We start from the raw sequence: 1,136,886 nt of genomic DNA, 5'->3' as shown, positions 1-1,136,886 counted from the left end.
CATGCCTCGGAGCAACTAAGCCCCTGTGTTAGAACAACTTAGCCCGGAAGAGGCAACTATTGAGCCCGTGTGCCACAACTACTGAAGCCGGAGTGCCCTGGAGTCTGTGCTCCGCAATGAGAGAAGCCTGAGCACCACAGCTAGAGACGAGCCCGCGCAGCAGTGAAGACCCAGCTCAGCCAAAACTAAACAAATAAAGAGCAGCCACTGAGGAGGAAGTGGACATCCAGGTGAAGCAGTGCATCTCGAAGGCACACTGGAGAAGGCAGAGAGATCAGGTCAATCACCTGCTCCGGCACCAGCAGAGTGTCCTCCAGCAAGCTGTTTTTAACGTCTCTGAACCTCAGTTTACTCATCTGTAAAATGGAGCTACTAGCCTTGGGGTTGCCGAGTTACCATGAGCCTTCTAGAATATCTAGTACGTCACTTGGCAAGTTAAATTGCACTGTGGTTTATTAGTATAAAAATCCTACTATGTTTCTGGATTCAAAATTCTGAAATTCTTCTGGAGTGAGCCCCTGAAGAGATTCTGAATTGTAACTTGCTGGTAGAGGTTGTGTTCCTTCCAAATAGTCACGTTTTTAAGTGTATATGCTTGTAATCGCAGAGGAATTTTGTTTGTACCACATTCAAAAGAGTACTATCTACAATAGTAAATAACACTGGGGGCATGCGGAGTGCGGAGCTAGGTGAGGGGATCTGGGAAGGGGCCCTGGCAAGAGAGGAAGAGCTGGTGGATATAGGTTCAGGGACAGAAAGCTGAAAACAGGGAGGCTGTGAATTACAGTGGGGGAAACACCGGATTGGACAGGACATCTGAAGGGCGTGCGCAGAGGGATAACCTAGGGGCAGATGGTCTTCTATCTGGAATTGCTTTTTTCATCTTTAAAATGGGAGTTTGATTGAGCTGATCCCTTCTAGCTTTGACATTCTCTCATTCTACATGGAGAAGCAAGAATAGAATTCCAGAGAAGCAGAAATCTGGTCCAAGTTATATCTCCAGTTGTTCATTCTTTCATCAAAAAGTGAAAGTGTTAGTCGTGCTGATTCTTTCCAGTCCCATGGACTGTAGTCCACCAGGCTCCTCTGCCCATGGAATTCTCCAGGCAAGAATACTGGAGTCTGGTAGCCATTCCCTTCTCCTCAAACTGGACATTATACTCAGGTGCTGAAAAACAATTGGATGGACAAGAATTCCTTGTCCTGAAAAAACCCATCATCCAGTGGGCAATGTCAATGGCTCTCCTTTCCTATGTTCAGTCTGAGAGGGCAGGAAGGCATTGTTGAGGATTAAATGGGAGGAGAAGGTGGAGGAACTCTGGATTCGACTTATTTATTGAATCCCTCAAGTTTCTGCTGTTTGTTGAACCTGCACTTAATACATTTTGCCAATTTTATAACACGAGTAATTTTAAGAATAATGTACTTTGTTTATACTGCACTTTATACTAATCTAAGCATTTTCTACTAAATTATTTCTTTTTTATATCTATCTCTGTGGGCAGTATAAAAGAAGCGTAAGACAGGATCCTTAACCTCAAGGAGTTTATTTTTAAATTGAGGGTGGAAATAATGAGAAAATAAATAAAACCATGACTTGGATTAAGAGAGAAGTTTTGCAGGTGAGGCCATCTCATTTACATTAAAAGAATATGATACATGACGGCCACGAGCTTTCGTAACTGGAAAAGACTTCATAATTGGGAGGCCCCATACTTACAAGTTGGGCTTCCCAGGTGGCACAGTGGTAAAGAATCTGCCTGCCAAAGCAGAAGACTCAGGTCCGATCCCTGAGTCAGGAATAGCCCCTGAAGAGGGAATGGTAACCCACTCCAGTGTTCTCACCTGGGAAATCCTACGTAAAGTGGATCCCAGCTGGCTACAGTCCATGGGGTCACAAACAGTTGGACACGACTGAGGACACAGGAGTACTTACAAGTTAGGAGGGGTTTGACTTGGAAGTGCTGAAATGTTCCTCCAGGGAACAGCATGGAAGACAAAGGGGTTGAGGGTGGGGAACACTAAAGAGGTGGTATATATCACTAAAAAATAACAAGAAATTTGGTTGATTTGGCATGGTAAGGGTCTTGAGAGTATATTTGACCCTATATACAGTAAGACCCCAGAGTGCAGCTGGGTAGATCGTACTTTAATTAAGAGGTATCTGGGGAAAATCAGTCCGGTGCTGGTATAAAGATGGGGCTTATCAGTGATACGCCCAAGCCACAGGACGAGTTAGAATGCCATTATAGTAAAGTGCTTAGAGTTTTGAACCCTCACTTAAGACCTGAGGATCTTTGTACAAAGTGTCCATATCCTCAAAATCTTTTTTTTTGGGGGGGATGCCATGCAGCATGTGGGGTCTTAGTTCCCTGACCAAACCCTTTGTCCCCCGCAATGAAAGCGTTAAGCCTTAACCACTGGACTCCCAGGGAAGTCCTGAAATAGCTTTATTAACCCTTAAAAATGTAGATAATGGCACTTACTTTTTAGGATGGCTTCTTTTTCTACGCAGAGCCCAGTGCCCAAATGTTTAGGTGTTCTGACAGTCTTAGTTCTCCATTCCTTCTGCTCGAAGCGAAGAGAGACTCTTAGGGAAAATGGGCGTTTGTTGACTGGTTCCAACCAAAGGGAAGAGAACCAGGAGCAGTGATGCCCTGGGCAGAAGCTAAGGTGTGAATAGGTTGGGGGAGTGGTGATGAACTTGAGGTGACAATGGTGTACGTACATAGAGAACTACGCCTGGGCATTTGAAAATATGAATTTAGAGGGGGACCAAGCTAAAGCTGTAGATTCAGGGACACTTTATATAAAAGTGGTAGGTAACACCGTGTATGTACAGTGTCAAGTTTTAGGAGAGCAAGAGTGTAGAAAAATCATGAAACTTGGAGGATTCCACGAAGTGGGGTTGGAGAAGCAAGAGGAGGAACAGCTACTCTTTGAGAAAGAAAATGATTAGGAGGGTAGACACTGTCAAAATTTTCCCAACTTTCCAGTAAAACGTCACTATGGGGGATTCCCTGGGGGCTCAGTGGTAAAGAATCTGCCTGCCAATGCAAGAGATATGGGTTTGATCCCTGGTTGGTCCTGGAATATCCCACATGCTACGGAGCAACTAAGCCCGTGCACCACAGCTACTGAGCCTGTGCTCTCGAGCCCGTGAGGCACAACTCTTGAAGCCCACTGCCCTACAGCCTGTGCCGGCACAAGAGAAGGCACTGCAACGAGAAGCCATGCACCGCAGCGAGAGTAGCCCCCTCTCTGCACAGCTAGAGAAAAGCGGGCGCAGCAACAAAGACCCAGCACAGCCAAAAATAGATACATGATAAATAATAATCGTTTTAAAAAGGTCATTATGCTGAGTATTGAAGAGAGGTAATAAAGCACAAACTAGAGAAGTCATTTGATCTCAAAGAATGAGTCTCATATAATTAGGTGGAGTAGCAGATTCTCAGGAGAAGGCAATGGCACCCCACTCCAGTATTCTTGCCTGGAAAATCCCATGGATGGAGGAGCCTGGTAGGCTGAAGTCCATAGGGTCGCTAGGAGTCGGACACGACTGAGCGACTTCACTTTCACTTTGCACTTTCATGCATTGGAGAAGGAAATGGCAACCCACTCCAGTGTTCTTGCCTGGAGAATCCCAGGGACAGGGGAGCCTGGTGGGCTGCTGTCTATGGGGTCGCACAGAGTCGGACACGACTGAAGCGACTTAGCAGCAGCAGCAGCAGCAGGCCTTCAACACCTCAGGAGTGCTGCTGAAGGGCATCAATATCTAGCACTTGGGAGATGAGCGTCATTTAGGCTGAGGGAAAGGGAAGTAGCTCTCAAGACAAATTTAGACAGATTACTGCAATCAAGATCCACATAATGAACATTTTCAACGAAGTTTTTAAAAATTCTGCTCCAGTTTTGCCTATAATAGTTGGACTCAAATTTATCCTAAATGTGGTTTTGAAATTATCCTTTGGATAAAATGGCTTGTTAAAGCAGTGATAATAAAATCTGATTAGGGCTAGGTCAGCTTCCCTAGCAAAAAAGATGACATCCATCAGTTGATATTCTCTTCTCCCATTACTCATTCTCCTCCTGCCCAAAGCCTCTTTCAGAGATCCCTTCTGCTATTTTGCTCTGTGTAATATATATATACACACACACACACACACACACACACACACATATACATATATATATATGGACAGTACTTTAAATTCTCTCATTATTAAAGAATTTATCTTTGCCTATCAAATTTAAGAATGCACTTAAAAATAAGAATCAAAAATTGTTGGCAGGAGGATAAAAAAAGACAAATTCAGAAATCTGACCCTAAAGGGGGGAGGAAAGATATCTGAGGAAAGAACACCAGTGTTAAGAGAAAATAGAGAGTCTGCTACATGTTTGAGGGTAAAGGAAGGGAAAGGAGGTAGAAAATATGAAATTACAGGTGGGGAGACCTCAGAGCTCAAAAGAAGAAGCATTGTTTCTAGAAGTAGGAAAGAAAGTATATCTATACTTACAGGGGAAGTGTTACTTGTTGAGAGAATGGATATTTATTCCTCCAAAAACAAAGGAATAAAAACAAATCAAGGAGAGTGGGTTCCATGAGGAAGAGCCTGCCAGTGGAACTCAGCTTTCCCAGAAAGGTATGGAAAGATCAGTTCAGTTCAGTCGCTCAGTCGCGTCTGACTCTTTGTGACCCCATGGACTGCAGCATGCCAGGCTTCCCTGTCTGTCACCAGCTCCTGAAGCTTGCTCAAACTCATGTCCATTGAGTTGGTGATGCCATCCAACCATCTTATCCTCTGTTGTTCCCTTCTCTTGCTTTCCTAGCATCAGGATCTTTTCCAATGAGTCAGCTCTTCGCATCAGGTGGCCAAAGTATTGGAGCTTCAGCTTCAGCATCAGTCCTTCCAATGAACATTCAGGACTGATCTCCTTTAGGATGGACTGGTTGGATCTCCTTGCAGTCCAAGGAACTCTCAAGAGTCTTCTCCAACACCACAGTTCAAAAGCATCAATTCTTTGGCGCTCAGCTTTCTTCACAGTCCAACTCTCACACTCATACGTGACTACTGGAAAAACCATAGCTTTGACTAGGTGGACCTTTGTTGGCAAAGTAATGTCTCTGCTTTTTAATATGCTGTCTAGGTTACTCCTTGGAAGGAAAGTTATGACCAACCTAGATAACATATTAAAAAGCAGAGATATTACTTTGCCAACAAAGGTCTGTCTAGTTAAGGCTATGGTTTTTCCAGTGGTCATGTATGGATGTGAAAGTTGGACTGTGAAGAAAGCTGAGCGCCAAAGAATTGATGCTTTTGAACATTGGTGTTGGAGAAGACTCTTGAGAGTTCCTTGGACTGCAAGGAGATTCAACCAGTCCATCCTAAAGGAGATCAGTCCTGGGTGTTCATTGGAAGGACTGATGCTGAAGCTGAAACTCCAAAACTTTGGCCATCTCATGCAAAGAGTTGACTCATTGGAAAAGACCCTGATGCTGGCAGGGATTGGGAGCAGGAGGAGAAGGGGAGGACAGAGGATGAGTTGGCTGGATGGTATCACCGACTCGATGGACATGAGTTTGGGTAAATTCCGGGAGTTGGTGATGGACAGGGAGGCCTGGCGTGCTGTGATTCATGGGGTCACAAAGAGTCGGACACAACTGAGCGACTGAACTGAACTAGGTTAATCATAGCTTTTCTTCCAAGGAGCAAGCGTCTTTTAATTTCATAACTGCTGCCACCATCTATAATGATTTTGGAGCCCAAGAAAATAGTCTCTGTTTCCATTGTTTCCCCGTCTATTTGCCCATGAAGTGATGGGACCAGATGCCATGATCTTAGTTTTCTGAATGTTGAGTTTTAAGCCAACTGCTTCACTTTCCTCTTTCACTTTCATCAAGAGAAACTTCTTCGCTTTCTGCCAAAGGGTGGTGTCATCTGCGTGTGTGAGGTTATTGATATTTCTCCCAGCAAACTTGATTCCAGCTTGTGCTTCATCCAACCTGGCATTTCACATGATGTACTCTGCATATAAATTAAATAAACAGGGTGACAATATACAGCCTTGACGTACTCCTTTCCCTATTTGGTACCAGTCTGTTGTTCCATGTCTAGTTCTAACTGTTGCTTCTTGACCTGCATACAGATTTCTAAGGAAGCAGGTCAGGTGGTCTGGTATTCCCATCTCTTTCAGAATTTTCCACAGTTTGTTATGATATACACAATCAAAGTCTTTGGCATAGTCAATAAAGAAGTAGATGTTTTTCTGGAACTCTCTTGCTTTTTCTATGCTCCAACAGATGTTGGCAATTTGATCTCTGGTTCTTGTGCCTTTTCTAAATCCAGCTTGAACATCTGTAATTTCTTGGTTCAGGTACTATTGAAGCCTGGCTTGGAGAATTTTGAGCATTACTTTGCAAGCATGTGAGATGAGTGCAATTGTGCAATAGTTTGAGCATTCTTTGGCATTGTCCTTCTTTGGTATTGGAATGAAAACTGACCTTTTCCAGTTCTGGTCATTGCTGAGTTTTCCAAATTTGCTGGCATATTGAGTGCAGCACTTTCACAGCATCATCTTTTAGGATTTCAAGTGTTTAAAGGCTGAGGAAGGGAGGCCTTCTATGGGGAATAACCCAGAATAGCCCGGGCACAGAAGAAATGGGTGAGCTAGACAACACATACTGCAGAATGAGCAGGAGGTTGAGGACTGATGAACTGAGGCTGTTTCACCTGGAGAAGTGAAGGTCTACATGGGTTTTGATGGCTGGCTTCAAATAGTTGAAGAACTGACACACAGAAGGAATAGATGTTTGTGGGAACAAGAGGAGCAGTGGATGGAAGGTCCAGGAAGCAGATTCCATATGAACACAAGATAGAACTTCCTCACACATGGAGTGGAGAGGTGAGTGGTTCTCTCATGGGTGGCATCCCAGAGCTATGGGAGAGTTTCTTGTCCAGGATGCTGCAGACAGGATTCAGAATCAGAAAAGAGCTGGACTATGGTGATTTCTAAGGCCCTTCCCACCAGCACAGTTGAAATCTATGAATCTGTAGGCATGTAACACATTTAATTTAAAGAATCCCAAGACTGGGTGGGACCTTAAAGGCCTTTTAATACAATAACCCATTTGACTCTTCAGCCCCACCTGTGAGAGACTGACCAAGTAATCAGGATCTGTAAAACACACCCAAGTTAAGCCTGAATCCACCAGTAAGCCACCAGGCACCCCGGGTTTCTAGTAACTTACCATTTGGGTAAGGAAGTAATCTGTGGAGCTCTCAGAGAACTCAGTGTCAAGATGGGTGAGGTGAAACTTTCATTAGAACCTTTTTCAATGAAAGAAGAAATATGTGTGAAATAATAATGAATCCTGGATACAATTTTGAATTGCTTTTAACCCTTGCTTATTATTTGAAAATCCAAACCCTTGAAGCAAATGCTGATTATTAATATTTCAAAAGAATCCTTCAATTTACAAAATAATTCACTTTGGGCAACAAATTTCAGGGATGAACTTAATGTATTCAGTTTTTCTCCCTTACTTGCCACAAGCAAAAAGCTCTTTTGCACACAACTTTCCAAGAAGTTGTGTGTCACGCAAAGCGAATTCCACTAGTAATACAACATAAAAAATATTTCCTCTGCTTAACTGGCCACACACAAGTCATCAGTGACTGATCTGAGTCCATCTGAAGGGACGCTTAGCATAGGATATCTAATTTGATCCAGAATTTCAAGATCTGCCCCAGTTTGGGCTCTGTTTAATCCAGGGAAGGGAAGTAGAAACTGTGGCACTGGGTGGAAAGTCCTCCTGGGGTTGCTGCCACTGTTTACTGTGTGGTCTTGAGGGGAATGACTTAACATCTCTGAGGCTAAGTTTCCGCATGAGTAAACTCACAAGGTTATTCTGAGGCTTAGAGAGAATGTCTACAAAACGATACATACACACACATACACACACACACACACACACACACACACACACACACACACAGAGCTTGACACAGTAAGGAGTCGCCTTACTGCTTCCCCAGGGCTGACTTTGCTTCTCAGCAAGCCAGTGAGGTAGCACATCCAGGACTGTTCATCCCCTTTTACATAAGGACGAGCCAAGCTGCAAACTAAAACTGCAGCCTGCACAAAGCCTGGCTTCTGTACGTGGCTGCAGCCTGCCAGGCAGTCTCACCATGTCCGCTGGTGGGATATTCCAACTACAGCAGCAAAGGAAGAGGGGGAGCTGATTTCAGGAAGGCGGAAAGTAACAACAGGGGCTTCCCTGGCAACTCAGTGATTGACTCTGCCTCCCAATGCAGCAGGCACAGTCTGATCCTCGGTTGGGGAATTAAGGTCCTAAATGCTGCGTGAGGCGGAAAAAAAAAAATTAATAACAGACGTGGAAGATGCATCACCTCCAAAAACAGAGTCTTTGCCCCGCTGCTGCTGCTGCTGCTGCTGCTGCTGCTAAGTCGCTTCAGTCGTGTCCAACTCTGTGCGACCCCATAGACAGCAGCCCACCAGGCTCCCCCGTCCCTGGGATTCTCCAGGGAAGAACACTGGAGTGGGTTGCCATTTCCTTCTCCAGTGCATGAAAGTGAAAAGTGAAATGGAAGTAACTCAGTTGTGTCAGACTTTTCGCAACCCCATGGACTGCAGCCTACCAGGCTCCTCCGTCCATGGGATTTTCCAGGCAAGAGTACTGGAGTGGGGTGGCATCACCTTCTCCAGAGCCTTTGCCCTAGTGCCCTGCTAATCCTGCTCCAGTTCCAAAGGCAGAAGGTTGATTGAGTGGGAGGCCCAGCTGCAGAAGTGCAGTGGCATGAAGGGTAAGCTTTAGACCCCTATAAAATCTCTCAGGGCTCCCCAGGTGGCACTAGTGGTAAAGAACCTAACTGCCAAGGCAGGCGACAGAAGAGACACAGGGTCTGGACGATCCCCTCGAGGAGGGCATGGCAATCCACTTCAGTATTCTTGCCTGGAGAATGCCATGGACAAAGGAGCTTGGTGGGTTACAGTCCATAGGGTTGCAAAGAGTCATATATGACTGAAGCAACTTAGCACCCATGCTTGCAACATCTCTTAGTCCTCAGGAAATCATCCAACCATCATTATTATTACATCATCTTCACTATGGTTAAGTGTCAGTTTTCATGGTCTTACTTAAAAGTGAACAAAAAAGCCTCTTTTCACTACATGAAGAGAAAGGGAATGAAAATACTAACTGCTTCGGTGCTGCTCCCAATGGAAATGTAAATTGGTACAACCAACTTTAGAAAACTGCTTGGTAGAATCTACTTCCGCTAACTTTCATCCTCTAAGACGCAGCAATGGCACCCCTAGGTAGGTCCAGAATAGAAATGTGCATTACAGTCATCGAAAGACTTACTAGAACTGTGCTAACACATATGACCCTTTGCATCTCAATTAATCATAATTTTAGACAACTAAAATCCAGTCCCTCGGTCACACTGTTCAAGTGAGCAGCAGCCACATGTGACTGGCAGCAACCATACTGGACACCACGGATGCAGAACACTTCCCTTACTGCAGAAAGTTCTACAGGGTACTGTTCTTGGGTGTTTGTAGGAGCATTAGTCACCACAGCCCAAATCTAGAAACTACCCGACGCCGGTCAACAGCACAATGGATGAATCAATTGCTGCATGTCCACACAAGGGAATTCTGTAAAATAATGAAAATGAGCAATCTACAACAACACGCAGAATATATATCTCACAAACTTAAAAAGCCAGGCAGATAGAGTACTAGCTATGTGATTCCATTTATACAATGTTCCAAATGGGGCAAAAAAAACCATGGGTTGGGAAGATCCCCTGGAGAAGGAAATGGCAACCCACTCCAGTAGTCTTGCCTGGAAAAGAGTAGGACACAACCGAGCAGGCGACTTCACTTGGTGGGGATGGTAAAAAGGAGCGCAAGGGGAGTTGGGGTAGGGGTCGGGCATGCTTTATTTTACCATCTGGATGTGGTTCGCAGGGAGCGTTCCGCTTCTGAAGATTCAGTGAGCTGTATGTACGTACACTTAGGTCTTTCCTGTATGTGTCATACTTCGATAAATTTTCTAACCTTCCCTTTAGAAAATTTTGCTGCTATGGACGTTACCTACAGTTCACGCTTTTTATGGGAGCATCTTTTCAATAAAGCAAGCGTAGTTTTGAGATCAGTGCCCTTTCCTCGCCCCAGCCCCGCTGGACTTGGCCCGGAAGCCACACGGACTCACCAACCTCCCGCAGAGCTTCTTACCTCCGCGCCGCGCGCTGGGCTTGGCTCCGCGCCCCGGTAGTGACCGCCGGGACGGCCGGTTCTCCCACTCTGGGCTCTCCCCGGGCTCGCTGAGGGCTCCCTGCCCAGCGGGCTCTGGCCGCCCCAGGCCGGTGTGAGACGCTGCGCCCGGCCCCGAGGCACCTGGGCCACCCGCAGTGCCTCCCGTTCAAGCGGAGCGGGCGGCAGCGGAGCACTGAACTCAAGGCACCGAGAATCCGCCGTTCTCCCCGGGAGACGGGAGAAGGCACCTGGGATGTCCCCCCAGAGCCCGGAACCGTTAAGCGAAGGAAGAGGAGGCTGCGCAGGAGGCCTTGAACCAGCCCGCCCCTGCACGCGCTGCTCTCCCGCGGAGCGCCCGCCCACCCGGCCCCACCCCAGCCTTACCAGGGAATCGCCTTGCCCAGAGGGGCTAGGTTTCTCTCCTGACCCCTTCCTTCCCGCAGCATGGGTTGGGGGGACTCGTGGCTCCCCCAGGAACCTCCCTTCACTTCCTTCTTCAGTCGAATTCCTCAAGTCCAAACCTCTGAAAAGTTTGCCAGCCTGAACGCCCCGCCAGGTGGCCCCTGCCCCTGGTTTATCAGCAATGGCTCCGGCCCGCCCCGCTCTCCCCGCGCACCTATGAGTGACCCAAGGGCAGAAAACAGTCCTGGGCTTCTGAGTTATATCACAGTCCTGGCTGATGCCTACCAGACACTGCTTGTTGTTTAGTCGTTAAGTCTCGTCCGACTCTGGGACTCCACGGACTGTAACCCGCCAGGCTCCTCCGTCCACGGGATTTCTCAGGCAAGAATGCTGGAGTGGGTTGCCCTTTCCTTCTCCAGGGGATCTTCCCAACCCAGGAAACCGAATTCCTGCACTGGCAGGCGAGTTTGTTTCGTTTTGTTTTTTACCACTGAGCCACCAGACACTGCTGCACTAAGCTGCTTTTACCTGGATCATCTCCTTTAATTTTCAAAGCCAAGGTGATTGATTGGCTCATGAGCATTTACCTATATAAACATTCATTGAGTTGAATATTTAATATTTGTGTGTTCTACTGTAAGAAAAGAAAACCTATAAGAAAGGCACTATTAAGCATACCCATTTTATAGAGGAGAAAACTGAGGTTCAGAGAGTTTCTTACTCAAGGTCTCTAATGCTGTTTATGGTAGCCCTGAGATTGAAATAGAGGCAGTCTGACTCCAGAGTTCATCCTCTTAACCCCTCAAGATTAGGCTCTGAAGAAAGAAAAAGAAAGTGCTGTCCTTCTAGAACCTATTCCACATGCCCCATGAGTAATGCCTACTCACTGCTTGAGCCCAATGTGACACCAGTTATTGGATGGGGAAGGATTATTGCTTTTCTTTGCTTTAGAGCTCAGAAACCCGAGGGACAGTTTACTTCACCTGCGCAAAGTCTCATGGGTCATTAGAAGGCTTGTCTGGATTTTACATTTCCTCCTGGATCACAAGACAATCAGTAACTAGGCGGTGGTTTGGGTCTGGGAGGGTGTCTTTTCGCCTAGAGAGGGAGCTCAAGGAAGAACTAGCTGTTAGTCAAGGGTTTTCACCCTCTGATGGCCAAGGCACTAGAACCTCAGCAACTGAGCAGTGCGGAAATCCTTCAGTGAAGAGATGTGAGCTATTTATACCCAGAGATTGAAGGATCTGGGGAAGGGTAGGGATCGGGGAGGGGGCTGGTCCAGACTGGCTTTAAGTATCTCAAGACACGCAAAGTGCGCAGGAGCCAATTCATAGAACCAGCTCTGTTTCCTCTATGAGAATCACACGCCCCTTTTCCAGAACCTGAGGGGATGGATGCAGAGTGAAGGAAGACCAAGGCGGGCCAGGAGGAAGCCGAGCAAGGAAGGTGGGTATCCGGCGCTGGGGGGCACGGAGAGGCCACGGTCTAGCAGGATACAGACCAAGAGGGAGAAAAAGGAGTTGCTTACTTAGGAAAAACCCCCAGCGGAGCTATGGAATCTGCTCCCAGAACCTTGGGTTTTCTAGTGCGCACACGCTGAAATCCAGGCTTAGAAGTGAGTGCTCCGCGCTGGGCAGCATCTTGATCACTGACCATATTTCTCACCTAGTGAATGTAGGGAAAGTTGATTTAGGTCTCAGATGCAGGTCTTGGATTTATTGCATACATTCCAGCTTTCCGCCCCCACCCCACCCTTCCCTTTCCTTGAATCTTTTTCTCTAACCCTAAACTTGATGTCCTCGTGTCAAGGTTACCACCAAGTTCTCAACCTTCTTCCCTAGGTTTTAAGATGTATGGCCAGGGGCAGCAATCCCTTGGGGAAGCCATATCCACCCCCACCCCCTGCAGCATCATGGGGTGCCCAAGGCCCGGCCTTTCTCTGGGATGGGGACAGGCTGCAGGTCTTCTGTGGTTGATTTCCGGTGTTCTAGCTCCACCCAGGTGGTCCAAGAGTCTAGCTCTGCCCATCTTCCTTGCAGCCAGCACCCAGTGCAAAGTTCCACAGCACCGGGGCCACCTGCATTGGGGATGGCCACTCTGAAGCAGCCTGGCCCCATGATCTCCGTGTTATATGTTCTAGGGGGAAAAGATGCCAGCCTGGCCCCTACGACCTCACTAGGCCCTCACATGGCAGGGAGAGAGACAAATAAATTTTTTCATGACACTATGTGGTGATACTGGAAAGTACCTAAGACTCTGGTGGCACTATTAGGGAGTGATTACCCCCACTTGGGTGGTTCAGGAAAGAAGCTTGGCCTTGAAGGAGGAGCAAGAGTTTACCAGAAAGATGGGGGTGTTAGAGCATTCCAGAAGGAGGGCAGGACATATGCAGAGACAAGGAGGTGGCGACTGCAAAGCGCTGCTTGGACTGGCTTCCTTTCTGTCATTCAGGCTTGAATCTGATCTCTTCAATGTGGCTTTCTCTGATCACCTACTCAAAAGAATCCTCCCTCCAGTACTTGGTTCTTTCTTAGAATCAACTACCTATTTTTACATGTATTTGTTAGTTGTCTATCTCCCCGGCACACACACTCCTTCAAATCAACGTCCTAAGCCTGCGGACACTTTTATTTTTCACCGTTCCGCAGTGGCCAGAACAGTGAAGTGAACATGTATTAGCAGTATCAGTATCAGTGAATACTAGTGAATAGATGGATGGATGGATGAATGGAGTCCGGGGCTGCAGGCAGAGAGAAATGTCTTAGGAGGCAAGAATTCCCTCCAAGCCTTTAGCCTAAGCAACTCAAGGAAAGATAATAGCTCCAGAAGGAGAGCTCGCTAGGAAGGGGGTTTGGGACATCGCGGCGGTGTCCCAACTGCAGGGCGGTTTGAGAGAGGAGGAAACTGGCGGCGAGGAGCTGAGGGATCTGCAGCCTGGTGTGCCTGGCTCGGGGGTCTTTTTGCTTCTAAGGAGGCAAGGGGAGGGCGGCCAGACGCCCCCAGACGCCGCCTGTCCTGCTTCCCGCTAGGCCCTTTTGGATGCGTCCAAGCCTCTTCCTGGGCGGTCAGTGGGTTTGGTGGATTGCCTTGCGGGCCTGTCTCCCTCTCTCCCCTCCCCTTTTTTTCTTCCCTCTCCTCCGGGACTCTGCAGCTCCCCAGCCAGGCGGCCCCGAAGCAACCTAGCAGCCCCCGCCCCCTCCTCTAAGGGCGAAATTGCTAAACTTGTAGCAATAATGACCCTGCTTTCAGGCAGCCGACTCCCGCTGAACGTCTCGGCGCCCGGGCCGGCCCAGCCTAATCAGCGCGCCCCTCCCTGCTGCCCGCCCAGCCCCCGTTACCCCTGGCCGCCCCCTCCCCCAGCGCACAAAAAGTGGGGAACAAAACCCCCGCGCATTTCTCCGTCCCTCTGTTGAGCAGACTGCTGCACAAAGCCCCCGCTCTGAGAAGCAATGGGGAGCTCGGGGGGGACGTCAATCCCGACGCGCTGAGGTTTTTGTTCGCGCAGTGGACTTCGCCTTCCTACCACACCTTTTGTTCGGGACTCCAATAAAAAGCCATTCTTTCCGCACCTTCCCGGCCCGGAGCCGCCTTTCAGCGAGGCCCGACCCCACAATGGCGCGGCGCGCTGAGGCCTCTCCATTCACCCGCCTTGGCACGCTCACAATCGGCCGTGTGGCAGCACAGGCCTCGCACAGGCATTCTCCGCAAGTGACAAGGAGCCGCATAAAGCCTCGGCCGCCGGGGAAGAAGGGAGGGCGACCGAGGGGGAGAACTCGGCCGCGGCGGGGCGCAGCGCCCCCGGGCGCGCCGGAAGGCCGGGCGGCGGCCGAAGATGGAGCTGCCTTCGCGCCGCCTACGGCTAGGCCTAGGGGCGAGGTTTCCTTTACTCTAGAGGCATTCGAGACGGGCAGAGTCTAAGCCTTGATCTAACGCAGGCCCAGATACTAGCCCAAGCATCTGGGTGAAACTTGGGGGGATTTCAAAGTCCCAACTCAAAAGGCCCTGATTCTCCGACCTATCCTCCCTACGACAGTAAAGAGAAATTAATGAACAAAGCCTTAGAGACCGGGCTTGCAGCCTGGAGGCTGAGGCAGAAGAGACCAGGCCCGAGATCGCCCAGGGCGGAACTGCTTTTCCAGAGCATCTTTTCCTTCCCCGCTGCCCTGTTGAAGGATCCCTCCCTACTTTTGTGGGCTAAACAAAGTCTGTAGCCGGCCAACCGTTTGAAAATATTGCACCTTGTTTATTGACTCCTGTAGTGTACGGCAGCGGGTGTGTACATGGCGTGTGGATATATTTAGTTATATATATATATATATTATATGTGCTGAATACAGAATAGGAAACAGAGGAAAGCCGGTAACACCTCCGGTGGGCCCCTAGGTCCCGGATTTGTTCAAACCCCCAACTTTTGATCTTGCTCTGCTAATTTTTCTTGCAGAGTTCTACGCCCCCTGACAATCTGGAGATCCACGCCGAGGTATCTGTTGCGGAGGGCAGGCGGTTGGGAAAAGGAAAATAGACTGTGGTGTGGCACTCCGGCCCCGCAAAGTGAGCGGAGGGTCGGTAGAGCCTGGGGATTTCTCAAGCCACGACGCCCGTTTTTCTCTCCTTCATGCTGTTCTCTGTCCTTGAGTTTTCCGCCAGAGCTCTGCTGAGGCCGCGAGAAGGGAGAGACGACTGGCAGCCTGAGTCCGAGCCTTTCGCACTCTTTTGGGGGCCGAGATTGGGCCCATCGTCCTCCCGGCACCCAGCCAGCGTTTCTGCCTAAGAGATAGTCTCCATGAAGGCTCAGGCGCATCCTCTTCGCCCCAGAGCTCCCTTCCCCGGACTTCGCGTAAGCTGCGCTCCGAGGCCCTGGGGAGCGAGGCGTGTATGTATATATATTTTTTTAACGAGGGGACCTGGTCCTTCCTTGGATCCAGCCTTTCTCGCCCTTCAGTCCCGCGGCGCCAGGCTGCGGTGGGGTCGCCTGCCGCGTTACCCGCCCGGCCCCTACCAGGCCCGGATGCCCTGCAAGGTGCCCTGAGCGCACGCGGCCCCCGCCGTCGCACCCTGGTGCAACGGCTGCGCGCCGCCGCCGCCCCCGAAGCCGGCCAGGTTGCTCACGTTCACGAAGGGGCCGCCTCCAGACGCACTGCAGGCGGGCTGCATGGCCGAGGCCGCCGAGGAGGCCCCGCCGCCGCCGCCGCCACTGCCACCGCTTGCCGGGTACGCACAGCCGTAGCTGCCGCTGTAGGCCGCGGCGGCGGCGGCTGCAGCGGCGGCGGCTGCGGCGGCGGCTGCCGAGTTCCCATAGCCATAGGCAGGGAAGCTGTTGTAGGAGTAGGCTCCCGCGCCCACGCTGTAGGGCGCGCCGTAGGCGGGCGCGCCAGGAGTGACGCACGGCTTGCCGTCCCGCACCAGCACCGGCACCGCCACACGGCGCGGCGGCGGCGGGGGCGCGTGCCCGCCCAGCTCCAGAGACTTGTCCTGCCGCTGTCTCTTGCACTTGTACCTGCGATTCTGGAACCAGATCTTCACCTGGGTGGACGTGAGCTTTAGGCTGCTGGCGAGGTGCTCGCGCTCGGGCGCCGACAGGTACCGCTGCTGCTTGAACCTGCGTTCCAGCTCGAAGACTTGGGCTTGCGAGAAGAGGACCCGGGGCTTCCGGCGGCTGCGTGGCTTCGGCCTTTCGCTCTCCTCTGCCGCCTTACAGTCTCCGGCTGCCTCCAGAGGTTTCTTCAGTTGGCAGCTTTCTGCGAAAGAAGCAAAACAACAGTGTCTCTTAGTTGTTCCCGGCCTCTCTGCGGCTCCGGTCCAGGAGCACTGTGACCCTTTTTGGTGGCAACGCTGAGCGTGCAGTAATAACTGCTTGGGTTTTGGGGAAGTTTGGTGACTTCTGGCGCCGTGGGACTCTTCGATCGCCCAAGGGCCCTCACCACGTCCTCGACGGGTGGAGGCACATAGTGTGGGGAAGGGTAGTTAGCGCGCGTTTATTTAGAACTTCAGCATCTGCGAGAGATTACCCTGTATTAAATGTGCAGCTCGGCTTGCTAATGATTATTTTCAGGATGAAAGTTTGTAACTACGTAACTCCAATATTTGCAAATTCGGTTGCCTTCTTTTCCGTCATAAATAGCTGAAGGTGTGAGAGGCATGTTGGTTTTTGGCGGCCGAAATTTGTGTGATGTGCCAAAATCTTCCTGCTTAGAAATGTCTGAGTGTACTGCTTATTACCCAGGAACTGTTTTTTGTTTGTTTGTTTGTTTACCTTTAAATGCCTGCCTACCCACAACTGAGTGTCTGAGTAACGACAACTGTTACCTTAGAAAGAAAAAGAAATTTGATTGACTGACTGAGTTTCATGTCGATTTTAGGCCCAGGGGAGCTGTCAGAGCACAGGCCTTGGCTTCCGCCACAACAAACCTTCTCTTGGGGAAGGAGATTCTTTTGGCTGTGTCTCCTCACAAACACTTCGTTGGAGGCTTTTTTCAGTTATTCTGTTGCCCTGCCCAATTCACCTCCCGTCCTACTTGAGCAGACAGGATCTAAGTTCAGCGCGTTTTTCACTCAGCCCGAAGCCACACAATCTGGGACACAAAGCAAAACGTTACAGATTTTCAAAAAGGCTGGTTGCCTCAAGGGTGCGAGTGAGGAATGAACTATGTTCCCATGCGCTCTCCCACCATCTCCTCGCTCTCTGCCGGGTGCCAGGACGCAGAGTTCCAGGCGGAGAAGTGAGGAAAGCACCCCCGCTAAAATTCTACCTAAGTTCCTGCGCCCTGCGGACACCAGGCACATAACCTGCTTGGACTACCTTTTCCGGGAAGAGGGAACGGCTGCCCTGGCCTCAAAAGACGCATCTCACGCTAGAGGGAAAGTGGGAAAAGTAGAGGCTCATGCCCCTCTAGCTCCTGAGAAGAGCTACAGTTGTCAGCACCCGGCAGCTGAGCCCACGTTGCTTATCTGCATCAGAGCAGCAATAACCTCCGCGGCTGCATCGCCTCCTCCCTCTGGGGGGAGTAGTTGGCGGAGTCACCTTGGCCTTCTCCCTCCGCCCTGGCTCCCTTGCAGCATCTGAGTTTTGCGGAGCTGTCGCTGACCAGGAACTGGCATGACACCAGCCAGGAGCTAAAGGGGCGGGCAGCCGTGCCGGCAAGGTTGGCGGGCTGTTTGCGGGCATGCCGCCATTGCCCCAGATGCGTGTTTCCTTTCCCCTCTACTCACTTTGGCTCCCGTCCCTCACGACCTCGGGCTCCTCTTCATGTTCCTTAGGCCCGCTGCACGAGTCTCGCAGGACCGTGTGGACAAAGCTCTGGGGGCAGAGCCCCGAATCCCCGTGGCCATCGGCTGTAGCTAGTGAGTTTAAATAGGACAGTTTCTCGCCCTCTTCTTCCTCGTCTTCCTCCCCTCCGTCCGAAAACTGAGTCCCCTCAGCGGCGGCTAGCATGCAGGGCGCCGAGTGGAAGTGGTGCTCCAAGTCCGCCTGCAGGTGCGCGCCGTGGAAGTGCTGTTGCTGCTGCTGCTCCAGATTCAGAATGTCTTTGACTGAGAAAGGGGTGGAGGTGACCGGGCTTGGTAACATCATCAGGGCCACTTAATTGTCCAGTCCAAATATTCAATAAATCCCGGCGGGGGCGGGGAGGCAGCGCGGCGGCTCCAGCTCTCCTTCTGGACTCCGCCGCTGCTGCCGAGTCGGGCTTTTGACAGACGCGGTCCCACTCCAGTCTAAATCGCCTCCATTGGCCCGGACGTGGGGGTCTGGGTTTTGTTACAGCCACTGCAGGGACTGGGGCCGGGGCTGAGAAGCAGGAGTCCGGGGGTCGTGCGTCACGTCGGGGGCGGGGCTCTCGCTCCGACCTCCATCCCCATTGGTTCCAGCTCCTGTGGACCACACCCCTCCGCATCCACTGAGTGGGGGTGCAGCGGAGCTACCAGAAATAGACAAGGGCTAGTATAGAGTCTCGAAGTCTTAGTGGCTGCGGGAGAGGCTGCACTGCCTGGGGTACGCGAACGACAGATTCCCATCCCGACTGGCCGCATCTTCCCGAATAAAGCCAGTTCTGGGAGGCATCCTGAGAACCAACTGCCAGGAAGGATAGCCCAGGAACGTGGTTTTTCCAGCTGCTGCGGAGGCAGGAAAACTTCCTGGCTTGTAAATACCCGGCACTGGATCCCCAAGGAGACGGAATGTTTTATATATCTATGGACTGGCGACGTGTGCGTTCTCGCCTTGTTGACTTTGCTCAAGCTGTTCCCTACCTCGGAAAGTCTTCTCCACCCTTGTCACCATGACAAGCCTGTTCTCTGAAGCTCTGCTCAAATGCCACCTCCTCCAAGGAAGCGCTCCGTCGTCGCCTAGCCGGAAGTCATCTCTCTCGCATCTGAACTTGCAGCGCGTGTTAGTAATGGACATTCGTGTCACTTATCACTTCCTGCCTAGTACTATAGCTATATTGCCTGCCTGGTCTCCCCGAGTAAACCATGAGCCCCCGGAGGGCAGAGCCCCAGTTGCATTTGCTTCTGTAGCTTTTCCAGCGGCCTCACTGAGCAGGTATGTGAGAGATAGGACGACGGAGTAAATACTGAACTTTGTGGTCTGACAGCTCTTGGTTTGAATCCTGGCCTAGTCAGTGTTGGGCCTGGGTGTTTCTAAGCCTCAGTTTCATTGCTTACAAAAAGACAGTAATACCTTCTTCAGGGTTGTTGCCAGTGATAAATGAGGCAAAACACGCCAAGATTTTAGTGCAGGGCCCGCTCATGTTAGTGCTCAATACATGTCATTGACTACTGTTCTGCATCAGAAATCAGTGTTTGTTGACTGCATTGGTGATGACGTTCGGGGTTGGAGCGCCTCTCGCACTGTGTAGTTTCATATGGTCTTGAGAGCAGGATCAAGGGAGGTGACCCAGCCATGGAGGCTGTCTATTGAAATCAGACACCTGGGTCTAGGCCTTGACCATCGAAGGCATCTTTCTAATTTCTCCAACCCACACTTCTGGTGCCCTTCTAGAGCCCTGGTTGTTTTGTGGGCAAATCTGTGGTGTCCCCTGTGATTCTGGAAACCCAGCACAGATAGAGATCATCTTCCTGCACAATAGGCATTTGCTCACCACCACCTCTAGCCCACCGAGCAGCAGCTCCTGCTGTGAGACCTACAGAAAAACCTGTCCTCAGTGCTGGCCTTGAAAAAATAGGGACTGATTTGGCCCAACCATGGCACGCCTCATTTGGCCCTAGCCGCCCCCAGCATTTTTTGGCCCCAAGATGGTAGAGCGGAGGGAGCACTGGCTTCAGCTAGAAGGGGCAGGTGGGAGAGGCGGGCACTGTGGACAACACCTCCCGGCTGCAGCGGACTGTGGATGGAAGTGGGAACGGGAGCGGAGAGCTGTCATGGGAGGACACCCCCCCACCCCCCGCAACGGCGGGAGCAGTGCGTGCCCAAAGCCGAGGAGAAAATGAACAGCCAGTCGCGAGGGGGGAGAGGCGGGGCTGTTCAGGAGGGAGCGGAAATGGTGCGGGGAGTCAGCCCCTGGGGCCTCCTGGGGAACTGGGATTCAGCGCCGGCCACGTGCTCCCGGGAGTACTTAGCTGGTGGCGGCCCGCAGGCTGTGCGTGAGACTCTACGTGAGCTGGGCTTTGCGCCGGGATGACCATCCTTCAGCCGCAAGGGCTCCCGATGCCTTTCCGTTCTGACTTCTAAGATTATTGAGGCCCTGGGCAGAGCTGGTGTTTCCAGACCAGGCCACGGAGCTGCGGAGAGAAGAATGCTTCTGCTTTTGCTGCGGATCGCGAGTTGTTGGGCGCAAAGATCCAGAAAGATGAGGGTGAGTGCGCGGCACTGTCGGGTGGCAGTCCTTGAGTACGTGCGTCGCGGTAGCAGACGAGCATAAAAGAAGGAAACTGCCTCCAATCCCACTCCTCCACCCCCATCCCGAGGGCTAGACTGTCGTTGGGAATATTTCTACTGCCCGCTCGTCTCCTAGTTTAAAAAACAAAAATTTTTTTTTTTTTGCTTCTTTAAGCGGTTTTCTTGAAGTGATATCAAGATTCAGAAAAAAGAAAGACAAAAGCTCCAGAAAATATCTGTCCCCAGTTTCCAACCAAAACCTTCATTTCTCCTTGCTACCTTCTCTTGCTTCTCCACGGCGCTTCGCTCCTAGGCCTACCCTAAGCTCATCTCCCAAATCCGTATCTTAGAACCCAAGGCCCGGGGTGCCGGGAACACCAAGACACGCCCACACAGCTGCTGCTGCCGCCGAGTCCACCGAGTCGCCTTCTCCCTTACCACATGGAAGGCTGCCTCCTTCCCACCTGCAGGCCCACGCGGTTCGATCTCCTCCAAACCCACTATCACTGCTACCCCGCTAGATATCCTTGGCCCAGGTCTGAAAAATTCTCTCCTGAGGTCCTTGATCAGATTGCTCCTCGCAGGACGCCCTGAGGGATTGGAGACCCTTGAGGAGCCGCAGCGTGGGAGCACAGGCGAAGGGGCCTAGCAAGGGGTTTGTACGCCACGTCCATTTCTCTCCCCAACCGTAGCTCTGCGCAGGGCTTGTCTAGCTGGTGGGAGACTTAGATCTCGGCCTTAAGCCCTGGGCAGGGGCTGGGATCATCTGATTGTTCAGGTTCCCTTTGGTCCATTTGGTTCCCCAGCGGCGGAGCTTCCCTGCAGGAATACCCGCCAGGCCAATCACATCTAGGGAGCCTGCCTGGCCTGCGCCCGCACCCCGACGACAACAAGCTTGTGCGCAGCCAACTGTGCGGGGCTGTCCGGAATGAAAACGCCAGAATGGTAGTTACACTGCAGCGGCGGTCGGTTCTTCAGGCGCTTATCAGAATGTGGAATCTGGTTCCAGCGCCTATCCAGTTACAATCTCATGCTAGGACATTTGCATTCTTTTGTCGGAAAAGAGGATCTTTGAAATCCCGGAGCTGTGCTCGACTAATAATAGGTTTTTGTTCCAGATAGATTAGCTAATTACTGTCAGATAAAGTATGTATCGTTGCATCCATGGCAGCGTTTGATTTTATTTTAATCGAGTGTATCTGCCTATCATCCGTTTTGTCACATTATACATTTATACAAGTCTTTCTCCTCCCATATGTGATTACAGGGCACAGTAAAATGATAGATTCTTTGAGGGAAAGTGCTATAACAGATGCATAAAAAGGTGATAAAGAAAACTATACCTTTTGTGGAGAAAAACAACATGCTAATCATTACAGCAAACTTTATCAAAGAAAAATGTGACGGTGCTTTGAAAGCTGTAAAGTGTTCCCATAAGTTATTATTGTATACACAAAAACTGCTTAATATACATATAAATAGGCAGAAAATTGATCACTTTAATTATATATGCTACAGCTTATTCTGTTATCCTTCACTTGTTTAAATAGCCATTTATTTATGTAGCCATGGCTACAAAAAAAATTGAAGGTTTTAGTGGCTTTCTAATCTAAATGTATACTATAGTCAGGAGTAGTTTTCTTTCAAGACATGAGAAACCATCATGGGGTGAACTCTGCTAGCTAAAACTGTGTGATAACATTTTAGGCGATTTTTTTCCATTGAAAAATTTCCTTCTTCCTGTCTTTCTTTTCTTTCTTTCTTTCTTTTTTTTTTTTACTGCTCTCCCAGAAACTTCATTTTCAATGACATCTTTGGGGGGAAAAAAAGAGACAAGAAAAGTTAAAAAATTCCTCTTTCGCAGGAGCATTAAGTAGGTTTTTGTTATTTTGTTGTAGTTGCTGCTGGTGGTGCATATATGTGCATGTGTTTTGATTTGGTTTTTAGTTGAGAGATGTTAGAACATATCCAGATTTGTGAGCATTCTAGAGGCTAGTGTTTTGTGAAAAGGGGAATACATTATCTACTTTTAAAGAAATGTCAACTAGGTACATCAGTCCCATAAAGTATTAAGCTGATCTAATTCCTCAAGAGGAACTTTCCCCCCAAGTTTCAGCAATTTGGTAAGAGAGATTTTTAAAAGGCATTTTGAGAATTTTAGCTTGTTTTCCATATGTTTGTATAAATGCCAGATTTCCCCAGATTGTGTATAGAATTGAGTTTTCTAAATAACCCACCACTTCCCTTCTCTGGGAGAAAATTTGTCCAAGTTCAGTAATCCCTGTAGTTCTTTGTTAATTTCAGGCCCTTGCCAGTGAAGCAAGTTTCGATTTCTCAGGATGAAGACCTTTCATATCTATGTGTATCTGCTTCACTCCAAAAAATTTTAAGTTAACAATATAAATAAAGCTTTTGTAATAAAAAAAGTTGTTTTGCCAATAAAACACAGAAATCAGAAAAGCTAACTTTGTTGAGTGAAAGTCGATATTTTTTCAAACAAAAACACGTAAATAAAAGATGCCTATACACAGACATTTATTTGTACTATTTGCGTGTGTTATTTGGGAGTGCAGTGAGCAGTTTTAACTTGGGGATTAAATTGGAATTCTGGGTGCATTCCTTAACTTTTTTTTTTTTTAAGTGTGTTTAACTTCCTGTATCGAAATTTCGGTGTCTTTAGACCGTTTAAAATACAATCTGACTTCAGAAGGGCGGCTGCAGTCTTTAGAGAATTAATTCACTTAAACCCGAGCACCTCCTTGCTCGGAGCACTAGTTTCGAGGAGGGATGTGGTTATCATGCGCAAGAAGTAGAGATTTTTTTTTTCGTGACTCTTCCTAGCGCAATCTTTTTTACTCTCAACGGCAAACCGAAGAATCTCGGCCTCCTCGGACGCAGAACTCTTCTCCCATATCTCCCTGGGGGTCAAGTTGGAGCGAATAACTTCAAAACGTTTGAGAAGAAGAGGAACAGCAACAACACAGCCTTTCTCACTTGGAAAGAAACTCTTGCTGAAGCCTTGTCGTTTTAAGGAACGCCTTATCCCGCCCCCATTGTATCCAGCCTGGAGTTCCCGCTCTCTGGTCGGCACCGGGAGAGCGATTCCGAAGGTGCACCGGGACCTTCGCTCCGTTGTTGGGCGATCTTATCTGCGGGCCTAGAGGCCCACTTGCCCTTGGTTCCCTGAAGCTCTGGGGGCACCCAACAATTACCACTGCCCTGGGATAGTCCCATCTTGCGTGACCCTGCGGGGAATTGGGGGTGGAAGAGCGTGGACTACTGACTTTGCTCCGAACGGCCGGGGACCCAACCTGGAAAGGACCGAGGCCCCAGGCGGCTGGGGCGCGCCAGAGCGCACAGCCACAGGGACAGAAAGCGTGACGCGCGCGGGGAGCCAGGTCCAGTCCCGCAGCTCCAGGTCTCGGAACTTGGCGGCCTCGCCCTGCAGAGACGCAGGTGAGTCGGGTCGGAGGTCAAGAGTTCGGCTACCTCGAGGCTGGGGTGTCTGTCAGGTTGCCAGGCCTCGCTGAGCCCTGCAGCCAAGGGCGCCGCGTCTCTCTGAAGCCCGAGCACTTCGGCCGCGCTGGCTGGGACCCGGATTCCCGGGCTTCTCCGCGCGTCTCTTTGCGGCTGCTGGCCGAGAGCCCGGGGCCCTAGCGAGGAGCCCCGGGGAGACGCCGGCTGGACCTCTGTCCTTGAACAGTAGGTTCTCGGATTCCGCTGGACCTTTCCTCAGTCCCGCCAACCCGAGAGAAGGACCTCTTTACCTCTTGCAGCTTGCGGCACCCAGGGGCCTAGGAGAGATGCTGAGGCGGGACCCCAGAACTTCAGTGGTCATCCTCCCTCTCACAGCCAGTCTTTCTCTTTTTTGGGGCCCATCTCTTACTCCCCCGCTCCGCTCCTTTCCTTCCTCACTGCACGCTTTTCCTGACCACCCTTCCCACACCTCCTTTCTCTTTCACCTTCTCTCCCCGGCCTCCTCCTTATCCCCCACCTGTTTCACTCTCCCTTATTTCCTCACGCCCTCCTCCCTTCCCCCATTTTATTTCATTCCCTTTCCCCCTTTTCAACTCCATGATTTTCTTGCCTTTTTTGTCCCTGGACCTTGCAGGTGTTTGGTATGGAGGGCCACAGACCCTTGCACCAGAGGTCCCCACTCCTGAGCCCCAGGCCCCTTCCCCCTTTCCACCCCTGTGGAATGTCCACTCTGTCTCAGGAGCTGCAGGTAAAAATGCCCAGGCACCCTCGGGTGTGTGATAGTGATGCTCCTCTTTACCCTTGGAGCCTGTGGGACTTCTCCCACCTCCCAGCCCCCAACCCCCAGCAGCCTCAGCCATGGGTCCTGATGAGCCTGTGGGGCTCCAGATGGCGAGCTTGGCCACCCTCCCCGTGGAAATTCCCACTGCAGGCAGATCCTGCAGAGCCTCCGTTTCCTTCTATTGTGGCAGCCTGCAGAGGATCACAGCAGAGTGGAAGATGGCCATAAGGCCTGGGCCCCGAGCATCCCTTGAGAGCACAGATGGGGGCTCCCAGACCAGGGTTGACCCCCTCCCCCACTCCACACAGGCTAGAGCAGGTTGGACTGACCTTCTCTCCTCTTTTTTTCCTGCCAATCCTACTAGATTAAGGGGCCATTTAGCCTTGGAATCACCTTAGCTGGGAAGTGTTTCAGGGACTGCCTTAAAACAAAGGGGACTATATCTGGGAGAGGACAGGGGGGCCCTGGCTCTCACACTAGCCAGCAGGGGCACCCTGAGCATTCCTGGCCTACCTCGCTGCTTTGGGGCCAGTGGGACAACTGAGACACTGCCTTTTGGAGAAGAGACAGGGTCCCCAGCTGCAAGGTAGGGCAGCCGGCAACTTCTACCCTTTTACCTCCCATCTGCAACTACATTTCTGAGGGTGCATTACTCTAATAAATATGGGTGTCCAACAGATAGATGCAGACCGCCCTCACATATATGTTTCTATGGATATATCTTTCTCTTTAAATGAAAAGGAAGGTGACTTCCTGTGTGAAGACAACAGTATGCGCACAGGTGGATAGGCAGGGGGAAGAAGGCATGCAGGACTCCCCATAAATGTAGCTTCCACAGTAGAGTGTGGTCAAAACAGGAGGGCTGGGCTAACACTCGTTCTGAATTCCCCTCCCTCGTTTTCCCCTCACAATGTGAATTACTGGCAGTGACATGAGATTTGGAGAGAAATGTTTATATGATCCAAGATGAGAACTAGCTTCCATGACAATCAGATGCACTATTTCCATACAGGCAATTTATGGTATCATTACAATTAGTCTTGTACAAAGTGGTCCCATAAGGACCTGTCTAATTTGCAGTCAGAGAAGAGGGAATAGATTTTATTACCAGAATTGTAATGACTGTGTGTGTTCTTGAAAGTAATAAAAACCACATTGAAATTATACTGCAATTTATACTTAAAAAAATACACACCCATTCACCCATTAGTATAATGGAGAGGGTGGCCTGTGTTTGTGTGTGTATGTAATTGTGCCCACACACAAAGCAAGTGAGCATGGATGTGGGCACATATGAGCATGTTACACCTCCTACAGCCAGTAAGCTTGTAGGTACTCAAACCACACAAGCATGCTTGTGTGAGTTGGCACCAATGAAACTCTTCTCTGCAGGAGAGAGCCCACAGAGTGAGAGACTGCCTTTGGGGTTGGATCCGAGGAAGATGGGGCTTTCTTTAAATCATAATCACACCTATCTTGGGCCAAAGCATCGACCCTGGAGTCCACCAGAGAGGCTTGGAGCCATGTTCTACCTATACTGTAGTCTTGTGACCTCGGGCAGTCCTTCAGCCTTGCTAAGCAGCAGTTGTCTCACCTATAAAAGGAGATAATAATGGTGTAGACTTTATAGGCCTGCAGTCAGGATTAAAGAAACGATAGAAGGGAAGCACTTACAGAGCCCTCTTGTGTAGTAAATGTTCCTGTGCTGGTGGCTGAGGGTGGGTGTGAGGGGTGATTGCCAAACCCAAAGAGGGAGGCTGTGAATCTTTCCTCCACTGAGTTGAGATCAGACAGCAGTATTCTTGGGTGTCCGTTTTTTCACTTGGGGAAAAAAAAGCATTATTTATCAATCAAATTTTGCAAGGTTTTTTTTTTTTTTTTTGGTCCCCAAACAAGGATATTAGTTCTCTTAATCATTTAAGTTTTAGGATATACCTTCAGAACCACCAACAGCCTCCCCCTCTCCCACTCTCTTGAGCCACAGCAAACAAATCCCGCACCCAGGCCAAGCTTCCCTCTCCCACAAATGCATCATTTTTTAGCTGCAGTAAACAAATCCCCAAAGTCTCATGTCATTGTTATCATGTTTAGATAAAGATCTGGCCAATTAGTGTCCTTGCTGGAATGTAAATAAATCTGCTGTCCCGGACCTACCCCAGTGGTGGGCGTCCTTCTCAACCAAGCAACACCAGCACTTTTTCTCTCCTTTTCCTTCTGGCATGGGCAAGAAAGTCTGGCCTTCAAATTCACATGGTTTCTAATCTCTGTGTGTGGACCAGATCTGCTGTGTTACCTTCTCTGAACCTATTTTCTTTTTCATAAAGAAGAGTTCACGAAGACCACCTCACAGTTGGGAGGGAGCAGCAGTAATAATCGGAATAATACTGCTGATAATAATAACTGTAATACTCTCACAAGCAATGGTCATATTGATAACATTAGCTACTGTTCATGGATGGCTTTTCTACAAGCACTGTGGTATGGCTCAATGATCAACTCTCACATAAACTGTCAACCCATAGGTAAGCCACATGGGTGGGGCTGGGAGACTCAAGGGTATGGAGATCAGAGAAGAGCACCAGGCATTTTGTGAAGGCTCCTTAATTGTTCACCATTGTTATTGTTTCTGCTGCTTCTAACAGAATCCTTGACTATGGCCCTATTAATGTAACCATTTTACAGAGGAGGAAACTGAGGCTGAGAGGTGAGGAAACTAGCCCAAGGTTGTTAAGTTCCTTGCCTTCCATATTCAACTCCCTTTCTCCACCCTTCTCCCTTTCCTGGGCAGCCCCAGGGTTACCAGCCTGAGAACCGTTGTGTGGGCTGCACTGCCCAGGCACTTCTCTGTGCTTTTGCCAATTCCTGCTCGGTACTGGACAGTCCTTCTTCTCCCCTCCTCAAATGTTTCTGCAAGGCCTAAGTGGTAGTCCACAGCCCCCAAGATGAATGTGCCGGGGGGGTGGGGGGGGGTGGGATTGACTGGAAACTGTCTGGAAGATAAACTGGCTGGGGATGGGGCAGGGATGCATGGACCTCCTCCCCGCCTCTCCTCTGGCTACCAGCAACCCCTCTGAGCTGCTTCCTTTCTCACCATCTCCCTCTTTCTTTGCTTTCTCTTCAAAAAGAAGAGGGGCTGCCGCCTTCTTCTTTGCCTTCTGAGGCTCTTGCCCTGGAGTTAATACTAATCATGATTATAAGCTTCCCACCCGATAAACAAAAAAATCACAGGCATGATATGATTGTTACAACATTCCTATGAAACAGATTTTTGTTCCTCTCCCTTCAATTTAGAGCCATGGAAATTGAGGTCCAGAAATAAAATGACTTGTCCAAGGTCACAAAGCAGATAAGGGGGTGGATGCAAAACTTCCAGGCCTGCAGACGCTGCGGCTCCACCGCAGGGGTGGGCAGCAGAGAACGTCCTGCTCCTGCCTGACTCCAGGAACCAGGATTCCAGGGGTACCTGCCCCCCGGGAGACCTTCCCGGTGTCCCTGAGCTGACAGCTTAGCCCGTGGGCCGCCTCGATGTGGGAGCGGCGCCTGCAGCCCTAATATCAGAGGAGTCCCCTCCACAGTCCAGGGAGCGCCGCCAGCCCCCACTCCCAGGGAACGAGCTCCCAGGCTTTTCGAGGTGCGCCCCACCCCTCGCCTCTGTCCGGGCCTCTCAGGCCACTCTGCCCACGCCCTTCGCAGAAAAAGGAACTTCCCACTGGGAAACAAACCACCGCAACCCGGCGGGCCGGGGACACTCTGGAGCCAGTCTCCAGCCTCTGGAAACCCGGTCCAGCGGAACTGGAGCAAGTGTCGGAACCTCGGGTGTACGCGCTGCGCTTCCTAGAACAGAGTGATGAGTTCAAATTCTGTCCCACTCTGTTTCCAGGCGGACTCCTGACTTCTGAGTCTTGCTTTCGTAGGACTGGAAATAGTCAAAGTACCCACCTCATAGGTCGCTCTGAGGGTTAAAGGAGATTACCTCTGTGAACCACTTGGTATGGTGCCTGGCACAATAAACGCTCAATAAATGTTGGTTTATTATGATTAACTCCGGGACTAGTGGGGGCTATCTTTTCCGTTTCTGGGTGTGAGCTCTGCGTCCCTGGGGGCATCGAAGCTGCGGCCGCGGCCGGATGGCGCCCCTGGGGCCCGTGGCTGAACACTTGGGAGCGCGACTTTTTGGAGAAGAGCCGGCGTAATCCTGTGGCGCCAGGTTTGAGGCTGGGCTTGGGCGCTTAGGTGAACTCACGCGGCATTCTCCGCGTGCGTGTCTTGGTCTGTGCGTGTCACCAGCCGGTCCCGCTGACGCGCCTGCGGGGACCTCACCTGCGCTCGGTTTACCTGACGGATGCGTGGTGTCCGCGCTGTGTACACAAACCCCAGCAAGCCAGGAGTCCAGGGTGCTCGGCCTCCAGCTCATCGAACAATTTGCGCTATTAATGGTTATTTTATTTATATCGTTAGAATAGTCCCCCCGGGTCTGTTTACACCAACGTCTGGCCGTCCCGGCCGCAGTGTTTGGACAAAGGATTACACTAATGGATGGAGGGCAGGGAGGGGGGAAGGAGGCGCGGCTGGAAACGGGGCTCCGGGCCGACGCTCGGGGTGGGCCTCCTGGGAAGAGGGAGCAGGCCTCTCCTGGGCTCGACCTCTGACCCTAGGAGGGAAGGAAACGTGTCTGCCCGCGATAGGAAGCCTAGGCCTCCGGAGGGGTGGAGGCTGGAGGTGCCTGCGGGGTGGAGGGGAAGAGGGTGGGAGAGGAGGGGGCTCCTACTTCTCCTCTCTCAAGGCCGACTCCAAATTCGAGGTCGTCCCGCTTGGGTGCGCACACACGTCCACAAGTAAACAAGACCTGGAGCTACCAGGATGGCGGCCGCTTTGTTTGATTCACCCTATCGGTGGCGGCCAGTTTAGTGCTTCGGCCTCCAAATCCGGATTATGACTGAGCCCCGGGCTCCTGGCGGCCGGCGGGGTTAGAGCCGCCTTCGAAGAGTGGCAGCCGGCGAGCGCGCAGCTCCCCACAGCACCTTTGTGCCACCTGGGCAATCCGGAGCAACACGCAGCCTGGGCACCCACCTCTGCGCAGTGGGAAGGCCCACCATCTGGCAGCGGTCAGGTGTCTGGGATCTTGGCAGCAACGAACTCAAAAAGGCTAGGCTTGGAATTCCTGGGTTTAAAGCGTCTCTGCTTACAGGGCTAGGGTTGAGGCATAAAAATATCTAACGTTTGGTTAGCATTTACTATGTGCCAGACACCATGCCAAGCATTTTTACACTCCATAACAGGCCTAAGAACTATTATCCCATTTTACAGAAAAGGAAACAGGAGGCTTCAGCAAAGGCTCAGAGCCAGTGTCAGAACCCTGACTCTTAACCATGCAGGCGCGCTTCAGAACTAGCGCGATGCTTAAGTTCTGGCGTTCCTGCTGCACCCGTTCAGAACCGTGATGTGAGCTATGAACCCTCTCCCTCAGAAGGATGGAACCGTTTGTCAGTTATTCCATGGGTTTCCCGGACCCCTTTAGGCCCGTCCATGGACCTCTGATTAATAACTTTGGCTTTACAGGTTATACAAGTATTTGGTTTGTTATTTTAACAAATTATTTATTTATTTATTTGATTATACTGGGTCCTAGATGTGGCATGCGGGTTCCTCGACCTGGGCTTCCAGCATTGGGAACTCAGAGCCTTAGCCACTGGACCACCAGGGAAGTATCTTAATTTGTTAATTTTGAACATCAATTAGTAAGGTAACTTTTTCTGTCGTTTTATAAATGAAGATTCCTGAAGCTCAGAGAGAGAAAGTCCTTCGTTCGGGATCACACAGCTAGTAAATGTGGAATTGGAGTCTCAGATCTTTGGTCTCTAGAATCTTCGTGCATACTTCTCCAGTCTCCCCAGACCCTGAGGTTCTCCTTTTCTTTCCCTCTTGCCTCTTCCCTTCTCTACTCTGGGGGGAGGACATGGGGCCAGCCCTTTGGACGGTTTGGTTATTTCTTGGGGCCCCTGAGAGGTGCTGAGCTGGCGGAGGCGCGGCGTCGGGACCCGGTTGCCCTGTGCTATGGGGGCCGCGCTGCCAGGACGCACGCTCCGGTAAACGGTTTATCTAAAGACAACTTCTGTTTCTCGTTCGCTGTCGGGAGTTGCCCTGCAACCAGCAATGAAAAATGCGCCTTTTCCCGAGACTCTGGCGCTGGTGATTTATGTGGGAACCGAAATCACCCTCGGGGCCTGGGTTGCTCAGCTGGGCTTAGTGGGGTGGAGGGTTGGGGCGGGCCTGGAAGAAAACCTGGTGCCCTGGCACTTCCAGAGCTCGCTTTTACGGCGCCTCCCCACCACCCCTACCTCCAGGACATTTTACAGCCGCTCCCCCAGGAAGCTGAGCGCTTTATCGCGGTTAAGTAAACACCATTATCCCAGGTCCATTAACAAGGAGATTTTGCGTTGTAAATAGACCGCAAGAGGGAAAAGAGCAGCCCCAGAGAACTCGCTTGTAAAACGGTAAAGGGTCTTTAAGATTTATGGCCGCTGATTGGCCCCCCAACCTTCTAAGAAATCCCAGTCTTGACCAAAGCCAGAGGTGGGGCATTCCCCCCTGCCCTAGAAATCCCGCCCTGGTGTTAGGACTTTGAGAGTCGAGAGTCCCCAGGACGCGTCTAGCCTAGTCATTAATTTTCTTAGTTACAAGCCCAGGAATGCCGATCTCTTTCCGGCTGTGGATGCATAGATAAACTCTGCAGCTCTCCAGAAGCTCTGAGCACAGAGCATCCAGTGGAGATGGTGCCAGGGGCCAGAATACTTGTTTTCCAGGCTACTTACTGCCTCATTTGTAAACTGGATAGGGCTTTCAGCAGCTACTTAGGAGTCTAGAAAGCACAGGAGACTTGTAATTGGGGGGCACTGTCCCAGCTTCTGTGTTCTGAGGTCTCATTTGGCCAACTTATATAGCCTTGGTTTTGCTTCTCTTTCCAAAAGGAAATGCCCACCTTGTTTCCTCTTGGGCCAGACGATGTATGTAATCAAGTGAGGATGCTGGTCCTGGCACACAGCCCAGCAGACAGTCCTGGCTCTCCATCTCTCTGAGTTTCTATTTCTGATGAGTATCTAGTGACCTGTTCCAGGAAGTTTTTACTCGTCTAGAGTGTGGTTCTCTTATCCCCTCAAGTCAATATTTATATTGACGAAACAGTAGATTTTGAACTAGGAAATGTGTTTCAGTTTGATGGAGAAAACAAAGGGACAAGGTCTCCAGGCCAAGGGAAGCTTCGGGAGAACCCCACCCCTCCTAACCTTTGCCAAAGTCACTTTCAGGAAGAAGTCCCTGCAGAGAGGCTGCTCCTTCTTCAGCCCTGAGAATTCAGTGGTTCTTGTGATAGCTTCCACCTGGTAGAAAGGTTAGCTTTGAGGGAGGGGCAACAGAGAAAAAACAGGGAGCAAAAGGATGCTAGAAGTTGGTTTGGCCCTTTGGCATAATTAGCTCCATCTAGAACAGGGACTTTAAACTGTTTTTCTTGGCCAAGGACCGCTTATAATTTTGAGAGTCTGGGGAAGACTATAGACCCCCTGACAGAATAATATTTTAAATGCATAAAATTAAATGCATGTAATAATATTGAAGTATATTTGTCAAAATATTAAAAAATAGGCATATAATAATATAGGTGCTACTTTATTAATTGATTAAATAAAGATGTATTTTCCCCTTTAAGTTCATGGGGCCCCTGAATTCTATCCTCAGCTTGGGGGAATGGGGGAGTTCATAAACTGCCAGGTTATGAACCATTGATCTAGGATCAAAATCTAGACCACTTCATCTCAAAGAGTGTTCTTTGTATCACCTGCGTCAGAACATTCTAGGGGTGTTTGTTAGAAAATTACATCTTCTAGGATGTAATCTGTAGGTGGATCTAGAAAACTTCCTTTAAAAGTATTTTTATTTGGCTGCATTGGGTCTTAGTTGCAGCATGCAGGATCTTTAGTTGTGACAATAGGGTTTGGGCTTCCCAGGTGGCTCAGAGGGAAAGAATTCGCCTGCCAAGTAGAAGATGGAGATTGTTCTCAGGGTCAGGAAGATGCCCTGGAGAAGGAAATGGCAACCCACTCCAGTATTCTTGCCTTGCAGGACAGAGGGGCCTGGTGGGCTGTGTCCATGGGGTCTTAAAGAGTCAGACATGACTTAGCAACTAAACAACAACAACATGTAGGATCTAGCTCCCCAACCAGGGATGGAACCCAGACTCTCTGTGCTGGGAGCAGAGTCTTAGCCACTGGACCACAAGGGAAATCCCAGAAACCTGTATTTTAAGCTGAATTCTCTGAGTAGTGTTTTCACACAAAGTGTGAGAGTCACTGCATCTGGACTTTACTGAGTAGCATCAGCTCTGTGGTTGGTTGCTTGGATAATGATAGGAAGATCCTTGGAGAGCTGAGGGGTGGAATGGGAAAGCAGCATTACTGCTTCCTTGCAGACTACTTGGAGGTGGTACACATGGACTTGGTGGGCACAGCAAGCTGGGGCATGGGAGAACACCAGGAAGTTAGTGGCAGGATTGGAAGATTTTGATAAAGGATACCAATATGCTAGCAGAGGCTCCAAAAGACTTCAGAAATTAACTGGTTCAGTTAATTTATAGGTTGTAGCAAGACACAACCTTACAACTTTATATAAACTTCTCCATCAGCTCTTGCACAGGCCTCCTTTCTGCTTCCAATACTCTGAGCTCCTTTACAGTCTTCCCATGTTGGCATCATTGGGGCTTTCACTGGAGCGTTCACTCACTCGTTCATTCAATGAATGCCATGAACCAGGCCTTGTCCTAGATGCTATGAAAGGTATAGAAATGAGTAAAGAGGTGATCACTACCCTTAAGGTATTTTCTCACTTCTCTTGTCACTACTAAATCTTAAACATACTTGATAAGCATTTGACCCAGCCATGATCTGATGTTTGTGTAATCACCAAGGCATAGAAATCTTACTGGGAGGGAAGAAGAGTTTATAGCATATTGGCTAGTTGGGGACTTGTCTTTTCTATTGATGAGCACAGTTTTAATGTTAAACTATTGAAAAAAGTGGGAGTTGTTCCAGGTGTAACACATGTGTAAGATAAACCCATGACATTTGAGAATAGTTATGAAATTACTGGTCCTGGATCAAGCAAGTTATCACAAATGACAGCATAGAAGATACACAGCTCTAATACATTGTCACCTGGTATGAGCTTGAGCTCTAGCAGTACTGTTTGCCTTGCATTCCCACACATGTTTCTATCAGGGTCACAGAGCCTGTTCTCATAGAGAGCAGATGGATCTGTGTGCAGAATTCAGAGAATAATAAAAACAAGAAAGAGTGGAAAGAAAGTAGGGTCTAGATTCAAAAGATTTGGGTTCCAGTTCTGTTTCTGTCACTTAAGAACTCTGTGACTTGGACAAATAAGTTGAGTTTGAATTTTCTCTTTGGCAAAATGGTTACAGCAATGCATATTTTGTAAACTTATTGGGAGGAGTGAGATAAGGTGTCATAAAAGTGCTTTGTAAACTATAAGTCACTATATAGTATCAGTTCAGTTCAGCCGCTCAGTCGTGTCCAACTCTTTGGGACCCCATGAATCACAGCACGCCAGGCCTCCCTGTCCATCACCAACTCCTGGAGTTCACTCAAACTCATGTCCATTGAGTTGGTGATGCCATCCAGCCATCTCATCCTCTGTCGACCCCTTCTCCTCTTGCCCCCAATCCTTCCCAGCATCAGAGTCTTTTCCAGTGAGTCAGCTCTTCCCATCAGGTGGCCAAAGTATTGGAGTTTCAGCTTCGACATCAGTCCTTCCAATGAACATCCAGGACTGATCTCCTTTAGGATGGACTGGTTGGATCTCCTTGCAGTCGAAGGGACTCTCAAGAGTCTTCTTCAACACCACAGTTCAAAAGCATCAATTCTTTGGCGCTCAGGTTTATAGTCCAACTCTCACATCCATACATGACCACAGGAAAAACCATAGCCTTGACTAGATGGACCTTTGTTGACAAAGTAATATCTCTGCTTTTGAATATGCTATCTAGGTTGGTTATAACTTTCCTTCCAAGGAGTAAGCGTCTTTTAATTTCATGGCTGCAATCACCATCTGCAGTGATTCTGGAGCCCCAAAAAATAAAGTCTGACACTGCTTCCACTGTTTCCCCATCTATTTGCCATGAAGTGATGGGACCAGATGCCATGACCTTAGTTTTCTGAATGTTGAGCTTTAAGCTAACCTTTTCACTCTCCTCTTTCACTTTTATCAAGAAGCTCTTTAGCTCTTCTTCACTTTCTGCCATAAGGGTGGTGTCACCTGCATATCTGAGGTTATTGATATGTCTCCCGGCAGTCTTAATTCCAGCTTGTGCTTCTTCCAGTCCAGCGTAAGTAGTAATTATATGCTTTTGGAGTCAGGCAGACATGGATTCCAGGTGGGTAGATATCACTTACTTGCCATTTATATAAGTTAACTTTCTGGGCTCAGTTTTCTTATCCTAAAGTGAGACTAATAATATCTTTCTCTGAATCATTGTTCCAGATTTAAATGAAGTCCTGGTGTGTAAAAGACTGTCCACCACATAGTAAAGAAGCCGACAAGCTATCCCTAGGTTGTCAGTGTTGGGATGGCAGTGACGGTGTCCAGTTATCTTTATGCCATTGGAACAGGGCAGAGAGTGCTGCACATAGCAGACTCAATGTTGGTTGAATGATTAAGTCAGCTTCCTTAATCATGTGCCACCAAGCACAGCATAAACTATACTTAACAAAGTCCTCATTGGCTAAGCAGAGCTACTCCTGGGTCAATTTCAACACTAATTTAATCCCAGTGGGTCCCCTGCATTCACCTCTCTCCCTTTAGGAATGATGAGACTCAGAGTCAGTAGCAGCAAATGGCTGTGGCACATGGCTTGGGGAAAATACAAGTTTTTTATTTAATCGAGAAAGCAACCATCAACAAATATTTATTGAGGTAGTACTATGTACCAAACACTGTTCTAAGTGTTGGAAATTAAGCAATAAACAAGACAGACAAGATTTCTGTCTTCAGTCTCTTCAGCCAAAGAATGAAGGCTGGAGTTTCTGTTTCTTTTCTTGTTTGGTTTTTGAGATGAGTAGATTTCAGAATCTGGAGACTGACGTCCAGGGAACTTGCTGCAGTGACTGAGCCTGAGAAGGTGGTCTCTGTTTGAGGAATTCAGTGGGGTTGCAAAGAGTCAGACATGAGTGAGTGACTGAGCACACACACAAGGACATACAAAGGACAGGAGAAAGAAGCGGAAGCCCAAGAATACTGGAGTGGGTGGCTTATCCCTTCTCCAGCGGATCTTCCCGGCCCAGGAATCGAACTGGGGTCTCCTGCATTGCAGGTGGATTCTTTACCAACTGAGCTATCAGGGAAGCCCACAGTCACACACACTAGTCAATAAAGACACAACTGCAGAAGGAGAAAAAAGAAGAGAGAGAGGGTAGGGGAAAATAGAATCAGTTTTCTATTGCTGCTGCAACAAATTACTGCAAAGTGAGCAATATAAAACAATACAAATTCATTGCCTTAGTGTTCTCTAAGTTAGAAATCTGACACGGGTCTCACTGGGCCAGAATCAAAGTGGTAGCCTTTCTGGAGGTTCTGGGGGGAATCCACTTTCTTGCCTTTTCCAACTTCTAGAGGCTGCCCACATTCCTTGGCTAATAGCCCCCTCCCTCTGTCTTCAAAACCAGCAATAACAGACTAAGTCCTTCTTAGCTGCCATCTCGCTGATTCCCTCTGACCACACTTGGGAACAACTTCTGTGTTATTAAGGATTCATGTGATTAGGTTGGGTTCACCTGGTTTATCCAGGAAAATCTCCCCATATCAAGGTCTATACCCATAATCACAGTGCAACTTTGCCATGTAAGGTAACATATTCATAGGTTCCAGGAGTTAGGGTATGGGCATCTTTAGAGACCATTATTCTGTCTATCAGAAAGAGAGAGATAGGAGAGGAGAAAGGAAAGAGAAAGGGATGTGGTGGGGGGGGGAAGAGTGGAGAGAAGGGGAGAGGGCTGGAAGGCGGGAAGACATACTTGCCTGGTGTCTTTCCTGGAAGAATGGACTTCCAGTAGCTGAACAATTAAGAATTAAGAATGCAGCTAATTCCAACATTGTCTACTCTTTGCTGCACATTCAGTAGCTGCAGACACAACATATGACACTTGCTGCTGCTGCTGCTGCTAAGTCGCTTCAGCCGTGTCCGACTCTGTGCGACCCCATAGACGGCAGCCCACCAGGCTCCCCTGCCCCTGGGATTCTCCAGGCGAGAATACTGGAGTGGGTTGCCATTTCCTTCTCCAATGCATGAAAGTGAAAAGTGAAAGTGAAGTCGCTCAGTCGTGTGCGACCCCATGGACTGCAGCCCACCAGGCTCCTCCATCCATGGGATTTTCCAGGCAAGAGTACTGGAGTGGGTTAACATTGCCTTCTCTGTATGACACTTGAAGCACAAGCAAATGCTATTACCTTATGCCCTCTGTCCTCATCCAGGAATCCCCTGCTACTTGCAGGCTGTGTTTGTGCAGGAAATCAACTCCCTGTTAACTATACTTTATCTTTGTCCTATTTCCAGGCTTCCATCTGATGCAAGATGAGTCCCAGGCAAAACTGCAAGAAAGCTGACATTTGTCTTTGATGCCACACTTGTCTTTACCACTAAACAGACTCCTCTGCTTAAAAGCACATGCAAAAATGTCTGAAAGATTTTTTTTTCTTTATAAGATACACACATAGGAAAAGCCTGGAAGAGAGTCTCCAAAATGATAGCATTTATCAGGTGGTAAAATTATGGATTTTTTATTTCCCTCTTAAACACTACCTGTTCTTTTGTATTTATCAATAAAAATGTTAATTCACAAGTGCCACCCATTTGGTGGAGAATTCACTTTGCAATATAGAACTGGGAGGTAGAGATCAAGATTTAGATTGTACACATTTACTTCTGGGGAGGCAGCTTTGCCCAGAAGTGAGGCATGTGAGACACAGGTAGATCTGGGTTGGAGTCCTAATTCTTCCACATATAAGCTGGTTGACCCTGGGCAAGAGACTCAGTGTCTTCAGATGTAAAACAGGGAAACTAAATAACTTTTAACTCATAGTGTTTCTGGAGAATTACATCACAGGGGCACACAAACTACTTTGGCTGGTATCTGGCACACAATGGGCCCTCAGTAAACACAGTTGTTATTTTTAGAGCTCAAACATTCTTTAATTCAACCTTCAAAGCAAATATCAAATCTACTATCAGGGACAGCAGGAGTGGTCATGGACCTGACTTCTGAATATGGCAATTATAGAACGTGTTTCCATTTGCAAACCTCCAATTTGGGTGAAAACTCATTAGTGACAATTATATAGACAAACAGTATTGGTAATACAGGATGTTAAAGCAAAGAGTAAGAAAAGCAGCTTTTCAAATTTATTTACATATTACTTAAGGGGCACTTAGTTTTTTCCAGGCCCTCTAGAGATGGGTCTCTGTCCCTAAGAATTGATAGTGTACCTGGAAGAAAAGAAATGAATCTGAGTAGCTAGAAAAAGAGACAGAATAGATAAATACCTTGGAAGGCTAAAGAAGGAGGCTTCTATGGAGGACAGCCAGGGAAAGATTCATGGAGGAGGTGGGATTTGAGCTGGGCCTTGAAGGAGGGTGGGGTTTTGACAGGGTGATGTGGGATGTGTGATACTCTCGATCACCTCAAAAGCATTTTCAAAGTCAAGCTTCCACCAGCATGAAGAGTCAGTCCTTGTTATTACCAAGGACTATGCTCTTTGAAACATAAAAATTTCAATGCATTATTACAATGGTTCTTAAAACGATAAATATACAAAGAGTATAGTATTGCAAGATGCTTATTTGTTAAACAGTCTATCAAAATTTAAGCACAGTGTCATCTCAATTATGGAAAATGCACAGAAAAAAGATGACAAGAAATACTTAAAAATGTTAACGTTTGTTGCACATAGTTATCGAGATTATGAATTTTTTTCTTTCTGTACAGTAGTGTGTGTGTACTGAAATATCGGAAGGCATTATGCAAATACAGGTTTAATAGCAAGTGCCATGACATAACTGCTTATGGACTCACTACCCAGTTAAGAAATAAAACGTGGCTTGCAGAAGCATTTTGTGCACATATAGGCAGGTAAGCACATATCCTTTTTTCTTCCTTCTTGCTTTTTGCACAGATAGTAGCATTTCGCACCTATCTCCTCACCAAATAGCACTTTCTTGTTGCTGTTGTTTAATATACCTCTGCATAGCACTCCATTGTGTGGATGAACCAAAATATAATCAACCAATACACTAGTGATGAACCCTTATGTTATCTCATCTCTTTTCTTTCTCTTTTGTTATTGAAGCATAGTTGATTTACGGTCTCTTTTTCTTTTGAAGGCTTTATTTCCTAATCTTTTCCCTCACTCTTTAAGATTTTTAGTTTTTATTAAACATTTAGAATTTTAATAGGTATTGCCAAGTTGCACACTCAAAAGGTTATATCAATTTACACTTTATATCCATAATTTATATCCATCAAATATATAAACTGCCTGTTTTGCATTATTCAGAAGAGTCAAAATATGGAAATAAATATCCATGACTGGATGAGTGGATACAGACAATGTGGTATACATGTAACCAATATAGGTTATTCTCAATCTCTGAAATATTCTTCCATCTAGTGGGCTTTATAGATTTAGTTTTAAATAATATTTTTGATGATCTAATTATACAAAAGGTAAATGATTGCTAGATAAAATGTATCAAATACAGAAAAGCAAAATAAAACTATTTTAAAAACAACCATAACCCCAACCAGCAACAACCAAGTTACAATTTGGGGGGCATTTACTGGTACTACTATAATTTACATTTCTTTTCTTCTCTTTTTTTGATACAAATATGTTAACATACTACTATATTTTTTCTTAATTCACTTTTTAAAAAAGTTAATAACATATGATGAACATTTTCTCTATTATTACTTCTACAATGTCTTAAACACATTAAAACTTTTATTACAAAAATTTGAAATGTAAAAGTGGGTAGAATATTAAAATATCATGATGAACATCTGTATATATACCACTGAGATTTAAAAATTATTAACATTTTCTCATTTCAGTTCATTTATTTCGTTTTCTCTGCTGAGGATTTTAACATATTTTCTGGCATTTGTGACATTTTACCTGACATACATTTTTCTAGATTTTAGTAAAACCACTCTTCCTCAGTTTTCTCCTTAATCTAGTATTATTACAAGTGATTTTATATATTTATATATATATATGCACACACATACATAATTATGTGATGTTACATTATGAGATGTTACAATTATGAGACTATGAGATGTTACAATTATGAGATGTTACATTATGAGATGTTACAATTATGAGATGTTATGTGATGAGATGTTATGTGATGTTACAATTATGAGATGTTATGTTTATTTTGTATGTATATTTCATATGTTTATAAAACTACATGATAGAGTTACGACACTTCTCTGAGGCAAATAGTGGAACTCGGCAAACTCCTTGTCCTGAGGGACCCAGCACCCTTGTCCTTTCTCTAGGGACCCAACAAAACCACTCAAAGTTGCTGGGAATTAAAAAAAATATACATATTGAAGAGTATATACATCTTTAATATTTTGTCTTTGAATCAACCTTAGCTGTGAGGTAGCTAGGGAAGATATTAATATCCTAATTTTACAGGCTTCCCAGGTGACTTTGTGGTAAAGAGCCCACCTGCCAGTGCAGGAGATGCAGGAGACAGATGTTCCATCCCTGCATTGGAAAGATCCCCTGGAGGAGGAAATGGCAACCCACGGAAAATCCATGGACAATCCCATGGACAGAGGAGCCTGGCAGGCTACAGTCCATGGGGTCACAAAAATTGGACATGACTGAGTGACTAACACGCACATACTTCTAAGGAAGCTATAGTCCCCGGGGTTGCAAAGAGTCAGACACGACTGACCACTAGCATGCATTGAGCAGAAAACCAAGATTCCATGAAGTTAACGATTTGCTTTAGGCCATGCACTGATGAACAGAGATGGGATTCTAATTCATCTTCTTACTTCAAAACCAAATATTCTTCCTCTAGGGAGTTTTGCATCTTAAAAGAGAGCTGTAGGAGAGGGGGATGCTATAAACACAATGACGAATAGGTGGTATGGGATTCCCAGCTTGGAGGAAGAGATCGGGGAAAAGAACTCCCTTTCCCAAGACCAGTCTCTGCTTGTTTTGCCCAGAGTTGGAGGTGGGCATGTGAGGGTCTGCCTTGCGGGAGGAAGCAGCTGGGGGAGATTTTGTAAAGGAAGAACAAAAAGGATTTTGGAATTTTCTGGACACTGGGAAAGAGACATTCCCATTGGTGAGAATTCCAGGTGCACCGTTAGTTCCAATGGAACATTGATTTGGGAGTGGTCGTGTTGACCCTTCAAATCCCACCCTTAGTCATTTCCATCTTGCTTACAAGAACTTTTCACATCTCCCCAGTCTCTCGTAGTCTATCCCTGGGCACTGCACATTCAGCTGAGGGAGTGGAGACGCCAAGCCTAGCTCTGGTGGTGACCTTATCAAGACCTTTCCATCATACTCTCTGGGTCATCGGAAAAGCTTGCTCATTGTGCAGACCAGCCGGCTTCCAGGGAACTCATCAGCGGGCTGGAACTGGGGTATGTGTGACCCTCGGCTGCTCCCAGGGCTTTCCCCTTCCTTCGGCCTACCCTAGGTTCACCTCTGGAAACAGACCAGTTCTCCACAATCGCAGCCAGGGTGACAGCAAGGTGTGATGGATGGACAAGGAGCTGCAGAGTGGCAGGGAGCTTGGTCAGGAACCCAAGGCTGTGTTTATGAGAAGGAAGAGGCTGTTTCCTGGAGCAAGCATAATGCAGCTCTAAAAAAGGCAGGGGAAATACATCATGCGAGGGAGCATAACCCTGGGAGGGCCGCTGGGAATCCGAGTACCAGAGAAGCCCAGGCAGGTCAAGGTGCCTCTGACAAGGCCTTTTTTATAGGCCATTTGCGTGAGGGTTTGCTGCTGTTCCCTGCAGAGCTGACAGTCACTCAAGGTCTCTGTGGGGAGCTTGCAGGCTAATCTTAGCTGTTGCTTTCCAGACCTTCTCCACTGGCCCTGCTGATGCATTTAGGAAAGAAATAACACTCTATTGTTTTAAAAAATTGAAAAAAAGTGACAATTTTGGCTGTTGATTCTCTCATTGCTGCAAATAGGTTGGGAGTATCAGCTCATAGCCTCCTTCTAAAGCCAGACCAGAGTGAAAGAGTTTCACTGGATTCCTCTGATGGTCAATAGAAGTCTGAAAATGTTTTTTCTTCTCAAAGTATTATAATCTCTGTTTAGCTGTAAGAGGTTTTTTTTCCCTCTAACTTCCCTGAAGATCCTGCTGGGTTCTGGAGGAGACTTGGGATAGAATGAGCTCTCTGTATTAGTTTCCTGTGGCTGCTGTAACAAGCTACAAACCTTGTGCCTTCAAGCAACAGAAATTTATTCACTTACATTTCTGGAGACCAGAAGTGGGAACTGAGTGCTACAGGGCTAATGCCAAGCTTCTGGTAGGGCTGATTCCTTCTGGAGGCTCCAGAGGAGAATCCATTTCTTGCCTCTTCCAGTTCTGGTAACTGTCAGCATTTCTTGGCTTTTAGTCACTTCCTTCCCTGGTGGCTCAGTTGCTAAAGAATCTGCCTGCAATGCGGGAGACCTGGGTTCTATCCCTGGGTTGGGAAGATCCCCTGGAGAAGGGAAAGGCTACCCACTCCAGTATTCTGGCCTGAAGAATTCCATGGACTATATAGTCCACGGGGTTGCAAAGAGTCAGACCTGACAGAGTGACTTTCACTTTCACCTTCAAAGCCAGAATCATAGCATCTACTTACTTCTTTCTGCCTCTGTAGTCCAATCTCCCTCTACCTCTCTCTTTTATTTTTTCAATTATTTCTACTGTGGTAAAATACACTAATACAGTTTACCATCTTAACCGTTTTAAAGTGTACAGTTCAGTGGTATTAAAGACAATCATAATGTTGTACAGTCATCACTGCTATCCACCTCCATAGCTCCTTCATCTGTAAAACTTAAATTCTATACTTATTAAACAATGGCTTATTCTTTTCTTCCCCCTAGCCCCTGGAAACCATTGTAACACTTTTCGTCTCTATGATTTTGTTCACTCCACGTGTCTCATATAAGTGTAATCACACAATATTTAGCTTTATGTGACTAGCTCTCTTGGCTGATATCACTGGCATAATGCCCTGAAAGGTCACCCATGTCATAGCACATGTCAGAATTTCCTTCCTTTTTATGGCTGAAGGTATTTAATTCTATGTACATACCCCATTTTGCTTACCCATTCATCTGTTAATGGACACTTGGGTTCCATATTTTAGCTACTGTAAATAATGCTGAGAACAGATGTGTATAAATATCTCTCGAGAATGTACTCTCAATTCATTTGCGTCTATACCCAGAAGTGAAGTTGCTGGATCATATGGTTAGCTCTATTTATAATTTTTTGAAGAACTATCAGACTGTTTTCTGCAGCAGCTGTACTATTTTACATGTCTTTCCCCAGTTTTCCACATCCTTGTCAACACTTGTTCAGTTCAGTTCAGTCACTCAGTCGTGTCTGACTCTTTGTGACCCCATGAACCTCAGCATGCCAGGCCTCCCTGTCCATCACCAACTCCCGGAGTCCACCCAAACTCATGTCCATTGAGTCAGTGATGCCATCCAGCCATCTTATCCTCTGTCGCCCCCTTCTCCTCCTGCCCTCAATCTTTCCCAGCATCAGGGTCTTTGCAAATGAGTCAGCTTTTCGCATCAGGTGGCCAAAGTATTGGAGTTTCAGCTTCAACATCAGTCCAGGACTGATCTCCTTTAGGATGGACTGGTTGGATCTCCTTGCAGTCCAAGGGGCTCTCAAGAGTCTTCTCCAGCACCACAGTTCAAAAGCATCAATTCTTCAGCGCTCAGGTTTTTCATAGTCCAATTCTCACATCCATACATGACCACTGGAAAAACCACAGCCTTGATTAGATGGACCTTTGTTGACAAAGTAATGTCTCTGCTTTTTAATATGCTGTCTAGGTTGGTCATAACTTTTCTTCCAAGGAGTAAGCATATACTAACAATCTCTTTAAGAAAATTAGAGATACCAAGGGAACATTTCATGCAAAGATGGGCTCAGTAAAGGACAGAAATGGTATGGACCTAACAGAAGCAGAAGATATTAAGAAGAGGTGGCAAGAATGCACAGAAGAACTGTACAAAAAAGATCTTCACGACCCAGATAATCACAATGGTGGGATCACTCATCTAGAGCCAGACATTCTGGAATGTGAAGTCAAGTGGGCCTTAGGAAGCATCACTACGAACAAAGCTAGTGGAGGTGATGGAATTCCAGTTGTGCTATTTCAAATCCTGAAAGATGATGCTGTGAAAGTGCTGCACTCAATATGCCAGCACATTTGGAAAACTCAGCAGTGGCCACAGGACTGGAAAAGGTCAGTTTTCATTCCAATCCCAAAGAAAGGCAATGCCAAACAATGCTCAAACTACCACACAGTTGCATTCATCTCACACGCTAGTAAAGTAATGCTTAAAATTGTCCAAGCCAGGCTTCAGCAATATGTGAACCATGAACTTCCAGATGTTCAAGCTGGTTTTAGAAAAGGCAGAGGAACCAGAGATCAAATTGCCAACATCGGCTGGATCATCAAAAAAGCAAGAGAGTTCCAGAAAAACATCTATTTCTGCTTTATTGACTATGCCAAAGCCTTTGACTGTGTGGATCACAATAAACTGTGGACAATTCTGAAAGAGATGGGAATACAGACCACCTGACCTGCCTCTTGAGAAACGTGTATGCAGGTCAGGAAGCAACAGTTAGAACTGGACATGAAACAACAGACTGGTTCCAAATAGGAAAAGGAATATGTCAAGGCTGTACATTGTCAGCCTGCTTATTTAACTGATATGCAGAGTACATCCTGGGCTGGGCTGAATGAAGCACAAGCTGGAATCAAGATTGCCACGAGAAATATTAATAACCTCAGATATGCAAATGACACCACCCTTATGGCAGAAAGTGAAGAAGAGCTAAAGAGCCTCTTGATGAAAGGGAAAGAGGATAGTGAAAAAGTTGGCTTCAAGCTCAACATTCAGAAAACTAAGATCATGGCATCCGGTCCCATCACTTCATGGCAAATAGATGAGGAAACAGTGGAAACAGTGTCAGACTTTATTTATTTGGGCTCCAAAATCACTGCAGATGGTGATTGCAGCCATGAAATTAAAAGACGCTTACTCCTTGGAAGGAAAGTTATAACCAACCTAGACAGCATATTAAAAAGCAGAGACATTGCTTTGTCACCAAAGATCCGTCTAGTCAAGGCTGTGGTTTTTCCAGTAGTCATCTATGGATGTGAGAATTGGACTATAAAGAAAGCTGAGCGCTGGAGAATTGATGCTTTTGAACTGTGGTGCTGGAGAAGACTCTTGAGAGTCCCTTGGACTGCAAGGAGATCCAACCAGTCCATCCTAAAGGAGATCAGTCCTGGGTGTTCATTGGAAGGACTGATGTTGAAGCTGAAACTCCAGTACTTTGGCCACCTGATGCGAAGAGCTGACTCATTTGCAAAGACCCTGATGCTGGGAAAGATTGAGGGCAGGAGGAGAAGGGGACGACAGAGAATAAGATGATTGGATGGCATCACTGACGCAATGGACATGGGTTTGGGTGGACTCCGGCAGTTGGTGATAGACAGGGAGGCCTGGCATGCTGTAGTTCATGGGGTCACAAAGAGTCAGACACGACTGAGTGACTGAACTGAACTGAATGCATATATATGGAATTTAGAAAGATGGTAACAATGACCCTATATGCGAGATAGCAAAAGAGACACAGATGTATAGCACAGTCTTTTGGACTCTGTGGGAGAAGGTGAGGATGGGATGATTTGAGAGAATAGTATTGAAACGTGTATATTGTCATATGTGAAACAGATCGCCAATCCAGGCTCGATGCATGATACAGGGTGCTCAGTGCTGGTGCACTGGGATGACCCTGAGGGATGGGATGGGGAGGGAGGTGGGAGCCAGGTCAGGGTGGGGAACATATGTACACCCATGGCTGATTCATGTCAATGTATGGCAAAAACGACTACAATATTGTAAAGTAATTAGCCTCCAATTAAAATAAATAAAATAACATTTTAGGTAAATAAACCCCAATAATTACCTTTTCAAAAAAAAGGCGGGGGGAAGCGTCTTTTCATTTCATGGGTGCAATCACCATCTGCAGTGATTTTGGAGCCCAGAAAAATAAAGTCTGACATTGTTTCCACTGTTTCCCCATCTATTTGCCATGAAGTGATGGGACCGGATGCCATGATCTTTGTTCTCTGAATGTTGAGCTTGAAGCCAACTTTTTCACTCTCCTCTTTCACTTTCATCAAGAGGCTTTTTAGTTCCTCTTCACTTTCTGCCATAAGGGTGGTGTCATCTGCATATCTGAGGTGACTGATACTTCTCCTGGCAATCTTGATTCCAGCTTGTGCTTCTTCCAGCCCAGCATTTCTCATGATGTACTCTGCATATAAGTCAAATAAGCAACACTTGTTACTTTCTGTAATTTTGATAGTAGCCATCTCAGTGGGTATGAGTGGGGTGGTGTCTCATAGCTTTGATTAGTGTTTCCCAAACGATCACTGCAGTTGAGCACATTTTCATGTATTTATTGGCTATTTGTATATCTTCTTCAGAGAAATGTCTATTCAAGTCCTTTTGAACTGAGTTGTTTATTTTGGTTTTTGTTGAGTCTCTTCTTTCCTCTCATAGAACACTCATGATTACATTTACAACCCCTTGCATAATCCAGAGTAATCTCCCCTTTTCAAGATTCTGCGAAATCTCTTTTCCCTTACAGGGTAACGTTCACGTGTTTCAGAGATTAGGACCTGGATGTTTTGGAGGGCTGTGATCCTATAGTTATAAAAACTGATCACACCCTTTAATAACAAAGGAAGTTATCCAGCATTTGCTGTGTGCTAAGTACTGTGCTATGTGCTTTGAGTCAGGCACCTTTCTAATTCTTTCACCCTGTGAAGTAGAGACTGCCCTCAACTTGCAGACAATAATGGCTAACACACACTGAATTCTTAGTATGTGCCAAGCTGTCCTCTTGGATTTTAAATATATTAACTCTTTTCACTCTTACAGCAACCTACAAGGTAGATACTATTATTAGCTTTATTTTAGTGATGGGGAAACTGAGGCATAGACAGGGTGAGTAGTTTGCCTCAGATCTTCTAGTAAAAAGCAAAACTGGAATGTGAACCTAAGCAGATAGTTACTAAACTTTGTCAACCCAGCTTTGTTCTTCATAGCAGAAAGTTTACCTGGCTTTGTATTATCTTTATTCCGCTGAAATAAAGTAGAATAAAGAACTGTGGCCTGAGGGTCACCTAGAAGGTCAATTGGAAGAATGTTAGTTTTTTTTTCATTGCCTGGGTATATTCCTCTGCATTCAGTATTGTGTTTATATCCACTTTGAAATTAAACATTCTTAGAGGAGTAACATATTGTAATTAATACTTTTGTGTGAATAGGTTTACTGGATAGTTTTTATAATAGAAAGAAAAGCGTGAACTTGGAGGATTAAGAAAGGGGAAGCTGGGTGGGAGTCTAGGGTGAAAAATCATGAAGGGGATAGAGGAATAATAGGGAATAGAATGACCCAGCTTCTGTTCTGAGATGAGTTCATGATGAGGACAGAAGTTTGGACAGAGGGAGGGAGACAGAGATAACAAATGAACTGGAGTATTTGAGCCCATTGAAGTCAAGGTTGCTCCAACTGACCAAAATGAAAGTGTGGAAATGAGTAGGTAGTCAGGCATCAGAGCAGGTACCTTACTGGGAAGTAAGGTAGAGAGAAGAGATGATAAAAGGGATTCACTTCATCAGATTTTTTCAGCCCAATAAAATCACAGTCCGTCACTGCTGCTGCTGCTGTCACTTCAGTCATGTGCGACCCTCAGCGACCCCATGGACTGCAGCCTTCCAGGCTCCTCTGTCCATGGGTTTTCCAGGCAAGAGTCCTGGAGCGGGCTGCCATTGCCTTCTCCACAGTCCATCACTACAATCTAGTAATTCAAAAGTATTCATCAGGTTCTTACTGTGGGGATTTCCCTGGTGATCCAGTGGCTAAGAATCCACCTTCCAATTCAGGGGATGCAGGTTTGATCTTTGGTGGGGAAACTAAGATCCCACATGCCACGGGGCAACCAAGCCCATTCAGCAATTACTAAACTAGAGCGCTCTGTTGCAACGTAAGATCCCGAGTGCCCCAACTAAGACTAAATGCAGCTAAATAAATAAATATTAAAAAGTTCTTACTGTGTGCTCAGGGCTTTTCAAAGAGCAGCCACTGGAGAGGCTCCCAGCATCACGAATACAAAAGTGAGGGAATGCTTGGATTGCAAACTGACAACCACAGGGCCTAACTCTGGAAGTAATATTTTTGCCAGCAAACCATTTAAAAAGTGAATTAGGATTTTAAACTTTTTTTTTTTTTCCCCAAAATTTAACCATGCCTCATCCAGCTCGCCAGTTCACATTCTATACTAGCAACTTCTCAACTTACTTCATTACTAATCCAGACCCTGAAGGCATGAGTTTGCAACCTTTGGGATAAGGGCTTTTGCCTGCCAAACTTTCAGAATGAAAGCTGTTAGGCCAAGGAAAACCTTGCTTAAGTTCAGTTCAGTTGCTCAGTCATGTCCGACTCTTTGTGACCCCATGAATCACAGCACCCCAGGCCTCCCTGTCCATCACCAACTCCTGGAGTTCACTCAGATTCACGTCCATCGAGTCAGCGATGCCATTCAGCCATCTCATCCTCTGTCATCCCCTTCTCCTGCCCCCAGTCCCTCCCAGCATCAAAGTCTTTTTCAGTGAGTCAACTCTTCACATGAGGTGGCCAAAGTACTGGAGTTTCAGCTTTAGCATCACTCCTTCCAAAGAAATCCCAGGGCTGATCTCCTTCAGAATGGACTGGTTGGATCTCCTTGCAGTCCAAGGGACTCTCAAGAGTCTTCTCCAACACCACAGTTCAAAAGCATCAATTCTTCGGCACTTAACCTTCTTCACAGTCCAACTCTCACATCCATACATGACTACTGGAAAAACCATAGCCTTGACTAGATGGACCTTTGTTGACAAAGTAATGTCTCTGCTTTTTAATATACTACCTAGCTTGGTCATAACTTTTCTTCCAAGGAGTAAGTGTCTTTTAATTTCATGGGTGCAATCACCATCTGCAGTGATTTTGGAGCCCAAGAAAATAAAGTCTGACACTGTTTACACTGTTTCCCCATCTATTTCCCATGAAGTGATGGGACCAGATGCCATGATCTTCATTTCCTGAATGTTGAGTTTAAGCCACCTTTTTCACTCTTCGCTTTCACTTTTATCAAGAGGCTTTTAGTTCCTCTTCACTTTCTGCCATAATGGTGGTGTCATCTGCATATCTGAGGTCATTGATATTTCTCCCGGCAATCTTGATTCCAGCTTGTGCTTCTTCCAGCCCACGGTTTCTCATGATGTACTCTGCATAGAAGTTAAATAAGCAGGCTGACAATATACAGCCTTGACGTACTCTTTTTCCTATTTGGAACCAGTCTGTTGTTCCATGTCCAGTTCTAACTGTTGCTTCCTGGCCTGCATACAGATTTCTCAAGAGGCAGGTCAGGTGGTCTGGTATTCCCATCTCTTTCAGAATTTTCCACAGTTTGTTGCAATCCACACAGTCAAAGGCTTTGGCATAGTCAAACCTTGCTTACAGCCTGCTTAAGTAACTCCAGAAGGGCACATATCTGACCCTTTAGCTTCATTTGTCCACTAAGTATGGCTTCCCATGTGCCTCTAGTGGTAAAGAACCCACCTGCTAATGCAGGAGACATGAGAAGTAAGTTCAATCCTTGTGTTGGGAAGATCCCCTAGAGAAGGGAATGGCAGCCCAGTCCAGTATTCTTGCCTGGGAAATCCCATGGACAGAGGAGCCTGGCAGGCTACAGTCCACGAGGTCGAAAAGAGTTGGAAACGACTTAGCAATTAATCAACAAGAACAAAATTAACCTTAGCCTTCATGGTTCTGTGGCAAAGAAGTTATTTTGGGCCAACACTCATTAGGGGCTGAGGAATGAACATTATACTAGATGATTCTGCCAAAAGGGATAGGATGTCAGAGCGAGAAGAGAGCTTACTCATTCATTCAACATTATTGAGTGCTGGCATTGTTAGGTGCTGGGGTCACAGCAGTACAAGACAAAGTCTCTGCCCTCACGAAACTTATGTCTAATCTCATAGCTACTTGGAAACTGTGTCTGCAGTCCAATGTTTTTTTTTTTTTTTTTTTTTAATTTGGTTGCACTGAGTCTTAGTTTTGGCATGTGGGATCTAGTTCCCTGACCAGGGATCGAACCTGGGCCCCCTGCATTGGGAGGAAAATAGATTGTGTAAGGTCAGATGGCTTGTTAGTGACAAAATCATGACTGAAAACAAGGTTTGACACTCATTCCCAGAACTTTTCTACTTCCTACCTCCTTCTTATAGATTTTTTCTGTCTTCATTTTCCACAATGATCCATTCTTCTACTGAGGCAGATCTTACCAAGGTTACTTCAACTTGACTATCAGTTGAGTCTCCTACCTTAAAGGACTGAGCAACTTGTCCCTTATTTATAGAGCAACTTCCCTCCTTTATTTTCTTATTATGCTGCTTCTTCCCTCTAAGTTACAAAGACTTTACTGCAATCATGCTATTCTAAAAATGGCTAAACTCTTGTTAAAATGGGTCATTTTCACAGAATAGTACATACTGTATGATGCCATTTATATGAAATTCTAAAAAAAGAAACTCTAGTTATATGAAATTCTAGAAGACTCTTTGCAACCCTGTGGACTGTAGCCCACCAGGCTTCTCTGTCTAGAAGACTGGAGAAAAGAGAAGCATATAGATAGTTACCTTAGTTACCTTGTGTCAGTGGTGAGAATTTACTGCAAAGAGGCATGACAGAATTTTACGGGGTGATGGAAATGTTCTCTCTTTATATGTGATCATATCAGGACTTGCCTGGTGGTCCTGTGGTTATGACTTCGTGCTTCAAACGCAGGGGGTGCTGGTTCAATCTCTGGTCAGGGAACTAGGATCCCATATTCTGCGTGGTGCAGCCAAATAAATAAGTAAATATCAGAAAAACAATCAATTAAAAAAACATGGTCATAGTCACACAGGTGTATACATTTGTCATTCTGTAACCTTAGGATAGATGTGTTTTATTGTCTGTAGATTATGCATTAGTAAAGACAGCTTTTGGAAAAGGGAACATTTTGAAACAAGCTTGTCTCTCTGCAGAGAGGCAGATAGGATCTGCCAGAATAGAGATTTAGGACTTAAAAATGCAGTGACTTAACTAGTACAGGTGATTCTACCCTGCGAGAGAGACTGGAAAGGTGACTCTGCTCTTTGCTCACTTGGTCTCATTTGCCACGTGCCCGTCATGGTGTATTCATTTTGCTGCAGCGGGTGTGATCCTGGTGTTTCCAGATACTTTAACTGGCTGGGCTGACTTCCAGAAATGTCTATAGAGAGGCGTGTAAGTATGGGCCCATCTATTCTATTTTACAGCTGATTTAGGGACTTTCCAAAGCTGAAATTTTATTACACACATGTGATTTTCACTAAGTCAGGTGAGTTGAAACCTTAACTGATTTTTAAAATTACTATTATTTTTGGCAAGAAGTGCTATCTTCTAGTAATTTGCCAAACGACCAACACAAAGGGAAAGGGGAGAAGCATCCATTACACATCCTCAGGGCCTTTTAGGAAACATGGAGCTGCTTCTTTGGCTACATACATGTGGCTCTATCAAATACAAGAGTGGTGATATTGTTGACGTCAAGGGAATGGGCACTATTCAGAAAGAAATGCCCCACAGGTATCCCCATGGCAAAGTTCGAGTAGTTTACAGTGTGAACCATCATGCTGTTGGCATTGCTGTAAACAGACAAGGACAAGATTCTTGCCAAGGGAATTAATGTATGTATTGAACATATTAAGCACTTTAAGAGGCAAGACAGCTTCCTAAAATGTGTGAAAGAAAATGATCGGAAAAAGAAGAGAGCCAAAGAGAGAGATACCTGGGCCCAATTAAAGCTCTACCCAGAGAAGGACCTTTGTGAGAACCAATGAGCTCACATGTGAGCTGTTGGAAACTATTCTTTTTGAATTCATTGCATCGTAGGTGTAAAAAAAAGAAGAAGAAGAAGATCTTTGTACTGTAAAACAAAACTAAACTGGAAACCTATTTCATAAAAAAAAAAAGTCAACTCCACTATTTGTTCTTAGCTCTCTTGTGGGGAGAAACAGAAACGGAATTTTAGGTTCATCACAGTTTAATCTCCCTCCCCTTGGGGCATTGGACGGGAGATTTTCCTGGGATTTTGAACCAGTGTATCAACCTGCAGTAAGCCCAGCCTTTTCCACATCTCCAAATATGATGTCTGTGAGCACGTGTGAGTGTATGCTTACGGCTGGTGGCCTTGTCTCTTCTATCAACTTGGAATCACCTCCAAACTCCTGAAAGTGAGGAGTTATGTTCATTTTTACAATAATACGAGTATATACAATGGTCTCTGTGGTTACCTGATAACTTGTGAATGTTTCATTTCCTCTGCTCAAATTGTAATTATAATTTAATTTTTAAAGGGCTCAGTGAAAAACACCTGATGTGCAGACCTCCCACAGAAGAACCACAGAGCCAGTGAAAGCATTCCAGTGTAACATTTAGTTCACTGAAGTCACCCAGTCCTTCTCCAGCCTTACACTGTCCTGTGTGTGATAAACATACTATTTGGGGGAGTGATCCATATAAGGCTTAATCCTAACAAAGTATTTGATTTGCTACCACTTGATACAACCCATGGTACTTTTACATGCATTATCCTCATAACCAGCCTGGGACATTATTGGACTGATATTATTATCCCCGTTTCATTGATGAAAAGCCAGGGCTCAGAGAGGATATGAGATTTGCCCAAGGTTATACTGTGAATCAGCAGCAGAACTGAAACAGGACCAAGAGCCATGGACAACCAATAAGAACAGAAAACCTGTAGCCTCATCATAAAAGGATTCATTGGACAAATATAGGAGGCGGGCAGTCACAATTTATTAAGTACCTACTATGTGCCAGGAAGTGTGAGAGGTGCTTTATGTGTATCACCTCATTCAAGGTCAAAGAAAATGTGTGGAGTTGTAATTCTGTGTGTGTGTGGGAATGACTATTGTCTCATTTTACAGAAAAGGAAATTACAAGAATATCCCAGAATATTTAAATGACTAAACCCTAGTTAATCCTTAACCTCGACTTCAGTCTCTACTTCTTCTCAGCCTCTGACTTCTCTACTGATCACCAATTTCACTTCATCTTCAACTTCCTTCTCAATTTCAACCTCATTCTTAATTTCATCTTCCCTTCTGCATGATCAGGGAGAATCAGTCTCAATAAATGGTTGTTGGTGATAAGGAACTTCATGTTTCCTGAGTAACTCCACCTAGTCTCCAACTTGCCAGCACAATTTCTGACACACCATCTTTCTCACGCCAGTCTGTAAATAATTGTTTTCAAATATTTCTGTGGAATAAGCTTGCGTATTATTTCCTCCGTTAATTTGTAACCTCCCTCAGGACAGGAATTTGGTTATATTTTGCTCTCTAGACTAAGAAGCTAGTGTAGTTATTTTTGGATTGTGGGAAGTTAATATATGTTTTTTCCCAGTGATGACAATTTCACTTACATTGGGTACACAGGTTTTCTTCACTGATCATTCTTATTTGTTTTCTGTGTTGGTTCCAAAGATTTATCATTTTTTCTTATTTTCACACTATATTATTTACTACTATCATTAGATTGTACTCACTGTTTTTATTTACTCATTCAACAAACATTATGCTAGATAACAGGAATACAAAAAGAGTTAAGATATAATCACAGACTTCAAGTCTTGAAGGATCAACTAAGCTTTTTTCATTTTGAATACATTTTATTTGTGCCAGCTTTGTGGTTTTGCAATTAGCAATCTGAATAAAAAGAATAGCCATAATTTTGTAAAAAAAAATTATTGGATTATTCTTGCAATGACAAGAGAGCAGATTTTGAGGTTTTAATATGATTCTTTTCAAATGGTCTTTAGCCACAATATGGCTGAATTTTCTCTTCCATTTGTCATACCTTGCATTTCTCTAGTGTTGAACCAGCTTCTCTGAGTTATTTCCTTTTTATGAGAAAGGATCTTACATTAATTTAAAGGGGCCCCCAAGAAGTAGTAAGAGGCCAAAGAAACATTAGGAACCACTTTACAAAAAAATGAAATACTTTCATGATTCAGAGTCTTTACCCTGTAAGGAGATTTATTTATTGTCTTGGAATACTCCATCCAAAAATAATTGTAAGATGTCCATGGGTCAGAGAATAACACAGGCTGGAGTCACAGGGATTCTAGCTGGATGGTAGCTTGGTGAAATACAGAGTAGGGACACAGCCTGCCTTTTCTTCTCAGTGTGCTAATTTAGATTTTGGGGATAGATCAGTGTGTGAAGGAAAAGAAAGGTACAGGGTTCCTTTTCCTAGAAACATCTGATTAGGAAGACACTTTGATACATCTTTTAGAAGACATCCAACTAGGTAAGCATCATTTTGTTTCTGAGAGCATAAAAAATAAATTTCAAAGAGCATCCTCCCTACATATTGCATCCATCGATGTAATTATCTGCTCATATCCTCACTGTCATAGTTTCCATCGTCCAATGTGGTTCACTATGGTGGTTTTGCAGTATGCTGCTGCTGCTGCTGCTAAGTTGCTTCAGTCGTGTCCGACCCTGTGCGACCCCAGAGATGGCAGCCCACCAGGCTCCGCCATCCCTGGGATTTTCCAGGCAGTATAGACAAGAGCAATAAATAGAAGAACGGGGCCTTGGATATATTCTATGGTGCAGTGCAGGTAAGAAGTTGGTGAGCATTTTTCACCCATCACTTTTCCCCTTTCCTACATCTTTATCTTTCTAGGAACTTCATAATCTGAGGATCTTTAATCTCCCTAAATTTACTTTCCATATGGTTTCTCAATCAAAAGCCCCTTTCACAGGTTAGGTCAAGTTTCCTTACTTTCATCCCTCCCCCACAGGATATAATCCCTTCCTCAGTTCCTCTGGGGAGGAATGCCTTTTCTGCCTTTCCCAATCCTTTCCTTCCTCCAAGGTCCACTTCAGACCGATGTCCTCCATCAAGTCCTCCCTGACAGCTCCTGCCCAGTTCCCTCTTCCTTCTCTGACCTCCAACGACACAATGGTATGTGATAATAATAGCCTTCATCGGTCCACTGGTTAACAAAGCCCTGCATTCACTTGAAATTTTCACAAGCCTCCGAAGTTGGTAAGAATTTTCTTGCCTCCTCAGAGAGAGAATGCAAAACTATTCCAGGGCCATATTGCAAGTGGCCAAACTGCGATGTCAGCCCAGGTCCTTAAAGTCCAGAGCTTTTCCACGACAGTCTTTTGTCTCTCACTCTTCTGCTTGCCAACAGTACCTAGTTCAGAGGTGAGAAAAATTAGACTCCGAGAGGGGTATGGTCCCCTTGAAAGCTAGAGAAGGGTGGGAATGTCTCTAAAGCGCTGCAGAATGAGGACATGAATTCACTTGTTTGTTATGAGAAATTTTTTGAACCAAAGAAAAGAGGTATTTAAAAAAACACTAGCAAAGAAAATCTCCCTCCTTTGGCTGGATGACAGTTCGTGCCTGTTCATATCATTATGTCAGACTTAGAATAATGAACAGCTAACGAAGTCTCTTTCCTCACTAGACAAAAGGAAGAACTGGGTGTTTCCCCAGTAGGAGACCCAAATGTGATGACTGAAACATGAGGACTGAGGTTGAGTCACTGGCATTGGGGGAGGTCAGAGCCTTCCCCCCGAGCTTTCAAAGCTGGTAAATGTACTTAGGGCTGTAGTTACACACACCTGTTGGCTGCAGCCAGTGCTGGCATTGTTAGTAACTGAAACGTGGTTCAGGGAAAATCTCCAGCTGTCTTTAGCTCTTTCAAAATAGATCTTTTCCAGATCAAGGCACTGGTATTTTATGTTTTAATAATTAAAAAATAATAATTTAGGATTCGCAAGTAGTTGCAAAATACTACAGAGATTTCCTATATACACTTCATTCAGTTTCCCCGATGATAATATCTTACCTAAACACAGTTGTTTGATTTTAATGTAGTATCTAAGAGCAAACACTTTATTATCTATGATGGATCTGCCTCCCCTGGTGGCTCTGTTGGTAAAGAATCTGCCTGTAATGCAGGAGACCTGGGTTTGATCCCTGGGTTGGGAAGATCCCCTGGAGAAGGGAATTCTTGCCAGGAGAATTCCATGGATAGAGGAGCCTGGCAGGTTGCAAAGAGGTCCATGGGGTTGCAAAGAGCTGGACATGACTGAGCAACTAGCACACATACTATGCTGTTTCTAGGGGCTGATGAGCCTAGTTGGGTGGTTCTCACCAGAAGTCCTTCATTCAGTGACTATCATCAGATGACAGCTGAGTCTAGAGTCATCTGAAGGTTTCTTCACTCACGTGAAGCTGGGCTGGTAAAGCATCTCTCTCCATGCGGCCTTTCCTAGTTCCAGCTTCCTAACATAAGGTCTCGGGGTAATCAGATTTCTGGTGGTAGTAGCTTACTCCAGAGCAATTGTTCCAAGAGGTCTGGGTGGAAGCTTCTTATAATGTAGTCTTGAAAGTCCCAGAACTTCCCTTCCATCACATTCTATCAGTCAAGCAAGTTATACAGGACAGCCAGATTCAAGGAAAGAGGAATCAGACTCCATATCACAACAGGATAAGTAGCAAAAAATTGACAGCTATCTTTAATCGCTGACAACTGCCCTGCAGTTTGGTTATTCCCAAGTGAGTGGACAAGCACACTAAGGAAGAGCTCATTAGAAGCGTTGTTTATGTCACTAGCAGGTTAAGTCCTTATGTCTGATTGGCCCTATGAGAATTTTCATTCAGTTATAGGGTCACAACACCAATAGGCAGCATATGCTCAATAAATGTCGAACAGAACAACTGAATCACCTTCTCCACCGAGACGTAGTAAGTGGAAATAAACAGGGAATAAGTGACTATCTCTGTGGACTTTAGGGTAAACCCTGGAATTAGCCTTCTACTGCTGCAGCTTCCATTCTCCAAATAGGCTGGAATCCATTGTAATTTTTTTGCTGTATTTGTGTCTGTTACAGAGTAATCCCCCTGGACTAGATAAGGCGCTGTGCTAGGTACGACATGGTTTACCAAAATGATTTATGCATGGGTTCTGCTCTCAGGAACACAACAATCCCTCACTACCTTTCTGCTGAGGTCTATTTTCCCACCACCTCGTCAAGCAGGACTGGAAAACTGATGGGGAGGGGAACTGCTTGGGGTGGGGGGCAATTGCCAGGATTGTTGTGATGGTTAAAACAGGTTCAAGTGGTTACTCCATCAGCAGCTTGTCTCTTTGCTTGCTTTAATATTTATTTATCTGACTGCTCCAGGTGTTAGTTGCAGCATGTGGGATCTTCGTTGTGGCGTGGTGATTCTTAGTTGTGGCCTGTGGGATCTAGTTCCCCGACCAGGGATCATATCCCCAGACCTCCTGCACTGGGAGGGCAGCATCTTAGCCACTGGACCACCAGAGTAGTCCCAGCAGCTTGCTTCTTGACAGCAGCCTCTACTGGAGGGAAACATTCTTCTGGTTCTCAGGCTAAGAGCAGGGGATGGGGACTGGCATGCTGGATCTAGAATTCTCGCCCCCCCACCTTTTTACTTATATTACCATATGCAAAATAGATAGCCAACAGGAATTTGCTATATAGCTCAGGAAACTCAAACAGGGGCTCTGTATCAACCTAGAGGGGTGGGATGGGGAGGGAGATGGGAGGGAGGTTCAAATGGGAGGGGATATATGTATACCTATGGCTGATTTATGTTGAGGTTTGACAGAAAACAACAAAATTCTGTAAAGCAATTATCCTTGAATAAAAAATTAAAAATAAATAAATAAATAAAAATTTACCTTTGTTCCGTGTCCAGATGTCAAATCATCTGGGGAACAATTCTTTGAGCATGCATTGTCCGGGTGAAAAGAAAAGCCTTCACCAGGAATGAAGACCATCCAACTCGGGGTGGGTGGAGTTGGGAAGTCTTAGGTAGGAGCACAATGGGCCAGAAAGGAAGCTGGACAGGAGGGAGCTAAGAATGAACCCTGCGCGGCTTGAACTAAGGGAGACGCGCAAACTGAACAACGCAACTAGCTTGTATATTGAAAATGCTGCCTGTGATCCTCTTTCTCAGATTAAAGTTCCAGCCCTGGGGTTTGTGGGGAGGAAATTCAGAGGAGAGGAAGTTAGGTGGGAAAATGGGTGTGCCCGACAAAAGCAGAATTGGGTGAAAGGGCGCCACCTGGAGGCCTTTTCTGGTGGTGGAAACAGAAAAGTGGAAACGGGGTGCGTCTGGGAAGCGGGGTCTCAGAATCAGAAGAGAGGAAGAAAAAGGTTTTCGCCTGAAACGCTCTTATAAACGGAGTCAGGATAGTGGCGTCCTGGGTTGATAGAGTGAGCTGGAAGAGAACTGTGTATCTGAATCCTGAGGAGTGTTATTAAGTGGAAGGGGAGAGGCGGCCTTAAGAATGAAGATGGAGGAAGGGAGAAGCCATTAGACAAACCTTAAGGGCTGGGCTTTTGAGAAGCCCTCCTGGCTGTGGTACTGCCGGTTCTCTGGTTGTGCCATGCTTTTTCATACCTCGGGGCCTTTGCTCACGCTGTCTTTTCTGCAGGGAGTACTCTCCTCTTTCTTGCGTGCCTGCTCAGTCGCTTCAGTCGTGCCTGACTCTGCGAGCCTACGGACCGTAGCCCGCAGGCTCCTCTGTCCATTGGGTCCTCCAGGCAAGAATACTGGAGTGGGTTGCTTCGGCCCTCCTCCAGGGGATCTTCCTGACCCAGTAATTAAACTTGCATCTCTTAAGGCTTCTGCATTGGCAGGAGGGTTCTTTACCACAGGCACCACTTGGGAAGTCCCTCCCCTCTTCTTGGACCTGGATAGTATGAGGTTTTCAGATACAGTGGAAGCTTCAGAACCTCAGGGAGTCCTTTCCTGATAATTCTCCGTTTGAATTAGGGGCTGCTCTTCTGTGTCCCTGTGACTTGGTGTTCCCTTCGGATGTAAGCTCTATTAAGGGAGAGATTGTGTCTGTCTTGCTCACTGTAACATTCCTAGTACCTAAAACTTGTAAATTCTTAATATATATCTGCTGAATGAAGCACCTCTGTTGCAGCGGTTATCATAGGAATGAAACTGTGTAGATTTCTCTGTCTCTGCCACCACTTTTAACTTCCTGAAGGCCATGGCTTACTCATCTTGGTATCCCCAACACAGTAGCTCAGAACATGGGAAACACAGTATGGTTTATCAGTATTTGTTGAATGAATATAAGAGGGGGCAGTCTAGGGGTGCATGTAAGCTAGCAGCTAGTTAGTGATTCTATACTCTGGCTCAGGTCTTCCCAGGTGGCACAGTGGTAAAGAATCCACTGGCTAGTGCAGGAGACACAGGAGACATGAGTTCTCATCCCTGGGTCAGGAAGATACGCTGAAGTAGTAAACAGGAACTCACTCTAGTATGCTTGCCTGGAAAATTCCATGGACAGAGGAGCCTGGTGGGCTACAGTCCATGGAGTTGCAAAGAGACACGACTGAGTGAGCACATGCACACACAAGCTTTGGTTCACAGGAAGATCATTAGGGGAGCATTAAAAATACTGCTGCCTAGACTCCACACCAAACCAATCAAAACAGGGTCTCTGGGGGCCAGGCATCCATATTTTTAAAAAGTTTCATAGGCAATTAATGTTGAGAACCTCTAGGCGAGGCTCTAAGGGAATGTCAGAACCTAAGGCATTGGAGAGAACATTCCAGAACAGAATTCCATTCTGCTGGAAGGGAAAGGACTTTAGTTCTCTTCCATAGCTGTGTAGATACTGGAGCAAAAGAGAATAAAGGCTAGTGTGTGTGTTACTCGCGTCCGACTCTTTGTGACCCCACGGACTGTAGCCTGCCAGGCTCCTCTGTCCATTGGGTTCTCCAGGCAAGAATACTGGAGTGAGTTGCCATTCCTTTCTCCAGGGTATCTTCCTGACCCAGGGATTGAGCCCGGGTCTCCTGCATTGCAGGCAGATTCTTAACTGCCTGAGCCATCAGCAAAGTCCAAGGAAAACTAGATTCTATCCTCACACTTAATGGGTTCTTGATACGAGAAGAACTGAGGTAGCCAAATGAATTTTGCTTTTAAGAAATTGGGGCATTTTCAAGGATAATCTTCATCAGAATTCCCAGAGCAAGCAGAATCAGTTTTATCTGGGAGCTTATTAGAAATGCAGCCTCTCTAGACCCCACCCTCCCAGACCTACTGAATTAGAATTGGTATTTGCGCAAGATCACCAGGTGATTCATACGCACACTGAAGTTTGAGAAGGATTGTTCTGAAGTAGTCTTCCCAAAGTGTGGTTGGGGTACCAGCACCATCTGAGGTAAGGATGGGGTGGGGTTGGAGAATGTGGTTATCACACTTTAGTTTGCATCAGGATTACCTAAAGGGTTTGATAATCTCATATTGCTGAACAATTCCCGTTCCATATGGAAAATGGTGAATCACCTCACTCGGTAGTTCTGGGGTGGAGTGTGAGAATTTGAGCTTCTAACAAGTTCCCAGGTGATATTGATAGTGCTGGTCCAGGGACTACCTCTTTGGTTTTTACAAATTAGCCTTCTTATGACCATTCATGTACATGTCTTTGTAAGGAATATGCTTTCATTTCCTTGGGGTAAATAAACGTCTAGGAGCAAAATTGCTGGATCATGTGAGAGTTATGTTTTATATTTTTAAAAATTACCAAACCATCTTCTAAAGTGGTTGGACTCAACAGTGGACAACAGTTCTAATGTCTCCACATTTTCACCAACCCTTAGTATCATCTATATTTCAATTTTAACTATTCTAATAGATATATGGTAGTATTTCAGTGTGGCTTTAAGTTGTATTTCCTTAATGTCTAATGAGGTTAAGCATCTTTTCATATGCTTATTTCTCATCTTTATGTCCTTGTGGTGAAGTGTCTGTTAAAATATTTTGCCATTTTCTTATTGTATGGGTTCATTTTTTATTGTTTTTTTCTTATTATTAAGTTTTGAGAGTTTTTTATTCTGAATATAAGTATTTTTTTAATCATATATGTGATTTGCAAATATTTCCTTTCAATCATCGTTATCTTTTCATTCTCTTAGCAACATCTTTCGAAGAGCAGAAGTTTTAAATTTTGATAAAGTCCACTTTATCAATTTGGTTTCATACAGAATGCACTTTTGGGTTTGTGTCGAATAAATCTTTACCTAACCCAGAGTCACAAAGGTTTGCTCCTATGTTTTCTTCTATAAATTTTTTATAGTTTTAGGTTTTACATTTAAACCTATGGTCCATTTTTTGTATTAATATATAGAGATCCATTTTTTCACTATCATTTGTTGAAGACACAATCTACATCTTTAACGTCTGTCAATATTGCTTTGTAGTTTGCAGAGTATAGTTATTTTGTGTCTGTTGTCACATTTATAGCTAAACATTTTATATCTTTTAACACCCTTATAAATACTATTTTTTATTTAATTTTAATTTCTAATTGCAGTATGTAGAAATACCATTAATTTTTGCATATTGATCTGGTATCATGCAAGCTTGCTCAACTCATTAGTTCTAGTAGTCCAGACCATATCGTTGTTGTTTTTCAGTCGCCAAGTTGTGTCCGACTCTGCGACCCCATGGACTGCAACATACCAGGCTCCTCAGTTCCTCACTATCTCCTGGAGTTTGCTCAGATTCATGTCCATCGAATCAGTGATGCTAACTAACCAGACCATACTGTTGTTCTTCCCATATGCCTGTAAATATCCTGGAGTTCTGTTCTAGGATTTTATTAAATCACTTGGGAACAGTTTAACACATTTGGGTCTTGTTTTTAAGATTTGTTGGGTAGTACGGGGACAGTGTTCAGTCCAGGACTAATTAGTTTTTACTACAGAGGCAGTATCCTTCTGTGTACTCTTATCCCCACCCCCACCCATGCCTCTTGAAGTTTTCAAGTCTTGCTGGTGAGAACAGATACTCTTCTCAGCCCTGTGTGCAAGTCAGTTACCTCTAGCCTTTTGAGATGATTCTCTGGCCTCAGATAGTTTCCTTTTAAGTATGTGCTGATCAGTCTTCAGCTGAATACTCAGGTGGGAACCTTGTGCAAACCTCTGAAACTTCCTCGTTCTGTGCAGTTCTCTCCTGAGAATTCCAGCTGCCCTGGTCTTCTCAGACGCTCAGCTTTGTATTCTCAGCTCACCGAGTTTACCTGGCTTTGCCTGGGTGCTCTCTCTCTGTGCTATGGCCTGGAAACTCTCTCCAGGCAATAAGCTGGGACAATTCTAGTGCTTCCTTCATTTGTTTCACATCTTTCAGGAATCATTATCCTTCTTTGCCTGGTATCTCATGCCTTTCAAACCACTGTTTCAGGCATTTTGTCAATTGAGGGGGTTGTTTCAGGTCAGAGAGGAAATCAGTCCTTAATCTTGGCCAATAGTTTGCATTTAAAATTTAAAGTGTGCATTTATCCTAAAAAGTTTTTTTTTAATATATTTTATGGAATTAAAAATAATTGGCTTATGTATTTCTCAGATAGAACTATGGTTTTCTTCCCCTGCAAACTGTTCCTGACCAAGTGAATTGCCCTGTTCTTTAAAAGCAAACTCACTACTCTCTGCAATGTTAGAGCAGAGCCGCATCTGAATATAAACCAAGCTGTGTTAAATCACTGTGTGTGCATTTCACAATGACCAGCAAAACACAACTGCAGTCCTAGGTACAGCCACTTGAACTGGAGCAGCCGCATTAAATCTTCACCTCACTCAAGTATGGCCATTCTGTGGTTTGCTTTACAGCTGACATGTCAAAGACATTATGAGGAAGAAGATGAAACTCAAAGGTAAGATTTATAAACATACGCCCCCTGCTCTTAGATTAAGTGTCCCTGAAGACTTCAACCTGAAGTGGACCTCTGTAAGTCAGAATCCTGGTCGTGTACATGCTGATGTCTTCTATTTGGATACCAGTGGGAATTGTTAAGTGACTGTGTAAATCTGACGATAGTGAAGCGCAAGCTTTTATTTGAGAATGTTCACCGGGGGAGGTGCAAAACAGAGCAGTAACCAATGAAAACTGCCTCTAGACATAGAGGAACGACAGGGATATATTTAGGCATTTATTGAAGTATTAAAATTTAAGCACCCTATAGAAATAATATCGATTCTGAGGCCTGGATTCAAATCCTATTGGTGACAATTATAGCTGTGTAACTTTGGGAAAGTCACTTTGTGCTGTGCTTAGTCCCTTCAGTCATGTTGGACTCTTTGTGACCCTATGGACCGTAGCCTGCCAGACTCCTCTGTCCATGGGATTCTCCATGCCCTCCTCCAGGGGATCTTCCCAACCTAGGGATTGAACCGGGGGAAGTCATTTTACCCTTCCTTAGTTCCCACAGTACTACCTTATAGGGTTGTTGCAAGACTTAAATGAAATAATATGTGCAAAGCTCTTATAATAGTGCCTGGATACAATGAGCTCAATATAAATATTAGTCATTGGTACCACCATCATCATTTTTTTTTTCATGGTGTGCAATAAAGAGGTTTATGTTATGGCAGAGAAGTTATATATCAACACTCATGTTAATACATTTTTTAAATCACCAGAGATAACATTAACACTTCAAGTCTTGGTGATAGAATAGTGGGAGATGTATCATTACAGAAATAGGGAGACCAAGGAGTGGGAGGCCTCTGGGGGCAAGATGTTGAGTCTGGAACTGAGCATGTGTTGCAGCTGCAGCATCATTCCAGGAGTAGGTAGGCAAAAGAAAGTTGGATAAATAGATAGGAAGTTAAATGGATTTGGGTATCATCCTCAAAGAAATGATAGTTGAAGATGTGGGAATGAATGAGAAGAGAATCTAGAGAAAATATAGAGAAAGATGAGAGTTAAGGACAGAACTTCAGAAAATACCTACATTTCAGGATAAGTGCTGACAAGAAGGTTTAAGAAAAGAGAGAGTGGTCCTAGTGTCCAGGCCTCACCCAGATAAATTCCATCAGAAGCTCTGGAGGTGAAATTCATGCGTTAACATTGTCAACACCTTCCCCAGCAAGTCCATGTGCCGCCAAGGTTGAAAACCATTGTTCTAGCGGCTTATGTGATGCTTAGTGATCTTTAGGGTTGTGAAGGAAAGCGGTTGTTAAGGAATAAAGTCCTAGTTTATTGGATTTAAAAAACAGAAACTCTAACATTCTCATTTTGCTAAGGAACCCAGGGCTCAAAGCAATTAATTAACTGTGACCTTACACAAGAAATTTAATAAATTTCCAATCTTGTACTTACCCTCATAGCCTGAGACACAAACCCCTTTCCCTTGTTGTCTCTCACCCACCACTCCCCATCCCAGCCTAAGCGCTCCACTACCCTTGTCCTGAGACTCCCAAGGCTGCACAGTCCTTCCAGAGTCTGTCCATTCAGATTTTAGAACGCATTTCTGACAGCTTGAAGGCTCACCTGATGTCTCTTCAGCACCAGCAGACCAGACCACTCTGTCAGAGGAAAGCCCTTTAAGGGGCTCTCTCAGAACTTTGTGAGCCTGGGAAGAAGGTTAACCTCTAGGAGAAAATGGGGTGAGGGGATCTTGTATTTTGAGGTTCTAGAAGTAGAGAAGCTTTGACTTCTAGCACGGCCCCTTCCTTGCTTTTCATGAATTGGCATTGAAGTCTGGGGCTGTGGTGGCAAGGCTGCCAAACTGATGAGGACACAGCATTTGTGGGAATTCTGTGACTCCAGAAGGCGAAAGGTCAGTTTCTTTTCATTGACAGTATTCTTGCTGCCTGAGGTTTATCTCTGCGGATCTTGACTGGTTTCCAGGATTAGGCTTCACCACTATTGTTATCTAGAAACACAGGAACAGCCCTGTTGTCGTGCCAGACTGGGTCAGACATTGGACCCCACTCCCCACGGCACTGTAATTACACCCTCTTGTTTCAAATGAAGTCCTATGGTCTATTAAACCAGCTGGAAGAGGATTTTTAAAGATACACAAACCTGCTCGTATTCCTCTCCTACATACATTCATTCATTCAGGCTTGATTTGTACTCTCCCTGTCTTTCATTTTTTTCCTCTGGGCTCCACAAAGTTAGCCATGAATATGACCCAGCATTGGAATGCACTCTGGAGCTTGAGGACACGCCTGAAATCCCCTTCAAACACTTGTCTTTCATGCATCCTCATATGCTGAAAAGATGTGCACATGCAACCCCTGAACTCACACATGACTCTGCCAGCCCGTAGTCACACTAAAAATGGGTTTGAGTTACACATGTACTTGCTTATACCTCGGCTCACCCACTCCCACCTGGATGTTTGTGTACACAGGGCCTGTTCATTCCTAGCAGAGCCAACATCTGTGTTCACGCCCACATCAAAAACACACCTCCAGGTTCCTAAGAAACAAATGGCAACAGAGAAGGGAAACAGGGAAGCTGAAAGAACTGCCCTGCTCCTCTCCTTCTGTCCTGAAGCAAAGCAACCAGGATCTTTCGGGCTAACTTGGCGTGCTGGGCCCCAGTGTAGACTTTTACAACAGGCTGTGATCTGACTCCAAGGCTGAGCATAGCAATCTCCTCCCCAGCCATGTCTGCTGGATTCCTCCAGCTGTCTCCAGAGTAGTTCTCCCTAAACGCAAACTATTAGCATTTCCTGTTAAAACATTTCTAATAAATAAATGAATACATCATCTTCTTTTAACCCAAAGCAGGTCTGAAAGCAGCCTAGGAGCTACTCTGAGCTAAGGACGGACATGGACCACCCAGCACCAGCCCTCTGGCCCAAGGCCAGTACTGCTTTTGTTTGAATTCCTGTATGAGTAACTGCTCCAGTTGACGCCAACCAAACTCAGTGAAATATTATTTTTAATATTAAATAAATAGATGGTGGGGTGTGTTGATCTTTTTTCCCCCCCAGTAAACTGTAGCATCACAACATAGAAGCTGGCTCTGATATCCAGATTTCCCCAGATAGCAGAAGGAAGGCTGACATTCTCTTTGACCTTCCTCATGGAGCACTTACCCCCCAGGAGACAGAAAAGTCCCAGTTGGTTTTGACAGGACCCTATTTGGAGTCAGCTGGGAATTCAAATGCTAACAAAACTTGTATGGGATCACCAGCCACTTTTGTTAGTTTTTCCAACTTATCGATTCCTTTCGCTATACAAAAGGCACATGCTCTTTACATAAAAGTCGGAAGGCACGGATAAACAAGAAGCTGCCAAAATACTACTACCTAGTAAGAGACAATTACTGCTAAATTATGGTGGCTATTCTTTCTTGCTTTTACATATTTACATGTATGTGTAACACTTGGTGAATGTCAATTTTACAAAAATGTACATGGTAATACATATGTTTTTTTTAACACAGAATTGATCTTTGGCATCTCCTGTGTGTCAGTTAATACTCTCCTAAAACTCTACTTGTAAGGACTACATAAAACCCCATCACATGAATTTGTCACAGTATACTCTACTGGGATCTTTCTGGTGGCTCAGATGTTAAAGAATCTGCCTGTAATGCAGGAGACCCAAGTCTGATCCCAGGGTCTGGAAGATCCCTTGGAGAAGGGAATGGAAACCCACTCCAGTATTCTTGCCTGGAGAATTCCATGGACAGAAGACCTTGGCGGGCTGTAGTCCATGGGGGGGGGGTCACAAAGAGTCAGACACGACTGAGTGACTATAATGATAATGATAGTGTTAATCACTCAATCATTTCCAACTCTTTGGGACCCCATGGACTGTAGCCTGCCAGGCTCCTCTGTTCATGGAATTCTTCAGCAAGAATACTGGAGTGGGTTACCATTCCCTTCTCCAAGGGATCTTCCCAACCCGGGGATCGAACTCGGGTCTCCTTTGCAGACAGATTCTTTACCATCTGAGCCATCTATGCTCAACCAGTCTCCTACTGTTGGATACTAAGTTTGTTTCCAAGTTTTTTTTTTTTTTTAATATTATAAACAACACTCGAGTAAAAAAACAAAGTAAAATTCTTGTAGCTAAATCTTTGCTTATGTCCTTAGTTATTTTCTTAGGATAAAGTCCCCAAAGTAGAATTCTAAGACCTTGGCCACATATTGTCAAATTGTCCTCGAGAACGATGACACCAACTTACATTGCCACCGGCAAGGAACCAAAATGTTCTCCTGCTTGAACCTCTGCCGTTCTGTATATTATTCTTCAAAAACATTATTTATTTATTTATTCTTGGCTGTGCTAGGTCTTCGTGGCTGCGCTGGTTTTCCTGTAGGTGTCGTGAGTGGGGGCTTCTCTTGTGGCAGGGCACGGGATCTAGGGTGCAAAGGCTTCAGTAGTTTCAGCTCACAGGCTCTAGAGCATGGGGTCAGGAGTGTGGTGCGGCACGTGGGATCTTCCTGGATCAGGGATCGATCCCATGTCTCCTGCATTCGCAGGTAGATTCTTTACCACTGAGCCACCAGGGAAGCCCCCAAAACAATGTTGACAACTTGTTAGACAAATAAAAGAAAGAAAAAGAGAAAAGAAAAAAGAACCAGCAACGAGTTGGTGATGGACAGGGAGGCCTGGCACGCTGCGGTTCATGGGGTTGCAAAGAGTTGGACACGACTGAGCGACTGAACTGAACCTTAAACATTAAGCAAGAGAGGTGAGGTGGATGAAACTGGAGCCGATTATACAGAGTGAAGTAAGCCAGAAAGAAAAACACCAATAGAGTATATTAACACATATATATGAAATTTAGAAAGATGGTAATGATAACCCTGTATGCGAGACAGCAAAAGAGACACAGATGTATAGAACAGTCTTTTGGACTCGGTGGGAGAGGGAGAGGGTGGGATGATTTGGGAGAATGGCATTGAAACATGTATAATATCATATGAGAAACGAATCGCCAGTCTAGGTTTGATGCAGGATACAGGATGCTTGGGGCTGTTGCACTGGGATGACCCAGAGGGATGATATGGGGAGGGAGGAGGGAGGATGGAGGGGGGTTCAGGATTGGGAACACGTGTACACCTGTGGCGGATTCATGTTGATGTATGGCAAAACCAATACAGTATTGTAAAGTAAAATAAAGTAAAATTAAAAAAATAAATAAACAGGAGAGGTGAGAAATATAGAAGTTTTGCATTTCTGAGTCTGTTTTTTGCAGCATATCTTTCTTTGCCATGCTGGGCAGCAAAGAGAACAGACAGAAGAGGAACCCTTGTCGGTGATGAGCTTCAGAAAAGTTCAGACAAGTGAGAAGGTGCCTTAACATCAGGTATGAGCGAAGGAAGTCAACGCTCTAAAGCCCCAAAGGTGAGCCAATTAGGCTCTACCACGGGGTTCCCCAAATGTATTCTCAGTGCGATTCATTTATTTGAAGGGAAAAGACACTGAGGTCAAGGAAATTTGGGGGAACAGTGGGATAAGCCAGGTTAGACCAGTTTCTTCACAGCAGGATTTCTCAGAATCTATTAAATACTAATGGGGGTGCTGAAGATTTAGGGGGAGACATGTTTGCAATTGAACTACAGATCAGCTTTGCCCTCCACCCTATCTTTCCATCTTTTTTAACTTTCCACAGAATATCTCATGGACCTGGTGTTTGGTGGAACATGCTTTAGGAAATCCAGTCTGATGCCATAATGAAGAATGGTCTTCACAGGAAAAGCAGAGGATGGCAGCTAGGGCAAAAATGGAGGGATGGGGCAGAGAGAAAGGAGGAGACAAGAAAAAGCAGGAGAATGGAAGGGTAATTAGATAGGTGAGAAACACAAAGGCGAAGGGAAAGGAGAGAGGAAGGAAAGACTTAAGAGAATGATGAAAAGGAAGAGGGGAGCAGGAAAGTACCACTAGAGAGACCCCTCCTTACTAAAATCACCTCTCCATCGCTTTGATAGAGACCCAGGGGCCTGTGTCTTCTCTGTGCTCATCTCCCCCACAGCTACCCAACACCACCATGTTACTCTCCACCGCGGGTTTTCTCTGAAATATAACCCATCTCACAATCCCTTCCTCAATGGCTAATTACTTAAAATGCAAGAATTCATTTGCAAAGGAAGCTCATAACATGGAAATAAACAGTGGGCCCCAAAGAAAAATAAAATAAGAAATTCCAAAAATATTTAATTACTGCATCTCTTATTGTTGTTGTGTAGCTTCTTATAGCATTAAACAAGACCAAAACTAACCAAACATACTCTACTCAGCCAGAAAGTCTAGTCGTCTAGAGAGCAGATGAAGGCAAACTGACAGCTTTTAAGCCCCAACAGGGCTTTTAACGCAAAAGGGCCTGCTTTCAAGCAAACTGAAAGCACCAAAGTAGTAAAATAAATTCCTAAAAGCTTAAATGCTGTGCATGTACACAGTGCTAAACCCCTTAGAATTCTACAACAAAAAGATACTTAACTACTTAATGGAAGCTGTTTGTTATTTTTTTTTAAAGTCTCAAGTAACACATACTAAAATAGAAATAAGTATTTTGAAATAAACTCATAGAGTGCTCATCCAAATCCGAAGCCCCTAGAGTTCTCAGAAATATGGGATAGGATTTGAAGCAGTTTGGGCTTCCCCAGTAGCTTCCTGGTGGCTTAGCGGTAAAGAATCTGCCTGCAACACAGGAGACACGGGTTTGATCCCTGGGTCAAGAAGATCTCCTGGAGTAGGAAATGGCAACCCACTCCAGTATTCTTGCCTGGGAAATCCCATGGACAGAGGAGCCTGGTGGGCTACAGTCCATAGGGTCACAAAACAGATACAACTGAGCACATTTGAAGCAGTTACATTAAGACTGATACCAGATTTCATTTGAACAGTGATTCTCACCTCTTAATTCCCATGATTCTTGCGTGTGTGTTATTGTTGTTCTCTACAGTTAGTCTCTATCTTGATTTTCAGTCCGTATTTATGTTCACAATTGCTCCTGGGCTCAGTGCTGGACTGTCAGGTTGACCAATGACATCCCTGAACTTTCTATGATTTCAATGAATGTAGTGACTAGCATAATACACCCTGGGTTAGAGAATGGAATTGATACGAGTCTATCCAAAAGGAAGGAAACTTGACATGTAGTTAACCTATTTAATTCTTCCACAGATAAGGAGTTGGCCTTTCTTATTATTAAAAATAAGAGACATAAGCCAATATTACTGACTTTGTAAGTGCTCCAGAGGATGAAAGCCCTCACATTTGAGATTTTTCTGAAAGGCTTCCAGCTTTCAACATTTGCTGCATATTTTGAATTGACTCATCTTGAGCCTCTAACCCACGGTGGCCAGTGATGGTACACATGTTGTTCTCACTTTCGGTGCCTGTGGCAGACATCTCTAATCTATCTCTACCGTCTTTCCCACTGAGTAGTCTCTTAATATAGTGTTCCAAGCAACCAATGGGTCAGAGCTGGTGCTGAAAATGAAACCAACTTGTCTTTCTTGCTCTACTCTGAATCCGAGGTGATTTGTTCATAAAGCAAGTACAAGGAATATAGGCTCAGGACTCCTCTGAAGAGGGAAGCTTGAGATCTCATGTTAAAGATGGAAGATACAAAAATGAGGGGAACCAAGAGACATGGAGTCACATGAAAATAAGATCTGACTTTTCTCCTATCCTCTTGAAAGCTGTTTATAAATAACTCCTCCTCATTCTTTTTGTATCCTGTACTCCTCAGCACAAATGCAAGGATTGGACCAAAAAGTATCAGAAAGTTTTGTCCAAGAATGGATTAGTCTGGGCTGGGGAAACTTCCAAAATGGTCTTGGAATAATACTGATAGGGCTACGGGTCAGAATTTCCTGGTCTCCCAAGTCTTTCTCACATTAACCCCTTGGAGCTTGACATCTCTGTGAGAAAGGTGAAAGAGATGTCATCTTTTCTTTTATTCATGAGGAAAGAGAAGCTTAAAGTAGGTGGGAGATTTTACAAGGTCACATGGCTGTGAAGTGATGGAATCGGAAAAAGAACCCAGATTGTAAAACTGAATCCAGCGCTCTTTCTAAAGAAAGTTGTGGTACTCACATTGGGGTGGAAGCATGCCAAGTTAGGTAGGGCAGGGCCAAGAGATCACTTCAAATACTTGGTTTCGGGAATTCCCTGGCAGTCCAGTGGTTAGCACTCCACTCTTCCACTGAAGGGGGTATGGTTTCAATCCTTGGTCAGGAAAATAAGACCCGGCAAGCCTTGCAATGTGGAAATAAAAAAGTATAAAATGTCACTTTTAGGGAAACGTTTTGATATAAACAGAGGAAAGGCACGCTATGAAGTAGAACACAGAATTTGTGTGACTTTTTACAATAAAATGTAAGTTTTCAAAATACTGACTGGCATCCTTTTTCTGGCCGTGCTGCCAGGCCTTCTGATGGTGTGCTTTCATTGTTCTCTGCTGTTCTGGTGGAAATGAGTGAGAAGTATTGCTCTTCAACATGCTTTTCTTCACCCTTTCTTTTCTCCTCCTCCTTGTTCTTCTTTGTCATCTTCATTTATTTAGGTGATGTCGCCACCCTCAGAGCCCCTCCGAGGCAGCTTGTTTGTGAATCATTTCAGAGGCTTGGAGCTGCCATGGCTAGGTTCTGGTGAGGCTCTCTTCCTGGCTTACAGACAGCAGCCTTCTCATCACACACATCCTCACATGGCAGTGAGAGCAAGAGAGTCTTTCTGCTATCTTTTCTTATGAGGGCACTAACCCCACCACAGGTGCTCCAACTTCACGGCCTCTCTGGATGGGTTGATCCAGAGCCTGAACCCTGTTATCAAGGACTCTCATGTCCATAGCGTTGTCTTCATACTGAGACTGATGTATGAGACTTTGTGCTTCCTAATTCGCCTACAGTGAACTTGTTCTGATAGCTGGAATTAGGCACGGGCCCATTGCCAAGCCAGTCGCCATGGCCAGTGTGAGGGGCTTCACTGATTCATTTAACCCAAAGTTCATTTCAAGAGCTGAAGTGTCAGCCCATTCAAATTGTACAGCTATTTCATAATCTGGGAAAGCAAGAAGTAGAGATGATGGGATATGACTATGTTGCCACCTGCAATATCCTCTTTAAAGCCATCCACTTTAAACTGTCGACTGTGTCTGCTACAAGGGAAGTTGTAAGTACAATGAACAGTCTGACTGACCATCTGCCTGCTTATTATGAGCTGTAGTGAACATCCTGGGAGAGGGTAATAATGGGATGGACCCTACAGAAAACACAAAGGGAAATGCTGTGAGGCCAACACCCGCTCTGAACTCTTATGTTGTGGCAACACAAAGGAATTCAAGAAAGGGACAGAAGCCCCTGACCCCTAAAACTGCATATGGGGCTTCACTGGGTCCACATTCTTACCTGCATTCACTCCTTCCTCCAGGTCTGGGAAGAGTCATCTTCATTCTTTTTCCATATGGAAATTTCAATCACTTTCCAGATGACTTTGGAATATATATAGTTTAAAAGTTGAGAGTCCATTATGCTAAGTGAAATTAGCAAGGTAGAAGAGGACAAATACGGTATAATTATAATTATATGAGGCTTCCCTGGTGGCTCAGAGGTTAAAGCATCTGCCTGCAATGCAGGAGACCTGAGTTTGATCCCTGGGTTGGGAAGATCCCCTGGAGAAGGAAATGGCAACCCACTCCAGTATTCTTGCCTGGAGAATCCCATGGATGGAGGAGCCTGGTGGGCTACAGTCCACAGAATCGCAAAGAGTTGGACACAACTGAACGACTTCACTTTCGCTTTCATACTTATATGAGGTACCTAAAGTAGTCAAATTCATAGAGACAGAGAGTAGAACAGTGGTTTCCAGGGGCTGGAGGTGAGGCAAACAGCGAGTATTGTTTAATTGGTATAGGGTTTCAGTTTTGCAAGATGAGGAGTTCTAGAGATGGATGGTGATGATGGTTGCATAACAATGTCAGTGTACTTAATAGGACTGAACTGTATACTTTAAAGTGATTACAATGGTTTATGTGTATTTTGCCACAACTAAAAAAATGTTGAGAGTCATTTGTGGAATTTCCTTTTTTTAACCTTACTTTCACCAGAACATTTTTTTTTCAAACTTCTATTTGTATTATAAACATCTTCCATGAATAGTCAGCAATTTTTTCCCAACTCAAATGGTTTTTTTTTTTTACAGATAAATTTAGACCTTCTAGTGAGCTACTCTAGATTTTTTTTTCTAGATTCACAATGTATTTTTTAATTTTTTTGTCTAAAGTGTTCTTTTTCATTTTTACCCTCCTGATACTGGAGATTTTTTGCAGCTCTTTTTTCCTCTCCCAAATGGAGTAACTTTAGTTAGTTTTAGTAGCTATTAGAGTTGCCATCATTTCACATTTTCTTGGGAGGATGAGCATAGCCCAACTGTGTTTTGGGTAGGATGCAGATAAAGCCAAATCCTGTTACTAACTAAGGCTGCAGCCTGAGTGTCTCATCTTTCACTGGATTCTCAACAGTCACCTCCTCTGCCAGGTCCTTTATGAACAAGATTTCATTGGGTTGTCCCAGCTTCCCTGGGAGGTCTGTGTATCACCACCATTATATACAGGGACACCCAGAGATATTAAACAACTTAAATGTTCAAAGCTCACAGTTAGCATCCTCAGCTCTAAGCTTTGTAACTTCATTCTTTCCATACTAGAATGCTTCCATCCAGTCTTCTCCTTTTATTCCAGGCTTTAGGATATTTCCATACTTGAAATGGGGATTGAAAAAGTTGGCTGGGAAGAACTGGTGGTGGAGTCTCTGCAGTACAAGAAGAGTCATCACAACTTTGACTTGCCTCCTACCATCTCGCTCTCCATCTGCCCAGTTGCTCCTGGTTCCCCTAGTTCTCCAGCTGCCATCATCACACCTAAAGGACACATCAATCCACACCCTGAGGCAACCTCAGTTAGTCAGTCCAGTCACTCTGTCCTATCTGACTCTTTGCGACCTCATGGACTGCAGCACACCAGGCTTCCCTGTCCATCACCAACTCCTGGAGCTTGCTCAAACTCATGTCCATCAAGTTGGTGATGCCATCCAATCATCTCATCCTCTGTCGTCCCCTTCTCCTCCTGCCTTCAGTCTTTCCCAGCATCAGGATCTTTTCCAATGAGTTAACTCTTCACATGAGGTGGCCAAAGTATTGGAGCTTCAGCTTCAGCATCAGCTTCAGCTTCCAATGAATATTCAGGACTGATTTCCTTTAGGATTGACTGGTTGGATCTCCTTGCTGTCCAAGGGACTCTCAAGAGTCTTCTCCAACACCAGAGTTCAAAAACATCAATTCTTCAGTGCTCAGCTTTCTTTATAGTCCAACTATCACATCCATACATGACCACTGGAAAAATCATAGCTGACTATATATGGACCTTTGTTGGTGAAGAAATGTCTCTGCTTTTTAATACGCTGTCTAGATTTGTCATAGCTTTTCTTTCAAGGAGCAAGCATCTTTTAATTTCGAGGCTGCAGTCACCATCTGCAGTGATTTTGGAGCCCAAGAAAATAAAGTCTCTCATTGTTTCCATTGTTTCCCTGTCTATTTGCCATGAGGTGATGGGACTGGATGCTAAAGCTGAAACTCCAGTACTTTGGCCACCTCGTGCGAAGAGTTAACTCATTGGAAAAGACTCTGATGCTGGGAGGGATTGGGGTCAGGAGGAGAAGGGGATGACAGAGGATGAGATGGCTGGATGGCATCATTGACTCGATGGACATGAGTTTGAGTGAACTCTGGGAGTTGGTGATGGACAGGGAGGCCTGGTGTGCTGTGATTCATGGAGTCGAAAAGAGTTGGACACAACTGAGAGACTGAACTGAACTGAACTGAACTGAACTGATGGGACTGGATGCCATGGTCTTCGGTTTTTGAATGTTGAGTTTTAAGTCAGCTTTTTCACTCTCCTCTTTCATTTTCATCAAGATCTCTTTAATTCCTCTTCGCTTTCTTCCATAAGGGTAGTGTCATCTGCATATCCGAGGTTATTGATATTTCTCCTTGCTATCTTGATTCCAGCTTGTGCTTCATCCAGTCCAGCATTTCACATGATGTACTCTGCATGTAAGTTAAATAAGCAAGGTGACAATATACAGCCTTGATGTACTCCTTTCCCAATTTGGAATCACTCCGTTGTTCCATGTCCAATTCTAACTGTTGCTTCTCGATCTGCATACAGGTTTCTCAGGAGGCAGATAAGGTAGTCTAGTATACCCATCTCTTGAAGAATTTTCTAGTTTGTTGTGATCCACACAGTCAAAGACTTTAGTGTAGTCAATAAAGCAGAAGTAGATATTTTTCTGGAATTCTCTTGCTTTTTTTGTGATCCAACAAATGTTGGCAATTTGATCTATGGTTGCTCTGCCTTTTCTAAATCCAACTTGAACATCTGGAAGTTCTCACTTCACGTACTGTTGAAGCCTAACTTAGAGAATTTTGAGCATTACTTTGCTAGTGAGAATTTTGAGCATTACTTTGCTAGTGAGAATTTTGAGCCAACGTGAGTGGAGGCAAATCCCCGGCTTCCCTTTTTAAAGCAGAAACAAAGATAGCACTTTTCAGAAATAAAGAAACATTTACTAAGATAAATTGTTATTCATTCATATATAATAAAATGACATGCCTACAGATGACCTTACAATTCCAAGGCTGACCATAAAAGGCCAAAAAGTGGGCAGTGACCCAATTCCTGGAAATCCCCACCCCTTCTTTAAAGTAGTTGGAATAATCCTTTCACTCATTAGCCTATGAAATGACCCAGTGCATAGGGAAACTGAAAGTGTGTTAGTCACTCAATCGTGTCCAACTCTTTGCAACCATGTGGACTGTAGCCCACCAGGTTCCTCTGTCCATGAAATTCTCCAGGCAAGAATACTGGAGTGGGTAGCCATTCCCTTCTCCAGGAGATCTTCCTGACCCAGGGATTAAACCTGGGTCTCCTGCATTGTAGGCAGATTCTTTCAGTTCAGTTCAGTTCAGTTGCTCAGTCGTGTGTGACTCTTTGTGACCCCATGAACTGCAGCACGCAAGGCCTCCCTGTCCATCACCAACTCCCAGAGTCTACACAAAGCCATGCCCATCGAGTCGGTGATGCCATCCAACCATCTCATCCTGTCGTCCCCTTCTCCTCCTGCTTTCAATCTTTCCCAGCATCAGGATCTTTTCAAATGAGTCAACTCTTCACATGAGGTGGCCAAAGTATTGGAGTTTCAGCTTCAGCATCAGTCCTTCCAATGAACACCCAGGACTGATCTCCTTTAGAATGGACTGGTTGGATCTCCTTGCAGTCCAAGGGACTCTCAAGAGTCTTCTCCAACACCACGGTTCAAAAGTATAAATTCTTTGGCACTCAGCTTTCGTTATAGTCCAACTCTCACATCCATACATGACCACTGGAAAAACCATAGCCTTGACTAGAAGGACCTTTGTTGACAAAGTAATGTCTCTGCTTTTTAATATGCTGTCTAGGTCAGTCATAACTTTATTTCCAAGGAGTAAGTGTCTTTTAATTTCATGGGTGCAATCACCATCTGCATTGATTCTGGAGCCCCCAAAAATAAAGTCTGACACTGTTTCCACTGTTTCCCCATCTATTTGCCATGAAGTGATGGGACCGGATGCCATGATCTTAGTTTTCTGAATGTTGATCTTGAAGCCAACTTTTTCGCTCTCCTCTTTCACTTTCATCAAGAGGCTCTTTAGTTCTTCTTCACTTTCTGCCATAAGGGTGGTGTCATCTGCATATCTGAGGTGACTGATGTTTCTTCCAGCAATCTCAATTCCAGCTTGTGCTTCTTCCAGCCCAGCATTTCTCATGATGTACTCTGCATAGAAGTTAAATAAGCAGGGTGACAGTATGTAACATTGATGTACTCCTTTTCCCATTTGGAACCAGTCTGTTGTTCCATGTCCAGTTCTAACTTGCTTCCTGACCTGCATACAGGTTTCTCAAGAGGCAGGTCAGGTGGTCTGGTATTCCCATCTCTTTCAGAATTTTCCACAGTTTGTTGCAATCCACACAGTCAAAGGCTTTGGCATAGTCAATAAAGCAGAAATAGATGTTTTTCTGGAACTCTCTTGCTTTTTTGATGATCCAGTGGATGTTGGCAATTTGATCTCTGGTTCCTCTGCCCTTTCTAAAACCGGTTTGAACATCTGGAAGTTCACAGTTCATGTATTGCTGAAGCCTGGTTTGGAGAATTTTGAGCATTACTTTACTAGTGTGTGAGATGAGTGCAATTGTGCAGTAGTTTGAGCATTGTTTGGCATTGCCTTTCTTTGGGATTGGAATGAAAACTGACCTTTTCCAGTCCTGTGGCCACTGCTGAGTTTTCCAAATTTGCTGGCATATTGAGTGCAGCACTTTCACAGCATCATCTTTCAGGATTTGAAATAGCTCAACTGGAATTCCATTCTTTACCATCTGAGAAACCCCATGTTTTTGGGCTTCTCTCAAGCCTTTTGAGACAGACCACATTCTGTCTATGGAATGTGGGGGTATATTTCTCTCAATAAATCTACCTATCACTCTGCCTCTTACTAGGAGACAATCAGGAAGCTGAGATATAAAATACCTGAGCTTCAGTAAGTCCTGAGGCCAGGTGTGCAATTTCAATGAAAAGTAAATGAGTTCAGGTCTTAGCTCATGGGTTCAAGTCCCAATCTGAATTTTGGCTGAGTTTGAATATCATGTGAACTGTGCGGTTTCAGAGTTAAGAGTGTGTTGAAACTCTAGCAGTGCACATCACTAAGTGGCTGTGAGACTTCAGGCTGGCCAAATCGGTCCACCCCTCCAAGTATCATTTCCCTCCTATAAAGGGTTTTAGGGAAGATTGAAGAGGTACATACACACAACATTCAATAGCCTCTCCCATAATGTTCTGCTATCAATAAGCCTATGAGTTGGGTGTCAATACTCCAGTTTCACAGATAAGGCAGCCTTTGAACCGAGGTCTGCTGTGATCAAGGCTCATGTTCTTTCCATCTCCCCACTGCTGTGACCCTCATGTGAGCACTTGTTCACATACTGTCTTGCACCATTACCAGACTGTATTTGAGAAGGCCAAAACAGCCCTAAGTAAACAACTGTTTGAACTGCATGCATGAATGCCCATGTTAGTAAAAGGAGAGGAAATGATTTGAATTTGAGAGACAGAAAAAGCTCTTGTACCAGAGGCTAATAGACTAATTCGTTTAGACAGTCAGTTAGTTAATATTTACTGAGTATTCATAAGATACCTGGCCCTATTCATATAGACTGTACAGTTTTGGATGCCTGGAGGGAGTGGGTAAGGCAGGTTGAGGGGATTGGAGGAATGGGAAGTTGGCCAAAAAAATTCTGAATTATAAATTTTAATATTTCTTATTTTTTTTTTCAGAAATATTGGAAACCTCAAACTGGGTTAAAAACTATTACTAGAGATAGTAAAGACTGATAGTATAGTATGATTTATAATAGATATATTATTAACATAATAAATGTATTAATAGTAACTGTTATACGAAAACATTTCTGTCCTCTTTCTATTCCCAAATTTGGTTGCTCGCAAACTTTGCATAATCTCTCAAAACTAGCCATTTTAAATTCCGAATTAGCCAAGTCCAAGTAAAGGCTTTTATTGGACTGTTGCTATGGGCAGAAAATACTTGAAGAGAAGACTTCATTCACTTCTTGGATAGGAGGTGCACAGAGTCTTCCAGAGAGCAGGACTTCATGTCTGGATGGAGGTTTATGTCATTCAATTTATGAAAGGGACAAGCAGCACAGGTAGGAACCCCAAAGTTCCCAGGTATGTGTAGTTAGTTGAGGGGTAACACCAGCATTGCTGGTGGTTAAGTCAGGATGTGGTTAAGTCTGGATGAATTGGTAGAAAGTGGTGAAGAGAAGCAAGAACCCAAGGCCAAGGATCCCTCCATGTGGGCATCTGCAGGTTCAGGCAGGTAGGAGAATGACAGGTTAAAGCAGGTTGGATCACAAGTGACACAGTGAGGAAGGGCTCATGGGAGTGGCTCCCAAGCATGAATCCTCAAAATGAGTGTTGAACTGGGAATGGGATGACTCTAGGGACCTCTCTCCTCTTCCTGTCATTCTTGACTCATTAGATGGATTCTAGCTGATGCAGAAAGGGGAGGAAGGAAGGCAGTCTAATCAGGTGCCTCCAAGCAAATTTGAATCCCAGTCTGTCATAGGCTGAACTATCTTGGTAAATCATTTAATCTTCAGGCTTCCATTTCCTCATCGGTAAAGTGGGGATGACAACAACAGTACCTTCCTCCCAAGATGGACTGTCACATGTTCAGCATTGTACCCAGCACCTAAGCACCTCGGTGCTCAGTACCAGGCACTGATGATGATGTTGAACTGGCAGGATCTAGGGCTCCCACTTTTGGTTTGCTAGCTCCTCCAGGGCAGGATCTAAGGTTTTATCTTTAGTGCTCAGTAAACTGTTTAGCTCACCATCATGATTGTGAATAAAATAACATTCAGCTATTTTGTAACATGGCTTCTGCTTCCAATGATGACTAATACCTGATACCAAGTAACCACTCTGTGGACTTGGAACCAAGTCCTCCAGGCTTTTTCTACCAGAACAAGAGACAGCTGAGCTATAGCAACACAGTTGTGTTGTCATGTGAGTCATCCCTGCTCCCACTGCTTATCCTTCCATTAGTCCCTGAACCTCAGATCCTGACAAAAGAGCCAGCATAGGAAGAAAAAAGAAAGGAATATGACAGAAGAAGTAGAAAATGGTCCACCTGGAGGGTTGGAAGGCATTTCTGAAGGTTCTCCAGACCAACCACCCCATAGCCAATTAAGTAACAGCGAAGTCCAGAAGGGGACGGAGAGAAGTGACAGGAGGAAGGAAGGGAGCCCGCCAAGGAAAGGCAGGTTACAGATGTTAAAGGGTTTCGATAGAAGCTTTGCTTCTAATTCTGATGTTAACAACTGATCTTTGCTATGTTGGAATACCAGACCACCTTACCTACCTCCTGGGAAATCTGTATGCAGGTCAAGAAGCAACAGTTAGAACCGGACGTGGAACAATGGACTGATTCCAAATTGGGAAAGGAGTATGTCAAAACTGTATATTGTCACCCTGCTTTTTTGACTTGTATGCAGAGTACATCATGAGAAATACTGGGCTGGATGAAGCACAAGCTGGAATCAAGATTGCAAGGAAAAATATCAATAACCTCAGATATGCAGATGATACCACCCTTACGGCAGAAGATGAAAAGGAACTAAAGAGCCTCTTGATGAAACTGAAAGAGGAGAGTGAAAAAGTTGACTTAAAACTCAACATTCAAAAAACTAAGACCATAGCATCTGGTCCCATCACTTCATGGTAAATAGATGGAGACACAATGGAAACAGTGAGAGACTTTATTTTCTTGGGCTCCAAAATCACTGCAGATGGTGGCTGCAGCCTTGAAATTAAAAGATGCTTGCTCCTTGGAAGAAAAGCTATGACAAACCTAGACAGCATATTAAAAAGCAGAGACATTACTTTTTACAAAGCGCCATATAGTCAAGCTCTGGTCTTTCCAGTAGTCGTGTATGGATGTGACAGTTGGACCATAAAGAAAGCTGAGCACTGAAGAATTGATGCTTTTGAGCTGTGGTGTTGGAGAAGACTCTTGAAAGTCCCAGAAGGACTGATGCTGAAGCTGAAGCTCCAATACTCTGGCCACCTAATGCAAAGAACTGACTCATTGGAAAAGACCCTGATGCTGGGAAAGACTGAAGGCAGGAGGAGAAGGGGATGACAGAGGATGAGATGATTGGATGGCATCACCAACTCAATGGACATGCATTTGAGCAAGCTCTGGGGGTTGGTGATGGATAGGGAAGCCTAGTGTGCTGCAGTCCATGGGGTCAGAAAGAGTTGGACACAACTGAGCGACTGAACTGAACTGAACTGAACTGATGCTGTGTTGTAGAGGCTGAGATTCCTGGGGAGTAGACAGGAGGTCTCTTCCCCAGATTCGGAGTCTCTGACTAAGAATCCCTTTTGCAAAGAGGCATGTAACATCATCTGTAGATATTCTCATCAGATAATTAGCTTAAATTATATTAGACTTTTTTCTCAACCCTAATTACTCTTTTCCACTTTGCTTTTGTAGTACTCAGTGTATGTTACTCCCTTTCTTTCTTTGCCATCCCTTTGCTTTCTAAAATGTTGCTTCTCTACCTCTCTTTCATTCAAAGTATAAACATTTTTTTTTAAAAAGTCCCTTCATTTCCTTCTTTTCTCTCCCACTGCCTCTTCAACTCTCTATCTCCTGCCCTTTGCCCTTCTGTTCTTTCTGATTATTTATTTCCTTTTCTGTTTTACTTGCCATTTATCTTGCTCTAACACTGCATATGAGCCTCTACTCATATTCAGGTCTACATCTTCAGTCCAAGATAATTCCATCTCTTCACAGGGAGGAAAAAACTAGAAAAAAACGCAGAGCTGTGGGTTCTGGCTCTTCTCTTATTGTGTAGCTCTGTTATTCCCTCATGCTTTTGATTCTTAGTCCCAGCACTGAAAAGAGAGAATGATGCAGGAATACTGCTCAGCAATGTGCTCCACTAATCGTCTTTCAACTAAAGCCTTAGAAGGCACAGCTTCACTATATAAGGCGCAAGATGTTCCAGGATGATATTATGCCACTGATATTATGCCTTTCAGGACTAGGTAATCTGCTAAAGTCCAGCCTCTGCCACTCTACTGCCCACATTGGGACACTATGTGATTCTGGGATTCACTTTGGAATTACAGAGATTTTGACAGAAAGCTTCTTCAAAGTCAACAGAGTCAATCTAGCCACTTGCCATCTATGTCCCTGAAAAGGGAAACTCACTACTTCTCGAGGCAGCCTAATTCATTCCATAACCAAATAAGAAAGCTAGGTTTAAAAAAAAAATTCATATATTTTGTCTTGGAGGCTGTTTGCTTAGCAAACTCTCCTTCCATGAACTATAGTTATTTGTAATCTTCAGTAGCCATAGGTCATTCCCCTCCTATCAAAGTCTGCAAGAGAGGGCTTTAGAGTTATCAGAATACTGGATTATTTGTCTTTTTCAATTTTATAGATGTGGTAGTAAAAATGTGTTTGTAGTGCATGGATCCATCCTCATCAGCCTCACTGTCATGTATGATAATAATAGCTAATATTTCTATAGAATTACTATGAGTTAAGCATTATTTTTAGCATTTTACATATATTAAATCAAGTAAATGTGATTGCTCTAAACAACTTTTCCTATTTGCTTCCCTATTGGGAATTTGATGGCCTATCAAGAAAACAAGGAATCTAGACGTCATCTGGTCCAATCCTCAACTTGTCCCATAAGTCCCAGAGAGCGTGTGTACCTTACCTTAGGTGGGAGTGCGGGATCTCAAGCATCTTACTAACAAGTCCATTGCTGATAGCCAGGATCAAGAAAGGTACTGTAGGAACCTGAGAGACTCTTTCGTAAGAGTTTGCCTTGCTTTGCTCTACTCGTCGCTAATCTGCCACAGGGTGCCCAAATCACCTACCTTACGTTGTTAGCTTTTAAAGTAAGTCCTTCTTTGAATTTTTTTAAGGCACTTATATTATCTCTCTTTCCAGAACTTCCTTCCAAGCCATTGAGATTTCTGATTTGGAACAAAACCATTTCAACTGCTCTTCCATTAACTCCCCTATCAGAACAACTAACAGACACCTATAGTTCAGTTGACCTATTCGAGATCTGCCAGGTGTTTCTCCTGCCTGGCCTGTGGAAGGATGTAAGAAGCAGCGGCAGAACAGGTATCAGGAGAGGGGAACCCTGGGTGGAACTCGAAGACGTCTTAGTGGGCTTCATGCGGAACAGAGCACCTCTCTGGCAGGGAAGAAGGGAGCTGGCTCCCTGGTGATTTACTTCTGTGGAAGTTCACCTGAATTCTCTGGGATGGAATTGGAAACTCCTGCCCAACGCTGACTGTGTACATTTCTTCTTAAGACCCTCTCTATGACCTAACCCTTACCTTTGGAACCATGTCTCACAGCATCAGTAGAGAGAAAGATTTAAACTAGAAAGATGGAGTTTGTATGGATTTCACGGTTACACACAGGCTTCCCCGGAAGCTCAGACAGTAAAGAATCTGCCTGCAATGGGGGAGACCTGGGTTTGATCCCTGGGTTGGGGAACATTCCCTGGAGGAGGGCATGGCAACCTGCTCCAGTATTCTTGCCTGGAGAATCTCCATGGACAGAGGAGCCTGGTGGGCGACAGTCCATGGGGTCCCAAAGAGCTGGGCACAGCTAAGCAACTAAGCACAGCACATGATCACACACACATCTGTGTGTATGTTCATTGCACCACTTAAAACTGTGGGAGCTTTTGTAAGTGACTTAACTCCCTGTCTCCAATTCTTTCCTTGTGACTGATATAGCACTGATCTCAAATGCCAATGTGGGTTTCAAACAAGATAACATGGAATAAGTTTGCATAATGTTAGGTATAGACACTCAGTAAATGTTACTTTTCTTATCTCTCACTGTGTGTGTGTGTGTGTGTGTGTGTGTGTTTGGAGAGAAGAGGAGGAAGATTTGATGAGTATGAATTGGAGAACTGGTCCAGAAATAAAGGATCTGTAAATAGTCAAACACAAAACAGAAAAGAACAGAGGTAGAAGGAATGGAAAAAATAAGTTTAGAAAATGCTATCTAAATTACCTAAATGCTACCAAATATTAGCTAAACACCTCCTATTTATATGTTTAGGTTCTCTACCAGTTAACCAGTGTATAGGATTAAAGGATTTTTTTTTTTTTTGGCTCTTAGTTCCCACTTTTTTTGGCTCTTAGTTCCCGCCTGACTCCCCTATATCTGGAAGCCTCAAGTCTTAACCACTGGACCGCCAGGGAAGTCCCAGGGTATTCTTGTCCTCAAAAAACCTCAATACTTTTGAGAAGACAAAATTTATTCATTTGTAAAAGAATAATTAAAATACAAAGGACCTGCTACTCTAGGAGTTAAGAGGCAAGATCAGTCTGTGTTTCTAGTCTCTGGAGACCAGACAGCAGTTCATTGGTGCTGTGGGTGGGAGGCAAGGGAAGATGAGAAAATCTTTAAATGATTTCAGTCTAATGACAAAGGCTTGGAAATGTCTTTACATGGGGAGACCGTTGATTTTGTTAAAACTGCAGTGGTGCAAACGATCTTGGTATTCTTTGTGACAACAGAAAATCCCCAAACAAACCTAAATGGGGCCTGCTGAGGGGGAGGGGGAGTGGGGAAGGCTGAAGACTCGAGTGCATTCTCCTGGTTTCCTTGTTCAGTCTAAGAGATGCTGATACCCCTTGTTGAGTTGCTTATCTAGATTCTCTCTAAGCTCCGTTTCTTTCTTTCTCCAGCAGATCCCTGGAGAGATGCCCTTTCAACCTTCCAACTCTGCTAAACGCCTTTTGGATCCCAGCAGTGCAGCCCATTGGGTGATTGGATTGACTTAGAGCAGATTATTACTGAGGGCTGTTAGGGTTGGTGGAAAGAATTCTAGCCAAATCCTCCAGGTTAGAAGAGAAATGACAGCTCCTCCTCGAAGTATTCCTGTGACAAAGCACAGCAACCACCCTGCAAAGGGTTAATGCTCCCCTTCCCTTGCCCCCCCACCCAACTTGCTGCCAGAGATCAGCTAATCTGATAATTATGGCAACAAACACAGTTTAGACAAACAAGACCTGACCCTGAGGGTTTGGAATGAAAACATTTACTCTCTCCCTCCCCAGAGAGGCTGTGCCTGGAGCATACACACAGAGAGACACTGGGAAAATACCCTTGTGCAGAGGGACAGGGTGAAAACATCTGTGTTCCTGAGCTGCTTAAGAAGATAAAGTTAATGGGGAGAAGGAAGGGGTGGGGGCGGTGTGAGGAGTGGGGAATGGTCCAGTCGGAGGGTGTGCATGTTTGGAGCAGATGGAAAATGTACCCAGAACTGGAGATGTCAGCCAATTGTAATGGATTTTACAACAGAGGCAGAGTGTGAGGAGAGGTACACAGGAGTCTGAGTGACGCAGAATTCCAGTGAAAAACCTGGACTGTGGCTCAGGCAGTTCAGTTCAGTTGCTCAGTCGTGTCCGACTCTTTGCGACCCCATGAATCGCAGCATGCCAGGCCTCCCTGTCCATCACCAACTGCCGGAGTTCACTCAAACTCATGTCCATCGAGTTGGTGATGCTATCCAGCCATCTCATCCTCTGTCGTCCCCTTCTCCTCCTGCCCCCAATCCCTCCCAGCATCAGAGTCTTTCCAATGAGTCAAATGTTCGCATGAGGTGGCCAAAGTACTGGAGTTTCAGCTTTAGCATCATTCCTTCCAAAGAACACCCAGGACTGATCTCCTTTAGAATGGACTGGTTGGATCTCCTTGCAGTCCAAGGGACTCTCACGGGTCTTCTCCAACACCACAGTTCAAAAGCATCAGTTCTTTGGTGCTCAGCTTTCTTCATAGTCCAATTGTCACATCCATACATGACTACTGGAAAAACCACAGCCTTGACTAGATGGACCTTTGTTGGCAAAGTAATGCCTCTGCTTTTCAATATGCTATCTAGGTTGGTCATAACTTTCCTTCCAAGGAGTAAGCATCTTCTAATTTCATGGCTGCAATCACCATCTGCAGTGATTTTGGAGCCCCCCAAAACAAAGTCTGACACTATTTCTACTGTTTCCCCATCTATTTGCCATGAAGTGATGGGACCAAATGCCATGATCTTAGTTTTCTGAATGTTGAGCTTTAAGCCAACTTTTTCACTCTCCTCTTTCACTTTCATCAAGAGGCTTTTTCGTTCCTCTTCACTTTCTTGGATTGTGGCTGGAAGGGGAGAAACATCTTAAACTCCCAAAGTAGGATTTCTCCCTGAGAGCTGGAAGGGAAGATTATTCCAAATAGTCCACGATGCTAAGTGAATTTTAAATAATATCTACCTGTCAGGAGTGAGGTTCACAATGACTTGGTTGGTCATCCTTTTCTCATCCCCAGTTTTGCATCTGAGCTGAACACGCCCTTTCCCCCTTGCTGTCTGCCTCAAAACTTGTCAAATTGGTAATACTTTCCCCCCTTTAGGAATCTAAAATGATGCTTCCTAGAAGAAAACTTTCTGCTTAAACTGGAGATTCTGTCCTTACCTTGCTTAAACCTGGAATTCTAACAGTTTTCCTTTCTCAACTACCCTCAAGTTTTGCCCCACGAACCCATGAACCTAATGTCATCCTAGAGCCAGACGTCATTTCTTTTTTACACACAGGCTGGTGGTGTATCAGCTGGTAAACATGCCTTGCCCCTTAGAGCTCTCCAAAGGATCTCTAGGTATCCTAATCCTTGGAGATTTGCAGATCATATATATAGATGACAAGCTAAAAGGAGCAACTACTGTGATTGATGATAGGATCAAGGTTTAAAAGGAATTCTGTAAGGTGAAAGATGGCCTAAAATCAATAAGAGAGATGATGTGCCAGGAATGCGAAGCACTGCGTTTAGGTCCATTAATCAGTTTACGAGTATAGGATGGAAAGACCTACAAAACAACAGTTTATGTAAAAAACAAAACACAACAAACAAAACATTTTTTGGTCAATGACTAGTTCAATATGAGATAACAGTGAACCTATCTGTTTATAGATTGAATACAATCATGGTAAGTGTTAATAAATTACCATAATCATATTAACATTTTACTGTATTCTAATCTAGGGAAGGGTAGAACTGAACAAACTTTTTTCTTCCTTTTTTTCCTAAAGTATAACTGTTGGCTGACCAAGTAGAGTCTAAGAGGTTATGCAGATCAATTTTCCTTTGTTTGTGTTTTAATTTCAGATTCAAGGGCCCAGTGGCAATCTACGTAGGATTCACCTTGGAAATCATCACACCTTGTTCAGCTGGTTCCAATTGCCCCTGGGTTTTGAATCCCACTCGGGTCCGCTTACCTGCTTCTCTACCGACCTGTTGGAGAGTCAGAGAGCCCTCTGCTCCTCAAGGAAAGATGTGCCTATGTGTGTGCTCAGTCGTGTCTGATTGCGACCCCACGGACTGTGTCCCACCAGGGTCCTCTGTCTGTGGGATTCACCAGGCAAGAATACTGGGGTGGGTTGCCATTTCCTCCTCTAGGGGATCTTCCCAACCTAAGGAAAGACACTTCTTTCCAAATAGGCCCGTTTTCTCACCTCTCCTTACACACTCCATGGTTGTTTGCTCACTTGTTCATTTATAAATCCATTGACATCCACTATGTCCCGGGCACTGTACCAGGAACCTGGATTCACTAGTGTTAAGACCCAGTCCTTGCCTTCATCAGGCTTATGTTCTCAGGGGGGTAAGCAGACCCTAAATAAAAACTGAGAACATTTCAGATAATAAAAAGATATGAAAATCTGGGACTTCTCTGGCAGTTCAGTGGTTAAGACTGTGCTTCCACTGCAGGAGGTATGGGTGAGACCCCAGTTCCTTGCAATGTGGCCCCCCCAAAAATGGTCTGAACATTTACATCGTACTTGAAAATCCTTACATCTTCTGCCTAGAATTCTCAGAATGTTACCTTCTGCTTCCTAACCCAGCTCAAGTTCCACCTTCCCCTAGAAGGCAGAGAGTTCTGCCAGCTTTCTCCTCCCTGATTTTCTGATGTCCAGGGACTTGTAACACACAATTAACACTCAGTTGCTCTCTAATTGTTTCCCTTACACTAATTTTGCCTCCCAATAGACTGTAGGAGCCAGTAAACTTTGAAGTTAAAGGATATGCCTTCAATTTAAACATATTCGGTCAATCTTTAATAATACACTGTTAAAAAGGAAATGAGAAGCACAAACATAACCTGAGGTTTTAAAGCTGATTCCCAGATAACGAAAGAACTTCTTCCAGTGTCTCCAAAATCCTCCAGAATAAGAGAATAAAGTCAAGATGGTAGTTTGTTTATTTGCTGAACTTAACTCCTCCAAAGAGCCCAAGACTCTGTAAGGAAGGGAGATCTTTAAAGCAACAAACATACCTTGAACAGAGTATTAGTAAGATTAGAGAGAACAGCAGGAGAGAAACAGCCAGCAAGCTCGAAAAGGGAAAAAGGGCAAATTCAGAAAAATGCTCAGTCCAAAATGAAGCCCAGATAACATTGTTTTGGCCATTTCACACTCTCTAAAAGAAAAACAGCCCCCAAACAAAACAGAAATAGTGCAAATGACCATCAATAGAGGACTGATTAAAGCAATAATTAACGCAGAAAGTGTACAGGTATGCGGAAAGAATAAAGTAGGTAAAGCTATATACATGGATGTGAAGAGACGCCACTGTGTAGTTTAAGAAGCAATTCTCAGAATAATACAGATAATATGATTCTTTTCATTAAAAAATTTGTACATGTGGAGAATATGCATTTAAGGATATATACACTAAATTGTTAACAATGGTATTTCTGCGAATGGGTTATAGACCATGAGTTTGGGGAGACAGGAGAGGATTTTAATAATTTTATAACTTTTACAATTTAATAACTTTATAACTTCTGAACTGTTGTATATTCTGCACTTAATTGTGAATACCCAGAGTGGTTCCTGGATTTATATATGCCCCTTGTGCCACACGGAAGGACTTCCGAAGAGAATTCCTGAGCACCTGCCAATGAACTGTGCCTGGTTATGCCGTAGGGGCATTTTTAGGTTGAACCAGAGTGTGTCCCACCGGAGATGTGGCAGGGCACACAGGAAAGCCATGAGGAGGTGACAAGAAGCATGTTTTGTGTTTGTTTCCTTAATGCAACTCAAGGATGCACTGAACAAACTCCTCGACAAATTTCGTTGTTGTTGTTATATAAAAAGACTCTGGGAAAAACATGTATAAATGGAATTTTTGCATCACCAGGCAGTGAGGGAAAACAACATTTAAAGAGATGTTGAGGTCAAGAGTGTGGCTTTGGAGGGACTTCCTTGGTGGTCCAGTTATTAAGACTCCACTGCAGGGGCCTCAGGTTCGATCCCTGGTTGAGGACTAAAGATCCTGCATGCTGCATGGTGTAGCCAAACAGAAGAAATTAAAAAAATTTTTTTAAAAGAGTGTGGCTGTGGAATGATGCAGACATTTTTGAATTCTAAGTTTGCCGCTTACTAGCTTTGTGATCTTGGACAAATTAAATCAGCTCTCATTGTTTTCCTTCTCCTTCTTCTGAATCTTTTTGCTGGGTCTCCTCCTTTTTTTCCAGCCCTGAAATGCTAGTGTTCCTAAGGTTGCGGTCTGAGGCCCTCTTCTCCCATCCTTGGGTGATATTATCTTCTGATGGCTTCAGTTACTACTGTATGCCTGTTAACATAAAAGGTAATGGATAAGACCAAATCTCTCTTCTCAGCTTCATGCTCTGCCTAATACTGTCTAATGGATCTCCCTTTCCCTCATGCTAACAGTGGAAACAGTGTCAGACTTTATTTTTTTGGGCTCCAAAATCACTGTAGATGGTGATTGCAGCCATGAAATTAAAAGACGCTTACTCCTTGGAAGAAAAGTTAGGACCAACCTAGATAGCATATTCAAAAGCAGAGACATTACTTTGCTGACTAAGGTCCGTCTAGTCAAGGCTATGGTTTTTCCTGTGGTCATGTATGGATGTGAGAGTTGGACTGTGAAGAAGGCTGAGCGCCCAAGAATTGATGCTTTTGAACTGTGGTGTTGGAGAAGACTCTTGAGAGTCCCTTGGACTGCAAGGAGATCCAACCAGACCATTCTAAAGGAGATCAACCCGGGGATTTCTTTGGAAGGAATGATGCTAAAGCTGAAACTCCAGTACTTTGGCCACCTTATGCGAAGAGTTGACTCATTGGAGAAGACTTTGATGCTGGGAGGGATTGGGGGCAGGAGGAGAAGGGACAACCGAGGATGAGATGGCTGGATGGCATCACTGACTCGATGGACGCGACTCTGAGTGAACTCCAGGAGTTGGTGATGGACAGGGAGGCCTGGCATGCTGCGATTCATGGGGTCGCAAAGAGTCAGACACGACTGAGCGACTGATGTGAACTGAACTGAACTGAAAACGCTTTAACATGCATAATATAGTCAGTCTTTCAATATCTTGGGTCAGGTTACTTTTCCAATCTCATCGCTGATACATTCCCTCTCTTCTCTCTCTGCTCCATTCAACCCAAGCTATTTTTCACTTCTTCCACTAACCGTGTTATGTGCTCCTTGAACTTTGGACTTTTACAACTATTGGTCCTCCTGCTGTAGCCTACTGGTGTAGCACCTGCCCTGGTGGTTTCCCAGTACTGCACTCTTCACAGTGCATTGAATGACCTGTTTATACATCTGGTTCGCCCATCAGATCGTGAGCCCCAGAAAGCTGGAACCATTTTTGTCTTGTTTGTCACTGTATACTTAGAATGTTATGCCACCAATATTGACACCTGATAGTCAAATTATCAGTTCAGGTCAGTTCAGTCGCTCAGCTGTGTCTGACTCTTTGCGACCCCATGAATCACAGCACGCCAGGCCTCCCTGTCCATCACCAACTCCCAGAGTTCACTGAAACTCACTTCCATCGAGTTGGTGATGCCATCCAGCCATCTCATCCTCTGTCATCCCTTCTCCTCCTGCCCCAATCCCTCCCAGCATCAGAGTCTTTTCCAATGAGTCAACTCTGTGCATAAGGTGGCCAAAGTATGGGAGTTTCAGCTTCAACATCAGTCCTTCAAATGAACACTCAGGACTATCTCCTTTAGGATGGACTGGTTGGATCTCCTTGCAGTCCAAGGGACTCTCAAGAGTCTTCTCCAACACCACAGTTCAAAAGCATCAATTCTTTGGCGCTCAGCTTTCTTCACAATCCAACTCTCACATCCATACATGACTACTGGAAGAACCATAGCCTTGACTAGACGGACCTTTGTTGGCAAAGTAATGTCTCTGCTTTTGAATATGCTATCTAGGTTGGTCATAACTTTCCTTCCAAGGAGTAAGCGTCTTTTAATTTCATGGCTGCAATCACCATCTGCAGTGATTTTGGAGCCCCCCAAAAGTAAAGTCTGACACTGTTTCCACTGTTTGCCCATCTATTTGCCATGAAGTGACATGACCAGATGCCATGATCTTCGTTTTCTGAATGTTAAGTTTTAAGCCAACTTTTTCACTCTCCACTTTCACTTTCCTCAAGAGGGTTTTTAGTTCCTCTTCACTTTCTGCCATAAGGGTGGTGTCATCTGCATATCTGAGGTTATTGAGATTTCTCCTTGCAATCTTGATTCCAGCTTGTGCTTCCTTCAGCCCAGCGTTTCTCATGATGTACTCTGCATAGAAGTTAAATAAGCAGGGTGACAATATACAGCCTTGACGTACTCCTTTTCCTATTTGGAATCAGTTTGTTGTTCCATGTTCAGTTCTAACTGTTGCTTCCTGGTCTGCATATAAGTGTCTCAAGAGAAACCTCTAATTATAGATGTTTTAAATAAAGCCCTATTGTTATTAACATGAGCAAGGTAATATAATGGGTAAGAATTGTGAACAAGGTGATATAATAGGTAAGAATCAGGGTCTTGGTTCAAATTTTAATTCTACTGCTTAACAGCTGTGCAACTTTTGGTGAGTGACTAACTTATCTGTGCCTGTTTCCTGTTACCTTCTGTGACTCCATCTAAAATGTTTAGAGGAAATGAAGGACTAAATGAAATAATTGTTTTCATTACCAAGCAAGTGCTTAGTAAATATCAGATAATTTAACACTTAGAAAATGCTTTGAACAGTTTTCATAACATAGTAGTAACATAATAAATATTATTTATTATTATTACTATAATTTTTGTAATGATAAAAATAATCTCTAGTTTTAAAACTTTAGATTTCTGTGTATAGATTTCACTTCAACCACAGAATATTTGTATTTAGTGAGTTAGGTAGTCTGATATCTTTTCCCCTCTAGGAAGGTATCTGAATGCTTGAGTGGAAAGTAAGACGGAAAGGAGGAGATTCAACTGTGTTTAGTGTTAGCAGTGTAGATTTCAGTTTTTCAATACAGTGGTTGGACTTTAATGTTTCTATGATTGTTCTTTTGTTCTGATGTGTGTTCTCAAGCTTTGGTGTGCATTGGCCTCACCCAGTAGCTTGTTAAATTATCCATCAACTATCTCCATTGCTGGTTCTGGGACAGGGCCTGGGTCCATGGACTTTTACAAAGAGCCCCTGGTCATTCTGATGCAAAACGAGGTTTAAGACCCTGTGAGCTAATAAAAAGCAATTAGTTAAAAAACAACTACTCTGTCTGGGTGGCAGCTTCAGGCTCAGCTGGGCTTTGTTGAAGTTGCCTTCTGGGAAGGGCCCTGAGAGACTGGTGTCCCAGAGATGCCTCTGCGGCTGGGCTCGATCATTTCCTCCAGGAGACTCCTAAAGATGGCTGGATTCACCTCTAACAGGAACAGCTGCCAAGGAACCGCCCTAGGCTTGTTAGGGGAGGGGAAGAGGAGGTCCCCCAGGAGGTGTGCTGGAAGCACCATTGGAAGCCCTTGTGGAGGCTCCATCCTATAGCAGCAGGTAACAGCAGTGCTTCTCAAAGCCAGCCCCCAGGATCACCTGCATCCAGAATCACCTAGAGAGTTTGTTAAAATGCAAGTCCTTTGGTCCTACGCCATACCTACTGAATCAGGATCTGCAGCTTAAACAAGCTTCATAGATTTGTCTGAGACATGTTGTTCAGTCACTTAATCATGTCTGACCCATTGAGACCCCATGGACTGCAGCACGCCAGGTTTCCCTGTCCTTCCCTAACTCCCGGAGCTTGCTCAAACTCACGTCCATTGAGTCAGTGAGGCCATCCAACCATTGCGTCCTCTGTCGTCCCCGTCTTCGCCTGCCTTCAATCTTTCCCAGCATCAGGGTCTTTTCGAATGAGTTGGCTCTTTGCATCAGGTGGCCAAAGTAGAGTCAGAGAACTTGAGTTGATCCCAGTGCATCCCAGGCTCTGCCATCTGAAATGGAGAGGTGTTTTTGTTTTGTTTTGTTTCGTCACACTGTCCTTCCCAGCAGACTGCACAGAATCTAAACTGACTTCTCAGATTGTATTTTAAAATTTTATTTACTTATTTATTTTTCGGCTGTGCTGAGTCTTCATTGCTGTGCGAGGGCTTTCTCTACTCTTCGTTGCAGTGCACGCTTCTCATTGCGGTGGCTTCTCTTGTGGCGGAGCAGCGCTCTAAGGCCAGGCTTCAGTAGTTGCAATACATGGACTTCAGTCGTTGCAACATGTAGGCTCAGCAGCTGTGGCGCATGGGCTTAGTTTCTCTGTAGCATGTGGGATCTTCTTGGATCAGGGATCAAACTTGTGTCCCCCACACTAAGGCAGATTCTTATCCACTCTGCCACCACGGAAGCCCCAGACTTCTCAGATCTTACATGATCACCAGCGCTCAAGCACCAGGTGGAAGGTGTAACCTCAAAAAGACTTTTGTAAATCAAAGCATAACTTTCTTTGAATTTTCAGATGTTATGCCCTTTTCTGAGGGCAACTCAAGTGGGCATTTTGTTTTCAGGGAGTGTCCGGTTGAAAGGATTTTCTGTAGAGAAATCTCAATTGTGGGCCATGTCTGGATTCCTCCTGTGGGTCCTGTGAGGGCGGCAGGGCCATCCTGGTGCACTTGGCTCCGCTGAGTGAAGCATTTTGTAGGTGACATCTATTCTCCTTATCTGTCAAAGAGAGATGAGCTGGGACTGGGTTGCCGCGGGGGATGTTACCGCCTTGGTTTTCCCATCAAACTCTGTCAGGCTTTGTAACTTGAAGGAATGAAAGGGGGGAGTGGGAGGGGGACAGTTTCTAACAAGCTGTCAGCAGGGCCCCGCCAGCTTGCCTCTGCCCTGACTTTGTTCCAATGCTATTAGGGTAAAAATCTTTGAGTTTCTCTCAGAGAAAGAGAAATGGCCTGGGGCTGAGAGGCACAGATTCATAAGTAATTTCCCTCATTATACACTTCCAGTGCTTAATCACCATTTCAAAGAGGAAGAGCCATCACAGCAGACTTGGAAACCTTTGCCCGAGACAGGATGCATTGCCCTCGTACTGTAGCTTCATCAGTGTGCCCTTCTCAGCTGCCTAAACTGGGGGAGACCTGGCTCTCAGCAAGGCTGAGATACAGGAAGCCTTCTCTCCCTAGTGATTTTTAGGGCTGGGACAAGGCCTAAAAATGCTTCTCCCACTTTTCCAAAGTGCTCTTTCAGAGATTGCTCCAGAAGTGGGATCTGCTTGCACGGGTGAGTTTTCCAAGGAACAAGAGAGGTGGTCTGAGTCAATGCCAAGTGTAACATTGGATGGGAAGGTATCTGGAAAAGTCAGAGCAACTCAATTTCAGTAATCCCAGAGTTGAAAAGCAGCAGGTTTAATAGCAAAAACCTCAGTACACTAGCCATTTTTGTTTGGTGTAAGAATTATAGATTTATTTTTGTCAGTCACTCTACTATTTATTATAAAATTACACACTCAAGATTATAATGTTAAAAAATCGTAATTATCTTAAGTAATCTGTAATCCAGGATTACAGATGGTATGACAACCGATGGCCCTGGAATGCACTTGGAATATTTACACAAGTAGTGCATGGATACATTCTTGTAAAATATTTAGAAGTTTACACAGCAAAAAGTCCCTTTCCCTCCCATTCCTCTTCCCAGAGGTAACTGCTGTCAACAGTTTGGTAAGTATCCTTCAGTCATCTTTCTAAACATTTATATACACATGTATGTATATATGCACACTCATCTTTTCACAGAAATGAGATCATATATCACATATTGTTATGTAACTTAAAAAACCCAAATAGTGTATATATCATGGGGATATTTTCATGGCTGTACATATGAGTCTTCCTCATTCATTTTCATATCAGCACAGTACTGTATTATAGGGATGAACCCTTCTTAGGGAATCACTCACTAACTGGTGGGCATCAACATTTTTTCCAACGTGTTTGCTATTTTAAACTTTTAAAAACAATGTATGCCCAAGCTGCACCCAGACCCACTGATTCAGAATCTTTGAGAGCAGAGTGTACATTTTGGATTTTCTTCGGAAAAAAAAAAAATTTAAACTAAATTCTAATGTGAAGCAAGGATTGAGAACATGATCTATACATCAAACAAAATAGAACTCTAGAGCATTTTAAGGTAGTACAATTACTATGGAAGCAATCAGAGACTAATAGTCAACTGATTAAATTTGAATAATTTCCTTTGAAAACAGCTTGAGTGAATCAAGTTATCCAGGTGAAAATAAATTTGATGTTTAATAGATACATAACATTTTTAATCTTTGGAAATGCTTTCCTTTTTTATCTTAGCATCTTGGATTTGAAGCTGTGAGCAAGGTAGGCCAGGAATGAAACAGTCCAGGAAGCTGATGGGGGTAAAAATGATGCTTCTCAATTTTAATGTGCTTAGTAAACATCTGGGAATCTTCTAAAAATTCATATTCTCACTTAGTTGGTCAGGAGTGGGGCCTGAGATTTTGTGTTTCCAACAAGCACGTGGGTGACACTGATGTTGCTGATGTGAGGCCTATACTCATTATAAGTAAGCACCTGGGTAAAAGGTAGTAAGCTACATACAATGGAGAACCCAATTTAACAGAAGAAACTGAGTGTCAGTCATCAAAATGATGGACACTTGGCATGACAAAGAAAGAGATGAAAAGAGAAGGGAATACACAGTGCGAAAGGATGAAGGGCAAAGAAGCTCTTCCTCTGCATTAGCTAAACAAGGATACCTTCCATCTTGGAATCCCATGCCCTAGACAGGGGCATATCCTGAATATGGCACTAAAAGCGTCCCAAGACTATTGGCTGTCATAGCAGCTGTAATCCTGGAGCTTGCCCAGTACTGTTTCTTGTCTCTGTAACTTTCCCTTCTGGGGAATCCTGATGGTAGCCCATGGGTCCTGAAGTGCTCGTGCCACAGCCTTTCATCTCATTTGCAACCCACTCCTTCCCCTGGGAACCAGAGGCCCTAACTCTGAACTTGACTTGCCTCTACCCATCGTTTACTCTCTTGGTCAGTGGTCTTCCAGAGGAGACTTTGTGGCCCAGCACTGGCTGTTATACCCATCAGACATGAAGTAGACACCATAAGTCTCTTGGCAATACCCACTCACTATCTAGGATAGTTCTGTCCTCTTTGGGGAGTGCCTGTCATCAGTTTTCCTCTTACCCTTTAGAGATTCTTGTTCTGTGTAGAATAAAAATAATAAGCATGTAAGTACCTGTTTCTGATCCTTCCTTTTTCTTAATGTTTGCTTTTTTCTTTAAATTAATAAAGATCTATGTGATTCACAATACACTTTTTAACTTGCTTCACACTTCTTAAGTAAGTTACAAAGATAATATGCTTGTATCTTATTAATAGAAATTAGATTTTTTCAAATACTGTATTTGTGTTTTTATCATTGGAAGCTAGGAGCACTAATACAATGATAAAGGTATTATTTTAATGGGCCATTTTCTCTTGAAAATATGGGCTGCCAAAACAGATTCCAGAAATTCAAGATTAACGTATACAAGCTGTAGGGTCTGAGAGGTGCTAGTGGGGTGGGAATTAGAAGGGGAATGCCCTCCATACTGGAGGGAACATTCTGAGGGGGAAAGAACTGGCCTCAACTAGATGAATTCCTTATTATATGCTGTCAGTTCCTTTTCCATGAAAAGACAAACAGCACTCACTATGGCTGTAATTTTAGTAATTTTATTTGTACATTGCTTTTATTGTCTGTCTTCTCCATTAGATTAGCGAATTCATGAGGACGGGGACTTTGTCTTTTTTTTCACCATGTAATCTCTTTTTGACCCAGCTAAATGGCTTGTGGGATCTTATTGTTTCCCGACCAGGACTGAACCCAGGCCATGGCAGTGAAAACACCAGGTCCTAATTACTGGGCTGCCAGGGAACTCCCTCACCAAGCTGTCTTTAGAACCTAGTGAGATGCCTGGCACATAGTATTAACAGAAAGTCAGTAAGTATTGATACAATGAATAAGTGAATGGAAAAAATAATGAAGAAAAGAAACAGTGGTACTATGAGATGAAGTTAAACTGGGTTAAAACTAAAATTAAAACTAAAAAAAGGCTCTCAAGTCTACAAAGCTGATAAATGTATTATTGCCTGCCATATTAATAAGCAAAGGACTACACTGTCATCAGTGACTGGGGCCACAGCCTAGGGTGAACTGGTGAACTCTGAGGAAACTCAGGAAGGAAAAGAAAACCAGCCATCTACCTGCCATTGGACTGCAGCTGCTCTCTATGGTGAGCTCTGAGAAAACTCAGGATGTGAAGACACAGTATTTTGGCCCCAGATAGCTGAGCACATATCAAAGGAATGATTTCAATGAGCCCAGACTCTTGCATCTTCCTATATAGAAGAGCACTAGATTCCTTAATTTGCAATTTCTGTTAGTAATTTTCTTTAATTAACAGTAATCTTTTGTTCCTACCACCTGCCCTTTGTTGTGAAAGTCCTATCTATCCTAGCTCCCTGCTTACCTTCTTGGAGCAGTTCTCTCAGGGTTACTAGAGATGCTGCCTCCCTGGCTTGAAGTCCTAAACATTCCCACCGAATGAAATGTAACACTTGACTTTTAGGTTGTGAATGTTTCTTTAGCTGACAAAGCTTAGCTTCGGAAGAAAGATTCCTGATTGGAAAAGTTGGGGAGACCCATTCCTTCAGTCATGTGGAAGATTGAAACAGCGTACCCCTTTCAAATAATTTTGACATTGTTATGCCATTCGTTGTAAGTCCTATGTCTCTTCCATTTCTAGAGCACAATATTTCTCTGTTCAGAACTTGGAACTCTCGTATGGAAATTAATATAATGTCAGAAAGCAAATACAGGGATTTCATTACAGGATAAGGACTTGCTGTGGTCTTTTTAAACACAATTAATGAACCAGTAATACATTTAAAATGTTTTTTTTTTAAAATGCAATTTAATTTAAGGGGAATTATCAGATTAATATTTGGTATGCATTAACGTAAAATATTCTTTGCTCCCTGGAATAAAAGCACAATATGATATCTAAAATCAGAGCATCTCATTCACCCTTTCATTCAAGAAAATTTTTTGACGCCAGAGGCCACACGGCAGAGTGGAGCAGGGACCCTGAAGATAGACTACCTACATGCCTATCCCCACCATTGTATCAGTTCAGTTCAGTTCAGTCACTCAGTCTGACTCTCTGCAACCCCATGGACTGCAGCACACCAGGCCTCCCTGTCCATCACCAACTCCCGGAGTTTACTTAAACTCATGTCCATTGAGTCAGTGACGCCATCCAACCATCTCATCCTCTGTCATCCCCTTCTCCTCCTGCCTTCAATCTTTCCCAGTATCAGGGTCTTTTCCAGTGAGTCAGTTCTTTGCATCAGGTAGCCAAAGTACTGGAGTTTCATCTTCAGAATCAGTCCTTCCAATGAATATTCAGGATTGATTTCCTTTAGATGGGCTGGTTGGATCTCTTTACAGTCCCACGGACTCTCAAGAGTCTTCTCCAAAACCACAGTTCAAAAGCATCAGTTCTTTGGTGCTCATCTTTCTTTATAGTCCAACTCTCACATCCATACGTGACTACTGGAAAAACCATAGCTTTGACTAGATGGACCTTTGTTGGCAAAGTAGTGTCTCTGCTTTTTAATATGCTGTCTAGGTTGGTCATAACTATTCTTCCAAGGAGAAAGCGTCTTTTAATTTCGAGGCTGCAGTCACCATCTGCAGTGATTTTGGAGCCCAGAAAAATAAATTCTCTCATTGATTTCACTGTTTGCCCATCTATTTCCCATGAAGTGATGGGACCAGATTCCATGATCTTAGTTTTCTGAATTTTGAGTTTTAAGCCAACTTTTTCACTCTCCTCTTTCCCTTTCATCAAGAGGCTCTTTAGCTCTTCTTCACTTTCTGCCATAAGAGTGGTGTCACCTGCATATCTGATGTTATTGATATTTCTCCCAGCAATCTTGATTCCAGCTTGTGCTTCTTCCAGCCCAATGTTTCTCATGATGTACTCTGCATATAAATTAAATAAGCAGGGTAACAAAATACAGCCTTGACATACTCCTTTCCCAATTTGAAATCAGTCCATTGTTCCATGTCCAGTTCTAACTATTGCTTCTTGATTTGCATACAGATTTCTCAAGAGGCAGGTCAGGTGGTCTGGTATTCCCATCTCTTTGAGAATTTTCCACAGTTTGTTGCGATCTACACAGTCAAAGGCTTTGGCATAGTTAATAAAGAAGTAGATGTTTTTCTGGAACTCTCTTGCTTTTTCTATGATCCAACAGATGTTGGCAATTTGATCTCTGGTTCCTCTGCCTTTTCTAGATCCAGCTTGAACATTTGGAAGTTAATGGTTCACATACTGTTGAAGCCTGGATTGGAGAATTTTGAGCATTACTTTACTAGCGTGTGAGATGAGTGCAATTGTGCAGTAGTTTGAGCATTCTTTGGCATTGCCTTTCTTTGGGATTGGAATGAAAACTGACCTTTTCCAGTCCTGTGGTCACTGCTGAGTTTTCCAAATTTGCTGTCATATTGAGTGCAGCACTTTCACAGCATCATCTTTCAGGATTTGAAATAGCACAACTGGAATTCTACTACCTCCACTAGCTTTGTTCATAGTGATGCTTCCTAAGGCCCACTTGACTTCACATTCCAGGATGTCTGGCTCTAGGTGAGTGATCCCACCATCGTGATTATCTGGGTCATGAAGATCTTTTTTGTACAGTTCTTCTGTGTATTCTTGCCACCTCTTCTTAATATCTTCTGCTTCTGTTAGGTCCATACCATTTCTGTCCTTTATTGTGCCCATCTTTGCATGAAATGTTCCCTTGGTATCTCTAATTTGATTGAAGAGAGTTCAAGTCTTTCCCATTCTATTGTTTCCCTCTATTTCTTTGCATTGATCACTGAGGAAGGCTTTCTTATCTCACCGTTGTATGGATGTGCCTTTTTTGGCAAATTGTTCTAGTGCTTTTTGCCTCAATTTGTTCATCCATTAAATGGAATAATAAGACCACCTACTTCAATTGTTTTTGTAATTTAAATGAACTAGTTTTTATTGAGCGCTTAGGACAGCACCTGGAGTACAATAAGCAATATGTGCATGTGTGTTCATTCACTCAGCAGTGTCTGACTCTTTGCAACCTCATGGACTGTAGCTCACCAGCTCCTCTGTCCATGGGATTCCCCAGGCAAAAATGTTGAAGTAGGTTGCCATTTCCTTTCCCAGAGAAATTTTCCTGATGCAGGGATCAAACCTGCGTCTCCTGCATTGCAGGTGGATTCTTTACCCATTGAGCAACCTGGGAAGCCTGTAAGCACTATGCACATGATTTTAAATAAACAAACTCCTGTAATGTGCCAAGCAGGTATCAAGCACCAACAGGCTCCTGGGAAAGTTGTGAACTAGTATCTACTGAACACTTGAGATATATCAAGCACCAATCTGTAGCAGTTTTGCGTCAGTTTTTATGACAATTCTGATGGCGACACCATCCTTCCTCATTCCTTCAGCCAGTACTTACTGAGTGTCCACTAGATGTCAGGGGCTGTTTTCGGTTCTGAGGCACAGCATCTTCGGATTTATGTTTTAAAAAATTATTATTCTACTAACAAATGATTTTCAATAGTGCCCTCAATTTCCAGATCAGCTCTAAATTGTAGTGTATCTCACTAATCTCTATTAAAACATTCTTATAACGTCTGAAGTTTTAAATTACTACATTCCTAGAGCTTTGTAGAACTATTTTTTTTGGCGTGTCTGTTCTACTTAATTATCATTGTTAGAGACTGTCTTAATTTCGTATTCTTGTGAAATCACTTTCAAATCTGTTATTTTTCAACAAAAACTTGATCTTTTTAGGTTATAAAATAATATATTTGTTGGAAAGTATGTCATTTTTCTATTGAAGCAATGCTGTAAGCATAGTTGTATATCTCTATGCCTATCTATCTTTGTAAACTGATATAGAAGTCTTTAGGATAGATTCCTAAGAGGAGAAATTGCTCGGTGAAATGGTATATGCATTTTAATTTTGACTGATATTGCCAAAATGCATCCTAATAAGAGGTTTTTATCTATTGACACTCTCACCAATAGTGCACAAAAATGCCTACACCCCTGTACTCTCAACAACATGATTTGACAATATTTATAAATATTTTTGTCAGGCTCATAGGCAATAATGGATAAATTGGTGTGGTTTCAGTTTTATAATGAGAATGACTTTTTGTCCATTTATTGGCTATTTGTATGGATTCTTGGAATTTCTCTATATCCTCAATTCATTTTTATATTGATACATTGAAGCTCTGAGTAGCTAACACATGTGACTGATAAGCAGGCTGCAAGTATTTTTTCCAAGTCATCATATTTTAATTTATGGTATCTATCATCAATTTTTTCTTTAGGGCTTCTGAGATTATGTCATGATTGGGAGAGTCTATTCCACCCCAGTACTGTTTCAAAAATCTCCACTATCTTCACTATTTTGTTCGTAGTTTAAAATATCTAAATCTCAAAAAATTGCTGTTGTGAAAGCAATAATGATTAACAATAGAACTTAGTTTTCAGTCATTAGCAGACGTCACATATTTGGAAATCAAATAATAGTAAAGTGAGTTTGTTTTAACGTGGTGAGTTTCCTTCATATAAATGTTTAATTATGTGCTAGACATAAATGACTTGTGAAAGCATTTTATAGAGGCGCCTCTTGTTTCTTGCATATATTCCCATGTTTATAGAAAATGGCTGAGAAAATGGTTGGGGAGAGACCAGGGCAGAACCTCTATGAAGGGAATAAGAGATTAAAACAGAGTAGAAGTCTTCTGATTACCTTGTTCTTTACATCCTTGTCCACAGAGTGAAAGTCCTGTATTTTTTCCTGTTTTTGCCCAATCAACAAAGACGTGCTTTGGAAAGCAGATGATGTGGAAGATGGTTATTAAGAATTAATTCTGGGTGAAAAAGTTATTGAATCTGTCCCACACAATGTGCATGTAGCTAAATCGACTGTATTAAACATTTTAAAATGGATAAGATGGTCAGTTGTACGTTATTTTGTTTTTTACCATAATTAAAGAGTTAATTCTGTATTATAGTGTATGTTTTTAATCAATCAACTAGTATTTGACTACCTATTATGTATCAAATATCTTGTTGTGGTGGAAGATACCAGGAAATATGATTTCAGTCCTCAAGGAACTAACAAGCAATCAAGTTGGAGAAAATAGTTGAGTATGCATGAAAATGTACAGTCTCAGGCAGTGTGATGATACCAAATGAGAAGAGAGACACAAATTCTTATGGGAGTTTTAAAAAAGCAGAAATCTGACTACGGTGATAGAAATGTTAGGTACTTAAATGGCTTTCAAAGCACTTTAACATATATTTTCCAAACTAACCCTTTTACCAGATCTAGGAGGCATTATCTCCATTTAACAGATGAGGAAACAAAGGCTCAGAAGTTGTAATTTTTCCGAGTTCACATGGCAGAGCTGGGAACTAGATCCAATGTTTTCCAGTTCTTACTCCTAGTGGGGTTTTTTCAAGCTGGCACTGAAGGTTTATTGCCCGAAAGTTTAGAGGGTTAGAGCAGAATACAAATGTGCTAGGGACACTGTGGTTATGTATTTGTTAGAATTAGGATTATTCTCTCCTCACTGTCATCATGCCAAAGAATATAAAGTAATTTTTATTTATTTATTGGTTATGCTGCACAGCATACGGTGTCTTAATTCTGCTACCAGGGATCAAACCTGGGTCCTCTGCATCGGAAGCTCGGAGTCAACCACCGGACCACCAGGCAAGTCCCTCAAGTAACTTTTAATATAAAGTAAGGAATACTTTTTTTCTTACTATTTACTGCAAAAACTCAAATCAAACTGCAATTGAATGAGGACTAACGTGCAAGTCTGCAGTTTCACCACTGTATATACACAGCTGTTTGACCAACTGCAGTCCATGACAGACATTCCTTACCCATCACGTCTGACATCATTCTTTAAGGTCATAATACATGTGGTACAGTTAAAATCATTCTGATCTGACCCAGGTGTGACAGAAATGAAAACTAACACAGGTAGCAGAATAAAGTCAGTGAATTCGAATTTAAAAGCAGTTCTCAGGGCTAAGACCACATGAGTTACACACATTTTCTTAAACCACATCCTTCTGGTTCAGTGAACTGACTTCTACCCAGAAAGTGCAGAGCCTTAGGTCTTTTCATACAATAACCCTATCTGATTGCCCAGGGTCAAGCTACTGTTTATCTTTGCCAGACACAACCCATATCCTGAACAGAACCCATATCCTAAAACCTGTGTTTTTCACCAGTTACTTCAGGGCAATACACGCTCTGACATTCTTTCTACATAATCACCTAAACAAGAGAAATACTCTAATTTTTTGTTTTTTAAGTATTAGGTAAAAGTAGCTCAGTGGTAAAGAATCTGCCTGCTAATGCAGGAGCCGCAGGGGCTGCAGGTTCAATCCCTGGGTCTGGAGGATTCCCTGGAGGAGGAAATGGCAACTCACTCCAGTATTCTTGCCTGGAGAATCTCACGGGCAGAGGAGCCTGGCGGGCTATATAGTCCGTGGGGTTGCAAACAGGCAAACACGACTGAGTGACTGAGCACCAATACAAACACACACACAGCGGTCAGAGCTTTGCTTTTCATTTTCTTTCTCATGAGCGCCCAACATTTTGCAAAAGAAGGGCCGTGCTGCCCTCTACTGCAGGATGTTGAAATATTCACAATACACTTTGATATCTGCCTGCCACCTCCACCACAACCCAGCTATGTGGGATAGAGGAAGACAATCTATTACAATGTTTTACACTATCCCTTTAGGAGGTGTTTAAAAGAAATGTGAACAACAACAACAACAACAAAAAAGAAATGTGCTCTTGGAAAATACATTGAATTTGTTTCCATCATTATTTCTTTATTTACCTTCATTTTGTACCAAAGCGTAGGACTTTAGGACATGATCTAACAACAAAAAAAGGATATTACAACTTGGGCAGGGGGAAGCTTAAGACATTGCTCTAGAGGTAAGAGGCTGTGTTTCGGTGCATTTAGGGAGAAACAAAGCAAAGGGAGGAAATTTAATTCTGACTTTAGGGTCTGTGATCTTTTGGTCTCCTTTCATTTGGAGTGTTGTCATTAGCTTTCTGCTAAGGTGATCTTACTAAGTGTCCAGTATAATTCTAAGCATTTTAGAGTCAATTGTTTAATAACATTAAATCATTTAATCCTCACAGCAATCCCATGTGGTAGAATTATTATTATCTCTGTGTTACAGGTAAGGGAACTGAAGTATACAGGGGAAATCTAGTCCCAGAGGCCATGCTTTTAACCATTATACTACACTGCCCCTTTAAATAAAGTACAAAAATTATATAACACAACAATTTTTAAACGGTGCTCAAGAACTTAGTTACATTAACAAGTAGATAAAGCCCAGCCATACTTTTCAGTCTTGTTGATATCTCTGTTATACAAGGGCCTCAGCGATTTTTAAAAAGTTCTGCCCATGTAGGTGCCTAGTTTAGGAACTAATGTTAGACCATGTCCACCCCAGGCCTCACTAGACACACCCTTCTATGAAACAGGAAACAGCAAGAGACCTTCACTTGGTCTAATCCACGTGTGCAGGTTGGAAGAGAAGTCATACAGAGGGAGGGAGGGACTTCTCTGTGGTCCAGTGGCTAGGACTCCAAGCTTCCAATGCAGGGTCCTCAGTCTGATCCCTGGTCAGGGAACTAGATCCCATGTGCTGCTATGCAGAGTTCGAATGCCACTGAAGATCCTGTGTGCTGCAGCTACAACCTGGAGCAGCCAAATAAACAAATACTTTAAAAAGTATATGAGAGAGAGGAGAGAAGTGAGGGGAGAGATGCAAGGAGATGGTTCCACCAAGACACACCCAGGAAACAAACGAGTTAAGTTGAAGAGAGTGGTTGATAAGCGATCACTTTTCTTAGCAAGAGTAATCTCAATATAATCTCAATACAGTAGGAGGACAGCATCAGCTTAGGGCCTCTACACTTATCTTCTCGGCCACAATTTAGCCACATGGTGACTACTGACCAGATCTCCTCTTACAGCTCTGATTTTTATTGTTTAGCACACACCTCAGATTCTAAATATCCTACCCTTTATGACAGCATACACCCAAACACAATAATTCCAAAGCACTTTTGTGCTTGAGTGCAGAGTGTGATAAACTACTCTGTCCCTTGACTTGTTGCTAAGTGTAGATCTGGGCATCAGGAGCAAGATTAACTGTAATAAGCAGGTATAGATTTACTTAGAGATCCATGCAGTGCCCACTGCTGCCCTGGCCTGCCTCTTACACTATACGGCAGTGCTGTTTAGCCCTGAAGGCTTCAGATTTCTAAGTGAGTATATTGTTAAAGGGATTCATTCCTGATCAAGTTGTTGCTGTATGGTTCCCACCTCTTCCCTTTCAATTCTTTTGAAGAAAAAAGAAAAAGGCAGAAGGGAGATTGTAGGTACAGACAGTCCCTTGAACAGATAATCCTAATGAAGTCAGGAGGCAGGGGGAATACCTGCCAGTCTTCCTTCTGACCCTCACTGCCCTTTCCCTGGACTCTTTACCCTGGCTGCCTATTTGTCTGGGCAATGTTTGCTTCTCAAGAATCCTTTGAATTATCCATTGGCAGGGAGGCAATCTTAAATTCATTCTAAGTGTTAAAATTAGCGATGGCCTGGAAAGCATTTTGTTTACTTCAATACACGGAGTTTAGTTAGAGGGGCAGCTTGCAGGGCTCAAGAGAGGAGTACTGAACTTAATCAAAAAAACTTGAGACTTGGATCCCACATAATACATAATCTCCTCCCCTAACACCCAGTAACTGTCCTTTTCTAAAACTCAGAACAGATATTATGAAGACATGAAGAAAAACTGCTTAAGGTACTTTACCCTCATCAGCACTGATTTGGTTATGGGGTTGTTTAGGTTGCCAATCAATATTTATTTGGACTTAGCTAAGCTGATAATGTTGAGGTAACCTAGGGTTGTTTTTCCCCCCAGTGAATGACGTAAATAGTGACCATGATATTTTTGGCCAGTGCTGTGAAGACCATACTTTTAAATCAAACTTTGGGAAGGCTGGGCTATAGAACATCCCACTCAGCAGTTGCCCTTTGCCTCTGCTTAGGGAAGCACGTAAAGTTCATTGTCATTTCACCTTCAGTGTTGAACTTGCAATCTTAAAGGAAAGCGCTGTCAATGAAACACTGTGGACCTTTAAAACTAGAGGTTAAATTTCTGAAAAGAAGCAAATGATACAAAGGTTGGCAGCTGTTGCACAAAGGTCTTCTGGCTTTGTTACTTTGAATGAAAGAGTCATTTTGAGATTTGTCATATTATCCAATGAAGCGAGGCTGAAGAATTGTGTTTTTTTCTGAAAAACCAAAAGAACAGGTTCTCCCACCATTTATTGAATACTTACTAAGTGCAAGAAATTAAGGGAGACTAATACTAAGATCTCTAGCCAAGGGTGTGCAGATGTGCAATGATGACAATAGCCAACATTTAGTGAGTGCTTACTATGTGCAACTAAACACTTGATATTTATTAACTCATATAATCCCCACAACAACTCTTACGGAAAGTACTATTGTCTCCATTTACTGAGAGGTTAAATAACTTGCCTAGACTTGCCCGAGTTGGTAAGTGGTAGGGCTAGACTCTAAACCTAAGTAGTCTGCCTCCAGAGCTGGGTTCTTAACTGGGCTTTTTCTAAAATATTACCAACAAGATACAGAAGCATAGGCAAGAGAGATGGATTTTAAGCGGAGTGAGGGTTAAAGTAAAGCTTTATGGAAGAGGCATTTGCTCTGGATCTTGAAGGTCAACAGGTGAAGAGAGGGGCTGGGGAGGAAAGAACAGCCTGACTAAAAGAAGACAGTTTGAGTCCGGGCCAGCTGACGACAGCAAGATGTGGTTGAGTGCCCGCGTGGGAGAAAAGCTGGAGGGGGAGGCCGCGCCCGGATCCGGAAGGTCCTTGAGGACCAAGCTCTCAGTAAGGCAAGGGGAGCAAAAATCTCAAACTGTAAGGGTGGCAGAAAGGAATTCCTGGACACTTCTCCTTTTAGTAGGATGGCCCCCTGTCTGAAACCAAGGCAGGAGGCCCACTAATATTTCTCTCTGGGGAAAACAGCCGATCGAGATGGTCAAGGTCGTCCACGAGGGCTCCAGAACTGCACGTCCTGGCCGAGGACTCACGTCCCGTGCGCAGAGGCCGGATTTAGCTGCCAGCCGAGCCGGGCCAGGCTGGGTCAGGAATGTGCGTACTCCCGGGCCTGGCAACGAGAACACCAGCTTCGCGGGTACCGGAAGGCCAGTCCTTCAGAATTCCCGTCAGCTACCTCTCTCTGGCCTCTTGGCCCTTGAAGGTCGAGGAGGCCGCCTCCTCGCTACGCAGCTTGGCTCCTCCCCTCAGCCCCGGGAGGGCCAAGGAACAACGGCCTCAGCGATAGGAGCATGCTCTGCCAATCAATCCTATCCCCGCCCCCTCCCAGCCGGCGTACGTTGCATTGGTTGCATCATTACCGGCCTCCAATAAGAGTCTTTTCTTTGATTGGCTAATAGCATCCCCGCCCTCCTGTCCTTTTTGAGTCAGAAGCTCGCGATTGGTTAATCGCGTTGCCAAGCTCCGGACGCGGCTCGACCATTGGAGGCCGCGGGCCCGCCCCCGCCGGCTAGGTGAAGGTGAGAGTCTCCTCCAGTCGCCGGGGTTGGACCAGACCGAGAGGCTCCAGGCGCTGGGTGGAAGCTTTCAGTCGACTCCTGCTTTCTAGCTATGGCGCCTCCATCAATCTTTGCCGAGGTTCCTCAGGCCCAGCCGGTCCTTGTCTTTAAGCTAACTGCTGACTTCCGGGAGGATCCAGACCCCCGCAAGGTCAATCTGGGTGTGGGAGGTAAGGATGCAGTGCCTAAGAGTGTGAGCAGCGTGGGAGTGGAGCGGGCTGTGGGAGACCGTAGGAGATGCTGAGGTCTAGCTTGGAGACGAGGCAAGATCCCCGAGGCTTAGTTCAACCTGCCCCTTGTATATGGAGTCCCTGGAAAAGGGAGATGTATCTGTTTACACACAGAATAGGTGTAGCAGTCAAGACACAAACTCATGTTTTCTGATTCTGCATTGTGTGTTCATTGTGTATTACACTGCATTCTTTCGCCTCTTAAGAAATGGGGCAGTCAGGGATTGAAAGGAGAAGGAGAAAAATAAGAAGCCTGATAGGCTTGGAGTCCTGGCTACTGGGGGATGGATAAAGGAGACCTCTTAGCCCTACAGAGCTCTGTATCAGTCGGGTACTTTATCAAGCTTCAGGAAAGACTGAAGCTTGGTTTTAGCCCCAAGGAGATTAAAATCAGCAGGTGTTAAGTGAAATAATAAAGATCTAAAATGCTTCTGAGACAGGATAATGCTCCCTTGGGATCTGGGAAGAATGTTTTGGCTGTGGTGGAAATGGGTAGAGATGGTGGAAAAGAGAGGAAAGAACGTGGACAGTAGAAGCTTCTTTCCACACATCCTTATCATAATTTCTTGCATGTATTTCTTGGACCTTGGACAGCTGAGAGCACTGGGTTCTTTTTTATTACTACGAAGAAAAAGATCTGGACTGGAGTGCCTCTGAAGTTCCTTTAACTCTTAATCTTCTCTGAATTTGTTATTTCTATCAACGTTGTTGGGATGTTTGCAGCCGCACCAACACTTACCCAAGGACATACAAAGCAAGCCAAGGAAGAGAGCACGAGTAGGATCATGTTCTGTGCTAGGGAACAGACAGAATAGAAGGACTAGAAATTTCAGAAAGAGAAAAATTGAAGTGTTTTGTAGAAGAGAAGCAGTGGCAAGAAGGAGGTTCAGAATCAGGTGTCCCACAGTAATGTCTGTTCATAGGATCTGGTAAAGTTTTCACCAAGGAGTATGGGGGAGGGATGAGGAAAAAACAGGTAAGGGGTACATGGTAATGAAGCAGCAAGTAATGAAGCTGGGTAATGGGCATCCATTATATTATTCTCACAACTTTTGTATATGTTTGAAATTTTCCACAATAAAGCATAAAAAGCCAGTTGTACATAGTTTCACTCACAGAGGGAAAGTGATGCTTTTAGCAGGCAGCAAAGTGGGGGTGATATTGAAAGACCTTGAATTGAATTGGAATGAGCACTTTTCAAGCTCTTAATTTAAAACCAATCCAGAACCTCCAAGTATTTCTTCAGAGCTGGGTATAACATGATGAACTAGTATTGATGTTAATCTAAATACATCTCTTTAAAACCTCAGATTTTATTTGCTCAGTTACCTTTGAACTATCCTACAGCCTTTTGGTGAGGATTAAATGCATTTAAAATGCTTAGAACAGTGTCTGGCACCTAAGTAGGAGTTATATAAGTACGAGCTATTACTGTGGTTGTTTTGGCATTTCTTTGTGTGGGTCGCATAAAAGATGTTGAGTAAAAATTTTTAGCTCAAGAACTGGAAAATGAAATAACCTTGGTTCAGAAATAAATGCAGAAATTAACCCTGCCAGCTAAGGCTGGAAGTGATTGACTCAGAAGCGCTTTCTGCGGCCCAGATGGGGGTCACTTTAACTGTGAAAATGTCTTTGTCATGTGAGAACTAAGGAATTCTTTCTCTTTATTACAAGCAAATGAATTAAGTGCTCAGGATGATTCTGGACGGTTGTCTCTTACTATTGCTGTTTTAGAGGTAAGAAAGCTGAAGCCCGGATTGATGAAACGTTTTGGCCCAGGTCATAGGCTGTAAGTGGGAGAGCTGGGATTACAGGCCATGTCAAGTACCTGGGTCTCTGTCCGCTTCTCTATTTTGGGCAGCTTCAGGTGGTCCAGATGGAGCCAGCGCACTGTAGTGGGAAGAGTGAGAAGACTTGGGTACAGGCCTGGGTCTGTAGTCCAGTGATGTGACCTTGGGAGTGTTATTTAACATCCCAGGCGGGACTCCGTCTATTAAGTGAGGAGCCAGAAAGGAATGACCTTCCTCTAAAATTCTACTCAAGATTCACAAGCATGTTACATGACTATAGTGTAGGATAATAATGTTACCGATCTAATCAGATGACTTTGAAGTAAATAATTACGTGTGAAATGTGACTTATAAATGAAAAGTGCTATATAAATGTTATTTTTATTGATCACTGTGACCCATTGTTTTTTTTGTGGATTATAGGTGTTCAGATAAGGGTCTCATTAAAGTATAGTATTGTGAGAAGTCTCTTTATGGCTTTCTTATGTTCTAGCTCTGTTTATACACATACCTTTGTGAAGGAAATGTAATTTATATCCTTTGTGAAGGAAATGTAATTAATCTTGCTGACTTTGGGGAAGATGCTTTTTTTTTTTTTTTTTCTTTCTAAGTTACGATAAAGCCTAATGGAAGTTATCCAGCTCAAGTTCTAGTGATGCTGGGCATTTAAAATAAGCTGCAACTATAATCTCAGCTCATTCCACTTGCAGATAGTTTCCCCAGGAATTTTCTTCTTGCTGTTACTATTTGCATCATTTCCATGTAGTAGCAGAGCAGAGGATCATATTTTCCAGTGTTGAATATGATGCTAAGTTTCAGACAGTAACTTTAAGGGCAGGGGAAATATGTGTCTAGCCTGGTGCAGCCTGAAGCAAGACATTTCTTCACAGACTGCAGTCCATTTATCATGTAAACTTTCTTTTGTTCCAGATAAACTGTGCTTGCTTTTATATTTGTTGCTTTTAATGTGGTTTCCTAGCATTTTCAAATAAAATTGTGGGTGATATGTGCTGTATCAAGTGTTTCTGAGTACCCCCAGCCCTTTCCCAGGGACTCTAGTTGGAGAAGGGCCTTAAAGAGGCATTTGTTCATGGGCTCTTGGGTGGGGATGGATGAGAGAAGGGGGGGGTGATGGTTTGATCACTTAATTTTCCATGTTCTTCTGGAAATTGAGACCGCTGTACTCACCTGAAATCTGTGTGACTTCTTAAGAGCTGGTCCTTGGGGAGAAGGCAGCGGTGCATGGAGTTGTGGGGGGTGTGCTGGTAGAAAGACCTCATGCACAGTCAGTCCCTTGGGGTCTGCTGTCTTCAGGCTTTCCCTGAACATCTCTTGCTCATTAGAAAAAGCACAGGGATCCATGCACTTAATAGTATGGCAGCCTAGCCTTTACCATCCTGTGATCTTGGGGAAACTTCTGGCCTCAGTTTCCAGATCCCTAAAATAGAGATCATAATATTATTTTGTGAGTGGTTATAAGACTTAATGACAGTTTTTTTAAAAAAGGTGAAGTGTTTAGCGCAGTGCCCTGTATATACTAAGTATTCAGTAAGTTCTTGTTATGACTATGGCTTCAGCCACTGTCCGTGTCTATATATATAAAATCATGTCTATATATATAAAATCTTTTTTTCCATCCTGTACTACTTCCCTGAATGCTGGACCCATACTTGCTACAGTTTGCTGGACATGTACAACCATCTCAAATTCAGTGTGTTTAGAACAACACGTGAATTCTACCCTCCCGCCCCCATCTTTTCTTTTCCTCTCCTGCTTACTTGGTTGCCCTCTCTCCCACCTCACCCCGACCAGTCTTTATTCAGACTGGAGAGACTTTGGAGGTCATTGGTGACACTTTCATCAATTCTACATCTATTTATTTGGTCATTAGGTTCTGTCTTTTCTTTTCCTCATAAGTTTATCATGAATGTCTCCCCTTTTGTTTATCCCTGAGGCTGCTGCCTTAATTTAGGACATCATTATTTCCTTTGTGGATTATTGCAGAAACCTCCTTACTTAACCATCTACCTCTGTCCTCCTTCCAGTTGGTTTTCCATCATGTCACTCAAATGATTCTGTTTAAATGTACAGCTGTCCATGTCACTCACTTAAATGCTTTCAGTGGTTTCCCCATTGAGACAGTGTTCCTTCAAAGAGACTCCCAAGACTCCTTGAGCCATTCCTTGCTGCTTCTCCATGGATCTTATTTCCGAGCCACGAAAATGCAGATCCTCAAAAAACCTCCTCTCTCCAAGCCCCTGGGACCTTGCACAAGTGTTCCCCCTGCCTGGAATGCCCCCTTTCCTTGTCTGTCTTTGAAACTCTTATCATCTGTCATACTCTGTCTTTTGTAAAACCTTCCCGGATCACTTACAGGGGAATTAAGGACTCTGCTGTTTCCTGGGGGGAGACCAGACAGTATCTTGTTTTATCTTACTCATCTCTGTGTAGCTGCTTCTAGTCAGTGCCTGCTTTATGGTGGATTCAGTGAGTCCCTGTCAAACAAATGAATGAAAGAATGAATGACAAGCTCATAGGTCCAGCAAATAGGAGTAAAATCCCTCTGGCAGAGCAAGAATAGTGGTTGTTGATAGTGCCTCTTCCTCACTGCTCTGATCAACTGAGAGTGACTGCAGGACAGTTAGGACATTCAGTAGGACAGTTAGACAAGGCATTGAGAATAAATCTAGAACTGAATCTGGGGGAAACTGGACAGTGAAGAAGGAAGCAGAGGTGTGAATTGGCCAATTTCTCTTTTGTCACAATATGGACCCAGTGCTTTCCTGCCTCCAGTCATATTACAGGATTTTTTAAAGTTGCACGGAGTATGTTTGTTACTGGTAAGAGCATTCGTACTAGGACTTTTTCTTTATTTTTCATATTTTATTTATTTATAATACATGATTTACAAATAACATAAATCTATATAGCATAATTATATAATATATTAATAGAAATCTTCTAAATATAGATGGGAAGCATAATAGAATTAGTTTTTCTATGAGCACCCGTATTCTTGTACATCTAATCAGTATCCCCTCAGTGCTGTAGTCTGTGTATACTGCTGTTGCCCGAAGTTTTCTGGAAACCTTTTCTAGAGCATGTTAGACCCACAGAGGAGGCCATCTTTTTATAGCCATTCTCGATTCATATTATTCAGTCCATTCACCCGCCTACTCTGCTGGGCATAATGCAAGTACTGTTTTCAAAGATTAAATTTATGTTCAAAGGATGAAAAATATGGGACTATTGAGGATATGCAAAATGATGAGATGTTGCCTCTAAAAACAATTCCAAGAGAATAATTCCAGGAATATTTAGAACAATGGTAGCATTGTGATCATAGATGGGGTGATCTCTTTCAGGGACAGTGATTATTTGAGAGTAAGTTATTTTGGTATCTCTTTGAAAAACCAGACCAAACGTCGCCTGATAAAGCAGGATTTTTGAGCTCGTTGAGAGGGAGTTTGGTGGCCCAGTGGGTCTCATGTGACTGATACGACTGTATTGTGCATCAGATTCACCTACTCAGAGACTGGTTGTTGATTCATGGCTGTGTCCGTCTGGAACTCTGTTCACATTTTTATTACTGGCTTGATATGCTTATCAGTTTTGCAGATGACACATTCCTGGAGGATAGGGTTAGTGGACGGAATAGAAGACAGACGCAAAATCAAAATATCTTATTAAGTCTTATTTGTTGTCTGACTTTTGATCTAGTAATTTTACATCTAGAAGTTTTTCCAAGGAAGCCCTCATGAATGTGTATAAAGATATCAAAACATTCATTACCTTGTTTATATTAGCAAATAATCAAAAGTAACACAAATAGTTACTAAACTATATGTAGAAAGGAATATTGTCTAGCCAGTAAAATTGTGTTATAAATGGCTCATGTGTATGAAAAATGCCCAATTACTTCTATGCTTAAGGAAGGCAAATTTAAACTACCCTGAGATAGCATTTGCACTCTTAAATTGACAAAAATTCACTAAGTGGCTGAGGATGTCGGGAAGCAGACACTCTTATACACTAATGGTAGAAATGTGAACTGATAAAATCCCTAACCTATGGTAGGAATGTGTGACCAGACAGTATAAGAATCTGCCTGCAATGCAGGAGACCCGGGTTTGATTCCTGGGTCAGGAAGATCCCCTGGAGAAGGGAATGACTACCCACTCTAGTGTTCTTGCCTGGAGAATCCCATGGACACAGGAGCCTGGCAGGCTACAGTTTATGGGGTCGGAAAGACTCAGACACAACTGAGCAACTAACACACATGGTAGGAAAGTCAACCTATAAAATCCCCATAAAAAAGCCAAAGTGGTCATATCTATTAAAGCTACAGATAACACAAAGTATGCTTAAAGGTAACATATTTGCGTTTAAAAGGACCATATTCTTTAAACTTTTCATCGATTGCCACCAGTTTCTTCCAGTCAGTTGTCTTAACCATATTTGTCACACAACCATGTGTTGTAAATGAAAATCAGTTGAAAGTAGTAAACTAATGTATACCCTCAAAAACAACAACAAAGCTACAAATACACATACTTCTCAACCTGTTCTTCCATTTTCAACCCTGCCTCTTACAGCTATATTTACGTACATATAAGATGACGTATGTACAAGGCTCACTGAAGAATTGTTTTCTAATAGCCAAGGATTAGAAACAACTCCAGTGTTCATCAATCAGCAGGAGACTGACTAAACAAATTATGGTGCATTTATCAGTTATGCAGCTCTACAAAGAATATAGACATAGTACAGAGATTTAGGTAGTTAATGATGAAAGATACTCATACATTTAACAAGTGGAAAAAAACATGCTGAAAATTCTATGTAAAAATGATACATAATTTATAAAAGAGTATACTCATGTAAAGTTTGGAAGGTTATACACCAAAATTTTTATATTCCTCATCTCTGAGTGCTGGAATTACGTGTTAATTATAATGTTTATTATTTTGTTTCTAGGCTTTTCTAAATTTTCTGCAGTCAACATGTGTTGTTCAAAAAACATCAACTACCCTAAAAAGTGATTAGAAAAAAAAATGTCAGGGATTAAGGCTGAGCAGAAATCAAGATAAGACCTATTTTAAAAATGTCAGTTTCACCATCCCTTGCCAAAGTATAGGCTTATTGGAGACCTAAACATTCCAGCAGAAGCAAAGTCCTGTCAGGAATCCTGCTCAAAGAGGTCACTGGCTTGGATACAGGCCAAAGCAGCTGTCCTCTCAAGCTGTAATCTCAGAATGATCATAAAGTACTATAGGGAGAAAAAAGTCAGTGATAGGATAACCCAAAGTAGACTGAAAATAATTATAGCATAGAAGAAATGCTTAGAAATGTGCTTTAATCACTATTAAACGTTATGAAATAGTTAAACTTACATCAGTGAAAGTGTGAAGCTGAGGAAGTGAGTGGTAAGAACAGTCAAATTGGTAAACACTGGCTGTTATCAAAAATCAGCAAGAGGACAAAGATGTGTTTAAATTGGATGTTGGATGATTGTGTAACCAGTTGGAATCTTCAGTCACAGAGTGTCTCCTTGCCATTTGTCCCATTTCTGCTCTTACAGGACCTCCCTCTAGTGTCCTCTTTCTCCGTGTTTGTGTTTGCAGGTGAGGCGTCCATCTAAAGTAGCACTGAACCCTTCTCTTGGGGAGATGCAGAAAGAAGGCGGTTGCAGGGCCGGTGGCCTGGAGACCTCAGTGCCCTAGTAATACTGACATAGCTAGCATTTGTACGGTATTTCTAATTTGCTAAGTGCTTTTGCGTGTTCTCTGTCACTCAGTCAGGCTCTGTCATATCCCAGTTTTATTTCAGCGTTCTACTTGTCGGAGGTAAGAGCTGTAATTTCCAGAAGGACAGGAATCACATCTGTCCTTCTGCCTGTCCAGCACCTAGGCTGGTGCCTGCCGGGAGCAGGCAGTCAGTGAGTGAAAAAACTTTAATTCCTCTCACGGTTCTGTTTTGATTGGAAGGTAGAACTCCCCCCTGCTCACAGTTCCAGACTCTTCCTTGGATCAAGCCTAAGGCTCCCCCGTCGTATGTCTCTTTCTTGTGTCCTAGCTTATCGCACCGATGATAGCCAGCCCTGGGTTTTGCCAGTCGTGAGGAAGGTGGAGCAGAGGATTGCTAACGACAGCAGCATAAACCATGAGTATCTGCCCATCCTGGGCCTGGCAGAGTTCCGAACCTGTGCTTCCCGCCTGGCCCTTGGGGATGACAGCCCAGCTCTGCAAGAGAAGCGGGTGAGTTTTGGGTAAGGATCTGTTTTCTCTTTAGAAGCTGTGAGGGTAAAAGAGGTTAAAAATTAGATGTCGTGTCTATTGAACTGTCAGTGAATAAGGGTTTAAAGAGCGTGACCTCAGGAACCTGACTCTGGAAGTAACATGCTTTCGTATAATGCATAGGTTCTTTAGTTCACTTTTGCCCAAGAAATGGTCAGATTTCAGCTGTTGGGTTTGAAGCAGTCAGTGGGAGTATCAAGCCAAGGTAGTTTATTTTATTTTATTTTATTTTTCAAGGGAGTTTAATAGAATGATCAGGACATCAGGGTCTGGATCCAGCTCTGCAACTACTTCTGACCAAAGGCAGCCCCTCCAGCCACTACGACTCATCTATGAGTTAGAGAAAGACTATGGTTCATGGTCCCATAAGGAGTATTTGCATAGGGAATCATTTAAGGGACCTCTGAACGCCCCAAATTCTGAATTTCAGAATTCTGTGTGTATGTGTATTCCGTACCTTTTATCAGATTTTCTGAAGGAGCCTGTGGCCCTCCAAAGTCCAAGAGCCACTGGTCTAGATGCTCTCTGAAGATCCTGCCAGTTCTAATATTTGATTCTTCTAGTCTTGGTCTCAGCATCTCTCATTTAAGTGCTTCCTGGTACATAGTCTATGTGTAACTAGAGATACATGGAAGAACACATTTGGCCAGAGGCTGTATGTGACAGAAAGTAGTGTGATAGAGATTATTAGTGTTACAGGAATTCAGAGAGAGAGACTGGTGGAGGCTGGAGGTGGGGCTTGAGCTGAACCTTGGGGAATGAGGCCAGGGCTCACTCTGGGTCTGTACTCTGACTCTGTTACCTGGGTGGTTTTAAAAGCATACTGGTGCCAGGATCCCATACCAGGTCTGTTAGATCCAAATCTTGGACAGTACCACCCTCCTCTGCCCTTTTATTTCCTTTCCCTCCAATTCCCTTCCTTCAAGGGTATTTTTAAAAAGCTCCTCAGTGTGACTCCAAAGGACGGCCAAGGTTGAGAACCACAAAGTGCAGAGGAAGAAAAAGAAATATTTGTCTAGAACACTAGGAGTCCAGGGACAAAGGTTGGAGGGAAACAGGTCTGCTGCTGCTGCGTCACTTCAGTCGTGTCCGACTCTGTGCGACCCCATAGACAGCAGCCCACCAGGCTCCCCCATCCCTGGGATTCTCTGGGCAAGAACACTGGAGTGGGTTGCCATTTCCTTCTCCAATGCATGAAAGTGAAAAGTGAAAGTGAAGACGTTTAGTGGTGTCTGACTCTTAGCGACCCCATGGACCGCAGCCTACCGGGCTCCTCCGTCCGTGAACATGGGCATAAGATGTACCAGGCAAGAGTACTGGAGTGGGGTGCCATCGCCTTCTCCGAAGCAGGTCTAGGTTGTAAAAAGACCTACCTGAGTAGCGCTGGGAACATGTTGGATAGATCAGGCAGGCGGATTTGGCAGCCAGGGCAGGGGAAGCCCCTTGAGGATTTGCACAGAAGAGTTACCCAATAAGGGTATTTGAAGAAGATAGACCTGGCTGGAGTGCAGGAGGGGGACGAGCTCAGGTTTTTGCAATAGTCCAATTAGGTATTGTGCAATTTAAACCAACTGCCCTATTGCTCTGCTGGGCCAGTGTCAGGCCATTGGAGCAGCCTTCATGTATGAAAGGGACCATGTCTTGGAGTCATTGATTTATTCTCATGCTGTTACCCACACGCCCTGATAAGCACATGGCAGGGTAAAATGAACATTGCACACTCTTAGATATGTGAGGAGACAGGGAGGCTCTGGATGAAGATCTTGGAATTCAGATTAATGATTAGGTAAGTATCAATAATTAACTTGATTAGGGTTTTATCTGGATTGGTATGAGAGACTGTGAAGGAATACTGATAGAAATAGGATAGAAATGGTAGAGATTATGGTTAGCATTGGGAAGTTGCTCTGAAAATCCAGGGTTTCCACGGAGGAAGAGAGAGAGTCCTGATGAAGTCTGAAAATAGGGAGCTTTGGTAACTGGGGGTGATCTTTTGAGAGATGGTTGATAAATTAGTTTAAACTCTATTGTTAACAAATGCAAACAGAGATTCTGTGTTGGCAAGCTTCTTCCTCTGAGACTGTGCATTTCTTAGGTGCTTGTTAACTCTGCTGGCAGACAGATGCTCGTTCCCCTGCCCAGTGTCCCCATTTTCCTCGCTTAATACTCAGGGCTGTTGCTGGTGGAACAGAGCCCTTCCTCTTAGTCTCGTTCATCCTGTGTTGTGTTTTTGATCATAGAACAACTTTGGATGGCAGTCTGTAAACATTCGAAGACTTTTACTCTCTTCTTTTTTTGGTAATGGTTTAGGGTACCCTCTTGGCATCTCTAACACCCTAGGTACTCATTGATACTGAGTTCTGAGTACTTCCTCTTTCCCTGCACGTCCCCCAGGTGACTGTCTTGTTCAGCCCATTGTCATCCGATTGGATTCTCGTAATAGCCTCTGGCCTCTAGTCTCTTCCCCATTCTAGTGTATAATGCACAGTGCAGCTAGAATGATCTTCCTCAGCAAAAAAAAATAAGCTAATCCCGTCACCTGCTTCCCCTGTCACACACACAGTGTCTCCCCCATTATCTACAGGGTAAAATGCAGACTCTGCCCTGGGCATGCTTCGTGTTTTGTAGCCAGGCTTCATCCTGTTCTTCCAGTTAGTTACTCTTGCTCCCAGGCCCTGCCGTCCGAAGAGCCTGCTGTTTTCTAGACCCGCTGGGCCCTGCCATGACTTGGCACTGTTGCCTCAGCTGTTCCCTCTGCTGGGAATGCCTCCTTCACTCTCCGTTCCCACCTCCAAGTCCTTCAAGGCCTCATCAAGGGTTATTTCCATGTTGAATCCTGAGCTCTCTCAGGGGGAGCTAGCTGTTCGAGTGCTTTGAGTCATCACAGGACTGCATCGCTGGGTAAATAGCAGTGCTTTCTGGATTTAACGTACAGTTAAATTGTCCCTCAGTGTCCCTAATGTACAGTTAATCTGTCCCTCCCACAGATCCTACCTTCTTCCAGGCTAGGAGTGATGGCTTATTTGTTGACCTCGCAGATCTTTAGCACTTAGCTCCTAGCCTGGCACCTCAGAGACCTCAGATGTTTGAGTTCCCTCATTCGCTCAGTTAACAGATGAGTGTTCACCACTAGGCACTGTTCTAGATGCTGGAGCACAGTGGTGACCAAAACACTCCAAGGTCTCCACCTGGCTTACAGTTTTGTGGGGAGAAACCAAGACTAAACATAATAAATAGCAGCACAATATAGTATATTGAAAGGTGATAAATGCTAAAAAGGAAAAAAAAATAGGACAGGGGAAGGTGTATTAGGAGTGCTGAGGGTTGGAGTGAAAGTTTAGGGTGATTGTAGAAATAGAAATGACATTGGAGCCAAAACTCGTAGGAGTTGAGGCATGAATGAAAGAATGAACCAGAAAACAAACAGTAATCATGTCTTTTCTTAGACTGTTCTCAAGATTTCACGTTACCATGTCCATTAACCACTTTGAGGAGCCCTGTTTTCTAGACTCGCCACCGCCTCCTACTGCTTTTCCATCTTCAGATCTTAGAATCCAGACTAAATGTCCAGCTTTCATCTCAGGTAGGAGGTCTTGTGAACCATGAGATGACATCACAGTTTCCTGGCTTGGACCATTGCCTTTCGGAGATTTGGGGTTTTCGCTGTGGCTCTCACCTTGTTATTGTTGTTCAGTTGCCCAGTCATGTCTGACTTTTTGCGACCCCGTGGACTGCAGTGCGCTAGGCCTCCTGGTCCCTCACCATCTCCCGAAGTTTGCCCAAGTTCATGTCCATTGCTTTGGTAATGCCATCCAGCCATCTCATCCTCTGATGCCCTCTTCTCCTTCTGTCCTCAGTCTTTCCCAGCATCAGGGACTCTTTTCTTCATCTAGTCCAGTCCATGTTTATTTAGTGCCATGTGCCAGATACTGCCCGACTAACTGGGGGCACCCAGATAACACATCATAGCATTGACTACAAGTGGCTCCTAAACGGCTCTCCCGTTCCTCACAGGGAAGTCATCACATCAGCAAATCGTGACTTTGGACAGGCATTCTAGAGCCAAATGGGGATTCCTTCCGGCAGTGTGGCTGAGTTGGGAGTGCAGATTATATATTGGCATAGTTTTCTGCCAAGTCTTAACTGCATTTCTCTTGTTCTGGATACCCCTGTTTAGCCACTCAGGCCCCATTGCCTGCTCCCTTTGAAGTTTGCATTTATTTTCTTTGCTATTATGGTTTTTTCCTTCATCCAAAATACAAGACTTTCTTGGGCTTTAGAGCAGTTTGCCAAAAATCAGTTCACAGAATGATCAAATTGACATATTATTGATTCACCCAAAGTTTGTTCCTGCTAGTTGTCGATAAGTTTAGAATAACTTGTGTTTCACTGAATTCATCTAGCGTACAATATATTTTTAGAGAGAATGATAATTTCTTGAGAATTTGATATGTCACTGTCATATACATCATGAATGTCAAGGATTGGTTAATGTTAGTGAAGTGGGTTTATCTCTTCCAAACGTTTTTAACCTAGTGTACTGACTTTCCAGGGAAGCCCAGGTGGCTCAGTGGTAAAGAATCCACCTGCCAAGCGGGAGTCATGGGTTTGATCCCTGGGTTGGGAAGATCCCCTGGAGAAGGAAACGGCAACCCACTCCAGTATTCTTGCTTGGGAGATACCATGGACAGAGGAGCCTGGCCAACTATAGTCCATGGGGTGGTAAAGAGTCGCTCATAGCTTAGCGACTAAACAGCAACAATTGACTTTCTGACTTCTTTTAGTTAACGAATTTGCTTTCTGGAGTGAGAAAGGGTAGAGTTGGAAGCTGAGCACAGAAAATAAAACCTATGCCTGAGAATGTCTTCACTGATATTCACATGCACCTGTCACATATCCATGGTAACTTAAAAGCCCTGTTCAAGGGAAACCTTGCTCATTTGTGAAGGAAATAACATGCAAAGTGCTGAGGTGTTTGAAATATGAAATAAGGAATAAAGTTGACATTCAACTTAGTTGATGAGAAATCCATTTAAAAAAAAATGTGCATTTGGGTCACATGACCCTTGGTAGCCATTTGCACAAGGAATCCAGGTGGATCACACTGTGAAGGCGACACCTTTAATGGGAAAGTACCAATGTGCGGAGGTGGGGGTGGGGGCGACTCCTGTGAGGAACCTCGTCGGATGTGCACTGACCTTTTCCACTCCAGTCGGCGGCCTTTGCTTCTCCTTGCAGTGGACGCCGTGCTCCGTTCCTTGTTTCCCTGAATGTCAGTCTCATTTCTGTTTCATGTTTCAGCGTTCTTTCTCAGATGCTCAAATCTCTGAATAAAAATAGAGCAGTGGGGAATAAGAGCGACAGTTGGTGTCATTGCATGGTTCCAAGCTTACAGGGGATTTCTGCTCATGATTCAGCACTCATCATGACATGTGGCTGAATCAGAATTTTTTCAAGTTGTTTTTAGGATGTCTCCATTGGTTCTTGTTTTACTGAGCATTTATATCAGAAATAGCTCTATTTTTCTCTCCTGTTATGATGGTCAGTTGGTGATCATTTTCTTTATCTAGCAGTCTAACAAACTTAATATTTCTTTTCTCTTTTTTTTTGAACACGAGAGAATCAAAGTTTAGTGACACATATACATGGGAGAGGCCTAGGAAAACTGACTCACTCCTATATTTGTTAATAATCACATAGTCAAGGGATAAGTCATTTGACCAAGGGGTATTTTTAAATGTGCTGTTGGATGCATAGTGTTTATTAATATTTATTTGGGACATTAATATCCATATTCATGAAAGAGAGCTCTCTTTTTTGCTTTGTCATCTTTTCTCATTGGTGTTATGCTAGTTTTTTTTAAAAAAAGATTTTGGAAGCTTTTTTTCTTTATCTACAAAGATTTGGTTTTTTCCTTTTTTGTGTGGAAAATTTCATACATATAGAAAAGTAGATAAAACAATGAACAAACCCCCCATGGATCCATCAGTTAGCTTCAACAATGCTTTATATTTGGTCACCAAAGTGGAATTATTTTACAGCAAATTGTGGACATCTAAATATACTTTTTTAGTTATTAAAAAATTTCCAACTAATGCATGAATAGATTCTCCTTATCTTAAAACCAAACATAGATTAGGCCAAAGTCCCTTTGACTACTGTTCCCACTCCTAGTGACTTAGCAGCAGCAGCTACAGCTCCCTCCCCAGGGGTTGTCACTGTTATTACATTGGGACATGTACTTCTTTTTCAATAGACTTCCTTATGTGATCTTTTTCTCTCTTTTCTTCTTTAGACATTTAAACAATATGTAACTTATGACATTTCTCTAGTTAGAATTGTGAAAGGGCAGGATTAAAGATGTTCAGATAGAACAGCAGAAGTAGGGCCTCCTGACTAGATGCAGAGTGAGGCGATCTGGAAGTATGCCCAGCTCTGCTGCTCACCAGCTATAAATCCTCTGGCAAACCACTTCTCTGAATCAGTTTCCTCATGTATGAATTGGGGATCTAGTACTTTTTTATAGGGCTGTGTGAAGGTCAAATAAGTATGTGTGTGAAGTGAAAATCGCTCAGTCGTGTCCGACTCTTTGTGACCCCATGGACTACACAGTCCATGGAATTCTCTAGGCCAGAACACTGAAGTGGGTAGCCTTTTCCTTCTGCAGGGGATCTGCTCAACCCAGGGATCGATTGCAGGTGGATTCTTTACCTGCTGAGCCATCAGGGAAGCCCACAAATGCTGGAGTGGGTAGCCGATCCCTTCTCCAGCAGATCTTCCCAACCCAGAAATCGAACCGGGGTCTCCTGCATTGCAGGCGGATTCTTTACCAACGGAGCTATCAAGGAAGCCCATGTGTGTGAAGGTATTTTGTCAAAGGCAAAATATAGGACTTTAATTATTGCTCAAGTGAGGCCATTCTAAGATGAGAGGAAGCCTGAGGAGAGAAAAGTAGTGTCTGCATAGCACCTTTGTTCTATGAGGACATTTCCAAGGATTAATAAGCCTTCATTACAGCGATGAGAAGGGGCATTGCAGATGCTGATGTTGACAGGTTACTGTTGGAGGGCAGTTTTGATCTTGGGATGGGTGCGAAGGAATGAGTTTGCCTTGAAGGGCCCACTTAATGTGGCCTAGGGATGTCCTCTACCTCTGTGTTCAGAGGGATGCTCTCTAGGGAGTCAGACTTCTAGACTTCCTGGGTGAAGACCTGGCCTTTCTGCTCAATAGCTGGTAAACTGAGGAAAGTGCTTCACTTCTTAGCCCTTGTTATTGTTCAGTAGGTCAGTTGTGTCCAACTCTTTCCAACCCCATGGATTACAGCACGCCAGGCTTCCCAGTCCTTCACTATCTCCCAGAGTTTGCCCAAACTCATGTCTATTGAATCGGTAGTGCCATCCAAGCATCTCCTCCTCTGTCGTCCCTTTCTCCTCCTGCCCTCAATCTTTCCCAGCATTAGGGTCTTTTCTAATGAGTCAGCTTTTCCCATCAGGTGGCCAAAGCAGCTTAGCCTTAGTTTCCTTATTTGTAAACAAGGGCAAATAATACTTCTTCATGTACTTAAGACATTTTATAGAGATAACATGATTAAGGAAGTGCTCATCATTACTGTATTTTCCCCAGTGTTATCTGACCTCACCCTTAAGTGACCAGCAACCCTGCTGTTTCTCTTTCAGGTAGGAGGTGTGCAGTGCTTGGGGGGAACAGGTGCACTTCGAATCGGAGCTGAGTTCCTAGCGCGCTGGTACAATGGAACAAACAACAAGGACACGCCTGTCTATGTATCCTCACCAACCTGGGGTGAGTCCTGTAGCTGTAGTGAGAGGAGAAACAGAGCAGCCAGGGGAATTATCCTCATGAGTCTCACTGCTTACACTGAAAATGTATCCCAGCCCTGGATCAACTAACAGTGAATGGCTTGAGCAGTGGATTAGGGCAGTATATGCGTAACCTGATGCTTAAGTTCAGATTGGCAATACTTTTTCCCAAGACTCTTGGCGAACTTGTGTTTTAGTGAATGTTGAACCTTCCCAGAGGAGGGAGATCCCTCTGTAGTAGGATGTAAATCAGCATGACGACAACTGGTTGAACTTGTTCTTGGTTACAGTCATTCCTCTCAATCTTAACCTCTCACCTCTGTGTCCCCCAGTGGACATGGAGCCTGTGAGGCCCTGGAAGCTGCCTTGTGTCCTTTCCATTTATACCTCCTAGTGTTTGTAAGACATTTAATATTTCACCCCTTTGCTTGCAGAGAATCATAATGGTGTCTTTATTGCCGCTGGATTTAAAGACATTCGGTCCTATCACTATTGGGATGCAGAGAAGAGAGGACTAGACCTCCAGGGTTTCCTGAATGATTTGGAGGTGGGTGATTAGAAGAGAAAAAGTGGACAGAATGCCAGGGTTTCAGGCAGAGTGGGGGACAGTCTTTGGATCAGTTGATAAGTGAGAGAGTCTGATACATCCTCCCCAAGCCAGGTGCTTTTTTCTGAAATGGCATGTAAGGAGGGCGTGCCTGTCCTGTGTGTCCCCGACTCTGCCCCGCCATGTCCCTGCTGGTGTCAGAACTGACATGGCTTCCTTCTCCCCAGAAAGCTCCCGAGTTCTCCATCTTTGTCCTCCACGCCTGTGCGCACAACCCAACTGGGACTGACCCGACTCCGGAGCAGTGGAAGCAGATTGCCTCCGTCATGAAGGTAACTGCCTTTTCAGAGCCACTCCTACAGTGGTGGGTATTAACAGTTGATGTATTCAAAAGAAGTACCTGTTTACTGAAGAATTTGGAAAGTGGAGAAAAGCCCAAAGAAGAAAGTAAGTAATAACTATGAACTCTATTACCCAAGGAAAGCCACTGAGAGCATTCTGGTATACAGAGTGTCAGGCTCTTTTCTTTTTTAATATTTTTAGTGTAGTTATACACGCTTAAGTCTGTCACATCACGCATTGATTAAATCAGTGGATGGTTGTTTAGAGCCCAGGTTTCTTATTCTTGTGAACAATATATGTAATAAACCTTTTTATGATTTCTTTGGGATAACTTTCTACATTGGAGTTTCTAGCTCAGGGTGTGTGTGTGTGTGTGTGTGTGTGTGTGTATTCATTAACGTGTTTAAAGAATGCTTCTTGATAAGAGTTTATCAGATGCATTCTCTAAGCACGTTAATGAATACACAGGTACCAGGTGCCATGGGGTGCAACAGTGAACAAAGCAGAGGCGGTCCTACCTTCAGAGCGTATGGCCTGTCTGGGGAGAGAGCTGCGTTGATGGGGTGCTGTGGAGGCACATATCCCAGACTTTGGGGAGTGTGTGTGTTTTGGGAGGGCTGATGGTAGCAGAAGAGGCTTTCCTGGAAGAAATGGTTCCCCTGTTTAGCTTTGAAGGATGAGGATAGATTGGGGCTGACAGGGAGGAAAGTTTCCTACAGAGGGAGGAGCACTGTCAAAAGCCCAAGACAGAGGTCTTGGCCTATTTAAGGAAGAGAAAGTAATTCTTGCTATGGGCTAGAGTTCTAGGGGAAGGGGTGAATGACAGGCCAGGCCCTGTGCTGAAGCCTCAGACTTGATTCTGAGAGCAGTGGGGAGCCCCTGGAAATCTTTGATATCCTGGAGTGACGTGATCAGTTGTACCCTGTTGGCAAAGCAGCGTCATGACACTCTAGGACTATAGACTTAAAGAAATGAGCTTCACTGATGCCATTAGATTTGTCGGTTAGATGAACAGAGAAACAGATGTAAAGTGGAGTTGGATGCAGAAAGGAAAGATGTAGGAGGAATGGACAGAATGAGACGTTCCTTCCAGGCACCAGCTGGGGAAGGAAGGCCTGTGTCTGAGGTTGGTTCCAGGAGCATTTCCTGCCCTGACTCGCTTTGCTTCCTCGCAGCGCCGGTTTCTGTTCCCCTTCTTTGACTCGGCCTATCAGGGCTTCGCATCTGGCAACCTGGAGAAAGACGCCTGGGCCGTTCGCTATTTTGTGTCTGAAGGGTTCGAGCTCTTCTGTGCCCAGTCCTTCTCCAAAAACTTCGGGCTCTACAGTGAGTGCTCTCCTGCGTTACAGCCCAGCCACCCCGGCCCCATCCCTACTGGAGCCCCAGGGCTGACTCCTGTCCTTCTTTTTAGATGAGCGCGTGGGGAATCTGACTGTGGTTGCCAAAGAACCAGATAGCATCCTGCGGGTCCTTTCCCAGATGGAGAAGATTGTGCGAATCACATGGTCCAATCCCCCGGCTCAGGGAGCACGGATCGTGGCACGTACCCTGTCTGATCCTGAGCTCTTTAATGAATGGTAAGGGGCTCACGCCCGATGGGTGAGGGGTAGGGATGCAGAACAGAGATTGTCCCATTACATCTCACTGTCTCTTCCTTTTACTTTGGCAGAGGCACGACAAAGCTGCTTGAGCCTCTTTGAATGTCAGTTATTTCTCTAAAATAGGGCTGGCACCTATTCTGTGTGTAACACAGAATCAGGAATGTAGGAAGGAGACCTTGGATGAATAGGAGTTTCCTCTCCTCTCCCGCTTCCCAGGCTGCCTCCTCTTAAAGTCAGGAAATACACGGAGGGATTTCTGTTAGAATAGAATTAAGTTAGTGCAACAGTTTGGGGGCCCGTCGTTCTTATCTAATTTATATGTATTTTATCCTGTTTTGAAATGGAGTAATTTTTGTGTAGTAGCTGAATCTGCAATCTCTACTTAATTAGGCCTGATAAAATATATTATTCTGTCTCAAGCAGCACCTTGCTGAAGTGTGAGTTAAAACATAAGTGGTATTATAGCCAGTCTCCCTGAGACTAGCCATAAACTCCATCAGTGAATATAGTCCTTCCCTTCTGTCTAGTAAGTCCGTTTCTCTGGTCTCCTTATCCACACATCTTGGCATCAGCATACCTTAATAGATAGGTTGTGACTCTGTTTTTAGCTTATAGATTAGATCACATTTGAAAGATATTTACGCTTTTGGGTGCCATCTCTGCTGCCTGTGTTGGTATTCACGTTGCTGTCTACTCAGGACAGGTAACGTGAAGACAATGGCAGACCGCATTCAGACCATGAGGTCTGAGCTCAGGGCACGATTAGAAGCCCTCAAGACCCCAGGAACCTGGAACCACATCACAGACCAGATCGGAATGTTCAGCTTCACCGGGTTGAACCGTAAGTGGCCCCACCACCTGGAATGCTCACTGCTGGACAGGGCACTCCTCACAGGCAGTGTTCTTGGGCTTGGCTCCCTGAGCCGTCACCCATTTGGTCAGCCATGACTTTGGACTGGAACAAGTTGGATTTTCTCCGTGTGTCCCCCCCATCTCCTGGACCCCTGGGGTTTCAGAAGAGCATTGTTGTGGCCCACTGTCCTGATCATAACTCAGATACCTTCATTGTGGTGGGCTTGGGAAGTGGCTCAGGGCTGACTGGGAAGTAATAGGATGTGTACCTTGGAAGCTTGATTTACGAAACATCTTTTATAAATGCTCAAGCACCTTTTGGCTTGTCCTTAATCTTAAGTATAAATATTACATATGATTTTCCAGGGACTTAATTTCTTAACAGGTCTTTCCTAGTCTCCAAGCATTGCCTAGGTTATAACATTCTCTCTTCATAAAAAAGAACTTAGATTTGTAGTTGGAATTAAAAGCTGATTGAAGGTCTAGTAGGCAGCCTTGAGTGATCTTGGTCAGCCATCAGTGGAGCATATCAGCGATGGGCCATCCTGTCTGATGAGAGAGGATGCGTTCATTTAGTAAATTATTCCCAAGTACCTCAAGTCAAGCCACTGTTCACATGGTGCAGATATGACCTCGGTGTGGCACTTGTGTCCGAGTGGCTCTAGAGACAGATACGTGCTTTTGGGTAGTAAGTGGACCGTCAGAGGTGCTGGGGGGTCCTTTAAACCAGGGCCATCAGTGCACCTGTTTGAAATGGGCTCAGAAAAAAATGAAAGGTGGTAGAGATTATATATTGTAGACCCACAGAGATACTTTGGGTAAAATGAGGCTACGTAAGAAAGTAAACGGATAGCTTAGTTAACCTTGGGTGTCCTCACCATCCTGGTGTGGGGAATTAGTGTACTGGACTAAGGAAAATCATCCTTATACAATTTTTAAGATATTAAGTGTAATGGAAATGGTAGTAGTAGTAAAATGGCAATGGCTTAGTAGTAATATTCTGAAAGCTCACAAGGTCGGGATGTCTTCCCATAAAATATCCATATTGTCCTGCTGTCCAGAGTAGGGACTTAGTTTTATTTTGGATTGGAAAATGGTGAGAATAGATGTGGGCTTATAACATAAAGCTATATATATAGAACTTGGCATCATTTACCCACCCCTCCCTTTAAAAAAACAAGAGAAAGGGTTTTTTTTTTTTTTTTGGCTCCTAACATTTTATTAGGAAAAATTTTACACATACAGAAAAGTTGGAGGGATTGTATACTCCCTGTGCACGCCACCTAGTTTTTACCGTTCTCATGTTGCAGAGCTTCCGTTACTACATTTTATCTATCAAAACAGGGGCTTTCATCCTGAAATGATATTTTTTAAATTGTGTGTGTTACCTTTTTTCTAGGGAAGGAGTCCCTAACTTTTACTCACTTCTCAAGTGTGGTACTCCCCTCCCCCGCAAAAGTAGAGGCGTTTCGTTTCTATGTAAAAAATGAAGGTGGAAGTCCTGTATCCACATCTGTCTCTGGGGCATGGGATTAACAAGTATGCTCTGTTGGGAGTTACGGTGCCTACCTCAGAATTCCAGATCCAGTGAATAGCTGTGTGGCCTTAGGAAGGTCACGTAGCTTCCATCTATGCCATCTGTAAAAGGGGATGATGACTGAGCTAATATAAAGTGATTGGAACACTGCCTGGCACAAAGTGTTTGCCCCTCTAATGATTATGATTTTATTACCACGTTGGTCTGCTTGGGCTGCTGTAGCAAAATGCCGTAGACTAGGTGGTTTGAACAGCAGAGGTTCCTCTCTCTCAGTTCTGGAGACTGGGAAGCCTGAGCTCAGCGTTGCCAGCACCATCGGGTTCTGGTAGGGCTCTCTCCCTAGCTTGTAAATGGCTGTCTTCTTGCTGTGTCCTCTCATGGGGTAGAGGCGGAAGGCAGAGAAGCGGGGAGAGAGAGCTCTCTGGTCTCCTCTTAGAAGGTCAGTGCTCCCATCACACATGCTTACCCTCATGACCTCGTCTAAACCTGACTCCACTTCCTAACACCATCATATTGGGGGTTAGGTTAGGACTTCAACATATGAATTTGGAGGGGGACACATTCAGTCTATAACTATTTAATATTATCCTGTTCTCTCAAACTGATGGTGTCTTAAGAGTGCTAATTAAGGGGGGAAAAATTACCTAAAATCCACTAAATGGCTTTACAATAAAGCAAAAAAGCTCTAGAGATTATGGCAGAAAGGAAGTACAGATAGTCCCTTCCCATTTTGTCCACAAGCGTTTCTGCAGACTCAGGCGAAAGCCCTCCTGTGTGTGTGTGAATGACAGTTGAGATGTGCCAAGCCTGAGAGGTCTGCAGTTTACATCTTGTGAGTTCACATACACAACATTTATCCAGTAGCTCTCATCTCAGGGCCTTGTCCAGTGTACTGTGAAAATGAAGTGTCAAAGGGAATTTGTTGTAGGTGCTCAGAGTTAAGCAAATACAGTTGAAGAAACATAAATGAAGCGATTCTTAACAGTTTTTCATATTGGTGGGTTGGTCTTGAGTCTGTGGGTTTGGTTGGGTTGATGGGCTCTCCCAGTGAATGTAACCTTCAAGGTTTGATGGACAGGTAGTCCCAGATTAAAATTCCCGTCAGGAAGAACCATGTTAAGCTTTCTGGGGATTACAAACTTAGCTCATGAGAGTAGCTTCCAGAATCTGCTGAGTGTTAGTTACTTCTTGCTGTGTCAACCTAACAAAATAACTCCTATTGTTTTGCTTCTGTGTGAAGGGGGAAAGGAGGAAATTGTCACTATAATGGACTCTTTGGACCTCCATTGCTTAAAGGATTCCTTCTGCTCTGATTATATGTCTTTTTTGGTTTTCAACAGCCAAGCAGGTTGAGTATCTGATCAATGAAAAGCACATCTATCTGCTGCCAAGTGGTCGGATCAACATGTGTGGCTTAACCACCAAAAATCTAGAGTACGTGGCCACCTCCATCCATGAAGCAGTCACCAAAATCCAGTGAAGAAACAGCACTCAAACCAGCACCACCAAAGCAGTCCTCTGTTTCTTGTGTTCCCTGCCTGCACAGACCTGGTTGTAAACATCACAACTAGCTTAGAGACTGCTGAGGGACAGAAAAGGCTACTCTGGTGAAGTGGCTTCTGTTTAAACTGGCCCCCCAGGAAAAGAGCATCTCTTGAAAAGAAATAGGGGCCTGGGATTAGAGCCATTTTGGAGGTCAGAGCAAATTAAGGTTTTTATTTGAAGAATAAAAAGGTACTTTGATAATGAAACGTAAATGTCTTGCCCCCTCACTGGAAACAGGAGTATTGCCCATGTCACTCACGTGCTCCCGTGTGTTGGTTTACTTTGTATCAAGTCGAGTCCCAAAGATGAAGCTGTCTGAAGAGCCAAGTGTGACTGTGGGTGTTGGCTGTGTCATTAAAGCTCCTCATCTCGACCCAGAGTGTCTGTCTCCCTGCTTTTTCTGCATGGTTGTGCCCGTAGCCCTACGCTTGAGTTCTTTAGGGTGACCAAGGTTAAGAAATATATTTATATCTCATCCACACATGTAACTGAGATGAAAGTTTCACAGAACAGGATTTACCCTTACTGTGTGTAGTGGATTGTTTTCTGTTCGATCATGTTCTATTTCACTAAAGTAATAAAAGTAAAAGTGCTGATTGAACCCATGGACTTGATTTTGTCATCCTCTAATGGGTTGTAACCCACAATTTAAATGCTATGGTGGGACTTAGCAGTTGCCAAAGAAAATACTAAAGTGTATTTTTGTGGTCTGCCTCCCTTTGTGAACTCACCATCCCACAGCCTTTTGTCAGTTCTGTCCTTCAGAGGCCAGCCATCATCTTGTATTACATAAGAAACTGAACTTCATGGATTCATAGAAGGGTTGACATCACTCAGGGTGATTCTAAAACACAGTCCCTCCCACTGTAGTTGGAGTACCTCTTAGTCTATTGAAACGATTAGAGCCACTTAGATCATAGTTTTCCAGGGAGTCCAAGGGCCTCTTGAGATGATGGTTTAGTAGAATTTCAGCCTTACCTCAAACAAGAGGGCTACTACTTGGCATTTTAAAATATTGAAAAATAACTCTTGTTACGTTAACAGGATCTGCTGTGTTATCTTGCTATAAGATCTGTTATGCTAACAGGCATCCTTTTTAGGATGCCTTTGAGTTGTTATAAAATCCTATAGATTTTTTTTTCCAGACTAGAAGATAATATTTGCCATGCATGTCACCGACAAAGGATTACTATTCTGAATTTCAAAGTATTACAATCCAGGATTTTTTAATTTTTAAAATCCTACATATTAAACATTAAAAGAAAAATACAAATAACTAGAAAAAAATGAACAAAGGACATGAATGGGTAATTCAGAGGGAAAGCTCAAATCAAGTATAAACAATGAAAAGGTTCTGAACATTCCTAGAATAATGGAAATGTAATTAAAGTAGCAAGATACCATTTTACTTATTACTGCATTGGGGAAATGGAAAATATGGCACAAACATGTTGGAGAGCATTTTGGCAACATTTTGAGAAGCTGAGGATGTATGTACTTTGCACTCAAGGGATCATAAGCAGCTTATGTACGCACTTTAGAGACACTCACATGTGCACATGGAGAGAGGGTTAGGGCTGGAAAGTGACAGGGCGCAGTGAAGTGCACATCCGGGCCAGTCTCAGGACTGGACGTGGTACCGGAGCTGTGTGTGTGAATGAGGGTAAAGCTCGTGAATAGTTCTGAGTGGATGAGAGGTGAAATGAGATGCCGCTTATGATATCATCTCTTAAAATGTGCCACGTACTGTGGTTGCTTATGAGTACATACGGATGTAGTAAGTTTTAAAATATAGGTATCAAAGGTATACCTCAATCTCGAGAAGGTGGTTACCAGTGAGGAGAAAGGGAGTAAGACGGTGAGATACTTCACCTGTAGCTAATAGTTTCTTTAAAAATTACACATCTAAGGGAAATCTGAGGGGCTTCCCTGGTGGTCCAGTGGCTAAGACTCCACGCTCCCAGTGCAGGAGACCTGGGTTCGATCCCTGGTCAGGGAACTGTACCCCATCTGCTGTAACTAAGAGTTTGCACGCTGCAACTGAAAGATCTTGCATGCCACAGCTAAGGTCGAAGATTCCCTGTGCTACAACCAAGACCTGATGTGGCCAGATAAATAAAACTAAATATTTTAAAAGCAAAGTTCTGACGAAAGACTTTATTGAATATGATTTATTGTCAGGCACTATTCCAAGCCCTTTATATATATCTATGTAGGTTCACTTAATCCTCAATGAGAAATCAGTGCAGTGGGCATTAATGTTATCATCACCCTCCACTGAAGAGAAAACAGGCGCAGTGAATCAAGTGATTTGCCGAATACCAGGATCAGTCACATGACTCACAGGTGATAGGGATCTGAAGCCAGGAAGTCTGGCTCAGAGTCCACAAGTTTAACCTGTTCCTTAACCCTGCTGCCAGGCCTCCCTCTCTGAATCTCCAAGAGCAGGAAGGGTGAGTACCGAGCAGCTCTCGGGGTCTCACAGCGTGGCCTGTGACACGCTCAGTGTCAAGGGCAGAGTGGATCACAGGGCCTTCTCTGTCAGAATTCAGTCTATCTGGAGTCTCATCTGAATCTCTTCCCTTTGTGACTCAAAAAGGCACAAGGCGACCACGTCTATCCAGGGCTGCCTCCTTCACTTGCCTCTCCCTTCCTGAAAATACCTGTCCAGTTTTTCACTCTTCCCTCGCAGGAAGAGGGAAGACACTCCTCACCAATTCCTATCCCTCACCAATTCCTTCTTCAGCATCTGCCTGGAATAGGACACCATGTATCTCCTCCTGGTTCCTGACTTGGCAAACGGCACAGCAACGCCTTTGCCTTTCAAGGGAAGAACCACACATCCCTCGCCAAGAATCCAGGTACGTTAGAAGCAAACTCCCTCAGTGCAAGGCGAGAGCTCCTCCCCATTCCTCATACCTGACAAGCTGTGGCAGGAAGCATCGTTCAGACAAATCTCATGTCACGATGGAGGATTCTGGAAGGAACAGAGGACAGTGGGAAGTCACTGGAATCTGGGGCTCTAACATTACTCAGGAATTATCTCAGTTCTCAGTTCAGTTCAGTGTCTCAGTCATGTCTGACTCTTTGCAACCCCATGGACTGCAGCACACCAGGCTTCCCTGTCCATCACCAACTCCCAGAGCTTGCTCAAACTCACATCCATCGAGCTGGTGATTCCATCCAGCCATCTCATCCTCTGTCATCCCCCTTTCTTTCTGCTTTCAATCTTTCCCAGCATCAGGGTCTTTTCCAATGAGACAGTTCTTCACATCCGGGGCCAAAGGATTGGAGCTTCAGTTGCAGCATCAGTCCTTCCGATGAATATTCAGAACTGATTTCCTTTAGGATGGACTGGTTGGATCTCCTTGCAGTCCAAGGGACTCTCAAGAGTCTTCTCCAACACCACAGTTCAAAAGCGTCAATTCTTTGGTGCTCAGCTTTATGGTCCAACTCTCACATCCATACATGACTACTGGAAAAACCATAGCTTTGACTATATATGGACCTTGTTGGTAAAGTAATGTCTCTGCTTTTGAATATGCTGTCTAGGTTGATCATAGCTTTTCTTCCAAGGAGCAAGTGTCTTTTAATTTCAAGCCTGCAGTCACCATCTGCAGTGATTTTGGAGCCCAAGAAAATAAAGTCTCTCACTGTTTCTATTGTTTGCCCATCTATTTGCCATGAAGTGATGGGACTGGATGCCATGATGCCACCAGGGAAGTGTCTTAATCCTCATGATTACCACAAGTAACCCGGAGGAACTTCACACCCACTCCTTACATGAGGCTGAGGCTCAAAGGACCACTGCCAGAGTCATGGGGCTGTCTTAGAATGGGAAGTTTCTGGGCCGGGGGAGGGGCACCCAGCGCCTCAGCCTGTGGATCACTCTGAGGCTTAGCAACCTTCAGGAGCTCCTGGAGCATAGGTACATGGCACTATCCTATAAATCTTGTTAAGTCAGCAAGTCAGGAACACTCAGTGTTGGGCTGCACCCCACAGGCCTGCAAGCCCTGTACTTACCCAGCCTCAAGACAAAAACAATAAAATTTTACAGTCTGTTAATTAAAAAAAAAAATTTGGCTGCATTGTGCTGCATGTGGAATCTTAGTTCCCCAACCAGGGATCAAGCCTGCACCCCTTGCAGAGGAAACGTGGATTCTTAACCACTGGACTGCAAGGGAAGTCCCTAAAACGCTACAGTCTTGAGGGCTGATCAAGATTTTAGAAGTCATCAGCTGCAGCCTCTCTCTCCCAATGCAAGGGTCTCTTCCGTGTTGTCCCTGATTCACCACTTTTAACTGGGTTGGGTTGCAGGTGGGGGGGGGGGGGTTGTGTTCTTTGGATACTTGGTGAAACATCCCATTCTACTGATGGAGCATTTTCATTAAAGAGGTCTTTTACCTCGATCCAGAATTTGATTTCCATCTACCCTATCCCCTGCTTCCCCTCCTCCCTTCCTTTAAACCACACATACTTAATCTCTGGGTACTTCTGATTGATGACCTTTCAAATATTTGAGAGTAGTAGTTAGTATTCCTTGCTTTTGCTTCTCCATGTGAAACTCCGCCCTCCATGATGCTTCAGTGTTTCCGCACAGATTATGGCTTTCAGATCCTTCACCACCCGGCTGGTTCCCCGGAGTCCTTCAGAGAACTCGTGTCGGTGCGTGACTGGGTCTGGAGGATGCGAATGGATATGACCTCACATTCATCTCTCCATTACCTTTCATTTTCCTTTCTATCAATATTTGTTCTCCTTCCTATTTAAAGATGCTTGTCCTTCATAAGGGAATGAGAAAAACTGGAGTCCACTGATTTCTACCTTCTGTCAATCTATCATTCTTCCCAAACATAGCTTTAAACTGAATTCTCAACAGGGGTGATAGGACCTCTAAGGTGGCAAAGATTGGTTCATGAGGGCAAAAAGAAGGTCTAAAATATTAAAGTGGTTTTGTGGTCTTCCAAAGCAAAATCCTACTTGACAAAATCTTATTTCTGGGTATCTTAATTTCTCTTGTTGCGGAGAATTTGAAGTTAGTATTTCTCTCTGGGGGGGATTGCTAATGAAAAATCAGTTGGAAACACTTCTTTAAGCCAAAGTATACTTACCAAAGTGCTCAAATGTTTTTAGCATATAAAGAAGTCCCAATCTCATGAGAATCTGGCCTTCTTGTTTCCCTGCAGTGTGTTCCTTTTTCCCACTAGTGTTCACACGAATGGCCTTGGGCAAGTCTGGGAAAAGCTGGCCTTAGCCAGTTACACAAGGTTCTTTACTGCAGGGCTTCTCCATGCACCTCTACATGTAGGCACACTCGTTTCTTTCTCAAAACCACCCTGGGAAGGAGCATGGCCCCTGTCCTGTGTCACAGTCTGTGGAATAGGTTATGAATTGCTCAAGGTTCCATGGCCAGGAAGCGGTGAAGACTAGGCGCATGAGTGCTGGGCCGATCCTACCTTTGAAGTTCACATAAAACCCTCAACAAAATAGTTATTAGTATCATTTATTTAAGGCTTCCCTCATGGCTCAGATGATAAAGAATCTGCCTGCAATGCAAGAGATCCAGGTTTGATCCCTGGGTTGGGAAGATCCCTTAGAGAAGGGAAAGTCTTCCCACTCCAGTATTCTGGCCTGGAGAATTCCATGGACAGAGGAGTCTGGTGGGCTATAGTCCATGGGATCGCAAAGAGTCAGACATGACTGAGCAATTAACATCACCTCATTTATTTACTGTTAATGAACTTTAGGAGCTTCCCAGCTGGTGCTAGTGGTAAAGAGCCTACCTGCCGATTCAGGGGACATAAGAGATGCAGGTTTGATCCCTGGGTTGGGAAGATCCCTGGAGTAGGAAATGGCAACCCATTCCAGTTTTCTTGCCTGGAGAATACCATGGACAGAGGAGCCTGGTGGGCTACAGTCCAGGGGGTTTCAGAGAATCGAACACCTCGGAGCACGCATGCACAGTGAACTTTACAGCCTGTGGCAGCTCCTGGGAAGAATCCCAAGCAGTCCTGGTGCAGGTTGCTCACTAATTTTCCTGTGTGCTGGTTGGAGACGGTAGTAGGTGAGAGACTCCAACCTTCCACAAAGTCCATCAATACTTCAATGACTGCCCACCTGTTGGCTGTCCCCCTGTTCCTGTCTTGGTTTGTAACTACTCAATAAGCCCTCCTTGCTCCCTTGTTCCTTTTCCCAGCCTCTGGTTGGAAATCACTGGAATTGGGCTACTTTGGCTCCTCTCCAAAGGGCCTGCAGAAGTGAGCCAGTGTGACCAGCACATTGCTTTAAATGCTAGACTGGATCTGGACCCCAAGACCTTGAACTTGGAAGGCACCCAGTCCAGTGCCTCACAAACACAGGGCTCCGAAAAATTTTCTCATTTTCATCCTCATGCTCCTTTCTTGTCTAAATTACCCCTCTGATATCCCAAAGCGGAGTACAGGGCTTTCCTGTAACCTTACCTGCAACCTCACACCTAGCCTTGAGAGGGGTGCCTCTTCAGGCAAGTGGCCCTTGCTGCTGCTGCTAAGTCGCTTCAGTCGTGTCCAACTCTATGCAACCCTAGAGACGGCAGCCCACCAGGCTCCCCCATCCCTGGGATTCTCCAGGCAGGAACACTGGAGTGGGTTGGCATTTCCTTCTCCAAAGTAGCCCTTAGGTAAGGTAATTATGTGTGTGCCCCACCCCACCCTACATCTCATACGAAAACCACTTTGGAACTCTGAGATGCGGGGGCAAGGAAAACAGCGATAGTCCAGGAAAAGGATTTTTATTTTATTCAAAAATTATTTACAATGTATTGAGCCTTCATAAATACTTTATTTCAAAGTCCTCTTTTTTTTTAACCTGAAGAAAATCTTGGGATGGGGCAGGGTAAAGGGGGAGGAGTGGTGACAGGCTTCTTAGGGATTGTGCAAAGAGACAAGTGTGAAGCAGCAGCAGTGGCCTAAGCGGTAATGAAGGGAAGACCAGCCAGGCAGAACCCTTGGGTCAGTGGCCAGCTGGGCAAGAAGACTGCGTGACTGCAGACCTTGTTTGGAACAGCACTCACCAGTTTGGGTCAGAGGCACCCAGCACCGAGGGCTGACACTTTGGCTGTTTCTACCAGGCAAGGGTAGGTGTTGGGGGTGGGTGGTAGCTGTGAGTTATCTACGAGAAGTCATGCACTGCTGAGCCTCAGGCAGGGCCAGGCAAAGGATGCGAAGTCAGTAATACACTGCTGAGAAAGGCAAAGTCCACTGCCACATGCTGTGCCCCTAGACACCTGCTGGGGTTTGGTGGGGACTAAGTTACGTGGGTGTACGCTGTACAATACCATAGGGTATGCCAAGGACTTCTGACGAGTACCACTTGGTGGGTGCCAGCTTTCGCCATCGAGTTGATGGACACTTGGGAAGACCATTTACAACTAAAAATCTGTCTCAAACTACCCAGTATTCACTTCATTCTGCATTGCAGAAACTCTGGGCTGAAAGTTCCACTAGTTAAAATAGTGGATTTTAATACTTTGCGGGTCTGAGAACTTTGAGAACCGTAGGAAAGCTTTAGCCCTCTGGAAAACACACATAAGAAGGCAGACACTAAATTCTGACAGTTAGGGGTTTCATAGACCCTCTGAAGTCCAACAATGGACCCCCTGGAGTGACAGACCCCAAGTTAAGAACCCCTGAGGTAAATGTTCCCGTGGGTAAGCATTTTCTTTCGAGATGCAAATAACCCAGAGGAATTATCAGTCTCTCCACCCTCTATGTGATTATTGATTGAATGGGTATAGGGAGGTGGGAGTAATGGTTTTGGAGGAAAATGAGGGAAGCCTGAGAATTACATCCCCAGAGAAAAGTTAGGGAATGGTTTTGAGATGAGCACTGGATCACTGGATCCCTGGTCGACGGAACCCAATGGGTGGGATATACATCAGAAAGGGATGCAGGTGTCCCAAAGACAACCTTCACTTCCTTCCACATTTTCATAAGGCTGGCTCTGTGGTTTCTGATCAGTTTACTCTTCAAGCAGGTCTGTGCAGTCATTCTGCCATCTGGTGGCTACGCTTGGAATTGCACCTGTCCCAAGTGAAGTGAAGTGGGGCTCAAGTTGCTTAGTCGCATTGGATTCTTTGCGACCCCATGGACTACACAGTCCATGAAATTCTCCAGGCAAGAATACTGGAGTGAGTATCCTTTCCCTTCTCTAGGGGATCTTCCTAACCCAGGAATCGAACCCAGGTCTCCTGCATTGCAGGCATATCTTTACCAGCTGAGCCACAAGGGAAGCCCAACGTCAGGTGAAAATGGTGTTGAATGTACCAGCTCTCTCTGGTTCTTTATTCAGAGATCTGGTACATTCTCAGAATAAAGTACACTCAGCTGACTTGATGGAGTGGAGAAAAGGGTGGGGGTGGGGGAATGGACAAAAAAAGAAGAGTGATTCTTCAATGTTCCAGTGTAATACACACTGAAACCACATAGAGCTTGCATCCTTCTTGGCTGACCTGGGCACTCTTTGGTTTATCATGGCTAAAACTTTTCCATATATATATATATATATTTTTTTTTTTTTTTTAATTTAAAACCTGAAGTTCCATCTCTGGCTCCCAAATGGGTTTCTCTTCTTCTTGCTCCTCCTCTTCCAGAGCAGGTTTACTGATGGACTGATGACTACTAATCAGGAGCCAAAACAGATGTGTCCCTGGGAAATAAGAGTGACTTGAGGTTCCACCTTACATTCTTTCCATTCCAGCTGAGACACAACTCCCAGGCTGCTGCTCTTCTAACAGGAAACTGGTCACCAACAGTTTTCTGTCCTGTGACGTCACATGGCAACATGACTAAGTCCCGCTGCTCTAGTGTTCTGCAGAAATTCTTGGTGCGTCTCCCGAACTAACCCTCTTGCCTGCTGCACCAGCCTCCTTTGTTCTACCTGCCAGTGGCACCTTTTGATCTAAGGGACGCATGAAATATGGTGCCAAGGGGCACCAAGGAACAGGAAGTGCATCAGGGGTCCTAGAGTGGCGTTGTCAGCCTGGGGTCATTTCTTCTGCAGTCCCAGACTGTGCTGTGCACGAGATCACTTCTAGCATGTTCCACTGAGGCAGCTCCTTCCGTCACGGCCACCGCAAGGCTCTGAGTCAAACTGGAGGCGATGAGAGAAAATCTGCCACACTGACGGCGAGGGGTGAAGAGGTGGTAAAGAAAGCAGTTCGCTCTGTCACCAGTGGGAGGCCTTGGGGAGAAGCAGACGACGGGAGGATGGGTTCTCCCCAGAGCTCTGGAATCTCACGCCCCCAGTGGATGCCAACAGCCCTGTCATGTGATGAGAGGCGTTAAGTTGGAGTTCTCCTCAGAGGTTCTCTCTCCATCTGGTGACCTCTTCCTTTTTCGACCACCTGAAAAACAATTTCTAAGGGTCAATCTGTAAGGCTGAGAGAACAAGAGTACTCTCTTGGGGGCCCAAGCGCTCTTCAGAATAGAAGCAGGAATGGAGACAAAGCCCTCGATAGGCTGGCAGTAGTCTGCATCGTCTCCAGGTGCTAATATCAGCATATGCACATCTTGAAGGATTAGAATGCACTTTTCACCTGAGATGACATCTCCAAAAGCCACACGTCCAGACTAGTGCCAATACATCGGAGATTTCCTGGACGGGATTGAGCGAAGCCCACACGGTGTCCCAGGAGCATGCCTCCTCATCCCCAGCTCAAGTGGTTGTGAGACACCCTCAGAGAGAAGACTGGCCTCATGGACTTTGATGTCCCTGAGCCAGAGGTGGTGGGTGTAGCTGGGAGCCATCCCCAGGGACCTATACTCTCTAGATCAGAGGCAACCTCTCTTCTGCAATGGGGTATGTGGGGGTGGAAGGGTACTCTGTTCCCAGCTCCACTGTTTTTGGAAAGGAGTATTTTTCATCTTGTTCTCCGGGCCATGGACTTCCTTCCACAGACGATACTGCTCTCCTTTTTTATTGAGTTTCCTGAACACAAATTTTCTTTAAAAGACCAGATTGTAAGTATTTTAGGTTTTGCAGGCCATTTGGTCCCTGTTGCAACTACTCAACTCTGCCATTGTGGCCATCAAAGACTAGTGGGTTCTGTAACCCAATAAAGTGAAAGTGAAAGTGTTAGTCGCTCAGTCGTGTCTAACTCTTTGTGACCCTATGGACGGTAGGCCCCCAGGCTCCTCTGTCCAGGGAATTCTCTAGGCAAGAATACTGGAGTGGGTTGCCATTCCCTTCTCCAGGGGATCTTCCCAACCCAGGGATCGAACCCAGGTCTCCCACATTGCAGGCAGATTCTTTACTGTCTGAGCCACAGGGAGCCTCCTTATTTTTTATAGGAATGGGCAGGGGAGGAGGTCAGGATTTGATCTGCGGCCATGGTTTACAGACTCCTGCCCTAGACAACTACCCATTGAATGGGACTGATGCCCAAACTATCAAGGGTGCTGTGCCTGCCCAAACCCCATTACAGGTTTCCACAATTGTACCTCATTTGGCTTCCCAAAAGGAGTCAATGGTTTCTCCTTCAGGAGTAAGATCCTAGCATGTTTTTCGTACTAACCAGCTGGTGGGTGGTTTTCATCCTGGTAAAGAAGTACTCACTCAAGGTTCTCAGCAACTTCCTGCCCATGGTTTCCTCCAAGTCGCTGCTGCAGGGGCTGGTCTCTGTGTCCAGGTTGATATGACAACATTCACTATCAGATGCTGAGAAAAAGAAAAGAAGAAAGAACACAAGCCTTTCCACCTGAACACCCAGGGATCCAGGCAGGGTGTTTTTTGTCAATGTTCCTTGGCAGATGAAAGGTCAAAACCAGAGCCAAGGCAGTGGTGGCTGTAACATAGAAGGGATGTCCAGGAAGAAAAAGGCTCTAATTACTTAGCAAGAGGCTTTGTAGAGCCACAAAAGGAACTAAGAAACAAGAGAAGAGGAGCAGGAATCCAACTCTCCAAGCACTGTTAGGTCAGACAGAGACGAGAACATGACCATTTCCACTCAGTATCTGCCAGATAAGCACCCTGGAGGACAGGTCGGGTGTCACCTTCACCTTCCTCTCCTTGCATGGACATTGGAAAATCACAGGGCTCAATAACAACTAAGCTCGTGCTCTCTTCTTCCACCAAACCCAGGGGGGATTCAGAGAACTGCCAGATCTGAGAGCTGGAAAGGGACCCAGGCCCTGACCACCAGTGCCTCTGAATCTCATTGGGGAGGGAAATGGTGGAGTGGACTGGGCAAGTCATTTCCCTTCGCCAGGCGTAGGCCCTCATGTGTCATACGAGGAGGATGGACTGGAATAATCTCCAAAGACTGGCCCATCTCCTCTATTCTCATTCCTTTGATATAACTTCTTGCTACATGTGTTAGCTATTAAAATCAGTGTGCACAGGAGAAAAACCATCATTCTAAATTCAGGTCCTGGAATTGTGATTACGCATGTCCTAGATTTTCTGAGTTAGCCACAAGTTCAAACACGTTGTCTCACTGACTTCAAAAGTCTCTGAGCAATTGTCAGGTCACTGCTCTGGACCTGGGGGATCTCAGACTTGTGGACTGGGGCGGGTCTGGAGGCGGGATGGGTGCTGGTTTTGGGGTTGTTGGTGTAGGGGGGCGGCAGAATACATGGAGATGATTAGCTTGATGGGGCAAGCATAGAAGGATCTCAGGACTGGTGGGACGCTGGGAGCTTGGAGCAACACTGCAGTCAAGACAGGAGTATTGTCTCTGTAGGAGGTGCTATGATCTCGGAGATCAGGACAGATCCTACAGACTACTGCTAGTCTCAGAGACTCAAAGGAAGAGCAGTAAGAGCAAAGGCTGACCTCAGTTTCCTAATCTATGTGCTCAACTGCTCATTTGTGTCTGACTCTTTGCAACCCCAAGGACTGTAACCTGCCAGGCTCCTTGGTACATGGGGATTCTCCAGGCAAGAATATTGGAGTGGGTTGTCACGCCCTCCTTCAGGCGATCTTCCCAACCCAGGGATTTAACCCAGGACTCCTGCATTGCGGGCGGATTCTATACTGTCTTGAGCCACCAGGGAAGCCTTTCCTAATCTATAAATTAGGCCTAATAATAACTTCCTAATATTTAGGGAGCACAATACCAGTACTGTGATGCACCCTCCTATAAATGTTATTTCATTTCTACTCAAAGCTACTTCATGAAGTAGCCACCGTGATTTTTATCTATTAACATAAGGAAGAATGGGTTTCCTTGGATGCTCAGTGGTAAAGTACCCGTCTGCTAATGCAGGGGATGTGAGTTTGATTCTGGGTCGGGAAGTTCCCCTGGGAAAGGAAACGGCAACCCACTCCAGTATTCTTGCCTAGGAAATACAATGGTCAGAGGACCCTGGTGGGCTACAGTCCAGTTCAGTTCAGTTCAGTACAGTTCAGTCGCTCAGTCGTGTCCGACTCTTTGCGACCCCATGAATTGCAGCACGCTAGACCTCCCTGTCCATCACCAGGGATGCAAAAACGTCAGACATGACTGAACGACTAAAAAACAACATACAGAAGGAAAGATATCTATTAAGCTAAGGGAACCGAGTCTTAGGTTAGAGTAACTTGCCTAAAGTTGCCGAACTCCTAAATGGGGAAGCCAGGGTCTGAATCCAGGGGGAAACCTAGCTAACAGTGTTCTGAGAATAAACTACCGCGGATCTGTTGCCGGGGAGGGGCACAGTAAGCCTTAGTGTTCCCTCCCTGGTAGCATAAGGAGCTGGGGAGTTTTACGTGGGGGCTATGGTCCTAGACTTCCCTCACCTGGCTCACCTGGGGCCATACCAGGACACAATGGCCTTGACCCCTTCCCCCTTTACTCCCACGGGACTCAGTTTCCCTCCCTGACCTGCTCTAGCGGGCACAGCGGCAGGAGACAGCGAGAGCTGTTGCGTGCTGTGCTCCTCAAAGTCAGTCATTTCCTCCTGGGTGAAGGCCATCTCCTCCATCCTCAGGTACACGACCTCGCCGGGGCTTCTCAGCCCATCTGAGCGGCTGCCTGGGGAGGACAGTAAGTGTGTCACCTCACTGCTCTGGAGGAGACCTGGGGGCCCCCCCAGGACAAGACTGCAGCTCTGGGCCGGGGCGGAGGGGGGAGGTGGGGCGGAGGGGAGGTGGGGCGGAGGGGAGGCGGGGCGGAGGAGGGAGGCGGGGCGGAGGAGGGAGGCGGGGCGGAGGAGGGAGGCGGGGCGGAGGAGGGAGGCGGGGCGGAGGAGGGAGGCGGGGCCGAGGAGGGAGGCGGGGCCGAGGAGGGAGGCGGGGCCGAGGAGGGAGGCGGGGCCGAGGAGGGAGGCGGGCCGTCCCCACCCCACAGCGGCCTGGCTCATCACCTCCAACCCGCTTACACGGCAGGCTGCTCCGGTGGCTCAGGAGGGTGGCAGCAGGGTCATCCTTAGGAGTCTGGGGTGTGCCCCGGGTCGTGGAGGCCTCCATGTCGGGGGACTGGGGTGAGCTTTCCATGTGGCAGGCGGTGAGCGCGTTCTGGTACTGCTGCCGTGTGATCTGGAAGACGGAGGCAGAGAGGTGGGTCGAGGTCAGAAGCTGGGCAGAGCCCTCCCTGGACCTGGCTCACCTTCCTGAGCTCAGAAGCACCCCCACTAAGGTGCTTTGGAACCTTTGGCCTTGGTGGTCTGGGATCCATGTTCTGGAGCCCAGAAGTTAAGGGGCAAAGAGGGAACTCCTTTGCCACCAGCGTTCTTCTGTTCATTTTTATTGGCTCTGGACTCTTACACCTCGAGGAACCTTCTCCTGAGACCCAGGAGAGGATGGAAGGCCCTTCAGTTGGCAGGCGGTTCCCCACGGAGAGGTTTAAAACACAGGCTTATGTTGTTGCCAAGGGCCCTCTTCTGCCTAAAGGGCAGTCAATGGGGACTCAGCAGGAACAAGATCCCCACCTTGTGTAGAGGCTGAAATAAGAAACCTCCATATGAAGAACATAAACTTTGGCAAAGCTACAGATGAAGTCAATTTATTACTACTGTTTTTTCTAATGCCTTCCATAATCATATAGGAATCCATTTGATAAATCCTTCAAGAAAGTAGTGCCAGGAAGAAGCTCCTTTCTGTAGATGCATTGTAAACTTCCTTATATTGAATGAGGACTCAAATATCCACTAGGTTTCCTTTTTTTCCTTTTATGACAGGAAGCTCACAAATTTATTTATTTGCAGTAACAAACTCATGCCTGATAGTATTTGCACCAAACTGGCTTGTAATCTCAACTTTTTATTTAAAACATCATTGAATTATTTATTTTTGGAAATCCTATATATTACTGGAAGTGCTATAAATATACTAAAGAGATGGAACTGATGATTTGATTTTCAGATGTTGGTGAAGGCTCTAGTGCTAATGTTATGCAGAAGAGTTTGCTTTTGCAGACTGACATTGGAATATGAGAATAAAACCTTCCATCCATTCAGTGCATTATGGCTTACAGAGCACTCAGGAATGCGTTATCTCCTTTAGGCACCATGGCTGCAAGGGGGTAACCATGAGAGGTCCTGTGATGCCCATTTTACAAATAAGGAAATGAAGTTCAGGAAGGTTGGGGATTTGCCTAAGGTTTAACAGTTAGCAAGCCTTCAGAGTTCCAGCCCTGAGATGTGCATTCTGCTTGGGAAAGTGCTATTCATCCTCAGGGGCCAGGGAGATGGAAGGCGAGGTGGGACTGTAGAACTCCAAGTTCTCTGAGGAGAAACTCCAGGGTCTGATAATGGGCAGGATCTGCCCTTGCAATCTGGTCATTTCAGTTTAAAGGGCCTTTACTCTTGCTGTCCAGGGGAAAGCCTCTGAGCTCACCTCTGTACATTATAAACGCACCTAGCTGCATTAGGCTGCCTTTCACAAAACTTTAGGGGAAGTCCCTCCAAAACTGCTATGTTATTTTGGGGGTCCATAGGCATCAGATGGGAGAAGGCAATGGCAACCCACTCCAGTACTCTTGCCTGGAAAATCCCATGGATGGAGGGTCCATGGGGTCGCCAAGAGTCGGACACGACTGAGCGATTTCACTTTTACTTTTATGCATTGGAGAAGGAAATGGCAACCCACTCCAGTGTTCTTGCCTGGAGAATCCCAGGGACGGGGGACCCTGGTGGGGTCACACAGAGTCAGACACTACTGAATCAACTTAGCAGCAGCAGCAGTAGCAGGCATCAAATGACTGAAGAGAAGTGTGATACATGGTCTGAGCCAAGGTTATTATCAAAACTTAGTCTTCTGATGTTACCATGGGTTTCTAAAGGTGAAGCTTTCTTTGGAGTCTTGAAGGTTCTCCTGGCTTAAACGACAGGAAAATGTCCTAAATGACTTGGTAAGCCCAACAAAGCACTTGATATTATTCTATTTGGGTTCTTTCAACTAGTTAGTTTAGATTTGGCTTCCAGTTTAGTTCCCTGGTGACTCAGATGGTAAAGAATCTGCCTGCAATGCAGGAGACCTGGGACCAATCCCTGGGTCAGAAAGATCTGGAGAAGGGGATGGCTGCCCACTCTAGTATTCTTGCCTGGAGAATTACGTGGGCAGAGGAGCCTGGAAGGCTACATATAGTCCATGGGGGTCCCAAAGAGTTGGACATGACTGAATAACTAACACTTTTACTCTTTCACTTTTAGTTAAAGACCAAATGATTCTTTGCCTAAAAACTATGGTGTGAAACACACGGCCTATTCAAGACAAAGGCATTGGGCAATGCCTTGGTTACCTGTTCTAGGGATCTCACAGCCTTGCTTTCACAATGCTTCTCTTTTAAGTTAGAAAAGTCACAAACAAATACGACGTCAACAAAAATGACAGTTGCTCAGTTGTGTCTGGCTCTTTGCCACTCCATGGACTGTTGCCTGCCAGGCTCTTCTGTCCATGGAATTGTCCAGGCCAGAATACTGGAGTGGGTAGCTGTTCCCTTCTCCAGGGGATCTTCCCAACCCAGGGATTGAACCCAGGTCTCCCACATTGCAGGTGGATTTTTTACCATCTGCGTCAAAAGTGTCACCTTAAAAGAAATTTGAGAAGGCACTAGCCAAATGTATTCAGGAAATCTCCCCAGATGCACTTCTAGATTCAAGCATCACTTTTTGTCAGTTCCCCTCCTCCTGTTCACCTGTGAAGCCTTTTCTACCTAGCACAGTACTATCCAAGAAAAATATAATGTGAGATCACCTAGGTAAAATTTTTTTGGCTGAGCAGCATGTGGGATCTAAGCTGCCTGACCAAGAATTGAAACCATGCCTCCTGCATTGGAAGCACAGAGTCTTAACCACTGGATCAGTAAGGAAACCCCCACATAGGTAATTTAAAATTCTCTAGTTGTCACGTTTTAGAAAAAGTAAAAGCAAACAGGTGAAATTAATTTTCTATTTTTCATTTAACTTAACATATCCAAAATAGCTTCACTTCAATTTGTCACCAATATAAAATAATTAATGAGGAATCTTACATTCTTCTTTGTATGAAGTCTTTGGAATCCAATATGTATTTTACATTCTAGCAAACCTCAGTTTGGATGAGCCACATTTCATGTGCTCAACAGCCACATATGGCCACTGGATTCTGTATCAGACACTGACGGTCCAGCAGATCAACTAAATAGCTCTGCCCAGTTTTGACAGTCCAGCCTTGCATGGCCACAGTGTCCCACTGCTTGCTAGCACAGAATCACTGGTCCGGCTCAGCCCCTCTTTTACATTCCTTGAGTGTACCATGTTCACTTGCCTTCCATACCCTTTCCTTCCTTCTCCCTCTTGGCCTTGCCTTCACTCGCCTTTTATTCTTTCCTAATTCTTAAAGGTCCAGTGCTTTCTCCAGCCAATACAGCGCTTAAAATAAAGTGTCATATGATTTCATAATCAGTTAGATACTACCCTGCATTGGTCACTGTCATTTGACTTATGGTTCTTTTCCCCAATTCTATTTCTTGAGTACAGCTCATGGTGCCTAGAACCATCATTAACTGCTTACCAAATACTGATTGGCACCAAGCGAATGAAACCACTGTTCAAAGGACATCATGTTCTTATTCTCTTTTCACTACTGTAGCTACCATTTCTTAGCAATAGCTTGACTTCAAGTTGTCTTTTACTCTAGCCAATTAAGAGCTCAGTTCAGTTCAGTTCAGTTCAGCCACTCTGTCATGTCCAGCTCTTTGCGACCCCATGAATTGCAGCACGCCAGGCCTCCCTGTCCAGCACCAACTCCCGGAGTTCACCCAAACTCATGTCCATCGAGTCAGTGATGCCATCCAGCCATCTCATCCTCTGTGGTCCCCTTCTCCTCCTGCCCCCAATCCCTCCCAGTATCAGGGTCTTTCCCAATGAGTCAACTCTTCACATGAGGTGGCTCAAGTATTCGAGTTTTAGCCTCAGCATCAGTCCTTCCAATGAACACCCAGGACTGGTCTCCTTTAGAATGGACTGGTTGGATCTCCTTGCAGTCCGAGGGACTCGCAAGAGTCTTCTCCAACACCACAGTTCAAAAGCATCAATTCTTCAGCGCTCATCTTTCTTCACAGTCCAACTCTCACATCCATACATGACCACTCAAGTGTCCTCTAAATTACAAAAGAAATGGAGATCAGTTGATCTTGAAACTAACAGGAGTTAAGGGTACCCTTTTAGGGCTTCCCTGGTGGCTCAGAGGTTAAAGCGTCTGCCTCCAATGCAGGAGACCTGGGCTCGATCCCTGGGTCCGGAAGATCCCCTGGAGAAGGAAATGGCGATCCACTCCAGTATTCCCACGGACGGAGAAGTCTAGTAGGTTACAGTCCACAGGGTCGCAAAGAGTCGGACACGACTGATCGACTTCACCTTCACCTTGGGACATTTTGACTTAGCAGTCAATGCGTCTAGAAGTTCACTTTTCAGCTAGAGTGATGTTTCTAATCCTCTTATGATGTTCTGCTTACATTTTCAACTCTCGGGTGGTTTATTCATCCCTCAAGGGCTTCCCCGATAGCTCATTGGTAAAGTATCCACCTGCCAGTGCTCGAGATGAGGGTTCAGTCCCAGGTCAGGAAGATCCCCTGGTGAAGGAAATGGCAACCCACAGCAGTAGTCTTGCCTGGGAAATCCCATAGACAGTAGCGCCTGGCGGGCTACAGTCCATGGAGTCACAGAAGAGTTGGACACAACTTAGCGACTAAACAGCAACAGAAATTCATCCCTCAAAACACAATTTTGCAATTTAGAGATTCTGCCTCCAGATGGTGATGGGGCATCTTGGCCATGGTTACACAATTCACTGTACAACATCTGCCAAATGTTCTTAATTTAAAGATGATATTAATATTTATGGAATACATTAAAGAATTTCAATGGACAGGGAGGCCTGGCGTGCAGCTGCAATCGCAATTCATAGGGTCGCAAAGAGTCGGACACGACTGAGCGACTGGACTGAAGTGAACTGAAAGATTCTTTGGTATCTTCATAACTTATTAACTCCTATTAATCATGGCTTTGGGGCTTCCCCGGTGGCCCAGTGGTAAAAAATCCGCTTGCACTGCAGGAGACTTAGGAGACAAGGATTCCATCCCTGGGTTGGGTCGATGGGTCAATCTCCTGGAGGATGGCATGGCAACCCACTCCAATATTCTTGCTTGGATAATCCCACGGTCAGAGAAGCCTGGTGGGCTACAGTCCATAGCGTCACAAAGAGTCGGACATGACTGAAGCAACTGAGCACACACACACACACACAAACACAAACAAACACAGACACAATCGTGGCTTTAATACCTTCCCCAGATACTCACTGGATATTGGATATACCTTTCTTTCTAATTTTATATTGAACTCAAATTACTCCTGGACTTAATGAACAGTTCTAGAATTTAGTCTGTTGGACAGGAAAAGCCTCTGCAGCCAGTCACAGGGGCATTTGCCAGTGAAATCACCCCTGAGCTTTTTCAAAAACTCTCTTCATATTAAAAAAAAAGGTGGGTTTGAGGAGGTGAGTAAAAGAGCAACCTGAACATGGCCCTAAAAGTCCATTCAGTCAGGAGAAAAATGTCATCTTAACTTATATTAAAAAACAAAACAGAAAAATCAAATCCTTATGTTAAACAAGAGCTTGAACTTACAATGTTCCCTTCTGTAGAACAACCCATTGCAATTGAAGTTTTTAAGTGACTTGAACCACAAGTTTAAAGAGATTTCTGAATAATACTTTACTAGGTTTCTAGCCTTCCCTAAACTTCTACTTCTGACATGTAGCTTTCTCAATTTCAAAGTATCTAGGTAGACAAAAGGACCATGTGCAGTGATGCCCTGCTGCCCCAGTCACAGCACAGCCCTCTGGCCTGAGATCAAGGATAACACCTGTATGTGAGAACTGACCTCAGGTTTGGAGTTCTCAGCACGCCACTGGCTCACTGTCAGGAAAGAGACTTTCCTTTTATGTTCCTTGTTATTTATAGAATGTTCCATTCGTTTTTAGGAGTGGATACATGAGATATGTAAGATCAATTGTAAGTTTTAGGAAAATCCTTACAAACTTAGTGTTGAGTATTCATCCTAACACATTCCATTTTGAGGAATAGCCAAATCCATCTCCTAAAAGTGCTCTCCAAGCTGTGCACTCCCAGAGATGTTTCAGAAAACTCTGGGCTTATCATAGTTGCTCATTAAACATGACACCTCAAAATCTTCACTTTTCTCTCCAAAGCCTCATATGGATTTTCTCGACTTATGATACAAATGGTGTTATGGACTAGATGTTTGTGTTCCTCCATAACTCATATGCTGAAATTCTAACTTCCAAGGTGATGGCGTTAGGAGGTAGAGCCTTGGAGGTAGTTAGGTCATGAGCAGAGAGCCCTCATGAATGTGATTGGTGCCCTTATAAGAAGGAAGCCTGCTTGCTCTGTTTCCCCCTCTCCCTGCTCCTTCCCACCATATGAGGATATACGGAGAAGACAGCCATTTTCAAACCATGAACTGGACTCACCAGATACCACCTGGATTGACCAGCACCTTGAACTTGGAGATCGAGATTCCAAGAACTGTGAGAAATAAATGTTGGTGGTCTGAGTCGCCCAGTCTACGGTAATTGTTATAACAGCTAAAATAGACTAAGACAAGTGGAAAGACCTGAGAAATGAATTGAACAAAAATTCCCAATGCACTTAAAACAGAATCCAGACCCTGTGCTCTGGCCTAAAGAAGCCAGATAACACTGCTACCCACACTCTATTCCCAACTCACGTCAGCCTCTGTCTGCACATAATGCGCCAGGCCAAATATCCTTGGACCACCAAACTCTTCCCTGCCTCTGTCATTTCTATCTTGAACATTCTCTCCACAGCCCCTTCCAGGTCCCAACAGAAAATGTCCTTTTCTCAGCCTGCTCTAATAACCATTTCTAAAGCAGCCTCCTTGCCAACTCTGCCCAGGCACTGTTTATCCCATGGTCTGATTTATTTCCTTCAGAGCCTTCATCACTCTCCTAAATAACCTAGGTTACTGATGTGGTTACTTGTTTATCACCTTTCTCCTCCTATGAGCCTGGAAGCTCTAAAAAAGCAGGAACTTGCAGTCTTGTTGACCACAGTATCTTGTCGATGCCTAGGCAGTGCTGAGCACAAGCAAGGAGTCCATAGACACCTGTTGAGCTACTGACTCATATCATGACATTCAATTTCTTTTCCCACAAACCACGTGCCCAGTACTACCAACCACTGAGTTAGCACAGCAGAATTTCTCTCCTCCCACTTTTTCTTACCCCACTTCTGAGGACGGTCTACAGTTACAGGGTTTCAGGGCTGGAGGCAAGAGGGAGGAGAATCGTGGGCTGTGGTTTTCTGAGGTTCAACCTCACTGTCACGATACCATGCATACTGTTGGATTCTCTACTAAAGCACTTTCCCCTGGCTCCATCAGCTCTGATTTCCCTGAACTCTCTCAAAGCCCAGCGACTTGAGGGCTTGGACTCTGGAGACAGAGAGACTTAATCTTGCAGCTTGGTTCTCCCACTTCCCAGCTATGAGACCTTAGACTCCTCAAACTCCCACGTATATGTGTGCTGAGTCACTTCAGTTGCGTCTGACTCTTTGTGACCCCATGGACTGTAGCTTGCCTGGCTCCTCTATCTATGGGATTTCCCAGGCAAGAATACTGGAGTGAGTTGCCATTTCCATCTCCAGGGGATCATCCTGACCCAGGGATCCAACCGGCATCTCTTCTGTCTCCTGCATCGGCAGGTGAGTTCTTTACCACTATGACCACCTGGGAAGCCCCCCACAAGCTCCTACTTCATCTATAAAGTGGGGATTACAGAGTACCTACCTCTTAAGGTGGCTGTGGGACTAAGTGGATAATTCAGATCAAGGACTTAAAGTGCATGACACAGGGCACGCCACCAACAGTCATTACCCCAGCCCACTCCACAGGTACAGGCCCTCCTCTGGTAACTCTCCACGGTTACTTTTATCGACGATGTGTATTTTAGTTCAGGGTGTCTACAGAGTCATGGAACACAGAAAGCCAGTCAGCACACACCACCCTCAAAGTATCAGGTGAGTGTTCTGAACAGAAGGAAAGGACCTTTTCCGACCTTTGTGATTCAGCCACCATCATCCGGCCTGCAACCGGGATGACAGTCACCAAGTGAGCACGTTGGGTGTTTAGTTGGACTCAGATAAATGGGTTCCCTTCTGATCTCAGGCCAAGTGTGTAGTGATTTGTGGAATGCTAGCAAACAAAACCAACAAAATAAAACCTATCAAAGCAAGAGAAAGGAGGAAACAGAATGTTTGTCTAGTATTAAACTCAATGAGTGGTATGAAGAAACAGCTTTTCTTAATTACAAGGTGATAAGCATTGCTGCCTCTCTCATACTTGCAAAGGGATTCTCTTCAAATAGCTCAGTGGCAGGGCAAGGTGGTATGATAATTACTACAAATATTTTCAGCTAACATAACAGACTGCATTGTGTTTTAGATTTCTAGATAATAATATGTGAAACCTTATACATATGTAAGATCATAGCTGGGATTCCCATGTGGCTCAGTGGCTAAGAATCTGCCTGCCAATGCAGTAGGTGCAGGAGATGTGGGTTTAATCCCTGGGTCAGGAGGATCCCCTGGAGGAGGAAATGGCAACCCACTCCAGCATTCTTGCCTGGGAATCCCCACAGAAAGAAGAGTCTGGTGGACTAGAGTCCGTGGGGTCACAACGAGCCGAACACCATTGAGCATGCATGGAGGCACCTGGGAAGCCACTATACACTACTATATTGCTGTTGTTGATTAGTCCCTAAGTTGTGACCAACTCTTTTGTGACCTTATGGACTGTAGCCTGCCAGGCTCCTCTGTCCATGGGATTTCCCAGACAAGAATACTGGAGTGGGTTGCCATTTCCCTCGCCAGGGATACGCTACTATATGCTTGGTTTATTAACCCCCTGCACATTTATCTTGAATAAACCAAATCAACCTTGTGCCAATGATGGGGCAACTAAGGAAAGAGTCCTGCTGGCACCTTCTCTCAGGCAAGCTAATTCCCTATCTCTTCCTGCCTCAGTTTCTCCACATGAAAAATGGGGAGACAGTCATGAACAACCAGGGTTCAAATGAACAAAGGAACAATAATAGTGACAAATAATGAACAGAATAAAACTGACTGGGGAAAAAAAAACAACTGACTGAAACCAGGGCCTTTGGAAAGCCGAGGTATGGTGTTCAGGCCGCATTCTCTGGGAACGGAAGGCTGCAGGGTCGGGGTGAGGGGAAGGCCCTCTGCGGAGTTACCTTCACGAACTGCACGTCGCTGAGGATGTGGACCGAGTAGTCGGGTGTGTAGAGGTTGTTGCTGCTGCTGCACAGCTGGGTGTTGCTCCCCCCAAAGTCGCTGCGCTCACGGTTCGGAGACTCCGAGCGATTCAACCCACTGCAGCGGGAAGGGGACCGGTTTACTGCAGACGAGGAGATGCGGGGGCGGGGGTGGGGTGGGGGGGGGTGGGGAAGGCAAGGAGGGTGGGGTGGGGAGGCAGTAGGGGGAAGAGAAGGAGGGAGAGAGAGGAAGGGGTGTTGTTTACTGAGGTCCTGCAGGACATTTAGGTTATGGCAACATGGGGCCCTCACCTCTCCCCTCAGAGCCCAGGAAATGCCCTGCTGCTCCATTTATGAGTATCAGATTCAGACCTCCGGGCTCCACTTGGCTCAGGCTCCTTCCTTCCCCACGACCTCTACCAGCGAGGAGCTGGGTGGGCCACTGCCTTTCTTGGTTCAGGGGTAAGGAAGGGAAGGAGATGAGGACCCCGCTGTGAATGGGGGTGGCTACCCCAGACCATGAGACCCTTTATTTACCAAAATGAGTTATATTATATAAACTCCATTCACAAACCTTCTTTTAGAAAGGCTGAAGCCTTAGGTTTGCCCTAAAAACCACCTGGTAAGCACAGATAACCAGCCCTCACTGTGGTGAGGCATTTCAGAGGGAATGTCAGGCCTGCCTCCAAACTGGCAGGCAGGGACCAGCAGAGGCCCACAAACCATATGGATAAATATTTAAATCACATCAATAAACCGTTGAAATATGCTCTATACTTCTCCTTGACAAATACACCATCTTGACCACCTAGTAGGCCACGTCAGGCTCCTTAAAGTTTTGTGCCAGAATATAGGCTGAAGGGGGAGACCCTGCCCTGCCCTAGGGCTTCCCGGCCTGGTCTCCTAGAGCTGTCTGGGTGGAAAATTCAGGATTCTTCTATCTGAAATAAGGTCTAGAAGGAAAAACACAGCTCTGGGTGGTACATCCCTTTGGCTCTGTGAACTACTCACCCCGCACAGAGGAGGTGGAGCTGGGGAGGGCTAAAGTGGGGCCCCCTCCAGGGTGGGTCTCAGGCAGGGCTCTCTTTGGGTTCACAGGCTGGAGGCCGGAACAATGCTCCAGGCCTTCTGTCAAAGGCCTCCTGAATATTCCGAGTCAGTCTCTTTTTCCATTTTCAAGAACAATTTCTTGGGAACTTTCAATTATGACCGTATAACTTGGTTTCAAAATGGACTGGGAACTGCCCTCCCAGGATCAACAGAAGAGAGATCCTAAGGTAACCCTAGCATTATCTCCACAGCAGAATAACCCTGAGTGAGACTGCAAAGCCCTTCCCACCGCTCTGCATCCCTCGGACACCACTCTGCATTTCTTCCCAAGAAAGAGAAGTGGGAAGCTGTGGCCTCTCCTAGCACAGTCAGTTCAGGGGCGCCAATGAAGAGCCTGATTGTTTAGAGATTAGGCTCCTTGGTTCCTTCAGGGAAGAACTTTAGGAATTTAATTCTGTTTCTTAAGATAATGCTGCCATTCATTAAAATGATTAGCATCTCTTTGGAGTGACTTCCGGAGGTCTGATGGTCTGTTTAGCTGTCAAGCTGTTACTGTTGTCTGGCAAACCATGTAGTGGAAAGATTAAAATGACAATATGTTGAATCATTTTCTCATTAGAGCCAGGATAATCACTGCCTTGATCAGATTATAGAATTAAGGGTTCTACCTCCAGTCTTTCCCTTCTCAGTTAAGTGTTACCACATATACACTGTTACTTGAACCAGAAACCTGGGAATCTCCTGCGACTCCTGCCAATCCCTCAGCCCCACATCAGGCCTCTGTTTCCGCTCAAGTCCCACTTACCGTCACTCTTGCCTAGACCACAGTCTGGTCTTCCCACTTACAACCTCATAATCTGTTCTCACCTCAGCTGTCAAAAGCACATTTTCAAAACACAAATCAGGGGACTTCCCTGGTGGTCCAGTGGTTAGGAATCTGCCTTGCAATGTAAAGGACACAGGTCAATTCCTGGTGGGGGAACTAGGAACTAAGACCGCATGCCACACATAGAGAGTTCGTGCGCTGCAACGAAAGATCGTGAGTGCCACAACCAAGACCCGATGCAGCCAAATAAATAAATATTAAAAAAAAAAAAACCAGAAAAACACATAAATCAGCTTCCAGTTGAATCTAAGCCCCCCATGACTTGACCATCTGATCTGCTCCTGGGGCTCCCTTCCCACCATGCTTGTTCTGCTCTAGCCTACTGGCCCCCTTGGGGATTCTCAATCATGTAAGCCTCTCCCACCTCAGTAGATGCCATTTCCCCTTCTCCCCTCCCCCTCATTTTACCCTCATGCCCCCTTTTCTCCCTCATTTTACCCCTCAATCCCTGCACTCACTTTTCAGTCATTAGGTCTCAACTGAACTATCACCTTCTCTGAAGAGCCGGTCTGGCCACCTTAAGAATATTCCGCCTATTTCCCTCTATCACTGTCCCCTGTTCATCCCTTCAAAGCACTTTTCACAAGTTTTAATTACATGTTTGTATTATTTGTAATGTCTGCTCAGTTCAATGCTACATTCCATGAGGGCAGAGACCTTGTCTTTTCTGGCTTGTTGTACATCCGGTATCTACCACAGTGCCTGGCCCAGAGCAGGCGCTCATTAAAGCAGGATGGAATGAACAAGTCAGCACCTAACAGTCCCTGAAGGAGTTTTTATTTAGAATCTAAATTTTGTTTTTTAAAAAGGTTTCAGAGCTTTCAGTCACTCTGGAATCAGAAAGCCTTTTCCAGCAACCTAAGTCATTCCCGGTAGACTGACTTCTTGAAGTGAGGGGTGGGCAGAAGGACATTTCCGGAATGCACTGCCAAGGCCCCATACCTCCAGGAAGAGGCCTCAGGAAACATCAGAACCTTCTGTTTGTCTATGTAATAAGAGCATGTGAAACCAGGAGTCCTGGAGTCCTACTTACCAGCTGGGTGACGCTGGAGTGACCAGGGGCCGAGAGGGACAGTGATGGTGATGTGGAGAGCAGAATAAAGCACCAACGTGACTGTAAAGAGCAGCAGTATTGGGCAGAAAAAGACCCATTTCACATTTGGCCCTGGTCCCTTGAAATAAATGGACAAGGTCTGGCTTGCCTAGATCCACTGTGGCTGTTCTGAGGTGGTGGCTGACTAAGTCAGTTGGTAGTGCCTCCTCAGGTCTGGTTGTCATGGAACAGGCGGCAGGCAGTCCTGCAGGAGTGTGGCTTCCTTGGTGCGAGAAGAGTCTGGAAAACCACACCTTGGTCTGGTAGGTTTTGTCCTCAACTCAGTTTGGAACAAAGAGAGTGGGTGTGAGCAGGGGTTTGTGGCTTCAGTAACCCTGAGAAATAACCACTGCTCTTGATAATCCTCCACTTTGCCCGGTGGGACCTGTGCCCCACAACCCCACATCACTGTTGTACATTCTCATCCCTTATGTCATCATTCAAGACAGCTTCAGTGAGGCTGATAGGGAAATATATCGTGCCTACTAGTCAACTTCCGCTTACTTACAAGCTATGACAAACCTAGACAGCGTATTAAAAAGCAGAGACATTACTTTGCTGACAAAGGTCTGTCTAGTCAAAGCTATGGTTTTTCCAGTAGTTATGTATGGATGTGAGAGCTGGACCATAAAGAAGGCTGAGCACTGAAAAACTGATGCTTTTGAACTGTGGTGTTGGAGAAGACTTTTGAGAGTCCTGTGGACTGCAAGATTAAACCAGTCAAGCCTAAAGGAAATCAGTCCTGAATATTCATTGGAAGGACTGATGCTGAAGCTGAAACATCAATACTTTGGCCACCTGATGCCAAGAACTGACTCACTGGAAAAGACCCTGATGCTGAGAAAGATTGACGGCAGGAGGAGAAGCGGACAACAGAGGATGAGATGGTTGGATGGCATCACTGACTCGATGGACATGAGTTTGAGCAAGCTCTCGGAATTGGTGATGGACAGGGAAGCCTGGCGTGCTGCAGTCCAAGGGGTTGCAAAGAGTGGGACATGACTGAGCGACTGAACTGAACAGAATTAACTTCTGCCTGAATCACTTCCACTTGCTGTTCAAAACAGAGGAAACAGTTTCATCCCTGTTCTTCCCAAAGCTCTCATCTTCACTGGCACCCAGCGCAGGCATGTCACCCTGCTGTCACTCATAGGGCCCACATGTCAAACACAAGCAACATCACTGTTGTGCTGGGAGGAAAAACATGTTTCTTTTTTTTTTTTTTTTAAGTAAAGACAATGCTATTGAAGCTTTATTCATAATATCCCAAAGGATTCCCAACAGCAAAAGATACAGCTGTCTTACAAAGGTTGGGTCTATAAAAGCCATCTTTAGAATGAAAAAGGAATCTTCATTTCATGACAAAGAAAGTCCCAGCTCATCTGACTGTTGTGCAAGATCAATGATTTTGTGTCCCAGAGCCTGACATTCCTCAATAGGTAGGATGCTGATGACTTGGCGTTTTGGTAATTGTGCACATACACTCAGAAGTTTTGGAGCAAGGGAAATGGAAATGCTTTTAATAAAAAAAAAAAAAGAGAAGAAATCAGTAACAGACGAGTGTCCCAGCAGCATGGCAAACTAGTTCAAGTTGTATAATTCCCCTTGGCATTTTCTAAGAGCACAGAGGCGCAGCTTGGGGGAGTGAAGAGAGAAAAATTCTAAGCACAGGGCAAAGAGGTCTAAGAGGCGATGGATTGTTCAATGATGCATGAAACTGACCACAGGATCCCTCAATAGGGCGCAGGCCTGGCTGTTGACATCTCCCTCGCCCATCTTGCTCTTACATCACGCTCTCAATTTGGGTGGAGAAGTGTGGCAAGCTCATTCCTGCAGACTTCGTGCGGTTTGCCTGTAAGGTACATCTGTCTTGGATGGCAAGTTGGAGTTTCTGAGGTTGGGTGGAGAAGACATTGGGGTAAAACTGGGTTGGGGTGAGAGAAGGGGTGGAAGAGGATTTTAAACTGAAGTCAGGGCTGGATGGAATCTCCCCTCATTCTGCACGGATAGGCAGGGGCCCTGAAAATCCAGACAACACACCTCTGAGACTCTTGCTTTACTCGTGACCCCTGTGCCCAGAGCTCTCACGACTCTATCCCAGGAACAGGAGCCACACATAGAAGAACACCTCATTCTCCTTTTCAGTCTGGGGATGTGAGAAGAGGTAAGGTTCAGCAGCTGCCTGCTTACATCTGTCCGAGTCTCACTGAGGACAGAGAGGAACAGCCCAATTTGGTCATCGTCACTATGCCACAGGCCATCTGTGTTTCTAAACTGGATGCGGGAATTTAATTACACAGGCTTATAAGAGTACAAACTAGGATTATTAAAATTCATCATTCTGGGGTACTATTCAACATCAGACAACCAAATGCCAAAAGCTCTCTGTCAAAGCTATAATGTGAACTCTGCAAATCAGCCCAAGTTAGGAGCCCAGATGAACTTGCTCACGTTACATGGAGCTTTAATGGTTCCCAAATGTTGACTATGCGAGAGCCGACCCAAAGGAATATTTCCACTTACCACATTTCACAAAGTAAAAAGATTATTTTTAGGTACTTCCTTTATATTCTGGGGAAAAAAACTATCCTCACTGATCTCAAAGTACATTACAAATGCAACTGGGCATTGAAAAAGGACCCTTGCTCGTGGCCTCTCTCTTGCCTTTGTTCTTTCATGGATTCAGAAGGACTGTCATGGGGAACTTGAAATCACCTCTACCATCAGGAGAAGAAAAAAGGAATGAATCCGGGGAGAGGGAATGATAACTGTAGTGGGGCTGTGTACTCTCAGTGGTTTTATTTTTAAATAAAAACACCTGCAAATCTGGCTAATCGCAGCACACTCTGGAGGTAATCCACACACACTCTGCTCTCCTCATTTCACACTAAGGCTCGACTAGAAGGAAACTGCCTATGAGTAATAGTGGCAATATTTGGAGTAGGGACCACCAGCCTCAATCTAAGGTGAGTACCATAGTTCATTAGCACAGCTGCTTTCAAAATGCAAACAAGTCACAGCCCTCTAGAGGGCACAACAGGCCCACATTCAGAAACACAGGAAGGTCCCAGGCAATAGAACAAGGCCTAAGAGAGTTGGATTCTGGTCCTCAGCCCTCTGCATCCTAATTACACATCTGACATTGACCCAACCGCTTAATTTCTTAGAGTTGTTTCCTTACCTATTGTCTCCAAACAATTTCTGCCCATCTCCTAAGGTGGTTGTGGGGATTTAAAAAATAACCAAGTCTCTTAAAACTTAAACGCCCACTTAATTTCCAGGGACTCCCCTGGAGGTCCAAAGGTTAGGACTCTGTGCTTCCACTGAAGGGGGCATGAGTTCGATCCCTGGTGGGGGAACTAAGATCCTGCCTGCCATGCGGTGTGACAAAAAAATAAAAAATAAAAAAGATGGGAGTAAGACATAATAATGAAGACCTCAAAGACCTTTTAGAACTAACACCCAAAAAGATGTCCTTTTCATTATAGGGGACTGGAATGCAAAAGTAGGAAGTCAAGAAACACCTGGAGTAACAGGCAAATTTGGCCTTGGAATGCGGAATGAAGCAGGGCAAAGGCTAATAGAGTTTAGCCAAGAGAATGCACTGGTCATAGCAAATACCCTCTTCCAACAACACATGTCCATGTCTACACATGGACATCACCAGATGGTCAATACCGAAATCAGACTGATTATATTCTTTGCAGCCAAAGATGGAGAAACTCTATATAGTCAGCAAAAATAAGACTGGGAGCTCACTGTGGCTCAGATCATGAACTCCTTATTGCCAATTCAGACTCAAATTGAAGAAAGTAGGGAAAACCACTAGACCATTCAAGTATGACCTAAATCAAATTCCTTATGATTATACAGTGAAAGTGAGAAATAGATTTAAGGGACTAGATCTGATAGATAGAGTGCCTGATGAACTATGGATGGAGGTTCGTGACATTGTACAGGAGACAGGGATCAAGACCATCCCCATGGAAAAGAAATGCAAAAAAGCAAAATGGCTGTCTGGGGAGGCCTTACAAATAGCTGCAAAAAGAAGAGAAGCAAAAAGCAAAGGAGAAAAGGAAAGATATAAGCATCTGAATGCAGAGTTCCAAAGAATAGCAAGGAGAGATAAGAAAGCTTTCCTCAGCGATCAATGCAAAGAAATAGAGGAAAAGAACAGAATGGGAAAGACTACAGATCTCTTCAAGAAAATTAGAGATAGCAAGGGAACATTTCATGCAAAGATGGGCTCGATAAAGGATAGAAATGGTATGGACCTAACAGAAGCAGAAGATATTAAGAAGAGGTGGCAAGAATACACAGAAGAACTGTACAAAAAAGATCTTCACGACCAAGATAATCATGATGATGTGATCACTCACCTAGAGCCAGACATCCTGGAATGTGAAGTCAAGTGGGCCTTAGAAAGCATCACTACGAACAAAGCTAGTGGAGGTGATGGAATTCCAGTTGAGCTATTTCAAATCCTGAAAGATGATGCTGTGAAAGTGCTGCACTCAATATGCCAGCAAATTTGGAAAACTCAGCAGTGGCCACAGGACTGGAAAAGGTCAGTTTTCATTCCAATCCCAAAGAAAGGCAATGCCAAAGAATGCTCAAACTACCACACAATTGCACTCATCTCACATACTAGTAAAGGAATGCTCAAAATTCTCCAAGCCAGGCTTCAGCAATATGTGAACTGTGAACTTCCTGATGTTCAAGCTGGTTTTAAAAAAGGCAGAGGAACCAGAGATCAAACTGCCAGCATCCGCTGGATCATGGAAAAAGCAAGAGAGTTCCAGAAAAACATCTATTTCTGCCTTATTGACTATGCCAAAGCCTTTGACTATGTTGATCACAATAAACTGGAAAATTCTGAAAGAGATGGGAATACCAGACCACCTGACCTGCCTTTTGAGAAACCTATATGCAGGTCAGGAAGCAACAGTTAGAACTGGACATGGAACAACAGACTGGTTCCAAATAGGGAAAAGAGTATGTCAAGGCTGTATATTGTCACCCTGCTTATTTAACTTCTGTGCAGAGTACATCATGAGAAACGCTGGGCTGGAAGAAGCACAAGCTGGAATCAAGATTGCCGGGAGAAATATCAATAACCTCAGATATGCAGATGACACCACCCTTATGGCAGAAAGTGAAGAGGAGCTAAAAAGCCTCTTGAGGAAAGTGAAAGTGGAGAGCGAAAAAGTTGGCTTCAAGCTCAACATTCAGAAGACTAAGATCATGGCATCTGGTCCCATCACTTCACGGCAAATAGGTGGGGAAACAGTGGAAACAGTGTCAGACTTTATTTTTTTGGGCTCCAAAATTACTGCAGATGGTGATTGCACCCATGAAATTAAAAGACGCTTACTCCTTGGAAGGAAAGTTATGACCAACCTAGATAGCATATTCAAAAGCAGAGACATTACCTTGCCAACAAAGGCCCGTCTAGTCAAGGCTATGGTTTTTTTCAGTGGTCATGTATGGATGTGAAAGTTGGACTGTGAAGAAAGCTGAGTGCTGAAGAATTGATGCTTTTGAACTGTGGTGTTGGAGAAGACTCTTGAGAGTCCCTTGGACTGTAAGGAGATCCAACCAGTCCATTCTAAAGGAGATCAGTCCTGGGTGTTCTTTGGAAGGACTGATGCTAAAGCTGAAACTCCAATACTTTGGCCACCTCATGCAAAGAGTTGACTCATTGGAAAAGACTCTGATGCTGGGAGGGATTAGGGGCAGGAGGAGAAGGGGACGACAGAGGATGAGATGGCTGGATGGCATCACTGAGTCGATGGACATGAGTTTGAGTGAACTCTGGGAGTTGGTGATGGACAGAGAGGCCTGGCGTGCTGCAATTTTTGGGGTCGCAGAGAGTTGGACCTGACTGAGCAACTGAACTGAACTGAAGACATAATATATGTAAATTAATGTATCTGGATAATACATCAAGTATGGGGCCAGAATGTGCCCAGAACTGCTTTCTGTAAATCCAATGAGTGGGGCTTCTTCTTCTGCTGATATGGAACAGAAGCAAGAATGACTGGAAATACTAAATTATAGGATTATACTGATGAACTAGAACTAAGTTTTTTTTAAGTAGGAAGTTATCATTAACTAGGTTTTCTGATGAGCTGAGGGTTAATTTTTAAAAAGCACATCCCAGCTCTCATGCTTTCTTTCTTCTTCTTTTTTAATGCTTTGATCTTTTTAGTTGAAAATATTTTAAAAATGTGCATCTTCCCTTTCTGCTGAAACTAAAGAGCACATCATTCATCTACCAAGACTCCCCACGTGGGAAGGATCCTGAAGGTCCATGATGTGGTCGTTTCTAATTTTGCTGGCACATGGGAGTGACCACTCAGCTGGTGAGGGCACCAGAACGGCATCTCCGATGGGCCACTCTCCTGTAGTCATCATAAAGGCATGAGCTCCCACAAAGTGAGAAAAAAAAATTATTTCTTGGTGGAAAATCACCATGAAGTACGAGAGAAAACTGATGAAATTGGAGAAGGTGGTTAATTTGTCTTATACAGATAAACATGGGAACCAGATGGTTTTTGATGGAAAACTGCGATTTGTGAGAAAGTAGAAGTCAATATAAATAGTTCTGAAGTTGCAAATTTGGGGGTTTGAGGTCTCAGCCTATTTGAATGTTGAGAATCTACTATATACACAGTGAAATACAACTGATTTCTTGATGATGAGGCTATGGTGGGGCCTCAGAATCACTACCATAGCATTGGAATAAGGAAGACGGGTGTAGCGGGTGTGGGGAATTGGATTGTGCTTTAACTTCAGGGTGACTTAAATAAATCCTTAGTTTGTTCATTATTTGCTCTATGAAACTTAGAGATCAACTTCTAGGGATGGAAAAAAAAAAAAAAACCAAGTTCTTAACCGATTGTTCAGACTTAGTACATTCTACTTCATCTTTGAGTTATAGTATGGAGCTGCTTTACCTGATTAAAAAGAAATCAGTAACTTTTCATTAACAGGAGAGGTTAAACTAATGAAAAGTTCTGAAGTTTTTAATATAGCATCCTTTGTGGGAGCAGAGCCAGAGAGATTATGGTCACTACATAGTAACATTTCTAGGAAGATGAGGTGGGGTTAGTGGTTAACTGAGGTCAGAGACCACATAGAAGAAAAGACAGAAGAAAAATGGAAATAAAGCATAGCCTTTCATTGTTTTCTCCTATTTTTCATCTGCTGCACCTCTTATCCCTCCTTTCTGCAGTCAGACAAACGATAAGGAAAAACTCACACCATTCCTCTCCAGCCCTCCCCATTTCTCACATGGATGCACACAGACATATCCCTGGGGGCTAAGTTCATGAGTGACACCACTGCACCAGCCATGCTTGGGCAGTGAGTACCAGTATTAGCAATGCATTGTGCTATGCCTTTGTCCTTGGCCTGTCTGTTGGGAGAGGCTAGTTTTCATGCACGACAGTGGCAGACACCAAAGGCCTCTTGTAAACCCCATGGATCTATGGAGATCAAGACCCCATGCATGTTTACCTGGGGAGCCTGCCAGAGAGTCCCCTCTGCTGAAGGCGAAGGTACGAGACACAGAGACGGGCACTTAAGAGTCAAGGATTTGTGAGTTGTGAAGGGGAAGATAAACACAAAAGGAGAGAGACAAAAAGCAAAGTGGGTGAGACAGTCTGCTCCTGGATCCTCACAACATCCCATTTCTCTGCCAAAGGGAGTCTTGCCTCTGGAAACATGGAAATTGCATCTTCTCACAGTCACTCTCCGGAAAGAAGAAAATAAACAGATTTTGCTGAAGTTCTTCCACAAAGATGCACAATAATCTCAGAGGGGATGAGACCCACCAGTGACAAGAACAGGCAGTGCCCCAGCAGGGAGTATGCCTGGGCAGTGTTTCGTCTGAGACGCCTTTTTGAGCCAGCACATGTGTTGGGAGCCCAGCAGTGCATCCCCGTGGGGCCCTCCGGACTGCCTGAGGGCTTCTCACCTGCGGGAGGGCTGAAAGCAAAATGCAAGCTCCTGCTAGGGGCATCCTCGAGGAAGAGGAGGCCATCTTCTGCCTCGGACTCCTAGGAGTTCCCTCTGTGGGCACAGTGCTGGGGAGGAACCGTGCACAGCCAGAGCCTTGGGACACAGGAAGGCAGTTTCTAGCAATCTTAATGTGAATCAACTTGATAAACTAAATCATAGTCACTTCTTAGCCAGTGTAAGTGCTCCAAAGCACCTCTCTTCCTATCACCTTTTCCTTCTCTCTCTTTCTCCATAGTCTGAAATGGTGCTGGCTATAACTTGGGGCCTGGATGGAGTGGAATGTGTAGTAATATTCCAGTCCTTCACCAACCTTGATCCTGATCGAGCAGTATTTCCGGGAGGGAATCTGTCTTTATCCCTCTGATCATTCCCAGAGTCCCTTCCAAGAAACTAAATGAAGTCAGTCTGCAGGTGACAGGACTCTGAAATAGGTGGCTTTGGCAGTCTTGGTTGCTGCACCCAATGATTTGCCTGAAATTATCCAATAGTGTAAAGGGGAGAGGGGAGAGCTTTATCCTACCTGATAGTCATTTATTTTGTCAAGTAATCATTTTTTGTCAAGGAATATTTAAATGGGCTCCTAGTGTTGCAAGACACACTGGAATAAGAAACCCCATTGTTTCAAGAAGAATTCTAGTGCTTCCGGTCCACAAATTAAACATGTCTCAGTCAGGCGAATAGGAGACTTGTTCTCTCCCACTTCCACACCCCTGTGGGCATCTGTTCTGGTCACGCTGAGCTCAGGCCCATTCCTCCGGATTACCAGGCTCACTCTGGTCCTCCTGGGTTCCCTGGCAATCAGAACCAAGACAAAGGAGACAGTGCTGATTGTGTTCCTTCACCCAGCACAGGAAAAGCAGAGCGACTGACTTAGAACCTCAGACTCAACTTTGAGGCATCGGTCAGAGGGCCAGTGTTCTGGCATACTCATCATCTCATTTATCACCCTCAAGGCTGACAAAGCTCTAGATTGGCATCAAAGACAGGGCTAGTTAGGTAGACTGAGACCCTACAAGAATCCACCACTTTGTGGTTCAGCCTTAAGCTCTTCCTTGACCTACCAGTAAGGTTCTTGGACAGTGAAAGATGCTGGGTGGCTGGACCTGGGCTGAGAGGTGGACTGGGAATAAGCAGGGGCAGGCGGGTAGTGCTGGTGGTCTTCGCAGTTATCCACACCTAACTCTATTAGGTGTGGAGGGCTTGTGGGGGAGAATGGAAAATGTCTCTATATCCCTACAAGCTAATTTGATTTCTTTTTCCTCCTGAAGATGGATAAATAAAGATGCTCAGAAGTGTGGAGAGGGAAAGAGAGGTTAACGTTTCTTTTTAGTTAACCAGTTTTGAAGGAGAGATTACTATTGCAGGTTTATTTTGTCTCAATGATAAAATGGATTTTGATAGAAAGAACTGGAGACAGGAAGGACTGAGGAAACCAGATAACATTTTCCTACTACTAAAAAAAATTTTTTTTAAAGAAAGAAAGTCATGTAAATTAGATGGGCTTGGAACCTTTACGCAGCAATTTACCCCTACAGTCCCCACTTCTTTTGGTCTTATGTAAAGGCCAACACCTCTAGGTAACACTTTGAATCGCAGTAGTCACTCTACCTTGAGCAAGCACCAATGTGATGGATGGTGGAGATCTCCTTTAGAGAACCAAGGTCTACTTGGTCCTGTAGACCATCCCTCTCCCATATCTTGACTTCTTGTTCTGTGAACTGATGCTTCCTTCACCAACCTTAATTGAGATTTGTCGGTTTATATAACAACATACCAGGGATTTTTGTTACAGCCCTCCTTCTACATATGTAAGACCACTCCTTGGGTGTGGGCAGCTATATCAATTTCTTTTAAGCTCTCTGTTGGGCCAGGATGGGAAATTACACTGTAAATTGTCCCAATATTCCCACGTAGAAACAACATCCTGGAACACATTGCATCTAAGATCTGTATTTCATTGTGCTGTTTGAACGAGTCAGGCCACTGGAATGCATTGAGGTAAATAATTGCATTGAGGTGATTCGGAGCAGGTCATTTCTTTAGTTTCTCTGTTAAAACAGTACCTACTTTTCAGGTGCCATGGATTGTGATTTCAAGCTTTGGGACCCTCTGATAAATCCCAATATAAAGTACTATGGAAGATTTTTTTTTTTTTAATGATGAGAAAAAACACCCATTTGGCATTAAAATGGCCACCATAAAAACTAAGAGCTGAAAGCAATGCAAAATTCAGACTGGTGAATCAAAGACAAATCTAGAGAAATAATGCTTTCTGGATCACACTTATTTCACAACAAATGCCATGCCCTCTAAACACAAGTACGATAACTGACGCAGGAAGCAGAGAAGGCAGAGCACAGAAGGGGCAGAGAACACCCACCAGCAGCCTGTGCCAGCCCCTGCCATCAGCATGCACGGCCAGCCACAGACCCCTCCCCACCTGCTGAGATGTGGTCAATGAGCAAAGAGAAGCAGATGAGCAACATACGTGCCAGCCTGGGGTTTACATCCCAAGATCTTGCTGTTACTGCTTACTAAATGCCACAGACACAATAATAGCATATTAAGGTCTGCAAGTAGAGGACAGAGGGTGGATTACCACAGCAGAGAAGGAACGGTTCAACCTCCAGCAGAGCACACAAAACATTCCCTGGCAGGTGACAGCAAATGGTGCCTCCCCTCACAACCTCCTCGCTGGTCATTCATCATTTTGCATACGAGCAGAGAAGCAGCAGAAAACATTCTAGACCCTCAGAAACTAAGCCCCCCACCCCACCCCCGCCATGGTTTGCGGGTACCTGGCAGAAAGCAGTGTTCCTGGCAGAGCATACAAAGAGGCTGCCAGCATTTGTGTTAGTCCCAGCCCAGGCTGAGAGTGGTCAGTCCGGGTCCCCAGACTGGGCTGAGGCAGGACCTCGGCAGGGAGGACGAGGGAGGGGTTTGAGAGATACATACGAAAGACAGAGGATCCAGCCAGACTTCCAACCTTCCGCACATCGTTATCTAAGGACAGAAGGATGCAGGGTGTTTCAGAGGCAATTCAGAAAACACACCTTCTTAGAGGAATTCTCCCTCTTCCATCCCACCCACAGCACCAGTCAACCCTGCAGAAACAGGTAATCAGGTGGACGTATAAAGAGTGAAATAAATGTGTCTTTTCATATTGAAAATTACCACATCCCTACCACTGTATAATGTTACAGTCTACCATGTACTTCCACTTCTAAAGTCCAGGAAGGTAAAAGGCTTGTCCGGGGTCCACAACAGCAGTCATGACTTGGAACCCAGATACATTTCCTCCACTAGCCCACTGCTTCCCCAATAAGCTATGGCTTGAAAACTGGAATACCTGAGCAAGCAGTGGTCATGATGGCTGGGACACCATAGTAGGTGAAGGCTCCGTTCTCGAAGCGAAGGCCTTCCTTACCAACCTCCACCTCCACTTTACCCTGGAGAAAGAAGGAAGTGTGCTAAGGGTGTGGACGAGCACTTCCAGCTCTTTTAGTGAAGACAACCCTAAGTACTTCTGTTTGGATAATAAGTGGACCTAAAATCTTATCACAGGAGAATGTGAATTCCATCCAGATATGTTTTGAAACAGCAGCTTTAACTTCAGGAGCCCTTGGCAGTAAAGTTCTTGCTTAGTTAATAAAGCAGTATCCAGTCATGAACATGCAAGCTTTCTTTGAAGACTCTAATGGCTCCTTCATGAGGCAGGTCCAGCTAGCTCAGGACACCATAAATCCCATAAACTTCCAGTGGTATAGTCTAAGACTAGACCATCTCTCTTATCTCTAGCTGAGATAAAGCCAGATTCTGTGAGAAGCTTGAGCATATGGTATGCTATTAGGGGTCTGAAACCGTGTATATGCACTGCACGGATTCATCCCAGACCCTACAAGGCCTGTACTATTTTTACCCCCAGTTTTATAGATGAATCAATTTTGAGGCTCATAAAGATTAAATAACTAAATCAAGGTTAGTTAACAAGTACCAATATTGGGATTTTAAAACTAGGTCTTTCCAATTTCTGAACCTACCCTCTTGCTCCTATATTTTACCCCCGCCAAGATTTATTTGAAAATGGTTACGTTTATATTAGGCATAAGACTCTACTCGCGTTCCTTGTGTTATATAAACAATGCAAACACCCTTCTCAATTTCCAACAGTAAAGAATGTGACTCCATTTCTGGAGAAGAAGGCATTTTAACGAGGCTATCTGGAAGGATGGGTTTGAGGCATATACTGTGTAGGAGCAGACAGGTGGCAGGGGGACTGTAACAGAGAGGCCCTTTCTAAGTCAATGTGAATTTAATTAGGATTTTAAGACAATCATTGTATTTAGGGTTCACCAGATTTTATCAGGAAGAGACGGTGAGTAGGGGCAGGGCTAACGGTGGAACCAAGCCAGGAGAAGGGGCTGGAATCATGCCTGACACTTATTTACAGGCTTCTCCACTTATTTACACCCTCTCAGGGCAGGGAGGATGACTGTACTCATGTGAGTACCAGCAAGATGCTGCACCTCTCTCATTTTCTTGTTTATTCCCTCATAGTCCCCTTTAGGAAAGGAGTAAGGCACTGCAATGGTTGAAGTGTGGCAGAGAGAGTGGACGTGTCCCATGTGCCTCCAGAGAGCAAAGCAAGGACCAGTGGGTGGAAATCAGAGATGGTGAGATTTTGCTTGACAGAGAGAAGAGCTTAAAACAAGGAGTATCTGAAATTTGGGAGGCAGTGCACAGTTGCATTCCTGGGCATGGCCAAGCAGAGACAAGAGGTGATAGGGATTTTGTAGGACACCAGTTTACGAAGTTCAGCAGCAGAACCCCTTGGCTGGGAGTTACCCACTGCACTCCCAACCACAAACATTGCTGACATCAGACTAAATGCCATAAAGATCCCATCACTCTAGGATGCCAGCCAGTCACACCTATCTCCTTCTGTGAGTCAGGGACAAACGCCCGCCCCAACTGGCCTTGCTCCCAAGGCAGCCTTGGAACCTGGCCCGGAGGAGGCGTGGGCATTCCTCTTCAGCCTGGAGAAGTCCTACCTTGCCCTTGGAGGGTCTAAGCCTTTCCCACTCACCTGCAGAAGCAGCACAAAGTAGTCCACGGGGCGGTTCCGCTGGTAGAGGTAGTGTTCTGGGGCCTTCTTGTTCTTCTCATCAAACTTCAGCTCCTGGATCACATTGGGATGTTTCAAGAGCCGGAGCAGGATCTTCTCCGAGAGGTACAGAGACTTAAACGGCTCCACTTCTAAAGGAGAGTGAAGGCAGGAGGAATCGGCAGCAGGGAGGAGTCAGGGTGGACACTACCAGAGCCATTCGCGCTCCACGCTCCATCCTGCAATTCCCTTGGGTGGGTGGGGGTGGGGGAGTGTCTTAAGCCCAAGTGTGCATCTTCGGGCCCTCTGGGGATATGGGTACCTGCACTGGCATTTCAGGTCCCTGTTTTGACAGTGTCGATTTTGTTATTAATTTTCTCGTTGACTTTATTTAAAGCTGCACGTAGACTTAAAAAAGAAGAGAATCCTACCATTTGTGACAGCATGGATGAACCTGGAGGAGCCAGGCACAGAGGGACAAATACTACATGATACCAGTTATATGATGAATCTAAAATAGTCAAATTCATAGAAACAGAGAGTAGAATGGGCTGGGAGACGGAGGTAATGGGGATACTAGTCAGAGGGTACAGAGTTCCAGTGATGCCAGATGAATAAATCCTAGAGATCTACTGCACAGCATATGGAGCCCAAGGACATGCTACACTGAAGACTCCTGAGAGGCCCTTGGGCAGCAAGGAGATCCAACCAGTCCATCCTAAAGGAAATCAGTCCTGAATATTCACTGGAAGGACTGATGCTGAAGCTGAAACGCCAATACTTTGGCCACCTGACGTCAAGAACTGACTCATTTGAAAAGACCCTGATGCTGGGAAAGATTGAAGGTGGGAGGAGGAGGGGATAACAGAGGGTGAGATGGTTGGATGGCATCACCTACTCAATGCACATGAGTCTGGGTAAACTCCAGGAGCTGGTGATGGACAGGGAGGCCTGGCGTGCTGCGATCCATGGGGTCGCAAAGAGTCGGACATGACTGAGCAACTGAACTGAACTGAACTTAAAATTTTGCTAAGATCTTATATTAACACACACACACACACACACACACACACACAGAGAGAGAGAGACAAATAGTAATAACACATATAGAAGGTGGCAGGAAACTTTTAGAAGTGATGTTTATATTTATGGCACAGATTATGATGATGGTTTTATGAATGTATGTGTATCTCCAAGCTCATCAAGATGTTTACATTAAATATGTATCATTTTTTGTATGTCAACTATATTGCAATATAGTGGTTTAAAAAGCAGCTGGAGTCGGACATGGATAAGTAAGCCATGTGAGTGCTAAGTGCTAAGTCACTTCAGTCGTGTCCAACTCTGTGCGACCCCATAGACGGCAGCCCACCAGGCTCCCCCGTCCCTGGGATTCTCCAGGCAAGAACACTGGAGTAGGTTGCCATTTCCTTCTCCAATGCGTGAAAGTGAAAATTGAAAGTGAAGTCGCTCAGTCGTGTCCGACTCTTAGCGACCCCATGGACTGCAGCCTACCAGGCAATGGCATCCCACTCCAGTACTCTTGCCTGGAAAATCCCATGGATGGAGGAGCCTGGTAGGCTGCAGTCCATGGGGTCGTGAAGCCATGTGAACATGACTAAAAATGTTTTTGTTTTAATGCTATGATCAAATGAAATACAGAGAATTTGATCTGACTTATTTGTATGATGTATATCTGTTGAGTAAAATGAAATTTCAAGTTAACAGGAACACTTAATTATTTAAGTGGAAAGTTCTCAATAAGAAGCATCATTGCATTGTATTTACATATTAATAGGTATTATTCTATACTATATTATTATGTTATGTTATACTATACTATTACATTATGGCATATCATATTTACAGATACATCTGCTTTGTTCTAGGAAGTCACATATTCAGTTGAGATCTGCATCAACATTGAAAGACTATATTAGAACTATAATTACATGTTAGATCAGAACTATATTACATGTTTAAAACCCTAAAGAAGCTCCAATTTAAAGTTTGCTACCTTTTAGCATCTGGAACAGTACTAGCATTCATTATGCACTCAATAAATACATGCTGGATTAATTAAACAGTGAACTTACTAATGTGTGTGATCGTTATAGGTCAGCACATTAATTAGGCATGAATGAGAAGATCAGACAGTTCAAAGAAAATTTTACCTTCTTTACAAGAAGGAGAAGTTTATCTTTGGATCCTCTCTTTTTTTTTTTCTCTAAAGATTCTGGGATTCACAATCCACGTCTGTATTTGAAGAACTCATAGATCACAGGCCTACATGGCCCCTGGAGAGTCCGGGCCCCAGGGCCTTTGTAGCTACATAGGACATCACCTGTCCCTCCCAGATGAACCCTCTGGGCCACCAACCCCCACCATGAAGCAGGTAGAGGAAGGGAAAGTGCAGTGGTGGATTCCTCAGCTCTTTTCTCAAGTAGAAGAGAGAAAAGCAGAGTTGCATCATACTCACTTACCCCAAGAAGATCGGAGGCTGAAAACGAGCAAATGTAGGGTCCTGTTGCCCCTGCCCAAGGATAACCTCCTCTTCTGGAACAGAGGTTCTCAGTCCCTGCACTGGACTCACGTTACAAGGTATTAAGGATGACTGGTGCCTGGGTCCCACCCTCCAGAGCTGCCTTGTCTGCCTGGGGTGGAGGTGCAGGAGGGCAGGGCCATCATACCTGTGGCCATGAAGCGGTGTGTAGCCAGCAGAAGCTGTGGCGAGATCTTCACCCTCATCTCCGAGTCGGAAAGCTTAAACAAGGAGAAGTCGTGCCGCTTCCTCTCCCTGTGTGGGACCCTCTGCTTTTTCCGATTGTCTGCTGTGGGGACAGGGGACAGACGGCAACCATCTCAGAGCCACTGTTGATTTTTGGAGGTTTCACCTGAGACAGGTCCTTTGGGACCATGGGGATTTCTGGAAAGTGTCAACAAGTCTCTGTATTAATTGCGCTGAAGTGGTGAACAGTGGAAAAGCGGAAGGCCAGCTTGGGGCTCCCAAGTTCAGGCTTCTAGGACTGGCTCCCCTGCTTATGAGCTTTGCAGCATCTCTAAGCATCACAGTCTTGTGTGCTTTAATTTATACAATAAAGTTAGTGATTAATCATAACTCTTCTCATAAGTTTAGTGCCTGCATGCTTAGTCACTCCATCGTGTCCGACTGTATTCAACCCCAGGGACTGTAGCCTGGCAGGTTCTTCTGTCCGTGGGATTCTCCAGGCAAGGATACTGGAGTGGGTAGCCATTCCCTTTTTCAGGGTCTTCGAAACTCAGGGAAAGAACTCAGGTCTCCTGCATTGTAGGCATATTCTTTACCATCTGAGCCACCAGGTTAACGATTAATCGTAATTTTTCTGCTCATCTCAGGTAGTTATTATGAGACTCCCATCAGAATCTATCTGTGAAATGCTTACAAATAACTGTATGCTTACATAAAGGCCTTCACACACAAGGGACTTGTGTTCTTAGCATCAAGGACTATGGCAGGGCCTGGGGGGTTTCTGCCTTGGCCATACTCCTGTCCCCAGAGCTGGACTCACCTGGTCTCTTCCCACTGATTTAAACCATGCTCTGAGCAGTACCTGAGGGATGTCACCCAAAGGAGGAGGGGGGTGGTCACTCCCTCTTTCCACTCACAATTCTCTTGCTTCAACCCTGGCCCCTCCACTGGGAGAGAATTGGGGGAAATTAAGGAAAGAAGGAGAAAAAATGCAACTAGCTCTATAATCCATAAAGGTGAGTTCTCCAGGTGGGGGCCTCAGGCAGGACTATTGTGATTATTGATTGAAAAAAATCTCTGCTTTTTCCAATTTAATTTTTCTCCCTGCTTTTAAAAATCTTGTCTATATATATATATATATATATATATATATATATATATTTATTTATTTATTTTCAGGGGGTGACTTCCCTGGTGGTCCAGTGGCTAAGACTCCACGCTCCCAAGGCAGGGGACCTGGGTTTGACCCCTGGTCAAGGATCGAAGTGGAGAAGGCAATGGCACCGCACTCCAGTACTCTTGCCTGGAGAATCCCATGGATGGAGGAGCCTGGTAGGCTGCAGTCCATGGGGTCGCTAAGGATCAGACATGACTGAGCAACTTCACTTTCACTTTTTACTTTCATGCATTGGAGAAGGAAATGGCAACCCACTCCAGTGTTCTTGCCTGGAGAATCCCAGGGACGGGGACACCTGGTGGGCTGCCATCTATGGAGTCACACAGAGTTGGACACGACTGAAGCAACTTAGCAGCAGCAGCAGCAGCAGCAGGGATCTAAGATACCAAATGCCACAACGAAGTGTTTGCATGTTGCAACTAAAAAGATCCTCAGGGCTGCATCCAAGACCTGACATAGTCAAATGAATCAATAAAAATCTGTTTTGGGGTAAAGGGTAGGCTTTCTTTGGTTATATGTCTCTTGCTTTCCCTTAGTACTGAGTAAAATATTGAAACTTTAGCCTATCTTAACCTGCGCTAGGGGAGCACAAAAGCAGATTAGGGTTTTTCTAAAGTTGGCCTGGAGCAAAACAGCAGTGCAGGGAACTCTCAGTGCAGGCTGAACAGACACAGTGGAAATGAAAGGGAGAGAACTCCAGGGGACGGGCTCCCTGGGACTCTCCCCCTCCTGATTTCGCTCTGCCACGTGACTGAGTTCCCTTCTAGAAGGAAGAAAGTGCCTTCCTCCACACTGCTCTTCTGCTCTCTTGTGGGCCTGCCTTGGACTCCCGGCCCCAGCTTTAAGGCTCCTTGTGTCTGGTTGCCACAAATGGTGAGATCCCACAGTGAGATCCAGGCCCAGCTCCCCTCGGGGTCAGGATCTGGGGAGAAGCAACACAGTAGTCCTGGCTCCTCAGCCTTCTCACCGTTCTTAAGGATTCATGCTTATTTATAGGAGTGGGAAAATCGTAACCCTCTCTTTTAGAGAGAGGATGGTTTAGCAACAGAGCAGCAAATATATCTATCAGACCATTTTATCTGGTCTGATAAAAGACCATCTATCTTTTCCATTACTAGTAAGTAACCTTCTGATTTATATGACGTGTTCGTCTAAATATTCCCTCTCTCTCCTGCATCAGAATACTACCAAATAGTTAATCACCGGAGAATCAGTTTCCTCTGATCTCCCTCTTCATTCCTTCTATTTTATTTATTTTTAAAATCATTTTTTTATGTGAACCATTTTTAAAGTTTTTATTGAATCTGTTACAGTATTGCTTCTGTTCTATGTTTTGGTTTTCTTGGCCATGAGGCATTTGAGGTCTTAGCTCTCCAAGCAAGGATTGAACCCATACCACCTGCGTTGGAAGATGAAGTCTTGACCACTGGACTGCCAGGGAAGTCCCCATTTCTTCTATTTTAATAGTGAGTATTGGAAGATCAGGTTGTTGAGATAAATGCCCTGCTGCTGCTACTGCTGCTAAGTCGCTTCTGTCATGTCCGACTCTGTGCGACCCCATAGACGGCAGCCCACCAGGCTCCCCGGTCCATGGCATTCTCCAGGCAAGAACACTGGAGTGGGTTGCCATTTCCTTCTCCAATGCATGAAAGTGAAAAGTGAAAGTGAAGCCGCTCAGTCGTGTCCGACTCTTCACGACCTCATGGACTGCAGCCCACCAGGCTCCTCTGTCCATGGGATTTTCCAGGCAAGAGTACTGGAGTGGGGTGCCAGTGCCTTCTTCGGACAAATGCCCTAGGAAGAGCTTACTCAGACTGTTGTCACTACTATTAACGTCAGCCACTAACACTTTAGTGTGAGTGTTTTCTCCAATATATCTATTGAGATATAGATTGGGATTTCTAAATCTAGAGCAGAGTGACAGTCAGAGGTGGAGAAGGGAGAAAGGATTGGGGGATGGAGAGATCAACCCCTATTTTAAGGTGATGAGCTGGGCCAGGGCTCCACTGCAACAGCAGACACCGTGGCGCTCCTGCTATGTTTCATCAAGGCTTGGCCCACCTTGGTCTGATCTCTTCTCACCCCAAAGGCAAGCACTCTTTCTGTACCACTCACTGCCTTAGAGTCTTGAAGTTTTTTCTACTAGGAGCTTGTCTCTGAACAGTTGCCTCTAGCAAACCAAGGACACAGATCTGGAATGGGTTCTCTGAGGGGAGGATGGGGACTGCTGTCCCACTTGATGACATTGGGAGGAGGGGACACTTACTGGCCTAGGAACTCCCATGGATTTGATAACACTCCCATTTTTGAGGAAAGCAGGCCTTTGCAATGTTTGTGAGCAAAGCTTTGATAAGTCTCAGTAATGAAAGCAGTCACTATCGCAGGGAGGAAACTGTGTTGTTCCTGAGGGGGAGTGGGAAGGAGGGTGAGGAGACAAGACCAGAGCCAGGGGTAGAAAGGGAGGAAGGGGGGACCAGGCAGCAGGGCTGAAAACACACAAGAGCAGCGTCTAAAAGGATGACTTAGTTTGGCTTAGGCCATGCTGGGTGATGTCATGAGTCTCGACAGCACGCTGATGTTGTTGTGAGTGAATCATGAGTGAACCCCCAGGGATGCCAGGGTCTGTGTCCAGGTGGACAAAGAGACAAACCAGGAACAACACAGGGGACAGAAACGTGGGCAGAGAGGTCATCCAAGGTGCACTTCATTTCCTCCATCCAAAGGCCAGGAGGTCCCCTTTTCATAGTCTTGGCTCTGTTCCTGAAGGTTCTCTCTTGATAAACATTTAGCTAGCATACTCTCAGCGACTCATTGGTGGTTCAAGCTGGGGCATCTTGCCATGCCAGGCCCTGGCAGGAGAGGGCTGACACACAGCAACACTTGGGGCTTGTCCTGACCCCCTTTCACACTGTCCATTAAATTAAGCCAGCTCTGAGAACCTCAGAGGAAAATACGATGGGTTTGGACAAGAGCCACTTACTGTAGAGGTCAGTTTCATCCAGGATCTCTGATTTGATGATCTCCTCTATGATGTCCTCCAGTGTGACGATGCCCATCACCTCGTAGAAGGGGTCCCCTTCTCCCTCGTTATTCACCCGCTGGACAATGGCCAGGTGAGACTTTCCTAGAGACAAAGGAAGTCACAGTGAAGCATCTGGGATATTTTCAGAGAACTTTCCTCGTGAGAAAACGATACTAAATTGCTCTCTGACCAATCTTGGGACTGAACCGCTGAACCCATTCCAGGATCTCTTTAAAATGTGAAGTTTGTGTACAACCTCTTATAAATGCAAACTTTATACTTTTATATCACTATCTCTTTTGAAGCAAGTTACTTGGTCTTCCCTGGTAGTCCAGTGATTAAGAATTTGTGTGCCAATACAGGGCACATGGGTTTGATCCATGGTCTGGGAAGATTCTACATGCCTCGAAACAGCTAAGCCTGTGTGCCACCACTACTGAGCCTGTGCTCTGGAGCCCACGTGCCACATCTAGAGAAAGCCCATGTGTGGGAACAAAGATCCAGTATAGCCACAAGTAAACAAATAAATAGAAAGTTACCTGATATACACAATGCCATTTCATCTCCTGTAATTTTCCTGGATTAAGAAGTATATCTAAGCTGAAGGAGGATGAATAATCTAATTGAGAGAATTAGAATTTGGAGTTAGAAGAACTAGGTTAGAAGCCTGCAAACCTCCTCGCCCTCATCACTAACTATCTTAGTGACTGTTTGTGCGACTCACCCTGGACAAACCAGTACATTAAACCTGTACTGAATCTCAAGCTTCTCATCCAGCATTAGCGGATAATACTAAAATGGTGATTTTCAATATGGCTCCCAGAGGCTTTGATATGCCTCCCATTGAGAAGCGTGGTCTAATCAACTCCCTTGAGTCTGGGCAGGCTTGTGACTGCTTCAATCAATCGAGAACAGGGAAAGTGCAAGTGTTAGTTGCTCACTTGTGTCTGACTCTTGGCGACCCCATGGACTGTAACCCACCAGGCTCATCTGTCCATGAAATTCTCCAAGCCCAGGGGATCTTCCTGACCCAGGGATCAAGCCCGGGTCTCCTGTCTTGCAAGAAGATTCTTTACCACCTGAGCCACCAGGGAAGCTCAGAGAACAGAGAAGTGTCTGCAATGAGGCTTCTGAGAATGCATCATTAAAGGCATATAGCTTCTGCTGCAGAAACACTCTAAGAAGTCTGATGACTACCATGAGGCCACCACGTGAAGGGGACCCAGGTTGGTGCTTAGGTGACAGTCCCAGCTAAGCCTGGTCTTTCTGCCATCCCACCAAAGTGCCAGACAGGTTAGAGAAGAAGCCTTCTATGGCAGTGGATCCTGCCCCACCTGCTGGCATTCTCCCCAGTCATCTAAGACGTTTCTAACCACAGGCACAATCACTGTGAAGCAGAGAGAAGCAAGTCCCACTGAATTCCTGACTCAGGAATCTGTGAGCATGATAAAATGGTTGTTGTTTTATGCTTCCAAGTTTTGAAGTGGCTTGTTAATAGCAGAGGTAACTAGGACAATCAATTTCCATCAAGTGATTGTGGAGTTCAAATGACCTAGTGGATGTGTCCAGGATCAGTTGCACAGATAGTCACTAGGGTAGTTAGGGAGGAGGGTCAGGGAGGTTTCCATGGTGTGAAGGCACTGTGTAAACTACAATATGTCATAGGCAGTTTAGTTAACTTACTGCCCAACAACTGACTAACAACAGTTAACAATTATTGAGATAACTACAGGCCAGGTACTATTTGGAGCACTTTACATGTATCAGTTCATTTCATCCTCATAACAACCCCTGAGACAAGTACCATTATTATTCCTATTTTACGAGCAAAACAACTGAGGCACAGGTTGGTTAACTAATAAGCCTAAAGTTACAGTCTGTAAGTGGCAAAGCTAGACTTTATGAACCCAGGTAAACTGGTTTTTGGTCCTAATCTAGAGACTGTCTTACCTGAGTCCTGCTTCACCTTGGTTTATTTTCATCCACTGATAGATGCGTTTTCTGGATCTGTTTCTAAAAGGACAATCTGGGTGGTTCTTTTCCTTGGCTAGGAGAACATCTCCTTAAATTAGGAGACTATCTAGGGTACTGATTCAGATGTCATTCTTGCGCCGCCTCCCTAAGAAAGGAAGTTCATGCCTTATCACTGCTACCCTGTATAAGCTTTTGCTTGCCCACTGTTAGAAATATCAGAGTAGTAAGCTTGCCAGGGCATAATTAATCCTTAAAATTTAAACAACATGAATTTCTGTTTCAAATGCTTCAAATCGCAAGATAGCTACTAATTGGGATTTTTAACGGGACAGATGGCATCTATATCACTCAAAAATAGTCTCTAATTTCCTCTCCACCTTCAACTTATCCTGTGTCTTACTCCCAAACTGACTTGATCAGGCCACTCCCCCTCTCAAACACCCTCCCTAGTGTGCACAAAGTCAAAGCTAGGCTCATTAGTTTGGTATTCTCAAGACTATAAAATGTAGCGCCTCCCTGTCTTTCTAACTGCATGCCCTGCCACATCCTCCAAATATCCCTGCCTCCAATGGAGCTGCGTTACCTCCAGCTCCTAACTTCCTCCACGCCCATTTTCCAGGCGCTCACTCACACTGTCTCCTTTTCCCATTCTGTCTCCATTGGACCTTCAAGTTTCAGCTCAGTGCCAGCTCTTCAAGAAAGCTCTCCTGGATTTGCCCCACTCTGAATCTGAAATCTGAACCAACCTTTCCTTGCCTGTGTGTTTCTAAGCCCTTGATAACTCCATTAAAGCACTTATCACAATTTGCTGTTTCTCATAACTTACAATGTGTGTGTCCTCTACAGCAGCAGTCCCCAAACTTTTTGGCACCAGGGACTGGTTTCGTGGAAGACAATTTTTCCATAGATGGGGAGGGGGATGGTTTTGAGATGATTCAAGTGCATTACACTTACTGTGCATTTTATTTCTAATCTAATGCTGCCACTGATTTGACAGGAGGTACCAGTCCATGGCCTGGAGGTTGGGGACCCCTGCTCTACTGGGCCTACATGTCTTCCTCAGATTGTAAGATTCTTCAGGACAAAGGCTCATACACTTAGTCAGGGTTTTCTCTACACAACAGGCAGCCAATAAGTGCCTGATGAACTGAACTAAGACTGAATAAAAGTCCAGTTTATGTAATACATGATATTAAAACCAGACAAAACCCTTTTTAAAAACTAAAATGCAGTGTGTTTAAATTAACATTTAAACTGAATCAGTGGTTCTAAAATTAATCTTTGAAACAACTACATCCTGCCCAATTGGATTGAAGTGTTTTGTAGCTTAAATTAGATTATGTTAATTGTTAGGATGTGCTCAATTTAAAATTGTTTTTTTTAACACATGTTCTTAAATTTCTGGCACCTGCTCTCACTTTCCTGCTAACATGTGCTAGCAGATGACAAAACAAATGACTAGCATAATGGGAAAAGTTGGAAAAGTGATTTCTTAAAATTATTTTCTATAATTGGATAATTTTTTGTTATGTGAAGCCCAGAATATATATAATACAGCCGTACTTCCTGCCACTAAGAGGTTAGTTCATATAATGGGATTATATAAATCAACATCTTATGTTGTTTCACAAGAAGTGTCCTAACTTTCATGTGAAAATCCACCTTTGGTCTACACATTTCAAGGTCAATTTGAGGACAAACGATATGATCATCAGGGAATAATGATTTCAAGTCCTAATTATATGATATTCAAGACAATGTACTTGTGTAATCTATTTAGAAATATTTTATAATTCACAATCAGCCTTTATGAGTCCGTCAAGTGCCTGTAGAGATCTACAAATGAAGGAAGTCATTGTTTCTTGCGGACAGACTGGAATAGGAATCAATAATCACATAACCCTGTTCTGAGCTGACAATGGGACAAGAAAGCCAGCTGTTCCCATGACACACATACCCCAGGTCCTTCCCCCAAAGCAGCTGGCCTTGGAGACGCAACTCCTGGCACTCTTCCTCTTCCTGAGCCCCAGAAGTGCTGGGGAGCTGTGGGCCTGGGATGGAGTAGGTTCATGTCTCTATTAGAGATCTTACGAACCCTCAGGGATGACCTATGAGTATTCAAAACTGCACCAGTGGGGGCTCAAATTTCACAAGTGTTTCCATCTTTTGCTGGGCAAAAACTGGTTTCTAACATGCTTTATTTCTCCTCCCATGGATGAGTGCTGTGTTTACTTCCAAATGGCACACTTGAGGGAGTGGCTTCAGTCTTGGTTAATCCCCGCTGATGTCCTTCTATGAGGTTCTGTGAATGCTGTCCCTCTACAGACTAGCAGAATTTCTCAAGTTCCCTCTCACAACCATTAGCCGATTGATTTCAATTTCCTTCCAACTTACTAGAAATTTGGGTATCTGTGAAAGAAATTTAAAATATCAATAACCTCAGGTATGCAGATGACACCACCCTTAAGGCAGAAAGTGAAGAAGAACTAAAGAGCCTCTTGATGAAAGTGAAAGAGGAGAGTGAAAAACATTTAAAAAACTAAGATAACAGATTCTGGTCCCATCACTTCATGGAAAATGGATGGGGGAACAATGGAAACAGTGAGAGACTTTATCTTCTTGGGCTCCAAAATCACTGCAGATGGTGACCGCAGCCATGAAATTAAAAGATGCTTGCTCCTTGGAAGAAAAGCTATGACAAACCTAGACAGCTTATTAAAAAGTAGAGACACTACTTTTCCAACAAAGGTCCATCTAGTCAAAGCTATGGTTTTTCCAGTAGTCATGTATGGATGTGAGAACTGGACTATAAAGAAAGCTGAGTGCCAAAGAATTGATACTTTTGAACTGCAGTGTAGAAGACTCTTGAGAGTTCCTTGGATTGCAAGGAGATCAAACGAGTCAATCCTAAAGGAAATTAGTCCTGGATATTCATTGGAAGGACTGATGCTGAAGCTGAAACTCCAATATTTTGGCCACCTGATGCCAAGAACTGATTCCTTGGAAAACATCCTGATACTGGGAAAGATTGAAGGCAGGAGGAGAAGGGGATGACAGAGAATGAGATGGTTGGATGGAATCACCGACTTGATGGACATGAGTTTGAGCAAGCTCTGGGAGTTGGTGATAGACAGGAAGCCTGGCATGCTGCAGTGCATGGAGTAGCAAAGGGTCAGATATGACTGAGCAACTAAACTGAACTGTGAAATAATTTAGGTTAATGATGATGAACATTAACATTTATATAGAACTAACAATTTGTTAAGATGTTTCATACAGGGTACAGGAGAGTCATGGACATTGTGAGCAGATTTCCTGAGAATTGTGAGAAGCCTTCATTTTGTGAATTAGAGATGTTTGGTCCTGCTTTCTTCAGAATCTATTGAGAGACAATAGGAACTGGGTCATATACAAGTGTTTCTTGTGCATATTTTGAAGCAAGATAGCTTCTTTCTCAGCTTCTGGATTCTCTCTCATTGGGTGCCGACTTTACTTGAAGAATTAAAACAGACTATTCCTTTAGGATTGTTACTGTAAACAAGAGGGTACGTGGAGAACAGCAACACTGTGTTGAACTGCTGAGGGTGCTTTGCTCAGTACTTTGCTCTGCACCCTCCCAGCCTATAGGTAAGTCCAAAGCAACTGGGTCCCTGGAAAAATCACTCTTCCTTTTGCTAAAAATAGTCAAAGTGAAAAAATTTAAGTTTGCTAATTCCAAGGCCCTATTTGATCTGATTAAGATATAAAGACTCAGGGCTTACTTGGTGATCGAGTGGTTAAGAATCCATCTGCCAGTACATGGAACACGAGTTCGATCCCTGGTCCAGGAAGAATCCACATGCTATGGAGTAATTAAGCCTCTCCACTGCAACTACTGAGCCCATGTGCCTAGAGCCCACCTTCTGCAGTAAGAGGAGCCACCATAATGAGAAGCCTGTTCACTGCACGCACTTAAAAAAAAGATACAATCAGGCAAAAGGCAATTCTTTAAACAGAAAACTCATGAACGCTACCACTTGATGAGGTATTTTAACATGTCCCTTGACCATACTACCATGGCACTGAACACCAACAGATGAAAATCTCTGGACTGAATTGAAAGATAAGGAAACAATGGATTTTACTGCAATGCACTTTTTAGAAATTAAGGCAACAGCTGTCTCTGTTGTACGAATACATTTCATTCTGGTTCAGTAGTGTTCTACTTCTGAACTCGTAGCTACTGGCTTGAATCCCTGCCATGTTCCTGGTATCCAGCCTCAGCAGAAGCCCCAGTCCTGTCCTGATGATTTGGCCTGTTGACATGCCTTTCGTGGCTTCCAGCAGCTGTAGACTCCTTAAGCCTTGATTTGTTGCCCTCTAGGCTACTTGCTCGGAGAAGGCAATGGCACCTCACTCCAGTATTCTTGCCTGGAAAATCCCATGGATGGAGGAGCCTGGAGGGCTGCAGTCCATGGGGTCGCTGAGGGTTGGACACGACTGAGCGACTTCACTTTCACTTTTCACTTTCTTGCATTGGAGAAGGAAATGGCAACCCACTCCAGTGTCCTTGCCTGGAGAATCCCAGGGACGGGGGAGCCTGGTGGGCTGCCGTCTATGGGGTCACACAGAGTCGGAAGCGACTGAAGCGACTTAGCAGCAGCAGCAGCAGGCTACTTCCTTTCAGACTCTGATTTGCAATCTTCAGCTCCATTGCTGTCTACAGCTCGATGAAACATGAAGTAGAGAATACACACCTATGGCTTAAGACTCGTTTGCACCACAGTGTTAGGATGATTTTGGTGGAAATGGAGAAGTAATCCTCAAAGAAGCATAACGGGTAAGAATATAGGATTCAGTTCAGTTCAGTCGCTCAGTCGTGTCCGACTCTTTGCGACCCAATGAATCGCAGCATGCCAGGCCTCCCTGTCCATCACTAACTCCCGGAGTTCACTCAGATTCACGTCCATCGGGTCAGTGATGCCATACTAAAGCCCTCCATTAAGCAGGGCCACCTGGGGTAGAGGTATCCCAATGCTTTGGAATACATTCCACCTAGTTCAGTGTTTCTCAATGCTGGCTCTATACAAGAATCATCTAAGAAACTAACAAATACACTGAAGACTGGATCTCATTCCCAGACATCCTGATTTCATTTGTTTGGGATACAGCCATGACGCCAATAGTTAAAAACATTCCTCAGGTAATATCAATGTTCAGCCAAGTCTGAGAATTATTACTTGCTTTACAGTCACGGTTCTCAAAGAGTGGTCCCTGGACTATCAGCATCACTTGAAATGCAAATTCTCAGACCCCACTCTAGACCTAGTAAATCAGAATCTCGGGCGGTACAGTCCAGCGATCAGTGGTTTAATAAACTTTTAGCTGGTTATGATGCAGGCTAAAGTTTGAAAACCACTGGTTTATAGGTAGGCTCTATGGCACTCTGGTTATTTTTCTGATGACCTCTACTGAGGAAGAGAAACAAGCACTGAGATTTCTAATACAATCCTCTTCCTTTCTGTGTACTTGGTTTAAGTCACAAGATGTTAAGTACTCGTGAAAGGAGAGAAAAGAACCTCCTGGACAAATGATAGTTGTGTGGCAAGCTGATGAATGCTTTCTCTCATATGATGTGGTGGTTATGGTATTTTGTTACAGGGCACTGAGTGGCAGGTGACTCTTTCATGCTGAGCCTGGAAAGAAGTTTCTTTCTTTTTTTTTTTTTTTAAATATAAATGTATTTATTTTAATTGGAGGCTAATTACTTTACAATATTGTATTGGTTTTGCCAATACATTGACATGAATCTGCCACGGGTGGGGTCTGAGAATTTGCATTTCAAGTGATGCTTTTGTACCAATGAGACAAGTTTGAGGTACTGCACCATCTATTAGGCTCTTAGTATAACTAAGGTCAATAAAATTTCCCACTTCTGAAAGTCAAGCTAGTCTTTTCTGTTGCCCCAAGAATCCAAAGGGTGGTCCTAGCGCTGGTTACTGGTAGTGCCCTGTCTTCACTACCTGGCATTAACATGCCCAAGCTATAAGTCAGACTTCTTAGAAGGGTGACTAGGTTTTCAAACATTGCTTTTGAAGCAGTGGTTCTCAACTGGGGCTGATTTTTGCCTCCCAGGGAACATTTGGCAGTCTGGAGACAATCTGGCTTGTCACAACTTGGGGCAGGAGATGATACTGGCATCTAGAGGTTGCATGTAGTGTTGCTCTACAACAGCCTCAACATAAGGAGTGTCAAGGTTGGAAACCTTGCCCTAAAGAAAGTTATAAGTGTCTGCAACATTACAACTGTACTTTGGTATTTGAAGAAGTTGGAATAACCTCCAAAGGTCCTTAATAAATGTAGCTTCTAGATGGTTTAGGCATATCCACAGAGAAGAGCTCTCAAGGACCCTATTAGCATACCTCCTATGCCTTGAAAAGAAAATCAAATAATTGATTTGCTTTCTCTTTCAAAAATAGTTATAGCACTTTGGTAAGGTAATTGTTCCCAAGATAAAATATAGAAGCTGGGGGAAAGCTTACTGCTTGAAAATAGAGAACCAAGGAAAGCAGAAATCATTTTATGGTTTTATGGTTTCTGCCTCACTTATGACCTTCACCTTGTAAAATCTAGTGGCTTTGCTACATTTTTATTCTTTCTGGTATCCCTACAATATCTTTTATTCATTTGGTAGGTAGTATTGAGTGCCTCTTTCCTTCGTTTTTTTAAAAAATATTTATTTATTTATTTGGCTGTGCCAGGTCTCCATTGCAGCCTGAGGGATCCAGTTCCCTGACCAGAGATTGAAACTGGGTCCCTTGCATTGGGAGCACTGGACCACTAGGGAAGTCCCAAGTGCCTCTTCTTCCTTACTGTGGTCTTGGTGACTCTCTATCACTTGAAGTGTGGGACCAGCAGCATTGCATATCACCTCACTCAAAATGCAGGCTCTTGCATTTGAGTCAGTTCTAATGAAGTGGATGAACCTAAAGCCTATTATACAGAGTGAAATAAATCAGAAACAGAAAGCCAAATATCCTACATTAACATGTATATATGAAATCTAGAAAGATGGTCCTGATGAACCTATTTGTAGGGCAGCAATGGAGACGCAGACATAGAAAACAGACTTGTGGACGTGGGGGAGCGGTGACAGAGAGGGTGGGATGAATGGAGAGAGTAGCAAGGCAATGTGTACACCGCCGTATGAGAAACAGATCGCCAGCGGAAATTTGCTGCTTGGCTCAGGGAGCTCAAACCAGGGCTGGTGACAACCCAAAGGGTGGGAGGGAGGTCCCAGAGGGAGAGAACATATGTATACTTATGGCTGATTCATGCTGAGGTATGCAGAAACCAATACAATATTGTAAAGCAATTATTCTTAAATTAAAATGAATGACTTTAAAAAATGATGCAGGTTCTTGGGTTCTATTCTTGACTTACAGAATCTGGATCTTGGTGGGTGGGGTCCAGACAGCTGCTTTAATGATATCCCAGGTAATTCTTATGTACATTAGAGTTTGAGAAGCACTGCTCTTGACACTTGCTATTCAGTGTGGCCCTTGAACCAGGCATCTCAGGATCACCTGGGAGCTTGGCAGTTTGAGTCACAATCTGTAGGTCCTCAGGTGACTCTTATGACTCTTATGGAGTTGAGTATGAGAAGAGCTGGCCAAGACTACCCTGTTTTTCTTTCTATCCTTATGACTAATATTTTTCTGCTCCCATTGTGGATTCCTTTACTTTATCCTCACCTGAAGGTAAATATTGGAGAAGGAAATGGCAGCCCACTCCAATATTCTTGCCTGGAAAATCCCATGGACAGAAGAGCCTGGAGGGCTGCAGTTCAGGGGGTCACAAAAGAGTCAGACACAAATTAGCAACTAAACAACAACAACAACAATGATAAATATATCTTAAAGACTTTAGCTCAGTGATTCTCGACACTGGCTGCCTGTGGGAATTAGCTGGGGAGTTTAAAACTTATTGAGACCTGTGTCCCACCCAGGAAAGTTCTGACCTAATTAGTCTGGCGTGTGGTCCAGGCATTGGGATGTTCAAAATATCTTCAGTTCAGTTCAGTTGCTCAGTAGTGTCCGACTCTTTGTGACCCCATGAATCGCAGCACACCAGGCCTCCCTGTTCATCACCATCTCCCGGAGTTCACTCAGACTCACGTCCATCGAGGCCGTGATGCCATCCAGCCATCTCATCCTCAGTCGTCCCCTTCTCCTCTTGCCCTCAATCCCTTCCAGCATCAGAGTTTTTTCCAGTGAGTCAACTCTTCTCATGAGGTGGCCAAAGTACCGGAGTTTCAGCTTTAGCATCATTCCTTCCAAAGAAATCCCAGGGTTGATCTCCTTCATAATGGACTGGTTGGATCTCCTTGCAGTCCCAGGGACTCTCAAGAGTCTTCTCCAACACCACAGTTCAAAAGCATCAATTCTTCGGCGCTCAGCCTTCTTCACAGTCCAACTCTCACATCTATACATGACCACAGGAAAAACCATAGCCTTGACTAGACGGACCTTAGTTGGCAAAGTAATGTCTCTGCTTTTGAATATGCTATCTAGGTTGGTCATAACTTTCCTTCCAAGGAGTAAGCGTCTTTTAATTTCATGGCTGCAGTCACCATCTGCAGTGATTCTGGAGTCCCAGAAAATAAAGTCTGACACTGTTTCCACTGTTTCCCCATCTATTTCCTATGAAGTGATGGGACCGGATGCCATGATCTTACTTTTCTGAATGTTGAGCTTTAGGCCAACTTTTTCGCTCTCTTCTTTCATTTTCATCAAGAGGCTTTTTAGCTTTTCTTCACTTTCTGCCATAAGGGTGGTGTCATCTGCATATCTGAGGTTATTGATATTTCTCCCGGCAATCTTGATTCCAGCTTGTGTTTCTTCCAGCCCAGCGTTTCTCATGATGTACTCTGCATATAAGTTAAATAAGCAGGGTGACAATATACAGCCTTGACGTACTCCTTTTCTTATTTGGAACCAGTCTGTTGTTCCACGTCCAGTTCTAACTGTTGCTTCAATAACACTGTCAGTAAAATTGTTAAAAAGCTTGCTTCTTACTTAAATTTTCCGACTTGTTCAAAAACAAATCTCCCTCCCACTTATGTTCTGGCCACACCCTGGGGAACAGGCACTCAATACAGATGCCTTCATGCCTGGGACCCTCCCACTTTTTCTCAGTTCTGGTAAGCAGACGGTATTGATAGGAAGGCCCAGGCTGAGCATAGAAAGTGAAAAACAATGTGAAAACCAGTTAACAGTGTGATTAAACACGGGGAGACTCATCCACCCAGGCAGTTATTTGGCATTTTCTAGGCTGGAGAAAGACCCGTTGATGGACTGTTTGCCAACAGCTGGTGAGGACTCAGCGTTTGTGCTGTGAGTCCCCTTGTGTGACCCTGCCGCTTGCCCGCTAAGGGCACGGCCTGCACAGCATGGCTTACCCGCCTTCCACAGAGCCGTCCTCTGTTCGCTGTTGGAGTTGAAAGCTTTTGCAAATCTATGCGACTCTAACAAGCAGTCCAGCAGGTGACTCTAAAGTGGGCAGTTGCGGTTAAGAACGTCCACTCCAATCCCTGATCCTCTGCTCTTCTCTCTCCTCTGGATTAAATATCCCTGGGACTTCCCTGTAGTCCAGTGGTTAAGAATCTACCCTACAATGGAGGAAATGTGGGTTTGATCCCTGATTGGGGGACTAAGATCCCACATGCTGTAAACAGAAGCCAGTGAGCCTCAACTAGAGACTGAAGATCCTGCATACAGCAACTAAGATGGAGCCAAATAATCAATTAAAAAAAAAAATCCCAGCAGAGCTTTTCAATGTCACCATTACCTCTTTCCTGAACTAAATTTATATCTTAACATCAGAGTCTATTTTGAACTGTCTTTAGACATTGTGCCTGAGCTTTCCCCTTGTCTTGTCAAAATCACTTATCCAAATAGGAACACACGATCTCCAAGACCCACTATCCCAATCTGCCTTCCTCTTCACCATAACAAACGGCACCTTCAGCTCTAACCCAGGAGTCAGTTTTTACCTTCTTTCCCTTTGCTCCTATTTAGAAAAAAAAAAATCCCAATAAACTTCCATTTCTTTTTCCTCTTCATTCTCTCAACTGGTATTTATTAAATACTACTATGTGCCAAGCACTCATCTAGGCACTGGGCATGCAGGAATGAACATGATGGACAAAATCACTTTCCTCCTGTAGCTTACATTCTAGTACGTGGGGTGAGAGATAATAAGGCAGATAAATATACGAACTCTATTGCTCTGGCTACGGGAAAAGCACAGCAGGGAAGACTGGTGAGGGAGTGTGTAGACGGAGTGAGTATGTAGTACAGTTCTAGGCAAGGGATGCCAGATAAACTCCCTGAGAAGCTGGTGTATGAATACAGATCTAAAGGCGGTGAGGTAGGGAGCCCTGTGGATACCTGGCGGATATCAGCAGCATAAGATGCAAAGGCCTTGAGTTTTGGAAGTGTAACTGATGTGCCCGAGGAACGGTTACAGAGTGAAAGAGGACAGTAGAGGGCCAAGGTCAAGGAGGAAAGGGGTGGGGTATTTGCCACTTTGATAGATAGAGCCTGAAAGGTCTTTGTGAGGACTTAGGCTCCTCCTCTGGGTGAGATAAAGCCACTGTAGAGTTTTGTGTTTGTGTCTATGTTTGGTTTTGGCAAAAAAGTGATATGATCTGACTTCCATTTTAAAAGAATTTCTCTAGCAGCTGTTTGAAGAGTGGACACAAAGTGGGCAGAGGTGGAAGCAGAGAGACCTCACAGCTCTGGTATGCATCCAAATGAGAGATGGCTGATGGCATGGACCAGGGTGTATTGGAGGTAGTGAGATGTAGACAGATTCTCTATATATGTTGAAAGCAGAACCCATATGAGGGACTGGATGTGTGGCAAAAGAGAAAGAGAAGTTTGGGCCTGAAAAATTAGAAGAATGGAACTGCAATTTAGGGAGTTGAGGCATATTGCGCAAGGCGTAGATTTAGCAAAGAGAGCAGAAGTTCAATTCTGGATAGTTTGAAGTTTGAGATGCCTTTTAAGCCTCCAAGTGGAGACGACAAATGTCAGTTAGAAATTTAAGTCTGGTTTAGGTTGGTGATCTTTGGGAGAATGAAAGAAATAAAGGGAGTAAGAGAAGACAAAGAGATTTATTTCTCAGCCCTGGGCACTCCCAACATTCAGAGGTCATAGAAATGCAACATTCAAGCAACAGAGATTTGAGTGTCTGATAGGGGTAGGTCCTGTCCCAAGTGCTGACAATGTATCAGTGAATATGACATAGGAGGAACCGAAAAGGAGACTGAGCAGGAGTGTCCAGAAGGCAATGAAGCCTCATATTTCCCTCTTTCCAATTGCAAGTATATCGTTAATTTCCATACTCTCATTGTATCCTGGAGAATTGCACCAATATCCTACCCAGTTCTCCTGTTGGTTTTTTTCTGCTGTAATCAATCCTATCCAGTAAAAACAGATTGACTGTCCCCAAACACTTATGAGGTTATTCCTCATCTCAGTAACATGGGACAGGTGACCGGGGAAGATCATTTCTGAACTCTTCTTCCTGCCATTAGAGGCCTCCATGGCTTGGGGTATATGCGTTGCCTTCTTTCCCACTAACTCTATCAAAATACGTCTTGCCAAAGAATTGAGGCTTTTGAACTGTGGTGTTGGAGAAGACTCTCAAGAGTCTCTTGGATTGCAAGGAGATCCAACCAGTCCATCCTGAAGAAAATCAGTTCGAAATATTTATTGGAAGGACTGATGCTGAAGCTGAAACTCCAATACTTTGGCTACCTGATGAGAAGAACTGACTCATTTGAAAAGACCCTTATGCTGGGAAAGATCGAAGGTGGGAGGAGAAGGGGATGACAGAGGATGAGATGGTTGGATGGCATCACCGACTTGATAGACATGAGTTTGAGTAAGCTTCGGGAGTTGGTGATGGACAGGGAAGCCTGGCGTGCTGTGGTCCATGGGGTTGCAAAGAGTCGGACACGACTAAGTGACTGAACTGAACTGAACTGCAGCTTTAAGAGCTTTCATTGATCTGGTATGATATTTGTTTGTAGATTATGTTTTTTTATTTACCGTGCCTGAGGAAGGTCACAGTGATACAGAAGGAAACCTAACTGATGACAGGATAAAAGAAATGCAAGAAAATTTCCACAATCAGTTTGGTCTCTGGGCCCTATCCAAGGTAAACAGCTGTCATTCTTATTTTCTTATTATATACAATGACTTCCATATGGGCTGAATCAGGGAAAGTACTTATTACACAAAATAACTAACTAGATAGAATTCATTTAGCTAGATCAGTGAGGTGAAAGGCAAATGGGGGAGTGTCTTAAGTACTATATAAGCATAATCTTTAGCCTTCACGTTAATCTTACAATGTAGGATCAATATTACCATTTTTAAAATATTGTCATTTTAAGAAGGACGGTAAGCCTCATTTGGAGTGGTGGAGTGACCTGCCCTAGGCATACAGCTAGTAAACAGAAGAGCGGGGCCCAGGTTCCTGTGGCTATGTCTGGCTGTGGCTCTCTGGTCTGAGACAGAGAATCACAGATGTGGCTTCTGGTTCTGCCTCAGTCACTAACACTGAACAGGACACTTGTGTCTCCAGATCCCATGTGCCTCTTCAACAAAATGGGGATAAATTCTACTGACTTCACTTGCATGGTGAACACAAAATGAATTACTGTTTGAAAAGATCTTTGCAAATGTAAATGCTTTGCAACTATAAGGGATTATCATCGCTATTTTTATAATTTGTCTTTTCTGGGCCTCAGCTTTCTCTGCCTTAAAATTAAAAGACAAGGGGATTTACCTGGTAGTGCAGTTGATAAGATCCTCCTGCCAATGCAGGGGACACGGGCTCAAGCCCTAGTCAGGGAAGATTCCACACACCTTGCAACAACTAAGCCCTTACCCTACAACTGCTGAGCCCCCATTCTCGAGCCTGTGAGCCATAGCTACTGAAGCGCTCATGCCTAGAGCCAGTGTTCCCCAACAAGAGAAGCCACTGAAATGAGATGCCTATACACCGCAACAGAGTCAGCACAGCCAAAATAAATAAAAATTACAAAAGAATTAAAGGGTGGGATCAGGTGAGCTCCAAGGTCATTTTTCATGCTCTAAAATTCTATACTAAACAGTCTTGGGCCACAAAACCAGTTTGGCTTAACAGGGTGCTTCTTTGTGATGAGATGTGCTTTGCTTAATCACTTAGTCATGTCCGACTCTTTGCAACCCCATGAACTGTAGCTCGTCAGGCTCCTCTGTCCATGGGGATTCTCCAGGCAAGAATACCGGAGTGGGTTGCCATGTCCTCCTCCAATGTGATAATATATGACATACCAAAATTTTAACAGTGCCAATAATTACAGCCTCTTATGTTTACAAAGGAGCTTGAACTCCTAAGTTTTATATTTTAGTATTAAAGAATAAGATCAGAAATGTTACCTTGACACAAGCTAGGCTTTTTTAAAAAATTTATACACTCATATCAAATCACTTTCTATCAAATCAGGAAGAGCAACACAAAAAATATCCTACCAGTCCTGCAGCAACCACCTTAATCTGGAAAAGCAAAACAGTCCCTTTTTCTAGTTTTTTTTTAAAAGTCTGTACTTTATAGTAATCTTGCCTTACTTCATCAGAAATAATCAATGCATTTATCACAAAAAAACTTCTCGAGCCACTAAAAGGCAGTTATTAAAAAAAGCCAGCCATGTCACCCAGAACACCATGGTAACCAGCATCACCAGGGCATGAAGAAAATAGTTGTTAGTCACTAGACTCTAAGCTGGCTGGCAGTCTGTTCTTCTAAGCAACACTACAAAAATAGCAGCGTAACCACCCATTATCTGGAGGTGACTTCACACGGTTTTGAGTCTGGTCCCAGGAGGAACTATTCTAGGTCTGTACACCAACCCCATACCTGAGACTCCCAGTCCAAGCCTAACTAATCATTTATTCAACAAATATTTATTGAAGCCTATTGTACGTCAGGCATATGATTCCCAACCCGTGTATTTACTTGGTTTCTCAGTTAAATAGAATGATTTTGTGATGAGCGAGGTGGGGACAGGGCTTTGCTTGAGGCTGACTCAAAACCAACTAGCAGCTGACAGCTAAAGGACAGAGAAAAATAAAGAGCAGAGAACTGATTTATAATGCAGCATAAAATAACTACACTCTCATGACCGTGCTCATGCGTCATCAAGAAAAGGTTGTTATATTTAGGATCCTTTATTAAGGCAGGCAGGAACGGGCATAAAACATTTTAGAAATATCACCACCAAACATGGTGAAAATATACAGTTTGGGCACTTGGAGAGAACATAAATTATGTTTGACAAACGTCTCGATCTGCCTAGTTTCCCATTTTGCTGGAAGAAAAGGAACAATATAATCACAGCTTTAACAGCTTTTGAAGGTCCTCTCGGCTTCTTTTCCTTTTCTCGCTCAAGCTCCTGCCTCAGCTAGAATGTTCTTTCCCTTCATAACTGCTTATCATACTCCTTCTTCACTCACTTTCTCAGAGAAGTTTTCCCAGATCCTTCCAGGGAATCAGTTCTCCCTAGCAGCCAGCCCCCCTCGGCCCCCCATCACCCATAGATGTTGTCTGGATGCCCTTGTCTGTGCCCTAGGCTACTCTGTATCATTTCCATCAGGGTCCTTCCTCTTTTCATGCTCTTGGATATTTATATTCAAATCCATCTCCCAGAGCCCTGGGAGCCCAGCATTCTGATAACGTCGATAGAAAGAAGACTGGTTGGCAGAGGTGGTGCTTTCCCCACTGGGTGTCAAATGGCCCAGGAACCCTGCAGGACACCCACTTGGCCCTCTTTCCTCAGAGCCTTTTCAGGTCTGTTGCCTTCTCCTGGAAAGCTCTGGTGAACTCCTCTCTACCCTTTAGGATTCAGCACAAATATCACTTGGGGAAGGGGTAGTTTATCCCAACCTGTAAGACCAGGTCAGGACCCCCTATTATATGCTCTCAGAGCTCCCTATGCTTTTCCTTCAGATAACTTGTCTTCCTTTGTAATTGTTTATTATTAGTGTGTATCTCCTTATTTGACTGCAAGCACCAGGAAGACTGGAGGCCTCATAGAGAATAATGTCATACAGAAGGAAGGAAGTGGGGAAGGGAAGAATGGAAGGAAGAATTGAGAAGAATCTAGTTTGGAAAGGAATAGACAGCAGCAAATAGAGGATTGAAATTGTTATTCAAGGTCCAGGAATCTCTAAATATGGGCCTAGAGGTAAAACAGTTTATGCTGCTGCTGCTGGTGCTGCTGCTAAGTCGCTTCAGTCGTGTCCAACTCTGTGCGCCATAGACGGCAGCCCACCAGGCTACCCTGTCCCTGGGATTCTCCAGGCAAGAACACTGGAGTAGGTTGCCATTTCCTTCTCCAATGCATGAGAGTGAAAAGTGAAAGTGAAGTCGCTCAGTCGTGTCTGACTCTGTGCGACCCCATAGACGGCAGCCTACTAGGCTCCTCTGTCCTTGGGATTCTCCAGGCAAGAATACTTGAAAAATCTATTCACCACTAAAAAACTAAGATCATGGCATCTGGCCCCATCATTTCATGGCAAATAGAAGGGGAAAAAGTGGAAACAGTGACAGATTTTAGTTTTCTTGGGCTTCACAATCACTGTGGACAGTGACTGCAGCCATGAAATTAAAAGACGCTTGTTCCTTGGAAGGAAAGCTGTGACAGACCTGAAAAAGTGAAAGTGAAAAATATAGTGAAAAAGAGAGTGAAAGCTCAGTTGTGTCCAACTCTTTGTGACCCCATGGACTATACAGTCCATGGGATTCTCCAGGCCAGAATACTGCTGTGGGTAGCCTTTCCCTTCTCCAGAGGATGTTCCCAACCCAGGGATTGAACCCAGGTCTCCCGCATTGCAGGCAGATTCTTTACCAACTGAGTGACAGACCTAGAAAGCTGTATTAAAAAGCAGAGATATCACTTTGCCAACAAAGGTCTGCATAGTCAAAGCTTTGGTTTTTCCAGTAGTCATGTATGGATGTGAAAGCTGGACCACAAAGAAGGCTGAGCACTGAGGAACTGATGCATTTGAATTGTGGTGCTGGAGAAGACTTTCAAGAGTACTTTGGACTGCAAGTAGATCAAACCAGTCAGTCCTAAAGGCAATCAGTCCTGAATATTCATTGGAAGGACTGATGCTGAAGCTGAAACTCCAATCTTTTGGCCACATGATGTGAAGAACTGACTCTTTGGAAAAGGCCCTGATACTGGGAAAGATTGAAGCCAAAAGGATAAGGGGACAACAGAGCTTGAGATGGTCAGATAGCATCATTGACTCAATGGGTATGAGTTTGAACGAACTCCGGAAGATAGTGAAGGACAGGGCAGCCTGGTGTGCTGTAGTTCATGGGGTTGCAAAGAGTTGGACATGATTTAGTGGCTGAACAACAATAGAAAAATCTACAGAACCCCTGCCCTGAGACACCAAATGCTTTAAGGGAGCCAGAAACATGACCAAGTGTATCTGGTTGTTAAAAAGTAGAATAGAGGTGAGCTACTGTGTCCTCCAAGTAAAAGAGGACCCACAAAACATGATAAAAAGAGGAAACAGAATTTGACTGCCGTCTGTGGGGTTTAGATTAGATATAAACAGAGTCTGATAACAAAAGGCTGTTATGTCCTAGAAAGGATAAGTAAATCTAAAAAAAAGAGTGTGAATTAGACTCTCTCTCAGGTCTTTCAGTGCTCCTTTCAGTTCAGATTCGCTTGTTACCTGGTGTATCTACTGCTAGGCTAAGAAAAAAAGAAGATTGCTGCTGCTAAGTCGCTTCAGCCGTGTCCAACTCTGTGCAACCCCATAGACGGGTGGGATTCTCCAGGCAAACTGGAGTGGGTTGCCATTTCCTTCTCCAATGCATGAAAGTGAAACCGCTCAGTTGTGTCCGACTCTTAGCGACCCCACGGACTGCAGCCTACCAGGCTCCTCCGTCCATGGGATTTTCCAGGCAAGAGTACTGGAGTGGGTTGCCATTGCCCTCTCCAAAAAGAAGACTACTGCGTAAAAATATTAAAACAATCATAATGAAAAGTTGTAAAGAAAGAAATATAAATCAGCAAGTGTAGCACCTTGTATAATTAATTATTTTCACTTTTCCTTGGTTTCTTTTATTCTTCCTCCCTGGATATGATGGACTATGCTTTGTTTACTGTTACTCTAATTATTGTTTAGAAGGTAAACATCTTATTCTAGAGTTTTACTAATTATTATATAGCAAATGTTTAACACATTTTAAAGCATATTACCTCTAATTATATTGGTGAAATATAATTTTGAGTGAAATAACTTTTTATTTTCTTTTATAGAAGACAAAAAAAAGGAGCATTAATGTTTTGGCAGCTTTTTATAGAATTAAACAGTGGGATGACTATTCTTTCTGCTAAAATAGCTCACAATAGAATTTGGAGTGATGAAGCAAAACACTGACTTTTCAGATTATTCCCCAGTGAAAATGTTACACTGTGTGTCTGTGCCAGAAGCACTTACTGGCTGGTTGGCTGTACTTTAGGGAACAAATCACATGCAGTAGACCAAAAATTGAAGTGGACCTTTTTCAGCCCCATAATTGCTGCTCAATGTCTTTCTTGTTCACGTCTATATTCCCAAGTCCCACCCAGGTGCCTGGCCCAAAGCAGGAATTCAATAAATATTAATTGAATGAATGAATGAATCAATCAATGAACAAAGGCCGAGTTTGAAAACAGCAAAAGGCCATTTACACAATTTTAGATGGCTATGCTTGCCTACAGATCGAGTAACCCAACATTATATGGATTTTGCTATCTTTTGTTTAGGAAGACAGAGCTATATTGTCTAACCAAGTTAGATACTGGAGCTATAGTACCCAGAGGCCTTCAACTTTGGAACAAAGCTTTTTTCCTTCCCCGTGTTATCTATACAAGATTAGTTTTCTCCTAAAAACAATCCAATAAATAGAAGAGCAAATTTTAGAAATGAAGTTCAGTAAATTTCTAGGGCTGTGTTTTATGAATTAGTGTTCCCAAATTATAGAACTCAACTCAAGGAGACTACTGTGAAAATAATACCACCTCTTCAAAAAATCACTCTTCAGATTAGAATGAGATATTTGATCTCTGGAAGAAAGTAAGACCAGAGGGTTTTTCTTTTTTTCCTGTTTAAGAATTTAATTAATGTTGTTATTGCATGCAACATATTTTTATCATGACAAAATATTAAAAGTTATTATTTCAGGACAGTAGAATGATTATCTTCTGGTGATTTTCATACTTTGTTCTACAGTTTTCAATTTTCTAGAGTGAATAAGTACAGAAACTAAAACTTTAGTAAAAATTTTGTAAAAGCAAGATAACTCTATCATAATTACTGTCTTCTCCATAGTCTCATTGCACATTAATATTTCTATTATTTCATTTTTGCTTTCTCTGGTGGCTCAGCTGGTAAAGAAGCCACCTGCAATATGGGAGACCTGGGTTGAATCCCTGGGTTGGAAAGATTGCCTGGAGAAAAGAATGGCTATCCACTTCAGAACTCTGGCCTGGAAAATTCCATGGACTATATAGTCTATGAGGTTATAAAGACATGACTGAGCGACTTTCACTTTCACATTTGCTTTAACAATTTATGTACAGGTCTGTCTTATCCACATAACTTACATGCTAAGCTATGACTTGTGAAATGTAACATTGTAGGAAGTTGGGGGGAAAGACCAGTTCAGGCTGCCTTCTAGCTTTTCAAAGGGGAAAGCTATTTTCCCATTAGGCTGAAGGCTCCTTGAGAGGAGGGATTGTGTCTCATATACCCAACTCTTAGCACAGTGTTTGAAAAGGGCTAAATAATTGTTACCTAAAGAAGTAAAGAAACATAATGCTGCTGCTGCTTAGTTGCTTCAGTCGTGTCTGACTGTGCAACCCTATGGACTGTAGCCCGCCAGGCTCCTCTGGTCCGTGGATTTCTCCAGGCAAGAATACTGGAGTGGCTTGCCACACCCTCCATCAAGGGATCTTTCCAACCCAGGGATTGAACCTGGCTCCTGCATTGCAGGTAGATTCTTTTACCACTGAGCCACCAGGGAAGCTCAAAGAAACAAATACATAACACGTTCCCCCTAACATTTAAACTTTGACTTTGTCCTTCTGCATGGTCCAAAGTGATTAGACTAAAGACAATGAATGATTCATTTACTAGAGCTCTGCAGATCCCTTCCATTATATTCAAGTTTAACTCCTTCCAGTCATTCATTCAGTCATTCAATAAAGACTTACTGTCATTCAATAATGATACTTACTGTGTCATATCCATTGTTAGGTGCTACAGCTACAAAGGTAGATATGACAGCCTCTGTCCTCCAGATGCTCTTTATATGGATGGGTGGCACTTTTCAACAGACACTAATGATACCCCGTTAGTTCAATAATGGAGATATTGAAGAATTAAGTTGGCCAAATCTGAGGTTTACAGGAGAAGTTTCGCAGAGGAGGTGGCCCTTGTGCTGTGTGTTAAAGGAGGGGCTAGAGTAGGAATTGGGCTTCCCTGGTGGCTTACATGGTAAAGAATCTGCCTGCAATGCAGGAGACCAGGGTTTGATCCCTGGGTTGGGAAGATCTCCTGGAGGAGGAAATGGCAACCCGCTCCAGTATGTTTGCCTGGAGTAGGGATTAGTTGGGTGATGTATGTTTCTGTCAAAGAGGACAGCATGAGTAAAGGGACAAAGGCAAGAAATAGCACAGTGTGGCCATGAAGTTTGGCCTTGCTGGAGCATAAAGCTGTGGGAGTGATAAGTCTGCAGGGGAGGGCTGGGAGCAGGTCCTAAGGGCACAGCTTAGACCTCATCCTGCAGGCAGTGGGGAGGACTGCAGAAGTGTGTGAAGCAGAGGATGATGACACCAGGCATTATTTATTGGCTCCAGAGAGGATGGATTTGAAGGTGGAAAAAAAATTGGAGGACGTAGAACTTCTTAGGAGGCATTTGCGCAAATGAGTATGTAATAGATTTGTGTTTATATTTAGTAATCAGAGCTAACATTTATTTAGCACTTATTATATGACAGTTACTAAATAAGCTGTATTATGGAATATTGTTTTGCTGGTGCTGCAATATTGTCTTAATATTATCTTAATATTTCAAATAATCCTGACTCCAACAGGCACTCTGTATCAACCTAGAGGGATAGGATGGGGAGGGAGATGGGAGGGAGGTTCAAATGGGAGGGGATATATGTATACCTATGGCTGATTCATGTTGAGGTTTGACAGAAAACAAAATTCTGTAAAGCAATTATCCTTCAATAAAAAAATAAAGTAAAAAATAATCTTATTATTACCCTTATTTTACAGCTAATGAAGCAAAGAGTTAAATAAATTGCCCAAGGCCAGGATGCAACCCAGTGGGGTCTGGTACCAAAGCTTATGCTCTTAATTCCTATCTCATTTGTTTAATTTCTGTCTCCGGTATTAGTATGAAAGCTCCATTCAGACAGGGGCCCTGTTGGTAGTATTCTCCACTGTGCCTACACAATATCATTTATTGAATAAAATTAAAGAATAACCTAAGTGGAATAAATAGTGGATTAAATTATGCATAGGTATTCAATAAAAGAAATATGCAATATTAGCAAACTTTTTGCAGACTTTGTTCAAATATGGGGCTGACTTTGGAGATTATTATGGACTGAATGCTTGTGTCCTTTCCCCTCTCCAAATTAACATGTTGAAGCCCCAACCCCCAGGGGGCCTCTAAGGTTCAATGAGATCAGAAGGGTGGGGTCCTAATCCAAAAGGACTGGTAATTTCATGAGAAGAAGAGAGGCCGGAGCTGTTTCTCTGTCTCCCTGTGTGTGTGCACTAAGGAAAGACCACGTGAGGACACAGGGGGAAGGTAGCTGTTGGCAAGCCGGGGAGACAGCTCTTATCAGAGAGCAAATCAGCTGGAACCTTGATCTTGAACTTCTCGCCTCCAGAAAAGTGAGAAAATAAATTTCTGTTGTTTAAGCCATTCAATTTGACATCTGTTGTGGCAGCCTGAAATCACTGTGGCAGACAGTGATTAATAGGATGGGTGAGGGGAAGGAGAGAATTTCTAGCCTGGTAGCCTGTGGGCACAGTGGTGCCACAGACTGGGGTAGAGAACCCGGGAAGAGGAAAGATTGGTCACGGTCCATGGAACAACACTAATTATTCTGTACTTAAAGTTCACCTCACTCACAGAAATAAAGTTGAAATCAGCCATTTAAGATCATTTATTCAATAAATACTTATTCAAGCTCTTGTCATGATGGCCAGGACTTTCCTGGCGGCTCAGCAGTAAAGAATTTGCCTGCCATCGCAGGAGATGTGGGTTTGATCTCTGGGTTGGGAAGATCCCCTGAAGAAGGAAATGGCAATCCCCCCCAGTATTCTTGCCTGGAGAATTCCATGGACAGAGAAGCCTGGCTGGCTATAGTCCATGGGGTCACACAGAATCAGATACGACTTAGTGACTAAACAAGAAGAAGAAGAAGTAGTCATGAGGGCCACTGTGTTTGTTCTGAGCACACAGAGTAAGTAAGATTCATTCTCCGCTCTCAAGGAATTCAGTCTAGTGGGGAGAAACATTGTTCCTTTTTGTAAAGCTAGCATGCTTGCTTTCCTTTCCCCCACGTCTAAAGACTTGGAACTCCTAAGAAATATATAGAGAAAATCTTAAATGGATATGAGCTTTGGAGTCACAAGACCCAGACTTGAATCTGGGCCTTGGAATATACCAACCAGGTGAATGATGATCTTAGGCAGAGCAAGTAACTCTTCTGATTCTTATGGTCCTCACCTACACCCGGAGAGTTGTTTTACAGGTAAGAGAGGTAGAAATTTTTTGTAAAATTCATATTAGCAATTAATGTAATTATAAAAAGCTACATTTTCAACCTGCAGAAACAGGAGGTGAATCAGTCACGGGCAGCAAGTCTGAAGTGAAAGATCAGCTTTGAACTCTTTGGATGGCAGGAGTTTTGGGGTGACATGTGGTGGGGAAAAAATGGGCTTTCTGGTCCTTCAATCTGGTTCAAATCATAATTCAGGCAATTATTAGCTCTGGAAAGTTGAGCAAGTCATGTAATCAGTCTGAGCTCTAGTTTCTCCATCTGTAAAATAGAGTTAATAATTCTTACCCAGGAGGGTTGTTCTGAGTATATAAAGAGCTTGGTGTGGTGCCTAGCAGAGCTGTTGCTCAATTAATGGTAACTGTTGTTCCTATTAAAATGACCATTTTCCTCTCCTACCTCCTATGGGGTTTGTTTAGGCGGTTAAATTACCTGAAGTACAAGGGAGTGAGAGAAATGGAAGGGCTCTTATGACTTGACTAAAATGTTATTTTTAAAGGTAAAGAAAGATAGTTCAATTCAGTTTTCCTCTCCTAACCTATGACAGAAACATAACTCTTATAAAAAATTACCACTGTATTATATGGCTTGGAGTCAGAGAAGACCTACCTTAATAATTATACCTTATATTTATTCTATTCTAAGTTAATCTACCAATCATTGTTAATAAGCTCCTCATAAGGCAATGCTTCTCAATATTTAATGTACATGTGAGTCTCTTGGGGACTTGCTAAAATGCAGATTTTTATTCAGTGGATTTGGAGTGAGGCATGAAAATCTGCATTTCTAAAAAGGTCTCAGGTGAGGCCCATGCTTCTGGTTCATGGACCACACTTTGAGGAAGGAGGGAGGTTCTAAGGGGGTATGGAAATATTTTCCTTGGTGTAACTACCTGCTTCTCTTTGGAGATCTACCTAATTGCAAACTAACCACTTGATAGAACACTACCAGGCCTCTTTTAGACCAGATTTAGAAATTCTGCAACAAGACTCATATCTAATCAATTCTGACTTTTTCGAGCAACATACTTATGTGTGAGGCACAGTGCAAGGTGCCAGAGATAAAGTGGTTAGAAAGGCACAATTTCTGCTTCAGGAGACTGCCTTTATTCTAACACTGTCCTCCCTTGGAGACTGTTATCATTCTTAGGGCAATCTTATTGTCTCCCCTGTTCCCTAGCTCCATATAGATGCCCAGGAAATAATCAATGAATAAATGAGTTCCCAGGAATTTCATTAAAAATGTTGTCTGGCAGAGAAAGGCAAATGCTGTATGATATCACTTATATGTGGAATCTAAAAAATAAAACAAAGTAGTGTATATAACAAAAAGAAACAAGACTTATAGATATGGAGAATAAACTGGGGATTACCAGTGGGGAGAAAAAAGAGAGAGGGGGCCCCACTGGGGTAGGGGACTAATAAGTACAAACTATTATGTATAAAATAAACAAGCTACAAGGATGTATAGTGCAAACCAAGGACTATAGCCAATATTTTACAATTACTATAAATGGAATATAATCTCTAAGAATTGTGAATCACTATGTTATATACCTGAAACTTATATAATATTGTATATCAACTATGCCTCAATAAAAAAAAAATCTTGTCTAGCAGTGCATGACAATGAACACTATCTTGGCTATCACGTGTAGAAAGTGAAAGTTGCTCAGTCATGTCTCATTCTTTGAGAGCCCATGGATCTGCCAGGCTCCTCTGTCCATAGAATTCTCCAGGCAAGAATACTAGAGTGGGTTGCCATTCCCTTCTTCAGGGAATCTTCCTGACGCTGGGCCTGAACCCATGTCTCCTACATTGGCAGGTGGATTCTTTACCATCTGAGTCACCAGGGAAGCCCAATCACATGTAAGAGGTGGTTAAATTAAAAAGGGGCTAACAGGGTGAGCCTTAGGGCTTCCCAGTCCATTCTAAAGGAGATCAGTCCTGGGTGTTCTTTGGAAGGACTGATGCTGAAGCTGAAGCTCCAATACTTTGGCCACCTCATGCGAAGAGTTGACTCATTGGAAAAGACTGTGATGCTGAGAGGGATTGGCGGCAGGAGGAGAAGGGAACAACAGAGGACGAGATGGCTGGATGGCATCACTGACTCGATGCACATGAGTCTGGGTGAACTCCGGGAGTTGATGATGCACAGGGAGGCCCGGCGTGCAGCATTTCATGGGGGTCGCAAAGAGTCAGACACGACTGAGCGACTGAACTGAACTGAACTAGGGCTTCCCAGGTGGCTTAGTGGTGAAGAATCTACTTGCCAATGCAAGAGACTAGAGTTCAATTCCTGGGCTGGGAAGATCCCCTGGAGCAAGAAATAGCAACCCACTCCAGTATTCTTGTCTGGAAAATCCTATGCAGGAGCTTGGTGGACTACAGTTGATGGGGTTGCAAAAGATTTGGACACGACTTAGTGACCAAACAACAACAACAAGGGTGAGCTGATTACTGATTGGTCAGTAATCCAATCTGACTGGTGTCCTTATAAGAAGAGATTCACACACACACACAGACTCCAGGTATGAGAACACACACACACACTGAGCGGCCACTCTACAAGGGCACAGCAAGAAGGCTGCCATCTGCGAGCCAAGAACAGTGACTTCAGAAGACATCAAGCTTGAAGACATCTTAATCTTGGACTTTCAGCCTCTAGAACTATAAGATAATAAATTTCTGTTGTTTAAGCCACGCAGTCTATGGTATTTTGTTACAGCAACCCTAGTAAACGAATACAAATTTTCATAACTTTTATGCCCAGAATCAAGACTCTGTTCTGGAGGGTACACAGAATGTCCGAAAAATGCTAAGAATGGATGAATAAACCTCCAAGTGCAGTAGGGTTGAGTCATGGAAGGACTTGGGGGAGACAGAAGAGGGTGAGACAGTAGCCCAGATTGGGTTAAAACAGCTGCAATATATGTACCTTTCCTCTCCCTTCTCATGATCAACACAAAATACAGGATTGTTCTTGCTCCAAATCTGAGATCAAAAGTAGGTTTTTTGACTTTTTCCTCCTTCTCAGGTTATGTTTTGATATTCAATACAATTTTACTTGTTTAAAAATGTTGTGGCAGGAGGAAGACCACAGATTTTTCTCTGAAGGCAAATTCTTCATATACAAAGAATACCTGTGCTGATAAAATAGGTAATGAGACTGAATTTTTGACAAACAGAAAAATATATCAAAAACACACTGTCAAGTGAGATTTCTGCTAGCCACAGGGAGCTACATTTGCAACCAGATTCTAAAGTTAAGGGATTATTTTTTTGCTTTGCTTTGATTTCAATAAACATGCCAACTCATATGTATAGATGAATGCCTCTTTCAAAATTCTGGGAGGTTCTACACTTATTCTAACTGTGTCACTGTTTTCAAATAATTTCTTGAATTGCTTTAAGGGTCTGTGAGATGGTCTTCTGAAAGCTCTCAATGGTGACTCGTGAAGGTAGATTTGACTTTCAAAAACAACCCAGGGTCCTTCTGGGTCAACTCTGGTTAACTAGGGGGACCAGTCAAACTGTAATGTCAAGAGGATCAGCCCTAAAGCTTTCAGGCTGATTTTTCTGGATTGAATCATTCTCAACCTCAGAAGACAGTTTCCAAAGGCAAACCTCAGATATGTAGTAAACATATTACAGGCATGACAACAAGGGCAGGGGATGTGACTGCTCTGAAGGAAACCCCAATCATTTGGATATGCAAGTTTTTTAGTGGTTTCCTTTACCAGAATATTTCCTCAGGTCTAGATCTACTTTACTTCATGAGACCACAGATTCCAGAAATCCAAGGATGTCACTGCCTTGGTTAACTTTTCATCTCCAACCTGGGTACTTGGTCTGTGTCCAAGACATAGCTGATGGAAAGATCAATATGGGGGAAAAATAGCTAAGATGCCTGTGGCTTGCGCTATGTGATTCAAAGGGCAAATCTAGGACCCAGAAAGAAGCTCTGGAGACATAAATTTCTGCTCCTAGTAAGAAATACATTGTCAGCAGCTGGAGCTGTCCAGCAATGGAGTTTGCTCTGGAATTGGAAATGGTGAACTTCCACCCAGAGCGCAGAGTTCAAGGCAAAGACTACTTGTTACAGGAACCTTTAGAGGTTTCTCCTGCAATGAGGAGCTATGCAGTGTCCACCAAGGATTAGCCCCTGAGTCCTACCTGCACAATACCTGACAATTGGTGGGCCCTGAAAAAATACTGGAATGGAACGAATGAGGCATGCAGTGAATCTTGTGAAGAGGCAAGGGACTCAATCAACCTCAAGGAAGGTAGGGAGGAGTGCAATGAAAAGACCCAGGGAGCCATGAGGTAGGACCTTCCTCGCTTTTTGGTACCATAGGAGAGAAGCTGCTCTGGGTACCTGAAGCCTCACGTGTTTACGAAAGGCTACGGTGTACGGCGGGTCGCACCGAGTCGGGCACGACTGAGCACGCAAGCACTCCAATACTTTTAAAGAGGGGAGGAGTGGAGGGAGGAGATAGGCCACATGCTCACCCTTCTTAAATTCCTCCAGCACTGTGTCCAGCCGGGTATCATTGAAGACGCAGTGCAGGGGCCGGTTGTAGAAGCGGGTGACGGTGAGGAGCGGCGTGCAGTCGTCGGGGTCCACGAAGGCCAAGTCCTTGACAAACAGAATGTCCACAATGTTGTGCCGCTGGTCGCCCTCGTATACCGGGATGCGCGTGTAGCCGCTGCGCAGGATCTCGGAGACTGTCGCAAAATCCAGCACCGCGTCGGAGCGCAGCATGAAGCAGTCCCCGAGGGGGGTCAACACCTCCTCCACCACTTTGGTGCGCAGCTCCAGGGCGCCCTGGATGATGTTGAGCTCCTCTTTCACCAGGTCGCTGTAAGGGTCCGCGGCTCGCAGCGTCTCCAGCAGCTTCTCCCGCGTGTAGAAGGTGCTGATCTCCTGGCGCAGCGCCCAGTCGAGCAGGCGGCCCAGTGGGTAGCACACGGGGAAGGCGGCCGCCATCAGAAGCCGGGTCAGGCACACGCTGTGCGAGGCGATGGCCAGCCCGTGCCGCGAACACACTGAGTAGGGGCAGATCTCGGCGCCCAGGAACACCGCGCCGGTGCACACGAGCGCCGGCAGCCAAGGGAAGTGAATTCCCGCGTCGCTGTAGTCCTCCCCCGTGCCCCCGAAGCCCGGCGGCAGCGAGGCGTACAGCCAGCCCGCCAGGGCTGCGTTGGCTCCGGCTTGGCCCAGGAGCAGGGTGCAGAGCAGATGGGTTCCCCTGCCGCGCACGGCCTGCACTCGGCGCGCCTGCTCCTGCTCGGCGGCCGAGCCGCTGTTCCGCAGCACCCGTAACTCCACCGGGTCCAGCGAGAGCAGGCTCAGGCGTAGGCCGCTGAACAGGGCAGACAGGGCGAGCAGCAGGAGTGCTCCAAGCGCCCGCAGCCAAGCGGGGGGCAGCAGGTCCCCGCCGGGGCCGTACAACCGCGGGCGGACGCGCAGCAGGAAGCCGCCGGCGGCGCCGTGGTGGTGCCAGGCGCGCCCGTCCCAGGCGCACAGGGAGAAGAGCTTCCCGCCACCGCCCGCGCCGCCTCGCTCCGCCTCGCCCTTGCGGAGTTCCCGCACCCGCACCTGGACTAGGGCTGAGCCCGCCACGCCTCCGGGGCGCAGGGGCCCCAGGACCTCCACGTCCGATGCCCAGCCGCTCTGCTCGCGGCAGCGCTGCGGCCCCGGGGGGCGCGTGGGCACAGCGCTGGGCGCCGCGCCACTCCCTCCCGGAGGCTCCTCGATAAACACGAGCCGTGGAGCCCAGTCGCCGGTGCTGTTCTCCCCCGGGGTAAAGGTGGGTGCGGGTACCGGCGCCGCGGGCGCCGCGGGCCCGGGCTGGAAATAGACACGCAGGAGGAAGCTGGTGCCTTCGGCGGCGCGCAGGGTGCCCCCCTCTAGGGACACGCGGCCTCCGGCGGTGTCCTCGGGCCGCAGGCCCAGTAGCCAGGCGGCGGCGGCCGGGGGCCGAGGGGATAGGGAAAAGAAGAGCAGAAGCACAGCGCCCCGGCTGCAGCAGTCTCGGAGCCTGACACCCACCGCTGCAGCGGCCGCCGCCATCCTGCACCCGGCGCGGCTGCACGTGATACTGCAGAAAGCCGAACGAGAGCTGGAGGGAGGAGGAGCCGAAGCCGGGAACCCGGCCCCGGGCAGGTCACCACGTGTACGCCCCCCCGCGCGCGTGAGCCGGAGGCCGTGGGGGTTCAGACCCAGCCCGGGCCATGGGTCCCCACGGGAAGCTGGAGATGGTCATGCATCATTGCACTGTGACCCCGACCCACTTGACTACCCAGAGTCGCAGCCTAGGGAAAGCTGGTCTTGGAGCATGGCCTCCTACTAGAGCATTAGGGCGCCCCGGGCGAGCTCCTACCAGGCAGTAATTTCCTGCTGGTCCTTCCACTTCACCATTGGCCAGGGAAATTTCCCAGCATTTCGCCTCTCCTCCTGCCTCTTGCGTTCCCTCTCCTGGTCAAAAGATATTCTGGAGACAAGTCTTGATTCTGTGTTTCGTCTCAATTTCAGCTGACCTTTCATGTTTTAAAAATTTACAGATTACTTAGGTTAAATCCTTTTTAAGATCCCAATGTCCATTGATTGGAAATTGTGGAATGAAGCTGTGATTCCACTGCGTGATGGAATACTATGCAGCAGGAAAAATAATGATGTGGCTCCACGTGTTTGTGATATGGAAATACCTCCAAAGTAATCGTTGAAAATATCGAGGTGCAGAACAGTGTGTGTCATATGCTACTGTTTGTATTAAAAATATGTAAGTATAAATGTTTATGTACACACATACATATATAAAATAATAGATTTAATATGCAGAGGATACACAAGAAATTTGTAACAGTGTTCAACTCAGGGGAGTAAGCCTATAATACAATGCCAAAAGCAGGAAATTGGCATTGAAGAGTTTTGTCTCATTTTGCCGCATGTGTAGATTTATATAACCATTGCTGAATCAAAATGCAGAACTATTCTATCACCATAAAGAGCTGGGAACGAGACTTTTTACTGAATTCCTTGTACTGTTTGAACTTACCATGGGCTTGTTACCTTATTTTACTTTTATGCATTTTGAAAAAAATTATATAGTAAAATTCATCTCCTGGTGTACTATTCTATGAGTTTTGACATATGTTCATATAATGACCACAATAAATACTAGTGCCATGGGGACTTCCTGGTGGTCCAGTGGCTAAGAATCTGCCTTGTAATGCAGGGGACATGGTTCTAAGATCCCACATGCTGCGGAGCAACTAAACTAGCATTCTTTAGCTACTGACCCTGTGCACTCTGGGGCCCACTGGGTGTAACAAAATATCCCACACGAGAACAAGTGGCAACTAAGACCAGAGGCAGCCAAATAAATAAATATTTAAGAAAGAAAAAAGTGCCATCATCCTCCAACTTTCACTCTTTTTCTTTGTGGTTAACTCTGCCCTCCCCCCACCCCACTTCTGTTTATCATCTAGCAGCTACTGATCTGATTTGTTATCTCCTATAGTTTTATTTTCCAGAATGTCATATTAATGAAATAATACAGAATATGGCCTTCTGGCTCTAGCTTCCTATACTTACTTAGCAATATGCAGTTGAGAGTCACCCATGTTGCTGTGTTTATCAATAGGTCATTCCTCTTTATAGCTGGGTAGTATTCTATTACATTGCAGAAGGAAATGGCAAACCACTCCAGTATTCTTGCCTGAAGAATCCCATGAACAGAGGAGCCTGGTGGGCTACTGTTCATGGGGTCACAAAGAGTCAGAAAGGACTGAGTGACTAATCACATTCTATTACATAGATGTATCACAGTTTATCCATTTACCAGTTAAAAAACATTTGAGTTAATTCCAGCTTTTGGCAGTTGTGAATAAAGCTGCTACAAATGTTTGCATGCAAATGTTTGTGTGAATATATGTTATCATTTCTCTTGGGTAAATTTACCACAGGTCTGTATTACCTTTTAAAATATAAAAGTAACAATACTTTGGCATACTACCTTTGGCACCTCTGACTAATTAAAAAAATCATATGTGAAATATTATATTTCATCAAATTTCAAAGATATTGATTGAGAAAGACTTGCAAACGATGAAGCTCAATATGGTGCAGACTCAACATTACCTTCTTTTCATAACAAACGCTTATCATCCAGAGTGGAAATAACCCCCCTCCTTCCTTGTTTGTGACTACATAGGCCTTAGTGGGCTGCTGCTCACATTCTGGTTTCATAGGCTGCCTTTCACACTCTGCAGGGAGGGAGTGTGAAGCAAAGCTGCCATTGCCTTAAAATACATAGATCCTGTGCGCTACAAGCTGCCTCTTGCATGGGCTGCTTAGGAGACTGAAGAAACATTTAATCTGGAGAAGGAACACTGAAGCATTTATTGGAAATGTAGGGGAAAGGGTGCAGGTGTCAGGCATGTGATTGTTTAAGTTGGCAAAAAACACATTCTCACTTTTGTCCTCACACTTAGATCTTCCTCCTCTCTCAGCACAAAGGTACCTGTTATCATAAGGGTTCTCCCACCTCTTTTAGGTCACAGGACTTTATCATCATTATGATACCACCTGACACCTTTAGCAAGCTTTAGAGTTACAAAGGGATTCCATATCTATTATCTCACACACACACACACACACACACACATGCACACAGCCTTGTGAAGTAGATGTAATTGTACCCATTTTACAGATCGGGTGAAATGACTGGTAAAACTTCTTTAAATTTTAAGTTGATGCTCCCTCTCTCCATAGGGCTGACATGTGCCAAAATAGAAGCTATCAAAAATATTCAATTAGGAATTTAAAAACCTAAATGTCTAATATAAAGTATTCCATTCCCATTGAAAATAAAGTTTTAATACAGAAAAGCTTACATAAAAATAAACATAACCCCACCAAGCAGAGATAAACAAATATTTTGACACATTTCCTTTTTTATTTTCCACATAGATAACCAGGAAGAACACATACATCTATAATTGAATATATATTATGCATACAATTTTAGCCTGCTTCTATCATTTAACATATCAAGAACATTTTCCCTAATGTAATAAAAATTATTTGATAAGCATATTTTTTAATATTAACAAGTGTTAGCCTTCGGAAAGTCAACTCATAATTCTGGACCCATTTCCTTATCTGTGAAATGAAAGACAGTTTTAAGGTCCTTATTCTTTCATGAATCAGTGAGTATGGACTAATGTACACCAGGTGAAGATAATCTAAAGAGACTGAGTACTTTTCCTTTTCTGAACAAGAGGTTCTGGAAAAGTACTGGGTTTCCAAAGCTTTACTGTAGCTGAAACGATTCCTGGGGACAGATTCAGGCAGTGTGATTCTAGGAAGGAAGAGCTGCCAAAAACAGTTCTCCAGAATCTGGATGTTGACTATCTTTCTAGCCTACAAAGTGGGCAACTCCTCAGTTCCCAGAGAGATGGAGGAAATGATACTTGCCTTTAACCTCATGACTAAGATATTTCAGAATATATGTATTAAAATGCTTTTATTTACTTCATTACTTGTTCACTCATTCAATAAATACTTGTTAATATTCAATAATCCCTGCCATCACTGAGTTTAGATTCCCCTAAGAATGACAGATGTGAACCAGAAATTGCTTACCTATCTATGAAAGAGATGTTCAAAGTGCATGCAAGTATATAACCTAGGACAAAGAGGAAAGCCTGGGCAGATTATACCCAAAATGAAATAAAATGAAAGTGGAAGAATTTAAACACTAGGAAGAACATGAAACATATATTTTGTATCTTCTTTTTTGTAACACTTTTAAAACTATGACAATGTATTAATAATATCCCTAAGAATGGTCGCAAAGAGTTGGACACGACTGAGCGACTGAACTGAACTGACTGAACTGAAGAATATGACTGAGCGACTGAACTGAACTGACTGAACTGAAGAATATAATCTGTTGACATTTATCAAGTGCTTACCCTGTGCCAAGTACATTATCCCTTTTAATTCTCACAACAGATGAGACAACTTAGGCTCAGATTGGGTAACTTTGCAAAATTCCTGTTGCTGGTGGGTAGTGGTGCTCAGTTGGATACACAGTTTGAGTTCAGAGAGTACAGCTTAAAAAGTTAAGAAAACAATACCAGTTAACCCTTACTATGTATTAGGCATAAACTAACTCATTTAATTCTCAGAAGAACCTTTGGAAGTAAGTGTTATTATTATTTCCACTTTATACGAGGAAGCTAAACTACAGAGAGATTAAATACCATGTTAGCCAAGATTATACAACCAAGGGCAGAGTTTAGATACTCTGCTTGAATCTGTTAGATTCAAGCCACTGTACCACACAATTTTACACAATACGCTACTACAGCTACCTGTCATATCTTTGCCCATTTACATACACCATCTTACATAGTCACACATATATTTCTACAACTATAGTATTCTGTTTCTTTTCATTTATCATTATAGCATGTTTTCCCTCATTAAAACTAATTGCAAACATGTTTTTCCTTTTTCCTCCCCACCTCCAAGTCCATATGTGCTCAATCATGTCTGACTCTTTGCGACCCCATGAACCGTAGCCCGCCAGACTCCTCGGTCTGTGGGATTTCCCAGACAAGAATACTGGAGTGGGTTGCCGTTTCCTCCTGCATCCCACCTCCGTATTCTGTTGTTATTGTTGATTCTTTGCTGGTTTTACCACAGGCACAGAGGATTGAGTAAATCATCTTTCTCAGTTCATGGGCTTTGGAAAGTCCTCCTCCACTCCATCCTAAAAGTTCCCTGGTGGCTCAGTGGTAAAGAATCTGCCTGCCAGTGCAGGAGATGTGAGTTCAATCCATGTGTCCGGAAGATGCCCTGGAGAAGGAAATGAAAATGCACTCCAGTATTCTTGCCTGGGAAATCCCATGGACCGAGGAGCCTAGGGGGCTATAGTCCATGGGGTTGGCAAAGAGCTGGACATGATTTAGCAACTTAACAACAACAACAACAACAACACTACATCCTAATCCCAATCCATCTCCTCCCGCTTCAGGCAGCCATTCCAACTTTTTAAATATGTCCTTAAAACAAGCATAAAATATTGTTTGGGGCTTCCTTGGTCGTCCAGTGATTGAGAATCCATCTGCTAATGCAGGAGATACTGGTTCAATCCCTGCTCCAGGAAGATCCCACATATCATGGACAGAGCAACTAAGCCTGTGTGTCACAACGACTAAACCAGCACTCTAGAGCCCATGCTTCACAACAAGAGAAGCCACTGCGGTAAGAAGCCCGTGTACCAGAGCTAGAGAGTAACCCCTGCTCTTCGCAACTAGGGAAAGCCCGTGAGCAACGACGAAGACCTAGTATAGCCATAACTAAATAAATCTTTTAGAAAATGTTAGTGTTTTTTTTCTTTTATTATAATATGTTTCCCATACCATAAAATTCACCCTTTTAGGATATACAATACCGTGGTTTTTAGTATATTCATAAAGCTGTGGAACCATCATCACTACCTAATTCCAGAATATTTTCAGAAACCTTCCCAAAGACACCCTTATTTATTAGATGCTTCTCTCGCCCTGACCCAGCCTTTAGCAACCACTGGTCCACTTTCTGCCTGCGCTTTTAATTTTCATTAGAAGTGCTGTAGAACTTGTTCTGCTTATCACATTTTTGCTCAACACTACATTTGTAAAGTCTGTCCATGTTGCTGAATTATGACTGATATGATGGTTCTCAATGCTCTTCCACACTGCAATGCTACAACATTAATTTCATTCTAATGTCCCTTAGAGAGGGACACTTAGATTGCCATTGATTTTCATCTACCACCAACAATGCCACAGTGACATCCTTACCATTGCCTTCTGGATCAGTGGGGGTTTCCTCTGATATGTACCCACTGTGGGACTGTTGGGTCATAGTGTGTACATATACTCGGTTTTACTCAGTACAGCCAGATTGCCCTTAACCAGTAACGTCTGAAGTTTTCTGTTTTCCTACATCTTCAGTTCAGTTCAGTTCAGTCGCTCAGTCGTGTCCAACTCTTTGCGATCCCATGAATCGCAGCACTCCAGGCCTCCCTGTCCATCACCAACTCCCAGAGTTCACTCTGACTCGCATCCATCAATGTTATCCAGCCATCTCATCCTCTGCCGTCCCTTTCTTCTCCTGCCCCCAATCCCTCCCAGCATCAAAATCTTTTCCAATGAGTCAACTCTTCGCATGAGGTAGCCAAAGTACTGGAGTTTCAGCTTTAGCATCATTCCTTCCAAAGAAATCCCAGGGCTGATCTCCTTCAGAATGGACTGGTTGGATATCCTTGCAGTCCAAGGGACTCTCAAGAGTCTTCTCCAACACCACAGTTCAAAAGCATCAATTCTTCAGCGCTCAGCCTTCTTCACAGTCCAACTCTCACATCCATACATGACTACTGGAAAAACCATAGCCTTGACTAGATGGACCTTAGTCAGCAAAGTAATGTCTCTGCTTTTGAATATACTATCTAGGTTGCTCATAACTTTTCTTCCAAGGAGTAAGCATCTTTTAATTTCATGGCTGCAATCACCATCTTCAGTCCTACATCTTAGCCTACACTTAGTATCATTCACTTTTCAAATCTGGCCAAGCTAATGGGCATAAAGTGCTTTTTCATAAAACAACAACAACAACAACAAAAACTTGCCTGTCTCTTATTTCTAACAACTTTAAGCATCTCTTTATATACTTGTTAGCCTTTCAGTGTGAAATTGAATCGATTGGGGCTGAAGTTTGTTCTAGGACATATTTTCAACAGTGCTTCATATCTGAAAACACTAACTCACACTTTACTTGGCTTGAAGCCCTGCACCAACCCAGACAGAAGCATGGAGAGGAAGCTTCCTTATAGAGAAGGGGTAAAACAGCCTGGATTTGTTAATATTTACAATAAACAGTTAATTGTGTGCACAGCATTTCTTAGATAGAGGCATTTCTAAGAGTTAATAAGAGAAGCCCCTTCCCAGGCAAAAAGAGTTTTATCCCCCTAAAAAGGTCAAGAGCTTTTGAGGGGAATGATTACTCTTCAGCATCTGGACAGTCAGAAGCGTAACTGATAAGTCAGCTAATCAGTTCATTGAACACCTGAATCAAGTAATACAGTGGTGGGGTACCAGCCTGGGTCACAAAGAGTTGGAGCCAGGGGCAATAACCTCCAGTCAAACAGAAAAAAATATTAATAACATTTTCTTTACTGAGTGGGGATGGGGATTGAAAGTTACTTATATGTGATTGGCTTGACGTTGCTTTCCAGGATAACCTGGTTCTCAGATGGGCAGGAGAGAAAGTAAATCTTATTAAGATAAAATCTTTAATGCACTCAAACATTATTTTTTTCATAGCTCAATGATTCTCAAATTTTTTATGCATAAAAATCTCTTGGGAGTTTTTTTTTTTTTTGACAGGTTCTAGAAGAATAGATCGGAGAAGGCAATGGCACACCACTCCAATATTCTTGCCTGGAAAATCCCATGGATAGAGGAGCCTGGTAGGCTGCAGTCCATGGGGTTGCAGTGTCGAACATGACTGAGCGACTTCACTTTCCCTTTTCACTTTCATGCATTGGAGAAGGAAATGGCAACCCACTCCAGTGTTCTTGCCTGGAAAATCCCAGGGACGGGGGAGCCTGGTGGGGTCGCACAGAGTCGGACATGACTGAAGTGATTTAGCAGCAGCAGCAGCAGCAGCAGCAGCAGAAGGGTAGGAAACTATTAACAGTGGTTGCCTCTCTGAAGAGAAACTGGTCGCTGGGAAACAGGGATAGGAGAGACCTTTCCCTTTTGATCTTTTAAATTTCGTACAATTAATATACATTTTCTATTCAAAAATAATTTACATTTTATTAAAAATGCACATTCCTATTTTGATTCTGTGAGTCTGAAATAGGACCCAGGAATCTGCATTTTAACAAGCATCTCCTGTGGTTCCAATATAGCTGACTGTTGGTTCACTTTTTGACAAAAGATGATATAAAAGAGTGGCTTTTATTTTTGTTTGGATTTATACACTCCTGTGAATTTCTAATGAAAGCTATGGGCCTTTCCCCTAGAGAACTGCACCTGTACTCAAGGACATAATCATGTGAATATGTTGTGAATACAACTGCAGGCATTCGTGCCATTCCAGTGGCATTATGCCATCCATGTTTCTTATGTCAGGGATCCTGATGTAGAGGTTTTGTTCTATATCATGGCAAGGAGTCTTTATTTTAAGAGAGGGAAATTCATAGAATTGAGAAGAATTTCAAGTGGGGGCATTCATGTGTGCATGGGTGCGTGTGTAAGAAAAGAGCAGAGGCAATTTCTACTTTTGATGATGGGGCTCCTTCTCTATTCCTAGAATCAGTTCCTAATTAATAAGGGACAGAAGATGGATCCCTCAACAATTCTCTTCCAGCTACATCCTGTCCACAAACATGCTAATGAAATCTGCAGATGACCCCAAAAGAGGATATGCTCCAAACACCAGGAAAGCCAAAGAAATTACATAAAACATTAGCAATATGGCAAATAGAACGACTCTCAGCTTGGAAAAACTTCAAGTTGAAGTATCTAGGGAAAAGTAATCAGAAAGAAAATTTTTCATGGGGAGGGCAACACCTGGAAAATAGTAATGTCTATAGAAGGCCCAAGGGTGATGCTAAATGGCAAATTAGATACATGTCTGTTTTATAATATTGTGAGAAAAATAAGCCACTGATCTCTTGTCACAAAGCAGGGAGATAATGGCTCTTTCTGTTTGGCCCTAGTGAGATAGCACCTGGGCTGCTGTGTTTAGTTTTGGACACTTCATTAGTGGAAAATTGTTGATTAGCATTTGGGAATTTGGAGGCAAGAAACAAGAAACAATTAAAAGCATACATTTGAAATGACTCAACTATTCAAAGCCAATAGCAAAGAGAGAAAAAGGAATAAGGAAGCTGCACTTAGATGCTGCTGCTGAGAAACCAAAAGTCTCCTCATCTCAAGTTCAGCATAGAATCACTGATTATTGGAGTTGGGAGGGACTTTGGAGATGACTTTTGCTTACCTTTAATTAAGTTCTTGGGCAGTGCCAAGATTTTTAGCTAGGCAGGTTGCTCTTGAGCGATGGATCCCACAGAGATCTAGAAAGGTTCCTCTTAAAATATAGATCTGATATTATTCTCCTAATTAAAACCCTCCAATGGATTCCACAGCATTTAACATAAATTCAGCTTTTTATCAGGGCCCACACTGTTCTACTGAATCTGGCCTTTACCTAAATCTTGACTTGTACCACCCTCCACTGAGCTCACCAATGTTTAGCCACAATGTGCCTTCCCCCTCCACATCCTGCTGTTTCTAGAACTCTCCAGGATCTTTTCAACCTCAAGGCCTTTGCATTTCTTGTTTATTTCTCCAGTTCCTTGCATTATTGATTCCTTCTCATCTTTCTTCCTTCCATAACCATGTTATCTAAAGTCTCCATCCCTACTCCATCATCCTGCTTATAGTGTTAACACAATTTGTAATTATTTGCATTTAGTTACTTGTTTATTATCTTTTTCTTCTATAAGGATGTAGAATTCAGGAGAGCAAGGACATTTTCTATCTCATCCGTTCTTATATTTCCACTGCCTTGAATGAAGTAGTAGCCAACGTATATTGAGTTCTTGTTTTATTTCTGAAACTGTTCAGTGTCTGACATGTATCAGCTCATTTAATGCTCACAACAACCCTATGAAATTAAACTATGATTATCTCCACTTTCCAAATGGGGAAAATGAAGTGCACAGAAGTTAAATTAAATTGCCCAAGGTTAAACAGTAAGTGCTAGGGACAGGATTTGAATCTTGGCAGTGTGACTTGCCCAGGGTCTGAGAAGTTAATGGAATAGTCAAAGATAGCATCTAATACTTTTGACTCATCTGCCTGGAAAATTGGCAATGGATTAATTACTGGGATAGTTACACACTATAACTTTTTCCCCTATGAGAAATTCTAGTAAATGAGAATTTGCTTCTATATTTGAGAATGTGTGATCTTGAGTCATTCCTTTTGGGGATAATGAGGAAAAGAGGCAATATAGGAAGAGGGACAGGAACAAAAACAGAAGGTTAAATATATGGTGAAACGAGATTTGAACTTTCTGTGATACAGTCTTGTGAGAGGCAAAGGAAGCTAAGAGGAAGTAAAGTAAGGACATATTTTTCTGGACCATTAGGAAGCAAGGAAGTGGGCTGGTATAAGAATAATTAAGGGCATATGCTTTGGCATGAACTTATTATGGGCCAAAACAAGACCTATATAACCCCATATTTTAGAGAGACGATTGAGAAATACCTGTTTAAGCTAGCCTAAACAGACTAAACAAAATATGTCAAAGGACTTTTTGCATTGAGCATCCAAGTGCCACAGTCTCTGTGAAACTGTGAGATCAAGAATGTGGGAGTCAGTGACAACCTGGTGTTACAAAATATGGATAGAGCCAACAGTGACAGTATTTTCTTAATTTTCAGATTATCTGTTATCAAACAAACCAAATTCCAAGCCAGCCAAAAAGAAACTGGCAAGTGTTTAGCACACATGGTAATTTTAGCACACAGTGTAATTTCAATTACACTGAAATTATTTGGACATATCACTATTATTTATACAGTTCATGAGGTTCTCATGGCAAGTATAGTGGGGTGGTTTGCCATTCCCTCCTACAAGTGGATCACGTTTTGTCAGAACTCTCCACTATGACCTGTCCATCTTGGGTGGCCTTACATGGCATGGCTCATAGCTTGAGTGACATAAGCTTCTTCACCACGAAAAGGCAGTGATCTGTAAAGGGGATAACTGCCCAGCATTTTGGTCATCTGATGCAAACAGCCGACCCATTGGAAAAGTCCCTGATGTCGGGAAAGTTTGAGGACAGAAGGAGAGAGGGGCGTCAGAGAATGAGATGGCTGGATGGCATCGCCGATGCAATGGACATGAACGTGGGCAAACTTCGGGAGATGGTGAGGAACAGGAAGGCCTGGAGTGCTGCAGTCCATGGGGTCACAAAGAGTCAGAAACAACTGGGTGACTGAACAACAATGAACAACAACATCACTATTATACACAGAAGTGAGGTGAATGTCAAGAGAGTTCCAGAAAAACATCTACTTCTGCTTTATTGACTATTCCAAAGCCTTTGACTGTGTGGATCACAATAAACTGGAAAATTCTGAAAGAGATGGGAATACCAGACCACCTGACCTACCTCTTGAGAAACCTATATGCAGGTCAGGAAGCAACAGTTAGAACTGGACATGGAACAACAGACTGGTTCTAGATAGGAAAAGGAGTACGTCAAGGCTGCATATTGTCACCCTGCTTATTTAACTTCTATGCAGAGTACATCATGAGAAACGCTGGGCTGGAAGAAGCACAAACTGGAATCAAGATTACTGGGAGAAATATCAATAACCTCAGATATGCAGATGACACCATCCTTATGGCAGAAAGTGAAGAAGAACTAAAGAGCCTCTTGAGGAAAGTGAAAGAGGAGAGTGAAAAAGTTGGCTTAAAGCTCAACATTCAGAAAACAAAGATCATGGCATCTGGTCCCATCACTTCATGGGAAATAGATGGGGAAACAGTGGAAACAGTGAGACTTTATCTTTTTGGGTCTCCAAAATCACTGCAGATGGTGATTGCAGCCATGAAATTAAAAGACGCTTACTCCTTGGAAGGAAAGTTATGACCAACCTAGACAACATATTAAAAAGTAGAGACATTACTTTGCCGACTAAGGTCCATCTAGTCAAGGCTATGGTTTTTCCAGTAGTCATGTATGGATGTGAGAGTTGGACTATAAAGAAAGGGGAGTGCCGAAGAATTGATGCCTTTGAACTGTGGTGTTGGAGAAGACTCTTGAGAGTCCCTTGGACTGCAAGGAGATCCAACCAGTCCATCCTAAAGGAGATCAGTCCTGGGTGTTCATTGGAAGGACTGATGTTGAAGCTGAAACTCCAATATTTTGGCCACCTGATGTGAAGAGCTGACTCATTGGAAAAGACTCTGATGCTGGGAAAGATTGAGGGCAGGAAGAGAGGGGGACGACAGAGGATGAGATGGTTGGATGGCATCACCGACTCAATGGACATGAGTTTAGGTAGGCTCTGTGAGTTGGTGTTGGACAGGGAGGCCTGGCATGATGCAGCTCATGGGGTCAGAAAGAGTCGGACATGAATGAGCGACTGAACTGAACTGAACTGAGGTGAATGTTAATGTTAACAGCCTTAACAGCTTTATTAGCAGAATAAAAACATACATACAAGAGCTTTCATTGGTTCAATCTTGATAACCTTGGATTTTTCAACTCCCTTTTCCCTGACTCCAGTCTTCACAAAGCAGAGATTGATATTTTTAAGGATTTCTCTTTAAAAAAATTATTATATTGAATTATAGTTGATTTACAATGTTGTATTAATTTCTACGGTACAGCAAAGTGATTCAGTTATACATGCATACTTTCTTTTTCATATTTTCTCATTATTATTTATCATAGGATATCAAATACCATTTCCTACAGTCATTTTACAGTTCAAAGTGATTTATACCATCATTACAGTATTAGAGTATAATAAATCTCACTATATGCTTTCTTTTACCTATTAATTTTAAGCTTTCATGTTTTCTGATTACTTATTAGTGTCCTTTCATTTCAGCTTAAAGAAATTCCTTTAACAACTCTTGTAAGGAAGGTGTAGTGGTGATGAATTGCCTTAGCTTTTGTTTGGGAAGAGATAGGTATTCATAAAACAAATCTGATTACATCAACCCTCTGATTCCAAAGGCTCTCTATTTTTCATATGTGGCTTATCAAAGTCCTTCCTGAACTGCCTTCTCTCTGCTTTGTCACCCTGCTTCTCCATGATGATAAGTGGCAGAGCTGGGGTTTGAACTCAGATAACTGACTTCCAGAGCCAATATTCTTAATGGCTTGCTTGCATTGCCCCAGCACTCAGGCATACTGAATGTCCTTTATCGTCTCCAGGGAGCTATGCTTTTTCTTGTCTCTAGGCTTTATGACATGCAGTTGCTTGTGCCTGAAACTTTCTCTGTCCACTCTCTTGGCTTGGAAAACCCCTCTATATCATCTTTCATATTTTATCTTTGAAGTTTCTCTGAGCTTTACGAGATCCCCCAAGTCTGGGTTAGAAGCCCTTGTCTTATAGTCCTATAAATCCTTTCTCTTCCTCTGACACGTAACTTATTTGTTGTATTATAAGTTCCAGTTTATTGACCTCTTTAATGAGATTTTTAACTCTGTGATTTTCAGGGGCTGGTCTATTTTATACATCATTACATCTATCTTATACATCTCCAGTGCATATAGGAGGCACTGGTAAGATATCTTGTTGTACAAACGAACAAAAAGATCCTATTCTGCAAGTTTTAGAAACTTAATACCGGGGGTTGAGAAAGGAGTAGTTCTGTCATTTTCCTGTTTGGCTCTCTTGCCGGGGAGGTTATAAGAACTCAAAGGCCGTCGTGATGCTCAGAAGAGAGATCTGGGATGAGTGGAATTTGGTGCTGCTTTGCTCCTAGGGTTTTCTCTGCGTGGCCTTTCTTTGCGGGTGGACCAGGTTTTTTGGCTGGGCGGAGCCAGAAGCCCCGTCACAGCCCAGAATATCTCGCGGTGTCTCATCATCAGCGAGAGCAGCGCAGAGCCTCCTCACAGCCAACAACGGTCCAGCATCGTGTCACTGAAAGTACAGGAACTTTCCACAGGTCGTCGTACGTGCGGTGACTTTCCAACACGTGTTCCGCCTCTGCTTGACTTTCTGGGGCGCCCAGAACATGGAACTGAAACCGAGGAAGCCTGCGGAAGAAAGATGGTCCTCTAATTGGCGCCCCCTGAGGGGAAGAAACCCGGCGAGGAGCCTTGCAGGCGTTGCCTCAAGCGGCCACCCCACGCCTGACTCGGACCCCACCCTGTGCGCTCCGATGGGCTGAGGACAAAAGGGAAAGCCGGAGTAGGGGAGCGAAAAAGAGGAAGCTGCGAGGGGGGTATTTTTCCCTGTCAGCAGTGGTGAAGAGTCCCAGGGTCGGTGGACAGAGGCACTGAGCCGACACCCGACCGTGGGCTGAGGGACCCTGGGCTGAGGTCGGAGAGCAGCAAGTGGCGACTCAGAAGACAGGTGAGCAGCACCCTCTTTCGAGGACTCCGGGAGGGACTAACGGGAGGGGGTGAAAATATGGACTCCCTGTTAATGAAGCGGATGGGGGCCAGGGGCACAAGATTTGGAGTGCGGCCCTGAGGGGATCAAATTTATACTCACCATTCTGGAAGATCATGGAAAATACTGGTTGTATTTAGACTTAGATGTGATGCAATCGGGTGACCCTCTATGGGACTAAGTGGATAGAACTCAGCTGAAGAAACTGCTTGTTGTACAACGTTAGTATCAAATCACCGTAGAAGTAACTCCAGTACTGTCTGCGAATCTCCAAGCGTATTTGCTTAGCCCGAGTCCAGAGATGTAGCTGTATTTATTTTTTGCTCCTCTTCATTCTATTTTGTCCTCCATTCTGTCTTCCTGTCCTCGATTTTCATTACTCTCCTTGCTTCATCTCCTCCTCCTCACTACCTCCTTCCTTCCATCAAACCAGGAGTTCTTAACCTTAGAATTATGGTGGTCTCGTGAACTGTTGTGGAAAGAAAATCACATTTGTTAAACACGTAAATAAAATATTTAATCTTTATCAATTATGAAAGTGATCGTAACCACAGGAATATTAGCAGTACGCAGACTGTCATCAATAGAAATCAAGTGATATTAACAGTGCCTGTACCTTTATCACAAATCACAGATGTCATTCATTTTGTGGTATGTAGAAATATTTTTGCTCACTACTATAAAATTGAGTTATTTGACTTGCCACCTTATCTTTTATTGAATACATTGACACTGGAACATATTTAATGTTTTCTCATTAATTTACAAAATATTTTGACAACTGTGTGTGCATGCTCAGTCACTTCTGTCATATCTGACTCTGCAACCCTATGGACTGTAGTACAATATAATTCATTGCCTTTGCATACTTTTAATCCATTCCTGATCTTGCTATGATGCTTAGAAGGTAAATTGATGATCTTGAAAAAGTGAATGACCCAAATCACTGGACCACAAATCTTTTCCTAATTTAGTTGGTTTGCAGTTCTTTCAACAAAGTTGAAGGAGGATCTAATGTAGCTGTTAATTGATAGATAATTAGAAGTAATTTTTAGTAATAGGTCACCATAGGATTTTTGGCAAATAAGTCTGGAGATCAAAGGATTACATGCTGTTCCCGTAGCAAACTGATTATTCCTAATTACTTATGTAAACAAGCTTTTTCAGAATTTATATTTAAAAATAAATAAATATAGGAAAGGGATTGATTTTGTAGAGCAGTGATTACCAACTTTCCTACTAGGGAAGCCCAGAGCAACTGTTACTGTGGGTAAAAGCATGAATTCATAAAATAAAAGCTACATTCATCTCACTAAGAAATATGATGTAAATACAATTTTTCTTATGTTTTGTATTTACATAAATTTTATTATGTTTATACTGTTTTGTTCAATTGGATGCTGATACTAATTGTAATGACAATGTAATTCAGAAGAAAGTTTTAATGCTCTGAGCCGTCAGAGCTATGAGAGGATAAGTTTATTTTGTTTTAAGCCAACAAAGCTATGATCATTTGTTACAGCAGCCACAGGAAATTGTTCATTGTTGTTGTTTAGTTGCTAAGTTGTTGTTTGATACTGCGACCCCATGGACTGTAGGGGTTTGTAGTGTATATATTTGTTCAGTTTTTGTAGATAAACCAAATAGTCTTCCAGAGCGGTTGTACCAATTTACACTCCCAGAAGCAATGTATGAGAGTTCTGGTTGCTCTGTGTCAAGGGTTGGGGTTATATATTGAAGAACTGGATAGTAAATATTTTAGGCTGTATAGGCCATGTGATCCTATGGCAGACACTCAGGTCTGCTATTGTAGCATGAAAGAAGCCATAGAAAGAAATAAAGAAAGTGAAGTTGCTCAGTCGTGACTGAGCAACCCCATGGACTGTAGCCTACAAGGCTCCTCTGTCTATGGAATTTTCCAGGCAAGAATATTGGAGTGGGTTGCCATTTCCTTCTCCAGGGGATCTTCCCGACCCAGGGAATGAACCTGGGTCTCCCGCATTGCAGGCAGACGCTTTACCATCTGAGCCACCAGGGAAGCCCCTCTGAGCCACCAAAGAAGCCATGGACGGTATATAAATGAATGAGTATAGGAGTTGCATTCCTATAAAACTTTATTTATGAGTAAGGCAGTGATGAGTCTTATTTTGTTGACCCTTGCTCTTTGTCTTCACTAACACTTGGTATTTTCTGTCCTATTCATTTTAGCCATTCTGGTAGTGTGCAGTGGCATCTCACTATGGTTTTATTAAAAAAAATCACACATCTCTGATGACTAATGAAGTTGAGCATGTTTTCAGGTGTTGAACACTTACATATACACTTTTGTGAAGGGCCTGTTCGAGTGTTTTGCTAATTTTTAAAATGTGAGATATACTGTGAGATATAATCCACATACTGTCAGATTCATCCTTTAAAAAAGTATAGAATACAGTGGTTATAAATATATTCACAGAATTGTGTTACCATCAACATTACCTAATTTCACAGCATATTTAAGCTCCTTGGAAGAAAATCCCACAACCATTAACAACTGCTTTCCATTCCTTCTACTCCTAGCTCCTGGAAACCACTAATCTGCTTTCTGTCTCTATGAATTTCCTTATCCTGGACATTTCATATAAGTGGAATCATAGAATATGTGATCTTTTTTGTCTGGCTTCTTTCACTTGGCATAGTATTTTCAAAGTTCATCCATGTATCTGTAGTAGGCAGAATAATGGCCTCAAAGATGTCCATGTCCTAATCCTTCGTACCTTGAATGTGTTACCTTATATGGCAAAGGGGCTTTACAGATGTAATTAAAGACTACATGGAGAGATTATTCTGGAGTATCTGACTGGTCCAGTATAGTAACAGGAATTTTTAAAAGGAGGAGCACTTTCCTGGCTGTAATTGGAGGGAGATTTAATTATAGAAGAACCGTCAGAGAGGTGCAATGTTGCTCGCTTTGAAGATAGAGGAAGGACCCTTGAGCTAAGAAATCTGGGCAGCTTCCAGAAACTGCAAAGACAAACAAATGGATACTTCTCAAGAGCCCTACTGACAGCTTGATTTTAGCCTAGTAAGAGCTGTGTTGGGTTTCTAATTTGCCGAACTGTAAGATAATAAATTTGTGTTGTTTTAACCCACCAAGTATGTGATTATTTGTTATGCATATGTGCTAAGTCGCTTCAGTCATGTCCAACTCTTTGGAACCCTATGAACTGTAGCCTACCAGGCTCCTCTGTCCATGGATTTCCCAGGCAAGAGTACTGGAGTGGGTTGCCATTTCCTCTTCCAGGGGGTCTTCCCAATCCAGGGATTGAATCTGAGTCTCCTGCATTGGCGGGAGTGTTCTTTACCATTAGTGGCACCTGGGAAGCCCAATTTGTTATGCGAGTAATATAATAGAAAACTAATAAACCTTCACAGTGAAGTAGCTTCAATTATATTGAATTTTGAATAGATTTTAGAACTTTAATTATAGGGAGCTCAAAGTGAGCCAACTTGTGATCATAAATGAACGTGAGTAAAATTTGCTGGTGAGAAAAAAGACCTAAAAGATGTTGGGCTTGTTTAACATTATGAGTGCTCAGAGGATCATTAGCTATTTCTTCACAGTGTCAGGGATGGAAACATACCTGTTTGCTCTTTGTCCTCTATTTTATTTTTGGGTAACTCCCCAGTGATTATGGGGCTTCCCTGGTGGCTTAGACGGTAAAGAATCTGCCCATAATGTGGGAGACCCAGGTTTGATCCCTGGGTCAGGAAGATCCCCTGGGGTAGGAAATGGCAACCCACTCCGATATGCTTGCCTGGAGAATTCTGAGGACAGAGGAGCCTTGTAGTCACATGCAGTCCATGTAGTCACAAAGAGTCGGACACAACTGAGTGACTAATACATTCATTGATTTTTCTATGATTTAGGGGGTATCTTTTTTAAATTTTGTGGGATTTCCAGGTATAACTAAAATTTGATCCCCAGTATCAATTAAGGCCATGGAGATTTGTTAGTCTATTTCAGTAGGTGTTGATGTTAATTCGAAATCTTTGTTGTAGAGGCACAAAAGCCAATTGGCATTCTTTTTATCTTTTTGTTGTATAAATTATTTTAATAAATTTTGGCTTTTGCAATTGGCTTAAATTGTGAACCTCTGTCCCAGTTTTTTGTTTCTTCCCACTGTTACAGTGTATGAGTGTGTTTACTAGATATATTTCAGGGGGAGTGTGGCTGTCTGTTCTGCTCATATTTGTAATTTCCTTCTTCCAGAGATTCTCGAATCTCTATCATCAAGGATCAGGGCCTATTCCATGACAGTGACGTGTGTATATTAGTTGTTTAGTTGTGTCCGAGTCATTGTGACTACATGGACTATAGCCCACCAGGGTTATAGTCTGCTCATGGAATTCTCCATGCAAGAAACTGGAGTGGGTTGCCATTTCCTTCTCCAGGGGATCTTCCCAACTCAGGGATTGAACCTGAGTCTCCTGCACTGCAGGCAGATTCTTTACCATCTGAACCACCAGGGAAGTACCATGACAATGGAAGTTTCATTAGATTTAAGGATCTTGGGCTTAACTCAAGTTTGAATTAACTCCTTGGCTCCATAGGTGTTTTTCTCTATAAACTCAAGAATTAGGGTTGTTTTGGAAACTAAGGCCTGGATGGCAGTAACAGCAGTGGAGATATTTAAGGCATAGGATGCTAGTGAGCCATATACTCTTAAGAGGGTGGACCTTAGTATGCTAGCTGGTGATTAGTCTTCCTTCACACAAATAGTGACTGGGGTTGTGTATTACAATGTATTGGTCTTTTCCCTGAGTATTATATACACAACCATTAGTTATAGGGTAAGAATAATTTCCCTGAGTCTAGTGTTAGTCACAGCTTATGCTGGAGTTGAGACACAATTCAGTAAGAGACACACAGGTCCTGGTCAAGATACATTATCCAGGACCACTTTAAGAAGGGATCTATTCCTATAGTTCTGTCTCTAAATGTCAATTATTGAAATTACTAATTTAGGTAAGTTAAATCTCTAACAAAATCTTAGTGTGTGTATGCTAAGTCTCTTCAGTTGTGTCCAGCTCTCAGCTACCCCAGTGGACTGAAGCCCACCAGGATCCTCTGTCTATGGGATTCTCCAGGCAAAAATACTGGAGTGGGTTGCCATTTCTTCCTCCAGGGGGTCTTGGATTGAACCCTCTTCACTTGCAGCTCCTGCACTGCAGGCAGATTCTTTATCGCTGAGCCACCAGGGAAGCCCAACAAAAGCTTAGTAGGAATCAGCAAATGCAACACAAAGCAGCAGCTAGCAGACAGCAACATGCAAGTGAAGTGCACGCACGCCAGCAGTCAGCAGAACTAGTTAGCAAGCTAACAGAAGGAAGGAAAGACCCTCAGTGGCTGTGGTCATCATCTGAACATTCTACTCACAGCACCAGTTGTATTATGGTGTCCTGTGAGGGGCAGAATCAACCTCTTTCACCAAAAACTTCATTAGGATGTTGAGATTGATTTTACCACGGATGATCAAGAGGATAAAAAAGGCTTTATTATTCATGGAATGAGGCTTTCTGGAGGTGAGCAGGGCAGGCTCCCAAGCAGGTCCAAGAATAGCTTGAGAGAGTGAGGAGGAGAGACTAGCTTTGGGTTTCATTGTGGAAATAGGGTGTAGAGGGGGTGATAGTAGTTACCCATGGGCCAAGGCTACTGTGTTTTGAAACTTACCCGTGCCAAAGTGGGTAGCAGGCAGGCTCTCTTGCTGGCTTGCCTATTTGTGGGGCACAAAGGTAAACAGGAGTGGTAAGGCTTGAAATCTGCCGCAAACTTTTTATTCCCGTGGATCTTTGATCAGTTGTAGGAAATCCTCCATCATTCTCTCTTCAGATGCTGCTTCTGCCCTGTTCTCTCTCTCTTGTTCTTCTGGAGCTGTAACTACATGTATGTTAGATCTTTTGACTGTGTCCCACATGTTTCCATGTTCTGTTTATTTTCTTTCTCTTCTCCACTACCTCTAGCAGTCCTTTTTCTTCTGTGCTTCAGTTTGGATATTTTCTATTGATATCTCTTTGAGCTTACTTCCTGTCTTTGGTTAGGTCAGTTTATTTTTAGATACATCCATTGGGTTCTTATATTTTATTTTCAGTTTTAGAATGTCCATTTGGTTCTTTATATAAATTTCACTTGCCTGTTGAAATTTTGTATCTTTTTATCTCTATCTTTTCCTTTCTTTTGTTTAATATATGAATCATTTAAAGTCCTTGTCTGCTAATTCCAATGTCTAGATCACCTATTGCTCTGCTTTTATTGGTTACCAGTCAAGTGGTTATGTTTTGGTATATCTAGCAATTTTTGTTTGAATGTCAGATGCTTTCTATTAAACACACATACTCACACCCCAATAACAACTTTAGAAGGTTCAGATAATGGAATTTTTTTTTTTTTTTTTTTACCAGAGAAGTAAGATTCTAAGAAGGTTGAATAGAGGCTACCTTAATCCTGTTGCAAACTTGTTTAGGTCAAGACTGGTTTTCAGTTTTGGTCAGATCTAGTCCATCTTTGTTTTACTTATTCCGAGGACATGGTCCTTTATGGTTTTTCACTGACAGCATGAGGAGAAGGGGGAAATCCTATGTTTAGAACCAAGATTAAGTTTTCACTCTATTTTCCAGAGATATTTGAATTATCCTTTCACTTTTTGAAATTTCAAAATATCTCACATCTTTTGAGGAAAAGACTGGGTGTAAGCTTGCGATCACAACTGCCAAGACTACTGGTTTCTCTATTTCCTAAGAGCAGCTTTCTGAAGCCTAAATTCTTAGTCTCTGGCTGTGTCCATACTGGAAAATGCAATGAGGAAAAAAGTGATAATAGATGGTAGCATTAATCTGTCATTCCCTCCAATGCTTTCATCTCCCACTGGTTATATTCAAGACCCTTTATCTCCTAAATATCCATAGACTCTAGAAAATTCTACTCTACTTTGGAAGTTTTGGCTTACCTTCAGAATTTAGCAAATACTTTGAGGAAGAAACTGATCTGGTGTTTGAGGCTTTTCAAATCTTCAGTTTTGTCACTCCATCCCAAGCAGTTATCAAAGATTTAGCTCATTTCTCTGCCCTATAGTAGCATTCCTGTGCTTGCCCTGACTTCAAATCTCAGCCACTGGCTTGTGCCCCAAAATGACAAAGGTCTCCCAAACACTGTGCATTCTAAGATTACTTCTGAATGGTTCTCTGCTCTCTGGAATTTTGCCTTTGATATTTCTTATTGCCTTTGCTGCTCTTTTTTTTTTTTTTTTTCCTCACTGCATGGCATGAGAGATCTTATTTCCTGACCAGGGATTGAATCATGGCACTGTGCCCCCTGCAGTGGAAGATCCAGCACCATCACTGGACTGCCAGGGAAATTCCACATTTGTAGCTCTTTGATGGTTTTAAATATGTGATTTTTGTAATTTATCCAAATTTTAGTTGTTTTTCAAAGGTAATGTTTATCTGCTTTAGACTACTTCATCCTACATGGAAACATAAGTGTTCATGTCCATATTAAAAAAAAAATCTTTTGGAAGGTTGTGGAGCAGTGTTTTGAAGACCACTAAACTAGAAATTGATTAAATAGATAATTCTGGTAAGTATTTGGCATGTTTAAGGAAATAAGTGCTATGAAAGTCAAGGTTAAAGAAACTAGTTTTGGGAGTACACTTTCTGAAGGCACTGTTGTCTAAGATGATTATCTAAATGTTAAGCAGGAATTAGCTGGGCATTGTTAAGGGTAGATTTTTTGAAAAATTTTTGGACTCTCTTAGCTAGAGGACTACATCTGGCCAATTCCTCATACTTTCCAGATAGTCAGTCCTGAGCATTTGGAAACTGTGTACTGTGCTTTCTGGTGTTCCGAGGTCTGACTGTGCCCATATCATACTTCCTATTTGCCCTTCATGTTAACCCACCTTTCCTAAAATCCTTATTATTTCATGTAAATTTAGATGCTAGATTCTTGGAAACAGTCCTTTTCAAACTGGATCTGGCAACTGGATTCACCTTTGGGTTCTAATTGCACAAGCCTAGGGTAGCATTGTTTTAAAGAAACTTTACTTTCCAGAGGAGTAGTTCACTTTTCTAGGATACTGGAATAAGGAAAGGAAAGGTTTGTTAAGGTCCCTTACGTGTGCTGTGTCAGAGAGGAGTGCAGCTTTTCAGGAGTCTGAGAGAGTGAAAAGTGTTTTCACAAGTCTTTGAGGCTGTGAAAGATTACTTTAGTTAATTCTGCAGGACTACAACAATTTATGAAGTAATATTATTACCATTGTTTTACACATGTATAACTGACAGGTTAGGTAACTTTCCCAAGATCATCAGAGTGGGGATTCAAACCCTGAAGATGTAATGCCCATATCTGTATTCTTTACCACTACCCTATTTTGAGTATTGAAAATTGTTAATTGAGGTATACTCTAACTTGATATAATTTAAAAATCATATTCCACTGATCAGACAGTACTGTTGCTTTCATCTGATAGAAATACCCCTAAGATATATCCTTAGGGGTAGTTTTGCCCCCAAAAATTTAGCCAGGAGGTGAAGACTAAGGAAAAACCTATAACTTCATTTGGAGTTTACGGCATTAGCCTTGCCAATCAGCAGTGGACCTGGACAAGTATTTGTCCAGTCATATTGGCAAGTGTTTTAGCTGGTGGACTTGGAAAATCACAGGGATAGCCAGGGTTTGGACTGAGAAAGACATTTTTACCACTCTCTGATCATATTTCCCTCTCCTTTCTGTTTCCTGTAATTGGCTGTAATCTGGGGCTGAGGTTTAAAAAATTGTAATTGTTGTATTATTAATTGAAATCTAAATTTCTGTTTTCTTGATCAGTTTTTCAGTTATTCTTCTGTGTTTATATATGGTTTTATATTGTTTAAAGATTAAAAACTATTTTTCCAGTATCTGTGTTTTCTTTTAAAATTGAAAGCTGTAAAAAAATTTGTTTTTCTCTTGAGTATTACCCTTAATTGACTCCTCCCACCCTCATTCCTGTTTCTATAGGAAGAGCAAAATGTTCCTATACACTTCCCCAAAACATATTTTAGGACTGAGTACACACTCTCCTCAGAATTTTTTAAAATGCATTTAAAGTCATGGCTTGCTCAAGTTTTCAAATTCCTATTTTTGTATGACAAAGGTGAAGTGTTTTAAGTTTTCTTTCAATGTGGGTTATTGATCTTTCAAGACACAGTTCAAGCCCCATGCTCTCAATAAAGCCTTTCCTAACTGCTCTGGCCAATCCCAATGTTTCTCAATCCAGCTCAGCATTTGCTATATAATCATGATTTTTGAGATAGTTCACATAGTTTGCTTTTTTTTTTTTGGTTATTTATTTCCTATAGTAGTTTTATTTTATATTATTTTATATTGTTTTATTTTATATTTGTGGCCCTTTACATTCAATAATGGCTCTCAGATAGGTGTTGTATGTGTGTGGTGGTAATGATGGGGGATGGTAGCTACTATCAGACTTTACAGGTGAAGAAGATCATATCTTGGAAAAGCGTAGAACTTCTGACCTCTTGCTTTAGCCAGTAAGGTTGTTCAGTTGCTAAGTCGTGTCTGACTATTTGTGACCCCACGAACTGCAGCACTCCAGGCTCCTCTGTCTTCCACTATCTCTTGGAGTTTGCTCAAATTCATATCCATTGAATCGGTGGTGCTATCCAACTATCTTACCATCTGCTTCCCCCTTCTCCTTTTGCCTTCAATCTTTCCCAGCATCAGGGTATTTTTCAGTGATTTGACTCTTCACATCAGGTGGCCAAAGTATTGGCGCTTCAGCTTCAGCATCTGTCCTTCCAATGAACATTCAAGGTTGATTTCCTTCAGGATTGACTGGTCTGATCTCCTTGCTGTCCAACTGACTCTCAAGAATCTTCTCTAGCGCCACATTTCAAAAGCATCAGTTCTTCCTTGCTCAGCCTTCTTTATGGTCCAGCTCTCACATCCATACATGACTATTGGAAAAACCATAGCTTTGACTATACAGACCTTTGTCAGGAAAAGTAACATTTCTGCTTTTTAATATGCTGTCTAGGTTTGTCATAGCTGTTCTTCCAAGGAGGAAGTGTCTTTTAATTTTGTGCTGCAGTCACTGTCAGCAGTAATTTTGGAGCCCAAGAAAATAAAATCTGTCACTGCTTCTACTTTTCCCCTTCTGTTTCCCATGAAGTGATGGGAAATTCCCATGGAATTCTCCAGGCAAGAATACTGGAGTGGATTGCCATGCCCTCCTTCAGGGGTTCTTCCTGACCCAGGGGTTGAACCCATGTCTGTTATGTCTCCTGAATTGGTGGGCAGGTTCTTTACCACTAGCGCCCCCTGGGAAGCCCCCATATAGGCTTAGTAGAGTGTTATACACATAGTAGGGATTCAGAAAATATTTGTTATTATATGGATGAATCAAATGATGCTTTCTGATGGAAACTTCCTAAATGTTCACTTCCTCTGTTATTAGCTAGTTCCCAGCTGGTTTTCAGAAATTTCCAATGTGATATATCTGGCTACTTGCCCCTTTCCTTTCCTCTCCTTTCCCCCATCTTCTCCTTTCCCCTCTCCCTGTCTCTGTAAACTTCTTCTGGGGAGGACATCTTCAAACTAAAGCCGTTTAGTCAGACCCTTCTTGTTTCTGGATTTTGTTCCTCCTTGCAAATTTCAATTAAAGTTCACTGGAGCTTGCCAAGGGCTGAGAGAAAGGCCCAGCTTTCCTCTCTTTCTGCCCAGACACCTGCACAGGCCTTTCTCAGTGGGGCTCACTACAGTGTGATTTACTTGGCAGCTTGGACCCCTCTGCAGGCCACTATCAAAAATAGAATATGAACCAAGCAAGAAAAAGTGCACAAAAATGAAGATAGTCTGAAGATGTGGGTGGTGGTGTCAGCTCCAGTCTTTACTAGGTGTGTAATTTGGGGGAAATCTCTTCTTGGAATCTCAGATCTTCATTAGAAAAAACTCAGGAGAGAGGGTGATTTCTGTGTTCCCTTCTGGCACTAAAACTCAGTGATTCTCTAACCACTAACCAGAGAGGGCAGAAAGAAACAAATGAAGATCAGACCATTGTGAATTCAGGATGGGAACTATTATTGGTTGACACATCTTTTGTGACCTTTTGCTATATTATTCTAACATCAGTGTTATAAGGTCTCTTAATCTTTAATCCCACTTGTTATTCTTTCCTCCATAATATTACTTCTGGAAACAGAATATCTATAAGAAGAGGGCTCCTCCAGGGTTCGCTGTAGGTCTAATTTCTTATGGTTGTTCAACAATTGCTTTTTTCTCTTTTTAAAAAGCTATGTTTAAATACACATAATATCCCCCCCATATTAACCATTTAAAATTAAAATAAATAAATTTATATTACAAAATAAAAGATAAAAATGTATAGCTCAGTGATATTGAATACAATCACTTGGTTGTGCAGCTATCACCACCCTTTTCATCTTGTAAATCGGAAACTCTATACTTGAAGTGAAGTGAAGGTTGCTCATTCATGTCTGACTCTTTGAGACCTGATGGACCATACAGTCCATGGAATTCTCCAGGCCAGAATACTGGAGTGGGTAGCCTTTCCCTTCTCCAGGGGATCTTCCTAACCCAGGGATCAAACCAGCTGAACCACAAGGGAAGCCTAAGAACACTAGAGTGGGTAGTCTATCCCTTATCCAGCTGATCTTCGTGACCCAGGAATCGAACTGGGGTCTCCTGCATTGCAGGCGGGTTCTTTACCAACTGAGCTATGAGGGAAGTGAAACTCTATACTTATTAAATATTAACTCCCCATTTTACCTTCCCCCAGTCTCTGGAAACCCCAATTATATATACTTTCCATCATGATGATTTTGAATACTTTAAGTTCTTCATATAAATGGACTCACAGTATTTTTCTTTTTGTGACTGGCTTGATTCACTTAGTATAATGCCCTCAAGATTCACTGAAGCATATTACAGAATTTGCTTTTCTTTTAAGGCCTAATAATTTTCATTTTGCTTATCCATTCATTTACTGATGGACTCTTGGATTGCTTCCATGTTTTAGCTGTTGTGAACTGCCATAAACATGGGCATGGATGTGCAGGTATCTCCTTGAGACTTTGCTTTCAATTCTTTTAGATATATACCTAGAAGTGAAATTAGGGTCATGTGGTAATTTTATTTTTAATTTTTTGAAGAACCCCCACCATTTTTTCCACAGTGGTTGCACTGTGTTACATTCCCACATACAGTAAGCAAGGGTTCCAGTTTTTTCACACCCTCAGCAACACTTGTTTTCTTTATTTTCTTATATTAGAATGGGTGTGAGGTGGTATCTCATTGCAGTTTTGATTTATATTTCCCTAATGATCAGTAATGTTGAGCAATTTTTCATGTGATTATTGGCCTTTTGTATATCTTCTATGGAGAAATGTCTACTCAAATTCTTTGCTCATTTTTTAATCAGATTGTTTAATCAGATTGTTTCATTGCTGCATTTTAGGAGTTCTCTAAATATTCTGAAATCCCTTCTCAGATACATAATTTGCAAATATTCTCGCCTATTCTATGGGTTGCCGTTTTACTCTGTGGGTAGTATCTCTTAGGGCTTCCTAGGTAGTGCTAATGGTAAAGAGCACACCTGTCAGTGCAGGTTAGATGTAAGAGACAGAGAGGTTTGATCCCTGGGTCAGGAAGAGCCTCTGGAAAAGGGCACAGCAACCCACTCCAGTATTCTTGCCTGGAGAATCCCATGGACAGAGGAGCCTGGTAGGCTGCAGTCCTTCGGGTTGCATGGGGTCAGACATGACTGAAGAGACTTAACATGCACACACACAATATCGCTAATGGTAAAAATTTAAAATTTTTCATTAAGTGCAGTTTGTGTTTTCATTTGTTGACTGTACTTTTTGGTGTCATATCCAAGAATCATTGCTAAATCCTGTGTTTTCTTCTAAGAATGTCATTGTTTTAGGTCTTACATTTAGGTCTGTGATCCATTTTGGGTTAATTTTTATGTACAGTGTTAGGTAAGGATCTAATTTCATTCTTTTGGGTGTGGATGTTCAGTTTTCCCAACACCATTTGTTGATAAGACTGTCCTTTTCCCATTGATTGAACTTGGCACCCTTATAAAAAATTATCTGACCATATGTATGTGAAGCTTTATTTCTGGGCTCTCTGTTCTGTTCCACAGGTCTATATGGTCTTTATTGCCAGTACCACACTTTTTTGATTGAAAGTGAAGTGAAAGTTGCTAAATCACGTCTGAGTCTTTGCAACTCCATGGACTATACAGTTCATGAAATTCTCCAGGTCAGAACACTGGAGTGGGTAGCCTTTCCCTTCTCCAGGGGATCTTTTCAACCCAGGGATCAAACCCAGGTCTCCCGCATTGCAGGCAGTTTCCTTACCAGCTGAGCCACAAGGGAAGCCCAAGAGTACTCGAGTGGGTAGCCTATCCCTTCTGCAATGGATCTTCCTGACCCAGGAATTGAACTGGGGTCTTCTGCATTGCAGGCGGTTTCTTTACCAGCTGAGCCACAAGGGAAGCCCAAGAGTACTCGAGTGGGTAGCCTATCCCTTCTGCAATGGATCTTCCTGACCCAGGAATTGAACTGGGGTCTTCTGCATTGCAGGCGGTTTCTTTACCAGCTGAGCTATCAGCTTTTTTTGATTACTGTGGTATTATAGTAGATTTTGAAATCAGGAAGTGTGAGTCTTATAGGTTTATTCTTTTTCAATATTGTTGTGACTATTTATGGTCCCTTGAAGTTCTTCTATATGAATTTTCTGCAAAAAAATTCTACAGAAATGTCATTGGAATTTTGATAGGGATTGCATTGAATCTCTAGGTGCCTTTGAGTAATATTTACATTTTAGCAGTATTCATTCTTCCAGTCCATGAACATGGGATGTATTTCCATTTATTTACATTTTCTTTAATTTCTTTCAAGAATGTTTCAACTGCAAACTATTGTAGTCGAAACACTGTACTAGTCTTTCAGCTCCTTGATTAAGTTAATTTGTCGGCATTTTGGATTGCACAACTTTAACTCAGATGACCATTATATCTACTACTGTGGACAAGAATCCTTTAGAAGAAATGGAGTAGCCATCATGGTCAACAAAATAATCTGAAATGCAGTTCTTGGGTGTAGTCTCAAAAATGACAGAATGATCTCTGTATGTTTCTAAGGCAAACCATTCAATATCACAGTAATCCAAGTTTATGCCCCAACCAGTAATGCTGAAGAAGCTGAAGTTCAACGGTTCTTTGAAGACCTACAAGACCTTCTAGAACTAACCCCCAAAATGATGTCCTTTTCCTTATAGGGGACTGGAATGCAAAAGTAGTAAGTCAAGAAATACCTGGAGTAATAGGCAAATTTGGCCTTGGAGTACAAAATGAAGCAGGGCAAAGGCTAACAGATTTTGCTGAGAGAACGCACCGGCCATAGCAAACACTGTCTTCCAACAACACAAGAGAAGACTCTACACATGAACGTCATCAGATGGTCAATACTGAAATCAGATTGATTATATTCTTTGCAGCCAAAGATGGAGAAGCTCTGTAGAGTCAGCAAAAACAAGACCAGGGCCTGACTGTGGATCAGATCATGAACTCCATACTTCGAAGTTCAGACTTAAATTGAAGAAAGTAGGGAAAACAACTAGATCATACAGGTATGACCTAAATCAAATCCCTTACAATTATGCAGTGGAAGTGACAAATAGGTTCAAGGGATTAGATCTGATAGAGTGCCTGAAGAACAATGGGTGGAGTTTCGTGACATTGTACAGGAGGCAGTGATCAAGATCATTCCCAAGAAAAAGAAATGCAAAAAGGCAAAATGATTGTCTGAGGAGGCCTTACAAATAGCTGAGAAAAGAACAGAAGCTAAAGGCAAAAGAGAAAAGGAAAGATATACTCTTTTGAATGTAGAGTTCCAAAGAATAGCAAGGAGACATAAGAAAGCCTTCCTCAGTGATCAATGCAAAGAAATAGAGGAAAACAATAGAATGGGAGAGACTAGAGATTTCTTCAAGAAAATTAGAGATACCAAGGGAACATTTCATGCAAAGATGGGTACAATAAAGGACACAAATGGTATGGACCTAACAGAAGCAGAAGATATTAAGAAGAGGTGGCAAGAATACACAGAAGAACTATACAAAAAAGATCTTCAAGACCCAGATAACTACGGTAGTGTGTCTACATCTTGGAGTCAGACATCTTGCAGTGCAAAGTCAAATGGGCCTTAGGAAGTATCACTATGAACAAAGCTAGTGGAGGTGAGGTAATTTCAGCTGAGCTATTTCAAATCCTAAAAGATGATGCTATTAAATTCCTGTACTCAATATGTCAGCAAATTTGGAAAATTCACAGGACTGGAAAAGGTCAGTTTTCATTTCAATCCCAAAGAAAGGCAATGCCCAAGAATGTTCAAACTACCCCACAACTGCGCTTATTTTGCATGCTAGCAAAGTAATGCTCAAAATTCTCCAAGCCAGGCTTCGATAGTACATGAACCATGAACTTCCAGATGTTTGCTGGATTTAGAGAAGGCAGAGGAACCAGAGATCAAATTGCCAACATCAGTTTGATCATCAAAAAAGCAAGAGAGTTCCAGAAAAACATCTACTTCTGCTCTATTGACTGCGCCAAAGCCTTTGACTGTGTAGATCACAACAAACTGTGAAATTCTTAAAGAGATGGGAGTACCAGACCACCTAACCTGCCTCCTGGGAAACCTGTATGCAGGTCAAGAAGCAACAGTTGGAACCGGACATGCAACAATGGACTGATTCCAAATCAGTAAAGGAGTACGTCAAGGGTGTATATTGTTACCTTGCTTATTTAATTTATATGCAGAGTACATCATGCGAAATGCTGGTCTGGATGAAGCACAAGCTGGAATCAAGATTGCCAGGAGAAAAAAAAAAAGATTGCCAGGAGAAATATCAGTAACCTCAGATATGCAGATGATACCACCCTTATGGCAGAAAGCGAAGAAGAACCTTTTGATGAAAGTGAAAGAGGAGAGTGAAAAAGTTGGCTTCAAACTCAACACTCAGAAAACTAAGATCATGGCATCTGGTCCCATCACTTCAAGGCAAATAGATAGGGAAACAAGGGAAACAGTGAGAGACTTAATTTTGGGGGGCTCCCAAATCACTGCAGATGGTGACTGCTGCCATGAAATTAAAAGACGCTTGCTTCTTGGAAGAAAAGCTATGACCAACCTAGACAGCGTGTTAAAAAGCAGAGACATTACTTTGCCAGCAAAGGTCCATCTAGTCAAAGCTATGATTTTTCCAGTAGTCATGTATGAATGTGAGAGTTGGACTATAAAGAAAGCTGAGCACCCAAGAATTGATGCTTTTGAACTGTGGTGTTGGAGAAGACCCTTAAGAGTCCCTTGGACTGCAAGGAGATCAAACCAGTCAATCCTAAAGGAAATCAGTCCTAAATATTCATTGGAAGGACTGATGCTGAAGCTGAAACTCCAGTCCTTTGGCCACCTGATGTGAAGAACTGACTCTTTGGAAAAGACCCTGATACTGGGAAAGATTGAAGGCAGGAGGAGAAGGGAACGACAGAAGATGAGATGGTTGGATGGCATCACTGACTCAGTGGACATGAGTTTAAGTAAGCTCCCAGAGTTGCTGAAGAACAAGAAGCCTGGCGTGGTGTAGTCCATGGCGTCGCAAAGAGTCGGACATGACTGAGCGACTGAACTGAACTGAACTTTGGCACTTTATTCTTCTGGTGCTATTGTAAGTGGAGTTGTTTTTGTAATTTCCTTTTCAGATTGTTCATTGTGTATGGAGATGCCACTGATTTTTGTTTGTTGACTTTGTATCCTGCTGCTTTGTTGAATTCATCTATTTTAACAGCTTTATTGTGGAGTCTTTAGGATTTTCTGTATATAAGATCATATTGGGACTTCCCTGGCCTTCCAGTGGTTAAGACTTTATCTTCCAATGCACGCGGTGCGAGTTGAATCCCTGGTTCAGGAGCTAAGATACCACATGCCTTGAGGCCAAAAAACCAGGACGAAAGCACAGAACTAATATTGTAACAAATTCAATAATGACTTTAAAATCCACATAAAAATAATCTTAAAAATAATATATATAAAGATTCTAATATCTGTAGAGATAATTTTACTTCTTTTATTCCTATTTGGATGATTTCAACCTTTATTTTTCTTGCTTAATTGCTTTGACCAGAGTTTCCAGTACTATATTAACTAGAAGTGGTGTAAGTGGGCATTTTTTCTTTGTTCCTGATATTAGAGGAAAAGTTTTCAGTCTTTCACCATTGGTTATGTTTGCTGTGTGCTTTTCATATGTGGCTTTTACTGTATGCAGATGGTTCCCTATTTCTATTTTATGTAGGTTTTTATCATGAAAGATGTTGAATTTTGTCACATGCATTTTCTGAATTATTATGTTTTTTTCCTTTAATTTTGTTGATGTGATGAATTATTACATTGATTAATTTTTGTATACTGAACTACCCTTGCACAGCAGGAATTAATCTCATGTTGGCATGGTATATAATCCTTTTAATATGTTGCTGAATTGTGTTTGCTAGTATTTTGTTGAGAATTTCTACATCGGTCTTCATAAGGGATATTGATTTGCAGTTTTCTTCTCTTGAAATGTCTTTCTTTGGCTTTGGTGTCAGGGTATGCTGGATGAGGTAGGAAGTGTTTTCTCCTTTTAATTTGTTTGGAAAAGCTTAAGAATGGTGTTAGTTTTTCTTTAAGTGTTTGGTAGCATTCACCAGTGACACCATCAGATCTAGGGCTTTTCTTTGTATGGAGATTTTTGATTACTGATTTCTTCATTTACTGAGTCTTGGTAGGTTTTGTGTTTCTGGAATTTTTCCATTTCATCCAGGTTATCCAGTTTATTTTACATACAGTTCCTCATAGTATTCTCTTATAATCCTTTTTATTTCTGTAGAATTGGTACTAATATCCCCACTTTCTAATTTTAGTAATTATTTTCTCCTTTTTTAAAAGTCAAACTAGCTAAAGATTTCTCAATTTTGTTGATATTTTCAAAGTATCAACTTTTTGTTTCATTGATTTTTTTTTAATTTTTCTGTTCTTGGTTTCATTTATCTCTAATCTTTATTTTTTAAATATTTATTTATTTTTGGCTGCCTTGAGTCTTAGTTGCAGCACACAGGATCTTCACTGCAGTGTGTGGACTCTTTGTTGCAGGGTGCAGGCTTCTCTCTAGCTGTTGTGTGCAGGCTGCAGAGCACAGGCTCAGTAGCTGTGGTGTGCAGGCTCCTGAGTGTGTGGGCTCTGTAGTTGTGGCACATGGGCTTAATTGCCCTGCAGCATGTGGAATCCTAGTTCCCTGAGTAGGAATCGAGTCCAAGTCCCCTGCATTGGAAGATGGATTCTTAACCACTGGACCATGAGGGAAGTCCCTCTATCCTAATCTATATATTTTTTCATTCTGCTGTTTTTGGGTTTAGTTTTTTCTTTTCCTGGTTCCTTCAAGTTGTAAAGTTAGGTTACTGGTTTGAGATCTTTCTTTGTTTCAAGACTTGTAGCTATAAATTTTCCTCTTAGCACTCCTTTTGCCATGTCTTGTGAGTTTTAGTATGTTGTGTTTTCATTTTCATTCATTTCTAAGTATTTTCTAATTTCCCTTGTGATTTCTTCTTTGATATATTGGCTTCTTAGAAGTGCAACGTTTAATTCTCAAAATTTTGTGAATTTTCAGTTTTCTTTTTGTTATTGATTTCCAGCCTCATCCTGTTGTGGACAGAGAAGAAACTTTGTATGACATTTATATTTTTAAATCTATTGAGACTTAGTGAAAGTGAAAGTCACTCAGTTGTCACTCAGTTGTGTCTGACTCTTTGCGACCCCGTGGATGTCCATGGAATTCTCCAGGCCAGAATACTGGAGTGGGTAGCCTTTCCCTTCTCCAGGGGATCTTCCTAACCCAGGGATTGAACCCAGGTTTTCCGCATTGCAGGCGGATTGAGATTTATTTGTGGCCTAATCTATGGTTTATCCTGGAAAACATCTCATGAGAAGATGTGTATGTTGAGAAGAATGTGTATGTTGCTGTTTTTGGGTGGAGTATTCTGTATGTCTGTTAGATATGGTTGGTTTATTGTGTTACTTAAGTTCTCTATTTCCTTATTTATCTTTTGTTTGTTTAATTCATTATTGTGAGTGGGATATTGAGATTCTGTCAGTTTTTGCTTGTCATATTTTGTTGGTCTATCACCAGGTGTGTAAATGTTTATAATTGTTATATCTTCTTGGTGAATTGAACCTTTTATTAACATACAATATCCTTTTTCTTTTATAAACTTTTTGACTTAAAATCTATTTTGTATGATATTAATGTAGCTACTCCTCATTTCTTCTGGTTACTATTTGCATGAAAAAACCTTTTGTGTCTTTGTATCTATAGTGAGTCTTTTATAGACAATGTATAGATGGATCATGTATTTTAAAATCCATTTTGCCAATATCTGCCTTTTATTTATTTATTTATTTTAAATTTATTTTTAAAAAATTTATTTATTTTAATTGGAGGCTAATTACTTTACAATATTGTAGTGGTTTTTGCCATACATAATTTCTGCCTTTTAATTGAAAAGTTAATACATTTGTACTTAATTGCTGATAAGGAAGGACCTACTTCTGCCATTTAACTATTTTTTTTCCTATGTGTTATATGTTTTTCATTTCTTGATTTTTCCAGAGCCTCATATTGTGAAGGAAATGAAAGTATTATGGTTTTAATACTTAAAAATATTTTTTGAAATGTACACATTATATGATTCAGTACCAAGATGAGAAAGACTAGTTTTCAAATGGTGGAACATTCTTGAAAAAGATGAAGTTATTTAAGAGTTCATTTTAAAACAACCATTAGTTAGATGGCTTTATTTAATATTTATAGATGGCTCTGTGGAGATATAGAATAATAGTAATGGCAATCTCCATTTGTTGAGCAAGGACAAGCACAATATTAGTCATTACATTCACAGGACAAAGGAACAATGAACTGGTTTCTTATGTTTTTATGAGTGATATTTTTATAATAACAGAAAACAAGTAATATATATTTTCAAAGTCCTCCCAGTAGATAGCAGAGTCAGTTGAATATTTTTGTGAGCATTCTCAATAAAACCTTGTTAAATATAGTATTAGTTTGGTGCAAAAGTAATTGTGGTTTTGCATTGTTGAACTTTGCCATTTGATACTGGAATACATTCTTAAATAAATGTACATCATTTTTAATGTACATTTCTCTCTCTTTTTTGCTAATGACTTATTACTTGCTGTTTATTTTATATTTATTTAGACTGTAGAAGTGATTTTAGACAAAAAGCAAATTCGAGGGATTTTTTTAATTCAAGTTCAAAATGGGTTGTAAGGCAGTGGCAGCAACTTGGCACATAAACAACACATTTGGCCCAGGAACTGCTAACAAATGTACAGTGCAGTGGTGGTTCAAGAAGTTTTGCAAAGGAGATGAGAGCTTTGAAGATGAGAAGCATAGTGGCTGGCCATTGGAAGTTGACAATGACCAATTGAGAGTAATCATCAAAGCTGATCCTCTTAAAACCACATGAGAAGTTGCCAAAGAACTCAACGACGACCGTTTTATGGTCATTCGGCATTTGAAGCAAATTGGAAAGGTGAGAAAGCTTGATAAGTGGGTGCATCATGAGCTGACCGCAAATCAAAAAAATCATCATTTTGAAGTGTCATCATCTCTTATTCTGTGCACAACAACTCTGAACCATTTCTCAATCAAATTGTGATATGCGATGAAAAGTAGATTTTATATAACTGACAACAACCAGCTCAGTGGGTTGGATCTAGAAAAAACTCTAAAGCATTTCCCAAAGCCAAACTTGCACCAAAAAAAGGTTATAGTCACTATTTGGTGGTCTGATGCCTGTCTGGGGGCTTCCCTGTTGGCTCAGATGATAAAGCATCTGCTTGCAATGCAGGAGACCTGGGTTTGCTCTCTGGGTTGGGAAGATCCCTGGAGATGGGAATGGCAACCCACTCCAGTATTCTTGCCTGGAGAATTCTATGGATAGAGGAGCCTGGCAGGGTACTGCCCATGGGGTCGCAAAGAGTTGGACATGACTGAGCGACTAACAGTTGCCTGTCTGATCCACTACAGCTTTATAAATCCTAATGAAACTATTACATTTGAGAACTATGTGCAGCAAATCAGCGAGATGCACCAAAAACTGCACCACCTGCAGCAGACATTGGTCAACAGAATGGACCCCATTCTCCATAAAAACTCTTGACCTCATGTTGCACAACCAGTGCTTTAAAAGTTAAATGAAGTTGGGTTACGAAGTTTTGCCTCATATTCAACTGATCTCATGCCAGATTACCTCTTCTTCAAGCATCTTGACGACTTTTGCAGGGAAAATGCTTCCACAACTAGCAGGAGGCAGAAAATGCTTTCCAAGAGTTCACTGAATCCTGAAGCATGAATTTTTATGCTATAGGAATAAACAAACATTTCTTGTTGGGAAAAATGTGTTGATTTGTAGTGGTTCCTATTTTGATTAATGAAGATGTGCTTGAGCCTAGTTATAATGATTTAAAATTCACCATGAATTTTTTTTCCTGTGTTTGTACTTTATTTATTGCTATAAAATTTTTTCTTTTTTTATTTTACACCATGAATTTAAAATTCAAACTGTAATTACTTTTTCATCAACCTAGTAATTACAAAAGTAACCACAGTGATAAGTAACTTAGGCAATGTGCTGGGCACTAGTCTGACTTCTTTATTAACTCTTAATTCTTCCGACAACTCATGAGGTAGTTATTTTTTTAATGTGTTTAAAGTTTTTTTTAATCATTTTACAGAGGATAAATTGAGGTACAGAAAGTTTAACTATAGAGTTTTTGTAATATGTTTAGTTCAGTCTCTCAGTTGTGTCCAACTCTGTGACTTCATGGACTGCAGCATGCCAGGCTTCCTTGTCTTGTAATACACTAGAGCCTTTTTCTTACAGCTATATGGTTAAGAGAGAACACTTTTCTTTACTGTCTTTTTGAGACTTCCTTCTCAAGCAGTTTTGAGGAACTGTGATTTCAAAGCTAAACACTGAAATTCCATTAGAACTGAGAGAAAAGAATCAGAGAACGGAGACCTGAAAATCGTAAAACTGTTAGTACAGAAAAGGGCAGAATAGAATTGTCGCAAATACTTATTGAATGAGGGAATGAAATCTCATTTAACAGATAAATTGAGGCTCAGGGAATTTAAGTGCCCTGTTCAAATTCTCAGAGCTATTAAGTGTGGGAGTTTGGATTTGAATCCAGAGCTGGAATTTAAACAGCTGCATCGCTTTTAACCTAAGACTGGTATACTTACTGTTATTTATAACACAGGGTAGCAGAAAGAGAGGGCTGTGTTATTGTATATATGCAGGGTAGGTAGTGATGATAGGGACTAGTTCCTAATTTGGCCAGAGTTTCTTTGTGGCTATGCTTCAAATTGTGGCTGTTTCACTGTTCCCCAGAGCCTGGGAAAGGTTAAAGGGAAATGTCATTGTTTGACTGCTGATGAAAAGTGTGAAAGAGCAGTTGAAGTAATTATTAGATAGTTAAGATTTGGGGAATGAATCTCAAATATCCACTTTGTTCATTTTCTATATAACAGGGAACATTTGAGTCTCTACTATACTGCAGAGGTTAAATAAATAAAGTTGTGTTTTAAAAGATGTGGTATTCATACTCTTGGTGGTTTTGCCAAACTTCTCTTTTTGTTCATTTCTTCCATTATTAACCTTACTGAATCCTTCTTCAGATAATCTGGTTCATTCACTACCCCCTAATAGACCATTCACTTTCCTTTCTCCGAGCTCTTGCCTAATGGAGGCTATAATCTCTCTTGTGATAAATCTGGAATATTCATAAATTCACCATCTTGGAAGGGACTGTAAAGAACTTCTGATCCAGAAAGCTGAAGAGACTTGTCCTGCCAGGGTCATACTACAACAGCTAATGACAAGGTTAGTCTCTGAACCAAGTCTTCTTGAACTTGCAGTTATAGGCTCTTTGTATAACTCACTTTTGGATTGTTAGGAGCAGTCTCTAAAGAATATGCTGAGAGGGCCTCTGGGTCTCTTCTGACATCAACTTCAAAATATGTGCCAGTGTGATTTTCGTATACAGAGTATGGGATTTTTCAAGAAAGTCACGTCTGTTTTATTTACTCAGTGTAGTCCCTGACAGCAATATGCAAATATAGAATTTATTTAGTCTGCCTCCTCTGGTGACTTGCCAGTCTCTGAGTGGGGAGGAACACATTTCATGTTTCCCATGGGTTTTGTTTGTCATAGCTTGATTTCCCATAATGAAAAAGAGTCCTGGGTAGCCCCATATGGGATGAAGCTGGAGATTATTAAATGCTTCTGTCTTATGTACATTGGGCATTCATATTTACTTATGAAGTTCCTCTATATATTGAGTTTAGAATTTGCCAAAATCTATCACTTAAAATTTGGTTTCTTGGGTATTCTGAGGAACCATAGTATTTGACAAAGGAAAGTTAGCTAGTTACAGTGTAAGAAATTGTAACTTGGGTTTTATTTGCAATTTAGAAATCTTTCTTGGCAAAGTGTACTCTTTTAGGTAAAGAATAAAAGTCTTAGTTCTTCTTTAGAATTATGAATTCTTTTACCTTGTTTTTTCCCATTACCAGCATATTCTTTTATCAGAATGGATGTTCTTGGTCCAAAATCCAGCATTGTTCTATCTTTCTGTAATTTTTTTGTAGCATTTCTCTGAGAGAGCTCATTTATGTGCTTTCGCTTTCTGTGGTATTAGTAAAGTAAGTTAGAAGCCATTTCTTCTTCCTTTCTAATGGGTTCTATCATTTATCAAAAAGAACAACAATTACAACTATGTTGTTCTGAAGTGAGATTTTTTTTCTGATGATAAATGAAGATCTAAGAAATTTACATGAGCTCAATGATCAGGAGAAAAATAATGTTTTTTATAAATTGTAGTTTTGATGACTTAGTTATCTTTGGTATTTTGAAGTCTAGAATCTAAAGAGGCATTTTTTTTTTAAAGGAAATAAGTGCCTAGAACATAGTCTCTTTTAAACATTACACTGTTACTCTCTTGCCCTTTTTCATAATACCCCCTTGTTACTTTGGTAAGGGAATGATCTGAACCTTTTAATATATTGAACACCTACTGTGTGACAGCTACTTTTATGTAGTTTAACTTATTTAGTCTCTTCTACAACTTTATGAAGTGGTTATTTTTATACTAATTTTTACTGATGAAGAAATAAATGGTGAGAAAGCCCAAGTAATTTGCCTGAATTCACATAATGTGATAGAGCTGGGGTTTAAACCCAGTTTGTTGATTTCTGTGGCAGTGAATGCCAGTTGCCTACTTGGTATTCATCCTCCCCTCTTTCTTATAAACAGAACCCCAGTTTTGTTTGAGGTGGCCAAAATCTGTATTTTTCAGCCTCCTTTTCAGCTAGGAGTGGCCATAAGATGTAAATGGAAGTTATTGGATGGGGCTTTGAGAAATGACTCAGCTGGGAGTTGTCTTTTGCTCTTCTCATCTTTCCTGTCTAGAAATTAGATGTGATGGCTGAAATTCCAGCATGGGCATGAGGAAACCTTGAAAATGGAAGCTACCTGCCAGTGCTAAGAAATAGAAAAACAGAAATCTGAGACCTTGATGATAATGTGGTGCTACCATAATAGTTCTGAATTGCCTGCCTACCCTAAGACTATGTTAATGAGATAGAGAGAGGGAAAAACCCATTTGTCAGATCTGCATAACAAGCAGCTGAATGCAGTTTTCTAATTAAGTCAGACTTCAAGAACCATTCTACCTTTGTTGAACTAGAGCAGTATAGCTGGTTTGCTTGCCATTTTTTGAATAGCCGAGTGACTAACTTTTTAAGTTTAGTACAGTCCAGTGTCACTATTCAAAGTATAGTGGGTAGACCAGAGCACGAGAGTCACCTGGGAGTTTGTACAGCATTTCAGGCACTACCATAAACCTACTGAATCAGCATCTATAATTTAACAATATCCCCGTGTGATTTGTATGCCTATTAACATTCAAGAAACACTGATTGCCTTATAGTCACAAGAAGTTCTTTACTGAAAATGAATTTGTAAGTATACTTATAGGTATGCCTTGATTTATGCAATAGATGTATTTATAATAAACAGTACAGCAGTTGAAGCTTTGTAAATTAAATCATATTAAACTCATCAGGATAGAGGGGCAATTAAAAAAAATTTTTTTGACTGACATACTACTATATGCCAGTTACTTGCATTAATTCTTAAAAAAATCCAATGAATACAAGTATCATCATCATCATCCATACCATTGCCATTTATGAATAAAGAAACTAGAGATTTGAAAGTTTAAGTAACTTGCACACTCTCAAACAGCTGCTGCTGCAGCTGCTAAGTTGCTTCAGTCGTGTACGACTCTGTGCAATCCCATAGACGGCAGCCTACCAGGCTCCCCCGTCCCTGGGATTCTCCAGGCAAGAACACTGGAGTGGGTTGCCATTTTCTTCTCCAATGCATGAAAGTGAAGTCTCTCAGTTGTGCCTGACTCTTAGCGACCCCATGGACTGCAGCCTACCAGGCTCCTCCGGTCCATGGGATTTTCCAGGCAAGAGTACTGGAGTGGGTTGCCGTTGCCTTCTCCACTCAAACAGCTAGTTTACAGCAAAACTGGGGCTTGAATTAAAATCTGCCAGATTCCAGAACCTGTGTTCTTAAGCATTTAAAGTGGTCCCATGATGTAGTCTTTGGTAAGATCTTTCTCTTTTTAAATGAAATGCCCTCTGATCTTTTTTCCTTACAGATTTTGATTTGCTGAAACAAGTTATGTAATAAATATAAGAATATAATAATGCTGTTATATATTAAATATCAGTTATTATTGGCACTAACAGCACTATTTCTGCTAGAACTCTTTAATTGAACATATATAAAGTCATAATGATAATACTCAGAATACAATCTACATTTTGAATGTTCCTAAGTATCCTTCTTTGATTTTATAGTTTAAATTTTATTTCTTACACTGTTATTTTTTCTGATTATGTGTTTACTGTAGAGTGTGAGAAAAGGAAAGATATAAGCATCTGAATGCAGAGTTCCAAAGAATAGCAAGAAGAGACAAGAAAGCCTTCTTCAGCGATCAATGCAAAGAAATAGAGGAAAAGAACAGAATGGGAAAGACTACAGATCTCTTCAAGAAAGTTAGAGATACCAAGGGAACATTTCATGCAAAGATGGGCTCGATAAAGGACAGAAATGGTATGGACCTAACAGAAGCAGAAGATATTAAGAAGAGATGGCAAGAATACACAGAAGAACTGTACAAAAAAGATCTTCATGACCTGGATAATCACCATGGTGTGATCACTCACCTAGAGCCAGACATCCTGGAATGTGAAGTCAACTGGGCCTTAGAAAGCATCACTACGAACAAAGCTAGTGGAGGTGATGGAATTCCAGTTGTGCTATTTCAAATCCTGAAAGATGATGCTGTGAAAGTGCTGCACTCAATATGCCAGCAAATTTGGAAAACTCAGCAGTGGCCACAGGACTGGAAAAGGTCGGTTTTCATTCCAATCCCAAAGAAAGGCAATGCCAAAGAATGCTCAAACTACCACACAACTGCACTCATCTCACACGCTAGTAAAGGAATGCTCAAAATTCTCCAAGCCAGGCTTCAGCAATACGTGAACTGTGAACTTCCTGATGTTCAAGCTGGTTTTAGAAAAGGCAGAGGAACCAGAGATCAAATTGCCAACATCTGCTGGATCATCAAAAAAGCAAGAGAGTTCCAGAAAAACATCTATTTCTGCCTTATTGACTATGCCAAAGTCTTTGACTGTGTGGATCACAATAACTGTGGAAAATTCTGAAGGAGATGGGAATACCAGACCACCTGACTTGCTTCTTGAGAAATCTGTATGCAGACCAGGAAGCAACAGTTATGGAACAACAGACTGGTTCCAAATAGGAAAAGGAGTACGTCAAGGCTGTATATCGTCACCCTGCTTATTTAACTTATATGCACAGTACATCATGAGAAACGCTGAGCTGGAAGAAACACATGCTGGAATCAAGATTGCCGGGAGAAATATCAATAACCTCAGATGTGCAGATGACACCACCCTTATGGCAGAAAGTGAAGAGGAGCTAAAAAGCCTCTTGAGGAAAGTGAAAGAGGAGAGTGAAAAAGTTGGCTTAAGGCTCAACATTCAGAAAACAAAGATCATGGCATCTGGTCCCATCACTTCATGGGAAATAGATGGGGAAACAGTAGAAACAGTGTCAGACTTTATTTATTTGGGCTCCAAAATCACTGCAGATGGTGATTGCACCCATTAAATTAAAAGACGCTTACTCCTTGGAAGAAAAGCTATGACCAACCAGATAGCATATTCAAAAGCAGAGACATTACTTTGCCGACTAAGGTCCATCTAGTCAAGGCTATGGTTTTTCCAGTAGTCATGTATGGATGTGAGAGTTGGACTGTGAAGAAGGCTGAGCGCCAAAGAATTGATGCTTTTGAACTGTGGTGTTGGAGAAGACTCTTGAGAGTCCCTTGGACTGCAAGGAGATCCAACCAGTCCATTCTGAAGGAGATCAGCCCTGGGATTTCTTTGGAAGGAGTGATGCTGAAGCTGAAACTCCAGTACTTTGGCCACCTCATGCGAAGAGTTGACTCATTGGAAAAGACTCTGATGCTGGGAGGGATTGGAGGCAGGAGGAGAAGGGGCTGACAGAGGATGAGATGGCTGGATGGCATCACTGACTGGATGGACGTGAGTCTGAGTGAACTCTGGGAGTTGGTGATGGACAGGGAGGCCTGGCGTGCTGCAATTCATGGGGTTGCAAAGAGTCGGACTCGACTGAGCGACTGAACTGAACTGAACTGATAGAGTGTTTTGGAAATATAGAAAATAAAAAAGAATAATATAAAATCCCTTGTAAACCCAGAAATAGCTACATCTGCCTTTCAAACTGTTTTTTCTTATATATATATTACTTTATACATATTCATTGTCAAAGTATTAGAGAATCCTGTTTGAAGTTTTACTTATCAGTTTTTCTTAAAATGAGGTGCATACACATTAAATAGTATTAAATTATAGACATCTTGAAGATTCATCTTCTTAGGAATTTGAGAATCTATATTTCATTATATTGTGCATATGGCATTTATACTATAAAGAGTTAGCTAATTGTTCCAATAACTACTAGGATGCACAGATGGTATTTCTATTATTAAATGTCTTCCAACATGGAGAAGTGGGGTCATTATCTAGAGGACCTTCAAAAGTGGAAGGGCTTGTATGGATCTCACCTAGTGGGGAACCGATCCCCTTCCATTATCCTATCTTTTCATGGCTTCATCCAGTGAAACTGAGCTCACCACTTCAGAAGGCGTCTATTTCATTTTTATTGCACAGCTTTATTTGGTAGATTTTCTTCAACTGGGCCCAAACCTTATTTTCCTAAGTTTTATACCTGTTCCAAAGAATAGCAAGGAGGGATAAGAAGACCTGCCTAAGTGATCAATGCAAATAGAGGAAAACAATAGAATGGGAAAGACTAGAGCATGCATGCATGCACTGGAGAAGAAAATGGCAACCCACTCCAGTATTCTTGCCTGGAGAATCCCAGGGATGGAGGAGCCTGATGGGCTGCCATCCTTAGGGTCGCACAGAGTCAGACATGACTGAGGCGACTTAGCAGCAGCAGCAGCAGCAGCAGCAGCAGCAGCAGCAGCAGAGATCTTGTCAAGAAAGTTAGAGATACGAAGGGAACATTCATGCACAGATGAGCACAATAAAGGACACAATTGGTATGGACCTAACAGAAGCAGAAGATATTAAGAAGAGATGGCAAGACTAAACAGAACTATACAAAAAAGATCTTAATTACCCAGATAACCACGATGGTGTGATCACCTACGTAGAGCCAGACATCTTGGAGTGTGAAGTGAAGTGGACCTTAGGAAGCATCACTATGAACAAAGCTAGTGGAGGTGATCGAATTCCAGCTGAGCTATTTAAAATCCTAAAAGATGATGCTGTTAAAATGCTGCACTCAATATGCCAGCAAATTTGGAAAATTCAACAGTGGTCACAGGACTGGAAAAGGTCAGTTTTTATTCCAATCACAAAGAAAGGCAATGCCAAAGAATGCTCAAATTACTGCACAATTGCACTCATCTCACACACTAACAAAGTAATGATCGAAATTCTCCAGGATAGGCTGCAACAGTATGTGAACTGAGAACCTGCAAAATAGAAGTGCTTCAGCTTCTCTCCGATTTTTTTTAGCATGCAGCGTAAGCATCTCAGGAGAATGAGGTGATCTCATTCAAATTTTTTTGATTTATATTTTTGTGTACTTTTAATGTACATTTTTTTGGTATAGAAATAAATGTTTATAATTCATAAATTAGTAATGTATATTGATCTGTTAAAATATGGTCACAAAGTTTGGAGTCCACTCTTCTATCCTTCCAATGTCCTTTCAAATTCAGAAGTCTCTTTTTTACAGTCATTTCTCTGGGTAATAGTGTCCTGGGAATCTTTCTTCAACTGACCTTCCTAAGATGCTGATTTTAAATTTCTACCACCTGGTTTCTTTCCCCAGAGAGTCTCTGGCTTATCAGTATCCCTGCAGATGTGGCCTACTCTGGTAGAATAACATTTTGTGAGGATAGACTCCAGCAATATATTGTACCATGAATTATTTAACTATAGTTTTATTTAATTTTTTTGTTTAAAAAAATACGTATTTTTAAGTTAGGCCTTAGTTGTGGTATGTGGGATCTTCCTTGGGGCATGTGGGCTTCTCTTTAGTTGTGGTAGATGGCCATGGGCTCTGTAGTTTTGGTGCGCAGGCTAAGCTGACCCGTGGCATGTGGTATACTAGTTTTCCCTCCAGGGATTGAACCCATATCCCCTGCATTGGAAGGCAGATTCTTAACCACTTGACCACCAAGGAAGTCTCGTAAGTATTCTTTTATTGTTAGACGTTTCTGTTCTTTCCAACTTATAAATGATACTGTTTTCATATTTGCATGTGAATTCTTATGTATCATTCTGATCATTTCCTTAGGATAGTTTCCTAATTGGAATTATTCTACTTAAGACATTTGATATATATTGCCAAATTGCTCCCTAGAAAGGTTGAATTGCTTTATTCTTTCACTGGAAATAGATGAGAGTATCCAATTATTATAGCCTTGGCAAAAATGAGTTATATTCCTTGGCATTAATATTTTATTTTAGTTTTCTAATTAAATGGACAAAATGAAATCATTGTTGTTCTATCTTTAATTTCTTTGATTCTTAGTGTTCTAATTATTTCTGTAATTAATTTGTATTGTACCAGATTCTGTCTCTTCTGTACATTATTCTAAAAACAAAGTATTTATTACTTTACACAGTTTTTCCCCAAAAGTAAAAATTTTAAGTTAAGAGATTTTTATAGCTAACTTGTAATGTTCGTGGCAACTAAATGATACTAGAAAAATATTTTCAAATACCAGTTTCTATTTCTATAGAACGAGATTTTTCCAGAAAGCAATTAAGATCTCATTTGTTAAGATGTCACCCTCCCCTTGAAAGTGGTGTGTGTGCATGAGGGTGCACCTGAATGTCAGCTGTGTGTTTTAATATATGCAACATAGCAAAACACTGATGGCTTTTTAAAAGTACAGAAATGATCGCAAAAGTGGGACACTTGTTTTTTCTTTTCAATAGTACTTTTCAAAAATTGCTTAATTTTTGAAGTTTGATAGTTAATACTATCAATGTGTTTAATAATACATTTGCCATAGGACAATTAATGATTTACCATGTGATATAAAATATTTTAAAACATTTTTGTACTTATAACCCATTATTTTTCTATTCTATTGTGACTGTTAAATTAATTGATTAATTTTATTAATGTATAGTTGATTAACAATGTTATATTAGTTTCAGGTGTACAACAGTGATTCAAAATTTTTATAGATTATACTATATAAGTTATTATAAAATGTTAGCTGTATTCCCTGTTGTGCAAATTATTTGTTCTGAACATTATTTGTTATTTGCTAAATACCCTTTTCCTTGATTTAATTTGTGGGTTAACAACAAATAAATGAAAGAGTATTAATTAAGGCATCTCAGCATCTCATAGAAGTAGATTTTGTCTTTGTAGGAATAAGGAAGAAAAAAACCTAATATTTGCAGGTTTGAATCAGTGCACTGATGATTTTAAAATGCAGATTATCTGAAGGGAAGTGCAGAAACATTTTACTGCTATAAAGTCAGAGTTAACTTTCTTCCAGGATCCTACCTAGCAAAATTGTTTTTCTCTCTGTCACAATGCATTCTTTCCTTTAAAAAAAAAAAATTACTCAAGTTGCTCTATAAGCTTTGGGTCTGTGGTGTGTGTTTGTGTACATACTTTAAATGCCATAAAATAATAGAGGTGATTGTTTTTATGTTATTTCTCCTCCCACTGCTTGGGAGATATCTTGGTTTGAATGAGGGATAAGTTAATTTCCAGCATTTTCTAAGTTTGCTTTAAACATTTTTCCTGTAATTAGATAAAATCTTGCCAGGTGATAGTCACTATCCATTTCTCCCACTTTGTCTTATTCTTTCAGAACTGACCTGGTGACTCAAAGATTATGGCTCTGGGTAATATAGTACCATAATTTAGTATTTCTATTCCTAGCACATAATCTTAACAATTACTGTAAAGGGTTGCAGTCATCAGTTTTGGCAGGTACCAGTACATGTATTTATATCATCACTGTCACTGATTTAATAACCCCTGTAGAGAATAGAACTCAATATTGTTTCTTTTCTGCTGTTACTAACAGCTTGTTGTTGTTCAGTTGCTAAATCATGTCTGACTCCTTGTGACCCCATGAACTGCAGCATTCCAGGTTTCCCAGTCCTTCACTATTTCCTGGAGTTTTCTCAAGTTCATGTCCATTGAGTCAGTGATGTTATTTATCCATCTCATCCTCTGCTGACCCCTTCTTCTTTTGCCTTCAGTCTTTCCCAGCATCAGGGGCTTTTCCAATGAGTTATCCCATTTGCAAGCTATGGGGTTTTTAATACTCTAAATACAGATCAAAAACTCCACAGATTTAAAAAAATTCTAGAATGCATAAATGAGCATTATAAATATAATTTGGATGAGGCTATATGGGCGCAAGGTGAGTGTACAGGGGAACAGAAGAGGCTGATAGGTTATTGAAGACATACATATATTAAAGGAGTTAGTGTGTAGTAAAAAAAAAAACAAAAAACCTGGGCTGGAAGCAAGATTCCTTTAAAAATTATGACTAGGTAATTGTGCCACACAAGTGCCCAATTATGAAATTTTAACACTTTATTAGAGTTTTATATGCCAATGAAATAAAGGCATTTAGTGATACATGGACTAAATCTATTCGGTTGTAGGTAAACAGGCATTACTATGAAGCACTGAACATAGTGTCTGGCTCACTGTGTGTGCACGTGTGTTGAGTTGCTTCAGTTGTGTCCGACTCTGTGCGACCCTATGGACTGTCACTGTTTCCATTGTTACCCCATCTATTTGCCATGAAGTGATGGGACCAGATGCCATGATCTTAGTTTTCTGAATGTTGAGTTTTAAGCTAGCTTTTTCACTCTCCTTTTTCACTTTCATCAAGAAGCTCTTTAGTTCTTCGCTTTCTGCCATGATTACTAAAAAACCAAAAATTTTTAGTGTCTGTTTTGCTGGTTTTTCATGCCTGTGTTTATGATATATGTACCAGTAGTCAGTTATTAACATTACTAGGGTTTGCATGTGTGCATATGTGTATGTATGTCTCTCTCTCACACACACATACACACAGAGAAACACACATCTTGCATCCTGTAACAACCTATTTGCTTCACTTCCAGTAAAAGGGTTCTCTTATAGTCTCATGTCCTAAAGATACTGTGGCCTGATGGAGCCAATTTGGGTTGGTACCTGGGATGAAATTGGTTGTCCTAGGGGCAACACTGCAGTCATCTTGCTGGAGGAAAGAGGATGAAGATGCAGGAAGGATGCTGCTCAGCTGGTAAAAGGCAGTATTTAAAGTGAATGGACTTTACGTATTCCTGTGATGGGCTCTAGGAGCAAGAGGTTGGAGATTGGGATGGGGAAGATGGAGAACAGAGGGGGAATACTTTCTGGCCAAACAACCTAAGCAGGTAATACTTAGCAGAGTGACCGTAATATATTCCAGTTTGTCCAGAGGAGTCCAGTTTAGATCTTGGTACTTGGGTACTTATTAATAGTATTCTCTTAGCTTTCAGAAGTGTCCCAAATTGGATGATAAACTATATGGTCACCTTAACTTTAGTTTGCTAAGGTGTAGGTGTCAAGGAAGTTCCCATGGCTCATGCTATCTACATGGCCACCTACAGAGAAAATGGAGACATATTGGGGGTAAATAACAAGAAAAATTAGCTTCAATCAGTAATGTAAACATTAGAGATTTAAAAAGTTCTTTTATCTTTCTTAGTTTTTAAATTATGAAAATATGATAACACATTTACAGGAGACTTTGAAAATACAGAGCAAAGTTACGTATAGTTCCACTATATATTACAGTTGTTTAAGTAGATAAATTTTAAGATTTTTAGTTGGAGTTTCAATATCAAACTCTCAGAAATTTAGAATGAATGTACATAGAAGTAGAATATAGTAGACCTGAAAACCATTGTGAACCAGTTTGACATAAGATTTGTACAGTTTTCACACAACAGTGGGATCTGAATTCTATTAAGTTCCCATAGACTATAAACTAGAAAACATATCCAGAGACATGAGACCCTGTGCAGAAATTTCATGGTCTAAAAGTGTTGAAATCATATAGTCTATTCTCTTATTACTGTGAAATTATGTTAGATATCAGTATCAAACAATATTTAAAAATAACCCACATAGTTTCAAGTACAGTGTGACATTTACCAAGAGACATCTTTGACTTAGCCATTGAAAGCCTCAATAAAGTTAGAAGACTGAAAAAAATCACAAAGGGTAATTGCAGAGAAGAAAGCATTTAAATGAGCAATTATTATCAAAGATACTTTAAAAAAGTCCATATGTTTGGAAATTAAATGTCTGCTTTTGAATGAGTGGAATGTCTGAGAAGCCATTACATGGAAAATTAGAAAATATTTGTAGTAGAATAAAAACGAAAAGAGAATTTACCATAATTTGTTGCATACAGCTGAGGCAGCTCAGTGCCATTAAATATAATATGGAGTCTTGAATAGTATAAAAACAAATAATGAACATTAGCATAAAATTTTGTGATATTTGAACAAAGTATGTACTTTGGTTAATAATACTGTATCACAAAATTTTTAGCTAGGCAAAAATTCATAAGTTTTCTAAAATATATTTATTATATAATACATCCTATATATATACATATATGTGAAGTGAAAGTTGCTCAGTTTTTACTGACTCTTTGCAACTCCATGAACTATACAGTCTATGGAATTCTCCAGGCCAGAATACTGGAGTGGGTAACTTTTCCCTTCCCCAGGGGGATCTTCCCAACCCAGAGATTGAACCCACATCTCCTGCATTATGGGCGGATTCTTTACCAGCTGAACCACTGGGGAAGCCCATACATATATGTATATATACACAAAAGCCTTTCTACTATACTTGGTAAAGGCTTGAGAAAGAACATAAAAAAGAAGAGAGAGAAATTGGAAAACATACACTAAATGAAATGGGAACCCTGAATATGAAATAGAAAAAGTGAAACAAACTAGATAAAAGTAAAAGATCCTCATATAGTCCAGTTGTTTTTAAACATGGCTGCTCATCAGAAACACATCTGGAGCTTTAGAGGAAAGAATACCTGGGCTTTTGTATTTTTTAAAAAAAATTCCAATATAATTCTGATATTCATTTGAATTTTAAAAAGTGATTACAGATTTTTCTATTAAATGGTAGTTTTACTGATACAGAATTCTATTACTTTCTGTTGACCAATCATGACACAATTATTGTATTAAGCAGAAATCATAATAGTAGAAGATGTTTATCAGTTTTCACAATCAATAGCCAGACAAAAAAGATCCTTACAATTGCAAGCCATGATGGAAACATGATTAACCTAACCATATAAAATAATTACGTACAATCTGGGGGGTTAAGTAAAGTGATGTGGTAAGTGGAAGTGCGTACATGCACATGTTCATCTACCAGTCTAGGTCTTTTGGTTCCTGCATTTAATCCATTTACGTTTAAGATAATTATCTACATGTATGATCCTATTACCATTTTCTTAATTGTTTGGGGTTTATTTTCTGTAGGTCTTTGCCGGGGGCCAGCGTGAGGAATTCCGCCCATGGCAAAGGTCATGAGGAAGGAGGCTTGGCATACGCAAAGGCGTGATCAAGCCTCAGGAAACCCCCTGTTCCCGAGCATCTAACCCCAAAACCAGAGTCTGTTTTATGCTCTCACCTACACCTCTGACTTTACGGGGGCTCTCCCCCATAACCGTTTCTCTCGGAGAAGGAGTAAACGTGCAGCTCCAAGGCAATAAAAATTCTTGGGCGTGACAAGAGTGTTTCAGCTTACGGACTCCTCTGAAGGTTATCTAGCCCACCTGTATAGGTTTGTCCAGCCACATGTGATTGCTTGCAGCCTCCCAACCTGAGAGGCACAAGATGTTTTAGACTTACTAAAGGCAAATTATTTTGGGGAGTTAAAATTATTAGTATAGTTGGTTAGGAATTATATTGGTGAAGGGTCTCTTCATTTGTTGTGTTAATAATTGCTGCTAATTCCCTGCTCTGGGTGGGACAAGGATGTCTCAGGTCAAACCTCTCTGCTGACAGACTAGCTTGTGTGACAGGATTATCCTTACTGCCGCCACTAGGCACATGACTGTTTACTACCTCTCAACCATAAACAGCACAGAGAGTTTTGGAGTAGTTTGAGAGTCTTAATTAGCGTAGGACTTTCTCTTCTTGTTGAGTCAATGATTGCCGCCAGGCCTCCATATCCTTAGGCACCTGGGAATATATTAATCAATGTATTTGGAATATAGCAAAGGAAATATGGTAGTTTTTGATGTTAGCAATACTAGACTTTTTGAGTTAATGGATTTTCTCTTTTGTAATAGATCACTGTACTTTGTTATATATCACTGTGTCCTTGCTGTGTAAGAATGTAACTTTATCATATCTTAAGACTAAATAGATCTTAAGGGGAGCATTGGTGAAAGGATTTTCATTTGTTGGGTTGATGTTTGCTGCTAAATCTCCATGTTCCCTACCCTTATAATGAATATAACTAGCATATAGGAAGAAATAAGTATTAACCTTTAAGCATATAGGAGAAATAAGTATTAACCTTTAAGACTAATCATGTTAACCTTGGGTTGAATAAATTCCTTTCTTGATTGTAACTCACTACACCCTCACCCTATAGGAATGTAACTTTATTTGGAGGGTGGTGCCTGGTTTAAGAAAAAACACCCTTGGAAGAAATAAGTTTTTTTGGTTATCAGAAAGAAAGGATCATAAAATGTAAGCAGGTCTCACTCATGGCCAGAAGATGATGTAATATTCCTAAGACCTTTTTTTTTTATACATTTATGTGAAGCACCTGATTTTGATAAAGGTCAGGACTGCTGACCCCCACGTGACTCTGTATTCATCCCTATGTGTAACAAAAGGTATATAAGCAAACCCAAAATAAAGAAATCGGATCAGTTTCCGGAAAGACTGATTCCCCCATGTCGCTTCTTTCTTGCTCCCGTTTTTCTGGCTGAATTCCCATCTGGAGCATGGATGCTATTCCACGTAATCCAAGTTATTCAGCCTCTTTTTCTCCACTAATCTTCCTACTACACTATCCATTTCTAATCTCTCTCTATCTGTGATTAAATATGTATTTTTCCAAAGACGCCGACTCCGTCCCCACCTTCGAATCACCCTGGATCCACCGGGGCTGGACCCCGGCAGGTCTTTTCCTTCTCTTGTGTTTCCTGCTTAGAGAAGTTCCTTTAGCATTTGTTGTAAAGCTGGTTTGGTGATGCTGAATTCTCTTAACGTTTGCTTGTCTGTAAAATTTTTTATTTCTCCATCAAATCTGAACGAGAGTCTTGTTGGGTAGAGTATTCTTGGTTGTAAGTTCTTCTTTTTCATCACTTTACATATCATGCCATTCTCTTCTGGCTTGTACAGTTTCTGTTGAGAAATCAGCTGATAACCTTATGAGAGTTCCCTTGTATGTTATTTGTCATTTTTCCTTTGTTGCCTTTCATATTTTATCTTTGTCTTTAATTTTTGTCAGTTTGATTACTATGTGTCTTGGTATGTTCCTCCTTGTGTTTATCCTGCTTGGGACTCTCTGTGCCTTTTGGATTTGGTTGACTATTTTTTCCCCCAGGTTAGGGAAGTTTTCAGCTATTATCTCTTCGAATATTTTCTCAGGTCCTTTCTCTCTTCTCCTTCAGGGACCCCTATAATGTGAATGTCGGTATGTTTAGTGTTGTCTCAGAGGTCTCTTAGGCTGTCTTCATTTTTTTTTTCCATTCTTTTTTCTATATTCTGTTTTGCAACAGTGATTTTCATCATTCTGTCCTCCAGGTCATTTATCCATTCTTTTGCCTCAGTTATTCTGCTGTTGATTCCTTCTAGTGTATTATTCATCTCTGCTTCTTTGTTCTTTAGTTCTTTTAGGTCTTTGGTAAACATTTCTTGCATCTTCTCCGTTGTTTCCCTGAGATCCTGGAACATCTTCACTATCATTATTTTGAATTCATTTTCTGGAAGTTGCCTATCTCCCCTTCATGTAGTTGTTTTTCTCAAGTTTTGTTTTGTCCCTTCATCTGGGACATAACTTTTTGTTTTTTCAGAAGAATTTCAGAATCCTAATTAACTTTCTGTAATGCGGTTTTTGTTGCCGTGGGATTGTGGTTCTTTTTGCTTCTTCTGTCTTCCTTCTGATGGGGGAGGCTAACAGGCTTGTGTAAACTTCCTAATGGGAGGAACTATCATGGAAAAAACTGGGTCTTGCTCTGGTGGGCAGGGTTGTGCTCAGTAAAGCTTTAAGCCAATTGTCTGCTGATGGGTGAGGTTGTGCTCCCTGTTTGTTATTGTTTAGCCTAAGGTGACCCCACCCTGAGATCTGTAGGCTCTGTGGTAGTGTTAGTGGAAACTTCAAAGAGGATTTCTGCCAAGGGGCCCCTTCTAGGACTGCTGCTGCCAGTGCCCCTGTCCACATGACAAGCCACTGCTGACTCCCACCTCCCAAAGAGATCCTCCAACACTAGCAGGTAGGTCTGGTTCAGCCTCCTTTGGGGTCACTGCTCCTTTCCCCTGGGTCTTGGTGCATGCAAGATTTTGTTTGTGCCCTCCAAGAGTAAAGTCTGTTTCCCCCAGTGCTGTGGAGGTCCTGTAATCAAATCTCATTGGCCTTCAAAGTCAGATTCTCTGGGGATTACGAGTCTCTTTGTTAGATCCCCAAGCTGGGAAGCCTGACTTGGGGCTCAGAATCTTCACAACAGTGGGAGAACTTCTTTGGTATTATTGTTCTCCAGTTTGTGGGTTGCCCCCTGGTGAGTATGGGATTTGATTTTATCAGACTACACCTCTCATACCATCTCATTTTGGCTTCTTTATCTTTGGACATGTAGTATCTTTTTTTGATGAGTTCCAGTGTCATCCTGTCCATGGTTGTTCAGCAGCTAATTGCAATTTTGGTGTTCTTGCAGGAGGAAATGAGCGAATGTCCTTCTACTCTGCCACTTTGAACTAGAAGTCAAACTTTAAACTTTAACTTCAGCTTGCCCTTATCTCAATAGGAAAAATGAGCTGAATGCAAAAGTGCTGAAATTCTTCAAGAGACTATAATACTAGATTTTGGAGGAGTTGAATTCTACATCTAACTCAGTCAGTAATTTTGCTGTATGACTTTTCCTCTTTTGCTGTGCAAGGGCCTATCTTTCCACGTGTGTAAGATGGAGTGAATTAAATTATTTCTTAAGGGACATCCCTGGCCTTTCAGTGGTCAAGACTCCATGTTTCCAATGCAGGGGCTGCAAGTTCGATCTGTGGTCAGGGAACTAAGATCCCACATACCATGTAGTGTGGACAAATTAGAAAAAAACATGGAAGAGACCTCAGAGACTCCCTCTGCCTTAAAAACAAAAAAAGAAAATAAATTATTTCTTAGGTTCTTTGCAGTTCTGATATTAAATGACTATTTTTTTTCATGAGATGTGAACTGGAAAATAGTCCCCTCATAGAATTTTGTTCTAATTTATAAAGTTAGGGATTCCCTGGTGGTTCAGATGGTAGAGTCTGCCTGCAATGTGGGAGACCCAAGTTCAATCCTTGGGTCAAGAAGATTCCCTGGAGGAGGAAATGGCAACACACTCCAGTATTTTTGCTTGGAAAATCCCATGTTTGGAGGAGCCTGGGTGGCTGCAGTCCATAGGGTCACAAAGAGTTGGACATGACTGAGCAACTTCACTTTCTTTTCACTTTAAAAAGTTATATCTGCATAAGAGGTGTCACTGAGCCTACTTTTGGTGAAGTATATAACCCAGCTGAGTGTTGCATTGTTTGACTTTATGCTATATGAAGGCATTCTCTAGTTTGCTCTGTGGAAATTGAGGAAAAAATTGCTTTTCAGATAGCTGTAGTGCTATCCTTGTTAGAGAATTTCATTACCTGCATTTAGCCTCCTAAGAGGGTATCTCAGACAGAATGGAAAGTTCTGAAAATATCTGACTGCTCCCAGAGATGTTATCTCTTGCCAAGGCAGTTCTGATGATGAAAGTGAAATTCCCCTTTCTGTCTCCATGTCCATTGACTGATAGATTGTAGCTCATAGATTCTTGCTCATACTGATAAAATACATTTAGCTATATTTTATACAAATGGTATCAGAGAAATTGTATGACCACAGATTGTTAATGATCTGTTTGCTTTTATCCTTTATAAGGGTTTGCTTCAGATTGGATCTTAAAATTCATGTCCCTGGCATCAGATATAGTGAACATATCCTCATTGGTCAGAGCATCATGGCTTCCTATTGTCCCTGCCATTAAATGGTTATTCCCTCTCTCTGTAGAGTTCATTTTTTAGAGGGTCAGTTACTGGATCATTTATCTATCACTCCATCCATCCATCTATCCATCCACTGCCTATCCATTCATTCACCCATTTTATATGTGCCCTACCTAAACATCTGTATCAAGTAACTCCAGGAGAGAAGGCTTATCTCCTTTGTTTCTCTTGGAAACTGTTGGACCCGATTCTCCTAGGTTTTAGTGCCTAAACTTGGACCCTGTTTTCTCGGATTCTGTTTTGTCTGTAATTTGTTAAGCATCTACCTTTAACCTGTTTTATGGTCACTGTGTATTTTAATATTTTGATTTTTTTCTCTTTTTTTAAAAAGCTCCTTTAATGGAGAGTTTCCAGAAGATTCCCAGAATAGAATTAAATAATGAACCCCAATGTTTCTATCACCTAGATTCAATAATTACAACATTTTGAGAATCTTTTCAGCTGTTTTCCCTCTCTTCTGTTTTTTTCTAGAGTATTTTAAAGCAAATGCCAACACTTTTGAAATTGTACTTATAAATACTTCAGGATGTATCATTAAGGCTGAAGATTTTTCCTTTTTTAAAAATATTACTATGACATCCTGGGTTTTGTTCCATCTTTGATGTTCTAATCTTTGCTTAAAGGAAACTTTCATAATGGGAATGATTTAAAGAAAGAATGAAGAGGAAGTTGGAGTGTATATGTGGGGGCATGAGAGAGTAGCAGTGAAGATCAGAGCTTTTGTTAAAGGGAATTTAAATCTGTCTTTTAAAATTAGATACAAGTGACCAGATGATTCAAAACATAACTGGTTACCTGATATCACCACGTTGCAGTTTTTATTTATTTATTTAAATATTACTTTTGTTTATTTATTTGGCTGTGCCTGGTGTTAGTTGTGACATGTGCAATTTTAGCTGAGGCGTGTGGACTCTAGTTCCCTGACCAGGAATTGAACCCAGGGCCCCTGCATTGGGAGCACCGAGTCTTAGCCACTGACCACCTGCGTGCGTGCTAAGTTTCTATAGTCATGTCCAAATCTGTGTGACCCTATGGACTCTAGCCTGCCAGGCTCCTCTGTCCACAGGATTGTCCAAGCAAGAATACTGGAGTGGGTTGCCATTTCTTCCTCCAGGGGATCTTCCTGACCTAGGAATTGAAGCAGTGTCTCTTAAGTCTCCTGCATTGTCAAGCTGCTTCTTTACCATTAGCACCACCTGGGAAGTCCCTACAGTTATTAATCTGGCTTGTAAGCAGATGCTTTTCTAGGGTTTCCCAACACAGGTCCAGAACTTGATGATATTCTAATACGTATTTCATATGTATCTCTAAAAGATAAGGTTTTAAAAATCATAACTTGAATTATATAGTTATATCACCTATAGAAGTATATCACTTGAAAGAATTGGCAGTAAGCCATTATGGTCAGCAAATGACCAATTTTCTTTTTTTAAAAATCATTTATTTTTAACTGAAGGATAATTTATTTACAATATTGTGTTGGTTTCTGGCATGTACCATCATAAATCAACCATAAGTATACATATGTCTCCTCCCTCTTGAACTTCTCTCTCACTTCCCACCCCATTGTACCCCTCTAAGTTGTCAAAGAGCACTGATTTGACTTCCCTGAGTCAAACAGCAAATTCCCACTGGCTATCTATATTGCATATGATAGTGTATATGTTTCTATGCTACTCTCTCCATTCGATCCACCTTCTTCTTCCCCTTCCTGTGTCCAGAAGTATGTTCTCTATGTCTTCATCTCCATTGCTGCCCTGCAAATAGGTTCATCAATACCATCTTTCTAGATTTCATATATATGTGTTAATACGTGATATTTGTTTTTCTGGCTTACTCCACTCTGTATGATAGGCTCTTGGTTCATCCATCTCATTAGAACTGACTTAATGCATTACTTTTTATGACTGAGCAATATTCCATTGTATATGTATACCGCAGCTTCTTTATCTATTCATCTATTGATGGACATCTAGGTTGCTTCCATATCCTAGCTATTGTAAATAGTTCTAATTGCTTCATAAATACTCTGTATTTTCTCATTTTGTTTGAATTATGTTGTGATTGGTGTATTTATGTATATTTATGGGCTCCCCAGGTGGTGCTAGTGTTAAAGAACCTGTCTGCTAATGTGGGAGACATAAGAGACTCAGGTTTGATTCTTGGGTTCGGAATATCCCCTGGAGGAGGGCATGGAGATCCCCTCCAATATTCTTGCCTGGAGAATCCCGTGGACAGAGGAGCCCTGCGGGCTACAGTCCATGGGGTCACAAAAAGTCAGATACCACTGAAGCAACTTAACACACAGACACACACACACACACACACACACACACACACACACAGATGTATATTTATGCATATGTGTGTCTAATCAAAGTATAGTTGATTTATAGTTGTAAAACTAATGTTACATTAGTTTCAGGTGTACAGTATAGTGATTCAATATTTTTATAGATTACATTCCACTTAAAATTATTTTAAAATATTAAACTTCCTGTGCTGTACATTACATCCTTATATCTTATTTATTTTATATTTAGTAGTTTTACCTATTAATTCCCTTTTTCTGTCTTGCTCCCTCATCTCTCACTGGTTTGTTTTCTGCTTCCATCATCCAGATGACGTACTTTTAAAGTCTCTTTTAATCTAAAATGCCTCCCCGTGCACAGTTGTGTGTGTGTGTGTGTGTGTGTGTGTGTGTGTAGAAGAAACTAGATCATCTGTCCTGTAGAAAAGAAACTGAGTCTGGATTTTCCTGTTTGCATTTCCTTGCTGTTCAATGGATTTCTTTTTTTTTTCTGTATTTTCATGTGACCTAGTAATTGAGTTTGGAGATCCAGATTCTTTTTTTGTTTCTTCAAAACTTCTGAGATAATGCTCTGTTTTTCTACCAGGTGGCACATCATATCTGATTTTCTCTCTTCTTATAGTGGTATTTTCCTAAGGATACACAATTTCTCCTGGTAGCGAAATCTGGGCTTTAAGGGTACTCATTGCTATATTCAGTACTATAGGATTTTTTTACTTAACTTCATATTTGTGTTTGTCTTTTAATATTACATGATATTCTAATTATTTTTCCTTTTCTTTACTGAGAGCTGTGGTTCTTCTGAATGCTGGATATGATAGAATAAAAAAGAATATTACATGAAAGTTGATTTACTTTGTCCCACATTACACATATAACAGTGTAAGACTAATAATACCAACACTACTGCCAACAATTATAACTATTATAGATATATAAATCACTGGGCTTTAAAGTCACTGGAAATAGTTCCTCTGTATGTAGTTATGTTGCTATGTGGATACACTTTTAGGTTGGTTTGTTTCATTTTATTTTCAGTTTTTAATGGCTTCTTAAATTTTTTCTTTTATAATTAGGTAAATTATTTGTGTAGTTCTAAGTCCAATCAGTAAAACAAGCTAATTTAGAAAATTCAGTGGGCCATCAAGATGGTGGAGGAATAGGATGTGGAGCTTACTTTCTACCACAACTACATCGAAAATACAACTACATGTGGAACAGTTCTCACAGAACATCTACTGAATGCTGGCAGAAGACCTCAGACTTCCGAAAGGTCAAGAGATCTCCATGTAACTGTATACGACAAAAGAAGGAAGAGAAAAGAAAGAGAAAGGAATCTGGATGGGACCTGAACCCCTGGGAAGGCACTATGAAAAAGGAAATGTTTCAGCACCCTGGGAAGTCCCGTCACTGGTGGGGAGATCTGCCAGAACGGAGGGAGATCTTCTGAGCCTTGGAAGTTTGCAGAAGGTAAAATGGAGACCTACACAGACAGGTCTGTGCTCATAGCCTGCCCTGCATTCATAGCCTAAGATGCTTGTCTGCTGGTACAGGCAGGGGCTGGGTGCTAAAGCTCAGGCTTCGGAGGTCAGACCCCAGGAGAGGACTGGGAGTTGGCTGTGTGGAGATGGCATGAAAGGGCTGGAGTGTGGTGCAGCCACAATAGAGACTGAAAGAAGCCTGAGCCCATCAGAGGCAAGTTGCCGTTGTTGGGGGGCATGTGAGGGGAGGGGCAGGACTGCCATAAGATCTTCTTTCCCTGAATATGTGTGCTCAAGCAAGAAGACACTGCTTACCTGAGCTCTAGAGGTAGATGTGAGCTACCACTGCCATCATGGGCCCCAGGCTGCCACCACTGCTGAGAAAGCAGTGCTCTCCACAGTTGCTGTCCCCACTGACACAGGGCCCTGGAGCACATGCAGGTTGGCACATCTGCACGCCCCCTTTCAGGGGGATAACAGCCAGCACACACTGAGGAGAGAGGTGGAAACATCCAAACTAAAAGCCCTTGTGCTGAAAATATTAAACCCATACAAGCTATGCAGGGATGTGCCTGCATATAAATAGCCTTCTAAGACTATAGTAGATAATTGTTTCTCCTCAACTCACAGAGAGAAATAGAAGTAAAATGGAGAAGCAGAGGAACCACTCCTATTTTTTAAAAAAGCAAGAAAATTCCCCTGAAGGAACAATGAAATAGACCTATTCAGTCTAATAGACTGCACTGTCCAATCTACTCTTGATTCCCTCTAGTGTATATTTTATATCAATTATTGTATTCTTCAGCGGTCTGGTTCTTCTTTATATTTCCTAACTCCTTGTTAAAATTGTCATTGTGTTTATCTATTCTTCTCCTGAGTTCAGTAAACATTTTCATTGTGTAGATTGCTGATCTCCACTTTGTTCAGTTCTTTTGAGGTCTTGCCTTGTCACTTTGGAACATATTCCTCTATCTCCTCATTTTGCCTAGTTCTCTGTGTTTATTTCTGTGTGTTAGATGTCGGTTATGTTTCTCCAGTAGTAGAGAAGTGGCCTTATGTTGGAGACATCCCGTGAGCTATATGCTCTAGATGTGTCCCTTGTATGGGCTACGTGGGTCCTTCTGTTGTGGGGCCAACTACTGTGGGTGCCCCGATTGGTGGGGCTGGCCCCTGACCTAGTTAATAGCCTACCCTGCTTCATGTGGTGACTTCTGGCCTCCTGGTAGGCAAGGCTATGTTCTGGCATGGCTGACTATGTGACCTGGGGGTCCTGAAGCTGGTGCTGGCCCACTAGTAGGCAGGCCTGGGACTTAGAGTGGCTTGTTGTGCAGCCTAGGGCATCCTGAGTCTGTTTCTGGTCTGTTGGTGGGTAGGGCTGAGTACCAGCATGGCTAGCTGCATGACCTGGCGGACCAGGGCTGGTGCTGGCTGCTTGTGGATGGGGCCAGGTCCAAGCATGGCTGGCTGTGTGATTGGGGGAGTCCTGGAGCTGGTGCTGACCCACTGGTGAGCAGATAAGCCTCCTTGCCCTAATAGTCTAGAGGGAGAACTCCAAAATAATGCATCCCAGTAGTAGTGTCCTTATGGTAGAACAGGCTCCCCAAAATGGTTGCCACCAATGTCTTTCCTTAAGGGAAGTCCAAGTTGCCTCCTGCCTCTCCCAGAATCTCTCCAAGATCGGCAGTTGGGTGTGCTCCAGGCTCCTTTCAAAGCATGTGAGATTTTTGTATGCACCTTTTAAGAGCAGAATCTCTGTTATGTGTAGCCCTCCAGTTCTCCTGTATGCAAGCCCTATTGGCCTTCAAAGGCAGACTTTTGGGGGGCTTGTCTTCCAGTGCAGCAACCCCAGGCTAGGGAGCCTGACATGGAGCTTGGACTCCTTGCTCCTTGGGGAACTTCTGCAGTTGCGATTGTTCTCCATTTATAGTTCACCTACCTATGTGTCTGGGTTTTGTCTGTACTGTGTTTCTGCCCCTCCAACCTGTCTTGTATGGTTCCTTCTTTATGTATTAAGTAGTGGAATTTTTTTTTCTGCTAGTCTTTGAGTCTTCAAGTAAGTCTCAAAGATAGTTGCTCAGTATATAGTTGTAATTTTGTTGTGCCCATGGGAGGAGATGAGCTCAGGGTCTCCCTACTCTGCCATCTTGACCATACTTATATTCTCTCCTCCACTTTTATCTGAGCTTTCTGTTTCCTTTGCCTAAATTGTCTATGTACTGGACAATATGGATTCTTTTCCCAACTATTTCCCCTTATTATGGGGTTTTATTTGTGGAAGGGGAGTTTTGGGTGGTTGGTTTTGTGAGTTATCATAGAACCCAGATGCTTCAGGTCTTTTAAACTTCCTGTGGATTCTTTTTTTTTTTAAAGAAATTATTTATTTTATTTTATTTTTTTTCCAACAGACATTTTATTTATTTATTTATTTTATATTTTTTTAATTTTAATTTTTACTTTATTTTACTTTACAATACTGTATTGGTTTTGCCATACATTGACATGAATCCACCACGGGTGTACATGCGTTCGCAAACTTGAACGCGCCTCCCACCTCCCTCCCCATAACATCTCTCTGGGTCATCACCGTGCACCAGCCCCAAGCATGCTGTATCCTGCGTTGGACATAGACTGGCGATTCGATTCTTACATGATAGTATACCTGTTACAATGCCATTCTCCCAAATCATCCCACCCTCTCCCTCTCCCTCTGAGTCCAAAAGTCCGTTATACACATCTGTGTCTCCTTTGCTGTCCTGCATACAGGGTCGTCATTGCCATCTTTCTAAATTCCATATATATGTGTTAGTATACTGTATTGGTGTTTTTCTTTCTGGCTTACTTCACTCTGTATAATCGGCTCCAGTTTCATCCATCTCATCAGAACTGATTCAAATGTATTCTTTTTAACAGCTGAGTAATACTCCATTGTGTATATGTACCACAACTTTGTTATCCATTCATCTGCTGATGGACATCTAGGTTGTTTCCATGTCCTGGCTATTATAAACAGTGCTGCGATGAACATTGGGGTACATGTGTCTCTTTCAATTCTGGTTTCCTTGGTGTGTATGCCCAGCAGTGGGATTGCTGGGTCATAAGGCAGTTCTATTTGCAGTTTTTTAAGGAATCTCCACACTCTTCTCCATAGTGGCTGTACTAGTTTGCATTCCCACCAACAGTGTAGGAGGGTTCCCTTTTCTCCACACCCTCTCCAGCATTTATTGCTTGCAGATTTTTGGATCGCAGACATTCTGACTGGTGTGAAGTGGTACCTCATTGTGGTTTTGATTTTCAAGAAATTATTTATTTTAAATGGAGGCTAATTACTTTACAATATTATTCTAGTTTCATTCAAACTAGAACAATAAGTGTTCTAGTTTCATTCTTTTATAAGTGGCTGACCAGTTTTTCCAGCACCACTTGTTAAAGAGATTGTCTTTTCTCCATTGTATATTCTTGCCTCCTTTGCCAAAGATAAGGTTTCCATAGGCACAGGGGTTTATCTCTGGGCTTTCTATTTTGTTCCATTAATCTATATTTCTGTCTTTGTGCCAGTACCATACTGTCTTGATGTCTGTAGCTTTGTAGTGTAGTCTGAAGTCAGGCAGGTTGATTCCTCCAGTTCCATTCTTCTTTCTCAAGTTTGCTTTGGCTATTTGAGGTTTTTTTGTATTTCTAGACAAATTGTGAAATTATTTGTTCTAGTTCTCTGAAAAACTAGCTTGGTAGCTTGATAGGGATTGCATTAATCTAGATTGCTTTGAGTAGTATACTCATTTTCACTATATTGATTCTTCTGCTCCATGAACATGGTATATTTCTCCGTCTATTTGTGTCATCTTTGATTTCTTTTATCACTGTTTTATAGTTTTCTATATATAGGTCTTTTGTTTCTTTAGGTAGATTTATTTCTAAGTATTTTATTCTTTTCGTTGCAATGGTGAGTGGAATTGTTTCTTTAATTTCTCTTTCTGTTTTCTCATTGTTAGTGTATAGGAATGCAAAGGATTTCTGTGTGTTAATTTTATATCCTGCAACTTTACTATATTCATCGATTAGCTCTAGTAATTTCCTGGTGGAGTCTTTAGGGTTTTCTTTTCTTTTTTTTTTTTTTAATTTTTAGTTTTTTATTTTTTAAATTTTAAAATCTTTAATTCTTACATGCATTCCCAAACATGAACCCCCTCCCACCTCCCTCCCCATAACATCTTTCTGGGTCATCCCCATGTACCAGCCCCAAGCATGCTGCATCCTGCGTCAGACATAGACTGGCGATTCAATTCACATGATAGTATACATGTTAGAATTATATAGAGGATCATGTCATCTGCAAACAGTGAGAGTTTTACTTCTTCTTTTCCAATCTGGATTCCTTTTATTTCTTTTTCTTCTCTGATTGCTGTGGCTAAAACTTCCATAACTACATTGAATAGTAGTTTGGGCACCCTTGTCTTCTTCCTTACTTTAGGGGAAATGCTTTCAATTTTTCACCATTGAGGATAATGTGTGCTGTGGGTTTATTATATATGGCTTTTATTATGTTGAGGTATGTTCCTTCTATGCCTGCTTTTTGGAGGATTTTTATCATAAATAGATGTTGAATTTTGTCAAAGGCTTTCTCTGCATCTATTGAGATAATCATATGGTTTTTATCCTTCAATTTGTTAATGTGGTGTATTACATTGATTGATTTGTGGATATTAAAAAATCCTTGCATCCCTGGGATAAAGCCCACTTGGTCATGATGTATGATCTTTTTAATATGTTGTTGGATTCTGTTTGCTAGAATTTTGTTAAGGATTTTTGCATCTATGTTCATGAGTGATATTGGCCTGTAGTTTTCTTTTTTTTGTGGCATCTTTGTCTGGTTTTTGTATTAGGGTGATGGTGGCCTCATAGAATGAATTTGGAAGTTTGCCTTCCTCTGGAAGAGGAATGAGTAGGATAGGTGTTAGCTCTTCTTTAAAGTTTTGGTAGAATTCAGCTGTGAAGCCGTCTGGTCCTGGGCTTTTGTTTGCTGCAAGATTTCTGATTACAGTTTCAATTTCCATGCTTGTGATGGGTCTGTTAAGATTTTCTGGTTTTTCCTGGTTCAGTTTTGGAAAGCAATACTTTTCTAAGAATTTGTTCATTTCTTCCAAGTTGTCCATTTTATTGGCATATGGTTGCTGATAGTAGTCTCTTATGATCCTTTGTATTTCTGTGTTGTCTGTTGTGATTTCTCCATTTTTATTTCTAATTTTGTTGATTTAATTCTTCTCCCTTTTTTTCTTGATGAGTCTGGCTAATGGTTTGTCTATTTTGTTTATCTTCTCAAAGAACCAGCTTTTCGCTTTGTTGATTTTTGCTATGGTCTCCTTTGTTTCTTTTTCATTTATTTTTGCCCTAATTTTTATGATTTCTTTCCTTCTAACCCTGGGGTTCTTCATTTCTTCCTTTTATAGTTGATTTAGTTGTAGAGTTAGGTTATTTATTTGACTTTTCTCTTGTTTCTTGAGGTAAGCTTGTATTGTGTGAACCTTCCCCTTAGCACTGCTTTTACTGAGTCCCATGGGTTTTGGGTTGTTGTGCTTTCATTTTCATTCATTTCTGTGTTTATTTTAATTTCTTTTTTGATTTCTTCTGTGATTTGTTGGTTATTCAGAAGCGTGTTGTTTAGCCTCCATATGTTTTTATTTTTAATAGTGTTTTTTTCTCCCTGTAGTTGACATCTAATCTTACCACATTGTGATCAGAAAAGATGCTTGGAATGATTTCAGTTTTTTTAAATTTACCAAGGCTAGATTTATGGCCCAGGATATGATCTGTCCTGGAGAAGGTTCCATGTGTAATTGAGAAAAAGGTGAAATTCATTGCTGTGGGGTAAAATATCTTATAGATATCAATTATGTCTAACTGGTCCATTGTATCATTTAAAGTTTGTGTTTCCTTGCTAATTTTATGTTTAGTTGCTCTATCCATAGGTGTGAGTGGGGTATTAAAGTCTCCCACTATTATTGTGTTATCGTTAATTTCCCCTTTCATACTTGTTAGCATTTGCCTTACATATTGTGGTGCTCCTATGTTGGGTGCATATATATTTGTTATATCTTCTTCTTGGATTTGACCCTTTGATCATTATGTAGTGTCCTTCTTAGTCTCTTTTCATGGCCTTTATTTCAAAGTCAATTTTTTCCGATATGAGTATTGCTACTCCTGCTTTCTTTTGGTCTCCATTTGCGTGAAATATCTTTTTCCAGCCCTTCACTTTCCATCTGTATGTATCTCTTATTTAGAGGTGGGTCTCTTGTAGACACATATATAGGGGTCTTGTTTTTGTATCCATTCAGCCAGTCTTTGTCTTTTGGTTGGGGCATTCAACCCATTTACATTTAAGGTAATTATTGATAAGTATAATCCTGTTGCCATTTACTTTATTGTTTTGGGTTTGAATTTATACACCCTTTCTGTTTCCTGTCTAGAGAGGATCCTTTAGCATTTGTTGAAGAGCTGGTTTGGTGGTGCTGAATTCTCAGCTTTTGCTGTCTGTAAAGCTTTTGATTTGTTCTTCATATTTGAAGGAGATCCTTGCTGGGTACAGTAATCTGGGTTGTAGGTTTTTCTCTTTCATTACTTTAAGTATGTCCTGCCATTCCCTTCTGGCCTGAAGAGTTTCTTTTGAAAGATCAGCTGTTATCCTTATGGGAATCCCCTGTGTGTTATTTTTTGTTTTTCCCTTGCTGCTTTTAATATTTGTTCTTTGTGTTTGATCTTCATTAATTTGATTAATATGTGTCTTGGGATGTTTTGCCTTGGGTTTATCCTGTTTGGGACTCTCTGGGTTTCTTGAACTTGGGTGACTATTTCCTTCCCCATTTTAGGGAAGTTTTCAACTATTATCTCCTGAAATATTTTCTCATGGCCTTTCTTTTTGTCTTCTTCTTCTGGGACTCCTATGATTCAAATGTTGACATTCAATTTGACATTGTCCCAGAGGCCTCTGAGGTTGTCTTCATTTCCTTTAATTATTTTTTCTTTTTCCCTCTCTGATTCATTTATTTCCATCATTCTATCTTCTACTTCACTTATCCTATCTTCTCCGTCCGTTATTCTACTGTTGGTTCCCCCCAGAGTGTTTTTGATCTCAGTTATTGCATTATTCATTATTGATTGACTCTTTTTTATTTCTTCTAGGTCCTTGTTAAACATTTCTTGCATCTTCTCAATCCTTGTCTCCAGGCTCTTTATCTGTAACTTCATTTTATTTTCAAGATTTTGGATCATTTTTACTATCATTATTCTGAATTGTTTTTCAGGTAGACTGCCTATCTCCTCCTCTTTGGTTTGGTTTGGTGGGCATTTATTATGTTCCTTTACCTGTTGAATATTTCTCTGCCTTTTCATCTTGTTTAGATTTCTGTGTTTGGGGTGGCCTTTCTGTATGCTGGAAGTTTGTGGTTCCTCTTTATTGTGGAGGTTCCTCCCTGTGGGTGGGGTTGGATGAGTGGCTTGTCAAGGTTTCCTGATTAGGGAAGCTTGCATTGGTGTTCTGGTAGGTGGATCTGGATCTCTTCTCTCTGGAGTGCAATAAAGTGCCCAGTAGTGAGTTTTGAGGTGTCTATGGGTTTGGTGTGACTTTGGGCAGCTGTATATTAATGCTGAGGTCTATGTTCCTGTGTTGCTGGAGAATTAGCATGGTATGTCTTGCTCTGGAACTTGTTGGCTCTTGGGTACAGCTTGGTTTCAGTATAGGTATGGAGGCTTTTGGATGAGCTCTTGTTGATTAATGTTCCCTGGAGTCAGGAGTTTTCTGATGTTCTGAAGTTTTGGATATAAGCCTCCTGCCTCTGGTTTTCAGTCTTATTCTTACAGTAGCCTCAAGACTTCTCCATCCATACTGCACCAATGATAAAACATCTAGCTTAATGGAGAAAAGATTATCCACAGTGAGGGAGACCCAGAGAGGTTCGCAGAGTTACATGGAGAAGAGAAGAGGGAGGAGGGAGATAGAGGTGACCAGGAAGAGAAGAGGGAGAATCAAAAAGGGAGAGAGCAATCTAGCCAGTAATCAATTCCCTATGTGCTCTCCACAGCCTGGAACGCCCAGAGAAGTTCACAGAGTTACATATAGAAGAGAAGAGGGAGGAAGGAGATAGAGGTGACCAGGAGGAGAAGAGGGGGAGTCAAGAGCAGAGAGACAGATCTAGCCAGTACTCAGATCTCTAAGTGTTCTCCACAGCCCAGAATATCCAAAGAGATTCAAAGAGTTGGGTAGAGAAGAGAAGGGGGAGGCAGGAGATAGACGTGACCTGGGAGAGAAAAAGGAGAGTCAAAAGGGGGAGAGGGCAACCAAGCCAGTAATCACACTCCTAAGTAAAAATGGGTATTGAAGATTGATTATTAAAGGTACAAAATTGAGAACAAATACCAAAGAGCAAAGATGAAAAATCTGGAGTAGAGGTTCAGTTCAATTTAGTTCAGTCGCTCAGTCGTGTCCGACTCTGCGACCCCATGAATCGCAGCACGCCAGGCCTCCCTGTCCATCACCGAGTCCCGGAGTTCTCTCAGACTCACATTCATCGAGTCAGTGATGCCATCCAGCCATCTCATCCTCTGTCGTCCCCTTCTCCTCCTGCCTCCAATCCCTCCCAGCATCAGAGTCTTTTCCAATGAGTCAACTCTTTGCATGAGGTGGCCAAAGTACTGCAGTTTCAGCCTCAGCATCATTCCCTCCAAAGAAATCCCAGGGCTGATCTCCTTCAGAATGGACTGGTTGGATCTCCTTGCAGTCCAAGGGACTCTCAAGAGTCTTCTCCAACACCACAGTTCAAAATCGTCAATTCTTTGGTGCTCAGCCTTCTTCACAGACCAACTCTCACATCCATGTATGACCACTGGAAAAACCATAGCCTTGACTAGATGGACCTTTGTTGGCAAAGTAATGTCTCTGCTTTTGAATATGCTATCTAGATTGGTCATAACTTTCCTTCCAAGGAGTAAGCATCTTTTAATTTCATGGCTGCAGTCACTATCTGCAGTGACTTTGGAGCCCCCCCAAAATAAAGTCTGACACTGTTTCCACTGTTTCCCCATCTATTTCCCATGAAGTGATGGGCCCAGATGCCATGATCTTCGTTTTCTGAATGTTGAGCTTTAAGCCAACTTTTTCACTCTCCTCTTTCACTTTCCCCAAGAGGCTTCTTAGTTCTTCTTCACTTTCTGCCATAAGGGTGGTGTCATGTGCATATCTGAGGTGATTGATATTTCTCTCAGCAATCTTGATTCCAGCTTGTGCTTCTTCCAGCTCAGCGTTTCTCAGGATGTACTCTGCATAGAAGTTAAATAAGCAGGGTGACAATATACAGCCTCGATGTACTCCTTTTCCTATTTGGAACCAGTCTGTTGTTCCATGTCCAGTTCTAACTGTTGCTTCCTGACCTGCATATAGGTTCCTCAAGAGGCAGGTCAGGTGGTCTGGTATTCCCGTCTCTTTCAGAATTTTCCACAGTTTATTGTGATCCACACAGTCAAAGGCTTTGAATAGAGGTTAGACTCTCAAAAATGCAATATTAAAAAAACAAAATGAAATCACAAAAATTATAAAAAATATATATGAAATTTACTTTAAAAATAGTCTTTTTTTGCAAGGTAATAGTAGGTCATAAAAAGAAAAAGGAATAATAAAGGACTTAAAAAACTTACAAAATGATAATAGTAAATATATCTAGGAATTTCTCTGGAGCTTTTGCAGGCAGTGTGGGGTCAGTTCAGTTTCAGGTAGTTCCTTGTTCCAGCTTATACTTCTCGAGGTCTATAGGCCCCTTCCAATGTAGTTGGTGCTAACTACAGGGTTTTAATCTGTTGCACCTGTCACTTCCAAAGCGGTTTCCTCTGTTTATTTTGGCTTCTTCTGTTTGCATGTCTCTTCAGTGACTAATTTCTGCCCTGACACAAGGGGGCAGAGGTGGTCACTTATTTAGGCTCACTTGTTCAGTTGTGCTGTGGGGAGGGGGAGGAACACTGCAAACAAATATCACTGGCGTGTGTGGGGAGTGCTTGCAGTGTCTGGGTCATACTGGGTTGCCCCTGCTCACAGCGTGTGTGCTTTCCTGGTCTACACTGCTCAGGCTCCAGGTTGCTCTGCAGGGAAACTGTCTAAAGTGGGCCCTGGGTTGCATGCACTTCCCAGATCTATGCCACTCAGGTTCAGGTTGTCGGGTACTCCACAATGGCACAGACTTTGTTGGGCCTGCGTTTTGTGCCCTTTCCAGGTCTGAGCAGTTCAGGCGACCAGGTGCTTGGTGAGCACACTCTCCCCAGGTGGGGCGGTGTGTCTTATCACCTCCCCCGTCCCAGCTGCTCAGTTTCCTGGGTACTCAGTGGGAGCATTGTCTCAGGTGTGCCATGTGTCTCTGGGGAGCTGATCTCTGGCTGCGACCCTCCTGGTGGATGTCAACCTTCCAGGATCCCAGGAAGACTTGTTTAGCAACTGGGGGCCTGCTCACAGTCTGGTGGAAGATGCCGTCTCTTGGGCCAAGATTGCCCCTCACCAACTCTTGCTGTTGCCCACCTGCCTCTCTGCCTCTGGTGGGGGATGGGCCAGTCTGCAGCTGGCTAGCTCTCCTCCAGTATTTGTTCAGTCCTTTGTTATGTGAACGGCCCGGCATTTCCTTAGGTTAGAGCTTTTCGCGGGGAAGTTCTCTCTCTCTCTCTTTTCTTCTCTCTGGCTATCCCACAGTTTGGGTTGCTATCTCATGTTAGCTCCCTCAGATTGTCCTCAGGGCATTCAGGCCCAGTCCTTACCCTAAGCAATGCACCCCTTGTCTCCCTGTTCAGCCCCCACTTGCTGGTGGTGGACGTGGGCGTCTGGGCTACTTCTCTGCTGGGAGTTGCGGTTGGGTGCATAGTCTGTAGGTTTTATTTATTTATTTTTTTCCTGCCCTCTGAGATTCCAAGACTCCCCACAGACCTGCTGGTGAGAGGGTGTGCTGGTGTTTGGAAACTTCTCCTCTTTCACGACTCCCTCCCTGGGATGGGTCTCCATCCCTACCTCTTTTGTCTCCTTTTTATCTTTTATATTTTGTCCTACCTGCCTTTCTGGGTGCCTGGTGTCCTCTGCCAGTGTTCAGAAGTTGTTTTGTGGAATTTGCTCAGTGTCCAAATGATCTTTTGATGAATTTGTGGGGGAGAAAGTGGTTTCTACATCCTATTCCTGCGCCATCTTCTCCCTGTCCTCTTTTTTTTTTTAAGAGTTTTTTGGGGGGATGTGGACCATTTTTAATGTCTTTATTGATTTTTTTTTTTTTTACAATATTGCCCCTGTTTTATGTTTGTCTGTGAGGCGTGTAGGATCTTAGCTCCTTGACAGGGGATGGAATCCACAGCCCCTGCATTGAAAGACAAAGTCCTAACCACTCTTCCCATGGATTCTTGAGCCATCCACAAGTTGGATAATACAAAATATTACCAGTTTTCTGCCCTGTGTTCAGTGCCTGCCATTCTTTACAGTGAGTATGTATTAGAAAAAAGAGAGAGAGAGAGAGAAAGACAGAGAGAGATAAACAAGAATGCATAGACATTAGTTAGGGGGTTTCTAAGACAACTTCAGGAACCAGTTTCTCAATGCCTTACCCTGACCACAGTACGCGCATTAAAAGTGTACAAAATCATGAGTATAGATGTAATTTTTGTACTGTAGTAAATGTATATCACATTTAAAATCTATAGAGAAAATAAAATTATCAGTATTGCTGAGAAAAGTAAAATTTATTCTGTGTAAGATATGTCCTCTGTTGTATGGAAGGGTGTGTCATTTAAATTGAGGATAGAAGACTCGTGGAAGTCTTAAAAATGCAACATTAATTTAAATGTTTATTAACTCTAAATATATGGGCTTACTCATATGTTACACTGATTGGTTCAGAAAATCCAAGTGATTAAGGGTTTAAATTCAGGTGTACTGACAGACATAGATTTGAACCCCCAAGCTACTTTTTACTAGTTTTTGACTTCCAGCAAGTTACTTGATCTTTCTAAGCTTCAATTATTATAAAGATTAAATGAGATAATGCATTAAAATGCTTTTTTGAGTGCTTGGTACTCAATAAGTACTCCAGAAGTTCAAGTATTATAATTTGTCTGCATGAGTAGGCAGGTGGATTTCATACCTGAGATGATAAAGGAAGGGCTTAGTGACATCAACTTTATTTTCTTTTTAAAATTTTTATTGCAGTATAGTTGATTTACAATGTTGTGTGAGTTTCAGATGTTCAGCAAAGTGAATCAGTTATACATATACATATACCCACTCTTTTTTAGATTCTTTCCCATTTAAGCCATTACAGAGTATTGAGTAGAGTTTTTGTGCTGTAGGGTAGGTCTTTATTAGATATCTGTTTTATATATAATAGTGTGTATGTGTCAATCCCAATCTCCCAATTTAGTTCATTTGTACCCTTGTTTTAGACTTCACATATAAGCAATATCATATTTTTTTTTCTCTGTCTGACTTACTTCACTCAGTATGGCAGTCTCTCGGTCCATACATGTCACTGCAAAAGGCAATATTTTGTTCTTTTTTGTGGTTGAGAAATATTCTACTGTATATATGTACCACATCTTCTTTACTGTTCCTCTGTTGATGGACTTTTAGGTTGCTTCCATGTCCTGGCTATTGTAAACAGTGCTGCAGTTAACATTGGGGTGCATGTATCTTTTAGAATTACGTTTTTTTTTTTTTTCTGGATATATACCCAGGAGTGAGTTTGCTGGGTCATATAGTAGCTCTGTTTTTAGTTTTTTTAAGTAACCTACATATTACTCTCCATAGTGGCTGTGCCAGTTTACATTCACACCAAGGTGTAGGAGGAGGGTTTTCTTTTCTCCATATCTTCTCTGGCATTTATCATTTGCAGATTTTTTTTTTCTTTTTGATGATGACCATTCTGACCAGTGTGAGGTGATACCTCATGGTAGGTTTGATTTGTATTTCTGGAATAATTAGTGATGTTGAGCATCTTTTTATGTGTTTTCTAGCCATCTATACAGATGTCTTCTTTGGAGAAACATCTATGTAGGTATTCTGCCCATTTTTTTGATTGAGTTTTTTGTTTTTTGATATTATGCTGCATGAACTGTTTGTATATTTTGGAGATTATTCCCTTGTTGATTGCCTAGTTTGCAAATATTTTCTCCCATTCTAAGGACTGTCTTTTCCTTTTGCTTATGGTTTCCTTTGCTGTGCAAAAGGTTTTAAGTTTAACTAGGTCCCATTTTTTATTTTTGTTTTTACTTTCATTACTCTAAGAGGGGGATTGAAAACAGTCTTGCTGTGATTTATGTCAAGGAGTGCTCTATGTTTTCCTCTAAGAGTTTTATAGTATCTGGCATTACAGTTAGGTATTTGATCTATTTTGAGTTTATTTTTATGTATGGTATTAGGGAGTGTTCCAATTTCATTCATTTACATATAGCTGTCCAGTTTTCCCAGCACCATTTATTAAAGAGACTGCCTTTTCTCTATTATATATTCTTGCCTCCTTTGTCATAGATTAGGTGATAATAGGTACATGGTTTATCTTTCTTTCCTGGTCCATTGATTTATTTTTTTGCTTTTGTGCCAGTATCATACTGTTTTTTTAAAAACAATTTTTAAGCTTTAGTAAGTTTAAAATTTTTATTTATTTTTGTCATGCCGCATGGCATACAGGAAGGATCTTAGTTCTCTAATGAAGGATTGAACCTGTGCCCCCTGCAGTGGAAGTGTGGAATCTTAACCACTGGACCGTCAAGGAAATCCCCAGTACCATACAAGTCCAAGTCCCCAGTACCATACGTGTCCCCAGTACCATACTGTTTTGGTTACTGTAGCTTTGTAGTATAGTCTGAAGTCAGGGAGCCTGATTCTTTCAGCTTCTTCCCCACCCACCGCCCCAAGATTGTTTTGGTTGTTTGTGGTCTTTTGTGTTTCCACACAAATTGAAAATATTTTTGTTCTAATTCTGTGCAAAATGCCATTGGTCATTTTATAGGGATTGTATTGAGTCTACAGATTGCTTTGGATAGCATGGTCATTTTTACAGTATTGATTCTTCCAATCCAAAAACATGGTATATCTTTCACCAGTTTGTGTCATCTTTTATTTCTTTCACCAGTTCAGTTCAGTTCAGTCGCTGAGTCATGTTTGACTCTTTGCGACCCCATGAACTGCAGCACGCCAGGCCTCCCTGTCCATCACCAACTCCCGGAGGTCACCCAAACTCACATCCATCGAGTCGGTGATGCCATCCAGCTATCTCATCATCTGTCATCCCCTTCTCCTCCTGCCCCCAATCACTCCCAGCATCAGAGTCTTTTCCAATGAGTCAACTCTTCACATGAGGTGGCCAAAGTATTGGAGTTTCAGCTTTAGCATCATTCCTTCCAAAGAACACCCAGGACTGATTTCCTTTAGAATGGACTGGTTGAATCTCCTTGAAGTCCAAGGGACTCTCAAGAGCCTTCTCCAACACCACAGTTCAAAAGCATCAGCTCTTTGGTGCTCAGCCTTTTTCACAGTCTGACTCTTAACATCCATACATGACCACTGGAAAAACCATAGCCTTGACTAGATGGACCTTTGTTGGCAAAGTAATGTCTCTGCTTTTGAATATGCTATCTAGGTTGGTCATAACTTTCCTTCCAAGGAGTAAGCCTCTTTTAATTTCGTGGCTGCAGTCGCCATCTGCAGTGACTTTGGAGCCCCCCAAAATAAAGTCTGACACTGTTTCCACTGTTTCCCCATCTATTTCCCATGAAGTGATGGGCCCAGATGCCATGATCTTCGTTTTCTGAATGTTGAGCTTTAAGCCAACTTTTTCACTCTCCTCTTTCACTTTCCTCAAGAGACTTTTTAGTTCCTCTTCACTTTCTGCCATAAGGGTGGTGTCATCTGCATATCTGAGGTGATTGACATTTCTCTCAGCAATCTTGATTCCAGCTTGTGCTTCTTCCAGCTCAGCGTTTCTCAGGATGTACTCTGCATAGAAGTTAAATAAGCAGGGTGACAATATACAGCCTCGATGTACTCCTTTTCCTATTTGGAACCAGTCTGTTGTTCTATGTTCAGTTCTAACTGTTGCTTCCTAACCTGCATATAGGTTCCTCAAGAGGCAGGTCAGGTGGTCTGGTATTCCCATCTCTTTCAGAATTTTCCACAGTTGATTGTGATCAACATAGTCAAAGGCTTTGGCATAGTCAATAAAGCAGAAATGGGTGTTTTTCTGGAACTTTCTTGCTTTTTCGATGATCCAGTGGATGTTGACAATTTGATCTCTGGTTCCTCTGCCTTTTCTAAAACCAGCTTGAACATCTGGAAGTTCATGGTTCATGTATTGCTGAAGCCTGGCTTGGAGAATTTTGAGCATTACTTTACTAGTGTGTGAGATTAGTTTCACTAAAATTTTAAAGAACTAAAGAAGTTTCAGTATTTAAACATTAAAACATACATACGTTTAGCCTAGAGGAACAGGGTGGAGCTAGCTTTGGCAACATCTCCTAAAAGAATGGTGCTCAGGATCTATTTGCTGTTCCGTGAAGTAATGCTTATCAGATTTGAAACTGAATTTTAATCACTTGGGGAACCTTTTTAAAATGTAGATTCTAATTTGGTAGGTCAGAGTGGAGCTTGAGATTCTACATTTCTAACTGCTCCCAGTTTATGCTAATGCAGCTAGATCTGTGGACCACATTCTGAATACCAAGGCCTTAAAACAGAAGTATGATCTGCCCAGATATTCAGTGAGCTATTAAAAGACATTTTGCCTTACATTTACATTTTTATGGGAATTGATTGTATGTAATATCTTAGAGGCAGATTATTTATATTAAATATAAATATAAAATATAAATGAGGGGAAGACCCATTTACAGTTTTTAGCCTCATTAAGGATAGATTAAGAAGCATATTTAAATTAGTATTAGAGGTTTAGTTTAGCTGTTAAATATTTTTCTGATATTATTAAGCATTTCATTTTTATATGTGCCCTACAAATTACTACAATATCTCTATAAATTGGGTTACTGTTCTTATTTCACATATAAAGAAATTGAGATTTAGGAAAGTTAAACATTTTTCTTAAGGCTTCTTAGTATTTAAATAGGAAAGCTGAGATGAATGTAAGTCTGACCTTGAAGCCCATTTGTTTGGCACTCTAGTAAGCTGCCTTCCTAAGACTGTTTTCCTGGGAAATGGGACTTACATAAATGTTTAAACAGGTCTTATGGACCCCTGTAAAGTAGTTTATATGTTTATCTCTCTAGGAAAATTAAGGTAGTTTAGCTTTGTGAGTCTTTATAAAGTTTTGTGAGTCTCACAGAAGTGATCAAAGGGGTATGTGAAAATTCACACACACACATTTTCCTTAAGTGAGATGCAGTATTGTAAGGAGATATTTCCTCATCTCTAAACCTTAGATGATTTCCAAGACGCCTTCAAGCGCAAATATCCTATAATGTATGCGACATTTTTGTTTTTTAAAATGGATTAAGATAGATAGGGGAATATAAAACATTTTCACCAGCAGATGGCACTCCAACATTTCTACAGCAAGCAAGCCTTAGCTGTTCCCAAAGTAGAAACTACACAAAACTGGGCTTCCCTTGTGGCTGAGCTAGTAAGGAGTCCACTGCAATGCAGGAGACATGGGTTTGATCCCTGGGTTGGGAAGATCCCCTAGAGAAGGGAAAGGCTATCCACTCTAGTGCTCTGGCCTAGAGAATTCCATGGACTAGTTCATGGGGAGTCACAAAGAGTTGGACATGACTGAGTGACTTCCACTTTCACACAAAACTAGAAACAGATAAATAAGAAAGAAGAAAACAAAAAAAAGTCCAAGCATCCAACTCATTAAAGTATGATGTATTTCAGTCATCATTTTGATGGAAAATTACATGTACATTAAGTAATAGACCCCTTGTTGTTGTTTAGTCCCTACGTAGTGTCTGACTCTTTTGGAACCCCATTTGACTGTAGCCTCCAAGGCTCCTCTGTCCATGGCATTTTCCAGGCAAGAATACTGGAATGGTTTGTCATTTCCTTCTCCAGGGGATCTTCCCCACTCAGGGATTGAACCTGTGTCTCCTGTGTTAGCAGGCAGGTTCTCTACTAGTGAGCCACTAGGAAAGCCCAATAGGCCCCTATATAAACACACAATAATATAAAGTCATAATCTTTATAGTACTCCATAGCACTTTCACCAAAGTCTATTTACAGCACTTACCAAATGGATTTTTGTTAACTTGTTCATTTGCCCCACTGGCCTGTGAGGTTTCCAAGGGGATGGATATTCTTTGCCTCCCAAGGTGGAGAGGCAGACAACACTATCTAGCCTGTAGTCAGCACACTCAATAAATATTTCTGCCTTTCACTTTCCAGAAAATGGATTAAGTATTGCCTTGAATGCAGGAAAATGTTTATGAGCATTGGTCCCTTTAAAGCCTTTTGTTTAATTTTTTTCTTTCAGTGATTACCTTATAGGCATCAGCTCTAATGTATTTGATGTATGTCCTTTGATATTTTTTATCATTATAAAATATATTGTTTCATGCGTGTGTATTTTATTTACACTAATGGTTATAATGCTATAGCTATGCTTTTTTTGTTTGTTTGTTTTTCATGTATCATTTTATTTAAAGCCTATCCATGTTGTATGTTGGAGAAGCCGATGGCACCCCACTCAAGTACTCTTGCCTGGAAAATCCCATGGGTGGAGGAGCCTGGTGGGCTGTAGTCCATGGGGTCGCTAAGAGTCGGACACGACTGAGCGACTTCACTTTCACTTTTCACTTTCATGCATTGGAGAAGGAAATGGCAACCCACTCCAGTGTTCTTGCCTGGAGAATCCCAGGGACGGGGGAGCCTGGTGGGCTGCCGTCTCTGGGGTCGCACAGAGTCGGACACGACTGAAGCGACTTAGCAGTAGCAGCAGCATGTTCTATGTACATTTAATTTGTTGCTTCTAACTGCTGCCTTCCTCATTTTACCTGTTCATTTCTCTGTGCTGAACATCGAGGTGCCTAATTCCTTAGTATTAAAATCAATCCTTTACTGCCTATCCTCATTCAGGTCCCTTGAGGAGCCTTTTGTGAGTTGTTTGGGAATTTATTCCCAGAGTGGGGTTGCTAGGTTGTAGGGAATACACATATGTAATTTCACTAAATATTTCCAGAATGGCTCGACCAATTTACACTCCCGGCAGTGTGCAAGAAGTTTCCTATCTCCCCAGATCCAGAGTTAGTTATCCAGTATTCATATTTTGCCAATCAGATGGTGTAAAGTGAAAACATTTTTTGAATGAAGGAATAATCGGTTGAGAATCCACTAAAGCTACTAGGATATATGATATGTACTTGCATAATTTTCCCTCTTTGAGGATGATCCCTCACTATTTGAACTTTCGTTGTCTAAATGTAGGAACAGAGTAGATTAAAATTTTTTTTTGAATTATCCCTTAGTATTTGAACACTTGCTCCTCATTATCTGAAATCTAGAAATCAAATAGATTCAAATAATATATCCTTTGTCATCTAAATTTTCTTCCTGAAACTAGAAACCAAATAAAGTTGTATAGCAAGGGATCCAGAATATGCTGAGGCCCCATTCCAAATCAGTTATCAGCATATCTGGGGGTGGGCCCAGGCACGATTATTTTTAAAAAGCTCCTCAGGTAATTTTTAAACGTTTATTTTGTGTTTTGTTGTGCTGAGTCTTTGTTGCTTTGTGTGGGCTTTCTGTAGTTGTGGTGGGCGGGATTCTCTTGTTGTGGAGCTCGGGGGCTCTAGGCGGGTGGGCTCAGTAGTCGCTGCTCTCAGCCTCAGTAGTTGTGGCACACAGGCTCAGTTGCTCTGTGGCATGTGGAATCTTTCCAGACTAGGGATCAAACCCGTGTCCCCTGCATTGGCAGGCAGATTCCTATCCACTGCACCACCAGGGAAGTTCTCCTCAGGTGATTTTAATATGTGGCTGAGGCTAAGAATCACTGCCCTAAACTCTCAAATTGATTTTATATATTCCTGAAAGGGAAAGACATTTTAAAAATATTTATTTTTATTTGTTTATTGATTTGGCATGCAGGGACTTTGTTGTGGCATGTGGGATCGTTTTTTTTTTTTTTTTTTTTTTTTTTTAGTTAAGGCATGTAAACTCTTAGTTGCGGCATGTGGGATCTAGTTCCCTGACGAGGGATGGAATCTGGAACCCCTGCATTGGCAGCATGGAATCTTAGCTACTGGACCATCAGGGAAGTCCCAGAAAAATATTTTCATTTTTTAAACACAGTATTATGATGGCTAGGCTTCAGAAGATCAAAAAAGAAAGTTAAAGTGTCTGATGGAAATGAAACATCCTTTCTAAAAGTCATGTCATGTTAATATCTCTAGGTGACCAAAAGGAGTAGAAGAATTGGGCAATTTGTTGAGTGTTAAGGCAGGTACGGTTTAGCACAACTGGCAATGAATGAGGAAGAACTTGGATCTGTTTATGTGGGGACGAAACTACTCCAGAGAATTAGGGATCTAGATGTTAGTTTAGGCAGAGGCAAAATACTCTGTTGAGTAAGTATGTATGGATAGAGTGTGTCAGCTGATTTTTATTATTGAGGAGTGAACTGAACCTGTGGTAGTCTTTCTGTTGTCAATATTTATATAACTCCCATAATTATGAACTAAGCACATTAAGGTATTTAAAAAGGTCAAAGTATGCCATTAGCCTAGGGAGCAAAAGAAAATATAATCATAGCTATTCATTTATGTGACACAATTGTGTTCCAGGCAGCTGTTTTATTACAGGCTCAACTTCTCATTGTTGAGGCTGAAATAGGAGGTAATTGAAATAAATATATATGATATACATATTTCACTTTCTTAGAAATTATCTTTAGCATTATTTCTTAGAATTATCTCACTCAGAAAGTGGTATAGTGCAAACTATATAATATAAACAACTTATAGTAATTTGAAGGTGTGTATAAACAAATAATGAAGTTATAAAACATGTGAAAGGCGATTTGAATTTTTGTCCTGGGACATTATATGTAAAAGTTCTCAGGTATTTTCAATAACAAACACACTGAAAGTGTAGTCTAGTTGTCATTCAGCAGAGCTGGTTTTAGTCTCAGGTTCTTCAAGAAATGGCATTTTGAATTTTTTGCCTCTTGATTTCCTTACCTGAATTATGAGGAGACAGCTTGTCCAATCTAAGCTATGAGCATAAAATGGGACAGTATATAAATGTTATTATACTATTTTCAAACCTTAGATTTCAGGTTGTGTCCGACTCTTTGCTACTCCATGGACTGTAGCCCACCAGACTCCTCTGTCCATGGGATTCTCCAGGTAAGAATACTGGAGTGGGTTGCCATTCCCTTCTCCAGGGGATCTTCCTGAACCAGGGATCAAATCCTGGTCTCCTGCATTGCAGGCAGATTCTTTATGGTCTGAGCCACTAGGGAAGCTCTTATTATACTATTTTGAAACCTTAGATTTCAGGTGAAGGTGTATAAATTTCTTATATTATCCATGCAAATTACATATATTTCTAATATGAAATCCCATCATGTTGATAGCTGAATAATAACTGTGTGCCAGGAACTAATACCATTTAATTCTCACAGTGCACATGGAGGGAAGTATATTTGTGCATATTTTATAGATGGGGAAATTGGGGCTCAGCAGGAATAAAGGACTTATTCACCAAAGGTTCACATAAGCAGGCAGTAAACTGTGAACTGGGTTTTAGTCAGTCATTTGAGCTGTAGAGCCCATACAATTTCCAGTGTCACATGTTGCTTTTCAGGACTTACCTGAATGTATAAAAGGCAGACAGGACATCTCTTCAGTGAGTGTGACTTAGGACATTAATAATTTTAACATATTTTTCTGTTACTTTTTTTTTTTTTAACCTTTGGAGAAGGCAGTGGCACCCCACTCCAGTACTCTTGCCTGGAAAATCCCGTGGATGGAGGAGCCTGGTGGGCTGTAGTCCATGGGGTCGCTAAGAGTCGGACACGACTGAGCGACTTCACTTTCACTTTTCACTTTCATGCATTGGAGAAGGAAATGGCAACCCACTCCAGTGTTCTTGCCTGGAAAATCCCAGGGACGGAGGAGCCTGGTGGGCTGCCGTCTATGGGATCGCACAGAGTTGGACACGACTGAAGTGACTTAGCAGCAGCAGCAGTTCCTCAAATCTCTGTCATTCGTACCTCCAAAAATGTTAAAGGATTTCAAACTGAACTCATTAATGAGTTAACTACATCTATTATGGTTATTATCTTCCTCACATAAGTTTATTGGTTGATGGTAACAATGAAAAAAAATAATCCAGTTACAGTTTCTTATATAATGAGATGGAACAATCAGTTACAAATTCTTTTCCCCTTCAACTTTCCATATGGAGAAAGTATTGCTATCCCTTGCTTCTCTAAGCAGGACAGAGAGCACAGTCTTTCTTATTCCCCCAAACTGTCCATTTTCCACTCCTGTCTTCCCCTCTCCCAGTGGAGAACTGAAGAAGGCATGTAAAACCTATTTAACTTTTCATCATTTAACAAATGCTAATCATAGGCAAAAGAGCTGGCAGGGTTAAAATATGTGGAACATACTCATTTCATTACTCCATTTATTGACATATTAGATAGAGTTGACTTTTCCCCCAAGTTTATCACTAAGTTATTTATATATAGCTTAATTCTTGCTCCAGCTGTCAATTAAGGGAATATATTTGTGGCAAGTGTGGGGGAAGGAATAAGAAATAACAAGAAACAAGTAGCACAACTGTATAATATTTTAGGATTTATAAAGCACTTTCTCCATACATCATTTTATTAATTTCTGATTTAAAGATATTAATTTTACAGAGTCAGCAGCTGTGATTTGTTGTTGTTTAGTCACCAAGTTGTATTTGACTCTGCGACCCCATGGACTGTAGTATGCCAGGCTTCCTTGTCCTTCCCTGTCTCCCAGAGTTTGCTCAAATTCATGTCCATTGAGCTGGTGATGCTATCTAACCATCTCATCCTCTGCTACCCCCTTTTCCTTTTGCCTTCAAATGCAAAAGCATTTATGTTTGGACTTCCCTGGTGGCTCAGATGGTAAAGAATCCACCTGCAATGCAGGAGACCTGGGTTTAATCTCTGGGTCAGGAAGATCCCCTGGAGAAGGGAATGGCTACCCACTCCACTATTCTTGCCTGGAGAATTCCATGGCTAGAGGAGCCTGGTGTGCCTGTATAGCTATGACTTAGAACAGTTTTTAAAAAGTACCCAAGGTAACAAAGCTAAAATATGTAGAATATGTAAATAAAGGACTTAAACTCAGGTCTTCAAACTCCTGTTTCAGGGGTTTTCCCATGAAAAGTTGGGACAAGTTGACCAGTTGTTTGAGGGAATACAGTACTTTAGCCTTAGAGAATGGTGGTTAACACAGACATATGCTTTGGAGTCAGTGTGCCCTGGGTTTCAATCCTTGCTGACACTTATTAACTGTGTTCAGTTCAGTCGCTCAGCAGCACACCAGGCTTCCCTGTCCATCACCAACTCCAGGAGTTTGCTCAAACTCATGTCCACTGAGTCAGTGATGCCATCCAACCATCTCATCCTCTGTCGTCCCCTTCTCCTCCTGCCTTCAATCTTTCCCAGCATCAAGGTCTTTTCTAATGAGTTAGTTCTTTGCAGCAGGTAGCCAAAGTATTAGAGCTTCAGCTTCAGCATCAATCCTTCCAATGAATATTCAGGACTGCTTTCCTTTAGGATTGACTGGTTTGATCTCCTTGCAGTCTGAGGGACTCTCAAAAGTCTTTTCCAACACAACAGTTCAAAAGTGTCAGTTCTTCTGCACTCAGCTTTATTTATGGTCCAACTCTCACATCCATACATGACTACTGGAAAAACCATAGCTTCGACTAGACAGACCTTTGTCAACAAAGTAATGTCTCTGCTTTTTAAATATGCTGTCTAGGTTTGTCATAGCTTTTCTTCCAAGGAGCAAGTGTCTTTTAATTTCATGGCTGCAGTCACCACCTGCAGAGATTTTGGAGCCCAAGAAAATAAAGTCTGTCACTGTTTCCACTGTTTCCCCATCTATTTGCCATGAAGTGATGGGAACACCTATTAGCTGTGTATTTGTTGCTTAACAAGTCTGAGTCTCCATTTTCTTATATGTAAACTAGGTGTAATAATGAATTGTATCTACCTCTCAGAGTTATTCAAGGTCAGTGAGATTTTCCTGAGTACCATGCCTGGACCATAAGATCTCAATAAATAGTAGTCATCATGGACAAGTACCCAGGCAGCAATGACGCAGTGGACTGGCTGCTGTAGCTTCATGCTTCCTGTCCCATTATGGTGGAAGGAATTTTTTTTTTCTTTTTTTTTCTAGCTATTGGACATTTAGGAATAGTTCTCTCAGAAGGGGAAAGCAGGCATTGAAATGACAATGATTTTCAATGTTTAATAGAAGGAAAGGGAGTCAATGAGTTTGTGACAAGCTAAAAATGAGGAAAAAGCATAGGAGACTGGAAAGAAATTATTATAGTCACAACGACCATCATTAAAAAGTATCCTGACTGTATGTTACAAAGTAGAATTTGGCCATAAACACAGGATATATCATTAGTTCCAGTCACCAATCATAGTACCCATGTTGGTCACTGGCATATTTCCACTGCTCTGAGATGAAATGATAAAATATTATAGTGATTTTTCATGAAGCTAAATTTATTCAGTTTACACACTTGCTGTTTATTTTGACATATCATTTCAGCTCTTTTTTGGCTGTTAATGTCCTTTTCTTTTGGGAAAAAAATAGTAATAAGTAGTTGATAGATTTAAGGTTCTTACTAGACAAAATAAAAATTTGGCTAATATGTCGGTTCTTCCACAGTAATACTTATTTTGAAATCCTATTGTTTAGAAATCATTGGACCAGTTAATCTTCAAGATTTCTTACAAATATGGAAACTTAGACTCCCAGAAAGCAAAATAATTTATTTATAAGGACCAAGGACCATTCAGTAACACCAGGCAGAGCATTTTCTTTTCTTTTTTTTTTTTTTCAGGCAGAGCATTTTCAAGGAGAGATTTCAATGCATCTAGTTCCCAGTAATTCATATTTTATACAGAGTCCCAATTCTTATCCCCTTGGAAATTACAATCTAAGGCAGAAGAGAGATAGATTGTTATCATCTGGCACGCAGAAGATAGGACAGAAACATCAATATACACATTAACAATGAGCTACTTACAGAATATAATTAGGGTTAAATGAGAGGTAAGATAAAAACTGTGATATGGGGAGGGAGGTCCTATTTGGGAAGAGTAGCCCTGTGGAGAGTTATACCCAAACTAGACCAAAGGACTAAGCAAGTCATCTCAGAGTCAGTCAGGACTATCTGGGACTCCTTAAATGTTATTGAATCACTTTATTTGCTTAGATATCCTCAGGGTGGACATGGCTAGAGTTTCAGTGGCCAGACTAGAGAGACTGTTTTCCTCAGAAAGTAAGAAAAAAAACACTGTTTTGTTGGGTTTGATTTTTATACTACATAGAGGTTCTGGTGAAGACACTGAATACTGGTTAAAGTAATTAACTAGGCCACCAAGAAATTACTGAATGGTTGGGCTATTAACAAAAACTGTGGATAAAATTAAGCAGATTCTCATTATAACCAAATTCATTCTTAGTCACAAGAGTAGTTATTTTTGAAAGGTATATTAATTATAGACATCTAGTGGGTGAGTGATTTCTTTATTTCATTCATGTGGTCTTCCTCTGGTCCCAATTAATGTGGCTTCTGAAAGTACATTCACTTGTAATCCAGGAGGTGTTTAAACCCTTGGAAAATCTGACTACTTGCTAAAAATATATAATTAGTTTTAATTTTGAGTATAAGCAATGAACTAATGGCTTCTGAATTTGGAAGATAAGTATTTCCTAAAGGAGATGACCAGAAAAATGCTAATAACTGGGAAAACAAATTACCGTAAAGAAACTTAAAAGTTTACTGTGACAAATAAAACTATGCATTTATTTCCACATTCTTCCTGAGAGCAGTCTATGATTTTAGTGTGCTGAGCAGGATTTGATTTACCACTAATTTAGCTCACAGGCATTTATTGAATGCCTACTAAGTGCCTGGTATTGGCGATACAAAGGTAAGTAAAAACCTTTGTTCACCAGGCTGTTCCCATCTCTAGAAGTTTCTCAGTGCACATTTAAAAATCACAATAATTTCTATTGAAACACACTATACTACACACCCTTACATAGAAGCACACACATATTTTCAAGGATCTAGATGTGTTAGACATTTTTAGGAACTGTGGGAAGCAGGTCTTAGGGCCAGAGATCACCTCTAATCCTTAAGTATATTAACATCTTGGTTTTAAATATCATCTTTAAATAATATGCTTTTTTTCCCTCCCTACTTTGGTCTCATTTTGTGTAGATCTCCTAAAAGGTCTTCATGGCACTTCCCAGTCTGACCCACCTAAGCTCTATTTCCTGGTTGATTAGTTTGGTAGAAGCTCTTCAGGGAACTTCAGTTGAGGGGAAGGAGGGAGAGTTAGGTTGCCATTTACTGTTTTTTGGTGGCTGTGATGCTGCCCTTGGCTCATAAACCCTTGGGGAAAACCTTGGCTCTGCATTTTAAGAGTTTTGCATGTTTGATATCAGTAGGCCCTGGGAGGCTCATGCAGTCCCCACACCACATAAAGTAGTTATCTTCATCTGCAAAGTAGAAGCCCCATTTTATTCCAGAAAGAAGCCGAAAGGTGGAACCTGACTGACTGCAGCAAACCAGGTCTGGCCTCTCTCTCTCACTTTATCTGGGGACCTAGGGCTCAACTTAGCACTCTGGGAGGTGCTGTGGGTTGGAGATCCATGAACCAGGGCGGGTGGTGCACCCGGCAGCTCTTGGCTGTTCTGGAGCATCCAGGAACTAAGTGTGGGAAGATTCTGGCTTTGGCTCCCGACTGAGTTTGGAAACCTAATTGTGTTACTGTTCTGTTCTGGCACCAGAAAGGTGTAATTCCCAGTGGGAGGGATGAGCCCAAGGTTGATAGAGAGGTGGGGCTGAGGGGGTGGCTCTGCTGCTGCAGCGGAGTAGTCAACCAGTGGCTCAGATGGGCGTAACGCCTCCCAGACTAGGCAAGCACAGACAGGGTTGCTTTGACTTGGCCTAAGTCAGTATATAATGAATCCCCCAAGACATTTTGGCCTCAGCTGCAGGCAGATGGGAACCATGGGCAGACTTTTACCCATACGGGCAGATAAACCTTTTGATCTGGTCACTCTGTGTGTTCCTTCTGGCTAGTCTTTCTTTGCCCCATCGAGGTCAGGGGCGGCTTCTGTGTGTCTGTCCAGCGCGTCGCAGAGGTCCATACTTGGATCCATGGAATCTCCCTTTGCTCTCTGTGCTTTGGCAGGAATCACAGTCGCCACTGCAGGACCCCTCTGCAACTTAAGCAGCCTTGCTCTCGATGCTTTACCCCAAAGAGAAGGGCCTGGAGCAGTCGAAATGCCTGACGCTGTCAGGGCAAACAGGCGAGCGACTGGTGCAGCCTCAACTCCATAGCGCAGGGGCTTTCGCGTCGGGGTCGCAGCTAGAATCGTCCTCCCCAGAGCCTTACTGGGAGGGAAGTAAAAACAAGACGTCCCTCCCGTACCCCAAATGTTACAACGGTATAGTTTCGATCCCTCCCTCCGCTTCCCGAGCCTAGAGGGTTAAATCAGGAGGGTACAACACCACCCCTTCCTCTTACTTCCCGCCTCCCCCCCTCCACCCCCTTACCTTTAAAAAGTTAAAAAATGTCTGCAGTCGAAATCTCTTAAAGGGGCGGTGCTGGTGAACGAGTACACTTGGCACGAGTCTCTGAGAAGGCTGGCTAGGGGCGTGAGTTCGCTCCACCAGCACCAAAACACTGAAGAAAAAAAAAAAAGAAAAGAAAAAAGGGAGAGAGAGCTCAAGAGAGGGGGGGAAAGGAAGGGAAAAAAAAAAGGGGGGGGGGAAGGCAGACAGACACACACTTTAGATAAGGACAATTAGTCACCAGCGAGACCCTGTAGGAAGAGAGGTTTAAATCAGAGGGATTTAATGAGGGTGCTCTGTGCCTTCCCTGAAGCCATGCCCTCCAGCAACTCCCGCCCCCCCGCGTGCCTAGCCCCGGTGGCGCTCTTCTTGGCTCTGTTGCTCCATCGCTCCCTTTCCTCCCAAGCTGGAGACAGGAGACCCTTGCCTGTAGACAGAGCTCCAGGTATGAAGGAAAAGACCCTGATTCTACTTGATGTGAGCACCAAGAACCCAGTCAGGACAGTCAATGAGAACTTCCTCTCTCTGCAGCTGGATCCGTCCATCATTCATGATGGCTGGCTCGATTTCTTAAGGTAAGGCAGGGGCTTCGATGGATCATTTTTTTTTTTTTTTAAGTAGCACCCCCCACCCCTTCCTATCCCCTCATTCCAAAGGGGGAAGAAGAAGAAGAAAATACACCAGGCGGATCTCTCAAAGAGAAGAAAGGTTTTCCTCCTCCAGGAATATTTGCTGTGAGGCTGTAACTGGTGATTGAGAAAAGCAATGTTTTCTATTAAGATGCACATGTTTGCAATGCAGAAGGCATTTCAGAAACTTATCAGTTATGACTGAAAAAATGTTGTGCTTACATATATCCACAATTAGCCTCCCGGACTCCTTCTGAAGAGAAACAAGAGATTCAGGGCAGTTACAAAAGCGAAAAAAAGGTCTCGAGCAACAAAGACCCGAGAGGAATGGGTGTGTGTGAGAGAGTGCGTGTCTGCATGTGTCTGTGAATGTTTAAGCGGGATTCGCACGAAAGTGGAGTTTTCCACGGAAAGATCGTTTCGTCAGTTCTCTCCCACTTCCAGACAGAGAATCAATCTAGGCAGAGGCTTGAGCGGTGGGCAAATTGGTTCGGATTTTTAATTTTATATCCTCTGCTATCCTCTCCAAACTTAAGGACGTTGAAAGATACTTTTAATAGACCGAATGGTCCCTCCTCCTTAAATCTGCGGTAACTGCATAGCTTAGTTTTTCTTGAAAGAAAGAAAGAACCCTCGCTGCGGTCATAGCGTATATAAGGAGAGCGGAAAGGGTCCTAGAAATACTCTAGGGATGTTTCGGAGGTCTGAATCTCGCACGGGTGGATTAGGAAGCCGGGAGATTTATAATTGTGGATTCTACATTACTCTAGGGCTTGGCCTCTTAATTGGGGCGTACCCTCTCCCCGGTTATTACTGTTCAGCAGTTAGGCAACCACGATCCCTTCACAACAGGGAGAGAGTTGCTTTGTAAAAATAAATAAAAAATAAATTGTCTACAATGTCGAATACAAATGTTGAGTTTTAAAAAATTCCCTCCAAATTGGAGCTAAACTGTGGGCTCCCTCGAAGAGCTCCGAGCGCGCTCAGTCTCACTTCTCTGCCCTGAGGCAGCGTCCGCAGTGCGTCTTTCGTGAGTATCTTTCACTCTCCGCGAAATTCGAGTTTGCTTCTAGTGTGTGCCCACCCCTCAGTTCTCCGGGTCTCCCCTGACCTCGGCCGGGCGGGAGGACGCTGCAGGTAGTGGGAAGCGCACTTTGGGGCGTTTCTTCCACGTGGAGCGAGCGTTGCGGGAAGGCTGAGTCCTTGCTGCTGCGGCTGCCGAGGCCGTTTCGGTTCCTGCCGGCGCCTCGGCTGGGAGGGCGGGAACAGCTATGCGCGGCCCGGATTCCTCTTTGGAAGCTCTTCCTGCAGCAGCGCGCGTCTTTGAGCTCGTACGGGGAGCGGGGCGGGGGTGGGGGTGCCGGAGAGGGGGGGCGACTACACTCCCTACTTGCATCGCGGTTCTCCAGCTGCGCGGACTCCTTTGGAGTTCTTTTGCTTCTTATCTTAAAAACAACAACAAAACCTTTACTGTTCTCGCTAAATGCTTGCCCCAGAAAAGATTGTGGAAGGCGGCTTTTCGGGAAAGAAGCCGTGGCGGGGCGTATTTGCATTGGCTGTGCAGGCTTCCGGCTGGACGGTTGTTGGAAACGCCGGTTCGGCGGGGCCGGACTTGAGCGGTGGTCTCCTCTGCCAGCCGTGGGCCCACACGACGCCCGATTGCCCCCGCCTGGTAACACAGTCCTGGAGTCCACGGCCAGGGGATCCTTCTCCCTACTGGGACTTCTCTGGGCGGCCACAGCTTTTGTCAGAAACTCTGAAACCGGAGTCTCCGTTGTCTCCCCGCCCCCCCCTTCTTATCCACCGTCTTCAAGATATTCTTTAGTACCATTTGGATTTGGATTTTCAGAACCTGAACCAGAAAAGCGTTAAAAATAACTTAGAAATCCGAAACTCAATAGCTGATGCCCTTAGCATTAAGCGCATCCTCATTGCTCGTTCTCTGCGCCTTCCCTAATTAGCGTTTGGCTTTTAAAAAACCTATTTTTGGAAATCCTGAACCTAAATAGCTGTAAATGCCATTGTTCTGATGCTCTTCAGAGTCTGCTACGACGCGCACGTTCCACATTTCGGCAAACTTCACTTTCCTCAGAGCTTCCAAATGATTCCAAGTGGGAATGGAAAATGATGGAGCCCAACTGGGGGGTGGAGAGAAGGTCGTTATCTTTCCTGAGGTCTGGCTGAATTATTTCAGGGACCGAAGAGACATTGCTTTTACTGTGCAAGGCGGGTGTGGGGAGTGTTCTCAGAAAGACAAGGATTTGGGAGATGCATGCAGTTGTTATAAGGTAGTGGAAAAGGAAAATCAACTGGCGTTGGAAAAAAAAAAAAAAAACAACGATGTCAGGTGCCTGGTCTGAGAGAAAGAAGGCGGGTTTCACCTTCTGCATAGAGGTTGAGGTTGCCCCTGGGGCAGAGGAGGCAGATTCCCTCTTTCAGCCTAGAAGTTTGGCAAAAGTCGGAGCCCGAGGTCCCTGCGCTGCGCGACTCCTTTCGGAGCGCTTTCCCGGCAGGGGCTGAAGCCCAGCAACTGCGCCTTAGTCCCGTATTCTCAGCAGAAGCGTACCCCCACCTATGCACACACTGTTAACAAACAGTCTAATTCTTTGTAAATACTGCCTTCGGTGAGCACCATCGGGGTGCCAGAGGGAGGGGGCCGCGACCAGCTGGGCGCAGGAGGCGCAGCGCCGTGTCCCTCGGCCCAAAGCTGGGCGGGCTAGGGTGCCAGGCGAAACTCCACAGAGAGTGGAAAGAGGGATTTGCTGGTGCCCTGCGGCCTCTCGCTTGTCTCCCGTATCCTTTCCTTTCTCCTTCTTTACCCCTGCAGCTCCAAGCGTCTGGTGACCCTGGCCCGGGGACTTTCTCCCGCCTTTCTGCGCTTCGGGGGCAAAAGGACCGACTTCCTGCAGTTCCAGAACCTGAGGAACCCGGCAAAAAGCCGTGGGGGTCCCGGCCCGGATTACTATCTCAAAAACTATGAGGATGGTGAGAAACTTGGTTCCCACTTTTGTTGGGTGGGTAAAGTTTGGGGAGTGCGGGGGAGTAATCTGTGTACGTGTGTGTGTGTGTGTGAGGGGGCATGCAGATTTGGAGGAGGACCAGGTTGGAGCTCACCTGCAAAACTGGTAGCTGTAGGCGAGGGGACACAGGAGTGTGGGAGTTCCGAAGTGATTAAGTAAAGGGGGCTCCTCAGGTTCTCCTTGTCCAGGCTCCTCGCTTTTCTTGGGCGGATGAGTCTCAGACAGAGGCCCAGAACTAGTAGCCAAAACTTCTGGCTGACTAGCCCTGTGGGGAGAAGGTTCAAGGAATTTCTTGAGAAAATTCTTTCAGGTTCGTAGGCTGTTAAAGGGTCAGGGTCACGTTTCCTTCCTGAAATTGTAGGAAAAGTTGCCTTTTGTTTTTCTTATTCCTTGTTTTCTTGAGATGAGGCTACCAGTCTTCAGCTGTTTTTGAAATCCACTGAATTTTTCTGGAACAATCCCTTTTAGATTGGTCCCTTGTTGGAAAGGTTTGAAAATCTTTGCAGTGAGTTCTCCTTTAGACTGCCTAATCTCAGAGTCACACTTTCCCACCCTCTAAATTTCAAAATGGGATTATAACTGCCAGCTTTTCCTGCCAGGATCAGAGTTGCGTGTTGGAAGGGCTTTGAAAACTCTGAATCCTATTCTAATATGAGAGGCCAATCTTTTTTTTTTTTTTTTAAATATATGAACAGTCTCATTTTTACTAGGGAAAAGTGAAAATGGTATTTTAAAAAATTGTTTAGAGGGTTTGGTTTTAATATCAGTGAACTTTCTGTGTGGGTAAAATAGGCAAGATGGCATTGTTGGGTCTTCAGCCACTAAGGTTGTTCAGATTGCATAGAAGAAGCATTAGTGTCCATTCTTGGAGGGCTATCTCTGCCCTGATGTCCCTTTTCATAAGTGAGCTACAGTTTTATTTTTAAAGGTCTCAGGGACATGTTCTCAGAGCTCCCTGGATTTTGTTACATCTTGTCCTTATAAATCAGCAAAACCAGGAAAAGCCGGTTGTATTTTCTGGGGCTTTCACTGAACAGGAATTCTGGAGAGTTGGGATCTATTTCAAGGTTGGCTGAGAAGCACTTTTTTTTTAAGTGTCAGATGAGAAAGAGGGCAAGGCTGAGGCTTCTTGAGTTTGAATCCTGAATCAGACTTACTCTTTTACATTTTCCAAGTGTGTAGGTATTTAAGGCTACATCTTTTCAAAGGTAAATGTCATTGCTATGAAAATGTGGATTGCAGGTAGACTTTGCTGTCACTCAGCATAAAAGGCTGAAAGCTAAAAGATAATCCTGAGCAGCAGCTCTGATGGTAATTTGACCCAGTGCTTTTTAGTTCCCAGGGTCACTGTCAGCTTTGTGTTCAGGTACAAGAAGGGAGGATATTAATGGTTTTCCTGATGAAACTGCTCTTCTTTGAGTCCATTTGAACTACTTCCTCTTTAGTTTGTGAAAAAACTTGTAAGAGTCCCAGGAACCACTGTGGGGGGTGGGGGGGTGGGTAGGGGGACACCATTATAAGTTTAGGAATTAGCCTTTTTCTCCAAAATTTGTACCTAGGATTATATTACCTATTCACTGAGAATGGGAGATCTGCTTAAAATGAAGGTTACTTTGTTTCCATTTGTGAAAGGAGAAAGTGGGTATCATGGGGAGAAAGGAAACTGGTAGAAGGCCGTGCCCCATAAAACTTCATAGAATTAGGAAAAAATCAGAAATGGAAAAGATCTAAGAGGTCATCTTCATTTCTTCTACTTCAGGGGCCACTACAGTATCATTCCATATGGAATCCTTTTCTTGTCTTGTCCAACATGGTATTAAATATCTCTAGGAATGTAGTTTTCACCACTCCTGTGGGAGAAAGGTCTTTTGTCCCATAGGTTTTTGTTGGTAAATTTCTCCTGAATTTTCCCTTTATATTCTCCAAATATGTGAATATTCCTTTTTGCACTGTTTTAAACATTTATCTTCAAAATAATTTCTTTCTTGTGAGTGTCAGCTTCAAAAAAAAAAAAGGTTTCCTCTTGGCTGTTTTTTTATCTAGACTACCTGGATTTAATTCTTTTAAAACTTTCTTTAAAGTCAGTCCTTCCAGACACTAATCTGTTTTATTGCTCCTAGCTGAACTCCTTTTGATTTATGTCTCCCTGGTAATAAGATGCTCTGAACTATATCAGTATTTGAGGCCTTTGCACAGCTAAAGAGAGTAGGAATGCCCTGTTTCTGTCCTTTGATGCTTACATATCCTTAAATCACCCATATTGTCTTTGTTGTTACATGTTGTGTTGCAGAATTAAAGGCGAAAATGGTTTTGGTACAGGCTCAGCAATTTTGCAGATATTATACTTCAGTCATCACTTTTCATCCAGTGATAACTATCATCATAATGAGCTTCATAAAATAATTAAGTTTTCTCAGTAAATGGCTGTATAATAGGGCCATTTGGGCATAAGTATCTAATTTTTTTTAAAAAAAGGGATGTATTGGCTTAAACATAGTATAGAATAATGACATACATTTTGAATAATTAGATATAGCTACTGGCACATGATGAAACTGAGTGACATAGGGAGGAGAATATGGAATTTGGATTCAGAAAACCTGTATTTCAGGCCTGACTCTATCACTTATGAATATGTGGCTCTGGGCTTACTGCTTCTGTATAATATATGGATGATGATAATACTTGCTGTGCATTGCTTCTGTGAGGGTTCTGAGAGGTAATGTTTATAAAATATTTTGTCAACTGCAAAGGCTAAATATGAAGGCTAAATATTCCTACTTTTATTAAAGGCAGCTTCAGAAAATTTATAATATATATTTAATATTTTAAAGTGGAATTAAGAAGTAAATAAAATGCAGTAGACCAAAGTTTATACACAAGATAGGGGATAGAATTAGAGAATTGTTTGAGAGGATTAAGAAAATATAGGGAGAATTCTCTTTAAGAAGTGGAGGTGGAGAATATGAGTGACTTATTTTTTTGTGTATGGTAATGAGAGAAGAGACTAATATTTAGTTTTGTTATATACTAGCATTTAAATGAACTGATACCCAGCTTGGGTAATGTACACTTTTCTGGTTAATACATTCGTATTGCTACCTTGATGTGATTTTTTGTCTCTGTTGTTTTTCCCTGAACTAACTGAGCAATTAGCAAGTCATGTGGCTTGTATTTTCTGAATACTTTTAAAGCATTTTAAGGCAGCTACATTTCCTCTTTCTAAAGTCACTGTTTATATATCACTTCGGGAACTTCTCTAATTAGTCCTTTGATATAGTTACCTATTCCACTTTAGCTTAGGCAACTTGAATTTCATACAAACATGATGGAAGAAATGAAAATAGGAAATAGGATTATTTTTCATACTTTGGGGTCTTATCCTTTGCCTAACTTCCTCTTGGTTCTCTGTGATGTTATGCTATTCTTGCTCCTAACAAAGAAATCATAGGTTAATCTTTTGTTATTTTGCTACAGTCTGTTCCTCTTTGTTATATATTCAGTGTGCTTTATTTGTATGCGTGTCTCTTTACTGCCATAATCATACCTTTAATCAAGATATATACCATTTATTGTACACATCAAAAGCCAGTTTAATATTTTTAAAATATCATGTTCATCATGTCACTCTTTTGCTGGAAATCTTTTGATTATTTTTGGATTGCTTACAGGAAATGTTCAAACTCCTCAACTTGCCATTCAAAACCTTTTTAAAATCTCTTATCTTTTGTACTCTTATGTTTTCGTATACCTTTTATTGCAGCTTTGCTTGATTTTCACTGTTTCCTTAAAACATCTCAACCCCTTGTGTTCAGCCATTCTGTCTGTGCTTTAAATGCCTTTTTCTTGGCTTTGTTAAAATCTTACTACCCACTTTACCCAATTCTGCAAGTGCCCGTTATTACCACAAGCCTTTCCTGAACAGGTCATTTCATAGTTATCTTTTCTTTCTTTGGACGGTTGCAGCTTTCTTTCTTTTGGCCCCTTCTTTTACTTTTTAATAGAATGTAAATTATTAATAGGAAGGGACCATATCTAATTGTTGTATATCCCAAAATGTCTAGCATTCTGTCTGACACAGAGTAGAACTTCAGCAAATATTTCTGGATGCCTACTAGGTTAAAAGCATGTTAAAGGCACTGGAAAAATGGAGGTTGCCAATGAAGAAATGTGTAAACACATACATAAAGATTCTATTCATTTTTTACCTTCAATGCATTTTCCCATGAAGTCCATTCTCAATATTTATTTTAATGACATACTTCATTATTTTAACTGTGTTCTCTTTATCTTTGGTAGTCTAAGTGCCTTGGTTTAATACTGTGTGTTAAATCAACTTTACCACCTGATTTAAAGCCTTGCACCGGACTCACACTTTTTTTAATCGTATCTGTTTCTTCTTTGCCTTTAGTTTAGCTTTGCTTGATTGACCTTTTGTAGTTTCTACATCTAATTTTCCAACTCAGTTTAATAGTACCTTTGCACAAATTTAAATGTTGTTTTCAATTTTCATTTCCTGAAAATTTTTGCTTCTGAGAGCTTCTGAAATCCTAAATAATGAATGTGGAGTACACTTTGTAAACTCTAAGGCACTATACAACTAATATTATTGTTCTCCTTTCTCCAGGAAGTTTTCCAGTTTTAGTAGAGGTGAGGTAGTTAATTCTTTGTCTTTCTATTCTCAGTCCATCCATCAGGACATATGACATAAGAATAGCACAACTGCCAAAATACATATTTGCCTTGAACATACACACTTTGCACTGTCTCACTTTATTTTACATAAATGTTTCTGGAAATTCAATAATGTTTAACAAGTCTTTATTGATTACCTGATCTGTGTTTAGTTTGATGCTGGACAAAATGGCAGATCATCAAACAAATAAAAGATACAATACCATATCAACATTAGAGCACAACTGTAATTATTGCTGTAAGCAAGATCCACTAATCAGTATTAAAATAAGTAGGTGTAATTTAAAGCAAAATGGGATATTTGCATAGCATCAAACATTTCTCTCATGGTATTAATTAATTATTGTGGTGGTTTTAGCATATGGCCACCAATTCTTTGATACATTTAGGATGTGGAGCTTCTGTTCTCTGCTTGAGTGTGGGCTGGATTTAACAACTTGTTTCTAAAGAAGAGAGTCTGTAAGGGGGAAAATAGTAACTTTACAGTGGAGGAGCTGTCAGATATCATTTCAACAAAGTGATCAAGGTTAACATCAGCAGATGAATCATGTTAATATCATGTATTCCCTGATATCATGTGATGAGAGGACACTTTACCTTTGTGATATTCTTTCCTCAAATCCATAACTCTCTGTAAATATGAGAAAACACTAGTCAAATTGAAGGGTACCCTACAAAATACTTGACCTTTCCCCTTCAAAAGACATTGTCCCAGCTATCAATGATCTAATAGCTTGTTAGTGAGATAACATTTATAATGATAAAACTGAAGAGTAACACAAAGATAATTTAGAATATAGAAGTGCTAAGTGGAACAAAATAGTTTGCCAGAGTGTGACAGGGAAAATAGAGATGAGTACTGGCCAGACTTACGTGGGAGTTAGGTTGGGCCTTGTGAAATATAGAGGTGAGGAGAGAAGACATTACATTCAAAGGAAAGAGCATGAGGCAAAGCCGAATTATGTGTTTGGGCAATATTACCCTATTTACCACCCTGCCTAAATAGAAGGTACATGTTAGAAATTATATTAGTTCATATTGCTATAAGCATAACATTTCTTTTTATAGAAGCCTATTTGCATACTTTTGTTAATTCAGAAATGTGTATAATTTAAGTTATGAAAAGCACATATTAGAAAATATTCTAAGAAAAGCTCATTTTTCTCTAATGTCTAGTTTGGATTTAAAGAAATTCTAGTGTAATGTATTTTTGTTAGCTTCCAAATATGTAATTACAAAAGAAGAAATTTTACATGTGGAAGAGTAAAGTTTGGTTGGGTAAATCCAGATCAGATGATGGGAATGTTGAATTTTAAGCATAGTAAAATGGAATTGTCCCTATAGGAAAATAGAGGCTATTATAAATATTTTTACTCTCTTGGAGAAGGGAAGGACATGTTTCCAACATGGACAGTGACCCTTGCCCTTCCCCATTCTTTTCTAAATCATTGCACACATTCACATACTTCAGCTAAGGTGTGTTACAACTGCACTTGATGAGGTTTGAGTTATGAAGCGTGTTTGAAGGACAGATAATTTAAAACTAAATTATTAATTTGGTTCTTATAGGGTATATAAAGTAAAGGTTTTAGGATTTGCTTGATAATTTTTATCACTTTTCTTTTATAGAGTAAAACCAGGCTACTATTTCATGTTTGTTCACTCATGAATTTACTCACTGAACAGGAAGCTAGTTCCAGGCTCGTTTGGTGCTGAGGCTGAGAAGATGAATGAGGCCCAGGTACAGCTGTCAAATTATATACTCCTGACCTCTTATCACTTCAGAGCATCAGCCGAAAATACTTTCTAAAGATTTTTTAGGCCAAGAAAAGCCTCCATTCCAAGGTCAGCATTTAGCATTTCATGATTTGTCTGCCAGCAACTTTAGAAGGATTTGACACAATTTAATATTGTATTAAAGGGTGTCAGAAATTATCTGAAGTTTTATGTGTGTTTTATTCTGCCGTTTGGAAACAAAGTGGATGTGTTTTCTGTAATTTTTGAAATTTTGTACCCAGGTCCGGAGTGCTAGTTGCAGCTCACTATATATACTCCTGTGAATTTGAATGTGGTATCTCACAAAGATAGTTACCATGCCATTTGGTCACAGTTTAGTAATTGTGGATCTATCTAATGCTGGAAGTGGTAGAGAAGAGAGATATGAAAACTCTGAACTACTGCTTGTAGAGATGACTTAATTTCAGTGAATCAGAAAATAGACGTTTCAATCACAACCACATTTCGCATAATTTATCACCTGATAATTGGGTACAAAGGTAATCCACAAATTGTTGTGTGTTCCTGTTGTGTTGCTGTTGCCAATACCAGATATCACTATTTCTCTTGCCATATTTATTTACATCCTCTCTTCTGTTCTCCCAAGGCCTCCTGGTGGCATGGGTACCTCATGGAAGAAAAGAAATTTCTTTCAAAATTCCGTGGGCCTCTTCAGCCTGCCAGTCACATGGTCTGGGTTTGTAGAGTCAGGAGCCTCTTCTGAGAATCCTTCATCAAAGTGGATTAGATGTTAAGACTCATAACGTCTGTGCTTCTTAGTACCTTAATCAAATTTTCAGCTGTCTCAGTCTGTGAGCAATGGATTGGAACTCCGAACAGTGTTTGTGTATATATGAGACAGAAAGAGATAAAAATAGAGAGACAGAGAATATGAATACATGAGCATGAAAGAATTTTGTGTGTTTTGTTTTTCTTGCACTTGTCCACGGATAGTGATGTAGACAAGTAAATACACATTTGTGGACTAGTAGCTAGTAGTAGCTGTGGAGGTTCCTTGGTGGCTCAGACAGTAGAGAATCTGTCTGCAATGAGGGAGACCTGGGTTTGATCCCTGGGTTGGGAAGATCCCCTAGAGAAGAAAATGGAAACCCACTCCAGTATCTTGCCTGGAGAGTCCATGGACAGAGGATGCTGGCAGGCTATAGTCCACGGGGTCACAAAGAGCTGGACACAACTGGGTGGCTAACACAGCTAGTGCTGTTGAAGGTATAGATATCTTGTTGGACTCCTTTGTCTTTTGGTTTCATAATCAGTTCTCTTCACTTTAGTACAGTGGAAGACTATAATTTTGCTTAATTCAATACATGTTTCTTGATTATAAATCATATCCCAAGCTTAGTGCTAGAACCTGTGGCTACCCAAGAGGAATAGAATATGAACCATACTCTTAAAGTCCTCTGGTTTTACATATTCAATAGAATTTTTCAATGGTCTTGAGTATCATGTTTCTATTTTTTAAATATAAATTTATTTATTTTAATTGGAGGTTAATTACTTTACAATATTGTATTGGTTTTGCCATACATCAACATGAATCCGACACAGGTATACACATGTCATGTTTCTATTTTAATCAGACTAATCTTTGTCAAGTCTTTCTGCTTTGCTCATCCTGTACCCTCTACCTTGAACACTGATTTTCTGTCTTGAATTAAAATTTTTACTTGTCCTTCAAAGCTCTGCCCAAATTCCCTTTTTCATTAAGGTTTCTGCTGGGCCAGTCCTTATTAATCCTCCCTCATTCTCTACATTTTTCTGAAATTCTTCTCTGAATACTTGATCTAATTTAGTCCAAGTACCCCAGAATTTATGTCTGATTGACTTAAGCAGACATCATTTTTGTCTCTAGGAATTTAAAATTAAAACACACTGTGATTGATATACACATAAAAATCCATATAGAGATAACTATCATCACATTGCATGGAACAGACACATGAAGTAAAACAAAGTATTTCTATTATTTACAAACATTAATGCATGTGTTTTGCTTTTTGTGTAGTGAAGAATGAAGAATGAAAAATATAAACTGCATATTTAGAAAAGATGGGATACATATCTGTATCTGTATGTTTGAATTGAGAGATTTGGAAATTGAACCACTACCTTTTTTTTTACTTGCCCTGGAAAGGTAAAAACACCTTGAAAGATGGAAGATGAGATTGGAAAGCTGGGAAAAGTTGAATTGCTCAGATTTGGGTTATTATCTTAGAAATACTATGGAAGGATGGATAGTCCCCTGCAGCTTAATAAGAATAATAGTAATATTAATTAACATTGTTGGGTGCTTCTTATGTGTTAAGTACTATTTTAAGGAATTTACAGAGATTAATATTTAATCTTATCAGCCCTATGAAGAAAGTAGTATTTTTCCTACTTGATAAATTGGGAAACTGAGGCACAGATTGGTTCAGTTCAGTTCAGTCGCTCAGTCGTGTCCAGCTCTTTGCGACCCCATGAACTGCAGCACGCCAGGCCTCCCTGTCCATCACCAACTCCTGGAGTTCACCCAAACTCAAGTCCATCGAGTCGGCGATGCCATCCAGCCATCTCATCCTCTGTCATCCCCTTCTCCTCCTGCCCCCAATCCCTCCCACCAATGAGTCAACTCTTCACATGAGGTGGCCAAAGTATTGGAGTTTCAGCTTTAGCATCAGTCCTTCCAAAGAACACCCAGGACTGATCTCCTTTAGATTGGTTAACTTGCCCCAAATCACCTAGGTAAAGAGTTGTAGAGTGGGGACTCAGTGACATCATTTGTTAAACCTGAAGGCTTAAGCAGAGCCTGTGTTAATGAACTTGTTTTTCTACTAATTAAATGGGTCATTGTGTAAGTTGTTAACTTTCCTGAAGTCTTCGTTATTCATAAAATGAAGAAAATGGATCCTAGTGTCTGCTTGGGGTATCTAATTCTAAGATTCTGTGAGTTAGAGATCTCAGACATACAAGGTGTGTAGGAAAAAATAGCAGTGGGAACAGGATATGATATATTCAAAGGTTAAAGGATGTGGAACAAGCTGTAAGGGCTATAGGAGTTCAGAGAAGGAGGTTAAATGAAAGCTGGAGTGGTCAGGACAGGTGCCTAGGAGGAGAGATCTTGATATGGCCTTAAGGGTAAATAATAATAATAATGCTTAATAATAGCATTTTGTTTTGAGTTCTGTTGTATATTATCTCATTTAATTCTTAAATCAATCTGTTGACAAACGTGTGTGTGCTCAAATGTGTGTATGTGTATATGAAGAAATGGGGACTCAGAAAAGACAAGTCACATGCTGAAGGTCATAAGATGAGTAGTTAGTGCAACTAGGATTAGAACCCAGTCCTGTTTTCTCTACACCATGCTTAGGTAAGAGAGATCCAGTCTTTGATTCATTCACTAATTCATTTCTTTGTCCATTCATCTATCAGGTGCTCAGAAGCCCTATACCAAGTATCATGGAACATTCAAAAAGAAATGTGTATCCATAGACCCTCCCATGAGGGTATTCAAAGGTCTGGTTGGTTAGGACACAAAATACGTGTTAGGAAAAACAAAAGAATAATCACAGAGAGACACATGAGCAATTAAAAGAGACGGTTGTCACCTTCTATAATGTGTTTGCTTGTGTGCTGGGGTCTAGTTTAGTCTCAGGTTCTTTTTGAACTGTTCTTCATTGGCAAACTTCTGGACAGGCTGCAGGATGTCATTTTTTGTAGATTTCGCATCTGAATCTCAGAATCCCTTGAGATTGTAATCCAAACCCAGAGTGAGGTTAGAACTAGTTCAGAGAATGACACAGAGGGGACTTTCTAGAGTGCTGTGTGGATGCTGGTATCACTGAGACTTCCAACAAAGAAATTAGAAGCCTTTAAGTTCAGGCATTCATTAGGAATCACAGTGTACCCAGTGAGAGGGATACATTTACCACAGAGGAGGTCCATACTGAGTAAGCAGAGAAGCTGGAAATAGAATATGAGCTTTTGGTGATGGTCACTAAACCATGCACATTTAACAAAATGTTTGTGATCACCATTGAGATAAATCTTTATGTGTCTCTCAGTACCCTAATGGGCCTCCCAGTTGGTGCTGGTGGTAAAGAAACTGCCTGCCAATGCAGGAGATATAAGAGATGTGGGCTCAATTCCTAAGTTGGGAAGATTCCCTGGAGGAGGGCATAGCACTCCAGTATTCTTGCCTGGAGAATCCCATGGACAAGGGAGTTTGGTGGGGTATAGTCCATAAGGTCGCAAAGAGTTGAACATGACTGAAGCTACTTAGCATGCATATGCACAGTGCCCTAATAATATATATACTCTCCATCCGAATGTTTATTTCTTTGCTGCTGCTGCTGCTGCTGCTGCTAAGTCGCTTCAGTCGTGTCCGACTCTGTGCGACCCCATAGATGGCAGCCCACCAGACTCACCTGTCCCTGGGATTCTCCAGGCAAGAACACTGGAGTGTGTTGCCATTTCCTTCTCCAGTGCATGAAAATGAAACGTAAACACGAAGTCTCTCAGTCGTGTTTGACTCTTAGCGACCCCATGTACTGCAGCCTACAAGGATCCACCATCCGTGGGATTTGCCAGGCAGGAGTACTGGAGTAGGTTGCCATTGCCTTCTCCTATTTCTTTGCATTTGTTGAAAGAAAAAAAAAAAACAGATTGTGGACTTACTGGCCATTATGAATCATCTAGGAAGAGTAGACTCAGGTTAAATTCACTGAGTTGTAGATTCAAACGAAACTGCAGTTCAGGTTTAGCCAAGTTATAACCCATAGGTAAAACTGAACATGTAACCTGAAACCATTAGAAAAATAAATGCTATTGTTTCATAGAACATTTGTAGATGCAAATGAATGGTACTCCAGCCCAAAGGTCAGGATTTTCAACAACTTGCTGCAGAAAACTTACACTTATTAAATGTCTTCACTAGGGGTTTTTGTGTAGTGGATGACTGAGGTCTTTTGTTTCTTCTATTTTCCTTGTGGCAATAAAGTTGAAATTTAGAAAGCTTTCAAAATGAAATTTCTCATAGAAGTTATAACCACAGGTTTTAAGTTTTCATCACCTAAATGTGGAACAGAACGATTGACAATTTGCAGGGGAGGGAAAGAGAGATTTGAGGACACATGTGGTGTGCATCAAGAATCAGTGTAAATCAGGAAGGTGTGGTAAGGGGGATTTCCTGTGTTACAGACCTGCTGAAATAATGTTCCCCCACCTGCCATCAGTACATTCCAAATTAAGGTGCTGGCCTTTGCTGACACCTTGCAGGGATGGTGTGCCCCTTACCTGACACGTAGTTTCCTTGAAGCTTCAATCAACAGTTGGCTGCTAGGAGAGGTCATCCTAGGGATAATGTGTTACTTTGATTGTGTCCTTTCTTTTGTACCTGATGAGTTTGGCTGGTACGTACCTGTGGGGCCAGACTAATATTTTGTTCTTTTTTTATCCTTGCTGTAGGACAGTTCATTTCCACATTTCCAGTCTGATAATAATAACTGCCAATTATTGAGCACTTACACATCCCAAGTTCTAGGCCAAAAGCTCTTCAAAGGTGATCAGATTTTTTGTTCATCACAACCCCTATCCTATTTGATAGAAGCCTAGAGAAGTTACTCAGTAGTTCTGAATTCTGGGTGCATTCCCCTAGTTAGGGGAGCGTTAAAAATTATTGGGTCCTAGGCTAATTAAATCAATTTCTGGTGGAGCCAAGGCTTTGTGGTTTTTAAAAATCTTTTTAGAATCCAGGTGGTTCTAAAGTGTGGACCAGAGTAAGAATCCCTGGGAGAAGTGATTTGCATAAGGTACTCCAGTGGGTCTGTTGTGGAGTTCAAGTCTAGACAGTCTGAATCTAGAAACCAGGTATAGTCAGCTCTACTTCAGTGTGCATGTAAATCACCTGGGTATCTAGTTAAAAATGAGATTCTGCTTTTTCAACAAACTCTCAGGTCTTGCCCATGCTGCTGATCTGGGTACTACATTTGGAGGAACTAGGCTTTGCTGCTGGTTACTAGTACTAGTACCTATGGTAGCCAGAAGGGGTAAATGTTCTCTGAAAGGCAGCAGCAAGATGGAGAGCTGGGAGGGGCTTCTCAAACATTTTACTTTAGTAATGATGACAGGGATCATAGGCTGATTATATAGACTTTTCAGAGTTTTCCAAGGGCTATACAACCTGTTTCAGGTTATTTTCCTGTTCCTGAGATCCTTGGAAGTTTAAGACTGGCAAAGCTAGTTAAAACATCACTTGTTGAGGTGCTTTCATTTATTAGTTAGATATAAATGTGAGTTGTAATTGTTAAATTGGTCACCTTTCGAAACCTCTTCCTCTTTTTTAGGGAGGCTGAAACAGGAATTCAGAGATGAGAAGTTACAAGAAATCCAGGAATTTTAAATTAAATGCTCATTCAATAAACATGTATTAAGCACAGTTACTATGTATTAGCATTGCAGTATGTTCTCCCAAAGGATACAAAACTGAATGGAACACAGTCCTTACTCTGATTGAACTTACACTCAGTGGGAAAAATGTCATGTGTTTACAATAGATAATGATGTGATGAAAGTATAAATAGACAAACTACAGAGGAAGAAGCAGTAAACTTTATCTGAAATAGTTGAGGAAGACTTCATTGATATCACTTTTATTACTTCTGATTGTCATAGATATTATTGTTTCTGATTGTTGTAAATATTTATAGGAGTTTAGGTTATTAGAACATTGCTGAGATTTCTTAATGTTTCCTCTATGTTACATAAAAGTTTTATTATTTTGAGATTAAGTGTGCAGATGATTCTCATCAGTAACATGCATGAAAAAAATCGAGATTATATGTATTTTCTTCTGGAAACAATATCAGTAGCATCATCAGTCTACATTTATTGAGCACTTCCGAGATGCTATAAGCATTGTCTTATTTAATCTTTAAAAAATAGCTTTATCGGTATATAATTTACATTCAATACAATTCACACACCCCTTACACACTTTGGTGGCTTTTAGAATATTCACAGAGTTGTGCAGTCATCACAATCACATTTTCATCACTACAGAGGGAAACCTCACATTCCTTAGTTATCTCACCCAATTTTCCCCCACGCCCAAATGGAGGCAACAACTGATGCACCTTCTGTCCCCCTGCATTTGCCTACTCTGGGTATTTCAGATAAATGAAATCATACAATAAGTAGCTCGCTGGGAATAATTACTTTAACTTAGCATAATGTTTTAAAGTTTCATCCTTGTTATGACATATATCAGTACTTATTTCTTTTTATTTCTGACCAGTATTATGCTGTATCGATATACCATATTTTGTTTATCCCTAAAACAATGTTTCTTTTAGTTCATGAGTGTAATGAAACCTTTTTGATGGAATGCTAAATCTCCTGCCTGACTGTTTGATTGCCTTTGGTATATCTTACTTTTCCTTTGGTCTTACTGTTGCTGTCCTAGTCTAGACCATCTGCTAAAGTGGTAATCTCCTAATTGGTGTCAGTAGCCCCAATTTCTCTGAAACAAAGGTAATAAACAGTTCTTGAGCACCAACCCTCTGCAAGGCATTTTATATTGTCTCATTTAATCCTGACCAGGCAGATTTTCTCACCTTTTCAAGTTGAAGAAATGCTTCCCTGTTGACTCAGCTGGTAAAGAACCCGCCTGCCAGTAGAGGAGACACAAGAAACATGGGTTTGATCCTTGGGTTGGGAAGATCACCTGGAGAAGGAAATGGCAACCCACTCCAGTATTCTTGCCTGGAAAATTCCATGGACAGAGGAGCCTGGCCGGCTCTAGTCTGTGGGATCACAAAGAGTCGGACACACACACACACACACACACACACACACAAGTTGAGGAGGTTAAGTAACTTGTCCTATCTTTACAACTAGCACTTGCTAGAATCAGAGTTTATGATTCTAAAATTTGTGTTTTTTTCAGCAATACATGGTTACTTCCAGTCCATTTTAGAGTTTTGTAATATCTGGTTCAGTACATTGCGGGTGGTCAGAATGCTTGCTTACTTGTTTTGAACTCCTGTTTTAATATACCCTTACAGCATTTAAAAGCCAGAGAGGGACTAATGATCCTCTTACTATAAAATAATAATGCTTAAGGACTCACTCCACATTTCACCTTAGAGTAGACCTCTGTTCCTTGGTATCTCTGCCCTTGAGTGTGTGGTGGTGTTTTTAAAAATCATTATATGCCCTGTGCTAAGCAAAGGCCTGGTACATAGTACGTGCTTGATAAATGTTGAAGGAATAATGAATGAGTTAGCTTGTGGTGATCTGGAATCCGTCAAAATTGAAGACAGAGGTCTTTAATTCATGTACCTTGAAAGTAGTTGTCCTTCCAGTGGTTGTTTCTGGATCTGTGTTTGCAATAACCATTAACCAAAAGAACCCCAGAGTCTACAGAGAATCCATGAATCTAATCTAATGAAATATTCACATGCAGATCTTTAGGAGTTGCTGCTTCCATGTGAAGAAGGAGCCCTCACATCTTGAGAGTCTTGTTGTATTAGACAAGCTTGTTTTTTCAGAAGGAAAAAAAAATACAAGGAGAGACTAAAAACAGACTAAAGCTAAATGGACAATTCCTAGTAACTGGATATGAGATGGGAATAGAATTCTTGGATTCTGTTCCCAGCTTGGCAGTTGATTTACTCAGCTGCTCCCAGTCCCTGACTTGCCCCCCAAGTAGTCGCATTTGCTTTACTAGTATAGGAGGGGGCTGTGGTGAGGGCATGAAGTGGGCATTGTGAAATCTTGATGACCTTGGAAGACTGATGAGTTACCACCATAGACACCAGTTTCATGCTCTTTGACAGTCTTGGTTTACTGGAAGTTAGAAGAGCTCTGGAAATAACTGTGAGCATAGTTTGAGAAGTAAAATTTTCTTGAGAGTGAAAGAATATAGGGTGGATATTTTTTAACGAACATTAACCTTTGGTCCTTTTCATGGGTTTTTAGTTGTGGTCAGGAGTATTTGGAGATGAAGGAATATTATTCTTTTTATCTTTTTTGTTTTTCTGTAACGGCTTAATATTTGGAAATTGATTAACTACAGATAATGATTATGTGCCATTGAGCCAATGCCATTTCCAATATACCAAGGCCATTTGGGAACCAGTTGTAAAAGGCATTCCTTGAAAGATGAAATTGGGATTGGGGATCAGATTGTGCAAGACAATCTGAGAATTAACTTGAGAGTTAAGTAAAGGGGTTTGGGTTTTATTCTTTACATAATAACCAAGGAAAGATTGTGATTAAGAAAATATATGTGATATTTTAGAATCATATATATTTCATAGATTTCATATATTTCATAGATATTTCATAGCTCCTCACAGAACAGAAAGTGGTAGATTCCTAGCTGCAGAGGGACCAAGGAGAGACTAGTGAGAATATCCAGGAGTGAGATGTGGACAGATTGCATTAGTTAAAGCAGCAATGGGAAAGAAAAGGAATAGTTGGGGAGTCATTACAAAGGAAAAATTGACAGGACATGGTAATTGATTTGATATGGATAGTATCCTCTGCAATTACTTTGTGCTCCATTTCTAACATGAAAGGGAGATTCTTTTTAAAAAAGAGATTAATTGGGATCAAACAGAGCTTACAAACTGAGGGATTAATAACACTGGCATGAACCAAACTTAATTTTTTAAAATTTAGTCAGTGCAAAGCAGGTTTTTGGCTGTCAGTTCAAGTAGAAATAATCTCCCTTTTCACTTCTTTCTTTTCCGGACTTTTCTTTCAAAAGGCAATTAAAGTCAGACAGTTGGATTGTTGAGGATGGGGTTAAAAATCTTTTCTAAGTATTAGTACATGGGAAGAAAACACTTTTGTATTTCATATCTGTGTGACAGTTATGAATCTAGTTAACATATAGGGGGAAAATCTTTCTTGTAGCTAATATGCACTCTTAAACCTGCCCTGTCATGTTACAGTATTATATTCTTGCTTATAAATAGGGACTAGGTAAGTGAGTGGATGGCTCTGTTAATTGTCATCATCTTATCACCATGTTGTTGTCATCATCATATAGCTATTTTTTTTTTTTACTGATGACTTGTATTAAGCATTTAATGTGAATCAGACATTGTACCCACATTTAATCTACTATTTTATTTAATTCTCATAATCTGTGCATTTATAGACAGCTGATCTTCAAGCAAGGTGCCAAGAATACACAGTGGGGAAATGACAATCCCTTTAATGTATGGTGTTGAGAAAACTGGATATCCTCTATTCATATGCAAAAGAACAAAATTGGACCCTTATACTATGAACAAAATAAACTCAAAATGGGTTAGAAACTTCAAAATAAGACCTGAAACTGTAAAATGTCTAGAAGGAAACACAGGGGAAAAGCTTCATGAAATTGGTCTTGGCAGTGATTTTGTTGGTAAAAGTACAGGTAGTGAAATAAAAGACAAGTGGGACTACATCAAACTAGGAAGTTTCTGCAGAGCAAAGGAAACAACGGGATAAAAAGACAACCTGTACAATAGGAGAAAATATTTACAAACCGTCTATCTGACAAGGGTTAATATCCAAAAATATAGAAGTCCTCACTTAATAGCAAGAAAACAAATAATGCAATTGAAAACTTGGCACGTTCAGTTCAGTTCAGTCATTCATGGTCTTTGGGACCCCATGGACTGTGGCATGCCAGACTTCCTTGTCCTTCACCAGCTCCCAGAACTTGCTCAAACTCATGTCTATCAGGTTGGTGACGTCATCCAACCGTCTCATCCTCTATTGTCGCCTCCTCCTCCTCCCTTCAATCTTTCCCAGCATCAGAGTCTCTTCTAATGAGTCAGCCCTTTGCATCAGGTGGCCAAAGTATTGGAGCTTCAGCATCAGTCCTTCCAATGAATATTCAGGATTGATTTACTTTAGGATGGACTGGTTGGATCTCCTTGCAGTCCAAGGGACTCTCAAGGGTCTTCTCCAACACTGGAAGTTCAAAAATATCAGTTCTTTGGTGCTCAACTTTCCTTATGGTCCAACTCTCACATCCATACATGACTCCTGGAAAAACCATAGCTTTGACTAGGTGGACCTTTGTTGGCAAAGTAACGTCTCTGCTTTTGAATATGCTGTCTAGGTTTGTTGTAGCTTTTCTTCCAAGGATCAAGTTTCTTTTAATTTCAGGACTTCCATCACCATCTGCAGTGATTTTGGAGCCCAAGAAAATAAAGTCTGTCACTGTTTCCATTGTTTCCCTATCTATTTGCCATGAAGTGATGGGACTGTATGCCATGATCTTAGTTTTTTAAATGTTGAGTTTTAAGCCATCTTTTACACTCTTCCTCTTTCAACTTCAGCAAGAGGCTCTTTAGTTTCTCTTCACTTTCTGCCATAAGGGTGGTGTCATCCGCATATCTGAGGTTATTGATATTTCTCCAGGCAATCTTGATTCTAGGAAAAGGACTTGGAAAAACATTTCTCTATGGAATATATACAAATGGCCAACAGATCTATGAAAAGATGCTCAACATTACTAATTATCAGAGAAATGCAGATCAAAATCACAGTGAGATATCATCTCACACCTGTTAGGACAGTTATTATCAAGGAAATAGAATATAAGTGATGATATAGAGAAATTGGAACCCTTGTGCAGTTTGCAGGAATGTAAGGCATTGCAGCTGCTACAGCTGGAAAATAGTATAAATAGAAAGACTCCTAAAACAAAGAACTGTCATACCTTCCAGCAATTCCAGTCCTGGGTATTTATCAAAAAGAATTGAAATTGGATCTCAGAGGTATTTTCACTCCCATGTTCATTGTAACACAATAGTCTAGATATGGAAAAAACCTAAATGTCCATTGATGGATGAATGGATAAAGACAATGTGGTACGTGGTGTACATACAATGGAATATTATTCAGCCTTAAAAAGGAAAGAAATTCTGCCATATGCAACAGCAGGTATGAATCTTGAAGATACTGTTTTCAGTCATTCAGTCTTGTCCAACTCTTTGCGACTCTATGGACTGCAGCATACCAGGCTTCTCTGTCCTTCACTGTCTCCCAGAGTTTGCTCAGACTCATGTCTGTTGAGTCACCGATGCCATCTAACCATCTCATTCTCTGTTGTCTCCTTCTCCTCCTTCCCTAAATCCCCAGCATTAGGGTCTTTTCCAGTGAGTCAGCTCTTATCAGGTGGCCAAAGTATTGGAGCTTCACCTTCAAGCATCACTCCTTCCAATGTGTATTCAGGGTTGATTTATGATTGACTGATTTGATCTCCTTGCTGTCCAAGGGACTCTCAAGAGTCTTCTCCAGCACCACAGTTCAAAAGCATAAATTCTTTGGTGTTCAGCATTCTTTATGGCCGAACTCTCACATCTGTACATGACTGCTGGAAAAACCATAGCCTTGACTACATGAACCTTGGTTGGAATAGTGATGTCTCTGATTTTTAGTGCACTGTCTAGGTTTGCCATAGCTTTTCTTCCAAGGAGCAGGCGTCTTTTAAATTTCATGGCTGTGGTCTCCATCCTCAGTAATTTTGGAGCCCAAGAAAAATCTGCCACTATTTCCATTTTTTCCCATCTGTTTCCCATTAAGTGATAGGGCCGGAGGCCATGATCTTCGTTTTTTGAATGTTGAGTTTTAAGCTAGGTTTTCACTCTCCTCTTTCACCTTCAGCAAGAGACTCTTTAGTTTCCTTTCACTTTCTGGCATTAAGGTGGTGTCCTCTGATTATCTGAGGTTATTGATATTTCTCCTGGCAATCTTGATTCCAGCTTGTTATTCATACAGCCTGGCTTTGCACATGATGTACTCTGCATATAAGTTAAATAAACAGGGTGACAGTATACAGCCTTGACACACTCCTTTCCCAATTTGGAATCAGTCCATTGTTCCATGTCCAATTCTAACTGTTGTTTCTTGACCTGCATCCAGGTTTCTCAGGAGGCAAGTAAGGTGGTCTGGTGCCTATCTCTTTAAGAATTTTCCACAGTTTGTTGTGATCCATACAGTCAAAAGCTTTAGCATAGTCAATGACACAGAAGTATATGTTTTTCTGCAGTTCTCTTGCTTTTTCTATGATCCAGCGGATGTTGGCAATTTGATCTCTGGTTACTCTGTCTTTTCTAAATCCAGCTTGAACATCTGGAAGTTCTTGGTTCAGGTACTGTTGAAACCTAACTTGGAGAATTTTGAGCCTTACTTTGCTAGCATGTGAGATGAGTGCAATTGTGCGGTAAGTTGAACATTCTTCTTCGTTGCCCTTCTTTGGGACTGGAATGAAAACTGACCTTTTCCAGTTCTGTAGCAACTGCTGAGTTTTCCAAATTTGCTGACATCTGAGGTGCAGCACTTTCACAGCATCATCTTTTAGGATTTGAAATAGCTCAGCTGGAATTCCATCACCTCCACTAGCTTTGTTTGTAGTAATGTTCCCTAAGACCCACTTGACTTTGCACTCCAAGATGTCTGACTCCAAGATGTAGGTGTGTGATCACACCATCCTAGTTATCTGGGTCACTAGATCTTTTTTGTACAATTCTTTTGTATATTCTTGCCACCCTTTCTTAATATCTTCTGCTTCTGTTAGGTCTATACCATTTGTGTCCTATATTGTGCCCATATTTGCATGAAATGTTCCCCTGGTATCTCTGATTTTCTTGAGGAGATCGCTAGTCTTTCCCATTCTCTTGTTTTCCTCATTTTCTTAGTGTTGTTCACTTGGGAAGGCTTTCTTATCTCTCCTTGCTATTCTTTGGAATTCTGCATTCAGATGTGTGTATTTTTCCTTTTCTCTTTTGCTTTTCGCTTTTCTTCTTTTTTCAGCTATTTGTAATGCCTCCTCAGATACCCATTTTGCCTTTCTTTTTCTTGGGGATGGTTTTGATCACCACCTCCTGTACTATGTTACGTACCTCCATCCGTAGTTCTTTAGGCACTCTATCAGATCTAATCCCTTGAATCTATTTGTCACTTCCACTGTAAGGAATTTGATTTAGGTCATAGCTGAATGGTCTAGTGGTTTTCCCTACTTTTTCCAATTTAAGTCAGAATTTTTCAGTAAGGAGCTCATGATCTGAGCCACAGTCAGCTCCCGGACTTGTTTCTTCTGACTGTATAGAGCTTCTCCCGCTTTGGCTGCAAAGAATATGATCAATCTGATTTTGGTATTGACCATGATGGACGTGAGTTTGAGTGAACTCTGGGAGTTGGTGATGGACAGGGAGGCCTGGCGTGCTGCAATTCATGGGGTCGCAAAGAGTCGGACATGACTGAGCGACTGAACTGAACTGAACTGAACTAATCTGGTGATATCTCTGTGTAGAGTTGTCTCTTGTGTTGTTGGAAGAAGATGTTTGCTATGACCATTGTGTTCTCTTGGCAAAACTCTGTTAGCCTTTGCCCTGCTTCATTTTGTACTCCAAGGCCAAATTTGCTTCTTACTCCAGGTATTTCTTGACTTCTTACTTTTGCATTCCAGTCCCCTATGATGGAAAGAACATATATATATATATATATATATATATTTGGTTTGTTTTTTGGTTGTTAGTTCTAGAAGGTCTTGTAGGTCCTCATAGAACTGTTTGACTTCAGCTTCCTCAGCATTAGTGGTTGGAGCATAGACTTGGATTTCTGTGATATTGAATGGTTTGCCTTTGCAATGAGCAGAGATCATTCTGTCATTTTTGAGATTGAACCCAAGTGCTGCATTTCATACTCTTTTGTTGAATGTGAGGGCTACTCCATTTCTTCTAAGGGATTTTTTGCGCACAGTAGTAGATATAATGGTCATCTGAGTTAAATTCGCCCATTCCAATCCATTTGAATTCACTGATTCCCAAAATGTCAATGTTCATTCTTGTCATCTCCTCTTTGACTACTTCCAGTTTACCTTGTTTCATGGACCTAACATTCCAGGTTCCTGTGCAAAATTGTTCTTACAGCATTGGACTTTACTTTCTCTACCAGACACATCCACAACTGGGCGTTGTTTCCACTTTGCCTCAGTCTCTTCATTCTTTCTAGAGCTATTTCTCAGCTCTTTCCATATAGCATATTGGGCACCTATCAACCAGGGGAGTTCATCTTTCAGTGTCATATTTTTTTGCCTTTTCTTACTGTTCATGGGGTTCTCAAGGCAAGAATGCTGAAGTGGTTTGCACTTTCTTTCTCCAGTGGACAACATTTTGCCAGAAGTCTCCACCATGACCCATCCTTTTTGGGTGGCCCTACATGGCATTGCTCACAGTTCAGGTTGTGACCCATGTGGTCAGTTTCCTGCCCAATATATAGTAGAAAAATAAAAAATGGTGTTTACTCTCTTCTTTTACATGAGTCACTACATGATTGCTACATAAAGTGATCTGTGGCAGAAAGGACTCTGTATGAATTAAGTTAGAAAACATCCATTGGGAGGTAAGCAGTAGGGGAGAGGGTTGGAGGCACCCTTTTTGCTTCCTAAGTGGGCAGAGCATCTCTTGGGCCTCCTCTGACTAAGAACAGTGAGAACTCCCCATTATTCAGTGTGGTCAATCTATTGAAAGAAAGGCAGGACATTCCTAGGATATTTAAAGGGTTTTCCTCTATCTCAAAAAAGATATGCCTCTCTCTTTAGAGCTACAGTCAGAGCTCATTTAGAACATTATTTTCTACATAAATAAAAATAAACAGGCAAACAAAACAGAAAAATATCACGCTTGATAGGAATTGGTTATATGTATCATCAATCGTATTCTTTCAGAATACTAGTTGAGTTAGTTTAAGCTGCAAATCCACTCTTAATTTCGGTTTGGTATTGTTTTATGTATAGGCCCTACTCGGCAATCTTCATACATTGCAACAGAGAGCACTTGATTAGAATTTCCACACAATAAGAAAATCCACTTTAGTAAGTTATGCTTTTTAAACAAGGGCCTCTCTTCTCCCAAACATGTATCTTTTCTTCCTTGATTGTCTACCTGACATGTTTAAAAGGAAAGGTACATATCTCTGCCTTTTGGAGGAATGAAGAATCTACCATTTAAACTTGCTCTCATGTGTTTTGCTTTCTTGGCCTGTTTATATAAATATAAGAAGCCAGAAGCCAGTGAAAATAAAAATCATGAAGCTATCCATGAAACATGCAGAAGCAGACTCCTTGCATGATAAACAAGCTCAGCTCCAGGAAGATCTATGGTCTGATATTCATTATTGAAAAACTTCCATTGGATGGACAGTTTGTCCAGATGAGTTAGTTAATTTTAAGAGCTCTCTGTCCTCTTAGAAATATACCATTCCAGATTGGCTGAAAATGTGTTTATTTTGAACATTCATTAGTAATTTTGGGTCAGCCACCCCACAGCTTGGTTTGCTTTGGTGCCAGCTGCATGTGTCAGGAAAGTTAGGTGTCTCTTGTTTTGTTAAAAGGAGGAAAAGTCATGTGGGGGAATGGGACTCTTGGAGAGAGAAGGGAGTGTGGAATTTTCAGTTTGCCTCAGGATTGAGAAGCTATGAGGAGATGCTAGTCCATATAACCTGTAAGGAATTCAGGGGCCTTTTCAAAGGATAACTCCTCTTCTCTGCAAATGAAATTCCATTTTGATATTCCAAAACTATTTAAACAAATCATTTCAGTTGTGCAAAAGCTCTTTTTCTATGCTAGATTTACTAATCCTTACAAGTTCTATTTGAATCCTGCCTTTTCTCCTAAACTTTTTGTTACTGCAGTGGCTTTGTTAAGCTTTCTCTTGTCTGAAGTTCTGAAGCAGTAGGAGATAAGAACCATTGCCCTTTACCAATGTATTGTACTCTTTGTGTTCTCTGGTGGCTCAGTGGTAAGGAGTCTGCCCTGCCAATGCAGGAGACATAGGTTTGATCCCTGGTTCAGGAAGATACCCTGGAGGAGGAAATGACAATCCACTCTAGTATTCTTGCCAGGGAAATCCTATGGACAGAGGAGCCTGATGGGCTACACTCAGTGGGGTAGCAGAAGAGTCAGACACAACTTAATGACTCAGTTTAGTTCAGTCGCTCAGTCATGTTGATTCCTTGCAAACTCATGGACTGCAGCATGTCAGGCCTCCCTGTCTATCACCCACTCCCAGAGTTTACTCAAACTCATGTCCATTGAGTTGGTGATGCCATCCAACCATCTCATCCTCTGGCCTCCCCTTCTCCTTCCTTTAGTCTTTCCCAGCATCAGGGTCTTTTCCAATGAGTCAGTTCTTTGCATCAAGTGGCCAAGTATTGGAGTTTCAGCTTCAGCATCAGTCCTTCCAATGAATATTCAGGATTTATTTACTTTAGGATGGACTGGTTGGATCTCCTTGCAGTCCAAGGGACTCTCAAGAGTCTTCTCCAACACCACAGTTCAAAAGCATCAGTTCTTCTGCTCTCAGCTTTCTTTATAGTCCAACTCTCACATCCATACATGACTCCTGGAAAAACCATAGCTTTGACTCGATGGACCTTTGTTGGCGAAGTAATGTCTCTGCTTTTTAATAAGCAGTCTAGGTTGTTCATAAATTTCTTCCAAGGAGCAGGCGTCTTTTAATTTCATGGCTGCAATCACCATCTGCAGTGATTTTGGAGCCCCCCCCCCCAAAAATAAAATCTGTCACTATTTCCATTGTTTCTCCATCTATTTGCCATGAAGTGATGGGACTGCATGCCATGATCTTAGTTTTCTGAATGTTGAGTTTTAAGCCAACTTTTTCACTCTCCTCTTTACTTTCATCAAGAGGCTGTTTAGTTCTTCTTCACTTTCTGCCATGAGGGTGGTGTCATCTGCATATCTGAAGTTATTGATATTTCTCCTGGCAGTCTTGATTCCAGCTTGTGCTTCATCCAGCCCAGTGTTTCTCATGATGTACTCCGCATAAAAGTTAATAAGCAGGGTGACAATATATAGACTTGACGTACTCCTTTCCCTATTTGGAACCAGTCTGTTGTTCCATGTCCAGTTTTAACTGTTGCTTCCTGACCTGCATATAGGTTTCTCAAGAGGCAGGTCAGGTGGTCTGGTATTCCCATCTCTTTCAGAATTTTCCACAGTTTATTGTTAGAATAGTCTATGACTAATTTGGCTTCTCTGCTGTAGCAATACCTTTCTGAGGCAATACTTTTCTTATTCTGTACCCTTCTTACTCGAAGCCTTGTATGTAATGAGGTCTTTTCAGTCTGGTTGCCCAGAATGTGAATTATTCCTGGTTCTGTGTGTACTGTGCTGATTGTTTTACTTATTCCTTCCTGGTGGTTCTTTTCCTTACCTTGGTAGTTTTCTCACATATGCAAGGATGTCAGGAAACTCCACTGCTGGAGCTCATGTTTTTTGTGTAACTCCCTCCTCTCCTGTACGCTATAAATTTTAGTTGCCTTGGCCTCTCCTAGCTCTGAACTCTGTGTCATCAACTCAGCAAAACTGCTGAGTTCTGTTTTGGTTCCTCGTTTTGTACTACAAGCCTGGAAGTTTTCTCCAGGTGTGAGATGGCAAATGATAGGGCTCATCTTGTTTGTTTTTCCTTCTTTAGGAATCACTGTCCTGTGCTTTATGTTTTTATGTCAGAAAGCATTGTTTCGTGTACCTTGGTCCTTTTAAAAAGTTATTCAAGGTAAGGGTGTTAATGTGGTTTCTGTCATTCTAGCATAGCTGGATACTGAAATTTGTGATATGATTTTGAGTTTCCCAGAATGTCTCCCTGTCCCCAAATAGATTCCTGACTGCCTTTCAGGAGGTTTATAATTCCATTGTTAAATAATCATTAGTTTGGCTCCTTTGGAATTTGAATATTCTGTTAAGATGCAAACATGCCTCATAGGAAAGGAAACATGACGCACAAGTACCTCAATGAATCAGGAGATTAGCATTGACATATATACGTACTATGTGTGAAATAGATAGCTAGTGGGAACCTGCTGTATAGCACTGGGAGCTCAATTCAGTGCTCTGTAAGGACTGAGAGAGGTGGAATTTGGGGGAGGGAGGCTCAAAAGGGAGGGAAATATACATATACATACAGCTGATTTTTTCCCTTTGTTGTGTAGCAGAAACTAATGCAACATTGTAAAGTAATTGTATTCCAATAATAAAATTAAAAAATAAATATTTATGGGGCATCTGAAAGCATAGAAATGTTAAGGAAATAAAGCTCTGGGTACCTGGACTCACAAACTACTTGTGAACCCTGCCCAACTTATTTAGGTTGTCTGGGCCCAGTTTTATCATTTGTAAAATATAAGGGAGGTGGATTAGGGGATTAGTTGGAATATGGATTAGTTGGCCTCTGGCTGAGAGCAGAAGTAGGCCAGTGCCTTACTCTTTAAGGAACTTAAATATAGTTGGAGAGACACAACTAAATTTCCTTAAAACTCTAGCAAATCATGAAGGACAATGTAGTAGAATATTCTCTGTGCCAAGTGCTATGAGAGTTCAGATATGGTAACCTAAGAGAGTAATGGGTAAGGTCTGAAGGAGTAAGATAAGGCTTTGTGGCGAGGCAAAGGTGAAACTCCACTTGTTCCTTGAATGATGGATGTTTTTGGATAAAGCAAAGGGGACAAAAGTAAGGGGAATAAGATGTTCACTTTTGCTAGAAAATTTTCATTGTCTAATGAAAGTTTTAAGTTTCTGAGACTGGATCAATTTCAGGATATTATTTATGAAAATGGATATGATTGTTCTTTCCCCTATATCACTAAGAGATAACAACTAACATTGTTAGTTGTTAGTTAATAATAAACTATCACTGTTGATTATTTTGAGATTGTTATAGTGTTTTTCAGAGTTAGGAGTTTTGCAGTCACTTCCTAGTGTTTCTTAAACAAATCCTAAATTTTGTACCTCAAATAAAACTAGTTACTAATGTTCCTCATTATTACTCATCCCCTTGATTTCTTTTGTGTCCCTTATCTTGGTTAAAGGCATCATTTCCTACCTTATCTCTTAAGGAAAATTTTGAACTATTTTTAATTCTTTCCTGAGCCTAGTCTTCCATATTCATTTGGCCATCAGATATCGTAAGTGTTTAACTTAGGTCTTTAACACAGGTATGCATGCATGCATGTGTGCTAAGTCACTTCAGTTGTGGCCGACTCTTTGTGACCCTATGGATTGTAGCCTGCCAGGCTCCTCTGTCCTTGGGATTTTCCAGGCAAGAATACTGGAGTGGGTTGCCATGTCCTCTGCCAGGGGATCTTCTGGACCCAGGGATCGAACCTGGGTCTCCTGCATTGGCAGGCAGGTTCTTTTACCACTAGTGCCCCCTGGGAAGCCCCTAGCATAGGTGTAGTAGTCTTTAACTCTGAAATCCTCTTTCTTGCTACTGTGCTGCCAGCCCTTACCTTTCTCTTGGAATACTGTGACATATTAATAGACTCTGCTCCCCAGCTCTCCTAATACATTTTTCATACTATTATCAGAATTATTTTTGTGAATAGTCTTCAATAGGTAAGTCACTTACCTGATATACAGCCTCTGACATCTCTTCAGTGCTTGGAAGATAAAACTAGAACCTTAAGGGTACTCAAGTCCTAGTATTCTAGGTATGATATATGGAAAAGGGAGAATAATCCAAAGAGGAAGGAGAATTAGCAAAGGCATGAAAATATATATGTCCTGGGATTCTCTATCAGATAGACTTCTATTTTTCCTTTAGTCAATACTTGGCTAAGAAGTCAACCCCCTTTATCACACACTCCCGAATTCATCCGTTTCCTTTATTTTGCAGATTGTAAGTGCATATTACATTGATTCAGAGTTACTTCTGTTCTTCCTTGTGTACATAGTAGTAGGCTGTGAGTTCCATGAGGGTAGGAACAAACATTTATTCATCTTTGAATTCCTATTGTTTAATATAGTGTGTTGAGCACTATATCCAGGCCAGAATATTGGAGTGGGCAGCTGTTTTCCTTCCCCAGGGGATCTTTCCAACCGAGGGATCAAACCCAGGTCTTCTGCATTGCAGGAAGATTCTTTACCGTCTGAGCCACCGGGGAAGCCCTGAGTACATTTAGAAGCTGATATGTTTGTGTGAATTGATCATCAGTATAGATAACAAACACTCTTGAAAGTCTGGTCCATTCCAGGACTCCAGTTCTGTAGGTCCCCTGAGGCTGCCACTAGGAGGCTCCAAAGCCATCCACATGAAGAAATTTGGTTTGCTTCCAAGTTAGGCAAGGAACTGATGATGCTTGATAAATCCTTATCAGAAGTTCAGATGTCTAAACCTTTATTTTGATTTCTTTAGAATTCTGTTTTGTTTTCTGGTTGACTTTGACATTTAGCAGCTTTGGACTACGCATTACCCTTTGGAGAACTTTAAACCTAAATGATGTAAGTCAAGGATATAAATATTCTAGTCTAGTTAGTCTACCCATACCATGGGGGATGTCAACTTTCAAAGAAGCTAAGTTAGTTTCTCCAGGCACAAAATGAAGACAAATGCTACTGACTGTATTCCAGTGCCTAAATATTTCTTCACTTCATCAAAAAGTATGCAGGAAGTATAATTGTTGGTACCTGTCCTTACCTATCATTTTATTATACCAGATTCCAACAGAAATAGCCATCTAAGATTATTACTGCTCAGTCAACAATTATGCCAGACTATTGGCCCTAGTTGGTATCATTACTGCTACTTTGGGGCGGTAAATTCCAAATCATTTCTTAGCAGGTTCTCTTTAGAAACTTCTTGATATTGGGATCATCTTAGAGCTTCTGAGTGGATTTTATTGTTTGGGTATGAGGAAGAGAGGAGCTATTTGTTAGTTATTAATAACACTGATCGTTTCACATACCTCTTTTTCCACATCTAACACCTGTCTTTTCTTCATGCCTGAGTCCATCTTCTATGAGAGTTTTTCCAGGATGTAACATTCTCTTTTCTCCCCCCTGAATTTAGACTAACTAAATCTTAGATTTGGAAGAACTTTAGTTCATGTAGTCCAGTATTCTACCCAAAGTGTGACATATCAAGTGAGGGTAAAAACAGCCCCAGATTTGTTGAGTAAATCAGCAAAGCCTTGGTTTTGGCCAAGGCTGATTACGTCGCTTTTCTTGTCCAAGCCCAGTCCTTTTCTGAGAACTACTACTTTTACTTTTAGCTTCAAACTGTGTGTATCACTGCTAATAGCTATTTATTATTACATAGTCCTTCCATGAGGCTTAGTTGCTATAAGGCAACTTATTTAGCACTTTTGTGAGGAATCAATCAGGTCAAACAAAATAACTCTATAGATGGAATTTTAGCAATTGCAGATGAATGAAAAGTAGATGTTCTATATTCTTATACTTTGTATAGATTAGTATTAGATCCAGTTCTGCAGGATTCTCACTTGAAAATAGACCTCAGGTTGATTGGGTGTAAGCCCGGTTGTACAGATGAAAAATCAGGGCTGTGCTCAATTCTGTGAGGCTGTCCTTAGAAATATTTAGCAGATGAATGATTTATACTGAGTTATTGTGGGAAGTCTCTGCTTCTGGGTTCAGCCTTCAGCCCAATTGTGTTGCATGTTTTCATGAACATTCTTGGGATAAAACCATGGTGTCTTCATCTGGGAATGATGTAAAGTTAGAGAAATACTGTACACCACAGAGTAGGAAGACAGCTGGAGCAGAGCCTTATATATTCATGGACATCTGCCAAGTATCCATATATATTTGCATACATTTAGTAGAAGTGGATAAAAATACTTGCTGAGGCAGATTCTTCCAGAGTGTCATTTATTCTGTTAGGTGTCCCAGTGGGAAGAGCAACAGCACTTAGGAGGCCTGTGTTCTAATCATTGCTTGGTACAAGCTGCTGTGCAGTCAAAATGTTGGGGAAATCACTTCATTCCTGACCCCATTCTCTTATCTGTGAAGTTTGAGGATATTCTACTCTCTACCCATCCCTCTAGAGCAGAGGTCAGCAAAGTACAGCCTGCAGGCCAAATCTTGCAACCACTTGTTTTTGTCAAGTTTTATTGGAGTACAGCCATGCTCATTTACTAATGTATTGTCTATGGCTGCTTTTGCATTACATTAGCCAACTTGAGTAGTTGCAACAGAGGCTGTGTGGCCCACAAAACCTAAAATATTGGCTGTCTGCCTCTTTATAGAAAAAGACTGCCAACCCCAACTCTAGAGCACATTTGGAAAAATTGGTGAGGGAAGAGGGGTGGTTCAGGCATCAAGACTAGGGATGCTATTGGTATCTAGTTGGTTGAGGCTAAGAATGTCAAATGTTCTGTGAGGCATGACATAATGAAGAACTGTGTTACATGAAATTCTACTAGTCCCTCCTAGGGATTTCTTTCCTATTTTTAATTCCAAGGAGAACCACTTTTGAAAGCTGTGTCGACTCTTTTAGTCCACTAAGATAGCAGTATCCCAAGTTAAACCGGTAGGTTAGGAATTTTTTTTAACAACTTCCCATAACTTGAAAAACAATATACACCAAGAATCTAAATCAATTATTATGCGTAAGATTATGGTAAAATGTTAGAATCATTTTCCTTAAAATCAGGAAGAAGACAACAATGCCCATAGGTCACCACTGTACTGGAGGTTCTAGCCAGCAGAATAATGTCAAGAACTTTGAAGAATCTGAAATTTTACCCTTCTTGTAAGATAGCATGATAACCTGCCAGTTTCATGAATGTTGACAGAAGATATGAGATTCCTGTGTCAGACAAAAAGGAGTTTATTTTTTATAGCAATAGCAGTGGCCAGAGTATCAGCAAATTTTTGTGTTGTTTTTCTGAGTCCAAATTTCCATAGAAAAACAGGAAGACTGCTAGGTGATACTTGAACATGCAATGGGTTATATAACAAGAGGGTAACCCTAGATTAGGCTTCCCAAGTGGAGCTGTGGTAAACAATCGACCTGCCAGTGCAAGAGATGCAAGAGATTCAGGTTTGATCCCTGGGTTGAGAAGATCCCCTGGAGGAGGAAATGGCATCCCAATCTAGTTTTCTTGCCTGGAAAGTTCCATGGACAGAGGAGCCTGGCAGGTAACAACAGTCCATGGGGTCATAAAAAGTTAGACATGACTGAGCATGCACACACAACCATGAGATTAGGGAACCTGAATCATTCATAGTGAGGAGTAAACAGGCATGCCCTTTATTTAGAGGGGAATATATCTTTATTGCATTGGACAATTAAGCATGCCTGCCCTTTGCTCTGAAGTGAGGCACTGTCTCTTTCTTGTAAGACTGTTAAATATACAAATACCTTTGAAAAGATAACGTGGAACAAAGGCAGCCAGTGTCTCTGGTTGTAAGGTAAGCAGAAATGCAGGAGTTCTGTGTCTTTCAACAAATAGGAAAAGTAAGTAAATATAATATGCAAGAAGAAGGAATAAACAACCTTGTTTTTATTAGCAGATGTGTAATTGTTTACCTAGTGAATTTATAAACTTCTAGTCACAAATGGATAGAAATAATGAGAGTTCATTGAGATTGCTGAATTCATGCTCCAAATAGCAAAACCATGTGCATTTTTATAAACTAGGGACAGAAGTTAGAATACATTATAAAATGATACTATTTATAAAATCAAAAGCTATACTATCTTTGAATAGATCTAAGAAATATTTTGCCAAATTTAAATAGAGTATATTGTAAAATTTTATTGAAAAATGGAAGAGACGATTACATGGAGATGCAAAATGTCATGGGTAGAAAGACTGAATATCTTTAGTTTATAAATTTAATGCAATTTAAACTCCTACAAGCTTTGTGTATGTGTTTGTGTGGGTGTGTATGGTGAGTGTATAACTTACTTAACAGATTGATCATCTCACAATATGTAGAGAAAGCATTTGATAAAATTTAACTTTCATTCATGGTATAGGCTGTTAGTAAACTAGGAAGAATAAGGAACTTCCCTAACCTGAAAAAAAGTATCTAAAAAATGCTATGGTAATATTATTCTTAATAATGAAAGACTGAATATTATTCCTGTGAGACTGAGAAGGAGGCAAGATGTTCACTTTCACCACTTCTATTCAACTTCATACTTGCACATAGTGCATTATGGCAAGACAGTGAAAAAGCACGCAGTTTGGAATGGAAGACAGCTATCTCTATGTGCAGATAACATTATAATTTTACCTTAGGAAATCTCAACGAATCTATTAAAAATTTCCCAGAACTAATAATAAGTTTACCAAGGCTGCAGGAAAGGCAGACATAAAACTGTCTCTCTTTGCAGATAACATGATAATGTATGTTGGAAAAAAACCCAAAGAATCTATAAAAAATTCCTAGAACTAACAGTGAGTTTACCAAGGCTGTAGGATAGCATGTTAATGTACAGAAGTGAATTATGTTTCTATAAAATGAACATTAGAATCTGAGATTTCAAAAAAAGACATATATAATAGTGCCAAAAGGTATAAATCTAACAAAATGTATATTTATGCTGAAAACTGTAAAACAGAGGTAGAAGAAGTCAAATATATGGAGAGAGAGAGAGAGAGAGAGAGAGAGAGAGAGAGAATGTGTTCATGGATTAGAGGACTCAGTATTGGTAAGACATCAATTCTCTCTAATATGTAGTTGATATATGTAACTCAATCCCTATCAAAATCAAATAAAACTCTTCTATAGGTGTGTGTGAATATATGTGTATGTGTGTGTGTGTGTGTGTGTGTGTGTGTGTATGGGTGCTTAGTCACTTTAGTAGTGTCCAGCTCTTTATGACTCTATGGACTGTAGCACACCAGGCACCTCTGTCCATGGGATTCTCCAGGCAAGAATACTGGAGTGGTTTGCCGTACCCTCCTCCAGGGAATCTTCCCAACCCAGGGATCGAAACTGCCTCTCCTGAATCTCCTGCATTGCAGGCAGATTCTTTACCGCTGAGCCACTGGGGAAGCCCAGGCAAAATAAAGCTTCTTAGGTCAGCTCCTTTTTTTTTTCTTCCCAAGCCTTTAGTGTGGTTGCGTCATTCATTGTAATAGAGTTAGATTCATTTGTAAATCTACATTCCGTATATATATTTATGTATATACACACACATATATATGTAATATATATTATATTATAAACTTTATGACAAATTTATAATACTTATTATACATGGACATACACAGAAATTAGAATAGGCAAAAAATATCTGAAAAAGAAGATCAAAGTTCTTTGAAATTCACATTTTTCAAGACATTATAAAGCTACAGTTATCAAGGGAATATGGTATTGGTGAAAGGAAAAACACATAGATCGGTGGAACAGAATAGAGAGCTTAAAAGTAAATGCACACGTGTTGTGAGCTTATTTTTAACAAGCATGTAAAGGCAGTTGTCCCAGTGCCATTTGTTTTGGAAGGAACAATTGGAAGGAAGTTCTGTGAAAAGATGAACCTTAATACATACCTCATACTTTATATAAAAATTAACTCAAAATTGATCATATACTTAAATATAAAACACAAAACCTACACAACTTCCAGAAGAAAAAGTAGGAGAAATGTGTGTGGCTTTGGAGTTAGTGAAAACTTTAAAAATAACTATCAAAAGTATGATCCATAAAATAAAAAATTGATATATTAGACTATAAAAATAAAAAATTTGCTCTGTGAAATATCCTGTAAAGAGAAGTGAAGCTACAGACTGGAAGCAAATATTTTTAAAAATCACAGATTTGATAAGAGATTTATATCCAGAACTCACAAAGAACTTTTAAAATTAAAGATTATAAGCTGAATTAAACCAATACAATATTGTAAAGTAAAAAAAAAAAAATAAAATGAAGATAAACAACAAGGAAAAAAGTTCTAAAAATACCCAAACCAAAACAAACCAAAAAAATGGACAAAAGATACAAGCAGATACTTCACCAGAGAAAATATTTAGATGGAAAACAAGTATGTAAAGTATGTTCAACATCACTATCATTAGGGAGTGGAAATTAAAACCACAATGAGATCCTGCTACAAATCAATTAGAATGTCTTATCAAACAAAACTGGCAATGCCAAGTGCTGTTGAGGATGTGGAACAGTAAGAACTCTCCTACATTATTGGTGAGAATGCAAAGTATACACCCACTCTGGAAAAAATTTGGTAGTTTCCTATAAAGCTAAACATCCATTTATCATGTGACAATCTAGTCTTGCTCTTAAAAATTGACTCAAGTCAGTTGAAAATTTGTATCTACAGAAAAAGCTGTATTGTAGATGAATGGGTCAATAAACAGTGGTACATCCATTCAGTGGAATACTGTTCAGCAATATAGATTAATGAACTATTGATTCACAACAACATGGATGAATCCTAAATGCATTTAGCTAAGTGAATGAAGACGTATCCCAAAGAGTATTGTATGACTCCATTAATAGGACATTCTGAAAAAAAAATAAACTGTAGGGCCAAAAATCCAAAAGCAAAAAAAGAAAACAAATTGGTTTGCTAAGGGGTGAAAATGGAGAAAGGGATTGATAATGAAGGAGTGGCATGAGGAAGCTTCTTGGGTAATCAGACTGGTTTATGTAGCAGTGTGCTAGTGGATACTTGATTATATGTGCAACTATCAAAACTCATAGAAATGTTACACCACAAAGAGTGAATTTTACTGTCCTCAAATTTAAAAAAATCAACCAGGATGATGGGAAACTAAAAATGGATTTTACAAATTAATCTTACCTCTATTACAATGAATGAGGCAACTACACAAAATGCTTGAAGAAGACAGGATTATTAATAAGAAACTTTATTTTGACTGAATTCTGCAAGGCCAATGAAAAACAGTACTGAACAAAATCACTGGACTGTAGTTGATAAATTTGTTTCTCGGAGCAATGCGTGTGTGCTAAGTCGCTTCAGTAATGTTCAACTCTTTGAGATCCTACGGACTGTAGTCCGCCAGGCTCCTCTGTCCATGGGATTTTCCAGGCAAGAATACTGGAGTGGGTTGCAGTGCCCATCTCCAGGGGATCGAACTCTTGTCTGTTGCATTGGTAGGCAGGTTCTTTACCATTAGCATCACTTGGGAAGCCCTCTCATAGGGTTATGGAATAGCAGCTTTGAAGCTGTTTTTAATTGCTGTTGAACAGATAAGTAAATATAGTAGATGGAAAGCAGGTTTCTCACTATTAGAGAAAGAAATGACAAACAAATGGGAATTCTAGAATGAATCCTTTGGTATCAGATTGGATTTGGAGGCATCTGTATGAACTAATGTATTCTATTCCCCCCTCTCCCTGCTTTTAATGTTTATACAGGTAGATAGATACAGAAATAAATATGGACATGTGAGCATATATCAGTTGAATATACATATGAATTTCCTGTCTCCTACTGAGAAGGACCTAGAAGTAGTGATACCCTAATAGTAGTGAGCACATGTTGTGCCCAGATGTTGATTTTTAAGTTGTTGTTGTTCAGTAGCTCAGTCATGTCTGAATGAGTCAGTTCTTCACATCAAGTGGCCAAAGTCCTGGAGCTTCAGCTTCAGCATCAGTCCTTTCAATGAATGTTCAGGATTGATTTCCTTTAGGCTTGACTGGTTTGATCTCCTTGTTGTCCAAGGGACTTTCAAGAGTCTTCACCAACAGAACCAGGGCTTTTGGAGAAGAGTATGATTCCAGAACTGGGGCAGGGAAAATACAAGGTGACCCTGGAACATTTGCAGTGTTAAAAAGTAAGGAAGTGCTTTAAAAAAATGATAGTATGTCAGAAAGACACAGAAGTTAACCTGAAAGAGCTCCAAATAGCCAAAGCTGGAACAACTTGTGTAACAAAATAGGTAAATATGATGATATGAAGAATAAAACACCTATGAATTCATGATGATATAAACAGTGGTTGCATGAATTAGGAGATGGGACAGCTCTTCTCTTACAGGAGAATTCCAGTTAATAACTGTAGATGGAATGAGAAAAATGAGAAGTCACAATTAGAATACCAGAAGAATAATTGTTGTAGGCAAGATTCACTGATGAATGCTAAAATTATTGAGTAGAAGTTTATAGAAAAATGTAGCATTGCATAGCTTCAGATAGTTTCTCCTCTAAAATTTTCGTTTAGTTTTCCAGGTATGAGATACATGGTATTAACTGAATTGAAAAGAAGAGGACAACTTTAAGACATTTTGACGCCAAAGTGGATAAACTCAGTGACTTGAAGGGAAAGGGAGAGAGAGGAACTCCAGGACGAGTGGGGATCAGAGACTAGAATATTAGGAAAGTATGTGGTTGACTAGGTCAGGAAAATTAAAGGAAAAGCCAGTGGTGGGGGTGGTGAGGGAGGTAATGAATACTTTGGCTTGGGACTCCAGTCTCTTAGCACAGAGGCTCTTCTAGCATCTGTGAATCTTCTCCAAGGGAATAGATAGAATCTTTCTTTTCCTGCTGCTGTTTGTAGAGGCTGGTTTGAAGCCAGGAGGGGAGGAAATATCTCTAGTCTGTCTCATCCTTGGTGAGTTTGTGTAAGAATAAACCCCACTTTTTGGTATTGTTTTCTATAAATCTCAAACTCATGTTCTTTTGCCTTTTTCTTTTTCTTCCAAACTAAGTCGCTTATCTTGAGCATTCCATTTGGGGTCTTCTATTGGCTATGTCTTAGGCTGGATATGCTTGAGGGACCGAATTGTGACAAAGGTAGGCTGATGTTCTTCAGGCCTGCTCCTCATTCTTCTGGATCTGGCACTACTAATAGCAGCATACAAGATTCTATCAAAGTTGTGATATCTAATCTCGTACAATCTACAGAGAAAACTGAACATGGACTATAGAGCAATAGCATTGCAGTCCCAAGGTTTTAAGGTGACTTAAGCTTTGTTTTAATTTAAAAAAAAAACCCTACATTTTTGATTATTTTTATTACTTAAAATTTTATAATTGTGATAAAATACACATAATAAAACTTACCATCTTAATCATGTTTAAGTGTTCGATTAAATGGTCTTAAGTACATTCACATTGTTGTGCAACAATCACCACCATTCATCTTCAGAACTCTTTAAAAATCTTGTAAAATTGAAACTCAATAGCCATTGAAAAATAACTTCCTATTCTCCCCTCCTCCCAGTTCTCTAGCAACCACCCTATGTACCTCATACAAATAGGATCAGAGTATTTGTCTTTTTATAGCTGGATTATTTCATTTAGCATGATATAGTCAAGATTCATCCGTCTTGTAGCATGTGTTAGAATTTCCTGCTTTTTAAGACTGAATTTCTTTGTATATCTACCACATTTTGTTTACTTATCTGTCAATGGACAGTTGAGCTACTTTTACCTTTTGGCTATTGTGAATAATGCTGCTGTGAACATGCTAGGGATGGTTTTGTTGGGTTGTACAGTAGGTTTAGGGCTTCCCTGTTGGCTCAGTGGTATGGAATCTGCCTGCAATGCAGAAGTCACAGGAGATGCAGGTTCAATCCCTGGGTTAGGAAGATCCCCTGGAAGAGGGCATGGCAACTCACTCTAGTGTTCTTGCCTGGAAAATCCCATAGGCAAAAGGGTCTGGTGGGCTACAGTCCATAGAGTCACAAAAAGTCGGACATGACTGAAGCAGCTTAGCACTCGCATTAGGTTTGCTGCTGCTGCTATGTCGCTTCAGTCGTGTCTGACTCTGCGCGACCCCATAGATGGCAGCCCACCAGGCTCCCCCTGTCCCTGGGATTCTCCAGGCAAGAACGCTGGAGTGGGTTGCCATTTCATTCTCCAATGCATGAAAGTGAAAAGTGAAAGTGAAGTTGCTCAGTCGTGTCCAACTCTTAGCGACCCTGTGGACTGCAGCCCACCAGGCTCCTCCATCCATGGGATTTTCCAGGCAACATTAGGTTTAAGTCTGGCTTTTTAAGAAATTACTAAAGTGTTTTCTGAAGTAGCTGTACCATTTTACATTCCCACCAGCAATGTATAAAGGCTCGTGTTTTTCTACATCCTTGTTAACACTTGGTATTGTCAGTCTTTTGTATCACAGGGGTAGCACTTTACTGTGATTTTAGTTTACATTTTCCTAATGACTACTGATGTACAACTTTTCATGTGTCCTGTGCTTATCCTTAAAGGCCCAGGGAGGCATGAGACTTCTGAGCCGAGTGTGGAGAGGCGCTTGACATCCTGGTCTCGTCCTCAACGCTGGGGCCCTGGGAGCATGGGCATTTCTCAGATTTGCTTTAGTCTCTAGCTACAGTAAGCCAGAGGGCTTTCCTGCCTGTGGTGCAGGAGACCAGGGTTCAATTCCTGGGTTGGGAAGATCCCCTGGAGAAGGAAATGGTGACCCACTCCAGTATTCTTGCCTGGAAAATCCCATAGGTGGAGGAGTTTGGCAGGCTGCAGTCCATGGGGTCACAAAGAGTCGGACCTGACTGAGTGACTTCACTTTTCACTTTAATGACTACTGATGTACAACTTTTCATGTACTTACTAGAAATTTGTATATCTTCTTTGATAAAATGTCTCTTCAGATGTTTTGACCATTTAAAATTGGATTATTAGTTTTTTAATTAAGTAGTATTAATATATTTTATCATATATATGGTTTTAAAATATTTTCTTTCAGATGTCTTTTCGTATTCTTAATTTTTTAAAAAATTGAAGTATAGTTGATTTATAGTATGATATTAATTTTAGGTCTGCAAATGGTGATTCAATTTTTTTATAGATAATACTCAATTCAAAGTTATTGTAAAATATTGGCCATATTCCCTGAACTGTAAAGTGTATACTTGTAGCTTATTTATTATATACTTATTTTGCCTCTCCCTTTTTCCCTCTACCGCTGGTAATTACTAGTTTGTTCTCTGTATCTGCCTTTTTCTGTTTTATTTATTCTTTTGTTTCATTTTTTAGATTATTCCATGTACTTATGTTTGTCTTTTCCTGACTTATTTCACTAAGAATGAAACCCTCCAGACCCATCCATGTGATTGCAGTGTTAATGATTCAGTTGTATAAGCTGCTTATGTGTTTTGGACATTCACCCCTTGTTGGTCACATCATGTACAGTATATTTTCCATTCAGTAGCCTGTGTTTCCATTTTAGCAGTGGTTTTATGTGCTGTGCAAAAGCTTTTAAGTTTAGTTAGGTTCAATTTCTTTTTGTCTTTTCATTTTCTTAAAGATGAAAATCTACTTTTGGTGAAGTTTAATTCATTGTTTTTTTCCCCATTCTATATTGTACTTTTGGTGTTATAACTAAGAAATTCTTTACCTAACCTAAGGAAACACACTTTTTCCTATATTTTCTAGAAAATTAATGACTTTATATCTTATATTTAGACATACCCATTTTTAATTAACTTTTTTCTTTTTGTTTGTGGTATGAAGTTAACCTTCATATAAGTAGGGCATAGCAATCCACTCCAGTATTCTTGCCTGGAGGATACCAGGGACAGAAGAGCCTGATGAGCTACAGTTCATACTGTTGCAAAGAGTTGGACATGACTGAAGTGACATAGCATGCACATGAAGTTAAAAAAGTCTCAAGTTTTGTTTAAACTATTTTGAAATAGTTGTAGACTCATAAAAATTTGTAAAAATGCATAGCTGCTACTGCTAAGTCACCTCAGTCGTGTCTGACTCTGTGCAACCCCATAGACGGCAGCCCACCAGGCTCCCCCGTCCCTGGGATTCTCCAGGCAAGAACACTGGAGTGGGTTGCCGTTTCCTTCTCCAATGCATGGTAGTGAAAAGTGAAAGTGAAGTCGCTTAGTCATATCCGACTCTTCGTGACCCCATGGACTGCAGCCTACCAGGCTCCTCCATCCATGGGATTTTCCAGGCAAGAGTATTGGAGTGGGGTGCCATTGCCTTCTCCAAAAATGCATAGTGAAGTTAACTAAACTACAGACTTTATTTGTATTTCACCAAGTTTTACATATATTTATTTTGTATCTGTATTTAATTTTAATGAAATTTTATTACATACGTGAATTTCTGTAAAAAATAGAGCAATCAGAATACAGAACTATTGCGTCACACAAGACCAACAACCTCATGCTACTTATTTATAATCTATTCTTTATTGCTATAATTTTGTCATTTTGAAAACATTGTATAAATAGAATCATATAATATATAACCTTTCAAAATTGCTTTTCCTCTCCTGGTTTTGATAATTTTTGTCTTCTTACTTTGTCAGTCTAGCTCAAGGTTTTCCAATTTTATCTTTTCAGAGAAGCAGTATTTTGTTTCATTGGTTTTCTCTGTTGTTTCTCTGTTTTCTGTTTCATAAATTTCTATCAGAATATAAATCAATAGAAATATTTATTATCTTCTTTCTTTGTGTTTACTTTTTAATTCTTCTAGCTTGTAAGTGGAAACTTACATTATTGATTTGAGATTTTTCTTCCTATCTAATAATATAGGTGTTTACAGCTGTAATTTTCCCTTTAATCATTTAGGCTCTGTTCCATAAGTTTTGATATGTTCTGCTTCCATTTTCATTCAGTTCAAGATATTTTCTAATTTCCCTTGTGAGTTTTTGACTCATACCTTGATTAGAAGTTATTTATTTGGACTTACTTTGTGGGCTGGCATAGGAATATCCTAATTGTTTCATGTATGTTTAGAAAGTATGTGTACTCAGCTTCTGTTTGGTATGTTCTATAAATGTCAGTAGATTAAATTGGTAGATAATATTTTTCATACGTTCGTTACCCTTACTGTTTCTCTGTCTAGTTCTGTCAGATACTGAGTGGAGTACTGAATCTCCAACTCTAATTGTTGATATTAATTGTTTAATATTTAGCCAGATTTTGCTTCATGTCTTTTTTTGCTTTATTGCACTTGTTATGTGTGTATACATTTGTGGTTGTTATATCTTCTTGATGTATTGACTCTTTCATCATTATGATCTGTCTCTGTTTGTCTGCAGTAATATTTCTTGCCTTAAAAATACTTTTGTCTTGCACAGAAAAGGAAAGCATTAACAAAATGAAAAGGCAACTTACTAGATAGGACAAAATATTTGCAAATATATTTTATAAGGGGTCAATATCCCAAATATATAAAGAACTCTTAAAATTCTAGAACAACAGAAACCCCCAAAATTCTCATTAAAAATGGGAAGATGATTTGAGGAGACATTTTTCCAAGGAGGGCCTACAGGTGGCCAGCAGGTACATGAAAAAATCCTCAAAATCACTCAGTTCAGTTCAGTCACTCAGTTGTGTCTGACTCTTTGCAACCCCATGAATTGCAGCACCCCAGGCCTCCCTGTCCATCACCAACTCCTGGAGTTCACTCAGACTCACGTCCATCAAGTCAGTGATCCATCCAGCCATCTTATCCTCTGTTGTCCCCTCTCCTCCTGCCCCCAAACCCTCCCAGCATCAGAGTCTTTTCAAATGAGTCAACTCTTCGCATGAGATGGCCAAAGTATTGGAGTTTCAGCTTTAGCATCATTCCTTCTAATCCTTCCAAAGAAATCCCAGGGCTGATCTTCTTCAGAATGAATGGATTGGATCTCCTTACAGTCCAAGGGACTCTCAAGAGTCTTCACCAACACCACAGTTCAAAAGCATCAATTCTTCAGTGCTCAGCTTTCTTCACAGTCCAACTCTCATACATGACCACTGGAAAAACCATAGCCTTGACTAGACGGACCTTTGTTGGCAAAGTAATGTCTCTGCTTTTCAATATGCTATCTAGGTTGGTCATAACTTTTCTTCTAAGGAGTAAGCAATTTTTAATTTCATGGCTGCAATCACCATCTGCAGTGATTTTGGGGCCCCCCAAAATAAAGTCTGACACTGTTTCCACTGTTTCCTCATCTATTTCCCATGAAGTGACGAGACCAGATGCCATGATCTTCGTTTTCTGAATGTTGAGCTTTAACCCAACCTTTTCACTCTCCTCTTTCACTTTCCTCAAGAGGCTTTTTAGTTCCTCTTCACTTTCTGCCATAAGGGTGGTGTCATCTGTATTGATATTATTATTGAGGTTATTGATATTTCTCCCAGCAGTCTTGATTCCAGCCTGTGCTTCTTCCAGCCTAGCGTTTCTCATGATGTACTTTGCATATGAGTTAAATAAGCAGGGTGACAATATACAGCCTTGACATACTCCTTTTCCTATTCGGAACCAGTCTGTTCCATGTCCAGTTCTAACTGTTGCTTTCTGACCTGCATATAGGTTTCTCAAGAGGCAGGTCAGGTGGTCTGGTATTCCCATCTCTTTCAGAATTGTCCACAGTTTACTGTGATCCACACAGTCAAAGGCTTTGGCATAGTCAATAAAGCAGAAATAGATGTTTTTCTGGAACTTTCTTGCTTTTTTGATGATCCATTGGATGTTGGCAATTTGATCTCTGGTTCCTCTGCCTTTTCTAAATCCAGCTTGAACATCTGGAAGTTCATGGTTGAGGTATTGCTGAAGCCTGGCTTGGAGAATTTTGAGCATTCCTTTACTAGCGTGTGAGATGAGCGCAATTGTGTGGTAGTTTGAGCATTCTTTGGCATTGCCTTTCTTTGGGATTGGAATGAAAACTGACCTTTTCCAGTCCTGTGGCCACTGCTGAGTTTTCCAAATTTGCTGGCATATTGAGTGCAGCACTTTCACAGCAACATCTTTCAAGATTTGAAATAGCTCAACTGGAATTCCATCACCTCCACTAGCTTTGTTCATAGTGATGCTTTCTAAGGCCCACTTGACTTCACATTCCAGGATGTCTGGCTCTAGGTGAGTGATCACACCATCATCAACATCACTAGGGAAATGCAAATCAAAATCACATTGAAATGTCATCTCATACCTGTTAGAATGGTTACAATAAAAAAAGAATAACACTGTTGATGAGGGTGTGAAGAAAAGGGAACCTCTACAATTCAGTGGGAATGTAAATTGGTGCAGCCACTATGAAAAACAGTATGGAGATTCTTCAAAAAATGAAAACTAGAACTCCCATATGATCCAGCAATTGCACTTCTGGTAGTTTTCCAAACAAAATGAAAATCCTAACTTGAAAGATATATGCTCCCCCATGTTATTGCAACACTATTTATGATAGTCAAGAGAGAGAACAACCTAAGTGTCCATCAATGGATGATTGATAAAGAAGTTGTGGTGTACATATACAATAGAATATTACTCAGCAATAAAAAGGAATGATGTCTTGCCATTTGTGACAACGTGGATTGACCTTGAGGACATTAGGTTAAGTGAACTAAGTTGGATAAAGACAAATACTGTATGATCTCACTTATATATGGAATCTAAATTTTCAAAAAACAACCATACTTTTAGATGCAGAGAACAGATTGGTGGTTGCTAAAGCAGGAGTTGGGCAAAATGAGTGAAGGAGGCACACATTTCTAGTTATAAAATAAGTCACAAGGATGTAATGTACAGCCTGGTTATTATGATTGATAATACTATATTGCATATTAGAAAGTTGCTAAGAGACTAAATCTTAAAAATTCTCATCATAGGAAAAATTTGTAACTGTGTATGGTGACAGATGTTGCCCAACCTTACTGTGGTGATCATTTTACCATATGTACAGATTTATAATGTTATATCAGTTGTATCTCAATAAAAAATTCTGATTACCCAAAGCTTAAGAAAAATAAAACTTAAATAGGTTGTCTTTCTCATTCCACCCTTAGAGAAGGTTGGCTAGAAAGACTTATCTATGTGTTAGGTAGTGTGAAAGAAGGGGAAAAACACGCTAGGCAACCCAAAGTCAAAATCAGTGACCTTTGTTCACTTGAGCTGTGGATTCTTTGACTAAAAGGAATGATGGATGAGAAAAGTTTAACAAAGAATTAGGTTTAAAGAATGAACAATCAGAGATGAACAATATAGTAACTGAAATGAAAAAAAAATACTAGAAGGAATCAATATCAGAATAACTGAGGCAGAAGAATGAATAAGTGAACTGGAAGACAGAGTGGTAGAAATCACTGCCATAGAACAGAATAAAGAATGAAAAAATCGAAGACAATCTCAGAGACCTCTGTGACAGTATTGAATGGACCAACAATTATAGGGGTCCCAGAAGGAGACCTGCTGGGTATTATAGGGCTTCTGGGTATTATAGGGCTTCCCTGATAGTTCAGTTGGTAAAGAACCCCTCTGCAATGCAGGAAACCCTGGTTCAATTCCTAGGTTGGGAAGATCCCCTGGAGAAGGGATAGGCTACCCACTCCAGTATTCTTTGGCTTCCCTGGTGGCTCAGCTGGTAAAGAATCTGCCTACAGTGTGGGAGACCTGGGTTCAATCCCTGGGTTGGGAAGATCCTCTGGAGAAGGGAAATCCTCCAGTATTCTGGCCTGGAGAATTCCATGGACTATACAGTCCATGGGGTCACAAAGAGTCAGACATGACTGAGCAACTTTCACTTTCATTTTCAGAAGTAGAAAAGAAAGAGAAAGGGCTGAGAAGATATTTGAATATATAACTGAAAACGTCCCTAACATGATAAAGGAAACACTCAAGTCTAGGAAGCACAGAGAGTCCCATACAGGATGAACCCGAGGAGGAACATGCTGAGACACAAATTAATCAAACTGACAAAAATGAAAGACAAAGAAAAAATACTAAAAGCAACAAATAACACACAAAGGAATCTCTATAAGGTTATCAGCTGATTTTTCAGCAGAAATTCTGCAAGCCAAAAGGGAATGATATTGTATATTTCAAGTGATGAAAGGGAAAACCTACAATCAAGAATACTCTACCCAGCAAAAATCTCATTCAGTTTCAATGGAGAAATCAAAAGCTATGGACAAGCAAAGTTAAGAGAATTCAGCACCACCAAACTAGCTTTATAACATATTTTAAAGGAACTTCTCCAGGAAAGAAAGAGACCAGCAACTTAAAACAACCTTGTACATATATAGACTGCCGTATCAAAACCTCCTAGAAATAGCAAACCCCAAAACTACAATAGATACACCAACTAAAAAGAAAAAGGATCCCTAATACAGCACTAAAGATGGTCATCAAACCACAAGAGAATGAAAGAGGAAGGGAAGAAAAAAGACCTACAAAAACAAACCCAAGACAGTTAAGAAAATGGCCAATAGGCATATGCTGTTGTTGAGTCACTGAGTCCGACTCTCTGCGGCCCCATAGACTGTAGCCTGCCATGTTCCTCTCTCCATGGAATTTTCCAGGCAAGAATACTGGAATGATTTGCCGTTTCCTACTCCAGGGAATCTTTTTGACACAGGGGTTGAACGCATGTCTCTTGTGTCTCCTGCATTGGCAGGTGGATTCTTTACCACTAAACACCACCTGAGAAGCCCTATGTAAACCATAGGTAATCAATTAAAATACAATTCATTGAGTGAGAAAAGCCATAGTATTAGAAAATGCAGTCATTCTTTTCTTTTTTGCTATTGAGGAATTAAAAAGTCAGTTTATTCCATACGCTTAAGTCTTGCTGCAGATCTTGTAGATCATCTCTCATTTTTTTAATTTTATTTTTTTAATATAAATTTATTTATTTTAATTGGAGGTTAATTACTTTACAATATTGTATTGGTTTTGCCATACATCAACATAAATCTGCCACAGGTATACACATGTTCCCCATCCTGAACCCCCCACCCTCCTCCCTCCCTGTACCATCCCTCTGGGTTGTCTCAGTGCACCAGCCCCAAGCACCCAGTATCATGCATCAAACCTGGACTGGTGATTCGTTTCATATATGCACAAAATTAAAAACTGAACTAAATGAAGGTTTGGGGGGCTTTTGTATCTTAATGTGTATGCAATACTTACTTGAGTTTGGTTACATTGGTATCTTGATTTTTGAGACCTGACTTAGAATCTGAAGCTGCTAAATTCAAATGTTAAAAAAAATATAAACCAAGGAAGGATCTATTCTCTTAAGAAGTGACTTTGTTCATCTTATGTTGCTATATTCAGTTCAGTTCAGTCGCTCAGTCGTGTCCAACTCTTTGCGACCCCATGAATCGCAGGACTCCAGGCCTCCCTGTCCATCACCAACTCCCGGAGTTCACTCAAACTCATGTCCATCGAGCTGGTGATGCCATCCAGCCATCTATCTCATCCTCTGTCGTCCCCTTCTCCTCCTGCCTCCAATCCCTCCCAGCATCAGAGTCTTTTCCAATGAGTCAACTCCTTGCATGAGGTGGCCAAAGTATTGAAGTTTCAGCTTCAGCATCATTCCTTCCAAAGAACACCCAGGACTGATCTCCTTCAGAATGGACTGGTTGGATCTCCTTGCATTCCAAGGGGCTCTCAAGAGTCTTCTCCAACACCATAGTTCAAAAGCATCAATTCTTTGGCGCTCAGCTTTCTTCGCATTCCAAGTCTCACATCCATACATGACCACTGGAAAAACCATAGCCTTGACTAGATGGACCTTAGTCAGCAAAGTAATGTCTCTGCTTTTGAATATGCTATCTAGGGTGGTCATAACTTTCCTTCCAAGGAGTAAGTGTCTTTTAATTTCATGACTGCAATCACCATCTGCAGTGATTTTGGAGCCCCCCCCCCCAACCCAAGTAAATTCTGATGCTGTTTCCACTGTTTCCCATCTATTTCCCATGAAGTGATGGGACCAGATGCCATGACCTTAATTTTCTGAATGTTGAGCTTTAAGCCAAGTTTTCCACTCTCCTCTTTCACTTTCATCAAGAGGCTTTTTAGTTCCTCTTCACTTTCTGCCATAAGGGTGGTGTCATGTGCATATCTGAGGTGATTGATATTTCTCCCAGCAATCTTGATTCCAGCTTGTGCTTCTTCCAGTCCAGCGTTTCTCATGATGTACTCTGCATATCATTTAAATAAGCAGGGTGACAATATACAGCCTTGACATACTCCTTTTCCTATTTGGAACCAGTCTGTTGTTCCATGTCCAGTTCTAACTGTTGCTTCCTGGCCTGCATATAGGTTTCTCAAGAGGCAGGTCAGGTGGTCTGTATTCCCATCTCTTTCAGCCATAGTAAGATACATATATTGTCTCTGCATAAGTGGGAAGGAGAAAGAGAGATAGCAGTTTTCCTTGGAGTGTTTAATATCTCCCTTCTCAAAAAAACTTGTAACAATTTAAAAGAATAGGAATTCCCTGGTAGTCCAGCTGTTGAAAATGAAAGTTGAAAGTTAGTCGCACAGTCATGTGTGACTCTTTGCGATCCCATGGACTGTAGCCTGCCAGGCTCCTCTGTCCATGGAACTCTTCACGCAAGAGTACTGGAGTGGGTTGCCATTTCCTCCTCCAGGGGATCTTCCTGACCCAGAGATCGAACCCAAGTCTCCTGCATTACAGGCAGATTCTTTACCAACTGAGCTACTACAGTGGTTAGGACTCAGTGTTTTCACTTCATAGGCCCAGGTTTCATCTCTGGTTGGGGAACCAAGACCCTGCAAGCTTTGTGGCCAAAATAAGTAAATAAATAAATAGATAAATGAAAAGAATACCATAAACTAAATATTCCTTGAACACATTCATTTACTTGCATTATAAACATTGCTCCAGCAAACTAGATCTGATTGGCTGGAGAAAATGTAAAGTACCTTATCATTGTTGCATTAAAGGATATTTTCCTCACTGCAAAGCACAAATGAAAGTTTTTATACAATAATCTTAACAAATTTCATGAATATCATTCCAAAGTCCATCATCCTATAAGAGAAAAGAATTTTCTTTCTCAAGGTAGTACACATTTCACTTTGGGAGGAGTCAGCAACTTCTGGCTCCAAACACTAAGGCACATTTTGGCTTGTGCCCCAAAAGGCCATGTCATTCTTAGACAACTTAATCAGCGGCTACATAGAGAAAAGCAACACTGCAATTTTTCTGATCATTTTAATGAGGATCACTGGCTCAATTATATTTGAGCAAGTCAGTTATATTTCAATTCAGTCATTGAAATATAATCGACTGGCTCTTCTCTTATTTTCATAATAGACACTCCTACCTAGACCACATTTATTTAACTATAAGAAATGTCAGGAAGAATTGGAACTTTTCTGAGTGTCCCCATTAAAGCTGAAAATATTCCACCTTGTCTTTTACACAAGCTGCAAACATTTTGCATTGGTCTCATTATGCAGTATAATATGCAAATATTCCAGTCGCCTGTCTCACCAGACTGCAAAGCCAGGACAATATGCACACCAAAAATGTTTTGTTTGATCTTTGTTAATTTGATTAATATGTGTCTTGGGGTGTTTCACCTTGGGTTTATCCTGTTTGGGACTCTCTGAGTTTCTTGGACTTGGGTGATTATTTCCTTCCCCATTTTAGGGAAGTTGTCAACTATTATCTCCTCAAGTATTTTCTCATGGTCTTTCTTTTTGTCTGCAGACGAATGGATAAGAAAGCTGTGGTACATATACACAATGGAGTATTACTCAGCCATTAAAAAGAATACATTTGAATCAGTTCTAATGAGGTGGATGAAACTGGAGCCTATTATACAGAGTGAAGTAAGCCAGAAAGAAAAACACCAATACAGTATAATAACGCATATATATGGAATTTAGAAAGATGGTAACAATAACCTTGCATGTGAGACAGCAAAAGAGACACAGATGTATAGAACAGTCTTTTGAACTCTGTGAGAGAGGGAGAGGGTGGGATGATTTGGGAGAATGGCATTGAAACATGTATATTATCATATGTGAAATGAATCGCCAGTCCAGGTTCGATGCATGATATAGGATGTTTGGGGCTGGTGCACTGGGATGACCCAGAGGAATGGGATGGGGAGGGAGTGGGAGGGGGGTTCAGGATGGGGAACACATGTACACCCGTGGTGGATTCATGTTGATGTATGGCAAAACCAATACAATACTGTAAAGTAATTAGCCTTCAATTAAAATAAATAAATTTATATTAAAAAACAAAACCAAAAATGTTTTGTTTTATCTGTATTTTTTTTTAATTTTAGTGTTATTTGCTCAATATTTTAGAAGACAGGAAATAGGAATAGTAAGTATGTGTTACTGATTTTACTGAATTTTAGTAAGATTGCAGAGTAGGACTGATATTTTTCTTCTCAATAATTAATCTATTTTTATAAAAGTACAAAATTTTCCTCCGCAAACTTACATAATCTAAGGATTAGAGGGATGTCATTTGCCAAATAGTATTTATGCTGAGAGGTTGAGCTTGCAAAATTAATTACTGTAATCTTTAAAACTATGTGAATTATTATATTTTGGAACTTTTATAAACATATCAATTATAGCTTAAAGAAACAAAAACTATTTGATAATGTGGAACTTTAATGTGCACCCAGTTTCGTTCCTTTTTATGACTGAGTAATATTCCATTATATGTATGTACCACGTCTTTATCCATTCACCTGTGAATGGACATTTAGTTTGCTTTTATGTCCTGGCTATTGTAAATAGTGCTTCGGTGAACATTGAGGTACATTTGTCTCTTCACTGGGTATATGCCCAGTCAAAGGCATAAATCTGGGATTGCTGGATCAAATGGTAGTTCTACTTTTAGTGTTTTAAGGAGTTTTCATACTGTTTTCCATAGTGATTGTTTCAATTTACATTCCCACCAACAGTGTCAGAGGGTTCACTTTTTTCCACACCCTCTCCAGCATTTGTTGTTTATGGATTTTTGATGATGGACATTCTGCCAAGTGTGAAGTGATACCTCATTGTAGTTTTGATTTGCATTTCTCTAATAATTAGTGATGTAGAGCTTCTTTTTATGTGTTTGTTGGCCAAGCATATATCCTCTTTGGTTTAATCTTATACCCATTTTTCGATTGAGTTTTTTTTAAAATATTGAGCTGTTTGTATGTTTTGGAGATTAATCCTTTGTCAGTTGCTTTGTTTGCAATTATTTTTACCTAGTCCATAGGTTGTCTTTTCATTTTGTTTATGGTTTTCTTTGCTATGCAAAACCTTTTAAGTTTAGTTAGGTCCCATTTGTTTATTTTTGTTTTTATTTTCCTTACGGCATGTATCAAAAAGATCTTGCTGTGATTTATGCTAAGAATATTCTGCCTGTATTTTTCTCTACGAGTTTTGTAGTGTTAGGCCTTAAATTTAGCTCTCAATCCATTTTGAGTTTATTTTTGTGTATGGTATTAAGGGGGCTTCCCAGGGGGCTCAGTGGTAAAGGAGTAGGAAATGGCATCCCACTCTAGTATTCTTGCCTGGAAAATTTCAGGGGCAGAGGAGCCTGGCAGACTGGAATCAATGGGGCCACAAATGGTTGGACACAACTGAGCAACAGAACATGCACACATCTATAATATTAACTCTTTCCTACGCCCATGGCCTTGTACATCTTTGATAAGTATCCTTGCTTTGTGTTTATCTAGTCTTTAATACAATTTAAAGCAGGTTAGGGTTGAATAAAGAGTCTACAGAGAGTTTAACCAAGATGGTGGAGTAGGAAGACCTTAAGCTCACCTCCTCTCATGGGCCTACCAACATTACAGCTATTTACAGAGCACCTACTGATGAGAAAGACAAAAATCTAACAGAAAATACCTTCTACAACTAAAGATATAAAGAAGGAACCACAATAAGATGGGTAGGAAGGGTGGAGCTGTGCTATAGTAGAGACTCATACCCTTGGGTGGGTGACACAAAAAGGGGAAGATAAATAAAATTGCAGTTTCTTCCCAGGGACTCATAGGTCTAAGTCCTATAGCAGGCTCCCCTCACTGAGGGTCCTGTACTGGAAAGATGAACCCCTCAGAATGATTGACTTTGAAGGCCAGCAGGGCTTACTTTCAGGAGACCAAGACGGCTGTGGGAGGTAGAAACTCCCCTCTTAAAGGGCATACAAAATATCCCACCCCCTCTGGGACCTAGGGTTGAAATAGTAGTTTGAAAGGAGCCTGGGTGGGAACTACTTCCTCATCTTGGAGAACCTCCTGCAGAGGCAGGAGGCAGCTGGAGCTCAACCTGAGACTATAACACTGGCAAAAGCCATTTGGGGAGCTCATTATACTATGTGGACACTGATCCTGGCAAGTGCCTATTTGAAATTCTTCCTCTAGCTTATTAGCACCCGGACCTGGTCTCACTTGCAGCCTATTGGTACCAGTACTGAAATGTCTCAGGCCAAGTAACTAGCTGGGCAAGGACACAGTCCCACCCACCAGTGGACAGGCTGCTTTAAGATCCCTGAAGCCCAAGGCCACCCTGGGACAAGGCCATGTCCTCCAGAGCGCTGAGGACTGGGCTGCACACACCCCATTACAGGCAGAAATCATGGGACACCCAGTGCCATGCAGCCAGAGACCCTGGCCCATCAGTGGGCCAACATCAGCCCCAGGACAATTGCAGTCCTTCAGCCTGGATGGCATGACCCAGACAACCCGCCAGCAGGCTGGCATAAGCTTTGGGATACCTTGGACTCTGCAACCAGCCCCACCTACCAATGGGCCAACACCAACTCCATGACCTCCAGGGCCATGCTCCCAGTATCTTGGACATGGCTCCATCTACCAGTGAGGCAACATTAGCTACATAACTCCAACATCCTCAGTCCTGCCCATCAGTGGGCCAACACCAGCTCTAGGACCCCTGCGCCCAGTAGCCAGAGACCTCAGAACCCAGCTCTGCCTGCCAGTGGACTAACTTTAGATCCAGGACCCAGCTTCACCCACCAATGTGTGAACATCAGCTCCAGGATTCCCTGGGCCCCAACTCCACTCACCAGTGTGTGGCCACCAGTCCTAGGACCACCGTAACCTTGCAGCCAGCTGTATAGGACCCAGCATGCCCATCAGTTGGTCACCTCCAGCTCTGAGCCACCTGAGGCCCCTCAGCCAGCTGTCTTTGGATCTGGCCCCACTCACTAGCAGGCTAATACAAGTTTTGGGATGCCTTGGATCCCTCAGCCAGCTGCACTAGGAGCTGGCTGCTCGCCAGTGGGCCAACACCAATGCCCTGCAGGCAGAGATCCTGGGACCCAGCTCTGCCCACAAGTAAGCCACCACTAACCCCTTGATCCCTTGTCCCCTGATGCCATCAACCAGCAGGCTGATACCAGCACTGGGATCCTCTGGGCCTCCTGCCTCACTCCCCTATTCCCACCCCCACAGCAGGCTAACACCAGCTGTGAGATACCTTGGACTCCTCAGTCAGCCACTTCATGATCCAGCCTCACTTAGTAGGCCAACATGAGCTTTGGGACACCAGCTGTGTCCAAAACATGCAGCCAGTTGTATCAGGAACCAGCCCCACCTACTGATAGGCTGACACTAGATCCAGGAACCCAGGTCCCATCAACTCCAGAACCTGACTCTGCCCACTAGTGAGCCAGCACTAGCCCCAGGACCCCTCATGACTCCACAGACAGCCACCTTGTGACCCAGCTCCTCAACCAGCAGCCAGCAACTTCCACACAAGGCAGGGCCTGGTAATCAACTGAACCAAGGCCAGCCATGCCTACGAGACCACCCACAGTAGTAGTCCTCCAAAACAGGAGGACCCATGCAACCCACATAGGGGGCCTGCCTAGAGCATATGGTTTGGTGACCATATGGAGAGGAGAGTATGCTTCTTGAATGCATAGTATGTCTTACAAAAGGTGACTTCTCCAAGGTCTGGAAATGTAACCAACCTACCAGATATATAGAAACAAAAACAGCAAATCAGGCAAAATGCAGCAACAGAAACAAGTTTCAAATGCAAGAATAAAATAAGACTGCAGAAGAATTAAGTGGAGATAGGCAATCGACCCAATAAAGAGTTCAAGGTATTGATTATAAAGATGATCAAAGAATTTGGGAGAAGAATGGATCAAGAGTATGAGAAGTTAGAAATTTTAAACAAAGAGAAAATATAAAGATGAAGACCAAGCAGAGATGAAGGTTACATAACTGAGATAAAAAATACACTATAAGGGAGACTTCCCTTGTGGCCCAATGGTTAAGAATCCATCTGCCAATGCAAGGGACACAGGTCTAACTTGGTCTGAGAACTAAAATCCTGCATGCCAGGGGCAACTACGCCCTTGTTCCATGATTGCTGAAGCCCATGCATTCCAGAGTCTGCACTCTGCAACTTCTGGGTGCATGCCACAGTTACTGAAGCCCTCCTGCTCTGGCGGACATACTCTGCAACAAGAGAAACCATCACAATGAGAAGCCCACACACCCTGATTAGAGAGTAGCCTCTACTCACTGCAACCAGAGAAAGCTTGTGCACCACAACAAAGACCCAGCAGCCAAAAATACATTAAAAAAATACACTAGAAATAATAAGCTGTAATTTAAATGATATAGAGGAACAGATTAGTGAGCTGGAAGACAGAATAGTGGAAATCATTGAAGCTGAATGAAGAGAAAAAATGAGCACTGTATAAGAGACCTTTGAGACAACATCAGGTATATTAACATTCTCATTGTAGGGCTCCCAGAAGGAGAAGAGAGAGAGAGAAAATGGCAGAGAGCATATTTGAAGACATAAGAGTGGAAAACTTCCTTAAACTGGGGATAGAAACACATCCAGGTCCAGGAACCACAGAAAATTCCAAACAGGATCAATCCAAAAGGCCCACACCAAGTCACATTGTAACTAAAGTGGCAAAGATTAAAGATAAAGAATATTAAAAGCAAGAAGGGAAAAAGGAACGAGTTACCTATAAAAGAACTCCCATAAGGCTATCAGCAGACTTTTCAGTAGAAACTCTGTAGGTCAGAAGGGAGTTGCATGATATATTTAAAACTATGAGAGAGGAAAACCTACAACTGAGAGTACCCTGCCTGGCAAGGGTTTCATTCATATTTGGAGAGATCAAAAATTTTGCAGACAAGCAGAACCTAAAAGAGTTCAAAACGACAAAATCATCTTTACAAAAATGTTAAAAAGTGGAAAAGAAATGGTGGAAAAGAAATGGTAATAACTGGAAATGTGAAAATTATGAAAAGAAGCAGCTCTCTGGAAAGGCAAATACACAGTAAGGGTAGTAAGCCGGTGACATAACAAAGCAAGTGGGAACATTAAAGCACAAAAGTAGTAAAATGTCATCCATATCCACTGTCGGTAGTTAAGGGAAAAACACAAACATGTGGAAAGTAAGCAATATGCTACTAGACAACTAATGTATCAGTGAAGAAACCAAAGAAGAAATAAAAAATATCTGTAGACAAGTGAAAATGAAAACACAATGATCCAAAATTAACAGGAGATAGCAAAAGTAGTTCTAAGAAGGAAGTTTATAGTGACTTATGCTTTACCTCAGGAAAGAAGAAAAATATCAAAGAAACAAACTAACCTTACACCTAAAGGAACTAGAAAAAGAAGAAAAAACAAAACCCAAATTTGGCAGAAGGAAAGAAGTCATAAAGATCAGAGCTGAAATAAATGAAATAGAGACTAACAAAAAATAGAGAAATCAGTGGAATTAAGAGCCGGCTCTTAGAAAAGATAAACAAAATTGACAAACTAGACTCATCAAAAAAAAAAAAAAAAAAAGAGAGAGAGAGAGAGAGAAAGCCCAAGTCAGTAAAACCAGAAATGAAAAAGAATTTACAGCTGACAGCACAGAAATACAGAGGGTCATAAGAGATGGCTATACACCAATAAAATGTGCAACCTAGAAAAAAATGTTCAAATTTTTGGAAATATATAATCTCCCAACCAAATCAGGAAGAAAGTACAAATAGAATAATTAACAGTAATGATCAGTAGTAAAAATTCAAGACCAGATGCCTTCATAGTTGAATTCTACCAAACACTAATACCTATCTTTTTGAAACTACTCGAAAAAGTTTCAGAGAAAGGAACACTTCTGAACTTATTCTGTGAGGCCAGCATCACCCTGATACCAAAACCATACTGAAAAAAATCACACAAAAAAGAAAATTGCAGCCATTCCCTATATGAACATAGATGTAAAAATTCTCAACAAAATATAAGCTAACTGAATCCAACAGTGCATTAAAGGATCATACACAACGATCAAGTGGAATTTATCCTAGTAATGCAAAGATTTTTCAGTGCTCACAAATCAATCAATATGATACATCACATTAAGAAATCGGAGAATAAAGCCACGTGGTCATCTCAGTAGATGCTGAAAATGCTTTTGATAAAGTTCAACATCCAATTATGATAAAACAATTTCAGGAAAATTGGCATAGAGGAAACGTACCTCAATATAATAAAGGCCATTTATGATAAATGTACAGCTCTTAATAACATCATGTTCAATGGTGAAAAGCTGAGTGCATTTCCTTTAAGATGAGAAACAAGACAAGGATGTTTGTTTACTCTCATCACTTCTATTCAGCATAGTTTTGAAAGTCCTGGCCACAGAAATCAGAGAAGGAAAATAAATAAGAGGAATCCAAATTGGAAAGGAAGAAGTAAAACTGTCACTGTTTGCAGATGACATGATACTGTACATAGAAAATCCTAAAAATGCCACCAGAAGACTAATAGAGCTCATCAATGAATTTGGTAAAGCTGCAGGATACAAAATTAACATACATCTATTTGTTGCATCTCTATACAGCAACAAACTATCTGAAAGAGAAACTAAAGAATCCCATTTACAGTCACATCAAAAAGAATAAAATATCTAGGAAGAAACCTACCTAAGACCTGTACTAAGAAAACTTTGAAGATACTGGTGGAAGAAATTGAATATAACACAAACAGATGAAAAGATACTCCTTGTTCATGGATTGGAAGAATCAATATTGTTAAAATGATCATACTACCCCAGTCAGTCTGTAGATTCAATACAATCCGTATCAAAATACCAATGGCATTTTTTCCCTCAGAACTAGAACATTTAATTTTAAGATTTGTATGCAAGCACAAAGGACCTTGAATAGCCAAAACAATCTTGAGAAAGAGGAACAGATCCTGAGGTATTATGCTCCCTGACTTCAGATTGTACTACAAAGCTACAGTGATCAAAACCGAATGGTACTGGCACAAAAACAGACATAGATTAATGAAACAGAAGGGGGAATCCAGAAATAAACCCACATGTTTATGGTCAATTAATCTATGACAGAAAAGATAAGAATGTGCAATGGGGAAACACAGTCTCTTCAGTAAGTGGTGCTGGGAAAATTGTATAGCTACATGTAAATAAATTGAACTGGACTACTTTCTCACACAAAAGTAAATTCAAAGTGGTTTAAAGACCTAAATGTAAGAACAGAAACCATAAAGCTCATATAAGAAAACATAGGCATAACACTGTATGACACAAATGATGGAAAATTTTTTTGAATCTGTCTCCTAAGATAAAGAGAAATGAAAGCAAAAATAAACAAATGGATTTCAAAGCTTTTGCATGGCCAAGGAAACCATTGCCAAAATGAAAACAATCTACTGAATGGGGAAGAATATTTGTAAATCATATGACTGATTGGGAGTTGGTCACTGCTGTGATCTATCTATCTATCTTATCTTTATCCTTTCATCCGTTGATGGGTCAGTAGAATATTACTCAGCTGTAAAAAGATGAAATCTTGCCATTTGCAATAATATGGATGGACCTGGAGGGTATTATGCTTGGTGAAATAAATCTGAGAAAGACAAATACTGTGTGTTATCACTTACGTATGGCGTAATCTAAAAAATGAAACAAAAGAATGAATATAACAAAACAGAAAAGGCAGATATAGAGAACAAATTAGTGGTTATCAGTAGGTAGAGGGAAGGAAGGAGGGGCAAAATAGGGGCAAGAGATTAAGAAATACAAACTACCATGTATAAAATAAATAACCTGCAAGGATATATTGTACACCATAGGGAATATAGCCAACATTTTATAATAACTTTAAACAACTATTAATATAAAAATATTGAATCATGAACTTGTATACCTGAGATTAATATAATATTATGAATCAACTGTACCTCAAAAAAAGTCTATATTGCAAATCTATGTTTTCCACAAACATTGTTGAAATGTACTTTTAAAAAGTTTAGGATGTATGTTAGTCTGTGCCCATTGTTTTCTTACTATTCTTAATTTTATTTCAAGTTTCTGGATTAAATGAGGTTGAGGGTATCAGTTATTGCTTCTTCTGCCTTCTGAACAATACGTTTGTTAGATAGGAAATAGTTTAGTAGATATTCTGTTCTTTGAATTAGATTTCTATCAGAAGGTGTCAGGATAATTGAAACCCCTCTTTCTTCATATAGTGTATTTTGGAACAAGTTTTGTAATGTTTTTTTGGGAAAGTATCATCCATGTTTCTTTTCTGGATAGATTAGCTATAGTATGCTACTGTATAAGAAGGTTTTCTTTTTGGTTCCTCAGTTTTATTGATTACTATACTATTAAGTTCATGAGATTCTATATAGGAGTAACTTCTGGAACAATCAGTGAATTTGGCGTTGAAAATTTTGGGATTTGGGACTGAACCATGATTTCTGAACTTGAGCAAGTCGCTTAAGCTTTGTGGACCTCGGTTTTTCCATATATAATTTAGGGATAATAATGTTACTCATTATCATTTAGGATTACAAAACAGATTGTTGTTGTTCAGTTGCTAAGTTGTCTCTGACTGTTTGTGACCCCATGGACTGCAGCACGCCAGGTCTCCCTGTCCTTCACTACCTCCCAGAGTTTGCTCAAACTCATGTCCATTGAGTCGATGATGCCATCCAACCATCTCATCCTCTGCCACCCGCTTCTCCTTTTGTCTTCAATCCTTCCCAGCATTGGGTCTTTTTGAGTGAGGCAGCTCTTCAAATCAGGTGGCCAAAATATTGGAATGTCAGCTTCAGCATCAGTGAATGATTATTCCAATGAATATTCAGGACTTATTTCCTTTAGGATTGATTGGTATGATCTCCTTGGTGTCCAAGGGATGCTCAAGAGTCTTTTCCAGCACCACAGTTCGAAATATCAATTCTTCGGTGCTCAGTTTTCTTTATAGTACAATGCTCACATCCATTACATGACTACTGGAAAAAATCATAGCTTTGACTATACAGACCTTGGTCAGCAAAGTGATGTCTCTGCTATTTAATATTCTATCTAGGTTTGTCATATCTTTTCTTCAAAGGAGAAAACATCTTTTAATTTTATGGCTGCAGGTACCATCTGCAGTGATTTTCAGTTCAGTTCAGTTGCTCAGTCGTGTCTGACTCTTTGTGACCCCATGAATTGCAGCATGCCAGGCCTCCGGTCCATCACCAACTCCCGGAGTTCACTCAAATTCACATCCGTCGAGCTGGTGATGCCATCCAGCCATGTCATCCTCTGTCGTCCCCTTCTCCTCCTGCCCCCAATCCCTCCCAGCATCAGAGAGTCTTTTCCAATGAGTCCACTCTTCGCATGAGGTGGCCAAAGTACTGGAGTTTCAGCTTTAGCATCAGTCCTTCCAAAGAATAACCAGGACTGATCTCCTTTAGAATGAACTGGTTGGATCTCCTTGAAGTCCAAGGGACTCTCAAGAGTCTTCTCCAACACCACAGTTCAAAACCATCAATTCTTTGGTGCTCAGCTATCTTCACAGTCCAACTCTCACATCCATACATGACCACTGGAAAAACCATAGCCTTGACTAAATGGACTTTTGTTGGCAAAGTAATGTCTCTGCTTTTGAATATGCTATCTAGGTTGCTCATAACTTTCCTTCCAAGGAGTAAGCAACTTTTAATTTCATGGCTACAATCACCATCTGCAGTAATTTTGGAGCCCAAATAAATAAAGTCTGACACTGTTTCCACTGTTTCCCATCTATTTCCCATGAAGTGATGGGACCAGATGCCATGATCTTCATTTTCTGAATGTTGAGCTTTAACCCAACTTTTTCACTCTCCTCTTTCACTTTCATCAAGAGGCTTTTTAGTTCCTCTTCACTTTCTGTCATAAGAGTGGTGTAACCTGCATATCTGAGGTGACTGATATTTCTTCCGGCAATCTTGATTCCAGCTTGTGCTTCTTCCAGCTCAGCGTTTCTCATGATGTACTCTGCATATCATTTAAATAAGCAGGATGACAATATACAGCCTTGACGTACTCCTTTTCCTATTTGGAACCAGTCTGTTGTTCTATGTCCAGTTCTAACTGTTGCTTCCTGACCTGCATACAGATTTCTCAAGAGGCAGGTCAGGTGGTCTGGTATTCCCATCTCTTTCAGAATTTTCCAGTTTACTGTGATCCACACAGTCAAAGGCTTTGGCATAGTCAATAAAGCAGAAATAGATGTTTTTCTGGAACTCTCTTGCTTTCTTGATGATCCATTGGATGTTGGCAATTTGATCTCTGGTTCCTCTGCCTTTTCTAAATCCAGCTTGAACATCTGGAAGTTCATGGTTCACGTATTGCTGAAGCCTGGCTTGGAGAATTTTGAGCATTCCTTTACTAGTGTGCGAGATGAGTGCAATTGTGTGGTAGTTTGAGCATTCTTTGGCATTGCCTTTCTTTGGGATTGGAATGAAAACTGACTTTTTCCAGTCCTGTGGCCACTGCTGAGTTTTCCAAATTTGCTGGCATATTGAGTGCAGCACTTTCACATCATCATCTTCCAGGATTTGAATAGCTGAACTGGAATTCCATCAGCTCGCTAGCTTTGTTCGTAGTGATGCTTTCTAAGGCCCAGTTGACTTCACATTCCAGGATGTCTGGCTCTAGGTGAGTGATCACACCATCGTGATTATCTTGGTCATGAAGATCTTTTTTTGTACAGTTCTTCTGTGTATTCTTGCCACTTCTTCTTAATATCTTCTGCTTCTGTTAGGTCCATACCATTTCTGTCCTTTATCGAGCCCATCTTTGCATGAAATGTTCCGTTGGTATCTCTAATTTTCTTGAAGAGATGTTTAGTTTTTCCCATTCTGTTGTTTTCCTCTATTTCTTTGCATTGATCACTGAGGAAGGCTTTCTTATCTCTCCTTGTTATTCTTCAGAACTCTGCATTCAGATGCTTATATCTTTCCTTTTCTCCTTTGCTTTTCGCTTCTCTTCTTTTCACAGCTATTTGTAAGGCCTCCACAGACAGCCCTTTTGCTTTTTTGCATTTCTTTTCTTGATCTTGATTTCTTGGTCTTGATCCCTGTCTCCTGTATAATGTCACGAATCTCCGTCCATAGTTCATCAGGCACTCTATCTATCAGATCTAGTCCCTTAAATCTATTTCTCACTTCCACTGTATAGTCATAAGGGATTTGATTTAGGTCATACTTGAATGGCCTAGTGGTTTTCCCTACTTTTTTCAAATTTTCCCTACTTTCTTAAATTCAGAACCCTTCTGAATTTGGCAATAAGGAGTTCATGCTCTGAGGCACAGTCAGCTCACAGTTTTGTTTTTGCTGACTGTATAGAGCTTCTCCATCTTTGGCTGCAAAGAATATAATCAATCTGACTTCAGTGTTGACCATCTGGTGATGTCCGTGTGTAGAGTCTTCTCTTGTGTTATTGGAAGAGGGTGTTTGCTATGACCAGTGCGTTCTCTTGGCAAAACTCTATTAGCCTTTGCCCTGCTTCATTCTGTATTCCAACACCAAATTTGCCTGTTACCCCAGGTGTTTCTTGACTTCCTACTTTTGCATTCCAGGCCCCTATAATGAAAAGGACATCTTTTTTGGGTGTTAGTTCTAAAAGCTCTTGTAGGTCTTCATAGAACCATTCACCTTCAGCTTCTTCAGTGTTACTGGTTGGGGCATAGACTTGGATTACTGTGATATTGAATGGTTTGCCGTGGAAATGAACAGAGGTTATTCTGTCATTTTTGACATTGCATCCAAGTACTGCATTTCAGACTCTTTTGTTGACCATGATGGCTAGTCCATTTCTTCTAAGGGATTCCTGCCCACAGTAGTAGATATAATGGTCATCTGAGTTAAATTCACCCATTCCAGTCCATTTTAGTTTGCTGATTCCTAGAATGTCGACGTGCACTCTTTCCATCTCCTGTTTGACTGCTTCTAATTTGCGTTGATTCATGGACCTAACATCATAAGTTCCTATGCAATATTGCTCTTCACGGCATTGGACCTTGCTTCTATCATCAGACACATACACAACTGGGTATTGTTTTTTGCTTTGGCTCCATCCCTTCATTTTTTCTGGAGTTATTTCTCCACAGATCTCCAGTAGCATATTGGGCACCTACTGACCCGGGGAGTTCCTCTTTCAGTATCCTATCATTTTGCCTTTTCATACTGTTCATGGGGTTCTCAAGCAAGAAGTCTGAAGTGGTTTGCCATTCCCTTCTCCAGTGGACCACATTCTGTCAGACTTCTCCACCATGACCCTCCTGTCTTGGGTGGCCCCACATGGCATGGCTTAGTTTCATTGAGTTAGACAAGGCTGTGGTCTGTGTGATTAGATTGACTAGTTTTCTGTGATTATGGTTTGTGTGTCTGCCCTCTGATGCCTCCTACCATCTTCCTTGGGTTTCTCTTACCTTGGACTTGGGGTATCTCTTCTCAGCTGCTTCTGCAAAGCGCAGCCGCTGCTCCTTACCTTGGACGAGGGGTATCTCCTCACCGCCGCCCCTCCTGACCTGAACATGAAGTAGCTCCTCTCGGCCCTCCTGCGCCTGCACAACCACCTCTCCTTGGACATGGGGCAGTGATTTTAGAGCCCAAGAAATAAAATCTGCCACTATTTCCATTTTTTCTCCATCTATTTGCGATGAAGTGATTGGACCGGAATGTTGAGTTTTAAGCCAGCTTTTTCACTCTCTTCTTTCACCTTCATCGAGAGGCTCTTTAGTTCCTCTTTGCTTTCTGTGATAAGGGTGGTATCATATACACATCTGAGGTTATTGATATTTTTCCCGGCAATCTTGATTCCAGCTTGTGCTTCATCCAGCCTGGCATTTTGCATGATATACTCTGCATATAAATTAAATAAGCAGGGTGACAATATACAACCTTGACATATCTTTGCCAATTTTGAATATTTCCACTGTTCCATGTCTGGTTTCAACTGTTGTTTCTTGACCTGCATACAGGTTTCTCAGGAGGCAAGTTAAGGTGGTCACAACAAGAGAAGTCACTGCAATGAAAAGCAATCAGAAGCCTGTGCACCACAACAAAATAGACTAGGGTTTCAAAAATAGCTTACTGTTTATGGTTTGGGCTTCCCTGGCGGCTCAGATTGTAAAGAATCTGCATGCAGTGCAGGGGACCTGGGTTAGGAAGATACCCTGGAGAAGGGCATGACAACCCACTCCAGTATTCTTTCCTGGAGAATTCCCATGAACAAAGGAGCCAGGAGGGCTACGTTCCATGGGGTCACAAAGGGTTGGACACAACAGAGCAACTGAGCACACATTAATGGTGTATACAAATAGTGCCTTTACATTACATAACAAATATGATAGCTCAGTAATGGCCTTAGGGGCATAAGCTCGTCTCATCTTCCTGTTCACCATCTTTAGTATGTAAGGCTTTTGCCCTTGTGCTTTTTGAGTCATTGCCACAAAATGGCTATTATAACTTTGGGCCTTTTGTTATAGTTCAGACATAAAGAATAGAAAGGACTAAAATGCTCAAGGGAAAAAACTGTTTTTTTCTTAGTGAGGTTCTCTCTTTTAATTTGGCCAGGGAATCCCCTAGGGATATATGCCTGCAGTGCATTGGTCAGAAGTGTGTTACATGGCTACTTATGACTTTCAAGGAAAGCTTGGGGATTGTATGTTTTGGCTCTTCAGTCTCTATAGTAGAGGAAGCAAAGGTGAATATACTGTGTTTAGGATATAGGTCAGCTAGTCAACAATGTTTGCTTTCGTCAGTGGTTCAAAGGATTTAACGATGCACTGTATTTTAAAAATTTTATAGAGTGTAATTTAAATAAATGGTATTTATTATTTCTCTTAGCTTCAATTATGATCTTGTAAACTAGAGTTATTTTTTATTTTATTCTAATTTTATATTCAAGGCTCAGAATATCTTCGAGATTAGTTACTTACTTGATTGTTAAATGAGTTCATCTTGTTGCCTACATCGTAGAAATTAGTATAAATATGTTTATGTATAAATATTGCATTATTTCCAACCGGCTTCTGTGTTTTTATCTAAAGGGAGTGAGCACTATTCTCACATTTGGGTAATCTTTGTGAACCATACATCCTAATGCTCAATTGTCATTAGTTTGTTTTTATATCTGAGCTTCTCTTTTAGGGCTCTTTTGATATGTTTGAAAATCTTTTGCACAGAATGATGGCCCACCATTCATGTCTCCTGCCTTGCTCTCTCTTAGATGTCAATGATATTGCTTAAAGAGCCAAATCTTTCCTATAGGTACTATTGACATGGGCATTAGTTTTTCTTTTCCAAAGCCATAGGTGTCAACAGTTTTTTTTTTTTTAATTTTTAGCATTTTCTCCCTAAAATCCTTCTGTTAGTTATGTAAAACTTGAAAGTTTCTAGAGTTACCTTTCAGATTGCTGCATGACAATGACCTTCATAGTCGCTAGTATTCAGGCAAGATTGTATTATTTCTCCCCGTGGTAAAAGATGTAAAGAAAAGACCCTAGTTTCAAATAATGAAGTCATTCTTCATTAAAAAAAAAAAAATGCCCCAAGAGGTAAATAATTCTGGTGGTGAGCTGAGAAGGGGAACGAAGGAGTGAGAATCTTAAATGAGGTCAGAGAAAACTAAGAAACAGAAATCTCTGAAGATTTTGGAAATGACCAGAGGAATTTTTAGGATGGATTGTGAAGTGGGAGACAGTTCAGGTTTATTATTTCTGAATCTTTTCATTTTGATGAAAATGTAGTAGTTTACAAATTCTGTCATATTGGGTGAAGCAGGACTTTGTATATATAGTTTCTGTTTGTTTGTTTTTGCTGCCTGCCTTCCTTCTTTTTTTTTTTAGACATTGTTCGAAGTGATGTTGCCTTGGATAAACAGAAAGGCTGCAAGATTGCCCAGCACCCTGATGTTATGCTGGAGCTCCAACGGGAGAAGGCAGCTCAGATGCATCTGGTTCTTCTAAAGGAACAATTCTCCAATACTTATAGTAATCTTATATTAACAGGTAAGGATATTGGAGTCGGCTGAAATCTTAGAGCTCTGTAGATTGATGGTCTCCATTGGTTAGCAGCTTGATGCTTGGGAGACACTGAAGTGGGATTCAGATGAGCTGTCTGTCTCTTTGCACATATCCTTTTTAAAATCATGATGAGTATTCATATAAAATATTTATTATATTTTGCAGATGTATTTTGACTTGAGGTTATGGGTGGTTTGGCATGTGTGTTCTCAAAAGAAGGACCAATGAAAACCTAATGAAGCCTTGTAAAAATATGACTTTTTAGATGTGTGCCAATAGATTTGAGAGAATTACTAAATTTGGTGTCTAAGAAGCAGCTATTTTCCTCTTTCTGTGTATGCCCTTTCTGTGAACCCAGTGAATATAAAGATGAAATGTAAAAGAGATAATGATCCACAGGCAGAGCTGAGAATGTTCTATTTTTGGGAGAGTTTGAAACTATCTAGGGAATTTGATTTTCTTTTTAAGAGCAAAGAGGCAATAAGACTGAGCCATATTCACTTACTTCCTTGGTTCTAGGAGGGAAGTGAATATGTGTGAAAGTTTAAGGAGAAACAACTTTTTGCAGGGCTGCTGCAAACTTTGCTAGTAAAGAGCATGTGAGTTGCATGCCTTTGTTAAACTTTGGAAAAAATTCTAGTAGTACACTATAGTGTGAGAATCATGAGGGACTTGTGATGAACTAAGAAGAGCAGTCTGAGTTACCTCCATTTTCCTAAGGGTACGCAAGGCAGATCTGCATTATATTGATTCAGATAAACTTTAATAAATCAAAGTGTATGTTTTTTCTTGTTTATGAATATTAAAAATTTAAAGATGCAATGTCTGATGAGCAATGAACATCTCACACTTACTTTTGTAAGCTCCAAGTTAGGAAAATTAAAAAATTTTTTACAAACTTGCTGGCATTTCACCAGGAATTACTGAGTGGCAACCAAGTTGTTTTGCTTTTGAAAAAGTGCAAGTCTCTACTAAGTTTCCATCTTGTAACTGGTGAAAAACCCAACAGCGTAAGATGAAAGCCAGATTTAAATGTGACTTTAGAGAGCAGAAAAGAGGATTATGGATTTCATAAGTATAGGCCCTATTTTTTGTTCTTGGATAGGTCATTAAGGAGGGAAAACTTTAAAGTGATTTATGGCTAATAAATCCTAAATTGGTTAGTAAAACTATGTTTAAGTTTAGATGTTTGGAAAGAACATATTTTTCTCCAAATTTCTTTAGTCTACCTCAGATGTACAAATGTACATGTGTATAGTATTTTCCAATTTAGTTATTCTAACATTTTTAAGCGTACATTAGAGAGGTCAAATCCTGTGTTCTTTAATGTGGCATAGAAAGAGTTTAGGGTAATTCTAATCCTAAACTGTGCATCCAGAGTGTGGCTTGAAGGCATATTATCTTTGAAAACACAAATGCTCTATTGAGTTCAATGGAATCTTTTTTAATTCTCAGTAACATAATCCCTTTGGATGTTTATTCACAGTTCAAACTGTTGGAATCAACATTGTCAACTTTTACCCTGACAACTTGCTTACTTTCTACTAAACAAACTTACCCTAGAGAAGAGCCTCTTTCCTGCTCTCACTTCTCCCAAGCTGCTTCAAAGAGCCCTCAGGCATTTTCCACATTTTTCACCCAAATGCCTGTGCAGAGGTGGTACCTTGCTGCAGACAGAGCATTTGGTGTGCCCTGGTTTGTTTACATGAAAGTTCGAAAGGTTTTGGTTCCAGGTGTTGGGAAGAGATGGAGTCATTTCGTTTTAGCACCAGTGGTAAAACTATTTTAATATCTTTTAACTAACTCTTTGATTTTACACAGTGTGGTTTTCTAATTGTTATGAAGTTTAATCCTTGATTTCTTGTATAAATTTTGAGAACATGGTCTCCAGACAGCTAAACATAATATTTAAACATAACTAAACTAACTTTTGTAAATATTTCCCTTTTCGGTGATGAATGTATATTGGTAAGGAGGGTGAGGTTGAAGGGGCAGAGACCTCTCAAATGAAGTGACTTTCTTTACCAACATTTTCAGAACACCTACCCTAGGATTTCTGCTTGGTGATGTTTCACTTATTTTGTATAACTGTGGCATAATGTTTGAAATATCTGCGATGAAAGTTTGTGGGAACAGGATGAGGAAACTGGGCCTCCAAAATCTCAGAAGTAGATCACTCAACCTCTCTCCCCAACTATTTACAGAATTTCATGTATATGGGTAGCAGTGTATCATAATTGTTTCCTGCTGGTGGTCAGTTATTGGTATAGTCTTTATTTTTAAATTGGACAACTAAGATAACAGTAGAGGAAAAAATTAATAAAGTGATTCAAATGTCAGTATAGTAAGAAATTAATAAAGTGATGGAAATGACAGCTGCTTAAAAGTGTACTAAAAATGATGGCTATTACCCCTACCTCACAAATAAGCCCTCATTCTTAGGTATTCCGTCTTAGTTGATCATACTGACATCATTGAGATGAGAGGTATGCCTCCATATTCTGCATTCTAGCTCACGATCTCTCTTAAACAGCCATCCCTCAGATGACGGCAAACGATATTCTAGCTCTGAGGATCTTCTAAACAACCTTACGGTCCTAGTGACAACTCAGTCGATAGAAACAACTAGTCCTCATTATATTTTTTAAATACTGGATTGTATTTTTGCCTGATACTAAACATGTCTTAATATCTTCATGTGAATGATTTACATGGTATGGGAAATAATGTTAGCCTTACCTAATCTAAAGGGTTTTTGAAATAAACTCTTAAGGTTGTATGAAGGTGATGGAGGAATTCCAGGAGAACTTCAGTGATAGAACTGTTTTAAATATGCTGTATTCTTTCACACTAACTCTTCAACACATGCATGTAATCTTGTCCTGTATTACCCTGTAGCTTCTTGAATCTGAGAGTAGTAAATATCACTGTGCATGTTACTCAAGGAGTGATAAATGAAAGTGAAAGTTTGGTAGGTGACTTTAAGAAAGAGTAGGAATCATAACTTCTGTATCTTTGTGCTTTCATGATTCTTACTGTGATAATTTTCAATGTTTGTTGAAAATGTTCTGCTATATACACAATGAATAAATTCACTCAAAGACTACTTCTTAAGGGTTGATTTGGATGTCTGTTAGGTTTGAATAGGTTCACATATATTATTTGTCTCCCTTCCCTTGGCAAACCCCTCTCTTTTAAGGTATAAATTGAACTTTTGTGGCAGATGCCTGTACTATAATCAAATGAAAGCAGAAAATAAAAAGTTAAAAGCCAGCCTTATGGGGCAATATGCTTTCTAGGATTTTGTTTAGAACATAAACTCCCAGAAGGCAAGGAATATCATATTTGTGCAAATATGCATATTGTGCTGCATCCTGCATGGTGAGTAGAACATAGTGAATGATCCTGAAATGAAGTCAAGTTTTGAAAAATTTATGTTGTAAAGTCATCTAGTCAACTCTCATTTCCAAGCAGCCTGAAATATGTAGCCCTTGTAAATGGATGGCACTCGTCAAGATGCTTTCCAAAATTCTTTTTTGAGGATTCTTGTCATGTTATTTGGAGAAGGCAATGGCACCCCACTCCAATACTCTTGCCTGGAAGGTCCCATGGATGGAGGAGCCTAGTGGGCTGCGGTCCATGGGGTCGCTAAGAGTCGGCACCACTGAGCGACTTCACTTTCGCTTTTTACTTTCATGCACTGCAAAGGGCAATGGCACCCCACTCCGGTATTCTCGCCTGGATAATCCCAGAGACGGAGGAACCTGGTGGGCTGCCGTCTAAGGGGTCGCACAGAGTCGGACACGACTGAAGTGACTTAGCAGCAGCAGCAGCAGCAGCAGCAGTCATGTTATTGTCTGATACTATAGGTTTTGTACTTCTTCTTTCTGTAATTAGATTTCAAAGTAGACTGGAATTCCTATGGTTAGCTTTACTGTATTACTGTGAAAATGAATTGAGCAAAAGAAGCTCATACTTCCCTGTTATGGTCAATCTTTCTAACTTCAGCTGACCAAAGGGCTCAAATAAGTGGAATGAAAATTGTTCTTTCAGTTTTCAAAGGACAGGATCCAGATCTGTTTAATTATTTGCATTATATAGTATAGTATTGAGGGCTTCCCAGGTGTTGCTAGTGGTAAAGAACCTACCTGCCAGGGCAGGAGATGTGAAATGTGGGCTCTGTCCCTGGTGGAAGATCCCCTGGAGGAGGACAGAGCAACCCACTTCAGTATTCTTGCCTGGAGAATCCCATGGATAGAGAAGCCTGGCAGGCTGCAGTCCACAGAATCTCAGAGTTAGACATGACTGCAGAGGCTGAGCACACATGCAAGCATGGCTATTTCATAGTTGTTTAAGTGATCTTCTATTGCTAGGCATCAGTGGCGTCTCTAATTTTTAATGATTATAAATGATGTTGTGATGAACAGCATTGAATATATATCTTTGTGCAATGCCTGTGAGTATGAGTGCTGTGTCAAGGGAATGCACATTTAAATTTTTGATGCATTTAGTAAGTTGACTTTCAGAAAGGTCATGCTGGTTTATACAGTGTATGAGATAACTCATGTCTTTGCTCATACTGATTATTTTCCAATCTTTTATCTGTGTTACTGTAATAGAAAGTGATTGATATTGCATTGCATTGTTTTAAATTACATTTCATTGGTTAACCAGTGAGGTTAATAATCTTTTTACACTGGTTGCCATTTTTATTTCTTCTATGAATTGTACATTTCTTTAGCCTATGTTTTTAATTGAGTTGTTGGTCAATTTATTATTGAATAAGCAGGTCATTTTTTATATTAAGGATATTAATCTTTTGTTATGCATATTGCCAAAAAATGTATTCTTGGACTTTTAGAGTTTATCTTTGTCATATATATAAATGACTAATGCTTTCTTTCACTTTCACTAAGTATAGTTTTCACTAAGTAATTGTTTTTTCATTTTGTTTTATTTTTTCTCTCTCTCCCTTTCTCTGTGTTTATCCTGACAGGCTAACAGTTTGAGGATTGTCTCTATCCTGCCCTGCGTGTTCCTACTCTAGAACTAGGTATTATAATGGAGTTTGGTTCTGCTCTCTAATGATATTGGGGATGTTGTACATCTAGTTCCTGGGCAGCATAACCTGCCTGAGTTATGTACTTTGCTTTTTTCTTGGTGCTATTTTTGGGAATCTTTGTCTTGGAGTGTGTCAGAACTAGAGGAATAGTGTTCTGTTCTTGTATTTGAATAATAAGATAATGAGTGTGCAGATACTTCATAGTCAGAGGTTTGTTTCACCTATTTATAAATGAAGGAATCATAGTGATCCCTTGGTATAGAAATGTGTAAATGGTTAGGCAGCTTTTAATTCTACCTCATGTATTGATTCAGCATGTGAGTTTTGAAATCAGATAGTCTGAGTTTGATTCTACTTAACAGCTCCCTTACCTTGGGAAGTTTTTTAATCCTCTGTTTAGCTTTAATTTCTTCAAATGATTGTATCTTACATACTTTAGAGACTTGTTTGAAGATTAAATGAGGTTTTGTACATAATTCCTTAGCGTAGTGCCTAAAACACAGTAAATATTCACTAAATGTTAGATTTCATTATTGTGATTAATCTTACAATGTTTTCAAATGCACATATTACTCTTGGGTAACTTTGTTGCTTTTGTGGTACTGAAATCTCTCTGCTTTAAGATGTCAATTGACACAGTATGGTAAGATAAAACTAATCAGAAACAGTTTTGAACTGTGCTATTAATTTATGGTAGTTTCATGATAAATCTACCACTCTGAACCTTAGATTCTTAGTTGTCTAGGATGTGTATAATAATTAGTAAAATAAAGCATGAGACACTCTGTCCCCTGGAAAATGAAAGTCTGGAAATGTGTCATATGTGGGAAGTTTTGTTCAGAATGTTTTGATCAAGCATTTTAAGTTCTTTGAAAGCATGATACTAACTAGATGAATATTAGTTGGTATTAGAATTATCCCTGAATACCTGAAAATGAGGTATAATACCTCCTCTGAGGATGAGCAGAACATCAATTAGATGGTATTTTACATATTAAAATAAGCCCAGTGCTATTATCAAAACAGTGAGATATCTGCATAAAAGTCAGTGGCCATACATAAGTGCATAATCATGAAGTTATGTGGCACATGATTAGAAGTTCCCCTTTTCTCCAGGTCTTTTTGGTTTTAAGTACAAATATACATACTCTGTTGCTTGTAAGTCCTTATATGAACTATTACATAAGTGAAGATTCTTTTTGAACTCAATTCTTACTACTATATTCAACAGACATAAATTACATTTCAGTAAATGTGATCAGGAAAAAAAAGGTAACATAGGAGAAAAAGATATAATTGCAAAAACTGTTCATTTGTACATTACAACCATTGTACTGGCAATAGCACAGAGAATCACTAAAGAATATATATATATTTCAAGTGGTCACATTCTGCTTCTCTCCGAATTAAACTTGGGAGCATTGATTAATTTCTGTTCCAAGTTGGTAGAATCTTTGTCTTTCTGAATCACAGAGTGAGCTTCCTTGTTTTCAGGAGTCTTTGTGTTAGGAGACTTGAGGAGATGATCATTACTTCCTGCTTTTCACCCATATTCTATAAAAGATGATGTTGGAAGGAGTCCTTTGAATTTATTTATATATTAGCGCTCCTGTTTTCTTCTATGAGAAGCAGTTTCTCATAGGATCCTTCATTTAGGTTGATGGCATCACATCAAAGCATAATTAAATAAAATGCAGATGGTGATTGCAGCCATGAAATTAAAAGACGCTTACTCCTTGGAAGAAAAGTTATGACCAACCTAGATAGCATATTCAAAAGCAGAGACATTACTTTGCCAACAAAGGTCCGCCTAGTCAAGGCTATGGTTTTTCCAGTGGTCATGTATGGATATGAGAGTTGGACTGTGAAGAAAGCTGAGCGCCGAAGAATTGATGCTTTTGAACTGTGGTGTTGGAGAAGACTCTTGAGAGTCCCTTGGACTGCAAGGAGATCCAACCAGTCCATTCTGAAGGAGATCAGTCCTGGGAGTTCTTTGGAAGGAATGATGCTAAAGCTGAAACTCCAGTACTTTGGCCACCTCATGCGAAGAGTTGACTCATTGGAAAAGACTCTGATGCTGGGAGGGATTGGGGGCAGGAGGAGAAGGAGACGACAGAAGATGAGATGGCTGGATGGCATCACCGGCTCGATGGACATGAGTTTGAGTGAACTCCGGGCATTGGTGATGGACAGGAAGGCCTGGGGTGCTGCGATTCATGGGGTCGCAAAGAGTCGGACATGACTGAGTGACTGAACTGAACTGAACTGAATTTTTTTGGACGGTGAATTAAGTGTGGATAGCCCTCTGCAAATCTGGTTGAATCCAACAGTGGATTTTAGTGTATTTAGGTCAGTGATCTCTAAGGTCCAGGTAGATGTGGCAAAGGATGTATAGGCGCTCCAGGCTATGTATGAAGAAATCCATCGAGTCAACATTTTCTGATTACTAGAGTTAACTTGTCAGAAGGTTATTAGTTTTATACATTTTAAAATTCTGAGAATAGGGTGAGAATTTTCCTATTTGAGAGGAACTGACAATGTTCCATCATCTGTTAGTTTAAGCATATTTAAACATATGGCAGTTCAATGTGCACAGCCAAGTGGACTTAAAGAGGCTTTTGAAAAGAAACATAATTAAATATAATTCTATTAAAAATAATGCCAGCACGAAGCAACAGCAAGAAATTTGAAAAACTGAGTTCACCTTTTAGTAAAAACTTTGTCAGCCACAGAATGCAGTAAACATGATCTGGCAATATACTGTCCAAAAAAATGCCTGAATTATCAAGAAGACTATTTGAAAATCAAATTTACATGTTATTTTTAATAATATGTGTTATTGAAAGTTTATCTAATGTCCAGAAATTATTATTAATACTATTTTAAGAATCGGAGCAAAAAGGTGTTTGAATCATTGTTAAAAAAAAACACAAAAAACATTGTTGATGAATTTGAAATTTCTATTTTGATCTATGTTTTATAATGTAACTAAAATATTACTGCAATGGTGCATAAGTTGTATATGTATGTGTCACATATATGTGATTTTATGTTACATTTGGATTATTTGTGATAAAAATATTTTACTGGTATGAAATAAAAAATGAAGGGACCAGAAACCTGTGAAGTCCTCTATTCCTCACAGGAGTATAGGAAACTAGATATGAATAGGAACCTTAGGGTTAATAGGAACCTTAGGACCTAGGATTTGATCCTGCGCTTACCATGTACTAGTGTGAACTTGGGTAAATTACTTAATTTCATTCCCATTTGTAAAATAGAGAAAATAATATCTTACATAGTTTGTGAGGACTGGATTAATGTTATAAGTTCTTAATATAGAGCCATATGCTCAACGAATGTTAGTTATTTTGTTATTATTTTAATTATTGTATTATTAATAATAAAGAGATTGTCTTTTTGGGAATCTTCCATAAATAAGCTTATGTCTAAGGTACTGTCACAATGCAAAGTGAGAGGAACTAAATAGATTCCAAAAGAAGTAAGTCCTTGAGTTTTATGATTATTGTCAGAAGTAAAGTTTTCTGTGCATTTGTTTTGTGTGTGTTGTGCGTGTGTTTGTATAAGGGTCTAGATTTTGGAGGAAGTAAAGAGTTTATTGTAGAGATTCTAAGGGCAAGAGCACATGAACACACTTGCCCACTCGCCACACTTCTTCCCTAGAGCAGCTCTTTTCTCTGTTAGGGTTCTAAAAAGGAGAAATGCAGCTATTCTATAGTTTCTTTAGTCTTTGGATCATTTCCTTTGAATGTAATGACCTCAGCTGTTGTAGGTTACATGTTCCTTTTCTTAGTATGAAGAAAAGTTAGCAGATTTGCAGGTAAAGCTTCACACATAATCTGGGTAAGTGTGGAAGTAAGATGGGAGTAGGAAGTGATAAATTGTACTATGCAGGGAAAAATAGCATTTTGTTCATTTGAATAGACCTTTGATTGTCCTATGACTTACGTTGTAAAATATATTGCTGTTACAGTGATTGATAGATGGTGCATTGGGGAGAAGATGTCAAAATTGAGAGATCTGGATTTCTTTTTGCTTTATGTGTATCCTTGGGGCAAGCTTCAGCTTTCTCATTCATAAATTTAGAATTATAGTATCTGCCTTTTGTCAATATTCTTTTAGTCCGTGTCTAAACACCTATCATTAGTTAGAGCCATGCTAACCATGGGATCTGTGGATGATAAGACATGGTCTGATTCCTGCCCTCCCTGGAAATGTAGTCCAATAAGAAGATAAACAGGCAGACAATTATGGCTCACTGTGGTTAGGTCTGTATTAAAGGAATAGGAGTGTGAATTGACATAGGAGAATCAGAGGGGCTTTTATGAAGGAAATGGTGCTAATGATCTCTAAGTTTCCTACTTTTATTTTAAAATTCTGGTTAGCATGTGCTTCAGAAATTAAGGACTGTTTGGCAAACTGAAAGGGATTAGGACAGGAGGAGTTTTCTTCAAATTTGTTGATAGCCTCTGATGCTTTCAAAAATAATTTAATCCATTTGAGTTTATTTTTGTGTATGATTTTAGAGACCGTCTTAATTTCATTTTTTTACATATGGTTGTCCAGTTTTCCCAGCACCATTTACTGAAGAGACCTGTCTTTTCTTCATTATATTGTCTTGCCTCCTTTGTCTTAGATTAATTGACCATAGAAAAGTGAGAGTGAAGTCACTCAGTCATGTCCTACTCTTTGCAACTCCATGGACTGTAGCCTACCACCTTCCTCTGTCCATGGGATTTTTCCAGGCAAGAGTACTGGACTGGGCTGCCATTTCCTTCTGCAGAGGATTTTCCTGACCCGATGATCGAACCCGACTCTCCCGCATTGTAGGCAGACGCTTTACTGTCTGAGCTACCAGGGAAGGTGTGTGGGTTTATTTCTGGGCTTTCCTTCCTGTTCCTTTGATCCATGTATCTGTTTTTGTGCCAGTATCCTACTGTTTTTATTACTTTAGCTTTTTAGTATAGTCTGAAGTCAAGAGAGCCTGATTCCTTCAGTTCCATTTTTCTTTCTCAAGATTCTTTTGGCTATTCAGGGTCTTTTGTGTCTCCCTACAAATTTTAAAAACTAAAAACTTTTTTCTAGTTCTGTGAAAAATGACGCTGGTAATTTGAAAGACCTAGATAAATATAATAGATACTGTAAAACTCTTAGAGGAAAACAGGTAGAACATACTTTGACAGAAATTGCAGCAATATATTTCTTGTTTCATCTTTTAGAGTAATAGAAATAAAAACAAAAATAAACAAATGGGACCTAATTAAACTCAAAAATTTTTGCACAGAAATAGAAACCATAAACAAAATGAAAAGGCAACCCAAAGAATGGGAGAAAGTATTTGCAAATAATGCAACTGAAAAGGGGTTAATCTCAGAAATTTACAAACAGTTCATGCAGCTCAGTATTAAAAAAAAACAAACAAACAACCCAATCAAAAAATGGTCAGAAGACCTAAACAGACCTTTCTCCAAAGAAGACATACAGATGGTCAACAGGCACATGAAATGTTCAATATCTTTAATTACTCGAGAAATGCAAATTAATACTACAATGAGGTATCACCTCACACCAGTCAGAATGGCCGTCATCAAAAAGTCTACAAACAATAAATGCTGGAGAGGGTGTGGAGATAGGAGAACCCTCCTACACTGTTGGTAGGAATGTAAATCAGTAATAGCCACTATGGAAAACAGTATGGAGGTCCCTCAAAAAGCTAAAATATAGAACTACTATGATCCAACAATTCTAAGTGAAATATGTCAGGCAGAGAAAGACAAATATGATATTGCTTATATGCAAAATCTAAAATAAATGATACAAATGAACTTATTTACAGAACAGAAACAGACACACAGACATTGGAAACACAGTTATGGTTACCAAAGTGGGAAGGAGGGAGGGATAAATTGGAGTTTGGGATTGACATATATGCACTACTATATTTAAGATAGATAACCAACAAAACCCAACTATATAGCACAGGGAGCCAAAGCCTTTGACTGTGTGGATCACAATAAACTGTGAAAAATTCTGGAAGAGATGGGAATACCAGACCACCTGACCTGCCTCTTGAGAAAACTATATGCAGGTCAGGAAGCAACAGTTAGAAATGGACATGGAACAACAGACTGGTTCCAAATAGGAAAAAGTGTGCGTCAAGGCTGTATATTGTCACCCTGCTTATTTAACTCATATGCAGAGTACATCATGAGAACCGCTGAGCTGGAAGAAGCACAAGCTGGCATCAAGATTGCCGGGAGAAATATCAATAACCTCAGATATGCAGATGACACCATCCTTATGGCAGAAAGTGAAGAGGAACTAAAAAGCCTCTTGATGAAAGTGAAAGAGGACAGTAAAAAAGTTGGCTTAAAGCTCAACATTCAGAAAACTAAAATCATGGCATCAGGTCCCATTATTTCATGGGAAATAAATGAGGAAACAGTGGAAAGAGTGTCAAACTTTATCTTTTTGGGGTTCAAAATCACTGCAGATGGTGACTGCAGCCATGAAATTAAAAGACGCTTACTCCTTGGAAGAAAAGTTATGACCAACCTAGATAGCATATTCAAAAGCAGAGACATTACTTTGTCAACAAAGGTCAGTCTAGTCAAGGCTATGGTTTTTCCAGTGGTCATGTATGGATGTGAGAGTTGGACTGTGAAGAAAGCTGAGCGCCGAAGAATTGATGCTTTTGAACTGTGGTGTTGGAGAAGACTCCTGATAGTCCCTTGGACTGCCCGGGCGATCCAACCAGTCCATCCTAAAGGAGATCAGTCCTGGGAGTTCTTTGGAAGGAATGATGCTAAAGCTGAAACTCCAGTACTTTGGCCACCTCATGCGAAGAGTTGACTCATTGGAAAAGACTCTCTGATGCTGGGGAGGGACTGGGGGCAGGAGGAGAGGGGGACGACAGAGGATGAGATGGCTGGATGGCATCACCAACTCAATGGATGTGGGTTTGGGTGAACTCCAGGAGTTGGTGATGGACAGGGTGGCCTGGCGTGCTGCAATTCATGGGGTCGCAAAGAGTTGGACACGACTGAGCGACTGAACTGAACTGAGTGAGATGCCTTCTTAGAAAAATGAGTCCAGTGGATCCTTAGTGTTCATTTTTTTCCCCTTTTCTCATTCTAAGAAAACCAGACAAGTTCAGTGTGCAAGTCCCTGGGAGATATGTATTTAATGTTCATCCAGAAGTTTCATGACAATTCCAACAGTATTCTGTTGTGATTTTGAGCAGTCTTTTTATCAATCACTTTTTAACTGAAAATCAAATATATAAAGGTACAGTGCTGGGAGCCATCGAGAAAAAGAAGTTAAATATATATTCTTGATTTCCAGAGTAGCTAAAACAAAGTATTAAATATTGGTTTAAGAATAAGCACCAATATAAAATATCATTTAAAATGACAAATTTAATCACAAATGTGAAATTAAATTGTTACAGTTTATGTTTAGTGTTGGCTGAGGTCAAGGAGGACATGGTTGTTGAGAAAGACATGGTTCCTTTGGGAAAGGAGTCTATGAGAGAGCAGTAACTCATTTTCCAAATTAACTGAGAAATGGCAAAGGGCTAGAAAACCAATGACAGAAAATTAAAAAAAATTATAGTGGCAGAATAGAAACTGATCAGTATATAAAAATGTAGTTAACTTTTCAGAACTGATTAGTCTGTTTAAAGGAAAGTTTAAATAGCCTGTTTCAAATGATGCCTAGACTATTATCAGATTAATGTCACAGAAAAGAACATTGAACATGATCTAGAAAAATTAGTGAAGATTAGCAAATTCTTAAAACATAGGAGTCAGAAAGGCCAGCAGGACTAGAATTCTGATGTTAATATCAACAGTAGGGGTTTCAAAATAAGTTTTTTAAGTCTCAGCTTCCTCAGCTATAAAATGGGGAGTTTCATAGATTACTGTGAAGGTTAAGTAATATGCATGCTTAGGGATTGGGGCTTTCCTGGTGGCTCAGATGGTAAAAAGTCCACCTGCAGTGCAGGAGATCTGGGTTTGATACCTGGGTTGGGAAGATCCCCTGGAGGAGGCCATGACAACCCATTCCAGTATTCTTGCTTGGTGAGTCCCCATGGACAGAGGAGCCTGGCGAGCTACAGTCCATGGGGTTGCAAAAAGTTAGACATACTGAGCGAATGGGACGGCAGAGGATGAGATGGCTGGATGGCGTCACCGACTCGATGGACATAAGTTTGGGTAAACTCCGGGAGTTGGTGATGGACAGGGAGGCCTGGCATGCTGTGATTCATGGGGTCACAAAGAGTCGGACACAACTGAGTAACTGAACTGAACTGAACTGAGCGATTGAGTACCACACAGCATAAAACAAGCTTAGGGCTTAGCACAGTGTCTAGTTCATAGTAAAACCCTCAAATAAATGGTATCCATGATAAATTTTATATAACCAAAGCTTAGAAAAAATAGAAGGGGTTTAAAACATAATATATTATTTTAAAAAATTTGCACTATTTTCTCTTATTTTTACATCAGAATTGTTCTTATATCAGGTTATGAAAACCCAGGCACTTCAGTTAGCTGATGCAGTTTTTGAAAAATGATTGGGGAACTTTCCTGTTGGTCTAGTCTCTATGACTCTGTGCTCTCAATGCAGGGCCTGGGTTCAATCCCTGGTCAGAGCACTAGTTCCCACAGGGTGCAACTGAGTTTGCAGGCTGAAACTAAAGATCTCACATACCATAACTTAATATTCCACATAACATAACTAAAAAAAAGATCTTGCATGCTGCAACTTTAGACTTGACATGGCCGCATAATTAGATAAATAAATAGTAAAAGGAATTTTAAAATATAGAAATTATATCAAACATTTTTCTTGACCACAAGGGTATGAAACCAGAAATTAGTTACAGAAAGAAAAGTGGGAAAAAAGTGTAAACACTTGGAGACTATACAACATGCTACTAAAAAGCCAATGGAACAATGAAGGAATGAAAGAAAATCAGAAAGTACCTCAAAAACAATGAAAACAAAAACATTAAAGGAATTTGAAAAAGGGCATATGAAGTTCAAAGTTAGCAGAAGACAGGGAATGATTAAGATTAGAGAAGAAATAAATAGAGACAAAACCAAACAGAAAAAAAATCAATGAAACCAAGAGCCTTTTTTTTGAAAAGATAAAATTGATAAACCTTTAACTAGGCTTATCAAGAAAAAAAAAAGAGAGATCAAAATAAACAAAATAAGAAGTGAAAAGAGGAGAAATTACAACTGATATTATAGAGATGCAAAAAATAAGAGAATAAAGTTACATGCCAACAAATTGGACATTTTAGAAAAAAGGGATAAATTTCTCGAAACACGCAGTCTTCTAATACTGAAGAAGGAAGAAATAGATAATCTGAACAGGTTGATCACTAGTAGTGAAACTGGATTAGTAATCAAAAAACTCCTAGCAAAGAAAAGTTCAGAACTAGATAACTTTACAGAAGAATTCTACAAACAGATAAAGAAGAGCTAAATACTTATTTGCAAATTTTCCAAAAATTGAAGAGGAGGGAACAGTTTCAGATTCATCCTATGAGGCCCCTATTGTGTGCATGTGTGCTGAGTCTTTCAGTTGTGTCCAAGTCTTTGCAACCCCATGAACTGCAGCCTGCCAGGCTCCTCTGTCCATGGAGTTTTCCAGGCAAGAATACTCCAGGCAGGAGTGGGTTGCCACTTCCTACTCCAAGCTATCTTCCCAGCCCAGGGACTGAACCTGCATCTCCTGTGTCTGTTGCATTGGCAGGCAAATTCTTTACCACTGAGCCACCTGGGAAGGTGAATATGTATGCAAAATCCTCAACAAAATCCTCAGCAAGCCAAATTCAACAATATACAAAAAGGATCATACAATGTGGTCAAGGGGGTTCTATTTCTGTGATCCAGGATGGTTCAATATTGTAAATCAGTGTGATACAAACTTTAACAAAAGGAAAGATACAAATCACATGATCATCTCTCTAGATTCAGTAAAAGTATTTGACAATATTCAATATCCGTTCGTGATAAAAACTCACCAGCATTGGTACAGAGGGAACATATCTCAATATAATAAAGGCCATTTATGACAGATTCACAGCTAACATCAAATTTATCAATGAAAAGCTGGAAGTTTTCTTCTAAAATGAAGAAAAAGAGAAGAATGTCTACTTTTGCTATTTCTATTTAGCATAGTATTAGAAGTTCTAGCCACAGCAATCAGAAAATGAAAAGAAATAAAAGGCATTCAATTGGAAGGGGAGAAGTAATATATCACTATTGACAGATGACATGATAACCCTAAATTCTCCATTAAAAGCATCTTAGAACTAATCAAGGAATTCAGCAAAGTTAAAGGATACAAGATTAATATACAGAAATCTGTTGCTTTTCTGTATACTAATAATGAGTTATCAGGAAGAGAAACCAAGAAAACTATCTCATTTAAAATCACAACACAAAGAATAAAATACCCAGGAATTAACTTCACCAAGGAGGTGAAGGTCCTATACTCTGAAAACAATAAAACACTGATGAAAGAAATTACAGATGACACAAACAGATGTAAAAATATTCCTTGTTTATGTATTGGAAGAATTAATATTGTTAAAATGTCCATACTATCTGAAGCAATCTATGGATTTCAGAAAAATATGGTATTATATCGCTTAGATGTGGGATATAAAAAAGCAAGTGAACTTACTTACAAAACAGAAACAGACTCACAAATTTAGAGAGCAAACTTACAATTACCAGGGGGAAGGGATGGGGGAAGGGATAGTTAGTGAATTTGGGACTGACATGTACATACTGCAATATTTAAAATGGGTAAGTAACAAGGACCTACTGTATAGTACAGAGAACTCTATTCAGTGTTATGTAACAATCTAAATGGAAAAAGAATTGGAAAAAGAATAGCTACATGTATATGTATAGCTGAATCACTTTGCTGTACACATGAATTAACACATTGTTAATCAACTGTAGTCCAATATAAAATAAAAAGAGAAAAAAAGAAAAAAAATGAGAAAAAAAGAAGTTGGGTGTAAAAGTGCACACTGTATGATTCAATTTATATGAAACTCTAGGAAAGACAAATTTAGTTTACAGTGACAAAAAAATTAGATGCTTGCATGCTTGGGTGGGGTAAAGTGATTGGCAGGGAAGGTTCTGAAGAAACTTTTTAGGGTGATGAAAATGAGGAAGGTAGTTATATGGGCATACCTTTGTCAAAATTTATCAAACTATATAATTAAAATGGGTACATTTAATGTAATTTCTACCTCAATAATTTATTTTGAAATAAGTTCTAAATAATAATGCAATCTCTATCAAATACCTATGACATTTTTCACAGAACTAGAAAAAATAACCCTAAAATTTATATGTGGTTTTTATTTATACCACAGAAGACCCTGAATAGCCAAAACAATGTTGAGAAAAATAATGCTGGAAGTATCATCTCCCTGACTTCAAACTGTAGTACAAAGCTACAGTAATCAACACAGTATGTTACTGGCACAAAAACAGAACACACATCAGTGGAACAGGATGGAGAGCCCAGAAATAATCCATACACTTATGGTCAATTAATCTATGACAAAGGGGGCAAGACTATATGATGGAAAAACCAGTCTCTTCAGTAAGTGGTGTTTGGAAAAGTGGACAGCTACATGCAAAAGAATGAAATTAAAACATTTTCATACCATATACAAAAGTAAACTCAAAATGGATTGAAGACCTAAATGTAAGACCAGAAATCACAAACGTTCTAGTGGAAAACATAGGCAGAACACTCTTTGACATAAATTGTGGCAATATTTTTTTTGTATCTATTTCCCAAGATAAAAGAAACAAAAGCGAAAATAAACAAATGTGACCAAATTAAACTTAAAAGATTTTTGAACAGCCAAAGAAACTATCACCAGAACAAAAAGACAATATATTGAATAGGAGAGAATATTTGCAAATAATATGACTGATAACACGTTAATATCCAATATATATAAATAACTCATACAACTCCATATTAAAAAAGCAGAGGCTTCCCTGATGGCTCAGAGGTAAAGAATACCACTTGTCAATGCAGAGGACACAGGTTCAGTTGGTTCTTGGTCTGGGAAGATCCCACATGTGAAGGGATAACTAATCCTATGCACAGCTACTGACTCAGTTCTCTAGAGCCTGTGAGCTGTAGTTACTGAGCCTTAAATAATTATCTTAGTAAAGAAAGAATGAAAATCAGTGTACTAAATACTTAACTCAAAAAATTCAAGAAAAGAAAATATATTTATATATATAAATAATAGTATGTATTTACATAAATAAAAAAGAAACAAGAAACAAAAGTGATTACCTAGAGATGGACACAGGTAGGGGAAAGGGATGAATAAAAGATTGAAAGGGAAACTCTATATGGCATTTTATGATGTTTTGCATCTTAAACTTTGTGAATGTATAACTTCTTCAAAAGTTTGAAGAAAATTTAAAAGTTGGTGTTATTAGTTCTTTTTTCAGGAAAATATTCTCATGTAAAAATTCTGCACCTATGATGAACAACTAGAGTATAGGTCTGAGAGAGGAATTCTTGAGAGGTGGAAAGGGCTGTACTTTTAAAGAAACATCCTTTTTGGAGAATTAAATAATTCAGTTTGCATACCTAATCTATATTGTATAATTTAAAGAGTCTTAGAAGTCAACAAATCTCACTGGAACCATGAAAGCATTTATTTTTTGACTGCCTGCTATGTCCTAGGCATGTTGTTTCTAAGTCTTAAAACAACCTTGCAGAAATTGATGGTGATAGCTTCAGTTTACATCCTGTGAAAATGTGGCATAGAGGAGCTAAAGGACCCAAGCTGGCTTTGAATGTTTGACGTGTGTGCTAAGTCGCTTGAGTCTTGTCCGACTCTTTGCAATGCTGTGGACTATAGCCCACCAGGCTCCTCTGTCCATGGGATTCTCCAGGCAAGAATACTGGATTGGATTGTCATGCCTTCCTCCAGGGGATCTTCCTGACTCAGGGATCAAACCCATGACTCTTATATCTCCTGCATTGGCAGGTGGATTCCTTACTACTAGTGCCACCTGGGAAGCCCTGGGTGAATGTTTAACTGTAAAAGTCAGTTAGACTTCTTCACTTAGACCACGTTGTCTCCCAACACTAGTTGATCATACTTTCAGATATTCTGAAGTAGTAGCATTCAGAAGTGATGATGCCTAGGTTCCTGAGAGTTTCTTTGAATATTTTACCCATATGATTTTTCACTGGAAATTTTAAACTGACATTATTTCCTAGGATCAGTGGATGTGCTTTAAACTGAGCATATTAGGATCACAACTTACCATCTATAGAGAATGGATTAACTGAGATGTGACATTTACTACTTGTTAATAATAGCAATAATAAATATCACTTATTGAACATTTATTACTTAGCATGCATTATACATGTATTGGATCTTGCGATGTTTGTTGTTTTTGTTCAGTTGCTAAGTTGTGTCTGACTCTTTTGACCTCAAGAACTGCAGCTTATTAGGCTCACCTGTTCTTCACTGCTCCCGGAGTTTGCTCAGATTCATGTCCATTGAGTCGGTGATGCTATCTAACCATCTCATCCTTTGCTACTCCCTTCTCTTTGTTTTCAATCTTTCCCAGCATCTAGGTCTTTTAAAAAGAGTCAGCTCTTCACATCAGGTGGCCAAAGTATTGGAACTTCAGCTTTAGCATCAATGAATATTCAGGATTGGTTTCCTTTAGGAATGACTGGTTTGATCTCCTTCCAGTCCAAAGGATTCTCAAAAGCCTTCTCCACACTGTAATTCAAAAGCATCACCTTCTTTATGGTCCAACTCTTATATCTGTACATGACTACTGGAAAAACCATAACTTTGACTACACAGACCTGTGTTGGGAAAGTGATGTCTCTACTTTTTAATATGCTTTCTAGGTTGATCATAGCTTTCTTTCCAAGGAGAAAGCCTCTTTTAACTTCATGGCTGCAGTCACTTCCCTGGTGGCTCAGGTGGTAAAGAATCTGCTTGTAATGCAGGAGACCTGGGTAGGGAAGGTTCCCTGGAGAAGGAATTAACAACCCACTTCAGTAATCTTGCCTGGAGAATTCCATGGACTGAGGAGCCTGGTAGGCACAATGATGGGGTTGCAAAGAGTCAGATATGACTGAGTCAGTTTTGCAGTCCAGGAAAAGAAAATCTGTCACCACTTCCAGTTTTCCCCCTTCTGGTTGTTATGAAGTGATGGGATCAGATGCCATGATCTTAGTTTTTTGAGTGTTGAGTTTTAGGCCAGCTGTCTCACTCTCCTCTTTCACACTCATCAAAAGGCTCTTTAGTTCTTCACTCTGCCATTAGAGTGGTGTCATCTATGTATCTGAGGTTGTTAATATTCTCCTGGCAATCTCGATTCCAGCTTGTGATTCATCCAGCCTGGCATTTTGCATGATGCACTGTGCATATAAATTAAATAAGTAGGGTGACAATATACAGCCATGACATACTCCTTTCTCAATTTTGAACAAGTCTGTTGTTTCATATCTGGTTCTGTTCCTTATTGATCCATATGCAGGTTTCTCTGGAGATAGGTAAGGTAGTCTGCTGTTCCCATTTCTTTAAGAATTTTCCATAATCATTGATCCACATTGTCAAAGACCTCAATGTAGTCAATGTAGCAGAAGTAGATATATTTCTGAAATTCCCTTGCTTTCTCTATGATCCAGTGAATGTTGACAATTTGATATATGGTTCCTCTGCCTTTTCTAAACCCAGCTTCTACATCTGGAAGTTCTCAGTTCATGTACTGCTGAGCCTGGCCTGAATGATTTTGAGCATAACTTTGCTAGCATATGAAATGAACACAGCTGCATGATAGTTTGAACATTCTTTGACATTGCCCTTCTTTGGGATTGGAAAGAAAACAGATCTTTTCCAGGCCTGTGGCCACTGCTGAGTTTTTAAAACTTGCCGACATATTGAGTGCAGCTATTTAACAGCATCATATTTTAGGATTTTAAATAGCTCAGCTGGAATTCCATCACATCCACTACCTTTGTAGTAATGCTCCCTAAGACCCACTTGACTTCACACTCCAGGTGAGTGACCACATCATCGTGATTATCCAGGCCATTTAAGACCTTTCTTACATAGTTCTTCCGTGTGTTCTGCAACCTCTTCTTAATCTCATTTGCATCTATTAGGTCTTTACCATTTCTGTCCTTTATTATGCCCATCCATATATGAAATAGCCTCTTGATATCTCTCATTTTCTCAAAGATATCTCTAGTCTTTTCCATTTTATTGTTTTCTTCTATTTCTTTGAATTGTTCATTTAAGAAGGCCTTCCTATCTATCCTTGCTATTCTCTGAACTCTGCATTTAGTTGGGTATATCTTTCCCTTTCTCCCTTGCCTTTAACTTCTCTTCTTCCTTCAGCAATTCGTGAAGTCTCCTCAGACAACTACCTTGACTTCTTGCATTTCTTTTTCTTTGGGTTGGCTTTGATCACTATCTCCTGTACAGTGTTAAGAAACTCTGTCCATAGTTCTTCAGGCGCTCTGTCTACCAGATCTAATGCTTTGAATACTGTATTATCATAAAGATTTGATTTAGATTATACCTGGATTGCCTAGTGGTTTTCCCTGCTTTCTTCAGTTTCAGCCTGAACTTTGCAATAAGAAGCTGATGATATGAGTCACAGTCACCTCCAGGTCTTGTTTTTGCAGACTACATAGAGCTTCTCCATCTTCAGCTGCAAAGAATATAATCAATCTGATTTTGGTATTGACAATTTGGTGATGAACTGGCGTGTAATATGGTCCCTTGTGTTACTGGAAAAGAGTATTTTCTATGACCAGTGTGTTCTCTTGACAAATATCCTTTAGCCTTTACCCTGCTTCATTTTGTACTCCAAGGCCAAACTTGCCTGTTTCTCCTGGTATCTCTTGACTTGCTACTTTTGTGCTCTAATCCCCTATGATGAAAAGGAGATACTTTTTTGGTCATAGTTCTAGGAGGTCTTGTAAATCTTCATAGAACTGTTCAGCTTTAGCTTCTTCGACCTTAGTGTTTGGGACATAGACTTGGATTACTGTGATATTGAATGGTTTGCCTTGGAAATAAACCGAGATCATTCTGTCTTTTTTCAGATTGCACCCAAGTACTGCATTTCTGACTCTTTTGTTGATTATAAGGGCTACTCCATTTCTTCTAAGGAATTCTTGCCATTAGATATAATGGCAAGATATAATATATACATATATATATAATATATATTTATAATTCTTTAGAATTCGAAGGGATTCTTGCCCTTAGATATAGTAGATATAATGGTCATTTCAATGAAGTTCACCCATTCTCATATGTGTTCAGTTCAGTCGCTCAGTCGTGTCCGACTCTGCGACCCCATGAATCGCAGCATGCCAGGCCTCCCTGTCCATCACCAACTCCCGGAGTTCACTCAGACCCACGTCCGTCGAGTCAGTGATGCCATCCAGCCATTTCATCCTCTGTCGTCCCCTTCTCCTCCTGCCCCCAATCCCTCCCAGCATCATAGTTCACTGATTTCTTTTTTTTTTAATTTTTATTTTTACTTTATTTTATTTTACAATACTGTATTGGTTTTGCCATACATTGACATGAATCCACCACGGGTGTACATGCGTTCCCAAACATGAACCCCCTCCCACTTCCCTCCCCATAACATCTCTCTGGGGCATCCCCGTGTACCAGCCCCAAGCATGCTGTATCCTGCATCGGACATAGACTGGCGATTTGATTCTTACATGATAGTATACATGTTTCAATGTCATTCTCCCAAATCATCCCACCCTCTCCCTCTCCCTCTGAGTCCAAAAGTCCGCTATACACATCTGTGTCTCCTTTGCTGTCCTGCATACAGGGTCGTCATTGCCATCTTTCTAAATTCCATATATATGTGTTAGTATACTGTATTGGTGTTTTTCTTTCTGGCTTACTGCACTCTGTATAATCGGCTCCAGTTTCATCCATCTCATCAGAACTGATTCAAATGTATTCTTTTTAATGGCTGAGTAATACTCCATTGTGTATATGTACCACAGCTTTCTTATCCATTCATCTGCTGATGGACATTTAGGTTGTTTCCATGTCTTGGCTATTATAAACAGTGTTGCGATGAACATTGGGGTACATGTGTCTCTTTCAATTCTGGTTTCCTCGGTGTGTATGCCCAGAAGTGGGATTGCTGGGTCATAAGGCAGTTCTATTTGCAAATTTTAAGGAATCTCCACACTCTTCTCCATAGTGGCTGTACTAGTTTGCATTCCCACCAACAGTGTAGGAGGGTTCCCTTTTCTCCACACCCTCTCCAGCATTTATTGTTTGCAGATTTTTGGATCGAAGCCATTCTGACTGGTGTGAAGTGGTACCTCATTGTGGTTTTGATTTGCATTTCTCTAATAATGAGTGATGTTGAGCATCTTTCATGTGTTTGTTAGCCATCCGTATGTCTTCTTTGGAGAAATGTCTATTTAGTTCTTTGGCCCATATTTTGATTGGGTCATTTATTTTTCTGGAATTGAGCTGCATAAGTTGCTTGTATATTTTTGAGATTAGTTGTTTGTCAGTTGTTTCATTTGCTATTATTTTCTCCCATTCAGAAGGCTGTCTTTTCACCTTGCTTATATTTTCCTTTGCTGTGCAGAAGCTTTTAATTTTAATTAGATCCCATTTGTTTATTTTTGCTTGTATTTCCAGAATTCTGGGAGGTGGATCATAGAGGATCCTGCTGTGATTTATGTTGGAGAGTGTTTTGCCTATGTTCTCCTCTAGGAGTTTTATAGTTTCTGGCCTTACATTTAGATCTTTAATCCATTTTGAGTTTATTTTTGTGTGCGGTGTTAGAAAGTGATCTAGTTTCATTCTTTTACAAGTGGTTGACCAGTTTTTCCAGCACCACTTGTTAAAGAGATTGTCTTTACTTCATTGTATATTCTTGCCTCCTTTGTCAAAGATAAGGTGTCCGTATGTGTGTGGATTTATCTCTGGGCTTTCTATTTTGTTCCGTTGATCTGTATGTCTGTCTTTGTGCCAGTACCATACTGTCTTGATGACTGTGGCTTTGTAGTAGAGCCTGAAGTCAGGCAAGTTGATTCCTCCAGTTCCATTCTTCTTTCTCAAGATTGCTTTGACTATTCGAGGTTTTTTGTATTTCCATACAAATCTTGAAATTATTTATTCTAGTTCTGTGAAAAATATCACTGGTAGCTTGATAGGGATTGCATTGAATTTGTAAATTGCTTTGGGTAGTATACTCATTTTCACTATATTGATTCTTCCAATCCATGAACATGGTATATTTCTCCATCTATTTGTATCCTCTTTGATTTCTTTCATCAGTGTTTTATAGTTTTCTATATATAGGTCTTTAGTTTCTTTAGGTAGATATATTCCTAAGTATCTTATTCTTTTCGTTGCAATGGTGAATGGAATTGTTTCCTTAATTTCTCTTTCTACTTTCTCATTATTCGTGTATAGGAATGCAAGGGATTTCTGTGTGTTGATTTTATATCCTGCAACTTTACTATATTCATTGATTAGTTCTAGTATTTTTCTGGTGGAGTCTTTAGGGTTTTCTATGTAGAGGATCATGTCATCTGCAAACAGTGAGAGTTTTACTTCTTTTCCAATTTGGATTCCTTTTATTTCTTTTTCTGCTCTGATTGCTGTGGCCAAAACTTTTAGAACTATGTTGAATAGTAGTGGTGAAAGTGGGCACCCTTGTCTTGTTCCTGACTTTAGGGGAAATGCTTTCAATTTTTCACCATTGAGATAATGTTTGCTGTGGGTTTGTCATATACAGCTTTTATTAAGTTGAGGTATGTTCCTTCTATTCCTGCTTTCTGGAGTAGTTCACTGATTTCTAAGATGTTGATGTTCACTCTTGCCATCTCCTGCTTGACCACATCCAATTTATCTTGATTCATGGACCTAACATTCCAGGTTTCTATGCAATATTGTTCTTTATAGCATTAGACTTTCACCTCCAGACACATCCATAACAGCTTCATTTCTGCTTTGGCCCACCTGCTTCATTCTTTCTGGAGCTATTTGTAAACTGCCTTCTACTCTTCATCAGTAACATAGTGGGCATCATATGACTTGGGTGTCTCATATTCTGGTATCATATCTTTTTGCCTTTTCATACTGTTCATGGGGTTCTCATGGCAAGAATACTGGAGTGGTTTGCCATTCACTCCTTCAGTGGACTTTGTTTGTCTTGGGTAGCCCTGCACAGCATGGCTGATAGCTTCATTGAGTTATGCAAGCTCCGTTGCCATTACAAAGGTGTGATATGGGAAGGGGATCACATTAATATATGTATATATATTATATATATTTACCATTTGTATATAAAACATCTATAGGATGTTTTAGATGTTGAATAATTGGGGGGGGTGGTGGGGAAGTTTCATGGTTAATCAGGTTTGGGAAATACTGAGTTAAATGACTCTTTTCACTGAAGGACTTACAGAGTCTTTAATATGCTTATATGCATATGAATTTCATTGAGGGGATATTGATTATGGTTTTCTCTAACCTTATTTAACCAGTAACCCTTTCTCTCCTCTCTTCCTTCCCCCATTTTCTACATGTCTTGAGATTTGGATTATCTGAAGAATATACTTCCAAAAATACCATCTAAAAATATTTGTTTGGAAACTTCAGGATTCTTAGAATTTGAGTTTATGCATATATAAAGATAAGAACAACTTTTGAGTTAAAAAGCTTCTAAAAAGAAACCTCAAAGAGAATTAAAAACCCATAGTGAATTTTCAGTTAATGACCAAAATAACATTTCCTTTGTTGAAAGCAAGTATAAAAAGACCAGAAAAAAGTCAATGTGGCAGAACTGTGACATTGAGAACATTTGAATTAAATGACATGGCAATGACATTCATGCCCCCCGTAAAAGAGTAAATAAAAAGTAGCTGGGGCAGAGGAGTATGCTGGCAGTACTATCAAGAAACAACACAATAGGGAAGGGAATACAGAATACCAAGTGGAACATGTGTAGGAGACTTTGTGCCTTTCACTTTAAAATTTTAAATCAGAGCAACTCTACTTTTTATGGAAAGAGAGAATTGGGCCAAAATTGTTAGTAAGTAGTGGTTGTGCTGGGTATTGTTTTTGCTTTGGCTCCATCCCTTCATTCTTTCTGGCGTTATTTCTCCACTGATCTCCAGTAGCCTATTGGGCATCTACTGACCTGGGGAGTTCCTCTTTCAGTATCCTTTCATTTTGCCTTTTCATACTGTTCATGGGGTTCTCAAGGCAAGAATACTGAAGTGGTTTGCCATTCCTTCTCCAGTGGACCACATTCTGTCAGACCTCTCCACCATGACCCGCCCATCTTGGGTTGCCCCTTGGGCATGGCTTAGTTTCATTGAGTTAGACAAGGCTGTGGCCCTAGTGTGATTAGATTGACTAGTTTTCTGTGAGTATGGTTTCAGTGTGTCTGCCCTCTGATACCCTCTTGCAACACCTACCATCTTCCTTGGGTTTCTCTTACCTTGGGCATGGGGTATCTCTTCACGGCTGCTCCAGTAAAGCACAGCCACTGCTCCTTACCTTAGATGAGGGATATCTCCTCACCACCGCCCTTCCTGACCTTCAACGTGGGATAGCTCCTCTAGGCCCTCCTGCACCCATGCAGTTATGACCAACCTAGATAGCATATTCAAAAGCAGAGACATTACTTTGCCAACAAAGGTCCGTCTAGTCAAGGCTATGGTTTTTCCAGTGGTCATGTATGGATGTGAGAGTTGGACTGTGAAGAAGGCTGAGTGCCAAAGAATTGATGCTTTTGAACTGTGGTGTTGGAAAAGACTCTTGAGAATCTCTTGGACTGCAAGGAGATCCAACCAGTCCATTCTGAAGGAGATCAGCCCTGGGATTTCTTTGGAAGGAATGATGCTAAAGCTGAAACTCCAGTACTTTTGCCACCTCATGCGAATAGTTGACTCATTGGAAAAGACTCTGATGCTGGGTGAGATTGTGGGCAGGAGGAGAAGGGGATGACAGAGGATGAGATGGTTGGATGGCATCACTGACTCAATGGACGTGAGTCTGAGTGACCTCCGGGAATTGGTGATGGACAGGGAGGCCTGGCGTGCTGCGATTCATGGGGTTGCAAAGAGTTGGACCCGACTGAGCGACTGAACTGAACTGAGTGGTTGTGACTTTAAAGAATTCTGTTATAGATTGATCAAATAATCGTGGAGTCTGGGGTTCAGTTTTTGCCCTATGAGTATTAGCGAAGTGATTCTAGACAAATAACATAATGTTATTTACCCTTATTTCACAAGGTTTAGAATCAATGACATAATTAATGTGATTCTCTGTGCTACATGCTGCTGCTCTTTAGTCACTAGCTAAGTTGTGTCCAACTCTTTGCGACTCCATGGACAGGCTCCTCTGTCCATGGTATTCTCCAGGCAAGAATACTGGTGTACGTTGCCATTTACTTCTCCAGGGGATTTTCCTGACCCAGAGATTGAACCCAAGTATCCTACCTTGGCAGGCGGATTGTTTACTGCTGAGCCACCAGGGAAGCTTTTGAGACAATTCAAATAATGAACTGTTAGATATTGCCTGAAGCCAATGGAAAGCTACTGGATTATATTCATGAGAGTATCAGTCTTAGATTTACAGTTTAAAATTATCACTCTGCCACCTGTGTGGAGAATGTGTAGTATTCAAGATGGGGGGAAGGAGACCAGAACAATGAGACCATTGCAATTGTCTAGGAAGAAAAATGAACAGGGCTAAAAATAGTGAAGCTGAAGAAAAAGGGAGGTGTACTCAGGAATTAAGGAGACAACATTGAGAGGTTTTGGTGAACTGAATGTTTATGTGTTTCTGTGTGGGAGTGGGGGGATATGAGTGGAGATCAGGCTAGGAAGAAAAAGAAGTATAGGATGAGTCTGGGGTTTCCAGGTAGTTTCAGATTGCCACTTCACCAGTTTGTCTCCCTTTGTATGTAGTTTTATAAGTGTCCTGAAATTACTAGCATTTATAAATCAATTCAGTGAAAAACAAAAAACAGAAAATAAAATAGTAGCTACATAAATGAAGTTTATGAAGTGATTGCGGTTTTCATCCTAAAACTCTTAAAAACTGTTTTTAAAATCATCAGCATTAATTGTAATCTTAATTTTATTCTCTTTAATTAGGATGTGGGTCTGGAAATGAAAAATCTTGCTCTATGCTGGTTATCAGGGAATATAGAGAACTGAAAATCTAGCTCTTTCCTTGGGTCAGAACAGGCTACCAGCTGGTTCTGAAGTGTTTCACTTGATCACAGCCTTCATGCATCATTTCTGGTATTGTATGCACATTTAAGAGAAAGAGAGCCAAAATCAAACCAGTCTTAAGAAAGAGAATTTCAGCAGTCACATTAGGAATACTCAGAGGACCATAGTCTGCCCTCAAATGCATATCCAGAATTTCCACTGACGTCAGTACTTATTACTCACATGTATCCAAGGGCAGAATCTGGCCCTCAGAAATTAAATTTAAAAACTCCTTGTGTGAGATGCTAGAAAGTATCACAGATCTGCTGAAAGGGACAAGCTTATGACCATGAAAGGGAAGGTTTCTCTGTGGTAATATCAACACTGATGGCTTAAGATGGCCCAGAGATGCAAAACACAGGCTCAGCTCATTACTGTTTAAGTTTACAAATACTTGTGATCTGCAAATGTGTTTTCAAGAGTATACATGAGTTTTCAAACATGCAGGAGCTGACTCTAGTAAAGTTTTCTTCCTTTGCCTGTTGTATGGTTTCGAATACAATGAAATTAAAATTCTAAACCCAAACATTCCAAAATCACTCTCATTTTATAATTGGAATAAAACAGAGAAAGAAAACTAACCGTTTCTCCAAATTGTGCTACATTTCATCTGTTGTTGGGTGTATTTTCAACAATGAAGGTGTCTAGAGTTTGAGAACTGCTGAGAATCTTTTGGATTCAACAAATGGGAAAATGGCACTCTGCATGATCTTCTGATTTGCAGGTTGGCTGGAGATTGAGTTCTTGCCAATACTCAGAAGGAGAGACATCGTCAGTTTTTTACATAGTGGTAAATAGAAGGGAGTTTTCATTTTGTGACACAGACACAAAAGTGGGAAATGCATTTGTTCTTTGAATGAAGGATGACAATTTTTTTTCTGTAAGAAATTCAATTCAAATACGTACAGAGGTTACCATTTAAATTCTTCAGATGAAAGTACTTTTGTGTATTACAATATTGAAACTATTTAATGCTGATTAATATTACTTCCTTTCCCCCAAATCTTCAGTTCAGTTAAAAAAAAACACTAATTGTGTAACTCCTTTAAGCCTGTCTCAGGGCTGGTATTCTGGGATGAAAATCTAAGTACTTAGCATCTGTTGATGGGGTGGACACAATACACTATGCACAGAAGATAAACGTAGTAAATTCTATAATAAACATATAAACAAAATTCTGGATGAGAATAAAGTCGGGGGAAGGGGAATTGTTCACATTTGCCTGCTGTTTTGGAAGGGCCACAAATAACCCTGATCATCTGTGATAGCACCTGAAAAACACTGATGACAGAGGTGTAAGTAGGATAATGAGAATAGTGTTCCAGGTGGAAGTGATAAGCCTGAAAAAATAATTAAATGAGTGCTTGATATGAATACTGGGGAACAATGAGGCATCTTGTATGGTTAGAACATAGGGTGTATCGAACAGTTATAGTAGAGATAAAATAGTTGGGACCAACTTTGGCCCCTGAATGTCAAGCTGAGGGATTTGGATTTTGCTATGAAAGTACTTCTCAATTTCTTAATGTTTTTGTCCAATCTCAGTCCATATCAGAATAAAATTCTAGTCATTTTTCTTAATAAAAAGTTTCAGATATTATCTCTAAACCTCTTAATCCAGTTTATATCTTCTCTCTTTCAGTGCATCAAATAAATGTGCTTCTCCACTTATTCAGGAAAGTTTTAATATTGAATAAATAGGCTTATGAATCAGGATGGTGGATATCATAGAAGGGATTCAAGGTGAAAAACAGTGATGTAAAAAATCTCTGGGTGAGAAAAAGAAACAAATGAAGGAGAAACAGTTTTCAGCTCTTATTTTCTCATTTTAGAGATGATGTAGGTGATTACCATAGGCGTGCAGCTAATCCCAATCTGACAAACTGTAGTACTGGGAAATAATCTTGGACCTCTGTGTTAGCCCCAGCACACACACTGGACAGATTACTCCACTTCTCTGGGTTTCACATTTCTTAGTTTGAAAATGAGGAGTTGGTCTAAAAATGCTCCAGGATCTCTTCCTCTGTTGATTCAATACTGAACAGTCTATAGCAGTCTCTCTCTCCATATAATGTTTGTTTTCAGTTGCTAGTCTCTTAATTTCAAATGCAATTCCCATTTCCTGCATTTGTACTCTCTTCTCACGGTTGCTGGTTTTGATATCATATTTGTTTGGGAATCATATTTGTGTGTGGATGATTTCCTACATTTACTGTATGTTTGTCTTTACCATTGAGCTTTCTCATTTGTGATTTTCTTGTTTCTAGTTGTGTCTTTTTTTTTTTCCCCTGCCTAGAGAATTTCCTTTAGCATTTGATTCAAAGCTGGTTTGGTGGTGCTGCATTCTCATAATTTTTGCTTGTCTATAAAGCTTTTAATTTCTCCATCGAATTTGAATGCGAGCCTTGCAAGGTAGAGTATTCTTAGTTGTAGGTTTTCCCCTTTTATTACTCGAAATAGATCATGCCACTCCTTTGTAGCCTTTTTAATCTGCTGAAAAATCAACTGTTAACCTTATGGGGGGATTTCCTTGTATGTTTTTGTTGCTTTTTCTTTGTTTCCTTTAATATTTTTTCTTTGTATTTAATTTTTATTAGTTTAATTAACATGTGTTTCAGTGTATTCCTCCTTGGGTTTATCCTGTATGGACTCTCTGCACTTTCTGGACTTGGGTGATTATTTCCCTTACCATGTTAGGGAAGTTTTATTACCATAATCTCTTTGGATGTTTTCTCAGACCCTTTCTCTTCCCCCTCCTCCTCCTCTACTTCTTGGACTCCTATAATGTGAATTTTGATGTGTTTAATGTTGTCCCAGATGTCTCTGAGATTGTCTTCATTTCTTTTCATTATTTTTACTTTATTCTGTTCTGTGGAAGTGATTTCCATCACTCTGTCTTCCAGCTCACTTACTTATTCATCCTTCTGCCTCAGTTATTCTGCTATTGATTCCTTCTAATGCATTTTTCCTTTCAATTATTGTGTTGTTCATCTTTGTTCTTTAACTGTTCTATCTCTTTAATAAACATTTCTTGTATTTTCTTGGTCTGTGCCTCCATTCTTTTACCGAGATTTTGGATCATCTTTACTGTCATTACTCTGACTCCCTTTACCAGTAGATTTCCTATCTCCTCTTCATTTAGTTGTTCTTGGAGGTTTTTATCTTGCTCCTTCATCTACAACATATTTCTCTGTCATCTCACTTTTTTCTGACTTACCGAAGCCTTTCTGCAGGCTGTGGGATTGTAGTTCCTTTTGCTTCTGGTGTCTGTCCCCTGGTTGGTGAGGCTGGTTGAGGGGCTTGTGCAGGATTCCTGGTGGGAGGGACTGTTGCCTGACCTCTGGTGGTTGGAGCAGAGTCTTGTCCCTCTGGTGAGCAGGGCCACACAAGGGAATGTGTTTTGGTGTGGCTGTGCGCTTAATATGATTTTAGACAGCCTCTCTGCTGATGGGTGAGGCTGTGTTCCTTTCTTGCTGGTTGTTTGCCCTGAGGCATTCCAGGAGTGGAGCCTGCAGGCTGTTGGATAGGACTGGGTCTTGGTGCTGAAATGGAGACCTCCAGTAGAACTCATAGGGCTTCCCAGGTGGCACTAGTGGTTAGGAACCTGCCTGTCAATGCAGGAGACATAAGAGACATGGGTTCGATCCCTGGGTTGGCAAGATCCCCTGGAGGAGGGCATGGCAACCCACTTCAGTATTCTTGCCTGCAGAATCCCCATGGACAGAGAAGCCTGTGGGCTATGGTCCATAGCGTTGCAGAGAGTCGGATGTAAATGAAATGACTTCGCATACACGCATGTAGGAGAGCTCATGGATGAGATGGTTAGATAGCATCACTGACTCAATAGACATGAGTTTGAGCAAACTATGTGAGACAGTGAAGACAGAAGAGCCTGGCATGCTATATAGTCCATGAGTTTACAAATAGTCAGACACAACTTAATGACTAAACAACAAGGAGAGCTCATGTTTATTAATGTTCCCTGGGGCCTCAGCTACCAGTGTTCTTGCCTCTACAGTGAGTTACAGTCAATCCCTACCTCCACAGGAGGCCATATAAGATCCCTAGATAGCTCTTGTCCAGGTTCCTGTGGAAGTACTGCTTTGTGCTGGGTCTCAGGACACATGAGACCTTGTGTGCAATCTCCAAAAGTGGAGTCTATTTTCCCCAGCTCTGTGAAGTTACTGCACTCAAGCCCTGCTGGATTTGAAAGCTGAATGCTCTGGTGGTTCTTTTTCTCAGTGCCGGACCCTCAGACTGTTTTGGAGGGCTATTTTTATGTTTTTAGTTATGGATGACTGCCACTTCTTTCATCAGGTGTGCTGTTATTCCCTCAATAGGGAGTTTTACTGGTGGTGTGGTGACCAGAGCCTGCCCATTTCCTAGTGGAAATGTGAATTGGTACAGCCACTATGCAGAACAGTATGGAGGTTCCTTAGAAAACTAAAAACCATATGATACAGCAGTTTCACTCCTGGGCATATATCCAGAGAAAACCATGGTTCAAAATGATAATGCACCTCAATATTCATTGTAGCACTATTTGCAATAGCCAGGACATGAAAGCAACCTAAATATCTATCAGTAGAGGAATGGATAAAGAAGATGTGGTATGTATATAAAATGGAATATTATTAAGCCATAAAAAGAATGAACTAATGCCCTTTGTATCAACATAGATGGACCTAGAGATTGTCACACTGAGTAAGTTAGTCAGAGAAAGATAAATATCATATGATATTGCTTGTATGTGGAATCTAAAAAATGGTATAAGTGGACTTATTTACAAAACAAATATAGAGTAACAGATATAGAAGACAAACTTATGGTTACCAGTGGGGAAAAGAGGGGTGGAAGGATAAATTGGGAGAGTGAGATTGACATATACACACTACTATATATAAAATAGATAGCTAAGAATGATGTACTGTATAGCACAAGGAATTCTACTCAATACTCTATGACGGCCTATATGGGAAAATAATCTAAAAGAGTGGATATGTGTCTCTCTATATATAACTGATTCACTTTGTTGTACAGCTGAAACTAACACCACATTGTAAATTTACCATACTCCAATAAAAAAAAAAAAATACTGAACAGTCAAGACTACCCCTGGCAAATTTTTCTCTGCTGCTATTGGGCAGTGCTTAGGCACATTAGCATTTCACTCTGGATGCACTCACAGACCTGCAGTCTTATGCTGCTCCCTCCCCTTGTCTCATACCTACAGGCCAGGAAGGGTGGTGGAGGAAATGGGAATGGGAAGTACTAGACAGAGAGAGGAAAGTTGGTAGTCAAGGTATACTTTGAGCAGAAGATGTGCAACATATGGACTAGGAGAGGGAGAATTAAAACATAGGTAAAACTGATCTTTCTCATTGCTGAGTATGTTGCTTTTTAATGTACCTTCTTTGTAATATTGATAGGGACTGGCAGGTTGGGGACAGTGTTTGGCTTGTTTTTGTAGACTGTACTCTCTTAACTTCTTTGGATACATTCTGCTGGCAACTAACGGCATGTATTTGTAATAGGTGCCATCTTTGGGGTTACCAGCTTTTTGTTTGTTTCCCTTTTTGGAATTTTGGTCCTTGAGAAATAAGCTTCAAATGGTTGACCTCATTCAGATCAGTTTCTAACTAACCAATGGAGCCAACCTGCCCAGCAAAAGTTGTGTCCCAGGGAGGTTCAGTGATGGCTTGTTTGCAGAAATATCTAACTTTAAAAATAACTCCCTGAGAATAAGGGAAAACCCATGTCCTGTAGATATTTGGTTCCCTCTGTGAGACTCTTTGGTCTACATGGGAGATAATGGGCATCAAGTGGTTTGTTAGTGAAAGGGGCCAATACATATTTGCATAGCAAAAAAAGTGAAAGTGAAAGTCACTCAGTAGTGTCTGACTTCTCCAGGCTAGAATACTGGCGTGGGTAGCTGTTCCCTTCTCCAGCAAATCTTCCCAATCCAGGAATTGAACCAGGGTCTCCTGCATTGGAGGCAGATTCTTTACCAGCTGAGCTACCAGGGAAGCAAAAGAGCCACTTTATATCTTAATTTCATCCAGCATTTTCTACTGAGGGGAAAAAGCCTGAAATCACTGTCATTGTCCTTAATTCTCTGGAATTGAAAATATGGACTTCAGTGCTTTTAAAAGTACGGGTTACCAAGAAAAGCAAATGCTTCTCTGTGGCATTCTTTTGACATTCTAGAAACATTACTCTGCCTAGCATTTATTTTAGGATGAGGAGGAATCAAGTTTTATGGTCCTCTCTGCCAAGAGCACAAGCTAAATAAATCTCATACTTCTGACCTGGCTGTGAATGGCAGCCTTTTCCCAATAGCTGTACCTTATGTTTCAGGTTGAAGATGGGGTGACCAGGCCTGAAATGACTGTTGGGAGAAAACCTTGAGCACTTACATTTTTAAAAGCTTTTTTTGTACATTCCCATATAGCTTTTTGGTTTAGACTTGCAGATGAACAATGGCTTCTGAATCATAGGCATTTTTCAGCCTTTAGAAAATATTCTTATTTTCTTCTTTGTCACTTGTAATTTTTCTTTTCAGAAAAAGAAAAAGAATATTGACCCCAAAAGCATATTTTTTGGAGAAAAAGAAACTTGGGGCCCTCTCAGGAAACACTTGTTTCTAGGAAAAATGAATGACAAGATAGTTGAAAAGGGATAGAGGGCTTTTCACTGTCCTCTGGATTGCCCATAGTGGATCCAGGATTAGTGTTGTCTGGACTAAAGAAGATCTTTGCTGCTTTTTTTAGTGCTCTCTGTGCCCTGGATCTATGATTTGTCTTTCATAGCTCATATGTGCATATATAATTTGATCTTACAGTCCATCTGTATAGATTTTCCTTCACTTTCTGATAATGCACACATTTTACCAACATTCTCTACCTTTGGCTTACTGATGAATAAGGAAGAACTAAAAGGAAAAATAACAATGGGTCATCTCTTTTCCTTTCTTTCCATGCCATCATTTTCATTGTAAGTAGTTGTATGTTAATACAGAGAAGGAATACACATAAGAAAGGATATGATAGGCTTCTTTTGTGAGAATTTCTTAGAATGCCACCTCCTTATTCCTGCATTCAAAGCAGGTTCTAGTTTGAACTGAAAAGCGTGACTTCTTACAGCTGTTAGACTCAGTCATGGGCTTCCCTGGTGGCTCAGCTGGTAAAGAATCTGCCTACAATGCAGGAGACTTGGGTTCAGTCCCTGGGTTGGGAAGATCCCTTGGAGAAGGGAATGGCTACCAACCCCAGTATTCTGGCCTGGAGAATTCCATGGACTGTATAGTCCATGGGGTCGCAAAGAGTTGGACACTACTGAGAGACTTCCACTTTCATTTTACTCAATCGTAGATGTCACGTGCTTATCCTGGACTCACTTTGAGTCTTCCGGAACTCTACATATCGTGGGTCCATCTGAGTTCCGTACTTGTAGAGCAACATGAAGTCTATATGTGAGGTGGCAGGAGATGGTGAGAATTGGGGGTGGCATGTGGAAGATATACATATTGTACATGCTACCTGTACTTGTGCACATACTGCATTGTCCCTTGGACTTCACTTATAAAACACAAGTTCAAAGATGTAATTGGTAATAACAGAGATTAAACCAACCATAGGCCCTTCTGAGTGTGGGCCTTGCGTGACTGTATAGTTTGCATGTCTTTGAAACGGGTCCTGGATTCTTCACTCACATTTATGATGCCTGGGCTGGAATCACTCAAAGGTTGAACTCAGTGGGGCCTGTTGACTAAGAGGCATGTACATGTGTCTTCTGAATGTGAATTTGGTTTTTCCCAACAAGGACTCTCCATGTGGTAGAGTCCTTGTGGCTGCTGCTGCTGCTGCTTAGTCGCTTCAGTCGTGTCCAACTCTGTGTGACCCTGTGGACTGCAGTCTGCTAGGTTATACTGTCCATGGGATTTCCTAGGCAAGAAAACTAGAGTGGGTTGCCATGCCCTTCTCCAGGGGATCTTCGCAATCCAGGGATCAAACACAGGTCTCCTGCATTGAAGGCGCCACTGCAGTAGCTCTTTACCACTGAGCCACCAAGGAGCCACCAGGGAAGTCCTGGTAGAGTCCTTAGAGGACAGTTATTCCAAAAGCACGAGATGAAAACTGTTTGGACTTCAATCACCTCATCTTGGATATCACATATCACTTCTTGCCTACTCTATTGGTTCAGTTCAGTTCAGTTCAGTTGCTCAGTTGTGTCTGACTCTTTGCGACTGCGTGGACTGCAGCACGCTAGGCCTCCATGTCCATCACTAACTCCCGGAGTTTACTCAAACTCATGTCCACTGTGTCGGTGATGCCATCCAACCATCTCATCCTCTGTCGTCCCCTTCTCCTCCTGCCTTCAATCTTTCCCAGCTTCAGGGTCTTTTCCAGTGAGTCAGCTCTTCGCATCAGGTGGCCAAAGTGTTGGAGTTTCAGCTTCAGCATCAATCCTTCCAATGAATATTCAGGGTTGATTTCCTTTAGGATTGACTGGTTCCTTTAGGATTGATCTCCTTTCAGCAAAAGGGACTCTCAGGAGTTTTCTCCATCACTGCAACTGAAAGCATTCATTGTTCAGTGCTCAGCATTTTTATGGTCCAAACTCTCAAATCCATGCATAACTACTGAAAAAACCATAGCTTTGACTGTATGAACCTTTGTTGGCAAAGTAATGTCTCTGCTTTTTAATATGCTGTCTAGGTTGGCCATAAGTTTTCTTCCAAGGAGCAAGCATTTTTAATTTCATGGCTGCAATCACCATCTGCAGTGATTTTGGCACCCCAAAAAATAAAGTCTCTCACTGTTTCCATTGTTTCTTCATCTATTTCCCATGAAGTGATGGGACCAGATACCATGATCTTCGTTTTATGAATGTTGAGGTTTAAGCCAACTTTTTCACTATTCTCTTTCACTTTCATCAAGAGGCTTTTTAGTTCTTCTTCACTTTCTGCCATTAGGATGGTGTGTCATCTGCATATCTGAGGTTATTGCTATTTCTCCCGGCAATCTTGATTCCAGCTTGTGCTTCATCCAGCCCAGCATTTCTCATGAAGTACTCCACATAAAAGTTAAATAAGCAGGGTGACATTATATAGCCTTGATGTACTCCTTTCCCTATTTGGAACCAGTCTGTTGTTCCATGTCCAGTTCTAATTGTTGCTTCCTGACCTGCACACAGATTTATCAAGAAGCAGGTCAGGTGGTCTGTATTCCCATGTCTTTAAGAATTTTCCATAGTTTGTTGTGATCCACACAGTCAAAGGCTTTGGCATAGTCAATAAAGCAGAAATAGATATTTTCCTGGAACTCTCTTGCTTTCTCGATGATCAAATGGATGTTGGCAATTTGATCTCTGGTTCCTCTGCCTTTTCTAAAACCAGCTTGAACATCTGGAAGTTCACAGTTCATGTACCGTTGAAGCTTCACTTGGAGAATTTTGAGCATTCTTTTACTAGTGTGTGAGATGAGTGCAATTGTGCAGTAGTTTGCACATTCTTTGGCATTGCCTTTCTTTGGGATTGGAATGAAAACTGACCTTTTCCAGTCCTGTGGCCACTGCTGAGTTTACCAGATTTGCTGGCATATTGAGTGTAGCACTTTCATAGCATCATCTTTTAGGATTTGAAATAGCTCAACTGGAATTCTGTCACCTCCACTAGCTTTGTTTGTAGCGATGCTTGCTAACGCCCACTTAACTTCACATTCCAGGATGTCTGGCTCTAGCTGAGTGATCATACCATCGTAATTATCTGGATTGTGAAGATCTGTTTTTTATAGTTCTGTGTCTTTTTGCCACCTCTTCTTAATATCTGCTTCTGTTAGGTCCACACTATTTTTGTCCTTCATTGTGCTGATCTTTGCATGAAATGTTCCCTTGGTATCTCTGATTATCTTTTTTTTTAAAAAATAAATTTAGTTATTTTAATTGGAGGTTACTTTACAATATTGTATTGGTTTTGCCATACATCAACATGTATCTGCCACAGGTATACACGTGTTCCCCATCCTGAACCCCCCTACCTCCTCCCTCCCCGTACCATCCCGCTGGGTCATCCCAGTGCACCAGCCCCAAGCATCCAGTATCATGCATTGAACCTGGGCTGGCGACTCATTTCATATATGATATTATACATGTTTCAATGCTATTCTCCCAAGTCATCCCACCCTCTCCCTCTCCCACAGAGTCCAAAAGACTGTTCTATACATCTGTGTCTCTTTTGCTGTCTCACATACAGGGTTATTATTACCATCTTTCTAAATTCCATATATATGTGTTAGTATACTGTATTGGTGTTTTTCTTTCTGGCTTACTTCACTCTGTATAATAGGCTTCAGTTTCTTTTACCTCATTAGAACTGATTCAAATGTATTCTTTTTAATGGCTGAGTAATACTCCCAAGCTGAAGTTGAACGGTTCTACGATGACCTACAAGATCTTCTAGAACTAACACCAAAAAAAGATGTCCTTTTCATCATAGGGGACTGGAATGCAAAAGTAGTAAGTCAAGAGATACCTAGAGTAACAGGCAAGTTTGGTCTTGGAGTACAAAATGAATCAGGGCAAAAGCTAACCAAGAGAACACACTGATCATAGCAAACACCTTGTTCCAACAACACAAGAGATGACTCTACACATGGGCATCACCAGATAGTCCATACTGAAATCAGATGGATTATATTCTTTGCTGCCGAAGATGGAGAAGCTCTATACAGTCAGCAAAAACAAGACTAGGAGCTGACTGTGCTCAAATCATGAGCTCACTGAAAAATTCAGATGAAAGCAGTATTGACAAAAGTAGGGAAAACCACGAGGCCATTCAGGTATGACCTAAGTCAAATTCCGTATGATTATACAGTGGAAGTGACGGATTCAAGAGATTAGATCTGATAGGATGATGGAAGAACTATGGACAGAGGTTCAAGATATTATACAGGAGGCAGTGATCAAGACCATCCCCAAGACAAAGAGATGCAAAAAAGTAAGATGGTTGTCTTAGGAGGTCTTACAAATAGCTGGGAAAAGAAGAGAAGCTAAAGGCAAAGGAGAAAAAGAAAGAGGTACCTATTTGAACGCAGAGTTCAAAAGAATAGCAAGGAGAGATAAAAAATCCTTCCTCAGTGATCAATGCAAATAAATAGAGGAAAATAGTAGAATGGGAAAGACTAGAGATTTCTTCAAGAAAGTTAGAGATACAAGGGAATATTTCGTGCAAACATGGGCACAATAAAGGATGGAAATGGTATAGGCCTAACAAAAGCAGAAGATATTAAGAAGAGGTGGCGAGAATACACAGAAGAACTATACAAAAAAGATGTTCATGATCCAGATAACTGTGATGGTGTGATCACTCACCTAGAGCCAGACACCCTGGATTGTGAAGTCAGGTGGACCCTTAGGAAGCATCACTATGAACAAAGCTAGTGGAGGTGATGGAATTCTAGTTGAGCTATTTCAAATCTTAAAAGGTGATGCTGTGAAAGTGCTACACTCAATATGCCAGCAAATTTGCAAAACTCAGCAGTGGCCACAGGACTGGAGAAGATCAGTTTCCACAATGCCAAAGAATGTGCAAACTACCATCCAGCTGCACTCATTTCAGTTCAGTCGCTCAGTCGTGTCTGACCCTTTGTGACCCCATGAATCGCAGCACCCCACGCCTCCCTGTCCATCACCAACTCCTGGAGTTCACTCAAACTCATGTCCATTGAGTCAGTGATGCCATCCAGTTATCTCATCATCTGTCGCCCCTTCTCCTCCTGCCCCCAATCCCTCCCAGCATCAGAGTCTTTTCCAATAAGTCAACCCTTCGCATGAGGTGGCCAAAGTACTGGAGTTTCAGCTTTAGCATCAGTCCTTCCAAAGAACACCCAGGACTGATCTCTTTTGGAATGGACTGGTTGGATCTCCTTGCAGTCCAAGGGACTCTCATGAGTCTTCTCCAACACCACAGTTCAAAAGCATCAATTCTTCGGTGCTCAGCTTTCTTCACAGTCCAACTCTCACATCCATACATGACCACTGGAAAAACCATAGCCTTGACTAGACGGACCTTTGTTGGCAAAGTAATGTCTCTGCTTTTGAATATACTATCTAGGTTGGTCATAACTTTCCTTCCAAGGAGCAAGCGTCTTTTAATTTCATGGCTGCAATCACCATCTGCAGTGATTTTGGAGCCCCAAAAAATAAAGTCTGACACGGTTTCCACTGTTTCCCCATCTATTTGCCATGAAATGATGGGACCAGATGCCATGATCTTCGTTTTCTGAATGTTGAGCTTTAAGCCAACTTTTTCACTCTCCTCTTTCACTTTCATCAAGAGGCTTCTTAGTCGCTCTTCACTTTCTGCCGTAAAGGTGGTATTATCTGCATATCTGAGGTTATTGATATTTTTCCTGGCAATCTTGATGTGGAGAATTCTTAAAGAGCTGGAAATAACAGACCACTTTACTCGCCTCCTGAGAAATCTGTATGCTGGTCAAGAAACAACAGTTAGAACCGTACATGGAACAATGGACTGGTTCCAAATTGGGAAAGGAGTGTGTCAAGACGGTATATTGTCACCCTGCTTATTTAACTTCTGTGCAGAGTACATCATGCAAAATGCTGGGCTGGATGAAGCACAAGCTGGAATCAAGATTGCCAGGAGAAATATCAATAACCTCAGATATGCAGATGACATTATCCTTATGGCAGAAAGCAAAGGGAACTAAAGAGGAGAGTGAAAAAGTTGGCTTAAAACTGAACATTCAAAAAACGAAGCGGTGCCATCACTTCATGGTAAATAGATGGGGAGATAATAGAAACAGTGACAAACTTTATTTATTTTATTTTATTTTATTTTATTTTTTATTTTTATTTTTTTTTCTTATGCACTGATTTTTTTTAAAATTTTTTTTAATTTTAAAATCTTTAATTCTTACATGCGTTCCCAAACATGACCCCCCCCTCCCACCTCCCTCCCCACAACATCTCTCTGGGTCATCCCCATGCACCAGCCCCAAGCATGCTGCACCCTACGTCAGACACTTTATTTTCTTGGGCTCCAAAATCACTGCAGAGGGTGACTGCAGCCATGAAATTAAAACGTGCTTGCTCCTTGAAAGAAAAGTTATACTATTCTAGACAGCATACTGAAAAGCAGAGACATTACTTTGCTGACAAAAGTCCATCTAGTCAAAGCTATAGCTTTTCCAGTAGTCATGTATGGATGTGAGAGTTGGTGTATAAAGAAAGCTGAACACTGAAGAATTGATGTTTTGAACTGTGGTGTTGGAGAAAACTCTTGAGGGTCCCTTGGACAGGAGGGAGATCAAATCAGTCAGTCCTAAAGGAAATCAGTCCATAATATGCATCGGAAGGACTGATGCTGAAGCTGAAATGCCAATATTTTGGCCACCTGATGCGAAGAACTGACTCATTAGAAAAGACCCTCATGCTGGGAAAGATCGAAGGCGGGAGGAGAAGGGGACGACAGAGGATGAGATGGTTGGTTAGCATCACTGACTCGATAGACATGAGTTTGAGTATGTTCCGGGAATTGGTGATGGACAGGGAAGCCTGGCGTGCTGCAATCCATGGGGTCACAAAAGTCGGAGACGACTGAGTGACTGAAATGAACTGAAGTGATCTCTGGTCTCGTGTTCTCTGCACTTCAGTTCCCTCTTAACATTCCTTGACTTTTCTAGAATTCAATCAACATCATTTTAAATATTCTGTCACTAGCATTATGTAAAGAGATAAAAGCTTACTCTAAGTAACCTGGAGCGAGATGGAGCTGCAGAGATATTTTGGCCTATATTTGTGAAAAAAATCTCATGGCATATTCTAAGAAAATGCATTCGGCAAGAACATGGTCTTCAGTGAAAACTGATAGAGCTGGGTTGTAAAAATCATCTTTAATCCATATGCCACTCGAATGATGGCTTCTGACTCAATCTCCTTATTTCAAAGGATACCACATGAATATTACCTTAAATCTCAGGCAGCAATCATGAAACAGCACTTTGATTTGCTGCTACTGCTGCTGCTAAGTTACTTCAGTCATGTTCGACTCTGTGCAATCCCATAGACGACAGCCCACCAGGCTCCGCCGTCCCTGGGATTCTCCAGGCAAGAACACTGGAGTGGATTGCCATTTCCTCCTCCAATGCATGAAAATGAAAAGTGAAAGTGAGGTTGCTCAGTTGTGTCCGACTCTTCACGACCCCATGGACTGTAGCCTACCAGGCTTTTCCGTCCATGAGATTTTCCAGGCAAGAGTACTGGAGTGGGATGCCATTGCCTTCTCCTTTGATTTGCTAAATGGAACTAAATCAGAACCATGTAGTCTTCACACCACTCATATTTATGAAATGGTTGAGCAGTGTCAGGATAATGCCACATAAGATAATGTGATGGACTCTACTCATTATTTTCTCACATCCCTAAGAGTTCTTGGTTCCAGGCTCTCCAGAGTCAATGCCAAAGATACCCTCTTTTTGACAGAATCTATGGCTTTAAGAAGAAAATGTATTATGGTGTTTGTTGCCAAAGCCATTGTCTTCTACATGTGATAGACCTGATTTAGATTTTTATTAGATAATAAAGATGGAATAGAAGCATTTCATATTGGATTATTGGCACATAAATTTGTGTTCCATAAGGAACATTAGAGGACCCCAAGGAAATGTTTTTCCATTTATAATAATAAAATATTATTATCTTTATTATTATTATATGTATAATTATATTTATTATTATAATAGAAATTTTCTTTTATTTCAGCAACCTAAGACAATCATTTTCATTTTTGATATGGTTAGATAATTACAATATCATGTCCATACCACTTGGTATTTCACTTTTCCTATGAATTATACAGTGTGAAGAATGTGGACTTTGGAGCCAGACAGATGTGGATTCAAATCTTGACTATATCATGTACAGTCTCTATGGATTTGGTCAAGTTATTTACCCGCTTTGGTTCTCAGTTTATGTATAAAATGAAGATGACAAGTGACACCTAAATATAGCTAGAATTCAACATAACTAATCTCTATGTAGTATTCTAATCAAAGAAATAGCAATTTAGCAGAAAATTGTAACTGAAAGTAGTAAGATATTTTTTAAAATTAAAATAATAATTTATGGTATATAGTTGTAAGCAATTTATGTACAACAAATTGCATATATTTAAGCATAAATTTAATATAGTTTACATTTATATACACCCATGAACTCATCATCATAATCAAGATAATGAATACACCCATGTTCCCTCAAAGTTTCCTCATGCTCCTTTGTAATACACTCCTTTCACCCTACCCCGGCTCCCTTATCCCTAGGGAGCACTGATCTGTTTTCTGTCATTATATATCAGACTGCAGTTTAAAAATTTTTGTATTAATGGAATCATACAGGATGTATTTTTTTTGTTATTGTTGACTTCTTTCATTAAGCATGATTATTTTGAGACTCATCCTTGTTACTTTCCACTAGTATTATTGTATGGAAATTCTAATTGCTTCACATGCTTTTCAATACTTGATCTGATCAGTCTTTGTTTAGGTTTTCTGACAATAGGCGGTGGTATCTCACTGTGGTTTTGCTTTGCATTTTTCTAATGAAAAATGATGTTGATCATATACTTATTTGCTATCAAATAAGCATATTTTGGGGACTTCCCTGATAGCTCAGTTGGTAAATAATCTGCCTGCAATGCAGGAGACCCTGGTTCAATTCCTGGGTCAGGAAGATCCCCTGGAGAAGGGATAGGGTACCCATTGCAATATTCTTGGGCTTCCCTTGTGGCTCAGCTTGTAAAGAATCCGCCTGCAATGCAGGAAAGCTGGGTTCAATCCCTGGGTTGGAAAGATTCCCTGGAGAACTGAAAGGCTCCCACTCTAGTTTTCTGGCCTGGAGAATTCCATGGGCTATACTGTGGCATACACGCCTGAGTGACTTTCACTTTCATGTTATTTTTGGTGAAGTATATATGTTCAAATATTTTGCCCACTTAAAAATTGAGTTGTTTATTTTTGAGATTTGAGATTTTTTAAATATATTCTTGATAAACTCCTTTATCAGATATTTGAGTTGCGAATATTTTGTCTTGGTCTGTGGCTTTTATTAACATTTTCTGGACAGTGTCTTCCAAAGAGCAAAAATTCTTGATTTTGATGAAGTCCAGTTTATTGTTTCTTTCCTTTCATGGGCCATGCTTTTGGTGTTTATTACATTCTTAATGCACAGGAAAACTTAAAAAAGTCTTTAGACGTTTCTTTCCATATTACTCCGGACAAAAGCACTAAAAACCTCTATACTTCTCCCAAATTGCCCCACTATCTAGATATATAGATTCTTTTGTTTGTTTTTAATCTACCCCAGTTTCACTCTCTTTATTATAGATAAAACATCCCAATTTATTTGTCCAAAGAAGCAGAGATTTTTTTTTACACATTTACAAAATAAAAAACTGCCACAGTTGCAGTATTTGCAGTGTCTATTTAACTCTCTTTAGATGATAACAAACATGGGCAATGGGAGCATTATATAACACTGACAGTGCTGAGTACAAGTAAATGCTTGATAAGGCTATCATCGTCATTGCCATTCTATGCTGATTTAGCTAAACTCTTTTCAGCATCACTCACAACTGTGAAGTTGAGCGTTGGTATTATATACCTATAACTATGATGTATATAGGGCTTCCCTGGTGGCTCAGAGGTTAAAGCGTCTGCCTGCAATGGGGGAGACCTGGGTTTGATCCTTGGGTTGGGAAGATCCCCTGGAGAAGGAAATGGCAACCCACTGCAGTATTCTTGCCTGGAGGATCCCATGGATGGAGGAGCCTGGTGGGCTACAGTCCATGGGGTTGCAAAGAGTCGGACACGACTGAGCGACTTCATTTCACTTCACTTCATGGTATATATATAATAAATGTACATATAAGAAGATAGGAAAGAAAAAGTTCATTTTTGGAACATACTTAAAAAATTTTTGTTTTAAATTGGAAAATCATTTATTGTTCATAGGTATAGTACCCTCATATATATGAGATGTTACTTACCTAAACCAATAAGGATGTCCAATATCTATGACATGATTGAGAACAGAGAGGCCCAGCTCTGGTGATTTGTTCGCAATATTGCCCTGTAACAAAATATTTCAGTTACTAACTATTCAGGGCAGAGACAGGGAAAAAAAGTTTTCTTTTGGCCTTTTAGGTAGCTGTTCTCAATTTCTCCATGAGGTAGCCTTAAATATTTAGAGGACTTTTGAGAACTAGGTTGGTTCTAGAGATTTCTTTAAATGTTCTTAGATGACATTTCTAGCTTCTCAGCTGGCTTTAAGAATCTGTTGAAAGCCCAGAGGTATAAGAACTAACTGAGATCTGCTCTGTGATCTTGGGTTCTGTTCAGACAGGTTTAAAGAGTCCCCTCAGGGGAGCACTGGCCTCATAGAATCAGTAGGGAATTATTCCCCACTTCTCCATTTTCTGGAAGAGTTTGTGAAGGATTGGTATTATTTATTCCTACGTCTTTAATAGAATTAACCAGTAAATCCATTTGGATCTGGTCTTTTCTTTCTGCAAAAAATTTTAATTACTAATTTAGTGTCTTTACTCATTTATAAGTCTATTCAGATTACTATTTCTTTTTGACTTGGTTTTGATCATTTGTGTATTTCTAAGAATTTGTTCATTTTATGTAAGTGGTCTAATTTGTTGACATAAAATTGTTCATAATACTCACTTATAATTCTTTTGATTTTTGTAGCATCAATGTTGTGTTCTTTTTCATTCCTGATTTTGGTGATGTGTCTTGTCATTTTTTTCTTAATGGGTCTTAGTAAATGTTTGAAAGTTGTTTACCTTTTATGAGAAGCACTTTTAATTTTATTTATTTTCTATGTTTCTTTTCTATTTGATTGATTTGCAGTCTAAACTTTATTATTTGCTTTGGGGTTGAGTCTACTCTTTGCTTTCTAGGTTCTTGAGGTAGAAGCTTAAGGCACTGATTTGAGATCTTTTTTCTAGCAGAGTCATTTAAAGTTATAAATCTCCCTCTAAGTATTGCTTAGGTGAAAACAGACAAATTTATTGCTGGATATTTTGTACTTCAGAAGATATAGTAGCAGTTTTTAACCTTGGTTTGGCAGAGACTATCCAGATATTTATTCTGTTTGGACATTGGTGTTGAATATTTATTGCTCTGCCAAAGCTACAATCTTTAGGGGCATATACACTGTTGCTGGGAATTCTGTTTTGTCCCAAACATTTGTCCTCCAGAGAAAGTCTTACAGAGCCATTTTTCCAGCTGTCTCCCTATACCTACTCAGTTTCTGCCCTACATTTGTGATTTTCTTTAGCTTCTCATTTTAAGTTCAGTTGTTTGCCATGACAATTTGAAACTAAAGAAAGGAGAGGAAGTGAGGGATATAGTGTTCCAAATGATGAAAGGAATTAGAAGTTAGAAGGATTGAATTTTGTTCCTAACTTCCCTAGTCACCAGGGTCAGACATTATTTTGGATGGATGAGGTGATGTAATTTTAGAGATGTCAAGAAGGTATTCTTCATACATTCATTTCTTCTTCCCACCGATCTTTGACTGGTTGATGCCCCACTTAATGTTAACATCCTTGGCTTAGATATTTCTTCTATAATTTCCACAACCTTTTCACTTAGTCAGATCTTCCATCTTAAAACACTATGTCTTAGCCATAACACTCTGTTGTAGCCTTCACGACACTTCGGTGTCCCTGCTTGTTTGTTTTCCATGTTTTCTGAGGGCTGCTGCTGCTGCTGCTGCTAAGTCGCTTCAGTCGTGTCCGACTCTGTACGACCCCATAGACAGCAGCCCACCAGGCTCCCCCATCCCTGGGATTCTCCAGGCAAGAACACTGGAGTTGGTTGCCATTTCCTTCTCCAATGCATGAAAGTGAAAAGTGAAAGTGAAGTCGCTCAGTCGTGTCTGACTCTTAGCAACCCCATGACTGCAGCCCACCAGGCTCCTCTGTCCATGGGATTTTCGCAAGAGTACTGGAGTGGGGTGTCATTGCCTTCTCCATTTCCGAGGGCAGGGCCCATCAATTTGGCTCATATTGTATATAGTATGCAATACTGGGTATACAAGTAAAAATTTAAAAAATATTAAATAAATATTTAATATTTATATAAATAATAATTAAATAATATAAATAATACATTTAATTTTTTACAAATAATAATAAATTTGTTAAGTTATAATAATGAATTGATTATTAGTTAATTTATTAATATTATTAATTTGTAATAATAAATTTATTATATAAATACATATTTAATATTTATATAAATAATAAGTATTTATTGGTTGTGCTGTGTCTTAGTTGCGGCATGTGGAATCTTCAGTCTTCAAGGCAAGAATACTTGTGGATACAAGTGGATTTCCATTTCCTTCTCCAGGGGATCTTCCCAACCCAGGGATTGTACCCAAGTCTCCTGCTTGGCAGGTAGATTCTTTACCATTGAATCTTCAGAGAAGCCAAACAATTTCTGGTCTGCCTGTGTCGGGAGCACTGCATCTTAGCCACTGAACCTCCAGGGATATCCCCCTCAAGTTGAATTTAAAAAATCAATTTCTGAAATTTAGCAGTTACAGCTTGATTTCTTCTATGTTGTTCGCTCATCCATGTTTTTCCTGAAAGCAGGCTTTGCTGGGAGGGAGCTTGGGGTGCCTGGGAGGCAACACCACAGGAGAACTAGGCACAGAAAGGGGTAAAGGGAATGCTAAAGACTCCATTTGCCTCTGGGCTTAACATGGTTTATTGAAGTTTTTGTTTTTTGATAAATTTGCAACATTTTATATTACCTTTAGTGATGAAATGTAAGGTGTGTGTGTTTAGTTTGCTTATCTAACAAAACTGAGCTGATGATCTTTTTATGCCTCAGAGAAATATGTTCAAATTTAAAATAATCTGACAAACTGAGAAAAGGTAAGATATTAAAAGAAGAGAATTTCAGTGTAGGGTAATTAGTCTAGAAGACAAGTAGGTCAGAGATGGTGTCATGTTCTAGGAATAGTAATAATGTCTGTAAAATGCCTTAAGCATGCTGCTGCTGCTGCTGCTGCTGCTAAGTTGCTTCAGTTGTGTCCAACGCTGTGCAACCCCACAGACAGCAGCACACCAGGCTCCTCTGTCCCTGGGATTCTCCAGGCAAGAATAGTGGAGTGGGTTGCCATTTCCTTCTCCAACGCATCCATGCATGCTAAGTCGCTTCAGTTGTGTCCGGCTCTATGTGACTGTATGGACAGCAGCCCACCAGGCTCCTCTGTCCACAGGACTCTGTAGGCAAGAATACTGGAGTGGGTTGCCATTTCCTTCTCCACCTTAAGCATGAGAATAATATTAAAAAATATAAGAACTGGTATAATTTGCAAGGACATTTTCTCCGACTACACCCTTTTTAAAGAGAACTATAATTCTGTACTTTAAGTCTAGAATCATCATATTTTTAAGGATATGGAAAGCTTGCCAATTTTTGTTTCTTCACTCAAAGATAATTTTAAATGAGAAATTTGGGTAAGAAATAATAACACTACATGTTTATTTTCACCTTAGATTCTTTTTGTTGATCAAATATAATAAGATTAATAACAACTATACTTTATAATCTGCAAAATATTTTCTTTTTTGTCTTTAAAAATTATGAAAGAAGTTTGGGTGGAGAAAATTACAGGATATATATATTATATATATTTAATATACATATAAAAATAAAATATAAGGCCTCCTCTCCATATTCTCTAATCTCACTTCCCTGGAATGGATACCATCAACAGTATATAAATTTATAGATCTTTTTATATTCACTAGAAACATATTTGTGTGTGTATAACATATATAGCAAAGGAATAAATATAAAATATCTATATGTAAGTGAAAGTGAAAGTCATTCAGTCATGTCTGACTCTTTGGGATGCCATGGACTACACATTCTATGGAATTCTCTAGGCCAGAGTACTGGAGTGGTATTTTCTCCTGGGGATCTTCCTAACTCAGGGATCAAACCCAAGTGTCCCTCATTGCAGACAGATTCTTTACCAGTTTGAGCCACAAGGGAAGCCCAAGAATACTGGAGTGGGTAACCTATCCCTTCTCCAGCATATCTTCCTGACCCACGAATCGAACCGGGATCTCCTGCATTGCAGGCAGATTCTTTACCAACTGAGCTATCAGGGAAGCCCTATCTATAAGGGCACATTTATTCATAATTAATTTAGTTATTTTATTGGATATCCTAGACATATATTTTTAAAAATTTATAGTAATATTTCTTATTGATAGTTTGCTAGCAGTATGATATCCAGAGTAAAGGTTATTCACATTTTAAATATTAAAAGCAAATTGTCTACTAAGAATTCTCTGTGGAGAATAGGTGAATAGGCTAAGGAGCCACTGAACAAAGAAGGATCCACAGAACAAACTGACTGCTCTTCAGGGCCCAGCCATTTGGGCAGCAGTTGTTAAGAAGACTATGCCTAAAGCCGCAGTAATAGCTTTGCAATGGCCTCTAGTTGGTTGTGGTGATACGAGGTGTTTGTAATTCCTTTGGCTTAGATTTGACACCCATTTCCCTTCCTTGCCTTTCCCTGCCAACTTTGTTTTATGGCTTTTGGCTCAGATCTTGGATATTAACTTTGCTTACTTCATAATTTCTGGCTCTGATCATTGGCTGTACCTATGGACAGATTATTGGCTGCAATCTCAGTGGATTCCCTGGTTCCAGATCTAGGATTTTGCCCCTGGTTGAAGGCCATGGTGGTGATAACTGGGCTCTTAGATTTTTGTATTAGTGGATGACAGAGATGGAGAGTTGCATTGATGAAAATAAACAGAAAATATTTTTAAATGCCCTCAAAATGTTTAGTGAGAAAATTTAGCTACTAGATACCAAATATTAGTGAGGAGCTTGGGGTAGATAGGAAGTGTACGTTTCATTTTTCTTTCTGACTGGAAAGAACTTCCTATTGGCAGTTTACTCTCTCATCATACAAATTCTCCTTAAAAATTTTGTCACCTGTTGTTTGAGAGGAACAAAGGGACTAAAGGAAGCTGGTGGGTACCTCCTAGCCAATGTGAAATTCAGAGAGTAACTAAATTATTGTCAAATAGAAAGCAAAGTGTGGAACATTGTGAATAGTATGATTTTATTGTTATAAACGGCAACCCACTCCAGTACTCTTGCTGGAAAATCCCACAGACGGAGGAGCCTGGTAGGCTACAGTCCATGGGGTCGCAAAGAGTCGGACACGACTGAGCGACTTCACATTCACACACATTCACATTGTTATAAAATGAAACCCTACCTTAGAATATTAATATCAGTTAGCTAACTCATAAGCAGTAAAATGCAACTCTGGCTAATTGAAGCAAAAAGAAAAAAAAAAACCTCTCTTGATAGGTATTTTGGTGACAGATTTATAGAAGTCTTTGAGCAATTTCTGCCCATTTTCTCTCCCCATCCTACTACCCCCATGAGCTTACTATAATGTACATACATACAACCACTCTCTCTCATATGCATCAGTGGGGAACAGTAAAAATCTTTTTGACAAAATATTTTACAAAATATTCTCCCTGATAATTTCCAGCAGATGGAAGTTTCTACCTGTAAGTTAATTTTTGCTAACAAACATTTCTATTTGTTTATATATTGTTTACATACAATGTCTTATTTAATCCTTACAATAATCCTATTTACATATAGGGCATGTGACATACAGAGAGTTTAAATGATTTGCCCAAGCTCATACCTAGTAAGTGGTAGAGCACAGGGCTCTATAGTCTGTCTTCTTTTTTTTTAAAATTAAAGTGATTTTATTTTATTATTTTTTTGGTTTTATTATTTTTTAAATATAAATTTATTTATTTTAAGTAGCTATTAGGTTGTGCTGCCTGTTATGGGTGAAAATATGGAAAAGGGTGAATTTTTTTTTTTAACAATAGTTGCTGCTGCTGCTGCTGCTGCGTCGCAATAGCTAACATTTATTATTTATTACAATTGCGCTTATTTCACATGCCAGTAAAGTTATGCTCAAAATCCTTTAAGACATGTATTACATACTTTACGTATAAAATGTTACTTAAACTTTACAACAGTTCTTTATGAGAGGCATTATTATTATTATTGTTTTTAATTAATATATTTATTTTAATTGGAGGCTAATTACTTTACAATATTGTGGTGGTTTTTGCCATACACTGATATGAATCAGCCATGGGTGTACATGTGTACCTCTGTCCCAAACTCTTCTCCTACCTCCCTCCCCATCCCATCCCTCTGGGTTGTCCCAGTGCACCAACTTTGAGTGCCCTATTTCAGAGGCATTATTATTATGTTTTAAGGATGTAAAACCCTAGTAGTTCAAGAGCATACAGCCAGTAATGTCAGTGATGGAATTTAAGTGTAGATCTGTGTGATGCCAGGACCTGTAATATTAACAGTTCTTTATACTGATAAAACACAATAAAACTTAGATGCTTTTGGTCTTCTAAGTACTGAACTTATAAACCTACAGTTTTAAGTATAGATACTAAAACGCAACTTTCAGAAATTTCTGAGAGAGTAACAAGAACAGACACACATCACTGGAGGACTTGTTATGGAGGGAGTGTGGTGCATACTGGACCATTTGGAGATAGGATAACAAGGTTGAAATCTTAGGCCTGCTGACTGATTATATGAATTTGTGTAAGTGAGTTTATCTCTCTGGTTCGAAGATTTATATATGAAATTAATGCATAGGATTCAGTTTAGTTCAGTTCAGTCGCTCAGTCGTATCTTGACTCTTTGCAACCCCATGAACCGCAGCATGCCAGGCCTCCCTGTCCATCACCAACTCCTGGAGCCCACCCAAACCATTGAGTTGGTGATGCCATCCAACCATCTCATCCTCAGTCGTCCCCTTCTTCTCCTGCCCTCAATATTTCCCAGCATTAGGTTCTTGTCCAGTGAGTCAGCTCTTCGCATGAGGTGGCCAAAGTATTGGAGTTTCAGCTTTAACATCATTCCTTCCAGTGAACACCCAGGACTGATCTCCTTTAGGATGGACTTGTTGGATCTCCTTGCAGTCCAAGGGACTCTCAAGAGTCTTCTCCAACACCACAGTTCAAAAGCATTAATTCTTCGGCGCTCAGCTTTCTTTATAGTCCAACTCTCACATCCATACATAACCACTGGAAAAACTATAGCCTTGACTAGACTGAACTTATCTCAAAGGATCTTTCTAGTATTCATTACTGCTATACATTGATTGTAAAGAGGAGATATTAGGCTGTTTTATAGTTTGGTTTTACCTGGCTATCTAGTTGGAAATTATGCTGTCTGGGTCTGTTGAGGGTTATTTTCCAACTGATGGACTCCCTTTGCCATGAGCAGGCATATTTCTTGAAAGTTTAAAAGTGGAAAAGGAATTTATTTTTTATATACATTTATTTGGACCTATGGCATCTATACTTGAGAATGAAAAGTTCACCACAGCTACTTATGGTAGGATGTAACACTTTAATTTTTAAAAAATCTACTCTGAGTAAGGTATCATGTGAGGCTCTTAATGTAAACATTGTGCATTTCTGGAACTCATCCTGGAATAACGGTCTTTATTGGTATTAAACAGGGATTGGCAAACTATTGCCTATGGGCCAGATTTAGCCCACTGACTGTTTTTGTTTGGTTTCCAAGCTAAGAATGGTTTTTGTATTTTTAAATGGTTGAAAAAATAAAAATAATAATATTTTGTGACATGTTAAAAATATATGAAATCCAAATTTTGGAATCCATAAATTGAAACTTTTGTTTACATATTGCCTTTGATTGTTTTTATTCTACAGTGGTAGAGTTGAACAGTTGTGACAGAACCTGCACGGCCCACAAAGCCTGAAATAATTTCTATCTGACTTTTTACAGGAAAAGGTTGCTTTTATACCCCTGGTTTAAAGCAAGATAGAATAGGAGACTAAAAAAAAGTTAGTTGGGGCAGAAATGAAGATAGAAGATAGAGGCATAATCCCTTTCCTCTACCTTTTGTTCCTTCCATTGACCTTTCTGTTCCTCAGTGATCTCTTTTTTTCACCTTCTCTTCCCCCATGCACCCCCAGTCTATATTCACAAACACATACATGTGAAAGAAAGAAAACCAAAGTCTTTCATTATTTTGAGGGTTTGCAGTTGCTCTTTAATTTTTAAAATTATATTTTCCTTTACTGTTTTACATCTGGAGTTTGGACCATCTGGAAAAGAAAACTGGGGACCTCAGTATGTAGGCTCTTCGTTTGGCAACAGCTAAAAGTAGTGCTAAGCCTAGTCAAGAGGAGTGAGAATGAAAATGAAGCTTAGTTGGCCGGTACTGGGATATTTGGACCAGATCTGACAGTTGGAGCACTGTTTTTGACCACCATGCTGGCAATCCTCTTTTGTTCCACTGTAAAGAAAACCTTCAGGGGTTAAACTCCTACATTCAGTTCTTTGTAGGGAAACAATGCAAAACTAAGGGCTCAGTTTGGATAAATTGAAACTGATTCAAACAAGATTTCATTAACTAATTTGGGGAGAATTTAGAGCTGTTCTGAGCTATATAGTTACTCCTTTCTTTATCTTCACTGGCACTCTGAGAATCAGATCACCTGGGGAAAGCAGATTTAAAAAATTCCAGATGGTGTGTGTGAGGCTCCAGCTGTGGAGACTCTCTCCCAGTCAGGCAATCTGCCTTTCTGCCGGAACCCTCTAAAACTGTGCTGCCCATTTGTCATGCTTCTCCAGTTGCAGCCTTCTGGATAGCTTCTCTTTGCCTTGTCTGACTCTTCCTTTCCAGTTTTTGTCATCCCTCCTCCATGAGCTAATGTAGTAACATCTCTTCATTGGCTATAAATCCATAGAAGAACCTGATATAAAATATGATTTTGTGAAGGAAAATTGGAAAACATCTGGTTTTTACCCGTAAGATTCAGTGTTCACTTGTCTCATGTGCCGACGTGACTGTGCATGTGTGAAAAACAAAAGAAACGGGAAGAATGGAGAGAAAGGCTAGCATTAGTGTGAGCGAGAAAAAATTCATGCACATGTTTTTGTAGCTCGCTGGTCAAAGTATGTTAATCTCCGTGTCAGCTTAATTAGAATCCTGGGTTAATGTTGGGAAAGGTCAGTCTCACTGACTTGAATGACCTTAATGGGGCTACCAGAGGAATGATTACTTCTGGATTAGTTCTGGATATTATCTTGATGATAAGCTTTGTCTGGAGTTATTCCTAGCTTATAGTGGCAAGGCCTGAAAGCTTATGGACATCTTTTGGGCTCCAGAGGGTTCAGGTGGGCTTTCCTTGGAACTCGGACACTGTGGAGGGGTGAAGGGAAGAAGCAGATACTAGATGAAACCCCATGTAGTTGGTTGCCTGCTCCCGTTGTTGTGTCTTTCTATAGTGAATGTGCCTTAATCTGTGGAATATTAGATGGGTAAATTTTGGAATCTCTCATTTTACCTATGTTATAGGTGATAACTAGAAGTGGACTTCTAGATCCACCATTTTTCTGTTTGTTTTCTATTTGTCCTTCCTTTTATTCCCTCTCTCCTTTTTCTCTTTTTCTGTTTTTGTTTTTTTTTGATTAATCAAAGTTTTAAATGTTTCATTGATAGCTCAGTTGGTAAAGAATTCGCCTGTAATGCAAGAGACCTGGTTTGATTCCTGGGTCAGGAAGATCTGTTGGAGAAGGGAAAGGCTACCCACTCCAGTGTACTTGGGCTTCCCTTGTGGCCCAGCTGGTAAAGAATCTGTCTGCAATGCAAGAGACTTGGATTCAGATCTCTGGATTGGGAAGATCCCCTGGAGAAGGGAAAGGCTACCCACTCCAGTATTCTGGCCTGCAGAATTCTATGGGATTGCAACAGTCGGACACAAATAAGTGACTTTCACTTTCACTTCGATGACTTTTTAGCTATAACTTTGTATTATTTTTAAATGGCTTTACTAGAGATTACAATATGGATCTTTAATTGATCACATCTTAGGGTTAATATAGTACAATTTCCAATAAAGTTTTATTTTTTTATTTTAATTTTTTAAAATTTATTTTATTTTACTTTACAATACTGTATTGGTTTTGCCATACATTGACATGAATCCACCATGGGTGTACATGAGTTCCCAATCCTGAACCCTGCTCCCACCTCCCTCCCCATAACATCTCTCTGGGTCATCCCAGTGCGTATAGAAAGTTTGTAACACAGTAATTCCATGTGCAGCCATGTCCTTTATGATATTGTTGTTACATATTTTTACATCTACATATATTACAGTCCCCATAATACAATAATATAATTTTTTCATTAGTTATTTTTCTTCTTTTTGTTGTGGTAAGAAGCACATATAAAATTTATCATCTTATCTGTTTTTAAGTGTGTAGTTCAGCAGTGTTACATATATACAATCAGTTGTTTTTTCAAGGAATTAATAGATGGAAAATACCATCTTTTAAAATTATCCACATATTTACCTTTTCCTTTTCCTTTTATTTCTTCTTGTATATAGATTTCAGTCTGATGTAGTTTCTCTTCTTCCAGAGAACTTCCGTTGGCATGAAGTGTATCTGTTTGAAGACAAATCCTCAAATTTTGTTCGTATGAAAATTTTTTAGTTATCTTTCATTTTGAAGAATACTCTACCTAGCCATAGAATTTTAGGTTGATAATTTTAAATTTTTGTTTGTTTTTGATTTAAAAAAAATTGTTGTTCTACTTTCTTCTGGCCATCATTCTTAATGTTGGAGAGTCAGCTTACATTTATATTATTCTTTCTTTATATGTAATATTTCATTTTTCTGTGGCTGCTCTCAAGATTTTTAAATTATTTTGTTTTTCTTCTCTTCTACTAAGATGTGCCTAATGTGCCTCTCTTTGTTTTTCCTGTCTTGGGTTTGATGAGCTTTTTGTCTCTTAAAGTCAGTGTTTTCTATCAAACTTCTAAAATTTTCATCCACTACATTTTCAAAAAATTTCCCCACAATTTTGTGCTCTTCTTCTTCTGAGATTCTTATTACACAGATGTTCAACTATTTGATGTTGTTCTATATATTAATAAATTTGTTAAACTCTATTAATTTTGTCTACTCTTTTATTCTCTGTGGCTTCAGAGTTAATACATTCTATTGACCTATTTTTTGAGTTTGTGATCTTTTGATAAGCCCATCTCTTCAGTTTTTTAATTTTAGGTATTGTATTTTTCATTTCTAGAGTTTTCATTTGGTTCTTTTATAAGTTTATGTTTTTCTGCTTAGATGTTCCATTTTTTCATTCAATATGATTATCTTTTTCTCTAGTCCTTGGTCATATTTATAATAGCACCTTTAAAGTACTTGATTGCTGATTCTGAATCATTTTGGGGTTTTTTTTTTGACTGCATTTTCTTTTAACTATGGATCACATTTTTCCCCTCTTCCTATGTGTGTGTGTGTGTCTGTGTGTGTTAGCTTCCTGTGTTTACTAATTTTAAAATTTTATCTGGATATTATATATATATTACAAATATTTGAATTTGTCTGTGCTAGGTCTTAGCTGTGGCACATGGAATTTTTAGTTTCAGCCTGTGGGATATTTTTAGTTTCTGCATGCGAGCTCTTAGTTGTGGCATGTGGGATCTAGTTTCCTGTTTAGTTCCCTGACTGGGGATTGAACCCAGGTCCTGTGAATTGGGAACATAGAGTCTTAGCCACTGGACCACCTGGGAAGTCCCTGGAAATTATATTTGATACATTATAGAGAATCTGGATTTTGTTCTCTTTATCTGAATAGTTTTTTTTTTTTCTTAATGAAAGGAGACAACTGTTCCTGACTTATTACCTTGAAGCAGTGTAGACATTGTTTTACACTTTGATAGAGCAGTTCTGTTTTACTTTTTCTTTTAATTTAGGGTGAGATGTAGTCTTTGCTCCTGTGGCATTACTGTTTCTGCAGTTTTACTGCAGAATCCAGATGATTATCAAGCCTTTCTGACTTCAAAAAATTCAAATTCAAAATACTCTCTCCTTATATTTCACAGCAACTGAAATCTCAGCCTTTTCAGTTTTTCAGCTGTTGCTTTCCAGCAGACCTTTGGAGTATCACAGTTCAGTGGTCAGTTTACACTTAGATTTTATACTTAGATTATAAGGTTATTTGGAATGCATTCAAGTCGAACCCAAAGAAATCTATTCTCAAAAAAATGAGTAACAATGTGAAACCTGCTCCCTCAGTTCAATTCAGTTTAGCCACTTAGTCGTGTTCAACTCTTTGCGACCCCATGGACTGCAGCATGCCAGGTTCCCCTGTCCATCACCCATTCCCGGAGCTTGCTCAAACTCGTGTCCATTGAATTGGTGATGCCATCCAACCATCTCATCCTCTGTCATCCCTTTCTCCTCCTGCCTTCAGTGTTTCCCAGCATCAGGGTCTTTTTCCAGTGAGTCAATTCTTTGCATCAAGTGGCCAAAGGATTGGAGCTTCAACTTCAGCATCAGTCCTTCCAATGAATATTCAGGACTGATTTCCTTTAGGATTGACTGGTTTGATATCCTTGCAATCCAAGGGTCTCTCTCCAACACCAGAGTTCAAAAGCATCAATTCTTTGGTGTTCAGCTTTGTTTATGGTCCAACTCTCACATCCATATTTAACTGCTGGAAAAACTATAGCTTTGACTTCCCTTGGGCTTCTCTTGTAGCTCAGCTGGTAAAGAATCTGCCTGCAATGTGGGAGACCTGGGTTCGACCTCTGGATTGGGAAGATGCCCTGGAGAAGGGAAAGGCCACTCCAGTATTCTGGCCTGGAGAATTTCATGGACTACAGTCCATCGGATCCCAATGAGTCAGACACGACTGAGCAACTTTCACTTTCACTTTCATAGCTTTGACTAGATGGACATTTGTCGACAAAATAATGTCTCTGCTTTTAAATATGCTGTCTAGGTGTATCATAGCTTTTCTTCCAAGGAGCAAGCATCTTTTAATTTCATGGCTGCAGTCACTGTCTGCAATGATTTTGGAGTCCAAGAAAGTAAAGCCTGTCACTGTTTCCATTATTTCCCCATCTATTTGCCATGAACTGATGGGACCAGATGCCATGATCTTTGTTTTTTGAATGTTGAGTTTTAAGCCAGCTTTTTCACTCTCCTCTTTCACTTTCATCAAGAGACTCTTTAGTTCCTCTTTGATTTCTTCCATAAGGGTGGTGTCATCTGCATATCTGAGGTTATTGATATTTCTCCCGGAAATCTCAATTCCAGCTTGTGCTTCATCCAGCCCAACATTTTGCATGATGTGCTCTGCATATAAAGCACATATAAATAAGCAGGGTGACAATATACAGCCTTGACCCACTCCTTTCCCAATTTGGAATCAGTCCATTGTTCCATGTCCGGTTCTAACTGTTGCTTCTTGATCTGAATACAGATTTCTCAGGAGGCAGGTGAGGTGGACCGGTATTCGGATCTCTTTAAGAAGTTTCCACAGTTTGTTGTAATCCGCACAGTCAAAGGCTTTGGCATGGTCAATAAGGCAGAAGTAGATGTTTTTCTGGAACTCTTATTGCTTTTCTGATGATCCAACAGGTGTTGAAAATTTAATCTCTGGTTCCTCTTCCTTTTCTAAATCCACTTAAACATCTGGAAGCTCTCGGTACATGAACTGTTGAAGCCTGGGTTGGAGAATTTTGAACATCGCTTTGCTAGCATGTGAGATGAGTGCAATTGTGCAGTACTTTGAACATTCTTTGGCATTGCCTTTCTTTGGGATTGGAATGAAAACTGACCTTTTCCAGTCCTGTGGCCACTGCTGAGTTTTCCAAATTTGCTGGCATATTGAGTGTAGCACTCTCACAGCCTCATCTTTTAGGATTTGAAATAGCTCAACTGGAATTCCATTACCTCCACCAGCTTTGTTCGTAGTGATGCTTCCAAACGCCCTCTTGACTTTGCATTCCAGGATGTCTGGCTCTAGGTGAGTGATCACACCATCGTGGCTAACTGGGTCATGAGGATCTTTTTTGTATAGTTCTTCTGTGTATTCTTGCCACCTCTTTTTAATACCTTCTGCTTCTGTTAGGTCCACACCATTTCTGTTCTTTATTGTGCCCATCTTTGCATGAAATGTTCCCTTGGTATCTCTGATTTTAATGAAGAGATCTCTAGTCTTTCCCATTCTATTATTTTCCTCAATTTATTTTTACTGATCACTGAGGAAGGCTTTTTTATCTCTCCTTGCTATTCTTTGGAACTCTGCATTGAAATGGGTATATCTTTCCTTTTCTCCTTTGCCTTTCAGTTCAGTTCAGTTCAGTCTCTCAGTTGTGTCTGACTCTTTGCAACCCCATGAATTGCAGCATGCCAGGCCTCCGTGTCCCTCACCAACTCCTGGAGTTCACCCAAACTCATGTCCATCGAGTTGGTGATGCCATCCAGCCGTCTCATCCTCTGTCATCCCCTTCTCCTCCTGCCCACAATCCCTCCCCAGCATCAGAGTCCTTTCCAATGAGTTAATTCGTTGCATGAGGTGGCCCAAGTATTGGAGTTTCAGCTTTAGCATCAGTCCTTCCAAAGAACACCCAGGACTGATCTCCTTTAGAATGGACTAGTTGGATCTCCTTACAGTCCAAGGGACTCTCAAGAGTCTTCTCCAACACCACAGTTCAAAAGCATCAATTCTTTGGCGCTCAGCTTTCTTCCCAGTCCAACTCTCACATCCATACATGACCACTGGAAAAACCATAGCCTTGACTAGATGGACCTTTGTCTTTAGCTTCTGTTTTTTTCCCCAGCTATTTGTAAGGCCTCCTCAGACAATCATTTTGCCATTTGCATTTCTTTTTCTTGGGGATGATTTGATCACTGCCTCCTGTACAATGTCACCAACCTCCTTGTATAGTTCTTCGGGCACTCTGTCTATCAGATCTAATCCTTTGAACCTATTTGTCACTTCCACTGTATAATCATAAGGGATTTGATTTTAAGTCATACCTGAAAGATTTAGTTGTTTCCCCTACTTTCTTCAATTTAAGTCTGAATTTGGCAATACGGAGTTCATGATCTGACCCACAGTCAGGTCCTGGTCTTGTTTTTGCTGACTGTATAGAGCTTCTTCGTGTTTGTCTGCAAAGAATATAATACATCTGATTTTGGTATTGACCATTGCATGATATCCATATGTAGAGTCATCTCTTGTGTTGTTTGAAGATGGTGTTTGCTATGACCAGCGCATTCCCTTGGCAAAACTCTGTTAGCCTTCGACCTGCTTTGTTTTGTCCTCCAAGGTCAAATTTGCCTGTTACTCCAGGTATCTTTTGACTTCCTACTTTTGCATTCCAGTCCCCTATAATGAAAAGGATATATTTTGGGGGGTGTTAGTTCTAGAAGATCTTGTAGATCTTCATTGAACCATTCAACTTCAGCTTCCTCAGCATTAGTGGTTGGGGCATAGGCTTGGATTACTGTGATATTGAATGATTTGCCTTGGAAACAAACAGAGATCATTCTGTTATTTTTGAGATTGCATCCAAGTACTGCATTTCAGACTTTTGTTGACTATGATGGCTACTCCATTTCTTCTAAGGGATTCTTGCCCACAGCAGTAGATATAATGGTCATATGAGTTGAATTCACCCATTCCTGTCCATTTTAGTTCACTGATTCCTAAAATGTCTATGTTCATTCTTGCCATCTCCTGTTTGACCACTTCCGATTTGCCTTGATTCATGGAACTAACATTTAACATTATAGGTTCCTATGCAATATTGCTCTTTCCAGCATTGAACTTTACTTCCATCACCAGTCACATCCACAACTGGGTGTTGTTTTTGCTTTGGCTCAGTCTCTTCATTCTTTTTGGAGTTATTTCTCCGCTGATCTCCAAAAGTATATTGGGCACCTACCAACCTGGGGAGTTCATCTTTCAGTATACTATCTTTTTTGCCTTTTCATGCTTTTTCTTGGGTTTCTCATGCTTTTTGTGGGGTTCTCAAGGCAAGAATACTGAAGTGGTTTGCCTTTCCCTTCTCCAGTGGACCATGTTTTGTCAGAAATCTCCACCATGACCTGTCCATCTTGGGTGGCCCTACACATCCTGGCTCATAGTTTCATTGAGTTAGACAAGGTTGTGGTCCATGTAATCAGTTTGGTTAGTTTTCTGTGATTGTGGTTTTCATTTTGTCTGCCGTCTGATGGAGAAGGATAAGAGGCTTATGAAAGCTTCCTGATGGGAGAGACTGACTGAGGGAAAACTGGGTCTTGTTCTGATGGGTGGTGCCATACTCAGTAAATCTTTAATCCAATTTTCTGTTGATGGGTGGGGCTGTGTTCCTTCCCTGTTGTTTGACCAAACAACATGGTGGAGGTAATGAAGATAACCTCGACCTCCTTCAAAAGGTCCCATGCAGGCACTCAGTGCCCCTGACCCTGCAGCAGGCTACCGTTGACCCATGCCTCCCCCAGAGACTTCTGGATACTCATAGGCAAGTCTGGCTCAGTCTCTTGTGAGGTCACTGCTCCTTTCTCCTGGGTCCTGGTGTGCACAACGTTCCATTTGTGCCCTCCAAGAGTCTATTTCCCCAGTTCTATGTAAGTTCTGGCAGTTCTATTCAAACTGTAGCTCTCCTATAAATAATACATCATTTTTCCCAGGCTGCTTTGAAGATTTTTTTCTTTCTTTAAGTTTCCAGCAGATTGATTATGATGTGTGCAATGTAGATTTCTTTATGTTTATACTGTTTGGAGTTCTCTGAACTTCCTGAATTTGCAGGATTACATCTTTCATCAAGTGTGGTAAGTTTCAGGCATTATTTCTTCACATAGTCTTTCTGCACTACACTTCTCCTGCTCTCCCTCTGAGACTCTGATGACGCAGAAGTTAAACATTTTGGTATTGACCCTCAGATCCTTGAGAATCTTTTAAAATGTTATTCAGTCTTTTTGATCTTTTGTTCAGATTGGATAGTTTCTCTTGATCTATTTTCATAGTCACTGACACTTCATCTATCCTTTCCATTGTGCTATTAAGCCTCTGCAGTGAGTTTTTTATTTCATTTACTGTATTTTCAGTTCTAAAATTTCCATTTGCTTCTGTTTTATGTTTTTTATTTATTTACTGTGACAGTCTATATTTGCATTTATTTTAAGAGTGTCCACCTTTATCTGTTGGAGAATTATTATAATAACTACCTTGGAGTCTTTGTCAGATAATTCCAACGTATGTGTCATCTTGTCATTTGCATCTGTTGATATAAGTTGAGATTTTCTGAGTTATTTTTATGCCACATAATTTTGAATATATCCTGTTCTTGTTCAGTACTCTGGAGATTATTGATATTTTTGTTTTAGTGGTCAATTCAACAGAGATGAGTTCAGGCCAGAAATCCAAACCAGTCCTCCATGGGTTATGGTTTCAATGAGAGTACTGTTTTCAAAGCCTTTACAGTGCTATTGAAAAATATTCTGCATGCATGCCTCCCCAGCCCCTGTGACAAGTGAGTGGTCCAGTTCTTGGTTCAGTTCTGATAGATTTAATATGGTGATTAGGATCAGATTTATGAATACCCAGCTCAGTGATAAGCCTTTGAACACATAAATAATTCAGTTACTCTCCTGAGCTCCTCCTTTTTGAACCAGATTGATTCCTTTGATGTCTGCTTTTCAGTTTTGTTGAGCAGGACCAGAGTAACCTTTGATCCAATAACAATTTTACTCCACCAATGAGGGAATCCCTTATGAGTAATTTATCCAATGTCCCATTAATTATGAGGCTTTTGACTATGGCTGGTAAAAATATTAACTACTCCCAGACCTGTGTAAACCCCATATATTATTCATTCTGCTTCTTTTGTGTGTACATTCCTTGCTTCTGACAATTATAACAGATGTATGTACATATCAGTAATCAGCAGAAAAATCAGTGGGGTCCCACTGAATATCTCCTGAAACTCTCTCTGTGTACAGATGTAAATTCTAGTCACCTTGCCTTTGCTGGAATCCCAGTTTAATCTGCTCATTTCAGGGAAACCAAGGAGGAAAGATTCCTGCTCCTTCTACTGAAAACTGGAAACTTTCTACAAGCAGTAAATTGGTACAATTATTTTTTCCTTTTCTCAGAGATCACTGTCCTGAGCTACCTGATGTGCTATGTCTTCAAAACTTTTATTTCATATATTCTGCCTGGTATTGCAGATATTTCAGATGAGGAGGTAAGTCTAGTCCCTATTACTCCTTCTCGGTAAAAAGTAGAAATCCCCACTCTCTTTTGACAGCAAGTTCCAGGTTCTGACCATGGAGAATAATGATTAAGAATGAAGATTAAGACTGACATTGAATTGAGGCCAGGGTGTTGGGCATCCAGATAACATGGGTTCTGAAATGAAGTATAATGGCAAAAATAAGGTCAAGTCACAAAGGAAGGTAAATTAAGACCAATGTAGCAGCTGAAGTCACCAAAGATTTGGAAAGAATAGGAAGATAAGAGAGCATGGACTTTCAATGAGAAAGTGTTGAATTAATAATTTGGAAAATGTCCCCACAACATGATTGCTCTACGAGGGCAAGGACTTTGTCTTAGTCATGGGTGTATGGGTTAAACACTGTTCTGGGTGCTTGATAAACATTTATGTTGAATGAATATTTGTAGAATTAATATAGTTGAGGCTAACCTTCCAATTTTTCCCCTTGAATATACAGAAATGGGGTAATAAGTTATGCATAGAATATCTATCTTATTTCATTTGAAAGCTAGTTTTTGGTTAATTAGGGAAGATTTAAAAAAAAAAGAATGTATTTAATAAGAAGGAATTTCCCATAATAGGACAAGAACCCTTGGAAGAATCTTCATCTTTTATAAGATGAGCGCAGACATAGTAAGTCAAATAGTTCCTTTCTTTGTTCTAAATCAAAATTACCAAAGAAACTAATACACTATATGTTCTTAAATAGTCTAGTTCTTTGAACTCTGCATGTCAATTACATGAAAGTAGTATGTCTTGAGTAAAAATACATTTATGCAAAATAAAAGGCAAACATACAGACACTAAAAATCAAGTTGCCAAAAGCTGGTTTTCAAATGTAAAGAACCATCTGTGTGAATGGATTCATGTCAGTTGTCCTAGTTTTCCTACTCCAACAGTTATTTCATATAATCTTATGCAGTATCTCTTGAGAACTTAAATTTTATACTTGCCCTAAAGAAATGAGGAAGTAATTCAGAAAGTCCCTACTTTAAGGAGTTTATAAAGTAATCAAATTTCCATAATGCATAGCACAATATTATAACTTCTCTGTGACAAATTCCTTCCAAGAATAAGAGGACACAATGTAAAGAGATAGAATTTCAGCTGGGACTTGAAAAATGCTTGAATTTTTGTAGGCTAAGATGGAGAAAAGATGGGAGGGAATTCTAAGTAGACATAGCATAGAAAGAAAAAGATATAGATCAATTGTATGGGCCAGAAAACAACCAGTTTTGATAGTACTTGGATTATTTATAGGGTACTTTTGAAAGGCAAAATGGGGAAGGCTGTGGAAGTCTTCAAATACAAAGTTAAACAATTTGTAGTTAAGTCAATAGGTCCATCTCTAAGGTAAATGTAACATACTGGCAATGAAATAGGAATAGGCTCAGTATTTTTTAAGCTTATGTAGAGAATGCCACAAGTTCAAATATGGCAAGGTATTAGTGATTTTTGTTTCTGGGATTTCTAATTCCTTATTAAGTATGAGAGCAATCACAACATTCACAAAATATGCACGAATCAACCTAGGCTTTTCACCTAAGTTTGAATGTCTGCATCAATCACACCACATATATCTGCCTGAAGTATAAGCATGATAATCTTAATCTCCACTTGCCACATCATAAATAAGACATTTTAAAGGTGTTTTCATAGTTACTGCTGAAAGTTTGGAGCACATCATAAGAAAGTGAGAAACAGCTGTTGGATCTAGATTTAGCAGACACATACTTACACATAGGGCAATCTTTAGAAAATGTCTTCTAACCTGTTCTATTACTTCTTGAGAGCATGAGGTCCCCCTTATATTCATCCACTACTTAAAAAATAACATGGAAAGAAAAAAATTCAGCATATAAGAAACTTTGGGTCTACAAAAGCAGAAAATACACCATGATTTAGTCATTAAAAATCAATCTTCAAAGTGAATACCATGGAACTCTAAGGATTCCATTGAAGTATCTCAGGATACCCACATACTCCCTTTCCCATTATTTCAGATTCATATTTACCTATTTTAACATACATTATCTCTGCTTTTTAAAAGTTTTTAAAGATCTTATATTGGATGAACACTTATTGACATGGAACAATTTACACAGAACACAACTGATGTAGAAAGAGCAAGAAAATGCCAGAAAAACATCTACTTCTGGTTTGCTGACTATGCTAAAGCCTTTGACTGTGTGGCTCACAACAAACTGTGGAAAATTCTTAAAGACATGGGAATACCAGACCACCTGACCTGCCTCCTGAGAAACCTGTATGCAGGTCAAGAAGCAACAGTTAGAAATAGACATGGAACAACAGACTGGTTCCAAATTGGGAAAGGAGTACATCAAGGCTATATATGGACACGCTGCTTGTTTAACATATATGCAGAGTACATCATGCAAAATGCCAAGCTGGATGAAGCTCAAGTTGGAATCAAGATTTCTGGGAGAAACATCAATAACCTCAGGTATGCAGATGATACCATCCTTATGGCAGAAAGCAAAGAGGAACTAAAGAGTCTCTTGATGAAAGTGAAAGAAGAGGGTGAAAAAGTTGGCTTAAAACTCAACATTCAAAAAACAAAGATCATGGCATCCGGTCCCATCACTTCATGGCAAATGGATGAGGAAGCAATAGAAACAGTGACAGACTTTATTTTCTTGGGTTCCAAAATCACTGCAAATGGTGACTGCAGCCATGAAATTGAAAGATGCTTGCCCCTTGGAAGAAAAGCTATGGCAATCCTAGACAGCATATTAAAAAGTAGAGGCATTGCTGTGCAGACAAAGGTCTATCTAGTCAAAGCTGTGGTTTTTCCAGTAGTAGTTTACGGATGTGAGAGTTGGACCATGAAGAAGACTGAGCACTGAAGTGCTGATGCTTTTGAATTGTGGTGCTGAAGAAGAGAGTCTTTGGACAGCAAGGAGATCTAACCCATCAGTCTTAAAGGAAGTCAACCCAGAATATTCATTGGAAGGACTGATGCTGAAGCTGAAGCTCCAATACTTTGGCCACAAGATGCGAAGAGCCAACTCATTGGAAAAGACCTTGATGCTGGGAAATATTGAGGGCACTTGGAGAAGGTGATGACAGAGGATGAGATAGTTGGATGGCATCACCAATTCAATGGACATGAGTTTGAGCTAACTCTGAGAGATGGTGAAGGACAGAGAAGCCTGGCATGCTGCAGTCCATGGGGTTGCAAAGAGTTGGACATGACTGAGAGACTGAACGACAACAAAAAAATAGAGTAAATCTCTAGATCTATGTTTCACTCCCTTATCTGCTGTCTCAAGTAAGTAACTTACCATGTCAAGCCTCTGTGAGAATAGGAACACCTGCTTTTTCGAACTCACAGGACTACTGGGATAATCAAATTAGATAGTGCATGTAAAATCTACAAAATGAAAAACAGTAAATATATATATTTCCCATTTCCTCTCTGAAGCAGCGGGTACTCTGGGCCGTGATTCTCCTTTGGCCTTTCCAAGTAGAGGTTTAGCGAGATCATCAAGATCATCATATTGCTATGGGTTATAGGTTGTTCAAGCTAGGGACAGCAGCACAGAGAAATGGAACAAGTTCAGTGGAAACAGACTCTGGGAATCTTGGAATCAAGCAGTAGAAAAGGAAAGTAAATACTTATAATGGAAGGAAAAAAAGAAAAGGAAGAAAGTTGGCTCTTTGAATCAAATGACTTATTTCTGATATAGCCAAACTAAAATAGCTAAAGCGTCAGGGCTTTACTTTTACACTGTAATTATATTCTAGAATATACTTCTCCTTAATTACCCTTCAAAAGTGATTTTGAAGTGTAAATGTTTACCTCTATTCCTTAAAACTTATATACTAGCTTTAATTATCATTAACCGTAAGCAAGAGAGTTCCAGAAAAACATCTATTTCTGCCTTATTGACTATGTCAAAGCCTTTGACTGTGTGGATCACAGTAAACTGTGGACAATTCTTCAAGAGATGGGAATACCAGACCACCTGACCTGCCTCTTGAGAAACCTCTATGCAGCTCAGGAAGCAACAGTTACAACTGGACATGGAACAACAGACTGGTTCCAAGTAGGAAAAGAAGTACATCAAGGCTGCATATTGTCACCCTGCTTATTTAACTTATATGCAGAGTACATCATGAGAAACGCTGGGCTGGAAGAAGCACAAGCTGGAATCAAGATTGCCGGGAGAAGTATCAATCACCTCAGATATGCAGATGACACCACCCTTATGGCAGAAAGTGAAGAAGAACTAAAAAGTCTCTTGAGGAAAGTGAAAGAGGAGAGTGAAAAAGTTGGCTTAAAGCTCAACATTCAGAAAATGAAGATCATGGCATCTGGTCCCATCACTTCATGGCAGATAGATGGGGAAACAGTGGAAACAGTGTCAGACTTTATTTTTTGGGGCTCCAAAATCACTGCAGATGGTGATTGCAGCCATGAAATTAAGATGCTTACTCCTTGAAAGGAAAGTTATGACCAACCTGGATAGCATATTCAAAAGCAGAGATATTACTTTGCCAAGAAAGGTCCATCTAGTCAAGGCTATGGTTTTTCCAGTGGTCACATATGGATGTGAGAGTTGGACTTTGAAGAAAGGTGAGTGCCGAAGAATTGATGCTTTTGAACTATGGTGGAGAAGACTCTTGAGAGTCCCTTGGACTGCAGGGAGATCCAACCAGTCTATCCTAAGGGGGATCAGTCCTGGGTATTTATTGGAAGGACTGATGCCTAAGGTGAAACTCCAATACTTTGGCCACCTCATGCGAAGAGTTGACTCATTGGAAAGGACCCTGATGCTGGGAGGGATTGGGGGCAGGAGGAAAAGGGGACAACAGAGGATGAGATGGCTGGATGGCATTACTGACTCGATGAACATGAGTTTGGGTAAACTCTGGGAGTTGGTGATGGACAGGGAGGCTTGGCATGCTGCGATTCATGGAGTCACAAAGAGTCAGACCTGACTGAGTGACTGAACTGAACCGAACCATAAAACGATATGTTTTCTTTCATAATATTTTTCTATGATTTATATATATGTATATATGTACACATATACTTTCACACATATACTTTTCTCTTTGCAAAAATAAGATCATGCTATACAGATGCTCTTCAGATTGCATTTCTCATTTAAGTATATATCACAGGCACCTTTCTGTATCAGCTCATATAGTTCTACTGTGTTCCTTTAATAGCTGTATTATTTCAACTGAACCGATGTACCAAATGTATCTAATCATTCTATTAATGTGCATATAATAGTAATTTTCTATTTTAAACTATGCTACAAAGAAAACTTATAGTAAAGTACTCATGGACTTATTTCTATAAGACAGGTCCTGGATTTAGGATTGCTAAGAATGTGCCTCTTAAATTTTATACCAATGTACATTCCTACCAGCAGTGTCCATTTTCACAGAAGTTTATCAGCTTTTTGCCTTCTTTATTTCACATCCATTTTCTTCAATCTGTTGTTCACATTTTTACTTTATGTATTATTTTGTAAAACAAGTATTCTGATGTGAAATCTATTTCCTTTATTAGCAATAACTTTGATGACTTATCTAGATATACCTCAAATTGTGAAAATATTCTTCCACATTTTTGTAACATTTCTATAGTTAGAAAGGAGTTATATTTAGACTTTCATCCAGAATTTATTTTTGTACATTACATGAAGCATAAAATTAAATCTAAATTTCTGTTCTTAAAGTTGCATTGTCCAGTATTAAGTTGTTGTTGTTCAGTCCCCCAGTCATGTCCAACTCTTTGTGACCCCATGGCCTCCCTGTCCCTCGCCTTTTCCTGGAGTTTGCCCAAGTTCATGTTCATTGCATCTGTGATGCCATCCAGCCATTTCATCCTGTGACACCTTCTTCTCCTTCTGCCCTCAATCTTTGAGAGCATCAGGGACTTTTCCAATGAGTCATCTGTTAACATTAGATGACCAAAATATTGGAGCTTCAGCTTATTGAATCTATCTTTCCTCATTGATCTAAAGTGTCACAATCTTTTTGATACATTAAATTTCCGTATATATTTATCTGTTTTCTAGACTCATTCCTCTAAGCCATTGGTTTTCTTCACCTTTCTTGGTGTTTTAAAAATTTTACCATTATAATTTCTCAGATACTCTCATATCTTTATTGTAAATAAGCTTTAGAATAAACAAGCCAAATTTCATCCCCTAAAATCCTCTTGGGATTCAGATTATAATTGTATTACTAACAGTAGGACAAACATATGTGTCACCTAATATGATGAAAGATGAAACACATAGATTTAGGAAGAAATAACATTTAGTTTTCCTCTTCAAAGATATGGTTTGCTTTTATTTTATTAAAATCTAGCCTTAGGAACATCAATAAAACTTTGCTTTTTAAATTTATTTATTATTATTTTTTACTTTATAATATTGTATTGGTTTTGCCATACATCAACATGAATCAACCACAGGTGTACATATGTTCCCAATCCTGAACCCCACTCCCACCTCCCTCCCCATACCATCCCTCTGGGTCACCCCAGTGTACCAGCCCTTTCATGTCTTTCTGATTAAATTTATCTCAATTTTAGATCAAATTGACTTTAAAATGCTTATACCTACATGTATTCTATTTGAAATTAATACAGAAAAATCCCTAACATAACTCAAGAATAAAAAATTATATAAAGCAACAAAATTCATATTTCTTCTCTACAACATGAAATGCAAGACAACACATTACAAAATTTAAGAGGAAATGACTATTGTCAACTACTAATTGGCACTTGCCAAGATCGTTGCCGACGATTGAACAAGGGCATTTGCGATCTGCCTCTGCAGAGACTGAACCCTGCACTCTTGCAGCTGTTGACATTCAACACTCCCTGAAGGAGATAAGGGTAGGATAAGGCACTCTGTGCTCCAGGCAGTCTGGTGGGACAGGTCTTTAGATAGTTAGTTCAGTCGCTCAGTGGTGTCCGACTCTTTGTGACCCCATGAGTTGGAGCACGCCGGCCTCCCGGTCCATCACCAACTCCTGGAGTTCACTCAAACCCATGTGCATCGAGGTGGTGTTGCCATCCAGCCATCTCATCCTCTGTCGTCCCCTTCTCCTCCTGCCCTCAATCCCTCCCAGCATCAGGGTCCTTTCCAATGAGTCAACTCTTCTCATGAGGTGGCCAGAGTACTGGAGTTTCACCTTAGGCATCAGTCCTTCCAATAAACAGCCAAGACTGATCCCCTTTAGGATGGACTGGTTGGACCTCCTTGCAGTCCAAGGGACTCTCAAGAGTCTTCTCCACCATAGTTCAAAAGCATCAATTCTTCGGCACTCACCTTTCTTCAAAGTCCAACTTTCACATCCATACATGACCATTGGAAAAACCATAGCCTTGACTAGACAGACCTTTCTTGGCAAAGTAATATCTCTGCTTTTGAATATGCTATCCAGGTTGGTCATAACTTTTCTTCCAAGGAGTAAGTGTCTTTTAATTTCATGGCTGCTATCACCATCTTCAGCCCCCCAAAATAAAGTCTGACACTGTTTCCATTGTTTCCCCATCTATCTGCCATGAAGTGATGGGACCAGATGCCATGATCTTCATTTTCTGAATGTTGAGCTTTAAGCCAACTTTTTCACTCTCCTCTTTCACTTTCCTCAAGAGGCTTTTTAATTTCCTCTTCTCTTTCTGCCATAAGGGTGGTGTCATCTGCATACTTGAGGTGATTGATACTTCTCCCGGCAAACTTGATTCCAGCTTGTGCTTCTTCCAGCCCAGCATTTCTCATGATGTACTGTGCATATAAGTTAAATAAGCAGGGTGACAATATGCAGCCTTGATGTACTCCTTTTCCTATTTGGAACCAGGCTGTTGTTCCATGTCCAGTTCTAACTGTTGCTTCCTGACCTGCATATAGGTTTCTCAAGAGGCAGGTCAGGTGGTCTGTATTCCCATCTCTTGAAGAATTTTCCACAGTTGATTGTGATCCACACAGTCAAAGGCTTTGGCATAGTCAATAAGGCAGAAATAGATGTTTTTCTGGAACTCTCTTGCTTTTTCCATGGTTCAGCACATGTTGGCAATTTGATCTCTGGTTCCTCTGCCTTTTCTAAAACCAACTTGAACATCTGGAAGTTCATGGTTTACTTATTGCTGAAGCTTGGCTTGGAGAATTTTGAGCATCACTTTACTAGCGTGTGAGATGAGTGCAGTTGTGTGGTAGTTTGAGCATTCTTTGGCATTGGATGCCTTTCTTTGGGATTGGAATGAAAACTGAGCTTCTCCAGTCCTGTGGCCACTGCTGAGTTTTCCAAACTTGCTGGCATATTGAGTGCAGCACTTTCACAGCATCATCTTTCAGGATTTGAAATAGCTCAACTGGAATTCCATCACCTCCACTAGCTTTGTTCGTAGTGATGCTTTCTAAGGCCTACTTGACTTCACATTCCAGCAATTTTGACTCTAGGTGAGTGATCACACCATCGTGATTATCTGAGTCATGAAGCTCTTTTTTGTACAGTTCTTCTGTGTATTCTTGCCACCTCTTTTTAATATCTTCTGCTTCTGTTATGTCCATACCAGTTCTGTCCTTTATTGAGGCCATCTTTAAATGAAATGTTCCTTGGTATCTCTAATTTTCTTGAAGAGATCTCTAGTCTTTCCCATTCTGTTCTTTTCCTCTATTTCTTTGCACTGATCGCTGAGGAAAGCTTTCTTGTCTCTCCTTGCTGTTCTTTGGAACGCTGCATTTAGATGCTTTTATCTTTTCTTTTCTCCTTTGTTTTTCACTTCTCTTCTTTTCACAGCTATTTGTAAGGCCTCCTCAGACAGCCCTTTTGCTTTTTTGCATTTCTTTTCCATGGGGATGGTCTTGATTCCTGTCTCCTGTACAATGTCATGAACCTCTGTCCATAGTTCCTCAGGCACTCTGTCTATCAGATCTAGTCCCTTAAATCTGTTTCTCACTTCCACTGTATAATCATAAGGGATTTGATTTAGGTCATACCTGAATGGTCTAGTGGTTTTCCCCACTTTCTTCAATTTAAGTCTGAATTTGGTAATAAGGAATTCATGATCTGAGCCACAGTAAGCTCCCAGTCTTGTTTTTGCTGACTTTATTGAGCTTCTCCATCTTTGACTGCAAAGAATATAATCAATCTGATTTCGGTGTTGACCATCTGGTGATGTCCATGTGTAGAATCTTCTCTTGTGTTGTTTGAAGAGGGTGTTTGCTATGACCAGTGCGTTCTCTTGGCAAAGTCTATTAGCCTTTGCCCTGCTTTATTCCGTTATCCAAGGCCAAATTTGCCTGTTACTCCAGGTGTTTCTTGACTTCCTGCTTTTGCATTCCAGTCCCCTGTAATGAAAGGGACATCTTTTTTGGGTGTTAGTTCTAAAAGATCTTGTAGGTCTTCATAGAACTATTCCACTTCAGCTTCTTCAGTGGTACTGGTTGGGGCATAGGCTTGGATTACCAAGATATTGAATGGTTTGCCTTGGAAACAAATGGAAATCATTCTGTCATTTTTGAGATTGCATCTAAGTACTGCATTTTGGAGTCTTTTGTTGACTATGATGGTTACTCTATTTCCTCTAAGGGACTCCTGCCCACAGTAGTAGAAATAATGGTCATCTGAGTTAAATTCACCCATTCCAGTCCATTTTAGTTTGCTGATTCCTAGAATGGCGACGTTCACTCTTGACATCTCCTGTTTGACTACCTCCAATTTGCCTTGATTCATGGACCTGACATTCCAGGTTCCTATGCAATATTGCTCTTTACAGCATCAGACCTTGCTTCTATCACCAGACACATCCAGAACTGGGTGTTGTTTTTGCTTTGGTTCCATCCCTTCATTCTTTCTCGAGTTATCTCTCCACCGATCTCCAGTAGCATATTGGGCACCTACTGACCTGAACTCACCTACTGGGGAGTTCCTCTTTCAGTATCCTATCATTTTGCCTTTTCATACTGTTCATGGGGTTCTCAAGGCAAGAATACTGAAGTGGTTTGCCATTTCCTTCTCCAGTGGACCACATTCTGTCAGACCTCTCCACCTCTCCATCTTGGGTGGCCCCACACGGCATGTCTTAGTTTCATTGAGTTAGACAAGGCTGTGGTCTGTGTGATCAGATTGGCTAGTTTTCTGTGATTATGGTTTCAGTGTGTCTACCCTCTGATGCCCTCTCACAACACCTATCGTCTTACTTGGGTTTCTCTTACCTTGGACATGGGGTATCTCTTCACAGCTCCAGCAAAGCTGTTGACCTTCAACACTCCCTGAGGGAGTTCAGGGTAAAGTAAGGCACTCTGTGCTCCAGGGAGTCTTGTGGGACAGGTCTTTAGATAGATGTTTTAGGAACAGATTTTATAATCTCAGTCTTTGCATCTCCTCATATCTTGGAATGCAATAAATCCCTTCATGGTGACATCAGATCCTAATGACTAGCAGAAAATGAATGCTTAATGATATTGAACTCCTTCACCAAACCCCCTTCACCAAAACCTTATATTTTGACCTTCCCCTACTACCTCTTTTGGAGAAGGAAATGGCAACCCACTCCAGTACTCTTGCCTGGAAAATTCCGTGGACTGAGGAGCCTGATAGATTACAGTCCATGGGGTCGCAGAGTCGGACATGACTAGCGACTTCACTTCTTCACTTACTACCTCTTTGGAGCAGTGTCTCAGAGTTATCTGAGGTGCTGCCTCCCTGGCTGCAGTCCTCATTTTCCCCCAAATAAAACTCAAGTCACAACTCTCAAGTTGTGCATCTTTTTAGTCAACACTGTCATCACATATTTTTATACTAAGCCAACCTGTCATTCATATATAAATGAAACAGAAAGATATTCATGGGCTAATATAATAATTCACTCAATTGACACCTTTAAAATATCTTGCAGATATGAAGAAGAGAGGAAAAAAAGATGGAAGAAAGGTTAGTGAAGTCTCAGAGACCTTTAAGACAACCTCAATTATATCAATAGACTATAAAGTAAATCTCAGAGGAGAGAAAAGAGGAAAGGCACAGAAAAATAAACAATAGTTGAAAAGGTTTTTCAAATGGTGAAATTCATTCAAGTAAATATAAAAAAACACAAGAAGACCCAAGAAAAATAATTGCAGAGAGATACAAAGTTAGACACATCACAGTCAAATACTGAAAGCCAAAGACACAGAGAAAAAATTTAAAGTCTCAAGAAAAAAACTATCCATTATATAGATAAGAAAAAATTAACATTAAAGGTGACTCTAATCAGTAACAGTCGAGGACATGGTACCAAGTCCAAGCTCATTCTGTTCACCATATGACATGACAATGAATCTGGCAGACAAAGTGTTGAGGCCAGGAATATTCATTTGGAAAGCTGACTGATGAAGAAGATGGTAACCTAATGTCTCAAAGTAACCATATTATTGAGGTATAGATGCCAGATTCTTTTATATAATCAGAGAGAGAGGCAATGAGGAACTAAAGTCAAAAAAGCAGAATAGAGAGGAGAGGCAGTGGGAAAGTAAAGTCAAAGAGCCTTCAGTCTTACAAAGCATCTCTGAGAATGGTCTGCCTCAGGGAAGTGATATGTTAAACTCTTCTTTTCACAGGTCAGTTTATCTCCCTGTGAGCTAAACAAAGGCACGTTAACAGTCAGGGAGAGGGGCAGGGTCCTCTGAGGTAGGACATTATGTATGATTGCAATAAGAAAAACAACAAAAAAGAAGTTAAGAAACAGTTCTAACATGGAGTCAGAATTGGTTATTCTCTGCAAGAGACAGAATGCAATGGAAACACATAAAGTGCTGAGAGGCAAAACTGTCAACCAAAGATTACATATCCGGCAAAACTATACTATAAATGTGAAGGTAAATAAAGACATACTCAGATAAATGACCAAAAATGAAAAAAAAATTGACTAGCAGGATTTCATCATAAAAACTTTTGCTCTTCAAAGGACATGTTTAAGAAAAAACTTTGGAAAATAAGTTACAGACTAGGACAAGGTATTTTTCACGAATCACTTATATGATAAAGGATTTGTATCCAGAATTGTAAGAAACGCCGCGGGAAGAAAGAGCCACCTCTATGGACCGTTGGTGAAGGCCTTTATTGGGCGGTTGCTCTCCGGCAGAACTCCCCAGGGGTAGGTGAGCAAGGAGACAAAGGGAGTCTGCGAGGTAGGAGGGGTGAGGAAAGGCTTTATAGCTAGGGCCGGGTTCCCATATAAGGAAGAAAGCGCGGGTCTAAGGGCTCCGTGTCGGCCCGCCTCCGGGGCTTGTCTGCGGCTCTCTGCCGGGACATGTCCCGACATGCCCGGGCATGCCCAGACATGCCTCAACACGCCCGACCTTGCCCTGACCTTTCAAGAATATGGGTATATGCAGAGTACATCATGTGAAATGCTGGGCTGGATGAAGCACAAACTGGAATCAAGATTGCCGAAATACCAAGAACCTCAGATATGCAGATGACACCACCCTAATGGAAGAAATTAAAAAGGAACCAAAGAGCCTCTTGATGAAAGTGAAAGAAGAGAGTGAAAAAGCTGGCTTAAAACTCAGCATTCAGAAAACTAAGATCATGGCACCTGGTCCCATCACTTCATGGCAAATAGATGGAGAAACAATGGAAACAGTGCCAAACTTTATTTTCTTGGGCTCCAAAATCACTGCAGATGGTGACTGTAGCCATGAAATTGAAAGATGCTTGCTCCTTGGAAGAAAAGCCATGACCAACCTAGACAGTATATTAAAATGCAGGCACATTACTTTGCTGCCCGTATAGTCAATGCTATGGTTTTTCCAGTAGTCATGTATGAACATGAGAGTTGGACCATAAAGAAAGCTAAGTGCCGAAAAATTGATGCTTTTGAACTGTTGTTTGGAGAAGATTCCCGAGAGTCCCTTGGACTGGAAGGAGATCCAACTAGTCAATCCTAAAGGAAATCAACTTGAATATTCATTGGAAGGACTGATGTTGAAGCAGAAGCTCCAATACTTTGGCCATGTGAAGGGAAGAACCGACTCATTGGAAAAGACCCTGATGCTGGGAAAGATTGAAGGCAGGAAGAGAAGGGGATGCCAGAGGATGAGATGGTTGGATGGCATCACCAACTCAATGGTGATGAGTTTGAGCAAGCTCTGGAAGATGGTGAAGGTCAGGGAAGCCTGGCATGTTGCAATCCATGTTCAAAAGAGTCGGACACAAGTGAGCAACTGAACAACAACAACCCAGAATAGTAAGATGAACAATTCAATTAAAATACAAGCGGAGTGAAATGTAGGTGCAAAATATGGGCTAGAGAGAAAGGTTTGGGATCAGCATCATATGGGTAGGAGCTTCTAAGTGAAACCGCTTAGGGTGGTGTGGAGGTAACAAAGTGATGGGCTTGAACAGTAGCAAGACAAACAAAAATAAATCCTTTAGGATGGAACCTGACTGTGTTTCAAGTATAGATGAGTGGAAGAAGAAAAGCCTGAGAAAGAATCCTCAGAAAAGTAAGATGCAATCCAGGAGAGGGTAGTGTAACAGATTCAAGGGAGGAATGAGACTGTCCAGAAGAAGGAGCAGGGTGTCAGACAGTGGAGTCACCAAGAAAGAGGAGGACTGAAAAGAGCCTAATGAGCTCAGTTTTCAGATCATTGGTTGATCTCAGCAGGAATAATTTCAATGGGATGAGGCCGAAAAAATGCCCATTAAGAATCTGAACGGACACTTAACCAAATACAAATGGCTAATAAGCACGTGAAAAGAAGCATAATATCATTAGTTATTAGGGAAGTGTAAATTAGCACAATGAGATACCACTTCACATTCATTAGAATGTCAAGAGACATACCTCAGAGATATTGCAGATTTGGTTCCAGACCACTGGAACCCATAAAGCAAGTCACATGAATTTTTGCCTTCCCTATGCAAATAAGAGTTATGTTTACATTATACTGTAGTCTTATATAATAGCATTATGTCTAAAAAATGTACATACTTTAAAAATACTTCATTGTTAACAAAAATTGCTAATCATCATCTAAGCCTTCAGTAAGTCTTAATCTTTTTCCTAGTGAAGGGTCTTGCCTTGGTGTTGACAGCTGCTGACTGATCGGGGTGGTGATTGCTGAGGGTTGGGATGGCTGAGACAATTTCTTAAAAATAAAACAATGAAGTTTGCCACATTAATTGACTCTTCCTTTCACTTGAACACCAAGGGGCCATTTTAGGGATTTTTACTAGCCTAATTTCAATATGGAGAAGGCAATGGCAGCCCACTCCAGTACTCTTGCCTGGCAAATCCCATGGACGAAGGAGCCTGGTAGGCTGCAGTCCATGGGGTCGTGAAGAGTCAGACATGACTAAGCGACTTCACTTTCACTTTTCACTTTCATACACTGGAGAAGGAAATGGCAACCCACTCCAGTGTTCTTGCCTGGAGAATCCCAGGGATGGGGGAGCCTGGTGGGCTGCTATCTATGGGGTCGCACAGAGTCGGACACGACTGAAGCAACATAGCAGCAGCAGCAGCAGCAGCAGCAGCAGCAGCAGCAGCAGCAGCAGCAGCAGCAGCAGCAGCAATTTCAATATTGGTACATCTCAGGGAACTATGGTTTTTCCAGTAGTCATGTATGGATGTGAGAGTTGGACTAGAAAGAAAGCTGAGCACCAAAGAATTGATGCTTTTGAACTGTGGTGTTGAAGAAGACTCTTGAGAGTCCCCTGGACTGCAAGGAGATCTAACCAGTCCATCCTAAAGGAAATCAGTCCTGAATATTCATTGGAAGGACTGATGCTGAAGCTGAAACTCCAATACTTTGGCTACTTGATGCAAAGAACTGACTCATTAGAAAAGACCCTGATGCTGGGAAAGATTGAAGGCAGGAAGAGAAGTGGGTGACAGAGGATGAGTTGGTTGGATGGCATTACCAACTCGGTGGACATGAGTTTGAGTAAGCTCCAGGAGCTGGTGATGAACAGGGAGGCCTGGCTTGCTGCAGTCCATGGGGTTACAAAGAGTTGGACATGACTGAGCAACTGAACTGAACTGAACTGAACAGTTTGAATAAGTACAGGTTTCTCACCAGAAACAGTGATGGCCAGAAAGAAGTGGAACAACATTTTTAAAATGTTGAAAGAAAAGAACTCTCAACTCCACACTCTGTATTAGGTGAAAGTATCCTTTAGAGAAAGATGAAATAAAGATCTTCTGAAACTAATGAAAATAATGCATTTCTTGGAAATGTCTTACTCTGTGGGAGAGGGAAAGGGTGGGATGATTTGGGAGAATGGCATTGAAACATGTATAATATCATATATGAAACGAATCACCAGTCCAGGTTCAATGCATGATACTGGATGCTTGGGGCTGGTGCACTGGGACGACCCAGAAGGATGGTACAGGAAGGGAGATGGGAGGGGGATTCAGGATGGGGAACACGTGTATACCTGTGGCGGATTCATGTTGATGTATGGCAAAACTAATACAATATTGTAAAGTAATTAACCTCCAATTAAAATAAATAAGGTTATATTAAAAAAATTGCTAAAGTGAGTTCTTTAGCAGAAAGGAAATGGTATCAGAAAGAAGCTTAGAAGCTCAGTAATGAAGGAATATTAATAGAAATGATAATTTATTAAAAGCATTTTATTTTGAAAGTGAAAGTGTTAGTCACTCAGTCATGCCCGACTCCTTGTGACCCTTCTGTCTGTGAAATTCTGGAGGCAAGGTTACTGGAGTGGGTTGCCATTTTCTTCTCCAGGGGGAACTTCCCAATGCAAGGGTCAAACCCACGTCTCCTGTGTTATAGGCAGATTCTTTATGGTCTGAGCTACCAGGGAAGCCACAGTTAAAAATCCATTAAAGAATGGAAAAAGTTTATACTCATTCCCAGTATCTGATTGGTTCCAGGACAACTTCACATGGATACCAAAATCCAAGGATGTTCAAGTCCCTTACAGTTAGCCCTCTGAATCCATCGTTCTGTATTCTGTGGATTTAACCAACTGCAGATTGTGTAGTATTTTTACTATGCAGTTGGTTGTATTCATGGATGCGAAATCTGCAGATATGGAAGACTGATTGTATATTGTGAAAACGCTAATAAAAAGAAATTTGGAGGGGCACATTAATATCAGACAAAGTAGATGTAAGAGGTAAGAAAATTACCAGTGATAAAGAAGGATCTTGCATAATGATAAAAGGATCAATTAACCAAGAAAATATAACCATCCTAAATTTGTATGTACCTGATAACAGAGCTTCAAAATACATGGATCAAAAAATTACTTGGATAAACTTATTATTTAGATAAGTTATATTAAGCATGATCCTATTTATTGGAAATTGCACAGGATGTAGACTAATTGACAGCCACAGAAAATCAGATCAGGTTGCCTGGGTACAAAAGAGTAGGATTACCAAGAGCCACAAAACTCTGAGGGATGATGAATATGTTCATTATCTTGACTATAGTATTGTTTTCTTATGTATATAGCTATATTAAAATTTATCAAGTTAATACTTTAAATATATGTTTATTATATATTGATTATGACTCAGTAAAGCTATACAGATTGTAAGATTAAAGCTATACAGATTAAAAGATACACATTGGAACAGCTCCAGTCTTCTACATTTGTCTTAGTTCATTGTCCCTATGATTCTCCCTATTCCTACTCTTCTTCCCTACCAAATCTCTTTATCTTTTTTGTATCTCTGGTGTCTTGACCACTTCAAGCTACTTCTTTGCTTCTGGATAGCCTCTTTCTAGGAATATATTAAAGAAAGTCTTCTAGGAATATATTAAGAAAGTCAAATATATTAAATTATGTCAACTTAATGAAGTTCTGGATTGTCTGACCTTATCATTTCAGCTGAGAAAATAGAAACTAATCTAAAAGAAAAGGGTATGGGAAGGACAGATTGAAAATAATTTTTTTTAAGAACTTGTATCTTGAAATCACAAAACTGCCCGGTTATTTATTATGTTGGTCTACTGGAAGGAACCAAAAAAGAAGAAGAAAAAAAAAAACAACCCACAAAAACAAAAAAACAAGCACATTAAAATATGCTCAATATCATTAGTCAGTTGGGAAATGCAAATAAAAACCCTAATGAAATGCTACTTCACATTCTCTAAAATGGGCCATTTTTAAGTAGAAAATAAGTGTTGGCAAGGATGAAGAAATTGGAATTTTCATACAGTGCTGGTAAATTGTATGCTTATGGTCTGAATGTGTGATGTGCTATCTCAAGGATATGATCTGTAGTTTGAGTTGGTGTCATATGTGCTTGTATTTGTATTCATTAAATGATTGTAGAAAGATTTGGTAAATAAGTGCCGTCTTTCAGTTCAGTTCAGTCACTCAGTCGTGTCCGACTCTTCGCGACCCCATGAATCGCAGCACGCCAGGCCTCCCTGTCCATCACCAACTCCCGGAGTTCACTTAGACTCACCTCCATCTAGTCAGTGATGCCGTCCAGCCATCTCATCCTCTGTCGTCCCCTTCTCCTCCTGCCCCCAATCCCTCCCAGCATCAGAGTCTTTTCCAATGAGTCAGCTCTTCACATGAGGTGGCCAAAGTACTGGAGCTTCAGCTTTAGCATCATTCCTTCCAAAGAAATCCCAGGGCTGATCTCCTTCAGAATGGACTGGTTGGATCTCCTTGCAGTCCAAGGGACTCTCAAGAGTCTTCTCCAACACCACAGTTCAAAAGCATCAATTCTTCGGTGCTCAGCCTTCTTCACAGTCCAACTCTCACATCCATAAATGACCACAGGAAAAACCATAGCCGTGACTAGACGGACCTTAGTCAGCAAAGTAATGTCTCTGCTTTTGAATATGCTCTCTAGGTTGGTCATAACTTTTCTTCCAAGGAGTAAGCGTCTTTTAATTTCATGGCTGCAGTCACCATCTGCAGTGATTTTGGAGGACACTCTAAATTAGGGAGTAATGCAAAACAGAGGGCCCAGACCAGTGTTAGGACTCTAGAAGAGTCCTAGAAGGGAAAACATCTTAATTTCAGAAGATTATAATTGGAAGAGTAACTTGTATAGTCATAGAATATTAATAACTAATGAACACTTACATGAATATTCTGAAATTTGAAAAGCATTTTACTGTATGTAATCTCATTGGTTCTTATAATGTCTCAGTGATGTAAGTGGCATAATATTAATACTTATTTAATGAAAGAGAGAACTACTTATATTTTAGTACACTTATTGCTAGCCTAATTAATGTGTTTTTCTGCTGGATTAAAGATAGCTTAATGCTACCATCAATGAGAGAGAATCCTTTCCCTCTTAAATATTTTCCATTCTTCTTTGAAAGGTAAGATCCCTTCCTAGAGATTTTGCAGTTTAATGCAAATACTTGTCTCTAACCCCTTCCTCCTTTGGGCTGAAGAAGCAAATTGGATAGTCACTACTGATGTGAAGACTAAATATTGCAGGGAGAAAATAATATTGAATCAGGCATCTTGTGCCTCAGTGAGAGAACCCTTCAGGATAGGATATGTAGAATTAATGGAGAAGCTGTCGTGTTTGTCAATTATGATGTGTACTATGTAAGGTATAGATATTTAGAGAGAAAATGCTGCTGGGAAATGTGAACTTGTTGATATGGATGGTTTGATAGTAATCTTCACTCTTTGTGTAAGCCTTGAATATGTTATTGTAAGTTGATGTTTTCTCATCTATAAAATAGAATAAATATAGTGTCTGCCTCAAAGGACTTCTCTGGAGGATGAAAAAATATCATGCACACAAATAATTTAAAATCAGACCTGATGTGGAGTAAGCAATTGACACATATCAGCTATTAATATAATATATTATTATAATGAAGACAAAGGTTAGATACTTTAGTAGTAGGAAATCTGTTAGAGAGCAGTTGGAAATGGAAGAAAGACTGTCATTAAGAACACCTTTAGCTAGATAAAAAAGTCTTGGAAGAAAGAGAAAGTTACCTCACCCAGGGAAATCTCCATGAATAAACATTTGGACCTCCAGCAGCACAGCCCGATCTGACCACAAAGATAGATCTTGGAAAAAGAAAGGAGAAAAGATCTCTACTCCTAAGCAGTCATGAAAACAATGAGGTGGAGTATTCCCTGGACTTGGGGATGAGACTTGAAGCAAGGGTGGAATTAGGAAAGGAAGCAACAAACAATAGAAGTCTTATCAGTGCATTTATCTTGATTGAGCTGATGTAGGTAGTGAGATTCTGTACTTGAAAATTACTTATTCTAGATTATCAGACACTGTAATTAAATAGAATCAGAATTTAATTAAAAAGACATTTATTGAGTACTTCTTATGGTAAGGCAGTGCCTTTTGTACTTTGTTAATCTTGATACGTCAGTATAAGACAAAGCCCATGTTCTTCAGTCCCTTGCTTAAATGAGCAGATGAATTTGCAATGCAGGTGACCAGTTTTGGATGAGAAAAACTGAGAGAACTGACAGGGAAAGAAGTTCTCCGAGCAGCATGGTCTAAAGAAGAAAAATACCTGAAATCAGTCTCTAGTATTATTGGTAATAGGAACTGATTACAACATAGTGCTTGGAGTCTTTGTTTTGGGGGACTGCCCAATTTGTTTATTCATATGTTTTTTAAGCTAGATATAGCTACACTTTAAGCATCGTATTTGTACAGTCACTCACTCGGTCATGTCTGACTCTGCGACCATATTGACCGCAGCATGCCAGGCTTCCCTGTCCTTCACCATCTCCTGGAGCTTGCTCAAACTCATGTCCATTGAGTCGGTGATGCCATCCAACCATCTCATCCTCTGTCATCCCCTTCTCCTACTGCCTTCAATCTTTTCCAGCATCAGGGTCTTTTCCAATGAGTCAGCTCGTTGCATCAGGTGGCTAAAGTATTGGCGCTTCAGCCTCAGCATCAGTCCCTTCAATGAATATTCAGGATTGATTTCATTTAGGAATGACTGGTTGGATCTCCTTGCAGTCCTAGGGACTGTCAAGAATCTTTCCAACACCATAGTTTAAAAACATCAATTCTTGGGTGTTCAACCTTCTTTGTGGTCCAATGCTCGCATCCATACATGACTTGGAAATACCATATCTGTGACTAGATGGACCTTTGTCACCAAAGTTATGTGTCTGATTTTTAATATGCCATCTAGGTTTGTCATAGCTTTCCTTCCAAGGAGCAAGCGTGTTTTAATTTCATGGCTTCAGTCACCATCTGCAGTGATTTTGGAGTCCAAGAAAATAAAGTCTATCACTATTTCCATTGTTTCCCCATCTATTTGCCATGAAGTGATGGGACCGGGTGCCATGATATTTGTTTTTGAATATTGAGTTTCAAGCCAGCTTTTTCACTCTCCTCTTTCATCTTCATCAAGAGGCTCTTTAGTTCCTCTTTGCTTTCTGCCATAAGGGTGTTGTCATATACATATCTGAAGTTGTTGATATTTTACCTGGCACTCTTGATTCCAGCTTGTGCTTCATCCAGCCTGGCGTTTCACATGATATACTCTGCATATAAATTAAATAAGCAGGGTGACAATATACAGCCTTGACTTACTCCTTTCCCAATTTGGAACCAGTATGTTGTTCCATGTCTGGTTCTAACTACTGCTTCTTGACCTGCATACAGGTTTTGCAGGAGGCAGGTCAGGTGGTGTGGTATTCCCATCTCTTGAAGAATTTTTCAGTTTGTTATGATCCACAGAGTCACAGGCTTTGGCATAGTCAATGAAGCAGAAGTAGATGTTCTTCTGGAATTCTCTTGCTTTTCCTATGATTCCACGGATGTTGGCAATTTGATCTCTGGTTCCTCTGCCTTTTCTGAATCCAGCTTGAACATCTGGAAATTCTTTGTTCACTTACTGTTGAAGCCTAACTTGGAGAATTTTGAGCATTACTTTGCTTGCATGTGAAATGAGTGCAACTGTGTGATAGTTTAAACATTTTTGGCATTGTCCTTCTTTGGGATTGGAATGAAAACTGACCTTTTCCAGTCCTATGGCTACTACTGAGTTTTCCAAGTTTGCTGGTATTTTGAGTGCAGCACTTTCACAGTATCTTCTTTTAGAATTTGAAATAGCTCAGCTGGAAAACCATCACCTCTACTAGCTTTGTTTGTAGTAATGCTTCCTAAGGCCCACTCGACTTTGCACTACAGGATGTCTGGCTCTAGGTGGGTGATTACACCATCGTGGTTATCTGGGTTATGCAGATCTCTTTTGTTTAGTTCTTCTGTGTATTCTTGCCACCTGTTCTTAATATCTTCTCCTGTTAGGCACATACTGTTTCTGTCCTTTATTGAGCCCATTTTTGTATGAAATGTTCCCTTGGTGTCTCTAATTTTCTTGAAGTGATCTCTGATCTTTCCCATTCTATTGTTTTCCTTTTTGCATATCTGACTTCTTTCCATTGATCACTTAGGAACAATGAGCATTTTATTGGTTTGCTGTTATATAACAGATTGCTCCAAAATTCAATATCTTTAAACAACAAATACTTACTATTATTCATAAGTCTGAAGGTCAGCTACCTGGGGATTAGCTGATCTATTCTTGGCTTTATTTAAGTGTCTCTGCTCTTTGGACCAGTGAAATAATCTGGATATATTGTTATAGTGGTGGTAGAAAGCAAGAGAGCAGATGAAAGCATGCAAGGCCTCTTAAGACCTAGATTAAGATATAAGTCAGATATAGGTCAGTGTCATACAAGCCTCATTCTGTTAGCCACAAAAAGTCACCAAACTAAGGTTGGTTGCCAACCAAAGCTAAGATTGACACATGGAAATAGAGGAGAATCAGTGAAAATTTCTGGACAGTTATCTAATCTTTCAACAATAAGTTCTGAAAACACTGGCAAAGGCTCTTCAAAAACCCAAATATTTGGGGCACATTACATTGATTTCCATCATGTAAGTCATTCCATTGACTAAAATCAGAACTTTTAACAGAACATTTTATTTGGCTTCCCAGGTGGCTTAGTGGTAAAGAATCCACCTGCCAATGTAGGAGATGTGGATTCCATCCTTGGGTCAGGAATATTCCCTGGGGAAGGAAATGGCAACCCACTCCTACATTCTTGCCTGGGAAATCCCATGGACAGAGGAGCCTGGTGAGCTACAGTCCATGGGGTTGTGAAAGACTCAGACATAACTTCAGTTCAGTTCAGTTCATTTCAGTTCAGTCGCTCAGTCGTGTCTGACTCTTTGCGACCCCATGAACTGCAGCACGCCAGGCCTCCTTGTCCATCACCAACTCCTGGAGTCCACCCAAACCCATGTCCACTGTGTTGGTGATGCCATCCAACCATCTCATCCTCTGTTGTCCCCTTCTCCTCCCAGCATCAGGATCTTTTCCAATGAGTCAGCTCTCCGCATCAGGTGGCCAAAGTATTGGAGTTTCAGCTTCAACATCAGTCCCTCCACTGAATACCCAGGACTGATCTCCTTTAGGATGGACTTGTTGGATCTCCTTGCAGTCCAAGAGACTCTCAAGAGTCTTCTCCAACACCACAGTTCAAAAGCATCAATTCTTTGTCGCTCAGCTTTCTTTATAACAACTAAAATAAATCAAAAATAAAAAAATTCTGCTTGCGTAGCAAATTGAAATTTGCAGAGAACTTTCACAAGTGTTATTTCATAACTTCTTATTAATATAAGAAGAGATTATCATTTCTAAATAAGGTTCAGAGACATGAAATGGCAATCCCAGGTTAACAGTCTTTAGTGATGAATAGACAGGATTGGGTTCCACCTGATTTAATACAGAAGAAATTCTGAAACATGGGTAGTTATAACTTAGGAGCCATCTTGGGCCCTTGAGCAGCAAGTCGTCCTTTGTCTTAGAGTCAAGGGCAGAGGGATTGGAAGAACTGGCTTCTACATATTTTCTTCTCTTAGACCCTGAACTCTAAGAAAGAAACCATGTTTTTCATTCTTTGACATCAGATCAGTGGAAAATGGGTTATTTTGTTTGCTTCTACAGTTTCTTTTCATTCCAGAATCCTAGAAGGTTGGAATTGATTACTACTTTGCCTTTGGAAATAACTAGATTTGAAAGCATTTGTCAAGTAGTATTTGGCAGTGGTTAGAAAATGCTTCAGTTTATATAATTCTAGTTTTACTTAGGATTTGGTTTGAGTATGTGGTGGTTACTACTAGTTTTCTATCCAGCAGGCATTCCTGCCCTTCTGCTTGTTAAAAGGGCCTTACATATACCCTGGTTTCTTTTCAGGTCATATAAATCTTTTGCTTTTTTTCAAAGGGTGTTACTTTTGTTTAGGAATAGGTGACTGTACGCTTCAGGGAAGCTGATTCCTTCTCAACCCTAGGTAGGTAAATATTAACTACTTTAAGTCAGTCGTGGTAATTATAATCTCTTTACCAGTGATTGATTTGGGAATGGCCAATGAGGTAAAAATGGAAGTCTACTGGTGGGGTGAAGCCTTCTGGGGGCGCTTTCTGCACTTCTGAAAGAAATGCACTGAGGAAAAAGAGTCCCTTTTTTGCCTCCAGACATCACAGTGTGAGGAAGTAATGCCTATAGTTGCTGCAAGGGCCATACCTGAAAACAAACCCAAGCACTCTGATGACAGCAGAGCTGGAATTGGAAAGGATTTGCATCATTGAAGATATCACTAAACCACTGAAGTATTCAACCCCAAAAACACCTTACTTCAGGACTCCTCTTTGTATGTGAAATATTACTTTTTTTTGTTGTTTTGTTTACAATACTTTGTTCTTGTTTTGCTTCTGAGAGTGATCTAATTAACTGAGAATAGGACCCTGCAAAGAGGTACTCTACATCTTGCCCTGACTTGATCCTGAAGGAGGAATTAAATACGGTGATCAGGAGCATGAGCTTTGAGTGTATTAGACCTAGGTTTAAATCCTGCATCTTGCTTTTTACTAGCTGAATAACCTTGAGTCAGTAATATAATCTCTCTGAATATTCATTGGAAGGACTGATACTAAAGATAAAGCTCCAGCATTTTGACCACCTGATGCAAAATGCTGATTGATTGGAAAAGACCTGGATGCTGGGAAAATGGAAGGCAAAAGGAGAAGGGGCTGCAGAGGATGAGATGGTTAGACATTATCACTGACTGAATGGACATGAATTTGTGCAAACTTCTGGAGATAGTGGAGGACAGAGGAGCCTGGTATGCTGCAGTCCATGGGGTTGCAAAGAGTCAGACATAGTGACTGAACAACAACAAAGCCTTTTTGTTTTCTCATCTGTGAAATGAGAATAATAATGTTAGCCATCTTATAGGAACCTGGAATGTTAGGTCATGAATCAAGGTAAATTGGACATGGTCAAATAGGTGATGGCAAGAATGAACATCGACATTTTAGAAATCAATGAGCTAAAATGAACAGGAATGGGCAAATTTCATTCAGATGGCCAATATATCTATGACTGTGGGCAAGAATCCCTTAGAAGAAATGGAGTAGCCCTTATAGTCAACAAAGGAGTCTGAAATGTAGTACTTGGGTGCAATCTCAAAAATGACAGAATAATCTTGGTCCATTTCCAAGGTAAAACATTCAACATCATAGTAATCCAAGTCTATCCCTAACCACTAATGCCAAAGAAACTGAAGTTTCTTTGAAGAAGAAACTGAATGGTTTTATGAAGACCTATAAGACCTTCTAGAACCAACACCAAAAAAAGATGTGCTTTTCATCATAGGGGACTGGAATGCAAAAGTAGTAAGTCAAGAGATACCTGGAATAACAGGCAAGTTTGGCTTTGGAGTACAAAATGAAGCAGGGCAAAGGCTAACAGAGTTTTACCAAGGGAACACACTTATCGTAGCAAACATCCTCTTTCAACAACACAAGAGATGACTTTACACATGGAGATCACCAGATGGTCAATAGCGAAAACAGATTGATTATATTCTTTGCAGCTGAAGATGGAGAAGCTCTATACAGTCAGCAAAAACAGGACTGGAAGCTGACTATGGGTCAGATCATGAGCTCCTTACTGTAAAATTCAGACTTAATTTGAAGAAAGTGAGGGAAACCACTAGATCATTCATGTGTAACATAAATCAAATCCCTTATGATTATACAGTGGAAGTGACAGGTTAAAGAGGTTAAACCTTGTAGATAGAGTGCCTGAAGAACTATGGATGGATGTTTGTAACATTGTACAGGAGACAGTGACCAAAACCATCCCCAAGAGAAAGAAATGCAGGAAGTCAAAGTGGTTGTCTGAAGAGTCCTTGTGAATAGCTGAGAAAAGAGAAGCAAAAGGCAAAGAGAAAGGGAAAGATATACACTTCTGAATGCAGAGTTCTAAGAAGAGCAAGGAGAGATAAGAAAGTCTTTTTAAGTGAACATTGCAAAGAAACAGAGGAAATCAATAGGAAATGGGAAGACTAGAGATCTCTTTAAGAAAATTAGAGATACCAAGGGAACATTTCATGCAAAGATAAGCACAATAAAAGACAAAAATGGTAAGGACCTAACAGAAACAGAAGAGATTAAGAAAAGGTGGCAAGAATACACAGGAGAACTGTACAGCAAACGTCTTAATGACTGGATAACCACGATGGTGGTTATTCACCCAAAGCCAGACATCCTGGAGTGTGAAGTCAAGTGGGCTTTAGGAAGCATTACTATGAACAAAGCTAGTGGAGATGATGGAATTTCAGCTGAGCTATTTCAAATCCTAAAAGGTGACACTGTTGAAAGTGCTACACTCAAGATGCCAGGAAACTTGGAAAACTCAGCAGTGGCCACAGGACTGGAAAAGGTTGGTTTTCATTCCAATCCCAAAGAAGGACAATGCCAAAGAATGTTCAAGCTACCGCACAATTGCTCTCATCTCACATTCTAGCAAGATAATGCTCAAAATCATTCAAATGAGGCTTCAGCAGTACATGGATGGAGAACTCCCAGATGTTCAATCTGGATTTAGAAAAGGTAGAGGAACCAGACATTAAAGCGAATGCCAACATTCGCTAGATCATAGAGAAAGCAAGGGAATTCTAGAAAAACATCTACTTCTGCTTCTTTGACTATGCTACAGTCTTTGATGTGTGGATCACAACAAAGTGTAGAAGATTCTTAAAAGAGATGAGTATAACAGGCCATGTTACCTGCCTCCTGAGAAACCTGTATTCAGATCAGTAAGCAACAATTAGAACTGGACATAGAACAACGGACTGGTTCCAAATTGGAAAAGGAGTACGTCAAGGCTGTATATTGTCACCCTGCTTATTTAACTTATGTGCAGAGTACATCATGCGAAATGCTGGACTGGATGAAGCACAAGCTGGAATCAAGATTGCTGGGAAAAAGATCAATAACCTCAGATATAAGATGGTACCACCCTAATTGCAGAAAGCAAAGAGGAACCAAAGAGCCTCTTGATGAAGGTGAAAGAGGAAAGTAAAAAGCTGGGTTAAAACTCAACTTTGAAAAACTAAGTTCATGGCATCTGGTCCCATCACTTTTCATGGCAAATAGAAGGGGAAACAATGGAAACAATGACAAACTTTCTTTTCTTGGGCTTCAAAGTCACTGTGGATGGTGACTGCGGCCATGAAATTAAAAGACACTTGCTTCTTGGAAGAAAAGCTTTGACAAACCTAGAGAGCATATTAGAAGAGCAGCGACATCACTTTGCCAACAAAGGTCCATATCATCAAATCTGTGATTTTTCCAGTAGTCATGTATGGATGTGATAGTTGGACCATGAGGAAGACAGAGGGCTGAAGAATTAGTGGTTTTGAACTGTGGTGCTAGAGAAGACTCCTGAGAGTCCCTTAAACAGCAAAGAGATCAAACCAGGCAATCCTAATGGAAATCAAGCAGAATATTCATTGGATGGACTGATGCTGAAACTGAAGCTCCAGTACTTTGGCCACTTGATGCCAAGAGTTGATTCATTAGAAAAGACCCTGATGCTGGGAAAGATTGAGGGCAGGAGGAGAAGAGGGAGACAGAGGATGAGATGGTTGGTTGGCTTTACAGACTCAACAGACGTGAGTTTGATCAAGCTCTGGGAGACAGTCAAGGACAGGGAAGCCTGGTGTGTTGCAGTCCATGGGGTCGCAAAGAGTCTGACATGACTGAGTAACTGAACAACAACATAGGATTAGGATTATGTAAAGAAATGCATTCCATGACTTATCATAATATCTGTTACAAGCTAAGTGCTCAGTAAAGTTTCCTTATTTATTAATGTTTGAAAATGCAGATTGATGCCACTGTCCACACAAGGACAGCTTGTTCTCCCTTGTGGAGACAAAAATCTAAGCTGTGAGAAGACATATTTATTGGAGAAAGTTTTAGAATTTACAGGAAATTGTAAAGCTCCTAATGGAGGGATTGACTACCTGAGACTTACCCACTTCCATGTCCTTTCCTCCTCCTCTGGGAAGGAGTAATTGGACTACCTGATTCTGCTACTTTGACTGTGGAGATAATGCTTCAGAGGGACCTGACTCGGCTCTTCTTGCCAAGAAGCCTCATCCTTTCACATAGTTGGTTGCTCTGGTTTGCCAAGTCATGTCCATGGCCTCTGTGTTCCCTGGCCCTTTAGGCTGAGCTGAGTCACTATTTTCAGCCAGTATTTAAGACAGAAGCTTGTAGTTATTCTCGAAAATCACTTAGAATGCTATCACCTATTCCCAGGTATACTTCTTTTTCCTTTGGGAGGTTATCCTGATTCGTAGAGGAAAGCTGTGTATGCACTGCTTTCACTCACGTAGTCTTGAGTGCTCATAACAATTTAGGAGACCTCCATCATGATGTTGCTTCTAGTTATACTGCCCTCAACCACACCTCCCAACACACAAACATATACCCTCCCTGTCTTTCTCCTAGGTATGCCTTTAAGGAGCAAAGCATTTTATAGCTTCAGTAGGAGGTAAAAAGCTTGGAAAGACCTTCTGTAGAGAAGCTGCTACAAGACTGCCTTGAAAATAGAGTATCAGATTATCTTTCAGACCAGGGGAAAGACATTGAAATGCACTGGGTACAGCCTGAAACAGAACTGGGCTGGGAGCCAAGAGAACCGTTATTCTATAAAAGATTTACTGTGGGACCTTTGGAAGTCACTTTGCCTTTCTATGTCTATTTACTCATCCTCAGTCAATAACTATACATTAACTGAATTAGCTTATTTAATGATTATAAAATTTTGATTTATGAATTATACATTCTTTTGAATAATTACTTAGTGTTTTATTATTTAAGTGCCTCCAAAAGATCAGGAATAATGTCTGGGTCTACTCACTATTGTAACCGTTAGCATAATTCCTGATTTAGAATAAGTTTAAAAAATAATTATGACTGTAGGAATGAATATTTAATAGAATAAACTCTGTAAGATGACCCCTAAAGTCACTTTTGTTCTGTAAATAAAAGGAAAATTATATTTCCTCATGCCCTCCTTCATGTAAAATGAAGAGTGCCTCTTTTAGAACAAATACAAAAGAATATTTGAGGAGGGAACTATCTCAGTCCCTAAAGTATCAAGATAACTGGGGCATACGAAAGAACTTTTGAGGAAAAATGGACTATTTTAACTTGACAAGAGTGAATTTGGCAAAGCTAGAAAGTATATACAAGTATACACTTATCTTGAAGACCAAGGTAGGATCATGTACAGGTAAGACCATTACTTTGGACTATCTGGTCTCTATCAGAAATAAGAGAAAATTCAATTCTTCATATATTGAAATAAGTTTGGGAGCTTCCAGAAAAGTAGTTGGGAAACAGAAGAATTCTGTAGAAGAAATTGACCCCTATATATGAGATGTCTCTGATGCAGAGGACATCTTGAAGTAATATACATCTCTGATGACACTTCTGCTACACTTAGTAAATCTGACCTTTCCTTTCATCTGTCATTATGCGGAATCACATGGTCTAGCAAGCAGCTAACACATTGCAACCAAACTTCACAATTGCGGGCTGGGAACTTGTGCTGTCTCAGATTGATTGGTGATATTATCAGTGTTTAAACCCATTTCCTGTCACCTTGGAGAATGTCAGTTACTTGACAGGAAGTCATTCTGCTGTCGTACAGCAGGGGTGCCAATGCAGTTGTTTAAACTTGTCAGTGAGTAGAGAGGTGGCCAGCTTTACTCTGGTCTAAAGCTTTTGCACATGTTGAGTAATGTAGGCATTTAGCATATCATGGAAGCTCCTAGTTTTGATACTAACGGAATGTGCATTTCCTTGAGATTTCTAAGTTCTCAAAGGTTTTGGCAAATGCTGACATGGAGACTGTTTTAGTTTAAAATGAGCCTCATTTTGTGTTTAAAGAGTCATTCTGCATTAGCTGTATCTTCAAGTCAATTTTGAAAAATCGCCTCTTTGGGGAATGGGCAAAAGAGAAATCCCAAAAGGCAGCACATTTCCTCTAATAAATTCAAGCAGCTTTTTCTTTGTATTGAAGATATTATTTGTCATACATTTTCCTTGTCATACTGAGCATTCCCAGACCATCATTTAAAACAGATTGGTAATTTGGCCTTTAATTTTGGCACCTGTACGTCTTTTAAAGCTCTGGTCTGTGTTTGGAGACTTAACTACTCTGTAAGTTAATACCCTTTTAGGGCCTAAACACCACCATTAACAGCAAATTGGCCTCTTAGGATTCTGGATAGAACCATTTTTTATATTTATTTGTTTAATCTTTATTAGCCTATGGTTGTTTAGCAGCTCTAAGGGAGTGAATTGCCCATGAGGCTTGGAGGCATGTTTAAATCTTTCTCTATAACTTCAGGTTGAGGAGAGGGTTTGAGCATTGTAAGTACTTTGGACTGCTTATGAGTATAACCTTGTTTCTAGGCAGCCTTTCAAACCCAGCCTTGGTTGTTCACATTCTCTGGCCTGTAGGCCTAATAAGTCCTAGATTTTTACAGCTGAAGGATACCACAGAGATCATCTGGTCAAAACCACTTATTTTATAGGTAGGCAAACTGAAGTCCAAAGAGGGGAAGTTATTAAGCTGCTAGAGTCTTAAGTTATTTCTCTTCCCAGGGTGTATTTGCTTTTTAGTGGTAGTCTTCTAATATGAATTCTTTAAGAAGCAAGGAAAAGGATTCTTATTAATGGAGTTTCACAAACTGTCAAATGGTGGGGAGCTATTCTTAGACAGGGAAGCTCTCCAAGTGCCTATTTCTTCTACTTTTCCTCTTTATTAATACTAATTCTGCCACTGCTAGGGAGTAAAACTCTTTAAAATTAAAGAGCCTTCATTCTACATAATACCTGGGTGTGTTTATTTTAGGAAAACAATTAAGCACAGTGCCTGGAATGAAGTAGGTGCTTAAAAATGTGTATTTAAAGTATGTATCAAAATAATTGTAAAGATTTTGGTATAATGAAAAGTATCATTGTATTAAAGAGCATTTTAACTGAGTCCAGATTTCCAATTCTAATAATTGCTCATCTAAGCATGACTGATTGCTGAGTTGTCAATATTCTGAAATTGTGTAGTTAACATTTGTCCTCATGAGAGTTTTGTGTCTATTCTGAAGTATCTGACTAATCTTTTGCTGATTCTTGGTTTGTAGGGGTAGAGATGAAAACAAAATCCTAGACTTTTAGTGTTGGATGACTTCTTTGAGGTCATCTAGGTCAAGCAGTTATTTAAAACTTGCTTGATTTCTCTTTGCAATAAACCTGTGAAATTATTAACAAGATTTTGCTTAAAGCACTTCCAAGATTGGGTGGCTTCTCATATCATGAGAAGGTTCAACCATCTTCAAACAGACTAATTAGAAAGTTTTATCTTTAAAAATAGGTGCACTGGGTTGATCCAGAGAGATGATATGGGGAGGGAAGAGGGAGGGGCGTTCAGGATTGGGAACTCATGTACACCCATGGCGGATTCATGTCAATGTATGGCAAAACCAATATAGTATTGTAAAGTAAAATAAAAAAAATAATAAATAAATGAAAAAAAAGATCAAGGATAAAAATTAAAAAAACGAAAAAGAAACAAACAAAAAAGAAGTTCTTATCTTTAGCAATACTGTTAATATCTTAAAATTTCTACCGATTGATGATAGTTTTGATCTCTGGAATCAAAATACAAGATTCTTTTTCTACAAGACTAAAGTTCACAAGTCTGTTTTCTTCCAAGCTAGGAGGGTGTATTGTTAACATCATTCCTGCTTCTAAGGAAAGATGAAGATTCCAAGTCAGGCTGATTCAGTTGTAATTTTTCTTTGTGTGTATGTTTTATTTACCTTGTATAATATTTGTGCTTAAAGATTTTCAAAGTGGTAGCTAATAACACACTTAATTTCCTTGTTAGTCTTTAGACTTTCCAAAATCTAATTTCTTCCAAATCCAACACTGCTCCCCCTGCCCTGTCCCCAAAAAAGACAGTGTTTTGGATTATTTCTTCATGGGAGAACAACTGTGATCGCAATAGAGAACATTCTAAAGGTCTGCCATTAATAAGTGGTCTTTGGATAATTCCACTTTTCAATCCAAAATAAGTGAATGAATAGACAAGGAAAGAGTATATACTTCTCTGCTTAAAAAAATTCAGCTGATTGTGAATGTTTTCCATTTATATCTAAATGTTGCTGAATGTAGTGTTACTCACAATGTGATCCACAGATCGACCTCGTCAACATTACCTAGGAGCTTATTAAGAAATAAATTCTCAAGCTTCACCCAGACCTATTGGACCAGAGTCTCTGGTCTCCCAAATCTGAACTCTGATAATTTTTCGGGGAATTCTTATGCACGCTAAAGTTGGAGATGCATTGGTGTAGACTTAGATTGACATTCAACATCTACTGAGATGCCAAAATGACCTTTCTTATTCTTTCCTTATTATCTGCTTTCAAGATTTGCCCAAATTCAAATGCTTGATATTAGATCCTTAACTTACTTTTCTGCTAATTTTTGCTCACACCATTTATTTGGTTATGTATGTCCTGATTGCCTTCTTTTTTTTCTCAAGACCCAGTTCAAATGTGGCCTGTTCTATAAATCAGGAAGTCCCTGACTATAACTAGTTCCTCCCTTTTCTCAAACTTTCATAGCAATTGGCATCTCCCTGCACATTACATTCGTCTCTAAATTAGAATTGTTACTTGTCTCTTCTCCAAACCTCCACTTACCACCCTATTCAACCCTGACCATAAATTTTTCAGGAGAGTTCTCTTTTTAACTTTTCCATAAGCATATAGTCAGGGATCAAGGAGTTTATTGAGCAAATGAAATAATCTGCTATCAATGGTAAAGCAAAATACTCAGAATTTAGAGAGCTGGGTTCTGGTCCACTCTCTGCCATCAGTCAGTTTTATTTCTGTGAGCGGTTCTTCACCTCTCTGGAAGTCAGTGTTCTCATCAGTAAAGTAAAAGGTTTAGACTAGCTGTTTGTTTCCCAAACAGTGGTCTATAAATGAATGTTAGTGCATGATGAATTTTTCAGCAATTTAGGGTGAAATGAGAAAAAAGAAAACCACCCTTATGTCTGAAAGTGAAGAGGAACTAAAAAGCCCCTTGATGAAAGTGAAAGAGGAGAGTGAAAAAGTTGGCTTAAAGCTCAACATTCAGAAAACGAAGATCATGGCATCCAGTCCCATCACTTCATGGGAAATAGATGGGGAAACAGTGGAAACAGTGTCAGACTTTATTTTTTGGGGCTCCAAAATCACTGCAGATGGTGACTGCAGCCATGAAATTCAAAGATGCTTACTCCTTGGAAGAAAAGTTATGACCAACCTAGATAGCATATTCAAAAGCAGAGACATTACTTTGCCGACTAAGGTCTGTCTAGTCAAGGCTATGGTTTTTCTTCTGGTCATGTATGGATGTGAGAGTTGGACTGTGAAGAAGGCTGAGTGCCGAAGAATTGATGCTTTTGTACTGTGGTGTTGGAGAAGACTCTTGAGAGTCCCTTGGACTGCAAGGAGATCCAACCAGTCCATTGTGAAGGAGACCAGCCCTGGGATTTCTTTGGAAGGAATGATGCTAAAGCTGAAACTCCAGTACTTTGGCCACCTCATGCGAAGTGTTGACTCATTGGAAAAGACTCTGATGCTGGGAGGGATTGGGGGCAGGAGGAGAAGGGGACGACAGAGGATGAGATGGCTGGATGGCATCACTGACTCGATGGAGGTGAGTCTGAGTGAACTCCGGGAGATGGTGATGGACAGGGAGGCTGGGTGTGCTGCGATTCATGGGGTTGCAAAGAGTCGGACACGACTGAGTGACTGAACTGAACTGAATAAATTTTTAATGAGGTTAAATTTATTTAATTTTTAAGTTCCATGTTTATGTCCTTCCCATATTTTTGGTATTAAAATGTAACAGCTGAAATGGTGCTGATAATTAGTGGTAGTAGCTATTTTAGTCTTTATTTTGGTAAAGCAAACAACTATGAAAAAATGAGTAATCATATTTTGGTGCCCTCAATATTTATTTTTTTGAAATGTTACTGGTCCATGAAATCTCTAAGTATGTGAATCACTGGCTCAGATGCTCTCCAAGTTTCCTCCCAGGGTTAACATTCTATAGTCTGTGAATTGTAGTTGGATCAGATTTGGACATAAAACCCCTATGGAGAACCCAGGTGCTATAGGAACTGAAGTTTGGAATTCTGCAAGAGATTGGCTGCATTTGTCTCTGTGGTCCACTATTGAATCAGTACTTCAGGATGATGGCAAGGACATGTGGCTGCCAGTAACCCTACTCTGGGGAGAAATTGAAAGCTGGCCCTAGTGCTCAGGGCTCTTTTAAGATCCTCAGAAAAGCTTTAAGAGCTTTTTCACTGAAAAATTACATAATGGAACTAAAATGTAGATTTCAATAACCACCCCCGCCCCCTGCAAACCAACCCCACCCCCGCCCTGCCCCACCAACCTCGAAAAGTATTTGGTTCACACTTGACAGGTCAGTAGGGATTTTACAGGTATAAGTTAAGGAAGTGGTGTCAATTGATAGTAAGGAACAATTTTTCTAAAGTGATGTGTGTTTTCAGATATGAAAATTCTATTGCAGTAATAAAAGGACCATTTAAGAAAAGCTTATCAAACTGTCCTCAGAGTTGCTTCATTCTATTTCCATTTCAGTCTTCATATCCATTCCAGTCCCCCAAGCACTGAGTCTAGCTGCTTTAATGTTCAAACAGGCTTGACTCAAGAGGCTTTCTGTATCTAATTTTACAGTAGCATATCTCTCAATTATTAACACATTAAAGGCAATATATTTGTAGTTTAAAAATCTGATATTCATTGGCTTGGGATATTTTATTTAAAAAATATTTTCCAAAGGGGTCTGTGAATTGTTCAGTTTTTTTTTTTTTTTAAATTCAGGACTAAAGAAAACATTAATTCTGCCAGGAAAAGTTTGTTCAGCAGGGCAGAAATATTAGCATCTTGGAATTTGCCTGTCAATCTTGTATTTTCATGTCCTTTGCCTAGAAACAAACCTGCAGGCTAGTTGACTTCTGTTCTTTTCCTCTTGGCCTCTCATTTTTTCTGAACATAGAGACTCAAAACAAAGATAAAATTCCAGGGGAAGCTGGCATTGATCAAGATTTGGATTAAATTAAATTAAGTGCTTTTATTGAACTCAGAAGTATTAGTTATTAAAACCAGAAGGCTTTAGCCTGGTTAGTGTAAAAAAAAAGAAAACAATGACTCATGCTGCAGCACAGACTTTATTGGGAAATTAAAGCAATCATTTTCTCTTATTTCATTAAAACTTTTGCAGACAAACACATGTAAACAAGATCAGGAGATGGAAAACAGTGAGGAGTCACTCTTCTTGGACTCTGGTGCTTTGTGGATTCCAGCTTTCAATTACAAGAATTTAGGGGAAAAAATCTTATCTGGGAATTGAAAATAGGAAGGCATAGTAGAGTTTTCTTTCTGAAGAGGATAAGTTACATGTATTGACTAAGTGCTGAATAAGTGCTCCCTTATTTCTGTAGTGACTTGAAGTTATGTACATATGGAAAAGGAGAGGGCAGCAGCACAGTGAGCATAAAGAGCATTAGCCAAAAAGTTAAACCCCCAAATCCTAGCTTTAGGTCCACTGCTTACAGGCTGGTTGAACTTGGGTAAGACACGTAACCACTCTGCTCCTGTTTTCTCAGTTATAAAATAAAGTGCTAGACTGGATAGTCTCTAAAGGCTGTGCTCTCATTCTGTCATTTATTTCTATGTTTTGTTTTGTGCTTTGGGTGACCACCATGACCTACAGTGGAGTCAGCAATTAACCAAGGTTTAGTTCAGTTCAGTTCAGTTGCTTATTTGTGTCTGACTCTTTGTGACCCCATGGACTGCAGCACACCAGACTACCCTAGAGCTTGCTCAAACTCATGTCCATTGAGTCAGTGATGCCATCCAACCATCTCATTCTGTCATCACCTTCTCCTCCTGCCTTCAATCTTTCCCAGCAACAGGGTCTTTTTCCATTGAGTCAGTTCTTTGCATCAGGTGGCCAAAGTATTGGAGTTTCAGCTTCAGCATCAGTCCATCCAGTGAATATTCAGGACTGATTTCCTTTACATTTGACTGATTGGATTTCCTTGCAGTCTAGACCAATACAATATTGTAAAGTAATTAACCTCCAATTAAAGTAAATAAATTTATATTAAAAAAACAGTCTTCTACAAGACACAGTTCAAAAGCATTAATTCTTTGGTGCTCAGCTTTCTTTATAGTCCAACTCTCACATCCATATATGCCTACCAGAAAAACCATAACTTTGACTAGATGGACCTTTGTTGGTTAAGTAATGTCTCTGCTTTTTAATATGCTGTTTAGGTTGGTCACAGCTTTTCTTTCAAGAAGCAAGTGTCTTTTAATTTCATGGCTGCAGTCACCATCTGCAGTGATTTTGGAGCTCCCAAAAATAAAGTCGGTCACTGTTTCTATTGTTTCCTCATCTATTTGCCATGAAGTGATGGGACTGGATGCCATGATCTTTGTTTTTTGAATGTTGAGTTTTAAGCCAGCTTTTTCACTCTCATCTTTCACCTTCATTAAGAGGCTCTTTCTTCTTTGCTTTCTGCCATAAGGGTGGTGTCATCTGCATAACTGAGGTTATTGATATTTCTCCCAGCAATCTTGATTCTAGCTTGTGTTTCATCCAGCCTGGCATTTCTCATGATGTACTCTGTATATAAGTTAAATAAACAGGGTGACAATATATAGCATCAAGGTACTCCTTTTCCAATTTGGAACCAGTCCGATTCTAACTGTTGCTTCTTGACCTGCATACAGATTTCTCTGGAGGCAGGCAAGGTGAGTGTGGTATTCCTATCTCTTGAAGAATTTTCCACAGTTTGTTGTGATCCAAACAGTCAAAGGTTTTGGCATAGTCAATGAAGCAGAAGTAGATGTTTTTCTGGAACTCTATTGCTTTTCAATGATCCAGTGGATGTTGGCAACTTAATCTCTGCTTCTTCTACCTTTTCTAAATGCAGCTTGAACATCTGGAATTTCTTGGTTCATGTACTGTTGAGGCCTAGTTGGAAAATTTTGAGCATTACTTTGCTAGCATGTGAGATGAGTGCAATTGTGTGATAGTTTGAACATTCTTTGACATTGCCTTTCTTTGGGATTGGAATGAAAACTGACCTTTTCCAGTCCTGTGGCCACTGCTGAGTTTTCCAAATTTGCTGGTATATTGAGTGCAGCACTTTCACAGTATCATTTTTTAGGATTGAAATAGCTGGAATTCTATCATCTCCACTAGCTTTGTTCATTGTGATGCTTCCTAAGACCCACTTGATTTCACACTCCAGGATGTCTGACTCTAGGTGAGTGATCACACCATTATGGTTACCTGGGTCATTAAGATATTTTTTGCCCATCTTTGCATGAAATGTTCCTTTGGTACCTCTAATTTTCTTCAAGAGATCTCTAGTCTTTCCCATTCTATTATTTTCCTCTATTTCTTTGCATTGATCACCTAGGAAAGCTTTTTTAAAAAATCTCTCTTTGCTATTCTTTGAAACTCTGCATTCAGATGGATATATACTTTTTGCCTTTGCTTTTTACTTCTCTTCTTTTCTTAGCTATTTGTAAGGCCTTCTGAGACAACCATTTTGTCTTTTTGTGTTTCTTCTTCTTGGGTATGGTTTTGATCTCCGTCTCCTGTACAGTGTTAGAAACCTCCATTCATAGTTTTCAAGGCATCCTATCTATCAGATCTAATGCCTTGAATCTATTTGCTGCTTCCACTGTATAATCATAAGGGATTTGGTTTAGCATATACCTGAATGTCTCATGGTTTTCCCTACTTTCTTCAATTTAAGTCTGAATTTGGCAATAAGAAGTTCATGATCTGAGCCACAGTCAGCTCCTGATCTTGTTTTTCTGACTGTATAGAGCTTCTCCATCTTCAACTGCAGAGAATATAATCAATCTGATTTCAGTATTGACCATCTGGTGATGTTCATGTGTAGAGTCATCTCATGTGTTGTTGAAAGAGGGTGTTTGCTATGACCAGTGCGTTCTCTTTGCAAAACTCTGTCAGCCTTTGCCATGCTTCTTTTTGTATTCCAATGCCAACTTTCCTGTTCTTACAGGTATCTCTTGCCTTCCTACTTTTGCATTCCAATCCCCAATGATGAAAATGACATCTTTTTTTGGTGTTGGTTCTAGAAGGTCTTGTAGGCATCATAGAACCATTGAACTTCAGCTTCTTTATCATTATTGGTTAGTGCCTAGACTTGGATTACTGTCATAATGAAAAGGTTTGCCTTGGAAACGAGCAGAGATCATTCTATCATTTTTGAGATTGCACCCAAGTACTGCATTTCAAACTCATATGTTGACTATAAGGGCTACTCTATTTCTTTTAAAGGATTCTTGCTAGCCATCTGTATGTCTTCTTTGGAGAAATCTCCAAAGAAGACATACAGATGGCTAACAAACACATGAAAAGATGCTCAACATCACTCATTATCAGAGAAATGCAAATCAAAACCACAATGAGGTACCATCTCACACCAGTCAGAATGGCTGTGATCCAAAAGTCTACAAGCAATAAATGCTGGAGAGGGTGTGGAGAAAAGGGAACCCTCTTACTGTTGGTGGGAATGCAAACTAGTACAGCCACTATGGAGAACTGTATGGAGATTCCTTGAAAAACTGGAAGCAGAACTGCCATATGACCTAGCAATCCCACTGCTGGGCATACACACCGAGGAAACCAGAATTGAAAGAGACACGTGTACCCCAAGTTCATCGCAGCACTGTTTATAATAGCCAGGACATGGAAGCAACCTAGATGTCCATCAGCAGATGAATGGATAAGAAAGCTGTGGCACATATACACAATGGAGTATTACACAGCCATTAAAAAGAATTCATTTGAATCAGTTCTGATGAGATGGATGAAACTGCAACCTATTCTACAGAGTGCAGTAAGCCAGAAAGAAAAACACCAATACAGTATACTAATGCATATATATGGAATTTAGAAAGATGGTAATGATAACCCTGTATGCGAGACAGCCAAAGAGTCACAGATGTATAGAACAGTCTTGTGGACTCTGGGAGAGGAAGAGGGTGGGATGATTTGGGAGAATGGCATTGAAACATGTATAATATCGTATATGAAATGAGTCACCAGCCTAGGTTCACTGCATGATACTGGATGCTTGGGGCTGGTGCACTGGGATGACCCAGAGGGATGGTACAGGGAGGGAGGAGGGAGGGGGGATCAGGAGGGGGAACACGTGTATACCTGTGGCAGATACATGTTGATGTGTGGCAAAATCAATACAATATTGTAATTAACCTCCAATTAAAATAAATTTATTAAAATAAATAAAAGTTGTTTCTATACAAATAAATAAATAAATAAATATAGGATTCTTGCCCACAGTAGTAGATATAATGGTCATCTGAGTTAAATTCACCCATTCTGGTTCATTTTAATTCACTGATTCCTAAAATGTCTATGTTCACTCTTGCCATCTCCTGTTTGACCACTTCTAATTTACCTTGATTCATGGACCTAACATTCCAGATTCCTATGCAATATCGTTCCGTATAGCATTGGACTTTATTTCCATCACAGTCATATCCACAACTGAGGGTTGTTTTTGCTTTGGCTCAGCTTCTTCATTCTTTCTGGAGATAAGAGTTTGGTCCAGGTTGGCCCAGGCCAAATCTGGCCTACCATCTATTATTTTCATTTTAAAAAATAACTAAAGAAGTCTATATCTTATTCAGATTTCCTTAGTTTGTACATATGTTCTTTTTCTGTTCAGGATCTCACCCACATTACCATATTACATTTAGTTATCTGACTTTTTTTAGGCTCTTCTATTTTTAAATATAAATTTATTTATTTTCATTGGAGGTTAATTACTTTACAATATTGTATTGGTTTTGCCATACATCAACATGAATCCACCACAGGTATACACAAGATAAGAGTCTGGTCCAGGTTGGCCCAGGCCAAATCTGGCCTGCCATCTATTATTTTCATTCTTAAAAATAAAGAAGTCTATATCTTATTCAGATTTCCTTAGTTTGTACATATGTTCTTTTTCTGTTCAGGATCTCACCCACTTTACCATATTACATTTAGTTATCTGACTTTTTTAAGGCTCTTCTTGATTATGACAATTTCTCAGACTTCTCTTTGTTTTTGGTGATTTTGTCAGTTTTAAAGAGAACTGTCAGAAAATTTATAGCATGTTTGTTTATTGGCATTTTCCTGGTGTTTTTTTCATGACTAGACTTAGGTTTCTTGTTTGGGAAAGAAAAGCACAGAAATAAAGTGTCATATTCTCATTGTGACATATTAAGAGTACACAGAGCCAGCAGGACTTATCTCTGTTGATATGAACCCTGATAGCCTTGCTGAAGTAGTGTTTGTCAGATTCCTCCACTATAAAGTTACTCCTTTTTCTCCTCTTTCTATAATATATATTTTTGTAAGGGAGTCCTTAAGTTCAGCTCACACTTGAGTGGAGAGTTTTAACTTACCTCCTTGAGGATGGAGTAAATACATAAATTATTTGTGTTCTGCGTGGGACATTCATCTCTTTTCCCTTGTTTATTTACTCAGTCACTTATTAATATCAGTAAGGACTCATGGATAGTTATATTATTCTTTTGATTTTATTTCAGTATTACCTTATTTCATTGCTCAAAATGTTCCAACTCTGGCCATTAGGAGTTCTTTCTGTTGGCTCCCGTATCCCTTTGACATATTCCATCATCAAGTTTGCGTTGTTGTTATTGTTGATGTTGAGCACTTCTGTTTGCCGCCTGTTTCTGTAAATACAATTTTAATGTAACACAGCCACACTCTTCTGTAACATATTCTGTGGCAGAATTTGCAATAGAAAAGCAGAGCTATGTCAGTGCAATAGAGACTCTATGACTTGCAAAACCTAATTACTATCTGACCCTTAACAGAAAAGTTTGCTGATTGTTTATTTTGGACCATTCCTTATGTTTTCTAATGTTGCATTCTAGCTGTAGCTTGATGGAATATAGTTTCCAGCATTTTCAGATTTAACTTTACATAATGTTTTTACTCAGACATGATCTCAGCAAGCCTTCACTAAACACTCATGGGTTTGGGTAGCTATGTTTCTTTGGCTATGACTGTTTCCTTTACCAGCGTACTTGACTAGTTGCAAAGTGCCTTTTCTGTCAGCAGTTTTTTCATTGAGAGGATAAGTTTAAGTATCAGGTCTATTGAGTCTTTATTCCTTTTACTAACTCAGAATAAAAGAATTCATATAACCTAGGTCTGAGGAATTTAGTTGCCTATATTTTTGAGAAATTCCTTGATGGTAGCACTAGGTTTTCCCCATGGAAGGAGACAGGTGGAGAATTTGATCTGAATTGAGGAATGTTGAGTTTCACACAAGTTCATCAAGCTTCTTTCACTGGTAATTTTACTCAAATTGGAACCAAAGGTTCCAGTAGTGAAATATGAGTACATTAGCTCACGTCTTTTAAGTGTTCTCTAAGCCATATGCTCTGACCTATAGAGAGAGAAAATAAATCATCAGGCTCCATAGTGGTGTAATATGTCTAAACATCTGGATTTAGACATAAATCTTATTTCAATATGGTTTTCACGCTCCTATGTCATCATCTCACCAAATTGGTAAAGTTGTCAATAGAGGGTGATTACAGAAATGGGGTGATTTATTTCAAATAATAAGTATATTAGTGTTCCAATGAAGCAACATTAGTGTTATAAACTCAAATTACAGTTCAACCCTGTAATAACACAGATAGGACTGGAGTGGACAAGGATAATACTAACAAGCTTTCTCTGGTGTATTGAGACTGATATCCTGTATAATACCATGCACACAGGGGACAGGATTTGACCCGCAGTATAGCTTGATTCAGATTATAGCATAGTGATTCTTTATAATAGAATTTTAATATGAAAATAAAAATAATGGACTGAGAAAGTTGAAGTCCTCCCAGGTACATTAGCACATAATATAAAGTCCTATTTTTTTTCTTTCACTGCCAATCTTTTCTAATATTATCTGTAGTCTGTCTCATAACCTCCACTTTTAATCCACACTCTCATTAGTTCTCTGAAATCTGCCTTTTTTTCTGATTGCTTGCCTTAACCAGAACATTTGAAGATCGTTATGACCTAATTGCCAGTTACAATGGTCTTTTCCAAGCCTTAGTTTCCTTGATTTAGATGCAAATTTGAGACTGTTTGGCATTTATGAATATGTGTGTGTTTTTTTGTATGTTTGTTTTATTTGTAAAATGTATCTCTTAGCCATGAACTTTTGTCACTCTGTACGATTTTTCTTGGTGAATTTGTTCCCTACTTGGTTCATAGCAGATGGTGTGTGTGGGGGTGCTAAGTAGCTTCAGTCATGTCTAGCTCTTTGCGACCCCATGGACTGCAGCTTGCCAGTCTCCTCTGTCCATGGGATTCTCCAGGCAACCATACTGGAGTGGATTGCCAAGCCCTCCTCCAGGGGATCTTCCAGACCCAGGGATCAAACTTGTGTCTCTCATGTCTCCTGCATTGGCAGGCAGGTTCTTTACCACTGAGCGAGTGAGGGAGTGAAGTCGCTCAGTTGTGTCCGACTCTGTGACCCCATGGACGGTGGCTACCAGGCTCCTCCGTCCATAGGATTTTCCAGGCAAGAGCTCTTGAGTGGATTGCCATTTCCTTCTCCAGGGGATCTTCCTGACCCAAGGATCGAACCCAGGTCTCTTGCATTGCAGGCAGACGCTTTACCCTCTGAGCCACCAGGGAACACCTCTTTACCACTAGCGCCACCTAGATAGCAGATGGTGGTCAAATCTAAATCTTCAGTCTGATCTTTCTCCTGAGTAATCATTTCTATCAAACATTTTCATGTGGTGTCTTGAGCTGTCTCAAATTCAGTGTGTCTTTGACCTGTCTTGCCCTGTGAGCAGAATGGAAGGAGACAAAGAACTTGTCTTTTGATAATGATTAATGAGTTTACAAGGTTGGAGTCTCTTTAGTATCCTCTGGTATCCAGGAGGTGTCACTACAGCCTCATATGCATCCTGAAAGTATAGAACGTATCTTTTTGCATGAGTGGATCTCTTATTGTAGGATGGCAGTCTGAATACTAGGTTATCATTATCTGGCCTTTCAAATAGTGCGTGCATGACTATCAAGGAGGAAGCATTGAAATTCAAGACACAAATCCTTATATACTCCTGAGAAATGATGGGGAGTTTCTGGAAGGCTGAGTGATCTGGTTCAATTTTTATGTATGGGAAAAATGACTTTAGGTCTAGCATCTAGAATAGTTTAGAGGTAAAGAAAGGAGGATTTATGTTTCCATAGATGTGAGGCAAAGGTGTGATGGTTATTTACAGGCATGTTTGTGCCCTTCTTAAAAGAAGCTTTCATATACCGATAGTACTGGCCAAAAGCACATGAAGAAGTCTGGTCTTCTGTCATATCTTCTACATCTAGAACTCTTCTCTATGTTTCTTCTCAAAAACTAGATGAGCTTGTCTTCAGGAAGGTATTTGAAGGCTATCACAGTGGGGAGAAACAGTCACAATTTTCTCATTTAATTTAGTAAAACTAAAGAAATAAAACCAAGAATTTAAAAAAATACCTAAAAGGAGAGTCTTGGATGACAATGTGTTTATCTGTACTCCCTTAACCCAAATTACAGCTTTCTCTGTCCTATTTGCCTGTGGTGAAATATATCCCACCAACTATTGGCTTGACCTTCTGACATCAGAATAAAGATCTTGTCATATTTCAGCACATTTAAACTCATGCACAGCTTAGTACCTGGAAAGGAGACCTCAGAAAGGAATGATTTGAACATGGCTAGTGGGAGCATTTTTCTTGTATTAGAAATAAACCAGTGCTCCTGATGGAATGGAAAGGTCACTGTGCTGTGGGGCGTGCCTTCTGTGAGATGAGGTTTTGACCACTAATGACACTTGTGCTTTTCATTAGGACAGAGGTGTTAACCACACAGTGCTGGCTCTGCTCCAGCCCACACCATTGCAGCCTTCTGCTTCTACAGCCTTCCTCATCTTTGCCTCAGTTGGCTGTAGAATTCTTCACTTCCTGTCCTAAACTTTTGTGAGGTGTCATGGCTGTTAAACAGCTGCCATGTTGCAGGCCAGATGTCGCTGCACTTTAGTGTGCATGAAATGTTTCTCCTATAAAATATTAGACAGTTTAAAAATCTGTTTTGAAGGTTTGTAAAACACTTAGGATTCCCTCAGATAAGAGGGCTATTTGTATATTCTTAAATTATCTGTGAAAAATGTGCCAAGGTATAACATACAAAGAGTGGAAATACTGTAGTCCCTCAATCTCTTGGTAGTGAAGTTAAGTTGACAGCTATTTTGCGGGGAACAAGTGGGTGTAATGCAAGTAAGACTTTCAAAAATCTGTAGCGGGGTTTCTAATCAAAGGCCTTTAAAATAAAGTCATTGCATAGTTTTTGGAGTGAGAAGGGTCTGTTTGGACTGAGGAAGGGACTTTATTTAGGGGCAGGAAACAAAAGGAAAGAATAAGGCATAATCATATTATTTTAAAAACTGGTTTATTGAGATATAATTTTGCATTAAGTGAAGAACAGATATCTTAAGAGAGTAAGTTGTATTAGCGTTCACAAATGCTTGCTCTTAAGTAACCACATCCCTATTGGCACCGAGAAATTTCCATCACCTCCAGATAGTTTCCTCATATCCTTCAGTGGTGAGCACTCACCCTGTCCCACCCTCAAACAACCTCTGGTCTGATTTCTCTCACCATATATTGAGTTTGACTTTTCCAGGAGGACTCCGTATAAATAGACTTAACGCAGCATGTACTTTTTTCATCTGACTTCTTTCACTCTGAATGATGTTTTTGAGATTCACCCATGTTGTTGCTTATATCAGTGATTTGTTCCTTTCTTTTGCTGCTGAGTAGTACTCCATTCGGAGAAGGCAATAGCAACCCACTCCAGTACTCTTGCCTGGAAAATCCCATGGACGGAGGAGCCTGGTAGGCTGCAGTCCATGGGGTTGCTAAGAGTTGGGCATGACTGAGCGGCTTCCCTTTCACTTTTCACTTTCATGCATTGGAGAAGGAAATGGCAATCCACTCCAGTATTCTTGCCTGGAGAGTCCCAGGGACAGAGGAGCCTAGTGGGCTGCTGTCTATGGGGTCGCACAGAGTCGGACACGACTGAAGCGACTTAGCAGCAGCAGCAGCAGCAGCAGCACTACTCCATTATATATATTGCAGTTTGTTTATCCATTATCCTGTTGATGGCTCTGTGGATTATTTCCAGTCTTTGGTTATTACGAAAAAGTTTTCATGAACATTCTTGTGGAAGGCTTATTTGAGACATACATTTTCATTTTTCTCATATAGATATCTAGGAGTGGAATTGCTGAGTCAGAAGGTAGATAAATGTATGTTTTATGCTTAAACAAACTGCTGAACTATTTTCCAGAAAGATTCTATCATTTTATATTCCCACCAATAATATTGAAGAATTCTGGTTGTTCACGTTCCCTCCAATATTAATTCTTTCTCACTTTACCAGTTCTAGTCTATGTAGAGTGGTACTTCACTTTTTAAAGGTTTTTATTTTCAAATAAGTTTTGGATTTATAGAAGTTTTAAAAACTTCTGTAAGTTTGACTTTGAAAGTCCCTATAAACTTTTCACTTAGCATCCCTTAATGTTAATGTCTTATATCTCCCTGGTACCTTGATCAAAACTAAGAGATTGAAATATAATGTCATGTCAATTATACTTCAATAAAAATTAAGAAATTACATTGTCACAGTACTATTGATTGATCTATAGATTTTATTTGGATTTCCTCAGTTTTTCCACTATTGTCATTTTTCTTTGTTATTGTTGTCCTAGGATCCAATATAGGATACCGTATTGCATTTAATCTCGTTATGGTTTTTTAAAGTTATTTTTGGCTTTGCTGGGTCTTTGTTGCTCTTCCCTCACTGGTACAGAGTGAGGGCCACTCTTGCGTTGTAGTGGATGGGCTCCGCATTGTGGTGACCTCTCTCGTTGTGCAGCACAGACTCTAGGGCTTTCAGACTTCATGAATTGTGTTTTGTGAGCTCAGTAGTTTGGGTTCTTGGGCTCTAGAGTACAGGCTCAATAGTTGTGCACAGGCTTAGTTGCTCCAGGGCTTGTGGGATCTTCCTGGATCCAGGATCGAACCTGTGTCTCCTGAATTGGCAGGCAGATTTTATTTTTACCACTGAGCCACCAGGGAAGCCCTCATTATGGTTTTGATTTGAACTTTTCTGGTGACTATTGATCATTTTCTTCATGTGTTTTTTAGCCATTTGTAGATTTTCTTTTGTGAAGTGTCCAGGTGTCTTGTCTTGTTTTTTTTTTGGAGGTGAATTTGCCTTTTTATCATGGATTTTAAAGGACTCTTTATTTGTTCTTAATATGGTTCTGTTGTCAGATATACATGTTGTGAATATTTTTTTCCAGTCTATGGTTTGTCAGTTTTCTTGATGGTGTATTTTGCTGAGTAGAACTCAGTGTTTATCTTAAGAGGGAAGTATGTTAGAGTTCCTATGGGTCAGAAAAAAAGACTCATTTAATATTTTTTAAAATTAACCTGTAAGGAAGAACATACAATGACTTCTTCAAAAACATAGGTTGAACTAAGTTTGCCTGGATGTTGAGACATAAACTTAAAGGGGGACATTTTAGGAATGTGCTTAGTCTCTCATTCATGTCCAGCTCTTTGTGACTCTTTGGACTATAGCCTACCAGCCTCCTCTGTCCATGGGATTTTTTTCAGGCAAGAATACTGGAGTGGTTTGCCACTTCCTTCTCCAGGGGATCTTTCTGACTCAGGGATCAAACTCTTGTCTCCTGTGTCTCCTGCATAGAAAGTGGATTCTTTACCTACTGAGCCATTGGGGAAGCCCGATTTTAGGAATGGTCCTAATAATAGCAATAGTAATTGCTAATACTTGGGTACTTACTCTGTAGAAAATGCTTTGCTTATTGCTTTATAGGCATTTCATTTTATTCTAAAAACAATCCTATGATTATCCACTTTTAACGGTAAGGAAACAAGGGCTTAAAGAAGTTAAATAATTTGTTCAAATTGTGGTTAGAAAATGGTGAATAGAGTAGTCTGACTCCAGAGACTGTAAGCTTAATTTCAGTACTATCCTAACAGAAAGAAAATCTGTGAACTTGTGTGTGTGGCTATGAGCATGAAAGCCAAGGAATACTGCTTCCTGATATCATTGTTGTGGAAAAAGGTGTATATTGATAATTTTCTGGAAAACACTATTTTATTCTTGGAGAAGATAGATGCCCTTCTACCTAGAGCATCGTGTATAATATTTTTGGACACCAAAATTAAAAATGATAGAATCAGAAAGGTCGACTGAAATAATAGAGGGGAGGAAAGTGTAGTGATGGAGATGTTCAAGAACAAATCATGTAGATTGGAACTGATGTATGAGATGAAGAGGGACAATAACCAATATAGAAAAACAGCCAGAGTGTTAGTGAAATGAGCATGGTCTTAGTCATTGAGTCCCAGGACTGTAGGTTAAGAACGCTATCATTGAAGCTTCTTTCATGAATGGAATCTCAAGTAAAATAAAAGAAAAACTCTTTATACAACTTATGGAACTTGTTAACTGAAGAGGTTGTAAAGGGTGAAAATATATTCAGGAGAAAGATTGAAAGGTTCGATGAATGGCAGTTCCATGGATTATTTAGGAGAACCTTGGACTTCCCCGTAGCTCAGATGGTAAAGAATCTGCCTGCAGTGCAGGAGACGTGGTTTTGATCCCTGGGTCATGAAGATCCTCTGGAGAAGGGAATGGTGACTCACTCCAGTATTCTTGCCTGGAGAATCTCATGGACAGAGATCCCTGGCAGGCTACAGTCCACGGGGTTGCAAAGAGTCGGACACGACTGAGCAACTAACTCTACTATTACTACTACTAGGCTGTCACAGAGATAGGACAGGGCTTTGAAGTTGATATCCAAGAGGACATCTGTGTTTCCTTTTAGCACATCTCAGGGTAAAACTCAGTTGTGTCTGACTCTTTGCAACCCCATGGACTGCAGCACGCCAGGCCTCCCTGTCCATCACCAGCTCTCAGAGCTTACTCAAACTCAGGTCCACTACATCAGTGATGCCATCCATCCATCTCATCCTCTGTTGTCCCCTTCTTCTCCTGCTTTCAATCATTCCCAGCATCAGCGTCTTTTCCAGTGAGTTAGCTCTTTGCATCACGTGGCCAAAGTATTGGAGTTTCAGCTTCAGCATCAGTCCTTCCAATGAATATTCAGGACTGATTTCCTTTAGAATGGACTGGTTGGATCCCCTTGCAGTCCAAGGGACTCTCGAGAGTCTTCTCCAACACCACAGTTCAAAAGCATCAATTCTTTGGCACTCAGCTTTCTTTATAGTCCAACTCTCACATCCATACATGACTGTTGGAAAAACCATAGCTTTGACTATACAGACCTTTGCTGGTAAAGTAATGTCTCTGCTTTTTAATATGCTGGCTAGGTTGGTCATAGCTTTTATTCCAAGGAGCAAGTGTCTTTTAATTTCATGGCTGCAGTCACCATCTGAAGTGATTTTTGATCCCCCCAAAATAAAGTCTGTCACTGTTTCCACTGTTTCCCCATCTATTTGCCGTGAAATGATGAGACCAGATGCCATGATCTTAGTTTTCTGAATATTGAGTTTTAAGCCAACTTTTTCACTCTCCTCTTTCACTTTCAGCAAGAGGCTTTTTAGTTCTTCTTCGCTTTCTGCCGTAAGGTGGTATCATCTGCATATCTGAGGTTATTGATATTTCTCCTGGCAATCTTGATTCTAGCTTGTGCTTCTTCCAGCCCAGCGTTTCTCATGATGTACTTTGCATAGAAGTTAGATAAGCAGGGTGACAATATACAGCCTTGATGTATTCCTTTCCCGATTTGGAACCAGTCTGTTGTTCCATGCCCATTTCTAACTGTTGCTTCTTGACCTGTATACAGATTTCTCAGCAGGCAGGTCAGGTGGTGTGGTATTCCCATCTCTTTCAGAATTTTCCACAATTTGTGGTGATCCACACAGTCAAAGGCTTTGGCATCATCAATAAAGCAGAAGTAGATATTTTTCTGGAACTCTCTTGCTTTTTTGATGATCCAGCAGATGTTGGCAATTTGATTGGTTCCTCTGCCTTTTCTAAATCCAGCTTGAACATCTGGAAGTTCACGGTTCATGTACTGTTGAAGCCTGGCTTGGAGAATTTTGAGCATTACTTTGCTAGCGTGTGAGATGAGTGCAATTGTGAAGTAGTTTGAGCATTCTTTGTCATTACCTTTCTTTGGGATTGGAATGAAAACCGACCTAGGACATTCTATATGCCTGAATAACTTGTCTTTTCCAGAATATGATGTTGTTTTTTTCGATTGTATAGGCAGCGCTGTCTCACTCAGATGCCCAGCCATCTTCATCCTTTAAGACTCAACTTTAAAAGCACCTCTTTTGTGAAGCCTTGCCCAGCATTTTCAGGAAGTCAGTTATTCTCTACTCAGTGCTTCTTGTAACTTTTTCTATTTTAATTCCAATTACAGTTCTTAGGCAATCGTACAGCCTATTTTTTTTTTTTTAACTGGTAAATAGCTAAATGGCAGATCTTGTGGTCAAAGAGATAAAGACAGGGACAGGAAAGTACAATCCTCTTATGTACCCAGAACTAGAAAACTGAATATTGGTTAACTTGTAGTGATTCCCACCACAACTATTATCCCTACTGTGAACTAAGGCTCAGAGAAGTTAATTTGTCCTAGGTCAAATAGCCGCAAAGAACTATAGCCAGATTGTAACTCTGTGCAGTCTAACTTCAAACCCCAGCTTTTAATCAGTGCAATATGAAGACGTTTTGACTTCTGAATCACATTTTAATTTACTCCATACTTGACTATCATGGAGAATATTTGTAGGGAAGAAGGATGTTACACCTTTCCTTAAGTGCTTTGTGCCTCTGTAACAGGCATCATTATTTCTTGTATACACTTTCTTGTTTAATAAGATCCTTGAGTAAAAGACTTTTCTTATCTTCACTCTGTAGATCTAGCACAGCCTTGCACATGATAGGTGCTCAGTGAAAAATTTATTGAATTGAATTAAATATTTCTGTACTCTAGTCATCCAACACAGAGGCTGGGCTGTGACTTAGAAATAAAACTCTCATTGGCTTCAGCTTCCTTACAGATCTCTCCAGTAAATGACTGGCAGCAACATAATCTCATGCCAGTGTTCTGGAATACATTAGCATTTTCTATTTTAATATGTCTTATTTTGGCTATTTTAGAGAGTTATTGCTAAAGAAGTTCTATTGTAAAATAGTTACTGTGAAAAAACAACAATTTAAATTATAAAATTGATTCTAAAGAAGGCAGAAAGTTAAAGGAAAGGGGGATATTCCAGTCCTCTGAAGCCCAAAGGAACAATAAAATATACAGTAAATCTTATTTTTGTCACTTCTAACATTTATTTTAAAAAATAGCCTTGCCTTACATATGACTGTATCATGTGTTTAGGAATATGTAGCAACATATTGTTTTGTTTTTTGAAGAAATAAAAATCTGATTGGCAGGACAAGATAAAGTTAAAAGTTGCAATTGATGAAATATGCAATTTACGTTTTTTCTACATGAATGGAAAAGAATCTATATATCTTTAGAGAAATATTTGTGGAACTTATGAAATGGAGGAGGTGATTGAAACCTGGAATGGTCAGGGAGGGTTTTGGAAAGAGTGCAGCCTGCTTCAGCACTGCTCCAAAGCAGCTTTATGTGGCTAGAGAAAAACACCCCTGTGGTAAGTAACCAGTTTTGTTTTAATGTCATGATTGTTGTTGTTATTTTTCAGTCACTCAGTAGTGTCTGACTCTTTGCAACCCCATGTACTACAACCCCATGCCAGGCTTCCCTGTTCTTCACCATCTCCCGGAGCTTGCTCAAACTCTTGTCCATTGAGTTGGTGATGCCATCCAATCTTCTTATCCTCTGTCATCCCCTTCTCCTCCTGCCTACTATCTTTCCCAGCATGAGGATCTTTTCCAATGAGTCAGCTCTTCCCATCAGGTGGCCATAGTACTGGAGCTTCAGCTTTAGCATCAGTCCTTCCAATAAATATTCAGGATTGATTTCCTTTAGGGTTGACTGGTTTGATATCCTTGTAGTCCAAGGGACTCTTCGAGAGTCTTCTCCAACACCACAGTTTGAAAGCATCAGTTCTTTGGTGCTTAGCCTTCTTTGTAGTCCAACTCTCATATCCATACATGGCTACTGGAAAAACCATAGCTTTGACTAGATGGACCTTTGTTGGCAAAGTAATGTCTCTGCTTTCTAATACTCTGCTGGGTTTGTCATAGCTTTTCTTCCAAGGAGCAAGTGTCTTTTAATTTCATGGCTTCAGTCACCAGCCGCAGTGATTTTGGAGCCCAAGAAAATATCATGATTAAGCTGAAATAGGTCTTGGTGATGCCCAGCAATCTTACTGTTTTTCTTGTCCATTCACTTGCCTATTCTTTCTCTTCTCTCCTCAAAACACTTCTTTTTCTCCCTCTATCCCTTACTTTAGTTGGCCTAACAAACATGAGTCCTTTAAACCTAAGTCAGACTATGTGATTCTTCTGCTCAAAATCTCTCAGTGGCTTTCCGTGTCTCTCAGAGTAATTCCACAGTTCATAGAGTGGTCTGCTGGGCTCTGCGGTCTGCCATCCATACTCCCCCCCCCCCACCCCCTTATGCTTGTTCACTGTATGACCTATCTCTTACTACTCTCACATTTGTTCCCTCCTCTGGCCTCCTTGCTTTTCCTTGAAAATACAGAGCATGCGCTTATATAAGGGCTTTTGCATTAGCTATTCTTTTCCTCAGAAATTTCTTCCTACATATGCCTGTGTGGGTTGTCTCTCACTTTTTTCAGGCCTATGTTCAAATGTTAGAGAGACTTTTATGTAGAATACCAAGCCCCACTCTCACCACACTCTCCAGCTCCCTTACTCTGCTTTATGTCTCTCTCTCTCTTTATATATATATTTATTTATATATAAATATACACACACATACACTTGTTATACACACACACACACACACACACACTTGTTTATTCAGTATCTGTCACTTCTCATTTAAATAAAGGACTTTGTTATATTTTGTGTTACATTCTCAGAACTTACATGTCATACACACTGCATTTTGAATGAATGAATGAGCTAGTAGACATTTGAGAAATGGGTGGACATTTGACAGATGAAGGCTATGCAAGTCATTTCATGTTAGGCAAATGGTATGAGAAAAATGTAGAGGTAGGAATACATATGATCAATTGTAGAGACACTGAGTAGACCAGTATGACTGGGGCATTGAGTTTGAGTTGAGAAATGGTAGTACAAAATTTAGAAAGTGATGCTTGTATACAGTATGAAAAGTTCTGAAGAACAAACTGAGGTGTTTATTTATATGTGTAGTTAATGTGAAGTGATGTCTGATTTTAGAAGAATGGTGTGTGTTTTTCCTACCGCTGGGACAAAATCTGTTAGACACATTTGACAGAAACTTAACACTCTGTCCAGTGTCTCCAGTACCAGAGTTTCAGCAGCTTGCCTTATTTTGAAATATAGATGAACAGGTTTTAATTAATTTTCAGTTTTGAGCTGGAAGATAAATTTGACATATCATTCAAACCACTGCATGATATTATAAGTACTCTCATGGCAAGAACCATTGTTTAACACATTGTCTGGTGTTTAGTGGAAATAATTATTAGCAGTATACATGCTAATACGTGTCAATACATGTCAATATTTGTTATGTGGAAACAAGTCCCTAAGAATTTAAGTGATAAGGAATCTGCCTGCAATGCAGGAGACCCAGGTTTGATCCTTGGGTTGGGTAGATCCCTTGAGAAGGGAATGGCAACCCACTCCAGTATTCTTGCCTGGTGAATCCTGTGAACAGAGGACCTAGCAGACTATAGTCCATGGGTTTGCAAAAAGTTGGACGCAACTGAGTGACTAACCTGTTCTTTCTTCACTTTCATATTAAGGTTACTCAACAAAGTAGTTCCCAACTGTAAGGGCTTTTGCATTAGCTATTCTTTTGGCAACTGTTCTTTATGGTTTCTTTACGGCCAGTAAGTCAAGAGATTGATCATATAATCCAGAGTTTAGAATTAGAACTTTTCCCCCTTTGATGATTAACTCTTAAAAATACAGCCGTATTTGTTACATTAGAGGTAAATAACAAAATAAAATGTACTTTGGATTAAAATGGAATGGGACAGAACTGTAAGCATGAGTTACTCTTACTTAGTTAATTGCTTATTACGATTATAATCTTATCTAGAATGCATAGTGAATTTTATTTACATAACTTTTGTCTTGGCCTCTGCTTGGTTAGTTACTGGCAGCATTGACATTAGGATGTTACATCTGTTTCTAGGCACCTAAAACCTCTTTTCTATTGATTCTTGATGTTCCTTTATTTCCTGTTAGCAAGAAGGAATACAGTTTATTTCCCTTGCTTTAAGATATCAGACACTTAGTGACTTTACCTTAAAAACTGAGCCAGGAATCTGCTTGTCTCTGTGAAAATCTTGTGTTATGAACTCTATATAGAATTCCTAGACAAAACTTACTCCACAGGGCTTCCCCCTTGCCCCTAGCTCTTTCATCTGTTTTTGTTGTTGTTGTTGTTTTTTTGTGATTGATTTAAACATATTATAACTTGGCAACCTTATATCCATCTCTCTTCTCTCTGCTCCAGATTTCTCAGAAGACAGTGAGGAAGACAGTGTCTCTGTTTCTCTATGAGTATGTGCTATAGCAGTTGAAAGAGAGATTTATATGTCACTATTCAGAGCATACATTTTCTTTTTTGTGACAGATGATCTTTTTTTTTTTCTGAATTTCTGATGGAAGTTAAGTCTTTTTTTTCTCTAAAAATATTTTGAAACATGTATTGAGCAAGAGGGAAGAAAACCCAATTTTTGAGGGAAAAAAGGGATGGAAGAAGTATCTTCTGATGGTAGTATCTTCTCATTTGGAAGTATCTTCTCATTTGGAAACAGTTATTTAAAATGAGCATGGAGTTAGACGCCAGTCAAGTGAGCAGTTTGAGGAAAGGAGGACAGTGAAGAGAGTATTGTTTAATCCAGGACTCAAGTATTAGTGTTAAGGAGATTTTAGAGAAATAGAAAAGACTGTATGAATGGAAGGATAAAATTTTTTTTAAGAGTTGTAAGAGAGGAATGAAAGTAGTAGAAGACATAAGGCATTTAAGAGGGCAAACTGGTTTTAGATATATTGGGGAGGAAAGAGGAGATGGGCATAGGGTAGAAATAGCCATGAGGTAGGTGATGATATTGGACAGGAAATTAGAAGAGATATCAATATTGGAAATAGAGATTTGAACTTTCAGTACTCTAGTATTCTTTTACCTAAAGACTGTTTGGATCTCCTGGTGGAATCAGAGTGAGAATGAACAGGAGGAATTAACATTTTTTCAGCCTTTCATTAAACTGGTTACTGTATCACTTCATGGCAAATAGATGGGGAAACAGTGGCTGACTTTATTTTTCTGGGCTCCAGAATCACTGCAGATGGTGATTGCAGTCATGAAATTAAAAGACACTAACTCCTTGGAAGGACGATTATGACCAATCTAGATGGCATATTAAAAAGCAGAGACATTACTTTGCCAATGAAGGTCTGTCTGGTCAAGGCTATAGTATTTCCAGTGGTCATGTATGGATGTGAGAGTTAGACTATAAAGAAAGCTGAGTGCAGAAGAATTGATGCTTTTGAACTATGGTGTTGGAGAAGACTCTTGAGAATCCTTTGGACTGCAAGGAGATCCAACCAGTCCATCCTAAAGGAAATCAGTCCTGGGTGTTCATTGGAAGGACTGATGTTGAAGCTGAAATTCCAGTACTTTGGCCACCTGATGCTAAGAGCTGACTCATTTGAAAAGACCCTGATGCTGGGAAAGATTGAGGGCAGGAGAAGAAGGGGACAACAGAGGATGGAATGGTTGAATGGCATCACCAACTCGATGGACATGGGTTTGGGTGAACTCCGGGAGTTGGTAATGGACAGGGAGGCCTGGCGTGCTGCGGTTCATGGGGTCGTGAGGAGTCAGACACGACCGAGTGACTGAACTGAACTGATACTAACCTTTCGTACATGTTATTTCGGTGATTCTTACTTAATCCTTTGAGGATATGAGCCTCATTTTTCTGACGAGGATGTCAAGGGACTTGCCAGCATATGGTGAAGCCAGGGTTAAACTCAATATTTTGTTTCCAAAGCCCATGCTTTTCCTATTCACATAATTGATTCTGACATCTGCTGCTACTGCTGCTGCTAAGTCGCTTCAGTCATGTCTGACTCTGTGTGACCCCATAGACAGCAGCCCACCAGGCTCCCGTGTCCCTGGGATTCTCCAGGCAAGAGCACTGGAGTGGGTTGCCATTTCCTTCTCCAATGCAGGAAAGTGAAAAGTGAAAGTGAAGTCGCTCAGTCGTGTCCGACTCTTCGCGATCCCATGGACTGCAGCCTACCAGGCTCCTCCATCCATGGGATTTTCCAGGCAAGAGTACTGGAGTGGGGTGCCATTGCCTTCTCCAGATTCTGACATCTAGGAATGGGAAAACTGGAAAGGAACTCTGGGGATAAGGATTAAGAAATACACAAGGATATAGTTTTGGTACTAAAAGAGTAGATGGAGAGTATGGAAGAATTGTTTATGAAAGAAAATGGGGTTTTGCTAAGGCAAAAGTGCTTCCCTCATGGCTCAATAATAAAGAATCCATATGTCAATACAGGAGACACAGGAGACTCAGCTTTGATCCCTGGGTTGGGAAGATTCCCTGGAGAAGGGAATAACAACCCACTCCAGTATTCTTGCATGTAAAATCCCGTGGACAGAGGAGCCTGGTGGGCTATAGTCCAGGGAGTCGCAAAGAATTGGACACAACATGTATGGATGTGAGAGTTGGACTGTGAAGAAAGGTGAGTGCCGAAGAATTGATGCTTTTGAACTGTGGTGTTGGAGAAGACTCTTGAGAGTCCCTTGGACTGCAAGGAGATCCAACCAGTCCATCCTAAAGGAGATCAGTCCTGGTGTTCATTGGAAGGACTGATGCTGCAGCTGAAGCTCCAAAACTTTGGCCACCTCATGTGGAGTTGACTCATTGGAAAAGACTCTGATGCTGGGAGGGATTAGGGGCAGGAGGAGAAGGGGACGACAGAAGATGAGATGGCTGGATGGCATCACCGACTCGATGGACATGATTTTGAATGAACTCCAAGAGTTGGTGATGGACAGAGAGGCCTGGCGTGCTGCAGTTCATGGGGTCGCAGAGTCAGATACGACTGAGCAACTGGACTGAACTGAACTGAGTGCCTGAGCAAGGCAGTATGAGAGTACTGATTTACTAGCAATATTTTTTTCAAAACTGGGATATATAAATGTGAAATTGATTCTACTTGAAATCTTTTTTTCAGTTGTTTGGTGGCTGATATGCTTGAGTTCTCTCAGTATTTCATATACTCAATACATTGGAATATTGGCACCTAACATAGACATATTCCCATCTTTAGCTAAAGGTTCCATGAGGAAAGTCAAAACATTTTTTGACATAAATTGTCTCCCAAGGCAATAGAAATAAAAGCAAAAATAAGCAAATGGGACTAATCAAACTCACAAGCTTTTGCACAGCAAAGGAAACCATAAATAAAGTAAAAAGAAGACCTACAGACTGGAAGAAGATACTTGCAAATGAGATAACCAACAGGGGCTTAATTTCCAAAATACACAAACAATTCATAAAACTCAGAATCTAAAACACAAACAACCCAATCAAAACATAGGAGGAAGACCTAAAAAACCATTTCTTCAAAGAAGACATATAGCTGGCCAGTAGGCCTATGAAAAGATGCTCAGTGTTGCTAATTATTAGAAAAATACAAATCGAAACTATGATGAAGTGTCAACTCATACTGGTCAGAATGGCCATCATTAAAAAGTCTACAAATAACAGATGCTAGAGAGGATGTGGAGAAAAAGGAACCCTCCTACACTGTTGGTGGGAATTAAGAATAGAGTTGCCATATAATCCAACAATCTTACTCCTGGACATATATACGGAGACAGCTTTGAAAGATACATGCACCACAATGTTCATAACAGCACTATTTATGGTAGCCAAAGACATGGAAGCAATCTACATGTCTGTTGACAGATAAATGGATAAAGAAGATACAGTGTGTGTGTATGTATATATGTATAATATATAATATATATAATGGACTATTGCTCAACCATGAAAAAGAATGAAATTGTGCTATTTGCAGCAGCACAGATCGACCTAGAGTAGAGACTGCCATACTGAGTGAAGTAAGGCAGATAGAGAAAGACAAATACCATATGATATATGTGGAACCTAAAATGTGACACAAAGGAACGTATTTGCAAAAGAGAAACAGATGCACAGACATAGAAAACAAATTTATGGTTACCAGTGGGAAAGGGGGTAGGGGAGAGATGAATCAGGGGTTTGAGATTAGCAGGTACAAACTACTATACATAAAATATATAAACAAGATCCTACTGTATAGCACAGAAAAATATATTCAATATCCTGTAATAAACCATTATGGAAAAGGATATGAAAAAGAATATGTGTGTGTGTGTGTGTGTGTGTGTGTGTATAACTGAATCACTTTGCTGTACACTAGAAACTAACACAGTATTGTAAATCAACTATACCTCAATGAAACATTAAAAAAATTAAGCATATGAAATGAATGCCATCGTGTGGTAGTTTGAACATTCTTTGACATTGTCCTTCTTTGGGATTGGAATGAAAACTGACCTTTTCCAGTCCTGTGCCCACGGCTGAGTTTTCCAAAGTTGCTGCCATGTTTAGTGCAGCACATTCACAGCATCATCTTTTAGGACTGGAAATAGCTCAGCTAGAATTCCATCACCTCCACTAGCTTTGTTCATAGTGATGCTTCCTAAGCCCCACTTGATGTCTAAGGCCTTCCAAGATGTCTGGCTCTAGGTGAGTGATAACACCATCATGGCTATCTGGGTCATTAAGATATTTTTTGTATAGTTTTTCTGTGTATTTCCACCTGTTCTTAATATCTTCTGCTTCTGTTAGGTCCATACTGTTTCTGTCCTTTATTATACCCATTTCACATGAAATATTCCCTTCAGTTTAAGAATTTTCCTTATTACAAAATTCAGACCTGAAGAAAGTAGGGAAAGCTATGAGGCATTCAGGTATGACCTAAATGAAATCCCTTACAGTGGAAGTGACAAATGGATTCAGGGGACTAGATCTGATAGATAGAGTGCCTGAAGAACTATGGACGGAGGTTCATAACATTGTATAGGAGGCGGTGATCAAAACCATCCCCAAGAAAAAGAAATGCAAAAAAGTCAAAATGGTTGTCTGAGGGGGCCTTACAAATTTCTGAGAAAACAAGAGAAGTGAAATGCAAAGGAGAAAAGGAAAGATATACTCATCTGAATGCAGAGTTCCAAAAAATAGCAAGGAGAGATAAGAAAACCTTCCTAAGTGAACAATGTAAAGAAATCGGGGAAAACAATAGAATGGGAAAGACTAAAGATCTCTTCAAGAAAATTAGAGATACCAAGGGCCACAGGACTGGAAAAGGTCAGTTTTTATTCCAATCCCAAAGAAAGGCAATGCCAAACAATGAGTGAACTACCACACAATTGAACTCATCTCATATGGTAGCAAAGTAATGCTCAAAATTCTCCAAGTGAGGCTTCAACAGTATGTAAACTGAGAACTTCTAAATGTTCAAGCTGCATTTAGAAAAGGCAGAGGAACCAGAGATCAAATTGCCAATATCTGTTAAATCATAGAAAGAGCAAGAGAATTCCAGAAAAACACCTACTTCTGCTTTATTAACTACACCAAAGCCTTTGACTGTGTGGATCACCACAAACTGTGGAAAATTCTTAAAGAGATGGGAATACCAGACCACCTTACCTGCCTCCTGAGAAACCTGCATGCATGTCAAGAAGCAACAGCTAGAACTGGAAATGGAACAATGGACTGTTTCCAAATTGGGAAAGGAGTATGTCAACACTGTATGTTGTCACCCTGCTTATTTAATTTATATGCAGAGTACATCATGCTTGAAATGCCAGGCTGGATGAAGCACAAGCTGGCATCAAGATTGCCTGCAGAAATATCAATAAGCTCAGATATGCACCACCCTTATGGCAGAAAGTGAAGAGGAACAGAAGAGCCTCTTAATGAAAGTGAAAGAGGAGAGTGAAAAGGATGGCTTAAAATTCTGCATTCAAAAAAGAAAGATCCCAGCCTTCAGTCCCATCCACTTCATGGCAAATAGAAGGGGAAAAAGTGGAAATTGTGACTCCAAAGTCATTGCAGATGGTGACTGAAGCCATGAAATTAAAAGATGCTTGCTCCTTGGAAGAAAGGCTATGATAAACCTAGACAGCATATTAAAAAACAGAGACATCACTTTGCTGACAAAGGTTCCTATGGTCAAAGCTATGGTTTTTCCTGTAGTCATGTATCAGTGTGAGAGTTGGACTGTAAAGAAGGCTTAGCACCAAAGAACTGAATTGTGATGCTGGAGAAGACTTTGCGAGTCTCTTGGACAGCAAGGAGATCAAACCAGTCAATCCAAACAGAAATCAACCCTGAATATTCATTAGAAGGACTGATCCTGAATATGAAGCTCCATTACTTTGGCTACCTGATGCAAAGAACCCAATCATTGGAAAAGACCCTGCTGGAGAAGATCAAAGGAGAAGGGAACAGCAGAGGATGATTGTTAGATAGGATCATCCCCTCAATGGACATGAATTTGAGCAAATTCCAGGAAATAGTGAAGGACATGGAAGCCTGATGTGATGAAATCCATGGGGTTGCAAATGTCAGACATGACTTTGCAATTGAAGAACAAGAAAAATTAGTTCTTTATAAATTTGCCAGTAGCACTGAATTAGGGAAACTGAGCCATTGCTCCTGGGTGAGCAATACAAGGAGCAATACAAGCTCCTATAAGCTTCTGGTGGAGAAGGCAATGGCACCCCACTCCAGTACTCCTGCCTGGGAAATCCCATGGGTGGAGGAGCCTGGTAGGCTGCAGTCCATGGGGTCGCGAAGAGTCAGACATGACTGAGCGACTTCACTTTCACTTTTCACTTTCATGCATTGGAGAAGGAAATGGCAACCCACTCCATTGTTCTTGCCTGGAGAATCCCAGGGACGGGGGAGCCTGGTGGGCTACCGTCTATGGGGTCGCACAGAGTTGGACACGACTGAAGTGACTTAGGAGCAGCAGCATGAGCTTCTGGTCACATTTTCTTCAGCCGGTCAACACACAGCCTTGTTTATATTTGTTTTGTTAAAAAACATTTTATTTGATATGAACTTCCTACAAATAATTTTGTTACCAAACTGAACTCAGATCTGCTCACCCATGAAAAGCAAAGCCAATCTACTGACACGTGATTGTGGTAAAGAAAAAGTGCAGTGTCTATTGCAGGACACCATACAAGGAGAATGGGCAGTTAATGCTCAAAAGAGCCAAACTCCCTGATAACTTTAACGAAAGATTTAAAACAAACAAACAAAAAGAACATTAGTATGAGGGCTCTCGGATGTGTGATGATCTCACGGACTTTCTTCTGAGTGGGTTGATGGTGCAATAATGGGGTGACGTTTGGGAATCTTAATCATCAACCTTCTGGTTTCAGCCAGTCTGGGGTGTATGTTCTTGTGGTCAGCATGTAGTCCTTATCTTCCACCTGGGTGGCAGTCTTAGTTTCTGCAGAACCACTCAAAAAATGTGCGTCAGATGTTACGTAGATCCCTTGGGGAGGAACTCAAACTCTTTTATTGCTAAACATTGTTTAAGCTATCATTACTTTTCTTGATTGACTTTTTCTTTATTTCTGCGTTCCCTCACTTCCCTAATTGTTAACTTCTTGTTTCTGCTCTCAGAACTTGAGAAAAGCCTGGGAGACTAAAGCTGTTTTTTCTTCAGACAAGAAACAGGGGACATGGAAGGGCTTTTACACCCAGGAAGACCTTACAGGGGCCTCCTCAGTTTCAGTTGTATGGAGTATTTCTTTATGATAAAACACTAGCTCAAAAGATTGTAACATATTCATGACCCTGAGTAATGTGACTGTAAATTTCTTTCATTTGAAACCTCACCACCACATTTTTGAAAAATTGGTCATCATCATGTGAATCCACACATTTACTCACTTTTCCATCTTTTCCATAGCTTCACCACACACTGTTGATGTTACTTTAGCACTGTTGAGAGTGGCCTTTCTCTTGAGGTACTGTATTATTGATTTATTAACATTGAACTCAAGACCAACAAAACCAGGACTCACTGCCTGATGGAAGTTTATCTGCTACATGTAGTTCCTCTGGAAGGCACTTCACAGCTTTCTTAAGTACACTAGAGAACACTTTAGCGCTGTGCTTGGGGACCACGTTAAATAATGATATCACCAACAAAAAGCACAAGAATGTGAAAAATATGGCATAAAATAGACTGAGAAAAGCATACTGGTTTACAGTTTGAAAACTGAAACAAAAAGGCAGACCATCACCTTATTTGACTTCTGTTGGGAACATGGGAATGGAATGTCTGCCATTCTGCACATTTCTGCAAATGAACATGAGAGCACCATGAGTATTGACTTTGAGGTCACAAATAAATACATTTAGCAAGTACACAAATGTGCAAATATAGAATCAGCAAAAATAGCATCAAAGCTTTAATTGGGCTTATCACAAACCAATTTTTGTGCTTTGCAATTTTCAGGGTTTTTATGATGCTTTGAAAGAATTAGGTAATATTTTAAAGTTACCACATGCTTTACCACTGTGTATTTCTCAGGGTAGCCCTGTAAAGAGAAAATTTTGACTTTATTATCAGATTACTGTTAGACAAACAGAAGCTGAAGTAAATAAAGGGATAACTTATGGATTTTAATATATTTATTTTTTAAATGAAGGATAAATACTTTACAATATTGTGTTGATTTCTGCCATACACAACCACATATCAGCCATAGGTATACATATGTCCCCTCCTTCTTGAACCTCTAGGTTGTCACAGAGCCTAGTTTGAGTTCCCTGAGTCATACAGCAGATTCCCACTGGCTATTTTACATACGGTAGTGTATATATTTCCATGCTTCTCTCTCCATTTGTCCCACCCTCTTTTCTAAAGGGATTATTTTAAAATCAGAATAATCCACTGGTTAGTCAAAAAGCATCAGTGGCAAGACAGCACCAGACTGAGAGGGTGTTTTTTTGCCCACTGCTACTGATGCTACCGTACATCCCTCTTTTTTTGAGATATCGCTGATGGAAAAATTATTTCTTTGAGACTATAGCCTTTTTCACCTCTATTTCTTATGTCTGCTCAGAAGTACATTTTTATGCAGCAAATTCTCTTTGAAGGCTTTATCGATCAGTTGCAGTTTTTGACATTTGTGTAACAAGTATGATGTGGTGGTTAAAACCCCATTAAGCCTGGTTTAAATGCTGGTTCTGCCTTTTACTAGCTATGTAGACTTAGGCATATTTATCATCCATAAATCTGTCTCTCCATTTTTTAAAATTGGTGAAATAATGATATTAATATGTTTTATATATATAATATGTTATATATATTATATGTGTTATATATATATATGAGTAATAATTGGGCTTCCCTTGTGGCTCAGTTGGTAAAGAATCCGCCTGCAATGAGGGAGACCTGGGTTTGATCCCTGGGTTGGGAAGATCCCCTGGAGAAGGGAAAGGCTGCCCACTCCAGTATTCTGGCCTAGAGAATTCTATGGACTGTATAGTCCATGGGGTCACAAAGAGTCGGACATGACGGAGCAATTTTCACTTTCACTTTTTCAAGTAATTAATATATAATCATATACATAAATCACCATTAGGTTGTCATAAGAGTTAAATAAGGTAATTTGTATACGATGCACAGCACAATGCTAGGTACGTATAAACATTTTAAAAGGAGTATGTATTATTATTATAGAGAACCTATTTTAAATGAGGACACAATAGTTCTCTAAAGCAGGAAATGTTTGTATCATCTCTGTTATTTACTATTTGTTATATCATGAAGTCTCAAAGAAGTTAAGTAAATTGTTTCCCAGACTCTACTATCTTGGAGCTGTCCTTTCTATAAGTTTATAATGAGTACTGCTCTTATACTATTAGAGTATTAATTACAGGAGTTGGATATGACTGAGCGACTGAACTGAACTGAATGTAATAAGTCACTCAGAATGAAATGTGGGCAAGGATTCATTTGTTGTATTCATGGTTGACTTCCTGGTTGCCCAGTTCATTGTCTGGCACATAGTGGGCCACACTGTATGATTACTAAATGAATAGATTAAATCTCAAGGTCACAATTTTTATGTAGTAAATCCTTTTTCCATTTCTACTCTTATTTCCCCAAATTATTGCCATAAAACCCATGCCTTTTAGGCACTACACTAGGTTGAAAGAGTAAAGAGTATCAGTTCAGTTCAGTTCAGTTCAATCACTCAATTGTGTCCAACTCTTTGCGACCTCATGGACTGCAGCACTCCAGGCTTCCCTGTCCATCAACAGCTCCCAGAGCTTGCTCAAACTCATGTCCATCGAGTCGGTGATGCCATCCAACTGTCTCATCCTCTGCTTTCCCCTTCTCCTCCTGCCTTTAATCTTTCTCAGCATCAGGGTCTTTTCTAATGAGTCAATTCTTAGCATCAGGTGGCCAAAGTATTGAAGTTTCAGCTTCAGCATCAGTACTTCCAATGAATACTCAGGACTGATTTCCTTTAGGATGGACTGGTTGGCTCTCCTTGCAGTCCAAGGGACTCTCAAGAGTCTTCTCCAATACTACAGTTCAAAAGCAGTAGTTCATTGGTGCTCAGCTTTCTTTATGGTCCAACTCTCACATCCATACATGACTACTGGAAAAACCATAGTTTTACTAGACAGAGCTTTGTTGGCAAAGTAATGTCTCTGCTTTTTAACATACTATCTAGGTTGGTCATAGCTTTTTTTCCAAAAAGCAAGTGTCTTTTAATTTCATGGCTGTAATCACCATCTACAGTGATTTTGGAGCCCAAGAACATAAAGTATGTCACTGTTTCCATTGTTTCCCCATCTATTTAGCATAAAGTGATGTGACCTGATGCCACCATCTTTGTTTTTTGAATGTTGAGATTTAAGCCATCCTTTTCACTCTTCTCTTTCACTTTCTTCAAGTGGCTCTTCAGTTCCTCTTCACTTTCTGTCATTAGGGTGGTGTCATCTGATTGTCTACTGGCAATCTTGATTCCAGCTTGTGCTTCACCCAACCCAGCATTTCTCATGATGTATTCTGCATATAAATTAAATATGTGGAGTGACAATATACAGGGTTGACATACTCCTTTCCCAATTTGGAACCAGTCCATTGTTCCATGTCCAATTCTAGCTGTTGCTTCTTGACCTGCATGCAGGTTTAGTAGGAGGCCAGTAAGGTGGCATGGTATTCCCATCTCTTTAAGAATTTTCCACAGTTTGTGATGATCCACACAATCAAAGGCTTTGGCATAGTCAATAAGCCAGAAATAGATGTTTTTCTGGAACTCTCTTGCCTTTTCAATGATTGAACAGATGTTGGCAATTTGATCTCTGGTTCCTCTGCCTTTTCTAAATGCAGCTTGAACATCTGGCAGTTCTTGGTTCACATACTATTAAAGCCTCGCTTGGAGAATTTTGAGCATTACTTTGCTAGCATTTGAGATGAGTACAATTGTGCGGTTGGTTGAACATTCTTTGGCATTGTTTTTCTCTGGGATTGGAACGAAAACTGACCTTTTCCAGTCCTATGGCCACTGCTGAGTTTTCCAAGTTTGCTGGCATCTTGAGTGCAGCACTTTAACAGCATCATCTTTTAGGATTTAAAGTAGCTGGAATTCCATCACCTCTACTAGCTTTGTTCGTAGTGATGCTTCCTAAGGTCCACTTGACTTCACATTCCAGGATGTCGCTCTAGGTGAGTGATCATACCATTGTGGTTATCTGGGTCATTAAGATATTTTTTGGTAAAGTTCTTCTGTGTATCCTTGTGACCTTTTCTTAATATATTCTGCTTCTGTTAGATCCATAGCATTTCTGTCCTTAATTGTGCCTATCTTTGCATGAAATATTCCCTTGTGTCTCTAATTTTATTGAAGAGATCTCTAGTCTTTCCCATTCTATTATTTTCCTCTATTTCTTTGCATTGATCACTTAGGAAGGCTTTCTTATCTCTCCTTGCTGTTCTTTGGAACTCTGCATTGAAATGGATATATCTTTCCTTTTCTCTTTTGCCTTTAGCTTCTTTTCTCAGCTATTGTAAGGCCTCTTCAGTAAACAGTATAAAGATACACAAAACACAGTTCCTGTTCAAGGATCTTGCAGTCTGTTACAGATAGCAGGTGGATAGTGCATCAGTTTTCTCTGACTGCAGCAACGAAATACCACAAATGTAGTGGCTACCACAGTAGAAATTTATTCCGTCACAATACTGGAGCCCAGAAATCCAAAATCAAGGTGATGGCTGAACTGGCTCCACTGAAAGTCAGAAGGGATGTTCTCTCCCTTGCATCTTTCAGCTTCTGCTGGCTCTTGGTGTTCCTTGGTTTGCGGCTGCATCACTCCAATCTTGACCTCTATGATTCTATCCCTTCCTCCTATCTGTTCTCTTTTTATCTCTTATCCACTTGTCATTGGACTTAGGGCCCACCCTGATACTCCAAGATGATTTCATCTCAAAATCCTAGATTACATCTGCAAAAACCCTTTTTTTCATATAAGGTGACATAGATTCCAGATATTTGATGTGACTATTTTGAGGGGCTATTTTTAACCTATCACAGCTTGCAGTAACTGTCAAATTTGTTTTTATGAGGGTGCAAACAGTTCCTTACTTCAGGTGTGAGAAACGATTATGTTGCCAACTACAAATGGGGAGATGGCAGTATGTACAAAACACAGCTCACCCATGCTTGATTGTTGTCTTTTTAAAGTATATTAAGTTTTGAATATATTCCCAGCTACCCATGCTTAGTTCTTATTGAGAAATTTAATATGCAATTCTCCTCATCACAAGCCTCCACAGCCTCCAGAAAATACAGTGGAATTCAAGCTCTGGTACTAGATTGCTTGGCTATAGATCCCTGGCCTTACCCCCATCATTTACTAGCCATGTGGCCTTTGGCAAGTTGTATCTGGAAATGGGAATTATGACAGTAGTTGCCTCACTGAATTGTTGTAAGGATTAAATAAGTTAATACATGTAAAGCATTTATTATAGTTCCTGGCACACAACATTTAATTAGTTAACATTTATTAATGATTTTTAGCTATTGTATTTCCCTTTGTGGGAATATAGGAGAAATATAAGACCTGGTGCTTTTCCTGAGGTCTCTAAAATCTTGTGGAAAATACAGGACTAATATAGTTGGGTTCTAGTTGTAGGACAGGAGACCAAACTTATGGAGTCTATGCTAGAGATGGTTATGATAAATCTCATATGAGGTAAGGAGACTTGACCTTGTGCTGTGATAGAGATTGGAGTAGAAGGGTGGGATGAAAAGTGAAAATGTTAGTCACTCAGTTGTGTCCAATTCTTTGCGACCCCATCGACTATAGTTCATGATGCGCCTCTGTCCTTGGAATTCTCCAGGCAAGGATACTGGAGCGTGTTGTCATCTCCTTCTCCTGGGGGTCTTTCCCACCCAGGGATTTTGAACCAAGTCTCCTGCACTGCAGGCAGATTCTTTACTGACTGAGCTATTAGGTAAGCCCTAGAAGGGTGGGATAAATGGATAATTTTAATGGAAAAGTGGGCCAAGGCTTGGTCACTTAATTTTACTTTGCTATGTGAGAAAAACAATCTTTCTTAGTTCCATTCTTTTTCTAAAACCAGCATTGGTTAGCCTTTTTACTAAGGTGAATTAATTATAAGATTCCTTCCTGATCTCAAGTTTTCTGAATCTGAACTCTACTGATTTCTTAAGAAATCCACCAGATCAAACAATTTGCTTAGGTGAACCAAGTGCCAGAAGCCTAATCTGTTCTAGCCTCTGCTGTTGTCTGAACTATACTCTTTTGATTAATCTACCCATATACACACTTAATCATGCTCTTATAACTCTTGAAACACATGATCAGTTCAGTTCAGTCACTCAGTCCTGTCCGACTCTTTGTGACCCCATGAACGGCAGCACCCCAGGCCTCCCTGTCCATCACTAACTCCCGAAGTTCACCCAAACTCATGTCCATCGAGTCGGTGATGCCATCCAGCCATCTCATCTTCTGTCGTCCCCGTCTCCTCCTGCCCCCAATCCCTCCCAGCATCACAGTCTTTTCCAATGAGTCAACTCTTTGCATGAGGTGGCCTGGAATGTGAAGTCAAGTGGGCCTTAGGAAGCATCACTATGAACAAAGCTAGTGGAGGTGATGGAATTCCAGTTGAGCTATTTCAAATCCTGGAAGATGATGCTGTGAAAGTGCTGCACTCAATATGCCAGCAAATTTGGAAAACTCAGCAGTGGCCACAGAACTGGAAAAAGTCAGTTTTCATTCCAATCCCAAAGAAAGGCAATGCCAAAGGATGCTCAAACTACCACACAGTTGCACTCATCTCACACTCTAGTAAAATAATGCTAAAATTCTCCAAGCCAGGCTTCAGCAATATGTGAACTGTGAACTTCCTGATGTTCAAGCTGGTTTTAGAAAAGGCACAAGAACCAGAGATCAAATTGCCAACATGTGCTGAATCATGGAAAAAGGAAGAGAGTTCCAGAAAAATATCTATTTCTGCTTTATTGACTATGCCAAAGCCTTTGACTGTGTGGATCACAATCAACTGTGGAAAATTCTGAAAGAGATGGGAATACCAGACCCATCTGCCTGACCTGACCTGCCTCTTGAGAAACCTCTATGCAGGTCAGGAAGCAACAGTTAGAACTGGACATAGAACAACAGACTGGTTCCAAATAGGAAAAGGAGTACATCAAGGCTGTATATTGTCACCCTGCTTATTTAACTTATATGCACAGTACATCATGAGAAACGCTGGACTGGAAGAAGCACGAGCTGGAATCAAGATTGCCGGGAGAAATATCAATCACCTCAGATATGCAGATGACACCACCCTTATGGCAGAAAGTGAAGAAGAACTAAAAAGCCTCTTGATGAAAGTGAAAGAGGAGAGTGAAAAAGTTGGCTTCAAGCTCAACATTCAGAAGACTAAGATCATGGCATCTGGCCCCATCACTTCAAGGCAAATAGATGGGGAAACAGTGGAAACAGTGTCAGGCTTTATTTTTAGGGGCTCCAAAATCACTGCAGATGGTGACTGCAGCCATGAAATTAAAAGACGCTTACTCCTTGGAAGAAAAGTTATGACCAACCTAGATAGCATATTCAAAAGCAGAGATCTTACTTTGCCAACAAAGGTCTGTCTAGTCAACACTATTGTTTTTCCAATGGTCATGTATCGATGTGAAAGTTGGACTGTGAAGAAAGGTGAGCACTGAAGAATTGATGGTTTTGAACTGTGGTGTTGGAGAAGACTCTTGAGAGTCCCTTGGACTTCAAGGAGATCCAACCAGTCCATTCTAAAGGAGATCAGTCCTGGGTGTTCTTTGGAAGGACTGATGCTAAAGCTGAAACTCCAATACTTTGGCCACCTCATGCGAAGATGATGAGAAAGGATTAACTGAATAAACTATATATGCATATATTTTTCTATAAATATTTCTCTTTCCAATCCCTTCTTCTGATGGAAATACAGAGAAATGGCCTAGAATAAATAGCAAAAGCCTTCTGAAATAGGTGGGTGTTGTTTCTTTTCATTGAGCAAATAGTGTGATCTTACAGTAGTTTTCTACTTTGTAAGTGTGCAGCAAAGTACATACTTATTCAGCTGATACATGAACATTATTATATCAGCAATTGCTGTAGTTTCTCTATTAAATCTAATAATATTTCATGAAAAGCAGGCACCCAAAGAAAGTGAAAAAAGAAATCAATTTAGGAAATAAATTTGAATAAAATTAAAATTAGAACTTCCTTTATTTTCATAGTTCAGCCTTTATATAGCTGTTATACAGTCAAAGGAGATAAATCTAACATTTCATCTGCTGTTACCAACACCAGAATAACAAAACTAATCGCATTAGGTTTTCCCATTTATAAAGGTTTGATGTTATCTTTTTTTAGCATCAGTTCCCTGCTTCCAAAACAATACATCTGTAGTCAATCTTCAGTTAGTGGTTGTAGCTGGAGAGATATTAACAATAAATGGGAACAAGGTAATAAGATTTTTATTTATTTTATAATGAGTATATTGGTGCCTAAAGTTGAATTACTGGGATTAATATAATTCAGAGTTTTTCACAATCTCTTTCTATGATCACTAGGTAATTTTTTCTCTATAAAGTTGCTTCATATTTTCAAAATGTCACATTAAGAGTATTTTATTTGGGATTTTAAATTATCCTCTTTGCTCACTCAAGCTCCCCTGGACTTTGAACCTCTCTCTTTTGTCACTATGGATACTTTTGGTAGTGTTGGTGGTGGGAATATGGATGAACACAGTTTTTTAAAAGAAATTATTTGATTTTTTGGTATATTTTGGTATAATAAAGGAAAGTTGAAAAATACAGACATGTAGGAAGGTTAAAGACGTTACCCAAATATCCTCCTGAAAAATTTCAATGAAAACCACAAGACCCTTATTTTTACCCTTGGCAAAATGCTATTCTTGTTTTTGGAACTTGTTCACAGTTGGTAAAGCAAATTTGCAGTTTTACCTTTTGTTGTTACTAAGATGTGATCAAGACCATCTAGTTTAGAAGTGCTATTTATACAACAGATACTTTGTAAAGTTTTGTAGCCATACATATCTTGCTTTAGAAGCAGTATCTTAACTATACACAAGAATTTACCTTCAGAAACACAGGCATGCGTGAGCAGGAAGTTCTTTGAACATTATCAGATGGTGATACACTGGAGGGATATTCTGAAATTAGTGAATCAGCATGGATGGCAGCTTTCTTCTGAAGGATATTTCTTTGTGTCAAAGTTGTTATTTCCAGTTAGTTGATCTAGATGGAAAATAACTTATCTATTCAGGTAATTTTGACATATGATTGTGATTATATAGCTCACATGTAGAAAATTACAGACTTCGTCAGTTTTGTACTACTATTTTATTGAGGGTTTTCTCAGCAAGGATTATTACTGTAGCTTCTGATTGATGGAAGGAAGACACAATAAACCTTAAATTTATAGTTTATTGATATAGTTTATTATCATTTTCCCTTGATTTGTACAACAAATTTTTACAAAATTATATGGTAATTTTATTGTACAATGGAGGTCACTGGAGTCCTTGTAAGAAAAAAATGTCACAGTTGTTTTTTTTTTTTGGTTTCTTAGTGAAATCTAGAATATATACACAATTCAATACAATGGTGTTACTATTACTTGACTTAGGAATTAATATATGACTTTATTATCTTAAAAAAGATCATTTGCGATTAGTAATTTTGATAACATTGTAAAAACAGAGAGCTATTATTTTTTACATACTAGACTGGCCAAGTTGGAACAAAGTCAAGTTTTGGTGTGTGGATATAGGAACCCTTGTGCACTGCTAGTGGGACTGAACAGGGATAGACGTTCTAGACAGCAAATGAAAAATGTCCTTACTCCCTTATTTTGAAATTCCCCTCATATGTGTTTACTCCCATGGAAATTCTCGTGTGGATTCATAAAGGAACATGTACTAGGGTATTCACTGCAACTTTATTTGTGGTAGGGAGTTGTGTAACCTGGATGCTCACTACTGGGAGCGTGCATAGGTAAAATAAGTACTGAGAGTATTATGCAACAATTAACAAGAACCAATTTGTTGTTATACATAACAACACAGATGGCTCATAAAAACATTGTGAAAGAAATAGTGAGATAACAATATCATTTTTGTAAATTAAAGAAATGCTCACATGATAAAAGCATATGCAAAGAAAAATGAATAAAGCACATTTAAGTGGTTTTCTGTCTTCAGGATAGGGGAAAATGTTAATGTAGTGTGGGTATAAAGACAAACAAAAAAACTAAATGCAATAAAAGAGGGGATTTGCAAAGATTCATGATGATAATGTATCATGAACTGAATATAATTAATTCTGCCTTCTGAATTTGAGACTATAAGTAAAATAAGCAGCAAAAACAATAACAAATTTAAAAATAAAATCATCTATAATTCTTTTACAAATTCCATATTGTTTGAAAGAATGGTTTTGTTGTTGTTGTTAGCCTTTGTAACTCTGGTATGTGAAACATAGTAGTAAGTAAATTTTTGTTAGTTAAATGAGTAAATTGGATGGATGAATTAATATAAATAATTATTTTTGAGTGATTTTATGTTCCTTACAGTTGTTATCTCCACATTTTAAACTGCTGAATCAGGGAAATAAATATAGCTTCTCTACTTTGGTGGCTCTGCATGTCATATCACAAATTGTTTTAATTAAATCAGTGGCTTTATAAAATGCAAATTTGCTTACTTTATGACTAACTGCTTTATTGTCTCCATTTAAGCTTTCAGAGGAAAATCACTTTCTTTCCCCTCTTTTTAAAACTTTTAATTTTTTATTGGAGTATAGCCAATTGACAATGTTGTGAAAGTTTCAGGTGCACAGCCAAGTGACTCAGCCATACATATTCAGGTATCCATTCTCCCCTAAATTCCCCACTTATCCAGGCTGCCACATAACATTAAGCAGAGTTAAAACCCTGCTAAAACTTAATCTGTGCATGATTTCTTCTGATTATATATATAGACACATGTACCCCAATGTTCATCGCAGCACTGTTTATAATAGCCAGGACATGGAAGCAACCTAGATGTCCATCAGCGATAAGAAAGCTGTGGTACATATACACAATGGAGTATTACTCAGCCATTAAAAAAGAATACATTTGAATCAGTTCTAATGAGGTGGGTGAAATTGGAGATGATTATACAAAGTGAAGTAAGCCAGAAAGAAGAACACCAATACAGTATACTAATGCATATATATGGAATTTAGAAAGACAGTAACGATAACCCTGTATGTGAGACAGCAAAAGAGACACGGATGTATAGAACAGTCTTTTGGACTCTGTGGGAGAGGGAGAGGGTGGGATGATTTGGGAGAATGGCATTGAAATATGTATAATATCATGTAAGAAACAAACCGCCAGTCTAGGTTCGATGCAGGATACAAGATCCTTGGGGCTGGTGCACTGGGATGACCCAGAGGGATGGTACAGGGAGGGGGGTGGGAGGGAGGTTCAGGATTGGGAACACGTGTACACCCGTGGTGGATTCATGTTGATGTATGGCAAAACCAGTACAATATTGTAAAGTAATTAGCCTCCAGTTAAAATAAATAAATTTAGATTAAAAAAATAAAATTAAATAAATAAAAGATATATTATTGGTTCATTTTATTTTTGGCTGAAGAGGGTCTTCTTTGCTGCATGCAGGCTCTCTCTAGTTGTAGCAAGCAGGGGCTACTTCTTTGTTGCTGTGCATGGGCTACTCATTGAGGTGGCATCTTTTGTTGTAGACCACAGGCTCTAGGTCCACATGCTTTGGTAGTGGCAGCACGTGGGCTCAGTAGTTGTGGCTCACGGGCTCTAGAAGACTGGGGCCCAGTAGTTGTGGTGCTGGACTTAGTTGCTCCGTGTCATATGGGATCTTCTCAGACTAGGGATCAAACTGGTATCCCTTGCACTGCATGGTGGATTCTTAACCGCTGGAGCACCAGGAAAGCCTTGACTGTATCTTTTTGCTTCATCCCTTTCCTCGAACACTCTGAACTCCATGTCATCAGGAATTTGTTTTATTTTACAAATATGACATGTTTGGTAATCATTTTCCTGTACACATTCTGGTCCTAGAATAATGATCTTTCACCCAAGAAATTTACAAAGTGATTTCAGATACTTGTGACAATCAAAAAAGTCTGTTTCAAGCCAGTTACTTTTGTTAAGCACTGTCCTGGATTAAGGAGCTGCAGTGATAAAAGAGTACATTGCTTATGTCAGCACACTTCCATTGTGCAGGGTTGTTTTTTTCAGTTGTTAAGTCATGTCTGACTTTGCAACCTCATGGACTGTAGCACGCCAGGCTGCTCTGGCCTCTGCTATCTCCTGAAGTCTTCCCAAATTCATATCCATTGAGTCGGTGATGCTATTGATATCTAACTGTCTCATTGTCTGCTGTCGTCTTCTTTTCCTTTCAATATTTGTGCAGGGTTACCAAATCATTCATTTTACACTAATATAACCCTTTCCTTGACTTTATTGAGCCAGAAAAGATCCTGTAATTACAAAATGTCAGAATTTCAAAGGGTCTTTGAGATCACTCTAATGTAAACACTTATATCACTGGTCAGGGACTGAAGGCAATAGACATTATTCTGTCTTCAGAATGTCACAGTGTATTCTGTCTTCAGTCAAGGCTACTTTCTAGAAACTACATCATGCTCATTTTTATTTAACCTCAAATAACCTATAAATGAACAGTGGAGTTTTTATTCTGATACTGAAGTGGTAAAAGGAAAGGTTAGTGTGGAAGGTCCTTGGTTTTTTAAGACTTGACTTATGTAAATTTGGCTTTTCAGTTTTCCATAAGCCAAGATAAATTTTTCATGGTGCATAAACATGTGTGTCATGCTTATCCTTGAGTAGTCTGTTGTGAGAGGGATGAAAAGACTCGACAGGAGTCTTACTGAGAAGTCATATTTTCTCTCTGTCTCTTTTAATTGTAGATAGTTGTGTAGTAATGTAAAGTGACTTTTTTTATGAAAAGAAAAAAAAAATACTAAGAGTTTCCACAGTAGTCACTCTATGGAAGTCAGGGATTTTTAATGATAAGAAACCCAAACAATATAGCTCTGGGATTCAGACAGTGCTGATTACTCAAAAGGCAAACTAATCATATGCTTAAGGTGCTAGGGAAAATAGATGCACCAGATTTTTAAAAATAATATAATTTTTTGAAAGCATTGAAGTGATTGCCATGGGGAAAATTAGAAATTTCTTTGACTTTATTGCACTTTTTTTTTTAATACAGGTTGGCATTGTTTTTATTTTGAATTATATGGTGGAAGATGTATCGGGAGAGGCGAGCCCGTAATTCTCAGTCCTGCAAAGGTTTTAGTCTCTAATCTGAAAAATTCATTATTTAGTCCAGGAGTTTATAAATCGTGTGTGTGATAGACTTGTTTAGAGTACTCCCAAGGGCCTCAGAATTTCAATCTTTAGTGGATCAGGCACTCCTCCTCATCTTGCTTCTATCCTCTGGTCAATTTGGAAAGACACCCACCATAATTGGGTTGTTTCTGAACTCTCCCAAGTCAAAAATCTTACAAGGCATCTATCCATAACAAGTGGCAGTTTGGGGTCACTAGTGGTTACTCAACTGAATCATCATCCAAATATTTTACTTTATTTGCTTTACCAGTTCATTATTTGAATTGTTTTTTTTCCGAACTTAGCTTAGAGTCTGTCTGAAGCTTGACCATATGTGAAGTTTGACATTTTGAAGGTCAGCTGGTTTGAATTACTTGTGTGTAAGCGTCAACAGATTTTTTTTTTTTAAACAGGGAAATGTCTATTGTTTTTTCCACTTGAAAAACTAAATAAAACATACAAATATCTCATGAGCTTTTCTTGGACTTTCCCAGAAAGAGTCTGCATTTATGCTGAGACAGAGCACAGGGAAGTTACAACCTCAGATGGTTTGGAGACAGTTCACACTGCAATAGCTGAATGGTTAGATAAGGGGAAATCTGTGGAAGGAAGACTTCTAGTGACTTAAGTGGAAAGAAGAAAATATAACTTCTTTGTGTCTATGTTATAGCACTCTACAGTGTCATAAGCTCTAACACAGAACCACATATGGGACATGGTTGGGGTGGGCCTAGTAGGTCAGTATGTGCTAAGCTATTTCTGTGATATTCTGTTGCCTTTTGGTTTACAACTAGCTCCCATATTCATATCATCTTTTTGAGCTGAAGCCTCTATGGAAACTCTTGGCTAAACAGTTTGGAAGTCTCCTACCTTCTTCTAATATCTCTCCTATAAATCATGGTTCATATGGCAGAAAATAATTTATTAGAATGCCAGGAAGATCATACACTCCTTTGCATAAAACCCAACTTTTTTTTCCATAGCCTGGGAGTGCCAAACATGATCTGAATCCCAGCTGAGGTAGAGAGAGGATCAGGGAGGGAGTAGACCAAGGGATCCTGGTCATTGAATGATAGAAAAACTATAGTTTAAAAAAGCATCACTATTTAACTACTCTTTTTGTTACCCTAGCAGTTTTCCTATTGCTATCTTTGAAGTCTTTTCATTATAGTATTAACAGCTATAATTTAATGTATTATTTGTTGTTGTTATTCAGTTGCTAAGTCAAGTCCAACTCTTTGTGACACCATAAACTTCAATGGCACTTTGATAGAATATATTCAGGGTAAACAGTTGCTTCCCCTTCTCTTCCATTTTACTGTGTTTCACTCTGGTCTCTTTCTGTTTCTCCATGTCATCTCTTTTCTTAGTTACTTTAATTGGTCAAGCTGCTTCTGCCTCAGGACCATCACACAAGCTCTTCCTTCTGCCTGAAGCTTTCCCTCCCACTCTTTGCCTTGTCAATTTCTACTTATTCTTTAGAACTCGGTATAATTCAGTCCTCTTCAAAGAGGATTTTCCACGAGTGATAGAATAAATTCTGAGAGATATAAAGAAGAACAATGCAGAGTAGTAGTCCTCAAGGAGAATGTAATATTGCCGAGATGATACATTCTGAGTAAGTAAAAAGTTTATGATTAAAACCAGCTAGTAAGTTGAGACCTGAATACTTGAAAGAGGTAGTGATGGTTTTCAGTTGAGGTTTTTGTTATAGACTTTACAGAATAGGTACGTTTTGAAAAGAACTTGAAGGATGCTAATATTTGCATAGATGTTGAATAAGGGCATAAGAAAATGGAAGAATTCCTGTGCGGGAGAGGTGAATAAGGGAATTGGACTGGAATTGGAATTGGAGACTGAGGAACATTGAACTTTCAGTTCAGTTCAGTTCAGTTCAGTCGCTCAGTCATGTCCAACTCTTTGTGACCCCACGAATCACAGCACGCCAGGCCTCCCTGTCCATCACCAACTCCTGGAGTTCACTCAAACTCACGTCCATCGAGTCAGTGATGCCATCCAGCCATCTCATCCTCTGTCGTCCCCTTCTCCTCCTGCCCCCAATCCCTCCCAGCATCAGAGTCTTTTCCAATGAGTCAACTCTTTGCATGAGGTGGCCAAAGTACTGGAGTTTCAGCTTGAGCTTCATTCCTTCCAAAGAAATCCCAGGGCTGATCTCTTCAGAATGGACTGGTTGGATCTCCTTGCAGTCCAGGGGACTCTTCAAGAGTCTTCTCCAGCACCACAGTTCAAAAGCATCAATTCTTCGGCGCTCAGCCTTCTTCACAGTCCAACTCTCACATCCATATATGACTTTAGAGACAGAAACAAGCTTGTGTTCAGATTCAAATGACTTTGAATGCCTACCATATGTCAAGCATATTAATATTTTTTACCTAATTTGTATTTACTCCAGGCATATGAAAACACTATTACTTATCTTTAAGCAGCTTTCCTTACCTTTGAGATTCATAGAGGTTAATTGACTTGCCCATACAGCTAGTAAATGCCAGAAATTGGAGTTTTAACTTTTTATCTCCTTACTTACAGTCTAGTTCTCTTTTCACTTCCCCATGCTACTTATTACAGTGGTTTAGTTGCTAAGTCATGTCTGACTCTTGCAACCCCATGGGCTGTATGCAGCCTGTCAGGCTCCTCTGTCCCTGGGATTCTCCAGGCGAGAACAATGGAGTGGGTTGCCATTTCCTTCTCCAGGGGATCTTCCCAATCCAGGAATTGAACCTGGGTCTCCTGCATTGCAGGCAGATTCTTTACCAACTGAGCTACAAGGGAAGGCCTTGTATATATAGACAGTCCCAAAATAATCTTGGGTTGGAAATGGATTGTAGAGGACCTGAATGTGAAATCTCAGCTTTATTTATTTTAGGCAAACATATCTTTAAAAATCTTTAATTATTATTTTTTTGATTGTGGGAATTTCCTGATTAAAGTAATATTTTAGCAGGATTATTCTAGTAGACATGTGCAGGGTGTGTGAGAAATGGGAGAGTTTTGACAGAGATCCTAATAAGGAAGGTGTTAGAGTTGTCTAGGTATGAAGTAATATGTGGCCCTATCTGGAAACCAGAAACATGGGAAACAAGTTATAATACAGATTAGGAAGAGGAGCAAAGACAAATCAGCAGTGCTTGGTGAGGGTTAAATATAGTCAGCTGGAAAGAGAAGCCACTGGTGATTCCAAGATTTTGAGTCATCTGTAAGACAATGGTTTACTTCCATTAAAAAAGAAAAGGAAACCAGGGATTGATATTGATTTGGGGGAAAATGTCATGGACCTGGATTATTTATATGATCCTAGCAAGACATAGAATTGGAGATAAGAAGATGTGACTAGAATTTGGGAGAGAAGTCAGAACTTGAGAGATTTAGTTAATAATTAATAAGTAGTAGCAAATGTCATGAATGCATTTGAATTCTCTAGTAGAAAGGGTGTGGATAGTGAAGGGAAGTAAAATATACCACTTTGGAATATTGATTATTTTAAAGTTACTTAAGAAAGGGCTGGTGCAAGAAGGACACCTGACCCTCCTTTGTCCTCTTGCAAGCAGGAAATAAATCTTCCATGTGAAAGGTACCCTTCCTGAACCAGGAGGGTAGAAGGGAATTTAGTGTCAAGAAAGCTTTATAAACAAATTTTGTTACTTTTTTACTAATTTACTGCCTCAGACTCAAACTCCTTTTTTCTCATTGTGAGTGCATGGGTGCTAAATCACTTCAGTTGTGTCCAATTCTTCTCAGCCCTATGGACTGAAGCCCGCCAGACTTCTCTGTCCATGGGATTCTCCAGGCAAGAATACTGGAATGGGTTGCCGAGCCCTCCTCCAGGGGTTCTTCCTGATACAGGGATCCAGCCCGTCTCTTTTGTCTCCTGCATTGGCCGCCAGGCTCTTTACCACTAGCACCACCTGGGAAATCCTTTGCTTTCAGTCAGTCCACCACATATTTTTTCTTGTCTAAAAGGTATAAGAGCTAGCTGCTTTGGTCACTTATTTGTCTCATATTTTAATGGACTTCAATATGTACAGCATTCAGTTTGTTTTTCTCTTGTTAATCTGTCTTATGTCAATTTAATTATTAGACCGGTCAAAGAACCTAGCAGGGAAGAAAAGGAAGGTCCTCCACCCACTCCACAGTAGAGAACAGAGGGCTGGGAATAGATAGTGGAGGAATACTAAGATCTAGAGGGAAAAGGGAGGAGGGAGTAGCTGAAGTAGTAGCAGAGTGATTTGACTACATTCCTTCAATCCCCTCTCCCCATCTGCCTCTGGTAACAAGTCTGATCTCTTTTTCTGTGAATTTGTTTTTTGTTTGTGTGTTTTGTCTTTAGATTCCACTTATAAGTGAGACCATACACTATTTGTCTTCCTCTATCTGACTTATTTTACTTATTTGGTTTATCAGTTCAGTTCAGTCGCTCCGTTGTGTCCGACTCATTGCGACCCTGTGAACCGCAGCTCGCCAGGCCTCCCTGTCCATCACCAGCTCCCAGAGTCCACCCAAACCCATGTCCATTGAATATAGACTATTTGGTCTGTAGTATTGTTCAAACCCATGGTTTCCTAATTGATTCTTTGTCTGGATGATCTGTGCATTGTTGAGAGCAGGGTATTAAAGTCCCCAACACTTACTGTGTTACTATTTTTTTCTTTTCTGCTTTGTTAATTTTTACTTCATATATTTAGGTGCTCCGATGTTGGGTGCATACATATTTAAAATTGTTACATCTTCGTTGATGTATCGACCTCTTTATCATGATATAACGCCCCTCCTGTCTTTTTTATTTTTTCATCACTTTTAGTTTACAGTCTATTTTGTTTGTTACCATTTTCTTGAAATGTCATTTTCCATTCTTTTACTCTCAGTCTATGTGTATATTTAAGGCTAAAGTGAATCTTGTGGGCAGCATATTGTTAGATCTTGTTTTGCTTTTTAAAATCCATTCAGCCATTCTGTGTCTTTTAATTGGAGAACTTAATCTGTTTACATTAAAGTAATTATGCAGCTAGGTACTTACTATTGTCATTTAAAAAATTGTTTTCTGGCTCTTTTGTAGATTCATTGTTCCTATTTCTTATTCTGCTGTCTTTTTTGCTTTGATAGCTTTTGGTATCAGTATTTGACTTCTTTATTGTCAAAGAATTAATAGTACAACTATGACAGGATTTTACCTTGTAATTACCACGGGGCTTGCATGAAATAGCTTAAACTTATAACACCATATTTTAAACTGATAACAATTTAACTTCAATAGAACTTATAAACTTTACACTTTTTCTTCTTTTCCTCCTCACATTTTAGGTTTTTACTGTTAAGATTTACATTAAAAAATTAATTGTGTAACTAATAACAGATTATTGTATATATGGTTGTTTTTAGCAGTTTTTAAAAACCTTTTTAAAATGAGAGTTGTAAGTGAATTATACACCATGATTAGCATATTGCAGAATCTAACTATGACTATATATTTATCAATATCAATGATATTTATACTACCTTTTAATATTTTTATAATGTTAACTAGTGTTCTTTTATTGCCACTCAAAGAACTTCCTTTAGCATTTCTTATAAGGTGGTAATGAGCTCCCTCAACTTTTGCTTGTTTAGGAAAGTCTCTATCCCTTCTTTGTTTCTGAAAGACAACTTTGCTAGGAATAGAATTCTTGTTGATATTTATTTTCTTTCTATATTTTGAATATATCATTCCATTTCTTCTTGGCCTAAAACTTTTTGTTGAAAAATCTGCTGATAGTCTTATAATGTTCCCTTGTATGTAACTTCTTTCTTTTTTCTTGCTGCTCTTAAAATTTTTTTTGGCTTTTGTTTTTGAAAATTTGATTTCATGTGTCTTGGTGTAGACTTTGGGAACATGGATCTGGGTGTCCATTTTTTTGACCAGGTGAGGGAATTTTTCAGTCATTATTATTTTACTTGCTGTTCCTTTCTCTTTACTCTTCTCTTTCTTAAATTCCTATTTTGAAAATATTTCTTTTTGTTGTTTTCTGTATTTCCTGTAGGCTTTTTACACTCTTTTTCATTCTTTTTCTTTTTGTTCCTCTGACTGCTGAATGGGCTATGCAGCTCTCTGTGTGCTCTGGTTAGGTCCTCTGGTCAGACAAGCTGAAGCCTGTGTTCAGCAATGAATGTGGCTACAACTTAGATTCCCTGTCTGGGTGCATTGGGAGAAGCAGCTCTAAAGCTAGTAAAAGACTTTTACCTGTTGTCTTAACTCAAGCTGACTTGCAGCCCGTTTCCTAACCAAACAGGGTCACTGACTTTGCAAAACTATCAGTGCTGTCTGCCTGCCTCTCCATATGGGTGCTTCTGGGCTGTACAACTTTCAGGAATTGTCTCCCACCCTCTCAGTCAGACAGAGCTATGTCTCCATACTCTCTACAGTAATTGGGCTCTGTGTCAGCTCCCTTGCCTAGGTGGGAGAGTGAGGGGCTGTTCCAGACTTCTTTCAAATTTATGAGGTTTTCTGGTTGGAAGGGGGCTGGGAGCTACTTTCAGCTTTGGACTATGAATTAATCCCCATGCCTGTGCATAGCATAGAAACACTTCATGCTCCAGGGCAGCTTTGCTCTGGAGGGCAATCATCTCTGTCCATTCACCTCTTGGCTTGATTGCCACTGGACCGCACTGATTCTAGTTGTTGTCTCTAGCCCTTCTGGCCAGGTGGAGCAAAAGTGGATGGGACTGTGATTCAGCTCATTGTCTGGATATAGATAAACTGAGATCTAGAGTTAACAACGGAGAAGGCAATGGCAACCCACTCCAGTACTCTTGCCTGGAAAATCCCATGGACGGAGGAGCCTGGTAGGCTGCAGTCCGCAAGGTTGCTAAGGGTCGGACACGACTGAGCGACTTCACTTTCACTTTCCATTTTCATGCATTGGAGAAGGAAATGGCAACCCACTCCAGTGTTCTTGCCTGGAGAATCCCAGGGACGGGGGAGCCTGGTGGGCTGCCGTCTATGGGGTCGCACAGAGTCGGACACAACTGAAGAGACTTAGCAGCAGCAGCAGCAGCAGAGTTGACAAAACTCCTCATTTGAGGACCCAAATCAGGCAAAACTGTACCCTACTTAGTTCTCAGGTCAGAGTGCATCTCCAATTTGGTTCTGCAGATTAGCAAAGCCACTGGTTGGGATTGCTACTTGGGCACTGCAGGTATGAACCGGTCTGCCAAGACCATGTGCTGATTGTTGCAAGCCCCTCCCCTCTTCTCCATCAGATTCCCAGTTGTTGAGCCCTACAGATCCACAGAAATCCCTGTGGTACACAATCAGAGTAGGGACCCCCACAAAGTGACCCACAGTGCTTAAGGCAGTGCTGGTTGTACTCCTGGGTTCTCTTTTCTACTGGAGGAACTGTACTGGTCTGGAGGAGGGGCAGTGCAGTCATCATGTAGCCATTCTTTTACCCTTTCAAGAGTGTCTATCTTGGTCTTTGTGGTACAGGGTATGCTTTAGTCTCACCCCCATGTTCTAGGATTCTCTCAGTGGTATCTTGTTCTTGAATAGTTATGAATTGTTCTTCTTTTACGGGGAAGCAGTGTCAGGAATAATCTGTGTCTCCGTCTTGGTGATGTCCCATAGTAGAAGTTTAATAAGTCTATTTTACTGTTTATTGACTGATATTTAAATAAAGTAATGAAAACCATGTGGTATAGAGAAACCTTCTTCTATTTGGGTCCTGAGGATACTTAAAGTAATTATCAGTATTCTGCAGGTGGGATCAAGATGAAACAAGTTCCCTATTCAACAAACATTCAGAGAATGTGCCTTTATATTACATAGAGGGGATCTGCACATATGAGCAAGACTTCCAGGAGCTAGCTTTATTTAGAGAAAATGAGAAATGTACCTGATTACAATTCAAAAAAGATGAATTCATGGTGTGTTAGAGGCACAAACAAGGCAGTGAAACCACACATGAGGGAGAGGTTAGCTCTGCCTTAGGGTAGTAGAGGAATACATTTTTAAATCTTCTGTTTCCAGATTCTATAATAACTAGTATCCCTCATCTCATCATTTTCAACTCACCTTTATAATTTCCTTTTTATCTGTATACCATCTTTACAGCTGATCCATCTTTTTAACTTTAATAATTCAAGTAAATGAATTAAGAAAGTAAACTTCATCTTAGTACTATAAATGGAAAACCAGTTCACTTGCCATAAAAAGACAGTAACTAAAAATAAAAATGATATAAACAAAATAGTGTTATTAAATTCTATCTAGGTAGTGTTGCCTGTTCCTTGGCTCTGAGTCTAAGTCCTTATAAAAAAAAGCTTAGCGAGTGTTGGAGAGATGCTCATGACATATTAACATGGCACTGAGACTTGTTTCTTAACAAATCAGAAAATTAGAAAAAGAATTTAAAATAGAATGCCATTCTCACTATGTGATTCAGTGCTATCTAATGACTTCTCTTACCATTCTTGGTATCAGTCTCACTTTTTAAGAAGTTTTTTGGTGAATCAATAGTCCAGATTTTACATCTGATGGATATATCAGTAGAAGAGAGGCAAATTTCATGGAAGAATTCATGTTTGAGGCTTTTGGTTGACAGAATCTAAGGCAAGGATATTCCTATGGAGAAACTGCACAGAAAGTATAGTGGTTTCTATGCTGGCAGTAGAAAGAGGAGTGAGAAGACTTGCTTTTTATCTTACAGTCTTATTTTTCTGCCCCTAGAACTCATTCTGGGCTTTCCTGTTAGTTGAGCTGATAAAGAAATTGCCTACAGTGCAGGAGACCCTGGTTCGATTCCTGGGTTGGGAAGATCCCTTGGAGAAGAGGTAGGCTACCCACTCCAGTGTTCATGGGCTTCCCTGGTGGCTTAGCTGGTAAAGAATCAGCCTGCAGTGTGGAATACCTGGGTTCAATCCCTGGGTTGGGAAGATCCCCTGGAGGAGGGCATGGCAACCCACCCCAGTATTCTTGCCTGGAGAATCCCCATGGACAGTGGAGCCTGGCAGGCTACAGTCCATGGGGGTCATAAAGAGTCAGACACAACTGAGTGACTAAGCACAGCACACAGCAGCAGAACTCATTCTGGGCCTAGAAATAAGGTTGAGCTGAATGCCATTTCTCATTTCTAATAAGGTGAGCTCATTTCTAATCCCTTCCTCTTAGGTGTCTCCATCTAGATGAAGGCCACCACCTTCAATACTGCATCAGCTTTAGACTATAAATGCATTTATAGATGTGATTAGTAGATGCCTTTTCAAAAGTAGATGACATTTATATACTGAAAATGGACTTCACTCGTGGGATTTCTTAGAGTCTGTCAGCTTTAGAAATACAGCCTCTCAAATGCAGATCATTGAACACATTAGTATCATTTCACAAAACATTTTGGGGACCAGTTGTCCTTTGATGCTTTGAAATCCAAGATAAATGCTGTCAGTCAAGATAGAAAATGATATTTTTTTATGGGTTAGACCTTTGAAGAGATACGGGTGTTGAACTTGGCAGCCTATCAGCAGCCACTGGGACTCCTTTCCATTATCCATTTTTTCCCAGAGATAATTTTGACAAGAGACTGGAAAGAATCCCTCTCAGTTCCCTGGGGAATGTAAAATTACTAGATTTATAAGATTTATCTTGTTTGCCTCAGAAGAGCCCAACTTTGAGCTTGTTAAGAATTATAATTTGTAGGAGAATGCAAAGTAATAATGAAACCACTTCCTTAGAAAGGATGAATTCACAACTCATGCTAATGTTCAGAAAATATGATCAATATCCTAGTCATTCTCTTCTTGGAATAATAATAGTAAATCTATGGGTTGCCATATTTCTATTGCCTTTTTTGCTTAGTCTATACCAGACACTGTTTTTCATTTCACACACATTAACTTTAATCTTCACATCAACTTTGTAGATTCTTTACCCATTTCAGATGAAAAAATTGAGGTTCCTATGTAACTGGCCAAGGTCATATAGCTAGGAGTGGTTGAAGCCAATACCTCCTAATTTTATAAGTCTGTGTCATTAAATTTGGTTCCTAAATTCAACATGATAATCCATGTGAGGTGTGATAGGAATATAATCCAGTAGAAATAAACGTTTAATATAGCTTAAGTTTACTCTTTCCTCTTTTCTACCCTGTCTTGCATATTAGCATCATGTAAGGATCTGCCTGCATTGCAGGAGACCAGAGTTTGATCCCTGGGTTGGGAAAATCCCCTGGAGAAGGAAATGGCAATCCACTGCAGTATTCTTGCCTGGAAAATTCCATGGACAGAAGAGCCTGGCAGGCTCCAGTCCATGGGGTCGCACGACCAAGTCGGACATGACTAAGCGACTAATAATAAGCATAAGAAGTTGTTAGAGAATAGGATTTAGAGTGAGACAGATCTGGATTGAGTCCAGCTCTATCACTTACTAGTTCTCAGGCTTGGCAAGAGATTTAATCTTTGTAGTAATCTTTAATTATAAATCAGGTGTAATAATAGTGCCTGTCTCTTAAGGTTATTATTATTAATTGAGATAAGGTAATTTAAATGCTTAGTACTTTATCTAGTGTGTAGTTAATGTTCAGCAATTGCATGTATAATAATCACTATCATTATTCACTTATTTAATCAAAGTTTGACTTTTCCTCTGTGCCAACTTCTCCTTTGTTCTGTAGTTCTTTGAGTGACCTCCTTTTCTGTGTATGTTGTTTTAAATTCCGTTATTTGGTTAACTAATCCTTGACTTAAACTTGTTCTCTACAATGACCAGCCAGGTTCTACAAATGTGTTAAAAAAAAAAAAGTCATATGCCAATTACTTGGCCTGGTGTAGCTATTGCATAGGTATATAAATATATGCAATTGTGTGTGTGTGTGTGTGTGTGTGTGTATTTGAGTGTATAAATAAGTGATATATATAGAGACAATGAAAGACCTTTGAGACACTAACCTTATAGGGCATTATTTTGTTAATAGCCCTGCTGATCTCCTCTTGGAAATCCAGGTCCATTTTTAAACAGCTAAACTTTCTGGAAGGTCTATGACTCAAATTGTCAAAGCTTACAGAGAGCAAATGCTGGAAGAAGAGACAGCTCCTCCAGCTGTTCCCTTTCCCCTCTCTTTGCAGATGGGAACATGTTCGACAAATCCTTATATGAAATGTGGAAGAAGCAGAAGGGAAACTGTTGAACTGTTTATTTTATTGCAAACAAAGATTAGGACAGTCTTTCCTGAATATTTTTCTAGGGAGCTGAGAATGAAATCTTATATTAATTGACCAATATGTGTATTTTGAGGCAATTTAAGATTTAACTACCTTGAATTGTGTCTCTGTTCATAACACACCTACATGATCTTTTTTAGCCCAGGCACCCCAGTGCAGCAGTTGGGAAAATCTGCTAAGGAAGTAGGGGGAGGAGGAATGAGAATGAGACGAAGACTCAAGAATCATGTCATTTTATTGATGGAGCATATAGAATTAGAAGACTATTCATGACAAGGGAACGAAGATAAATCCGGTGTTTGATGGTCTCAAATTTAAGGATGATCTTGTCTATCCATATTACAATGGGCATAGCCCTTTCAAGAGAACTGAACATACTCCATTCTAAACTTATTTCTCTGGACTATTTATTGTAAGGTCTAACATGCTAATCTCCTAATTTCATTCTGTAGTACCCTTTCCCTCATACAGTTTTCATCAGTGTCCTAGTTTTCTTTTGATTCAAAGATACACAGAGTTCATTCACACTTTAGGGATTTTGTACTCATCTTTCTCTCTTATTAAAATGCCTACTTCCAGGTCTTCATGACTGCCTTCTTCTCATCACTGAGGCTTCAAGCCATGTGTTAACTTATCAGTGAAGCCTTCCCTGACCACTTTTGGCAAGAATGCTTTTTGCTTCCCAATATTCCTTTTACCTTTCTTCCCTTGTTAAACACTTTGGCATACAGCCAAACAGCTATATTAACCAGGTTCTCTGTAACTAGATATTCTGACCAAAGAAATGTAAGCCAAAGTATAATGTGGTACTTTGAAAACAAACCCTAAAAGGAAGGAGGTTCATCCTTTTTTCTCCCCATCTCCCTGGAACATCAAGTGTGGTGACCGGGCTCTAGCAACTATCTTTAATCATGGAGAAAAAGGCATTCACTTTGGATTTGCATTTTTCTGTTGGAGCAGAGATCTGGAAAGTGTGAGTGCCTGATGAATTTGTGAGTCTCTAAACTTTTCATGGGTTTTCTACTTACAGGCTTCTTTTAAATAAAAGAGAAATAAACTTTATCTCATTTAAGCCATTGCTATATATGTATACAAATGTATAATTTGTATATTCATTCATATCTACACAAAACCATAGATTGCCTTGGGTAGTATGATTATTTTGATAACATTGAATCTTCCAATTTAAAAATATGGTGTATCTTTCTATCTGCTTGTGTCATTATGTATTTCTTTCATCAGTGTCTTACAGTTTTTGGAGTACAAGTCTTTTGCTTCCTTAGGTAGGTTTATTTCAGGATATTTTATTCTTTTTAATGCAGTGGTAAGTGGGACTATTTCCTTAATTTCTCTTTCTTATCTTTCATTAGTTAGTATATAGAAATGCAACATATTTCTGTGTATTAATTTTTTATCTTGCAACTTTATTAAATTCATTGATGAGCTCTAGTAGTTTTCTAGTAAAGTTTCTAGGATTTTCTATATATTGTATCATGTCATCTACAAACAGTGACAGTTTTATTTCTTTTCCAATATGGATTTTTAAATTTCTTTTTCTTCTCTGATTGCTGTGGCTAGGACTTCCAAAACTATGTTAATGCAAGTGGTGAGAGTGGACGTCCTTTTCTTGTTTCTGATCTTAGAGGAAATGCTTTCAGCTTTTCATCATTGAGTATGATGTTAGGTGTGTCATGTATGACCTTTATTATGTTGGGGTCGATTTCCTCTGTGCCCACTTTCTGAAGAGTTTTTATCATAAATGGATATTGAGTTTTATTAAAAGCTTTTTCTGCATCTATCGAGATGATCAAATAGTTTTTACTCTTCAGTCTGTTAATGCGATATATCACGCTGATTGATTTTTAGATATTGAAAAATCCTTGCATCCCTGAGATGAATCCCACTTGATCCTGATGTATGATCCTTTTAATGTATTGTCGTATTTGGTTTGCTAGTATTTTGTTGAAGACTTTTGCATACTATTTACCATAACCAAGATATAAAAGCAACTTAAATGTCCACTGACAGATGAAGGGATAAAAAAGATGTGAATTATATGTTTACAGTGGAATAATACTCAGCCATAAAAAGAATGAAGTGATGCCATTTGCAGCAACATGGATGGACTTAGAGATTATAATACTAAATGAAGTAAGCCAAACAGAGAAAGACAAATATCATATGATATCAGTTATATTTGGAATCTAAAAGAAATGATACAAATGAATTTATGTGCAAAACAAAAATGGAATCACAGACATAGAAAACAAACTCACGGTTACCAAAGGGAAAAGGTAGGGAAAGAATAAATTAGGAGTTTGGGATTAACATATACACGTTACTGTATATAAATAGATCACCAACAAAGACCTGTTGTATAGCATAGGGAATTATACTCAATATTTTGTAATAACTTATGAGGGGAAAGACTCTGAGAAAGAATATATACATATCCTATGGATATGACTGTATTATATGTGTATTATATATATTATGTATGTATATAACTGAATCACTTTTCTGTATAACTGAAAATAACACATTGTAAATCAAATATACTTCAATTAAAAAAAAAACTACACAAAATCAGTTTAAAGCATCCCTCCCTGCTTTCATATGCATTGCTCTATTAACCATTACTCTTTGGCTTGTCTTCTTTTTTATATTTTTAATATTTTTATATATTTATCTATTTAATTTTGTTGGAGTGTAGTTGATTTACAATGCTGTGTTAATTTCAGATATACAGAAAAGTGATTCAATTATACATGTACATATATTCATTCTTTCATAGATTCTTTCCTCATCTAGGTTATCACAGAATACTGAGTATAGTTCCCTGTTTTTCAGTATATTAGTCACTCAGTCATGCCTGACTGTTTGTGATCCCCATGGACTGCAGCCTGTCCGGCTCGTATGTCCATGGAATTCTTTGGGCAAGAATACTACAGTGGGTAGCCATTCCCTTCTCCAGGGGGTCTTCCAGACCCAGCGACTGAGCCCAGGTCTCCCACATTGCAGGTAGATTCTTTACCATCTGAGCCATCAGAGAAAGCCCCATGTTATTCAGAAAGTTCTTGTTTATTATCTGTCTTATATATATATATATATATAGTAGTATGTGTATGCCTATCCCAAGCTCCTGATTTATCTCCTCTCTCCTGCAATTCCTTTTTGGTAATCATAAGTTTATGTAAGATATCTGTAAGTCTGTTTTGGAAATAATTCATTTGTATCATTTTAAAAAGTAGATTCCACATATAAGAGATATCATATGATATTTGTCTCTGTCTTACTTTGCTTAGTATGATAGTCTCTGGGCCCATCCATGTTGCTGCAAATGGCATTACTTCATTATTCTATGGCTGAAGAATACTCCATTGTGTATACGTACCACATCTTCTTTATCCATTCTTCTGTCGATGGATATTTAGGTTGCTTTCATGTCTTGGTTACTGTAAACTGTTGTTCAGTCACTCAGTCGTGTTCAGCACATTGTGACCCCATGGACTGCAGCATGCCAGGCTTACCTGTCCTTCACTATTTCCCAGAGCTTGCTCAAACTTTTGTCCATCGAGTCAGTGATGTCATCCAACCATCTTGTCTTCTGTCATCCACTTCTCCTCCTGCCTTTAATCTTTCCCAGCATCAGGGTCTTTTCAAATGACCTGGCTCTTCCCATCAGGTGGTCAAAATATTGGAGCGTCAGCTTCAGCTTCAGCATCAGACCTTCTAATGAATATTCGGGATTGATTTCCTTTAGGATTGACTGGTTTGATCTCCTCATAGTCCAAGGGACTCTCAAGAGTCTTCTCCAACATCACAGTTCAAAAGCATCAATTCTTTGGCACTCAGCCTTCTTTATGGTCCAACTCTCACATCCATACATGGCTACTGGAGAAACCATAGCTTCGATTATACAGACCTTTGTTGGTAAAGTAATGTCTCTGCTTTTTAATATGCTGTCTAGGTTTGTCATAGCTTTTCTTCCAAGGAGCAAGGGTCTTTTAATTTCATGGCTGCAGTCACCATCTGCAGTGATTTTGGAGCCCAGGGAAATAAAGTCTGTCACTGTTTCCATTGTTTTCCCATCTATTTACCAGGAAGTGATGGGACTGGATTCCATGATCTTCATTTTTTGAATGTTGAGTTTTAAGCCAGCTTTTTCCACTTTCCTCTTTCACTTTCATCAAGAGGCTCTTCATAAGGGTGGTTCCATCTACATATTTAAAGTTATTAATACTTCTCCTGGCAATCTTGATTCCAGCTTGTGCCTCATCCAGCCCAGCATTTCAAGCATGATGTACTCTGCACATAAGTTAAATAAGCAGGGTGACAATATACACTGTTGATATATTCCTTTTCCTACTTGGAACCAGTCCGTTGTTCCATGTCCAGTTCTAACTGTTACTTCTTGACCTGCATACAGGTTTGGTAGGAGGCAGGTTGGTGGTCTGGTATTCCTATCTCTTTAAGAATTTTCCACAGTTTGTTGTGATCCACACAGTCAAAGGCTTTAGCATAGTCAATGAAGTAGAAGTAGATGTGTTTTTTTTTGGAACTCTCTTGCTTTTTCTATGATCCAGTGGACGCTGGCAGTTTGATCTCTGGTTCCTCTTCCTTTTCTAAATCAGCTTGAATATCTGGAAGTTCTTAGTTCTCGTACCATTGAAGATTGGCTTGGAGAGTTTTGAGCATTACTATGCTAGCATATGAAATGAGTGCAATTGTGTGGTAGTTTGGACATTCTTTCTGCAATGAACATTGGGATATGGCCTGTCTTCTTCATGACTTCTTAACAGTTGGAGAATTCTGATTTCTTTCCTTCTGTATTGCTTGTTCCTCTTATCTACAATGTAAGGTGTGTTGGCGAGGGACCTTATATTTTTTATTAACTATGGTGTCCTCAGAACTAAAAAATATCTAGTAGGATTCACAGACATAGAGAAAAGACTTCTGGTTGCCAAGGAGGAGGGAGTGTGGGGGAGGAATGAGATGGGAGTTTGTGGTTAGCAGATGCAAAGCATTTTGTGTAGAATGAATAAACAACAAGGTCCTACACACTCAGGTGCGTGCTAAGTCGCTTCAGTCATGTCCAACTCTTTGCGACGCAATGAACTGTAGCCTGCCAGACTCCTCTGTTCATGAGATTCTCCAGGCAAAAATACTGGAGTGGGTTGCCATGCCCTCCTCCAGGAACCTTTCTGACCCAAGGATCAAACCCACATGTCTTATGTTTCCTTCATTGGCAGGTCGGTTCTTTACCACTAGTGCCACTCTGGAAGCCAATAGCTCAGGTAACTATATTCAATATTCTGTGATAAATCATAATGGAAAAGAATATGAAAAGAATGTATATACATATATTTGTATAACTGAATAATTTTGCTATGCAGCATAAATTAACACAATGTTGTAAATCAACTATATTCCTTAAAATAAATTTTAAAAACATCTAATAGGAACTCCATAAAAAATTGTTGAGTGAATGAAATTTGTAGGCTAAAATTCCTCCTACTTGGATTGGTAGTTGTCTTTGATTCTGTTTCTGTTGTTGACCAGTGGTCCTATTAATCATACCCTCTTCCTTTGGATATAGTCATGTATTGCATAACTCTTTCTAGCCTTGGCATGCCTCATGTTATTGTCTTTCACTTTATTGTACTCTCCAGGTATTGCATTTTTACAAACTGAATGTTTGTGGCAACTCTGCATTATTAAATGATGGTTGGCATTTTTTAGCAGTAAAATATTTTAAATGAATATATGTTCTTTTTTTAGACATAACGCTATTATGCACTTGATAGACTGTTGTATAGTGTAAACCTAACTTTCCTATGCACTGGGAAATCAAAAATTTGTGTGGCTTTCTTTATTTCAAAAATTCACTTTATTGGACTCGCAATATCTCACAGGTAGCTTGTGTATTGCTGATGCTTTGATCTATTGGATATTTAACATTCACTTTAACCTTCATTTCTAATTTTTTTTAGGGTGACATCCATTTTAATCTTTAAGTATTTAAAAAGATAAAATTTGAATTATTTTTACTGTATAACCTAAACTATATACATTAGAAAGAAACAGTGGAAAATGCTGGGTTTTGTTGTATTCACTTCATATTTCTAACTGTTGCCTCAAATAGAATGAACATGTTTTTATTTTCTTTATTTCTCACTAATGTGCTAAATGGGACAAGGCTGGTACTTTGTAGAGTTGTGCTCCCAGGATCCCAGCAGCTACATGTTGCTAACTCATGTCCAACTTGCCATCTCTTTTGACCTCATACAGAAAAACACACTAGATCTCCCTAAAAATGAGTCAAAGGCAACAACTGGTACAATGAGAAAATGTTTAGAATACTTTGCAAGTAGTGGGAAACCAACGGACACTTTGAAATATTTCTAATGTTTTAAAGGGGGGAAACGAGACGCTACCCAGGACCAATGATATTAGCATGGATAGGTGGTCTCTGAGAAGAGATGATAAAATATGATGCTCTATACTCAACTCACAGTACCGAGAATTGAGAATGAGTTTCTCTGTACACATTGGGATATGACTAGATTGTGAAAAGAGCTTCCCTGGTGGCTCAGTGGTAAAGAATCTGCTTGCTGTCAGTGCAGAAGATGCGGGTTCCATCCTTGGGTGGGGAAGACCCCTGAAGAAGGAAATGGCTACTCACTCCAATATTCTTGTCTGGGAAATCCCATGGATAAAGGAGCCTGGCGGCCTACAGTCCATGGGGTTGCAAGAGTCAGACACAACTTAGTGACTAAACCACCACCAGTACCACAGAGCTGGAGAGCAGAGCTATCCCCCTCAAATACTACATTTTGGTATCCTTGAGCATTCAAACAGGGATGCCACTTAGGGGTATTTCAGCAAATGGTGAATTGAATTAAAAAGTTGTAACACATCTTCGCAGTGTGACAACCATCAGTGTCATACCTTATCTCACATTTCAAAATGAAAGAAATAGTTTCTTTAATTATATTCCTTCATATGAATCAATAGGCTTTATACACCAAAGTTACAATAGCCATATTTAAATAAATCTGTAAATTACCTTTGTATATAGAGAAGTAAAAGCATAAGAAATAAAGACACTTCAGAAATACTGGAAAGTAATTTCAACCAATTGATGACTTCTAAAGCTTACAACTTACTGTGTTCTTCCTAACAAACTAGTGTCATTTTTAGGAAACCTTGATATCTTACTATCACGTTTAATCAAGATTTCTGGTTACCTATTTGATGACACTAGGGCTCCCAACAGAAGGGAAAAGGGAATGAAGATCTGAGGACCTTCTCATTTTGCTTCCTGTATCCCTGTCCAAACTCTTAGTGTTCTTTTCTCCCTGCTCCATATCTCTTCTTAATGATAATAACTATTATACATTGAGTGCTTATTATAGATTTCACACTCAGTACTCTGCTTGCATTACCTTTTTAACCCTGGCAAAAACTATGTGAATTTAGAAGAGGGAGAGTGATGTCTCACTCTCTCCATGCACACCCACTGAGGAGAGGCCATGTGAGGACAAAGAGAGAAGGAGGCTGTCTGAAATCCAGGAAGAGAGCTCTCACCAGAATCCGGTCATGCTGTCACCCTCATCTTGGGCTTTCAGCCTCCAGAACTGGAGGAAATACATTTCTGTTATGTAAGCCACCCAGTCTATGGTATTTTGTTATGGCAGCCTGAGCTGATGAATGCAACTACTTTATCATCAGAGCCTTTGTCCTCAGTGTCTGGTTACTTTCTTTGGCCACAGCAACAGGAATTCTTCACTCCCTAAAAGAAAAGCAAATTGATCAATGTAATTCACACTGATTTGTAAATGACTGACAAGTTTAACCAGAAGGAGGAGGAATTTGCCATTTTAAAGTGAGATTTATTATAGCCCTGTCTCTCTTCTTCCCCAACTCTATCCCCAACCCTGGCTCATTTTGTCCAGCTATACACACACACACACACACACACACACACACACACAGATTTTTTTTGTTTTTGAGAAAAGAATTCTTCCTCAATGCCCTTGACTTTCTTGACCACCCTCTTTTTACATACTTGGGAACAGTAGGACATGGGAAAAAGAGGTGATATGCTTAGCATCTCACTTGTGAAAGTGAGTCTGCCTCTGACAGTAGGTTGTTCTTTTCTGTCCATGACATGAAAAACAAAATCCTATGAAACCAAAAAAAAAAAAAAAAAATCCTATGAAACCTAATCAGGAAGAGGTCACTTATCATCCCCCTCTAGAACTAAGAACAGAAATTCAAGTCAGCAATTATTTAGCGTAGGGTTAAGAGTGGAGAAGAAAATGGCAACCCACTCCAGTGGGAAATCCCATGGACAGAGGAGCCTGGCAAGCTACAGTTCATGGGGTTGCAAAGACTTCCATACAACTTAGCAACTTAACAACAACAAAGAGTGGTTAGACTTTGGAATCGGCTACTTGGGCTTGAATCTTGGCTCCACAGATTATAGCTATATGAACTTGGATAAGACTTTACCTCTCACAGCCTTCAACTGTCTCATCTTTATAACATGGGGTTTATGATAATTGTTTGAAGGGGTGTGGGGTTTAGTTGGATAATCTATATTAAGCTTATAGCAGAGAATCTGGTTTTCTAAGTAGTCAATGAATGTTAGCTTCATTATTATTTACTAAGCACTTCCTGTAAAGGACACTTGGAAATACATAGATAAATAATGTTCTGTTCCTGCCTGCAGGAAGCTTAAAAGTATGAATAACAGCGTGCAGGATTCCTATGAGATTAAGGGACTCTCCTAGACACCAAGCCTTTTAAAACATTTTCAAAATTCCTGTTTTCCAGAAAACTACTGTTATGCTTTCCTACACACTCAGTTTATCTATCTTCTTAGGCCTTTGAAGTCAGTTCCACTAGACTTTTTTTGCATCTTTACTCCTAACCCTGTATACAATGTGGCCAAATATTATACCTCATGTATTATTTTTTTTGTCACTTCCCTGGTGCTTCTCCAAAGCATGCACAGGAGGGAGACTTCCTTGAAAGAACATCTGGTCCAAAGGCTCCACGTATCACGTATGCTGACTTTGTCATTTCTTCAAAAAGATAGTGTATTATCTTGAAACAAACAAACACCTCCATAGAAATGATCAGCATATCTTAATGGTGCCAATTAGCATAAAAATACTTTGCTTCTCTTCTATGTTAGAGCCAAGGCTGCAGTATTTCTGTAGTCACGCTGTTGTCTAGACAAGGTTATTGCACTGTGCTTTTAGTTTGAGGAAAAGGAGTCAGTGTTTATCTCCTTATGCTTATAAAATGGCTCTTTCACTTTCTAGCTCACTTTGAACCTCTCTTCCTTCTATATTTAAACTAATAATATGCTAAAGGGGCTAACTACCAATTCTTGTCACTTTTCTTAAAGGCCAGGCTTACATAGCCTGTGTGTGAAATTTCCTTCATTACAGTTCTCTGACTTAAGGTGGCACAGAAAGCTAGACAGAGGTCAGTGCATGTATAAACAGTATTTAGAATAAGTGAAGGGGAAAAAAGTCCAACCCACTTCTCAATGGGCTAAAAATCACAATGATACTATGTGGTGTTTGGTAGAGGAAGCTTGTTTTCAATTCATGGCTTATTTAAATTGCTTATCTTCCTGAATGAGTTATTTGAGATAAAAATATTGATATTGTTGAGTGAGCACATATTGCAGTAAGCCAATATTGCACTGAAAAAAAAGGTGATGGTACATTATACCATCATATGATAGCATAATAAAATGCCAGGTTGATTATATTGTTTCTGGGATTTTGTACATTCAGAAAATCAATATTAGGGGGGTCAGAATAGCCAGAGAGATACCACATAACATTTGGAAATATTGATAACATATGCAGGAAAATGAAAACAGGCACTGTCATTGTAGTATCATTTTTTCTTAATTCTTTTTAATCATTCAACAAATATTTAATGAGTTTCTCCCAGTGATTCTGAGACTTTATCAATTACACCCTCTTCCAACAACACAAGAGAGGACTCTACACATGGACATCACCAGATGGTTAATACCGAAACCAGATTGATTATATTCTTTGCTGCTGAAGATGGTGAAGCTCTATACAGTCAGCAAAAACAAGACTGGGAACTGACTGTGGCTCAGATCATAAACTCCTTATTGCCAAATTCATACTTAAATTGAAGAAAGTAGGGAAAGCCACCAGACCATTCAGGTATGACCAATATCAAATCCCTTACAATCATACAGTGGAAGTGACAAATAGGTTCAAGGGATTAGATCTGATAGACAGAGTGCCTGAAGAACTATGAGTGGAGGTTCATAACATTGTACAGGAGGCAGTGATCAAAACCATCCCCAAGAAAAAGAAATGCAAAAAGACAAAATGGCAGTTTGAGGAAAGCTTACACATAGCTGAGAAAAGAAGAGAAGCAAAAAGTAGAGGAGAAAGGAAAGACATATCTGTCTGAATGCAGAGTTCCAAAGAATACCAAGGAGAGAGAAGAAAGCCTTCCTAAGTAATAAATGCAAAGAAATAGGAGGAAAGCAATAAAATGGGAAAGACTAAAGATCTCTTCAAGAAAATCTGAGATACCAAGGGAACATTTCATGTGAAGATGGGCACAATAAAGGACAGAAACGCTATAGACCTAACAGAAGCAGAAGATATTAGGACGAAGTGGCAAGAATACACAGAAGAACTATACAAAAAAGATCTTAATGACCCAGGTAACTACAATGGTATGATCACTCACCTAGAGTCAGACTTCCTGCAGTGTGAAGTCAGGTGGGCCTTAGGAAGCATCATTATGAACAAAACTATGAAATTCCAGTTGAGATCTTTCAAATCGTAAAAGATGATGCTGTTAATTGTACTGCAGTCAATATACCAGAAAATCTGGAAAACTCAGCAGTGGCCACAGGACTTGAAAGGTCAGTTTTCATTTCTATCCCCAAGAATGTTCAAACTACCACACAGTTGCACTCATCTCACATGTTAAGAAAGTAATGTTCAAAATTCTCCAAGCTAGGCTTCAACAGTACATGAACTGAGAACTTCCAGATGTTCAAGCTGAGTTTAGAAAAGGAAGAGGATCCAGAGATCAAGTTGCCAATCTGTTGGATCATAGGAAAAGCAAGAGAATTCCAGAAAAATATCTATTTCTGCTTCACTGACTATGCTAAAGCCTTTGACTGTGTGGATCACCACAAACTGTGGAACATTCTTAAAGAGATGGGAATACCAGACCACATGACCTGCCTCCTGAGAAAACTATATGCAAGTCAAGAAACAACAGTTAGAACTGGACATGGAACAACAGACTGGTTCCAAATTGGGAAAGGAGTATGTTAACACTATATTTTCACCCTGCTTGTTTAATTTATATGCAGAGTACATCATGCTTGAAATGCTGGGCTGGATGAGGCACAAGCTGGAATCAAGATTGCCAGGAGAAATATTAATAACATCAGATTTGCAGATGACACCACTCTTATGGCAGAAAATGAAGAGGAACTGAAGAGCCTCCTGATGCAAGTGAAAGAGTAAAGTGAAGAAGCGGCTTAAAGACAACATTCAAAAATTAAGATCATGGCGTCTGGTCCCATCACTTCATGGCAAATAGATGGGGAAACAATGGAAACAGTGACAGATTTTATTTTATTTTTGACTCCAAAATCACTGCAAATGGTGACTGCAGCAATGCAGGTAAAAGACACTTGCTCGTTGGAAGAAAAGCTATGACAAACCTAGACAGCATATTAAAAGCAGAGCCATTACTTTGCCAACAAAGGTCTGTATAGTCAAAGCTATGGTTTTTCCAGTAGTCATGTAAGGATGTGAGAGTTGGACCGTAAAGGAAGTTGAGCATCAAGGAATTGATGCTTTTGAACTGTGGTGTTGGAGAAGACTGTTGAGAATCCCTTGGACAACAAGGAGATCCAACCAGTCAATCCTGAAGGAAATCAGTCCTGCATATTTATAGGAAGGACTGATGCTGAAGCTGAAACTCCAATACTTTGGCCACCTGATATGAAGAACTGACTCATTGAAAAAGACTGTGATGCTGGGAAAGATTGACGGTAGGAAGAGAAGGGACGACAGAAGATGAGATGGTTGGATGGCATCACCGATTTGATGGACGTGAGTTTGAGCAAACTCTGGGAATTGGTGATGGACGGGGAAGCCTGACATGCTGCAGTCCATGGGGTCACTAAGAGTCAGACAAGACTGAGCAACTGAACTGAATAGAACTGATTATCATTTCAAGTACCACTATAGTGACAAATACCTGTGACATGGCTCATTGATCCCTACCTACTATATCAATGCCCTTGGGTAATCCTAGAGTGTGGACTGGACCTAGAACTTGCTTCTGCACAATAGAGAGAAAACAGATGGGATGTAATTTCATAAGTTGTTTACAAAAGATCATGACTTTAATCTTGCTAAGACTGTCTCTCTTTCTGGCACTCTCCTTTGCATTTATGCTTGTTTATTCTTGTAAAGCAAGCTGCCACATTGTGATATGCTCTGTGGAGAGGCCCATATCAGAGACTGTGAGGCAGAAGATGCAGTTAAGCTGCTCCTGGATAAGATATACTTAAAAAGGAAATGCTGAGATGGAATTTGCTGTTATGAAAGATTCTCAAAAAGTATTCTTCTTAGCAATTTAGAAACACTTGATCTTTCTTCAGTTTCAACTAGACACAAATGCCATGAATGTGTGTATATGTGTGTGTGTGTGTGTATGGTATTTTACAGCATATTTCCCCATTTGCCATAGTTCTATGTCTTTCTGTTTTATGTATTCACTTTTTATGACTTTTTTAGCTGCTTTTTTGTTCCATGGAATGCAGCTTGTCTTTAAAGAAAATACATGTGCTTCAAAGCTAAAGCTTACTGACTTTGCAGTCTTACTTATTTTTTCTGAACCTTAGGTTTCCTGTGTGCAAAATGATGTATGTATACCTTTCTCAAATTTGAACCAGAATAGAAATATCTGCTATATTAGAAATTACCTTTTGTATTTTAAATGACAGAAACCCAACTCAGACTAGCTTAGATGAACAATAAAGTAGAAATTTAGAAATGTATTGATTGAAGTAACTTCAGAAAGGGATATAATTGAAGCTCAGGGATTACTGACACCTGGGACTGCAGTGTCACAAGAACTATCACCTTTCTTCTATAAACTCTACTACTTTCTGGTCAGCTTCATTTTCTCAGACTGGCTTCTTTCACAAGGCTGGCTGGTAACTTGTTTACAAGCAGCCCTTACTTACATCTATGACACAGGCTTGCCACCAGAAAGGGGTGGAATTTCTTTTCCAAGATCCAATTTAACAAATGCCAAGGAAAGACTTATGGCAGAAAGCAAAGAATAACTAAAGAGCCTCTTGATGAAAGTGACAGAGGAGAGTGGAAAATGTTGGCTTAAAACTCAACATTCAGGAAACTAAGATCATGGCATCCTGTCCCATCACTTCATGGCAAATAGATGGGGAAACAATGGGAACAGTGACAGACTTTATTTATTTATTTATTTTTGACTCCAAAATCACTGCAGATGGTGACTGCAGCCATGAAATTAAAAGATGCTTGCTCCTTGGAGGAAAAGCTATGACAAACATAGACAGCATATTAAAAAATGGAGGCATTACTTTGCCAACAAAGATCCATCTAGTCAAAGCTATGGTTTTTCCAGTAGTCATGTATGGATGTGAGAGTTGGACCATAAAGAATGCTGAACACTGAAGAATTAATGCTTTTGAACTGTGGTGTTGAAGACTCTTGGGAGTCACTTGGACAACAAGGAGATCTAACCAGTCAATCCTAAAGGAAATCAGTCCTGAATATTCATTGGAAGGACTTATGCTGAAGCTGAAATGCCAATACTTTGGCCACTTGATGCGAAGAACTGACTCATTGGCAAAGACCGTGATGCTGGGAAAGATTGAAGACAGGGGGAAAGGGGATGACAGAGGATGAGGTGGTTGGATGGCATCACTGACTCAATGGACATGAGTTTGAGTAAGCTCTGGGAGTTGGTGATTGACAGGGAAGCCTGGTGTGCTGTAGTCCATGGGGCACAAAGAGTCGGATATGACTGAGTGACTGGACTGAACTGAAGAAAAGACTCTATGGCTCACCTTGGGTTCCATGGTTGTGGAAAAAGACAGAAGCCTATATATGTGGTAACCCTCAAGGAGATTGCCTGGTCATCATGTGTGAGGGGGGCATTACATCACTTTTGGAAGGATTATTGTGAGTTACAAATAAAAATTCTTCTGAAGTATTTTTCTTGAATTATTATTGTTATTTTTCTATGCTTGTGGAAAGAATACTCTCATCTGTAGATGTGTAAAATAGAAACTGTAAATCTGCTCTAGATTCATCACCAACCAATTTTGAGAATTAGAATAAAATATTACATCAGTGGTAAATGTAAAATAAGAGTTAAGTGTTATCTAATTGTCTTTCTTTGCATGCACGCTAATTCACTTCAGTCGTCTGTTTGTCCTGTGGATCCTATGGACTGTAACCCGTCAGACTCCTCTGTTCATGGAATTCTCTAGACAAGAACACTGGAGTGGGCTGCCAATGCCCTCCTGCATGTCTTTCCTTGCTGCTGCTGCTGCTAAGTCACATCAGTCGTGTCCAGCTCTGTGCAGCCCCATAGACGGCAGCCCACCAGGCTCCTCTGTCCTTGGGGTTCTCCAGGCAAGAACATTGGAGTGGGTTGCCATTTCCTTCTCCAACGCATGAAAGTGAAAAGTGAAAGTGAAGTCTCTCAGTCGTGTCTGACCCTTAGCGACCCCATGGACTGCAGCCTACAAGGCTCCTCCATCCATGGGATATTCCAGGCAAGAGTACTGGAGTGGGTCGCCAGTGCCTTCTCCATGTCTCTCCTTGGGTATTATTAAATATCTTCTAAAAAGTGTTCAACATTGAGAATATTTAATATAAGTTTAAAGAAAAACTTTGAGGAAGAAACACAATTACCCAGAAACCTATTTGCTTATTGTGTTTTTGCATATATCCTTCCAGGTCTCCTCTACATCTCCAAAACACCCAAAGAGTTATGATTGTATTTACCTATTACTTTCTATCTTGCTTTTAATATTATGTGATAAGTATTTCTCACCTAGGTAGCAATCAGAATGATAACATTATGCTATTCAGTTGTGTTGATAGTCATAATTTATGTTTTACTTCCTATTTATTGGCTGGATTTTACAATTTGTTGTTCAATCACTAAGTTGTGTCTGCCTCTGCAACTTTATGAACCCCGCACACCAGGCTTCTTTGTCCTTCACTATCTCCTGGAGATTGCTTGAACTCATGTCCATTGTGTTGGTGATGCCATCCCACCATTGCATCTTCTGTTGCCCCCTTCTCCTCTTGTCCTCATCTTTCCCTGCATCAGTGTCTTTTCCAATGAGTCGACTTTTTGCATCAGGTGGCCAAAGTATTGGAGCTTCAGCATCAGCATCAGTCCTTCTAGTGAATGTTCAGGGTTCATTTCCTTTAGGATTGACTGATTTGATCTCCTTGCTGTCTGAGGGACTCTCAAGAGCCCTCTCTAGCACTGCAATTCAAAAGTATCAATGCTTTGGTGCTCAGCCTTCTTCATAGTTCACCTCTCACAATCCTACACGACTACTGCTTTGACTATATGGATTTTGTTGGCAAAGTGCCATCTCTGCTTTTTAATATGCTGTCTAGACTTGTCATAGATTTATTCCAAGGAGCAAGTGTCTTTTAATTAATGGTGACTGTAGTTACCATTCGCAGTGATTTTGGAGCCCAAGAAAATAAAATCTCTGTCACTGTTTCCAATTTGTCCTCATCTATTTGCCATGAAGTGATGAGACCAGACGCCATGATCTTAGTTTTTTAAACGTTGAATTTTAAGCCAGCTATTTCACTCTCCTCTTTCACCTTCCTCAAGAAGCTCTTTAGTTCCTCTTTGCTTCCTGCCATTAGAGTAGCATCATCTGCATATCTGAGGTTGCTGATTTTTTTCCCAGCAATCTTGATTCCAGCTTGTGATTCATCCAGCCTAGCATTTCACATGATGTACTCTGCACATAAGTTAAATAAACAGGGTGACAGATAAACAGGATGTACTTCTTTCCCAACTTTGAACCAGTCTGTTGTTCCAGGTCTGGTTCTAACTGTTGCTTCTTGACCTGCATACATGTTTCTCAGGAGACAGGTAAGGCAGTCTGATATTCCCATCTCTTTCAGAATTTTCTGCAGTTTGTTGTGATCCACACAGTCAAAAGCTTTAGTGTAGTTAGTGAAGTAGAAGTAGGTTTTTCTTTCTTTCTTTCTTTTCTTTTTTTTTTTTTTGGCATTTCCTTGTTTTATCTATGATTCAATGGAAGATAGCAATTTGATCTCTGGTTCCTTAGCATTTTCTAAATTCAACTTGTACATCTGGAAGTTCTCGATTCATGTACCGCTGAAGCCTAACTTGAACAATTTTGAGCATAACCTTGAGAGCATGTGAAATGAGTGCAGTTGTACAGTAGTTGGAACATTCTTTTGCATTGTCTTTCTTTGGGATTGAAATAAAAACTGACCTTTTCCATTCCTGTGGCCACTGCTTAGTTTTCCAAATTTGCTTACATATTGAGGATATCAGTTTAACAGCATCATCTTTTAGGATTTGAAATAGCCCAACTGGTATTTCATCACCTCCACTAGCTTTATTTGTAGTAATGCTTCTTAGGGCCCACTTGACTTCACACTCCAGGATGTAGGCACTAGGTGAGTGACCACACCATCATTGTTATCTGGGTCATTAAGACCTTTTTTGTATAGTTCTTCTGTGTACTCTTGGTACCTCTTCTTAATCTCTTCTGCTTCTGTTAGGTCCTTACCGTTTTTGTCCTTTATTGTGCCCATCTTTGCATTAAATGTTCCCTTGATATCTCCAATTTTCTTGAAGAGATCTCTAGTCTTTCCCATTCTATTGTTTTCCTCTATTTCTTTGCATTATCTACTTAAAAATGTTTCTTAGCTCTCCTTGCTATTCTCTGGAACTCTGTATTCAGTTGGGTATATCTTTCTCTTTCTCCTTTGCCTTTCACCTCTCTTCTTTTCTCAGCTATTTGTAAGGCCTCCTCAGATAACCATTTGCCTTTTTGTATTTCTTTTTCTTGGAGATGATTTTTGTAACCACCTCTTGTTCAATGTTATGAACCTCTGTCCATAGTTCTTCAGGCAGTCTGTCTACCAGATTTAATCCCTTGAATTTATTTGTCACCTCCACTGTATAATCATAAGTGATTTGATTTAAGTCATACCTGAATGGTCTAGTGGTTTTCCCCGCTTTCTTCAATTTAAGCCTGAATTTTACAATAAGGAGCTTATAATCTGAGCCACAGTCAGCTCCAGGTCTTGTTTATGCAGATTGCATAGAACTTTTCCATTTTGAACTGCAAAGAATATAATCGATCTGATTTCAATATTGACAGTTAGTGATGTCTATGTATAGAGTCATCTCTTTGTTGTTGGAAGAGGGTGTTTGCCATGACAAATGTGTTTTCTTGGCAAAACTCTGTTAGCCTTTGCCCTAATTAATTTTGTATTCCAAGGGCAAACTTGGTTGTTACTCCAGGTATCTCCTGACTTCCTACATTTGCATTTCAATCTCCTGTGATGAAAATGATATCATTTTTGGTGTTAATTCTAGAAGGTCTTACATATTTTCATAGAACCATTCAATATCAGCTTCTTCAGCATTAGTGGTGGAGGCATAGACTTGGATGTTATGTGGTTTGCATTGGAAACAAACCAAGATCATTCTGCCGTGTTTGAGATTGTACCCAAGTGCTGCATTTTGAACTCTTCTTGACTATGAGAGCTAGTACAGTTCTAAGGATCTCTTGCCCACAGTAGTAGAAATAAAAGTCATTTGAATTACATTCTCACGTTCCTGTCCATTTTAGTTCACTGATTCCTAAACTCTTGATATTCATTCTTGCCATCTCCTACTTGACCACGTCCCATTTACCTTGATTCATGGGCCTAACATTCAAGGTTCCTGTGCAATATTGTTCTTTATAGCATTGGACTTTACTTTTACCATCAGGCACATTCACAACTGAGCATCATTTCTGCTTTGCCCAGCCTCTTCATTCTTTCTGGGTCTATTTTTCTGGTCTTCTCCAGTAGCATATTGAACACTTACTGACATGGGGTCTCATCTTTTGGTGTCATATCTTTTTGCCTTTTTGTGTCGTTCATGAGATTCTCAAGGCAAGAATACTGAAGTGGTTTGCCATTCCCTTCTTCAGTGGATCAGGTTTTGTTAGATCTCTCCACCATGACCCATCCATCTTGAGTGGCCCCGCATGACAATTTAATTTTGGCTGTTGTAGATAACATCACATTACATTGTTAGTAGTGTACTGGATATGTTGTATGTGCATAATGTTGTTCACAAACAGGCAATTATAATAGCGCAAAGTGTTCAATAAGTACTTGTTGCATAAGTGAATGTCAAAATATGGTTTCATGGAAGTAAGTAGAGTTAAACATGGAAAGAATATTGGACTGAGGTTAAAAAGAGAGGGAAAGTCATGTGCAGTTGAAAATTGTGGTAAAGGAAAAAGGTGTTAAAATTAAGATGTTTCCTGTATCATGAACATTGACTTCTGTGTATCCCTGATCGGTGCCCTTGGACAAAACCTTTACTCTCCTGAGCCTCAGTTTCTAAAGAATATTTAAAGTTACTTTCAAGTAAAACAATTAGTTTGCTGTCTGATGTTGAGTGCATGTAGACAGTCTGACCAAAGATTAGTTATCAATAATGCTTTTCTAATACAGATTACAGAGAGCAAACTATAGTAATTGTAAGCAATTTAACTATCTTGATGGCTACTGGAAGCTAGTGTCTACCAAAGGCAGAATATCTTATGAATCCTTTGCATGTTTGATTGAATTTTTTATGTCTGTGGAAGTAAAGAAAGAAAGCAATGAGAGAATCTTTGTCATCTACAAATGAATGTGATAAGTAGGTAAAGCCATCAAGAGACCAAATGTAAGCAAAATATTTTAAAGGGAGATGGATGAATTCTGGAAACACTAGAGTGATTTATATGTTCTAATATATGTAAAAACAATGTAGAGGACTATGTACCTTTTAGTTTGTGGACATTTGGAGGAAAAACTAGTGATCAATGAAAGCCATCCTGTGTTAAGAAGAAACTCTGCCAAAGTAAATTTGGTTCCTTATTGTATGGGGTTAGTGGCTTGATATACTGGATATTTTCATACACAGAAGTTATACTGGTTTCAGAAAATCAATTTACAAAGGCTTCCATGTCATACATCTTGCAGCTAAAATGATGAATTTGTATATACTTACACGAATTTACAGTTGATTAAGCAACCATTGTAGTATGACAACAAAGCAATCTAAGCAATCTTATGCTCCATTCATAGGTGTTTAATGTGCATAAAGAGGGAAATAATGATCCCCTTGATTATTAAAGTTAACAGTGCTCAGGTAGGTCCTTAGCTCTCCAGGTGCCCTTTCCTTCCAAAGACAGCACTGAGAAAAAGATAAAAGAATAGATGGGGAAGCTTAAATAGTTTAGAGATGAAAAAACTGGAAGCTAACTTACAATTTTAGAGGTGGATAAAGAGGAAACTTTCTACTTAAATCAAAAGGCAGGTGGTATAGCTGCCTTTTGATTTAAGTAGAAATAGAGTCATACCAGGCAGAATAAGTGTATTGTGGGTTCCTAAAGAATGATATTGTATCTTGTTGAGCATTGGAATTCATTCTTATCCCTAAAGCCTAGCACATTATGCCTGGAACAGAGGGAACAGTAAATGATTATTGAATAAATGATAAATGCAAAAACTTGAACAAGAGTTGCCTTCCAAACTGAGACTATGCTCTAAAAATATGTATCTTCATCTCTCAAGAACAATGAAACAGTGTAAATTATAGTTTGCCCAAGACAGTGCTACTGCCTCTAGCATTGTGCAAAGAGAATACTGCAATGGTAGAGTTTATAGGTATCTTAACCAACTTTCCTTTCTAGATAGGGAACCAAATCCCCAAAAAGACCAAGAGGCTTGTCCAAGATCTCATAGCTAATTAGAAACACAATTGGTTTAGGAAATGTTTATCTTTTGTTCCTAGCCCAACAAAGCTTTCCCTGCCTCCTTCCTGCCCTGCTGATCTCAGCTGCTTCATAAGCAAGTCTTTGAATACATTTTCCACCTGAGCACTTGATGTAAATTGATTCCTGCCCATCATTCTGGAACTTATTCCCTACCTCCACCCCTTGCCTGCTAAACTGATTTGGATTCTTATTCTTGTGCCTATTTTGTCCCTTAGTAGAGGCCTGCTGAGAGGCATTGCCAGTAACCCCATTGCTCCCAGTCAACATTGTCATTATTCTTTTTCTCTTAGATAGGCAGAGATGATGGTTTTATTAGTTATCTATTGCTGTATAACAGACTACCCCCAAATTAAGTGCCTTAAACTACAAATATTTATCATCTTGCAAAAAGCAATTGCAAAAGCAATTAAAATTAAAGCTTTTATTATTGAGGAATATATTTGTGTAGTCCCCAGATCGAAAACAAAAAATATTTGTTTTTAAATGTGTTACTTATTTATTTAAAAATATTTGCTTGACTGCCTTGGGTCTTAGTTGCAGCATGCAGGATCTTTTGTTGTGGAGTGAAGATTTCTCTCTAGTTGTGGTGCTTGGGCTCTCAAGCACACAGATTCAGTAGTGGCAGCTGCAATACGTGTAATCTTAGTTTCCTGACTGGGGATCAAATCAGCGTCCCCTGCATTGGAAGGTGGATTCATAGCCACTGCACAACCAGGAAAGTCTCATCATCTCATTTTCTGTGGGGAGGAATCTTGTAGATGCTTAGCTGGGTGGGTCTGGTTTAAGGCTTCTCATGAAGTTACAGTCAAGATATTGGTTGGGGCTGTAGTCTTGTTGAAGGTTCAGCATTTTGAGTGTCCATTTACAAACTCATTTACTTGGTGTTAACAGACATCAGTTCCTCACTGGCTGTTGGCCAGAGGCTTCAGTTCTACACCACATGGACCTTTCCATAAGTTGCCTAAGTGTTCTCATAGCATGGCCCCTGGTTTCTCCCAGAGCTGATGAACTAAGAGAGAAATAGAGAGACGGAAAGAAAAGCCACTGTTTTTTACAATACAATCTCAGAAGTGAGATACCATCTGTTATGTGATATTTCTTACTCAACTTTCCTGGTTACAGAGAGGGAGAAGATTACACAAGGGTTGGAAAATTCCATGGGTGGAGTAGCCTGGTAGGCTATAGTCCATGGGATCACAAAGAGTCGACCATGACTGAGCAATTTGACTGGTTCACTGGGTGAATACCAGTGGAGCTGGGGATACCTTTGGGGCTCATACAGGAAACAGGCTGCCACAAGAGTACAGGAGTGCTCTTTGGCAATGATGTCCAAAAGCAATTAAAATTAAAGCTTTTATTATTGGGGAATATATTTGTGTAGCCCCCAAATCAAAATCATATAAAAATACTCAAACAAGATTCCTCTTCTTGTCCTCATCCTTGCCCTTTCTTATAGGTAACCATTTTTAAAAGTTTCTTTTATATTAATTAAGAGGTGAGAAAAACATTTTTTATTTTTAATATAAATTTATTTATTTTAATTGGAGGTTAATTATTTACAATATTGTATTGGTTTTGCCATACATCAACATGAATCCACCACAGGTATATAGGTGTTCCCCATCCTGAACCCCCCACCCTCCTCCCTCCCTGTACCATCCCTCTGAAAAACGTTTTTAAAAAAGAATCAGATGGTAAATATTTTAGGCTTTATGGACAATTCAGCCTCTGTTGCAAGTATTTTAATTCTTTTGTTGTAGGATGAATGTACTTAAAGACAGTAATAGTAAGGAAGAGATCCTGTCTGTGTGCATATAAAACTGTTTATGTACACTGAAATTTGAATTAAAAATTTTTTCTCTATTATAAAATATTCTTATTTTGACTTTTTTAGCCATTAAAAATGAAAAAATAATGCTTAGCTGTGGGTTGTTTTAAATCAGGCTCACATTACTTTGCCAACAAAGGTCCATCTAGTCAAGGCTATGGTTTCTCCAGTAGTCATGTATGGATGTGAGAGTGGAACTGTAGAGAAAGCTGAGTGCCGAAGAATTGATGCTTTTGAACTGTGGTGTGGGAGAAGACTCTTGAGAGTCCCTTGGATTGCAAGGAGATCCAACCAGTCCATCCTAAAGGAGATCAGTCCTGCACGTTCATTGGAAGGACTGATGTTGAAGCTGAAACTCCAGTACTTTGGCCACCTGATGTGAAGAGCTGACTCATTTGAAAAGACTCTGATGCTGGGAAAGATTGAGGGCAGGTGCAGAAGGGGACAACAGAGGATGAGATTGTTGGATGGCATCACTGACTCAATGGACATGAATTTGGGTAGACTCCAGGAGTTGGTGAGGGACAGGGAGGCCTGGCGTGCTGCAGTCAATGGGATCGCAAAGAGTTGGACATGACTGAGTGACTAAACTGAACTGAACTGATTTTGCCCACTAGCAGTAGTTTATCAACCTCTGTTCTAGATTTTCTTTATGCAAATACAAGCAAATATAATTATATAGTTTTCTTTTTGCCCCTTTATGGACATTAAACAATTCTGGGTCACTCCAGAGCAAGTCTCTTATCTGTAATCTCTTCTTGGTATTTATCTGAAGAAACTAAAAACACTAATTAGAAAAGATAAATTCCCTCTATATTCATTGCAGCGTTATTACAATAGCCAAGATATGGAAGCAACTTTAGTACCCATCAATAGAAAAAAATGAATGAAAAGATATGGTGTATAATACAATGGAATATTAGCCATAAAAAACAATGAACTCTTGGTATCTGAAACAACATGGGTGGACCTGGAAGGCATTATACTATGTGAAATATGTCACATATAGAAAGATAAATACCGTATAATTTCATTTATATATGGAATCTGGGGTGGGGCTCATGTTCCAGTGTCCTATCTTTTGGCTTTTCATGCTGTTTCTGGGGTTCTCAAGGCGAGAATACTGAAATGGTTTGCCATTCCCTCCTCAGGTGGACCACATTTGGTCAGAGCTCTCCACAATGACCCCTCTGTCTTGGGTGGCCTTACATGTCATGGCTTATAGCTTCACTGAGTTACACAAGGGTGTGATCCATGTGATCCTTTTGGTTAGTTTTCTGAGATTGTGGTTTTCATTCTGGAGACCATGGGATTGCAGTTTTTGCTTCTTCTGTTTGCCTTCTGATGGATGAGGATAAAAGGCATTTTGTGTGTGTGTGTGTGTGTGTGTGTGACATCATGTGACATCATGGATTGCAGCACACGGGGCTTCCCTGTCCTTCATTATCTGCCAGAGTTGCTCAAATTCATGTCCACTGAGTCAGTGATGCTCTCTACCATCTCATCCTCTGCTGTCCTCTTCTTCTTTTGCCTTTGTGTGTGTGACATCATGTGACATCATGGACTGCAGCACACGGAGCTTCCCTGTCCTTCATTATCTGCCAGAGTTGCTCAAATTCATGTCCACTGAGTCAGTGATGCTATCTACCATCTCATCCTCTGCTGTCCTCTTCTTCTTTTGCCTTCATTATTTCCCTGCATCAGGGTCTTTTCCAGTGAGTCAGGTCTTTGTGTCAGATAGCCAAAGTATTGGAGCTTCATCTTCAGCATCAGTCCTTCCCGTGAATATTCTGGGCTGATTTCCTTGAGGGTTGACTGGTTTGATCTCCTTACTGTCCAAGGAACTGCCAAGAGTCTTCTCCAGCACTATAATTTGAAAGCATCCATTCTTGGGCACTCAGCTTTCTTTATGATCCTGTTCTTACATATCTACATGACTACTGGAAAAACCATAGCTTTGATTATATGGACCTTTGTTAGCAAAGTGATGTCTCTATTTTTAATATGCTGTCTAGGTTTGTCATAGGTTTCCTTCTAAGGAGCAAGCAGTTGCCATCCACAATGATTTTTAGAGCCCCAAAGAAAATCTGTCACTGTTTCCACTTTTTCTCCATCTATTTTCTATGAAGTGGTGGGATCAGATGGCATGATCTCAATGTTTTTAATGTTGAGCTTCAAGCCAGCTTTTCACTTTCCTCTTTCATCCACATTAAGAGGCTCTGTAGTTTCTCTTTGCTTTCTGCCATTAGAGTAGTATCATCTGTATATCTGAGGTTGTTGATATTTCTCCCAGCAATCTTGATTCCACCTTGTGATTCATCCAGCTCAGCATTTCATATGATGTACTCTGCATATAAGTTAAATAAATAGGGTGACAATATGCAGCCTTGATGTACTACTTTCCCAATTTTGAAACAGTCCATTGTTTCATGTAAGGTTCTGTTACACCTTGATCTGCATACAGGTTTCTCAGAGACAGATAATGTGGTCTGGTATTCCCATCTCTTTAAGAATTTTCCCCTTACAGTTTGTTGTGATCCACACAATCAAAGGCTTTAGCATAGTCAATGAAGCAGAATAGATATTTTTCTGATCTTCCCTTGCTTTCTCTATGCTCCATCAAATGTTAACAATTTGATCTCTGGTTCCTCTACCTTTTCTAAACCCAGCTTGTACATTGGAAAGTTCTCAGTTCACATACTGCTGAAGCTTAGCTTGAAGAATTTTGAGCATAACCTTGCTAGGATGTGAAATGACCACAGTTGTACAGTAGTTGGAACATTCTTTGGCATTGCGCTTCTTTGGGATTGAAATGAAAACTGACCTTTCCAGTCCTGTGGCCACTGCTATATCTGACATATTTAGCATATCACTTTAACAGCATCGAATATTTGGATTCGAAATAGCTCAGCTGGCATTCCATCACCTCCACTAGCTTTGTTCGTAGCAATGTTTCCTAAGGCCCACTTGACTTCACACTCCATGATGATGGCTCTAGGTGAGTGACCACACCATCATGGTTATCCAGGTCATTAAGAACCTTTTTCTTGTATAGTTCTTCTGTGTATTCTTGCCACCTCTTCTTAGTGTCTTCTGCTTCTGTTGGGTCCTTGCCATTCTGTCCTTTATAAAGCCCATCCTTCCATGATAAATAGTGGGAGACTAATTCTATTCATAATGTAAGAAGAAGTGTTACAATGCAACTGTGTTGTTGTGGGGACCGATTTTATCACCTTTGCAAACAAATAATCTTACCATTTGTCAATCACAGATGCCCTAAAAGCCCTGAGGTGGGGGCAGACCTTTCTTGTTCCCTTTAGTTTTCCAGTAATTTTATAGAATATGATTCCGGTAGGTGCTCAGAAGCCTTTATTTGTTTTCTTCCTTCCCCTCTATTCTTCCTGACTCCTCATGGATGTCTGTTTCACGTTGCTGCCATGTCTGTGTTCAATGATTGTGAGAATCCGCCCCCCGTGTGTCCATTTATCCTGTGTTTCAGAGTGGAACATCTTCAAGGCAAAGACAAATGTATCTGTTATGCTTAACCTGATGGCCTTTTGTGGTTTAGCTTCAGTTTGTTAGGCTCTGAGACACATTTACTAAGTGAGGAGGGGTTACAAAAAAGTAGAATACCCTATCCTGTTATTTTGATAGTCACAATAGTTTGGTGTACTTTATATGAGCAGGAACAATGTACCAAGGACTGTGCTAAGAACATGACACACATCTGTAGTAATCCTCAACTACCCAACATACAATGATGAGGAAATGGAGGTCAAGGGAGACTGAGTGACTTGTTCAGGGTAATAGATGCAGCAAATGGCAGAACTGAGACTTGAACCCTTGTTTCCATAATATCAAAATCTGTATATGACATTCTCCAGATATCTTTTCAAGTTAGATTCATAGTTGAAACTATAGAACCCAGTCTAGCTAGTTTAAGCACAGGGAAATTTATTAAAGGATATTAAGTAGCTCACAGAATCCCTGGGAATGCCAGAGGAGCCCAGGATCTAGTCCTTTTCTCACAGCTGATCACTTGCATCAAGCACAGAAATCTTGCCTCACAAATATTCACCTTAATAATTTATAATAATTCAACCCTTATCTTAAAAGAAGAGCAATGGGAACTTCGCTGGTGGTCCAGTGGATAAGACTTTGTACTCCCACTGCAGAGGACCTGGCTTTAATCCCCGGTCAGGGAACTAGATCCCAGGTGTCACAATGCCACAACTAAGAGTTTGTATGCTAGAACTAAAAAAAAAAAAAAAATCCCTCATGTCACAAGGAAGATTGAAGATCCCACATGCCAGAAGTAAGAACTGGCACAGCCAAAAAAATAAAAAAATTTAGGTCAATGAGGATTTCATGAAAGCCAAAGTCTTTAAAATTTGTATTAAAAATTCATGTGTCTAACTGAAAAAAAAAAAAGAAAGAAAAACATCAGCATAGGAGACAGACATCATGGAGAATATCTTCTTAATAAGGCTGTTTAGCACTCATGGGAGGAGGTCTGTGACTGCACTGATTTCAGAGATTTCCTCACAGGACGCTGGTTCCAACTGCTAGAGAATAGGCTTTGAAATGTGAAGGTCTGTGCTGATAAGTGATGTCATATTTGGGCAAAGGAGTATGTGCTAATGAACCATGCAAAGCCCTAGTCACTAAAGTTGGGGTTTTACAGATGTGTTTTTATGGATCCTTATTTACCATGAACGTTTAGATGGTAATTGGAGCACAAATTGTCTGTTAAAATAGATATTTCAGCTTTCCCTGACCATCATAATCTTTTGGTAATCCCTCTTTGGGCCCTCTCCAGCTGTCTGCCCCTTATTCAGAGAGAGATCAACTTCCCTCTTGCTGTTGTGAGTGAAGGCTGAGTCTTAATGTGTGGCCACTTATGTCATTTCTCAGCTTTCTAGTCAAAGAAGAGGCCAAATCACTTTATATGGTCACTGGCTTCTCCAATGTGGACAGCAACTCTTTTCATTCCTAGAGCCAACATTCCCACTGATGACAATGAAATAAATAATAATAATTTTCAGTTACTGATTATTCAGTATGTGCCAGCAACTGTGCTAAATACTCTCTCTGCCTTGGCTCATTTAATCCTCACAAATGCTCAAGACAGGTATTGTTATTATAATCATTTTACAATTGAGGGAACTAAGAATCAGAGAGGAAAATAAACTTCCCTCATAGCTCAGTTGGTAAAGAATTTGCCTGCAATGCAGGAGACCTGGGTTCAATTTCTGGGTCAGGAAGATCCCTTGGAGAAGGAAATGGCAACCCACTTTAGTATTCTTGCCTGGAGAATCCCATGGGCAGAGGAGCCTGGCAGACTACAGTCCATGGGGTCACAAGAGTTGGACATGACTTAGCAACTAAAGAGAGAGAGAAGGTCACCCAGTTTGAACACCTAATGAAGCCAGAGTACAGAGCCTGTACATTTAACTATCATGTCAGACTACTTCCCTTGACTAGAATTCTTGTGTATTGACTGTGAGGCAATGTCATCCAAATATTCTCCTGGCAGCTGAATGAAGCTTCTTGTAGCAGGAAAGACAAATTCTCCTGAGAAATGGATGAATGTTGTACTCCACGGAAGACTATGTGGTCTGTCTGAATTGCTTGTGCCCCTGGGGCTCAAAGAGGAGGCTATGATTATTTTAGTTGAGAATTCACTTGATTTAAAACAAAATGCTTATGGGTTGAGTTCTCACTATTTTTAGTTCAACCCCGTTTTTATGGAAAGTTTAATCTAATTTAGTTAAATTATATAAAATGTTAGTAAAAGATGTTCTGGAAGTTAGAATGGAACATATGACCCAAGGGAGGTGGGTTAGTCATTAGGAATAGAGTGTCTGTCTGTGAGAGCTCTTCAACACTGGGCCATTGTATCATCTCTGGAAAATCCTCAGGACCAGCTCCATTTCTGTCTTCTGGAGGTGGCTTCGGTATGAGATTCTCTGTGGAAGACCTTGTGTTTTTTGTGATTCCTATTATTTGTTCTTTTAATGTCTTTATTTGTTTTTTTATGTCAAAGATATTCTAACCTCATAAAATGAGTTGGGTTATTTTCTCTGACTTTCTAAGTTCTGAAACCATTTCATAGGATTTGACTGTTACTGTAAAACATTTGAGTCTGGTGTCTTTTATGGGGGTAGTATTTCATTATTAGTTTCATTTTTTAAAAGGAAATTAATTTAGGACTTTTATAATTCTTTTTGAGTAAATTTTGGTAATTTAAATTTTTCTTGAAAATTGTCCATTTCATTTAAGTTTTCACATATATTGGCATGGGTCATGTTTCCTAATTTTAAAAAATTGGAGTATAATTGATCTACAACACTGTGTAGTTATAGGTATAAATATTAATAAAATTACTTAAACAATTGTCTCAGTTCAAGTCCTCTGAGAAGCAGATACCAAGAGAGAAATTATATATGTATAAGGACTGCAAGGAGATCCAAGCAGTCCATTGTAAAGGAGATCAGCCCTGGGTGTTCTTTGGAAGGAATGATGCTAAAGCTGAAACTCCAGTGCTTTGGCTACCTCATGTGAAGAGTTGACTTATTGGAAAAGCCTTTGATGCTGGGAGGAATTGGGGGCAGGAGGAGAAGGGGACAACAGAGGATGAGATGGCTGAATGACATCACTGACTCGATGGACGTGAGTTTGAGTGAACTCTGGGAGTTGGTAATGGACAGGGAGGCCTGGCATGCTGCGATTCATGGGGTTGCAAAGAGTCAGACATGACTGAGCAACTGAACTGAACTGAACTGAAGGTTTATTTGGAGAAGCACCCATGAAACGTAAGGTGTAATGAACAGTAGGCATGGAGAGCCTTCAGACGGTGAAGTAGGTCCAACACTTGTGAAAGGAGTAGCAGAAGGAAAGAAAATTGGTCAGGAAGAGCTTCAGACCACTGCGCAGTTCTGAGAAGGTCTTGATCAGGCTGTTGAGAGTCTTTAGGCAAATGTTCTTTGCTAGAGATATCTAGGAAGATGGCCTACCTCTGCTGCGTCTTTTGTGCTTGGGAGCAGAAAGTCAGGGATAGGACTGGGGGCATGGCCTCAGTGAATGCTGTTGTGGATCTAAAGGTGTTGTCAGATAACTAGGCTTCTAGCAGTAGGTTTTCTTGAAGAGAGAGCTGAGTGGGACACCTTCATGTCTGCCAGTTATATCAGTTACATATTGCATTGATAAACTGGGGTACGTTCCTAAAATTTACAGCTGGTGTCAAGTGAATCAAGAAGCAGACTTTCCATTTCAGTGATATTTCCCTCTAAATATGAATCCTCTGATATCAAAGTGCATTGTTTATAAGAATCCCCTCATCTCTTCCTTTCTAGACACATCTTTAACTATCTGACTTTTTTAGTTTCTGGAGCCTATTAAAGCTATGCCATTTTGGTAGCTAATACTTTTTCAAAATGCTTCAAATTTCTGTTCTGGCATGATTAGAAAGGACAATCTTGTATATACTTTTCACTTTCACATAAATATTGATCAATCTAGAATGATAACTTTGTCTCTTGAATATATTTTAAAATTGTTCTTTCTCTCCATTCCCTGAGCTATTAGATTAGTTCATTTCTCTCCTCCTCATTTCCTGGGATTATTTTAGTAGCTTTTAGTCTTTTCTCTCGGAGAAGGCGATGGCACCCCACTCCAGTACTCTTGCCTGGAAAATCCCATGGACGGAGGAGCCTGGTAGGCTGCGGTCCATGGGGTCACTAAGAGTCGGACACGATTGAGCGACTTCACTTTCACTTTTCACTTTCGTGCATTGGAGAAGGAAATGGCAACCCACTCCAGTGTTCTTGCCTGGAGAATCTCAGGGATGGGGGAGCCTGGTGGGCTGCCATCTATGGGGTCGCACAGAGTCAGACACGACTGAAGCGACTTAGCAGCAGCAGCAGCCATAGCAGTCTGTTCTCTCTTCTCTACAGATAAAGAACACAAATCTGACCCTTGTATAAAGCTTTAATGGCTTAACTGTCTTAAGAAGAAAAAATTCCAAGCCTCCTAGCATAAGTGAGAGAGGCAGTTTATAGTTTAACCCTCCTCACCTTGCTAACCTATCACTTTCTTTTTTCTCCCCTGTGCTTCCTAGTCAAGAGGGTACTGAACCATTTGACTACATGCCTGTGTAATACCCTTCTTTGTCTAGACTTGACTCTTTTGTGTCCACTTGACATACTGCTGTTAAAAATCTTGCCAGGCATGACATACTCTTCTCAGTTTTTCCAATTTCTTTTCAGAATTGATCACTTCATCTTTTGTATTACTACTGAATATCCTACCAGTCTCCATGTTTTGTATTGTAATTATTTGTGCCCTTTTCCTCAAGGGCCCAGGCTGTATCTTATTTTTCTTTACAGCCCTTGTACCTAGCACACCTACCTTGTTTGGTCCATGAGAGGTGCTCATTAAATACTGGTGAACTGAGCCAAAATTGAGTTACATTCTTTGTATTGTTTACAATATCTACCACAGTTTCCTTGAACAAATATTTGCATTATGCGATGTAAATGAATAAAATGAGGATATGCATAAGGAACCATTTCCTTCTCCAATGCATGAAAGGGAAAAGTGAAAGTGAAGTCGCTCAGTCGTGTCTGACTCTTAGCGACCCCATGGACTGCAGCCTACCAGGCTCCTCCATCCATGGGATTTTCCAGGCAAGAGTACTGGAGTGGGGTGCCATTGCCTTCTCCGATAAGGAACCGTAAGAAACCTCAATTTTAATATTCGTTAACTGGATTTATTGATGTTTAAATCTTATTATTTTCAGTACTTGAGCATAGTTGCCTTACTTGCTTTGCTAAGGGGTCAACACCATTCATATATGTATCACGTGTGTATGCTGCTGCTGCTGCTAAGTCACTTCAGTTGTGTCTGACTCTGTGCGACCCCATAGATGGCAGCCCACCAGGCTCCCTCGTCCCTGGGATTCTCCAGGCAAGAACACTGGAGTGGGTTGCCATTTCCTTCTCCAATGCATGAAAATGAAAAGTGAAAGTGAAGTCGCTCAATCGTGTCCGACTCTTCACGACCCCATGGACCGCAGCCTACCAGGCTCCTCCATCCATGGGATTTTCCAGGCAAGATTACTGGAGTGGGGTGCCATGGCCTTCTCCAATCACATGTGTATATATAAGTATGATGATCCAACAGGCAAAAATTGAGGGCCTTAGTTATTTGGCTAGTATGACCCTAACATGATATCATTTTCATATAATATATACCTTAATATTAGATTGTGTCTGCAGAAAAATGTCACTAGTGATATGTGATTGCTCTTCATTAAAATTTTTGTGGGCCATCAGACTAACAAAAAAAGAAATACAGTTTCCTTGCTAGGTACCCCCTAGAGTCTATTCTCTACAAGTGTCACAGTGTGTTTATTTGTTCTTCCTTTCATTCATTTCATTAGTTAATTCATATTTCAGCCTATAATAGTAAGTAAAAACATTACGCCAGAAAAATAATAGTAGCGATAAGAATAGATGGCAGTTGTTGAGTGCTCATTCAGGTACCAAACTAGGTGATTTAATCCTCAGAACAACTTTATGAGGTACTAAATATTATTTTCATTTTAAAAATGAAGAATTGCTTGTTCAGAGAAATTAAGTGGTGGAGGAAGGATTTGAAGGCAGGGGTTAGTGCTTTGAAATAGCTCTATTTCATAATTGATTTCAGACTTACCTATTTCAGAATCATTTCCACCTATTCATCTGAAGATTGTTTATACTATTTATATTGCTGAGGTTTTATTTTTTTTCCCACTCAATCCAGGAATCTGATGATACCAACTTCTAAATCAGGTTAGTCAGTCAGTTCAGTTGCTCAGTCATGTTCGACTCTTTGCAAACCCATGGACTGCAGCATGCCAGGCTTCCCTGTCCATCACCAAACCCCAGGGCCTACTCAAACTCTTATCCATCGTGTCCATGATGCCGTCTAACCATCTCATCCTATGTCGTCCCCTTTGTCTCCCACCTTCAATCTTTCCCAGGATCAGGGTCTTTTCCAATGAGTTGATTCTTTGCATCAGGTGGCCAAAAATATTGGAGTTTCACCTTCAACATCAAACCCTTCCAATGACTACTCAGGACTGATTTCCTTTGGGATGGATTGGTTGGATCTCCTTGTTGTCCAAGGGACTCTCAAGAGTCTTCTCCAACACCACAGTTCAAAAGCATCAATTCTTCAGTGCTCAAGTTTCTTTATAGTTCAGCTCTCACATCCATAGATGACTACTGGAAAAACCATAGCCTTGACTAGATGGACCTTTGTTGGCAAAGTAAGGTCTCTGTTTTTTAATATGCTGTCTAGGTTGGTCATAGCTTTTATTCCAAGGAGTAAGCATCTTTTAATTTCATGGCTGCAGTCACCATCTGCAGTGATTTTGGAGCGCCCAAAAATAAAGTCTCTCACTGTTTCCATTGTTTCCCCTATCTATTTGCCATGAAGTGATGGGACCAGATGCCATGATCTTCGTTTTCTGAATGTTGAGTTTTAAGCCAACTTTTTCACTTTCTTCTTTCACTTGCATCAAGAGGCTCTTTAGTTCTTCTTTGCTTTCTGCATAAGGGTGGTGGTATCTGCATATCTGAGGTTTTGATATTTCTCCCAGCAATCTTGATTCCAGCTTATGCTTTTCCAGACCGGCATTTCTCATGATACACTCTGCATATAAGTTAAATAAGCAGGGTGACAGTATACAACCTTGACATACTCCTTTGCCAATTTGGAACCAGTCTGTTGTTCCATGTCCAGTTCTAACTATCGCTTCCTGACCTGCATACAGATTTCTCAGGAGTCAGGTCAGGTGGTCTGGTATGCCCATCTCTTTATGAATTTTACACAGTTTGCTGTAATCCACATAGTCAAAGGCTTTGGCATAGTCAATAAGGTGATTCTTTGGCATTGCCTTTCTTTGGGATTGGAATGAAAACTGACCTTTTCTAGTCCTGTGGCCACTGCTGAGTTTTCCAAATTTGCTGGCATATTGAGTGCAGCACTTTCACAGCATCATCTTTCAGGATTTGAAATAGCTCAACTGGAATTCCATCACCTCCACTAGCTTTGTTCATAGTGATGCTTCCAAAGGCCCACTTGACTTTGCATTCCAGGATGTCTGCTTGGCTGAGTGATTACACCATCATGGTTATCTGGGTCATGAAGATCTCTTTTGTATAGTTCTTCTGTGTATTCTTGCCACCTCTTATGAGATAATGGCATACAAAATTAAGTTCTGAATCATGCTCCTCTTTATTGGACAGCTAATGTATAGACATTTGTAATTTAGCTTTTATTTTACCAAGAAGAATTATTTCTATTAAAAATGCTCAAGATTCTCCCTCAACATCTCCCAGTTTTCAACCAGCTAATGGTAAATTGGTGCAGTGGAGATGGTGTCTGCATTTAAATCAACAATGATTAAATAGTCTTGGGTGGATCTGTATGTGTATAACATTTATAAATGGCTTCCTCCTTTCCTGCTTCCCCCACCAAAAAAGCAAGAACCGAAAAACTTGTCACAATTTGGAATAGTTGCCAAGTCCCCAGGTGGGGCTTCCCAGGTGGCTCAGTAGGTAAAGAATCTGCAGTGGAGGAGATGCAGGAATCACGGGTTCAATTCCTGGTTTGGGAAGATTCTCTGGAGTAGGAAATGGCAACCCACTCTGGTGTACTTGCCTGGAGAATTCCATGGACAGGAGCCTGGCGGGAGTTTGTCCATGGAGTTGCAAAGAATCAGATACAACACAGCACAGATATATAGCATGTGAGTCATTTATTTTGCTTTTAATTAAGATATACTACAATATGGGACTTCCCTGGTGGCTCAGATGGTAAAGCGTTTGCCTACAATGTGGGAGACCCATGTTCAAACCCTGGGTTGGGAAGATCTCCTGGAGAAGGAAATGACACCTCACTCCAGTATCCTTGCCTGGAAAATCCCGTGGAGGGAGGAGGCTGGTAGGCTACAGTTCATGGTGTCATCAAAAGTCGGACACAACTGAGCAACTTCATAGTACAATATAGCCTAAGGGCAACTCAAGTCAGACCTGTAGCAGCCTCATTTCCTCCCAGTAGGAGGCATGGCAAAGAATGTTTCTGAGGATAGATACTTCAGAAATACAGCAATGTTAATGTAGAAACTTGCTGACTGAGGAGGGGAGAAGGGGCTGAGCTCTGTTTAAAGGCAGGGGCCAGGCCAATGTGTTAAGACTAATCAGAATAGATGATCTGATGATCTCCCAGAATATAAACACTCCCAAAACTTAATGGTTCTATTTATGTTGAAAGAAATCAAGAAACAAACTTTGTTATGTTATTTGGAATAAATCTGTGCAGATGGTAAGCAGAACCAGAAACTGTTTGAAGTTTCATGACAAGCAACGGGCATGCATGAATATGATAACCTTTTCTTTTTGAATGAGCTTGATTTTATCAACTTGTTTACCTATCTGTCACGATAGAGCATAAAACCTAAGCATTGTATAGACTGATATCTGAGAAATGTGTTCCTGGTAGCTGAGAAGCAGTGAGAGGGTCATATATCAGTTTTCTGCTCTTTGTTAAATGCAGTAATAAACTAGTTTTTCAAAAATCACCTAACTGGTTGTCAAATAGAGTGTGACAGTGGACAGATTTATACCAAGGAGTAGACATTGTCTGTGAAACAAATTGCTCTCTTGCACCAGTATTTCATGCCCTGTGCAGATAAATCAGGAACAATTTGTCACATTCTCAAAAATTCACTCCCATTAAGTTGTTAAACAAAGCAAGTAATTGCAGTACACAGTTTTCTGTTCTTTACTTTTCAACTGAAGGACACCATCTAGGCCTCTGACAAACCTAGAAGGTTACTGTAGCTGGAGCAGAACTGGTTAAATCTTATTCTGCCTCCCAAAAGGGAGCTAAAAGTAATTGCAAAATATTTCGTCCCCCTTGGCTCTGCGTGTAGATTTAAAATTAAATTGGTTCTGGTTAGCAAGCTAGAACAGGGCAACTAAATTGAATTTTCTGAGGAATGTTGTGAATCCTATATGAAAAAAACACACACACATGAAGTTTGTATTTTTCCTGCTATTTTTTCTTTTATACTTTGCTCTCTCCTCTCCATTATAATCTTTCTATACTCTCCTCCCTATTGGTAAGGCCAGCCTCAAGTATATCTCAGTTGAAGTTTTATTTGCATTTTTACCCATTCATACTTCTCCAAAAGTTTGTTACTCATTTGTCACATGCTTTTCAAACACTCTTCCTCTCCTTCTTAAGTGCACATTTCTCTCCTTCTTTCTCTTCTCACTTACACACTTTTCATGGAATGAGATTTTTATTAGCATTTCATCAAATTTGCACAGAGGAGAAACAAACACAGAAAGACCAGTGGCTGGAGCATGCAAAATGTTAGGCTGTTTTTAAAGCATAATCACAGAGTTTTGGAGATGCTAATTTTCAGAGTTTATGTTGATGTTTTAAAGAAAATTCTAGAATTATCCCCTTAGAACTAAGTTTTCCCCCCTTCCTCTTATTTTTCTTTTTTCCATTTGATATTTTTTGTTTGTTTGTTTTTACTGTAAAGCTAGTCGCTTGCTTGTTGTAGAAAAAGTGTAAAATTCAGAGAAGTATCAAATTATATCAGAGTTTATTGGGATATATAGAATATAGAAGAAAAAAATAATCTTACCATTAAAGACAAAAACAATGAATTAGCATATTTCCTTACAATGTTTTTGCTTTTTAGTATATAATGCTTTGCTGTTAAGATTATACTGTGTATTCTTTTGATTATTTATTGCCTTGACTTTGGGAAGTTTTATAATAGTTTTTTCCTCAATTGATCTTTGATATAGGGTCCTGCCTGGCCTTGGGATGAAGTCTACCACATACCTCCCTTCCATTCTTTTCTGAATGTTTAGCTAGTAGGATATCTGGAAGGGATAAAATTGGCTTCATTTGGGCAGTGGATGGATGTCCATTTTCTAAGCTCTTCCTTCACCCTTGAGTGTAGAGGGTGAGTACCTTAGTGCTGCTACAGTTCAGATTTCTCAGCCTTCAATAGGGTGCTTTTTCACAGGATTTGGGCAGATTCTCTTATTAAGTATTCATTCTGCATATCAAAAGATACTAGATCAGACATACATCTGAAGTTATAGCAAATTGCTCAGTGTAGCTAACTTGGAGTAAGAAATGTTTGCTGTTTGACCTTTAGGTAACATATTGGAGCCATCTTAATTTTTATTTTATGCTTCCTTCCAGGAAGATAAATGCCCCAACTGATACTAAATTGTGTGGATTTGAGAGAATCATAGTGTTGTTTGTTTTGTTTATTTTGCCTCTTATTTTTGTTGAAGAAATAGCACTAGATCTCACAATACTGAAGCCCTCTAGTTTTACCTACTAAAATTTCATTTCCTTCACTGATCTTATGACAAAGGTGGGGGGGAATTATCTATTTACTTTATTCCCCTCAATTATTTCTGGATTTGAGGCTCCACTAGTCATTCATTATGGTACTTGCTGGCTTTTATTAAGACATCATGCCCCTCTTTTAAGTTCTTTAAAACTTTCCTTTCAAGAAACATGTTTAAAAAGTTTTGAAGATCCATCTCAGATTCTCCCAGAGAAGGCTTTAATTTTCTTTTATTTGCTCTGATTCAGGCATTTTCAAACCATGTGGGTGGCCAGTTGTCTACATCCCTGGGTTTTTTCAGTGGCATTTGGGTTGTTCATTTTGGAAAGTTTTAGACTAATTTTTCTCACAAATCAAATGTCTTTAGGGTGATATTTTACAATATTTCAGAAGGAAACGAAAAACCAGAAATAGTTCAGTCTTCTCTTAGGTCAATTCTTTGTCAAAGTATTGTCAGGCCTGATTTGCCTCTACTGTGCACTAACTAAAGAGCCTTAATTGTTTATGTGTCTCTTACACCTTAAGAGCAGGAGCCAAATCCTAATCTTTGTACTGTCTCCTGTAGCTCCTAGCAAACAGTTTGGTAGTGGTCACCAAGTAAATTGCTGCCCCTAGAAAACAAAACCACATTATGTCTTGGTTGAAGAAATACAATCCAAGAGTAGAATGACATTTGGTGAGATCTTGTTTCCTCTCCAAGCCACTTCTATACCCAGTAGACTTATTTCTCATCGTTGTCTGATAATTTCCTCTCTTTCCCTCTCTTCTTTCTTGGCTAAGCTCTTCTTTTTTATGGTTTAATTCTTTCTTCTATTTCTGATTCTTCATATTCTGCATCACAAGGACTAGGAAAATATTTTCTTGTAGAGATAGAAATTTCTTTGGAATGACTGGTGGAAACTCAAATCCACAAAAAAAATAATGAGACAAATAAACATCTAATAAATATTTTTCTCTTTCTCATATAATCATTGAGGAAAATGAAATTTTAGTAGGTGAAAATGAGAGTCCTGGTTCTGTTTTTTCTACAAAAGTAATAGACAAAACAATACAAAGAACGCTGTAAATTTCTTAATCCCATACTGTTTACTATCAGTTGGGCCATTTATCTTCCCGGAGGGTGGTCACATGAAGCTGAGCAGGCAAACTTAATACCTTTTAGTTAAGCACAGTTTTCTTAAAGGAAAATTCAGTGCTCATGCCTTAAGATTTTAAACAAAGTAACCTATATATTTTGCACTGAATTTGGTCTTCTGGAAACATCACTGGATGATCAGCTGACCTGGGTTCAAGGTCTCTGTTTTGGGTCATTCTTAGTCTTAAATGTGGTAGTGATGTAGAAGCACTTTGCAAGCTACAAAGCAACACACTGACACTGAGTAATTACTATTTTTCTGGGCCTGTCCTTGGCAAATATTATCTATTACTATGTGTGAAGAGGCTTGAACTCTCCAAGGCAACTATCAGTCTTAGGCTTTCACTTAAGTATCTTAGATGTTTTGCATCCCCCTGTTTGCTATTGAATATTCTAAGCATTTTTAAAGTAATTTTTAATTCCCAAAATAGGGTGATCTCTATCATATAAGTGTAACTACAGTGGTGAAAAGATCTTCAACAAACACTGGGTGGTTGTTGGGGATACAGGAGGGAAAGGAAGTAATAGTTTGTTGAACACCTACCATATGTCAGGTACTATTTTTTACTTTTATACCATATCTCATGAAATTCTCCCAGTAACTCTGTGAAGCAGGTATTATTATCCAGACTGATTAAATAAGGAAAATGAGGTTCAGATCATTAATTCAAGATCACAAATGCTAGTAAGTAGCAGGATCAGAATTTAAACTGGATCTGTCTCCTGTCAAAGTCTCTCTACTATTCCAGGATGCCTCTAATTTATACCAGGATGCCTGTTGCACTTGTGATATTAGTGTGGAATAATGTGCAGTTTTTAGGCCAGGCAGGGACAGAGCAATTTCAGTGACTGTTGTTAATCAACCAAGAAAAGAAAACTAAAGTGAGAGCTTTTTAAGTTTGAGAGCTGCTTCTCACTTCTCCGTCATCTTTTTCTTTTTCCTTCAAAAATTTTTGATTGAGAACTAGAAAGAGCTCTTAACTTTAATTTACAAACATTCAACCAATGTACTAGCATTAAAAACAATGCATAACATTCTACCTCCTTACTCTGGGTGTATTGGCCACATTGCCCTGAGACCTCAATTATGAATATATATGAACACAGATCAAATTACCCCTCAGAATTTTCTATGTTGATTTCTTACCTTACTGGCCATTTAAAACTCAAGTCTGGATTGCTATAGAAATTTGGGAAAATTTAAGCACAATTGTCATTTAAGCTTCTTTCCCCTCTCAGTTATACTCCTCCCACCCTAGGTGGGCCTCTGTGACCTCACTAATGACTGATGTAAATTACCCAATGATAAGTCTCGTTTCCTTTGTCTTTTTTCCTTCTGCTTAATCTAGATCAGTTTGTGGACCAAACCTGGCATGTGACCTATTTTTATACTGTTCTGAAAGCTGCATGTAGTTTTTATATTTAAAGTGTTGGGAAAAAGAAGAAGTGACAGATCCTGACAGCCAAAGATATCTTACTATCTGGCTTTTTAGAGAAAAAAGTTTGCTGACCTTTGATCTAGTTTTCTAGCAGATTAATCTATGGAAAAAGCCCTCAGAGGTACCATGAGGTATGTGACAAATGGGATGGACAGTAGCCCTGGACTGTGAATTCTTGGCTTCCAGTCCCTGGTTAACCTTCCTTTGGCTCTTTCCTCATTTAGAAAAGTATGTGGAATAATATGATCTTTAAATTCTTCTTGTTTTAACGTTCTAACATTTGTGTGTTTTTTTTTTTTAACTTTTAAAATTATACTATTAATTTGTATGTAAGAGAAATGTTTTAATGTAATATAGAATATGTATGTACGTATGTATGTGTGTGTATCTTTAAAAGTCAAGGTGAAACTTTTCGAGCCTTTTACACACACATGTATACATACACATATAAATATATATTTACAGTATTTTCCAACTCAAAAATTTGTTGTAGACATCCTAACTTGTCAGTACATTAGAATATTTCATGTCTAAAAATGGCAGTGCAGTGGTCTATTAACACTCCAGGTGTGTACCATCGCAAATGGAAATTCTACACTTGTGCCTTGGAACAAAAAATTTTGCAAAGCACTGATTTGGGCTATTTCCCAGTCTTAATAAAAAGGAAGGGCTAAGTTAATCCATATAAGTGAGAGTTATTATTTCTTTTCAAAGTCTTCTCTTTCTCAAACACACCATGCTTATTCTTGATCCTTGTTCATGTTATTCTGCCTTGCTTAAATGACCTGCTGTATTACCTCACATCTATCTGATTCTACTAGCTCTAATGTTTATCTTTTTTTTTTTTCTGAGAACTTTCACATCCCATTGCTTAATCTTAATTTATTCTGTTTACAGAATTCCTACTTTTTTGGTCTCCTGTATCTTCTAGAAGTATGAGACTTACCTTTTAAAGGGAATGCATATATGAATGTTATTTCTGCCCCTAGTTTTTCCCAAACTACTTACTCAGAGCAGTTTCCTTTAAGTGAATAATAGTTTAGTTTCTTAAAGATATATAACAATATAAAAATTTTTATCCTGTTCAACAAAAAATTATAAAATCCTAGATTTTATTGACCAGGGGCATCAGTTGTTTTTCTGAATGCCTTTAGGCAAAAAAAAAAAAATGGTATCATTATCTCTATTTGACACAGATAGCAACAGAGGCTTCAAAAGATTCTATGATTGGTCAGAATCTACATCAACTAGCCATTCTTCCCATTGGATTAGAGAAAATTAAGCATATCCTTTCATTTTCTCAGATTTTAATACAACACACAAAGTATATATGTACCCAGAGGCAATAGTCTGGAGTGTGAGTTTTAGAGTGAGAAAATCCTGGGTTGGGATCCTTATTTTATCATTTTCTAGCTGTGTAACTTTAGATAAGTTACTTTATCTTTGTAAGTCTTGGGAATTTGTTTATCTATAAAATGGGCATAATAATAATTCTTCCTCATAGCACTGTTGTAAAGTTTAATTACTGAAATATGCTGTATGACATGCTCAGCATAGCTCTTAACATAGAGTGAATTCAAATTTATTGTTATTATATATGGTATTAAATGAATAATCTAACTTCATTACCAGTTATTCTAATATTCTATCACTTTTAATTATTGGCAAATCTTCTTTTATCTAATCTATATCCTCTATACTAAACTTTTATTTTCTAATCTTATATTGTTGGTTTTCTCCCTGTCAGTTGTCTTGAAATAAATAATTCCAATTCCTATCTTTTACTCAGATGTTCTTTTGGCACCTCTGACTCTCCAGGTTTTCCACAGGTTGATAATTAGTTGTCAGGTACTCAATTGAAGACCAAGAATGGGGAGGAATTTGATAAACTTCTTAGTGTACTGGACTACCTAGGGACCTATGATATTACTAATATCATAATTTATTCACAATGAAGCTGCATGTGGTTCAATATCGCCTTGACTTGCTGGTTGGGTTTCTCACAAAGCAGATTCTGAGGTAGAGACTAACATGGACAGAGTTTCCTGAGAAGTGCTCTCAGTATCAACACGTTAGTGGGGAGGAAAGGAGTCCGAATTGGGCAGAGGGAGAGGCTGGTCTGTGGTAGCATTCCAAACAAATGCTCAGCAAACTCCACCAAAGCTCTGGAGCTGGGATGGCCTTTCAGGATTCAGATGAGGGAGTCAGAACTTCAGACCCTCATGTCTGATCAACTGGTTATTGGATGCAGGCTGAATGACTTTGGAAGAAGCAGCTCTTTTCAACCAAGGACAATTCTTGGAGAGGGCAGTTAGCTGAGGATTGTCAGCTGGTAGCACTCCCAGTAGCCAAGGAAATAAATTCTTCGGTCCTGAGGGGGGATTTGGTAGCTGCAATATAGTATCCATTACAGCATATTTTGTACAGTTGTATCTAGTAACCCTGTAGGGCATGTCTTCCACTGTTTCTGTCAAATATCAGTTTTTTACTTTCAAATTCTATTTCCAGTTGTGCCCTTCTAGTCTTGGCTCAGAAACTCTATAGTGCATCTGAGCACAGCAAAAGGTTAAAAATCTAGGGCCAGTAACTCTCCACCTAATCCTCTCCAGCCTTTATTAAATAGTGCCATGTTGGCACTACTTATGGCAACTAATTGAAAAAAATATTTATAACTAATTTTCTAATGCTAATCTAGGAGAGAAGCCTCCCCTGCCCCAATATGCCATGGGTGATAATACTGTCATTCCTATAGGCTAGAAGGATTTGGGCCTGAACGTTTACATAACATCCAGGTTATGTAAATAAAACACCTCCCTTTTCCTAAGTTTAGTTCCCCCCTCCCCCACTTTCATCCATTAGTTGCTGGGCTCCAGTCAGAAGCACCTGTTAGGACCCATGATAAGTATTAAATAGGAATAAATGCAAACATTTAGTCCATACATGTGACTGATATTATTTGTGGTCTCTAATTATTCCATTCTCTTATTATACCCAGCTAAGTGAGAACTTGAGAACTTGAAATAATATATTAGACATTAAAGAATTTTTTGGAAATATCTTACATTTGTATGCCATTAAGATTGAAACACACACACACACACACTTACACATATATATATGAGTTGGGATATTGAAATATTAAATGTCAAATAGTACTATTAACTCTGTAATATTATTCTGTTATTTGAGATTATAACTTATTTGACTGTCTTTAATACATATGATCTGTAGAGCTAGTTTGCCATTGTTATTATTTTTAATTTTTGTCTTTATACAGATTTATTGGTTAACTTGTTCTTTAACTTATAATTTATTTGGTATATTTTTAAACAGAAAGGAAGTGTAGAAAATATACAGAGACTCCACAACTTTCACCAGGAGCCAACACTATGTCAGGCAGTTCAATTGCTCAGTTGTAACCAACTCTTTGTGACCCCATAGACTACAGCATGCCAGGCTTCCCTGTCAATTACCAACTCCCAGAACTTGCTCAAACTCATGTCTATCCAGTTGGTGATGCCATCCAACCATCTCATCCTCTGTCATCCCCTTCTCCTGCCTTCAGTCTTTCCCAGCATCAGGGTCTTTTCCAATGAGTCAATTCTTCATGACAGGTAGCCAAAGTATTGGACCTTCAGCTTCAGCATCAGTCCTTCTAGTGAATATTCAGGATTGATTTCCTTTAGGATGGACTGGTTTGATCTCTTTGCTGCCCAAGGACTCTTAAGAGTCTTCTCCAATACCACAGTTCAAAAGCATCAATTTTTCGGTGTTCAGCTTTCTTTATAGTCCAACTCTCACATCCATACATGACTACTGGAAAACTATAGCCTTGACTAGACGGAACTTTGTTGGCAAAGTAACGTCTCTGCTTTTTAATATGCTGTCTAGGTTGATCATAGCTTTTCTTCCAAGGAGCAAGTGTCTTTTAATTTCATGGTTGCAGCCACCATCTGCAGTGATATTGGAACCTAAAAAAATAAAGTTTGTCACTGTTTCCATTGTTTCCCCATCTATTTGCCATGAAGTGATGGGTCCGAATGCCAGGATCTTCATTTTTTGAATGGTTAGTTTTAAGCTAGTTTTTTTTCGGAAGGCAATGGCACCCCACTCCAGTACTCTTGCCTGGAAAATCCCATGGATGGAGGAGCCTGGTGGGCTGCAGTCCATGGGGTCTCAAAGAGTCGGACACGACTGAGCGACTTCCCTTTCACTTTTCACTTTCATGCATTGAGAAGGAAATGGCAACCCACTCCATTGTTCTTGCCTGGAGACTCCCAGAGACAGCGGAGCCTGGTGGGCTGCCGTCTATGGAGTCGCACAGAATCGGACACGACTGAAGTGACTTAGCCGCAGCAGCAGCTTTCACTTTCATCAAGAGGCTCTTTAGTTCTTCTTCACTCAATTAAACTGACCAGAAAACATGCTGTTCTTATGTCTGTGCATGTAGCTTCTTAGTTCTTTGTTTCTGGGAGATTTGAAAAACAGTAGAACTTTGTGCTTAAGTTATTCTGGGAAAGGAGATTTCCTCACTGAGATAAATTCACTTTTATGTGTTAAAAGAAAGTGTATGTGATTGATAAGAGTATGGCAAGCTCATAGCTCCCATTAAAATTCTTCCTCACTTTCAAAGTCCGGCCTTCAATACCATGTTTTCTACCCCACCTATGTTCAGTTCAAGCTTGCTATCCAGTTGGCCTTTGTCTCTTCCAACCATGATCTAACCCTTTGTCCATGTTATTCTCCATCTCCTCAGTCAGTCTTGAAATCATTACGTTTCAAGATGTTTCCTTTTGTTCCAGAAACTATTAAAATTCCATCTGTTACTTTCAGTTATAAGAAAAATATCATATTATTTTTTCTCAGATCTTAGAGCACATTACTTACTTTATCCTTACTAAATTGCAAAGAAAGTAGATGAAGCAATAATTATTTCCAAAATATTATTATCATGGTATACTAGAATATATAGTTTATAAAGTGTTTTCATATTATGTTTGCATATGATTATCACACAAACCTGGTAAGGTAGATGGCATTTTCTCCATTTTACTGGATCTCAGGGTAATTAAGTGACTTGTTTAAGATTTCAAAGCTGTTAAACCTACTTCATTTAACCTAGGTATTCTGGCTTTAAATGTAACAGCAAAGTCTTCTCTCCCTTAGCTCTTTTACTTGCTTCAGTTATGGTACATGTTGATTTATATATGAATTATCTGTTTATATATCTGCCTCCCTTAATAGACTGCAAACATTTTGAGGGCAAGCACCAGGAGCTTTTTTTAACTTTATACCTTAGGTGCTTAACAGAGTGTCTGACATGACATAACTACTCTATAAATTTGTCAAATGAATTAATAGAATCAAGAAAGCCTCAAAAATTATTACCGTTCAAGCACAAAGGTGAAATAAAACTGAAAAAGAAATCTAAGGAGTAGTTTTCCAGAAATATATAAGACAGTTTAAGTGCCTCTGAAGCAAAAGACAAGGGAAAGAGTTGGTGAGACCACTTCTTGACCAGAAAGCTAATGAGGCATAGGGCAGAGAAGAGACCAGAGAGAGACTGGATAAGTTTTGACATGATTTTCAATTTTTTACAGCTTTGTTGAGGTATAATTTATATACCATACAATTCACTTATTGAAACTGTAAAATTCATTGACTTTTAGAACAATTACAAAGGATGTATCTATCATCACCATCAATTTTAGAACATTTTTACTGTTTCCAATCCTGCCAAAACCCTGAACTCATTAGCCATCACCCCAAACACTCATCTCCTCTAGCCTTTGGGAATAACTAACTTTCTGTGTCTATAGTTTTACACTTTCTGGGCATTTCATATAAATGGAATTATACAATAAGTGGTCTTTTGAGATTGTGTTTATTTAGCATAAAACACTCAAATTTCATCCATGTTTTAGTATATGTCAATACTTCATTCCTTTTTATGACTGAATAATATTCTCTTATATGAATATATCACATTTGTTTATCCATACACCAGTTGATGAACATCTAGGTTGTTTCTACCTTTCAGCTATGATAAATAATGGTTATTATGAACATTGTGTTCAAATTTTTATATGAGCATATGTTTTTATTTCTCTTGGGTGTATATCCAAGAGTAGAATGATCAAGTCACATAATTACTCTGTGTTTAACTGAGGAACTGTGAGCCTGTTTTCCAAAGTGGCAACACTATTTTACATTTCGTCCAGCAGTGCATGAGAGTTACAGTTTCTTTATATCCTTTCCAGTATTTGCTATTGTCATCTTTTAGTTAGCCTTTTTTAAAAAAATTAGGGACTATTATTATGGACTGTGCTAAAAAGATTAGGGAAGAGAATCTTGCCATGTGCTTGGTATTTATGCATGCTAATTCATTTCAGTCATGTCTGACTCTTTGCAACCCTATGAACTGTAGCGCATCAGGCTCCTTTGTCCAAGGGATTCTCCAGGCAAGAATATTGAAGTGGGTTGCCATGCCCTCCTCCAGGGGATTTTCCCAACCCAGGGACTGAACTTGTATCTCTTACCTCCCCTGCACTGGCAGACAGGTTCTTTACCACTAGCACCATGTAGGAAGCCCAGGGATATGTAGGATTACCAATGTTGTTTGAATATGTAAGAAGAAATCAGAATCATAGAGTATTTTTTTCTGATATTTAAAAAAGATTACTTAACTACTGGGGCTTTTTTCAATATTTTGTTATGAAAATTTCATAGACCCAGGTTGACAGAATTTTGCACACTTCTCCGTGGTTCAGAAGGTAGAGAATCTGCCTGCAGTGCAGGAGGCACAAGAGATTCGGGTTCAATCCTTGAGCTAGGAAAATCCCCTGGAGAAGGGAATGGCAACCCGCTCTGGTATTCTAGCTTGGAGAATCCTTTGGACAGAGGAGTCTGGTGTGCTGCAGTCCATGGGGTCACAAAGAGTTGGACATGACTGAGTGACTGTTCCAGAAAAACGTCTGCTTCTGCTTTATTGACTATGCCAAAGCCTTTGACTGTGTGGTTCACAGCTAACTGTAGAAGATTCTTCAAGATACGGGGATACCAGACCACCTCACCTGCCTCCTGAGAAATTTGTATGCAGGTTAAGAAGCAACAGTTAGAATCAAACATGGAATGACATGGTTTCAATTGGGAAAGGAATACATCAAGGCTATATATTGTCACCCTGCTTATTTAACTTATATGCAGAGTGCATTATGTAAAATGCCAGGCTGGATGAAGCACAAGCTGGAATCAAGATTGCCAGGAGAAATATTTAATAACCTTAGATATGCAAATGACACCACCCTTATGGCACAAAGTGAAGAGGAACTGAAGAGCCTCTTGATGAAAGTGAAAGAGGAGAGTGAAAAAGCTGGCTTAAAACTCAACATTCAAAAAATGAAGATCATGGCATCCGGTCCCATCACTTCATGGCAAATAGATGGGGAAACAATAGAAACAGTGACAGACTTTATTCTCTGGGGCTCCAAAATCACTGCAAATGGTGATTGCAGCCATGCAGGTAAGACGCTGCTCCTTGGAAGAAAAGCTATGACCAACTTAGACAGCATATTAAAAAGCAGAGACATTACTTTGCCAACAAATATCTGTCTAGTCAGAGCTATGGTTTTTCCAGTAGTCATGTATGTATGTGAGAGTTGGGCTATAAAGAAAGCTGAGCACTGAAGAACTGATGCTTTTGAACTGCAATGTTGGAGAAGACTCTTGAGAGTCCCTTGGACTGCAAGGAGATCCAACCAGTCCATCCTAAAGGAGATCAGTCCTGGGTGTTCATTGGAAGGACTGATGCTGAAGCTCCAATACTTTGGCTACCTGTCATGAAGAACTGACTCATTGGAAAAGACCCTGATGCTGGGAAAGATTGAAGGAAGGAGGAGAAGGGGATGACAGAGGATGAGACAGTTGGATGGCATCACCAACTCGATAGACATGAGTTTGAGCGAGCTCTGGAAGTTGGTTATTGACAGGGAAGCCTGGAGTGCTGCAGTCCATGAGGTTGCAGAGACAGACATGACTGAGCAACTGAACTGAACTAAGCAACTATCACTTTCACTTTCTTTGCCAGAATTTTATAGTGAACCCGCATATACTCACCGCATAGATTCTACCATTAACACTTTTGTATAGTTTCTTTCTCACCTTTCTATCCATGCGTCCATCCATTTATCCTTCTTATTTTGGGTGCATTTTAGCAGAAATCAGTATAATTAATCCCTAAATGTGTGAGCATGTATATCATTAACTAAAGTTTATCATTTGTATATAGAGTTTTCTTTGATGTCATAAAAATTTGCATCTAATGGAATGTGCAAATAATAAAGATTTGTTGACTGAGTTTTAACAAATGCATACACATGGGTAACCTGGGTTATAGGGTTTTAAGTTAGAAAAGAGCTTGGAGAGCTTTAGATTATCCCCCCTCCCATTTTACATATAGGAAAACTGATGTCCAAAGAAGGGAAATAACTTGGTCAAAATCAAGGGAGGAATAGAACATCAGCTTAGTATGCTTTGACTCACATTGTCATCCAGACCTTAAGTATTGAGGTTGCCATGATCCATAGGCAGCCCCCTAATGTGGCAGTAATCTTAGACTTTAGTCTCATGCTTATTGTACATAGGCTTAAATGAAGCAGGGCTTTATATGTCAAGTATGAAGTTTCTTTTCAGAGCACTTCATAAAAAGAAAATAAATTAAGACTCTGGAAAGTCTAACCAAGATCACAAATTAAATTCTCACTTCTTTCTTTAATCAAACACACCATTATTTATATACTTTCTAATCTTCAAAATCATATTCAAGTACTACTTCTGCTAAAACTTTATTTCAAGTCTCTTTTCTAATCCTTTTACAATTATTGTTTGTATCAGATAATGAATGCCTCTTAAGTCAGCATTTTGTGATTGTGAATTGAAAACTTAAGGCATATTTAATGTTGAAAGAAAAAAGTGGATGACTGTGTGGGTTATAATTACATTAACAATTTATAGCATTTTCAAGCAATCTGGATGTCAAATGCTCTGGAATTAAAATTTTAACAATTGAGGTACCTGTGTTGATTAGCCTGGTTAATATGCCAGGCATTATGTAAAGAGCTTTACATGCATCATCTCCTTAATTCTCATAACCCTCATAGAGCTATTATTATGAATATTTTACAGCTGAGGAAACTGAGGTCTAGCAAGCTTAAGTAACTTGCTCAAGTTCAGTAATAAATGATATGACCAGAATAAAATTCAGACCTGTCAGATCTCAGAGCCCATGTTAAAACAGCTCTGCTATACTCCAAGACAGGTATCTTTGAATATTCTACTGTTGTCAATAAGATTATATTAAGGTAGCTGCTGAGTGGAGAGCTTATACCATTAGAGGGAAATATGTTTAGACTCAGCATGAGAAGTTTTTCTGACAGAGCTGTCATGAAGTGGACAGGGTAGCCTGTGTAGCTGCAAGCTTCAGACATGAGAAATATTCAGACAGGGGTAGGTGATTATTGTAGAGGAGATATTTGCATACAACTGGAGGTTAGGTTTATTCAGAGATTTCTTCCCCAATGCTGGAATCACTTGGAGGAAAATTTTTTTTCAAACCAACTTTATTGAGGTAAAATTAACATACAATAAATGTACCTGTTTTAATTGTACATTTTGTATAAATTTGTACAATCATGTAACCACTACTATAATTAAGATGTCAGTCAGTCAGTCATTTCGGTCACTCAGTTATGTCTGACTCTGCGACCCCATGGACTGCAGCACGCCAGGCTTCCCTGTTCATCACCAATTCCCGGAGCTTGCTCAAACTCGTGTTCATTGAGTAAGTGATGCCATCCAACCATCTCATCCTCTGTCATCCCCTTCTCCTCCTGCCTTCAATCTTTCCCAGCATCAGGGTCTTTTCCAATGAGTCAGTTCTTTGCATCAGATGGCCAAAGGATTGGAGTTTCAACTTCAGCATCAGTCCTTCCAATGAATATTCAGGACTGATTTCCTTTAGGATGGACTGGTTGGATCTCCTTGCAGTCCAAGGGACTCTCAAGAGTCTTCTCCAACACTACAGTTCAAAAGCATCAATTCTTCGGTGCTCAGCTATCTTTATAGTCCAACTTTCACATCCATACATGACTACTGGAAAAATCAAGATGTAAAGCATTTCAGTGTCTTCAAAGTGCCCTTGTGTTCCTCCACAGTGAATGCCCCCTCCATTCCCATCCTCAAGCAAACATTACTATGTTTCTCTTACCACAGGTTAGCTTAATCTTTTCTAGAGTTTCATATGAATGGTATCTTAGTGTATGTTGGGTTTGGCTGTTCCCACTCAGCATAATTCTGAGATTCATTCATGTTGCGTGTGTCAGTAGTGCATTACTTTTTACTGCTACGTAGTAGTCTTTTATATGGGTACACGACAGTTTCTCAATTCATTCACCTGTTGATTTATTTCCAGTTTTTGGCTACTATTAATAAAACTACCATGAAGATTATATACACATTTTTGCATGGGAATTTGTTTTCATTTCTCTTCAGTAGATAGCCAGGAGTGGAATTCATGGGTTGTATGGTAAATGTAGGGGTTTCCCTGGAAGCTCAGCTAGTGAAGAATCCTCATGCAATGCATGAGACCCTGGTTTGATTCCTGGGATGGGAAGTTCACCTCAGACAGTAAAGAATCTGCCTGCAATGTAGGAGATCTAGGTTTGATCCCTGGGTTGAAAGATTCCCTGGAGAAAGGCATGGCAACCCACTCCAATATTCTTGCCTGGAGAATCCCCATGGACAGAGGAGCCTGGCGGGCTGCAGTCCATGGGGTCTCAAAGAGCTGGACATGACAGTGACTACGAGTGCGTCTGTGGGGGTGCGCATGTGTGTGCACGTGTGCACACACACGTGCACACACACACACACACACACATGGCAAATGTAAGAAACTGCCTGTTTCTAAAGTGGTTGTACCATCTTACGTTCCCATCAGCCTCATCCTAAAAATGATGGTGATAATACATCATAATATTGTTTGCAAGAATTATATGAGATAATGTACATGAAACAGTTGGACCAGTTATGGCACTTGGTAAGTACTCATTAGCTACCCCCTTCCTCCCTGTTCCAAGAGAGGGGGCAATTCTGCAAAGGTTTAACACCAAAAAATAAAAGTGTTAATTGCTTTTTCAACACTGTACAGAAGTTCTCACTTCTGTCACAGAAGTTAGTCACAATTCTTGGCTACAGAGATAATTAAAATCATTCAGGGGAAATGAGACTTGTCATAAGGCAATTTATTTTCAATGTCAGACAATTAACAGGTTGATGAATTAGTTTGTGGTTTTTGGAAGTTGGGTCTGTAACTGAACTCAGCAGAAAAGACACTGGCACCGCTTTGAATATCCTGATTTTTCCTATATTGATCTGTAAAGTATAGTAGAGGGTTCTTCTGTTCAACAAAGACCTGAGAGTTCATAAACTGGGAGATCCGGAGAGAAGGGTTCATATTTTTTCGTTTCTGGTATATTTGCTGTATTTACTCCCATGCCTTGCACGTTATTATGTGTTATTGAATTAAGTAGAAGATTGACTAAGTGATGTCAGGATATATTGAAGAATTTTTATTCTAAATTTATTCCAAAACTCATTTAAGATCGCTGGGATTGTGATGACACTTTGGTTATCATATTAGGTTGTGACCTTGGACGACCGAGGATTTGGATAATGCAGTCGGGATATAGTACGCCTAGTCCCAAAGGCCCTATTATTTTCTGATAGCATTTATTTAATTTAAATAAATGCTTTTGTCTTTTGAAAATAATTTTTTGACTTTTTGCTCATCTTTTTTTAAAATTTTTTCCATCTCTAGTTTTGTATCTGAAAGATTTGTGGCAAAATGGTAGAAGTATAAATAACTGGCAATGGCACCCCACTCCAGTACTCTTGCCTGGCAAATCCCATGGACGGAGGAGCCTGGTAGGCTGCAGTCCATGGGGTCGCAAAGAGTCGGACATGACTGAGGGAATTCACTTTCACTTTTCACTTTCATGCATTGGAGAAGGAAATGGCAACCCACTCCAATGTTCTTGCCTGGAGAATCCCAGGGACTGGGGAGCCTGGTGGGCTGCCGTCTATGGGGTTGCACAGAGTCGGACACGACTGAAGCGACTTAGTAGCAGCAGCAGCAGCACACATTTAAGAATATAACAACTGTTAAACCCTTTACTTATATTCCATGAGTCAGTTAGAAATGAATGTTCCATATCCATGGGCTTTTATCTACACTGATTCTGCATGGTTTGAATTATTTATTCAGTTTATTTATTTATTTATTTTTAGTTTTTTATTTTTTAAATTTTACAATCTTTAATTCTTACATGCGTTCCCAAACATGAACCCCCCTCCCACCTCCCTCCCCATAACATCTCTCTGGGTCATCCCCATGCACCAGCCCCAAGCATGCTGCATCCTGCGTCAGACATAGACTGGCGATTCAATTCTTACATGATAGTATACATGTTAGAATGTCATTCTCCCAAATCATCCCACCCTCTCCCTCTCCCTCTGAGTCCAAAAGTCCGTTATACACATCTGTGTCTCTTTCCCTGTCTTGCATACAGGGTCGTCATTGCCATCTTCCTAAATTCAGACAGACACATAGATCAATGGAACAAAATAGAAAGCCCAGAGATAAATCCACACACATATGGACACCTTATCTTTGACAAAGGAGGCAAGAATATACAATGGAGTAAAGACAATCTCTTTAACAAGTGGTGCTGGGAAAACTGGTCAACCACTTGTAAAAGAATGAAACTAGATCACTTCCTAACACCGCACACAAAAATAAACTCAAAATGGATTAAAGATCTAAATGTAAGATCAGAAACTATAAAACTCCTAGAGGAGAACATAGGCAAAACACTCTCAGACATAAATCACAGCAGGATCCTCTATGATCCACCTCCCAGAATTCTGGAAATAAAAGCAAAAATAAACAAATGGGATCTAATTAAAATTAAAAGCTTCTGCACAACAAAGGAAAATATAAGCAAGGTGAAAAGACAGCCTTCTGAATGGGAGAAAATAATAGCAAATGAAGCAACTGACAACTAATCTCAAAAATATACAAGCAACTTATGCAGCTCAATTCCAGAAAAATAAACGACCCAATCAAAAAATGGGCCAAAGAACTAAATAGACATTTCTCCAAAGAAGACATACGGATGGCTAACAAACACATGAAAAGATGCTCAACATCACTCATTATTAGAGAAATGCAAATCAAAACCACAATGAGGTATCACTTCACACCAGTCAGAATGTCTGCGATCCAAAAATCTGCAAGCAATAAATGCTGGAGAGGGTGTGGAGAAAAGGGAACCCTCCTACACTGTTGGTGGGAATGCAAACTAGTATTCAGTTTATTCCTAACCTTCCTATGCTTATGGGATCACTTTGAAATTTTGATGACCTGCTACTCAAATGGTTTTCTTTGGCTATTGTTGCTCATTTGGATATGATTCTGTTTTTTGTTTGTTTCTAAATTCAGTGGATATTGAGTTGCTGTTGGAGTAAATGGAGTGGCCAGAAGAGTTTAAAATCTAGCTCTGTCAGTAAAATAATCACGACAAAAGCACACCTTCTAATCTCCCTGTGCATATAGTGTAGAAATGTGTAAACTGTTAGGATGTGCTGGGCTTAACGCCCCCTTTATAATCCCAGATGAACCCAAACTGTCATGTATTAATGTTATCCTTTACCTGGGGGCTTCCCTGGTGGCTCAGACAGAAAAGAATCTGCCTGCGATGCAGGAGACTTGGGTTTGATCCCTAGGTCGGGAAGATCCTCTGGAGGAGGAAATGGCAACCTACTCCGGTATTCTTGCCTGGAGAATTCCATGAACAGAGGACCCTGGTGGACTACAGTCCATGGGGTCACAAAGAGTGGGACACAACCAAGCGACTAACACACACACACACACACACACACACACACACACACACACACTCTCACATCCTTTACCTGGAAGGTTTTTTTCTTTTGTTTCTTTCATTTGTTTTTATGTACTGAATTTTTATGTGCATTATATAACAATACCACACTAATATTGAAAAAAAATTTTTAAAAAGAAAAAAACCAGGATAACTCCATTTATCCAAATAATCAACTAATTTCATTTTCTGTGTTCTTTTCTAGTCCTTATATACATGTATGTACATTATTATATAGTTGAAATCATAATATAGAAGCATTTGGGTCATGCTTTCTTTACTTAGAATTATATCATACAGTTTTTCTCATGATATCGTCTAGCCCTTATAATAATAATTTCAGTGGCTTATTTCTCTATCAGGTGTATAACCACTTTTTAATTGTCAAACATTTAAATATTTTGCAGTTTTTTTTCCTGCTGCATTCAGTAATACCACAAATTATCTCATTAAATGCTTCATTTTTTGTTTATAATTATTTCTTAAGAATAAATCCTCAAGAGTGAGGTCACTGGGCCAAAACATAATAGAAAATATTGACATATATCTTGAGCACTTTCCATATGCTGATTTGTGAGTGGAGCAATTCTCTACCCAAATTTAATCTTCACAATAACCAGCCCCCTTCAGATAGCTATATTATTGTCTTTAATTTATGGCTATGATAACTATGTTAAACAACTTAACTAAATAGGCATTGAAATCCTGCCACTTTGAAAACAGTGAAACTGCAGCTTGCAACCACTATCTATCTGAGACTTATGTTCTAGATATATTTTACTAAATTTCTCTTCTAAAGAATTCCATTAATTTGTAGCAGTTCTCAACCCTATCCTGTCCACCCACACTATGAACCTTATGAAACATTAATGGCACCCCCCTCCCCTCTGTCACACTCTACTCAGTCTTGTTAATTTATTAAAAGCAAAAGATACCCCATAGTTAATCGAGAATATTGGAGCTGGAAGACAACTCCTGGAATAGCATCTTATTGATTAATAAATTTAAGTTCAAAGTTCAGGTTTTCTGAAACCAAACTGAGATCCTTGATGCCCTGGGCAGGTGCTCTTTGGAGTGCACTTTGCTGCCATCCAGCTGTTCATGTCTCCCTTCTGTGTTCTGTTTCTTGTTCTCACTTGGTCCATGCCCACAGATACCAACTATAAATGTTGCAGAGTAAGGTCAAGAATGAAAGCGTAAAAACAAGAATAAATCCAGCCTGTATGACTGAATAAAGCTCATTTTCAGCTCATTTTTATTGGAGGAGGAGCAAGAGAAAAAAATCTAAAACCTAAGTCCATATTGTTTTAGAAAAGAAAGTGATAGCTATCCCACTGATATCACTGGTGAGATGGCTAATTCTGGGGATGTGACTGACATGACTAGTTTTCATATATCTTTTCATCAATTTCAAATTGAAAGGCATATGAAATTAACTTCCTGCAGTTCCTTGTTTTTGGCAGAGGAATGCCTTGTTCATAGTTAACAAGAGATTTATTAAAGCTTTATGGATTGTAGAGAAATACCTTTTGCTATCCAAATTAATTATGTGTGTTTCAGTGTGTTTATGCCTCTAAGTTTGAGGAGGAGAAAAGGAGAGGATAATAGAGAAATTAATAAGTGCCATATTTGTGGTTGCTGCTGCTGCTAATTCGCTTCAGCCGTGTCCGACTCTGTGCGACCCCATAGATGGCAGCCTACCAGGCTCCCCCGTCCCTGGGATTCTCCAGGCAAGAACACTGGAGTGGGTTGCCATTTCCTTCTCCAATGCATGAAAGTGAAAAGTGAAAGTGAAGTCGCCCAGCCGTGTCTGACTCCCAGCGACCTCATGGACGGCAGCCTACCAGGCTCTCCGTCCATGTGGCTTTCCAGGCAACAGTACTGGAGTGGGGTGCCATTGCCTTCTCCAATATTTGTGGTTAACAGAGGATATTATCATTCCCATTTTACAGATGAGAAAACCAAAGCTTAGAAAAGTTAATTGACTTAGTGTCACGAAAGATAATTAAGAGGTGAGAGGGTATCTCTCTGATTTCCTTATGGTTTCTTCTTTCATTGACACTCAATGACATTTTTGCCTAATTTCCTAGTACAAAAATAGGTACAGTCAATTATGACTATCATTTTAAATGGATAAGTCAAGATTTTTAGCTGGAGTTTCAATTTCAAGTTCTCAAAAGTTAATAGAATGAATAGAAAAATAAAAGGATATAGTAGAAAAGCACTATGAACCAATTCAACATAATTAATATTTATACAATTTTCACACAATAGCGCGATACAAATTCTATTCTAGTTCCCATAGACTATAAACCAGGAGACACTGGAACATATCCAGGGACATAAAACAAGGTGCAAAAAATTCATGATCTAAAGGTATTTAAATCATTCAGAGTCTGTTCTTTTATCACTGTGGAATTATGTTAGAAATCAGTGTCAAAAGATATTTGAAAATAGCCCACAGGTATTTAAGTGCAATGTGACATTTACCAAGAGAGATCTTTGACTTAGCCATTGAAAGCCTCAGTAAAGTTTAAGAAACTGAAAAAACACAGAGGGTGATTGCAGAGAAGAAAACATTTAAATGAGAAATTACTATAAAAATGAGAGATTCATATCAAGAATATTAAAAAAAACACCATGTATTTGGAAATTAAATGTCCATTTTTAAATAATAAGTGTATCTAAGAAGCCTTAACAAGGAAAATTAGAAAATATTTGTAACAGAATAAAAATGAAAAAGAGAATTTATCAGAATTTGTTGCATGCAGCTGAAGCTGCTCAGTGCAACTAAACACATGTAGAATCTTGAATAAGATATGGAAACAAAGAGTGGACCCATAAAATTTTGTGAAATTTGAACAAAATCTGTACTTTAGTTGTTAATACTGTATCACATGTTAATTTTCTGTTTTTTTTTTTTTTTTTTTTTTTTGCAGCATAGTACTTCTTTGTATTCTCAGAATTGAATTAGAATTTTCAGGCCTGTCTCAAAAAAATTTTTTTTAAATCCTAAAATAATAAGCTTTCTAGACTTTTAGCAGTAGTATTAGATGTTTCAAAGTTCTGAGTGAATATAAATTTGAAATCTAACATTCTAGTCATGCTTAGTCAAACAAGTATAACCAAAATGTCATAAATTCTTTAGCTAAGCAAAAACTTAAAGTTTGCTAATATATATATATTATACATACAATTATATGTATAATACACATGCAAAAACAAAAGCTTTACATTATATGTATAATACACACAAATAAAAGCTTTTCTACTACATCTGATAAGGGCTTGAGAAACAACAGCAACAAAAAAGAGACAGAAATTGGGAAACATAAACTAAATGAGATGGGAGCACTGAATACAAAATAGAAAAAGTGAAACAAACTAGATAAAAGTAAAAGAGTATCATAGTCCAGTGGGTTTTAAACATGGCTGCTCATTAGAATCACATGTGGAACTTTGGAGAAGAAAACAATACCTGGGCATTTGTATTTTTCAAAAAATTCCAAGACAATTCTAATGTGCCTCTGGATTTTAAAAAGTGTTCACAGGTTTTTCTATTAAATGGTAGTTTTTTTGATATCAAACTCTTATTTTATCAGTTTATCAGTTTGATTTCTCTGTCAAATCTGAACCAGAGTCTTGCCTGGTAGAGTATTCTTGGTTGTAATCGCTTCCCTTTCATTACTTTAAATCTATCATAATATTCCATTCTGGCTTGTACAGTTTCTTCTGAGAAATCAGCTTATAACCTTATGGAAGTTCCCTTGTATGTTATTTGTTGTTTTGTTGCTTTTAATATTTTATCTTTGTCTTTAATTTTTGTCAATTTGATTACTATGTTTTTTAGTGTGTTCCTCTTAGGGTTAATCCTGCCTTGGATTCTCTGAACTTCCTGGACTTGGCTGACTATTTCCTTTCCCATGTAAGGGGAGTTTCAGCCATTATCTCTTCAAATATTTTCTTGGCTCCTTTCTCTCTATCTTCTCCTTCTGGGATGTCTATAATGTGAATGTTGGTGCATTTAATATTTTCCCAGAGAAGGCAATGGCACCCCACTCCAGTACTCTTGCCTGGAAAATCCCATGGACGGAGGAGCCTGGTAGGCTGCAGTCATGGGGTCGCAAAGAGTCGGACACGACTGAGCGACTTCCCTTTCATTTTTCACTTTCATGCATTGGAGAAGGAAATGGCAACCCACTCCAGTACTCTTGCCTCTGCGGAGAATCCCAGGGATGGCGGAGCCTGGTGAGCTGCCGTCTATGGGGTCGCACAGAGTCAGACACGACTGAAGCGGTTTAGCAGCAGTAGCAGCAGCAGAGGTCTCTTAGACTGTCTTTCTTTTTTCATTCTTTTTTCTATATTCTGTTCTGTGACAGTGATTTCCACCGTTCTGTCTTCCAGGTCACTTATCTGTTCTTCTGCCTCAGTTATTCTATTGATTCCTTCCAGTGTATTGTTCATCTCTGTTTGTTCTTTTGTTGTTCTAGGTTTTTGGTAAACAGTTATTGCATCTTCTCCATTCTTTTTCTGAGATCTTGGGTCATCTTTTTTTTTTTTTTTAATTTTAAAATCTTTAATTCTTACATGCATTCCCAAACATGAACCCCCCTCCCACCTCCCTCCCCATAACATCTCTCTGGGTCATCCCCATGCATCAGCCCCAAGCATGCTGTATCCTGCATCAGACATAGACTGGCGATTCGATTCTTACATGATAGTATACATGTTAGAATGTTATTCTCCCAAATCATCCCACCCTCTCCCTCTGAGTCCAAAAGTCCGTTATACACATCTGTGTCTTTTTTGCTGTCTTGCATACAGGGTTGTCATTGCCATCTTTCTAAATTCCATATATATGTGTTAGTATACTGTTTTTCTTTCTGGCTTACTTCACTCTGTATAATCGGCTCCAGTTTCATCCATCTCATCAGAACTGATTCAAATGAATTCTTTTTAACGGCTGAGTAATACTCCATTGTGTATATATACCACAGCTTTCTTATCCATTCATCTGCTGATGGACATCTACGTTGTTTCCATGTCCTGGCTATTATAAACAGTGCTGCGATGAACATTGGGGTACATGTGTCTCTTTCAATTCTGGTTTCCTCGGTGTGTATGCCCAGGAGTGGGATTGCTGGGTCATAAGGTAGTTCTATTTGCAATTTTTTAAGGAATCTCCACACTGTTCTCCATAGTGGCTGTACTAGTTTGCATTCCCACCAACAGTTGAGTCATCTTTACTATTATCCTGAATTCTTTTTCTGGAAGGTTGCCTATCTCCACTTCATTTATTTCTTTCTCTGGGTTTTTATCTTGTCCCTTCATCTGGAACAAAGTCCTCTGCCTTTTCATTGGATTAATTTACTGTGGTGTCATCTTCATTCTAGTGGTTCTGCCCTCTGGTGGATGAGACCATGAATCTTGTGTAAGCTTCCTGATGGGAGGAGCTGGCAGTGGCAAAAACTGGGTCTTGCTCTGGTGGGCAGGGCTATGCTCAGTAAAACTTTAATCCAACTGTCTGCTGATGGGTAGGGCTGTGCTCCCTCCCTGTTTGTTGTCTGGCCTGAGGCAGCCCAGTCCTAAAGTCTACAGGATCTATGGTAGGGTTAATAGCAACCTCCAAGAAGGCTTAGGCCAAGGGGTACCTCCCAAGACTGCTGCTGCCAGGGGTCCCAGCCCCACAACTGCTGACTCCTGCCTCCACAGAAGGCCCTCCAACACTAGCAGATAGGTCTAGTTCAGTCTCCTGTGGGATCACTGCTCCTTTCCCCTGGGTTCTGGTGTATGCAAGATTTTGTTTGTGACCTCCAAGAGAGGAGTCTGTTTCCCTCAGTGCTGTGGATGTCCTGTTATCAAATCCCACTGGCCTTCAAAGTCAGATTCCCTGGGGATTCCTAGTCCTTTTGCCAGATCACCAGGTGAGGAAGCCTGACGTGGGGCTCAGAACTTTCACAACAGTGGGAGAACTTTGGTATTATTATTCTTCAGTTTGGCTTGCCCACCTGGTATGGGATTTGGTTTTGTCATGATAGCACCCCTCCTTCCATTTCATTGCTGTTTCTCCTTTGTCTTTGGACATGGGGTATCTTTTCTTGGTGGGTTCCAGTATCCTCCTGTTGATGGTTGTTCAATAGCTAGTTATGATTTCAGTGCTCTCGCAGGAGGAGATGGGTACACATCCTTCTACTCCACCATCTTCAGCCTTCTTCCTTATAATTATCATTTTAAATAAGTAGACAAAAATATTTATCTCTTTCTGACTTTAGAAAGTATGCTGAAGTAATTTCCTTAAATATGGGAATGTGAGTGATGAGATTCCATTGACAGATTTCAATGGAAAATAGATGTAGAGAGAATGGAAAGAAAAATCTGCTAAATTTCCTTCAGGGCTAATTACCATGTACTGCTGGGCTTTCTTTAGAACTTACCCTGATATGTGTGTGTGTGTGTGTGTGTGTGTGTGTGTGTGTGTGTGTGTGCAAGTACATGCATATTTAAAGGTCTTTCTCTGTATTCATTGATTTCTGCAACTGGTCTTTTTGTGTGTTGAACTTTCATTTAAAATTACTTTCCTTGTATTTCCTTTTGCCATATTGTTTTCACTGAGGCTTACATTTCCGGTTTTCTAAAGGATACATTTGTGCCACGTTTGGCAAATGCTTGTTATTCGTCTCTTCCCCCATGCTGCTTCTCTTACTTTCCCCTCTGTAAGTTTTTTCTTTACATCTTCAAGATTCATCATTTCTGTCCCTCCTCCCTCTTTGCTTTTTCTGTTTGTTCCCGGTTGCTGAATTGTTTTCCTTCAAAGGCCATCCCTGTGAGTATTTAGATCCTCTTTCTCTCCTGACCACATGGCTTCACAATGCCGCTCTGTCCATCCTTCTTGCTCCCCATTTACTAGAGTCATTGATCCTGTGTTGTCCCACATGGTTCACATTTTTTAAACCAGAAACATCTGCATGGGAAGGAGATGCTAATAATAAATAATTAAATTTAGCACTTTCCTGTGTCTTAGACCTCTTTACTAATCTTACTTAATTCTTTTATACAACAACAGACTGAGTTGATAGTATCATTTTTTTCCTACTGCAGAAACAGAGGGCCTAATGACTTTAAGCTACTGCTAAGTCACTTCAGTTGTGTCCGACTCTGTGTGACCCCATAGACGGAAGCCCATCAAGTTCCCCCGTCCCTGGGATTCTCCAGGCAAGAACACTGGAGTGGGTTGCCATTTCCTTCTCCAATGCATGAAAGTGAAAAGTGAAAGGGAAGTCGCTCAGTCGTATCCGACTCTTAGCGACCCCATGGACTGCAGCCTACCAGGCTCCTTCATTCATAGGATTTTCCAGGCAAGAGTACTGGAGTGGGGTGCCATTGCCTTCTCCGAATGACTTGAAGAAACTGAGGTAAATTGAGATCCAACCCTGGAATTCATGAAGTATTGCAGCTAACATTATGAGTCCTAACTTTGATTTGAAAAAAATACATATTGTATGATTGTATTCTATAGAGAATGAATCAGAGGTAATACAGCTTTTGTGATACAGAAAAGCTCATTGTTTAGTATCTTAGTCATTGGAAATTTGTGACTTTTTAAACAATTAGCACTGAGGTATTCCTTTGTGTTATCTCTAAATTTACAAAGGAACCAAAACCGTTAAGTCTGCTTTACCTTCTTTAGAAAAGAGAAGATAGAGAAGGGTCTGATCATATTGTTTGCCTTTGTATGTATATAACTAATTGCAAATGAGATCCATTAAAACCGGGAACAATTTTTTGACAGTTCAGCTTCCCTGGTGGCTCAGATGGTAAGAATCTGCCTGCAGTGCAGGAGGCCTGGGCTCAATCCCTGGGTCAAGTAGATCCCCCAGAGAAAGACATGGCTACCCACTCCAGTGTTCTTGCCTGGAGAATGCCATGGACAGAGGAGTCTGGTGGGCTACAGTCCACGGGGTCACAAAGAGTCATATACAACTGGGAGTAACACTTTCACATCACTTTTTATTTCTATTATATCTTCCAAATTCATGATTCATCCTAAAACTTGCCTCCTTAGAAATAACATTCTGGCTTCCCATTCTCTGTTGAATTAAGGAAGTACTCCAGGAACCATATGTGGCTGGCTCTGCATTAAATATATCAATCTTTTCTTATGCTTGGGTGGCTCTGCATTAAATATATCAATCTTTTCTTATGCTTTTCTGATTCTTTCAATCCTTTTCTCTTCCCAAATCTCCAATCTTATTAAGTTACTCATCAGGCTATTCTACTATTTAGCACCAAGCCTGGCACATGTTTAGTCATTTCAGCTCTCCATTCTATGTATGGATGAACATCACTATCCCTTCCAATGAATCCTTTTATCTCTCTTCCTAGGCTTTGTGTTTGATTGATTAGCATGCATTTCTTCTGTCATTTTATAGATCTTTAACTCCTTATTAAAGCATTATACTTGGTAGATGCTCTATAAATTTATTGGGAGTTAAGCATATGTGAAAATAATATATCTTTATTCAACAGTACTAGATTAGATTGGCATGCCTTTTATTTAGTCCAAGCAAATGTATTTTTACCTTATATGCCTTGGGTGTATCTATATATTGTATATATTTCATTATGCCTGTTTTATAGATGAGAAAAATAAGTATCAAAGAGATTAAATAATTTGCCCAAGGTAGTGGATTAAAACCTGAATTGACCTACATCCAAACCAATAGACCATCAAATAAAAACTTTGAGGACTTTTACTCACAATAATAGAATATGCCTTTTCATCTTACCACATTTCCTAAAATGATAACATCTGAATTTACCAAAGTAGTCTTTTCAATCTGATACTTCACTTATAATTATTATGAAATATTTCCTATAGTCTTTGTGTTGCAGAGTAATAGCTATAAATGGAGTATAACCTTTAAAATATTTTTATTTTTTAACTTTTAGTGTTGGAGTATAGTTGATTTACAATGTTGCTTTCAGGTGTACAGCAGAGTGACTTGGTTATACATATTAATATATCTATCCATTTTCAGACTATTTTCACCTTTAGGTTATTACAGAATATTAGTAGAGACCCCTGTGCTATACAGTAGGTCCATGTTGATTATCTATTTTATATGCAGTAATGTGTAAATGTTAAACCCTAACATCTAGTTTATCCCTTCCCTCACCTTTCTCTTTTGGTAATCATAAGTTTGTTTTCTAAGTGTGTGAGTCTGTTTCTGTTTTATAAATAAGTTTGTATTATTTTCTAAGATTTCATGTAAAGAGTTATCATATGATATATCTTTCTTACTTCATTTAGTATGATAATCTCTAGGTCCACCCATGTTGTTGCAAATGGCATTATTTCATTCTTTTAATGGCTGCATTATATTTCATTGTGGCTGCTCTTGTTGAGGAGCCTGGCACTAGAGTGCAGACTTCAGTAATTGCATTGCACAGGCTTAGTTGCTCCATGACATGCGGGATCTTCCCAGACCAGGGATTGAACCCATGTTCTTGGCATTGGCAGGTGGGTTCTTAACCACTGGACCAGCAGTGAAATCTCTTAAATTTCTACTTTAATTAAATGTTTTTAGAAATCTTTTACTGTAAGCCATCTACAATTCTGTTTGCAGGTACAAAGTACTAGGAGGCAATTTAGGTAGCAATATAGTGAATACACATGCTCAAACTGTGTCCAGATTCTGGCTCCATTGTGTCCCAGCTCTATTATCTTGACATTTTACTTAACCAGTCTGGTCTTGGTTTCTCGTCAATTGAATGGGAATAATAATAGATACCATCTCATAAGTTTGTTGAGAGGATTAAATCAGGTAATGCTCAGTATGGTGCCTGGCAAATCATAACTGAAAATAAATGTTAGTTGTTTTTCAAAAGTAATAAATGTGACACTTCTGCATTGCAGGCAGATTCTTTATTGTCTGAGTCACCAGAGAAGCCCAAATTAAATAATAAGTAGGATTTAATCTTGATGAAGAGTAAACTGATAAAGAATTTAAATAGTTAAAAATCAAATGTGCCATTTTTTTTAACTTCTAAAACCAATGTGCCAGTTTTTTGTAGGATTGTGATTTGCCAAAGCCTGTGTCCTGCTTTAGGTTGGGTAGCAGATATGCAGTGAGTGAGGATATTTGGGGGCAGTTTACATTCAACTTTTAATTTATTCAGTGTCTACCATGTTCCCTGTGTTGCTCTGGGATCTAGGGATTCAGAAATGAACAACAAAGAAAATCTTAGCCCAGTGGAAATTTGCATTAAGCTTAAGAGTATATCAGGGGAAGAAGGATAGCTTCTGGGGGGGAGGGTGGAAAAGGATCTAAACCACAGAGAATGTTAATATATAGTAATTACAAAGGAAAGTATGTGAGATCTAGTCTTTAAAACTAAACTGGAATGTCCATTTCCAGCCAAGATGGAATAATAGGAACCAGAATTATGCTCTTGACTTAAATAAGTAAAAAGTTGGACACAGTATAGGTAGGTTTCAGATTCTGGACAACAGACAGCACAGGACTATCACTGAGAAAAGAGAGAGAAGTGTCTTCAACTTATTGCCTGCAAGTAGTTTCTAGGTCGTGTGTAGAATATATAGGATGCTATTTTTATTGTCGTTGTTTAGTTGTTAAGTTGTGTTTGACTCTTTTGTGACTCCATGGGCTGTAGCCCGCTAGGCTCCTCTATCCATGGGACTTCCCAGGCAAGAATACTAGAGTGGGTTGCCGCTTTTTTCTCCAGGGGATCTTCTTAGCCCAGGGATGGAACTTGTGTCTCCTGCAATGGCAGGTAGATTATTTACCACTGAGCTACCAGGGAAGCCCATAGGATGCTATGCATGCTAAGTTGCTTCTGCTTCTGCTACTGCTGAGTCACTTCAGTCGTGTCCAACTCTGTGCGACCCCATAGATGGCAGCCCACCAGGCTCTGCTGTCCCTGGGATTCTCCAGGCAAGAACACTGGAGTGGGTTGCCATTTCCTTCTCCAATGCATGAAAGTGAAAAGTGAAAGTGAAGTCCCTCAGTTGTGTCCGACCCTCAGCAACCCCATGGACTGCAGCCTTCCAGGCTCTTCCGTCCATGGGATTTTCCAGGCAAGAGTACTGGAGTGGGGGGTCCCATTGCCTTCTCCTAAGTTGCTTCAGTTCAGTTCAGTTCAGTTCAGTCCCTCAGTCATGTCCGCCTCTTTGCGACCCCACGAATCGCAGCACGCCAGGCCTCCCTGTCCATCACCAACTCCCGGAGTTCACTCAGACTCATGTCCATCAAGTCAGTGATGCCATCCAGCCGTCTCATCCTCTGTCGGCCCCTTCTCCTCCTGCCCCAAATCCCTCCCAGCATCAGAGTCTTTTCCAGTGAGTCAACTCTTCGCATGAGATGGCCAAAGTACTGGAGTTTCAGCTTTAGCATCATTCCTTCCAAAGAAATCCCAGGGCTGATCTCCTTCAGAATGGACTGGTTGGATCTCCTTGAAGTCAAAGGGACTCTCAAGAGTCTTCTCCAACACCACAGTTCAAAAGCATCAATTCTTTGGCACTCAGCCTTCTTCACAATCCAACTCTCACATCCATACATGACTACTGGAAAACCATAGCCTTGACTAGGCGGGCCTTAGTTGGCAAAGTAATGTCTCTGCTTTTGAATATGCTCTCTAGGTTGGTTATAACTTTCCTTCCAAGGAGTAAGCATCTTTTAATTTCATAGCTGTCATGTCCAACTCTTTCCGACACTGTAGACTGTGTCTACAGTCTGTGTCTACTGAGTCTACTGCCAGCCTCCTCTGTGCATAGGATTCTCCAGTAAAGAGTACTGGAGTGGGTTGCCATTCCCTTCTCCAGGAGATCTTTCTGACCCAAGGACTCTGTGTCTCCTGTGTCTCTTGCATAGCAAGTGGATTTTTTACTTCTAAGCCACTGGAGAAGCCCATAGAATGCTATCGGGATGTATAATAAAGGGATATAATTCTTTTCCTGAAAAGAGACTTCCTTGAGGAAGTGAAATTTATGCTGTAACCTAAAAGTTTCATGTATTCATTCAACACATATTTATTGAGCATCTGTCATATTCATGCAAGGGCTTCTCAAGTGGCTCAGTGAGTGGTAAAGAATCCACCTGCCAATGCAGGAGATGCAGGTTTGATCCCTAGGTTGGGAAGATTCCCTGAGAAGGAAATGGCAACCCACTCTAGTATTCTTGCCTGGGAAATTCCTTGAACAGAGGAGCCTGGAGGGTTACAGTCTATGGGGTCGGAAAAAGTCAGACACGACTTGGTGACTTAGCAACAACACATTTATGCGTTGTTCTAGGTGCTAGCAGAGAAGGCAATGGCAACCCACTCCAGTACTCTTGCCTGGAAAATCCCATGGACGGAGGAGCCTGGTAGGCTGCAGTCCATGGGGTCGCTAAGAGTCAGACACAACTGAGCGACTACACTTTCACTTTTCACTCTCATGTATTGGAGAAGCAAATGGCAACCCACTCCAGTGTTCTTACCTGGAGAATCCCAGGGACGGCGGATCCTGGTGGGCTGCCATCTATGGGGTCACGCAGAGTTGGACACGACTGAAGCAACTTAGCAGCAGCAGCAGTTAGGTGCTAGGGTGGCAGAACTGAACAAGATGACAAGGTAGGTAACTTGCTTTCATGGACTTACTTCCTGGTGATGGAGGTTAGGGATGGCACAACCACTTAATATTTTATCCTGAAAAAAGAGAAGCTTCAATCACCTAGAAGTGAGAGAAATCCTAGTATGTCCAAGCAATTAAACATTTAGTTTGATTAGAATGGAAATACAGAGGACAGGTGAAGAACTGCAATGAAGCTGGAGGATGATGCAGGAGTTAGAGCATGCAGAGGATTGTAGGCCATGCTGAGAATATGGTGCTTTATCCCAGTGGTAATAGGAAACCTGTTTTTGAAGCAAAGAAGAGATTGATTCAGTTGTTGTTTAGTTTCTAAGTTGTGTCCAATTGTTTGCATCCCCATGGACTGCAGCATGCCAGGCTTCCCTGTTCTTCATCTCCTGGATCTTGCTCAAACTCATGTCCATTGAGTTGGTGATGCCATCCAGTGATCTCATGCTCTGTTGCCCACTTCTCCTTTTGTCTTCAATCTTTCCCAGTATCAGGGTCTTTTCTAATGAGTTGGCTCTTTTTGTCGGGTGGTCAAAGTATTGGAGCTTCAGCTTCAGCATCAGTCCTTCCAATGTATATTCAGGGTTGATTTCTTTTTTTTTTTTAATTTTAATTTTTACTTTATTTCGTTTTAGAATACTGTATTGGTTTTGCCATACATTGACATGAATCAGCCACGGGTGTACATGAGTTCCCAATCCTGAACCCCCCTCCCACCTCCCACCCCATATCAACTCCCTGGATCATCCCCATGCACCAGCCCCAAGCATCCTGTATCCTGCATCGAACATAGACTGGCGATTCGTTTCTTACATGATTTCTTTAGAATCAGCTGGTTTGTTCTCCAAACTCAATTACATATTATTAAAAAAGCCTAGTCAAGAATGAATTGGAATGGACAAGAAGCAGGGAGATCAGATAGCAGGTTAATGCAGATGCCTCAGTGAGTGGCTATAGAGACTGGATTATAGTATGACAGCAGTATGAAAAGAAGTAAATGAGTGAGATAGATTGAATGCTAGATCATCTGTCTGGGGAAGGATGAAAGAGAGGGATATGAGGGATGAAATTCCTGTTTCTGTCTTTAGCAATTGGGAGAACAATTTTTTTTTTTTTCCTGAAGAGACAACTCTGAAGAAAGCATATATTTGGGGGAGAATAAGTTTAACTTTTACAAAACTGCATTTGAGATGCCTGTGAGTACCCACTTGGAGTTGTCAAGGTAATGAACACACAGGTCTAGGGCTCAGGTGAGAGTGCCATCAAGATACAGGAGACTTAAGCATGTATACAGTAATAGAAGTCATGGGTGTTGATAAAAGTAACTCTGTCCCCAATAATATGTCTAAGCATCTACTGTTTTTATTTTGCTTCTCTGTATGCTTAGTGGTTGTTTTAAGGTATTCCACCCACATCTGTATTCTGTAAGCGATGCTCTTAGTCTTTGGTTTCTTTTAGAGTACTTCCTACTTCTTGCTAGCTTCTTGTATAAACTTCTATACATAGTGCAAGTACCATAAACACTTTTGATAGAGAAACCAGGAAGAATTATTCCTGTTCCAACTGATGACTGGCAAGGATTCACTTTTCTCTCTAACAGGTATATCATTCCACATTCGAGGCAATAGTTATCTTAGGCATTACAGAAATTTTGATGGACTTTTTTTTTTTTTGTCTTCTGCCATAACGTGTATTCTGGCAAAATAAATGTTCATTCCCTTATTGGATCAGGCGGCCAGGAATGTAGAGTTCTGGGAAATCCCTAAAGTAATGAGCTCTGCAGTGTAAAGACCCATGTGAATCATTTTCAAGCACAAGTTGATCGAGCTTGTCCCCAAACTGGCAAAGGTTTTATGCAACAAACATCTGTGGCCTTGGTGGACCTCAAGAAAATAGGCTTACAACTTAAAATTTTTGAGTTAATACTGGGGAACAACTGTGGCTGTGTGTGCGTGTGTGTGTGTGTGTGTGTGTGTGTGTGTGTGCATGCATGTAAGATGCATTTCTTCAGAATTCTGTTCCAATGAGGAACATGAGTTTTACATTATGATTGTTTCCCTTTCTGTACATGACTTTGCCTTCAGTCTTTTGCTTGTTGAAGCTGCAGTGCCGGTCTATTCTGACGTTTCTTCAGTGCAGCTGGAGGCATGTCTTTTGGCAAGGTTCTGTGTTTATTATAATCTCTGTGATGTGCAGAAGTAAATTTCTTCTTTAACTTTCCCTTTAAATACTTAGAATTATGAATGTGGTTTTAATTAAGGATTTCAAATTGAAACATTTCCTTTTCCTTAGGACAGTTTTTAGTTAGAATATTTTAGAGTTTTGAGAAATACCAGATCCTAACACATAAAATGCAAAAAAAAAAAAAAAAATCATCAGTCACTCCTTTAAATTGCCATGGTGTGGCTAAGGTTATAGTGCATGGATTTAGGTCACAGTCACAGCTAAATAACTCTTCTTTGGCCCTTTAAATGACTACAGGCTATTTGCAGACTTGGAAAATCTTCCCTAAATAATATGGTGAACATTCCTTTATGTAAACTCATGCCTGTAAGGCTTAAGTCTTATTCCAGGTCTGGCTTTTCATATCCCATACTAGCTTTTCCTTTCTTAGGCTCATGACCTTGACAAGTAAGTTAGCCTTCATGAACCTCAGGAGGTGCCTATGTGTAACTCAGGTGTTTTGCTCTTACTAGCCACAAAATGAATGCTCAAAATTAAATAACTTTATGTGCTCTGCTTCCTTTTGGTTATTAAATCCATCTATCTACCTACCTATCTATCACCATCTATCTGTCTAGATACTCACATAAAATTGCACTGAAATAACTCTGCAGAGCCATTACAGAATCTGAATAACAATTGTTGCCTCCAGCAATTGACTAGAGGTAAGAGGGAGACTTATTTTTCACCATATGGATATCCTTTTATAACACTGAATTTTCCCCCCATGTTTAAGTATTTTTAAAAAACAGCAAAGCAAAATCACTATGAAGCCTCTATCTTTTGAATTGTTAGGATTATTTTCTCTTCTTGGAATTTGTTTTTTCAGATAGTCCTAAGATTACCCTCCCAGTCCTAAGTGGGCAGTCCTCTTTATTTCAATGGAAAGTCTGCTATGCCAACAAAGGATTTGTATTAATTCTTGTTGCTGTTGCTGCTCTCTCTATCTCATAGTGTTCTCCTGTATTTGAGGACGGCTTGTAGGACCCACTAATTCCTGCCCAGAAGCATTGCTTTATTTGCTTATAGTTTTGAGCCTCCACTATTTTCTCCTCCACAGTCTCATGGCTGCAGCACAGTCTGCAAGCAGCTGCTAAGGAAGAACACAGAAAGAATGGTGAACTCATAGAATTGCCAGTGTTTTCAGGAGGTCTACTCTTGCAGAAAGCTATTGGCTCCTGTTTCGTGGATGGGAATTCCACAACTTCCCTGGATAGATGTGGTCCAATTGAGTCCTTCCATCCTATGTTGTTAGTATAACATTTCTCTTGCTGACTTGGATGAAGATAGAGTACATGTATGAAATTAAGGCGATAAAATCAGGATCCAAAAATATCTGAGTAGGCTGCAACTAAACTAAGTATCACAAGATAGACTTAAATATACATATAGCCAAGTGATCTATCACTTAAGGAAAGAAATGTTTGAGCATTAGCATATGAAAGAGGACTAGGATTTTAGTTGAAAGTGATGGGCTACCAAAAATGTAAATGCTTAGGTTCTTTTAAAATAAGAATACCTAGAATGAGAACTACAATAATCCCATCCTGTCAGCTAATAAATAAGCTGTTATTTTCTGTAGCAGCATCTTACTTTTGAGGAGGTGGTAACAAATTGTGTTTATAGGAGAGTAATAAAAATGGAGAATAGCCTGAGTCATTTTGATGATGTTTAATTATGGTAGATAGTACTTGTTTTCCAGTTGCTGTGCATCAAACATTCTTTTAAGTGCTTGTATTTATTTTTATTGCATAACCGTGGTAGATTAGATTATTGTTTAGTAAATATTTGCTCCTCCATCACCCCAAATCCATTAGGAGAGTAAACTTTCCCACCCCATTAATGCTGAGCAGAGCTCTGTGACTTGCTTTGGACTCATTGTCTGCAGAGTTTATTTCCTCTCCTCTTGACTTTGGGCTTGGGCATATGACTTTCTTTGACCAATGGTAAATTAGTAGATGTGATAGGCAGAAGCCCAGCTCTTTTTTAAAATTTATTTTTAATTGAAAGATAATAGCTTTACAGCATTGTGTTGGTTTCTGCCATACAACAACGTGATTCAGCTATCAGCATACATATGTCCCCTTCCTCTGGAACCTCCCTCCCACCCACTGCCCTATTCCGCCCCTCTAGATTGTTATGGTGTACCAGGTTGAAGCTCTCTCTGTTATATAGCAAATTCCCACTAGCTGTCTGTTTTACGTATGGTAATGTATATGTTTCAGTGCTACTTTCTCAATTCGTCCCATTCTCTCCTTCCCTCACTGTGTCCACAAGTCTGTCCTCTATGTCTGTGTCTGTATTCCTGCCCTGCAAGTAGGCTCATGAATACCATTTTTCTAGATTCCATATATATGCATTAATATACAAAATATGTTTTTCTCTTTCTGACTTACTTCATTCTGTATAAAAGGCTCAAGGTTCATCCACCTAAGTTCAACTGACTCAAATTTGTTCCTCTGTATGACTGAGTAATATTTCATTGTATATATGTGCCGTATCTTTTTTTTTTTTAAATCCATTTAGCTTCATGTCCTGGCCTTTATAAATAGTGCTGCAGTGAACATTGGGGTAAAATGTGTCTTTGTGGACTACGGTTTTCTCAGGTGTATGCCCAGTAGTGAGATTGCTAGGTCATATGATAGTTTTATTTCTAGTTTTTGAAGGAGAGACCATAGTGGCTATATTAATTTACATTCCCACCAACAGTGCAAGAAGGTTCCCTTTTCTCTACATCCTCTGCAGCATTTATAGTTTGTAGATTTTTTGATGATGGCCATTCTGTCCAATGGGTTGATACCTCATTGTAGTTTTGAATTGCATTTTTCTAATAATGAGTGATACTGAACATCTTTTCACATGTTTATCGGCCATCTGTATGTAGAAGCCTAGCTTTGTGTGTGTGTGTGTTTTCTTAGTTTGGTTTCCCCCTTACACTCCTGCTTTTCATTGTGACATGAACATGTCTTGGTAGCTGCTCATTTGAGGAAAATAGGACATATTTGGAGCAGACCCAGACCTAATCAGCAGCTTTTGGAGAAAAGCACAGCTAAGACTAGTGTATAGCTCAGCCCCAGTCAACCTATAGACGAGAAAGCTAGAATAAATGCTTATTGTTTTTGTTATTGAGTTTTGGGGTGTTTTGTTATGCAATATTACTGTGGCAATAGTTGATCAGTTTTGTAACAGACAACCTCGAAGTCTTCATGGCTTACAACAAGAAACTACTTTTCTCAAAAGTCTAAAAATCAGTTGTGGGCTTCCCTCATAGCTCAGTTGGTAGAGATCTGCCTATAATGCAGGACACATGGGGTGTAAACCTGGGTCAGGAAGATCCCCTTGGAGAAGGAAATGGCAACCCACTCCAGTATTCTTGCCTGGAGAACTGGATGGACATAGGAGCCTGACAGGCTACAGTCCGTGGGGTCACAAGAGTTGAACACAGCTTAGTGACTAAACCACCAGCACCACCATGAATCAGTTGTGGTTCTACTGGATTTGGCTGAGCTAGTAGGGTAGGTTTGGCATTATAGTTCCAGTTGGGTTCAAGTATGCTTTGTGTGTTTTCTTACTTTCCTTGTATTAGTGACTTCCTGGTCCCATGTTCTTATGAAAAGATCATCACAGCACATGAGAGCAAGCAAACCAAAAGTCTCTGACTAAGTCACTTCTGCTAGTGTTACACTGGTGAAAGCAAGTCATTTGGCTAAACCCAACATCACTGATACAGGGAAGTATGCTTCACCCACAGTGTAGGCCCTGCATACATTGCAAAGAAGATGAATGTTTACTTCTAACACAGAGAGGTATGAAAAGTTGAGGACAATGATTGTCCAATCTACTCCAGTGATATGCATTTAATTTAATCTTTACAACAACACTATGGAATCAATACCATTACTATTTCTCTGTAGTAAATGGGGTAACCTGAGATACAGGGTATTAAGTATCCAAGTATCACACAGTCATAGGTGGTTATAGAATTTGAACCTTTGGAGTATGATGCTGAAGACTGTACTTTTTACCACTATGATTCACCTCTTCCCAAACTTGGCATATGAGCAATGTGTAAAGGAATTAGAGCTGTTTTGTTTGGAGAGGAGATCCCATGTGTTCACCATCCATCCTCCTACCTCTGAAGGGCTATCATATGGAAGAGAGAGATAAAATACTTTTTATGTATCTTCAAAATGTAGTGCCCTTGGTATTGGTAGCAGGTAGAGAAATCAAAGGGATATAAATTTTGGCACAATTAAAGAAAACCTTTACAACAGTCAAATGTTCTCAAAGATAGAATGCATCCAAGCAGATACCTAGATGACTACTAGGTATAGATGTTATAGAGAAGGTTCATATGATTAATCAGGTTAACTTGAGAGAGGATTGAACTTCAGCCCTTTTAGCCAAAACATTCTGTAATTCTATTAAAATGTTAATTGTTCTAGAAGTATTCATTTGCAGTCAATAAAAACTGAAAATATAATAAAGCAGAATTTTCTACTTTATTTGAAATGGCTATATTTAAAATGGCTAGAAAATTAAAAAAATTTTATTTTATATTGAAGCATGGTTGACTAAAAATATTGTATTAATTCAGGTGTATAGCAAAGTGATTCAGTTATATGTTACATATATCTATTCTTTTTCAAATTTGTTTCCTATTTAAGTTAGTAAAGAATATTTAACAAAATTCCCTGAGCTATACAAGAGGTCTTTGTTGGTTATCTATTTTAATTATAGCAGTATGTACATGTCAAGCCAAATCTATCCCTCCTCCCCCATCCATCCCCTTAGTAACCTTAAGTACATTCTTTATGAATCTGTTTCTCTTTTGAAAATAAGTTCATTTGTATCATTCTTAAAAAAGATTCTACACATAAGCAATATCATATGATATCTGTCTTTCTTTGATTTACTTAACTTAGTATGATAATCTCAAGGTCCATCCATGTTGCTGCAAATGGCATTATTTCACTCTTTTTAGTGACTGAATAATATTCCATTGTATATCTGTACCATATCTTCTTAATCCATTCCTCTGTCAATGGATGTTTAGGTTGCTTCCTTGTCTTGGATATTGTAAATAGTACTGCAATGAACAGTAGGGTGCATGTATCATTTCAAACTAGAGTTTTCTCCAGATATATGCCCAGGAGTGGGATTGAAAGATCATATGGTAACTCTATTTTTAGCTTCTTAAGGACCCTCCAGACTGTTCTCCATAGTAGATGCATCAATTTACATTCCTACCAGCAAAGTAGGAGGGCTACTTTTTGTCCACACACTTTGCAGTATTTATTATTTATTATTTGACAGCCATTCTGACTGGTGTGAGAAAAGACCTCACTGTAGCATTGATTTATATTTCTCTAATAATTAGTATTGTTGAGCATCTTTTCATGTGCCTGTTGGCCCTCTGTATGTCTTCTTTGGAGAAATGTCTATTTAGGTCTTCTTCCAATTTTTTTGGACTGTGTGTTTTTTATATAAAGCTGTATGACCTGTTTGTTTATTTTGGAGATTAATCCCTTGTCAGTAGAATCATTTACAGATATTTTATCCCAGTCAGTAGGTTGTCTTTTCATTTTGTTTATAGTTTCCTTGATTTCCAAGGAGATCAAACTAGTCAATCCCAAAGGAAATCAGTCCTGAATATTCATTGGAAGGACTGATACTGAAGCTGAAGCTCCAACACTTTGGCCACCTGATACGAAGAACTGACTCGTTGGAAAGACTCTGATGCTGGGAAAGATTGAAGGCAAGAAGAGAAGGGGATGACAGAGGATGAGATGGTTGAACGGATTCACCAACTCAATGGACATGAGTTTGAGCAAGCTCCACAAGTTGCTGATGGGCAGGGAAGCCTGGTGTGCTCCAGTCCATGGGGTTGCAAAGAGTTGGACGTGACCGAGTGACTGAACTGAACTGATAGTTTCCTTTGTTGTGCAAATGTTAATTAGGTCCTATTTGTTTATTTTTTAAATTTCCATCACTTTAAGAGATGGATCCAAGAAAAATATTGCTGCCATCTTATGTCAGAGAGTGTTCTGCCTGTTTTCCTCTAGTAGTTTTATAGTATCTGGTCTTACACTTAAGTGTTTAATCCATTTTGACCTTTGTTGTGACCCCACGGTAGTTCACTAAGAATGTTCTGCAGTGTCACTTGAGACACTTAGAAAAAACATTCTTTTCTTTTATGTGTTTTTATAAAACTTTGACCTGCTTTTTAACAAAATATCACAGCGTGGCACAAATAACAAGTATAATTAGCAACATGTTCTACATTTATTCTTCTGGTGCTTTTCCAATGAAAATCCCAGTTGCTTAAACTTTAATATACTTTGAATTTATATAGAATCCCAGTTAAAACAGGGTGAGGTCTGACAAATCATTCAGCCTTCTAAAATACTGTCTAGAATTGACTCCTTTTGGGGCCCATTTTCTAGAATACAAACCAGTTAGAAAATTAAAGACAAGCAAACAAAAACTTTTCCTGCCAATGGCAATTCTTTATATGAAAACTAAATTTTTAGAGGAAAAAAACAGATCTCATCTTGAAGGATCAGTGGTCCTCAATATCTGTAAGTTTATAGAAAATAAATTTATTGGATGCCATACTTTTTGTCCTAGATACTTAAGACAGTTTTCCATTTAAATATTATTAAACTGTTTTCCGTTTCATTTTTCAAATTTCCTTTTATTGCTTTCATTAGAATAACATACAAGAAACAAAACATTCATATTTAACAAATATCTATTAATATTCTCAAAGTGAGCAAACTTTCTTAACATAAGAAATACTAAACTACTTTAATACTCCCATTACATTTGTTTCTTAAATTATTTATGTTTTATTCTTACTCAGATTAAGTTCAGTTTATTCACATCTTCTAAAAAATAGCTTTATTGAGGTATAACTGATATGCAGTGAACTGTACATATCTAAAGTGTCTTATTTGTTAGCTCCAAAATCGCTGCAGACGGTGACTTCAGCCAAGAAATTAAAAGACACTTGCTCCTTGGAAGAAAAGCTGTGACCAACCTAGACAAGCCTATTAAAAAGCAGAGACATCACTTTGCCGACAAAGGTCTGTATAGTCAAAGCTGTGGTTTTTCCAGTAGTCATGTGCAAATGTGAGAGCTGGACCATAAAGAAGGCTGTGAATGAAGTGAAAGCTGTTCGTTTGTGTCCAATTCGTTCAACCCCAATGGACTATACAGTCCATGGAATTCTCCAGGCCAGAATACTGGAGTGGGTAGCCATCTCTTCTCCAGGGGATCTTCCCAACCCAGGGATTGAACCCAGGTCTCCCACATTGCAGGTGGATTCCAAAGAATTAATGTGTTTGAACTGTGGTGCTTGAGAAGACTCTTGAGCATCCCTTGGACAGCATGGAGATCAAACCAGTCAGTCCTAGAGGAAATCAACCCTGAATATTCCTTGGAAGGACTGATGCTGAAGTTGAAGCTCCAGTACTTAGGCCACATGATACAAAGAGCTGACTCATTGGAAGAGACCTTGATGCTGGGAAAGATTGAATACAGGAGTAGGGGGTGACAGAGGATAAGATGGTTAGATGGCATCACCGACTCAATGGAGTTTGAGCAAACTTGGGGAGATAGTGAAGGACAGGGAAGCCTGGGATACTGCAGTCCACGGGGTTACAAAGAGTCAGACATGACTTAGAGGATGAACAACAACAACTTCTTTAAATGTGGGTAGAATTGCTAATGAAGCTGAAGCTGTCTAGACCACTTTTCTATGGGGAAGTTCTTTTTTTTCTTAACTAGTTTTAATTTCTTTAATAGATAATAGGGCTATTTGGGTTATCTACTTCTGTTATCTGTAAAATTTGCAATGACATCTTTCTCTTCCTATTACTAGCACTTGTGTCTTTCTTTTTCTCCTGATTAATCTGGCTTGTGATTTATCAGTTTTATTGATCTTCTCAAAGAACAAGCATTTAATTTCATAGATTTTTATGTTATTTTTCTGTTTCATTGATTTCTACTTTGATCTTTATTATGTGATCTCTTGTAGTTACTTTGTCTTTAACTTGCTTTGCTTTTTCTAGTTTCCTAAGGGAGAAGATGAGATCTAATATAGGTATTTAGTGCTATAAATTTCTCCCTAAGTACCTCTTTAGTGGTATTCCATAAATTCTGATTTATGTTGTAATTGTATTCTGGTTAAATAAAAGTTCTAATTTTCTCTCTGTCTTTCTCCATGCATGCATATGTTCTAAGTCACTTCAGTTGTATATATGCTTTATTTTTCAGAGAAGTTTTAGGTTCACAGCAAAATTTAGTGGAAATACATTCCCACATACCTCCCTCCCCAAAAGGCATAGGCTCTCCCATCATCAAAGTGGTACTCTCCCTCATCAGAGTGGTACATTTGTTGTAATAAATAAATCAACATTGACACATCATTATCAAACCAAAATTAATTGTTTACAGTATGGTTCACTCTTAGTATTGTAGTCCCGTGAGTTTCGACAAAGCCTTGCAGGAGTTATGGATTCGATTCCTGGGTCAGGAAGATCCCCTGGAGAAGGGAATGGCAACCCACTGCAGTATTCTTGCCTGGAAAATTCCACGGACAGAGGATCCTGTTGGGCTACCTTCCATGGGATCACAAAGAGTTGGACATGACTAAGCATGCACGTGTAATGACATGTATCCTCTGTTATAGTATCATACAGAATTATTTCCCTGCCCTAAATATCTGCTGTGTTCTATCTATTCATCACCACTCCCACCCAACCCCTGTCAACCACTGATTTTTTCTGTTGTCTCCATAGTTTTGCCTTTTCCAGAATGTTTGTCACATTGTTGGAATAATACAGTACATTTTCAGATTGCCTTCTTTCACTTAGTAATATGTATTTAAGGTTCCTCCATGTCTTTATTGGCTTGATGGTGCATTTCTTTTTTGTGCTGAATAATATTCCATTGTCTGGATGTATACAGTTATTTATCCATTCACCTATTGAAGGACATCTTGATTGCATCCAAGTTTGGGCAATTATTAGTAAAGTTTCTATAACTACCCATTGCAGATTTGTGTGGAATTAAGTTAAAATCAATAACAGAAAGACCTTTAGAAAAAGCTTAAACATTTGGAAATGAAATTAAACATTTCTTAATATACAATTCAGCAATTGCACTCCTTGATATTTACTCAAAAGAATTGAAAACTTAATTAATGCAAAGAAGCACTAATATTATTTTCTATATTGTCTAATCAGTCATTAGCCCCATCTCCTGTATTTTTCAACTCACACATTGTATATTTGATCTCCAGAAATTTGATTTTTTTAAAAAAAATATTCCATGTCTTTAGTTAACTTCCTGGACAAATGAAATATAATTACAGTAAATGTTTGAAAGTCCTTCTTTCCCAGTTCTAGCACATATGCCAGTTTGGTTTGGTTTTGATTAACTGACTGTTTTCCTTGGTGTGGGTCATGTTTTCTTACCTCTTTGCATGCCAGGTTGACTGAATGCCCAATATTTTGAAAGTTACCTGGTCAGAATCTGTTTTTGCATTCTCATATATTGTCTTGAACTCTTTGAAGATAGAGTTAAGTTATTTGAAAAGAGTTTGATCCTTTTATGGCTTGATTTTATCATTTGGAAGATACCTTTGGAGCAGTTTTCAGTCTAAGGGTAACATTCTCTAAAACTGAGACAACTCAGGCCTTCCTGAGTTCTTTATCCAATATGCGGCAAATTATTACTATTCCCAGTCTGGCTGGTGGGAATTAATACTATTCTCAGTGTTAGTGAGCATTAGATACTGTTCCGTATTCTTTTGGTTGATTCTTCCCATGGCCTCAGGTGTTTCTTCATACCCATGTACTGATCTGTTAGACTCTGTTGAAAGTCTCTGAGAACTTTCTACAGATATCAGGGTCACGTTTCCATGCATCTCTCTCCTCTCTCGTACTCTGAACTAGGTGACTTGGTCTCCTAGACCTTCATCTTCATTTCCTCTAATCAAGGAGTCTACCAGGCTCCCACTCACTTCCTCCCTGTGTTGTGGCCTATAAGCCCTATCAAGACAGAAAGATGGATATTTATAGCACCACCTTATTTATTTCTCATTTCTTAGAGTGCATTGTCTTTTGCTGTCTGATAGCCAATGTTTTGAAATTCATTATTTCGTATATTGAGTCTGGTCCTTGTTATTCCATTTTGGCTGGAAGCAGAAGACTCCCACGTTTTCCTTTAAACTGCATTTAGTAACTTACCAATGTGAAAATATCTTAGGAATCTGTCAATATACCCTCTATTTCTTAAATCTGGAGTTTTTCTTTTTATGGCCACTTAGATTAAATTAATTCTTAAGAGAAAGTTCTCAACTATAACTCAAGTTTTAATTTTTCTTCTAACTTAGGGGTATTATTGTTGGGCCTCTGTTGAGATTATATTCTATAAAATAAAACACCAACATTTTGTGCATCTGTTTTCCTGTGACAATAATTGAAAACTGTTTTGATAACCAAATAAAAAATTTAATTTGACCTAATTAGGTATCATTACTGCCTGCTAAAACCTGCTATCATATCTCCTCTAAGATATTAAAGAAGGAGATGACCTGAGAGTTATAATTCTTTAAATTCTTTGGATTATTAGGAAATGAAAATTTCAAAACATTTAAAAATGGTTTTAAATAGTGCACATTTGACCAGTAGATCTCAAAATTTTTCTTTCTTTTTTTCTTAATTTTTATTTTTACTTTATTTTACTTTACAATACTGTATTTGTTTTGCCATATATTGACATGAATCCGCCACGGGTGTACATGAGTTCCCAATCCTGAACCCCCCTCCCCCTTCCCACCCCATATCATCTCTCCGGATCATCCCCGTGCACCAGCCCCAAGCATCCTGTTTCCTGTATCGAACATAGACTGGTGATTCATTTCTTACATGATAGTACACATGTTTCAGTGCCATTCTCCCAAATCATCCTACCCTCTCCCTCTCCCTCAGAGTCCAAAAGTCCGTTCTATACATCTGTGTCTCTTGCTGTCTCTCATACAGGGTTATCATTACCATCTTTCTAAATTCCATATATATGTGTTAGTATATGTATTGGTGTTTTTCTTTCTGGCTTACTTCACTCTATATAATCGGCTCCAGTTGCATCTATCTCATTAGAACTGGTTCAAATGTATTCTTTTTAATGGCTGAGTAATACTCCATTGTGTATATGTACCGCAGCTTTCTTATCCATTCACCTGCTGATGGACACCTAGGTTGCTTCCATGTCCTGGCTATTATAAACAGTGCTGCAATAAACATTAAGACTTTCTAGGCTTAATTAAATCATGAATGTCAGAGGGAAGAAACCTAGCCATTTATATAGCAACTTCTACTGATGCAGAATGTGTGGCTTTGACACTCTTTGACAGAATTGTGTGGCAATTTGTATTTGTGGGTATCCTATTGACTGGTCTGGGAAATGTGCTATGTATAGTGTTTTAATATAGTCCTCATGTGAGCATATTAAGTCTGACAAACTGGGTTAGTTTAGTCTCTCTCAGCCTTATTGTCTTCATGTATAAAAATGGGAATAATAGTAATACCCATCTTAGTATAAGGAAAAAATAAGATACTTCCTTAGTCCATGCATTCTCAGTAAGGGTAGTATAGCCTAAAGTTGGTTAAAAAATTTTGATTCTTAAGGAAATGTGTGAAAAAAAAAACCACCTTTGATATTACAGTGGTTTATTCTCCTCCATAGGGCAATAGTAATAAAATAGATACACAGTATATATGTAGCATTAAAATTTCATGGGGGAGGGAGGGTAATTAAGAAAAATAAATACCTAAAAGGCTCTTGGGAGAAAGAACAATAAAAAAGGCTGAGAATCACTGCCTTAATCCAGTATTTAGCCATTATCATTAGTAATTTGTTTGATCAATTAGAATGCATTTTTTGTGTGTATGTGAGTTTAGTGTTATAAATCAGTGTTTCCTAACATGGGGTCTAGAGTTTTCTGGGAGCCTCAGAGTTAGAAGAGGTCTTTGAATCCATTTTATACTAATTATTACCTTATAGGCTAAATAAATTTTAAGTTTTGTATAGTACATATAAGTTTTAGCTCCTTATACTTGGTATGAAAGTGAAGTTGCTCAGTCGTGTCTGACTCTTTGTGACCCCATGGACTGTAGCCTATGAGGCTCCTCTGTCCATGAGATTTTTCAGGCAATAGTCTTGGAGTATATAAGTTTGGTAAACACACTTATAAATGAGAGAGATTTTTAGACCAGCATTAAAAAAACTATTTAACCTGTAGGATAGCTGATTGTATACTTGAGTACCCTGAGATGAACACTTTCTAAACTTGAAGCAGGAAGAAATGGAGACTAGCTGTGTTTTCCTCTGCTGACTACCTTTTAGTAGTACTGGACAGGGTGAGTAGGAGTAGTCAAGAAGCAGCAACTGTGTACATATAGGTAGCTGAGTTGTTCCTAAATTGGGAAAAATGTGTCTTGATCATGTGTATTTATTAATTTTATTTTGTCAGGTCTATTCTTTTTTTCAATATAAATTTATTTGTTTTAATTGGAGGCTAATTACTTTACAATATTATAGTGGTTTTGCCATATATTGACATGAATCCGCCAGGGGTGTACATGTGTTCCCCATTCTGAACCCTCCTGACCTCCCTCCCCATCCCATCCCTCTGGGTCATCCCAGTGCCCCAGAACCGAGTACCCTGTACATGCATCAAACCTGGACTGGTGATTTGTTTCACATATGATAATATACATGTTTCAATGCCATTCTCCCAAATCATCCCACCCTCGCCCTCTCTCAGAGTCCAAAAGTCTGTTCTATACATCTGTGTCTCTTTTGCTGTCTCGCATATAGGGTTATCGTTACCATCTTTCTAAAGTCTATATATAGGCGTTAGTATACTGTATTGGTGTTTTTCCTTCTGGCTTACTTCACTCTGTATAATAGGCTCCAGTTTCATCCACCTCATTAGAACTGATTCAAATGTATTCTTTTTAATGGCTGAGTAATATTCCATTGTGTATATGTACCACAGCTTTCTTATCCATTTGTATGCTGATGGACATCTAGGTTGCTACTTTGTTCTGGCTGTTATAAACAGTGCTGCGATGAACATTGGGGTACACATGTCTCTTTCAATTCTGGTTTCCTCGGTGTGTATGCCCAGCAGTGGGATTGCTAGGTCATATGGCAGTTCTATTTCCAGTTTTTCAAGGAATCTCCACACTGTTCTCCATAGTGGCTGTACTAGTTTGCATTCCCACCAACAGTGTAAGAGGGTTCCCTTTTCTCCACACCCTCTCCAGCATTTATTGCTTGTAGACTTTTGGATCGCAGCCATTCTGACTGGCATGAAATGGTACCTCACTGTGGCTTTGATCTGCATTTCTCTGATAATGAGTGATGTTGAGCATCTTTTCATGTGTTTGTTAGCCATATGTATTTCTTCTTTGGAGAAATGTCTATTTAGGTATTTGGCCCATTTTTTGATTGGGTCGTTTATGTTTCTGGAATTGAGCTACAGGAGTTGCTTGTATATTTTTGAGATTAATTCTTTGTCAGTCACTTCATTTGCTATTATTTTCTCCCATCCTGAAGGCTGTCATTTCACCTTGCTTATAGTTGCCTTCATTTTGCAAAAGGTTTTAAGTTTAATTAGGTCCCATTTGATAATTTTTGCTTTTATTTTCAATATTCTGGGAGGTGAGTCATAGAGGATCCTGCTGTGATTTATGTCGGAGATTGTTTTGCCTATGTTTTCCTCTAGGAGTTTTATATTTTTTGGTCTTATGTTTAGATCTTTAATCCATTTTGAGTTTATTTTTGTGTATGGTGTTATAAAGTGTTCTAGTTTCATTCTTTTACAAGTGGTTGACCAGTTTTCCCAGCACCACTTGTTAAAGAGATTGTCTTTACTCCATTGTATATTCTTGCCTCCTTTGTCAAAGTATCCATAGGTGCATGGATTTATCTCTGGGCTTTCTATTTTGTTCCATTGATCTATGTTTCTGTCTTTGTGCCAGTACCATACTGTCTCGATGACTGTGGCTTTGTAGTAGAGCCTGAAGTCAGGCAAGTTGATTCCTCCAGTTCCATTCTTCTTTCTCAAGATTTCTTTGGCTATTCGAGGTCTTTTGTATTTCCATACAAATTGTGAAACTATTTGTTCTAGTTCTGTGAAAAATACCGTTGGTAGCTTGATAGGGATTGCATTGAATCTATAGATTGTTTTGGGTAGAATACTCATTTTCACTATATTGATTCTGCCAATCCATGAACATGGTATATTTCTCCATCTATTTGTGTCCTCTTTGATTTCTTCCACCAGTGTTTTATAGTTTTCTATACATAGGTCTTTTGTTCCTTTAGGTAGATATATTCCTAAGTATTTTATTCCTTTTGTTGCAATGGTGAATGGAATTGTTTCTCTAATTTCTCTTCTGTTTTCTCATTGTTAGTGTATAGGAATGCAAGGGATTTCTCTGTGTTAATTTTATATCCTGCAACTTTGTTATATTCATTGATTAGCTAGTAATTTTCTGGTGGAGTCTTTAGGGTTTTCTGTGTAGAGGATCATGTCATTTGCAAATAGTGAGAGTTTTACTTCTTTTCCAATCTGGATTCCTTTTATTTCTTTTTCTGCCCTGATTACTGTGGCAAAAACTTCTAAAACTATGTTGAATAGTCGTGGTGAGAGTGGGCACCCTTGTCTTGTTCCTGACTTTAGGGGAAACGCTTTCAAGTTTTCACCATTGAGGACAATGTTTGCTGTGTGTTTGTCATATAAAACTTTTATTATGTTGAGATATGTTCCTTCTGTTCCTGCTTTCTGGAGGGTTTTTATCATAAGTGGATGTTGAATTTTCTCTGCATCTATTGAGATAATCATATGGTTTTTATCTTTCAGTTTGTTAATGTTGATTGATTTGTGGATATTAAAAAATCCTTGCATCCCTGGGATAAAGCCCACTTGGTCATGATGTATGATGTTTTTAATATGTTGTTGGATTCTGTTTGCTAGAATTTTGTTAAGGATTTTTGCATCTATGTTCATGAGTGATATTGGCCTGTAGTTTTCTTTTTTTGTGGCATCTTTGTCAGGTTTTGGTATTAGGGTGATGGTGGCCTCATAGAATGAGTTTGGAAGTTTACCTTCCTCTGCAATTTTCTGGAAGAGTTTGAGTAGAGTAGGTGTTAACTCTTCTCTAAATTTTTTTGTAGAATTCAACTGTGAAGCCCTCTGGTCCTGGGCTTTTGTTTGCTGGAAGATTTCTGATTACAGTTTCAATTTCCGTGCTTGTGATGGATCTGTTAAGATTTTCTATTTCTTCCTGGTTCAGTTTTGGAAAGTTGTACTTTTCTAAGAATTTGTCCGTTTCTTCCAAGTTGTCCATTTTATTGGCATATAGTTGCTGATAGTAGCCTCTTATGATCCTTTGTATTTCTTTGTTATCTGTTGTGATCTCTCCATTTTCATTTCTAATTTTGTTGATTTGATTCTTCTCCCTTTGTTTCTTTTTTTAAAATTTTTATTATTTTTTTAAAATATAAATTTATTTGTTTTAATTGGAGGTTAATTACTTTACAATATTGTATTGGTTTTGCCATACATCAACATGAATCTGCCACAGGTATACACGTGTTCCCCACCCTGAATCCCCCTCCCTTCTCCCTCCCCGTACCATCCCTCTGGGTCATCTCAGTGCACCAGCCCCAAGCATCCAGTATCATGCATCGAACCTGGGCTGGCGATTCATTTCATATATGATATTATACATGTTTGAATGCCATTCTCCCAAATCATTCCACCCTCTCCCTCTCCCTCCCCTACAGAGTCCAAAAGACTGTTCTATACATCTGTCACAAAAATAAACTCAAAATAGTTTAAAGATCTAAACATAAGACCAGAAACTATAAAACTCCTAGAGGAGGACATAGGCAAAACACTCTCTGACATACATCACAGCAGGATCCTCTATGACCCACCTCCCAGAATATTGGAAATCAAAGCAAAAATAAACAAATGGGACCTCATTAAACTTAAAAGCTTCTGCACAACAAAGGAAACTATAAGCAAGGTGAAAAGACAGCCTTCAGAATGGGAGAAAATAATAGCAAATGAAGCAACTGACAAACAACTAATCTCCCTTTGTTTATTGATGAGTCTGGCCAATGGTTTGTCAATTTTATTTATCTTCTCAAAGAACCAGCTTTTGGCTTTGTTGATTTTTGCTATGGTCTCTTTTGTTTCTTTGCATTTATTTCTGCCCTAATTTTTAAGATCTCTTTCCTTCTACTAACCCTGGGGTTCTTCATTTCTTCCTTTTCTAGTTGCTTTAGTTGTAGATTTAGGTTATTTATTTGACTTTTTTCTTGTTTCTTGAGGTAAGCCTGTATTGCTATGAACCTTCCCCTTAGCACTGCTTTTACAGTGTCCCATAGGTTTTGGGTTGTTGCGTTTTCATTTTCGTTTGTTTCTATGCATATGAGGAGAAGGGGACAACAGAGGGTTAGATGGCTGGATGGCTTTACCGACTTGATAGACATGAGTTTGAGAGAACTCCGGGAGTTGGTGGTGGACAGGGAGGCCTGGCGTGCTACGATTCATGGTTGCAAAGAGTCGGACATGACTGAGCAACTGAACTGAACTGAACTGAACTGATGCATATTTTGATTTCTTCTGTGATTTGTTGGTTATTCAGCAACGTGTTGTTCAGTCTCAATGTGTTGGAATTTTTAATAGTTTTTCTCCTGTAATTGACATCTAACCTTACTGCACTGTGGTCAGAAAAGATGCTTGGAATGATTTCAATTTTTTTGAATTTACCAAGGCTAGATTTATGGCCCAGGATGTGATCTATCCTGGAGAAGGTTCCATGTGCACTTGAGAAAAAGGTGAAATTCATTGTTTTGGGGTGAAATGTCCTATAGATATCAAATAGGTATAACTGGTCTATTGTATCATTTAAAGTTTGTGTTTCCTTGTTAATTTTCTGTTTAGTTGATCTATCCATAGGTGTGAGTGGGGTATTAAAGTCTCCCACTATTACTGTGTTACTGTTAATTTCCCCTTTCATACTTCTTAGCATTTGTCTTACATATTGCAGTGCTCCTATGTTGGGTGCATATATAATTGTTATGTCTTCTTCTTGCATTGATCCTTTGATCATTATGTGGTGTTCTTTGTCTCTTTTCACAGCCTTTATTTTAAAGTCTATTTTTTCTGATATGAGTATTGCTACTTCTGCTTTCGTTTGGTCTCTATGCATGGAATATCTTTTTCTAGCCCTTCATTTTCAGTCTATATGTGTCCCTTGTTTCGAGGTAGGTCTCTTGTAGACAACATATATAAGGGTCTTGTTTTGTATCCATTCAGCCAGTCTTTGTCTTTTGATTGGGGCAGTCAACCCATTTACATTTAAGGTAATTATTGATAAGTATGATACCATTGCCAGTTACTTTGGGTTGTTTTGGGTTTGAGTTTATACACCCTTTCTGTGTTTCCTGTCTAGAGAAGATCGTTTAGCATCTGTTGGAGAGCTGGTTTGGTGGTGCTGAATTGTCTCAGCTTTTGCTTGTCTGTAAAGCTTTTGATTTCTCCTTCATATTTGAATGAGATCCTTGCTGGGTACAGTAATCTGGGCTGTAGGTTTTTCTTTTTCATCACTTTAAGTAGAAGCACAAGCTGGAATCAAGATTGCCAGGAGAAATATCAATAACCTCAGATATGCAGATGACACCACCCTTATGGCAGAAAGTGAAGAGGAATTAAAAAGCCTATTGATGAAAGTGAAAGAGGAGAGTGAAAAAGCTGGCTTAAAGCTCAACATTCAGAAAACGAAGATCATGGCATCTGGTCCCATCACTTCATGGGAAATAGATGGGGAAACGGTGGAAACAATGTCAGACTTTATTTTTGGGGGCTCCAAAATCACTGCAGATGGTGATTGCGGCCATGAAATTAAAAGATGCTTACTCCTTGGAAGAAAGTTATGACCAACTTAGATAGCATATTCAAAAGCAGAGACATTACTTTGCCAACTAAGGTCCGTCTAGTCAAGGCTATATTTTCTCCAGTAGTCATGTATGGATGTGAGAGTTGGACTGTGAAGAAGGCTGAGCGCCGAAGAATTGATGCTTTTGAACTGTGGTGTTGGAGAAGACTCTTGAGGGTCCCTTGGACTGCAAGGAGATCCAACCAGTCCATTCTGAAGGAAATCAGCCCTGGGATTTCTTTGGAAGGAATGATGCTAAAGCTGAAACTCCAGTACTTTGGCCACCTCATGCGAAGAGTTGAAAAGACTGATGCTGGGAGGGATTGTGGGCAGGAGGAGAAGGGGCCGACAGAGGATGAGATGGCTGGATGACATCACTGACTTGATGGATGTGAGTCTGAGTGAACTCTGGGAGTTGGTGATGGACAGGGAGGCCTGGCGTGCTGCGATTCATGGAGTCAGTCACAAAGAGTCAGACACGACTGAGTGAGTGAACTGAACTGAACTGAACTGAAGTATGTCCTGCCATTCCTGCCATTCCTGCCATTCCCTTCTGGCCTGAAGAGTTTCTATTGAAAGATCAGCTGTTATCCTTATGGGACAACAGCGAACTCTTGACTCCAGGGAACATTAATCAATAGGAGCTCATTGAAAGCCTCCATACCACACTGAAACCAAGCACCACCCAAGGGCCAACAAGTTCCAGAGCAAGATATACCACACAGATTCTCTAGCAACACAGGAACATAGCCCTGAGCTTCAATATACAGGCTGCCCAAAGTCACACCAAATTCACTGACATCTCAAAATTCACTACTGGACACTTCATTGCACCTCAGAGAAAAAAAATCCAGCTCTACCCACCAGAACACCGACACAAGCTTCCCTAACCAGGAAACCTTGACAAGCCACCCATCCAACCCCACCCACAGTGAGGAACCTCCACAATGAAGAGGAACCACAAGCTGCCAGAATACGGAAAAGCCACCCGAAAGATAGCAATATAAATAGGATGAAAAGTCAGAGAAATACTCAGCAGGCAACGGAACAGAGTAAAAGTCCACCAAATCAAGCAAAAGAGGAAGAGATAGGGAATCTACCTGATAAAGAATTCTGAATAATGATAGTGAAAATGATCCAATATCTTGAAAACAAAATGGAGTTACAGATAAATAGCCAGAGACAAGGATTGAGAAGATGCAAGAAATGTTTAACAAGGACCTAGAAGAAAAAAAAAGTCAATCAATAATGAATAATGCAATAAATGAGATAAAATACATTCTGGAGGGAACCAACAGTAGAATAATGGAGGCAGACGATAGGATACATGAGGTAGAAGATAGAATGGTAGAAATAAATGAAACAGAGAGGAAAAAAGAAAAAAGAATTAAAAGAAATGAGGACAACCTCAGAGACCTCTGGGACAATGTTAAATGCCCCAACATTTGAATCATAGGCGTCCCAGAAGAAGAAGAAAAAAAGAAAGACCATGAGAAACCACTTGAGGAGATAATAGTTTGAAACTTCCCTAAAATGGGGAAGAAAATAGTCACCCAAAGCCAAGAAACCCAGAGAGTCCCAAACAGGATAAACCCAAGGCAAAACACCCCAGGACACATATTAATCAAATTAACAAAGATCAAACACAAAGAACAAATATTAAAAGCAGCAAAGGAAAAACAACAAATAACACACAAGGGGACTGCCATAAGGATAACAACGGATCTTTTAATATTCCTGTTTCTTAGCCATTAGAATTACCAACAAGATCTCCCAGAAATTATGTCAAGTCTCTATCTCTCTCTGGATGTCAGCTTCCTGCCTATTTTCTTGTGCTCTTGCGCTATGGAAATGGCAACCTACTCCAGCATTCTTGGAGAGAGGAGCCTGGCGGGCTACAGTCCATGGCATTGAAAAGAGTCGGACATGACTCAGCATGCGTGCACTCACATGCTATGGGGCTGATATGTAGTACTCTTGGGGCTCTGGTTCCAGAATACTAAAGATCCTAGTTCCACGCAGTGAATATCTATCTGAGACTTGGCTCAAGCCCAGCGAATACTCCTGTTATGAATTCATTTATTGCTATGTCTGTTAACCAATATTTCATTTGGAGCACATAATTATTTCAGTTGAGGTGTCAATTTTTACCTTAATATCATACTGGACAACTCATTCCTGCTAACACTAGAGAGCTTATATTTCAAAGATTCAACCTCTCCAAGAGATACTTAAATCATGAGGCATCTTGGAGTCATAAGTAACAATGACAACATTCTTTACCATTCGTGGCACTAGGGTTAGGCTGCCACAGTGTTGAGACATTGCCCTCTGAATCATTTTTTCTGCATCCCCCATCTTGTTAGTGCTAGAATCATTATCTTTAAGCTGTCCAGTGGCCATGTGATATGGTTACCCTCTCAAGTCTATCCTCTCTTGACCTCAAAAACTTCTCTTGGTCTCAATTTCCCAACCTGTAGATGGGCATATTAATAGTAGCTACTTCATTGATTTTTTATGACAGTTAATTTTTAAAATACATGTAAAATTCTCAAAACAGAAAAATGCTTGATTTTGTGAACTCATGTTAGCTTTTTTTATTTCAGGGGGAAGGGTATTCCAAGTTGACTGAACAGCGTAAGCAAAGATGTGAAGTATGACTCTGAAAATTGGCTGTGTTTCCATGTGTGTATCTATTGTAGATTTTTGATTTGCAGTTACCATGAGGTTTTGATACAGCAATCTATATATAAACTAGGTTGTTTTAAATTGCTTGTCTCTTATTCAAATGTACCTCCTATATTCTGCATTTGTACTCTTTTCTTCTCACAATTGCTGGCTTTGATATCATATTTGTATGTGGATGGTTTCCTACTTTTACTGTTTGTTTACTTTTGCAAGTGAGCTTTCCCATATATTCCTGCTTTTAGTTATGATCTTTTCTTTTCTGCCTCGAGAAGTTCCTTTAGCATTTGTTGTAAAGCTGATCTGGCAGTTCTGAATTCTCTTAGCTTTTGCTTGTCTATAAAACTTTGATTTCCCTTTTGAATCTGAAGGAGAGCTTTGCTGGGTAGAGTATTCTTGGTTGTAGATTTTTTTCCTTTCATCACTTTAAAAATATCATGACACTCCCTCTGGCCTGCAGAATTCCTGCTGAAAAATCACTTGATGGCCTTGTGGGAGTTCCTGTGTATATTATTTGTTATTTTTTCCTTATAGGTTTCAATATTTTCTCTTTATCCTTAATTTTTGTCAGTTTGCTTAAGATGCTCAATTTCTTAAACTGTTCTAATTTGTTTTCATGCTTTTTTCTTTGTTCTGTTCTGCAGCAGTGATTTCCACCATTGTGTCTTCCAGTTAATTTATTCATTCTTTTGCATCACTATTCTGTTATCAATTCCTTTTAGTGTATTTTTCATTTCAGCTATTATATTGTTCATCTCTGTTTTTTTTTTCTTTAAATCCTCTATCTCTTAACATTTCTTTTATCTTCTTGATCTGTGCCTCCATTCTTTTTCCAAGATCTAAGATCATTTTTACTATCACTACTCTAAATTATTTTTCAAGTAGATTGTCTATCTCGACTTCACCTAGTTCTTCTAGGGCTTAATTTTGTTCTTGTATCTGGGACGTATTTCTCTGCTATCTCATTTTGTCTAACTTGACAAGAAAACTCCTACCAAGGAATTCCTTGGGGCCTCTGCCACTAGTGTTCTTTCCCCTGTGGTGAGCCACAGCCAACCCCCGCCTCCCCAAGAGATCCTCCAAAACCCACAGGTAGGTCTGACCAAGGGTCCTATGAAATCACTGTTGTGCTCTTGGTCCCATTGCATGTGAATCCTGAGTGGAGTTCCTTTTCCCCCAGTTCTGTGGAGCTCCGGCACAGAAGCTCTGCTGGCCTCAAAGCCAAGTGCATTGGGGGCTCCTTCTCCCAAAGCCAGACCCCCAGCCTGAGGAGCCTGATTTGGGGCTCAGAACTCTCACTCTTGTGAGAGAACCTCTGCAATACAATTATTTTCCAGTTTGTAGGTCACCTGGCTCGTGGGTATGCAATATGATTATATTGTGAAAGCACCCCTACTGCCATCTTGCTGTGGCTTCTTCTCTGTCTTTGGTGTAGAATATCTCTTTTGAAAGGTTCTAGTCTTTTTTGTTGATGGTTGTTCAGCAGTTAGTTGTGATTTTGGTGTCTTTGTGGGAGGAGGCTAGCTCAAATCATTCTACTCTGCCATCTTATCTCCCTTCAACCCTGGAACATTTTCCCGGTATTCAGTGCACACTGGTGGACTACCACCAGAGTTCTCAAAAGAGCTCAAAGCATAGACTTGGGGATGATAGTAACACCACAGCACAAACACATTTTAAATGATATAACTTTTTTGCCAGATTATCTGGGAATATACTAACCATTTGTAATGAAATCAAATTAAATTATTTCTAATAAAATTGGATAAATGAAATGTAATGAAATGTTTATTGTAAAGGGCCAGATAGTGTGTGAGTTCATGGTTTTATAACCCATAACATCTCTGTCACAACTCTGTTGTTATATGTGAAAGCAGCCATAAAAATACATGAACACATGAGTGTTGCTGTATTCCAATAAAACTTCAGGGACACTCAAATTTTAATTTCATGTAATTTTCATGTGTCATGAAACAGTAGTCAACTTTTGACTTTTTTTCAACAATTTAAAAAAATGTAAAATTCATTCTTAGCTTGTGAGCCATATAAAAACAGGTGGTGGTCTGGATTTGGCCTGCAGACTACAGTGTTGATCCCAGATTTGGAACATTGTTCCCCTGGCGAAATTAATTCTGCATTCTAAACAAGTTACCTTGAAACCAACTTTTGTAATACCACTTGTTGGTAAGGTAGGGTCTTTGTAACCTCTATGTTTTCTAGCAGTCCCCTTTGCTGATTGTTATTCACAAACATCATTGTGAACGAACCAAGATCATTCTGTTGATTTGGAGATTGTACCCAAGTACTGCATTTCAGACTCTTTGGTTTGAGGGTCCACTTCATTTTTTTCTAAGGGATTCTCTCCCACAGTAGTATTAATAGATATAATGGTCATCTGAATTAAACCCATCCATTCTTGTCCATTTTAGTTCACTTATTCCTATGATGTTGGTATTTACTCTTGCCATCTCCTGCTTGATCATGTCCAGTTTACCTTGATTAATGAACCTAACATTTCACGTTTCTATACAATATCGTTCTTTACAGCATTAGACTTTACTTTCGCTGCCAGACAAATCCACAATTGAATGTCATTTTTGTTTTGGCCCTGCCACTTCATTCTATCTGGAGCTATTGATAATTGCTCTCCATTCTTCATCAGTAGCATATCAGACACCTTCCAACCTGGGAGCTCATCTTGTGATGTCATATCTTTTTGCCTTTTCGTACTGTTCATTGGGTTCTTGAGGCAAGAAAACTGGAGTACAAGGAGATCAAACCAGTCAATCCTAAAGGAAATCAACCCTGAATATTCTTGGTAGTACTGATGCTGAAGCTGAAGCTCCAATACAAACTCCAGTACAGCAGAGGATTAGATGGATAGTGTCACCAATTCAGTGGATGTGAATATGAGCAAACTCTGGGAGATAGGACAGCGGAGCCTGGTGTACTGCAGCCTATGGGATCACAAAAAGTTGGACACGACTTAGTGACTGAACAACAATTACAACATCATGAACAGATTCTCAGGAATTCATTCTGCCTACAAATAATTGTAATACCAGCTCACATTTACTAGTAATGTTGATTATGGCATCCTTTTGCACAATTCCAAAGAGTCTTTTCATCTAGCTCTTAGTCTCTGATATGGACTTGTCCTTCTCCAAACTTACTTTTGTATAACTTCTTAGTGAAGGTTTTAGTCTAAGGCCACAGAAGTCAACCTACAAAGAACAAGAATGAAATTCTTATTGTCAAATTTGGTTTTCCGTTAATTGCCTTAAAAAACCACTTTTCAAATTTAAAGCCAATTTTAAAGTTTCCAAAAATCAAAGTTTATTATATTTCAGGGTTTTGTTGTTGTCTGTTTGTTTTTTTGTTCTTAACAGACTGCTAATTACCAGCACTTACTCTATGTCGGACAATCCAAGTCAAGATTGGCAGAATTTATAGTTTCTGAGTCAACCCTATTCAAACTAAATGTCAGTCTTCAGAGGTAGGGATGCTAATGATTAAGACAGGTTCATTTACATAAGCATCCAACAATCATTACTATAGCATTGGGCACACTACTTAGGTTTTTTGAATTTCAGCTAGCTTGTCTGTAAATGGTAAAAAATCTGCCTGCCAAATCAGCAGATGTAAGAGATGCAGGTTTCACTCCCTGGAGAAGGGAATAGCTGCACATTCCAGTATTCTTGCCTGGAGAATTCCATGGACAGAGGAACCTAGTGGGTTGCAGTCCATGGGATCACAAAGAGTCAACACAGCTGAATGACTAACACTTTCACTTTTAAAATAGGAAGAATAGTTATTTGGAAGGATTGTTATGGATTGAATGAAATGGTATGTGATATCTGATACATATTGATAGCTATGAGTTTTATTTGGTAGCTATTATTATTATTTGCCTCTAAGACACTGTTTTCCTTTTATAAAACTGTTTCTCAAATAGTTCAACCTCCACATTTTTTTTTTCATATGTACAATGTTTTGTGAGATCATGTTACATTTTCTCATCTCTTTGACATTGTATAACATAGGAAATTTTCGGTACTCCACAGTTTCCACTCTGCATTCCCTGTTTCAAATAATGCATAAAAATACTAAATAAAACTGTCTTAGATCAGATCCCTAGGTAACTCCGTTAGTAATACTTCTTTGCTAAAAGAAGTACACATTCACATTTAACTTTCATCTTTGCTTCTGATCATTAGTATAATTCTCTTTCTACTGTAAGACACAACTCCACTGAGGTCCATACTGTACATTTTTTATGCCTTTGGAACTAGATTTGGGGTCCATGTGCATGTGTGTATTTACTAATCTGTATTTCGAGGCTGAATTTTTATGTTGTAAATGTATTAATATACTTTGGGAAGTGATCTAAAATGTTATAGTGCTCAGTTTTCTCAACCAATAAAGATATTATTTTTTGCTCCAAAAATATACTCTTCCGACTCCAACTAGTAATTGCAAAACTGAATTACCTTCACATTGTTGTTTAGTCGCTAAGTTGTCCCTCTAATTGGTGCAAGAAATGATTTTGTAGATTATCTAACCTTTTCTTGTCCTTAGAGTGGGAATGAAGTTTCCTGTATTCTAAGAAGTTATCAAAAAGTCCAATGAGTTGCCACTATAACTTTTAAAGAGGTGAAATAGATTAATTTATCTCCTTTTGTTAGCTTCATTGATTATTATAGGTGAATTTTATATATTTCTGTTTTATTGGCTATGCCAAAGCCTTTGACTGTGTGGATCACAATAAACTGTGGAAAATTCTGAAAGAGATGGGAATACCAGAGCACCTGACCTGCCTCTTGAGAAACCTATATACAGGTCAGGAAGCAACAGTTAGAACTGGACATGGAACAACAGACTGGTTCCAAATAGGAAAAGGAGTGTGTCAAGGCTGTATATTGTCACCCTGCTTATTTAACTTCTATGCAGAGTACATAATGAGAAACGCTGGGCTGGAAGAAGCACAAGCTTGAATCAAGACTACCGGGAGAAATATCAATAACCTCAGATATGCAGGTGACACCACCCTTATGGCAGAAAGTGAAGAGGAACTAAAAAGCCTCTTGATGAAAGTGAAAGAGGAGAGTGAAAAAGTTGGCTTAAAGCTCAACATTCAGAAAACTAAGATCATGGCATCCGGTCCCATCACTTCATGGCAGATAGATGGGGAAACAGTGGAAACAGTGGCTGACTTTATTTTTCTGGGCTCCAAAATCACTGCAGATGGTGATTGCAGCCATGAAATTAAAAGACGCTTACTCCTTGGAAGAAAAGTTATGACCAACCCAGACAGCATATTAAAAAGCAGAGACATTACTTTGCCAACAAAGGTCTGTCTAGTCAAGGCTATGGTTTTTCCAGTGGTCATGTATGGTTATGAGAGTTGGACTACAAAGAAAGCTGAGCACCAAAGAATTGATGCTTTTGAACTGTGGTGTTGGAGAAGACTCTTGAGAGTCCCTTGGACTGCAAGGAGATCCAACCAGTCCATCCTAAAGGCGATCAGTCCTGGGTGTTCATTGGAAGGACTGATGTTGAAGCTGAAACTCCAATACTTTGGCCACCTGATGCAAAGAGCTGACTCATTGGAAAAGATCTTGATGCTGAGAAAGATTGAGGGCAGGAGGAGAAGGGGACGACAGAGGATGAGATAGTTGGATGGCATCACTGACTTGATGGCCATCGGTTTGGGTGGACTCCGGGAGTTGGTGATGGACAGGGAAGCCTGGTGTGCTGCGGTTCATGGGGTCACAAAGAGTCGGACATGACTGAGCGACTGAATTGAACTGGATGTTATACATAAGGAACCTCAGTGGTTTAGAATAACTCTTTATAAAACTAGATGACTCAGATGGTAAAGAACCTGCCTGCAATATGGGAGACCCGGGTTTGATCTCTGGATCAGAAAGATCCCCTGGAGAAGGGAATGACTACCCACTCCAGTATTCTTGCCTGGAGAATTCCTTGGGCAGAGGAGCCTGGTGGGCTACAGTCCAGGGAGTCCAAAGAATCAGACATGACTGAGCAACTAACGCTTTCACTTTTCATACTTTTTTATAAAGCTAAACCTCAGGGACTTCCCTGGTGGTTAAGACTCCACATTTCCACTGCAGGATGCATGGGTTCCATCCCCAGTTGGGAAACTAAGATCTTGCATGGCACAGATAGAACAAAAAACAAAACAAAACAAAAAGACCCTAAACCTACAAGTACCAAAAACTTGGTTTTCTTGCCCCTTACTAGTAGTGTGTCTTTCATTTTAGTGCCCATGGATCCTGGTTTTCACATATTTCTCAGTATGCTCCTTACATGTTATATATCCTTCTCTTTTCTCCCAACTAGAGTTTCTGCTCCTTTAGGGCAGCAGTTATATTTACTTTTCATATTTATTCTTCCCAACCCCTCAGCATACTGCCTATGTATAGCAGTAGGTTCATACATTTTTGCTAAATTCCAATTTTAAAAATTTGTTCTTAATTATAGATCACTAGACTACTGATCACTGACTCAATAGACATGAGTTCGAGCAACTCTGGGAGTTGGTGATGGACAGGGAAGCCTGGCCTGCTGCAGTCTGTAGGGCTGCAAAGAGTTGGACAAGACTGAGTGACTGTACTACTGGGTCTTTAGAGACATTTCACTCCCTGAATGGAAAGCTGAAATATCATGAGTTGGCCTTGACAAGCAAAGATATGCTGTCATTAATGCCTAATGATACATTAAAAAGAAAACAAAACAAGACACAAGTTTCAGTCTTCTCTGTGTGAGTAGTACATTTAGCAATTCATAATAGAATTTCTTGTAAGTGAACCTTGAGACAATTCCCTGTCTACTTGATTACACGGTAAACCATTTGTCATAAAAGAATCATCAATTCATAAAATAGTCATTATGATGCAAAGTGTGCATGAAATGTGCAATATAAGGAAAACAGTGTAGAGAAAATTTAAGAGAAAGAACAGAGGACATTCAAGAAAACTTCACTTTTAAATTTTCATTCTTGCATATAACATCACCAATTCCCAGAGGAAAGAAGACAACTTTTTCTTGTTATATTATTCTAGATTGTTTTTCTTAATATAATTTAAAATTGCTGAGGTACAAGTCTTGCTTATTATCTTGATTTTTCTGATGAACGTACTTAGAAGATGAAGAAGATAATATTTCCTTTCACGTGTTTAACACTTGATGGTATACAAAACAATTTCACATACCTTATATGTGAGGCAGGGCCTTTAATTCCATTTTACAGATAAAGCAACTGAAGCTCAATGTAGATATATGAGTGGACTAAAGTGATATAGTAAGCGGTAGAACTGAGCCATCTCTTTTGGCTTAGCATCAGAAATTATCTCTTTATAACTTCCCTATCTTTCGTTAGGATTCTTTTATATCTATGTTGACATTACTGATTGAATAGTTGGTACTAAGGAAGAGATTACTATGGGTAGGTGAGGTTCTTAGGGGAGATGGCACTTTTAGTTTTTCTTGACCATTTTACTATAAACCATGTTACTTCATTATGCCAAAACATTTTACCTAATAATATTTCTGGAAAGGAGAGGAGATGAAAAGAAAGGAGAGGTGATAGGAGATGAGGCAAAAAAAAGAGACAGAAAAAGATGAAGATAGGAAGCTTGTTTTTTCTGTCTACTATCAGTATCAGAGGCAGTAACATCGCCTAAAAGAACTTGGATTAGAACGTAATTCTTCAGGAGCCTTTTTTGTTGAAGCACCTTGCTTCTCAGGAGAGGAATAGAAAAATTGCCCCTATACCTCACTGGGCTTTTTGACAGACATAGGAGGAAAAGCATCTCCCTTTGTCTGTGTTTTCTTTACAAGCTCTTCGCAAGTGCTCAGAACTTTTGGGGGAAGATTTTCTGTTCCTCCTTCATTTAGCTGTGAGAATAAAATAGTTCAGCCTTCTATAAATTGCCTATTTTGTAAGAATTTTTCAAAGAAGATTAATTGCACAGATATTTATGAAAATGTTGTGGTTTTCATTTGTAACTATTCAGATATGTGGTTTTTGCCATTTGTGTTTAATTTACATTCTGAAACTTTCGTGTTGGAGCTCATCCAGACAACATATAGCCCTGTAGAGGGCTTTGAAGCTGTGAAAACAAATGAATGATCCAATGAATGTTATGTACATATAGGAAACTTTTCAGCTCTTGTTCAAGGAAGTCAGCAGCTCTCTAGTTGCAGGCAAGTAGAAAAGCTCATCTAGCTTTTTCCAGTTTCTTAAATTTCTTCATTCAGTTTGTAGGTTGTTAGAAAAGATGAAGAGCTATAAGGTTTGTGAAATCTTCACTAAAGAGAATTAGTTTTTTGAGTGTAAGTGAAAATGGGGGCTACCATATCTGGACAGTCTTGCTAACATGGTGAATTCATGATAAACCTTACATTTTTGGAGTCATTTTTAGTTTCTTCTGGTTTATCTCCCAAGTGTAGCATCTATGTTCCCCAAGTCTCTTAGAAGGCAAGATAAAGGAAGAAATTCTGTCACGTTGGCAACTTGTTCTCTTATAAGTCTGGCAAAATACGGTGACACAGACATGACACAAGCTGATCTACAGAGTAGGTCACATATCATATGTAGAGAGATTAACACTTCATAATGATGTGTTACCTAGGGCACAAATACTTGATACATTTGTCACTGCTACCACTTTTCACCCCTTCATTCATACAAGACATCAATAAATGACCACAATTTTTCCCCACTGAGGTTATACTTTGCCTTGCTGCTAAGTTGCTTCAGTTGTGTCTGACTCTGTGAGACCCCATAGATGGCAGCCCACCAGGCTCCCCTGTCCCTGGGATTCTCCAGGCAAGAATACTGGAGTGGGTTGCCATTTCCTTCTCTAGTGCATGAAAGTGAAAAGTGAAAGTGAAGTTGCTCAGTCGTGTCCAACTGTTCGTGACCCCATGGACTGCAGCCTGCCAGGCTCCTTCGTCCATGGGATTCTCCAGGCAAGAGTACTGGAGTGGGTTGCCATTTCCTTCTCCAGAGGATCTTCCCAACCCAGGGATCGAACCTGGTCTCCCGCATTGTAGGCAGATGCTTTACTGTCTGAGCCACCAGGGAAGCCTTTTTTCCCAAAAGAATCCCTTAAAAAGTACTCTGTGTTTTCTATTTCAAAAATCCAAAACATGAAATCAGAACACAAGATAGCAGTTATACTTTTAAATTTCTAACTAATGTTAAAGAATGTTCTACTTAAAAGGGGTGAAAAGTCTTCACTCAGTATTTCTTAATATAGCTATCAAAAGAAAACTTAAAATAATTCATATATCATCATGGTCAATAAAGTCATTAGGCTTCATTTTCTTTATAGTATGTATGTATGTATGTATGTATGTATATATACTATATCAAGTAATTGTATGTTAAATCTAAACAGAACATTTTGACTTTCAAAGCACTTACAAATGAATCTGTATGGTGATCCCAGGAGGTAGGCAGGCAGGGCGTTATATAGCTATCAAAAACTTTAGCTTTGACCTGCTTGCTTCTTTTTTAAAACTCTCAAAAGCTGGTATAGGCTTTTTAGTCTGGCTTCTTTTCTTGTTAAACTATGTATTAAAAAGGAAAAATTTTCTATCAGTAAGTTTGTGATAATATATTTCTCTACAGAATCAGCTATGACAAACTTCCATCTAATGGTGAATGAACTCTAGCTGTAAAGAAAATCTGCAAAGTTATCTTGCTTGATAGGAAACAGAAATCCCACACCACACGCCAGACCCCAGTTCCCTTATTCTACATCTGTTCAAGAGGGAAATACTTGGAATAGAAAAGAATTCCTATTGGTTGGGAAACACAACTACTGGTAATTAAAAATTCAGATTCCATTACTGAGCAGTCCCAAGGCAATCAGCAGAAGCTTGTGCTCTGAAGACTCCAGCTGCCTTTCGGCTACAGATGACCCAGTTCCCAATCTGATGTTAGTGTATGTCACACCTGTGCACTGGCCAGGAGACACTGGAGAGTGGACGGGAAGTCCCTTGTCCAGGCTGCTAGCAGCCACATCAGAGACATACACCAGGTGTCACTGGAAAGTAATGAGGTTCAATCAGAACTGAAGCAAGACCACTGGACCAAAAATAGGATTTATGCATTCAACTGAGGATTGTTTCTCAAAGTGATGGCCATGGAAAACATAAAGTGCTGTCATTGCTCACAGCACTATTAGAGTGTCTTCTTGGGAGTGACCTTTAGAGATTATGAGCTCTAGAAAATTTGCTCATTTCTGTAATACTCAGCTGTCAGTCTTTTCACCAAAAACTTCATGATATATATAGATCTGATGCTCAGATACCACCAGAGATTCCTTCATTGCCACAGACTATTTGTTAGAAACAACAAAAGGAGATGAGAAACTGATGTTGAAAGTCATCTTTAGGCTACTCACCCAGTCGTCATCACTGAAACATTCATTTGAGCGGAATGAAGTACTGAGCCCTTCTGCCCTAATCCCATGCTCCTAATTTAGTTGGGCAAATTACTTTTTATTTCCCTTTTTCTGAATTCTTCCTCATCCCTGACTAACTGAAGAAACTCCCTTGTTATTAGCCATCCCTACCACCTTTCTCCTCCCAGTTGCAACTTTAGGAGTTAACTCCATTTCATTTGGGTCACACTTGGCAATCTGTTCAGCCAGGAAATTAAAAATCTTAATGGACTTTAACAACTGCCTTACCTTGCATATAACAGAAAGAGATATTCTTGATGTAATTTGTTAATAGGAGGTTAGGGTTTTTAGTCAGAAGGTAAGGGTTAGAATCTTGTTATTCTTAAGTAATGTCACCACTCTGAGTTTCAGACTCTTCATGAGAATAATTATACCAACTTTTCAGATCTGTTGTAAAGATTAAGTATTAGGAATATATTTGTAATGTAAACCTACATAATGCCTAGAACATAGTATGTATTTAATATGTAAAGTAAAGTGAAGTTACTAAGTTGTGTCTGACTCTTTGCAACCCCATGGACTATAGCCTACCAGGCTCCTCTGTCCATGGGATTTTCCAGGCAATAGTACTGGAGTGGATTTGATCACCAGACAGTAAACTCATCCAGTTGGAGGCTTTAGAACTAAAGCATTTGAATGCCTTTTCTCCAATCTGGGAAAAGAGTCGTGTACAAATATAAATATTTAGAGAGAAGACAAAATTTATCATTTGTAGATTTATGTAGAATGCAATTTTTCTCATGAGAGGTAATGTTATGTTTACTTTCAACAGTGAGAATGGGGATGGGAATAGCTGTAGTAGGAAATGGGAAATTTGAAGAGCCTTTCACTACTATTTCCATTGGTCTTTATGTTATGGTTTAATTATTGAAATGTGATATAATTAAAAACCCTCTCCATATTCAAACATAAGCCAAATACAAGTAAATTTGAATTAGCTGTAACACTCCAGTTTCACTCCAGTTTTGTCATAACTGAGAATGTATGTATTGTATCCTATACTGGGTTATTCTTTCTATTATCAACCATTTCCTTTATATCCCAATATAGAATTTTATGTTAGGAGGGATTTAAATCTCAATGAATCCAATATCACATCATTGACATGACTATAAAATATGAGGCAAATTTTTGGCAAACTCAGCCACAACTAGTTCATCCAGCTAGACACCACTGTGGGTTATAAAAGTGTACTTGTGGAGTCAAAGACCATAGCCATGAGGATCTTTAAGTCTGCACTGGGTTGTTGCTCCTAGGTAAGCACATAAGAGGAGAGTATCTTCTGCTCTTCTGATGAGCGTCGCTGTCTTTGGATCACTAATGTTTCTGTATTACTAGTTCCCATTGCTTCAGTGTATGTAAGTAAATATTTTTGGCTAGCTATTATGAGCGAGGCAAGAAGACACAGCATGGAATAAGAAAGACAGCTGCTGCTGCTGCTGCTGCTGCTAAGTCACTTTAGTCGTGTCTGATTCTTTGAGACTCCACGGACTGTAGCCCAGACTTCTCTGTCTTGGGATTCTCCAGGCAAGAATACTGGAGTGGGTTGCCATGCCCTCTTCCAGGGGATCTTCCCAACCCAGGGGCCAAACTTGTGTCTCTTATGTCTTCTGCATTGGCAAGTGGGTTCTTTACCACTAGCACCACCTGGAAAGCCATGTTAGCATATTACATGAGAATTATTGAAAAAGGAATCCTTATGGAGAAAATCCTCAAGGGAGTAACTGTTCCCCCTGTTTCACTCACAGCTACAATTCCAGGAGCAAGACATTAAATAGAATTCCACAATGCATTATAGCTACATAGAAGTGAGGCTAAACCTTAGCAACATGAGTGAAAAAAGTAAGTTCCAGAAGATTACTTAAAGTCTGAGTTTAAAAAGTTATTAGGTCTTTTTTAAATGATGCTAAATTACAACTGAAACTAAGAAATACACTTTTTAGGAATATATGTGTTATTAACCTATGTTTTTAAAAAGGCTACGGGAATCACAAACGGAAGACTGAGATAGTAGTTACCTTGGAGTAACTACTCAGAGATTCTATCAGAAAGGCAGAGAGAAGTGATAGGGAAGAAGCATGTAGATAAATGTTATCATCATTATTACACTGCTTGTGTTGAGTGTTGAGTTCTTAAGTGTTAATTAGTTGACTAAATAATAGAGTGTGTCATGAACCAAGAATTGTGGTTAATTCAATACTATGTACATTAGGTTAAAAATTGTATTCCTTCTTAAAGTTAAGTGACAGACCTTTAAATAAACATGGCTATCCTGCGTTCCTTTCATTTCTTAGTTCTAGGATAGATGAGCTGATTTCTTTACCCACTCTCATTTACCTCGATATGACTAAAAGTCAACTTATCATCTTCTTCCCATTTTTTTCTTCTGTATTTCTTGTTTAGGTAGATGACACTATCTTCCTCTGAGCCACTCAGACTTGAAAATTTGGAGTCATTTCTCTGAAGCCTACTTTTTCCTTTTGTCTCCTCCTGAATCCAGTTTTCAAGCCCTGTACCGTCTTTCCTGGCCCCCTCTTCTCTATCCCCATTGTCGTCATCTTTGCTGAAGCTCTATTCTCTCTCTTACGATACAACTACTATCTCTGACTTCTGCCTGCCACCTCTCCCAACCATCTTCATGGTGCTGTCAGACTTATTCTCCCTTTATACTTTCAGACTTCATGGCATGCTTCTGCTTAGAACTTTTTAACACTTAAGGGTAAAGTCCACACTCAATAGCTTGCTCTTCCCGACCTGCCATCTACCCCTGCCTATTTTCAACCATATTTTCTACTCTTCTCTTTCTATCCATTATATAAAACAGCTGAACTATTAACTCATTTTTCCTTATAAATGATTTCCTGCTCTATCCTGAGAAGAAGTTTTCTTAATTAAGGATAATTTGTCTACTAAATGAACAATGAACATTAAGAAAACTTGAGATTAAGCTCACCAGCTGTAGGATCTTGAACAAGTCACTAAATTTTGCCAAACCTCAATGTCCTTATCTGCAAAAAATGAAATCCAACTGAAGATTTTCATAGGTTTAAATAAGGATGTATTTTAAAATGTAAATGTGTATTTTTTAAATGCTTTGTAAAATATTTAAAACTGTAATCATGTGCTTAGTTGCTCAGTCGTGTTCAACTCTTTGCAGCCCCATGGACTGCAACCCACTAGACTCCTCTGTCCATGAGGATTCTCCAGGCAAGAATACTAGACTGGGTGGCCATGCCCTCCTCCAGGGATCGAACTAAATACTAAATATTTAGATCCCTTCCCAACCCAGGGATCAAACCTAGGTCTCCTGCATTGCAGGCAGATTCTTTACTGACTGAGCCACGAGGGAAGCCCCAAAATGTAATTAGATACTCTGAATTTTTTTTTTTTTAGGACAGATTCATTTTTATTTAGATTCTTATCATGTAAATGAACTTTTAATTTATACAATTTAAAGTATTTAATTCTATATATATTGCCTTCTTTACTATATTTCAGTTGCATTATACATTTTTGCTTCTCAAAGATGATCTTGAATGCCTTTCTTGCAAATTTTCTTTTTACCATCATCACCTCTTCCTCCAACTGAATGTAAGCCCTTCCTTCTTTGAACTCCAGTAGCCTTTTCACTACACTTTACTTGGGTAACAACCAGCATACCTTTCACTATTAAAGATGCATGTTTATGTTCTAACTCTCCTAATAAATTGTAAGGATCTGGAGAACTGGGTTCCAAATTACAGTTCATCTTTGTTTCTACCTCCTAGAACTTAGTATAGTGTCTTGAACAATCTGAGCGTTCCCTTACACTTAATAGATGAATGATAAATTTGAATTTATGTTTATAAAAGTATTATTCACCTTTTTGAAATATTTCTTAAAAAAAAAAAACACTCCATCTTATCTTTCAAGAACAGAATACTGGAGAGGTTTGGGAACGGCTTGAATCTGATAAGACTTTCGAGCTTCATGTGCATGCATGTGTGCTAAGTCACTTCAGTCATGTATGACTGTTCGTGACTTTATGGACTGTCGCCCACCAGGCTCCTCTGTCCATGAGATTCTCTAGGCAAGGATACTGGAGTGGGTTGCCATGCCGTCCTCCAGGAGATTTTCTCAACCTGGGGAAGATCTGTGTCTCTTGCATTGGCAAGTGGGTTCTTTGCTGCTAGCAGCACCTGGGAAGCCTTCAGAGCTTCATAACTATTATCAAACGCAACAACTGTGTGAGTTGAATGACCAGATGTTAGTAACAAGAGAAAATTCCTTCTCCTAAATTCTGCATTCAAATTTTTAGACTTAATGGTTTTGATTTTGGCCTTTTTAATGTATACAGTTTCTGCATTTTATTTATATCTAAATGAATAAAGTGAATATTTTGTATATGGCTCATTACCTACATTAGTAAAGACACTGTATTAATGTGAATCACCTGTTTTTCACTGATATATTTCTAGAACTGGTCTATTATAGTTTTATACTAACTTCTTTAGATGGTTTATGAATTTTAAATATAGACTAGATCATAAATTTCTAAACCCCTGTTGGCAGCTGAAGACAACATATGTGCCCCTGTTGTATATTATCATGAGAGCTCTGCTTAATAGGTCAGCTATAAGGGGTTAGGGGGCCAGAACCATGGATAAAATAGGGAAATGGACACTTTCCCACATTCCTTTATAATCATTTGAACACCTGGCATTGTAGTAGGTGCTGTGAGGAATATAAAAATGAATGATGTCTGTGTCCTTCCATAAAAGAGAAGATGAAAATGTAAAAAGATAATTATAAGATAGGAATAACATAATACATTTACCTCTTATGTGTCAGACTGTATGTGCATTATTGTTATCTTTTAATGAAAGGATTGGATACACACTATTGTCTCAAATTTAGAGTAGAAAACTAAGGCTCAAAGGGATAAGATAATTTGTCTATGGTCACTAAACTAGTAAGCTATGAAGCTGGGATTTAAACCCATGTTTGTGTGACCTGAAAGTCAGCTATAGCAGGAGTTCAACCATAAACTTCTATGGAAGATTAGCGACAAAAAAATACTTCTAACTTGCAGCTTTAGGGACAATTTTAACTATTTTTGGTAGGAATTTGATCAGAATATGTAATATACTTTCCTGATGTCTTTTTAAAAATTGTGAAATAGTTCAAGCATATGGAAAATGTAGAGAGTAATACAATGAATATCTGTGTATCTGCTACCTAGGTTTGTCATATACTAGTATTTTATCAGATTTTCTTCGAATCTTTTTTTTTTTCAATAGAAATCTTACATATATTTAGAGATCTGTGTGTGCTTCCTAGATCCAATTTCTTCTCTGTCATGATTTAATGACTATCTTGATTTTTGTATTTGTTTTGAATTTGATCTTTTTATTATTATGCATAGAAAATAGAAAATAGTAGTAGGGCCAAGGAGTCACACTGAATGACAGCTTTGGCATCCCTCATCATTTCTGGCACCTGGCCCATTCTTTGAAATGGACAATTGTCATTTCTCTACCTTAAGTAAAGTACAGTGCAAATGCTGTTTAAGCTTCCATTCTAACCAGCTTACTGCCTCTAAGCCTCTCCAACACAAAAATTCTTGTCATCACTGACTTAAAATAATGTAGACATTTCTCATGTTGCTGAATTAAATTATGAGTATTAATGAAAATACTCTCTTACACTGTGGTGGTATTTGATATGTCAATTAGGCAAGGCTGAAGTTTTCAGATCTTCAATCAAATGCTAATCTAGATACTTCTCTGAAGGTACTTTATAGACATAATTGAAGTTCATAATCAGTTTGCTTTATTTAAGGGATACTAGCTTAGATAATCTCGGAGAAGGCAATGGCACCCCACTCCAGCACTCTTGCCTGGAAAATCCCATGGATGGAGGAGCCTGGTGGGCTGCAGTTCATGGGGTCGCGAAGAGTTGAACACGACTGAGCAACTTCACTTTCACTTTTCACTTTTATGCGTTGGAGAAGGAAATGGCAACCCACTCCAGTGTTCTTGCCTGGAGAATCCAGGGACGGCAGAGTCTGTGGGGTCGCAGAGAGTCGGACACGACTGAAGCGACTTAGCAGCAGCAGCAGCAGCTTAGGTAATCTGGATGGGCCTGATTCAGTCGGTTGAAAGGCCTTAAAACAAAATTGGGACTTCCTGAGGAAAGAAGAAATTCTGCTTTTAGAAATCAGCTCTGTCAGTGCCTGTCTTTCCTGATGGCCTCCCTTATACATTTTTTCAAATTTGCTAGTCACACCCCGCTGTTGGAAAAGGCAATGGCACCCCACTCCAGTACTCTTGCCTGAAAAATCCCATGGATGGAGGAGCCTGGTGGGCTGCAGTCCATGGGGTCGCTAAGAGTCGGACATGACTGAGAGACATCACTTTCACTTTCACTTTCATGCATTGGAGAAGGAAATGGCAACCCACTCCAGTGTTCTTGCCTGGATAATCCCAGGGACTAGGGAGCCTGGCAGGCTGCTGTCTATGGGGTTGCACAGACACGACTGAAGTGACTTAGCAGCACTTAGCAGTAGCAGTCACACCCCACAATCCACAATAGCATAAACCTTGTAATAAACCTCTCTCTCTCTCTCAAATGAGTAGGATGTATGTATGTATATATAGAATATATATATCCTACTTATTTTAATTCTTTGATTGAACTATGACTGATACATACACTTTATTGAAAAAAATTCTGATCGAATATCTCTTTATTTGCCCTTTCTTCCTTCCTCTCCTTTACTTCTGTCCCTCTCTTTGTTCCTTCTTCCCTTCCTTCTCAACTTTCTCCTTCCCTTTCTTTTTAAATATTAGGTATGTTGTTATTATTGTTCCATTATTCAAAATTTATTGAGTTGTTTCTCTATCTCCTCTCTCTCTTTGAGGCTGTTATTTTTAACTTCAATCATTGAACAGTGTATTGCACGTAACAGCTATACAATACATATTTGCTGAGTTGACAGCCTATAGCCATCCCTCTCTGTTTCTAGTTTGTCAGTTCTAACATCCTCTAAGGGACTTCCCTCGTAGCTCAGACAGTAAAGAATCTGCCTGCAATGCAGGAGACCCAGGTTTGACCCCTGGGTCAGGAAGATCCCCTGGAGAAGGGAATGGCTACCCTCTCCAGGCTTGGGCTTCCCTGGTGGCTCAGAGGGTAAAAGCCTCTGCCTGAAATGTGGGAAACTGGGGTTCAATCCCTGGGTCAGGAAGAACCCCTGGAGAAGGAAGTGGCAGCCCACTCTGGTACTCTTGCCTGGAAAATCCCATGGACGGAGAAGCCTTGTAGGCTTCATGGGATCGCAAAGAGTTGGACATGACTGAGCAACTTCACTTTCACTTTCACCCTCTCCAGGATTCTTGCCTGGAGAATTCCATGTCAGAGAAGCATGCCAAGCTACAGTTCATGGGATCGCAAAGAGTCAGAAACAACTGAGTGACTTAACAACAACCATCAACAACATCCTATAATCTTATTAACCAGTGAAGAAAGTATTTAAGAAAAGAGCATGAAGAAAGAATAGATAGGCTGTAGCTTGGAGGAACAGAAATAGAAAGCATAGATTTCCACACATCTGGCTCAGAAATCTGTGAATTCTTATCAGAGGGTGCTTTAAAGTGTCAGAAGAGAAGTGAAGTTGCTCAGTTGTGTCCAATTCTTGGCAACCCCATGGACTGTAGTCTACAAGGCTCCTCTGTCCATGGAATTTTCCAGGCAAGAGTACTGGAGTGGGTTGCCATTTCCTTCTCCAAAAGTGTCAAATAACTGTGTAATTGGTTTCCTGAGAACCTGCTTTGTGCCAGTCAAGTGCAAGGAGACACATAGATTATAAATGTATAAAGATACCAAAGTATGCCAGGGTCCAACTAGAGATTTGCATGGGGTACTTCAAGGGTCTCAAAGAGGCAGTTTGCTCACTAAACATGTGAAACATTATTTCATTTCAAAGGTGGTTTAGAGTCCAAAGAAAAGGTGTGCAAATCCACAATTAGAGAGTAACAGAACTCAAGAGGCATATAGCTAGCATTCCATTTTCTTTTAAATATATAGTTGAAGAGTAGTCTTTGAAGTTGTAACACATCCATCAGTATAGCGTAATGGTTAAGCTGACAGACTTTATACTCCTTCCTGCACTGGAGAGGACTGAATGGCTCAGGAACTTGCCATATCTTATTGATTCTCAGATGGGCTCTTTAGCATTTGATGAGTTATTGTATAGGGAACACCTTTATAAAACCACCACTGAGGTCAATAAGTAAAACTTTTTTAGTCATGCTGAATCCCTTCTGTGTGACCCATCACAGTTAACCTCTTCCCTTCACTCCAAAGTAGCCACGATAGCAATCACTTCTCGTATTTTTTTTATGGTTTTGTCATCCTAATGTGTATCCTTAAATACTATAGCTTAGCCTTGTCCAGTAAAAGAATTCATGTTTTTGAAGGCTCTTTCAATAAGTTCTCCTTTCATCCTTCTCTGTTTCTCACAGTTTGTCTATGAAAGAATCCAGAGTATTTGACCTATAGAGTTTCCAATTACATATTTTTGTTTCTCTTCAACATGTTCCTCTCTTTTCTGTATTACCTGAAAATTGACAACTGGATCCAAAGGCATGATCAGACTCAGGCTTGATCTCTTTGGTAAGACCAATAGTTCTTAAACATTTTCATTTCAGGGTTACTTTATTTTTTAAAATTTTTGAAGGGCCACCCAAAAGCTTTTGTTTGTGTGAGTCATATTTATCAATATTTGCTGTATTAGAATTAAAACATTTAAAAATATTTATGTAATATTTCATTTAAAATAATAATTGCATGTTTAACATAAATAGCATTTAAAAATCATAAATAGCTATATTTTACTAAATTTAAAAATGTCTAGTGAGAAGAATAACTTTTTTTTATCATTTCTCCAAATCTCTTTAATGTGTCACTTAATGCAAGGTGGCTAGATTATCACATCTGCTTTTGCATTCAATCTGTTGCATTGTATCATTTTATTTGAAGTGTATGAAGAAAACCTGATTATTTCCAACACAGATACTGTAGGAAATGTAAGGACCTCATAACCCCCTGATGAAAGGGTTCCAGGGTCTCTAGAGAATCTCTGGGCAAGTCTGTAGGTAGTTGTTTGTTTGTTTTTTTTTTTTCCATCAAGAGGGACACAATGCACATCTTTTTATGGTGATAGCAGCTATTGATGCTCAGTGCCCAAATGTGTTAAGTCATTGGATGTTGTAAATTGGTGATATTCTGTCATTTATTTTAAATTTATTGACTAGAATTCTGTTTCCCACATCTACTGTGTACTTAGTGATACAATTAATACGGAAAAGATAGAATAAATGATGCTTTTCCCTTATTTACCAATTTTCAAGATAGTTAATTGTTTTTCTACCATCTCCCAAAGGTGGTCAATTGGCTTTTAAAATATCACTATAGATTAATGGACTTAAATATATTTCATATATTCCAATAAATTGCAGTTATTATTCTTTTTGAAGTTTATATTGCTGTCTTAACTAGTTGGAACCTCTTAAAATTGCCTCCCGTGTTCTGATAGTGAGGAAGCTAAGTGCTGTCATTTTTTTCACTATCAATATCTCTGAAATAAGTGTGTATCTTACAATTAGCTGGGTGTCATTGTTTATTTGGAAACTTTTTTTCTTTCTGTGAGCTATAAAATAATAGTGAATAATGCAATCAGTGGCATCATAGATTTGTTAAAATACTATAACACAATTAAGTTTATATTTTGCTTAAAATCTGATTGAGGCATGTTAAGCAATGCATAGACAGAGCTATGGTTTTTTCAGTAGTCATGTATAGATGTGAGTTGTTGTTGTTCATTTTTGTCCAACTCTTTGCAATCCCATGGGCTCCAGCACGCCAGGCTTCCTTGTCCTTCATCATCTCCCAGAGTTGGCTCAAACTCATATCCATCGAGTTGGTGATGCCATCCAACATCTTGTCCTCTTTCATCCCCTTCTCCTCCTGCCCTCAATCTTTCCCAGCATCCAGGTCTTTTCCAATGAGTTAGTTCTTCACATTAAGTGGCCAAAGGATTGGAGCTTCAGCATCAGCATCAGTCCTTCCAATGAATACTCGACTGATTTCCTTTAGGGTTGACTGGTTTGATCTCCTTGCAGCCCAAGGGACCCTCAAGAGTCTTCTTCAACACCACAGTTCAAAAGCGTCAGTTCTTTGGTGCTCAGCCTTCTTTATGATCCAACTCTCACATCCGTACATGACTACTGGAAAAACCATAAAGAAGGCTGAGTGCCAAAAATTGATGCTTTTGAACTGTGATGCTGGAGAAGACTCTTGAGGGTCCCTTGGACTGCAAGGAGATCAAACCAGTCAACCCTAAAGGAAATCAACCCTGAATATTGATTGGAAGGACAAATGCTGAAGCTGAAGCTTCAATACTTTGGCCATCTTTTGTGAAGAGCCGACTCACTGGAAGAGACCCCAATGCTGGGAAAGATTGAGGGCAGGCAGAGAAGGGGATGACAGAGGATGAGATGGTTGGATGGCATCACTGACTCAACAGACATGAGTTTGAGCAAGCTCCAGGAGATGATGAAGGACAGAGAAGACTTTCTATGGAGGTCGCAAAGATTTGGACACAACTTAGCAACTGAACAATGATCAGCAACAAGCAGTGCATGTCCATTTTGTTATATCATCTGAAGCATCAGCCTGTAAGTTTACTATGACAAAATTATAAAAAAAATTTGAGGATTGTACCAGATGCTTTAAAAGTCCAGGCCCCAAAGTGGTATATATCACTTACAGCCATATTCCTCATTGGCCGAATTTAATCACTTTTGCTACTTAATTGTGAGGGATGCTGGGAAGCATAGTCTTCCATTGTGCCTAGGAAAAAGTGGTATGATGAATACACCAGTGCCTCTGAACATTAGGTAGCTTACTTATCATCTGTATCTCAATTTTCTTATATATAAAACAAGGACAATAACAAAACTTACTTTACAGGGTAATATTAAGACTTGAATAAGTTACTGCAAAAATATTTCATTCAGTATAAGTGCTCAGTAAATGTTACATATTAATAATATTATTTCAATAGCAATGTCTTAAATGCTTAATATGTTCCAGAAGTCTGAGCATGATTAATCCTTAAAAGGCATTCTTTGGAGCATGCTCAGACTTAATAAGCACAGAAGGTTTTGGCAGCTATATGCATGCTCTAAACTAATCCCCTAATGAAGCCATCTTTTTTGAATTCACCTTGAATTGTCAGGTCAAAGAAAAAAGGTCTCTAGGAATAAGACTATTTGGTAGTCATGGATTGATTTTTGCTTCTTCCCTATGGGATCTGGTTCCATTTTTTCCCCTCTGACAGCCTCATGGATTGTTAGGTGTTTGGAGAGCTGTCTGCCTTTTGACTATTTGAGTATGCTTTAAAAAGTTTCCAGAAACTGATGTTTGTTGATAAATTGGAATAATCAGAAAGAAGAGTATTAGTGAAACTGTAAAAGTAGGAACAAGATTTTATGCAGTGGTGCCAGCTGTCATCCCACTTAGGAATACACATCATAGATTTCAATGCTTTTCAGACATCTGCTTTCTTAACCATATAAAAGTCATTCTGTCAGCAAAGTCCTGGCACAAGAGCTCCATTATTTCAGGAATCACATTTCCAGGCCTGGTGCCTGTATCTTCATAGTTACGGATATGGAGAAGTCCCACAGTATTCTTTTGCAAAACTAGCCCATCACCTAGTACTTGTATATACATTTTCTTATTCCATGGTTGGAATTCAAGCTACTTTCTACATTAGCTAAGTAGTCCTAGGTCACTGGTATGTGGGCACCTTCTGTGTCTCATAATCTGAAAAGGGTAGCCACTATCTAAATCCTTTCCCCGTGTGGATCATGACCACAAGTTGTCTCTAATCATCTGGTGCAGATTCTTAGCTACTTCACCTAGACTGTAGAATCCTCCAAGCTGAACTCATTTCTCATGACAATTATCTAAACCTTTAACATTTTGAGATTGAACCCAGATCTTGCAGTTTATTTCAAGCTGTTTGTCAGCTTTCACTTGAACCTAGAAACTATTGTTGTCATTTGAACTCTTTACCATCTGACGATTGAAACCAGACCCCCAAGCTGGTCTTCCAAGCTTTTTAATGACAAGCGATTGAACCCAGACCTCATTTCTGACATCCAAAACTCTTGCCATTTGAGGATTAAATTCATTCTCAAGTATTGTCCAAACTCCATGCCATCTGAGGACCAAACTTTAGGTCTCAGGACTTATATCTGTATCCTTTACAGTTTCTGGATTTAACCCATGATATTCATATGTTATCAAAGTGTTGTATCAATTGAAGGGAGAGTGACTGCATAACAGAAGGCAGACAGCCAAGCTCTTTAGCAGTTAGATATTGAACCCAGACCTCATTGAAGTATGTCTTCCAAGTTTTGTGCCAGCTGGATTTTGAGCCCAGCCTGTGGTTGTCTTCCAACTCCCTTATTGATGAGGGAGAAACAGAGGTCCCAAAACCATATTAAGCATTCTATCTCAAGGGATAAAACCTATCTGTGGTCATTATCCAAACTCTTTACCAGCTGCGGATTGGACTCGGCTGTCAAAAACCAAGCAGAAAGATTGATTGAAAGCCTTTTTATCTTTTTCAGCTGCTAAAAATTTTGAATGATGATATTAGTAACTCTGAGGAGCAGAACTTTAAAAAATCTGGTTTTCTACCACCTGCATCAGAAGCACCTGAGGCTGTTTATTAAAAGGCAGATTTCTGGGTTCCCTCCCAGTTCTTCTGGCTCAGAATTCTTAGACCTGTGACCATGGAATCTGCATTTTTGTAAGCACTCTAGCTGATTCCATGCACACTAAAATTTGAGAACCATTGCCCTTGAATAAGGTCTCCCTTTATCTGTTCAAGGGCAATCTCAGATCTCCCAGCTGCCATCCAGCTGCTCACCAGCTGGGTCTAAAATGCAGATTCTTATGAACATACTGTGTCAGTACATTACTAACTTGGATGTATAAGCCAAGTTTTTCCTAACCATTATTCAGTTGTGCTGGTTTATAGGATGGGATTCATTCCCCTGGTTCAATAAATGCGGGGATGGGAGTAAGCTGAGTTGTGGACAGCACAGCCAACTCTGCCACAGGGACTTTATTTCCCACTCAGAGAGGACCACCACCAATACAGTATTCTGCCTCGGGGGAAGCATATCGGCAACCCTGAATGCATTTTCTTAAGACCCCACCATCCTATAAATATAGAAAGGCCAGTATAACTTTCATGAAGGTAAAACTGGCCCTCCCCCAGTTTCACCCCAGCAAACAAGCTGGTCAAATTGACATAGTGGGTGAGACCCTAGTTCTTTCCTATCCTACTTCTTCCCTCTTTCCTGCAATCCCCCAATTAAAAAAAAAAATCAGAACATTTACAAATGTACTGTTCTGTAAGGAAATGCAGAAGGGCGGAGAATGAAAAACAAACAAATCTAGATGTTAACATCTGGAGCAGACCAAATTAAGACATAAGAACTCATTATTGTAGCAATTACTTACTAAGTCTGGGAAACTTAAGCCTAAATCTGGGTTGAAATTTTTCAAGCATGCCTTAATATAAAAATAACTTGGGAAAAATCTGCATGGACTATTGTGAATCAAATTGAATTTCATGTCCACTATTGAAAATGCATGGCCTTACTTTCCCATTGATTCTGAGGGGAGAATCATGCTCTCTAGAGCCGACATGTGTGTGTTTGTTTTTAACCAAGAGATGTTAAGTTAAAGACTATTTTAAACCATCAAGTCTTTTTCCCACACACAAGATGGATGTTTATTTTTAAGTTTCTTTGTTAAAGTGAAGCAAAATTCTCACGTTTGAAATTTTGTTAATAAAAGCCTTTCTTGTTTCTACACAAACACTTTTACCATGGAGTTAGATTCCATAAGTTGTTCAGCTGGTAAGTCGAATCCAACTCTTTGTGACCGCATTGCAGCAAGGCAGGCCTCCTTGTCCTTCACTATCTCTCGGAGTTTGCCCAAGTTCATGTCCATTGAACTGGTGATGCCATCCAGCCGTCTCATCGTCTGTTGCCCTCTTCTGCTTCAGCAAGCGTCAAGCATAATTATTGTAAATTCTTCTCCTTCTTCCAGGAGGGTATAACCACCGAAACTCAGGGTTCTGTCACTGAACCTACTATTTTCAGACAGAAGCCTTTCATTTCTGAATTGCATGGTGTCTTTTGCCCATGAAATAGAGGAAGTGAAGGGCTTCCCGGGTGGCTCAGATGGTAAAGAGTCTGCCTACAATGTGGGAGACCTGGGTTCAATCCCTGGGTTTGGAAGAGCCCCTGGAGAAGGGAACAGCTACCCACTCCAGTATTCTTGCCTGGAGAATTCCTGGACAGAGGAGCCTGGCAGGCTACAGTCCATGGGGTCGCAAAGAGTCGGACACAACTGTGAAATAGAGGAAGGAATGATGCTAATCTAAATAGTCCCTTCCTCTCCATTAAGTCTTATTCCTTATCTTGGTTTCTTCTTTACCTTCCGCTCATCTTCTTCCTCTTCTTACTTCTTCATTATATATATATTTTTTTTCTGTCTTCCCCACTAGAATATAATCTTCATTAAAACAAGGACTGAATCTGCTTCATTCACTACAGTTTCATTGTGCCTGGCACAGAATAATATTTATTGACTGACTGAAAGACTGCCTGATTAAATAAATGAATGGATGAGAACATCCAAAAAAGAAACAAGTTACTTAAAAAATCCCCAGTGATTTGGGAGAATAATTAAAGGTAAAAATTTCCTAAGTCCAGATGGTATTGAAAAATCACTTTGAAAATACAATCTAAGCCCTTATGATAAATCCTGGATGGAATTTTCATGGGTCTTTGTTTGTTTGTTTGTTTTGAGGGTTTTGGATATTTGCTTTTTAAATCTTATTTTTATTTGTGGTAAATATACATAAAATTTATCTTTGTAATCAGTTTTAAGTGCACAGTCCCATAAGTGCATAGTGCTAATGGAAATTACATTCTAGTAAGGAAGAAAGAAAACAAATACATTAAGACATTCACATTGTTGCACAACCATTACAATCATCCATCCACAAAATGTAAAATTGAAAAAATTTTCATCTGCAAAGTTGAAGCTCCATAGCGATTAAACAATAACACCTCATTCATACAGAAGGTAGGATGACATAGCAGCAATAATCTGTACCAGGAATCATATGATTATGACTTGTAAGCCAGGCTCTGCCACTTAGCAACCTTGTGACACTGGAAGAATTCTTTAACTTGAACATCCTTGAAATTTTCACTCTGCTGCCTTTCAAGATTATGGGCGTCCAATAAGAAAATACATATGAATTGTTACTGTTCAGTCATTAAGTCATGTCCGACTTTCTACAACCCCATGGACTGCAGCACACCAGGCTACCCTGTCCTTCACTATTTTCCAGAGTTTGTTCAAACTCATGTTCATTGAATCAGTGATGCCATCCAACCATCCCATTCTCTGTCACTCCCTCCTCCTCCAGCCCTCAATCTTCCCCAGCATCAAGATCTTTTCCAAAGAGTCAGTTCTTCACATCAGGTGGCCAAAGTATTGGAGCTTCAGCTCCAGCATCACTCCTTCCAATGATTATTCAGGGTTGATTTCCTTTAGGATTGGCTGGTTTGATCTCCTTGTAGTCCAAGAGATGCTCAAGAGTCTTCTCCAACATTATAGTTCAAAAGCATCAATTATTCAGCACTCAGCCTTTATTGTCCAATTCTCACTTCCATACGTGACAACTGGAAAAACCATAGCTTTGATTAGATGGACTGTGTTGGCAAAATGATGTCTCTGTTTTTTAATACACTGTCTAGGTTTGTCATAGCTTTTCTTCTGAAGAGCAAGCATTTTTTTTAAAATATAAATTTATTTATTTTAATTGGAGGTTAATTACTTTACAATATTGTATTGGTTTTACCATACATCAACATGAATCCGCCTCAGGTATACACATGTTCCCCATCCTGAACCCCCCTCCCTCCTCCCTCCCGTACCATCCCTCTGGGTTGTCTCAGTGCACCAGCCCCAAGCATCCAGTATCATGCATCGAACCTGGACTGGCGATTTGTTTCATATATGATATTATACATGTTTCAATGCCATTCTCCCAAATCATCCCACCCTCTCCCTCTCCCACAGAGTCCAAAAGACTGTTCTATACATCTGTGTCTCTTTTGCTGTCTTGCATACAGGGTTATGGTTACCATCTTTCTAAATTCCGTATGTATGTGTTAGTATACTGTATTGGTGTTTCATGGCTGTAGTCACCATCTGCAGTGATTTTGGAGCCCAAGAAAATAAAATCTGTCACTGTTTCCATTTTTTCGGACTGTATGCCATGATCTTAGTTTTTAGAGTATTGAGTTTTAAGCCAGCTTTTTCACTCTTCTCTTTCACCCTTATCAAGAGGCTCTTTAGTTACTCTTTGGTTTCTGCCATTAGAGTGGTATCTGCATATCTGAGGTTGTTGATATTTCTCCCAGCAATCTTGATTCCAGCTTGATTCATCCAGTCCAGCATTTTGCATGATGTACTCTGCATATAAGTTAAATGAGCTGAGCAACAACATACAGCCTTGACATACTCCTTTCCCAATTTTGAACCAGTCCATTGTTCCATGTCCATTTCTACTTGTTGCTTCTTGATCTGCATACAAGTTTTTCAGGAGGCAGGTAAGGTGGTCTGGTATTCCTGTTGCTGGAAGAATTTTCCACAGTTTGTTGTGGTCCATGCAGTCAAAGGCTTTAGCGTAGATTGTGAAACAGAAGTCGTTTTTCTGTAACTCTCTTGCTTTCTTTATGATTGAATGGATGTTGACAATTTGATCTCTGGTTCCTCTGCTTTTTCTAAATCCAGCTGAACATCTGGAAGCTCTTGGTTCACATACTGTTGAAGCCTAGCTTGAAGGATTTTGAGCATTACCTTGCTAGCATGTGAAATGAGTGCAGTTGTACAGTAGTTTGTGCATTCTCTGTCATTGCCCTTCTTTGGGATTGAAAAATGCAAAGCTTTATGCAAAGAAGAAACAATGTATTGTCTGACGCAGGATACAGCATGCTTGGGGCTGGTGCATGGGGATGACCCAGAGAGATGTTATGGGGAGGGAGGTGGGAGGGGGGTTCATGTTTGGGAACGCATGTAAGAATTAAAGATTTTAAAATTAAAAAAATAAAAAAATAAAATAAAAAAATAAAAAGAAAAAAAAAAGAAACAATGTATTGTTAGAGGTTTCTAGAAAACAGAACCAATAGGATGTGTTGTGTGTGTGTGTGCGTCCCAAGAGTGCTTGAGAGAGACTGGTTTATTTAAAGGAAATAGCTCTCACAATGTAGAAGCTGGCAAATCCAAAATCTGCAGGGGTGTGGAGGATAGGCTGATGGGCTGGAAATCCAGGGAGGAGTTGAAGTTTATATCCAAGGCAGTCTACTGGCAGAATGCCATTTGCTCTAAGAGGTCAGTCTTTATTTCTATTAAGACCTTCAACTGATTAGATGGGGCACACCCACATTATAGAGGGTAAGCTATTTTACTCAAAAGTCTACCGATTTTAAATGTCAATTTCTGTGAAGGTATTTTTTGACCTAATACTTGGGTACCATAATGTTTGAATAATGTTTGACCTAGTATCTAGGTACCATGACCCAGCAAAGTTGATACATGAAGTTAAACACCACATGGTCATATACTGGGCAGATAACGTTACTTGGTGAAACTACTGCCCCAGCAATCTCAACTATTATTTATCTCAACATAGCTGAAAGCAGCTTTTAACTATTAACTTTCAGTTCAGTCACTTAGTTGTGACAGACTCTTTGCAAACCCATGGACTGCAGCATGCCAGGCTTCCCTGACCATCACCAACTCCCGGAGCTTACTCAAACTCATGTCCTTTGAGTCAGTGATGCCATCCAATCATCTCATCCTCTGTCATCCCCTTCTCCTCCTGCATTCACTCTTGCCCAGCATCAGGGTCTTTTCCAATGAGTCTGTTCTTTTCATCAGGTGGCCAAAGTATTGGAGCTTCAGCTTCAGCATCAGTCCTCCCAATGAATATTCAGGACTGATTTCCTTTAGGATTGACTGGTTTGATCTATTCAGAGTCTTCTCCAACACCACAGTTCAAAAGCACCAATTCTTTGGTGCTCAGTCTTCTTTATAGTCCAACTCTCACATCCATACATGACCACTGGAAAAACCATAGCTTTAACTATATGGACCTTTGTTAAGAAACTAATGTTTCTGCTTTTAAATATTCTGTCTAGGTTGGTCGTAGCTTTGCTTCCAAAGAGCAAGCGTCTTTTAATTTCATGGCTGCAGTTACCGTCTGCAGTAATTTTGGAGCTCAAGAAAATAAAGCCTCTCACTGTTTCTACTGTTTCCCCATCTATTTGCCATGAAGTGATGGGACCGGATGGCATAATCTTAGTTTTTTGAATGTTAAGTTTTAGGCCAGCTCTTCCACTCTCCTGTTTCACTTACATCACGAGACTCTTTAGTTCCTCTTTGCTTTCTGCCATAAGGGTGGTGTCATCTGCATATCTGAGGTTATTGATATTTTTCTCGGAAATCTTGATTCCAGCTTGTGCTTCATCAGCCGGCATTTTGCATGATGTACTCTGCATATAAGTTAAATAAGCAAGGTGACACTATACAACCTTGACAAACTCCTTTCACCACATGATAAAATATATAATTCATTCACTCTTTCGTTTCCCAGTCTTTTACTAATTTGTAACTAAATTTTAGCTGCTCTTTAGTAAGCATCTTTCTATCCTTTTCTGTTGAAGACCGTTACAGTTATCTATCGCTGCATAGCAAAACACTCCCCAGCCTAGTGGTTTACAATAATAATTATTCAGCTCACATCTTAACACAGCCAGCTGCACATCTTAACTTGGGAACTGATGGGCTGCTTCCAATGTGGCTGATTCATGCGGCCAGTAAGGTGGAGTTGGCACAATACCTCCTGGGATTGATGGCTAGGGCCCTCATTCCTTTCCACATGGATCTCTCCTTGGGCTGCCTGTCTTTCTAATAAAATGATATCTGGGTACCGAGAGCGAGCATTATAAAAGAAATAGGAAGCTCCTGGTTTTTTACGAGGTCAAATATTTTCTCAATGTCACTTCTGGAGTATTACAGAGTCTGGATCCAGAGCTTAGATCACAGAGTCTAAATCTAGATCTTGACTTATGATGTAAATTGGTACTTGCCTTTCACCATGAAAAAATTCCTTTAGGGTATAGTGGCTGCTGCTTATCTTCTGCTTCCAAATTTTCCATTAATTCCTTTTTGGCCAACTCTAACCCAGAACAATATGGGGAAGGAGACTTGGGGTAATGTTTCCAACTTAATCAAGTTAAGCAAACATCACACTCAGATTGTCATTTCCACCACAAAGTATTTACTTTTTTTTTCTAATTTTATTTTTTAAAATTTAAATTTATTTATTTTAATTGGAGGCTAATTACTTTACAATGTTGTATCGGTTTTGCCATACATCAACATGAATCCGCCATAGGTATACACGTGTTCCCCATCCGGAACCCCTCTTCCACCTCCCCCCCATACCATCCCTCTGGGTCATCCCAGTGCACCAGCCCCAAGCATCCTGTATCCTGCATCAAACCTGGACTGGCGATTCATTTCTTATGTGATATTATACATGTTTCAATGCCATTCTCCCAAATCATCCCACCCTCTCCCTCTCCCACAGAGTCCAAAAGACTGTTCTGTACATCTTTGTCTCTTTTGCTGTCTCGCATACAGAGTTATTGTTACCATCTTTCTAAATTCCATATATATGCCTTAGTATACTGTATTGGTGTTTTTCTTTCTGGATTACTTCACTCTGTATAATAGGCTCCAGTTTCATCCACCTCATTAGAACTGATTCAAATGTATTCTTTTTAATGGCTTAGTAATACTCCATTGTGTATATGTACCACAGCTTTCTTATTTTTTGTTATTAGACAAAGTAGGAACCAATTACCTTAATCTATTTTGGAATGGAGCTGACTTGAAACTTATTTCAGTCTTTATGAGGACTTCTGTTTCTCATTAATTCTTTCAACTAGAATACATCTTTTCAAGACCCCAACAGAAAGCTTAGGATAAGTGTTACTTTTAGTATGGTGAGACTGTGCTCATGTTCTCAGGCCTTTAGCTGCTCTTTTCTCCGTAACTCTGCAGCTTATTTCTGCACACACGTGAATCAGCAAATACTCTGAGATGAAGACCATGAAAGAATATTCAGCTAACCTCAGTAAGACACCCTTCTTTTATAGATCTACCTCTCAGGTCCTGACTCTTTTGGATAATACTCCAATGCCTTCAAACTGATTTTTTAAATCCAGTTTTTCTAGCAAGAGGAAGAATAGTCTGATACAGCATGACTCTTCATAATTAAGAATGGAAGTCTCAGAGTTATTTTTAAATTTATTGGCCACAAGGGTATAATGTAATAGCAAGTTATATTGAGTGATAAATGGGAAGGGGTAGAGACAACACTAAGAAACAATAAATAATGGTTATTTTACTGGATAACTTCCCTATTGCTAAAGATAATTGTTTATATACAATAAATAAATAAATCTCTGCTGCCTCTAAGTATGGAGCATCATAATACATATATTTTCCCAAGTGAAAAGCAGGTCATAAATCGCAGTTTAGTATGTCTGCCCTTAATGTGCTCTTAATTGATTGTTTTCTCTGTCCCTGGTAGTTTAATAAGTGTGTCCTTTCCCTTTGGCCATTTTTGGATAGATTATTAGTCTAATCACAAGTCACAGGCTCAAATTTGGTGAAAATCCATAAAGTCATTTTTACTTAACATGGCACAGAGAAATAAACAGACAATTATGTTTCTGTAGACTGGATCTGTATAATCTAAAAAAAATGTTAACAGGACTAATCAGTTAATCTGGCAAGATTGTAGGCTATATGTTCAGTATACAAGAATCAATTATATTTTTACATACTAGCCACAAACGACTGGAATATAAAATTTTAAAATACCATTTTCAATAGCAGCAAAAGAAAATATACATTGTAACAAATTTGATAAATCAGATCTGTGAAAATTTACATAATACAATTTCATTAACTTGTACAAGCTTTTTGGGTTAAAAAATTCAAACCATGCCTCTTAACCGATTACTAGCAGGGTAACATTAGGTAAGTGTTCAGCCTTCCTAGAATTAAGTTTCCCTTTTTGTGAAATTAAGGTAGTAAAAATTACCTCAGAAGGTTGAAATGTGTCAGCATTTATGGCACATAGCAAGTTCTTAGTAAATGTTAGTGATTCCTCTCTTCTCTGAATAATAATATAGGGATATGCTCTACTTTTGAATTTAAAATATGGCCAAATTGGCTATCTTAACCTTTTTAGATATTGGTTGATTTACTAAAATAAAACATAATGAAATAAAGAATACCATTAGAAAATATAATCAATTGATCTTTCCTTTTCTCCTTTGCCTTTAGCTTCTCTTCTTTTCTCAGCTATTTGTAAGGCCTCCTCAGACAACCATTTTGTCTGTTTGCATTTCTTTTTCTTGGGGATGGTCTTAATCACTGCCTCCTGTACAATGTCATGAACCTCCATCTATAGTTCTTCAGGCACTCTATCAGATCTAATCCCTTGAATCTATTTGTCATTTCCACTGTATAATCCTCAGGGATTTAATTTAGGTCATACCTGAATGGTCTAGTTGTTTTCCCTACTTTCTTCAATTTAAGTCTGAATTTGAATTTAAGTCTGGATCATAACAAACTGTGGAAAATTCCTAAAGAGATGGGAATACCAGACCACCTGACCTGCCTCCTCAGAAATCTGTATACAGGTCAAGATGCAACAGGTAGAAGTGGACATGGGAAAACAGACTTGTTACTAATCGGGAAAGGAGTATGTCAAGGCTGTATATTGTCACTCTGCTTATTTAACTTATGTGCAAAGTACACCATGCGAAATGCTGGCTGGATGAAGTACAAGCTGGAATCAAGATTGCCAGGAGAAATATCAGTAACCTCAGATATGCAGATGACACCACCCTCATGGCAGAAAGCAAAGAAGAACTAAAGAGTGTCTTGATGAAAGTGAAAGAGGAGAGTGAAAAAGTTGACTTAAAGCTCAACATTCAGAAATCTAAGATCATGACATCCAGTCCCATCACTTCATGGCAAATAGATGGGGAAACAATGGAAACAGTGGCTGACTTTATTTTTGGGGGCTCCAAAATCACTGCAGATGGAGACTGCAGCCATGAAATTAAAAGACGCTTGCTCCTTGGAAGAAAAGCTATGAACAACCTAGACAGCATATTAAAAAGCAGAGACATTACTTTGCCAACAAAGGTCTGTCTAGTCAAAGTATGGTTTTTCCAGTAGTCATGTATGGATGTAAGAGTTGGACTATAAAGAAAGCTGAGTGCCAAAGAACTGATGCTTTTGAACTGTGGTGTTGCAGAAGACGCTTTGAGAGTCCCTTGGACTGCAAGGAGATCCAACCAGTCCATCCTAAAGGAAATAAGTCCTGAATATTCATTGGAAGTACTGATGCTGAAGTTGAAACTCCAATACTTTTGGCCCCCTGATGCGAAGAACTGACTCATTGGGAAAGACCTTGATGCTGGGCAAGATTGAAGGCAGGGAAGGCAGGAGGAAAAGGGGATGACAGAGGATGAGATGATTGGTTGGCATCACTGACTCAAAGGACATGAGTTTGAGAAAGCTCCGGGAGTTGGAAGCCTGGCATTTTGCACTCCATGGGCTTGCGAAGAGTCAGACACGACTGAGCGACTGAACTGAATTGAACTGATATCAATTAACTCACAAAGCAAAGGCCAGAGAACTGTCATATGGAAAATACTGCTTTATAAATATTGATAGTGGCAACCCACTCCGGTATTACTGCCTGGAGAATCCCATGAACAAAGAAACCTGGTGGGCTACAGTCCATAGAATTGCAAAGGGTCAGACACAATTGAAGCGTCTGAGCATACATGCAGTGACAAAGAAGGCTATTTTTGGAGAGAGAGTAATTTGGAACCCATAGGATAAAGTAAAGCATGTTCTATTGTAATAACAATATCTAATAAAATCATTTAATTATCTTAGGGATATCTGTTACTCCTTCAGAGAAATAATTTTTTTTTCTATAACCTTTAACTCTATCAGACCCATAGAGCATAAGCTCAATTCACAGGTGTATTTTTGTAGCATTATGTTCCAGATTACCGAAAATATTTTTAGTTAGCAGTTGATTTCCAGGAAAGCTGATTGTGAAATTCAGTATGAGGACAGGAGCAAATATACAATAGATGATAAAAGGTCATTGCATCCACTAGATCATCTGGCTTCTTTTAGACTAGTGACCAAATGAGAGCTTTAAAACACAAAATATATGTATTTAGTTTATATGTGTATATATATGAAAAGACACTTGCTTCTTGGAAGGAAAGCTATAACAAACCGAGACAGGATGTTAAAAAGCAGAGGCATCACTTTGCCAACAAAGATCCCAATTATCAAAGCTATGGTTTTTTCCAGTAGTCATGTACAGATATGAGAAGAAGGCTGAGCACTGAAGTATTGATGCTTTCAAACTGTAGTACTGGAGAATACTCCTGCGAGTCCCTTGGGCTACAGAAGTTCAATTAATCAATCCTAAAGGAAATCAACCTTTATATATTGGAAGGACTGATGCTAAAGCTCATGCTCTAATAATTTAGCCACCTGATGTGAAAAGCTGACTCATTGGAAAGACCCTAATGCTGGGAAAGTTTGAAGGCAAAAGGAGAAGAGGGCAGCAGAGGATGAGATGGTTGGATAGCATGACTGACTCAATGTACATGAATTTGAGCAAACTCTGGACGATACTGGAGGGCAGAGGAGGTTGGCACGCTACAGTCCATGGGGTTGCAAAAAGTTGGATACGACTTAGTTACCGAGCAACAACAACAGCAAAATATATGTGTGTGTGTGTGTGTGTGTGTGTGTGTGTGTGTGTACCTGTGTTAGTCGCTCAATCTTGTCCAGCTCTTTGCAATCCCATGGGCTGTAGCTCACCAGGCTCCTCTGTCCATGGAATTCTCCAGGCAAGAATACTGGAGTAGGTTGTCATTCCCTTCTCCAGGGGATCTTCCCAACCCAGGGATCTAACCCAGGTCTCCCTCATTGCAGGCAGATAACATACCATCTGAGCCACCAGGGAAGCCCCCCAAATATATATAATTTATATAAGTATATGAATAATTTGCTAAATCTTATCATAAATAATTTAATCAATAAATAATATTTATATAATTTATTATATACCACATCTAATTATATAAATATATGTTTTATACCTTACAAATTATTTAAATAGATATATTTTATATATACATATATCAGCATTAAGCTGATTGCTAAGAATTTAGCTGGAGATGGAGATGGCAACCCATTCCAGCATTCTTGCCTGAGAAATTCCATGGACAGAGGACCCAGGCAGGCTACAGTCCATGGGGGTCACAAAATAGTTGGATACAACTTGGTGACTGAACAACAACAACAAGAATTCAGCAGTGAAGAAGTCAGACATAAATTTATGGGGAAGCTACTAAAGATTAGACTTTAAGATCCATCACCTACTAGTGTGTGAGTACCAGTAATGGGAAAGGAAAGCTAGGTTGCAATAAGGATGCATTTCTATGTAAGCATCTCTAGAAAATTGTTGAAAGAAGTCTCAGAAGAGAGGGATCATAAATTCTAAAGCCTCAATAATCTGTTGTGATTTCTCTTCTCATTCTAAATAATACACATGTTTGTACATAATTCTGCATATTTTGTGCTTATAATTTATATCCTTCTCTTAAAGAAGGCTCCCTAAATTGTATTAGATTCAGAATCCACAAAATTTGGACCTTTCCTGGTGGCTGCTCTCTTGCACTCTTACAGGGAACGTGCATAATATGACAGCTGGTTTGACAGAAGAAAGTACTAGACCCAGACATGGATGGGGAGATAGTGAAAAGCAGGGATACTAGGACCTGAAGGGTATAAGAATTAGTAGATACAAAAACAAGGAGAGGCACAGATCCCTGAGTAAAAAACAGTGAAGTCACAGTGTCTTTGGGCCAAGCAGAAAGTTAGCAGCTACAGGTTGCCATGGAAATCGACTGTGATCATGATTTTGAAGAAAATTATGAATTTGGACCAGACAGGGGCAAAAAAATCTTTTATGGCTTTCCTCCATCTGTTCTGCCTATAACAAGGAAAGATCAAAGAATTAAGTAAAACCTTGCCAGGAAGTAACAGAAGGCAGTCCCAGATAAAGCTGGTAGGGAAAGCACTTAATTAAAGTCAATGCCCAGAATAGGTCAGATAAACAGATTGGATTTTACCTTTATTATGTAGCATGCTTTGAAGTATAGATATATTTCTTTAGTATTCTTCAGTATTTAATATTCCTAAGAATATAAGCCTCTAGGTCCCTATAGCATGGAAGATATTAGTTATTAATATAATTATTTTCTTTATTTTTTGAACTTAACAGATGCTAGTAAAAGTTCAAACCTTATTGCAGTATATCGAGCAAGATGTGCTCCTCCACTCTTATTCCTCCTAATTCTGGGGGTTATCTGTCAGTTTGGTGGGCCTCAGTTCAGACCTTTATCTGTGGTAATGCAAAAATCTATGCTCATAAACATACGGAGAGCTTTAAAAGTCCTCAAGAGGAGATAAATAAACTCATTGTTTATTTGTTATTATTTGCACTTGACAGTGTATCATAGCTCTATTTCTGAGTATAGATCAATCAATTAATTGTTTCTAGTGTTACATTATATTCATAGTAGGTTTATCCCTTAATTTGAAAAAAATTTTATGGAAAAATGTAAACATACACAGAAAAGCAAAGATAATTGTATAATAAAACTATCACTCAATTTCAACAAGGAACAGCTCATGGCAATTTTGTTGCATCTGTATTCTCACCCAGGCTTCCCTAGTGGCTCAGTGGTAAAGAATCTGGCCTGCAATGCAGGAGACCTGGGAAGATCCCCTGGAGGAGGGCATGGCAGCCCACTCCAGTATTCTTTCCTGGAAAATCCCATGGAGAGGGGAGCCTGGTGGGCTGTAGTGCATAGGGTTGCACAGAGTCAGACATGGCTGAAGCAACTGAGCAGCGGCAGCATGTACTTACCCACTCTCCTACCCGCTTATGAACTGACATTGTTGTATCTAAGATTTTACTAAATAAATGAGACTACAATGTATATATTTGTAATTGTATCTATGCATGCATATTATCAGAACTTTGAGCCCCAGAGCACTGGAGTGAGTGAATGTCATTTGGAGTATTCTCTGATGGAAGAGTCACCTGGGAAGGTAGCTGTTTAGATGGTACTTAGTTGCCTGAGAAAAACTAAGCAGAAAACTAAAATCTGGAAGTTAGCTGTTTTGGATAGCTGGGGGCTTGGAATGGAAACCAGTCATTAGAGATAAATGTTTTCAGTTAAGATAAGCTCTAGCTTGCATGTTAAGCTAGTAAACTAGAACTTCAGAGCTATGTAACTAGGACACTAATTGGAGATTATCAAGACTGGAACTTTATGGCAACTTTGAAGGGCTCTCTAAATGTAATAATGGGAATATAAGTTTTTATGTAGAGACTGTAAAATTAGGGAAATGTGAGCTATACTTGAGAGGGCCCAGATTGCACTCAGATTTTGTTCATGTGATTTCTCTGAAGATTATCAGATGTTTGCATTATTCAGACCTAGTTATAAAATAACATGTTTTACCAATAAAGAGAACTTTGTTTTATCTGACTCAGAAAAAGGATTTATATCTTTTTAAACTTTCCTGTTAGTTGAAGGACTGTTGAGGCATGATTGACTTCTAGAAGAGTTCAGAATTCTGATTTCTTAATTCAGCATTATATGCTAGAAATCATATGTAATTGACCACATGAGCTATTGCATTAATTAGGTTGTAAGTTGTAATGTTTCCAGTTAATGGAGTTGGGTAAAGTGTGGAGAAATGAAAGAAATATTTCTAAGGAGAAATCACTCTTCCTTGGAATTGAATTGAACATAGGAGTTAAGGATTTAAAAAACGGAATGATGGGGCTTTTAGGACACAATGACCAGGAGAGTGATGGTACCATCAACAGAAAGAGGATTTCTGGGAGGGAAAAGGGAGTTTGCGGGTAATAGTGATGAGTTTAGAAGATTGTTGGAGTCAGAGAATTGTGGACTGTGGATGCTGGTTTTAGAATGGCTCATATATAGAGCTTTGACTGAAGTCGTTTAAATAAGTCATCTATTGGAACTTGTAAAAGAACTTAAGGCTGAGGAGTAGTTCTTAGAATATCTTCCCATTTAGTATGCAGAAAGTTAAAATGAAGCTGAGGAGAACCTGTCAGAGGTGAGAGAGCCTAGACAGAGCAGTGACCCAGAAGAGGGGAGTCAACCCTTTCCTGTGTCTTCCACAGTGGCTTAGTTATTAAAGGAAAATCAAACATGTTTTTCATTTTCTCATCAACAAACTTGAATAAGTTATTGTATAGGGTTGAGAAACTCCTCACTTAGGCTACCAGGACTTATTTTATTACTTTTATGATTAAGCACTGTCACCAAGATGTAAAGAACTTCTTCATCACTTTTATGTGTGTGTTAGTTGGTCAGTCGTATCTGATTCTTTCTGATCCCTTAGACCGTAGCCCTCCAGGCTCCTCTGTCTATAGGATTTTCCAGGCAAGAATACTGGAGTGGGTTGCCATTTCCTTCTCCAGGGGATCTTCCCAACCCAGGGATCAAACCCGGGTCTCCTGCATTGCAGGCTGATTCTTTACCATCTGGGCCAGACAGTTATCGTATTGGAAACTTAATTAGGTATATATGTCCCACCCAGATAGGATACAAAGGAACAATGAAGAAATGTCAAGAAAATATTCCAAGTAAAACTTGAGAGTTGTCACATTGGTGACATGGAATCCATTGTGTTATCAGCACAGCATTGCTGGGATCAGTCATACCATATGAAGGGTGCAAGCAAGTGAACTAAGTTATTGAGTGCCTGCTATGTAAACAGAGTGCATTCTTTAAACTTAACAGCAACTTTGAGAGACAGGTGTCATGATACTCATGAAGAAGAACTGAGGGTTAGAGCAAAAAGTTGAATGTGAATTTGGATGGAAATTGAAGTGTTGGATGTCTGATTTAAAGCATGAGATTTTCAGATCATGGAGCCAATAGGTGGAGAGTAGGTGGAGGTTTGGTGCATGCTTAATCGCTCAGTTGTGCCTGACTCTTTGAGACCTCATGGACCATAGCCCACCAGTCTCCTCTGTCCATGGGATTCTCCAGGCAAGAATACTATGTATCTACCTGCTCCCCTCCTATTTCCTCCATGGTATGAGAATCTAATAGCTGTGCTATGACATAGTAGGCATTCAGTAACTTAGTTCACCTACTCCTGCCCTTCATATGGTATGACTGAATGCATGGATTCCATGTCAGGAAATTTAGGTAACATAAGAAAGGCAGACACAACATCTGAATGTGTTTATTGCCACTGAACCGTACACTTAAAATGGTCAAATTTATATTATGTATCTATTACCACAGTAAAAAAAAAAATAAAAGAGTAGCAGAATTTTGAAGATACTGATGCTGTGTGAAAGATACATGGGGATTCATTATATTTGATTCCCTGTGTATATATTTGAAATTTTCCATAATCAAAAGTTTAAAAAGTAAGATTCTTTAAAGTCAGATTTAAATCATGCAACATCTTTGCTGAAGCATGGGAATTAGTATTCAAACTATCTGTTATACAACATCCCCATAACCATCTACTTACTTGAAAAACATTGTATCTTTTTAACCATATTGTTACCATGAGATCATCATAGTCACAATTAAACTTAAGTCATAGGAATTAAACATAGTCACAAGGAAACTTAAAAGGCATGAAAATTAACGGAAATATGTGTTCCTGGGTTGGATCAATAAAATTTCTGTGAAGGACATTTAGGTCTATAAATTAGATAATAATGTTGTTATATAATTTTTGTTAATGTTATTTTTGATTTTGATTGATTATTTTAGTGAAAATTTCCTGACTTTGATAATTATACCTTCATACTTGCCATTGATCTTAGGGAAAACACATGAAAAATTTTAGGAGTTTAAAAAAAATTCACAATTCTTGAGATCCCTCACGTAATACTTCTTCATGATTTAGCTGTGTGAGCATCTCACCTCAGGATAGCAGTCTTTGGCACTCAAGCAAAAGCAGCTTTCCACCCAGTCTCCATCAAATTTACCTGATTTCTTGTCTTCATAGGACTACTGCCATCCTAATTTATCTTATTATTGCCTATCATCTCCCTCACTCCCAAACTTCCTTTCCTCCCTATTTAGATATAGGTCACTGAAAGCAGGGACCTTGTCTGTCTTTCTAATTTCCATAGACCCATTGTCTAGAACAATATCTAGCACATAACAGGTACTTAGCAATATTTGTCAAATGGATAAATGCATTTATATGTACAAAGATGAGATGAATAGCAGCAGAAAAAAATTGGTTGTAGAAATTGATGTTATGGATAACTAAAAAATTTATCAAATATCACTAGCCAGTTGATTTTGTAATTGAAAATGCCCATGACTCCAAAATAATTAACACTTGGAATGCTATCTGCTATAATGGTAGCAATGATTGGTTACTTTCTTTATAAAGCAAAAGCCTAAGGAGATAGGACATGGCATAAGGATTAGGGAAAATTGGATTTCCAAACTTAACTGGTGTAACAGTTAGGGGAGAACGCCTGAAGTCCAAACTATCCTGGACTGTTCCTGGAGCACTAGATATGCCCCTGAGAGAGAAAGGGTCTCCAGGCTGATGAAACAGAGCATTCATACACTTTGAAAATAGCTTCTTGGCCTGAGGGCCCATCCTAATGAAAAATTTCACATTCCAAGTTACTTTTTTTTTGTTAAGGGGGCATGTCATTATTACTTTGCTACATTTTGAGACAAGCTAGAGAAGAGCTAAGGCAAGTATTTGTTTAATATACGCATTAAGTAACAACATTCCTCATTTCATCTTCTTCTGACTTTTTCAAAGCTCTTCTTCAAAGCTATTCTCTTTGAGGCTATATTTACCCCATATTAAATGTCTCTCTGAGTAAATTCTTTGTGTAAGATCAGTCTTCATGGCGTTTTGCTAATGCAAGACTTTGGCGCTATCTATGAATGACAGGTCTCCCTTGTACCGTTCGTTGGAGCAGTACCACCACTCTGACCCCTGGGTAGCAGGAACCATTTCCCAGTCTTCAATTTTTGAAGGAATTTGTAAGGAGCTGGACTTCATTAGACTCTTATATGCATAAAAATGCCAACCACATTTTGCAGACATGACGTTTTCAGACACTTGTGACTTCAAAAATACCCTTTATTCTTTCCAATGCAGTAAGAAGGCTGTTCCCCCATGGAGGCCTAGTGACAAAGCAAGCTTGAAGTTTTCTTTTGTTTGCCTTATATGGAATTATTGATGAGCTAGCTAGAAGCGCCCCCCCCCCCCCCCACCAACTGCCCCCTGCCACACCCTTTTTTATGTTTGAGGTACAGGAGGTGAATGGTAGAAACAAAGTTAAAGTTGTCTTCATTTCATTCTTCTTTACGTCTAACAGGATCAAATATATTTTTACATGAATATAGATACCAATAATGTTTTCACCTTGATAATCAATAAAAGATAAAAACAAGTAGCTAATGATTGGATTTATTTGCTGAAAGGAAAACTGTTTTAGATCATTTGATAGGACTGTATTCTGGCATAAGTAGCTACACATCTAATCAACACGCATAGGATTTTACCTCTTTAATGATACATTAATTTATCAGTTCTTTTGGAGAAGGGAATGGCAAACCACTTCAGTATTCTTGCCTTGAGAACCCCATGCTGCTACTGCTGCTAAGTCACTTCAGTAGTGTCCGAATCTGTGCAACCCCATAGACAGCAGCCCACCAGGCTCCCCCGTCCCTGGGATTCTCCAGGCAAGAACACTGGAGTGTCCTTCTCCAATGCATAAAAGTGAAAAGTGAAAGTGAAGGCGCTCAGTCAAATCTGACTCTTCGTGACCCCATGGACTGCAGCCTACCAGGCTCCTCCATCCATGGGATTTTCCAGGCAAGAGTACTGGAATGGGGTGCCATTGCCTTCTCCAATGAGAACCCCATGAACAATATGAAAAGGCAAAAGGATAGGACACTGAAAGATGAACTCCCCAGGTCGGTAGGTGCCCAAAATGCTACTGGGGATTAGTGGAGAAATAACTTCAGAAAGAATGAGGAGACAGAGCCAAAGCAAAAACAATACCCAGTTTTGGATGTGACTCGTGATGGAAGTAAAGTCCGACACTGTAAAGAGCAATATTGCACAGGAACTTGGAATGTTAGATCCATGAATCAAGACAAATTGGGAGTGGTCAAACAGGAGATGGCAAGAGCGAACATCAACATTTTAGGAATCAGCAAACTAAAATGGACTGCAATAGATGAATTTAACCCATATGACCATTACATCGACTACTGTGGGCAAGAATCCTTTAGAAGTGGAGTAGCCATCATAGTCAACAAAAGAGTCTGAAATGCAGTACTTGGATGCAGTCTCAAAAAAGATAGAATAATCTCTGTTCAATTCCAAGGCAAACCATTCAATATCACAGTAATCCATATCTATGACCCGACCAATAATGCTGAAGAAGCTGAAGTTGAACAGTTCTGTGAAAACCTACAAGACCTTCTGGAACTGACACCCAGGAATGATGTCCTTTTCATTATAGGGGACTGGAATGCAAAAGTAGGAAGTCAAGAGATACCTGGAGTAATAGGAAAATTTGGCCTTGGAGTACACAATGAAGCAGATCAAAGGCTAATAGAGTTTTGCCAAGAGAATGTACTGGTCATAGCAAACACCCTCTTCCAACAACACAAGAGAAGACTCTACACATGGACATCACCAGATAGTCAATACTGAAATCAGATTGATTATATTCTTTGGAGCCAAAGATGGAAAAGCTGTATACAGTCAGCAAAAACAAGACTGGGATCTGACTGTGGCTCAGATCATGAACTCCTTATTGCCAAATAAGGAGTTAAATTGAAGAAAGTAGGGAAAACGACTAGACCATTCAGGTATGACCTAAATTAAATCCCTTATGATTATACAGTGGAAGTGATAAATAGATTCAAGGGATTAGATCTGATAGACAGAGTGACTAAAGAACTATGGATGGAGGTTTGTGACATTGTACAGGAGACAGAGATCAAGACCATCCCCAAGAAAAAGAAATGCAAAAAGGCAAAATGGTTGTCTGAGGAAGCCTTACAAATAGTGGAGAAAAGAAGAGAAACTAAAGGCAAAGGAGAAAAGGAAAGATATATCCATTTGAATGCGAAGTTTCAAACAGTAGCAAGGAGAAATAAGAAAGCCTTCCTTAGTGATCAATGCAAAGAAATAGAGGGAAACAATAGAATAGGAAAGACTAGAGATCTCTTCAAAATTAGAGATACCAAGGGAATATTTCATGCAAAGATGGGCACAATGAAGGACAGGAATGGTGTGGACCTATCAGAAGCAGCAGATATTAAGAAGAGGTGGCAAGAATACACAGAAGAACTGTACAAAAAAGACCTTCATGACCCAGATACCCACGATGGTGTGATCACTCACCTAGAGCCAGACATCCTGGAATGCGAAGTCAAGTAGGCATTAGGAAGCATCACGATGAACAAAGCTAGTGGAGGTGATAGAATTGCAGTTGAGCTATTTCTAATCCTAAAAGATGATGCTGTGAAAGTGCTGCACTCAATATGCCAGCAAATTTGGAAACTCATCAGTGGCCACAGAACTGGAAAAGGTCGGTTTGCATTCCAATCCCAAAGAAAGGCAATGACAAAGAATGCTCAAACTACTGCACAATTGGACTCATCTCAATGCCAGCAAAGTAATGCTCAAAATTCTCCAAGCCAGGCTTCAACAGGATGTGAAACGAGAACTTCCAGATGTTCAAGCTGGATTTAGAAAAGGCAGAGGAACCAGAGATCAAATTGGAAACCTCCACTGGATCATCAAAAAAGCAATAGAGTTTCAGAAAAACATCTACTTTTGCTTTTGACTATTCCAAAGCCTTTGAGTGTGTGGATCACAACAAACTGTCAAAATTTCTTAAAGAGATGGGACCAGCTGACCTGCCTCCTGAGAAATCTGTATACAGGTTAAGATAAAACAGTTAGAACTGGACATGAAACAACAGACTCGTTCCGAATGGGGAAAGGAGTACGTCAAGGCTGTATATTGTCACTCTGCTTATTTAACTTATACGCAGAGTACATCAAGAGAAATGCTGGGCTCGATAAAGCACAAGGTAGAATCAAGATTACTGAGAGAAATATCAATAATCTCCAATATACAGATGACACCACCCTTATGGCAGAAAGTGAAGAAGAGCTAAAGAACCTCATGAAGAAATTGAAAGAAGAGAGTGAAAAAGTTGGCTTAAACTCAACATTTAGAAAACTAAGATCATGGCATCTGGTCCCATCACTTCATGGCAAATAGATAGGGAAACAGTGGAAACAGTGACAGATTTTATTTTTAGGGGTTCCAAAATCACTGCAGATGGTGATTGCAGCCATGAAATTAAAAGACGCTTGCTCCTTGGAAGAAAAGCTATAACCGACCTAGACAGCATATTAAAAAGCAGAGACATTACTTTGCCAACAAAAGTCTGTCTAGTCAAAGCTATGGTTTTTCCAATAGTCATGTATGGATGTGAGAGTTGGACTATAAAGAAAGCTGAGTGCTAAAGAATTGATGCCTTTGAACTATGGTGTTGGAGAAGACTCCTGAGAGTCGCTTAGATAGCAGGGAGGTCCAACCAGTCAATCCTAAAGGAAATCAGTCCTGAGTATTCATTGAAGTTACTGATGCTGAAGCTGAAGCTCCAGTACTTTGGCCACCTGATGTGAAGAACTGACTCATTGGAAAAAAACCCTGTTTCTAAGAAAGATTGAAGGCAGGAGGAGAAGGGGTTGACAGAAGATGAGATGATTGATTGTCATCACCGACTCAAAAGACATGAGTTTGAGCAAGCTCTAGGAGTTGTTGATGGACAGGGAAGCCTGGCATGCTGCAGTCCATGGGTTTGCAAAGAGTTGGACACGACTGAGCAACTGAACTGAAGTGAACTGAACTGAATTTGTCAGTTCTTCTTTTAAGTTTAGCTCAAGGGCTTCCCTTGTAGCTCAGCTGGTAAAGGATCCTCCTGCAATATGGGAGACCTGGGTTCGAACCCTGGGTTGGGAAGATCCCTTGGAGAAGCGAAAGGCTATCCCACTCCAGTATTCTGGCCTGGAGAATTCCATGGATTGTATAGTCCATGGGCTCGCAAAGAGTTGGGCATGGTGAGCGACTTTCACTTTCAAGGTTATATTAGGTTTTATAAAAATCAGAAATGATAATGAACATATTTTCCCATACTATTCCAGACACAGGTAATGTTTAACAGTTACATATCTCATATAGCATGGAAATTATACAAAACAGGGTAATTTCAAGGAGCCATTTTCATTTTGTGCATGCTAGAAAAATAAAATTAGATAAGCAGAAACTTGAAATAGAAATTGAGTGACACAATACTGTAAAGTAATTAACCTCCAATTAAAATAAATAAATTTATATAAAAAAAAGAAATTTAGTGACAGGAAAAATAATTCTAGAGAAGGGGTGTGGAATTATGCATCAGAAAACTGGCCCATGGCTCTGTTTCTATGCAATATTAGGCAAATTTTGAAGCTTTCATTCAAACACTCACTGTATGGGCAGTATAATATGATGAATAAATATGAATTTATTTTGAAAAGAAAGAAGTACTATAATATTGGGGGACCAAGAGGGTTATTTACTTAAACACATGTATTTCTGCAGCAGAAATGCATTTACTTTGTAGAGATACTGTTGTATGAGATCAAGTGCCATTTAACAGGTAGTTTGGTTAAATATTTAAAATGTACGAATAAGGCAAACAAAGTTTCATTTGGAAAGTAATCACTTTCAAGGAAAAAGTCTACCTGTCTTCCATCCTGTCTTTCCCAGCAGATGTGCTAAACACATAGTCTGTCTGCTTTTTCAGGCGTTATTGGTCCTCAACACTAAGCAATCTGGCTTCCATTTCCATCTGTATTAATTTTCTTGAGCTCATTGGTCTTCATTTGATGGCTAGTCCCAAAGCCTTTTGTTAAGACTTTAGTACTGTCTGCTATAGCATTACATTTGTCCCCTCCTCCAGATTCTAGTACCTCCCCAACCTCCTCACTCGATTCTAACATTATGTATTCATATTATAAAGGGAAAAACAATGATAAGCTGTGGGGAAATGATAGAAAATGAGACACAAGGTTATATGTAAGTTGTGAAACATAAGATATCCTCTTTGTTCCATGACAATAACATTTTTATAAAATGTTTATAGATAGAAACTCAGAAAAAGAGGAACTATGAGTGCCATCTTGTGGCAAGGCATGCCCTACCACAGCTAATTTGACATATGTCATCCACTGCTCTTCCTCTGCCCAAATATTGTATAGCTGTGTGTGTTCTGCCTGCATGTGTCATTTAATACTGATACTATTCCTTTTTGAAGCTTTTTTAAAACTCTGTAGTCTATTTGTCACTGCAGTTGTTCTCGGTCTTTATCTTCTTTTATGTATCTTCTTTACTTTTCAAGTTTTGCTATTATATCCACCTTATTCTATTGAAAATCACCTTCTTCTTTGGATCTCATTGCTATTCTTTCATCTTGGTTCTTGAATCATTCTATGACTTTCTCTTATCTCTTCTTGACAATTCCACTTACTTCTTTCCTGACAACTATAGCTCTACACTAAGACTCAGCCCATAGTAGAGTTGTCAGATAGAAAACAGGACCTCCCCTGGCCCAATGTTTAAGAATCTGCCTTGCAATGCAAGGGACCTGAGCTTGATCCCTGATTGGGGAGCTTTCCCACATGCCTTGGAGCAATTAAGCCAACATGCTGCAACTACTGAGCCCAGGTGCTCTGGAGCCCACGTGCCACAACCCAACACAGACAAATATATAATAAATGTTAAAAAAATTTTTTTTAGGTTCCAGCCTCCAGTTTGTGCACAGACTACTATGTCTGAGTAGGGCTGAGCATGTGTGGACCATTCCAGGTGATTGCTGATGCCTCTGAGAGCAGGACTCAAGTCTTGTAAGAAAATAAGAAACCTGAGGGATAATATTGATAAAAATTTAGAGATGAGTAATTGGAACAGGAGGGTGAACAAGATGGGAGAGGAGTAGGTGTATGTGGAGTACATCTCTCCCCACAGATACATCAAGAATACACCTTCAGACACAGAAGTGCATTCAGAATGCCAGCTGAGAGCAGACAGGAATACCTGACCAGAGGAAAAGAATATATAGAACCACTCAGAACTTGGCAGGATGAAGGAACTAGTGGGGATAATAGAAGTGTTAGTAGGACTGGACCTGCCCTTGGTGGGTGGGAGAACTGAAGCAGGGGTCCAGCCTCCACATGGGGCAATGGTCTGAGTCACAGGAGAAACATTTAAGGCCGAGAGTGAAACAGTTGATCTGGGGCAGCCTAAATGGAACGAGAATCACAGTCCTTGCCGCAGCCATACATACCCCAGATAGGGACGCAGGTACCCTGGAAGGTGCAGCGGCTGGGAGCTGGAGTTTAGGGTTTGTGGAGCAATCCCAGGGCAAGGGCTGCTGTTGACTGTGGAGAGACTGATTAAGGGGATGAGAGGGAGGAGATTGTGGTAGGAAATACCTGTGGAGAAAAGCCAGGCAGCCATGGAAGCAAGGTGATACTGTTGAGTCACGCGTAGGGGTGGAGCCATCACCACAGCCTCTCTCTCTCCCCACAAGCCAGCATCCACAGTGAACAATAGAGAGGCTGGCCCATCAAATGGCTGACACACTGAACTACAGAGCAGGACCCCACCCAGGGTGCTCCTTTCAGTGACTGATGTGCTGAACTACAGATTAGGACCCCAGCCGGGGTGCCCCTCTATGTGCCTTACTCACCAAACAACAGAGGAGTCCAGGCAAGGGAGCCCTCTAAGTGCCTGAACGGGAGGAGCTATGGAGAAAGACTAGCCAAAGAGGCCTTCTGATCGCCGGCTACAAGAGGCTCAAAAAGAGACTCTGATAGGGCCATAATTCCTGTGGTGGAGGCAGTCCATGTCCTTGCACACTTGGCACCACCAGGGTCCCCACAAGCCAAGCAGCCGCGCCACCTTCATGCTCAACTCTCACTGGAGCAGAGCTGCCACAGGCAAAAACAGTCTTGCATCTATGTGTGCAGGGTTGCTTCGGTAGTGTCCGACTCATTGTGACCCTGTAGACTGTGGACTGCCAGGCTTCTCTGGCAGGGAGGGAGGTTCTCCAGGCAAGAATACTAGAGCTTATTGGCCAATACTGGTTGCCATACCCTTCTAAAGCGCTATATTTCCTGCTGCCCTGGCTGCCAACTCCCCTGAGTACCTAGTGCTGCCAGAATCCCTGCGACCCAAGCAGCTGCACCACTCCACACCTGGCCCTCACAGAGGCAAACCCAAGTCCTCCAGGACAACCTCAGGAGCAAATCCCAGTGGACAACCCACATGCAGAGGTGGAAATAAAACCAAAGTTGAAACCCAGGGGCAGTGTGGCTAAGGAAGAAGACACAAAACCTCCCCACCAGCTGTACAAGCTGCAGATTAAATCCACACGATCAACTAGGCAGACTGTGTGTCTATGGAATATTTAAAAGGTCACTGAGAGCGCCCACAAAAGAAAAGCACTAATTCTGATAGCTGTGGACATTGGAGGCAAGAACACACAGGAGTAGGACCAGATTAGAATCTGAACTGCCACCACAGCAGGTCCAGAGATCAGCACAGTGTTGGAGGGCATCCTAGGGAGGTGAGGTGAACTGTAACTCCCAGCAAGGGCAAGGACTCTGACAGCAATGACTCAAGAAAAACATTTTTTATTCTTGACTTGTTCTGTAGATTCTTTTGGATTTGTTTTATTTTTTCCCCCTTTCCCCTCCTGTTGTAGTTGTCAATTTTATTGGCACTATGAAATCTAATTAAGCTTTTGAGCTTTTTTTTTCTCCTCAGTCACATTTTTTATTGTTGTCATAAATCTTTGTCTCTACATTGGGCTTTTGCAGTTCTCTGGAGTTTTCCTTTTGCCCCCCTTTTTTCTTTCTTCTTCTTCTTTTTTTTTTCTTTTCTCTTTTTTTTATAATTTCATTAAAAATTTTTTTAAACCTATCATATTTTTTCTACATTTACTCCTTTGTTTGCCTTTCCTACTATTCTTTTCCCCTTTCAGTTAATCTTTAATGTATATAAATCTTCTACACTTACCACTATGTAACTATGCATATCTATTCTTTCTTTCTTTACTTTCTTTCCTTTCCTCTCAACATTTTGTTAGTTTTATTTTCATTGCTTTATTTCCCAATTGGTACCCTGCTTTAGTTTCATTTTCCAGTTTGTGCTTTAGTTAGTTTTGTTCTAGTAGATACAATTTTTGATTTCCTTTGTTCTCAGGTCAGTCTATTGTACTTTAGTTTTGTTGGACTATTTTCATTTTGCTTATGGGTGTATATCTATATGTGTATATTCAGTCACACTTTTTATTGTTGTTATAAACCTCTGCCTCTATGTTGGGCTTTTGCAGTTCTCTGGAGTTTTCTTTTTTTTCTTTCTTCTCCCATTTTTTCTTTTCTCTTTTTTATAATTTTAATTTTTTAAGCCTATTATATTTTTTCTACATTTATTCCTTTGTTTGGACAAAGTCCCACATTTATTCATTTATTTTCTACTGTTCTTTTCCCCTTGCAGTTAATCTTTAATGTGTATAAATCTTCATCTACCTCTATTTATTATTCCATTTCTATTCTTTGTTCTTTTCTTTCTTTCCTTTCCTCTAAACATATTTGTTACTTTTGTTTTCATTGCTTTATTCCCCACTTGCTTTAGTTTTGTTTTCTGGTTTGTGCTTTAGTTAGTTTTCTTCTTAACTGGCAAACATAATTTTTGATTTCCTTTGTTCACCAGGTCAGTCTACTGTACTTTACTTTTGTTGGACTGTTTTGACTTTGCTCATGGATTTATATGTATATGTGTATGTGCCATTATTTTAATTATTATTAGCCTGATTTTCTAACTGCCATTTGTCTGGGGTTCATCTTTGGTTTCTCATTTTTGGATATTTGTTTTAATCTCACTTAATGCCATAACAAATCACTTGTTGAATCTTCGTTCTTGACCAGAGATCAAGCCCTGAGCCTTGGGAATAGGAGCACTGACTCCAAGACCCTAGGATATCAGAGAATTAACCCTAGGGAGTATCAAGTACTGAGAACTCACACAAGGGAAACCACTTGAATACAAGACCCGGCATCACCCAACCACCAGTAGCAACCTGTGCAAGATGCCTCATCTAAACAACAGACAAAACAAAAATACAATCCCAATCATCAGCAGACAGGATTACCACCTCACTCAACCTTGCTCATCAGAGGAAAGACAAACAAATAAAAAACAACAACAACAAAAGCCAGCACAAATACCACCCTATACCAACCTTACACAAACCACTGGACCAACCTTAGGACAGAAACCAAAAAAGAAATAATTCAGCCTTGAAACTTCAAACACAATAAGTTTAAAAAAATAGGAAAGGCAGAGAAATACTACACAAATGAAGGAACAAACTACAAACACAAAAGTCCAAATAAATGAAGAGGAAATTGGCAAACTACCTGAAAAAGAATTCAGAATAATGATAGTAAAGATGATCAAAAACCTTGAAGACAAAATGGAGAAAATGCAAGAATCAATTAACAAGGACCTAGAAGAATTAAAGAATAAACATACAGAGACAAACAACACAATTTCTGAAATTAAAAATAGTCTAAATGCAATCAATAGCAGAATATCTGAAGCAGAACAAATCAGTGAGCTGGAAGATGAAATGGTGGAAATAACTTCTGAAGAGCAGAATAAAGTAAAAAGAATGAAAAGAACTGAGGATAGTCTCAGAGACCTCTAGTATAATATCAAATGCACCAACATTTGAAATATAGGGATCCCAGAAGAAGAAGAGAAAAAGAAAGGGTATGAGAAAAATTTTAAGAGATTACAGTTGAAAATTTCCTCAACATGGAAAAGAAAATAGCCAATCAAGTCCAAAAGGCACAAAGAATCCCATACAGGATAAACCCAAGGAGAAACACACCAAGACACAAACTAATCAAACTAGCAAAGACTAAAAACAAAGAAAGAATATTAAAAGCAGCAAGGGAGAAGCAATGAGTAACATACAAGGGAAGCCCCATATGATTAATGCTGATCTTTCAGCAGCAACTCTGCAGGCCGGAAGGGAATGGCAGGATATATTTAAGTACTGAAAGGGAAAAATCTACAATCAAGATTACTGTACCCAGAGAGGATCTCATTCAAAATTGATGGAGAAATACAGTTTTTCAGACAAGCAAAAGTTAAGAGAATTCAGTACCAGCAAACCAGCTTTACCATGAATGTTAAAGGGACTTATATAGTCAAGATATGAAAGAGAAGAAAAAAGATCTATAAAATCAACCTCAAATGATTAAGAAAATGGCAATAGGAACATATATATCAATAATTACTTTAAATGTAAATGGATCAAATGCTCCAACCAAAAGACACAGACTGGCTGAATGGATATAGAATCAAGACCCGTGTATATGCTGTCTACAAGAAACCCACTTCAGACCTAAAGACACATATAGACTAAAAGTGAGAGGATGGAAAAATATATTCCATGCAAATGGGAAGAAAAGAAAGCTGGAGTAGCAATCCTCATGTCAGACAAAATAGGCCTTAAAATAAAAAATATTACAAGAGATAAGGAAGGACACTACAGTTATCAAGGGATCAGTCCAAGAGGAAGACATAACAATTGCAAATATTTATGCAACCAACATAGGAGCACTTCAATACATAAGACAAACACTAACAGACATAAAAGGAGAAATTGGCAGTGACACAATAATAGTAGCAGACTTTAACACCCCACTCACATCAATGGATGCATCATCAAAACAAATAATAAGGAAACACAAGTCTCGAATGATACATTAGATGAGATGGATCTCATTGATATCTTCAGGACATTCCATCCAAATGCAGGAGAATATACCTTCTTCTCAAGTGCATATGGAACATTCTCCAGGATAGAGCACATCTTGGGTCACAAATCAAACGTCAGTAAATTTAAGAAAATTGAAATCATAACAAGCATCTTCTCTGACCATAATCCTATGAGACTAGATATCAATTACAAGAAAAAAAACTGTAAGAAACACAAAGACATGGAGATTAAACAACTCATTTCTAAATAACCAACAGGTTACTGAAGGGAAATCAAAAAATTTCTAGAAAAAAATAACAATGAAAACACAACATCGCAAAACCTACAGGATGTAGCAAAAGCAGTTTTAAAAGGGAAGTTTCTAGCAATACAGTCCTACCTCAAGAAACAAGAAAAACATTGAATAGACAACCTAACTTTACACCTAAAACAGCTGGAAAAAGAAGAACAAAAAAACCCAAAATTATTAGAAGGAAAGAAATCATAATGATCTGAGCATAAATAGATGAAAAAGACATGAAGGAAACAATAGTAAAGATTAATAAAAATAAAAGCTGGTTCTTTGAGAAGGTAAACAAAATTGACAAACCTTTAGTCAGACTCTTATCAAGAAAAAAAGAGAGAAGAATCAAATCAACAAAATTAGAAATGAAAAAGGAGAGGTTACAACAGACAATGCAGAAATACAAAGGATTATAAGAAACTATTATGAACAACTATATGGCAATAAAATGGATAACCAGGAAGAAAAGGACAGATTCTTAGAAAAGTTCAATCTTCCAAGACTGAACCAGGAAGAAATAGAAATTATGAACAACCCAATTACAAGCACTGAAATTGAAGCTGTGATCAAAAATCTCCAAAAAAATCAAAAGCCCAGGACCAGATGGCTTCACAGGAGAAATCTATCAAATATTTAGAGACGAGCTAATGCCTATCATTCTAAAACTCTTTCAAAAAACTACTGGGGAAGGAATACTTCCAAACTCATTCTACAAGGCCACCATCACCCTGATACCAAAACCAGACAAAGACAACACACAAAAAAGAAAACTATAGGCCAACATCACTGATGAACATAGACGCAAAATTCCTCAACAATTTTAGCAAACAGAATTCAGCAACATGTCAAAAAGCTCATACATCATGATCAAGTTGGGTTTATTCCAGGGATGCAAAGATTCTTCAATGTACACAAATCAATCAATGTGATACACTATATAAGAAATTGAAGGATAAAACCATATGATTATCTCAGTAGATGCAGAAAAAGCTTTTGACAAAGTTCAGCACCCATTTATGATTAAAACTCTTCAAAAATGGGCATAGAAAGGAACCTACCTCACCATAATAAAGGCCATATATGATAAGCCTACAGCAAATATTTTTCTCAATAATAATGAAAAGCTGAAAGCATTCCCCCTGAGACAGGAACAAGACAGCGTGTCCACTTTACCACTAGTATTCAATATATTTCTGGAAGTCCTAGCTACAGCAATCAGAGAAGAAAAGAAATAAAAGGAATCCAGATTGGAAAAGAAGTAAAGCTCTCACTGTTTGCAGATGACATGATGCTATACATAGAAAACCCTAAAGATAGTATCAGAAAATTACTAGAGCTAATCAGTCAATTTAGCAAAGTTGCAGGATACAAAATCAATACTCAGAAATCATTTGCATTTCTATATACTTACAATGAAAAATCAGAAAGAGAAATTAAGGAATCAATTCCATTCACCATTGCAACAAAAGGAATTAAATAACTAGGAATAAACTTACCTAGGGAGACAAAATAACTGTACACAGAAAATTATAAGACACTAATGAAAGAAATCAAAGACAACATAAACAGATGGAGAGATATTCCATGTTCCTGGGTGGAAAGAATCAATATTGTGAAAATTATCAATGACATTTTTCATAGAACTAGAACAAAAAAATTCTCAATTTATGTGGAAACACAAAAGACCCTGAATAGCCAAAGCAGTCTTGAGAAAGAAGAAAGGAGCTGGAGGAATCAAACTTCCTGACTTCAGATTATACTACAAAGCTACAGTTATCAAGACAGTATGGTACTGGCACAAGAAAAAAAAACAACCAGAAATATAGACCAATGGAACAAGATAGAAAGCCCAGAAATAAACCCATGCACCTATGACAAAGAAGACAAGAATATACACTGGGGCAAAGACAGCCTCTTCAATAAATTGGGCTGGGAAAACTGGACAGCTACATGTAAAAGAATGAAATTAGAACACTTCTTAACACCATACACAAAAATAAACTCAAAATGGATTAAAGACCTAAATGTAAGACCAGATTCTATAAAACTCTTAGAGGAAAACAAGGGCAGAACACTCGATGACATAAATCAAAGCAAGATCGTCTATGACCCACCTCCTAGAGTAACAGAAATAAAAACAGAAGTAAACAAGTGGGACCTGATTAAACTTAAAAGCTTTTGTACAGCAAAGGAAATTATAAGCAAGGTGAAAAGATCACCCTCAGAATGGGAGAAAATAATAGCAAATGAAACAACTGACAAAGGATTAATTTCCAAAATATACCACTAGCTCATACAACTCAATGCCAGAAAAACAAACAATCCAATCAAAAAGTGGGAAAAAGACCTAAACAGACATTTCTTCAAAGAAGACATACACATGGCTAACAAACACATGAAAAGATGCTCAACATCACTCATTATTCAGTTCAGTTCAGTGCAGTTCAGTTCAGTTGCTCAGTCGTGTCCGACTCTGTGACCCCATGAATCGCAGCATGCCAGGCCTCCCTGTCTATCACCAACTCCCAGAGTTCACCCAAACTCACATGCATTGAGTCTGTGATGCCATCCAGCCATCTCATCCACAGTCGTCCCCTTCTCCTCCTGCCCTCAATTCCTCCCAGCATCAGAGTCTTTTCCAATGAGTCAACTCTACTCATTATTCAGTTCAGTCGCTCAGTTGAGTCCGACTCTGCAACCTCACGAATTGCAGCACACCAGGTGTCCCTGTCCATCACCAACTCCCGGAGTTTACTCAAACTCATGTCCATCAGGTTGGAGATTCCATCCAGCCATCTCATCCTCTGTCGTCCCCTTCTCCTCCTGCCCCCAATCCCTCCCAGCATCAGAGTCTTTTCCAGTGAGTCAACTCTTCACATGAGGTGGCCAAAGTATTGGAGTTTCAGCTTTAGCATCAGTCCTTCCAATGAGCACCCAGAACTGATCTCCTTTAGAATGGACTGGTTGGACCTCCTTGCAGTCCAAGGGACTCTCAAGAGGCTTCTCCAGCACCACAGTTCAAAGCATCAATTCTTTAACGCTCACCTTTCTTTATAGTCCAACTCTCACATCCATACATGACTACTGGAAAAACCATAGCCGTGACTAGATGGACCTTTGTTGGCAAAGTAATGTCTCTGCTTTTGAATATGCTATCTAGGTTGGTCATAACTTTCCTCCCAAGGAGTAAGTGTCTTTTAATTTAATGGCTGCAGGCACCATCTGCAGTGATTTTGGAGCCCCCCCAAAATAAAGTCTGATGCTGTTTCCACTGTTTCCCATCTATTTCCCATGAAGTGATGGGACCAGATGCCATGATCTTGGTTTTCTGAATGTTGAGCTTCAAGCCAACTTTTTCACTCTCCTCTTTCACTTTCATCAAGAGGCTTTTTAGTTCCTCTTCACTTTCTGCCATAAGGGTGGTGTCATGTGCATATCTGAGGTGATTGATATTTCTCCAGGCAATCTTGATTCCAGCTTGTGCTTCTTCCACCCAGCGTTTCTCATGATGTACTCTGCATAGAATAAGCAGGGTGACAACATACAGCCTTGATGTACTCCTTTTCCTATTTGAAACCAGTCTGTTGTTCCATGTCCAGTTCTAACTGTTGCTTCCTGACCTGCATACAGGTTTTTCAGGAGGCAGGTCAGGTGGTCTGGTATTCCCATCTCTTTCAGAATTTTCCACAGTTTATTGTGATCCACACAGTCAAAGGCTTTGGCATAGTCAAGAAAGAAGAAATAGATGTTTTTTCTGGAACTCTCTTTCTTTTTTGATGATCCAGCAGATGTTGGCAATTTGATCTCTGGTTCCTTTGCCTTTTCTAAAACCATCTTGAACATCTGGAATTTCACAGTTTACATATTGCTGAAGCCTGGCTTGGAGAATTTTGAACATTACTTTATCAGTGTGTGAGATGAGTGTAATTGGGTAGTAGTTCGAGCATTCTTTGGGATTGAAATGAAAGCTGACCTTTTCCAGTCTTGTGGCCACTGCTGAGTTTTCCAAATTTGCTGGCATATTGAGTGCAGCACTTTCACAGCATCATCTTTCAGGATTTGAAATAGCTCAACTGGAATTCCATCACATCCTCTAGCTTTGTTCATACTGATGCTTCCTAAGGCCCACTTGACTTCACATTCCAGAATGTTTGGCTCTAGTTGAGTGATCACACCATCGTGATTATCTGGGTCATGAAGATCTTTTTTAAAATAATTCTTCTGTGTATTCTTGCCACCTCTTCTTAATATCTTCTGCTTCTGTTAGCTCCATACCATTTCTGTCCTTTATTGAGCCCATCTTTGCATGAAATATTCCCTTGGTATCTAGACAAAACTAAACTTACCATCTTTTAATTCATTCATTCAGCAAGTATCTACTAAGTGCCTGCTGCTGCTGCTTCTCATCACTTCAGTTGTGTCTGACTCTGTGTGACCCCATAGATGGCAGCCCACCAGGCTCCTCTGTCCCTGGGATTCTCCAGGCAAGAACACTGGAGTGGGTTGCCATTTCCTTCTCCAATGCATGGAAGTGAAAAGTGAAAGTGAAGTCACTCAGTCATGTCTGACTCTTTAAGACCCCATGGACTGCAGCCTACCAGGCTCCTCTGTCCATGGAATCTTCCAGGCAAGAGTACTGGAGTGGGTTGCCATTGCCTTCTCCTTTGTCACTGAGGTTATAATAATGAGCCAAACACATACCAGTTCCTGCCCTCATTGAATATATGTTTTATTGAGGAAGACAGATAATAAACAAGATAAGTAGATAACATGTAGGTTATAGACTGGGCTTCCCTGTTGGTTCAGTGGTAAAGAATCCACCTGCCAATGCTGGAGACACAGGTTCAATCCCTGAATTTGGAATATCTCCTGGAGAAGGAAATGGCAACCCACTCAAGTATCCTTGCCTGGGAAATACCATGGAAATAGGAGCCTGGTGGGCTGCAGTCCATGGGGTCACAAAAGAGTTACAGACTAAACAACAACAGGTTATAGACTTAAAAGTTGCTAAAGAGAAAAAAAGTGCAAGAAGCAAGATAAAACGTATGTGTGTGAGTGTATGTGGTTTTTTTGTTTGTTTGTTTGTTTTTTAATGTTTGTGAGGAAGCAGAGAAAGCTTTAGAAATAGTGGCCAGGGAAGGAATGTTAGAAACTTAGGTTTCAGTGGTTTAGCCCAGCAGAAGTTTAGTTTTTGTTCATAGGAAGACTGACGTAGATGATTCATCACTCCATTCTGTGAGTCAGCATTCAAGGCTTTATCCACATTGTGATGCTGCCACACAGACTTACAGCTTCTAAGGGCAGAGAGAGACAGTATCCAATAAGTTACTTGTCCTGGAAGTGACACAGCACTCCTGCTTATGTTACCTTTTGCCAAAATTAAATCACATGCTCCCACCCTTTGCTAAATGTCCTCCTGTGTACCCAGAAATAGGAAATGGTGCAATGAACATGCCATTTTTGTAACCTGCCACAAATGGCTTCACTTAAAAAGAGACATTTGAATAAAGACCTGAAGGAATTTTCCTAGAATTTTTGCTCCTTAAAATTTGTTCAGTTCAGTTCAGTCACTCAGTCATGTCTGACTCTTTGCGACCCCATGGACTGCAGCACTCCAGGCCTCCCTGTCCATCGCCAACTCCCAGAGTTTACTCAAACTCAAGTCCATTGATGCCATCCAACCATCTCGTCCTCTGTTGTCCCTTTCTCCTCCTGCCTTCAATCATTCCCAGCATCAGGATCTTTTCAAATGAGTCAGTTCTTCATATCCTGTGACCAAAGTATTGGAGTTTCAGCTTCAGCATCAGTCCTTCGAGTGAATATTCAAGACTGATTTCCTTTAGGATAGACTGGTTGGATCTCCTTGCAGTCCAAGGGACTCTCAAGAGTTTTCTGTTTCAAATATGTTATTATTTGCAACCTGTTTCTCATTGAAAGCTTCAAGTTATATTGTATTCTTTTTCTTCTTCTCTATCTAACCAATAAAAAGCCTAACTCTTGTCTATAGTGTTGCAATAATCTCCTATATTCTATTTCTATCTCTAGCCCTTCTCTGTTTCCCAGCCCCAAATCCATCTTCCATGTCACACTCGGAGAGAAAGTTCTAAGGAAAAAGTCCTGTTGATGTTGCTTTTCCTTAAATTTTTAAAATTAGTATAAGAACACCAATTGTAACCATGCTTTTGTGATTTTCCCACTATTAGTAATACATTAAAAAAAATTTATGGCTGTTAATATTCCGTTGTATATGTGTACCACATCTTTTCAGTTTTATATTAGAGTATGGTTAATTAATAATGTTGTTTTAGTTTCAGATATACAGCAAAATGAGTTGAACATATATTTCTATCTATTCTTTTTCAAATTATTTTCCTATTTGGGTTATTATATTAAGAGTTCTCTGTGCTACACAGGATGTCCTTATTGATTATTTATTTTAAGTATAGCAGTGTGTATATTTAAATTTGTGTCATCTGTACATTTTGGAGATTAATCCCCTGTCAGTCACATTGTTTGCAAATACTTTGTCATATCCTGTACATTGCCTTTTCGTTTTGTTTATGGTTTCCTTTGCTGTGCAAAACCTTTAAATTTAATTAGGTCCCTTACTTATTTATTTATTTATTTTCATTACTCTAGAAAGTGGATCCAAAAAGATATTTCTGTGATTTATGTCAAAGAGTGTTCTGCCTATCTTTTCCTCTAGGAGTTCTGTAGTGTCCAGTTTTACATTTAGGTCTTTAATCCATTTTGTGTGGTTTTTTTTTTTTTGTGTGTGTGTGTATGCTGTTATAAAATGTTCTAATTTCATTCTTTAAAATAATTTTTTTTGGAGTTTAGCTACTTTACACTGCTGTATCAGTTTCTGCTGTACAGCAAAGTGACCCAGCTATACATATACATATGTTTTTTCTTTTTTGGATTTTCTTTCCAATTTGGTCACCACAGAGCACTGAGTAGAGGTCCCTGTGCTACACAGAAGGTTCTCATTAGTTATATATTTTATCCATAGTAGCCAGCACCACTTATTGAAGAGACTGTCTTTTCTCCACTGGATATTCTTGTCTCCTTTGTCATAGATTAATTGACCTAGAGGTGCATGGGTTTATTTCTGGGTTTTCTAATTTAGGTAGATCATGGCAAATAGATGGTGAAACAATGGAAACAGTGAGAGACTTTATTTTCTTGGACTCTAAAATCATTGCAGATGGTGACTGCAGCCATGAAATTAAAAGATACTTGCTCCTTGGAAGAAAAGCTACAACCAACCTAGACAGCATATTAACAAGCAGAGGCATTACTTTGTTGACAAAGGTCCCTATAGACAAATCCATGGTTTTTCCAGTAGTCACGTATAAATGTGAGAGTTGGACCACAAAGAAAGGGGAGTGCTGAAGAATTGATGTTTTTGAACTGTGGTGTTGGAGAAGACTCTTTGAGAGTCCCTTGGACTGCAAGGAGATCCAACCAGTCAATCCTAAAGGAAATCAGTCCTGAATATTCATTGAAAGGACTGATGCTGAAACTGAAACTCCAATACTTTAGCCACCTGACACGAAGAACTGACTCATTTGAAAAGACCCTGATGCTTGGCAAGATTGAAGGCAGGAGGAGAAGGGGACAGCAGAGCGTGAGATGGTTGGATGGCATCACCAACTCAATGGACGTGAGTTCCAACAATCTCTAGGAGTTGGTGATGGACAGGGAAGCCTGGCGTGCTGCAGGCTGTGGGGTTGCAGAGTTGGACATGACTGAGTGACTGAACTGAACTGATTGATCCTATGCATGCATACATGCTATGTGCTTCAGTCATGTCCGACTCTTTGCAATCCTATGGATCATAGCCTGCCAAGCTCCTCTGTCCATAGGATTCTCCAGGCAAGAGTACGGTAGTGGCTTGTCATTTCCCCCTCCAGGGGATCTTCCCAACCCAGGGATCAAACCTGTGTCTCTGCATCTCTTTGCACTGAACAACCTGGGAAGCTTTTTGATTACTTTTGCTTTTAATATAGCTTGAGGTCAGGGAGCCAAATTCCTCCAATTCCATTTTTCTTTCTCAAGATGGCTTTGACTGTTTGGCATTTTTTATGTTTTCATACAAATTTTAAGATTTTTTGTTCTAGACCTGCAAAAAATGCCATTTGTAATTTGATGGGTATTACATTGAATTTGTAGATTGCCTTAGGTAGTATGGTCATTTTAGCAACATTGATTCTTTTAATTCAAGAATTTGTATCTTTCCATCTGTTCATGTCATCTTTGATTTCTTTCATTAGCATCTTACAATTTTCAGAGTACAAGTCTTAGGTTGGTTTCAGTTCAATTCAGTTGCTCAGTAGTGTCTGACTCTTTGCCACCCCATGAATTGCAGCTCTCCAGGCCTCCCTGTCCATCACCAACTCCCAGAGTTTACCCAAACTCATGTCCATTGAGTCGGTGATGTCATCTAACCACCTCATCCTCCATCGTCCCCTTCTCCTCCTGACTTCAATCTTTCCCAAAAACAGGGTCTTTTCAAATGAATCATCTCTTCACATCAGGTGGCCAAAGTACTGGAATTTCAGCTTCAACATCATTCCTTCCGATGAACACCTAGGACTGATTTCCTTTAGGATGGACTGGTGGAACACCTTGCAGCCCAAGGGACTCTCAAGAGTCTTCTCCAACACAGTTCAAAAGCATCAATTCTTGTGCGCTCAGCTTTCTTTACAGTCCAACTCTCACATCCATACATGACTACTGGAAAAACCATAGCCTTGACTAGACAGACCTTTGTTGACGAAGTAGTGTCTCTGCTTTTTAATATGCTGTCTAGGTTAGTCATAACTTTCCTTCCAAGGAGTAAGCATCTTTTAATTTCATGGCTGCAACCACCATCTGCAGTGATTTTGGAGCCCACAAAAATAAAGTCAGCCACTGTTTCCCCATCTATTTGCCATGAAGTGATACCATGAGCTTTGTTTTCTGAATGTTGAGCTTTAAGCCAACTTTTTCACTCCCCTCTTTCACTTTCAGCAAGAAGTTTTTTAGTTCCTCTTCACTTTCTGCCATAAGGGTGGTGTCATCTGCATATCTGAGGTTATTGACATTTCTCCTGCCAGGCTTGATTTCAGCATGTGCTTCATCCAGCCCAGTGTTTCTCATTATGTACTCTGCATATAAGTTAAATAAGTAGGGTGACAATATACAGCCTTGACATACTCTTTTTGCTATTTGGAACCAGTCTGTTCCATGTCCAGTTCTAACTGTTGCTTCCTGACCTGCATACAGGTTTTTCAGAAGGCAGGTCAGGTGGTCTGGTATTCCCATCTCTTTCAGAATTTTCCACGGTTTATTGTGATCCACACAGTCAAAGGCTTTGGCATACAGAGTCAATAAAGCAGAAATAGATGTTTTTCTGGAACTCTCTTGCTTTTTCCATGATCCAGAGGATGTTGGCAATTTGATCTCTGGTTCATCTGCCTTTTCTAAAACCAGCTTGAACGTCTGGAAGTTCACGGTTCACGTATCGCTGAAGCCTAGTTTGAAGAATTATGAGCATTACTTTACTAGCATGTGAGATGAGTGCAATTGTGTGGTAGTTTGAACAATCTTTGGCATTGCCTTTCTTTGGGATTGGAAAGAATACTGAACTTTTCCAGTCCTATGGCCACTGCTGAGTTTTCCAAATTTGCTGGCATATTGAGTGCAGCACTTTCATTGCATCATCTTTTAGGATTTAAAATAGCTCATCTGGAATTCCATCATCTCCACTAGCTTTGTTCATAGTGATGCTTCCTAAGGCCCACTTGACTTCACATTCCAGAATGTTTGACTCTAGGTGAGTGATCACACCATTGTGATTATCTGGGTTGTGAGGATCTTTTTTGTATAGTTCTTCTGTATATTCTTGCCACCTCTTCTTAATATCTTCTGCTTCTGTTAGGTCCATACCATTTCTGTCCTTTATTGAGCCCATCTTTGCATGAAATGTTCCCTTCGTATCTCTAATTTTCTTGAAGAGATCTTTAGTCTTTCCCATTCTGTTGTTTTCCTCTATTTCTTTGCATTAATCTCTGAGGAAGTCTTTCTAATCTCTCCTTGCTATTCTTTGGAACTCTGCATTCTCCTTTGCTTTTTGCTTCTCTTCTTTTCACAGCTATTTGTAAGTCCTCCTCAGAGAGCCATTTTGCTTTTATGCATTTCTTTTTCTTGGGGATGGTCTTGATCCCTATCTCCTGTACAATGTCACAAACTTCCTTCCATAGTTTATCAGGAAGTCTGTCTATCAGATCTAGTACCTTAAATCTATTTATCACTTCCACTGTATAATCATAAGGGATTTGATTTAGGTCATACCTGAATGGTTTATTCCTAGGTATTTTATTATTTTTGGTGTAATGGTGAATGGGATTGTTTTCTTAATTTCTCTTTCTGATCTTTCATTGTTTATGTATAGAAATGCAACAGATTTCTGTATATTATTATAGTATCCTGCAACTTTATCAAATTCATTGATGAGGTCTAATATTTTTCTGGTAATATATTTAGGATATTCTGTGTACAGTATCATGTCAGCTGCAAACAGTGATAGTTTTACTTCTTCTTTTCCATTATTGGATTCCTTTTATTTCTTTTTCTACTATAATTGCCATGGTTAGGACTTCCAAAATTACTTTGAATAATAGTAGAAAGAGTGGACATCATTGTTTTGTTCCTGATCATAGAGGAAATGTCTTCAGTTTTTCACCATTGAGAACAATGTTAACTAGGCCACATATATTTCTCATATATGGCCTTTATTATGTTGAAATAGGTTCCCTCTATACCCACCTTTTGGGGAGTTTTTATCGTAAATGGATGTTGTATCTTGTCCAAACGTTTTTATGCATTTATTGAGATGATCATATGGTTTTTATTCTTCAATTTGTTAATGTGGTGTATCACACTGATTGATTTGCAAATATTGAAAAATCCTTACATCCCTGGGATAGAGTCCACTTGATCATGATATAAGATCCTTTTAATATATTGTTGGATTTGCTTTGCTAGTATTTTGTTGAGGATTTTTGCATCTATCTTTATCAGTGGTATTGCCCTGTAATTCTCTTTCTTGTGTTATCTTTGTCTGGTTTTGCTATCAGGGTGTCAGTGGCCTCATAGAATGAGTTTGGGAGTGTTACTTCTTTTGCAATATTTTGAAATAATTTCAGAATGTTGAGTGTTAACTCTTATCTAAACATTGGATAGAATTTGCTTGTGAAGCCAGCTAGCCCTGAATTTTGTTTGTTGGGAGTTTTAAAATCATAGTTTCAGTTTCAGTACTTGTGATTAGTCTGTTCATATTTTCTATTCCTGGTTCAGTCTTAGGAGATTGTTCCTTTCTAGGAGTATGTCCCATTTCTTCTAGATTGTTCATTTCATTGGCATGTAGTTGCTTGTAGTACTCTCTTATGATACTTTGTATTTCTGTGATGTGGATTTTAACTTCTTTTTCACTTCTGAATTTTTTAGATTTACTTATTTTTAATTGAAGGATAATTGCTTTACAGTTTTGTGTTGGTTTCTACCAAACATCAACATGAATCAGCCATAAGTTTACTCATGTCCCCTCCCACTTGAACAACCCTCCCACCTCTCTCCCTATCCCGCCTCTCTAGGTTGTTACAGAGTCCAAGTTTGAGTCAGTCCCCTGAGTCGTACATTCCCATTTGCTGTCTGTTTTACATATAGTAATGTTTGTTTTCATGTTACTCTCTCAGGGCCCTCTCCCTTTTTTTCTTTGGTGAGTCTGGCTAAAGGTTTATCAGTTTTGTTTTATCTTTTCAAAGATCTGATTCTTAGTTTTATTTATCTTTTCTATTGTTTTTTCTCTATTTCTACTCTGATCATTTTGATTTCTTTCCTTCTATTAACTTTGGGTTTTGTTTGGTCTTCTTTCCTACTTGCTTAAGGTGTAAGTTTAGGTTGTTCAAGATTTTTCATTTTTTCTAGTGTAAGATTGTATTGCTATAAACTTTCCTCTTGCAGTTGCTCCTGTTGAATCCCACTGATATTGGCTTTTTTTTTTTTTTTTTGTCTCTAGGTATTTTTTAATTTCCTCTTAAATTTCTTCAGAATCCTTTGGTTGTCTAGAAGCATATTGTTTAGCCTCCACTTTGTGTGTGTGTGTGTGTGTATACGGGTTTTTTTTTTTTTTCTTACATCTTTTTTCTTTTTCTTTGTAGTTTATTTCTAGCCTTGTAGCATTGGGGTCAGAAAATTTGCTTGATGTGATTTCAATTTTCTTGAATTTACTGAGTCTTGCTTTATGGTACAGCATATGATCTATCCTGGAGAACATTCCATGTGCACTTAAGAAAAAGAATATATATTCTTTCGCTTTTGGATGGAATGCTAAATATCAGTTTAGACCCTCTGGTCTAATGTGTTATGTAAAACCTGTGCTTCCTTACTGATTTTCTGTTTGGATGATCTGACATTGATGAAAACGGAGTGTTAAAGTCCCCCACTATTATTGTGTTGCCACTGACTTCTCCTTTTATGGTTATTAGCATTTGTGTTTTATATTGAGGTGCTCCTATGTGGGCACATATATATTTCTCTTCATTACATCTTTGTTTTGGAGTGATACCTTGATCATTATGTAGTGTCCTACTTTGTCTCTTGTAATAATCTTACTTTTAAAATCTATTTTGTCTGCTATGAGTATTATTACTCCACTTTCTTTTTAATTTGTATTTGCTTGAAATAATTTTTTCCATCCTCTCACTGTCAGTCTTCATGTGTCCCTAGGTCTGAACTGGGTCTTTTGTAGACAGCATATATATGGGTCTTATTTTCATACCCATTCAGCCCCTGACTTTGGATTGGATCATTTAATCTGTTTACATTTTACATTAAGATTTTGGGAGTGTGGTTATCATGAGGTTTTGATAAAGCAGTTAATATTTATATACAATATTGTTTTATGTTTCTCGTCTCTTAATTTCAAGTGTATTTCCAATATCCTGCGTTTGTACTCTCCTTTTCTCTTGATTGCTGGTTTTGATATCATATTTGTATGTGGATGAATTTCTATCTTTACCGTCTGACTTTACCAGTGAGTTTTCCCATTTGTTAGTTTCTTGTTTCTAGTTGTAGCCTTTTCTTTTCTGCCTGCTGCTGCTGCTGCTGCTAAGTCGCTTCAGTCGTGTCCAACTCTGTGCGACCCCAGAGATGGCAGCCCACCAGGCTCCCCTGTCCCTGAGATTCTCCAGGCAAGAATACTGGAGTGGGTTGTCATTTCCTTCTCCAATACATGAAAGTGAAAAGTGAAAGTGAAGTCGCTCAGTCATGCCCGACTTGTAGCGGCCCCATTGACTGCAGCCTACCAGGCTCCTCCATCCATTGGATTTTCCAGGCAAGAGCACTGGAGTGGGATGCCATTGCTTTTCTGCCTAGGAAGATCCTTTAACATTTGTTGTAAAGCTGGTGATAGTGCTGAATTCTCTTAACTTTTTCTTGTCATTAAAGCTCTTAATTTCTCCCTTGAATCTGAAAAGAGCCTTGATGGGTAGAATCTTCTCTGTTTCATGTTTTCCCCTTTCATCACTTTAAACATATCATACCACACCCTTCTGCCTACAGAGTTTCTGCTGAAAAATTGGCTGATAACCCTATGGGGGGTTCCTTGTATGCTATTTATTGCTTTACCCTTGTTACTGTTAATATTTTCTTTGTCTTTAATTTCTGTCAATTTGATTACTATGTGTTTCAGTATGTTTCTGTTTAGGTTTGCCCTTTATGGGACTCTCTGTACTTCATGGATTTGGGTGACTGTTTCATTTCCCATGTTAGGAAATTTTACAGCTATTATTTCTTCAAGCATTTTCTCAGGCTGTTTCTTTTCCTTTTACTTTTCTGGGACCCCTATATTGTGAATGTTGGTGTGTTTACTGTCATCCTAGTGGTCTCCTAGACTGTCCTAATTTCTCTTCACTCTTTTTTCTTTATTGTATTCTGCAGAAGTGATTGTTCCCATTTTGTCTTCCAGCTCGCTTACCTGTTTTTCTGCCTTAGTTATCCTGCAATTGATTCCTTTTAGTATATTTTTCATTTCAATTATTGTATTATTCAACTGTGTTTGCTTGTGCCTTATATTTTTTTAGCTTTTTGCTGAACATTTCTTGTATCTTCTCAGTCTGTGCCTCCATTCTTCTTGTGAGGTCTTGGGTAATCTTAACTATTATTATTCTGAGTTCTTTTTCAGGTAGATTGCGTATCTCCAGTTCACTTAGTTGTTCTGGGATTTTATCTTGTTCCGTCATCTGCAACATTTTCCTCTGCTGTCTCATTTTGTCTACTTTTTGTGTTTGTGGTCTCCATTCCACAGGCTGTGGGACTGTAATTCCTCTTGCTTCTGGTGTCTGCACTCTGGTGGGTGAGGGTAGTCTAGAGGCTTGTGAAGACTTTATGGTGGGAGGGACTGGTGCCTGCCCACTGGTGGCTGGAGCTGGATTTGTCCCTCTGGTGATCAGGGCCATGCCAAGGGGTGTGTTTAGAGGCAGCTCTACTTTCAGGAAGACTTTAGGCAGCCTATTGACTGCTGGGTGGGGCTGTGTTCCCATCCTGTTGGTTGTTTTGGCCTGAGGCAGAACCAGACATGGAACAATGGACTGGTTCAAAATTGGGAAAGAGTACTTTGTCAAAACTGGGAAAGGAGTATTTTCTTATCCTGCCTATTCAACTTATATACAGAATACATCATACAAAATGCAGGGCTGGATGAATCACAAGCTGGAATCAAGATGCCAGGAGAAATATCAATAACTTCAAATATACAGATGATACTACTCTAATGACAGAACGTGAAGGAGAACTTAACAGCCTCTTGATGAGGGTGAAAGAGGAGAGTGAAGCTGGCTTAAAACTCAAGATTCAAAAAGCTAAGATCATGGCATCTGGTCCCATCACTTCATGGCAAATATAATGGGAAAAAGTAGAAACAATGATAGATTTTATTTCCTTGCACTCCAAAATCATGGAAGATGATGACTGTAGCCATAAAATTAAAAGAAAAAAAAGAAAAGCTAAAAACCTAGACAGTATATTAAAAAGCAGAGACATCACTTTGCCAACAAATATCCATAGTCAAAACTATGGTTTTTCCAGTAGTCATGTGTGAATGTGACAGTTGGACCATAAAGAAGGATGAGTGCCAAAGGACTAATGCTTTTAAATTGTGATACTGGAGAAGACTCTTGAATGTCCCTTGGACTGCAAGGAGATCAAACCAGTCATTCCTAAGGGAAATCAACCCTGAATATTCACTGGAAGGACTAATGCTGAAACTGAAGCTCAAATCCTTTGGCCACCTGATGTGAAGAGCCTACTCATTGGAAAAGACCTTGATGCTGGAAAAGACTGAGGACAGGAGGAGAAGAGGGGAACATAGAATGAGACGGGTGGATGGCATCACTGACTTGATGAACATGAGTTTCAGCCAACTCTGGGAGACAGTGATGGACAGGGAAGCCTGGCATGCTGCAGTCCATGGGCTGCAAAGAGTCAGACACGACTTAGCAACTGAGCAATAACAATCTCAGCACTGAAGCTTATAGGCTATTGGGTGGGGCCAAATCTTGGTGTCAAAATGGCAGCTTCCAGGAGAACTCACACTCATGAGTATTCCCCAGTACCTTAGCCACCAGTGTCCTTGTTCTCACAGTAAGCCATAGCTGCTCCCTGCCTCCCCAAGAGACCCTCCAATTATGTCTGGCCTAGGCTTCTATGAAGTTATGCCTTCTCCCCTGCATCCTGGTGTGCATGAGTCTTTATGTGTTCCCTCCAAGAGTGGCATTTCTGTGTCCCTCAATCCTGTGGAGTTTCTGGGATCAAGCCTCACTATCCTTCAAAACCAAATGATATGGAGGTTCCTCCTCCTGTTGCCAAACTCCCAGACCAGAGAGCCTGATGTGGAACTCAGAACTGTCACTTTTGTGGGAGAACCTCTGTGGCATATATTTTTCAGTTTGTGTGTTACCCACCCAGTCGGTTGGGGTTTGATTGTATCACAAAGTACTTTTCCTGCCATCATTGTGGCCTCTTGTCTTTGGATGTGAAATATCTCTTTTGGTAGGTTCCAGTCTTTTTTGTCAATGGTAGTTCAGCAGTTAATTGTGATTTTGGTGTTTTCATGAAAAGAGATGAGCTCAAGGGCTTCCCTGATAGCTCAGTTGGTAAAGAATCCACCTGAAATGTAGGAGACCCTGGTTTGATTCCTGTTTGGGGAAGATCTGCTGGAGAAGGGATAGGCTACTCACTCCAGTATTCTCAGGCTTCCCTTGTGGCTCAGCTGGTAAAGAATCTGCCTGCAATACTGGAGACCTGGGTTCAACCCCTGGGTTGGGAAGATCCTCTAGAGAAGGTAAATGCTACCCACTCCAGTATTCTGGCCTGGAGAATTCCATGGACTAGTCCATGGGGTTGCAAAGAGTCAGACATGACTGAAGGGCTTTCACTTTCACTTTCAAGTTCTTCTAGTCTGGCATGTTGTCTCCAACTCACGTATATATCACAAAAGTTACAATAAAGAGCAATATTTTAAAAATATATAAGCACTTAAGTAAAAGTGAAATAACTTTGTAGTAGAAATTTAGTGATTTATTAGCTGTTGCAAACATTAATTGATAAAACAGTTTTTTCCCTAAGAATTAATGGTTTTCTATTTGGATCTTCACTATGGTTTCATTTATGTCTGCACCTTGTAAACTTCTCTTCACTCTTATGCTATCTGGCAGTAATTATCATAAAGAACATATCACCTGTTTTCTGACACTTTGTAAATAGTTCTCAGAACCACCTAATTCTGCCTTCCTGCATATACTGTTTCTCCCTCTTTCTCTCTCACTCTTACCCAAATATGTTCTTATAGAGGAAACAGTTTTAATACCCTGTAATTTAAAATTTTCTCAGAGAATTTCAGCTCAAAGGAGATAAAAAGCATATATTATGTGAGACCTGCATTTTTGGAACCAATATATGGCTCTCTAGTAAGTCTTTTTGAAATCAAAAAGCCCTCTACCCTTTGACATCAGCTTTTTGATTAAAAAAAAAAAAACTATCAAAGTGAGCTTCAGTGATTTGGCTTTGCAACTAGATATCCTTAATGACATTAGCAGTATTCAAACTGGTTTCTAGTTTGTGAGATTAGGGATTGTGTCATTCATTCTTGTATTCCTTTACCTCACTCAATGTATTCCATTATTAGGCTTTCAATAAATGCCAAATAATGAAAGGATTCTCTAGCTAGTTTTGCTTCTGAACATCTAAAAACATATTTCAAAATTAAAGTTTTTGAACAATAATACATATAATTAATTTTCTGATTCTCAAGGCAATTTCCTAATCATAGAACCTATGGTGTGTATAAACACATCAGCATTTGCTAGAATTATTACTTGCTTGAAATCTTCCCTGAATAGAAGAGTGAAACTGGAAAATAGTTTCCCTCATTTGTGTTACCACTTCCCACACTGAGTGAGTCAAATAATATGGGAATGCTTCTTCCTCTAGCTTTATTACAATTGATTCCACACCACCCACGTGTCAGTCTCAATGTGTGGAAGGAGCTCTGAGACTTTTGGAAGGAAGAGAGAAGGAGAGATTGAATAATTTCAAGGTATTTCTGTGTTAGTGACTTCAGACACTAATCTTCTCCAGAGCTTTTAATGATTTATTTCTGTGTCTAACAGATGAGGAAAAATGAAACACCAAGTTTTCTCCTTCATGGGCTACAATCATATCAGTACATTTATTACATAGACTCACTGCCCCCTGAGCCCATTTTCTGCCTGATAGCCGAAGTGGAGCTAGATTTCATACTACAACTTAAAATTAATCTCTCATTTCACATGTTTCATAATATTATTTTGATTTTCATATGTAATTTGATGTAATCTCCAAAGATAAACACATTTTGGATTTATGTTGTATCATCAGTGAAATCCATTAAACTTGATTGTGAATTGGAACTTTATCCTTCATTTGACTTTCACAACTTATTTAAGATGATTTCTCTTAAGAGGAGGAAAATCTCTTTTATACCAGAATTTGTTACACAAATCTCTGGTGCTTCCTCTAGAGCAGCTTCATAGATCCATGGACATTGAGAGCAGTGAGGAGATGGACATGTGAGATTATCTGATTTAATCACCTCCTTTTATAGGTGAGCACATTGAAGTTCTGTGAGGACAAGGTAGTTGCCTAATAACCATCCTAGAAGCAGAATCTTGGTCTCCTCACTCCTATGTATATATTTGGTCTTGAGTGTTTTTGTATTTGATATGCTTATATTAGCCAAAGCCATGGCATGAGGAGCCACATCATGTTTCCCCGATTTAAACATTACCAGGCATAGAACAACTGACTGGTTCGAGACTAGTAAAGGAATACATCAAGGTTGTATATTGTCACCCTGCTTATTTAACCAATATGTAGAGTACATCATGAAAAATATTGGGCTGGATGAATCACAAGCTGGAATCAAGGTTTACGGGAGAAATATCAACAACCTCATATATGCAGATGATACCACTCTAATGGCAGAAAGTGAAGAAGAATGAGTCTCTTGATAAGGGTAAAAGAAGAGAGTGAAAAAGCTGGCTTAAAGCTCAACATTCAAAAAGCAAAGATCATGGCATCCAGTTCCATCACTTCATGGCATACAGATGGAGAAAAAGTGGAAGAAGTGACAAATTTAATTTTCTTGGGCTCCAAAATCATTGCAGGCAGTGATTGCAGCCATGAAAATTAAAAGAAATTTGCTCCTTGGAAGGAAAGCTATGACAAACCTAGACAGTATATTAAAAAGCAGAGACATCAGTTTGCTGACAAACGTCCATCTACTCAAAGCTATGATTTTTCCGGTAGTCATGTATAAATGTGAGAGTTGGACTATAAAGAAGACTGAGCACCGAAGAACTGATGATTTCATTTTTTTAAATGTATTTATTTTAATTGGAGGCTAATTACTTTACAATATTGTAGTGGTTTTTGCCATACATTGACATGAATCAACCATGGGTTTACATGTGTTCCCCATCCTGAATCCCCCTCCCACCTCCTCCTTATTCCATCCCTCTGGGTCATCCCAGTGCACCAGCACTGAGCACCCTGTCTCATGCATCAAACCTGGACTGGCAATCTGTTTCACATATGACAATATACATGTTTCAATGCTATTCTCTCAGATCATCCCATCCTCGCCTTCTCCCACAGAGTCTAAAAGACTTCTATACATCTGTGTCTCTTTTGCTGTCTCGCATATAGGGTTATCATTACCATCTTTCTAAATTCCATATATATGCGTTTGTATACTGTATTGGTGTTTTTCTTTCTGGCTTACTTCACTCTGTATAATTGGCTCCAGTTTCATCCACCTCATTAGAACTGATTCAAATGTATTCTTTTTAATGGCTGAATAATATTCCATTGTGTATATGTACCACAGCTTTCTTATCCATTCATCTGCTGATGGACATCTAGGTTGCTTCCATGTCCTGGCTATTATAAACTGCTGTGATGAACCTTGGGGTACATGTATCTCTTTCAATTCTCGTTTCCTTGGTGTGTATGCCCAGCAATGGGATTGCTAGGTCATATGGAAGTTCTATTTCCAGTTTTTCAAGGAATCTCCACACTGTTCTCCATAGTGGCTGTACTAGTTTGCATTCCCACCAACAGTGTAAGAGGGTTCCCTTTTCACCACACCCTCTCCAGCATTTATTGTTTGTAGATTTTTGGATAGCAGTCATTCTGACCAGCGAGAGATGGTACCTCATTGTGGTTTTGATTTGCATTTCTCTGATAATAAGTGATGTTGAGCATCTTTTCATGTGTTTGTTATCCATCTGTATGTCTTCTTTGGAGAAATGTCTGCTTAGTTCTTTGGCCCATTTTTTGATTGGGTCATTTATTTTTCTGGAATTGAGCTGCAGGAGTTTCTTATATATTTTTGAGATTAATTCTTTGTCATTTGTTTCGTTTGCTATTATTTTCTCCCATCCTGAAGGCTGCCTTTTCACTTTGTTTATAGTTTCTTTCATTGTGCAAAAGCTTGTAAGTTTAATTAGGTCCCATTTGTTTATTTTTGCTTTTATTTCCATTACTCTGGGAGGTGGGTCATAGAGGATCCTGCTGTGATGTATGTTGGAGAGTGTTTTGCCTATGTTTTCCTCTAGGAATTTTATAGTTTCTGGTCTTACATTTAGATCTTTAATCCATCTTGAGTTTATTTTTGTGTATGGTATTAGAAAGTGTTCTAGTTTCATACTTTTACAAGTGATTGACCAGTTTTCCCAGTGCCACTAGTTAAAGAGATTGTCTTTGCTCCCTTGTATATTCTTGCCTCCTTTGTCAAATTTTAGGTGTCCATAGGTGCATTATCTCTGGGCTTTCTATTTTGTTCCATTGATCTATGTTTCTGTCTTTGTGCCAGTACCATACTGTCTCGATGACTGTAGCCTTGTAGTAGAGCCTGAAGTCAGGTATGTTGATTCCTCCAGTTCCATTCTTCTTTCTCAAGTTTGCTTTGGCTATTCGAGGTTTTTTGTATTTCCATACAAACTGTGAAATTATTTGTTCTAGTTCTGTGAAAAATATGGCTGGTAGCTTGATAGGGATTGCATTGAATCTATAGATTGCTTTGGGTAGTATACTCATTTTCACTATATTGATTCTTCCGATCCATGAACATGGTATATTTCTCCATCTATTAGTGTCCTGTTTGATTTTTTTCACCAGTGTGTTATAGTTTTCTACATATAGGTCTCTTGTTTCTTTAAGTAGGGCAACCCACTCCAGTACTTCTTGCCTTGAAAATTCCATGGACGGAGGAGCTTGGTGCAGGCTACTATCCATGGAGTTACAAAGAGTTGGGCACGACTGAGCAACTTCACTTCACTTCATAACTATTTTATTCTTTTCGTTGCAATGGTGAATGGAATTGTTTCCTTAATTTCTGTTTTCTCATTGTTAGAGTATAAGAATGCAAGGGATTTCTGTGTGTTAATTTTGTATCCTGCAACATTACTATATTCATTGATTAGCTCTAGTAATTTTCTGGTGGAGTCTTTAGGGTTTTTTTATGGAGAGGATCATGTCATCTGCAAACAGTGAGAGTTTTATTTCTTCTTTTCCAATCTGGATTCCTTTTATTTTGTTTTCTGCTCTTACTGCTTTGGCCAAAACTTCCAAAACTATGTTGATTAGTAGTGGTGAGAGTGGGCACCCTTGCCTTGTTCCTGACTTTAGGGGAAATGCTTACAGTTTTTCACCATTGAGGATAATGTTTGCTGTGGGTTTGTCATATATAGCTTTTATTATGTTGAGGTATGTTCCTTCTATTCCTACTTTCTGGAGGATTTTTATCGTAAATGGATATTGAATTTCATCAAAGGCTTTCTCTGCATCAATTGAGATAATCATATGGTTTTTATCTTTCAATTTGTTAAGGTGACGTATTACATTTATTGGTTTGCAGATATTGAAGAATCCTTGCATTCCTGGGATAAAGCCCATTTGGTCAAGATATATGATCTTTTAAAATATGTTGTTGCATTCTGTTTGCTAGAATTTTGTTAAGGATTTTTGCATCTAGGTTCATCAGTGATCATTGGCCTATAGTTTTCTTTTTTTGTGGCATCTTTGTCTGGTTTTGATATTAGGGTGATAGTGGCCTCATAGAATGAGTTTGGAAGTTTACCTTCCTTTGCAATTTTCTGGAAGAGTTTGAGTAAGATAGGTGTTCAGTTCAGTTCAGTTCAGTTGCTCAGACGTGTCCAACTCTTTGCGACCCCATGATCACAGCACAACAGGCCTCCCTGTCCATCACCAACTCCCGGAGTTCACTCAAACTCATGTCCATTAAGTCGGTGATGCCATCCAGCCATCCCATCCTCTGTCGTCCCCTTCTCCTCCTGCCCTCAATCCCTCCCAGCATCAGGGTCTTTTCCAGTGAGTCAGTTCTTTGCGTGAGGTGGCCAAAGTGTTGGAGTTTCAGCTTCAATATCAATCCTTCCAATGAACACCCAGGACTGATCTCCTTTAGGATGGACTGGTTGGATCTCCTTGCAGTCCAAGTGACTCTCAAGAGTCTTCTCCAACACCACATTTCAAAAGCATCAGTTCTTCGGTTAGCTCTTCTCTAAATTTTTTGTAGAATTCAGCTGTGAAGCAGTCTGGTCCTGAGCTTTTGTTTGCTGGAAGATTTCTGATTACAGTTTCAATTTCCCGCTTGTGATGGGTCTGTTAAGATTTTCTATTTCTTCATGGTTCAATTTTGGAAAGTTGTACTTTTATAAGAATTTGTCCATTTCTTCCAAGTTGTCCATTTTATTGGCATATAGCTGCTGATAGTAGTCTCGTATGATCCTTTGTATTTCTGTGTTGTCTCTTATGATTTCTCCATTTTCATTTCTAATTTTGTTAAGCTTGTATTGCTATCAACCTTCCCCTTAGCACTGCTTTTACAGTGTCCCATAGGTTTTGGGTTTTCTTTTCTTTCTTTCTTTTTTTTAATTTTAATTTTTACTTTATTTTACTATACAATACTGTATTGGTTTTGCATACATTGACATGAATCCACCACGGGTGTACATGCGATCCAAAACATGAACCCCCCTCTCACCTCCCTCCCCACAACATCCCTCTGGGTCATCCCCATGCACCAGCCCCAAGCATCCTGTATCCTGCATCGGACATAGACTGGCAATTCGATTCTTACATGATAATATACATGTTTCAATGCCATTCTGCCAAATCATCCTACCCTCTCCCTCTCCCTCTGAGTCCAAAAGTCCGCTATACACATCTGTGTCTTTTTTGCTGTCTTGCATACAGGGTCGGCATTGCCATCTTTCTAAATTCCATATATATGTGTTAGTATACTGTATTGGTGTTTTTCTTTCTGGCTTACTTCACTCTGTATAATCGGCTCCAGTTTCATCCATCTCATCAGAACTGATTCAAATGTATTCTTTTTAATGGCTGAGTAATACTCCATTGTGTATATGTACCACAGCTTTCTTATCCATTCATCTGCTGATGGACATCTAGGTTGTTTCCATGTCCTGGCTATTATAAACAGTGCTGCAATGAACATTGGGGTACATGTGTCTCTTTCATTTCTGGTTTCCTCGGTGTGTATGTCCAGCAGTGGGATTGCTGGGTCATAAGGCAGTTCTGTTTGCAATTTTTTAAGGAATCTCCACACTCTTCTCCATAGTGGCTGTACTAGTTTGCATTCCCACCAACAGTGTAGGAGGGTTCCCTTTTCTCCACACCCTCTCCAGCATTTATTGCTTGCAGATTTTTGGATCGCAGCCATTCTGACTGGTGTGAAGTGGTACCTCATTGTGGTTTTGCTTTGCATTTCTCTAATAATGAGTGATGTTGAGCATCTTTTCATGTGTTTGTTAGCCATCCGTATGTCTTCTTTGGAGAAATGTCTATTTAGTTCTTTGGCCCACTTTTTGATTGGGTCGTTTATTTTTCTGGAATTGAGCTGCATAAGTTGCTTGTATATTTTTGAGATTAGTTGTTTGTCAGTTGCTTCATTTGCTATTATTTCCTCCCATTCAGAAGGCTGTCTTTTCACCTTGCTTATAGTTTTCTTAGTTTTGCAGAAGCTTTTAATTTTAATTAGACCCCATTTGTTTATTTTTGCTTTTATTTCCAGAATTCTGGGAGGTGGATCATAGAGGATCCTACTGTGATTTATGTCTGAGAGTGTTTTGCCTATGTTCTCCTCTAGCAGTTTTATAGTTTCTGGTCTTACATTTAGATCTTTAATCCATTTTGAGTTTATTTTTGTGTGCGGTGTTAGAAAGTGATCTAGTTTCATTCTTTTACAAGTGGTTGACCAGTTTGGCCAACACCACTTGTTAAAGAGATTGTCTTTACTTCATTGTATATTCTTGCCTCCTTTGTCAAAGATAAGGTGTCCATATGTGTGTGGATTTATCTCTGGGCTTTCTATTTTGTTCCATTGATCTATGTTTCTGTCTTTGTGCCAGTACCATACTGTCTCGATGACTGTGGCTTTGTAGTAGAGCCTGAAGTCAGGCAAGTTGATTCCTCCAGTTCCATTCTTCTTTCTCAAGATTGCTTTGGCTATTCGAGGTTTTTTGTATTTCCATACAAACTGTGAAATTATTTGTTCTAGTTCTGTGAAAAATATGGCTGGTAGCTTGATAGGGATTGCATTGAATTTGTAAATTGCTTTGGGTAGTATACTCATTTTCACTATATTGATTCTTCCGATCCATGAACATGGTATATTTGTCCATCTATTAGTGTCCTCTTTGATTTCTTTCATCAGTGTTTTATAGTTTTCTATATATAGGTCTTTAGTTTCTTTAGGTAGATATATTCCTAAGTATTTTATTCTTTTCGTTGCAATGGTGAATGGAATTGTTTCCTTAATTTCTTTTTCTACTTTCTCATTATTCGTGTATAGGAATGCAAGGGATTTCTGTGTGTTGATTTTATATCCTGCAAATTTACTATATTCATTGATTAGCTCTAGTAATTTCATTTTCATTTGTTTGTATGTATATTTTGACTTTTTTTTTTCTTCTGTGATTTGTTGGTTATTCAGCACTGTGTTTTTTAGTCTCCAAATGTTGGATTGTTTAATAGTTTTTTTTTTTTTCCTGTAACTGACATCTAATCTTACTGCACTGTGGTCAGAAAAGATGATTCAGTGCAGTTCAGTTCAGTCACTCAGTCATGTCCAACTCTTTGCAACCCCATTAATCACTGCATGCCAGGCCTCCTTGTCCATCACCAATTCCGGGAGTTCACTCAAACTCACGTCCATCGAGTCGGTGATGCCATCCAGACATCCCATCCTCTGTCGTCCCCTTCTCCTCCTGCCCTCAATCCCTCCTGGCATCAGAGTCTTTTCCAGTGAGTCAACTCTTCGCATGAGGTGGCCAAAGTACTGGAGTTTCAGCTTTAGCGTCATTCCTTCCAAACAAATCCTAGGGCTGATCTCCTTTAGAATAGACTGGTTGGATCTCCTTGCAATCCAAGGGACTGTCAAGAGTCTTCTCCAACACCACAGTTCAAAACCATCAATTCTTCAGTGCTCAGCTTTCTTCATGGTCCAACTCTCACATCCATACATGATTACTGGAAAACCATAGTCTTGACTAGACGGACCTTTGTTGACAAAGTAATGTCTCTGCTTTTGAATATACTATCTATGTTGGTAAGGAGTAAGCGTCTTTTAATTTCATGGCTGCAATCACCATCTGCAGTGATTTTGGAGCCCCCAGAAATAAAGTCTGACACTCTTTCCACTGTTTCCCCATCTATTTCCCATGAAGTGATGGGACCAGATACCATGATCTTTGTTTTCTGAATGTTGAGCTTTAAGCCAACCTTTTCACTCTCCACTTTCACTTTCATCAAGAGGCTTTTTAGTTCCTCTATGCTTTCTGCCATAACGGTGGTGTCATCTGCATATCTGAGGTTATTGATATTTCTCCCTGCAATCTTGATTCCAGCTTGTGCTTCTTCCAGTCCAGCGTTTCTCATGATGTGCTCTGCATATAAGTTAAATAAGCAGGGTGACAATATACAGCCTTGATGTACTCCCTTTCCTATTTGGAACCAGTCTGTTGTTCCATGTCCAGTTCTAACTGTTGCTTCCTGACCTTCATAGAGGTTTCTCAAGAGGCAGGTCAGGTGGTCTGGTATCCCCATCTGTTTCAGAATTTTCCACAGTTTATTGTGATCCACACAGTCAAAGGCTTTGGCATAGTCAATAAAGCAGAAATACATGTTTTTCTGGAACTCTTGCTTTTCCATGATCCAGCGGATGTTGGCAATGTGATCTTTGGTTCCTTTGCCTTTTCTAAAACCAGCTTGAACATCAGGGAGTTCACGGTTTACGTATTGCTGAAGCCTGGCTTGGAGAATTTTGAACATTACTTTACTAGCGTATGAGATGAATGCAATTGTGCGGTTATTTGAGCATTCTTTGTCATTGCCTTTCTTTGGGATGATTTAAATTTTTAAAAATTTACCAAGGCTAGATATATGGCCCAGCATATGATCTATTCTGGAGAAGATAGAAGTGTGCAGTTGAGAAAAAGGTGAAATGCATTGTTTTGTGGTGAAATGTCTTATAGATATCAATTAGGTCTAACTGGTCCATTGTGTCATTTAAAGTCTGTGTTTCCTTATTAATTATGTTTAGTTGATCTATCCATAGGTGTGAGTGGGGTATTAAAGTCTCCCACTATTATTGTGTTATCATTAATTTCACCTTTCATACTTGTTAGCATTGCCTTACATATTGCGGTGCTCCTATGTTGGGTGCATATATATTTATAATTGTTATATCTTTTGCTTGGATTGACCCTTTGATCATTATGTAGTGTCCTTCTTTGTCTCTTTTCACAGCCTTTATTTTAAAGTCTATTTTATCTGATATGAGTATTGCTACTCCTGCTTTGTTTTGGTCTCCATCTGTGTGAAATATCTTTTTCTAGCCCTTCACTTACCATCTGTATGTGTCCCTTGTTTTGAGGTGGGTCTCTTGTAGACAACATATATAGGGGTCTTGTTTTTGTATCCCTTCAGCCAGTCTTTGTCTTTTGGTTGGGGCATTCAACCCATTTACATTTAAGGTAATTATTGATAAGTATGATCCCATTTCCATTTACTTTGTTGTTTGGGGTTCCAGTTTATTCACCTTTTTTGTGTTTCCTTTCTAGAGAAGAAACCTTAGCACTTATTGAAGAGCTGATTTGGTGGTACTGATTTCTTTGAGCTTTTGGTTGTCTCTAAAGATTTCGATTTGTCCTTCATACTTGAGTGAGATCCTTGCTGGGTACAGTAATCTGGGTTGTAGGTTTTTCTTTTCATCCCTTTAAGTATGTCCTGCCATTCCCTTCTGGCCTGAAGAGTTTCTATTGAAAGATCAGATGTTGTTCTTATGGGAATCCCCTTGTGTGTTATTTGTTCTTTTTTCCTTGCTGCTTTTAATATTTGTTCTTTGTGTTTAATCTTTGTTAACTTGATTAATATGTGTCTTGGGGTGTTTTGCCTTAGGTTTATCCTGTTTGGGATACTCTGGGTTTCTTGGATTTGGGTGACTATTTCCTTCCCCATTTTAGGGAAGTTTTCAACTATTATCTCTCGAGTATTTTCTCATGGCCTTTCTTTTTGTCTTCTTCTTCTGGGACTCCTATGATTCGAATGTTGGGGCATTTGACATTGTCCCAGAGGTGTCTGAGGTTGTCCTCATTTCTTTTAATTCTTTTTTCCTCTCTGTTTCATTTATTTCTACCATTCTATCTTCCGCCTCACTTATCCTATCTTCTTCCTCCATTATTCTACTGTTGGTTCCCTCCAGAGTGTTTTTCATCTCTTTTATTGCATTATTCATTATTGATTGACTCTTTTTTATTTCTTCTAGGTCCTTGTTAAACATTTCTTGCATCTTTTCAATCCTTATCTCCAGGCTATTTAACTGTAATTCCATTTTGTTTTCAAGATTTTGGATCATTTTTGCTATCATTATTCTGAATTCTTTTTCGGGTAGACTTCCTAGTTCAGTTCAGTTCAGTTGCTCAGTCGTGTCCGACTCTTTGCAACCCCATGAATCTCAGCACGCTAGGCCTCCCTGTCCATCACCATCTCCCGGAGTTCACTCAGACTCACATCCATCGAGTCTGTGATGCCATCCAGCCACCTCATCCTCGGTCGTCCCCTTCCCCTTAGTCGGCAAAGTAATGTCTCTGCTTTTGAATATACTATCTAGGTTGGTCATAACTTTTCTTCCAAGGAGTAAGTGTCTTTTAATTTGATGGCTGCAGTCACCATCTGCAGTGATTTTGGAGCCCCCAAAAATAAAGTCTAACACTGTTTCTACTGTTTACCCATCTATTTCCCATGAAGTGATGGGACCGAATGACATGATATTAGTTTTCTGAATGTTGAGCTTTAAGCCAACTTTTTCACTCTCCACTTCCACTTTCCTCAAGAGGCTTTTTAGTTCCTCTTCACTTTCTGCCATAAGGGTGGTGTCATCTGCATATCTGAGGTTATTGATATTTCTCCCGGCAATCTTGATTCCAGCTTGTGTTTCTTCAAGTCCAGCGTTTCTCATGATGTACTCTGCATAGAAGTTAAATAAGCAGAGTGACAATATACAGCCTTGACGTACTCGTTTTCCTATTTGGAACCAGCCTGTTGTTCCATGTCCAGTTCTAACTGTTGCTTCCTGACCTGCATACAGATTTCTCAAGAGGCAGGTTAGGTGGTCTGGTATTCCCATCTCTTCCAGAATTGTCCACAGTTTATTGTGATCAACACAGTCAAAGGCTTTGGCATAGTCAATAAAGCAGAAATACATGTTTTTCTGGAACTCTCTTGCTTTTTCCATGATCCAGCAGATGTTGGCAATTTGATCTCTGGTTCCTCTGCCTTTTCTAAATCCAGCTTGAACATCAGAGAGTTCACAGTTCATGTATTGCTGAAGTCTGGCTTGGAGAATTTTGAGCATTACTTTACTAGCATGTGAGATGAGTGCAATTTTGTGGTAGCTTGAGCATTCTTTGGCATTGCCTTTCTTTGGGATTGAAATGAAAACTGACTTTTCCATTCCTGTGGCCACTGCTGAGTTTTCCAAATTTGCTGGCATATTGAGTGCAGCACTTTCACAGCATCATCTTTCAGGATTTGAAACAGCTCAAATGGAACTCCATCACCTCCACTAGCTTTGTTCGTAGTGATGATTTCTAAGGCCCAATTGACTTCACATTCCAAGATGTCTGGCTCTAGATTAGTGATCACATCATCATGATTATCTTGGTCGTGAAGATCTTTTTTGTACAGTTCTTCCATGTATTCTTGCCACCTCTTCTTAATATCTTCTTCTTCTATTAGGTCCATACCATTTCTGCCCTTTATCGAGCCCATCTTTGCATGAAATGTTCCCTTGGTATCTCTAATTTTCTTGAAGAGATCTCTAGTCTTTCCCATTCTGTTGTTTTCCTCTTTCTTTGCATTGATCGCTGAAGAAGGCTTTCTTATCTCTTTTTGCTATTCTTTGGAACTCTGCATTCAGATGTTTATATCTTTCCTTTTCTCCTTTGCTTTTTGCCTCTCTTCTTTTCACAGCTATTTGTAAGGCCTCCCCAGACAGCCATTTTTCTTTTTTGCATTTCTTTTCCATGGGGATGGTCTTGATCCCTGCCTCCTGTACAATGTCACGAACCTCATTCCATAGTTCATCAGGCACTCTATCTATCAGATCTAGGCCCTTAAATCTATTTCTCACTTCCACCGTATAATCATAAGGGATTTGATTTAGGTCATACCTGAATGGTCTAGCGGTTTTCCCTACTTTCTTCAATTTGAGTCTGAATTAGGTAATAAGGAGTTCATGATCTGAGCCACAGTCAGCTTGTTTTTGTTGAGCTTCTCCATCTTTGGCTGCAAAGCATATAATCAATCTGATTTTGGTGTTGACCATCTGGTGATGTCCATGTGTAGAGTCTTCTCTTGTGTTGTTGGAAGAGGGTGTTTGCTATGACCAGTGCATTTTCTTGGCAAAACTCTATCAGTCTTTGCCCTGCTTCATTCCACATTCCAAGGCCAAATTTGACTGTAGACTCCCTATCTCCTTCTCTTTTGTTTGGTTTGGTGGGCATTTATCATGTTCCTTTACCTGCTGAGCATTTGTTTTCTTTTCATCTTGTTTAGATTGCTGTGTTTGGGGTGGTCTCTCTGTATTGTGGCAGTTTGTGGTTCCTTTTTATTGTGGAGGTTTTTCCCTGTGGGCGGGGTTGGATAAGTGGCTTATCAAGGTTTCCTGGTTAGGGAAGCCTGTGTTGGTGTTCTGGTGGGTGGAGCTGGATTTCTTCTCTCTGGAGTGCAGTGAAGTGTCCAGTAGTTAGTTTTGAGATGTCTATGGGTTTGGTGTGATTTTAAGCAACCTATATATTGAAGCTCAGGGCTATGTTCCTGTGTTGCTGGACAATTTGCATGGTATATATTGCTCTGGAACTTGTTGGCTCTTGGGTGGTGCTTGGTTTCAGCGTTGGTATGGAGGCTTTTGGATAATCTCTTATTGATTAATGTTCCCTGGTTTCAGGAGTTCTCTGGTGTTCTCAGGCTTTGGGCTTAAGCCTCCTGCATCTGGTTTTCAGTGTTATTCTTACAGTAGCCTCAAGACTTCTCCTTCCATACAGCACTGATGATAAAACTTTTAGGTTAATGGTGAAAAGATTCTCCACAGTGAGGGACACCCAGCGAGGTTCACAGAGTTAAATGGAGAAGAGAAGAGGGAGGAGGGAGATAGGGGTGACCGGGAGGGGAAGGGGGGAATCAAAAGAGGAGAGAGCAATCTAGCCAGTAAACAATTCCCTATGTGGTCTCCACAGTCTGGAACCCTCAGAGAGGTTCATGGAGTTACATAGAGAAGAGAAGAGGGAGGAAGGAGAGAGAGGTGAGCAGGAGAAGAAAAGGGGGAATCAAAAGGAGAGAGATAGATCTAGGCAGTACTCTGTTCCCTAAGTGTTCTCCATAGCCTGGAACACACACAGAGATTCACAGAGTTAGGTAGAGAAGAGGATTGGGAAGGAGGAGATAGAAGTGACCTGGGGGAGAAAAAGGAGAATCAAAAGGGGAGGAGAGTAATCAAGCCAGTAATCACACTCCTAAATAAAAATGGGTACTGAAGATTGGATTCTTAAATGTACAAAATCGATAACAAATACCAAAAAGCAAGGATTAAAAGTATAGAGTAGAGGTTAGATGCTCAAAAATAAAATATTAAAAAAAAATCCCCCAAGGTATAAGAAATATATATGAAGTTTGCTTTAAAAATAGGGTCTTTTTTGTTTTGTTTTGCATGATAATGGTAGGTTATAAAAATGAAAATTAAAGGAGGAATAGAGGACTTAATAAAAAAGAAAACATTTTTTAATGATAATCATAAAAATATATCCAGGAATTGCTCTTGAGCTGTTGCAGGCAATGTGGGCTCAGTTCAGTTTCAGATAGTTCCTTGTTCCAGCTTATACTTCTCAAGATCTATAGGCCCCTTTCAATGTAGTTGGTGTTGACTACAGGGATTCTAATCTGTTGCACCTGTCAAAGTGGTTCCCTCTGTTTATTTGGCTTCTTCTGTTTGCAGGTCTCTTCAGTGTCTAATTTATGCCCTGACACAAGAGGGTGAAGGTGGTCTCTTATTTAGGCTCACTTGTTCAGTCTTGCTGTGGGGATGGAGGAACACTACAAACAATATCACTGGCATGTGTGGGGAGTGCTTGCAGTGTCTCAGCCATACTTGGGTTTGCCCCTGCTCACGGCGTGTGTGCTTTCCCAGTCTACACTGCTTAGGCTCCAGGGTGCTCTGCAGGGAGCGGGCCCTGGGTTGCGTGCACTCCCCAGGTCTAAGCTGCTCAGGTTCAGGTTCTTGGGTACTCCACAAAGGCGCAGATTTTGTTGGGCCTGTGTTTTGTGCGCTTCCCCGGTCCGAGCAGCTCAGGTGACCAGGTGCTTGGCGAGTGCACTCTACCCAGGCAGTGAGTGCATCTTATCACCTCTCTGGTCCCAGCCCTCGGTTTCCTGGGTGGCAGTGGATGCTCCCATCTCTGGTGTGCTGTGTGTCTCTTCTAGGGAGCTAATCTCTGGCTGCGACCCTCCTGGTGGATGTCAACCGTCCAGAATCGCAGGAAGTCTTGGTTAGAAACTGGAAGCTTGTTTTTAGTTTGGTAGGGGATGGTGTCTCTGGGGCCGAGTTTGCCCCTTTCTGGCTCTGGCTGGCACCCGCCTGCCCCCTGCTAGCTCTCTTCTGGTATTCACTCAGTCCTTTGTTCTGTGAGCCAGCGGGCAGTGCCTTAGGTTAGGGCTTTTCACTGGATGGTTTTCTCTCTCTGTGTCTCTTTTTTCTTTGTTCTCTCTCTCTCTCTCTGGCTATGCCACAGTTTAGGTTGCTATCTCACATTAGCTCCCTCAGATTGCCTTCAGGGCGTTCAGGCCTGGTCCTTACCCTAAACAATACAGCCCTCTCCTCCCCGTTCAGCCCCCACTTGCTGGTGGCGGATGCGAGAGTTTGGGCTACTTCTCTGCTGGGAGTTGCCATTAGGCATATAATCTGTGGGTTTTATTTATTTATATATTTTTCCTCCTGGCTATGTTGCCCTCCGAGATTCCAAAACTCCCCACAGACCCGCCAGTGAGAGGGTTTCCTGGTGTTTGGAAACTTCTCCTCTTTAGACTCCCTTCCTGGGATGGATCTCCATCCCTAACTCTTTTGTCTCTCTTTTTATCTTTTATATTTTGTCCTACCTCCTTTCAAAGACAATGGGCTGCTTTTCTGGGTGCCTTATGGCCTCTGTCAGTGTTCAGAAGTTGTTTTGTGGAATTTGCTCAGCATTCAAATGTTCTTTCAATGAATTTGTGGGGGAGAAAGTGGTCTCCCCGTCCTAATCCTCCACCATCTTAGAAACACCTCTTCATTGATCCTGATGATTTCAAACTGTGGTACTGGAGAAGACTCTTGAGAGCCTCTTGGACTAGGAGATCAAATCAGTCAATCCTAAAGGAAATCAGCCCTGAATATTCACTGCAAGGGCTGATGCTGAAGCTCCAATCCTTTGGCCACCTGATGTGAAGAGCTAGCTCATTGGAAAAGTCCCTGATGCTGGGAAAGATTGCAGGCAAGAGGAGAAGGGGGTGGCAGAGGGTGAGATGGTTAGATAGCATCACCACCTCAGTGGACATGAATATGAGCAAATTCCAGGAGACAGTGAAGGACAGGAGAACCTGGTGTGCTGCAGCCCACGGGGTGACAAAAATTCAGACACAGCTTAGCGACCGAGCAACAACAAACTATCACCAGGAAATGCTGGTGGCATGAGAGAACCTATGCTTGAAGGAAGTACAAGTAGTTAAGTATGGCTACAACATAGGGAGTAAAAAGGGGATGTGACAAAGGAAGAAGAATTACAAGGAGACAAAAACTCCTTCATAAGGAAACTTCAGGTTATTATCCTAAGTGCAACAAAGATTGTATCAAGCCTTAATGTAGTTTTTTTGTTTGTTTGTTTGTTTGTTTTTAGAAAACCTTTGTTGTTGTGAGGCAGAATAAAGCTATAATATATAGGACAAATAGCAAATTAATAATGCTATAAAAGAAAAATGGATCAAGCATCCTGCTTTTAAAAGGTTAACATGTTTATCTTTAGAAAACTTCTAGTATCACCTAATAATGTACTTATTTGTTTGCCGGTTATAAAAACTCTAGGAAATAATTCAGTATGATTTTTCCTTGGTTTTCTCATCTCTAAAATGAAACTAAATGTCTAATTTGGTTATTATGGAGATTTGATGAGAGTTTGCTTGTAACAGTTTATATTGCTTGTATTCTTTGTTGTGAAAAAGATGGCTAGCTTGAACTCACTTTGTTGAACTACCTGCTTGCTAAATTGCTTCAGTCGTATCAGGCTGTTTGTGACCTTGTGGATGGTAGGCTGCCAAGCTCCTCTGTCCTTGGGGATTCTCTACTGGAGTGGGCTTCCATGCCCTCCTTCAGGGGATCTTTTCAACCCAGGGATTGAACCACATCTCTCAATATCTCCTGCATTGGCAGGTGTGTTCTTTAGCACTAGCACCACCTGGGAAGCCCTGAACTACTTAACCACTTCTATATAACATCTTCTAAGTCTTGCATTATTAACTTACATTGTTGTGCTTACTTGGAAATTAAGCCTACCTGTGGTACTGGGGATGAGAGGAAATGACTTTGATAAGTCAACCTTATTGACCTCCCTACCATTTTTTCCTAAAATATCCAAGAAATTTAAGGACTTTATGGACATAGAAGATATCTACTGGAAAAATAGTCTAGCAGTGGTGACTGGATGTTCTCTCTCTCTTCTTCCACAACTTTCTATTTTGAAAACATTTTAAACTTGAAGACTTGAAAGACTAGATTCACCAATTATTTACATTTGCTGCATTTAATTTCTTTCTGTCACCTCTTCACCTGTCTATGTAATTTTTAATGAATTGTTTGAGAGTGAGTTGCAAACATCATGACATTCACCCCTAAATACCTTAATATATATCTCCTAGGAACATGAGCTATCTTCTGCATAACCACAGCATCATTAAAATGCCAAAGAAACTCTATTTCATTGATTTACTATTATCTAATATTTAGTTTCATATCCTAATTTCCACTAATCATCCCAATAATGTTTCTAGTAGGTATTTACACATGCTTTCCCTCAATCTGCATCCAAAAAAGGATGATGTTTATATTTAGTTCCCTTGATCTTCTTTAATCTAGAACTATATATGCAGATGACACCACCCTTATGGCAGAAAGTGAAGAGGAACTCAAAAGCCTCTTGATGAAAGTGAAAGTGGAGAGTGAAAAAGTTAGCTTGAAGCTCAACATTCAGAAAACGAAGATCACAGTATCTGGTCCCATCACTTCATGGCAAATAGATGGGGAAACAGTGGAAAGAGTGTCAGACTTTACATTTTGGGGCTCCGAAATCACTGCAGATGGTGACTGCAGCTATGAAATTAAAGAGACGCTTACTCCTTGGAAGAAAAGTTATGACCAACCTAGATAGCCTATTCAAAAGCAGAGACATTACTTTGCCAACAAAGGTCCATCTAGTCAAGGCTATGGTTTTTCCAGTGGTCATGTATGGATGTGAGAGTTGGACTGTGAAGAAAGCTGAGCACTGAAGAATTGATGCTTTTGAACTGTGGTGTTGGAGAAGATTCTTGAGAGTCCCTTGGACTGCAAGGAGATCCAACCAGTCCATTCTGAAGGAGATCAGCCCTAGGATTTCTTTGGAAGGAAAGATGCTAAAGCTGAAACTCCAGTACTTTGGCCACCTCATGTGAAGAGTTGACTCATTGGAAAAGACTCTGATGCTGGGAGGGATTGAGGGCAGGAGAAGGGGATGACAAAGGATAGGATGGCTGGATGGCATCACTGACTCGATGGACGTGAGTCTGAGTGAACTCCGGAGTTGGTGATGGACAGGGAGGCCTGGCATGCTGTGATTCATGGGGTCGCAAAGAGTCGGACACGACTGAGCAACTGAACTGAACTGAACTGATTCACCAATTACATTTTGTCTTTTGTGACACTGACATTTTTGAAGACTCCAGCCCAATTTTCTTATGGAGTGAGCTTAAATCTGAATTCATCTGACTGTTTCCTTATGGTTAGATTCTGTTTGAATGTGTTTGGCACACATTTGTTTGGTGATGTATATATCTCCTGTTTGGAAAGCTCTGTGGGCTGCAGTATAGAAAAAGGATTGAAGGATGCTAAACGGGGAAGCTGTGGTAGTTACTTGTGTGAATGATATCGTGGCCTGCATTAAGAGAAAGATGGTAGGAACTGATGTAGGGAAAATCTGGGAAAAGTTTAGAAGATGAACTTGATTATCTTGATCGTAGAGTAGAAACAACCTAGGATAATTTCTAGGGATGTTGATAAGTGACTTTGTTATTCACCAATTCAGAGAATATAAAAAAGGGGAATGTTTATCAGAATATCTGATGACTTTATGTACTGTTTGAAATGCCTATGGATCATTCAGATAGAGATGACTGATATGAAGAGTCTGGAGTTCAGGAGATGAACACTGGACTGGAAATTTAAATTTGGGCCTAAAATATTAGCGTACAGGCAGGGTGTAAAGCCATGGGGATGGTTTAGATCACCTGGAAAGAGTATTACGTGAAGAGAGATGGGGTGATAAAGCTTTCTTAATGAACATTTAGCTATAGCTATTAGTTCAGGACTCTTTCTGTAGAGTTTTTGCTTCACTTCAGTTGGTCACTCAGTCATGTCTGACTCTTTGCAACCTCATGGGCTGCAGCATGCCAGGCTTCCCTGTCCATCATCAACTCCCAGAGCTTGCTCAAACTCATGCCCATTGAGTTGGTGATGCCATCCAACCATCTCATCCTCTGTTGTCCCCTTCTCCTCCTGCCTTCAATCTTGCCCAGCATCAGGGTCCTTTCCAATGAATCAGTTCTTTGCATCAGGTGGCCAAAGTATTGGAGTTTCAGGTTCAGCTTCAGTCCTTCCAATGAATATTCAAGACTGATTCCCTTTAGGATTGACTGGTTGGAAACTGTAGTCCAAGGGGCTCTCAAAGAGTCTTCTCCAACACCACAGTTCAAAAGCATCAATTCTTCAGCACTCAGCTTTCTTTATAGTCCAACTGTTACATCCATATATGGCTATTGGAAAAACCATACCTTTGACTATATGGAGCTTTGTTGGAAAGTAATGTCTCTGCTTTTTAATATGTTGTCTAGCTTTGTCATAGCTTTTCTTCCAAGGAGCAAGCGTCTTTTAATTTCATGGCTGCAGTCACCATCTGCAGTGATCTTGAAGCCCACAAAAATAAAGTCTTTCACTCTTTTGATTGTTTCCCCATCTATTTGCCATGAAGTGATGGGACCAGATACCATGATCTTAGTTTTCTGAATGTTGAGTTTTAAGCAAACTTTTTCACTCTCCTCTTTCAATTTTATCAGGAGGCTCTTTAGTTCCTCTTCACTTTCTGCCATAAGGGTGGTGTCATCTGCATATCTGAAGTTATTAATATTTCTCCCTGCAATCTTGATTCCAGCTTGTGCTTCATCCAGCCCACCATTTCACATGATGTACACTGCATGTAAGTTAAATAAGTGGGGTGACAATATACAGCCTTGACGTACTCCTTTCCCAACTTGGAACTAGTCCGTTGTTCCATGTCTGGTTCTAACTGTTGCCTCTTGACCTGCATGCAGATTTCTCAGGAGGCAGGTAAGGTGGTGTGGTATTCCCATCTCTTGAAGAATTTTCCACAGTTTGTTGTGATCTACATGGTCAAAGGCTTTGGCATAGTCGATAAAGAAGTAGTTGTTTTTTTGGAATTCTCTTGTTTTTTCAATGATCCAATGAACGTTTGCAATTTGATCTCTGATTCCTCTGCCTTTTCTAAATCCGGCTTGAACATCTAGAACTTCATCGTTCACATACTGCTAAAGCCTGGCTTGGAGAATTTTGAGAATTACTTTACTAGTGTGTGAGATGAGAGGAATTGTGCAGTAATTTAAGCATTCTTTGGCATTACCTTTCTTTGGGATTGGAATGCAAACTGACCTTTTCCAGTCCTGTGGCCACTGCTGAGTTTTCCAAATTTGCTGGCATATTGAATGCAGCATTTTCACAGCATCATCTTTTAGGATTTGAAATAGCTCAACTGGAATTCCATCACCTCCACTAGCTTTGTTTGTAGTGATACTTCTAAGGCCCACTTGAATTCTCATTCCATGATGTCTAGCTCTAGGCGAGTGATCAGACCGCCATGGTTATCTGGGTCATAAAGATCTTTCTTGTATAGTTCTTCTGTATATTCTTGCCACCTCTTCTTACTATTTTCCACTTCTGTTAGGTCCATACCATTTCTGTCCTTTGTTGAGCTCATCTTTGCATGAAATATTCCCTTGGCATCTCTAATTTTCTTGAAGAGATATCTAGTCTTTCCCATTTTATTGTGTTCCTCTATTTCTTTGCACTGATCTCTGAGGAAGGCTTTCTTATCTATCCTTGCTATTTTTTGGAACTCTGCATTCAAATGGGTATAACTTTCCTTCTCTCCTTTGCCTTTCACTTTTCTTTTTTTCATAGCTATTTGTAAGGCCTCCTCAGACAACCATTTTGCCTTTGCATTTCTTTTTCTTGGGGATGGTCTTTATCCCTGCCTCCTGTCCAATGTCACAAACCTCCATCCATTGTTCTTCAGGTACTCTATCAGTTCTAATCCCTTGAATCTATTTGTCACTTCCACTGTATAATCATAAGGGATTTGATTTAGGTCATACCTGAATGGTCTAGTGGTTTTCCCTACTTACTTCAATTTAAGTCTGAATTTGACAATCATGAGCTCATGATCTGAGCCACAGTCAGCTCCTGGTATCGTTTTTGCTGACTGTATAGTTGCTTAGTTTTTCAGAATTTAAGTTCCAAGTTTGTTTCACTGATTTGGTCTTAATTCACCCAGTAAACTCAGAATTGTTGAGCCTCATCACAAACTGCATTTGTCCCTCCAGTATTCTTTTCTGAAGAATCTCCACAGACAGAGGAGCCTGGCAAACTACAGTCCATGAGGTATCAAAGGTAGAACATGACTGAACTACTAACTAAGCCCCCCCCCACACACACACACACACAACTAGACAAGACAATCACCATTACTGACCCCATATGCACAATAATTCATGTTTAATCCAGGTACTCTAATTAAGTATGGGACCATCTTCCCCAAATGAGCCACATTCTAGTTAAATGAGATTACCCGACCTCCCCCATTGTTAGTGGGTTCAATCCCAGAAAGTGCTGAGGCACATTATGCAGATCAACAAACATGATACAGATGATCATGTCAGCTGTGCATGTGCACATGCCTCTGCAATCTGGATTGCAGCTCTGCTATGGAATAGTTCCAGACTGACCTAGCAGAAGAGAAAGGAAAAGAATGTTCTCTCAGCTCCATTTGATTATGTGACTTTATTCCCTCCCCACTCCTCCAAGATATCTTTTATTCTTCCAGCACAGGAAGCCTAGGTCACCAACACCACCAAAGAATGTTGTGTGTTCTGTTAACAAGATCTTTCCTATTCCCCAAACACTTAGAATTGTCAGGTGGATATCAGCAAAATGGAAATTCTTATTCAGTGATCTCTAAAGAGGAGATGAAGGAGATCTAGGCAATGTAAGTAGAAAAGGGAAAGCCTAAATATTTTGTACAGGGAAAGGGAAGACTGAGCCCAGTGGGGAGGGCTGAGTGTTCAGCTGCCAATACTTGTTACTTAAGGACTGACATTTTCCAGATCTTACTTCAGGGAAGGCAACACCTGATTTCACTTAAAACTGCAGCATCTGCTCTGCCGCTTTCCCTGACCAGGCCCATGCCTCACCAGTCAGAACCTTGGGGGCTAGACTAAAGGAGAATGCAATTATTGGTGAGTGGGCATTCGGATGAGTGGGAACCTCTTGAGAGCCTCCACTAGAATTGTGATCTGATTGCACAGTTGACGCAGGAGGTTTCTCCCACACACTACCAATATAGTCAAATGCTAAAAAGTGAGAGAGATAGCTAACACAATGATTTATGCATAGTGCTATACATTTTGTTTTGGTGGTGGTGGTATTTGTTTAATGGTTCTCTAGCTTCTGCTTTCTTGAATTACCAACATTGCTTTATATGTGGAGCAGTTTATAATTTTTCTCTTAAATATTATATTAGCCTTGCCAAGGAGAGCTGTAAAAGTTGATCATGGCACTAATGTTCAACTATTTTGTTTTCTATTCTGGTCTTTAAGGTCTTCTCGGCTTTGTGAACACCAATATATACACTGAAGGCCGAGAAGACCTTAAAGACCAGAATAGAATATAAGTGTTTATGTATATGGATGCACGCATGCTTAGTTGCATCAATTGTGTCCAACTCTTTGTAATCCTGTGGACTGTAGACCCTCAGGCTCCTCTGTTCATGGGATTCTCCTGGCAAGAATACTGGAGTGGGTTGCCATGCCCTTCTCAAGGGGATCTTCCCAACCCTGGGATCGAACCCACATCTCCTACATCTAATGTATTGGTGGCAGATTCTTTACCCACTGAGCTACTAGAGAAACCCCAATTATGTACATATATATATAAAATGTAAAAATATTTAAAATATAGTATATATTAATATATTATATATACATTTATATATAGATATTATATATACAATATATATACATATTATATACAATATATATACATATTATATACAATATATATATACATTTACTCAAAATATGACCCACATTTCCTGATGTCAATTTTAATCTAAAAGATTTCCATTGAGGGCTGTAATAAGACTAAAGCCCAAAATTCCAGCAATGCAGAAAAATTTTAAAGCTCAGAAATATTTGTTGTGAATTTTTTAACAACAGAAGTATTATATTTTTTGTTCTATAGCCTGTTGTTTTTCACTTAGCTATATGTCAATTTTTTCATGCCAAAAATGCTTTTCTATAGTGCGTTTATTGAATTCTATCTTGTGAATTTAGTCCTTCCCCTATTGTTGGAATTTAGCCAGTCATAGTGTCTCCCTCTTTCTCTCTCTCTTTCTTTCTGTGCCATTAAATATGCCCATAATGAACATTCTTATGTAGTTTTCATGCAGTTCCGTGTATTTCTTTTTTTTCTTTTTTTTATAGTTTTTTATTTTTTTAATTTTAAAATCTTTAATTCTTACATGCGTTCCCAAACATGAACCCCCCTCACACCTCCCTCCCCATAACATCTCTCTGGGTCATCCCCATGCACCAGCCCCAAGCATGCTGTATCCTGCGTCAGACATAGACTGGTGATTCAATTCTTACATGATAGTATACATGTTAGAATGCCATTCTCCCAAATCATCCCACCCTCTCCCTCTCCCTCTGAGTCCTGTGTATTTCTTCAGAGACAATTTTTAGAACTCAATTTTTATTTAAAGGGTATATGCTTTTTAAAAAAGCTTTGCTATGCATTGCCAGAGTGTTTCTTTACAAAGGAGATTTTAAAATCTTTTGGTGATCTGAAATTTTTACAAATAAATTGAGATTTAGAGCAAAAGATTACAAAATACAAGGGAGTTTATTACTGTATATACTAAAAGTATCTAGACCAGAAAAACCAGGACAGTTGTCATTGAAGACTATGCAAGAATAAATCCTATTTACCTTTCTGGACTGGAGCAAAGAAAGAGATCTAATCTGATAATTGGGCCTCTGATTCATTATTGGTGATGCACTTATTGAAGCATGCTGCTGCTAAGTCACTTCAGTCGTGTCTGACTCTGTGCGACCCCATAGACAGCAGCCCATCAGGCTCCCCCATCCCTGGGATTCTCCAGGCAAGAACACCGGAATGGGTTGCCATTTCCTTCTCCAATGAATGAAAGTGAAAAGTGAAAGTGAAGTCACTCAGTCATGTCCGACTCTTGGCGACCCCATGGACTGCAGCCTACCAGGCTCCTCCATCCATGGGATTTTCCAGGCAAGAGTACTGGAGTGGGGTGCCATTGCCTTCTCCTATTGAAGCATAATTAGTACTAAATGAACCCACTGGCTCTGAGATGCAGAATATTACAGCCAAGATTCTTTTTCAGAAAAGTAATCTAAGAAAATATAAGGAGATAGTATAGTAAGGGAATAATTAAACTACCAAAAGATAGATTCCTGCAATGTCCACTGGATTAAATACTTCTGATATGCAGAATAACCTTGACTGCCGGATGAAGGTTCATACACCTCTGTCCAGGATCTTGAAAACAGACTACCATAATGGAGCTTTTAAATGGAGAGCAGATAAAGTGAAGTCACTCAGTCGTGTCCGACTCTTTGCGACCCCATGGACTGTAGCCTACCAGGATCCTCCGTCCATGGGATTCTCCAGGCAAGAGTACTGGAGTGGGTTGCCATTTCCTTCTTCAGGGGATCTTCCCAACCCAGGGATCGAACCCTGGTCTCCCGCATTCCAGGCAGACGCTTTAACCTCTGAGCCACCAGGGAAGCAGGAAATAATTGAACTACCAAAAAATAGATTCCTGCAATGTCCACTGGATTAAATACTTCTGATAAACAGAATAACCTTGACTGCTGGATGAAGGTTCATACACCTCTGTCCAGGATCTTGAAAACAGACTACCATAATGGAGCTTTTAAATGGAGAGCAGATAAAGTAGAAGTTAAGGGTCTCTGTGAGAAAAGGAGATAAATCTTTCCTAATCAATCATAATTCTTTGCTGGCCTTGTTAGTTTATTGTGACCTAATGGAAGAATTTATGCCTTCAAACTGTGGTGCTGGAGAAGAGAGTTCCTTGGACAGCAAGGAAATCAAACCAGTCAATCCTAAAGGAATGAACCCTGAATATTCATTGGAAGAACTTATGCTGAAACTCTGCTTTGGCTACCTGATGCGAAGAGCCAACTCGCTGGAAAAGACCCTGATGCTAGGAAAGATTGAAGGCAGGAGGAGAAGGGGACAACAGAGAATGAGATGGTTGGCTGGCATCGCCAACTCAATGGACATGAGCTTGAGCAAGCTCCCAGAGTTGGTGATGAACATGGAAGCCTGTCATGCTGCGGTCCATGAGGTTGTAGAGAGTCAGACACGACTGAGCTACTGAACAGCAATAGCAACAGAAGAATCATCCTTGCAATTCTCATCTTTTCTAAAAACCTGTAGTGTCTAATAAATTTTTATTCAGAGTTCCAACCTCCCAGCAGTAATTCTCATACTCAACACATTTTGTTAATGCTATTTTTGTCTCTTGAATTTGTACATGGAAGGTTACTTTCTGTAGTTTTGTCCAAGGATGGACACTGTCTTTATTTTTCATGCCCATTCTTGTAGTAAATCAAATCAATCAAATATTATAGTAGGCATCTAATTGGCATTAAGCACAATTCTTGGGCTCCATTTTGTTGCCTAACCTTTACCATTTGCATTCTGTTATGAGGGTTAAGTTGACACTTTGAGTCTCCAGGTATCACTGTCCATTCAGATCGTGTGCTAAATATTCCTCAGAATATCTGGGTATTCCTTTTTCCTTAGTGTACAGTCACTTGAGTAAATGACTATAGGACACTTTGAGGAAGGAGAATCATTGTTGTTTTTGATGCTGTGGACCTAAAAACCTGGCCGTGTCTTCACCCAGTGGATTCTGGATGATCTGAAAATTGGCTCAGGACCAAGAACTAGCAAAGGAGGAGGACTTTTTGTTGAGGCAACCATCCTCAGCCTCCTGCTTTCCATATTTGTCCTTTTGTGGTTATAGATGTTCAAGCTGGTTTTAGAAAAGGCAGAGGAACCAGAGATCAAATTGCCAACATCTGCTGGATCATGGAAAAAGCAAGAGAGTTCCAGAAAAACATCTATTTCTGTTTCATTGACTATGCCAAAACCTTTGACTGTGTGGATCACAATAAACTGTGGAAAATTCTGAAAGAGATGGGAATACCAGACCACCTAACCTGCCTCTTGAGAAATCTGTATGCAAGTCAGGAAGCAACAGTTAGAACTGGACATGGAACTGCTTCCAAATAGGAAAAGGAGTACGTCAAGTATATTGTATATTGTCACTCTGCTTATTTAACTTCTATGCAGAGTACATCATGAGAAACGCTGGACTGGAAGAAACACAAGCTGGAATCAAGATTGCCGGGAGAAATATCAATCACCTCAGATATGCAGATGACACCACCCTTGTGGCAGAAAGTGAAGAGGAACTAAAAAGCCTCTTGATGAAAGTGAAAGTGGAGAGTGAAAGAGTTGGCTTAAAGCTCAACATTCAGAAAACGATCATGGCATCTGGTCCCATCACTTCATGGGAAATAGATGGGGAAACAGTAGAAACAGTGTCAGACTTTATTTTTGGGGGCTCCAAAATCACTGCAGATGGTGCCTGCAGCCATGAAATTAAAAGATGCTTACCCCTTGGAAGAAAAGTTATGACCAACCTAGATAGCATATTGAAAAGCAGAGACATTACTTTGCCGACTAAGGTCCGTCTAGTCAAGGGTATGGTTTTTCCTATGGTCATGTATGGATGTGAGAGCTGGACTGTGAAGAAGGCTGAGCGCCAAAGAATTGATGCATTTGAACTGTGGTGTTGGAGAAGACTCTTGAGGGTCCCTTGGACTGCAAGGAAATCCAACCAGTCCATTCTGAAGGAGATCAGTCCTGGGATTTCTTTGGAATGAATGATGCTAAAGTTGAAACTCCAGTACTTTGGCCACCTCATGCGAAGAGTTGACTCATTGGAAAAGACTCTGATGCTGGGAGAGATTGGGGGCAGGAGGAGAAAGGGACAACCCAGGATGAGATGGCTGGATGGCATCACAGACTCAATGGACATGAGTCTGAGTGAACTCCGGGAGTTGGTGATAGACAGGGAGGCCTGGCGTGCTGTGATTCATGGGGTCACAAAGAGTCAGACAAGACTGAGCGACTGAACTGAACTGAACTGAACTGAGATATTAAGTAACACTCCTGTTGACTGCCCATCTGTTTGCCACTAGGGATGTCATGCTCTATTAACCATTTCCATAGCTCCTTGCTAGTCAGCCCCCTTGGCTGTTCCTCTAACTTTATTGGCTATTATGGTAGTTGCAACTTTTGGTTTCTTATAAGAACCACTGCCTGAGCTCTTTTGCTTTTCCTGACTCCAACCCCCTTAATCCCCCACCACTCTATCATCATGGTTATTGACAAGCTCAAACCTGGCTTTCAAATAAGAGCAATCATTGAATTTCTTAGTGATGCTGTACCCCTCTCACCAGCACATTCCTAACAGCCTTGGTGGAATGGTGTCCTTTGGATTCTTCCCTGTTCTGTAATCCTCTGGTGGGTTTTCTGGCTTTATTAATTTATCTGTTATACCATGGTCACTTCCCTCTGTCTCTTCTATTCCTCCCTCTACCACCAGTCTGGCAACCCACTCCAGTGTTCTTGACTGGAGAATCCCAGGGACAGGGGAGCCTGGTGGGCTGCCGTCTATGGGGTTGCGCAGAGTCGGGCATGACTGAAACGACTTAGCAGCAGCAGCAGCTACCACCCGTGAGGGAAACTCCAACATTTCTACTTTGCTCAACATGGCCATTGCTTTTTCTAGGCTTCTAAAGTCAATCTGGCAGCAAGTTTGCCCCTTCTCCTGGTATCCTTGCCAGGGTGTTAAATCCCATGTCCTAGGAAGATATCCACAAGTCAATGAATTCTTGATTATCCGGTCTTATATGAATAAGGTATATTATCAGGCATCTTTAAAATCCAATCCCAGGAATACATCCTCAGCTTCTATTGATACATACTAGCTAATTCTCACAACTCCTTGACTTCATAGTCTTTTCATTTTCTGCTTTTCCTAATGCTGGACTTTAGTTCTAATCATCAGCCTTGTAGCTATAAAAAGAAGTGGGGCAGGTCCTGAGAGGTGTCACCTGCTATTTCACAGGGAGAGGCTTTTGAAGTGTTTTCCAACCCAGGGTGCGTGCTACCTATTACTAGGGATGTGTAGGCCACTTTGTAAATGAAGTTTGGGTGGGTGTTCAGCCCCAACATCTGGAGCATCCATCCACATGTCTCTGTTTCATATTTCATGGTACTTGGCTTTTCCAGCCAGGGCCCTGGTATTACCATTTCAGACCTGTCTTGACTGAGCTTCCAAATGTCTCTGAAGCCCTGTAACTCTGTCAGACCTTCCGTCTTCTGCTTAGGTATATGTGTTCCTCTACTACAGGATATAAAGAGACCTTTATAAATGACCAGAGACGTTTTCTGGCTCTCACACTTACCTATTAGTTACTTGTTGACAGCCCTCAATTTCTCATTATTTTTATTCAGAGCCTCAATACAAGTTTGCAGTAATCTGCAAATATTCTGTCTTTATAGACATCCCATCCACCCCTACCCCCCATATCGTTTAAGTTATTGCAGCTGCATCCCGCTACTTGGCTGTTCTCTCAACTCACCACTACTGAAATCTTTGGCACTATCTCACTCAAAAAGTGTGGTGGATAAGCCAGTCCCAAATCTCCATCTACTGCCTGCTTTCTATGACTATTCTTACTATTATTTGTAGTAGTTTGAGTATGCCAAGAAGCAGACACAAAGATAGAATCTGATGGCCAGAGATTAACTGGCAGTAGGGGTGGGGAGGAAGTTGGCCAAAGTGAAGAAAATCTCCAGACTAGTCTAATGTCTGTGGAGAGAGGAAAGGAAGAATAGAGTAGGAATATTGAGTTATAGCATGATTCCAAGAAAGGTTCAGTTAGGCCAGTAGAAACTCCTCTAGCCAGATTTGTCCGCAGGAGTCCTTTGGCCACCATTTCCAGTCATTGACTGGGAATAGCTCAGAGGAAATATAGCCTCAGAATGAACCCAGTGGTGAATGCAGAAGGGAAGCAACTGGAGCTGATAACCAGTTATACTTCCTGTAGCAGGATTTTGAATGACCTTTTTCATAGTTCACAAACAGAATCATTGCTTAATATCAGTGAATCTTCATATTCAATACTAGCAGATGAGAGCATCTGAAGGGCGATATCCAAGAAAGGGGATTCTAGCATCTACTATTCAAATTCAGAACACACACATATACACACACAGTACACCTAGGAATCACTCTATCATACCATTAGTATTATAATTTTTTTTATTCAGAATGGATTTGTATAGCATTTCTTGGCCAGTACAAAGAAATTGACTCCCATTTGTGACTTGTGTTTGTATGTGAAAATATGTACCAAATTTCCTACAGCTTACTGATAAGTGCATCTTTGGAACATAAGAAAATTACAAATGGAGAACTCCTGTGGTCATGAGACATCACTTGGTTTTGTGGGCATTTGATAATATAAATGATCAAATGTGTCTTCTAATCACTATTTTAGTGGCTTAAGCAAAGGGACCGTTCTACACAAGCTTTTTCTGCACAAAGACTCTTCAGGGTTAGCAACTTCAGAAAAATAATATAATATACAAGTGTGGCTTTTGTATGTGACCATTGAGACTCAGTTCAGTTCAGTTTAGTCGCTCAGTCATGTCCGACTCTTTGCGACCCCATGAATCGCAGCACGCCAGGCCTCCCTGTCCATCACCAACTCCGGAGTTCACTCAAACTCACATCCATCGAATCAGTGATGCCATCCAGCCATGTCATCCTCTGTCGTCCTCTCCTCCTGCCCCTAATCCCTTCCAGCATCAGAGTCTTTTCCAATGAGTCAACTCTTCTCATGAGGTGGTCAAAGTACTGGAGTTTCAGCTTTAGCATCATTCCTTCCAAAGAAATCCCAGGGCTGATCTTAAGAATGGACTGGTTGGATCTCCTTGCAGTTCAAGGGACTCTCAAGAGTCTTCTCCAACACCACAGTTCAAAAGCATCAATTCTTCAGTGCTCAGCTTTCTTCACAGTCCAACTCTCACATCCGTACATGACCACTGGAAAAACCATAGCCTTGACTAGATGGACCTTTGTTGGCAAAGTAATGTCTCTGCTTTTGAATAGGCTATCTAGGTTGGTCATAACTTTCCTTCCAAGGAGTAAGCGTCTTGTGTATGTGTTTTTGTCTCATTATTCTATATTGCACTGATAATCTGCTGGTTATATCCAATATACTATATGTCAGCCTATAAATTCCTTGAAAGCAAGGACCATGTCTCATCTTTGATTACACTCAATATCCAAATGACTAATTCAGTGTCAGTAACTGTTTGGTGACCTCTTTTAACTATCTCCCTCCTTCCCTGTATCAGCTCTTTATTATTCCCTATTAGAATCACAGTTGTTGGAGAGACACCCCATATTTCTCTATAAACATTTCTTTTCTCTGCATTATTTAGCTCCCAACCCCTTCACTCATGGGAGAGCTGGGTCTATCCCAGAGCCAAAATGATTTTAGGCTAGGTAAGAAGTTTACTTCTTACTGCCATACAGTAAGATTTATCACTGGTTCAGGGAGACCTATGCCAAAACCTGGTTAGTATGTCACCATGGCATCTTAAGAAATTTATCCCTAAGAAAATGGCTTTATGACTAAAGAAGCAGTTTTCATATTGTCCCTAAACAAAAATATCACAACTGCCACCTCTACTATCCACCCCATCAGAACAAGCCATATTCAGAGGCTCCACCACACACTTCTGCTCCTTCTCCAACTACCACTTATCTTAGGCCCTCTCGAGGGCAACCGTCATCATTAAAATGTGTTAAACAATGTTTTTTTCTTCCTCATAAAAACAATAAAAACTCAGGAAGAAAAGAAAACTCTGTAAATGGTATAGAGAATAAAGAAATAAATATTCATCTACCTACCATTAACTAACTTTGTTAAGACTGATTTTTTTTACATGTACATACTTCAAATCCTATTTTTTTAAAGAAGTAAAATGTTACAGATATAGGTAAAGCAAATTTGAGTATTCCTCTCTAATCCCATTGCTTTCCATCTCAGCATAGAGGTAACCACTAACCATTTCTCCTCACTTTTACTTTATATTTGCATGGTAAACATATAGGTGCAGAAGTAGTATACTGTCAATACAGTTCAGTCACTCAGTCGTGTCCTACTTTTTGTGACCCCATGGACTGCAGCATGCCAGGTCTCCCTGTCCACCACCAATGCCCAGAGTTTACTCAAACTCTTGTCCAGTGAGTCGGTGATGCCATCCAACCATTTCATCCTCTGTCTTCCCCTTCTCCTCCTGCCTTCAATCTTTCTCAGCATCAGGGTTTTTTCAAAGGAGTCAGTTCTTTGCATCAGATGGCCAAAGTATTGGCGTTTCAACTTCAGTATTAGTCCTTCCAATGAATATTCAGGCCTGATTTCCCCTAGGATTGACTGGTTGGATCTCCTTGCAGTCCAAGGGACTCTCAAGAGTTTTCTCCAACACTATTGTTCAAAAGCATCAATTCTTTGGTGCACAGCTTTCTTTTAGTCCAACTCTCACATCCATTCATGACTACTGGAAAAACCATAGCTTTTACTAGACAGAGCTTTGTTGGCAAAGTAATGTCTCTGCTTTTGAATATGCTGTCTAGGTTGGTCATAACTTGTCTTCGAAGGAGCAAGCATCTTTTAATTTCATGGCTGCAGTCACCATCTGCAGTGATACTGGAGCCTAAAAAAAATAAAGTCTCTCACTATTTCCCCTGTTTCCCCATCTATTAGCCATGAAGTGATGGAACCAGATACCATGATCTTAGTTTTATGAATGTTGAGTTTTAAGCCAGCTTTTTCACTCTTCTCTTTCACTTTCATCAAGAGGCTCTTCTTCATTTTTTGCCATAAGGGTGGTGTCATTTGCATATCTGAAGTTATTGATATTTCTCCTGGCAATCTTGATTCCAGCTTGTGCTTCATCCAGCCCAGCATTTCTCATGATGTACTCTGCATATAAGTTAAATAGGCGGGGTGACGATATACAGCCTTGACATACTCCTTTCCCGATTTGGAACCAGTCTGTTGTTCCATGTTCCGATCTAACTGTTGCTTCCTGACCTGCATACAGATTTCTCAGGAGGCAGGTCTGGTGGTCTGGTATTCCCATCTCTTTCAGAATTTTCCACAGTTGTGATCCACACAGTCAAGGTCTTTGCATAGTCAGTAAAGCAGAAGTAGATGTTTTTCTGGAATGCTCTTGCTTTTTCGATGACCCAGTGGATGTTCAACTTGATCTCTGGTTCCTCTGCCTTTTCTAAATCCAGCTTGAATATCTGGAAGTTCATGGTTCACATACAGCTAAAGCCTGGCTTGGAGAATTTTGAGCATTACTTTACTAGCGTGTGAGATGAGTGCAATTGTGGAGTAGTATGAGCATTCTTTGGCATTGCCTTTCTTTGGGATTGGAATGCAAACTGACCTTTTCCAGTCCTGTGGCCACTGCTGAGTTTTCCAAATTTGCTGGCATATTGAGTGCAGCACTTTCGTAGCGTCGTCTTTTAGAATTTGAAATAGCTCAACTGGAATTCCATCACCTCCACTAGCTCTGTTCATAGTGATACTGCCTAAGGCCCACTTGACTTCGCTTTCCATGATGTCTGGCGCAGGTGAGTGATCATACCATTGTGATTATCTGGGTCATGAAGATCTTTTTAAAATAATTCTTCTGTGTATACTTGCCACCTCTTCTTAATATCTTCTGCTTCTGTTAGGTCCATACCATTTCTGTCCTTTATTGTGCCCATCTTTGCATGAAATATTCCCTTGGTATCTCTAATTTTCTTGAAGAGATCTCTTGTATTTCCCATTCTATTGTTTTCCTCTATATCTTTGCACTGATCACTAAGGAAGGCTTTCTTATCTCTCCTTGCTATTCTTTGGAACTCTACATTGAAATGGGTGTATCTTTCCTTCTCTCCTTTGCTTTTTGGTTTTCTTCTTTTCATAGCTATTTGTAAGGCCTCCTCAGACAGCCATTTTGCCTTTTTGCATTTATTTTTCTTGGGGATGGTCTTGGTCCCTGCCTCCTGAATAATTTCATGAACCTCTGTCCATAGTTCTTCAGGCACTCTGTCTATCAGTTCTAATCCCTTGAGTCTATTTGTCACTTCCACTGTATAATCATAAGGGGTTTGATTTAGGTCATACCCGAATGGTCTAGTGGTTTTCCCTACTTTCTTCAATTTAAGTCTGAGTTTAGCAATAAGGAGTTCATGATCTGAACCACAGTCAGGTCCTGGTCTTGTTTTTGCTGACTGTATAGAGCTTCTCCATCTTTGGCTGCAAAGAATAGAATCAATCTGATTTCAGTGTTATCCATCTGGTGATGTCCATGTGTAGGGTCTTCTCTTGTGTTGTTGGAAGAGGGTGTTTGCTATGACCAGTACATTCTCTTGGCCAAACTCTATTAGCCTTTGCCTTGCTTCATTCTGTACTCCAAGGCCAAATTTGCCTGTTAATCCAGGTGTTTCTTCACTTCCTAGTTTTGCATTCCAATCCCCTATAATGAAAAGGACATCATTCTTGTGTGTTGGTTCTAGAAGTTCTTGTAGATCTTCATAGAATGATTCAACTTCAGCTTCTTCAGTGTTACTAGTTGGGGCATAGACTTGGATTACTGTGATATTGAATGGTTTGCCTTGGAAATGAACAGAGATCATCTGTCATTTTTGAGATTGCATCCAAGTACTGCATTTCAGACTCTTCTGTTGACTCTGAGGGTACATGTATAATGTATTTTCATAATGAATGTGTAGTATTTTTTATGTTTTTGCAATCCATGTAAATAAGATCATAACACATGTATCATTCTGCAACTCACTTTTTTTTACCCAAGGTTTATTTTTGAGATGTTTCTCTTCCAGTACTTGTAGCTCTGGTTCATTCTCTTTAAACTACTTGTCAATTCTCATTGATGGACATTTAATTTGTTTCTAATTTATTGTTAATGCAAACAACATTTCGGTCAAAATTCTTGATCTTAATCCTTATTCACCTGTGAAAAATCCTCTCTGGAAGGAGAAAGCTTTCAGTTTTTACATTTAGTATGCCATTGGCTCTAGATTTTTTTTTAACTCTCTACTGAGGTATGATTGAAATATGAAAAGCTGTAGTTATTTAATGTACCGACTGGTTGTGTTTGGAGATAAGTATATTCCCATGAAAGCATCATTACTATCAATGCCATCATCTTTTGTTATCTCCAAATGTTTCCTCCCACTCCTTGTGTTTTTGTTTGGGTTCATTCTTTTGTGATAAGGGCATTTAACATAAGTTGCATTCTCTAAGCAAAAGTTTAAGTACACATCGATATTGTTAATTAGAGGCTCTATGTTGTACGGTAGATCTCCAGAACTTATTTATTCCATTTTCTTTTTTTTTTAATTGAAGTATAGTTAGTTTACAATGTTGTGTTAGTTTCAAGTGTACAGAAAAGTGATTCAGTTATATGTCATCTGCTGATGTTCATTTAGGTATTTTTGAATTTGAGTTTTCTCTGGCTCTACACCCAGAAGTAAGATTGCTGTGTCATATAGTAGCTCTACTTTTAGTTTTTCAACAAAATGTCATACTGTTCTCCATAGTGGCTGCACCAGTTCACATTTCTCAACAATAGTGTAAGAGAATTCTTTTTCCCCCCACATCCTCTCCGTCATTTATTGTATGCAGACTTTTTATGATGATCATTCTGGCTGATGTTTAGTGATACCTCATTACAGTGTTGATTTGCATTTCTCTGATAATTAGCAACATTAAGAATCTTTCCATGTGCTTTATTACCCATCTGTAGGTCTGCCTTGGTGTTTCCTGATGTCAAATTTATATGTCCATTCTTCTACATTTATGAATAGATATTCTGTGAAGAAGAGCTGTTCCTCCTTTTCCTTTTATTTATTTAGTGAATTGTATATTTATACAAAATGACCTTCAGATATTTATTTCATTCTGTGGGTTATAATCCAGTGCTACCATTATTTATTTTGTTGTTCAGATTGTTGTTCAGATTGGCCAAGGCAGGGATCCTTCAAGTTGACTCCTATGTCCTTTTAACATCCTTTCATCATTTTTTGAGCATTCTTTGTTTTCTCATACCACAAGATGGCCTAGGCTCTTCTCAGCTGTTTTTCCAAGGAACCCTGGTTCCTCTTATTAGAGAATTATGTTTAAAAACCGAGCTCTGGGTGCCAGGTGTGTTCATTGACACTGGAGTGTCATTGCTTCCAGACCTGCTCAATGGATAGGAAATGTGTGTAAATAATAAACACACCCATATATACACATAGTTTTGTATCTATTCATCTGTACATATATTAAAACCATGAGTTATACTAATACCTCCATTTCCAATCCATCTCCACAAGGCTTCTTGTAGCCTGCCCCCTTTCCTTATTTAGAACCTCTTCCTGTAACATAGATTTATTATTTGATTAACCAGGCCCCATTTGATAGGCATTTGGATTGTTTTCAGTTATTTATTACCAAAAAGAGTGCTGAGTGTTTATAATGGCTAAGATATGGAAGAAAATGAACTGTCCATCAACAGATGAATGGATAAAGAAGACGTGGTATATATACACAATGGAATACTATGCAGCGAAAAAAATGAATAAAATGCCATTTGCAGCAACATGAATGGACCTAGAAATTATCACACTAAATGAAGTAAGAAAGGGAAAGCAAATACCGTATGTTGTCACTTATGTTTGGAATCTAAAATGTGACACAAATGACCTTATTTATGAAACAGAGATAAACTCACAGACATAGAAAACCAACTTATGGTGACCAAAGGGGAAAAGAGTGTGGGGAAGGGTTAATTAAGAGTTTGGGATTAGTAGATACAAACTACTATATATAAAATAGATAAACAACAAGGTCATACTGTATAGCACAGGAAATTATATTCAGTATCCTATAATAAGCCATAATGGAAATGAATATGAAAAAGAATACATATATACTTTGTTTATATATGTGTGTATGTATATATATATACATATATATATGTATAAATCTCTTTCTTAAGAGTACATTTCTTAAAAGCAGTCCTAGCCGTTTTAATAATGTCAGTGTCTCTTTTACTCTTTTCCTATCATCATTTAGACAGAATTCTGATGAGATCCAGAGGTCTTACTATACTCACTGGCATTTAGTTTTTCCTTTAATCTAGTTAACTTGATTAATGCAGTAATTAGTCTCTAGCCCAGAGCCTTGTATTAATATAATATTGTACTTTTTATTCACAACGTTTTCCAAGTCTCATTCACCTTCAACAGCTTCAGTCAAATTATAGGCATTTATGCTGATTTCTTTATAACCTAGTTAAGGTTTCATTCCCCTGACTAAACTGGAGATATTCTTCTTTGTAATAAAATTAGCTCTCAGCTTAGAGATAGCTTCACTCTGTGAAATGTCTGTGTTTTCCTCCTAGGCAATTCTCAACCTGTTCTCTCTTAATAGCTATGATTAAAATGCCCTACTTCTTATTGGTTGTACTCACTAATTCTTATGGTTCCCCACTAACTGATGATGTCTCTCTGAATTACAAAAGGCAGAGGTAGTTCAGAGTTTGCCTCACTCTGTTTTTACTCTCAATTTGTTCCCCCTGGCTTCCACCAGCAATTCCTCTGTTCTTCCAGTTTCTATTGAATAGTCACCTGTGGCTCCTCAGTATTATTCATTCCAAACTGAACACTTAAGGTAAATTGACTATATGATTTAACTGCATTTCCAACCAGTCCATTCTGAAGGAGATCAGCCTGGGATTTCTTTGGAAGGAATGATGCTAAAGCTGAAACTCCAGTACTTTGGCCACCTCATGCGAAGAGTTGACTCATTGGAAAAGACTCTGATGCTGCGAGGGATTGGGGGCATGAGGAGAAGGGGACGACAGAGGATGAGATGGCTGGATGGCATCACTGACTCGATGGACATGAGTCTGAGTGAACTCCGGGAGCTGGTGATGGACAAGGAGGCCTGGCGTGCTGCGATTCATGGAGTCGCAAAGAGTCAGATACAACTGAGCGACTGAACTGAACTGAACAGCATGTAGTAATAGACCATAATCTAGAGGGAATTTGCTACCATGAACAATGATAATTCAGGTTGGATTATATAGGGTGATATATAGGGGGAGGACAGCCTGCAAGTGATATTCAGTTAGTCAGTTCAGTCGCTCAGTCATGTTCAACTCTTTGTGACCTCCTGAATCGCAGCACGCCAGGCCTCCTTGTCCATCACCAGCTCCCGGAGTTCACTCAGACTCATGTCCATCCGCTCAGTGATGCCATCCAGCCATCTCATCCTCTGTCGTCCCCTTCTCCTCCTGCCCCCAATCCCTCCCAGCATCAGAGTCTTTTCCAATGAGTCAACTCTTCTCATGAGGTGGCCAAAGTACTGGAGTTTCAGCTTCAGCATCATTCCTTCCAAAGAAATCCCAGGGCTGATCTCCTTCACAATGGACTGGTTGGATCTACTTGCAGTCCAAGGGACTCTCAAGAATCTTCTCCAACACCACAGTTCAAAAGCATCAATTCTTCAGTGCTCAGCCTTCTTCACAGTCCAACTCTCACATCCATACATGACTACTGGAAAAACCACAGCCTTGACTAGATGGACCTTTGTTGGCAAAGTAATGTCTCTGCTTTTCAATATGCTATCTAGGTTGGTCATAACTTTCCTTCCAAGGAGTAAGCGTCTTTTAATTTCATGGCTGCAATCACCATCTGCAGTGATTTTGGAGCCCTAAAATAAAAGTCTGACACTGTTTCCACTGTTTCCCCATCTATTTGCCATGAAGTGATGGGACCAGATGCCATGATCTTCATCTTCTGAATGTTGAGCTTTAAGCCAACTTTTTCACTCTCCACTTTCACTTTCATCAAGAGGCTTTTTAGTTCCTCTTCACTTTCTGCCATAAGGGTGGTATCATCTGCATATCTGAAGTTGTTGATATTTCTCCCGGCAATCTTGATTCCACCTTGTACTTCTTACAGCCCAGCGTTTCTCATGATGTACTCTGCATAGAAGTTAAATAAGCAGAGTGACAATATACAGCCTTGATGTACTCCTTTTCCTATTTGGAACCAGTCTGTTGTTCCATGTCCAGTTCTAACTGTTGCTTCCTGACCTGCATATAGGTTTCTCAAGAGGCAGGTCAGCTGGTCTGGTATTCCCATCTCTTTCAGAATTTCCCACAGTTTATTGTGATCCACACAGTCAAAGATTTTGGCATAGTCAATAAAGCAGAAATAGATGTTTTTCTAGAACTCTCTTGCTTTTTCCATGATCCAGCAGATGTTGGCAATTTGATCTCTGGTTCCTCTGCCTTTTCTAAAACCAGCTTGAACATCTGGAAGTTCACAGTTCACGTATTGCTGAAGCCTGGCTTGGAGAACTTTGAGCATTACTTTACTAGCGTGTGAGATAAGTGCCATTGTACTGTAGTTTGAGCATTCTTTGGCATTGCGTTTCTTTGGGATTGGAATGAAAACTGACCTTTTCAGTGATATTGAATGAGCCTAAATAATACCTGTATGAGTCACAATTTAAGGCTTATTGTGTATTATATACTGAAATAGATGCTAAAAAAGCAAACATGGTACTTTTTTTTTGGTAAATGCTCCAATCTGCCTTGAGAGGGGAACGCAGAACTGAACAATAGAAAGATTGGCTATGGCTGTATCAGGAGCCAACAAAGAGTGGAGACAGTTGAAAGGAGGGAGCCCCAGTGTCTCTATCTTGGGGAATAAGGAAAGACCTCACAGAGAAGGCTATAGACCTAAGCTATGAAGAATGAAGAAAAGAGGAGAAAGGATATTCTAGGCAGAGATAAGAAGCTTAGAATAGTGAGAGCCAAGGAATAATGTGGTTTGTCAAGAAATGATGAGGAGTTCTAACATGGCATCATTAATCAGACTAGTATTTGAGGAATTTTTTTGCCAAGTCTAAGCAAGTATCATGCAGAAACCATAGTTTGTTTGTTTTAAGGGCTCATCCAGTCTTACACATTTCTGAATCAAACAAAAATATCCAGTTTTCTTAGTGACTATTTTCTTCTTTTGAAAACTTCTTGTGAAAGAAGAGTGCTTTTTATGTGTGGCTAAGGATTTAAACTATGGTGTTGGAGAAGACTCTTGAGAGTCCCTTGGACTGCAAGGAGATCCAACCAGTCCATTCTGAAGGAGATCAGGCCTGGGATTTCTTTGGAAGGAATGATGCTAAAGCTGAAACTCCAATACTTTGGCCACCTCATGCGAAGAGTTGACTCATTGGAAAAGACTCTGATGCTGGGAGGGATTGGGGGCAGGAGGAGAAGGGGACGACAGAGGATGAAATGGCTGGATGGCATCACCGACTCGATGAACATGAGTCTGAATGAACTCCGGGAATTGGTGATGGACAAGGAGGCCTGGCGTGCTGCGATTCATGGGGTCGCAGAGTCGGACACGACTGAGCGACTGAACTGAACTGAAGGATTTAAACATGTGTTTCTTACTGTTAGCTCTTAGTGGACAGTACTGAACTTCAAAAAGGGAAACTGGTGCTGAGTTCAACAGAGTTGTTGTTGTTGTTGTTTAGTTGCTAAGTTGTGTCTGACTATTTTATGACCCCATGGATTGTAGTCCACCAGGCTCCTCTATCCATGGGATTTCCCAGGCAATGATACTAGAGTGGATTGTCATTTCCTGCTCCAGGGAATCTTCCTGACCCAAGGATCAAACCTTTGTCTCCTGCATTTCCTGCATTGCAGGGAGAATCTTTACTACTGAGCCATCAGGAAAGCCCATTCAACAAGTAGTGTCAGCTTATTCTAATTATGAATACATGAGAATATGAATCGAATCACGTGGAAAGCAAAATGTAGAAATGGAACATACTTGAACAGAGCTCAGCTGATACTCTGACATCCTCTGAGGCAACTACTCTCTGCCCCACCCAACCCCTTCAAAGAAAAAGTTGCACTTAGTGGAAAGGGGTATGTCTGGGGAAGGGTTAATACTGATATGACTTCCTATATATTGAATTATGAAGAGACTTTAATGCCTCATCTTGACAGAATTCTGAGGAAGCACAAATTGGAAGCAAAATTACTTAGAAAATCACTATTTAATTCCCAAGTAACATTTGTACCTCCATAATTTCTATAGAAGTAGATTTAAAAGTGGCTGTCATAAGGACACTTTCAGACACTGATGGGACCATCAGTGATGACCGGACCATGGGATTGCAAAGAGTCGAACATGACTTGGTGACTGAACAGCAACATCAGGAAGGAAAAGGATGAAGGCAAATATATAAGTTTTGTTCATGTAGCAATTTACATAACATATAGAGAGTTCTGACAAAATGTGGTCCACTGGAGAAGGGAATAGCAAACCAAACCACTTCAGTATTCTTGCCTTGAGAATCTCACGAACAGTATGAAAAGCAAAAAGACAGGACACTGAAAGATGAACTCCCCAGGTCAGTAGGTGCCCAATATGCTACTAGAGATCAGTGGAGAAATAACTCCAGAAAGAATGATGAGTGGGAGCCAAAGCAAAAACAACAGCCAGTAGTGGATGTGACTGGTGATATAAGCAAGGTCTGAAGCTGTAAAGAGCAATATTGCATAGGAACCTGGAATGTTAGGTCCATGAATCAAGGCAAATTGGAAGTGGTCAAACAGGAGATGGCAAGAGTGAACGTTGACATTTTAGGAATCAGCGAACTAAAATGGACTGGAATGGATGAATATAACTCAGATAACCATTATATCTACTAATGTGGGCAAGAATCCCTTAGAATAAATGGAGTAGCCATCACAGTCAACAAAACAGTCTGAAATGCAGTACTTGGATGCAATCTCAAAAACGATAGAATGATCTCTGTTCATTTCCAAGGCAAACCATTCAATATCACAGTAATCCAGGTCTATGCCCCAACCAGTAACACTGAAGAAGCTGAAGTTGAATAGTTCTAAGAAGACCTACAAGAACTTCTAGAACTAACACCCAAGATGATGTCCTTTTCATTATAGGGGACTGGAATGCTAAACTAGGAAGTGAAGAAACACCTGGATTAACAGGCAAATTTGGCCTTGGAGTACAGAATGAAGCAAGGCAAAGGCTAATAGAGTTTGGCCAAGAGAATGTACTGGTCATGGCAAACACCCTCTTCCAACAACACAAGAGAAGACCCTACACATGGACATCACCAGATGGATAACACTGAAATCAGATTGATTGTATTCTTTGCAGCCAAAGATGGAGAAGCTCTATACACTCAGCAAAAACAAGACCAGGACCTGACTGTGGCTCAGATCATGAACTCCTTATTGCCAAATTTAGACTTAAAATGAAGAAAGTAGGGAAAACAACTAGACCATTCAGATATGACCTAAATCAAATCCCTTATGATTATACAGTGGAAGTGACAAATAGACTCAAGGGATTAAAACTGATAGACAGAGTGCCTGAAGATCTATGGACAGAGGTTTGTGACATTATACAGGAGGCAGGGATCAAGACCATCCCCCAAAAACGAAATGCAAAGGGGCAAAATGGCTGTCTGAGGAGGCCTTACAAATAGCTGTGAAAAGAAGAAAACCAAAAAGCAAAGGAGAGAAGGAAAGATATACCCATTTCAATGCAGAGTTCCAAAGAATAGCAAGGAGAGATAAGAAAGCCTTCCTTAGTGATCAGTGCAAAGAAATAGAGGAAAACAATAGAATGGGAAAGACTAGAGATCTTTTCAAGAAAATTAGAGATACTAAAGGAACATTTCATGCAAAGATGGGCACAATAAAGGACAGAAATGGTATGGACCTAACAGAAGCAGAAGATATTAAGAAGAGGTGGCAAGAATACACGGAAGAATTATTAAAAAAAGATCTTCACAACCCAGATAATCATGACGGTATGATCACTCACCTAGAGCCAGACATCATAGAAAGCAAAGTCAAGAGGGCCTTAGGAAGTATCATTACGAACAAAGCTAGTGGAGGTGATGGAATTCCAGTTGAGCTACTTCAAATCCTAAAAGATGATGCTGTGAAAGTGCTGCACTCAATATGCCAGCAAATTTGGAAAACTCAGCAGTGGCCATAGGACTGGAAAAGGTCAGTTTGCATTCCAATCCCAAAGAAAGACAATGCCAAAGAATGCTCATACTACCACGCAATTGCACTCTTATCATACGCTAGTAAAGTAATGCTCAAAATTCTCCAAGCCAGGCTTCAGCAATAAGTGAACCATGAACTTCCAGATGTTCAAGCTGAATTTAGAAAAGTCAGAGGAACCAGAGATCAAATTGAACATCCACTGGATCATTGAAAAGCAAGAGCATCCCAGAAAAATATCTATTTTTGCTTTATTGACTATGCCAAAGACCTTGAATGTGTTGATCACAATAAACTGTGGACAATTCTGAAAGAGATGGGAATACCAGACCACCTTACCTGCCTCCTGAGAAATCTGTATGCAGGTCAGGAAGCAACAGTTAGAAGTGGACATGGAACAACAGACTGGTTCCAAATCAGGAAAGGAGTATGTCAAGGCTGTATATTGTCACTTTGCTTATTTAACTTATATGCAGAGTACATCTTGAGAAACATTGGGCTAGATGAAGCACAAGATGTAATCAAGATTACTTAAAGAAATATCAATTACCTCAGATATGCAGATGACACCACCCTTATGGCAGAAAGTGAAGAGGAACTAAAGAGCCTCTTGATGAAAGTGAAAAAGGAGAGTGAAAAAATTGGCTTAAAACTCAACATTCAGAAAACTAAGATCGTAGCATCCAGTCCCATCACTTCATGGCAATAGATGGGGAAATAGTGGTGACTTTATTTTTCTGGGCCCCAAAATCACTGCAGATGGTGACTGCAGCCATGAAATTAAAAGATGCTTACTTCTTGGAAGGAAAGTTATGACCAACCTGGACAGCATATTTAAAAGCCGAGATATTACTTTGTCAACAAAGTTCCATCTAGTCAAGGCTACTGTTTTTCCAGTAGTCAGGTATGGATATGAGAGTTGGACTATAAAGGAAGCTGAGCACAGAAGAATTAATGCTTTTGAACTGTGGTGTTGGAGAAGCTGCAAGGAGGTACAACCAGTCCATCCTAAAGGAGATCAGTCTTGAGTGTTCTTTGGAAGGACTGATGTGGAAGCTGAAACTCTAATACTTTGGCCACCTGATGCGAAGAGCTGACTCATTTAAAAAGACCCTGATATTGGGAAAGATTGAGGGCAGGGAGAAGGGGATGACAGAGGATGAAATGGTTGGATGGCATCACTGACTCAATGGATATTTAATTCAGTTCAGTTCAGTCGTTTAGTCATGTCCGACTCTTTGCAACCCCATGAATCGCAGCACACCAGGCCTCCCTGTCCATCACCAATTCCCGGAGTTTACCCAAATTCATGTCCATCGAGTTGCTGATGCCATCCGGCCATCTCATCCTCTGTTGTCCCCTTCTCCTCCTGCCCCCATTATTTTGGGTGAACTCCGGGAATTGGTGATGGACAGGAAGGCTTGGCGCACTGCAGTCTATGGGGTCACAAAGAGTCGGACACGACTGAGCGACTGAACTATACTGAATAATTATACTGAATAATTAGTGATGTTGAGCATCTTTTCATGTGTTTATTGGCCATCTGTATGTCTTCTTTGGAGAAATGTCTATTTAGATCCTCCCCCTAATTTTTGATTGTGCTGATTTTTGGATATGCAGTTCTATGAACTATTTGTGTTTGTATATTTTGGATACTGATCCTTTGTCTGTTTCTTCATTTTTGTTTTATTAATGGTTTCCTTTGCTGTGCAAAAGCTTTTGAGTTTAATTAGATCCCATTTGTTTATTTTTGTTTTAATTTTAATTACTCTGCGCTTCCTGATCTTTATATTCGGACATTTCTTAAGGCTTTATCCTGACATCTTGTCCTGCAAAAGTCTCATGAGCTTTCACAGCATCAGCTATCTCAGCACTGTATAGACTCCCAAGCCCCTCTCTTCCATCTCTCTCAGGTTCCAGCTGCATGCTAGACAAGGCTCCTTAAAGCTCCATTCCTATGAGATGCCAAGGAAATCTGACTATCGGACATAGAGGTATTGGTAACCTCTGGTAGAAAGAGTAGAAGTCATCTTTAAGTATCTGCTCGGATGGAACTGACAACAGATGCTCCAAGAAGATTCCATTTGTTGAGCATCTACTAAATGCACTGTATTCAAATATATGTCATTTAAAAATAAACTCCAGGGTATATTTGTTGAACTAGTAAGAATAATTATTAGACATATCTTTTATCAGTAACTTTCAGTTTCTTACTACACCATTTTCATGAAATTTCATTTCATGAAATCACATGTTTGATGTGCTTTTGTGTTTGATATGTGTTTTTCTGTTACACATGAAACAAACACAGAAAATCCTCATTATGTCAATACTTAATCAAACACTGAGTACCTTTCTGATAAAATAATTTAACTTTTGTGGCACAATTTAAAATATTAAAACCATCAAAGTAGACCTAGTTAGAGATTTTAATATTCAAATTATTTTTTGAGTAACTTATTTTGTTATCACTCTTGTAAGTTTTCTCTTGTTTAGTTAACTGATGTAATTCTTCTGGATCTTTTTTAGTGGATTGGCATGTAACTTAAACATTTATCAATCATTATTTTCATTGATCTCACAAAATCCTATGTCTTTTGCTCAGATTTGCAACTTGGCTTTCCTACAGCTTTGGAAATATACTAGGTTTACTGTATATTGGAGAAATTAAAAGCATCATTGATAGTATTTGTGAGGATATTAGTGAGGACGTTGCCAAGTGGAAGGAATGTTTAAGTCAATTCTCAGGTGAACAATGACTATTTTAGTGTTAGGATTACTTTTTTCCTATGTATTCTTTAGCACTAGGGCAGCCTTCTCAAACGTTTCATATCAGATACATTTGAAATATTCTCAAGTATCAGGGGACTCCTAGATGAAAAGTGTAATCACTTAGTTGTAGATACTATAATCCAATAATAACTGCCAGTGCTCTTTTAAACAGAGTGGTGTTTTCCTGAAAAATCTGTTTAGATTGGCTGACATTTTAGCCTATTCTTTTGTTGGTCCCCTCTCCTTGCATATTTCAGTGGTATATATAGAAGAGACTTCAGTTTTTCCCTTTGAAAATGTCCTCCTTGACTTTTTGGTACCTTACCCAAGTAAGATTAAAAGCATTATCAAAACTTTCTGTCATACAAACGCTATTGAGATATAGTATGTGATATATGGTAAGTTGCAAGCTTAGGATTTTTCCCTCCTATTTAAAATGGAAAATGATTTTTTATACAGCCTTTTTAGAAGAGGAAAATAAAAACCAAGTAGTTAACTTTGTTTCTTGAAATTAATCCCTTTTTTCCTTTTTATAAATTTGAAAAATTTTAAGGCAAATATTATATGTTTTTGTTAAGTAACTGGTTTAAGTCAAAATGGGATATAATATTTCTAAAGGTAGGTTTGTTAGGTTTATTTAAATAACATTTATGAACTTACATTAATGTTGTTTTCAATAGGAAAATAAATTAACAGTATTGAATAACAAAGTTACTAAAACTATATGTCAAAGCAATATGAGTAAAATTATAGTCTAAGACAACATTTTCTAAGAGACTTTGAAACAAACCATCTTCTTACTGAGTGGCAATGTCAGGATTATGTAGATAATTATAAGATCAATATAAACATGTGTTGGTTTCATGATCATTTTAATAGGCCTAAAAATGTACTTTAATTTTAATTGCTATTTGGAACTAAAAAATAAATGATTAAATTTAATTTTTTAAAGAATGATTATGTTTATTTCTTTAATGTGACACCTATGCCATTTGTTGTTGTTGCTTATTTACTTGATTCTGGGTTTAATGTGAGATAAGTTCCCATGGATTTTATTTTAAGCTAAAATGAGACAATTTCTGTCCTTTTTCTTGATGTTTCTTAAAAAACATTTTCTCATACATTGTTGTTGCTGTTGTTGTTCAGTCACTAAGTTGTGTTCAACTCTGCAACACCATGGACTGCACATGTCAGTCCTCTGTCCTCCACTGTCTCCCAGTTTGCTCAAATTCATGTCTGTGAGAATTCTCATACATATATACAGAGGTAAAGACGGCAGCAAGCCCTGAAACCCACTTCAAAAACTGATAATCAGTTCAGTTCAGTTCAGTTCAGTCACTCAGTCGTGTCTAACTCTTTGCGACCCCATGAATCGCAGCACGCTGGGCCTCCCTGTCCATCACCAACTCCCGGAGTTCACTCAAACTCACGTCCATCGACTCCGTGATGCCATCCAGCCATCTCATCCTCTGTCGTCCCCTTCTCTTCCTGCCCCTTATTCCTCCCAGCATCAGAGTCTTTTCCAGTGAGTCAACTCTTCGCATCAGGTGGCCAAAGTACTGGAGTTTCAGCTTTAGCATCATTCCTTCCAAAGAACACCCAGGACTGATCTCCTTTAGGATTGACTAGTTGGATCTCCTTGCAGTCCAAGGGACTCTCAAGAATCTTCTCCAACACCACAGTTCAAAAGCATCAATTCTTCGGCGCTCAGCTTTCTTCACAGTCCAACTCTCACATCCATACATGACCACTGGAAAAAACATAGCCTTGACTAGATGGACCTTCATTGGCAAAGTAACGTCTCTGCTTTTGGATATAACCAAATGATCATGGTCCTGCTTTATAAGACTAAAAAACCTATGTGTCCATGCTAAGTTGCTTCAGTTGTGTCTGACTCTTTGCGACCCACTGGACTGCAGCCCACCAGGTTCCTCTGTCCATGGGATTCTGCAGGAAAGAATACTGAAGTGGGTTGCCATGCCCGGGATTGAACCTACACCTTTATGTCTCTTGCATTGGCAGGTGGGTTCTTTACCACTAGCGCCATGTGGGAAGCCCTAAAAAATCTATAGCAGCTGCTAATGGAGCACCGTGGTCACTGTGTCATCTTTTGCAGAACTCCCTAATGACATCTTATGGAGCCCCACATGGTGTTGCACAGAATTCCATTTGAGGAACTCTGCCCTAGGGACTTGGATAATATATACGACGATAATGTGAACCCCTGTAATTAATTATTAACCTAAAATTTTTTTTCAGTCTGTATACCACTGAGAAGTGTGTCATCCATATTTTGTGAAACAATGTATAAAAGGGCAAGTAAAATCTGGATATGTTTAAAAGAGGGGGAAAAGGCATGACAAATGAGAATGATCAGAACAAAGGCCAGTAGGGCAGGGATTCTGTAATAAATAGAACTAGATAGCACCCACAAAGAACTTTTTGACGAAAGTAGAGGGGCCTGAAGTTGGGGAAAAATTATGGTTGAGTTGTAGAGGCCTTGAATTGAAGAAAACAAAGGTCTTGAAAATCCACTAAGAGTTTGAAGAGTAAGTGAAGCTTATGAAATTGATTGGGAGAAGATGAATCTGGCAGTGGGGGAAGAATCTAGAAGTAGACAGGCAAGTGCATTCCTGCGATAATTCATGCAAGTGGAAATAATAGCCAGAACCAGAATGGTGGCAATAGATGTGAAGGAATGGGATGGGTATTGGACATATGGTGAGTAGCTTTCATGATATCTGGGGTCAACCTGACAATGAACATATTTCTATTTGTGGTTATGGTATTAATATTTCCATTTTCAGAAATATTAAAAATATGAAATTGGGTGAATTTTGGGGGAAGTGTTTCTAGGCTGAGCTGTTTTCTGAAACTCCCCAGCCAGTTATCTTTCCTGGCCTTGCCTCCTGACACTGTTCCTCTCATTTCATTTCATTAGAGAGTACAGATCCCACAGTGCCAGATTTTTAGATTTTTTTGAGAAGGACTGTAAATCTAGCTAGTTTGTGATATCTTCCCATTTCTAAATGTTAGCAACTCAATTTTTTTAACAAATAAAATATACTATATCCTGTGTACTAGACTCGGTTGCCAATTTGTGACCTTTATCTGGAGTTGTGTATGCTGCTTTCAGAAATCACCTTGAAGTGAACCCTGAACCAAATGGTAATAGTCCCTTTTGGAAGACTCTGTATAATTCTTATTAGCAGGAAGCTCATAGAAACATTTGTTTTAGTAGTTAATATTTTTGTTTTGTTGGGATGTTGATTTGAAAGTTATAAGCCTTGAACCTGGACTGGTGATTCATTTGATATATGATATTATACTGGGACGACCCAGAGGGCTGGTATGGGGAGGGAGGAGGAAGGGGGTTTCAGGATGGGGAACACGTGTATACCTGTGGTGGATTCATGTTGATGTATGGCAAAACCAATACAATATTGTAAAGTAATTAACCTCCAATTAAAATAAAATAAAAATAAATTAATAAAAACAAATTAAAAAAAAAAGAGAGTTACAAGCCTTTCTCTGCTTTTTCCCAGCCAGGTCTCTAGACAAACTTTATAACTTTGCTGATTGCTCTGGACTCCATCTGATATTTGCTCTAAATGCACTGCGTCGTAATCCCAATAACTCCTGGAACAGCTCTAGTGCTCTGAGTCTGTTGAAGTACAGTGCCAGCAAAAAGTACAACATTTCTTGGGAACTGGGTAATGGTAAGTAAGGATGTTATTTCCTCTGAATTGACAAGATAAAAGGTGAAAAATAAATTGGCTTGGGATATAGTCTCAGACCATATCTAGTACATCCCAGAAAACACTGGGGTTGTTTGACCACTGAGTTGACCTTCCAAATAGTAAAAGACCAAACAGTTGGAGAACAGATTTAGTGAATCCCACTATTTGCATCTACAGTTATCTCTAGTTGCCTTATTCCAAATATAGGGGAAATGCCATATGTGACAGAGAAGGCAATGGCACCCCACTCCAGTACTCTTGCCTGAAAAATCCCATGGATGGAGGAGCCTGGTGGGCTGCAGCCCATGAGGTCGCTAAGAGTTGGACACGACTGAGCGACTTCACTTTCACTTTTCACTTCCATGCATTGGAGAAGGAAATGGCAACCCACTCCAGTGTTCTTGCCTGGAGAATCCCAGGGACAGAGGAGCCTGATAGGAGGCTGTCTATGGGGTCACACAGAGTTGGACACGACTGAAGTGATTCAGCAGCCATATGTGACTTATAATTAACAAATTGATGTTAAATCAGATATAGCCTATCTGCACAGCCTAAGCTGCATTTTACAGTGTGTCTCTCTGGAATACTGGTCCTGTAAGATGACCTTATAATAATTCAAAAGAGTTTGGTGAAGTATATTCGGGAACTGATCTTCAGTATATGTACGTCTTGAAGGTTCACAATGCACATTAGCATATAACAGACTCTGTGAAGTCCTCCTGCAATGAAATCTGTGTAACGTTTTTAATCCAGCATTAAAAATTTTTTATTTCAAGATAGCATCTCTCTTTTTTTTAAATTTATTTATTTTGACCAAGCTGTGCAGCATGCAGAATCTTAATTCCCCTGACCAGGGATTGAACCGGTGCTCCCTGCATTGGGAACATGGAGTCTTAACCACTAGACTATCAGGAAAGTTTCAGCCCAGCATTTTAAAAATTATTTCAAAAATAGGTTTTGGTTGGTTTCAGGGGAATGCATCCTGTGTAGTCACATAGGATCCCACGCTTAGAAGAGAATCATGCTTGATTTAATGCTCTTCTATTGCCATCTTATTTTTAAAATAAAGGCATCTACATTTTCATTTTGCATGGGGCCCTGAAAATTATGTAGCCAGTCATGTTTAATCATTGCAGTCTGTGTGTGTGTGTGTGTGTGTGTGTGAGACAGACCTATTATCATGTCATGGAACAATGTTCCATGGAACACACTTGGGAGAAATACTGCCTAAGTCGCACTATTTTTCCTAGTGATATGAATGTATGATTTGTTATATATATGATATTCTGTAAATTCCATGACTGTCTAATATTATTGAGTCAACTAATATGGATTATAATTAAAATTATGGATAATTTAAATTGGAAAATATTCTGATTCCCTAATTAAAAGACATTTTGGTAAATCTTAGAACAAAACAATTGAGTCTAATAAACCAAGAATTCTTTTAAAATTACTGTTACAAATTGATACTAACGTTTTGGTCCATGGTCTTGAATATATATATAGCTAACTCACATTTGTTTGGAGTACTGTGTGCACACATGCACATGTGTGTTTTTATGTGCTCTAGAACTTGAAATTCTCATAAGGAAGCAGATGAGGATTTTTTCAGAACAAGTGTCTTTTTTTTCCTATCAGTAACCATTTATTGGAATGTTGCTCTCTCTTCCTTCCCTGGAGTCAGGGAAATTGGGAGAGTTAGCTACCAAATGGAGACTTGAGCTGAACTGAAGCTAATTTGGATACAGGGAGCATAACTAGGGTAGCCTGAGATTTTTCATCTTCCCAGCCAGTCTAGGCATCATACATTCTAGGACAAAAGCAAGTGTGATGTGGTCAGCTTAGAATGAGGCAAAATTATTACACAGCAGACAAAGATATTTACTGATCGCTTCCCATCCTATCTTCTATTTCATGTCAGAATATCCTGACATTCTTTGGTTTTTCGTGTTTTCTTCTCATGACTACCATACCTTACCTTACCCTGTTCCTATGTTAGACTCTACCCAGCTTATCTCTTTTCTCCAAACACAACAGAATACTGTTCAAACAATGCATTCTCCAAACAGGACATTAGAGCTCTCATGAGGGACAATGTTTAAAACGAGTGAGTGAAAGATAGTAAGGAGTGGTAGGGCCTCTGGTGAGCTACAGAATACATGCTCTGCCTAAACTATTTGTTTTCTTTCTAAATAAAATTTGTTTGTAAATGAATCTCAGCTGTATTGTAAAGTAATTATCCTCCAATTAAAATAAATAAAAAGAATCTCAGCTGGTTGTAGATAAGCACAAAACAATTAAAACTTACTTACCAGTGACTGATGGGAGTAATTCTTCCAGGGTTTTTGGCATCTCTGAATTTGGGAGCTTATTAAACTAAGTAAATCTTTAATTGATATAACTGAAGTGATTTGGTGGCAGGAGGTGGGTGGGGAGAGTATATGCATCTTTCTGTATATTTCTATCTGTTCCAAATAACTGAGAGTCTGCCTCTTTCCATCCTTCCCCCAAATTACGTTGAACAGTTTGGAGATGGAGCTAATTGCATTTTTTAAATGTTCAGCCACCTTAGCCACACTTGATTCTCATCATCATCTTTTTGGTGTCTCTTCAAGGATGGACAAAAACAAAGAATCAGTTTTGAGAAGGAGAAAAGGCATGGTCATAGATAAGAAAATAGGGATATAGATAGGAATAGATAGAAAAATAACCAAGGCTATGAATTTAAAAATTCAATAAGGTAGAAAGTATCTGGTAAGGTTTCTTGTGAGAATTTCCATCAAGGTAGATATAGATAGTTTTTTGAGTTTCTAGTCAAGAAGACTGGAGTTGGCCTGTTTACCCCTTCTTCCTTTTATTTTAAAAGTTGCATTTCTATTTTTTGATATGACAAATAAGTAGTCTGCCCAACTAAACATACCTTTTAGGGTTTGAAGATTTATTTTGTAGCTTTTACTAGTTCATTTTAAACTACTGATAGTTTTTCTTATGCTAGCATCATATCCCTAGAGATATCTAGTGTATTCTGTTCACAACTATTCTATGTTGTATATTCAGGTCCTTGCCCCTCAAAAATTATTTGGTCATCTTTCTGGCCTGGATTTGTCTCTCCAATCTTTTATCCATTTTCTTCTCTGTAACCTTATCTTTTTGGACAGATGTAACAGTTTAACTATTATATCCACATTTAGGGAGAGACAATAGAACTGGTCAGTTCTCTTATCACTCAACCTCCCATATACCTACATCCTGTTAATAAGTACTTTACAGTAAATCTGGCATTGAGAAAACGGAAGTAGATATTTCTTTGGTTGTTTCTCCTAGAGTAGCTAAACTTCAAGTGACTTACTTTTTTTCTTCTTTAAAATTGGTGAATAGTGTGGGCTACAGACCATGAAAACAAAAATACACTCAATTTTAAGAGGTGAAAATTTAGTAAGCTTAGGATGTCAAAGTCTATGAAAGAATGACTTCCTTGATACAAGATTTTGAACAACTATGTTTTGTAGATATGAAATGTTTCCTTGCATGTCGTGTCTGACTGTTTGCAACCCCTTGAACTATAGCCTGCCAGGCTCCTCTTTCCATGGAATTTTCCAGCCAAAGATGCTGGAGTGGGTTGCCATTTCCTACTTCAAGTCACCACTTTACCTGCTTACTTTTTTCATTTCCCTCTCTCTGCCTGCTTCTCACCTTCATCAACTATCTTCTCTATTCTTTTTCCACATACTCCCATCTACATATATACTCTCAATAAGTTCATAGACCTATACAACTATTTCCACAGTCCAATTTTAGAACATTTCCATAATTCCGAAAAGATCCCTCATGCTGGTTTTCAGCCAGTCTCTGTAACCATTCCCAGTCCCAGGAGACATTAATCTGCTTTTCGTCTTTTGTGGACATTTCATGTAACTGGAATCGTACAGTATGTAGACTTTTGCATCTGTAGACTTCTTTCACTTAGCATGTTTTTGAGGTGTACCCATGTTGTAACATGTAAAAGTAGTTCATTCCTTTTAATTGCTGAATGCTCTTCCTATGCATGAATATACACATATATTCATACTTATATACATGTATATACACATATATTCATACCTATATACATGTGTGTGTATATATATATATATATATCACATTTTGTTTTTCCATTCACCAAATTACAAGTATTTAGATTGTTTCTGTTTTTTGATTATGATCAGTAATGGTGCTGAAATATTCATTTACAAGTCTGTGTGTGGTTTTATACTTTCATTTCTTGTAATGATACTTCAGAGGGGAATGGAGTTGCTAGTTTGTATGGTAAATTTATGTTGATTTTTGAACAAATTAACCACACTACTTTCCAAAGTAGCTGTACCATTTTGCATTTTCCTCAGTAATGCATGAGGATTACAGTTTTTCTACATCTTTGCAAACACTTTTTATTGTCTGCCTGATTAGAGCCATTTTAGTGGGTTTGAAGTAGTATATTAATATGACTTTAATTAGCACTTTTCTAATGACAAGTGATATTGAGCATCTTTTCACATTCTTATCAACCATTTTTACATTTTCTTAGGTGAAATGTCTACTCAAATCTTTTGTCTTTTAAATTAGGTCATCGTATTATTTAGTTGTAAGAGTTTTAAATATATTCTGAATGAAAGATCTTTATCAAACATATGATTTGCAAGTATTTCCTCCCAATCTATAGCTTATTTTATCATTTTCTTTATGGCATCTTTTGAAATTCAGATGTTCTGAATTTTGATAAAGTTCAGCTTATCAATTTTTTTTGATATGTTTGCTTTTGATATCATATCTTTGCCTAATGCAAAATCACAAAGATTTTTTAACCCAAGGTCACAAAGAGTTTTTTTTTCTATTTTTTCTTTTAATAGATTTGTAGTTTTTGCTTTTGCCTTTGAGAATAAGATACAGTAGGAGTTAAATTTTGAGTATGATGTGAAATAAGAATCTAAATTCATCTTTATGGGTATTAAATTGTCTCAGCATTGTTTATTTAAAAGATTTTCCTTTCCTTATTGAATTCTCTTGACATTTTTGTCAGAAATCAGTTGACCATAAATAGGGCTCAGTTCTCTTCCACTGATCTGTATGTCTGTTCTTGGACCACATTGTCTTTTTTTGATATATGTATTTATTACAAAAATGATCACCATGATAAGTTCAGCTGACATCCATCACCTCACATAGTTACAAATACTTTTATCTTGTGATAAGAACTTTTAGGATCTATTCTCTTATCAAGTTTCAAATATATAATACAGTATCATAACTATAATCACCAGGATGGATATTATATCCACATGACTTATTTATTTTATAAAGTAAGTTTGTACCTTTTGATCATCCTCACCCATTTTGCCACCCTCGCACCTGCCTCTCTGGTATAATAATCATGTGCTTAGTCACTCAGTCATGTCCAACTCTGCGACCCCATGGACTATAGCCCGCCTGCCTCCTCTGTCCATGGGATTCTTCGGGCAAGAATACTGGAGTGGGTCACCACTTCCTACATGTGTGACTTCTTTATGATTTCCTGTATACAAGATATATTGTGAGAATAAAGACGGTTTTGCTTCTTCCTTTCTAATTTAGATGCCTTTTATTTCTTTTTCTTGCCTAACTGCACTGACTATAATCTCTAATACAAATGTTGGATATAAGTGATAAGAGCACACATCCATGTCTTGTTCCTAATCTTAGGGGGGAAGCGTTCAGTATTTGAATTAAGTATGATGTTTTACCATTAAGCATTCAGTATTTTACCTGTAAGTATGTAGATTTTTCTTAGATGCTGTTAAGCATCTCCCTTCTATTGAGGAATTTCCCTTCTATTCATAGTTTGTTGAGAGTATTTATCAAAAATGGCTGTTAGATATTATAAAATAGCTTTTTGTTTTGTTTCTTTGTTTGTATCTGTTGAAATGAGAATGTGGTTTTGGTCTTTTATTCTGTTAATACAGTATTTTACATTAGTTGGGTTTTGCTATTAAATCAACTTTGCATTCCTAGTATAAATCTCACTTGGTCATGATACTATAATACTTTTTATACATTGCTGGTTTCAGTTTGTAGATATTTTGTTGCATATTTTTGAATCTGTATTTATGAGAGATACTCATCCATAGTTTTCTTATGATGCTTTTGGCTTTGGTATCAGGGGAATATTGGCCTCATAAAGTAAGTTGGGAATTGTTCTTTCTTTCTCAATTTTCTGAAAAAGTTTGTGAAGGATTGTGCATTATTTCTTCCTTAAATACATTATAGAATTCACCAATTAATCCATCAGTCTGGGCTTCCTTTGTGGAAATAATTTTAATGACTGATTAAATGTTTTCACACCCAAGGTAAGAGAAACCCAAGTAAGATGGTAAGTGTTGCAAGAGGGCATCAGAGGGCAGACATACTGAAACCATACTCACAGAAAACTAGTCAATCTAATCACCCTAGGACCACAGCCTTGTCTAACTCAATGAAACCAAGCCATGCCTGCAGGGCAACCCAAGACGGGCGGGTCATGGTGGAGAGGTCTGACAGAATGTGGTCCAGTGGAGAAGGGAATGGCAAGCCACTTCAGTATTCTTGCCTTGAGAACCCCATGAACAGTATGAAAAGGCAAAATGATAGGATACCAAAGAGGAACTCCCCAGGTCATTAGGTGCCCAATATGCTCCTGGAGATCAGTGGAGAAATAACTCCAGAAAGAATGAAGGGATGGAGCCAAAGCAAAAACAATACCCAGTCTGAAGCTCCAGTACTTTCGCCACCTCATGCGAAGAGCTGACTCATTGGAAAAGACTCTGATGCTGGGAGGGATTGGGGGCAGGAGGAGAAGGGGATGACCGAGGATGAGATGGCTGGATGGCATCACGGACTTGATGGACGTGAGTCTGAGTGAACTCCGGGAGATGGTGATGGACAGGGAGGCATGGCATGCTGCGATTCATGGGGTCACAAAGAGTCGGACAAGACTGAGTGATTGAACTGAACTGAAATGTTTTTTGGGGTTATAGACCTATTCAGATTTTCTTTTTTTTTTTTTAATTTGGGTTTCGTAGTTTGTGTCTTTTCTAAAAAAAATTTTCATTTCGTCTAGGTTGTGTAAATTATTGGCACAAAGTTGTTCATTTCTTGGTGATGTTCACTTGCTGACTTGTGTCCAACACTTAGCCACCCCATGGACTGCAGCACACTAGGCTTCTCTGTCCTTTACTATTTTTCCGAGTTTGCTCAGATTCATGTCCATTGAATCGGTGATGCTGTCTAACCATCTCATCCTCCGCTACCCCCTTCTCCTTTTGCCTTCAATCTATCCCAGCACCGGGGTCTTTTCCAATGAATCAACTCTTCATATCAGGTGGCCAAAGTATTGGAGCTTCAGCTTCAGCATCTGTTCTTCCAGTGAATATTCAGGGTTGATTTCCTTTAGAATAGACTGGTTTGATCTCCTTGAAGTTCAAGGGACCCTCAAGAGTCTTCTCTAGCACCACAGTTTAAAAGCATCAATTCTTCAGCACTCAGCCTTACATTCCTACAGCTTCTTAAAATTCTTACAGCTACCCATTCCAGGATTCTGGCCTGGAGAATTCCATTGACTGTATAGTCCATGGGGTCACAAAGAGTCAGACATGACTGAGTGACTTTCACTTTCACTTTTCACAGCCTTCTTTATGGTTGAACTCTCACATCCATCCATGACTACGGGAAAAACCATAGCTTTGATTATATAGACTTTGTTGACAAAGTGTTGTCTCTGCTTTTTAATATGCTGTCTTGTTTTCTCATAGCTTTCCTTCCAAGGAGCAAGTGTCAGTAGTCCCTTATCCTTGCAATTAATGTGAGGTCCTTAATAGTATTTCCTCTTTCATTCCTAACTTTGGTCATCTATTTCTTCTCTCTTTATTTTTTGGTCAGTCTGGCCAAAGGTTGTATCAATTTTGTTGATCTTTTTAAAGAACCAACTTTCACTTCAATGGATTTTTCTCCTTTATTATATCATTGATTTCTACTCTAATTTTTATTATTTTCTTTCTTCTTGCTTTGATTTTACTTCCCTCTTCTTTTTCTCTTTTTTTTAAGAGAAAAACTTAGATTATTGACTTGAGATCTTTCTTATTTTCTAATATAGGAGTCTGTAAGGCTGTTAGCACTGTTTTTTTATTCCCAACCAATAAAGAAGTCTAACATATATGTAGCAGCAGAGCTTTTTTCCCCACAAGGTCTGTCTTCTTGGCTTACAGCTGGCCACCTTCTCACTATGTCCTCACATGGTCTTCCTTCTGTGTGTATATCCCTAATGTTAACTTTTTTAAAAACTTTTTAAAAGAATGGTTTTAGGTTCACAGCAAAACTGAGAAGGTACAGAGATTTCCCATATCTTCCTTGCCCCCACACTTGGGTAGCCTCCCCCACTATCAATATCCCTCACCAGCCATTTCTTTCTCCTTGTTACAGTTGATGAACCTATATTATACATCATAATCGCCCAAAATTCATAGTTTACATTATGGTTCACTTTTGATGAGTACATAGTATGGGTTTGAGATGTATAATGACATGTATCCATCATTATAGTATCATGTAGAGTATTTACTGCCCTAAAAATCCTCTGTGTTCTACCTATTCATCCCTCCCACCTCTCCCCAATCCCTGGCAACCACTGATCCTTTTACAATCTGTATAGTTTTTCCTTTTCCAGAATATCATATAGTTGGAATCATACAGTATTACAGCCTTTTAAGACTGGCTTCTTTCACTTAATACCAGCTTCCCTGGTGGCTCAGACAGTAAAGAGTCTGCCTGCAATGCAGGAGACCCAGGTTCAATCCCTGAGTCAAGAAGATCCCTTGGAGAAGGAAATGGCAACCCAATAAGGAGTCTTGCCTGGAAAATCCCAAGGATGGAGGAGCCTGGTGGGCTGCAGTCCATGGGGTTGCAAAGAATTGGACACTACTAAGCTACTAACACTTTATTTAACTTAATGATATACATTTAAGGTTCCTCCATGGAACCTTTACATGGCTTGATGGCTCATTTCTTTTCAGTGCTGAATAATATTCCATTGTGTGAATGTACTACAGCTTATTTATCCATTCATCTACTGAAGAACATCTTGCTTGCCTCCAACTTTTGGCACTTGTGAATTCAGATGCCATAAATCCATGTGCAGACAAAGTGAGGACATAAATTTTCATCTCCTCTGTGTAAAAACAAGGCACATGATTGCTGGATTATATGCTCAGAGTATGTTTTGTTTGTCAGAAACCACCAAACTTCCAGAGTAACCATATCATTTTGCATTCCCAAGAGCAATAAATGAGAGTTCTGTTCCTCCAATTCCTCCATATTCTAGCTAGTATTTGCTGGTGTTAGTGTTATAAATTTTGGCCATTCTTAATAGGTATATAGTGGAACTTCATTGTTGTTTTAATTTGCACTTCCCTGATGACATATAAAGTAGAACATCTTTTTTCATATACTTGTTTGCAATCTGTATGTCTGTTTTGGTGAGTATCTGTTAAGCCCTTTAGGATATTTTAAAATCAGGTTGTTTGTTTTCTTAGTAAGTTTTAAGCTCTTTCTATATTTTTAATAAGTCATTTATTAGATATGTCTTTTATAAGTATTTTCTCCCAGTCTTTAGCTAGTCTTCTATTCTCTCAACACTGCCTTTTGCAGAGCAAAAGTTTTTAATTTTAATGAAGTTCAGTTTCTTAATTATTGCTTTCATGGATTGTGCCTTTGGTGTCATCCTATACATTTTTATATATTATATTTTCATTTTCATTTCATTAAAATATTTTCTAATTCTTCTTGTAATTTCCTCTTTGACTCATGGTTATTTGTCTGATTTCCAAATATTTATAGATTCTCAAATTTCTTTCCCATTGTTGAATTCCAGTTTAATTCTATTATGGTCAGGGCACACATATATTAACATACACTGGTGTTCTTTATTTCTCTGCGTGCTTTTGGATCACTATCTGCTGTCATTTTCTTTCAGCCTAAAAGATATCCTTTCTTATTTCTTGTAAGACAGATTTTCTCGCAACAAGTTCTGTCCTTTGTTTTTCTGGGAAGATCTACATTTTGCTTTCAGCTTTGAAGCATAGATTGCTGCATACATAATTGTTGATTGATGTTTTTCCCAGAGTTTTGGATGTATCATCTCACTGTCTTCTGGCCTTATTTCTGATAAAAATTCAGCTACTAATTCCATTGTGTTCTAAATGTGAAGAGTTGTTTCAGTTCCAAGATTTCCATTTGATAACTTTTTGTAATTTCTATCTTTATTTATTTGTAATATCTCTATATGTATATTTAATCAGTAAAATCATACTTTCCCTTACATTTTTATTCTTCCCTTAGTTCTTTAAGCATGTTTATAATAGCAGTTTTGAAGTCCTTTTCTGCTAAGTCCTACATCTGAGTTCCCTAAGAGATAGTTTCGTTTTTCTTTTTTGCTTGCTTGTGGGTCATACTTCCCTATCTTTTTGCATGCTGTCATTTTTTGTGGTTGAAAACTATACATTTTAGATAATATGTTGGAGCAACTCTGGATTCCAGATCCTCCTTTCCAGAGGTTTTTTTGTTGTTTCTTTTCTGTTTGTTTAGTCACTTCCTGGACTAGTTCCATAGAGTTCGTCTCCCTTGCATCATGTAGCTACTAATATCTATTCATTTTTTTCTTTTAATTTTTCAATTCTTTTCTTTAATTGCAAAAGCCAGCTTCCCAAGCATTGCCTCTGAGTCGGCATAGCTTAATGGTGAGATGATGAATGATCAGAGGTTATGCTTACCTTGAAAAATGTTAAAGCTTTCATCTTTACCGTTAGATCTGTGTATAAGTTTGTGAACACATTTAGGCATTTTGCAAGTCTGTCTGGCTTTTAATCTCTGACATGCCTTTTCCCATGTCCTTTATGAGTATATGTTTCACATTTATCTGGAAATGTGTGGATAGCTAGTGCCCTCTCCAGTCCCTCCTGAGAACAACTTTCCAGACTATGAGGGGTATTTGTGGGCTTACCAAAATCCTCAGTGATTTCCTTGCTCCCCAAATCTCCCTGTTACATCTCTTGTGAGTCTGCTGATCTATTTCTTGCCCCTACCAGTGTCGAAACCTCAAGTCAACCAAAATGTTGGCCTTCTCTGGGATATGTACTTCATTGCAAATCAAGTTAGCTCTTCCAGCAGTGGAGCTGCTGGATTTTAGGACTTTCCTTGTCTTTTTAGGACTACCAAGTTAATAGGAACTGGGCGAGAGGATTACACTCAGCCACTTTGTTATAATTGAACATTAAGTTTTTTCTGTCTTTTTGACACAAGGATCATCTTTATGAAGCTTTCCCTTCTTATCATTTGTATTAGTTTTCTAGGCTTGTCATGACAAGCTTAGTGGTGTAAAACAAGAGATATTTGTTCTATCACAGTTTAGGAAGTCTGAGATCAAAGCATTGCCAGGGTTAATTCCTTCTGGAGACTTTTAAGAGAGAATCTATTCAGTGGAGAATCTATTGGAAGATAGATTCTCCACTGAATCTCCACTGAATAGATTTGGAGAATCTATTAGAAGCTCTCTCTAGCTTCTAATAGCTACCAGCAAGCCTTGGAATAGCAGTATCCCTTGAATTCTTGCCTCCATTGACACATGGGCTTCCTCCCTGTGTGTCTGTGTACCTGAATCTTCCTCTCCTTTCTCTATAAAGACACCAGTCTTTGGATTTAGGGCACATCCTAATCCCATATTGACCTCATCTTGAGTAATTACTTCAAAGACCTTATTTCCAAATAAGATTACATCCTAAAGTTTTAGAGTGACATTAATTTGGGGAGATACTGTTCAACTCAATATGCCATTTATTATAAACTATCATTTGAAAATCAGTATGGTCTCTGTTGTGGATTAGATGACCATTTGTGAAGATTAGTTTGAAAATAAATAGAATGATAAAATGGCACTTGATTTTTTTGTTGGGATAGTTTCTCAAGTTAAGCTAGCTTGCACCCTTCTTTGGTTATTTTGTTTACATTGTTAAGAAAAAAGGGAGAGATATCTGTGGCTTGGAAAAGGTTGGCAGAACCTCACTCTTCCCAACTCTGACTTGCATGTCTGCTTTTAATCTAGAACCAAATAACTATCGGACCATGCATGGCCGGGCAGTAAATGGCAGCCAGTTGGGAAAGGATTATATCCAGCTGAAGAGCCTGTTGCAACCCATCCGGATTTACTCCAGAGCCAGCTTGTATGGCCCTAATATTGGGCGGCCCAGGAAAAACGTCATCGCCCTTCTAGATGGGTAGGTCAGATTATTTAGCAGTTTTTGAAACACTGTTCATTACATGTAATGAGTTAATGTATTTGTACTCTCCCTGGTTATTTCTGGTCTTAAGAAGGACAGAGAGACTCTTTCAAAGTGAAAGCTCCCACCATAAACCAAGGATTCTCTACAAACAGTGCAAGAACTTATCTCTCCGGGCTTTTCACCGTCAGCAGAAGTGGGTGGGATTGGGAGGAATATCGCAAACTCCAAAACAGGTTGGAAAGGATGTGTTGTTTTAAAAAGCACATTTAATATTATAGCATTGCATAATGTAACAATATTTTTTAAAAGGCAAAATATTATCTACTATACTCTTGGGAACTCTTATAGAAAGTAAAACTTGACAAAATCCTGGACAGTGGAACTAGGTTAAAAAGTTGAGAAACACTACAAACATCTGTACATTAAAACATAGCTTAACAAATTTGTTAGGTATTCTAGAGAATTACTATCATATGATTTATTTAATTTTGACTGAATCAAACAATCATTTATTAAGCATTGGTTGTGGATGGTCACTATGTTAAATGCTGTCTTCCCCAGTGCTGCTGGTGAGCCAGGCTCAGATAAAATAAGTGGAACAAATATTCATTCATGTTGAGTCTAATTATGCAGGGTTGGAGGGAATGTCAGAAGGAATAGCATGAGGAAGACTGAAGTTAGATGTTGAATCCAAGACCCAAAGTGGAGATGTGACTGTACCTGGAAGGGTGGGAACAAGGAAGCTGGGAGAGGCAGGAGTTCATCTGGCATACGTTTTATGCAGCATCCTGTCATATTCCAGGATAGTTAGGGTTATTCCTATAAATTCAAAAACAAGTAAGATGTTTTCCAGTGAATTGTACAGCCCAAGTGAGGTTAGATAAATGCTCTACCAGTATAAACAGACATATTCCAGTAGAAAGAAACCTATGGCTAACCTCCTTACTGGTCCTTCTGGCTTGATGGCTCTCATGACTCTCTCCCCTTTTGTGGTAGCTTAGTCTTGATCTAAGCTAATTAACATAGCAGACGTAATTAAAGGTTTGGGAAGGTGGTGGGATTTACACTGTATCATTAACAGCCTGAAATTTAATTTTAGGCATTTTCCTCTTTACAAAGAATCCCCAAGCCTTTATATTAACTCCTGTCCTTCCCTCACCCTTCCTTTTTTTCCTCCCTCTCTCCTTTTCTCTCAGTAGAAAGTTCCCTTTTTTCTTGCAGAACAATTTCTCTTGACCTTTATTCCTACCTACAAGTACAACTCTGGGCTTCCTTATGTATACTTTTGCTGAACTTTTATTTATTTATTTTTAAATTGAACTTTTAAATTATCCCATATATGTGGTGAGGGGTGGGCGATGGTGATGAAGAAGTTGGCCTTATTTTACATGTTGTAATTAGGGGATAAGAATCACATATTTAGAACATTTTCATAGTTCATAATATATAATGTTAAATAATAACATAAAGTCCACATAGTTATTCTTTTAGATTATACCTTTTCTTTAATGTTGATTAATATAGTTTCATGGGACTGATAGTGTCTTCTCAGTAGCATGACTTTGTATCAGTAATTCATTCATTCTGCAAATACTTCTTGAGTAATTGCTATGTTCCAGGTACTGTGTTTGAAAACAGGAGTGTTATAATAAACAAAAAATACTTTCTCCACCTTCACAGAGTATGTACTATGGTAAGGGAGACATAGGCAATAATCAACTTAAGACTGAAACAATAACAAGGAGAGGAACAAGAGTCTATGAATGACTGTAAATGCTGAGATTTGACCAAGTTAGGTGGTTGGAAGTGTTCGCTAAAGGATTAACATGTAAGAGGAACAACCACATGAAAAGATGTTTAACGTTGCTAATCATCAGAGAAATGCAAATCAAAACCACAATGAGATAGCACCTCACGCCTGTCAGAATCGCTATCGTCAAAAAGACCACAAATAACAAATGTTGTGAGGATATAGCGTAAAGGAAACCCTAGTAGATTGTTGGTGGGAATGTAAATTGGTGCAGCCTCTTTGGAAAACAGTATGGAGGTTCCTCAAAAAACTAAAAATAGAACTACCATATGATCCAGCAGTCCCACTTATGGGTATATATCCGAAGAAAATGAAAACACTAGTTCAAAAAGATATATGTACCCCAGTATTCATAACAACATTATTAACAATAGCCAAGATATAGAAGCAACCTAATAAATGGATAAAAATTTGGAATGGAATATACTCATCCATAAAAAGGAATGAATTTTTCCATTTTCAACAACATGAATAGACCTGAAGGGTACTATGCTTAGTGAAAAAAACAAACAGAGAAAGATAAATACTTTGTGTTATTACTTATATGTGGAAACTAAAAAATAAGCAAATTAATAAATATTAAAAAACAGAAACAGTCGCTGATATAGAGAACAAACCAGTGGTTACCAGCGGAGAGAAGGGAAGGGAAGGGACAAGACAAGGGTAGGAGATTAGGAGGCATAAACACAAACTTATGTATAAAATAAGGAAGCTAACAAGTATATGTTTCGGCATGAGAAATATAGTCAGTGTTTTACAGTAACTTTAAATGGAGTATAACCTATAAAAATATTGAATCAGTATGTCATACACCAGAAATAATATAATATTGTAAATCAACTAGACTTCCATTTTTAAAAATTCATTAAAGTGTAATTTGAACTTGAATGAGTGTTAACTAGACAAAATGAGAAACGAACAGTGTCAGTGTTCTTGAAAAAATGAAAAGCACGTGCAAAGATCCTAAGGATGAAAAAGGGGCCAGATTGACAAAAGAAAGGTATATTTAGAGAAGTAATTATGTATATCTATGGCTGATTCATGTTGAGGTTTGACAGAAAACAGCAAAATTCTGTAAAGCAATTATCCTTCAATAAAAAATAAATTAATTTTAAAAAACTAAACAAAAAAGAGTTATATAGAGACTTATAGGCATAATGAAGGGCCTAGAATTTCTTCTAAGCACAGTGAGAAAGATACTGAATATTTTTAACCTGGGGAGTGAAAAAATTTGATTTATTATACAGAAAGTATTCTATGTCTCCTCTATGACAAATAGATTGGACAGGAGGCAGGGAAATCAGTGAGAAAAGCTGTTGTAGTGGTACACATAATGATAGGAACCTGAAATGGGCTGTGGAAATGGAATGTATCATTGGCAGTGGAAGCCACAGGACTTGATATGTTGGATAAGTGTATAGTGATGTGCTCCTTCATGGTTCACAGCCTTGTTGCGGTGAAGGGACTCTTGTGTAACTCAGTGAAGCTATGAGCTGTGCCCTGCAGGGCCACCCAAGACAGATGGGTCATAATGAAGAATTCTATCAAAATATGGTCCACTGTGGAAGGGAATCACAAACCACTCCAGTATTCTTGCTACAGGAACACCATGAACAGTATAAAAAGGCAAAAAGATATGAAATTGGAAGATGAGTCCCCCAGATCAGAAGATGTCCAATGTGCTACCAGTGAAAAGTGGAAGGCAATTACAAGTAGCTTCAGAAAGAATGAAGTGGCTGTGTCAAAGCAGAAATGACGCTCAGGTGTGGATGTATCTGGCAGTGAAAGTAAAGTCTGATGCTGTAAAGAACAATATTGCTTTAAAACCTGGAATGTTAGGTCCATGAACCAAGTTAAATTGGATGTGGTCAAGCAGGAGATGGAAGAGTAAACACGAACATCTTAGAAATCAGTGAACCAAGATGGACGGAAATGGGCAAATTTCACTCAGATGACCACTGTATCTACTACTGTGCAAGAATCCCTTAGAAGAAATGAACTAGCCCTCATAATCAACAAAAAAGTCTGCAGTACTTGGGTGTAGTCTCTAAAATGACAGAATGATCTCAGTTCATTTCCAAGGCAAACCATTTAACATCACAATAATCCAAGTCTATGCCCCAACCACTAATGCCAAAAAAGTTGAAGTTGACCCTAAGTTCTGTGAAGACCTATGAGACCATCTAGAACACCAAAAAAAAAAAAAAAAAAGTCCTTTTCATCATAGGGGATTGAAATGCAAAAGTAGGAGGTCAAGAGATACCTGGAGAAACAGGCAAGTTTGGCCTTGGAGCTCAAAATAAAGCAATGCAAAGACTAGTAGAGTTTTGTCAAGAGAACACACTGGTCATAGCAAACACTCTCTTCCAACAACACAAGAAATGACTCTATACATGGGCATCATGGAAATGGTCAATACCGAAATAAGACTGATTATATTCTTTGCAGCTGAAATTGAAGAAGCTCTATACAGTAAGACCTGGAGCTGACTATGGTTCAGATCATGAGCTCTTTTTTGCAGAATTCAGACTTAAATTTAAGAAAGTAGGGAAGACCACTAGACCATTCAGGTATGACCAAAATCAGATCACTTATGATTATAGGGTAGAGGTGATAATAGATTCAAGGAATTAGATCTGGTAGACAAAGTGCCTGAAGAATTATGGAAAGAGGTTCTTAACATTGAACAGGAGGCAGTGACCAAAACCATCTCAAAGAAAAAGAAAAGCACAAAGGCAAAGTGTTTGTCTGAGGAGGCTTTACAAAGTGCTGAGGCAAGAAGAGAAGTGAAAGGCAGGGAGAAAGGGAAGGATATTCCCAACTGAATGCAGATTTCCAGAGAATAGCAAGGAGAGATAAGAGGCCTTCTTAAGTGAACAATTCAAAGAAATAGAGGAAAACAATAGAATGGGAAAAGCTAGAGACCTTTTCCAAAAAATTGAAGATACCAAGGGAACATTTCATGCAAGGACGGGCTTTATAAAGGACAGAAATGGCAAAGACCTAACAGAAGCAGAAGAGAGTAAGAAGAGGTGGCAAGAATACACAGACGCACCATACAAAAAAATCTTAATGACCCAGATAACCATGATGGTGTGGTCACTCACCTAGAGCCAGCATCCTAGAGTGTGAAGTCAGGTGGGCCTTAAGAAGCATTACTTCAAACAAAGCTAGTGCAGGTGATAGAATTCCAGCTGAACTATTTAAAATCCTAAAAGATGATGCTATTAACATGCTGCACTCAATATGTCTGCAAATTTGGAAAACTCAGCAGTGGCCACAGGACTGGAAAGGTCAGTTTTCATTCCAATCCCTAAGAAAGGCAATGCCAGAGAATGTTCAACCTACCTTACAATTGCACTCATTTTACATGCTAGTAAGGTAATACTCAAAATCCTTCAAGTTAGTCTTCAGCAGTACTTACCCGAGGACTCCCAGATGTACAAGCTGGTTTTAGATAAGGCAGATGAACCAGAGATAAAACTGCCAACATTCATTGGATCATAGAGAAAGCAAGGGAATTTCAAGAAACATCTAATTCTGCTTCATTGACTACTCTAAAGGCTTTGACTGTGTGGATTGCAACAAACTGTGGAGAATTTTAAAAAGATGGGAATACCAGACCGCAGTCATACATGACTTAGCGACTGAAAAACAAAAATGGGAAAAGAGGAGATTAGTTAGAAGATAGAAAGAAAAGAGCCAAAGGCTTAGGAGAGAGCTCAAAGGAACTATCATATTCAGAGATGTGAGAAAAGAGGGATGGCCTCATATGTAGGAGGAAAGGGAGAGGAAGAGGTGTAGGAACCAAGGAAGCAGAGGGGATGCTGCTAGAAGGCCAAGAAGACAAGAAATAGGAAGACAGAAAAGTGCTATTGATCCTGGGAGCATGCAGGTTGTTGGTGACCTTGAAAAATATAATTCAGTGGAGTGGTGGAACTGAAGTCAGATCACAATAGTTTGTAGAGTGAATGAGGGGTGAGATATTGGAAACAATAATGAGGACAGCTCTTAGGAAAATTTGAACTGTGAAAGAGAGTAGAAAAATGAAGGGAGACTTGGGGTCAAGGAAAATAATGGCATTTTTCCATTTAATTTAATGTGGGAGATAGCAGAACAGGTTTGTATGTTGAGACTTATATAGGAGAGAGGAGCTAGATGGTATAAGAGATGAAGGATATGACCACATGAGAAGTCTTTTGAGGCTGGAAGAAATAGAATCCAGAGGAATTGGACTTTATATTTAAGGGAGATAGTTACACCAGAGTGACAGAAGGTAAGAAACAAATATTTCTCTACGTCAAAGATTAAAAAATCATACTGAGGAGACACTTCTACACAGTATAGAATGTATAGTTAAGGCATCCTAGTTTGTGTACATGGTGTAACTGTGAGCATATAGATGTTAGCTTGTTGTGAATAAGAACTTGGACACAATTGTAAGAGACAGTTGAAAGAATTGAGCATCTGACCAGGTGGTATGGTGACAAATGGTAAGGCCTAGTTTCCCATACATCTAAAGACTAATAGGACTCAAGAGGCCAGAAAAAATTACATGAGGCGAGAGGGAAAGATACTGATGAATACTTTTTTTCTTATGTTCCTAAAAAAAATGGAGATTTACCTTTCTTAATGTATATGTACTAAATACACAGTGCAATACAACTTTAAATGCATAAATATTCCCAGTGACTCAACTAACAATAACAAAAATGTCAGCACTCTAAATTACCAGCTCTGTAGTTTTTCCAGTCCTCCTGGTTATACAGATAAAATTTTACATAGCTGTGATCATTGTATATGCATCATTTTAAATTCTGCCTTTCTTTGCTCATTGTTTTATATTGCCCTTTCCTTATTTCTACATAGTTCTCATATTTGTCATTCTTAATACCAATAAAATATTCCAGTGCATTGATGTACTGAGTCTGCCTAAACAACCCCTCACTGTTGGGCATTTGGGCTGTTTCCAATTTTTGTCTGGAATATATACCACAGTTGTAAACATCTTTATACAAATAGTTTTTTTTTATGTCTTTTGAATTACATCCTTGGGCTGTATTCCAAAAAGCTGAGTTTCTGGATCAGAGTATATGATAATTTTTATGGCTCTTGTATTTGTTGCCAGATTTCTTTTCAGAACAGTTTCACCAGGTTGCAGGGCCATAATGTATTAGTGTATCTTTTCCCCCAATACCCACAGCAATGAGTATTATTTTTATTAATGTACTGTATTTTAATTAATGCAAGATTATATGTCATGGTTGTTTAAATTTGAATCCTGTAAACTGTGAAAAGAACCAAACATTTTTGAAAACTTACTGTCGTCTCCTTTCCCCTTATCCCACATTTGCCTAATGACACAATAACCATTTTGCCTGAGGCGCAGACTAGGTGGGCATTTTAGATGCATTCCTCTCCTTTGTTCACAGACGCCATTTGTTGTTGGAGTCCAGTCACTAAGTCATGTCTGACTTTTTGCGACCTCATGGACTGCAGCATGCCAGGCTCCTCTGTGCTCCATTATCTCCTAGAGTTTGCTCAGATTCATGTCCATTGAGTTGATGATGCTATCTAACCACCTCATTCTCTGCCGCCCCCTTCTCCTTTTGCTTTCAATCTTTCCCAGTATCAGTGTCTCTTCCAATGAGCCTGCTCTTTGCATCAGGTGGCCAAAGTATTGGAGCTTCAGCTTTAGTAACAGTCCTGATGAATATTCAGGGTTGATTTCCTATAGTATTGACTGGTTTGATATCCTTGCTGTCTAAGGGACTGTCAAGAGTCTTCAGCACCACAATTCGAAAGCATCAATTCTTCAGCTCTCAACCTTTTTTACGGTCTAACTATCATATCTGTACATGACCACTGGAAAAACCATAGCACTGACTATAGGTACCTCTGTCAGCAAAGTGATATCTCTGCTTTTCTAATATGCTGTGCAGGTTTGTCATAGCTTTCCTTCCAAGGAGCAAGTATCATTAGTTAGTTATTAAGTTTTGTTATTTCTGACTTGTTAGTATCACTCATATCCCATCTTTTCATTTTTATTTTAAACCTTATCATTTTTCTTCTTGAACAGATTTCTCCATACCTAGATTTTTAAAAATGCTACATGCGGTCAAGTCACTCTTGCTTGAAATTCAAACCCTTTCACATGTACACCTGGCCTCTAGGGTCCAGTGCCTGCCTTCTTTGCAGCTAGTCAGCAGCTACATACCCTTGCACAAGCTGCCCTCAGTACATCAAAAATATATGTCCATCTTAGAAGATGCCATACTTTTTTACCTTTGCACCTTTTTATTTTGTATCATTTTCTTTGGAATACCACTCTCTTCCCTCATTTTTCTTCTTTCCAATAGATCTTCTCTCACAACTTGGGGCAGGATTTCTTGTCACCCCCTTCTGTCCTTATATGGTACTTTACTTTTCTGCTATAGTACTTACCAAATTGATGATACTTTTTATTTGCATATCTGCCTCCCCCAACAGACTGTCAACTAGGACCAGAACTCAGTCAATGTTTTATTGATTCTGCAGCCTTCAGAATGTAGGAACAGCTTTAGTTTTTTTAGAACCAAACTAATTTTTAAGTTTAAAACTACTTGGGTATTTACTGGACTATACAGGACTATTTCCCCCAGTTAGGATATGAAAAAGCAGAGATAGAATCTTCATGTTTGTGTCTTCAGGGACTACCATGTTGCCTGGAATATGGGAAGTACTTAATAAAATGCATGTTTTATTATTTTCATTTCCTCACTCAGGAAGTGGCTCTTCCCAGTTATTGATTTTTATCTAAAGGCATGAAGTAGTGTTCTTTAGGGTTTTATCATTTTTCTCTGCTTTTCTTTTTCAAACTTTTATGCATCATGTATGTAATGACAATTTTATCTTAATGTATTGCTTATTACTTTGAAATATGTTTTTATTATTTCAGAAGTTACTTTTTATGATAGTTGTTCTTGTCTATTTTCTTATTGATTATCTTCTCTGTTTCTTTCCTTATACAATTAGGATAAAGCTTTCAATTTTATCTAGCCTTTTACAAATGTTTTAATTTTCAAGGTTAGGCTCTTTCAACTTATTTGGAGTTTATTGTTGGATCTAGTATAGAATGAGGACCGAATCTATTTTTGGTGATGTGGCAATGTCAAGAAAAGCAGTTATTCGATGAAAAGAGGTTCACTCAGGCTTCTTTGGGGGCTTTTAAGTTATAGTGAAATTAGTACTAAATTATCTCTCAATAAACATTTATTGAACACCTATTTTGTGTTTGATCCTGGCTTAAGTGTTGGGTTTATATTGACGAATAAAACCAAAGTAACTCTTACTCTCTTGGAGCTTAGCCAGACAATAAAAATAGTGGCAGTCACACAGTCATGGAGTCTTTGCAACTCCATGGGTTGTAGCCCTCCAGGCTCCTCTGTCCGTGAAATTTTCTGGGCAAGAATCCTGGAGTGGGTAGCCACATCCTTCTCTGGGGAATCTTCCTGACCCTGGTTCAATGCAGGGATAGAACCCGGGTCTCCTGCATTGCAGGTAGATCCTTTACTGCCTAAGCCACCAGGGAAGTCCTAAAAAACCGAACCATAGTAAATAAGAAAACAAATCAATTATCCCAAATTGTGTGTAATTCTGTGAATTAAATGGATATCTGGAGTTGGAAGACTTATTTAGACAAGGTAATCAGAGACAGTTTATCTGAGGAACAATATATTTAAGCCATGAATGAAAAAAAGAGAAGGAACCAATTGTTCAAAGTGTAAAGTGAAGAAAGTTTTAGTTAGAGGTGGTTGGTCATGTTTGTCAATGTCCTGAGTTAGAAACAAAATTAAGGCATTTGAGCAACAGAAAGATGGGCATTATAGTGACCAAAAGGAGAGCAGTAGGAGATGAGACTACATAGACAAGCAAGGATCATATTATTACTGAATCATGTATACCGTGGTAAAGAGGTTGTATATTTTATCCTCTGAGCAATGGAAAGCTATTATGGAGCTTTTATAAGGGCAGCAGCACGTACCAGAATCTACTATATTTTGTGTGCCAAATAATGTGCAAAAGTAAGAAATCAAAAGAGCTCCGTAAGGAGGTTTTCACCATGAGTTATGTTTAATTAGATTAAGGTAATGGCAGAAGAAATGGAGAGAAGTTAAGATAGACATGCTTTACTGATGGATATCTCAGTAAGGTGGAGGTGAGAGAATAGGAGGAATTAATAGAGGATGATTCCCACCTTTTGAAGTTAGCATCTCTCATTCAAGAGCCATCACATGCAGAAAAGGGACATTTTCAAAAAAAAAGATACACCAAAATGAACACATATTCATACTCAGGAAATAATATCTCTGTAGCAACAAAAAATGATTTTAAACTATATTGGGTGTGTTTCAAGTTGAAGATGGTGATCTGATCACAAGGTCCACTTTCTTCTGGTACCACCATCCCAACTCCTTTTAAAACTGATAAAGAACAATACTTAATAACAAACACACGAAAGAGGGATCATGTGCAGGTGAGAGACTTTTGACAGATTTCTCTAAGACAATAGACAGATGAAAGCTTATTGACCGAATAATCAGAGTGAGGAAGTGGCAACCCAGAGAACATGGACTCTCAGAAAAGATGAGAATTTGCCTTGCAGATAGGCTCAGAGTCGAGAGAGGGTGAGGTAAGAAAGAGTGACCAAGCCAAGAGCTTAATATGAAAATCTGTCTGCAGAGGGGCTGACAGACGTGGAGAAGAGGAGGCCCAGTAAACCATGCACATGGAGTTAACCTTTGGTTAGAATGACTTATGGCAGCATTTCCTTAAATATGCTCTGGAAAATACCAGTCCTGCAAAATAATAGCATTATGTGGCGGGAGGGGGAAGTAAAATGTCCATAGTCAAGTAAGTTTGAGAAATACTGAAATACACAAATGTACTGAAACACTTCCTAGCATCTTTATTACATTAGTTTACATTCTGAATCTCCAAGAAGGGTATTTAGCACATAGAATTTTAAAAATTTATTTGACCATAGTCTTGTTTTCAGGGAATATCTTGAGAGACTAGTGTTCCACTAATGTGTTTGGACAACGCTGACTTGGAATGTGAGCCCTGCTTTAGGTGAGAGATGGCCATAAAGAAAACAATAACAGAAGAGTTACAATTTGGAGAACTCAGAACTTGGACCACTTCAATAGCCCCATGACTGGTCTATTTGCTTCCATTCCTGTCCTCTCTAACATTCCCTGGTGGCTCAGATGGTAAAGAATCTGCCTGCAATGCAGGACTCCTGGGTTCAGTCCCTGGGTCAGGAAGAGCCCCTAGAGAATGGAATGGCAACCCACTCCAGTATTCTTGCCTGGAGAATTTCATGGACAGAAGAGCCTGGCAGGCACAGTCCATGGGGTCACAAAGAGTCGGACATGACTGAGTGACTAACCCACTGTCCTCTCCAATCTATTCACCACACAATTGCCAGAAAATCTTTTAAAAACATAATTCCCATGCTGTCAGTCATTTGATAAAGACTCTTTAACGACTATTCATTGTTCTTAGAATAAAATTGAATCTCCTTGCCATACCAGCAAGGCTCTATGACAAATGATCTGGCTGCTTCTCAGCTCTTCATTCTCGTCTTCTCTATATTTCCCTTTTTCTTACTACACTCAAGCCTCACTGGCCTGGCATGTGTTAAGCTTCTCCCTCTCTTTTTTTTTCAGCAGGGTGGATAAGATGGAGTTGCACAACATATGCTCTTCTTTGTACCTAAATTATTCTCTCAGCTTGCCACATTACTGATTTCACCTCATCCATCAGAGTCCTTTCTTGACTAGCCTTGCTAAGTGATTCTCCATCAGCACACTGTTAGTTCTCATTATTGCATTTATCACAAAACTGCATATTTATTATTTGTTTCATATAGATTATAAACTTCATGAGAGCAGGAAGTTGTCTGTGGTATTTCCTAATGTATATTCAGTACTGGCAAAAAGCCTAGTATAATACTTTGTGGGTGCTCAAATTTGTTGAATGAGGAATGGAAGTTATCCTAACATTCTATAGAGTTGCTGGTAGCATATTCTAACTTGAAGCTGGGTTAGAACAGAAAGCTAGACAGGGCCTTTAGCTCCCATGGAGGCCCAGAAAGCTATGGAAAGTATTCTAATTTGGGCAAAGATGATAAAAGCAGAAGAGAATTAGGAAGCAAATAATGGTCTTTTCCATCGCAGTAGACCACATGATATATGCTATAAACTCAATAATCTGCAAACCAGAAATAGGAAAATTGCCTTTTTCTATCCAAAATTTCTATCTTTAGTTGCGTCTAATTACCAAAACTTCTATGAAGTGCCTAATGCTAATTTATAGGCTTCACTTGTACTCAAAGTGGCAAATAGACAATAGTGAAAGCAGTATGGGTGGATAAGGATGGAAAGTTCACTATGTTCCTATACACAAGCTCTCATGACTTTTGTGGGCCCTGGGCATTTCTGACCTCATGGGTCCCTTCCTCCAGAAAAACATTAACAGCAGCTTTCTGTTTTCCTGTAGTGAGTCAGTGTAGCAGGACTGAAGACGAGGGTGGAAATATCAGGGTGGTAAAGTGCATACACTCTAGAACCAGATGAGACCCAGATCAGCATCTAGTTAGGTCACCTTGTTGCTGTTGTTCAGTTGCTCGGTTGTGTCCTACTCTTTGCGATCCCATGGACTGCAGCACGCCAGGCTCCCCTGTCCTTCACCATCTCCTGGAGCTTGCTCAAACTCATGTCCATTGAGTCAGTGATGCCATCCAACCATCTGGTCCTCTGTCGTCCCCTTTGCCCCCTGCCTTCAGTCTTTCCCAGCACCAGGGTCTTTTCCAATGAATCAGCTCTTCACATCATGTGGTCAAGCTTCAGCTTTAGCTTCAGCATAGCCCTTCCAATTAATATTCAGGATTGATTTTCTTTAGGATTGATTGGTTTGATCTCCTTGCAGTCCAAGAGACTTTCAAGTGTCTTCTCCTAAATCACAGTTCAAAAGCATCAATTATTTGGTGCTTGGCCTTCTTTATGGACCAACTCAAGGTCACCTTGAGGAATTCTTTAATCTCTTTAAAACCTCAGTCTCCTCACTGGTAAAATGAGGCAAATGAAATTACCTATTTCTTAGGCATGTTGTGAAGTTAAATGAGATAATGAATTTAAAGTGCTTAGTGTGGTTCCTGGCACAATTGACACCTAAAGAAACATCAGCTACAATTGTTAAAAACAAGGGTATTTCAAAGATAAAAAGGCAAGGTTTTTCCTAACGACTTCTTGCATATGATTCAATGTAGCCCTCTAAGCAGTTCAAAGAACTGAATTAAGATGAGAACTAGAAAGATTAGCTGCAATAACATGTCATTTTAATGAGGGTGATCACAGCTCCTGCCTGCAAACCTACTTATACTGAATTCTTGTTCGGAGTGGGAAGTTGCACAGCTGGGGACGGTTTGGTGCACAGAGAAATTATTATTAACAGTTATTCCTAATAACCATTCTGTTTTATTTCAACTATGAAAGAGTTATATGACTTAAAATACAAGAGGAGAAAACAATTTATTCCTCTTAGTTCATAAGAAGAGAATTTCCATCTCTGCCTCTAGAGAGAGGCAAGGCCTCCCAGCAGCTGTTCAGTGCTAATTAACAAGGAAGCACTGGCTACTGCAAAGGTCTGCTCCCTAACTGAGAATTATGCTAATAATATATGCTAATTATGCTAATATTATGCTAATACCTACTTCTAAACTTGCTTTCTTTTCTTTTTCTTTTTTTTTCCTGGACAAAACTTCTTTCTTGATTAGAGAAACAGCCTAATCCCTGACCCAAGCTGAAGATTAGCAGTTATTACTGTTATGATGAAGGATGTTTTTCTCATCTTCTGTTGTCAGAAAAGTCAGATAAGGAATAGAAAGAATATTGTAGAAGGAGACTGGAGTCCTGGGTCATAGATTAAAATTTAACACATATGGTCTTGGGAAATATTCTTCTTCACTTTCTTTTTTGCATTTCTTTCCTCACTTTCCCATTCTACTTTCCCTTAGAACCTTATTTTTTTCTCTATGAATGGCCTATCCTAATAGGTCATTTTGTAAAAGGTGTGGCCCATAGTCATCCTGTGTTGGAAGTACCTGGAAAGCTTCTTTAAAATGCAGCATGATATTTAGTCCAGAGAAATCCCAAGTCCCCTTTACCCAGTTTCTCCCAATAGTGACCTCTTGTGAAACTATGGGATAGTATCACCACCAGGACACTGGCATTGATACAGTAAAGAAACAGACAATTTCCATCACCACAGGAGTATCTCATGTAGCTCTTTCTTTTTTCATGTAGCTCTTTTACCCTGCTCATTCTTGCTGTTTCTTAAAACTTCTGCCAACACTTATTTGTTCTCTATTTCTATAATTTTGTAATTTCAAAAATGTTATATAAATAGAATAATATACATACAACCTTTTAGGACTGGATTGCCACTCAGCATAATTCCCTGGATATTCAACCAGTTTGTTGTGCGTGTCAATAATTGGTTCCTTTTCATTGCTGGTTAGTATTCCATGATATGGGTGGACTACACTTTGTTTAACCGTTCACTCACTGAAGGACATTTAGTCCTATTGTTTTTTATTATGAACAGAGCTGCTATGAGTATCTTTGTTTAAAAATGCAACATGATTCTTAGTCTCCAGCCCAGACCTACCAAACCAGAATGTGTGGGGATAGGACCTAAATGTTGGCATTTTGAACAGGAGATCCAGGGGAGAAATAAATCAGCATTTTATTTGTTACAGAGCATAATATATAATTAACCTAGTACAGTACTCCTGCCTGGAAAATCCCATGGATGGAGGAGCCTGGTAGGCTGCAGTCCATGAGGTCGCTAAGAGTTGGACACGACTGAGCGACTTCACTTTCACTTTTCACTTTCATGCATTGGAGAAGGAAATGGGAACCCACTCCAGTGTTCTTGCCTGAAGAATCCGAGGGATGGGGGAGCCTGGTGGGCTACTGTCTATGGGGTTGCACAGAGTCGGACACGACTAAAGTGACTTAGCAGCAGCAGCTTAATATATAATTAGCCATGGAAATGTAAATAGCTTTGGACTAAATGGAAGATGCGTGGTTTGCTATAACTCAAAATGAATAATTTCCTCACAAGCTTTTCCTAGCTTTTGTGTAGAATGGCTCTCACATCTTATTCATGTTAGTTACACAACCAAAGATTCTGTTTGTGAGCAAGGAAAAGAAGGATCAGGCTCCTACACTCTTATTGATGTTTATAGTCGTTTAGACATCCACTTCCTCATGAAGGATTTATCCTCTTTCCTGGGAGCAAAATTCAGAAACTAGTTTTTAGGGTTACACTCTATGGTCCAAAAGTAGAATTCAAACCCCAAAGACCATGAATAAAGATGTGCCTTATTATAAGAGGGAGCTGTGATATGCCCTGGGAGAGAAGGCTCAACAATATTTTAGATACGTCATATGTGCAGGTGGATAACAAAGGAAAGAAACTCTCCCAGATTTGGGGTCCCTTGGGGGAGGAAAGGAACTCTCACAATGTAAGGGGATATTTTGTTCTTTTCCATAGCAGCATATTTGCTCCAGTGGGAAAGATCCCTTCAACCTGCCTGAAAGGTCTACCTGGCGTTAGCCAATTTCCTTAGGTAGAGGTCCCTGCCCCTTGCTTCTCTTGTCCCTTTTTGCATGACTGGATGTCAGCATGAGGGCAGACATCTTCTGTTCTCTGAAATAATCATCCAGGATTCCTGCTTTCATAATTCAGGTATGGAGACATCCAACCTTGGAAAACCCAAGATCTTCCCTTTTTGTCATTATTCACATCCTAGGTCATCTTTTACTTGTTCATTCATAGACCTAAATCTAGGGATTAGAATGGAAGTGGATGGTTGAAAATCCTTGGATAATACTGGACCCTAAATGGAATTTCACTTTCCCAGTGGTATTTCACTCCTGACAGCACTAGTCTCTGTACATGTTATTCCACCTCTAATATTACTATTGCTGAGCATTCTGCAGCTGTGTTGAAGTTATTCATTTATGTGGTTTGGGCCAGTTTCTGAGAAACAGGCAAAACTAGGGAGCAGAGGAATCCATCAATGTTAGATTTAAACACAGAAATTTATAATCTTTTTGGACTTGTCGTCTTGCTCATTGCCAGTATAGATATAAAAACAGAGTATGGAAATGATACAGATACACAGTAGATATAAAAAAAAATCCTAATTTTCAGAGGGGGAACATGGGGCTAAGAAGAAGTCAACAATTCTTCTATTCTGTGGAGTTTTGTCTAATCAGTTTCCTTTCAAGTGTTATTTCTGTGCTTGGTTTTTGTTTTTCTAGATTTTTAAGAAATCATTCAAAGGGTTCTGAAAGCAGAAAATTTGTTCCATTTTAGGTGAATTTTCTATACTTCTCAAAAAACAAAAGTGTGTTTAGTGATCCTGGTTGTTGTTGTTCAGTCTCTAAGTCATGTCCGACTCTGTGACCCATGGACTGCAACACATCAGGCTTCCCTCTCCTTCACTATCTCCTGGAGTTTGCTCAAATTCATGTCCATTGAGTCAGTGATGCCATCCAACTGTCTCATCCTCTGTTACCCACTTCTTCTCCTGCCTTCATTCTTTCCTAACATCAAGGTCTTTTCCAATAAGTCAGTGCTTCGCATCAGGTGGCCAAAGAATTGGATCTTCAGCTTTAGATCAGTCCTTCAAATGAATATTATGCTTGATTTCCTTGAGGATTGACTGGTTTGATCTCCTTGCTATCGAAGGGACTCTCAAGAGTCTTCTCCAGCATCACAATTCAAAAGCATCAATTCTTTGGTGCTCGGCCTTCTTTATAGTCCAACTCTCATATATATGACTACTGGAAAACCACAGCTTTGACTACAGGGACCCTTGTCAGCAAAGTGATGTCTCTGCTTTTTAATATGCTGTCTAGGTTTGTTATAGCTTTTCTTCCAAGGAGCAAGTGTCTTCTAATTTTATGGCTTCAGTAACCATCTGCAGCAATTTTGGAGCCCAAGAAAATAAAATCCGTCATGTGATGAATAGATTCAAGGGACTAGATCTCTAGACAGAGTGCCTGAACAACTATGGACAGATGTTTCTAACATTGTACAGGAGGTGGTGACCAAAACCATCCCCAAGAAAAAAGTCATCCTGGTAGTAGTATTTGGAAATGCATATTTTGTTTGACATTATTTCTGAATTAGATTCTTCTTCCTCAGAATAAGTGTAGAAATGCTCCCATGTTTTTGAAGTTGTTCTCATTACTTTGCTAAGAAAGAAAAAGGAAGAATGTAGTTTACAAAAATTTTCATGTGAACAAATATTTAATAATGTTTTTCCCTCAACTTTCCTACTGCTTAAATGTGCTACCAAAGTTAAAATAATAATATTGGTCTAAACATATTAAATTGAGATTGTCATTTTTAAAAAATATTATATTGAATAATATAAACTATATAAAATAATATAAACAAAACTATATTTTAATATTTTGATTTATTTTACAAAATAAGACCTTAGCTAAGGATCTAACTTTACTTTTTTTCCAAATAGTCACAAATCACATGAAACCATTAAAAATATGCTTCAATTTTTCACATACTAAATTCTTTTCCATGTAATAGATTCTTATATATAAATTTTTATAAAAATCCCCTTCTGTTCCATAGATGTCCTTACTAATTCCTGATCTCTTTACTAATTCCTAAGATCTCCTGACTAACTCCTAGGAATGTTTTAATAATTGCAGGTTTTATGGTGTATTTTAATATGTGGTAGATCAAATAAATATCCCTTTGGTATTCCAATTTTTCTTCAGAACATTCTTGGCTTCTTTCAGATTAATGTTAGAATGATTTTGCAAAGTTTCAAAAATATCTGGTGTTTTTTTTTTTAATTAGAATTTCATCAAACCCGTAAATTAGGTTAGGAAGAATAAATTGATTTTCCCAGTCCATGGTAGGTCTTTTCCTACACTCAATTTAAAAATATTTCTCTGTAAACTATATAACATTACATATATGGATCCAGTGTATTTTGCATTTAATTATAGATTTTCTTTGAGGATAAGGTAGGAGTGTGGGGAGAAAACTTTTGCATTATTTTAAATCCTCCTGATGCTAATGCTAGTTTTCCCGTTCTTTTGTAATATAACTTTTGATACTGGAAGGTTATTTAAAGACTTAATTATCAACCTTTAGCAGAACAAACTATCCAAAGCATATGAGGAACTCCAGATCATAATATCATAAAAGACAAGTTTCCAGTTTCTAAGACACCAAATTTGATGTGTTCTTAATTGCCTGTCCAGAACCTTTTAGCCAGAAAGGGCATTTTACCCCTAATTTTCTTGTGAATGCATAACTGTTATCATCAGTGACCATTTGCTTCAAGTTCTTTGTGGCATTTTCAGAAGAATTGGAATACATTCAGCAACACCAGCATTAAAGTCTATCCCAGTATTGCCCGTCTTAGGCAATGGCATTACTGCAATTAAAACTTCGGGATTCTCTCTCACACTCTGTCTTACACCCTTTCTTCGCTTAAACTCACCCTTGCCAAACCCTCTTGGATGCACCAACATTGTTTTTTCAATTGTGTCTTTATTCATTCCCACATTTCAAAGCTTCCCATAACTCTGCAGTCATCTCCCACCAATTTATCCACACCGCTACTTTTCACCTTTACTGTAGCCAAAGTGATCTTCTTAAAACTCATGTTTGAGCCTGACACTCCACTTGCTTAAGCACAGGATAAATCCAACAGGCAGGAGGAGCTAGCTGTATTTTACAATACTGTGTTGGGTGCTAATCATACAGAGATAAATAAAACGTCAACTTGTACCAGGATGTTAAGGAATGAATAAAGGCCGGATGTGTCAGCATCATGGACCAGTTATGTGACTAGTCTGTCAGATAACTTCCTACCTGTCCCCTGACATCCACATATCCTGGACTCCTGAGAAAATACTCACCTTGACTCTATCTGGCTTTACTCAAGCTGTTCCTATGCCTGACCTGCTTTTTAGGGCAAAATCCTACCCTTCTTTCAATATGAGATTCAATGTCTTGTGAGATATGAAGCTTTACTCGGTGCTTATCCCTCTTTTAACACCACAGAAGGTAGAGCTAGCTACTCCCGTGACTGCTCTGCCCCAGCAGTTAGTTCACACCAGTAGCGCAGCACAAAGGCACTGCTAGCTTGTCTCATTGTCTGTCTTTTCAGCTTTACTGTGGTTGTTGCATAGCAGAGGCTCTGACTCAGTCACCTTTCGACACTTTTGCTCCAGTACATTCCTTGCCTTACAGATAACACTGAAATGCTCAAGTCTGTGAGAGGAAGTCAACAAGCAAATGAGGTGCTGAGGGCTTTTTACTTTTAAAAAAAATATAGGGTAGTGCTTTCTCAAGGCAAAAATTCAACTTTTTTTTTTTTTTTTTGCATTTTAGAGTTGTTATGTACTTCTTGGCCTTAGTGAAAACAGCTTGAAAACAACATAGCATTTGGAATCAGAAAACCTGAATTTAGTCTGCCTTACGATATGAATTTGAACAAGTCACATAACCTCTATGTGACTTAGCCATCTCCACTATATTATTAGAAATATCTGCCTACCAGGGCTGTTTTGAGAGTTATGTGAAATTATAAGCATAGAAAACTGAAAAAAATTTTAATGAGAAAGCACGATAAATATCAGTGTAATTTTCATTATGGTCTTTTTTGTATGTAAATAGAGATGATTTTACTTTTCAGAGATTTTAGAAATAATTTTGTAAGAGTAAAGCCCATGTAAACACACAGACACGCAGGGTTGGCCAAAGGGTTTATTTAGCTTTTCTGTAACACCTTATGGAAAAACCCAAGCAAACATTTTTGCCAACCCAATACTTAATGACACTTGTGTCTAAGTTTGTCTAGGCTTTCTAATTTCTGAAATATCCTGGGAAGGGGGTACTCAGTTTCATTTCCCCTTCTTAATTTTTGGGTTTTCCTACTTGGTCTCTGCAGCTTAGAGTGCATATGTGACAGGGATAGTATTTTGGATCCTAATCTGTTTTCCCCTCTCCCTGGACTTTTCCGTTTTCCTCCTCTCTATTCAAGAATGTGTACTTATTGGCTCCGGGGTGGGACATGAAACGATGGAGAAGAGAATGTACAAGCCTTTCTGGCTTTTGAATTTTAAAGAAAGAATTCTGGGCATAGAACTTGAAATAGTGAGGAGAGTGGAGCTACTCTCCCAGATTCAAGCGGTTTTTCTGGGCTAGAGAAAGGAGAGGAGAAGAGAAAGAGAAATCCATGGGCTCCAAAAGTAGAGGCTACCTGTGTCCTGCTTCCAAAAGAAGTACTCCTAGAAGGGGTGGCATGAGTCCATAAAAAAGATCTGTTTAGGATGTCTAGAAATACTACTTCTCTAGCCAGTTGGGCTTCCCAGGTGGCAAGTGGTTACTAATCTACCTGCCAATGCAGGAGACTCAAGAGACATGGATTCGATGCCTGGATCAGGAAGATGCCCTGGAGTAGGAAACATATTCTTGCCTGGAAAATTCCATGTACAGAGGAGCCTGGCTAGCTACAGTCCACGGGATTGCAAAAAAGTCAAACACAACTGAAGAACTAAACAACAACAATGACAACATGGAATCTATGTGGCCTTGGGTGCTTTCTTCTGGCCCAGTGTTTCTGATGGAACCTCAAAGGGCACAGGAGGGTGGCGAGTTACTAGCAAGACTTTGCTGAGTGCCTTTCAGGAAAACAGCTGAGCATGCTGATTGGGAAACTCAGTTCTCTATTTAACTGCTCCAGAAATGGTTAAGTTTCTCTATGTTGTGCTCAAGTTTCTACACTCAGACAGGTGTGGCAGTCCATCACTACTGCATATTTAACAATGGCAACCTACTCCAGTATTCTTGCCTGGAAAATCCCACGGACAGAGGAGCCTGGCATGCTACAGTCCATGGGGTCACAAAGAGTCGGACACGATTGAATGACTAAACCACCACCATACTTACATGAGCTTCCTGGTGGCTCAGATGGTAAAGAATCTGCATTCAGTGCAAGAGACCCAGGGTCAATTCCTGGATTGGGAAGATCCCCTGGAGAAGGAAATGGCAACCCACTTCAGTATACTTGCCTGGAGAATCCCATGGATGGAGGAGCCTGGTGGGCTACAGTCCATGCAGTCACAAAAAGTCGGACACAACTGAGCGACTTATACTTACATAAGTAAACTGCATTTTCCCATTTTCTCTATAGGAAGAGAGGGTTTCCAAAGGCATATGTTGTGCTGTCTTCCTTGGAAAATGTTATTGTTTATTTCTTAGTAGATCTCAAAGTTCTCAGAAAATAGGAGATGAAAAAGATAGGTGGTGATCACAGGGAAAGCAATGTGGGAGCCATCAGGCATGAGATTGGGAAAACAGACATAGATATAATGCTGTCTTGGAGTATTGATTTCCAGATGGTAAAGGATGTATGGAGAGCTAGAATTGTGATTGCTTTCACCTTCTGTACCTTTTGACCTTCAAAGGCTGTGGATAGACCATGGAGGTGGACCCTCTCAGAAAGCACAGTTGCCCAGGAATTGGCCTGATCTATGTCTCAGCTTATTTCATCCCTGGGGATATGGCTTACTTTAAGTTGCAACATCTTTGTTTTTTCTGTTTCTTACAGATTCATGAAGGTGGCAGGAAGCACAGTGGATGCAGTTACCTGGCAACAGTAGGTATTCACCTTTTTTGCTCTTACTTATTTCCAAATGCTGTGAAATGAAAGATTAGTAGTTGTCATGAAGTTATAACTGATATTTAATAAACTATCCTTCATCCTCCAAGAAAAATAGTTAAAATTAACTCCAAAGTTATTGTTATGATACATAGGCTCTCATAGTAATATAATTTAATTGTTTCCAAAAACGAAAACAAAAACAGGGTAACATTTTGGAAAGCTTAGCTATTGTGTACACTTTTAAACTAACCTTTCATTAGTGTACAGGTTATGGGAATCTAAGCATGCCACCCTAAGCTCTTTCGGGGGGAATAAATTTCCTTAAGAGAGTAAATAGTTTTAATTATCTAATATATCATAAGAAAATAGAAACACTTCATTATATTAATGGCAGTAGTCTTATTTAGTACCAAGAGAGTCACCAATATGAAGCAAGTAATACACATGTGCGCTCGCGCGCGCACACACACACACACACACACACACACACACACACATATATATATATATATATATGTATATATATATATATATATATATATATAAAGAGAGAGAGAGAGCAGTTTTGAGAAAGGATCAATGTTCCAGGGAATAAGCTTACAATGGCAGAGACCTGTTACTCGAGGGTAGCTTGACTGGTAAAGATAGTTATCTGATATATAAATTTAAATTTTCTTTAAGTCCCCTTACGAAATTTGTGCTGGAATGTCCAGCATCTCACAGTGTCTCACCGATTTTATACTGGAATCCTGCCCTTCGTTTCTGTAAGAGATATGTCACATAGCATCTTTCAAATCATCTCTCATCTAACATGATCCTCACAGCTCAGACATGCATTCCCATTCTGGGCCCTCATAGCTGTCAGCTATGGCCGTCTTTCTGAGTTACTCTAATCCTGCCTGCTTAGCATGTTTACCCCTTCTGTCTGTCCTTCGTTTTAGGTGGGTTACAGAATCCCTTAGGATTCATGACAGTTATGAAACAAAGAAAAGTGAATATAATTTTATTAAGTATCCTAAAAGAATTTTTGGTTGTTGGCAATCAATAACTTTAATTATAATGAAAAATATTTTATTCTCCATTTATATTCTTAGTTTCTGTACACAAGAAGTTCCAAATACTTCCAGAAATTTTTATTCTCCTTCGGTTTGTCTTTGTGAGCCTTGGATTGAGTGGGTTTGAGGATCTTGTCATTCCTTTGCTTAAATTCCCTCAAGTTCCTTCCCTTTGCATGTAGACCACAAGCCAGACTCTCAGACTCTCTACTCCGGCCTTTAAGGCCCTTTATGTCTGGTCACGGCTCTCTTCTGATCCCACCCTGCCTGTACTCATTCTGTCACAGCACTGGTGAGGTCTTTCAGTTTGTAGAGGATTCACATGAATGTCTGCCTCAGGAACTTTGTGTGTATCATTCCCTCTGCCTGGAATGTTGTTTTCTTTATTTTTTTTGTGTAGCTGACTCCTTCTCATCTCTTAAGATTCAGCTTATGTGTCATCTCCTTCAAGAGGCCTTCCCTGATGATTCTATCTAAAATAGAACTCCTATTTAATTCTCTGTCTTTGTTTTTCCATAGTACTTACCATAACTTACAATTACTGTTTATTTCATACCGTTTTTTGTAATTTGTGTGTTTTATCTTTTACCAAAATAATGCTTATTCAGTTCAACAAGTGCTTATTTGGACAATTGTTAATTGGGCATTTACTATGGGAGAAAATAACAACAAAGATAATAATAATAACAATGTGGTAGAAATTTTACTGTATATTACTACATCTGATCCTCGAAACGAGTAAATGAGATCAAGACTGTTTTGTTTTATTAACTCTTTTAGTTTTTTTATTTTTTAAATTTTAAAATCTTTAATTCTTACATGCTTTCCCAAACATGAACCCCCCTCCCACCTCCCTCCCCATAACATCTTTCTGGGTCATCCCCATGCACCAGCCCCAAGCATGCTGCATCCTGCGTCAGACATAGACTGGCGATTCATTTCACATGATAGTATACATGTTAGAATGTCATTCTCCCAAATCATCCCACCCTCTCCCTCTCCCTCTGAGTCCAAAAGTCCGTTATACACATCTGTGTCTCTTTCCCTGTCTTGCATACAGGGTCGTCATTGCCATCTTCCTAAATTCCATATATATGTGTTAGTATACTGTATTGGTGTTTTTCTTTCTGGCTTACTTCACTCTGTATAATCGGCTCCAGTTTCATCCATCTCATCAGAACTGATTCAAATGAATTCTTTTTAACGGCTGAGTAATACTCCATTGTGTATATGTACCACAGCTTTCTTATCCATTCATCTGCTGATGGACATCTAGGTTGTTTCCATGTCCTGGCTAGTATAAACAGTGCTGCGATGAACATTGGGGTACATGTGTCTCTTTCAATTCTGGTTTCCTCGGTGTGTATGCCCAGCAGTGGGATTGCTGGGTCATACGGTAGTTCTATTTGCAATTTTTTAAGGAATCTCCACACTGTTCTCCAAAGTGGCTGTACTAGTTTGCATTCCCACCAACAGTGTAGGAGGGTTCCCTTTTCTCCACACCCTCTCCAGCATTTATTGCTTGCAGATTTTTGGATCGCAGCCATTCTGACTGGTGTGAAGTGGTACCTCATTGTGGTTTTGATTTGCATTTCTCTAATAATGAGTGATGTTGAGCATCTTTTCATGTGTTTGTTAGCCATCCGTATGTCTGTTTTTATCCCTATTTTTCTACAACTTAGAGAAAGGTGTATAAAATCCAAAGATTACAAAGAAGTGGCAGATTTTGGATTCAAAGCTGGGTCTGTCTCACTCCGTGGGCTCCTCTTAACTGGTACTGCTTTAGTAACCAGTCAGTGATCCTTTATTGGAATTCTAGTTGCTATAGTTGTTTAGTGGCTTAGTCATGTCTAACTCTTTTGTGACTCCATGGACTGTAGCCTGCAAGACTCCTCTGTCCATGGGATTTCCCAGACAAGAATACTGGAGTGGGTTGCCATTTCCTGCTCCAGGGGATCTTCCCAACCCAGGGATTGAACCTGAGTCTGCTACATTGGCAAGCAGGTTCTTTACCACTGAGTCAACAGGGAAGCCCATTACATTCTAGGTGGGGGGTGGGGGGGTAGATAAAATCCTTTTCAGGGTCTTCAAAAGCTATCTGGATAATGTAGCATAAAGACTAAAGAATGAAGACTTTATAGTATTTAAGGAGAAGTAATGAGATCAGCGTACAAAAATTAGTGGATAAGAATGTAGGGCTTGTTCAGTTATCATGGCTGACAGGGAGGGATCAGAGAAATTTTTTCTCCCCTACTCAAGTACAAATAGTACTTGTACTCATAGTACAAATGCAGTGAAGTGAGCAAAGTATTTTTTAAAGGAAAAATAATTTTTTTTGCAAATACAGTTTATTAGCTATTTTTTAAAAATATTGGCCATCTCTCAAGATAAATATCGTGTATTTGTAACTACTCTAAAAATACCCCCAAAGAAGGCATGGGGTTGCATTTCTTTTGGCTCTAGGATCAACACTTATTTGGGGACAACAAGTAGTACCTTGTCTCTGCCATTTATTCCTTAGTCAAGACTTGGGATAGTCACAGAACAATTCTAAGAAATCCTGGCTAGAAGGACTCAGTGAAAATTAAAGCCAAATGCCATGTTTCTCTAACCCTGAGTATGCTGAGGTGAAAATTTCTTAATAATGTAAAGTAAATCAAGAGTCATTGTCAGGAAGAAAAGGAGCATAGAATTTGTTGATATACATCTGTCTATTGGTAGCCAAAGGTACTGAGATATTGAGCTTGGAGCCTGAACAACCAGAACTCTGAATGTGAAGTGATAAATAAATAAGTCTATATAGTTAGACTATTTTGATTTGGCCTTTCATGCTCTTGGATTTATATAACTTGATGATTTGTTCTGCCCACCAACCCATGCCAAAAACCCAGAAAAAGTTAGTGAGATGAAGTTAGGATTACAGGAACGGAGGAATAGCTTATGTCAAATACCAATGATAAATCTGGACAACAAATATCAATCAATAAAGAAATACACAAAAATACACACACACCCAGAAGAGAGATCAAAGAGCTAGAGGAAGTTATTCAATCCCTGAAAGAAGTGAATGACACTGGTGAGATCTGTGGTTACTTAAGAATCCATACAGTATGAGATGGCTTTAAACTCAAAATAAATACATGGTCATATTGGCTTGAGATGTTGGAAAAAGGAGTCAAAAGGCAGAAATCTCATACGGAAGAAGCTATGGGGCAACACACCAAATATGCAAATAAACTTTCTTTCAAATCTTTGCCTAATTTCTGAACTGTACATATATAAGGGAGACTCCAAGGAGCCTGGTAAAAAAAACAACAGCTGGAAGTCTGAAAATGTTGAACAGAAATTTCAGCTGCTGTCTGTCACATGAGGGACAGAGATTAAAATTTGAATCTCACAAGTTTAGAGGGGCCTGATAAACAGCTCATGCTTTCCAGTGAAAACTAAAAGACTTATGCCCAGGAGTAAAGTCTGTGTCCCAGGACTAAGGATTTGCCTTAAGTCTAATGTGTAACCAACATGTGTAATATAAATTGTTAGAGGCACCCTAACAAATTCTAAACTGCAGCTGCCACAAGACCAGATATGCATCCAACTGCCTACTAGATCCCAAACTAACACTCTTCTATCTCTACAGCATATCATCCGCACTTTCCAATATACAATTTACAATTTAAAAATTACTAGGAATGCAAAGAAACAGAAAAATGTGGCCCATGGCCAAGAATGAACAATAACTAGAAACCCTGAGATGACCCAGATAATAGAATTAGCTGACAAGGATTTTAAAGAAGCAATTGCAAATATATTCAAATAATTAAGAGAAAATGTCCATCTTGAGTGAGTACAAAGGGAAATATTGGCAGTAACATGGAAACAGTATATATGTAAAAGTACCAAATGAAATTATTAAAGAAAAACAGAATAATAACTGAAATGATGGGGATTCCCTGATGGTCCAGTGGTTAGGACTCCACGTTTCCAACGCAAGGGGCATGGATTTGATCCTTGGTCAGGGAACTAAGTTCCTACAAGCCATGCAGCATGGCCAATCTAACTGAAATGAAAGACTCTCTGGGTGGGCTTGCTAAAAGATTAGAAAATACAGAAGAAAGGGTTAGTAAACTTACATATAGATCATTTGAAATTATATAGTTTAAGAACAGAGAAAATATTGGAAGAAAATTATCAAAGTTTCAGCAGCCTCATTGCCAATATCAAGTAACATCTATGCAGTTAGAATCCTGAGGACAAGAGAGAGAGAATGGGGCATAAAACCTTTTAGAAGCCAAAGCTGAACTTCTCTCAAATTTGGTGAAAAATATTAACTTATAGAACAAAGATGCTAGGCAAGCCCTAAGAAGGATAAATACAAGGAAAATCACACCTGGGCATAATAATTAAAATGCTGAGAACAAAAGGATGGATAAAATCTCCAAAGTATACAGACAGAAATGACAGCATAGAGAACAAAGACACAACTGATGGCTAACTTGACATCAGAAACAATGGAGGACAGAAAACAGTGGAACTACATCTTTTAAAGAGTGCTAAAGAAAAAGTCAAGCTAGAATTCTCTGTCTGAAAAAATATTTTTTGTTAAATAAAAGTGAAACAAAGATGTTTTTGACAAACAAAAGTCAACCAGACCTGTGCTACAAGAAATACTATAATCAGTTCAGTTCAGTTCAGTCGCTCAGTCGTGTCTGACTCTTTGCGACCCCATGAATTGCAGCATGCCAGGCCTCCCTGTCCATCACCATCTCCGGGAGTTCACTCAGACTCACGTCCATCTCATCCTCGGTCATCCCCTTCTGCTCCTGCCCCTAATCCCTCCCAGCATCAAAATCTTTTCCAATGAGTCAACTCTTCGCATGAGGTGGCCAAAGTACTGGAGTTTCAGCTTCAGCATCATTCCTTCCAAAGAAATCCCAGGGCTGATCTCCTTCAGAATGGACTGGTTGGATCTCCTTGCAGTCCAAGGGACTCTCAAGAGTCTTCTCCAACACCACAGTTCAAAAGCATCAATTCTTCGGAGCTCAGCTTTCTTCACAGTCCAACTCTCACATCCATACATGACTACTGGAAAACCATAGCCTTGACTAGATGGACCTTAGTCGGCAAAATAATGTCTCTGCTTTTGAATATGCTGTCTAGGTTGATCATAACTTTCCTTCCAAGGAGTAAGCATCTTTTAATTTCATGGCTGCAGTCACCATCTGCAGTGATTTTGGAGCCCCCAAAATAATAAAGGAAGTTCTTCAGATAGCATCAAAATGAAAATTGGATCTCAAAAAATAATTAAATGCTTTGGAATGTATAAATTTATAGATAAATATTTTTTCTCTGAATTTATTAAAAAAGCCTGACTCATGCAAGATATAACATTGTAGTATGGGGATTATAACATACATGGAGTGAAAATATATGGCAATAATACTACAAAAGATGATGAAGGCAGGATGCTGTAAATGGAGTTATACTGTTCCAGATTTTTTTTTAATGTGAAGTAATAGTGAAGAGGAACTAAAAAGCCTCTTGATGAAAGCGAAAGAGGAGAGTGAAAAAGTTGGCTTAAAGGTCAACATTCAGAAAACGAAGATCATAACATCTGGTCCCAACACTTCATGGGAAATAGATGTGGAAACAGTGTCAGACTTTATATTTTGGGGCTTCAGAATCACTGCAGATCATGATTGCAGCCATGAAATTAAAAGATGCTTACTCCTTGGAAGAAAAGTTATGACCAACCTAGATAGTATATTCAAAAGCAGAGACATTACTTTGCCAACTAAGGTCCATCTAGTCAAGGCTATGGTTTTTCCAGTGGTCATGTATGGATGTGAGAGTTGGACTGTGAAGAAAGCTGAGCACCAAAGAATTGATGCTTTTGAACTGTGGTGTTGGAGAAGACTCTTGAGAGTCCCTTGGACTGCAAGGAGATCCAACCAGTCCATTCTGAAGGAGATCAGCCCTGGGATTTCTTTGGAAGGAATGATGCTGAAGCTGAAACTCCAGTACTTTGGCCACCTCATGCGAAGAGTTGACTCATTGGAAAAGATTTTGATGCTGGGAGGGATTAGGGGCAGGAGGAGAAGGGGACGACAGAGGATGAGATGGCTGGATGGCATCACTGACTCGATGGACATGAGTCTGAGGGAACTCCGGGAGTTGGTGATGGACAGGGAGGCCTGGCGTGCTGCGATTCATGGGGTCACAAAGGGTTGGACAAGACTGAGCAACTGAACTGAACTGAACTGAATACAGTGTTTAAGAAGACTGTGAAATTGTATTCCTAGAATTAAAGTTTCAGATAGAACTAAGGTTGCTGACCTAAACTATGGAGGTTATCTTGGATTGTCCAGATGGACCCAAGAATGACTAGAGGCAGTAGAGGCAGTAGAATGAAAGAGGCAGTCAGAAAAGAGGAGGCATAGGAAGATTTAACCACAGAAAAGAAAGTCGAGTGATGTGATGTGAGAATTATTTGACTGCTACTGTTGCTTTTGAAGATGGAAGAAGGGGGCCATGAGCTAAGGAATGTGGACAGCCTCTAGAAGTTGGAAAAGTCAAGGAAATGGATTCTTCCCTAGCACTTCCAGTAGGAATGCAACCTTCCCAACACTTGGATTTTAACTCAGTGAGATCCATGTTAGTTTCTAACCTACAGAACAGAAAGTGAAAGTCGCTTAGTCGTGTCTGACTCTTTGGAATTCTCCAGGCTAGAATACTGGAGTGGGTAGCCGTTCCTTTCTACGGGGGATTTTCTCAACCCAGGGATGGAACCCAGGTATCCCACATTGCAGGTGGATTCTGTACCAGCTGAGCCACCAGGCAAGCCCAACCTACAGAACTGTAAGATAATAAATTTGAATTGTTTTAAGCCATTGCTTGTGATAATTTGTTTAGAACAGCAATAGAAAACTAATACAATACCTAATAACAGAGATTCAAAATATCCCATGAAAAAACTAAAGGAACAAAAGGAGAGAAATAGATAAATCTCTTGTCACAGTTGGAGATTTTAAAGCATCTCTTTCAGTAATTAATAGGACAACTAGATTAAAATAAAAACAGGAAGGATAAAGAAGATTGAATAATATCATCATTAAGCTTGACCTAGCTAATAGTTGTGGGCTGCATCTGAATGTACCTTTTTTCCAGTGCACATGGAACATTCAACAAAGATGGATCATATATGCTCATCTGTAAAAACAAGTCTCAGTAAATTTGAAAGGATTGAAATCATGTATAAGTTTTTAATTGAAATATAATTGATTTACAATGCCATATATTAATTTCAGTTATACAGCAAAGTGATTCAGTTATATATATTTTTTCTAATTATGTTTATTATGGATTATTACAGAATGCTAAATACAGTTCCCTGTATTATATAGTATATTTTTATTGCTTATCTATTTTACATATAATGGTGTGTATCTGTGAATCCTATCCCTCCCCCACTTTCCTCTTTGGTAACCATAAATTTGTTTTCTATGTATGTCTGTGAGACTGTTTCCATTTTGTAAATAAATTCATTTGTATTATTTTTTAGATTCCACATATGATATATCATATAATATTTGTTTTTCTCTGTCTGACTTTACTCAGTATGATAATCTCTAAGTCTACACATGTTGTTTCAAATGACAATATTTCACAATACTTCATCCTTTTAAAGGCTGAGTGATATTTCACGGTGTGTGTGTGTGTGTATACACACACACATCCTCTTTATCCAGTCACCTGTTGATGGACCTTTAGGTTGCTTCCATGTCTTGGCTATTGTAAATAGTACAATTATGGACATTGGGGTTCATGTATCTTTTCATATTAGAATGTTCATCCTTTCTGGATACATGCCCAGGACTGGGATTGCTGAATCATATGGTAACTCTATTTTTAGTTTTTTAAGGAATCTGCCTACTGTTTTCCATAGTGGTTGCACCAATTTACATTCCCACCTACAATGAAGGAGTGTTCCCTTTTTTCCACACCCTTTCTGGCATTTATTATTTACAGACTTTTTTGATGATGGCTGTTCTGACCAATGTGAGGTCATACCTCATTGTAGTTTTGATAGTTTGTAGTTTGATAGTTTTGTAGTTGGCATTTCTCTAATAATTAGCAATGTTGATCATCTTCTCATGTGCCTGTTTTGATGACAAAGAAATTAAGTTAGATATCAGTAATAAAAATATCTATAAAACACCAAAATACTTTGAAATTAAATAACACACTTTAAAATAATCTATGGCTCAAATGAAAAATCATGAGAGAAAGTAGGAAATATTTCAAAATAAATATGAAGGTATATTTTATCAAAATTTGTGGAATTTAGTAAAAACAGAGCTTAGAGGGAAATTTATATTCTAATATGCTTAAATTAGAAAAGAATAAGCATTGATATTGATGACCTTAGTTTCTATCTTGAGACACTAGAAAAAGAACAAACTAGATCCAAACTAAGTAAAATAAAGAAAATTACAAAAGTAAAAGCAAAAAACAATAAAATATAAAATAGACAAATAGAAAATTTATAAACTGGAAGTGTCTCTTTGAATAGGTAAACAAATCTGAAAGCTGAGAGGGAGAGATTGAGGGGCAGGTAGAAAGCAAGAGAATGGAAAAGATAGAACAGAAAATTCCAGTATCATGAATAAAAGAAGGATTCTCACTGTAGATCACATAGATATGAAAAGTACAATAAGAGAATAATATTATGAAGAACTTTATACCAACAAATTTGATAACTGAAATGGACAAATTCCTTGAAAAATACAACTTATCAAAAATGACACATTAAAATTCTTAATATCATTAAAGTATATCTGGTTCATTTTGGAATATCTGGCAATCTCTAAATATACCTATCCTATGAAAAAGCAATTCCATTGCTAGGTATTTACCCAAAGGAAGTGAAAATATGCCACACAGAAATTTTTATATGAACATTCATAATGGTTTTATCAATGTTAGACAAAAACTAGAAACAGGTGTCCATCAGCATAGGGTAGATTTAATAAAGAGTTGTATATTCATATAAAGGAATGGTACTCAGCAAGATCAAAAAACAAAGTAATGATACACTTCTTAACATGAATGAATCTCAAAATCATTATGCTAAACAGGGGAAAAACCCTTGTATAAAGCAGCACATTTGCGCTATTCCAATTATATGAAGTCCTGGAATAGATTTTGAAAATTAGAAAATTAACGGCCTCTGTGGTTGTAGGCGCTAGAGACATGGATTGAGAAGGAAAGGCACAAGAGGGACTTTCCTTGGGTAACTGCAATGTTCTATACTCTGATAGGGATTTGAGTTACACAGGACTATGTATGATTTTGTCAGACTTCATCAGATGATAAACATTTAAGTTTTGTGCAGATTGTTATATGTGAAATTTACTTAAGAAAAAGAACCATATAGACATTGAACTCCAGTTAATGGTATGTCTGATGAAGTGTGTAGGATAAAGTGTACTAAAGTCTACAACTTACTTTGAAATGCCTCAAAACATAAAATAAATCAGTGGATGGATAGAAGGATATATTGATAAATGTATGATGAAGCAAATGGAGCAAAATGTTATAGAACCTAGGTGGTGCATATGTTGTTTTCACTATACAGTTCTTTCTGTTTCTATTTGAAATCTTTCATAATAAGATATTGGAAAAATGCCTAAAATGTTATACCTAAATAAATAATATTATATATTCAGTTCAGTTCAGTCGCTCAGTCATGTCCGACTCTTTGTGACCCCATGAATCACAGCAAGCCAGGCCTCCCAGTCCATCACCAACTCCCAGAGCTCACTCAGACTCACGTCCATCGAGTCGGTGATGCCATCCAGCCATCTCATCCTCTGTCGTCACCTTCTCCTCTTGCCCCCAATCCCTCCCAGTATCAGTCTTTTCCAATGAGTCAACTCTTTGCATGAGGTGACCAAAGTATTGGAGTTTCAGCTTTAGCGTCAGTCCTTCCAATGAAAATCCAGGACTGATCTCCTTCAGAATGGACTGGTTGGATCTCCTTGCAGTCCAAGGGACTCTCAAGAGTCTTCTCCAGCACCACAGTTCAAAAGCATCAATTTTTTGGAGCTCAGCTTTCTTCACAGTCCAACTCTCACATACACTGGATAAACCATAGCCTTGACTAAACAGACCTTTGTTGGCAAAGTAATGTCTCTACTTTTGAATATACTATCTAGGTTGGTCATAACTTTCCTTCCAAGGAGTAAGCGTCTTTTAATTTCATGGCTGCAATCACCATCTGCAGTGATTTTGGAGCCCCCTAAAATAAAGTCTGACACTGTTTCCCCATCTATTTCCCATGAAGTGATGGGACTAGATGCCATGATCTTAGTTTTCTGAATATATGTTATTAAATAATATATTGTGAAAATAATTATCAAAAATGGTAAAATGCTTTTAAGTGACTAATATAAGATATAAAATATACAATTCATACCTCAATAATGTAAAAATGCACAGAATTCAAAGAAAGGCACTGATACGTTAACAGTATTAACCTTTAGACATGGAGAGTATAGGAACACTTATGGTCATCTTACTTTCCTGTAATTTCCAATTTTTCTGTAATAGGGATGTGTACTGCATTTTTGTTTATAATAAAGACCATCAGTACCCAGCTCTACCCTTCACAACCCCAACTCCCCCTCACCAGAAGTAATCATCACAGTTTTAGTCATTTCTGATATTTGTTTCCATATCTCTAAATAACAATCTAATGGTATTTTAAATTTTTTCCAATTTAAATATTATCAATTTCCTACTACAAAGGATAAGAGTTTAGCTCTCACATCTCCCTTACTCCTTACACACTGAAATATACTTACATTTCCCTGTCCTCCAATATTTTATATCTTAAGTATTGGGTAGATCAGAATTCAGTGATCACAGTTTTATTGCTATGTAAATATGACTTGCAGAAGAGAATGTTTGTGCAATGATTACATTTTCTTTCTTCCACAACTTTTTGTTTTCGTGCAGTTAATAACTCTTTTTCATTTACTTAATTTCCCTTAGTCTTTCCCCAGTTCATTCCTAAACTCTGTACCAGAGGGGTAAATCTTGCTCTTTGTACAAACACTCCAGGTAGCCATCAGTTTCATCTCATCCTTGGAGATGTTCTCCTGGAGCGTTCTCTCCTCTGGTCCCATCTGGACTAGTTGATCTCCGTGCTTCCTGCACAGCTGTTGTCCTGGGATCTCCCTTTACCATCATCCTAGGGATTCCTTTTTGGCTCTCTTATTTGTTGGATCCATGCCTTTTTATGAAGTTCACTCCCCATTTTGGTGGAACATTTTTTCCCAAGAACTTCCTGAGAAAAGATAAATGAGAGGTAAACATGTTGAGACCTTGTATTAGAGTTTGATTTATATTTTGGATGAATATTATTTCCCTTGGATTTTGATGCTTTGGCTCCATCTTATTCTAGCTTTTCTTGTAACTTTTGAGAAATCGGATGCTTTTTTAAATTTCCAGTCCTTTTATTTGCCCTGTTTTTTCTCTGTTAGTACTACTAAAATCTTCTTTTTGTCCTCAGTGATCTTGTGTGTGACTCTCTTTATTCTGTTAATAGGTATGTGGTGGACCCTATCAATCTGAAACTCATGCCCTTCAGTTTAGGGAAATTTTTCTGAATTTTTTCTTTGACGATTTCCTTTTTTATTATTATTTTTTGTGTGTGCTCTCTCTCTCTCTCTCTGCAACTTCTGCTAGTCAGATATCAGAGCTCCTCAAACAGTAGTCTTGTTGTTCAGTGTCTAACTTGTGTCCAACTCTTTGTGACCCCATGGACTGCAGCAGTCAGGCTTCTCTGTCTCACTATCTCCCTGAGTTTGCTCAAACTTATGTTCATTTGAATCAGTGATGCCATCCAACCATCTCATCCTTTACCACCTGCTTCTCCTCTTGCCCTCAGTCTTTCCCAACATCAGGGTCTTTTCCAATGAGTCAGCCTTTTGTATCAGATGGCCAGAGTATTGGAGCTTCAGCTTCTGCATCAGTCCTTCCAGCAAATATTCAGGATTGATTTACAGATTGACTGGTTTGATCATACAAACAGTAGTCTAATTTTTATATATTTTTCTCTTGTTTTTTCTTCTGTTTTCTGTTAAATCTCCTTAATCATCTAAATTTTCTGTTGAAATTTTCATTTCTGTTATCATATTTCTGATTTTTTTTAATTTTTATTTTTACTTTATTTTACTTTACAACTGATTTTCAAAAACACTTTTTATTCCTTAAAGCTTCCTTTTTTTCCTTTTTAATTTACTTTTTATTGAAGGATAATTGCTTTACACAGTTTTGTTGTTTTCTGTCAAACCTCAACATGAGTCAGCCATAGGTATATATATATATCCTCTCCCTTTTGAACCTCCCTCCCATTTCTCTCCCCATCCCACCCCTCTAGATTAATACAGATCCTCTGTTTGAGTTTCCTGAGCCATACAGCAAATTCCTGTTGGCTGTCTATTTTACATATGGTAACATAAGTTTCCATGTTATTCTTTCCATACATCTCACCCTCTCCGCTCCCCCATGTCCAAAAGTCTATTCTCTATGTCTGTTTCTCCACTGCTACCCTGTAAATAAATTCATTACCATTTTTCTAGATTCCATATATGTGCATTAGAATATGGTATTTATCTTTCTCTTCCTGACTCACTTCACTCTATATAGCAGGTTCTAGGTTCATCCACTTCATCAGAACTGACTCAAATATGTTCCTTTTTATGGCTGAGTAATATTCAATTGTGCATATGTACTACATCAAAGCTTCCTTTTTATGGCTTCTCAGAGCTTCTTTCCTTGTTTCTGAATGCTTCTATTAATTTTAGTTGTGTTTGTTTATTTTGTTTCTTTTCTTACTTTCTCTTCTCTTCCTTCCTCCCTCCCTTTTACTTTCCCTTTTCCTTCCTTCTTCCCACTCTCTTTCCTTCTCTTTCTTTCTCCCTCTCTCCCTTCCTTCCTTTCCTCTCTTCTCTGATAGTTTTTCTTCTTGTTTCTTCATTTAACTTTTTACCTCTATATTCTTCCCTCCTCTCCTCATTTCTTTATTTTGTTTTTGTCTTTCGCATTAAAGATTTTCCTCGAATGTAAAATGATCCTTAAATTTCTATTCCTATTTAAGAGAGAGGCATGAAAACTGATTGGATCATTTTTGCTCATGAACATTTCTTCTTAGCTAGTTGGACGTCTATTTAGGGTGATCTGCCTGAATTATTACTTTACGGGACTCCTAAATGTTCTTATCTGTTGGTCTTTTCTCATGTGCAATTTAGTTTCTCCAGAAAAGAATTCTCTCTTCTGAGAACTTGGAAGTATATATCTGCTAGCACCCTCACATCCAAGAAAGGAGCTGGATATCTCATTGTTTAGTGTGTAGCCTTTCGCTCAGTCCTCTTGTTTCACCTCAACTCTGTTTGATGGTCTTAACTCTAGCTCAACCTCCAATGCTCTGCTGTCTTGGAAATGGGATAGTTTCTCAACTATTTAGCATAGTGGATCATATTTATAGATACCCACTGTATTATAATTAAAATAGAAACTTTAAAAACATTTATTTTAAAATAAATTCATTACTATTTACCACAAATAATGTATTTTTTATAAAATAACTATATTTTCCCAGCAGTCCCACTGCTAGGCATACACAGTGAGGAAACCAGAATTGAAAGAGACATGTGTACCCCAATGTTCATCACAGCACTGTTTATAATAGCCAGGACATGGAAGCAACCTAGATGTCCACCAGCAGACAAATGGATAAAAAAGCTGTGGTTACATATACACGATGGAATATTACTCAGCCATTAAAAAGAATACATTTGAACCAGTTCTAATGAGATGAATGAAACTGGAGCCTATTATACAGAGTGAAGTAAGCCAGAAAGAAAAACACCAATACAGTATACTAACGCATATATATGGAATTTAGAAAGATGGTAACGATAACCCTGCATGCGAGACAGCAAAAACAGTCTTTTGGACTCTGTGGGAGAGGGTGAGGGTGGGATGATTTGGGAGAATGGCATTGAAACATGTATATTATCATATGTGAAATGAATCGCCAGTCCAGGTTCCATGCATGAGACAGGGTGCTGGGGGCTGGTGCACTGGGATGATCCAGAGGGATGGGATGGGGAGGGAGGTGGAAGGAGGGTTCAGGATGGGGAACACATGTACACCTGTGGCAGAATCATGTCAATGTATGGCAAAACCACTACAGTACTGTGAAGTAATTAGCCTCCAATTAAAATAAATAAATTTATATTTAAAATATATATAAAATAAAATTACTATATTTCCCAAAAAAGTTAGTGAGAAGGGTGGCATTATTTTATATTCTTGAAAATCTCTTTATTGCCTAGCTGGTGGCTCAGATGGTAAAGTGTGTGCCTGCAATGTGGGAGACCTGGGTTCAATCCCTGGGTTGGGAAGATCGTCTGGAGAAGGAAATGGCAACCCACTCTAGTATTCTTGCCTGGAAAGTTCCATAGATGGAGGAGCCTGGTAGGCTACAGTCCATGGGGTTACAAGAGTCGGACACAATTGAGTGACTTCACTTAATTGAAGATATGTAGATTCTTATATCTTCCATATATTTTGTGGCAATATATTGTTTGGCTTAAAATTATGCACACAATTTGCCCTCACAGAGGTATGTAGCTTAAAAAGGGAGGAGTATTTAAATAGCCTTTTTCAAATTATTGTGGCTGTTCTCAGATACTATTCCAAAATTCAATAAGTGATAGTTTCTTAAAGGTTAGTTGCAATGTGGATGGATTATGAAGCCATATCTATGAAATTCTCATACTCTGATGCATAAATTTTCTGGTTTTGCATTTCAAATGTATCTTTTACCCAAGAATGATTTTAACATCATGCATTAATCATTTGGAAAATACTGTTTTGTTAGGTTGTGACACGTGTTGACACATTTTATTATGAAATACCAAAAAGCACATTTATTAATATCACCCCTGACCTAATCAGAAAAAGTCTTTAAGTTTTGGGAAGCTGACAACCTCATGGTGGCAGACACAAATATTCTAAAATTCTAATTTTCACTAAACAGTTCAAACTTTATGATCACCGACAAGTTCTGTCAGTTATTTACCTTGAGGTGACAGACTTATTTTTTTCATTTTGAGAAAAATATCTTCTAAGTACCCATCTGAATAACCATAATTTGTCTGTCAGTCACTCTTTCAAGTTAAAATTTTGCTTCATGAAAAAAAAATGACCAATTCAATTTGTAACCCAAACAATCATTAACTGTTTATCTTTGAGACAACCATTATCATAATTAGCTGTGAAAGTGACATCTTTTATGAATATTTCTCATTTAGTCATATAGAATGTTTCCAAAATGTATACTCAGAGGTTAAAATTTAATAAAATTTATAAGTTTTATTACTCTATCAAGGGAATTATTAAGTAAAACTGACATTTTGTTTTATTGTAAGTATGTGATTTGACCACCAGCACAATTTGATGTTCCTGCCTTGATTTGTATTAAGCGCTTGGGCTCACTGTTGCTTTTGTACCATTAGTCCAAGAGTCAAATAGTTTTCCCAGTACAAACCATGAGAGTCAAATAAATTATTTAACACTTTATTTATCACCATTTGTATTTAGTGCCAAGCATTTGTGTTTAGTGCCAATACACCAAGGGTATTTTACTGCCAGTCACATGAAAGAATATATTTATCAATGATTAGTTGGTGTTGATGTTGGATATATACAAGAAAAATCTATGTCTGTAGATATTGAGATATTAATATCCAGAGATATTAACTTTGTATTCATGATTGCAGCTAAATTTTTAATTTAATGTGTATTGTTAAGAAATAGCCTGGGGTGATTTCTTTTACTAACTTTTACTGACTTTTCATCTAGCAGGTATTCAGCAATGTCAACCTCTATGAATCTTTTAGCTACCTTGTGTATCTTTGTTGTTGGTGCGGTATGATAACCTATTCTTTAAGATGCTTTTCTAAATTTATGTATACACTGCTGTATTTTAAATAGATAACCAACAAGGACCTACTATATAGCACAGGGAACTCTGCTCAGCGTTACATGGCAGCTTGGATGGGAGGGGAGTTTGGGGGAGAATGGATACCTGTATATGTATATGGATGGCTGAGTCCCTTTGCTGTCTACCTGAAACTATCACAACATTGTTAATCAGCTATACTCCAATACAAAATAAAAAACCTTAAAAAAGAAAGTTATTTTGAAGACTTCTCTAGATTTTAAATTTAGGCAAGTCTTCAAATAATTTTGAAATGCTATTTGCAAAATAAGACAAAAATGTTCTTACTTTCATATATGCATAAGAAAAATATTAGAATTTAAAAATAACTTATTGGATGATTTTAAGGTTACGCAGATGATAGCAGGTAAAATAAAAATAGCTGGTAATAACACAGTACAAGTATTGAGAACAAGTTGAATTAACCTGTGAAAGCATACACATTCATACCCAAAAATATCATAGAAAAACCTAGAAAACAAGAATAAATAAGTACATATTCCATTATGTCAGGGCAATGACATTGTCACATGTTATATAGATTCTTGTGAGAAAGTGAGAGTGAAAATGGCAAATAATTGTCATCATGTTATTATGAAAATGCCTTTGATGGATCTTGGGGACTCTCAGGAGTCCCTGGCCCATACTCTGATAACCACAGATGTAGAGTGAGAGTGGGCATCAGAGAGTCTGGTTGTTTCTCAATATTCTTGTTTCCAGCCCCTTTTCTCCCCTATTCTCAAAAGTACCTGGTGCCTCCAGCTTCTGAAACTTTATAGGGTTCCACAGCAAGAAGCAGCCTGCTTTTGTGTTTCTCTGAAAGGATTCACAGGTGTAAAATTCAGCCTTCTCCAGTTAGCTAAGTCAGTTACCACTCTTCCTTCTGTTTTCTAATATCAACATGTTTACTCTTGTATTTTCCTGTCCTGTTCTCTTAGATCTTCTGGGTTAATACCTTTCCCTCTCTCTCTCTTTTCTCTTTTGGTCCCATTGCCATTGTTTTAGTGGGATTTTGGGAGTGAGCTTAGGAAATGCCTGTTTTTAAACACCATATTTAACTTGAAATCCTGCTATCTGCTTTTTTGATCTTCTAGGATTATTTTTAATAACAGAAAATTTAAAGATTAATTTAAAAATATGAACTCAATGTTAATATTTATCCAGTTATATATGAACACATGTGTGCTCAGTTCTGTCTGACTCTTTTGCAACCCCATGGACTGTAGCCCACCAGGCTCCTGTGTCCATGGAATGTTTTAGTCAAGAATACTGGAGTGGGTTGCCATTTCCTACTCCAGGGGATCTTCCCGACCCAGGGATAGAGCCCATGTCTCTTGCATCTCCTGCATTGGCAAGCACATTCTGTACCACTTACACCACCTGAGAAGGCCCATTTATCAAGTTAGGCAAACCCAAATGTTCTCTATGCTTAGGCCTCATCAGAGACAAACAGAATAAAAAATTACAGCTATGTGGCCCAGACATCAGTATTTTGAAATTTATTACATGATTCTGACATTTAGTGAGGACTGAGAACTACTGCCCTGGATTCTTCTGATTGAGCAGGTAGCCTGTGAGCACTTAAACTCCAGAGAGCACACTCAGCATCCAGCTTCTAGACCACCACCAGCAGCAGCACCACCTGGGGGCTTGTGAGAAATGCACATTCTCAAGTCCCATTCCAGACGGACTGAATCAAGACCCAACAATCGGGTCTAGCACACCCTCCACGTAATGCTGATACTCTGAACTTGAGAACCACAGAGGATGACTGCCTGCTCTCTAAGAATACATTCATCACTGAATTTTTTGGCATAAAACTTTTTTCAGTAGCTTCTCTTCTGACATGGCAATGGGATAAAAGAAGCAAGAAAAATTTTCTTGGGAGTTAGCCTTTAGAAAATTCCTGCCTCTTGTAATCAAAGATAGAGCTTCAAATCATCTAATTTTCAAGAAGTTTTTCTCTCCTATAAGAAATTCCTATATTAAAGTCTTTCTTTCCTATAAGAAAGAGAAAAGAAAGTTTTCTGTTTTTGGTCTTGGTCTGCACTTATATACCTCAGTCCTCACTTCTGCTGTTGTAAGAAAATGAAATATGGTGCATATAATATAGCTGTAGGCTTAAATAGATCAATTTTAAGAGATCAAGTGTATAATTTAGACTTTTGGCTATATTTAAAGGCATAAAAATGAACATTTTAAAAAGTCGTTGCAAGAATAACTATGGGTTTGCACACAATGTAAGTAAATGTGAGCAAAATGACCCTGAGGATAGCATCTATTTGAAAATTCATGAACATTTCCAGAGGTGATTGGACATTAGGGTGACTTGGTAAGCAACAATTCTGCTTAAAGGAAAAAGCTGAAAGAATCCATCACATAGGTAATCAGTTCTAGAGAAAAGAGTGCTAATGAAATGCAAACTTTATTTACCAAAAAAAAAAAAAAAAGGGAGAAAAAAGCAATGTGATTCACAAGAGTGTTAAAACTTATTTAAAACACTATTTTGGAAGTGAGGAACTTCTAGTGCTCCGTCTTATAGTTTGGTAGAAAGAACAAGGACTCTGAAGTCAAATAGGCTTGGGCAGAATCCCTCTGATTCTTAGTAGGTTGTGGCCTTGGGAAGAAACTAAATCTTTCAGAGCTGTTTTCCCATCTACAAAGTGGGGCTAATGTCTACTTCACAAAACTGTTATTAAAATTACATGAAGTAATGCATGAAAAGCACTTTGTACAGTGTACACAGCAACATATTGAGCCCTCATGAAATGTTGAGTTCCCTTTTCCTTTCCCCTTCTGTCTTTCTGTGACCCTTCCTAATCTCTCTGTTTCTGGAAGTGTCTTGATATATAATACACAGATGTTTAGCACCTATTCTATTACTGAACATTTTTTTATTGGATTGGTCAAAATGTTAGCTTGGGTTTTTTTTAACATCTTACAGAGAACCCTGATGAACTTTTTGGCCAACTCCAAGCACTGTGTGGGTGCTTCAAGTCTTTTGCTTATAGCCTTTTCAATCAAAGGAAGAAACTGAATGGTTCTGTGAGGTAAACCTGTTGTGTTTTATTAATTCATTCAAGAGATATGTATCAAGCATGTATTATATTAGGCATTGTGCTAGATGTTGAAGATAGACTCGGGAGGAAAAATGAGACAAGAGCCTTCCCCATGAGGAGCTTAGTGGTCTTCTAGTTAGCAAAGAGTTTATCCCTCCAGTGATCACTTCTATAAGCCATGCCTATTATTCTTCTGGAAGAGAAGATAGAAAGGGAGAGGTGCTCCTGGTAGAGGAAATAAGAATGACAATAGGAAGCCAATCTTTGTGGGCCCCAGAGAGAGCTATGCCTAGATAAATGTCTGCTGCAGAGCATTTAAAAAGGAAAGGATAAGGAGGAAAGGGAGCCATGAATAACATGGAGCTTGACTGCAAAAGAATTAGAGAAACAGAAAGAGAGGAAAGATCTTTCTAAAATAGAATTGAAGAATCAAAGAAGCTCCATGTTAAGAAAGTGAAGATTGGAAATTCCCAGTGGTCCAGTGGTTTCAAATCCATACTTTCGCTGCCTAGCCTGGGGTTCAATCCCTGCTCAGGGATCCTGCAAGTCATGCAATATGACCACGGCAGGTGGGGGGAAAGTGAAGATTATACACACACATACCTGTAAGCGTGTATTTTATTTAATTGGGCCTTTTCTGGTGTTAAACTCCATGTTAAGTTCTTTACAGAAGTATTTCAGAGCATGGGTTTGCTGCCTGACAGACTGAGTTCAGGTCCTTAGCACCTACTGTCTGTGTGACCTCAGGCAAGTTGCTCAGTACCTCATTGAGCCTCAGCTTCTTTGTTTGTAAGTTCATTTCAGTCACTCAGTCATGTCCGACTGCGACCCCGTGGACTCCAGCATGGCCAGGCTTCCTTGTCCTCCACTATCTCCTGGAGTTTGCTCAAACTCATGGCCATTGGGTCAGTGATGCCATTCAACCATCTCATCTTCTGTCACCCTCTTCTCCTGCCTTCAATCTTTCCCAGCATCAGGGTCTTTTCTAATGAGTTGGCTCTTTGCATCAGGTGGCCAAGGTATTGGAGCTTCAGCTTCAGCATCAGTCCTTCCAATGAATATTCAGGATTGATTTCCTTTAGGATTGACTACTTGATCTCCTTGATCAGAGCACATACATATACGTAAAACCACAAAGAAGGCTAAATGTGGCATTATCTCCAGGTTCTCACAGGGGTCTCCTCTGCCTAAGGAGGGAAAGTTTGAGAAATGCCAATCTAGGGCTTACACATAGATAATAACATCTGCCATTCATTAAAGCTGCCCAAGCACATGATGTACATTATATCAAGGGTACCTGCTACCTGTATGGATGTTAAATGGCTGCATATGGGGATTTATTAAGCTTGAAATTCTAAGATCACCCCTCTATTGTGCCAGGTCCTGATTGTCCCTGTCTGAATCACCCTGAGGCTCACCCGGGAGAGGTCCTGGTTGGGTCTAACTATCCATCTTGTAACTACATGGAAAATCAAAGAGTCTGGGTGCCAGGTTAGATGTAGAAATTCTTGACCCTCACTTTCTTTATTCTTCTCTTAAGCAAGTGTTGTACTAGTCTGGGGTCAGACTGTCTGATTTTGAATTCTGACTCTAATGATTAATTATCTTGTACAAGTCATTTGACTGCACTGTCTCAGCTTTTGCATCTGTAAAATAAGTATTTGTTAATTTTTTTTTTACTCTGCACCAAATGCTGTTTCAGGTTCTTGAGATAGATCAGTAAACAAAACATACAAAAATCCCTGTTTTTATGGAGCTTAGATTCTGGCAGGGAAATAGGGATTGGTTTAAAGGTAGAAAAGATGGGTAGGTAGAAAGGCAATAAACAATAAATATAACAAAATTTATATTATAGAAAGTCAAAAGTTGAAATAAAGGAAGTACTGTAGGGAGGAGGCCAACTGCAGTATTAAACAGAGTGATCTATGAGAAGGTGAGATTTGACCAAAGATGTAAAAAAGTTGAGGAAATTAGCCAAGTTGATACCTTGAGGAAGTGTGTTGTAGGCAAAGGAGAAACTAGATCAAAGGTTCCAAGATGGGAATGGGTCTTAGGTATCATATTCATTCCCACCATGTAGAATTATTATAAGGATAAGTGAAATAATGCATGTATAAGGCCTTAACACTTAAAATCATGAGTGTTTAATATGTTTTGGTTATAATTATTATTTTTATGGAAGTCAGATTTCTAAATATTCAATATGTTGTAGAATCTTTCAGAATGATTGGCATAGTACATGAATGGAATGGTACCTCTTTGAAACTGCTGTTTTCCTCCCTACATAGTCTTGACTTTTATACATACCTCTATGAGATGAAAAAATATATTTATTGTCTTTGAATAATTTCCTTCCTTGGCAAAAGTCATGAAAAAGGTGTAAACTGAAGCCAAATGGTAGCTGTAACCATTTTTCCCAAGTATTCAGTTGCTTTATCAGTCTCTCAGTGGTTACTGTCTGAAAGGTCCCTATGGTGAAAAGCACAACCATTTTCTAGGGAGGACTTTCCAGTATTCCCAACCAATCTAACCATTTTTCCTTTCCATATCTCTTTTCTTTTTTAGAAGAAAAGAAGGTGAGGTGTTAATGTTATTAGAATTCTATTTTGGCTGTCTCAAACTCTCAAATCCTCAGAGGAATCAGAGCTCTCTATACATATATATTGTGTGGGGTAAGGATGATGAAAATTGAACAGATGAGCACTAACTGAAAACTTTCCATCTGCCAATGTTTATACACCAGATATTGTTGTATTAAATCCTTGAAAACCCTGACTACCTTTTTATTCAAACTGTGGTCCAAACCAGCAGCATCAGCACCCCCTGGGAGATGTTAGAAATGCAGACTCTTGGGCCCCACCCGAGACCAGTTACTGATTCAGAAAACTTGCACGCTCTATCACTCAGTTGTGTCTGACTCTTTGTGTCCCCATGGACTGGAGCCCGCCAAGCTCCTCTGTCACTGGAATTTTCTAGGCAAGAATACTGCTTCCTACTCCAGGGGATCATTCACACCCAGGGACCGAATGCCCATCTCATGTCTCCCGCATTGGCAGGAGGATTCTTTACCACTGTGCCACCTGGGAAGCCCACTGAGTCAGAATCTGCATTGTAATAAGAACCCCAGGTGTTGCACAGCCACAGTGAAGTCTGAGGATTACTGCCCTGATGAGACAGATACCATTAGCACCGTCTTTCTCAGATGAGGAGAGTAAGCCTCAGAGAGAACAGGTAACTTGTCCAAACACCGCAAGTAAAGGGTAATGCAGGATTTAACTGAAGTCTCTCCACAGAGTCCAAACTCTGTCTACTACGTTCTTTCCCTCATGAGTTCTTTTTAATAGGTATATTTCATAGTCTATTTTATAGAGAAAAAAGTAGGTTAGCTTCTATTTGAACCTACTTTGAAAGCCTCTGCCTAGACAGTCTGAGATAAACAACTGGTCCAAAGAAGCAAGCCTAGAAGATGATAATTGAGTTTGTGTGTGGCTGTGGGCGGGTGAGTCACACACTCCCCAGCTCTTAAGAGGTAAGCTGCCTCTCTGTTGAATTAGGGAACCCAAGTGTAATTGTTGGCAGGATTCTCCGCAAATCCTGTTCTGATGAGCAGAAGACAAGAGCAAATGGAGAAAGGCAGACTGTAGCCCGAGGAGATGAACAATCTGGCGAAAGAGTCAGGGAATGTCTTTTTTTATGAGCAAGGAGGTATTTATATGGTTTGCCGTGAGTCAGTCGCCTCTGATGTTGGGAAAACAGACTGGGAACAGCTGGACCACACTTTGGATCAGTTGCCACAACAACTTGATACATTTGTCTCCGGTGTCATTTGATCACTTTGAATGCTGTTATTACCTCAGTGTGGATGTTTGACTTTCAGGCTTACTTTGTGCAGTGAGCACGTCTGTTTGATTGTGTTCCTCAGATTACACGGAGTGCTGATTATATTCTTTCGGGAGTTTGGGTTCTAGGATTACAGGACATGGCAATCTCACAGGTGACTGGATCCAAGGCTCCCATAGAACCACTGTTGTATTTACCATTATCAGAACTCTGATTTGCAAGAATAAATCACACCTGATGGTATCTGGGAAAATCATACAGATATTCAAAGTCATCTCCAAATTTCAGTTTCTCCTCTCAGATGATTTTTGTGAGCAACACCTTGCAAACTTGATCTCAGCACAAAAGTGATGGTTGTTACTATTATTCAGTATTTACCTTTTTCTTGGACAAGTTAGGCAAGACCCAATTTGAAGGTTTGCAAAGTAAATTGAATGCGCTTGTGTGATTTAAAGAGCTGCTTAAATCTTTCCTCCAAAGAAGTTTAGAAATGACTGGTCTCTTGATAAATTGAAAATGAGCCCAGCTACTGTCACAAGAGGAAAGGCTGAGGGTTCTGCATGAATTATTTACCCCAACAGACATTTGTTCTCCTTAAGAAAATTGGCTGTTTTCTCTTTTCTGATAAGAAATGATCCCAGCTCCCAAATTTATGGCAGCTGAAACTGAAGGTCCTGATAAACTTATATTATCAGGCCAGTGCCCCCCACTACAACAGTCTCTGAATGTCATAGTTGGGCTTCTTTCTAAGGAACAAAATCTCAGAGAATTCAAGTAAGCAAAGAGAAAAAAAAATTATGTCATTAGAAGCTAGGGAGGATGATTTTGAGCATGTGCAGGATGTAATTTCATTATTGTCTAGAGTTACATGGCTGTTTCTGGAATCAGGGAGTTTCCTAAACAGAATATATTGTTGTTAGATGGCAGCATAACTGTGGTTTTCTGCTGGTATTTTAGTGCGGAGGTGGATAGCTGTTTCCTGTAATTTCCACCCCCCCTCCCTTTTTTCTCTCTTCCCACTTCATTTTGTATAAATAAAAGGAATCAAAAGAGTAACAAAAGAACCACCACCAACAAACATTTCTGTTAAAGTTCTAAACTTGGCCTAAAATTCAAGGAATTCAAATTTTCTATCATTTGAAAAAAATCATTTATATTGTGTGTAATTAGCATAGATTTGCAGTGCTTGTTCAACTTTTACATAAGATGCTTTAATATGAATCACATGAAAAATGTGGTCAAGTATTATGAGCACTTTGACATTTGCATTTCCTGTTCTGTGTGGGTAATTTTGTAAATTTGGGGTTAGCCTAACAGACTGGGAGGGGGGCAAAGAGGAAGTTGGCCAGCTTGGTTTGGAAAATGCCCTTCCTTATTGAGTATTTGGCATGCCCTAAGTGAAGGGCTGGTGATTTCCCTGCAGCATAGGAGACGTTATCTCATGAAGAGCCAAGTTTTACCATAAGGAGAGCATAAAAAGCCTCTGTTCCAGCAGGGCAGTATCATCAGTGTCACCAACAGCAGTGGTCTTTCAGTGCTTGAGAAAACCAACTGAGTGAGCAGACTATGGACTGGAAGGACTCAAAATCCCAGGAAAGACCTCCAGGTCAAAACCCCAGGAAAGACCCCCAGATTCTTACACGGTTAACCACAGAAGCCAGAACTACATGCTGTTTCTTTGAGTTTAACGCACTTTTAAGGTAATCAATCCTTTTACAGTTCTAATGAAAGTTGTTGATTTTCTTAGAAAAATGTATGTGTGTATGCAAAAATACACCCACGCACATACAATTTTACGTGTGATTTCAAGGTGTTTATGGATCCCCTGAAGCCCATCGATGGACCTAAAGGAATTCAAATACCCTGTGTTAAGAATTAGGTTTGAGCAGCCTTCTTCCTCAGAGAAGGCAATGGCACCCTACTCCAGTACTCTTGCCTGGAAAATCCCATGGTCGGAGGAGCCTGGTAGGGTGCAGTCCATGGGGTCGCGAAGAGTCAGACACGACTGAACGACTTCCCTTTCACTTTTCACTTTCATGCATTGCAGAAGGAAATGGCAACCCACTCCAGTTTTCTTGCCTGGAGAATCCCAGGGACAGGGGAGCCTGGTGGGCTGCCGTCTATGAGGTGGCACAGAGTCGGACACAATTAAAGCAACGCAGCAGCAGCAGCAGCCTTCTTCTCATCATACTACTAATTCCCATACCCTCAAGTCTTCTTTTAAAATGTGTTTGAAGTAGAACACATAAAGGCCCAACAATCTCAATATAAATTAATTTATTATTGTATAACAAGAGGCAGAAAGGGGTTGTGGGAACCAGAAGAAAGAAATCTTAGTGTCCCCTCCATTACTTCACTCCATGTTTTGTTTATGATTAGTGTTTATTAAAGCACTGTACAGAGAAATGGACATGATACACAGAAAAGACACGTGAATGTCTGAGACATTTTATTTTTACCTTACTTTATTTTTCCTGGACATATATTTGCCAGAATTTGGATGTGAGAGAAAAACAGGCAGTGAAATGTTTGTATAATCTCATGATCCATACAATTTCTATGAATTCCTCCCTTATAGATTCATGGAATGTTGCTGGTAGGCATGTATTCCTGCCTAGAACTTCTGGGAACATCTATAAGGACAAACATTTTACAATCATAGTAAGAGTTTTAATTAACATAAAATAATGCACAACCCATATATAACAGATATTTAGTGAACAGACTGCAAAACACTGCTGATTATTCTGGCACAGGATCATTTTGCATTATCTATAATTAGTGACTGCTTTCTGCTGTCTTGCTTCTGTGACTGAGCTTCTGCACTTCTAGAGATACGCTGTGTGCAAGTTTAGCAGAGAGACAGGAACATCCTCTGGATGCCGTCTACCCTAGTCTCATCCCTTTCTTTCCTCTCCGTTCAGTGCTCTGTCTGCCTCCATTTACTCAGATTATGATCACTTTCTGTCTCCTGGGAACCTTCAATTCACATGGTCTCTGTTGCTTGCCTCCTTGCTCTCTGCCCAAGGTACATACATAATTGGAGCTATAATTCTGGTGTTTCCAGGAGGAAGGAAACGGATATCTTTTTATATGTAATTGTCATTTTATTTCATCTTTGCTACTTGTCAATGTCTTTGGAATCTCTTGTCTTCCCAGAGCCTGCCCACTTTTATTACTAAACATTATCTTTTTAATTTATATATGGTGTTGTAGTCTAGAAGAAATTCCATTCGACTTGGGACACAGAGATCTTAGCCTTCTATCTATAATCTGCTATTCACAAGTTGTAGGGCCTTAGGCAAGTCAGATCATTTTATGAGTCTTGATTTCTTCATAAAATGAAGGTAATATCTTCCTCATAGAATTATTGTACAAGAAAAAGAAGTGACATATGTTAAAGTATAAGGCTGAACCAAATAAAATTGACAATATTCAACAATTTTTGGCCCACAAGAAAGGCAATTTCATGTGGTTCAACTAATATCAAGCACAGTTCAGTTCAGTTCAGTCGCTCAGTTGTGTCTGATTCTTTGTGACCCCGTGAATCACAGCATGCCAAGCCACCCTGTCCATCACCAACACCCGGAGTTCACTCAAACTCATGTCCATCGAATCGATGAGGCCATTCAGCCATCTCATCCTCTGTCATCCTCTTCTCCTCCTGCCCCCAATCCCTCCCAGCATCGCAGTCTTTTCCAATGAGTCAACTCTTCGCATGAGGTGGCCAAAGTACTGGAGTTTCAGCTTTAGCATCATTCCCTCCAAAGAAATCCCAGGGCTGATCTCCTTCAGAATGGACTGGTTGGATCTCCTTGCAGTCCAAGGGACTCTCAAGAGTCTTCTCCAACACCACAGTTCAAAAGCATCAATTCTTCAGAGCTCAGCTTTCTTCTCAGTCCAACTCTCACATCCATACATGACCACTGGAAAAACCATAGCCTTGACTAGATGGACTTTGCTGGCAAAATAATATCTCTACTTTTCAATATGCTATCTAGATTGGTCATAACTTTCCTCCCAAGGAGTAAGCATCTTTTAATTTTGTGGCTGCATTCATGATCTGCAGTGATTTTGGAGCCAAAAAAAATAAAGTCTGACACTGTTTCCACTCTTTCCCATCTATTTCCCATGAAGTGATGGGACCAGATACCATGATCTTCGTTTTCTGAATGTTGAGCTTTGGGCCAACTTTTTCACTCTCCTCTTTCACTTTCAACAAGAGGCTTTTTAGTTCCTCTTCACTTTCTGCCATAAGGGTGGTGTCTTCTGCATATCTGAGGTGATTGATATTTCTCCCTGCAATCTTGATTCCAGCTTGTGCTTCTTGCAGCCCAGCATTTCTCATGATGTACTCTGCACAGAAGCTAAATAAGCAGGGTGACAATATACAGCCTTGATGTACTCCTTTTCCTATTTGGAACCAGTCTGTTGTTCCATGTCCAGTTCTATCTGTTGCTTCCTGACCTGCATACAGGTTTCTCAAGAGGCATGTCAGGTGGTCTGGTATTCCCATCTCTTTCAGAATTTTCCACAGTTTATTGTGATCGACATAGTCAAAGGCTTTGGCATAGTCAATAGAGCAGAAATAGATGTTTTTCTTGAACTCTCTTGCTTTTTTGATGATCCAGTGGATGTTGGCAATTTGATCTCTGGTTCCTCTGCTTTTTCTAAAATCAGCTTGCACATCTGGAAGATCGCAGTTCACGTACTGCTGAAGCCTAGCTTGGAGAATTTTGAGCATTCCTTTACTAACATGTGAGATGAGTGCACTGGTGTGGTAGTTTGAGCATTCTTTGGCATTGCCTTTCTTTGGGATTGGAATGCAAACTGACCTTTTCCAGTCCTGTGGCCACTGATGGGTTTCCAAATTTGCTGGCATATTGAGTGCAGCACTTTCACAGCATCATCTTTCAGGATTTGAAATAGCTCAGCTGGAATTCCATCACCTCCACTAGCTTTGTTTGTAGTGATGCTTTCTGAAGCCCACTTGACTTCACCTTCCAGGATGTCTGGCTCTAGGTTAGTGATCACACCATCGTGATTATCTGGGTCAAGCACTGCTGCTGCTACTGCTGCTAAGTCACTTCAGTTGTGTCCAACTCTGTGTGACCCCATGGACAGCAGCCCACAAGGCTCCCCCGTCCCTGGGATTCTCCAGGCAAGAATACTGGAGTGGGTTGCCATTTCCTTCTCCAATGCATGAAAGTGAAAAGTGAAAGTGAAGTCACTCAGTCGTGCCCAACTCTTCGCGACCCCATGGACTGCAGCCTACCAGGCTCCTCTGTCCATGGGATTTTCCAGGCGAGAGTACTGGAGTGGGGTGCCATTGCCTTCTCCGACCATTGTAAATTGGAAATAGTCAACAAATGTTGGATCTGAATCTGTTTCAATTAGGGGTAGTGGAACAATGATTACAAGGTTGCTTTTTTAGATATCTTCCTTGATCACACTAAAAAAACACATGTAAAGATTCCTGAAGAACACTCTTCACAGTGGTGTGGGAAGACACTTAAGGTCTATTCTGCAATATATCCAAACTTTCCCCTGAGGATAAAATATGAAAATTTCAGAATCACAGTATTAGATAACAGAAGGGATTTCAGGCCCTCTAGAAAAGAATAGCCTTAAATACTGCACTTCTAAATTTTTCAACCTTGCCAAAGTTTTATTGCTATTTAATTAATAAAATTATGTTAAAGCACATGTGCTAAAGAGTGCTTAGAACTTTGTTTTGGTCAAAACAATATTATTATTCAACTTTGCAGATGATGAAAAAGAGGTTGAGAAAAGTTATATAATGTAATAAATATATCTTTGTTACAATATAATAATTTTTTTTACATTATAATAATTCAATACAGGATGCTTGGGGCTGGTGCACTGGGATGACCCAGAGAGATGATATGGGGAGGGTGGTGGGAGGGGGGTTCAGGGTTGGGAACTCATGTACACCTGTGGTGGATTCATGTCAATGTATGGCAAAACCAATACAGTATTGTAATGTAAAAAAATAAAATTTAAATTAAAATAATAATAATAATAATTCATCAATTAATTTATTTAGTTAATAGCAAAGCCTTTACCAGAACCTAGATTTCTAGAATCTTGTGTTTTCTTCATTTCTTTACTCATCTGGCACATATTTATTGAGTACCTGCTGTATAACAGATTCTGTGCTTCTTCTGTTCAGTCCCATGTTGTGGTTCATTGGTTGGAACTGATGCTTAAGTGGAGTCATCTCCAAGTCCCATTTCAGTTCTAGATACAGTTCTATTCTTAATAGAAACAAGACAAATAATTGTCAGAATTCCCGACAATTTCTGTAAGAATACCAGTGCTGCTTTTTAACATTTTGCCCAAAGAGATAAATTGAGCATCTAATAATAGATTGGAAACAAAATTGGTCTAATCCATGTTGTGGTGATATAATATGGTCCTTTATGATTAGGTGTTACATTTAATTTGGATATTAATATATAAGGCAGTGAAATAGAAGATAAATGTACAGAGGAACAGGAACAAAGAGAGGAAAGTGATTATTTATGATGCTTCTTTTTAGAAGATGCTTTTCTTTTTTTCAACACTCACCAGGAGGACATTTGAAGGGAGATGAAAACTGAAAGTGCTGAAAACAGACTTATTCCTTAAAAATGATGAGTTTTCTCAGGGCTGAGCCTGCCTTTAGTATGCATATTAGGAGATGTTGGGTTTGGGGAGAGATTAATACCTCAAATCAGTTGTAAATGCACAGAGCTCCAGTTACAGGTGGTCCAGAATAGTAGTTTTATATGTCCTGCTGCTGCTGCTGCTAAGTCACTTCAGTCGTGTCCGACTCTGTGCCACACCATAGACGGCAGCCCACAAGGCTCCCCTGTCCCTGGGATTCTCCAGGCAAGAACACTGGAGTGGGCTGTCATTTCCTTCTCCAATGCATGAAAGTGAAAAGTGAAAGTGAAGTCGCTCAGTCGTGTCTGATCCTCAGCGACCCCATGGACTGCAGCCTTCCAGGCTCCTCCGTCCATGGGATTTTCCAGGCAAGAGTACTGGAGTGGGGTGCCATTGCCTTCTCCTTACATGTCCTAGAAGGGCATTAAAAATAAAATCAGTGGGTTACTTTCTTCAAGTGGTAATTTAATTAAAATGTGAAACATCAAGGAGGCAGAAAACTAGCACCTATCCTTCTCATGTCCACTGGCCATCAGATAGCTGTTCAGGGCCAGTTAGCACTGTAAATAGCTCCTCTCTCTATGTTTCTCAAGACCCAAGAAACTTCTCAGTTAATTGACATGTTCCTAGAACACTCACTGCAAAACGTTGTGCTTGTACTTTTAAGAACCTTGATACATGAATTTTATTCTTTATAAATTTTAAATCATAAACATGGTTTATGACGTGCAGGGCTAGTTATGTGGCTATGTGTGTGACCTGTACAGTTTCACATAGGGCTCCATGCTTAGAAGGGCTCTGTGCTTAGATTAATGTTTTGTTGTCAGTGTCGTGAGATTCTTTACTTTAAACAAGGGGTCTTGCATTTTCATTTTATACTGGATCCCACAAATTATGTAGCCAATCCTGTCTCCTTATAATCATTTTTAGACTTTTCCTGCTCTGTTTAAAAATTTTCATGAAAATGCTAAATTTTGTTGGGAAGATTATCAAATAATCTATCTCACCTGATACAGTAAGGGGCATGAAGGATTAAGAAATGAACAGTGTGATTCAGTGTGATTCTTCTCTGCTTCCAAAATGTCAAATACTACAATTCCCCGTTCTGACTATTAACCTCAGATTAACCTTTCCCAAGTTGTTTTTACAACAAAACTAGCCCATGCCTTCTCCCTGATGAAACAGCTATGTGTACCACATGCTTATTATATGCCTTGTACTTTATATGTTTCATCTCATTTAATCCTCATAACAACCATGGATGGTTGGTAGTATTATGCCCTGCGGTATAATGATGAGGAACTCAAGGCCCAGAGGGCTTCACTAATTTGCTCAGAATTTAAAGCTCAGTCTAATTTTTTGGCTGGGTGTTTGCATAACCAGCATCTGTTCCCCAGTTACACAAAGATCCTTCTTTATGTAAAACCAATGTTTAGTTTCTACTGAGTCCTTTCTAATTGTCTCTCAATCCTGACCCCTTTCATTTTCTTTGTCTCATCTCATGACTTCTCCCATATTCTCATTCTTTTTTCCCCTTGGTTCTTACTCCTTCTAGATCTAGACTCCCCTTTCTCTCTCATTCTCTAGTCAGTGCAAATTCTCTTTCACTGTAAAGAAATTCCTACATATCTCTAAGCTTTTCACAAATAACCACTTTGTCTGCCTTTTACAATTTTATGACTTTGATATCATCTTGTAAACCAAATTTATGTAAACCAGCCATCCCTGTAGGAAAGCAGTAACTATTTTGCATAAATCATAGAAAATATTCTCCAGTTAAACTAGTCAGTTACAGCAATTTTGCTATCATTATCATTGCATATTGATTGATTTCTCAGCAAACAATGCAGATCAGATACAGTTGAATTAATTAATGAATGCCTTTCTACCTTAATTTTACAAATTAAATACCCTGGCATGTCAGTATTTTTAAAGAAAATAGAGTTGTTATTAGCATTCAATTATTTGATTCTATTCAACAAAGTTCCTTTTGATTATAATAAAGACCATTGTGTGTGTTAGTTGCTCAGTCCCGTCCAGCTTTGCAACTCCATGGACTGCAGCCCACCAGGCTCCTCTGTCCGTTGAATTCTCCAGGCAAGAATGCTGGAGTGGATTGCCATTCCCTATTTTGTCTCCCTTAGACTGTCAATATTCAGCTAACTAACTGGTGTCCCTGTAACTTCGCACTTTATCCTTGGTTATCTCAGCACTTTAGAACGACATGTTGGGTTTGTCATAACCTGTAAGTGATTTATTGTTCCAGTTTTATCCTCCATTCTTCTGCCTCCCTCACCCCTGAGCATGCTGTTTTCCAATTGAGATGATGCTTCTTTTTCCATAGTATGCACTTCCATGCTAGTGCTATTTCTTCTTCCCGGAATGCCTTTCTTTCCCTCCTCTGTCTTACAAAATCTTACCTCTCCTTTAGAGTTGAGCTCCCATGTCAGACTTCTAAATCTTTCTTAAGTAATCTTCTACCTCAAAATAGCAACCATTAAATTGGAGTTTCCTTCTTTTTTGCCCTTCCTTTTTTGATCTTTGAAACTGGGGCTTGTTCTTATGCACTAAATTTAAAGATTCATCAGAAAAGTAAAAAAAGTAGTGGAGGATGAAGAATTACAAAATTCATTAACAATGCAGTGTACAGTTCATCTCGGCTTATTATTTGAGGATTAGTTATTTTCAATCAGTCGATAAACGCTGGATGATATGTAAGGGTATTAGACAAGGCCTCTGCCTTCAAGATACTTACAATATAGTTCTTTACATCAAACTAAATGAGTAATACAAGAGTAGATAATTACGTACACTAATTTTGAGACCCGTATAAGCCAAAATTATAGATTTTACAACTGAAGGCACTTCATGAGATCATTTGACTTGGCCCCCTAACTCCAAGAAAGAACTTAATGACCCCATTCCATAGATGGGACAAATAAAAATAAGAGTCAAAGAGGAACCAGAACCCAGTATGTTTCCCTCCTTGTGTAGAGTTTCCCTCCTCCCTCTTGGCTTTATATCGCCATCAGACAATTCATCAACAAATTCTGCTAGTTCTACCTTCAAAATGTATCCAGAGTCAAAACACTTCTAACCATTTTAACTACTACCATCAATATTTAAAACAATTTTCATTTCTTAACCAGATTATTGCAATAGCCTCCTAACTGATCTCTTTGCTCCCACATATAGCCTATTTCAACAAGCATTTAGAGTGATACTGTCATTCCTCTGCTCAGAATCCTGCACTGTCTCTTCATTCGTCTTAGAAAAATAACCAGTCTTTAGGTTGGACTGTAAGGACCTGCGTTAACTGCGTCCCTGAATTCATCTCCAGCTGCCATCCTCCCGCCTGCCGTCAACTCTGCTTCCTTGAACATGACGGCCATGCTCCCATCGTGGATCTTTTCATTTGCTTTCCCTTCGCCTACAATCCTCTTCCTCCAAAATCCGCATGACTCTCCCATTTCAGTATTCCGCTCCAATGACTCCTAGTAAAAGTGGCCTTCCCTGGCCACCTTTTGTAAAAAGGCACAATTTCCCTCAGTCTAATACTTCATGTATCGCCTTTTTCCTGCTTCATCTTTTTCTTCATAGTATTTATTCCCAGTCTAATACATTTATTTATTTTTATTTTTTTCTTCCTCTTCTAGAATGCAAATTCCATGAGAGTAGAGGCATTGTCTATCATATTTAATGCTATATTCCCAGTACCTAGAATACTGCTTGGTATTAATAGCAAGTAGTAGATCCTCCATAATGAATTGTTGAATGAAAGAACTAAAGGAATCTTGCTGAGGACTGAAGTCCTAAGCTAAGTGTGCCCACACCATGCCTTCTGTTTTCTTGACTCTTAGAATGTCTAACTCCCACACCTCTGCCATCGAATCTGTTCATTCTTTGTGACCCATATTAGATTTCACCTCCTCTATACATTTTAAGTGACTTTTATCTCTCTCTAAACTCTCGTATTCAACATGGGACAATTTTTTGACAACTCATCATACCCTGTTTTAGTTACTTCAAGTTCATCTTTACTTTCTTTAGATATTTTGAAATTTATTTTAGAACTTTGTATTATCTTCCTCACCAGATCACTGTTTAAAACAAATCAAATAGTATTTATTGTGCTGTACTATTTAAGCATGTGTTAGATGCTGGACATACAACCTTGAGCCTTCCTGATTCCATAACTCTAAAACAAGAGGTTAGACTAGACTCTCTTTTTCCAAAGTGTATTTTAAGGAACATCAGTGGTTGGTTCCTGTATTAATCAGGCTTTCCAGGGAAACAGAACCAACTGGACCTGTATATAGATACAAAAATAGATTTATTGTAAGGAATTGGCTTGTGATTATGGAGACTGGCAAGTTCAAAACTGCAGAGTTGGCTGCCAAGGTCAAGACTCAGGAGAGCTGATGGTGAAGTCCAAAGGCATCTGCTGGACTGCCTTTTGCTCTCTCATTCAGGGAAGCCAGTCTTTTTGGTCTATTAGCTCTTCAACTGACTAGATGAGGCCCGCTCACTTTATGGAGGGCAATTTGCTTGCTGAAAGTTCATTGATTTAAATGTTAATTTCATCCAGGATTACTCTCCAAGTAGATACATAAAATTAACCATCACAGACTCTGAAAAAAAAATGACCCTATTATGAAATAAATTTGTGAAACCCTGGATTAATTAATGTGTACTCACTGTGGTCTTCTCAGATTCTAATGTGTGCTACTAATTTTCAGGGTGTGTATCCTTTGGGACTAGTGTTGCATGCACATGCTTTGGGGAAATGCTAGAGCAAATGGTCATTAAGATTATTTTCCTTTCTAAAAGGTCAAAATCCTAACTGAATTGCCCAAGGCCACAAGGCTACATAGTATTAAAATTTAGACTACAACTCAGTTCTTATAGACATGCATAAGATTATTTACTGTAATTTTGTAATAGCAAAAGATTGAAAACAACATAATGCTTTATAAAGAGGGAAGTGGTTAAATAAAAATCATTTTATATGCTCATAAAAGGATACTATGCAGCTTAAGTGACTTCCCTACTGAACAATGTGGCTGCAATGCAGGAAATGCAGGTTCGATCCCTGGATCGGGAAGATCTCCTGGAGGAGGGCATGGCAACTTACTCCAGTATTCTTACCTGGAGAATCCCTTGGACAGAGAAGCCTGGTGGGCTACAATCCATAAAAGAATCAGACACAACTGAAGCGACTTAGCATGCATCAGTTCAATTCAGTTCAGTTCAGTCACTCAGTTGTGTCTGACTCTTTGTGACCCCATGAATCGCAGCACGCCAGGCCTCCGTGTCCATCACCAACTCCCGGAGCTCACTCAGACTCACGTCCATCAAGTCGGTGATGCCATCCAGCCATCTCATCCTCTGTCGTCCCCTTCTCCTCCTGCCCCCAACCCCTCCCAGCATCGCAGTCTTTTCCAATGAGTCAACTCTTCTCATGAGGTGGCCAAAGTACTGGAGTTTCAGCTTTAGCATCATTCCTTCCAAAGAAATCCCAGGACTGATCTCCTTCAGAATGGACTGGTTGGATCTCCTTACAGTCCAAGGGACTTTCAAGAGTCTTCTCCAACACCACAGTTCAAAAGCATCAATTCTTCAGTGCTCAGCTTTCTTCACAGTCTAACTCTCACATCCATACATGACCACTGGAAAAACCATAGCCTTGACTAAATGGACCTTTGTTGGCAAAGTAATGTCTCTGCTTTTCAATATGCTATCTAGGTTGCTCATAACTTTTCTTCCAAGGAGTAAGCATCTTTTAATTTCATGGCTGCAGTCACCATCTGCAGTGATTTTGGAGCCCAAAAAGATAAAGTCTGACACTGTTTCCCCATCTATTTCCCATGAAGTGATGGGACCAGATGCCATGATCTTTGTTTTCTGAATGTTGAGCTTTAGGCCAGCTTTTTCACTCTCCTCTTTCACTTTCATCAAGAGGCTTTTTCTTCTTCACTTTCTGCCGTAAGGGTGGTGTTATCTGCATATCTGAGGTGATTGATATTTTTCCCGGCAATCTTGATTCCAGCTTGTGCTTCTTCCAGCCCAGCGTTTCTCATGATGTACTCTGCATAGAAGTTAAATAAGCAGGGTGACAGTATACAGCCTTGATGTACTCCTTTTCCTATTTGGAACCAGTCTGTTGTTCCATGTCCAGTTCTATCTGTTGCTTCCTGACCTGCATACAGGTTCCTCAAGAGGCAGGTCAGGTGGTCTGGCATTCCCATCTCTTTCAAAATTTTCCAGTTGATTGTGATCCACAAGGCTTTGGCATAGTCAATAAAGCAGAAATAGATGTTTTTCTGGAACTCTCTTGCTTTTTCGATGATCCAGTGGATGTTGGCAATTTGATCTCTAGTTCTTCTGCCTTTTCTAAAACCAGCTTGAACATCTGGAAGTTCACGGTTCATGTACTGCTGAAGCCTGGCTTGGAGAATTTTGAGCATTCCTTTACTAACATGTGAGATGAGTGCAATTGTGCGGTAGTTTGAGCATTCTTTGGCATTGCCTTTCTTTGGGATTGGAATGCAAACTGACCTTTTCCAGTCCTGTGGGCACTGCTGAGTTTTCCAAATTTGCTGGCGTATTGAGTGCAGTACTTTCACAGCATCATCTTTTAGGATTTGAAATAGCTCAACTGGAATTCCATCACCTCCACTAGCTTTGTTTGTAGTGATGCTTTCTGAAGCCCACTTGACTTCACCTTCCAGGATGTCTGGCTCTAGGTGAGTGATCACACCATCGTGATTATCTTGGTTGTGAAGATCTTTTTGTACAGTTCTTCAAGAAGAAGCTCTTTGTGTACCAATATGATGCAGTTTCTAAAATATATAATCTAGTTGAAAAAGGTTAAGTCAAGAATGATGTGTATAGAATATTACCTTTTGTGTTAAAACATGTGTATAGATAGGGGGTGTGGGAGGAAATATGTGCTTTATTTATACATGCTTAAAATCATTGATAACATTTTTTGCCTCCAAGAAGAATAGGGTCACTAGGACATAGAGGTGAAAAGGAGACTTTTCATTACATTCCTATATACTCTTTTTTCCTATTGATTTTTGAAACTTGTGAATCTATTGCATATTCAAAAACAAAAATTAGATAAAAAGCAAGCTCAGGTGATTCTAATGAAGCAGAGATTTGGAAACCACCAGACTACATGTTGTCCTCCTAGATTAGAATCCTTTGAGACCATTAGTTCAAGTTTTATCATGCTGCCTCTAGGGACTTTGCTTATGCATTCTTTTTGAAAAAAATAATCATGCCCTGCTGTCTTCTCCTGAATCCCCAGCTTCTCAGCCCTCAGGAAAGCTTGTGATTCTCTGGGGGAGCACCAGTGCTGGTTATTCTGTATCTGCCAGGCTTAACACAACCTGGGAGGAAGGCTGTGTGTGGCAGGGCAAGGAGGGGCCAAGGAATGACTAGTAGCTCAGATTCAAGGTGGGCTTGGGGCTATGAGCCTTGACCTTGGTACCAATTTAGCATACTCCCTTTTTGTGTTTCAACTTTCTCCTTTAGAAAATTAGAATAACAAGGTTTGACTTGCTTGTGTCAGGCAGGGTTTGAGGCTCCAATGAAATTATAGATGAAAGTGTATTTGGCAAACACAAGGGGTTCCATATATATGGAAGAGATGGATTTGTTGTAGAGGGTAAATTGCTTCAGGTGCATCCACTAACATGATGATGAAGCTGTTTTGTTCCTGGCACTGCACCACCATCCCACATAAAGGAAGCAGAAAGCAGCCATATCTTCTTCAATCTCTGGAATCTCACCCTGAGTTTATAAGGGACATTATGGGGGAGCTGAAGTCCAGACATCCAGCTGATGCCAGGAATTACCTCCCCTGTTCAAATGGGCTCATATGTCAGCCCTTTGCCAAGGTCTTTTCTGTGGCCAAGAAAGGCTATTATGTGTCAAGGGAGCTTTTTAAAAGCTGCTTTTTTAATAGGGATGGAATAATTTTAGAAGTAGAACGTGGAATTATTTTCAGAGGCATTGGAAGGAGACCCTATAATAAGTCGTATGATCTTAGACCAATGATTTCACCTTTCTGGGTCTCAGTTTCCAAGTCTGCAAATGAGGCAGTCCTTATAACCGTGTAGACCCTTCCAGTTCTAAAGTAAGAAAACTAACCAGCACAAATGGAAAAAGGAAAACAGAAATCCCAGTTATTTGTGCAATTCTGTTCTCAAACTGTCATCAGATTTAGAAAGTAAATTTGCAGTGAATTGATTGTGCTGAGAACCACTCCAGGATCAGTTCTATTTCATTAACAGGAGAGTATTCTTTTCTCTCCTGTATACTTCAGTTTGATCTGCCTTACCAGCAGTACTTCCCTCTCTTCATTCAGACAAACAAATAAATAACCAGCCTAGTAGCCAAGAATGAAATTAGTAGCAGGTGGAACTGCTTAGTTTTAACGATGCTGCAACCAAATTTTAATTGAACAAAGACTCATAACTTTCCTGTTTTTAGCCCATTAGAGCCTCACAAGTACTCAGTGAAGTTGGCACACCTAAGTCCCAGGGAGGAAAATGCTAATATTCTTGACATCCTTTGTCAGCTCTCCTTTCCATCTCTAGAAATGAACTCATTTCTCTGGAAAGTTTCAATTTCTCTTTGGCCTGGGTTTTGTGTGTTTTCTTTATCTTTAAGAAAAAATTTGTGTTGAAATTTTTTTCAGACGAAGCTCTTTACTGCCTCTTTTCCTGAAATGAGAGGGTGATTTCAAAAGAACCATTTGTAGAATCTTCTTTCTGATTTGTTTTATGAGAAGTCAAAACTGGCTGCAGAAAGAATTATGTAAAAACATTCATTTCCCCACACTCATAATTAATAAGTTTTAGTATTTTTAGGTTTTGCTTATGACATTTTTATATAAAGCAAAATATTATAGATATAAAACTGAGGTTTACCTATTCCCCTACCTTGTCTCATTACTTCCTAGAAATACATAACTTTAGATTGCATGCATTCTGTCAATAGGTTTTATAGTTTTACTAAAGCCATGGGAATCTTTATCTATTGTATTGCTTTATATACTTTAAACATTTACATGAATTATATAATTGAAAATTATATAGAATTACATAAGTATAGGGTGATAACACTACATGTTCAATAAATTTCTTTATTCAGCATGTTTTTAAGATCTGTGTATATTGTTAAATATAAATTTATTTCATTTATTTTCTCTCCTATACAGTATAATAAAAAACATTTCCTATAATAAAATCATAAAGATATTCTCCACTTTTTTCCTAGTGTTAAAAGTTTTTTTTTTAATACACGCTTGGTGGTTTGCAAGATCATGGACTGTTGTCCACCAGGCTTCAATGTCCATGAGATTTTCCAGGCAAGAATACTGGAGTGGGTTGCCCTTTTCTTCTCCAGGGTAATCTTCCTGACCCAGGGATCAAAAACACTCATGCATCTCCTGCACTGGCGAGTGAATTCTTTACTGCTGTACAACCTGGGACGCTCCAGTTTTAAAGCTTTTGTTTTTTTTCCTTTTTTTGATACTTAGGCCTAATTCCATCTGGAATATATTTTTATTTTTAGATGTAAACTAAAACTCTGATCTTATAATTTTCTTCATATAGTTCCTACACATTGGGATAAATTTGTTCCTAAGGATCTTGCAGGTTTGCTACAGTTGTGAATGTCATTATTTTCAGTATGTCCTTTAATTAGTTGTTTTTAGTATTTGGTAATACTATAGGTTTCATATGTTAATTTTTAAAGTTATTATCATCTTAAATTTCCTCTCTGGTTTTCAGTTATTTTCTACAGTTTTTTTTTGTTTTGTTTGTTTTAGTCACTAAGTTGTGTCCAACTCTTTGTGGCCTCATGGACTGTAGCCCACCAGGCTCCTATGTCCATAGGATTTTCCAGACAAGAATACTGGAGTAGGTTGCCATTTCCTTTTCCAGGGGATCTTCCTGACCCAAGGATTGAACCCACGTGTCTCCTACACTGCAGGCAGATTCTTTACCCACTGAGCCATTGAGCTTTTCTATAGATCATTGTATTGCTTACAAATTATGATCAATTTGTTTCTTTCTTTCTAATATCTATGTACTTTTGTTTTGATTTTCTTTGTGGGTTTTGTCTATTTTTTTTTTTAACTACTTAGGATCTTCAGCATGCTGTTAAATAGTGAGGGTAATGGAATATATCCTTGTTTTTTCTCAACTTGAGTGGGAATGACTTAATTTTTACCACACAGTATATTTTCTGGGTTTTTCGTAGATAGCCTTTATCAGTTTAAGATCTTATCTCTGTTAAAGGGTTGTTTTATTATTTTAAAATTATTTTTATTTTTTTATTTGGCTTATCAAGGAGTAGAGTTTAATGTCTTTGAATAAATAAGCCAGATCAAAAGAACCTTTGCCATGATCAAAGGATAATTATCTTTTGGGGAGTCATTTGGAAAAGGTTGAAATGACAAAACTTTCTACTAAATATAGGAATATTTAAGATATTTATTTTTAAATGTTGAGGAAATGCCTTTTGATGAACTTTAATCTGTGTATATGTACCACAGCTTTCTTATCCATTCATCTGCTGATGGACATCTGGGTCATAATAGTTCTTATTGCTTGCCATCTGGAATGTCTAAGAAGGCTGCTTTCAGCATTTGCATTTAGTCAGACATGTAATTTTATACCTCAGACTAGGTTTTCATATAAGTAAATTAGCATTACTTTATTTTTTAAATTATTTTCCCTTTGTGTAAATATGAGATAAGTATAAAGTTCATATTTCTTTAATAAAATGTATATATGAAAAATAACCAGTAATTTAGCCTGTGTATGGAGTATTTTTTCTTTTTGGTCTTTTAAGCTTGCTTTTGTATTCCTCTTGAGTTGTTTTTCTTTTTTAGAAGAGATTTTTATTGAAGTATAATTTATTATTATTTTTGAATATTACTTTTTAAGTAATGGAAAGTGTCAAATTTTATCTAACTCTTTTTTGTATCCACTGAGATGATCATGTGATTTCTCTCCTTTAGCACCTTAAGATTGTGTATTACATGAACAATTTTTTTGACATTGAATCGTCTTTCTATTTATAGGATAAACTCTATCTAGATGGGAATTTTTTTAACACATTGCTAGCTTCTATTTGCTAATACTTTAAGATTTTTGTTTCTATATTCATGAAGGAAACGATTCTATGATTTTATTTTCTTGTTCTATTCTTTACCACATTTAGAATCAGAGCTCTACCATCATAAAATGATTTGAGTAGTTTTTGTTCTTTATTCTTTGAAACAATGTATTCTTTCACCACAATTTAACATAGGGATTATTTGTTCTTTAAAGGTTTTATTAAACCGGTTTGTAGAGAGCTTCTGGTCTGGTCATGAGAGAATAGTTTGTATTGGACTGACCCTCCCATCAAAAACAAATCAAAAAGGTGGTCAAATAATAAAATAACCTCTCAAAGGCATCAGAGTATTATCAGCACAGAGACTTGAGAGGCTAGGACTTGAAAAAAGGGAAATCTATGAAGTGAACTCCCTATCACCATCATCCCTAAATTTCTCTCTAAGGACATTTTCCAGATTATCACCTAGAGGAATAGAGTTTAAAAAGAAACAGCATTTTTAGGGGCTGGGGAAATAGAATATGGGGCTGCCAAAGTGGTTGTGGTATTAATGGGCAAAATCCTGGAGAAAAGCAAACCACAAAGAAGGAACCCCAAAATATGATACAAATTCTCCACAAGTGACTGGCCAACTCCTCAGCTATATGTATAAGTGGTGAGATCCCTAGAAATGAAGCAAAAAACCATAGTTGAGAGGCTGGACAACTACACAAAACTTTCAGCAGCCACATAAAATAGTAGAGAAATAGATTAGAGCTCAAGTCCCATCAGTAGGCAGGTGATATGCCTGGTTGAGAGTTTCAGACTCTGAAAGCCTTATCAGTTCAGTTCAGTCACTCAGTCCTGAATGACTCTTTGCAACTGCATGGGCTGCAGGCTTCCCTGTCCATCACCAACTCCCAGAGCTTGGTCAAACTCATGTCCATTGAGTCGGTGATGCCATCCAACCATCTCATCCTCTGTCATCCCCTTCTCCTCATGCTTTCAGTCTTTCCCAGCATCAGGGTCCTTTCCAATGGCTTATACCCTGGGGGTAATGACCATGCCCTGGAAGTAAGAATAGTATCTTAGGGGTAAGGGTTAATCCAAAAAGGCCAAACCTACCAAAGCCTTAAACTAAACTTTAATAGGATCAAGATGATCTGCTGGTATTCTGCTTTTTCCAGAAGCAAACATAACTGTCTTTGAAAAATGGCAAATTGTCCATAGCCTTTACAGCTTTTAATTTGCAGTGTCCAATATCCACTTGAAAATTATGAAGCCAGCCAAAAAAATAGAACTAAGTTGTCAGAAGCTAAGAGAGAAGACACACTCACAGACACGTGCGTGTGTGCACTCATGTGAGTCTGGCATTTGTGTTGTCAGACAGGGAACTTGAAATAATTCTGATCAACACGTTCAGAAAAGTATAGGAAGTATGAATAAAGGTTAAAGACAGGATAAAAAGAAATTGGAATCCATTTTACAAAAATCAAATGGACAATCTGCAAGTGCAAAGCTATCTGAAATTAAGAACTCTTTGGATGTGTGTAACAACAGACGAGATAAAGCCAAAAAAAAAAAAAATAAGGATTAATTAACTTACAGACAAGTTAATAGGAAATATCCAAAGTGAAGCATAGGAAAAAATAAAAAGAATGCTGAAAGTGAGTACATGGACTATGTGGGATACAGTCAACTTTTACTGTTGACTTTTTTTTTCTGGAGTGCCAAAATAAGAGGAGAGAATGCAACAGAAGCAATTTTTGAAAACGTAATGACCAAGAAAATGCCACAAATTGAAGAAGCTCACAGGTTTAAAAAGTTAGAATTAATATCTGACTCAGCTGTTCTTCTTAGAATTACATATTCCAAAGAACTGATAATAGGTATTTTTAAAATTGCAAACAGGTATTCTTAAAAGCAAGCACTTTTCTGTGAATGTTCATAACAGCAATATTTACAAAAGCCAAAAGGTAAAAGAAGTCTACTTTTTGAATATATAAACAAAATGTGGTATATTTTTAAATGGGATAAATACTGGTACATGACACGACATGGATAAACTTTGAAAACATTATGCTAAGTGAAAGAAGCCAGTCACAAAGGACCACATATCAAGTGGTTCCATTTATATGGAATGCCCAGAATATGTATATCCATAGGAACAGAAAGATTAGTGGTTCCTAGAGGGTGGTGGGCGGAGAAGGCTATGGCACCCCACTCCAGTACTCTTGCCTGGAAAATCCAATGGACAGAGGAGCCTGGTAGGCTGCAGTCCATGGGGTCCCTAAGAGTCAGACACGACTGAGCGACTTCCCTTTCACTTTTCACTTTCATGCATTGGAGAAGGAAATGGCAACCCACTCCAGTGTTCTTGCCTGGAGAATCCCAGGGACGGGGGAGCCTGGTGGGCTGCCATCTATGGTGTGGCACAGAGTCGGACACGACTGAAGCAACTTAGCAGCAGCAGAAGCAGCAGGAGATGGTGGGAGAGGAGAATGAGGATTGACTACCTAATGGATATGGGGTTTCATTTTCATGTGAAAATGTTTTGGAACTAGATACTGATGATGGTTGTACAATATTATGACTGGGCTATATGCCACTGAATTATAAACTTTAAAATGGTTAACTTTATGTTACACAATTTTGGCTCAATTGAGAAGCATTTATAGAAGAAGCTCAGCAAATTGTTATAAGGATACATACAAAGAAAACCACACCTAGATATATCATAGTTGTACTGAGAAAAAATGAAATTAGCCATTGAAAGAAATCTCATTTCATTATCTTCTATCTTCTATAGTTTGTGTTGAGAAGTAAAATGTAAGTAATATGATCACTCTTTTGAAGGTGAAGTCTTTTTTTTTTTTTTTTTGGCTGCTTTTAAAATTTTTTCTTGATTCATATCTCACACCAGAAATGTTGATTAAATAGATTACAGAAAGATAAAACAAAACTTTAGAAGGAAACAGTATATTCTCATGACCTTCAAGTAGACAAAGATTTCTCAAGATATAAAAATCACTAACTCTGATAAAAAGATTGATTAACTGAACTTCATTTCAATAAACAATCTCTTTTCATTACATTTTTTAAAAGACACCATTCAATTCAGTCAGTTCACTCAGTCAGTCATGTCCAAATCTTTGCAACCCCATGGACTGCAGCATGCCAGTGGAAGGGCAACTCGCAAACTGAGAGACGATATTGGCCGTATAGTTACAACAGAAGGTGTGCATACAGGATATGTAACATATCCCAGCTAGTCAATAAGAAAAGACAAGAGATTAGATCTTAGAAAAAGCAAAAGATACAAACAGGGTCTTCACAAAATGTCCTGTTTCATGTATGGAACATTCCTCTGAGTTTTCTGATGTAAGTTATAGCCCCCAGTCCCCGTTCTTGAGGGCTATGCGTAATTCAGGTTCTCTTAATTCTACTCACCATTCTGATTTTGAATCCCTATTTATTTCTATTTAGAGATTTTTCTTCATTTCAGAAAAGTTTAGCTTATATTCTTTGCTTTATTTGTACAGCATTTCTATATGTTTAAGATTGGAAGGGGGATTCCTAGTATCCTCTCAGTCATGTGTGTTTACTTAGAAGTCCAAATTCCATTTTTATGAAGTCAGTTTAAATTACGGTGGGTGATACAGCTTGGACTATTTCTGGATTCATAACTGTATTACTGTAAATCATTGTGGGCACAGTCAGTTAAAAGTTCACAAAGAAGGAAGCTATTTAGAATAGGAAGAGAGAAATAGAGGGATCTATCTAGAGGTTTATACAACCATTGGAAACCAGTATTGGCAAGCCAGTGCCAACTTTCTTTGCTGGTTGACCATCTTTTGAGTGCTTGATTTTTATCACCAGGGACCTAGTGGGGTTTTGTTTATGTGTTTTGTATAAGCAAAGTACCTAATAATTTACAGTGATCCAATGATTTCTCAAGGATTTAAATCTAGTCACAAATTATATCACCTGGGATGCTGATTAAAAACGTAGATTCAAGAGCTCCACCCAGAGTGAGGGAATCTACATTTAACCTGCTTTCTACAAAGGAGGTTTGTATATTGGAGTGTGAATATCATTACGGATAGGTACCAGAGATATGTATGTTAATTAACCCTACAAGTGGTGGCTGTATATCAACTGTGGGAAATATGACAGATAATGCTTTAATCCAAGAGAATAACTGATGGATTTTTATCTGTGGAGAATTTTAATTGCTTAGAGCATCTGGGATTTTCAACCTATAGACCATAGGCCAAATCCAGCCCATCATGGGTTTTTGTTTGGCCAGCCGGTTTTACAAAATGTTATTTGTATTTGGAAATGACTGGAAAAAATCAAAGAAGAAAAATACTTGTCACATGTGAAAATTCTATGAAATTTAAATTTTAGTGTCCATAAATAGTTTTATTGGAAAACAGCTATGCTTATCAATTTATGAATTGTCTATGGCTGCTTCTGCATTACAAGAGCAGAGTTACAGTGTTGCAGCAGAGACCATATAGCCCCCAAGGCCTAAATTACTGATTACTAAATTATTGATCTGTGTCTTTCAAGAAAAAGTCTGTAGACGCCTGGGCAAGGCCATAGGCTTTCACCATACTGTGCAGGCCAATCAATCTCCTGATAACCCCAAGGCTGTTTCCACTTCTCTACCTCCCCCAGCAACCCCCCTACGCACAGAGAGAGAGACACACACACATACATTCTGTCTCTCACTCACACACACATACACCCTGACTGAATGTCCATCAGTAAAACCCTGGACTGTCTTGTTCATTGTGAAAGAAGAAAGCAAAACTGTCCTGTTCTCACTCAAAAAGATTCTGTAAGTTTACCTGTGAAGTATTCTGTGATCTTTGGGAAATCTGTTCTGGAAATATCAGTAACTCTCATTATATTAATTCAACCCTTACCAACACTTGGTGCCACTTAGAAGAACTGATTTTAGCCCCAGGAAAACATAAAAATGTCTAAAAAGTCTTAAAAGGGGAAATCCATTTACGACAAGCTAAAGGTTAATGGATTCATTATTCAACCTCAAATTGTATTGTATCAAATAAATCATCTGATACAACAAAGAAAAGAGTGTTTTTAAAGTTGATAAGAGAATAGGGCTTCCTGAAGCTTTCCCAAATATTTAATAAGATTAAAGATAGATTTTGGAGAAAAGAACATAAAGCAGAAAAGAAAACTAAGGGGCTTTGCTTTGTTTTATGTATATAGAGGGCCAGATAATCTATGAATTATTGAGTGCCTTTTTTTTCACAGCTTCTCTCAACTTTCTTTCTGGCCACTTTTCTGTCCAATAGCAAAATGATACAAATAAATAAATGAGGAAGTAAGAGTAAACAGAAAACAGAGTTAGAAGAAAAATAAAGCAATGGAAAAGATTAACACTCTAATGTATATCAATGGCTATATTCTCTTGTTAGAGATACACCACAGATTTGATTTTCTGCTTTCAAATATCCAAAAAATAGCAGAAACTATAATTTTCCATGAGTCAAAACCTAAACTAATTTTTCTTTTAAAAAAAAAATTCATTTTCCTGATACTAAACCTTGAGATAAATGTTCCTGGTAGGTCCTCATAATAAGGCTTACTATGTGATGAACATGGATGCTCTTTTATGCATGCACACACACATACATGTACATATATAATATAGATGTTTTTGTCTATCCTATTCTTTCGAAAACATGGATACAAAACCTACATTTTGTAAAGGCATGGTATAGGGTCTGAGGCAGTACAAAATAATAATTTCTTGATCTCATAAATAAATGAAGGTGTGAAAGATCAAACTCAAATAGGAAACTTACATGAGATGTTTGGGCAAGTTATTTTGTTTTGCTTTCTTCATGTGTTGAATATATTCCTGTGTGCATCTGTTGGACAACACCATGTGAAAGTGTTATTTTCTCAGTCATGTCTGACTCTTTGCAACCCCACAAACTATACTCCACCTCTGTCCACAGAATTTGCCAGGCAAGAATACTGGAGTGGGTTGCCATTTTAATCTCCAGGAGATCTTCCCAACTCAGGGATTGAACCCAGGTCTCCTGCATTGCAGGCAGATGCTTTACTGTCTGAGCCACCAGGGAAGCCCTACACAAACACAACTTCATTAATACCAACTGAAACGTAGTGGTCTCACACATATTGAGGGGATACCACTTGGTATAATTTCACTCTGCGTCAATGAGGAGATCTTGAGCTTTGGATATTGACAAGGCCTTCAGTTCAGTTCAGTCGCTCAGTCGTGTCTGATTCTTTGCGACCCCATGAATTGCGGCATGCCAGGCCTCCCTGTCTATCACCAACTCCCAGAGTTCACTCAGATTCACGTCCATCCAGTCAGTGATGCCATCCAGCCATCTCATCCTGGGTCGTCCCCTTCTCCTCCTGCCCCCAATCCCTCCCAGCATCAGAGTCTTTTCCAATGAGTCAACTCTTCGCATGAGGTGGCCAAAGTACTGGAGTTTCAGCTTTAGCATCATTCCTTCCAAAGAAATCCCAGGGCTGATCTCCTTCAGAGTGGACTGGTTGGATCTCCTTGCAGTCCAAGGGACTCTCAAGAGTCTTCTCCAACACCACAGTTCAAAAGCATCAATTCTTCAGCGCTCAGCTTTCTTCACAGTCCAACTCTCACATCCATACATGACCACAGGAAAAACCATAGCCTTGACTAGACGGACCTTTGTTAGCAAAGTAATGTCTCTGCTTTTCAATATGCTATCTAGGTTAGTCATAACTTTCCTTCCAAGGAGTAAGCGTCTTTTAATGTCATGGCTGCAGTCAACATCTGCAGTGAAAAGGCCTTAGAAATCATCTTAGTCAAAAATGGCAAATGTGTGACATATGTGCCTATGTTCTTTATTCTCAGTACCATGGCAGACATTACTAATTGATCACATTAATACACAGGTGGATAATATAAAGTGGCAATAAGGCTATTTCTCAACAAAACCCTTAATACAAGTATTGTATCCAAAGATCAGTGCTGGTTGGACTTCCATCGTGGTCAAGTGGTTGAGAATCACACCGCCAGTGCAGAAGACATGGGTTCAGTCCCTAGTCTAGGAAGAGTCCTCAAGCAACTAAGCCTGTCCACCACAATTACTGAACCCATGTTCTAGAGCCTGTGTTCTTCAATAAGAGAAGCCACAACAATGAGAAGACCATGCACCACACCTGGAGAGTACCCCCACTTGCTGCAACTACAGAAAGCCTGTATGCAGCAACCAAGACCCAGCATAGTGAAAAATAAATTTAAAACAATCGGTGCTGGCATGCCTTATAAGAATAAGAAGGCTTTTCATGGATTTCTGGTTTTAGTCCCAACATGCAAAGAGCTTAGAAGTTGTTACTCTCACTCACTGAACTAAAAGAACCTGAACAATTTGATAATGAATGAATTTTCTTAGATCCATCAGAGAATTAAGATTGCAGGGCAAACCACCACCAAGAAATCTGGATAGAGACGTGAATCCAGAGAATCATCACCAAGATTTGCTTACCTAGAACAGAAAATTGTTATTGTTGTTGTTTAGTCACTAAGTCATCTCTGACTCTTTTGCGACCCCATGGACTGTAGCCAACCAGGCTCCTCTTCCATAGGATTTCCCAGGCAAGAATATTGGAATGGGTTGGCATTTCCTTCTCCAGAGGATTTTCCCAACACAGGGATCAAACTTGAGTCTCCTGTGTCTCCTGCTTTGCAAGTGGATTCTTTACCACTGAACCAAGGGGGACACCCATAGGATGCTACCTGGACATCACTGGATCTTTTATTTAGGAGGATGGATAGAACTGAATCCAAAAAAGAACCAGAACCTGTGCCATCAACCTCAGGCATTGAAACTGTAGCTTGTCCTCCATCTCATATTGCTGATGATCCTTTAGCTCTCATCTCCCACCTCTTCTCCTCCTCCAGTCAATAACCCTTCTTGCCTGTTCATTCGATGATACCAGCCCCTGTATGCCAGCTGTTGAACTGCTACTGTACATTAGCTTCTCTATTTGAAAGGGGATGTTCTGCTAAAATGGTGGAGGGAATTTTATTGTTTCTAGGAGAGTGATGCCTAAGCATTTCTCCTAAGTGGTCTATCTAGCTATCTTCTGGTAATAAGCTTTAATGTAGTCAAAGATATTTAAAATCAAAAATCTAATATTTAAGCTCCCTCATTTTTATGGAGGACTCTTATATCATATGGTTATATGTGCCTGATTTGTCTTTCAAAAATAGAGGGAGCAGAAAGCAGTGTTTAAGCATACAGGAATTTAGGGAAATTTTAGCTATGCACAAGGCTTTGTAGAAAAGTCTACTTGAAGATGAAGCAGCCAAACAAAAGGAATCATGATGGAGAAATTATGGTAAAAGAATTGATTGTAAATATCAAATGAATTTTCTGTATTTAAACATTCAGATTAAAAATTACAATTCAAATTGTTGGAATTATAGTTAAGGACAAACATAAAAACTTTCACTTTAAGAATGATGGACACAGCCCCAAGCTAAGAAATAGGCACAGCCCTTTGGCCTTGGGAACTCTGGTCTGAAGTACCTGGAGCAAGGCCTCTTCATGCAGTATCCTGTGGGCAAGTGAAACTACAGGAAGCACAAAGCGGGGGAAAAAAAAGGAGTGTATGAGAGTTCCTGTTGCTCCACTTCCAAGCCAGCATTTGATGTTGTCAGTGTTTCAAGATATTGGCCATTCTAATGGATGTACTTGAATGATACAATAAATTTTGCTGATGGTACATCACTATGCAGTAATTCTAAATTGTCACTGACAGCACTATCAAAATCTCACAGGGAGAAATCAAGCCCTGAGCCTTTGGAATGGGAGCACTGACTCCAAGACCCTAGACTATCAGAGAAGTAACTCTAGGGAGTATCAAATAGAACTTACACAGTGGAAACCACTTGAATACAAGACCTGCCATCACCCAACCGCCAGTAGTAGCCTGTGCAGGATGCCTCATTTAAACAACAAACAAAACAAAAACACAAACCCAGCAGACAGGATTACCACCTCACTCAGCCTTGCCCATCAGAGGAAAAACAAATAAATAGACAACAACAAAAAAACTCAGTACAAATTTCACCCTATATGAAGCTTTCACAAACCACTGGACCAACCTTAGGCAGGCAGAAACCAAAAGGAAGAAAGAATTCAACCTTGAAGCCTGGGGAAAGGATACCTCAAACACAGTAAGTTTAAAAATAATAATAATAATGAAAAAGCAGAGAAATACTACACAAATGAAGGAAAAAACTAGAAACACAGAAGTCCAAATAAATGAAGAAGAAATAGGCAAACTACCTGAAAAAGAATTCAGAATAAGGTAGTAAAGATGATCAAAAACCTTGAAGACAAAGTGGAAAAAATGCAAGAATCAATTAACAAAGACCTAGAAGAATTAAAGAATAAACATACAGAGACAAACAACACAATTACTGAAATTAAAAATACTCTAGAAGGAATCAGTAACAGAATATCTGAAGCAGAAGGACACATCAGTGAGCTGGAAGATGAAATGCTGAATAACTTCTAAAGAGCAGAATAAGATAAAAAGAATGAAAAGAACTGAGGATAGTCTCAGAGACCTCTGGGACCATATCAAATGCACAAACATTCGAATTATAGGGATCCCAGAAGAAGAGAAAGAGAAAGGGTATGAGAAAATGAAGAAATTATGGTTGAAAATTTCCCCAACATGAAAAAGGAAATAGTTAATCAAGTCCAAGAGGCACAAAGAGTCCCATACAGGATAAACCCAAGGAGAAACACGCCAAGACACATACTAATCAAACTAACAAAGACTAAACAGAAAGAAGAAACATTGAAAGCAGCAAGGGAAAAGCAACAAGTAAAATATAAGGGAATCCCCCATATACTAAACAGCTGATCTTTCAGCAGAAACTCTGCAGGCCAGAAGGGAATGGCAGTATATATTTAAAGTACTGAAAGGGAAAAATCTACAATCAAGATTACTGTACCTGGCAAGGATCTCATTCAAAATTGATGGAGAAATAAAAAGCTTTTCAGACAAGTGGAAGTTAAGAGAATTCATTACCACCAAATCAGCTTTACAACAAATGTTAAAAGGACTTATATAGTCAAGAAATACAAGAGAAGAAAAAGCTACAAAATCAACCCCAAACAATTAAGAAAATGGCATTAGGAACATACATATCAATAATTATTTTAAATGTAAGTGGATTAAATTCTCCAACCAAAAGACACATACTGGCTGAATGGATACAAAGATAAGACCCATATATATACTATCTACAAGAGACCCAATTCAGATCTAAAGACACATATAGACTGAAAGTGAGAAGATGGAAAAATATATTCCATGCAAATGTGAAGCAAAAGAAACCTGGAGTAGCAATCCTCATATCAGGCAAAATAAACCTTAAAATAAAGAAAATTACAAGAGATAAGGAAGGACACTGCATAATGATCAAGGGGTCAGTCCAAGAGGAAGACATAACAATTATAAATATCTATGCCCCCAACATAAGAGCACTTCAATACATAAGACAAACACTAAAGACACAAATGGAGAAACTGACAGTAACACAGTAACAGTAATAGACTTTAACACCCCACTCACACCGATAGGCAGATCATCAAAACAAAATTATAAGGAATCACAAGTCTTAAATGCTACATTAGATGAGATGGATCTCATTGATATCTTCAGGACATTCCATCTAAATGCAGAAGGACACACCTTCTTCTCAAGTGTATATGGAACATTCTCCAGGATAGACCACATCTTGGGTCACAAATCAATCTTCGATATATTTAAGAGAACTGAAATCATAACAAGCAGCTTCTCCAACCACAATGCTATGAGACTAGATATCAATTACAAGAAAAAAACTGTAAGAAACATAAACACATAGAGATTAAATAACCAACAGGTCACTGAAGAAATCAAAAGGGAAATCAGAAAAATTCTAGAAACAAATGATAAAGAAAACACAACAACTTAAAACTTATGGGATGCACCAAAAGCAGTTCTAAGAGGGAAGTAAGTATATAGCAATAAAATACTACCTCAAGAAACAAGAAAAACATCGAATAGACAGCCTAACTTTACACCTAAAACAGCTGGAAAAAGAACAAAAAAAAATCCAAAATTAGTAGAAGGAAAGAAATCATAAAGATCCGAGCACAAAACGAAAGAAGCAATAGTAAAGATTAATAAAACTAAAAGCTAATCCTAACCCTAACCCTAACCCTAATTTTTATATGGAAAACATAGGCAGAACGCTTGATGACATAAATCAAAGCAAGATCATCTATGACCCACCACCTAGAGTAACAGAATTAAAAACAAAAGTAAACAAGTGGGACCTGATTAAACTTAAAAGCTTTTGCACAGCAAAGGAAACTATAAGCAAGGTGAAGAGACAGCCCTCAGAATGGGAGCAAATAATAGCAAATGAAACAACTGACAAAGGATTCATTTCCAAAATATATAAGCAGCTCATACAACTCAATGCCAGAGAAACAAACAACCCAGTCAAAAAGTGGGGGAAAGACCTAAACAGACATTTTCCAAAGAAGACATACACATGGCTAACAAACACATGAAAAGATGCTAAACATCACTCATTATTAGAGAAACGCAAATCAAAACTACAATGAAATATCACCTCACACCAGTTATAATGGCAGTCATGAAAACATCTACAAACTGTAAATGCTAGAGAGCGTGTGAAGAAAAGGGAATGCTCTTGCACTGTTGGTGGGAATGTAAACTGATACAGCCACTATGGAAGATGGTATGGAGATTCCCTAAAAGAATAGGAATAAAACTGGCATATGACCCAGCAATCCTACTCCTAGACATATACCCTGAGGAAACCAAAATTGAAAAATAGACATGTATTCCATTGTTCATTGCAGCACTGTTTACAATAGCTAGAACATGGAAGCAACCTAGATGTCCATCAACAGACGAATGAATAAGGAAGTGGTGGTACATCTACACAATGACATATTACTCAGCCATAAAAAGGAATGTCTTTGAGTCCATTCTAACGAGGTGGATGAACCTAGAACCTACCATACAGAGTGAAGTAAGTCAGAAAGAGAAGGATAAATATCATATTATAATGCATATATATGGAATCTGGAAAAATGATACTGAAGAATTGATTTACAGGGCAGCAATGGAGAAATAGACATGGAGAATAGACTTATGGACATGGGGAGAGGGGAAGAGAGAGATATATGGAAAGAGTAACATCAAACTTACATTATCTATGTAAAATAGATAACAGGAATTTGCTGTATGGCTAATTCAGGGGCTCTGTATCAACCTAGAGGGGTGGGGTGGGGAGGAGACAGGAGAGAGGTTCAAAAGGGAGGGGATATATGTATACTTATGGCTGATTCATGTTGAGGTTTGACAGAAAACAACAAAATTCTATAAAGCAATTATCCTTCAATAAAAAAAAAAAAGAATGATGGAGTATACACACTTTTCCTTATTCCTCTGATTAAGTACAGAGGAAAAAACCTAGGTATTATTTATAAAACCAACATGAAAAAATTCTGAAAAGTGAAGAGAATAAGATAGGCTGGGAACCAGAGAACAGTATAGTGGTGAGCTTACTGGTTTAGGGGTTTTTTTGTTTTGTTTTGTTTTTTTTCCTCTTATAGCCCAGACTTGGTTCTAGAAAAGCTGGCAACCCAGAAGCACCAACAGATCAAACAAAAAATGCGCCAACAAAAGCCTGCTCTCTCTAGCCAAAGGACCAGGAAAAGAACAAGCTAGCAAAACAGAAAACTTTTAGACAGTAACCACTCTACTCTAGTCACACAACCACAGGGGGAAAAAGTGCAATACCATCCCCACCCCTACTCCTGCCAGCAAAAGCCAAGCAGGAAGCCAGGACCCTTATCCCAGAGGGGCTATAATACAGTATCTCTGTGCCTCCATCAGTGAACACCTAGTGAAGAATGCCAGGGCTTTTCATTACTGCTAGGTTGTAATAAAGATCCTCCTCACCATCCCCACTCATTGTTACTGGAGACCAAATGGAGAGCTGGGATTCCCACACTCAGCTGTTAGAAATGAGGTGCCTCTTCCCGCTCCCTGGGGTGCTATCAGAGGATACCCAGTGGAGAGTTAGGACTTTTACCACCACCCAGCAGTAATGCGACTACTCCCACTCTTGTGAGTGGATGCCATGTGGGAAGAAGGAACAAGGCACTCCTACCCTTGAAGTCAGGCTAGTATATCAGTGGAAGCTAATGGGGAGCTGGAACTCATACTCCCACACTCCAATAAGGAAGTTCCCTGATCCCTGAGTGTTATGGAGGACAACGGGGTGCCTAGACTTCTACCCGTACCAGGCAGTAACAAGGCAGTATTCCTTCCTTATCCTTTCTGAGTGGTGTCATAGGACGCCAACCAAAATAAAAGATTTAAGACCCAGAGTCCTATGATGCAATACCCCAAATGACTAAATATCATGTGAAAATCACTTGTTATACCAAGAACCAGAGGAATATCAACTTGAATGAGAAAAAGCAATCAATAGATGCCAACATCGAGATAACAGAGATGTTCAAAATACAAGGCTGTTAAAGCAGCTGTCATAAAAAAAATATTTCAATAAACAATTACAGGTATTCTTGAAACAAATATTAAAAAAGAAAGATAACAAATAAGTAGGAAGTCTCAACAAATAAATGAATGAAGAAGAACCAAATTAAAATTTTAGAATTGAAAGTACAAAAAATGAAATAAAAAAACTCAGTGGATAGGCTCAACAACAGAATGAAGGAAAAAGATGAAAAACAATCAGTGACTTTGAAGATACAATAACAGAAATTACCTAATCTTAACAACAGAATAATACAAAAAAAAAAAAAACAGACTGGGTTAAAAAAATAAAAATGAACAAGAGTCTTAGAGATCTGTAGGACGAAAAGATTTAACATTTATGTTGTTGAAGCCCCAGAATGAAAGCTGGTGAGACTAAAAAAATACCTAAAGAAATAATGGCTAAAACTTGCTATAACTGGGCAAAAGACGTAAACCTTTAAATTTAACAAGCTGTGTAAACCCCAGATACAGTCAAAGAAATCCATACCAAGATACACCATATTCAAACTGCCGAAAGCTGAAGACTGAAAAATCTTGAAGCCAGTGAGAAAAATGGCACCTTGCATGGGTTACTCAGGTGCTTCAGTCACGTCCAACTCTTTGTGACCCTATGGACTGTAGCCCCCAGGCTCGTCTGTCTAAGGGATTCTCTAGGTAGTACTGAAGTGGACTGCCATGCCCTCCTGCAGGGGATCTTCCCAACCCAGGGAGCAAACCTGTGTCTCTGTGTCTCCTGCATTGACAAGTGGGTTCTTTACCACTAGCATCACCTGGGAAGCCTGGCAGTTTACTTATAAGTTAAAAAAAAAAGAAAAGAAAAAAATTTAAATGATGGCAGATTTTTTTTTAATCAAAAATAATGAGGCCAGAAGAAAGTGGCAGTTTTTAAGGGCTGAAGGAAAGAATTGTCTACCTATTCTGTATCCAGCAAAAATACCTTTGGGGAATGAAAGGGGAATCAAGACTTTTTCAAATGATGGGAGACCAAGAGTTTGTTGACAAAGACCTACCTAAAAGAATGGTTAAGATAAGTTTTCTTTTTTTTTTTTTTAGTTTTTTATTTTTTAAATTTTAAAATCTTTAATTCTTACATGCGTTCCCAAACATGAACCCCCTCCCACCTCCCTCCCCATAACATCTTTCTGGGTCATCCCCATGCACCAGCCCCAAGCATGCTGCATCCTGCGTCAGACATAGACTGGCGATTCAATTCTTACATGACAGCATACATGTTAGAATGCCATTCTCCCAAATCATCCCACCCTCTCCCTCTCCCTCTGAGTCCAAAAGTCCGTTATACACATCTGTGTCTTTTTTGCTATCTTGCATACAGGGTCGTCATTGCCATCTTCCTAAATTCCATAGATAAGTTTTCTTTAAAAAAAGAATGATAAAAGATGGAGCATCAAACAGGAAGAAAGATAAAAAGGCAAAGGGTGAATAAATACAATAGATTTTCTTTCTCCTCTTGAGTTTTCTAAACTATGTTTGATGGTTGAGACAAAAATAACAGTCCTATTGTGACTGTCAGTGTTGTAAAAATATAGGAATAATGCCCTTACCTTTCACATAGGCAATTGATATATACTATCTAAAAAAGTTGGACATAGTAAAAGCAAAAGCATGAATCCATTAAAAAAAATTTATAAAAAGCATTTTAAGGAACTAGTGTCTGATAGATAACATAATATATAATGTCACTCTAAAATTATTGATATTAGTATTTTTATTATTCCTACATGTATGTATACATGTATATGTATGTATATACAGATGCATGTATACAGACATACAGAACTGACTGGCATGATTTTCTCTGAATGCTGATAAAGTTGGTGCACTGAGATTTGGTTTAATCACCAAATTCTTTACACTTTTTGTTGTCATGTTTAAGTTTTAAAATGTGTGTATTTTTAACAGAATTATTTTTATTATATTTTAAAATCATGACTCAAAAGAATAATTTAAAATAATTTAAAGGAAAATTGTAAAATATTAATGATACTCAAATTTAATTATACAAAAATGCAAATACTGAAATTTAAAATAGTTTCTTTGGGGGCTCAATTCACATTCCTTACAACACAAAAACCAACCTTATGTTTATCCCAATCTTGAAATCTAGTTAATAGATGGATACCTCTCTCCCCCTCAGTCTGTCCCTCTTAACACAAATAAACACATATACACACATGCATTTGTTCATGATAAATGTTATCATGTTCATGATAAATAGTTTATTTTAAGCCCTTACATGGGGAGAGCCAGCCTTTCTTTAAAAATGAAGACACGGATATTGTTGTGAAAAGAATTATATTGGTGTAAGGCTTTTCTCTAGGTGCAATATTCTACACAGTGACTATACTTCAAGGTATAGCTCTATGACATGGAGTTTGCTGGGAATAAACGTTAGATGTTGTTTTCTAGTCGCTGAGTTATGTCTGACTCTTTTGCGACCTCATGGATTGTAGTCCAAACAAGCTCCTCTGTCCATGGGATTTCCTAGGCAAGAATACTGCGGTGGGTTGCCATTTCCTTCTTCAGGAGATCTTCCTGACCTAGGGATCAAGCCCATGTCTCCTGCATTGGCAGGCAGATTCTTTACCACTGAGCCACCAGGGAGGGAACTAAAATATACAGAGTATTGGTGGATGCAGCTAGAGTAGCCGTGTGTGTGTGTGTGTGTGTGTGTGTGTGTGTGTGTGTGTGTGCACACACGCATGTACAGTTATGAGTGCTGGGTGTCTAGAAATAAGCAACATCATCATACAGAGGAGAGTTGAACCTCTGGTTTTCCTGCTTGTGTGATACACATGCAAGTTAGGACGTGTGATTTCATTGACAATATTGATGCTGAAATAAATCTACCTCAAACTATGGCTGGCCTTCAGATGAAAACTCGGGTTTTCACCAGAGGCCTAGTGGAGGATACTGGATGTAAGTCAAAAGGCTGCCACCCACTGATATGTAGCTTCCATTAACTGACCTCCCTTCCAATATTCTAGATTCCATGTCCTCTCTGGTCATTAGTAATCACCGTAATCACTGTTTCACCCTGAACTCAGTTTGCCTAGATATAGAAGAATAAGAATCATCTCTTCCCCTCCTCAACTGTCCTTGCATGATATTAGAATTCAGCCCATTGTTGACAGTTACCTAGTCAATTCAAACTAGAATTCTTACCTTGAGTTCTCTGGGTTAATCTTTTTATTTTCATAACAGGGACCATTTTCTCTCAAAGGACAACCTTTTTATTATACACTGTTGATCAAACAGATTGGTGTAATGGAGCTTCATAGTAATGAATACATATGTACTAGGAAATATAACAACATTGTTTTCTTATAAATAAACCCCCAAATCTCAGTGGCTTAACAATTAGATGTTTGTTTCTCACTAATGTTACATTCAGTGCTGAGGCACCTGGTGGATGGCCTTTTATGTGATTTTTCAGGACCCTGATTTTGTCCATCATGTGACTTCTCCTTGGAGACTCTTCTATTCACCTGGCAATGGAGGAAAGGATACATAAGGAAGGACATGGCTTTTTAATTTCTGCTCAGAAGTGATATACATCTCCAGCTACTTTAGCCTACGGTGACACATCACTTCTGCTCACAATGCTTTGACCTGTTAGTCTGATGGACACCCCTTTTGTGATCTAGGTAGAGATATAATAGGTTCTGGCTAGGCGGCTGCTTCTTGTACACAGCTCTGCACTGTGGAAGGGGAGCACGAAATTTGGGTGGTCAATAAATTATCTCCACCCTCTCCAGAGGAACAAACCCAGGTAAATGTGGGGCTCACCTCAGGTGCCATGCCTTTCTCAAGGATCACAGCTTGAGTTGGCTACTGTCTGATCAAAGAGTTGTTATGTATTTTGTGTTCAATTTTGAGATGTCTGTGACTAGAGGGTAATTCTAATCTATTCCATGCTGGCTGGAACAGGAAATACTACTTAACTTGGTTTTAATCCAGCATTTCTTAAACTTATTTTTGACAATAGAGCCCCTTTTCTTCATATAACTATTACTGATAAAAAATACTTTGAAAAACACTTGCAAGAAAAAGAGTAAAGTTATACCATCTCCATTCCTTTACTTATCTCCCCAAGTTTTTGCTTTTGTTATTGTTTTTGTGCTTTTATTTGTTGTAATTGTTTCATTTTCTTTAGCTCAGTATTGTTTAGGTGTTCAGGATACTTGAAATAGGTAAGACTAAAGGAAGTTGAAAAGCAGCAACTTGATTACAGATAGATGAAGTAAGCACAGTAGTCTTCATGGCCCTCACACTTGGCAGAGCAGAGTAGAGGGGGAAGTTTTTGGTATCTGTTGCCTAGCATCTACTTGGTCTCTGGTTTCCTAGTTACTATGTTTCTTTTCTTCTTCTCTTGCATTGGATCTTCATTGCTCTGCTGGGGCTTTCTCTAGTTACGGGCGAGTGGGGGCCACTTTTGATTGTGGTGCATGGACTTCTCATTTAGGTGGCTTCTTTTGTTGCAGAGCACGGGCTCTGGGGCACAAAGGCTTCAATAGTTATGGCACACAAGATTAGTTGTTCCAAGGCATGTGGAATATTCCTGGACCAGTGATCAAACTCATGTCCCCTTCACTGGCAGGCAGATTCTTATCCATCTTTGAGCCACAGGTTATAATCTGCAAAACAGTGTGTGTTCAGGAGGTTAAATGAGACACCATATGTAAAATAGCTAGCAAAAAAAAGGAATACATATATGGCTCCTCCCTTCCTCATTCTCCTTTCTATGTTTTCCTAGTTAGTAATGCACTAATTATAGTCAGGTTAGTTGTGCTATTCAGCTACAATGGCACTTATGTGAAAAGAGGTCAGGAAAAGATTGTGGTAACTGTATAAGCTCCCAGTTTACAAACACTGAATGAAAATAAATACTGCACATAGATGGTTAGATTCTAGTAACTTAGATCCTGCCAATCCTATTATTAATGACTCACAGTTAAACTGACCAGGAAGCTAATGACTTAAGCTTCAAGCCCTTCCCTTGCACTGATTCCTAGGAATGCCGGGAGTTGCTCAGAACTGTAGGATGTTCTAGGTGGTGAGGGGAAAGCATTGCTGTGTAAACATTTCTGGTAAATTGCGTAAAGATGGCTCAGAAAAAGAGGGATTTGAAAGAAGTTTCTGGGAGTTTGTTGTGATTTATTTTGTCATTCTAAACAAATGTTTGCTTTTGTACCTAATTTTGTGTTTTGCACTTCTGATTCCCTTTTCTTAAAGAGGGTCCCACAAACTGTTTACATTTCAGACTCAAAGCACACGGATACACCCCTGCTCACACTTTTGGTGCCATCACATGCTACTACTCTGAAAATTCCCAGAGTCGCCCCCCTCAGAGCACTCTGCAGATGGCTTTCCTTTCCCTCTCCTTCCCTGCTCCCCTGGAGCTCTCCTTAGGCTGCTGGGATCAAGGGCCAGCTGTTTGAGCCCCTGCCAAGACAATGTGTCTCTCCACATGCATTGTGTTCACTGGGGAGAATGATTAGGGCTTGAAGCTCAGGACCCAAAGTGTGCAAGGAATTAGGAGAGAGAAAAGCTCAAGAAAATTAGGCCCTTGTGACTGTACTCAAGACTCAGGCCCACTCTTTTGGTGAATTGTGGGTTAGATTATACAGATACCCATGCTTTCATTAAATATATCTTTTGAGTACCCGTTATGTGCCTGAGGGATTGCCTGCCACCTTGACTGGTACTTGTATAATTTTTCAATGATAACATTTTACCAAACTCTGAAATTCCTGTACTACAACCCTTCAGGCAGTTGGGTGTCTCCTTTATAGATAATATAAGAACTGGTTGAAGAAAGCCAAAAGACACCTACATTTCACAGGACCTTTTTTTCCCTAACAGCATTTATTTCATCCAAGCTCTACTTCTCAAAGTAGTTCTGAACACAAGATAATAATGTTGACACACAGCAAAGAAGATCAAGAATAGTGCAGCCTCAGAAAGCAAACCAAAGGTAAATATGAGAATGTGCTCAGTAGGAACCCAGAGGGAGGCCCTTGGAGGAGGGGAAGATAACAATTTATAAAGCTTTGGAGAGTCTAGCATCAGCCTCTCCAGTGTTTGACTTCAAGGTGTCAGAATAGCTTTTATAGGTCAATAGGGTTGTTCTAGTGATTATCCAAACTTCTCTCCCATCCAGTGGGGAAGGCCCCAGTTTTATGGCATTACCTGCCAAGGCAGGAGCCAGGGTGTTAGAACTCTGAGTAGACAGCCCCTCCTCCCTGAAAGCAGCAGGCAGCAGAATAGGTCCGGAAATTCCTGAGCTTTGGAAAGCCAGCACTAATGCAATTACCTGAAATAAAAGAAGAGGTCAGATAATAAGGGGCAAAGGTTTTTCCTTTTAAAGTAAAGAGCCAGGTAAACAAAACCAGCTGCCCCTGGAGCCAACAAGCTCTCCTCATTAAATGTTTTAAGAGGCTAATGGGCATAAGTGGCTAATTGGAGTACAATCCTGAAGACTAAATCTAGAGGCCTAGAAAGGGGGAAGGGGACTCAGCGTTAAGCAAAGAAAAAAGGAGATGAGACCTGCTCCTGGCAGAGGATCCCTATCTGGCCAGAATGGAATAGAAATAAGAATAAGATGATCTCATCTGGAGTCTCTAATATTTGTTTGAATCTCTGTGATACTGGCTTCTTGAGAATCAGCTGGGACAATTTTATATGCTAGTGGAATAGGATCTGGAGTAAGTTTTTAAAATAACTAATTATGGGAAATTTTATGTATATTTACTATGAAAAGTCTGAAAGGGTACAAGTCAAAATGTTAACAATGAGTTTCTCTAGGTGTTGGACTTACCAGTGATTTTTCATTTTCATCTTTTAACTTTATGTGCATTTCCTATTTTGTCTATAATGAGCACTTGTTTCTTTTATAATAAACAGATAAAGGGCAGACTTTTAAATAAGATGAAAAGCATTAAACTAAAAATAAAATCTAGAACAAAAGAGCAAGAGAGTTGGTGAATGAATTGGTAAGTAGTTCCAATTACTTTGTATACTCTGTCATCTTTGCTACCTTCCCAGGTATGTGCTTGGCATGAGCTGCCGATCTGGAGGCCAGCAGAGGAAGGGGTGATGGTCACTGGTACTGAGCCAGACAGGCTCTTTGTCCATGTCCACACCATTGTCCACAGAATGGTTTCAAGCCCATTGTGTTTGTAGTAATAGTTCACGTAAAGGGTATTTCTGCACAGCCTCTCCTTGCTTCAGCTTTTAGTTGAATAGCTCAGCCATTTGTGGTGTGATCCTAAGAGATGCTGAGATTTCAAGAGAGCTTAGAGGAGGGCTATGATTTAGAGGAGGACCTAAAATTATCCGTCTAAGCATTTCTAGAACCAACCATCCTGCCAGGTTTGTGTGGAAGATGCCAAAGCACATCTTACTGGCAGATTCCCTTCCTCTGTCTTTCCCTTCCTTTCCTCTCTGATTTTGTTTGGTCCTCTGGTGCCTTTGTAGCTGTCACTAAGCTAGTTAACTCTTGAGAAGAAACCTTGGCAGCTCAGAATCGTCTTTACCCTCCCAGTTGGGAGGACAGAGGAAAGCACAGAGAGTTGCCCCCATCACTGGACAGTCAGCTGGAATCCAGTCCCACTTCCACTTACCCAGTCTTGATTAGAAATCACCATCTTTTCCATTTTTAACAATTTATTCTTTCCAAGTGGTTATCATAGACTCTTATGTCCAAATCTAACTGATATATTGAGCCCTTTATCATAGGCAGCCACTATAGAGAGCCAAATCTCTGGAATAGGCAACGTTTTTCAAATAACTACAAACTGCTAACACTGAATGTTTTCTAAGAAGCTTCACATATATAAAGTGCAGCAAGCTAGTTGTTCTGGGGTACCCAAGAAAAAGGCTCAGGTATTCATTAACTCATACCTATGGTTCAATTGTCTCCTCTCTTAAAACAGAATACTAAATTCTGTAGGACCAGAGTTCTTATTGGCAAATAGATGGGGAAACAGTGGCTGACTTTATTTTTCTGGGCTCCAAAATCACTGCAGATGGTGATTGCAGCCATGGAAATTAAAAGACGCTTACTCCTTGGTAGGAAAGTTATGATCAACCTAGACAGCATATTCAAAAGCAGAGACATTACTTTGTCAAAAAAGGTCCGTCTAGTCAAGGCTACTGTTTTTCCAGTAGTCAAGTATGGATGTGAAAGCTGGACTATAAAAAATGCTGAGCACCTAAGAACTGATGCTTTTGAACTATGGTGTTGGAGAAGACTCTTAAGAGATCCTTGGACTGCATGAAGATCCAACCAGTCCATCCTAAAGGAGATCAGTCCTGGGTGTTCATTGGAAGGACTGATGCTGAAGCTGAAACTCCAGTTCTTTGGCCACCTGATGAGAAGAGCTGACTCACTTGAAAAGACCCTGATGCTGGGAAAGATTAAAGGCAGGAGGAGAAGGGGACGACAGAGGATGAGATGGTTGGATGGCATCACCAACTCAATGGGCATGAGTTTGAGTAAACTCTGGGAGTTGGTGATGGACAGGGAGGCCTGGCATGCTGCAGTTCTTGGGGTTGCAAAGAGTTGGACACAGCTCAGCCACTGAATTGAATTGAAAGTTCTTATTTCCATAGTACAGTATAAATGTGGATTTATGTTTGCAAATGAGAGTTGGTGAAACTTCATGGTAATATGGGATTCCTTTGGCATCCAGATGTGAATCTGACTCAGACTGCTCTTATTTAAAAGACACTGTGATGGTTAGGCTGGGGAAGGGACTCTTACTCAGGCCAAAGACAGAGGTAATGTTCAGGGCCACAACTGAGAAGCTTTTAGAGGGTCTCCCATCTCTGTTAACTTCTCTGATTCTCTGAGAGAGCTCATCTATGGCCATGACTTCATTCATTATTTACAAACTGAAGACAAGAAAACAGCGAGGTCAGCATTTTCTCTCTCAGCTTTTCTCTATGCTGACTTCACATACCTCCAAGGAACTGTTTTCTCTCGATATTCTCTGTGTCTTTGATATCTCAGGCAGAATAATTTCTCTCCTTTGACAAACCTAAAACCTAGTCTGACTAGCTGACATGTCCTTGGCACCAGTGTCCTCTAAGACATTCTCTCTCATAAGGTCACGATCGTCACTGACTCCCTTCCCATCTCTCCTACATTCTACAGCTTCATTTTATTAGTTCTTTCTTCACAGGCTCTCACTTTTACTTTTTCTGTGACCTCCCTTACTTAGACTCAGATTCCTTCTTGCCTGCACTGTTGAGATAAGATAACCTTGTCACACTGGTTTCCTGCCTAGAATTCTCTAGGCTCTCGTCTAATTCATGGCCCTCAGGATAGCCTGAGACCAACTGAGAATGATTGAATCCAGCTTGTTAGGTTAAGAGTGGGGCCAAGAATAGGCTCTAAAAAGCTTAAGCTAAAGTTTTTACTGGAATTCCTCCCCAACATGTCACATGAAGGAGGAGCTGGACTATTCCTAGGTCCAAGAAAACAGCTGTTGAGTGAACAGTAAGAGGAAGCCAATTTTAGACCCATGGTAGAAGAACCTTTCCTGGGTTCGAGCTGTGCTACTGTGGATCCGTACTAGTAGGGTATGAGAGTCGATTCCCTGTCCCAGATAATCACTCTCAGGGATGTTGTCACTGGCTTACCTACTTTAGACTACATGACTACTAAGATCTTTTCAGACTCCAGACTTTTGCAACATAATCATAGCCCTCCCCATTTCATTCTCTCTCTCTCTCTTTCTTTCTCTCTTCCTGCCCACCTACTGGAAATCCAGAGTTTGTTTTTGCTCCTCCATAATACCCTCATTCCAGATCCTACAGTGGATGAACAGTGTCTTTCTCCAGATAGGTGTTTCCCTGCTCAACCCGTCCCATGGCTTTTTAGTTTGGGTTGCTACCACCTTGGATATTTAAGTAACCTGGAGGACAGATTTGGTTATTGAATACCTTCCGTGTGCCATGTTCTGTTCTCAGCATTCCCCCTGATTTTTATTCACAGGGTACAGTAACCCTGTGAAAATATATGTTTGGGTTCTTTTTAAACCAATTTTAAAGAAGGGGAAGCCTAGTATCATATAGGTAGTATATGGCAACGCTGAGCTTAAACCAAGGCTTTAAGTTTTGCGTGCTTGAGAAAAGTGACCAGAGGAAGCAGGGGAAGAGTGAGGCCCCTCAAGCGTGGGTCATGGACTGTGTGGGGTAGGATGCGTGTTCACAGGGAATCCTACACATTGAAAGAGTACATCTGGCACTTTTATCTCAAGGAGAATTAAACTATATGTGCTGCCAGCAAAACTTATATTTCTGATGTTTAAAATAGTTGCTGGGAGCTAACAAAGAAAAAAGAGGCAACTATAATGTATTTGATCAAAACATAAAAGAACACTAATTACAGTACATTTTTAACATACACATAGTCATTATGTAATATAATACAAATATTTATGTCCTTCATTATGTGTTATATTAACATTGCACGAATTTTTTTATTTAAACCCTGCAGTGTTTTCATATGCCTAGCTTTCAGGTAGTAAGCTGTCTAATCACAACTTAAAAACAATTGGAGGTGCTGACAGTGGAGTACTAATAGAGTTGTGAGGTGATGGATATGGACATTGCCAGCTCTGTGTGTTACACATAGTAAATGTTTATTGGATCTGAGTCTAGCATCTAGTACCAGGAATGAGGTGAAAGGTCCTGTCATTGGTTTGTTTTATTCCCTAATATAAGTAACCACCCAAATTTTCAAAAGCATGTACCCTTTGCCACAACAATCTCACTCTTAGAATTCTATACACATGTAATTTAGTCAGTCTCCTATTGTTTATGACTCCATCTTTGTGAGCTGAAAATTTAGAGAAATCAGAAAGAGCTAAAAGTTGTTGAATGCTTACTGTATGCCAGATACTTTAGGTTTATCTGCTTAATCTTCAAATAATCCTGGGAGGCAAATAGGTTACCTTCTTTTATGAATAAGAAAACTGAGGCCCATAAAGGCCAGGCATGCTGTCCAAGATCATATAGATAGTAAATATCTGATATGGAATTTGAATTCAGATATCTCTGACTCCAAAACTTGGACTCTTTCCACTATACCAATGATTTAAACATTAGAGTCTGTGGAAATGTGTGACGTGGTGAGGGAGGCCAAGGGGAAGGCTGAATGGGAGGCACTCAGCTACCACCCACACTGCAACCAGAGCACCTGGTTCAAAGTGTGATTACAAGGAATTTTAACCATTCCACTACGTCACGTATTAGAATGTCAATTTAACGTTACAAAGGATTTTCACATGGTTCTATAACATGTACTGAGAGGTTGGTGACTAACTAAAAATGGCATAGTCTATCATTATTCATCAACCAAGGAAACCTAAGTAGATTGGAAAAGGCACCCAGGAGTTATAAGTTTTGACTTAAATTAAATTGATTTAATTTGAAATTTTGCAAAGAGGAATATTGGGAGGTTTAAGATAATGAAGGTCACTTAACCTTAGGCTTAGTCTTCAGAGTAAGAATTCTCAGAGAGTCCACACAAGGCCGGATGGACTTGTTTTGGTTGAATGTTAACAGTGTAGTGTCAGCACAACTTGATGTTTCACTTAAGCCATCTAACAGAACCAGGGACACTGCCACACTGAGGAGTGCCAGATGTTGCTATTTTAGGATAGGGCACCTGGACTTTAGTCTGTCTTGTTTGTTTATTCATATCCATTCATTTATTGTAGAGGTAGAAGGAGGTTGACTACAAGGTATTTTGTAGTGAACTGGAGATGAAATTTTTGTGACTCACTCACTGCACTAAATCTGATTTTTTGTGGTTGGTGTTCTCTTATTTAAAGATGTGGAAACCTTTCAAAATGTTTGAGTAGTCTTGCAAACCTCTCACATACCTATATTATTTTAAAGTGGGAGTAAGGATGGTATGGAAGGGATGTTAAATTACTTTCCCTATGGGGGCAACAAAGTAAGCTTTTCCCCATTACCCAATTCGTGTTATGGATTCCTATCAGTTCCTATAGAGCAATAAATGCAGTTTCAATGGACAAAGGCTGAAAAAAATCACAGTATTAGCCCACAAATGGAAGTAAAAATAAAGAGGATAAGATGTTTATTTTTGTTTGAAAAGTATGCAGGATCCAAACTTTTTTGAATGGAAAAGCTCAAGTGAACCCTGGGCTGCTGTTTCTCAGGCACCAGAGACCTCTGGCTAAAGAAATATATTTGTAATCTCCTGCTTGAGATTTTACCTGATTCTTATTTTATTTTTATTCCAGTTGCTACATTGATGGCCGGGTGGTCAAGGTGATGGACTTCCTGAAAACTCGCCTGTTAGACACACTCTCTGACCAGATTAGGAAAATTCAGAAAGTGAGTAAAAATCTCTGGGGAAGAAGAGGAGAGAGTTTGGGAGTAAGGCAAGGACAGGTCACCGGGTTCCAGCTGGATGGTAGCACTGTGGATAGTACAGTCCAGAACTGCATGGCCACGAGCCACCTCTCACAGTTGATGATTGTTATTTATTGGTTTTCGATTGAGAAGAGTTTGAATGTGCCATATCCAGGTTTAAAAGCTCCTATATTTAATAACAAATACTTTGTAATAGTTTGCTTCTAAATTGTGAGTTTCTTAAGGGAAGGATAGGTTTACTTTCTTTTTGCAAAAGTTTATTTTGGATTAATTTAAGGAGAGGATGATTACATTCACTTAATGGAATTGTGGTCTAGGGTATTGGCAATTTTGAGCCACATGTACAGTACTCCTAGGCATCTTAGAATCAGCCAAGTAACATCTTACTTTTGTAGACATAGATTAAATTAAGCAATCACATGTAGATCATATTAGTAAGAAACCTGTGGTCAGTAGTTCTCAAACTTGAGTAAAATGAAAATCACTAGAGGCTGCTTGTAAAATTTCCACTCTCACTTCTGATGTTTTGACTTAGTGTGTCTGGAATGGATCCCAGACATCTCTGCCTTTTAATAGTCATCTGTCAAGTAATTCTACCCAATGCAGATCACATTTTGCAATACACTAGATTAGTTAAGTCTAAATTGTGAGGGTTTTATGTCTACAATTTCCGTCTGCCTCTACAAAATAGTAACTCATCTTTCTTTAGTTTCCTAGTCAGGTACTTTTCCAAGGAAAAGTGAAGGTGAAAGTCGCTCAGTCATGTCAGACTCTTTGCAACCTCAAGGACTATACAGTCCATGGAATTCTCCAGGCAAAAATACTGGAGTGGGTAGCCTTTCCCTTCTCCAGGGGATCTTCCTAACCTAAAGATCAAAACCAGGTCTCCTGCATTGCAGGTGGATTCTTTACCAGCTGAGCCACAAGGGAAGCCCTTTCCAGGGAATAAAGACCTTTTAAACATTCAACTTCCTCTTGGGCAGATTAAATACATCTTTGCCAAAAAAAAAAAAAAAAAAAGGTAGGCCCCCACTAGTATGGGGTGAATGGGGGAAGTTCCCTGATAGTCCAGTGGTTAGGAATCCATGCTTTCAGTACCAAGGGTTTGGATTCAATCCCTGGTCCAAGAACTAAGATCCTGCAAGCCATGGCATGGCCAATATACGGGATGGATGAATAAATGAATGGGTAAATAAACAAATGGCTCATTATAAAATTAGTTGTGTAAGAAAATACTATTTGGAGAAATCATAGAAAAGCACTTAATGTCATACTCAGATTATAAATAATCCTTTGAGTCTTTAGAAGCTGTGAGGCCTCAGGACTTCTGAATTTCTACATCCCAGTCTGATCCCTCTGGGGATCAGATGTGTTGACCAGCACCTTTATCTGTCACTGTCTCCTAGTAGGAAACATCTAGGAGAACTAAATGATTTGAAATTTCTGTCCATCTCTGCTTGACATTCACTTAGTTTTTAATATTTAACTACTATTTACTGAGCTTTTAGCAAGTAGCAGGCATAGTGCCAGCTGCTGAGGATACAAAATCGAATGAGACATGGTCTTTGCCCTTGATGAACTGTACAGTTTCAAGGTTTAATACTTTGAGCAAGCTGAAAAACATATTACCTAATGGAGTAGAATGGCAACCTATTAAAGTCTAGAGTTTTCTAACAACATTATGCTAATCCAGTATTAGTTATTAGTCTCTAAAAACAGGGGAGAAAATTTATTTCGTTTATTCACTTGTTCATTCTTTCATTCAATGGATATTTACTGTTCACTGTGTTCCAGGTACTATTCTAAGTTTTTGTATTGCAATAGTGTTCAACATAACAAGCTGCTATATTTTTAGTTTTTCCAGCTTTGAGTCTAGCAACCTGATCAAAGGATTATCACTAGAAGTAAAATGATTCAGGGGTGTCATGGCACTGTGAGCGAAGGTTCTAACTGTGTTCATGTAATTCTTTAAGTAGAACTAGGTCAAAACCAAGACAAATGAGTCAGGAGTTAGATTCTCCTCTTTCTCCCCACTACTTACTACTCTCCACCACTGAATATTCCTTCACCATCACAGAATGTTCAGAGACTGAAATAAGAGGCTAAACTCACTTCCTGATTTGTCCAGGCAAGGCTGAAGAAACTTAAGGAAACGGTCTCAAACTCTGGGCACAGTTGAAATTCAGATCTTTAAAAACATGTCTGATGGACACAGAAAAGGAAAGCCAAGTGTGATTGCAGAAAGGAGCAGTGGAACCTCGAAGAGAAATGGCCTATATATACAGAAGGCACCTGGCAGGGGGTAGATGGAATTAGCAGTAGGGCCTGGAGCCACCTTTTGGCTCTGGCAAATACAAAATACTCAGCAGTCCCCTCAGGCTTATGTTTCTGTTCTAGTTGTGTCTTGCTATGCAATAAATTATCCCCAAACTTAGTGACTTAAAACGATCATTTATTATGACCATGAATTCTATGGGTCAGGAATTCCCATAGGATGGCTTTTCTTTGCTCCGTTAGTTTCAGCTGGAAAACGTGAAGGCGAGGCTAATTCAAAGGCCAGTGACTGGAATCATCAGAAGACTTATTCACTCTGAAAGTTGATATCAGTTGTCAACTATCACCTTTGTGGGGCTGATAACCAGAATACCTCTCCGTGTAGCCCTGGACTTCCTCTCAAGGTTTTAAAGTCAGATGCCCAAGAGAGCGAGTCAGGTGGAAGCTCTATTAACTTTTCTGCTGCTGCTGCTGCTAAGTCGCATCAGTCGTGTCCGACTCTGTGCGACCCCATAGACGGAAGCCCACCAGGCTCCCCCGTCCGTGGGATTCTCCAGGCAAGAACACTGGAGTGGGTTGCCATTTCCTTCTCCAATGCATGAAAGTGAAAAGGGAAAGTGAAGTCACTCGGTCGTGTCCGACTCTTCACGACCCCATGGACTGTAGCCTATGAGGCTCCTCCATCCATGGGATTTCCCAGGCAAGAGTACTGGAGTGGGGTGCCATTGCCTTCTCCGATTAACTTTTCTACCTATCCTCAAAAGTCACAGGGCATTGCTTCAACCATAGTCGATTCATTAAGATAGTCACCAAGACCCTTAGGGATTTAAGAGAAGAGGGAAATAAACCTTGATAAGGGAGTGACGAGGTTCTGGAAGGGCATATAAGACCAGAAACATTTTTTCAGTTACTTTGGGAAAATACTGTCTGCCAAAGTTTCATCCTCCTTGTTTTATTTAGTAGCCGATTCAGTTCTTTCTCTGACTGGTTTTCTTTTCCCAAATCTCTTTATAAAGCTCTTGCCAGAGATTGTCTTAAATGAGTATCTGCTAGGCTTGCTGCTAGACCACAGATTCAAGGTTTGATTCATAGGATAGACCTTCTACTGGCTACAGTAACCTGGACCCAGTTGTTAGGGCCTTGAGAAGGGGAGTCTTTCACCACAGCAAGGGATATACTAGATTCTGGCCTGATTTGGGGAGATGAAGGCTAGAAGACCAGAGAAGAGTCATCAAGATTTGTCAGTTGAAAAGTTACTTTTGCTGTTCCTGAAATCCCCTGTGGGTGGAATGGGAGTTTTGGAAATTTGATACTAGGGTACAGTCTGGGGCAGAGTGATCAAAGTTCTTTGTTGCGAGGCACCACCACCGCCCCCCCCCCCCCACCCCCGCCCCGGCTCCAATCAGCTTGGAGACAGACCAAGTAAACATTTTATCAGGTATATACATGGAACTCTCATCCAAAAGCTGGAAATGGAATCTCTGTTTCTTTTTTATTTTGAGAAGTTCAGAGACATCTTAATGATCTCTCCTTAGGTACTAGTAGTGGAAAAAGGGTAGATTTCCTACCCAAACAAATTCATGCAAGGTTGGTTTATATAAAACAGTGGTGAGGCTGTTTGAAGAAGAGACAGGAGACAGGATTTGAAGTCTAGTGGCTTGGGTTGTATGACCCTCAGCCATTCACTTAACCTTTCTGATTTTGTTTCTTCACTTGTAAAATGAGGTTGCTAAGAACACAGCTCTCTCTATCTGTATCTGTGTGTTCTGCATCTGTGGATTCAACCAAACACTGATTGAAAATATTCCAGAAAAAAACATTTTAGGTTACAAAAAGCAAAACTTGAATTTGCCAGGTACTGGCAACTATTTACCTAGCATTTTCATTATATTAGGTATTATAAGTAATCTAGAGATGATTTAAAGTACAATACATGGAAGAATGTGCATAGGTTATTATACTACACCATTTTGTATATGGGACTTAAGCAACTGCAGATTTTGATATCCACAACAGTTCCTGGAACCAGTACTTGATAGCGACCATTGTACTATTCTCTTTCCCTCTTAAGGAGATTAGGAAGATCACATGAGACCCTGATTTGTTCATTGCTAGTGAATGGTAGTTCTTATTGCCATAATTATTGTTGTTTCAGTTATTATGGTTGTTTTTTAATAACAATTCATTTTACTGGAGAAGCTTCATGTTACCTTTATTCTCAACTTGTTCTTTGCTTTCTTCCTCTTTCCTCTTTCTTTGAACCCTGGAGAATATGATAGGTGATATTTTTGGCACCTGAAAGACAGTGACTCAATTGCTAAAAACAGCTGTGGTTTCCAAATTTGGACTGCCACTTAAGAATGTTTCGTTTTCTGAGCAGTGGGTGAATTCTGGTTATATGAAAACCTACATGATGCATTTGAAAATCAAACAGAGACAGTGTTTGGACAATCCATTCATTTGGGTGATTCACTCACTCGCTCCTTTTGATTAGAATGAGAATAATTGCCTGTACTTTGAGAGATGAGTCGAGGGAAAGAGTTGGGAATCTCACAATGCAGCCAATAGTCCAAAGGGAAAGTGAGAGATGTTTAGGATACAGTGCAGATGGTATAGTGCGGATAGCTGGGCAGACTCCAAAACAATAACGTAAGAACCAAGGTGAACCATTTTGGCTCAAGTCACTTGGACTCTATGATTTGTGTCTTCATTTCCTAGAGGAATCAGAGGAGGAAATAACACTTTTTGATATTATTTTCAGCATTTCAATAAGCACAGGAAGGAGTTGGTAAAATCCCAGTCATAAGGGAAGTATTTTCAAAAATACTGTCCTTGTGATTGCATTTTGAATACTAAATAAACTGAACAATTGGCTTCCCTAATATTTGAAAATTTCCTTCCCTCCTCTCTTTCTTCTTTCTTCCCTTCCTTCCTTCATTTATAAACTATTTATAACATTCTTGTGTATTCCAAACTCCTGAGGATAGAACAATGAGCAAGAAGGATATGGTGGTTATACTCACAGACTTTATAGTCTAGTGGGAAAATAGTTAATGAAACAAACAATGATAGTAAGATTCAATGACTCATATAACAGTGGAATTTAGGGTGCTACAGGAGCCCATGGTGGGATATATCTACTGTAGTTTGTAGAGGAAGGGAAATTTCAGATATTAAGGAAGCCAATATTTTTTGTTAATATCATCATTATTTATGATTGCTTATAATAATAAAGAGTAATTCTTTTGAAATCTTAATAGGTACAGTAACATTATAGCACTTTTCCCAATATATCTTAGTGGCAGGATCATGGACGTAGGTAAGGCAGAGAAGTATTTAATCCTTTGGAAGTAATGAACAGATTTAAAAAGAAACTTTTTTCTCAATCAATCTCTGGTTTACCTACTAGTCATATCAAAGTATATCAAAGGGGAGGAGAGTAGAAGAATAATAGTTACTCTTAAGGATCATAGAATAACTAGCTGCACAATTAAAGGAAAATGAGGACAATGACAATGTTAACCTTCTCTAACGAAGAAAACCGAAAATGAAAACACACTAGTTGGTTAAGAACAGTAGTTTTACCACTGGAAAAAATCAGTGTTTGATTGATTGATGTATTGATTGATTCATTCAATAATCTATATATATTTGCTCAGTTCAGTTCAGTTCAATTGCTCAGTCATGTCCAACTCCTTGTGACCTCATGGACTGCAGCAAGCCAGGCCTCTCTGTCCATCACCAACTCCCGGAGTTTACTCAAACTCATGCCCATTGAGTTGGTGATGCCATCCAGCCATCTCATCCTCTGCTGTCTCCTTCTCCTCTCACCTTCAGTCTTTCCCAGCATCAGGGTCTTTTCAAATGAGTCAGTTCTTCACATCAGGTGGCCAAAGAATTGGAGTTTCAGCTTCACATCAGTCCTCCCAATGAATATTCAGGACTGATTTCCTTTAGGATGGACTGGTTGGATCTCCTTGCAGGGGACTCTCGAGAGTCATTTCCAGCACCACAGTTCAAAAGCATCAAGTTGTCGGTACTCAGCTTTCTTTATAGTCCAACTCTCACATCCATACACGACTACTGGAAAACCATAGCCTTGACTAGACGGACTTTTGTTGGCAAAGTAATGTCTCTGCTTTTTAATATGCTGTCTAGGTTTGTCATAACTTTCCTTCCAAGGAGTAAGTGTCTTTTAATTTGCTCAGTCATGACCATTTCCATCTCCAGGGCATCTTCTTGACTCAGGGATCCAACCTGAGTCTCCCACATTGCAAGCAGATTCTTTACTGTCTGAGCCCCCAGGAAAGCCCATGTGGAATGCTTGTTTTAATGTGCCAGTGCCTACCACAGTGCCTACTACAGTACCTACCACTTAGCAGGCTCTAAGTCAATATTAGAGGGAGACAGTTAGGGAGGGGAAGGTGAATGAACAGAGTAAAATAATGGTAGAAGTGTGGAAGAAGCAAAGTAAATCTTTGTCTCATCACATTCAGATGTGCTATCTCTGCCATTCAAATCCAAAAGAATCTAATTCACTACTAATTTTGTAGCATAGCGTTGAATAGATAGAAATTGATTTAGGCAACCATAAGTGGACTATGAGGCTTCCCAGGTGCTGCCAGTGGTAAAGAACCTGCCTGCCAATGCAGGAAATGCAAGGGACATGGATTTGATCCCTGGATCAGGAAGATTCCCTGGAGGAGGGCATGGCAACCCACTCCAGTATCCTTGCTCAGAGAATCCCATGGACAGAGGAGCCTGGTGGGCTACAGTCTATAGGGTCACAAAGAGTTGGACATGACTGAAGTGACTTAACACACACAGCACACAAATGGGCTATGACTATAGTAGCCATAGTAGGAGAGTTTCCTCTGGGTATGTCTTTAAGGCTGAAAGAAAGGTCTCTGTGGCTCTGAGTAACATTTTAGTCAGTTTGCTAATGCCAGATACTTTACTTTAGAAAAATAATTTTTGATTCTACTTTAGCGGGAGAAGCGACTTCACTTTCCTTTTTCACTTTCATGCATTGGAGAGGGAAATGACAACCCACTCCAGTATTCTTGCCTGGAGAATCCCAGGGACAGGGGAGCCTGGTGGGCTGCCTTCTATGGGGTTGCACAGAGTCAGACACGACTGGAGCGACTTAGCAGCAGCAGCAGCAGCAGAATGTAAATAACCCGAGGAGAGGTAAACTACACTGATTTAAAGTCACACTAAGGCCTTAATATAAAATAGATGATCCTTTTCCAAAAGCAAGGTTATTTCCTCTGTAATAATTTTATTTTACTAAAATATTTTATTGAAATATAGTTGAATTACCATGTGTTAATTACTGCTGTCCAGCAAAGTGACTCAGTTATACATATATACATTCTTTTTCATATTCTTTTCCATTATGGTTTATCACAGGATATTGAATAGTTCCTTGTGCTATACAGTAGGACCTTGTTGTTAATGCACTCTGTAAATAGCAGTGTGCATCTACTAATCCCAAACCCCCAGTGAATCTGTCTCCCAGCCTCCACCCCTTTGCAGACACCAGTCTATTCTCTGTCTATGCTTTTGCTTCTGGTTTACAGGTAGGCTCATCTGTATCATGATTTAGATTCCACATATACGTGACATCATATTGTATTTGTCCTTCCCAGGAGCAGGTTTGGATAGAGCGGAAGAGAAACACAGGCCAAGGGAGAACTCAAGAGAGAGAGGACCCTGAACACAAACTGTGCCACACTGATATGACATCCAGGGGTGATTCTAAGTTTTATGGGGCTGGCAACTTATACAATGGGGACCACTTTAAGAAAAAGAAAACAAAACAAATTTGCATGTTTTAGAAATAGATCTGACCATATGAACAAATTACTAGGGCCCTGCCCAGGACTTTAACAGAGGCCTGGGGAAATGGGGAGCTAAAGTTGATGAGCTTCCCAGTAATTTGGTATCTGTGACTCCACTTGACTATGCATCTGAAAATGGGAGAATATGACCCAGTGGAACTTTTGACTCTTCTCTTTCAGATATAAGACACTGATGATAAATAGGGGAATCTAGCTGGAAAGATATGTTTACCACAAAAAAAGCTCCAAAGTTTTGCTCAGTGTCATTCTGTGAACTATATTTCCTTGATTCTTAAACACAAACAATGGTAGAATTCCAGCTAAGCTATTTAAAATCCAAAAACACGATGCTGTTAAAGTGCTATACTCAATATGCCAGCAAATTTGGAAAACTCAGCAGTAGCCATAGAGTCCTTTTTCAGTCAAAAATGGCAGTTTTCATTTCAATCCCAAAGAAAGGCAATGCCAAAGAAAGTTCAAACTGCCGTACAATAGCATTTATTTCACATGCTAGCAAAGTAATGCTCAAAATCCTTCAAGCTACACTTCAACAGTATCTGAACCAAGAACTGCCAAATGTAATAGCTGGGTTTAGAAAAGGCAGAGGAACAAGAGAACAAATTGCCAACATCCATAGGCTTTCCTGGCGGCTCAGATGGTAAAGAACCTACCTGCATGCAGAAGACCCAGGTTCAATCTCTTGGTCAGGAAGATCCCCTGGAGAAGGGAATGACAACCCACTCCAGTATTCTTGCCTGGAGAATTCCATGGACAGAGGAGCCTGTCAGGCTACAGTCCATGGGGTTACAAAGAGTTGGACATGACTGAATAACTAACGTTGGATCATAGAAAAGGCAAGAGAATTTAAAAAAAAAAAAATCTACTTCTGCTTCACTGATTATGTGAAAGCATTTGACTGTGTGGAACACAACAAACTGTAGAAAATTCTTAAAGTGATGGGACTACCAGACCACCTTACCTACCTCCTGAGAAACCTGTGTGCAGGTCAAGAAGCAACAGTTAGAACCAGTGATAGAACAACAGACTCATTCAAAATTGGGAAAGGAGTATGACAAGGCTGTATATGTCACCCTGCTTATTTGGCTTCTATGCATAGTACGTCATGTGAAATAGTGGGCTGGATGAATCCCAAGCTGGAATCAAGATTTCTGGGAGAAATATCAACAACCTCAGATATGCAGATGATACCATTCTCATGGCAGAAAGCAAATAGGAACTAAAGAGCTTCTTGATAAGGGTGGAAAAGAAGAGTGAAAAAGCTGGCTTAAAACTCAACATTCAAAAAACTAACATCATGGCAACCAGTACCATCACTGCATGGCAAATAGATGGGCAAAAGTGGAAACAGTGACAGACTTTATTTTCTTGGGCTCCAAAGTGACTGCAGCCATGAAATTAAAAGGCGCTTGCTCCTTGGAAGAAAAGCTATGACAGACCTAGACAGCATATTAAAAGACAGAGACATCAATTGGCCAACGAAAGTCCCTATAGTCAAAGCTGTGGTTTTTCCAGTGATCATGAATAGATGTGAGAGCTGTACCATAAAGAAGGCTGTGTGCCAAAGATTTGATGCTTTCAAATTGTGATGCTGGAGGAGACTCTGGAGAGTCCCTTAGACTTCAAGGAGATCAAACCAGTCAATCCGAAAGGAAATCAACCCTGAATATTCATTGGAAGGACTGATGCTGAAGTTGAAGCTTCAATACTTTGGCCACCTGATGCGAAGAGCCAACTCATTGGAAAAAACCCTGGTGCTGGGAAAGACTGAGGACAAGAGAAGGGGACGACAGAGGATGAGACAGATGGATGGCATCACTGACTCAATGACATGAGTTTAAGCAAACTCCAGAAAGTAGTGAAGGACAGGGAAGCCTGGCATGCTGCCATCTGTGGGGTCGCAAAGAGTTGGATATGACTTAGTGACTGAACAATAACAGCAACCTTAAATTTAATAATAGCTGGAGGGAGAGAGTAAACAGCTGGCTAGTTTCTTTTGATGGAAAACATTCTTATTTCAAAACCATTAAAATGCATTAACAACTTACAGAACTATAGTAATTGTATTACCTTTTAGGTTACAAATGCCATCCACTGAGCGCATCAAATATTATCAGTCCATTGAAGAAACCAGTAAGTGTTTTGAAGGCCACACTTGCTAAGTAGTAAAATTAGAACTCCTAATTCCAAGGCCCACACTGTATCCAATACACCATTCTGAATCTCCCAGGCATGTTGACCATTAGTTTTGTAACCCATGTAATATTTATATTCCTGACCACCAAGGATTAGGACACCTTTTTAAAAAGAATACTGAATGTTCTTGGTGAGAGAATGCCAGATTGACCTCAGTCAGTTGATATAATCTGAGGTGGGTATTCTAGAAGTGAGGGGTGAATGAAAAGTTGGGTGCTACGTTATTAGGTGATATATGATATTATCACAATATTAGAGAGTGGATGAGGACAAGGATTTTCAGGGAGTGATTTGCATTCATTCACTGGACTCCATTCATTTGTTTTGTGTACACAGTTTTGGGCCAGTGTATAGTTGAGGTCCTGTTGTGTGGAAGGCAATGAGTATATTAAGGACATATTGAGGGACTAGCCCTCAGAACAAATTGCTCCTTGAAGCAAAAATCTTCTTCATGAGGAAAAGGCAGCTTGGGGTGACTGTCTAACATTTCCACATGGAAGTGGGGAAATCTCCAGGAGGGGAAATCTCCCCCTCCAGGGGGTTTGTCCTGGGCAAGAGGAACTTACCTCTGAGGCTGCTGAAACTTAGGACTTGTCAGTAGGTAGACAGTCCAGTAAGCCTGAGGGGTTGGTTAGTCATAGAAAAGGACTGGAGATGGGAAGAAGAGTAATTGATGTGCAGGTAGCTGGTGTCCAGTCTTTCCCTCCACCAAGTGCTTATTCTTGAACATAGTCATTGCTTTGGTACTGGGAAACTTTCTCCCTCATTTTCTTACATATGCTCATAATTTCCTTGTCTCCTCTGTGACTCTCCTTTTTGTGTATTTTCTTATTTTAATTTTATGTTTAGCTGCAATTACACTCAATTGCTTTTCTGCGGTTTGAGATAACAAGAGCAGAGAATGCAATTTTAAATCCTAAAAATGACACAGAAACAGAAGCCACAAATTAAAAATTGATCTGATACCAAAAGAAAATGGGCAAATACAGCACTCCGGAACAGGGAGATGATAAAAAGAATTATATAGAAAAAAATTAATGAAACTGACAGGAAGTACATTAGACAGAAGAAATAAATCAGAAAGAATGTGATGAGATATTGGAATCACTGAGCTCAGAATAGCTCAGCTTGTCTTACCTGAGAAGAACATATTAAATATGGAGGCAGTTTAGTGAACCAGAAACTTCTTGGTCTCCTCAAACAACAGAATTCAATTAGAAAGTAAACAGAGTTCTGAGATGAAACTGTGAAAATTTAATGTTTGTTCTTATGGTTCTGAAATTATTAGTTATATTTGCTGATACTCAGCCTTTCCATAAATATTTCCATAAAATATTACCTCTCTCATTTATTAACAAGTAAACTACTTCATTGTCTCATTATTTAACAAGTATTTAATAAGCAAAGTGACTGACAAGGAATGCAAAATGGGAAAAAATATGGCTTTTTCAAGCTGCTTATAGTGAAGGATGGCTAGGCAAACAGAAATTTACAACTCAGTATAATAAGGTCAAGGATAGTGATAGATTCAAAGAGCTTTGGAGGCCAGCTGCTCCTGCTGCTGCTGCTGAGTCGCTCCAGTCGTGTCCAGCTCTATGCGATCCCACAGATGGCAGCCCACCAGACTCCCCCGCCCCTGGGATTCTCCAGACAAGAACACTGGAGTGGGTTGCCATTTCCTTCTCCAACGCATGAAAGTGAAAATCAAAGTGAAGTTGCTCAGTCGTGTCCAACTCTTAGCGACCCCACGGACTGCAGCCTACCAGGCTCCTCTGCCCCTGGGATTTTCCAGGCGAGAGTACTGGAGGGGGGTGCCATTGCCTTCTCCTTTGGAGGCCAGAGGAGAGAATTAATATCCTGAAGTTTTGAGAGAAGTTTCACAAATGAGATCACATTAGAAATAAGCCATGGAAAAAAACAATGTCTCAGACAACATGGGTGAGGAATGAGTAAGGGAGAAAGTGATCAGTGAAATACTAAAAGAAGATCATGTAGTTGAAAAGCAGTGAGTCCATTGTGTGGTGAACCTCACGTCTTATGGGGAGGGAGAGGAGAAGAGGCAGCTAAGGGGTGGTTATGAAGGGTCTTAGATATCAAGTTAAATAAAGCAGTTGGTGTCATATCCCATATCAGTGGTTCCCATCACCATTCATTTCACCATGTTTAACATGCCTTCAGACCACCTGACCTGCATCTTGAGAAACCTGTATGCAGGTCAGGAAGCAACAGTTAGAACTGGACATGGAACAATGTTCCAAATAGGGAAAGAGTACGTCAAGGTTGTATGTTGTCATCCTGCTTATTTAACTTATATGAAGAGTATATCATGAGAAATGCTGGGCTGGAAGGAGCGCAAGCTGGAATCAAGATTGCCAGGAAAAATATCAATAACCTCAGATATGCAGATGACACCACTCTTATGGCAGAAAATGAAGAAGAACTAAAGAGCCTCTTGATGAAAGTGAAAAGGAGAGTGAAAAACTTGGCTTAAAGCTCAACATTCAGAAAACCAAGATCATGGCATCCAGTCCCATCACTTCATAGGAAATAGATGGGGAAACACTGGAAACAGTGGCTGACTTTATTTTTCTGGGCTCCAAAATCACTTCAGATGGTGACTGCAGCCATGAAATTAAAAGATGCTTACTCCTTGAAAGGAAAGTATGACCAACCTAGATAGCATATTAAAAAGCAGAGACATTACTTTGTCAACAAAGGTCTGTCTAGACAAGGCTATGGTTTTTCTAGTGGTCATGTATGGATGTGAGAGTTGGACTGTCAAGAAAGCTGAGCACCGACGAATTGATGCTTTGAACTGTGGTGTTGGAGAAGACTCTTGAGAGTCCCTGGGACTGCAAGAAGATCCAACCAGTCCATCCTAAAGGAAATCAGTCCTGGTTGTTCATTGGAAGGACTGATGTTGAAGCTGAAACTCCAATACTTTGGCCACCTGATTTGAAGAGCTGACTCATTTGAAAAGACTCTGATGCTGAGAAAGATTGAGAGCAGGAGGAGAAGGGGACAACAGAGGATCAGATGGTTGGATGGCATCACCGACTCAATGGACATGGGTATGGGTGGACTCCGGGAGTTGGTGACGGACAGGGAGGCCTGGCGTGCTGCGGTTCATGGGGTTGCAAGGAGTCGGACACGACTGAGTGACTGAACTGAACTGAACATGCTTTCATGGACGAGTGAACAAAATAGACTGTGAGCTGTGTGTAGTTTACCGGCTCCTTTGCTTTCTTTCCATGTTAAGGAAGCATTTCATAATTCTGATGAATGAAAGGAATATTATTATGATAACTTTGAACCTACTTTCTTTTATCAGTACTTTAAGTCATTCTCCAAATCACTGTTTTCAATATTATCTGAAGCAAGTCACTCATAACATGTCTGCCAACTAGTCACACAGACCACTCCATGAGCACATGATTGAGTTCTGCTGCTGGTAATGAGGAGCCATGGAGGTTATGGACCTAGGGTGAAGCTGGTTAAAAGACAGAAGCAGTGTAGAGGAAAGTCTTGAGAAGGAGGTCTTCCTTGCAGGAAGACCAAGGGAGAAAGGATAAGATCCGGAACTCAGAAGGAGACAGTGAGTAAGAAAGGAGAGGGAAGAATGGAATGATTTTGTCCTCATCTAATGTAGTAGGTAGCTTAGAGTCAAAAACACACAAGAAGGATGGAAAGAAAAATTGGAACATTATTGAGCTCTCACCTGGACGTTTTATGAATACAATAAGGGACAAAGAGACAGGAGCACCTCCAAGCAGAGCCTTGTCCATGGGTAAGGAAAGTTTAAGAAGTTCCCTAAAGCTATTCAGCTCCTTCTAACCAGTGACATAGGGGACCAGTTCTGCTTGTTTAAAGAACTACTGCTTTTCCTGAAGTCCTAGGGAAGGTTGATTTCCAACTATATGAGATGCTGGAATTAATGGACTCCAGCTTCCTTTGGAGGGTGGGCCTCTTGCCAGGCCTGATTAGCCCAGCTGGCCTGTCCTCTATTCCTGTTTTATTGCTTCCTTTCTCATTAAGGAAGGTGTTGGGTTTGGATAACCATAAACAACATGTCTGCTGCTACAAGGCTACCATCACTTGCATAGCCAGTGGCTGAAACCAGGCTCTCAGGAGTCTGTTTTAAAGACAAATCACAGTTTTGGAGAGACAGGAAAGGGAAGCCCAACTTTGAAAATGTGCCACAGAAATGGTTATTTTTCTATTTTTAACTGTTTTCTTTAAAAAAAAAATCAAAGTGGTAGGGAAAATAAAACTTTTTTAAAATTGAAAGCTATTTTTCTTTCTCACCTCTCCTCTTTCAATATAGCCGCACAAAACAGTCCTAATGTCCTCAACCCCTGAAATGAGAGAGAGGGAGCTGGAGGGTTTCCCTTCATACCACCCTGCCCCTAGCAGGCCTAAAGATTTTGAGCAGCCACTGGCAACGTGCTGAGCTGTTCTGTGGGTGCTTCAAAGCTCCCTTGTCCACATGGGCCTAAGAGCTGAAGTCTGTGGGGGATAAAAAAAAACAAAAAAACTGCTGAAAGGGAGCCAACCATTCAACTCCCCTCTCCCTTCACTTCAATAATCTCAGCATTTGGGCATTTGTACTTCTCCCTCCCCAGACAATGTGTTCCTTAAAATAACCTTCATTGGCACATCATTTTTCACCAGGAACTGTACCCTTGTTCTTTGCAGTCCTGCAATTTTCTCTCTTCCAGCACAGGGGGAATCATATTTACTCAGAAAACCGCAGTGTTGAACTATAGCCCTCAGTTTCTTAGAGTTTCACTTTCTAAGGGAATTTTGCAGCTGGTTCCATCTGTTTTTCCTGATTTTTTCTTCTCCTCTTCTGCCCATACTAATTTCCTCTCTAGGCCCAACCAGCACCCAACCTCAGTACCTCCCCCACACATTACTATGATAACCTCTTCTTGTCTCACGGTAGACACAATATTCATTAAGCCTCTCACCATGTCCCAAACAGTAAATGTTCAGAAAATCCTTGCTGACTCATACAAACTACTCCCAGAACCTCTAACACTGATACTTTCTAGGAATTTCTCTACCATATAAAATTTCATATAACTGGCTTGGTTTTGTATCAGAGCACTCTCTCCCTGTGTTTTTTTGTTCATGTATTAATAGCTTCTCTAGAAAATGACAAGAATTGCTCCTATGCTGAGTGGATAAACAAACTACTCTGAATGCTAATTACATTAATGTGAGCTATCCATGTAGATTTTAAATTCTAAATAGACCTTTCCCTGCTACTTAGCACACGTCTGGTCTATTACCTACCACCACAAACATATCCAAATGAAAGCAACCAAGTCTAATGTTAGACTGCCGATCACAATCTCATGTGCTTTGGACAAAGAGAGTGATCTAGGTAACATTTGCTTTACTTTAAGAGCTTATCGTTTGCCAGACACCTTTCCAAGTGTTTTACAAATATTAGGTCACTTAAATATTTTTAAAATGCACATTTATTATTCTAATTTTACAGCTAAGGAAATTGAGGCACAGCAAGGTCAACAGTGCGTCAATGATGCAACCAGGATTCACACCCAGGCAATGTGTGTGCAGACCACTAACTGCTAATCAATTCTACCTTACTGATTATAAGAAGTGTTAGATTGTCTCCTTCCAAATCTTCCTGCAAGTCAGAAGAGAATTCAAATGAACCTTATTTACAGAGTGTCTGTGTCCTTGATGAGTCCTATGTACATAGCAATTTATAAATCCATCCATTTTCTGGAATCAAGTCCTCATTTAATGGAGCTTAACTAAAGTCCTTATATAAAAGTGCTAGAGGGATCTTTCCTGACCTTCATCTAAAACATCAACCTTCCTCTCCTTCCAAGGCACTTTCCATCAGATTAATCAATTTTATTTTCCTCCTAGCACTTCCTATTTCTAAATTTATGTTTGTGTGTTTATTGTCAGTCTCTTCCCCTTGACTAAAATATGAGCTGATGAGAGCAGAGATTTGTGTTTCATTCACTGTTTGCCCTTAGAATTCTGCTTGGCATATAGTAGATGCTCAATAAATATTTACTGAATGAATGAATAAACCCATTTGATAATGCCTTCATGTTTTTGCATAGACAGCCTCAGCCCTTCTTTGGTAGTGATGGTGGTCTAGTTGCTAAGTTGTGTCCAACTCTTGCAACCCCATGGACTGCAGCCCACGAGGCTCCTCTGTCCCTGGGATTTCTTAGTCAAGAATACTGGAGTGAGTTGTTATTTCCTTCTTCAGGGCATCTTCCCAACCCAGGGATCAAGGCTGGGTCTCTTACATTTCAAGCAGATTCTGTACTGCAGGCGGTCTCCTACAGTGTAGGCAGATTCTTTACCAACCAAACCACCAGGGAAGCCCAGTATAATTTTAAATATTCCCCTTAACTAATTTCACCTACTCCTGTGGCTTTTTTCTACCATCCCCAATATTTACCTCTAGCCAAGATCTTTATTTTTGAGATGACCAAATCTGCCTTTTTGTCTCCTGTATGTATTACTTATGTTATTTTAATTTCCATAATCAAATTTACTCTTGACCTTTGGGGAATAGGAGCCAAGGGGACCTGCACAAGCATTACAAATACTGATACATTTTGTATTTAGAAAAGACTTAGATTTCATCTCCTCCAAATACGTTACTTTATATGTTGGTGAAGAAATTGAAGTCCAAGATAATGATTCTCTAAGCATCTCATGGCCACTATGTGGTAGAACCCCAGATTTTCAGAATTTATTCCCCTTTCTACACCAGTTATCTACCTATTAGGGTCTACTTCTCCTATTGTTAATGATACATATTACGCACTCAGCTCTATTGAGATACAATTCACATACCATGAGATTCACCCTTTAAAAGTTTGAAATTCAGTGGTTTTTAGTATATTCACAAAATTGTGAAACTGTCGCTGTTTAATTTAATTTAATTTAAATTGTTTTTTTACTATTTAATTTTAGAACATGTTCATTATCCTCCAGAGAAACCCCATACCTATTTGTAGTCACTCCCCATCTTCCCCCTTCATTCTCTTTCCCTTTTTCCAACCCTAGAAATCCATTAATCTACTTTCTGTCTCTATGGATTTGACTGTTCTGGACATTTCATATAAATGAATATAATATGTGGCCTTTTGTGTCTGGTTTATTTCACTTAGCTTAATGATTTCAAGGTTCATCATCTTATACTATTTACCTTTTTGTTTTGTTTTGTTTAACAAAACCACTTTTCTCTAACTGCCTTAATCATCTCTATCTCTGTCTTTGAACAAAATTTAAACTTTGAATATCCTAGAAGCCAAAGGCAAAAAAGAAAAACAGAAATATATTACTTAGTTCCAGTTAATCTTAAAGGAAACACAAAGTTTATCAAAAGCATGAATGTTTTAAGGGGAATCATTACTGTAGACCTTTACTTTCACAATAGGACTCTGTTTTCTAATCATTTAAGGTATTTTTCTTGCTTTCTTATTTATAGTATGTCCAGCTCTCCGTGGGTTGGGCACTCTGACCAGTGTCAAGAAGAGGGAGAGGACCACCTTCTTCTAGGTGCAAGGGGAAATTCTTGTCTAATCTTTAACAGCATTCCCGTTTGACCTCCACGATTAATTTTCATGGAAGGGTGTTGCAGTAAACTCATGTCCTGGAATATGCACTTGTTCTCCTGTCACAATGTCACTTGGGTTCACTTAGGAGAAAAAATGATCATTTCTTTGAGTGGACACGTATCAATATTAATGTGTGTATGTTTGTGTGCCAGCTATATGGGCTGTATCAACATGGAAAAAGCACAGATCATGACCACCTGGGAGCAGAGGATCAGGGGAACTTTAAGAGACTGTATGGTCCTTCTCATTTAGGAACAGTTTTTTAAAAATCTCATTATCTCCTTCTGCTTTTGTTGTGTGAACAGGTGGTTAACACATACACCCCAGGAAAGAAGATTTGGCTTGAAGGTGTGGTGACCACCTCAGCTGGAGGCACAAACAATCTATCAGATTCCTATGCTGCAGGATTCTTGTGAGTAGAACTTGCAATTTCACTCCCAAGTGCACTGAGGAAAGGACAGTGAAATTGCTTATTATTCTGCCCTTTGGATGGGGTGGTGGTTCGTTTCCTTCTGAAAATTCTTCATCCGTTTCTTTGTAAATGTGTTTAAACACTCATCAAACAGTGATTAGGGACTTGTCTAAATAATAAGATCTCAGGTACAGGCATTAGAGCAAGAATAATAATGGTAGTTATTAGTAATAAGATTAGTAATAAGTAGATAGTAATAAGTTTTATTTTATGTCTACAGTGCAAAATACAGTACAGACAGCATACATTTTTTTCTTGTAATTTTCACTAGAGTCCTGGGAGATAGGTAAGAATAAGAGGGAGGTTTTGCCCTTTAGAAACTTGGACAACTGGAGGAATAGAGATGAGGGGTAAGAAAAGCTATCAGAGATAAGTTTCATCATCATGATTTTAACTGCCTAGTGCTTACCATGTGCCAAGGGCATATTTAATAGTGATTTGTGCATATTTAATGACTTAACAACCAGTGTAGTAGATGCCCTTATTTTATAAGAACCCAGTGAGATAGATGTGATTATTAATTAATGGCAGAGCTTGGACTCAAGTTATAGCAGTCTGCTTCAGAGGCCTACCTTTTTGCATTAAATTATACCATCTCTCTTCCTTCCTTACATGGTCTGTCCACACAAGGGATAGACATGCAGAGGAATCAAGAATTTCTGACTGGGAGTATCAGGAAGGACTTTGCGGAGGAAGAGGCAATTGAGTGGAACATAGAGAAATTTCTCTAATTCCTATAGGTGAAGGTTGTTGCTGAGGGTAGTGGGGAGCACTCTAAGCTGAAGGAACATTATGAGGAGAAACAATTAGTGTGAGAAAGCCTCAGTATCTGCAGGGGTTAGTGAAGGTATGATTGTGCTAAGCCGCTTCATTTGTGTCTGACTCTTTGTGACCTTATGGGCCTTAGCCCACCAGGCTTCTCTGTCCATGGGATTCTCCAGGCAAGAATACTGGTGTGGGTTGCTGTGCCCTTCTCCAGGGGATCTTCCCCACTGGGGATCGAACCCACACCTCTTATGTCTCCTGCACTGGCAGGTGGTTCTTTACCACTAGTGGCACCTGGAAGCCCAAGGAACATTGTGAGGGGAAATGATTAGTGCGAGAAAGCCTCAGTATCTGCAGGGGTATGATTGTGCTAAGTCGCTTCGGTTGTTCTGACTCTTTGCAACCCCATGGACTAGAGCCCACCAGGCTCCTCTGCCCATGGGATTGTCCAAGCAAGACTACTGGAGTAGATTGCCATGCCCTCCTCCAGGAGAGCTTCCTGATTCAGGGATCGAACTCGAATCTCTAATGTCTCCTGCATTGGTAGGCAGGTTCTTCACCACTAATGCCACTTGGGAAGCCCAGGTATGATTAGAGACAGAGTTTTACCACCAAATCATAGAATACCTTGAAAACCAGGGATGCAATATGAGGCCTTATTCTATACTCAGTGGCAAGCCATTGAAGATTACAGAGGAGGAGAGAGGTCCTACAGAGATCTGATCTGTACTGAAAACACTGGGCTTGATAGTTTGTGCCAGTTTGGAGAGGCAAGAGATAGGAAAATGAATTTGAAGGCTACTGCAGTCATCTGGAGAGCAACTTAAGCCAGAAGCACAAAGGCCTCTGCCTGGCCTGCTATTGTCATCAGGACCACAGACTGACCACGTGACCTGCTTCTGGTCCAATCTAGTCTGTGGTCCTGGCTTTTCGTCTGAACAAGGTTCTCCTAAGAACTGCAGCTCTGCCCTCAGCTACACATTTCACTACTAACAGCCACTTCTAATTATACAGCTATAGTTCCTCTCCATTAAGGCAGCTTCAGGCTGGTCAAGCAAATATCTTTTAAGATGGAATCCTGGCAGGTGCAGATGAAGATAATGAGTCAGTGTCTACATGATATGCCTGGGGTCTTCCAGCCCTGTGTCCTCACATGGAGCGGCACAGAGAGGTTGTACAGTGTTGCTGAGGGTTTTCTTTCAAAAATATTCTCCTCAGCAGGTTTCACTATGACAGTCAGGTTGGCTGCTGGAGGCCCCTTGAATCAGAAGAATATGGCCTTTGCTTAGTGGTCTCAGAAGAACTCAGCTGCAGGGCCTGGGAAGTAGTCCATTTGTACTGAGTGTTTTCATGAACATTCTTCCCTTTAGAGAGTGATGTGAAATGAGAAATAACACAGACCATCATGGAGAGAGCTAGAGAGAGACCTGCCTTTTCACTAGCATCAACTAAATATCCATAGATCTCCACAGTCACTTTTGTGAACACAGATTAACATCGTTGTTTAGATTTTGGTGTAGTTCAGATGTTCCGTGCTTGGTTGACAGAGCAAATGAAAACCAGCTCATTCTGCTCCTGGTCTTCTCTCTTACCTTTTTATCATCCACTGGCTGTAAGCTCTACTGGCAGTACCCAGAAACATGCTCCTTGAGTCCAATTTTCCAAGAGGTATAAATTGCTTCCTGGAGAAAAAAAAATGTACAGCATTCTAGGAAGCTCCAGAAGGCTAGCAAGGAGTTGGAAAGAAGGCATTTTACAGCCCTTTTTCAATATATGGCATAACTATAAGCTTACCAGGACACATTCACATGCATGCATAAATTAGAATTCTCTGCTGCCAATATGCAAGGGTAGTTTTCCCAATCAGGACTTTGAGGTTCTCTGATGCGCTACCCTTCGCATACTGCTGTGTCTACAGCACCTACTCATGTCTGTCATGTAATAGACATTCAATAGTATTTTGTGGATAGAAAGTGATAGCTACGGAAGTATCCTTGGTGAGATGCGTCAATTATCTTGCCACTTTTCGCTAATTAAGCATACAAGGGCGACATGGAACCCCATTTATTTCCCCTTCTCAGGAGACTTATTACAGAGGAAGATGAAGACAATTCCAGAGCTAACCATTCTATTCTGAAAAGCTATGGAGAAGCCGGGGCTCGGGCCATAGTCATTTGTTAATGCCCTAGACCTGGGATGTGCATACAGGATGTGGGTTTAAAGAGGAGAATGAATACTCTTCCCTCTCTCTTTAGAGTTCCTTCAAAAACTACCCATATACTCTCAGGAGAAAATAAAAAAAACTCAGATTTACTAGTTAGTGTTTATTTGTTGAAGATATATTCTTTATATTTCACTGCGCTAGGCTCTGTAGAGGTCACAAGTAGCAATTTGATAGCATTCTTGTAAATGTGTAGGTACAGTTATTTACACTCTCAGTCCTTTACAAACGACTTATGTGGTCTCACATGCATTTTTAAAAATCTATTCTTAATGCTAAGAATAAGATCTAGCATTTACAGTTGATGAATTCATATTGTTGGATGAAAAATAAAATGAACAAATGGGATCTTATCACATGTACAAGTATTTCTATCTAGATGCCACTAGAGATAGGGATTCACATATATGTGATTATGTATTTGCTTATCATTTTGCCTCTTCATTCATTCAGTAAGCCTGGGGATAGAGAAAGACAAACTTGTTTGTACATAGAAATACTTGTTATTTGTTAGAACCTACTGTATTTGTGCTATTTCATTGGCGAGAACACTGACTTAGGAGGCGTCAGCCCAGAATTCATGTTACAATTCTACCACAGGTTAGCTAAAACTGTGTCTCAGAGTCTAAAGCAAAGCTAAACCTGTTCTCCTGATTTCACAGTGTGGCCAAATGAACAAAAAATAAGAAAGACAAGTAGCTTAGCCATGTGATATTCCAAAAGCATTTTCAGTTCCCTGGGTTACAATGTCCCAGTCTGAACAACAGCAACAAAATGGTTCTACTATATTTTTGTCAGATTTCCTTTTGGATTTATAAGTTTTGTCTCTGCAGTTTACTGTGTTTGTGTGTGTGTTGTATGTGATTCATTATTAGTAGGTATTTGTTAGTTTTATCAGAATAAAGTATAATTGTCAATGTGGAAAAAATCTGAAAATATTTTAATAATATTCATTCATAATGTAAGAATTAGCAGTGGTCTTTAGTATTAGAAAGGTCCCTGGTTTGGAGCTCCATATTATTTCAGATTTGGGGAATCATAACTATGCATGATTCGTCCCTAGTATGTAAACGGTGATTCTCAGAACCCTAGAATCTAATTTTATCCAGATCAGTTTCAGCTTAGACTGTTGAGTACCTATAGTGTTCCAGAAACTGTGATGGTTGTTTGGGGTACAAAGCTAAAACATGTCTATTCTTGATGAGCTCATACCATCTAGGGAAAGATAGAGAACTAAGTAATTATCATTAAGTGGGCCAGCAGAGGGTATGAGTAAGAGTTTTAAAATGTATTGATTTTAAATGTATCGATATGGTATTTTTCCCCCTTGCTTTTCAGATGGTTGAACACTTTAGGAATGCTGGCCAATCAGGGCATTGATGTTGTGATTCGGCACTCATTTTTTGACCATGGATACAATCACCTTGTGGACCAGAATTTTAACCCATTACCAGTAAGTGTAAGATCAAGATTCCCAACTCCTTTTCCATGTCCTTCAGTTATTTTGATTGTGCTCTGATCCCCACTGGGAGAATTTTTCTCCTTCTGCTACTCATTAATTTCACAAATTGGACAGAAGTATTTTTGACCCATTTTACAGACTTTTAGCTTTACCTCCCAGACATACCCCAATATATACTCACAGTGTATACATATGGGTTTATGTATATACACATTTATGCGTTTATATATATTTATATATTTACCACTATTATTTTAACAAACCTTGTGCAGTTGAGATTCCAAATCTACTTGTGGCCTGTTTGAACTCTGCTTAAGAGTGAATTTTTCCAGATTGTTTTCTTTTAATGCTAATAGGAGACATTAGTTAACGTCAGATGCAACATGTTGAAAGCAGATGGGAAAGTGTTGTCCAAGATCAGATATAGTAGAAACCCATCCCTTGGAGAGTGGCTTAAGTGCACTTACACTGGATGTTGATCCCTGCGTGATGAGGGGATTTGCCCAGGGTGTCACCTACTCTAGGAGAGCAGAGGAAAGCGGAGGCTAAAGAAGAATGGCAAGAGCAAAGAACTGGGTATGTCCAGTGGCTTTATTGACTCATCAAAGAAATCCCACTTAGCCCAGAAAAGCTGTGCTTATCAAAAATATTATGTGAGTTCTCCTGCTTACAGACATCTTGGTCATGATAAAAGGTGAGTCCTCTCATTAGCCCATAGAACGTCAGAGCTGGGGTTCCCCTTGGAGATGCTCCAGCTCCACCTCATGTAACAGAGAGACTGGTAGCCTGGGTTGGGGGAGGGGTGTATAGTGCCAGCCCTAGCGCGCCTGCTCCTATGTCCTGGCCCAGGATTCTTCCTACAGAATTACTGCTGCCCTGGGGTCCACAGTAAACAAACCGAGCTGGGACCCAGTGAGCGTTCCTGCCCTTTGCTTCCCTCTGCCCATTTCCACCTTCCGTGTTCAACTCACCACCCTCACCCCAGCCCTTAACCAGGAAGCCTCCAAGCCCAGAACAAAGAACAGCTTGGCACCCAACAGCACCATTTCTGTGTCTCAAAAGAATCCCTCTAGTTAATGTACTAAGCAATTATTATATCTCTGATTGTACACAACTCCAATTAAGTCACAAATACTAAAGCTGACTGGCGCAGTTGCTTTTATGCACAAGGCCAGGATACCTCTCTCTTTCAGCGAGTGGGGGACTGGGGTATGGGAGGACGAAGAGGAAGTTTTCAGTTTGGAACCATAGGGGGTTCTGTTTGTTCATCGTTTGTTTTGAGCTCATAAACTTGTGGTGATAAAACAAAATAATGATTAGAAAAACATCTATGAAATGTAAGCACTGAACAAATATAATGTCACATGAATGTAAATATTTATTGACCATCAGGCACTGGGGAGGAGACTAGTAGTAGATAACTGAATAAATAGTAAGAGGGGGTCAGTGAGGGCTTCTTTAGAGTGTATACAAGGAAGTCTTCTCTGAGAAGGTGACACTTAAGCCAAGAGTCCACCGACAAGAAGGAGCCAGACATGCAGATTTTTGCAGCAGGGCTTTCAGGCAGGGGAAGGGGCTAGTACAAAGATTCCAAGGCAGGAACAGAGTTGGCATGTTTGAGGAAATATAAGAGTGCTAGAGTGCTGGGGGCCTGGCAAGGAACAGGGGGACTGGTTGGACATGGGGCCAGCTTGGGTCAGATCACACAGGGCTTTAAAAGCTAAAGGGAGTTTGACTTTTATTGTAAGTAATATAAAAAGCCACTGGAGGGTTTTCTGCAGGGAAGTAACATGATCTAACTTATATTCTTAAAAGATCACCCTGGTATAATTAATGCATCAAATGTTAGTTATGTTTAAAAATGTGGGTGTTTGCATGAGTGCTAAGTTGCTTCAGTCATGTCCAACTCTTTGTGACCCTATGGACCATAGCCCACCAGGCTCTTCTGTCAATGGGAATGGGTTGCTATGCCCTCCTCCAGAAGATCTTCCTGACCCAGGAATCAAACCTGTGTCTCCTGCATCTCCCGAAATGCAGGCAGATTCTTTACCACTGAGCCACCAGGGAACCCCAAAATGTGGATAATACTTAAAAATTTATAGGGCACTTTCATATACAGCAGGCTTCCCTGAGAGCTCAGTTGGTAAAGAATCCACCTGCGGTGCAGGAGACTCCAGTTCGATCCCTGGGTCAGGAAGATCTGCTAGAGAAGGAATAGGCTACCCACTCCAGTGTTCTTGGGCTTCCCTTGTGGCTCAGCTGGTAAAGAATCTGCCTACAATGTGGGAGACCTGGGTTTGATCCCTGGGTTGAGAAGATCCCCTGGAGAAAGGAAAGGCTACCCACTCCAGTATTCTGGCCTGGAGAATTCCGTGGTCTGTATTCCATGGGGTTGCAAAGAGCCGTAAACAACTGAGTGACTTTCACTTTCACTTTACTTTCGTATAGAGCACATCAGTAATACTCCAAACATTCTTTCTTTCCCTCTGTTCATCTTTTTTCCTGTCTTTCCTTCCTTCCTTCCTTCATACATTCAAATCTCATTCACTCCCCTTGATCATGTACTATATACTGAATACCATTTCTGACAATGAGCCACGATGATGAACCAAAAAGACAAGGTCCTTGAATTCCTGGAGCTTATAGTCTAGTGAAGCATACTAAGAAGTGGAAAGTATATAAACACATAAATAAGATAACTGCTCTTGGACATAATTGCTCTAAAGTGAGCCAAGTGACATAAGTGTGCCTTTATTTTGCTGAAGAGACACTAGGGTTCTTTGAAGTTGTTTAGTGACTTATCCAAGGTCAGACAAGTAGTAAGAGCTGGAACTCAGAATTTTTCAGTTCAAAATGTTATTTACTTTTCAACATGCCACACTATTTCTAGCAGTACTCTCTTTGGTGTCTGAGATGTGGTCTGAGCCACTGTTTGTCTCAGAATTGGGTTTAGAGTTGGGAATAGGCATCTGGAGAGAAGAAAACGTATGGTCTTTGGGTGACTAGACAGTCTTGAGTTCCAGAGCTGGACAAACCTGGATTGCGTATCAAATCTCTCTGTACCTTTGCATGGCCAGCTGTAGGTTAAAGATGCAAGATCTCATGATTTTGTTCTCCCCAAATGAGAGATGATATAGGTGACTTTCTTTAAAAGCTTACCGTGAGACACCTTGATTGATAGGTGGTAACGGCACAGAGGTTCTTTGGAAGCTAAAACAAGTCCTATTGATTTAGCATAAAGGCTCAAGTGATCTGAGCAGCTGTATTTCTGGAAACACCAAGTTCTAATAAAGAAATTGTACGTAAAAGCACTTTAAAAGGTAGCAGGCTTTCTTTTTATCTTTCTTTGGGCTAATAAATTCTGCACCTTACAAGCAGAGAACTTGGCAGCTGGGAGAGTGTGTCCTAAGTCTCCTGGAAAGAATTTACTAGGCTAGACCAGGGCACCAGTCTGAAAGACCTTGCCAGCCGGCCCCTGGGATATGTAATGGAGACACCTAGAAGTCATACTGCTTGCCACTTCAGAGATTTGTGCAGTTGAGGTCCAAACACTGCTGATAAAAACTTTGGATTTTACATTGTGATTAAATCTTCAAGAGTGTTAGGAGTTTGTGTGTGTTAGTTGCTCAGTTGTGTCCAACTGTTTGTGACCTCACGAACTATAGCCCACCAGGCTTCTCTGTCCATGGAATTCTCCAGGCAAGAACACTGGAGTGGATTGCTATTCCCATCTCCAGAGTTAAGAGTTTAGGGCATTAGTAAGTTGTTTTTTGGTTGCCTCCCAGAAAAATCAGTATTTTCTATTCCAGTTCCTTCAAATTCAGCATTTCGGGAAAAGATCTTATTTGCAAATACTACTTTTTCCTGTTGTTGTTGTTATAGGGTCTTAGCCTAATGGCTTCCCAACTCATATACCATATTACTACTCCACTAACCCAGTCAGCTGAGTATGTAGGATTCCAAGCCAGTGGCAAAGCCAGTCCGATCTAAAGGAAGAGAGAATATTGATGGTAGCTCTTTAAAAACAAAACAAAACAAGTTATTTTGAGAAAAGATCATTTTCCACTACAGCCCATGTTCTTTCTGGCTGTTCCTCTAGAGAAGTGCCAGCTCTCCTCCTGTTATGAGATTTTCCTTCTCCTGGGAAGAGGAGAACATTTAGTCCAGCAGTGCTTCATCACTCGACTCCCACCCCTTTCCCCTGACCCCCTTGCTATTGGGAAAGAGGGAACGTGTGAGTCTCCACAGCCTGTCGACTAGTCATGGGCTCTCTTGGGAATAAGGGATGTTTGTGCAGAAGAGATCTGCACATTCAGTGGACATAGTCCAGACCCCACCAGCCGTGGGCATTTCTCCTAAGCGAGGGTTTTGGAATTTAGCTTGCTGTTTTGTTTAAGAGCTTGATTTACAGAGCTTTCAGGGAAAGGAATGGTGAATTACTAGTCAACATCTTCTTAACTCTCACACTGACCTAGCAGATATAATTCAATTCAAGAAAGCATTGACACTTGAGATGTGTCTGGCTCTAGGCTAGGTATTCTGGGGACATGCAGATAAATAAGATTCAGTTCCCTCATCTGTAGAACTAACAATCTGTGTGTTTGTACTTGAGGGATTATAATTTAGTCCTTTACTTAGAATGAAATAGAAAGCAATTCTCATCGGACAGCCTTTTCTGTCTGAGTATAGTGGTAGGGATATTTACATTTACTGACAACATTCTTTTTTGCTGACTATCCCTTATGAACAACAATAAACATTCACTTCAGCCCAGTACACACTTACTGAACCCTCGCTATGTATGTTGTTCTAGAATACAGTCAGTAGTCATGGATTAGTTTATAACTCGCTAATCTATGATGGGATTGAACCTATAGCTGTGGTTCCCACAGCAACATGGCTATTGGAAAGAAACTCTGCATCTTAATGTTATCTGCATAGCTCCATCAGGGATGAGAACCTTGCTGCTCTATCCTTGTTTCCCTTTGAAACATTAAGACACTGTTCTTTATGCACTACACAACCATGATGTGGACACAGGATCAGCTTAACCCTGTCCCTTCCCTGAGGAAGACCATCCAGTTATAGACCCGCATCCCGCTGATGCCTGTTGCACAACACTGCCTAATGAGGAGGCCTCAGGGGAAGCGGCAGGAAGGAGCCTAGTGCTCTGACAAGATTCGCAGGATCTGGTCCTAGCTCTGCCATCCGTTAGATGTGTATCTCTGGATTTTAGTTTTCTTCATCACTCAAATTGTAATCAAAATGTCTCCTCCATCTGCCTCCAAAAGACATTGTTATAATCCTTGTGAGAACTAGATATGACAATAGGATTCCAATTTCATATATACATATGCACACAGAAAACTACTGCAAGGGGCTACATCTACATGTCAAAGTGGTTTTATTTGGGCCGTGGGGTTTACATTTTCTTCTTTGTGGATTTTTATGAAAATTCCTGCAATCAGCATTATTGCTTTCATAACCTGAGCAAAATAAAGGCTATTTTAAAACGAAAAAATAGAGCAAAAGAATTAGGTGCCTTATTACACTTGTGCTGTAGGCTTGATACCGTGCTAGACACTGGAGAGTATCCCTGCCCTCAAGGAGCTTACGTGGATAGGATCAGTCAGCAGGGACAGTGGCTGAAGTGCTTTAGCAGGACAGGAGAATGATAGAAGCCTGCCTGGATAAAGGACAGGCATGGGGCATCAAGGAAGGCTTCCTGGAGGAGACAATGCCTGAGCTGGCTCTTGAAGGAGAGGAGCAAGTTAGCCCTAGGAAGAGAAGTTTGGGATCTGGGGAGAATCTTCCAGAGGCAATAATATGTACAAAGGGTCAGAGGCCTGAATTTTCCAGAGAGTCATGGTCAATGGTTTATGAAAAATTACTTAGGAAAGCTTTTCCCATCGGTGTCCATTGGCCATGCAGGGTGTGTAAAAATTAAGGAATTTTAAAGTTACAAATCTGGAGGTGGTGGGGCAAAGGTGTTAAAAAACCTTGCCAAACCGGCCTGTGACCTATTTCTTGGCGTAGCTTCGTTTCTCTTTCTTTTCGTTCCCGTGGGAGCCATCAGGAAGATGAAAGAAGCAGAGTACCTGTTTAGGGGTAGCTGTGATGTGAAACCCAATCCTCTCATCGGAGGCCCTGACAAAGACTTCTCCGTGTGCAACCTCCCTTTGTGGGAACCTGCGGCTGCTGAGAGAAGGGCACCCTCAGCTGCAGGATCAATCACTGGGACTTGGGCCGGTTCCATGGCAGTGGCTGCAGTCCCTGGGCTGCATGCCCAGTGGGCACGACTTGCTTCTTTCCTCTTCTGTGCCTCTGAACTCTGGCCTCTCAGACCAGAGCCTGCGCCTGCACCGTGTGACCCGGCACGCAGCTCTCTTTTGCCCCCGATACTTTAAGGAGAAGCCCATCTCATTTTTAACTACCCGTCCTCATCCGTTGCTTATTTATTAATCCAAATGGTATGAATGGGATGTCAGCAACCCATGTCAGCAGTTGAACAGCTCACCCTGGTAGAAGCTGCCCTAGGAAGAAGAAAGAGCTCTGCAATCTGGAGTCAAAAGATGCAGGCTTCAGGGCGTCACCAGGGTGTTCCAGATGCTTGAGTTTGCATTTCCTGCTTTGTAAGATGGGGCTAATGTGCTGAAGTCACGAAGTGGGAATATCTGAATGTAGTGCTTAAAAATATTGATTTTGGAAACAGACTGACCTGAGTTTCAGACCCAGATCTACCATTTACTACTGTGTCCCTGGGCTGATTACTTAGCCTCAACAATCATCCATATCCCTTCATAAAAGGGGGACAATAAATAATAGTATCTATCTCAGGGCACTGTTAGAAAGGGTTGAATGAACCAATGCATAAGTATCTTTCACCACCTAGAAAGTACTCAACAAATGTCAGCTGCTATTAATATTTTATAAAGTAATTTTGTAAAATGTAAAATTCTGTAAGTTGGTAATAATCATTAATAACTTGAATATAACTGTGGCAAGATAATATACAGTTGATTATTCATACAAATATCTGAAAATCAATCAAGTAACGATAGCCAAAGTATGAAAAGTAGATTTTGGGGGGTAAAAATTAAGTGATGAGAAAATTAGAACAGAAGAGGAAAGCTCTGATTCCTGTACTTGAAAGGAATTGATTGCAAATGGTTAAAAACAAACTAAAAATCACATTTTATTTTCCTCCAGAGAAGATGCTGCCAACCTTTCCCAATGAAGGCAATTAAGGCAGTAGCCTCACTGCAACACTAGCTCTAACACCTTCATCTGGTATTTATAAATGGCCCAATAAGCCCTGGAGACTGTGGTATGTCACATCAAAGCGCTCATGACAGCACATGATGTGAAGCACTGAGAAGCAACAATTGAAAATCTCACTCTGCCATCCACCATTTACATTCCTCCCAGATCGCAGTACTGAGGGATTACAGGTACAGCAAGTTGTGCCGCAACCTGAATAAATGAGGGAGAGGGAGAAGAAGCAATTCCAGCCCCACTGTGTTTGAGCTTCGCAACAGAGCGCACCAGCCCCAAAGCAACCTTCCGAAGATGCGGGAGCATGACCGGCCCTGGAAGTGAGAAAAGCTGCGCCTCACCCAGCTTCATCAGTTCACCTGAAATGCTGGAATGCCACCCCAAAGTAATCTGACTAGAAAGCAAGGAAAGGAGAGAGGGAAGAAGAAAAACAAAGATAGGAGAGGAAAAGTGGAATGTCTTCTGGTAGGTTGCAAATGTCTTTTGCCAGTGGCGTAACCTGACCAACGAGGTTTTTCATATTTGTAGACATCAAAGGCACAGTGGTGTCTGGTTATGACATTAGGAATAGGAATCTGATAGAAGTCACCATGAGAGCCAAACACAATACATTGGTTTTTCTAACTCAGTTAATGGGATTCATTTTTGTTTGTTTAAATAAAATCTGAAATGTTTAAAAATAGGAATAGAATATTGGTTTTAATTCTTATTTGAAGACACTACTCTATTTATGTATGTGTGTGTTAGTCGCTCAGTCATTTCCAACTCTTGGCAACCCCGCAAACTGTAACCCACCAGGCTCCTCTGGCCATGGAATTCTCCAGGCAAGAATACTGGAGTGGGTAGCCATTTCCTTCTCCAGGGGATCTTCCCAACCCAGAGTTCAAAGCCAGGTCTCCCACATTGCAGGCAGATTTTTCACCTGAGCCACCAGGGAAGCCAAAATCTTATCAGTCATTAGGTACCTTACTCACTAACTTTCAGCTATTACCAATCTGTTCATTTCATCTCTGATCTGGTTTTAAGCACTGAAAAGACTGAATAGAACATATCATTTTGACTGACTCTGAACTTGACTTGAGCAGACCTATCTTCTACTCCAAATTCACTGCTTTTATCTTAACCTCAAAATCTTGGCAGCTTTCCTTCATTAGAACAGTGACTCTTAAGCCTATGCTCATTATAGTAACGTGTGTGCATGCGCGAATGCATGCTCAGTCACGTCCGACTCTCTGCAACCCCATGGGCTATGGTCCGCCAGGCTCCTCTGTCCATGGGATTTCCCAGGCAAGAATACTGGAATGGGTTGCCATTTCCTCCACTAGGGGATCTTTCTGATCCAGGAATCAAACCCGCATCCCCGGTCTCCTGCATTGACAGGCGGATTCTTTACCACTGTGCCACGTGGGAAGCCCTATAGTAGGGCTTAAAAAAAAAAAAAAAAAAAACCTAAGCCACCCCCAGGGATTCTGGTTCAGTTGATCTATAGAGGAGGGCAGATATTTGTATTAAGCTCCCCCCTGATTCTAATATGCAGTGAGAATTGAGAGCCACTGAATTAGAGTGTGCCATTAACCCTGATTAAATTATAGAAATTATCCTTTCCTTTTCTTGTACTCTTGTGTACCCAACTTGCACTTCAACAATCAAAACAGCAAAACTACTTTTATAACTTTATTGATGTATTTGACTGTGCGGGGTCTTCCTTGCTGGGCAGGCTTTTCTCTAGTTGCAACGAGCAGGGGTACTCTCTAGTTGCAGTGCCCAGGCTTCTCATTGCAGTGGCTTCTCTCGCTGGAGAGCACAGGCTCTGGAGTGCTGGGGCTTCAGTAGTTGCAGCTCTAGAGCACAGGTGCAGTAGCTGTGGCACACAGGCTTAGTTGCCCCGTGGCATTAGGGATCTTCTCGGATCAGGGATCGAACCCATGTTTTCTGCATTGGCGGGTGGATTCTCTACCAGTGAGCCATGGGGGAAGCCTAAAATTTTAGCAGAATTTTTAATTCACTTGCCAAGTATTTATTGAATGTCTATTATGTGTCAGACAGTTTTCTAGTTTCTGAGGAGATAGAGGTAAAGGAGAAAGACAAGCTCCCTGCCCTCATTGGAGATTACAGTCTGGCAGGGAGACTAAAAATAAATGAGTAAACTAACACTAAAATAATTAATACAGTGTTCAGAATGGTGTGTAGGAAGCAGATAGGCTGTGAAGTTGAAGAATAATGAGGAGAGGATACCTCTTAAGAAAGTGTGACTGAGGAAGTGTGCACTGAGGAAGCAGCTGTTGGAGAAGCTGGTGGAAGAGCAGTGTTCTCGCAGAGTGAGCAGCACCTGCAAAGGCTGAGGAAGGGGGAGGCTCCATCACACCATGGCCAGGCAGCCAGCACACTGCTGGGCACAACTTATCTCAAGCTCCCCACACCTGATTCCCAACCCTACCTGCGTCATCACTACTTGGCAAACCACTTTGCTTCCTGTCTCTTCCTGTGAATAGTGGTATCCCATTGCCTGCCACTATGTCTAGGGTCCTCGACCTAGCCTGTTGCCTACTCCATTTCCCTGTCACCAACCTGGCCATTTTCATGTGCACCCTCTGCCACCTCTCAGCAGGATTTGAAATAAGAATAGCAGAATAACAATACTTGTGGAAGCTGGTGGTGAACATTTGGGAGTTTGTCATACAATTCCGCTTTTGTGTGTGTGTTTAAAAATTTTGATGATATTTTAAATGTCTTCATGCTAGGGTGTTGTGAAAAACAATAAAGTAAAGCACAGCTTTAATTGCTCTGGGACATAAAAAATAAAGTCAGACTCTTTCTTTCCATGTTTACAGTCTCTTTGGGATGACAAAACAGAGAGCCTTTGAGAGAAAGCTAATAGCTGATGCACTAAGGTCTGTCTTGCTCGCTCAGTATCTCCAGAGCCAGACCTCCACATGGGAGATATTACTGTTGGCTGGAAAGAAAGCGCTAGAGGGGAGAATCAGGGAAGGCTTGTACAACAAGATGTCATTAGTGGACATTTGTAAGATTAGTATCCAACAGATACATGTTTCAAGCAAAGCTTCTTGCCCATAGGGCACCCTCTGCTGAGACAGTGAGAAGGAAGGGGGTGCCTTCAAATGGATGGAAGACCAGGTGTTCCAGATCTGATCTCAGGTTCTGCCACCAGCTCATTCATCCCAGGGTGCTGGGCACTCTAGGTTCATTGCAAATGTGGGTGTTGAACTCGACCATCCGAGGTCCCCTTCAGCTCTGATGTTTTCTGATTCATTGTCAAGATTTCTATACCAAGATCTTCAGACTTACCTCCCAGCTGAACTGATACTAATAAAACCTTTTAAAATAAAGCTAAACCACACTGTTTTACTTTGAAATCATACAAGGAGTCAGTCCTCTTTTTTTTTTAGGCTCTTGTAACCCCATTATCACTTTTGTTATTAGAATTGTTTGGATACATCTCATTTCCTCTCTCTGACTGAAAGCTCCTTGAAAACATAGGCCATCTCTTATATCTTTAAATCTCCCACAATGCCCTGCTCATAGTCAGTCCTTACTGAATTCTAAAGATGCTAAGTGACTGGGGAATCTGGGGACTTCAGTGCACTGCTCAGTAATGGAAATATGGAAGCAGGCATTTGTTGTCAGATGTTACATGCACACTGTGTACAGGGAGATAGTCAGCTTGGTCCTTAAGAGTTTGGGCTCTGGAGCCAGATCTGGATGTTAATTCAATTCCACTGTCTACTTGCTATGTCCCATTGGGAAGATTCCTTCATCTTCCATCATCTGTATAATGAGATACCAATGGTTCATACATCTCAGGGTTCTTGTGAATGCGTAAGATAGTACCTGACAGTAAGTGTGTAAAAATGTGACCATCATTACCTATTCTAAATATATGAAAATGATTTCTTAGACATAAATTATAGAAATATTTTCTTAGGTCAGTCTCCTAAGGCAAAAGAAATAAAAATAAGCAAATGGGACTTAATAAAACTATTTGCCTTTCACTGTTGAGTTGTAAGTGTTCTGATAATACAGATCTCTTATTGGATATGTGATTTGCAAACATGTTCTCCAATTCTGTGTGTTAGCTTTTCGTTCTCTTGACCGTGTCTTTTAAGCACAGAAGTTTCTAATTCTGATAAAATCCAACTTATTTGTTTTCCTTTTTCTCATTTGTGCTTTTGGTGTCTGATCAAATTTTCATTCTGTGTTTTATTCTAAGGGTTTTATAGTTAGCTCTTACATATAGATCTCTGATCCATTTTGAGTTAATTTTTTTATATGATGTGAGATAGTGATTCAGTTTCATTCCTTTGCACATGGTTTTTCTCATTGAATTGTCTTGGGACCCTTGTTGAAAATTAGTTGACCATAAATGTAAGGGCTTTTTTTCCCTGTACTTTCAATTCTGTTCAATTAATCTAAATGTCTGTCTTTATGCCAGTACTGCACTATCTTGATTACTGCAGCTTTGTAGTAAATTTTGAAATTGAGAAGTCTGAGTTCCATAAAGAAAACATTTTTCAGTTTCAAAATTGTCTTAGCAACTACTTTCAGTTTTGAGCATTGTGTCAGGTGCTCACAGCTCAACCAAGTGAACTTGAGTGGTTCACCCAAAGCCCCACATTGGGTGGCAAGGTCATCATTACTGACATCACCTGTCTCGGCTTTAGGAAATCCTTGGCTCAGTAACCTCAGCCGCATTGTCTTTAGGTTGGAGTCACAGGGTTCACTGTCCCCATTGTCATGATAATATCCCTTTCCTCACATTCCTGGGGAGGGTGAATGAATGAACAATAGTCAAACTATAGTTTTGGTGGCTTATCTCAATCCTACCTCTCACTGCTCAGCTTCTAAATATGAATTTAACTTTTGTTTATTAATAGGCGGGACACTAAGGGACCCTTACTTCCCAACCTCACCCACTATTTGGGTGAGAGCATTCACCACCAGACCCTAGGAAAACTTCTTATATCCCTGAACCTAGTCTGCAAAGCCTTTGTCCCTCCTCTTACATAAAATCATGCCACTGTCTACATCCCATCCTTATCACTGTAGCTGTCAAGAACTGTGAAGGACCTGAGATTTTTACCTACTTGCAACCTACTATGTCCACTTTTGCTGCTTCACAAATGTAGGCAGAAAACACAAGACTCCCGGGTGAGCAGCAAGAGATTATATACTCATACACAGCAAACATCAAGAACATTAGTATATTTGCATTGATTCTCCTGGCCACTAGGCTCCACAGGGGCAATGCAATGGGCCCAAATGTATGTTCCCTATGCAGTGGGTTTGAGCTGAGGAATTCAGAACCAAGGACCAAGCATTTTTTGAACAAGCAGAAAATATTGTAGCAAGCAGTACATAAGCCAATCTTCCTCCACACCGAAGCATGTATGGTAGTTATATACTGTGGTCATGTTGACCCATTTTGTTGCTTGTGTGAGTAACTGCATAAACTGCTCTTTATTTGAATACAGATGAGCCTTATAGACTAGCACACTCACCAAGATCATGCAGGAAGAGTCAGAACTGGTGGCCACCAGTTGGTGGCCTCTCCCAACAGTCCACCCCTTGGCCCTGTATATTTTTGGATGAACTCCAAATTTATATCCCAGTGGGACACTCTGAGAGTCACTCTGGTTAATCTGACTGACAGAAGTCTGGGGCCAGATTTGTTCAATTTATCTCATATAATATGATGGTTAATTTTATGTGTTAGGTTGGTTTAGTCAAACATTATTTTAGATATTTCAGTGAAGGTATTTTTAGATGAGGTTAACATTTAAATCAGTAAACTTTAAATAAAGCAGATTATCCTCCATAATGTGGGTGGGCTGTATCCAATCAGTTGAAGGCCTTAATAGAAATAAAACTAACTTCTCCTGAGCAAGAATGAATTCTGCCAGCAGACTGCCTTCAGACTAACCACAGCATGACTCTTCCCTAGGTCTTCAGTCTGCTGGCCTATCCAACAGATTTTAGACTCGCCAGCTCCCATAGTCATGAATCAATTACTTAAAATCAATCTTTCAGATAGATAGACACAGAGGGAAAGATACACACATAACACCATAATGGTTATTGGTTCTGTTTCTCTAGAGAACTATTACACATATAGCATTTAACTAGTTACTACCAGAGGGACCTTTGTATTAGTAAAATACTGACAGTATTGTATTACAATTCACTCATTCATCTTTTTTCCTTTTCCTCTCTCAGAAAAGGGAGAAACATTTTGTTGAAAGAGATTGTGAAACTTTGGGTACAGAGACTTTGTTTTAGTAATCTCTCTGTTCCTCAAACATAGTACACACTCAATAGAGGCTTGTTGAGTGAGAGGGACTGGGTGTGTCAGTACATGACTGGCATTCTTCTATTGCCTACGGTTGCCTTCCTGAACATCTCCATCCAGCGAAAATGCCTAGCTATCTTTCAAGCTGCATATCACAGATAAAGTTTCACAAGTGAAAGTTTCTAAGTGAATGTTTTCTCTCTTGCTTCTAAATTTCATTAACATTTTATCTGTATTTCCTTTATGCATTTTGTAGGTATTACATTGTCTAGAAATATTCATAGTCATTTGAAATCTTGTCCTATTTCCCTCCCAGAATATAATTACTTGAGAGAAGTAATATACTGTATACTGGTATACTGATACTTAAATCTCCTCTAGCACCTAGTACACAATCGGTACCTAATAAACAGTCAAAAATTGTCTGCCAGTTTAGACTGTCTCAAACCAGAATAGGGAATCACTGTTGCAAATATGCTACTCATCCACATCTGGTGTTAAAGGTGTTTCTGATTATTAGTTAGCAGTTCAGTTTCCCTTTCGGAAACATGGCCCTTTCACTAATGATCAGTTTAACTACCACACATCTCTGTAATGACTGGTTGCTTTTAAAATGAGCCACTAACTAAATGTTTATAGAGATCATACATGTGAAAGACCTGTGAAGAGAATACTCAAAAGGTTCAGAGACTCAGTAGCACGGGTGTTGAATTTTTCTAGAAATCCTAGTTCATGTGTCTCGCTATCATCTTCATCTTCTAATCTACCATGAAATGAGAATCTGCTGTATGCCAAGAACTAGGTCATTTCATACCATGTTTTTTAATCTTTAAAACAACTGGAATTTTCTTTGTTACTTTTTAATTTTAGATTTATTTTTATCAAAGTAACATCGGTTTATAACATTTTATGTTTCATGTGTACTCCATTATATTTCTACTTCCGTATGCCATGCAGTGTGCTTGCCACCAGAGAACTAGAAATACTATCTTTCGTCTGCTATTGAGAAAATGGAGACCTAAGGACTTTAGGTAATTTACCAGAGGTCACTCAAAGCTGACCTAATCTTCATTGTATCTTCCAGTATTGGAGACATAGTCATGTCACCTTCTTCAAAAACCTTTGTTAGATTCCTATTGCTCTCCGCCCTCAAGGATTCTTGTGATCTGGACTTGCCCTCAGTTTCTAGTCCTATTTTTGAACCAGTTACTCCCAGATTAATATCCCCAGTAGGAATCCCTCACTCTGGTTCTCCAGTAGTACCATAATCATGTTGTATCTGGTTCTTCAATACTGTCTATCATAGTTGTAAATATAGGTCAGTCTCTCCTTTTAAACAATTAACAAATTTAAGGCAGAGAATATTATGACTTATTGTGCTTACCACATAATAATGCATAAGGAAAGATCTTTAAACTGGCTGAATTAAATTGAAATGAGGTTGAATTTTGGATGACTAAGCCATTAGAACCCACACCCCATTTTGAGGAACAATTGCAACCGCTGCCTAAAGGGAACTGACTATAAATTCTCTAATCATTCACTATACTGTAAGATGCCAACCATTCAGGCAGTTGTGTATCAACTACAATATGGGCAGAATGGATCTGATATATTTAGGACTACTTTCTTTTGCTAGCTCTGAAAAGAATGGATGCCATGGTGCCATATTAACTCAACTAAGACTTAGGAGGGGATTTGGAGGGTGAGAGAGAGATAGCTTGCCAAATGAAATGTCTTAGAAACACCAATTTAATGACTTACATATAAATTAATCATAAACATGTGGATTAAATTTCCCCAGAAAAGGCATGTTTTGGCTCTCTGTGGACCACAAATGATTGAAAAATGATTGGAGATATTTCCTGAGCCCAAAAATGAAGAGAGCGCAGGTCTATTATACTTTTTAACTATGAATATTAGTGCAATAGATAAATTATCCAGGGGGTCTGGGGAAGCTAGAAATATGCACAGGAAATAAGAAAATGAAATTCAGCTTGAAAGTATGCTCCAGGTACATCTGGGGCAAAATAATCAGAAACAGAGAGATTTTGTTTGAGGGAGAACCCAATAAAGTTATAGAGACTATCAGACATTCAGGATAATTTCTACTTGGCATGACCCATGTGATAGAAAGTAGGTCATTCTTATTCCTGAACATGTAAGACAGAAGGCCCTGGACTATGGTATATGAAACAGCGCTCATTGCCCACAGAATGTAGATAAGCCTTTGCTTTTGGTTACATCAGGATTTACCTGGAAGAAGAAAGATTTGGCTAAAATTGGACTAACTTTCACGAATAACTCAAGGAAACAAATGACCAAAATCAAAATTAATCCTTTGAGCACAGAGTCCAGAGGCAAGATAGAGTCTGAGATCCAAAACAAGAGAAACTGAAGCTCAAGTTCAAGTGAGATATCTTCATGAGGAAAAGACATAATCTTTTTTGATGCCATAAACACTTTATGGACCATCAACAGGAGACCTTCCTAGAAGTGTTTATCCTTATCATTTGAAAACACTTTTGGAGAGAGTAGATATCTAAATAGGTCAAACTAAAGTCCAGTCATTATAGGCAAGTTCTGACCTTGGAAACTGGGCCGTGCAGTGTTATATAGGTACATTGAAGTGAAAACCAAATGCTCTAATGACAAGGAAATACAAAGAGGTTTTGTTCAAGTCTGGAAAAGAGAATTGAACAATCTGTTGCTTTCCAGGAGGCAGGATATCTTGATCTTATAAAAGTCTCTGATCAATGATAATTATAATCTACATTTGTACCATGCGTTGCTATTTACCTGGTGTTTCTTATACATTGTCCCATAATCTTCTCAATAACCACCAGACAATATGACTATCTCATTTTTACTGATAAGAAACTGAAGCACAGAAATGACAATTTGCTAGCTACAGGCAGTGTCAGGGACTGACGGCTGGTTCTTCTCAGCCTTAATTCAGTATTCTTTTTGTACCTAGGTAATTCCTTACTGTATCAGTATAACTCTGTATGGAAGATTACTATAGCTTGTTGAAAGTTTCTTTACATAGTTTAAATTTCTTGGTGGAATTGACTGGATAGTCTAAGTGTTTTACTGTACTAACTCATGTAATACTCTAATACTTTGAGGTAGTCCTTATTATTACCCTTATTTTAAAGATAGAGAAACAGGTGCTGAGAAATTAAGCAACTTGTCCACTGTTTAGTAAGTGGAGCAGCTGAAATTCAAATCTAGACAATCTGACACAAGGACTTACTCTCCTACCATTCTCATTTTCCCCAGTGAAGAGAAATCCATAACAAAATGAAGTTGGCATCTGATTCTGGGTATATCAATCCTGAAGTACAGATTTCAATTAACTGCATGGTTCTGTACTGGAGAAAAGCTAATGTGATGTGTCTATCAGCAGATGACATTGTGACCCCAGCCAGACATGTAACTCTAGTCTCAGCTACTATTGTAACTGCTAAATCCTAGCAGAGAGAGAATTCCACAGTATAACAATAAGGAGTGACATTTAAGTAGTACAATATTTAAATAATATGACCCTGGAGATATAATCAGAGATTCCCATTGGCAGGATGGTGCTTTTTCCTTCTTGGTGGGGAGCAATGGAGTTCCCTTTTGTGATTAGGAGAAAAGGGGACAGGCTTTGGGGTTTGATGTTGAGATGCACAAATGCCCTTGCCTTACTCTCTTATTTCTCTTTTCTTGTCCTATTGAGAAGTAGTGACCAGGGGACTTGAACCCAATGGCTGACCCACTAATTCAGCTCCTCTTTGTTTAAATATGCCAGCTTAATGGAGACAAGGCAAGGAAAATCATGAACATCTGGATAGCTGACTCACAGCTGCCAGGAGGCATTTTCCTAACAGGCTGACTAAAGTCTGCAGTAATTCTATAAGGGGTTTAAGTAAAAGATGAGGATTCAAAGGGAATGAGAAGACCCATTCCAATCAAGGCTGAGAATAAAAGTGTAGTATTATCAAGCAGTGACGTGCAGCAGTGTGGAATGAGTGTGAAGGGAATATAGACAACTTGCAACAGCTTGTAGGCAGACTTATCTGGATGACTCCAAGTCATATGTGGGTTGAAAGTCTTGAGGAAAGTAGGTGAAAGAAGGGCACTTACAGCTGATATGCCGACTGTCTTCTGACATCAGAAAGACTGTCCTGTAGGAGAGTTTAGATTTCTTCTATAAGGCATAGATTTCCTGCAGTGCACAGAACTGCATCCCTGTGTGGAAACTCCCAGCTAGGATTTCAACTCCTGCCAGAAGTGATGAACCAGGAACTGAAGCCCAAGTCTGACCCCAGAGCACTTCACCTTTACTCTTACTTAATTTTTATTTTATCTTAGAGCAAAGAGTCAGACACCCTAGGCAGCTAAACAACAACAACAATGGTTGATTTACAATGCTGTGTTTGTTACAAGTGTACAGGAAAGTGATTCAGTTATACATACACATGTATCTATCCTTTTTCAGATTCTTTTCCCATTTAGTCTATTATAGGATACTGAGTAGCATTCCCTGTGCTATACATCCTTGTTGATTATTTTATATACAGTAGTGTCTATATGTTAATCCCAAACTCTTTCCTGGCCTGAGAACTAGGGGATGAACATGGGGTCTCTTTTCTGTGACCTAAGCAACTTCCTAACACAGGTCTCTTTGCCACCAAACCTTCCCTATCATTTTCTCAGTCCTCTCTACAGTAAGAGCTCCCATGAAACTTTTTATATTCAGACTTCTGAATTTTGCTACGTTAAGACTAGTTTTAAAATTTTAGGGGAGAAAGAAATTAACAGAATCTGTTTTCCAAAACTTTGCCTCATGAAGCTTTCTTAGGCTAATTTGAAACTGGAGCTGAGCACCGCCCCTGTTGTTTTAAGTGGTTTTTGAACTTCTAAAGAACCGTGAATGTCTTTGATTCAATATATAAAGAGCTGAATCAATATATAAAGATTTATAGGGAATAAAAGCTTAAATTGGTTATACAGAATGAAAACTAAATTGGTTATTTTATGTATTCTTTGTTTCAAGAAATATTTTATAATAAAAATTTTAAATACATTGGTTTAATCTTAAAATATCATTCTCATTATACTTTACTGCCTTCTGTAGTAAAGAAAATCAACCCAACAGCCTGTTAACATGTCTTTTTCCAAAGTGCCAGGACAGAAAATGTTCCAAAGGAGTTTTCTGACTTAGGGAAGCCAGGCAGAAGTTTTCAATAGGGCTTTAGCAAGAGGGGTTAGCTGAAGTTCAGCTAGTTTCGGGAACAGTTGGATCAAGACAGTTCTCAGAAGAGCAGAGAATTGCACTTGTGAGTTAGCAGCCATTGTTTGGGCAATTTGAATTTTATTAAGAGTAGAGAGGAACAGCTGGTGGAAGACAAGGACATGCTGGGGCCATAGTGGAAAATCCTCTGGACTTAAGTGTCTGTTAATTTACCAAATGGACAAATATACCAATTGTCTGTTCAGCATATAAAAAGCTGTTTTCTAATGATGTTACCCTAGCCTACTGTGAGTCCTCTGTCTTTCCATAACCAAATTTGCAAGCTTTTTTTCAAATAATGGTATGGTTCAAGAAGCTTTGAACACAGTAGGTTTTCAATCAATGTCTGCTTTTTTAAAAAGTTAATTAATATTTTTAATTGAAAGATAATTGTTTTACACAATTTTGTTTTCTGTGAAACCTCAACATGAATCAGCCATAGGTATACATATATCCCCTCCCTTTTCAATGTCTGCTTTGTCTAAGAAAAGGCCCTACCTTTGAAGAACTCACCAAACAACAAATGAGACAGGTATAAGCAAATTATTCTATCAAAATGAAAGAATATTCAGAGTTTTGTGATTTCAAGAAAGAAATTGGCATGTTTGCCAAGGGAATGACATTTGATTTATACCTTAAAGGATGATAATGGTGATGATAAAGACAATAATATTAATATAAACTCCTGTTCACTCAGACCAATCATGTCCTAATCATTCTATGTACACATGATCTCAAATCTTCAAAATATTCCTCTCTCTTCATCCATTTTGACCGCTATAACAAAAATCCCGTAAACTGGCTAGCTTATGAACAATATAAGTTAATTTTTCACAGTTCTGGAGGGTCAGAAGTACAAGATCAAGGTACCAACTCATTCCATATCTGGTGAGGCCTGCTTTCTGGTTCATAGATGGCTGCATTTTCTCTGTGTCATCTCATAGAGGAAGAGGAAAGGGATATCCCAAGGGTCTCTTTTATAAGGACCCTGATCCCAATCAAATTGCTGCACTCAATATTCCAGCAAATTTGGAAACTCAGCAGTGGCCACAAGACTGGAAAAGGTCAGTTTTCTTCCCAATTCCAAAGAAAGGCAATGTCAAAGAATGTTCAAGCTACCACACAATTGCATTCATTTCACACACTAACAAAGCAATGCTCAAAATTCTCCAAGCTAGGCTTCAAGCGCATGTGAACCAAGAACTTTCAGATGTTCAAGCTGGATTTAGAAAAGGCAGAGGAGCCAGAGATCAAATTGTCAACATTTGCTGGATCATAGAAAAAGCAAAAGAATTTCAGAAAAACATCTACTTCTGATTTATTGACTACACCAAAGCCTTTGACTGTGTAGATCACAACAAACTGGAAAATTCTTACAGAGATGGAAATACCAGACCACCTTACCTGCCTCCTGAGAAATCTATATTTAGATCAAGAAGCAACAGTTAGAACCAGACATGGAACGATGGACTGGTTCCAAATTGGGAAAGAAGTACATCAAGGCTGTATATTTTCACTCTGTTTATTTAACTTCTATACAGAGTACATGATATAAAATGCTGGGCTGAATGAAGCACAAGCTGGAATCAAGATTACAGGGAGAAATATCAATAACCTCAGATATGCAGATGAGGCAGAAAGTGAAGAACTAAAGAACCTCTTGATGAAAGTGAAAGAGGAGAGTGAAAAAGCTGGCTTAAAACTCAGCACTCAAACAATGAAAATCATGGCATCTGGTCCCATCACTTCATGGAAAATAGATGGGGAAACAATGGAAACAGTGACCGACTTTATTTTCTTGGCCTCCAAATTCACTGCAGATGGTGACTGCAGCCATGAAATTAAAAGACACTTGCTCCTTGGAAGAAAAGCTATGACCAACGGAGACAGCATATTAAAAAGCAGAGACATTACTTTGCCAACAAAAGTCCATCTAGTCAAAGCTATGGTTTTTCCAGTAGTCGTGAATGGATGTGAGAGTGGGACCATAAAGAAAGCTGAGTGCTGAAGAATTGATGCTTTTGAACTGTGGTGTTGGAGAAGACTCTTGAGAGTCCCTTGGACTGCAAGGAGACCAAATCAGTCAATCCTAAAGGAAATTAGTCCTGAATATTCATTGGAAGGACTGATGCTGAAGCTGAAACTCCAATCCTTTGGCCACCTGATGCGAAGAACTGACTCATTTGAAAAGACCCTGATTCTGGGAAAGATTGAAGGCAAGAGGAGAAGGGGATGAATAGAGGATGAAATGGTTGGATGGCATCAGAGACTCAATGGACATGAGTTTGAGCAAGCTCCTGGAGTTGGTGATGGACAGGGAAGCTTGGTGTGCTGCTGTCCATGGGGTCACAAAGAGTCAAGATGACTGAGCAACTGAACTGAACTGAACGGACCCCAATCACGAGGGTGGAACCTCCCAAAGGCCCCACCTCCAAATACCGTCACATTTGGGGATTAGGATTTCAACACATGAATTTTGAGGTGAGGAGCTCTTTCAGTCTATAGGCCCCAACTGAGATAGATCTTATATACAGTACTTAAGAAGAAGTAAAAAGTGCAGCTCACAGAGGTTAAGTGTTTTGCCTAAAGCTAAATATATTAATGACAGTGCTCAGATTCTAGCCCAGAACAATCTGGCTCCAAAGCCTACCATTGTTCTCAATGTACCAGTGTTTGCAAAGTGGGGGACAGACGTTCTGTGAACAAGCTTAAGAGAAACAAGGCATAGAATTACATAACACTGAATTCCATAGTGGGGGGAATTATTCCCATTTAGTTGTTCTGTTAACATCTGGGAGGAAGTTTCAGTTTGATGGACTATGTCCTTATAGCTCTTTATTCCTGCCAACCTCTCATTTTACAAAGAGCCTCGGGCTCAGAACATTTGGTAACTTTCTGGCTAGTATTTAATAATGTGTTTTTTCAGAGTACTTATTTTTTTGGTTACCTTCTAATTATAGAAAATGATGCTTTTAAAAAATTTACATAACAATGTGAAGTTTCTAACTTATACACTTAAATAAGAAGTGAGTAGTTTTTAAAATATTCAGAAATTGCTAGTGGAGATGGATGTTGTAATTGTGATAGTGGCCCATGTGAATGACATTGGGGACACTGAGGTACTGCACCTTACTCAATGAGACTTTATTAGATAAGCAGTTATTGTGGGAAATGGCTGCTAATGGTAAAGGGAAAAGAGCACCCCAAGAAGAGATAATGACTCTTAAAATGAGAAGCATATTAAGATATGATGTATTTGTAAATGGTGAACAGTTTTGGAAGCTAAAATATATATGGTGCAGGTTGAGGCATGAAACTGGCAATGTTACTGTTGCATAATAATTTCACAATAGAAATGTGATTGGTATTAAATACCATCTTTGTCTTTCTGGCTTTCTATTGTGAAATTTCCTTTCCTTTTTTGTAAGAAGGTGCCATAACTTTGATTAAAAACTTGAAAAGCTTCATTCTGTATAAGCAGGTAAGAGGTGAAGATGAAAGGAATCAAAATATACCATCCCAATATATACCACGTTAGCAAAAGGATTGTTTTAGGCTATAGGCAGTTGGAAAGCAGCGAATGCAGGAAGTACTATCTGCCTCCCTTTATTGGCCTATTATGAAGGTCTTCCCCCTTCCATCTCCCATACCAGAAGGAAGAAAAGCAGTGATTATCACTGAAAACAGAACATCAGCACAAATAAACCTTACTAAAATAACCATTATCTTCTGTTATATATAGTTCCCCTATATATTTACCTCCCCACAGTCTACCACTCCTAGAAGCCCAATATATTTTCCTTAGTCTTACCCCTTCTCTATAAATCCAGCACTTTTTGCTAAAATAGTATATAACCTCTGAGACTAACTGCTTCATTTCTATGAAGACCTCTATCACATGTAAAAATTAAAATATTAACACTAAATAAAATCTATATGCCTTTTCTCCTATTAATCTAGCATTTGTAGTCTAATTCACAGGCCCCAGATGCAGAACCTAACAAGGTAGAGGAAAAAAAATTTTTTTCCTCTTATATAAAGCCCTTTTAAGCAAATAAGCCATATCACAAACTTCTCAGAAAGGAATGTTGGGGAATAATTGGCTGTTTTTAGTTTGAAAAATATGCCCCCAAAGTGAGATATACCTGTCTCCTCTAAGAAATGTGTTTTAGGACAATTCATGATATTTTCCAATCCTCTACCTCCAGTTGCTTCAGGTAAAATAATAGTAAAAGAAGTACATGGTAACTTATACACAAGGTAGGTTATATTCATTTCCAACTAATAATAAATAAGTTAATTTTCTGAGAAAGGCCAAAAACAAGTTGTTTGGTCACAGTTAAATATTCTTATGTAGAGAGCCAAGACTGAGAGACCATTAGGCTCGCTGGAGTATACAGCCCTCTTTCTCTTTGTTTCTTCATGGTTCTGTGACTTGTACAGAGGAAAAGAAGTACCTTTGAGAGAGAGGAGATGGGAAAGAGAATTGAAGCTTTCTTATGATTTTAATTCAAACACCTTAGGTGAGGTAAATATTATTATTATTTTATTTTATTTATCCTTTCAAAGAACCAGCTTTTTTCTTTGTAGATTTTTGCTATGGTCTCTTTTGTTTCTTTTGCATTTATTTCTGCCCTAATTTTTAAGATTTCTTTCCTTCTACTAACCCTGGGGTTCTCCATTTCTTTCTTTTCTAGTTGCTTTAGGTGTAGAGTTAGGTTATTTATTTGACTTTTTCTTATTTCTTGAGGTATGCCTGTATTGCTATGAACTTCCTCCTTAGCACTGATTTTACAGGGTCCCACAGGTTTTGGGTTGTTGTGTTTTCATTTTCATTCATTTCTATGCATATTTTGATTTCTTTTTGATTTCTTCTGTGATTTGTTGGTTATTCAGAAGTGTATTGTTCAGCCTCCATATGCTGGAATTTTTAATAGTTTTTTCTCCTGTAATTGAGATCTTATCTTACTGCATTATGGTCAGAAAAGATGCTTGGAATGATTTCAATTTTTTTGAATTTACCAAGGCTAGATTTATGGCCCAGGATGTGATCTATCCTGGAGAAGGTTCCATGTGCACTTGAGAAAAAGGTGAAATTCATTGTTTTGGGGTGAAATGCCCTATAGATATCAATTAGGTCTAATTGGTCTATTGTATCATTTAAAGTTTGTGTTTCTTTGTTAATTTTCTGTTTAGTTGATCTATCCATAGGTGTGAGTGAGGTATTAAAGTCTCCCACTATTATTGTGTTGTTGTTAATTTCCCCTTTCATACTTGTTAACATTTGTCTTACATATTGCGGTGCTTCTATGTTGGGTGCATATATATTTATAATTGTTATAACTTCTTCTTGGATTGATCTTTTGATCATTATGTAGTATCCTTCTTTATCTCTTTTCACAGCCTTTGTTTTAAAGTCTATTTTATCTGATATGAGTATTGCTACTCCTGCTTTCTTCTGGTCTCTAATTGCATGGAATATCTTTTCCAGCCCTTCACTTTCAGTCTGTATGTGTCCCTTGTTTTGAGGTGGCATGACATGATCCTTTACATAGAAAACCCTAAAGACTCCACCAGAAACTTACTAGAGCTAATCAATGAATACAGTAAAGTTGCAGGATATAAAATCAACACACAGAAATCACTTGCATTCCTATACACTAATAATGAGACAATAGAAAAAGAAATTAAGGAAACAATTCCATTCACCATTGCAACGAAAAGATAAAATATTTAGGAATATATCTACCTAAATGAACAAAAGACCTATATATAGAAAAGTATAAAACAGTGGTGAAAGAAATCAAACAGGACATTAATAGATGGAGAAATATACCATGTTTATGGATCTGAAGAATCAATATAGTGAAAATGAGTATACTATCCAAAGCAATCTATAGATTCAATGCAATCCCTATCAAGCTACCAGCAGTATTTTTCACAGAGCTAGAACAAATAATTTCAAGATTTGTATGGAAATACAAAAAACCTCGAATAGCCAAAGCAATCTTGAGAAAGAAGAATGGAACTGGAGGAATCAACCTGCCTGACTTCAGGCTCTACTACAAAGCCACAGTCATCAAGACAGTATGGTACTAGCACAAAGACAGAAATATAGATCAATGGAACAAAATAGAAAGCACAGAGATAAATCCACACACCTATGGATACCTTATCTTCGACAAAGGAGGCAAGAATATACAATGGAGAAAAGACAATCTCTTTAACAAGTGGTGCTGGGAAAACTGGTCAATCACTTGTAAAAGAATGAAACTTGAACACTTTCTAACACCATACACAAAAATAAACTCAAGATGGATTAAAGATCTAAACGTAAGACCAGAAACTATAAAACTCCTAGAGGAGAACATAGGCAAAACACTCTCCGACATAAATCACAGCAGGATCCTCTATGATCCACCTCCCAGAATTCTGGAAATAAAAGCAAAAATAAACAAATGGGATCTAATTAAAATTAAAAGCTTGTGCACAACAAAGGAAACTATAAGCAAGGTGAAAAGACAGCCTTCTGAATGGGAGAAAATAATAGCAAATAAAGCAACTGACAAACAACTAATCTCAAAAATATACAAGCAACTCCTGCAGCTCAATTCCAGAAAAATAAATGACCCAATCAAAAAATGGGCGAAAGAACTAAGCAGACATTTCTCCAAAAAAGACATACAGATGGCTAACAAACACATGAAAAGATGCTCAACATCACTCATTATCAGAGAAATGCAAATCAAGACTACAATGAGGTACCATTTCATGCCAGTCAGAATGGCTGCTATCCAAAAGTCTACAAACAATAAATGCTGGAGAGGGTGTGGAGAAAAGGGAACCCTCTTACACTGTTGGTGGGAATGCAAACTAGTACAGCCACTATGGAGAACAGTGTGGAGATTCCTTAAAAAACTGGAACTGGAATGGAACTTATGACCCAGCAATCCCACCGCTGGGCATACACATGGAGGAAACCAGAATTAAAAGAGACACGTGTACCCCAATGTTCATTGCAGCACTGTTTATAATAGCCAGGACATGGAAACAACCTAGATGTCCATCAGCAGATGAATGGATAAGAAAGCTGTGGTACATATACACGATGGAGTATTACTCGGCCATTAAAAAGAATACATTTGAATCACTTCTAATGAGGTGGATGAAACTGGAGCCGATTATACAGAGTGAAGTAAGCCAGAAAGAAAAACACCAATACAGTATACAAACGCATATATATGGAATTTAGAAAGATGGTAATGATAGCCCTGTATGTGAGACAGCAAAAGAGACACAGATGTATAGAACAGTCGTTTGGACTCTGTGGGAGAGGGAGAGGGTGGGATGATTTGCGAGAATGGCATTGAAACATGTATACTATCATATAAGAAATGAATCACCAGTCTATGTTTGATGCAGGATACAGGATGCTTGGGGCTGGTGCACTGGGATGACCCAGAGGGATGATATGGGGAGGGAGGTGGGAGGGGCGTTCAGGATTGGGAACACGTGTACACCTGTGGTGGATTCATGTCAATGTATGGCAAAACCAATACAATATTGTAAAGTTAAAAAAAAAAAAAAGACGCTAACTTAAGAGCAACTTTTAAAGCAAAGAAATACTTATGGTATAATTTGGCACCTTTTTTACTTATGATAACTTATGTAGCAACTAACCCAAGATTCAGGGCAAACTATATTACTTAAGGCCTTCTGGTCAAGGCTTACTACCACCACTGGCAGTAACAGACTGAACTGAGAGGTGTTGGGGCGGCAATGATTAATTGTTATTAAATTATTGGAAATCTCTAACACAACTTGTAGATTAGTATAGTTTTAATTTTGTTTTCTATGTTCGCTTTTCTCATTTCACCCTGTTTTTTGTTTTGTTTTGTTTTGTTTTTACTAGCACAGTATTTTATGACTTTTAAAATTTTATCCATAATAATACAGGAAGCTTTTACTAAGGAACCTTCATTCCTAAGCAGGTCTGGCCTTTCAGATAGGAAGACAAGACACTGTCTCCATATGTATTGAGTCGATCAAAAAGTTCCTTCTGGTTTTTCCATGGGATGTTACGGAAAAATCCAATACACTTTTTGGCCAACCCAATACTTGGGTTTGTTGGCTTCCTGTCACAAATATCCACTGTTGAATGCTACCTTTCCAGAATTTCTCCAAAGCATTCTCTTGGTAAGTTTGTTTTAGCTGGTAAGGAAGACACTACCTAAACTGAACCTTGGTTTAACAGTAAGGAAAGCATTATCTAAACAGTCTTGGTAGCATCTCAGAGCAGGAAGGGCAAAGTTAGGGTACTTATGAGACTTTGGAAGTCTGGCTTAGGATGGGTGTTTCATTGTGGGAGCTAGGACTGGACAAGGATCATGATGTATTAGTTTAGTATTGGTGGACAGCCAGGTGAAGATTTTGACTTGAGGAGTTCAAAGGAGTCTTGAGGAATAAACTGTTGTTTGCTACTTTCTGTTGAAGGGTTGATGAGTCTTCCAGGAAGTTCCTGGAGTGCACAACTAAATGATTTCCATCTTCTATCATTTATTCTTGGACAAGAATTTCCTGCTGTAGTAATGTTATATTGATAACTGGTGAAGTGGAATGGTTAAGTCAGGTTACTGTGGATGGTAAGCTGTGTAGATATAGTTTTGATTCATGTCACCCAATTCCCTATTTCTGCCCTTACACTGCTGAAGATTCATTCAGGTTTTTTGGTCCTCATGATAGCACACTGAAAATTGTGATTAGGATCAGGAGTTAATATATTTTGTATAGCCCAGTGCTCAGCAAGTGTTCATGTCCTCTGCTTTCAAAGGCTTCTGTTAAGATGTGGAGCAACTGGAATGCTCTCATACATTGCTCATGAAAATGAAAAATGGTGCAGCAACTTTGGAAAACAGTTTTGCAGTTTATTTAAAAGATAAACATAAACTTACAGTACAATCCAACAAGTCTACTCCTAGGAATCTACCCAAAAGAATTAAAGATATGTGTCCAAAAAAAAGCTTGTGCATGGATGTCCATAGCAGTGTTATTCACGATAGCTAACAAGTAGAAACAACTCCAACGCCCATCAGCATTTGAATGGATAAATAAAATGTGATATGTCCATGCAGTGGAGTATTATTTGGCAATGAAAGGAATTAATTATTGTATATGCTGCAACATGGATGAAACTTGAAAACATAATGCTAAATAAAAGAAGCCAGTCACAAAAGACCACATTGCACTTCCATGAAATGTCCAGAATAGGTAAATTTATAGACACAGAAAGTAGTGATTGCCTGGGGCTAGCAGGTGAGAAGAAGATGATGAATTGGGAGGAATGAGGACTACCAATGGTCATGGGGTTTCTTATTTGGGGTGATGAAGATGTTCTAAATTGTAATGATGATTGCAAAACTCTGTGAATATACTAAAACTAGGATGGTATGTTTTAAATGGGTGAATTTTGTCATGTGTGAATTATATCTCAATAAAGCTATTTTTTTAAGTGTTCCCATAAAATGTAAGTATTCATTAGAGAGAGTCGTGCTGTAAAAGAATATGTTAACTGAGTGCTAAAAGTGAAATTTCAGGAAAGGAATCTTGGATTTGGTAAAAATCAGGACGAGGAGTGGGAAGGAACAGAGTCTGGAAAAGGACATGCCTGTGGAGCTAGTGAACTGGCACCACCGACCTCTCTTGGTTCAAACACTGCCTGGGCTTGCCCTTGCAGCCAGCCAAATCACACAGGGGTGTGCTCTCTGTGCTTTGGCTCCTAGAGGAGGACCATTTTTTAGAATACTCATTCCTCAATGTGACAGCTATTTGTAGTGATAATCAGTAATAGCATTATTTTCTTGATGCTTTTTTTAGTATTAAAACAGTTGACCCTGTAGACGAGTGAATATGTTTTTATTTTAAAGATACTTCTATTTATATAGGTTTTTCAAATTCAGAAAAGATTTTAGTGTAAATTAAAATTTGCATTTATCAAACGGAGAGTACACCTTACAGCTTGTATTCTGTTTTACTGTTTAAATTTTAAACAAAAATCTCCAAGTGGTCATATAAAATAACAGTATTAAAATAACTCTAGCTCTGTTTTCTCATCTTTAAGATCACTGTGCAATCACTGTTTATTTAGAATCCCCAGTTTAAGTGTAGGAATATGTAGCCTCACAGGGTTGGAGATGTGAAGTGCTGGCTGAAAGAGAGTTAACACAATTCAGAACAGCTCACACTGTTCCAAGCTCATTCTCAAAAAGAATATCTGTAGCATGTATGTAGGAGACCCGCTGAATAACTGAGAGCCCTCAGAATAACTTCCATGTAGAATACAATGTTTACTAACAGTTAAATTATTAAATTGTGCTAACTTGAAGCTTATACATACATTATTAAAACTCAGGGGTAACCGGTAACCATTGTGGTTGTCTCAAAGTTAGGCCAACAAAAGACTTTTTCAGGGAGGAGCACTTTATCACTGGCAGTGTTTAGAATTGTTGGCACATGGTGATAATAAAAAGCAGACCAAACTTTAGTCGGTTTTATTACTGTTTTTGAAATCTCTACACATAATGTACCCCCCTCCATGCCTGTGCCAGGGCAGACTGCTCCCACTACCCTACACTGGAATGCCACTGATGTTGCTGCCTAAGTAGATGTAATTGTATTCATGGAAAGTGATGGCTTATGTATTCTATTAATAACAACTATAGTTACTGCAAATAAAATATGTAAGTCTAAGAGTAAAAAACTGTATCCCTTAAGTCTAAATGTGCTGTAAATAAGTTAAATAAGCCTAGCACTGAAATTAAACAGTCAACTTTTAGCAAACTTCTAAGCTCACGGAGATTCTAAAGCCCACATTAAGTTGTAATAGTTAAAATGCGTTTTCCAAGGTAAAAATTGGTTTTGTTCATTAAGAAGAAAAGACTGACTTTTTAAATTTCAGCTTTTATCAAAGTGTAGTTGATTTATACTGTTGTGCCAGTTTCTGCAGTATAGCAGAATAACTCACTTATGCACATAAAGACATTTTGAATATTCTTTTCTATTATGTTTTATCACAAGATATTGAATATAGTTCCACGTGCTATATAATAGGACCTTGTTTATCCATCCTATATATAATAGTTTACATCGCTAATCACAAACTCTCAGTCCTTCCCTCCCTCACCTCACTCCCCCTTGGCAATAATAAGTCTGTCCTCTATGTGTGAGTCTGTTTCTATTTCATAGATAGGTTTATTTGTATCATATTTTAGATTCCATGTATCAGTTCAGTTCAGTCGCTCAGTCGTGTCTGACTCTTTGCAACCCCATGAATCGCAGCACACCAGGCCTCCCTGTCCATCACCATCTCCCAGAGTTCACTCAGACTCACATCCATCAAGTCCGTGATGCCATCCAGCCATCTCATCCTGGGTCGTTCCCTTCTCCTCCTGCCCCCAATCCCTCCCAGCATCAGAGTCTTTTCCAATGAGTCAACTCTTCTCATGAGGTATCCAAAGTACTGGAGCTTCAGCTTTAGCATCATTTCTTCCAAAGAAATCCCAGGGTTGATCTCCTTCAGAACGGACTGGTTGGATCTCCTTGCAGTCCAAGGGACTCTCAAGAGTCTTCTCCAACACCACAGTTCAAAAGCATCAATTCTTCATTGCTCAGCCTTCTTCACATTCCAACTCTCACATCCATACATGACCACAGGAAAAACCATAGCCTTGACTAGACGGACCTTAGTCAGCAAAGTAATGTCTCTGCTTTTGAATATACTATCTAGGTTGGTCATAACTTTTCTTCCAAGGAGTAAGCGTCTTTTAATTGCATGGCTGCAGTCACCATCGGCAGTGATTTTGGAGACCACTTATTCCGTGTATAAGGGACATCATATGGTATTTGTCGTTCTCTTTCTGACTTCACTTAGTATGATAATCTGGTTGCATCCATATTGCTGCAGGTGGCATTATTTCATTCTTTCCTACGGCTGAGTGACATTTCATTGTATATATGTATCACATCTTCTTTTTCCATTATCTGTGAATGGACATTTCCATGTTTTGGCTGTTGTGAACACTGCTGGTATGAACATAGGGGTGCATGTATCTTTTTGAATTATAGTTTTGTCTGAGTATATTCTCAGGAGTGATATTGCTGGATTATTGTTGTTGTTTAGTTGCTAAGTTATATCAGACTATTTGTGACCCCATGAACTGCAGCATGTCAGGCGTCCTTGTCCTTCACCATCTCCCTGAGTTTGCTCTAACTCATGTCCATTGAGTTAGTGATGCCATCCAACCATCTCATCCTCTGTCACCCCCTTCTCCTCTTGCCCTCAGTGTTTCCCAGGATCAGGGTCTTTTCCAATGAATTGGCTCTTCGCATCAGGTGGCCAAAGTATTGGAGCTTCAGCATCAGTCCTTCCAATGAATATTCAGAGTTGATTTCCTTTAGGATTTACTGGTTTGATCTTCTTGCTATCCAAGGGACAAGAGTCTTCTCCAGCACCACAGTTCAAAAGCATCAGTTCTTCAGCACTCAGCCTTCTTTCTAGTCCAGCTCTCACATCCATACATGACTATTGGAAAAACCAAAGCTTTGATTATACAGACCTTTGTTGGCAAAGTGATATCTCTGCTTTTTAATACACTGTCTAGGTTTGTCATAGCTTTTCTTCCAAGGAGCAAGTATCTTTTAATTTCATGGCTGCAGTCACTGTCTGCAGTGATTTTGGAACCCCCAAAAATGAAATCTGCCACTGTTTCCACTTTTTCCCCATCTATTTGCCATGAAGTGATGGGACTGAATGCTGGATTATACAGTAATTCTATTTTTAGTACCCTGAGGAACCCCTATACTGTTTTCCATAGTGACTGTACCAACTTACATTCCCACCAACACTGTAGGAGAGTTCCTTTTCCTCCACATCCTCTCCATCATCTGTTATTTTTAGACTTTTTAGTGATGGTCATTCTGACTAGTGTGAAATGTTGCTGTGTTTGTGCTGTGCTTAGTCGCTCAGTTGTGTCTGCCTCTTTGTGACCCTATGGACTGCAGCCAGCCAGGCTCTTCTGTCCTTGGGAATTCTCTGGGCAAGCATGCTGAAGTGGGTTGCCATGCTCTCCTCCAGAGGATCTTCCCAATCCAGGGATCGAACCCAGGTTTCCCACATTGCAGGCAGATTCTTTACCAACTGAGCCACCAAGGAAGCCCAAGAATACTGGAATGGACAGCCTATCCCTTCTCCAGGGGATCTTCCTGACCCAGGAATCGAACCAGGTCTCCTGTATTACAGGTGGAGCTACCACGGAAGCCCTGTGAGATGATACCTCACTGTAATTTTATTTTGCATTTCTTAATAATTAGTGAGAGCTTTCCTGGTGGCTCAGCAGTAAAGAATTCACCTGCAATGCAGGAAACACAGCTGTATCCCTGGGTGAAGAAGATCCCCTGGAGAAGGAACTGGCAACCCACTCCAGTATTCTTGTCTGGGAAATCCCATGGATAGAGGAGTCTGGCAGGCTACAGTCCATGAGGTCACAAGAGTTGGACACTGCTTAGTGACTAAATCACCACCACCACAATAATTAGTGATGTTGAATATCTTTTCATATGCCTACTGGCCATCTGTGTGACAAGAGACAAACTCTTACAAACTACTTAGAACCAGAAGTTGGGCTCTTTGGGCACCTGACACACATTTTGTTTTTAAATGTTGAAAATATTTTAGTATAAAAAAAATAGCTAGAGCATGAAAGGAGAAAATAATAAGCAAACAATTGTAACAATACTGTATAACAGCATTTGACATAGTAAAGGCATATTGTCTGGGTTTACCTATTTTTCATTGGAAAGGTGTATGAAATATAAGATAAATATATACAAGGAAAAGCAAAACCAATTGACCCAACACCCTGAATCATTAAGAATCCTAGAGATGTCTTATAATGTACTCATATGTTAGAGATCTAAAGTTTGTTTGAACAACTAAAATATCCCATCAACCCATGCATCCATTCTCTTTCTTACCTGCCTAAATTTCTGCCCTTTTTACTTTTCTTTTTTTAAAAATTCTTCATTCATTCAGTTCCCCTTATATTCCAGGCACTATGCTAAGTAGTAAATCACAAAGATGAATGTTATCATTTCTTCCCACAAAAATCTCTCAGTCTGATGGCAAAGACAGACACACAGACAACTTATTATAATTCAGTATGGTTAGTGCTGCAATGTGAGACGGTACGGAGAGCTGCAGGAGCATCAGGGAGGGGGTAACTAGCCTTTTATGAGCAGAGAGGAACTCTACAGGAGGTGACATCAGACTGTGGCTGGGAACTTCACAGGTGGCGAAGTACACAGGTGGGGTGGGAGGTGGTAGATGAGCAGAAAGAAGATATTCTCCCATTGGAGTTCAAGACCCGTTTTGCTTTCTTCTTGTGTTCTTCAATTTGATATTGAAGTAATTTTAAAACTAATTTATCCTCAGTGTTTTACTGAGTACCTCAAATGGGCAACATTCAGTTAATGGGAAATCGCTGGATTATTGACAGCTTACATTAATTGATTTTGTATGTTTTTTTGTAAATTAATTAATTTATTTTAATTGGAGGCTAATTACTTTACAGTATTATAGTGTTTTTTGCCATACATTCACATGAATCCAAGCCATGGGTGTATATGTGTCACCCAAGATTTTGTAGAACAGGTTGTCAAGCTCACTTAAGTAGGACCGTCACAAACTTGAATTCTTACTCAAATATTTTCTTTCTGCTCAGCTCTATACACAAGAAATATTTGGGATAAGTGATACTTTATAATTTTTCCCCATCTCCATCTTTCAAGTTTAAGAGGTCCTATTAATTCTAATTGTCTATAACTTGACACACAAAACTTTTTACACCGCTTGATTCCTTTGAGAACAGGTTTAGGGAAGCTAATACACCCTGCCCTGAGAATTCCTTTCTTCAGAAAGCTGTTTTAGGCTGAAGGGCCTACTCAACCGTTATTAGAAGTAATGCCATCAATTCCATCAAAGGGCTGCTTTCTCCAACCCTTGAAGCTCCCAACCACAGCAAAACCAGTCGAGAAAAGGAGAGCTGCTTTTTCTCAGAAATAGAGCTTCTCCCACGTGGATTTAGATCAATGAAAATTCACTCAACTAAACCCTAGATGTATGCTTATGCCTTATTATTTTCTAATCTACCACAATATCATTCATCCCACATGTTCTTCTTATACTGTGACATTGACATTCCACCTATAGACTAGAGGACACTGTGTTTCCCTCATTTTGAATCTGGGCATTATCTGCCTGGCTTCCACACAACCATACATTCTCCTGTCATTTTGTTTTTCCTGTTGGTCAGTCTAAGAGAATGGTCCAATACTTAGATGTTTCAGAGGCTTAGAAGAAGGAGAAAATGGGCATTTCTGCAGTTCTATGACTAGTAACAACCTCCCTTAGAGTTGTCTGACTTTTACAGTTTTAAGTGCTTTATATTGCTGCTGAGGGTGCAGAGAACCTGAATCTCTCTCACCTTGCTGTGAATTGGTATAGCCACTCTGGAAAAAAAGACTTGCTAATTTCTTGAAAATTAATATGCATTTCCCATGCAACCCATGCAATAATACTCCTAAGCATCTATCTCAAAAAAATGAAAACTTATGTCCACAAAGAAACTTACATACTGTTGTTGATAGCAAGTTCATTAGTAATAGTTAAAAATCTGTTAACAACCACAGTGTCTCCCAATAGGTGAATGGTTAAACTGTGGTACAGCCATACCATGGAATACTACTCATCAATAAAAAGAAATGCATCCAACAACTTGGATGGATTTCAAAGGTAATATGCTGAGTGAGAAAAGCCAGTATCAAGAGGTCAAATCACATATTATCTGTCAATTCAGTTCAGTTCAGTCACTCAGTCGTGTCCCACTCTTGGCGACCCCATGAACTGCAGCACGCCAGGCCTCCCTGTCCATCACCAACTCCCGAAGTCCACCCAAACCCATGTCCATTGAGTCGGTGATGCCATCCAACCATCTCATCCTCTGTCGTCCCCTTCTCCTCCTGCCCTCAATCTTTTCCAGCACCAGGGTCTTTTCCAATCAGTCAGTTCTTTGCATCAGATGGCCAAAGCATTGGAGTTTCAGCTTTAGCATCAGTCTTTCCAATGAATACTCAGGATTGATTTCCTTTAGGATAGACTGGTTGTATCTTCTTGCAGTCCAAGGGACTCTCAAGAGTCTTCTCCAACACCACAGTTCAAAAGCATCAATTCTTTGGCACTCAGCTTTCTTTATAGTCCAACTCTCACATCCATACATGACCACTGGAAAACCATAGCCTTGACTAGACAGACCTCTGTTGACAAAGTAATGTCTCTGCTTTTTAATATTCTGTTTAGATTGGTCATAACTTTCCTTCCAAGGAATAAGCGTCTTTTAATTTAATGGCTGCAATCACCATCCGCAGTGATTTTGGAGCCCCCCAAAATAAAGTCTGACACTGTTTCCACTGTTTCCCTATCTATTTCCCATGAAGTGATGGGACCGGATGCCATGATCTTAGTTTCTGAATGTTAAGCTTTAACCCAACTTTTTCACTCTCCTCTTTCACCTTCATCAAGAGGCTCTTAAATTCTTCACTTCCTGCCATAAGGGTGGTGTCATCTGCATATCTGATGTTATTGATACTTCTAACGGCAATCTTGATTCTAGCTTGTGCTTCTTCCAGCCCAGCGTTTCTCATGATGTACTCTGCATATAAGTTAAATAAGCAGAGTGACAATATACAGCCTTGACATACTCCTTTCCTGATTTGGAGCCAGTCTGTTGTTCCATGCCCAGTTCTAACTGTTGCTTCCTGACCTGCATACAGATTTCTCAAGAGGCAGGTCAGGTGGTCTGTATTCCCATCTCTTTCAGAATTTTCTGCAATTTGTTATGATCCACACAGTCAAAGGCTTTAGCATAGTCAATAAAGCAGAAATAGATGTTTTTCTGGAACTCTCTTGCTTTTTCCATGATCCAGCGGATGTTGGCAATTTGATCTCTGGTTCCTCTACCTTTTCTAAAACCAGCTTGAACATCTGGAAGTTCATGGTTCACGTATTGCTGAAGCCTGGCTTGGAGAATTTTGAGCATTACTTTACTAGCGTGTGAGATGAGTGCAGTTGTGGAGTAGTATGAGCATTCTTTGGCATTGCCTTTCTTTGGGATTGGAATGAAAACTGACCTTTTCCAGTCCTGTGGCCACTGCTGAGTTTTCCAAATTTGCTGGCATATTGAGTGCAGCACTTTCACAGCATCATCTTTCAGGATTTGAAATAGCTCAACTGGAATTCCATCACCTCCACTAGCTTTGTTCATAGTGATGCTTCCTAAGGCCCACTTGACTTAACATTCCAGGATGTCTGGCTCTAGGTGAGTGATCACACCATTGTGATCATCTGGGTCATGAAGATCTTTTCTGTACAGTTCTTCTGTGTATTCTTGGCACCTCTTCTTAATATCTTCTGCTTCTGTTAGGTCCCTACCATTTCTGTCCTTTATTGAGCCCATTTGCATGAAATATTCCCTTGGTATCTCTAATTTTCTTGAAGAGCTCTCTAGTCTTTCCCATTCTATTGTTTTCCTCCATTTCTCTGCATTGATCACTGAGGAAGGCTTTCTTATCTCTCCTTGCTATTCTTTGGAACTCTGCATTCAGATGCTTATATCTTTCCTTTTCTCCTTTGCTTTTCGCTTCTCTTCTTTTCACAGCTATTTGTAAGGCCTCCCCAGACAGCCATTTTGCTTTTTTGCATTTCTTTTTCTTGGGGATGGTCTTGATTCCTGTCTCCTGTACAATGTCACAAACCTCTATCCATAGTTCATCAGGCACTCTGTCTGTCAAATCTAGTCCCTTATTTGTAATTCTGTTTATATAACATTCTTAAAATAACAAAATTATAAAGATGGAGAAGAGTTTCATAGCTGCTGGGGATCAGAGATGGTGGGGGTTATGGAGTGTGTGTGAATATGAAGGGGTAGCATGAGGGAGATCTTTATGGTGGAATAATTCAATCTCTTGATTTTGGTAATGGTTGCACTATGTACACTGGGATAGAATGACATTTAGCCATACACTTTACATTATGTCAAATTCTTGGTTTTGATGTTGTATTATCATTACATTGAGATGTAACCATTAAGGGAAATTTGGTTAAGGTTACATGAGACTGAACAACAACAACATGAGACCAAGCAAACTCCAAAAACTCCAAGAGATAGTGGAGAAGAGGGAAGCCTGGCGTGCTGCAGTCCATGGGGTTGCAAAGAGTCAGAAACAAGTGAGTGAATGAACAGCAACAACAATGTGGGACCAGTCTCCATACTATCTCTGCAACTTCCTAAGAATCTCTTTGTTCAGTCACTAAGTCATGTTCGACTCTTTGCAATCCCATGGACTGCAGCACTCCAGGCTTCCCTGTCCTTCACTATCTTTTGGAGTTGCCCAAGCTCATGTCCATTGAGTCAGTGATGCCATCCAACCATCTCATTCTCTGTCACCCTCTTCTTCTGCCCTCAATCTTTCCCAGCATCAGGGTCTTTTCCAATGAGTCAGTTCTTCACATCAGATGGCCAAAATATTGGAACTTCAGCTTTACCATCTGTCCTTCCACAAATATTCAGGGTTAATTTCCTTTAGGATTAACTGGTTTGATCTCCTTGCAGTCCAAGGGACTCTCCAAAGTCTTCTCCAGCACCACAGTTCAAAAGCATCAATTCTTCGTCATTAAGCCTTCTTTATGGTCCAAGTCTCACATCCATACACCACTACTGGAAAACCATAGCTTTGACTATACAAACCTTTGTCAGTAAAGTGATGTCTCTGCTTTTTAATATGCTGTCTAGGTTTGTCATAGCTTTTCTTCCAAGGAGCAAGTGTCTTTTAATTTCATGGCTGCAGTCACCATCTGCAGTGATTTTGAAGCCTAAGAAAATAAACTCTGTCACTATTTCCACTGTTTCTCCATCTATTTGCCATGAAGTGATGGGACCAGATGCCATGATCTCAGTTTTATGAATGTTGAGTTTAAGCCAGTTTTTTCACTCTTTTGTTTAAGCCAGTTTTTTCACTCTTTTCTTTCATCCTCATCAAGAGGCTTTTTAGTTCCTCTTTACTTTCTGATAATTTCAAAATAAAGTTGAAGTGAGTTTGAACTCAGTTATTTGAACTGGGTTTTTGTCTCACTCTCTTAAAATCCTTTCAGACATGTAGGCATTTGATCTTTATCTCTGTTTAAAAATGAAGAAACTGAGTCTCAGAAAGGTTTTGACTTTCCTAAAGCCACATGGCTAAGATGATTCTGGAACTGGGTCTCTGATTCCAATTCCAGTGTTCTTTCATTCAGATTTTAGTAGCTTAGCTTAGCTTAGCTCTGAGGATCAGAAGCTTAAGGTTTCTGTTCTTCACAAATGCTAAATTAGGTGAACTTTTCCTGGTGTATTCAATTGGAAGTTTTAACTATCTGAATTTATTATTAGATAGTGTATAATTTTATGAAATAGCCATTTGTATCTCTGTAAAATTAATCCCTTATTTGTATGAGTGGAAATGCTATATAACCAAAAGAGCATGAGTTATCTATTTGAGTGCTAAGCTTGAGTTCAAGATCTTTTTAAAAAACCTATACAATATTTGGAGTTTTAGGGCCTAAAAAATTGAACATCTCAAGATATTTGGAGGTTTCTGTCTGTAGAATGGCAGGTCGAAGTACATTTTTTTAAAATCATTTTTGTAGTTTCAGTATTTATACAGATGAAAAAAGAATATAAAGCTGCTAATCCAAAATGTGTATAACTTCATACAAAATTTAGGATTATTTGTTATACTTCAGTGAAACACGCCATGGGTATTTTGATAGGGATTGCACTATGTGTGTCGATTGCTTTGGAGAGTATGAACACTTTGACAATATTAGTTCTCCCAGTTCATGAAGCATTTATTTGTGTCATCTTCATTTTCTTTCTTCAGTGTCTTATAGTTTTTTCAGTGCAAGTCTTTTGCCTCCTTGGTTAAATTTATTCTGAGATATTTTATTCTTTTTGATGTAATTGTAAATGTGATTATTATCTTCATTTTTCTTTCTGATAGTTTATTAGTATATAGAAATGCAACAGAGTCTGTATATTAATTTTATACCTGAAACTTTACTGAATTTATAAGTTCTAATCATGAATGAGGTAGTTTTAGGGATATCTTTAGGACTCTGTATAAAGTATCTTGTCATCTGCAAATAGCGATGGTTTTACTTTTTCCCATCTGATTTGGATGGCTTTTATTTCTTTTGTCTGATTGCTGTGGCTAGGACTTTCAGTGCAATGGTGAATAAAAGTGGTGAGAGTGGGCATCCTTGTCTTATTCTTGATTTTAGAGGAAAAGCTTTCAGGTTTTCACTGCTGAGCATGATGTTAGCTGTGGGTTTGTCATATACAGCCTTTATTATGTTGAGGTATGTTCCTTCTATACTCACTTTGTTGAAGTTTTGATGTTGACTTTTGTCGAAAGCTTTTTCAGACATGAAAATCCAAAAAGCACCAGCTGTGTAGCAAATTTACAGAGCAGATGGTCCAGACTTGAGCCATTGGAAGATGGAAGACTCCAAGAGGAGGGTTTCAGGGGAGAAAATGGCAATTTGATGAAACAGGCAGTATCTTGGAGATTTTTGGAAAAACTGAAGAAAGGCCTTTTAGAAACTCTGAGTTAGAGAGGAAGAGTGAGGATAAGGAGAAAACCATATGAGAAAGTCATATTCAAATATGAGCAAACTAAAAGTTGATATAACTTTCAGCAGGTGATTTTAAAATTTTTAATAATATAAAAAGATATTCATGGTTATAGAAAAGACCATTAATATTGTCAGCCTTGGAAAAATGTGTAAAACAAAGGCATGACCAATAAAAGTTGGAAAGTGGAAGGTGAGAGGAGAGATGGAGAGAAAGATGAGAGAACTAATGACCTTCTCTTACAAAGTAGAGTTGCTGCTGCTGCTGCTAAGTCACTTCAGTCGTGTCCAACTCTGTGCGACCCCATAGATGGCAGCCCACCAGATTCCCCCGTCCCTGGGATTCTCCAGGCAAGAACCCTGGGGTGGGTTGCCATTTCCTTCTCCAATGCATGAAAGTGAAAAGTGAAAGTGAAGCAGCTCAGTCGTGTCTGACTCTTCGCGACCCTATGGACTGCAGCCTACCAGGCTCCTCCGTCCATGGGATTTTCCAGGCATGTGTACTGGAGTGGGGTGCCATTGCCTTCTCTGAAGTAGAGTTGAGTGTCTTGCAAATACCACCCAAATAACCTGTTAATGTGGCAAGGATGAGTGAATTGCTTACTGTAGTAATGGAGATAATAGAGTATATTGCCTTGGCAAATCTTACTCTATTTTTGTTCTCAGACTCTTTTAATACACAGTGAAGTATTAATGATCTGGCAAGAGGACTCTTTCCCATTCTAGATTTTGCTTGTGTATATATTAAGTCCCCTATTTCTGGCTTAAGGCCATTCACAAAAAGTGAAAAGAGAGCTAGAGTCACCCTCTGCTTCAGGATCAACCCCTGAATGCTGTGTAAAAGTGTGGAAAAGTTTATCCTGGAAGTTTCAGATGGACTCATCCTTTCTTTACTTACAGGACTGAATCTGAGCTTCCAATGCAGTTCTAGATCTTTTAAGTCACCCTCAGGGTCTTCCCATTCTGCCTTCTCCATCTGATTGTTTGCAACTGAGGTCTCCACTGACAAATTAAATAGTGGGTGTGGATTTGGGAACCCTGTATTATGTACAACCAAAACTACTCTATAAATTCCTCTGCAAATTTCGCTATATCTTGTCTAGACCTTGAACAGTGTTTTTTCACTTGGCGCTCAGCTAGGGAAACTAAAAGTTTCTTTTAGCAGAAACTAAAAGCCAGGGATTTTCTCTGTTCTGAAAGGGCTTTAATGTTAACGAGCTTTGAGGATTTCTGGCTGGCCAGGAGAGTAGTAGAGTGGGTGAAGAAGAGACAGAAGCAGGGTAAAATGGAAGAAATTCTGGTGAAATTATGCCATTTACAAAATAAGCTCAAGAAGCAGGAGTATAGCCCGGAAGGTTGAATCAATACATTTAGACTGAGACAAAATCATGAGAGGTTGGAAACGGTTGTTAAGTGTCATCGTACTCCTCATGACCTGGGTCCCCATCCAAATGGCTGGGCCATCACCATTGGAAAACCTGATGGATTTCCAGTTCCCATGGAACAGAAAGTTTGAAGACAAGATCTCTCCCAGAATCAAAGTCTCACAGACAAAATAGCAAGAGTGAGAAATTTTCTTACAAGGTTTTGAAAACTTACATGAAGCATAGTTTACCCAAAGCATACTGGTCAAGAAGAAACAGTTGGGGTCCAGGACACACTATCCCCAGATACGGCACCTAGGTATGTTGAATATTACAAGGTGAAGGAGGTAGAGACAGCAGCAGAAGCCTAAAGGTCACGCTGACCTTTCTCCCACTCTCCTTGGCAGGGAAGCCAAGAAAAATTCAACAAACAAGCCTTGCTAAACTTCCCCTTTTTACTACACTTATCTCATTCTCTTTGAAATCACATTTCTCAATGATTATCCACTCATCATCAAACCTCACATAAAAATACTCATGTTTTAAACATTTCCTTGTGTCTTCATTTCTTTATGAAGGCTCCTGTGTCATGCAAAAACTTACATTAATACATTCATTTGCTTTTTTCCTGTTATTCTCTATTTGTCAGTTTAACTTTCAGACTCAGCCAGGGACCCTAAGAGGGTTGAAAACTTTTCCTAACAAAACTTCCTGAACTTCTTAGTCCTTGGGGCCAGTTTGAAGAACAGACTCTGAGTCTTTGTCCTGTTCTCTTTGAACTTTCATTTTAAAGATGCACAGTAAAAAAACTAAGAAGGGCATTCAGAAACAAATAGTAGTGTTTTTACTAATAAGGCAAATTTTCATCAAGGATAAAATTTTTTCCAATCTGATCAGATAATCAAAGGATTCTTAAAATGGCTTTCATATTCTTGGGACACAAAGTAAACTCAACATTTGAGGGGCTCAAAGAAGTGAAATAAAAAAGGAATCAGAGTTGGGCCAAATGAAGGACTTTTAAACTTAAGTGTTAATATCAAAGAGACCCCAGCAGGAGGCTGAGGGTGTCTGGGAAGCGCTGTTTTTGAATTGAGAGCCTTGAGTCCTAATGGTGAAGAGTTCTCAATTGGATTTCAGTGGGAGTACCAAAATTAATGAATGCTGACTCCAAAATACCAATCAACCTATTGGTAAGGCAAAACTGAGTTCATTGAGATGAGAGAAATACCTTTACAAAGTCTCAGCAGCATCTCAGAGGGTGAGAACGAAGTCAGGATGTTTATGAAGATGTTGAAGTCTGATTTAAAATAGGTCTTTTGATGTGTGGGCTCACTGAGGTTTGGGTAAGTATCATGACATAATAGTTTAGCACTAGTGGATACAGCAAAGCAAGGGTTTTGAGGGGAGTGTTTCATAGTGTCTTGGAGAGTAAACAATCAACTGATACTTTCCCAGGTGGCTCAGTGGTAAAGAATCCACCTGCCAAAGCAGGAGCCACAGGAGCCACTTGTAAGATCTCTGGGTCAGGAAGATCCCCTGGAGGAGGAAATGGCAACCCATTCCAGTATTCTTGCCAGGATAATCCCAAGGATGGAGGAGCCTGGTGGGCTACAGTCCATGGGGTCACAAAGAGTGAGACACAAGTGAATACACACACATTGAAATTTTGAGCAGTCTGATGTTCCTTTAAATGGGTTTTCATAAAGATACTGAAACAAACAATAAACTTATTTTCAAGTTGTAGCTTCCTGGGCAAGAGCTTGAAATAGTAAAGTCATGTTGATGAATACAGTAAAATAATGAAGACAGTGGGGTATCAACAGGTAACTGTGCGTGTGTGCATGGTAAGTCAATTCAGTCGTGTCCAACTCTTTGTGACCCTATGGACTATAGCCCATCAGGCTCCTCTATCCATGGGATTCTCCAGGCAAAAATACTGGAATGAGTTGCCATGCCCTCCTCCAGAGGATTTTCCCCACCCAGGGATCGAACCGTGTCTCTGATTTCTCACACACTGGCAGGCAGTTTCTTTACCTCCAGCACCACCTGGGAAGCATTGTTGTTCTTGTTCACTTGCTGTCCCCTCTTCTCCTCCTGCCCTAATCTTTCCCAGCATCAGGATCTTTTCCAGTGAGTCAGCTCTCTGAATCATGTGGCCAAAGTATTGAACTTCAGCTTCAACATCAGTCCTTCCAATGAATAGTCAGGACTAATTTCCTTTCAGATTGACTGGTTTGATCTCTTTGCAGTCCAAGGGATGCTCAAGTCTTCTCCAACACCACAGTTTGAAAGCATCAATTCTTCGGTGCCTGGCTGCTAACTAAAGAATTTATCTGTTTAAATGTCCCATTGAAAATTACAGAGGTGAACAGTAGAGGAAGTGAAAACACAATTTAACCCTATCGGGAGAAGGAAAAAGGGAAAAGAGGGTGGGGCTTTAAAGAACTACTGTTACAAGAAAATCAGGGATAATTTTCAAATTTGATCATTTTAAAATGGTAGTATATTTGGCAAGAGAGACAGTACTCTTCATTATGAACATTTGTTGTTTTTTTTAATAACTTTGTGAAGGTATGTTACTCTAATAATTAAAAACTAATAATAAGTGTTAGTTTTTTTACTTTTATTTTTAAGATTCTTTTACCATCTGAGCCACCTCCCTCCTTGGAAGGAAAGTTATGACCAACCTAGACAGAATATTAAAAAGCAGAGACATTACTTTGTCAAGAAAGGTCCGTCTAGTCAAGGCTATGGTTTTTCCAGTGGTCATGTATGGATGTGAGAGTTGGACTATAAAGAAAGCTGAGTGCCAAATAATTGATGCTTTTGGACTATGGTGTTGGAGAAGACTCTTGAAAGTCCCTTGGACTGCAAGGAGATCCAACCAGTCCATCCTAAAGGAGATCAGTCCTTGGTGTTCATTGGAAGGTCTGATGTTGAAGCTGAAACTCCAATACTTTGGCCACCTGATGTGAAGAGTTGACTCATTTGAAAAGATGCTGGGAAAGATTGAAGGTGGGAGGAGAAGGGGACGACAGAGGATGAGATGGCTGGATGGCATCACCGACTCGATGGACATGAGTTTGTGTAAACTCTGGGAGTTGGTGTTGGACAGGGAGGCCTGGCTTGCTGTGATTCATGGGGTCGCAAAGAGTCAGACATGACTGAGCGACTGAACTGAACTGAATTAGTGATTGACTGTTCAGTAGAAAGACGCTAGACAGTAAGTGCTTTGGTTAGACAAGGAGTCGTTGAATGTCTTCTCCAAGTTTAGTGAGGGGGAGGGTAGGGAGAACGTGGGGAAAGGGAAGAAGGGGAAGCAAAGCGAGAGCTTGAGCAGTTGGGCAGCAAGGAGACAGAGCACTAGGGCAGTCTGAGGAGGCACTCGGGGAAGGAGGCCTGCTGGTGACAGACGCAGAGGTGGCTGGGGCCAGCTGAGAGTCCTCTTTTCTGCCCCCTGCACTCCCTCCCTCTCTGCTTCTCCGTTTCCTCTTTCACTGGCTGTAACATGGGCCTGAAATAGATTTTATTACAGTTTTTGGTGTACTTATTGACTATAGGTTTATGTTTCCTGTTCATAATTGAAAAAGCAGATGAGTTAAATGTTTTCTGTTTCTCACACACAAAAAAATACTAAACGAAATTGAGTTGCTTTTTATTTCTCTGTGGTCTTTAGTTGACTTCCTTCTGTGGGTGAGTAGTCTTCAAAGACTTAACCCCCCCACCCCCCAGCCTACACTATTTCTTTTGGTAAATGTAATCTGCCTTCTCATATGCCATAATTTTATTGTTTCCCTGGTGATTTGTGCTCTTTTATGACACTTTTCATTATTTTAACCAACTCTAAGTTTTATCTATGAGGTCATAAGTTGGTCACTTTGTAGCTTAGTATATAATATTCAAATTATTTCTAAACTCATTTTTCACCTTTACCTATATTTTTCCAGTAGAAAAGGGAAGCAGGCGTTTCATCCCACTTAGTAAATCAAGATTAAATTTCAAGTTTTAGTTAAATAGTGAAAACAAACACCTAGATTATAAGTGTCAGCATATGAAAATACCAACTGGAAGTTTACACAGTTTGAGCAGAATTCTAGCAGAAAATTATTTATTAAAATAACCTTTGTCTTTATCATATAAATTTAGCTCAAATATACAGTTAGAAATCATAAGAAAAGATTAAGTTACCTGTATTCAGTTTGAAAACTTATAAGGAGTTAAAGGCTCCAGTGTAGGAAGCCTAGGGCAAGAAAAGTCAAGAATTGACATCCTGGCCATAGCATGGCAGGAATATTAGACTGGAATCAGAAGACATGAGGTATAGTTCTAGCCTCTTACTAGCTCTGCAACCTTACTAGCTATCAAATTACTTGAACTCTCTGAGAATCTATTTCTTTATCCATGAAATGGAGATAATAATTGCTTCTATATCATAAAGCAATTGTGAGAACTAATTGAAATAATGACTATGAAATGCTTGACATAGTGCTTGGCACATAGTAAATATGTAATAAATATTAACTTGCATTTATATATTATATATTTATAATATTTATGACTTGTTATATGTAATATTTATATTATATATTATAATGACCTTTGAGCAACATAGGTTTGAACCATGTGGATCCACTTATACGTGGTTTTTCAATGATAAGTACGACAGTTGTTGTTTAGTCGCTAAGTCATGTCTGACAGTTTTGTGAACCCATGGACTGTAGCCCGCCAGGCTCCTCTGTCCATAGAATTTCCCAAGCAGTACTGGAGTGAGGTTGCCATCTCCTTCTCCAGGGTATCTTCCCGACCTGACCCAAGGATCAAACCTACATCTCCTACATTGGCAGGTGGATTATTTTCCGCTGAGCCATCAGGGAAGCCCAAGTACAACAGTACTACATGCATGACACAAAGTTGGTTAAATCTGCAGACGCAGAATCACACATGGACAAACCGCATATAAGGCAGGCCAGCCATGTTGTTATACATGCATTTTTGACTGCATGAAGGGTTGGTGCCCCTAACCCCTGCATTGTTCAGAGGTCAACTGATTATATACTACATTTAATATACTATAATATTTTATTGAAATATTTAAATTGTTACATAAGGATAATTAATAATTTGCCGTCAATGTTACTATGACTGTTGCTGCTGCAAATTCACCATTTTGCTTCAGGTAAATGATTTTACCTATTTGGGTGTCTGTTAGAACATATTAGTTCTCACATCTCTGTTTTTTTGTTTTGTTTTTGTTTTTTTTTTATTTTTATTTTTACCTTATTTTACTTTACAATACTGTATTGGTTTTGCCATACATCAACATGAATCCACCACGGGTGTACATGAGTTCCCAAACATGAACCCCCCTCCCACCTCCCACCCCACATCATCCCTCTGGATCATCCCCGTGTACCAGCCCCAAGCATCCTGTATCCTGCATCAAACATAGACTGGCGATTCATTTCTTACATGATAGTATACATGTTTCAATGCCATTCTCCCAAATCATCCCACCCTCTCCCTCTCCCACAGAGTCCAAAAGTCCGTTCTATACATTTATGTCTCTTTTGCTGTCTCGCATACAAGGTCATCATTACCATCTTTCTAAATTCCATATATATGTGTTAGTATACTGTATTGGTGTTTTTCTTTCTGGCTTACTTCACTCTGTATAATCAGTTTCATCCATCTCATTAGAACTGATTCAAATGTATTCTTTTAATGGCTGAGTAATACTCCATCGTGTATATGTACCACAGCTTTCTTATCCATTCATCTGCTGATGGACATCTAGGATGTTTCCATGTCCTGGCTATTATAAACAGTGCTGCGATGAACATTGGGGAACATGTGTCTCTTTCTATTCTGGTTTCTTCGGTGTGTATGCCCAGAAGTGGGATTGCTGGGTCATAAGGCAGTTCCATTTCCAGTTTTTTAAGGACTCTCCACACTGTTCTCCATAGTGGCTGTACTAGTTTGCATTCCCACCAACAGTGCAAGAGGGTTCCCTTTTCTCCACACCCTCTCCAGCATTTATTGCTTGTAGACTTTTGGATCGCAGCCATTCTGACTGGTGTGAAGTGGTACCTCATTGTGGTCTTGATTTGCATTTATCTAATAATGAGTGATGTTGAGCATCTTTTCATGTGTTTGTTAGCCATCGATATGTCTTCTTTGGAGAAATGTCTATTTAGTTCTTTGGCCCATTTTTTGATTGGGTCATTTATTTTTTGGAATTGAGCTGCATAAGTTGCTTGTATATTTTTGAGATTAGTTGTTTGTCAGTTGCTTCATTTGCTATTATTTTCTCCCATTCTGAAGGCTGTCTTTTCACCTTGCTTATAGTTTCCTTTGTTGTGCCGAAGCTTTTAATTTTAATTAGATCCCATTTGTTTATTTTTGCTTTTATTTCCAGAATTCTGGGAGGTGGATCATAGAGGATCCTGCTCACATCTCTGTTTTAATGTGACACTCCAACTCAGCTCTCTTTTGCTTAAGACTTACTGTGGACCACCCCAGTTAGGTAGTGATCTGTGTTCTGTCCACACATAGGGCGATACTGGACATTCTTTTCTTTCTAAGGTTATTACATAAGCAAATTCAGTGATACTTAGGCCTTCAGCAACAGAGGAGTGTATTGACAATGAACCTAAATTCTTTTCATGATCTATAATTATTTGCCTAAGCCCAGGGTTCTATCGGATGTCTTTTCCTTGTCAAGGCTGCTCAGCCTGTTTTCTTAGGGGTCCTCCCCTACAACTACCTACAGATCTAACTCACCCAGATTCTTTCCTCCCTATCCCAGAAAATAGTTTAAAAGAAAAAATTTCCTTTTCTCTTTTGGTTTTTAGAGTTATTCCACTAATCTCTGGAGACTTCTGAGGTCGAGGTAGTTCCCAAGGTTCTAGAAATTGGATCCTGGTTTCTATGTAATCACCCTGGGCAATGAGTTCCTGCTGCCCTTCCATTTCCTGGTAATTTCTCTCAATGCTCACAGTCCCCAGACTACCACTTCCATTTAAATTATAGAAAACTGAGGACAACTTGGGAATATCCTGAGGTTGAAGTAGACCTTGTTCCTTACTCCCATGCTCAAAGGAGAGCATCTCTTTCTGGGCTTTCTTCTGGGTCTGAATCTTATCTACACATTGGGTCAGTTGAGCAGGTCTGTGATGTCAGAATGGTTTCAAGCTCTTTAGGAGGCATCAGGGCACCTATGACTTCCTGTTCAGATTCCTTCTAGGTCTGTCCAAGGAAAACTTCCACTTCTCTCTCTCTCTCTCTCTCTCTCTCTCTCTCTCTCTCTCTCTCTCTCTCTCTCTCTATCTCATTTCTAACATTCTCTTTTTCAGTTTTTTTCTCTTTGCTTTTCTATTTTTGAGGATTCTATTGACATATCCTCTAGCTCAGAGATTCTTTACTCGGCTGGGTCCAGTCTTATCAGCAAGCCCATCAGTGACATTCTTCATTTTTTGTTACATTGAGATAGTCTCTAGCTCAGAGATTCTTTCCTTGGCTGGGTCCAGTCTATTAGCAAGCCCATCAGTGGTATTCTTCATTTCTTGTTACAGTATTTTTGATCCTTATCATTTCTTTCTGGTTCTTTTTTAGGATTTCTTGGAAAATCTCTCTACTTACATTGCTATCTATTCTTGCATGCTATCTTCTTTATCCATTAGAGCCCTCCTTGCTTTATCCATTGATCATAGTTGTTTGAAATTCCTGGTCCAATAATTTCCAGCATCCCTGCCAGGTCTTATTCTGATGCTTACTCAGTCTCTTCAAATTGTATTTTTTGCTTTTTGGTATGCCTTGTAATTTTTTACTGATAGCTGGACATGGTGTACTGAGTGAAAGGAACTGCTATATATAGGCCTTTAGCAATGTGGTGGGAGATGTCGGGGAGGGGAAATGTTCTACAGTCTCATGTTTAGGCCTCACCCTTTCAGTGACTGTGTGTTTCTGGACTGCAAACTTCAAGGTGTTTCTCAATTTTTTTTCCCTCCTCTTAGGTGGGACAGGATGTCCAGAATGTTTTGAGGTTGGGTATTTCCCTTCCCAACCTTTAGGTCATTTAGGCTCTGATAATACCTCAGTAGATAAGGCTCTGGTTAACTAGTTTCCCCTGAGAGTAGACCTTGTTAAGAACAAGAGTACTCTGCTGTATTTCAATATGCTTCCTTTTCTCCACTTCCTGCTGAAAACCTGAGGGATTTTTCTCTAGCATTTACTGGGGGAACCTGGTTGAGATCCTGGTGGTATATCTCAGTATTGGAGCCGGTGGGCATGACTGGGTCCCTCTGGAGTTTTTAACTCAGAGTCAATCACAGTTCTGGTTTCCCTGCCTGGCCTCTGGTTCCCAAGATGGTTTCCACTCCCAGGTCTCCTCTCTGGTTAATGGTAATGACATGTATTTGCCATCTGACTCTCTAGTCTTGGAAGCAGCAGTGTGCCCTGTGTCCTTCGCTCCCTTATGGACCCAAGAAGAGTTGTTGATTTCTCGGCCTATTCAGCTTTTTACTTATTGTTAGGATGGGATGGCAACTTCCCAGCTCATTACATGTGGAATCAGAAACTAGAAATCTAATGTTCTCTTTTTTAATTAACTCTTAATTATGAAAGTAGTGCATGAATAAGCTATTCTTGAAAAAAATATATTCCAGATAAGAGGAGCTTTCTTTTTATTCCATCCCCAGTCTTATTCCCATCTCTTTCTCCTTAGAGGTTTCCACTTTTACAATTTTGTTGTGTATTTTTACAAATTTCATATGTATGTTCATATTTGGAGACCTTTATAATATAATGGGGGGCTTCTTCAGTGGCGCAGATGGTAAAGAATCCACCTGCAATGCAAGAGACACAGGAGATGCAGGTTGGATCCCTGGGTCAGGAAGATCCCCTCGAAAAGGAAATGGCAAGCCATTCCAGTATTCTTGTCTGAAAAGTCCCATGGACAGAACAACCTGATGGGCTACAGTCTGTGGGGACCATGGGGTCGCACAGAGCCAGACACAACTGAGCCCACAAGCAGAAAACGTTAATATGGTAGACCTATCTAATGCTTTAAAGTGCTGCAGGAGGCTACAGCATGGAGGCACTCTGCTTTATTTAGCAGTTTCCCTTTTGACAAACTTTGACAGTATCTCTGACTTCAAGAAATAAAGTAGTGCTCAATGAAAGAAGCCAATCACAAAGGACCATGTATTGTATGACTCTGTTTATGTGAAATATCCAGAATAGGCAAATCTATAGAGATAGAAGGTAGACTAGTGGTTTCCTGGGCTGGGGTGAGAGGGAGAGCAGTGTTGGGAGTGAGGAGTACAAGATTTCTTTTTAGGGTAGTGAAAATATTCCAAAATTGACGGTGTTGATGGACATATGACTCTGTGAATATACTAAAAGCCATTGAATTGTACACATTATCAATGACTTGTATGGTATGTGCATTATATCTCTATCAGTTCAGTTCAGTTCAGTCACTCAGTCGTGTCCGACTCTTTGTGACCCCATGAATCACAGCACGCCAGGCCTCCCTGTCCATCACCATCTCCCAGAGTTCACTCAGACTCACGTCCATCGAGTCTGTGACGCCATCCAGCCATCTCATCCTCGGTCGTCCCCTTCTCCTCCTGCCCCCAATCCCTCCCAGCATCAGAGTCTTTTCCAATGAGTCAACTCTTCGCATGAGGTGGCCAAAGTACTGGAGTTTCAGCTTTAGCATCATTCCTTCCAAAGAAATCCCAGGGCTGATCTCCTTCAGAATGGACTGGTTGGATCTCCTTGCAGTCCAAGGGACTTTTAAGAGTCTTCTCCAACACTGCACTTCAAACGCATCAGTTCTTCAGTGCTCAGCCTTCTTCACAGTCCAACTCTCACATCTATACATGACCACAGGAAAAACCATAGCCTTGACTAGACGGACCTTAGTCGGCAAAGTAATGTCTCTGCTTTTGAATATACTATCTAGGTTGGTCATAACTTTTCTTTCATGCTGTATAAAAAAAAGAAATATATTAATAATCTCATTAGATATGCTTCTTCAGGGATGATTAAATCAGAGACCATCTCCAAGGTCTGTCTACTAGTGCTGGTGGTATTTACCCTCAGCTCCTCATCTATACAGGCAGCATGTTCAGTGATAAGCCTAGTCTCTTTAGCAGTTAAGGTTTTTTGATTCAGGCCATGACCTATGTGACTGTAACCTTTGTAAAGAAGTGAGGAAAGGGGTAAACGGGCTGAGCGGTGTGGTTTCCATCATCTATCCTAAGAGCGAGAGTCAAGTGGGAAACTTGCTCTCACCCCATTTCACTTGTGACTCTAGAATGAAGGGTAGCAAACTCAATGTCCCGGCCTGAGCAACAGACAAACTTCCCAGAGTGAGCTCTCCAAAGAGGTCTTCATCACCTCCTGGTAAAAATGGGCCCTCTCCTTAGGAGTACAAAAATGTTCTATATGCCTGGCCCAGAAGTCAGGCTTACCAAAGAGGCTGGAGCAGTTTCTGTCTCCTTTGAACTAGAGGCCTCTCTGTGAAGGCTTTTCTACAACTGAAGTGGTTTCAGATTTTGTATTGCTGACTCTGAGGCCCTAAGAGTAAACACTGCTATTATATTAGGAAACAGTAAATAATCAATCACCATATGTTGAATGCCTAGTATATACCACTCATACTAGTAAATTCTCATAAGAATCCCTATGACAAAGATACCATCTCCTTTCACAACTGGGAAAAAATGAGGTTAAGTAGCTGATCTGAAGTCTTATATATATAGTTTCCCAAAGCCTGCACCCCTTTGGATACATTATGCCATCTTCCATGTATTTTAGCCTTGAAAATCATGCTAAGGACTTGAGGACATGAGGTCAGAGGCCTTACTCAACTAATCCTTGTCTCATTCACCACCTCTTGCAAGCTGCTCGGCACACAGTTGTTCTTGGTACATGTCAGTGGAAAGGTACTCTTAGAACCTTCTGCCTTACTTCATCTGTGCAGGCCACGTCTGAGCGTGGCCATGTACTACTTGAGGCACAAGTTCCCTATTGGGCTCACACAGGAGGCCAGGTGGAGCCTTTGACTAACTCCGAGAAAGGGATTTTCTTTTTTAAAAGAGTATGTTAAGAAGAGTCTAAGGGAAATGTTAGAAAATTAAAATCTGTGGAATCAGCATGAAGGCTGCTAATGGATTGCATTAGTCATGGAAGGTAAATCCACTCTGAAGAAAGCAGAAAAGTGGAGAGATGGGAGGATTTAATTAAGTTCAGTCAGTTCAGTCAGTTCAGTCGCTCATTCATGTCCGACTCTTTGTGACCCCATGGACTGCAGCAGGCAAGGCCTCCTTGTTCATCACCAACAACTGGAATTTACCCAAATTCATGTCCGTTGAGTCGGTGATGCCATCCAACCATCTCATCCTCTGCCATCCCCTTCTCCTCCCACTTTCAATCTCTCCCAGCATCAGGGTCTTTTCAAATGAGTCAGTTCTTCACATCAGGTAACCAAAGGATTGGAGTTTCAGCTTCAGCATCAGTCCTCCCAATGAATATTCAGGACTGCTTTCCTTTCGGATTGACTGATTTGGTCTCCTTGCAGTCCAAGGGACTCTCAAGAGTCTTCTCCAACACCACAGTTCAAAAACATCGATTCTTCGGCGTTCAGCTTTCTTTATGGTCCAGCTCTCACATACATACATGACTACTGGAAAAACCATAGCCTTGACTAGATGGACCTTTGTTGGCAAAGTAATGTCTCTGCTTTTTAATATGCTATTTGCTAGGATGCAAATGACAGGTATAGGAGTTAACAGAGAATCTTCAGAAGGAAGAAACCCAACCACAGTCATCCCTAGTGTACATGAGCATGTGTATATCAGATTAGGAAGGAGAGAAAATTAGAGGATGGCCAAAGCAGAATGATGCACATTGGAAAATGGTTACATGTTCATAGAAACAAATAAAACTGACCTCTGAAACAGAGATTCTATCTCCAGACAAAAACCAAATCATCAACTATAGCATCTTGCCTTGATGGAAGGTAGAGACTACTCTATTTGGAAAGTAGTTTTGTTCTGAAATTAGAAGTAAGGCCAGATAAGAACAGAAAAGGATTAAAGGAATCCTCTTCCTCTGGATTAGAACTTCAGGACTTGGAGCCCAGGATAGATAAAAGTCCTCCTGAGAGAGACAGCTTTGAAAATGAGCCTGGCCTAACTGTCAGTGCCAGAAATGAATAGGGCTGGACTTGAGGACCCTTCCTTGCCTACCAATTATTTTGTGTGAGATTTTTTTTCAATGTGACTTTTTTAAAAGGGATTTTTGGATGCCCTCTATTCTGTTTGTAATTTCTTCATCTCATGAAATAAGCCAGTGGTCCATGAACATTGTGACTTCAAAATTGGAGTCTGATCTCTGGAGTAAGTAAATCGTGAATTCAGTCCTAGATCTGCTATGGACACATTATGAGACGCTAGTCAGTTCCTCAATTTTTTCTCCATGTCTCCTTTTGTAACAGAGATAATGTAGTTTTATTGGTCAGTGGCCTCAGGATAAATGCTTTTAAAAATATAAAATTATTTTACTCCTTTGAAACCCATTCAACAATGATTCATTAAATGTGGGTCTCCTTTGTGCAAGGTATAGGGCTAGAGTCTCTGCAACATGATCCCATGCTTAATCCACAGGATTATTGTACCAGGCAGCCAGTGGACCAAGCACTGACATGCATTAGGTCTCTTCTACTTTCTGTTCTAGAAATATCTCTCCTGGAATCCGTCTCTGGTATTTCCTGAGTTTTCCAAGTTTAGATAATAAATCTTCCATTGCACTAGGATAACTTAATACCTTTATTTGCCTGAATTATATTCTAAAAAGAGTTATATAGTCCTGCTGCCCTCAATGAGGCCACAGTAAGCATATTTCATTAGATTTATACACTTAGATTTTACACTGTACAGTACCAAGAACTTTAAACATTCAGTAATTAACACTATACAATTGGAAACAGAATCTGGGAAGAAATAGTATTTTAAAAATTGTGCAGGATGGATTATTTTGAGCCTCAAACTTTGAGTCAGAAAATCCAAGGTACAGTTTGGTCACAATCCAGTTGACCTATACTTGTTAGTTGTCTACCCCTGAACCCCTCATCTCTGGCCACAGGGTCACTTTATACAAAGGGCCGCTTCTGTGATGACCATCAAATGGCTCTGTTTAATGAAAAAAATTAAGGGAATGGGTAGATTGGGGCTGAGCAGACAAAACAGTGAATTTAACTACGAGGCTAACTGCTGGTTTCCAGTTCTTAGCACATAGACAGTTAATTAACAGCTTATTTTAAAAAGCAAAACAAGCTTTCTCATAGTTCAGCAGGAGAGCTCTGAAACAACCAAGGCATATTTCTTCAAGAAGAAAAGTCAAGTCGGCAAACATTCATTTGAACACCTACTGGGTACAGCATATCATACTATGTGGTGAAGGCACAAAAGCAGAAGAGGCCGTGCCACATAGATATTACCAGTGAGGGCAAAATAAGGGACCATGACGGGTGAAGACAGATCAGATAAGTATGGAAGAAGGCTCCTTAGGGGAAGACTTCCTTCAAGGAGAAAGAACTTTCAGACCTGGCTTTGGAGAGAAGTGAGGGTCAAGGAAGGGGCAGCTTGGAGAGAGGATTCCAGCTGCCAGGAAAAACCCTTTGAGACAACAAGTGGGTATATTGGGAAGTGGCCAAAGATGCCAGTGAGATATAAAACAGCTGGTCCGGAGAAGTTCTCTTAGATGGACTCAGTTAGAAAGTGGGACTATGTTGGATTCTCAATTCTGAAAGGAGCGTCAATGGAAGTGGTATTTGACAAAGTTTCTTTTGCACATTGAGAAATGGTTACAAGGACTCTCGAGGGTCTGGGAGTCAGTGGGGTAGGAGAGTCCAGGAGGCAGGAAAGTCTTCTGGGCATCAGCCCTGGTCTAATTCTGAGATTGGAGCTTTCCTGGAAGAGATGAATGGGAGAGACTTCTGGGTGGAGGAGTCCCCAGTAGTGGTCCTGTTAATATCTTCCTTCACCTCCTCATCTCTACACCCTGAAGCCTGGTCCCATGCAGAATAGACAGAAGTCACTAAGGGCTGGTTTTACACATGATTAGAGAGAGATTTGCTGGTGGAGACCAGGAAAGGCTTTGTGAGATAAATCTGGAACGATGAATTGAATTTTGACAGGTACAGTGATACTTGAGGAGGAGGAGAGAGTGAGAAGGGATATAGATTTGCAAGATAGAGATGATATTTAATCTTGGTTCAAAATGCTATATGGTATGTTATGGCCCTTTATAATTTAATTAAATTTATATTTTATCATTTAAGTTTTTAATTTAATTTTATAATTAGATTATAATTTATATTTCAACTAAAATTAGAGAAAGAAGAATGGAAAGCTAACTTGATAATCTCACCTATTTTATAACAGCTTTATTGAGATATAACTCATATAACATGAAATTCACTTTAAAGTGTACAGTTCAGTGGTTTTTAGTATATCCAAAGAGTTGTGCAACTGTGCAACTCTCCAATTATAAGACATTTCATTACCCTAAAAAGAAACTCCACACCTATGAGCAATAAACAGAACTATTATATTTTAACTCACAATGAGAGTAGAGGCTTCAGTTGCCAGAAATTCTCTGTCTTCCTTTATCGTTGCTGTTCAGCCACTAAGTTGAGTCCGACTCTGCTTCCCCATTGACTGTAGCACACCAGGCTTCCCTGTCCATCACCAACTCCCAGAGCTTGCTCAAACTCATGTCCTTTGAGTCGGTGATGCCAACCAATCATCTCATCCTCTGCCATCCCCTTCTCCTCCTGCCTTCAGTCTTTCCCAGCAACATGGTTTTTTTCCAATGAGTCAGTTCTTCACATCAGGTGGCCAAAGGACTGGAGTTTCAGCTTTAGCATCAGTCCTTCCAATGAACACTCAGAACTGATCTCCTTTAGGATGAACTGGTTGGATCTCCTTGCAGTCCAATGGACTCTCAAGAGTCTTCTCCAACACCACGGTTCAAAAGCATCAATTCTTTGGTGCTCAGCTTTCTTTATGGTCCAAGTCTCACATCCATACATGACTACTGGAAAAACCATAGCCTTGACTAGACGGACCTTTGTTGGCAAAGTTATGTCTCTGCTTTTTAATATGCTGTCTAGGTTGGTCATAACTTTTCTTCCAAGGAGCAAGTGTCTTTTAATTTCATGGCTGCAGTCACCATCTGCAGTGATTTTGGAGCCCCCCAAAATAAAATCTCTCACTGTTTCCCCATCTATTTCCCATGAAGTGATGGGACTGGATGCCATGATCTTAGTTTTCTGAATGTTGAGTTTTAAGCCAGCTTTTTCACTCTCCTCTTTCACTTTCATCAAGAGGCTCTTTAGTTCCTCTTTGCTTTCTGCCATAAGGGTGATGTCATATGCATATCTGAGATTAATAATATTTCTTCCTGCAATCTTGATTCCAGCTTGTGCTTCATCCAGCCCAGCATTTTGCATGATGTACTCTGCATAGATGTTAAATAAGAAAGGTGACAATATACAGCCTTGACATACTCCTTTCCCAATTTGCAACCAGCCTGTTGTTCCATGTCCAGCTCTAACTGTTGCTTCTTGACCTGCAAACAGATTTCTCAGGAGGCAGGTCAGGTGTCTGGTATTCCCATATTCTTAAGAATTTTCCACAGTTGGTTGTGATCCACACAATCAAAGGATTTAGCATAGTCAATGAAGCAGAAGTAGATGCTTTTCTGGAATTCTCTTGCTTTTTCTATGATCCAACAGATGTTGGCAATTTGATCTCTGGTTCCTCTGCCTTTTCTAAATTGAGCTTGAACATCTGGAAGTTCACAGTTCACATACTGCTGAAGCCTCGCTTGGAGAATTTTGAGCATTACTTTGTTAGCATGTAAGATGAGTACAATTGTGTGGTAGTTTGAACATTCTATTGGCATTGCCTTTCTTTGGGATTGGAATGAAAACTGACCTTTTCCAGTCCCATGGCCACTGCCTAGTTTTCCAGATTCGTTGGCATACTGAATCCAGCACTTTCACAGCATCATCTTTTAGGATTTGAAATAGCTCATCTGGAATTCCATCACCTCCACTAGCTTTGTTTGTTGTGATGCTTCCTAAGGCCCACTTGACTTAACACTCCAGGAGCTCTGGCTCTAGGTGATCATGGTTATGTGGGTCATTAAGATTTTTTGTATAGTTCTGTGTATTCTTGCCACTTCTTCTTGGAGCTTCAGCTTCAGCATCTTTCTTAGATGGATAGAAACTTTGAATGACTCTCCTTAACTTTTGAGTCCCATGTCACTGCTTCTCTAGGGAGAAACGTTCTGATGTGAGCAGATTTCAAGCACAGAGAGGAAAGGGCCTGGAACACTGGAGCCTGGAAAGGAGGGGCAGGTGAGAAAACTCCGTGGACCCTGGGAGAAGGAGAAGGAGAAGGAGAAGCCAACTATGGTTAAAGTTGTGGTGCAGAGAGCAAGGCAGCACTTCCACAGCAGCCCCAGTAATGCAGGGATCTCACAGGACAATCGCACAACTGCTCTTGCCCCACAGACCTTCCGGGGCTCTCCTGAACAGGAAGTCATTTCCCTACTTCTGTACCTCCATCCTGGAGCAGTTGGGCATGCTCACCTCTTCCTTTCTGCCTCGGTGCCAGGCCTGAGCCAGGAACTGTCTCTGAGTTATCTCCCAGAGGCAGTTAATCCCCACAACAGCCTTATGAAGCTGAGATGGCTATCCCATCTACCCCATTTTGAGATAGATGGCTATCTCAAAAAAGTCTCTTTTTGAGAGATTAGCAAACTAAAGCTCATAAAGAAATTTGCTCAGAATCATACACTAGATAAGTGCCAGCACGTATTTCAAACCCAGGACTCCAGCCAGGACTCATTTAGCTTCTGGTTTTTTACTGTCACTACTTCCGTGGGGGTCAACATCCTTACGCAATCCTCTTGCCTCCCCAGGACAGAGAACCAAGGCAAAAGAAAAAGTCTACTACCCAAGCCTGATAAAAGCACTGTGGTGACTAAGGTTAGAAAAATCTCTGAACCCCTCACTAATGCTTTCGAGAGCTATGTGATCTTCCCAGCAGTGTCTTTTCTGTTAGCCCTTTGCACATCTGGCATGCTAGATCCCAGATGTGTGATTTTCATCCCATGTGGTGGGGCCACAGCACTGGGGATCCTGCCGGTTCAGCTGTGCTCAAGAAGGCCTGTTTCTTTGACAGGGCCTGCAGGAGGTGGCTAGTGGTGGGTTTGTAGCCCCTGATTTATTACTGTCTCCAACCAGAGACAAGTGCTACATGATTTTATACACACACACATGTGTGTGCATGCTCATACACCAACCCACACACACTCACACACACACACATACACACACACACACACACCTCTCCATCCATTTGGAGAGGAACATGAAGAAGAAAACATTCACAAGGCATCACCATTGATTTCTCTTTTCTCCCAGATCAACTGGTCTGACTTCTCCCTGTTGCCTCCTTTGCCTGTGGTCTGTCAGCTGGAGGTGATGACAAGGAATATTTCAGACTCTTTCCCCATCTGCTCCAAACACCAGGAAGCTGCAGGGCTGCTTCCCTCCAGGCCAGCTTAGAAATCCTGGTGTCAGGATAGAGCAGCCTTCCAAAAGCCAACCACAGAACATTTAATACCTGTGCAAACCCCGCATAGAATTCATATGCCATAGGGTCATGGCTTTATGAGTGTTTCCATGACATGGTATTATTACACCCCAGATCTCTCACCTCATATGTCACTCAAGCATTCTCTGTCAGGAAACCGAGGAATAAACATCCAAAAAGAAGATTAATATTAGAGAGACTCAAAGAGTAAAGTTCACCCAAACCATATGGTGCAGCTCAAATGGGATGTGTGTCAGCCCTACTCTCTCCCCTCACCCCTGCCTTCCACCTCATCTCCTCTCACACTCCAAACAGGAATCCCTTTACAGCAATGTTGCTTGGTTACTTGTGTCAGAATCAGCGAGGAAACGTGGTAAAAATGCAGATTCCTGAGAATCAGCATTCTGGGGGCATGGCCCAGGAAGCTGTATTTCCCAAGCTTTCTCCCTTTGTGACTCCACAAACATCTACCCGTTTCAGTGTACGTTGTCATAGCATTCACTGCTTCCTTGGGCAGCTTTCTAGTCTAAGATAATTGTAATGAAGGGAAAGACCTCTTTCATTGGGCTTTTATTCCTATGTTTCCTCTTCCTTCTCGAGCCAGAGGGGCTGTCACCTCACTTCCATTGGAGAGCCTCTAGCTTAGACCCTTCTGAGTCCCAGCTCAAGAAAGAGAGAACTGAATTCACTCACAGGACTGGTATAGACAGTCAGGGCACAGCACTGAAGCAAAAAGCTTTGACCATCTGGGGTCTTGCAGAGGCTTGGAGCTGAGTGTCTTTGTTTAATGCCCACCCTCTGGACTTCTTTACTGGCAGATCCTGTATGCATACCCTTAGGTAAGATGTTCCCATTCTCTGTGACCCGTTTCTCCACCTGCAAAAACAAGGATGATGATGATAGTGATATTATAAATTTTGTGAAGACTAAATAAAATAATACTTATAAAGCTCTCACGAGAATGTGTGGTATATATTAAGTGTTCTATAAGTATCATCATTGTCGTCATCATTAAGCGTGAAGACAACAAGGAAAAAAATTCTTCAAGCTTTGCCTACTTAGGTTTTCTGCTTGCTATTTTCCGATTCCACAAATTGACAAAAAAGGAAAAGCTTAAGAATAAAAGGTTGTTACATGGACCATGGGAACCAGTTGTTCTTTTCCAGTGAGTATCAAGTAAAATGATTTAGGCAGCATTCATCACGGGAGGGACTGCCATTAGTGGGGTGACTGGATGTCCCAGCAGTTTGCCCAGAATTGCCTCACTTTGCTCCTGTTGTAACTATTAATACCTTTAAAATGTCCCAGTTTGGATGATAATTGTCAAGTCACCCCAGACATTAGATTTTCAAAAGACATTCCTTGTGGATTGGAAGCATTAAGACAGGTTACTAAGAAAGCTTGTGGAATCTCTTCCTTGGAAATATTTAAAACATGACCATCTGGCTGGGATGATTTAGAATAACTGCAAATAAGTACTCATTTATAAACCCCTAAAATGCTTTGTTTGGTTTGGTTTAACTAAACTGCCTTGCCCTGCCTCCAGGAGGTATGTAGGTAGTAAAATTAATGGAAACAACATTCTTAACTACTCAATTTGCCAAACAAAAATTGCTTTGTGCTGTGGGCTAGTGGATGTGAAGGAGCAACCATTTTGAGTTTAGAGCCAATGACACTCTGCCCCAGATTGTGGAAAAGAAACGCTGTAGGTTTTAACAAATTTTTAGACAACTAAACATTTGAAATAAGAAGGCAGACAACTACTTGGGTAAAAATATTGTAAGGATAATTAACAATGGGCCAGGTACTGTATAGATATTAATACATTTCATGCTCAAACTGCTGCTGCTGCTAAGTTGCTTCAGCTGTGTCCAACTCTGTGTGACCCCACAGAGGCTCCCCCGTCCCTGGGATTCTCCAGGCAAAAAGTACTGGAGTGGGTTGCCATTTCCTTCTCCAGTGCATGAAAGTGAAAAGTGAAAGTGAAGTCGCTTAGTCGTGTTCGACTCTGCGAACCCCGTGGACTGCCGCCCACCAGGCTCCTCTGTCCATGGGATTTTCTAGGCAAGAGTACTGCAGTGGGGTGCCATTGCCTTCTCCTTCATGCTCAAAAAACCCATAAATTTAGTCCTTCTATTATTCATAGGATTGGAAAAGGTCAGTTTTCATTCCAATTCCAAAGAAAGGCAATGCAAAAGAATGCTCAAACTACCACACAATTGCACTCATCTCACATACTAGTAAAGTAATGCTCAAAATTCTCCAAGCCAGGCTTCAGCAATACGTGAACCATAAACTTCCTGATATTCAAGCTGGTTTTAGAAAAGGCAGAGGAACCAGAGATCAAATTGCCAACATCCGCTGGATCATGGAAAAAGCAACAGAGTTCCAGAAAAACATCTATTTCTGCTTTATTGACTATGCCAAAGCCTTTGACTGTGTGGATCACAATACACTGTGGAAAATTCTGAAGGAGATGGGAATACCAGACCACCTAACCTGCCTCTTGAGAAATCTGTATGCAGGTCAGGAAGCAACAGTTAGAATTGGACATGGAACAACAGACTGGTTCCAAATAGGAAAAGGAGTACGTCAAGGCTGTATATTGTCACCCTGCTTATTTAACTTATATGCAGAGTACATCATGAGAAGCGCTGAACTGGAAGAAACACAAGCTGGAATCAAGATTGCCGGGAGAAATATCAATCACCTCAGATATGCAGATGACACCACCCTTATGGCAGAAAGTGAAGAGGAACTAAAAAGCCTCTTGATGAAAGTGAAAGAGGAGAGTGAAAAAGTTGGCTTAAAACTCAACATTCAGAAAACGAAGATCATGGCATCCGGTCCCATCATTTCATGGGAAATAGATGGGGAAACAGTGGAAACAGTGTCAGACTTTATTTTTTTGGGCTGCAAAATCACTGCAGATGGTGACTGAAGCCATGAAATTAAAAGACGCTTACTCCTTGGAAGAAAAGTTATGACCAACCTAGATAGTATATTCAAAAGCAGAGACATTACTTTGCCGACTAAGGTCCGTCTAGTCAAGGCTATGGTTTTTCCTGTGGTCATGTATAGATGTGAGAGTTGGACTGTGAAGAAGGCTGAGCTCTGAAGAATTGATGCTTTTGAACTGTGGTGTTGGAGAAGACTCTTGAGAGTCCCTTGGACTGCAAGGAGATCCAACCAGTCCATTGTGAAGGAGATCAGCCCTGGGATTTCTTTGGAAGGAATGATGCTAAAGCTGAAACTCCAGTACTTTGGCCACCTCATGCGAAGAGTTGACTCATTGGAAAAGACTCTGATGCTGGGAGGAATTGGGGGCAGGAGGAGAAGGGGACAACTGAGGATGAGATGGCTAGATGGCATCACAGACTCGACGGACATGAGTCTGAGTGAACTCTGGGAGATGGTGATGGACAGGGAGGCCTGGCGTGCTGTGATTCATGGGGTCGCAAAGAGTCAGACACGACTGAGCGACTGAACTGAACTTATAGATAAGAAAATTGAGTCACAGAGAGATAAGTAACTTGCTCAAGTTAACAACAGAGGCACAATTTGTCCCAGGAGGTTTGGATCTAGAGCTTGTGCTCTTCACCACTGTACTTACTGCAAGTTTCCCGGAGACAGAACTGTTCTGTTTAAATGCAGTAGGGACAATAGTACCAGTTAGCTTCTAGTGTATCTGAACTGGTTACTGGTGACACCAGACTGCCTTGCAACTGAAGAAAACAAATTGGTCTTCACTGAAGTATGATTGAAGAAAAATTCTGTTTAATCCTCATGGCATTTAATTCTCACGACATCCATGGAAAGCAGCTATCAGCATTTACATGTCACAGTTAAGGAAAGTGAGGACTTAAAGAGGTTAAGGAGTTTGCTCAGGCCCCTTAGCAAGTTAGAGACAGAAGCAAGATTCTTGACTCAGGAAGCCTATCTGAGTCCAGAACCCCTGCTCTTAGCATCTATAGAAAGTGCCTTTGATCACTATCACTCCAAACACACAGCCTAAAAACTTGAACTTAGAAAATTACCCTAACCATGTGTGTGTGTGTACACACATAAAAAAGGTAAGAAGGAAGAACAGCAATAATATCCGTAGTGGTTTATCTGTGGATAGTAGAATGATGGGTAATTTGTTTCTTCTGTATATATTTTCTAAGTTTTGCTTAATGAACATGTATTTTATACAATAGTTTGACCATTTACATGCCATATACTTCACTCATTTAAAATGTACAGTTCAGTGATTTTAGTATCATCATAGGATTGCACAACCATCACCACAGCCATTTTAGAACATATTTGTCACCCCAGTTCAGTTCAGTTGCTCAGTTGTGTCCAACTCTTTGCAACCCCATGAACTGTAGCACACCAGGCCTCCCCGTCCATCACCAACTCCCAGAGTCCACCCAAATCCATGTCCAGAGATTAGAATCAAGTAGGGTAAGAGGAGCATTATTATTCTGAATCAGTAGATTCAGTTCAGTTGCTCAGTCATGTCCAATTCTTTGTGACCCCATGGACTGCAGCACGCCAGGCCTCCCTGTCCATCACCAATTCCAGGAGTTTACTCAAACTCATGTCCTTTGAGTTAGTGATGCCATCCAACCATCTCATCCTCTGTTGTCCCCTTCTCCTCTTGCCCTCAATCTTTCCCAGCATCAGGGTCTTTTCAAATGAGTCAGCTGTTCACATCAGGTGGCCAAAGTATTGGAGTTTCAGCTTCAACATCAGTCCTTCCAATGAACACCCAGGACTGATCTCCTTTACAATGCACTGGTTGGATCTCCTTGCAGTCCAAGGGACTCTCAAGAGTCTTCTCCAACACCACAGTTCAAAAACATCAATTCTTCGGAGCTCAGCTTTCTTTATAGTCCAACTCTCACATCCATACATGACCACTGGAAAAACCATAGCCTAGACTAGATGGACCTTTGTTGGCAAAGTAATATCTCTGCTTTTTAATATGCTCTCTAGGTTGGTCATAACTTTCCTTCCAAGGAGTAAGCATCTTTTAATTTCATTGCTGCAATCACCATCTGCAGTGATTTTGGAGCCCAGAAAAATAAAGTCAGCCACTGTTTCCAGTGTTTCCCCATCTACCTGCCATGAAGTGATAGGACTGGATGCCATGATCTTCGTTTTCTTAATGTTGAGCTTTAAGCCAACTTTTTCACTCAGTAGGAAACCTCATAATCATTAGCAGGCACTCCCTATTTGTCTCCCACCCTTCCAGCCCCAAATAACCACTAATCTGCTTTCTATCTCTGTTGAAGTGCCTAATATGGACATTTCATACAGATTTAATCATTTAATACATGGCCTTTGATTAATTGCTTCATTCACTTAGCATGATATTTTCAAGATTCATCAATTTGTAACATATAGTTGTACTTTATTTCTTTTTATTGCTAAATAATCATGCATTAAATGGAAGTATCACATTTTATTCTTCTACTTATCAGTTGATGAATGTTTATGTCCAATTTTTGCCTGTTATGAACGTTTATTTACAAGTTTTTATATGCACCTATGTTTTTATGTTTCTCTTAGTCATATAGGTGAGAGAGAAACATAAAAACATAGGTGCATATAAAAACTTGTAAATAAACGTTCATAACAGGCAAAAATTGGACATAAACATTTATCAACTGATGAGTAGATAAATAAAATGTGATACTTCCATTTAATGCATGATTATTTAGCAATAAAAAGAAATAAAATGGCAATCCACTCCAGTACTATTGCCTGGAGAATCCCATGGACAGAGGAGCCTGGTAGGCTACAGTCCATGGGGTCACAGAGAGTCAGACACGACTGAGTGACTTCACTTTCACTTTCACTTAGGCATATAGGTAGGAATTGGAATCATTGGGCCATATGGTAATTCTCTGTGTAAATTTTTGAGGAACTCATGTATCCTTTTGAAAGCAATATTAAAAAAAAAAGAAAAAAGCCAGGACCCTCTGAACCACTTATATGATAGTTGGAGCACAGAAGATCATCTTAAAATCAGATGTTCCATGTCAAGCCTCTTATAAAATCAAATAACAAAGAGAAAAATGAATAAAAAATAAACTCATCCTCAACAGAGATTGAAATGTACATCAAATAATTTCTCTCTTCATGTTACAAATATTTTTGTTATCTATTATATACCAGAAACAACCAATGGATTTAAAGTCAAAAGATCTAATCATTGCCTTTCTGGGGCCTCTTGAAAGGTGTCTGTGAGGCTCCAGTAAGATTGAGTGCTTAGTATACTATAAATGGCTGTTCAGCTGTGAAGGGGTTATAGTAGGAGTGTTCTCAGGAAGGTGAAGTTTTCCTGAGGTAGAACAAGAAGATACACTCAGAGAAGAAAAGGCTTAAGAGGCAAAGAGAAGATGGGCCCTACAAGGGAACAGGACTAGGCTTTGGCCTCAGGCTGCTCAGGGATTATCAGGAGGCCCCAAAGAAAGGATCCAGGCCCAGGACCACCCATGAAGTGCATCTCAGGGCAGAGACAGGCCTGTGTGGCTTCATCCCTTCCCCTGCCTGCTCTTTATCCCACTAAAAACTGGTTGGGAGAAGAAGGCACACATCGCCTCATACTTCAGGAGATTGCAATCTTATTAACAAAGGACTAGCGAGAAGGAAATGGCAACCCACTCCAGTGTTCTTGCTTGGAGAATCCCAGGGTCGGGGGAGCCTGGTGGGCTGCCATCTATGGGGTCGCACAGAGTCGGACACAACTGAAGTGACTTAGCAGCAGCAGGGAGAAAGAAGCAAGTTGTGACCATCACTCCCAGTTCCTAGGACTGCTGTCTGTCTGGGGGAGAAGATGTTCAAGGAGATTTAGGGGTGCAATCAGTAGTAGTGATAGGTAGAGCTTCCAAGGTGACCTAGGGATTTAGAGAGTAAGAAAAGAGATAATGGATGAAACAGAATCTTTATAGCCCCAGCTCTGCACTCTTTTCAAAACCTTCCAATAGTCTGTACTACGTATAAAATAAAGTAAGTCCTTAGTGGCACCATGACCCTTCAAGATCTGACCCCAACTTTATTTTCCAGCCTTATTTCCCCTTGCTCCCCTTTAGTACCTCCAGCCACACTGAAGTATTTACTCTCTCCCAAATAAGGACAGAATCTAGGCTTTGTCTTAAATTATTCTCAAACTTTTCAGGAAACATATAACGCTTTCTCTGAATAGTGATACTCACAGGTTGTCTTTATTTCTTATCAGAGGGTAGGTCTCTCAGGGGCAGACTGTCCCTTAATTCCCCTGTCCCTGATAAGAGGCTGGCAGGTAATAGCTATTCAGTGAATGTTTGTTGAATCAGTGGATGGATAAAAGTGAAAACAGAGATATGGATAAGGGGAGTGAGAAGGGGGTTGGGGACTGGGAGGTTAAACACGAGCAGATAAATCCCAGTGCAGGCCATGAGAGGAGGCTTCAAGGTGTGAGACATGGAGGTATGCTGATTGTTAGGCACCTGGGAGTGGAGATTGGTGGTGGGGTGCACAGCTGGACAGAGGAGAAAGGAAGATTCAGGGCAAGAGCGGGATCTATCCTGGGACTCAGACTTGAGCTAAAGAACCAATTGGCAGAATGGCTTTCATCGCAGGGATGAACTCAGATGCCTACAGAGACTAAACAGGGAACATGGATGAGTAAGGTGAGGGTAACAATGTGAGCCTTCTCTGATGGGCACAGCTTCTGCACAGCCACAGAGGGTTCCTCAGGTGAGCCACCATGGATAGATCTTAAAATGCTTTCAAGAGAAATCAGAAATATATATTTTAGTGAAATCTCCCATTTGCAAAATATTAGAAACTGAGTAGGATTCTTCAAAAATTTTTTATTGAAACATATATACAAAAATGTACACATATCTAAGCAAATTTTCAATTAATTTTCACAAACCAAACACATCCATGTAACTAGTAGTACTCTGATCAAGTATCAGAATATTATCAGCAATTCAGGAGCATTATTCAAATGCTCCCTTCCAGTCCTTACTGTCTCAGTAGTAACCACTATATTGACTTCTAATATCACAGAATAATTTTGCCACTTCTATACATTATATAAATGGAATCATGTAGTATTTTATTTTGTGTGTGTCTAGGTCCTTTCATTCAACATTATGTTTGAGGATGTAGTGGTGGATTGCTCCTTCTCAACTGTATAATATTCCACCATGTGAATGAAGCACAATTTACGTCTATTCTATTGCTTTAAGACATCTCGTTTCAGTTTTTTAACTGTTACACATATAGTACTACTAGGAACATCTAGTGGATGTCTTTTGGTGAACATATGTGCACACTTTGTACTGAGTATATATCTAGGAATGAAGCAGCAGTCATAAAATAGGTATGTGCTCAGCTTTAATAGAAACTTCTAGAGTGTACAGATTTACATTCCCACCAGCAATGTATGACTATTCCAGTTTCTCCACAACCTTGTCAAGCATGATTTTTATTTTTCATTTTAGCCATTCTCACGGATGTGTAGTGGATTTGACATTATGGTTTTGATGTATATCACCCTGATGAATATTGAAGTTGACAACCTTTTCCTATATTTGTTCGCCATTTAGCCTATTTTATGAGGTTCAAGTTATTCTCGCATTTTTCTACCTAGTTGTCTGTCCTTTGTTTTCTATATTCTGGATGTGAATTCCTTTGAGAGATAAATGTACTCTGTGTATCTTGTCCCACTCAGTCACAAGCCTTTTCACTCCTTGAGTGTACCTTTTGATAAACACAAGCTCTTAACTTTAACACCAATTTGTCAATTTCCTTTTTATGATCAGAATCATTTGTGTCTTGTTTAAGAAATATTTGCAAACTTCACTGTCGCAAAGATGTTATCCTATGTTTCCTCTAAAAGCTTTATTGTTTTACCCTTCATATTTAGCTCTGCAATCCATCTGGAATTGTTTTATTGTATGATATAAGGTAGGGTCAGTAAATATTTTTCCAGATGGATGTTGGATTGTCTCAACACCATCTACTGAGAAAAATCATCCTTTCCCCGATACTCTGCAATGTTGCCTTTGTAGTAAATCAGGTTATTGTTTATGTGAGGATCTGTTTCTGGACTCTGAATCACCTTTCATTCGTTACTTGGTCTATTCTTGCCCCAAAACCTCAGTGTCTTAATTACTATAACTTTATAGTAAGCCTTCATAGCTAATGGTAAGTCTCTTCCAGCTTTGTTTTTCTTCTTCAAGGTTGCTTTGGATATTTTTGGCCCTTGGCATTTGATCTTTTGCATGTGAACTTTAAAACCAGCTTGTTGCTTTCTTTTTCCAATAAGCAGCCTGCAATGACCTCTAAAAATGATGTGCTATTCACTTGACCCAGAAAACCCCCACAAAATCATGCAAATCAAGAGGTCTGAGTCTTCATGTTCACTTTAAGAACACTAGTGAAACCACCCAGGCCTTTACGGGTATGCATATCCAAAGAGCCATCAAGCATCTGAAGGCTGTCACCTAAAGAAACAATGCGCGCCATTCGGTCATTACAGTGATTGAGTTGGTAGGTGAGCACAGGCCAAACACTGGGACTGGACACAGGATAGGTGGCCCAAAAAGAGTGCTGAATTTATACTGCATGTGTGCAGAAATGCAGAGAGTAATGCTGAACTGAAGGACTTAGCAGTAGATTCTCTGGAGGAGGGAATGGCAACCCACTGCAGTACTCTTGCCTGGAAAATCCCATGGACAGAGGAGCCTCGTGGGCTACCGTCCACAGGGTTACAAAGAGTCAGATACGGCTGAAGCGCCTGAGCACACACAGTTGGTTAGCAGTGTGTGCTGGTTTCAGGTGTACAGCAAAGTGGCTCAGTTACACCTGCTGAAGTTTTGATAGAAGTTGCTTTATGACTGTAGTTTACCTTAGGGAGAGTTAGCATTTTTTCATGGTATGTCTTCCATACCATTACTCTGGTAAATCTCTTCATTTATCTAGGTTTCTTAGTTTCTCTCAATAATATTGTATAGTTTTTCAAGGTAGAGGCCATACCCACTTTTCATTAGATATATTCCTACTACTACTACTACTAAGTTGCTTCAGTCGTGTTCGACTCTGTGCGACCCCATAGACGGCAGCCCACCAGGCTCCCCCGTCCCTGGGATTCTCCAGCCAAGAACACTGGAGTGGGTTGCAATTTCCTTCTGCAATGCCTGAAAGTGAAAAGTGAAAGGGAAGTCACTCAGTCCTGTCTGACTCTTAGCAACCCCATGGACTGCAGCCTACCAGGCTCCTCCACCCATGGGATTTTCCAGACAAGAGTACTGGAGAGGGTTGCCATTGCCTTCTCCGAGATATATTCCTAGGTATTTGATATTTGTTTATGTTATAGCTTTTATTGTTTTATTTTCTATATAGTTGTTGCTAATATATAGCAATCAAATTGATTTTTATATGTTGGCCTTATATCTAGTGATCTTGCTAAATTCACTTAATTCTAATAGTTTGTAGATTCTTTTGGATTTTCTACATACATGATAATATTATCAGCAAATAATGAGAGTTTAATTTCTCCTTTTCTGATTATTACTCATCTTTGGCCAGGGCCTTCTCTTTGCTGAAGAAATATGCTTATGGCGGTGATCGATAATTGCTATTGAGAGTCTTTGTTCATACCTCCTTTCCACCAAATTCATATTTCCTTTGCTCTGAAAGTATGTTCCTTCCTCTGTTCTCTGTATCCCAAGGGTCAGTGTAGCTCACAGTAAATCCCTTTAGATCAAGACTCTTCTAAAATCTAATAAGCTCACCCTCTGCATTATTATCACCAGTCTCTTTTTAGAGGCACATGTGGTAAAAGTGAGAAGTCAGCATGGTTTATTATTCATGCAGTCTGTTCTGGGTGGGGAGCTAAGTCTCTGGTAGGGACAGTCTCCACTTCTCAGGTGGCCTACCATGCCCTTAGGTTTCTTAGTGCTAACAAGAATATACTTTCAAGACTCGCTTTATTCTACCTCTAGTGAACCAGCTTAATGCTTGTAAAGCTGGTAATTATGGTGTATGGTGCTAATGATGGCATACTGTGGTTGTTTCCTGGTTTCGTGGATTATGGCCCTTCTTCTTAATGCTGTTTTTCACTCTTTCTGTTTTTGTCAGTGGGTTTTGAAGGAGGGGAATGAAGTTTAAATTCCTTTATTACATCATCTATAACCAGATGTCCCCTTCACTTTTTCCCTGTTCACATTTTTGAAAAATAAAATTTATAGCTTTTTATTATAAACTTTATACAAACTTATTGTAGAAAGTATAGAAAATAAATGGAGATGCACAGAAGAATCGTTAAGAATGGAATAGTAAGGACTTATTTGCCTGAGGAGAGAGCAGCAAAGACTTCAGTATAACTACAAGACAAGAGGTGTTAATGGACAAAAGAATCCCTTAGAGAGCCAGACAGTGCCAAAATATACAGCCCTCAAAGGGGAGTTTAGTTAGACAAGTCCACAGGACAAGCTGGGTGTGCAAACATAAACAGCCCTCGAAGGGGTGATCTGGGCAGGCAAACACAGAGGGCCCTGCAGGAAAGGGGAGGTTGCAGAAAAGGCAGAATGAGCAAACAGCAGGGCTCAGAGGGGAGGCATAAAGAGGGTGGAACCCCAGGCGGTCAAGGTGCTGGAAGGCTTATTCAGTTACATTCCATTCCCTGGGGCTAACGCTCGCTCCTTCCCAAAGAAGCATTTAATGCACTTTGCTAAATGGCTTAAGGGGGGCATGATGTCCCCAGAGAAGACAGAACTGTTTTTGCTGGGAGGGACCTCAAGAAGGACCTAGGCCAAAACCTCGTAAAGAATGGTCCATGTGCCACTGCTGGCATAAGGAGTTATTTTAATGGTACACAGATTTTTTTTTTTTACTTTCACAGTTATATTTATTTTAGTTTATGTTAGAAAAAAATTACAGCTAACACAATGAAACCACAGTTTCACAGAGAGCCTTATTTAGGATGAGGCTGAAGTTGCTAGTCATGTTAGGCCTGGGTTGACTGAAAAAAAAAAAAAAACTGTTAAGCAAATAAAGCACAGGTATTGTGCAAACACTGCAAAAATCAAAATGCTTTGGGAAATACTGAACTAGAGCAACCCGTCATCCAGCTATGAGGAAACTAAGCCAGAGAAGAGACAAAGCAGAACCAAGGCAAACACTCCTGTTTCTTAATTCCCAAACCAGTGTGCTTTCTTTTGTAACTGACTAGATTTCCTAGTTAATGTAAGATAAATCAAAATTGGAAGAGTTTCTAGATATTCAACTTACCCTTCTGTTGATTTAGCCTTGCAATACTTGTTTAGCTATAAACAAACTCTCTGCCTTTGTGTAGTCATTCATTGAATAAACATTACAAAGCATTGTAGGGAGAAATATAAGGAATACTGAGGTAAGAACATGGAGTTCCTGATCACAAAGAAAGTAATTTTATGGGGCATTAGATGGTTAAGTGAAAATAAGTATTCAGGACACAATAAAATAAATGTAGATACAGCAATACAAGAGTAGAAGGGCAGAGGAAGAGGCAGTCTTTCCAGGTGGGAACTGAGAGACTTCATAAAGTAGGTGCTGCTTAAATTAGGCTTGGGTGAATCAATAGGATTTCAATGGGCAAAAAGGAGGGAGAGGATTTAAATAGATGTTTGTACATCCATTCGTGTTCATAGCCACATTGTTTGCAACAGATAAAATGTGGAGGCAACCCAAGTGTGCACTGACAAATGAATGGATAAACAAAATGTGGTCTATGCATGCTACGGATTATGTCTCAGCCTTCAAAAGGAAGGAAATTCTGACACATACTACATCGTTGATGTTGAGGATGTTATTCTACGTGAAATAAGCCAGTCACAAAAAAGACAAACACTGTATTAATCCACTCATGAAGAAGTACTTTAAGAAGTCAGAATCATAGAGGTAGAAAGTAGATGGTGGTTGCCAGGAGCTGGGGTAGGAGGCAAATGGGGAGTTGGGTATAAGGGTATAATATTTCCATTTTACAAAATAAGAAGTATTCTACAGATAGACCGCGGTGATGACTGCCCCATTTGAATGTACATAGTACCACTGAATTACACATTTGAAAGTAGTTAAGATAGTAAGTTTTATGTTATATGCATACTACCACAATAAAAAAAAAAAAGAATTAGAGGTGAAAAAGGAAGGAAGAAAATCCCAGACTTAAGTAAACAATGGGAACAAAGATTGAGAGGTGCCTGAGTATATGGTGAGTTTGGGAAATAGTGACTAGTCTGATCACCTGGGGGCCTATGTAGGAGTCAGTGTGTAATGTTCTGAGATATAAGAATTAAAGGACAGGATGAGTCTGAGTTTTGGTGGCCAGTGGATGCAGTGCCAAGAAATGTGAATTCTACTCTGTAGATGATGAGACAATGTAAATGGAACTGAGGCGTCACATAGTGACGATCACATGCCTACATCCCTACTTACTGAACACTGAGAGTACCCGAAGGGCTCTTTGGTGTGGATCTTTGGTGAGTTCTGAGGACAGAGTTCTAATGAACAAGGTCATGAAGCCAGATCATATTATAAAGAGAAACAGGGGCTAGAGGACTGATCAGGCAGAGGCATGGTCGGCCATCCCCCTGGACAAAAAGAGTCCCAGAGGGATGGAAAAGCAGCTCTTCAGCCAGCACAGGAAGAGCCGCAGAGAAAACACAAGCAGTCACTGTGAGGACAAGTACATTCTCTTTTCTGTTGTGACACTAGAGAGGCTTCAGCAGCCTAAGGCCTCGGAAAAGAAGGCAGGCTAATGACTGCATGTGATCTGAGGATCCAAAAGGAAAGAGGTGAAATCAGGGCTTGTCCAGTGGGATGGCAGGGCTTGAACTGGTAGAGAGGAGGCTGGTAAGAAAGGTGAGCTGGAATAGACCATGAGAATTCACCCAGCCATTGCCAAATTTGAAGTTTTCTCTGTGTAAAGAGTAGGCTTAGGGGAGAGGTAAGCCCTTCACATCACTTAAGGAAGCATGTCTGGGAATGTAATTGACCCCTGGGGATCCTGGGAGACTGAACACACAGATAAGGGCCACCCAAAGTCACACATGTCAAAAAGAAAGGAATACAGCTTCCAAAACAGGCAGAAAGAACAGATAATGCAAATTGAGATCACTCAGGAAGAATAAGCATCTACCACAATTTGCATAATTAATCATTAATATATCTGTGAACATTGTTCTCTGTTCTCAGTAAAACTTTATGGTAAGATTTCTGGTCCTATCTTAAATTCCTAAGAATGACAGGAATATGTTTTCTTGAAGTAGTTCAGATAATCAGCTATCTGTGGAATTCATGTGACAGATGCTTTGAATCATGTATAATGTTAGTAATCTGCAAATAAGTGTGTTTATACATGTCAGATTAACTAAGGAGTGGGAATAGTGATGAAGCTAATTGCAAAATATCAAAAATTCTACAAATAAGTGGTATCCTGCTTTTTAATCCAATTTAAATCAAGCAATTTTTATTGTTTTCCTTCTACAGGCAGAGTCATTTAATGTGTCCTTGGAGAAACTAAAAGGAGAATCAGGGGCTTTCCTGATCCTTGGGGGCCTCACAGTCTAGTAGTTGACAGACATCTCTAATCTAGGAAGACTGGAATAAACGTGATAGGGGAAGCTCATCTAGTGTGTCTTAAATGTTCAAAGAAGAGAGATCACACTTCTTATATCTCATAAAATCTAGATACTGTCATTTGAGAGATACACCACTATTTTATTCCCCACTCAGAAAAAAAGAATTCTGTTCATTAAATTATGACATGTCATTGATTTTAAGAGGCATTCCTTTTCAGGAGATGTTAAATCACTTTAGAATTGATGAAATGTGGTAATTGAAGAATTTTGACAGTTTGAAATAAGAGAAAAGGCCCACCAAGCAGGGGCTCTTCTGTTTTTTATATACTACATACTTTCTTTGATCATTCACATGACTTCAATCACTCCCTCTAGGATCGTAACTCACAAATCTTCATTTCCTGCCAGAATTTCTCCCCTTAAATGCATATCCTTATATCTAATTTCATTTCTTTCATTTAGCACTCATGTAGTAGTGCCTATCATGCACCAAGCAGCATTCTAACTGTTTTATATTGTGTCATAAAACCCTCTGAATAAGAATTATTATTATTCCCATTATAGAGATTAAGTAACTTGCCCAAAGTCGTACAGCTAGTAAGTAGCAGAACTAGAAACAAAATGGATCTGGGAAACATTGCAAATCCATAGGATTCAAATCTAAAATGCTTGTCAACTGAGTGGGGATGGATGCTGAGAAAGGGCAGTTTTAAAAAGGCAGTCAGCAGGGAAAATCATGGCTTTAGTCAGTTCAAGCTGCTATAACAAAATGCCGTACACTAGGTGGCTTAAACAACCTACATTTGTCTCTCAGGGATCCAGAGCCTGAGACGTCCAATACCAAGATGCCAGTAGAGTCAGTCCCTGGTTAGCCCCTTTCTTGACTTGTACATGGCTGCCCTCTCCCTGTGTTCTCACAGGATGGAGAGAGAACAAGCTCTGCTCGCTCTTCCTCTTCTTTTAAGGACATTAATTTCATCATGGGGCCACACTCTCATGACTTCATCTAAATCTAATTACCTTCCATTGGCCCTATCTCCAAATACCATCACACAGGGGGGTTAGGACTTCAACATATTCATCTGAGTAGGACATAGACATTCAGTTCACAACAATCATCAATAGGGATAAGGAGGTCAAATACGAAATTTTCTTTTGGAAGGAAAAGATTTAAACTGGACAAGTCCAGTTCTTAGTGCTACAAGAAATGCAGGTGCAAATATCCTCTACTCAGTTGAAAACACAAGTGTGTAGATTTTGGCAGATATTGGGCTGGGACATTGATTTGGGAGTCAGATGCAGAGCTGAACTTTGGGAACAGATGATATTGCTGGTAGAAACGAGCTAAGGACAACTTGAGGAAACTCTACATCTAAGACAGATAGAAGAGAGGCTCAGTCTGAAGTAGGAACCATGGAAGATTTCAGAACGCAAAGAAGAGAGTTTGAAGAAGGAGGCAGTTGTTGGTCAATGTTAAATTGACAACATTAAATGCAGAGGTGGAGAAGAATGACTCAGTAAAACCCTAATGTTAGGTGATGAGACTCTCACTTGTGATGAGAAAGAACTCTTGCATCAGACTGATGAGATGGGAACCAGAGGGTAGGTGATTCTAAAAGAAAGCAGGAGTTGCAGATATTCTTTCAAGAAGTTTGTCTATGTTGTGAGAAAGAGTCACAGTACTATAGTAGGAGTGAGGAAACAGTTTCTTAAAATGGAATTTTGATGTAGTGAGGGAATTGGCTTAATGGAAATGTCAAGATATAAGATGCAAATAATTAAAGGAGTTGACTTATGAAGGAGGCTAGAATAAAGGGGCATCTTAACAAGTAGGAAACTTCATTCTCTGCAGTGGAGAGATAATAATAACAGTATTATTATTTTGAACTTTTGCTAAGTATCAAGAATTATTCCAAGTAGTTTATGTGTGTTATCTTATCTAAAATCCTATGGAGTAAACACTATCGTTATCCTCATTTTACAGATGAAAAATTTGAGGCTTAGAGTTTTAAACAACTTTTCTGAGGTCTCAAGTATTATACACAAGGTTTCATTCTAAGTAACTTGATTCCAGAATCTCCAGTCTAGACCAGCACACTGTAAGATAATAAAGATTTTGACATGGCTTTTGAGGGGTTTCCCTGGTAGCTCAGCTGGTAAAGAATCTGTCTGCAATGCAGGAGACCCTGGTTTGATTCCTGGATCTGGAAGGTCTGCTGGAAAAGGGATAGGCTACCCACTCCAGTATTCTTGGGCTTCCCTGGTGGCTCAGCTGATAATGAATCTGCCTGGAATGCAGGAGACCTGGGTTTGAACCCTGGGTTGGGAAGATCCCCTGGAGAAGGAAATGGCAGCCCTCTCCAGTATTCTATTATTCTGGCCTGGAGAATTCCATGGACTGTGTAGTCCATGGGGTCACAGAGTCAGACACAACTGAGTGACTTTCACTTTCAGAATAGAAGTTTAGGATACTTGTGTCAGATAGCCTAAAACTACGCAGTAAAATGGGGCTTCCCAGGTGATGCTAGTGGTGAAGGACCCACCTGCCAATGCAGGAGACTTAAGAGACGTGTGTTCGATCCCTGAGTCAGGAATATCCCCTGAAGGAGGGCATGCAACCCACTCCAGTATTCTTGTCTGGAGAATCCCATAGACAGAGGAGCCTGCCAGGCTGCAGGGTCGCAAAGAGTCCAACTGAAACAATTTAGCATACACACATGCAGTAAATTAGAATCTGAGGCCATCTGTGGCACGTGGGCAAAGGTAAGATTGGGGGCCTCTGTGGGAACAGGGAAAATTGGGAATCTACCGTAAGGAATCCAATAGAGAGCTGTCACGAGGTGAATCAAAAGATTCATGTCCTTCTTACCTACCATAGTGAGAAAAATGATTGTTATAGGATGATTAATGTGTTTGTTTTTCTTCATACTGCTAAGATGTATCCAGATGCTAGAGTATTTGATTGTAGACTTAAGGGTAGGGGAATGGGCCTGTTGTCTCAGCTTCTCAATGTGCTAAATAGGATTTTGACAATGGTAGGCCCATATCAGTGTGCAAAGGAGCTCTTGCACCTCTTTACCTAAAGGTTAAAAATAGTATCCATCTCTGAATCTCTGAATTTCTGCAGGAAGATAGAGGGGAAAGGAGTTTGTCCACCGATTGTTAACAGTATATTGTTTATTGACATTCTTCACTAAGTCAGAGAATCAAGATGATGGCAAAAGTTTTATAAGCGCTATTAGACATGAGTAATATATCCTTCTCTGTGGCCTTAGTGCTTTGGCCTTTTATGGAATATATAACTTTCATTATTCATCCTATGAGACCATCAGCTTTGGAAAGCAGGGATTATGTAGTGTCCATATCTGTATTTCCAATGCCTAGATTCTCATAAGTGCATAGTAAGCCTTTAAATTGAGTTACTATAGAGGAGAAAGACTTCTTATCCTACTTCTTGGAAATTATGTCTAGTTCAAATAATTCTGAACTTAAATGAATTCTTGGACATGGACATGTCAGTTTCAATACTGTCACTTTAGATATTATTTCAGTAATCTGCAGAGACAGTTGCAATGCTTCAATAAATATGCTTCTCTATGGTTCAGAACTTGACATATGCAGCATATTTCAGGGGAATAAAGTTCAACTTTGAAAAATTAAATTTTGGCAATTAAACCCTGACTTAGCAGTTTAGGACTGCCCTGGTGACTCAGTGGTAAAACATCTGCCTGCAGTGCAGGAGACTTGGGTTCAACTCCTGGGTCAGGAAGATCTCCTGAAGAAGGAAATGGCTACCCACCAAGTATTCATATCTGGAGAATTCCATGGACAAAGGAGCCTGGTGGGCTATAATCTGTGGGGTCACAAAGAGTCCAACATGACTGAGAGATTAACACTTTAACTTTTAACACTTCAGCAGCAGTATAAGGATATTCTAAAGTCTTTAAAATTATGAAAAATAGAAAACTATTTTCCAACTGTAGTGACTATAAACATTTATGCCACACTAAATTACCACATTGAAACCCCATTTTTAAAATTATATGAAGAGAATTAATAAAAAGTTCTTTAAGTAGTCATCTGATACTAAGTAAGGATTATTTCTAAAGAATAGCTATTATTCTTCTTCACATTGTTCTTGCTTCTCCTTTATAATTTGATACAGTTTATAGGACAGTCCTTAAGTCTATACAATCTTAAATTTAATTATCCTGATATTTCCTTTCTATATCTAGAATTCAATTATATCATGGTGGATACATTTGAAACTCTGCACTTTAAACTTGCTGTTTCCTAACTGGATTATAAGTCTTAATGTGCTATGGTTTAGTTGCTTTTGTTTACTTAATTTTCTTACTGTTTAACTTTTGCTTCATCTTGCAGACTATATTTTCAGAGAGCAAACATTATCCATTTAAATTATTTACATGCTTTTGAGGGAGTTTATGTTTTATATCATTGGTTTACTGCTACAAGATCCTTTGGACTCTCTTCTCTATGCATGTAGTCTAGAAAGATTCTTTTGCTTCCTTCATATGCTCTTGATTTCCTCAAAAATGTGTTTAAGACACACTTATAAATGGTTTTATGGAATGGTCAAGCCAACCATAATTGCTTTTGGCCCACTCCATCTTCTTCATGGTCCAGCAATGGTCAAGGTCACACACTCTTTACCACATGGGCCAGCTTATGTCACACATTTACAGATCACAGTCCTTGCTCATGATCTTGTTCAAAATTCACACAAATGTATATTTTTAAGCACAAGAGAAACTAGAGTAAAACATATGTATGAGTAAATCCAAATCCAACCCATAGCTTAAAAATGATTCATTATGTGCTCTACCACTGATGGCTTATTCAAGCAACAAAGCTATTCATTTATTCAGCAAAAGTTATTAACTTCTTTCTATACTCCATGCACTCTTTTAGCTACTGGATATACAGGAAACAAAACTATTTTAGTTCTCATGGAATTTTTATAACCCCACTGTCACAATATATAATAAACATGATAACTAAGTAAGATATATAGCATGTAACATAAAGATAAATGAGATGAATTTCTTTAAAATAGTAAGAGAGATGGTTAGAAAGTATTAGTGAGAAAAGTGAAATTTTACATAGAATGGGATCTCTATGAGTATCTATTGGGCACCTGCTCTGTTCCATGCATTTGGTGAAGAGGCAGACAGTTCCTGCCTTCAGGGAGCTAACAGTCTAATAGATACAACAGATATTGAACAAAAATTACAGTCTGATAAGTGGCCTAAAAGAGTAGAGTATAACTAGGTACTATTAATATAAGGGATGCCAACCTAGGATTCAGGGGGAATTATTACTTAAAGAAATGATATTTAAAAAGAGACCTATTGGATGAGGGTTTCAGTTCAGTTCAGCTCAGTTCAGCCACTCAGTCGAGCCTGGCTCTTTGCGACCCCATGAATCACAGCACGCCAGGCCTCCCTGTCCATCACCATCTCCTAGAATTCACTCAGACTCACGTCCATTGAGGCAGTGATGCCATCCGGCCATCTCATCCTCTATCATCCTCTTCTCCTCCTGCCCCCAATCCCTCCCAGCATCACAGTCTTTTCCAGTGAGTCAACTCTTCTCATGAGGTGGCCAAAGTACTGGAGTTTCAGCTTCAGCATCATTCCTTCCAAAGAAATCCCAGGGCTGATCGCCTTCAGAATGGACTGGTTGGATCTCCTTGCAGTCCAAGGTGATAACGAAGAGCAACATTCCAGGTGAATCAGTACAGTCACTCTGAAATGCCCAGTCAAAGTTCTAGAATCATAGAATTCAGGGGGCCTTTAGATATACTCTCTCCAAATTCTTCATTTCAGGTAGGGAAAAACTAAACCCCCAGAAGATCCAGTTATTTACCCGAGTTATACAAGGAGTTTATTTTGGGGGGCTCCAAAATCACTGCAGATGGTGACTACCGCCATGAAATTAAAAGACGCTTACCCCTTGGAAGAAAAGTTTTGACCAACCTAGACAGCATATTAAAAAGCAGAGACATTACTTTGCCTACAAAGGTCCATCTAGTCAGTTCAGTTCAGTTCAGTCGCTCAGCCGTGTCCGACTCTTTGCGACCCTGTGAATCGCAGCACACCAGGCCTCCCTGTTCATCACCATCTCCCAGAGTTCACTCAGACTCCTGTCCATAGAGTCCGTGATGCCATCCAGCCATCTCATCCTTGGTTGTCCCTTTCTCCTACTGCCCCCAATCCTTCCCAGCATCTAGTCAAGGCTATGGTTTTTCCAGTAGTCATGTATGGATGTGAGAGTTGGACTATGAAGAAAGCTGAACACCAAAGAATTGATGCTTTTGAATTGTGGTGTTGGAAAAGACTCTTGAAAGTCCCTTGGACAGCATGGAGATCCAACCAGTCCGTCCTAAAGGAGATCAGTCCTGGGTGTTCATTGGAAGTACTGATGCTGAAGTTGAAACTCCAATCCTTTGGCCACCTGATGCAAAGAACTGACTCATCTGAAAAGACCCTGATGCTGGGAAAGACTGAGGGCAGGAAGAGAAGGGGATGACAGAGGACGAGATGGTTGGATGGCAACACCGACTAGATGGACGTGAATTTGAGTAAACTCCTGGAGTTGGTGATGGACAGGGAGGCCTGGCATGCTGCAGTCTGTGGGATCGCAAAGAGTCAGACATGACTGATCAACTGAACTGAACTGAACTGATACAAGGAATTAGGATCAGGATTAGGACTAAAACTCAAATTTCTGAGGAAAGCTCCATAGAAAAGGGATTCTCATCTGTTTTTTTCACTGCTACATTCCTATAACAGTACCTAGAACAGTAATAAATATCTCATTTGAATTAAAGTATAAATGAATGGCCTGATTGGTTTGTCAGTGTTGTTTTCTTTTCCATTCTATCATAAAGCTCATACATAATACTGCACTAGGGCCATAAGGCTGAGTGTGATGCATGAAGCTAAACACATACATTTCCTGTCTTCTAGTAGCTTGTCATATTAAACAGCAGGTCTCAAACTTCTTAATCTCAAGCTCCCTGTACATTCTCAAAAATAACTGAAGAACCCAAAGATATGTGGATTAAATCTATCAATATTTACTTTATAGAAATTAAAACTGAGAAAAATTTAAGTATTTATGTATTAATTTATTCAAAAATAATAATAAATTCAATTATATGTTAATATAAGTAACACTGGGCTTCCCTGGTGGTTCAGACGGCCAAAGAATCTGCCTGAAATGCAGGAGACCAGTGTTCAATCCCTGAGTCAGGAGGATCCCCTGGAAAAGGGAATGGTTACCCACTCCAGTATTCTTGCCTGGAGAATTCCATGGACAGAGGAGCCTAGCGGGCTACAGTCCATGGGCTTGCAAAAAGTCAGACATGACTGAGTGATTAACACACACACACATAAATAAAATAGCTGTATTTTCAAAAACAAAAAATTAATTAATGAGAGGAGTAGCATTGTTCTACATTGTTTTTCAAATCTGTTTCATGTCTGGTTTAACAGAAGATAGCTGAATTTTCATCTGCTTCTGCATTCAGTTTTCTGCAATATATTGTTTCTGTTGAACCATATGAAGAAAATTTGTACTTATACAGACATGTAGTTGTAAAAGGGAGTTATTCAATAGGCTTTTCAGATGATTCAGATATTGTTATTTGATACTATGTCAATTAGCAGTGATTTTTCAAAGGGTAGTTGCAATGTGGAATCCAGACCTCTGCCAATGAACTTTTTATACTTTGTTGCATTAAAATCTATTTGTCTGTCTTGTTATTTGAATGGATCTTTTACTCATGCATGATCGTGTATTTAACATCATTCTTTGGTCATTTGGAAAATATTGATTCACTGAGCTATATGGATCCTCCAAATATTTTATTATTGAATTATATAATATGAAAAATCACTTTGTTGACATCTCTACCAATCTCATCAAGAAAGTTTTTAATTAGTGGGAAGCTATCATACAGAGGTAGCTCAAAGTTTTCTAAAATTCTAATCTTCGCTTGAAAGTCATTTTCCTTGAGGTGAGAGACTCACTTCATTGATTTTGAAGAAAATGTCTGTTAAAATGCCCAAGGCTGACTATTTATAGTTTGTCTGTTAATCATTCATTCAAGCAAAAATTATATTCCATGAAAAAAAAAGCAGTTAGTTTAGCTAGAAGTCAGTCACATAAGCCCTCCTTGAGCTCTTCTTGTAGTTTGTTGCACAGTAGAAGTCCATTTTGCATATTTATTTTATCACAGGGAATATTTTTAAAACAATTCAAGGGTCAAGAATTAATAAATACTTTTTCTACTGTTTCATCAAGAACATCCTTAAGTGAAACTGATTTTGCTGTTATTGTTCACTGCAAGTGTGTGTTGGTGAATACAACTGCTAGTAGTTTGGTGGCACTGCCTTAATGTGTGCCAAGGCTCTGTTTTTACCCTCTGTTGCTTTTCCACCATCAGCCTAAATGCAACATAGTAATGAGGCAAATGTGCACGAATGCATGCTAAGTCGCTTCTGTTGTGTCCAACTCTTTGTGACCCTATGGACTGTATCCCTCCAGACTCCTCTGTCCATGGGATTCTCTAGGCAAGAAAACTGGAGCAGGTTGTCATGCCCTCCTCCAGGGGATCTTCCTGACCCAAGAATCGAACTTTATGTCTCCTGCATTGGCAGGCAGATTCTTTACCACTAGCACTACCTGGGAATGAGGCAAATAATCACTTAGTATTGGGGAAATAGTTTTGACTTCACAGACCCCATGGAAGTCTCGGATCCCCTGGAGTTTGCAGACCAACCTTTGAAACCTGCTGAGTTAGACCATCTCTAACAGTTCTTCTAGTGTCTCAGTATCAGTAGTTCTATAAAATTGATTTTTTTTCAACATTTTAAACTTTTTATTCATGTTAACGTTTCTGATTGGCACTTAAATTAGGGCTTTACCCTCTCACTAAAGTTTTCCATGCATACATCTTATTCCTTTTCCATGCTCCTTATTACATGAACGGATCTTTTACTCATTCATGTAACATTTGCATCATACAAATGATTACTGATGTGGTTTAAGTAAATATGCCTTCCGGCCTGTCCTTTCAGACTCCTTTTTAATTGTATCCTTAGTGCTATTTGCCTATCCCTATTTGTTTTCTCTCAGCCTTGAAAACCTAGAACCTTGGAACTATGAAATTGGAAAGCTTCTCCAAAGCAGAGCTGGAAGTGACATAGGCAAAAGAAGATGGGACAGAATTTGGGGGTTCCGAGAACAATCTTCTTATATCTCTTTAGGCAGAGGAAAGTGGAACTGGCAGCGGTTTCATCAGCACATATTCTGATTTCACTGATCTGGAATGTGACCCTGACATTGGAATTTTTTTAAAAGCTTTCCAGATGATTCTACCATATGCAGTCAAGATTACGAACAGATAAGGAAACTGAAGCTTATCAGTGTTAAAGTGGCTTATTCCAGTTAATACAACTGTCAGGATGGAGCTTGAATTCCAGATTTCATACTCCTCCAATCAAGGACTTTGCTGCCATTAATGCCTCCTCTTAAAGTTGAAGTGAGACTTCAAGGTTCAGGGAGAATTGTGGATGACAGAGCTAAGAAATATGTACTTAATAGTGTGTAAAACCAGGAGTGAATATGGAAATTAAAAGAAGAGGCAAAGTGCCAAGTAACTGAAAGAAGCATATGTGTGGGAGACAGAGAAGAAAAGAGAAGGAAGGGAGGGAGAGTGAAGAAGGGAGATATGGAACAGTGAGAGCCAGGATCAAAGAAAGAAAGAGAGGCAGACGTGACAAGAAAAAGGTGGAAACATTGCTGAGGTAGAATGACACCCACACTCTACTAAAAATATGAAACAATGTTAAAGATAGCATCACACAAACAGCCTTCTTAAAATGCCTTTCAAAGATGGATAAGCATCATGCCTTGCAGTGTTACATGTCATGGATTTGATTTGTTGATAAAATGATTCAACAAGAGAGGGCCATCAATTCCCTGAGCCTAATATTAAGCAATCACCTATTGCTTTCCCTGTGTGATGAGTCAGTAATTCTAGAGAATGATACTCTTATCAATAATTTTCTATTTGGTGCTGCTACTAGAGAACCACCCTATGTCCAACAATGGACAGTTAAGACAACACATGTCAGAATACTTGGCAGTACATGAGAAACCATCTGCTGTGGTCCCACCAACATCTCTGCTACCCCCACAAATGGGTATGCTTGTTCCATTCACTTGCATTCCTCAAAAGCCTGCTCAGCCATTTCACTTCTTCCGTTAAGCTAAACCAAGCAGTTCTCTAGAGATGAATGCATGTCCTTTATTGGGAAACTGATGCAAGATCAGAAGCCATTTTAATTAAGGTCAATTGTTCTTAGTCTTGGCTACACATTTAGGATCACCTGGGGAGCTTTTAAAAATTCCAATTGCTATGCAACATTCCTAGGCAAGAGGTAAGACCCATTTATCAGTATTTTTTAAAACTCCCCAGATGATGCTAGTGTACAGCCAGGGTTCAGAATCTGGGCCTTCTTAATGATATATACTGGACGACATTACAGAGACCTAAAGAATGAACAATCTGCCTTGTTTACTCCCAGCTGCCCCAAGAAACAAATGTAAAATTATAATAAATACATTCCCAAATCTGCTAGTGATATTAGGCAAATCAAGTTTCAGCAAGCTTCATGACCATCAGGACCCACAGGAAGATGAAGAAAGCCCCTTGGAGGAGGAGACTGATGGTAGATGCTTGACTTTGAGACACTCTTCTTTCCTGGCTCCTTGTCTGTCTCTCTGGCCACATTTTATCTCCCTTTACAAGCTCTTCGTCCTCTATTCATCCCATAAATGTTAATATCCTTTAGGGTTCTTTCCTAGTCTTTCTTTTTTCTTATTCTACATATACCTTATATAAGCTCATCCACTCACATAGCTCCAGTTATTGCTATCATCCGTAAGTGCATATGTCTAGCCTGTTTCTCTCTTCTGCCTTTGAGCTTCCTACTGAATACGTCTGATTAGATGCTTCATAGGTATGTCTGTATACAAACATCTGATTGGATGCTTCACAGGTATGTCTGCATACAAACATCTGATTGGATGCTTCACAGGTATGTCTGCATACAAACTCCACATCTCAATATCCTACCTCTCTACTCCTTTGCCCTAAGTTTAAAAGTCCTCCTGTGCTACATCTAAAGGAATGGCACCAACAGCCAAGCTCACCCAATTGCCTGAGTTAGAAATCTTGACTTCTCCCTTCATCTCACTCCCCATGTCTTCTTAATCTGTCTCTATCTTTCTGCTATACCTCTCTTCAGTCTATTTTCTTTTTTTGAGATCAGAATCAATCAAAGGTATTATCTAAAACCCAATGCCTATTAACACTTGCTTAAAAGCCCTTTAATTCATTGCCTCTTGGATAAAATTCAGATTCATTAAAATGGTGACCAGGGACTCACATGAGGTGTTATCTACCCACACCTCTAACCCCATTCCTGCCACTCTTTTTCTTACACTCTGTGCTCCAACTAAATTGAATTTCTTTTAGTTCCTTGAATGTGATATTTCTTTCTCATCTCTGGGTAAACACTATTATGTTCGTTGTGGCAATTCCAGTGCCTCCTACAGTACTTGGTACAAAGTGATCACCAAGGAGCACTTGTGGCTTGTGTGTATGTGTGCATGAGAAACTGAAGCCTAAGAATATTCTCCTTCCTGACAATGTGCTAATTCACTAGCACTAATCTATTGATTTGCTTTCTGACCCTTATGGCAGAAAGCAAAGAAGAACTAAAGATCCTCTTGGTGAAAGTGAAAGAGGAGAGTGAAAAAGTTGACTTAAAGCTCAACATTCAGAAAACTAAGATCATGGCATCTGGTTCCATCACTTCATGGCAAGTAGATGGGGAAACAGTGACAGATTTTATTTTGGGGGGCTCCAAAATCACTGGAGATAGTGACTGCAGCCATGAAATTAAAAGACACTTACTCCTTAGAAGAAAAGTTATGACCAACCTAGACAGCATATTAAAAAGCGAAGACATTACTTTGCCAACAAAGGTCCATCTAGTCAAGGCTATGGTTTTTCCAGTAGTCATGTATGGATGTGAGAGTTGGACTATGAACAAAGCCGAGCACCAAAGAATTGGTGCTTTTGAACTGTGGTGTTGGAGAAGACTCTTGAGAGTCCTTTGGACTGCAAGGAGATCCAGCCAGTCCATCCTAAAGAAAATCAGTCCTGAATATTCACTGGAAGGACTGATGCTGGAGCTGAAACGCCAATTCTTTGGCCACCTGATGCGAAGAACTGACTGATTTGAAAAGACCCTGATGCTGGGAAAGGTTGAAGGCAGGAGGAGAAGGGGATGAGAGAGGATGAGATGGTTGGATGGCATCACCAACTCAAAGGACATGAGTTTGAGTAAACTCCTGGAGTTGGTGATGGACAGGGAGGCCTGGCGTGCTGCACTCCATGGGGTCACAAAGAGTCGAACATGAACTGAACTGAGTGACTGAACTGAACTGAGCTGAATCTACTGATTCAGAATAATAATGCTCCTCTTACCCTACTTGATTCTAATCTCTGTTTTTTTTAACCTTGGCTTAGCAAACCTCACTCTGGCCTCTTATCCTATTGACCTCATTTCTTGATGGTTTACCACCAACCCTGACCTTTTTCTTTCTTCCCCATCTCTGACAACCAGGTCCATCACTGCTAAATTCTGCCTTAATAGTTTAGAAGGAAGGACATTAATATCCACTGTTCACATCAGAAACACTCTCTCTTTTTCTAGGATCACCTGAAAGTTCCCTGTCAGAACTATGCTTTTAGTAGTTTTGTCCAGGTTCTCTATTAATGCAAAATAAAGCATTTCAGCTATGTCTGAAATAATTTTCCTAATCACAAACTGAGACTGTTGTTCCAGTTATGCCTTGGTTCTGATTCTCATTGTACCTTTGCTTTTGAAACAAAGGGACTGTTCTGTTGTCCATGTCAACTGAGGCCCCAGCCCCAAAGTTGAGGTCAGGTTCTTGACAGCTTAGAAGTAGCGACAGAAATAAAGTTCTCCCTCTCAGCCCCAAGCCAAGTGAGAGGATTCCTCAGCCGCAGATATGTTTCTAGAAGGACTTGATATGTGTTCTCAGAAGCTTGGTTCACATAGAGTCCAGTGCCATGTCCTCACCTGGAAAGGTCTAATGAAGAGACTGGCTAGAGATATCCTTGACAGCTGAATGAGGTGAGACAGCCTGGGCTAGAGTGGACACTATGGAAGGCAATCACACCAGTTGTTTTTAAAGAATCACATGCAGCAGAAAGAGTTTGTGAGAGAGACATCGTAAGGGTAGAAGCTCAGAGGAGTTTTAAAGGGTCGGTCATAAGGCCTACTGCCTGTGTAAGCAAGCAGTACAATATGAAGGGTCTCAGCAGGAAAACACTGGAAGAACCTACGAAACTGTCCCCTCAGAGAAGGATCCATTACTTGGACATCTCCCTCAGAGGGTACACCAAAGCCAGATTACTATAGCACTAGTCAGCAAGGCATTTTTGCCCATTTTACCTTTCTTCTATATTTCTACTCCTTCAGGAATTGCTGGAGAAGCAGATTAAAAGCAAACAGACAAAAATATGTATCCCCCTGCTCCATTACAGTTTCTAATTTATGTCAAGCCTGTACTGGTCAGGATATGAATAGAACTGGATGAAAAACTAAAGTTTTGATACAACTTTGCACTGGTATTTTTATTACCTGAAAACTGAGATTAATATACAAAATGTAAGAAATAAGCTTCAAGAGAAGATTCAGGTATAGCAAAATGGCTTTGAAAGACAGTGCTTAAAAAAAGCATGAAGTTGTTTGCTGTGGGTATCCCACCAAGTTGAGCCCTTTCAGTAAACTATTACTCTAGTACTCCTAGTTTTTAATGGGGCAGGAAAAAAGGGCATATGAAGTAAGATTAGCAGATAGTGTGCTGACCTTTTATCAAACATGCCAGAACTAATATACCCAAATGGAGTTCTCTTCAAGAGGATTCACTTCAGAAGGTTCTGCAGTTCTCTTACTAAAACTGCCTTTGCTCAAAATATGTCTTAAACATCTCTTTAGGAATTGCTTCCTGGGTTTATAGCATATTATTTTGCAACTTATCTATGGATAATCTTCATCCTGCAAATGTGGGCTGGATTATTTGAAATACTTAAATGTGTTTTGGAGCCAAGTCTAATGAGTAGAGTGGATAATTTAGCTGAGAAATTTCACTTGGGGTGAAAAAAATCCCAGGTTATGACTATGAAGTGGATTTCTTCCATGACTTTTACTGGCTGAAAAGGCAATTAAAATTTAAATATCCAAATGGTTGTGAGTCACGGCAGTGTTATTTGAAGCACAAAGTGGCCAAGTTGGTGTCCAACTTTAAGAATCGAATTGTCCTCAGTCTCTTGGTAGGACAAAAGCAGGTGGGAGTTGTCAGATCTTCAGAGCAGATACCATCAATCCTTCAGGATCATGGTTTTTGTCAGTTCCTGTAATTGTGATGTCCTGGCATTTAAAGCTTTATGTCTGACCCTTATCTATCACTTTTTAAACTATAAATTTCTTCTTCTCCTGAAAAGCTAAGTCATCTCCCAGCCTCCTTTTCTTTAGACAAAACAACAAGCACAGTTGTTGGATAGCAACGAAAAATCTGGTTAATTGCTCTCTGAGGACTAAGTGAAACTGTTTCACATCATTAGAAAAAAAATGAAAATGGTCATTTTGAAATTCAGAATGACTATTAATGACCAACAAAATCAGTATGCTCTCCATCTGCAGTTAAAGTCCCCATGAAAGGATTCACACATTGGCTTTCATTGTTCTGTCCAATTTTGAAATTTCCAGAACCTACCAAAGTCTGCCGGATAGCTTCCTAACTCCCTCCATCCTCAGAGTGAGTAATCGTCACTGAGCTATCCCAGGCCTTCATGCTTTGCTTCCGGAGGCACCTTTTGCAGTTTCAATGCTGACCCTGTTGCTGGAGTGATCCGAGGAGTTCTCCCCATCTTGAATACCAATCAGAAACACCTCTGAAAAACCAGCCCCTAACTTCATCGAAGAGTTAACTGCTATTTGGAACCATCCAGGTCTATTCAATATAAAAAACATATGTTTAAAATTGACATTTGGACCAATTTTTGCATTCATTAGATCCCAGATTTAGAAGAATTGCATGTGATCAACATTACGAAACATAAACACTGTGTTCCAGTGACTCAAAAGAAAGCCAGGAAATTTTGTATTATGGTGTTTTTATATCTTCAGAATGTCCCATGTGACCCCCATAAATATCTCCCTCAAATATACCTTATTCTGTAAAATTCTACTTTATACTGTTTGAGCCTCAAATTTTAGTGATGATTCTTGACATCACAGCTGCTTCATTTAGAGCCTAGCCCATTGGCTGAAGTCTCTTTTGCCCATACTGCCTTTGAACCATCCGCTTTGTGGCAGTCATAGCTAAATATCCACTGGTAGAGGGTACTGGTTGAGATTTGCAGACTTACAAAGCAATGAAATTAGAGTAGACCTTAGAGATCATCCAAACCCTAAAACTGAGACTGCTGAGGATGCAAGAAGGGGAATATCTGCTCCTAGGTCCTCAGTAAATATCAAGATACCAAGGGATCAGAGTAAATTCAGAGCCCCTGAAAAAATGAAAACAGACCCAGAGCCAGGAAAAGAAAGAGACCAGGGTAGCCTTTGGCCCTGAGAATCAGTAAGGCCAGAAGCAAGAAAGGTCAAATTAGACAAACAAAAGGAAACTTTTCCAGGGTCTGCAGTCTATTCTCTAAACACCAGAGAGAGAGAAGGCTAGTTTTCCACCCTCTGAAAGGTAAGATGATAGGTTAAAATCAGCTGATTCAGATATGGGAAGAATCTTTTGAGATCATCTTCTCCTAATCTTTTATTTTATTTTATTTTAAAAGAGGAAACCAAGGCCCCAAGAGGTTGTCTAATATAAAGATGATTAGTGGCACACCTGGACTAAAAATCTATTACTTCAGCTTCTAGTGTAATCTTTCCATTATGTTCCAGCACAATACTACTGAGTGCTTGCCATGTGCCCAGCATATACTAATATTGCTTTACCCAAAATATATGATTTAATCTTCCTGACAACCTCTTGATGGTCAGTACTTTAATCATCTCCATTTTTTCAGCTAAGTAAAGTTGGACAAAGAGAGGTTAAGGTACATGTCCAGGATCACAAAACACAGGCAGGATCCAGACCCACACTGACTCAAGAGTCAGAGACCTTGCCATTCCATATTCCCTATGGAGGAAGAGGCCTTTCAAGAGTGTGCTCATCGTTGTTTGTAAATTATCCCTTAGGACCTGATGTACCTTCTCTATTTTTTCTAACTTTGTACCTTATAAACCATTTGGAGGAAGTGTTAAAGATATACTAGAGACAACACATCAGGAAAAGGAGAGTTTCTTCCCCCAAGCTCTCAAATATCTAAAGAACTGCTCAGCAATAGAATGTAATTACGGCCCTCAAGTTGAAAAGGCAAACATTGTACATGGCATGTCTAGGAAGGGCCCTTATGAAATCCAGATAAAGTTCTGAGTTAAAAATAGGGGGGAAAAAAGTAGAAATTAGCCCTAGAAGGCTAATTTGCTTAGTCAAGTGTTAATAGAAAAAGAGAAGAAAAACAACTAATAGTTACTAAGTGCTTACACTTATTAATTCAGTTAATTCTCATGACATCCCTATGAGTTTAGGTATTATGGTGATCCCCACTATGGATGAGGAAAATTGAGGTACAGAGAGATAAAGCAACTTGCTAAAGGTTAGACAATTAGGAATTAGATAACAGAGTGGAAGATCAGAACTCACTAGATAGTTTTCTGTGTTGTATTTTCAATTAAATATTCATCAAAATAACTGTTCCATTTCCTACGTCATGGGATCTAGGTAAAGAAAGCCCACATATCTAGTAAGGCCATCTCTGAAGTGTGGGTATGTGTTTGAAAGTGAGATGTGTAAGACAACTTGCTGTCCTACATTTGGAAAACCGGTCATCTTTCCCTAGGAAGACCCCCTTTGAGGTTTTAAACTATGAATATTGGTCATGAGTTCCCCACACACACATTTTTAGCCTATGTATGTGCTAAAATCGTTAGGCCCAAAGTAAAACCGATGTCAAAGCAGCTGCAAACTTAGGAAACTGACAAATACCCCTGGAAAGCAGAGCTGCAGCTGGAGAGACCTGATGCTTTGATGGCATTGAGTGAAAGCTTGGAAACCCACTGTTTCCCATCTTCTGTTTGCCAAAGCAGGCTCCTTGCTCCTCCCATAGGCCTCCTGTGGCCTGCTGAAATGGCAACCTCTTTTTGAAGTCTTACTTATTGTATCTCCAGTTAGAAACAATTATTCCTACTTCCATCTCCCTGTTCTGCCATAGGTTTACATTTTAGCACTTACTGCCTTTGATCTTCTGTGGTTAACCACTTAGATGTCTGTTTCCTCCACTGGCGTATAAACTATTAGAGGGTGGGGACCTGAACATCAGTATCACCTGGGAGCTTATGGGAAATGCAGTTTCTTGGGCCTACCCCAGTCTCACTGAATCAGAATCTCTGGGGATGGGGCCCAGGAATCTGGGTTTTAGCAACCCAGGTAATTCATCATGCACCCTAAAATTTGAGAACTACTAGAGCACCAGTCCCCAACCTTTTTGGCACCAGGGGCCAGTTTCATGGAAGACAATTTTTCCAAGGACAGGATGGGGGACGTGTGATTCAGGCAGTAATGCAGGTGTTGGGGAGTGATGGGGAGGGGCAGATGAAGCTCCGCTCGCTCAGCCACTGCTTACCTCCAGCTGTGCAGCCCAGTTCCTAAAAGGCCATGGACCGGAGCCAGTCCACAGTCTAGGGATGGGGGACCCCTGCACGAGAGGATTTAAAGCTGTGCAAGTGGGCAGGCGATGGAGCACAAGTGAACTGCAGTCAGCTGGCTGGGCGTAGTACCTTTGAGTGGAAGAGACCACATAGCTCACCCTTCCCTATCCCCACCTATTATACATACACCCCTCCATTATGTCTGTCTATAAATACAAGTGAAGCAGCCAGAAGGAAAGTAGCCAGTGGGCACAAATGTGGTCTGCAAGTTTTCAAATGAGACAAAGCCCTGGCAATTGGTGAAGATCACAAGACCTGGCCCAGAGGCATCAGGGATGATTCTAATCGTTTCAGCAATTTACGACTAAAGGCAACTCCGTGTTATCACTGTTAGCAGAGGAACAATGGGAGAGTTACCTGGTTTGTGGTTTTTAAATCATAAAATGTTACAGAGGTTAAATTTGCTCTGATAATCTTCTTGGCTGCCCAGATTGAATTTTTAAAAGCTCAAAGTCTTCTGTGATCCTCTAGCTCCCATCCAGTTAATGCACGCCCCTTGCTGTGCATACAGGGTCTTCCCTGACCTGGTTACAACGCCACCTTTTCTACCCGTCACAAAGAACACAGTTATTTGTAGTCACATCGAGAGAACATTTTGGAACAAGGCAGAGCAGGTCTCCATTAATTAATGAAAATTATTACTTATACATGTGTCCTTTACCCCAGTAGTTTCTATCAAATAGGAATTAGTACCCCCTTGGAGCAGGAACACAATACATAGCTAAGTTTTTGTTAATTAATATATGTTTATATTTTAATTTTTAGAGGTTTTTCAAATTATAAAAGTAACACATAATCATGATAGGATATTCACGTTGTATGTGAGGACACAAATGATTCCTTTAAACAGAAGCATCAGCTGTTAATAGTTTCTCATTTTGGTTTCAGAAACTTTGCACGGATATGCAATAATATATTTGTTGTAGTGTAAGCCTTTTTAAATACCATGTTCCACATGTTGTACCGTTCACTCTTTTCACTTAATTTATCTTGGATGGCTTTCTACCTCAACAAATAGTTCCGCCTCTTACTATTGTAAAGATATGCCATCATTTATATAACTATTATTCACTTCAGTCGCTCAGTCATGTCTGACTCTTTGTGACCCCATGGACTGCAGCACGCCAGGCCTCCTTGTCCATCACCAACTCCCGGAGATTACTCAAACCCATGTCCATTGAGTTGGTGATGCCATCCAACCATCTCATCCTCTGTCGTCCCCTTCTCTTCCTGCCCTCAATCTTTCCCAGCATCAGGGTCTTTTCAAATGAGTCAGCTCTTCACATCAGGTAGCCAAAGTATTGGAGTTTCAGCTTCAGTATCAGCCCTTCCCATGAATATTGAGCATTGATTTCCTTTGCCTGAGTGCTCAATCGTGTCCGACTCTTTGACCCCATGGACGGTAGCCCACCAAGCTTCTCTGTCCATGGGAGTCTCCAACCAAGAATACTGAAGTGGGTTGCCATTTCCTTCTCCAAGGTATGATTTCCTTTAGGGTGGACTGAGTTGGATCTCCTTGCAGTCCAAGGGACTTTCTCTTCTCCAACACAACAGTTCAAAAGCATTAATTCTTTGGCACTCAGCTTCTTCATAGTCCAACTTTCACATCCATACATAACTACTGGAAAAACCATAGCCTTGACTAGACGGACCTTTGTTGGCAAAGTAATGTCTCTGCTTTTTAATATGCTGTTTAGGTTGGTCATAACTTTTCTTCCAAGGAGTAAGAGTCTTTTAATTTCATGGCTGCAGTCACTATCTGCAGTGATTTTGGAGCCCCAAAAAATAAAGTCTGTCACTGTTTCCATTGTTTCCCCATCTATTTGCCATGAAATGATGGGACCAGATGTGATGATCTTAGTTTTCTGAATGTTGAGTTAAGAGACATTTAAATTGTTTACATTTTTGCTATTATCATAATGTTATAATTATCACTCTTGTATTCATTTACTCAAATATTCACCAATAGTTATTGGTCACTTTATGTGTGACATAAAACGGGAAGGACTAGATATATGTATCTGAATAATATTCCTTGTCTTGTGGAACTTACAATCTAGCAGCAGAAATATGTAGAATAAATAAAGATAATATAATTACAAATTAGGGAAAGTGCTATGAGAGAAATGAAGTGTACTAATGTAGACTTAGCTAGGAACACTTAACTGAATACAGAGCCAGAGAAGGACTTTTTGAGAAGCTGACATTTAAATTAGGGCCCAAAAATGGTAGAGCATTCCAGGCATAAGGAACACTATTTGAAAAAAACAAGATGTAAAGGAACTTAACATTTTCAAGGAATGGAAAAATAGTCCAGTGTGGCTAAAAAATGGTGGATGAGAGAGTGTGGCATGAAATAACATTGAAAAGGTAGGCAGAGACCAATCGTAAAGTATCTCGTAAGCCTTGGTTTGAAGTTTGGGTTTTATTTGAAGTGTTATGGGAAGGCAATGAAGAAATTCATTCAGAACAGTAATATGATCAAATATATTAAAAGATACAGATGTGAATACAGATATAGGTGTATAAAAGACTACTCAGACACTCTGTGGAGAGCAAATTATAATGAGACAAAGGTGAAGCCAAGAAGGAACCAATTCCAGTACTATAGGCAAGATAGCCTGGTTTGGGCCAGGCTAGAGGCAATAGAGACAGACATATTTAAGATCTATTTAAAAGGCAGAATTGACATGAGTAACAGGAATGGATGAGGGGATTAAAGTAGAGAAACCTGGACAATTAAGGAGTAGTGGAGATATTCACTGCATGGGGAAGATTAGGAGAGAATCAGTTTTGGGGGAAGGATGGATGAATCAAGGGTCCATTTTGAGCGTGTTAAGTCTGAGATGCTTGGGAGACATCCAAATGTGGCATTGAGTATGGAGATTAATCACAAGTTTGGAGCTCAAAGGAGATGTTTGGACTGAAGATATAAATTTATCAGTGCATTTAAAGTCAGGTGAAAGTATGAGGACTGATGACGCAGGCGAGAAACAGGATGAGAGATGTAGGCTGACCTTCTTTAGGAGAAACAGTACTCTGACTCTTATCGGAAGAATAGGATACAGAGACAATCGTACGTGAATTGAGTGATGGGAGGAAAGGAGCTCTCAAATCATGATTTCTTACATTGCGTAAAGTATAGGGCGAGGTCATGGGCTGAGAGGAAGGGAAGTGAGTAGAGAAGAGGATTTTAATAGAGAGGAAAATGTACAAAATCTTGGACTTCCCTGGTGGCTCAGATAGTAAAGCGTCTGCCTGCAACACAGGAGACCTGGGTTCCTGATCCCTGAGTCAGGAAGATCCCCTGGAGAAGGAAATGGCAACTTGATAAAGAAGCTAGAGAAATATCATAGGATTACTGATAGCACCAAGAACACAGATGAGGTGTGGAATCATATGACCATATTTAAGGTGAAACCTGTCTGCCTGATTATATGTGCTTCCAGTTACATTCAGCTGCTTGGGTACAAAAATGGGGAAGACAGGTGGTTAAGGATGTCTCAGTGTATTGCTATAGGTCTGTAGTAAAAATATTTGGAAATAAAATTACTTAATCAAAGGGTATGTGCTTAGTCACTAAGTTGTGTCCAACTCTTTGCAACCCCATGGACTATAGTCCACCAGGCTCCTCTGTCCATGCGATTCTCCAGGCAAGAGTACTGGAGTGGGTTGCCATTTCCTCCTCCAGGGGATCTTCCCCACCCAGTGGTTGAATCCTGGGTCTCCTATGTCTCATGCATTGCAGGCAGACTCTTTACGCTGAGTCATCAGGGAAGCATCTGCATCAATACATTTGCAGATTTAAGTGGAAAGTTTTTTTAAAAAAAATACTATTTTCATCTCTGTCTCTTTCAATGCAACAAAAACAAAATAGTAGCTCAGCTGGTAAAGAGTCTGCCTGCAGGAGACCCTAGTTCAATTGCTGGGTTGGGAAGATCCGCTGGAGAAGGGATAGGCTACCCACTCCAGTATTCTTGGGCTTCCCTGGTGGCTCAGCTGGTAAAGAATCCACCTGCAATGTGGGAGATCTGGGTTTGATCCCTGAGTTGGGAAGATCCCCTGGAGAAGGGAAAGGCTACCCACTCCAGTATTCTGGCCTGGAGAATTCCATGGACTATACAGAGTTGCAAAGAGTCACAAAGAGTTGGACACAACTGAGAGACTTTCATTTTCAACTGGATAACAGTATTATCTAAGACCAATAACTTAGAAATTTCAAAACAGAAAAGCTTAATATGATTTAAGGAGAAAAGCAATTTCCTTGTATAATTTATCCAATGTATATGAAGTTTTTGCTGCAGGTTAGTTGATTAAGGGTTTGGGGTGGTGGTGGGGGGGGGGCATGTTGAAAATGCAAGGTGACCTACCTTGCTCTGAACAGATCCAAAGATACCATGATTGAGCCCAGAGTGTACTCAAAGCGGTTTGAGGTTATTACCACTGATTTTTCACAGTGCTTTTCCACTGTGCATGTCTGCGTCAGGAAAATAGAGTGGTTTGGCTAGATATGATTGGGATTTGCTATGAGTGGGGTAGAGCTGTCAGATTTATATGGATTTTTTTGTTAAAAATATATGGCCTTCCTCTTTCATTCGCAGTAACTGTGAAGCTCATTTGGGGCTGCCGCTTCCCAATCACCTGGCTCCCCATGTTCTAATGAATTACAGTACAATTCTCAGAGGGACTACACCTCCGGCTGACACACCAGACCAGAAACTCAGAGTGGTTTCTTCTCCAAATTTCTTTCCGGGGGTCCACAATTTCATAGGTCTCTCCTGTCACTTACCAGTCAGAGGTTATTGTAACTAATTGGGTGTCTGTCCTCCACTGGCTCTCACAGTTTGATTTGCACACACTTAGCTCCACTGATGGAATCACCATGTGGCCTAAAGTGATGATCCTCTTGTTCTCCAACTCTTTTTAAAAATAATTCCAGCTCTGCGTCCGGAAATGCCCTCTTAAAACTCACATCACATGTTTTTTGATAAAAGGACATGACTCAGAGAATATAAGCATCTAGAATTGTATCTCATAAAGCTCAGCTTTCAAAACTTAAGTGTGTTGAATTGAAGCCAGTCAGATGAACTACAAGCTGGCTGGAGGAAGACAAAGAAGAGTGATGAGTGACTTTGGGCTGAACAGAGGGATGCCTGCTGTGAGGCTGTCAGGGATGAGGAACCATTTAATTGTTGTCTCTCTCATCATCATTCACAATCTAGAAGGCAGATGTTAAAGTCACCTTCATGAGAATGTAGGTGACACTGAATTTAGAGGCATTCTCCAAGGCACAGAACATGTTGGTGGAAAGTTCACAAAGAAAAGGATATTTTCTCCAAAGTGGCCACTGCTGTAATAGAAGGTTCAGAGGTTCAGAGGTTATCTGACCATGCATGATATCTACCTGTCCCAGATCTGAAGGGCCTCAGATAAGCAACTTGGGAGCTTGAAAACAGGGTTAATTTTACTGTCCAGGTGCATTCATCAACTCTGTGACTGCAGACCACAGAATACAGAGATCTATTTTTAAAATCTGGTGGGCGCTGCAGTGGCCTTGTGATAGGAAATGAGTTTAGCTACTCAACACATACTTACTACTGAGTACCAACCAGCCTTGTGCTCACACCGTGCTACTTTCTGGGACTATAGCTACGAAAGAAACAGACATGAACTCTTGCTCTCAACCTCAGAGTCTATCTAGGGAAGAGACATAATAAATAAGTGACCAGATAAATAAAATAATTACTACAGATAATGAGAAATGCAATGAAGGTTTAAGGAAATCTAATGAAGGGGCTATTTTGGATAAAGTGATGAAAGATAGATCCCTGAAGACGGAGACCTAAGCAGAGACATAAAGGATCAGAATGAGGCAGTTTCAAGAAGAGCTACAGGAAGCACTTTTGTGCTGGGGCCTTATAAGGGAGGAAGCCCAGAGGGTTCATAGAACAGAGAAGGAAGCAAGATGTAGTGAAGCAGGAGAAGAGTGACTCTTCTCCTGGGGTCGGGCAGCTAAGCAGGAACCAGCTGGTAAAGGGAGAAAGCACCGTGAAGAGATCACAGCATCATCTTTTAGCTATTTCAAATCCTGAACGATGATGCTGTGAAAGTGCTGCACTCAATATGCCAGCAAATTTGGAAAATGCAGCAGTGCCGCAGGACTGGAAAAGGTCAGTTTTCATTCCAATCCCAAAGAAAGGCAATCCCGAAGAATGCTCAAACTGCCTCACAATTGCAGTCATCTCACATGCTAGTAATGCTCAAAATTCTCCAAGCCAGGCTTCAGCAATATGTGAACCGTGAACTTCCAGATGTTCAAGCTGGATTTAGAAAAGGCAGAGGAACCAGAGATCAAATTGCCAACATCCGTTTGATCATTGAAAAAGCAAGAGAGTTCCAGAAAAACATCTATTTCTGCTTTATTGACTATGCCAAAGCCTTTAACTATGTGGATCACAATAAACTGTGGAAAATTCTGAAAGAGATGGGAATACCAAACCACCTGACCTGCCTCTTGAAAAAGCTGTATGCAGGTCAGGAAGCAACAGTTAGAACTGGACATGGACCAACAGACTGGTTTCAAATGGGAAAATGAGTACGTCAAAGCTGTATATTGTCACTCTGCTTATTTAACTTATATGCAGAGTACTTCATGAGAAACGCTGGGCTGGAAGAAGCACAAGCTGGAATCAAGATTGCTGGGAGAAATATCAATAACCTCAGATATGCAGATGATACCACCCTTATGGCGGAAAGTGAAGAACTAACAAGCTTCTTGATGAAAGTGAAAGAGGAGAGTGAAAAAGTTGGCTTAAAGCTCAACATTCAGAAAACTAAGATCATGGCATCCAGCCCCATCACTTCACAGCAAATAGATGGGGAAACAGTGGAAACAGTGGCTGACTTTGTTTTTTGGGGCTCCAAAATCACTGCAGATGTTGACTGCAGCCATGAAATTAAAAGACGCTTACTCCTTGAAAGAAAAGGTATGACAATCTAGACAGCATATTAAAAAGCAGAGACATTACTTTGCCAACAAAGGTCCATCTAGTCAAGGCTATGGTTTTTCCAGTAGTCATGTATGGATGTGAGAGTTGGACTACAAAGAAAGCTGAGCACCGAAGAATTAATGCTTTCGAACTGTGGTGTTGGAGAAGACTCTTGAGAGTCTCTTGGACTGAAAGGAGATCCAACCAATCCACCCTAAAGTAAATCAATCCTGAATATTCATTGGAAGGACTGATATTGAAGCTCCAATGCTTTGGCCTTCTGATGTGAAGAACTGACTTATTGGAAAAGACCGTGGTGCTGGAAAAGATTGAAGGCAGGAGGAGAAGGGGATGACAGAGGATGAGATAATTGGATGGCATCACTGACACAATGGACATGAGTTTGAGTAAGCTCCTGGAGTTGGTGATGGACAGGGAGACCTGGTGTGCCGCAGTCCATGGGGTCGCAAAGGGTTGGAGATGACTGAGCGACTGAACTGAACTGAACTGAACTGAACTGCAGAGCTTGGATTTTAGTCTAAGAGCGATTAGCAGCCTCTGACAGGATTTAACAAGGAACCCATCTGATCTAAGTTTGAGAAGGATTACTTTAGCTGCTCTATGGAGAATGGATTGTAAACAGTCAAGAGCAGAGGCAGAGAAGTCTAGAGAGAAGGCTGTTGCAGACCAGATGGAAACTGATGACTCAGATTAGGATAATGGAAATGAAGAGGGCTGAAGTGGGCAGATGAGAGCTGGAGTAGGAGGTAGAAATGAACTGGATGGGAATTAGTAAGGATAAGAAAAGAAACATTTTTTATATTCTGCCTCCTTTTATGCAAACCCCTGAATAGTATCATCTTAAATCACAACAGTGCTGTACAAACCCCAGAATGGGTTTGAGTCTCCTGAAAATATTTCCACCCTTTCCCAAGCAAGGCTGAAAATTCTTGCAAGGGACTTGAGTTGGTGTTAGCACAGTTGGACACTGGCCCCTGGTGCAGAGTGGTAGGCCCCAGAAATTTATACCAGCGTCATCTCCCTCAAGCCCAGTGAGCCCTGATCCTAATCTAGTCATGACCACACAAAGGCAGGCCTTTACCATCATTCACTTTTATGGTTGAGATTTTCTCTCCAGGCCTCTACCCCGCATTTATTTCTATGTGAATTCCTAACCCACCCTTCTTCCCATTAGTGTCATCTGTAAACTTAATGATGACCACATTCTGTATTTTAGCCTCCAGGTCATTTAGAAACAATGTTCTCTGTATTTATTTTTGAAGTCATGAGCAGATGGCTGTGCTATATGAACACAGACACTGAAATCTGAATCAAGGAATGAGACTCGTTCCCCATAGCTAGTGCTAAACTTTATACTATAGAGTTTAATTTAATATTGGAGTTAGTGTTATAACCAACATAAAACTTACATCAGAGTTGATCTGATACATCTAATAATGTGATTGTTAGAATGCCACTAGAAATGATGCTTGTGTAAATGACATATACATTTCTATTCCACAGTTATACCAAAGCTATAAAGCTGTATAGTTTTCTTATAAGAATTGTCAGTTATTGTCTCTATCACCCACCTGAACACAAGCTCATTGTAAAAGACAATTGTAATCACTGTAGTTACAGGGATGAGGTTCCCTTGCTGCGCCCAGTCCTCTCCTATACCTTCCCCCTACACTGGGTCCTCAAGTAGCACGCTGCTTAAAGAGCACACTTCCAGATCCTTAAGTAGCACACTTCCACATCTAACCACACTGAAAAGATAGAGATAGCAGAAACTCCAGGCTGTGGACTTTTTGCCTGAAACAGTCATAATATCCCTGTTCTGTGGCATGACTAAGGAGTTTATAATGTTTGGAAATTACATCTTAGACAATAGTCTTAGACAACCAATGATATAATCTTACTTTGCTACTGTGGGAGCATCTAACCTACAAGAGAGGTATTCTTACTGCAGAGTTACATCAAAAATTTTAGGTTGAAACCTTATTTATACAGATATTAAAAGCTGCCAAATGCTACTTCCCTCATGCTGCCAAATTCTCAAATTCCTTTATGGAAGTAAAATATTGAAGAATTTTTCTACCAGTCTCGCCCTTTGGGGATTTCCCAGGTGACAACAGTGGTAAAGAAACAGCCTACCAAAGCAGCAGACATAAAAGACAGGTTCAGTCCCTGGGTTGGGAAGATCCCCTGGAGGAGAGCATAGCAACCCACTCCAGTATTTTTGCCTAAACAAAAATGGACATGGACATTTTTCCCATGGACAGCGGAGCCTGGTGTGCTGCAGTTCGAAGGATCACAAAGAGCCAGACACAACTAAAGCGACTTAGCCCGCATGCACACACATGCCCTGCTGAGCTCACATGCTCCTCAGCCCACCCTACTCCTAATATTTCATTTCCTGTTCTTCTGAAACCTGAAGGCCACAGAAGTAGGTGTAGGTCACTACAGCAGCCCATGGGTCTGCTTGGCTTTCTCTGAAACTTGTGGGCTTCACTCATCAGACCCAAGTTTCACCAGAGAAGAATCCTTCTATTTCTCTTATTAGCAGCTGCCATCTTTTCTTCTACTCCCACGGCTTTTCCTTTCATAGTCAAAAACCCACTTAGGGTCGCCCTTAGGCCTGTCTTCCCAGAAAGCAGCCCATCATTCTTTCTTGTTTTTTGGACTCCCACCCTATTTTACGGTATCTGCCTATGAAGCATACAAGAAGAAGAGCTATTACAATGCCATAGCATTATTAAGAAAAGTAAAGACTGATCAGGCCACCGACATAATCTACAGGACCCCATGCAAAATGAAGATGTGGAACCTCAACTTTTTTAAAATGCCATTAAAGTTACTAGAATGCGAAGCTTTTTTGCTTTCTGCCAGTCTCTCTCTTGACTATGATATCTTTCACTTGCTATTTAATGTTGTTCTACGTAAAGAAATAAAATTTTAAATAATTAGCATGAATTTTGCCTTTCATCTTGATATTGTGCACGTGAGACTTAAATGTTAATAGAGCATTTAGGTTGTATGTGAATTACCAAAATTATACAATTTATATTTTATAGCCTATATATACGCATATGTATTTTGTTCTTACCATAACAATGGAATCACTGCACAAAATTAACTCTATTTTACTTCACTTCTTGACATCTGGACATTCTACCAATGTTCCCTACCTTCAGATTACTGATAAGTCAGAAAGGACTGATAGAAATAGGAACTGTGGGTTGCTCTCGCTTTCCTTTTACTTCTGTTTCATCTTCAGCAAAGTGATTGCCTGATACAGAGAAGTAATATGAGTAAGAAAGGACTTGATAGGATTCTTTTATGTTTCATAGAAAGCTATTGCCTTCTTCCTGTGTTTGAAATGAGTTCTGGTGTGACCAGAAAGTGTGGCCTCAAGGCTTTCAGCCGCTCCACTTCTCATTTGTGCACACTTGTCTTGCTCTCCCACAAGTTATGGATTCAGCAGAATTCTGTGCTTGTGGAGCTCATAAAAACACTCTGTGTTAATTGGAGAGCAGAGAACTGTAAACACACATATTGGTACATTTGCTCTGCTCACACGCATGCTTCCTTGTCTCATTAGATTTCATTTACAAAACACAAAATGAAAGACAAAGTTATCAAGAATTTCAAGACAGTAACAGGAGAGCATTAAGCCACATGCAGGGCTCTTTCGAGCACAGGGCCCTTCTGAATATGAGAACGAACACTTATAGGATTGGGTAGTTGGGAAAATAGGTGGAACAGAACCTTGACTTCGCCAAAGGAAATCTCATTATGAAAATCCCCTAACCTATTGGACTTTCTGCTCCAGTTTCTATCAAGAACATCTGAAAATTTTGTTTATATCTTCAGCTAAGGAAGTAGAGAAGATAGGCGGGAACTCTGCCAATTTTTTCATTCCAATTTACAAGGAAACTTCACTGAGGTAAAAGTGAGAGACCAGGTAGTGAACCTATATAACACAGACTTTACTTCTTAATTATAAGGGAAATTTTAAATGCATTTTCAGTGTCCCACTTATACTTTTAAAACAACTGCTGTCACTTAAAACTAAGAAATGGCGATCAGAGAAAAATTAGGATAAAATTTTCCATCCAGCTTCTTTTGCAGGGAGAATTTGACTTTGTGCAATTCAAGACTTATGTCAGTGCTTTTGCAAATGTCAGAATTATCAAATTATGTGATGAAGTTTATAATAATGTCTTCATCAGGGTTCAGTAAGCTGTTCTCCAGCTGGCAGTTTCCTGGAACTGGACTTTCTTTCGAACTTTGAAAATTTTGCACATTTCAAAGAGTCCCTATTTTATTTCATAGTGGGTTTCTGTGCCAAGGTTGCTGTTCTTTCCAGCTTCCCCATCAATTAATATTTCTTTGTGCAAAGTCTGTAAAGCCCCATAAGTAAAGCTCTTAGGTTTGTAATGATTGATTTCCAATATGTGGGGAAATATCAAAGGTAATTACTGAGTTCGTACTTTGGCTTCCCATTTGCACTTATTAAGAATAATAATATATATTGGCAAAGTACTTGCTCCAAAGTGTTCCTGTCACTAACTCTCAATCCCTCCCTGAATAGTAAGGATGAGGTAATGGCTGGAAATAAAGACCTCTTCCAATGGTTCTGTGCTGTGTCCAACCAGGAGGACAGCTTATAGTCTCTGGTCAAAATCAAGCCCCAATCCAGAAAAAAATGCCATACAAAGGACTGCTTTGGTTAATCTCGTTTCTAGTGTATTTTCTGCTAAGAATGATCCAGGTTGGCAACATGGCTTTGCCAGTTAGCTACCAGTCCTTCTCTTCACTTGATGTTGACGAAAGTGGTCACCATGAGAACTAGGCCCAAGGCACAGGATAGTTGCAGTCTCTGTTGCCTGTCTCCTCCTCTTGAGATTCCCTGATGGAAGTGGCTTTTTCCCACAAGAACTACTTACTCCCATCCCAGGACTACCTCGAAACCCCACACACTTCTTTGGTTTTCATAAAAAGGAACAATGTACCTACCAGCATCTATTATAGGAAATGAAGGGGAACAAAGGATCTCTGTGCATCCCCAGCTTGATTCTTCATCTTTTCCATATTTCTACACACATGCCCTGGCTTTGGAGTAGTAAATATACTTTGGTGACTGAAAAATTAATTATTATTTTAAAATCACAGAATGTCTGATAGCAATGAAAATGTCCTAAAAGCCATTGGATACACAGTGTCTCCTTAAATGACAGATCTTACCTTGCTCCTTGAAGTCTGATATACTGCAAGGCCTGGATCCACTGGAGATTGGCCTTGTAGAGCCGAGTCTGGAATCGAGACAACCTTAATGGACCCCATACAAGCACAGACAGCATATCCTACACTTAAAACAGTAAAATGTGAAGTTATTTGGGACAATTTCCTAACAACTGGTTTTTCAATCTCTCTGCAGATGATCCTAGGGTCTATCAGTGTGGCCTTCCCCAGCAATTTAATTTCTGCCCAGGAGCAAGGGGAGAGGTGGGGAGGCTAATCTAGCTATCTGCAGCCAGCATTTCTTTTCCTCAGGAAAGATCTTGACCTTAGAAGTGACTGAAGCATTGAAAGCCCCTTGCCAGTGTTCAGAAAAAGTAAAGGGAGCTAACCCCTTCTGCTAACCCCAGCTGAGTGTGAGGTGTATTTGTCCTGTGGAGGATGGATTGATAGACAGAGGGGCAAGTTGGTCATGCTTTCCCACCAGTTACATACTGTAGCCATTTTAGGTTCAGCCATGCATGCCAAATTGAATTAAATGCTTTTTAAAGTCTCCAAAGCAGGAAAACATCTTTCTCGACTGGTTTTTTGTTTTGTTTTGTTTTGTTTTTTTGTTAATGAGTGTCTGCACAATAAAATGTGGTCTGTAGCTCGTTTTCCAAGGAGAAATCCAATTTGGCTCTCGGGGATGTTGCTGCTACTCAGATCCAGTTTAATTCTTTAATTGAAACAGCTGCAAAATAGCTTGTGGACAAGGAAATGTTCCACGGGCTTTCCTAGAGCTGTCTGGGTGGAGACCACCTTCACTTTGGGGTTCTAAATCCCCTGAGCTCATCAGATTTGTCAAGAAAATATCTCCTCTGGGATTGGTTGACCCTGACTTTGGCCTGTTGGAGCTGCGGTTAAGTCTGTGGCTGACTTCAACGGGCCTAACTCAACTCTTTCTTATTCAGAAAGGTGCTAGCATTCTGCTGCCCTGAACCAAGGAGTGAACCAGCTCCTCTCTAGATGCTTCCAGGAATCTCCGTCTTCTGTAGCCTGTCCAGAAGCCAGTCTGTTATTATGAAGCCTCTTCTCTCGGCACCTCACATGCACTTCCCTGATTTGTTCAAATACTTTGGGGACAAAAAAGGTTTGGAATAAAAGAGGAGATCTGCTCAAGGTCACACACTTGTACCCTCTGTCCACCAACACCCAAAGGATAAGTCAGTTAGAGAGATGGGACCTCAGAGTTTACTCAAAATCTACTTAAAGACATTACTGGCTTTCACCAAGTTAAATTCTTGAGCTCTTCAAGGTGTGAAACTGTATCCTAGTTATTTCTGTTTGCCCACTGTATCACAGGTGCTCAGCAAATGTAGAATGATGATGATATCTAGGCCAAAAACATCTACTACCTATTTATTCATTTCTAGTGAAAACTTGTCCCTGACCTGATTCTCCAAGAGTTTGATTCACACAAGTAACTGGCCCCCCACTTTTTCTTAAAAGTGGCACTATTCACTTTTAACCATTATCTTTTATGGCCCACTTTTTCTTTCTATCTTGTTCCTGTGTTTTTATCCCATATATACTTAATCTTCTGTTCTCTTTTTATTGGCTAGTTGTTTGAATTGCATTTTGTCTACCTTGGGCCTGACTTTTCCTATCATTCATCCTTCCTAAAATATATTCAAATACAATACATATTGTTATTTAGTTGCTAAGAGTTTTGCGACACCATGGACTATAGCCTCCCAGGAAATTCATGGGATTTCCCAGGCAAGAATACTGAAGCGTGTTTCTATTTCTTTATCCAAGGATCTTCCCAACCCAGGGATTGAACCCACCTCTCTCATATTGCAGGCAGATTCTTTACCACTGAGCCACTAGGGAAGCCTCAGTTCAGTTCAGTTCAGTCACTCAGTCATGTCAGACTCTTTGCGACTGCATGAATCACAGCACACCAGGCCTCCCTGTCCGTCAACAACTCCCAGAGTTCACCCAAACTCATGTGCATCGAGTCAGTGATGCCATCCAGCCATCTCATCCTCTGTTGTCCCCTTCTCCTCCTGCCCCCAATCCCTCCTAGCATCACAGTCTTTTCCAATAAGTCAACTCTTCGCATGAGGTGGCCAAAGTACTGGAGTTTCAGCCTCAGCATCAGTCCTTCCAGTGAACACCCAGGACTTGTCTCCTTTAGGATGGACTGGTTGGATCTCCTTGCAGTCCAAGGGACTCACAAGAGTCTTCTCCAACACCACAGTTCAAAAACATCAATTCTTCAGTGCTCAGCTTTCTTCACAGTCCAACTCTCACATACATACATGACCACTGGAAAAACCACAGCCTTGACTAGATGGACTTTTGTTGGCAAAGTAATATCTCTGCTTTTTAATATGCTATCTAGGTTGGTCATAACTTTCCTTCCAAGGAGTAAGCGTCTTTTAATTTCATCACCAGCCGCAGTGATTTTGGAGCCCCCAAAAATAAACTCTGACACTGTTTCCACTGTTTCCCCATCTATTTCCCATGAAGTGATGGGACCAGATGCCATGATCTTTGTTTTCTGAATGTTGAGCTTTAAGCCAACTTTTTCACTCTCCTCTTTCACTTGCATCAAGAGGCTTTTTAGTTCCTCTTCACTTTCTGCCATAAGGGTGGTGTTATCTGCATATCTGAGGTTATTGATATTTCTCCCAACAATCTTGATTCCAGCTTGTGCTTTTTCCAGTCCAGCGTTTCTCATGATGTACTCTGCATATAAGTTAAATATGCAGGATGACAATATACAGCCTTGACGTACTCCTTTTCCTATTTGGAACCAGTCTGTTGTTCCATGTCCAGTTCCAACTGTTGCTTCCTGACCTGCATACCGGTTCCTCATGAGGCAGTTTAGGTGGTCTGGTATTCCCATCTCTTTCAGAATTTTCCACAGTTTATGGTGATCCACACAGTCAAAGGCTTTGGCATTGTCAATATAGCAGAAATAGATGTTTTTCTGAAACTCTCTTGCTTTTCCCATGATCCAGTGGATGTTGGCAATTTGATCTCTGGTTCCTCTACCTTTTCTAAAACCAGCTTGAACATCTGGAAGTTCATGGTTCACGTATTGCTGAAGCCTGGCTTGGAGAATTTTGAGTATCACTTTTCTAGCATGTGAGATGAGTGCAATTGTGCGATAGTTTGAGCATTCTTTGGGATTGCCTTTCTTTGGGATTGGAATGAAAACTGACTTTTTCCAGTCCTGTGGCCACTGCTGAGTTTTCCAAGTTTGCTGGCATATTGAGTGCAGCACTTTCACAGCATCATCTTTCAGGATTTGAAATAGCTCAACTGGAATTCCATCACCTCCACTAGCTTTGTTCGTAGTGATGCTTTCTAAGGCCCACTTGACTTCACATTCCAAGATGTCTGGCTCTAGGTGAATGATCACACCATTGTGATTATCTGGGTCATGAAGATCTTTTTTGTACAATTCTTCTGTGTATTCTTGCCACTTCTTCTTAATATCTTCTGCTTCTGTTGGGTCCATACCATTTCTGTCCTTTATCGAGCCCATCTTTGCATGAAATGTTCCCTTGGTATCTCTAATTTTCTTGAAGAGATCTCTAGTCTTTCCCATTCTGCAGCACGGCATTTATAGAAGATGATTATTAACAGTAATATCAGCTGGTATTTCGCAGTGTCTGTTACTCACTAGGCACTGGGCCTTTGCTTGCTTTTTTTTTTCAATTTTTATTTTTACTTTATTTTACTTTACAATACTGTATTGGTTTTGCCATACATTGACATGAATCCGCCACTGGTGTACATGAGTTCCCAATCCTGAACCCCTCTCCCACCTCCCACCCCATATCATCTCTCTGGATCATCCCCGTGCGCCAGCCCCAAGCATCCTGTATCCTGTATTGAACATAGACTGGCGATTTGTTTCTTACATGATAGTATACATGTTTCAGTGCCATTCTCCCAAATCATCCCACCCTCTCCCTCTCCCTCAGAGTCCAAAAGTCCGTTCTATACATCTGTATCTCTTTTGCTGTCTCGCATACAGGGTTATCATTACCATATTTCTAAATTCCATATATATGTGTTAATATACTATATTGGTGTTTTTCTTTCTGGCTTACTTCACTCTGTATAATCGGCTCCAGTTTCATGCACCTCATTAGAACTGATTCAAATGTATTCTTTTTAGTGGCTGAGTAATACTCCATTGTGTATATGTACCACAGCTTTCTTATCCATTCATCTGCTGATGGACATCTAGGTTGTTTCCATGTCCTGGCTATTATAAACAGTGCTGCAATGAGCATTGCATTTTTACGTTAATCTTCACAACATCTTCAGCTGCTGCTGCTACTGCTAAGTCACTTCAGTCGTGTCTGACTCTGTGCAACCCCATAGGCGGCCTCCTACCAGGCTCCTCTGTCCCTGGGATTCTCTAGGCAAGAACACTGGAGTGGGTTGCCATGTCCTTCTCCAATGAATGAAAGTGAAAAGGGAAAGTGAAGTCGCTTAGTCATGTCTGACTCTTAGCAACCCCATGGACTGCAGCCTACTAGGCTCCTCTGTCCATGGGATTTTCCAGGCAAGAGTACTGGAGTGCGGTGCCATTGCCTTCTCCGAACATCTTCAGAGGTAGGCACAAGTATTATCCTGTTTTACAGATGACAGTCCTGAGGCTTAGAGGGGAGAGTAACTTGCCCAAGGTAGTAGTCACACCCAGGAAGTACTGAAGTTGAACTAAAATCCAAGTCTGACTTCAGTTAGTTCTGTGCTATTATAGATGACAAAAAATGATGTTAAAGAGGTCTCCTGAGTGAATCAAAACCTCTGTACCAGCAGCCCTATCACTTTGTGAGGACATTATCTTTGTCAAAGCCCTACCCACTCAAGCCCAGTCTTCACTTACTGCCTCTCAACTTCTTACGCACTTGAGGTGAAAGCTATAAGTCACACTCAAGAGTCCTCCTTGATTTTCCCAGCATGACTTTGCCACCTGCCCTCTCTGTTTCAAGAAGCTAAAAGAATATTCTGGGGCACTAGCCACTGGGATGAGGGCTTCCCCTTACTCTTGCTTCCTGAGTGAAAAGCACCAGAAGAAAGAAAACATTAATCAATAGGAACTGATTCTAGTTTCCAGATCTGGGCCAAACATTTTCCCAAACCTTGTCTCTTTTAAAGTTCATCATGATCAAGCAAGAAAGGTCCTCATGGTTGAGGAACTTGTGGCTTAAAGCAGCTGAGTTACTTGCAATTATCACAGATAAATGAAATTTATGTAACTGGAATTTCAATCCCAGTGTGCTTAACTCCAAAGCTCCTGCTTCTCTGCCTCTGCTAGGATCATACACAAGTGTCTGGAAATCCAAAGAGGCCCAGGGAACTAACTCCATTGCAAAAGTAAAGAGCATAGCACAAGTTTTCCATGCTTGAAAATAGTTAACTGGGGTGATTAGGAGGAATATTCCTAAATCATTCTTAAGATCTTAGACATTCATCAAACAAAATGTTAGGTTTAATGGGATACTATTTACTTCCACTGCACACTGCTGGTAAAGAATCTGCCTGCAATGTGGGAGACCTCGGTTCGATGCCTGGGTTGGGAAGATCTCCTGGAGAAGGGAAAGGCTGTCTACTCCATAAATAAACAAGTATGAGTATCTCATATATTTATGAGATACTCTACGAAGTGTGGGATGCACCAGTATTTTCTACTTTCCACTTTCTAGATCAGTGGTTTGCCAAATAAGGACCCCCAGGGGAGATTTGGCAGTATCTGAAGATACTTTTGGTTGTCACAACTAGAGAAAGGGTATGGTACTGGCATCTAGAAGTTGTGGGCTGGGGATGCTGCTAAATATCCTGCAGCAGGACAACCTGCCACAACAACCATCAGACCCAAGCTACCAAGAGTGTTGAGGCTGAAAGACCCTGCTGTATGTTTTAAGATCAAGGAAATGATATACTTTCTCCCAGGGTCCTGGCATTCTAGAGAAGGGATTAGTCCTAGCATATTGCCCTGCACCCTGGATAAAAAATAACTGTGCATGGAACGAGGAATCTGTTTAGGGGAAACTCACTATTTTTTCATTTACTGTCACACTGCTGCTATACTCATAGCAATTCTAGCACAGCATGTGGGTTTTTTTTCATACCAGCCAATTATCTGACACCAGCTGGGTGCCCTACAGTTCAGTGCAGTTCTGGCACCATCTATCTGGAGTTAGTGCCACATCCCACAACTTAAGGGCTCTCTTACAAGACTGCCCCAAATTCAGATGCCAGTTGCAAGTCCCAGGTTGTCCCTGGTACTTTTGACCAACACCATCTCTAAATCAGCATTCCTTTGACTTTCTTCCTCAGATTTGATAACTTGCTAGATCAGTTCACAGAACCCAGGGAAACACTTAAGTTAATCAGCGTATTATATGATGAAGGATACAGATGAACAGCCAATTGAAGACATACATAGGGTGAGGTCCAGAAGAGTCTTGTACATAGGAGCCTCCAACACATGGATGTGTTCACCAACCCAGAAGCTCGCCAAACCTCATATTTTGGGGATTTTATGAGGGCTACCTCATGTAGTAGTGAAGTAGTGAAATCACTCAGTCATGTCCGACTCTTTGCGACCCGATGGACTATAGCCCACCAGGCTCCTCCATCCATGGGATTCTCCAGGCAAGAGTACTGGAGTGGGTTGCCATTTCCTTCTCCAGGAGATCTTCCCGACCCAGGGATCGAACCCAAGTCTCCTGCATTGTAGGCAGATGCTTTACCGTCTGAGCCACCAGGGAAGTCCTCATGTAGATATTATTAATTATTAACTCCATTTATAGTTCCTCTCTGCTCTCCAGAGAATGGGAGAGTATAGCGGAAAGTTCCAAACTTCTAAATATACTTGGTCTTTCCAGTGACCAGCCCCATCCAGGAGCCCAGTAAGAGTAACCTCATTAGAACAAAAGATGTTCCTAACACCTAGGAAATTTAAGGTATTTAGGAGCTCTGTGTCAGAAGACAGTTTCAAAGAAATAGCAACTGAGGGTAGATAATAATAATGTATAACTTATTACTTCAGCGAATCCCTCAGAGAATCAAGAAGAACGCAGTGAATTTAGGAAATCTGACATCCTAGTGGAAAGCAGATTTATTATTATCACTGACTTTTCTGTTTGCTGAACCCCAGCTTAAATTGAGATTCTGGCAGCCTGCACTCTTTATCTTCCCTGCAGTGCTCAGTTGATTATCACTTTTGTCCCAGGTTAGTTCTTCGGAAATGGCAACCCACTCCAGTGTTCTTGCCTGGAGAGCCCCAGGGACCAGGGAGCCTGGTGGGCTGCCGTCTATGGGGTCACAGAGCCTATTCTGGGCTCTGCTCATGTCCTCAGAGTGCAGCAAACAGGATTACAAGGCATCTTAGGGGGTATATCAGCAAGGAGGAGGGTGTCTACCTCTTGCTTTTCCCTGTATCTAATTCAGCCAGTGAACTATGGCCTGCCTCTATTTTACTAATTCGTAGCATTTGGAAGGGGGAGTGAGGATGGGACTGATTTTTATCTCCTGGCAGCACTTGCTGTGAATTTTTAGGGAGCTTCAGACCGAATTCCGGAGAAGGCAATGGCACCCCACTCCAGTACTCTTGCCTGGAGAATCCCATGAATAGAGGAGCCTGGAAGGCTGCAGTCCATAGTGTCGCAAAAGTCGGGCACAACTGAGCGATTTCACTTTCACTTTTCACTTTCACGCATTGGAGAAGGAAATGGCAACCCACTCCAGTGTTCTTACCTGGAGAATCCCAGGGGCCGGGGAGCCTGGTGGGCTGCCATCTATGGGGTCGCACAGAGTTGGACACGACTGAAGTGATTTAGCAGCAGCAGCAGCAGCATGAATTCACTAATCAGTGAGACAAGATGTTTGGCTGCATACTGACATCTTACCCATTTGATCATGCCAGTATGTTTAATTCTAGCAACACGTTTTAATCATAGATTCAGAGGACTGCAGTGGTGAAATTTATCTACGTAATTTTAGTATTTTCATCCACTAATTCAACAAATGTTTATTCAACACTGAGGCTAGAGCTACACTTCTGCCACCTCAGTACCTTGCTTTATATCTATGTCTAAGCCTCAGTATCCTCACCTGTAAAAGAAAAAATAACAGTGCTTCCTCAGAATTTACTGGTAAAGTCAATGAGATAATACATGTGAAGCACATATTAATCACTCAAGAAATATTCATTGACATTGTTAAAACAGATATGGACCCTGGTGTCACTGAGGGTCTAGTGGAGAATACACTAGTAAATGGGCAATTAACAAGTACTATGAAAATCGCTATGAGGGGGGAAACCTCTGGTTTCCCAGGATCACGTACAAGAGAAGCCCAAACCTGGACATGGGCTTCAGAGAGGCCACTAGAGGAAATTCCACTTAGGCAGAAACCCCCAAAATGAGAAGGAGTTAGCTAGGTAGGGCATGGGACAAAGAAGTACTCTAGACAAAGGGAATGGCATTTCTGAAGACCCAGAGGTGTGGGAGGATAGGCCTTTCCAGGAACTGGAAGAAGGAAAGGAGAACCACTCAGAGATAACTGTTTTCATTCGAGTGTATATCCTTCAAGTTTAATTGCAGAGACACTTTTTTAACCCCTCAAAATAAAATAGAGTCTGTCCTTTTTCTGCATACTATAATGGACATCTTTTGACATTGTTAAATATTCTTCTAAAATAGAATTTCTAGTGACTAGTCTAATTTCTCGTCACTAGGGGTCTTATGGTCTTATGGTCATGCGGTGTAGACAACCCAGGCTACAAACCCAAACCCTGATCACATCTCCATCAGCAGCTGCCCCTTACCACCTTTCCAGTAGTGGTGCACACTCCAAAGCTCCAGTCTGCTCCCAGGAAGCCAGACCCCAGGTTGAGGTCCAGGCTGGTTCTGGCAACAAAACTTCTTCCCTGGCCATACCCCTCCACCGCATACTGGGTTCCATCTTCTGTGATACGATATGGTCTCATAGATTTCTCATTACCATTAGCTCTAACGAAATTCATCACCTAACTCAGTGGCTTAAGGACTATTTTTCTTGCTAAGATTATAAACTTCATGTTGGCAGGGACTGAATTTGTCTTATCCACCACTATATTCCTACTGCCTAGTATGAGGCCTTAAACATAGTACCCAGTCCATAACTGAATTCTAGCACCTCCTGTAAGTCAGGCATTCTACCAGGCATGGGCTTTAGGAATGGGTAAGTAGTCTTAGACCTCATGGAACACGTGGTTCAGTGATTAATCCAGTCAATTCTGCAGCCTTCCGTCAGTTTCTTTCTCTTTTCCCATTTATTTTGGTTCAACTTTCTCTATATACTGCATTTTCTAGCTTTCAGACCACAATTGACTTTTTGACAAATACTGAAGAAAAAGAAAAGATTTAAACCCGCTGTCGTTCTAGTGTCATCTGTTATTTGTTTCCCCTCTCACACTAATAAATGGACACTATTTTTCTTCAACCTCTCCTCATGTCTGATACACTTAAAGAATGTCTGTTCAGTCTCTCTTTGTCCCTTGAAAATTGCAATGCAGTCCTTGCTTTGGATTTTTTTTCTTGTTGACGTGAAAATCTAATATATTTGCTTTCCTTCTTTAGGATTCTTATTGTTTGAAAAGTTCTCTTTATATTCCATCTTTCATGCAATGTCTTTTTTTTGTTTTTGTTATTAGATATATATGTGTGTGCATTCTTAATTTTTTTCCTACCTGCCCTATGCATAAAGATTTTTTCTTCACTTTTCATGTCATTTCCTTTAGAGATATTCAGGAATTTTTCCATTTGTTTAATTGTATTTGTGATTATATAAATGACATATATTTGTAGCAAAATAAAAGAAAGAAGAGAAAGGGAGGAAGGAAGGAAATATAATTTGATTCTGCTTGTTTACACGAGGGAGAAATAAGGACAGTGAGAGAGGGAAAGTGAAGTTTGTTTTTTTTTTAATTTTTATTTTTGCTTTATCTTACTTTACAATACTGTATTGGTTTTGTCATACATTGACATGAATCCACCACGGGTGTACATGAGTTCCCAAACATGAACCCCTCCCACCTCCCTCCCCATATCATCCCTCTGGGTCATCCCAGTGCACCAGCCCCAAGCATCCTGTATCCTGCATCAAACATAGACTGGCGATTCGTTTCTTACGTGATAGTATACATGTTTCAATGCCATTCTCCCAAATCATCCCACCCTGTCCCTCAGAGATACATGTACCCCAGTGTTCATCACAGCACTGTTTATAATAGCCAGGACATGGAAGCAACCTAGATGTCCATCAGCAGATGAATGGATAAGAAGGCTGTGGTACACATACACAATGGAGTATTACTCATCCATTAAAAAGAATACATTTGAATCAGTTCTAATGAGATGGATGAAACTGGAGCTGATTATACAGAGTGAAGTAAGCCAGAAAGAAAAACACCAATACAGTATACTAACACATATATATGGAATTTAGGAAGATGGCAATGATGACCCTGTATGCAAGACAGCAAAAAAGACACAGATGTGTATAGCAGACTTTTGGACTCTGAGGGAGAGGGAGAGGGTGGGATGATTTGGGAGAATGGCATTGAAACATGTATACTATCATGTAAGAATCGAATCACCAGTCTATGTCTGATGCAGGATACAGCATGCTTGGGGCTGGTGCACGGGGATGACCCAGAGGGATATTGTGGGGAGGGAGGTGGGAGGGGGTTCATGTTTGGGATCGCATGTACACCCGTGGTGGATTCATGTCAATGTATGGCAAAACCAATACGGTATTGTAAAGTAAAATAAAGTAAAAATAAAAAATAAAAATTCAAAATTCAAAAAAAAAGAATACATTTGAATCAGTTCTAATGAGATGGAAAGTGAAGTATTTTTTTAAGAAAAAAGTTGGATAGATAGGGAACTGAGAGTTGAATAAGGGTGAGAAAGGAGTCTGCAAACAGTGCAGAGAGCTAAGTAAAGGTGCAAATTTGATGTCCACTTTGGTGTTTAAAGACTTAACTATGAAAGAAGAAACTCTAAAAGTTTTAAAAGAAAACATGAAATATCTTTATGAACTAGACATGAATATGGATTTCTTAAACAACATACAAAAAGAAATGGATATTTTATGCCCACTGGATTGGTAAAAGTTAAAGGTCCGAAAATAACAGGTGTTAGCAAGGCTGTGGATCACAGGGAACTCACACAGACACTGCTGGAGGACGTGTAAGTTGGAATAATTGGAATCACTTTGGAAAATAACTTGGCATTATCCTGTAAGCCTGAATATTTGTATACCTGCATGTAACCCAGCAATTCCTCTCTTAGGTTTGTACTGTAGAACAGTGCTTCCCTAACCTTATCAAGCATCTGAATCACCTAGAAAGCTACACAGTTTGGGGGCCTCACCCCTGGACATTCTGATTCGGTACACCCATGATAAAGTCCATGAATTTCATTTCTAAGAAGCACCCAGGTGATGAGGCTGCTGCTGGTTTACAATCACAGTTGGAGTAAGTAAAGCTTCTCCAGGTTTCTTCACCTGGGTCTTTGGAAACAGGAACAAGAATGTTCAAATAGGAAAGGCAGAACACAACTCAAATATCTATCAGAAGAATGGATAAATAAACTGTAGTATTTTTACACAGTGGAGTATCATACAATATTGAAAAGGAATGCTAAGTGGGCTTCCCAGGTGACGCTAGTGGTGAAGAACCTGCCTACCAATGTAGGAGACATAAGAAACACAAGATTGATCCCTGCGTGGGCAAGATCCCCTGGAGGAGGGCATGGCAACTCACTCCAGTGTTCTTGCCTGGAGAATCCCATGGACAGGGCAGCCTGTTGGGCTATTGTCCATAGGGTCATAAAGAGTTGGACACAACTGAAGCTACTTAGCATGCACTAACTCTTAGTATGCGTACTACCTGAATGAATCAGGGCCTAACGTTATGTCACAAAAGTAAGTCACAGAAAATTACATACCATGTGATACCATTTTTATAAAACTAACAAATTAAATAATATATTGCTTAGGTGCAAATACAGAGATAAAACTAAATTATGAAGCAAGACAGCAAAAAACAAAAATGAGAAAAGGAAGACTCACATAACTAGATGCAACAGTGTGGGTATTCTGGTAGCTTTTAAGGAGGGTGATGGGTTCTCATGTGCTTCAGAATTGTCATTAAGTTACATATATGCTCTTGTATATGGAAAGCAGATACATAAGAATTTGAAGCTATATTTAAAGAAAATTCTCACAGATTGAAGAAAGGTCTTGTCTTTCTGATTAAAAGTAGTCCCCAAATACAGGCAAATTAATGCAGAAACTCACATTGACACATTCCTGGTAAAAGTTCCAATGTCATAAATAAAACATGACTCTTATAAGCACCCTGACAGGACACAAGAGATAGAAAACAAGGAGGCTAACCAAACATAGAATAAAATTTGTGCTCGTTTCAAACTTCCCCGCAACAACCACCACTACAAACAAAAAACTTTCAGAATTTACTTAAGGAATGTTTGAAAGAAAAGGAAAAATTATAATGCAGTAAACTTGAATCTGCAGATTAAAATGCTAATTATTATGAAAATTATATGAAACTGATATTTTTTAAATGGAGAGTTCAGTGGAAGAAAAAATAGAAAAATCCATGTAATATGGATTTATTTTATAGTATATATAATAGTTCTCACCAATATGTGTATCATGATATACATATCATAAAATATATTATATCTGCATGTATTTACATATATATTTGTGTGTGTGTGCTCAGTCACGCAGTCGTGTCTGACTCTTTGCAACCCTATGGACTATAGCCAGTCAGGCTCCTCTGCCCATGGGATTTTTCAGGCAAGAATACTGAAGTCAGTTGCCATTTCCTCCCCCAAGGGATCTTCCCAACCCAGGGATCAAACCGCATCTCCTGCACTGGCAGGTGGATTCTTCACCCCTGAGACCTGGGAAGTCCTTATACATATTTATATATGTATTCTATAGAGCATGAGATTTTATACATGTGTTATATAATATGCATATTATTATATATGTATCACTTATGTATTATATATTAGTATGTATATCATATATCAGTATACATATGTATATACTATATATATACTATGATATGCAGTATTATAACAGTGTAATAATCATTATACTACATAGTATATTATATAATACTATATAGCATAATGTACCTATAATATACATTAAAATATAGTATATATGGCATATTATAATAATAACAAATATGGTAATGTATGTTATACAATATACATACATATTTCATGCATATAAAATTTAGTTTGTGATAAAGGTGAGTTTAGGGATAGATTATTTACTATATGATGCTACAACAACTAGTAAATTATTTAGTTAATAATAGTCGTGCCCAACTCTGCCAACCCCGTGGACTGTAGCCCACCAGGCTCCTCCATCCATGGGATTTTCCAGGCAAGAATACTGGAGTGGGTTGCCATTTCCTTCTCCAGGGGAACTTCCCAACCCAGGGATGTAACCCAGGCAGACTCTTTAACCTCTGAGCCACCAGGGAAGCTCAATAGAATTATTACCATGCACCAAAGTATTTTTTCAGTGAGTTAAAAGGTTAAATTTTTAAATGGTAATATAAAAAGAACTGGAAAAAGTGTCAGTGAGGATCAGATCAATCTGATCCTTGTGTGAGGAAGGACTTTCTAAATTCAATGCAATCCCTATCAAGCTACCAGCCACATTTTTCACAGAACTAGAACAAATAATTTCAAGATTTGTATGGAAATACAAAAACCTCGAATAGCCAAAGCAATCTTGAGAAAGAAGAATGGAACTGGAGGAATCAACTTGCCTGACTTCAGGCTCTACTACAAAGCCACAGTCATCAAGACAGTATGGTACTGGCACAAAGACAGACATACAGATCAATGGAACAAAATAGAAAGCCCAGAGATAAATCCACACACATATGGACACCTTATCTTTGACAAAGGAGGCAAGAATATACAATGGAGTAAAGACAATCTCTTTAACAAGTGGTGCTGGGAAAACTGGTCAACCACTTGTAAAAGAATGAAACTAGATCACTTTCTAACACCGCACACAAAAATAAACTCAAAATGGATTAAAGATCTAAATGTAAGATCAGAAACTATAAAACTCCTAGAGGAGAACATAGGCAAAACAATCTCAGACATAAATCACAGCAGGATCCTCTATGATCCACCTCCCAGAATGCTGGAAATAAAAGCAAAAATAAACAAATGGGATCTAATTAAAATTAAAAGCTTCTGCACAACAAAGGAAAATATAAGCAAGGTGAAAAGACAGCCTTGAATGGGAGAAAATAATAGCAAATGAAGCAACTGACAAACAACTAATCTCAAAAATATACAAGCAACTTCTGCAGCTCAACTCCAGAAAAATAAACGACCCTATCAAAAATGGGCCAAAGAACTAAATAGACATTTCTCCAAAGAAGACATACGGATGGCTAACAAACACATGGAAAGATGCTCAACATCACTCATTATTAGAGAAATGCAAATCAAAACCACAATGAGGTACCACTTCACACCAGTCAGAATGGCTGCGATCCAAAAATCTGCAAGCAATAAATGCTGGAGAGGGTGTGGAGAAAAGGAACCCTCCTACACTGTTGGTGGGAATGCAAACTAGTACAGCCACTATGGAGAACAGTGTGGAGATTCCTTAAAAATTGCAAATAGAACTACCTTATGACCCAGCAATCCCACTTCTGGGCATACACACCGAGGAAACCAGAATTGAAAGAGACACATGTACCCCAATGTTCATCGCAGCACTGTTTATAATAGCCAGGACATGGAAACAACCTAGATGTCCATCAGCAGATGAATGGATAAGAAAGCTGTGGTACATATACACAATGGAGTATTACTCAGCTGTTAAAAGAATTCATTTGAATCAGTTCTGATGAGATGGATGAATCTGGAGCCGATTATACAGAGTGAAGTAAGCCAGAAAGAAAAACACCAATACAGTATACTAACACATATATATGGAATTTAGGAAGATGGCAATGACGACCCTGTATGCAAGACAGGGAAAGAGACACAGATGTATAACGGACTTTTGGACTCAGAGGGAGAGGGAGAGGGTGGGATGATTTGGGAGAATGACATTCTAACATGTATACTATCATGTGAATTGAATTGCCAGTCTATGTCTGACGCAGGATGCAGCATGCTTGGGGCTGGTGCATGGGGATGACCCAGAAGGATGTTATGGGGAGGGAGGTGGAGGGGGTTCATGTTTGGGAATGCATGTAAGAATTAAAGTTTTAAAATTAAAAAAATAAAAAAAATAAAAAATAAACAGGAAAAAAAAGGTAAAAAAAAAAAAACCTCAAAAAAAAAAAAAAAGAATAAAAGAAAAGGAAAAAAATCAAAAGAAAAAGATTGATATGTTTTTCTATAATTTTTTTTAATTCTTCATGTCATAAACATCATAAAAAGTGATAAAAAGCAAACTACAAACTTGTACAGAATATTTGTTTTATAAATATTCCAAAGGATTCTTCCACTAATATTAAAAGTTATGTTACAAATCAATGAGAAAAACATAGACATCCCATTGGAAATATTGTGACTATGATAACAACTTCACAAAGGTTACTTCAAACCAAATTATAATCAAGTAAGTGCAAATTGAACCAATGAGTTTTTCTTTTCATCTGCATGATTGACAATGATGACATATTAGCCATTTTATATATAAGGAAACCATACCTAACTGCCATCCTAAGGGCACTTAAAGTTAAATAAGGTAAATATTTGGGCAGGGGTTAGTGCTCAGGGAAAATCTGGAGCTATTCTGGTGACAAAGGAGTTTTGAGACTTTGTTCGGATTTATGCACTTCACCAGAACTTTCTAAGCACCTGATGTTATAAATGACTACAAAAGTTGGAGGGGTGGGGAGATTATTAAGAGGCTTCTGCCTGAAAAGCTGAAGGCTCAGAAAACAAAGTTGATGTCTTTAAGATCTTGAATAGCATGCCTGCACTCAATAGGATGTCCACTGAATTCCAGAATTGGCGGGGAGGGAGGAAGCTCCTAAACAAACTAGGAGGCCCTGTTTATATGATGAGTTATAAACACTTAAGTCATTACCCCATAGTAGGATTTAAAAGCAAATACAAAACAAATACAAAATATGTTGTGTGTCAAATATAAAAATAAAACGTGATAATAGCAACAGAAGAAATTAAGGTGGCAGTAAATAGGCTTCTGTAAGTTCAAATGCATGTGTGGATTACAGATTCAGTATTTATTAATCAGTTACAAATGGGCCTTGGAGTGGTTAAAAGACCTAAACTTTTTAGTTTAGATTTATTGAGGATGACCAAGAATTAGCGCCATGTTTTGCATTCCTCTGTTTGCATTTTTGACTCTGGGAATTAGGACTCTGGGCTTCCCTGATAGCTCAGTTGGTAAAGAGCCCACCTGCAATGCAGGAGACCCTGGTTCAGTTCCTGGGTCAGGAAGATCTGCTGGAGAAGGGATAGGCTACCCACTCCAGTATTCTGGCCTGGAGAGTCCACGGAATCGCAAAGAGTCGGACATGACTGAGGGACTTTAACTTCGCTTCACTTCAGGACTCTGGTCCCCTGTCTGAAGGGGCTTCATCTTCCTCCCACCACAGAAACATCTTTAGTGACAATATTTGGAAGATGACATTTTGGATTCTCATATTAGTGACAGTCCTAAAAGACTGGAAACCTTACATTCTATAATTAAACAGAAGTCATAAACCAGTATGAAAGTAACGTCTGTGTGTTAGTTGCTCAGTAGTCTTGTCTGACCCTTTGTAATCCCATGGACTGTAGCCCATCAGGCTCCTCTGTCCACGGGATTCTCTAGGCAGGAATACTGGAGGGGTTGCCATTCCCTTCTCTAAGGGATCTTCCCAATCCAAGGATGAAACCCAGGTCTCCTGCATGGCAGGCAGATTCTTTACCGTCTGTGCCAAAAGTAAAAGTCATAGGAAAAGAAAGTTGAAAATTCGAGGCCCTAGCTGGTTGTTCTTTTATGTGTGAAAACTGGTTCATTTGCTTTGTGTGCCACTCTGGGTTTGCCCCATGGACATTTCCTCATTTGGTCGGTTCCAAAGGCCTCTTTAGATAGTGCCCATTTCGTGTGAGCTGAAGATGAGTGCTTCATTGTGGTGACCTTGCTTACAGGGTTAGAGTCTTCCCGTCCTGATTCCCTATACTCCTGGTATGAAGTGCTTTCTGGCCTTTGTGTTTGTATGTTTACTCGGAACACCTGAGTATATGTCACTCTCTGACTCTCTTTCTCTGTTCCCTTCAGGACTATTGGCTCTCTCTCCTTTACAAGCGCCTGATCGGCCCCAAAGTCCTGGCCGTGCATGTGGCTGGGCTCCAGCGGAAGCCCCGGCCAGGCCGAGTGATCCGGGACAAACTAAGGATTTATGCTCATTGCACAAACCATCACAAGTAAGTGTTCAGAGAGATGGCACAGAGACCACCCCTGAGAATTTCTAGGCCCGTCTGAGAACTTCGTACTGTATTGGACTACCCCTTCAGGACACTGAAAACTGCTTCTGGATTCACTATTCCCACTCTTTCCAAGTTTCAAATGATTTCTGATAAACAGTTTTTTCTCCAAGTAAAACCCCTTTCTCACACTTAGAGGAATTATTCATAAAATGTTCATAAAGATACATGCCATTTTTATTTACTTCATCCAACAAATTTTTATTGAGCATTTTCTCTCAGCCAGTTGATGTAATGCCCAGGAGGCTTATTTGTGTGCCTACGCCTGAACCAAAACTAGAGATATAAAATCTGTTCCTAAGATATACCAGCAGAGCTTGAGGAAATAAGCCTACTTTTCTAAGATGCATGTTGGAGAGCTGTACCACTGGAAACCTAACCGTGTACCAGTGCATCACAAGCTGGGAGTGCCCAAAGCTAGACATGTCAGCTTTACAGCTATTTCAGTATTTTGAAAACCATTTCAGCTATTTTAAAGGTTAGACAGTTAAATAAAATCTGGGCTTCCTTTTTTTTTTAGGGGGCCAAACCTTGAACAATCAGCACAGTAACGGGGATGGTTATCCTCTTTTTCATCTGAGGCTGAGGTTATTGGGGTTGTCTTTTAAGAAGTAGGAAACATAATTAATACATAAAGTTTAGCAGATAAAGTATTTTAAAACATGAGGATCATAAGGTAAAAACTTAAAACAGAGCCTAAAGCAAAACCCACCTGACCAAATATGGCTTTCTTACATCGCTTCCAATTTAAGGAGCAGAGTAGGCAGCCCTGGAAATAAGAACCCTTTCTCTTAAAGCAGAGAAACCTTGTGTGGAGTGGGAGTGAAGACGAAGGAAGCAAGTTCCTCCAGCCAGACCTTCATTCCAGCGAGCCTATCAGGGCAGATCACCGGCAGTGGGGAGCACAAAGAGTCCCCATGGTCAGGTTACAACAGATGCCCCTTCCCCTCCCTGATGACAGAGGAGCCATGCCAATTAATTTATCATGATAAGATTTTTCAAAGAATCACTCTGAGCACAAGGGGGCCAGGGCCAGTTGTCTTGGCTATAGATACAAGTGCCTATTGTGGATGAGAGGAGGCTGGATTGGGCAGAGGCCAGAGGCTTTCAACGTCCCTTTTGCTCAACAGGAAGCTCAATCCAATAGCTGACAGAGAGTGACTGCTTTATGGCCTTGGTTGGAGTTATCTGATCAACATACAAGGAAACATTGTGTTCCTTGTCTCCACCCTGGCCTTGAGTTAACCACCCAAAAAGTGGACTCCCAGCTTCAAGAGAGGAAAAGTTCTCTTGGTACCTTTTGTCTCTTTTGGGAAGCACATCAGTCGGTGCCCTTTATACTATGGCTCTGCAGACCCAGGAGAAAATGTCAGTAGCCAGGCCCTGGGCTTAGCGGAATTTGGGGGTTCCTCAGAGAGGTCTCCTCACTTGGTTTCATCCCAGTGTTCATCCTGATGCTCTTTGCCATTCGTGTGGGAAGTTGTCACTGATACTCTGAATGTACCATGCACTCAGGGCCAGGGCCTCATGCATTTTTGTAGTATTGGTATCCCACAGAGTGACTGGCCTGAAGAAGGTATCAGTGAATGTTTTATGAGTGGATGCAGAAACAGGGCGTCAGGGCATCACTGGTGCTTTATACTTCTAGCTCTCTTCCCCTTTGCTGTCACCACATTGGCCAAAAGAAAGGGATACGGCAGAGTGCTTAAGAATTTTGCATTCACCAGCATAAAACCATTCATTGTATTCAATATTCTCTCTCCATCACCGGATCTCCTGTACTTTCTACGGGAAGTCTTTCCAGAACCTCTCCAGGGAAACTGCTTCGGCCAGTTCCATCCCTCCTCCCTATTAAAAAAAAAAAAAAACTTTATTAATCTATGTCACCGATGACCTTAGATTACTAGGGTGAAGGTCTTTTTGTTCTTATTAGAGAAGAAAGCCCCCGGTAGACACACTGAGCTAGCTGAGGATGAGCTGGCTGAGTCTACAGATCTCCTCCATGTCAGTGGGTGTCCGGTGCCTTAGATAGATGTGCACAAGGATAGAAGTGTCTCTGCCCTTTCTCTGTAGGAAGCCGCATTCCCTGTCTGAGCCTCCTCACCCTCCACAACATTATCAGGAAGCACTGCTGATCCACTTGGTTTATTTGTAGCCAAAGAGACCAAGGTCACAAAAACGTCCCAGAGCGGGCATGTTAGCTTCATGCGGTTCAGTCTTGACCAGTACTCCAAAAATACATATCCTTGGTCAAAACAGGGGACTGATGAGAAAGTATTGATAGAATAACCCAAAAAAAGTTCTTTTAAAATAGCTCCTATGCTCAAGTATATGTTGAACATTTGCTATGTGCCAAGCCTCTTGCCAATTATTTGCATTAGTATAATCGTATTAAATTCCAAAGGTTCTATAGTATCGCATGTATATACAAACAGCAACATTAATAATATAAAGAATTTTACATTTGGAAAGAACCCTTAGAGGTCTTTGGCCTGTTGTCCTGTATAACACAGAAAGTCCCTTTATAGTCTCCCTGACAGTCATGAACCTCTACTTGAATACCTCACTGCTTCTCATGCCATCTCTTACATTGTGGGTCTTTTATGACTGATTTACGATAACTGAGTCAGATACTCATAGCAACACTAGCAGGTGCTTTTCTGCTTTCTGTTCTAGAGCCAACAAATTAGGACCTGGAAGCACAGCAGTTCTCACCCTAAGGCTTCTTACTCAGAGAACAAACAGGTTTTGACTAGGAAACAGTCTTTTTATAAACCATTCTGCTAACACAATGTATGTATCTGGGGAGGAGCTGAGATCCTTAGCCAAGTTTAGAACCAATTGGAGCCTGGTGGATACTGAAGAAAAATTGGGTCTTTTGGGGTTCAAGTTTGTTTATTGTTGGCAAAGCACAACTTCCTGTTTTCCAGAAGAAGTTTTTTTTAAAGACTCATAAAAAGGTTCCTGAGGCTTCTTGGACATCAAATGGCTCTTACAAAACAATATTTTGATGAGTTAAGTGTAAATGAATCAAAAACATGTGGATTAAATTTCCCTTAAAATACACAGGGGCTTTGAAATTGGGAAAAAGATGTTTGGCAAAACATGGCCTGACTTACCGAACCCAAAAACTTTGAATTAGATTTGGAGAAAATGGACCAACCCAGTTTTCAAATACGTAGACTTTCACTGGAAATGGACCTGGATTTCAAAGCATCATCCTCCCTTCCCTTTCCTAGTCTCCCAGCTTCACTGAAAATATTTCTAGAATAGGGACTGTTTTTCATCTATAAGTCAAGAGGCACCTCCCAGTATGACACCCCTCACCTCTTATATCCATGATATTCCGATTCCAGCCCCCATCCTGACTCACTTCCTCCTCCTCCCATGGCAACACAGAGATGTCAGGCCGCAAAAGAACAGCCGGAAAGATGAACTCCAGATACAGGCCTTTTCTGCTAGTGAAAAAATCTCACTGTGAATGAGACAATGGAGCAAGATAGATGTTCTACCAGAAAGAAAGGGGCACTAAGAGAACCAAAAGCCACCCGGACTTGACATCAGAAGGTCAGCAGTTGCCTCCAGGCCACACCTTCAATAAGACCCCATTTTCTTAGCGAGCAGATACTCCTCCAAAATTATTTTTCTGTCAGCAGAGAATGGACATTTTTCAGGAATCTGGATTCTCAACATAGTACTTTCAGGTTGGTGCTGCATTCCCCAGCCAAGAATGTGTCTTCACAGCCAAAAGGCCTCTGCTTAATGTCCTTGCCCACCAGCCAAACAGCAAAAATGACTGACAGGGGGGTCTTCAGTGTCAGGCCCTCCCTGAGGAGGCTCCATGAGCCCTATGGGAGCCTCCGCAAGTTGGTGTCTGAGCTGGCTTTCCGTGCTGGTCTGTCTCCCCCAGGGAACTATGGAAATGGAAATCAGACCACTGCCAAGCAGCTTGAAAAGACAGCTTTCCTGAAGCAATGCTGTGATTTCAGGTCTCCCTCCCACCCACCACTTCCCCACATCCTGCCCTTCTCCTCTGCGGTCTCCAACGGCTCATTCTGCCCTAACTCTGCAGAGGAGAAACTCATAAACGCAAGCACACAGCTCTCTCCTCCTGGGCTGCTGGCCTTTCAGAATTTTGTCTGGTGATAGTTAGCAGAAGAGTTTACCACAGTCTGTGAAAATTGGTACCCTTGCATGCCTATTTTTGCTCACACTTTGAAGCCTAGAGTACCTGTAGTTAATGGTGTCTTCTTCGGTTTTGCACACAACTTAAAGCCCACCAATAGAAATAGATGGTGTTTTTTTAATGACGGTGGTAACAGCTTCCCTGATAGCTCAGTTAGTAAAGAATCCACCTGCAATGCAGGAGACCCTGGTTCAATTCCTGGGTCGAGAAGATGCGCTGGTGAAGAGATAGGCTACCCGCTCCAGTATTCTTGGGCTTCCCTCGTGGCTCAGCTGGTAAAGAATCTGCCCACAATGTAGGAGACCTGGGTTCTATCTTTGGGTTGGGAAGATCCCGTGGAGAAGGGAGAGGCTACCCACTGCAGTATTCTGGCCTGGAGAATTCCATGGACTATGTAGTTGCAAAGAGTTGGATACAATGTGACTTTCACTTTCAGTAATGATAAATGCTGACATCAGCTAGCAGCATCTTTCTTTAGGTCTCTAATGACACAAGTCCACACAACATAAATTGGCATTCTCTTCTGATTGAGCTAATTTGGCTCCAAAAGTTGGTTCACATGCTTCAGGGGATTGAGAAGAAGGACCAGAGGAGAAAGGACTAAATAGAAGGGTCGTTTAATAATTTATCACTTAATAATTTTTCAGAATATCAGTGCAGGCATACAAAAAGCCTTGAATGCAATAATGTACCCTCCTACAGATGCAAGAAAAATCATCAGACACACAGCCAAAAGGATATACATTGGGAATTAATCACATAATCTTGACGGATTACTCTAGGCAAGTGGATCCCAAACCAAACTCATCTGCCAAATATACTGAGATTTTTAAAAAATATCGATTCTCAGACACAATCACAAATGGATTAAATAATGGAATGAGCCCTGGAAACTGTATTTTTTTTAAATCTAAGTTATTGTGTTAACCTGCTGTTGGTCACTCAACTCTTAATTAGCAGCTTTAGAGGCATAGATGAGTGACTCAGAGGCTGAGGTGCGCTCTTTCTGCAGAGACTGATATTTTCCTCTGGGCTCAGTTGACTTCGAGTTTCTTGGAACTCCTCCTTTGAAGGCTGGACCAGGCCATTTTTTCTGCTTTCTCTCATTAACCCATCCAGAGGGGGCCCTACGGGACCCCTTAGAAACAAAGTCCTTTTTCCTACAAGAGAGAAGGAAATCACTGCAATCTTGTTGATAACGCTAGTGGCTGTTGCATACAAGCATGTAGTTCTCTCAGGCTTCTGACTGTCCTGTACTGGTTTGAAAGGATTCCGAAACAGTGAATAGTTTTATAATCATGGAGTAGATAAAACAGCAAAAGGAGAAATCAAAAAGGTTAATAAATTTGACTGCCTAAACGTTTTTAATTTTTATACATCAGAGTACAATGTAAACAAACTGAATTAGTCAAAGAAAACTGGGGGAAATTTTTCGATATACCTGAAAACAAAGGATCACTATCTTTAATAAATAAATAGTTTTTAAAAATCAATAGAAAAACAGGCAAAGGGCATGAACAATCAGTTTACAAAAAAAGAAATGAAATGGCAAAGAGGCAAATAAGAAAAATACTGTGCCTCAGTGTGAATTTTTTTAAAATACAAATTAATACAACATTGAAATCCCATTATCACCTCTTGGGTTTGAGAGGTGATATTTTAAACCTTAAACTGTAACCTTTTAAAAGGTTATTATTAATATCTGGTGTTCTTAGGGATATGTGGAAATGGGTACTCTCACACATAGGTGATCAGAGCAAATTGATGCAAGCTTTCTAGATAATATCAATATTATCAAAATGTATTAGTCAGGATAGGCGAGGTTATACTGTGATAACGAAGGAACTGCAAATCTCCATGGCTTTCACTAAGAAAACGTATTTCTCTTTCACACTGCTCATCTGTCACGGCTCAGATGTAGCTCTGCTCCATATCATCCTCATTCCAGATCAAGAGAGCAGCCTTAATCAAGAACATTGTCAGACTTCTGGCAGAGGGAAAAGAGACATGGCAAAATACGGACTAAAGCCTCTGCCCAGAGGTTTTAACACGTCCATCCACATTGCATTGACCAACACCAGTCATGTGATCACTCTAGGCTCAACAGAGCAGAGACAAAAGGAGGAGCCCCACTGAGAATGAAACAGCAGATTTGATGAGGAATCATGCACTGCCTCCCCTTTGACCAAGTGTTTGCAACTTCCGGTACTTTATCTATCTGAAATAATCATGATGTCCAAAAAGTTTATGTAAATAAAGTCCTTCATCACATAATTTATAATAGCAAAAAAATGAAAAACAACTATGTCCCCAAAGGAGGAGGCTAGTTAAATAAATTTCTGCAAATGAAGAACTTAGCATTCTTTTATAAGTAGAAGAATAAATAATACAATAACATGGCAGCATGTTGAAGATGTTCATGAACTAAAAAACAAATGCTAACAATGTGATCCCAATTATGTAAAAACTGAGAAGTATATATGCATGTGTCAAAGAACTCAGTATATATTTGTCAAATTATTAAACTAAAAATACTGGAAGGTTGTCAACCAAAATGTTATCATATCTTAAAACGCTTGGATTGTGGGGGACTTTTCTTTTTCTTCTCTGTGTTTCTCTATATTTTGCCTTTTTTTCCCAGTCAGCCTTCCATATTCAGAAAAAGATAGTTTATTTTCTAAAATCATTGTAATATATTTAAGCAAAAACAAAAGGCATATGGTGGGAACTGGGTATCTTCCTTGCCGGAAACCACTGTAAGAAGGCCTTTCTGTCTTTCAAAGTCCAGGATGGCCAAGAATCATGAAGTAAATGCCCTTTCCTGGTGTAGTCCTGTTCTGTGCAGCCCATAAATGATTTAGAAGCATCTAACAGACCACTGTTTCCATCTCTCCCTCTCTCTCTCTGGATATCAGCCACAACTATGTTCGAGGGTCCATTACGCTTTTTATCATCAACTTGCACCGATCAAGAAAGAAAATCAAACTGGCCGGGACTCTCAGGGACAAGCTCGTGCACCAGTATCTGCTGCAGCCCTATGGACAGGAGGGCCTGAAGTCCAAGTAAGTCCCAGCCCTGAAACAGCTTAGGAGGGAGTGCCATAGGAGCTGGATGTGGAGGGAGTTGGATGGCTGCTTTGCTGAGGGCACCAAGGTTGCTGCTAATTCACCCAGGGACTGCTTACTCCCTTTAGCACCCTGGACAAGCCCTTCCCAGCCCCTCTAGGCTTGGGGTCCCCAACAATAAACTCAAATGATGGACTAAATATATCTCAACAAGGGCATTCTTGGTATCTGGACTATGCATTATGCCAGATGATCACATTTCAAGCTATTTAGAATCCCACTAAATGTTAATAGTGCCCCCAGTCATGTAACAACCAGCAAGAGTGGTAGTTAAGAACCACGTCCCTTCCAGGGGTAGCATTCCATACTACTGTAACTATTTGTCAACATCTACAAATCTTGTGAGGTAGAGCACCTCCAAAGGACAGAGCACCGGACAAAAATCACAAGTTCAGAGATCAGGAGTCACTTCTAATAAATTAAAAATTTGTATTTAACTAAAAGATTTAATTGGGGATTAATTTGGATTAATATTTAATTTAATTTAAAAAATAAATGTGAATAAAAACTTGGAGAAAGAAATAAAATACTGTAAGAAAAAAATAAAAGTCAGTTCTGCCCCAACTTTATAACTTTGGGCACTTCTCCTCTCCAGAACTGTTTCCTTATCTTTTCTGGGAGCTCTGCAGTCTCTTCAGACTCTGTAATTATATGATTCTGTGACATCTCTATTGCCCTCAGTCTCATCTAGAGACTCTGGCAACGCTGACCTCTACCAACAGAAAGCAGCCTAAGGCCACCTCATCCTGGAGGGAGGCCTCCCAGGAAGGACATGAGTGCTGTACAGACTGGGAGCGCTCCCATTCCACTTTTAATGTTTACCAAGTTTAACAAAGCTGTAAACTTGGAGCAGGTGGCTTGAACTCCCACAGCTGCCCACAACTATTCACGCTGTAATTGTTCGCCATTTCACTGCAACCTTGGTGGCTTGCATTTGGTTTCCAACTGTATGCTATGGGAACAAAACACAATCTGGGAAGTCACTTACTGAGTCTCTTTAGCCCACCCTGCATTTGTTATTTGCAGCCTGGGTTCACAGATTGGCTCTTTTTCCTGGCTGCATGTCCATTGCTCTCAAGCCTACCTATCCCAGCAGAACTCTCGAGTATTTCATCCCCTCTCTCCATTTCCCAGTAGTTCACGATTGGTGTGCTGAGTTTCTGGTCTTCATTCTAGGCAGAAGACGCTGTTCTGGTTCACTAAATAAGCTGGGCAAATCCTTTAGTCCTAATCCCTAGGCCTCAGTTTTCTCATCTGCAAAATTCAAGAGTTATATATATGGCAAAGTCCCTTCCAGCTCTAAAATTCTCATCCAGGTCTAATCTTCTGAGGCCTGTGTGCTTAACTCTTGCACTGCCATTCAGTCGTGACCTGCAAAGTCACATCTGGCAGAGAGGTGACTCCACAACAGTGATTATGATAGTTCAGGGTCCTTTAGAACCCAAGATGACTGGGAGCTGAGCCTGCCCTGTGTCCAGAAGACCACGTGTACCATGTGGAAGAAACTAACCAAAGGCCTTAGTCTAACAGGCTAAGGTGTCAGTCCCTGCTCTGCCGCTTGCTGGCTGTATGTCCTGAGGCAAGTTCCTTGAACTCTGTGAGCCTCAGTGTCTTGAGCTGTAAAACTTTTTCCATGGAGAGGAGCAAATGAAGTCTTCTGTATAAATTTCGTGACACATAGTAAATGCTCAGTAAATACGCATTGCCTTCCTTTTCCTCACCTCAGACCTCTAGCCAGTTGGGGATGAAGAGAAGAATAACTGCTCTAAGGATGTTCTTCAAAAGTGGCATCTTCTTAGACTTTTAAGATAATATGTGGATAAGACATTTGTTAAGATTATGATAAAAAGAAATGATAAGACTTGCATCAACGCAAAACCATGCAGAAATGATGGCAGGTGGCATCATTTTCTGAGCTCGTTTCTCCATCGCCCAAGGGCACAAACCTCTAACCCTGTTTGCCCAACTCTACATCTGCCTCCAGGATTACAGCTCTGATGTTTGAACTGCCCACGTCCTGGCTTCTGTCCTGCCTCTGTCTGTAAAGTGACTGAAGTGCCTCTCAGTGGCTACGGATATGCTGCTTTCCCAGTTATGCTGTCTTGTAGCTCACCTTGTCCGCATATTGTTGAGGAGCTATGTAATGGCTTTATTAGATTGTCAGAGAGGGACAGGAAAAAGAGAATTTCATTCCACAGGGGTCCTGAAGAGGAATTTTGTAACACCAGCTGAAATTAAATAGCAATGTCATGCAATTGTAAGAAGAGGGAGTTGGAACCAGAAAGTCTGGCTATAAACCCAGCTGCTACCATTTACCTGTGTGACCTCAGCTTGCTCACCTGTCAGATGAGGTTATTGTGAGAATCAAGTTAGAGTGTATGGGTGAAATGAAGCCTTCTATAAATAAAAATTTCACACATCCATGCATACAGATACATATATAACCACAGACACTCAATTATACCTATATTGTATTAAAGAGAGTTTGGAATTGAAAGTCTACAGAACTGGATTCCAGCCCTAATCCTGCTACTGCTTCACTGTGGAACTTTGGGCCCTTCACTCCTCCAAGCAGGTTCCTCTTCCTGTGAGCTGCTGCTCATTTAATGCCTCTCTCACTCTAGAGAGGACACGCGGGGCCATCTCTGACTGCAGGCTGCCAGACAGGGACAGCTGTGTGCACGCTCAGTGCCCACATCCCGCTGTCCCGCTCAGTCACTGCTAGTGGGGGCAGGAGCCCTCGGTGGTCTGGGATGCGGGTCTCACAGGAAAGGTGCCGATTCAGTGCAGCAGGCTCTGCAGGAAAGGATGAAAGGAAATGCTAGGAAGTGATTTCAGCCTTGGTGTCTCCTTCTCTGTTGTATAAGCCTCTGGGGCCAGATTCTGTGTTCTTGGGCTGCTAATTCCTGCTGTCACCTGAAGCCATGTTAGTCTAGAGCAGGGATGGAAAGCTCTGGGAACCTGTAGCTGCCCCTGTCGGTAGCAACCAGGAAGAGGATATAAAGCAAATCAGTGTGCCAGTCAAGCTACCAGTGGGGCCTTTTGGCCTGGGGCTTTAGGAGCAGGGAGATAGTGGCAAACTTTTTCAGTTAGTAGAGGACAGGGGGTAATTCTCCTTCTCTTGGAATTGCCATCAAGGCTGGAAATAGTTCAGATCTTTGAAAGGGTAGTGGCATGCGAACTTGGGGAACTGGGCCGTCAGGTATTCTATAGGCAGCGCCCTTGAGGCCACTCAAAAGCCGTAGTGCAGGCATCCAGGTCCTCAGCGAAGGTTCCTGTTTCTCATCTCGGTAAGCAAACTAGTCAAGAGACCCAACACTCAAATCTCAACTCTTTAGGTAAGAGATTATTCTCACTCTGCTGCTGCTGCTGCTGCTGCTAAGTCACTTCAGTCGTGGCCAACTCTGTGCAACCCCATAGACGACAGCCCACCAGGCTCCCCCATCCCTGGGATTCTCCAGGCAAGAACACTGGAGTGGGTTGCCATTTCCTTCTCCAATGCATGAAAGTGAAAGTGAAGATGCTCAGTCGTGTCGTGACCCCATGGACTGCAGCCCACCAGGCTCCTCTGTCCATGGGATTTTCCAGGCAAGAGTACTGGAGCGGGGTGCCATTGCCTTCTCATTCTAGGAACCAGATAAAAAGTGAGTGCCCTGTACCCTATGGGATAGAAGCAGGGAAACTTAGAAAACTGCAGTATGGATCAGAGAAGGGTGTTTTGTGTCTGGAGTATATATTCTCCAGGGATAGCTGAAGAAAATGGAGAGATTTGATTTAGACTAGAAAAATAAGGTAACTTGCGAGGACTTTCTCTGGATATCCAAAGGACTGCTAAGTGAAAGGAAACAGATTTGGCCTAGGATCCTCTAAAATGACAGAAAACCAGGGACTACAGTTTAAAAGAGAAAGAGCTCACCACAAAATGAGCTCATTTTTCAAAGGCTTGCCTGGTTTAACTGGGGACAGGACAGGCTTCCTTAGGAGGTAGACTATTAATCAAAGAATGAGCAACATGGCCATCTCAGGGGTGCTTTAAGATTCCTTACTCAGTGGGAGGTTGAGGTGAAAGATTACTGCTTCCCATCAAACTCTAAGATTCTATTATTCTCTTCCATTCCCCTCCCCTCAACTCCCACTTCTCTTTTGGAGCCTATAGTCTCTATGGTCACCAGGAGAGTAGCTTCTTCAAGCCATCAAAAGGCCACACAAATAAACGATGCTATAAGAGAAAGTGGTGGTAATATCAGACCAGTTCTTTCCCAAAAAATCTCCAGCTGAAGGTCCTTCCCCTGTCGTTTTCCCTGCTTTCTCATCTTTCTGAAGGGAAGACTAGCCATAGACATTCACACCTCAGACAGTAATTGTTCCACTAGGCAAATCTAACAGCACCTTTGCACAGCTCTACCATCCCCTAGGGAAACTGTCCAATGCCTCACGTGATCACAAATCAGTGAGCATCATCCACGAGGGAATCATCTCTCCCAAGACATAAATATCTCCAATGTCCTTCAGCAAACAGGAAGGCAACATAAAGTTGGGCCAAAGAAGGCAAGTTGTATCAAAAAACAGGAGGACTCAAACCAGGACTCTGTAACAACCTAGAGAAGTAGGATGGGGCGGGAGGTGGGGGGGGAGCTTCAAGAGGGAGGGGACATACCCATACCTATGGCTGATGCATGTTGATTTGGCAGAAACCAACCCAATTCTGCAAAGCAGTTATCCTTCAATTAAAAAGTAAATTAATTTTTAAAAAAACAGGAGGACTCACTTTGTAGGGGAAAGTCAACCCAAGAGCAGGTGTTTGGTCAGATCCCAGCATTTCTCCCTATGTGTCATATTCAGTTCCATTTGGAGGGAGAATGATCCAAAAATTGGAAATAAAGGAAACAACTTTCATCGCGCTAGCTCTTCTATTCTGACACGCTGAGGCTAAGAAACCTGGGGTGGGATAACACTTTGAGGTGGTCTGGCTCACTCCCCTGCCCCCAGTCTGTGACTAGGACATCTGGACCAGAAGATGCCCTGTGTCTAAAGACCCCTAGGAAAGGAGTGCCCACAGTTTCAATCCTGTCTGAACATTTAATTTTATAAGAACACTGGGGCCAACTGTGCCTGTGACTGGGACTTTATAGATAATAAACAGCACCAAGAAGCATTTTAGAGTTGAAGAAACTGAATTTTAGGGCCCTAAGTGACTTATTGAAGAGGGACGCAGCTAGCAACTGATGGAGTTAGAAAGTACCTAGCGTCCAGTTCTCCTGCGTCAACTGTGCTTTCTTCAACACTGTACTACCCCAAAGCCAAGTAGAATAAAATTATAATGATATTGACAAATATACACTATTTACAAATATATATATTTGTAAATAAATATATATACAAATATATATACATATACATTGGATAGCCAATCTCTGTCTTAACACTGAGGTCATTCCATCTTAGAATTATGAATATAGTATATTATGTATTCACGATACATTATGAGTTGTTTAGAAAAAGTGTTTGGTGAGCCATCAGTTTTCTCTCCTTTAGGCTAACTCATCCCAGTTCCATTAACTTTTCTTCAAAAATCCTAACTTCAGATCTTCATCAAAAGTTCTTCTCTGAGCTGTTTTTAAGATTCCATTTCCAAGTCACAAAATTTTAGTGAAAACCATTTTTTTCTCTACTAGATGGAAGAATTCCATTCTGTTTCTCCTATGCTCTTCTCAAACAAAGATTACTGAATACCAGGAGTGACCGTACGTTGGTTTGATCTGAGGTCTCTAAAAATCACTCTCAGCATATTATATTCTGACCCAGAGCACACAGACACTGCCAGCTCCCCTAAGCCTAATGGAGCCCCTCCTCAGAGGGAAAGAAGCTGTCAGAGGAGGCTACCCAGTGAAATGAGAGTACCTATCCTCATCCACTCATCAACTTGATTGAGATCCTACTTGTGCCAGACAAAACTGTTTCTCTTCAGCACTCTAACTTGCAGCGGCTAACTGGCTAAATTCTTAATGAATGTGGTCCCATAACTAATAAGAACTAAGGAAACCCAAGTAGACAAATTAGAGGGAAAGTCTGAATGTAAAGTTTAATGTGATATTTCTTGATTGTCTTAATGCCAAGCCACGTCATCACCTGACCTTCAAGAGCTGTTTAATAGGGACATTTGAGGGGAAGGGATTAAAGTTCAGCTCTATTATTAGAAACAAGAAACTAACAGGAAGCAGGCTGTGGGTGGTGCCATGAGAGAGGTGCAGAATATTTCTGCTTTGAGGCTAATTAGTTTCATATAAAATGATTCAATTTCATACCTGCATGAGCCTCTCCTTCAGCTGCCATAATTTTTAACTGAAAGAATTTCAAGCCTCCTATTATGAACGAAGAATCTTTTTGCCTATTCTGCAAAGAAATAAACAGGCATTTTTCCTTTTTTTACATACTGCTATTTTTTTCCATCTCTCTGGGATATAACTTTTGCTTTGATTTCACCCTCATTAAATCCTATATCAAAGGAAAACATTGGCATCTAACTGCATGCCTTTAGAGAGGTGTCATTTGATGTTAGCCAAACAGAGTGGTTCTGAGAATACTGAAGTAACTCCCAGGTGCTAAGACGTTAAAAATATCCTCATGTCCCTGTTGGAACAGAACACATTAAGATACTTCATCTCCAAATTCAGAGTTTGGCTAGTATTAAAAGTCCTAAGGGCTGAACTGGCCCCCGCTGGACCCACCACAGTTAACAGGAAGCATCACATTTATTTTGGGACGTGGGCAGATATGGCAAAAGGAGCTTTGGGGAAAACCTTACCTTTTAGAATTCTCACTCAGAAACAAAACACAAAGACCTGTTTTCTGGGACTGAAGGGCCATTACTCCATACATCTCAGCAGACTCAAGATGTCTAAGTGTTTAAGTACTAGACTGCAGATATTAGTTGGTACTTGGAAATTTTGAACACTGGTCGACCAAATGTACTCCCTGCAGGTTTCCATTATCTTCATTTGTCTGGGATCATTTAGTTTCTTCTTGAAATAAACCATTCTATGAAAGTTCTGCTGTTATTAAAAGATGACTTTAGAAAGGGGAATTCTGAAAGTACTCAGAGTACTTCTATAGCATCCCTGACAAAAAGCCAGTCCGTTTGTGCTTGATGAGACTCTTCATCTCATGAATTGAGCTGAAAATGAGTTGGCCCACTTTAGAACTAAACAAGTCTAATTATAGGAAAGATCCTCCTTACTTGTGGCCAAAGCTCATTTTCTTTCCATTTCTACCCTTGCTTTAGAAAAATTAAGCAGAGTAAATCTATGTCATCCTTATAACAATTTTCCAGTATCTCTGCCCTTACAGTTTGAGTCTCAGCTTTTTAACCATTCCTCAATGCATGTTTCCCAATAACTACTGCCTGTTCACCTTGGAATCCATTCAGTTATAGAACCTCAGTGTGTTAGTCGCCCAGTAATGTCCAACTCTTTGCAACCCAATGAACTGTAACCCACCAGGATCCTCTGTCCATGGGATTCTCCAGGCAAGAAAACTGGAGTGGGTTGTCATTTCCTCCTCCATATAGAACCTTATCTCTTATAATTAACCGTTCAACTTTCTTACCTCATACAAGCTTAGTTGTAGTGATCTGAAAAGTAGGAAATATGAATATTTGTTATTACAATTTACCTCAGCAATGCAGAACAGTAATATTCTAAAATCTTTTCCAACTTCATAATGAATAGTATTATTATTTTAAGTTGTATTCTTTAAGTATTAGTGAGGTTAAAATTGTTGTGTTTATTAGTATTTTATTGCTCTTGTGAATTTTCTACATCCACTTTATTTATTTTTCTATGGGCTGTTATCCACTTTATTAATGATTTGCACATTTTTTCTAATCATGTATATCATGTGTTAAAATATTTTCTTCAGCGTTTTGTTATTTTTTCCAACTATTTCATTTTTAAGGTATTATCTTGACATGCAGAAGGGTTCCCTTTTTGTATAGTTAAATTTATCTTTTGCTTTGTGGTTCCTTCTGTCCCATTTATGTTTATTTATTTATATTCTTGAAATCAGAAAAACACATAGCTTTACTTTCTGTAGTTTCTTTTTTGTTTCATTTGTTATATTCATTTCTTTAATGCATTTGGAATTTGCTTTGATGTTCTGTAAGAGGTAAGGAACAGCAATAGTGCTGTTGAAGCTGAGAGTGTGTGAGGAAATCTGTTAACCTCTGCAGGGCTTCAGGTGCCAGTTTTAAAATGCCAGGGAAGGGAAAAAAAAGAGGATTGAGACCTCTGTTTCCTGGAGGAAAAGGCCCTGCTGTTACAGATAGGGCCATGTTACCTGTAGCCCTTCTGAAAGGCTGTTCAGAGGCCCTGGGGAGAACAGAGGAGACTCAGAGACTGGGAGCACAGAGTGGGAAGAGAGGTGCCTGGGACTGGGGAGATTCATGAGATGGTTATGAGTGAACAGAAAGGTAGTGCTTCTAACCAGCAAAGTCCAAGCAGTGTTCCAGTTCAGAAAGTCTGAGATAGATGCTGCGAAAGTATAAATATAAATACATATGATATATGTAAGCCTCAGGGTCAGTCTGTAGAAAAAATAAAGAGAAGTAAATATATAGAGAAATAAGCCTTCCAAATTTTACTTAGTGAAAGCTTACTCATCAAAACTTAGAGGAGTTTGGATTCTTTTCACCCTCGTGCTTATTTGAGGGTGTTTGGTGGCTCCTAAAGAGTTAGTAACTATAGCCAACGTACACAGCATTATCTAAGTAAATAATTATAAACATATCTGGAAAATACAGTGAGGGCACTGACTGATACATTAACCCCTTACTTCCTTCTGCCTGAAGAGAGCTTGAGCCACTCTTGGTCTGTGTGGAGCTCTCTGTGACACAACCCAAGACCTGAGAGAAATCTAAATGACTTTAGAGACTTTGTCCTTCAAGCAGAGCAGTTTTTCTTTTCAGTGCTGAAGAAATGCAGTTTTTTTTATCTGTGCAAATGCTCCATCGGCTTTGGTCCTGAATTCCTGCTGTAAAGTCACACGCACACTTCCCTGGTCCATGCTGAGGAGCATGTTCATCCCACCAGAGAACTCACTACAGGGAAGGCATTCAATGAGGCAGTTCTGCAGAAATAGCAAAAGTGCCCACTTCCGACTATTCAACAAGAAATTCGCCTTTGAATAGTTCACATTTTTGTTTTAGTTTTTAAAATGTGACCTCTTACATGGTACTCCAAAAGAGTAAGAAAAAATCTGTTTATTCAAAATAAATTCCAAATGTAATGGTTCGAAAGCTATTTGATTCCCTGCCCCCCGCCAACCCGTGCCCCAGCTGCAAACATATTCCCACTGTTTCTTCATCAGCTCCTGCTGCTCAACCATGGCTGCACTTTGAATTACCTGGGGAGTTTTAAAAACCCCAGTGCCCAAGCCGTCCCCAAGACCAATTAAACCAAAGTCTCTGGGCTGGGACCCAGACACCGGTATTTTTTAAAGCTCCCAAGTTAATTCAAATATGTGGCCAAAGTTGAGAACTACTGTCCCTTTGAAAATGCTGGAACAAGATTCCAGCTGATTTGCATCTTTGATTTCACCCAGATTCTGTTCTTCATTCAGGCATTAAGCCATTTTGCCAAAGGTGTGAACATGCCAGGAGCCCCTGGGAGCTCTCTCTATGACTAAGTGGAAAGATGTGTACGGCTCCCAAAGGTTTTACTGTTTGTTTTGTTTTAACTCCCAGATTAGTAGTGTACAGATCACTGTGCAGATTAGAGGATTATAAAATGCTTTTATATTTTACAGTGACTTGACATCTTAAACCAAGATGCTTAGGAATCCAATGTCTTCACTGTTATTTTCTGAGAAATTTCATTTGTTCTCAGCTCCAGAACACATTTTCTTCCAGATCATTCCCAGCAGCTGGAATCTCTCCGCATAGCTGACCATCAATACTGTGGTGTCCCCATCCCAGCTCCACTCACGTGGGCACCCTCGTTGCAGGCAGAGATTTCCACTCTGTTCCGGATGACCCAGATGAAATCCTGGTGAATGAGCACTTCAGAGCAAAGCTAACATGTTTCCGAGCAGTTGGTTCTACACTGAGGGGCAGGGAAGCAGAATACATGGGCAGTTCTGGTGAGCAGAGAAGTAAAGGTCCTCGTCTTCTCCTTTCTCCTCGTCTTCCAGAGGCTCTCGTTTAGGTGACAGACAAACATAAGCCTCAAAAACTGAAAAGTCCTAAGCTACCTCATCCCTAGAGAAGGGCCAGGGCCTTGAGTCAGCATTTCTTTGGCTGCCAAGCATCAGGAGTCCACAACAGGATCTGGTTCATTCCAGACGAGGGGCTGGAGCACCAAGCTGTGGGCCAGTTACCAAACACCAGCAAGCACTTGGCAGCCTGCATCTTCCCCAGTGACCTTCTCAAGAATGACTCAGAATCGCCACACTCCTTGCATGCTGACGCCCATGGGCCCTGGAGCAGGACACGTGCCACCTGAGACACCTTATTCTTCCCTTTTGAGGATTTGCCAGTGCTCCTCATGTGCACTGAGGGAACACTGTCAAAATCTGATAAAACCGCGGTATTTATCCCGTTGGTTTAATATATTTGAAGAGGTATTCAGGAAGCCGTGCCTTTACAGTGTTGCTGTTGTTGTTGTTTAGTTGCTAAGTTGTGGCCGACTCTCTGTGACTCCATGAGCTAGAGCCCGCCAGGCTCCTCTGTCCGTGGGATTTCCCAGGCAAGAATACTGGAGTGGGTTGCCATTTCCTTCTCCAAGGGATCTTCCCAACCCAGAGATTGAACCCACATCTCCTTCCAAGTGTTGGTGGCTCAGATGGTAAAGCGTCTGCCTGCAATGCAGGAGACCCAGGTTCAATCCCTGGGTCAGGAAGATACCCTAGAGAAAGAAACGGCAACCCACTCCAGTACTCTTGCCTGGAAAATTCCACGGACGGAGGAGCCTGGTGAGCTACAGTCCATGGGGTCGCAGGACACGACTAAGCAACTTCACTTTCACTCTCCTGCTTGGAAGGCAGATTCTTTACCCCTATGCCACCTGGAAAGCCCCCATGGTTTTTGTAGCTGGTTTCTCTCGTGGTTTGAGTGTGATATACCCATGATATGGAGCTCTGAGATGGCCGCAAAATCAAACTTTCTTCCCGAAGTGCCCCCAGATGACTGCCTCTCATCTGATGGAAATGAACACTATCAGTATAAATCCAGATTCCTTAGCTAGGCTCTCATCTTCTCTGCCAAGTGTGCTAAGTTATTTTGAACCACTAGAAGCAGATGGTAGGATCCCATGATGGTTTAGATCATTATCACACAGACTTGGATAGAACACAGTTCAAATCATGACTCCCAAACCTAACTGCCAACAGGAAAAACTTATACCCCTGACAACCTGCCTATAAAATCCTCAGCTCTGCTTGCATAAAGGAATCCGAGTGTTTTCCCTGTTCAGCAATATAAGAAGTTAGATCAACACTCCTCATTTCAATATGCTCTCAAAGAGTAGGACATAGGGAAAGTGATCTTATCCATCTTAAACTGTTTAAGTGGCCAGGAACTTCATATATGATGAGGGCTTTTTGAGGGGTAAGGGGAACAGGAAGCCTTCCCCCCATTTTTCACTTAGTCTCCTCTCTTTAACAACGTCGGAGGAAGGGACTGGAGTGTCCATGCAGCCACATGAGAATAGAGACTGACTGAGTGGAACTCGACAAGAATTCATTTAAACTACTATCCTGGGCAATAAGGCACTGAACCACGTGCAGCTGAAAATTTTAAAAAGAGAACAATTTGTTTAGCAGGTGAAATGACCACAGCACAGAGAATAAATCTGAGATGTCGCATGCTGAAAAGAAGCTGCCAAAAACGTGCCCCTCTTCCAGCTGGGGCTCTCAGATAAGGTTGGGGTGGAGGAGGCCACATCCAAAGGGGCCTGGAAGGAACATCAGGCTTTTTGACAGTCTACCAGATTTCAGGCAGAGCAAAAAGCACATAGGTCACCCTTGGGAGGAAACCATCTTCCCTGTGACCCCTGAGAAGTAGGAGCTCTCTCAGGGGGCTATGAGCATCCTACCGCCTTTGCTCCAGCTGGGCAAGTGGGGACTAGGAGACACTAGGCTGCTGCTGCAGCCACTTGTGAGCAGCCCTTCTCAGCGGATAGTCTCTAACGGCCATTTCAACGGACCCTCCCTCCTGTCTAAGCTACTCCAGATGTACAGCCTCTCCCGGAGAAGCAGGGGAACGGGGCGGAGCAAGGTCCCTCTGTCCTCAAACCCGGCAGGGCACCCTCCCGGCTCTCACCTGCCCCTGACCTGGAAAAGGGCAGGGCAGCTGCACACACCAGCTTCCTAACTCAGCGAGGGGGCCTCCAGGGGCAGCGGGACCTCGGGGGGCCTGTAAAGCGCACACAGGTGCTGCCCGCGGGAGGGCGGGGTGCCAGGACCGGGGTTGGAGAGCGGGGCGCCGGCAGCCCCGCACGAGGGCGGGCCCCTCCCTGCACGCCGGCGAGGAAGCCGCTCCCCCGGCAGGAATCGCTGCGGACTTCGCATGATTCCTTACTATTCGCCACATGGCGGCGCTGGGGGGTGGGGGCGATTAATGGACCGCAACGAAGTTTTTGCCGGGATTGGACTGATTCTGAGGTTTGTAACTCCAAGAGGCCAAGCGCCGGGCGGGTCTCCGGGCCTCCCCGGGACTGGAGAGCCGGCTGGAGGGGCAGAAGCAGGAGCTCTGCTGCCTGGGAGCAGCCGCGCGGGCTCTCGGCACCGTTGTGAAGAGCAAGAGTGCCCTCTAGTGGCGTGCAGGCGAGCTCGCTGGCGCTAGAACTAGGAGGTTGTAAGGGTTATGCCCTCGTGTCCCCACCACCACTCAGATTCTTACGCCTTCTGCTTTCTCTCCCCCTTCCTCCCTCTCTTCTGCTCCCTACTCCGTCTTTCTCTCCTTCTCTCCCTGTCTCTCACTTAACAATCTGGAAACCCCAAATCAGAGCCAACTGTGACATTGCTAGACCTTCACGTGTCGTGCTCAGGGTGTGAACTGTAACTCAAGTCTCTGTCCTCCCACCCTAGTGTCTTTTCCTTCCAGATTGTGATTCATCTACCCACATATCTACATCCAGCCCTTCTTTTACTGAGCACCTGCTGTGTGAGTTGGTGGACAGGAGAGCGCAGGGTGAGCAGGACCGACACAGCGTCTTCCTAACTAGGGGAGAGGCTGACAGGCAGTCAGCAAGCTGGATGCTGTGATGAGCGCAGAGACAGAGAAGTGCTGGGTGATTGGGAGTACTTTGCCGGCACCCGACCTGAAAGACAGGTGGGAGTTAATAGAGAAAAGGAAGCGGGAAGCAGGGAGGGAGTACAGAGAAAGTTCCAGGCAAAATGACATGTACCAAAGTCCTGAGAGTAGAGAGTTTGTGACTGGAGGAAGCATAACACAGAATGAAAGGAGGTGGTGGGTGGTGGGGAGCTTCAGCGGGCAGGAGCTCCAGGGAGCCTCTAAGCGCTGGGGAGGTAGGTAAACGGCCTTGCTTATGGGGTCTCCTAAGGCCTTTGGAGAATGTTCTAAGACCAGCAGGAAGTTACTGAACATTTAGTCAGGTGAATGTCATAATCAGATTTCTACCTGTGCAGGATCACTGAATTTGGCTTTAAACTCTGCTTCAAGCTAGCTATTAGACTGTGGGCAACCCCCCTGAAAAGTATGGGAACCAGAAAGAATCTTAGGGTTCACCTAGTCTATCTTACAGACAGAGAAACCCAAGTTCACAGAAGGCAGATCGCTTTCTCAAAGTGGTGGAGATGGAACTAGTTATCTCTGAGACCTTTCACCTCCCATTCAAGGCCCCAGATATGCCAACAGAAACCAGTCACTAGCTCCCCAGGCTGCTCCCAATAATACACAGGCTTGCCTTGCCTCTGCCCCCGCAAAAATCCACCCAGGGCCAGACCAACAAATTATCTTCAAGATCGGCAAAGAGCATGCTCACTAGACTTGCATCCCTTTCAGAAGAGCTGAAAGCTTACTTCAGTATCCACAGCTAGCAAGAACCTTAATGAGACCAGAGATTGTAGACAGGTGGTGGGGGGAGGGTGGTGACCCAGCCAAGGGGATCCCACAGAGACCCAGGGAGCAGAGGGCTTGACTCCAAATTAAGACATGGAATCCCATTTCAAATAGCATGCAGTGTAAAGAAAACAAGTTTAGGAATTGCAAAGCAACTCAGACTTTGAAAAAACAGATGGTGATTTAAAAAAAAAAAAACCACCACAGTTGTCCTAATATTTGGATAATTTAAAAGCCCTCAGCAGCTAGGGAATTAAGAAAAATAGCTCCATGTAGGCTGGATCATTTAGCATCTGGTTTGAAAAGTCACAGGCCGGGAAAGAGGTCCCAGAATGTGATGAAAATGTGATAAGAAAGGTTTTCAAAGAAAGAAACATGATCCTAGCGAGTGCCATGTGGAATTGGGGAAAAACACAAATAATAGAAACAGGTGTCAGGAGGCCTGAATCCAAGACTAAGCTTAGCCACCTATTAGCTGTGTGACCTTGCCCAGGCCACCTAACCTGTCTGACCTCATCTCAATAGTGAAGTTAAAATAATAATAATACTTGCTTATGTACCTCACCGGGCTCTTTAGCAGTCACAAGGGAGGCCAGATAGGATAAGGTGTAAGGCTGCAGGCACATCTCAGCTCCACCACTGAACGGCTGCATGACTTGGGTGAATCTTAGATCCCTTTAAACGTTGATGTCTTCATCTGCAGGGGTGCTAACACCTGCCTCGGCTGGTAGTTGTGAGGACTTCATGCGATAGGGTAAATCACAGCATCTTGCCTTAGGCATAGACAGTGCTCAATAATCAGTGATTTTTATCATTCACATGACATGTTTGCAAATTGTTCAGTGCATAAAAGTGAAAGATAATTGTGATATTTAGTGTGATATGACTTAACTGGGTAATAGGATAAATATTACAATAAAAACAGAAGCAGGAAAAATAGAATGGAGGTGGTATAGCACACTGTCCATCATTATAATGAAGGAACTTTGTAGATAAGGATGTGTGAGGACTTAAAGTCTCACAAAATCAGCTCATGTTGGCTTAGCTAAGAGATGGTCGTATAGATCTTTTTTAAGAATGAAAAACCCTAGCAATGATCAATGGTCTGTGTCTGATTGGGATAAGGTACCTAGTAAGTAACTGTGAGAATCACCGATAATTCAGGTCTTATCTAACATCGCCAGGGCCACTGCGAGCAAGAGTAATTGGTACGTTAATGAAATCAGCGAATGTCCAGGGAGCCTCTTTAGAACTGGAGAAACTCAGCGCAGGAATACCGGAAATAATGTGAAAGGGCCTCAAAAGTCCATTCACTCGTTCAGAAAATATTTCACCCGAATTCTATGCCAAGAACCCTGTTGCTGCTGCTGCTAAGTCGCTTCAGTCGTGTCCGACTCTGTGCGACCCCATAGATGGCAGCCCACCAGGCTCCCCCGTCTACGCACTGAGAATTGAGGGTGAAAGTCACCATTCCTTTCCTCACCAAGCGCGCAGCCCATTGAGGGGCACAGGGTTAGTCCTACCATCCAGTGAGGTGGTTAGAGGGAAGTTCGGGGAACAAGAGAGCCCATAGTTGGGGCTGCTGACCCAGGGCTCAGAGAAGGTTCCCCAGAGGGGACAACAAAAGAGCAGGTTCGGCAGGGACCCAGAACAGTTGTCCCGCGGAGGAGGCAGATTGACTGTGCTGCGGCCGGAGGAAGTACCACACAGGATGACGCGGATCACGCGGGGGCAGAAGGCACCCTCGCGTTCTGGGAATCCTTTGTGATGTCAGCAGGTGTCGAGGGCCCTCCCACATTATACTAGTTGTCCCTTTAAAAATCTCTTGCTCGGTAAAAGCACATGATGCCCCCTTCTTCCCAAAATACCTATTAGGAATTTTACAACAGTTTTAAATGAACTCATCTCTTATCCCAGCAGTGTCTACAGATATTTGCATTTGAAAAATATTTACTGTTCTTTTAAATGAACTCGTGTATTTTATTCCCAACAGGATCTACTGACATTTTCATTTGAGAAAGATCTACCTCATTTATGTACAAAGCTTAACTGTTTTTCATCGGGAACAGTCTGTTCATGCATACACTGATGATGTCCTCACAATAACTGCCAGCTCAGCCCAAACCCCCCCCCCCAGAGGTCTGTGATCTACAGTTAGCCCTGGAGTAAGGGGCAGTGGCAGCATCTGAGACTGGCGAGGTGGCCAGAGCTTGGCTTCATCATCTGGTTTAAGGGAAGGGATGGCGTTGTTGGAGAGTTTGAAGCATGGACAGCCACAGATGGCTGTCTCAGCAATGTGGCCGGCATAGGGGATGAAGGCGAGGCCAGGGGCTGGAGACAGGTCATGGGGACGTCCTGAACTAAATAATAGCAATGAAGGAAGAGAAAGAAGCAGATTTGAAAAATATTAAAAGGTAGAATTGATTGGCTTTAGCAACTTCCCAGGTGGCTTAGTGGTAAAAAGTCCTCCTGCAATGCTAGAGACACAGGTGATACAGGTTTGATCCCTGGGCCAGGAAGATCCCCTGGAGGAGGAGATGGCAACAGACTCCAGTGTTCTTGCCTAGGAAATCCCATGGACAGAGGAACCTGGTGGGTTATAGTTCACAAGGTTGCAAAGAGTCGAACACAGCTTAGCAACTGAGCATGCATGCAGCAACTCCAGACGTGGGACCTGGAGGAGAAGACCCAGATGACTCCCAGCTTTCTGGCTTAGGTAATCCAATAGATGGTAGAACCAGCCCAGAGATTAAAAAGTCAGAGACCTGAGGAGATCTTGATTTTGGACACAATGACTTTTGAAGTTCCTTTGGGACAGTTAAGCAGAGGTATGTAAATCAGAAGAAAGATGCAGGCTTCAGATACAGATTTGGGTAGCATCAGCATGCAGATAGTAATTCAAGTGCTGTGTGTGGGTTACAGCATCCAGTGGGAGTACGTGGTGTGGAAAGCAGAGAGGTCCAAGGACCAAGTACCAGGAACCCCAGCATCTGAGAGGCAGGTGTAAGGGAACAGTCCCCCTGAAAAGGAGATGACGTGCAAAACTGAAGGGGCAAAACAGGAAGAGGGAGACACGCAGACAGACAGACTGCCACCATGAGAGCCGAGGAAGAGAGTTTTAGGAGAGGAGCCGTGAAACTCGCCGTGTCACAGGACAAGGACCAAAAACGGCATGACAATGAAAAGAATAACAACAGAAAACACTGCCTCCCACTCCATGGCTCACTCTGCTTTCAAAGCACTTTGACATTTATATTTCATTTCAGTTCATTCTACAGCCCATATAGCCTGTCTTCTCACAGATGCAAAACCGCCGGAAGTGTGATGGAGAGCTTTGCCACCGCTGTCTAGGAAGTTAGTGGCCGGCTCCGGGAGTTAGAGATCAGTCCAGAATCTTGGTCGCGCTCCCTGGTTCTGCTCACAGCTGAGTCAGCTTTTTAACCAACCAATATCCCTGGTGGCTCAGACAGTAAAGAATATGCTGTCTTCACCAGAGAGGATTATAAAAAGTTCTAGCCTTCTGAGGAGGTCAACACTGCCCTTCAGATCTCGACTCTTACACCTCTGCATCTTCCAGAGGCAGGCCTGGCTCTCCATGCAGGAGACCCTGTTTGTTCATTCATTCCTCATTCATACCAACAAGAGAGAGGGGCTGCCCCTGGCCCTTCAGACCTGGCCCAGGCCAGAACTGGTCCATGTTGGGCTGGGCCTGGAGCTGCCGCTCTGCCCAGCTCCTCCCTGGGAACAATTTATATTTCACTTACCTCAAGGAGTTCACGGCTCTGCTGAGCAGGGGGTCTGATCATGAATCTCCGAACCCGTCTGTCATTCAGAGCACAGAAGGAACGCTGAACCAAGGCCTCTTATCAGTTTCTTACAGCTTTATCCTCTTCACAGCTCAGATGATGCCACTGCAGTGTCACCCCACTGGAGGCTGGGCGAGGCCCAAAGGCAGGCGACACTGTCATGCTGATTTCCCAAAAGTCACCTGCAGCCTTATTTACAGCAGGTGGCCTGGTTCTGGCCTTTTCTACTTACCCAAAGAGCTGAGCTTCAGTCTGGCTGCGTGGCTTCCCAAGTCACATCAGAAACAGCTGGGAGCTTGTCTGTATTCTGTACCGCAGACCCCAGATGGGTGATGAGCCATTTCCCTTTGCTCTCTAAGTCCTTCTCAGGGCTGAAGATGGCTGATACACCGGAGGGATAAAAGCAAACAAGATAGGTGAACTGGGGTCACAGGTGCCTGCTTTATCACTTACTTCCTGGTGTCCCTAAAATGGAAACGTCCTTTAAATATTAGACATGGAAACTCATGCTCAGATTAGAGGAAGGTAGGTGGTTACATAGTCACTGTCCTCCTTTAGAACTGCCAGAGACAAGTGACACAATGTCAGTTCTCTCATCTCTCAAATAAACTAATGAAGATGCAGTTAATAGGAAGTTCTGAAGCCGTCTTCAGCCTGTGTGTTATTCCACTCTTCAGGTAGAAGAGTCCAGTTCAGTCCAGTCCAGTCCAGTTGCTCAGTCGTGTCTGACTCTTTGTGACCCTGTGGACTGCATGCACCATGCCAGGCCTCCCTTCCATCACCAACTCCTGGAGTTTATTCAGACTCATGTCCATTGAGTCGGTGATGCCATCCAGCCATCTCATACTTTCTCATCCCCTTCTCCTCCCTCCTTCAATCTTTCCCAGCATCAGGGTTGTTTCAAATGAGTCAGCTCTTCACATTAGGTGGCCAAAGTATTGGAGTTTCAGCTTCAGCACCAGTCCTTTCAATGAATATTCAGGACTGATTTGTTTTAGGATAGACTGGTTGGATCTCCTTGCAGTCCAAGGGGCTCTCAAGAGTCTTCAGCACCACCAACTGGACTGCTATTGTGGTTTTAAAACAATAGGCATCAGACACTTCCGCTTCTGCCTCAGAGAATTTTATTTGTCTGAATAAATGATGTGTCTCTGGAACTGGACTGCTGCTGCTGCTAAGTCGCTTCAGTCATGTCCAACTCTGTGCGACCCCATAGATGGCAGCCCACCTGGCTCCCCCATCCCTGGGATTCTCCAGGCAAGAACCGGAGTGGGTTGCCATTTCCTTCTCCAATGTGTGAAGGAGAAGTCTGACTCAGTCGCGTCTGCCTCTTAGCGACCCCATGGACTACAGCCCACCAGGCTCCTCCATCCATGGGATTTTCCAGGCAAGAGTACTGGAGTGGGATGCCACTGCCTGTGTTCAAATCCTGGCTCCCAGGACTACAAGCTGTATAGCCTTGGGCAAGTCACCTAACCACACCAGGGAGAATGGGACCGGGACTATTTCTTCCCCAGAGCATTGCTGGGATGTTCGCGTGCAGTGTTTGAGTGAAGCACCAGCTGAAAGGCTGGGCAGAGCTGGTGTCAGTAAGTGGTCACTAGCCGGGCACGGTCAGCGGACAGGGGCAAGCTGAGGCTGCCCAGGCTCTGCTGCCATGGCTTCCTTCCAAGGCAATAACAATCCCATGCTCTTTCTTCTCACTGTAGGTCAGTGCAGCTGAACGGCCAGCCCCTAGTGATGGTGGACGATGGGACCCTCCCAGAACTGAAGCCCCGCCCCCTGCGGGCCGGCCGGACGTTGGTCATCCCTCCAGTCACCATGGGCTTTTATGTGGTCAAGAATGTCAACGCTTTGGCCTGCCGCTACCGATAAATCCCCTTACACTCACAAATCACCAGCAGGCCTGCCAGACTACTTTCCACTCTTCTGCCCTAATGGTATCAGTATTTTTTCAGGCATCTTCTGAGCAACCAACCCATCTCTGCCAGCCCTTCCTGCTGGAATCAACACTGACATGCTCTCCAAAGAGACAAATACCCTAGCATGAGCTTAGCCTAAGTAGGTCACTCCCACCCCAAGGGAAGAGGTGGACATCACCGGTACCTGTGTTAGCACAAAGGCATGTGTGTAAAGCTGTCTGCAGCCTTGTACATGCACCATGCGAACAAGCTGATGGTGTGTGCCCAGGACAGATCCAACAACTCCCCACAATCCTGCTCACATAGCAGTGGAACTACAGACCTTGGCCTGAGGCTGCTGCCCTCGGCAGAAGATGAGGAAGGAAGAAACCCTGTGGACCTTGGAGAGCCCAGTCCCGCCCAACTCCTTTCTTTTGTCTGTTCCCTGCTGTTGCCTTGGGTTTCATATCACCTCTCCTCCCATAGGGGAGCAAGTGGGTGAGTCAGTGCTGGCCTGCTGGGCGAGCTGTTTATGTAATTTCCTGGCTGATGTATGAGTGTGTGCATCTGGGTTTCTGACAGTGGCATCAATCACTAGCTATTCCTCTGGGAAGCGGGTGCTTCTAAAGTAAAATTGCAATCATACTCCAGATTTTGTAAGAAGGTTCTATTCCTTTGTGAATCCAGATTCCCCCAGGGTTGGGACGGGAGTCAGGTAACAGTATTCATTGAGTGGAGAGCAATGTATTAGGCACCACAGAAGGCAATCATCATCTGTCATGTGGCTGCAAGGGAGAGTTTTAGAAAGAGAAAGCGCACCCAACCACCAAACACAGACACACACACACACATCCCCCAACTGAACAAAGAAAATAGTGAGACCTGTCTCAACTTTGAGAGAACATTAAGGGCTTGATAGGGTAAGCCCTTAATGGTTTGGTTGACCAAAACCATCTTTAAAAAAGGTACAAATCAAAGGTCATCAGAGCTGTAAAACACAACCGAATCTAAGCTTTCTGCTGCTTACCAAGTAGCTGAGTGCTCTCAATGGCTTATATTAGGCAGAAAACTAATGTGTTCATAAAAGATGACCAGGTCCGTGCTCTCCCAGACCAGCTTATTTGAGCACAGAAAAACATTTTCAGGTCACCACGCCGGGGAAAGGAGATCTGGAGGCTGAGGTCTGGTGGGGAACCTGGAGAGGAACAAGAGATGGAAGACCCTCTGGGTTGGGCAGTGGGGAGTGGAGTGGTTTAAATTTCACGACAAAGACCTTCTGTATGATTCAAGAAGTTTGTGTGGGTCTTTGCAAACAAGTTACAACTGAAATGACTTTCTTTTCTGTGGATGTGATTTTCTTTTGCAGGATAAATGACAAAGGATTTTTTCTTTTTTAAGGAGGAGGTAGTAGACAATGTCATAGGATTCCAATAGAGAGAGACACAACTTCTGCTGATGTGCAAGGATAGAAACGAAGGAGGGGGCAAGGTGGCTGAGGCCAGAGGCTGCAGAGACTGCCCGAGGAAGCGTTAAGGAGCAGGGCCAAGTCTACAGAGTGAATGATAAGGAAGATTAGGCAAGAGAGGAGGGAGCAGACTCTCAGCGCGGAGAGCTGGAAATTGGGAGAGGGAGTGGAGTCAGTTTCAACAAGCTTATTATTAGGTAAGGAGCAACAGCACCGGGAGGTGTCAAGTGGGAAAGGGGAGACCGAGGACCAGGCTGGACCCGGTCAGTGGTGGCTCAGTGCAGCCCACTGATGCTTCAGATGTGGGAGCAGGAGAGAGAGAAGTGCCAGCCCTGGGGGTAGAAAGGCAGGGAAGCAGCAGCCAAGAAAAGCGAAGAAGGAAAAGGAAAAGAGGAGTAAGAGACAAAGAGGTTGTTTCCCCCAATTTAAAAAACTTGGTGCAAATATCAAAGTCTTCTCTGTAATATATACTGGCGCGGGTACAGCTGCAAGCCCTCTTAATAACAAGAGTGACCAGAGGTCCCTGCAGGCCAGCCCTGAGCTAGTTTGCTTTCCTAAGATAGCAGCCCTTCAGGGAGATACTATTCATATCTCCATTTTTCCTGTGAGGCCTGGAGTGGGCCTATAGCTGCCCAGGGTCACCCAGGGAGTGGGTTGCTGAGCTCAGAAGAGTCCAGAGCCTGTTCATTTAAGCACCCAGCTCAGTGGCTGCCTGATTCACAGACTTACCTCTTTCCCTTTTCATAGGTTCCACTGAATCAGTACAGCCAGGACCTCTGAAGCTCCACTCAGACACACTTTCTGTAAATAAGTGTTGACTTTTCACTAAGACTCTAAATGTTGCAGGATATAGGCAGTCTCTGCTTCTTTTGTCTTTGTATATTAAATATTGCTCCTAAATTTTGGTTTGGGTTTTTTTTTTCTTCTTTTTTAATTAATAAAAGAGGAGGAGGGAATCAACAGAGTTTATCTTTGGAGTCCTGCAATTCTAACTTTGCAACTGCCTCCTGGAAGAAGTATTTGCCTAGTTCAAAATATACCAAGAAACTCACTATAACATCACATTCCATAGGGATTTTAGTGCAGGACATCTGTCCTGGCTTTCTCATTTAGGAGTGAGGGGTAATTACTAAATCACTGGGGATCCTCCTAATAAGGAATTTTCCTACTACACTCACCGCAAAAGACGGATTGTGGCAGAACTCAGCATCACCCTGCACATGACAGTTTGCACCCAGCTTGCCAGGCTGGGCCCGAGGACAAAAGAGCTCATCTACCAGCTTCCTCCCATCGTTTCTTTCCTCCCCAAACAAGACATGGCCAAGATAGTCTTTTAAGACTTAAGAGCCATTTTATGTTAAACCAAAGAATAGGCTTGCACAAATGCTTATTTGAAAGCATAATAATGTATAATGAGAAGTTTGTGCCTTTTGCTGAGATGATTTTCCACCCCACTCTCCTGCCTCTAGGAATGATTTTCTTTCTCCTTTCTTATCACAAAGGCTCAGAACAAATTCTCATTGTTCCTTGAAGAGAAAGTCTCAATTCTTCTAGTGCCCGAAAAAGCTGCAAGGGTGCGATATTAATGTTATCTCCAGCTGGAGACAAGCTGGAGAACACCAGACCTGCGCTCCAGTGAGCTTGTGCCCGGGACCCCCAGAACCACCATTCCCGAGGCCCACTCGCCATCTGTAGCCCTAGCCCCTCCCCAGTGAAAGCAGTCCCTGGGCAGATGAGCCCCAGCCCTGCACCCTCCAACATGGCAGAGGGTGTCGGCAGGTTCTGCCTGAGAGGCCTCCCCCACTCTGGCTCTCAACAACAAGGACCCTCAGCAGTGGGGAGGACCTGCCAAGTGGCCGTGGGGGCCGGGCCAGGCCAGCACCTGCACGCTCACCCCGCGACCGGCAGCCGAGGCCCCTGTATGTGGGGTGGATGCATCTGCAGGACTCACTTCGGAGATGCAGTGAGAGCAGCTTCACATCTGAAAACAAAATGGAAAGTGTTTCATCTCCACAAAAGCCAAGGCGAACCAGGTGGGTCACTCCGACCATAAAAACACTGCGACACAGAAAGACTCTAAAATTTTGAATCATCAACAGAGCAAACAAACATAATAGAGCAGTGTCTTGGAGAAGGTAAGGGAAGAAGAGGCACAAACGTGTCCCTTTCTCCAACCTCAGCACCACTGCCCACTGCTCTCTTCCATGACCTTCTATCCAGTTCCACAGCCTCACCTCTGCCAGCCACTCTATCCCCTGTCCAGAGCCCGGGGAAATCCACTGTACTGAAAGGGAATTACATTTTGATTGTTGAATAGTTCACATGGTCTTAAGAAGTACCAGAATTACAAGATGGTAAGGAATACTCAAAGAGAGACAGTTATTATAAAGCCCAAGAGTATTAAAATCCCTGCCTCTGAGTTCCACTAGCAGTTTCCGTAACTGCTATGCCCACTCCTGGTGGTGGTGACTAGTTAGAGTGTTTGGGAGGACCAGAGTGGCGTAACTAGGACTTGAACCCAGATGGGTCAGAGTCCAAATTCTGCTCTCACTGTACTCTGCTCACTCTTGCTGGACGGGCTGTGGCCAGCTTCCTCTCGAAAGGAAGTTTTTTTCCTCTGCTGCCCACAGCTAGCTCTCTTAAGGTCCTTTGTGTGTGCAAACAAACACTGGTGGTGCCTTTGCCCAGGAGAGTCGATCTCGGGGCCTGCAGGAACTGACCAGCAGCTCTGCTGAGTGGTGAGTTGAGGTGTGACCGACCTTGGATGTAGAATTTTGAATCCAGGCTCACCTTGGCCCTCCCTGTGTGCTCCTCTTCTGTCTTTTCTGGAGAACGATTTAAAGGGCCCCTTCTGCCACTACTACCCAGCGCAGGTGATGACCTGGTATTCTGAGGTCGTGGAGGTAAGTGGCAGAGCTGGTCAGCACCCACACAGGCACTGCCTCTGAGCACTGCTCCTCCTCCCCCACCACCCAGAGCTTTGGAAGTTTCTCTTCACCTTCCCAGACTAAATAATAAATCCAGTAACTATGGCCCTCAGGGTAGTGTTTGCAAATATCACTGTAAAACAAAAAAAGCCAAAATACACCAAACCAGCTGCTTCGGCATCCACTTTCTTCTAAACATCAGAGTAGCCCCAGGAGTGCGGGAAGCAGTAGGGAGGAGCTGACCGGTTCCACAGGACCGGTTCGAGAGTACATCCCACTATCCTGGGCATCCAGCAGAGAAAAGGGCCTTCTGTGCAGACCACGTCATGCTCGTTATTTTCCAGTTACTAGTCATGAAAATATTCTCATGCTTTTCTACTTGTAAATGTTATATAGTAAATTATACTTTTGGAAGAAGAAAAAGAAGTCTTCGTTTTATTCATCTGGAAGTAACAAAATAAGCTCAGGAACACCTCCCAGGGGAATGTTCTCTGTGCGGGGAGTTTGAACAGGGGTTAATATTTTCTTCCATGGAACAGATTAGATTAAGGTTTATGTGAGCCTAGTAATGGCAGAGTTTGATTCCACAAGGTAGTTTATATTTTGAGGTAGTGTTTTGTAAGTAATAAAATGTGGCTACTCTAACCTTCTGTTCTCAGGGTGTTCTGTGGGGAAAGGGAGGCCACTATTGCTCACACTACACCTTGACCTGAAGACTGATTGCTGATGAACTCAGATAAGCTGGGGATCTTTGGTTTCATGGCTTACTACCTTCTCCCTCTACTTTCTTCCCCGTAAATATTGCTTCAAGCACTCCAAGTGGAAATTCAGTTTTATTATTCAAATTAGATGTCATTGTCTATGTTAAAGTAACTGTTAGCTGCAAACAGGTAAACCCTAACCTGTCAGAGGCCTAACACAATTAAAGTTTATTTCTTGCGAATAGATCACGTAAAGTTCAGTTGGTGGTGATGGATAAAGTGGCCAGTGTTTCTCTTCTCTGTAGTCCTTTAGGGATCCAGACTGATGTAGACTTTCTGTCATCTCCAACACTTGGCCTCCAAGGTCACTATGGCATCAATAGGCAGTTGGAAGTCAGGGAAAGAGAGTATGCAGATCATATGAGAATATTATGGGAGGGTCTCATCTAGCATCAGTTCCTCCCCCTCAGTTCTTTAGGTCATAAGTCAGTCACACAGTCCCATCAATTGGGGGTCTAGAAAATGAAGTCCCCAACTGGGTAGCCACTTCCCCACAACGATTATGTTTTGTTCCTATAGATTGGTTGAATGTCTGTGTCCCTCTAGAATTCACAGGCTGAAATCTAACCCCCAACATGACAGCACTTGGAGGAAGGGCCTCTGGGAAGTGATTAGCTCATAAAGATGGAGCCCTCATGAATGGGAGTATAAAAGAGACCCCAGAGGGCCCTTCTTCCCCTTCCACCATGTAAGGGACGTACCCAAAGAACACAGCCTATGAACCAGGAGGCAGGCTCTCACCAGACACCGAATCTGCCAGAACCTTGGTGTTGGACTTCCCAGCCTCCAGAACTATGAGGAATAAACTTTTGTTGTTTACAAGCCACCCAGTCTAAGGTATTTTTATCATAGCAGCCTGAATGGACTAAAACATTCATTAAAAAAAGAGCACAAAACTTCAATGGACAGCTAGGAGGCCAGAGAATAAATCAACGATACTGGGTCCTTCCAGGTGATTTGCCATCAAGCGAGTGTTGTACACCATGTGGGTGCTATCTAAATTCACTAAATTCAAAGGATTATTTTTAACATACTTCATAATGATCTCAAGGAGCTTTCTTTTCCATCTCTCCCATTTCTTAAATCCCTCTTCTAGTATTTGGCTTGGAGAAGGAAATAGCAACCCATTCCAGTGTTCTTGCCTGGAGAATCCCAGGGACAGAGAAGACTCGTGGGCTACCACCTATGGGGTTGCACAGAGTCGGACACGACTGAAGCGACTTAGCAGCAGCAGCAGCAGCAGCAGTATTTGGCTGATTTTTAGCAGAAAATACTTTGTGTTGTCCCACTGCCATCCAGTTAGGCTGCTGGATACTGTGCCCAGTATCTACTGTTACTGCTGCTGAGTCGCTTCAGTCGTGTCCGACTCTGTGCGACCCCATAGACGGCAGCCCACCAGGCTCCCCCGTCCCTGGGATTCTCCAGGCAAGAATACTGGAGTGGGTTGCCATTTCTTTCTCCAATGCATGAAAGTGAAAAGGGAAAGTGAAGTTGCTCAGTTGTGTCTGACTCTTAGCAACCCCGTGGACCGCAGCCTACCAGCCCTCCATCCATGGGATTTTCCAGGCAAGAGTACTGGAGTGGGATGCCATTGCCTTCCCTGCCAGTATCTACTAGGCACATCAAAAATACCATTTAAAGCCTCACGTAGCAAAGTGGTTAATGGTTCACTGGCGAGTCATAGAGGCCTCAGCTGTAGCCAAGATGGGTACCCATACCTGGAGATCCCACTGACTGAATCCATCTGAGGAGAGCAGGAACTCGAAGAAGGCTGCTCTGACAGAAACCTTGATTCTAGTCCCAGCTCTCTACCAACTGACTGTGAGATGTCAGACAAGTGACTCAGCCTCTCTGGACTCAAGTGTCCTTCTCTGTAAAATGAGGGCTTTGGATTAAGTGAACCCTAGGGTCACCTGAAACTCCCCGTTTCCAAGCCTATGTCAGATGGTCCCTGTTCCAGCTGCTATTGTCTTCCTGTATAATTTCATACATATTACACATGAGGAGAAAACAGTAAAATATACATACATATATATACACACTCGATTCATATATTAACTATATCTTTTTGAGAATTTTCAAAACTAGCCTTAAAATTTTTGACACTATTTTTACATATATGCAAAGTGCATGTGAAGCTCAGCACAACACGTTTTGCTGGTGGTTTCTCTTTTTCTGGAGATACTGTCATGATTTTTCTTTGAGTTAACTATGTGACCTCTTCCATCCAGTTTCTTCCAAGCAGTGATTTAGTGCAAATTTAATGTAGATGAAGCATGCCCCAAGGTACACTCACCTTGTTACTAGTTTTTAAAAGAAAAAGATTGAGCTTACTTTTAGAAATTAGTTAAATCAGACTTTAAGACACATGCATGGAATTACTACAGCGGCACCCGATGTAGTATAGTACACTTTTATCTTGGTGTGAACCTCATGTCCTGGAATTCAACTAATTACAGGTGTTGCGGGCAGGAGATGGGAAATCAGAGGGACAAAGAAAGGAAAGATTTGGGGGAAGCAAAAGAATGAATAATCACCAAAATGCTAAGGGAGATGCCGGAAAGAATGAAGAGCAACATAAAGGGTAAATACGTGGGGAGATCTAAATATAAAGCAACAGCAGTGTCTCACGAGATGTAATACAGAGAATTAAAAATGCATTACAGTAGCAGCATACATACTGAAAGCAGGTAAATGGAAAGTATTCTAATATTCTTTCCATTTTTGAGGAAGAGGTAAAAGCACCAATTTATATTAAACTTTGATAAGTCAAGGATGCATATTTTAATCTCCAGGGTAACCACTAAAAGAATATTAAAAGAGGAATTACTTCTAAGTGAATGGTGGGGGAAGTGGAATCATAATTTAAAGTGTTTGATCTAAAATCAAGAAAGAAGAAAAAGACAACAAAGAACAGGTGGGACTAACAGAAAGCAAACTGTAAAATGATGAATTTAAACGCAAAACTATTTGTAATGTCATTGTCAATAGAACAAATGCTCCAATTAAAAGACAAAAAATTTCAGATGAGATAAAAAGAAACGAAATTCAACTAAATGCTGTTTGAAAAAAACTCTAAAATATAAAAAGGTAAAACAATTAAGGAAAAGCCATAGCATGCAACGAAAGGTAATTGGCTACATTGATATGAAACAACAAATGCTTTTGGAAAACAAAAAGCAGACTAATAATAGAAAGGGCCATTTCATAAAGAAAGAAATTTGATTTAACAGTAAAAATTCTTAATTTGCATGCACCTAATCCCCTGGAGAAGGAAATGGCAACCCACTCCGGTATTCTTTCCTGGAAAATCCCATGGACAAAGGAGCCTGATGGGCTACAGCCCATTAGGGTTGCAAAGAGTTGGACACAATGGGGCAACTAAGCACCATGAAGTACTCTATGTAAAGTAAAACCTCACAGAAATAATAGGAGAAATAGACAAATCCACAATTAGGATAGATGTTTTATACCTCTCAGAAAATACAATGAACAAATCTCACCGAAGTAATACATATAGAACAGTGGAGCTAACAAATGAATGCTGCTGCTGCTGAGTCGCTTCAGTGGTGTCCGACTCTATGCGACCCCATAGATGGCAGCCCACCAGGCTCCCCCGTCCCTGGGATTCTCCAGGCAAGAACACTGGAGTGGGCTGCCATTTCCTTCTCCAGTGCATGAAAGTGAAAAGTGAAAGGGAAGTCGCTCAGTCGTGTCAGACTCTTAGCGACCCCGTGGACTGCAGCCCACCAGGCTCCTCCGTCCATGGGATTTTCCAGGCAAGAGCACTGGAGTGGGGTGCCATCGCCTTCTCCATAACAAATGAATAAAAAATATTTTTTCAAGAGTATATGGAAACATTTACAAAACTTTAACTACATGCTGTGACATAACGTTTCAAAAAAATTCAGAAAATGGTAACATATAACGTATTTCTCTGATAACAGTGAATTACAGGTGGAAAAGTTTTTAAAAGATAACTGGAATACCTACCTGTGTCTGTGACTTAAGAAACAAATCTATAAATAATCCATGAATTAAAAAATCAGAAATCACAATAAAAAAGAAACTATTTCAAACTCAATGGAAAATACTACGTATCAAACTTTGCGAGAAGTTCCAACTTCTGGTAATTAACATTAACATTTTATCAGACTGACCCTTTTGCCAACACAATTCTAAACTCTTGACAAGATACCAAAAAAAAATCCCCAGAAAACCACGCGCACACACACACACACCTCCCCACACACACAGAGCTCTTTGAAGGCAATAGGGAACAGCTGAACGTCTAAAAGCAGGCATAAACTGCAGGAGCCAAGACCCTTGAATGACAGAAATCACACAGGGTAAGAACCACATTCATCTGGCTTTTCCCCTAAAGGAATTCCCCCACTTCACAACAAAAAGGGAATTGAGGTTAAGCAGAAAGCAGCTGTGTATAATTAGACTGTGGAGTAAGAAACTGGTTTTCAGGAATGACTGAGCAGCTGAAAATGGAAGGGAGTAGAAAAAGGAGAAACAATGAAAATGAAAGTCGCTCAGTCGTGTCTGACTCTTTGCGACCCCGTGGACTGTAGGAATTCTCCAGGCCAGAATACTGGAGTGGGTAGCCTTTCCCTTCTCCAGGGGATCTTCCCAACCCAGAGATTAAACCCAGGTCCCACACTGCAGGCGGATTCTTTACCAGCTGAGCCACCAGGGAAGCCCAAGAATACTGGAGTGGGTAGCCTAGCCCTTCTCCAGTGGATCTTCCCAAACCAGGAATCGAACCAGGATCTCCTACATTGCAGGTGGATTCTTTACCAGCTGAGCTACCAGGGAACTCCTGGAGAAGCAATGGGAGAAGCCCAGAAAAGCTGGTGCCAAGTGCCCCCAAATATTTGACTGACTTCTGAATTGTGTATACGCAGAGTGAGACTCCAGAACTCCAGCAGAAAAAGCCAGAAGACTGAGAGAGCAGCAGAGACAGAAATTGCTACCCAGTGCTGGGGAAAGGGCTTGAGTTCACATCTTACCAAGTTAGAGGAGCTTGGTAAACACTTCAGACTTCCCACTGAAACCCCAAAAAGGCCACACCTTAAGAGTAAGGATCACACCCTCTGGGATTAAGGAAGAAAATGAAATAAGCCATTCTAACAAAGCCTAAGATCAAGCCTGTGCAATCAAAATGAACTGCCATTGATTCAACTGCCTCGTAGAACAAAACTCAACACTTCAGCGGAAGACAGAATTCAGAGTCTTTTCAATGCATCCCTTACAATGTCTAGTATACAATATAAAATTAACAGACGCAGAAGGAAGCAGGAATATGTGACTCACAGTCAGTAATAGTGTTGTGCTGAGCTATATTGGAGACTGAGGCAACAGGAAAACCCATAAATAATGATCACGTTTATGTTTGAAATTTTAATATTTTATTCATCATGTATTTTATATTAATTTTGACTTTAAAAACATTACCTCATATAGTATGTATCTTGACTACCAATTATTTGACATCTCTTTAAATTCTGCATTCATGATGAGTATCACACTCTCACCTCAGTCCTAGTCCTGAAGCCAATAAAGGAGAAAGTACCAATAGATTTCTTGAAAAAGGCATGAAAAGACGAAAGAAGAAACAAAGAACCGACAGGACAAGTAGAAAACAAATAACAAGATAACAGACTCATAGACTTAAACCATGTTAGTAATCACAGTAAATTGGCTTTACATACAATCTGACAATTTAGTCTGGCAGAGATTATCAGTCTGGATTAAAAATTAGATCTAACTATATGCTGGCTACCAAAATACACACTTTAGATATGAAAACAAGTATGTTAAATGTGAAGGGATGGAAAATTACATATATAGGAGAGGTAAAGGGGCTTCCCTGGTGGCTCAGCAGTAAAAAAAAATCTGCCTGCAAAGCAGGAGACCCAAGTTTGATCCCTGGGTGGGGAAGATCCCCTGGAGGAGGGCATGGCAACTCACTCCAGTATTCTTGCCTGGAGAATCCCACGGACAGAGCCTGATGGGCTACAGTCCACAGGGTCACCCAGAGTCACAACTGACACAGCTGAGCAGAGCACAGGGGAGGTGAAATGTCTCCTCAGCCCTCTGAAGATTTCTGGCTGGGCCTGACACAAGCAGCTTAACAGGAGAAAGGCATACCGCTTCTATTTAGTAATTTCTTCACATGCACATGGGTGCTCCCACAAGGAAAATGAAGACCCAGAGGAGCGGCAGGGTCGATGTGCTCATACACTAGGTTCAACAAAGGGTGGCAATTGTGGAAAAGGAACTAAGCTATTTGGGGGACTACAGAAAGCTAAGGATTTTTTTAACAAAGTCTGTTTTTACAGATTTCTCTCCACCTGGACTCCTCATTTCTGGAGACAAGGATGTTTCTTTTCTCCTGATATGAGGAGGGTGTCTTTCACACAAGAATTTAGTTTCATGCCCTGCTTTCAGGAAGAAAAGCGAAGTGCATCTGCTGTTTTTTTCGAGTGTCTTTAGTTCAAAATAATCAATGTACCAAAGTGACATGTCCCGAACTTCTTCACGTGCCATGTTAATACTAATCAAAAGAAAGCTGTGACAGCTATACTATTCTCAGACAAAGTAGATTTAATGCAACAAATATTGCCAGAGATTAAAAGATAATTTCATAATAGTATAGGAGTTAGTACATTGATAATAATGTACTAACAGAATTATTATGATTATTATAATTATAAAGTGAAAGTCGCTCAGTCGTGTCTGACTCTTTCTGACCCCATGGACTGTACAGTCCATGGAATTCTCTAGACCAAAATACTGGAGTGGGTAGCCTTTCCCTTGCAGACAGATTCTTTACCAGCTGAGCCACAAGGGAAGCCCAAGAATACTGGAGTGGATAGCCTATCCCTTCTCCAGTGGATCTTCCTGACCCAGGAATTGAACCAGGGTCTCCTGCATTGCAGGCAGATTGTTTACCAACCCTGGGACATCTTTGGAAGGAATGATGCTAAAGCTGAAGCTCCAGTACTTTGGCCACCTCATGCGAAGAGCTGACTCATTGGAAAAGACTCTGATGCTGGGAGGGATTGGGGGCAGGAGGAGAAGGGGACGACCCAGGATGAGATGGCTGGATGGCATCACGGACTCAATGGACATGAGTCTGAGTGAACTCCGGGAGATGGTGATGGACAGGGAGGCCTGGCGTGCTGCGATTCATGGGGTCGCAAAGAGTAGGACACGACTGAGCGACTGAACTGAACTGAACTATCATAATGCTCTCATAAATATAATAATAATCATCATAAATGCTTATGCATCAAATAACAGAGCTTCAAAATAATATGAAACAAAAATGACATAACTACAGGGAGAAATAGACAAATCCACAATTATGATTACAGTTCAAAACTCACTCAATATTTGATAGAGTAAGATCACAGAACACCATTAAGGATATAGAATACCTGAATACTGCTATCAGTCAACTTAACCTGTTTAACATTTATAGATCCCTCAACCCAGCAAAACAAGAAACCATATTCTTTTCAAGTATACATGGAACATTCGCCAAGACAGACCATACGCTAGACCATCAATAAACATCTTGATAAAAGTATTCAAATCACACAGAGCATATTATCTGATGAAAGGGAATTGAAATAGAAACCAATAACAGAAAGATACATGGAAAACCTCTCAATATTTGGAAATTAATAACACTTTTAAATAACTCATGGGTGAAAAAATCAAAACAAAAATTAGAAAGCATTTTGAACTAACGAGAAATGAAAAGACAACATATCAAAAGTTGTGGATGCTGAGAAAGCAGTGCATCGGGGAAAATTTATAGCAGTAAACTCTTTAGCTATAAAAATAAAACCTCTCAGATCAATGGGTCAGTTTCTACCTTAAGAAAATACTTTTTAAAATAGCAAATTAAATCCAAACTAAACAGAAGAAAGAGTAAATATCAGCACAGAAATTGGTGAAATAAAAACCAGACAACCAATGAAAGCTGATGAAACCAATAGCTGTTTTCTTCGAGAAAAATCAGTCAAATCCTTAGTGTTACCTGAATCCTTCTAAATTTATTGAACAGAATAGAGTCCAGAAATATATCCACACATGTATGGTCATCGGATTTGAGACAAATGTGTCAAAGTTAATTCAGTGATGAAAAGATATTTTTTCAGCAAACGATGCTAGAAAAACTGCACATTTGCAGAAACAAAAAAAACGCAAACCCTTCCTTTACACCACCTACAAAAATCAATTCAAAATGGATCACTGACCTAAATGCAAATCCTAAAACTAAAAAACTTCTGGAAGAAAACACAGGATAAAATCTCTGTGACCCTAACTTCAGTTCAGTCACTCAGTCATGTCGGACTCTTTGCGACCCCATGAACTGCAGCACTCCAGGCCTCCCTGTCCATCACCAGCTCCCAGAGTTTACTTAAACTCACGTCCATTGAGTCAGTGGTGCCATTCAACCATCTCATCCTCTGTCATCCCCTTCTCCTCCTGCCTTCAATCTTTCCCAGCATCAGGGTCTTTTCAAATGAGTCACTTCTTCATATTAGGTGGCCAAAATACTGGAGTTTCAGCTTCAATATCAGTCCTTCCAATGAATATTCAGACTTATTTCCTTTAGGATGGACTGGTTGGAGCTCCTTGCTATCAAAGGGACTTCTCCAACACCACAGTTCAAAAGCATCAATTCTTTCGCACTCAGCTTTCTTTATAGTCCAACTCTCACATCCATACATGACTACTGGAAAAACCATAGCTTTGACCAGATGGACCTTTGTTGGCAAAATAATGTCTCTGCTTTTTAAAAAGCTGTCTAGCTTGGTCATAACTTTTCTTCCAAGGATCTAGCGTCTTTTATTTTCATGGCTGAAGTTCACCACCTGCAGTGATTTTGGACACCCCCAAAATAAAATCTGTCACTGTTTTCATTGTTTCCCCATCTATTTGCCATGAAGTGATGGAACCAGATGCCATGATCTTAGTTTTCTGAATGTTGAGTTTTAAACCAACTTTTTCCACTCTCCTCTTCCACTTTCATCAAGAGGCTCTTCAGTCCTTCTTTGCTTCCTGCCATAAGGGTGGTGTCATCTGCATATCTGAGGTTATTGATATTTTTCCCGGCAATCTTGATTCCAGCTTGGGCTTCATCCAGTCCAGCATCTCTCATGATGTACTCTGCATATAAGCTGAATAAGTAGGGTGACAATATACAGCTTTGACGTACTCTTTTCCCAATTTGGAACCAGTCTGTTGTTCCATATCCAGTTCTAACTGTTGCTTCTTAACCTGAATACAGATTTCTCAGGAGGCAGGTCAGGTGGTCTGGTATGCCCATCTCTTTAAGAATTTTCCACAGTTTGTTGTGATCCACACCGTCAAAGGCTTTGGCATAGTCAATAAAGCAGTAGATGCTTTACTGGACCCTAGCTTAGGTGAAGACTTTTTAAATAGGATTCAAAAAAGCACAAAGATTTCTGTTCTTCAAAAGTCACCATAAAGAGAACAAAAGGACAAAGTCACAGATTGGCTAAAACAAGTAAATCAATAATGATAACAATGCAAAACAGATACCTGATAGTTTGTATCTAATAGAAATCATAACAAAAACAATCCAATTAAAAAATGAGCAAATGATTTGAATGCTTCACCAGAGAAGATATACAGATGGCATATAAGCATACAAAAAAGTCAATGTCATTAGCCCATTTTCCAGGAAAATGGAAATCAAAACTGTATACCTGCTTGAATGACTAAAGTTAGAAAAGGGCAATATCAAGTGCTAAGGAGGCTACAGAGCAACTGAATTCTTAGTCTTGCTAGAGGGAATGCAAAATGGTGCATGCACTTTTGGAAACAGTTCAGCAGGATGATATAAACATACACTTACTGTACAGCCTAGCCACCCCACTCCTAGGTATTTACCCATGTAAAATAGAAATTTATGTTGACACCAAAACCTGGACAAAACACAAATATTAGTAGATAAACTGAATTACAGCAAAATTGAAAAATTTTGTGCCATAAGTGATAACATTCAGTTCAGTTCAGTTCAGATCAGTCGCTCAGTCGTGTCCGACTCTTCGTGATCCCATGAATCGCAGCACACCAGGCCTCCCTGTCCAACACCAACTCCCGGAGTGCACTCAGACTCACGTCCATCGAGTCAGTGATGCCATCCAGCCATCTCATCCTCTGTTGTCCCCTTCTCCTCCTGCCCCCAATCCCTCCCAGCATCACAGTCTTTTCCAATGAGTCAGCTCTTCGCATGAGGTGGCCAAAGTACTGGAGTTTCAGCTTTAGCATCATTCCTTCCAAAGAAATCTCAGGGCTGGTCTCCTTCAGAATGGACTGGTTGGATCTCCTTGCAGTCCAAGGGACTCTCAAGAGTCTTCTCCAGCACCACAGTTTAAAAGCATCAATTCTTCAGTGCTCAGCTTCCTTCACAGTCCAACTCTCACACCCATACATGACCACTGGAAAAACCACATCCTTGACTAGACAGACCTTTGTTGGCAAAGTAATGTCTCTGGTTTTCAATATGCTATCTAGGTTGGTCATAACTTTTCTTCCAAGGAGTAAGCGTCTTTTAATTTCATGGCTGCAGTCACCATCTGCAGTGATTTTGGAGCCCCAAAAAATAAAGTCTGACACCATTTCCACTGTTTCCCCATCTATATCCTATGAACTGATGGGACCAAATGCCACTTCGTTTTCTGACAAACCCTGTAACAAGAGGACATTTTTGCAAATCTTATATCTAAAAAAGGTACTTGAGTGCAGAATATATAAAGGACAATTCAGTTCAGTTCAGTTCAGTCGCTCAGTCGTGTCTGACTCTTTGCAACCCCATGAATTGCAGCACGCCAGGCCTCCCTGTCCATCACCATCTCCGGAGTTCACTCAGACTCATGTCCATCAAGTCAGTGATGCCATCCAGCCATCTCATCCTTTGTCGTCCGCTTTTCCTCCTGCCCCAAATCCCTCCCAGCATCAGAGTCTTTTCCAATGAGTCAACACTTCACATGAGGTGGCCAAAGTACTGGAGTTTCAGCTTTAGCATAATTTCTTCCAAAGAACACCCAGGACTGATCTCCTTTAGGATGGACTGGTTGGATCTCCTTGCAGTCCAAGGGACTCTCAAGAGTCTTCTCCAACACCACAGTTCAAAAGCATCAATTCTTCAGCGCTCAGCTTTCTTCACAGTCCAACTCTCACATCCATATGTGACTACTGGAAAAACCATAGCCTTGACTAGATGGACCTTTGCTGAAAAAGTAATGTCTCTGCTTTTTAATATGCTATCTAGGTTGGTCATAACTTTCCTTCCAAGGAGTAAGCATCTTTCAATTTCACCATCTGCAGTGATTTTGGACAATTAGGACTACATAATAAAAGAACAATATCAAAACAGGCAAAGAATTTGCATAAACATTTCCCCAAGAAAATAGCCAAAAATCACATGAAAATATACTAAACATCATTAGTCTCAGCATCAAATCTAAATCACAATGAGCTATCACTTCACACCCTACTGAAAAGTTAAAGCGAAAGTCATTCAGTCCTGCGTCTGACTCTTTGGGACCCCATGGACTGTAGCCTGCCAGGCTCCACGGAATTCTCCAGGCCAGAATACAGGGGCAGATAGCTGCTCCCTTCTCCAGGGGATCCAACCCAGGAATCAAACAGGGATCTCCTGCATTTCAGGCAGATTCTTTACCAGCTGAGCTACCAGGGATGGCTAAATTAAAATAGACAATAACAGGTGTTGGTGAAGACGTAGACAAACTAGGATGCTGATATGTGGCTGGCAGTAATGAAAACTAGTAGTAGCAGAAGTAACTAAACGGCAGCAAATTCATCTGATGGAATTTATTCAGCCATTGAAATTCATGCTCAGGAAACGTCTGACAGAGAAACATGAGTGAAAAGAGCAGGATATAGAGGGCGTAGCCAGAATGACCCCGACTGTGGGCTGCAGAGAGAGATGCCTGCAGCGGGGCTATGTGCTGTAAATGGAGAACTGGAAGGTCTGGGGCTTACGCGGGCTGGGAGGGGCGGGCGCCGTGGAGTGGAGAGTGGTACTCCCTTTGCGTGCAGGTGCTTGAGGCATTCATCCTCGGCCCCGGCCTTGTCCCAAGCGGTGCTCAAGCTGCTATACCCCAGCCAGTCCTCACAACTCACTGCTTGCTGGGCTGTGCTTAAAGCTCCCAGGGGGAACCAGGGCATTAACAGGTGATTTGGGTGGGAATTTCGACCCTTCATCACTCTTCCCAACTTTCCACCATTAACAACATACACTATTGTAAGAGACTCTAGCAAACACACGTTCAAAACAAAGACCCTAATGTGCACTCCATCCCCAAAATGAATTGAGAACCCGTAGAAAGAAAGTCTAGTGTTGGAACTCTGGGGATAACTGGGCTCTTCTGCAGATTGTGTCTCTTCCAAGGAACCCAGGCAAGCAGTCACAGAAGAGCAGCTCTCACCCTAGAACTGTGGTTCAGCAAAAAAAAAAAAAAAAAAAAAAGTCAGAGGGTGAGGAAGAGGCCAGCGGGGAGCCAGGAGACCTGAGTTCTGATGCCAACTCTGCCCTCAACAAGTGATTTCTTCTCTCTGGGCCCCAGTTTTCGCTTCTGTAAAATAGGGACGTACCCAGAACCTAGGTGGGGAGTGGCTTGCGCTTAGGCAGGTGGCGGGGCCCAGCGCAGTGGCCGATGCAGGGGCCTCTGACGGCTGCCGGGGAAGCCTGCACATTGTGGGCCTCGGCGCCCTCCTCGTTGACCGGAGGGCCGTAGCCACTGTCCCGCAGGAAGTGAGGGTCGCCGCCAGGGCTCGACGGTCCCTGTTACCTAGCGGGAGCAAACTGCCCGGCGGGCTGAGGGCAGAAGCCTAAGCCAGCCAGAGGCGGAGCGAGCTTCCAACGCGTCCGCAGGCGGTCACGTGGGCGGTCACGTGCGCACACCCGGAAGCGCGGCGCGGACTCCTGGCAGGCTGGTAGGTGTTTGGCTACCACTCGGTACGCGCAGTCCGAGGGCCGCGGTAGGCGGCGGGGCCTCGCCGGGACCCCTGCACGGCCCTCCCGGAAGTAGAGGAGTCCCCACCGCCAGCCTCACCCAGCCGGCGTGGGAACGTGGGCGCGTCGCTTCACTTCTGGTAGCCAGAGTTTCTGCAGCTACGAAGTGGGGCCGTGGCCACTCTGTTCGGGGAATTGTGGGGTGAAACTGGTGCATAGACTGTAAAGTGCAGGGCAAACAAGAAGGCTGCCAGTGGGCAGGTCCTACTCCTGCGTCCTGCGGCCTTTCAGGGGCGGCGGTCATAGGGGCAGTTTACAGGGAGAAGGGTGAAGATGAGTGTTGGGGCGGGGGCGGCGGGGGAGGGAAGGAGCGGAGGAGGTTCCCCAAGTTGCCCCGGCCCCATCTAAAGCTCCGCTGAGTCCTGTGTTCCCTCCTTACAGCAGAGAGCAGGGAAACCACAAAATAACACCAGTGGGGTTCTCTTTCCAACAGACTTTTTGAAATAAAAGTAGAACTTAATGTCCACTAAAGAGGATTTCCATGTTAATGGGAAGATGGCGTTAAGGTCAGTCATGCCAGCGATGTGGTAGTTAAGTCTCATGTTGCACAAGATGCTGAGCCCTTAACAGCCCTTTCTTGCCTTTTGTTTGCTTACAATGCTTGGCTTCCTGGTGAAGCTAAAGCTTTATATTGTTCCTGCTTTTTATCATCAAAATATGAGTGGATCTGGAGCTAGTTTAGTTCACCCTGTTTTTGAGGAGGGGAGCTGGGAAATAAGAATAGTGACACCCCCACCTCACCTCTCTGTGTAAGAAGAGCTTTCCAGGTGGCATAGTGGTAAAGACTCTGCCTGCCAGTACAGGAGACACGGGAGATGTGGGTTCAATCCCTGGGTGGGAAAGATCCCTTGGAGAAGGAAATGGCAACCCATTCCAGTATTCCCGCATGGGAAATCCCATGGACAGAGGAGCCTGGTGGGCTACAGTCCACAGGGTTGCAAAGAGTCGCACATGATTGAGCACACACCTCTGTAAGAAAGTAGTTTGCTAAGGATGTGACTGCCTGGTTGCTCCCTGACTCACTAGAACCCTGGAGGGAGATGGAGCCAGAGGTTGAGCCCAGAGAAATGTAAGTGCCTTGGCAAAGCCAGAACTGGAACCAGGTCTCCTGTGCCGGTTGTGTTGGTTTACTGCCATTCATTGCATATCCTTGGATATCTCCTGTCTTCCAGGACTGCATCTCTGTCTTCCTGGGATGTGCTGTGCTATCGCCCAATAGTCACTCCTAGCAGGCTCCCTGGGGGTGCTCAGGATAAGCTTGCTGACCACACCATGGTTCAGAGTGACCCACAGGGAAACAGTAGGTGAGAATTACTGTTTGTGGCCACTGGCTATGTCCAAAGGACTGTGCTTGCTGGGTCCATGTTCTCCATTGTGGGAAGGCAGGGGTGAGCAGTATACGGAGCACTGGGACACCTCCTGGCAATGGGGAGTGTGTTCTGAGCAGACTGCCCAAGAGCCAGAGAGAGACCTTTGACTACTCAGCCCTCCACCATCTTGTCCACTCCCCAGAATGGGCAGCAGTTGAAATGAGAGCCTCTGCTTACTCTAATGCCCCCCCCACCCCAGTTTAACCAGGTCGTGGAATGCTGTGCTGCTCTCCATGAGCTGGTCACCGAGACTGTCTCCTGCAGCCCTTTCTGAGCCTTCGGCTGTCAGGAAGCTCTGCTGTGCTCCTTGCCACGGTAGGTGATCCTGCCTGAGATGGAAGCAGGAGGCACCTGCCCTGGGGCTACTCGGACTACGGGAGGTGGACAGGATGAGGCAGGCAGAGGACTGAGCTCTCTCAGGCTCTGCAGAGCTGTCTCAGCCCCGTCCCCTGCCTACCCTAGCCCTGCATCCTCATGTCACCTTTGCCTGTTCTGTTCTTCCTCCCTGGCATCTAGGTGATCATCACAGCCTGTTGTTATTTAGTGGCTAAGTCATGTCCATCTCTTTTGCGACCTCATGAACTGTAGCCCACCAGGCTCCTCTGTCCATGGGATTTCCCAGGCAAGAATACTGGAGTGGGTTGCCTTTTCTATCTCCAGGGGATCTTCCTGACCCAGGGATCGAACCCACCTCTCCTCCATTGGCAGGTGGATTCTTTACCACTGAGCCACCTGGGAAATCCCATCACTGCTTACCAAACCTCTAAGCTACACCTCCTGAATTAGCCCCTTCCTCCTCTCAGTTCAGTTCTGTTCAGTCTCTCAGTCGTGTCCGACTCTTTGCAACCCCATGAAATGCAGCACGCCAGGCCTCCCTGTCCATCACCAACTCCCGGGGTTCACTCAGACTCATGTCCATCAAGTCAGTGATGCCATCCAGCCATCTTATCCTCTGTCGTCCCCTTCTCCTCCTGCCCCCAATCCCTCCCAGCTTTCTCCTTTGGCCTTCAGCAAAGAGTGGACCCACATTACCCCACACTAGGACAACTGGCCTCCATAACCTTGACCCCACCCATCCACGACACATACCCTTACCAACCTACAGGGACTCTCTGTTGTTCATGACTTCATTCTACAGCCCACTGTTCTCCAATGCGCGTACTCCCTTCCCATCACGGCAGCCCCTCAAGTCCTGAACCTTGCCAGGCTCACCTGGGAGTCCCAGGGCAGCCTCTTCCAGGCCCACCTGCCCCCATGCAGCAATCTTCCCTTTGACGCTCCATTGCTCTCCTGGTCTCTGCTTTGTGTGTAGCAATTCCATGGGAGCAGGCTACATTTTCTTTTTTTCACTGTGCTAGAAACACAATGAAGCTAGGTGCTCTGAGTTAAAGTTGATAATCCAACTGGAGATTAGGGAGGTACCCAGTAAGAACCCGGAGAAGGCATTGGCAACCCACTCCAGTACTCTTGCCTGGAAAATCCCATGGATGGAGGAGCCTGGTAGGCTGCAGTGCATGTGGTCACTAAGAGTCAGACACAACTGAGCGACTTCACTTTCACTTTTCACTTTCATGCATTGGAGAAGGAAATGGCAACCCACTCCAATGTTCTTGCCTGGAGAATCCCAGAGACAGGGGAGCCTGGTGGGCTGCCGTCTATGTGGTCGCACAGAGTCGGACACGACTGAAGCGACTTAGCAGCAGCAGCAGCAGTAAGTACCACCAAGCTGGTCACCTAGGGGATCGAAGAGTATAGCTGAGTCTGAGACCTTGAGATATAATGGTCCTTCTGAGGAAACTGGACGTCCAGCCATGGAAGAGTTAAGAGCAGGGCTTCCTCATCACCGTCATGTCTTATCACACGTGGAATGTGCTCGTGTCCGTGTGACATGCTGAGGTACAGGAGAAGGTCTGAAGCCCCTGCCTGGGGCAGGCAGCTGGCCCGAGAGCTCTAGCTTCCCCAGACGTGGTCAGGCTGCTCCAGGAGTTGAGAGTCAATGTCTTGCTGTACCTCAGGGGGCCAAGGCCCAGAGGAGGAAGCTGTGGATTAAAAGTCTACCATGGTGAATAAGAAAACACATTTTACATAATCGAGCCTTGTGTGTTGCAGAGAGGGAGCGTGTGTGGGGGATGGGGAAGGAGGTCTGAAAGGGCAGAGGATGCTGGTGGAGGTGGCTGAGGAGGCAGCAGCTAAGCAGGGGTGAGAAGAACTGTGGCCAAGGTCACACAGTCTCTGTGTCCACCAAGGAAGGAGGAACTTGTGATTGAAACTCCCGTAATGCTGAGCCCACTGCCTATGGGCTTTGGAGCTGATACTCTGGGGCTGTTTTTGACTTGAGTAGAAGTACTGGACCACCCAGGGGGAGGTGCACTAGCTACCCAGTGTTCCAGACCAGGCCTTGACGGCCTGCCTCCCTTGTGCAGTCGACCCCGTGTCCAGATCACGAGCTGGGTCCTTCTTTACACTTTATCCCAGGAGGCTGGTAGTGTGTCTGACGCTGTGTTTATAGAGCCTGGATAACACAGAAAGGAGCTCAGCCTTGGCATTCAGTTCAGTTCAGATCAGTCACTCACTCAGTTGTGTCATACTCTTTGCGACCCCATGAACCTCAGCACGCAGACCTCCCTGTCCATCACCAACTCCCGGAGTCTACCCAAACTCATGTCCATTGAGTCGGTGATGCCATCCAACCATCTCATCCTCTGTTGTCCCCTTCTCCTCCTGCCTTCAATCTTTCCCAGCATCAGGGTCTTTTCAAATGAGTCAGCTCTTCGCATCAAGTGGCCAAAGTATTGGAGTTTCAGCTTCAACATAAGTCCTTCCAATGAACACCCAGGACTGATCTCCTTTAGGATGGACTGGTTGGATCTCCTTGCAGTCCAAGGGACTCTCAAGAGTCTTCTCCAACACCACAGTTCAAAAGCATCAGTTCTTCGGTGCTCAGCTTTCTTTATAGTCCAATTCTCACATCCATACATGACCACCTGAAAAACCATAGCCTTGACTAGATGGACCTTTGCTGACAAAGTAATGTCTCTGCTTTTTAATATGCTGTCTAGGTTGGTCATAACTTTCCTTCCAAGGAGTAAGTGTCTTAATTCATGGCTGCATTCACCATCTGCAGTGATTTTGGAGCCCCAAAAAATAAAGTCAGCCACTGTTTCCCCATCTATTTCCCATGAAGTGATGGGATCGGATGCCATAATCTTAAGTTTCTGAATGAATGTTGAGCTTTAAGCCCACCTTTTCACTCTCCTCTTTCACTTTCATCAAGAGGCTCTTTGGTTCTTCTTCACTTTCTGCCATAAGGGTGGTGTCATCTGCATATCTGAGGTTATTGATGTATTCTGCATATAAGTTAAATAAGCAGGGTGACAATATACAGCCTTGATGTACTCCTTTCCCTATTTGGAACCAGTATGTTGTTCCATGTCCAGTTCTAACTGTTGCTTCCGGACCTGCATACAGCTTTCTCAAGAGGCAGGTCAGGTGGTCTGGTACTCCCATCTCTTTCAGAATTTTCCACAGTTTATTGTGATCCACACAGTCAAAGGCTTTAGCATAGTCAATAAAGCAGAAATAGATGTTTTTCTGGAACTCTCTTGCTTTTTCAATGATTCAGCAGATGTTGGCAATTTGATCTCTGGTTCCTCTGCCTTTTCTAAAACCAGCTTGAACATCAGGAAGTTTATGGTTCACGTATTGCTAAAGCCCAGCTTGGAAAATTTTGAGCATTACTCTACTAGCGTGTGAGATGAGTGCAATTGTGTGGTAGTTTGAGAATTCTTTGGCATTGCCTTTCTTTGGGATTGGAATGAAAACTGACCTTTTCCAGTCCTGTGGCCACTGCTGAGTCAAAAATAGGAGTAACTGGAGATTCCTGCTTTGCTGTGAGGGTGCTGTGAAGTAGCGCCAGGAAGGCCCTCATGGTAGTGCCCGGCGCACAGTAAATCCAGTAGGTGTTTGCTGGGATTATAATTTTTTTCGTTCCTCAGGCTGAGTCTGTGGGTGTGGGGCTGGAAGTGACCTTGACCTCGCTTCTCCTTGGCAGATGAAGTGTGTCTTGGTGGCCACAGAGGGCGCGGAGGTCCTCTTCTACTGGACAGATGCAGAGTTTGAAGAGAGTCTGCGCCTGAAGTTTGGACAGACGGAGAATGAGGGAGAAAAGGTGAGTGCAGGGCAGGCGGGTCAGACGGGGGACTAGCACAGCACCGTCAGGAGGTGGGGAGCCTGCCCACCCGCCCTGGCCAGCCAGAGGGGCGGACAAGGCTGCGTGTGTCTGCACCTCTCGCACCCACACATCCTCAGAGGTTAGCCCCTGGTGCTCTGGAGGGCTGTGCCCCACCCTCACCCCATGAGATTTTGAGCACCTCGGCATGTGCTTATCTTCCGTCTTCACTAATGAAGTGTCTCTTCAGGTCTGTGGCCTATTTTTATTGCGTTGATTGTTTCTTATTATTCTTGCCAACGTTTGAAAGTTCCCTAGGTATTATGGATATGTCCTTTAGTAGATACACGTTGTGCAGACATTTTCTTCCAGTCTGTGTCTCATCTTCATATCTACTGCACAATATCTTTCAAAACAGATATTTTTACTATGATTACTCCATGTTGTCCACTTGTTGCTTTTATGGATCATACTTTTGGTGTCATATCTAAGAAACCTTTGCCCAACCCAAGATCACAAAGAATTTTCCCCATATTTTCTCCTGGAAGTTTTCTAGTTTTAGGTTTTATATTAGGTCTGGTGATGCACTTTGAATTTTTGTATGGAGTGTATAGATAGAAGTGTATTTCTTTGCATATAGATGTCCAGTTTAACACTGTAATGTGACGGCTCGAAGATAGTTGTCCTTTTCACTTAAGTAAGTTCTACTGTACATTCTAAAGTAATAAGTTATTTTGAAATTTTTTTCTAGACTAATTTTGAACAATTTTTTATTGAGGATACAGTAGACAGTCCTTGCGTGTCTGCAGCCACACAGGCTGGTTGCCTCTCAGCATCCCTCCTGGTCCAGTGGGCCTGGTCGTCAGCTGAACTGGCGCCCTGTCCGCAAGTTAACTGACCTCAACATCACTGACGCTCTTTAGGAATGATACAACGTATCAGAGATCATAGACATTTAAGTGATTTTATTTAAGCTAAAAACAGGTCTATCTGTTAGGCTCCTTTATTTTTTAGTAGTCAATATACATAATTGTTAAGTTAAGAAGTTTTAAGTAGTTTTAGTTCTTAAACCATTATATCACTATGGTCTAAACATTTAAGAGGCAAACGATTTGATAGTGTTTCTCTTCCTCTTTATTAAAAACCTCAGAAAGGAGCAAATTCCTGATTTTTCAGTTCCTAAATGACTAGCATAAAGAAAAAAAAGTCTTCAAAGTTTTATTTCTCTTGAATACAACACTTTTTCCCCTTGGCCCCATAAATAGCATGACTTAATTGTAGGAAATTTGGGAAGTAACAGAGAAATAGTTTTTAAATGACCCATAATTCTTCTACCTCAAGCCATTAGCTCTTCAATATATTTTCTTTGGGTCTCTATCTTTTACAAATAGTTGAGCTCATACCACACTTATAGTTTTAATCCTGGGTTTTTTTTTCACTTGCCATTATAGCAAAAGCATTATTCCATTTTGTTAAATATTGTCAAAGGCATAAATCTTAATGGAAACATTATATTCAGTATATGAATAAATATAGCATCATTTATTTAGCCATTTCCCCAGTACTTGACATGTATATTGCTTCTAGTTTGCTATAGCTATTACTGTTGGGGACATTTGTGCTTGAATTTTATCCCACATCTCATTATTTCCTTAGGATAAATTCCTAAAAAAGAATCATTGATTCAAAAGCCATTCAAAGATATTGTACCACTTTATAACCACACCACATATCAATAATACAGGAGAATTCTCTTTACACCCTAGCTACACCAAAGATTATCATTCCCCCCTCCCAACCCCACCAAAACAAAAAAATTCTTGTCATACCTGTACACTTAGTGAAAGCTACTACTTTTAAAATGAGTTGCTGTACACCATCTAGGTTTTTAAGTCACATTTCTATTAATGTAATTGATTCATGACAGTTCCAGAAAATTATGGTACATGAATAATTCAACCAGCATTTGCCTATGTGAAGGGATATTTATTCAACAAATACTAATCAAGAATCCACTATTTGCCAGCCTCTCGGGGCCAAAGCAGTGACTGTAGCAGCATGACCCTGTACTCGCAGAATTTAGAGGATGAAGATGAACCAGATGGCAAATAAACACCGTGGGGGTTTTTTTCTTAACCAGAGTGTGGGACGGGGCAGACGGGTAGGCTGGGCCTGGGGATGGTCAGGAGAGGAGCCGTCTGAGCTGGGACCTGTTGAAGGTGACTGTCAGCCCCTGCAATAGTGGACACAGGCCTGGGTTCCTGAATGTCGAGTCTGGGAGGAAATTACGCCCCACATGCCGTAGCCCCCTCATACTTCAAGTGCCGCACAGTGCCCCTGGCCGCTTGCCTGTTTTTCTTTTAAAGGCGAGGTCTTACTCAGCTCCTTGTATCCAAGTCAAAACCAGGACTCTGCTTCCTCCCTGTTTCAGTCGAGGCTCCTGAGATCAGCATGGGGAAAGTCAGCTGTGCTCTTGTGCCTGTTCATTCTTGTGTCAAGAGCTTGACTTATTACCATTCGCCCCGACCTTATCCCATTTTCATTCACAGATCTTCAGCACATCCGTCCAGTTTCTTTTTGGTTTTGTCTGTTTGTTCTGTTCTTTATTTGGAAGGCAGGGGGAATGGATGAGGGAAGAGATTATAAAAGTAAAGGCATGCTTGTCACCGAACTAGGAAAGTACAGAAAGAATTAAAAACTAGGGGGAGAAATCATTCCTGATCATCCTCCTGTTCAGAAGCAATCACTTTAATGATGTTGAAGTTTTAAGTGTTTTTCAGTACTTTGTTTTTTCTGTGCACTTGAAAGTACAGAGCATTCACAACCTTTTTTAAAAAACGTTACGCTGTATCATAGGAATTTTCCATGTCGCTGAAGTGCTCTGATACTTTAAGTGCCTTGTATCTTCCCATCGTTCAGATGTACTGTTGTATATTTAACTCTTTCCCTGGTACTGGACATTGACATTCTTTCCAGTTTCTTCTGCTATACATGATGCTGCAGGGAGCATTTTTGCGCTTGTATCTCTGCCCCGTTTCTGATTGTTTTCCTTAGGATACTTTCCCTAAAGGAGACTTACGGCGACGAGGGGCCTGGACTTAGGTGCACATGTCAGACTTTCTTAGAGCCGGCTTCCTCTATGGAAGGCCTTTCCTTCCAGAATTAAGGCCTGAACAAGTCTTCCTGACCCAAGATTTGGGGCAGGGTCTCCCTGTCAAGACAGTGACAGCCTCCTGGGTGGGTCTAGAACTGTGGCGCCCTTGACGTCAAGTTCCGGATATAGTCCGTTCCTTCGGCCCCAGTGTCTGGCCCCCTGAGCAGTGTTGTTCTCTACCCCCGCTTGCAGCCTCCCGCCCTGGAGGACCAGCTTAGCACCCTCCTGGCCCCGGTCATCATCTCCTCTATGACCATGCTGGAGAAGCTCTCGGACACATACACCTGCTTCTCGACGGAAAATGGCAACTACCTGTATGTCCTTCACCTGGTGAGTGTGCCTCCCTGGGGCCCACGTTCCTCTGCCCCTTGGTTCCTCGGACGGTCCACACGCCTCTTCCTCACCTTGAACCTCAGACTCCTTTAGAAGGCAGATGCTGCATCTTAGCAAAATCCGCTGGGATCTGACCGCCCCCCAGCCCTCCCATCTCTGTCCCCGGGGGCTGGCTGACATCAGCGGATCTCTGCGCCTGCAGTTTGGAGAATGCCTATTCATCGCCATCAATGGAGACCGCACAGAGGGCGAAGGGGACCTGCGGCAGAAGCTGTGCGTGCTCAAGTACCTGTTCGAGGTGCACTTCGGGCTGGTGACTGTGGATGGACAGCTCATCCGAAAGGAGTGAGTCCTGGGGTACTGGGCCGAGCCCCTCTCGAGGCCTCGGTGAAGCTGCTGCTCCCACTCTGCCCCTGCTGCTTCCTGGCACCTGCCTGGGTCTCTCTAGCACACATTTGTCATGCATGTGTGCGCAAGAGGCTGAGAAGTGAGGTGAGTTGCTCAGGCACCCCCGGTTCCACCCCCGTCCCACTCTGCTCCCTGGCAAGAGCGCGGCCAGATGCACCCCCACTGTGTGTGGGTGCCCCGGCGGTGCTGTGGCTCCCCCAGCTGTGCTGTGGGGGTCCCCCAGGTATATGGTGTGACTCGCCTCCCCCAGGTGTGCTGTGGGGCTCCCCCAGGTGTGCTGTGGGGGTTCCCCCAGGTGTGTGGGTGGCCCCCCAGGTGTGTGTGGCCCCCCAGGTGTGTGGGTGGCCCCCCAGGTGTGTGTGGCCCCCCAGGTGTGTGGGTGGCCCCCCAGGTGTGTGTGTGGCTCCCCCAGGTGTGCTCTGTGGCTCCCCCAGGTGTGCTGTGGGGTTGCCGAGGGTGTGCTGTGTGGCCCCCCAGGTGTGCTGTGGGGCTCCCCCAGGTGTGCTGTGGGGCTCCCCCAGGTGTGTTGTGTGGCCCCCCCAGGTGTGTGTATGGCTCCCCGAGGTGTGTGTGTGGCTCCCCCAGGTATACTGTGTGGCCGCCCCAGGTGTGCTGTGTGGCCCCCCAGGTGTGTGTGGCTCCCCCAGGGATACTGTGTGGCCCCCCAGGTGTGCTGTGTGGACCCCCAGATGTGCTGTGTGGCCCCCCAGGTGTGCTGTGTAGCTCCCCCAGGTGTGCTGTGGGGCTCCCCTAGGTGTGCTGTGTGGCCCCGCAGGTGTGTGTGTGGCTCCCCCAGGTGTGCTGTGTGGCCCCGCAGGTGTGTGTGTGGCTCCCCCAGGTGTGCTGTGTGGCCCCCCAGGTGTGTGTGGCTCCCCCAGGGATACTGTGTGGCCCCCCAGGTGTGCTGTGTGGACCCCCAGATGTGCTGTGTGGCCCCCCAGGTGTGCTGTGTAGCTCCCCCACGTGTGCTGTGTGGCCCCGCAGGTGTGTGTGTGGCTCCCCCAGGTGTGCTGTGGGGCTCCCCTAGGTGTGCTGTGTGGCCCCACAGGTGTGTGTGTGGCTCCCCCAGGTGTGCTGTGTGGCCCCCCAGGTGTGTGTATGGCTCCCCGAGGTATGTGTGTGGCTCCCCCAGGTATACTGTGTGGCCCCCCCATGTGTGTGTGGCTCCCCCAGGTGTGCTGTGTGGTCCCCCAGGTGTGCTGTGTGGTCCCCCAGGTGTGTGTGGCTCCCCCAGGTATACTGTGTGGCGCCCCCTGGTGTGCTGTGTGGATCCCCAGGTGTGTGTGTGGCTCCCCCAGGTGTGCTGTGTGGCCCCCCAGGTGTGCTGTGTGGCTCCCTAGGTGTGCTGTATGGCCCCCCAGGTGTGCCGTGTGGCCCACCCAGGTGTGCTGTGTGGCTCCCCCAGGTGTGTGTGTGGCTCCCCCAAGGTGTGCTGTGGGGCTCCCCCAGGTGTGTTGTGTAGCCCCCCCAGGTGTGTGTGTGGCTCCCCCACGTGTGCTGTGTGGCTCCCCCAGGGGTGTGTTTGACCCTCCAGGTAAACTGTGTGGCCCCCCAGGTGTGCTGTGTGGCCCCCCTGGTGTGCTGTGGGGCTCCCCCAGGTGTGTGTGTGGCTCCCCCAGGTGTGCTGTGCAGCTCCCCCAGGTGTGCTGTGTGGCTCCCCCGAAGTGTGCTGTGGGGCTCCCCCAGGTGTGCTGTGTGGCTCCCCCAGGTGTGCTGTGTGGCTCCCGCAGGTGTGTTTGGCTCCCCCCAGGTGTGCTGTGGGGCTCCCCCAAGTGTGCTGTATGGCCCCCCAGGTGTGCTGTGGGACCCCCCAGGTGTGCTGTGTGGCCCCCCCAGGTGTGCTGTGTGGCTCCGCCAGGTGTGTGTGTGGCCCCCACAGGTGTGCTGTGTGGCCCCCACAGGTGTGCTGTGTGGCCCCCTAGGTGTGCTGTGTGGCTCCCCCAAGGTGTGTGTGTGGCTCCCCCAGGTGTGTGTGGCCCCCCCAGGTGTGCTGTGTGGCCCCCAAGGTGTGCTGTGTGACCCCCCCAAGGTGTGTGTGTGGCTCCCCCAGGTGTGTTTTATGGCCCCCCAGGTGTGCTGTGGGGCCCCCCGAGGTGTGCTGTGGGGCTCCCCCAGGTGTGTGTGTGTGGCTCCCCCAGGTGTGCTGTGGGGCTCCCCCAGGTGTGCTGTGTGGCCCCCCAGGTGTGTGTGTGGCCCCCCAGGTATGCTGTGTGGCCCCCAGGTGTGCTGTGTGGATCCCCCAGGTGTGCTGTGTGGCTCCCCCAGGTGTGCTGTGTGGCCCCGCAGGTGTGTGTGTGGCTCCCCCAGGTGTGCTGTGTGGCCCCCCAGGTGTGTGTATGGCTCCCCGAGGTATGTGTGTGGCTCCCCCAGGTATACTGTGTGGCCCCACCAGGTGTGCTGTGTGGCCCCCCCATGTGTGTGTGGCTCCCCCAGGTGTGCTGTGTGGTCCCCCAGGTGTGTGTGTGGCTCCCCCAGGTGTGCTGTGTGGTCCCCCAGGTGTGTGTGTGGCTCCCCCAGGTATACTGTGTGGCCCCCCAGGTATACTGTGTGGCCCCCCAGGTATGTGTGTGGCTCCCCCAGGTGTGTGTGTGGCCCCCCCAGGTGTGCTGTGTGGCTCCCCCCGAGGTGTGCTGTGTGGCTCCCCCCAAGGTGTGCTGTGTGGCTCCCGCAGGTGTGTGTGTGGATCCCCCCAGGTGTGCTGTGTAGCTCCAAGTGTGCTGTGGGGGTTCCCCAGGTGTGCTGTGGGGCTCCCCCAGGTGTGTGTGTGTGGCTCCCCCTGAGGTGTGGTGTGTGGCTCCCCCAGGTGTGCTTTTGGGGTTCCCCCGGTGTTTGTCACAGCAGCTTGCCCAGCTCTGACAGTGAGCTCAGACTGCTCCTTTGGTTGAAGCTGGTGACGCCACTTCTCTGTGGGTCCCCCTTCTCTGCCCCAGGCTTCGGCCCCCAGACTTGGAGCAGCGTGTGCAGGTGTGGGAGCGCTTCCAGAGCCTGCTGTGGACCTACAGCCGCCTGCGGGACCAGGAGCAGTGCTTCGCCGTAGAGGTGACGCTGGGTGCGGGGGTTCTCGGGCCACGGAAGTGTCAGGCCGCGGGGCCTGGGCAGTGTTGAGACCCTGCTTTGACGTCTGTCCCCCACCCCAGTGAGTGAGGGCACCGGCAGCCCCCAAGCTCATGCATTTCAGAGGGTTGCTCTTTCTGGCTTCATGGTACATTAGGCACTCTGATGGGCCTCCCTATAATAACACGGCTAGACTTTGGGTAAAACAGATTTCTTAGTGCAGTTTTTGGGTGCTCAGTAAATTATGGAAATTTCTGGTTAGCTCCCTCACCTCTGATCCCTTCCCCCAAATTATGCTGAGCTGAAACTAGAGTAGAAAATAGTGAACAGTGAGCAGCACTGAAGTCAAGATTGCCTGAGTGCAGATGATGGTATCACTACAGCCAGCAAACTACGCCTCCGGCCAGCAGCGACAGGGGAGCTGAGCCTCAGCTCCTACTTAAGCGCAGGTCTGAGGAGTAGGCTGCTCGTCAGTAGCACCCGCCTTGCTCCCTGTTGTAGACAAACAGACTCTCTGTAGATCAGTGGTTCTCCTCTTTGTATGCATCAGAATCATCTAGAGGACTTGGAAGATGGGCTTCTGGGCTTCACTTTTCTCAGTCACTGTGGGCATTGAGGGTGGGAGGCTCTATAACTTGCATTTCGAACAAGTTCCCAGGTGACTGTGGTTATGCTGGTTGGGGAACTACAAGTTGAAAGCCATTGATTTAGAGGACAGATGAAGAGCAAACAAGTATCAGCTCACCACTAATAGTCAGGCGCACAGGAGGATGAGCCGTGAGCGTGTCAGGGGAACCAGCCCCCAGCAGATGTAGACCCCGCAGGAGCTTGATACACCGGTACAGACAGAGCCCCTCAAGAGCACAGCCTGTGTTAGTCTGAGCCTCCCTGCTCCCAAGCGTCTGGCGCAGGGTGTGCTCTTACCGTGCCCGGAGTGAATGTATCACTAGACTTCGGTTGGGACGAGAGGAATCGGGGTGACATGGCTTCCATCCCCCTGCCCGCGTCCCCAGGCTGTGGAGCGGCTGATCCACCCTCAGCTCTGTGAGCTGTGCATCGAGGCACTGGAGCGGCACGTCATCCACGCCGTCAACTCCAGCCCCGGGCGGGCTGGCGAGGAGGCCCTGCACGCCTTCCTGCTCGTGCACTCCAAGTTGCTGGCTTTCTACTCCAGGTGAGCCCCAGAACCCCTCACATTCACCCTTTCTTGCGACCCCTTCCTGAAAAGCACCACCTCCTGGGCCTGGGAAACCTTGAAAGACCCATCACTTCCAGGAAGCGCTGATTCTTAGCTTCTTAGTTCTTCATCCCCCTCGGTTCACTCCCCTCTGAATTATTCCTTCCTGGAATACTGTCTCAGAGTCTGAACTTAGGGTTTCCTGATATGCCGTTCCTGGTCCCCGGTGGTGTTCCACTGGTCATTGTTTTTTTCAATACAACCAAGTTTTATTTTTAATAATGAATGAGTTCATTAATTTTGTATATTCCATGTCTTTCTCAGAAGAGGATAAAGTCAGCTGGCATGTTTATAAACTGTGGAGGGCAGGGACCCTGCCCCAGACCCCCTTACCTGCCTGCTCCCATCCACTGCCTCCTGCGGGCAGGGGCAGTGGGCACATGCTGACTGGCTTCCTGTCCTCTCCACAGCCACAGTGCCAGCTCCCTGCGCCCAGCTGACCTCCTGGCCCTCATCCTCCTGGTGCAGGATCTCTACCCCAGCGAGAGCACGGCTGAGGACAGTGACCCCCAGGTCTCTCTTGGGGCAGCTCTGTGGGCAGCGGGAGGCCACCAGAAAGGCGACTCAGATGGCCATTCTGGAGACCGCTGGGCAGGCAGCTGGGGAAACTGGTCTCTGAGTCTCAGTCCTGAACATGTGGTTGGGCATGACTTTCCTAGCTGCTTTCAGGTGTAAGGGGAATTCTAGAAGGCAGGTGGATTAGTGGGTTAAAAGTGCAGGTTTTTGGAGTCACGTAGTCCCAGCTCTACCACCTAGCTGTTTGCTGTGCAAGTGCTCACCCCGTGGGAGCCTCAGTTCCCTCGTCTGTACAATAGGACAACCATGGCATCTACTTCTCAGGGTTGTCATGAGGAATAAAGGTGGCAGTTTACTAGGAGCCCAGCGGTGCCTGGGGCATAGTGAAATGCTCAGAAAGTGCTGGCCAGCCGGGTTGCCACGCCATCCTCCTCATCAGTGGCAGTGTGGCAGTGATTTGGATGCCAGTTTGTTGGACTTTGTAGAATTTCTGTGGTTCTGGAGAAAGACTAGAACTGAAATATCCCTGGGAAGCAACGGCACACACTCAGAGCTGTGCAGTGGAGTGGGCGCAGGGGCTGGCGAGCCCCCCGAGGGCTGTGCCATGAAGCGCTGGGAGGAAGAGAAGCCAGTCAGCAGCTTTAACCAGCTTTCGCGGGCCTGTCCTGTCACAGCTTTCCCCACGGAGGCCCCACCGCAGCCAGAGCATCCCCGTGCAGCAGGCCTGGAGCTCTTGTTCTGCAGACCCAACCAGGAATTCTACGGGGACCGTATGTGCTTTGTACCATGGGGAGGGGCCAGGAGGGGAGAGGAGGAGGGGAGAGGAGGGGAAGGTCTGCCTCTCCTCGGAGAGCAGGGTCCAGGGCTGAGCCCCCGGGAGACCCCCTAAGCCCTCAGCCCAGGTGCCCCTTCTCCCTCCCAGGAGACAGACAGCTTCTCCCCTGCTGACGAGTACTTCACACCAGCTCCTTCCCCTGGGGAGCAGAGTTCAGGTGAGATCTAGTGTGGAGGAGGGACCCTGGACGGTGAGGGGGAGGAGCTGGGTGCCAACTGGCAGCCCTGGGAATCTGTCTTAGGGGTCAGTGGATCCCAACGCCCTGTAAGAGCCAGGCACAGACACCCACATTCCTAGAGCCCAGGACGCTGTCTGCTGCAGCCCCTCTGTCTTGCCAGCTCCCGCTTGAATTCAAGAACTTATTGAGGCCACTTCAGTGATCCATAAAAATTCTTATGACAAGTTGATTTCATTTAAAAGTTCAGCTTGTATATGTGTACTCTCACTGCCTTCCGTTTCTTTTTTTGTAGTTAATAAGTAATCAGCTAATTAAGTAAGTTTATTTCCAGCACAGTGGTTTAAAATATCAATATTCAATCTGTATAGTTTATACTTTACTTCCAAAGTAAGTGGATAAACAATAAAAAAAAAATGTTTGAAATATTATTAACAAAACAAAAAAGGAGCCTGGGACCTCTGAGACCACGTGGCAGCTCATCTCTGCTTGTCCACTTCTCCAGGGCCAAGGTCCCAGCTCTCCTGGGCTCTGTAAGCTTGCCAGGAGCCCAAGCACATCAGAAAGCGCTATTTTGGGGTGACGGCTGAAGTTCCGTTTTCTTCTCACTGCTTCCTTCCCTTGTTCCTCCTCCCGACCCCTTTCTCTCAGTGGTTAGTTTTTTCATGCCTCAAAGCTGTAAGAATTCCTGTTCCACAGCACACACAACTCACAGCTTACAAACGGCTTGAGTTGCTTTCATCCATTTTAAGACAGGTGTTTGAAACATAAGATACAGGCTTTCCCCAAGAAACGTGATTATAAATGATGGTTATTCGCAGTGAAATATATGAGAGGACATAGTACAAAGCTATAATATTTCAAATGTGTACTTGATTCAGTAGTTTTTGTGAGCTGTCCTAGGAAAGGAAATCTAGTTCGGTTCCCAGCACACAGTAGGTGCTTCAGTAAAAGTTTGCTGATTAACTAAATGAACGGGGAACTGTAGACAGTTTGTGCTGCCTCCCAGCGAAGAGTGAAAAGACACTGTTATAGCCAGAGAGGGGCTCAAAGGGGTAGAGCAGACAGAAGCAAGGAGGGGATTGCGGGGCTGAGGAGGGGCTGAGGGACCTGCCCCCACTCTGCAAGGTACACGGAGAGGAGCTCGTGCCCAGCAGCCAGCCTGGGGGAGGGGGCGGGCAGAGGTGCCTCTCTTCCCTAGCCAGGCTGCCCTAGCTGTTCTACCATGGAGGGAGCTTGCCCTGCACTCGCCAGCTTGGGGTAGAATGAGAAGGGAAAGGCTCTCCAGTTCACACCGAGGTGCTCTGCCCAGCGAGGTGCTGTGAGCTGCCAGTGGAGAAGGGCCTCTTTTCCATCGTCCCCTGCTGACAGGCTGTTGGCCCAGTGTTTACATTTTCCCACTGTTTCTGTCGTTCTGTTATTACCTACGGTCTGTCTGCAGGTAGCACCATCTGGCTGGATGGGGGCACCCCACCTACTGACTCTCCCCACATCCAGGTGAGTTTTTCCTGGGGGCCTAGGGCGCTTGGCCAGGATACCAGCTGATCTGAGATGCTGCAATGGGCTCTGGGGACTCTGAGGGTTTCTCCTGGGGTGACGCTCCAGCCATGCCTGTCTTCAGTGCTGTCTCACGGCTGTCCGGCCAGTGCAGGAAACAGCTCAGCCCAGAGGTGGGGGCCAGGGGTAGGGTGAGGCATGGTGGGTGAGGGTGGCCTTCTCCCTCCTTCCTCCCCCTCCCCCAGACACACAGCCTCCACTCCTAAGAAATTCCCACTCTCACTGTTCTTGGGAGTGAAAGTCTAACTTAATTTTTAATGTTTTTTTTTAATAAGAGAGTAAATATGTTCCCTGTAGAAAAATTGGGGAAAACAGAATTAAAATATGGAAAAGGAATAAGAATCACTCAGTCCCAACCCCAGATGTTAGCTGCTGTTAAACACTTTTGGAGTGTTTCCTTCTAGGCTTTCCTATGACTTTATAAATGTATTTATACACACACACACACACACACACACACACACACACACACAAAACAGATATATTTTTTCTTTTCCCCGATTTGAGTCCTAACGCTCTTCATTATTTTGGGGGCATTTTCCCATGGACGAGGCACTCCTTGGCAATGTGGTTTTTAACGAGACTGTTCAGAGTGCATCGCCTGCATTATGGTATCATTTATTTAGCAAATTCTTGGAACAACCAGTGTGTTGCATCCGGTCCTTTGCTGTCGTCGTAAGACTACCGTGACTTCCTTACAGAGAAGCTTTTGTGGCATCCCTAATGATTCCCTTAATTTTCCACTTTTGCCTACTGAAGACTCTTACTCAGAGCCCTCATGAGGCTGGAGTCTTCTCATTTGGTCCTGGAAGCCCTCACTTGCACCCTTAGGATGACTTTCGGAGGTCCGGAAGGTTGTCAAATGATTAATTGTTAATAGGCTTTAAACCCTTTGTGTACATGACGTTGGGGAGGAGCCCCCCCCCAGCTCATGCCACCCCGTCTGCTTTCCCCACTTTCCTTTCTTCCTTTTCCCCTTTCTTACTGCCCACCACCCTTGTGTAGCATCCAGTCCTGACGCTGTGCAGAAGGGCCCCGAAGATGCTGAGAGAGAGACAGACAGCCGGATGGGAGCTGCCAGGGGAGCCTCAGCAGAGGGCCAGCATTTAGGAACTGGGACTTTGGGGGCTAGAATAGTTTGTCCCTCAAGGTTCCGAGGGACATAGCAAGTGGGCAGCTGCGGGGGGACCCAGCCTGGGGAGGACTCCCGACGACTGCCCCTTCCCTCCCCCTGACAGCTCCTCTTCCTCCTCAGATGGCTGAAGACACCCTCCAGATGCTGATCCCTCACTCCCCAGGACCCTCTGGCCCCAGAAGGATTTTCCTGGATGCCAGCGTGAAAGACAGCTACTGCCCCCTGGTGCCCCACACCATGTACTGCCTGCCCCTGTGGCCGGGCATCAGCATGGTGCTCCTGACCAAGGTATCAGCGCCCCCGCCTGCCCTGGGGCCATCCCAGCCTGGACACCCGCCCCCGGCCGCCCCTGTCCACCCCGCCCTGCTCTTCTCCCCTCAGTGCCCCAGCACGGCCCTGGCCCTGGCCCTGTACCAGCTGCTGGATGGGTTTTCTCAACTGGAGAAGAAGCTGAAGGAGGGGCAAGAGGCTGGGAGCTCCTTGCGGTCCCACCCCATCGTGGCGGACCTCCGCCAGAGGATGGACAAGTTTGTCAAGAATCGAGGTGGGCAAGAACTTCAGGTGAGACACAGGCCCTGACGCCCCACCTTGGGGAGGGGAGACAGGGCCTGTTCTCATCACACCTGAGGGGCCAAGGCTCAAGGGGAGGGGGCCGGCCTCTGCCCCCCCCCCACCAGAGGACCGTGCTCCTGATCCCCCGCAACTCAGCAGTGCACTTGATATTTCCTAAACGTTCTTGTGTGACTTTGGCAGAACACAGGTTCCAGCTCCCATGTTTCAGATAAGGAAACCAGGGCGGGGCTCAGATAGATGGTGATTTGGCCAAAGTTACTGGACGGGTGAGCAGTGGAGGCAGAGCCCAGCTCGAGGGCTCAGTAATGGCCAGTTGTCTGCCCACTGTGCCCCTCACCATGTGGCTGGCCTCACAGGCTGCAGGACACAGGGAGGCCGTTCCACCCATGGGGGGCTGAGAGCCCAGACAGGGTCGTGAGGCCCAGACACACAGGGACAGCACGTGAACAGAGGAGGAGACCAGTTCCCTCCAGGCAGGGGCCTAGGAGGGGACGCGCCAGACGAGAACCCTGGGCCGATATCTGAGGCCGTTCATGTAGCTGGCAGGGCTGGGGTCTGTTTGAGGAACTGAGATTCATGGTGGCTGAAGTTTGCACTGGTTTGAAAATAATCAGGGGACTAGACGAGGCAGAGTAGGCGACTGAAGCCCAGTCGGTCCACGATGCCCCTTGTCTCTTGGTGCCCGGCATGCCCCAGTGAGCTATCAGGAGGCAAAGAGCCCTGAAGGGGATCAGCACCCCTGCCCTTGCCTGCATCCACCCCGCCCTCAAGGCACTGACCTGCTGCTCCGACAACACTGGTTTACCTGTCTGCCAGCGAGGCCGAGAGTCTGGGGCTCAAACCCAGAAGCTGCTTTTTAAGTAAAAGCCTGCTGAGTGACTAGACCGTGGTGTACAGTGGGCTGAAGGATGCTGGGGCCCCGCCAGAGACCCAGCCTGGCTGTGGACAGCATTTGTGTGCTGGGCCTAAATAAGCCGTGGAGATGGGGAGCCTTCTAGAGCCCGATGTCAGAGCCCCCCTGGACCTTACTGTGGGAACATTGTCAGGAAGCCGCCTGTCACTTGTCTGCTTACAGAGAACCTGGCAGGAGTTCAAGACCAAGGCCTTCTCCAAAAGTGAGCCCGGCTCATCTTGGGAGTGAGTGGTGGGCCCTGAGGTCAAGGAGGGCATCGTTTGGACAAGGGGGCAGGTTTCCTCCAGGCCCAGGAGGAGAAGATGCTTGGGGAGGCGCTTCTGAGCACAGGGCGGGTCCTGGGAGGGTGGGTCCAACCCCTACGATGCTGAGGGGAGGCTGGGGGCAGAGAAAACACGTTGAGGAGCAAGGCCTGAGGACCGACACCACTAGCAGAGACCCAGCTTCTGCACGGACCCAGCATGACCTTGGGCAAGTCACTGTGCCTTGTATTTCCATAAAATAAACCAGGAGGTTGGAGAGTTGAGTTTCTCAGAGCCCCATGTTGGGGGAACATGGAAGCTGACTCCCAGCTCAGTGAGGGCCAGGGTGTAGTTCATCAGCCGCGTCCATCAGTCCAGGAGGAGGGTGACCACAGGGATGGGGTGCCATCCTGGGTGTGCCCTCCAGGATCCTTCCCTCCGTGACAGTTCATCCCTGGCCCCCAGGCTGCTCCAGGCGTGCAGGAAGGTGAAGCGGCAGCTATGCGCCGTCTATCGGTTCAGCTTCCTGACCGTGGCCCCAGGCCGGGGGGGCCCCCACCTGCCCCAGCACCTGCAGGACCAAGTCCAGACACTCATGCAGTAAGTGGCAGTGCGACCCCTCGGCGGCTGGGGCGGGAGCTGGGCCCACCTCACCCTCCTGCTCCCTTGCTCCCTCGACAGAGAAAAGCTGGCGGACTGGAAGGACTTCCTGCTGGTGAAGAGCAGGAGGAATGTCACCATGGTGTCATATCCTGATGCCCGGCCCTGGGCTGGCCGTGAAGGCCCCTTGGGCTGCTGCCCCACTCTGCCCACTCCTCTGCCCGCTGTCTGGAAGGACAGCAGCTTTAGGGAAAGAGCAGGTAGTTCGCACCTCAGCTTCCTTTTGCTGAAGAAAGTGAGGAGACTTTAGCGTCCTGTTAGTGTCCTATCTGTAGGAATGCTCCGAGGCTGGAATTTCAGAAAGCCCTGGTGTCCCGAGATTGCTTCATAGAGGTCATCTGTGTAGGTGTTGTCCAGCCAGCAAAGTGGCAGTGGGTCTCCCAGGAGGGGCAGGGGCCTGGGGTCAGGTAGGTTTGAGGGGCTGGGCCCCCCCTCCTTAGATGTTACAGTACAGTGAAATGTGAAGGCTCTGAGAAGGCCTGCAGTAAGTATGTTTGTTGGTCCCTGTTTAAAAAGCCATCTCTAAGACTTACCCTTTTATTAGAGAACTAGTTTCATCAATTACTAATCTTCCCTGAAACTTTATATGAAGCAGTTTTTCCAGTATTAAAATTTCCTGAGACTTCAGTCCTCACCGTGCAGGTGGAAGGGATGACAGACGGCCTTGCCAGCCACCAGCTGCTGCCCGTCCTCTCAGATGGAACCTTCCAGCCCAAGACGAGGCGTAGAGATGAAGATTGTGGCGAGGCATGAGGGTGGCGGCCAGTGAGGCTCACTCAGCTCCATAGCTCTGCTCCCACCCTGGCCTCACCACGTGTGCCATTTAAACTCATCCTGCATGAAAATGGTAAAACATAAACGTGCTGTGTTGCTTGGGAGCAGGACGCCCGGCGTGAAATATGCCAGAGCCAGAGATCCATGGTCCTTGCGTCTTAGACCTTCTTAGGATTGGGAGTTCAAAGGGAAAGTGAGACCTGGGAAAGAGGGTGTCCTGGGAGGGTAGGGTGGCTGAAAAGGAAACCTATGGGGCGGGTGGGGTGGGGGTGAAGGCGCCTAAAGGAAGCCTCGGTGAATGGAGGAGCTCCTTCCCTGCTTCTGGCTTCAAAAACACCTTAACTCAGCCCCTCACCTTCCTGGAAGACTTCCCAGGCCTGGTGCATTTCATCTACGTGGACCGCACCACTGGTCAGATGGTGGCCCCTTCCCTCAGCAGCAGTGAAAGGACTTCATCGGAGCTGGGCCGGGGGCCCCTGGCCACCTTCGTCAAAACCAAGGTAACCTGGCCAAGTCCAGGCACGCTCCCTGCATGTCAGACAAGGCGTGCCTGGACCCCTGCCTGGAAGGGCTAGTCCCCGCGCTTGGGCCCCTGGGAAACTCCCAGCACTCCCGTGGGAACTCTTACTGCTTTCTTCCTACCTCCGCACCCAGCTTGGTGGGCCTCTAAGAGAACGGTCCTGTCTTTGTCACCCTAGGGCCCCGGCCAGCATGTGGGGCCACCTCCCCAGATGTGTTAAAGTTCCTGGAGCAACACTGGGTCGTGAGGCCAGGGAGGGAATGGCTGGGGCCCAGTAAGGGTTTGTTGAGTTCACTAAGACAGAAAGGGGACACACAGGTTAATGGATTTGAGTATCAGAATGTAAAAGTAGGAGGTTTCTACAGAGGAAACAGTCTCCAGGGCTCCTTTTATTTCCTTTGATTCATCTTCATGGCAAACTAGTATTTTTGGTGGGGAGGCCTCTGCCACTTTATAAAAAGCTATATTTTATACATATATTATACATACTATGTTACTATATATTATACATGTTACATATATTTTACGTTATTATATATGTATATTTTATATATCCAAGTAAAGTGTATCGTAATGGTGAAAACAGGGTCACTGACAGCCCACTGGAGACCCAGCTCTGCCCTCACTAGTCGTGTGGCCTGGGGCGGTAGGGAGTCTTAAGTTTCAGCTTCCTCTTCTATTAAAGAGAGCAATAGCACCAGTAACGTCATGGAGTTACGGCGTAGATCACAGATGCACGCACACGGTGATGCACAGCACGTGGCACCGAGTGTAGCTGGGGCTGGTCGAGCATTTCCTGGGGCCGTCCACACCAGCGTCTTCGTCTCCTTCCGGGGTAGCTGGGCTGGTCTTGGTGTGTTTCTCTCCATTGCTCTCCTGTGCAGTTTGTGCGTCTCCGTCTCCTTCCGGGGTAGCTGGGCTGGCCTTGGTGCGTTTCTCTCCATTGCTCTCCCGTGCAGTTCGTGCGTCTCCGTCTCCTTCCGGGGTAGCTGGGCTGGCCTTGGTGCGTTTCTCTCCATTGCTCTCCTGTGCAGTTTGTTGTAGTTGAGGTCATCCTGCATACGCATGTGTTCCCCGCAGTTTTGTTCACTTTGTATCTGGTGCATTTCCTCATGTCATTAATTCTTTATCAACACGGTTCTCATCGGCTCCACAGCAGTCCATCATGGGAACACAGCATCATGTACTTAGCCATTTCCCCAGTGTTGAATACTGAGATTGCTCGCAGACTCTATCATAAATAATGCTGGTGCACACCCCTCTAGGCATTTATCCTTGTCCTTATCTCAGATTATTTTCTCAATATGGATTCCCAGAAATGGAATTATGAAGTCAAGTGGGAGGAATTGTTTTTAAGGTTACTGATATACGTTGTCAAATTGCTTTCCTGAAAAATAGAGCAAGTCCATGTTATTTGTTTGCATTTAATTAGACGCTGTGTGTGATCAGGTTGGGAGTGGCTCATGTACACCTGTCACTAAGCATCTTGGAGTGCAGAAGGCCTTTGCCAGCCCTGGGAGGTGGGGGGTGGGGGCAGAGGTGCCCTCCTGCTGCCAGCTTCCCTCCGGCAGCTCACAGGCAGCGGCGGAAGTCCTTGAATCAGGGAGGAGAGCCTCGCAGAGAGGACCTGAGGCACGTTGACCCTCGGTCACTGTGTTCCCATCGGTGCCCTTGGTGAGCCCTTGTTCAGACTTCACCTCAGAGCAGAGGATGTGCCAGGGCCAGGGCACTGTGCGTTCAAACACTTTTCTAGCACCTTCCTGGCATAGAGCCATGCCAGAGATCCTCAGCCCTGAGGGGTCCGTGTGAGCCCTCGACATCAGGAGAGTTCCAGGTGGCCACCCTCTCATCTCTGCTTGCATCCCTGGCTCTGTTCTGGCCTGAAAGATGAATTTGCTACTTTATAGCTTGCATATATAGTGAAGATTCATAAAGTGTTGATACGTATATTTTGTCCTGCAGTAATGAGAGGGATAGGTAGTCCATCCATCCCTCCATCATCTGTTTATTACTAAGCTCCTGCCCTGAGCCAAAGCTGGGCCCAGGCGCCAAGAAGGAAGATGAGCAGGAGAGGCCCCTGGCCTTCCAGGAGCTCCTCGTCCGAGTGCTTTTCATCACTGGGATTTGAGAGCCCGAGCCCAGCCCCCGCCCGTGGGGTAAGGGCCGCCCTCAGGCCGCAGAGACAAGCACTGTCCCCTCCCCCAGGTCTGGTCTCTCATCCGGCTGGCGCGCAGATACCTGCAGAAGGGCTACACCACACTGCTCTTCCGTGAAGGGGACTTCTGCTGCTCCTACTTCCTGTGGTTCGAGAACGACATGGTGGGTGTGGCTGGCCCGGGCAGGGCAGTCCTGAAGCTCTCCCTTTCTCCTGGCTTCTGTTCAGTCTGTCTCTCCGGCTCTTCTTGTCACCAGTGGGACTGACAGCAAAGCCCAGCTGGCTGGGACCCAGAGCTCAGGTCCGCCTTTGCGCTCAGGCTCTGTGACCCCTGCCCCCAGTTCTCTGAAAAACTCATGCTGTTCAAGAAGCATCCGGGTGACACATGAACAGACCGCCATGCCCCGCGCGAGCAAGGATGCTCAGCCCGCACTTTCTGTGATACCAGGCCTCGCTTCCTGCTCCCGTTGCTGAGACAGATAAACGGAGAGAGCAGTTAACCAGCCTGCCCAGGGCAAGGCTGCCCACACCTCGCATGCCCTGTCTCTGCTCCTGGCAGCACGCCCTCCTTCCCCTCAGCCTAAGGTTGTGGCATCCCTTGCCGTGGTGCAGTGTGGCTATTGGGGTCTCACCGTTCTCAGCCTCACACACCTGCACAGCCCATGTGTTGGTTGGGACAAGTGTCTCCGATCCCATTTTGCAGGTGGTGGAACTGATGCCCTGAGATCAAACACCACAGCCAGGGCACCAAGGTCCTAAGTGATGATGTCAGAACCCAGGCTTGGCTTCCAGAACCCAGGCAGGCTCCCATCTTTGGCCTGTGCCCTCCTCAGAGGTGCCCAGGACGTGGGGCTGAGCATCACCTCAGCCTCTAGGGAGAGACAGGCTCTGTGTGTGTGTGGTTGACTCCATGGGGTAATGGGCGGGCCTCACCATCCCAGTGGGCACAGGACTGCAGGAACCCCATGACGACACCTGGCGCATGGTGGGAGCCCAACAGAGCCTGAGTCGCTTCCCCGACGTGTCCTCCCCTGGGATTCCCAGTCCTTTCAGAGAGAGACTTGGCCTTTGGTCACACTTTGCTCTTACTGACACTTCCCCAGTCACCATCCTTCATGCTGAGCCAGGTCCACTGGTTGGTGGAGAGCTATCACCATGATGCCTGGCAGGACCCCAGGAACTTTATGTTCATCACGTCTAATGTTCTTGGGAGTTTATTCTTATCCCCAGTTCCCAGATGAGAAGACAGGGTAGAAAGAGGTCAGTGCATTTTCCCAGCACCAAGCACTTGCTAAACAGGGCTGAGCCTGGCCTCGGACCCGCTGTGTCTGTCTCAGGCCCATGGTCTTCCCACCGTGCCCACCGCCTCCCCGCTCAAGAAGTTCCTCCTCCTTCCCCAGGGCCACAAACTCCAGATCATGGAGGTACCTGTGCTGTCTGATGACTCAGCTCCCATCGGCATGCTGGGAGGAGACTACTACAGGTGACGCCAACCCGGAGGGCTGCTGGGAACAGAGGGGGACAGATGACAGATGATAAGTGCCCGTCTCAGCAGAGGGAGCAGCCCTTCCTTCAGGAGTGTTTCCTTGCCCCCCGCCCCAAGCCCAGCCCCCCTTGTTAGAAGCTCCTCATGGCCAGGCACTCAGAGAAAGAGAGTGGGGTGCTCTTGGGGTTCCTCCCCTTCTGTTGCACACTGAGATGGCATTTGCAGCTGTCTCTGCTGGGCTCCTGGGACCTTCCCTAGCTGGCTCGGGTCCCATAGCTGGGGCCCTGCCATCTGGGGTTAGGATTCCAGAGGGTGGGCCCTGGCAGCCTGGGGCTGAGCCTCAAAACTGGGGAGTCAGCAAGGAGCAAGGAAGTCCTTTCCAGCCTGGTGCTAGAGTCCAGTGAGGTGACCTCATGCCCATGTCTCCCTCCTGAATCCTGTCCTCCTTCCCCCTCTCCAGGAAGCTGCTGCGGTATTACAGCAAGGGCCACCCGGCCGAGGCTGTCAGGTGCCACGAGCTGCTGGCCCTCCACCTGTCGGTTGTGCCCACAGACGTGCTGGTGCAGCAGGCTGGCGAGCTGGCCCGGCGCCTGGGCGAGGCCTCCCGCCTCCCCCTGCTCTAGGACTAGGAGGGCGGCCCCGTGCATTGGCCTCTGCCCCCGGTTCTCCAGGCCTGCCTGGCTCACAGACATCACCACGGCAAGAGCCTCCTCCTGTCCACAGCGGCCCTGGGGATGGCACTGTCTCCAGGGCAGCCCCAGAATTTCTTAAAGAAACTCACTTAGAGCCACCTCCATTGCGGGTAACAAGCAAACCCCAAACCCTTCCCTCTGGAGAAAGAAGAAGGCCAGTTTCCTTAGCTAGAGCAGCTGTGGATGTGCACTTAGACCCAGGGCCACCCCACTTTGGGAACGGCCTCTCCGTTTACCCCAGGAGACCGACAGGAAGTGCCCAGCTCTTCTTGGAGTGGGGAGAGCGCCTCAGGAAGCCCGTCTCCTCCCGCGTGAAAGGTGCTCCCCTAGCTGGGTTGAGCCCTGGCTCTGCCGTGTCCTCACTGTGGCTCTGGACACTGGCTCTGGACAGTGGCTCTCTCCCCCCATCCTGAGCCTATCTCCCCGCAGTCAGTGTGACTGCGCCCCCGTCAGGACAGTCGTGGGGCTGCAGGACGGCTGCAGGCACGCAATAAATTTTGGTCACAGTGACTGTGGTTCCGTCCCCTGGCCCTTCTTGGTGGCCTCTTTGTTCCCTTCTTGGTTCTAGCTCCTGCCGCAGCCCTGCCCCAGAGGTTCCTGTCACTCAGTCCCACGGATCCCAGGCTGTGAGGTTTCTCAGAGCTTCCCGGGGAGGGGGCGGGCGGGGCAGAGGTGCTCCTGGTGTGCCCTGGATTGAGAGCACTGCCCTGGGTGCAGCCCCTCCTCTAAAGTCTCCCCGCCTCACCTGAAAACAGGCCCGAGGACAAGAGGCCAGCAGAGCCTGGGACCTGGACACGTCCACTACTCTTGGGCTGCGAGGCCACAGCTGGGATGGAGGGAAGTGAGGCAAAAGCGAGCATGGCGCAGTGGAGCCAAGGGCTCACGTGTGACACCAGAGAGCTGAAATTCATGCAAGGACTGTTCTTTCCCTTTAAGTGAGCTGCTTGCAGGGTCGTGGGTACTGAAAAAGCTAGAGCCACAGCTCGGGCTAAAGGCCTCGGAAGTGCCAGTGAGGGACAGTCAGGAGGTGCCGGGGACTGCCTTCCTCCCTAATGTCCTGACCACCGACGGGAATTACCAGGTGATTGTGGAAAACACAGGAGAGCGAAAGGCTAGATGCCGCCGCTGTTTAGGATCCTCTCGCTTGTCCCCTGCTGCTTTCCCTTACCTTTTAACCACTGTGGGACGAGGCATGTCCAGTTTAACCAGTCTTCTTAGTTCTTCAATATTATAAATAACACTGAGGAGAAGGCCCTGACTTGTATTTTAGCAGAGACACACAGAGTGTAAATTTTCCATGGCGTGTGGAGGGGTGTCTGAGTTGAGAGTAAAAATGTCCCCAGAAGTCCCTCTTACCCAGAGGCAACTTTCCACATTTTCTCCTAATTGTGAAATGCACTTCTAATAGTGGGTTTCTAGAAGGCTGACAGATATCAGAGGTGTACAGAGACTCCCAACCCCTAGGGTGCTTTTATCCTACTTGGGGAATGGCCTAACCAGTGGGCAGGGAGCAGAGGGGCCCCTAATTCAGGACAGGCCACAGGAGAATGAGCACTTAGCTGAACCTTTTTGCAGATGTGGTCTAAATCCTTGAGGATTCTTGGGAAATGAGAAAGGTACTAAAACACACAAGAGAAATGTTCCGACCTTCAGAAGAAAAAGGCAAACCCCAGAATCACAGAGAACTGAACTAGCCCCCCAAACCTTTGCAGTTTTGCGAAAGCCTGTAAAGCGGATGGCATTAAAGCATTTGGGCAAGGACGTGGGGCTCTCTGGATGTCCCAGGGGCAGATTGCCCCCTCCCCCTACAGTGTTGCAGAGGCCCTGGTCCTTCAGGCAGCGGATTCCTGAGCCTGCTGCAGGCATAGAGCAGCTACCCTGTTACAAGCCACAAGGACGGGAAGTTGGACCTGAGTCTCCCTCTTTACTTGGATTCCCACCCCCAGCTCATCCTGGACATTGAATTCCTTAATGAGAAGCAGGACAGCACAGGGTAGGGGACGGCCCTTTGGGACACACATGCACACGCACGCACACGCACACACACTCGTCTGAGCCTCAGTGCTCCCTGTCTGGGGCCCACATGAGGGGTTGCACGACTGGTTGGCACAGCGCCTGGCACAGCGGAGCCCCAGAGAATGAGTAGCACAGTGATCACTCTGGAGGTCTGAAGGCGCAGGACCTCTGCCGGGTTAACAGGTGACCGCCCATGACTCTGCCCCGGGTGGACAGGCTGGGCCGCGGGCAACTCAGTGTCCCCATTTAGTCGTGGCCCAGGGCCAAGTATGCAGCTGGGCTGCAGCTCCTCCTCTTCCTCCTCCCTGCTCCTCCCCCTGCCTGGAGAGGCACAAAAGGCTGCTTGCAAGCAAATTCCCGGCCTAGTCCTGTGCAGAAATGGCCACATGTGGCCGAGGGCTCCGGAGGGCCTTGGGCGCCTCTCCCTGCCCCACATGGAGACGAGCTCTCTCGGACACCAGGGGACGCCTGAAACCTGAGTACGATGCAGTGGTGGTAGGCGCAGGTAACGTGGGCTGGGCTGGAGTTGAGGGGCCAGAGGACAGCCTGCTCAGAATCCTGGGGTGGGGTGGGGGGGCCCATCCACGCCCCTGCCCTCTCACTGCTTTGGCACAGACTGGCCAGGATTTGGGGTGAGAGCAAGTGCTAGGGTGAAAACTACCCATCTGAGAGCAGGTGCCAGGATTCTGGAGCTGGCTCTGCCGTCGACTTGCTGTGTGGCCTGGAGCAGATTTTTGCGCTCTCTGGGCTTGAGTCTTCCCATCTAAAATGGCCAGGGAGGACTAAGTAAGTTCGGGAGTTTCCATGAATCTCCTGTGAAATTAGCTAGTTGGTGCCACATTCTTGGAAAGCATATGGTAGATTAGGGTTGCAAGGAAGGAGCCCTGGTACAACAGACCTGTGAAATCCTGCCGCCCCAAGTGTTCTGGGGCTTCCCTGGTGGCTCAGATGGTAAAGAATCTGCCTGCAGTGCAGACCTGGATTTAATCCCTGGGTTGGGAAGATCCCCTGGAAAAGGAAATGGCAACCCACTCCAATGTTCTTACCTGGAGAATCCCATGGATAGAGGAACCTGGCAGGCTACAGTCCACGGGGTCACAAAGAGTCAGACATGACTAACTAGTGTGAGCAACGAACACAAGTGACCTGAGTTCTGGTCACCAGCACCTGACCACTGAGACCATCCTGAGGACACGACAGTCATTCTGTCAAGGGGAGTCAGGGAAAAATAGACACACGAGTCCCAGAGGTCCTCCCACCTATCTGCAGAAGTGACAGCCCGCACTGCCTTGCCCACCTGGGCTCTATAAGACCTGCTGCGGTGACCCTGCTGCGCGTTGCTGAGCCCCAGGGTGCAGGGCACTGATTCCACCTTGAGCCTGTGAGGTACCAGGCCAGGACCAGGCTCCTTTTCTTGGGGCCTTCCACTCACAGCCTCAAATTCTACTTCTGACATTATTTCCAACTGGGATTATACAGAAAGGGGATGACAGGCCTGGAAAGACCTGCTCATCACACAGCTTGAAAGCTGCATCCCTATTGGGGCCTTTCTTCATTTTTATCCCTACGGAGAGCTGTCCTGTGTTGGGAAGTCCTTACCAGTAACCTCTCCAGGGGAGAATGTGTGCATATATATCCATACATAAGTTTATTGTAAAAACTGAAGTCAAAGAAGTGTAGTACAGTTTTGCAGATAAAATATACAATACTCTGAATTCCAGGTAGCCAGTCCACTCTTAGCAAATGCTTGTGACTTTTGCCGAACTCAGTAACCAACCTACGGCTGCAATTTGACAAATGAAAATATCCAAAGGCAACATTGTTTGATATTTTTATTTTCTTTAAAGAGCAGAAAGAAAGTGAAACAAAGATTTATGTCAGAACTTCTCTGCTCCTTCAACAATTGGAATGATCTTGCTCAGTCAAATAATTTTGCGAACAGGAGAACAATTCCTCAATTGTTTGCTCTGTTTCACAATGTAACTGCTGTGGGCACAACTGCCAGTTAAGTTTAATTTGCATTGTTAGCATTTTCTCCATCACTTTCTTAAGTCTAACAACCAAAAAAAATAACAACCCAGGCTTTGGTGTGTAGTGTTCGTGGATTTTCATGGTGTGAATACTCCCACTGCAGCCTTTTTCTAAGTTACCAATGTTATGTCTCTGAATGCAAATTTGGGAGAAAGATGCAGCCAGGCACCATCAGGTAACGTGGCCCCTGTATGTGTCCATGGATGTAAATAACTGTGAAGACATAGACAATAGGAAAATGTAGTAAAACAATTAGGAAGTGACAAGCTTTGAGTATTTATTACCTTTGTTTTTAATATCATTATTTCATTGTTAGTTTATATAATTTTTATCAGGCGCTGTTTGACAACTGTGTCACCAACTTCCAGGGCTGGGGGACTCCAGCTCCAGTGCCCACTGGCTGGGCTCAGTAAACGGAAGTTCCTCCCACCTTTTCCGCCCTTGGAGACAATCCACCCCTGCTGTCTCTTGGCAGAGAGGGTTGATCCTAGGTCCCCAGGTACCTGGGTGAATGGCTCACAAGTGTGCGTCTCAGGTGTGAATTTTTCATCAACGTTGCTTCTCTGATTGCCAACCAAGGCAGGAAACCTGGTTGGAAGGCTTAGCCAACCTGAGTGAGGAGCACGGCGGCATCTTCTGAGATACAGATCATCTCTGCTCCCTGAAGTCACACCAGTAACCTGGGCATCATCCTGATTCAGTTATTCGACCAAATTTGCCTAAAGGACGACCCAAGGAGCTTGTGAAAGTGCAGTTCAAGGGCTCCCTACCTGGTGATCAGGGTTCTGAGGGGATCGTCACACCTAACCAGCTCTGGGAGTGGGCCTGATATGACACCTGCAGCCCACACATTCGGGAGCCCATGTTCAGCACACCCCTCCCCCGCATGGCTCTGTGCCTGCTGCCTAAGGAACCCTGCAGTCAGGCCTGGAGATTAGCTGAGCCTGCAGCTTAGACTCCTTCCAGGGGAAGGGAGAGGTCACCAGAAGCCGCAGGACAAAGTTTCAGCCACAGCTAGAGTGGGGGAGTGGTGGAGGGGGGAGGAACTTGGGCTATTGGATCCCTGCCCTTTGCCATTTGAGGTCTGTTTGTGCATTTGTGGGCTTACATGTGACGACTGAACTGGACCCTGTTGCCTGGAAGCCTTTATTAGTTTTCCAGGATTTATGATCAGCACTAATTATGGGTCTGCTAAGGCACAAGTGCTTTAGGTATATTACTGCTCATCCTGCCTGCGACATTGCAAGCCCAGCAGGCCCTCTGTTTACACATGAAAAAGACAGCAAACACCAGGGTGAGCCCAGGACAGTCTGCCTTTAATCTGCTGTATGTGTTTGAGAGCATGGCTTTTCAGACTTCAGGTTGAAATTCATTCATAATTCCCATCAATCACACTTTTTAAACTTTCTTAAGAAAATTATCAAAAGCAGGTAAAAACAGTACTCTTTTATCAACTAGCATTTTTAAATGAAATATAATCAAATAGATTATGACATGCTTATCACATGAAGATTCCATATTAGTTCATGAAACACGTGCTAGGCCTGTGGGTCTGAGACCGCCTGCATCTGAATGACCAGGGAGCTTCTCTGAAGTCCATCCTAGTCCCTGCCCCCAGCCTGCCCAGTAGATTCCAGGGAGGGCTCCGGGAATCAGTGATGACGCACATTCTCAAGTGATCCTGAAGCTTCTCAGAGCTGGAGAGGCACTTGCTAGCCATGGACTTGGTGTGGGATATGGGACCCCAAAACAAGTTCAGGGCTTGCACCCCAGGGGCTGCCTGCCTAAAATTTTTGGAAAGAAACTTTATACCAGACAAATCTGCCCCATCGTCTAGCACCCTGAAGCACACTCAGCAGTTCTAGCAAACGTTGAAGCTGTATGTGTTGAGTTCATTTTGAGCTGTTCTATCTCAGGAACACTGGAAACTGATAAAGAGTCCCCTTCTGGAGCACTGTTGTGCGGCGTGCTTGGGCAAAGCAAGCCCTGCTTGGCAGCAACTGTCCACATGACCAGCACTCACCTGGATGACCAGGGGCACCGGCATCAGAGCACAATCATGCCTCCCTCTCTTTCTCTAGGTCATCTTTGACACTCCCTCCGACAGTCATCTGCTCAACCTCCTTTGCTGGAAGCCCAGCAAGGCTTTGTGGGTCACTTTCATCTGATGCCTGCGGGTTCCCCTTGTCCCCACTCCAGCATGAGCCATTGGCCAAGCCAAGAGGACAGGACTTTTTTCAGTTCAGGGCAAGAACCAGGGTTTTGTGATTCCCCCCAAAAACCAGGTGTCTTACAGTATCAAGGTAGATGCTGTTCCAACATCCAGGTTCAGGTGAGGGGGTCCCCCAAGTTCTGCTACCTCGCCAGGATCTTCATGGGCATGAGGACAGGGGAGGGTGGCCACACTCCTCAAGCAATGTATCTGCCCACTGACCACGGTCACTTTCCTCTCCTCTCGTCTGTCTCATTGCAGGACACAACGGGCTGGTGGCTGTGAGTCCCCCCCCTCTTCGCCCCCCTTCACTGGCCCCTGGGTGTGTGGCTCCCGGCAGGAGTGTAAGGAAGCCAGCAGGATGAGGGTCGCTGGGGGGAAGCAAAGGCTTGCTGGTCCCCTCACCCCGGTGCTGGCCAGTGACTGGCTCAAGAGGACATCCACAGTCCTTAAAGACGATATAGTTTTGCTTGCCTCTCCTTCATGCTCATAGGTTTCCCCCTTGACCTTTCATAAGCAAGGTGATAAACGGCTGGGAAAGTGTGTAATGGGCATAACATGGGAGGCAGGTTAGAACCTTAGGGAGCAGGTAACTGGGGCTGGGGGCCCTTTGACTCCAGATGGTGGGCTGTCCTTGTATGCAGAGCCAGTGTTCCCAAGCTAGGTCTAGGCCAGGCACCACCCTGGGGAACATGCAGCTACACACTGTCCAAGGTGCACCCGGGAGACAGTGAGGGAGCCGGTCCAGCAGAGAAGGCAGGGCCCTGCCCCGGCACAGTTGGCGTCTGGGTCCCAGCCTGACCGCAGGCCAGGGTGACCCTGAGGCTGTGCTTCTCAAACCAGAGTCCGTGTACCCCTAGGAGGCCATAGTGTGTGATCAAGGTTCAGGCCTCAAGATTCACACAGAGCATTCTGAGCAGCGTCTGCTCTAGAATATCGGTTCAGGGGATTCAGCAATGTGGGGAGCCAGGAGACCTTTGTTACATCTTAATACTTTCCCCAGTATAGCAGTTTTATTGGAACATGTTACAGGGGACATTATTTAACTCAAGTGAAAGTGAAAGTCACCTAGTCGTGTCCAATTCTTTGCGACCCCATGGACTATACAGTCCATGGAATTCTCCAGGCCAGAATACTGGAGTTGGTAGCCTTTCCTTTCTCCAGGGGATCGTCCCAACCCCAGGATCAAACCCAGGTCTCCCACGTTGCTGGACTCTTTACCAGCTGAGCCACAAAGGAAGCCTAAGAATACTGGAGTGGGTAGCCTATCCCTTCACCAGCTTATCTTCCCGACCCTGGAATCAAACCAGGGTATCCTGCATTGCAGGCAGATTCTTTACTAACTGAGCTATCAGGGAAGCTCCCTATATAACTCAACTGATCAGTAATTTAAAACACTGATTTTTATATTAATATGAACATGGGTTTGTCTCCCAGCTCAGCCACTTTCCACCTGTGAAGGTTAAGGCCAGTCAGCTAATCTCTCTGACCCATGATAAAATGAGAATTAAAATGCCCACCCTCGCTGAATTGAGGGGAAGGGAAATAGATGGTGTGCCCTGAGGGCCCGGCTCAAGAAGCCTTGCTCAAATGAGAGGATAGTCATGCACTTCACTGGATGATTTGGGGCCAGCCTGAGAGAGTAGGGAGCTGGCCCTAGGTTGGTTACTGTTGGAGAGCAGAGGCATCTCTAAACTGTGTCTGCAGGGAGGGGAGGCTAGCATGTAGAGTGGTCACCCCACACACACGGCATCACGCATCTTGGCCACGAGAGCCGGTGACTGGGATCTTGGGGTGACCCACAGACCTCGTCTCGTCTTTGCTAAGGCACAGCTGTGAAGTGGCCCTGCTCTGTCCCCTGTATCGTGGTCTCAGACCACCTCTGTCTGCGGTCATCACTGTGGGACTGTTGACGTCCAATGGGAGAAACATGGCTCACCTCTGAGGCCAGTTTCCAGATGTGACACCGAGGCTCCTCTTTCTCCTTTCTCGTTAGGACGTGTCAGGAGTGTAGATTCTGTGTACAGACCAGGTTCAGTTTCCACACCTCTACTCATTAGTTCTGTGAACTTGAGCTGTTAGCCTCACTGAGCCTCACTTCCTCCTCTGTGAAATGGGGAGAATCACGGTGCATACCTCTAAGATGGATCATATGAGACGATGCTCGCACAGCGTCTGGCACAGCAGTCACCAAAAGTCTGCCTTCTGAGCTACACCATCCAAGTTGTCACCTTGGTTGTGGTGATGGGGGGAGGGCCAGCATTTTAGGTCAGTAGATGGAGGACTAGTTTGGTTCAACAAATATTTATTGATTTTCCACCAAGTGCTAGAGAAAGATTAATACTCTCCCCTGAAACACTTGTTCCCCAAAATGACACCATATTATAATCATAGCTTCATTGACCGAACATATTCCCATGTGCCAGGGACCCACGTTTAAGTTCTTCCTAGGGACCAGCTCTGGAGAAGGCAATGGCACCCCACTCCAGTACTCTTGCCTGGAAAATCCCATGGATGGAGGAGCCTGGTAGGCTGCAGTCCATGGGGTTGCTAAGAGTCGGACATGACTGAGCAACTTCACTTTCACTTTTCACTTTCATTCATTGGAGAAGGAAATGGCAACCCACTCCAGTGTTCTTGCCTGGAGAATCCCAGAAACGGGGGAGCCTGGTGGGCTGCCATCTATGGGGTTGCACAAAGTCGGACATGACTGAAGCAACTTAGCAGCAGCAGTAGCAGCAAGGACCAGCTCAGAGAATTCTCACAGCAGCCCTGTGAAGCAGGAAAAGTGGGTGTTGCTATCATCAGCCCCATTTTTGCACAGGAGGAAATTGAGGCCAGATGGATCAGGTACTGAGGTTGCCCTAGCAGGAAAAGAGGGGAGTGGAATGGTGTCCTCAGTGCTCACACGACACGCCCCCAGTGCTGCCTGCTGCATGCTAGGGAGGAGGGTGAGGCTTGCTGCCACTCCGCCCAGGAGATGGGCACGAGTTCACAGGGGCTCCAGACCGTGCAGGAGGGAAGGTCACCTGGGGCTGGGAAGTGAAGGAGCATGAGCAGTCATGCCAGGTCTCAGAGGACATCTGAGGAGGTGGGCATTTATGAAAGGGCTGGGGAAGGGCATCTCAGAGGCAGGGACAGCTTGAGCCAGCCCTGTAGTGAGGTCCCTGAGACTGCGGGTCGACCCCAGGAATAAAGGGAAGGCCTGTGTGCCTCATCCCAGGCGGCATACCTGCAGAGATTTGGAGTGAACACGGCGGTCTTCGAGAGACGCCACGTGATCGGGGGTGCAGCTGTCACAGAGGAGATAATCCCAGGTGAGCCAAAGAGGTGGGTGAGGGGCCTGGGGGTGACCTCTGGTGATCCCTGTGACTGTCTTCATCCAATTCATCTTCAGGGTTTAAGTTCTCCCGAGCATCCTACCTCCTCAGCCTGCTACGACCGCAGATTTACTCTGAATTGGAGCTGAAGGTAGAGTGTGTGTGTGTGTGTACATGTGCCTGTCCATCCACATGCTCCATGGCCTGGGGGCTGGGGAAGCGGGCAGCTGCTGCTCTTCCCTTCGAGGGTGTGTCTATCTCCCATGCTCTCTTTCATGCCTGCCCACAGATGGTGTCTGGCCATCTGGTGTCTTAAAGATCGAGAAATTTCATACACAAATGTCTCCAAACCCATGTTCCCAGATGCTGCACCAGCTGACCCCTTACATGAATGCCATCCTGGCTGTGCTTTGTCCATCACTCCCCGGGGCCCTGTCCAGCCCCCATAGGAACCCTTGGGCAACTGGGCACCTGGGCACCTGAGTTTGCAAAGCTGCCTTAGGTCCTGGGCCCACCTGCTGCCCTCCTTACACTTGAGAGCCAGTCACCATCCTTGGCAACTTGAGCAATCAGAGTTTCAGCTCTTCGGGCTCCCGAGCCATTGTAGGGCATCCTGGGAACTCCCAGTCTGCCCCTGTAGACTCCTCTTAGCCTTGCCTTAGTCCACAGTCTTGCCCCTGCCCTTTCAGATTCCTTTTACCCCTAGCTGCCTCTTTGACAAACACGGCCATGCATTCCTGGAGCCACTTAGCTGCTTGGTGCCTCTGCCACCCACCACTGAGAAAGGGTCCTGGGCGCCATCTGCTTATGAGGCTCACAGCACCTCAGCACCAGCTCTGTGCTGAGTTTGAAATTAATAAGACATTAAGTCATGGTCACCATGAGAGAAATTATTATTTGAGTCCCTGAGACCGCGAGCACATCTGTCTCCAGCCAGGATCAGGTGGAATCCCGCTGAGGCCTGGGGACGGGTCTCTGCCCCAGACAAACCAGCCTATCACTGAAGGCAATTTTCAGACACACTAGTTACGCACGGTGGCAAGTGCATGGGTAGGAGCCCCCATTTTATGAAGGAATGCAGGGGCTTAAGCTCACACATAAGGAAATGACTGAGGAGCCAAGTCTAACTGACTCTTCCCCCTTGTTCTGAGCTCTGATGTGCCACCACCAGGGACGTATTGATAGCCACCCTGCTCAGCCTCTTGCACTTTGCCGGTGGCCGTGGGCCAGGTCTCAGGTGTGACCTCTCAGAACCGACCCCTGTCCTGGGTAGAGCACAAGGCTGCGATTTCAGCCTCTGGAACCTGTTCAGTTTTGAATTTCTGCTCTGCCATTAGCAGCTGTGTGACTTAGCCTTGCAGTGCCTCATCTTCCTTATCTGTAAGATGGGGATGTAATCTTACCAGCCTCAGAAGGCTCTTGTAGTAGTTGGTGTTCACTCATCATTAGCACAGTGCCTGTGGCAGCCGGCTGGGGCTCCAGTACTTTGGCCACTTGATGTGAAAAGCTGACTTGTTGGAAAAGACCCTGATGCTGGGAAAGAGTGAGGGCAGGAGGAGAAGAGGGTGACAGAGGATGAGATGGTTGGATGGTATCATCGACTCAATGGACATGAGTTTGAGCAGGAGATAGTGAAGGACAGGAAAGCCTGGCATGCTGCAGTCCATGGGGTCACAAGGAGTCAGACAGGACAGTCACTCTCTTTATGGGAGAAAGTCCTGAAATCAGACAAATAAATGAATCATGTTCAATTACTTAGACCTGAAGCAAACTCTGGGTTCTTCTTGGATCCTTTTTTGGGGGGTTATTGATTCATTCATTCAGCACATGTTGCTGAGCAACTGTCCTGTGCCAGGCCCTGGGAGAGACATGTGGACTGAAGGTGGTGAGGGAGGGTGGCGAGGCTGAGCGCTTAGTGAGAGAACTTCAGGTGGAGGTAAGCACACCTATAGCAAGGAAACTGAGGCAACACGACAGCGAGGGCCTGGAGGCCCAGCCTGGACTGGTGGCCAGGAAATCCTCCTTTGGAGCCGGGGGGAACATCTGAGCTGACATTCAAATGCCAAGAAGTCACCAGCACTGTGGACATCTGAGGGGAGACTATTCTAGGCAGAAGGAAGTGGAAGTGGACAGGCCTAAGGGAAAGGAAGGTCAAGTGGCCAGAGCAGAAGCACCAGGCAGAGGGGCAGCAGACAGGAAGGGAGATGGGCAGGGCCAGAGGAGACTGGGCCTTGTGGGCTGGGAGGAAGGGCCTGCATTTTATTTGAGCACAGCAGGGAGACAGTAGAGTCAGGAAGTGAGGTGATGGGATTTATGACTTTATGAAAGATCAGTCCTCCTGCTAGATGGTGTGGATTGTGGTGGAAGTGGGTGCAGGGCATCTCAGAAGGTGGCAGCTGGGCTGAGGTAGGGCAAGGGGTATGGGGAGATGTGGATGAGGTCTGGAGGCCGAGCTCTGAGACTTGGTGATGGATAGGAGGCCAAGGGTGAGAGACCCAGAGGAACTGAGGGTGCCTCCTGCATGGGAGAGAGTTCACTGTATCAAGAGGAACCAAGCTGGAAATTCCTCCAGTTTGTAATCAAAGAAATTTCCCATCTCAGCTTTAGGAAGGATCCTGTGGGTCTCCCAGCCCCACCCCTTCCAACACTTGGATGCACCTCCACAATGCTCAGTCATGGAGATCCTGTCATCTGGAGTGCCCGTGGTCAGGAGGAGACTTCTGCTGTAATACTGGAAAGGTCTCTTTGGGTTTCTATGTGTTTTCCTAAAACTTCTGCTCACAGATCTCGATTCTGTCCTCTGGGGTGGTGCCCTGTCTGCAGGGCACCTGTCTGCGTTTAGTCAATAGACTATGTATTGATCACATGGTGTCTAGATGCTGCAGATACATCACTGAGAAAAAGAGACTCAGCCCCTGAGTTCAGAGAGCTCACATCCTACCTGTGTAGACAGAGGAAAACTAAGTATGTCATTGACCAGGTGGTGATAAGTGCTTTGGAGAAAAATTAAGCAGAGCCAAAGAGTCGGGGGGAGCTGAGTATGCTACTCAGGTAACATCTGAGCAAAGACCTCAAAGAGGTGGGAGCAGACCAAAGTGTATCTGGGGGAAGAAGTCTCTAGAGGCCAAATCTATCAAGTTGCATACTTTAAATACGTACAGCTCCTTGTATGTCAATCACGCATCAAAAAAGTGGTTTAGGAAAAAAGTCTCTAGAAGGAACAGGACGTCTTATTTGTAAGGGTAGCACAAGCTCCTTCTGTTTTATCTCCACCTTCTTTGAAGAAGTAAATGTGCTCTTGGAAAGTTCTGTGTGCTAATCAAATATGTGTAAATCAAATATTTTAAATGCAACAAGGGAACTTCCATTTAAAGTGACTATGGAGTAAATGAGTCTGCAAAGTAAATAAAAGGGTTTTTTTAATGTGAATAATTTATCTACCTTGTAAGTATGGATTTTCACATAACTGTGGCTTTATTGTGTCTTTCTCAGTCTTAATTATTTCTGAAATGGGAGCATTTAAAGGCTACTGCTGAGAGCCAGGGTTTTGGAGTCGCAGGGATGTGGTTTGAAACCTGGATTCGCCTCCCTGTGTGACCTTGAACACATTATTTCGCTTCTCTGAGCCGCTGCTATTGCATTTTACAATGAGGATGATATGCGTACAGAACCATTGTGATGTAACCATTGTAAGCCCTAGTACAGTCCCTGGCACTGGGTAGCGTGGCATGGTGTGATGGGGCATAGCATGGTGTGGCATATATGTGTGGCATTGCATGGTGTGGTATGGTCTGCCACAGTGTGCCTGGGCAAGAGGGATTTTTATACACCTATATCAAAGATAGGAACCAGGACCACATGCCTTGGGAAACTACACATATATGTTCATGCTAAGTCACTTCAGTCATGTCCAACTCTCTGTTACCCCATGGACTGTGTAGCCTGCCAGGCTCCTTGGTACAAGGGATTCTCCAGGCAAGAATACTGGAATAGGTTGCCATGCCCTTCTCCAGGGGATCTTCCTGACCCAGGGATTAAACCCACGTCTCATGTCTCCTACATTGGCAGGCAGGTTCTTTACCACTAGCGCCACCTGGGAATCCCCTGGGAACCTGCATACAGGTACCTAAATACATAGAGGTCAGTTCAGTTCATTTCAGTCGCTCAGTTGAGTCCGACTCTTCGTGACCCCATGGATCACAGCATGCCAGGTCTCCCTGTCCATCACCAACTCCCAGAGTTTACTCAAACTCATCTCTATCCAGTTGGTGATACCATCCAACCATCTCATCCCTTGTTGTCCTCTTCTCCTCCTGCCCTCAATCTTTCCCAGCATCAGGGTCTTTTCCAATGAGTCAGCTCTTTGCATCAGGTGGCCAAAGTACTGGAGCTTCAGCTTCAACATCAGTCCTTCCAATGAACACTCAGGACTGATCTCCTTTAGGATGGACTGGTTGGATCTCCTTGCAGTCCAAGGGACTCTCAAGAGTCTTCTCCAACAACATAGTTCAAACGCATCAATTCTTCAGTGCTCAGCTTTCTTTATAGTCCAACTTTCACATCCATACATGACTACTGGAAAAACCATAGCCTTGAAGAGATGGACTTTTGTTGGCAAAGTAATGTCTCTGCGTTTCAATATGCTGTCTAGTTTGGTCATAACTTTCCTTCCAAGGAGTAAGCATCTTTTAATTTCATGGCTGCAGTCACCATCTGCAGTCATTTTGGAGCCCAGAAAAATACAGCTCACCCAAGCAAAATCAGAGAAGGGTCATGGGCAGATCCCTTCAAATGTTACCTGTGCTGTCTGTGTTCTGCAGAAACATGGGCTGAGGCTTCATCTTCGAAACCCCTACTCCTTCACTCCCATGCTGGAAGAGAGTGCAGGGGGTAAGGTGCCCCGGTCTCTTCTGCTGGGCACAGACATGGCGGAAAATCAGAAGCAGATCGCCCAGTTCTCAAGGAAGGATGCCCAGGTAGGGAAAGTGACCAGCGATGGATCTTCTCCTCCATCTCAGCCTGGAGGCTGCTCTTTTTTCTTTTTAAACATTATTTTCTGAGAGATGGGCTCTTAAAAAAACATTATTTGACTGCCCCAGGCCTTATAGTTGCAGCATGTGGGATATAACTAGATCCCTGACCAGGGATTGAGCCTGGGCCCCCTGCATTGGAAGTGCAGAAACTTAGCCACTGGGCCCCCAGGGCCTTTGGAGGCCTCGGTTGAAAGGAAATGGGCCTGGTCGGAATTCTCCCAGAGCAATTGTCCAAGGCCACAGGGGTGTGGACAGGCCACCCCATCTGCCCTACGAGGGCTCCAGTCTGCGCCAGCCTTTGATCTTGGGCACTGCAAAGAGAAGGAATGGAGAACAGTGGCTAAGACCAGTGGACACGGGAGACCGTTAAACCTGTGTGTATTCAGGGTGAAGCCGCTGTTCAAGTGGGAATCCACTGATATGTCCTTATATTGTATGTGCTTTCTATCTCTCCTTTCAGACAGAATTCCAAGTGGTTTTCCATATTAAAGCACATGAAGGTCAAAAAGAAAAAGGGGGGATCAGAGACAATTAAAGATAGAACAAACTGGATCGGGAATTTAGGAGAAGAGTTATAATAAATATTCATCTATTTTGGCATCATTCCCTGGCAGCCCAAGGCAAGAATGTGCCCATGATGATGAGTAGGTCTGATGGAGAAGGCACAGTTTTCCCTTGGGAATGAACTGCGAGGAGTTTGTTGGGTAGATTTGTCTAGATGGGTCACTGAATGTAATGGGCCTGGTGTGATTGGTTTTACAGACAGAAAAAGATTCTCTGAGTGGTCATTTGTTGTACCAACCTAGATACAAGCTGACGGCATAGCATTAACTCATATCTTGGTGGAGACATTTTTCTAAGAAGAACCTGGGTTAAGCAATCCATGGGGGATGATTTTTGTTCTGTTAATCTACTATGGGGTAAAACCAAGAAAACCACAGATCCAGCCTCTCTCTTTAACCAGTGGTTTCCTAACCTGGTGGACAATCAGGTCACTTAGGGAGCTTTGCTTTTTTTTTTTTTAAGTGATTTGCACATGATTCTTTTGTACAGTTGCACTCTGTAGGTTGCACTCCCTCCATTCTCCTCCAAGTCCTACCCATCTCAGATACACTGGAGAGGATTCAGGACAAGACTGGGTCCCTGAGCTAGAGGACAGTGGCCCTGGCCATGGCTGGTGACCACAGGAACAGGAGGCAGAGGCCACATCTCAGTGTGGAAAGTCAGGAGCAGAATTGGTTTTGTCTTTGCACGTTGTCACATTGAAGACCTGTTGCAGAGAAAGCTGTTTACCTTCATTTTAATCAAGAGTCTCCAGTGCAATTCAACACAGAGCTTTTCTTAATGTAACAGGTGTTGAAATTCCATGGGTATATCCAAGAGTTCTAGAACAAAAAATTAAAAGCTCTGGGCTAAGAAGTAAGATAGGGCCTCGGGTGGCATAGAGTCCATCCCTGCTCCTGTCACCCATCCAGGGAAGGGGGATCATAACCAGGTTGTCATATGCAGTAGGAGATTGTGGGGTGAAAGGAGGCAGGATTCTGTTCCTGCTGATGATGAAAGGATGTGGGCGGTGGGGTCTGCAGACCAGGAAGGAAGAGTCAGCATGCTGGGGTACAGAGCAAGAGATCTTACTTCTACCAGTAAGATATAGAAAGACAGGACAGGGAGAAGAAACTTTCAAGTGGTCTTTGGTTTATCACAGAGACCATGTCCTAGGGTTCTTGAGTTTTCCATGGCTGACAACGGGTCAGCCTTAGACTCTTGTCTCTGCCACCCCCTGGTGGCCTCCTACTATTACTATGCAGGCCCTCTCTCACCTGCCCCAGTGCTGATGCCAGTGCACAGACCTAGAACTAGGAGTAACTCTGCACAGCCAAGTGGAGTCGTGCTTGGCAGGGCGTGGGGCCTGAGAATCATCAAGGCTTGGCTGGGAGGCAGCAGGCCAGGTGGTCTGGAGGGCAGATCATGGGGACTGTGGAATTCTAGGCAGTGGGACCTTGACTCAGAGCTCTGTTCCAGGCCTTTCCCAAATATGAGGCATTCATGGATCGCTTGGCATTAGCCATTGACCCTCTGCTGGACTCAGCCCCGGTGGACCTGGAGGCCTTCCAGCAGGTTTCCCTGCTACAAAGACTCAAGATGCTGTCCACCCTCAAGCCCCTGTGGCAGGCAGGTAAGTCCAAGGGCAGGTATCAGGGCATGATGAATGCCTTCATGTGGCTGAGCCCAATTTCTCCATGACTGGACATACGCCTGAACCTCCGAGGCAGCCTGCCAACTGCTGTCAATTAATAGGGGCCGCCTGGAGCACTGTAAGTGAGACGGTCTTATCTTAGGCTGGCATGCTCTAAAAATGGAGCCTGAACCAAGGGCTTATGTTCAAGTAGTTCATTTTGAAGGGGGATCTTAGGGAAAAGAGGAGGAACGGGAAAGAGGGAGAGTCAGCACCAGGGTGCGTTACTGAACTGGCCACCACTGTGCGCGATAACGGCCTGCCTGGACCTTCTGAGGAGCCTTACGGAATGCACGTGACAACGTGCCCAGGGGAAGAGAGAGGAAACATTTACCCACTGGGTTCTCTTCCCAGCGTGCAGAGGTTGCCCCCGTGGGTGGTAACTCCCACGTGAGGCACTAACTTCTGGGTTGTGCGTCCATGGGTGCCAAGTGCGTCCCGTGGGTATCCTATCATGGAGTCAGAGAGGCCCCAGGGAAGAAATGAAGAAGAAGCACCTTACAGGCCTCAGGTGAGATGGGGTCAGGTTGCACTGCGTGCAGCTGGCTGGAGCCTGCATGGAGCTCATCACCATAGCCATGGCTGGGGGAGGCTGAGAGAGATGGGGCCAAGAAAGTTTGAAGAGATGCCCCCATACAAGAAGGATGCTAGATGATTGGAGTCAGCAAGAAAAATATCTGTGGCGAATTAGTGATGTCTGCCGTGGGTATGAGAAGGGAAGTTTCACCAAGCCTGCTATTATTTTCTACTGCTCCTCTGGGATACAAAGTGTACCCAAACTGCGGTGCTGGAGAAGACTCTTGAGAGTCCCTTGGACAGCAAGGAGATCAAAGCAGTCAGTCCTAAAGGAAATCAACCTTGAATATTCATTGGAAGGACTGATGCTGAAGCTAAAGCTCCAGTACTTTGGCTACCTGATGTGAAGAGCCAACTCACTGGAAAAGACCCTGATGCTGGGAAAGGTTGAAGGCAGGAGGAGAAGGGGATGACAGAGGATGAGATGGTTGGATAACATCACTGACTCAATGGACATGAGTTTGATCAGACTCCAGGAGATAGTGAAGGACAGGAAGGCCTGGTGTGCTGCAGTTCATGGGGTCACAAGGGGTTGGATACGACTGAGCAACTGAACAACTAACAGCAAGGATACAAAGACCAGTTGAGCGTCTATATTCTCCAAAAATACTGAACCAGTTAGCTGTGCTCACAAAGTCGCCACATAACAAACTACAACATTCCAGTGGCATGTAAAAATAAACATTCATTTCTCATGTGTCTGCATGGTTCAGCTGGTCCCAACTGGGCTGAGCTGGTCTGAGCTGGTCTCATCTGTGCATCTGTGGCTGGGGCAGCCCTGCTCCAGGTGCCTCTCCGCCTCTTCTTGGAAAATGCAGGCTTGTCCAGGCGAGACCTTCTTATACCAATGACAAAAGTGCAGAGGACAAGCCCCGATGTGCAGGCCAGTCCCAAGCCCCTGATTGCATCATTTTGGCAAACACTCCAGTGGCCAGGCAAATCGTGTGAGCCCAGAATCAAGAAGTAAAGCAGGACCTCTCAGCTAGGGTGGGAGGCAATGCAGTTAACAGGGCAAAGTGTGTGGACCCAGAGAGGGTGAAGGAGCCGAGCTGATAGACTCTATCACAAATGTCAAGAGCAGACATTGCCTCCCACATCACCAGTCCAAGGAACCTCATGCAATAAACACGCATTAAGCATTCACATAGTAAACATTTATTGAGCAACTGCTGTGTGCCAGACAGCAAGCTCAGCACTGGGGCAAAATGCCTAGAGTTCATGACCTCTACCTTCAAGGTTCTAGTGCCCGGTTACTCTCTGAGCTAGTTTAAATCAGTGTCAGAGAAATGGGTTAGCCAAACCACTGCCTCCCAGGGTACAGCCTTAGAGAATTCAAAGAGAGTAAGACACAAATTAAAAATTGCCCCCGAATAATTCTAACAGTTAAGATGTATTAAGTGCCTATAGATTTAGAAATGCTTCACCAACCTCATTTAATCCTCACAATAGCTTTTAAGGGTAGAAAATATGACTCCCATTTTATAGATAAAGAAACAGGTGCAGAGCCATTAGGATCCAAGTGTTCCCTTCTTGCCTGTCTCGGTTTGCGTTTTATGAATCTCGTCTTTCAGGTTGCATCCTGGGAGCCCAGCTGCCCCAGTATCACCAGGTCCTCACAGCTCCAGCCGCCAAGGTGAGTGGTGCCCCAGCCTCAGGCTGGACCTCGCCATGATGGGGCCTCTGCTCCCCAGGTAAGCCCTTCTCCATGCCGCTCTGCTTTCCCAGGTGCTGGATCAGTGGTTTGAGTCTGAGCCTCTAAAAGCCACTCTCGCAACAGATGCCGTGATTGGAGCCATGACAGATCCCTATATTCCAGGAAGTGGGTGAGTGTGGCAGGTGAGGTGGGGCAGCGGGAGGGGCGCAGACACCCCCGCGAGAGCGAAAACTCACTCATTGAACACACCCGATGAACCAGGCAGGCGCCAAATATTTCACACAGGATTCATTTAACCCTCAAGGCAACATTGGGGAGCTGTGGTTCAGAGAAGGGAGATAACTTTCCCAAAGTCACCCAGCTAGTAAGGGCAGAGCTGGTTCCCAGCCTGACTTGCCCGAACCCCGCATCCCTGCCCAGTCTTCCTTCTCAGCCACTGCTCCCCACTGCTGCAGTAGAAGAGCCTTGGTCCTGCCTCCCGCTGTGATGTCTCAGTGTGAGTATCTTCTTCTCTATCTATCTATGCATCATCTATCCATCTACGTATCTATCTGTCCTCTCTTCCCTTCCCACGAAGCCCCGTTGCCTGCCCTTCTCCCGCAGGCCCTTTCCCTGGGTTCCAGGATGCACACACACACACAGACACCTTCACATGGATGGGAACCTGCCTTTCCCTTTGTGAGTGGGAGGTGTGCTGACAGCCTCATCCGAGAGGGGGCAGTCAGACACAATGAAGCGTGCAGTTGTGGCATGACTTAATGAGCCCTGTAGGAGCAGGAATGGAGGGTGTGTGTGTGTGTGTGTGTGTGTGTGTGTGTGTGTGTAGGGATAGAGGATGCTGCCAAGTCTTGGGCCATTTCCAGGCACCAGAAGATGCAGCTAGAAGCTGTCAATGTGGCTTATCTCTCAAGGGATAAGAGCACCCCTTCGGAAGTGATTTTTCCACACACACTAAGCCAGCCCCAAATTTCCCAGGACCATGGAAAAGGGGAGTGTGCATTGGCAAGTGCTCGCAACACCTTGACCAAGATCAACCAGCCAATTAGGATTTTCCAGCTGGGGCCTGTGGGTCCTTTTCTCTGTGGGTGTCCAGGAGGCTTCGCCACTGCCCAGTTTGTGAAATGGGCATTTAAGACATTTTTTTTTTCCCATTAATTCTTCCAATAAATATGGATGGAGCAGTTGCCTGCACTAGGTGCTGAGGACACCATAGTGAATGGAGCTGAAATCCCCATGGGAGAGGCAGGTACAGAATGTAGGGTGGAGGACTATTTACTGTGGGCGTTGTGATGGGAAAACGAGGCAGCGGGCAATGTGGTCCAGGCTCAGAGGAGCCCCCATGAGGAAGAGATATTTCATCTGAAACTCTAGGGACAGGAGGAATTAGCCAAACAAAAGAAGAGGGAGGAAGAAGGTTCTAGATTCCAGAACAGCACGTGCAGATGCAGAACTGCATGCGGATTATGTGTCCATTCAAGGCACTTAGAGAGAAAGAATATTTGCACCTAGAATTCTGGGGAGATTATACCCCCCTCTCCAGCCACTGATTCTGATTATCTGTCCTCAGGTATGTGCTACTCCATCATGTGATGGGGAATCTGGAGGGGATTCGGGGGGCCTGGGGCTACGTCCAGGGTGGCATGGGTGCCCTCTCTGACGCCATCGCAAGCTCAGCCACCACTCACGGAGTCAGCATCTTCACCGAAAAGGTGAACAGCCGCTTGACGCCCACCCCAATTTTTGGCAAGTATCCTAGAATAGAACACAGTGTCAGATTCGGAGGGTCCTTAGTTTACTGATGGACAAGGCTGGGTTTGGGCTCTGCAGACTGTCACTGGCTGAGCAGCTGTGACCCAGGCCTGTCTCCTTTTGAATTTGTACTACCATCGCACATTTGGGGTGAGCCTTTGCATTGGGGAGTGGGCTGACGCCTCGCCAGGATCTGCAGGAAATCGGCAGGAGATGAGAAAGCTGTGAGTGCCTAGCAGCAGCACAAACAGCGGAAATCCCCCTAGCCAACCCTTGTTTCTCCTCCCGGGGGTCCTGGGGCTCCTGCCTGTGGCCGTAGACGGTGGCCAAGGTGCAGGTGAGCAGTGGAGGGCGCGTTCAAGGGGTCATCCTGCAAGATGGCTCGGAGGTGAGGAGCAAAGTGGTGCTGTCCAACGCATCGCCACAGATCACCTTCCTGAAGTTAACGCCACAGGTGAGGCTGGGGAGGAGGTGAGGCGTCTCCCAGCACGGGGCTGGGGGTTGGAACCTGGGGGCTTCAGGGGGCTGCATCAGGGTGGGAGATGTGAATGCCAAGTCTCCCCACACTTGGGGAAGCCCATCCTTCTCCGCTTACCTATCAGGCAGGTAGCAACAAGCCTCACAGGTGAGGGAAAGGTCCAGGGAGGTGAGGTGACCGAGCCCAGGCAGTTGGCACTTGGCAGAGCCACAGCTAGAACCCAAGTCTGACTTTCAACCCAGAGTTCTTTCTACAGCTTTCCCGCTGTCCTGATTTTTCCCCTCTAACCAGCTCTGATTCCACTGTTTATGTCAATAACCCATCATCACGTGAACATGGCATAGCGACCACACAACTGCTGGGCATATCACGAGAGTTCCGGATTAGTACACGGAGCAGGAGGAATCAGTCGATACTGACTGAGTTCAGCTGATCTGGGCTCACCCACACATCTTCCAGCAGCTGAGGGCACTCGTGGTCCCTGCTTGACGGCTGTGGCTAGTCCAGGGGTCTCAGTCAGAATGTCCGGGATGACTCAGCTCTGCTCCATGTGTTTCTTATCCCCAGCGCAATAGTCCAGATGTGTCCTCAGGGTCTGGCACAAGGCAAAATGGAGCAAACTCGATCACGCAAGTGCTTCTGTTTGCTTCCTATTTGCTAACATTAGCCTTGTCTCAGGACCAAGCTCAGAGTCACAGTGGGAGGCCAATAGAAAGGGGTGTCCGTATACGGAGGGGTGGGGACTCGGAACAGCTTTTGCAATTGACCACATGTGCCCTGTCCCCCAAAGATGTGCTAATATGTGTATGAGCCTGGAGCTCCCAATGATGTGGGGTTTATTTTTGGGGACAAGACATCATTTTTCTGAGGGATTCCACTAATAAAATTCAGCAAACACCAGTTTCAAAAGCATCTTAAGACAATTTTGAGATCATCAAGACTTCCAAGAGCTTAGAGGCCAGAGGAGAAAGGGGCTGCAGCTCTTGGGCCACATCCATAGCAGGAGCTGGTCTGGGCCACTGACCGCCAGGATGCTGGCAAAGTACACAGGAAAAAGTGGTTAATACTGAGTGGGAGGAGTCCAGGAGGGCTTCACAGAGGAGGTATTTTGGCTAACTCTGAGGGAGGGAGAGGATCTCCTGTAGTAGAGGTTGAGGGACCAGTCTGAGTAAAGGAGGAAGGCAGCCCCCTTGGGGCCTCAGCCACCCCTAGGGTGGAATCTGCTCTTTACAGGAGTGGCTTCCTGAGGAGTTCGTGGCGAGAATTGCCCAGCTGGACACCAAGTCGCCTGTTACCAAGATCAATGGTAAGAGGCACAGTGGACTGCGGAGCTGTCTTTTCTGAGATTTTCCGAGTGAGAAATCTCCATGTCTGGGATAGACTGACCTGTCTCCATTCCCTGCCCCCCAGCTTGCCCCCTGTTTGAAGGTGAAACCCTTTTTCTTGCTTCTTGTTTCTCAGCCCACCATGTTGGGGAGCAGGTGATGGGTAGAGAAGGAGGGACCTGGAGGGGCTGAGGACCCAGGCCCCTGGGCCCTAACCCTCCCCTTTGGTGTCTCAGTGGCTGTCAACAGGCTGCCTGACTTCCTGGCAGCCCCCAACACTCCCAGGGGCCAGCCATTGCCCCATCACCAGTGCTCCATCCACCTGAACTGTGAGGACACCCTCCTTGTCCACCAGGCCTTTGAAGACGCCCTGGATGGCCTGCCTTCCAAGAGGTGGGGGACCTGGAGACGCTTGAGCCCCTGGTCAGAGCACAGGGTGTGTGTGTGGAGGTTGGGGGTGGAGGGCAGGCCTCACTGCACATTTACCTTCCTGGGCCGGCTGGGACCTGAGAGCCTGGAGCCTCGAGGTCTGTCTGAGTCAGGGACCTGGGGATGAGAAAGCTCCCCGTGGGTGGTCTGGACTGTCCTGCTGGTCACCAAGCCCATGCAGGCAAACACCATCATAACCTTACGGAGCTGATCCATCCTGCCCCAGCATCCCAGCTCAGGTCTTCATTTTTTCCCGTCATCTCAGGATGGCTCCACGGCCCCTTCCCTCAGGCAGGCATTGCTCTTCAGACCCTGCCCTCTCTCCTCCCCTGTTGTACACAGACCTCTGATCGAACTCTGCATCCCTTCCTCACTGGACACCACCCTGGCTCCCCCCGGCTGCCATGTCATCTCCCTCTTAACTCAGTACACGCCCTACACGCTGGCTGGAGGCAAGGCCTGGGATGAGCAGCAGAGAAATGCTTACGCAGACAGAGGTAAGGAGAGCTAGACTGTCAGGTCTCCATCATGACAGCTGGCTGAGTGGCCCAAATAGACCCCTCTCCTCCTGATGGCCCCACTCTGATTAACACCCGCAAGACCTGTGCCAAGGAGAGAGGAATACCCAGGGAAACCAAAATCAACACAGTGAGTGCCTGCTGGGGTCAGGCTGTGGGCTAAGAAAGGCAAAAAGACATAGTTCTTGCCCTCAGGTTGCTTGCAGTCCAGTGGGGGAGAATAATAAACCAATCTTACAGTCAACGGACTGTGTGAACCAAAGGAGGAGCCACGAGCCAGAGTGACAGGAAAGCTTTCCAGAGAAAGGGACATTTGAGCTGGATTTTAAAGGGTGAATAGGAGTTGACCAGGCAGCAAAGGGCATCCCAAGCAAAAGAAATAACTTGAGTGGAGCCATGAGGTGAAGAAATCTTTGCATATTCAAGGGGAGACAGAGTTTAGGGTTGGAGTGTAAAGGTGGGAAAGTGCGGGAGGCTGGGATGATCTGAGACCCAGGGCCTTCAGAAAGAATTGTTTATTTGCTGGTGGACTATGTTGTTCATTTGTTGTTGTTGGTTTGCTTATTGAGGTATAATCTGCATATGAAAATATTCATTTTAAGTGTAGCATTTAACGAATTTAGTAAGTTTGCCAAATTGTATGATCATAAGCCTCTTCTTTTCCATAACGCTGTCTTATTTCCCTGTGTTTGGCACCCAGTGTTTGATTGCATCGAGGCCTACGCGCCCGGCTTCAAGGGCTCCGTGGTGGGCAGAGACATCCTCACACCCCCTGACTTAGAGAGAGTCTTTGGGCTTCCTGGGGGGGTGAGTTCCTATCGGACGGGAGGCTCTCGTCACAGTTTCCCTTCACTCTCTTTGCATCTCCACTCCCTGACATGCCCTGACGTGCCCACTTGGCTTTATCTTGGCCCTCCACACCCAGCCTTAGGCAGGAAGAGGGGACAGGGGCAGAGACCACAGCAGAGAGAGGACAGAGACAGGGTCAGTTGCAGGCAGTGGGGGAGGAGGGAGGAGATGTAGATGGGAGATCACCAGAACTGTGGGATTTCTGCCCAGATGTCCATGTTAGCGTCTCCCATCTGCCTTTCTTCAGAGGGACTTCCCCTCCCCCGGGCAGCTTGATCTCGCACTTCTCTTCAATTTATCAACAACTCACTGAGCCGGGAGGCAGGGAGTGGGTAGGCCACCAGGGCCAGTACGGCAGCGGCTAGCCCCAATTGGCTACTGTGCACGTAGACGCGGCCAGGTCAACGTGAGATGTGTTTCAATATAAAATGCACCCCAGATGGCAAAGACCAAAAAAATGAGCAAGTCTCATCAATAATTTTAATATCGACCACATGTTGAAATGATATTTTGGATCTGTGGGGTTAAATTAAACATATTATTTAATTGGGTTAAATTAAATGTGTTATTAACATTAATTTCACCAGTTTCTTTTTAAGTGTTCATGTGGCTAATGGAAAATCTAAAAGTACATGTGTAGCTCCAATTATATTTTTATCGAACAGCATAGGCTGGCTAGAGAGTGAAGGAGGCCAGGCAGTGGAGAGGGAAGGGAAAGGGTTGAGGTGGAAGGCTTGGGGCAGGTGGGTTGAGACATCTTGATAAATGCATGTGTAGAGAGGGGGGTGGAGAGGACATAAAGGGTCCGCCTGGAGGCTGAGGAGTGGGAGGTGATGCTGTCTATCCATCCGTCAAGGAGGAAACTCCAGAGAAGAGAACAAGCTCAGCTGGAGACACACTGAAGGGGCAGCTGATGGTCACCCCACCATGATGCCCAACAGATGTTGGTCTTTTCAGACCTACCCCTCGGGTGTGACCTTCACCTGCCCCCACACCCCCCTCCTCGGCTGGTCTGACCCAGGCCATTGGAGCAGAACCACACTCGGGTCCCAGCACCCTTGTTGACCACTCACTGTGACCTTGGACCCCAGGGCCCAGGCTCAGATGGGTGTCTTGGCCAAAGAAACACTCATCAGCAGTCAAAATAAATCAAATTCCTCTACTTTTCAAACAGAGTGAGGGGGATTCATAGTCCACAACGCAATCTTTCAAGCTTCCCTTTTCTCTCCCATTCAGTTTCCTCACCCTCTGAAGATGCACCCAACCATTCCTGCTTCTTGAAAAATGCCTCTAGGAAAATTCACCCCAGCCCTGGGACACGTACCTGTTCCCTCTCTTCCTCTTCTCATTCTGCATCACGAGAGCCCAAAAACACCCTAGAAGGAGAAGAGCCTTCCTTGGAGAACAGGGGCGGGGAAGGTGGTGGAGACTGTAACACTCCTATGTTAATGACTATGGCCCTGCCTCTGCAGAACATATTCCACTGTGCCATGAGCCTGGACCAGCTGTACTTCGCGCGTCCTGTGCCCCTCCACTCCGGCTACCGCAGCCCCCTCCAGGGCCTGTATCTCTGTGGAAGTGGGGCCCATCCTGGTGAGTGAGCCTCGGTCCCACTACTCCGGGTGGGTGGTGAGGGCTGGCCAGACATCAGAAGTTTGCAGACAGGGGGACAGGGTGAATAAGGCAGGAGATGAGAGGGAAGGGAGCAGGGAACTCCCAGGAGAACAAGCCCTCCCCTGCACTGAAAATTCTCCAGCCAGAACCCTCAGGTTCGCTCACCCCCTCTTCATGAGGCCTGGGGACACACCCTAGTTGGAGGCATCTCTCCAGTTCTCGCTGGGGGTTGTGAGGGACCCACGTCTCTATATTCTGCGTCCATATTTGAGACCAGTAAGGATCTGCACAGTCCAGTTTCTCAGGTTTAAAATTCTTCCCTGCTCCCATCCCAGGCCTAAATGACCCCATGGAGGCTCGTCTCATATGGGTGCTTCCTCTGAGCCATGTGGGCCTCGGCCTCCCAGACGGGCCTGTACCGCCAGGTCTTCCCCTCAACCCCTAGCCCCACGTTCTAGTTTCCTGCCCTGGGAGTCTTGCTATCTGGCCCTTCAGCTCTCAGGCTGGGACGGGCAAGGGGGACACTCGCTTGGACCAGACACTGGCCCTTCCTGCATGGATTCGGGAAGCCTGGAGGGGAGTCTAGGATCTGTCTTGATAATCGTCCCAGGTGGTTCTGTTACCTATACCCCAATACCACCCCTCAGTCTTCCCTGCTCTGCTTTGTGGCTGGTGCCTTGGCAATCCCACGGGGGGACAGAGGGGTGAGAGAGGGGTGAGCACAGCTTTGGCTCATGGGAGGCTCCCTTCCAGGAGGAGGTGTCATGGGAGCCGCTGGACGCAATGCAGCCCACGTGGTCTTCAGGGACCTCAGGAGCATGTGACCTCAAACTAACTCTGACCCAGGAAGATGAATTCACCCTTGAGATGTCAGTTTCCCAGGATATGGCCTGAGGCAAGCAAGTCCTCAAGGCCCAAGCCACTGTTCTGGAAGAAACATACAAGTCACATGGGGTCCTGGTTAACCTCTCATCCAAGGCTTCATGAATAAACTGGTTTTGCTTTATATAGATAGCTTGCATTTTTTCTGTGTATTAGTGGAATAGGTAATATGTAATAACCACATGGGGTAGACTTGTCTGGGATACTCAGTGATCTCACAGCATGAGCTCCAAACAATCCATTTGAACAATAAGCATCCTCTTCTCACTGCCAGGCCCCCACTACCAGCTGATCAGAGGCCTGCCCTGGGGAGGCCCAGTCTACTGCAGTCGCACTTCTGGCAAACTGTATAAGAAAGGACCCAATTCCCCAGTGCCCCACAAAGTTACCCACGGGGGCCACTGCCTGGAGCGATGTGTGGCCTCTCTGGCCATCAGAACCTCCAGAATTGGGCAAACAGCAGGTGGGGTGAGTGCAAAGTGGGAGCAACTGAGGGTCACCTGGGGGCCCACACTTCCAGTCTAGAGACTCAGCCTCTCACCTTCCATGAGCAAACCACACCTGTCACAGTACTGAAATCTTTCCTTACAAACTTGCATTATTTTAAAGTGAGTTGGGTTGTCACTCTTGGTCTGAAAGAGTCCCACAGATGTCCCCATAGACACGCACCTCTCCTAGCCAGCCCCTTCCATCCTAACTGCCAAGGCCGTGATGCAGAGGCCCCAGAGCAAAGCAGGTAGAAGATTCCCCAGGGCATCTCCTACCACCATGAAATTTATACAGAGTAACATAGACCTGCCTTTTATTACCAGGAGAAATATCAACAACCTCAGATATGCAGATGATACCACTCAAATGGCAGAAAGGGAAGAGGAACTAGAGAGCCTCTTGATGAGAATGAAACAAGAGAGTGAAAAAGCTGACCTGAAACTCAACATTCAAAAAAAATAAGATCATGGTGTCTGGTCCCATCACTTCATGGCAAATATAAGGGGAGAAGTGGAAGCAGGGACAGACTTTATTTTCTTGGGCTCCAAAATCACTACAAACGGTGATTGCAACCATGAAATTCAAAAAATGCCTGATCCTTTGAAGGAAAGCTATGACAAACCTAGACAATGTATTAAAAAACAGAGACATCACTTTGCTGGCAAAAGTTCATATAATCAAAGCTATGATTTTTCCAGTAGCCATATATGTACACAAGAGTTGGACCATAAAGAAGGCTGAACACCAAAGAATTGATGGTTTTGAATCATGGTGCTGGAGAAGACTCTTGAGGGTCCCCTGGACTGCAAGGAGATCAAACCAGTCAATCCCAAAGGAAATCAACCCTGAATATTCATTGAAAGGACTGATCCTGAAGCTGAAGCTCCAGTATTTTGACCGTGTGATGTGAAGAGCCAACTCATTGGAAAAGACCATGATGCTGGGAAAGATTGAAGGCAAACGAAGAAGAGCATGGCAGAGGACAAGATGGTTAGATAGCATCACCAACTCAGTGAACATGAATTTAAGCAAACTCCAGGAGATAGTGGAGGACAGGGAAGCCTGTCATGCTGCAGTCCATGGGGTGGCAAATTGTCAGACATAACTTAGCAACTGAACAACAAGCCTTATTACATAACTTCAATAAACAGATTTCTCACCTGTAAAGAGTTATTTTAAAGATCAAATAAAGCAATAGATCACTATCTGTCTTAGGATAAGTATTTGGTTCACGGCGGTGCTCTTGCTGCTAATATTGTGGCTGGAGATATTATTGTCATTTCTAGATTCTGCAGAAGGCAGTCTTTTCGATATCTTTTTTAAAACCTGGCACGAGATTGAAACCAGCCTGCTAGAAGCAGTGTGACCAGAGAAAAGCAGAGCAATCTTTGGGTCCACCAAGCTTTTCCCACAAGAAGGGCTGTCAACCCTGTCCTGTCCCCTTGCTCCATGCAGTATTGGAATAGCTAAAAATTTGGTTTTAGCCTGGGTTCCAAGATTTGCTTTCCTCAAAAGACTTACCAGGGTGCAAGGAGGAGGGAGAAGGAAGAAAGAAAGAAGGAAGGGAGGGAGGGAGGCCTCGGGGCGAGGGCAAGCCCTTCCTCTTAACACTTAGGTAAAGAGCAGAACTGAGTAACAGTAGGAACTTGTGAGATCCCAGGGGCCTGGGGCAGATCACATCAGACATGGTCTTTCAAAACACTATTTTCTTGTAAATAAAAGTTACAGATGCTTATTGTAGGAAAAATTTTAAATATAATCAGAAAGAACATAAAACTCAAACCTAATCTTACCTGCAGAAATCATGACAGTCATCATTTTACAATGGTAATTTCCAGCAATTTTACATAATTGGGATCATATTTTATATTCTCTAGGTGGGTTTTGCACCTTTCTTTCCTTCATTTTACTTCATGTCACGAGCATTTTTCAGTCTCATAAAAGTTTTTGGAAAACATTATTTTTAATGGCTGCTTGATATTCTCTTATAAGGATTATGCAGGACTTATTTTAGGACATTGAGGGTAGCCTTGGCCTTGACTGCTAACTAACCTCCCTTTTATCATGTCCACTCTGACTTACATGACTCGCTCTCACCCCTAAGAGGGTGCTGCTGCTGTCCTGGCAAACATTTCATCTGAAAGAGGAAGAATTCAGAGGAGGGGCCGGGTAAGCGAAAGAGCAGCGTTAGCAGTGAGAGGAAGAATTTCCCACTGTTCGGTGACTTCCTGTCTCTGTCTCACATCTCTGGAAGATAACATTTGGTTTCCACTGAGGTATGTGATCAGGGCCTGGCCCTGTGGGGTGCCTGGATTCCTGCAGGCCCCAGCATGCCGCCAGCTGAGCAAAGGGGATCGCACTTTCCCAAGATAATGACTGCAAATTGGCCGTGGACCGGCCGATGGGTCCCTTGCTGACTTCAGAATATAAAACTCTTATAAGGATAAATAAGTCAGTGCCACGCTGTTCCCTGATTTACAGTTGCCTATTTCCCCAGAGCAGTAGGAAACACTTCCTCTGAGACACAGCCGAGCACATGTGAACCTCACCTGGTTAAGTCATCAGGTGCCGTGGCCAGCCCTCCTGCTCTGACGGTCCCTGGGTGATGATCCAGAGTCTGAGTGAGATGGAAGGTTTGCAGCTCTGGGAGGGATTCGGGCATCCTAGCTGGAGGAATGACAGATGTGGCTGGCCAAGCTACCTGCGGCCCTTGTGAGTGTGCATTTTTCTGACGCACGTTCTGTTTGCACAGTGCTTGACTGTGCTGAGTTCTGTGGGACACTGAGAAGACTCCCGCCGTCACAGCAGGAGCACAGCAGGGAAGAGGCTGCCCGAGCACACGGTGACGTTCTGCGAGAGCGGGAGACACAGGATAGACCACGAAATGCGAAAGAGGGAGAACCGCGAATGGACAGCAATCTGACAAAATGTATGACCTCACCAGGAATCAAACTCAAGCAACCGTGTTTTACCGATAACGTTGAGAAAGATCGTTTATAATAGAAAATTGCCAGGGTGGTCAGAAAAGACACTCTTTTATGTGCTGGCAGCAGCATAAGTTTGATTTTGATAATGAGATTCAAAAGCCAACCGATTTGGTAGGTTATTCAGCATCTTGTCATTTAGCCTCAGGAAAATACCAGAGATGTCCCCCAGGAGTTAGGTACAATCATATTCATGCAGTGTTATTGACAAATGGCAAAATATTGGAAAGAGTTTAAATATCCTGAAACACAGAGTCAATTAAATTAATCATGGGAACTGCATTGATGGAATATCAAAGTGCAATATTTTCATTTATTTGCTTATTTTGGGCTGCACTGGTTCTTCATCGCTGCTCGTGGACTACTCTCTAGTTGTGTTACACAGGCTTCTCATTGCAGCGGCTTCTCTTGTTTCAGAACATGGGCTCTTGGGCGCACTGGCCTCAGTAGTTGTGGCTCACAGGCTTTGTTGCCTCGTGGCACATGGGATCTTCCTGGACCAGGGATCAAACCCATGTTCCCTGTATTAGCAGGCAGATTCTTAGCCACTTGACCACCAGGAAATCCCAAACAGCAATATTTTAAAAATCATGCTTTAGAAGTAACTTTTTTAGTCACATTGAAAAAATGCGACTTCCCTGGTGATTTAGTGGCTAAGGCTCTGTGCCTCTAGTGCAGGGGCCTAGGTTAAATCCCTGGTCAGGTAACTAGATCCCGCCTACTGCAACTAATACCCAGCACAGCCAAACAAATAGAAATAATTTCTTAAAAGAGTAAGATACAGTGGAATCCCAATTTTTTCATATTATAAAGATATAAAGATAGACATCTTTCTGTCACTCTCTAATATATAGGAAAGTGAAAGTTTTAGTTGCTGAGTTGTATCCGACTCTTTGTTCACTGTAGCCCACCAGGCTACTCTGTCCATGGAATTCTCCAGGCAAGAATACCCACTGGAGTGGGTAGCCAATCCCTTCTCCAAGGGGTCTTCCCCACCCAGGGATCAAACCAGAGTCTCCTGCATTGCAGGCAGATTCTTTACCATCTAAGCCACCATATATTTATCTATGAGATATATGTATATGGGCAATGTATGAATGGTATGTATATCATACATACACATATAGATAGAGAGATAGAGAAAGAGAGAGAGAGAGATGGAGAAGAACAGAAGCAGACAAAGGGGAAAGACCTGAGACACTCATATGTCAGCAATAGCCTGAAGTCTTTCTGGCCACATGGTGACCGCTTAGAAAGTGTTCTTTTCTACTTACATGTGACCTATCTTCAGTTCAGTTCAGTTCAGTCGCTCAGTAGTGTTCGACTCTTTGTGACCCCATGGACTGCAGCACACCAGGCCTCCCTGTCCATCACCAACTCCCGGAGTCTACCCAAACTCATGTCCATTGAGTCAGTGATGCCATCCAACCATCTCATCCTCTGTCGTCCCCTTCTCCTCCTGCCCTCAATCTTTCCCAGCATCAGGGTCTTATCAAATGAGTCAGTTCTTTGCATCAGATGGCCAAAGTATTGGACTTTCAGCTTCAACATCAGTCCTTCCAATGAACACCCAGGACTGATCTCATTTAGAATGGACTGGTTGGATCTCCTTGCAGTCCAAGCGACTCTCAGGAGTCTTCTCTAACACCACAGTTCAAAAGTATCAGTTCTTTGGCGCTCAGCTTTCTTTATAGTACAACTCTCACATCCATACCTGACTACTGGAAAAACCATAGCCTTGACTAGATGGACCTTCGTTGACAAAGTAATGTCTCTGCTTTTTAATATGTTGTCTAGGTTGGTCATAACTTTCCTTCCAAGGAGTAAGCGTCTTTTAATTTCATGGCTACAGTCACCATCTATAGTGATTTTGGAGCCCCTGAAATTAAAGTCAGCCACTGTTTCCACTGTTTCCCCATCTATTTGCCATGAAGTGATGAGGCTAGATGCCATGATCTTAGTGTTCTGAATGTTGAGGTTTAAGCAAACTTTTTCATTCTCCTCTTTCACTTTCATCAAGAGGCTCTTTGGTTCTTCTTCACTTTCTGCCATAAGGGTAGTGTCATCTTCATATCTGAGATTATTGATGTTTCTCCCGGCAATCTTGATTCCAGCTTGTGGTTCCTCCAGCCCAGCGTTTCTCATGATGTACTCTGCATATAGTTAAATAAGCAGGGCAACAATGTACAGCCTTGATGTACTCCTTTCTCAATTGGAGACCAGTCTGTTGTTCCATGTCCAGTTCTAACTGTTGCTTCCTGACCTGCATACAGGTTTCTCAAGAGGCAGATCAGGTGGTCTGGTATTCCCAGCTCTTACAAAATTTTCCACAGTTTATTGTGATCCACATAGTTAAAGGTTTTGGCATAGTCAATAAGGCAGAAATAGATGTTTTTCTGGAACTCTCTTACTTTTTTGATGATCCAGTGGATGTTGGGAATTTGATCTCTGGTTCCAGATCAGATAGTGAGCAAGTGACATTTACTTGGTAGCTTGCTATGTAGAAATAACGAGTCTCCAAAATAATGAGTCTCTTAAGAAAAAGTAATAAAGAGGGTTGTCAATAGTGAAAAAGCATTAGAACCAGACCTACACTTCCTCCACTGGGCCTTTGCTTCTGCCTGATCTCTCAGGAGCTCTGGAGGAAGTACAGGTCTGGCTCAAAGGCGGGCATGCATAAAGGGGCTGACAATGCCTTCCTCACAGAGGGGATGTGAAGATTCTGTATATAAACACAGCCCATAGAAACACACCCACCCTACAACCCAACAGTGACACTCCCAAGTATATATCAGACAAAAGTGCTTACAAGCATTCACCAAAAGACATAATACACTGCTCATAGCAGCACTATTTGTGATACCTCCAAACTGGTGGCAACTCAGTGCCCATCAACATATAAGCAAGTTATAGCATATTCATACAAGGGAGTCCTGTTCAGCAATGAGCATGAACAACTAGAACCGCATGCCGCAGCGCTAAAGCGCTAACAACTGGTCCTCTGTGTGCCGCAGGGCTAAGCCTGGAGTCTGCCATCACTGAGGTCATTTCTCAGAAACGCCTCTGAGCTTCAGTTTCTTTTGACTAATGGGGATAATGATCTTTTCCCTGGTGCAAGGCACGCAGCAGAGACTAGATTTCTTCCTGCCTTGCAAAATGACATGTTACTGCACTCAGAGCCAGAAGGTTCAGACAGCCTGAGAGGCACTCTGGAACGTTCTGGGCCCACAAGAGGAATGCAATCAAAGCCACTACATGAAGAAATGGAATAGGAGAACTTCTAGTGTCAGGGTTGAAAATCGCTCAGACAGAGGGCCCCCCAGCCAGGAGCTTCCATCCTGGGACAGCAGTGCGCACGCACACACACACACACACACACACACACACCAGCAGCGCGCACGCACACACACACACACACACACACCCCTCAACAATAAAGCACCAACTCACACACACAGATCAATTTATCAGGGCAAGAGAGAAAGAAGTAGGCAGGGCAGTTTGCCAAAGATGGAGTCTGTGTGTGGGCTGTTGAGCTGTATTTCGGGTCCAATGAATCAATCTGCCTTGAAAGAGCTCTTCCAAGTCCATGACTGTAATCAGAGCTACCTTCCTCAGGGTCTGTTTGTTACTCTCAAGGTCAGGTGACAAATACAGATCTTCAGAGTCACATACAATCACTCTTCACCTGCCTCTGGAAAAACACTGCAATATCTGGAGAATCAGCTAAGAACTAGTCTGACTGCAGGTGGTTCAGAAATAGGGTTGGGTTTACCTCTAATTTCTCTCCTTAATGGATCTCCAAGCCTCACTTCAATGTTGCCTCTACCATGCCTCCCCTAAAACCAAGATCTCCATTAATTCACTATTTGTTGAGTCTTACTGGAGCAGGGATACCTGGGCACCAGACCAAAAAAGAATCAGGTAATAATAATGGCTGCTGTTTATTGAGACCTGATTCAGTGCCAGCCAAGGCACCAGCCATGCCTTTCACATGTGTTACTTTGTTTAAATTCACAACAAACCAAGAAGCCAATTACCCTGAGTGTCTGTTTTCACGGGTGAGAAATAGCCCAATGAGGTTAAATAGCTTGCTGAAGGTCATAAAGCTCAGAGTTGACACAGTTGAGATTAGCAGTGAGGTCTTTCAGACACCAAAACTCACTTTCAAAGCAAGAAGCTACACTCTGGATCCAACTAGTAGATAACCGGTTGTGTTATCATCAAGTCCCATTCATTACTGGCCTTCTGCGGTGAGGGGTTCTACATGAACGTGAAGTCCCTCGTCTCACAGCATCCACAGGATCGTTGGGGGAGGCAGAGAACACATATGTCAGGATTAACATCTCCAGGGCCAGATGAACCTTTACAGAGCATACTTGTGGAACCTGAGGGAGGGACGAACTGCCTGGGAATGCATAGGGTCACAGAGTATTTCTTCCAGCTGAGGCTTCCAGAGCTAGAGCAAGATCACTCCAGACTTGCTGGGTGTAAAGGATGAAGAGGGCTTTCTAGTTCCTCCAGGGCACCACGCAGCAAAGGCAGGGAGTTAGCAATGGGCAGAGAGCTCAGGATAATTTTGAATGTGCTTTTAAATTGGTGTGTGTACTAAAACATATGGCTTTCCTGACAGCTCAGCGGCAAAGAATCTGCTTGCAGGAGATACAAGAGACGCAAGTTCAATCCCTGGATTGGGATAATCACCTGGAATCGGAAATGGTAACCATTCCTGTTTTCTTGCCTGGGAAATCCCATGAACAGAGGGAGCCTGGTGGGCTACAGTCCATGGGGTCACAAAAAGTTGGACACAACTGAGCAACTGAGAACACACACACACATACACACAAGGATGGGAAATAGGCAGGACAAAAGGCTCAAACCTGACTGAAGGCTGGCTTCGTTCTACAGCCAACATAGGGTTTTTCCGAGAAGACACTGGGGATTGTATATGAGTTGGAACGTCACCAGTCCCTTCATTTGTTTAAGGGACCGCATTCACCGTGTTGGCAGACCTCTGAGGCTGCCTTTTCTTGGCTTCTTCAAAGGCATCCAACTGAAATGGAAGTGAGTTAGGAATAGGACAGTGTCTCTAGAAGGTTAGAACCAGATCTTCAGACCACTACCCCCGCTGTCTGCTCAGAGCAGGAGCTCAATGTGGGGGTGTACACAGGAGGCCAGCAGGGATCCTTCTGGTCTCTATGGAAGAGACCTGTCACCAGCAGCCTCAATGCCAATGCTTCCTGCTCACCCCTGCCACAAGAAAAGGGAGAGACCCTGGCCAGGGGACCTTTATTTGGGAAGCTTTAATGGGAATCCCCTACTTTGTAGAGATGTTTGTAAAACCTGGTAAGTAGTGGGCCCATAAGCCCTTTATTCCAGGAGCAGCCCAGATGCACCAATCGTTGAGCACCTGTTTTGGGATGGTGCAACCAACTTGCATTTCATCAAGGATGGAGGTGGGTGAGAACCCAGGGGCTGGGTTTGTCCTAGAAAAGGTGGAGAGTCATCTGCACACTGTCTAAACTGGAGCAGCCTGTATTTGGAGTTGGGAAGTTTAATAATAGTAAACAAACTTCCTTGGAAAGGGGTGGCCTAAAGGGGAACCATTTATTGGGAGAAAAAAAAATCAACACCACTAACCCTCCTCAGTCTATAATGAGAAAACCTCTCTCCTGTATAAACCACCTCCTAACATGAGTCACCCCAAGACCCAGCTCCCAAGCCTCAGCCCAGGAAGCAGGGCACAGAGAAGCAGTTAGGTATAAATTACAGGAGCCCTTCAAGGCAGGAAGCAAGGTGAGTTATAGTGGTAGAGTAAATTAATTTCACATAAGTGGGATTAGCAGCTAAATAAATAGCAGTCCCACCACTAGCCCTGTCTGGAATGCTGAATATCTGTCCCCTGACAGGGGGACAGAAAAACCTTGTAGCTGAGCAGGCACCAGGTCACAACACAGTCGCCTACCCGCACTTAAGGACACGTCCTCCAGAAATGTAGGGCAGAAAAATATTTGTATTTGAAAAGACATTCCAAACTGAGAAGAGATGTATGTTGGAGGGGGGAGCAGCCACCTTTTATGGTGGCCACGATGCCCCAGGAGCCAAGGAAGCCCTAAGTGCAACCGAGACAGTGGGGGAGGAGCTGCCCAGGGCTTGGGGTGAAGCGAGCGTAGGCAGCGAGTTATAAGGACGGCCCCCTCAGCAGCTTTCATGCCAGGCTGAGTATGTGTTGGTTTTATTTTTATATTGTCAACCTCTTGTTTGTTTGGGCTTTTTGAGTCTTCTGCTTCTTTTACAGTTTGAGAGCAATCTCTGCTCAAGCGAGTGGAACACTGGGTCCTTTGTGACCCCAGGGTTTGACGTACATTGGGCCAAGAAAGTAGATTCCTCATCTACAAAGTCAGGTCAATCGCACTTCATAGAGCTGCTGTGAGGATGAAAGTAGATTAAGTCAGAAGCAAAAAGCCCCTTATCTGAGCTCTGCCATGCCGAAGGTGAGACATCAATAAATAGCAGCTCTCTCCCCGCTCCCCGCTTCCCATAAAACCGGGGATCTGTACTGGACACTCTCCAAGGAGGCTAAGTATCAAAATCTTCCTAAGGTGGCAAGAATTACCCTTGCTTTGGGTGATTCTCGGTCACACCTGCAGGGAAGCTTCACAAGGCTGCGGACCTCCCTCTGCATTTGTCGAGAGCCTCGAGCTAAGTCACGGTGGGTCTGCAGCCCGAGGCTACGGAGGGGTGGCAGCAAGAGCAGCGTCACTCTGTGTCCCTTAACCAGGGGCCCTAAACTTTTTTGACTATACCCCCATGGGCAACTCCAAAGAACGCCCAGTTCATGCCTATTTGTTCCATGCCTCCCTTGCATAATTAGGGCAATGAGCTTCTAGGGAGGGCAGTGAGAATCACAGAGGAGCCCACTGAATTTGCTGCACTGAACTGGCTGAACCTGGGACACTGGGCTCGCTTCCCATCTGTGTTAAAGGAGAAGGGGCCTGACGGACACTGGGCTTCACATTGTGAGTGCTCTCCAGTCTCAAAAATAACCCTACTTCATTTTATTACACTAACCTCAACTGTGAGATGCAAGTTACTAGAGTAGCATAAAACCACAGGCAAGCAAGCCACTGAGCCAGTGTCCCTACGTGAGCGTGAGACCAGTGGTGCCAGGCTGCCCAGATTTTCCCAATTTTAGCAATGGAAGTTCCACATCCTGGCAACTCTCTCAGTCCTGGGCAGACTGGAATGGATGGTCAACTCTACAATCCAAGCAAACCATAAGGGACTGTACCTCCATCTCTTCAAGCAATTGGGATCTGTATGGGATTACTTCCTTAATTACATTCATTAATGATGAACAATTTATAGGACCCAAATACTCACCACAGGAAAAACCCAGAGTCTCTTATCAGACTAAAATGGATGATGAGGGCATAAAACCAATAGCAATTTATAAATAAAATGTATGAATAACAGCTATTGGAAACCACAACAACTCAAAACAAATGCCAAGCAACTAACTAAAAAGTCTCCTTCCAAAATCTGGAGGAATCCTGCCTGTATATAGCATGGAAAAACAAATTTGAATCCTTGGTGAACCCTGTGGACACTAATTTTGGCTTATGAATACCAAATTTTTTAGAATTCCTGGTAAGTAGCCTTTAACTGTACCTGAGAAGCCACATATGTGAGTCACCTGCAGAAGTTAGGAGAAAGACTGGCATTCCTGGGTCATTCATAGTCGTCAAAACAACACTTAGTTCCCACCAGTGTCAAGGCTGACACCTTCAAAGGCAATGCATTAGCTCATTAAGTGGTAGCTCAGCTGGCAAAGAATCTGCCTGCAATGCAGGAGACCCCAGTTCGATTCCTGGGTTGGGAAGTTGCCCTGGAGAAAGGATAAGCTACCCACTCCAGTATTCTTGCCTGGAGAATCCCCATGGACAGAGGAGCCTGGAGGGCTACAGTCCATGGGATCGCAAAGAATCATACACGACCGAGGGACTAAGCATAGCACAAGCCCCAGAGAAGTTGAACGACCTTTCCAAAGCTATAATTGTCATAAAGATACCAAAAAGATTTTGAGTGTTATAAGAGGTGTATTAGGAAGCAGAGTTGTAGGAATGTTAGATACTCAACCTGTCTTATTTATTTAATAACTCATTCCAGGTATACCTAAAGAGTGAAAGAGGATGGATACAGTTGGTCCCTAAAAAAGAAATGTCATGGTTCTAAACCCCAGTCTCCTTATTGGTGCTGCAGGGAAAAGTCAATTCATGTTGAAACTGTTTCTTTGACTTACTTTTTATGGCTTTTGTTATATTGTTGGTGTTCTATTGTTCAGTTGCTCAGTTATGTCTGACTCTGTGACCCTGTGGACTGCAGCACACCGGGCTTCCCTATCCTTCACTATCTCTGGGAGTTTGCTCAAACTCATGTCCACTGAGTCAACAATGCCATCCAACCATCTCATCCTGTCACCCCCTTCTCCTTCTGCCCAGTCTTTCCCAACATCAGGGTCTTTTCCAATGAATCAACTCTTCATATCAGGTAGCTGAAGTATTGGAACTTCAGCTCCAGCATCAGACCTTCCAATGAATATTCAGTGTTGATTACCTTTAGGATTGACTGGTTTGATCTCCTTACTGTCCAAGGGACTCTCAAGAGTCTTCTCCAGCACCACAGTTCAAAAGCATCAGTTCTTTGGCACTCAGCCTTCTTTACGTCCGTATATAACTACTGAAGAAACCATACCTTTGACAATACAACCTTTGTCAGCACAGAATGGCCTGCCTCAGAGAATCTTGCCCCTCTGCCTGACTGTTAATCTAAAGTGCCTTTGTTCAGGACCCTGTCCACCTGTAGCTGACAGGAAGAAGTTAAAACATCCTCTGCCTTAGACTGACCTTTCGAGGAGACATATGCAAGACGAATGGCCTTTTTACATCGTTTCCTCACCTCCCCCCATCTCTGATCTATAAAAGAACCTGGCACCCAGACCCTGATCATATGGTTATTTTGAGACATTAGACTGCCATTGGTCGTATTCTTTGCACCAGCGCCTCGTCCCTCGGTGTCCTGCGGTGAGCAGAGCGAGCTTGGACTCAGTAACATTGGGATACAGGGTCTGTGCAGACATAAACAGGTTAAGATGCGGTCATTAGGGTGGGTCCTGATGCATTTTGACAGATGTCCTTACAGCACGAGAGACTGAGAGGCACACTCTGGAGAACGTCCTGTGAAGACATGGGCAGAGGGAAGACAGCCGCGTGAAGACAGAGGCAGAGCTCGGAGGTGCGCTGCCATAAGCCAGGGGACAGCTGGGGCTTCCAGGAGCAGGAGGCAAGGAAGCATCCTCCCCTAGAAGCTTCGCACCTGGATTTCCAACTTCCAGAATAGTGAGACGAGAAATTCCTGTTTTTGTTGGCTTGTGGTACTTAACTTTCGGCTGCTCCAGGAAACAAATGGCTTCCCAGGTGGTTCAGTGGAAAAGAATCTGCCTACAATGCAAGAGACAAGGGTTCCATCCCTGAGTCAGGAAGATCCTCTGGAGAAGGAAATGGCAACCCACTCCAGTATTCTTGCCTGGGAAATCCCATGAACAGAGGAGCCTGGTGAGCTATAGTTCATGGGGTCTCAAAAGAGTAGGACCTGATTTAGCAAATAAACAGCATGAGCAGGAAGAAGCCTCTAGCAGCTCACAGCCCCAGAGGCTGAATGCCTTGCAAACACAGGGGGAGTGGCAGCTCCTCACCAGTGTCTTCACCGTGACTTTCCCGTTTCTGTGATAGCAGCATCCAAGCGCTTTAGAGCCTCCCTCCCCCGTGGCGGGGGGCGGTGCGGGGGACACACAGCCCAGGCATGGAGAGGGTGGATGATGTCTGGGCACCGGGAGGTTGGGGGGACCTGGCAGGCACCCTCTCTTCCTCCCTGGGGGTGCCGTTCTTGGTCGGGTGCCTCTAGCAGGACCACTTGACATTTTCTTTTCCACACACCATTTGGCAAGGGCATGGGATTTGATGAGCCGTCCTGCCCTTTGCTGTTTTTTTCTAGGACAAAAGCAAATTGCTCATCAGATTATCAGGGGAGGGGCTACGTCTGTAGAAAATGAGAAGATTACACATTATTTCAATTTCAGGTTTAACATTTTGTAAAGCACCATGCAGGACTTGATCGGGTTACAAAATATTCTGTCATCTGTCTGACCATGAACTTCCACCCAAAGGAGGGAGGAGGCTTCCCCATTGCAACAATGGTACTAGCCAGTGTGAGGTCAGTGGTTATAGATGCTCACCAGATGTAGAGGATGACTCTAATTTTACACAATAAATGTGCTTGTGAATCTATCTGTATATGAAAATACCTAGAAAGGAAAACACCAAAGTGTTCTCTCTCCAGGGTAGAATTATAAATGTTTTTATTTCACTTTTATCACTTTTCTAATATTGCTGCAATAAACTAGGAGGAATGATGTAGTAAAACTAACAAAAGGAAAACCACCCATGGTTACAGCTCTTGAGCACAAATATTGTAATTATTTTGATGCCTGATGGACAGATGAAAACAGGAGAGAGCTGTAATAATGTATGAAACTACATAATCTGTAACATTAACCCTTTCTTACTCTATAAAAGAATAAAGAGGGCTTTTTCCAGGGAAACACTTTTCCTCCTAGTTGTAAACACATTTCCCAAGTTTAAAAATTTGTGGTTTCACTTGAAGTCATCACAAGCATCTTCCCGTGCTTCTTCATTCTTAATAATCATGATATTTAACAGGTGCATAACACTCATTAAGTACGTAATCCTTCATTTACGCAGTCTCTACAGCTGAACATTCTAATTTTAGGTTTGGAATTTTAAACTTACGAATTTTGTGTTTCACTTCTATCAGAAATTCAGAGCACCAGACGATTTACAGGTTGTATTATCCCCTTTATAATCCCATTGGTTTATTCTTCTTGATGAGCAGTAATTGATGAGCAGTAATTTATAGCTCTCTTTCTGGCTCGTATGTGTGTGTGTGTTTGTATCTCATCAAAGCGTTATCCACTTTTCTTTAAATTACAACTTTTTAAATGTCCCCAGCATTTTGTGTCCCCAGATGCAAGCTGATTTGCTCTCCTTCATGGGATGGCAACTTGCCTTCTCCTGAACCTGAGAGAAGGCCTGCAGAAATCAGTTTAGAGCAGAGATTCTCCTGACATGTCTGCTCCATGAAGTTGGATGCACCTGGTCCAAGGGAGGAGGGTCTTCGCTGCTCTGCCATTGCCTTGGGCTCCCGCCAACACTCACGAGCTGAAAATCAGCCGAGCTGCTGCTTTAGCTGTTTGACAGGAGTTTGGACTTGAGACTGTTTTGCTCCATGCCAGCCAGGTGGCATTCAGGCCACTATTTTTCTCTGTGCTACTAGTCTTGTTGGAATGACAGTGATTGTGAGTGTCAATTGATACTGAATAAAAGGATACTGTTTCTGCCACCGGGTCTTCACTTTCCTGAAACACCAGGGCTATTTGTGAGTCCTGCCCTCCCTTCCCCCGCGTGACTCCCCTCACTTTCTGCCAGGAGCCAGATACGTCACAGTGTCACTCTCATCCTCTGCCTGTGGTTAGACCACCAAATGGCCGCTGCGTTCTTTCTGGCAAAGCCTGGGCACGGCACTGCTTGGCAAGACACCTGAGGAAGAAAGCCATGTGATCCTTGGACTCAGTGATGCTTCGTGTCTTTTTCAGTGATGGCATTCTGTGAACCTCTATCCAAATCTTTCCACTTTCCGCTTTTTAATTTAAAATCTGGATTGTGTAGGATTTCAAACAGAATATAAGAAGTCTCTGCAGTGACGCAAGTCGTGATCCTGCTGCAGGGAGTGGGACTTCCCCAGACCACACAGTGAGGGGCAGAAGCAGCCTGGAAGCTGAAGGGAGAGGCTCCGTGAATGGTACACAGACAGTAAACCCAGACCAGCTGAAAACAGGGACGTTTCCTCAATGGTACTCAGCTAAGGATTTTCCCCAATCCTTGGCGAGGAGTGACTGGAAATTAACGTCAGAATCCCACAGTATCGCTGTATAGTTCACAATACGTAATTAGGCTTAAGTTTACTTTTCAGTGAGCAGTCTGTGATTCTCATTTCAGAGTGAAGTTTCAGATGGTCTCAACCAATTCCTTTGCTCTCTTTAGAAGTTCTACAGTAAAAATGCTATTGGATGTCATTATAATTATAAACCTGTAATAGAGGTTCCCCTAGTGATGTCCAAGGGAGAAGGCAATGGCACCCCACTCCGGTAATCTTGCCTGGAAAATCCCATGGACAGGGGAGCCTGGTGGGCTGCAGTCCATGGGGTCGCTGCAAGTCGGACGCGACTGAGTGCCTTCACTTTCACTTTTCACTTTCATGCATTGGAGAAGGAAATGGCAACCCACTCCAGTGTTCTTGCCTGGAGAATCCCAGGGACGGGGGAGCCTGGTGGGCTGCCGTCTATGGGGTCGCACAGAGTCAAACACAACTGAAGTGACTTAGCAGCAGCAGCAGCAGCAGCAGCTGTGATGTCCAAACAAGATTCTAACTCCCAGAGTGAGACCACCAGGTTAACAGAACCCTTATCAGAATTCTGCCTTCACAATGCTTAGTTTCTACCGGAGATACTGCCTGTCACAGCAGTGTCAGAGGGCTTATCCATGCAGGCGGGCCCTCACTTCACAAGCATGTACTGAGCACTTCTGATGGGGCAGGTACTGCCCTGGGTGTTAGGGATACAGCCAAAAATAAAACAGTCCATAACCTCAGGAAGCCTCTGGGAATTAAGTAAGCAATAAAGACATGAGTGGGAATAGGATTTTAAGAAGGGATCTGGAATACTCGCTAAGGGACAAGGATTTGGAAATCAATGAGAAAATAGTAAAAAAAAAAAAAAAAAATGTCTGATGTTAGACCAAGCCCATCTTGTGACAGACCAGGTCCCTAGAATCTGTATGGAACATTTAAGATGAGATGAGAGGCTGCTTTCTGTCTCATGCTCTGAGGGCATGCATAGCACAAGCAGTGAGATTTTGAAGGGTTTGGACAGCTTTGAACCTCAAGATGTCAGGTGGCAAGCATCCTGTAGTGTGTGCAGATGGTTTGAAGTGGGGCGTGCGAGCGAGGGGAGGGATTCACGTCCCCCTGGAGTAGGGAGCGATGAAGCTATTAGGGAGCGATGACTGAAATGCTGATCTTGGAGCGCAGCTGCAGGAAGCCTGGCCAGCGAGATCCAGGCAGGCGATGGGAAAGGGAGCATTTTATTGGGTTCCAGCCTTGCCCGATGCCAAGGGGAGGAAGGGAGGATGAGAGGCAAGGAAGGGAGTCTGCAGGCAACCCAGCTTTGTTAATGCTCAACCTCAAGAAGTTTAATTGCCATGAAGGCTTTAGCACTTGGGTTCTCAACAAAGGACAGAGAGCTTAAATCAGAGCTTCTAAAATGACTGTTGGAATTTGTAAGTCTGCCTGCAGGCCATTTGGCCTTGGGATATGTGATGGAGTCTAGCGAAACCTCACCTATCTGCAGCACTTGACCTTGAGAAGAATCTGACGGTCTAGATGACTGCGCTCCAGGCTCCCACCCTCCACTCCTCAAAACCTCCCCTCAGTTATTGCGGTTTCTAGCTGCATTTCCTGCTCTGTCCACTTATCCGAGTGGCCTGGCTTCTCTTGATAATAATGAAAATTATAGAAATGCCTCTTTGTATCTGTGTATAGCTCACAGCTTACAAATTCTGACCGTTTTTACTTCATTTGCTAGAACGACATGTAGACTGAAACAGAGTACATGGTATATCTCCCCATTTTACAGCTGAGCAAACTGAGGCTCAGAGAGCAGATGGGTATTTTCTCAGAGTATCATAGCTGGTAAGTGGTGTTAGATGTCCAATTCAAGCTGTTTGAGGATAAAGACCACTGCATTATGACTGAGTGGTCTTTATAAGACAGTTGTGTCTACACTGTTGACTGTGAGCAGCTGATTGGTCTTCAGCCTTAGCTCCGGATGTTAAGTTTTCGAATGAGGACTAATTCCTGAGAGAAGAAACACTCCCTCCCAGCAGCCAGGTTTGGAGGATAGAAGGAGATGGTGGTAATGATGGTGGCCGCCCCAGTGGCAAGAGTAAGACTCAGTGGGCAGGGCCCTGCCCCAGCCCTAATCCAGTTTGGAGTGGCCAGGATCGTAGTCCCCCACACCTGGAAATTTTGGCATAGTAGTTTATTTGTTGTTTGGGCACTCAGCATCCATCTGACTTCATTTGCTGACAGCACATAGAGAGCTAAATGTTTATCTGTGCCCTGCCCCTACACTGGTACCGTATTGGGGCTCTTCTCAGTCCTGGCTTAGGACACACAAATGGTGCTGATACAACCAGTCAGGCTGTATCCTGGGACTTTGACAGTTCCTCAAAGTGAGACAGAAATTGTTAGAGCAAATTTATCCCCAAGGCAGTGCCCCAAGGCAGCTATTAATTAGTTTCTCCTGCACAGACCCCAGACAGACTCTAGTTCATGTCCCTTTCAAAGTCCTGTTCTTGGACATGTCACTGGATTCTGAAAGCCACCTGGTGCCCCTCTAAAAAATTCCCTTGGATGTCAGTTTCTGTCACTTGCAACCAGAGACCACCTCTACCTCCCTTCCCTTCCCCACATCCTTCTTCTCCTCTGTCTCCTTCTTAGGGGAAGCAGAAAGGCATAAAGGAAAGAGCCATAGAATCTAAGTAAAAATCTGAGTTTGAATCTAATCTCTGCCAAGGCCTAGATTTAACATCAAATTAACAGTGATTTACACGCACCTGGGACACTTTAAGTGGTGCTTTTATCAATAGATCATGAGACATCAGGTCAATTAAAAACAGTTTCTAAGTTAAGTAAGACTAAGGAAATAATTCATAAAGCTGAGGGGAGAACTGTTTATCCTGGGACAAGGCGCGGAACCGGAGCAAGACCCACAGGCCTCTCTCCATCTGTGAGGGGAGCTTTGTCCTAGATACTGTGGGAAAGAGGACAGGCTTGAAATATCCTCTACAAAGAAGAGTAAATATGCCGGGGAACCAGGGCACCAAGCGACACAACCGTCCCTTTCACTTGGGATAAAGAGGGCACAGAGCCGGGGATGGCGCCAGTGAGAGTCGGAAATTGTGGCGACGTCAGGCTGGCACCGGCTCAGAAGGCATGTCGGGGACCTGGACGACCCTTTCCTGTTGTGCCTGGTCTCCTGTTTCACGCCACATGTGGCAAGGTGGGGTGGGGAGGGGGTGTCATCGGGGCTGCGTGCATTACCCAGAGGAACATATGGGTCCCCAGGCTGTAATTAGGCTTCAGGAAGTCAACAGACAGCTCAAACATCAGGGTCTGACTCAAGACTTTGAGATGTGGAGTGAAGTCCAGGGCTACTGTGCTTCAGTCCCTCCCATTTCAGTTGCCGTGAGCCGTTTCTGTTCTGTACTCATCACTCTGAGTCTCTTTCTGTCCAACTTAAAAACAGCATTTTTAGGTGTTTGTTTTTAATTTGGTTCCACACAGCTTCCACCAGCCCTGGAGGCTGAAGCATTTCCTGCAGGAACGGCAGAAGTCCCTCTGGGCTGCCCACCGGCCCCTCCTTTGTTCGGAGCCAGAATTCAGTTCCCTCAAGTGATGTGTGTGCCTGTAGCATGACTGTGCCCAAGTAATCGCTCCAGGGTGGGCCCCACCTGGGCGCCACCCATGGGCGCCCATGGGCCTCCTGGGGGTTCCTATCAGATGAGGGCTATGGGAACTAGGCCCTGGGCGTGGCCCATCTAGAGTTGAGTCTCTAACCTAGAACTTTCGAAGCCTCTGTCTGTGAGCCCTCAGAGAGTTGAGCCTGCAGTTGGACAGAGCAGGAAAGAAGAGGTCTCTTTCGGTGACCTCCCTGCAGGGGCGTCAGCTCCAGGATGCTGATCCCCAAGGGCACATTACTTCCCTTCTCCCTCCTTTTTCTCATCACCTCCAGGGATGAGGGTTGGAGAATCCCACTGCTGTGGACTAATGTCTGCCTAGAGAGAGGCTGTGCTCTCTCAGGTGAGGATCTACTTGGTAGCTCCCTTCAGGTGTCTGACTGAGGTGGACTTCTGTAGGGTCTCAAGGCATGTTTTCACTGTGATTAATTTATGTTACTCTCTGGGGTGGAGGTGGGGGGAGAGGGGCAGGGGTGGGCAGGTTCCACCCAGCTCCCCAGCTGCATGAGTTTGAATCTCTATCCCGACATTTGCTAACTGCATGGACAGGTGACTCAGTGATCTCTGAGTGATGCTTCCTCATCCCTAAATGGAGATACCAGTGCTTAGAGAACGGTGGTGATTAAATAAGATAAAGTGGGAAGCATTTGGCACAGTCCCTGCCATATAGTAAGGGTCTATAAATGTTAGTCCCCTTTCTGTGGCTGGTTGATGGTAGTGATGGCCACCATCTGTTCCCTGGGGTCAAGACAGGTCAGTATGAAAAAACACCCTGCCTGATTAGAGGTCTGCATGAGCATTGGAGTGGCAGCCTCCTGCAGGTATTTATCATCTTTGGGCTGCTTCTGCTGCTGTGCTGTGTTTAATCATGTCCAACTCTTAGAGACCCCAAGGACTGCAGCCTGCCAGGCTCCTCTGTCCATAGATTTTTTTCCAGACAAGAATAGTGGGCTGGGTTGACATTTCTTCCTCCAGGCAATCTTTCCGGCCCAGGAATTGAGCCCACATCTCCTGCGTCTCCTGCATGGCAGGCGGATTCCTTACTGCTGAGCCGTCGGGGAAGTCCACCATCTTCAGGCTAGATAATATTTAAAGTCTCTTTGGTTTTTAATGGTCCACGACTAACGGCATTCAAGGCACAGCCATGCCACCCAGAGTCCAAGTTACTTAGGGTGGTCATGGGAGAAGGAAGATGGGTATTAAAATTTTTTTGTCTGGGTTTTTCACCCAGGAAACTGAAAATTGGTTAGTCTGGTCTAAAGTCCTGCCCACTGCAAACATGTTGGCCACTATGGCCCAAACAAGCAAACAACCTGAAACCTTAGAAAACAATAGATGGAAAGAAAAGTGGAGGAAGGATTAACAGAAAATTCAGGTTCCTTTGGGAGGAGAGAAGGCAATTCCACTGGGGTGAGTAATATTCTTGGTAATATTCTATTTTTTAAGCTGGCTATTAAGTACTTGGGTGTGTAGTATGTGAATATTTTGGGGATATTCACAAAGTTGTGCAACCATCACCACGATCAATTTTAGAAAATTTCCATTACCCCCAGAAGAAACCCCATAACTATTTCTCTCTAAGCCTCCCAGCTCTAAACAACAAGTAATCTACTTTCTCTCTGTAGGAATTTACCTATTCTGAACTTTTCATATAAGTGTGGTCATACAGTGTGATATTTCACGGTTGGCTTCTTTCTCTTAGCATGTTTTCAAAGAGCATCCTTTTGGTAGCATGTATCAGTACTTCACTCCTTTCTAGTGCTGAATAATATTCCATTATGTGGACAGACCACATTTTATTCATCCATTTATCAATTGATAGACATTTGGGTTGTTTCCACTGTCTGGCTGTTATGAGTAATACCACTATGAATATTCATGTACAAGTATTTGTGTCCACATGTATTTTTACGTCTCTTAGGCGTATACCTAGGAATGGAATTGCTGTTATATGATAAGTCAGTGTTTAACGTTTTGAAAAACTGCCAAACTGCTTCTCAAAGTAATCATACTGTTTTACGTTCCCAGTACATACAGCAACATATAAAAGGCTGGGTTTCTTCACATCCGTGCCAACACTTGTTATTGTCTTTTTTAATACAGCCATCCTAGTCAGGATAGAGTGGTATTTCATTGTGTTTTTTATTTGCATTTCCCTCATGGGCGGTGATATTGATCATCTTTTCATGTGTTTAGTGGCTGTGTGTATATTTTTTTTGGAGAAAGGCCTGTTCAGATCCTTTGTACATTTATTTGTCTTTTTATTATTGAGCTCTATGTGTTCTTTATATATTCTAGATACAAGACCCTTATCAAATACAATTTGCAAAATTTTTTCCTCCTATTTTGTGGGAGAAAATTTTTTTCTTTTCCATTTCTTGATCAAGACTTTGGTCTTTTTTTTTAAACGTATTTATTTATGTATTTGGATATGCTGAGTCTTAGTTGAGGCGCACAGGATTGTCAGCCTTCACTGTGGCATGAGGGATCTTTTTTCTTTTTTAAGTTGTGGCATATGGGACCTAGTTCCCTGACCAGGGGTTGAACCTGGGCACCCTGCATTGGAACCTTGGAGTCTTAGCCACTGGACTACCAGGGAAATCCCAAGACTTAGGTCTTGAAACACGAAAATTTTTAGTTTTGATGGCGTCAAGTTTATCCACTTTTTTCTTTTGTGTCTGTGTGTTTTTGATGTCACAGTTAAGAAACCATTGCGTGACCCAAGGTCATAAAGATTTTCCTGTGTTTTTCCTGAGAGTTTTATAGTTCTAGTTTTTATATTCAGGTATTTGATCCATTTTTTTACTAAATTATTTGCATATGGTATGAGATAAAGATCCAACCTCATTCATTTGCATATGGATACAATGTATTTATGACCTAATCTCAGAAGTGACTTCCATTATTTCTGCCATATTCTATAAACCACACAGGCCAGTCCTCTTACAATATGGAGAGACTACACATCCCCCTCTAGCCATGAAGACTATGAGGCACAGGACATAATCTTGGAAGCTGGTTACCATATCACAGACTTTCAATATTCATAACTTAGAGAAATCCCTTGATATTACCTTTACTGAATAACAAAAACGAGGTTACAGGATACTCCCTCAGCTATAAATGATAGCTAACCTCTTCCTTTATTATTGATTTACTTTCTTGTGTATCCTGGTAATATTACCATTTGTCATTTCTCGGTCAACTATTTGGTTCCAGTCAATATTCCTAACCATTATTTCTAGTCCCCACCTATTACTAGTTGCTACAAGCAAGGGATTTTTAAAATGGACTTTTAAAGTAATTAATCTTATTTTTGGCTGTGCTGGGTCTGCATTGCTGCATGCAGGTTGCTCTAGTTGTAAAGAGGAGCTACTCTCTGATTGTGTTGCATGGGCTTCTCACTGTGGGGAATTCTCTTATTCAGAGCACAGACTTCAGGAGTGGTGGCACCCAGGCTTAGCTGCCCTGTGGCATGCGGAAACTTCCAAGACCAGGGATCAAACCCATGTCCCCTGCTTTAGCAGGCAGATTCTTATCCACTGTACCACCCGGAATGTTTTTTATACCCATTAATTGAGAAAGGAAATGAAGAAGGAGTTAAATGACTTGTCCAAGATCGCCCACCCAGCCAGGAAGTGGTAGTCAAGTTCTAAAACCTTGACTTATGAGGCTTCAGATTCCTTCCTTCCACCCTCCCCAAATGCTGCCCCAAAGTGTCCTCTGAGGGCATATCGGGTCTGCCTCTGCCTGCTTCTCTGCTCCCTCCATGCCACTTCAACCTGCTCATTCTTAAAATCAGCATCCTCCAAATGCTCAGACGTAGATGCTGAGGTGTCCTCAGCATTAGTTTGCATCAGATCAAGTGCAAGTTCTGGAAAGTGGGTGCGGTGTTGGTGCCGGGTCCCAGGGGGCCTGCTCAGTTCAGCTGCCATTCTTGTTGCCATAGCAGATTTCCGAGGTGTGTGCCAAAGTACAAACAGAATCCAAGTACATTTTTATTTGCATTTTATAGTTTATTTTGAATAGCCGAGCTCCTTAATAGTTATCCAAAGTGTATTATTTTCCTTTAAAAGCACACTTTAAAATGTTTCACAGCATCAAATACAGTTTTATTACATCTTAGAATCAAAGTGTTTTCTAAAACTAATGTCTGATTTTATGACTCAAGACTATGGGAAAATAAGCTGAGTTACACAGTCAAAAATTACATTACTGGATACTTCTATGTGTAGTGGGTATGATATGCTCCCCGCTTTCTTTCTCATTTCAGGGGAGTCAGAGATGAGCCAATGGACATACCGACTACAGGACTACTTTTGATTCCCAAAGATACTGAAAGCCATTTTCAAGCATTAAATTCTTTGTACCTTTTTGAAAAGATGAGACATCGCAATCTGGATCTTTTTCACTATAAGTATTTGCCAATAAAAAACAAACAAAAACAGCTCATGTTTCTCTCCTTTAAAACACACACAGCAAACCACACAGGCAGGGATTCTCATTGTGCTCTAGTCCTTCCCAGCTCACCTCCTAACCCCTGGGGATTTTGTGTTTCCAGGGAGGGGCAGCATATTGGAGAGCTAATTCACTCAACAAACTTCAGAAAAAAAACAAAAGTGGATTTTTTTAATAGCCATGAAATGGCTCATTCATTTTGCTGTATTCAGTTGCTTCATGGCCCTCAGGTGACTCTCAAGCCCCTCCAGGTCACAAAAACAAGCTTGTCGTTTCCGAGGGATGCCTGCAGCTGCAGAGGGCATTCTGAACGAAGGCACCCCTTGTTGTCATTGTTGTTGTTCAGTCGCTCAGTTGTGTCCAGCTTTTTGTGACCCCATGGACTGCAGCACGCCAGGCTTCCCTGTCCTTCACCATCTCCTAGAGTTTGCTCAGACTCATGTTCATTGAGTTGGTGATGCCATCCAACCATTTCATCCTCTGCTGCCCCCTTTACAAGAGATCCTCGAAGAGGCTGGAAGGCAGCAGCTTGCTGAGATTACTGCAGAGCCTCCCAGCTGGCCTTCCTTTCTCCCAGTCTCCCTAACTCTGCCCAGATTCCACTTTACAGAGAGCCCTTTGGTAAAATCGCAGTGCTTCTATTCCCAGGACAAAATCATACTGATTCCAAGAAGGGAGACAATCGGGCATTACTGAAACTGATTGGTGTCATTTCCAGGGCTCCGAAGAGCTCTGGCACCATAGTTCTTTATGTCTTCATGCAGAGAAGAATTCAACGAGAGCAAAGTGGTAGTAGATAAGAAGTGATTTATTAGAATAAAACACTTGCGAGGTTTACAAGCAGGCGAGTGAGAAATGTTGCGCCCCCCCAAGAACTTAGTGGCTACACTTTAATAATCAAAGGAAAAATGGGGAAGGGGAGAAGACCTTCTTTGTCTTTCTTGAGAAGATGTCACATTTCCATCACCAGTTCCTCCCCCATATAGAGCAGGGAAGTTTATTTGTCCCTCCCTATATGGTCAGGCCAGAACTGTCATAACACTTTGTTGTTTTTTTGTTTTGTTTTGTTTTTACTTTATTTTACTTTACAATACTGTATTGGTTTTGCCATACATTGACATGGTTCCCAAACATGAACCCCCCCCCCCACCTCCCTCCCCATAACATCTCTCTGGGTCATCACCGTGCACCAGCCCCAAGCATGCTGTATCCTGCGTTGGACATAGACTGGCGATTCGATTCTTACATGATAGTATACACGTTACAATGCCATTCTCCCAAATCATCCCACCCTCTCCCTCTCCCTCTGAGTCCAAAAGTCCATTATACACATCTGTGTCTTTTTTGCTGTCTTGCATACAGGGTCGTCATTGCCATCTTTCTAAATTCCATATATATGTGTTAGTATACTGTATTGGTGTTTTTCTTTCTGGCTTACTTCACTCTGTATAACTGATTATACAGAGTGTCATAACACTTTGGAAAAATATTTTTAAGTCTCAGTACAATGAGAGTCTTTCATTTTGAAAAGTTACCTTCCCATAAATGATTGTTTTTTGTGTGCACAGAGCCTATTTTGATGGTCATTACCCTGATGACATCATTGGGCAGGCTGTAGGCCTTATTTTCTCCAACTGTTTTATTGTTTGAGGGCATTGTGCAAAGAACATGTCTTAGGGGATAAACAACATGTTTTGGGGGTTACTAACTCACTGAACTCACTGGGCGGGATGTAGGTCTCAAGTTCAGTTCAGTTCAGTCGCTAAGTTGTGTCCGACTCTTTGCAACCCCATGGACTGCAACACACCAGGCCTCCTGTCCATCACCAATTCCCGGAGTTTACCCAAACTCATGTCCATTGAGTTGGTGAACCCATCCAACCATCTCATCCTCTGTCGTCCCCTTCTCCTCCTACCCTTAATCTTTCCCAGAATCACAGTCTTTTCAAATAAGTCAGCTCTTTGCATCAGGTGGCCAAAGTATTGGAGTTTCGCTTCAATATCAGTCCTTTCAATGAACACCCAGGACTGATCTCCTTTAGGATGGACTGGTTGGATCTCCTTGCAGTCCAAGGGACTCTCAAGAGTCTCCTCCAACACTACAGTTCAAAAACATCATTTCTTCGGTGCTCAGCTTTCTTTATAGTCCAAGTCTCACATCCATACATGACCACTGGAAAAACCATAGCCTTGACTAGATGGACCTTTGTTGACAAAGCAATGTCTCTGCTTTTTAATATGTTGTCTAGATTGGTCATAACTTTCCTTCCAAGAAGTAAGCGTCTTTTAATTTCATGGCTGCAGTCACCATCTGCAGTGAATTTGGAGCCCCCAAAAATAAAGTCAGCCACTGTTTCCACTGTTTCCCCATCTATTTGCCATGAAGTGATGAGGCTGGGTGCCATGATCTTAGTTTTCTGAATGTTGAGCTTTCAGCCAACTTTCACTCTCCTCTTTCACTTTCACCAAGAGGCTCTTTAGTTCTTCTTCACTTTCTGCCATAAGGGTGGTGTCATCCTCATATCTGAGGTTATTGATATTTCTCCTGGCAATCTTGATTCCAGCTTGTGCTTCCTCCAGCCCAGTGTTTCTCATGATGTACTCTGCGTATAAGTTAAATGAGCAAGGTGACAATATACAGCCTTGACATACTCCTTTTCCTATTTGGAACCAGTCTGTCTCATGTTACCACTGTTTTATTGTTTCGGGGCATGGCTAGTGTTTCTGTTGCATGGTTTTGTTGTTAAGCAAAGCCTACTTTCTCGAGTAATTACTAACTTATAAGGGTCTTCCATATATTTCTACTTTAAATCCCCTAGTGAACTATTTAATCACCTATTTAGTCTCTTTATTCTGTCCCTATCATTATGGCCCTCCTGAAGTAGTCTGGGGGGTGAGGGGAGAATCAAACCTGAATCTGATGACAATTCTAGCTCTAGCTCCTAATTTACAGGAGACACAGATGGAAGCATGCGTTAATGACACCGGGGACACGCAAAATGCAGACTGTAGAAACTCTATAGGGCAAATGACCAGTGTGAAACAAAATATTTCCTGCCATGTTGGTGGGCAAAAATATGTCACAGCTCTCCATGATTCTAGCCCTTCAAATGTGAATTTCTGAGCCATGCCAGCAAGCAGTGCCGCTTCCTGCATGAGGAACTTAAGGCTGTCACAATCATCGGCAACTACAGCCCTTCAGTGTGAGCCAGACGGCCCTAAGGAAATTCAAGAAAGAGAAAAATATCTCTTTAAATATGCAAGATGCTAGCTCCAAAGAGCTAAGATATATATGAAAGGGAAAACTTCAATAATCCCAGACTCTTGTACGTTCCTATGCATAAAAGAACACTAAATTCTTTAACTTGATATCTGGTTTTCCTTAATCAGCAATAATCTTTGATGTTCAGACTGCCTGCTCCCTTGTTTATAGCCTGACTCCCTTTCCCACCTCCTTGGAACAGTTTCTCAGGGCTACTGACATGCTATCTCCCAGGCCTAGAGTCCTTAACATTCCCACCAAATGAAATAACTCTCTAATTTTAGATTGTGACTAATTTTTTAGTTGACACCAGGTTTCTTCAACAAAAACTGGAAGAGAATGAAAAAAGAGAAAGAACTGAAAGGGGAGCCTATGGTTTAAAAGAGACTATAAAGACCAATTTACAAACTGTATATAGATCCCTAATCAAAGAAACAAACTGTTAATAAAAGTAGGCAAATGTGAGCACGTGACTGTATAGTTGACATTAAGGAAATATTTTTAAACATTTTAGAGAGTTTACGTTTGTGAGTTTGTTTTTTCCCAAGAATCCTTATCTTTTAGAGACACATACTGAATGTTTACAATTGAAACAATATAATGTCTGGAGCTTGTATGGAATTAATTCAGGAGAGTGGGAAGGGATGGAGGAATGCTGAACTAAGACTGGCCGTGAGTTGGTCATCACTGAAGGAGGGCATTTTGAGTCTGTTATATTGTGTCCATTATTTTTGGTATATTTGGAAAATCTCTATAATAAATAATTTTTTAAATGATCTGATGGGTCCCTTTTGGTCTAGATCAGCAGTGAGGGATCTCACTGAGACTCTGACTAAAATATAGGGAGTCTCCCTTTAAAAAAATGTGTGTACAATCAGCCATTTCCATACAATCTGGGAGATCAGATTCCTGTTACCCCTACACTGAATGTCAGGTTTGAGTATTAACCAGTGCTCTTGGCAGTCTGGTCCCAGCTGCTTCTTCAGCTTCTCTCAACCGCCTGCCGCAGGCTACCCACACCTGCTCCTGCACACTTCTGTCTGAAAACTCTCCTAAGAAGGCCCTCGTCAAATGGCCCTCCCTTCTCTGGTTCTCTTTCACCAGCAGCCACCCACTGCGTGCCCAGAATTCTCCAGCACCCTGCCCTCCCGCAGTGGCTCATTCCCTAGTTCCCACCAGCCCTGTACTGGAAGCCTGGGCTAGCAGGTTTGTTCCTGTTATACCACAAGCTCTCCCAGGGCCAACTCACTGTTTGCTTTCCTGTGCTGAGCCCAGAGCTTTGCACAGAGCCAATAAATGTTGGTTAAAATGAATTCAGTGGAAAATGTAAAGCCCCAGGGTCAGGGGAGAGCTAATGAGATCTCACAGCTCAAATACTACTTGTCAGAGCAGGAGAATAAAATGCTGAGCTCACTGAGAGCTGGTGAGCCAGTCTCAGTGGCATTTGTCAAATGCGAAGTCTGTGTCCCAGGGCAGCAGGGGTGGAGGTGGGGGCCGGCAAGGCCTCAGCCTACAGGGATTCTGCTCTTGACCTCAGCCAAAAGGTGAAGACAGAAAGAGATTCACTCAGTCATGTCCAACTCTTTGTGACCCCACAGACTGTAGCCTGCCAGGTTCCTCTGTCCATGGTGTTCTCCAAGCAAGAATACTGGGGTGTGTTGTGATTCTCTTCTCCAGGGGATCTTCCCAACCCAGCCAAAAGATGAAGGCTCCCTAAGTCTGGGAGCCAATTCAATGGTTCCAATTCAATTCCCATGGCTGGTGCTTCATTCTCCCCCTTGAGTCCAGGGAGAATGTGTCTGTGGGTGAGGAAGGGGCCCTTGGGCAGGGGGCAGTCAAGCTGCTCCTTAAGGTGCGTGCTGGCCTGCAAATCTGGCGGCCACACACCCAGTGCTGCGCACCCTCACTCCCACAGCTCTCACTCCTCCCGTCCTCCTGAGCTGCAAATACATGCGTGAGCTCAGCCTCATTCACTCCTCCCTGTTCATTAGTGCAATTTACTGGGCTGCGGTGAGATGGAGGACTGAATGATGCACGTTCAGGAGACAGCCTGAGACCCAAGGCTTCTGGGACTGCAGAAGCAGGATGTCAAAGAAGAGTTCAGAGAGCTGGGGGAGGTTTCATCTAGGGCAGACAGAGTGGCTGAAACTCAGAAAGAAGCCACCAGGCCCCAGGGGAGTGAGCACAGGGCTCCATCAGGAAGAGACCCGGCCAATGACAGGGCCCAAAGGTGGATCTCAGGGGCTCAGATCCCCCACCCACCCATCATGGCATTTGCCTGGCACTTGGTATTTCTTTTAAACAGTTTACCTTTCCTGATTTTCAAAGGTACATCTAGGCTTGAAAAAGATGGGAGTGGGCCAAAGGAAAATATGGTGACTTCTCTGAGCTTGTCTCAATGGCTAAATCACAGTGCTAGGTACAGTCTGGGCTACTGCAAACAAAGATTCCCTTAACCTTGGTTTCCCTGAATGCACTGGAAAGGAAACCGTTTTCTTGAGCACAGTACTGAGGTGTAGCCCTGGGCGCTGCACCTGTTATCTTCAGAAATCTTCTTGATCATCCTCTGGGGGACATAATGTCATTCCCCCTTTTTGGCTGAGAACACTGAATCTCAGCGAGTAAACTAAGTAGTTAAGTCCCTTTCCAAGGAGACAAGGTTAGCAGGTACAGGCACCAGGATCGGAAGTCAGGTCTGACATGCTTAGACACCCAGGGCCAGTCACACCATCATTTTCTAAACGTGGTTGGTGCCTTTCAGGCAATGCGACTCCAACCTTCTTCAGGGAACTTTTTATGCCTTGAGAATCACTCCCTCAGCTCTCACCACAGTAATGTAGCTCAAACACCAGCTGGTATTAAATACCAGTTCTCACAAATGTAGCTTAGTATGGACAGGGAACTGTCCATCCAGGCTAAAAGGGGAGCCAACAGGGAAGCTGACCCCAGATGCTGAGTGGGGTCACGCTTACTGCTACAGGCTTGGCCAGGGTTTGCTCTCTCTGAGCAATGAGGCGAGCATTGCTAGGAGGCAGTCCTTTGATATGTGTTCCAGGAGTAGATCTTCCCCTCCAGGGCCTCTCAGTCCCGAGGCAAGGTTTCTGATCCCCAAATCCCTCTCTTCCCCTTCTGTCACTAGCGTCTTAGGAGGGACACCCAAATTGTGTTCCAGTCTTAGTCACACTCACATTCTCTGACAGATCTGGAAATTGCTCTTATTAATCTCTCATTATCTCATCAGCCATGTGGTTTCAACTTGCCCCATTTTGTCCTTCAAAGCTGTGCACCGCCCCTCCCTCCTTCCCAGGGCGCAAGAAAGGATGTAATGAAGAATGTACTCAGGAGGAGGGCTGGGGTCGTTTCCTGCCCTCCTGTTCTTCTCTGCGGAACTTTAATTCTCGTTATTCATTCTCACATTTTTTCTTTAATCATAGATCTCTGTAGCCTGACGTGCATACTTACCTTTTTTTTTCTTTGCTCTTTGAAGACTTTCATGGTCACTTCCCAAGTCTCCTGAGCCTGTTCCGCCCAGAGCTCGTCCTGTGTGTATTTTCTATGATTTCCTTTGTTGCAATTTTAACTCTTCTATAGCAATTCCAACATCTGGAGCAGAGCCCACCTTTCTAGCCTCTGTACCTGGTCCTTCTCCCTGGAAAATGGCCCCAAACTCCAAAACAGTTGCTTCTTCATGTGTCTTAATAGCAACGCCACCTGCCATTGAACAGTTGTGTTACAATTTTCAAAACCTGTTTGCTGTCCCAGGTAATCCTCCTGGTAACCCCATGACTGTTTCACAGAAGGGAAACTGAGCTTCAGTGGCCATGGAAGGTTGCACACCTGTAGTAAGAAGCGACCCTTCAGGGTCAAACCAGTAAGACCTGGGAGAGCCCAGTTCCCACAGCCAGATATCCCTCCCAGGAGCGAGATTCCCCCAGTACAGTCTGTCCTCTTATCCTGGAACTTCCTGTGCAGTTGGAACACACGAAGTGTGTGTCTTGTTGTGGGGAGGGCAGGACTGGGAGAACTCCCCGTGCGTGCGACATACCCAGGAAGTAGCCCCAGGGAATGTGGCTCCAAGGCAGTCTCCAGCAGAGCCGGGGTGGAGGCTGAGAGGTAGCGAAGTGTCTTAAACCAGGGGCTGTGGTGAAGGGCAAAGGGGAACTGGCAGAAGGATCAGCAGACAGCTTTGGATATAAAAGCAGGGCAGTTAAGATCAAATCTCCAAACAATAGCTATCCTATTCATAGCTTTTCCCACCTATCCCCTTTTTTTTCCTTGCTGGTCTGGCGCTGTTTATCTTGAATTAGCTACAGATGCAGAGGAAGTTTCAAAGAGAGTACAAAGATGTATCAAGCTTCATTTTGCAGATCTCCATACCAAAAGGTAGTGCAAAATGTCACCCAGTTTCCCCCAGTGGCTGTGCAACGATAGGACAACACTGAAACCCGGAAACTGACACTGGGACGATGTGTGTCTACAGCCTGTGCCATTGTCTCACGCGTGCAGATTTATGTAACCAAGATACAAAACCATCCCATCCTTACAAAGAATAGAGCTTCTCTTTTGCTCCAATTGCTGTGCTAAGTATCATCTTCTTTACTTCCTGTAACACCCACCCTACCAGACAGGGACAGGAATTATCTCCATTTCTTACATCAGAAGACTGAGGTTCAAGACGGTCAGGTTCCTCACCCAGGAGCAAGCAGCAAAGAGAGAGAACTTAAGCGGGGTCCCTGTGTCCCCATCACATAGCCAACTATGTGGTCATATCTCTGAGCACAGGTCATGAGGCCCCTTTAGTCTAAGTCAGCTGGGAGTCAAGTGAGCTTGGACTTGACTTGGAACTCAGAGACCAAGGAGAACATCATCTGGGTCTGCCTTGACTGATTCATCACCAGAACTTGATGTTCTTCTGGTTCACATTAACAAAACTTCAGTGAGGAAAGTGGTTGGTGGAAGTTAGTGGAAGAGCTATACAATTTAAGAAGTCTGTACTGTAACTCTAAATCAGAGAATGAATTTGTAAGGGGCTGAATTTCTCCTGGAGAATAAGGAAGGGCAAGCATTAGAAGAGGCATGAGCCAGAGTCTGTAATGAAAGAAGGATGGGCCTAGCAGCATTGAGGTTGGGAGGCGGCATTGCCAAAGTCTCTAGGGGCGGCACAGGAGAGCTGAAGCTCCTATAACGCTTGTTCAGGCAGGAGCCATTGACACACAAGTTCCTGCAGATCTCAATCTCTTTCCTACCATGGCAGCAGTAGTCCTGCTCAGAGCAGACTCTTGGAGTACTTGCCCCAATTTCTGCCTCAACAACTTTATTTTGTAAAAGAAGAGCTTTTCCACTTGCATCATCAACTGACTTGGAGGTATCAAAACTTGATGCCACGTTTCACCACTACTGGGTCTAGCCAGGAAAAACAGACAAAGGACCAGGAACTGTGAGCAATTCCAGTGTGCTGGACCTAAAGGAAGACTCTCCTGAACAGGAACAAGTGGGATTTAAGTCATCATGTATGGACTTATGGATTCATCATATACTTCATAGTATACACTCATGGGTTCATATAATAACATGGATATGGATTCACTCATATGGACTTATGGATTTATTCCACCCTACCCAAGCTGCAGGGCTTCCCAGGTGGCTCGGGGTAAAGAATCCACCTACAATGCAGGAGGCATGGGTTCGATCCCTAGGTCAGGAAGATCCCCTAGAAAAGGGAAATGGCAATCCACTTCAGTATTCTTGCCTGGGAAATCCCATGGACAGAGGAGCTTGGTGGGCTATAGTCCAGGGGTTGCGAAAGAGTCAGACATGACTTAGCAACTAAAACAATAACAACAAACCCAAGTTATAAGCTTTAGTCCTTAATTAGCACAACCAGAATGCAACTCCTTTTTCTAGAACATAAAATCCCCAGGCCATTAGCCATCCTAGACCCATTTGATGAACTTCCACCCTTGTGTGAGTTTCCTCACAAGGCAAGCAGATTTTCTCTCATTTAGTTGATCCCTGTTGTGGCCTTCATTTCCCCTTTAATAACTTCTTTCCCTCTCCCTCCAGGAAATCAGTACAAAATATAAGTGAAATGATGAGAAATCTCAGGTATATTTTCTCTTTTCCTTCCCAGCATGAATTCTTTACTTTTGAAACAAATGAGTTGTAACATGTCACACCTGATTACAACGATGCAGTTTGAGAACCAACCAGCTTCCATTATTTTTCCTGCAGTATGGGCCACTATTTTCTAACATCAAATGCAAGGGGATCAGAGACTCTACTACGCTGACCGTGCTCAGAATCTCTGTGTAGTTAGCATGGCTGCTGGCAGAACATCACTAATTTTGAGATGCCTTTAAGGCAGTTTCTACCTTGTGCTTCCCTGGTGGCTCAGATGGTAAAGAATCTGCCTGCAGAGTGGGAGACCTGAATTCAATTCCTGGGTTGGGAAGATCCCCTGGAGGAGGGCATGGCAACCCTCTTCAGTATCCTTGCCTGGAGAAACTCCGTGGACAGAGGAGTCTGGCGGGCTACAGCCCATGAGGTAGCAAAGAGTTGGACACGACTGAGCAACTAAGCACAGCATAAACGTGATGATGCTGTTTGGTGAGACAGAGCTTGTGGAAGTGGCTCCATGTGGCCGTTCACACAGCCGTTACTTACGCATAACTTTTTCCCCTTCTCTTTTTATGGCTGCAACATTTTATAGTTACATGTTAATCACATTTTCTACTTCCTTCTCCACTAAGCTCAGCCCAGGCAGTGATCTGTTTAAGAGCTTCCTCTCAGCATGAAGCAAGGATGCCTGAATTCTTGGTTGACAGCAGTTTGTAGACTTGGAAGCTTTCCCTCTGTTATCTTGGAGAATGTGGGCTTGTTTGAGGTCAGGATGCGGGAAGTGTCTGCGTTGGCCAGACCTGCTGGGTCCCTAGGGAGCCATATTTCAACAGCAAGAAAAATGTACAGCTCTCGCTCTTACTAGCACGTCCAGATGTGCACACTCTGATGAGACAGCATGCTGAGAAGTGTTCAAGGCCAGCACTCCGGGCAGCTGCTCTTCAGAAGCGAGGTCTACAATTTGGCACCAGGCACACTCTCCTGCCGTTTGTCTGGAATTGACATTGCCGTTCATTGTGTTTTGAGATAAACAGTAAATCTCGCCCTGCCTCTGGTTTGATCTAACAAGCTGCTGACGCTTATGGGTCGAGCGGGTAGGATGGCTCCGCAGTGGGGGACCTCCAGCTGTCCTTCAGGGGGTGGCCTCAGGGAATGAATTATAGCCCCTGGGCCATGAGCATTACCTGGAAATAGTGCACGTGGAATCATGACCTATGTCTGCAGGTCTCAGGAGGGCCGGAGAATGTGAATGTTCTCAGCAGACTGGTTGATTGACTTAGCTGTGATTCCAAAATTTTACGGAGAGGTGCACACAAAGGCTTTGGATGTGGATGTCAGGAGAGGCTGGCATTGGAAGACAATGCACACTCTTCCTCCAACACAAAAGGTAGCTGATAAACACGTGGGAACTTCAAGTTCAATGTCCAGAGGGAGCAGTCTTGATAGGGGCAGGTGGTTTATATTATGGCTGTTGTTTTTTCTTCCAAGTAATTTCACCAAGCGATGCTCTTGCCTCAAGATGAAGGTATCTTCCTTTAAATCTAACATTTTCTAAGGTAAAGTTTGACTGTGTCCCACATACCCTATGTATGACTTCTCCCTCCTCACAAGAGATTTCCATGATAGGTGTTGAGATCACTGCGAGTCCGAGAGAAAAAAACAATGCGCCCAAGGTCCTCCCAGTAGCAAGTGGCAGAACTGAGGTTCAAATAATGCCTTATTCTTGAAGTTACTTTGCCTCTAAGAGGGTGTACTCATCTGCTTGGTCTGCTCTAGCAAAATACCACAATGGCTTAAACAACACAGACTTTCTCAGAAGGTGGGAAGTGCAAGATCAAGGTGCTTACCTGATTCGGTTGCTAGGGAGGACTGTCTTCCTGGCTTGCAGATAACGGCTTTCTTGCTGCTGTGTCTTCACATGGAAGAGAGAAAGAGCAAACTTCAGTGTCTCTTCTCCTAAGGACACTAATACTCTTGAATCAGGGCTCCACACTAATGACCTCATTTAACCTTAACCATTGTTTTTTAAGAGGTCCCATCTCCAAATATAGCCACACTGGAAGTTAGGGTTTCAACACATGAATTTTGGTGGAGCACAAACATGCAATCCATGAGGAATACCAAATTCCACTTGGTATGAATGTTTTGAAGTTAAATGCATGAAAAGCCTTCTTATGAAGTAAACAGCTCTCTTGCTTATACTAAAGGAGAGCAAGTGGGGAGCTGCACCTAGGAAGGTCTGATGGGAGGGGTGACTGAGGACTGGCATGGCCAGAGTGGAGGACTAGACTCAGGCTGTGTGAGCAAAGATCTGGCTGCAGAAGGAGCATGTGAACCACGGGTTGTTCTGAGTTGGGTGTGGGTGGTGCCTGAGGTTCCCCAAGGGGGACCAGGGATTGTGAATAAAAAAGATTCTCAACAAAGCAAAATTGCAGAGGTCCCCATATCTTCCCCTTCTTCCCCTGAGCCCCTTTCCTTTCCCTATGATTTTATATTATTTATTTATATTGGGCTTTGCCTCTGGAGCCTTATAGGCAGAATTAAATAAGGCCATGGATGCCATTTTGTATCCTATCCAGAATCATAGTAATCTACCTATCGTGTCACAGATTCATCCAGCTTCTTCTTAAATATCTCCTCTGGCGAGAAACTCATGCCTCCTGGGTCAGCCCATTTTCAAATACCTTAACTAAAACATGCTCTATCTCTCTGCAGGTCCCCATCTACCTTCTGGGGCACCCCAGAAAGGGTCAGTCCTCTAGGAGACATTTAGTACAAATCTTTCCTGCCTCAAAATTCACCTGTTCCTCAGGCTCAGTGTGTCCACCCATATTTCCATCTCTAAGATGATCTGGTCAGTTTCTAAGATATATTTTTGCTTCTACACCAGCAGCAGGCTCTAGTTAGATTAGCATGCATTCACAGGAATTAAGCCCGTTTTAACTACTCCTTCCACTGCTTCCCTTGAGCCAGAAAGCTGTCATTCTGCCACTCCAAGACTACTTAATGACATTATCGATGTACCGAGACCACCCAAGGCATAAGAGCTACAGCTCTGAGGTACAATGGTCAGAATTCCTGCTGTCATTGAGCTTTGAGGCTAATGGAGGAAAGAGGTAATAAACAGGCAAACAAGAATGTCAGGTACAAAATGCCGTGAAATAATGGCATTTCCTTTTGCAATCAAACTGCAGTTCTAAAGTCTAGTGAGCACTTATTTTAAGCAAGGTACTTTCCTATTTATAGAGCTAATAATCTTGTATGCAAGGATTTTTAAAAAATAAGCTTCGTAGAATTTTACACTCTTTGATCCTCACAAGAATCTCATAAGGTAAGTAAAATGGGTATTGTTTTTGACTATTAAGCCCATTTTGCATATAGGGAAACAGACTTATTCCAGCAACAACTCAGCCAATGAGTGCATGAAAACTTGAAGGCCTTGACACTGTTGCTGGCCAAAATCTTGGCCTTATCTGCCTACAGAAGGAAAAAAAAAAAAGATATGGAAGCAGAGTTTGGAGGAAATAGAAAGGTAGCTTTAATTCTCAGCTGGCAGAGAGGGGAACAAGGGAGGCTTATGCTTCAAGAACTGTTCCCCGCCTCCATGAGTAGTCTGGGGGCTTCCATGCACAAGGGCTCCAAGTCAGGAGTTGGTGATGAGGAACAAAGGTGATAGGATCTTGATTTCTTTCTCCTGCGTTGTTTCAGACAGTCATAAACTGGCATCAGTAACCCAGTAACTGAGTCTGGCAGTTCAGTGGCGGTGGCTCTGCAGTTCTTTAACTAGGCTCTGCAGCCTAGTTAGATATGTAACTACAAGCGGAAGGGTGCTGTAAGGGGAAACACCAGATGGGGTCATATTTAGCATAAAGTCAAAGGAGAAATTGTGAGCTGTAGCTCCTGGAGAGTTAGGGGGCAGAAAAGCAAACTTAGTAACAGACATGCAGAGTTAGGAGCAATTAAAGTTAAAAAAAAAAGCAACCCAGGAATGTTCAGGCCTGCTCACTGTTCTATTTTATCTTCTTTGTTCTCAGGAAAAAGGAAAAGAAAAACTCATTCCTCTCTTTTGCTTTTCACTGCAGCAACACCAGCACTCTCTTCATGGTGTCTGTCCGCCACAAATTAACAAGTTTGCTGGTAGCTTACCTGGTTTTCCCCAGCCGGCTCTGACTCAGTCATTAGCAGTATTATGTGCCAGTTCTTGACAAATGTATGCATTCACATACTTATGTAGTGCCTTTGGTGGTCTGAAAATGCGCCTTACATCTCCCTGTCATAATCAGCCTTTGTAGGGAGGACCCTGATGTAGGGAGCTGGGAACAGGCTTGCCAGGATCAAGAGACACCACCGCAGAGCAAGGAGGCTGGTTTCTGAGTCAGGAAGTACAGGCTGAGACATGTGGGGAGGTCAAGCAGCCACTCATTCAATAGCCAGGACTCTGGGGCAGGTGGAGAGCCCCGGGCAGGCAGGTCAGAGCTGCGGGGGAATAGCTGAGCTGGGTCCGCAGATTGCTGGGGCCATGAGGATGAGCGTCTCCCAACACTGAGGAGGTGGCTGCCTTTGGAAGTCTGTTAAATGAGGTGGCAAAAACCACTCTGGCTCCCATTCTGAGTGCTCGGCTTTTCTGGGACCCAGCATTTCCTCCCTCCTTTTGCTCGCTCAAAAAAGGACAACCCAAAACAACGTGCCCATCTTTCTTTGGTTTTCTCATTAAAAAAAAAAAAAAAAAAAAAACAGGACATGTTTTATTCATTCTCAGATTGGTTCTGTGATCATTTTGCTATGTAGCCTCTCTATGACATACACGCACAGAGCTATCTATCAGTCCCTCATATTTGCAGGTACAGATCAGTTAGCTGAGCCAGTACCCAATGGGGAAACTTAGGTAGATTTGCCATTAAGATGGGGCCAAGCTCTGTCAAAGACAGGAAGCATGCTCCATGCAGGAAACCAGACAGAATGGAAAGAGACTTGCCCTTGGGCAAGGGAGAGCAAGATGAGGCTGCAGAACGGGGGGAGCAAAGACTTTTCATTTTTCCCCTGCTGACTTGGCCAGTTGGATGCAGACCTTGCAGAAGATCATCCTTGCCAAAATACCCAGGTCAGAGCATCAGAGAGTCAAGGGGTCTGAGCTACAGTAATTATCATTATACTAGAGCTTCCCTGGTGTCTTAGTGGTAAAGACTCTGCCTGCAATGCAGACGACCTGGGTTCCACTCCTGGATTGGGACGATCACCTGGAGGAGGGCATGGATACCCACTTCAGTACTCTCGTCTGGAGAATCCCACGGACAGAGGAGTAGCAGGCTACAGTCCATGGGATCCCAAAAAAGTCGGATACACCTGAGCATGCACAGCAGCAGCAGGAAGATAGGAGGTCTGGGAGTTGCTGAGTGAGCTTTCAGCCACGCATTCAGCAAATGATTAGACCCTGCTTTTCTAAAGTAATCAGGATGTCCCGAAACTGACACGTGGCTTGAAAGTAAAATGTAAACTAAGGGAGTAAAGAACAAAGCAAACCGTTAATTTAGGAGAGTCTAGCGCTGACAACCTTTGATCAGTTTGATGCCATTTGATACGTTGTTTAATTAGCCGCGGAGTCTCTTGAGCCCACTTCTTCACCTAGAACAGTACAGGAAGGAGCCAGAGGAACTCCAAGATCCCTCCATCTCAGAGACACTGGGTTCTTGGGAATAAAACTGCAGGACAAATGAGGGGGCAGAAGAAAACTCATAAAGAATTCTTCAAGGACACCAGATGCATCCAAATCTTGCTAATTTGCTTTCTCTCTGCCTCGTCGCATTTCACCGTGTACAGTGTTTTCACATATATTAACTCGCTCATTAAATCCTCACACTGACTGGAGGCTTCCTTGTTTCACTGGTGATGATCGCTCAGGGGGTGGAAGTAACTCAGTTACCCAAAGGGGCGTGCGTCACAGACCAGTGCACACACAAACCCAGGGAGTCTGACTTGGTCGCCCTTGTTCAGTGAACCCACCAAATGATCCTACTTTGCTCTCCACGCCTTCATCTGTTCTTCATCTTATACATTCTCAGATTCTTAGCCGGACTCCTGCCTACAGCTCATATTCCTGCCTGCTCCCTGCTGTCCATTCCCGTCCTTGGGGTGCATTTGTTATTGTCAATCCAGGCAATCCTCAGTTCAGACCCTGAGGCTTACCCTGGTTACCTGCATAAAGCAAGAGGGTCTTTCTGCCACATCTCTGAACAGGAAAATCAATTCAACAAATATTTATTGAGCACTTACTCTGTGCAAGGCATGGTCTGTATATTAAAAAGAAAAATGGTATGGCCTTGAGGTGGTGGGAAAAATAAAAACAGGGTTCAACTAATTTGTAAATGTCTGGGACAATAGAGGGAGCAAGGGTGGCTCTATAAAGTGCTTGTCCAATCAGGCTAATATCTCGATTTGTTCCCGAATGCGAATAATGACATCTTGAAGGATATGTCATGCCTTTGGCTGGCAGTATGACTTCTGTTCCAGACACCAAACAAGGAGCTACATCAGGGAGTGTTCTGTGCCTGAGCTGAGTGGGGGTTCAAAAAAGGAGGGGCCCAAAGGCAGAAGGGGGTGGAGTTATAACGAAGTGGCTTCTAGTGTTGAAGGCAGTATTAACAGGGAATGTACTGTTTGCATTTCCTTACCCACTCTGCCAGCATCTCTGGTGCCTCAGACAGTAAAGAATCTGCCTGCAGCACGGGAGACCCGGGTTTGATCCCTGGATTGGGAAGATCTCATGGAGAAGGGAATGGCTACCCACTCCAGCATTCTTGCCTGGAGAATTCCATGGATGGAGGAGCCTGGCAGACTATAGTCCATGGTGTTGCAAAGAGCTGGACACAGCTGAGCGACCTCCACTTTTTTTTAGCCACTTTTCCAGAATCTTTCCTTCTTTCCGATTTAGTACTCAAGTTGGCTCTATGTGCATCTTATACATCCTTTTTTTCCTCGCAGAGGGATCATCATCCATAAACTTCTTGGCACGTGAAACTAAGAGATTAATTCAAGGCTTCTAGGAATGTGTTTGACTAATAGAGATTGGAAGTAGAAATAAAAGAAAGCAGACAGTGACTAAGACCCCTGGAGAATATCCTCTTAGCAGTCAGGCTTAAAAAAAAAAAAAAAAAAAACACAAAATCCCGTCTTCTGATGTACCACGTGGAATCACAGAACTGCAGGGACTTTGGGGGCATGTGACTCAAGTCCCTGACATCACTTCCAGCAGAGGGCCCCCAGCCTCAATCCAAACACCTGCCCTGGCCATCAACACCCTTGCTGGCCAACGGGACAATCCTCCAGCACCTCTGCTTATGCAAACTCCCTCTTACAACTCACTTCCTCAATCGCTTCCACTCTGAGATCACAGCTTCTGCCCCGTGAGGCCATAACGAACAAGCATAATTGCTCGACTTTTCAGTGTCTAGGACTCTAACACAAGATGAAGAGCCCCTAGTGTGTAGGTACCAAATTAAACATTTGAGATCCTTTCCAAATCATGAAAGAAATACAGCTCACTGTAGAACATTCCAACCACACAGTAAAAAGCATTCAGGCTTCCCTGTACCCCTTCCCCAGAAATACCCACTATGAGCAGTTTGATAGGTATGCTTCCAGACTTTTGTTAGCGTTCCTATTCACCAAGAGTGTGACTTAGTCCAGTTTCCACTTTTGAAAAGCTCTCTCTGGCTGCAGGATGGAGAATGGATAACTGGAGGGGCCTCCAGTGAAAACAGGAAGTCCACTTAGAGGAGGTGAAAACTAAAGACTTCCTGGACAAATATGGTAGCAAAGGAGACGGAGTCAAGTGGGCAGATCCACCGCGTTTTAGAACCGGTAAATAATTGTTGAGTGACTCACTGAACAAATGTTTGAGGTGACCTTCCTTTGCTGTGCTCCTCTTTTGCCCACCTTCTCCCTGGCAACGGTCAAAAACCAGAGACCTTTAAAAATAGGCCTGAGTTTCCCCACATCTGCCATCTAAACCAGGTCCCTGGATAGCGGGGTAAACACCAGCACAGGGAACTGTCACCACTGGACATGGAGGAAACTTTCCTTCTAAATCTCTATTTTTATAAACACTGAATGCTTACTAGAAAGTGACCCTCCAATGTGCACTTATATTTGGTTCATGACAGTTTCTGACCCAAGAGCAGAATTTGAAGAGGTCAGATATTTGGGGAAATAACCAACTCATGCCACCTTTTGAATTGCCCGCCCACCTCCCACCCCCACCCCAGGGTTATCCCTGGCGTATGAGCTTATTTGCAGATTTCTTTTTGTCTTCCCACTTGTTTTCAATTTGTTGAGTCGTCCCTATACATAGCTAAGGAAGAGGCTGGCTTAGCCATGAAAATAGCTGCTTAGAGAAACAGAGCAATTTGGAATGAGCAAAAATAGCTCTTTGTGGTCACTTGAGTGTCTCATTTTCGATACTGATTTCCGTGCCCTCTCCAGTGTGGTTTTTTGGAATCGCATGTGAAGGCAGGTGATGGCACCACCCTTGTTTATTTCCTGGTCTACACAACACTCGGGGGCTCTCTGGTCACATATGTTTAGAATGCTGAAATAAGCCCAAGGAGCAGACTTATTTCCATGGGTGGTCATAAGGTAGGTACCACATTTGTGATGCTCCATGGATGTCTTATAATGTGGTTCAGACACTGCAGAGCAGCTCATTTTTTTCTATGAAATAGGATTCTTACCACCAGGTTCTGCTGAATTCCTTCCATTTTGCTTTAGTGTTCACTGCCCAGGTGACTTGGAAATTCGTGGCATTCCTCGAGAACAGTGATCTTCAACCACACCGCCCCTCAGACCTATGAGCCCCTGGGAATGAGGTCTAGGTACTTGTCATGTGAAAAGGCTGCCTGGTTTGTGCCCTTGAAATCCTGCTGCTTTTGAGCCACAGGATTTTCTGTACTTGCACGCTACTGTGACACAGGGAGCATCTAAGTGCTCAGAATGCAAGTGTTAGAAACCCCAGCAGTTGTGAGCGTACACTTAGAAACCCAGCCCAGACATTAAGGAGGCTCTCCACTGGCCCACATCTCTCACCTGGAAATACTTTGTCCATCATGTATGGAGAAAGGGATGAAACACCCAGAACAAGTCAATAATAAACAGGATGGATGGATCTCAAAATAATTATGCTGAGTAAAAGAAGCCAGACCCAGCAGGATTCCATTTATAAGAATTCTAGAAAATGCAAGCTAATCTCTAGTGACAGTGATCAGTGTTTGCTGGGCAACAGGAAGGAGGAGGGGTGGATTATAAAAGGGCACAAGGAAACTTTTGGGGTGATGGGTATGTTCATTATCTTGATTGTGTTGATGGTTCCATGGATATATACATATGTCAAAACTTATCAAATTGTACACTTTCAAGTATGTGCAATTATACTTCAAAAAATTGAAGGGAAAACAAAAGACTGCTTCAAAAGAATGAGATTGGGAGTGCTTTTTCTGAGCTATAGCAAGTGCATTAAACTACAATAGCATTTCACTTCCAATACCACTCCAGACCAGTGCTAAGCCTTCACATGCATTATCTCATTTAATCCTCATAACAGACCCAAGAGGAAAGGGAGGTGGAGAAACAATGAGTTGTTTGCTCAGACTCCCCCAGTGAATGAGTGATAGAGTTGGGATTGAACCCACATCAAACAATTCCACAGCCCAAACCCCAAAGAAGTACTTAGTCCTGGCTCTGCCAATAAACAGCCATGGGACTGAGCTGAGAGGGTCCCCAGCAAGTATCCTTTTGGGGGCCTGAACATTCTCCAAGCGATATCTCTTTATAATACAGATTTTCCTTTTTTGGTGGGGTTACCAAGTGTCCTCCAAGTTAGTCAAAGCCTGTAGGTCTTAAGTAAAAAACTAGCTGATGCCATTTTACTATAATGTGGCAGTCTGAATGTGGGAGACACTGTATGTTTGAAATGTAAAAGTGCATCTTACTTGCAGCTCGGTCCTTTTAAAGCATGGTCGGTTCCTCATGCGTGGGCAGCCCAGCCATCCAGTGGGAGTCCCTGGGGGCCGTGGTTCTGGGGGAGCCCCACAGATGGAAGGGCTGCTCCCTTCCTCGGTAGAGGAGGGAGAACAAGAATCTCAGAGCCCTTTGGCCCTTCTCTACACTCTAGAGCTCCAACCTGTTGGAGAAGGGATTCAAAACTTTTCTTTCTCTCTTATTGGATCTCATACTTGTTTTGCCCACACTTATAAATCTCCAGTGTTCTCCAAGTCACCGCTTTCTCCATTTATTGGGAAAAGAGCCTGCTGATAATCTTCCTTCAAAACTAAAAAACTATCCCTTCCTCAGACTAATGCTGTGACCTCAAGCAAGTCACTTTAGCCTTTTTTGAACCAGTGTCTTCAGACGTGATAAAAATAAGAACTAACTAGGGAAATGACCTTGGGCAAATCTTCTAACCTCTTTGTGCCTTATTTTCCTCATCTATAAAATGGGAATAAAAATATTTGCTCTCATATGGTTAGACATGTGATTGTTGTAAAGATTAAATGAAATAATGGAAGTGCTTCGAACAGAGCAGAACATGTAACTGTTCATCGTGGTTGAAATGCTGTTTACTTTGCCTTTTGCAGAGAGCTTTCAGTGTTGATTTTACACCCACTTTATAGAAAAGGGACCCTAATGGTCAGGAAAGTTAGTGAGTGAGTACAGTGAGAATTTGAGCCAGGAATTGCCTAGAGAATGAGAACGTTCCCTCCTGCTCTAGCGCTGGGTGGTTTTCTTCTTTTTTTGACATCAATGATGTTAACTTTGCAATATCCATCCTAAGTGGTATCCCAAGTCACTAACAGTTCTTGGATGGTATGGGAGAGGGTGGGATGAGGAAGAGGAGAGTGAGCAGGGGCCCACTGGCATCTGCTGGCAAGTCAGCTAACCCTGAGGAGTTTCCTTAGTTAGCAGTCGGCTTCTGCTTGCTTGGAGTCCACTGCTTCCTGTAAAGGGGATTAATTTTTACCTCTGAAATTATCTTCTGCTAGTGAGTTTGCAAACTTTCTCTCATGTGAACTCTGAAGTTATTTGGAACTGGATGTAAGGCACCCCCGGTGATCTTGAATCAACAGTAATCCCGAAGGACACTCAGACCCTTGATTTAGAAGGCATCTTCGTGAAGCAGAGTACAAATCGAGAGTAGTAATGCCAGAACTATAACTTCTGGTTCTTTTTTATTTACTGCCACAAAATCCCAAACCTTATCTGGCAATTCAGTGGCCTAGTTAAAAGGAACATTTTTCAGGGACAAAAATGGTGAGCTCAGTTGGCCTTCAAAATTGAAAGAAAAAAAAAAAACTAGTGTCTGCTCATTGTCAATGCTTTCATACTCAGCGTTTCGGCTTCTGGGTGCAAGAAGCAGAAAGCCATTTGGGTAATTTAATTTAAACAGTAATGGAAAGAGCAAGGAATATCTAAAGGCCACAAGTTTATATACTCACATCCATATCCTTTTTCTTAAAGAGGACTCCCAAGCTGTAAGAGCCTCCGGCTCCACACAAGCCGTTCCTGCGCTCTTCAGCTCTCTCTGCAGGCTGCTCTCCTCTGCTGGCCCACCCACCCATGTGCAGTGGCTCTCCTGTCATTCAGCACAAGCCCCAGGCTTGTCGCCTAGAGTCTACCACCTCCGGCTCAATTCTCTGATAGAAAGAACTCAACAGTCTCACCAGTTGATGGCCAACCCGTGCCTTGACTCCCCCCACCCCCCTCCCTGCCCACCTATCACTTGGGAAAGTGGAGGGGATGGGAGTCCTTTAGTATAAACATAAGCCCATCCCTTTAGCACAGTCTAGGAGTGAGGGTGATACCCAGAGCGTGGCCTCAGATTTGGATAACTACAGAGGGAAGCAAGATAGAATGATCCTGAAGAAAAGGACCAAGTTCTTACAGTCCTGTTCCTCCTCTTCTTCATCTGCCTTTCTCTTTCCTTCCCTTGGAGGTGGCAGTCTAGCTGAGGGCTGAGCGGCAGCAGGGCCAAGGCGGTGATGCAAGGCCCTGGACCCAGGAAGCTGCCATGGGCTGAGATGGTTGTGGCTGGGATGGAAACTCAGAGACTGCAGGGCACAGAAGGGGGAGGGAGTAAAGAAGCAAATATCTTGAGACTAATTGGGACCAAGTTTTTCACTGTGGGAGAAGAGATTTACAAACATGTTCAAAGGGAAGGATAGAAAAAAGGTGATAGACTATAGCTGGAAGCGTTGATGTAAACTTGTGGTGAGATAGATAAATGATTGGATGGATAGATGACTAGATGGGTGGATAGGTAGTAGATATAGATAGGTGATTAGACAGATGGATAGATAGATAGGTGATTAGATGAGTGAATAGGTAGATTGGGCATCCCCAGTAGCTCAGACGGTAAAGAATCTGCCTGCAATGCAGAAGACCCTAGTTTGATCCCTGAGTCAGAAAGATCCCCTAGAGAAGAGAATAGCAATGCACTCCAGTATTCATTCTTGCCTTGGAAATCCCACGGACAGAGGAGCCTGGCAAGACTATAGCCTACAGGGTCACAAAGAGTTGGACACAGCTGAGCAACTAACGCTATGCTATAGATAGATACATATAGATAGATAATTAGATGGATGGATGGATAGATACATTAATAGATGATAGATAGATGGTAGACATGCACAGACAAATAAACCAGAAAAGTTAATTCTTCTTTACCATAAGAGGTCAACAAACAAATGTGGAAGGAACGACGGAAATTGATTATCACTATTTGGCAACCATCTTAGAGGTCCTTGCTACAGGCATCCACAGATGCTAAGGCTGAGCAGACATTTGATGAGGAATAAGATATGGCATAGGCTTAGACTATCTCCCCACGAAAAACATGTCAACCACAAATGGGGACTGGTGAGCTTACAGCAGAGGAGTCTGGCAGACACCACCTTGACCAGACGATGGAGAGTCCATCCCAGTGGAGCAAAGGGTCAACATTATGAGCCCCTGAGGAAATGCACCGAGAAGAGCTCAGCCTCATTTTTGTGTCTTTCCTGTCAAAATGCATGGCCTGAGTCTACACATGAGGAAATGCTGGAAAAACTCAATGAGAAATCTGTACTCTTTATAAACTGCCATGACCAAGAAAGATAGGGAAAGATGGAGGAAATGATTCATATGGAAAGGAAATGAAGACACCTGACAGCCAGAGGGAACATGTGCTTCTGGACTGGTCTTAAACCAGAAAAGAAGAAGAAACATTGTTGGGACATTTGGCAAATTCTGAGTGAGATATGTGAATCGGAACGTCCTGTCGTAGCGACATCATCTCCTGGTTTGGAGGACTTGTGGCTATCATGTAGGAGAGTGTCCTTGACTTGGGAAGTCACACACTGAAGTATTTAAGTGTGTGGGGGATCACATCTGTAACTTGTTCTCAAATACCTCAAAAAAAGAATAATGATAATGGATAGATACACAGAGAGAGAGAAAAGAATGCAGCAAATGAAATAACGTGTTAACAAATGGGGAATCGGCGTGAGAGGGTGATGGGAATTTTTGGTACTGTTCTTGCAATACCCCTGTCTGTCTGAATGTACTTCAAAATCAGTTATAAAAATCTGTTTATTAAATTACCAAGACCTGCGATTGCCATCCACACCCCCAAACCTTTGATAAAGGGAAGGGAGGGCTTCACTGTGATGAAGCAGAGCCTCTTAAAAAGGTCTAGCCATTATCCACTCCAGTGAAGCAAGTCCAGCCCCCTCTTCTGCTGACCAGTGCAAAATGCCAAAGCAAAATAGAATAAATTTTAAATCTCTCACGAGAGTAAATAGGAAGCAAAAACTGGTCCTGCTTTGGTAAGATACTCTGAAATTACCCTTTGTTTACAACATCAGAAGCAAAAACTGATTCATGCCAGAAATAGAAAGCCTTTAAAGTTTTAAAAACAAGTGCTTCCAGCAAACAATTGGAGCTGATCAGTGCCAAGACAAAGGCATTGCCCTAAATATTTTCATCTACTTTTGTCGTATTATAAATACTGGCACCGAAGGAGATTTCATGGCGGAGCATAAAGACTCATGCTTGGGAGTCAGACACATGTGGGTTAAAATTCTGACTATTCTGCTTTCTAGCTGTGTGTCTTTAGGCAAGTTACTTAACCCTTCTGAACTTTAATCGCTGCATCTATCAGGTGTGGGTAATAACAGTTCCTTCCTCTGGTTGGGGGTGAGGCTTGATGAAATATCATATGCAAAACACCTTGCATTTGGGAGACTCTCAATAATACCTGAGAAATATGTGAGAAAGCTTTAAGGCCCAGACAGATCCCTGGATCGTACTTTAAGAACCATCTCAGCAATGAGGCACTTGGCCAGCTTCATTTGTGTCTTGCCAAGCCCAGAACTCCTGTAGTCTGTGATTTCTTGCTTTTCCCCCAATGACATTTTTCCTGCCTGTCTTTATTTCAACCAATCTATCCCTGCATCTCATGGCCCCAAGTCCAGACAACACTTTTGACATGGCCAAATTTATTCTTTTCCCTTGAAGACATTTCCCTTTATTCCTCATGGCTTATAAGCTAGGGAAACCAAAAGGAAAAATGTTTGTCTGTCTCAGCCAGTCTGCAAAGAGGAGCAACATGGTAAGAAATTGGACTGAGATGAATTTTCGAAAGGCTGAACTTAATGGCAAAAAGTCAAATAAATCTCAACGGGTGTACGCACAAGACACCAGAGCACTGCTTAGGGGCCTCGTCTCTTAGAAGCTGGTTGATCCTGAGAAGAACATGTCATCTTTTAAAAGCCAACCTGATGTCAGGGTCAGAAATTGTTCTTGGTCTTTCTTCCCTTCATTTCTCATGTGCAATATAGTAGGGCACTTCACCCAGAAGCCGCTGTTTCAGGACAAGCTTCAGAATAATCTACCGAATCCTTTACCATCATGTGCATTGGAATGAGAAGGGAGGAGAGAAGGATGGACTTGCTGGGCTTTCAGGCTCTCATACGAATTGCTTCAAGCCCAGGGAGGACAAAAAGGAAACAGCAGAGGAGATAAATGGCCCAGATCCTCTGATTCTATTCAACTCCAACTTCCTGTCCTGAAGCCTGCAAGCCTGTTCCGAATATGCTTCTTACAGAGCGTCTCAACACAAGAGATGTTCCTTAGGTTTTCAGAAGCCAGAACTATGAAATAGTGCTGCTTTGGAAAAACAACAAAAAAAGCTTTCTTCCGCTTCTTTCTCCCCACCAAAGAAATGCATAGTCATACTAGTTTTCATCTAACAAAGAACTGCAAAGCATTGTTCCTTGTCATTAAGAATCCTTCCAAGCCATTCTTTGTGTTCCTTAGGACCAGAGTTGAATTAATTAAATCTCTAATGGTGAGGATTTAGGTTGTTCCCCATATTTTACTATTGTGATAATGTTGTAAGTGTTATTTGTCCAGCACAGTCTTCACATGTAGTCGTGATGATTTCCTGAGAATTAAGTTGTTTGTTGTTTAATCGTTAAGTTGTGCCCGACTCTGCAACCCCGTGGGCTATAGCCCACCTGGTTTCTCTGTCCATGAGATTTCCCAGACAAGAACACTGGGGTGGGTTGCCATTCCTTTTCCAGGTGATCTTCCTGACCCAAGGATCGAACCCACGTCTCCTGCATTGGCAGGAGAATTCTTTACCACTGAGCCACCAGGGAAGCTGAGAACTAAGTACCCACAGGTAAACAACAGTATGCACATTTTTGAGACTCTTGCCACATACTGCCAGCTCTCCTGCCAGAGAAGTTGTCCCAATGAAATAACACGTCCTTATTTTCAGGAGATCACAGCTGCCAAGTTCTTCCATTATTTTCTTTATCCCACTGTGAAACTAACACATGTGACTTATTTACACAATTTGGAAAGGTGGGTTAGGTTTGGTAGCTTGTGGAGAAGCAGAAAAAGAAAGAAGAGAGTGCTTTAAGCATCTGTTCAAGAAAACATGGGCTGTTGCCGGTGTTAGCTCTCCACCACTTAGAGATCTCAAAACCAGCATTTAGAAATCTTTCTTTTCTTTTCTTTCTTTTTTTTTTAAGTTACACAAGGTCAATCTAGAAGATCTGAAAAATAAAGAAAACCACTAAACATCCGCCAAAGGTCCACAGCCCAAAGGTTAGCACTATGAACACTTCGGCAGATTTCCTTTCAGTCTTTTTTTCTTTACATACATGTTTTGTTTGTATAAATGACTAATACATTCCATTCTGTAGTCTGATTTGTATTGCTTTGTCCAAGGGCTTTCCTGATCTTCCCCTGCCTTGCTTATCTCCAATGTCTTTGGGGGACACGGGCAAGATGGGACCCTGGGCAAGAGGAATGCATTCTTAGCCTGGCCTCCAGGAGGAAAGCCACACTTCTCTCCAAGCCTCTGACCTCTGGCTCCAGCCTTTGAAACACTCCTAACTGATCCTGCCTCTACAACAATCCATAAGCCATTAGCTGGGGCTATATTAAATCCAGAAGGGTTCATTCCTAAGACCTCAGCTTTTATCTAGGGTCGATATAATAAACGACCAGCTGAAGAACATTTTTGCATCTTCTGCAGAAGTCTCTGGAGGGAACGTCTATTATGTGCCTCATCGTCCTTATATTGAGATTCTCACGATAAATTTGTGCTCACGTTGAATGTCAGGGAAAAGTTTGCCTCTCCTGATGAATGGCTACGCTTCCTTTTATCCAATAACTCATCACATTTCCCCTTTCACTTTAGCTCAATTTAATGCGCAATTGCAGAAACTATCCTCTGCCGGGTTTCTGGTTTAATCATTTCCTCCCTTCATCCAGATGACTTTGGAGATTTCATCTTTAATCTCACTGTCCTAGGGCCTCGATTTTTAGGTGTCAATCATCTCAAATTTGTTTGGAAGTTAGCAGCAACGCAAATTAGAAATAAATAAACAGTAATCTTGACCCCTAGGCCATCTCTCTAGAGTCATAGCTGCCTTAGTAATTAATAACTGCCTTCATTAATGCCAAGTTCCTTCCTGGTATTTCCAGGCAACTGCGCCCAGAGAGCTATTATAAGATGCAATTGAGCATGTTAGGTCTGAATGACAAGAATGGAATTTTTTAGGAATGAATTATTCTATGTTTGTGCCACTTAGTCTTTTTCCTATATAACTAACTCCTGGTAAGCCTCTCTGGTGGAAAACACCTCTTACTGATACTGTCGTTGTTTAGTTGCTAAGTCGTGCCCAACTCTTTGTGACCTCATGAACTGCGGACCCCAGACTCCTCTGTCTATGGGATCTCCCAGGCAAGAGTACTGGAGTGGGTTGCCATTTCCTCCTTCAGGGGATCGTCCAGACTAGGGATAAACCTGTGTCTCCTGCTTGGCAGTTGGATTCTTTATCACTGAGCCACCAGGGAAGCCCCTTCTTACTGATGTAACAGTAGGTTACTTCCCTGCAAGGATGATAGCCACACCACTTCCAAGCCAGCCCACTTGACAACTGATGAAGTGGAATGGAGAGAGGGGCCTCTTGGCAGCACCCAGGGCCCAGGAGGGGGACCACTATTGTCTCTCCCTGAGCCTGAGCTCTCGTTTACATTTCCTCTCTCCTGAAGCCCTGGCTCTCTTTGGTGTGTGTCTCTCTACTTTGATGGTCTCTCTGGCTCTCATATCCACTCCCCTAGCCCCATCAGGGCCCACGGTTTACATGGTAGATTAAATTAGAGACCACAGTTCCTCACCCCTCTCTGCAACCCCTGCCATGGCCTCGGCAGGGAACAGAGTGGATTTTTCCCTCCTCTTGACTTTAGGCTTGGCTCCATGACTTGCTTTAGTCAGCAGAATGGGGCAGAAGTAACAGCGGACCAGTTTTAAGCCTAGGCCTTAAGAGGCCTGGTGAGTTTCCACTAGCTCCCCATGCCATGAGACGAGCGTGGGCAGAGCTTCCCCGGATGATCTGCAGACCCACGAGCAAATTAAATGCTCATTGCCGAATGCCACCGAGATGTTGCAGCACCCCTATGTGCAGTGTCCCAGCCTACCCCTAGGACTCCAGCCCAGATCAGAGTCCTGGGCCTCCTGCTTGTCCCCTGGGAGCTGGAACCTCCCAGAGATCCTAATTACAAGTAGGGGTAGAATGAGTGTATCTTCGTCTCTGGAATTTGGGTTCCTGACACCAGGAACAGTTAACACTTACTGAACATACAATTATATACCGTAACATGCCAGGCCCTGCACTGAGGGCCTGTGTGTATTATTCCAGTTACTCCCCTAGAGTTTTGTGGTTTAATACATCTTTGCTGTACTCACAAGGAGACTGATGCACTTAAAAGTAAGCAATTGCCCATGACTCAGTTATATGGAGGGAGAACTTGAACTCACTGATGTCTAGCTCCAGAGTCCACACCAACACCACGCTGTCGCCCTTTTATTTACCTAGATTGTGTGTCTCACTCTGTGCCCCAGCAACTAGATTGGCAGACGAAGCAATCTCCATCAGGCTGGGCTCTCTACCCATCTCTGTGCCCTGGGCCAGAAAGCCTGGTGCGGGCCCAGGTCCTGGGTCTGGTAAGCGGCCGTCCCTGTGTGGCTCCTACCCCGACTCCAATCCCCATTCTCTCCCCCTGTCCCCCGATTGCAGGCAGCCTCCTAGACACAAACTGTGACAGGAGCCTGCATAGGTCTCATCTAGGTCCCCCGTGCTGCCTCCCGCTGAGCAGTAGTGAGGCCTTGGGGAGCCACCCTGTGGCCAGTGGAGGCTGAAGAATCAGAGGTGAAGAAGGATAGATAGTCAGGAAGGCCTTCCAGAAGCTTCAGGGAGGAGCTTCGTGTGACTTATGGAAAGTTTATATCATACTTCCTCTTCCAGGGCGATGCCTGAGCCCCCCACTACTGCCAAAACCCACAGAAAAACAGCAAGGCACCACTGGATATGGCCCTTGAGAACTTCAGTGGCAGATGGGGAAACTGAGGCCTTTTTCTCTACATGCAGGGTCCCATGCTTCACTTCTCAGCAAAGTCAGAAAGAATTACACTGCTGAGGCAGCACACTGGTCCCCTTACGGAGGCTTTTACCAGCCTGTCTTTAACTTGAGATTATATTCCTTAATCCTAATGCCGCATCTTGTGCATTCCATACTGAAAAGGAAAGTGTTAGTCGCTCATTCGTATCTGACTCTTTGCAGCCACATGGACCTGCCAGGCTCCTCTGTCCATGGAATTCTCCAGGACAATTCTTAGGCAAGAAACACTGGAGTGGATAGCGAATCCCTTTTCCAGGGGATCTTCTCGACCCAGGGATGGAACCCAGGTCTTCCTCATTGCAGACAGATTCTCTACCCTCTGAACCACCAGGGAAGCACTCGGTACTGTCAACGCACTAATTCATCCACCTGGGACTGAGTGTGTCGGTCCCTCTCCGGGCCCTGGGCCACTGAAGGCGGCACGTGTTCCTTTAGAGGCTCTGATGGAGCTGTTCTGTGAAAACCAGGGGCCCAGGTGACTGCTCCTCCCAGGGACTGTGTTTCTGAGCAGACATGAGCCAGTATCATTCCGAAGAGAAGGAGCTCCTCCTCTTTCTTCATTTCCCTCCTCCTCACAAGTCTGCCGCCTACCTGGTGATGAGGTGTCTCAGCTGAGAGATGGTGTTCGCTGCCTAGGAGACTTCCTCCCCACAGTGGAGACCAAAGGTAAGCTCTGTTTCTGGTTGAGAAAGTTCCAGGTCTCTCTGAGACAGGAAGGCTAAGATCTGCTCAGGAAAGTCCCCAGAGGTCACCACCCAGCTGTCCCTCAGCAGGGATCTGTGTCCTATTTGCCTTTGGACAGGTCTCAGGAGGTGACAGCCTCCCAGAGGTCCTCTGTCTTCCAGAGCCGCCCCTTGCTTCTCTCAGTCTCCTCTGATGGGTGTAAATTGGTTCACAAATCCTGCAATTCTTTTAGCTCATGCTCCACTGAGTTTCCTCGGCGATTTTCTGGTTTATTGCCCATTGCCTGGTTGCTAAGATTCCTTGTAAATTGCGTTGCCCTCTGCTCTCCTCCTCCATTCGTCCAGACTCGACCTGGAAGCCGTGGTCCTGGCATTTGCCGTGTGCTGGCCATGAATCGCTCTAAAGCAACGGCTCTGCTGCCGGCAGGTCCCCCACCTGCACAGCAAGGAGGCTGCATGGTGGACAAAGCCCCAAGGGCACAGAGCTAATTTATGCCACCAGGCAGAACTCATCTTTCTTGCCTGTCTCATTCTGGAGGAGAAATCAATATATTGAGGTAGTGGAATCACTCAGCGCTCTCAAAATGTTTCTTGACACCACCCCATCACACCCTGGGGACTGCAGGTAACAGACAGACAGATGGCCCTCCTCTTGCGCTGCAAAGACAGATAGAGAAAACGCAAATGGTGAAAAAGAAGAGGTGAAAAGTGCAAGTTCTAGTCAGATGATCTAGGTTCAAATGCAAACAAACTCTGCCGCTTCCTGGCTGTGTGATCTTGGAGAAGTTACCTAAGCTCTCTGTGCTTCAGTTGCTATCCTATAAAACAGAAGTAACAAGAGCACCTGGATTGTTGTGAGGTTTAAATGAGATCGGGCACAAACTAAGTGCTCAGTGAATGTTAACTATTTTTACAGTTATCATCAACATCATCATCCCAAAGGAGCATGCGTGAAGCCAGTGAAACACCACCCTCTGCAGCCCTTTACCCAGCTGGCCCATCCCCCTGTCTCAGCACTATTATTCTGACTGCTCCTTTGCCTTGGTGTTGCTTGTTACTTCCCTCCCTTGTCTGTCTTTCTCTCCAACTCCCTCTGGTTAACACAGTGGCTTCATATTTCCTTGCACCCTTTAATTGGGAGAGGCAAGTCACTCATCATAACAAAAACAGGGGCCCAGGCTTTTACTCCCGCCTCTTCAGAGCAGGACTATAAATTACACACCACATTTCTATAGATGCCATATAGTTATATAAATTATAGGAATGCTCTTAAAACATACACATATGAACCTTTATATAGATAAAATATTTATGTGCATCCCTAAAGAAAGGTTAATATACCTGACGTAGACCATTTCTCAAATATTCTCAGCAGTCACCAGCAGCCAATGTGCAGATGAAAGCATTGTTCCCCATTGACCTTCCTCTTACCTCTTTATCAAAGAGCTTTTGGAAGCTGGGCTTACCTGGTGGTGTAAAGAATTTGCCTGCAATGCAGGAGACCCCGGTTCAACCCCTGGGTCTGGAAGTTCCTCTAGGGAGGAAATGGTTACCCACCCCAGTATTCTTGCCTGGAGAATTCCATGTACAGAGGAGCCTGGCAGGTCCATGGGGTCATGAAGAGTTGGGCACGATTGACTGACTAACACTTTCACTTTCGACACTTTGCAGAGGTGTCGAGGGCTTAGAAGAACCTTGAGGGCTTAGAAGTCTTTACTTTTGCAGAGCCCTTCATGGGCATTCAGAGGTGAAAGAAACCTGAGCGGGCATTGAATCCAAACTCCTACCACACCTAGAAATGCTTTTCCAGTAACCATTAGTCAAGTGATATTATAAACCTACAGAGGAAGAGCCTGTGTCATCGATGGGAGGGCAGGTCAAGATGTTAGTTATTTTTCAAGTTGAACAGAAACGTCCCTTCACCATTCCTCACCCTGCACCTCTTGGACAACGATGGAAAATATCTGACCTTTTAAACACAACAGGCTTTTCAACCATTTGACTCTGCCATCCCCTCTTTCCTTGGCCTTCTTTTCTCCAGGCTTTAGCCCACAGTCCCTCAAACATTCCAGGTGTGGCTTCCTGCCTCTTCTCCATCGTGGTCATTTTCCTTGGGCCACACCCTGATGTATTAATATGCTCCTTAGAGTGGAGAGACCAGCCTGGGAGGCCTTCTTCTACCTGTGGTCTGACCAGCCCAGTGGTGCTCCCCTCCCCCATGATACCATCATGACTTTAGAATCCTTCTGTAATCCAACATTTGAATTGGCTTTTTAGTTGTAACTTTGACAGCTAAAGCCTCTTCAGAGCTTCCTTGCTGATGCCTGATACCCAGTCATGACTCCTCTAACCTGTGCTTGCAACATTGATTTTTTTCTGACAGTAAAAGTAGAACGTTACATTTTTTCCTAGTGATCTTCAGCCCAGCATCTCCATTTCTTCAAGCAACCAGGACTGCGTGCAAAAAGGGGGTGTACTCAACCACTCCAGCACTTCAAGAAGTTTGAATCTTTACAGTGACCCTGAGCCATTGGTTTCTCTCTCACCAGTGTCTCTCGTGGTGCTGTGTACACAGTAGGTGCTCAGTAACAGCTGAATCAGCATCCATCCTGCTGTGTCACCCCTCACAGCAGAAGCTCACGTATGTGCTGCCTGTGAAAGTGCTCTGAATATCCTCAGATACTATGCGGATGTCAGTTATCGTGAACGTTGCCATTCACATGGCTGTGTGCTCAGTGTCTGTCATGTCGAACTCTTTGTGACCCAATGGGCTGTAGCCTACCAGGCTCCTCTGTCCATGGACTTTGGAGTGGGTTGCCATTTCCTACTCTAATTCATATGGCTGTTAGAAGTTTATTGAAGGCAAGAGGTATGAATTGTTTTCCTCCATTTCCGTAGTAGCTGGGATGATGTCTTTTATACAGTGGGTGCTCCACAAAAGCTGTTGGCTGAATTGAATTGAAAGAGTTGGCCCAGCATCTCAGACACAGACTTAGAAAGACCAAGCTGGAATAGAAGGTTCTGGCTAAGCTGCAACCGGAGATGACTTCATAGAACAAAAGGGGAAAGAGAGGGAAAGTGGGGGCTATGCTGAACCTAAAGGGCATCATTTCCCTGGGTATCTACACTACACCAGCTATGCCTCCGTAACTAGCCACTCCGTGGCAAATGGCTTAAAAACAGCAAGCATTCATAACTGATTGTGAGACCTTGGGTCAACTGGGCAGATCTAAATCAGGCTTGGCTGACCTTGACTGGGCTCAGTCTCGCATCTGTGACCAGCTGGTGGATCAGCTGGAGGCCCCTGACACACACACTGGTGGATGGCTGGCTGTAGGCTGTGATGGGGTGACTGGACCATGTGTCTCGCATCACCCAGAAAGACATATCATGCTTATTCACTCAGCAGTTCAACAGAGTTCCAAGAGAAAAACCAGAAATGCACCAGATGTCTTGAGGTCTTGACTTGTTACTTCCACTGCATTCCGTTGACCAAAGCCAGTAACAAAACCAGCCCAGGTTTGAGGGAAGGAGGAAGAAAAACCTCAACCTCTCATATGAGGAGCTGAAAGTCACACAGCAAAAAGAGTGACTGGAGAAGAGTATGAGGAACTGGGGGCATTTAAGTCACCAGTTAATCTCATCCTCACTTCTTTCCCTGCTTCAGTCCATTCTTCCCCTCCCTCCCTCTTTCCATCCATCGAATATACACTGACTGGACACCTACTACAGGACAGGACCATGCAGGTTTTGGAAGCATGGCTGGAGAATGTTTCTTCCAAACTCTAGACTTTGGAAGAAAACCACCACTGTCTCAGATTAAGAGGAGGGTGACTAGTAGCCACAGAATTGCTTCCAACAGGCATGAGTAGCCTCCACACTGCTGTGGTCACAGCAAGAGGGTCCCTGGGCAACTGACTTGTCCATGCGCACTTGCATCTGTGACCAGGCTGAACTCTGACACCCGACCAGCATTGCTGCTGCTGCTGCTGCCAGAATCCTGAACAATTTATGAAATCAGCCAGTCACTGCGCACCCTGCCACGCCACGTGTCAATCTAGCCCCAGTGAGGATATAAACAACCTGATGGGTCTCTTGAGGACTCAAGAAGCTTGCCACAGAACTCCCCCAGAGTGACTGGGGACAAGGCTGGGACAGCCGGGTCAGGTGCAGCATAGGATAGAGAGCCCTGTGCAGAGCTGCTGGCAGCGTACATTATAGCTCAGTTTTATGAGCTCTTAAATCTCAACATTTACTAAAATGAGGGAGCCAGGCAGGAAGATTAAGCACGGCTGGGCCCTTTAAATCATCAGCACCAGCCATCCTGGGGGCTAGATTTGCTTTAGGCCCTGGCATTATCTCTGTGTCCAGGACCAAGGGGAAGGAGAAGTGGATAAGAGCTTGGGTTCCTGGCCAAGTTCTGCCACTTCCCAGCTGTGTGATATTGAACAAATGACAGAACATCTCTGTGCCTCAATATCCTCTTCTATAAATGGAGCTGTAAGCACTTGAAAGAGAATGCCTCTTGAAGTTCAAGTATGCTATGACAGAATCCAAGGACTCTGGGGGCTCTTGGTGACTTCCAGCTTCAGGAAGAGCCCCTCCACTCCCAGCTCATCCTGCAATGACTTGGAGCTACAAGAGGCCTGGAATTCATGTTTCCATAGGAACCCTCAACTCTTAATCAGCCAGAGTCAGAAAGAGATGCTCTCCTCCAAATTTAGATGACCCCAGTTCTGGAATAGTGTCACTCAGAATTGCCCTGGTGTTCCTTCATGATGCTAATTTGCTGGGTAACTCTGGACAAGTCACTTAACCTCTCTGAGCCTCTAAGAGGTATCACAATCCTCCCCAGGGCTTTGGTGGAACAAAGAGTGCATCAGGGATGAAAACTCTTCAGCACTTGTAAATCTCTGTGTAATTTATTCATTTGCTTAACAGACTTACTGAACACCATGCACCAAGCACTCTGGCAGGCCCTGGGGATAGAAATATGAGTGAGCCTTCCTCCCAGTAGATGCTCACAGCCATGTGGGGAAACAGGCAGTCCCCAAGCTCCTCACAGGCACAGGGTCTAGGGGAGCTGGAGGAGAGGTGGCTGATGAGCCTGTGTGTCAGGGAGGCTTCACAGGGGAGGCAAGAGCAGTTCAAGCGAGATGACCCAAAGGGGGCAGCCAGCCCAGAGGCGAGTATTCCCCCAGAGAGAGCAGTGCGGAAGGACAAAGAGGGCAAGTGGCGGCATGGCTGAGGGGACGTGATGGGTAACTGCAATGTCTGGCTGGAACCTTATCAGCAGTGAGGAGGTCAGGCGGGGAGAGGAGAGGGCGAGCTCACAGAGGGCCTTGCGGGCCATGCTGAGGGGGCTGGAGTCTAACCTGAAGGTCACAGGTGTCCATCAGCAGCTGCAGCAGCCGTTCTTGTGGGGTCTGTCTTATGCTCACCAGGAGGGAGCTGCAGCGCTGTCGGCCAACCCTCCTGAGCACTTACTCTGCACAATGCTGTGCCGCAGGCTCACCTTCCCCTGCAAACTCACCTGGAAGGGAGAGTAGTGATTACCTGCGTCTTGCCCATAAAGTGACCCTGTATTTTGCCTGAGGCCACGCAGTGAGTCAGAAGCAGTGCTGGCTCTGCCGAGATGCTTTACTGCCTCTCTGGGAGCCTGGACGAAATGCAGCCTCCCCCACCTTGCCGGGACCCCAGGACAGGTCTCTGTGTCCTCAGAACCCCTGGCTTCACAGTCCCAGCCTGCCCATCTCCCTCACCTAAAGAAGTTACCATCCAATCTGAACTTAACCTCCCTGCCAGGGACTAGACTGGACCTGCCAGGAAACCCCGTCCCTGAAGAGCACACTTTGAAATCCTCTTCATTAGACTCCTAATGTGGGAAATTAAAACTGCGAGCTTGAAGCTTTTCAGGGCAGCCAAGATTATTTACGGTAATACCATTTTAGAAGATCAAATATTTATAACAGAGTAGACTCCATTGTGCTACCCGTTGTCTCAGCTTCTGGGGCTGCGGCAGCTACAGCATGATGCTCTCAGTCATTAAGATGCTTTCAAAACCATATGTGTTTGGTAGCTCCTCTCCAAGAGGCACGGCGTAGCCCTGCACGAGGAATGCTACCACAGGCCGCGTGAGGCAGGATTCTGTCGGTACCGGGGACCGTGAAGATGTGCCCCTCTAACCCTATCCCCCCGCCTGGGAGATTCCCCCTTGTGCAGATGCTGGGTTCCCCATCAGGACCCTTCCCATCAATGCACCTGATGCTGTAATCACCACCTCCTTCCTGGATGCCACCAAGGAGCTCGTTTCTTAAAGGGCAGATAGTGTCTGTCTTACCCAGCACCCAGCACAGGGTCTGACACGTGGTAGGGATGGAAGACACCATTACTGAATGAACAACAGGCCCCAAACTCATAATTTTCTTTAAGAGCTGATTGTGAACCCATTGAAGATGGGTTTTGCTGAATCTTTTTTTTTTTTTTTCCTTTAGCTGTTTGCTGTGTAGGCTTTCTTGTAATCTACTCCAAGTTGCAAGAGTACTTTTTTGTTTGTTTGATTTCAAGTCACACTTTCTAGGTCAAAAGTGGATCTCTTACTTGCTTTTTCTAAACCATCTTCTTCTTTCTCATCATCATCAGATATTAATCAAATAAGAATTTTATTCTTTGTATGGTCTAATTATTTTATTGATTTTTCTGCCGTTTGCATCCCAAATCACCACCCCATCTGTCCTCCAGAAACTTCCTGTTTGAGCTGACTCTGATGTGGGGATGTCCAGTGACGAAGTTGCATGCCATACTCCCCTGTGGCTGGTCCACTGCTAGGTTCAGAAGGAGAATAATGTTTTTCTGGCAGAAGGTCAATCAACGTTCAGGTTTCTTGGCCTTTACAGAATGTCTTCTTACAATAACTGCAAGGCCTCTATGTCCTTTTCCAGGATTTTATCTGATAGCTCAGTTCAGTTCAGTCTCTCAGTCGTGTCCAGCTCTTTGCAACCCCATGAACCGCAGCACGCCAGGCCTCCCTGTCCATCACCAACTCCCGGAGTCCACCCAAATCCATGTCCATTGAGTCAGTGATGCCATCCAACCATCTCATCCTATGTCATCCCCTTCTCCACCCGCCTTCAATCTTTCCCAGCATCAGGGGCTTTTCCAATGAGTTAGCTCTTCACATTAAGTGGCCAAAGTATTGGAGTTTCAGCTTTAGCATCAGTCCTTCCAATGAACACCCAGGACTGATTCCTTTAGGATGGACTGGTTGGATCTCCTGGCAGTCCAAGGGACTCTCGAGAGTCTTCTCCAACACCACAGGTCAAAAGCATCAATTCTTCGGTGCTCAGCTTTCTTTATAGTCCAAGTCTCACATCCATACATGACTACTGGAAAAACCATAGTCTTGACTAGATAGACCTTTGTTGGCAAAAGTAATGTCTCTGCTTTTTAATATGCTATCTAGGTTGGTCATAATGGCTCAGTAGAATACAACTCAGGTCCAGGAAACAACAGCCCTAATCCTAGGAGAGTCGCTTCTCTGGATGGTGCTTCCTGAATCAAGGATGAGAAGTGGAGTGTGTATGGACTGTGGGGCTGGGGGCCAGCATCTGTGTGTGGATTTTACACACACAGCATCTATTTGCATGCACAGGCTGACAAGGACGCATCAGAGTGTGGCCAGGAAGTCATGAGGCTATGCTTGGCTCCTGAAATAATGAGACTGATTTCTGGCTTAGCTCTGAAGGCCAAAAGAGGGCTTTGAGAGGGTTTCACATCAATTCTATTAGACAAGAAGTCTAATCAAATACTCCGAAATATTTGAATAATTTAAATTTATTAGTTTGTCTGTACACATATTCAGTTTCCACCTCCCAGAATGCTGATGGGTTAGTGACAAATGGCTTCTTTCAAACAACCCGCTTGCTTGTGTGTTCAATGATTTTACCCTTTATTATAGATCAGTGGTTCTCAAACTTGTCCCTGTGGCTGAGCACCTGGAAGTTATGGGGCTCTTTGCGGAACACCATGAAATACTGACATATTTAATCCCATTATATGAGCCAGCAGCAATTTTACTAGCAGAAAATATGACTATATTAATTTGTGCAGTATAATATGCAGCCACAAACACACGTGTCCTAGAAGAAAAAAAGAAAGGCTGTCAAGCTGAGATTGGCTGTGTGTGTGATTTATCTTTTGTATTTGTTTGCTGCTTGTTCATTCATGCTGTTGTCTCCTGAGGCTGCCCAGCAGTCAAGGAGCAGTAGGTACCAAAGCTTGAAGAAAAAAAAAAAAAAAAAACAAGAATCTGGATGAGAATACTGAGCATTTGTGAGCAGCAATCTGGGCCATGAAGGTCAGAAAGCCCCTTCCAGCTGCCCAGACATGGGGCTCTGATCTCAGCAGTGCCCCAGGGACTCAGGCAGCCCCCAGCACTGTCCCGAAGCCCTACAGCTACTGACATATCTGGTCGAAGCACTAGATTCTGGCATGAGTCAGCTCCCATGGAGATGACATCGCTGCTACTCTATATTCTCCAGCACCCTTAAATCTGTTGGGCAAATCTCTTCCTCATGAACACAACAAGCCAGGTAGACATAGCTAGAAGGATGGAGAAAGCAGGAGTCAAATGGAAGTCACCACCTAACCACCCCTGTTGCCCTGGAGAGGCCCCACCCACGTAATGCAGCAGCTCTCACCTTTGGCCTGAGCTTGTGCTGCCCGAGGAAGAGGATAAGAGGTTCTTCATCTCTAGTCCCTTGTTTCCTATAACAACCCTGCCCGGGCCCACTGCCTCAAAAGATCCTACCTATCTGAACCCACAGTCTTCACAGGTTCCAGTCTTCAACCAATGTTTCCAACACTTTCTGTACCCACTGTGTCTGTTTCCTAAGGGTCCCACAACAAATTACTGTATTCTTGGGGCCTTAAAACAGCAGACATGTATTCTCTCACAGTTCTAGAGGCCAGAATTCCAAAAATCAGTATCCTGGCTCAAAATCAAGGTATCAGCAGGGCTGTATTCCCTCCGAAGTTTCTGGGGGAGAATCCTTGCCTCTTCCAGCTTCTGGTTCCCAGTATTCCTAGGTTTCATGATTCTACTCTGCCTCTGTCTTCACATGGTTCTTTTGGTTCTTGTAAGGATTTAGGACCCATCCAGATAATCCAGGATGATCTTTAGTTTGATCACATCAGCCAAGAATTTTTCCAAATAAGGCCACATTCATGGGTTCTGTGGAGAAAGAAATGACAACCCACTCCAGTAGTCTTGCCTGGGAAATCCCATGGACAGAGGCGCCTGGCGGGCTACAGTCCATGGGTCACAAGGGTCTAACATGACTTAGCAACTAAGCCACCACCACATGGGTTCTGGGAATGAAAATGTGGGCATCTTCATGTCCATATCCCCCCTCTTTAGGGGAGGGGCACCATTCAACCCACACCCCCCAATACAAGGTCATCCCAGCAGGAAATCTCAAATCAGGTATGGTGCTAGCTCACCCAACGTCGCTGCTAGATTCCCTTTCCCTCAGTCTGCTCTTCATCCTCCTCTTGCCCACGGGGTCTCAGCTTAACCATATCGTAGGGTCTAGATCATGCATGGACAGGGCAGCAGCCACCTCACTGAGCCAACCACCCAGCAGACAAACCTAAGGGTTACATTTACCTTCATTCCCATCTCACCCTAAGGCCAGCACCTCATCCTGACCTCCTAGAAGGACATAGATTTTCCATACAGACTGTGATGCATCCCCAAATGATAATTTTTTAATTAAAATTTTAAATCTAGCTCCTAAAGATGATCTTTTGGGTACAAGATTGATAATACTAAAGAAAAAAATTATTATTGTTTCTTTTCTACCGTTAGGATCAGAGACTGAAATTCTCACAAGGTTTTCTGGGGGCCATTGGAAAGTCTTGTCTCCTCTGCTGCTGGAGAAATACTGTCCTTAAGATCATGACGATAATAAAGCAGGTGATACTTAAGAACAGAGTTTCACTTCTGGGTGATTCCTTCGGGTGCAGCAAAATGGAAAGGTGAGCCCCTACCAAGCCCAGCCGGCTGACCAGATCTCCACTAGCAGAGGAATTCTGCTAGGCCCAGGAATGAGGGTCCCCAACTTCACCCTGCTAATCCTCTTCTGCTTTATCACTTCCAAACCGCTCATCATTGCCAGAGAATTCTCATCTCTTGTGCTGCTTGTCATCAGGCTGTTAAGCTTCTTGCTCTTATGTATTCATGTTAGCCGTTTGGATTTTCCATCTCATTGTCTCTGTCTGCAGTGCAGGATAGAAAAGGATCCTCTGAATCTCTTCCAGTCCCAACGCGGTTCTTCTCTCCTTTCAGAAGGTGAAACTGATGCCCCCGCATCCCATGGGATCAGGGTGGTCAGAGCATTTGCAGACGGTACCACCTCCGGAGCAAATATGACCTCAGTGCATTTCGTAGGGTGCAGGGAGGCAGGAAATTCTGACACTGCTACTTGGTGAAACTCAGCATCACTTCCTGGCAGAGTCATTAGGAAATTATTTGTTTCTTATAATGTCTGTGTCTCACCAGACTGTGAACTCCCAAGGACAGAGATAATAATAGCTCTAATTATTCAGCTCTTACCTGTGTGCCATGCACTTTTCTAAAGAATGTAATGTACCTAATCTCATCTAATCCTCTACTGCAGCTCAGAGAACTGGGGGCTGCCACTGTCTTCAGTTTGGGAATGAGGATGCTGATTGCAGAGAGGTTAAATGACTGGCCTGTGGATGAAGCTGGAATTTGAATTCAGTCCAGTGTGCTCCAGAGCCTCTGCCTCTTAACCCCAGCACCAACCACAGCGCCTGCCACACAGCAGGGGTTTCACTCAGTGTGATGAAAGGAGCAAGCGGGTGAATGAATGAATGTGCTCCCAGCCTCCCCTGCTCTGCCCAGGCTCATCCTGTACAAGCATCTCCCCACCTCCACTCCATCTGCTCCATCAGCCCTGCCCTGCGGGGCGACTTTGCAGCATAGCCCTTCCAACTGCGTCCCAGGTCTGCACCCTGATCTCTGCTGCAAAGACCTGAGCCTGGTGCCTTCTGCACTGCCATGAGGTACCAGAACGAGCGGGTGATTCTAAGGGAGAGGAACTGATTACGACTGCACAGTGAAATGTCCAGAGAATCCAAGAAAAAGAAATCTAAATTCCCTGCTGACACTGGTGAGTCTGGCATCACAGGTGGAAGGCAGGTGACTCGGTTCACCCCATCATCACATGTCTCCCTTTCATGAGTACGCTTTGTTTTTTAACTATTTAGCCTTGGGTCTGGGCTGCCGAGGAAAGAAGCAGAAAGTAGGTGTGAGCAGAGGCCTGGTCCCCTGAGTGTCCCACTGAGCTGGACATGATGCTCCTGGACCTTTCACGGACTCAGAACCTCAGAGAGCAGAGGGCTCCTAACAGTGCCAAGGAGTACAGGGACAAAGGTGGGCTTTGGAGGCAGGCAGGTCTGGTGCTCCCTCCTAGCTGGGTGGCCTTGGACAAGTCTTTAAACCCTCATCTGCAAAGCAGGACAGTAAGGCCTGTCTTAGTCGTGCAGATTAATAAACCATCAATACGTAAAGGGCCCCCTAGTTCTCTAGAGGCCTGGTTAGGGATGGGCTATGTTTCCCACTTTGGCCCTGCAGTGAGTCTGAAACCACAGCACTGTGTGGAACGCTGGTTAGATGCCCACGCCCTAGAGTGGGCATCCTGGGGCAGGTCTCGGCTCTGAAGCTCACTAGCTGCGTGGTGGCAGTTTACCTCTGTGCCTTAGTGTCCCCAGCAATAAATAAGGAATCAGCTGCCCTTCCTGGCAGTTGTTGTGAGGATTAAATGAGACAAAAGTCTCGATCAGTGTTCCTGTAACCAGTACCTCCCAGCAGAGTTCATGTCAGTGCTTTCATTACAAACCTCTCCTCATCACCAGGAAATAGCAAAGTACTGCCACCTGGAAGGCCAGAGCGAGAAGATTCCTCCTCCCTCCCCAGTCCCCCCACTGGGACACCTGATCAAAAAGCCCCAGGAAACCACCAGAGCCCTCAGAAGCCTGTGCCCACCTACAATGTTCAGATCCCTGACCCCAACCCCCTAAGAGATGTACCAGCAAAGATTCAGAGCTGAGGTCTGGGGTTCTGCACAGACCCACTTGGGTAGGAATCCCAGCTCCTTTACATGTGACCTGAAGCTAGGGACATAACCTTTCTGGGTCTCAATTTCCTCATCTGTAAAGTGGGGAGAATCATAGGATCCTATCTCATGGGGTTGTGGTGAGGCTTAAATGAGATAATGGAAGTAATTCATTTAGAACAGACCTTGGCAAATAATAAGCACTCAATAAAGTTTAGCTATAACCCTTTCTTCCGTACTTTACACAGTATACTATCAGTGTAATATCAGTGCTTTACACAGTATAAAATATTTTCACATGCATTCTCTCTTCTTGACAATCCAGTCATAACAGCAGACCCAGCGGCGGAGGGGGACCCTTCAAATTCATCAAGTGCTAGACATATACCAAGGCAGGAATTATCCCCATTTGACAGAAGAACCCAGGCTCAGGAAGGTCACATGACAGTCCTGAGGCAGAGCCAAGCCTGCGTGACACCAGAGAGCATCCTTTTAATCACTGTGCCAGAGTATTTCCCCACCAAGGAAAAATGTGACCACACCCCTGAAGGCATTTAATTTTGTTACAGCCCTACGCATCTAGGTCACTTCTCTGCACTGGCTCTGCTGGGTAAACAGCTCTGCTACGTGTCACTCCAAGAAGAAGCCACTGTTACATGCCAAAGGGTGTTGACATGCTGGAAACAATTGCCACCTATGTTCATCCTGCAAATAAACGCCAGGTTCTGGCCAGGGGCAGGGTGACCTCAGTATAGAATAGAGCCAAGCCCTGTTGACGAACCCCTTCAGGCTGAGGAGGTGGCCCCTGCTTGGCTGGTTTCCAGTATGTTCTCCCTATTAATATGCAGGCTGTCAATTTCTTGTTGGAAATTGTGTTCTTGCATATATCATGAAAGCTGTGACCATATTCACATCCCTCAAACACATGTCTGTCCACCCAAGAGATCCCTTTAGCTAAAAGGCTCAAGGCCTGAGTAATCCCTCAAGTTCACAAGACACATTTTTAAGAAAGTAGCTAAGGCTAAGCCCAAACAGCAGTCACATCTTCTGCCCAAGAGAGGAAAGAGTGGGAGAGATGAATAGCTCCCAAATGTAGAACCTTCTAATTTACTTTAAAAGATGAGAATGTATTCATTCGTCAGCCTTGCAGCCCCATCATGGAGCTGCCCCAGGCCACATACCATGTCCAAAATATGTTCCATGGAATACTCTTAGGATGTTAATAAATAATTCACTGGGGACAAAAGGGAAGTGGTGGTGGGGGGGACTCATTGCCAGTTAAGTAAGGGGGGACTAGAGAATATTATGCCAATGTCCTTCCTTCTCAAGCTTTTGCAAAGGCTGATATGGATGAGCTCCTGGAGAAGGGCCCAGCATGTGATGCTTGCAAACTTGTTTGAAGACCCTCGTTCGAGGATGCCATTCAATATGGTGATGCCAGAAGCACCTCTGCCCCACTCCGGGGAACTCTGTAAAGATAGAGACCTGCCTCGTCCATCTCTGCTTCCCCAAAGCACCTGGGCCTATAATAAAAGTTTGTTGAATTGAGCAGAATTCTAAAGCCCCTTAATTCTAAAGCTGTTTGTCAGCAGCTTTCCAAGGACTCTGTCCTTGGAATTCTCGAAACAGATTTTAAACGCTCTCAAGTGTCTCTGATTTCTTGGAATAGTTTCTACTTTTGTCTCGATTAAATACAGCTTAGGTTCCTGCCCAGGAGGTTACTGGTTTCTAAGAACTCCCTGCTAGGATACTGGGCCCTTATTCTTAGAAACAAGAGAAAGGCAACCAGCCCAACACAAGTTCAAGACTGAGCTCCTCTCTTCCCTCGTGTGGGGCCCTGGGCGAGTCTCTGCTTCTCATCTGGAACCTGGGCTTGATTACTTCTTAGGCTCATGCGGAGGATTTAATAAGCCAGTGGAAATGACATACCTGGCAGGTGGCAGGCCCTTCCTCAATATCAGACCCTTCCCTGTCAACACTTCCAAAGGCCTGAGTCACACGACAGGCTCAGCCTGACGGCTGGGAGGTCCCCAGTGGAGGGGAAAATGCAAACCTTTACCTGACAGTTATGATCGACGCCATGAAGAGCTCGGGAACATGAACTCCACTAACAGCGAAGTTATGCACATCTTATAACCCAGACCTGGATTCCCAGCCAAGAAAGCCCAGCTTACAGAGGCCCTCTCCTCAAGGGAAGGCGTTTACACTTTGTCAAAACCACAGACTGCCTAGTACTTAGCCTGAGGTTTTAGCAAATAGTTCATAACCCTCATCACCAAACGTGGCTTCCCATTCAGAGCACTTCTGTTTAAGCTGTGCAGTCAGCAGCTCCTGGCCAGCAAAACTGGGGTGGGGGCCCACACCTGGCCCGGGGTCCCCACCTAGCCCCTGAGTAACTGTGTGATTTGAGACAAGCTACCAACTGAATGGACATGAGTTTGGCCAAACTCCTGGAGACCGTGAAGGACAGGGAAGACTGGCATGCCGCAGTCCATGGGGTCACAAACCGTCGGACACTATCTAGAGGCTGAACAACAGCAAATGTCTTTAAGCCTCAGTTTCCTCACCTATAAAATGGGAATCCTACTATCTATGAGAAAGTCATTACAAAGGTACATGAAAGGACTTTGTACACTGCGTAGTGCTCAGACAAAGAGAGGAGGTCCTGGCCTGCCCTGACAACAAAGACTGACTCAGAGCACCTTTGCTGTTCCCCGATCTGCTGGGTGATTCTGAACGTGACCTTCTCGCCCATCCAGCCTGGCACATGGAGCAACCTTCCCTTTCACGTTCAATTCCACCAGAGCTACATGAGTACCTACTGTGTGCTGGGTGCCCAGCCAGACTTGGGGATGACCAGGACCCAGCCCTTGGCTCTCAGGAGACTATTTCATGCGCAGAGCCAAGGCACATGCCCCCTCTGGAGGACCGCAATCCCAGGCAGAAAAAATAATGCCGAGGAAATAATTTTAAAAGAACAGTCTACATGCACAAAACCATCCTTTAAAATGACACATTTGGATAGATACATACTTGTTAATTTACCTCTGTAATTTTTAATTGCTTTAAAGCACAAATTTTCTTCCAAATAAAATCTCTCCCAGAGCTCCAATGTATTTCAATAACAACAAGAACAACAAAGAGGCAGTGAAAAGCATATAAGCAGAGCTCCTGGGGCTGAATGAGCAGTCGGATGTCACCCCTTGGACACCCCTAAGCCCAGATTGAGAACTCGCAGTCTATCGGACAAGAAATCACAGAGCCACTAAAAATTATTGTTCTAAGGAACAGGTACCAGCAGAAGAAAATGATCATATAATGATAAAAAATCAAGAACAAAATGCCAGGTGCACCTTGGCTCCTCCTGAGGGGCCACACATCAAAGTGTGAGTCTTGGGGTTTCAGGTTGATTTTAACAGGAATTAATTGTGTCTTGTCGGGAAGACAGGGAGCGTGTGTCCGCTGTTCGGGGCATGCAGTGGAGAGGAAGTAGGACTTTCCAGGTGGGATTGAAGGTGCTTCAGGGCAGGAACCTGCAATTGTAGGTAAAGGGACTAACTGAGCAGAGACCTGGGGACCGCGAATTCTGGAGGTTAAATGGAGCGCAAAGTCAGAGGAGAGAAAGTGGGAGGAATGAGCCAGAGGAACCTGTCGTTGGTGTTTTTCTTTGACTTCCAGGCAGCAGAGAGCTGTGTTGGGTGGTGGGGCGGGGACATGGAGCTGTCTCTGTTCTCTTGTGGAAACAGGGCCCAAGGGCGCTTCCTGACATGGTCCCTGGGGGAAAGAACTGCCCAGCTTCCCTCTCTGTCTCTCCTTGGAGCCAGGACCCTGGACATCCTTGCCAAGGTCACTGGTAAACCCCAGGGAGCCCTGTAGCAGAGACTGGCTCAGGGGCGGCCATAAGAGGGCAGGAGAGGGCTGGGAATGGGTCGGCAGGCAGCCCCTGCTAGTGTCCCGGCCAGGCCTGCAGCTGGAGACCCCGGCAGCCTGCTCTGGCCTGGAGTCTGGGTGTAGGTGGGGTGTAGGGAGGAGAGAGAAGGGAGGAGGAACGAGACCAACACTACTGTTTGAGGACAAAGGCCGGGACAACGTCAGCCAGACATGGGCTGGGTTCCCAACTGAACCACTTCCTGGCCATGTGAGATTAGATGAGTTAACTGTCTTCTCTGTGCCTCATGTCCTCTTTGGCAAGTTGGGAGACGTTAGTAGCAAAGCTATGGAGGTGTTAGTCTTAATGTACTGGCCAATGCCAGTCCTATATACACGCGCATAGACTGAGGGCTGTGTGTGGTCAGAGCCGGAGCCTCTCACCTTTACTGGAAGAAAGTCCCCTGGAGGCCCATGGACAGCCTCCCAGAGCCTTTCTCTGCTGGACCACACACACTCCTCTCACCCACTCCCTCTCACTCCACCCCCATCACTTTTTCAGTCAACATCAGGAAACAACTTACGCACCCAACGCCCTGACTGCTAGGAACCCAGCCTCCAACCTGCTGGAATGTGCTCCCAGGTGTGGGCTCCTGTCCAGGGTTCCCTCCAGATCTTGGGCCCCATCTGCATGGTTCACTTCCCCAGAATGAGTGAGACCAGAGCGCATGGAACGCCCGTGTGCACACACAAACACACACAGGGTCTCTGAGCGCAGACACCAGAAGGAGGCTTCTCCAGTGAGTGGCCTGAGACAATCAAGGTCCCAGTCCTTTCCTCTTCTGCACCCTAGCCTTCCTCATTTTGTCCCTTTTAGGACTTTGCTCCCAAAACCACAGGTTAGGGATATGTGCAATGGATCCCCTTCACTGACTCCCCCAGGGCATGGAGATGAGGGTCACCCTGTGTCTCTCTCTCCTTTGGGTTCCTACCCCCTAGCAGAGGGCCTGTTTATTAGTTCACACTTGATATACGTTTGTGGGCCAGAGGTCACTGGATTATGTTCCTATCACCTGGGACAACCAGGGGCCACTAACTTCCTTGCATCTGACACAGATGCGCCAGCTGCTCTGTCCTCCTCCCCCGCCCTCACCCCAGATCGTGCAAACAGGAGCGGGCAGCCCCAGGTCCTCTCTAGGTCCTTATAATCAGGCGGTCACAGAAACCTGTGAGAACCTGACGAAAGCAATAGAACTTCTTCCCAGAAAAAGTCACCTGTGCATTCTTTTCTACACACGTTTTTAGAGAACCTAATGGATGCCCCCACCCTCCCGCCCCTGCCAAGGCCACTCCTGAGCCCTCCTGGGCAAGAGACCCTGCACCACTTCCTAGCATAGCTCTCCTCACCCTGCGCGTCAGATCAGGACTAGAACCGACTCTGCAACCAGAAGCAATTTACTTTGCTCTGTGGGCCTCAGTTTCCACATCTGTAACTGGTGGTGAGGATGAACACAGAGCCGGCTTTACAAAGTCATTCAAGGAGCAGACGTGCTCGTGTGCAGAAGTGCACTGGCTTATCTGGAGGGCAGCCTCCCTTCCAGGCTCTGAGGAGGGCGCGTAGCCCCTACCCTTGGAGAGCTGACGTTAGAGGTCCAAGCTTCGTATCCAGGACATAAAAGGAAGGGCTGTTTCTTCGGCCCCAATTCCCCTGCCCCTCCAGTTTTCTGTCTCCAGCAGTGCCCAGGCTAGAAGCTACGGCTCTCTTTCTCCCAGCCCCCCACAGCCTCTCCTTCACAGATGTGTGTGTTTTATCCCTTTGTTTTTGCTGTTTAATCACTCAGCCATGTCCAGTTCTTTTTGTGACCCCATGGACTATAGGCTACCAGGCTCCTCTGTCCATGGCATTTCCCAGGCAAGAACACTGGAGTGGGTTGCCATCTTAGATATCTCTTAATTCTGTCCTGCTCTCTCTGTTTCATTCTCTTATCTGGAAGACTCCAACAGTCCCTTGTCCAAAGACCTGCCTCCTCAATCGATTCTCAAAAGAATATCAGAAGGTGTCCCTAAAACACCAATACGAGCATGTCAGCTCCTTCCTTACACTCCTCAGTGGCTCTCCACCCGCCCCCCGCAGAAGAAAAATCACACACAGCTTAGTCATGGCCCCTGATTCGTGAAGCCTTACTGACCTCATCTCCCACGGTCACTAAGGACGTGAGGCTCGTGAGTGTTTGCTGCTCTCTCTGGCCCCTGGACCTTTGCACATGCCATTGCCCTTTCTGGCACACGCAGCCCTAGCCTTTCCTTCTCGTCCCCATCTCCTCCCACCATCTCCAGCCAGCTGCTGGGTGTCCATATCTCTCCACTTACACCTCACAGGCCCTGGGAAGCCCTCCTGTCCCTTTTCCCCAAGACAGCAGCCCCTGCCCTGTGCCTCTCTGCCAAAGCACCGACCTCTCTGGTTTTAGCCAACAATCATCCTGTTCAGACACAAGCTCCATGAGGGTGGGGACCAGGCCAGAACTATGGCAGCCTCTGTCTCTAGCAGTACCTGGCCTGCGGTTGAAAGATGTTCCAGAAGAGTGAGCTGAATAGACGGGTGAACAAATGTACACGTGGGGTGAGAGGAGGCACATGACGCAGAAGCCATGGCCTCGGAGGACTACTCCACCCTGGCATGCTCAGGGACAGTACGGTTCCCCGTCTCCCTTCCTGCTCTCCTCTGTGACACATTCCTTGTCCTATAGAAAACCCCTATCCCAGCACTAAACTGCAAAGAAGCTTGGAAACCAATTAACTGATGGAATAAAAATAACCAGAGCCAACATTTAGATGCCCTGGGCATTGTGCTGAGCTCTCTACAAGGAGCACTCTATTTAATCCTCAACAAAAGCTGTATGAGGCTGCTGTCCCATTTTGCAGATTAAGAAACCAAGGCCTGGAGAAGGTAAGGGGTTTTCCAGGAACCCCCAGTGGGCTCTCACAGCCTAGCTGTCTCATCTGAGGGCCCAGTACTTATCCCTCCCTTCACTCCCTGTTCTTACCCAACTGAGAGCTAGCCCCACCAAGGCCATAACAGCAGATTCACAGAGATCCAGATTTGCAGCTCAGACGTCCACACTCTGGGTCTAGGATTCTCACCCTCACCACCCTGCCTGCTCTGGGCAGCCCCCAGGTCCAGAGGTTGCCACCCATTTCCTTCTAATGGACTATTACCTGGACACCCTGAGGTGCTCCCAGAAAGCTGAGCTCTCCGGACCCTGTGAACCGCCCCCAGCAAGCACATGCGCATGTTGTCATGCATGTTACCCCGGGTTCCTGCCCCCAGCTGGCCATGTAAGGAGCTCGGTTCTGCAGGCGGCTTGACTGTGACTGCATCACAGCTGCCAGGATCTCATCCCAAGCCCCTCTTGGCCCAGCAACCCTGTTTGGAGCTGCATCCCATCCCCCTGTCTTTTTGTATGCCCCCTCCCCGGCTCCTGCCTGGACACTGTCCCTCCCTCGCATGGGATTCAGGTTTTCCAGCCAAGCCCAAGGAGCCTGGGGAGGTGCCTGCGGCGGGGTGGAGCGGCAGAAAAGGGCCCAGACCCTCCTCCATGTCATTCAAGAGGCTCTCGGCTGGACCTGTTCACGGAACAGAATTCCACGTATGCTTTTGTTTGAACAAAGGATTCCTTCTGACTGTGAGAAAAAGCCTTCAAGCCTCTAAAGCCGGCTCCAACCCTGAGCAGCTTCTGCCCTCCCGCCAAGCCTCCAACCTTAACATGGGTGCCCAGCAAAGATGGATTCCAGCCTCTCTCCCTTGTTGTCAACTTGCAGATATTTATAGCATCACCGTGTCCACCAGAGAGCGTAATGGGCTTTTTAGGCTAAACCAATTAAACTCTCCTCCCGTAAGTCATGTCTCCTGGATCGCTTCTGCTGCCCTTCTCTGAACTTGTTCTATCTTCATTATCTCGGCTCTTCGTGCGGGGAGGACAGGGCCTGGGAGTACACACACTGGTTGCTGGGGAATGTCTGCCTCTCTTTCCAGCCCTGCCAGCATCTGTCTGCCACTTCTCACTCCTTGGTGGTGCAGACATGCTCCAGACCTGCTCTGTGCTGTCAATCCCCTTGAAAACTGGGAAACAGAATATTCTCAAAGAGGGGTCATTGATCTTTCCCTCCTTTTTATCCTTGCTTGCCCCAATCCACAAGGATGCACCCTTTAAGCCTACAGGAAACGTGCTGGGCTGGCACCAAGAAGGGTGCCACATGCAAAGATGACTGAGTTCTGGGATGTGCCCCCAGACCCACAGTCTCATGGAAGTTGCTGTAAAGCACCTCCCAGTGGTTGATTGTGATCCCAAAGGCTCCTGAAGTTAATGCAAGGAATTCATAAGCTTAAAGGCAATGATGCTATGTTCCCCTTTCTTTTCTAAATTAGTAAAATAATAACTTTTTTAAATGGGATGGTATGAGTGCTCTGAAGGCATACCCATGAAACGGTACCTACCTTGAGTCCACTGAGGTCAGATCAGCCTGCTAACATGGGCAGCTGATGGTCGAGAACCATCCCGGTGGTTTTCATTATCATGCAGTATTAAATTCTTTTTAGGTTTAGTCATACTCCGTTTAATTTACACTCAGTATGGACCACTGATTTAAGACAAGAAGCATAAGGAACTCTGAGATGGAAATACAATATCAAGTTAATGAGAAACATAAAAAACAGAATAATTTTCAAATTTTTCCTAGAACTCCATAAACCAATGCTAAAGAAAGAAAACATACAGTGGCAGTTATAGTCAACTTGGCTTTTTTATTTATTAAGAATGAAGATGCTCCACTTCTGTAATGCGTTTTTGAAAAGTGTTTACAAATAGCACTTTCAAACTTTCTCTTTCATCTCAATATCGAATGGAACAAAATTCTACATTTTTAAAAAAAAAACTGATTTTTCAAAACACAAAAATTTCAATAACTCCAAATAAGAGATCCCAAGAACAGTTTTTATGATACAACTATAATTACAACCTGAATTTCAAAATGTATTGCTCCCCAAATGAAACATAATGTATCAAATTAAAATTTGTCAACAAATCACTTTTTTATATAATTAAACAACAGTTATCTCTTATTCAATGGAGAAAATGCCCAAATTCAGCTTTAAACATAATGGATATGTTTACTCTTTAAAGAGTAAGTAAAGAGTAAATAAACTTTATAATATAACCTTTAATAATACACTGAACTAAAATTACATTATTACATTTTAAATTCCTATCTTATATACCACAGAAAAATTACAAAATGATTTTAAAATATTCATTAGTGTTGTTCCAAGTGGGAATATATGAGATTACCTATCTCTTTATTCCTAGATAACCTCTACCACGAGGAATAACAATACAGTGGGTCAAGCTTGGGCCTTGGGGGGAAGCACACGTGTATCTGAGGCCTGGCCTAGCTACTTACTAGCTACGTGGCTTTGGTAAATCACTTAACTTCTCTGAACTTTGTTTCCTCATCTTTTAAAATGAGATGTACCATACCCAACAAATAAGATGTACCTTTTATTGGTTATTAAAAGGATTAGAAACAGCATGTGGGAAAGATCTTGCATCCAGTCTACACAGAGACATGGTAGAAATAGAAGGCATTATAAGATATTTTAGTAAACTTCTTTTATCTGCCGAGCACCCCTTTTCAATGTCTCTTTCTTTGGCAAACTACTCCTTCCTCTGTCTAATCATGTGATCCTAGTGAGGCTGCCAATATCCCTGGCCTGTGCCTGGCTGAAAGGATGTGTGTGTAACCAAGGCCACATCAATCCTCCTCCCCATTCACAGTGATTGGTCAAAGGGCTAAGAATGTGACTCAAGAGGGCCCAATCAGAACACTCTGGTGAGACTGGATACAAGAACAATGGGAGAGAGATTCATCCTCCATGGACAGTGACCAGTGATGCAATAAGCTGGAGGTGACAGTGGTCAGATTCTCTACTGCACAGAGAAGATTCTTCAGTGGAAAAGAATGAGGTCTCTGTATAGAGAGAAGAGCAGAGAGATGGAATAATGAGAGGGGGATGGGGAGGAAACAGATGTAGGAAAGGAGACTGAAAGAGACAGAGAGACAGGAGAGAGAGGAGCTCCCATCACAGTTACCCTGTATCTATCCAGCCATGTCCGATGCTAGCACCCCCTCGTTATTCCTAGTTACATGAGTCAATATGTTCCATTTGGGTTATGCTGGTTTGTGCCGAGTTTCTGTTGGTTACCATCAAAAGCATCCTGATGAATTCAGACATGTACATGTAACATATAAGACATGTGCACACAAATGTAGCACAGTTCAGGCAGAATGGTAAGCACCATGGAAGACATACCAAAGGCGAGCGAAAATACAGGAAGTGGAGCAGTCACATCTGACTGGCTCAGGTAGGTGGCAATCAGGCAGGGCTTCCTGAGGGAGAAGGCATTTCCAGCAAAGCCTTGAAGAAGAGTAAGCAATCAATGGATGTTGTATTTATTATTTTATGTTTTAAGGGCCAGTGAAAGCATGCTTCCTTTCCCCTAACCTCATCACTTTCAGACCCGCACAATCAAACCAGAAGGTGATGTGACCTTCTCCTATTTCACCACAACTAAAGAATTAGTGTTAAAGAAAATGTTTCAGAAAAGTTCCCAGAGAGATTTTTCCTGAGCTTTGCAGCTTACCCACATTCCCCCACCCCTCCGACCCACCCACCCTAAATACTAATCAGGTGCCAACAAGGTGGGAGTGAAGGATATGCAGAGAAACCAGACTGACTCACCCACCAGCCTCAGGGACTGACAGCCCCCTGGGAGTGGCTGGGGGCAGCACATCACAGGTACTGGGGAGAGCCATGAAAGAAAGCAGTGAGAAGAGAGATGGAAAGTAGCTGCAGGGTAGAGCGTGCAGGGAGCCTCAGATAGGTGGGCCAGTGCTTTGCTCAGGACTGGTTAGTGAGAAGGAGACCATCACTGGCTCATCAGGGCAAAGGACCAGCATGTTCAGAGGCTCAGAGGTAGGGAGGAGCGTCTACTAGGGGAATTGAAAGAGAAATACGGATACAACAGGACAAGGGCTAGGAGGCTGGAAGGGGGTGAGGCCTGAGAGACAGCCAAGGGCTCGATCACACAGTCATGACGGCCGTGGAAGGAGTCTGGGTTAATTTTGTAGGAATAGGAAGCCCCTGTTTCCTTGGGATCCAAAATCAATGCATACGGTGACTGCAGCCATGCCATTAAAAGACGCTTGCTCCTCGGAAGACAACCTGTGACAAACCTAGACAGTGTATTAGAGCAGAGACACCCCTTTGCTGACAAAGGTCTGTCTTGTCAAAGCTATGGTTTGTCCAGTAGTCATGTATGGATGTGAGAGCTGGATCATAGAGAAGGCTGAGCACCAAAGAATTGATGCGTTTGAACTGTGGTGTTGGAGGAGACTCTTGGAAGTCCCTTGGACGGCAAGGAGATCAAACCAGGCAATCCAAAAGGAAATCAACCCTGAATATTCATTGAAAGGACTGATGCTGAAGCTGAAGCTCCAATACTTTGGCCACCTGATGTGAAGAACCGACTCATTGGAAAGGAAACTGATGCTGGGAAAGACGGAGGACAGGAGGAGAAGGGGGCGACAGAGGATGAGATGGTTGGATGGCATCACTGACTCAATGGATATGAGTTTGAGCAAACTCCAGGAGATAGTTATGGCAGGAAAGCCTGGTGTGCTGCAGTCCGTGGGGTTTCAAAGAGTTGGACATGACTGAGGGACTGAACAAAACCAGGGAAGCCCCTATAAAGTTTTAAGTGAGGAGATGACAAGATCTCTCCCACCCCCATCCTAACTTTTGCCCCATCAGCCCCACATGGAGGGACCTGATGGGAGGCCCAGTGCCACTCACCTGGGAGGAGGCACCTCCGGGAGCCCAGTGCCACTGTCCTGATGGCCGGCACTCGACTCGTGTCTGTTGCTCAAGCTCCAGCCTTACTTGTCCTGAAGCCCATTTTCTTTGAGATTTGGGCCTTCCCAGTTCTCATCACTTCTGGACTGGAGTTTCCAGAAGTATCACGCACCCCCCACCACCACTCCCTCCCACCCCCCGCCACCACCACCACACACACACACAAATACACATACACACACAAGCATCTGAATCAGAATCGCCCAAAGATCGCCCAAAGTGTAAAACCCACTCCAGAAGCCCCTCTGCAGAGAGGCTGGTTGGGCAGGCCTGGTGTTCTTAGCTTGTCAAAGCTTCTGAAGGCTTCAGAGGAATCTCCGAATGTAAGGTGGGGCTCGTCTCCTGGCCTCCCTCCCCAGGGCCGACCCCCGCGTGATAGCTCACCTGTTTACCCTCCTGCTGGATGCGCACACATGAACAACCTTCCCAGAGGACCCCCACCTCTCCAGACTCCAGGTAGCCAAGCCTGTCTGCCAGCCCCACACCCCCGGGTATTTCCTGCACGACCCCCCTGCCCCACCACCACCACCCAAGTGCTGGACAAGAGCCACCAACACCTGTCGTCACTCTGTCCTCCTCCCCATGGGTTCTGGCTGCTCAAACTTCCCCTGCCTGCAGCGTGGGCTCCACAAGCCCCACAGGCAGATCTGCTCCCTTATACTGCATGGCTGAGCCTGTGGGCTTTATGGCTGCACAGCCCTGACTTGGAATCCTGGCATTGTTACTGACCAGCTGGGGAGCTGCAGATAAGTTACTCTCTCTGAGCTTCCATCTCTTGTCTGGGGAATGGAGCTAATGGAGCTTTTGCTCTGAAGATTAAATGAAATAATACATTTAGCAGTTTCCAGCACATAGCCAGTACTCACTAAATGTTAGCAACTATTGCTACTATTACCATGATTACTATTATTATTTCTGGCCAGGGGAGATGTGCTTGACAACCATTCTCATGAGGCTCTCACAGGAGCCCTCCCTCCCTGAGCGAGGACATTGGTCCACGCACTGTCACAGGCGGTTCAGGAGATGGCAGGAAGTTACTGCTCCAGGAACCAGTTGTCCCCTCCCCCAGGGTGGGGGTAGCATATGCCTGGTGCTGAATTTTCAGGAAGGAAAGGGTCTGAGATCCCTGTCCCCTCCTCCCACTTCTGCTGCTCTGGCTAAAGTCTATTTTTATCAGCTTTGTGCTCCCCTAAGCTGAGATGTTTGGCTGCAGGGAACAGCTTCTCCAGGGGGGTAAAAAAGAAAAACTAATAACCTCCAAGCCTCTCTCTAAAATCAATTGCATGAGCGGTTCTGCTGCCCTGGCACCTCCGTGTGCTCCAGCTGGGGGACCAGCTGTCTAGGAGTGGGGGCTGCCAAGCTGGGCTGAGGCATGCCCAGCCCCGGATGGGAGAGGAATGCATTTCCTTCCAACCCAACTGCCTGAGGGTGGCCTGAACACTCCAGGGCCAGAGCCAGCATGGACACAAACCCACATGTGAGCCATCTCCTTACCTGGCACCTACAGGCTGTGTCAGGAAGTAAGCTGCCCGGAACCACACCTATTAGAGTTGGCAAGGACCTCAGAGATCATCTCTTCCAATCCTTCCATTGACTTCTGGGGATCTGCATCCTCAGTGAGGCAAAGCCACAGCTCCTGGCCTCACAGTGACCTCCCTGGAGACTCGCTGGCTGTGCTGCTCGGCCAGGTCATCTGTTGACTAGAGTAACAGCTCCATACCTGGCTCGAGCAGCACCCCTTTCCAGACATATGGTTGGCCCCTGGTCCCTCTCTGTTTACTGCCAGCATCGCCTGCCTGTTTTTTTTTTTTCCCTTACGGGAAGAGCCAAAGGGGCCAGACAGGGCCACAGCTACTGAATGGCTCTTCTGAAAAGCAGACTGTTACTCCAGCAGCTCTGGAATGTCTAGAAGGATGAAATGGAACTGCTGTGTGCAGAGGTGGGGAGTGCCCTGGCCCCTGCTTCAGCTCTGTGTGTTTAGGGTTGCAGTGTTTAAACAATGCCAAACCCCAGATTCCCAAGCATGTGGGCATCGTTTTCACACTCGCACCTCCCAACGTCCCTGGGAGGTTAAGGTCAGGGCCTTTACAGCCACCACAGTCTGTAGATCATCAGCTGAGTTTTGCTTAGTCGAGGGAGCAGCCCAGTCCATGGCTTCCCATACTTCCTACACTGAATTGAGAGTTTGGAAACCAGTTTAGTGCCACATTCCCAGGGCCAGGCACAACTGGTGGCGTGAGATGTACTCTATGCATGTTGCAGCAAGTCCCTCAAGATTTATGGGGTTTCCAAACAGATATTGGACCTTTCTACACAGCATCCTTGGAAGAAATAGAAAATGGTTTCCCTCCACAATTCTGCTGAGAAATTGTTGTAAAATACTGATTTTGTTAGTACAAGACACCTGATTGCCAGGAAACTGTCACAATTCACTTACAAATCCACAATGTATACGACATGAACGAGGCCCCCATGACTGTGGATGAGTCCCCTGCACAGTGGTACGGGGCGACCTGAACTGACAGCTCTGCTCTTCCTCTTATCTCAGATTCTTCCAAAACGGCCCCGTCGAGACCTCTGATTGTCTCCTTCCATTGCCTGAACAGTTGGCTCGGCCTGGGATGGTCAGCCTGTGGTTCACCATAAATTCAGAGAGCAGATTGTTGGGTCCCCAAGTGCCTCCTCTGTTCTCCCCAGCCAGAGGCCCCAGGGTAGAGGGAGGGGCCCAGGCCAACATCTGCTTGGAACAGGAAGGGGGCAGGAGGCTGGAAGCCGCCTTTGACCATGTAAATAAAGGATGCTGATGGAGGCCCGAGGCACAGGGAGTCAGGACAGCATGGGAGAGAAATAAATACAGACACAAAGCCAAATGCATCCAAAAAGCACTGAGATTCTCTTTCCAAGGTCTCTCTCTAAGCCGGGAAAGGAAAATTCTAGCTAACTTCCTCTCCAGAGGGGAACATGGGAGGAGAGGGCCAGGAAAGCTGACTCCTGGGCCTCATGCTCCTACAGAGGCTGGGAAAGAACATTAAACTCCTGGATACACTCCACCAGAATGTCTCCGAATGGGGGGAGAAGAGAAAAGTCAGGCAGTGTGTTAGTTAATTTCTGTTTCCTTTAGGAGCGAGGAAGACAGCTTTGCTCCCACTTCCCCTCACTCACCCCACCCCTCTCCCTCCATCTGGGCCCTCACCCTGGTCACTGCCTGTGGGCTCATTATCTGCCCACTGATATTCAGAATGATTTCATTAACATCATCGCAGATGCAGTCATGGAGAACTTATTAAGGAAGTTTGAACTAGCCAACACTTCCCACAAAGAGCCAACTTAAATACCAAGCAAAGGCTCCATTTACGGTGTCAAGGAAAACTCCCAATGCATAGGGTCAAAGAAATGCTGTTGCTCTTGTTTGATGCAGAGGGTGCTGCCAGAAAACCGAGGGAATATTGCTAATATCTATTTGGGGAAAACGTGGATTAAAAATAAACAGACTGAGCTGAGGGCAGACATATGATGATGGAGCAAATGTGAAAAGCAAGTGTAAAGATGCTCAGTCACAGATTTTGAGCCTGAATGATCAAGCTTTATTTGTTCCCTATACAGCTCATAATTTTAACCTTTTATTATGCAAAGCAGCCAGTTTGGCTTTACACTGCCGAAGGAGGCTTGGCATGATTAACAGATCACATTTGCCAGTCACTTCATCTATGGAAAGGTGGGTTAGCTTGAAAGAAATTATTTAAGTTATTTTCAACGATTTGAACATGAAGACATGGGCAGCCTAAGTCAGCATTCTTTCCCAAAAGCTGACGCAGAGAAATACTTAGGTAGGGTATGGGAGTGCATGGGATGACCCGGATAATTCCTGGGGTCCAGAGGAATAACCCTCTCTCCCATCCACTCCCATGTATGCCAGTGAACAGCCTTCAGCCTCCTGAGGTTCATGACAGTGGCCAAGCTACCCAGGTAGGAGGGTTTAGGCTTTGTTGGTCCTTTGGAGCTCTCCAGGGTCCTGAACAGCTTCCGCTAAAACTCTTTCTGACCTAGTGGACCCTCAGGCCTGGAGCTGGGCCCACCATCT

General features: G+C 41.4%; 6 protein-coding genes and 3 long non-coding RNA genes across 46 annotated transcripts; 5 read left to right on the top strand and 4 right to left on the bottom strand.

Annotated features, from left to right (window-relative positions):
- Positions 1-14,908: 14,908 nt before the first annotated feature.
- NKX2-3 (NK2 homeobox 3) lies at positions 14,909-18,450 on the bottom strand. The gene is made up of 2 exons (XM_015103376.3): positions 17,896-18,450; positions 14,909-16,424 (listed from the first exon to the last, which is right to left on the bottom strand). Exons 1-2 carry the CDS (start codon positions 18,254-18,256, stop codon positions 15,682-15,684), a joined length of 1,104 nt encoding a protein of 367 aa, XP_014958862.2. The 5' UTR covers positions 18,257-18,450; the 3' UTR covers positions 14,909-15,681.
- A 184-nt stretch (positions 18,451-18,634) lies between these two features.
- Positions 18,635-87,488, top strand: LOC121817646 (uncharacterized). 2 transcript variants are annotated; one of them, XR_006057695.1, is made up of 3 exons: positions 18,635-20,495; positions 23,360-23,974; positions 86,929-87,488. It is a non-coding gene; the product is annotated as an uncharacterized LOC121817646 (long non-coding RNA). The 2 variants fall into 2 exon arrangements; XR_006057694.1 differs by lacking the exon at positions 86,929-87,488 and adding an exon at positions 37,390-37,681.
- Positions 87,489-104,030: 16,542 nt separating this feature from the next.
- LOC132658410 (uncharacterized) lies at positions 104,031-107,536 on the bottom strand. The gene is made up of 2 exons (XR_009598038.1): positions 107,364-107,536; positions 104,031-104,938 (listed from the first exon to the last, which is right to left on the bottom strand). It is a non-coding gene; the product is annotated as an uncharacterized LOC132658410 (long non-coding RNA).
- A 346-nt stretch (positions 107,537-107,882) lies between these two features.
- Positions 107,883-131,046, top strand: GOT1 (glutamic-oxaloacetic transaminase 1). The gene is made up of 9 exons (XM_004020100.5): positions 107,883-108,058; positions 115,984-116,165; positions 123,881-124,004; positions 124,456-124,568; positions 124,796-124,900; positions 126,086-126,236; positions 126,322-126,487; positions 127,210-127,352; positions 130,241-131,046. Exons 1-9 carry the CDS (start codon positions 107,941-107,943, stop codon positions 130,378-130,380), a joined length of 1,242 nt encoding a protein of 413 aa, XP_004020149.1. The 5' UTR covers positions 107,883-107,940; the 3' UTR covers positions 130,381-131,046.
- Positions 131,047-137,198: 6,152 nt separating this feature from the next.
- Positions 137,199-206,267, bottom strand: CNNM1 (cyclin and CBS domain divalent metal cation transport mediator 1). Of its 4 annotated transcripts, XM_042238952.1 has the most exons (12): positions 204,672-206,267; positions 176,241-176,384; positions 172,046-172,186; positions 169,338-169,507; positions 167,601-167,700; positions 167,207-167,254; positions 163,748-163,810; positions 153,177-153,340; positions 143,783-143,939; positions 143,287-143,436; positions 141,039-141,140; positions 137,199-139,827 (listed from the first exon to the last, which is right to left on the bottom strand). In XM_042238952.1, exons 1-12 carry the CDS (start codon positions 206,233-206,235, stop codon positions 139,748-139,750), a joined length of 2,883 nt encoding a protein of 960 aa, XP_042094886.1. In that variant the 5' UTR covers positions 206,236-206,267; the 3' UTR covers positions 137,199-139,747. The 4 variants fall into 4 exon arrangements, with proteins under 4 accessions (XP_042094886.1, XP_042094887.1, XP_027816102.1 ...); XM_042238953.1 differs by lacking the exon at positions 143,287-143,436; XM_027960301.2 differs by lacking the exon at positions 163,748-163,810.
- An 82,092-nt stretch (positions 206,268-288,359) lies between these two features.
- On the bottom strand, positions 288,360-291,475 carry LOC121817645 (uncharacterized). The gene is made up of 2 exons (XR_006057693.2): positions 291,184-291,475; positions 288,360-291,021 (listed from the first exon to the last, which is right to left on the bottom strand). It is a non-coding gene; the product is annotated as an uncharacterized LOC121817645 (long non-coding RNA).
- HPSE2 (heparanase 2 (inactive)) lies at positions 291,437-987,362 on the top strand. The gene is made up of 12 exons (XM_042238951.1): positions 291,437-291,776; positions 294,658-294,815; positions 357,944-358,105; positions 711,965-712,138; positions 724,302-724,473; positions 746,004-746,051; positions 813,835-813,928; positions 832,226-832,332; positions 836,717-836,831; positions 957,700-957,845; positions 965,007-965,153; positions 984,806-987,362. Exons 1-12 carry the CDS (start codon positions 291,487-291,489, stop codon positions 984,969-984,971), a joined length of 1,779 nt encoding a protein of 592 aa, XP_042094885.1. The 5' UTR covers positions 291,437-291,486; the 3' UTR covers positions 984,972-987,362.
- Positions 987,363-1,003,120: 15,758 nt separating this feature from the next.
- Positions 1,003,121-1,029,710, top strand: HPS1 (HPS1 biogenesis of lysosomal organelles complex 3 subunit 1). Of its 9 annotated transcripts, none has more exons than XM_027960550.2 (21): positions 1,003,121-1,003,164; positions 1,004,416-1,004,547; positions 1,004,813-1,004,928; positions 1,008,665-1,008,781; positions 1,012,128-1,012,265; positions 1,012,471-1,012,613; positions 1,015,607-1,015,715; positions 1,016,744-1,016,904; positions 1,017,378-1,017,480; positions 1,018,158-1,018,253; positions 1,018,406-1,018,475; positions 1,019,935-1,019,990; positions 1,021,306-1,021,473; positions 1,021,567-1,021,746; positions 1,022,834-1,022,895; positions 1,023,379-1,023,513; positions 1,023,595-1,023,660; positions 1,024,703-1,024,847; positions 1,027,073-1,027,186; positions 1,028,423-1,028,505; positions 1,028,969-1,029,710. In XM_027960550.2, exons 4-21 carry the CDS (start codon positions 1,008,665-1,008,667, stop codon positions 1,029,129-1,029,131), a joined length of 2,109 nt encoding a protein of 702 aa, XP_027816351.2. In that variant the 5' UTR covers positions 1,003,121-1,003,164; positions 1,004,416-1,004,547; positions 1,004,813-1,004,928; the 3' UTR covers positions 1,029,132-1,029,710. The 9 variants fall into 9 exon arrangements, with proteins under 9 accessions (XP_027816351.2, XP_027816352.2, XP_027816353.2 ...); XM_027960551.2 differs by having other exon boundaries at positions 1,003,121-1,003,323; XM_042238917.2 differs by lacking the exon at positions 1,003,121-1,003,164 and adding an exon at positions 1,003,786-1,004,312.
- A 1,865-nt stretch (positions 1,029,711-1,031,575) lies between these two features.
- PYROXD2 (pyridine nucleotide-disulphide oxidoreductase domain 2) lies at positions 1,031,576-1,079,755 on the top strand. Of its 26 annotated transcripts, none has more exons than XR_006057666.1 (18): positions 1,031,576-1,031,721; positions 1,035,721-1,035,803; positions 1,038,683-1,038,776; positions 1,038,857-1,038,930; positions 1,043,600-1,043,755; positions 1,045,835-1,045,988; positions 1,048,196-1,048,257; positions 1,048,350-1,048,447; positions 1,049,846-1,049,987; positions 1,050,347-1,050,481; positions 1,051,739-1,051,811; positions 1,052,067-1,052,223; positions 1,052,602-1,052,756; positions 1,053,478-1,053,584; positions 1,055,099-1,055,219; positions 1,064,229-1,064,314; positions 1,068,785-1,069,867; positions 1,070,699-1,071,073. XR_006057666.1 is itself a non-coding variant. In XM_042238920.1 (18 exons), exons 1-17 carry the CDS (start codon positions 1,031,595-1,031,597, stop codon positions 1,068,866-1,068,868), a joined length of 1,908 nt encoding a protein of 635 aa, XP_042094854.1. In that variant the 5' UTR covers positions 1,031,576-1,031,594; the 3' UTR covers positions 1,068,869-1,068,889; positions 1,069,734-1,071,073. The 26 variants fall into 26 exon arrangements, 24 of the variants coding, with proteins under 24 accessions (XP_042094854.1, XP_042094857.1, XP_042094855.1 ...); XR_006057667.1 differs by lacking the exon at positions 1,068,785-1,069,867 and adding an exon at positions 1,064,975-1,065,051; XM_042238920.1 differs by having other exon boundaries at positions 1,068,785-1,068,889; positions 1,069,734-1,071,073.
- Positions 1,079,756-1,136,886: the final 57,131 nt, after the last annotated feature.

This window comes from Ovis aries, chromosome 22 (assembly GCF_016772045.2).
Source record: "Ovis aries strain OAR_USU_Benz2616 breed Rambouillet chromosome 22, ARS-UI_Ramb_v3.0, whole genome shotgun sequence".
NCBI lineage: Eukaryota > Metazoa > Chordata > Mammalia > Artiodactyla > Bovidae > Ovis > Ovis aries.
The sequence above is the reverse complement of the archived record's forward strand: the minus strand, read 5'-3'. Positions and strand labels throughout refer to the sequence as shown.

Excerpts from the sequence above, each read along its gene's own strand:
- NKX2-3 (XM_015103376.3), bottom strand. The coding sequence starts at position 18,256 with ATGATGTTACCAAGCCCGGTCACCTCCACCCCTTTCTCAGTCAAAGAC. Across the intron at positions 16,425-17,895 it reads CGTGAGGGACGGGAGCCAAA|AAAGCTGCCAACTGAAGAAA; the intron begins GTGAGTAGAGGG and ends CTTCTTTCGCAG.
- GOT1 (XM_004020100.5), top strand. The coding sequence starts at position 107,941 with ATGGCGCCTCCATCAATCTTTGCCGAGGTTCCTCAGGCCCAGCCGGTC. Across the intron at positions 124,901-126,085 it reads AGATTGCCTCCGTCATGAAG|CGCCGGTTTCTGTTCCCCTT; the intron begins GTAACTGCCTTT and ends GCTTCCTCGCAG. Across the intron at positions 126,488-127,209 it reads CCTGAGCTCTTTAATGAATG|GACAGGTAACGTGAAGACAA; the intron begins GTAAGGGGCTCA and ends CTGTCTACTCAG.
- CNNM1 (XM_042238952.1), bottom strand. The coding sequence starts at position 206,235 with ATGGCGGCGGCCGCTGCAGCGGTGGGTGTCAGGCTCCGAGACTGCTGC. Across the intron at positions 172,187-176,240 it reads GGATGAAACTGACCTCTACA|CAGACAATCGGAAAAAGCAG; the intron begins GTAAGTGGCTCT and ends CTGTCCCCACAG. Across the intron at positions 139,828-141,038 it reads GAAGTTGCTGAGAACCTTGA|GTGGTCGAAAAAGGAAGAGG; the intron begins GTGAGTACTTCT and ends ATTGTTTTTCAG.
- HPSE2 (XM_042238951.1), top strand. The coding sequence starts at position 291,487 with ATGAGGGTGCTCTGTGCCTTCCCTGAAGCCATGCCCTCCAGCAACTCC. Across the intron at positions 294,816-357,943 it reads TCTCAAAAACTATGAGGATG|ACATTGTTCGAAGTGATGTT; the intron begins GTGAGAAACTTG and ends TTTTTTTTTTAG. Across the intron at positions 832,333-836,716 it reads TCCTATGCTGCAGGATTCTT|ATGGTTGAACACTTTAGGAA; the intron begins GTGAGTAGAACT and ends CTTGCTTTTCAG.
- HPS1 (XM_027960553.2), top strand. The coding sequence starts at position 1,008,665 with ATGAAGTGTGTCTTGGTGGCCACAGAGGGCGCGGAGGTCCTCTTCTAC. Across the intron at positions 1,012,266-1,012,470 it reads ACCTGTATGTCCTTCACCTG|TTTGGAGAATGCCTATTCAT; the intron begins GTGAGTGTGCCT and ends CTGCGCCTGCAG. Across the intron at positions 1,023,661-1,024,702 it reads AGGAATGTCACCATGGTGTC|CTTCCTGGAAGACTTCCCAG; the intron begins ATATCCTGATGC and ends TCAGCCCCTCAC.
- PYROXD2 (XM_060404671.1), top strand. The coding sequence starts at position 1,031,595 with ATGGCCACATGTGGCCGAGGGCTCCGGAGGGCCTTGGGCGCCTCTCCC. Across the intron at positions 1,038,777-1,038,856 it reads CACAGAGGAGATAATCCCAG|GGTTTAAGTTCTCCCGAGCA; the intron begins GTGAGCCAAAGA and ends ATTCATCTTCAG. Across the intron at positions 1,053,585-1,055,098 it reads TCTTTGGGCTTCCTGGGGGG|AACATATTCCACTGTGCCAT; the intron begins GTGAGTTCCTAT and ends CTGCCTCTGCAG.